The 1,050,338-nt window shown below is 36.9% G+C and overlaps 2 protein-coding genes and 1 long non-coding RNA gene across 8 annotated transcripts in view; 1 reads left to right on the forward strand and 2 right to left on the reverse strand.

The window, feature by feature from the left end:
• Nucleotides 1–63,146: 63,146 nt before the first annotated feature.
• LOC131672486 (mitochondrial proton/calcium exchanger protein) lies at nt 63,147–644,243 on the forward strand. Of its 3 annotated transcripts, XM_058949751.1 has the most exons (8): nt 63,147–63,375; nt 63,934–64,355; nt 212,449–212,619; nt 212,692–213,006; nt 345,586–346,080; nt 440,747–441,187; nt 525,058–525,138; nt 643,981–644,243. In XM_058949751.1, the coding sequence occupies exons 1-8, from the start codon at nt 63,321–63,323 to the stop codon at nt 644,047–644,049; spliced, it is 2,049 nt and encodes a 682-aa protein (XP_058805734.1). In that variant the 5' UTR covers nt 63,147–63,320; the 3' UTR covers nt 644,050–644,243. The 3 variants fall into 3 exon arrangements, with proteins under 3 accessions (XP_058805734.1, XP_058805742.1, XP_058805725.1); XM_058949759.1 differs by lacking the exon at nt 525,058–525,138 and having other exon boundaries at nt 643,981–644,242; XM_058949742.1 differs by lacking the exons at nt 525,058–525,138; nt 643,981–644,243 and adding an exon at nt 493,252–494,379 and having other exon boundaries at nt 63,148–63,375.
• Nucleotides 644,244–718,507: 74,264 nt separating this feature from the next.
• LOC131672620 (double-stranded RNA-specific editase Adar-like) overlaps nt 718,508–1,050,338 on the reverse strand; it is a 623,043-nt gene continuing 291,212 nt past the window's right edge. For 2 of the 4 annotated variants that reach the window (XM_058949983.1, XM_058949974.1), the window contains 3 exons: nt 1,038,004–1,038,298; nt 974,301–974,491; nt 718,508–718,791 (listed from right to left, as the gene is read on the reverse strand). In XM_058949983.1, coding sequence (XP_058805966.1) covers nt 718,693–718,791; nt 974,301–974,491; nt 1,038,004–1,038,298 — 585 coding nt within the window. In that variant the 3' untranslated portion in view covers nt 718,508–718,692. Of the gene's footprint in view, nt 718,792–804,067; nt 807,775–822,183; nt 822,289–974,300; nt 974,492–1,038,003; nt 1,038,299–1,050,338 lie in introns of those variants that run through there. The other 2 variants (XM_058949993.1, XM_058950003.1) reach the window with 2 other exon arrangements.
• Nucleotides 800,956–801,230, reverse strand: LOC131672644 (uncharacterized). Its single transcript, XR_009302636.1, has 3 exons — nt 801,185–801,230; nt 801,054–801,122; nt 800,956–800,990 (listed from the first exon to the last, which is right to left on the reverse strand). It is a non-coding gene; the product is annotated as an uncharacterized LOC131672644 (long non-coding RNA).

Raw genomic sequence — 1,050,338 nt, forward strand, 5'->3', positions numbered from 1 at the left:
TTTATTTCATTAACATGCTGTCTTTCGAAGAAGTATGATCACATACTATAAAAGAAAGAATGGTGGTGATCTAGTGAACGAGATTATAATTAACTTGCCTATTGAAGCTCATTTACCTGGATATCAGTATTGTGGTCCTGGTACAAAATTGAACAAACAATTGGCACGTGGAGATCCTGGTAAAAATCCACTAGACGTTGCTTGTAAAGAACACGATATTGCTTATGCGCAAAATCTGGAGGATATTGCGACAAGAAATAAAGCTGACGAAATTCTAGCTAACAAAGCTTGGGAAAGAGTACAAGCTAAAGATAGCAGTTTTGGTGAGAAAGCAGCTGCCTTCACTGTAGCCAACATTATGAAAGTTAAAATTAAGCTTGGTATGGGTGTTGCTATGAAGAAAGGTAGTAAGAAACAAGGTATAGGATTTAAAAAACGTCAAGCACGAAAGAAATGTAGAAAAATCAAAAAGCCGTCAGTTACATTGAATAAAATTATTAAGACGGTCTCGAAAAGTAGTGTGCCTAACAATAGAGCTCTTGCAGTTATTCGTTCGGCTATAAAAGGAGCCAATGAAGCTGTGAAAAAGGCTGGCGGTAGAAGTAAAATAAATATACCCTGTATTTTACCTATTCCCAGTAAAGTTGGTGGAGCGAGTCCTTTTTTAATTCCATTATTTGCTGCTTTAAGCGCCACTGGAGCTCTAGCTGGAGGAGCTGCTTCAATAGCAAAAGCCATTAACAGTGCTAAGGCCGCTCAAAATCAATTGAAAGAAGCTCATAGACATAATAAAACTATGGAAGCTATTGCTATTGGTAAAGGACTTTATATGAAACCATATCGTAAAGGTTATGGTCTTCATCTGAAACCATATTCAAGTGGAAAAGGTTTAAAAAAAAAAGCTCGAAATAACTTTACCTAATCGAGCACTGACAGATCATGATATAAGAAAATATGCTAAAATACTAAAAATTGCAAATTTTCGAGGTGTTTTCATGCGTAATGCTCTGCCAGCTGATGGACCACGATATAAAGAGGCAGCTATTGTAAATTTAGATGATAAACGTGGACCAGGTACTCATTGGGTGGCATACAAAAAGAAAGGTGATGAGGTTATGTATTTTGATAGTTTTGGTAATCTACAACCACCTATAGATCTATTGCTTTATCTCAAAGTTAATAGAATCATGTATAATTATATTAGATATCAAGATTTTAATACATATAATTGCGGTCATCTTTGTCTCAAATTTCTTTTAATCAAACTATAGAAAAGACGACTAGTATATAAAATACTCATTCAAAGAATGACTATCATTTGACATGCATCTGTCATGGAGAATACACTGACATTGAGTCACTCAGGAACATCATCTGTACTCGAAACATATTATTTTCCACCGATCGAATTGATACCAAACAAAAAATACGTTCTTGGTCTAGTTGAGCTATTAACATTTAATTCAATACCAAACATTGACGTTGATTATAATAAGTTTTACATTGAAGGTGAAGAAGATATCACTTTACCAACTGGTAGCTACGAAATAGGAGATATTGAAAGCTTTCTCCAAGAAGCATTAGCATCTAAAGGTATATCGTTTAGCCTGAAACCAAATAATAATACTTTACGTAGTGTCATTCAGTGCAGTCAAAAAATACATTTTGAACCAGAAGAATCTATTGGAACAATTTTAGGCTTCACTAGACGTACGCTCGTTAAAAACAAAACACATAGTTCTAACTTACACGTCACTATTCTCAAAGTCAAAGCTTTACGTGTAGAGTGTAATATTACTACAGGCTCTTACCTAAACGATCGCAAAGTACATACTATACATGAATTTTTCCCTGCAGTCCCACCTGGATATAAGATTATAGAAGTTCCCTCTCAAGTCATTTACCTTCCAGTCGTTGTGAGGAGCATTGATCATTTTCAAATTCGTATAGTTGATCAAGACGGAAACCTAGTTAACTTTCGAGGAGAAGTCATCACAGTGCGAGTACATATAAAGATTATATCTTAGTAATGGGTATCATTTACAATATAAAGTCCGATCGAGGCTATATTAAGAGACAAAAATGCCAATCAACAATCAGTCAACAGCGAGCTATCAGACCGCTCACACCTCAGAACAGTCAATTCCTGAAAAGCTTGAGACTAGAAGTCGTCGAAAATTGTGGAAGAAAATATTGTGCATATTAGTGTGCTGTATAAAACAACACCAACAATATGGAGGGAATTCTAGACATTCATTCAGGTGTCGCTTTCGATGAGTCTATAGCTCATTATGAAGTTCATACGCATCAGCCTTATTCATTATCATATTTCAATAATAGTGATGAAATCCATATAGCAATTCAACATCAAGATTTATCTCTGCTTCCATCAAGCAGTATGATTCATATTTGTGGTCGGTTGACCAAGCCGGACGGTACTACGCCAGTGGAGAACACTTTATTAGTCAACAACGCCCTCTGTCATTTGTTCGAGGAAATACGATATGAAATAAATGCTATTGAAATTGATAAAGTGAAAAATGTAGGCTTAACGAGCCTCATGAAAAATTGGCTTTCACTTAATCCATGTCAAAACTCTATCGCTGAAAATGCCGGATGGAATGGTGATAACAATGAAGTTTTAATATGTAACGCTTAAGGTTTTTTTGATGTGACTATCGCTCTCAGTATGTTACTGGGCTTTGCTGAAGATTATCGGAAAATTGTAGTTAATGTCAAGCATGAACTTATTCTCACAAGATCAAAAGATGATTTGAATGCTATTTTAAGTATTCCAGTAAGGAATCCTGATGCTTCAGAAAAATCAAAAATTACTTTAACTAAGGTTGAATGGTTGATGCCATATGTGATGGTCGCAGACAAAGAAAAAATCAAATTACTCAATCAGATTGGACGAGATCGTGCAATTACTATGAGTTGTCATACTTGGGAAATGTATGAGTATCGAAAATTACCTCGTACATCAAAGCATGTTTGGAGTGTTAAGACTTCCAATCAATTGGAAAAGCCTCGCTTTGTTATTTTAGCTTTTCAAACTAAACGTAAAAGTTCAGCTAGTGTTAATTCTAGTAATTTTTATCATTGTAATATTAGTAATGTGAAGCTATTCCTCAATTCACAATGCTATCCGTATGGAAATCTCAATTTAAATATCAATCAAAATCAGTTTGCTGTTCTCTACGATATGTATACTAATTTTCAAAACGCTTACTATGGTAAAGAAAACGAGCCGTTACTCAATGAAAAGGATTTCATTAATAAAGTGCCGTTAATAGTTATAGACTGCTCCAAACAAAATGAAACATTAAAAAGCGCTCCAGTCTATGTTCGCCTAGAATTTGAAACTCGGACCGATTTTCCTGAAGATACTGCAGCCTACTGCTTATTATTACATGATCGTATTGTACAATATAATCAAATTAGTGGTGATGTTAAAAAATTAGTTTAAAATTAACAAGACATTATATGATCTATGTACACAATGCTTTTCAATAAAAAAATATACTTATATACGAGGTGTGATCAAAAAGTAAGGTGAATTTTTATTTTTCTCAAAAAATATTTATTTATTCATCAATTTTTATTTTATCTCCTTCAAAGTAATCCCCCTCGGATATAATGCACTTGTGCCAACGCTTTTTCCAATCCTCAAAGCATTTCAAAAAATCATTTTTTGTGATTTTGTTTAGTTCATCCTTCGATTCCGTCTTTATCTCCTCAATCGTGGCAAAACGCCGTCCTTTCATGGGCCTCTTCAGTTTTGGGAACAAGAAGAAGTCACACTGGGCCAGATCTGAGGAATACGGTGCCTGTGGCATCGTTACTGTGTCGGTTTTAGTCAAAAATTCGCGCACAAGCAACGATGTGTTAGTAGGGGCGTTATCATGGTGCAAAAGCCAATTTTTATTTTTCCACAAATTCGGACGTTTCTGGCGGATTGCTTCGCGCAAATTGCGCATAACTTGCAGGTAATATTCCTTATTTACTATTCTACCCTGTGGCAAGAACTCATGATGCACCACGCCCCTGCAGTCAAAGAAAACTGTAAGCAAAACCTTTACATTTGATCGAACTTGGCGTGCTTTTTTTGGTCTTGGTGATCCAGAATGCCTCCACTGGGACGATTGAGTCTTAGTCTCGACGTCATAACCGTATACCCATGTTTCGTCACCTGTTATAACCCTGTTGAGTAAATCTGGATCATCGTTGACGTCATTCAGTAGCTCTTGGGCGATGCTCATGCGACGTTTCTTTTAGACAGCAGCAAATCGTGGAGCACGCAAAACACTTCTAACCTTGATGCTTCTCACAAACAAACCAAACATACTATAAAGCTGAAATTTGGAACGTATGTTCTAGACGAGTGTACCGACATAACCAAATAAAAAAGTCGAAAATCGAATGGACGTAGCCCGCTAAATTTCAAAATTCACCTTACTTTTTGATCACACCTCGTATATGCAACATGAGAAAAAGGAAAACTATGAATACCTAAGTAAAGAGATTGAGAAAAACAAAGGAAAAACAGTAATTATAGAAGGAGACTTCAATGCAAGAACAGGAAATGAAGGGAGAGAATGGGAGACAAAAGAAAACCTAGATGAAATAAAGGCCAAAGACAAAGTGTTAAACGCAGAGGGAGAAGAAATGATAAAATGATTAGGAGAAATGGGATTAGTCGTAATAAATGGGAGAAAAGAAGGAGATAAAAAGGGAGAAATAACATATATAGGAGCGAAAGGAATGTCAACGACAGATTATGTAGTAGGTAACGAGGAAAGTGATGAGACGATAAAAAGGGTTTAAATAAAAGAAAGGGTAAATTTGGACCACTTACCAGTAGAAGTAGAATTGGGAGATAAAATAGGAGAAGAAAGAAAAGAAGAGAAAGAAAGAATGGAGGAAGGGAATAATAGTACCAATATATAAGAAAGGGAGGAAAGAAGAAGTATACGAGGATGGTCCGATAAGTACTTAATCTCACCGAACGATGGCGCCACTCTCGCAAAAGAAATATTCTATCCCGTAGTACAACCTTCTCGATGGTTACTATTAAGATTTCTGCCGGATCGGAGTTGTAGTTTATTTTTGAGATAGTGTGAAAGCAAGTGTGTCCGTTGATTTTTGAAAAATGGAAAAAGAGTAGTATCGGTCGGTGATTCGATTCTTGTTTTTGGAAGGGAAATCGCGCAGCGACATAAAAAAGCGCTTGGATGCTGTTTACGGTGACTCTTCTCCTTCGATGGTGACCGTCAAAAATTGGTTTAACGAGTTTCAAAGTGGTTGCACGTCCATTTTTGAAGAGCCACGTCCAGGTGCTCCGAAAACGGCTACCACGGAGGATAACGTGACAAAAATTCACGATCTCGTATTGGCAATTCGACGATTGAAGGTGCGCGAGATATCTAAGATCGTAGGCATCTCAAAAGACCGCGTGGGTCATGTCCTGCATGAAATTTTGGGCATGAGAAAGCTGTCGGAGCGATGGGTGCCGTGTTTGCTCACTCTGGACAACAAGCGCAACCGTGAGACAACTTCAGAGCAATGTCTGACGCTGTTTAAGCGCAATCCGAAGGAGTTTCTGCGTCGTTTCGTGTCAGTCGACGAAACAGGGATCCACTGGTATACACCACAGACCAAGGAACAATCGAAACAGTGGACTTTACCCGGCGAAAGTGCTCCAAAGAAGGTGAAGACTGCCCCATCGGCCGGGAAGGTGATGGCCATCGTTTTTTGGGATTCACAAGGTGTGATCTACATCGACTACCTGGAGAGGGGCAAAACGGTCACAGGGCTGTACTATGCCGAATTATTGGGCCGATCCGACGTCGAATTGCAGAAAAAACGGCCCTATTTAGCGAAGAAAAAAGTGCTCTTCCACCATGACAACGCACCGGCTCACACCTCCGCCGTCGCCATGGCCAAATTAGTCGAATTAGGCTACGAACTGCTGCCCCATCCACCGTATTTTCCAGATTTAGCCACGTGCGACTTCTTTTTGTTTCTAAACTTGAAAAGTCACTCGCCGGGCAGAAATTTGAGTCGAATGAGGAGGTAATCGCTGCTACGGAAGCCTACTTTTCAGTCCTGGAGGAAACGTATTTTTCAGACGGGTTAAAGAAGTTGGAGCATCGCTGGGCCAAGTATATCGAACTAAAAGGAGACTGTTGAAAAATAAAACGCCACTTTTCCAAAATTTTCGTTTTTTTTTGTAGGCTAAGTACTTATCGGACCAACCTCGTAAAACTACAGACTAATAACGCTAATAGACACGGGATATAAAATATACACGGAAATACTGAGGAAAAAGCTTGGAAGAGAATTAGAAGCAAAAGAGACGCTAAGCGATACGCAAATGGGATTCAGGAAGAAAAGAGGAACAATGGATGTAAGATATATATTACAAACAATAATAGGGAAGGAAATAAGGGAAAAAGGAGGAAAACTAGAGGTATTCTTTACCGACATGAAGGCCGCTATTGATAAGATAGAGAGGAAGAAAATATGGGAAATCATGAAAGAGAAAGGGATAAATAGAAAAATCAGCAAAAGAATAAAAGAAATTTATAAGAAAACAGGGAGTTAGGTAAAAGTTGGAGAAGAAATAATTGGGGAGCTTGAGACTTACAAAGGCGTAAGGCAAGGATGCCCTTTGAGCATCACGCTATTTAATCTTGCCTTCGCCGACCTGGAAGTCAAGATCAAATAGGTGCAAGAAGAAGGGGTAATGATGGAGCAAAAATGGAAAAGAAGAAGAAACGAAGAGGAGAAAGAAAAAGAAAAACAAGAAGACGAAATTACAAGACCCTAAGTAAAACAAGTGAGGCTGAGGAAAAGAAAGGTAAAGGGAGCAATAGGAAATGAGAAAAAGGTATCAAAGCCCTAATAAGGAGAAAGACAGGTGAGATGATTAGCAAGAAAGAGAGCCAAAGCAAAAGAAAGGCGAAGGTGAAAAGGCAAAATAAAGTAGCAAAGGAAGAAGTCGAAAAGAAAATAAGCAAGAAAGGGAGTAACCGAAGAGTGGGAAAGGCAGATTTCGAAGAGAGAGAGGAAGAGAAGATTATGCAACTGAAAAATGGGAAGAAAGGCTGAACAGACAGACACAGAAGATAGAGACACAAGATTTGCAGACACATCTACATACGCACACATATACATAAAATACACACACACACGCACGTACACACACAAAACACATACATTAGCAACTACACAAACTGGACACGAGGCACAAATAGTGAAGCAGGAAAAGTAAAGCAAAATGTAACAAAAGTTAAAATAAAATAATATATATATATATACTTAAGTAATCCCAGGTTTGAATTGAAGAGCAATACAATATTTAAACTAACAGAGTTCAGGTTTATCGGAACGTAAGACAAGACAAAAGTCGAAGATCGAGTGTATTGAGCTAACAGAAGAGCAAGATCGTAAGAAAGCGAGTACAGCGACGAAAGGTTCCTTTTATACCCGCCCTACCAAACCCTTCCCTTGACTTAAAATTAGGACACTGATTCTTAGAAAGTTATTACGTCAAATAATTTTTCATGCATGAATTAAAGCCGGCTTATAGTGTCGGTATATGCGTCAGGTACTACGGAGGAGGCATATTATCGTGCTCTACGATATTGGTAACAGATTCGTTGGAGGTTACAGAATCAATGATAGGTATATTATCTACCACTTATATTTATGTTACGTCTCACGTAACGGCCGCGAATTGACAAGAATTATACAAACGCGACTGTTTCTTTTCGGTCGACGTATAAGCGCTTTACCACGGGTGCGAGACTCAAACGAAAGCAGGTCGGCAACGTATCTAAATTACCGAGTGAAAAAGTAATAATTAAATAATTTACCTGCAATTGAACTGGTCCAGAAACTCGTACCTCAGAAGCCAGAGATGTAACGTAGATTAGGTATAACTCTCAAATAAGTTATTATAGAAATAGATTTAAAATATTTATTGATCAAATTACAGAAGGTGCGTAATGTTACAGAGTGTCCGTTACAATTGTTTTGCATCTCTTTTATAGTACAAAATATATAAAAACTAATCAATTAAGGGTTAATCCCAGAAGGGGTAAGTGCGTCACTAAGATTAAAGTCAGCTATAAAATGACTATTACTTTTAATTACGGGAACTCCTCTTCCATAAAAAATTCAAATTTTACCGCTATAAAATAGTCTGACTCGTCCTCATCATAAAACGCCTGCCCATGAAGACTAGCGACGCAGGGCGCTCGCAAGTTGCACCTGTCTATTTGAATTTTCGTACATCAGAATATTATACTTATACTTATACCTTGCACATAACGAATTTACAATAAACACTACGTACTAAACACAAAGTAATTTTACACATATATATGTTTAAAAGAGAAAAACTTCGAAGCACTACTTAACATAAAGTCTCCAATTTTCAAAAGGCAAGAAACCACCACTCCACACTACATTTAATCTTCTTAAAAATATTTCTTCTCCTATGGTACCAAGTTTACATATACGGCACTTTTCTCCAAGTTGAAGGGCATTCTGATGAGCAGTTGACCAGCACTCCCAACAGATGAGGAAAATATTTTTTAGTCCTTGGCTTAAGTATTTCAAAATGCACAGCTTACAAAAACGCCACACAGGTAGAGGCCGAGAGCACTGCATACAGTCGTCAAAGGTTAAGAGGTCTGCAAAACTTCTACCTCTATAAGGCAAATGTACAAATTCGGCGTATGTTCTTCCGTGTTCTATTCTTTCTCCATGAAAATATGCTACAAGATAGTCATCCATACTTGCATATCTTCTCTGGTACATTCATTCGGTGGACGAGGAACATACTCTACATACTGTAACTGATTATTTTCGTACCTTAACTGCCACCTTTTCATGATGATTCGAAGCTGCTCGTTCGTTATATCTGGTCCAGGTACTATTGGTAGAATTAGGTCGTATCTAATCATACGAGCGCAATCCTCCGATGCCTTTCGGTAGTCTTTGCAGCTCTCATAACAAATCTGCCCTAAAACTTGGGCTTGATTTGTAGGGTTATCCGCTCTGGATGGTCGCCCCATTTTCACTGCTTCACTGTTTAACCACAAGTTGAATCACGGATACCCACCAGCGTGAGCGGGGAAGACCGAAACGCAATGGGGAGACGTGCCACGGTACGTCGAAGCGATGGACCTGTGAGTCGCGGGAGCAATCCCTTAATACAGGTACGCAGGGTGGGATGTTTTGAAAGAGAGCCCAGGAGGGGAGGCCTAGCTGGTTGATCGTCTTAGGAATTTCCTCTGGCTGTTCTAGCTCTTGTTTGGCCCTCTTCTGACATCCCAATTTGGGTTGGCCTCTGCGGGGTAGTGGTACCAGGTCAAGCAAATCTCGTAATATTTGTATGCTGCGTGTTTCCGACGCGGTAGACGTTGGGGCAACTAGAGTCCCGTCGCACTCAAACCGAGGGTCAAGCCTTTAGTTCCGCTCTCCCTGAGCGTCGAACTTTGAAAAGATCGGTACTCCTTTCGAGGAGGTTGTCGCCTTAGATTAACAAAGCTCCGACTCACTGTGAGCGTCAGGGATGTCGTAGCAAACTTGACGTCCGGATCTTCAAAGTACTTGAAAGCGAAGGAGTGAAAGACAGTGGGCTATGCCAACCAGAGCGGCGCCCAGAGAGAGGGGTGGTAATGTTTGATTACGCTATGCCACCCTCAAAACGGAAAAGTGTGAACAACGCATACACTAACTGTTTAACCACAAGATGATTCCTCGTCGATACATTTCCGGTAAAACCACGTTGTCGTATGGTTCCGGACTGTTGAACAAGTTTAAGGGATCAATTATCACTCCTTCTTCGGTGATCACAAATTCGTGATTTTCTCCATAAACCTCTTCCAACTTTTACAAGACCTTACTCACGAACATGTTATATATCACTTATAGAGGCACAGACATAAAACTAGTTGATACGATGCTGTCTTACTGGCAACTAAGTCCCTTTTATTTTACTCTACCTTTCAAACCAGGAGCTTAATCACTAATCTAGCTATAAAACTCTAATTTTATTTCTTTCCTACTGCTAGATACTACTTAATTTATTCGAACACCAGGTGTCGAATTTAGTGTATTCTATGTCAACTATTTTTGGAGGAGCCTTGTCAGGAAATTGCAGTATAAATTCACTCTAATAATACTTTATTTATTTATTTCTATTTTTATATAAAAATAGCCCCCAAAAAAAATTTATTCACTAAGATTTAGCCAATAGCTACTGTTTTCTGAAAATAGCTGGTCTACTTGCCTACTCCACGCCTGAATTAATTCACTACCTCCTTGATGGAACCGGCACCTTTTGTCATCATTTTCTAATGACTTCCATGTTCTGCAAAGGGGCACTCCAAAATTTGCATCAACACGTCCTTACACTGTTTGCTTAAATGCAACGCCGTGCAGTAACAACAATTACGTACTGCTAATAACGGTACTTGACACAATGCACAATATCCAAACGTAAGTCGGTTATCTGTATTAAGACTACCATAATCTATCTTAAACAGATGCTGAATGAAGATATCAGTACTTTCACTCACGGTTTAAGAAAGTAAATTTCGACTCCTGAATAATTTATCTTTTGGTACTGTAGGATATTCAGGAAATTGAAATATCTCATTATTGTTTTTTAATGTAAAACGTTTGCCTCTGGCTTGTTGTTGTGCCACTGAGTCCTGGTATTTCCGGACCTAGCAGTGAATATCCCATCTTCGTTACACTTTCCTTGCATATTTCTTGAAATTCTGATGAGTTATTATACAGTATTTCCCCGATTAATTTATACGTGTTGGTTGGCTGGAAAGTCCACACTTTGTATTCATATTCACTTGGTGTTTTGTTCAACCAGCGTCAAGCTCCCCAGCGATAAATATGGAACGGTTCGGGTGTCCTACAGTAGTTTTCACTCGTTTCCAACAGTCCTAGAGGGTCTCGTTGTTAAAGAGAAAACACCTTCCTCGTTAAAGAGAAAACCGTGGCAAAATCCTCTTTCACTTATGAGTTTGACGGAAACACACTGAACCTACATTTTTCACTGGATTATATTGATTGCTTGCTCTGTTGTTTACTATAGACTAACTAATTTCCTCTTGCTCCATTTGTTTTAATAGTGATTTTTATCTTATTCCCTACTTCTCTCTTTCTACTTTTGCGTTCCTAGATGGTTACCAATTTACAATCCATGACATACTCTAGTCACACTAAGAAAGCTTTATTACCCACACCTGGCCTAATACTACGGATAACATTCCCCCGCAAAGCTAAATATTTCATAGGAATGCTAAAACTGCAACTAGCCGGCTGACTCCCACAATAATAGGTATACTTATTTATTCTTTAATATTTATTGATTCTGAGCTTTCAATTCTTATTTGTTCTGACGAGTCTTCCTTTAGTTCTTCATCCTGAGTTGATTCTAATAGAGTTGGTAACATATTTTCATAGTAATGAACCTTTTTAGGAGGTATACGGGGTATCTAGTAAAACGGTGGCCCCGTAAAATCGTATCTAAATCCGGTATCTAATTTCGACATTGGCATAATGTTTCGCTTACTGTAATGCCTCTTCTACTATGTTTTTTGTTGACATAGTAATATACAATTAACATAATTAGAGAGCTTATAATTAAACATAAAATTGCAATGCTAATACAAATAAAGTTCCAAGTTGACAAGCTCATTGTTTTTGATTCTATTTTTGTTGTTAGGGTACTGATCGGTTTTATCTCAATTTTAGTAGTACTGTCTAACCGCTGGTCTATATTCAAAAGAGTTAGTCGAAAAGGCGGAAGAATTAGATTTTTTTATTACTTTATTGCCGGTCCCACCTCTATATATTTTTTCGTCGGTTCATATGTTACAAGTCCTTGAGAGTTCAATTATGCCAGAAGAAAGCTTCGGAATAGATATCATTTTTTTTTTTTTTTTTTATTTAACGTCGCTCTATTTATGCTCCATCAGTGCTAATCAGCGACGGAGGCTTGCAATGTGTTTGAGAACAAAGCACATGAAACTTTTTTCAGTGGTTCTTGTATCAATCAGCAGGGACTGGGAATCGAACCCAGGCCTACCGGGTGCGAGTCCGTCGCCCTACCGACCGAGCAATTGCAGGCCTCAAGGAATAGATATTAATTTGTTCATGCATTTAATTTTTAATGAATCATATTCACTCGTGGAAAATAGCTAGAGATGACTGCTAGCAGTTTTGATTAGGAAATAATCTTCATCTTGACTTAATTTAACATTAGATTCATATAAAGTTTTCTTTTTGGCTTTATTATCATGTTGAACTCACACGATACTTTGGTATTTTCTATTAATTCGACACTACATATTCTATAATATTTTACCATGTTACATAATTCAAAAGCCGTTTCACTCATAATAAAATATGAATTATTAGTTTCTGATACAACAATGTAATCATCCCGCGGTTCAATGTATGCGGCGATTGACTTGTTTGTCTTAGATTGTTGAAAAACTGGAAAAGACATCATTTTGTACACGACAAACTGTTCGGTATCTATAAACGGTAGTACTATTTCTACAATTAGTATTTTTTTATACATCATAAAATTTAACTGTGTTATGTCAGCAATATTTGCTGTACGAGTATTAATACTGTTAGATTTAACAATAGATTTTAAAAGTGATGTCTTTTCAATTTCATGTATTACTGCTTGTAAAGTGTGCATAGCTAATAAATATTTGTTATATTTCAACATTTCAACCATTAATAACATAATTTCTTTACTTTCATGTTGTAGTTCTTTAATGAGTGAAATTGTTTTGTGGAAATTAGCAGCTTGATTTTTGTCTGTTATGTTCGAGTTCTGTTTTAACAGTTGCACACATCTTTTAATATAGTCAGTTTTCGAGTTTACTGATTTAATTTGTTCATGCAGGCCATTGTCAAAGTAATAAGTGTTCGTTTCATCGCCCACAATATAAGATAGATCGTTTATACGCAAGTTAGTTGCTCTTTCTATAACTTCTTTTGTGTTACTTAATTTACTTAATGCGTAACTGTTTTGAAAAGATAAAGCTTTTCCTCCCCCCTTAATTTTGTCAACATGCAAAGTGTTGGCAAGACGATTGAAGGAATCGTCGACACGATTAATATCCCTCAAATGATCTATAATATGCTGTATAATCGCACTTGCTTCTATGTTGGATATATTATCTTGTATGAAGATGTTATTTAAAGTAGTTACTTGATTAGTAAGTACCTCGTTCCAAATGAAAATGTGTTGCATGTCAATGGTTGTTAGTAAACTCCAATTTTCACGCGTAAAGGCTATACGTTCAATTTTATGAAACGCAATCCCTGGATTGTTTTCAATCAGATGTACGACAGGGTTTTCTTCTCGTCCCCTAACTGCCATAAATCCGAGAAGAAAATACAGGCAGATTGCTGCTTTTTTCATCTTGTTTGTTTTTTTGTGTGTTCTGCAAACTGCAATTCGATATAGATGACGATTATTATTCACTAAATTATATATTTTTTTTTAATACAAGCTTATAGGACCATTAACGTCAAATACACTACTGTTAATCCATACTTGGGTTAGGTCGTGCATTATCGTTATTACAAATTTTCTTAAATAGTACTCTTACAAATTTTATCTAATGAATCAAATACATTATGTAATTAAAAAAAAAAAGATCTTTGAATGTTTTGATATTGATTAGTTGCTAAATCTGTTGCGTTTGCAATATTTTCTAATTCATTTAGATTGTTGCTAATTTGTTCAGCGTGTGCAACTGCCTGCTGTAATGAACTATAGAATTTGTATTGACACATATTTGGTAATTCTTCAAGCGGCTGGAACTAAAATGAAGATAGGCGTGAACTGAGCAGAATTACTATTTATTTATTATTAGAGATTTCCAACAGGACGAAGTACAAAATTAAAGTCGAAAATGAGCGGAATTACAAGACTGAGTTGCCACGTGGCAATTGTAATAATCGACCCGATTGCGTGCGCGAGAGAGTGTTCGCTCGTCAGCGTCCGGAAGGAGAAGGGAAGATTTGCTCCGATCAGCATCATGAGCTGCTATCTTCTCCTCCAGCATCTGAGCGCCACCACAGCCATTTCTCCGCTGCTTGGATGTCAGCACTGCTGAAGGCACAGGCGTCCGAGTGATGTCAGTAGCGACCTCGCGTGAGACAGCACACATATCTTTTTATGCCTTTGTTTATCTATTCAACAAAACACATCGTTGCTAATTGTTCTCTTTCTTCCATAGTGTCTGTTACTTCATCTAACTGTAACTGAGCTAAATGGCCTGCAACCTTGTATGATTTTAATAAATTTATGGCTCTTTTTCCAAATTTATGAGTTGATTCGTTATTTCTTTGGGCCATACATATTAATTTTGTCTTTATACAAATTAGATTTTCTAATACTTCGATTTTTTCTGAATCATTCATGATGACAAATCTAATTTTAATACCAACTTTTTTATTTATTCATCCCTATCTGAACGAGCTCGTTTATTCATTGGAGAAATTGATCGAATGCAAGGCTCTTGTAACACAGGATAGAGTCTAGTATCTATTAATCTGTTTTCTATTTGTTGTGTGTTGGGTTTAAAGGTACACTTGATTACTTTCGCTTTCAATTCTTGTGCGTCAATCTTTGAGCAAATGGGGAATTTGGAGGGGCGTTTATATAACTCTTGTTGGCCACAGATCCCCGCTCGATTTTATTTTGATTCTTATCTTGTTCCCGTACTTTAGTAGGAGTCCTAGCTAAATGTACAAGTAAATTTGTAAGTGAATTCCACACTGCACCTATTATTTTGATAGATCATCCGAAAAGCGAATAGAGTGTGTATCCATGAATGAGTGTATCGAGTATAAATTTAATCACGCGAAAAAGCATAATTACGGAAATAACGCCTGCGCTTACCGAACCAAAACTCATAAATCTTCTCCATAATTTCGACCATGTGGATTCGGCTAATTTCTCTAGCGCTTTTTCATTGAGCATATGATAAAATGATAATTCTGCTCCGGGACGTCCGTTCAAAGATACACTTTTTGCTACTTTAGTTAAAATCGCGGCTTGTTCGTTTGGAAACATGATATAGCTTTTTAACTTTTTAATATCTGACAAACTATAAAATACGCTATTAGTTATGTCGATGGGTGCTCGATATTTCCATGTCCGTTTTGTCTGAGGCTTTAAAATTCCTGGTCCAACGCCAAAATAGGTCGCTCGTAGTAAGATCTTAAACCATCCACTTCCCACCTTAAACGTTACTGGTACTGTCTTATCACAGGCTGTTTCTGTACCGAAAAATTTCAATATATGCGTGCGAGGTGTCATAAACATAGGTCTACCGTTGCGCTGTACAGGTAGTTCTTGATAGCACTCTGAAGAGTTTCCTGTCCGTACGTCTACTGGTAATCACTTAATTATGGGGTAATCCAGACCCCACCATCTTAAGTCGGCACTGGGAAATAAAGCCGCGGACTGCACGACCAACATCTTCAGTGCGGGTGTCAGATGGAGTTTTAGTGGGTATTCCTCCATGGAGGTGAGTCCCACATACCAGCACCAACATCTGCTGAGATGCGTAAATGCATTTCTCCATTTATAAAAAAAAAAGAAAATAGTTCTTGATAGCACTCTGAAGAGTTTCTTGTCCGTACATCTACTGGTAATCACTTAATTATGTGAATGACCTCGCCTGCGAGTAGACTCATATAACCTGGTCCGTTCATCAAATAATAGGCCAAAAATCCGGACTAATTGACGATATTTAGTGTATTCATTATGACTTTCTTTTCTAACTGGCACTGTTGAAATAACACGTCATAATATAACTTTTGTAAGCTTTTTCTTACGTGTTTTTCAAAGAAAAATATCTTTGCATAAAAATATGTAAATGAATCGATGTTTTTAATGTTTTTATCTTTTATTGTCGAGAAGGTATGTTTATTTTTATCGTCTATAATAAAAATTCTCGGATGTTCTGTTTTGTTTAAGACAAACCCGCATTTAGGTAATGCTCCTAGATCTTTAAATGCGAAGGACACTCCTTGTGTATCTACCACGTATAGTGGTAGCCTTTCGCTACCCTGTTCCATGACTTTATCTACGTATCCGGTGTAAAGTTCTGTGAACTTATTTTCTTGGCACTCGTACATGGGAATTGGGTCCTAGAAAGCGTAACCGAGAATGTTATCTATGCATTTATCGCCACTGAATTTACAAACTGTACCTGTTGATAACGTGATTTTATTATTATCTAGTGATACTATTTCCCAGTGTTCTTGCAAAGAAATTTTAACATATCCTGTCACAAAAACGTCTTAAAACTCGCCATATGGGTCATTATAGTAGTCTGCGCTACTGCATCCATTCGTGCTACCAGCTGATCGTGCGAAAGTTGTAGCGTGTACTACTGAATTATTCTCTAGTAAGGATTAAAAGAGGCGATCTCCTATAGATATTGATCTATGTACGTGCATTCTTTCACATTCGTCTCTTGATGTTTCGCGTAGGTATTTTATTCTTCCTAATCCAACTTCCATATTACGATTATTATAGCCGCATCTCTTAGCGTCCCTATCTATTTCTATTTTGCAATAGCGCACTCGGACCGACGAATATTCATTGAGTTGCAATACTGATACTTCGATCTGCGAAGAATTGACGATTGGTGGTGGCAATTCGCAGTCTCCAATATTTACCAAAGAAAAAGATGTAATATTTGCGAACTTCTGCGCACAATCATAAGCAATGAAGGCCGTCGCCTTGGTAACAAGTTCCAAGAGCAGTAAGCAAATTAGAAGATTCATCATCTACAAACAATAAATTTAAGTTATTCCTTAATAGATCTTAATCAGAACATACAATCTGCGGGATTGTCTATTAAATTTTGCGAAACGATTATTCGGTTGGCCTTTTATGCGATATGCGTAAATGGTTTGTATGTACAATTTTGGTGCGGTTTTTGCCGATCTCAATTCGTACATTCCCGTTGGGGTATACTTCCGATACCAGATATGGACCAGAGTATTGGTCATCGAATTTTTTTGGTTCGGGGCCGCGTAGAAGCCAAACATAATCGTTTACCTTAATTTTTCTCGGATTGATTTTTTTATCGTAATAATGTTTTGACTTAATATTTGCAAGTGTAATTTTTTTACGAGCAATTTGGTGCAAAGTATTCAAACGGTTAATTAGTTGTGACATATAATCAGCATAAGTATGCATAAGATCTTCCGGTTCTGGCGGAGTTGCTGATGGTACTCTTGCAACTCTTGCAAACATGAGTTCATATAGAGCCTCATGTCTGCTAGTGTTATAATTGAACATTGCCATTTCTAGAAATACATCCCAATCTTCAAACTTATTTGTAAAAACTTTTAAATATTCGTTTAATGAGGAGTGATGTCTTTCTTTTACTTCATTGAATTCAAAATGAAAAGCGCTTGGGCGAAATTGTTTAATACGAAATCTTTTTGCATCTCTTTTCATTAATTTTGACAAAAAATTTTGCAAATTTTGGCCCGCAATCGATAAGCAAGCCGTTCTGTGCTCCGAATACACAAACTATACGTTTAATAAAAGCATCTGCTATAGTAATAGCCGTTTAATCAGGTATTGGAATACTTATAGCGAAACGTGTAAACATGCACTGAAATGTTAAACAATAACGATTATTTAGTTTGGCCATTGGCATCAGTCCCACAATGTCCATTGCAGTTTTGAAAAATGGTACTGGCGGAGAATCTGTGACGACCATCTTCTGTTTAGTTTTTTCACGTACTAATTTTTTTGTTTGACAATCAACACATTCTTGTATGAAACTAAGTACGTCTTCTCTACGATGTTCGCAGTTCGATTTGTGTCGAATACGATTAAATGTTTTATTAACTTCCGCGTGTCCCCCGACTGCTGAACAATGTGCTTCTTGTATAATCTCCGCTCTCTCGTTAGGTAGGGGATGTTTTACCTGTCCGGTGCACACTATGACCTTGACATCTAGTTTTCCAAGCTTATCTTGTATATAGTTAATAATTTTACTGAATAACACGTTCTCTATGCTTTCACTTTTGGCTAAGCTAAAAGTTACTATCTTGTTTTCATAAATGATGTTTCTTAAATTCATGACTAATGCTTTTAGCATAATAATTATATCCCCAGTGCTTTCTCGTTGTTCGCACCTTAGCGGCATCACTAAATGATATCTTTTTCCAACTTTAATTAGTTTAGGGTATTCTACTTTTAAATTTTCTCATCTTGGTAATTTATTTACTCCTTTTAATAGACGAGCTCCTTCATCGAGAGGTTCTCCTTTATCATTGACAAAATACAAATAATTATCTTTTCTCATAAACAATTTTTCGTGACAATAAATGATGTGGCTTTCAGGTAATTTATTTTCTATTTCATTCTCATTATTTGCGATCTCTTCTGTTGCGTCTATCTTAGTTTTGTTTGATTCGTATTCATCATTTTCTTTGATAGTTTCTAAACTGGTTTTTAATGGCACACCTGTCCCCTTGCTTAGTACGTCTGTTGCTTGGTTCTCGACTTATTGCGTACACGGTGTGTTGCTATTGGTGTTTTCAGGGGTTTCTGACCTCTTGTTTTCCCCTTTTTGTTGTGTTGTTACTCCACTGGTACTTTGGTCTCATCTCTTTTTCTGTTTACTAGATTTCAGTGCGCATATAGCTTCTTCGTATTTAGCGCTAGGCTTTCGTCCAGTGCGCGATCGTGTGATCATCCCTTCCGGTTCCGGTACTTTATCATCATTTGCTTCTAATCCTTTTACTATATTGATTGGTTCTTGAATTAATTGCGGATCTAATGTATGTAATTCTATTAGGTTACGTGACAAAATATCTGCGTTTATATTTGTAGCTCCGACTTTATATTTAATTTCATATTGGAAATCTGCTAATTTCAGTCTCATTCTAGTTACTCGTGAATTTGGATCTTTGTGCTATCTTAATCCAACTAGAGGTTTATGATGAGTAATGACGGTAATTTTTTTTGCATATACGTACGGTCGAAATTTAAGAATTCCGAAAACAATTGCTAACATTTCTTTCTCGAAAATGCTGTAACGTCTTTCTGCGTCATTTAACGCTCGTGATGCATAAGCTACTGGCTTATCAAAGTCGTCCTCATCTTTTTTTTGAAATAAAACGCATCCTACACAGTATCCACTAGCATCTGTTGTTAAAATAAATGGTTTTTCGAAGTTTGGGTGAACCAATATAGGTGGCTCACACAATTTGCGTTTTAACAGTTCAAAGGCTTTCTGCTGCTTAGTAGTATGCTCTTCTTAGTAGTATAGCAATGTATGTTCCAGCACACCTGCGGGGGGATCTGTAACCCTTTGGCCCTACCGGGCTTAACCCTTTGGCCCCCCTGGCTTAACCCTTTTATGTTAATAATAATTATTATTGATAACAATTATTATTAACAATATTCGTGGGGGTCGCTGGTTTAACCCTTTGATTCCCTGGCCTAACTCTTCCATGTTAATTATTATTAATGTTAATAACTGTTTATAATTTTTTGAGGAAGGTTTCTAGGGCTCCTAGTCCCTAGGGACCCTATATCTAGTGCTTTCAGTCTAATTAAATTTAAATGTTTATTTTATTTTTTTTAAAAAAGTTACAAATATATATTATTGACAATTTACTTGCTACATTGAGAATGAAACGAATAGAAAATAGCGACGATTTTTTGAAAAAAATGAAGAGACAGACCGGAGAATCGAACCGGAGTCCTCTGGGTTGGCAGGCTAGCGTTCTACCACTAGAGCCAATGCCACATGTACCTTAGAGGATGCATATTGTGTATATTAGCTATACACGCATACATTTGGTATAGGGTCTGAGCGTGCGGAGGAGGAGGGGAGCGCATGCTGTCTATAGTTATGGCCTGATGGGGATGCGCTACTATAGTAGTAAACGTATGCTCTCTCTAGCTCTGACTCAGCGTGGACCACAGTGCGAGAAGGAAGGGAGCGCATGATCACCTATGCTTACTAACTACCCTATTATCTTAAGTTGATTATGTCTATCATAAATGTAGATCACAGCTGGTTTGAGGGTGATCAAGCTTCTCCACTACTTTCAGAAAGAGAGAGCATCTATGCTTACTACCTTCCCTCTTATCTTATGTTGCCTATGACTATCGTAAATGCAGATCATAGGTTTAAGGACAAACTCATTAGCGCGGACGCGTGACCATCTGCGTTTAATGTGTTTTTTTGCGGATGACCATAGAATCACCGGGACGTCAAGATTTATAGAGTTTTTAGAAAGTGACAAACTTTCTAGCCTACATGGGGAGGGAAAGGGTACACCAAACGTCCCATCTCACTCAAAGAATGTCTACATTTGTGTGTAGCGTTACATATATTGTAGAAAATTCGTACATGATAATAGTGTGAGTGTTCAGTAGGATTTTCGTTGGTCAGTCTTAAAGGAAACTTCGAGCTGTTCACAGTGAAGTGCTGATTATTTAAACATTAGTAAGTTTTTATATTTTTTATAAAGTTTATTAATAAAAAAGAAAAAAACAAAACTATGGAAAACATTATCAAAGCGTGTGAGTTTTTAGAAACTGTAAGTATAGTTTTAAACAATTTAAAAATAATTAAAATAACTTTTAGAATTTTTTAATAATAATATTATTTAATTTCAGCTGTCTATTCCCACCGTACAGAACGTAGCAAAAGAGCCGTTATATCGGCTCTTAATTTTAATATTAATAACTGTAAGTATTTTTTTTCTCATATATTTATTTATTTATTTATTTATTTATTTATTTATTTAATATCATTTATTTTTCAGTTGCAACGATTTGTGGAGGAGAGCAGTCCTCAAGGACTGCAAATCCGAGAGATAAAAGCTACTGTTCAACAAGTAAGTATTATTATAAAATTATATCAATTTATATTTTTTATTAATATTTAATTGTCTTATCTCTTTTCAGTGGATCAAGGAATCTATGGCGGCCAGAATGATGGCGCACCAAGTCGCGTATCAATTTGACAAGATTGTCAATGATCGCGTCAAGGCAAAGTTAGAGCAACATAAGCGTGCGGAAGCTATGAGGAGGCAGCAAGAATCCGCTCGATTGGAGCGGAAACGGAAAGCCGACTTAGCTAAAGCGGAGCAAGACGAACTTGCTGCGAAAGTTAAGCGAAGGCTTTCCAGCATAAACAACATTGATGCACCATCAACAACAGCCATGGTGAATCAAGGTAATGTGCCATCTTCGAGGATGTCAACGTAATCTGCGTCGATGACATTATCATCGTCATCAGCAACGTCGAGGTCAACATCACCAGCGACGTCAACAGCAACCTCATCTACAGCAACATCCGCAGGCTGTCAAAGAGGAGACGATACCCAAATCGATATACCACTCGATTTAACTGCTAATGTAAGTAATTACATTATAGAAATAATTAATAAATTTAAATTAAAAATAATAATTAAAAAAATTTTTTTTTACAGAAAAAAATTCCGTTGGTGAAGAACGTTGAGTGTGTTCGACGGAAAGTGATTTTGATTCCGGCCTAACCAACAGTGAGGAAGCCAACTCGCCCCTCTAAGGTCGTCGGATTAAAAAAAATTAAATAATAATAATATTAAAAAGAAAGAAAAACTGTATTTTTAATTTTGTAAAACAAGTAATAAAATAAACTAAATTAAAAAATTAATAATGTTTTAATTTACTTAGGATCTACCAGTGCTTCCACCCCCATTCACCTACTCCACCTACCCAGCCATTCACCTACTCCACCCACCTACCTACCCTCACCCACTCACCCACCAACATTCACCTACATCGGCTGGTAAGGTAGGATGCTGTAGAAGTTGGTAGAGTATTTAGTAAGCTATATGATGGTCTCTCTCATTCTCCTTCTATAGTAGGGAGCATAGTAAGCTTATGCTGACTAAGTTTGGGCCCTCGGAGAGGGGGTAGCGTCTCTAGCTTGCTAGGTGCGTACGCCGATTAGTGTGGATGCTTCTCTCTATGATGAACCTATGATTATAGGTAGTTTGTATTAAATTCTAGCAATATATATATTTTATTTTCTTTTTATTGAAAAACATCGTGTACATTGAGGTCTTGTTAATTTTAAACTAATTTTTTAACATCACCACTAATTGGATTATATTGTACAATACGATCGTGTAATATTAAGCAGTAGGCTGCAGTATCTTCAGGAAAATCGGTCCGAGTTTTAAATTCTAGGCGAACAACGACTGGAGCACTTTTTAATGTTTCATTTTGTTTGGAGCAGTCTATAGCTATTAACGGCACTTTATTAATGAAATAATTTTTATTGAGTAACGGCTCGTTTTCTTTACCATAGTAAGCGTTTTGAAAATTAGTATACATATCGTAGAGAACAGCAAACTGATTTTGATTGATATTTAAATTGAGATTTCCAAACGGATAACATTGTGAATTGAGAAATAGCTTCACATTACTAATATTACAATAATCAAAATTACTAGAATTAACACTTGATAAACTTTCACGTTTAGTTTGAAAAGCTAAAATAACAAAGCGAGGCTTTTCCAATTGATTGGAAGTCTTAACACTCCAAACATGCTTTGATGTACGAGGTAATTTTGGATACTCATACATTTCCCAAGTACCATAACTCATAGTAATTGCACGATCTTGTCCAATCTGATTGAGTAATTTGATTTTTTCTTTGTCTGCAACCATCACATATGGCATCAACCATTCAACCTTAGTTAAAGTAATTTTTTATTTTTCTGAAGCATCAGGATTCCTTACTGGAATACTTAAAATAGCATTCAAATCATCTTTTGATCTTGTGAGAATAAGTTCATGCTTGACATTGACTACAATTTTCCGATAATCTTCAGCAAAGCCCAGCAACATACTGAGAGGGATAGTCACATCAAAAAAACCTTGAGTGTTACATATTAAAACTTCATTGTTATCACCATTCCATCCGGCATTTTCAGAGATAGAGTTTTGACATGGATTGAGTGAAAGACAATTTTTCATGAGGCTCGTTAAGCCTACATTTTTCACTTTATCAATTTCAATAGCATTTATTTCATATCGTATTTCCTCGAACAAATGACAGAGGGCGTTGTTGACTAATAAAGTGTTCTCCACTGGCGTAGTACCGTCCGGCTTGGTCAACCGACCACAAATATGAATCATACTGCGTGATGGAAGCAGAGATAAATCTTGATGTTGAATTGCTATATGGATTTCATCACTATTATTGAAATATGATAATGAATGAGGCTGATGCGTATGAACTTCATAATGAGCTATAGACTCATCGAAAGCGACACCTGAATGAATGTCTAGAATTCCCTCCATATTGTTGGTGTTGTTTTATACAGCACACTAATATGCACAATATTTTCTTCCACAATTTTCGACGACTTCTAGTCTCAAGCTTTTCAGGAATTGACTGTTTTGAGGTGTGAGCGGTCTGATAGCTCGCTGTTGACTGGTTGTTGATTGACATTTTTGTCTCTTAATATAGCCTTGACCGGACTTTATATTGTAAATGATACCCATTACTAAGATATGGTCTTTATATGTACTCGCACTGTGATGACTTCTCCTCGAAAGTTAACTAGGTTTCCGTCTCGATCAACTATACGAATTTGAAAATGATCAATGCTCCTCACAGCGACTGGAAGGTAAATGACTTGAGAGGGAACTTCTATAATCTTATATCCAGCTGGGACTGCTGCGAAAAATTCATGTATAGTATGTACTTTGCGATCGTTTATGTAAGAGCCTGTAGTAATATTACACTCTACACGTAAAGCGTTGACTTTGAGAATAGTGACGGGTAAGTCAGAACTATGTGTTTCGTTTTCAACGAGCGCATGTCTAGTGAAGCCTAAAATTGATCCAATAGAATCTTCTGGTTCAAAATGTATTTTTTGACTGCACTGAATGACACTACGTAAAGTATTATTATTTGGTTTTAGGCTAAACGATATACCTTTAGGTGCTAATGCGTCTATGAGAAAGCTTTCAATATCTTCTATTTCGTAGCTACCAGTCGGTAAAGTGATAGCTTCTTGACCTTCAATGTAAAATTTATTATAACCAACGTCAATGTTTGATATTGAATTAAATGTCAGTAGCTCAACTAGACCAAGAACGTATTTTTTGTTTGGTATCAATTCGATCGGTGGAAAATAATATGTATCGAGTACGGATGATGTTCCTGAGAGACTGAATGTTAGTGTATTCTCCATGACAGATTCATGTCAAATGATAGTCATTCTTGGAATGAGTATTTTATATACTAGTCGTCTTGTCTATAGTTTGTTTAAAAGAAATTTGAGACAAAGATGGACGCAATTATATGTATTAAAATCTTGATATCCAATATAATTATACATGATTCTATTAACTTTGAGATAAAGCAATAGATCTATAGGTGGTTGTAGATTACCAAAACTATCAAAATACATAACCTCATCACCTTTCTTTTTGTATGCCACCCAATGAGTACCTGGTCCACGTTCATCATCTAAATTTACAATAGCTGTCTCTTTATATCGTGGTTCATCAGCTGGCAGAGCATTACGCATGAAAACACCTCGAAAATTTGCAATTTTTAGTATTTTAGCATATTTTCTTATATCATGATCTGTCAGTGCTCGATTAGGTAAAGTTATTTCGAGCTTTTTTTTTAAACCTTTTCCACTTCAATATGGTTTCAGATGAAGACCATAACCTTTACGATATGGTTTCAAATAAAGTCTTTTACCAATAGCAATAGCTTCTATAGTTTTATTATGTCTATGAGCTGCTTTCAATTAATTTTGAGCAGCCTTAGCACTGTTAATGGCTTTTGCTATTGAAACATCTCCTCCAGCTAGAGCTCCAGTGGCGCTTAAAGCAGCAAATAATGGAATTAAAAAAGGAAGCGCTCCACCAACTTTACTGGGAATAGGTAAAATACGGGGTATATTTATTTTACTTCTACCACCAGCCTTTTTCACAGCTTCTTTGGCTCCTTTTATAGCCGAACGAATAACTACAAGATCTCTATTGTTAGGCACACTACTTTTCGAGACCGTCTTAATAATTTTATTCAATGTAACTGATGGCTTTTTGATTTTTCTACATTTCTTTCCTGCTTGGCGTTTTTTAAATCCTCTACCTCGTTTCTTACTACCTATCTTCATAGCAACACCCATACCAAGCTTACTTTTAACTTTCATAAGACGGAAAAACAAGAAAAAAGACATGGTGAACTATTGCCTAATAGTATCCGTGCCGTTTTCTGTGGACCTAGAAATTGTGGAAAAACTAATTGTTTATTAACATTAATCACTCATCCTAATGGTCTTAGATTTGAAAACGTATATGTCTACTCAAAATCCCTTAATCAGCCTAAATATACATTTTTGAAAGATTTATTAGAGCCTATTAATGATATAGAGTATCATGCTTTCAGCGAGCATGAAACAGTTGTTTCACCAAATAAACCACGACCAAATTCTATCATGATTTTTGACGATATAGCCACTGAGAAGCAAGATAACGTAAGAGCATTCTTCTGTATGGGTAGACAAAAAAAAGTAGATAGTTTCTATCTCTGTCAATCGTACGCTCGCATTCCGAAGCATCTCATTCGAGATAATGTGAATTTACTTGTTTTGTTTCGACAAGATGGCGGGAATATTAAGCACATTTACAATGATCATATTAACTCAGATATGTCTTTTGAGAAGTTTAAAGCAATTTGTTCAAAATGTTGGAGAGACGATATTCATGGGTTTTTGGTTATCGACAGAGACAGACCAATAAATCATGGATAATATAGAAAGGGATTTGATTCTTTTGCTATAAATATAGATGAATGAGTGCATGAAGATTATTTAACTTCAGAAATTAGAAGCGTAAACATGGCTGACTTTGAAAGAGAAAAGAAGGTGCTCGAGCAATTATCCATGGCTCGTGATGCCATAAGACGCAAGTATCAACTAATAAAACGTGGTAAAGCTGATTTAGAAAAGACATTGCATGAAACTTTTAAACCTATGGTTGATCCATTGAAGAAACACGTAGAGGCAACTACTGATAAAAGTAACGCTACTACTGCTGAACAGCCAACGAAAAAGAAAAAGAAAATCGAGTTCGATAATGTTTTCAAGTCAGAAGTAGCAACTGACACTCCCTACAAATCTAGATATTTCAATAGTACTGCTAATGAATTAAATTCTACATTACAACCGCTTGATACTACATTTGAGTCTGCTATTTCTATTGATGATAATGATGATGATTATGATGAATCATCACTTGATACAACTGCTATAAATTTGAACAAAAGTAGTTCAAATGTAACTACAGAACAGAGACAACAGCTATTGGATGATTCGATTGTAGGAAACTATGTTCGACTATTGCATGAACCTCAGAAGAAAAGTAATTTAGACAAGACATTTGGTGTTTGCTTACATGAAAATACATATATCATAGGCAATTCTCCAATTTCCTTCCAAAACGATAACTTGACTGTGAATGATAAAGCATACAGCAAGATGCTTGGTTTAATGGAACTTCTCTTGCGTAAAGAACCTGATTCTAAATTAATCAGTTCATTGGATATTGAAAATTATATAAAAATTCTTGAAATCACTAACGCTCATCGAAAGAGATACGAAACAAATGGAGAATATCGCAATAAGCATATAAATAAATTCAAAAAGTATATTGGTCCAAATTTATCTTTGAGTAGTAGCGCTAAGAAGCGAAAATCGACTATTGATGGAAAAGATCTTTTTCCTAACTATAAAATAGCTAGAAAAGGAACGTTATTTGATTACGTATATTGGAATAATCCAAACGAGCTCGTTGATCGATTGAGATTGCTTATTGCCGAACAAACCGCCGGTAATTCTAGTCATGTTAATGAAATTCTCTAAATTATTGAAGAATTACGTGAAGCTGGCTATATATATTAAGAGAATCCTAAATATTACTCAGTAATAAAATGAGTGTTGATGTGTTTGGACGTATATTGAATAAAAAAAAGGAGGGTAATCGAGGTCCTCCCGGTATAGGGTATAATATCACTGAAGACGGACAATACGACGCGAATGACAAAAGAATTTGTTATATAGCCGATCCTCAGGAGAGTAACGATGCTGTAAACTTACGAACGTTGCGAAAAATTAGTGAAGCTAACGTCGCTACGCTTACGACTACAATAAATAATCTTAAAAAATCTTTAAATATAATAAGAATACAATTACGATCGTATGGAGAAGCGATTCAATATTTAAAAATAAATAATAATGATAATAATAAGGAGAAAGAAATAAGGATTACGCCGTCTGACTTTTCATTCATTCAATTATAACAAATAGATTGAAATAATGAAACATCAAAGAGTGGTGGATGAGTTACATAAACCAGCACGTCGAAACTATCCCCGTAGAAAAGTTGATGTACGTGGAATAGATGAGACATGGCAAGCTGATCTTGTAGAGATGCAAGGCTACTCGAGAGAGAACAAAGGCTTTCGATATCTATTAACTGTCATTGATATATTTTCAAAGTACGCTTGGGCAATTCCTGTGAAACCAAAAACTGGTGTAGATGTTGCTTATACAATGAAGTCTATATTAAAAAAAGGAGGCACTCCTAGAAATGTACATGTGGATTGTGGCAAAGAATTCTACAATTCAAATTTTCAAAGTCTAATGACAAAATATAAAATAAATCTATATTCAACCTATAGCAATATTAAGGCAACTATTTGTGAACGTTTCAATCGCACGCTAAAAAATGTCATGTGGAAAAAATTCAGTCTTCAAGGAAATTACAAATGGATCAACATTCTAGCTGATTTATTGAAATCTTACAATAATAATCGAAAACATCGTACGATAGATATGAAGCCTAAAGACGTAACTAAAGAGAATGAAGTGCAGGTGTTGAGACGATTCTCTTACGATCGACGTCTTTTCGTTAAGAGCCCTAAATTTCAAGTAGGCGATAAAGTACGTGTGAGTAAGTCTAAACACGTTTTCGAAAAAGGATACACTCCTAACTGGTCTACTGAGATTTTTACTATTCAACGAGTTACGAAGACAAAGCCTATCACTTATCATTTAAGAGATTATAAAGGCAATCCAATTGTTGGAGGTTTTTACGAGCAAGAACTACAGAAAGCTATGTATCCTGATGTATATCTCATTGAAAAAATTTTAAGGAAACATGGTAATCAAGTATACGTAAAATGGTTGGGATTCGACAATTCGTACAATTCATGGATAGATAAGACTTTATACGTATGAAAAAGATGTTTATGTAAAGTAACTTTTATTCAAATAAATATCATAATAATAATAAATAATTTTTGTTTTATTTTAATGATAAGAGCCCCAATCTTCGCTCTCACCTGTGAGGTACTTCCATTTGAGCACCATCACTTGTGAGTCCATTAGAACAAGTCGAAACCTGCTTTAGTAGAAACACCTGTGACTCATTTACCTCTCCACAATATATTTTATAATAAATTTATTGTACATACTTTATTGAACTAAAGATACATTGTTCTTACATTAAAAAATATATTGAAATCTACCAGTGCTATGATATTCAATCTGTAAACAATATTTTTGTACATGATCTGAAAGTAATATATAAAGATCATAATGTTTCATGATGGCTCTTGAAATTCGATCTGGTAAAATAAGTTGGAATTCACAATCGAGCTCGAGAATGATTCGATTGTTATCTTCTTCCTTAAAGTTTGTTTCTAAATAACAATGATTTTCTTCAAGTTCATAATGATTTTTCTCCGGTAGTGGATCAAAGGGCTTCATAGCTATTTTATTTAACATTTCTAAGTCCATCTTGCTATCGAAGACTTGAGAATAGTGGAGAAGGAAGTGGATACTACTGGTAATGATTCTTCTAACAGAATGACATTTTCCGAACTCTTCTCTCTCTCTCTTGAGACCTTTACCCCACCTACACTTTTTTCTAGCTTCATCAGATAGATTCATCATTATTATACGTTTTTTAAATAGTGCTCGCGATATTATACTACTTAGTTGCATAATACGACGTTGGCAGCGTTCTCGATCTCGTGCAAGCTGCTCCCACACTCCTTTCTTCGAGTCATTGTCTTCAATAGGAAGATGATGAATTTGAATATTATCGGAGAATCATACATGTCCCGAAGCACGAGTACTCTTCTTGCTTCTTCTAATAGGTGCCATGATGAATCACAAGAGGATAGTCTTGCTATAGCTATTTCTTCTTACTGAATAATAGTAATGCAAGTTATGCATCCTTCTTATAAATATATTAGAACTCGAATGACTGTCCTCTATCGGAACTTAAGGTTAATTATAGGAATAGTGAGAGCCCCAACCTTCGCTCTCACCTGTGAGGTACTTCCTTTCGAATTATCGCTCATGAGTCACCTTTACATTGAGATAAAATTCATTGGAAAGGGCTACATAAAGAACTTTTTTTTTTACCTCTCCACAAAAGGAAACAAGAGGATAGTTAAATAAAGGAAAAAAGACTATTCAATTAGATATATTTTTTTTTATTATTCATAGTGCAGCTATCTACATTAGTATTATAATACATTTAATTACTTTTCATTGAAAATACAATTATGTTTAAATTCGAAGTTTGAACCGACAATATGGTAAATAAATAACTCCTCCTTCTCACTAGTCTGATGTAGGTTTTTCATCATTTCTTTATCTTTTTCGAGTACTATGTTAACCCTTTTAGGCAGGAACACATCAAATTCGTCATCAATTGTAATAACAACGCTAAATCCATATTTCGTTGTCAATGATCTAAATTTAGTAACTTGATATAATATGTTCGATGTTAGTTGGGATATCGCCTTCCGAGGAAGGAAAGTCGTCTTGGAAATTCTATTTATTGCTGAGAAATCCATTCTGTAAAATAAAAAATCAAAGAAGTAATTATTTATTTATTTATTACTAAGGTATTAATAAACTAAAATTATTTAAATATCTTACTTGTTTCAATAGTTAGTGGAAGATGTATAAGAGGTTGAGGTAAGACTGTTGCTTGAGTGAGAGCTGCGCAACTATTTCGAACAAGAGTGAGCTCTTAGTTTTATAAGTGGCATCCCCACTCTTAAAGCTCAAGCCGCCGTCGCCGCTTCCCTCTCTTTCATTCTCCCCTCTCTCATGATTCTTCATCTAAAACCATTCTCCCACTCTGTAGACTCAGGTATCCATTGTTTCTCCCTCTCCATTACTAGTCATCAGCGCCATCTAGTAACTATCGAAGGAGTAGAATTCTTTCGCTAGTGTTGCCCTCTAGAATTATTTTCTTCAATTCTGAATCTTTTCATATTACTATTTTGTTCTATCACTTCGTCTTCTTCTCTATACCTCTTTCTTCGTAGCTGTTCAACTCTTTCTTTCATTTCAGCAATTTCGAGAGTTTTATAATGCCCCCATGGAAGTGTGTCCGGATTATTATCAAAAATACAACGTTTATCATCATGAGGGCTTAGTACTGTCTTTTCCTCTCTCTCTCTCTATTATTACTTGATGTAATTTAGATTGAATATTACATTGAGTACGTTTAATAATTTCCATTTCGTTTAAACACTTTCCATAATCTGAGTGAGTTATTGTATTTTTTACTGTATGTTTTTCCACTCCTTTTGCCTCTATCATGGGATCCTTATTTATTATTTCGATACTGTATAGCTTCCTTCGTAACCCGATGTACTCCCTCATAATAGCAGCATTGCACTCATCCTTCATAACACAAAGAACTTTTTTGTTAGCTAGAGGCATTCCAAATTGATTATCAGCTGGATAGTCTGATGTATCAAATTTATCAATGTCTACTTTCATGATCTCATACATATCAACATCTTGAATTTCGTAAATGAGGCTGTCAGTATCAGTATAAAGTAATTTACATTTTTCACCAATTCGTTGCTTCATGTAACCATAATGAAAGTCATAGACTAATGTTTTTGAAAGATCTAATACACATAGACCGATGTATATAGGTTTTTTAATACTGATAGTTGTCCAGGATAATTGAATAGCAGCTCAATTTTCATGAAAGATGGCACTACTATAGAAATTTGGTTGGGCAATTCGAGCTTCAGCGCCAAATCTACCACCCCATTGATTGATCAGTTTGACATCTTTTCGCTTTCTTTCGTATTCCATCGTTTTTCCATATACTGCATTAATAATCAGCTTGTAAAATAATTTTTCAAACTCATTTTTAGCTTGCTTTCTTTTTTCAGTATTTAAATCAACATATGGTTTCAGCCATTGTTTTTGTTTGAATTCTAGCGCTCTATATATCTTTTTGAGTTTTAGTCCATATTTGAGAGCTAGTTTTAACGCTCTAGAATGAATAACGTATGGTTCTTTATCATAAAGCGTTGTCAAAAGTTTTTTCTGTCTTGATCCGGGTGGTTTAGTATGTTTAGGACAAAGAGGTAGGTCTTTATAATCATCATGCAGCTCTTTTGGATACTCTAGATCTACTTCTAAAATATAGCCTACGTCGCTATCATCAGAGCTATTGAAAAAATTTGACATATCCACATTTGAAACCCATTTGAAGCCCTCAAATGGTAGTGATTGAGTCATAGCCCAACGATAAAGGTTGTTTACGTCATAATACATTAAAAATTTGTTTGGCTCATCCTTATTGAATTCTTCACCCATATATTTATTGTTTTCTTTTGAAAATCTATTGCAGCATTGACTAATACCTCCACGAATACCTTTTTGAATGAATAAAACCATATCTATATCTGTTAATAGTTCAAGCTTCATATTTATATATTTTAACATCGCGTCCCATGTTAATCCAGGGGTAGTGTAATAATGAGCAGGATCGAGATCCTATGCATTCTTACAGGTTGATCGAAAATTCTCAAAAATATCAGCTAGTAAAAGTATATCATTTATTAGATAGAGATCAGAATACATTCCTAAATCTATTTTCTTCCAAATACTACCGAAAATATTCCATACGTTTTGAGCATGCTTATATTCTTCAGTAGGAATATCACTATCTGTCAATTAACTATGAAATTTTTCAATAGATGGTAACTTTGTCTTAGTTAGTCTATTTAAATTTTGGATGTATTCATATGGGAAAACTCCTTTTCTTTTGAGTAAATTAATCTGTTCTAAAGTGTAATTATCTTTCTGAAATTCTCTCTGTACAATATCTAGCTGAGGTAAATAATATGCTAATTTATCTAGAGATGTAGGCATAAATCGAAAGGAATCAATGAAACGAAAGCTAATTCGACTGTTTGCAACTTCTTTTGTGAAGGATATGTATCGCTCCTTGTTTTCAGCGAGAACAGAGATCTTTCCTTCAAATTCTGAGTTAGTAGCAATTTCTGTTATAATAAAATGTGAGTCATAGCCTGTAAAGTTATGAAATACGACTGGTATGAAAGCAGCATTTTTATAATTCAAATTGCAATGATTGTGAGCTGCACTTCTAAATTTTCCTGTTAAATGACAATGATCACAAACTCGTTTTTGGTTATCTTATAAATATTGGTTGCAAATATGACATCTTCTTGCCGCTTTGAATGTCTGTTCATTAATTGAAATTATAGCATTAATTGTTAGATTTCTCCATCTAATACAATCGTCTATATCTAAATCGTCCGAATGGTTATAAGCTTTCCATAAATTTTTAATTATTTCTTCAAAATAGGCGATAGAAGTCATGTTGTTAGTTATCTAGTTTTTATTGTCTTGAAGAGTCACTTGTCTATAGTTGTATAAAGGATTTTTATGATGAAAGGATGGAAAAGGTAGTGAACAGCTCTAAAATGAACTTGTTCTCGGTTGGTAATTAATATTGATTTGTTTAACGAATCAATAAGGATTCAACTAACTACTGAGGAACTACTTGCAAATGGCGTAAGGTAAGGCAAGCTTAGCTCGCAGGCTGTCTCGAGAGACTGCGGTTTTTGCTAGGTCAAAGCGTTTTTTAAAGGTTAAGTGAGGGCGCTGCCAGCAAACTGAGGGCGCTGCCTACAAAGTGAGGACGCTGTAGGTAGTATATGGAAGGGATAGCTCAAACGAAAGAGTGGGGGTGAACCGACTGTAGCACCATTTAACTTATTAATTTAGTATTAAAGGGTTTATATATAGATCTTCAGAATAAAAATATAGTCATTATTGCTTTGAGATACGATTCAGCTCACATATCATAGAGAATAATGGGATTTATACTCTAAGATGGACTATATTTTAGATATTCAAGGCTTTCTGAATCCTAATAATATTTTTATTTGTAAGGAGTTTGCCTATTTACCAATATGTTCTAATACTTCACCAACAGTACTACTTTTTAAACCTCCATATCATTGGCTCAAACTACCTATTGAATATCAAAGTATTAATAAGTGGTTGGAATTACATCATCATGGTATATATTTTTATTATCGTTAATTAACATTGATTTTATTTGAAATATTTAATATAATCAATTTTATAGGTATATTATGGAGAAATGGTATTTTATCATATAATTTTTTAAATTGTACTATTTGTAGTCATTTACACAATTGTAGAAATATTTATATGAAAGGATTACAAAAGAAGCAATGGCTCAAAAAAATTATTCTTGAAAAGTAGGTTCAAATAATATACAATAGTACAAAATTCTAAATTCGAATTTAATTAGTTTTTTTTTTAATTACTGAAATATTTTAGATATTGAAACTGAAATGAGATGTCCGCGATTGGAAGATTTAAGTCTTAAATTTAAACCATCATGCATATATCATAGTCAAAATCGGGAGAATATAGTATGTGCTGCAGTAAATACACAAAAGATACACGATTGGATGATGGAAAGACAAAAACAAGCAAAATCAAAAGGGATCGACACAGTCGAAAGATTTACAGATGACTATAATTCATATAAAAATTCAACTGAATATTTAAAAATAGCTATGTCAGACACTGAACATAAAGATTATAGACAAAGTGTATTTTACTCAATGTATAATTAAAAATAATAAACATTAAATAAATAATAAAATGTGTACTTATTTCAATAGTAAAATAATCATAACGATTGCAAGAAAGGGCGAACTGATGGGAATAAGGTTCTCTCCTAGCAGAGATGTTTAGGAGGAACATCTCAAGGAGGTGTCAGTCGAGCGACTGCATTCGTAGTCTCTAGCATTCTCACGAAAACAGTTCCCTTCGTGGAGAGAGCACATATTGACTATAGACAGCATACGCTCCCCTCCGCGCACCGTGGTCCACGCTTAGCTAGAGCGTAGGAGAAAGAGAGAGAGAGAGAGAGAGAGCGCGCACCTTTACTACTACTATAGTAGCGCATCCCCATCAGGCCAGAACTATAGACAGCATGCGCTCCCCTCCTCCTCCACGCACTGTGGTCCACGCTGAGTTAGAGCGTAGGAGAGTGAAAGAGAGAAAGAAAGAGAGAGCATACGTTTACTACTATAGTAGTGCATCCCCATCAGGCCAGAACTATAGACAGCATGCGCTCCCCTCCTCATCCGCACGCTCAGGCCCTATACCAAATGTATGCGTGTGTAGCTAATATACACAATATGCATCCTCTAAGGTACATGTGGCATTGGCTCTAGTGGTAGAACGCTAGCCTGCCAACCCAGAGGACTCCGGTTCGATTCTCCGGTCTGTCTCTTCATTTTTTTCAAAAAATCGTCGCTATTTTCTATTCATTTCATTCTCAATGTAGCAAGTAAATTGTCAATAATATATATTTATACCTTTTAAAAAAAAAAAAAATAAACATTTAAATTTAATTAGACTGACAGCACTAGGTATAGGGTCCCTAGGGACTAGGAGCCCTAGGGACTAGGAGCCCTAGAAACCTTCCTCGAAAAATTATAAACAATTATTAACATTAATAATAATTAACATGGAAGGGTTAGGCCAGGGAATCAAAGGGTTAAATCAGCGACCCCCACGAATATTGTTAATAATAATTGTTAACAATAATAATTATTATTAACATGAATGGGTTAAGCCAGGGGGGCCAAAGGGATACAGACCCCCCGCAGGTGTGCTGGAACATACATTGCTATACTACTCTTCTTCCCATACAAACTGCTGATCTTTTCTTAATAGTTTGTTTAAGGGTTGCGCGATGTCAGAAAATTTGTCAATGAATCGTCTGTAGTAACTACACAGGCCGATAAATTGTTTAATATTCCTTGGGTTTCTCGGCGTGGGAAATGGTTGGACTGATAAAATTTTATCGTTGTGAGGTAGTAAACCGTCTTTCGAGATTATATAACCTAGGTATACTACCTCTGATTTAAAATACGCGCATTTTTCCGGATTTAATACTAAATTCGCTTTTCTTAAACGTTCCATTAATTCAATAATACTCTCACAATGTTCCTCGATAGTCTTACTATGTACGCAAATATCATCGAAGAAGGTTACTATTCTTTTCATTCCTGTTGTTAAAAGGTGAATTAATGACAAGAAGACTGGCGCGCTTGTTTTCAATCCGAAAGGCGACCTTATAAACTGGAAAAGGCTTTGGTCGCATTGAAATGCTGTCACCTGCCTGTCCTCCTTTTTAACTAGGCATTGATGATATCCTGAATAAAGGTCAAAGACCGAGTATATAGTGGATTCTTCTAACGCATCTAACTTATCGTCTACATTCGGCACTGGAAAATTGTAATCCGGCATCAGTGTATTTACTGCGCGGAAGTCTATTACTGGTCTTTTCTTGATTACGCCTTCAGCATTCCTTTTCTTGTCTACGCAAAATATTGGAGATGAGTAAGGACTGAAAGACCTTTGAATTATACCTTGGTCGAGCATATTTAAAACTTGAGCATCAATTTCTTTTCTTAAATCCGGGAGTTGTCTAAAAGGTTTTATGCGAATAGGTATTTTCGACGTTAATGGAATTTCGTGTTGGAGTAGATTAGTATATCCTAATTTATCTCCAGGTAAGTAATATCTGTCGTTGAATTTATTTATTATATCAACTATATGTTCGTTCTCATTTAAATTCAAATGATCTAGTTGTGACATGCCGATTATTTTTGATGCCCTATCTTCCGTATTCTGATTCATACTTATTTTGGATCTACACGTATTCGTTGATAGTAGGAGGTATTCGTGTCTTCCCTTTCAATAAAAACTTTACGGCGACCAAAAGTTGTAAAACCATTCGTTGTTTATTGGACCTTTGAAGGTGGCTTATAGTTTTATATTTTTCGGCTATTTGTGCCACTCCCTCTAATAATTCTTTAATGTATTCTTTATCTCTGATTTCGTTTAATGAGGGTGGTTGCAGAATTAATTACTGATAAAAAGTTGCTCACAGAATATGGTTTATTACTTGTGTATGAATTCGTATTATTTAATACGTTAATATCTTTATTAATCCTTTCCAATAGGGTAGTTTCGTTAGCATTATCGTAACAATCTACATTTTTGCTATCGTTGCTACTACTTTCTCTAATTTTCGACTTATAATATGGCTGTATACTCAATTTATTTTCTGTCATTGAAAATTTCGTGGGGTGAATTTTATCATCTACAAAATTTTTATGGAGAGTGCTTTGATTATGGTTTTGCTCAGCCCTACTTATTACATTGTTCTGAATAAATAATGAATTAGCTTTCGCGGAGTTTGGGCGTGCACTCCCGCATTCTTTGTTGGCTAATGCTAAATTACAATCTGAGTACGTTGGTTTTTTCTAATTTCTGATTTTTTATAATTTTTAACATTCGAATTTCTAATTTCGGATGTACAGATTTCGGGTTCACTAATTTTAACTTCACTGGCTTTTTCCAGTCCAATTTCGGAATTACAAATTTTACTCCAATTTTATTTAAACGATTGTCTTCGTAACCGCTCTGTCTAATTTTCTTGACATAGTGTTTATCTGTCTCAAGATCTATCTTTGATTCTTCATCCCTTTCTTTATTATTAGGAACTCTTCTCGCAAATCTGTCTAAATTTTTACAAATTTTTACTTGATTTCTGACTACTCCAGCGTAAGTTTCACAGTTTGTTAATAATTTTGTATAACTATTATCAACTTGCGATGTTATATATTGATTATGAGCAGTTATATTGTTTGTGGATAAAGAAAATACTTTATCAGCGATTTTTAAAATATTGTTTTTATAATATATTTTATCGTTGAATTTACGCAAACATTCACTGCCGATTAGACCGGCTTCTTCAATGGGTAAATCATCGGGTACCATATGAAATTCGAATTCTAAATCTTTTATTGTAATATTTATTTTTCCTAATGTTACTACACTGTAATGTGTAATACCTCGCAACTCTAAAATATTCAATTTACTCAGATATGCTTCGTTTGGTTTCTTAGACCATTTCAGTAGAGATGGTCCAGCACCAGTATCTAGCATGATAGAAAGACTGATATTTTGATTTTTATCTTCTAAAATGAAAGTTGGTGACTTACTTCTTACTTAACCCATTAACGACCAAAATGCTCAATTTTTTTGTCGATTTTCAACGCGTTTTTTTCGGTAATCATAGGCCTAAGAAATTTTTGCAAGCACGTATTTAGATGGAAAATTTAACGCTCTTTCAGAATCTTTTTTCAAAATTGCGATTGATTGCGTTATAAAAAAGTTATAGCCAATTAAACAATAAAAACCTGAAAAATTTTGCGAAAAATCAAGTTTGCGAATTTTTTTAGCAATGTTACCGCCAAAAAACCATCAAAAAAATATGATTAGAGCTGATTACGACTATCAAAGTATCTATAGAAATTTTGGTGGAATTTTTGGACCACTTCTTCCAACAAAATAGTGGCAAAATAAAAAAAAATCCATAAAAAACATTTCTCATTTTATATCTCGGAAATCATTAAGTTTAGGTGAAAAGTTCATTGAACAAACAAGTCTTAGAATTAAACGAGAAATAGGCCTGAATTTTTTCAGAATTTTCCGAGGCAATTTTTGAATTTTCGGAGAATACGGAAAATCCATTTTTCCAAAATCATCTCCAAAAATTCTGAAAAAATTTATGCGTGTTCCTTGATAAATTCTAAGACTTTTTATTCCATAAACTTTTTCTCCAAACTCAATAGTTTTCGAGATAAAAAATGTTCTACTCTTAGCATGACCCAGAGATAACGACGAGGACGTAGTAGAATTTTGTTTCCTTTGGGGTGCTTGATTTGAGTGAGTCCCCTTGCCTCTCATTGCAATGTTATGTCGCGACTCCGTAGCCGTGACATGTATTTGTTTAATATGAGTAAAATTTATTTTATCACGGTATGATTATGATATAATATGTATAATGGCAGGACTTACCTGGGATATATATATATTGTTGAAGATGTTGATAAATTATTATCTTACTCCTTGTTCCTTTATATTATTTTCTTCTTAAATTGGTTTCTTTATTATTGAGAATATTTCGTATGGAAATTATAGAAATGAACTTGATACACTTTATTTAATAATATTTAATAACACTTTATTTAATAATTGGATTTCACTCAATGAGTGGCAGAGTCAACTGGTACAGTAGAATTGTCGCGAGTCGCGAATCAACTAGCTAAAAAATTGAGACGCTGTTTTATATATTGGCTTACTGACTTACATTTAGTTGTCGAGTAATCAAGTTGATGTTTCAATTTCTCAATTGAGTTTTCTGCTGAATTTGATTTATTAATTTTTGCGTTTCGTAAAAAAAAAGAAGGTGAAATACATTTTGTGCTTATTTTGCTACTTTCAATTCGCATGATTGCCGTTGATCTCAAAATGATTTAATTTTACGTCTCAGGACGTAACACCTCCGTGGCTAGATAGTTGCATATCGATGCGACATCAACGTAAAAGAAAGAAATAGTTAAGTTTATATCAATTTGAGGTCTTCGTCAATTTTACTTGGTTACAAATTTTATCTTAAAACTAATAGTAATTATATTCTGAAAATGATAATATTTTGTATGACGGTGCAGTAGAGTTCCATTTTAGGGTCTTTATTTATATAAATTTGTGATTATTATTAATGCAAGTCTAATGTGAAGATTGGAGTATCATCTTTGTTTGTTTTGGAAATTTTGTTTGGAATTGGTGCTGAAGGTATGATTTTTGGTGGTTCTTTGTGTATGGTTTGGAGATATAGAGGTGGTGATTTTTGTACGGTGGTTTCTGGGTGGTCAATCACTATTTACTGCAATTCATATTCATTATTTTTCGTTGTGTCTTTGTATTTTTGTTTGGCGAGTGGTTTGTTTAACGCTATCAGTAAGTGTGTGATAGAGCTGAACACTGCTGCTAGCAAATATGTTGAGAATCCATATATTGAATGCAACGTATATCCTCTGATTATCACGTTAAACACGCTTTTGACACATTGAAATATGATAATACTCATTATAATGGCGGAACTTATAGAGCCGAATTTAGTGAGTTTATTGATGGTTTTGGTCCAGAGGTTTTCTGCTAGATCGGTTAGAGTTTTTTCAGTGAATATCAAGTTTGATATTAGTCCTCCTTGCATACTTTCGTCGCCTTGCATACCTCTTGCAATTACGTTGAGGAGTGCTGTTTTCTCCATAGGAAAGAGTATATGGTCCTGTAACTGTTGCAGATCTTCTTGAGAATAAATGCCACTGGTTGCTAATGACTCTAGTTCGGTCGGTTGCCATGTTATTGTAGTATTTGGTTTCAATGTCAAAACTGCGTTAGTTGCTTTTCTTGGTGTTGGTGTAAGATTTATCCATTGATTTCCAATTTTGTAGTATTGGGGGATGATTGCATTGCAGTTTATTTCTGTTCCTGTTTTCAGTAAGATGTGTGTCTTTGGTGTGAGGTAGTATGTTCCGTTTTTTGATTTTACTGGAAGTTGTACGAAACATCTGTCTGTGTGAAGTAGTTGGACTTCAGTTGGCGTACATTGTATGATATGTACGGCTTCCCCTGCCAGCCGAGCTATGTACCCAGGCTTCTCCATGAGGCTATATGCAAATTCGTCAGGTGCAATGGATGCAATGGATAGGGAATTGTATAGGAATTTTCTATCCAGTTCACATTTTTGTTTTAAAATATTTAAGTAAAGGTTTTTTGTTTCTAACCTAAAATGTTTCTCTACATACACGAATTTACTATTAAAATACGTGAATAAATCATAATTAAGTATCCCTTGCTTTGTCCGAATGTCATTGTCATATAGTACATTGATATTAGACTTTTCATATATAAAGAGTTTTGGGTGTTCGGTTTTTGTTAGGATTCTATTACAAAAACTTATATTCCCTCTAGTTGACAATGCAAAAGATATTTCTTCTGTATTTAGGCTAAATATTGTTTCTTGGTTGGGTGAGGTTATTTTAGTGACCGAACCTCTATATAAAATATCATATTGATTTTTAAAGCAATTTTCGCGTGGTAATAATGGCCAAAAAGTGTGGCCTCCTTCCATATCAATACAGTGTTGGTCTGAAAATTTGCATACCGTACCCGAATTTAATTTGATTTTGTCGTTTTCTAATCTAACTGCTGCGTAACTTTCCCATAGGGTTATTCTTATAAGACCTTGTACAAAAACGTTACTCCATGTTCCGAAATTATCGGCATAGGTTGCTCCTGAGCAAGATTTTCCCTCTACTTTTCCTGCTAAGTCTAATCCTTTGGATGTTGTAGAGTTAATTTTTAGTCCTGTTATAATGTGTACGTTATCGTATTTGAAAATACCCGTTTGGTGTATGTTATTACAATTATCGTATGATATATCGTAAACGTATTCTTGAAGTGCGTTTTCTGTTGGGCCTAAATGGCTAAACATGCCGCAATGAAAAACTGTACGTTGTATTACTATTTTACATTGGATGATTTTTATCGATTTAAATTCGGTTTTTTGTAGTAATTCTATTGTAGATTGTGTTGAATTTATTTTTGTTTCGTGGAAGTCACATTCTCCAGTGTCCACAAGGGAGTATGTTGTAATGGTTGGGTTGGTTGAAGCGCAGTTAAATCCGATGAGCCCTTTGCTTGTTTGAATGAGAGTGATTAGTATTAATATAACTAGTGAATATTGTTCCATTGTATTTTCTGAAATAAAAAGAATATTAATTTATTTGTTTAACTAAACTTAATTTATTCGCATGAACTGTTTTTGGTTTCCCGTTGTAATTTATTACAACGCTGCCTTTTTCTGTTATTTTTAGTATTTCAAACGGTCCTAAGTATTTATTTTTCTCCAATTTCCCCGGGTTTGGTTCTTTCATGAACCAGACTTTGTCTCCGATTTTGAATTCTATAGGGTTCATAAATCGGTCATAGTATTGTTTTGATTTTTGTTTTGAAATTATTAAGTTTTCTCTACCCATGTGTGCTAGTTCGTTCATGTTTTTTATTAAATTTTCTAAGTATCCGTTAAATATTGGTAATTGTTCGGATTTTTTCAGCGGTACGCTAGATGGTAATTTGGCTGGAAAGGCAAAAACAAGTTCATGTGGCGTGAAATTATGACCAGTGTGAATGCTGGTGTTATAATTAAATTGTGCCAGTTCTAAAAGTTCATCCCATTCACTTTTTTTTGATGTGAATTGTTTAATAAATTCACAGAGAAGATGGTTAGCTCTCTCGACAGAGCCGTTGGATTGTGGTGAGAATGATGTTGTTTCGATTTTTTCGAATTGAAATCGTTTTGCTATTTGTTTTAGCAGTTTACTTTTAAAGTTCTGAGCTTTGTCGGTTAATACTACTTTTGGTGTTCCGAAAATACAAATGAATCTTTTTATAAAAGCTTCGCTTACCGATTCCGCGGTTTGATCTTTTAACGCTGTGAGAGTAATAAATTTTGAAAGTTGGTCTTGAATTGAGAGTATGTATCGATTATTATTTTTTGTAATCTCGAATGGTCCCATTATGTCCATGGCAACTTTATCGAATGGTTTGAAAGGTGTGTCTGTTAAAGTCATCGGTTGTCTTGTTGGTTTTCGTTTTAGTTTGTTTCTTTGGCATTCTTGGCACATTGAAATTCTTTTTTGTATGTCTTTCTTTAAATTTTCCCAGCAATATTTTTCTTTAATTTTATTGTAGGTTCGGTTTACTCCTGAATGACCTCCGAGTTTAGAAGTGTGATATATTTTAAATAGTTCGTTTCTTTGATCTAGATCGCTTATGTATTCGATGTGGTTCATGCAAATTATGATTTTAATGTTGCTTTCTTTGAAGATTGTTTTGATTATGTCTTCTATTTCCGACCACCATATGTTTATTATGTTGATATTCTTTGAAATACTTATTGTTGAAATGTTATTTTGTATTAAAAGGTGTTTTAAATTTTCGAACAGTTCGGTTAGATTTTGCTTTTTTGTTTCTGCTGATGTAGCAGTGTTTAGACATAAAATAAATATTTTCTTTTTTCCATAGTTTAATGTATCTATTTCGTTTATAGATAAGTTTTCATTGATTTTTAGGTTCTTTTTTATTAGTATACTGTTAGTGTTTTCATCTAATTCTTTGTGTTTTTCGGATATTATGTGAATTATGTTGTCGTTTCGAAATTGTATTGAATTTTTACTATAAACGATGTTATCACTATTCGTGTCATTATTTTTGTTTTTGTTAGTGTGTTTATTTTTTTCGTTTTGATTATTATTCGTGTTGCTGAATTTGCGTGTACGTTTTCTTTTGTTCTTTTCTTGAATTCTTTTGTTATTCATAATTTTTATTTTCTCGTTGTTATTTAATTTTTGAGTTGGTATTATTTCATTTTTTGATTTTGCTTTCTGTGCTCGCGTTGTGACACATATTTTAGCTTCTATAGGGTTTCTTGATAAACAGTCAGCTGGGCCGTTTTCTTTACCCGGGCGGTAAATTATGTCGAAATCGTAATCGACTAATTTTAATCGCCATTTTTGTACTCTGCTATTGTTATCGGCTGATTTTAATGATAGTAGGGGTTTGTGATCCGTTACAACAGTAAATTTGTTACCGAATAAGTAAGTTCGGAATGTTTTGATTGCGAAGATTATTCCCAGAGCTTCTCTTTCGTAAGTCATATAATTTTGTTCTGTTTTACTTAGAACTCTTGATGCGTATGCGATGGGTCTATCGTGTCCCAATTCTCCTTGAGATATTACTGCGCCTAAGCTATGGTTTGATGCATCTGTTCTAACGATGTAGGGTTTGTTAAATTTTGGATATTGTAGAATAGGAGCTTCGCATAGTAATTTCTTTAATTTGTCTAATGCTTGTTGTTGTTCTATTTTCCAGAAAAATTTTACATTTTTGTGTAAGAGTATAGTTAATGGTTTTGTTATTTCAGCGAAATTCGGAACAAAACGTCTATAGTAATTGCAGAGTCCGAGGAATTCACTTACGTTTTTTGTAGTTTTTGGTGTTGGGAAAGCTTCGACGGCTTGTATTTTTTTTTTGTCTGGTTTGATACCGGATTCGCTTATAATGTGTCCTAAAAATGATACTTCTGTTTTTAACCAGTCACATTTTTGAGGTTCGAGTTTTAGACCAGCTTCTCTTAGATTTTGGGCTACTGTATAAAATCTTTCGTTGACTTCGTCTACTGTTTCTCCGAAAACAATTATATCGTCAATAAAGACAAAACATGTATTGGCAATTAGGTCGCCTAGAACTGTGTTTAGTATTCTTTGAAATGTTCTAGGTGAATTTATTAGGCCAAATGGTAAAACAAGGAATTCAAATCGTCCTAAAGGATCTATACTGAATGCTGTTTTAAAATTATCTTTTGGATGCATTTTTACTTGATGAAAGCCTGATTTTAGGTCAACGACGTGATAATATTTTGCTTTCCCTAGTTGGTCGAACATTTCAGTTATGTTAAGAATTAAATATGGATCGGGAATTTTTCATTTAATTTTCTGTAGTCGATAACTAATCGCCATCTGGTTTTTCCATCTGCCAAGCTTTTCTTCTTAACTATCCATGTTGGTGCATTAAAAGCACTTTTTGAATTTTGGATTAGTTTTTGAGATATTAGTTTTTTCACTTCTTCTATTGCGATGTCTCGTAATTTATGTGGTAAGGGGAATTGTTTCACATAGACTGGTTTATCGTCAATTAAATTTATTTCGTGTTGTTCTATGTTGCAGGTACCTAATTTATCGCCTTCAACCCAAAATATGTCTTCAATTTTTTCAATCAATTTTTTCATTTTTTTATAATCATTTCCTTGTAGGTCAGTTAAATTTATTTTTTCGAAGACTTTTTCTTTGTGGTTTAATTGATTATTTTCTGATTCTTCTTGTTCTTCTCCTAGGAAGTTTATACTGCCTGCATGAAAAATTTCATTTTCATTGACATTGAAATCTGTATTTTCCGTTAGGTCGATATTGTCTGGAAAATTGTCTAAATCGAAAGAAATATATTGGTATGTTTGAGTTTTTTCTAGTATGTTGTTTTCAGGAGAGAATTCTATTTCAGTATTTTCTTTTATGACAGACATAAATTGTTTATAGTTATAATTTTCGATAAATTCGTCATTTGTGTTGGATATATTGTCATTATTCATTGTCATATTTATATGGTTAATCAAAAGTTTTACTTGTAAAGGATTTTTTTCTAATTCTAATTTTAAATTTGTAAGTCCTTTTGAAGGGAAGAATGTTTTGGTTGACTCTTTACAAGTTTCTATATCCTGTTTCGTATTGTCTGATGAAATTATTTCATTGTTTAATTTATTTGCTGTTGCAGTGTTCATTTGTTCGGTGATTGTGGGGTATATTATTTGTAACGTTTGAGTATTTCTCACGTTAATAAAAGATCGGACTCTTTACAGAAAATTCGCAATAACGTTTCCGAAAAAAGCAAGAATTTGACACGCGCGCAGTCTGAAAAATCAAAAGAAAATCTTTCGAGTGGCAAACCACGACGTTTGCCAACTCGATGAATCGTTTTCGAGATGTAATTGAGAGCAATTGCATCTATCGGGGAAAGGCCCGACAGCGCCGCAATTACTGCTCAATCTGATCTCTCAATAGCAAGTGTATTTAGAAGGGAAGATCTCTAAGGCTGCTTTTTTCTCAGGAGAGATATGGTCTCATGAGTTGAGCTCTTAGAGATCTATAGGATGGGAAGTTAACAGGCTAACCACTGATTAAGAAATTCGTCTCAGGAGATAGCTGAGGCTTTATTTCCAACAGTGCTCGCGCTGCTAAGCAAGGTAGGAGAATGAGTCCTTTTGCTGCAGCGACGAGCGAATTTATACATGCGAAATAGGATCCTTTCTACGCTTGGTAGCCCCTACAACGCTATTTTTGTCTTTGGCGCAAATTTTATACATATTTTATCGCAAAATGGCTCGAACGAATTTACAATTATGTGATTTAAAAAATGAAACTGGAAAAGATGAATTTTTTAATATAAATTGCATCTCTAGGAAAAATCGCCTTTTAAAGTTATAAGCTATACAATTTAACAATCAAATTACGCCATTTTTACAATAAAATTATGGAAAATTTTTACATGGAAAAATCGCTTGTGGTTAGAAGATTGTTATCCATATAAAAGATGATTAATTTTGCTCTTTAATTTTGAATAATAATTAAAAAACAAATTTGCAATTTTCTTTTTTAGCGGTTTAAAAATCAGCAAATGAGTAACAATCTTAATCATCAATTTTACAGATACTTATGATCGATTTTCTATCTAACCGTGTCATTTTAATTGTTTAAAAAAATTATAAATTGTTTATTTATTGATAACTCAGTTAATAATGGGTTATCAAAGTGTCAAATTCTTGCTTTTCTGTTTTAACACGTCGAGATTGTAATCGCATACTTGAAATAACAATATCGTTGTTTATTGCAAAATAACTAACAATGTTAACTTGTAAATTAGATTTGACTAATGAATATCTATTTGAGAGTTAAATTAACATGAAATTCAGGATCAGCGCATCAAATTTGACTAAGAAATACTTTTGTTCGTTTAAAAAAACTTTATAATTAACTATTTTCGGTTGTAAACAATAAATTTTCCCACGGTCGTGACGTCACGCTCCTTATATGGTAATGTTTTCGCAGAGTTGCCCTAACACATTTGCATATACGTGTGAAAAGCGCCTACGCTCAATTACCGATTTTCTCTAATTGTTTCGTGTATGACGGGTTACCGTTTTGCAGACGAAAATAGGAGACAAATCAGACAGGACCGTTACATAGCCCCCCCATTAGAATAGCGAATCGAACGAGCCATTCTAATGTGATTAATGGTGTCTGATTTGTTTTTTTTTTTTTTTTTTTTTTTTTTATTTATAATTTATTTTTATTTTTTGCGCTGGTGGTTGCTTCCTCCCGTAGCCGCTTGATCTCCTCCTCCTTTTCCGCTATCTTTGCCCCTAGCTTGGCGATGCGTTTCCTCACCCTGCGGAGCTGTTGTTTGGAGGCCTTTTTTTCTTCCACAACAGGCTCGGTGTTGGCAGGTCGGGGAACGCTGGAGGGCAGAAAAGGGATGGGGGCGTCCTTCACCCTTGGTTTTGGTGGCTTCACCATAGGGGAGTCCACCTGGGGGAACCTGGCTGGAGTTTGCGTTCTCTTGCACTCCAGCCAAGGTACCAGGTTGAAAGAGGGCATGAAGGGCCGACCCTGCGGATGAGGGATAAAGTCCCTAAAATCCGAGAGGTCGGTTTGGGTGCTTTGACTTTTATTAGAGAGGGCCATAGCCAAAAATTGTTCAGAAATCTTCTCGGCGAAGGCTAGTATATAGGCATGAGTTCGGAGAATCTATTTGCATATATTTAATCGACCTCTAGCGACTAATAGTGATACGGCTTTAATAGCGAGGTGTGAAATTTTCCCCGAATTTTTCCATTCTTGTGACGGAGTACGTATGTATCCATACCTATGATTGACTGTACGATGTATGGTCCCTCGTACAGTCTCATAAATTTTTTGAAGCATTCTTCGGATTTATCTGTAGCATTGTGACTTTTTAGTAACACAATGTCGTTTATTTTGTATGGTTTGTGTTCGGAATTCATGTTGTGTTCTAGAGCTCTTTTGCTTAGCTTTTCATGAACTTTTTCGCGGATATTAATGATTCTGTTAGATACTGTTGAATTATTTGGGGAAAACCAGCGATGCCAAAAGCGATCTGGTTTCCTTCCTAGGTGGATTTCCATAGGTGTATATTCGGTTGTATCATGGTAAACAGAATTCATTATATCCTGTATTTTTGGGACTAACGAGGCCCAGCCTTTTGGATTTTCATGGGCATATGCTCTTAAGAAGCGTCCCAACTCTCTATGTATACGCTCTACTGAGTTACTTTGCGGATGGCGTATACTGGAGAAAATCAGATTTATGTTTATATAGATGTAGATACCAGTTTTTCTTTCCAGTTCTTTGATGTGAATTGAGTACCATGGTCGCTAATGATTGATTTTGGTTTCCCATATTTTGGCACATAGTCTTCAAAAATCTTTTTGATGGTTGTATGGGTAGCATACAGTAGCACGTCTCATGGGATACATTACGACGTATTTACTAAAAACATCAATGGTAGTCAAAATGTACTTGACTCCTCCAATTGAAGTAGGCAGGGGACCATAAAAATCAATCGACAATAGTTCTCTAGGTTCATTCACTAGAATTGGTTGCATTACTGTATCTATCTTCTGATTGTAGTACTTGGTACATTGGCACAAGTCACAGCGTTTAATTATGCTGCTAACTTTTTTCCGTACTTTAGGGATGTAGAAGTCTTCTTCTAGCATCTTGAAGATTTTCCGACATCCTACATGCCCGTACATTTCGTGAAGTTCAGTTATTAAATCATTAATCATGTGGTCTGGGAGCACAAGTTTGGTTTTACCTTTGTCCCTTTTGAACACTAAATTCTGCTGGACCACGAATCGGTTGTGAAAACTTCCTCGTTTCTTGATCCTATTTATGAAAGCGTCCTGTTCTTGAAGATATTGGAGATTAATAAAGTTTTTTATAAGAGCTTGTGATGGTTTTTTCATCAAACTGGCTATACTAATCACGCCTTCTTCATCGTCGCTATCGTTTAGTATATATCTGGATAAAAAATCTGCTGCTTTATTCTGACTTCCCGGCAAATACTCGCACGTCAAGTTGTAGTCTTGTAGGAATAGGCACCAACGAATCAATCGCGAGTTAGTGAACTTACAAGTAGACAAGAATTTAAGAGCTTCGTGATCAGTACGAACGACAATTTTCTTCGCGCCTCTTAAATATGTATCTAATTTTGAACATGACCATGCGATAGCTAAAAGCTCCTTTTCGGTAGTAAAATAATTCAGCTCAGCTCCCTTTAATGTTCGCGAAATGAAAGTTATGACTTCTTCTTCGCCTTCCTGATTCAGTTGCGAAAGGGCTGCAGCTACAGTATGGTAACTGGCATCAGTGGTTAGGATATATGGTTTTTCAGGATCTGGATATATCAAAGTGATATTTTCAATGAATAACTCTTTAATTTTCTCAAAAGCCACTTGGTGCTCAGGTAACCATTGGTAACCACTGTTCTTCCGCAACAAATCCATTAGAGGTCTACATACGGCCGCATAATTTTTAGCGAATTTAGTATAAAAATTGACAAAACCGAGAAAGCTTTGCAAGCTTTTAAGATTTTTAGGAGCTTTAAAATCTTTTAAAAGCTGTAATTTTTCCCTTTGGGGTTTGATGCCCGAGGGTGTAATGACATGACCTAAAAATTCCATCTCGTTTTGTACTAGCTTCGATTTCGAAAATTTCAAAGTATAATTGTCCCTACGGCAACAAGTGAATAACGCACGGAGGTGATACATATGTTCTGCGAATGTTTTTGAGATACAAAGAATGTCGTCTACAAACGGTATTACAAATTGTTTTAAATCGCCAATGGATAGATTCAAAGCCCTTACCAGAGCGGTAGTGCTAGTACACGTTCCAAAAGGTACGACGTTAAATTCGTATGTATTTCCTTCGATTATAAAGGCCGTATACTTCTTACTCTTTTCGTCCAATGGGATTTGCCAAAAGCTACTCGTTAAATCAAAGCTCGACATATAATTAATTCCAAAACATTGCTGAAAAATGTCTTCCATTCGTAATGGAGTTTCATAATCTTTAATCAGTTTTTTGTTCAGTTGTCTAGCGTCGAGACAGAATCGAACGGATCCATCTTTCTTCACGCTGATGACAACTGGATTAATAAAATTACTTTTTGACCTACGTATGATACCATCTCTCAACATTTCTTTGATCGCAATTCTCACGTTTTCGCGATGTTTCAAAGGTACCGGATACTGTTTCGAAAAGTAAGGTTTTTCATCTTGGAGTACTAACTTATGAGTGTAAATTTTCAATAATCCGGGTTTTTTGCGGAATACGTCTTTGAATTCATATACTAATGCTGCTAATTCGTTTTTCTGACTCTCAGTTAAGCTTGAGCATACGCTAATTTTTTCGTTAATCTCCGTCCACGTCAGATTCGTATCGTCGTCTTTTGCGGCTCCTACGTCTATGTGGTTTTGGGTCAGATTTCCGAATAAGGATGCTTCCTCGCTAAAATTCTGGTCATACTCATGCCAAATCGACAGACTCTGATATGTTTTTTCATCTAAAGACGTTTCACTATATCTCAAACAACCCACTACATTATTTATTTCAAAAGTTACACTCTCCTGCTCAGTATCCATTTTCATCCTTAGACTTCTCATAGTATCATAGCCTATGATGCAATCCTTTACTAAATGTGGAATAATGAGAAAAGTTAGATCTACGCAAAGGTCACCTAATTTAACATTTAAATAACTTTGCTTTTTCAGCTTAACCGTTTTTTGTCCAGTGGCCACTTTAATTACATGTCCACTAATAGGCAAGGTCGGTTTTAGATTGAAAGTGGATGCATTTCGATTATAAAATTCATCGGAGATAGCTGAAATCTCGCTACCCGAATTTATCAACGCGTTAACCGAAATGCCTTCTATAATAACTTTAATTTCAGGGCATTTTCTAATATAAGTGTTATCTTCGTTGTTTTCAAGCTCATTCTTAATCTCATCCCGAGGATCATCAAATATAGTGCATATTGATCTATCCTTTGAATCTTTACTCAAATCGCAATTATTTACCGTTGCTACTCGCTGAGATTTGTTTTTCTTATCCGAGTTGCGAGAAGCAACGCTTACTCGTTTCCCGAGGATGCAGTGTTTTCTTGTAATTTTACTGAGTCTTCACTGATCTCCTCAAAGGAGGCTTTGGGCTTGCGCTCTCGCCGTTTATTTTGAGGTTTTTGAATCGAAGAATTGATTGAAATGCTATTGACTTGGTGTTCATTAGCGTTCTCTTTAGATGAGTTGCGATTGCTCATATAATCGTCGTTATCAAATGAAGAGAGGATTCTAATAAATTCAGAAACTTTGCGTACGCTTTTAGCTTGCACTAGTAAGCGCACGTCCTTATCAAAATGACGTGAGAGTTTATCGATGAGTTCTTCCTCCTCTAAGCTCTCATTAATATCATAAGCTAAATTTATTTTGCGAATTGCATAATTATACCTAGATATTTTACCACTAGGGTAATACTTTCCAATTTCAATTTCCCGCATAATGTTTCTACGGATTTCTGCATTCCAAAATTTTTCTCTAAACAAACGTTCAAAATCATTAAAATTATTGATTTCCCGTTGTACTAGATCATACCAAGCAGAATTCACCCCGGCTATTGATTGGGAAATTAAACAAAGCAACTGAGCCGTGTTACAATTGCTTGCTTTTAAATATCTTTCGAAATCATTTAGATATTTAATGGGACGATATTTGTAGCTGTCATCAAACTTTGGGCACGTCAACGTGGGCTGTTTGAAAGTCTCTACTATCGTCTCGTTAACCGTATGTTTACTGTTTTCATTTACTATTGATTTCTCTACTTCTACTCTAAGCTCTGAAATATTCTCTTTCATTTCGTCAATAATATTATCCTTAGCGCGGATAATATCATTTAAGTTTTCATCGCAACGTTCTCTCAATTGTTCGATAATTTCATTTGAGTCATTTAAATTTGATTTTAAGGTAGAGATCAATGTCTTTTGTTCATTTACTTTGCTTGTTAGTCTTCCGACTTTGTTGCAAAGTTTGCTGATAGTTTCAGACATAGTAGCAAAATCATGAAATAGTTTCGTTTGTTCACAATCTAGTTGTTTTAACTCCCCAACAACCGCTTTTTCCCATTCTCGAGTTTTCTTATCATGATCGTTCAAATCATCATCCAGAACGTCATTATTTAACTCGTTTAGGATTGCTTCTGAAGTGATTTCAGTAGACGTGAAAATAGAGCGTCGTTTGTTTCCCGACATTTTGGAAATTAACTTAAAACGTCGCCTCGATCAAAGAAATAATGAGAGAGTCAAAACATAAGAGATCGTGCTTTAATTACTCAAATTTAATAAACAACAAACCTATGAAAGACTATGCTATATTTTCTAACTACATGAATACATTTGAATAATAGAGTAAGAAGTAAAGCATGTTTATATCAAGCACTAGTCATTAGGTTGCTGGAACGGGCAGCGAATCGACCATGAATGTACACATATTGTGTACAAACAACAGGTCCTCGTGTAAGGTACGAATATTCGTCGCCGTTACATGGTACACCGTCTCGAATCGCGATTCTAATATATTAATTCGTTCTCGCAATTCCTGAACTTCATTTCGCAACGCAGCATTTTTGCGTTTCGCTAACTTCAATTTTCGGCTATTCGTCATTATACAGATTCGAATACGCACGCGACAAATCAATAATATTTCGCTCGAAAATTGTTAACAAACTTCTAAAGAGTCCCTGTTCGGGCGCCAAATGTAACGTTTGAGTATTTCTCACGTTAATAAAAGTTCGGACTCTTTACAGAAAATTCGCAATAACGTTTCCGAAAAAAGCAAGAATTTGACACGCGCGCAGTCTGAAAAATCAAAAGAAAATCTTTCGAGTGGCAAACCACGACGTTTGCCAACTCGATGAATCGTTTTCGAGATGTAATTGAGAGCAATTGCATCTATCGGGGAAAGGCCCGACAGCGCCGCAATTACTGCTCAATCTGATCTCTCAATAGCAAGTGTATTTAGAAGGGAAGATCTCTAAGGCTGCTTTTTTCTCATGAGAGATATGGTCTCATGAGTTGAGCTCTTAGAGATCTATAGGATGGGAAGTTAACAGGCTAACCACTGATTAAGAAATTCGTCTCAGGAGATAGCTGAGGCTTTATTTCCAACAGTGCTCGCGCTGCTAAGCAAGGTAGGAGAATGAGTCCTTTTGCCGCAGCGACGAGCGTATTTATACATGCGAAATAGGCTCCTTTCTACGCTTGGTAGCCCCTACAACGCTATTTTTGTCTTTGGCGCAAATTTTATACATATTTTATCGCAAAATGGCTCGAACGAATTTACAATTATGTGATTTAAAAAATGAAACTGGAAAAGATGAATTTTTTAATATAAATTGCATCTCTAGGAAAAATCGCCTTTTAAAGTTATAAGCTATACAATTTAACAATCAAATTACGCCATTTTTACAATAAAATTATGGAAAATTTTTACATGGAAAAATCGCTTGTGGTTAGAAGATTGTTATCCATATAAAAGATGATTAATTTTGCTCTTTAATTTTGAATAATAATTAAAAAACAAATTTGCAATTTTCTTTTTTAGCGGTTTAAAAATCAGCAAATGAGTAACAATCTTAATCATCAATTTTACAGATACTTATGATCGATTTTCTATCTAACCGTGTCATTTTAATTGTTTAAAAAAATTATAAATTGTTTATTTATTGATAACTCAGTTAATAATGGGTTATCAAAGTGTCAAATTCTTGCTTTTCTGTTTTAACACGTCGAGATTGTAATCGCATACTTGAAATAACAATATCGTTGTTTATTGCAAAATAACTAACAATGTTAACTTGTAAATTAGATTTGACTAATGAATATCTATTTGAGAGTTAAATTAACATGAAATTCAGGATCAGCGCATCAAATTTGACTAAGAAATACTTTTGTTCGTTTAAAAAAACTTTATAATTAACTATTTTCGGTTGTAAACAATAAATTTTCCCACGGTCGTGACGTCACGCTCCTTATATGGTAATGTTTTCGCAGAGTTGCCCTAACACATTTGCATATACGTGTGAAAAGCGCCTACGCTCAATTACCGATTGTCTCTAATTGTTTCGTGTATGACGGGTTGCCGTTTTGCAGACGAAAATAGGAGACAAATCAGACAGGACCGTTACATATTTTTGTATCATTTTGTTGTAAATTATAATTATTTTCAGGTACTGTATAATTTTTGTCCTTTTCTTTTTCACATTCTTTTTTATTTTCTTTATTAATGTTTTGTAGAGTTTTGCTTAGAAAAATTTTTTGTTCTTCTGTTATTCTTGTTGCTGTCCTTTCTTTTTTTTCGTTAATAGCAATTGAATTGTTTGTATTTAAAGGGACTGATATGAGTTGTATTTTCCGATTATTTATTTCCAAGTAACCTTCGTCTAGTCTTAATTTGTGTTCTTTCAGAATAGGTATTCCTAGTATTCCATCGTAAGGAATTGAAAATTCTTTTGGAGCAACGTGGAAATCGACTAATAATCCATTGATGATTATTTTTACTAGTCCTAATGTTTCTATTGTTTTGTCAGTAATTCCTGATAGTGCAATTTTCTCGGAATCTAGTATGGCGTTTGCTGGTATTTGGTTACTTTTTATAATGTTTATTTGAGCTCCACTATCAACCAGTAAGTTGAAATTAATGCTTGAAAATGGATTTGGTATTTGTATATATTGTAATAAATTTTCTAATTTTAAAAGATACATTGATACTTTAGTTTTGAATGTATTTTTGAATTCTACGTTTTCTTTACATTCGAAACATAATTTTTCTTCTGTTGTTATTTTCACGTTATTTTGATTTGCTGAGTTAATTATGTCAAGTTCGTTTGTGTCAGCAGTTTCAACGTTTAGTGTTGTCATTATATTGCTTTTTGCTTCTGTAGTAAGTGACTCACTATGTTGTTCTTCCGTGCACTTGATTTCGGAAGAATCTATTCGTTTCCCTGATTATTTCGTCTAAAGCATTGTGAGTCTGTATGGTCCGTTCGTTTGCAAATTTAGCAGAATTTTTCTTGACTGCTCTCTAGTGATTTTATAATTGGACATGCTTCGATTTTATGACCTGTTTCTTTGCAATAAGAACATACAATACTTTTTTTTGCATTTTTCTCAAGTGCTTTTATTTTTAAGCAATTTTCGATTGTGTGATTTCGCATGTGACAATAGTCGCATTTTGTATCGTTGTTTCTTCCAAAATTATTATATCGTGTAGGTCTACTGTTGTAATCGTTGTTTCCATTTCTACGTGTATTGTTATTAAAATTTGAGTTTGTATTATCTCTGTTATCATTGCTTCTATTGTTTTTAGTGTAGGTGTTCAAAATTTTTACCAATTTGCAGTCGTTTGTTTCATGACTTTCTTCGTTGCAAATTGCACACGCTGCGATTCTGTAATTTCTCATTTCGTCTGAGTTTGGACAAAATTTTACCGAGTGGCCGATTTTATTACAACGTTTACATGTTACATTTGGACAATTCAATACTGTGTGTCCTGTACTGTCACAAGCCGCACAAGGATCTGGTGTTTTAAGAGGTTTTAAACAGGTGTATGGGCTGTGTCCACTTTCTTTACATTTCCAACATACTTCGTATTCTGTAATGAATGGGCATTGTATGACAGAATGTCCCATCACTTGACAGTATTGGCAATGGTTTCCTTTTATTTTGTTAAATTTGCAACCGTCTATTGAGTGTCCTTTAGCATTGCAAAATTTGCATATGAGTTCGATTTTTGATTTTGCCACTTTACAATTGTTTGATAAATGGTCGTTAGATTTGCAGTATACGCATGACCCTTTGTGACAAAATAAAGCTTCATGATTGTAGCTTTCACAGATTTGACAATTGTAAATATTATTAACATTTGCTGAAACGGTAGTTGAATCAGGTGTGTTTTGGGTAATGTCGGTAATTCCACCTATTAATATTTTATGTTTTTTGAATTTTGTTTCGATTTGTATGGCTTCTTGTACAGCAGTGCTTAAATTGTTATAATCTTTTAATTCTATTCGAATATTTTGTTGTAAGCCATTTTTAAAATTTATTAATGCGTCTTCATTTATTGTTTTTTCAAATGCCTTAAAGGTTTCATCAGTATCTACTTGTAGTTTTTTTAATTCTTTGATCTGTACAACTAGATCTTTCAACCGATTTGCATATGTAAGAACTGATTCGTTTGGTTTTTGAATAATATCCGTAAGTTTCCCGTATAAACTATGAATATTATCTAAAGAAGGAAATAATTGTTTTATAGCTTTAATATAATCGTCTATTTTATTCATTTTTATATTAGCTAGTGCTTTATAAATTTCTCCACTTAGCTTGCATTTTAAAATTGGTATTAAATTTGATTCATCTATTTCAGAAACTATTGACTTTGCAGTTTTTAATTTGTCGATATATTCGCTGAGTGTTATGTTTTTGCCGTCGAACTGTGGGACTAAATCCGCGACATACTTGAGTGGTAATCTCAGCGGTTGCGACATTTCGCTGACGTTTGCTTTCGTATTAATATTTTCGATTTGTTCAGTTTTCTGTAATTGGATGTTTGAATTATAAGGCACTAATTGTCCGAAATTTTCGTTTTTGTTTATTAAGTTTTTTGACTCACTACAAATACTTTGTTCGTTTAAAATACCACCGATGTCCGTGTATTCGTTATTATTAAATGAAGAATCGTAATTTTGATCGAAAGTGAAGTCTAAATTCGACGGTGAATTCGGATATTCAAAATTTAATGTTAATTTTTGTTGTGAGTTTTCTTCTGGAATATCGGTGTCTAATATATCAATTAATTTTTCTTGTGTTATTTGTTTATTTAACTTCTCTAGATTTTCTGAAATTTTTATTTTATTGTTCTCGCTATTTGTTCTAGGAGGAGAACGCGCGAGTTTATTTGATTTTTTAAAAGGATTTGTAATAGATGTGCTTGGTTTAATTATACCGCTTTTTAATTCTGGTTTAGTTTTTACTTGCAGTCGCGTAAGTCTTTTCGCGTTGTCAGAACTAGAAGAATCTTTATTGTTCATTAAAATTTAATTTTTTTTTTTTTTTAAGTTTTACTTGATGCAAAGTAAACACCCTTTTTGTACCGGAACCAATTTGTTATGTCGCGACTCCGTAGCCGTGACATGTATTTGTTTAATATGAGTAAAATTTATTTTATCACGGTATGATTATGATATAATATGTATAATGGCAGGACTTACCTGGGATATATATATATTGTTGAAGATGTTGATAAATTATTATCTTACTCCTTGTTCCTTTATATTATTTTCTTCTTAAATTGGTTTCTTTATTATTGAGAATATTTCGTATGGAAATTATAGAAATGAACTTGATACACTTTATTTAATAATATTTAATAACACTTTATTTAATAATTGGATTTCACTCAATGAGTGGCAGAGTCAACTGGTACAGTAGAATTGTCGCGAGTCGCGAATCAACTAGCTAAAAAATTGAGACGCTGTTTTATATATTGGCTTACTGACTTACATTTAGTTGTCGAGTAATCAAGTTGATGTTTCAATTTCTCAATTGAGTTTTCTGCTGAATTTGATTTATTAATTTTTGCGTTTCGTAAAAAAAAAGAAGGTGAAATACATTTTGTACTTATTTTGCTACTTTCAATTCGCATGATTGCCGTTGATCTCAAAATGATTTAATTTTACGTCTCAGGACGTAACAGCAATATGAATTTTTCAGTGTTTTTTTTTTAAACATTCAACACAAATCGATAAATCACATTTTCCACAGATAATTCTCGTTCTTACGGAACAATAAGAACAAAGTTTGAGTTTTGTTTGTTTGGACATATTGTGTTTCTCTTTTTTGCATTGTCTCTGCGTCATGTAATTTTTAGCTATTGAAAGTGCAAAATCTTTTGTTCCAACTCTTTTTTTCTCATCATTGACAGCATTGAATAGTACAGTAGCATTTACAATCGAAGCTTGAATTAGTCTTAAAAAAACTACCCACGTCCACTTTTTTGAACGAATACTCGGAAGTAAATAGTTACAATGTCCGTCGTGGACATCATTGCCACCCATAAAACTGTTATAGACGCTAATAGCCCTCGGAAAAGGTATTTCAACTTTTTTTCCTTCTTGCTTACTGTATCTATTTGAAAAGGATAATGGAGTTACCCCTGCAGCAGTAGAAATAATCGAAACTGGTTTTGAATCCATCACAGTGATGTAATTTATACCACTGTTCTTATCGTGCTTCACGGCATACTCACCTCTTTGAGCTTTTTTATTTAGAACATTTTTATCTTTGACTCTATCTTCTCTAATAGTCCCTGTACATTTTAGCCCGAGCTTCTTCAAATGCACAGCGAGATCTAAGCTTGTGAAATAATTATCAAAATAAAGATGGAACATAGATATTTTGCCCGGAGGTATAACACGAAAAAACTTTTCTAGTAAATTCATGACAACGCGAAAACCTAATGCACACTTACTAAATTTACTTCCCGTTGCAGAATTTTTTCCGCAGTATAAGTCAAGACCTAATACAAAACCATCGGAAGTACAAAGACCCCAGAATTTGAGACCAAATCGTATGAGTTTTCCTCGAATGAATTTTTTTAGAACCGTCCTCGCATAAGACTTAGCAATCATTTCATCGATGGAAAGAGCAGTTCTCCACACACCGAACTTCATAATATTAATTTCAATAAACTATTAATAGGTTTAATAGTGAACGGACACGCCAAGCATAGTCAGTTGGATTTTTATCTTTCGTTTGTGAATATTTTGATTTTGATTTGATCTCTTCAAACTTATTACGTGACATAGCAGAAGAAACAACGTTATATGATAAAAAGGGATCACGTGACCAGTAATCCCTCTGAGATTTCCTTTTGTTGAATGAAGTCAAAATGATTATTCCCACGAATGTATTTAACTTTTAACTTTAAATCAAAATTATTTTCTTTGCAAGCATCTATAATATATTGCTTCATTTCAGTTGAGAAAAATGTTTCAAACAGTTCTACTGGCTCCATTTCTTGTATTTTATTTTTTACGGAGTCTTTCAATAAAATTTTGTCTTTCAAATAATTATCATTATACTTTTTTTCTCCTTCCATCCACTGGAGTTCATGAGTTCTTTCTAATTTAGTTTGAGTTTCAGTATATGTTTTACAAGCTTCTGTGTACGTTATATTAGAAATTTCATCATCCGAATCAGTATCGAAATCTTATCCATCAGAACCAGAATTGTCAGGATTTGGAAGGGTAACTATATCATCGTAAGTGTTATTTGAAATATCAATTTCGTACATTTCATGGGAGCGAGTGGAACGTCTTTTACGTTTTTGCGACATGTTATATAAAATAATAAAATTACCTAATGAAAATAATTACTACAGTTTTCAATGGTTCTTGTCAAACCTAGACTTTAGAAAGCGAAAATAATCTTTTCGATTCGATTTACTGTTTGGTCTCACAATAACAAGAGACTAGTCAGTAATAAAAATGAGCTCACATACAATTTTCTGAATTGCTTTTTTGATATGTGTATATTAGTATACGCTACACAAACTGCACTGATATACACATAAAAAGGCAAAACATTATTATATTATTGTTGAATGGTTGTTCTTTATTCTGTATCAAAAATATTAACGCTGCTAGGATTATATAACCTAATTCACTTTTTATCTCGAAAATTATTAAGTTTGGAGAAAAAGTTTATGGAATAAAAAGTCTTAGAATTTATCAAGGAACACGCATAAATTTTTTCAGAATTTTTGGAGATGATTTTGGAAAAATGGATTTTCCGTATTCTCCGAAAATTCAAAAATTGCCTCGGAAAATTCTGAAAAAATTCAGGCCTATTTCTCGTTTAATTCTAAGACTTGTTTGTTCAATGAACTTTTCACCTAAACTTAATGATTTCTGAGATAAAAAATGAGAAATGTTTTTTATGGATTTTTTTTTATTTTGCCACCATTTTGTTGGAAGAAGTGGTTCAAAAATTCCACCAAAATTCCTGGAGATACTTTGATACTCGTGATCACCTCTGGTCATATTTGTTTGATGATTTTTTAGCGGTAACATTGCTAAAAAAAATCGCAAACTTGATTTTTCGCAAAATTTTTCAGGTTTTATTGTTTAATTGGCTATAACTTTTTTATAACGCAATCAATCGCAATTTTGAAAAAAGATTCTGAAAGAGCGTTAAATTTCCCATCCAAATACGAGTTTGCAAAAATTTCTTAGGCCTATGACTACCGAAAAAAACGCGTTAAAAATCGACAAAAAAATTGAGCATTTTGGTGGTTAATGGGTTAAGCTCGGCGCTCCGTTTGGCTAGTCATTTCCCCGATAGGGCCTTTCACCTGGAAACCACCGGCATTTCCCTGTTGTTTCTGTTGTTCGTTAAAAATGCTTTTGTTACATCTTATTTTTCAATGACCTTTAATACCGCAATAATTACAAATAGTTGGATCTCTGTTTGGATTTCCTGGTCCGTAATAACTAGAATTAAAATTTCTCTGGTATTGATTTTTGATGCAGAGTTCTGATTTGTTTGGAGCGGAGCTATTTGCTGGCTCATTCTTTCTCTATTGGCTGAATTTCAACTATTCATTTGCTTTTGGCCTTCGTTACTATTGAATCTTTTATTTCTAAATTTTGTACTGCCATTGTTACGGTAAAAACACGTATCTGCTAAATAATTTGACAACTTACAAATTTGACATATTTGCAAGTTCTGTGTTTCTACTACTTTTACACTTTTAATGTTTGCTAATTCTTTTTCTGCTTCTGCAAGTACTTTTACTATCTGGTTGAGAGCGTTGGGTTCCTGTGTTGCGAAATCGCGTTCAATCTCTATCACTTTTGCTGTTGCTTCTTCGAGATTTTTTGCCTGTTCCATTCGCGCTTTAATCACCCAGTGTAAGCCGCTGATGAAAAACTTGACTTTATCCTTTTATAATTGATTTAAGAATCCAACATTATATCTTTTTTCGCGCACTGCTGCGCTTACTAATTCTCGCGCTACTGTTTTAAATCTGTTTGAGAATTTTACTAGATTTTCTGAGGCTTTTTGCTTGAGCATAGCTAGCTCACCTGATAATTGGTTGAAAGTTTTGTCCGATCCGAAAAGGTGATCTAAATACATTTCAATCTCGCTAATTGTCTCAAAATGCTTTCCACGCATACTTTTTAATGCATACCCGTATAATCTCATTTTAACTAATCTTGCTAGATCGTATTTAGGAATGAAATCTACGATATTTTTCAAACCTACATTTCTCGAAGAGCTAATTGTGGAATTTTGTACTGTAAATCGGTCTTGTGCTGGCAAATGATTTTGTAACGGAGAATCTCGGTTATGCCGATCTTGTCCGTTTGACTCTCGCAAATGTCCGTGCGCCGCGCCAGGCTGAGAGTGTGTGCGTTTGGTACACACACTCATGCTTGGACCTTTTGTTTACGAGGTGCTGAACACGGGCTAAGCTGACGACTGGAGCGATGGAGATGGCGCAGAAGAAGAGAGAGAGAGAGAGCGTTCGAATTGGAGATCGCCGCGGAAAAGTTCGGGGAAGTCGCTGCTAAGCTATGGGCAAAGGAAGTCGCGTGCGCGGATAAAACCTAAGGTTACGGTTTTTCCGAAGCTGGCCCCGCGACCTCTTTGACGTCTTTTCATTTTCGAAGACACGCCCGGTGCGCAGACGAGTATTTAAGTGTGAGGCTGGGTCGCGCCCAGCCGTGTCCCGAGAGATACCCGGCACCGGTGCGTGTGGGTAACCGGCGAGGTGCGCGAGTGCGCGTGCGTGCAGTTTAGACGTGCTGCAGTACCGAGCAACAGAGGTGCGACGAAGACGACGACAGCAGTAATCACCGAGCGAAACAACGGATTGGGGCAGTAATATTGTGGAGCGAGCGAGAGGACGAGTAAGAAGACAAACAGCTACGACAATAAACATCAGCAAGACGGTCAGCGAGGAGCACACCAGTGACGTCATACTGCGGAGCGCTCTAGCCGTCGGAGAGGCTGAAGGTCGAGGTCGGTGCCGTGTTTTTCCTCTTGTTTCTCTCTCTCTCTTGCATGTTTGGGCGCCAGCTTATGACTGATAGCACGGCAGATCTGCTGGCTACCCGTTGGTAGACTATCGGCGGAAAGTGTTTGTCGGGCATATATTGTAACGTTTAGTTTTACAAGGAAATCGGCTGGCTGACCAGCCACCGATTCACCTTCGCGTTCGCGTTTGTTATTGTGCCGCTCGTAGTGTATAAGTCCGAGGCCGCCGTATTGTACTCGTTTGTTGACAATTAAAAGACTAGTGTATTAATCCGCTGTTGTGTTTATTCGCCGCTGTATCATTCCTCATTCCGATCTTGAATCTGTGCGTTTAACGTAGTTGTGCTCGACGCGTTATTCAGTCGTGGAAACGTCTTTTGCTTCCCGAATCCCCGAATAAATAATTTGTACGGACGGTCGCGAGCAACCCAGACGGGTATGGCCGGAATTCTCCGTTACAATCTATATGTTAACTTTGGCGTAAAGTATTCTGAATTGCTACTTTTCTCGTTTTGACTTTTTTCAGTAATTTTTGGTATTAAAAATTTAACGTTTTTATGATTTATAAGAGGAATTTCGTTTCTTATTTTATTTATTTCGTCTTCGTTATCATTGTCAATTGTCAAGTTTGTCAAAGCTTGGAAATATTCCCTTGACTCGTCTTCTCTTATTTCCGCGTTTGATTCAATTATTGGTTCAAATTTATTTTCAAATTGTACTAGTTTGTCAGTACGAATTACTGCTACTAAAATTTCTTTTGGACTTATATTACGTTTTGTTAATTCTTCTACAATGAGTAGTAAAAGTGGATCTTGACATGAATTCCTTATTAGATGTTCATTTATATAATGTTCCAAAATTGTTATTAATTTTTCTAGTTGTTGTTTTTTGCCTTCTATTTCAAAATCTAAAACTTGACGAGCGTGCAGAAATTTTATACTTTCTAGTAAAGTTGGTTCTCGACTAGTGATAAAATTCGGATCTACTTTTCCTATGCAGTTTCTTAAAACTAATAGTGCTTCCTCATTTCGTTTGTCTCTCAAATCGACTCCCGTAGCCATGTTTGTAAAAAAAAAATTTACTTCTGCCTAATCTTGCTTTTCGTTAAAAAAATTTTACCCGGAGGGGTCCCCAATTGTTACGTCTCACGTAACGGCCGCAAACTGACAAGAATTACTCAAACGCGACTGTCTTTTTTCGGTCAATGCGTAAGCGCTTTACCATGGGTGCGAGACTCAAACGAAAGCAGATCGGCAACATATCTAAATTACCGAGTGAAAAAGTAATAATTAAATAATTTACCTTCAGTTTAACTGATCCAGAAACTCGTACCTCAGAAGTCAGAAATGTAACGTAGATTAGGTATAACTCTCAAATAAGTTATTATAGAAATAGATTTAAAATATTTATTGATCAAATTACAGAAGGTGCGTAGTGTTACAGAGTTGAATACATAGTGTTCGTTACAATTGTTTTGCATCCTCTTTTATAGTACAAAATACCAAAATACATAAAAACTAATCAATAAAGGATTAATCCCAGAAGGGGTAAGTGCGTCACTGAGATTAAAGTCAGCTATTAAATGACTATTACTTATAATTACGGGAACTCCCCTTCCATAAAAAATTCAAATTTTACCGCTATAAAATAGTCTGACTCGTCCTCGACGTAACATTTACATCAGTAGATACAAAATTATTTTTATGGTATAAATACGTGTACATATACAGACTTATATCTAAACGTATATGCTATAAGCTCGTGTGATACGTCAGGTATCAACATGACATATTTCTAGGGCCCCTGAGAAAAATTTTTCAGTGGCAACTCTGAGTCTATGTTCTAAATTTAAAAGTCTGTGCATCCTTTTACTATTGACGCTTCACAATTTATTCACAGAGGGTTTTATTTATTTAGTGTATCACCAACCGTATAATCACCAAAAATTATGATGATAAATTGTTAATAACTTCAGGTTAAACATATAATTCTGATGGCCTTTCTAGATGGTTTTTTTTTTTGGAAAAATATAATTACTAAATTACAACAAAAAAGAATACAAATATTTAGACATGTACTATTCAATTAGATCTAAATCAATATCATCACACGTTAATGGAATTAAACGTATGTAATATATTTAAATAATTTTTTTACATGTAATTGTTTATTCGAAGCACTGCATAAAATTATTTTAGTATTTAATATAAATTAACATAGTTTCTGCCATCAGTGTAACAATGATAAATTTTTTATAGTCAATTATTCATTTCTATGTTATAAAAATTTAAAAAAATTTAACATGATATTTTTATCAAGAGTAACATAGTTTCATTGTGATTATTTTATTCTACTTTTACTATAATTCAAATACTGAATCTGACAAATTATACGTGTTTCTATGAAATGAAAGATAAAGAAATGAAATGTTATTCTTATAAAGATTTAAATTTTTTTTTCAAATATTTGTAATCTTAATAGTCATTTGCAAAAATCACATTACAAGATTTAAATTCTTGTATAGGTGTCATATAGAATCAATTATTTTGCAAAATTGATTCGATTATGTCTATTATGTTTGTAATCATGATCTATTGATATAAGTAGTTTTAATCTCGATAAAGCCATATTTTCAGCATATATTATAATGTTAATAATAATTATTAATTTTCGTCATTTCAATAGGTTGTTATTTCAGAAATATATATTTTACGGATAAAAACCTATTTCCATTGTACCACAGAACTATTGATGTTTTCTGTACTTCAAAACAAATAGACCATAAATCTAAGTTGCAACAATATCGATTGTTATATATTGGATCTATTGTGAGAACTCATGAAGCATCTTCGAAAGTTGAAGAAACTATTAAAAATATTAAGGAAGAGAATAAGAAGAATAAATCTGAAGTTATTGTAACAAAAAATTTTGTTAATATTTCAGAAAATAGTTTGTATAAGAAACAAACACTTTGGCAAAAAATTAAAGCTGAACTTTTACATTATTATCATGGATTCAGGTTATTGGGATTGGATATGAAAGTGTCTATAAAACTAATATGGAGAATTTTGCAAGGAAATGATCTTACTAGAAGAGAGCACCGATTAGTAAGTTAATTATGTTACATAATAATGTATAATTTGACTAGATTATTAACAAAATACCTATTGATAATATATAAGATAAGCAATTCTTATATAAGTTCTGACATGACATAAATTTTTATTTACATTTTAATCTGACTTATTGTGATTTAGTTATTACAGTTTGATTGATGTGTAATGAAATATAGTTTGCTGTTGGTAAATGAAGATTTCATTAAAGTTTACTTACACAATGAAATTGTCATTTTGTTAAGAGGATGGCAAAGGAAATTTGAGCCTCTATAAAAAAAATATTATACTTAACATTTATAGTTTATGTGAAATATTTGTCAATCATCTTGCATTTGTAACTTCATAAACTACATGTGATAATCTTCATTATTGTTATTAATGCTTTTTCAAAACGTAATGTGTAACACGGTTGTGTACTATACATTATGTACCACACATTACTTAAATATTAAGTAATGATCTGAAAAAGTATTAGAAAAATAAGGTATACCATAAAATGTCTAATTTATTAAGGATTATAGTTTCTGTTACTATAAGTTATATGGGTAATTCTAGGCTATTTCGATTGACTTGTAACCCTTAGATTACGGATTTTTTTTTAATTTGGCACAATTGTTGTACACATAAAACTGAGATTTTTCCCAAATTTTGGAGACGATACATTAATTATATCAAAAGTTATTAACAATTAAAGAAAAATGATAAAAAATTTTCAAACAGCTATATTTTAAAAACTAATAAAGATATCGAAGTCGGATTTTTTTCAAAATACTTATAATGCCTTAAAATTTCGAAATAATTACAACAATAAACAATAAAAATTTTTTTTCGAAAGTTATTAACTTTTTGTTTAAACAATTGCTAATATCTCAAAAAGTATATTTTTTTTTTGAAAAATTCTTGCTCCTACGTATTCCTGAGGATTTTTGCTATCGAAATCAATCATAAAATTCAAGGGCCCGACATATCGGAAAGCGTAGCCCTAATCAAAAGAAGACGCCTCGGCGTAAGGCTGCGGTAGCGCTCCAGCGGACTCACGGTCGAAAGGTACTTTAGCTTTAATCTAAAAAACTAATAAAGATACCGAATCGGAGTTTTCCCAAATTACTTATAATACCTTGAATTTTCGAAATAATTACAACAATAAACAATAAAAATTTTTTTTCGAAAGTTATTAACTTTTTGTTTAAACAATTGCTAATATCTCAAAAAGTATATTTTTTTTTTGAAAAATTCTTACTCCTACGTATTCCTGAGGATTTTTGCTATCGAAATCAATCATAAAATTCAAGGGCCCGACATATCGGAAAGCGTAGCCCTAATCAAAAGAAGACGCCTCAGCGTAAGACCACGAAGACGTCCTGCTGTCGTTGCGACGTACACTGAGGCATCTTCTTTTGATTAGGGCTACGCTTTCCGATATGTCGGGCCCTTGAATTTTATGATTGATTTCGATAGCAAAAATCCTCAGGAATACGTAGGAGCAAGAATTTTTCAAAAAAAAAAAATACTTTTTGAGATATTAGCAATTGTTTAAACAAAAAGTTAATAATTTTCGAAAAAAAATTTTTATTGTTTATTGTTGTAATTATTTCGAAAGTTCAAGGTATTATAAGTAATTTGGGAAAACTCCGATTCGGTATCTTTATTAGTTTTTTAGATTAAAGCTAAAGTACCTTTCGACCGTGAGTCCGCTGGAGCGCTACCGCAGCCTTACGCTGAGGCGTCTTCTTTTGATTCAGGCTACACTTTCCGATATGTCGGGCCCTTGAATTTTATGATTGATTTCGATTGCAAAAATCCTCAGGAATACGCAGGAGCAAGAATTTTTCAAAAAAAAAAATATACTTTTTGAGATATTAGCAATTGTTTAAACAAAAAGTTAATAACTTTCGAAAAAAAATTTTTATTGTTTATTGTTGTAATTATTTTGAAAGTTCAAGGTATTATAAGTAATTTGGGAAAACTCCAATTCGGTATCTTTATTAGTTTTTTAGATTAAAGCTAAAGTACCTTTCGACCGTGAGTCCGCTGGAGCGCTACCGCAGCCTTACGCTGAGGCGTCTTCTTTTGATTCAGGCTACACTTTCCGATATGTCGGGCCCTTGAATTTTATGATTGATTTCGATTGCAAAAATCCTCAGGAATACGCAGGAGCAAGAATTTTTCAAAAAAAAAATATACTTTTTGAGATATTAGCAATTGTTTAAACAAAAAGTTAATAACTTTCGAAAAAAAATTTTTATTGTTTATTGTTGTAATTATTTTGAAAGTTCAAGGTATTATAAGTAATTTGGGAAAACTCCAATTCGGTATCTTTATTAGTTTTTTAGATTAAAGCTAAAGTACCTTTCGACCGTGAGTCCGCTGGAGCGCTACCGCAGCCTTACGCCGAGGCGTCTTCTTTTGATTAGGGCTACGCTTTCCGATATGTCGGGCCCTTGAATTTTATGATTGATTTCGATAGCAAAAATCCTCAGGAATACGTAGGAGCAAGAATTTTTCAAAAAAAAAATATACTTTTTGAGATATTAGCAATTGTTTAAACAAAAAGTTAATAACTTTCGAAAAAAAATTTTTATTGTTTATTGTTGTAATTATTTCGAAATTTTAAGGCATTATAAGTATTTTGAAAAAAATCCGACTTCGATATCTTTATTAGTTTTTAAAATATAGCTGTTTGAAAATTTTTTATCATTTTTCTTTAATTGTTAATAACTTTTGATATAATTAATGTATCGTCTCCAAAATTTGGGAAAAATCTCAGTTTTATGTGTACAACAATTGTGCCAAATTAAAAAAAAATCCGTAACCTAAGGGTTACAAGTCAATCGAAATAGCCTAGAATTACCCATATATGGCCTTTGCCATTTTCTTAATATCAAATTTCTCTCATCGTACAGTCACTTTTTGATAATCTCATTGGCGGATTTTGTTTAAGCTTTTTACAAGAATAAGAATTAAGTGTCCTGATGATTCAGAAATGTCATTTTTTGCACTATACTTGTATAATTAGAATTTAATTGATAACTAGTAATAATTGTTTCAAATAAAAATAACTAGTAATATTTGTTTCAAATAAAAATTTACAGTTAGCTTGTTATTGTATATGTCTCAGCCTATTGACCTAAAGACAAACAGGGAATTGTTCATCACCTATATGTGAATCCTGCCAAAAAGAGTTTTTTGTACCCTGTTTTTTCAAGAACCACCAGGCTATGACATTCTATTGTAGTCATATTTTTGTCTCTATGGTTCTGACATAAGCCTATAATAAGCATAGATAACTATGCTCCAATTACTAAATTTACAGTTTATTGGTACATGAAATCTGAACTGCTTTGGGAATTACGATATAGGTTTAGTCATATAATTTAATTAAAATTTATAATTTAATTATCATTAATTAAAAGCCATTGATACCCACCAGGAATTCAACTCAGGTCTCCCATGTGGGTATCTGATACTATCCATGAGCCATGTTGTTCTTAAATTGAGTTGAACATAGTTGAATTAAACAAGGTTCATGATCTGATAGTGAAATTGGATATTCTATTTAATCAACTTAGAAATTCTGCACTGATTATGCATAAAATTAATTCGATTTTGTTCTGATTTTGTAGTTTAATCCTTAACCTGTTAACCGAGCGGGACGTATAAATACGTCAAAAGTAAACAATATCGGGTACGGGTAGGATATATAAATATTTATATTGATATTTATATTGCGCCCTGGAACGGGCGGGACGTATATTTTACTACTACTATGGTAATACGTCATTCATACACGTCTTAGTGGAAAAGGACGCGCCCGTTATATGTTGCGTAATTAGAAAGGGATTTCCCCGGCTAACACATTAATTGTATGTCAGGGTAGAATCACAACATAATTAAAGAAAATCAGAATTGATTTGCCAATCGAATTATGTTAAAAATAGCTAGGATAAGGACAAGGTGCTTCTTCATCGATAGAATTACATACGCCAAAGCGGTAGACCAAATTTCTGACCTTATGTGGAGCGTGACATCATTTTAAAGGTATATAAATAGACGAATATAATTATTTCATGAGAAACTTCTATAACGAAAATCTTTTTTGATGAACCAATGTACTTAGTGTCGTGTTAGTGATCCTGAACTTCAATTTCAAGGTCATTTGAAGGTTAAAGTGATTTTTTTAAATGGGAATTCTTATATTTTTATTATTATTATTATTCACCGGATTCGAAAAGAGTGGTTAATTTTACGATTGACATGATATTAAAAAGGTTCGATACCAAGGTCAAATTAAGGTTGAAATGCGAAAAAATATTAAAAATAGTACATTACGATACAAGTGCGAGAAAGTAAATTCTTATCTCGTGTGGAGTTTATGCTCGAGCGAAGCGAGTGTGGAAAGGTACAGGAGACGAAAAACTCTTTCTCGAACATGTGCCGTACCGTATTATTTGATACGACGTGAAAGTGCGATTTTCAACGCACGTTTTCTGCCAAGCATGCAGGAAAACGCACTTTGCGCACGGAGTGTCGAAAATAATTTGTTGTGATTTTGGTACGAAAAATATTAGAAAAGAGTTAGGATTAACGACTTTAGCTTAAAAGTTTTAATAAATAATGAACATGATCGATGGTACTAGTAGAAATGCTTTTTATTGTTTGAATGTATAACAATTTGTAATAATGTAGAAAGTGCAAGTACATAACTTAAATTATTTTATTAATAGAAACAAAACTGACTAAAAGTAATAAATTAAATAGATTAAAAAAGTGTTATCGCAATAGAAGTTCGAAGTATTGTTCATTATTTTCGAAGCTTAAGTTGATTCTACGTTGATAATTCCATATAGTTGACAACAAAACCTCTTGGAATATTTTTGCCAAGCCAATCTTATCGCTCTTTCATATTTTCTCTCGTTATTGGTGGTTGAGTGTTAACAACATTTCTTAAGTATATCCACAGGAAAAAATCTAGACTTGTCAAATCTGGAGATCGCGGGTATCATTCAACAGAACCACCTTGTCTTGTCTATATATTTGGAAATATTAGATTTAAATATTCGTGTACTCGTTTACTCCAGTGTGGTGGTGTTCCGACCTGCAGGAACCGCATACGTACTCTAGTTTGCAATGTAATGTTTTCAAACAGTTCAGGTATTTCGTTATGTAAGAACTGTAAGTAGTTTGTACCATTTACATTATGATCAATAGAGTGTGGTCTGATTAAAGTATAGGTCTGATATTAGCGATCAAGTTGTTGAAACTAATGTAGATTTTCAAGGGACCAGTAGTGACAATTATGTCAATTTAGTTGGCCGGTGCTATGGAATGTTACTTCATCACTAAATAAAACATAATGGAAGAAATCAGGATCTAGTCGTATCATCTCGTGTGCCCATCTGCAAAATGCTATTGTCCGTTGGAAATTATCCGTCGTTAATCGTTGCATGAACGTGATATGGTACGGACGAAAATTATGAAGAGACTGTGTTTTTTGAGCAGTAAATTTAGACATACTTAATTCTCTTTGAATTTGTCGCAAACTAGCATGCAAAATCATATTATGTAACGCTATACTGCTAATACTTGCGCATCATTTCTTTCAAACATATTCACTTTACACTATCTTCAATTTAAAGGTATCTGTCGTTGACGATCTAAATTTCTTGCAATCTGACGATCACGTGGATGTCTTCTCTTTGGAAAACGTTGATGATATAAATTTGCTTCTCAAGAGTAGTTGCCAAGTATCAGAATATAAATGCATTCCGTTTGACTATACTTTAGTATTTTTAAATAATTGCCCTAAGTTGTACTGACAATCACGAAAAATAAAAAGGTGACAGATCATTTTGATTTTGAAGAATACAAAAAATAATTTAGACAGAAATTATTCATTTATCAACGAAAAATTACTTACAATCTCTTCATTATTTAGCGAAAAATCACATACAGTAATACAACAAAACACATTCCATTTACAGAAACCGACTTGCCTTGATACGATGAAGTAGAAACTTTATTTTATTCGAAGGCACTATCGAAAATAATTTACGTGCCTAATTTGAAATTGAAAAAATAAATAATAATTATAGTCAGGGTCAAATCCATAGTTACCATCCTACTACTCCCTTCAAATTTAGAACTTTGGTCATTTTCAATTTTGGTCTTTTGAGAGCAGTTACTCAGATGGATCACTCTAAATTGGATGATGGACCATAAAATGACCTTAAATTCTATGATAAGTCATACTGTATTAAAATTACCAAAGTTGAAATACGAAAAATTAGTTAGTAACATAAATTTAGATGAAAACGGAAAAAAAAATCTACGCATACCGAATTAAACAGATAAAAAATAGCTTAAAATGAAAAATTAAATCAAATAGAAGTAGTACAAGTGTAGAATTTGAAATTGAATATTTACAAATCACTTAAGTTCATTGATAAATGTTTTTTCGGATTCCAACCTTAATTTGATCTTATTATCTGACTTTAATATCGTTTCGATCATAAAATTTCCTGCTTTTTTCGAATCCGGTGTTAAATATAGGGTTTTTCATTTCAAAAGTCACTTTGACCTTCAAATAACATTGAAATTGAAGTTCAAGGTCAACATTGACGTGACATGTAGTAACCCCCATTGCCCTGAACAACTTTCGTCTAAACAATTTTTTCGTACGTCAACTTTTCGAAATATTCAGTAGTAGTAGATATTATCTACATATGTACATATGGATTATTCTTGGCTATTTCATATAGCTACTAACATCGAATTCATCAATTTTCTTCAAAGTTACACTTTTTACCGATATAGAGGACAGTATGAGTGTACATTTTTAAATCAAAATGTTGATTGTGCCGAATAATCAACTGTTATAGTGTTATATCGCCACTCTATAGCCGTGACATCTGTTTATTAAAAATAATAAATTTTAATTAAGACGGTATGATCGAAGTGTAATAATTGTATATATATATATATATATATATACATACTTATTACACTTATTACACACACACACACACACACACACACACACACACACACACATACAGGGTGGACCATTGTAATCGAAGCACCCAGAAATCTTTTTCCAGGTAAGGATGCGTGAAATATGTTCCAGACAAAATTTGCTGGACTCCGAGAGGGACATAATCGGGTGACCTTGACTCTGATCTTGAAGGTCATTTTCAAGGTCATCCGAAGGTCAACTTTGTTTTTTTAAATAGAAACCCCCATTTTTGACCTCGGATTCAGAAAGAGCGGGAAATTCTACGTTCAGATGACCTATTATACGTGGGGTCTGGGTGATCACCAAGGTCGCCCCCAACATCACGTAAAGTTCAATGTTATTTTTTTTTTAATCTTTCCACCTAACTGACCTAAGATAGGTATGGTTTAGAGAAAAATGATGTAGACAAAAGATATTGTATTTTGAGAGGGGCATCTTGTGGTTACCTTAACTTCGACCTTGAGGGTCATTTTCAAGGTCATTAGAAGGTCAAATTTGTTTCTACTTTTCTATTAGTAGTAACAGTAGTAGTAATTTCTACAATATGTACTTGTTTTGGGAGTGTCTTGGATAGGGTAAATAAATCACACCAAAGTATACAGTACACAAATTGATCTTATTTATCATGAAAAAATTATCATATTTATTATCTTTTTTATTAATAATTAATCACACAACATTGTGAAGTAATCTTAATAATTACAAAAAATGTCGTTTCAAAATAATGTTACTCAAGTTAGAATTACGAACGGGTTTATGAAAAAACTTACAACAAAAAAACCCTTACAGGAAGGGTCACCTAGATACTACATATGTTATGTTTCAAGAACGTCGAATTCTTTGTTGTTTCCGAATCCGTGATAAAAAAGTAGGCTATTCCGAGAAACAGAAAGTTGACCTTCAAATGACCTTGAAAATGACCCTCAAGGTCGAAGTTAAGGTCACCACAAGATGCCCCTCTCAAAATGCAATAACTTTTGTCTACATTTTTCTCTAAACCATACCTATCTTAGGTTAGTTAGGTGGAAAGATTAAGAAAAAAATATCATTGAACTTTACGTGATGTTGGGGGCGACCTTGGTGATCACCCAGACCCCACGTATAATAGGTCATCTGAACGTAGAATTTCCCGCTCTTTCTGAATCCGAGGTCAAAAATGGGGGTTTCTATTTAAAAAAACAAAGTTGACCTTCGGATGACCTTGAAAATGACCCTCAAGGTCAGAGTCAAGGTCACCTGATTATGTCCCCCTCGGAGTCCAGCAACTTTTGTCTGAAACATGTTTCACGCATCCTTACCTGGAAAAAGATTTCTGGGTGCTTCTATTAAAATGGTCCACCCTGTATATATATATATATACGAGGTGTGTTCAAAAAGTAACGAGAATTTTTAAATTTCGCGGGTTTGGAGAGTCCGCATGTATAAAATTTTTTTTTATTATGTTGGTACACATGCCCCTGAAGTACGATAAATTTTTCAGCAATATTCATTGCTTACTTTTTAAGTGGCAGCCGCTAACGTTAGACGTGTTTTTCGAGCTCGGCGATTTTCGTTTGTGAAAAAAAATGGATCAAAGAATTTGTATTAAATTTTGCGTAAAAAATGAAATAAAGTGTAGTAAAGTTTGTCAAATGTTAACAAAGGCATATAGTGAGTCTGCTATGAGTAAAGCAAGGATTTATGAGTGGTATAAGCGTTTCCAAGATGGCCACGAAAACGTTGAAGATAACGAACGACCCGGACGCCCAAGCACATCAACAACCGATGAAAACGTGAAAAAAGTGAAAGAAATGGTTATTAACGATCACCGAATCACAATCAGAGAAGTCGCTGATGATGTTGGCATATCAGTTGGCTCATGCCATCAAATTTTTTCGAATGTTTTGGGTATGAAACGTGTGGCAGCAAAATTCGTTCCAAAATTGTTGAATTTCGAACAAAAACAGCGGCGAATGGAAGTTGCTCAGGAGTCCCTAAATGAAGTCAATAACGATGCAGAACTACTAAAACGTGTTATAACAGGTGACGAAACATGGGTTTACGGATATGATGTCGAAACTAAGGCTCAATCGTCCCAGTGGAGGCATTCTGGATCGCCAAGACCGAAAAAGGCTCGACAAGTGCGGTCGAATGTGAAGGTTATGCTCACTGTGTTCTTCGATTTGAATGGCATAGTGCATTATGAATTCTTGCCACAAGGTCAAACAATCAATAAGCAGTACTACCTACAAGTTCAACGTCGTTTGCGTGAAGCAATCCGAAAAAAACGCCCGGATTTGTGGCAAAACAATTCATGGCTTTTGCACCACGATAATGCGCCTGCTCACACTTCATTGCTTGTTCGTGAATTTTTGGCCAAAAACGAAACTGTAACGATGCCTCAGTCTCCATATTCGCCAGATATGGCTCCATGTGACTTTTTTCTATTTCCAAAAATAAAGAGAACATTAAAAGGCCGTCGTTTTACAAGCATAGATGACATTAAAAGCGAATCGCTGAAAGAGCTAAAAGCTATTACAAAGATCGAGTTTCAAAAGTTTTTCGAGGATTGGAAAAAGCGTTGGCATAAGTGTATTGTATCCGAAGGGGACTACTTTGAAGGCGACAACATTAATGTAGATGAATAAATAAATATTTTTTTCATAAAACGAAAATTCTCGTTATTTTTTGAACACACCTCGTATATATATATATATATATATATATATATATATATATATATATGATGGCAGGACTTACCTGGGTTGCTCGTTATCAAAGGAATATTATTTCCAACTCTTACTTTTGTTGATGAATATCTTTCTATTAATCTCACTTTTTTAAAATATTTTTTTCTTTTTTTTTTAATATTCATTCTTTCGATTTAATTTTATAATTATTGAGGATATTTCGTATAGAAATTATAGCAATGAATTTTAAACACAATATTTAAGGACACTAGTAAAATCTCACTTTATTTGATAAATAGAATTCACTCCGTGAGCGGTAATTGAATTAATACAATGGAATTGTCGCGCGTTGCGAATCAACTGACTAAAGAAATCGGTACGCTCTTTTCTATATTGACTTATTAGCCTACATTGATTTATCGAGTAATCAAGAAGTTAATGTGTCAGTGTTTCGATTTCTGGGTTGGAATTCTGCTGAGTTCGGTTAGTTTGACAATTTTGTGTTTCGTAAAAGGTGAAATACATTTTAGTGCTTACTTTGCTACTTTGAGCTTGCTTGATTGCCATTGACCTCAAAATAAGTAGAATTTACGTATCAGGACAAAAAAAAGATATAAAGATATAAAAAAAGAAAATAAAGATATCGAATAATTAAAAAGAAGTATTACGAAGCTCCAACTAGATTCGAAAAAATTCACATTTTAATAGTTCTTCCATTATCATGGAGTATTCGTAATATTCAAAAAGAAATAGAGTGATCTCTTTATTAGTTCAAGCAATCTACGATATGAGTGATGTATTTTACAAACTAATTTACATTTGCGATTTGATGACTAAAAGTGACTGATGGATTTACGTAGAATCAATTGTTGGACAATTACATTAGTCATTGATTTTTTTCTGGTGTGATTGTTTAAACAATGCAAATATAGGTCATAAATAGATTTTTTCTTATATCATATTAAAAAAAAGCTAGTCCATTAGAGGTCGTAATAATTTTTTTATTAAATCACAGTCCTACAATTATTAAGATTAAGAAACGAAATTTTTTTTATCGTATAGTTATAAAAGGTTAAACTTTCATATTTACCACTCAATATTATTACAATAATCACAGTTTCGTTAAAATTCTATCAAAATAAATGACCTGATTGAAACGATCGTATGGAGTTGTGGTGGAGGGAAAGAGATTCGCGCTCTGGAAAACTCTTCGAGCGACTTTAAATTCGCTACGCAGAAAAATGTTCACGTTTTCTCAACTACTCATTATCATCATTTCATATATCATACGAAATTTTACAACGGGTTATCGATTGTTCTTGATTATTACTTTTTTAAATAAATCAATTCTTACATGTATTTACCCAAAATCGAGTGTTTGTGAGTTGTCTAGGCTGAGACAAATAGTATTATCTAGAGCCGACCAGAAGAGTTAAGTCAATAAATAACAAACCGCGAAGAAAGTAACAGCAAGGTAAGTCCTACTATCCATTCAACAATATCATATAAACTACAAAGAAATAAAGAGTGAGAACATAAATAATTGTATAACAAATGTTGACCCCCCAAGTCAAAACTTAACAATAAAATGAACATCTTAACCACAAAGATTGAGAAAAACTACAGGTATTATATCAGCATCTTTACAGTTCAGATTGCAACTTTGGTATGCTGTACCTCGATAATTTTTTATCAAGTGACAATGATAATGAACTTTCGTTGAATCAGTGATAGGTTTTTCACATATATGATATACATTTGATGTATCAAATTCAATAAGTTCCTCTGGTATAATATCATCCATAGGTTTTCGATAATCGTATATATTTTTTACATAATAAACTGTAGTTTTAAACTTTTCTGTAAACCATTTGATGGCTTTGGTTCACGATAAGACTTATATGTTGATAAACTTTCATTATAAATACTTCAAATAATAACTTATACTAAATATTTCATGTTGTTGAGATGTAATTGTATTTTGATTTATGTCTTGCTTATCACTATTTATTTTCTTTAATAAACTTCATAATTTTCATAATGATAAATGATGTTTTTAATTTGAATCCATGTTTCTTGAATTCAATCATATCTTGACCTTTTTCAGGTATCTGTACACTGCACTTATTTATTTGTTTACAATTCTTTTTATGTGTATAAAATTTTTCTGAGAGTTTGAAGTAGTGCTAACATCTGTCATAAATATACTTTTTAGTTTTACTCCGTGACAAACTGCGTCCTACTAATTTTGATAGGTTTTTATGTAAACATAATGATAGTTATTTGAAATTATTTTTTTATTATTAAGTAATTATTTTCAATTAATAAAAGATTAGCATGGTTTGAGTTTTAATTGTCTGTATGATAAATAGGAACAAGCATTCTATTTTCTAATTCAAATCTATTAATAGATATCGTACTATTATTTTTACAAATTTTTTTAATTTGATTTACAGGTACTGAATATACCAACAAAATTCAGTTAATCTCCATATAATATATAGTGGCTTATTCTTTCAGGATGATCTATAAAAATGAAATCTATGAAATGAAATTTTACGTAAAGTTGATAACATTGCCCATACAAAGCATTTGTTCTTGTTATTCTCTATATTGATGCATGCATATTTATTTTTAAAAATTTTGGTAAATTAATGGTGTTGTAACAGTTTTAATGCGCTGCTACTATTTTAAAAGGGGAAGGTAAGAGAAGCGTTTTCACTCTAAATGCAATCAGAAGATTAGGCGGAAAAATAAACCAATTTTATTTATACCAAATCACAAACTTTTTATTAACTTATAATTCGAACAAACGCGCGCTTAAACTATTTAATTATGAACACCTAATTCGTATGTCTACAATATGAAACTAATAAAAATTCTAAACATCTTAACCGTAAACGCGACTTATTCTAATACAATGCTGTACCTCAACGGAATAATAAACGTGACTTATTCTAATACAAAGAGACTCGTAAAGTAGCCGGCGAGTGATCACCTGGCTGCCGTGCACTTATAACTGAACGAAACACGCAATAAAATGATTGACGAAAAAGAATTAAACAAAGGTAGCCGGCAAGTGGTCACATGGCTATCTCATAATTCGCGTGCCCGCACATCACTGCGAGAGAGAGAATAACGGGGAAAGAGCTAACCTGATCTTCGTTCTTCTCCTCGATGATCCATTGAAGGCGTAAGTGGCAACTCGGGCAGGCAACAGAATCGAACCAGCGTCCTCTGGGTTGGCAGGCTAGCGCTCTACCACTAGAGCCAATGCCACATGTACCTTAGAGGATGTTTATTGTGTATATTAGTTACACGGCCATACATTTAGTACACGGCCCGAGCCTGCGGAGGAGGGGAGCGCATGCTGTCTATAGTTCTGACTTGAGAATGGATGCTATAGTAGTAAATGTGTGCTCGCTCTCTCTCTCTCTCTCTCTAGCTATGGCTCAGCGTGGATTACAGCGCGCGGAGGAGGAGGGGAGCGCATGCTGTCTATAGTTCTGGCTTGGGGATGCGCTGCTATAGTAGTAGTAAACGCGTGCTCTCTCTCTCTCTCTCTCTCTCTCTCTCTCTCTCTCTCTCTCCTACGCTCTAGTTAAGCGTGGACCACGGTGCGCGGAGGGGAGCGTATGCTGTCTATAGTTGTAGCTTGGGATGCGCTGCTATAGTAGTCAATGCGTGCTCTCTCCACGGAGGGAATTTCACTTAATACCATAGTTGTTTTCGTGAGAATGCTAGCGACTACGAGTGCAGTCGCTCAACTAACACCTCCTTGAGGTTTTCCTTCTAAACATTTCTACTAGGAGAGAACCTTATTCCCATCCGTTCACCCTTTCTTGCAATCGCAATGATTATTTTATTATTTATATAAGTTCGTATTTTATTATTTATTTAATATTTATTATTTTTTAATTATACATTGAGTAGAGTACACTTTATCTATAATCTTTATGTTCAGTGTCCGACATAGCTATTTTTAAATATTTAGTCGAATTTTTATATGAATTATAGTCGTCTGTAAATCTTTCGACTGTAACGATCCCTTTTGATTTTTCTTGTTTTTGACTTTCCATCATCCAATCGTATATCTTTTGTGTATTTACCGCAGCACATACGAGGTGTGATCAAAAAGTAAGGTGAATTTTGAAATTTAGCTGGCTACGTCCGTTCGATCTTCGACTTTTTTATTTGGTTATGTCGGTATACTCGTCTAGAACATACGTTCCAAATTTCAGCTTTGTAGTATGTTTGGTTTGTTTGTGAGAGGCATCAAGGTTAGAAGTGTTTTGCGTACTCCACGATTTGCTGCTGTCTAAAAACATGGATCAAAGAGTTTGCATTAAATTTTGTGTGAAAAATGGAATCAAATGTTCCAAAACACTTGAAATGCTGAAAGTGGCATACGGTGAGTCTACTTTAAGCCAAAAAAATGTTTACAAGTGGTATAAACTCTTCCAAGAAGGCCGAGAAGACACCGACGACGAACCTCGTTCTGGACGCCCCAGCACATCAACAACTGATGAGAATGTTGAAGAAGTGAAGAAAATAGTGTTGGGAAATCGTCGAATTACCATTAGAGAAATTGCTAATGATATTGACATCTCATTTGGTTCGTGCCAATCAATTTTGACCAGTGTTTTAGCGAAGTTTGTTCCGAAATTGCTCAATTTCAACCAAAAGAAACGTCGCATGAGCATCGCCCAAGAGCTACTGAATGACGTCAACGATGATCCAGATTTACTCAACAGGGTTATAACAGGTGACGAAACATGGGTATACGGTTATGACGTCGAGACTAAGACTCAATCGTCCCAGTGGAGGCATTCTGGATCACGAAGACCAAAAAAAGCACGCCAAGTTCGATCAAATGTAAAGGTTTTGCTTACAGTTTTCTTTGACTGCAGGGGCGTGGTGCATCATGAGTTCTTGCCACAGGGTAGAACAGTAAATAAGGAATATTACCTGCAAGTTATGCGCAATTTGCGCGAAGCAATCCGCCAGAAACGTCCGAATTTGTGGAAAAATAAAAATTGGCTTTTGCACCATGATAACGCCCCTGCTCACACATCGTTGCTTGTGCGCGAATTTTTGGCTAAAACCAACACAGTAACGATGCCACAGGCACCGTATTCCCCAGATCTGGCCCCCTGTGACTTTTTCTTGTTCCCAAAACTGAAGAGGCCCATGAAAGGACGGCGTTTTGCCACGATTGAGGAGATACTATAAAGACGGCATCGAAGGATGAACTAAACAAGATCACAAAAAATGATTTTTTGAAATGCTTTGAGGATTGGAAAAAGCGTTGGCACAAGTGCATTATATCCGAGGGGGATTACTTTGAAGGAGATAAAATAAAAATTGATGAATAAATAAATATTTTTTGAGAAAAATAAAAATTCACCTTACTATTTGATCACACCTCGTACTATATTCTCTCGATTTTGACTATGATATATGCATGATGATTTAAATTTAAGATTTTAATCTTCCAATCGTGGGCATTTCAGTTTCGCAATCTAAAATGTTTCTGTAATTAAGATAAATAATTTGAATTTATAATTTTGTACTATTGTATATTATTTAAACCTACTTTTCAGGAATAATTTTTTTGAGCCATTGCTTCTTTAGTAATTCTTTCACATAAATATTTCTACAATTATGTAAATGACTGCGTATAGTACAATTTAAAAAATTATATGGTAAAATAACATTTCTCCATAATATACCTATAAAATTGATTATATTAAATATTTCAAAAATCAATGTTAATTAACGATAATAAAAAATAAATACCATGATGAGGTAATTCTAACCACTTGTTAACACTTTGATATTCAATAGGCAGTTTGAACCAATGATATGAAGGTTTAAAAAGTAGTACTGTAGGTGAAGTATTAGAACATGCTGGTAAATAGGCAAACTCCTTACAAATAAAAATATTATTAGGACTCTGAAACCCTTGAATATCTAAAATATAGTTCATCTTAGAGTATAAATCCAATTATTCTCTGTGATATGTGAATTGAATCATATCTTAAAGCAATAATGACTATATTTTTAATGTGAGGATCTATATATAAACCCTTTAATACTAAATTAATAAGTTAGAGGGTGCTACGGTCGGTTCCCCCCCACTCTTTTGTTTTAGCTATCCCTCCCATATACTACCTACAGAGATAATAGTGTTGCTTGCAGCGCCCTCACTCTACTAGCAGCGCCCTCTGCTTTTATACTAGTCGTATTTCATAACTTCACAGGCTAAGACTCACATTTTATTGTAACAGAAATTGCTACTAACTCAGAATTGGAAGGAAAAATCTCTGTTCTCGCTGAAAACAAGGAGCGCTACATATCCTTCACAAAAGAAATTGCAAACAGTCGAATTAGCTTTTGCTTCATTGATTCCTTTCGATTTATGCCTACATCTCTAGATAAATTAACATATTATTTACCTCAGATAGATATTGTATAGCGAGAATTTCAGAAAGATAATTACACTTTAGAACAGATTAATTTACTCAAAAGAAAATATGTTTTCCCATATGAATACATTCAAAATTTAAATAGTTTAACTGAGACAGAGTTACCATCTATTGAAAAATTTCCTAGTCGATTGAGAGATAGTGAAATGAGCATGCTCATAACGTATGGAATATTTTCGGTAGTATTTGGAAGAAAATAGATTCAGGAATGTATTCTGATCTCTATCGGAAAACTGATGTACTTCTACTAGTTAATATTTTTGAACATTTTCGATCAACCTGTAAGAATGCATATGATCTCGATCCTGCTCATTATTACATCATCCCTGGATTAACATGGGACGCGATGTTAAAATACACAAATATGAAACTTGAACTATTAACAGATATAGGTATGGTATTATACATTCAAAAAGGTATTCGCAGAGGTATTAGTCAATGCTGCAATAGATTTTCAAGAGCAAACAATAAATATATGAGTGAAGAATTCTACAAAATTTTAATGTATTATGACGTAAACAACCTTCATGGTTGGGCTGTGACTCAATCACTACCATTTGAGGACTTCAAATGGGTTTCAAATGTAGACATGTCAAATTTTTTTAATTTCTCCAATGATAGTGACGTAAGCTATAATTTAGAAGTAGATCTAGAGTATCCACAAGAGCTACATGATGATCATAAAGTCCTTCCTCTTTGTCCCGAACATACTAAACCGCCTGGATCAAAATAGAAAAAACTATTGCCAATGGTTTATGATAAAGAACGATGCGTTATTCATTATAGAGCTTTAAAACAAGCTCTCAAATGTGGACTAAAACTCAACAAAATATATAGAGCGCTAGAATTCAAACAAAAACTATGGCTGAAACCATACATTGATTTAAATACGGAAAAAAGATAGCAAGCTAAAAATTAGTTTGAAAAATAATTTTACAAGCTCATGATTAATGAAGTATAGTGAAAAACGATGGAAGACGAAAGAAAAGATGTCAAACTGATTAATCAATGGGGTGGTAGATATGGTCTGAAGCTCTAATTGCCCAACCAAATTTCCATTGTAGTTCCATCTTTCATGAAAATTTAGCTGCTATTCAATTATCCTGGACAACTATCAGTATTAGAAAAACTATATATACATCGGTCTATGTGTATTAGATCTTTCAAAAACATTAGTCTATGACTTTCATTATGGATATATGAAGCAACGAATTGGTGAAAAATATAAATTACTTTATACTGATACTGACAGCCTCATTTATGAAATTCAAGATGCCGACATGTATGAGATCATGAAAGTAGATATTGATAAATTTGACACATCAGACTATCCTGCTGATAATCAATTTGGTATACCTCTAGCTAACAAAAAAGTTCTCGGTGTTATAAAGGATGAGGGCAATGCTGCTATTATGAGAGAGTACATTGGGTTACAAAGTAAACTATACAGTATCGAAATAATAAATAATGAGCCCTTGAAAAAGGCAAAAGGAGTGAAAAAACATACAGTAAAAAATACAATAATTCACTCAGATTATCGAAAGTGTTTAAACGAAATGGAAATTATTAAACGTACTCAATGTAATATTCCATCGAAATTACATCAAGTAATAACAGAGAGAGAGGAAAAGACAGCACTAAGCCCTCATGATGATACACGTTGCATTTTTGATCATACTTCCATGGGGGCATTATAAAACTCTCGAAATTGCTGAAATAGAAGGAAGAGTAGAACAGCTACGAAGAAAGAGGTATAGAGAAGAAGACGAAGTGATGGAAAAAAATAGTAATATGAAAAGACCGAGAATTGAAGAAAATAATTCTAGAGGGCAGCACTAGCGAGAGAATTCTACTCCTTTGACAGTTACTAGATGTCGCTCATGACTAGTAATGAAGAGTGAGAAACAATGTATACCAGAGTCTACAGAGTGGGAAAATGGCTTTAGATGAAGAATCATGAGAGAGGAGAGACTGAAAGAGAGGGAAGCGGCGACAGCGGCTTGAGCTTTAGGAGTGGCGTTGACACTTATAAAACCGAGAGCTCACTTTTGTTCGATATAGTTACTCAGCTCTCGCTCAAGCAACAGTCTTACTCTCAACCTCCAATAGATCTTCTACTAATCACTAAAACAAGTAAGCTATTTAAATAATTTTAGTTTATTAATATCTTAGTAATAAATAATTAATTAATTCTTTGATTTTTTATTTTATAGAATGGATTTCTTAGCAATAAATAAGATTTCAAAGACGACTTTCCTTCCTCGTAAGGCAATGTCCCAAATTACGCCGAATACTTTATACCAGGTTACTAAAGTTAGATAGTTAACAACGAAATATGGATTTAGCGTTGTTATTACAATCAATAATGTATTTGAGGTGTTCCTACCTAAAAGAGTTAATGTACTTCTAGAAAAAGATAAAATACCTATATCAATCTAGCGAGAAGTAGGAGCTCTTTATTTTCCATATTGTTGGTTCAAACTTCGAATTTAAACGTAATTGCATCTTCAGCGAATAATAATTTATGTATTATAATACTAATGTAAATAGCAGCTCTATAAATAATAAAAAAAAAATATATCTAATCGAATAGTCTTTTTTTCCTTTATTTAACTATCCCCTTATTTCCTTTTGTGGAGAGGTAAAAGAAGTCCATACTGTAGTCCTTTCCAATGAATATTATCTCATTGTAAAGATGACTCATGAGTGACTATTCGAAAGGAAGTACCTCACAGGTGAAAGCGAAGGTTGGGGCTCTCACTATTCCTATAATTAATATTAAGTTCCAATAGAGGACAGTCATTCGAGTTCTAATATATTTATAAGAAGGATGCATAACTTGCATTACTATTATTCAGTAAGAAGAAATAGCTATAGCAAGACTATCCTCTTGTGATTCATCATGGCACCTATTAGAAGAAGCAAGAAGAGTATTCGTGCTTCGGGGCATGTATGATTCTCCGATAATATTCAAATTCATCATCTTCCTATTGAAGACGAAGACTCGAGGAAAGGAGTGTGGGAACAGCTTGCACGAGATCGAGAATGTTTCCAAAGACGTATCATGCAACTAAGTAGTATAATATCGTGAGCACTATTTAAAAAACGAATAATAATGATGAATCATATTCTCAAACTTATACTAAAAAATCAATAAACAGTATATGCACTTAACAAATTAAAAATCTAAGTGGAGGTGGAAGAAGAAGCAAGTGAAGGGAGGCGGCCGTAGCAGCTCGAAAAATGTCTAGTAGTAGTAGTAGTAGTAGTAGTAGTAGGGTAGAAGTCTCAAGAGAGAGAGAGAAGAGTTCGGAAAACGTCATTCTGTTAGAAGAATTATCAGCAGTAGTATCCACTTCTTTCTCCACTATTTTCAAGTCTTCGATAGCAAGATGGACTTAGAAATGTTAAATAAAATAGCTATGAAGCCCTTTGATCCACTAACAGAGAAAAATCATTATGTACTTGAAGAAAATCATTGTTATTTAGTGACAAGATTTAAGGAATAAGATAACAATCGAATCATTTTCGAGCTCGATGCTGAATTCCAACTTATTTTATCAGAACGAATTTCAAGAGCCATCATGAAACATTATAATCTTTATACTCATATATTACTTTCAAATCATGTACAAAAATATTGTTTACACATTTAATATCATAGCGCTGATAGATTTCAATTTATTATTTAATGTAACAAAAATGTATCTTGATTTTATTAAAGTATGTACAATGAATTTACTATAAAATATATTGTGGAGAGGGAAATGAGTCATACGTGTTTCTACTAAAGCAGGTTTCGACTTATTCTAATGGACTCACAAGTGATGATGCTCAAATGGAAGTACCTCACAGGTGAGAGCGAAGGTTGGGACTCTTACCATTAAAAATAAAACAAAAATTATTTATTATTATTATGATATTAATTTGAATAAAATTAACTTTATATAAACGTCTTTATTCTTTCAGACGTATAAAGTCTTATCTATCCTTGAATTGTGCGAGTTGTCGAATCCCAACCATTTAACGTATACTTGATTACCACGTTTCCTTAAAACTTTTTCAATGAGATAAACATCAGGATACATAGCTTTCTATAGTTCTTGCTCGTAAAAATCTCCAACAATTAGATTGTCTTTGTAATCTCTTAAATGATAAGTGATAGGCTTTGTCTTCGTAACTCGTTGAATAGTAAAAATCTCAGTAGACCAGTTAGGAGTGTATCCTTTTTCGAAAACGTGTTTAGACTTGCTCACACGTACTTTATCGCCTACTTGGAATTTAGTGCTCTTAACGAAATGACGTTGGTCGTAAGAAAATCGTCTCAACACATGCATTTCATTCTCTTTAGTTACGTCTTTAGGCTTCATATCTATCGTACGATGTTTTTGATTATTGTAAGATTTCAATAAATCAGCCAGCATTTCGATTCATTTGTAATTTCCTTACAGACTAAATTTTTTCCACATGACTTTTTTCAGCGTCGATTGAAAATTTCACAAATAGATGCCTTAAGATTGCTATAGGTCCAATATGGATTTAATTTATACTTTGTCATTAGTTTTTGAAAATTTGAATTGTTGAACTCTTTGCCACGGTCCACATATAGATTTCTAGGAGTGCGCCCTTTTTTTAATATAGATTCCATTGTATAAGCTACATCTACACCAGTTTTTTCTTTCACAGGAACTGCCCAAGCGTACTTTGAAAATATATCAATGACAGTTAATAGATATCGAAAGCCTTTGTTCTCTCTCGAGTAGCCTGCGTCTCTAGAAGATCAACTTGCCATGTCTCATCTATTCCACGTACATCAACTTTTCTACGAGGATAGTTTCGACGTGCTGGTTTGTGTAACTCATCGACCACTGTTTGATGTTCCATTTTCAATCTATTTTTTAAAATTGATGTAAAAAGTCAAACGGTATAATCTTTATTTCTCTCTCATTATTATTATTATTTTTTTTTATAGTGGTAAAAAACAGGATAAATCCTCATGGACCATAACGGTTGGAGTGTGACGGCAGTTCACCGAAGCTACCCACCTACACTCTCCCACCCGCCGTGTGACGTGACTCGCTGATCCTCTCAGATCGGGCTGTTTCAAGCGATCTATCAATCGAACGCAAGGAGCCTCCCGGTCATTGAAGACCAGCTGACCGTCCAAATCCCGCTTCCCTTCAACCGGAAGGTAAACCGTTCGGGGAAGAGTAGTAAAGTCCACCTAAGCCATTCTCCAGCGGGGAACCGCGTAAGCATTACTTCCCGCTGGAGAACCACGTCAAGTCCTCTCGTTGTCAACGGGTCCTGTATCGTTTCGTTACGTCCGTCTATTCATATTCATCCATTTGTTCATACCATTTACTCTCGCATTTTCACGTCTAACACTCGACTTCGAGGGAACTGTCCGCCTTTTCCCTCGTAGGATAGTCTCGATGTACGTCGCCGTTACCGTCCAGTAGTCTTTGTCTTGCAGCATCTTTGCCACGATGTTGTTGGGCGTGATGCTTCCAAGTGTCGTCTCCAGTTTTTGCCTTTCGTCGTTCCAGTGAGAGCATTCGAAAAATGTATGCTCTGTGTCGTCACATTCGTGTCCGCAGTATTTACAGTCGACGCTGCTAACTTTCTCTCTGTCAAACAGATATTTCCTGAAGTACCCGTGGCCGGTAAGGAACTGGGCCAGGAAAAAATTTACTTCCCCAAATTGCCTCTCCGTCCACGGCCTCAGGTCGTCGATGAGTCGTCTCGTTCATGCTCCGTTCGTGCTCATCCTCCATTGTTCGTTCCAGTCCGTCATCGTCCTAGTTCTTTCGTCCTGGGCAGCTTCCGTTCTGGTCAAGTCGCTGTTTCATTCGTACACGCGTTTTCGTTCTCTGGCGAGCAGGTTTATCGGGATAACCCCCGCCACCACCAGAACAGCCTCAGCCGAGACCGTCCTGTAGGCGCAGGCAATCCTCAGTGCTCCCTGTCTTTGTACGTTTGTCAGTCGTTTGCAGTATTTCTTGACCCCCAACGCGTCGGCCCACACCTCCGCTCCGTAGAGCATGATCGAATGGGTCGTTGTCATCAGTAGTCGTCTCTTCCATTGTCTCGGTCCAAATGTGTTTGCCATAAGACGACTGAGAGCTGAAGTCCTCTCTGCCGCCTTCCTCGCTGTCTGTTGTATGTGCGGCCAGAAGGTCATCTTCGTATCTAGGGTCACCCCCAGATACTTGACCACCCCACTGGTCCGCACCGGTACCTCTCCGACTGTCATGGGAATCAGGGTATAATCCTGCTTCCCGTCAGAAGGATGAGTTCTGTCTTGGCCAGAGCAAGGCTAAGTCCGCGTCCAGTCATCCATATATTGATTCGTAACATCGCGCGGTTCAGTAGCATTTGCGCCAGCTCCGGGGTACGGGCAATTATCACTACGGCCACATCATCGGCGAAGGCAACCAGCTCTATCCCCGGTGGCATCGGTAGTCTTAGTAGTGCGTCGTACAGTATGTTCCAGAAGTCGGGTCCAAGGATTGAACCTTGGGCGACTCCTGCTGTGATTCGTCTGGTCACTGTTCCGTCGGTCGTCTCGTATCGAATCCATCTATCGTATAGGTACTCCCTCACCACCCGCATCAGGTATTCGGGAACCCTGAAAGTTTGTAAGGCTTCCAGAATATCCCCCCACCGAGCGGAGTTGAAGGCATTCCTGAAGTCAAGAGTCGCGAGAAGTACTATTGGCCTCCCTCCGTAGCACACGCGCCTCGTCCGCTGAAAGGCGTCGGTCACGTGTCGAATCGCCTCTATAGTTGAGCGGCCCCGTCGGAATCCGTGCTGATTTCCTGCCAGTCCTCCGTTTGCAGTTACCGCGTTCGTCAGTCTCGGTTTCAGTAACGCTTCGTAAAGTTTACCCGCTGTGTCTAGGAAACTCAGGGGCCTATAGGAAGACGGACTATTCGGCTCTCACTTTCCTTTATGCAGGAGAACCAATCTAGCCGTCTTCCATCGTCTGGGAATGATGCCCGCCCGTAAGACCGCGTTATACTTATCGAGGAGGAGTCCTGGTCATGCGCCCGCGATCTGCCGGAGGATCTCTCCCGGAATACCGTCTGGTCCGGGTGCCTTACCAGGCTTGATCGTGGACACAGTGAGCTCTGCCCCGATAAACTTTGACACTGTCGTCTCTTGTTCAATGGAATTCATATGGAAAGTCCATCTACTATTGGTCACAATCTTGTAGCCAAGTCCCCAGGGGTCCCGCTCCACTTCTTCACACAACTCTCTAGCGCATCGGTTTTTACTGTCCTTTATTTTAGTAGTCAGTCTCTTACGTGCCGTCTTGTACGCCGTCGATAGTTCGTCCGCGCCTGGTCTGTTCTTTTTCCGCGCGCGATTCATCTTCTGGCGGCAGGCAATGCATTCCCTACGGAGGAGGCCAATCTCGTCCGTCCACCAGTACATTGCTCGTTTGTTCGTTCGGCCCTTGCGTCGAGTCATCGTGGCGTCGCACAGTTCCGTTATCAGTTCCATTGTCTTGTCCGTTATCCATTCGGCACGCTCCCGCGGACCAAGCTCTGCCGGGACGGACTCGGCGGGTAACGCCGAGCAGTTTGTCAAACAGCTCTCTGTCTTGCCGTCGTAAGTTCCAATACGTTAGAGTCCTGTCTCTAGTTTGTCCGTTTCGTACGTTCGTCGATTGATCTGTCACCTCAAAGACGATGTGCTGGTGATCGCTGGCTATATAGTCCTCGGTCACCCGCCACGAGAGGACATAAGAGTCCTCTTATCTGCGACGAGATCCTGTCTGACGTCATCGTCACATCGGGTATTGAATATCCGAAGCCCGGTCGTCTATAGGTCGTTGTCGTCCCTTGGTTGACCACTAGTAGATCAAGCCTTGCTGCCATCTCCAGAAGCAGCCTTCCTCGTTTGTCCGTCGTTGTCATACCCCACTCGATCGCTCTCGCGCTCATGTCTCCCGCGACGACAAAGTCACCCAGGAGATCTGTGAGGGTGTCTTCCAGCTTACCGACTTTTTCCTCGAACACTGCCATCGTGCAGTTTGGGGTCAGATACACGCTGACGTAGGTGACGGCATCCACCCTCACCCACGCGTAATCTTCTCCCCTGCCAGACGCCTGTATTCTCCTAGCCGGTTTGCCTCTGACCCATATAGCCGACGTACCGAGGGTATTCGAGAACCAGCCGTCCTGTTCTCGTAAGTCCCACAGTTGCTCGCTCAGTATCAGTATGTCTGCGTTTCGTTCCTTCGCTGTCTGTGATATAAGCAGCTGGGCTGCCTCACCTCTACGCAGGTTTCCTTGTAGGATTCCTGTCATTGTCGTGTCTGCTTCCGGCACTCCTCCAGCGCGGCCCGGTAGACCGCGCACGCTCCCATTCCCGGGACGTGCGCTCTCTCCGTTGCACGCGCCTCGGAACATAGGAAACACGTCGGCTGCTTGGTGGGGCAGGCTCTCCCGACATGGCCGGTCTCGCCGCACCTCCAACAGCACTGTCCTCTGTCAGATCCTTTGCAGTCCGTTCGTCTATGTCCGTATCCGAGGCACCGGTAGCACCTCGGGACCGTCAGTCTTTCTCTCAGCCGACAGTTCACCCAGTCGATCTTGATTCTGCCCTTCTTGAGCAGTTTGTGGGCCGTGTCTCTGTCTGCTTCGAACATCGCCATACAAACGTCGTACTTATTAGGTCCGAAAATGTGGATCTTAAAGTCCACATCTTGTCCTGTCTCTCGTTTCAGTGCGTTCTGTACATCGTTCGCGTCTGTATCACTGTCCAGGTCTAGTATCTCTAGCGTCTGTCCGTGTGTTATGTCCCGTACATTACCCTCATTTCCAAGAGTAACCTGAAGTTTCTCCTGGAACTTCCGTCTTTCGTATGCGTTACAGCGAAAGCGCATGAGGAGTCCTCCGTCCTTAGTCTTTCGATAACCCGAAATACTCACTTTAGAGCCTTCGGGATTGATCTCTGTCTTTAGTCGGCGTAGAGTATCCGCATACGTCCGTCCGTCGTTTGGCCGTATCAGTATAACGTTGGTCCCCCCCTTCCGGCGAGGACCAGCCGCCCTGGGCCGGTTCTTGTCCAGTTCGGACCGCTTGTTTCCGTGGGTAGGCGTCGCCGCTGCGGGTGTCGAAGCTTGTGGCCTCTCCGTCTGCGCACCCAGCGCCACCACAAGGGTAGTCTGTTGCGCCTTCTGTTTGAGGGAAGTCGTCTCCGTCGTTTGGTCATTAGTCTTCTGTTTAGACTTCCTCTTTTTTCTGTTCGCGGGGTTCACCGAGGTCCAGGCCGACTCATCCGCAACCATTTGATAGGCCATCATTATTTGATAGCCATGGCTTGCTCAGGGCTGGCCCCGGTTGCCTCCCTCTTTTCTGTCTTTCTGTCCTCCTATCGTTTACGGACTCCAGTAGGGGATTTAGGCGGTCGCATTCACTCCATGCAATCTCCACCGCCTCCTTTATTACAGTCATACTAGTCGTTATGTCCATACTAATATTTCTCTGTATCTTCGTCCGTGCCTCCATCTTTTCGAGCGCGGCATCAATGCGCCTGAGCTGTGCGCGAAAAAGCAGGAGGTTTTCTGTCGTCTGTCCGTTGTCATTGTCCACGTCTTTCATGTCGACGTTGGTGTTGGTGGTCGACGTTGTTGGCGTGCTGGGTTGCACTTGAGGCTGCTTTTCGGAGTCCTCGTTTCTCCGCGCAGGTGGCACTGTAGAGCCTGCTATATTAGTTTTTTTGTTCTCCATGGTTCTTTCTACGTTGTGTGTATAATGTATCGTGTAGTGGTCAGAATAAAACTCACCGTGACAGGAGACCAGCGATCCGTCCTCGACCCCCCCAGTACCAGAGCGCCCCGACAGTCCAGTGGCCTCGGAATACAATGGCAGTCGCGAACGACCACCACCATAAACGTTCCTAGCCCCCACCTCCCGCAGCATGAACCCATCCGATCGCCAATCGGCACTACTACGAGAGGCAAGATTTCTAGCTTTCGCTATACCAATGTGCGGGGTAGCCTCCCAAGTTGGCTATACCTGGGTTCGGGCCCCATCCTATTGGCAGCCCAGCAGTGCCAGCTGGTGTTAACGCTGTACCCTCTTAGAGTGGAGGCACACACTGGCATGGGGAGGTCCTCTCTTGATCACCTTTATTTCCCTTTCACGATTCCTATCTGCTGGAATCCTTAGTCTGTCCGCCTCAGTCTCTCTCGAACGATGCTCGTTTATAGAGCCCTCGTCCTGGCGTGTTCGTATGGGATTAACCGTTTATAGGTAACCCATCATCATGTTCTCTGGTGTTCCTCGTTTATAGAGCCACCCATTCATACTGCAGGACAGACCTGATCCCGTGTAAGTGTGAGTGATGAGTGGTGGTTTGACACAATAGCAAGGTACCACTATTCTTGCCTCATATGTCAGCCATTTCTTCCTATTAGCCGTGTCCGTTATGGCGTTGCTGCTCATAGCATTGACGCGACGGACAACGTTTCCACCGGGCACGTCGTGGATGTTGGAAGCTAGCATTTTCCCAGTGAGGTGTTACGACTCATTGGACTAGCCCGGCATTATTATTATTATTATTATTATTATTTTCTTCTGAATGTTTAATCACTTCTCGATACATTAGTAATTCTGATCTTATTGTATTCAATGATTTTTTATCATTATTTATCGCAGTCGTAAGCGTAGTAACGTTAGCTTAACTAGTTTTTTGCAACGTTCGTAAGTTTACAGCATCGTTACTCTCCTGAGGATTCGCTATATTACAAATTCTTTTGTCATTCGCGTCGTATTTTCCATCTTTAGTGATTTTATACCCCTAGACTAGGAGGACCTCGATTACCCTACTTTTTATTCAATATACGTCCAAACACATCAACACTCATTTTATTATCGAGCAATATTTAGGATTCTCCTAATATATATAGCCAGCTTCACGTAATTCTTCAATAATTGAATGTATTTCATTAACATGACTAGAATTACCGGCGGTTTGTTCGGCGATAAGCAATTTCAATCGATCAACGAGCTCGTTTGGATCATCCCAATATACATAATCAAATAATGTTCCTTTTCTAGCTATTTTATAGTTAGGAAAAAGACCTCTTTCATCAATAGTCGATTTTTGCTTCTTACCAATACTGCTCAAAGATGACATGTATTTGTTTCGTATCTCTTTCGATAAGCGTTAGTGATTTTAAGAATTTTTATATAATTTTCAATATCCAATGAACTGATTAATTTATAATCAGATTCTTTACGAAAGAAAAGTTCCATTAAACCAGGCGGCTTGCTGTATGCTTTATCATTCACAGTCACACAAACGTTATCGTTTTGGAAAGAAATTGGAGAATTGCCTATGACATGTATTTTCGTGCAAGCAAACACCAAATGTCTTGTCTAAATTACTTTTCTGCTGAGGTTCATGCAATAGTCGAACATAGTTTCCTACAATCGAATCATCCAATAGCTGTTCTGTAGTTACGTTTGAACTACTTTTGTTCAAATTTATAGCAGTTGTATCAAGTGATGATTCATCAGTCTTATGAAATTCATCATCATCATCATCATCAATAGAAATAGCAGAATCAAATGTAGTATCAAGCGGTTGCAGTGGAGAATTTAATTCATTAGCAATATTATTGAAATATCTAGATTTGTAGGGAGTGTCAGCTGTTACTTCTGCCCTCAACTTGCCAGCCGCCTCAACCTGCCAGCCGCCCCAACAATGGTTCCTGCCAGCAGCCGTCGTCAGATCAGAGGTCGTCTTTCTCTCTCTCTCTCTCTCTCTCTCTCTGGTACGTACAGCCCCTCTTTTTTTCGCTCCGCTGTTTCTTTATTTTACTCATCTAGTTTTTCCTCCTCGGAGTGAAAACTCATTTTGCAGGGCGGTCGCAAACTGTGGCTCTCATGCTTGGGCAATAAATCGCAATTTTTATTGCCTTTTTCGAGCCACAGTTGTGATTAAACACCTGCTACACAACATAACCTCCAATCTACGCCTCACACAACAGCACAATCTACGCCATACACGTAAACGCAAACAACGCCTTACACCTACGCTTACAATGTTTGTCGCTGCATCTTCTACATGCCTTGACATCGAGCCTCAACCTTAACCTGGTCAACGCCGCATCCCCTGGTGTTTTCATCTTGGTCTCGTACTGCTGAAAATTGACTTTTGTTTGCGGTTGTGCGTGTTATTGCGGTTTTTCGCTGTATCTATTGCCAGTGTGTGCATGTACTAACTTCTAAGTATTTAGCGAGAGAGTTTTCATATTCAATTTTTGTGCAGTGCATGTCAATGGTCTTTAATTAATTAGTGTAATTGGAATTTGCATATTTCAAGGGCATTTCTTTTCAGTTCCATCATTGTATACCTCTCAGTAGCCCTGTTTTATCGATGGCATTTTAGTTATCTGCGTTACCGACTGTCTAATTGCGCAACTCATCAGTTCTCTCTGTCGCCACTGACCGCGTTGTCTTATTACTGGCGCGCATTTCAAACTGCTTATTACGAAAATCTGCGTATCTCTAATTTTTATCGACGCCTTTAATGGTTACATTATGCGCATTCTGTAACTCATCTATTAATCATAAGACTGACCGCTCAGTTCAGTGCACTGTTTGTTTTGAATTTTTCCACTCGCATTGTGTTAGCCCAGCTGCGTCGGCGGGCACTATTATCTGTAGCGGTTGTCGCCCTGCGTCTAACATTATTCCTAGGAATACCCTATCACGTTCTCCGTCTTTTGCTACAACTTGTTCGCCACCCGCTACATCTAACGCGACCTCCGTTACTCCTGTTGCGTATTTCGCATCAAAAAAACGCACGGCAACATCTCCTCAATCTCCACTATTTCGCAACGTGAAGCAACTCTACTCTACTCAGCCATCACCGCTTGTTACCCCTGTAAACATGGCGGACTCATCTGCTCCTCCACCGTGGTTCGTCAGCTTTCGTCAGGAATTTCTCGCTGATATGAGAGACCGAAAAGCAAATGAGAAATTCCAAAATGAATTCATGTCTTCGATCCACCATACTGTCTCTCAAAATAATGTGAAATTCTTGTTTTTGGCCTTCCATTAACGTTCACAGGCACACACTACCAAGCTGCCAAAGCCCTCTTATCGTTCCTTGGCTTTGGTCAAGGCTGTGACTGCCCTTCCATCTACGCCTGTCGGGAGTGGATTTCGGCCACTCGCCAAGACACTCAAACTCAATTGCCTCCTCGCAACTCGGCAACCATCGCCACCCACTCCTCAGCACCTCAAATTAACAATACAAATCGGACAAACACTTCCGCATTTGTATTTCAACTTGGCAGCCCACTGCTGCGAGACAAAGTGGTCAAGTCTTCTTCAAAGTTGAAAGACAAGACCTCTCTGGATGTCTTTGGTTGCGGTGGCAGATCGCCAGTTTACATCCGTCCGCTCTGGCCCAAGCCTGTGTTTGATCTATTCTCGTTAGCCCTCTCTTTTAGCAACAGGCATAACCTTGGTCGCCCAGTAATCCTGAATCTTCGCGTATGCATGCGGAAGAATCGTCGTGCTACGCCCATCCCAATCTTGTCTTCTGATGATTTTCCACGATTCCTCCCATCTCGTACCTCAAACTCTGGAGAAAATCGTACTTCTTCTGCTGCTCCACTTCAACATCAATCTGAAGCCTCCCTGGCTAACCCACTACAACAGACCAGTGATGAACCATCTGATACAATGTCTTCATGACAGTCTGATCTCAAACCGGCTGCACGCGTACAACATCATCTTTCCATCGGTCACATTAACATTAATCGTTTAGACTCATTCACTCACTTTTCCCTACTACAAGCCAAATGTTCCTCCACGTACTTCGACATCATTGCGATAACCGAAACCTCTTTACAACCTGATTTCCCCGATACTCATCTAGCCATCGAGGGTTTCAAATTTTTCCGCCTCGATCGTGTCGGCAAAAAAGGCGGCGGGGTTGCGATATATATACGAAATCATTTCAGCGTCAATATTCTAGTCACTTCGGACCCACAGTATGATAACACTCCTGAATTTATCCTCTGTGAAATAAAGTATGCCAATTATAAACTGCTATTTGCCGTCCTTTACCGTCCTCCCCATGCTCACGCTCCTTTTCACTTTTTCAATTGTTTATCTGCCTATCTTCCTCACTTCCAAAACGTTTTAATCACTGGCGACTTTAATGCGGACTTATCATCTTCCTCCCTTTCTGATGCTTGTACACTCCGCAATCTGATTGTAAACAGCGGACTAAGTGTAGTCTCTCTTGTACCTACTCACCATATCATTGGTAAGTCTCCTCCCTCCCACACCACGCTTGATCTTTTTATTACCAATGACATAAGCAAGGTTGTATGGTTCTCACAATCGCATGCGCCCTTTTTCGCGGGCCATGACTTCATTGAGTTACACCTTGCTTACGCTCGTACTGAACACTTCAAGAAAACCATTTGCACACTACAACTTTCCTTCAAAAATACTGAAATTCTGTTAGGTACCGTGCATGAGAGTTTCAACTCCCTACCTATACTCTCTACCAACACCAGTCCTTCCCTATCTCTATCTTTAGACTATGTTGACAATCTTCAACGCTTGATTGCGAAGACCATCTCCTCGTCCTTTGACCTTGTTTCTCCTATTCGCACTATTGCTTTATAATCCAAGCTTAAGCCATGGGTCTCCCCCCAAATCCGCTCCCTCATGCGTAAACGTGACTGCGCATATACCATCGCAAAATCCACGCAACATCCCACTGATGTACGTATTTATAAATCGCTTCGCTCGAAAGTCTCTAACGACTTATCTGCAGCAAAAAACTCTTTCATAAAATCGAGAATTGATTCTGCTGCTGACTGTAAATCTAAGTGGCGTGAAATAAATGCCCTTGGAGTCAGTAAACCCTCCCATCCCTCTCCTCTTTTTTTTTCGATGCCGATGCCCTTAATCGGCATTATGCGTCCGTTGCCAACAAACTCCCGCCTATCACCCTGGATGAGTTTCAAGCCATCCTATCTGAACCCCCTCCTCATACTTTCAACCTTCCCATGTTTTCTCTGTGCACCTTCTCCGTCAACGAAGTTGAGAATGCGCTCATTAATAGTGTGTCTCCTGGCCAAGGACTGGATGGTATCTCGTCCAAAATGCTTAAGCTTGTTGCACCTGTAATTGCTCCGTATGTTACTTCACTTTTCAACAAGTCCATCACTTCTGGTTCTTTTCCCTCCGATTGGAAACGTACCCTCATCTGTCCCCTCTCAAAGGTATGCAACCCCCTATCTCCCTCTGATACTCGTCCGATCGCCAAAATTTGTGAATTGTGCAAGACATTTGAACGTCTTATACATGCACAACTCTCTCACCACCTTGAATCCCATAATATTTTGTCCCCTCGTCAATCTGGTTTTCGTCGTGGTCTTAACACCGAAACCGCTCTCCTTACAGTTGTTGACGATATTCGTCACGCCATTGACAAGCACAAACTAACCATTATGGTTATGTTTGACTATTCCAAAGCGTTTGATTCCATATCACATACCATTTTGATCAGGAAGCTGCGCTCCATAAAGGCCAGTGACGCCACACTCAAGTGGTTTTTCAGCTATCTCGCTGATAGACTTCAGGCTGTAGTGGATGCTGGCGGAAAAGTTTCGGAGCGGCTGCGCACTGCTACTGGTGTGCCGCAAGGCAGCGTCCTAGGTCCCCTTCTTTTCGCTATTTTCATTAACGACCTCCCCCGTGTCCTCCGTTATGCAAATTATATGTTGTATGCGGATGATCTTCAAATTTACGTGCACTGTGACTACAACAATCTTGCCGAAGGGATTGCCCAAGCTCAGTACGATGCGGATGAGGTTATCCAATGGGCTCTCTTAAACGGCCTATCCATTAATCCCTCTAAAACTCAAGTCATCATCTTTGGCAGTGAACTCTATATCTCGCGCATTGACTTCATTAATCTCTCACGTATTTCCGTACTTGCTACCTCCATTCCCTACTCCAGGACTATCAAAAATCTTGGTGTCACGTTAGCCAGTACCCTCGACTGGAAGTTCCATGCCGCAACCACCGTTCGCAGAGTCTACTCTTCCCTTCACTCACTCAAGCACTACAAACGCTCTTTGCATCAGCCCCTCCGTAAACAACTTGTCGAGTCCCTTGTTTTTCCCCACTTCGAGTATTGTTCAACTCTCCTGCTGGACCTTGATAAAACTCGGATCTCTGAACTCCAAATCGCCCAAAACGCCTGTACCCGTTTCGCAGTCGGTCATATCCCTTTTATTCCGACAAACAGTATATTCTCTCATGTTACCTACCACAGGCTCCAACTAAAATGGCTTTCATTAGCAAACAAGCGACTTCTTGCTCTTGGTACTCTTGCGTATAAAGCTCTTTCCCATAAAACTCCTTCTCAGCTCCTGAATCATTTCTCAGACCCAATTTGTGTCATGTTCTCAAATAGGTCAAAACGGAACCCTCCTTCCTGTCTTAACTATGGTGCTCCCCGCACCCAGGCTTGGAATAACTCTTTTACCATCAGTGCCTCTCGCTTACTAAATCGTCTCAGTGTAACAGATTTTTCTCCCGATCGCCTAACTGAATTTAAAAATTGGTTTCGCTCACTTTTGTTCACGCTCGAAATCACTGCTTGGAGTACTCTTGCTCGTTTCGAAAATTTTGTTCCACTTGAAGCCCTCTACCACCTTCCTGCTCCCATACTACCTTTCCACGCATCGCAATTTACTACCTCCAATCTCTACCTGGATGTTCGTGGTCGCTATCTACATATCTACTTGCTTCATCCCTCCCAACTCCCAGCAGTCATACTCGCAAGGCTATAATCCTTATGTGTTGTCTGTTTCATGAGGTGTTGTCATACTGTTGATCCATGACCATTGTTCGATTATTTTTCATAGGCCTTTTCGAATTACGACAGTACTCGGCTTATAATACGCTATGTTTTATTATCATCACTGTTATTATTTTTCGCCCTACTATATATTTTATTAGTTTTAAGTTACGTTTATTCTTTATTGGATCTCGTAAATTGTTAAGTTCAATTTCTCGCTGTTATTACTACTTAAACCTATACGGGATATCTTGTTCCCGTATACCTGCATATCGCCTACATACGGTTAATGGTTGCATGTTAAATTGTTTGCAACCCTTGATAAACTTTTGTATTTTTTCTTTGTAGCCAGACGGGGTACTACCCCAAGGCAAATAAATGAACTCACTCACTCACTCACTTTCTCTCTCTCTCTCTCTCTCTCTCTCTCGTTCCTTTCATTTGCGAGTGTGCGACTTCATTTCGTCGGTGGAGTGCTCGCGATCATCCGTGAGCACGGCGAGATCCGCGAAGCCCTCCTTTCGTACCTCTTGATTTTTTTGTTGTACCATGCCCCCGTCCATTCTTCCGCACGAGCGAAGGCACGCGGCCGTAGAGAACGACGCGGATTAACGCGTCGTCTCTTTAGTTTTGTATCGGTTAATTATTAATAAATATAGTTGAAGATTATTGAGAGTGATTTCTGAGTGCACCCATTATTTCATTCCTCTCGAACTATCATCCATCACACTAAACTTCGTGATGAGGCCCATCATCACTGTTGCCTTGGAGCGAAAGAGCCTCGCGTACCTTCTCCTTAAATAAAAAATGACACGGCGTTCGGGCACGGGCCCATGGCATGGTTACATGGCATCCCTTGTGGGGAAGCTGTAAAATTGGTGGATTTTTGTGTCGAGAGGAATGGTGAGCGGTTTGAAACGCATTTATTCATTGTTGAATTCCAGAAATTTTGAGAGAACGAAGATCGGGCAGGAAAGTACGCGTTTGAAGCTGCGCGAAGGTCGAGCAGTGTAAACTTGCGCTCATTATTGTGTGTGTGTCGCGAGCGGTTGAGCTGCGCCGGTTAGTAACCCGAGCGGTTTGTTTACTTTCGCGTTCGCTGGCTGTGCCTTTGAAACGAGGTAAGCTAAGAGCCGCGCGGGCCAACGGAATACCGAGTGTGAATGTGAGCGAGTGTAGTCTTTTATTTCATATTAGCAAACATCACCGCTTACAGTCGTCGTTGTTACTCTTAGGCCTGGATGGGTGTGCGTTCGGACTAGTGTTCCGAAGGTCACCAATCGTCGTTAATTGTTTTGGTTGTGCGGCACAAAGCCGAGTCGAGTGGTACTGTTACTAAGCGGTTTAACGCTAAGAAAGTTGACACATCCTTGCCCGAGAGTATGGCTAATTTGCATGATATTAGACGTGATTTTATTGCGTAGTATTTGTTTGAAAAGAGAGAACTGTATGACGCGAGGATAGGCACTTGGCAAGAATCCGTCGAGGGTACCCAGCACGAGATGGAATTGCGTTAATCCGCAACCTTTTCGAATAGAGTTTTTATATAAATCGATCTATGGTGCGTGAAAGCCGCACATAGGTAAGTATAAGACGCGTTTGTTGTGTAGGGTCTGTGCGTTGTGGATTGAAAATTTATGTTGAGTTAGTACTGGTTAGGTCACGAATCTTGCCGGTGGCGCGCGTCAGGGACGGATCATTCATGTCAGGAGGTATCCTGGGGACGCGTAAGGCAAACAGGGTGCGTTGGACAGTAACGCCACGATGCCACCACCTCGACCGGTTAAACCCGCGATGTACGAGATCTTGAGGGATCGAGGAGTGCGAGCGCCGAAGCGGCGCATTTCCGCGATTCCACCAGTTGAACTCATGGCCCTATTACAGAAGAGCCAGTTGAGTGTTGCTGGCACGTATGAAGATCTGCAGGACCGCCTGCTACGGTACATAGTCGCGCGTGGAAGACCGGAACTGAATCCACCGCTGACTTCGCGTCGGGCTTTGTCCCAGGACCGCCCGATAGCATTCTCCATGAGGAGTTGAGGGAAATCGCAATGACCGAGACGCCGAGTGGCAATGAGGCCGAAGGCCGGCGAGCGGAGGGCCAGACCGACCCCGCGGTGAGCCGTGGCCGACCGCGCGCACCGTCGCGACGCATAGAGCCGCTTCGCCAAAAGGCCGGGCTCAACATAGAGGATAACCGGGTGGAGAGCGACGATTTGCCGTCCTCGGGTGGTTCTTTGGTGGTGAGCACTGTCGAAAAGCCGGCTCGGTATCCTGGTACCTAGTATTATGGACAGGAAAACGAGCCTGGCATCGTATGCCAGGTGTGGAGCGGGTTTGCGCAGCTGCCACGTTTAGTCATGCGTAGGGAAGTGCGAAAGGCTCTGTCCGGTAGCGTGAATAATCTCTATCGCGTGGAGCAGGCTGCGATAAGAGTTTATACCGATGAGCTATCGCAGCGGGCATCCGTTGCGCCAACGGCAATTCGAGTTCCGGAGGCGTGAGCGCCGGGTAAAAGACCGTCCCTTTCTACTATTGGAGAGGTAGAGTCAGAGGGAGAAGATGAGCAGGAATTCTTCTCGGATGAAGAAGTGAGCGAGGCCGCAATAAAAGGACCGATTAGCGCCTGACGAAAGTCGAACACTCCGATTACTGCGTGAGAGCCGACCGACCCGGCTAGAAGGTTGAAGGAAGTTTTTCGGGAAATTTTTGCGCGGACTGGGCAAGGAAGGGCGTTCTGTCAGAATTAAGGACGAAAAGATCGGGTGCAGTGCAGAGGACCACCGTGAAGTGCGCGTGCGCCGGAAGAAATGAACCAAAAGCGAGGAGGATGAAAGTACCAACGATTCGTCGGGCTTGGATGAGGATGACGCGCGCGCGCCGATATTAGAGAGGTACGGAGGGGATCAGACGAGACGGCGAGCAAGAGCGAACATCCACGCGCCACGACGGTATATAGGAGGTAAACTAGTCGACGCGGTGAGCGCTTTCCGCATCTGGTCGTTCAAATTTAATGGTGAAGGTAATATGGATGCGGACGGGTTTATGAGGGAGTTGACGTGGTGCCAAAATTTTTATGGCTGGATGACAGTAAAATATTGGAAGCGGTGGGTGTGGTTCTCTCAGAGTAGGGAGCGTTATGGCACCAAAATAATGAGGTGAACTGGTCCAACCTTGACGAGTTTTTAGAAGACTTGAACGAGGAATTCAGTAGGCATTGGAAGCGATCAGACTTTTACCAGGAGCTGAACTTACGGACGCAAGCCGAGGACGAATCCTTGAGCGACTACATCATCGCGTTCCAGTGTATAATTAAACGTTTTGACCGTCCCCCATCAAAGAAGAGGCAAGTGAGCATCTACAGGGAAGTTTGCATTGGCGAAACTTATGAATATTAAAAATATTTTTGCATACTTAATAGTTAGTATCTGCTGTGCAAGAAGCAGACTCTAAACACGAAAGTATTTTGATTTTATTAAATTTAGCCATGTGGAGTATATTTAATAGTTTTTAGTAAAGAGATTTATAAATCTAATTATTGTAATAATCCAATAAAGAGCAAATCTATATATCTTGATCGAAATCCTTGAGTTTGAATACACTGCAATGAAATAGTTGTTTTAGTTGAATTGTGAAAAAGAGAATCTACATAGTATACACTTCAAAGATTCAAAGACGACTATATAGTGTAGAGAAAGATTTGCAAAACTGTTTGACTTTTAGCTAACTTCAACTCGTTTAAGTAGCTATCAGAAATCGATTTGTATAAAATTTATTACAGTAAACCTAAATTCTTAAATCACTGTTATTTATCTGTATATTATTATTTAATTATCACATTGTTAACGAATAAATGTCATATTGTCATAAAATTAAAAATAATCAGAGCATAATTTATACTGAACATAAATAACTTTTCAATACTTGAAAAAGACGTGAAAGTGACAAATTCTATGAGTTTCAACTAGATCGACCGATGAGAGGCCCCAAAACGAAGTAAAAGGTTGTTTATAGTGACAATGCCTCAGCGTCGAGTATCGAGAGAGAGAGAGAGAGAAAGAGAGAGAGAGAGAGAGAGAGAGAGAGAGAGAGAGAGAGATACATTAAGAGATCAAGGAAAAAATATGGTTTGCGTAGAAATCAATTTTTCATTCACCGCGAAAATACGTATCTAATCCAATCTATGCAGAAAGTTTGACAGCTTTTTTATTTTTTCAAATCAGTGTGAATCGTTGCGTCGTGTCTACTTGATGTACGAGGGTGGTCCGATAAGTACTTAGCCTCACCGCCCGATGGCGCCACTCTCGCAAAAGAAATATTCTATCACGTAGTACAACCTCATCGATGATTACTGTCAAGATTTCAGCCGGATCGGAGTTGTAGTTTATTTTTGAGAGCGTGTGAAAGCAAGTGTGTCCATTGATTTTTGAAAAATGGTAGAAGAGCAGTATCGGTCGGTGATTCGATTCTTGTTTTTGGATGGGAAATCGCGCAGCGAAATTAATAAGCGCTTGGATGCTGTGTACGGTAACTCTTCTCCTTCGATGGCGACCGTCAAAAATTGGTTTAACGAGTTTCAGCGTGGTCGCACGTCAATTTTTGAAGAGCCACGTCCAAGTGCTCCGAAAACGGCTACCATGGAGGATAACGTGACAAAAATTCACGATCTCGTATTGGCAGATTGAAGGTGCGCGAGATAGCTAAGATAGTAGGCATCTCAAAAGACCGCGTGAGTCATGTTCTGCATGAAATTTTGGGCATGAGAAAGCTGTCGGCGCGATGGGTGCCGCGTTTGCTCACTCCGGACAACAAGCGCAGCCGTGAGACAACTTCAGAGCAATGTCTGACGCTGTTTAAGCGCAATCCGAAGGAGTTTTTGCGTCGTTTCGTGACAGTCGACGAAACATGGATCCACTGGTATACACCAGAGACCAAGGAACAGTCGAAACAGTGGACTTTACCCGGCGAAAGTGCTCCGAAGAAGGCGAAGACTGCCCCATCGGCCGGAAAGGTAATGGCCACCTTTCACAAGGTGTGATTCACAAGGTGTGATCTACATCGAGTACCTGGAGAGGGGCAAAACGGTCACAGGGCTGTACTTGCCGAATTATTGGGCCGTTCCGACGTCGAATTGCAGAAAAAACGGCCCTATTTAGCGAAGAAAAAAGTGCTCTTCCACCATGACAACGCACCGGCTCACACCTCCGCCGTCGCCATGGCCAAATTGGTCGAATTAGGCTACGAACTGCTGCCCCATCCACCGTATTCTCCAGATTTAGCCCCGTGCGACTTTTTTTTGTTTCCAAACTTGAAAAAGTCACACGCCGGGCAGAAATTTGAGTCGAATGAGGAGGTAGTCGCTGCCACGGAAGCCTACTTTTCAGACCTCGAGGAAACGTATTTTTCAGACGGATTAAAGAAGTTGGAGCATCGCTGGGCCAGTGTATCGAACTAAAAGGAGACATTATGTTGAAAAATAAAACGCCACTTTTCCAAAATTTTCGTTTTTCTTTTGTAGGCTAAGTACTTATCGGACCACCCTCGTATTCGTACAATTTTTTTTGTTCAGACTATAACTCGTTAAGTTAGAATTGGAAAAATCAAAGAATAAGAAAAAAAGACCTTTTATTGGCAATTTTTATGGTATATTTTTTTATTATAATAATAAACATTAATGTTTTACGGTACCAATTTTCTCATTTTTTTATTTCGGTTACTCTTCAAGGAAGCTTTCCAACAAAATATTTATCAGGGTTTTTTAATACCTTTTTCAATTATGCAAACACACTCACAATATATTTTATAACAATCACCATGTAAGTCAATCCGATGAACGTAATCAATCTTTTTCTAACTACATTTCAATCATTAAAAATACCAGATATTCCCATAAGTAATAAAGAGTTTTCTTTGAAAGAACAACTTGAATCGATTTTATTGAACTCAATGAATGAGTTCAATGATATTGAAATGGTAGTAGAAGATACGTTGGATTTTCAAGAACCATACAAATATATAGATGTTCAAATAGTGGAAAATCAATTTTTGTATAATATACCCGATTTTCTTTACTCGCCAACAGATGAATGCACAGGAGACACAAAAGATTTATCTTATGATTATAAATAAAGAGCAATACAATACTGAAGAAGTGGTAAAACAAAAAATTTAAGCCTTGAACGTGTAAAACAAAAATTTAGATAAGTAACATCTGTAAAATAGCTTCGACGCTGAAATCATGCATTGAATCAAGGTGATACATACAGGAAAATATTGTTAGAATTTGTGAATTTACATTGAAAAACTTTAAATCAACAGCCGATGCTAGACTGATTGTTCACGATCTAGAATTACGTAAATGGGCATTATAAGTGCAGAAAGAAATTGACTCTGAGGACTTTCGGTTTAAGGCTTCAAAACATTGGCTGAGTCGATTTAAAAAAGCACACAGAAGAACATCGAGGAAAATCAATAAATTTTTAACTAGAAAAACGTTAGAAAGCGTAACGGAATTAGAAATAAAAGCAGATGACTTAGTTGCTGATGTAAAAGAATGTGTGGTAAAAATTGGAATGGATTACTTGTATAATTTAGATCAAAGCGGATTCCGGTAGAACTCTAATAGTTGAAGGTAATATGCAAGTACAGTGTGTTGTATAGTCAGTTGCATCAACAACTTATAGTTACATGATTCAACCATTAATATCGGGCGATGGGGGCTTTCTTTTGCCTCTTTTTTTAGTTTTGATAAAAAGAACTGGGAAAATTAAATCGCAAGTGAGTACTAAATTATTTAGAACAGAAAATGTGTATACCGAAGCATCAAAATCTAGAAAACTCACTTTAAGTAATAACAGAATTATACATTTACTATTATAATCAAAAAAGATGAAATATGTAAAAGTACTTTTTATATTTATTTTGAGATTAGTTAAAAATTTAGTTCGAGAAAATTTTCTTCCCAAATGTAGGACCAAATAATATATTATTACTTGATTCTTGGACATGAACTCCTAAAATATTAGAAAAACGAACACCTCCAAATAAAATTTTAAATGTCAAAAAAACTCCAACTGGAACGACAGAAAAGATTCAACCACTCAATAAATATGGTTTCCGAATTTGAAAAAATTATGTTCACCATTTTTTGGATGCTGTTGTGAGAATGAACTACAATATGAAGTTACATAACATAAATAACATTATAAAACTGCAGTCATTAGTTCATAAGCAATTTTCATTGCGGCGATATAAAAATTTGTCAAGTATTCATGGTACGCCAGCGGATATATTAAAGAAAATCCTGGAAAATTCGAAAATTTCGGTGATTTCAATTTTGAAGATCCTTGCAAAAGACACTGCGAAATTGAGGGGTGTATGGTAGAAATGCAACTATAGTACGCTGTAGTTAGTGTAAAAAATCGCTATGCTTCAAATACTTTTTTGAAGATTAGCAGTATTGTTCCAATTTTGAATCGTAATAGATAAAACATTTATTTCGCAAGACATTATTATAAGTTTCTGTCTAGACGTAGAAGAAATTTGTTTAATATATCTTTTAAGAATTCTCTCGTATCACTTCAATAAATTTATTTGAGAGCTTGATTTGTTTTAATTATTGTTATGACTTCTATTACAGCTATCTATATTATCATTTTATTGTTGGTCATATTCTTCATACAGCTATTTTTTTTCAAAAATTGCAAAGTATATACTAATATTTTATAATATTTAATTGTTAAAAAAATTAAAATGATTAAAATAAAAAAATTCAATTGAAAATTTAAAAAAAATACTACTCTGAAACTAAATAAAAAAAAATAACAAAAACTTTTGACATTACATCTAATATTTATTATTACTTATAAAAAATGTATTCAAATAAAATGATATAAAAGAAATCACGATCATGATTATTTGTAAAGAAATTTATATATTTGCAAGATATTGGTCTTATATGTTTGCATGTTTAATAATTATACGTGTATATTTTTGTAAACATAAATATAGGCGTGTTTGAGAAAATTAAAAGATTTAATGTTCTCAGTAGTCACTACTATAATGAAATTTGTGAGTGCTTTAAATTATTATTCTTAAACTTTCATTAATAATGATAAGTTGATTAATTTCTTGCCTGCAAGCCTTAAGTATCAATAGGGTAGATTTCTTTAACAACCTATAAACAAAATAAAATATGTAAATATCTTCTTTAGCGTTAATTTAAAATAACTATATATTAATATTTTCATATTGGTAAATAGTAATAGCTTAATTAAAATTTAAATATTTATGATTTTGTCACGTTATCGTTATTTTTGAAAATGTAACTATAATAATGATGTATAAACCAACAATAAAAAACAGCTGTTATTGTGTTTAGAAACATATATTATAATAATGATTATTTAGTTCTTCATAGTTGGAGAAAAATTGCTCTTTTAAATTAGGACTTTTATATAAGATAATAATTATGATGGAATCCTTACGTGCTGCAGCAATTCTGAAAAAATATTCGCAATCAGCCGTTAGAAAAACATAAAGTACGTTCACGGAAGCTCGAGTAGACTCCGCAAAAGTTTTTATGATCCTGTGATAATTAAAAATAATAATAATTATTATATAAATGATTATAACGAGATACTAGAGAAGTTTCTAATATAGCCTTAAAAACATTATAATTCATTAATTAATTAAATATGTAACAGGGTTTAGACCGCCACATTATGATGAATAACCGAGAGGAATGGTGTGCTTAATTACAGCTCGTTGCGGATTCGTGCAAAGGTTTTACGAGACCCGACCGGATAGTCCAGATTGCCGATATATTTGTCGGATGGCAATGGCCCGCGGAGAGTGTGGTAGGTCACTCAGCTGCAATTGCGAAAGTTGTGGAAAGCGAGTGGAAAGAAAGGATACACAAAAGAAAAGGACAGAGCTGGTGTGTGTACAAGTGTTTTATATATATATATATATATATACATATATACACGAGGTGTGTTCAAAAAGTAAGATGAATTTTTAAATTGAACGGGCTAGGTAGATTCGATCATCGATATTTTTTTTATTATGTTGGTATACGAGGTGTGTTCAAAAAGTAAGGTGACTTTTCAAATTTCACGGGCAACGTACTTTCGATTATCGATTTTTTTGTTTTGTTATGTTGGTACACTCATCGCGAACATCTGTACCAAGTTTCAAGTGTATAGCATTTTTTGTTTGGTTGTGAGAGGCGTAAAAATTATAAGTGTTTTGCGTGCTCGGCCATTTCTTGCTATCGAAAAATATGGATCAAAGGATTTGCATTAAATTTTGTGTAAAAAATAAAATAAAGTGCTCCGAAACACTTAAAATGTTGACGGTGGCATACGGTGAAACTGTTCTGAGTAAAAAAAATGTTTACAAGTGGTACAAACTTTTCCAAGATGGCCGGGAAGATGCCAATGATGAGCCTCGCTCTGGACGCCCAAGCACGTCAACAACTGATGAAAACGTTCAAGCAGTGAAGAAAATTGTTCTGGAAAATCGTCGAATCACTATCAGAGAAGTTGCTGAGGATGTTCGTATATCGAATATCGTATATCGTATATCGTATATCGTATGTTCGTTCAACACACACTCGCGCGCGCTACTCTCTCTGCCGGCTTTCCCTCTTACCTTAGACTCTCAGCTGTTGTCGTCTGCTGCTGCTAGGAAATAAATGTATAACATTTACAAAATAACCAATGCATATAAATTTACATGATCATAATAGAGAGAGAGAGAGAGAGAGAGAGAGAGAGAGAGAGGGAGGGAGGGAGGGAGGGAGGGAGGGAGGGAGGGAGGGAGAGAGGGAGAGAGGGAGAGAGAGAGAGAGAGAGAGAGAGAGAGAGAGAGAGAGAGAGAGAGAGAGAGAGAGAGAGACGAGTTGATATCAAACTCGTCATAATTAGGTAAAAGTATTTAAAAGTAAAAAATTCATTTTTCATTGCTTACATAAGTTATACCATCTGTAAGGGTGATTAACAGTGCTCGAGGATAACTATTTAAAAACTCCTGTAAAATATTAACTTAAATAATCGATATAGCAAACAGAAACACTTTTCTCAATTTTTCTGACTTTATATCTTGGTTTTTAAGGAAAAAATGAACAAAAATCTAGTTTTAAAAAAATATAAAATAATGATTGTAATTTCCTGGATCATACATATACCATCATTTGTATGATCCAGGAAGTTACAATCATTATTTTATATTTATCCTGGATCATACATATATCATACATAACCTAATATCTTCGACTTCTTACAGTAAATATTCTCCATTTGGTTTAATTGAAAAATGTTCATTAGATCTTGACATATAATAAGAAAACGATTTTAGTAAGATATAGGGATGGTTTTCTACCCTTAAAACTGAATATCGGCACAAAAAGGAAAATACGTGTCTTTTATTCTGTCGAATACTATAACATATCCAAAAATCTTTGGTCCCCTTGGAGCATTGTGAGCATGTAAGCATGATTTAACCCGGGAACCTTTGAGCGCCGGATACAATCGGGAAAAGACATACGATCGAATAGCTCAGTAGTACTTTTTGTATGGGTTATTAATATGAAATGTGGTATGACGTGCAGGAATTGCCGGAAATGCCAAGTACAAGCTTGAACAGTGAGCATTGCAAGGTTTAATGAGTAAACGCTTAGTTGATCGACAGTGGGTAGTCCTTGTAACGAACATCATCGAACTGCCGCGCAGTAAGAATCGATTTGAATACATGGTTATATTCCAAGATCTTTTTACAAAATGGGTGGAGTTAAAGACTATAGTTTTGACGACTGAGGAGGTGATAGAATTCATCCAAATATTGAAAGAATACAGGATCGAGAACGTGCTTTGCCATCGATAGAATCCATATATTTGACGATGAAAGAAGATAGAAGGAATTCTGAAAATGGAGAATATGTACAGTGACGGCCAATAATTCTGAACAGGTTATTAATGTTTTGCTCCGACTTTGAGCAAGAGTAGCTTCTTCAATTTTTATTCTGAAAAAATTATTTTTTACTTCAGGGGTGTTTTTACGAATATTAAAACGAGTAAGAAACTTTAAAAATTGTTGGACTTTTTTATTTTTATTCAATCGGCTGTAGTTTCTTCAATATTAGAGATAGAATAATTCTAAAAAAGAGATTGTGAAAAAGCTTGAATAATGATATTTGAAACTATTTTTCAAAAAATTGTCTTGTCAATTTATAGCAATGTTTTGGCTCGTAAAACTACTGATTTTGTATTTGTGTTGTTGCGAAAATTTAGAAAGCAAGTAAAAAATGATCGACGGTTTATTTTTTGTACATAACTTTTTTTCTTTTTTTATACATTTCAGAGCTCATAGTTATAACGTCAACAAAATCAATAATAAACCGACGGTTATTTTTTACTTGCTTTCTAAATTTTCGCAACAACACAAGCATAAAATCGATAACTTTACGAGCTCAAACTTTGCTAATAATTGATGAGACAATTTTTTGAAAAATAGTTTCAAATAGCATTTTTCAAGCTCTTTTAGAATCTTTTTTCAGAATTATTCTACCTCTAATAATAAAAAATCTACAGCCGCTTGAACAAAAATGAAAAAGTGCAACAATTTCTGAAGTTTCTTACTCGTTTTAATGATCGTAAAAAAATCCCAGAGAAAAGTTAAGGAAGTGTAACGTCGGGCCGTTTATTAGCAATAAATTATTTTTTTTTTCCTCGTGTACTTTTGCGTAGCTTAAATTTTAACTCGGTAAACTAGCAAAGGAGAGCCTTCAGCTGAAGCAGCTGGAGGACATGTGAAAATAGCCGTCCCTTTATCGCGCGCTTTCCGAAGTTTACCTCGAACGATCGTAAAGTTTTTTTTGAGTAGGTTTAGATATAGAGTAAAGGAGCCGCGGAATTCCACCTGCATCCTGTTATTCGATTTCACCCAAAAGATTTCCACTTTTAGAAGCCAAAACTTTTGCTATATAAAAAAAGCCTTAATAACTAATTTTACATAAATGAATCGGGAAAATAACAGCATGATAGGAAAATTTCGCAGCTTCTTGAAACCTCCCACACACTTTTTGATTAGAAACATAGTTGCCGCGCAATCATTGAAAATAACTCAAAGTTTTAAAATTACAAATTAGAAAAATGAGGTAAATAGTCGAAAACAGTTACTTGAATGAATTTTAGCAAATCGGTTGTACAGTCCACAATTAAATAATACCCCTTTTTTTTCGTTCCAATTTATTTAAACAACGAAGTGAGTTAATTAATTAAGTTACTAATTGTAAACATGTAGGATCAAAAGATTTTCGCGTAAAATATGTTAAATAATAAGGAACTTGCGTTATTTTTAAGAATTAATTGTAATAATTTTATATAGTAAATAAATTAATAATTATAAGAGAAACTGTAATAAAAATGGTACTTGGAGAGTCATCTAGCGAGATAAGGCCCAAACTCTTGAACGCGCGCCTCCAATTCTCACCACGCCCCCGAACCAATTAGGGCCCGAAATCCGAAGGAGAAAAGGAGGGAAAATCTCAGTCGGCCAATTAGAATTCACTGGCATTTCCACTCTTCCCAAATTTTGAGGGACTGAAAGAGGGATTTTCCCCCAACCACCCCCAGGGTTTAAAAGGGCGTGCGCAAGCGAAAATCGCTCTCTCACGCTCCTCGCAAGGCTCTAAGTGCATCTCATTGACCAAGTGCCAGGTCCAGATTGACTTCTCCCAGTACCAGTAAATTAAATAAAAGAAAAGTAAGTTGAAACAAAATTTTATTCACTATCTCTCCTTTTCCTCTTCTTGTTAGAGTAGCCGATCCAAACTCGTGAGAAATAGGTCTTCGAAAAAGTATTTCAGCAGGAATTGGGATACTTTTTCAATAAGACAGTCGCGCCGTTAAATAAAAATTAAAATACTTTTTATGTGATAATTCCGGCAAGGTTTGGGATTTTCACATCCAAGTCCCGATTCCATTGGACCCTGGTGTTTGATGGAAGGCTTGTAGTCCAGTTTATTTTCCACTCTTTTTACGCGAAACGCGAAGTAGAAAAGCTCTAATTCTCCAATCGCTCGTCCCGGTTTAAGCGTACGCACGCAAACCGAATAGAGCGCCTGAGATTACGTCCACCTCAGACGTACCTGAGATAGTGACCCGGACGTCACAGAAGAGAGAAAAAAATCTTTTGAAATGAGAATTTTGAAATGAAAATTTTGAAATGAAAATTTTGCTTCAAAATGAGCAGGTTAGAATATTTTTAGAATGAAAATTAAAGGAACTATGCTTGTTCAAAGTTTGAGCAAATCATTAATTACCTGTTCAGAATTATTGGCCGGCACTGTAATTTGTATTAATGATATGATGAAATAACGCACATCGTCTTTGAATGTTTATAAAAATGGATCTGAAAATATAATAAAAATATGTAGGTTCAAGTATTTCTTGATAAATAATCTCTTTCTCAAGCTCTATTTGTATAATTTTACTTTTATCTAATGCAGCAATATTTATTAAACGCATAATAATTAGTTCAACTGCAATGAAAAATTTTCAGAGCTATGCATAATATGGTTATTTATCAATTAGTTTATTGATATGCAATGGACATAAGAATTATACATTTTGCTAGATTCACACCCATTTGTATTTCGTTGTATGGTTGCTTATCATTAAAACAGCGATTAATAAAATCGTTTTTATTAATCACCACATCCTCTGGGTAGATCAATTGACAGACATGCGCCCCTGCCAGCTAAAACTGTCGCTTTGAAAAATGTGAATAGCAGCGTGCACAATGCACACCTGTGAGTATGAAATTTGTGAGAGCAGAAGGGAAGAAAGTCTCTCTCTATTTTTTCTATATTAATCTTAATACCAACAACTCTGCCCTTTCTTTTAAAAGTCCTAAATGTCGGATTAAATCATTCAATTTGTACTGATTGAAAGTATTTATAGCCTTCTCATCCAGTACAGAGTCCTCTTTTTCATGTTTATTGCTGTTTTCAGCTCGTTCTTTATTTTCTGACCATTTAATATGGTGGAGAAACAATAGGGGAAAAGTTACATATTGGGCATCAGGATACATTATAGAGCTTCCATTATTTGTGTTATAGCTTACTGTCTCACATAAACAAAATTAGTAATCGGTTTCATGGTCACAAAGTTCTTTCCAAAGCATTGAAGTAAGTCTCAATTTGGTAACTGATACTGTATTGCCTGAAGAAAAAAAGTAAATGTAGCTTTAGCTACATATATTTGGAGTCCACGTTGACTGCATAAAATGGAATATGAATTAGTTTTTATTATTGTCCGCCTATAACAGAAAATCTATTTTTTTTCTTCATAGACCGATATATTCATAGAATTATATAAAATTTCTAAGTAAAATTGACTTAAAAAGAACATACTACTCGTAATAAGGAAAGGTCCCCAAGTGTACCTCAACGATTTTAATGATACGAGGTGTGATTAAAAAGTAAGGTGAATTTTGAAATTTAGCGGGCTACGTCTGTTCGATCTTCGACTTTTTTATTTGGTTATGTCGGTACACTCGTCTAGAACATACGTTCCAAATTTCAGCTTTGTAGTATGTTTGGTTTGTTTGTGAGAGGCATCAAGGTTAGAAGTGTTTTGCGTACTCCACGATTTGCTGCTGTCTAAAAACATGGATCAAAGAGTTTGCATTAAATTTTGTGTGAAAAATGAAATCAAATGTTCCAAAACACTTGAAATGCTGAAAGTGGCATACGGTGAGTCTACTTTAAGCCAAAAAAATGTTTACAAGTGGTATAAACTCTTTCAAGAAAGCCGAGAAGACACCGACGACGAACCTCGTTCTGGACGCCCCAGCACATCAACAACTGATGAGAATGTTGAAGAAGTGAAGAAAATAGTGTTGGGAAATCGTCGAATTACCATTAGAGAAATTGCTGATGATATTGGCATCTCATTTGGTTCGTGCCAATCAATTTCGACGAGTGTTTTAGACATGAGACGTGTGTCAGCGAAGTTTGTTCCGAAATTGCTCAATTTCGACCAAAAGAAACGTCGCATGAGCATCGCCCAAGAGCTACTGAATGACGTCAACGATGGTCCAGATTTACTCAACAGGGTTATAACAGGTGACGAAACATAAGTATACGGTTATGACGTCGAGACTAAGACTCAATCGTCCCAGTGGAGGCATTCTGGATCACGAAGACCAAAAAAAGCACGCCAAGTTCGATCAAATGTAAAGGTTTTGCTTACAGTTTTCTTTGACTGCAGGGGCGTGGTGCATCATGAGTTCTTGCCACAGGGTAGAACAGTAAATAAGGAATATTACCTGCAAGTTATGCGCAATTTGCGCGAAGCAATCCGCCAGAAACGTCCGAATTTGTGGAAAAATAAAAATTGGCTTTTGCACCATGATAACGCCCCTGCTCACACATCGTTGCTTGTGCGCGAATTTTTGGCTAAAACCAACACAGTAACGATGCCACAGGCACCGTATTCCCCAGATCTGGCCCCCTGTGACTTCTTCTTGTTCCCAAAACTGAAGAGGCCCATGAAAGGACGGCGTTTTGCCACGATTGAGGAGATAAAGACGGCATCGAAGGATGAACTAAACAAGATCACAAAAAATGATTTTTTGAAATGCTTTGAGGATTGGAAAAAGCGTCGGCACAAGTGCATTATATCCGAGGGGGATTACTTTTGAAGGAGATAAAATAAAAATTCATGAATAAATAAATATTTTTTGAGAAAAATAAAAATTCACCTTACTTTTTTATCACACCTCGTATTGTAATATGTTATAGTGCTCAAAAAAATATTAGACATGTATTTTCTTTTAATTGCTAACTCGCTCATTTTAGGGGTAAAAATCACCCCTGAAGTTCATCCTTAAAAACAATTTTTGTTCAATATCTCATAAACTATTTGGAGTTTCGGAATAAAATCAATGTCTAAAAATTTCTTGTAAAAATACGCTTCTTCAGATATAGCTTTTATACCAAACAGTTGCAACCCCTATTTTTTTCAGCGATAGTTATGTATTTTTCTTATTATTTTTTTATACAAAGTTTCGGTTTAAAATTGCACTGATAATGAGAAAATAAGAAATTTAATTTAACGTGTTTTAGGATTTTTTAAGAAAAAATTTTTTGAGGGATGTTTCACCCTACAAACCACCCCTGCCAAACCTTAAGGAGGCTAATCTATCTAACCTTAGAAACATCGGGTTTAGTCGCTTGTTATTTAACATAATTAAATTTCACACCACAAGCTAAGTAACCGATCTAATCATCTACCCTCTAACCCACCAAACTCCAAAAATCCATCTGTATCAAACCACAAGTAGGCTAATACACCTAAAACTGCAAGTTTAGTCAATTATTTTTTTTTTTTTTTTAAAATTAAATTTCTCACTATAAGGCAGCTCATCCACCTAACCTTTTAGCCCAAATCCAGGATTTCTAAACCCACAAACCTTAAGTCAATTAACTCCGAAACCGACCAATCCAAAAACCAATGAACCCGAAACCCACATATCCCTGAAATCCAAACCAATAAATCTCGAACCCACAAACCTCAAAAATTTACAAACCCTAAAATCGACAAACTCCAAATCGAAAAACTATAAATTTGAAGCCCTAAACCCATAAATCTTTAAACCAAGAATCAATCAAATTACAAATTAGGTGGGTATAGTTGATTGATGGTTCAAGGATTTATGAATTTGGAGTTTGTGGGCTTGAATTTTGTCGGTTTGTGGTTTATGGTTTGTGGGTTAAGGGTTTGAGGATTCGGGGTTTGTGATTTTGGGGTCTTGAGGGTTTGGGGTTTGTGGGTTGATGAGTTTGATGATGTGTGGTTTGTGAATTTCGGATTTGTGAGTTTGGGGTTTGTGGATTTGGAGTTTGTGTGTATTAATCCATTAGAGGTATTAACTCATTAGAGTATGGTGATTTGGGGGTATGTGGTTTATGAGTTTAAAATATATGAAGTTTCTTATAACAATTTTTTTGTAAAGTTCTTCTTGCAGTAATTGTTGTTCTATGATAGAATAGTTACATAAAATTTATATTATGATCTATAAAAGCAACTGAATATAGAAAATATGAAAAATAAAAAGTCTGGTATTATATACTAAAAAATGTAATATAGCAGATATCGAGCTACTTCAGCCCTTGAGTTTACTATTTGATACTAAAAATTTTTTGTCAATCTGTACAAAAAATCACTATGAACATCTTATACATTCAATTGTTTGTGATAAGAGCAGACAGTAGCCTGTCTTTCACTAGTCCTTCTCTCTTTCTCCTCTACTCTTAGCCAAGCGCAGTGGTCAATATTGCGCACATTGTTTTTATGCGTTTAATGTTAAACCTCTTTTTCAGCCGCCGAAGATTGCCGAGCCCGGCCGAGGTGTCCCGAGGAGAAAGAGAGAGAACACTGTAGCTAAAGAAAGAGAGTTAGAAAGAGAGAAAACGCTGCAGCTGAAGAAAGAGAGAGAAAACTCGCGCGCGTATGCAAGTTGAAGCAGGCATACGACGCACAACCAATTAGTGTTTTCGTCGCACGCCGCCTAATAAGTAGACTAAGTGGGGATAGCCCGGCAACAGCGCGGTCACTGATCGCGCACTGGATACTGTGACTTTCGTTTTTCGGGAGAGTCTTCTTGGCCTGCCTGTCAAAGAAATTGCTTTTCACGCTCACCTTGGATTTTTCTCTGCTGTTCCTGCGAGTCGCTTGGCCGTTTGTCATTCTGCGCGGCACTGAATTTCTTGGCCGTTTCTATCATTTTGTGCCTGCAGCAACAGTGATGTCGAAAAGCCCGATGGTAGACTCATTTCGCTGCTGTTACCTCCACCACGAGGATCGTCAAGGAAGAAAGGTGAGGTCATCTCTCTCTTCCGGTCGTTCTCTCTCTCGTGGTAATGTGCAGCCGCGCAAACTTATATGGTAGCTCGGCGATCACTCGCTGGCTACCTTTGTTCAATTTTTCACCGTTATTGTGTATCGCATAATTTGTTGTAAATGTATAGTAACTAGGCATTATTTCGCCAGCTACTTCACGAAGCTTTCTTTATTAGATTAAGTCACGTTTGTTGTTCGATTAACGTGCGTAATTTTATATTTGTGTTGAATTTAATAATGAGGTATGTTAATTTGAAAGATTGAATGGTGGTTTATTTGCTCGCCCTCTCCTCTGATTGTATTTAAAGCGAAAGTGCCTTTCTTGCCTTTCCCCTTTTAAAAATAGGCAGCAGCGCTTCAATTCTGTTACATGTTAGTCCGCCACTCAAACATGATCTTTAACCCGGAAAAATATGCATCATAAGTTAATTTTATAATCTATATGCATGCAACCATAAAGTCACCAGATTAGTATAGTTTTTAATTTATGAGAACAATTCATAGTGAATGCAGTAACTAGAGAATATGTAATAAAGAGATATTTCATAGTATATTTTGAATGAACTAAACGCAGAAACTAAATAACAACGAACTTTACATTTTATTCAGTATCATATATTTTCGAGATTCTGAAATTCATAAAATAAAAGCTGATAGGTCTCAATGGTTATCAAATAATTGGACTATTGCGTTATTAAAAAGTGAGACACGTTACAGAATTTGTAGATTAAGAAAATTGCGATTTAGGGGTTAGAGATTATAGACTCTTATGTTATAAGGTTGGCGGGGGGGGGGGGGTGTTAAATCAATTGGGATTTAGAGGTCTTGGGTTATTTACTCGCAAGTTACAGGGTTCGGGGGTTGATCAAATTTGGTTACACTGTTCGAAGATTGAAGGAATTGGGATCTAAGAGTCTTGGGTTATGAACTTGCAAGTTATAAGATTCAAGGGTTAAGAAAATTTTAATCTAGGGATTTTCGGTTATAGACTTACGGGTTACAGGATTCAAGGATTAAAGAAATTGAAGGAAATCGGAGTTCAAAGGTCTGAAGTTATAAGCTGAAAGATTAGGTGTTCCAAAGTTTGAGCAAATACGATTATTTTTTATATATAAAGATATTTTTCTCTTCATATCTTGTTTTCTTGACCAAAAATAGTGCTTTTCCGCATTTTGAGGTTAGAAATTTTCAGGTTTCGAAATAGTTTCAACATTCAATATGTATTCTACGTCTCATAGAACATAAATATTCCACAACAGTTTATATTATAATTTGCCGAGTTTCGAGGTACTAGTGGAATATCGAAAATATTTAAATTTTAATCTTGGATACCTCGGATCAAAGAAACGATTTACAAAATTTGAAGGCTGGATTTTGTAGGGTGAGAGATCTACTTTAAAACGGCGCTATCCGTTTAAAAACAATTATTATTAGTAGTAAATAACTATGAATGCAATTAAAAATCGTGTTTTTCGTTCTTATACGTTATGATATCTCAACAACTTAACGTGTCGGGTTAATTCTAATGCTGGATACGGATTCAGCACATCAAAATCCTTTGGATACGTAATATCTCGTTTCTAAATCAGTACTTTTTTTTATTTTTGTAGGTCTGTGTAATTATATAACAATTATTTCAGTAGAACATATGGGAATATTAAAATTAACACCTGATTATACTTTTAGATATAACAATAAAACATTGATTTCAATAAATTCTCAAACATACAAAATATGATTTTTCCAAATTTTCAATTGCATAATTTTTCAACATTTATCAATCATGCGGTATCCCAAGCAATATTTTATTGGTATGTCGATAAGGATCTAGTTTTTTCTATTTTTGGATAATTAAAAAACAATGGTAGAATAATATTAGGATTTTTGAAGAAAATGTTTGAATGAAAGTTGCTCAACAAATAAAAATTATAATTAAATTATGTATATTAGTAATTTTACTTATAATAGTAATAATTGTAAAATTTTATGTTATACTTCGATAGATACTCCAAACATACAAGACATTACATTATATAGACTACCATGCGTCGATGATGTACAATTAAAATTTGTAAATAAGAAAATATCGTAGAAATATAATGTGTCTATTTAAATTTGTGATGGGACCTTGGTTGAGATGACTGGCCCTGTCTGGTTCGCTCTCTCTCTCTCTCTTGACTCTCTCCCGTGACTCGCTCCTTCGCTATAGCCATGGCGAGCGTGATAAAGCCAAGAACCATGACCGATGCCTGTAATGCTTTATTTCAGGACCAATACCTATAGCTGGCATCGTTAGTGAGAGCCAATTGGGAGCGAAAGTGTCAGCGTCGAGAAGAAAAGATACGTCGCGAAAAATGAGAGAACGAGCACGAGTACCTCGCGGCGATCCGCTCGCGAGAGCGAAGCCGCTGGCGTTGCTCGAGTTGGAACGCAGCGCGGCGGGGAGAAAGAGTTGAGTTCGAGTTCGGCATTCGATTGGAGGGTATTGATCGTGACCGCCAAGAGTGCGTGCGCTAGAGAGAAGAGCCATCGATTTCCAGAATCACTGATTGCAGAGCAGCAAGATCCAGGAACAAGGAAGACGCTGAGCATAGAGTGGCGAGGAAAAATTATCGTCCACGGTACGGAGACTTCGAGCCAGTCTGCTGTCGACCTGTCAACAACTGCAACATCAGTTCAGCTAGCAGACTCCCTCCGATCAGGTCATCCCTTTCTCTCTCTCTCCTTTCGTTCACGAGTGTATGATGCATCTGCGAAGTACTCGCGATCATCCGCGAGCATGGCGATTACGGCTAAATCCATCCTTCGTTACCTCTCAAAGTTGTTGGTGTACCGTGCCCCCGTTATTTCTGTGTGCGCCCGTCATTCCCGTCCTCTCAAGCTAACACCCACCCTGCCAACTTCATGACAAAGCTCATCGTCATATTTGCAGTGGAGCGAATGTGCCTCCCACACTTTCCCCTTAAAAATAATTGGTAGCACGGTGCTTGAACACTAACCTAGACTATGGCTAGTGGAAATAATCGAATATGATTTTTTCCCTTACGTGTTTGATAAACCGTAGTGTTACCAATTCAATAAATGAATAAAAAAGTATGATACGAGTTTCTGTACGAGAGACATCTGTAAAACTGAATATACCCCCTTATTCTTTCTGTAAACAAACCCCTTTTCCTAGATTTTCAGACTCCTATACCTCTATGAGACAAGATAAGACGTCACGATATGTTTTTCAGATTTTTTATGATAATTCAATCAATTTTAGAGCTAGAAACAAAATAAAAAAATCAAATTGTAGGGTATTTCAAGCCCTACAAATCTATCTGGTTTAAAAAATTTATGGTACGAAATTCAAATTGTTACAACTGTTTGAAAAATTCGAAAAATTTATACCTTTCAAAAAATACTTATTATGTAATTTCGATTAAGAAATGCCTGTTTTTTTTAGAGTTTTAAAAGTGGTGGAATAACCTTGAAAAAATAAAAACCACTAAAAAACATCGTATTTTACCTCTAGCTCTTTATTTATTTATTTATTTATTTATTTATTTATTAAAGTTCAGACGAGCCAAGGCTCATATACAAATAAAGAATACAACTTAGTTGCATACAAAAATTATTATAGTAAGGGCACAGGTACGTGCATAACAAATATATAGTATAAATTCAATGCTGTTATTACAATGTAGAGCAATTTATAAAATTAGACAACAATATATTACAAGAGAGTACGGTCTCTAATATCGAAGTAGTAAAGAACAAAAAACCTTAGTCGGTATACTGTAATAATTGACGCTTAGCCTCAGACTTAAACAAGCTAATCGAAGGCAGGGATCTCAACTCATGCGATAATAGATTCCAAGATCTTAGCAATCTTGGGATGGATGAATAGAATAAGTAGTTATCATTAAAATTAGACTCGGAGACATACCTATGATCACGGAGGTGATATCCCAGCACTCGAGAATTAAACTTAGCACTGATCTCTAGACAGTCTATATACTCATTCTTCAATTTGAATACGAGTATACTATCATGATATAAACGACGTGACTCAAGAGTTGGTAACGAAAATTCCTTCATACAGTCGGTGTGTTTCGTAAAATCGAATGGAAATTTCACACGAAAGCAAAGTACACGGAGCAGTTTGTGTTGAACTTTTTCAATTGCATATGACATCTCACTAGTGTATGGTGACCAGATAACAGAGCCATATATTAAGGTCGGAACTACAATCGTTTGATATAGGTGCCTTAATGAATTGATATCTTTGAAGTCAACTGTTGCACGACAAATAAAACCAAGGGTTTTAAATGCACGATGTATCACACTATTAATGTGACTAGAGAAGGAAAACGAGGACGAAAACGTGATACCAAGATCAGAAACTTCGGAGACTCGCTTCAAATACGTAGATTTAATGCGATAACAATAGACAAGTGGTTGTCTACATCTGTGGAAAGAGATGAGGCAACACTTATCTATATTTATGTCTAGACCGCTTTCCTTAGACCAAGCAGCAATCGACTTCAAATCATCTTGTAGCTTAATAGCATCTGATAAATCATTGATTATATAAAAAAGTTTGAGATCATCCGCATAAATGAGAATTTGAACAAATTTTATCTTATCAACTATATCATTAATAATTATAATGAACAATATCGGACCCAGGTGAGAACCCTGTGGTACCCCGGACGAGACCGGGATAAAGCAGGATTCAGACCCATTTAGCCTAACAGATTGACTCCGGTCCGTAAGATATGAAGCAAGCCATTTCAGTAAATTTCCACGCAAACCGAAACTCCTGAGTTTCGACAACAGGACACAGTGATTGACGGTGTCGAAGGCCTTCTTGAAATCAATAAAAATAGAGTCAACTTGTTGGGATTCCTTCAACACGCATGAAATATAGTCGGTAAATAGAAGAAGATTCGAGATAGTGGATCTACCTCTATGAAACCCGTGCTGCTGGGAAGCAATACGAGAAGCAAAAGCAGTGCTGAGATGGTCCGCAACAACTGCATCAAACAACTTAGAGATTGTACTTAAAATAGAAATCGGACGGTAGTTGAAAACGTCATGTCTATCACCTTTCTTATAAACTGGAACTACATAGGTGCGCTTTAAATGACCAGGAAAAATACCACACTCTAGCGACTTATTAAATAAGGTTACCAGCGGTGAGTCAAGACTACTCCAACACTTATCAAGAAAATACTGGAGAATACCATCAGGTCCACTGTTAACACAAAACTCATACCTATTGAAAGTAAACTTAAGAGTGCTCGGTGTGACAATTAAATCGTTAACGTTAATGTCCGCAGGACAATCATCGTTACATTCAAATGTAAATAGATTGAGGTCACGATTAGATTTAATGTAAACTGAGTTAAAATGTTCCGAAAATAAGCTAACAACACTTAGACTATCAGTCGCAAACCTTGTAGAATTATTACTAAATAGGAACATTTTATCAGGTATACAACTACTAGACTTCAAACCATTAACATATTTCCAAAAAGCCTTAGAATTAACCTTAAGATCAGACTCGATTTTTGCAATATAATCTTTGTAAAGTATCCTAGAAGTTCTAACACACTGCGCACGAAGTTTCTTAAAATAAATGTAGTCGACCAGAGAAGCGCTTCGCTTCCATACACAATGTGCACACTTCTTTCTGGATACTAACGCTACAATCTCAGAGTTCAACCAAGGAGGGTATTTATTGAAGGTAAATCTTAAAAACGGCACATGATCCAAAATAGAATTATTAATAACGTCATAAAAAGATGACTAAGAAGATTCTACATCACTAACATTGAAAAGTGACTCCTAATCAATACCACTTAGGTTAGAGTTTATTACATCATAGTTACCAGCATAAAAATTTCTACGATTTACGGGGGTGCACACTTGATCTTGTCGCGCTGACGTAAACTTGAAGTATGACGCAGCAAGGTGATTATCTGATGTAACGATCTCTTCATCCAGATCCATGGTAGCAGCTATCGATGATGAGGCAAAGAATAAGTCCAATGGATAAGTCTTGTTAATAGAAGATGGACAGAGTTGTGATAGTCCCAGAAAATTACTGACGTGATGAAGCGCAGATGCATTCTTCGACAATGCTGTCCAAATATAATGATCTTCAAAAGATAGTTCCTCTCCCCATATTGCATGCGGTAGATTGAAATCACCACATATGATAACGTGCTGATTGTCATAATAAAGAGAATGCTTTTCAACCATAGAAATAAATTCATCAAAGATCTAGTGAGAGACTAGAGGTGGCATATAAGCAGCACATAACAGATATTTATCCTTTCCGATACAGACTTGAATTAGGATAGACTGTTTATCACATTACTTCAGACTGGGCGGCTGTCATTGCGCGACCAAGCACACATTCATTTATCTTTAATACTCATTCATTCCCGAGTAGGCTCTGAAATATTCTCATTCATTCAATTTTCCAAGCATCCATCCGTCTTTTTGTTTCGTAACACATTCGAAACTACAGCGCGATCTTACGCCATACGTCAGATGTTGTCAACATTACGTTCGTCACGTTTACTGGCGTAATTGGCCCTAATTCTGTCTCCAGTCTCAATCTTTGCTCGGCCCAATGGTCGCACACGAAAAACGTGTGCTCCGCGTCGTCCCAAGACCCCCTACAGTACACACAGTCTGGGGAAGTTACCTTACCCATTCTGTGCAGGTACTTTCGGAAGTATCCGTGTCCGGTCAGAAACTGGGTGAGATAGAAATCCACCTCCCCGTGTTTTCTGTCTTTCCACGGACCAACGTCTGGTATCAGTCTGTGGGTCCAGTGTCCTTGAACGTCTGTTGTCCATCTTGTCTGATATTATTCTGTCGTTTTCGTTCGTTCCTCTGTTGCAGCGTCGGCCCTTCCTACGGTCGCACTTCGGTCGTAAATACGTTTCCTTTCGCCTGCCAAGAGGTCGATCAGGATAACGCCCGCGAGCGCGAATATCGCGTTTTCCGAGACTGTACGGTACGCGCACGCGATTCTTAGCGCTCCCGTTCTTTGTACGCTCGTCATAGTCCTTGCGCGTCTCCTCACCCGTAACGAGTTGGCCCATACCTCTGCTCCGTAAACCATGATGGAGTGGGTTACGCCCATCAACAGTCTTCGTATACTCGGTCTCGGTTCTTTCGTGTTTGCCATCAGCCTACTCAAAGCCTTGGTCCTTTCGCTGGCTCTGGCGGTCGTGTCTCGTATGTGAGGCCAAAAGTTCAGTTTCGTATCTAGAGTCACCCCCAGGTACTTCACTTCACTTTTGGTCCCCAGTCGTTCCGTACTTATGGTCATGATATTATCGTGTCTATTCTCTGTTTCATCAGTATCAGTAAGCCTGTCTTAAAAAGAGCCAGGCGCAGTCCGTGGTCCGTCATCCACCCATCCAAACGCCTCATCACCTGGCTCAGCTTGAGCTGACCCAGATGTATGTCGCGGGCTGTTATTACGACTGCTATGTCGTCAGCGTAGGCGACCAGACGCGTGTCCGGGGGCATGTCGAGCTTTATTAGTCCGTCGTAATTTACGTTCCAGAGGTCGGAACCCAATATGGATCCTTGTGCCACCTCCGCTGTAATTTTCCGGTACTTTCGTCCTTCCGTTGTTTCATACGTCAGTCTCCGGTCCTTTAAGTAATTCTTCAAGACTCTTAGAAGGTAGGCGGGCATCTGAAAGCCGTCTAGTGCTCTCAGAATATCCACCCACTTAGCAGAGTTGAAGGCGTTCTTTACGTCTAATGTTACTAGGAGCGTTATAGGTCTGGGTCCGTAGCAAATCTCGTTCATTCTGTCAACTACCTGTCTCATGTCTGTGATTGCTCCTATCGTTGAGCGTCCTTTCCGGAAGCCGTGTTGTCGGTCCGATAGGTCGCCAGCGGCTTGCACCGCCGCGTTCAGTCTTGGTCTCAGTAGTAGTTGGTATAATTTGCCGGTTGTGTTGAGGAGGCTCAAGGGCCTATACGAATTCGGCTTATCGGGGTCTCCCTTGCCTTTGCTTATGAATACCGACCTCGCGTTCTTCCAGAGTTTACTGAAAACACCCGCTGTAAGGCACTCACTGTACAACTGCAAGAGTATGTCGGGCCGTTGAGTTGCTACATACCGTAGCAGTTCACCCGGTGTACCGTCTGGTTCAGGAGCCTTGATCATCTTCAGCAAGGTTGTCGCTCGTATGAGCTCTTACCTTGTAAAGCAAGGACATTCTATTTCTTCGTCCGTGTTCGTGTCATCGATTCTGTCAGGATGCGTTATAAAAAGACCCTCTTTTCCATTGTCCTAGCGTCTTTTGTCTCCGGTCGTGTCCAGCATTGTCGTTTGCTGTCCGTTATAGCTTGTTTCAGCCTTTTTCTGGCAAGTTTGGATGCCTCTGAGGCTTCTTCGTCATGTCTGTTTCTTTTTCTTTGTGCCTGTCTACGTCGCCGGTGACATTCGCGTCTGATGTCTGCGATTTCTTACGTCCACCAGTACATCCGTCGCTGGTCGCATCCGTATCGTTTTTTCGGCATCGTAGCGTCGCATAGGTAACGGAGGTATTTTTCCGCCTCCTTAGCTAACTTCTCCGACGAGTCACGGTCCATACCACTTCGAGTGGTTTTCCTAAAAGGCTTTGCATTTTGCAGAAGTCTGTCGAGTTCTTTTCTGTCCAGGTGTTTCATGTCCCATCGTAGAGGGGGTAACACGTTACCTCTTCGTCTAGTCGTATTTTCGTCTGTCACTTCAAAGATGATGTATTGGTGATCACTGGCTGTATATTCCTCGATCACTTTCCATCCTCTTATTCGCGTCAGTAGTCTGCCTGTGGCCAAGGTCACGTCTGGTATAGATCAATCCCACCCCGGTCGTCTAAATGTCGCCGTCTTTCTCTCGTTCACCACTACTAGTTCCAGCCTCGCGGCCATCTATAGTAGCAGTTGTCCGCGTCTGTTTGTCATGGGCATACCCCACTCAATCGCCCGCGCGTTAAAATCGCCCGCCACGATCGTATTTCCGGGTATATTCCTCACGGCGTCTACGATATCTGTGAGTCTGTTGGCATACTCCAACGCGAAGTAGTTCAGTGACAGGTATACACTGACGATAACGATAGTGCCCACTCTCACCCAAACATAGTCCGCCCCGGATCCGCTTACCGAGACTCGCATCGCTTCGTTTTCGCATATCCACACAACCGTCGTGTTCGATTTGCTAGCGAACTAGGATGGCTCAGGTCCGTTCCTGTGTTGTTCGCTTATAACAAGCACATCTGCGTTTGTTTCCGTCGCAATTGGAGGGAGGAGCATGTGTGATACGCTACTCCTGTTCACATTGAATTGTAGTATTGTCACGGTCATTTTTTCTGTTTCGTCTTTAGTTCCATCAGTGCTGCTCTGTATACGGCGCACCCGCCTGATCCAGGCACGTGGGCCAGGTTCTGTCCTTTTATCCCCTTACAGAGGAAGCAGTCAGTAGTGTTTTTACAGTCCTTGCCCACGTGACCCGTCTGTCCGCATTTCATGCAGCAGTTCTTTCTGTCCGGTCCTTTACATTCTCTCCGCGTATGTCCGTATCCGAGGCAGTTAAAGCATCTTTGAGGATGAATGCGTAGTCGAACTCGACAATTCATCCATCCTATTTTGATGCGTTTCCTGCCCATCAGTCTCGTTGCTTCCATCGTGTCGAACTCGCAAACGGCTCGCGCATTCCCACATGCGTTTAGCGCAAAGAGATGCACTTTCCGCTCCGAGTCCGTATTTAGTTCGCGATGTCCTGTACCGTCGTGACGCAATCCAAACTCCAGCGTCACCCTGGAAATTAAGTCTTTTACTGTCGCAGTCTGTCCTAATACTTTCTGAAGTGTCCTTTGGAAGTCCTGTCCTTGCGACTTTTCCAGCCGCATTAATACAGCACCGTCTTTAGTTTTTCTAATTGTCCGAACGTCTACCTTCTCTGTCTTGGGGTCTACCTTCTGTCTGATAGTCCGTAAGACATCGGCGTACAGTTGTCCTTCCGCCGGCTTGAACAGAATGGTCCCGCGCCTGGTTTTCAGTTTGGGACACTCCGATCCTCGGCTTCTGTGTCTGTCTGTCATCTTTTGTACCGTCTCTTTGTTAATCTTTTTCTTGTTCCTTTTCTTTTTCTTTTTTACGACGGTGGCCCAGTCCTCTGACACCTCCGCTCTCATCTCAACATCCTCCGAAGGAGTCTGTTGAGTGGTATGCCCCTTGTCAGGTATCTGTTGGTTTCCGGCATTCACCCCCAGCGTTTGCTGTGTGGCAGCAACATCTAGGAGCGTTCTCCGTCTTTCGTCATCTACTTGGTCTGGGCTTGGGATCTGTTTTAGCCGTCGCCTTTTATGTCCTGGAGTTTCCTCCATTACATTCGCTCGTCTTTCCGTTACGTTCGTCTTTTGTCTGATCTGTCGCATTCGCTTCAGTTCATACATACAAACTAATACAGCCTCATATATCTCAGCCATACCGTTCGTAATCATGCGGCTCACATTTCTTTGGACCTTCGTCTTCTCCGTCATTTGTCCTAGGACGCTGTGTATGGTGAGCAGTTGCTCTCGCATCTTACTCTCAACAGCGTCCCAGAATTCTGATGACGTCGACCTTGTCCTTTTTCCTGTCACAATTACCCGTCCACCAGCCAGATTTCCTACTGGTGTAACGGGGGAGCCGGGCAGCTCCAGTGACTCTCCTGAGTCGATGGGCGCAGGCGGCACTCTAGTACCTGCAAAATTTTTTTTACCTTTCATCTCCTTCTATCTACTATGTGTTTTATGTGTTAGTGGTCAGGACTAATTACCAGGTATAGTGGATCCTGCAATCTTTCCTGAGTAGACCCCCGGACCGAGCGTGCCTAGAGTCCGGTGGCCTCGACCGTTCTTTCCCCCTCCCTGCAGCAAGGGCCCTTCCGATCGCTAATCGGCATTACTACAGAGAGCGAGATTTGGTGCTTATTAGGCGCTTTACCATTGTGTAGGGCGAGCCTCCCATGCTGGCTGAGCCGGGTCCGACCCCCTCCAACTACTGGCGGCCCAGGAGTGCGAGACTGGTTTTACGATTGTACCCTCCAGAGTTGGCACACACACAATCTAGGATAAACTCTCTCGTGATTGCTCTCGCCACCGTCTGGTAAAGTTCTGATTTGTGTCTGATCGACTAATCCGTCATTCCTCTGGTTTTACATCCATTCGGGAGATGCTCGTTTATAGAGCCCCCTCATTTATAACCCGCTTGGAAAAAATACCCGTTTATAGGGTTCCATCTCATTCCTAGGCAATACCCGTTTATAGGGCCCTTCATTCATGCTCCCAGAGAATTTTCGGACAGTCAATCAGATGTGTAGGTTTTGTGTGATGAGTGGTTGTGTACAGCCCTACTGCCTACCACTATTGGCGGCTGTAGTCAGTGCTTCCGTTAGCCATCTCTATTATAGCGCTGCTGCAGAGAGCATCGACGCAATATTGACGTTTCCAGCGGGCGCGACGTGGATGCCGGAAGTTAGCGTTTCTCTATTGTGGGTGTGATCCACACAATAGAGCACCCACCAGTATTACTGTTATTATTGATATTGCAATTATGCTTATTATAATAATAATAATAATAATAATTATTATTATTATTATTATATTACTATGATAAATTTTGTTATTGGTAAAAATACATAAAAGAATATTAATACTCGAACATCATTTGCAATTAAAGAACACGTTATTATTGAAAGGGAATTGTATATACATTCATTAGTTTAATGAATGAGCAGTGAGTGAGTTTAGTGGGTATTCTAGTTCAATGCCGGAAAATACGAATAGTACGTCTTTTTATTCGTCAGTGGTATCATACACTTGTAGAAACTTTTCATTAGTGATTTTGTATAGATTTACATTATTCAATTTTAAAGTGAATAAAAGTTTCTATAAATTTTAAAAGTAAAAAATAATTAGTTAAAAAGTGATTATTTTTAAAATACGTAAGTATTTTATTCACTTTTTGAACATCTTTTCAGTTATTATTACGATTTATATAAAATGTATAAATAAACTTTTGTATTTTTGCTTCTTCAAATTAAACTCGATACCGCTCAAGGGTCTCGTCTAGAAAAGATGCTGTTTTGTTTCGTCTTTTCGAAAATTTATTCTAACGAAAAAAAAATTAAATTTTTTTTTTTCAAAATTCCTTCAGAAATAAAAATGTTTAGACCAGTACAGTCTCTTGTTTAGCGATTTCGTGTGTAAGAATACTATGCTAATAGTTACTTATCATTCATTTTGGGCACGACTCCTACACAATAGGCCTTATATTTTCACCAGAACAAAAAGTGTAACCAATTAAAAAATGATTATTTAAAGTGTGAAATAAATTTTGAACTAATATGAGTTCGCTGAAGGTGCCATTTCCATTTTGAAAACGAAAAAACACGCGATTTTCGGTGATTTTTTCAAAAGAAGTTAAAAACTGTATTTTATTACAGAAAATTGTTGGTTCAAAAGGGTTTTTCGAAAAATTATTTTTAAAAAAATGTCGGCAGTTTTATGAAATAACGTGGTTTTTCGAAGACTCCATTTTTCATTTTGTTTCCTCTGAGAGAAAGCTTTATAATAGTAAAATTTTCAGTTAAAACTTTATAAAAGTAAGTTTGAAGATGTTTGGAGGTCGAATCACGTATTTTTAGAAAATGTTTGGGCCTAGTCGCATTTAGTTTAAAAGATATAACGTTTTAAAAAAAAAAAACCTTTTTGTGAATAACAAAGTTATGGTTATAGCTAATTGTAAGTAAATTTTCTTTTAGTGAAAACATAAGTATTTTGTATTCTTTCAAAAACAATTTGTACGATTTAAATATCTTAATTTTTTTCATCTGAAGAATGGAAAAACCGTTTTTCAAAAATCGAAAATTCACTATAAATTAAAAACGTGTTGATAAAATCAAAATGGATTCTTTTCACGCATTCGGGATAGAAAAACAAAAGTGGATACCAAATTTTATCGATATTCGATGGACAGTTCAAAAATAGTATACGTACACACACACACACACACACACACACACACACACACACACACACACATACACACACACACATACACACACACATACAGATCTATACGGACATTTTCTAAAAACACGTTTTTTGAACTTCAAACGAAGTTTTTTTATGAAGCTGAAAATTTTACTATTACAAAGCTTCTTCTAGCTGAAAATTTTAAGACGATTGCTTTGGAGCCAACAATTTGCTATAAGTAAAAAGACAATTTTAATTTATCAAAAAGATCCACGACAATCGCGTGATTTTTCGCCTTGCGACTAGGTATAAACCATCATTAGTATGTTACGCATTAAGGGCGGAAAGAAGGCGATTACAGACGAGTGTGAAAGTTGTCACCCTAGCGAAGTGAGGGTGGCAATCACTCACTATGATCGTCTTCTTTCCACCCATTATGCACACCAAATTTTTTGTCTAATCTGCACGGTAAGTGTGTTATGACATACATGTAAATGGGAGTGGAAATTATAGCACTATTTTCCGCACTAGAGCGGAAAAGAGAGCCCTAGGATGGAATGTAAGCCCTACGACGGAAATTTTTTCCTTTTCTGCACTTTGTCGCCCGTAAGTTTATTTTCCGCTCAAGGGCGGAGGAATGAGCCCTTGAGCGGCAAAGTGCTATTTTCCCCCCCATTTAGATGCATATAACAGCATACTTTCCGTGGAGGCAGGGCAAAAAGATATTTTCAACATGTATGTAACCATGGTACATGTATCTAATAAAGTTTTTTAACAAACTCAAAGAGTTTTTTTATAACATGTGAATAAAAACTACCATTTTCGGCGCTTATAAAGTAAACCAAAAATAGAGTTTCACGAACATCACAAAGTAGAAGGAGAATTCTTCTCCAATGCATAAATTAATGATTTTTGCTTCTATTTACATTCACTCGTTTTATTCTGATAGAAATGTAGCAGTCGTGCCTTACATGCAAAAACTGGTATAAATTTTACCGCTTGTTTTTATTTTAGATTGAAAAATGAAAATTAATCCGTTAAACGTTCCAAACTTATTATAAGCATACTTTCAAGCGTTAAAAATACCAGATAGTGTCACGAATTATCATGAAACAGAGTTGGCCGAAAAAATAAAAGAAATTTTAATAGATGTAGCACATGATTTCGACGATGTAGAAATGATTACTGATGACTCTTTGGATTTTCAAGAAGAGTATAAAGACCATAATGCGGAAATAATTGATGATGAAGTGCAACATCATTTTCCCGATCCGGATATAGCACCAACAAATCGATGTATAGCAGATAATAAAGAACTAGATTTTGAATACAAAAAAAGAGCTGTAGATTTTTGGAGAAGTAGCAAAACGAAGCAAAATTTAAGTCTCAAAATCGTGCAAAATAGATAAAAAATGTATCATCTATCAGTCAGCTACGTCGTTCGGCTCATTCAATTAATAAAGGTTGCACGTATAGAGAAAAAGTAGCACAAATTTGTCAGTATACCCTGGATAATTTTAAACCCGCTCTCGACAGTGGTTCAATTATCCACGATGAAGATATAATTCGATGGGCTTTACAAGCTAAAAAAGAAATTGGTTTTGATGATATTAAATTCAAAGCTTCGAAACATTGGTTACTCAAATGTAAGCAAGCACACAGAATAGTTTCTAGGAATATAAATAAGTTCATAACAAGAAAAACGCTAGAAAGTAGTGTAGAACTTACGGCTAAAGCTGAAGCATTTATTGATGACATTAAATCGTGTCTACCAAGGATTGGACTCGAAAATTTTTATAGTTCAGATCAGAGCGGATGTTAGCTAGAAATGAATTCTGGAAGAACATTAGCAGTAGAAGAAGAAAAGCAAGTGCGATGTTTGGTACAGTCAATTTCAGCAACAATGCATAGTTATACTCTGCAGCCACTAATATCAGCTACTGGACAACTGTTGTCACCGCTATTTCTAGTTTTAAAGAAACCAAGTGTCAAGTTTGGCCCTATTGTAGAACAAAACATATTTAAAAATTAAGATAAAAATTAAGAAAGTATCATATTCTAATGAATTTATTGTACAGAACGTGTTGTAGTTATTTAATTATAATTCCATTGTTATATCTATAATAAATGTACAAATGTATTTATTCAAAATACAAACAAAAATTAAAGTGAATATTTTATTTAGAGCTTTCCCCATTTTCATTATTAATATAAAAGCTGAATTTGATATTAGGTTAACAATAGTATAATAAAATAGAGGTAATAAAGACCAAATTGTAGTAAAAAAAAAATACAAATACAACAAGAAAGCTACAATCGGTTAGTGTGCCGCTCGAGCCTCTGCGGCCGTCCGAACGGCGCGTCGGCGCCGTCACTAGTTTATTGTTTATTACGAGGCTGGAAGTGCCGATTACAAAAATGTTAAAACGGTTTTTCATAGAAAAAGGTCCAAGGAATACAATGGAAAAAGAATTTTTGAAATCCAAGACTACCGTCATCGAAAAAAATTTATTTTTTATATTCAAAAGTCAATAACATTTGAAAAAATAAAAAAAATGGTTTTCTATATTATTATCTTAAAGGTATGTAGTTTTGTGCGTATTTTAAAAAAACATTCGTGTCGATAGCTTTTGCGGTTAGCGAGATATGAATAGAAAAAAAAAATTCGTTGAAATTTTTTAATTGTTAATAACTTTTTAAATAATTAATATATTGACCTAAAAATTTGTACGGATATTGTTCTTCATATAAACAATCATCCTACCAAGTTTCATGAAAATCGATGACATATAGGTCTGGAGGCATTCGCCGTAAGCGAGAATGGGCCATATAGCAATATTGTACTGCTGTTATAAGTAATCTCACATAAACTCACATTCTTATAATTGGGAAATTTATCTTTATATGTGCACCAGTATCTGCTGAGTATTAGTTTGGCGGTATAGAAGTTTCTTGTATGTGCTTTTATGTTTTCTGCAAGTACAAATCTTTCTATTCTGTAAAATCTTGCAGGACAGGTTAATTCAACTGCACACGTTACTCTATAATGTGGAAACATATCTCGATGTTGAAAAATCGAATCGTATTTGCAGAAAGAAATAAAGACAATTTCATCTATAATTACAATGTCTTTATATTTAGGTTGCAGTTCTTGTGAATATACAGAATTGGTAAAAATTTGTTTACCTTTGCCATCTCTATCAAAAGAGGGTATTGCTTGGTTATTGCCAATGTAATTTATATCTTCATACCTCATTCTGATATGATTAATTTGTATAATCGGCATACCTGGTCCTGGTTTTACTATCCTGTTTAGAGCCTTGATGGTATTTTTTTCGGCTATTTTGTCTATTCTCTCAAATACTGTTTCAATAGATTTATATGACGGACTATTAGATGCAGCTGCTGTATCTATTTTAACATGTGAAGCTCGTACATATGTCTTGAGACTTTTGTCCATTGATTGTTTGTGTTTATATACTTGTTGTAATGATTATATTTCATTTATTCTTAATTTTATAACGTCATTTGCCAAATTCATTATGGTTTCGAATACTTTTTTAGTTTTTGATTGAATTTTTTTTTGTAATTGTACATTGTTATTATAGAATGCGATCTTTTGTAATTTAGATTGGAATTTCCTTATGCACAAATAAAAGTTCTTACATCTAATACTATTTTTTTCGTTTATCTGTATCCACATGGACTCTCGATGTAGGATACCGACTTCTGTACTACGTTTCCAGTGTTCGATTCAATTCTTTGCAGTTAATTTTAGCTTCCATAATTTTTTCTTTCATTGTACTAGTATGTGCTTTTTCAATTTATTTTTTATATTTTCTTTGTTCCTCTTTATATGCTTCAGCTCTGTTGGTAATTTATTGAAAATTTTTATTGCTTCTAGATAGCTATTTTTATCGCTAATTCTTTTACTAAATTTAGATAGATGTATAGGTTTATTTCTCGTTATACTTTTCATTTTCATGTAAGTATTACGTAATGGTAATTTATTGCTTCTAGTTGAAACAATTGCTTGATTGTAAGAATATTTTCTGCATTTGGAAAACGATTTTTATTTGTGACTTAATATTTTGTTCTGTATTGCTTGTATTAGTGTTAAATTATTTGCATATACTTTACCAATTATTCCATATTTAACAGTACTATGAAAAAGAGCATAATATATTATAATAAGTGTCTTTGAATCCATTCAAATAATTTTTGAATATTTGAATATTTGAATAATATTCTTCAATTTTGCAAATATAAAAAGCAAATACCTTATTTTATTTATTAAATATTTAATATGCTTATCCCATTTCATATTGTAATCAAATACAATACCTAGATATTTGTTCTCTGTTACTTTATTTAATAGTTTATCATTTATTTTAATGTATATTATTTCAAGTACGCTATCACAGTAGTTTCCAAAAGTGAGATTTACAGTTTTGTTTATATTTAGTGATAATTTGTTTAAAGCCTACCAGTCAGCTACCATTTGTTAATTCTTATTTACTGCATCAGCTGCTTTAGTTCTCGTACTATCACTTGTAATGATGACAGTATCATCAGCATATGATATAATTTCTATGTCCAGTATGTCTTCCAATAGATCATTGATATTATAACGAGGAGGCGCACTTGACGCGTGTGATAGTCGTCGTCATTAGAAAGTAATTAGGAAAATCATAGGTTAGCGGTTTAAGAAGCGTTGCCCAGGCAGCACAGCTATGCTGTCGTGGAAGCGGTCCATCTCCTAGGCCCGCAGAAAGCGTCGTGCATCTCACTCGCGCTGAAAACGCGAATGAACGCAGTGCGCAATCGCAACGGGCGAAGGGTAAGCAGGAAAGAATAGAATTCAAAAGAAGCAAGCGGTTAGCATGAAATAGATCATACAATAACGTAAAAAACGGTTAATTCGCAATAGCACACGAGAGCATATAATAAAAGTAAAGCGCCGCTTTGTAGAAGCGCAGACAATATAAGCGTTGCAGTGCAGGAAAGAGAGAGAAATCAGTAAGCCGGGAGAGAAAGAAAAAAGTCGCAGACACTTACAGTTATCGGTCGTAGCTTCCTAGCCCTCGCTTAGGTGTTACACAGGAAAAAAAAAGAAGGCGGCACCTTCGTTATGTTTAAACACCACCACGCTCGCACCAGCGTAGCCACGGGCCCAGGCACTGTACGGATTAGAGTCACAAAGGAAGAGGAGGCGATGTATATATGCAAAAAAACTCTGAACGGCTATACAAGGAGTCAGACTGCTTGGGTTGTGACGCATGCAGTTGAGGAGACTTGTTAAGTGGCGCGGATGATACCTCAATTACCGATCATGCACCCTCACTAACTGTGCTCGTGTGTGCTTTAATTTTGGAGTGCTCATCTGGACCGTTTATCTCCGTGCATATCTCTTTGCCCGCGCTTCTAGCATTTCGGCAGACGCGGGATGCGGGCTCACGTTATACATGTGAAAGTTATTGATATTATTTATATGCTGAATCGACATGGATGAGGAGATAAAACTTCTTCTGAGGGATTGGAATTATAAAAGCCTTTGCTGTTATTTTCATTGTGAGTATAATATTATATTTCAACTTTTTTGCGGTGTCGTCAACTCTGCTAACCTCAAATATTGCACGTGTTTCTATGGGTGTGAAATGCATATACATGCATGTTCCATTTTATTTGCATGTTTCGTTTTAGTTACTTTATAATTTATTACAGTTAAAGAAATACGATATGAACAGCTTATTAACTTGAGTATCTGTGATATTAATAATATTGTACCGGATGCTTGTGAATTGAAACAATCATTTATAGATTATTATAATGGTTTAAACTGATAACAAAACCATATGAAGCATCTAATCATGTAGATAATAACATATCAATCATTATTATTAATGAATCAACATCATCTCATAATGAGATACAAGATGCACTTATTGATTAAATAGCAAGTACAGTCAGTGACATTAGTAATTTCTCTCATCTTTCAACTAATGGTATATCCGAAATAGAAATTATTAATGCATTACAAACTGTAGAGACCAAAGCATCCGAATCGAATAACGAAACGGAAAAGTATGTCAGTATTCTTATAAAACTCCGTATGTTAGGTGACTGTTATAGTCAAAGTAAATATGTTCATATATATTGTTTCTCAATAAATACTTCTATATATTACTAGAATATTTGATACGGTTTTATTCAAGAATATTTATGTGCAGAATGAGGAGTGCTTTTAAATTTCTATTATTTATTATTATATTATTAACCTTTATTATTTTTTATATGAAATAATTTGTTAGTTGGTAAATGGTAATTGCTTTTTCTTATTTTATTTTTATACTGTGCACAATTTGTTCAAAATTATTGCAATATTGAACGGAAATTTATAGATACTTTTTGTAGTGATTGATGATACAGGTTGTCCCATTTTAAAGGAATCACTCCGAAATTTTCTACGGTTGGCGTTTTACAAAAAAATTGTTCAGACAAAAGTTGTTTGGGACAATGAGGGACACCTTCCCCAGAAATCGGATTTGACCTTGAGATTTATTTTCAAGGTTATTTGAAGGTTAAAGACATTTTTTGAATAGGAACCTATAATTTTGATCCCGTATTCAGAAAGAGCGAGGAATTCTACATTTAGATAAGGTATTATGTGTGGGGTGCAATTACCCCCCCCCCTGCCCGCGTAAGGTCATGTAAGGGTCAAATTTATTTATTTCTGCATTTATATTTTATTATTATTATTTTCTTTATCTATGCACAGGGATGATCGGGCAAGGGTAAGATTAATTATAATAACCCGATAACTTCATAGATTTCATCCGTATCACATAACTTTGCTGGTAAAATCTTGCTCCCCCAACCCAATAACTGGACGGTAATATCTTGCTGCAGCACCATATCAGCCTTGACGGTCAAAATTACCCAGGGAGGCTTGGATACCCAAACCACGTGAGAATCCGAATCATTGAACAAAGAGAGACGTCGACGACGAATACGCAGAAATCGTCGTCGCATTATGAGACAGAACAATGATGATCCACGAATTCTCGTTGTTTTGGCAATGGTTGATTTGAATCATCATATCTCTTTGCTGAAATTCAGAGACGTACTGGAATCCTAAGAACAACAGCTAGTAGAATTTTGCGGCTTCATAGATTTCATCCATATCACATAACTTTGACTCAAGCTTTGATGCCAGATGATCTCCGCCGTAGACTCGAATTCTGTAATTGGGCAGAAGCAAGGATTTGTGAAGATCCTGAATTTTTCAGATATGTGATGTTTTCGGATAAAGCTACATTTCATAGCAATGGGCAACTCAATCGCCATAATAGTCATTGTTAGTCTATTCAAAACCTTCATTGGGTACGTCATGTTGATAATCAGCATAGATGGAGCCTCGTACTTTGGTGCGGTATAATAAATGAATATCTGATAGGACCTTATTTTTTTTATGGGAATGTCAACGGCGCAGCTTACCTTAATTTCCTGCAGAATGAATTACCATAATTATTGGAAGATGTGGACTTGGATACAAGACGACGATTATGGCTTCAACAGGACGGTGCACCGTCTCATCGCTCATTAATAGTTCGTCACTGCTTGAACCAACGATACTGAAGACAATGGATAGGCATTGGTAGTGACATTACTGAGTGGTATCCAAGATCGCCAGATCTAACAAGTCTAGATTTCTTTTTATGGGGCTATTTGAAAAGTGTTGTTTATGCACAGCAACCAACAACAGGGCAAGATATGACGCAACACATCATACAAGCTTGTATAGCTATTCCGCGTCACGTTTTGTTGTCCACAGTTGAAAACTTCAAAGTAGAATTCAACACTGCATAAATTTGAACGGCGGTATTTTTGAACATTTTATGAGATAAATGTATGTGTTACAACCTTGACCATAACTCTATCTGTAGTCATCGTCTTGTCTTCATTGGCTGGGTAGTGGCACCTTGTCTTAATTGGCTGGGTAATCAATACCTCGCCTTCATTGACTGGAAATTCCCACTTTGCCTTAATTGGTTGGGTAATCAATACCTCGCCTTCGATGGCTGGACATTCCTACCTTGCCTTAATTGGCTGGGTAATTAATACCTTGCCCTCATTGGCTGGGTAGCCAACGTCTTGTCTTGATCGGCTCAGCATTGTCACCTAGCCTAGATAGACTGGACACTCCCTCTTTGCATACATTGGTTAGAATGGTTCACGTTACTAAATTCGGCACGAACACACGTAATGATTAAATCAAAAACGACCTTGATAATCGAACTTTTATTTATCTTGGGAATTGGTTTTTGTTTTTTTTTTACAAGGAGTTGCGGAATCCTTTTTGCGGATTCCCCTTAGTCTTTCTGACTGAGGGGTTATGTGGGACTCCCCACAAAAAAAAAAAATAGGCCTACCCACTAAACCGCCATCTCCTTGGTGTCTTTCCCCCTAGCCAGGGACAATGTTGATATTACTTCTGATTGGAGGTTCTGTCTGTGTTCGTCCGTTCGTGTCGTTCCTCCGTATCTCGTTACGTCGTGTTACTTCGTCTGCTCAGTCATCTGTCAGACAGCCGTCCGCGTTCTTACGTCTCAGTATAGTTTTCGTATAGGTAGCGACTAAGTGCCACCATTCGGATTCACGCAGCATCAGAGCCACCATGTTATCGGGGGTGATGATGCCGACCGTTTCTTCCAGTTCCTGTCTGAGTCTTGTCCAGCGGTCACACGCGAAAAACGTGTGTTCCGCGTCATCTCGTTCGTGTCCACAGTACTTACAATTGGGTGTTCGTAGTCTGTTCATATTGTAGAGGTACCGTCGAAAGTACCCGTGGCCCGTCAAGAGCTGGGTGACGTAGAAATTTACATCACCAAATTTCCTTCCGAGCCACAACCTCAAGTCCCGTATCAATCGTCTCGTCCAGTTACCACCTCGTTCCTCTGTCCATCGGCCTTGCCAAATGTCAATTATCCTGTCGCGCTCAGCGATTGCCGCGCTCTTTCGTCCTATGTTCGCGCTGCTCCCGTAGATCCTTTTGCGTTCAAAGGCCAGAAGATCCACGGGTATTACGCCAGCCACCACTAAAACAGCCTGCGCAGAGACTGTTCGGTAGGAGAAAGCGATTCGCAGTGTGCCCTGTCTCTGTACCATCATCATCGTCTTACAGTATTTTTTTGTCTTCAGGGAGTCTGCCCATATTTCCGCGCCGTATAAGAGGATCGAGTGAGCTGTCGCCATTAGCAGTCGCCGCTTTCCTGGTCTCGGTCCCGTCGTGTTTCCCATCAGGCGGCTCAAGGATGCTATCCTCTCTGCCGCTTTTCGGGCTGTCTTCTGTATGTGAGGCCAGAAGGTCATCTTCGTATCGAGGGTTACCCCAAGGTACTTGACTTCCCCCTTGGTCTCCGTTTCATATGTACCCACTCTCATGGGTCTGTATGCGTCTTCTCGTGAGAAGCATAAGTTCCGTCTTTTCTGTTGCGAATTGCAGTCCGTGTTCTGTCATCCATCGTCCAACTCGTCTCATGGTCTGGTTCAACGTCATCAGCGTAGGCGACGAGGGTCACTCCGAGTGGCATCCCAAGCCGAAGCAGACTATCGTATAGACCATTCCAAAAGTCGGGTCCCAGTATCGACCCCTGAGCCACCCCAGCGGTGACCTGTCTCGTTACCTGTCCTTCGATCGTCTCGTACGTTATTCGTCTGTTTCTCAGATAATCCTCCACAACCCGAACCAGGTACGGTGGAATCCGAAAGTTGCTTTTCAGCGCCTCCAAGATATCCACCCACCTGGCCGAGTTAAAAGCATTTCTGATGTCGAGCGTCGCTAGCAGCACAATGGGTCGCGCCGCATGGCAGTGTCTGTCTAGTTCCAGGAAAGAATCAATCACCTTTTGGATCGCTCCAATCGTCGACCGACCCCTCCTGAAGCCGAATTGCAAATCTGAGAGACCCCCTCCGGCCTGTATCGCGTCCGTCAGTCTCGGTCTGAGTAATTGTTCAAAGAGTTTACCAGTAGTGTCAAGTAAACTCAACGGCCGGTAGGCCGAAGGAGTGCCAGGGTCGCCCCTACCTTTTGGAATAAGAACGAGCCTCGCCTCCTTCCACCGATCGCTGAACGTTCCTGTCGTCAAGCACGTATTGTACAGGTCAAGAAGTATCTCCGGCCGTAGACGAGCCACGAGCCGGAGGATCTCGGATGGTACTCCGTCCGGTCCCGGTGCCTTACCCGTCTTCATCGCATTCGTTGCTCTGATGAGCTCCTCAGCGGCAAAAGCGGGGGGCATTTGTGCGTCCACGTCATCCATCACGTTTGTCCTAATCGGGTGCATCGGAAACAATCCGTCAACAATCCGTCCTGCTGTTTCGGCATCTTTAAGTTCCGGTGAGACTCAGGCCCCTAGTTTCCCGGTCACAATCTTGTAGCCGGTTCCCCAGGGATCCTCGTTCACCTCCTCGCAGAGCTTCCTCCAGCATCGCGTCTTGCTGTCTTGTATTGCTCGCGTCAGCGTCTTTCGTGTTGTCTTGTACGCGGCCTGAAGGTTTTCCCTTTCGGGACCACCTCCAGCCCTCGTCGCACGTTGCCGATTTGCCAAGCAATCTTGCGTAGCTCGGCTATTTCGTCCGTCCACCAGTATTGTGGCCGTCTTTTTTGTATCTGTCGTCGTTTCGGCATTATGCTGGTGCACAAGCTGTTTATTAATTTCGTCGTCTCGTCTGTCAGTCTTTCCGTTCTTCGCCGGCCCGTTAGCTCAGGAGGAATCTTCGACCCTGGGGCTGATGCCGCCATCAACTCCTCCGAAAATTTTTGTCGGTCAAGTTTGTTAAGGTTCCACCGCGGGGGTTGGTGGATTCTCGTTTGTCTCGTTTCTGTCCGTCCCGCCACTTCGAAGACGATGTATTGATGGTCGCTGGCTGTATAGTCCTCGACCACCCGCCACCCCCTCAGCCGTGGCAGGATTCTGTCCGACGTCATCGTCACGTCAGGGATGGAGTCTCCAATTGCTGGTCGTCTGTACGTCGGCGTGTGTTCCGTATTTACTACTGCTAGGTCCAACCTTGCGGCCATTTCCAGCAGCAGTCGTCCACGTCGGTTAGTTTCGTTCATTCCCCACTCGATCGCCCTCGCATTGAGATCCCCCGCAACGATGACATCTCCGGGCAGGTCCCTGATCCCGTCTTCTAACAGCGTCGCCTTCCTTTCGAACTCCGCCGCGGTGCAGTTGGGTGACAGGTAGACGTTGACATAAGTGACAGCGCCGACTGTAGCCCAGACGTAGTCGTCCCCGACACCGCGGTTGGAGATTCTAAATTGAGCGGCGCCCCTTAACCAGATAGCAAAGGTCTCTGTCTTGTTTGTAATGTATGTCTGGGACATCCTTTTCCTGTATGGTTCACACAAGATCAGAATATCCGCGTCATGTTCGTCGGCTATCTGCAGTAGGAGCATGTCTGCAGTCCTACTTCTGTTCAGGTTTCCCTGAACTATTCTGTCCGTCTTCCGGTCCGTATCCTGCACTCCTCCAGCGTGGCTCGGAACATGGCACACCTACCGTTTCCGGCGAGGTAGGCGACGTCCTTGTGCTTGGCCTCGGAGCACAGTGGGCAGACCGGTTCTCCTTTGCATTCCGTCGCGTAATGTCCGGATGCGCCACATTTGCGGCAGCATTTCGTCCTGTCCTTGCCCGTACATTCGGCCTTCATGTGGTCGAAGCCCAGGCACCTGTAACAATTCGTCACCGTCAGTCTTTTTCGGACGCGGCAGTGCACCCAGCCAATTCCGATCCGACCGCGCCGGAGCAGCGCCTCGGCTTCCCGCGATTCCATTTCGCAGACCGCCATATACTGCTCAGCGCGGTTAGAACCGAAAATGTGGACCCGAAAGTCTGTGTCTCGCCCAGACTCTCGTCTGAGCGCGTCCGTCACGTCTTCCGGAGTCGCAATGCAGTCCAGATCCATGATTTTCAATTGTACCTTGGAAGTCATAGACCTGACACTGCCCGCTTCCCCGATGGCCTCCTGGATTTGTCGTTCAAATACGTCGCGTCCGTCTGGTTTGTCTGCGTCTACCTGCAGCTTCAATAGGCACAGACCGTTCTTCGTCTTCCACAGGGTCGTCACCTGTACGTGACTCTCCTTCGGATCGATCGTGGTCCGGATTTTTCGTACGATATCGGAGTACGACGCGTGTGTCCCCGGTTTGCCGAGGACAGCGAGTCCCCTTTTCTGGTGGGCCGGTCTGTCCTTGTCAGGTCGATTCCTTGCGTCCGTTTTCTTTTTTGTCTTTTTCCGTGTAACGGTCTGCCAGTCTTTGGTCGAATCTGTCGTCGGTGGCCTCTTTTGTGAGGGCTCCGGCGTGGTTCCGGGCAGCGAACGTTTCCGTTTCGTCTGTGGCGTCTCTGCGTTGTTGTTCGTCGTCATGCTTGTCTTGTTGCTGTCTCGTCGGTGTCCTTCCGGAGCTGTGTCCATCCGCTTGTGCAGCGCAATGTCCACAGTCTCGAGAATTGTCTTAATTCAAGTCTTTACTGTCATATTCATGTTTTTTTGTATGTTTGCTGCTTCGGCCATTTTTGTCGCCGTCTCTTGTATTAGCCTTAGCAGTTCAGTCATGTCTCGTGTTTTGTTTGTCGTGGGTGTTCGTCCTGACGTCTGTTCTTGGTTGTCTGTGGCGGAGGCGTAACTCACCCCGCTGCCGCCACTTGATACACTGTCTGCCCTCTGTCGTTCTGGTATGTTCAGTGTATTTTTGTTCGTATTGTTTCGTTTGGTCCTCCTCTTCGCCATGCACAAGGTGCGGCCCTCAAAATCCTTGCCGCTGACCGTGGCCACCGGGGCTTTCACCCGATCGGAACCCGGGGTGGATTCTCCCTGAGAAGGGATTACCACTTGAGGTAAATCAATGTTTTCTTTGTGCATTTTCCATAGTTTTCTGTCCCGTTATGCTAGAGGTACCTCGTGGTCGCGACTCCACGAACCGCGTTGGGACAACGCAGGGCCCCTGAGGTCCCCCTCTGTGTGTTTACCCTGTGTGTTCAATGTTCCCCCCTGTGGTGTGTGCGTGTATGTAAGTGCCCAATGGCAAAACCGGGCTTCGTTCACGGGGTGAGCCCGTTTAGAGAGATCCCCTTCACTCGCTTTTCGGTAAGACCCGTATAGGGTCGCCGAGCATTCAGTTCCCCGGTTTGCCAGAAGGCGCGTGTGTGTGAGTGTTTGCGTAGTGTGTGAGTGTGTATGTGTATAAGTGATTAATGGTTGGACACATCGGCAGAATACCATTGTCTATTGCGTCATTTGTGAGCCATATCTTCCTCTTGGCCGTGTCCGTTATGGCGTTGCTGCTCAGAACATTGACGCGACGTACAACGTTTCCACCGGGCACGTCATGGACGTTGGAAGCTAGCATTTGCCCAGTGAGGTGTTACCACTCACTGGACCAGCCCGGCATTATTATTATTATTATTATTATTATTATTATTATTATTATTATTATTATTATTATTAACCTCACCCTTACCCCGGTAGGATAGGAGGGGGGCTAACCACACCCCACACATAATACCTTATCTAAACGTAGAATTTCTCGTTCTTTCTGAATCGGGCATCAAAATTATAGGTTCCTAATCATAAAATGACTTTGACCTTCAAATGACCTAGAAAATTAATATCGAGGTCAAATCCGATTTCTGGGAAAGGTGTTCCTCATTGTCCCGAACAACTTTTGTCTGAACAATTTTTTTGTAGAATGACAACCAGAGAAAATTTTGGGGTGGTTCCTTTAAAATGGGTCGTGTGTGCGTGTGTGTGTATATATATATATATATATATATATATATATACAGGGTGTCCCATTTTAACTTTCGGATGAAGATTACTCGGAGATTTCATGGGTATCGGAAAAAATATTTCAGATGAATGTTTCTTAACTTTGAGGGGGCCATATTACCATGACCTTTTCATGACCTTGAAGGCCATTTTTAAGGTCATTTCAAGGTATAATTAATTTTTTTAAATAGCAACCCCTATTTTTGACACCGGATTCGGAAAGAACGGGAAATTTTACGTAAAAACGGTATTTAAAAATTTTTTTTTCATGACCTTGAGAAGGTCGATTTAAGGTCAATTACTTGATAAACTGGCTACGATTGATTTTTTTTAATATTTAAGATATCGGAAAATGACCTCTACAAAATTTGTACATAACAGAGTCGGGCCCCTGAGGGTATCAACAACTTTGACCTTGAACTTTATCTACAAGGTCATTTCAAGATCAAAGTGTTTTTTTAATGGGGACCCCTATTTTTGACATTGAATATGAAAAAAGCGAAAAGTTTTAAATGTAAACTCACATTTTAAACTTTTTACAATTACCTTTAGAAGATCAAATCAAGAGTAAATACTGAAAATTCGCTAAAAATCGTTTACTTTAAGCTTTTAAAGTTTATGAACGAGTAAATATTTAGATGAACTCGTGAACCAATTACCTTGAGTATTTTGCTTTTGAATGCAGTTTTCAAGATTATTTTGAGATCAAAGTAATATTTTTTATGGCAACGTCTATCTCTGACACCGGATTACCACGATTGGAAACAGTAATAATTTTTAGGCTCTAAATAACTAAATTATTATTTTTAAATTGTAACAAAATAATGTAAAATTGAACATGAAATAATTGTCAAAAAATAATGATCTATGGCTATTAATTAATATTACTAAACTATTATTTTAAAATTATAAATTTGACTCGAGTGTAGTTCAATGTGTTTACGACGGTACGTGTTTATTTTCACTGTCAGTGCTTTTCGTTAATAATAATTTTTACTCAATCAACTGTCAAGAATTGAGTATGTATGCCTTATTAGAAAATTTGCTATGACTAGTATCGTTATGTGCGCTTCATGCAATCTTTTTTAGGAAGCATGATTCTTTCGGCGTTTCTTAGTTTCTACGATACTATTTTGTTCCTCATTATTAAAATAATAGGATTTCCGCAAGTTTTTGAATTTGCGATATTTTGAAAAAATATGGCAAATTATTCAGCAAATGAATGCGTTTTAAATACTACTGATTGTTGGAGAATACCGTCGTTATTATACTGCTGCTGCTCGGCTGTATGCCGAACGTTTTCTCAACCAACGTCATCCGAGCGATGTGCAAATAAGAAATATTGAAAGACGCTGTCGTACAAATGAGCTACATCGACAGAGACGTAGACAAAGAAATTTAAATAGTAATGATGGAAGACTTATTACCGTATTGGCTATGGTTCATTTAAACCCTCATATAAGTACAAGAATAATTGAACGTCAAATCGGAATTCCTCATTCCACAGCTCATCGTATGTTAAGATCAGTGCGTTACCACCCATATCATATTACACTGCATCAGGAGTAAAATGAAAATGACTATTTACTCAGAATGGATTTCTGTAGATGGGCGCTCAATCAACTAAATGAGGATCCAGATTTTTTTTGGAATGTTTGTTTTGGTGATGAGGCTACCTTTAAAAGTGATGGATGGTACCCTTAATAGACATAATTCTCAATACTGGTCTCCTGTTAATCCTCATTGGCATCGAGAAGTAATTAATCAACATCGCTGGAACGTTAATGTTTGGGTCGGAATCTGTAATGGACAGATCTTTGGCCCGCATTTTTTTAATGGCACTGTCAACGCTAATAGATATATCGACTTTCTGGAAAATGATCTACCTGGATATTTGGAAAACATTCCGCTGAATGTTCGACAGCAAATGTGGTGGCTACAAGATGATGCTCCAGCTCATTTTGAAAGAAACGTAAGAGCATTTATAAATAATCGATTCCCAAATCGTTGGATAGGTCGTGCTGGGCCAGTTCCTTGGCCATCAGGGTCACCGGACCTTAATCCATTAGATAGTTATTTCTAGGGATATTGTAAAAATGTTTACGAAGACGCGCCTACGACTAGATTAGATATGATCGCGAGAATCAGAAGAGCTTGTGCAGCAGTCACTCCCGAAATACTTGAAAATGTTATGAATAATTATCGACGCAGACTGGAAATTTGCTTAGCGAACAATGGAGGACCATTTGAGCATCTTATGTAATTAAATTTTTCAAATATTATTAGTTCATTTAATTCTAATTGAAAGTTTTTTTGTCGAATTGGAAAATATTGTTTGGTTAAATAATTATCATTATTCGTTAAATGAAATCGTTATCGTAATTTTAATTTTTTTAAGAAACCAAAATTACTATAAATTTAATAAAGTTACCTTATTCTAAAATCTCTATCAACATTTATTTTTTTCTACCTATCCAACTTTTCCAATTACGAAATCAGAAATTAAAAAGATCGTTTTATGCAATAAGAACCTAAGTGATAGCATTATGATTTGAAGAATTTTCACGCAAATAAAATAACCCAATAATTTACCTTAAAAGGTTAAATAGTCCCACAGTAAAATTTATAATTTTATAATATTAGTTTAGTAATATTAAATGACTTTGGCCTTGAAATGACTTTGAAGATGAAGTTCAAGGTCAAAGTTGCCCGACTCTGTTATGTACAAATTTTGTAGAGATCATTTTCCGATATCTTAAATATTAAACAAAATCACCCGTAGCCAGTTTATCAAGTAATTGACCTTAAATCGTCCTTCTCAAGGTCATGAAAAAAATTTTGACATACCGTTTTGGATGTAAAATTTCCCGCTCTTTCCGAATTGGGTCTCAAAAATAGGGGTTGCCATTTAAAAAAATGAATTTAACCTTGAAATGACCTTAAAAATGGCCTTCAAGGTCACGAAAAGGTCACCATAATATGGCTCCGTCAAAGTTGAGAAACATTCATCTGAAATATTTTTTCCGATACCCATGAAACCTCCGAGTAATCTTCATCCGAAAGTTAAAATGGGACACCCTGTATATATACAGGGTGAACCGTTTTAATCGGAATGGCCAATTATTTCGTTCCGAAAGCATGATAGCGAAAAGTAGTTCGGATAAAAGTTTTAGGGTTTGGAGGGGGACAGCTGATTGTGACCTCCAAAATGACCTTGAACTTGAGTTTCAAGGTTCATTGAAGGTAAACTTTGGTTTTTTTAAATAGAAATCCCTATTTTTTATCCCGGATTCGGATAGAGCGGGAAATTTAACGTTTAAATCATATAATATGTGTGGGGTTCAAATGACCTCCACCCCACCCTCAAAATCATTTCGAGGTCAATCTTACTTTTTAAACGGGAACCCTCACTTTTCGTCAGAGGCTTGAATTTATGACTTTGGGGGTTGTTGGGGGTCATTTGGATCCCACACTTATTACATGATTTGAACGTAAAATTTCCCGCTCTATCCGAATCCAGGTTAAACAATAGGGGTTTCCATTTGAAAAATAGTTGACTTTCAAATAATCTTGAAACTCAAGTTCAAAGTCAAGTTCAAGGTCATCAACGGCTGTCCCCCTCCAAACCCTAAAACTTTTATTCGAACAATTTTTTCTATCATGCTTTCGAAACGAAATAATTGGCCACTTCAATTAAAATGGTTCACCCTGTATATAGGGTGTTTCATTTTAATCCGACCACGTGCATAAACTAGTAAAAACAAACGTTATCAAAAAATGACCTCTACAAAAGTTACAGGGATCAGAGGGGCCCACCAAATGCTACCATAAATTTTGATCCTTAATACGTTTTTCCAGGTCATCTGAGGTTAAACCGCTTTTTTTAATGGGAACCCCTATTTTTGACTTCGGAATCGTGTAGAGCGGGTAAAATTGAAACCTAAATGACATTTCAAGTTTGTATTTGTGACCTGAGAAGGTCAATTAGAGGTTAAATGCTCAAACACTGTATTTTTGTCATACCGATGTCTCTGTATAATTTATTAATTAAGTTAATTAATTCTCTGATTCTCCATTATGAATTTATTCCCTATTTATTATCTAAGTAGATAATTTTTTCAGTTAAAACTAATTTTTCATATTAACTTTGACCCTGGCTTATTGTTACATAAAGTTTATATTTAATATAGCACTACTTATTGTATAGTTAAACTAATTAAATTTCTTTTGTTTAACATTCTTTTCTTCTTAAATTTAATTGTCGCAGAAACATTATTTCGTTTTTTTTACTTTATTATAATAAAAATTTTCATTATGACTGATTACCCAGCGACTGAAAGATTTGATATTCTATTGGTTCTTGGTGAATGTAGGCGTAATTACAGACAAGCTGCTACTTTTTATCGAAATCGATATCCCGACAGGAGACATCCGAGTCATATAACAATTCATGAAATTTACCGTGGAGCTCAACAAGGGCAACTAGCATGGGTTAGAGAACGTCGTAATTACAATGAAGAAGATATTCGTGTAATAGTGGTTCTGGCAATGATTCATTTAAATCGTAATATCAGTACCCATGACATTCAAAGGCAAACTGGTATACCAATGGCTATTGTTTGGAGAATATTAAGAAATCATCGTTATCATCCATATCATATCACATTGACTCAAGCCATCACACTGGCTGATATGAGATTACGTATTCAGTTTTGCCAATGGGCACGACAAATGATTGCCAATGATCCAAACTTTTTTCGATGCGTAAAATTTATAGACGAAGCAAACTTTCAAAGCAATGGCCAGCATAATCGACATAATTGTCGTTATTGGTCAGATATTAATCTGCATTGGCACTGGCAGATAGATAATCAAAATCAATGGAGCCTTAACGTATGGTTTGGAATTGTTGATGGATACCATATAAGCCCGTACTTTTTCGATGGAAATACAAATATGCATAATTTTTTACAGTTTCTGGGAGACCATCTTCCAGTACTTCTCGAAGAAATAGATTTGTACACAAGATTAAGAATGTGGCTTCAATGAGATGGAGTTCCTACACACTACGCTCGAATAATTAGACAATATCTTAATCAATATTATCGCGATAGGTGGATTGGACGCATCGAGCGTGGAGATTTTGGTATTCGATGGCCACCAAGATCTCCAGATTAAACACCACCTGACTTATTTGTGAGGATATTTAAAAGAAATTGTTTATGAACACGAACCAACAACAAGAAAAGACATGATGCAAAAAATTCGAACCACTTGTGAAAACATTCCAAGAGCTGTATTACTCAGAACAGTAGAACAATTTCAGCAGCGAATAGAATTATGTATTCAAGAAAATGGTGGTATCTTTGAAAACCTACGTTGAATTCTCAAGAAAAGTGAGAGGCAAGGGGACTCTCTCTAATCAAGCACCCCAAAGGGAACACAATCCTCTAACGTCCACGTCGTTGTTGCTGGGTGATACTAATGGTACGATAAAAATTTGACCTTAAAATGACCTCGAATATCGATAATAGGGTCCAGGACATTGTCATATTCAAATTGTATATTTTTCCATTTTCGGATCCTTGATAAAGAAAATTTTGTGTTACAACAAACACTGTGACTTTCAAATGACCTTGCCAAATGGCTTCAAAGACAGCATGGCATTTTACATAATTACTTTCAAAAGGTATCTTTACAATATTTATTCTACCAAAAAAATTTTAAAAACCAATTTTTAGAAGGTTTTTCAGCATTTTACCTTTAGTTGACCTTCTCAGGTTATAAATACAAACTTGAAATATCATTTTGGTTGTAATTTTTCCCGCTCTACACGATTCCGGAGTCAAAAATAGGGGTTCCCATTAAAAAAGCACTTTGACCTTCAGATGACTTTGAAAATCGAATTAAGGGTCAAAATTGATGGTAGCATTTGGTGGCCCCCTCTGTCCCCTGCAACTTCCGTAGAGGTCATTTTTTGATAACGGTTGTTTTTACTAAGTTATGCGCGTGGTCGGATTAAAATATAACACCCTGTGTGCGTGTATATATATATATATACACACAGAGTTTCGAATATATATATATATATATATATATATATATATATATATATATAATAACTTTTAATTTAATTATTTAGTTTAATTTTAATTTAATTTAGTTTAATTATTTTTATTCGCGCGGATTCATTAGAGAGCGAATGTAATCATCTATGCTCAATACGCAATCCGGAGAGCATGGGGAAACGGGTGTCAGTCAACCGATAGATCTATTAATCTACGAGAAAGTGAGTGGAAGCAATATGGAATGAGCGAGTCGAAAGCACTTGTTAATGTCACGAATAGAATCTTTTATTATCTATCAAATGCTACATCAGGTCGGCCCGCGTGTTTGTTTACTTCGACGCTCGCACGACGACAACATGCAGTGTCGGAACGCTCGCTGCTCTTTGTTGGAAGAGCTATTACATGCACGCTTGAGATGTCGGAAAATTAATCGTTATATATGCAATTATATCGCGACCGCGAGATTAAGCTGGCCAGCTTACCTTTATATTGCAGGCGTATGAGATGGACAATGGCGAGTCGCACAGCGAGAAGATTGTTCGTGTTTGTGTCGCGGATCGCGAATTCGCGTACACGCGGTTTCGCCCTCGATGGCGAAACCTCACACACACTCTTTCGGTCTCTTTGATGACGACGTTTCTCCGTCGGCTCGGATCTCTCCCTTCTGCAGATGTATGGCACCTCGGCAACAGCAATCACTATTAGCTGGCACTGCGTTCCTCTCTCGTTCTTTTTGGCGTTAACGGCACACGGATCGGTAATATCACAAAGGAAAAGCGGGCGAGCGTGATGGTGGTCAATGCTTCACTGGTTCAATTTTAAGCGCGCGCGTTCCGTCTGCTCGCGTGCCGCATTCCTTCGTCACGTTCCTAATCTCCCCAGTAGGTGCTGCCCCCGCGAGCAGCAATTAGGTTACGTTATTAGCGCTAATTCGATGTTTACCGTCACAATATATATATATATATATATATATATATATATATATATATATATATATATATATATATATATATATATATATATATATATATATATATATTAACAATATTGAAATATTCCATTTCAGTAAAACAAAATAAAGCTTAACAAACTTTTCAGCAAATGTTTAATGGGAAAAATGATACTGTTCAAATAATCAGAATGTAAAAAAATTTCGGATTTCAGAAATAATTTATGTGTAATAATTATAGAAAATGAACTGTCTCTTATACTAAATACACCTTATCCTTTTACGTAAGATAATATTTATCTCTTTTACATTCATACACCACTTGTAATAAAGTAAATAGCATAATCAATTTATACTACACTAGTGGAAAAAATTAAAGGATAAAAAAAAAATTCCAAATTTTTTGACGCTTTTTAACTGGCTGTATTTTCCTTGAAAATGGTCGTACTGGAATTTAAAAAAAGGCTTTTCAAGTTTGAAGTTTCTAGTTTTGAGATTTCATAATTAAAAAATTTTTCAAGCAACATGTTCTGCTCAATCCTCATGAATACCAAAAAAAAATTTTTTTATTAAATTTTTTTAGTTTTTTTTTTTAGTCTACGAACTTGGAAAAAATTTTTATAACTCAACCACTATATGAATCGGAGAACTTGTTTATTCAACTTTAATTTGCATTTTTTGAAAAGTTCAATACCACCACCTCTTGCTGAGATATCGAACTTTGAATGGAAAAGATCCTTTTCCATTCAAAGTTCGATAAAATTTTAATTCAGTTGAAGTTTACAAATCAGGAAAATCATGATATGCAATAATAAAATTGCGTTAAAAAGGGTAAAGATTATGATCATTTATGATCGTAAATACGACCGGGCAACCTCCATGTGGTACGCTTTGAGTAATGCTGATGCCGACGGTAGTTGTTCAAAATATTTTGGAGTCATTAAAAAAAATGTTTCAAAATTAAAAAAAAAATTTTTTTTCCTTTTTTTCAAGATTATGATCATTTAAAGTTAAAATTGTGATCCTTTAATTTCTTTCAAAAATTCGATTGAATGAAACAAAGAAACGGCTTGATCGATTGAATTGAAGCTTTGTGGGGTTTTTGTGGGCATATTGAACTGTAAAAGACACGCTTAACATTTCTGGTTTTCTCGATAGTTTCAACTTAGCGCTTGATTATCCCAAAAGCCACCAAATACCGTTTGTTTTCTTGTTTCTATTTTTGCTGCTAATTGTACAATTTTTTAGTTCTAGTACGTACTATCTTGATAGTTTTCACTCAAAATATTGTATCTTCACATAGAGTAATCTCTATGAAGTCATATTGTAGATCATGGATTATTTTTGGATTAAACTATATATAACGCATTGTGATTCTAATTTTGAATTGAATTTGGTTGAATTTATATTTACAGAACATGCCAATGCTTTAGCTTTTTTATTATTGCCGTCACTAATTAAGTATACATTAAAATCAAAGTTGCAACAGTGGAAGCCTACTAAAAAAGATATTATTCCGTCGTTCATTCGTCAGATTGAGGTAAATAATAGTTTATATTATTAGTATTTTTTAATAAAAAGAAAGTCTTAGTTAGGTTGGCAAATTTTTTATATTATATAAAAAGTCCATGAGCACAAAAAAAAACAATTTCAATAATCTATCAAACGGGTACTTAAACTTTTTTTTTCTGTGCAGAGTCATGATAATTTGGAGGACACATTACTAAATACAATATTATTGAAGACTAAAAGTGATATAAAAAAACGTACATAGTATTTTGTGGAGCACTTCATGATGTAACTTGTTGCCACGTTGTCGTAGATATTTTTAGGTATGATTTTAAGGATACTATTGATGCGCTTTGTTTTTTATATAAAGCTTTTTATGTGTTAAAAATGGATTATGATTTTATTTTATTAAATTTCTGATCTTAGGAGTTATTCCTGTAAATAATTACACACCTTGTTTTTCTTGTAAACGTTTCGCAATTCAATTTATTGCCACCTCAGTATACATGTTTTTTAATATGCTTTGTATTGCAATGTTGATTAAAATAAAAATTATTTCCTCACATATATAACGTCAATATAAAATTATAACATCAATTAAATAAAACAATAAGTTTTTGTCAGTACGGTATAAACACATCATGTCCAAGCAAATTAAAATAAAACTGATCTACATTTACAAGAAAAACAAGGTGTGTAATTATTTACAGGGATAACTCCTAAGATCAGAAATTTAATAAAATAAAATCATCAAATATCAGGAGTGAAAACAAGAATTTTTTATAAAAAATGGATTATCCTGTGGCGTGTCCGCACGTTTGGGCTTTTTTCCAAACACAAGAATTAAACATGGAAAAAGAAAAACGTGTTGTAGCCAAATCTCAAATAGTATAGTTAGGTATAGATTTTAAATTTTAATTAGCATGTAATTCCTGTATTAACGTTTATATTTATAACCTAAAGATTTTCATTAACAAATTTTAGATGTTACTTGTAATGAAATACTTATATCTCAAATAGTATAGTTAGGTTTACAATTTTAATGAGCATGTAATTCCCTTTATTAACGTTTATTTTTATAACTGAAAATGGATCTTAATAAACAAGTTATAGATGTTACTCTTGATCTGTATGATAACACGAATTTATCACGAAATGATATACAATTTGTTATAAATTTAATAGGGAAATTTATAAAGGATTCATATAATCCGTTTCTACATTTAAAATTGAAAGAAAACTTGCATCAAGCTGTTAGCGATGAAGTTACTGACGAAATTTCAAAAACATTTTGCAAATATCAAGATCCATTCGTCAATTATAATACTGAAAATAACAAAAAGTTAAACTTATATACTGATCCAGTATTAACTGCCATCACTACAATTTATAAACCGATACCGTGCGGTGATAAACTTAAAATTATAGATAGTCAAGTCGACATAGCATATATACCGATAAGCGATTATCTAAAACAATTACTTCAAATCGATGGTTTATTCAATTCAACTTTAAGTTAAAAAAATTATCTTGCTAACGAAAAAAATATTGTCAATTTTATGCAATGTTCTCTGTGGAAAAATCAAGTGTCATTGTGGGAAAAGCAAGTAAGACCGGTAAATGGAAACTATATTGTTCTACTTTTTTTTGGGCATGTAGATGATGTCGAAATGGATAATGTTTTAGAGACCCATGCAGGTTTGAATAAAATTGGCGCTTTGTACGGTACATCACCGTTTTTTTCTCCAAACTTTGTATCAAAAGTTGAGAGCATATTTTTATGTCAAATGTTTTATACTCCTGATAGAAAAAAATATGGAAATAAAATGATATTTTCCAAATTCGTAAATGAAATGAACAAGTTACGTCAAGAAAGCACTGAAATTATCGTAAATAATCTAAATTATACTGTTTATTTTCTTTTATCGTTGATGTTAGGTGATAATCTCGGGTTGAAAGATATTTGCGGGTTCATTGAGTCATTTGCAGCAACTCATTATTGTCGTATATGTTATGCTAGTGCGGAGCAAGCACGTTTCATGACCGAAGAAAATGAATTTCTCCTACGAACTATAGAAAAGTACAATAATAATATTCGTAATATTAATCCTCAACTATCAGGTATTAAAGAATATTGTGTGTTTAACGACGTTATTGGTTATCATATAATTTTCAATTCATCTGTAGATACAATATATGATAACCAATAATGACGTTATTGGTAATTATATAATCCTCAATTCAGCTGTAGATGCAATGCATGATTTGTTATCATATAATTCTCAATTCAGCTGTAGATGCAATGCAAGATTTTTTTAAGAGAATTTGTAATTATGTCATGGTTTTCTTATTAATACAATTCATTTTTGTATATAAATTTTTCACTTTGGAGTATCTTAACTATCGCCTAAGAACAATGGATTTTTCATTTGAGTCGTTTAACGTTCCTCCTCAAATAAACTCAGATTACTTAAAAAAAAACGAGAAATTAAAAATGTCGGCTGCCGAAACGTTATGTTTCACTAGGCATTTTGGAACATTGGTTGCAAATAAAATCACGAGGTAATCAACATTGGGAATTCTATATCAATTTACGTGAAATAGTACATTTAGTTACTTCTTCTATCCAAACACGACCGAATTTGTTAAAATTATCAATATTTATTACCGAATATCATTCCGTATACATTAACAAATTCGGAGACTTGAAAGCTAAGTTTCACAATCTACTTTCACTACTTAAGAATGACTTTTCCAAATGCCTCTGTTGTCAAATACTCATCCATGAGATTTGAATCGAAATATCAGGTTATTAAAAAAAATCGTTTCTCATTCTGCATCGCGTGTTAATATTTTGAAAAAAATTTGTATAAGACTATCATTATCTCAAATGAAATTTCAATGAAAAACATATAGTGTCATTGAGATCAGTTATGGTAAAATTATAGATGACGCTATGTACAATCTTTTTCCAACGTCAAATTCGATTAAAAAACTTAAAACTATTAATATTAATAATTCTACATATAAACAGAGGAGTATAATTGTCACAATTATCAATGATGGTGTTATTGAGTTTGGAGAAATTATTGATACTTTTATATTTGATAAAATATTATTTGACTACATTCCCTACATTGTTCAAGGGTATGATCGCCGTGTATTTGCGTACAGCGTTATATCTGTCAATAAAAAAAAAAGAATAGATTACGATGGCAGCATTAACTCCATGTCTAATGTTTGATCTAATGAAAACTAAATATATTATTCGTAGATACGTTTTATAATTTACTTATTATAAGCTCTGTTTTTAATGCGACGTATTTGTGTCTAACAACTAACTTGTGAACATAAAAAGTTATATAAAAGTTTCTTAAACATTTTCTCACATATATATTTATAATTGGAAACTTACATACTTTTAAAGAATATTATATTATAAATAAGCATTACTTCTGTAACAGGCTGCCGTTTAACCTGTAATTTCCCTAGAATGTATCTATTTGATGGCTAAACGACGCCTAGTTATCTATGTGCTCGAAGCACGTGAACCTACCTTGCCCGGGAGTGCGCCTGCGCAGCGTCTCCTCGCCAATCCGAGTTGGGTTCCCCAACTCGCCACTTGGCGGCGCTGTAGCTCCTGCTTAGCAGCGCTCCTGCGGCTGCTGCTCGAAACTATGTTGGCGATTCTCGTCTACCGATATCCGCGTGATCCGTGCTACGCTACCGGCTTATTTGAATCGAACGTCAACAAACGCGAACTCCGGACAAAGGAATGACAAAGCAATGGCTCGATTTAGAAATAACGATTGATCGCTTTATTCAAATTAACCAAGTACACGGGGGATTTGCCGAGAGTCTTGCGCACGCTAACACAGATGACAATATATACGAAGAGGGAGAGAGAGAGAAAACCTCGCGATCGACGCGAACTAACCGCTCGCGCGCAACAAACAATTTCTTCGCGCACGCTGCGCGGGATCGCACGCTGACAACAATAAAGGGAGGTGCACCTACCGCGTGATTGTAGGGGATACGGTGGCCAACCGTATCCGATTAACAAGCCGCTGATAAGCTGCTTAGCCGCTCGCTGCGCTGCCGCTATTACTGTTGTTGCTGCTACGGTTGTTGCTGTTGCTGTTGTTGCTGTTGCTGCTGCTGCTGTTGCTGCTGTTGCTGCTGTTGCTGCTGCTCTCGCCGCACTCAGCACACGCACTCAAGTTCTCGACGTTTAATCTCGCACCACCAAAAGAAACGCGATGACGGCACGAAAGAACAGGTTAGCTCGATGCAGACGGACTGAGTGACACAGTCATACTGCCTGTTGAACTCTCCCCTCCCGGTCATTGCCCCTACGTGCCCTCTCTCTCTCTCGAACCGATAGCGGCTTTTCTCGTTCAGCCGCTTATTAACCTCGCGCGAGTCGAACGATTTTCGGTAATCGTTGCACTTCATAGTATGTATTGTAAAGCAATTTTATAAAAAAACTGTTGCAAAACGATTTGTTTTTCGATTTTGTTCTAACGTGAGCCTGCGCCTGGCGTTTGTCAAAATGCTAGAAGCGTAGGAGAAGGGATATGCACGGAGATACTGGGTGCAAATGAGCACTGAAAATCAAAGTGCGCACGAGCACAATTAGTATGGGTGCATGACCGGTAGTTGAGGTAGCATGCACGTCACCTGACTCAACTGCACGCGTCACAATCCAAGCAGTCTGACTTCTCGTTAGCCGTTCAAACTTTTCTCCGTGTAGCTACGCTGATGCGGTGGATAGCTTCTTCTTCGTTGATGCACTCGAAAAGTATAAACGCACGAAGCGATGACGATGAGCGTAGGGTTGCACGACTTGCTCGAAGATGCGTGTGCGCAATCGCGTAGTCAGACCTATTCAACCCTCTCCTGCTGTGACACCCATACGAGCCGCGGAAGGTCAGCGGCGCGCGGCCCTTACGCGTGTCGCGACTTGTTAGATATCTCTCACTCCTTCCTTCTCACGCGATTTACCGTGATCGGCTGCTTCTCCTGTTACGCTGTTGTCAGCTGTGCTATTAGCTAAATAGTTAGTTTATTTATTTACAACTTATATGTTACATTTGTTTACATTTCTTATATTACTATTTGTGTCTCGTATCCAGTTTGTGTAGTTGATTATGTATGTGTTTTGTGTGTTTGTGTGTTGTGTAAATATGTGCATTTGTAGGTGTGTCTGCAACTCTTGTGTCCCTGTCTTCTGCGCCTGCCTGTTCCTCTTTTCTTCTCATTTTTCTTCTGATTAATCTTCTCTTCCTCTTTTTCTCTCTAAGATCTGCCTTTTCCGCTCTTCTGTTTTTTTTTCTCTTTCTTGCATATTTTCTTTTCAGATTTTCCTTTATTACTTTCTTTTGCCTTTTCACCTTTGCCTTTCCTTTGCTTTTGCTCTCCTTCTTGCTAATAATTTCATCTATCTTTCTCCTTATTAAGGCTTTGACAACTTTTTCTTGTTTCCTATTGCTCCCTTTGCCTTTCCTTTCCTCAACCTCACTTATTTTTCCTTAGTATCTTATGATTTGTCTTCTAGTTTACCTTTTTCTTTCTCTTCTTCGATTCTTCTTCTTTTCCATTTTGCTCCATCCTCCAATACCTGCTTCCTCTCGCTTGTGTAGTTGCTGTTACTTGTTTGTGTGTGTGTGTGTAGATGTGTCTGCGAGTCTTGCTTCTCTGTCTTCTGTTTCCGTCTCTCCTTAGGGTCTTGCAGCTTCGTCTTCTTGCTTTTCTTTTTCTTTCTTCTCTTCATTTATTCTTCTTTTCCATTTTATCTCCATCATCCACGCTATCTTTTCTTTGCTTCCTATTATTATTTTTTCCCATTCTTCCCCTTCCTTTCTGCTTTTTTCACATTTTTCTACCATGTGCTTCCAATTTTCTTCCTCTTTCATACACATTCTGCATCTCTTATTTTCTTCTTTTTCCCAATACTTGCTTCCTCTCGTTTCATTACCTAACCTAAACTTTTCCCTTATTTGCAGGCCTTTTATTCTTCCCTCTCCTTGAATTTCCTTTAACCTATACCTTTTCATTTCTTCTTTCAGCTCTTTCCACTCATTTATGTATCTTGATTTTTCTAGTTTTTCTTCTAGTTCTTTTTCATCTTTTTTCTTTAACTGATCTCTTATTTCTTCCCAAAACTCTTCCCTCATTTCATCTCCCTCTTCCCTCTCTCTGTATATTTTACTTTTTTCCAGCCTTTCCTCTCTCTCCTCCTTCTTACCCTTTTTATCTTTTTCATTTCTTTCCCTTTTCTTTAATTCTCTCCATGCTTCTTTTTTTATTGAGCCATCTCTTTCTTCTTTTATTTTGTTTTCATACTTCATTGCTGATTCTAATGCTGTTTCTTTCATTTCTTGTCTTCCTGTTTCCCATCGTATTAGGTAACTTGGCGTGTTTCTATCTCATCCTAATACCCACTTTATGTATTTTAGTTGTAGTCTCTCTATTTCCTCATATCTCTTCCAACCCCAGATTTCTGCTCCATACATAATCACGCTTTTTGCCAGAACATCGAACAGGTTCATCCTTAGCTCCCAGTTTTCTCTAAATAGCTTTTCTCCTAGCCCCCATAGCTTTCGGAGTCCCATATTTATTTTCCCTTCTACCTTCTTTATCTGCTTTTTATTTCCGTTATTTCTGCTTATCACATATCCCAAGTAGTTGTACTCTTTCACCATCTCTATCTTCTCACCTTTCCATTCGAATTCTTCTTCCTTCTCCCTTCCTCCTCCTCTCCTGCATTTCATCATCTTTGATTTTCCTACATTTAACTCTAATCCCCTTTCTTCCAGGTATCTTTTTAAATTTTTCAGCATTGCTTTCATTCCACTTTCACTCTTTGCCATCATCACTATATCATCTGCGTATCCTAATGTCCATATTTTCTTCCTTCCTATCACTACCCCTCCTTCCTGCACCTGCTTGATCTTCACTTCCAGGTCGGCGAAGGCAAGATTAAATAGCGTGGTGCTCAAAGGTCACCCTTGCCTTACGCCTTTGTAAGTCTCAAACTCCCCAATTATTTCTCCTCGAACTTTTACCTTACTCCCTGTTTTCTTGTATATTTCTTCTATTCTTTTCCTAATTTTTCTATTTATCCCATTCTCTTTCATTGTTTCCCATATTTTCTTCCTCTTTATTTTATCAAAAGCGGCCTTCATGTCTGCAAAGAATACGAACAGTTTTCCTCCTTTTTCCCTTATTTCCTTCCCTATTATTGTTTTTAATATATATATATATTACGTCCATTGTTCCTCTTTTCTTCTTAAATCCCATCTGCGTATCACTTAGCGTTTCTTTCGCTTCTAGTTCTCTTTCCAGCTTTTTCCTCAGTATTTTCGCATATATTTTATATCCCGTATCTATGAGCGTTATTCCTCTATAGTTTCCTACTTCTTCTTTCCTCCCTTTCTTATATATTGGTACTATTATTCCCTTCCTCCATTCTTCCGGATATCCTTCTCCGTTCCATATTCCGTTTAAGCATTTTGCCATATCTTTTATCAAGCCTTCCATGCCTTCCACCCACGCTTCATTTGCTATACCATCTTTTCCTGTCGCCTTTTTCTTTTTCATTTTTCTTATTATCTCTTGTACTTCTCTTTCTTTGATTTCTTCACCTTCCTCTCCTTCGCTGTCTTCGGTTTCTTCCCCTTTGCTTTCTTCCTTTTCTTTCTCTCCTGATTGTTCCTTGAAGTGCTTTATCCATTCTTCTTTTCCTATATTTTCATCTAATCCAATTCTTTTCTTCCTATTGCCATTCACTTTATCTCAGAATTTTCTTCTCGTCTTATCTTTTCTTATTTCTTCTGCCATTCTTTTCGCTTCATCTTATTTTGCTTTTCTTATTTCTGCTCTATATTCTCTCTTTGCTTCTAGGTATTTGCCTCTGTCTCCTTCCCCTTTTCTTACCTTATTTAACTCTGCCATCACCCTATCCCTTTTTGCCTTATATTCTTTTCTCCACCAGCTTTTTTTGATCCTTTTTTTTCCTTATCTTCTTTTTTACAACTACGTTCTTCACTCTATTTTTTATATCTTTCCATTTTTCTGTTCCCTCTATTCCGTCTATCCATATCTGATACTCCCTTACACCTTCTTCGCTCCAGACGTCTATCATTCTTTCTTCCTCTTCTTTTATTTCTTCCGCTATTTTGTCTCCCAATTCCACCTCTATTGGTATGTGGTTCAATTTTACCCTCTCCTTTATTTGAACCCTTTTTATCGCCTCATCACCTTCCTCGTTACCTACTACATAGTCTATCGTTGACATTCCTCTCGCTCCTATATATGTTATTTCTCCCTCTTCATCTCCTTCTTTTCTCCCATTCTTTATCACTAAGCCCATTTCTCCTAGCCATTTTATCATTTCTTCTCCCTCTGCGTTTCACACTTTATCCTTGGCCTTTATTTCCTCTAGATTTTGTTCTGTCTCCCATTCTCTTCCTTCGTTTCCTGTTCTTGCGTTGAAGTCTCCTCCTATAATTATTGTTTTTCCTCTGTTCTCCTCTATCTCTTAGCTTAGGTATTCATAGTTTTCCTTCTTCTCATGTTGCATATACACCGATGCTATCATGTATTCCCTCCCTCCGATCTTTATTTCTCCTACTATTACCTCACTTGTCCTTTCTTTCTTCCATTCAACCTTACTCATCCCTTTCCTCCCTCTTACCGCCATTATTCCTCCCCCTATTTCTCTCCCCCTTCTTCTTTCCCTTCTAGAGTCCATCCACTCTATGCTGTACCCTTTCAGTTGTTTCCCACACCAGTTCTTGCCCCTTGTCTCTTCACCCAGGTTTCCGTTAGCCCTATTATGTCGAATTCCCTAACATATTCCCAGTCGTCTTCCTCCATGCTCCTCACCCCCGCCACGTTCCAGAATAGTATTTTTGCTGCCTTTCTCCCCTCTTTCTTCCTTCTCTCCTCTCTCTTTTATCTCTATTGTTTTCGAAACCCTTCCACCCCTTTTCCTACCATTTTTCCCTCTCTCTCGCTCCACCACCATTCTTCCTCTGACTTCACCCCGTTATGTCACATCTTTACCTCTTTACCTTTACTTTTTATTTCTTTTGCTTTCATTCTTACTTCCTCTCTTATCCTTCTCTGCTTCCACGTCCAGTCCTGATCTATGTATATCTTTTTCTGTGCCGAATTCTTTTTCTTCTTCATAATTCCTTCTTTTTGTTCCCATGAAGCGCATCTAATTTACCACATGTTTTTCCTTCTTTCTCTCCGATCATCCCTCTCCGCTGTTCCTCCTATTCTTGTCAGATTCACTATTTCTCCTTTCATTTCTAGTACCTCCCTTAAGCAGACCTCTGCCTCTCCCTTCTTTTCCCATCTTAACTCACCCTCTAAGTCTGTCACTATTATATTGTTTATCCTACTTTCTCTATCCATTTTTTCTCTCATATGCTCTAATTCTTCCTTATTGCCTACTTCTGTTCCTCTTTGCTTCTTGTTTCCTCCTTCAATGCTTTCTATTAGTTTCACGCACTCCTCTTCCAACTAGTCCATCCTCTCTCCCCATTTTTCCTGCAGTTTCTTTTCTCTACGTTCTGCTTTTTCCCTTTCTTCTTTTGTCTCTTTCTTTCTTTCTTCTCTCTCTCTCTCTTGTTCTTTCCTAACTTTTCCTATTTCCTTCTCCCACCTTTCTTCTCTTCTTTTCCCCTCTGCCTCCATTCTTTCCATTTTTCCCATTATTTCTTTAAACATTTCTGTCCATTCTTTCCTTTCCTCCTCCCATACCTCTCTTAATTCCCTTATGTCTGTCCGTATCTTTTCCATTATTTCTTCTGCACCACTACCTTTTCCCACTTCTCTTATCGTGTTGTCCAATCCTTCTCCCCCCTCCCCATCCAAATCGCTTCCCTCGCTCTCACTCTTGCATCTCTTTGCCTCTCTCATTTCTCCTCTATTATTCTCCCTCAGCCCCTCCCCGCTCTCTCTCCCCCTCACCACCTTTACTCTTTTCTTCTTTTCCTCCTCTGGGCCTTTCTTATCCAACCTTCCACCTTTATCTCTTAATTTTTCTGTTGTCACAAAACTTTCCATCCTATCCCGTACGCCTTAATTCGACTCTCTATAACTACCCGTGATCCCACCTTTGTTCCCTGTCTTACCTTTTCTGTCTCTGCCTTTACTTCTTACTGCCCCTCCTCTCTGCCTGCCTTTCCCGCTTTCTGATTTTCTCTCTTAACCTCAACTTATTTTTTTTTTCTTTATTCCTCTCTCTCTGCTTTTTCCTACTCTTCTCCAGGCCTGTCTCTCTCTTCTCCACTCCTCCTCCGCCTCCACGCTTTTTTCACCTCTATTTCTCTCTTCAAACACTTTTTCTCTTTAACTTTCTCACCAAAACTCGCGCTCACATCCAAGACACGTACACACTCTCCTTGAGTGAAATCTAACTTCGTTATTAGCTAAATATATTATACAATAATGTACACTGCCGGTCAGACACTTTTACCCCCCCCCCCTGGAGTAAAATTGCTTAAACTTGGAAGTTTCATATTTTTGGTCAGAATCAAGGTACAGAGACAAGCGGGTGCGCATTTGAAAGCTCTTTCCAAGAGCTTTCGAATAGTATGCATTGCAAAATTTATGAAATCGGTTTTCTAATTTTTTCAATCGAATATCCATCAATGAAAATTCTGAAATTTTCAGTCTATCTTTGATAACTTGCCAATTCTAGGGGAAAAGTCCCAAGAAAATGTTAAGCACAGCATTTTCTTCCTTTTTCCAAACCCTATCCAAATCACTTGAAAATTGACCCGTTTTTCCAACTTTTTATAACTTTGTAAATAAACATCCTAGAAAAAAGTGTACATGAAAGAAATTGTTTCTTTTTTCTGTAGAGTTAGAATACTGTAGAGTTTTTTCAGATTAAAAAAAAAATATTTTTTTTTATCCATCTTTATATTGTCGGTCAAAAAAAAAGTAAAATATTCATCTAAAACGTGAAATTGTCTTCTTGTAAAATAAAAATTTTAGATTTCAGAAACTTGTTCCCATTTTTTTTCCTCACAAGAACGTTGTTTTTCAATTATTTTTCATCGCTGTTTTCATATCCGGTGCAAAAAGAAAATATATATTATACAGGAAACGATAGTGAGTATACGCGTGTGTGTTCACCCCACTAATCACAGGCTTATTTAGTAGGTACCCAACACACTGTATACTCAGGTGTTTACAAATAAAGTTATATACGAACGCTCACCATATGAAATGTGGTATCTTCTTAAATATTTCTGTGTCTACGATTATGAGCAAACTAGTCGATCGCGAGCGTTTCAAGTGTGAACAACTGTTTGTGTAATGTGTAGTGAACATGGCAAAATTGAAAAACTTGTCCGTGCGTGAACATAATAAGATCATTGCTCTTCATGAACTGCAAATGAGTAGTAACGCTATTTCAAAGCAGTTGAAAATAGACAGGCGCACAGTGGCTTATAATATTAAAAAGTTTTGTACATGTGGAAGTGTCGAAAATAGGCAATGCAAACCAAGAAGAAAAACTACTGCCAAAGAAGATGACTACATTTGTCGAACAAGTTTGCGTAGTCGAAAAGCCACTGCCTCTGAACTTACCGCAGATGTCAACAAACATTTAGAAAAACCTGAGTGTGAGTACGGTAAAGAGACGTTTTCGAGAGAAAGGACTTTTTGGTCGAGTTACCGCTAAGAAGCCACTTCTACGATGTGTGAATAAAAAGAAACGCTTGCAGTGGGCAAAAAGTCATTCAAATTGGACTATTTCTGATTGGAAAAATGTTCTGTGGTCTGACGAGTCAAAATTTGAAATTTTTGAAAGTAGAAGGAGAGTATATGTAAGAAGACGGGTTGGTGAGAAATATAATAGTGATTGTTTAGTTCCAAGTGTGAAGCATGGTGGTGGTTCAGTTATGGTATGGGGTTGTTTTGCTCGGTCAAAAGTAGGTGATATTGTGAAAATTGATGGAATCTTAAAAAAATAAAGTTACAAAAACATTCTACAAAGGCACGCTGTAACATCAGGAATTCGACTAGTGGGAGCACAATTTGTGTTTCATTAAGATAACGATCCAAAACATACATCCAAATTATGTAAAAATTATCTCTCAAATTTAGAAAAGGGAAAAAAATTGAAAGTTATGCAATGGCCAGCCCAGTCGCCTGATTTGAATCCCATCGAACTGCTATGGGATGAGCTCGATCAAGCAGTGAGAAAATCTTTCCCAAGCTCTGCAACTAAATTATGGGAAATTTCACAAAGAGAATGGAACAATCTCCAAGAAACCACATTGGATAAACTAGTCGCAAGGATGCCAAGAATATGCAAAGCTGTTATCAAGCATAAAGGAGGGCACTTTGATGAAAAAAAAGTTTAATTTGTGTTGTAACGGGGTAGGTATTCTGAAAAAATGAGAAATTTATTTAAGAACAAACTCCCACGATGTAGAGCAAACGGCCGCTCCGTTAAACACGTATGATAGTACGTGTATTCGCCTTAACGTCAGATGATCCTAGTTGTCTTCTATTAAACGAAGTTGAACTCACCTTAAGTTACGTGTCTTGTGACACTCGTTGAGTTTTAAGTGTGAGCGACTTTACTCCTAATTTTCTTAATCCCCTAGATGTAATAAGATTAAAACCTAAGCCTTTTTCAATTACTTAAGCTACTAGGAAAATTAAATGACGAAAACGGCGAATAAATTTAACAGACTTTAATTAATAAAAATCACTACAGTCTTTGTAGGGCCGAAAGACTAACGCCCGCGAATAGGATTTTACAATTAACTATGTTCGGTGAGAAAGAGAGAGAGAGAAGATTCGAATTCTACCGCGAACTAACGCTCGACGCGAATACAAAAAATAACGCTAACACGATTAGACAAAATACCGAATGTATTTTGTATCGCATATAATGACGGAAGGTGCACCTACCATGTGGTGCAATTACGGTGATCAGCCGTAATTGTTGATGCAAAATGTCAACTGCCGTTGCCCCTCGATTAATCAGCTGTGCTGCTTCGATCTGCCTCAATATAACTTTGATGCTGCTTCTATACTGCTTCTATTACTTTTCACGGAAATGCCGTTGCACACATGCACGTAATTATCCCAAGAAAACTTAATATTGGCGAAACAAAGTGCAAAACACAAATCGGCTGTAAACTCGCGTGAACAGCTGAGGCGTAACTGCCTATTTAAAAGATCGCGCGCCTTCTCTCTCTCTTAATTGTTCAAACTAACGCGCGAGAAGCAGAATCGCGAACGGATCGATTAATTAAATCGACTACCGTTGCAGTGTGATACAAGTTCTAATTATCGCATATTTATGTTTATTAACCCGTTAAGGCCGAGAACGCCCCTCCTGGTACACCGCTCTTTCGACTATCATAACTCGTGCAATACCACGTATAAAAAATTGAAAGATACACTATTTCAAAGCTTAAGATCTCCCCTTTCCAACGGTGTGCCGAAAAATGCGATAAAAAAATGTTAACTATGTGAAAATATTGTTTAAATAAAAAAAAACACGATTTTTTCATAATTTTTTTTATAAAATCAAGTTTTCAGAATGGATCTCGGTTTGCAATCCACTTGGAACCTCAATAACTGGTGGCATAATTGTCTAAGCTTTCATAATATATATTTCCGAGATCGTTTTTTTATCTCAGTATCATCAAAATGGCGCTTCAATGACGGAATTTTCGTTCAGACATTCATGAATTTTTTCCTTGAAAAGTATGGACTTTTCGAAAAAGTCAAAGAGAAGAAAAAGTTCTTAAAATCACTCGTATAATACATCAGAATTTTTTCGAAAAGTTTGGAGCAATTTTTTGAATTTTGCAAATTGTCAAATTTTGAACATTTTCAAAATTGACCGTAATTTTTTGAAAAAATTCGAGTGCATTCTTTGCTCAGTTTTGAAAACTTTTTATTCCTGGTAAATTTTCATATGAGTTCATTGCTTTTAAGAAAAAAATTCACAAGTGTCAAAGTAATTGCCCAATACGTAAGTCAATAACATCCACTCTTTGATCGCCTGTCCGCCGCAAACAGAGTTTGCGTTGCCTAACTATCACCAACGAGGAGGTCGACGAATATAGATAGTTTTTTTTTTTTTTTTTTTTTGTCATATTTTAGTTATTTTTTTTTTTATTTTTAATTTTTTTTTATTGATGAATTTTTCTGGAATCGATAATTCATTTCGCTACTTTTCCTGCGTGTAATTTTGAAAAACATTCGATACAGTAATATTCTTTGCAATCAATGCAGTATCTGGTAGTCCTTACACAACATCCTTCGCTATTACATTTGTTTCTTGTTCTAGTATCGTGCCTGTGAGATTTGAGATCACATATTTTCGATTGCGCCAAATACTTTCTACTCACTTCTGTACACATTTCTTGCGTTTTCATTATTTTTCTATCCTTTCTGCAAAGATTGCTTATTGTTACAGCGTTCGTTATTGACATTTCAATAATTCGTGAGAAAATTTTGAATGGCCACTTTTGACTTTTTCGAAAAGTCCATACTTTTCAAGGAAAAAATTCATAAATGTCTGAACGAAAATTCCGTCATTGAAGCGCCATTTTGATGATACTGAGATAAAAAAACGATCTCGGAAATATATATTATGAAAGCTTAGACATTTATGCCACCAGTTATTGAGGTTCCAAGTGGATTGCAAACCGAGATCCATTCTGAAAACTTGATTTTATAAAAAAAAATTATGAAAAAATCGTGTTTTTTTTATTTAAACAATATTTTCACATAGTTAACATTTTTTTATCGCATTTTTCGGCACACCGTTGGAAAGGGGAGATCTTAAGCTTTGAAATAGTGTATCTTTCAATTTTTTATACGTGTAATTGCACGAGTTATGATAGTCGAAAGAGCGGTGTACCGGGAGGGGCGTTCTCGGCCTTAACGGGTTAATTACAAAGTCACTATTGTTACGTGTTATTATTATAAGACGGTGCATTTATTTATTCTAATTTTATTTATTTCGAATGATATTTAGCAAAAAATTTGGTTCATCGTCCTATCGCATTTGATTACTTTTGTCTATTTTTTGTTATCTATTTTTTGTTGTCTATTTCTATGTTATGATATTCTACTAAAAACACGCTAGAAACAAATCCAGAGTGAAATAGCAGATAATTTTTAAGTTTTAGGCTCAATGAAACTTATGTAAAGTTATTATTTCAAATAAATAAGTTTCCAGATTAAGCATGTATTTTCATTTAAATCATGACATATCATTATTGTTTTTTACAAGAAAACAATTTCACGTTACAGATGAATATTTTACTTTTATTTTTTGAACGACCATAGAAAGATGGATAAAAAAAATATTTTTTTTTCAATCAGAAAAAATTTTGCAGTATTCTACGTGAAAAAAGAAACATTTTCTTTCATGTACACTTTTTTCTAGGATGTTTATTTACAAAGTTATAAAAAGTTGGAAAAACGTGTCAATTTTTAAGTGATTTGGATAGGGTTTGGAAAAAGGAAGAAAATGCTGTGCTTAACATTTTCTTGGGACTTTTCCCCTAGAATTGGCAAGTTATTAAAGATAGACTGAAAATTTCGGAATTTTCATTGATGAATATTCGATTGAAAAAATTAGAAACCCGATTTCATCAATTTTGCCATGCATATTATTCGAAAGCTCTTGAAAAGAGCTTCCAAATGAGCTCCCGCTCGTCTCTGTACATTGATTCTGACCAAAAATATGAAACTTCTAAGTTCAAGCAATTTTGCTCGAGGGGGGGGGGGGTAAAAGTGACTGACCGGCAGTGTATGTACGAGTATATGGCTTATCGTTGGGAGAGAAAGACATAACGAGGGCTAATCGCGCTCGTTATAACATATAAAATGAAAAATAGTGGTCTTAATATTGTTCCTTGTAGAATTCTAGTGGTAATTATTTTCATGACAGTCATGTAATTATTAATTTTAACAAATTGATATCTATTGGAAAGGTAGCTTTTCATTAGTTTCAGAGCGTTACCCCTTATTCCATGTCTCCACCAATTTATCCAGCAGGATTTGATGATCAACGGATACCGTTGATCATTTATATGTGTAAGTAAGCATTTGTCACTCGAGAGATTTTCATGGAAAGATTTAAGATCTTTATATAGATTTTCGTTATATATTAAATAGTTGACATTAAAATACTTATCCATTAATCATTTCATTAAACACTTAATCTGCTTGATGTAATATTAGATTTCTCGGATGTATGAATTTTAATAATGCACTTCTCTTCATTTCCTGTTGATTTGTGTTGTTAATTCTAATTGTTATTTTTTTTGTAGTTGTCTGACATACCAAGATATCTTGGTATCGTTTTATTTTGTAGTTGGTAAAGTCAATCAGTTTATCAATTTCTGATTCCAGTATTTCGCACATGTGGCTATCTGTTGCCATATAGTTTGTTTTATAAGTCGTTTTATATTGATTGTGGCTAAAAGTACAATTGAGGCGTTATATTAAATATTTTGTTTTTTGTAGGCTGTTGTTATATGTTTACCAAAGCATTTTAGGTGCGCTTCTACTGATATTTCTGTAACTATTGTTACTAGATTTGTTTTCTTATTGGTGTACATATATAAAATTTTGTATTTATTTTCATTATTTTTCAAATCTCTCAAGTTGATATATTCTATTCTTTATTTTTTGGACATTTTTTCAAAATTATCTATTCCAAATATTTTCACTTTAGGATTTTCTATTGGCTCATCCTTAATTTCGTCTATGTTTTTATTTTCTAATGTGGACATTGATAGTTCTGTGCTATCTTTATTCATACAGCTTACTGTTATTTTGTGATGTTCGTATCACTTATAATTATTTAATTGTTCGTACTCTCGTGATCTTGTCGCGTTAATGAGTAAGAATTCGTTTCTTTCAAATTTACTCTAATTATTAATTCAAAATAAATCAACAAATAAAGTTATACGTATGTAAGTGAAATTTCAAGGAAAATCAGACTCTGCCCTAGATTCTTATGGTGCGAATTCTCCCATAAACAGAGTAAGGTCTTTCTTATAAAGAATATAATTCAGCCCAAGATTCTTATAGCGTGAAGTGTTCTATAAGTCGAGCATGAATTACGAGTATTGGAAAGGAGAAGATTTGCTCAGTTAATCACAATGAGAGAAAGAACTTAGGTATTAGCCAAGTTTATTCAATCTCATGCGCTTACTTTGCAAGGCTTGGAGTGAATGCCAGCCTGTGCAAAAATCAGCGTATTTATACACAGATTTTCCCGCCTATTTTCGCAGGAGAGTTCTCTTCGAATCTTCGAGAATTATTCGCAGTTTTTGAGAAATGAATTTTTTTTCAATTTACAACTAAATAAACATTAATACAAACGTTTTAAAACATGTAAACTTTACAAAATAAGTTATTGATCGTTCTAGTATGATTTATAATTATCACAGATAGTATCGTCAAAAGTTATTAACTAATAAAGTTATAACGGTGTTTTAGCTAACTCGTCGTTATAATCGAGAGGATAAAATGATTGACAGCTCGGCCTTACCAGTTACGAATGCCACGAGGCTAGTACGCTGGTGCACGTGTGGCCAAGCCCTTCAACTAGCCACTATGTCAAGCAGCTTCGTGGCCCGCGTAGAGCGTCGCAGGTAGCAGTGGCTGAAAAGCGCGAAAAGTAGCGACGAGCGCAGAGAATTCGCTAAGGATAGGGAGTGAGAGTCGGGTGCAAAGCCAGAGAAGCACAGAGGATAAAAAGGGTAGAAATAATTTATATAAATCATCCAAGGGAAAGCATACAGAGCAGTAAGTCGGCAAAGAGAGAGAGAGAGAGAGAAGCGGCAAGCCAGCAAGAGAGAGCTAGACGAGTCGGTACTTACAATGCGATGGCAATGGCCAGGCCCTCTGTACAATAAGTATTCGCTCGCCGAACGGCGTTCCCGGACGCCGGATGCAGTGGTGAAGAAGCGCGGGACTGCCTAGCACTAGGCTCCAGCACGCGCACACCACTCTGTCAAATCGCCGCACTACTGTACGCACTCGCAAACAATCCCGGGCAAAGCCAGGTCGAAAGTCCAAGCACTCCAGTAAAGAGAACGAAGTCGAGGAACGCTAAACCGCGGCAGCTGCCCAAGCAGGAAAAAAAAGGGAAAAGCCTCTGCTTCAATGCGCGTCCAGACACGTGTCGCCCGTATCACGTTTGCCAGTCAATTGCCGCGGGAGGCGTCCCCACTCTTTCATCGCGCTTTTCGGCAGCGCGACCACACGCATACACGCATACACGCGGACGCGACTCTCCCTGCTTGTAGGCTCGTTAGTAGACATGCCGGGCTCTCTCTCTTACCTTACACTTCGACGTTGTCGGCTGCTGCAGGCCGCTGTACAATATAATAATATAATTCAAATATAGTATAAGTATATAAATTGTGTACATGCATGTGTGGGAAGAGAGAGACATAACGAATGAATTAAATTCGTTATAAAGTTAATTAATGTAATATTACAATATTTACAATAAAATAATACTAAAATTTTACATAACTTTATAGTATATCAATTTTAGAAGTAATTTATAAAAAGAAATACTCAAATTAATTAATAACATTTAAATTATAATAAATTGTCATATTTGTCACGGTTTTTTCAATAATCTTATAACGCGATTACTATATTAATTAATTAAGATTTATAAAATAAAAAACTGTCATTATTATCTACAAAATTAACGCTTTCTTTTTATATACAACTTATTGTTTAAATAAATTATTAATTATTTATTTATTAATAACAGTTATAATTAAACTGTTATAAATGAAACCAATTCTTACTCATGTTTTTAAGATATTCATTATGAATTTGGAGTATTCGCATTTTTGTAATAATTTATATTTACAATGTTATAAACAAATTAACTTTGCATATTAAAATTCGATATTATTTAATAATTAAAAGCAATTAAAATTATTATAATCTCAATGTATGTACTAAAATCTATATAAAATATGCTTTATTTCATCAGAATTACTTTTAATTAACATATTTTATTCAAATAGCAAAAAATATTATATCTATAAGTCTGTGACGTCACGCTCCTTATATGGTCATGAAATTAGACTTTTGTACTAACAAGGAAAGGTAACCAACCCGAACTCACCGATTTTAATGATTTTGATACATATTGTAGAACATAAAAAAATAAGAGACACGTATTTTTTTATCGCCCAATTTTCACTTTTAAGGGGTAAAAACCTCGCCTAAAGTTAACCCCCAAAAAGCGTTTTTTTTTAATATCTCGGCTTAAAAATTAATATTTTTCAGTGAAACAAATTGGAGGTTATTTCTTACAAAAGGAGCAAGTATTTCATGGTCATTTAAAGAGTAAGGGTATTATCCCCTATTTTTTAGGGGTTGAAAACATATATTTTTTGGCATAATTTTATAATAAAAAAGTTTAAACCGACTAAAAAAAATTGGAAAAAATGTTTAAACATCCATAATAACAAAATTTAATTGACGTTTTTCGGTGTTTTAATAAATATTACCCCTACGGGGGGTAAACCACCCCTAACACAAAATAACTGTAAATATGTAATTCAATACATAATATTCCGTAGAAAGTTTGTAGATAGAGGTTTTCGAGGTCCCTGATTACAAATCTGTTATCAGATTTTGAAAATTCAAAATGGCTGAACCAATATGGCGGACAGAAACATAAAAAAACAATTTTATACAATAAACAAGTTTTAAATGACTAAAAAAACTGGAAAAAATTTGTAAACATCTACGAGGTGTGTTCAAAAAGTAACGAGAATTTTTAAATTTCGCGGGTTTGGAGAGTCCGCTTGTATAAAATTTTTTTTTATTATGTTGGTACACATGCCCCTGAAGTACGATAAAATTTTCAGCAATATTCATTGCTTACTTTTTAAGTGGCAGCCGCTAACGTTAGACGTGTTTTTCGAGCTCGGCGATTTTCGTTTGTGAAAAAAAATGGATCAAAGAATTTGTATTAAATTTTGCGTAAAAAATGAAATAAAGTGTAGTAAAGTTTGTCAAATGTTAACAAAGGCATATAGTGAGTCTGCTATGAGTAAAGCAAGGATTTATGAGTGGTATAAGCGTTTCCAAGATGGCCACGAAAACGTTGAAGATGACGAACGACCCGGACGCCCAAGCACATCAACAACCGATGAAAACGTGAAAAAAGTGAAAGAAATGGTTATGAACGATCGCCGAATCACAATCAGAGAAGTCGCTGATGATGTTGGCATATCAGTTGGCTCATGCCATCAAATTTTTTCGAATGTTTTGGGTATGAAACGTGTGGCAGCAAAATTCGTTCCAAAATTGTTGAATTTCGAACAAAAACAGCGGCGAATGGAAGTTGCTCAGGAGTCGCTAAATGAAGTCAATAACGATGCAGAACTACTGAAACATGTTATGACAGGTGACGAAACATGGGTTGACGGATATGATGTCGAAACTAAGGCTCAATCGTCCCAGTGGAGGCATTCTGGATCGCCAAGACCGAAAAAGGCTCGACAAGTGCGGTCGAATGTGAAGGTTATGCTCACTGTGTTCTTCGATTTTAATGGCATAGTGCATTATGAATTCTTGCCACAAGGTCAAACAATCAATAAGCAGTACTACCTACAAGTTCAACGTCGTTTGCGTGAAGCAATCCGAAAAAAACGCCCGGATTTGTGGCAAAATAATTCATGGCTTTTGCACCACGATAATGCGCCTGCTCACACTTCATTGCTTGTTCGTGAATTTTTGGCCAAAAACGAAACTGTAACGATGCCTCAGCCTCCATATTCGCCAGATATGGCTCCATGTGACTTTTTTCTATTTCCAAAAATAAAGAGAACATTAAAAGGCCGTCGTTTTACAAGCATAGATGACATTAAAAGCGAATCGCTGAAAGAGCTAAAAGCTATTACAAAGATCGAGTTTCAAAAGTGTTTCGAGGATTGGAAAAAGCGTTGGTATAAGTGTATTGTATCCGAAGGGGACTACTTTGAAGGCGACAACATTAATGTAGATGAATAAATAAATATTTTTTTCATAAAACGAAAATTCTCGTTATTTTTTGAACACACCTCGTATAATAACCAAATTAAGTTTTTCGCTTTTTTCATAGATACTACCCCTAAGAGGGGTAAACCACCCCTAACACAAAATAACTATAAATATACTTCAATCCATAATATTTTGTAGAAAGTTTGTATATAGGGGTTTTGGAGATCGCTCTTCACAAATCTGATATCAGAATTTAAAAATTTAATTTGGCGGAACCAATCTGGTGGACGAAAATGTCGAAAAAAAATTTTAACTTTCATAAAAACTTGTTTATAAATGTGTGATCTTTGTAGCCTGTACATGTAAACTAAAGAGCTTTAAACCCTGAACCCCTAAATAACAAATAGGCTAGATGCCTGTGCTTTTTAACCAAACCACCTCAAATTCCTAAATTTATAAACAAGAAAATTCTGTGTGTGAAGCAGTTTTATAATTTTCGTAGAATTTGTTATCAGAATGTTATTGAAATTCCTTTATTGTAAATTTAACTTATAATATATTTTTGTTTGTAATACTAGAGTATAATAATAATAATCTACAATCTTTTATCTTTTGCCATAGGGTATTCTTTGATTGAGCATAAAATATATTATTTTACGAAGTTTTTACAATAACGGTAGTCCTCATAAAAGTGTTTAAGGAGGCTCGATGGGTTTTGTAAAAAAAGTGGGGGTTGACGATAGCGTTAAAGTGTTATTTGCGATTACAATTTGCAAAATACCACTGTTACGGTAGAACAGCACATGTACTGTTGATTACTGCGCATGCTCGATAATAGAATGGTAGATGCGGCAACGTCGGGTAATATAGAGCGTTCGTTTCGAAAGTAATGACGACACTTGAATGAGATGTGATAATTAACAAGGTACAATTAGTCATAAATTTGTCGAAATTAATTTATTAAATATTTTTTTTAAATTGATTTTGAATAAAATATATTTGGGCTTGAAATATACGTATATAGTATCCCCTGTTTATGAAGTACTTTTAAATAAATATATAATACAGAAATATGAGGTATAGTTTAGTTAGTTGAATAAATAGTTCAGGTACTTACAAACATAATAATTAACTCAACAAAATATATATTTTATTTACATCCAAATCATACAAAACAAAAATTAAGTGTTCTACTTTGGTACCATGAGTATAATCATCATTGACATAGAAACTACTTTGGTAAACGCGTATTCTTTAACACACACTTCACTTTTATAATATATCAATATGTCTTTCATTTTGTCAAGTCACTGAAAATGCATTTTTTACAATTTTTTTGTTCATGGTAATACGTGGTTTACCATTAACACTCATTCCCAATAACATAGTTAAACCCTCAAGACCATTTTCACAAGCTTTTTTGAGAATATTTTTGTCAATACCAGCTTTGGCAATTTTATTCTTCATATGCTTTGTAATGGTTAAATCTGACAGCGTATTTCCTCAAATTTTTTTAGCTTCATTTAATTTTTTCTTATCTTGAATGAAGTTGATGCTTTGAGTTCTTTCTATAATAGGAGTATTATTTTTACATATCTTTCCAACAAGTTTCTGTAACATCAAAACATCATTGAGAGCATTATGAGCAACCATTACATCTTCACGTGCCAATAAATCATCAGCTAGTGAACTTTGACTGAAACTTTTCTTTTCCTTTTTTTTATCTACTAAAATAGATTTGAAAATAGACAGTGTATCGCTAAAGCCTTTAACGAACAGGTTCATTTCATTGATGAGATGTAAGGATTTAGCCAGTTTAATAATTCTTGGTGCATCAAATCTGTAAAATATAAGAACTTATTATTCATAACTTATTTTTAACAAAAGAGTATTGTAAGATGTAGATGACTACATCATACCTGAAGCCATTATGTACCAACAAAATACAGGGCTTTTTTTGAAGTTTCAAGAAATGTAAAAAACTTAAAAATCCATCTCGTGCAGAGTACGTTACTACTTTTTATCAACCAACGTACGTTTGATTTTCGTCTATCTTTCACCGATATGCATTTCATTTCCGATTATCCTGATTCCTGTAATGTTTGATGCTGCAGAAGACATTTCTTTCTTGGGTAAGATATACACTTCAAAAATGTTATTATCACAAGCTGCGGCTATCTACATAAAATATATTTTTAAAAAAGTCACAACGTAATAGTAGTAGACACACTCTACAATAAAATAGATTGAAAAATAAATCATGTCACACCTTTACTATTTCATCGGTTGCTAATAACCCTGTAGTTTCAGTATCGAATGTTACGATGCAGCAATCTTCATATGTAGCTTGATCTATGAAAAAAATTCATTGTTAGATATTTATTATAATATAATTTAATTCACAAAAGGAATATAATAATATTAGAATACTGTACCAGCAATAACAACTTCATCAATTAAATCAGACGTATCTAGACAACCAGCTCCAGATTGATAAGTAACACCTTCACGGTTAGTAGTCGATCCGTTTTGAGTTGATCTTTCTTTTTTCAAAATAAGACGTCTTTTTTTAGCAGGAATCGTTTGTTTCTTTTGTATATTAGTTTCAAAATATTCCTGTTTTCTTTCTTGGAAATTTTCAGTGTGCTTTCCAGGAGATAAATTCAAACTAACATTTAGTTCAACAATAAATATGTATCCAATGTTCTTTTGACATACAGATATTGCTATTCTAAAACAGTGCGATTCAGAACCTCCATAAAAAGCTGATTTTGGATGTTTGCTACAAACGGTGTTATTGAAAGACTCATTTACTTGACTTGATGCACATGGTGCTAATTGTGCTACACTGTTGATATACGGCTGTAAAATCTTTTCTAATTTGTCTTTTAAATTCAAATCTGTTAAACATTGACCATCTTTGAAGTATCTGTAAACATGCTGGTTTTTATCATTTTTTTGGCAAAATGTACCATAGTTCTGATGATCTCCGAACGCATGGGGAACGATATTTGACAGAGCATCTTTGACTTTTGGTTCACAACCTTTATTTTGTTTGATAGACAAGGCAAAAACTTTCTTAAAATATTCTCTTAGAGTAGCATTTAGTTTGATGTCGTATAATTTGCCATTAAAGGTTTTTGTCGAATGATTGAAATCTGACCACTTTTCAATTGCGTATGGTGAAGGTCGTCTCAAAGCAGCTATTGCAGATGAGTCATCGTCAGCAATGAGAGTTTTCATTCTACACTTCAACTTGACTAAATGTTCATTTTTCAATATTAACTCCACTGCCATATTGGCTTCCATAGCTTTTGACGATCCGTTATGATTTCTTCTGCAAACATGATTTCCCGGAACGACTCGTTTACACTGTCGACAATAAATATTGCGGCATGCCCATGCCATGACTTTCTTACCCAGTAAGCTTATCAACGACGCGTGACCTGTATATATGAATACCACTTTATTTTGTTTTTAGTTCAATAATTTATTGCCTAATAAATTTAATAAAAAGACTATACCACTGAGACTGTTATATTGACGTCCTTTCTTTGGCCATGCACAATCGAACGAACCAGTCAAGTCAGTTATTTCATTTTCGTCTACCTCTTCATTACTACTTACGCAAATATAAATAATAATTCATTATGAGAACACAAACATGATTAAAGGAAATTAGCTTAAAAAAAGTTTGCTCGCATGAATAATTTCTAATGACACATTCATTTCTTTTTACATTCACATTCAGTTATATTAACACAATATTAGTAATATAAATATATTGCATATATTTAGAGTAATAGGTTTGATCTCCTCTTACATTCGCATTCAATTTTTATTACACAATGTTAGTGATACATAAATTCGTCACATATATTTTGAAGTATATATAATTTTCAATTGAGATAAATGTTTTGTTATTGTAAATATTAATATTTTCTTACATCTACGTAATTTAAAAAAAATGAAGCCATTAAACATTTATTGTCGTTATTAAAACTAAGATTTTTTCCCCAATTTAAAAGTTTTTTTTTTAACTAACTACTTCCTAAGTACAACATGCATATTGACTATAATATGCAAGAAAATATACAATTATTGTTGATAACTATGCTACGTATTTGTTAATTACATAAAGTACATATAAAATATTAAGCATTAGTGACATATAAACGCAGTCTTACATAAATAATAAACAGTTCAGTTTTGAAGTAACATGAAAATAGCTGAAGCTTACTTTTGTTTTTTTAACTCTAATGTTAGTCTTTTTTCTTCTTTGATTGCCGCAATGCAAGTTGTTTGTGCTAATTTTTCAATGCCAGTTCCTACATATCTCTCCCACTTTTTCAGTGAAGAAGCTTTTATCGCTGGAATATTTAGTCCAGAAATAAAAGTATTCAACTTTGTTTCCCCTAAACCAGCATCAATAGTAGCTGCAAATTAACAAATATAATATTATGCTACATGCGTCTAAGCTTTATATATATTTTTTAAATGTTGCTTAAATGTATACTTACATATTGCTAACTTTAAGTTCGAATCATAATAACGATTTGATGCTCTTTTAGAGCTCGTTTCTACTTCTATTACGCCTTTGCACTTATAACACTGGACCAAACATTTGCTGGCAACTCCAATCACATTTTCTTAAACAACACAATGATAAAGGGATATCGCAATTATTGCACCACAAATCTGCAGCTATTTTGTCCATATCAACAAATCTGCGACCGTGAAAACATTCATAATTATTCTTTTGAATAGCTTCTGACACCTGCCAATAATAATATTTGATTTTACAATACTGTACAATACTATTTATATCTCCTGTCAATGGTATACGAATTGCAAAACTAACCTCATTCTTAACAGTATGTACTGGCTGCTGTTTTATATGCCTTCCTTGTTTCCCTTTGCTTCTCTCAATAAAATTGTGGATATTCTGTTTTCCTTTTTGTTTCACAAATTTTCCTTTACTTTTTCCAATTGTGCCAACAACATTGTGAGTCATGATTTTTCAAATTAAAACGAAAGGCACTGATGCAACAGCCGATGTAAACACAACACACACGATAAATTCATAACCGTTCAGATCTACAGTGTTGCCGCGTTTACTATAGCAGTACCGTACTAGCGTCAGTTTTTTTATGAGGGGCTAATATTGATTTATTTATCAATGCTTCTTTTGCGATAAATTATTCATTTTGAATGAAAAAAGTCAGAACCACAGTCTTACACAAAAATTTTTGTCATAAATAAGCTTGACAAAAAAGTATCCACTAGTGCCCCAACTTAGGTACGGCACCAAGCCATCGAGCCTTCTTAAAGCACAATGCTTTTTTGCACCAACCATATCGTACAATTGCAATGTTTGTGCACCCTTCTATTTCACAATGTGTTGCACAAGACTTTCCAAAACTGAAATCTATAGGATTATCAAATTTATCTGGTTTTTCATTGATGTAACCGCTTTTATACCGGGAATATTTAAACAAATCTATATATCTCGATGAAGACAGTTGGTTGTGAACCAATGATTGAAGTTTAATTATATTATTTCTCACATGTAAATTCATATCATGATCTATTAACATTACATTATCAGAAAATGTTCGGACAAAGTTTTTCCAAATACGGAATCCATAGACATCAAGTGGTTGTATTTTTTCTGTGGTTCCAGATGGAATTTTTTTTATGTTAATAATTTTATTTTGTGGCATTGTTTCTTCTATAACTTTGTCACAATTACCACTCCAAGAATAATATTGAGTGATGGCCTACATGGGGATAAAATATTTTTTCCAACCAGATTTTGAAGTGATCTGCAAATAAACGACTTACTAATTAACTGATCAACGATATTACAATGTAAAAATTGTTATTAGTTCCCTTACTTGTTGTTAATTTTCCAGATTTGGATGCTTCCACGTACACGTTTTCTGGTCTAAATATGTTTTGTTCTACAATAGGGCCAAACTTGCGACTTGCTTCCTTTAAAACTAGAAATAGTGGTGACAACAGTTGTCCAGTAGCTGATATTAGTGGCTGTATAGTGTAACGAAAGCTCATTCGTTAACCATTTTTTTTAGGTGGGCAAGTGAGGCGCACTCGCTCATAGCAATTAAGGCGTGAAGGGGGAGAAGGCAAAGAAATGAAGGTTGTTAGGGAATTATATACAAAACACATATTCGTATTTAAACAAATCTAATTAAATTAAATCAAAATCAATTTACACTTATATTTCAAAACCGTACATGGATAACCGCATAATAATAAACCGCATTATAAAATGAACTCTTAAAATCAGCTTTTACAAACTCTTAATTTAATAAACACAACGATGTTCTTAACACCTATTACAAAAGAGAACACGTTAACTAACTAATCGCGCTTACAAATCTATACAAAACATAACGCGCGTCTCCCGGCAGATGACCGCCTTGACGACAAACCGACTTAGGCTACTTAGCTAAAAGGGAAAGTCGCCCGGCGAGGGATTGCCTGGACGATTTCTATTTGAGAGATTTATGAGAGCGACCGTAATTAAGGCAGGTAGCCGGCATGTGTACGCCTTGCCACCTACCTAACGTTTACAATTACGCTCTGTGCCATCGTTGAAGAGAGAGAGAGAGATAGATAGATAGATAGATAAGAATTTATTCACCGTGATGGCAAAACATAAAATACAATAATATATAAATATATACAGTAATTGTCACAGCTTTCAGTAAGTTTACATTATGCCGTACCGGCATCACATTTCATCACAGTTCGATTACAATTGTAGTTCCTCAGTCAATAAATAAAATTATGATTGTAGTTATTACGTTAAAATAGATAGACTAGGATTTGACTAGTTCACAGTTCAATATTCCAGAGAAAACAATAATTCTTATCACTACAGTCAAGCTTGCTTATCTTAAAACTAGTAATGCAGTCAAAAGTTTAGGCTAGTTTTCGTCATACAGACACAAAACAGCACAAAAAATAAATAAATAAATATAATTCACTACAAACACGTAAATAAATAACTGTACAAACATTTATACAGTAAACTAATAGAAATAAAAATACTCCAGTGGTACCACCCTACGCCCTCAATGACGCAAAGTATCCGCGCGCCCCCCTCTTAAAGCTGCTAAGCGACGGCGCGTGCCGCAGGTCAGATGGAAGAGTGTTCCAGAGATGGGCACCCATCACCTGGAAAGACCTGCGAGCCGTCTCCGTTCTAACCTTAGCAACTCTAAGCTCAGCCTGCCCCGCCCTACCCGGATACCTAGACTTGTGCCCTATGAAGAGCTCAGCCAGGTAGCCAAGCTCACGCATGGTCAAACACCTGTACATTAGCAGGGACATAAAATATTCCCTGCGCACGTCCACGCGAAGCCAACCCAACCGCGACCTATATGGAGAGACCGAGACATCACGTGGGATACCATAGATGTATCTTACGCACGCGTTGCTCAGTCTCTGCAGCCGCTCCCTCTGCTCCGCCGAGGCCCCCAGACACACCACGGTGCAGTAGTCCAGGTGAGGCTGGACCATCGACTCCACCAGTCTGCGCCGGAGCAGCTCCGTAGTACACGGCCTAACAAAACGCAGACCGTACAGAGCTCTCCAAACCTTCGCCGCGACCCGGTCAATGTGCGATCTCCACGACAGCTTGCTATCGAGAACGACCCCGAGACTGGTCACTTCATTACTAAAGGGAACAAATACTCCCTCTTGCACCTCAACTCCAGGCAAGACCTCAGCGTAAATGTCATTGACATGTTTGTTAGTTCCAAACATGATAGCTTTGGTCTTGCCCGCGTTCAGGCGAGAGAGAGAGAGAGAGAGAGAGAGAGAAATTAATTTGCGAATTTGACCTTGATACTGGAACGGGAGGCCTGGCTGCGCCCTGCGCATGATGTTGCTGGTCGTCTCTGGGCAACTCCTGCCGGCTTGTCCGAGTAGCTTTCCGAGCAGATGCCGGAACCAGGCAGTCGTCCTCTGTCCTCTCGGTTCTCTTCGGCCCTTGGCGGTGTGTGCGTTCGGTTGGCCCCTTTATCCTCAGCTGCACTTTGACTTCGCACCGCTGACCACCTACCGGCATTTGTCTTCCAATCGCCTGGAAAACCTTCTGACTGCTCTCGACTTACTACCGCCTGTGTCGCTCGTTTTTCTCTCCCGCGATCTACAGCTTCTTCGTCGTTCTTTTTCTCTCCCCACTTGACCTACTTATTAGGCGGTGCGCGACCAATGCTATAATTGGTTCGCGACGCGCGCCTGCCTAATCTTACGTAGGGCACGCACGCCCCCAACTATCTCTCTCTTTCTAACACCTCTATACTATCGTCAGCGTAACAGCTTCGGGCCTGCTCGGTCTCGCTCGGCAATCTTCGTCGGCTGAAACAAAGACCATGCATTAGGCGCATTTAAGAATGCGCCCAACGCTGGTTACCCTGCCTTGCCGAGAGAGAGGGGGAATTGGGGAAAATTCCGACGAAAACAAGCGCAACGTTTGCTCTCGTCACAATAGTGTAACTATGGGTTGTAGCTGAAATTGACTGTGTTGAAAATGTACATGTTATATTATACATTCGAGAGTAGTCTACGCACTACTAAGCTGCGTCAGGTGTATGATGTGTATACACGCACATATGCGTATCCCCTCCAATATACTTTGTATGATCGATGTACGCGAGCCGTAGTGGCGAGCTCTGACACGCGCTCTCTCTCTAGAACTGACCACCGACGGAGCAACACTTGCTTGAGCCGAAGTGTGCGGCTCCGCTTGTACTTGTACACGGCCTTATTAAAATCTCTTTGTTAATAATAAAGTATTTGTTCTTACATACAAACCCACAAATTTCAACAGACTATACCAGACCTTGCATTTGCTTTTCTCCTTCTACTGCTAATGTTCTTCCAGAATGCATTTCTAGCTAAAATCCGCTTTCATCTAAATTATACAAATTTTCGAGTTCAATCCTTGGTATACACGATTTAACGTCATCGATAAATGCTTCAGCTTTAGCCGGAAGTTCTGCAATACTTTCTAGCGTTTTTCTTGTTACGAACTTATTTATATTCCTAGAAACTATTCTGTGTGCTTGCTTAAATTTGAGTAACCAATGTTTTGAAGCTTTGAATTTAATATCATCAAAACCAATTTCTTTTTTAGCTTGTAAGGCCCATCGAATTATATCTTCATCATGAATAATTGAACCACTGTCGAGAGCGGCTTTAAAATTATCCAGGGTATACTGACAAATTTGTGCTACTTTTTCTCTATACGTGCAACCTTTATTAATTGAATGAGCCGAACGACGTAGCTGACTGATAGATGATACATTTTTTATCTATTTTGCACGATTTTGAGACTTAAATTTTGCTTCGTTTTGCTACTTCTCCAAAAATCTACAGCTCTTTTTTTGTATTCAAAATCTAGTTCTTTATTATCTGCTATACATTGATTTGTTGGTGCTATATCTGGATCGGGAAAATGATGTTCCACTTCATCTTCAATTCTTTCCGCATTATGGTCTTTATACTCTTCTTGAAAATCCAAAGAGTCATCAGTAATCATTTCTACATCGTCGAAATCATGTGCTGCATCTATTAAAATTTCTTTTATTTTTTCGCCAACTCTGTTTCATGATAATTCGTGACACTATCTGGTATGTTTAACGCTTGAAAGTATGCTAATAATAAGTTTAGAACGTTTAACGGATTAATTTTCATTTTTCAATTTGAAATAAAAACAAGCGGTAAAATTTATACAAGTTGTGTTTTTGCATATAAGGCACGACTGCTACATTTCTATCAGAATGAAACGAGTGAATGTAAATTGACGCAAAAATCATAAATTTATGCATTAGAGAAGAATTCTCGTTCTACTTTGTGATGTTCGGGAAACTCTATTTTTGGTTCACTTTATAGGCGCCGAAAATGGTAGTTTTTATTCACATGTTATAAAAAAACTCTTTGAGTTTGTTAAAAAACTTTATTAGATACATGTACCATGGTTACATACATGTTGAAAATATCTTTTTGCCCTGCCTCCACCGAAAGTATGCTGTTATATGCATGTAAATGGGGCGGAAAATAGCAGTTTGCCGCTCAAGGGCGGAGGAATGAGCCCTTGGGCGGAAAATAAACTTACGGGCGACAAAGTGCAGAAAAGGAAAAAATTTCCGTCGTAGGGCTTACATTTCATCCTAGGGCTCTCTTTTCTGCTCTAGTGCGGAAAATAGTGCTATAATTTCCACTCCCATTTACATGTATGTCATAACACACTTACGGTGCAGATTAGACAAAAAATGTGGTGTGCATAATGGGTGGAAAGAAGACGATCATAATGAGTGATTGCCACCCTCACTTCGCTAGGGTGATAACTTTCACACTCGTCTGTAATCGCCTTCTTTCCGCCCTTAATGCGTAACATACTAATGATGGCTTATGCCTAGTCGCAAGGCGAAAAATCACGCGATTGTCGTGGATCTTTTTGATAAATTAAAACTGTCTTTTTGCTTATAACAAATTGTTGGTTCCAAAGCAATCGTCTTAAAATTTTGCTTCCTCCTAGAAGAAGCTTTGTAATAGTAAAATTTTCAGCTTCATAAAAAAACTTCGTTTGAAGTTCAAAAAACGTGTTTTTAGAAAATGTCCGTATAGATGTGTGTGTGTGTGTGTGTGTGTGTGTGTGTGTGTGTGTGTGTGTGTGTGTGTGTGTGTGTGTGTGTGTGTGTGTGTGTGTGTGTGTGTGTGTGTGTGTGTGTGTGTGTGTGTGTGTGTGTGTGTGTGTGTGTGTGTGTGTGTGTGTGTGTGTGTGTGTGTGTGTGTGTGTGTTTATGTGTGTGTGTCTGTACGTATACCATTTTTGAACTGTCCATCGGATATCGATAAAATTTGGTATCCACTTTTGTTTTTCTATCCCGAATGCGTGAAAAGAATCCATTTTGATTTTATCAACTTGTTTTTGATTTACGAGGTCTGTCCGGAAAGTATCGGGCCTACGTTTATATCTTCGCGCCATAGTGTTCAAGTGACCTCTACCGGACAGAAACGTCAACAGTAAAGCCTCACGAATCTATTGGTTACTTACTGACACCTGACGGAGTTCATGCTTTGTTTACAGTGCCTTTTTAGCGTTTGTCGGATTTTGATATTGTCAAAAATGACTGAAAAACAAGATCAACGAATTTGCATCAAATTTTGCTTTCAACTGGGTAAAACGAGTTCGGAAAATATTGAAATGATGCAAAAGGCCTTCGGAATCGAGTGTATGAGCGAAACACGAATAAAAGAGTGGTATAAACGGTTCAAGGATGGTCGTACTTCTGTCGACAGTGATTCTCGTTCCGGCCAACCTTCGACGATAAAAACCGCAGATAATATTGAGCAGGTGCGACTTGCAATCGAACAAGATCGTCGTATGACTGTCTGAGAACTAGAAGAAGACCTTGGGATACCAAAAACTATCATTTCAGAAATTTTAACCGAAAATTAACGGATTGTTACCAACGCATCCGATTAGGACAAACGTGATGAATGATATGGACGCACAAATGCCCCCCGCCTTTGCCACTGAGGAGCTCATCAGAGCAACGAATGCGATGAAGACGGGTAAAGCACCGGGACTGGACGGAGTACCATCCGAGATCCTCCGGCTTGTGGCTCGTATACGTCCGGAGATACTCCTCGACCTGTACAACACGTGTTTGACGATCGGAACGTTCAGCGACCGGTGGAAGGTGGCAAGCCTCGTTCTTATCCCAAAAGGTAAGGGCGACCCTGACACGCCCTCGGCTTACCGACCGTTGAGTTTACTTGACACGACTGGTAAACTCTTTGAACAACTACTGAGACCGAGACTAATGGATGCGATACAGACCGGAGGGGGTTTATTAAATTTGTAGTTCGGTTTCAGGAGGGGTCGATCGACGATTGGAGCAATCCAAAAGGTGGTCGAGTCTTTCCTGGAACTAGACAGACACTGCCACGCAGCGCAACCTATAGTATTGCTAGCGACGCTCGACATTATGAATGTTTTTAATTTGGTCAGGTGGAAGGATATCTTGGAGGCGCTGAAAAGCATCTTCGGGATCCAGCCATACCTGCTTCAGGTTATTGAGGATTACCTAAAAAACAGATGGATAACGTACGAGACGATCGAAGGACAAGTAACGAGACAGGTCACCGCTGGGGTGTCACAGTGCTCGATACTGGGACCTGACTTATGGAATGGCTTATACGATAGCTTGCTTCGGCTTGGGATGCCGCTCGGAATAACCCTCGTCGTCTACGCTGATGACGTGGCGGTGGTGATTACGGAGAGATCCCCCGAGCTAGCGCAGCTGGCGTTGAACCAGACCATGAGACGAGTCGGACGATGGATGACAGACCACGGACTACAACTCGCAACGGAGAAAACGTAACTGATGTTTCTCACGAGAAAACGCATACAGACGATACTGCACATGAGGGTGGAGACATGCGAGATGGAGACCAAGAGGGAAGTCAAGTACCTTGGGGTAACCCTCGTTACGGAAATGACCTTCTGGCGTCATATACAGAAAACAACCCGGAAAGCGGCAAAGAGGATAGCATCCTTGAGTCGCCTGATGGCAAATACGACGGAACCGAGATCGGGAAAATGACGACTGTTAATGGCGACAGCTCACTCGATCCTTCTATACGGCGCGGAAATATGGGCAGACTCCCTGAAGACAAAGAAATACTGTAAATCGATGATGATGGTACAGAGACAGGGCGTACTGCGAATCGGTTTCTCCTACCGAACAGTCTCTGCGCAGGCTGTTTTGGTGGTGACAATTGATACGGGACTTGAGGCTGTGGCTCGGAAGGAAATTTGGTGATATAAATTTCTACGTCATCTAGTTCTTGACGGGCTACGGATATTTCCAACGGTACCTTTACAATATGAACAGACTACGAACACCCGACTGTAAGTATTGTGGACACGAACGAGACGACGCGGAACACACGTTTTTCGCGTGTGACCGCTGGACAAGACTCAGAAAGGAACTGGAAGAAACAGTCGGTAGCATCACCCCCGATAACATCGTGGCTCTGATGCTGTGTTAACCCGAATGGTGGCGCTTAGTCGCTACCTATACGGAAACTATACTGAGACGTAAGAACGCGGACGGCTGCCTGACAGATGACTGAGCAGACGAAGTGACGCGACGTAACGAGATACGGAGGAACGATACGAACGGACGAACACAGACAGAACCTCCAGTCAGAAGTAATATCAACATAGTCCCTGGCTAGGGGAAGGATACCAAGGAGATGGTGGTTTAGTGGGTAGGCCTATTTTTTTTTTCGCGGAGTCTCACATAACCCCTCAGTCAGAAAGATTGAGGGAAATCCGCAAAAAGGATTCCACAACTCGTTGTAAAAAAAAAATAATAATAATAATATTAATAAGAATAAGCATAATTGCAATAGCAATAATCACAGTAATATTGATAATAGCAATGATAATGAAAAATCATAATAATAATGAGAATAATATTTATTATTGAATTTAGATTTTTTGATAAATTTTGTAACCGGGATTTAGACCGTTACAATATATTAATTAAACCGAGATTGAGTAGTGGCTGGCACAAATGCAGCTCTTCGCGGAATTACGTTCTAATACGTAAGACCGGCCCGGTAGGTCAGATCGCCAACAGGCCCGCGGAGAGCGTCGTGGATCACGCAGCTTAAATCGTGAAAGTTGAGAGAAGCGATAGGAAGGAAAGAGTAGTACGAAAGAAAAGCCATGCAATTTTAATAGTTTGCGAATGTATAAAGTTTATGTACGTGTCAGTGTACAGGGCGGTTCAGAGAAAGCGGCGAGATAGGCAAAACGAGAGAGAGAGAGAGAGAGATCTAAGGAACGGTCGGTACTTACATTAATCGAAGCCCTTCAATTACAATTCAGCAAGATCGCAAAATTCGCCTGACTGTGCTGTCGCTTGTCGCAAAGGAAAGGAGGTATTGCACGCACAGTTGTACCTCGCTAACTTATCACAGTCAAAAGTCTCTCTGTTGCCACGAGGCGATTCACAAAGGAAAGCTGATATATAACGCACGCACGAATAAATGCCTCTGCACGGCTCACGAGCTATCGGCTAATTGCCGGCCCTTCGTCAGGCGGCGTGCGGCGCGCAGTTCGTCATACATGTTGCTAAGCCTACACGCGCACGCGGTCTCTCTCTGCCGGCGTTCTCTCTTACCTTCTCCGCAGTCGTCTGCTGCTGCTAAAGAGAAATATAGTTCAAATAATATAACATATATATATGATATTCTTAACATTATGGTCATATAGAGTGAGAGAGACATAATGTCTCAAAGACATAATGAAAGAGTTGATGTCAAACTCGTTATGTTTCATTAAATCATATCGAATAGTATTTTTATGGAATTCCAGACTGTAAATATTCTACTATAGATAGAATAATCATTACTTCGAAAATTCATCTAAAAAACTTTTGGCTTACGAAATAATTGTAACAATGAAAAACTCCTAAGTTTGACAACATTAAAATTTATTAGAAAACGTTAAAGAGGTTGATAAGCTAATTTTATTAACCTATGTTTTTTCGTTTGCAAAAAAGTGTGGACTTTTTGAATTTATAAAATTATTTAATTATGAAATTTATGAAATTACTTTTGAAATTATGCTAATTTATAAAAGCTGAAATATAAATAATCTTTGATCACCTGATCAACGATAAAGCAGAGAGCGCGACCCAAGCATGCAGTCCAAATATTAGCCAGGCGGAGCAAGCAAACAGCAGGCTCCGACCTTAGGTAGGATAATTTTATAATATTTATAGAAAGTTTACGGAGACTGCACGCGCTCATAATCTCCTTTTAAAAGGCCTTATAAAAGGAGGCATTAAAAGTAGTAACACTAAATAGTGTACACCCCGCTCATACCTTGGGTGATAGGAAGCGGTAGTGGTCGATTAGGCCGAAATTTTAAACCTCAACCGCGTCCTACACCCGTGCGGAGGCAAGATGGCTCTGTTGTCAGCTCAAATCGACAATTGGGCATTAGAGCTGACCTCCGCACAGCGCGAACACTATTTAGCGGATTTGGAGCTGCGCAAGGATGGAAGTGTCATCCAACAGGCGGCTAGGCTTGGGAGATGGTTGCTGGGTGAGTACACCGTCACAGATTTTCAAGAGACCACGCACAGCAAAGAGGTGGCGGGGCGCAGGAGGCGAGCCCGACAAGCGTGACTCGACACAGTCTGTGACAAGTTGGAAAACTCCAACGCGGATGATAACAGCGACCATCCCCTCAGGATCATCAATAGGGAGGGAATATCATTGACTGATATGTCAAGGACATTCACCTGCCTGGATGAGGATTCTGAGGGTGAAGCCAGCCGCCAAGAAGAGGATGAACTCATCTAGAAGGCCCTCCGCACGCAAAAGCAGGAGGAGGGGGAGAGGAGACAGAGCAATCCGGATCCCAGGTCGCAGGAATCCTGCACTCGGAAGGAACCTCAGGAAGAATTATCCTTGAGTGAAGCCTTCCGGGAAATAGAGTATCTGAAGGAGGGAGTAGACCATAACCAAAAGTTGGTAGGTCGAATCCTAGAAATCCTTCAGACTCTGCAGGGATTACAGGTGTTTGCGGAGCGCGAGGCGCAGGACATGCGCATACGAATTCGAGAGCTGGAAGACGCAATGCATGATATAGCCAGTGCTAACCGTGCTTCGCAGCGTGACTCGGTTCAACCGCGCTCCGGACGTAATGTGGACTTTCAGGACACATTCACCTGTCACTACGATTCGGGGATTCCGGGGAGTACACCGGCTCCTCCAAGACCAACACCTAGGAGAAGGGACGTCACCACACCGGAAGTCCTCCAACGAAGAGGAGGTGAAGAGGATCCGGAAGTTTATGGGAGATCCGCACCCGTTCGACAGAGGAGTCGAAGCGGATCATTTGGCACCGAACATCAGATATTCTCAGGGCTCTCCACAACCTGAGATGTTGGGAAAATTGTCCGCGGATGGAAATTGAGGTTTGCGGGCCTGGTACGATAACAACAAGTACCAGTGGATCAGTTATGACGAGTTCGTCGCGGACGCCCAGGATTGGTTTGGCACAAGTACGCAACAGCAACAAAGGCTGTTGCAGGAAGCCCAGAACCGGTTCCAGGGTGAGGACGAACTAGTACGAGACTACGTGTCCAACCTGGTGGCTGTTGTCAATAGACTAGAACCGCCCATGCCCTTGGAGAGGTTATTAGACCTACTCCATGCAAACCTCCTTCCAAGCATCCAAATCCAGCTGCGTCGGAGCGAGATGACGTCGATACGCGAATTCAACAGGAGGGCGACCGAGGTACAGAACACCTTATCTTATGGTCGCCGTCCACGTGTATTCGCTGACCCCAACTCGACGATCTTCCCTCAGCATGCCTACCAGCCGAGCAAAAGAACGGCTGGTAGTAAATCCCAAACCGCTGCAATGGCAAGCGAAGGGAAGGCGCGTGCGAAGAAGGAGGGAGATCCACAGCGCGGACTGGGCGTGGAGAACCCCGCCAGGAGGCCTACCGAACAAGCATCGGTATCGGCTACGCAAGCTTTCACTTCTGATAAGAAGATGGAAGAACGTCTGGAGGGCATCGAGCAGATATTGCGCAAGTTGGCCACTGACAAGCAAGGCAGCCCTCCAGAACAGCGTAAGAGCCGATGGCGTGGAGGAAGGAAGAATTCTCCTTCTTCCAGGTCTCCTGGCGAGCGGCGAGAAGGAAAGAGGTGGAAGATAGACTTTACTAAGCCTCTCCAGTGTTCCGCTTGTGTGGCAAGCTGGGTTTTAGTCGCAAGTTCTGCCCAGATTGCAACAAGGGAAACGACAAGGAGAGCGAAGAGGAGAGGTCATCTTCGCGCCTCCAGTAAATTCGACCTCTCGCTGCGGGTCGCCGATGGAAAACAGCAAGTTGTCGGCGACCCAGGGATCCAAACAAGTCCTGGGAGGGCATCAAGAGAGCCCAGGACATAGCAGTATATTAGAGCGGAAGGCAATTGAACCCGATGTCAGCCCTCGGCAGAATAGTGGAGTGGTTATCCTGAAAGGACCAGATGGCCACATACAGGTTGTGGAGGAGGGGGAAGACTCCAGGGAGAGCCTCTCCATACAAAAAGCTCCTCTGCCGAAGGAATCCACGAGTAGAAGCCAGCCCACCGTCGTCGCGGCAGCGGAAGGAAAAAAGCCGCTGAAAAGCACGATGAAAGGAGGCGAAGATGGGACTCGTGGATATGACCCAGAGGATGAGACCAGGTGGTGGTTGCGGGTAGACATAGGTGACTTTAAAATTAGAGCACTCTATGATACCGGCGCCTCATCTACGGTCATGGGTCAATTAGGGCTGAGATTGGCATCGGAGATGGGACTCGGGTTGAATGTGACCAGGGCGGGCGATGCAAGGCTTGCTGATGGACGCCCGTGCCCTATAATTGGTCACGTGATGTTCCCTTTTAAAGTAGGGGGAATCACGAAGACAATCAGAGTCGCCATTACGCCGCTGCTCACAGATGACTGCTATGTAGGCGCGAACTTTATAAGAGAGTTCCGCGCAATTTTGGATCCCGATAAGGATGAATTATGGCTTAAGGACGCCCAAATGAAAGTACCAATGGAAGTGGCTGGAATTGATGGTACGGCATTTCTCGCGCCGGTAGGACTATGGGAAGCCACGGAGTCACAGCTTGAAGAAATTGAAGACCTCGTCAGAAGATTGATTCCTGACGGGGGTCAGGCTTTAGGTTGTGCCGTGGGGGTTGAGCATGAAATAGATGTTGGAAATGCTCGACCCATCATATAGAAGTACTACCCAGTCTCAGATAGAGTGGTCAAAGATATGCTGGAAAAGGATGTTATCGAACCAGCGACCAGCGGATGGTCAAGTCCAGTAGTAATGGTAAAGAAGGCAGATGGAAAATATAGGTTTTGTGTGAATTACCATAAGGTAAATGCAATTACCAAACCTGATGCCTATCCTTTACCATATATGAACGACATCCTAAGACGAATAAGGGATGCAAAGTTCATATCTACTTTGGACTTGAGCAGTGCGTACCATCAAATTCCCTTAAAGGAAGAATCGCGTCCAATATCAGCGTTTACAGTTCCTGGATTAGGGCACTTTCAATTTAAGAGAATGCCCTTCGGACTGTCATACGCAGGAGCGACCTCCCAGAGATTGATGGACAAGGTGATAGGCCCGGATATGGATCCATTCGCTTTTGCTTACCTTAACGACGTAATTGTGGTTTCATCGTCCTTTGAGGAGCATAAGCGGCACCTAGAAAGGGTATTAAAAAGAATTCTAGGTGCGGGCCTAACCATCAACAAAGATAAAAGTCACTTCTGTAAGACGTAAGTCAGGTACTTGGGAGTTCTTGTGAACCAGGACGGAGTAAGACCAGATCCCGAGAAAATACGCCCGATATTAGAATATCCAACACCCCGGACTGTCAAACAGGTGAAGCGGTTCATGGGAATGACCTCGTGGTATAGACGTTTTATACCCGACTTTGCCATGATCGCTGAACCTATAAACCGCCTGATAAAGAAGAATGTACGTTTCTCTTGGGAGGAGGAGCAAGAGCGAGCTTTCACGAAATTGCAGGAGGCGATGACTTCCGCCCCAATACTGCAATCACCCGATCCGAACGGTCAGTTTGTACTGCAAACTGATGCCAGTGACAGTGGAGTCGGGGCAGTTCTCGCACAGGATGTCGATGGAGAGGAGCGTGTAATAGAATACGCCAGCCGATCACTCAACAGTGCTGAGAGAAATTATACGGTCTCCGAGAAAGAGTGCTTGGCAGTGGTATGGGCCATTGGAAAGTTCCGGCCGTATATTGAAGGGCATCACTTCAAGGTCATCACTGATCATAGTTGCCTGAAATGGCTCCACAATATGAGAAATCCCACGGGAAGATAAGCGCGATGGGCGCTAGCATTGCAAGGCAATGTCTTCGATATGGAATATCGAAGAGGGGATCTCAATGTGGTGCCAGACGCTTTATCTAGGGCCTATGAGGAGGAGGGGATCGAAGTGAGTGCTATAAATAATCAGCCGGAGACCACTGACGCCTGGTATTTGCAACAATACCAGGAAGTATACCAGGACCCACACTCTCACCCTATTTGGAAGGTGGTAGGAGGGAGACTGTATCATTATTAGCCTGATGAGGATGGTGAAGGGTCCATCGACAACGATGAAGCGTGGAAGCTTGCGGTGCCTAGGGAGAAAAGGTACCAGGTGCTCCAGGAAGTCCATGATGCTCCTACTGCAGGACATCAAGGACGAGAGCGTACGTTCTCCAGGGCTAGGCGCTTGTACTACTGGCCTAAAATGTATGATCAGGTCAGGGAGTACGTAAAGAGTTGCCCGGTATGTCAGCAGTGCAAGGTGGAACAAAGAGCACCTTGCGGTCTGATGGGTCGTAGACAAGTATCACGACCCTGGCAGGTGGTGGCCGGTGATATCACTGGTCCATTTCCCAAAAGCTCTCGAGGTTTTGAGTATATCTTAGTGTTTGTAGACTTGTTTACTTGCTGGGTAGAGTGTGTTGCGATACGCAAGGCCAATGGGAAGACAATCGCAAGGGAATTACACGAGAGGATCGTCACTAGGTTTGGTGCGCCAGAGGTATTCTTGTCGGATAATGGAACCGAATTTAAGAATCAGGAGGTCGATTCATACCTGCAGTTGAACGGCATCCATCGCGCTTTGACTCCCGTGTATCATCCCCAAGCGAATCCCACAGAGCGAGTAAACAGGACACTCAAGACCATGATCACGTCTTACGTAAGCCGTGATCATAAGAGCTGGGATGAACACCTGTCAGAGTTCAACTTCGCGTTGAACTCGGCAACTCATAGCGCCACCGGATATAGTCCTGCGATGCTCATGTTTGGGCGTCAGCCGGTACCTCCTTTGACGTTCAGAAGAACCCAAGATCAGCAGGCCCTTGAATGTTCGGAGGGTCAGGCTGTAGAAGATTGGGCCGAACATATGGAGAAGCTTCCTAATTTGTGGGAGAGAGCTAACTCCAAGTCAAAGGAGGAAGCTGCGCGTCAGGCGGCTTATTATGACCGGAAGAGACGGCAACCCGAGTTTAAGGTCGGAGATTGGGTTTGGAAGAGGAACAGGATTCTATCTTCAGCTGCTCGAGGTATTTCAGCTAAATTAGCGCCGAAATATGCCGGCCCGTACGTGATTGAAGAGGTTTGTGGTTCCAATACGTACAGGCTAAGCAATCAGCTGGAGATCCTGTCTGAGCTCTTCCATGCCAAGGATCTTAAACCATATTACGGTCCGGGTGAGGATGGGGAAAGCGAGGAGGTCATCGAACCTCGCGAGCCGCCAGATGAACTGCCGTCGGAGGAAGCGAACGATTCCGCGAATGCGCACGAAAATCCGGGATGGGATTTATCGGATAGCGAGCGGATCCAATTAGCAGCCCCCGCGGCGGTAGATAAAGTTCCAACCGAGACGTCGGATTTACCGGTATCTTCCCCAACTAAGAGATGTCGAAGTCGACCTAGAAAGGCTCCAGAGACGGTCACCGGTCCACCAAGGGGCAACAACTCTCCCGTGAAGGAGAATAGAGGGAGAGGTAGGCCTCGAAAGACCGTGCCCGTCGTACAAAGGACGGTTGGGCCGATAAAACCGAGCGGTAACCGACGAGGGCCAGGACGTTCCCACAAAGAATCGCGAGGGAGCGTATAACTCGGTGGGATGCGGCTATTATTAGGATTTTTTCTTCGCGCAGGGAGATTTATCCGAAATTTGTTGTTTTTGGATTTTTCAGATGGACCGGAGAATCGTCGTCGAAGAGGAGACCTTCGAGGTGGTCAAGCAGATGCTGTTAGATCTGCAACTGGGCCCTGATGCGACGCAGCTAATTGAAGATCTGCGGAGCTTCGCCAGGGTCCAGTTGGAAGGGACCACCCGAAGGGAGAGACGCAATGCCTCGGTGGCAGAGGTTCTCCGGCATTCATCGTGGGTCGCCCCGAAGAAGGCTTCTCGGGACGCGTCGACACAGACCGAGGACCAGGTCAGTGTCCAACGTCCCAAGTCTACAGTGGACCAGGGGGTGCAGACCCTCAAGTCCGGCGTAACCCTTACGTCGGACAGTGCGAGCCAATGCCCAGGACCCAGGGAAACCTGTGGGGCCTCGCCCTGGGTCTGCAATCATCCCCGGATCCCTGAGCAGCCTACTCTCCTCCTCGACTTCAGACACGTGCGTCTGGGGATCAACGAGGTGGAGAGTGCCTGGCGGTTCACTCAAGAACTCCAGTCTCAGGTGCAGGAGCATCTGAGACGCTTTTTGAGCCGCCAGGGCGCAGAAGAGCTGCTCGGGGAGTGGGCAGGGATGGCTCAGCGTCAGAGGGCCTACGGAGAGGCCCTGCTGCGGGTGGATAACGGACAAGAGTCCTCCGCAGCGCTCCCGGCGCCGGCTCAAGAGAAGAGAGCCCCGGGAGCTACTGACGCTGGACCGATGCTCACGGTCCATGTGGACGGGCGCATGGCTCCTGATACCACCATCGTGGTCAGGTCGCAGGATGGACGTGCGACCGCCACGGTGGGAGGCGTGACCATCACCGCCTCACAGGGAGTCAGTGCCCAGCAGTCCCCTCTGGCTGCTGAGCAGCCATCACAGGACCGGGAGGCTGCTCAATCTCAGTCGCAGCTGAGGGGCTGCTACATCTGTGGGGAGCCTGGGGTGACCAACTCCCAGCGGTGCCCGAAGAAGGCTACACACTGACGCTACCCGAAACATCGCGCGCCAGGTGTAGCCAAACGATGATGTAGGCCCTGGAGGGCGAATAAATTAGTCGAAATAAAGAAGGGAGTTTATTATTTTGTTTCCTTTCCTTCTTTATTACTTTCAGGTTTATTCAATTAATCGAACCGTTCGCGATTCTGATTTTCGCGCGTTAGTTCTAAGTATTGAGAGAGAGAGGGGGCGCGCGATCTTTTGAATTAGCAGTTACATCTCAGCTGTTACGTGTGTAGTACCGCCAAAATAGTTTAGCACAGTGTTACAACGATTTGCCAATAAAAAAGTTTACTGGGATTTTGGATACTTGTGCAAGGGTGAGCGAGGAAGCAGCAACAGTAGCAGCATCACGGAAGCAGCAGCAAAAGTGACAGCTATTAAACAGCAGATTTGCGATCGAGGCAGCACAGCTGATTCTGATCGGAGGAGCACCTTTAATTTGCTTCAACAATTACGGCTGATCACCGTAATTGCACCGAAGGGTAGGTGCACCTCCCTTAATTATCGCGTGACATAATATATTTGATATTTTGTCCAACGGTGTTAGCATTAATTTTTTGTATTCGCGCCGAGCGTTAGATCGCGCCAATTTTCGTATCTTCTTTCTCTCTCTTTCTCACCGAAAGTTATTTAAATGTAAATCCTATTCGCGTGCGTCAGTCTTTCGGCCCGACAAAGACTGTAGAGATTTTTTTATTAATAAAATCTATTAAACTTATTCGCCGATTTCATCATATGATTTTTCCTAGTAGTTTAAACAATTAGAAAAAGCTTAAGTTTTAATCCTATTATAGCTAGGGGATCAAGTGGATTAGGAGTAAAGTCGCTTACACTTAAAACTCATCGTGTGTCACAAGGCACGTGACTTAAGGTGAGTTGAACTCTGCTTGATCGAAGACAACTAAGTTAAGTCAGCTGACGTTAAGGCGAATACACGTATTAACATACGTGTTAACGGAGCGGTGGTTTGCTCTGCATCGTGGGAGTTTGTTCTTAAATAAATTTCTCATTTTTGCAGCTAACCCCCCCCCCCCCCCGTTACAACTTATAGTTATTTTGTATTAGGGGTGGCAACCCCCCCCCCCCCCCCTTAGGAATAATATTTATTAAAACATGGAAAGACGTCAATTAAATTTTGTTATTATGGATGTTTAAACATTTTTTCCAATTTTTTTTAGTCGGTTGAAACTTTTTTATTATAAAATTATGCCAAAAAATATGTTTTCAACCCCTAAAAAATAGGGGATGCTATCCTTACTCTTCAAATCACTATCAAATACTTGAAATAACCTCCAATTGGTTTCACTGAAAAATATTAATTTTACGCCGAGATATTAAAAAAAACTCTTTTTGGGGGTTAACTTTAGGCGAGGTTTTTACCCCTTAAAAGTGAAAATTGGGCGATAAAAAAAATACGTGTCTTTTATTTTTTTATGTTCTACAATATGTATCAAAATCATTAAAATCGATGAGTTCGGGTTGGGTATCTTTACTTGTTAGGGGGTGGGGTGAGAGAAGGTAAACAGCGATGAGGTAGCAGATAAAATAAGGGCGCTACTTTTCTAATTTGCATATTGAACAATGACGGGAATATTCGGAGTGCGCTACCAATATCCGAATTAGCATATCGGCCAATTAAATGATTTCTTTTCGGAAAGAGGAGAAGTAAGAGATTTTTGACTGTAAAGAGTCGTTGCTCGTCCATTTTACCACTGGTAGTGTACTCAGCTGCACGCAGATCGTTTCTACGAGCTAGAAAACCGAGCGATTTGGAGCGAGAGAAACTCATCAGTCATGTAAGACGTAAGTAAGTAAAGTGCCGCTTGTTTAGTGAAAATTAGATTACCGAGCGTAATTTGTCACGTTGTTGATTCCACTGTGATGCGATGCGACTGAATCGTGCTGACTAACCGCCATTTTCCGACTAACTCGAGCATAAGAGAATTGAAGATTTGGATAACTGGGTGAAGTGCTACTCGCCGTCGAGAGTTAGGTGATCGTGCACGTAATTCGTCGCAGCTGTGATTCACCGGGACGTGTGGATCCGTTGCCGCGCATCAACTGTCGTAGCAAACCGCGCTGACCATCCGCCATTTCGACCGACATTTACTCTAACAAATGAATAAAGGAAAATGAAGTGTAACCGATTGTCATACTTCAATTTAAAATGAATATAGGAAAACTTCTATTCATTAAGGTAATTATTGCTGATCTTATTACTGTTTATAAAATATCCCGTGAAAAATTTTCACAAAATGAAACCGTGGAAAATGAAACAACTAATGTTTCCTCAAAAGACTTTCTTTAAAGAAATTTTGTAACTAGACTCTTCGTTAATATTAGCAATTTTGAGGACTGCGTCAAACAAATTCAAGCGTTTGAGGATGTTATCTATAGTAATAAAATATATCATCTTCACAAACTATTTCGTCACTCATATTATCCCTACAACGCTCTTTTTACTGACTCCTCCTCCCATATCTTTGTCACTTTCCCATAATCTTTCCTAAAGACGTTACTAAAATAAATTATTCCTATGGTAAGAGTGTTTTCTTAAAGTATCTAGATGACTCCATTTCTCGACTCCAATAAACCCTTGCAGTATGTAAGTAGACACTTTTCCAGTTTCTCTCTCCCTTACTTATGTGGCAATACTCTGCTAAAAAAGAATCATTAAAAATCATTGACAATGAATCAATGAACTTCAATTCTCGATCTGAATGGTATAATGACCATTGAAATCGTTTCGAAATGTAGACAAAAGGTCGAGTTATTGAAATCTATTGATTAGTATAGAGTAGATTATGATTAACTTTCATTCATATAGAATTGTAAATCATTTGTAGTGCGAAATTTTTCCATTCAATACATTAAATCAAATAATAAATTTATAATATTGAATGAAACAAAACTTCGATTAGCATTAATATATTTTAATAATACCTATATTAGTTAATTTAAAAGACTTATTGATACGAAAAGATCAACTTTTTTCTTTTTTATTATTTTTCTATTTTTCATTACACTAACTTAGTATATATCAAGTAATTATAATTAAACAATTCAAATTAACTTACAAATTTTTTCATCGACCAAATTTGAACCTACAACTTTAATATTGCCAGCCAAGTGTTTATTCATTGAACCAAAAGAAAAGTAAGTGAGTAAGAAGAAAAGTAAGAAGTTTTTGCGATTTGTTATGGAATTTTTGCCGTATTTTTAATTATTTTTGCTGGTGTAAAGTACATGCAACAATTATTTATGAGAAGGACGACGCTTATTAATATTAAGCATAGAGTCGCAGAAACAGCAGTTTTTACCTCTAATTGATTTGGTGACTTCATCGAGACCACCACAAAGTCAATCTCTTTGAGATGTTAAATGACGACGTCTTTTTTGAATTTTTCAATTATATTTTAGTATTTCAATATTTTCGTAGTCGATTGTATTATAATAAGGATTCGAAAGATTTTTTTATTAATAAATGACAATTTAGTAGATAAATTTTTATCTTATTCCATATCCCGTACGAACGACGGTTAGAGTGGCGGTGGTGGGTAGCAGCCGACGGTAGACGACGCGACGGCGGGTTGAGTGGTGGGTAGGGAAATGGATAGAACTTGAAACTTGAGTGGCGATTGAAGGAGGGGGGTATCGTGTCGTACTCATACTTTCATTTGGTAGCCCCACCTACTGTGAGCTGGTACCTGATCGTGTGAGTGTGTACCCCCATAGTTTCTCATTATCGACCAACTAATCGAATTAGCCAATTGTGCATTTTGAAGAATGCTTGTTAGTTATACATTTCCTGACAACCGAGCTGCGTTATGATAACAGCTTGTTGCACGGCTAACAAAATTACTTTTGAACATTTTTTTATTTCACATTATTAGGCCTGAAACCAAGAAATGTAATAAGCTAGTCAGAGAAGATATACACATCAGAGTAGACGTTACGGAGAAGAAAATGCAGAAAACAATTATAAGAAAAAGAACCGACAAATGAGAAAAAGAATAAAAAGAATAAATAAAAAAAAGGCGACAGAGGGAGGACATTCTCGAAAAGTTATAATATACTTTTCCGAAATCTATAACATAGGCAGAGGTTATTGAATTTTGAAACACTACTCATATGTATTACTCCAAACGTCATGTGATTGATTAGTTCAAGAATCAGATTGCATACAATATGACATAAACTTCATGGATGAGATTTTCCAAGACATATTCATAACGTTAAACATATCGACGACGTTTGGAATGTCGATTTACTCCAAGTTTATCTACAATCTGTCTAATATATAGAGATAATAAGTAAATATTGTATAATATATGTACACGAAATTCAGGAGAACACTCTACAAAGTATTCTGTCTTTATTGTAAAGTGTGTATGTATCAAATAAATTGAAATTTATTTATAGATTTATTAGTTTATGTTTCTTAAGTTCGGTAATCGTAATGAATGTCTTGAGTAGTTTGCCGATAAGTTTATTTTGGTGATTTTCAAGTTTAGTATTACATCTTGCAATAAATTTTTTAATTTCTTATACAGTTGGAATCTGTAGATCAATACGTATAATTTTATTTTAGAACCATTGGATCCGTACGATATTTCATAGAATTTTCGATCGAAATATTTTCAGGATTTCAATATTCGAATTTGAAGCAGTACCCCGTAGTTAAATATCATTATTTTAGAATGATTCAAGTACAATTTTGTAAAACAATAATTTATTTTCAATTGATATCTTAGACTATCCGCCGATAAGCCAGTATATTTTTCTCCAATTCAATCCTACCTACTTGCATTTTCTTAATGTACATTTCTTATACGAGTATATGACCCTCTGATCTAGATTATTACCTAAATATTTTACAAGGTTGCTTTGCGGAATGTATTTGCCATTGAGTCTGATAGGTAGGCAGGTGTCTTTTTGAAATGTGAACGTTGTAAATATTAATTTGTTTTTATTTAATACTATTCTCCATGAATTGAGCCAATTTTGTAGATGATTATACGTGTAATTTTGTTATTATTCAAATACTATTATTGTCTTTGAATGTGACGAGATAATGGTTATATTATCTGCGTATGCTGCTGTTGTAATGTTTGGAAACTTTGGCTAATCAGCGGTGAATAGTAAGTACTGTGTTAGTCCTAGTATGCTACCCTTCAAAACTTCTGAATTTATTAACTGTCGTTTTGATATTTTTTTATTTATTTTGACTTGAAATGATTTATTTTATAAGTATAAATAAAACAATTGATAGAGTTTCTTTGGAAAACATCAGTTTCGGTGCCGTAATCAATTTTTTACGTTCAGAGCATGCTCAACGTGAATAGTAGTCCAATGCAGCTGAGGCGATTTCCTAGATTGTATTGGGCCAATACAGTCCAGGATATTTCAGCCCCTCCACGGTATTAGCAATTAATACAGTCTAAGAGTCTATTCTCAGCTGTAAAACAGTGCCCTCTACAAGGCAATTTTTGTCACTACCGAAAAATAGGCTCCGCCTCTTGTAAACAAGAAAATACGTGTCTAATCGTGTTGAAATTTGTACATACGCTCACTTTGAATCCTTAAAAAATGAATTTTTCAAAGATGTTTTATTTAAATAAAGAAAATGTAGATGCAGAAAGTGACTCAGACAGTTTTGAAGAAAGCGAAAGTGACAATAGAGAAAATAAATTGAACGAGCTTGTAGAAAAAGCGAAGTCAAGTGCAATACCGGAAAAATCAAAATCATTGTACGAAGAACAATATGTAACGTTTAAACAGTGGTATTTAGAAATTAAAATAGTGCAATTAAATGAAGAAATATTACTTGCATATTTTCAAATATTGTCTAAAAAGTATGCAGCAACTACTTTATGGTCTACGTATTTAAAACTCAAATCTATGCTCAACTTTAAAGAAAACTTTTTCTCAACTTTTAAAGTAACTTTTTCTTCTGTGATGATTTTTTGATAAGATTTGAATACTGAGTATAGGTGATTTTCAAACGTGTTGATTTTTTCCTCGTCTGATTTGATCCATTTACCACGGAGTTTTCTGATGGATGGTATACGAGGGTGGTCCGATAAGTACTTAGCCTACAAAAGAAAAACGAAAATTTTGGAAAAGTGGCGTTTTATTTTTCAACATAGTCTCCTTGCAGTTCAATACACTTGGCCCAGCAATGTTCCAACTTCTTTAACCCGTCTGAAAAATACGTTTCCTCGAGGTCTGAAAAGTAGGCTTCCGTGGCAGCGATTACCTCCTCATTCGACTCAAATTTCTGCCCGCCGAGTGACTTTTTCAAGTTTGGAAACAAAAACAAGTCGCACGGGGCTAAATCTGGAGAATACAGTGGATGGGGTAACAGTTCGTAGCCTAATTCGACCAATTTGGCCATGGCGACGGCGGAGCTGTGAGCCGGTGCGTTGTCATGGTGGAAGAGCACTTTTTTCTTCGCCAAATGGGGCCGTTTTTTCTGCAATTCGACGTCAAATCGACCCAATAATTCGGCATAGTACAGCCCTGTGACCGTTTTGCCCCTCTTCAGGTAGTCGATATATATCACGCCTTGTGAATCGCAGAAAACGGTGGCCATCACCTTTCCGGCCAATGGGGCAGTCTTCTCCTTCTTCGGAGCACTTTCGCCGGGTAAAGTCCACTGTTTCGACTGTTCCTTGGTCTCTGGTGTATACCAGTGGATCCATGTTTCGACGACTGTCACGAAACGACGCAGAAACTCCTTCGGATTGCGCTTAAACAGCGTCAGACATTGCTCTGAAGTTGTCTCACGGTTGCGCTTGTTGTCCGGAGTGAGCAAACGCGGCAGCCATCGCGCCGACAGCTTTCTCATGCTCAAAATTTCATGCAGGACATGACCCACGCGGTCTTTTGAGATGCCTATGATCTTAGCTATCTCGCGCAAATTCAATCGTCGATCTGCCAATACGAGATCGTGAATTTTTGTCACGTTATCCTCCATGATAGCCGTTTTCGGAGCACCTGGACGTGGCTCTTCAAAAATCGACGTGCGACCACGTTGAAACTCGTTATACCAATTTTTGACGTTCGCCATCGAAGGAGAAGAGTCACCGTACACAGTATCCAAGCGCTTTTTGATTTCGCTGCGCGATTTCCCTTCCAAAAACAAGAATCGAATCACCGACCGATACTGCTCTTTTTCCATTTTTCAAAAATCAACGGACACACTTGCTTTCACACGCTCTCAAAAATAAACTACAACTTCGATCCGGCTGAAATCTTGACAGTAATCATCGAGAAGGTTGTACTACGTGATAGAATATTTCTTTTGCGAGAGTGGCGCCATCGGGCGGTCAGGCTAACTACTTATCGGACCACCCTCGTAAATATAGTTATTCTTTTCAGTCTCTTGATAACTATTGATTATAAGTAATTCGTTACTTCCGTTGGATTCAGTTCATTAAGTTTCTTTCCTTTTCTAAATTTTTCCGTGATATAGTATACGAATTCTTTATATCTTCAATATAAATATATATATTTATATTTATATTTTATATAATATTTATATTTTCTCGTATTCTTTAAATCTTCAATTGCTTAGGCTTTACATTGACTCGATTTGAATTGATGGTATCTTTTCCTTAGTAATCTGTTTTCTTTAATTTTTTTAGCTATTATATTGAAGATAAATTATTCTGTTTCTTTAATATTACGATTACTAAGAATTTATCTAGAAGTTTCGTTAGTAATATTTTAAGGATATTGATACTCTTTTCTATCTCATTATCTAATTTAAGAAGCATGATACACGTAAGCTACTTATCAAAGTATTCAAAAAGCAAATTTTTTCTAGTTTGTTTTTAAGTAGCTATTTTACTTTTTTGTATACTCGTCTATATAGTGTACTTAATACTGGTGAATAGTACAATGTTACGTCCAAACCTGTTAATATTTCAAAAAATTTTCTATTTATACTGCAAGAGTGGTCAGCCTCCGTGCGCCATGGGCTGGTCTCTGCTAATTTTTCTGGGTTCTTTCTCGGTAAAGAAAGCCGGCGCTGACTTTCACAGGCCGAAGTTTGCGCTGGCTGGGGAAGGTTGATACAAAGAAACGGATACTTTATTCAATGATATTACATATGGCGATCTCATTTATTGACGCCTTTTCACAAATATCGCTACAAAATTAACTTCGCCGCGGCGAGCGCGCTCGCTCAGCCTTTCCGCGACAAGAGTTCACGAGATCACGCGAGCGAGATCGCTCAGCGTGCGCGATAAAATCAAAATACGCTAATGTCCGTAATCGAGCGAGAGCTGGCGCGAGAGAGATAAACAGGCTTTCGACCCACCGGATGCCGACGGTCCGTCGACAGAGAGGCGACGCCGGCGAAAGCGCAGGCCCGCTGGAAACGGCGCCCTGGCGATGACTGGGACTGCTGCAGGAGAGGCCGCAGCACGGCCTTTGCCCCGGGGACGGCGAATGGTCGCTGCTAGTCCGGGCTCGGCTCGGAACACCTGGTTCTCCTCGCAAATAGCAGTCGTACTCCTGGCAGTCGTTCCTCTCTGGCCGAAATGTCCTCTCGTCCAGTCTCTCCTTAGGCGGCCCTAATTACTCGAGAGCTCGCGCCTAACTGCCCTTCTTCTCTCTTCATTTCTAAGCCTCGCGCCGCTGCGCTCCCACTTCTCTCGCCGTCAAAAATCGCTCTCCCTTTCTCTCGCTCTTCTCTCTCTCACTCGCACTCACGGCGACACCTCGCCGATCGTCGCGCTCCTCTCTCCAGATCCTGCAACGACACAAGTATGTAGTCGCTATATAGCGTACACTTGGTCGCTGCGTTCACGCGAGGAGAGTGCCGCACACAGGGCCAGCGAGCATCGCTATAGCCCTGTCACAATACCTGTAACGATTGCGAAATCTATGAAATCTGGTAGCTTATTTATATCTGTTGGCCAGAATGTCGGTTCTCCGGTAGATATTAGTATGCAGTTCTTTTTAAGTATTAATTCATAAAGTATTCTACCTCTAGAAGTTTCAGTTGATGATTTTCATCCCCACCACCGATTCTTCACATCATAATCACCTGCCACTGTAAAGCAATTTTTATTTGTTCTTGTTTTGTTTGGGAGACACTAAATAGATGACACTGTTATCGGGCCTTTTTTGTCATTTATAATTACACTGGTTACTTGTAAATAAATTTTTCTGGTGTTTTATTATATAGAGTTGAAGAATGCTTTATGCACCTAACGAGGCAGGATTGGCTCGTTTTGTGTGGGACTGATCTAAATGGCCTGTCCACTAAACTCCTATCATTCTTTTCTGCCTGTACGCTCCGCGGAAATCGCTACTATGCATTACTTTGTCTGGGAGGCATCAGCTATATACACTCGTCTTCTTCTTTCCGCATCATTCGGTTGTCTTCTTCTTTTGGTATCGTCTGGTCATTTTCTGGACAGGCTCAACCTCGACACCTACATTCCTCTGCATCGGGTGAGGGAGTCTGAATTCAACTCAAACTGACGTTTCTTGTTGACCTGCCAAGGCAGGGGAGCATTTTGGATAGGCTGGCGCCTAGTTACCCTATGAATACGAAGTCTGTTCAAAAAGTATCGCGAATTTTGAATTTCCGCGGGCTACGTAAATTTGATTTTTGATTTTTTTGTAGCGTTATGTTGGTACTCACGTCCTTTACTTATGCTAACAAGGTCGGCCATTTTGAATGCTTAGTTAATTTTTGACAGCTGTTTTGCTTCGATGTGTTTTAGTTCGTCTTCGATTTTTGCCTATTCTAAAAAATGGATCAAAGAATCTATTTCAAATTTTGTGTGAAAAACAAAATAAAGTGCGCGGATGCATTCTGAATGTTGATTGTGGCATATGGTGAAGCTACCTTGGACTAAAGCAACGTTTATCGGTGGTACAAAATGTTCTCAGAGGGCTGAGAAGATGTGAACGACGAACAACGTGCTGGACACCCGAGCACGTCAACAACAGACGAAAACATTGATAAAGTTAAGAAAATAGTATTGGCCAATCGTCGAATCACCGTTAGAGAAGTTTCTGAGGATCTAAACATATCGGTTGGGTCATGCCATTTGATTTTAACCAATGATTAGGGCATGAATCAGTTCGCCGCGAAATTCGTGCTAAAACTGCTTAATTTCGACCAAAAACAGCATCGCGTTAACATTGCTCAGGAGATGTTGGACTCGATCCGTGACGATCCAAATGTGCTCCAGAGGATTATGACTAGTGATAAATCATGGGTTTATGGTTATGATGTGGAAACTAAAACTCAATCAACCCAATGGAAGCTGCTGCATGAGCCAAGACCGAAAAAAGCGCACCAAGTTCGATTGAATGTTAAGGATTTGGTCAGAGTTTTCTTTGATTACAGGGGCATGATGTAATGAGTTCTTGCCACGGTGTAGTACGGTCAATAAGAAATATTACCTGCAAGTTATACGCAATTTGCGCGAAGCAATCCGCCAGAAACGTCCAGATTTGTGGAAAAACAAAAACTGTCTTTTGCACCATGATAACACCCCTGCTTACACATCGTTGCTTGAGCGCGAATATTTGGCCAAAAACAACACATTAATGGTGCCGCAGCCATCGTATTCCCCAGACCTGGCCCCTGTGACTTTTTCCTGTTTCCAAAACTGAAGAGGCCTATGAATGGACGACACTACGCCACGATTGAGGAGATAAAGATGTCATCGAAGGAGGAGCTGAACAGGATCACAAAAAATGATTTTTTGAAATGCTTTGAGGGGTCGCTACCGTCTCCCATCCTTGTGGTAAGCTAAGTATATAAGATTCCATACTCTCGGGAGATATTGGGCCCTTACATTCCATGCGGAAGTGCGTCCGCTCTTTTATAAAACGAGAACTTGCAAGTAGGACGTGTTACTCATTCTCGTCATTGCTAGAGCAGACTGGGCATTCGACGCTTTCGTATATGCCGATACGATGGAGATAATTGCGGAAGCAGCCGTGGCTAGTGAGCGCCTGTATTAGTTGAAAGGTGACGATTTGAAAAGCTTATGCTCATCTACTTGTTAATATTTGGGATGATATTTCTATTGGTCTATTGGTCCTACATCGATTGATCCTATCTTCGTTGCCACTCTTGCGTCATTTCTTGTGACCAATGTTCGCTGTGGGTATGTCTTTCGTCATGATTCTCTTTGATGCATATTTGTTCTCTAATTTACCATTAAATCGATGATTATGTTCGATACAGTGCCGTAAGTCCGGGCACCTCGTAGAGTAGTCATTTTATAGGTTCTGCGACATGAATCTCTGTAGCTCATGTTGTTCTTCAATTCTTCTGCCCATATAGGAGCTCCGTATAGAATAACGGAGCTCACAACCGACGAGAGGAGAGACTTTTGCGGTCGCTTGGGTCTCCTAATATTGGGCATGATATTGGTTCCGTAATTGTATTTGCTTACCTTCCACTGTGGAAGTGGCGTACCTTTCTTCTTCTTGCGAATGATGAGGTCTGCTGCTGTCTTTTAGCTACGAGCAAACCCTTTTCCTTCTGAATATCTTGTTTCTTGATAATCTTTATTCGTGTCACGTCCAACCATAAAAAAAATATTTAACTGTAAACACTTTACAATTTAAACATGTCCATTTGAAAAGTTTCGTCACGTGCGGTGAAAATCTATTGTCCGCTCACTTTTCAACGACCATTCAAGCGAGTTATAGAAAAAAAGGGTACGTTGCTAATGACTTCGGGTAGCGGGCGAGCTTACGTGAGGGATCGAGGATCGGGATCACTAATCCGGTAAATAAAGTCCGTATAGACCAATTTTATATCACATTTTTGGGTCGCCGATTGGACCTCCGCGTATAATGGGTACAGTAGTAGGGAGTTTTCCCCGTTTCTCGCGCCCTGGAAATAAAACTTTCTGATCTTAAAATAATTTAATTCGTATGAATACGCTAATATACGATAACAAAAATGCATACGCATCATAATAACAAATAGGCGACAGAATTGCTATCAGGTAATAATTATTTGTTAATCGTTGTAAAACATACATTGTTTTCATATACATACGATTCATTTTCCTTAAAAAAAAAAAGAAAAAATGTTTAATCTTAAACAAAATTTGATTTGTATGAATGTATGATATACGATCATTAAAATGTATACGTATCATACTATCAAATAACACAGGCCAACAAATCTCAGAACCTGAGACCGGACCTAGTGTACCCGAAGTATTTTGGTGCGCTGAAAACGAATCCGAGCTCAGAATTTAGCCTATACGTCTGAGTTGCGAGATATCCTAACCTAAAAGTGCAAAAAACACCATTTTTTGCTATTTTTGAGGTTACATAGCATCTTAAATAAATTTTTTTTTCCAAAACGAGTAGAAGCATCACAAAGGAGCACTCTTGTCCTTTGAAATCCATTTTTCAGATTCAAGATGGCTTTTTTTTTCGTCGAGATATCATTGATTGAAGTTAAATATATTCGGAGTTTTGTAACAATGTTAAAACAGCCTATGTAGCATATGTGAGGCTATAAGCCCAATTTATAAGTGATCGTATTCGATCGAAAAAATCTATATATGGGTTTTTGAGGTTGCTGTTAAAGAATATAAGGACAGATTTTGAAAATTCAAAATGGCGGATCCAATATGGCGCACCTAAAATCTTATAAGTGATCTCATTCGACCGAAAAAATGTATACATGTGTTTTTGGGGTCACTGATCACGAATACGAAGTCAGATTTTGAAACTGAGGAAACCCTAAACCCTGTAACCTGCGAGGCTATAACCCCAAACCCTCTAACCCCAATTTCCTTAACCCCCGAACCTTGTAACCTGCGACCCTGTAACCCCAAACCCTCTGACCCCAATTTCCTTAACCCCCGAACCCTGTAACCTGCGAGGCTATAACCCCTAACCCCGTGAACCCAATTTCCTTAACCCCCGAACCTTGTAACCTGCGACCCTATAACTCCAAACCCTCTAACCCCAATTTCCTTAACCCCTGGGCCCTGTAACCTGCGACCCCAAGACGCTACACCCCCACTTACTCAACCCACAAACCCAGTATCTTGCCGCCCTAGAGTCCAAAACCTTTATATCTACCGTGCGATTATGAGGAAACTGGCCATAGGCCATCCCGTGTTACCATTTAGTTTACATGGAAAAGCAGGTAGGTGACCTGAAAAGACCCCCTGCAATTTATACCTGCTTTCCCATATAAACTAAATGGCAACACGGGATGGCCTATGGCCAGTTTCCTCATAATCGCACGGTATATCATACTTTAGTTTTGGTAATGTCACCAACCAATAGTTGACAATTGAAATGTTATTTCCAACATTGTCTGAAAATTACATGACTCCATATGCTAAACATTGTAAAAAATACTGAACTTAATCGATTTTCAATTTTTTTTATCATAACTTCACTAGAGTTGGATCATGAGACTTGATTTTCTTAGAATATTCAAAAATGTGATAAATTTTAAGTTATCATAAATTAGAAATCACGTTTCAGTTACAGACTGAAAGTGTAATCCGCTGGTTCAAATTGTGATCATTGTTCAGAAAATTTTTTCTTCTTCGAGGTTGCTCTGGAATAGTAAGCTGACAGTTTAAGAGATATATGAAAACACTCGTTTCTTTTTATTCCTTCCGTGTTAGAGATCACGTTTGAGTGGCAGGCTAACGGTTCGGTGCACATGAGAAAAAGTGTATTACTAGCAATATTTCAGTAGCATAGAAAAATTGATAGAAGGAGTTTCGCCTCTAGAATATTTTAACTACGCGATTGATTTGAATACTCGATTTACAAGATATCACGTTTGAAGTACAGTCTAAAATTTACAGCCACCGGATTGAATACCTTTTGGAAGTCTTTTCAACTTCGAAGTTACTCCGAAATGCCAGGCTAAAGAAATTTTATGTTTTTTTAGTTCCTTCCGTGTTAGAGATCACGTTTGAGTGGCGGGCTAACGGTTAGATGCATACGTGAGATTGATATTGGTATAGTTTTTTACCAACATTTTCTCTTCATTAGAAATTTATTTATAAGTGCGAGTGTGTGATTAAAAATTGTGGAAAAGGTCTCTTTGAATACGTAGTTGGTCCAATATATTTTCTCGTGTTGGAGATCCGGCTAACTTGTTGATTCTGTGTGAATGGTAATTGTCAAAGTTCATCATTCCGTAAGACAAATTACCGAAAGATACATTTAATTATTATGTTATTATTTAATTTACTATTTACAATGAGTTCGCGAGTTTCTTGTTTTAATAAAGTAAACACATTTTGTTATATATGTGGAAAATATGATTCGGAAAAATACCGTAGACCAATAACTCTATACAGACATTATACAATAATTGCTACGGGCAACAGATGACGAGTTTAGATAAAACATGGGAACCTAAGTCAATTTGCAATACGTGTAGACAATTTTTGATGAAATGGAATGGAAAAGATACAATGACAGATGTCGTCATTCGGCCAGCTATATGGCGCGAGCCAAGAGATCATACAACAGATTGCTACTTTTGTTTATGCGATACAACAGGTTTCAAAAAACAATATTTGTACAAAATAGAATATCCTTTTGTAAACAGCGTAACACCAGCAGAAGTAGGAACTATGAGAGGTTCTGAGAAAAGAGTCGATGAATCTGACCCGGTATCAATGGATACCGAGGAAACAGATGAGACTGGAGAATTTCCTTTTGAATCTAGGAAGGATTTCGAATGATGAAAGTCCTAAATTGTTTGACCAAAATGCATTGAATGATCTTATTCGCGATCTAAACCTACCGAAAGACAAAGCTGAGCTTCTTGCCTCCAGGCTTAAAGAAAGGAACCTACTGTCATCCGGTACTAAAGTTACTGTTTACAGAAAAAGAGAAAAAGAGTTTCTTAAATTTTTTTCAAAAGAAGATGGAATAGTTTTTTGTAATGACATTAGAGAACTTATGAATTTATATCAAAGTGGTATATATAAGCCAGAAGATTGGCGTCTTTTCATAGATTCCTCAGTGAAAAGCCTGAAAGCAGTTCTGTTAAATAATGGAAATACATATGCTGCACTTCCGGTAGGCCACTCTACTGTACGCAAGGAATCTTACATGAATTTCCAATTACTTTTGGAAAAAATAAAGTATAATGATCACGACTGGCTTCTTTTGTGGTGACTTTAAAATGATCAACCTTATAGTAGGTTTGAAATCGGGTAACGTTAAATACCCTTGCTTTCTTTGCCTTTGGGATAGCCGTGCAAAACAGGAACTGCAGTGGAAACAAGAGAAGTGGCCAAAAAGACGTGAGTGGAAAGTTGGGGAGTACAATGTGGTTGAAAAATCTCTTATTGACAGAAAAAATATATTATTACCACCATTGCATATCAAATTAGGTCTCATAAAGCAGTTTGTGAAAAAGTTAAATCAAGAAGGTGACTGTTTTAAGTACATTAGGTCTACATTTCCTAATTTGAGTGATGCAAAAGTATCGGAAGGTATTTTTGTGGGTCCTGATATTAGAAAGCTCATAAACGATGATGAATTTATAAAAACAATGACGCCCATTGAAAAAAATGCTTGGTTAGGTTTTAAGAATACAGTGCAAGGATTTTTAGGAAACAAGAAGGATCCTCATTATAAAAAAATTGTGTCTGATATGCTAGAACACTATCGAATATTGCAATGCAATATGAGTCTCAAATTGCATTTTCTCAAATGTCACTTGGACTATTTCCCTGAAAATCTTGGAGCGTACAGCGAAGATATGGGCGAAAGATTTCACCAGGATTTGTATCAACAAGAAATGCACTACCAAGGTCGGTGGGATGAACATATATTAGCTGACTATTGCTGGTCACTAAAACGAGAAGACAACCCAGAAAGCCATAAGCGAAAATCTCTCCAAAGGTCCTTTGATACTAAACGCGAGAGATTCCATAAAAAATAATTTTGAAATAGCCGGGAAAATCGTTTATGAAAAAGATTAATTTGTAGAATGTGATGAGTAATATGCTACTTAAGAACGTTGAGAATAAACTTTTAAAGATTCAACATAGCAGACACTTCGACTCGAATGTTGAAGAAGTTAAGATGTAGCTGTCCAAGGTTATTGCCTCGGGAGGTACAAATTATGAAGGGTGAGGCAATTGAGATATAGCGGGATAGGGTTATAGCCTCGCCGGGTTTATGGGTTAGGTAATTGGGGTTATTGGATCTCAGGGTACAGGGTTTGTGGGTTAGGTAATTGAGGGTAGCGTCATTGGGTTATTGGGTCGCAGGGTACAGGGTTTGTGGGTTGAGTAAGTGGGGGTGTAGCGTCATGGGGTCTCAGGGTACAGGGTTTGTGGGTAGCGTCAATGGATTGTTGAGTCGCAGGGTACAGGGTTTGTGGGTTGAGTAAGTGGGGGTGTAGCGTCTTGGGGTTATTCGGTCGCAGGATACAGAGTTTGTGGGGTTAGTAAGTGGGGGTGCAGCGTCATGGGGTTATTGGGTCGCAGGGTACAGGGTTTGTGGGTTGAGTAAGTGGGGGTGTAGCGTCATGGGGTTATTGGGTCGCAGGGTACAGGGTTCAGGGGTTAAGAAAATTGGGGTTAGAGGGTTTGGGGTTATAGCCTCGCAGGTTACAGGGTTCGGGGGTTAAGGAACTTGGGGTTAGAGGGTTTGGGGTTATAGCCTCGCAGGTTACAGGGTTTAGGGTTGCCTTAGTTTCAAAATCTGACTTCGTATTCGTGATCAGTGACCCCAAAAACACCAAAAACACCCAAAAACACCAAAACACCCAAAAACGCCATTTTGATTTTTCAAAATCTGACCATATGTTCGTAATCAGCAACCCCGAAAACCCACGTGCACATTTTTTCGGTCGAATGAGATCACTTATAAAATTTTAGGTCCGCCATATTGGATCCGCCGTTTTGAATTTTCAAAATCTGTCCTTATATTCTTTAACAGCAACCTCAAAAACCCATATATAGATTTTTTCGATCGAATACGATCACTTATAAATTGGGCTTATAGCCTCACATATGCTACATAGGCTGTTTCAACGTTGTTACAAAACTGCGAAAATATTTAACTTCAATCAATGATATCTCGATAAAAAAAAAAGCCATCTTGAATCTAAAAAATGGATTTCAAAGGACAAGAGTGCTCCTTTGTGATGCTTTTCCTCGTTTTGGAAAAAAAAATTTATTCAAGATGCTATGTAACCTCAAAATGAGCAAAAAACGGTATTTTTTGCACTTTTAGGTTAGAATATCTCGGAACTCAGACGTATAGGCTAAATTCTGAGCTCGGATTCGTTTTCAGCGCAACAAAATACTTCGGGTACACTAGGTCCGGTCTCAGGTTCTGGAGTTTGGTCAAATTTTGTCGGCCTGTGTAATCTACGAAGCCGCTATCGCCTATCGACATGACAAGATCACGTTTTGACGGCTCTTAGTGGTCTGTTAACTTATATAGGGTGACCAATTTTAATTAATACACCTGGATATCTCTGCCCAGGAAATATTTAGCAAACTTATATCTTTTCATACTAGTCAAGTTAAAACCGTGATGCGGGATCGGAGAGAGCCGCACCACGAAGGAGCAACGAGAAGGCTTGCAGTCAATTAGGAGAGACGCACGGAAGGAAAGCGAACTGGCACAGATCGACAGTATTTAGATCGAAGCTACATATGCGCGCATTTCAATTCTCAAGCCTATATTTTTTTTTCTCTTTTTCACTTTTGTTCCTTTGCAATACGCATTAGTTCTGCCTTTTGTCATTGGGATAGAAAAATTCCAAGAGTATGTGGCTTTCATTTGGCAAAGTGTTGACACCAACAGCAAGTATCCTGTTATGAAGTAAGAAGAATAGAAGGACTTGAAGGCTGCAGCGACGATTGGTATGATCTTTGTAACCATCCAAGATTTTGTACTCATAACGCAAAACTATTCTAAGGGCAGTCCAGAGATTAACCTGGTTAAGTAACTCTCTCTTTCTCTCATCGTCTCTCTCTTTCTCTCACCACCTCTCTCTACCAGTCTCTCTCTCTCTCTCTCTCTCTCTCTCTCTCTCTCTCTCTTTCTCTTGCTCTTGTGACTGCAAATGAGTGTAAATTTCTCAACCAAACATTGTATTGTGTATTTATTCCAAGAGAAATAAATAGCAAGTGTACTGTCTGAGCGGTATTTACTGGATTATTTTTCTCATATTTATTCGTCTCCAGCCTTACTTTTTTCATGACCGAATTAAAACTAGTGCACTTAATCAAGCGTTTGCATCGGAATTTCGCGCACTTTTTCGGATGCGCACAAAACGTTCAATACTTGCTAAGCAAATTCATCTCTCCATTGCAGATCGAAGTGAACCTCATACTGTAGGAGTTTGTGAAAGAAAACAATAATTGACCACGGAAATTATCATTTATTTATTCTTCCCTTGTTACAATATAAATTAATTAAGAGCTCCGGTGGGTACGATATCGAGCCCCCATATGGAAGATCGAAGTTTGAGTTTTTGGAACTCTGTAGTTTGATGTATACAGAGAGAATAAGATATAGAAATACTGTTTCCTGATAGGATCCACACAAAGAATATGCGCGATTTCCTGTCCATTATTTTAGTCACACTAAATTGAGGCGTTACCAAAAAACAATTTGAAATTAATGTAAATTAGAAAGTCTTTAGATCGAACTGAAATCATCCTGACATATAAATCAATTTGTTCTTTTTTGTTTATTGTATCTGTTACATTAGATATGTAAAAGAAGCATCTAAAAAGTGTTATATATATTCTGTACATTCTATTGAAATTTAATTCTAGTTTCAAGAAGAAAATATCCATTATGTTTTTTCCGATATGGACATAAATGCTATAATCTTTTCAAAATTTATGTATACAAATATTTTTATTTTTCAGTTGGTCAAAACCACGGGTGATATGTTTAGACTCATTCCATTTTCAGTCTTTATAATTGTACCATTTATGGAATTTCTACTTCCCGTAGCCATAAAAATTTTTCCTGGATTATTGCCATCCACATTTCAAACAGCAACTGAAAAAGAAGACAAGTTGAAACAAGCACTAAAAGTATTTTTAAAGTTCATTATATATCTGCAAGTAGTTGATAATAATTTCATCATTAATATCAACATATTTTAGGTAAAAATTGAAATGGCAAAATTTTTACAAAAAACCCTGGATGAAATGGCTGTTCAGTCATCAAATCATAGATCTGAAAAAGCAAAAGAATTTGCTGAATTCTTTTATAAAATGAGAACAAGTGGTACAGTAGCTACAAATGAGGAAATTATGAAATTTAGTAAGCTATTTGAAGATGAAATAACTTTAGATTCTCTTTCTCGACAACAACTAATTGCATTATGCCGTGTCTTGGATGTGCAAACTTTTGGTACTTCGAACTTTTTACGATTTTTATTAAGGATGAAACTAAGAAGTCTTGCAGCAGACGATAGAGTAAGTTATTAATTTAATTCTTTAATGTTCTTTAATACTACTCAATTTACATTGCTATTAATTTTGAATATAAATAATTTTACATGTGCTATTGTTATGGTATTTCCTAGTTGTGGACAGTATATTTAATTCATTAATTAAATTCACTTGTGGCAATCGCGAAAGTTCTTCCTAAATTTTTATCTCAATAACAAGATGTCGAGTTTTCATATTGCGATGCTTGTTGATCTCTGAACCCTTCCATATTTATCTCTTCTTTGTTTTACTCTGGTTTTGTTTTTTTATAAGATACGTAGATTGTTATATTGATAATATTACTGATGACATGGACACATATGCACGTACACACTTGAATGTATAAGATAAATATCAATTTTAAAAAATTGATTGAGATGTAAAAGTGCAATTACCTGTATAGTTATTGCAATTATGTTTGCAGTTTTTGTGTACTCAATTATTCACATACGTTGCAACTTACAAAATGTCAATTAAACTAGACGAGTAGTTGTAATAGGTATAACGTACAAAATACATATGTAATCACGTGCATTGCTATTACACTCAAAGTAATCTCTTACGGGTACAGATACGTGCGTATCCACATACACACTTGTGTTATAATAATATGAATATTAATTTTAAAAAAAATTAATTGCAATAAGTATGAATAAATTCACGTGTAATTGCTGCATGTGACGTAAGTACACGCGTGGCTGAAATGTACAGAATGCAGAATCGAGAGTATTCTATTCGTACGTTACCGACAGGACCGCTCGAAAGCTGGGACTATAGGGTCATCAAGAGGATCGCGTTCTCATTGTCGAGCTCCATCGGGAATTCTGACCACAATGCTGCCCATTTCTTTTTGAATCTTCATAAGGTTGTTTCGATGGTCCGACGATCAGGATGGTGGGGCGGGAAGGGCTATACTTCCAAACAAATCAATAGTATAATACCATTCTTTTATGGTCCATCGATTGGTAGAGCATTACTCATGAAAATACCTCGAAAATTTGCAATTTTTAGTATTTGAGCATACTTTTAATGTTTTGATTAATGCTCGATTGAATAAAACTACTTCGAGCTTTATTTTTTCTTTTAAACCTTTTCCACTTGCATATGGCTTGAGGTGAAGACCATAATCTTTACGATGCGGTTTAAAATAAAAATCATTATCAATAGTTCTATTGTGTCCATGAGCCTCTTGAAATTCATTTTGAGCAGTTTTAGCACTGTTAATGGCTTTTGCTATTGAAGCAACTTCTCCAACTAGAGCTCCAGTGTCGATTAAAGCAGCAAAAAGAAGAGCTCCACTTACTTTATTAGGAATAGGTAGAAAGCGAGGCATATTTGTTTTTCTACCTTGTGACGGTCCTATCTATGAGCTATTTTCTTAACTCACTGAATCACTGCAACCCGCTGAACTCATTAATCTGTTTACATCAATTAGTATATTAAACGGCACCACCTCAGATATTATTTGATTGTCTTAGTACCATAGTCAAATTTCATGACCATATAAGGAGCGTGACGTCACATACTTATAGATATAGATATCGTATAATAGTTTTTGTTATTTGATTAAAATATGTTAATTAAGAGTAATTTTGATGAAACAAAGCATTTTTTATATAGATTTTAGAATATAGATTTAGATTAGAATAATTTTAATTGCGTTTAATTATTAAATTATATTAAATTTTATTATGCAAAGTTAATTTGTTTATTATATTGTAAAACAGGAAGACTTTAGCTCTGCTAATGGGACAATTTACACTGTAAGTAAATAGCTTAAAGTCTGTCTTTTCCTTGAAATTTCACTTATATACTATTTATTGCTTTATTTCATATTAATAATTAGAATTAGATTGAAAGAAACGAATTCTTACTCATTAACGCGACAAACCACAAGAGTACGAACTATAAAATAAATAATAAGTGATACGAACATCACAACCTCCAAGTCATAACTCATAACTTCTTTAGTGCCTTTTATAGCCGAACGAATAACGAAGAGTGATCTGCTACTAGGCACAACATTTCTCGAGGCAGCGTTAATAATTTTTTGTCATTGAAATTGATAGATTTTTACTTTTTACATTCTTCTTTTCTCATTGTTGACGATTTTTGAGTCGCTTACCTCGTTTCATTTGTCGTTTTGCACTTTTAACCCCCACACCAAGGTTATTTTTAATTTTTATTGCGTTGGCTAGAGCAAACGGAGCAACTATCTTACCAAAACTACTATCTATCACTCCAAGCCTGTTTAGCTAGAATTTTATAGGCTTCATTTCTCGAGTCAATATTCTCTCGATTCTGAAAATGAGCTATATTGTGATCTTTACAAGGAGCATCTAGCGGATTTTATCCAGGATCATCTCGAGCAAGTCATTTTTTCAATTTAATTCCCGGTCCGTAATACTGATAACCAGACAAATGAACTTCGAATGGCAAGTTATTGATGGGTCTTATTGACTAAGCCACTACCAGTCTTTTTTTCACGACGAATGCCCATACCTCTTTAGAAGACAAAATTTTAATGAAATTAAAAATATATAAGCTGTATTTTATAGTTAGTAGATTCATTCATTGTTTGATGCGTGACTTATAAACAATATGAACTTTAAAAAGCAACTGCTTGAGTTGCAAGTCATAAATTTTGATTATGTGTTGGAGACGAAAAAACAAGAAAAAAACATGGTAAACTACAACCTGACAGTATACGAGCAGTTTTCTACAGATCTAGTAACTGTGGGACTTAAATTTGAAAAAGTTTATGTTCATACAAAGTCTCTTAATCAACCAAATTATAAACTTTTAAAAGATTCAGTAGAACGGATTGATAGTATATAGTATCATGCATTCAGCGAGCATGAGACAGTTGTTTCACCAGATAAACCTCATCCAAATTTCATCATGATTTTTAACGATATAGTCGTTGAAAAGCAGGATAACGTGAGAGAATTCTTCTATAAGGAGACAGAAAAAAATAGATAGTTTCTATTTCTGTCAATCGTACGCTTGAATTCCAAAGCATCTCATTCGAGATAATGTGAATTTACTAGTTTTGTTTCGACAAAATGACTTGAATATTAAACAGTATTTACATTTACAATGATAATTTCCAATGATCAAATATTGTAGTAACATTCTTTTTCTTACTAATCATTGGTTAGTAAATATTGATGGGGTTAGTCGTCCATATTTAGAAACGTCGTTTCGACACGGTATTCTTCGATGTGGAAAAAAAATAGCTAGGTGAATTATTCATTCCAGGGAAGAGTACACTAATGTGGTGTTATGTATGGGCTGGGATGAGAGCAACGCTAACACTGCTGCTCACAAATATGCTGATCGTCATTCGTCTCACCATCCTAATGGTTGGGCCATCAAAGCTGCCGTATGCACATTAAGAGAAACAGGTAGCGTTACAGTCAGGAATCCCGATGGAGTCTGACCACGAAAACGTGATTACCTTCATGAGCCTATCGTCGCAACTTTGCCGCCAACCCATCAGATATCCTGTCATCGATTTCGCGTCAAATTAGAGAGGCGACAAGTAGGAGGTGTCCTTATAACATAGTTCAATGCGTTATGAAAAATGCCGATCAATATGCCTTTCATATTCTGCAAGTACACGCACTAGGTAAGTTTATAAATTTTTATTTTTATGATGGCATTAAATTAATTTTAACGTGATATCAAAATTGACTTTTTTGAGCATGTTTTAGTTTTAAATAGTTATAGAAATGCTTTATTTTCAATAGAATCCGGTGATCGGCCAGAATGACTGAGATATAGCCAGTGGTTAATGGACGCAGCTTCGCAAGATCCTGACATCTTGGGTCGCATTCTATAAACCGATGAATGTACCTTTAAGCGAATTGGTATGTTCAACTAGCACAACGAGCATGAGTGGGCTCATAACAATCCCTTCGCAGTGCGTGAAGGTACGTTTTAATTATAATATTACTCAAATCTTTATTTGTACAACGAATTCTAATATTCTAATAATATTAGATTCTAATTCTATTCTAATATTCAGTTCTAATATTTTTATTATAAAATTAGACTGTTCGTAACATCGTTATGCCGTGAATGTATGGACTGGAGTCATTCTGGACTGGATTGTGGGCTCATTCTGTCTGCTGGGAAATTTGAATGCTGATTGAAATGTACCTTGAGTTTCTTCAGCATGATCTATCAAATCTTCTGGATGATGTACTATAACCAGAAGAGCAAGAACAGATCATCTTCATGCACAATGGTGCTCAAGCACATTTCGCTCAAGCTGTACGAGATTATTTTGAAGAGGTAATTACTTTATTTGATCTATTTTTTTGTGAAGAAAAGAATGCTCATTCTGATACTTTTTACTGTCTTACCTTGAGTGAATCGGTCATGGAGATACAGTAAAATGGCCAACGCGTTCTCCAAATCATAATTCCTTGGATTTTTATGTATGTAAAACGTGCAGAGAAGAAATTTACCATAACGGTGCATCCGCTACAGCTGATGAGTCCTCGCGATGTGTAGAAGAATTGACAAAAAACGCATAACCGAAGGAAATCCATTGAGTAACGCTTCACATGCTACGAAGAGCTGGATAATGTATTACAGTGGAAAGAGAGCAGTTTCAATAATGTATGGAAACAGATCTGGATAGGGATGAGGTTACAGAAAATGCAAATCATGATGAGCTTGATAAGGAAGATTATAAAGATAACGATAATGAATCAGAAGATCCCAATGATCCAGATTGGGACATGGATGTATAAGAAATAAGGTAACGTGTATAATTAATAATTAAAGAATAAACAGTCCTCAAATAAGTCGTGGGAAAATCGTGGGATAATCGCAGAAAAGTCGTGAAAATGCCCTAAAAAGATGACTTCCATATAAATTTGATAACATCTACGTTAAGTAATTTTAATAAAATAAGCAAATACTATTTTTCAATAACGAAAGGAAAATAATAATTTATTATTATTAAAGATTGATTGTTGATCAAGGAAGTATAGTATATACTACTGTGGGCAAAAAGTAAGGTGAATTTGTTTGTAAAATGAAAAATCTTTATTTATTCTTCTACATCAATGTCATCCCCTTCGAAGTAATCCCCTCCCGATAAAATACACTTATGCCAACGTTTTTTCCAATCCTCGAAACATGCCAAATAGTCCCTTTCCGGTATAGCCATCAGCGCCTTCTTCGATTCAGCTCTTATCTCCTCAATCGACTCGAAACGCGTTCCCCGGAGTGGTCTCTTGAGTTTTGGGAATAGCCAGAAGTCACACGGAGCCAAATCAGGCGAATACGGTGGTTGCGGAACGATATGCGTCGAATTTTTGGCGAAATGGTCACGAAGAACGAGTGCAGTGTGAGATGGTGCAACGAGATTTGACTTTTCGTAGGCCCAAATGGTCTTTCAAAATTGTTTTCACAGATCCTTCTGATATTCCGATCATATCAGTAAGGTCTCTAACAGTCAACCGACGATTTTCGAGCACTAATTCCTTCACTTTATTGACGTGTTGGTCATCTGTTGACGTCGATGGTCGTCCGGAGCGCTCCAAGTCATCAACACGTTCTCGACCCTCTTTGAAGTCTTTGTACCACTTATAAACATTTTTCTGCGACATGGTAGAGTCACCAAAGGCCTTCCGCAACATCCTCAACGTTTCCGCAGTCGAAATTTCATTCCGCAAACAAAATTTGATGGCACTTCTTTGCTCAATTAAATCAGACATTGTAAAAATCGAAACATGCACTCTTGGTCGTTTGGTAAACACAAGCGTAAATATATTACTGATGATGACATTGACATGAAATTTGTCCCAGATGTCATTCGCAGTTCTACCAACTCAAGAAAAAAAGAACTAGCCCGAAATGTTAAGCCCGCGAAGTTTAAATTGAAAATTCACCTTACTTTTTGCCCACAGTAGTATATATCGTAAAAGAAAGAAATTTATAGACATATAACCTGTTATGTTTTGTAGCATATTTTTTGTGAAATAATTGCGTGTGTATATGTGTGTGTGCATGTGTGTGTGCGCGTGTGTGTGTGAGTGCGCGTGTGTGTCAGCGTGCGTGGGTGTATGTGTGTTGATGTTTTTTTTCCAAAGAGATGGAGAATGAGTTTTACGTACCACGATAGGAGCCCTGCTGAGTTTCCCGTTGGACTCGCCAAGTTGTTGAGGGGACTTGTCTGGTCAGATGGATAGGCCTGATCCTACTTTCTCAAAGTAGAACCCCTATCCATTAAACTCCAGCCTCTTTATCTTTATCTTCTGTAGTCTTTTATTCCCTGTGGAATCGTCGTTAGGTATTACTTCACGAGGGAACCACGAGCTGATTCGTTCTATCTTCTTTTTCCTTCTCTACGTCCTCTAATCGCTGCTATTTGGTTGGAGGTTCAGGACGGGCTGGTCTCTTCTTTAAGGACTGTTGTCGTCTTCTTCTTACAACATCGTTCGGTCATCCTCTGGGTAGCCTCGCTCTCGACACTTACGTTCCTTTGTATCGGGTGAGGAAGTCTGACCTCGACCTAGTGTCCTTCGCTGATCTGCCAAGGAAGGAGAACATTTTAGAAGGCTGGCACCTTATTATTCTATGGAAAGTCTCTCACCCCCAAAGCCTACATTCCTCTGCATCGAATGGAGGGAACCGATCTTAACCCAATAACTTACTTTCCTCTGCATCAGTGTATTGTATTGTATTGTATTTATATTAGTCCTTACCTTTCAGTTTTGGACGGCTTCCGATTATACATTTTTTTACATTAATTTTGCTTATTCTATAATAACACATCTATAATATCCATTATGACTACATTTATAAATATTTTAAATATTGTTTCAATTATATAAATTACCATTTCAAGAATTTTTTCCCGCTTTATAAACATATAAATATTTCTTAACTATGACTCTACATTGACCTATTTTAATCTCTAATGTCTTTGTTTTCATGTTTTCTCCACTATTCAATTTCACTACTTCTGTAACTAATAACAATTCAGTCTTCATTGCTGTCCTTCTCCTTTTCTAATGCTTCTGTTCTCGCTTCTATCTTTGTTGTTTGTATCTCCTTTAGTTTCTCCACTCCTTGTCCGATTTTCCCTAATAGGAATTTAATTTCTTCTTGTTTCATTGTTTTTTCTAATTCTTTGGTTACGTGTATCATTGTTTGTACTTCTTTTTCGCATATTCTGCACATTTTCTATTAATTGTTTTTCCAGTAATCCTTTGCCTTGAATTCGTTGCCACATCTGTATTTTGCTATTAGCTTTCTTTCCTTACCTTTCATCTTAATATCTAAATATTTTGGTTTATTCCTATCCTCTAATATTTCTTTCTAATATCAATTGTACGTTGATTCTTCAATTTTTTAATCTTTTTTATGCTTCTTTTCTTTCTATTTTCCGTATTATCTGCTCAGTCACATCTTCTTTCTTTTTTCTCATTTCATCTAGTCTCTGTTTTATCATTCCTTCTTCTTTTAACCATTTTATTCTTATTTTCACCCTTTTCCTTGTTGACCTACGCCTCCTTCTCTTTCTCTCTCTTTTATACATTATTTACTAATTCTTTGTTTGGTTTTCTCGCCCTTTCTTCGTATTGCATTGCCCTTCTTAAAGCTTTTATCAACATATTTTCTATTTTACTCTCTTCCGCCACTATATAATTTGGCGTTGTTCTGTCTAATCCTAATATCTATTTAATATGTTTTCTTGCTATGCCATCAAATCTTTTATCTTTTTTCTACCCCCCATACCTCTGCTCCAAATAATGCTATACTTTCTACCAGTGCTGTGAACATTCTTATACTCTGATTAAAATTATTCTTGAAAATTCTATCTCCAATACTCCATATATTTTTCATCACTATTACCGTCTTTCTTCTCCTTTCATTCATGCGTTTTTTGGCTCCTCCGTTTTTCTGCAGTATATATCCTAGTTATTTTATTTTGCTCACTTCTTCTATATCCTCTCTGCTCCAATCCTATCTTCTTTTCTTATATCGTTGATTTTTTTCAAAGACTATTATTTTTGCTTTTTCAGAGCTCATTCTCATTTTTATACTTTCTATATATTTCTTAAACCTTTTTTACATGTAATTCATATCCTTTTCATTTTCCGTAAGTAACACCATACCATCTGCATATTTTAAAGTCCATATCTCAATATTTCCTATTACAACTCCTCCTCTGTTCCCTTTTTTCATTCTTGAATTCTTCTTGGCCTGAGATACATATATTAAACAGAGTTAGACTGATCGGGTACCTTTACCAGACACCTTGTTTAGTCCAGAATTCCGACGATAATTTTTCGTTTATTTTTACTAAGTTCTTGTTTCTCGATAAATTTCCATGATTCTATTTTTTAGTCTGTTTGTTATTTCTTTATCAGTTAAACATTCTGCAAGAACTTTCCTATCTAGCCTATCAAATGCTTCTTTAAAATCTGTAAAGCATGCAAATACTTTGCCTTTTTGTCCGCTGAGCTTCTGGTCTATTGTATGGTTCAAAACGTACACCGCATCCATAACTCCTCTTCCTCTCCTGAATCCAAATTGCCCTTCATCTAATTTTTCTTCTACTTCTTTAATTAGTCTCTCATTCAGAATCCCTGCGTATATTTTATATGCCGTGCTTGATAAAGTTACTCTTCTGTAGTTTTTTATATCACTTTTTTTTTTCTTGTATATTGGGCTGATTACTCTTTTTCTCCACTCCTCTGGCATTCCCCCCTCTTTCCATATTTTTCTTAATATTTTCCATAGTGTATGTCCAATTGAGTTTGGCATATATTTCTATACTTCATTTTCCAGCTTATCCTCTCCTGGTGCTTTTTTTCTTTTCAGTTTTCTAATTTGTGTTATTATTTCTTTTTTGCTTATATCGTTGATTTCGTTTTCTTCGTCATTCTTTTCATAGTTCAATGTTATTTTTTCTTCTGCTCCATTTAGTTATTTCATAAAGTGATCTTTCCATTTTTCTATATCAATATTCGCATCTGGTCTTTCCTTTCTTTCCCTATATCTGTTTATGTATATCCATGCTTGATTTTTAACCTGTCTATTACTGTCTTTTTCTATTATTCCACCTTCATTCTCAGTTCTTCCGTTCCAGTCTCCTCTTATCATTAATAGTTCTTCTTTCCTGTCTTCTATATTATCTGTGATTTTTGTTATTGTGTCATTGACATCTTGACTGTAAACAGTAACTATTTTCTAAACCTTATTATTGTATTGAATGCACCTCCTTACCGTATTCTCACTCGATTCATTGTAATCTATTTCTGTAATCTCGTTTTTTATGCCTGTAATGATTCCTCTCATTGATTGTTCTTTTTTATTTTTTCTTGTGGCATAGTTACACTTCAATTGCTATTTGTTTGACACTCTTATTTTTTATTGTGCTCCATATTTTTTTTTCGATCTAAGTTTCTGTTAAACAAATTATACCAAAGTTATTTAAATATTCCTATATTCCACTATCTTTATTCATTATTCCCGCAAATATTCCAATAACATATTTTCATTCCTCTCCTGTGCTTCCCTTTTATTGTAATTATTTCCTATTTATCTTTCCTTGTTTTCATCTCTTGTAGTTCATCTCTTCCTTCATCCCATCTATACCATTTCTCATTAACTTTCACTTTCATATAACCGATCTTTGTATTGCTACCTTTTGCTTTTTTTCTTATTTCTCTTTGAATTTCTCTTTCTTTTTTTGTCATATCATCATCTATATATACCTCTTTTCAGCTTCTTTTTGTTTGTCATTATTTGTTTTTCCATTTCCTAGTTTTCTAATTTTGCTACTACTATCTTTCCTTTTAATGTAATGTTTGGATTTCTTACCTGGTACGCTTTTTCTACCTTTACCTTTGTCTCGATATTTGTTTGTATATACTCTTCGATTTCTTTTTCTAGGTTGTCATCTCCAAATTTCTCACCTTTTATCACGATGTTGCGTTTTCTCTTTCCTCTCTCTTTCCCGTTCTATTTTCATTATCTTTGTACTCAAACCTTCTTTTTCTTCTTGTCAGTTTTCTTTTTCTTTTCCCCATTCTTCTTCTTTAGTTTTCCATTTTTCTTTCATTTCTTCTTTTAACTCTTTCATGTGCTTTTTCTCCACGCTGCTTTCTACTTTTTTCAATTTCGTATCCATGTTTATACTTAGTTCTTTAATTACTTGTAGCAATATTTTTTCTGTTTCTGTTTCTACTTTCGACGGGATTACGAAATTATCAAGTGTTTTGTTCTTTATTACGCTTCTTGTAACTCCTGTTTTTGTCGATGTCTTTTGGTTCATGCCATGTGCATTATTAACCTCTATGGTGCCTCTATAGCTCGTTGTTGTACCTAACTTCAAAAACTTTGTTCTGTCTTTTTCGCTTTCGATATCTACTTATCTTACTTTTTACTTATTTCCTTGAGTCTCTTTTTCTTTCCTCTTTCTACTGTTCACTTTCTTACTACTGTTTTGCTTTTATTATACCATTAATCTTTTGTTTGTCCATGATGCAATATCGTCGCGTGTTGCTACTCTCGCGCTCAAACCGTAATTCTCATCTGCATCAGTGTAGGGAGCTAGCTGTTCCATTGACTGGCACCTCGCACTTCTCATACACATCTCTTTCCTTTTCTTTTCTTCCTTTTGGAGGATTTCGATGACTTCCTTAGCGAAGTCAGTTGTAGCATTCCATACTTTCTGGAAAGCAAGCCTCTGTTGCACCAAATTTTCTGGCGAAATCGCCTCGTTAAGTGTGCTTTCTAGCTTTTGTCTTTGTCCGTAAAATCTTAGACATGTGAAGAACACATGCCTCGCGTCCTCCTCTATTCCTTCACATCTTGTTCATTCTGGTGACTCCTCATACTGATACTTTTATAGGTATTGTCGAAAGCACCTTTTTCCAATGAGCATCTGTGTCAGGTAGTAGTTGGGATCTCCGTGTTGGCGGTTGACTCATTCCGCTATCTGCGGGATGAGCTGGTGAGACCATCTGCCCTTTTCGGAAATATCCCACTTCATCTGCCAACGTTGAAGGCTTTTCTACCTTTCTCTTTTCTTGCAGTCATCTGTGACCAGTTCTTTTCGGCTACGGCGCTGGTACATTTTCTTACAGCCAAGATTTCCATTAGCAGTAGCTCTTATACGACATGAACCGCATCTCTGGAGACGGTTTTGAATGCACTAGTAATCCTTAGTGCCAGTTGCCGACCCTCTGGGTATATTTTCCTTTGGTACTCCTGTCTCTTTAGCGCACTGGCCTAGGTGATGATACCATAGGACAGTATTGATGTCACTTCTGACGTTAAGAGGGCCCAGCGTCTCGGTTTGGGTCCGCCTATATTTGGTATGATGCTAGATAGCGCTCCCACGACTGCAGATGCTTTACTACTCGCGTGCTCGACTTACTCACTGAAACTGAGGCGCGTATCGATCATTATACCGAGGTAACGTATGGAAGGTTGTGACCCTACTTCGTGTTCCCTAACTTGCAGTGTCACTGTTTTACGTACCTTTCTGCTGGTTATAAGCGTTACCTCTTTCTAATGTTTGGCCTTCTTAAGTCCTGATTCGTCCATTCAAGAAGCATATTTACTGAATGTCTGATTGAATAGGTTCTTGATATCCTCGAGATACTTGCCCACAATTACTAGGGCGACATCATCCGCAAACGCGACGGGCGTTACCATCCTTCGGATTCTCAATTTCAGTAGGCCGTTGTACATTATGATCTACAATAGGGGTCTCAGTATTGAACCTTATGGCACTCCATCAGTGACTATGTAGATCTTCAATCCATCGTCAGTGTCGTACTGCAAGATTCTGTCCTTGAAGTAGCTAGCTACAAACTTCTGCAGATACTTTGGGGTGCCGAACTCTTCGAGAGCTTCCATGATGCGGTCCCATCTTGCAGAGTTGAACGCATTCTGCATGTCCAGTGTCACTACTCCGGAGTAGTGCCTGTTACCGGGTATAACCACTTCTCAATACTCGGGATACAGCGATAGATCCACCTACCTTATTCTGTCCCATCCCAGGCGACTTGCCAACGGTCGATGCTTCTTTTCCTCTCTTTCTTCTTGTTCGGTATGCTTCGGTACCTTTCTCCCTTCGGTGATAAATGCGTCTTCTCTCTTCAGTTAACTCCATCAAAGGCAGTAGCCCAGCGACAACTTCTGCCGCTTCTTTGGAGATCGTCCGAAGTGCTGTTTCTGTAGACTGAGTCTACCTTTCTACGAGTTTCCTTTATCTTTAACGCTTTTAACCATAATGTGATACCATACGTGATGATCGGTGTGATCACCGACGTCAGCTGTGCTCTTCTAATTTGCTTGGGACCTCCTATGTTTGGCATTAGTCTCGCTAGCCTTCTTTCAGTTATCAATGCCTTTGCTACTACCGTCTCCATTTCTGCTTGAAGTTCAGTCGAACATCTATCATTACTCTCAGATATCTAATGAACGCTTTGGAGATGATCTGGTGTCTACCGGCTCGTAGAGTGACCATCTCAATCATCTACGTACCTGTTATTAGGACTGACACAATCTTATGTTGTGCTAATTCTAGTCCCAAATATCCCAAGTATTCCTGGTACCTTCCGAAAGCCACACCAAAGAGGTTTACCAAATCCTCTCTGTATTTTCCAACGATAACCAGGGCAATGTCATCAGTGGACGCCACTGGTGTTACTGCCCTCGGTAGTGTCTGCCGTAGCAAGCCATCATACAATATGATCCACAGGAGCGGTCCCAGAACTGTGCTCTATGGTACTCCTCCTATCACTCGGTACTCCTTAGTACCCTCATCCGTGTCGTGCTTCAGAATCCTGTTCATTAAATAGCTAGCCACCACCTTTCGCAGGTACCCTGGTACGTTCAGACTCTCTAGCGCTTCCATTATGCGATTCTATCTTGCCATGTTGAATGTGTTCTTGATGTCCAGAGCAGCATTAAGACAGTACTTCATGTCTTCACCCTTCCACCTCTTGTCAGAAATAGTCGACCTAGCGATATTGATTACCCTCTCGATAACTTCGGATGTCGAACGGCCTTTTCGGAAACCGTATTGGTTACCCGATAGGTATTTCTCCGATATCATCTCGATCCTTCCATGAACTATACGCTCTAGTATCTTTTCTGCTGTGTGAAGCATACAAAGCGAGCGATATGATGACGGTTCGTCCGCTGGTTTCTTCCCTTTGAGAAGAAGTACCAGCCGCTGCTTCTTCCACTTGTTTGAAAGAGTTCCCTCCCGTGGACACCTAGAATACATGTTTAAGAATTTGTTCGGGTCAGTTTTGATAGCCACATCAGTGATATATTCGGGATACCATCCAAGCCTGGGGCCTTGGAGTTTCCTACTTTTTTGCAGGCCCTCATCAGTTCATCCATTGTAATAGGTAGAATCTCCTGTTCGGCATTCACGTCCACCTAGAATTCGTGCCCAGGTTGCTGAGGAAACAGTGTCTCAACCACTTTTTCCAGCAACACTGGACAAGTTAGCGGCTTCGTTTCTGGCTTTTTAAGCCGTTTTACCACTACTTTGTAAGGTTTTCCTCATGGGTCTCATTCAACTACTTCTTGTAGCTCGCAGAAGCATTGCTTTTTGTTGGTTTCTATGGCCTTGACATATCTCAGTCATAATTTCTTGCACTCTTCTTGGAATTTCTTCCAGTTCTTGCCTTTTTTACGGCTTCTCGTAACTGCCCGCCTTATTATGATACATTTTTTCCGGAACTCTGCAATGTTGTCATTTCACCAGTACACCGATGGGAGTCGGTTGATACTGCTTTTCCGGGCCACCGTTGCGTCACAAGCAGTCGTGACTCTTTATGACCTCTTCTGCTTCTTCTTCTGCATTGATACAGATGATTTGGCTTGTATCTAGGGGAGCTGTTCCTAGTCGAAGTGCCTCACCTTCCATCCTCGGGAACTTATCTTCATTATAGAAGGTTTACCTCTTCCAATCTCCCAGGAAATTAGCCGATGGTCGCTTCGGTTAAATACGAGGTGTGATCAAAAAGTAAGGTGAATTTTGAAATTTAGCGGGCTACGTCCGTTCAATCTTCGACTTTTTTATTTATAAAATGTTGGTACACTCGTCTAGAACATACGTTCCAAATTTCAGCTTTGTAGTATGTTTGGTTTGTTTGTGAGAGGCATCAAGGTTAGAAGTGTTTTGCGTGCTCCACGATTTGCTGCTGTCTAAAAACATGGATCAAAGAGTTTGCATTAAATTTTGTGTGAAAAATGGAATCAAATGTTCCAAAACACTTGAAATGCTGAAAGTGGCATACGGTGAGTCTACTTTAAGCCAAAAAAATGTTTACAAGTGGTATAAACTCTTCCAAGAAGGCCGAGAAGACACCGACAACGAACCTCGTTCTGGACGCCCTAGCACATCAACAACTGATGAGAATGTTGAAGAAGTGAAGAAAATAGTGTTGGGAAATCGTCGAATTACCATTAGAGAAATTGCTGATGATATTGGCATCTCATTTGGTTCGTGCCAATCAATTTTGACGAGTGTTTTAGAAATGAGACGTGTGTCAGCGAAATTTGTTCCGAAATTGCTCAATTTCGACCAAAAGAAACGTCGCATGAGCATCGCCCAAGAGATACTGAATGACGTCAACGATGATCCAGATTTACTCAACAGGGTTATAACAGGTGACGAAACATGGGTATACGGTTATGACGTCGAGACTATGACTCAATCGTCCCAGTGGAGGCATTCTGGATCACCAAGACCAAAAAAAGCACGCCGAGTTCGATCAAATGTAAAGGTTTTACTTACAGTTTTCTTTGACTGCAGGGGCGTGGTGCATCATGAGTTCTTGCCACAGGGTAGAACAGTAAATAAGGAATATTACCTGCAAGTTATGCGCAATTTGCGCGAACCAATCCACCAGAAACGTCCGAATTTGTGGAAAAATAAAAATTGGCTTTTGCACCATGATAAAGCCCCTGCTCACACATCGTTGCTTGTGTGCGAATTTTTGGCTAAAACCAACACAGTAACGATGCCACAGGCACCGTATTCCCCATGTCTGGCCCCCTGTGACTTCTTCTTGTTCCCAAAACTGAAGAGGCCCGTGAAAGGACGGCGTTTTGCCACGATTGAGGAGATAAAGACGGCATCGAAGGATGAACTAAACAAGATCACAAAAAATGATTTTTTGAAATGCTTTGAGGATTGGAAAAAGCGTTGGCACAAGTGCATTATATCCGAGGGGGATTACTTTGAAGGAGATAAAATAAAAATTGATGAATAAATAAATATTTTTTGAGAAAAATAAAAATTCACCTTACTTTTTGATCACACCTCGTATATCATTCACTATCCAGTTGCTCACCTGTCTCAGGAGACCGATGCTGACAAGTGTTAAGTCGATGATTGATGTCTTCCCTTCTCATTTACATTGTTATCTCTCCTGTATTGAGAAGCTCTACCTCAAGACCCGCTATTGCCTGTAGTATTTTACTTCTCCTCTCGTTTGTGTTCTTACTACCCCAGTCCAGCGCACATTGGAGCTATAGAGGCGGGTTGATTCAAAACCACCTAGATGAAACAATATTTGATGGAATTAAAAATTTCTTGAACGAGATTATTGGTAATTCAATTCGTCAGAGATCTACAAATCGTTATTTTTGTAAATCATAAACCTTAAGCCCTGAAACCATGAATTCTAAACCCTAAATCCATAACCCCTTAGCTATATAGTCGAACATATATATGTCCACTTCATATCCGTTCCTAAGCATGGTTCCAGAACATGTTTTAGGCAAAATAAATTTAGGATAATCAGAGTCATCTATCTGTGCAAATATATTTGACTTTAGAATTATTTTCAAGGTCATTTGAAGGTTAGAATTTTTTAATAGAAAACCTCTATTTTGACACCGAATTCGAAAAGAGCGAGAAATTTTAAGTCTGAAATTGTACTTTAAAATTTCATTTTTCACAAGTGCTCAGAAGCTGTTACTTTAAATGAGCTAATCTTACTTTTAACGCTACCCAGAAACAACGACGTAGACGTAGTAAGGACTGTTTCCTTTGGGGTGCTTGATTAAAGTGAGTCCCCTTGCCTCTCACTGTTTGGGGTGCTTGATTAAAACTAAAAAGGTTCTTCTTGTAATCATAATTTACCATTATTCCAATATTAACATATTTTTTGCAGCCTTATCTATTTCAAGTTTAGTGTTTTTCATTTTGTATCTCAAACTAGAGATCTATGGATTAGATGAAATAAGTAATTTATGAATCAAATCGGTATTAGTAGCGTTTCTACTACACTTTCTTGTATTGAACTTTCGGTAATGCTTCACGTCCTTGTTTCGAGATTCCTGAGATTCTTCAGATAATAAACCTATTGGAATTAGTGCAAAATGGTCAATGATTTTATCTCCATGATAAAGTATCTTATGCACAGATGCTGGCATATAGTACCAATTATATAAATTTATATATAATTGTAAAGTTTCTTTTGCATAAAACTTGAATTTCATGGTGTCAATTTTTATACCACATGCAATAGTTTGTAATATGAATCCAAATCTGACGATTAATTGTTTATCGACACCTGTTATTTGGGATGCCAAGTCAGGATCACGAAAAAATCTTCTGGCAGTATTACCGTCATTGGAAGATCCTGTCGCTTGTTTTGGGTAATCTATAAGTGAACCTGTTTTATCTTTAAACATTTTTTGGATCCTAGTTTTAGCTAATTTCATTTGTTCTTTTTCTTCAATCGATTTTGCAGCCCACTTGCAGAAATCTAATCTATATGCTATATGAAGAATACATTCCATAAATCGTATCCATGCATGCAAACTTGATAAGCCATATTTAAAATTATCAAGTATCTCGGTTATGTTTAGATAACTCATTCAAATTATTCATTTGTGATGGTGTTGCTTTACATATTACACCAGAGGCGGATGAAGGTGTATCTGGTCATGTCTGTACGACTTTTCCATCTATCATAGTTAGATGCAGCGAGTGCTTTACATGAATTTTTATACCAGCAATCTCTAGTGACGTTGGTGATAGAGCGTTGATTTCAGATTTTATTCGAGCTACTTTACTCGTATCACGAGTGTTCTCTGGTGTTTCTTTGATATATTCGAAACTGATAACTCGGTAATATCTAGTCGAGCCAGATTGAGGATTAGACCAAATTTTTTTTCTTAAATTTGGTATATTGTCTTCTAATGTAAGCGGTACCATAGAGATCATAAAAATACTACTATCTGATGTAGTGCCATCAGTAAATTTTTGTTTGTATTCACTCTGATCAGAGGCACCATCACATCTCCATTTACAAGTCATTATAAGAGATACTTCAGTTACATTTTTAGGTATGAGAGAAATAACAGTAGGTATTTGTAGTAACCGCTTACATGTATGATCTAATAAAGCTTGCAAATCAATGGAAACATGTTTCTCTGTTATTAATATACTTGAAGGTACAGGATAGCATTCTGCTTTTGCTTCTGCAAGCTTTTTATAAGGTATAAAAATATCTGCATTCTTTTCTTTAGATCGTTTTCGAATCGTATCATACTGCCACCGAGATAACTTTGTATCCTCAATAAGAGCTAATGATTCAGTTTCGGTAAATGTAAGTAAGTTGCATTCTTCATTGTTTAAAAGGCATTCGATAACACGTATCAAATGTTTCTTTCCAGAATCTCTTAAGTTTTTATAAAAAGCCTGTTTTATTTCTTTTTCTGAATAACTTTCAGACAGAAGTAGTATTTTTCTGCGCTTAGTAGATTTAGAACTACCTTCGTAATTATCTAATGATGGTCTGCTACCACTTGGGGTATCCTCTTTAAAATCAATAATAACATTTTCTGATAACCACTGGCAATTTTTATTTCTAAATTTATTTTCTTTGTAAAATGCAGAAGATAATTTCATTTTGAAGATGCGCAGCAAAATAATACTAAGTTTTTTTTTTTCACGCGCGATACTGTTTTTCGTCTAAGTCAGGATAAATCGTATCAAGATAACTGATTAAGCAATCAACATTTTGTTCAATTTTATCGACTTTGAACAATACGTCACATAAGTTTAAGTGGGGTAGAGTAAGAGATTCCATTTTAAAATATTAAAGTGTGATGTAAGTGTGATGTAAGAATACTAATAATACTGCAAGTATGCACAAGTCTTTATTTTTTTAAAATACACTAAAATTTAAAAAAATAAGCTCTCGAATGATTGTGATGAATGAATGTGATGTGAATGATTATAGATAATACAATACAAATATGACTTATAAGTATTACTAAGGAATATTACTAATATTAAAGGAATTTATTTAGCAAATTTTAACTTAAACGTTATACGAGGTGTGATCAAAAAGTAAGGTGAATTTTTATTTTTCTCAAAAAATATTTATTTATTCAACAATTTTTATTTTATCTCCTTCAAAGTAATCCCCCTCGAATATAATGCACTTGTGCCAACGCTTTTTCCAATCCTCAAAGCATTTCAAAAAATCATTTTTTGTGATCTTGTTTAGTTCATCCTTCGATGCCGTCTTTATCTCCTCAATCGTGGCAAAACGCCGTCCTTTCACGGGCCTCTTCAGTTTTGGGAACAAGAAGAAGTCACAGGGGGCCAGATCTGGGGAATACGGTGCCTGTGGCATCGTTACTGTGTTGGTTTTAGCCAAAAATTCGCACACAAGCAACGATGTGTGAGCAGGGGCGTTATCATGGTGCAAAAGCCAATTTTTATTTTTCCACAAATTCGGACGTTTCTGGCGGATTGCTTCGCGCAAATTGCGCATAACTTGCAGGTAATATTCTTTATTTACTGTTCTACCCTGTGGCAAGAACTCATGATACACCACGCCCCTGCAGTCAAAGAAAACTGTAAGCAAAACCTTTACATTTGATCGAACTCGGCGTGCTTTTTTTGGTCTTGGTGATCCAGAATGCCTCCACTGGGACGATTGAGTCTTAGTCTCGACGTCATAACCGTATACCCATGTTTCGTCACCCGTTATAACCCTGTTGAGTAAATCTGGATCATCGTTGACGTCATTCAGTAGCTCTTGGGCGATGCTCATGCGACGTTTCTTTTGGTCGAAATTGAGCAATTTCGGAACAAATTTCGCTGACACACGTCTCATGTCTAAAACACTCGTCAAAATTGATTGGCACGAACCAAATGAGATGCCAATATCATCAGCAATTTCTCTAATGGTAATTCGACGATTTCCCAACACTATTTTCTTCACTTCTTCAACATTCTCATCAGTTGTTGATGTGCTGGGGCGTCCAGAACGAGGTTCGTCGACGGTGTCTTCTCGGCCTTCTTGGAAGAGTTTATACCACTTGTAAACATTTTTTTGGCTTAAAGTAGACTCACCGTATGCCACTTTCAGCATTTCAAGTGTTTTGGAACATTTGATTCCATTTTTCACACAAAATTTAATGCAAACTCTTTGATCCATGTTTTTAGACAGCAGCAAATCGTGGAGCACGCAAAACACTTCTAACCTTGATGTCTCTCACAAACAAACCAAACATACTACAAAGCTGAAATTTGGAACGTATGTTCTAGACGAGTGTACCCACATAACCAAATAAAAAAGTCGAAGATCGAATGGACGTAGCCCGCTAAATTTCAAAATTCACCTTTCTTTTTGATCACACCTCGTATGTGGTTAAATTTTTTATACATCTTATTCTTATTGATAACGACTACTGTTATTCCATTTCATTTACAATTTGAGTTACTTGAATTTGACATATTCAATTTTGCTTGTTCTAATTATAAAAATATTTTATCTATAGTTTTTTCTTGTAATATAACTGATTTAGGTTTGTAAATCGATCTACTTGCAATACATTATAATAAGTTATACTATAGAAAGGAAAATAGACAGCCATACATAGTTGTTTTAGATTTTCACCATAAACATAAAACAGTAACTTTCAAACTTTCACCATTATAAGCTTTCAATGATGTAGAATAAATTGGGATTACAATTTACTGTATAAGTATTTGAAATTACACGATTAAGAAATTTAAATTTATAATTGATACAGAGCTTACATATTGAAATCTGTTATTTAAAAAAAAATGATGAAGTCAGGATAAAAAGACATTATGAAGTGCAATGTGTTAAATGAATTCTACGAGAGAGAGAGGTTTGTGGGTTTGGGGTTTGTGGGTTTGGGGGTTTGGGGTTTTGGGTTTGTGGGTTTGGAGTATTGGGTTTGTGGGTTTGGAGGTTTGGGGTTTGGGGTTTTGGGTTTGTGGGTTTGGAGTATTGGGATTGTGGGTTTGGGAGTTTGGGGTTTGGGTTTTGGGTTTGTGGGTTTGGGGGTTTGGTGTTTGGTGTTTGTAGGTTTGGGGTTTTGGGTTTATGAATTTGGAGAATGGGCTTCGTAGCTCTCTTCCATATAGTATAAAAAAGATCCTCACCAAAAATTATAAAGTTTGAACAAGATTTCTGGCCTCTAGGTGGTTTTGAACCTATTGACCACAATGTGCAGCGCCCAGGCATTAAAATCACCCGTAACAATGCTGGTTCGTGCTCCTTTAGGTCTCTGAATAATCTGTCGAGAAAATCCACGAACTTGTCGGACTCCGTGTTTAGTGGGGCATAACAACTATAGAAGTTGATATTTCCCAGTTTTGCCCGGACAAAACCATTTTGTCTGCTGTCGACCTTGTCCTGAAATGGAGTGTTCCCGCAGAACCAGATGGCCACCTTTCCATTTGCATCCTCAACCTACGCCTGATTATCTGGTATCTTATAGGGGTCCAAGATAATTGCTATGTCAGCTCTCCACTCCTTTGCTGTTTGTACAAGTAAGCTTTGAGCTGCTTCACAGTGGTTTAAGTTATGTTGTAATACTTTCATCTTCTTTTCACCGCTTTCCTCCTGATATCCGCTTGGTACACTGCACACTTATAGCTCCCGGCTATATGCTTACAGTGCTCGTCTCCTTTTATCTCCTTGCACATGGCGCTGCATGTCTCTTTCGTACACTCGGCAGTTTTATGCCACGGTCGCCCGCATTTCATCCAGAGCTTCGATCGATCCACATCACTCCTACATTGTTTAGCAATGTGCCCTACGTTCCAGCACTTATAGCACTTGAGGGGACTATTTACCTCTCTTGCTCTGCAGTTGATAAGGCCTATCCTGATTCGGCTCCTGTCTCCTATTATCTTTTGGGCGCTCATGACTGGCAGTCTGATGTAGGCAATTGGGGTCTCCTCATATGCTTTTCACATCGACTTTATGGCCTCGGTCTTGACTCCGCAGTCCTGGCCAATGGCTTTTTACAGCGCATCCCTTACCTCTTCTCCGGTTGCCGTCTCCTCGATATCCTTAACCTATATTTCCACTTCATGAGTTTTGCTGATGACCTCTGCTTCATCCTTCAGCACCTCTTCCACCTTCTTCAGGATTTAACCAGTCTTATCTCCTACCTTGCGGTTAAGCATGATCAGTAGCTATGCCGTGCTTCGAAGTATTGCTCCACTACGTCTTCAGGCATCATCTCCGTTACCCTCTTTAGTATATTCGTATAGTAGATCTCATCTTTCGCACTTATGAGAACTACAGCAGGCCGGATGTGAGGTCCACACGATTTCTGAGCGCTATTGTTGACCTTAGTCTCTTTCTTCATCTTTTTTTTCTTTCTCTCTTTAGTCTCCTATCCTGTGTTTTCTCCGGGTTTATTGACCTCCGTTCGACTGTTGTGCTGGACCGCTTTTCTTTCTCCTTTCGGCTTTTTTGTAATCTGCTTCTCTTCTTCTTGATCTGGCAGTGGGGGAGCACGTTTTCCTCTTCTTAAGGGGAGTGTCCTGAATTGGGCTCTTCTAGATTGCCCCTTCCGGTGGCTGGAACAGCTTTTTTTAAATACCGTTTATCTACCGGATCTTTAGGTTCATCACTGTTCAAGGGGCTTTTTTCCCTTTAGCTCCTTCCTCAGATTTTGTAAGGCACTTGTCACCTTTGCGCGAGGCCTCTTGTGATGTTGTTCACCATTCTCTGGCTTTTATCCTCCATCATCTTCAGGAGTTCTTCTATTGCGTCGGGTAGGCGCTTCATCTCGTCAGCACATCCTTCATTTTAACCATTTTTTGCCGGTAACCTCTTTCTTGTTTAGTTTTATATTTGTGTTTTCCATTTTGGTCCTACGAGCAGTTAGGGAAGTTGTCATCGATCCCACGAAGAGCCCCGCATGTGCGGGACAAGGCTAAATACTTGAGAGTTCGCCATACTCACCCGAGGCAACGCTTGAGACACCTATCATTACCCCCGATGCCAAGAGGCCAGCTGGGTACGATTGCGCACACTACCTGGTTAAGGGAGTGCTAAGACCCTGATAGATACCACTATCTCTACCGTGTGTGTGTTTTTTTTTTTTTTTTTTTTTTGAAGAGAGTTGGAGAATGCTTTATGCACATAACGGCCTTCCGGCTCGTCCTGTGTGGGAATTCTAGGCATGGTATACCCACTAAACTCCCATCTCTCTATGTCCTGCCTGTATCCCCCGCGGGAACCGCCGCTAGGCATTACTTCGCGGGGGGGCTTCTGCTATATTAGCCTTGTCTTCTTCATTACCTTTCGGCTGTGTCGTTTTCTTCGATCTTCATCGTCTTCGGCTATGTTAGCCTCGTCTTCTTCTTACGGCATCGATTTACACGTCTTCTTCCAACGGCATCGTCCGGTCGTCTTCTTCTATCGGCATCGTCCGGTCATCCTCTGGACAGACTCTACCTCAACACTTACGTTCCTCTGCATCGGGTGAGGGAGTCTGGGCTTAACCCAATGTCCTTTGCTCTCCCGCAAAGGCAGGGGAGCGCTTTGGATAGGCTGGCGCCTTGTTATCCTATGGACTTAGGTGACTCCAGAGCCTACGTTCCTCTGCATCGGATGGGGTAACCGCGCTCTACCAACTACTCTGTGGTAGTTTAGGAGCGCTTTTTAGTCCCATAGTCTGGCACCTCGCTCTATCTATGCATGATAGACCTGTCGCGTCTTCTCTCTTCCTCCTTTCTTATTTCGGTCAGCTGGTTTACCACTGATGTGGCAAAGGTCACTACCGTTTCCCATCCCTCTGGCGAGCCGAGCAGGCAAGCTCCGAGCCCTTCGGGACTCATTGGATCATTCCACTCCGTGCGGAAATGCACCCGCTCTTCAGCGAAGCGGGGACACACAAATAAGACATGTTCTACGTCCTCGTCATTGCCTGGACAGGCTGGGCATTCGGCACTCGCATATACACCGATGTGTTGGAGATAAATGCGGAAGCAGCTATGACCGGTGAGCACCTGTGTCAGTTGGAAGGTGAGGTGTCCGTGGCGCCTGCCTGTCCACTTGTCAATGTTCGGGATGATGCGATGAGTCCAGCGACCTTTCACTGCTTTGTCCCATTTTCTCTGCCATTCTCGCATTAAATTTTGCGTCCACCGTTTGCTATGGACATGTCTATCAGCATTGTTCTCTTCGTTACGACCTCCTTCACGGTATATTTCTGCTCTGTCGCATGCTAGTAGGTCGATAGGCGCTATTCCAGTGATTACCGAGACTGCTATGTCCGATACAATTCGGTATGCACGGGCAACTCGTAGCGCTGCTGCTCTGCAGGCTCTTCGACACGTCCCTCCGTAGCTTGCATTATTTCTTAGCGCATCCGCTCATATAGGAGCTCCGTAGAAAATTACCGAGCTTACGACCGACGATAGGAGGGTTCTGCGTGGTTGCTTTGGCCCTCCGACGTTTGGCATGATACCTGCCAACGCTCTAGCAACGTTAGTGGCTTTGACACCTGTTTTCAAGAGGTGTTCCTTAAACGATAGCCGCGCATCTAGTATAACTCCCAAGTACCTCACCGTGTCAGTCGACTGTACTCGCTTATTTTCCACCGTGAATGTGGCGTACTTCCGAGCTTTCGTGCGGGAGATGAGCACCGCTTCCGTCTTTTCCGCAGCGAGACTGAGCCCATGCCCTTTTAGCCATCGAGCCACCACCTCGATGGAGACGTTTCCTATATATTCTATCTCCTCAACGCTCTTTGCCGTGACCACTAGTGCTACATCATCGGCAAAAGCTATTATCTCTATTCCCCTTGGCAACTGCTGTCTTATTAGTCCGTCATATAGGACATTCCATAGCAAGGGGCCAAGCACCGATCCCTGCGGCACTCCTCCCGTGATGTTGTATGAGTGTGTGCCATTGTCGGTGTTATAGTGCAGGATTCGGTTGCTTAAGTAGCTCGATAGGGCTCTACGCAAATACAGCGGCACCCTCAGTCCTTCCATGGCTGTCATAATGATGTCCCATCTTGCCGAGTTGAACGCATTTCGGATGTCTAATGCGATCACAGCGCACATGCGTCTTGCGCTCCGTCCTCCGCTAATGGCATCTTTGGCCAGGTCCACAACTCGACCAATAGCGCCTAAGGTTGAACGGCCTTTTCTGAAGCCGAACTGGTTTCCAGACAGGTCCCCTGCTTCGGCTATAGCTGCCTCCAATCTGGCATGGATTACTCTTTCCAGCAGTTTTCCTATAATGTCCAACATGCACAGTGGTCTGTAGGACGAAGGCTGCTCGGGAGGCTTATTTCCCTTGGGTAGCAGCACCAGTCTTTGCAGCTTCCACGAGTTTGGAAAATGTTCTTCTCGCAGGCACGCACTAAATGTATCGCGTATTATTTCCGGGGCATTCAGTGCTGCCGTCTTGATGGCAATTCCCGGTATCACATCCGGCCCTGGCGCTTTCCGGGTTCGAATTTTCTTCGCGGCTACTATCAGTTCTGCTTGGGTTACTTCTCTAAACTCGATTTCATCGTCTCTTTCCATTAGGCCTGTTTGTTCTGGTCTCTCCCGATGTCTTGGGAACAGATGTCGCACTACTCTGTCGAGGAATAATGGGCAAGATGGTGGTGCGTCACTCCTGGGCTTGATCTTGCGCATGACCGTTTAATACGGCCGGCCCCAGGGGTCCTTATCTACTTCCTCGCAGAAGTCTCGCCAGCACTGTCTCTTAGCTGCTTTGATGTTGACCTTGAGCAGTGATCTTAGCTCTTAAAATTTTTCGGTCAGAGCTCGGAAGTTGGGCTTGTTGGCGCCTTCTGGCTGTAAGACATTTATGCCTCAGGCTTGCGATGTCTTCATTCCACCAGTAAACCGGTAATCTACCCCTTGCGTTGCTCTTGACAGCCATGGATGCATCACATGCAGTGTTGAGAGCTCGTGTGAGACCCTGCGCCTTTTCCTCCGCCGTTCCGGATACTGATATTCCTTTAAGGGAGTAGAGAAATGATTCTCTGTCGAAGGTATTTGGTGCCCATCTCCTCTTGTTTTCCGTTGTCCTGGTGGATACCGCTTTTTTGATCAACTGGAGCCGGTACGTTATGGCTTGATGGTCACTGCCCGTGTACCGATCGCTGACTCTCCAGTTGAGCTCCTCCGTCAATAGTTTGGCATCTATGAAGGTAACATCCACTATGGACGATTTCCCCGCCTTGGAATAGGTCGGGGTCGTTCCTCTATTGGCTACCTCGAGCTCCAATACTCCAAACGCCTCTAGAAGTGCATGCCCGCGAGCATTTGTTTTCGCGCTTCCCCAGTTTACGGCCCATGCATTAAAATCGCCTGCGATGACCACCGATAGGCGTGATGTCATTGCGCTGGTAACAATGTCATCCAAGGATTTCTTAAACTCGCTTATCTCTTCGCTAGGTAGGAGATAGCAACTATATATACGCATGCCAGCCACTTCTATCCACGTAAAGTTTGAGGTTGGATCGGTCATCCTTGCCGATACGTGTAGGTGTCCGCATACCCAGACAGCCGCCCTACCAGTCGCATCTTTCACCCAGTTCGGCTCATCGAGATGACGGTACTTTTCGCTAACTATGACGATGTCAGCCTTTTCCTCCCTTACCAACTAGTGCAGCAGGTCCTGAGCCGCTGCACAGTGGTTGAGGTTGATTTGGAGGACTTTAGTCATTTTTAGCGTGAGATCCCTCCGTCTTTCCGTCCGTGCAGTCCGCTGCCTTATGCCCCTCCTTTCTGCACCTGAAACACTGCTTGGAGCGGTCTTCATCGCTTTTGCAGTCCTTTGCGATGTGACCATTCTCCAAGCACCGGTAGCATCTTTGTGTCGGTGTGTAAGGCTGAACTCTACAGTTCACCCATCCTATTCTCAGCTTCCCGTTTTCAAGTAGCTTTCTGGCCGCTGCTACCGGGAGCTGGATATGTGCCGCTTGTGTGCCGTTGTACAGTCCTCTGATTTTTATGCTGCTACTTGCAGCTGCCTCAGGTCCGATAACTGCAGCTACAGCTTCTATCACTTCCTCCTTTCTTTCTTCGCTCTCCCTTGTGAGCAGGGTTTTTTCCTGGTCGCTTTTGGCCTTCTTCGTTGCTGGCGGGATCGTCGGCGATTGCGTCTCTAAATTTCTACGCTTTTTCGCTTTTTCTCTAAAGATGGGCGATGTTTGGGTCTCATCGTCCCTTACCGTCAGATTTTCTGTACTTCTTTTGGCCCCCTGGCAGGAGAGCACGCACAGCTTCGCGTACTCCTGTATCATACAGTCTGCCGTTCTGGCCATGGTCTTCAGTTCTGCGTGGAGGTTCTTCTTTTCTAGAATAAACTCCACCAGCTTTTTGACCTTTCTCTTCAGGCTCTTGAAACATTTATCAGCTTCACTGCGGTCTTTTTCTTTTTGATTTGATTGATTATTCTTCATGTTGGTCCCACGAGTAGCTAGGGAAGTTGCGTGGGACGAGGCTAGATACGAGGGAGTTTCGCCAGGTGCTCCCAAGGCTCCGTTTGGCACTATCTGTTACCCCCGAGAGCCAACCAGGCTACATCGGCACGAGTCGCTTCACACCTTCAGCTTGGGGGTCCGTTACCCTGGACGGGGACCCTTTAACAGGGTGCTATCATCCGGGCCAGATGAGCCTTGGTTTTTTAACGAGTTGATACTCCTCCCCCTCCTCCTTCCCTGCTTCTTGAGTAGCAGGGTCCCGAGCTTGGGATCGGCGGTGGCGGAGTTGTGTGTGTGTGTGTGTGTGTGCTTATTTTTGGCAGTGTCCACTGTAGCGTTGCTGCTATGAGTATCGACAACGTTACCGTAAAGCACATCCGTGTGTGTGTGTATGTGCGTGTGTGTGTGTGTGTGTGTGTGTGTGTGTTTTGTGATGAGTGGTTGATGACCTTAGCAAGTTACCACTATTATTGCTTCAAGTGAGCTATTGCTTCCCTTTAACCGTGTCCATTATTGCGTTGCTGCTAGGAGCATTGACGAGACGGACAGTGTTTCTGCAGAGCACGACCTGGACGTAGGAAGTTCGCATTTGCCCAGTGAGGGGTTAGCACTCATTGGACCAGTTCTACGCGCGCGCTGACGCTCGTGTGTGTGTGTGTATTGTTTTATTAAAGAGAGTTGAAGAATGCTTTATGCACGATAACGACCGTCAGGCTCGTCCTGTGTGGAATTCTCCCAAGTATGACATACCCACCAAACTGCGATCTTTCTGTATTCTGCTTTATCCCCTGCGGAAACCGGCGCTAGACATTATTTCGCAAGGGGGCTTCTGCTATATCAGCTTTGTCTTCTTCGTTACATATCGGCTTTGTCAATTTCTTCACTCTTCATCGTCTTCAACTAGTTTAGCCTCGTCGTCTTCTTACGGCATTGATTATTTCGTCTACTTCTAACAGCATCGTCCAGTCGTCTTCTTCTGTCGGCATCGTCCGGTCACCCTCTCGACAGATTCAATGTCGACACCTACGTTCCTCTGCATCGGGTGAGGGAGTCTGGGCTTAACCCAATGTCCATTGCTCTACCGCAAGGAATAGGGAGCGCTTAGGATAGGCTCGCGCCTTGTTATCCTATGGACATAGATGATCCCAGAGCCTACGTTCCTTTGCATCGGATGGATGACCCGCTCTACCAACTACGCTGTGGTAGTTTACGAGCGCTTTTTAGTCCCATAGTCTGGCACCTCGCACTATCTGTGTGTGGTAGACTTGTCGCGTCGTCTCTCTTCCGCTTTCCTTGTATCAGTCAGCTGGTTCACTACTGATGTGGCGAAGGCAACCGTTGCCTCCCATCGTTTCAGTGAGCTAAGTCGGCTGGTGCCCAGGCCCTCGGGGCTTATTGGGCCTTTTCATTCTGTGCGAAAGCACGTGCGTTCATCTATAAAGCAAAGATACACAAATAAGGCATGTTCCACGTCCTCATTAGAACCCGGATATGCTGGACAATCGGCATAGACACCGATGCGGTGGAGATAACGGCTGAAGCAGCCGTGGCCACGCGCGCGCGCGCGCGTGTGTGTGTCTGTCGTTCTTCCGAACCTTTTCTGTCAATATAAGCAATAACCTCTAAAACAATATTACAACTTAACCTGATAAATGGCTTTTATAACAAATAATTGATTTCTACATTTTAAAATTCAATTATTAAACTATAATTCAATTTTAGAATTTGTATGTATACAGGGTACCATTTTAATCTAAGGACCCCCATATCTCAAATTCTATGCATAGTACAGAAAAATAGTTGAGACAAAAGTTGCTTAATACTAAGGGGGGCATATTTTGGTAATCTTAAATTTGACTTTGAACATGATGGGTCAAGGTCATTCCAAGGTCAATGTTTTTTTTAAATAGCAACCCTTACTTTTTATTTCGGATTTAGATTCAATTCGACTTTTAAATCATGTAATATGTGTGGGGTCCAAATGACCCCCCACCCCATCCTCAGTCATTTCGAGGTTAACCTTACTTTTTAAATGGAATTCGTCATTTTTCGTTGCACATTTGAATTCTACGTGAAATTGTACGTTCAGATGATGAGATATTTATGGGTTCCGAAAGACCCGCCACTCCATCCCCAAAGTCATTTCAAGGTCAACCTTACTTTTGTAACGGAAACCCCTATTTCTCATATCAGATTTGGAAAACGCGGGAAATTATTCGTCCGGAATAATATTTAAAGGTTTATTTTCGTGACCTTTCGAGGGTCAATTCAAGGGCAAAATTCTAAAATGTTAGATAATAATTTTTTCAAGTTTTCTGACGAAGCAGTTGTAGTAAAAGTAGCTTTCTAAGATATATTGAGAGGTTATTGAGAGATTATTGAGGTATTATTGAGAGATTATTAAGAGATTATTGAGAAGCGTTATTAAAAGATTGATTCTCACGTTTAGAGTGCTTGTTTAATGTGAGTCCCCTTGCCTCTCACGTTCGCAACAAATTATTTCATTAACAGCTGATAACTGTTCAAAGTTTCCTTCGTTGTTTTCAATACACAATCGTATTCGTCTTTCAAAACTATTATAGTTTTAAGCAACACCGCTCGAGGGATGGCTTCACAAGCTATTCGAATTCTGTGCCTCGTATCATCTATGGTCGTGGGCTTTAGAGCATAAACAACATTTTTTAAGTATCCCCGCAAATAAAAATCAGGAGATGTCAGATCTGGAAAGCAAGCAAGCCATTGAACTGGGCCTTGTCGTCCAATCCACCTGCCATTGTAGTTTTCATTCAAAAACTGACTCACAATAAGTGAAAAATGCGTTGGAGCACCATCATGTTGAAACCACATTCTTACTTTCGTTGTTAAGTCAATGTCTTCTAACTGTCTCGGCAGGTGATCCCGTAGCAACTCTAACAAGAGAAAGTCCCCAGATGTTCAGCGCCAAAGCGCTCGCTATTAGGTGGAAAATATCCCTTATGGTACCCACAACAAGGATTGACTTAAGCCCTGCCTTTTGGGTATTTTTCAGTACCACTTCCTCCAAGCTTGAATTAAAAACAAAATTTAAAAAAAAAAAAAAGAAATTTTGAAAATTACTGAATAATTTTGATACAAACATGTTGAAATGACTCTCCTTCGGTATGGCGTAAAGCCAATGATAGGGATACATCAAGACAAAGTGGCTCTTATTTTTTTAATATAAAAATTTTTTTTTTCTGTTATTTCTAAAAAGTATAAAATTAAACATATATTCAGTCTTCACTTTAAACATTCATTCAGTGCCAACATAATTTTTTTAGAAAGTGGCTCAAACATAAAAGTTTCTCACATGCCAATTTATAGTTATTAGCATTTTTTATAATACTTAAATATTTACTTCATTTTTTTTTACCTAAAAAAATATATGTATTTTTCACATTGATTTCAAATTGTACATGGAAAAGTGCCGGTTCATTGGTCAAATATAGATTTTGTCACAGTTAAAGTTAATCCGTTCCACCTGGTTGAGCCAATAATTGTACTAGTACCCCAAGCAGATAGTTACTCTTTCAAAGCTATACCTTGTACTCAATTTACTTTGTTATTCAAATGAAAATTTTGTAGTAATATGATATCATAGAGCTAATGTATAGTAATTTTTCTTCTCATTGCGTATTGGGAAATAGACATATTAATTTTTGGATAATTCAACTACGTTTATAATTTGATATATACTATAATAATTCGATATAATTTATATAAATGTTGATCGAATTAAAACTTTTGAGTTTCATGTTGTGTTAGTATAGAGTTGGAATAAATTATCATGCAGACATTTCAATTTTATTTTCATTCACTTTCCATCAAAGTATGACACCATAAAATGTTATTAAAATAATTCGTTTTAGGCAGGTGATATAATACCTAATTATTTAAGTGAAAAATCATAGCTGCAAGAAATTAAATCAAGTCTCAAGATTAAAGAGTAGTTCAGAAATTTGAAAACAGTCGTTTTTTTGCGTTAAGTAAACAGCAAGTTTTTGCTATTTCCTAATCATTCATCATATGATAAATAATCTAATACATAGAAATTCTTTTTCGTTTTCAGATTCCTGCTGTGCTGTCGTTATTGATTTTCTATATTATTATTATTATGGTTGATATGTAAGATATTAATGTATGTTGTTTACTATATGAAAAAATACAATAAACAACTTAAAATAAACTAGAATAAATTATTTGTAACAACCTCATTTATTTGAAAAATAATAATTTTGTTTTCTAAATTTGCAAAGCAAAATTGATTTATACATACAAACAAAAAACTGTCACAGGAAATACATAAATTACAAAATGGCAATTGACTTATAGTAAAAATATTATATAGCAGTAAAATTTTAACGATAACAAATATAACGAAAAATATTTGAATTAAAACCTATATCTAAACTAAACAAAAAACTAATCATAGCTCAACGAAATAAAAATCATAAACAATCATCTTAGCCTCAGCTCTACTGATATTACAAACCAAACATTTACCCACAAGTAGACAAGAAATTAAAAACAAATAAAAAATTGTATTATTCAATCAGTCAAAAAATTTATTGTTTTTCATTCGATTTGAATAACGGGTAGAAGCAAAACAATAGGTACTGCAGAAGAAGAAGAAATTTATAAAATTCTAAAACGGTTTAAAATTTTCTGAAACTCAAAGAATCAGACGTCAAGCTGCGCGATAAATGTAATAAACAATAAACAGCAAAATGCTTTATTAGAAAACTATTTAGGAAAAATGGATGTGTTATGTGCACACTTTATTTTTCAATGATTGTTGTTTTTCTCATGGGGCCGTGGCTTTAGATTGTAAACCAGATTTTCCTCAAGAAATTTCATCTTTATTTAATGTAACTCATTCTAAATCAAATAATTTTTTTGAAAATATTCGTTAGGAAACGGTAGTCGACTAAACTAATCGATCCGTTCGCGATTCGTCTACTCGCGATGTTAGTTCGAACGACTAAGAGAGAGAGAGGGCGCACGAGGTTTTGAAAATAGGCAGTTAAGCCTCAGCTGCTTTCGTGAGAGTACCGCCTATACTTTTGCATAGTGTTTTGCCGTTATATAATATAAAGATTCCTGGATAATTTTTGGCGTGCGTGAGTGATAGCATCATCAAAGCAACATCAAAGCAACAGGAGCACAGCAGCAGCATCTAAAGCAGGGCAACAAAAGCAGTAGATATTTTGAGAGAAACGGCGCGGCTGATTCAAGGAGCACCGTTGATTCTCTACAATTACGTCTGATCACCGTAATTGCACCGAAGAGTAGGTGCACCTCCCTTTGTTATCGCGCGACGAAATACTTTCGAAAGTATTTTGTCAATCGCTTGCGTATTTTTTTGTATTCATGCCGATCGTTAGATTTCGCGGCAAATTTTAAATTCTCTCTCTCTCTCTCTCTTACTCTCTCTCTCATTCTCTCTCTCCCTCTCTCTCTCCCATTCTCTCTCTCTCCCTCTCTCTCTCATTCTCTCTCTCTCCCTCTCTCCCTCTCTCTAGCTAAATTATAATCAATAATTGTAAATCCTATTCGCGTGCGTTAGTCTTTCGGCCCATAAAAGACTGTAGTTTTTATTAATTAAACTTTGTTAATTATATTCGCCGTTTACGTCATTTCGTTTCCTAATAGTTAAAAGATCTATAAAGGCTTCTATTAAGTCTTAATCCGATGTCGTCTAAGGGATTCGGCGGATTAGGCATTAAGTCAATTATACTGAATATAGAACGAACATAGAATATAGAAACGAATATAGAAGTCACAAGTCAAGTGACTTAAGGTGAGTTCACCTCGGTTGAAAAGAAGACACTGAAACGAAAGTATCAAACGTAAAGGCGAATACACGTATAACCATACGTGTTTAACGGAGCGGCGGTTAGCTCTACATCGTTGGAGTTTGTGCGTTATTAAATTTCTCATTTTGTAGGATAGTCACCCCGTTACATGGCGCTCAACTGGTATTAAGTCCCGTTTAGTGCGAATAGGATTGTGCGTCGAAGATAATCGACGCCCGAGAGAGAGAGAGAGAGAGAGAGAGAGAGAGAGAGAGAGAGAGACGATTGCGCCAGCGCTTAGGAAGGTTTGAGCGGGTGGTACCGCGAGATCGTGAGCGGTTTGCCCTCTGCAGGAGAAGAAAGGGAATCGCTTCGACTTTTTTCTTATAAATTGTTAAATTTATTGTAAAAAGGGCCGAAAGTGGTAATAATAAGTAAGTCGAAGTAATTCCAGGTCATTGTAAGTAATCAGGTGCTAACCCGTTTAAGCCATAGTTTGGTGTGGATAAAGGGGGGCCGGAAGCACCTGAGCGACAATATTAGCAAAGAGCGCGACCCAAGCGTGCAGTCCAGAAAATATTAACCAACCAGAGCAAGCAAACAGCAGGTTCCGACCTTAGGTAGGATATTTATATCTTATAATTAAATAGTTACGGAGACTGCACGCGCTCATAATCTCGTGAGTTTGCGCCTTAAAAAAAGAAGGTATTAAGGGTAGATACACTAATTAGTGTATACCTCGCTCATACCTTGGCTGATAGGAACTGATAGTGGTGGATTAGGCCGATAATTTTAAGTTTCGACGGCATCCTACACCCGTACAGAGGCAAGATGGCTCTGTTGTCAGCCCAGATCGACAATTGGGCATTAGAGCTGACCTCCGCACAGCGTAAACGCTACTTGGCGGATCTAGAGCTGCGTAGGGATGGAAGTACCATCCAGCAGACGGCTAGACTTGGGAGATGGGTGCTGGATGATTACACCGTCATGGATTTTGAAGAGACCTCGCGAATTAAAGAGGTCGCGGGGCGCAGGAGGCGCACTCGACAAGCGTGGCTAGATACGATCTGTGACGAGTTGGAAAACCTCAGCGCAGATGATAACAGCGACCATCCCCTGAGACTCATCAACAGGGAGGAAATATCCTTGACAAGTATGTCAAGGACATTTGCCTGCCCAGATGAGGACTTGGAGGGTGAAGCCAGCCGCCAAGAAGATGATGAAATCATCCAAAAGGTCCTTCGCACCCAGGAACACGAGGAGGGGGAGAGGAAACGGAGCAATCCGGATCTCGGGTCGCAGGAATCCTGCACCCGGAAGGAACCTCAAGAAGAATTATCCTTGAGCGAAGCCTTCCGGGAAATAGAGTACCTGAAGGAGGGAGTCGACCGCAACCGCAAGCTGGTAGGTCGAATCATAGAAACCCTTCAGACAGTACAAGGCATAGAGGTGAGTGCGGAGCGCGAGGCGCAGGACATGCGTTAAAGAATTCGAGAGCTGGAGGACAGAATGCATGAAATGGCCAATACAGCCCGTTCTTCACAGCATGACTCGATTCAACCGCGCTCCAGACGTAATATGGACTTTCAGGAACATTCACCTATCACTACGATTCTCGGATTCCGGGAAGCACACCGGCTCCTCTAAGACCAGTACCCAGGAGAAGGGACGTCACCCCACCGGAAGCCCTCCAAAGAAAAGGAGGTGAAGAGGACCCAGAGGAATACGGAAGATCCGCACCTGTTCGACAGAGTAGTCGAAGCGGATCATCTTGCACCGGTCCTCAATTACCCTCAGGGCTCTCCACAACCCGTGATATTGAGAAAATCGTCCGAGGATGGAAATTGAGGTTTGCAGGCAGTAGGTCCACAGAGCGTGGACATGTTTCTGTCGAGGTTGGAAGATCTGCGCGTGGGCGCAGGGCTAACGGACGACGAAGTACTTTGTTCCGTATCAGAGATCCTCGAAGGTAACGCGAGGACCTGGTACGATAACAATAATTACCAGTGGTTAAGTTATGCCGAATTCGTCGCCGACGCCCGAGAATGGTTCAGCACAAGTACGCAATAGCAACAAAGGCTGTTGCAGGAAGCTCAGAACCGATTCCAAGGCGAAGACGAATTGGTACGAGATTACGTGGCCAACCTGGTAGCTCTTGTCAATAGACTGGAACCACCAATGTCATTGGAGAGGTTATTAGACCTTGTCCATGCAAACCTCCTTACAAACATCCCGATTCAGCTGCGTCGGAGCGAGTTGACGTCGATACGTGAGATTAACAGGAGGGCTACATATGTACAAAAGATTTTGTCTTACGGTCGTCGTCCACGCGTATTTGCAGACCATAACTCGACGATCTTCCCTCAGCACGCTTAGCAGCCAAGCAAAAGAACGGCTAGTAGTAAATCCCAAACCGCGGCAATAGCCAGCGAAGGGAAGGCGCGTGCGAAGAAAGAATGAGATCCGCAGCGCAGACAGGGCATGTAGAACCCTGCCAGGAGGCCTACCGAGCAAATGACGGTATCGGCTACGCTAACTTCCACTTCTGATAAGAAGATGGAGGAGCGTCTGGAAGACATTGAAATAATCCTGCGCAAATTGGCTAAAGAAAGGCAAAACAGTCCTCCAGAACAGTGTAAAAGCCGATGACGTGAGGAAAGAAGAATTTTCCTTTTTCCAGGTCTCCTGACGAGCGGTGAGAAGAGGAGGGGCGAAAGATCGACTTCACGAAGTCTCTCCAGTATTCCGCCTGTGACAAACTAGGTTTCAGTTACAAATTCTGCCCAGACTACAACAAGGGAAACGGCAAGGATAGCGAAGAAATAAATGCATACGCTGATCAAGGATATGCTGGAAAAAGATTTAATCGAACCAACGACCAGAGGATGGTCAAGTCCAGTGGTAATGGTAAAGAAGGCTGATGAAAAGTATAGGTTTTGCGTGAATTATCAAAAGGTAAATGCAGTCACCAAACATGATGCCTATCCTTTGCCGTATATGAACGGCATCCTAAGACGAATAAGGGATGCAAAGTTCATATCTACTCTGGACTTGAGCAGTGCGTACCATCAAATTCCCCTAAAGGAAGAATTGCGTCCGATATCAGCGTTTACAGTACCTTGATTGGGGTACTTTCAATTTAAGAGAATGCCGTTCAGACTGTCATACACAGGAGCGACCTTCCAGAGGTTGATGGATAAGGTGATAGGCCCGGATATGGATCCATTCGCTTTTGCTTACCTTGACGACGTAATTGTGGTTTCGTCGTCCTTTGAGGAGCATAAGCGGCACCTAGAAATGGTATTAAAGAGAATTCTAGGTGCGGGCCTAACCATCAACAAAGCTAAATTCACTTCTGTATGTGATGTTCGTATCACTTATAAATAATAATTCGTACTCTCGTATCTAGTCGCGTTAATGAGTAAGAATTCGTTTCTTTCAATCTGATTCTAATTATTAATATGAAATAAAGCAATAAAAAGTATATATGAGTATATAAGTGAAATTTCAAGGAAAAGACAGACTTTACCCTACTTTCTTATGGTGCAAATTGTCCCATTAGCAGAGCCTAAGTCTTCCTTGGAGAGGATATAATTCGGCCCAAGTTTCTTATAGCGCGAGATGTTCTATAAGTTGACCTCGAATTATAGCAAAGTAGAAGTCTTGCTCAGTTAATCACAATGCGAGAAAGAACTTAGATAGTATCCAAGTTTATTCAGTCTCATGCGCTCACTTTGCAAGGCTAGAAGTGAATACCAGCCTGTGCAATAGTGGGCGTATTTATACACAGATTTTCCCGCCTATTTTCACAGGAGAGTTCTCTTCGAGAAGTTTTCGAATCTTCGAGAAAGATTCGCGAATTTTGAGCAATGAATTTTTTTAATTTACAAAGTAAATAAAAATCAATACTGAATTTTTAACACATGTGAACTTTACAGAATTAGTTATTGGTCGATTTAGTGTAATTTAAGATTATCACAAATAGTATCGTGAAACGTTAGTTACTAATAAAGTTAATTAATGCAATGTTACAATATTTACAATAGTAAATTATTAAAATTGTATATAACTTTATCGTTTATTAATTTTAGAAGTAATTTCTAAAAAGAAATATTCAAATTAGTTAATAATATTTGAATTATAACAAATTTTCATATTTGTAACGGTTTTTTCTATAATCTTATAACGTAATTACTAGATTAATTATCTAAGATTTATAAATTATAAAGCTATCATTATTAAGTATAAAATTAACGCTTTCGTTCTATTTACAACTTATTGTTTAAATAAATTATTAATTATTTATTTATTAATAACAGTTATTATTAACCTGTTATTAATGAAACCAATTCTTACTCATCTTCTTCAGTTATTCATTTTGAATGTGGACTATTTACATCTTTCTAATAATTCATATTTATAGCGTAATGAATAAATTTACTTTGCATATTAAAATTCATTATTATTTAATAATTAAACGCTATTCGTATTATTATATTCTAAATCTACGTACTAAAATCTATATAAAAAATACTTTGTTATATCAAAACTACATCTAATTAACATATTTTTTTCAAATAACAAAAATCATTATATCTATATCTATAACTTAGTGGCGTCACGCTCCTTATTTGGTTATGAAATTAGACTCTTGTAACTAAGACAGTCTAATGATCGGTGAGATGGCGCCTTTAATGTACTGATTTGTGTAAACAGATACATGCGTTTGACGGGTTGCGGTGATTCAGTGACATAATAAGCTAGCTCATAGATAGGACCGTTATATATAAGACGAAATACACGTACTTGGGAGTTCTCGTTAACCAGGATGTAGTAAGACCAGATCCTGATAAGATAAGACCGATATTAGAGTATCTAATACCCGGACTGTCAAACAGGTTAAGCGATTCATGGGAATGACCTCGTGGTATAGACGTTTTATACCCGACTTTGCCATGATCGCTGAACCTATAAATAACCTGACAAAGAAGAATGTACGTTTTTCTTGGGAGGAGGAGCAAAAGCGAGCTTTCACGAAGTTGCAGGAGACGATGACTTCCGCTCCAATACTGTAGCCACCCGATCCTAGCGGTCAGTTTGTACTACAAACTGACGCCAGTGACAGTGGGATCGGGCAGTCCTCACGCAGGATGTTGATAGAAAGGAGCGTGTGATAGAATAGGCCAGCCGATCGCTCAACAGTACTGAGTGGAATTATATGGTCTCCGAGAAATCGTGCTTGGCAGTGGTATGAGCTATTGGAAAGTTCCGGCCGTACATTGAACGGCATCAGTTGAGAGTCATCACTGATCATAGTTGCCTGAAATGGCTCCACAGTATGAGAAATCACACGGGAAGACTAGCGCGGTGGGCGCTAGCATTGCAACGTAATGTCTTCGATATTGAATATCGAAGTGGAGATCTCAATGAAGTGCCGGACGCATTGTCTAGGGCTAATTGGAGGAGGGGATTTAAGTGAGTGCCATAAATAGTCGGCCGGAGACCACTGACGCCTGGTATTTGCAATAATACGAGGTGTGTTCAAAAAGTAACGAGAATTTTTAAATTTCGCGGGTTTGGAGAGTCCGCTTGTATAAAATTTTTTTTTATTATGTTGGTATACATGCCCCTGAAGTACGATAAAATTTTCAGCAATATTCATTGCTTACTTTTTAAGTGGACGAAAGTTAGACGTGTTTTTCGAGCTCGGCGATTTTCGCTTGTGAAAAAAAATGGATCAAAGAATTTGTATTAAATTTTGCGTAAAAAATGAAATAAAGTGTAGTAAAGTTTGTCAAATGTTAACAAAGGCATATAGTGAGTCTGCTATGAGTAAAGCAAGGATTTATGAGTGGTATAAGCGTTTCCAAGATGGCCAAGAAAACGTTGAAGATGATGAACGACACGGACGCCCAAGCACATCAAAACCGATGAAAACGTGAAAAAAGTGAAAGAAATGGTTATGAACGATCGCCGAATCACAATCAGAGAAGTCGCTGATGATGTTGGCATATCAGTTGGCTCATGCCATCAAATTTTTTCGAATGTTTTGGGTATGAAACGTGTGGCAGCAAAATTCGTTCCAAAATTGTTGAATTTCGAACAAAAACAGCGGCGAATGGAAGTTGCTCAGGAGTCGCTAAATGAAGTCAATAACGATGCAGAACTACTGAAACGTGTTATAACAGGTGACGAAACATGGGTTTACGGATATGATGTCGAAACTAAGGCTCAATCGTCCCAGTGGAGGCATTCTGGATCGCCAAGACCGAAAAAGGCTCGACAAGTGCGGTCGAATGTGAAGGTTATGCTCACTGTGTTCTTCGATTTTAATGGCATAGTGCATTATGAATTCTTGCCACAAGGTCAAACAATCAATAAGCAGTACTACCTACAAGTTCAACGTCGTTTGCGTGAAGCAATCCGAAAAAAACGCCCTGATTTGTGGCAAAACAATTCATGGCTTTTGCACCACGATAATGCGCCTGCTCACACTTCATTGCTTGTTCGTGAATTTTTGGCCAAAAACGAAACTGTAACGATGCCTCAGCCTCCATATTCGCCAGATATGGCTCCATGTGACTTTTTTCTATTTCCAAAAATAAAGAGAACATTAAAAGGCCGTCGTTTTACAAGCATAGATGACATTAAAAGCGAATCGCTGAAAGAGCTAAAAGCTATTACAAAGATCGAGTTTCAAAAGTGTTTCGAGGATTGGAAAAAGCGTTGGCATAAGTGTATCGTATCCGAAGGGGACTACTTTGAAGGCGACAACATTAATGTAGATGAATAAATAAATATTTTTTTCATAAAACGAAAATTCTCGTTATTTTTTGAACACACCTCGTATATGCCAAGACCCACACTCACACCCCATATGGAAGGTAGTGGGATGGAGAGTGTATGACTATCAGCCTGATGAGGACGGTGAAGGGTCCATCGACAACGATGAAGCGTGGAAGCTTGCGGTGCCTAGGGAGGAAAGGCACCAGGTGCTCTAGGAGGTCTATGATGCACCTACGGCAGGGCATCAAGGACGACAGCGTACGTTCTCCAGGGCTGGGCGCTTGTACTACTGGCCTAAGATGTACGATCAGTTCAGGAAGTACGTAAAGAGTTGCCCCGTATGTCAGCAGTGCAAGGTGAAACAAAGTACTCCTTGCGGGCTGATGGGTCGTAGACAAGTGTCACGACCCTGACAGGTGGTGGCCCGTGATATCACTGGCCCATTTCCCAAAATGTCTCGTAGTTTTGAGTACGTCCTAGTCTTTGTAGACTTATCTACTCGCTGGGTAAAGTGCTTTGCGATACGCAAGATCAATGGGAGTACAATCGCAAAGGAATTACATGAGAGGATTGTTACTAGGTTTGGCGCGCCAGAGGTATTCCTGTCGGATAACGGAACCGAGTTCAAGAATCAGTAAGTCGATTCATACATCCAGCGCGCTTAGACTCCCGTGTATCATCCCCAAGCGAATCCTACAGAGAGAGTAATCAGGACGCTGAAAACCATGATCATGTCGTATGTGAGCCGTGATCATAAGTGGTGCGACGAGCAACTGTCAGAGTATAACTTCGCGTTAAACTCGGCAACTCATAGCACCACCGGATATAGTCCTGCGATGCTCATCTTTGGACGTCAGCCGGTACCTCCTTTGACGTTCAGAAGATCCCAAGATCAGCAGGCTTTTGAGTGATCGGTGGGTCAAGCTGTGGTAGATTGGACTGAACGTATGGTGAAGCTCCCTAATTTATGGGAGCGGGCCAACTCCAAGTCAAAGGAGGAAGCTGCGCGTCAGGTGGCTTATTATGACCGGAAGAGACGGCAACCGAAGTTTAAGGTCGGAGATTGGGTATGGAAGAGCAAAAGGATTCTCTTCTCGGCTGCCCAAGGTATTTCAGCCAAATTGGCGCTGAAATACGCCAGTCCGTACGTGATTAAAGAGATTTGCGGTTCCAACACATACATACTGGGCAATCAGCTGGAGATCCTGCCCGAGCTCTTCCATGCCAAATACCTTAAACCGTATTACGGTCCGGGGGAAGAGGAAAGCGAGGAAGCGATCGTCATCGAACCTCGCGAGCCGCGTGATGAAGAGCTGTTGGAGGCGAACAAATCCGCGAAATCGTGCGAAGATCCAAGGGGGGATTTGTCGAGCTAGCGGATCGAATTAGCAGCCCCCACGGTCGTAGGCAATGGTCCCAGCGAGACGTCGGATTTGCAGGTATCTGCCCCAACCAAGAGAGGTCGAGGTCGACCTCGGAAGGTCCCAGAGACGATCAAGCAAGAGGCAATAACTCTGCCTTAAAGGAGTCTAGAGGGAGAGGTAGTCCTCGAAACACCGTGCCCGTCGTGCAAAGGATGGTTGGTCCGATAAACCCGAAACGTAACAGACGAAGGCCAGGGCGTTCCCGTGATAAATAGCGAGAGAACGCATATCTCGGTGGGATGCGGCATTTGATAGGGTTTTTTTTCACGCAGAGAGTTTCATCCGAGATTTAATCTTTCCGAGGGTCTTTCCTATTCGCGTGCGTTAGTCTTTCGGCCCATAAAAGACTGTAGTTTTTATTAATTAAACTTTGTTAATTTTATTCGCCGTTTACGTCTTTTCGTTTCCTAATAGTTAATAGATCTAGAAAGGCTTAAGTCTTAATCCGATTTCATCTAAGGGATTAGGGGGATTAGGCATTAAGTCATTCATACTGAAGATAGATCGAGTGTCACAAGTCAAGTGACTTAAGGTGAGTTCAACTCGGTTGAAAAGAAGACACTGAAACGAAAGTATCAAACGTAAAGGCGAATACACGTATAACCATACGTGTTTAACGGAGCGGCGGTTAGCTCTGCATCGTAGGAGTTTGTACGTTAATACATTTCTCATTTACGTTTAAGTTTAAATAACTTTGACAAAATTTATTTATTGCATCAACATAATTAGGTTTTAATACATCTGAAAAACACCAATCTATACTGATCGAAAGTCGGAAAAGCATTTCACGTATTTCAAACAATTTATATTGCAATTACTACGAAGATTGTCTATTTTGTTTAATAGAGTTTTACACGAGCTTCCTGCAAAAGCTGGCCTTCCATAAGTGACTTCTTTCATAACATTGCAAGCTTGTACCCACTTCAAACTATCTTCTTTAAATTCTTTAGACATGTGATTATATAAAGTGTTCACATCACCAATCATTAAATGCAGTTCAAGAGTAGGAATTATACTTATAATCTCAATATCTTCTCCGAAAATTTTATTGTCTTTGAAAACCGGATAGTTTACACAATTTTCATATAACTTTGCATCATTTTTTTACCGCCATTTTTCATCCAAAGCTGGTAATTCTTGGAAATTTGAGGTATTTTTCATTAATTTCCACAATCGTGTAACTTACTTTTTGATGCATTACAGCATGGGCAAAGAAAAGTGCTTGAGTGAGGCATAATTCCTACTAATACGAGTATGTTAATCATCTTCAAATCGGCGGCAATAGTACAATCGAGTTCATTTAGATTCAAAAGAGACCAAAACGTAGAAACATTAATATAGTTTTCTTAAATTATATTAGTAATCTTGATTTTAAGAGTCATCCCTATAGGGGGATTATCAAACATCAGGAGTGGAAAAAATTAAAAATAGTTTTCTTAAAGTCCTTCTCCTATTCCTAAAATCAATAGTTTTTTACACCGGTATCTTTGAATTTGTTTGGTGCTATTCCATCGCTGTAATTGGAACGAGATCTTCTATTCGACTTCTCAACGAACGCCTGATTGTTACTTTGAATTGATAAACATGTTTTTAAGAATCCTTCATCGCCATCTATACCGACTTTTAGATGAACTTCGTAATTTTCACGATGCTCATTCACATATTGAAACAATGTAGATACATTATGACATAAAACAAAATCTTTTATTTCATTATAAACTTTTTTATCAGTAGACTTTGTAAATATGACCTTTGTTTCGTGAAAAAGCGAATCAAGACAGTGACTTTCAGTACTTAATTTTTTTCTTAAATCTTTGTCAATTAACTTTCGTTTTTTTGTAACTGTACGTAGAGAAGAAGCTATACTGCAAGTTGTGTTAGCACTTAATCCATGGTTTATTTGGATTTTGAACATATCAACTGAAAGAGTAGGAAAAAATTCTATTTTGTAATTGGAATTTAAGAATAGTTTGAGAGGTTGACCGTGTTCTTGTGATAAGTTTATTACGTCACTTTTGCTTGACTCACTTGAAAGTGTGGATACCTTCTTACTTTTTAATAGCTCACTTATTAAATGTTCTTTAGTTTTAGAGGGCAATTCATTATTTATATAGTTTTTTACATTGTTATACTGTGTTATGCGGTTACACTTATGAGCTTTCCCTTTCTTCACTTCCCATAAACACTCAGTGCACTGCTTTAAATAAATACGGTGAATACGGTTTTGAAAATTTACTCGTGAAGACGAAACTTTTTTTGGTTTTTTAAATTTTTCTTCTCTCGCAAAATTACAAAGAGTACGTTGACACTTACCCTGAAATGTTGTTCTAGTATATTTAAGAGGATTAGTATACATTGAGTAATCCGGAAAAAAAATATTAACATTTTCCTTCTTTATCCCTCGATAAAAGTTAATTCTAAATGTACTACATAAAGCAGTTGGCAAACGAACATCATTCGAATCGTAATCTGTATAACTTTGAATCAAACTTTTAAGCTTAGGCACTATATTTGTCATATTTTTTTTCTTTTGTTGACACAATAAACATATTTTTGTGCGATTTTCATCGTGAGCGTACGCATGATCTTTTGAATGTCTAGCCATTTGTCATTCTTGTCCTTGCTTAAAAGAATCATGAGGAAAATGCGTCGCTGACATCCAGTATTTTCATTGGTTGAGATATGAAATGGCGTGGAAATTTGAAGTATCGTTAGATTTCAAATATTATTTTTATTGATTAATTCAAAAAGAAATATTATGCCATGAGTTATACAATAGTTATATGTGATTTCAATTACATTATGCATAGACGTAATTTTTTACACGTGGAAAAACATAATCATCCAGTTCCAAAACTAAATATATGTAGAAATCTTAACCTAACTTTTAGATGAGATACGCTTACATGTATGTATGCACTACTGATTCAATATGGTTAAGCAACCCGTTTTTATTTTTACATAATAGGAAATAGAAATAAAGAAAATGTTTTAATTTCTTTAGTCTGTAGAAAATAATTTATTTAAGAAAAAAAGGGGCATAACAAGTGCGCGCGAGGCACGCTTGACAACACTAGTAGGTAAAAAAACTCACTGAACTTTAATTTGAAAGATGGTATTGTTGCACATACTTCTTCAGTAAAAGAAAAACGAAATAGCGCTTATAACTAATATGTCGTAATAAAATTTAATAGAAGTCTGCTCTGCGAGTTAAGCCTATGTGTATACGTATATACTCGTAAACACTTATCGTAAATAATATAGGTAAATACTTAAGAACGCGTGAAACGTAAACAGAGATAATAAGTCTGTGATCTAAGTAAATAGAAAATAACGTATGTAAAATGTGTTAAATGTGGTTGAAAGAGTGTAAAGTAATTTGCTATATTTTTTCAATACTTTGTTCTAAAGGAAAAGGTAAAATTATTTTATTTATTTGTAAAAAGTGTTAATAAATTAATTTTAGATTATAATTTATTATATAATTTATTTATAAACCTCTATTACCTCTTTATTTAATTATCAAACGTCACTATATATGTAGATACTATATAATGATGAAAAAACAGTTAAATGTTGTAACAGGCTGCCGTTTAACCCTCGATCCCGCTTAACTATATCTATTCGTATATATTCGCGGTCAAACGACGCCTTGTTATCTATGTGCTATAAGCACATTAACTCTCCTTGTCCGGGAGTGCGCCTGCGCCAAGTTCTCTTACGGGTCGAAGTTGGGTTCTCGAACACTCCGCTTGGGGCGCTGGCGCGCTCGCTTAGCAGCGCTCCGTCGGCCACTGCTGGTAACTCGGTTGGCGAGCCGCTTCTTACGTTGCCTACGCTATCCGTGCTATATTACCGGCGCGTTCGAATTGAATGTAAACAATAACACGGTTCTCGGACAAAGGGAAGACAAAACAATACGGTCGTTACGTATAAACCACTGACTACTTTATTTACTCAAAGTTAACATACGAGGGGGATTTGCCGAGAGACTTTCGCACGCACTTCCGAATGACAATACGAACGGGGAGAGAGAGAGTGAAAATCGCGATCGCCGCGGACTAATCGCTCGCACGCTTTTTATAATCTGTCGCACACGCCGTGCGGGATCGCACTCTAATAACAATTAATATGGTTGGGCACCTACCGCGGAATTGATGGGGATACGGTGGACAACCGTATCCGACGCACACGTTTCGGGTCTGCTGCCTCTGCAGTTGTTATTCTGCTTTTTCGATTCTGCTGTTGCTGGTGCTCGGCGTCAGGAGACAATTAGGTTGCGCTCTCTGTAGTCGAGGTCACGCACGTTAACCAGTGCTCGCACTCGCGCTCCACACTCGCACTCGATGCACTCCCTGGATCTCGTTCGAAAAAGGGTAAAACACTATGTTCTCTCTAGATCGCTATGATGCAGCCGGACTGAATGTCACAGTCATACTGGCTAGCAAACTCTCCCCTCCCGGTCATTGCCCCTACGCGCCCTCTCTCTCTCAAACCGATCGCGGCTGTTACGCTCAGCCGCTCAGTAACCTACGCGAGTCAAAACGATTCTCGGCGATCGTTGCAATGTGTAAAAAAAACTGCCAAGTCCTAGATTTCGATTTCGCCTGGAAACGTTTTCTGAAAGTTCCTACTATCGTATTCAACAAGAAAATCCAGAGTGGTTTTCAATTCGATTTAAATTTTTTAAAACACACCGTGATTGTTTTTCTTGAAACCAGGTTTTGATATTCAAAGACTTAATTTTCAACGAACCAATGAAGTTGCGGCAATTTTTTCGACAACAGCTGATGGTGAAATTCCAGAGTCTTCCGTAACTATTAGAAATAAAAACACGAAAGTATTACAGTGTTTTAGTAGTATGGATCCCGACCTTAAGTAGAACCATGGATATATCCATTATTTTATCCTTATAAATCTCGAGGATGGCACAGAAATCTACAACGTACTAACAAGGAAAGGTACCCAATCCGAACTCACCGATTTTGATGATTTTGATACATATTGTAGAACATAAAAAAATAAGAGATACATATTTTTTTTATAGGCCAATTTTCACTTTTAAGAGGTAAAAACCTCCCCTAAAGTTAACCCCCAAAAAGCGTTTTTTTTAATATCTTGGCTTAAAATTAATATTTTTTAGTGAAACAAATTGGAGGTTATTTCTTACAAAAGGAGCAAGTATTTCATGGTGATTTGAAGAGTAATAGTAGCATCCCCTATTTTTTAGAGGTTGAAAACATATATTGTTTGGCATAATTTTATAATAAAAAAGTTTAAACCGACTAAAAAAATTGGAAAAAATGTTTAAACATCCATAATAATCAAATTTAGTTGACGTCTTTCGGTGTTTTAATAAATATTACCCCTAAGGGGGGGTAAACCACCCCTAACACAAAATAACTGTAAATATGAAATTCAGTACATAATATTTCGTAGAAAGTTTGTATATAGAGGTTTTGAAATCGCTGATTACAAATCTGTTATCAGATTTTGAAAATTTAAAATGGCGGAACCAATGTGGTGGACGAAAATGTCAAAAAAAATCTTAACTTTCATCAAAACTTGTTTAGAAATGTGTGATGTAACGTCCGATAATTACTAGTGTCATTTTATTTTATTTTTTTAATTTTTTTTATATTACGACGTCAATGTATCAAACTGCACAATTTGGAGAAGCGAAAATACGTTGGAAAGTTTCTCTTCTCAAGGTTTCTTCAAATTCCAAGAGAAGACAAGCTGACCAAATAGTTTGCGATTAGAAAATAGGTATAAAAAATGTTACGACTTTGTTATGTGCGTCCATATGCTTAGGATGTCCTTGTACAAACAACACGGTCTGCCGATGCCCAAACCCTATCTGGAATGCAGAAAAAAAAGAGAAAGCTCCTTTTATGCGTTTTCCACCGAGTTTTCATTTTCCGTTTAGCTTAGTCATCCAAAGTTAGAAAATTATTTTATTCTATTGCGTAGTTTGCGCAGTTAGATAAATTAAGTCGTATGATTTACCATTTAAGCTACGTTTTATTTAAGCTCCATTTTATATTTAAAGATGTAAATAAATAACATTTGAGAATTAAATATGACTCTCAGGTTGTTATTTATATATATATTTAATGACTTATAATAGATAATAATTAAGTATGTTAAGTCCTTGTATGTTAAAATTTTAAAATAGTACTTTTATACGCGATTTGGCATGAGTAACTCCATCTGTCTTAAAGAAACTGTACGTTTCCCTATTGCGGGAAAATTTCCACCAATCAGTTTTGAAGTTTTCATGCCCAAAAGCCTTCAGAGCCCCTTGCGGCCGTATTTTGAGAGAGAGGGTATCCCGAAGGAATGTGGTAAGTAAGGCGCGAACTGTTCGCCACTGCTACGCCACCCGCAGCAAGAAGAGCCACGCTCCAAGGATACACTATCTCTCAAGAAGCCCAAGGATTATATTTTTGAAAATTATCAAGCTTTACAATTATCTTTCAATGGACTCTACAAAAAAATATATAAAAGTAAGTTTTAATTCAAATATTAATTTTTTCACATTTCTTCACCTTTCACAATCCATTTTTCCCAGTTCCGTTTCGTTTGGTCCTCTCGTTGAAAGACGAGTTGGATAGACTTGATACAATAGTTTAACGCTCAGAACTTGGATCATTAGGATCTTTATAGGTCTGAGTGGAATCTATAATTGATAATTCTCTGTGCCTTCTGAAAAGATAGGCGCTAGAATAATCGATTTAGATTCAGGGATTAGTAAAGCATCCGCGCCGTGCGCATCAAATTTTTCGGTATTTGTAACCAACACCAATCTTTCCTTACCCGGGTAAAGTGAGAAATCACAGCTCGAAAAGGATTAGAAATTCCCACCTCACGAATAGAATTAATATTAAAATAATAAAATAAATAATTAATTAATAATAAATAAATAAATAATAAATAAATAATTAATAAATAAAATAGAATAAAAGTGAGACGTAACAGTGATCTTTGTAGCCTGTACATGTGAACTAAAGAGCCTTAAACCCTAAACAAATAGGTAAATGGTTGTGCTTTTTAACCAAACGACTCCAAACCCCTAACCTCCAGACAGGCCGAAGGCCTATACTTTACCGTAGACACAAGTATAGACATATTACCGATATTTTATTCAATTATTTTGTATGTAACAAATAATGTCTCGTTTTATGTTTCAATCAAAGATTATTTATTTTTCTGCTTTTATAAATTAGCATAATTTCGAAAGTACTTTCATAAATTTCATTATTAAATAATTTTATAAATTCAAAAAGTCCACACTTTTTTGCAAACGAAAAAACATAAGTTAATAAAATTAGTTTATCAACCTCTTTTGCGTTTTGTAATAAATTTTAATGTTGTAAAACTTAGGAGTTTTTCATTGTTACAATTATTTCGTAAGCCAAAAGTTTTTTAGATGAATTCTCGAAGTAATGATTATTCTATCTATAGTAGAATATTTACAGTCTAGAATTCCATAATAATACTATTTGATAAGATTTAATGAATTTATCATAAAATCTAAATTCAATGATAAATATTATTCTCATTATTATCATTATTTTTCATTATCATTGCTATTATCAGTATTACTGTTATTTTTTTTTTTTTTTTTTTTTTATGGTGGTAAAAAAACAGGATAAATCCTCATGGACCATAACGGTTGGAGTGTGACGGCAGTTCACCGAAGCTACCCACCTACACTCTCCCACCCGCCGTGTGACGTGACTCGCTGATCCTCTCAGACCGGGCTGTTTCAAGCGATCTATCAATCGAACGCAAGGAGCCTCCGGGTCGTCGAAGACCAGCTGACCGCCCAAATCCCGCTTCTCTTCAACCGGAGGGTAAACCGTCCGGGGAAGAGTAGTAAAGTCCACCTACACCGTTCTCCAGCGGGGAACCGCGAAAGCATTACTTTCCGCTGGAGAACCGCGTCAAGTCCTCTCGTTGTCCACGGGTCCTGTATCGTTTCGTTACGTCCGTTTATTCACATTCATCCATTTGTTCATACCATTTACTCTCGCATTCTTCTCGTCTAACACTCGACTTCCAGGCAACCGTCCGCCTTTTTCCCTCGTAGAATAGTCTCAATGTACGTTGTCGTTACCGTCCAGTAGTCTTTGTCTTGTAGCATCTTTGCCACAATGTTGTTGGGCGTGATGTTTCCAAGTGTTGTCTCCAGTCTTTGCCTTTCGTCGTTCCAGTGTGAGCATTTGAAAAATGTATGCTCTGCGTCATCACATTTGTGTCCACAGTATTTACAGTCGGCGCTGTTAACTTTGTCTCTGTCAAACAGATATTTCCTGAAGTACCCGTGGCCGGTAAGAAACTGGGTCAGGTAAAAATTCACTTCCCCCAATTGCCTCTCCGTCCACGGTCTCAGGTCGTCGATAAGTCATCTAGTCCATGCTCCGTTCGTGCTCATCTTTCCATTGTTTGTTCCAGTCCGTCATCGTCCTAGTTCTTTCGTCCTGGGTAGCTTCCGTTCTGGTCATGTCATTGTTTCGTTCATACACGCGTTTCCGCTCTCTGGCGAGCATGTTTATCCGGATAACCCCCGCCACCACCAGGACAACCTCAGCCGAGACTGTCCTGTAGGCGCAGGCTATCCTCAGTGCTCCCTGTCTTTGTACGTTTGTCAGTCGTTTGCAGTATTTCTTGACCCCCAACGCGTCGGCCCACACCTCCGCCCCGTAGAGCATGATCGAGTGGGTCGTTGTCTTCAGTAGTCGTCTCTTCCATTGTCTCGGTCCAAATGTATTTGCCATAAGACGACAGAGAGTGGAAGTCCTCTCTGCCGCCTTCCTCGCTGTCTGTTGTATGTGCGGCCAGAAGGTCATCTTCGTATCTAGGGTCACCCCCAGATACTCGACCGCCCCACTGGTCCGCAGCGATACCTCTCCGACTGTCATGGGAATCAGGGTATTAATCCTGCTTCCCGTCAGAAGGATGAGTTCTGTCTTGGCCAGGGCAAGGCTAAGTCCGCGTTCAGTCATCCATCTATTGATTCGTAACATCGCGCGGTTCAGAAGCATTTGCGCCAGCTCCGGGGTACGGGCTATTATCACCACAGCCACATCATCGGCGTAGGCAACCAGCTCCACCCCCAGTGGCATCGGTAGTCTTAGTAGTGCGTCGTACAGTATGTTCCAGAAGTCGGGTCCAAGGATTGAACCTTGGGCGACTCCTGCTGTGATTCGTCTGGTCACTGTTCTGTCGGTCGTCTCGTATCGAATCCACCTGTCGTGTAGGTACTCCCTCACCACCCGCATCAGGTATTCGGGAACCCTGAAAGTTTGTAGGGCCTCCAGAATATCCCCCCACCGAGCGGAGTTGAAGGCATTCCTGACATCAAGAGTCGCGATAAGTACTATTGGCCTCGCTCCGTAGCACACGCGCCCCGTCCGCCGAAAGGCGTCGGTCACTTGTCGAATCGCCCCTATAGTTGAGCAGCCCCGTCTGAATCCGTGCTGGTTTCCTGCAAGTCCTCCGTTTGCAGTTACCGCGTTCGTCAGTCTTGGTTTCAATAACGCTTCGTAAAGTTTACCCGCTATGTCTAGAAGACTCAGGGGCCTATAGGAAGACGGACTATTCGGCTCTCCTTTTCCTTTATGCAGGAGAACCAGTCTAGCAGTCTTCCATCGTCTGGGAAAGATGCCCGCACGTAAGACCGCATTATACTTATCCAGGAGGAGTCCTGGACGTACGCCCACGATCTGCTGGAGGATTTCTCCCGGGATACCGTCTGGTCTGGGTGCCTTACCAGGCTTGATCGTGGACAGAGCCTTAGTGAGCTCTGCCCCGACAAACTCTGGCACTGTCGTCTCTTGTTCGTTCGTCATTTCTTCCGTCTCTGGTTTGTTTGGGAAAAGTCCATCTACTATTGCTTTCATGGTGTCTTTGTCTTTTGGTTCAGAAGGGCCAAGGGCCCCCAGTTTCTTGGTCACGATCTTGTAGCCAAGTCCCCAAGGGTCCCGCTCCACTTCTTCACACAACTGTCTAGCGCATCGGTTTTTACTGTCCTTTATTTTAGTAGTCAGTCTCTTACGTGCCATCTTGTACGCTGACGATAGTTCGTCCGCGTCTGGTCTGCTCTTTTTCCGTGCGCGGTTCATCCTCCGGCGGCAGGCAATGCATTCCCCACGGAGGAGGCCAATCTCGTCCGTCCACCAGTACATTGCTCGTTTGTACGTTCGGCCCTTGCGTCGAATCATCGTGGCGTCGCACAGCTCCGTTATCAGTTCCATTGTCTTGTCCGTTATCCATTCGGCACGCTCCCGCAGACCAAGCTCTGCCGGGACAGACTCGGCGGGTAACGGTGCCTCCCTTAGCAGTTTGTCAAACAGCTCTCTATCTTGTCGTCGTAAGTTCCAATACGTTGAAGTCCTGTCTCTAGTTTGTCCGTTTCGTACGTTCGTCGATTTATCTGTCACCTCAAAGACGATGTGCTGATGATCGCTGGCTGTATAGTCCTCGGTCACCCGCCATCCTCTTATCCGCGACGAGATCCTGTCTGACGTCATCGTCACATCGGGTATTGAGTATCCGAAGCCCGGTCGTCTATAGGTCGTTGTCGTCGTCCCTTGGTTGACCACTACCAGATCAAGCCTTGCGGCCATCTCCAGAAGCAGCCTTCCTCGTTTGTCCGTCGTTGTCATACCCCACTCGACAGCTCTCGCATTCATGTCTCCCGCGACGACAAAGTCACCCGGGAGACCTGTGAGGGCGTCTTCCAGCTTACCGACTTTTTCCTCGTACACTGCCATCGTGCAGTTTGGGGTCAAATATACGCTAACGTAGGTGACGGAATCTACCCTCACCCACGCGTAATCTTCCCCCTGCCAGACGCTTGTATTCTCCTAGCCGGTTTGCCTTTGACCCATATGGCCGACGTACCGAGGGTATTCGAGAACCCCAGCCGTCCTGCTCTCGTAAGTCCCACAGTTGCTCGCTCAGTATCAGTATGTCTATGTTTCATTCCTTCGCTGTCTGTGATATAAGCAGCTGGGCTGCCTCACACCTACGCAGGTTTCCTTGTAAGATTCCTGTCATTGTCGTGTCTGCTTCCGGCACTCCTCCAGCGCTGCCCGGTAGGCCGCGCACGCTCCCGTTCCCAGGACGTGCGCCCTCTCCGTTGCACGCGCCTCGGAACATAGTAAGCACGTCGGCTGTTTGGTGGGGCAGGCTCTCCCGACATGGCCGGTCCCCCCGCACCTCCAACAGCACTGTCCTCTGTCAGGTCCTGTGCAGTCCGTTCGTCTATGTCCGTATCCGAGGCACCGGTAGCACCTCGGGACCGTCAATCTTTCTCTCAGCCGACAGTTGACCCAGCCGATCTTGATTTTGCCCTTCTTGAGTAATTTGTGGGCCGTGTCCAACCTTGCGGCCATTTCCAGCAGCAGTCGTCCACGTCGGTTCGTTTCGTTCATTCCCCACTCGATCGCCCTCGCATTGAGATCCCCCGCAACGATGACATCTCCGGGCAGGTCCCTGATCCCGTCCTCTAACAGCGTCGCCTTCCTTTCGAACTCCGCCGTGTTCAGTTGGGTGTCAGGTAGACGCTGACATAAGTGACAGCGCCGACTGTAGCCCAGACGTAGTCATCCCCGACTCCGCGATTGGAGACTCTAAATTGAGCGGCGCCCCTTACCCAGATAGCAGTGGTCTCTGTCTTGTTTGTAATGTATGTTTGGGACATCCTTTTCCTGTATGGTTCACACAGGATCAGAATATCCGCGTCATGTTCGTCGGCTATCTGCGGTAGGAGCATGTCTGCAGTCCTACTTCTGTTCAGGTTTCCTTGTACTACTCTGTCCGTCTTCCGGCACGCCTCCTGCACTCCTCCAGCGCGGCCCGGAACACGGCACACTTGCCGTTTCCGGCGAGGTGGGCGACGTCCCCATGCCCGGCCTCGGAGCACAGTGGGCAGACCGGTTCTCCTTTGCATTCCGTCGCGTAATGTCCGGATGCGCCGCATTTGCGGCAGCATTTCGTCCTGTCCTTGCCCGTACATTCGGCATTCACGTGGCCGAAGCCCAGGCACCTGTAACATTTCCTCACCGTCAGTCTTTTTCGTACGCGGCAGTGCACCCAGCCAATTCCGATCCGACCGCGCCGGAGCAGCGCCTCGGCTTCCCGCAATTCCATTTCGCAGACCGCCATATACTGCTCAGCGCGGTTAGGACCGAAAATGTGGACCCGAAAGTCTGTGTCTCGCCCAGACTCTCGTCTGAGCGCGTCCGTCACGTCTTCCGGAGTCGCAACGCAGTCCAGATCCCTGATCTCCAATTGTACCTTGGAAGTCATAGCCCTGACACTGCCCGCTTCCCCGATGGCCTCCTGGATCTGTCGCTCAAACACGTCGCGTCCGTCTGGTTTGTCTGCGTCTACCTGCAGCTTCAATAGGCACAGACCGTTCTTAGTCTTCCTCAGGGTCGTCACCTGTACGTGACTCTCCTTCGGATCGATCGTTGTCCGGATTTTTCGGACGATATCGGAGTACGACGCGTGTGTCCCCGGTTTGACGAGGACAGCGAGTCCCCTTTTCTGGTGGGCCGGTCTGTCCTTGTCAGGTCGATTCCTTGCATCCGTTTTCTTTTTTGTTTTTTTCCGTGTAACGGTCTGCCAGTCTTTGGTCGAATCTGTCGTCGGTGGCCTCTTTTGTGAGGGCTCCGCCGTGGTTCCGGTCAGCGAACGTTTCCGTTTCGTCTGTGGCGTCTCTGCGTTGTTGTTCGTCGTCGTGCTTGTCTTGTTGCTGTCTCGTCGGTGTCCTTCCGGAGCTGTGTCCATCCGCTTGTGCAGCGCAATGTCCACCGTCTCGATAATTGTCTTGATTCCAGTCTTCACTGTCATACTCATGTTTTTTTGTATGTTTGCTGCTTTGGCCATTTTTGTTGCCGTCTCTTGTATTAGCCTTAGCAGTTCAGTCATGTCTCGTGTTTTGTTTATCGTGGGTGTTCGTCCTGACGTCTGTTCTTGGTTGTCTGTGGCGGAGGCGTAACTCACCCCGCTGCCACCACTTGATACACTGTCTGCCCTCTGTCGTTCTGGTATGTTCAGTGTATTTTTGTTCGTATTGTTTCGTTTGGTCCTCCTCTTCGCCATGCACAAGGTGCGGCCCTCAAAATCCTTGCCGCTGACCGTGGCCACCGGGGCTTTCACCCGATCGGAACCCGGGGTGGATTCTCCCTGAGAAGGGATTACCACTTGAGGTAAATCAATGTTTTCTTTTTGCATTTTCCATAGTTTTCTGTCCCGTTATGCTAGAGGTCCCTCGTGGTCGCGACTCCACGAACCGCGCTGGGACAACGCACGGCCCCTGAGGTCCCCCCCCCTGTGTGTTTACCCTGTGTGTTCAGTGTTCCCCCCTGTGATGTGTGCGTGTGTGTAAGTGCCCATGGGCAAAACCGGTCTTCGTTCACGGGGAGAGCCCGTTTAGAGAGATCCCCTTCACTCGTTTTCGGGCGGCTCCGTTTATAGGAGTCCCCTACCATTCACTTTTCGGTAAGGCCCGTTTATAGGGTCGCCGAGCATTCACTTCCCCGGTTTGCCAGAAGGCGTGTGTGTGTGAGTGTTTGCGTAGTGTGTGAGTGTGTATGTGTATAAGTGATTAATGGTTGGACACATCGGCAGAATACCATTATCTTTTGCGTCATTTGTGAGCCATATCTTCCTCTTGGCCGTGTCCGTTATGGCGTTGCTGCTCAGAGCATTGACGCGACGGACATCGTTTCCACCGGGCACGTTGTGGACGTTGGAAGCTAGCATTTGCCCAGTGAGGTGTTACCACTCACTGGACCAGCCCGGCATTATTATTATTATTATTATTATTATTATTATTATTATTATTATTATTATCATTATTATAATATTACTATGATAATTTTTGTTATTGGTAAAAATACATAAAAGAATATTAATACTCGAACTTTATTTGCAATTAAAGAACATGTTGTTATTGAAAGGGAATTGTATATACATTTATTAGTTTAATGAATGTTATCATACATTCAATGATAATTCCACATATAAATGTCTTTCACTAATAAAAATTGTTGACAATATGTGCGAATCAGTATATTCTTATTTTAGATTGTTTTCATCGAGTGTTTACCTTAGCTGCCTGTGTTATTTTTTCGGCAGTGAGTGAGTTTTGTGGGTATTCTAGTTCGATGCCGGAAAGTACGAATAGTACGTCTTTTTGTTTGTCAGTGTATCATACAGTTGTAGGAAATTTTCTTTAGTGATTTTCTATAGATTTACATTATTCAATTTCAAAGTAAATAAAAGTTTCTATAAATTTTAAAAACAAAAAATAATTAATTTAAAAGTGATTATTTTTAAAATACGTAAGTATCTTATTCACTTTTTGAACATCATTTCAGTAATTATTACGTTTCATATAAAATGAATATATAAACTTTTGTATTTTTGCTTCTTCAAATTAAACTCGATACCGCTCAAGGGGCTCGTCTAGAAAAGATACTGTTTTGTTTCGTCTTGTTTCGAAAATTTATTGTAACGAAAAAAAATTTATAATTTTTTTTTTTCAATATTCCTTCAGAAATAAAAATGTTTAGAACAGTACAGTCTCTTGTTTAGCGATTTCAACTGTAAGAATACTATCGTAATAGTTACTTATCATTCATTTTAGGCACGACTCCTACATAATAGGCCTTATATTTTTACCAGAACAAAAAGTGTAACCAATTAAAAAATGATTATTTAAAGTGTAAAATAAATTTTGAACTAATATGAGTTCGCTGAAGGCGCCATGTCTGTTTTGAAGGCGAAACAACATACGATTTTTGGTGATTTATTAAAAAGAAGTTAAAAACTGTATTTTATTACAGAAAATTTTTGGTTCAAAAGGGTTTTTCGAAAAATTAATTTAAAGAAAATGGCGGCCGTTTTATGAAATAACGTGGTTTTTTGAAGACTCAACTTTTCATTTTGCTTCCTCCCAGAGAAAGCTTTATAATAGTAAAATTTTCAGTTAAAACGTCATAGAAGTAAGTTTGAAGGTGTTTGGAGGTCGAATTACGTATTTTTAGAAAATGTTTGGGCCTAGTCGGATTTAGTATAAAAGTTATAACGTTGAAAAAAAAGAAACCCTTTTTGTGAACAACAAAGTTATGGTTATAGCTAATTGTAAGTAAATTTTGTTTTAGTGAAAACATCGGCATTTTGTATTTTTTCAAAAACAATTTGTACGATTTAAATATCTTAATTTTTTTCATCTGAATAATGGAAAAACCGTTTTTCAAAAATCGAAAATTCACTATAAATCAAAAACGTGTTGATAAAATCAAAATGGATTCTTTTCACGCATTTGGGATAGAAAAACAAAAATGGATACCAAATTTTATCGATATCCGATGGACAGTTCAAAAGTGGTATACGTACATACACACACACACACACATCTATATGGACATTTGCTTCCTCCTAGAAAAAGCTTTGTAAAAGTAAAATTTTCAGCTTTATAAAAAAACCTCGTTTGCAGTTCAACAAACGTGTTTTTAGAAAATGTCCGTATGGATGTTTGTGTATGTGTGTGTCCGTATGGATGTGTGTGTAATTTTAAGACGATTGCTTTTACGGTTTTCAAGATATCTTGGTCACCGAAAAACAACTCTGAAAAAGACAGGTTTCCTTAAAATGGCTGTAATTCCCTTAATTTACAATATTTTTCAATACCGCAAGTTGCGGAAACACCTCGAAGAGGGCTGTCCTGCGAAAATAGGCCGGAAAATCTGTGTATAAATACGCTGATTTTTGCACAGGTTAGCATTCACTCCTAGCCTTGCAAAGTGAGCGCTCGAGATTAAATAAACTTGGCTTATAAGTTCTTTCTCTTAAGTGATTAACTTAGCAAATCCTATTTTTTCTATTGTAATTTACGCTCGACTCATAGAACACCACACGCTATGAGAAACTTGGGCTAAATTGCATCCTTTTATAAGAAAGACTTAAGCTCTACTTTGCGACGGGGGAGAGGGAGGGGAAAAATGAATGACTCCAATTTTTCCGGTCTCGCATTGTCGCCAGCAGCGCAGGAAGCCGAGTAAAGCGTGCAGCTTTAATTTATTTTGTTGGGCGCCAGCTACCGTGCTCTCGCGTTAGGAGAGCGGGTAGCGCTGCAGCGTTGGCTGGTTCGGCGTGTTCCTGCTGATCGCTGTGAGGGTCGGGTGGTTTCCCCGCTGCCTCCCTCCTCGTCGCCGTCGGTGCTCTGCGCGCGTGGCTATCACCTGTGAAGGATGAAGTGGGAGCGCGAAGTCCTAGGCCACGAATTCGTTCGAATCTGAAGCGGGGAGACACATCGAGCGAAAAGGGGGAAGGGGGCAACAGGTGGTTTACAAGGCCACCTACGGCTGCGGCTCGTTCGGCTAGCTAGGTGTAATTCGGGGCATGACGGCTCTCAATCCAGAAGCGGGTACATCGAAGGGGGCGTCACAGGGGCGCCCCGACTGACGGGCTAGTAGTTTGGGGGATAGCTCCTTCCCTGGACCGGTAGTGTGGTTCCCGCGACGGCGGATATCGGCTAGGTGACAATCAGATTATTCGCGCACGCGCCTACCGATCTCAAACCGATCGCGAAAGCTACGGGGGATGAGGCGATCAAGTGGGTGTAGTCAATAACAAATCAGACTTAAAGGTAATTCAGGTTTATTATGCCAAACTTCCCAGGTCAACCCCAGTGATCTATCCCTCGTGATGGTCAGCCTGGTCTAGGTTACTGGGGGACGCGAGTGGCGTACTACAACGCGAAATCGATGTAGGCAGACAACAGCTCGGATAAATAATTTCGGGTTTCGGATACGGTCAAGCAATGTCGATTTGTTTATTCGCGGCGATAATTCCAGCTCGTTCGAGGTAAATACGCGTAGGGATTCGGTCGGTCGCGCGAAGGTTAGTCACTGCCCGCGGTGTTGTTGGCACTTTGTAGCGATGATCACGAACGAAACAAAGACGGCAATGTATATCCGAAGTCTGCCGGTCAAGCGAAGGTCTAGCACGACTCGCGTAATATTTTCGATCGGCTCGGGAAAGCAATTCGTAGACGCGCACACTTAGGAAACTCGTTTCTCGGATGACAACAGTACAGCGACACGCAAGACGATGCTCGGAAGGTCGGTGGCGAAAACATGCACAGCAACGGCAACGGGCGCGCGAAGGTCATACGGCATACCTGCGCGCGGACATTCGGCAATCATGCGGCGATTTCGTCTTTCAGATACGGGAGAATGAAACGACGTGACAAAGGAAAAGCTCGGAGAAACAACGGCAAACATAGATGATCGCGAGGCGTAATGCGCGCGAAGGTCATACGGCACTCCCGTACCGCGGGCGTTCGGTAATCACGCGACAACTTCGTCTTGCGGACAATAGACAACACAACGGCTCGACAAAGAGATTTTCAAAGGTCAGCAATGAGTAGGCGCGAATGTCACATCATCGAACGCGCGAAGGTCGTACGGCACTCCCGAAACGCGGCGGTCAACAATTACACGACAATCTCGCGTTTGTCGGTTATATAAGAATTAAGGGGAGGAAGCGTACTTACTCCGATAGGATTTGAGGACAATTGCGGTTGCGGCCACCGCCGCCAAAGCCGCTTTAGCGGTCGTTAGAATTGTCGTTGGTGTCGCCGTTATTGCTATTGTTGCGGGTGCTGTCGCCGCTGCTCCGTCACTTCGCTATACTATCACTATCTCTATCGCTGCTCTTGTCACTATTTTCTTTATTCTTCACTACCTCTCACTACTTCTCACTACTCGCACTACTTCTCACTATTCTCACTACTTCTCACTATTCTCACTACTCTCACTACTTTTTTCTGTTTCTATTTTCTTCTCTCTGCTTCCACCTGCTTCTATCTGCTTCTCTTTGCTCTATCTGCTCTATCTGCTCTATCTGCTTCTATCTGCTCTATCTGCTTTTATCTGCTCTTCTTTCTGCTCTTCTTTCTCGGGTACCGCGCGTCAGCGAGGCTCAACGGGTACTGGCGCGCCGTTTTTCGGCGACGCGCCGCTTTTCCTATCTTACTTCCCCTTAGTTTTTGTTGATTGGTCGGCTTATTGCTAAGCAGGATCTCAGCGCCGTCTATACCGATATTTTTGCCCGCGCAATTTGTTTATTGGTCAGTTCTTCGCGCCTAATTTGCCTACTGGTCGCGGAGATAGCGTCGGTTTTGTCTCATTAGCCTAACCACCCCTAAGCTGATAACGATTGGCCGGTCAACTAGCGTCGCTTGTCTATTCTCTTCTATCCACTGCTCGTTGGTCTTACCGATTCCCCTCACTCGCGTCCGATCGGTCTAGTATCGGCGGTCTCGCTCACTCTCACGCGCTCAGTCGCCCCTACATCTAGTCTAACTAGGTCTGCCTTAGTTAACGGGGGCTTGCGATCAGCTGATCGCGGCTGGAAACTTTAAGGGCTTCTAGCTTCCCGGGGAGTATCGGATCGGGTCGTGAGTGCGTGAGGGGTTGTACGCGAGCGTAAGGGTCGTGCGAATCGGTCAGGGAGACTGCTGGGGGCCATAGTTAGCGAGATTCGGACGTGCGTGGGCGGGTGTATACGGTCGTGGCTGTTCTGCCGCAAGTGCCGGTAGTATATATTTGTGTGTGATGACGCATCATCACATAGCCCCACACTAATCCGGTGCATACACATGCACCCTGATTCGTCGGTCATCGCGGGTCTACTGGTAATCTGCTCATACCTGGTCCTCAGCTACTGGTTTAGTAACCTGAAAAGGGGTGCTTAAGGGATCGGATTAGGTTAAATAATTGAGGCTGAGTTCGTTAATTAAGTTCGGTTTATTGGCCAATTATTCACTGCTGGACTCATTATTGGTAGGGTTTCTTCGCCGTCTACGCAGGTTCAGCCGATCCCGCTCCGCGGCCAGCATAGCTTCTACTGCTTGTCGCAGTCGGTCCAGCTCTCTCAGACGGTCTGTGATCGCTTCGGTGTCGTCTGGCGTTGATTCTGTCCGAGGTTTAGTATGGGTGCGGCGGTGGTACGGGCGTTCCTCGGGACGGGGTTGTCGGGGGATAGCGCCTGTCGATGGTCCCGGCCGTTCCAATCCTGGACATTCTAATCCTTGTCGTTCTAATCCTTGTCGTTCTAATCCTTGTCGTTCTAATCCTTGTCGGTCTAATCCTTGTCGTTCCAGTCCTTGTCGGTCTAATCCTTGTCGTTCTACGGCTTCATAGTAGGATGGAGGTGGAGCTTCTGGGTGTTTCAATTGGAGTGGATGGTAACCTGGGGGAAGTCCCCACCAGTCACCGGGTCTCCCCCTTCTAACCTCAGCTTCGTCCTGACGGCTCCAATATTCGCGGGCACAGCGTGGACAGGTGTGGACCGTGGTCCCCCGTCGTCCGCAGTTGCCACAATATTCGCCGGTGGTCTCCGCTTGGCGTGGGCACGTTCGGAAGCTGTGTCCAGGGAGCCAGCAGTGGAAGCAACTTCGGCCTGGTGGATCCACTTTCGGGTCCGTTGGGATTAAGTCCAGGTTCCCGAAACCAGCCCTGGTGTCTTGGGGGCGGGTCTCGGAGTTCGTCCACTGCCGGGGTCCCCTGATCGTGGTCGTACGCGTTGGAGGGCCTGGTTCCTCGTCGGGGGATTGTTCGGTGTCCACCGCACTCACGAGGTCATCCATCTGCAGATGTCTTCTGGGGTTATAACGCCGCCGACGGCCATTTTCGCCACGCACCATGATTGCACTGAGTTCCCGTTCCGTCGTTCTGGTAGCTGAAGACGAACTGGGGTTGGTCGCTCTTCCTGTGGTTACCAGATTTGTTGGGCTGTTGACTGGTAGCCATCCCGGGTGTGGGGTACTCTTGTGGGATTGGTCTGGTGTCTCGGGCTGGTCTAGTTGGGGAGTCGGCGGTGTCATTTGTTTTGGGTTTGATTCTGCTGTGGGTGGGTCCTCGGTGGGGTTGTCTAGGCCTTCTCCCTTGGTTAGAAGAACAATACCTCATTCGTCCGAGCTTTGGCTGCTCTCCCCGGGCTTGTTTCCCTCTGATTTTCCTAAGAGTCCGGCCAGGTGTAGTATCTTCTGGTCGTCCCCGGTCTGTTCTTTTTGGGGGACCGGGATTGCCACTCTCTTAGCGGCCACTGCTAATCGTTCCTGTAGTCCTGAGGGTGGTTGGTCTTCTTCAAGACGAGCTTTTTCCCTCAAGATCTCCTCCTCGATCTCCATGATGTAGGAGGAGATCGAGAAGGAGGGCGACGGTGCTGCTGCTCTCTGGTTGTCAAGGGTCTTGGTCATCAGGTCGTTTTCTTCGTCCGAGGAGATGGTGACGAGCTCGGGTCGGATTGGTGGTCTGTCCTCAGTTGGTCTGAATCCCACGTCCGGTCGGTGGTGTGGGGACCGTCGTGCGCGTGTCCCAAACTTGGGAGGCATCGTTGAGTCTGTAAATCGAAAAGGTTTTAATTTTCGGTCAATAGGGAAGGTCTGTTAGTCAAGGTCATCAACCAGCACCAATCGTGCAATGTTAGTCTGATTAGTTCATTAGTGTTTTACGCGACCTGCACCTCTCCCCCCCCCCCCTTTTGTAAAACTAGAGAGGCTTGTCCTTTCTAGTTCTCGACTCAATATGATCTTCGGGGCGTGATCTTATCTGCTTAGCTTCTATAGCCCCAGTTATGCGGTGGTCGTTCGATAACTAACCTAACATTTACCGGATTTTTCTCCTTTATAAGATTTTAACTGGGTGACGTGGACTTTTCCTGTTTCTTTGCCGGACGTATTCTCGATAATGTACACGCTATCTGATAGCTGTTCCTTTATCCGGAATGGTCCCTCATATTTCCCGGCTAATTTTGCCGAGAATTGGTTGGTCGCACTGGATAGGTGATGAGCTTTTCTCCATACAAGGTCTCCTGTTTTGTATCTTGTCGGCCTCCGACCTTTATTATAGCGGTCGGCCATCTGGTTATGGGCTTGGTCCAGTCGATCTTGAATCGTTCCGCGAAGGTCATCCAGTTTCTTCAGTCGGTTCACCCATTCATTTGGGTCTGACGCCACTTTAACTTCGGTGGACTCCACCTTCCGGTGTAAGCTCTTGGGAGGCTTCGGTTGCCGTCCGAAGTTTAGAAAGGCTGGTGACGTTCGCGTGGTCGACTGTACTGCCGTGTTTATCGCATAGCGGAGCTCGTTTAGATGTTGGTCCCAATCCTTATGGTTGTTGTCGACAAAGGTCGCTATCATGGTCTTCAGTGTACGGTTCGTGCGTTCGACTGGGTTAGCCTGCGGATGGTATGGCACGGTGGTAACATGCTTGATACCATACTCTTGTAGCATGGTATCTACGCATTTGTTGGCATATTCCTTGCCGTTATCAGTTAATAGGTAGTCCGGAGTCTCCCACCGAAACAATATCAGTTCTTCAAAGGCTCGAGCGACGTTCTTGCCGTTAGCTGCTCGTACCGGCTTCAACTCTATCCAACGAGTGAACAGGTCTTGGAACACTAGTAGGTATTTGTTCTGAGTCTTGCTCCTGGGGAATTCCATGGTGTCAACTGCAACTACGGCCCATGGTCGGTCGATATTCCGCCGACCCATTAGGCCTTGGGGTCCTAGTTGGCTGGCTTTATACTTTTGACACTTTTCGCAACGGGTCACGTAATTGTACACGCTTGAATACATCCCTCTCCAGTAGTAGTCGTGAGCAGTCCTCAGATAGGTCTTTTCAACCCCTAGGTGGCCGGTCGTTGTCAAGCAGTGGGCGTCGTACATTATTTGCTGTCTATATTCATCCAGTACCACAAGCTTCCAGTTAGTCTCTCCGTCAGTGACCGGGTCGGTCGACTCATCCAGTCGGTGATAGTATAGCATGTTGTCCTCAACCTTCCAGTCCGGGAATTTTGCTGGGTTCTGGTTAACGTCCCATCGTCGTCGCAGGTACCAGGTGTCTTTGATCAGCTTGAAGGCTGATACGACATCTGGTCCTGGCGGCATTCGTGATAAAGCATCGGGCAGATTATGTAGGTTCCCTTTCCGGTGTTTCACAGTGATAGGCCATTGTTGTAGTTCCAGGATCCAGCGGCCTAGGTGACCTTTTGGTTTTTTGTTGTTAAAGAGCCAGGTTAGGGCGCTGTGGTCGGTCACGACGGTGAATTCATAGCCTTCTAAATATGGCCTTAACTTATTTATCGCATATATCACTGCCAAGCACTCCTTTTCTGTTACTGAATAGTTACGCTCCGGTTCTGTTAAAGATCTGCTGATGTATACTATAGGATGTTCGCCGTCGTCGAATTCTTGACTCAGCACCCCTCCGATGGCGAAATCACTCGCGTCGGTCTGGACGGTGAAGGGTCGGCTGAAGTCGGGACGGGCTAATACCGGAGCTTGCGTTAAGGCTTGTTTTAGTGTTTCAAAGGCTAGTTGCTGTTCCGGTCCCCAAGTATACACTTGGTTCTTCTTCGTTAACTTCTGTAGCGGGACTTTAATTTCGGAACAATTCTTGATAAATCGGGAGTACCATTCCACCATCCCTAAGAAGCTCTTCAACTGCGTGACGGTGCGAGGTACTGGGAATTCCAACACTGGTTTAGTACGGTCTGGATCTGGTCGAAGTCCGTCATGGTCCAGTAGAAATCCCAGGTAGTTGAGGCGAGAGCATCCAAATTCGCATTTCTTAGCGTTGATCTGTAAGCCAGCATCATTGAGTCGTCTGAGGACTAGTTCTAAGAAATGTAGATGGTCATGAAAGCTCTCTGTTGCTATTATAATATCATCCAGGTATGGGAAAATATATGGTTCCCAGTCTGGTTCGAACAGGGCATCAGCCAGTCGTTGGAACGTGGCTGGTGCGTTTACTAATCCGAAAGGCATTACAACGAACTCCCACAACCCTTCACCAGGGCTTGCGAAAGCTGTGTACTGGCAACTATCTTCCTCTAGTGCAATCTGGAAATATGCTTGTCGTAGATCTATCTTGCTGATGTATCTTGCATGCCTAAGTCGGTCTAGTATCGAGTCCATGTTTGGCAGCGGGTATGCGTCCTTGCGGGTCACCTTATTCAGGTCTCTGTAGTCAATACAGAACCTCCAGATCCCGTCAGGCTTCCGGATCATTACAGGTGCGCTTCTCCAGGCACTCTTGGACGGCCTTATAATGCCTAAATCATACATTCTTTTAATCTCTTCTCGGACAATCTTCTGCACTGCTGGTGACATCCTACGCTGCCCTTGCCTTACCGGTTTAGAATCTCCTATGTCAATCAGATGTTTTACTACAGGTGTACGTCCTAGCTCGTCTGTCTCAGGCGGTAGCAGCCTTTCTATTACTTCATTCAGCTTTGCGGTCTGGGCGGTCGTCATTTCGATCAACCCCGCACATTCCGCAGAGAAGGTTACAATATCGTGGGGTTTGCGAGGCCTCAAGTAATGCCATCGCCCCCCACGTACTCTCCATTTCTTGTCCTTAAATAGCAACACCATGTCCCATTCGGTCAAGAAATCTAGTCCAAGGATGATGGGTGGTCCGGTCAGGTTAGTCATAGCTTTGAAGTTGAACCTGGCCGTATGTACATCGCAGCTCACTTGGAGTGGTAATTCTCCTTCAGTCCTCTCAATGACCCCGGTCACTCCTTGTACCTCACTGAAACGCGGTATTAGTCGGTCTCGGTACTGGGCTGTGATCGAGGGTCAGATGATAGATACTGACGCGTCTGAGTCTATCAGAGCGTCGTATACTATCTTGCCGATAGCGATAGGAATAAACAGACGGTTATCGCAGTGTGCACTCTTAACCGAGAGGGTCCCTGGCGTATTTGTAGCCCCATACTGGTCAGTTTCGGACTCGTCTGGTCGATCGGTTAATCCGGCGTCGAATGACGTAGTCGTTCCTGAGCAGTCGGCCGGCCCGCATAGCTGGGTGTCCTCCTCCCTTTGCGGGTTCGCATGTGACTCCGAGTTATTTTTGCTGTCCTCGGGGTCAGCGAAGGTCACCGTCTTTACCTTGGTGCCAGTGTTCATCCCCCCTGGCTCCCAAGGTCCTATCGGTCCTTTCGGCGTCCGTCTCCCTGAGTTATCATAGCTCTCCTCAGGGCCAACGGTCATTGCTTCCTGCTGCTTCGTTCTCCTGAGGCCTACAACTATCTGGCCTGACCCACAGGAGTACTCATCCGCTAAATCTTCTATATTCTTCACTTCTCTCCTGGGGCCTACAACTATCTGGCCTAACCCACAGGAGTCTCCTTCGCTGCACTTCCCCCTGGGGCCTACAACTATCTGGCCTGACGCCCAGGGGTACTTATTCGCATTGCTTGCTCGCTCTCTTACGGGTCGGTCGCCGGAAATCTGGTCGTTGCTGGGCTTAGGGTCCGATCTTTCCACGGTCCGGTCAGCAGAGTCCAGGTTTTCCAGTTTCCTTTTACTCAGGGGTGGGTACGTTGCGTTCTCCACCCTTGAGTCGGTCGGGATGCACTTGGTCGGAAGTTGCAGGATGAGGGTGTCCGGTGTCTCGAGCGTCCGCAGTAGCTTGCTTAGAGGCTCGTCGTCCGTCCAGAGAGGTCGGTCGATGGGCATGTCTGACTCCTCAAAGCTCGTCTGCAGGGTCAAGTAAGGCGTTTCGACTACGTCCTGGTCCATAGGCCCCAGCTCCGTAGTCGCTTTTCCTCGTCCAGTGCGCCAACTCTCTATTTTCTCATCCTCTTCTCTCCATTGTGCATCCTTCTCGAAGCCCTTTATCGCAGATTGTCGATGGTTCGGGGAAGTAGCGGGCTCGCCTGCTCCCCCGAAGCCTCGTTTCCCAGAAGCCCAGTACGACGATTACTGCAGTTTTTGCAGAAGTCTAAGGGGGCTCCTGGTAGCTTGCATACTTGGCAGAACATTCCTCGTGCTTCTCGCGGTCTCTCTCTTGGGAATAGTGCAGCTCTTTTTGGACATTATCCTGCCATGTGTCCAGGCTCGTAGCAAAAGTAGCATTTCCGTCTCGGGCATCTTCGATAATCGTGGTCGTCCGGGCACGCTCTACATTGGTCAGGCCTATACGGCTGACGGTCTGGCTGGGGCGGCTGAGGGCTAACAGGCGGTCGTAGGGGGAGAATCGAGGGTCGTAACCATCGAGACTTATACCCTTGATCTAGCTGCGGGGGACTTGAGTTCGTCATACCGGTCGAAGGTGGAACGGTGACGGTCGGGGGGGTCGGTGGTAGCCCCAAATACTGGTGCGGGTTTATCGACGACATGACCTGGGCCAACATCGGTGCATCAGGAGGTTCCTTAGGTACCGTGGTCGTGTTGACCTTCACGGGTTCCTTGGTCTTTGGTTTCCTGTCTGGCTTCGGTGTCAGGTCCGGTAAAGTCTCCTGGCTCCGGTTCATTTCTACCTTATCCGAACTTATCGAAGAAATCTTGGCCATTCTTTTACTGGTCTTCGGAGCCGCTGCTGGAAAGCGAGTCTTATTCGACGGAGGATGATACTGTTCATCCATCTCCTCCAGATTCTCCCATTTTCGCCCATAGTAGGTTAGGTCGCTGAAGTGTCGTATGGACTTATCAGCCATATACCTCCTATAAGCCGGCAGCAAGTTGCGCTGGGCAATCTTAATCTGGGTCGAGGTGGAGAGTGGATGTTTAAAGAAGCTCGCGATATGCCGAAAAGCATCGAGGTAGTCGATGATGGTCTCCCCTTGGGCCTGTGATCGACGTCGCAGCTCCTCTTCAATGTCATCATCGGTCAGCCTGCGTCCATAGTGGTCTCGCAGGGCTCGTTTTAAATCCTTCCAGCAGTGGATTTCTCTGGCCAGGCTACGGTACCAGGATGCGACTTCTTTGGTGAATGTGGACGATATCACATGCAGTAGGTCGCTGCTAGTCATTCCGGTCCGGGCCTTAACTTCCTCAATCTGTCCGATAAACTCTTCCGGGCCGTCTGATCCATTATACTTTATCTTTCTGCTTTCCAGTATCCTGATGTTCCTCAAATCACGTTTAGCTACATCATACTCTTCGTAAAGCCTGTCTCGATGTGGACGCCGTCGGTCCGGACTACTCTGGGGGTCGCTCGAGTATTCTGATTCGCTGGTTTCGGATGCGTAACGTTCAGGTTTACGCCAGTGGTCGCGGTCACCCCTATGACGATGGTGTGACTGGACCTTAGCGGGTTTGTGGCGGCGGGCTGGACTGTCTCGTTCACTACTGCTGTCTGATTCCGAAGACGAATCCCTCTTCGATGGGAGTGTCTCGAGTGTCGGTCAGCTCTCTCAGGCCTACGTCTTCGACCGCAGCTCTCATGCCCTTGACGTACTCGTGGCTTCGGTGAATCGTGGTCGCAGCAGTGGGCCTTTCCATGTGATCGCACAGGGCTCGAGCTCACTTGCTTTGACCTAGAGTTGCCAGGGCGGGTCGATTTTGTTGGCCGTCTGATAGTCCGATCAGGGGATCTGCAGTCAGTCGTGTGCGATCGAGTACCGCGTCTGTCGCTACGTCGGTCCGGACTCGAATGCTTAGAGTGTTTCTGCTTATGCTGTTTCGAGGAGGGTCTACGCGGGGACGTCCTCCTATCGCTCTCACTGACCGTATCATCTGATGATAAGGCAGCCATACAAGTAGAAGTCCTGGTCTGGCGGTGCGAACTGATGAGCCGATCTTCACTAGGACGCAGCTGTCTACTGCATGATGTCCTAGATCTCTCTGGTCCATATCCGGTCAGGTTACCCTTCCGGCAGGTATCTGGTTCAGCTGACAGGTCCATTCGGTCCTCTTCTGCCAACTGAAGCAAAGATTGGTTCAGGTCAGCCCTCCTAAGAGACTCTTCGCCCCGGCCAGTCCTTCGGCTCTCCCTGATGGCTGGCTCGTCGGTATCGGTCCCTCTGTCTACCCCACTTGATTCAGCGACACCTCTCTTCGTTCTAGTAACTCGGCGAATGGTTCCGGTGCGTTCTGAAAGCTCCAGATGTATCCCGGGTTGGTCGGCTGCCCCATGCGGCGGTATACTTCGAATATTCCTGCTCTTCTTGGCCGGCTGTTCTATGACAGCGTCGGCCTTCTTGTGATTGCGTGCTCCACTGATCGCTGAGGCTTGTTGGGTCCGTTTAGATCGCCGTAATCTTCCTGTCGGGTCGGCTGTGTCGTCCTCTGAGGTACTTGGATCAACTAGGTCTGGCGGGTTAGCTTGACTTGGTACTTTAGAAAGCGGGTGGACTTTAGGCGCCTTCACTCTCGATCTGGTGTTCTGGTCGCGGTCGCTTTCTTCGATAGCCTTAACAACTTTTCGGTTTTGGGCGACTTCGTCCTTACGCTGCTGTGGATTCCGATTGGTGCGTTTGGGCATCACTACTGGTCTCCACAGGGCGCCATAGTACGGTGCAATACGCTGGGAAGGTGCTAAGGTGTAGGGATCCTTTGATTCGTTGGTCCGGTCTTACCCACCCCTCCCGCAGACGGTACCGCAGGTACTCCAGGCGGTCAACGTCAGGTAGTCCAGTGATAGGGAGTCCAAGTCGCTCCATTTCCCCATGTACTTCGTCAAGCGTCATCTCCTTAATCGTCACTGCTATATCTCGTCCGGCATGTGACTTCTTAAGGGTGTCCCACATCCTCATGTTATCCCATGGCTGATCCTCGGATCCTTCAAGGGTGTCCACATCCTCGGTCCTCGAGGTCGGCGCTCCTGTACTTGCATTGGATGCCATTCTACGCCAAACAGCTAGTGCGTTAAGCACTGTGGTTTCCTGGCTTAATACTCGGTCTAACCTAGTTATCAGTGAAGGGGTTAAGTCCAGTTGAGGTCTATCACTCAGCGAGGTCATTCGGTTCCCGTAGGTCAGGCTTATCCTTACTGGCCAGTTCGACTGGTCAAGCTTGGTCTCACTCCACGTTCGGAGTTAAGTCCAATCGGGATTTGCTACCCGGGACAGAAAGTCGCGAGGTCGTACGGACCCAGTGGTCAAACCCCTAATCAACGACCTATCCAAGGTCGGTCAATAACTGGTTTCGAGCCCTTAGCTAAACAAAAGGTCTAGCCGGATACTCTCGCAGGTCAACCACAGAGAATCTTCCCAACGCAAACACAGGGGATATAAAGGTCCCAGGTCCGGCCCAATAATCGCGATCTCCTTAAAATTTACCCGGACTAATTACAATTATTATTCTCTCGGTCAGCCCACACATAGGTTAGTAAATTATTACTTAGCAGCATAAATTTATACATACAGGGTGTCCAAAAAGTAACGATACACCTCAGAAATTTTCTAAGCCGGTTATTTTTTTAACCGGGTGAAGGTTGTTCTTGAAATAACTTTTTACGAGGATTCCTATGGTAACCTTGGATTTGACCTTGAACCTCATTTTCAAGGTTATTTTGAGGTCAACCTCATTTTTTTAAATGGAAACCCCTATTTTTTATGGCGGAATCGGAAAGAGCGGAAAATTTTACGTACAGAAATGTATTGAGGTATGAGGTTGAGGTAACCCCTAGAGGTCAACTGGAGGTCAAAGTATGAATTCTTAAAAATCTCGCAAATTCAATGGTTAAACAAAACAAACAAAAGGATAACCCCAGGTAACTTTCAACGGTGCTCTTTAATTTGTCCTTGAACCTCATTTTCAAGGTTATTTTGTTGTCAACCTCATTTTTTTTAATGGGTTCCCCTATTTTTTATGGCGGAATCGAAAAAAGTGAAGACTCTCACGTATGGATGAGTTGAGGTTTGAGGTTAAAGTAACCTCTATGGGTCAGATGAAGGTCGAACTGTGGCTTTGTAATAGTACCGGGATTTTAGTGGTACAAGGAAGCAAATAAAGGTCATGGAAACCCCCATTTTCGACAGCGGCAATCGAAAGAGCGGAAAATTTCACATCCAAATATCTACTTAGATCATAAGTCAAGGGCGAACTTAAAGTTTGAGGTCAGTCGAAGGTCATCCAAACTTAAAGACGCCCTAAAATTTTTTAAAGTTTTTTTCATAATGGAGAAGGGTATTTATTTAGTAATTGCCCATCGGAGATCCGTGACCTTGTATTTAACCTTCAACCTCATTATCAAGGTTTTTTCAAGATCAATTTTTTTCACTTTTAGCGTTACCCAGGAACAACGACGTGGACGTAGTAAAATCTGTCCCTTTGGGGTGCTTTATTTTCGTGAGTTCCCCTCGCCTCTCACGATCGGAGTGCTTTATTTTCGTGAGTTCCCCTCGCCTATCAACAATGATTTTTTACGCTTATTTTCTTAATAACTTGATTAGCCGGTTAAACTTTTGAAGATCACTATCCCATACCTATTCATTGAAAATCCACTAACAATTTCACTTGGTTCTATCCTTAGGAAATGTACTATGCCTAACTTTATCGTTTTGAGCTTATTCTTCGGGACAATTGCATTTTCAAAAATTAATATTTAAAAAAGCAACATATTTGAAAAGATTTTACCATTCGAAAATCTCCATAAAGCATTAGTGCATTAGTCGGACTGTAGTAGAACTTTTTTGTAAAAGTACTCAAATTATAATTTTCATTTTTTGAAAACATTTATTTGGGTTGCAAACATTTTGTTTTTAATTCTGATTGATTTTTGAGTAAATTTCGATTCGCTGACTTAAAATGGAACGCCTCACTGAACGAGAAAGAATATCACTTCTTATGATGAGAGGCTGGGGTGGAGTAGAAAGATCTTACAGGGCAGTGAGAAATCTTTTTAATGAGACATTTCGGGTTAATAGAACTCCAATTGCTGTGTCTACTGTTCAGAATACTATTTCAAGGTTTGTAAATTTTGGCCATGTCAGAAATCTACCTAAGTCAGGCAGACCACGCTCAGCAACAAATGAAGAGAATTTATTGAATGTTCTATTATCATTCACTGAAAATCCACATAATTCCATCCGCAGAGTTGCTCAAGAGCATGACATAAGTACATCGTCCGTACATATCATTTTAAAAACAGCAAAATTCCATCCGTTTAAAGTACACCCGGTTCACAAGTTGAATGAAGACGATTTCGATCGTCGTGTTGAGTTTTGTGAAGATATGATGGCACGCATAATTGAAAATCCAAATCTTCCATCAAACATAGTTTTCTCTGATGAAGCAACTTTTCAACTTGACGGAACATTAAGTTGACATAATTGCAGGTACTGGGCTGCGGAAAATCCACACTGGCTGCGAGAAGATAAATCGCAATATCCGCAGAAGTTGAATGTTTGGGCTGGAATAGTGAATAATCGAATCATAGGGCCATTCTTTATTGATGGTAACTTAAACGCTCAAAATTATGAAGAGATGCTTCGTAATCAAATAGTTCCAGCAATTAGAGAAATAGTCGGAGACAACTTCGAAAATACATGGTATCAACAGGATGGTGCTGCAGCTCACTATGGACGAGACATTCGAATTTACTTAGATGAGGTGTTTGATAATCGGTGGATAGGAAGGAGAGGCACAATTGAATGGCCAGCTAGGTCCCCCGATATGACGCCTTTAGATTATTTCTATTGGGGTTATCTAAAGGATCGGGTATGCAAAACTAAACCCCAAAACTTGGACGAATTATGTCAAAGGATCATAGACGAATCAGCTCTCATTCCCACTGAAATGATCCAAAATGCTGATGATGCTTTTTACCACCGATTAGCTTACTGTCAAGAAGTGAACGGTGAACAATTCGAGCACTTAAAATAAGATGTGCTGATGTAAGATAAATCATACGTGAGAGGCCAGGGGAACTCACGAAAATAAAGCACCCCAAAGGGACAGATTTTACTACGTCCACGTCGTTGTTCCTGGGTAACGCTAAAAGTGAAAAAAATTGATCTTGAAAAAACCTTGATAATGAGGTTGAAGGTTAAATACAAGGTCACGGATCTCCGATGGGCAATTACTAAATAAATACCCTTCTCCATTATGAAAAAAACTTTAAAAAATTTTAGGGCGTCTTTAAGTTTGGATGACCTTCGACTGACCTTAAACTTTAAGTTCGCCCTTGACTTATGATCTAAGTAGATATTTGGATGTGAAATTTTCCGCTCTTTCGATTGCCGCTGTCGAAAATGGGGGTTTCCATGACCTTTATTTGCTTCATTGTACCACTAAAATCCCGGTACTATTACAAAGCCACAGTTCGACCTTCATCTGACCCCTAGAGGTCACTTTAACCTCAAACCTCAACTCATCCATACGTGAGAGTCTTCACTTTTTTCGATTCCGCCATAAAAAATAGGGGAACCCATTAAAAAAAATGAGGTTGACAACAAAATAACCTTGAAAATGAGGTTCAAGGACAAATTAAAGAGCACCGTTGAAAGTTACCTGGGGTTATCCTTTTGTTTGTTTTGTTTAACCATTGAATTTGCGAGATTTTTAAGAATTCATACTTTGACCTCCAGTTGACCTCTAGGGGTTACCTCAACCTCATACCTCAATACATTTCTGTACGTAAAATTTTCCGCTCTTTCCGATTCCGCCATAAAAAATAGGGGTTTCCATTTAAAAAAATGAGGTTGACCTCAAAATAACCTTGAAAATGAGGTTCAAGGTCAAATCCAAGGTTACCATCGGATTCCTCGTAAATAGTTACTTCAAGAACAACCTTCACCCGGTTAAAAAAATAACCGGCTTAGAAAATTTCTCAGGTGTATCGTTACTTTTTGGACACCCTGTATAATCACATATAATCACATATAATCGCATATAATCACATGTAATCGCCAATTTCATCAAATTATTCGCTTCGCTGATTATCGCCGTATTCGCGGTCGCGGTACGCCACTTGGTCGGATCGGGGACGGGGGGTGTTGCCCTAGCCACTAATCGTCAGCTAACTTGATGACGTGTGCCCCACGTTGGGCGCAAGTTTGCGACGAGGGAGAGGGAGGGGAAAATGAATGACTCCAATTTTTCCGGGCTCGCACTGTCGCCAGCCGCGCAGGGAGCCGAGTAACGCGTACAGCTTTTATTTATTTTGTTGGGTGCCAGCTACCGTGCTCTCGCGTTAGGAGAGCGGGTAGCGCTGCAGCGTTGGCTGGTTCGGCGTGGTCCTGCTGGTCGCTGTGAGGGTCGGGTGGTTTCCCCGCTGCCTCCCTCCTCGTCGCCGTCGGTGCTCTGCGCGCGTGGCTATCACCTGTGAAAGATGAAGTGGGAGCGCGAAGTCCTAGGCCACGAAATCGTTCGAATCTGAAGCGGGGAGACACATCGAGCGAAAGCGGGGAGACACATCGAGCGAAAGCGGGGAAGGGGGCAACAGGTGGTTTACTAGGCCACCCACGGCTGCGGCTCGTTCGGCTAGCTAGGTGTAATTCGGGGCATGGTGGCTCTCAATCCAGAAGCGGGTACATCGAGGAGGGCGTCACAGGGGCGCCCCCCTGACGGGCTAGTAGTTTGGGGGATTGCTCCTCCCCTGTACCGGTAGCGTGGTTTCCGCGACGGCGGATATCGGCTAGGTGACAATCAGATTATTCGCGCACGCGCCTACCGATCTCAAACCGATCGCGAAAGCTACGGGGGATGAGGCGATCAAGTGGGTGTAGTCAATAACAAATCAGACTTAAAGGTAATTCAGGTTTATTATGTCAAACTTCCCAGGTCAACCCCAGTGATCTATCCCTCGCGATGGTCAGCCTGGTCTAGGTTACTGGGGGACGCGAGTGGCGTACTACAACGCGAAGTCGATCTAGGCAGACAACAGCTCGGATAAATAATTTCGGGTTTCGGATATGGTCAAGCAATGTCGATTTGTTTATTCGCGGCGATAATTCCAGCTCGTTCGAGGAACCAAAGAACAGTCCAAACAATGGATTACTGCAGGAGAACGAGCCCCAAAGAAGGCAAAAACAGTAAAGTTAGCTGGCAAGATTATGGCCACGGTTTTCTCGGATGCGTATGGAATCGTCTACATCGACTACTTAGAAAAGGGCCAGACGATCACTGGACAATATTATGCGCCATTATTAGGTTAGTTGAAAGAAAAAATCAGAGAAAAACGTCCTCACTTAAACAAAAAAAATGCCTCTTTCTTTAAGACAATGCTCGAGTTCACACGTGTGCAGTTTCAATGGCAAAAATTAACGATTTAACGTTCGAATTAATTGACCATCCACCATATTCGCCTGATTTAGCTCCCAGTGACTTTTTCTTATTTCCTAATCTCAAAAAATGGCTTGACGGACACCGATTCACGTCGAATGAAGAAGTCATCACTGAAACAAATGCCTATTTTGAGGGTTTTCAGAAATCATATTTTTCCGATGGCTTAAATGAACTGGAAGGCCATTTAATACAATGTATCGACCTTTAAGGAGATTATCTTGAAAAATAAAAAAAAATTACTTACGCAAAATTCTTTTTCCCCTCTTTTTGTAAAGACTTATTGACCCCCGCACCCCTCGTAAATGGAAAAATTTAAGAAATTAATGGATGGTCAACAAATTAATGCAGTTATTAATCGAAAACGGAGAGCTCCGTCGTATGACTCCAACTGGGAAAGCCGGCGCGGTGAGTAAATAAATAATTTATAAAATAATATTATAAAAAACATCATTCTTCCTTTTCTTATGTTCTTGAGTTGGTTAAAGAAAAAGTTTGTGAAGTGGAAAAGATGTTGGTAGCAACGTATAGGCTTATGCTGACAAGATTATGCGACAGTGCGCGGAGAAATAAAAAATTTTTTCGTTACAGATTTGTTTGTTTGTTTCTTTGCTTATTCTATGAAGTTTTGTTTATTTTATGGAGCATTGTTTTAAATTAATTTTTAAATTCATTTCCAACTATTCTGTGAATTTTCTACGACTTTTTTACGACTTTTTTTAACTATTTTTTAATTTTTTAGGAAGGGAAACAAAACCAAATTTTTTTATATTTATAACGAATTTTTTTTAATAGAATAAAATGTGTAGGAAATGAAAAATAAAACTAATTGGCTACTCTTTAAAGTTGATTATCTCATTACCTAATTACCAAAAAAATTTTTAAATAATTTTTTCTTAAATAATTTTTCAAGACGAATCTAGTGATATAAGTTTCATCCAATGTTTCGGAATCACCGTGTATTTATATTTGAGTTATATCTTGGAAAATATGCTCTTCACAGAAAAAACTCTTAAGAAAAAAGTTGTTACATTTTGGTAAAAAAATACCATTTAAACTTATAAACTTATAAAACTTATAAACCATATAAACTTATAAAACGATAAAAAATTTTCTTTTTCATTTTTTTAGTTTGGAGTTTGTTACATTTAAAAAAAAAACATGGAAAATTTAACTATTAAGGTAAATAAATAATCAGACGTATAAAAATGAGTTTTTAACTATAGATATTCCTATTTATTTGTATTGTAACGGGATTAGATTTCCGTACGCTTGTACCAATGCCCCGATAGAGATATAGTATTAGAACTGAAGCGCGCGCGCAGCGTGCGGTTAATCACGTCGCCAGCGGTATCGCGCCGATATTCCTGAACCCACCGTCGTCCTTCGTCAACGATCACTCGCCGCGCGCAACAATGGAAGACTTCTTTATGATGTCTCCATTTATCATCGTCGTTACTGCGATCAATTGACTTATATCTCGTCTGGTACGTAGTCGTGCTGGAATGCGCGCGAAGAATGTGAAGACGAGCAATTTTAACTAATCGAGAAGCGGTGAAGGATGGGTAACAATCAACCAATGAAATAATAAAAAAGAATGAAAGTAAATTTTCATTTTTGATAGCATAGACTTGTTTATTTTCACTGCTTTTACAACGCATTTGGCTCGTGCATAGACATTTACTCAAAATGTGTGACAGCGTTGTGCACCGCCATTTTGTTTAGCCGTTGCTCATTCGAATCGTTCGCTTGCTCGCTCGCTCACCGCCGGTTTTGTAACGCTCGCGCCCGACTTTATGAGGGGAGAGTTATAATATTACGCGCGACTGTTCCACATAATTATGACGGGAAGCTGGCCAGCTTACCTTAGTTAATTTATCGCGTGATCAGAAGGACCAATCTGTCGTCGTCTCCCATTGTATCGCTCAGGTCGCTGCTTTCGCCGCAAACGAGGTCTACTCGATCACCCCGCCGCTTCCACCGGATCAATTCGTTGATCTAGAAACGCCTCGATGGCGTATCGGCTATCCGAAATCGTTATCAGCAACAATGGATCGATTACAATTGACTAATTCCTATACTTTTGTTTCCGAGGTTATCACTCACACACTGTCTGTTGCCGATGCCAGAGATTAACTGTCCGCTCTCTCTCTCTCTCTCTCTCTCTTCGCGTACGTTCCGCTCCATCCCGGACCGAATTCCTTTTTTCTTTCCCCCGTCTAGCAGGTGCTGCTTTCGCGGGCAGCCTCGCGATCGAGACGATAGCGCGAACCGGACGCTTACCGAGGGCACCGGTTTGCGTGGGTCACGCCAGGGTAGTGGCAGATGTTGCACCCCTCCCATTATGCCCGCGACATGGTGCTTCGCGGAAGTCCTCTTTCCCGGGGGGTTAGTGGTAGCCCATTCCGTCGATTGGATGTAGACCACAACGGTCGTTCCAACGAAGGTGCTTCGTCTGTGGATCCCACCCGGATATTGATGTAGATGAGTTCCGTACCTTGGTCCAAGCTACTGCTATTGAGGTTAACTACCAGATTCACCCGGCACGTTCATTGATTTTGGTCGACGGTTGCCGTCGAGGTAGATACTGGTGTCTTGGTTGTCGGAGGTCGGTTGGTAGCCGGACCTTCGAGGGTCTGGCGGTGATGGCACCTCTTTCAACGCCGCGGCAAACTGGCGACGACGGGACACCACCTTACTCCAGTCGTCTAGATCGTTGGTGTCCCTTTGCCGTGAACGCGTCGAATTCGGCGTACACGGCACATTGAAGTGCGTTGAGGGTAGTCTAGCCTTGCTCGACTTCCCTCAAACCTTTGACGATACCTGCCCACAACCGATAACCACCCGGCGTTGTTGGTTGGTGGAGGGAATCCGGGCCCCAGTCCGTATTGACGGGCACACTATCAGTTTAAGTATCGTCGATACTTTTGATGCTGCCGCCGGAATGGCTCCATCTGGTGGTCCTGGCAGTAACGCGGTTTCCTCACGCGCGATGCCTGGCGATGGAGTCTGGGCTCATCCTCGCGCACCTCCTCGATCAGCACGGATGACGATCCCTCGTGGGCTCTTAATCGTGCTTGTTCCTCCTCCTTCCTCGTTTCTTCGATGAGGTGGAGGGCGGCACGAGCTCGTTCGTCGACGGCTGGTCCCAGATCCAAACCTGTAAGGGCGACCGACGCATGCTTGAATAGCTATGTGATATTCATCCTGCAATATTTCTATATGTCAATAAAGGTAATGTTTTCCTTCCATATCGAATGTGAGCGCCTGTTCGGCTGCCCAGGGCCTTCGTCGCTGGAGTTAAAGGTGAAGCCCTTATCGTCGGTCTCCCAGGTCCTTCGCTCGCAGGGCATCATTCATCAGCGGTCGGTGTTCTCCGCGGTCTCCCCTTGTTTCTTTTTACGATGATGAGGGGAGTGTGAGACGCGTAGACGTTGTTGGCGCGACCTGGCCTGAATGGTCAGCCCGTTCTTGCGGAGTCGCCCCCACGGGCGCCTTACTATACTACTTGATGGGTTCGTTATCGGGTTCTTATCGGGGTAATCAGAAGGTGTGCGACGGGGGTGGCTCAAACTCATCGCGTTCTCACTTGGGGGCGTATTATTCTCGGTAGTGGCGCGTTCGCTCTCGTGGAGTATTGCATTGCTCGCTGTAGGCGGGTGGCTCGTCACCTCGGCTCGCTCGGTGGTCGGGATATCGTCGTCACCTCACCTTCGGGTCTCGTCATCTGACAAGGTGTCCTCCTGTCCGTAATAAGGTTTGAGGTCTTTGGCGTGGACCAATTCTTTGACCTCTTCCTGTTGGTTAGCAAGGCGGTACGAATTAACTCCGAGTACCTTGATGATCACATAAGGCCCCACGAATTTCGGCGCTAGCTTGGCGGATATACCCTGCGCCGCACTAGATAGTATGCGTTTCCTTTTCCACACCCAGTCCCCTTCCATGAATACTGAAACCATATGCTTAACGTTGTAATATTTCGCCTGTCTAAGGGATTCGTTAGAGGCGACCTCTCAGGCCTCTTGAATGATGAACCGGTTATTCTTCATATGTTCGTTCCATTTCTCCATTCGCAGCAAGTCTTCCCCCTGGGCCGCAAGCTCATCCCTCTGTCTACGGAGGGTGTTCTGGGCTTCCGGTTATTTCCCGTAATTGAGCATTGCAGGGCTGGTCCCCGTGGAGCTGTGGATAGCAGTATTCAGAGCGAACGCGAGTTCAGGTAAGACTCGGTCTCACTCCTTATGATTCTCGTGTAGGTACAAGGTAATCATTGTCTTCAGGATCCTATTAACTCTTTCGGTAGGGTTAGCCTGGGGGGTATAAGTTGGTGTAAAGGTCCGGTTTTCCCCCTGTTCCTTCAAGTATCCGTCTAAGAGCTGGTTACGCAATTCGGTGCCATTATCGGATAGAAAAATCCTGGGTGTGCCGAAGCGCAGGATCACTCATTCCCGGAGTTCCTCAATGATCGTTCTACCATTGGCCATCGCGTGAATAAGTCGATGAATACCAATAAGTATTCGTGCCCTCGAGGGCTCCGCGGGAATGGTCCAGTACGGTCGCCCGCCACAACTTGCCAAGGCGTGGACAACATCCGATCTTTCATGAGTTCGCGCGGCAGTTGCTGCTCGACCTTACACTGCTGACAATTTGACACTTCCGGACGTACCTCCTGATATCAGTGTACATGCCTGGCCAATAGTAGGACTGTGCAACTCGGGCGAAGGTTTTCTCTCGCTGGGGGTATTGGTTCTCGAATAGGACCGTTTCTCGATCTTCTAGTGGCACAACCAGCTTCCACGTATCCTCGTACCCGTATTCGTCTCGGTTGCCACCGCTGGACCGTTCGTAATACATCACCCTGCCCATTACCTTCCAATCTGGGTATTCCTCTGGATTGGCTTCGACTCGTTGGAACTGGTCCCTGTACCAGGCGTCGTCCTCTTCTTTAGACTGGTCCATCGCGCCGACCTCCATCTTCGCGGGCGCGCGACAACGCATCGGGTAACACGATGTCAGCCCCCTTTCGATATTCTATTTCGAAAGTATGGCCTTGAAGCTGTAGTACCTATCGGGTCAGACGTCCTATAGGATTTTTTAAATTATACAGCCACTTCAGACTGTTGTGGTCCGTCACGACTTTGAACCGATACGCTTCTATATATGGGTTGAACTTCTGTATAGCCCGTACGACCGCCAAGCATTCGCGCTCTGTGTCAAAGTAGTTCTGCTCCGCCGGGCTAAGGACTCTGCTAGCGTACTCGATGATTCGGTCTTTGTCGTGTACCTTTTGAATCAGGATGGCGCCGATTCCCGTAGCGCTAGCATCTGTCTCCAACAAATATAGTCCATTGGGTTGGGTTCTGGTAATTCGAGGCACGGTGCGGATATCATGAGTACCTTAAGTTTGGCGAAGGCTTGTTCCTGATCTGGTCCCCACACATATTCGCGCTTTTTCTTCGTTAATTTAGTCAACGGTTGAGCGTGCGTGGCGAAATCACTCAAGAAGTGGCGGTACCAAGAGACAACCCCTAGGAAAGTACACAACTGACGTACATTCCTGCCGCATATCCCAGTCCCACGGGGGCCTGCGATAAGGCCTTGTTGATGAAAAAAAAATTAATAATTTTTTAAGGACTTTCATAAAACAAATGTAAATATGTAAAAACCGATTTTACTCTTCCAGTTCATTGCAAAGCGAGGGACAGTATAAATCATAAACCTCGGGAAAGCTAGTTTTTGCCATAGACTTTAAACCTATTGCCTGTCTTGTAAATAAATCGGAATCTGTATTGTTCTCGTTGACTTCGTACGGGCATAGAATCATTAAGAAAACCATTGCTCATTGGTAAAATACTTTTCAAACTACTCCTCCTCTCGCCACAACAATCCTTGTCATTACATTCAACGATCGGAAAATAGATAAACATAATAATGAAATTCAATTATATTACAAGTATAGTAAAAAAATTTGTAATAACACTTTTAATACATTGATAAATTTAAGTTAACTTGTACCTGTAGAAAGTTTTGACTTTTTTGTACACGAGTACTATATCATTCTGCAGAAACTTCCGTTAACTCTTGAGCAATGCAATCTTCATCGACATATTCTGCGTTGACGGGATATCTGTCTATAATCATCTTATTCCACACTACGAGGGTCGTTTAAAATGTCCGTGCAAAAATGAAAACTGCTTGATTTTTTTTAACAAATCTTTTTTATTTTTCAACATAGTCTTTTAGGCTAAAACACTATATATAACTATATATAACGCTGCTCTAGTTTGTTAATCCCTTCCAAATAATAGGATTTGTCCAAGTCTGTAAAATAGGCATTGGTTTCTGCAATCACCTCCTTGTTTGAATAACATCTTTTCCCCGCCAGCCATTTTTTCATATTAGGGAACAAATAGTAGTCCGACGAAGCCAAGTCTGGAGAATAGGGGGGATGTGAAACGAGTTGGAACTTTATCTCCATCAGTTTTGCGGCCACAACTGCTGAGGCGTAATCTGGCGCATTGTCGTGGTGGAAGGGGACTTTTTTGTGGACCAATCATGGACGTTTCTCTAGCAACTCGGTTTCCAAACGATCCAATAACGATGAATAATATTCGCCTGTAATGGTTTTACCCTTTTCCAGAGTGTCGATGAAGATTATTCCTTGCGAATCCCAAAAGACAGTCGCCATAACCTTCCCGGCCGAAGGAATTGTCTTCGCCTTTTTTGAAGCAGATTCCCCCTTGGTAACCCATTGTTTATACTGTTCTTTGGTCTCAGGAGTGTAATGATGTATCCATGTTTCATCTACAGTGATGAAACGACGCTTAAAGTCTTGCGGATTTTGCTGGAACAGCTGCATACCATTCTTGCAACACTTCACACGATCTCGTTTTTGGTCAATCGTGAGCAATCGCGGCATCCATCTAGCGGATAGCTTTTTCATGTCCAAATGTTGGTGCAAAATATTATGTACCCGTTCGCTCGAGATGCCTACAGTACTAGCAATCTCACGTACCTTCACTCTTCTGTCAGCCATCACCATATCATGAATTTTATCAATGATTTCTGAAGTGGTAACCTCAACAGGGCGTCCAGAACGTTCAGCGACTTTTGTGTTCATATGGCCACTCCGAAAATTTTGAATCCACTTATAAACCATTCTAATCGAAGGTACACAATCACCATAATGTTTATCAAGCTTCTGTTTAATCTCCTAAGGCGTTTTGCCTTTGAAAAAGTAATGTTTAATCAATACACGAAATTCTTTTTCATCCATTTTTTTACAACCACTCGATTTCTTTGATTGAAACGAATGTAAAACGCAAAGTAATTGACCGATCTGGCTGAAACTAGGTGTGTGCTCTTTCAAGATATGCCACTAACTGAAAATAACCTTGATACGCACTAGTAGCGCCATCTCTCTGACTTTACACGGACTTTTCCAACGACCCTCGTATTTGGAGGGTTTCGCCTGCAAAAGCTAAATTTTTCTTTTTTAGTTCCTTATCGATGGTCACGCCATTGTTGTCCAAGTGAGAGCCATAGTTGTCATGAGGTAGAATTAAGCCGGCTAATTCATTGCTAAATTTAGCCATTCTGCTTTTCTACACGATTATGTGCGCTCCTGCGAGCCGCATTAATAATAAAAAATATAGCATCTAGATTATAAGATTTGAAATGATACACAGCATATGAAAAAACTTTCTGATATCGGGGGTTTTCGCCTGGGCTGCCGTCACTCGTCATTATAATGACAGGTTTGACAACATCACCATCTATTAAAAAAATTACATTAAAATATATCAATATCAAAATTTTTGAAGTAATCAAAGAATTATTTTCAATACCATAAAGGATATCTTTGAAAAATGCATAATTTTTTGAAAATCATAAGCGTGCGATGCTGCTGTACTAGAGCAATGTTTAGCCCTGCGAATGGCAACATACGTGGGTCCTTAATATGTCACATTTTTAGGATCTCCAATTTTTCCGTCTTCGATTTTTATTCCCGCATAAACACTTGAAATGAGCTTGTGTTGCGGTGCTACAACCCAATCATGGTCTGGTAGTGTAATTCTGATTTCCAGTTGCATCAATAAAGGTGTCTGTCTGTTGGCAGCAGTCACTTGAATAGGCACTCTACTTTTGTCGTCTTGCGAGATCACATCTACCTGTTTACTGCCCAGTGTTGAAACTATTTGTTCCAAAGACCTGGATATTAAAAAAACGTATTTTAAAACCTGTATATTAAAATAACAAATATCATTTTGTTTAAATATTAAGCTAAAAAAAAATTTTAATAACCTAATAGACGCTGTGCAAAACTTTCCATCAATGTGATTTTTCCTTGCGTCGTTTTGGGCTCGACATAGCTTCACTGGTACTGTGTTCACATGTCTTTTACCTTCAGTTGTATGTGAGTCCCGAGAGAGAAGATGAAGATAAGTAGCACTTTTTGATATATGAAATCCGAGCGTTAAAAGTTCAGCATGCAAATCTGGCAATGTTTTGCAACTCCTAAATAACTCCGATCGTCGACGATCGTGTACTGCTCCGCCAAACATTGAGGTTTCAGCAATTGGTTTTAGCAGCTTGGGTTGATGAATTTTCAGTCGGAGACTGCCTGCTTGATCATGAATCTAAAATATCATAAATAAATAAATGGTCTTAGCGTGGAATAAATAAATGATATTAATTTTTACGTGCAAAATCTTATTTAAATGTCTATTCAAATTATTCAACATATTAATGCATTTATAAATAATTCAAATAGATGTAAACTGAATAATTGTACGTTAATTTAAAATATGTTTTTAAGAGTGTAATAAAAAATTTGATAGAAAAGCATATTTTTACTTTCAAATTTGTTGGATTTTTAGATTTGATTTCCAACATTGTCTTGCGAGTTTCACTTCCATACCATTTTTCCCGTTCTGCTTTGCTTGCTTTGGCTTTCAAACTTCTCTTTTTTCAAATTACTAATTCGTGTTTGTACACCCGATGCAGCAAGACCACTATCACGTTCTTCCAGTTCTACTATTAATTGCTTTTCATGAAAGCTGATTTCTTTCTGTAAAGCTTCTTGTGCGGGACAGGTATATACGCGTTTATTCGTTGGACTAGTAGCAACCTCACTAGCGACTGTACCATCTGTATTACTGTCACCTGTTAGTAAAGCTGAATGAGATCGTTTCAATGAACTGCCTATTGAAACAGTAAATCACATTAAAGTGAAAATCGCAGAATGATTCTTAAATGCACATTTAAATTTGAATGAACAATAATTTATAAAATACCTTTTTGAACGGGTAATGAGACGTTCACATCGAGAGCGCTATCGCGAGGAGCGGATGATTCATTTGAATCGGCGGAAATTAGGCTACTTGAAGTTTTCTAGAAATATATTTGTTTGTTTATATTACTCTGGCTTGAACGTAAATGCATTCCATAGAACAAGAAATTAAGTGTCATATTTGCTATGCTTACAACGATTTGTACAAAAATTAATTTTTACCTGAAGCGTAAAATAGCTTAATAATTACGCCGTGTCTCTTCTGGTTATTTTTTGTTGCTAATTCTGAAGTCTTTTCTCTGTATTACCAGGAAAAGCTTCTTTATTACTCTTTAGCTCTTTTCATATCTCATTAAAGGAATCTTGAATTTTGCGCTTTGAAAACTTTTCACTGTTTAGATTATGATAAGGATCGAATAACCTATGATATAAGGTTGTCATTGTTCAACAATGATATGCTGTACTCTATGTTTTATAATAATTGCTTTCAAAACTGAAATTACACAAATCTTCATGTAACACTGCCGGTCTCACTCGGTATCAGTGCCGTTGCCGGTTATGGCATGTCAGGCAACGAAACAAAACACTGAAATGTCAAGTCGGGCAGCAGAAGTATCGATTATATCGAATGATAAACTCACACATTCACATTCTTTGCGCGTCATTTGAATTTGAAATAGAGTATATATAATTAAATTTTTTTAAATTCAAAAATTGTTCAATACTTTTAATGCAAATAAAAACCACGTGTCATTTATTTTACTATACCCTCCCCTCAAGTGGTTATTACATAGCATTTAGTTGGAACCCCCTTCCCGTCACTTCATGCCACGTGATTTATGAATGTTTCCTTACTTTAGCTACAAGAGCTATATGGTGAATATAAATACTCGTAGTAGGCTCACTCTGACTTATAGTTTCCACTGAGTTTTTTTACCAAGTATTTTGATAGTGGGTAGTCATCACCTTGCGGTCATGTACAGAACTCGTACATATCCAATATAAGTTTAAGTAAAAAATTCGAAAATGTTACTATCTAGTAGACTGGGTGTATCTTTAATACTTTCCACCTCAATATCTCAGAAACCACGGCGCGGATTGAACATCGGCGAAATACGTATTCCATGAATTTTAGGAGGGCTACCCAAAGTGGGCACACTATCCATATTGAGGTCAACTTGATTTTTTTTAATGGAAATATAATTTTTTATTTTTGCAGCGTATTCTACGCGGAAAAAAAATGAAATTTTCTCCCTACATCAATATTTCGAGTTATTATTGCGTGGAAATTAGAATCCTAAATTGTGGTTTTTTGTGAAATTCCCACCTCCCCCAAATAGCCAATGATCCTGAAACAGAGGTTTAATCGATTTTTACTGGAATTTCTGAGATATTAAGTTGGAAATTTTGCAAAAAACTACAATATATGATTCAAAATTTCCCGCGCTAATAGATCGAAGTATTAGGTGGGGGGGGGGGGGGGCGGAGAAGTTCGTTGCCTGTTCAGTAGAAGCGTTAGTTTTATCAGTAACTACCTCTACAAGTTTCTTCGATGGATCAACCATAGGTTTAAAAATTTCATTCAATGTTATTTCTAAGTCAGCTTGGTCACATTTTATTAGTTGATACTTGCGTCTGATGGCATCACAAGTTTTAAATAGTTGCTCGAGCACCTTCTTTTCTCTTTCAAAATTAGACATGTTGACGCTTATAACTTCTAAAGTTTGATAACCTTTATCCGCTCACTCTGCTATATTTATAGCAAAAGAATCAACCCCTTTCAATACCATCCATGATTGATTGTTCTGTCTCTATCCATAACTAAAAATCCATGATTATCGTCTCTCCAACATTTTGAGCAAATTGCTTTAAACTTCTCAAAAGACATATCTGAGTTAACATGATCGTTGTAAATATGTTTAATATTCACATAATATTACCGAAAAAAAAAACCAGTAAATTCACATTATCTCGAATGAGATGCTTCGGAATGCGAGCGTACGATTGACACAGATAGAAAACTCTCTACTTTTTTATGTGTTCCCATACAGAAGAATGCTCTCACTTGTTCTGCTTTTCAGTGGCTATATCGTGAAAAATCGTGATGAAATTTGGATAAGCTTTATTTGGTGAAACAACTGTCTCGTGCTCGCTTAATACGTGATGCTGTATACCATCAATCGGTTTGAATAAATCTTTTAAAAATGTATGTTTCGGTTGATGAAGGGACTTTGGATAAACATAAACGTTTTCAATTCTAAGCCCCATAGATACTAGATCAGCAGAAAACTGCTTGTATTCTGCCAGGTAGTAGTCACTATGTTTTTTCTTCGTTTTTTCGTCTCCACCACACCATCAAAATTTATGACATGCAATTTAAGCGGCTATTCTTTAAAGTCCATGTTGTTTAGAAGTCACCGATCAAACAATGAATGAGTCTACTAACTATAAAAAGACTGCTTATATATTTTTAGTTTCATTAAGACTTTGTCTTCTAAAGAAGTATGAACATTTGTCGTGAAAGAAAGACTGGTGGTGAGTCAGTAAATAAGGTTATCAGTAACTTAACATTTGAAGCTCTTTTGCCTGATTATCAGTATTGTGGATCGGGAACTAAATTGAAAAAACTACTTGCTCGGGGTGATCCTAGAAAAAATTCTCTAGACACTGCTTGTAAAGATGAAAATAGAGGTTATTCTCAGAATCAAGAGAACATTGTTGCGAAAAATGAAGCCGATAAAATTCTAGCTAAATCGGCTTGGGATAGAGTGCGAGTGAAAGATAGTACTTTTGGTAAAAAAGTTGCTGCGTTTGCTGTAGCCAACATAATGAAATTTGAAAGTAAACTTGGTATGAGTATTAAAATTGTGAAACGAAGAAATAAATGAGGTAAGTAATTAAAAAATTGTCAACAACAATGACGAGAGACACATGTAAAAAGTAAAAATCTGTCAATTGCATTGAAAAAAATTATTAAAGCTGTCTCGAGAAATGATGTGCTTAGTAATAGATCATTCTTCGTCATATGTTCGGCTGTAAAATGCGCTAAAGATGACGTGAAGATGGCTGGAGGTAGAAGAAAAGTACATATACCCCATATTCTACCCATTCCTAGTAAAGTAGGTAGAGTTCTCCCATTTTAGCTGTTAATAGTGCTGAGGCCGCTCAAAATGAATTGAAAGGCTCATAGACACAATAAAACTATGAACGCTATTGCTATTGTTAAAAAACATTATTTGAAACCACATTGTAAAGGTTACGGCCTTCACCTAAAAATATATTAAATTGGAAAAAGTTGCGTTTAAAAAAAAAAGCTCGAAATAACTTGTACTAATCGAACACTGACAGATCACGATATAAAAAAAATGTACTCAAATACTAAAAATTACTAATTTCGAAGATGTTTTCATGCATAATAGTCTACCAGCCGATGGACCGCAATATCAAGAGACAGCTATTGTAAATTTAGATGATAAAAATGGACCACTCATTGGATAGTATATAAAAAGAAAGGTAAAGAGGTTGTGTATTTTGATAATTTTGGTAATCCTCAACAGCCTATATATTTATTGCTTTATCTCAAAGTCAATACAATCATGTATAATCATATTAGATATCGAGATTTTAATACGTACAATTGCGGCCATCTTTGTTTCAAGTTTCTTTTGAACAAACTGTAAAAGAGACGACTAGTATAAAAATGTTCATTCAAAGAATGACTATTATTTGTTATGAATCTGTCATGGAGAATACGAGGTGTGATCAAAAAGTAAGGTGAATTTTGAAATTTAGCGGGCTACGTCCGTTCGATCTTCGACTTTTTTATTTGGTTATGTCGGTACACTCGTCTAGAACATACGTTCCAAATTTCAGCTTTGTAGTATGTTTGGTTTGTTTGTGAGAGGCATCAAGGTTAGAAGTGTTTTGCGTGCTCCACGATTTGCTGCTGTCTAAAAACATGGATCAAAGAGTTTGCATTAAATTTTTTTGAAAAATGGAATCAAATGTTCCAAAACACTTGAAATGCTGAAAGTGGCATACGGTGAGTCTACTTTAAGCCAAAAAAATGTTTACAAGTGGTATAAACTCTTCCAAGAAGGCCGAGAAGACACCGACGTCGAACCTCGTTCTGGACGCCCCAGCACATCAACAACTGATGAGAATGTTGAAGAAGTGAAGAAAATAGTGTTGGGAAATCGTCGAATTACCATTAGAGAAATTGCTGATGATATTGGCATCTCATTTGGTTCGTGCCAATCAATTTTGACGAGTGTTTTAGACATGAGACGTGTGTCAGCGAAGTTTGTTCCAAAATTGCTCAATTTCGACCAAAAGAAACGTCGCATGAGCATCGCCCAAGAGCTACTGAATGACGTCAACGATGATCCAGATTTACTCAACAGAGTTATAACAGGTGACGAAACATGGGTATACGGTTATGACGTCGAGACTAAGACTCAATCGTCCCAGTGGAGGCATTCTGGATCACCAAGACCAAAAAAAGCACGCCAAGTTCGATCAAATGTAAAGGTTTTGCTTACAGTTTTCTTTGACTGCAGGGGCGTGGTGCATCATGAATTCTTACCACAGGGTAGAACAGTAAATAAGGAATATTACCTGCAAGTTATGCGCAATTTGCGCGAAGCAATCCGCCAGAAACGTCCGAATTTGTGGAAAAATAAAAATTGGCTTTTACACCATGATAACGCCCCTGCTCACACATCGTTGCTTGTGCGCGAATTTTTGGCTAAAACCAACACAGTAACGATGCCACAGGCCCCTTGTGACTTCTTCTTGTTCCCAAAACTGAAGAGGCCCATGAAAGGACGGCGTTTTGCCACGATTGAGGAGATAAAGACGGCATCGAAGGATGAACTAAACAAGATCACAAAAAATGATTTTTTGAAATGCTTTGAGGATTGGAAAAAGTGTTGGCACAAGTGCATTATATCCGAGGGGGATTACTTTGAAGGAGATAAAATAAAAATTGATGAATAAATAAATATTTTTTGAGAAAAATAAAAATTCACCTTACTTTTTGATCACACCTCGTACACTAACACTGAGTCTCTCGGGAACATTATCGGTATTTAAAACACATTATTTTCTATCAATGGAACTGACACCAAATAAAAAATACTTTCTTCGTCCAGTCATGTTATTAACATTTAATTCAATACCAAGCATTGACGTTGGTATTAATAAATTTTACATCAAAGGTCAAGAAGCTATCACTTTATCGACTGGTAGCTACGAAATATAATATATTAAAAGCTCTCTCAAAGAAGCATTAATACCTATAGTTATATCGTTTAGTCTGAAACCAAATAATAATACTTTGTATCATTTAGTATAGACATAAAATAAATTTTGAACCAGAGAATTTAATTGAATCAATTTTGAGCTTCATTTGATGAAGCACACTTGTTGAAAACGAAATGCATAGTTCTGACTTACCCGTGACTATTTTCAAAGTCAACTCTTTACGTGTAGAGTGTAATATTACTACAGGCTCTTACATTAACGATCGCAAAGTACATACTATACGCAAATTTTTCCCAGCAGTAGCACCTGGATCTAAAACTATAGAAGTACCCTTACACGTATTTAACTTCCAGTCGCTGGGAAGAGCATTAATCATTTTCAAATTCATACAGTTGATCAAGATGAAAATCTAGTTAACTTTCGTGGAGAAATCATCACAGTGCAAGTATATATAAAAACAACATAATAATCCGTATCATTTACAATATAAAGGCCGGTCGAGGCTATGGTTTTTGTTTTATTACTCCAAGACTATTTACAAACTTAGGTGATCTTCTTAGGTGTTCTCTCCCTACTGTTTCTCTGAATATATTAACGTATTATTCTTTAATTTTAAAAATCTACTAGTCATGTTGTTTATTTTTCCATCTATCGGGAGTTATTTATATGTGCGGAGTATATAAAGCATGTCAAATTTAAACTAAGAAAGTACTTCCTTCACAATATATGTTCTTTTCATGTAAGTTTTCCATCTAACAAGGAAAGGTACCCAACCCGAACTCACCGATTTTGATTATTTTGATACATATTGTAGAATATAAAAAAATAAGAGACACGTATATTTTTATCGGATAATTTTCACTTTTAAGGGGTTAAAACCTCCCCTAAAGTTAACCCCCAAAAAGCGTTTTTTTTAATATCTCGGCTTAAAATTAATATTTTTCAGTGAAACAAATTGGAGGTTATTTCTTACAAAAGGAGTAAGTATTTCATGGTAATTTTAAGAGTTAGGGTACCATCCCTTATTTTTCAGGGGTTGAAAATATATATTTTTTGGCATAATTTCATAATAAAAAAGTTTAAACCGACTAAAAAAAATTGGAAAAAATGTTTAAACATCCATAATAACAAAATTTAGTTGACGTCTTTCGGTGTTTTAATAAATGTTACCCCTAAGGGGAGTATACCACCCCTAACACAAAATAACTATAAATATGTAATTCAATACATGATATTTCGTAGAAAGTTTGTATATAGAGGTTTTGCAGGTGGCTGATTACAAATCTGATATCAGATTTTGAAAATTTAAAATGGCCAATGTGGTGGATGAAAATGTCGAAAAAAAATGTTAACTTTCATAAAAACTTGTTTACAACTGTTTGATTTTTGTAGCCTGTACATGTGAACTAAACAACCTTAAACCCTAAACCCCTAAACAACAAATAGGCTAGATGCCTGTGCTTTTTTACCAAACCACCTCAAATTCCTAAATTTATAAACAAGATAATTCCGTGTGTGAAGCAGTTTTATAATTTCCGTAGAATTTGTTATCAGAATGTTATTGAAATTCCTTTATTGTAAATTTAACTTATAATGTATTTTTGTTTGTAATATTAGAGTATAATAATAATAATCTACAATATTTATCTTTCGCCATGGGGCATTCTTTGTATTGAGCATAAAATATATTATTTTACGAAGTTTTTACAATAATGGCAGTCCTCATAATAGTGTTTAAAGCACAATGCTTTTTTGCACCAACCACATCGTACAATTGCAATGTTTGTGCACCCTTCTATTCCATAATGTGTTGCACAAGACTTTCCAAAACTGAAATCTATAAGATTATCAAATTTATCTGGTTTTTTATTGGCGTAACCGCTTTTATACCAGGAATATTTAAACAAATCTATCTATCTCGAAGAAGACAGTTGGCCGTGAACCAATGATTGAAGTTTAATTATATTATTTCTCACATGTAAATTAATATCATGATCCATTAACATTACATTATCAGAAAATGTTCGGACAATGTTTGTCCGAATACGGAATCCATAGACATCAAGTGGTTGTATTTTTCCTGTGGTTCCAGTCTTCTCTCACGAGAAGACGCATATAGACGATAATGCACAGATGACCTTCTGGCCTCATATACAGAAAACAACCCGGAAAGCGGCAGAGAGGATAGCATCCTTGAGTCGCCTGATGGCAAATATGACCGGACCGGGATCGGGGAAACGACGACTGTTAATGACGACAGCTCAGTCGATCCTTCTATACGGTGCGGAAATATGGGCAGACTCCCTGAAGACAAAGAAATACTGTAAGACGATGATGATGGTACAGAGACAAGGCACTGCGAATCGCTTGCTCCTATCAAACAGTCTCTGCGCAGGCTGTTTTGGTGGTGGCTGGTGTAATACCCGTGGATCTTCTGGCCTTTGAACGCAAAAGGATCTACGGGAGCAGCACGGATATAGAACGAGAGAACGCGGCTATCACCGAGCGTGACAGGACAATTTACTTATGTCAAGACCGATGGACAGAAGAAAGAGATGGTAACTGGACGAGACGACTGATACAGGACTTAAGGCTGTGGCTCGGAAGGAAATTTGGTAATGTAAATTTCTAGGTTACCCAGCTCTTGACGGGCCATGGGTATTTCCGACGGTACCTTTACAATATGAACAGAGTACGAACACCCGACTGTAAGTACTGTGGACACGAACGAGACGACGCGGAACACACGTTTTTCGCATGTGACTGCTGGACAAAACTCAGACAGGAACTGGAAGGAACGGTCGGCAGCATCACCCCCGATAACATTGTGGCCATGATGCTGCATGAACCCGAACGGTAGCGCTTAGTTACTACCTATAGAGAAACTATACTGACACGTAAGAACGCTGACGACTGCCTGACAGATGACTGAGCAGACGAAGTGACGTGACGTAACGAGATACAGAGGAACGACACGAATGGACGAACATAGACAGAACCTCCAGTCACAAGTAATATTAACATAGTCCCTCGATAGGGGAAGGACACCAAGGAGATGGCGGTTTAGTGGGTAGACCTGTTTTTTTGGGGGAGGGGGGAGTCCCATATAACCCTTCAGTCAGCAAGACTAAGGGAAATCCGCAAAAAGGATTCCGCAACTCCTTGTAAAAAAAAAGATACTAATATATCTTGAAATTTTTTTCTGAAATAAAACCATGTCTATACCAGTTGAAAGTTCTAATTCAATATTTATACAATTTAACATAGCATTCCATGAAAGTTTCAGGTGTAGCGAATTAATATATATGGTCAAGTTGATACACATCTTCATAGGCATTCTTATGTACTTTTTCAGTTAATAATTTATTGAATTGATCCGTAAGCTATTCTGTTAGTGAGTCTCTTTTACTAGTATTTTTTCTATAAAATTGAAACATTAACTTAGAATCATAATAATTTTATTTTACGTTAATTTATACTCGATTTTCTTGATGCTTTTCAAAGACTTGCCCATTTTTTACCGATTTAAACAAATATTCCAAATCAGCTTATATAAAAAATGTAAGAAATTCTTATTATTTATAATTTTTTAATTGCAATATGAGATTATCAACAACATAAATCAGATGAACTATCTTTATTTATACTAGAGTTGTCTATGTCATAATTTTCTAATCGTTTCTCATTGTTGAAATAGTAAAGGCAGCATTCGCATAAATCAATTATTTCAGTATTTTTCGTTAGTTTACTTGAAACCAAAATAGATAAATATTTATTCAATAGATAGTGAAATTTTTATTTCAATTTTTTCTCAGTTAAGCTATGATAATATTCTATTTCATTTTTATCTCATTTTCATATCTACTTCGTTTTAATCAATGTAACCTTCTAGTAATAAGAGATTTATATGCTTAATTTGCTTTAAAGTTGTTATGTGATATAACGAGACTTAAAATCTGAATTCATGTTTTTAAGTATGTAGATGTAGCAATTCATTGTACTGCGATGTAAATGTTCCAATTCAGTAATACTGTTGATATGTTCAAAAAAGCTTATGTCATTGAACTTCAGTGCATACGCAGCGGCTTCATACTTACTAATTCTACAATTATTTTCATCGGCTGGATGTAGACAGGATAGTACGGCACATTTGGAACATTGATTTTCAAACATCTCTACATTAACACACAAATATCGAAGGAGATCCGCTACTATTAGGGTGCGTGGGCCCCTCTTCGTTGTTTATTTTGTTGAGGGTGAGTGGTGGAGGTACGCTTTCGTTATTTGGCGCCAAAGTGGTCTAGGTTTACGGGTAAACCACGCTAATCTATCGCCCCTGACTAGCGCTGTGGCTTCCTCGATCACGGTCGCATTGGATATCTGATTCATGGTTTATTTGTAATTCGATAATTTTAAGTAAGGAAACCGCTATATTACTTTTGGCTTATATCATGATGGTATCCCATTTGATTTCAATGTTCATGTTATGAATAAGCCATTAAAAAGAGTACAATATTGTAAAAAGCTAGTATTATATGAGCCGTTTATTTTGAAAGTGACCTAACTTCGTTTTTCAATTTTCTGCCGCTTACAATGGTTACATGTACAACTTCATGTTATTTATCAGTGACGCACTTCAGATTGCTTATATTCAGAGAAAATAATACTTTTTTACACATAAGTTTTCCGAATTAATTGAATAACTGAGCCGTGTAGTTTGAAAATGGCCTAAACTTTCAATATCTCGATTTGAAAGATGAATGGAGTTAGGCCACTTTCAAAATAAGCTGCTCATACACTCCCGCCCAATAATCTTTGCCCACCTGAGAACAAAACGACTATAACTTTGAAACTCCATATCTCGGCTGGAAATACACCTACAGAGCTCTGCGGGGGCTCATTTGAAAGGGTTTTTTGAGCACTTTTCAATGGTGTATATTAAAATCATGCCTAGATATTTCCCTTGCAGATAGGACGGCGAATATCAAAACAAAAATTACGAAATTTTTGCTTTTTCTTTAACCGCTTGCCATTTCGAGAAAAAAAATCGTAGAAAAATTCTAAAGATAGTATTTTTTAGCTCTTTTTCTGCACTATCCAAAACACTCATTCAAAAATAATTTTCGTCTAAATTCAGCAATTATATGAGCATTCCATTCAAAAACAGCATCTATATTCATTGCTCTGTATCTCGGAAAATTCGAATTGTAGAAAAAAATTTTCTTGGAAGAAAATGCTCTATTTTGTAAGTAGAATACGTGAACGAAATTTCATAATCATATGAAAACATTTTTTTTTCAGTCGTAATATCAAGTAGTCTAATTTTTTCAATATTTCACTTTGGAATAATAAAACAGATCATTTATACTCGAAGCTATTCTATTAATTGTAGACAAATTTTAATTGTATGCAAATCTCGATCAATCTAATCTACCAAAACTGACATAACTAATGATTAGTGAAAAAAATTTTTTTTTAATGTTGTTCTAATCTTCTAAAAAATTGTTTACCATAGTAACATATTATTGAAGTATGGCACCGAGAGATTTTAGTAAACGTTATCAAGTTATTGGATTTCACATAAATGGTAAAAGCAATCGTTTCCGCGTTCTACCAGAGCGCTTCTTGTCTTCAACACTGCCGCTACTTTTAAATTTATTTACATTGTAGTCTACGGTTCGACGAGGAATATTGAGAATACTAGCAATCTGACGATTGCTTTTACCATTTATGTGAAATCCAATAACTTGATAACGTTTACTAAAATCTCTCGGTGCCATACTTCAATAATATGTTACTATGGTAAACAATTTTTTAGAAGATTAGAACCACATTAAAAAAAAATTTTTTTCATTAATCATTAGTTATGTCAGTTTTGGTAGATTAGATTGATCGAGATTTGCATACAATTAAAATTTGTCTACAATTAATAGAATAGCTTCGAGTGTAAATGATCTGTTTTATTATTCCAAAGTGAAATATTGAAAGAATTAGACTACTTGATATTACGACTGAAAAAAAAAATGTTTTCATATGATTATGAAATTTCGTTCACGTATTCTACTTACAAAATAGAGCATTTTCTTCCAAGAAAATTTTTTTCTACAATTCGAATTTTCCGAGATACAGAGCAATGAATATAGATGCTGTTTTTGAATGAAATGCTCATATAATCGCTGAATTTAGACGAAAATTATTTTTGAATGAGTGTTTTGGATAGTGTAGAAAAAGAGCTAAAAAATACTATCTTTAGAATTTTTCTACGATTTTTTTTCTCGAAATGGCAAGCGGTTAAAGAAAAAGCAAAAATTTCGTAATTTTTGTTTTGATATTCGCCGCCCTATCTGCAAGGGAAATATCTAAGCATGATTTTAATATACACCATTGAAAAGTGCTCGAAAAACCCTTTCAAATGAGCCGCCGCAGAGCTCTGTAGGTGTATTTCCAGCCGAGATATGGAGTTTCAAAGTTATAGTCGTTTTGTTCTCAGGTGGGCAAAGATTATTGCGCGGGAGTGTATATTGACTACAGATATAAATGAGAACATCATATAAAATATATAGTAAAAATACTAAATATATTGTTTTTATAATGGTGATATTGAAGCTCTAACGGCAACCTACTATGCGTTGTTGAGAGCCTCAAAAAATTCAATAGAGTATTAAAAATTTACGAAAATGAGATATCATAACTACTGTCTATTAAGGAGTACTCAATACTTGATCATACACATCGTTTAATATAAAAAAGTATTAAGGATCAAAGCATTTTTGACTTTACATAACATAAACAGATGGTCAACTCATATCCAAATAAGGAATATGACGTCATAGATAGCCAGACCTTTAAACTGGCGACACAATTTTCAAAACAAAGATCTTTTAAATGAATGGAAATATTATCGTCTTTAACGGAACTTATAATTATCTTACTCCGAAAACGGATATAATTTGAACACCTGAATTTTATTAATTGATGATAGTTTAACGTAACAGCATAATAACTAATAATTTAGCGCAATATATCAAAATAACTATAGCCAAGAAAATTCATTTCTGTTTGACGAACTAAAAGATAGATTGAATTTCATACAATAATAAATAAACAAAATAAAATGTGCTCAATGGTATAAGAAAATGATAAGAGAAAAATATATAAGAGTATAAGAAAATGATCAAGAAGCTACTCTTGATAGCAGTGAAATATATAACAATTATTTTGAATATATGCTTTCGTCTTTAATACTTTTAATTTCAATCGAAAATAGCAGAGATTATTTTAAACTCTGTAACAAAACTGAATTGGTAGATCGATTAGTTTTCTACCAGTTCTTTCCATAACTTATGAAAAATTAATCTTAGATAGAGTCAATATAATAATTTGTTGAAAACTTATTTCAGATCATTAATATGGTTTCTGGCGCAACAGCTCCACGATAAAATAAATAAACAGAATAGTATTTATAGATCTAGAATAGATATCATCTAGGCGTTTGAGAAAATCTGGCATCAAAAGCTTCTAAATAAACTGAATAAATATTTTTTAAACTGTTACATGTTTCTTAAGTTATATTTACAAAATTCAACTTTTCAAGTAATAATAAATAAATACTTAATGAAATACCTATTAATAGAAGTCGGAGTATCATAAAGTAGTGTTTTAGGGCCAACAATTTACCTGTTATATACTTCAGATCTACAAAATTTTCCAAACATTTTGACATTAATATACGCAGACGATAACAAAGTTAGCAATAGCATCTATATTATTACGAATTTATGTAAATGACTGTATTTAAGGTTGACTTAACTCATGGAGAATTCTTGCAAATGAAAATAAATCAATACATATTAAGTCCATTCTGCAAAAAACACATAGCTACCTATTAAACTTAATAATGAATATTTTCTGAAAAACAATTACATAAAATATCCACGTATACACTCTGACTGGAGATTTATATGGAAAGAACATATCTTCACAAAAAGGAAAGAACTAGATTAAAATGAAAGAAAATGTATAGGCTCATCAACAGTGGCGGATTGAACTTTCAAAGGGCCTGGCGCTGAATCAAGTCAGGGTCCACTTATGGGCAGCAAAATTCCTCAAAGAAGTAAAAATATACGTATTACTTATCACTCAAAAATTTCATTAAAAACGCATCATATATTAACAAATAATAAATTAATTATATTTATTATTTGTATAATTTGTAACGGGGTTGCTTACCGTTTAATTATTTTTATTAAGACGATCGCGTAAACGTACTCGCAATCACCTATGTCAAATAAGAAAGTCGGAGAGCAAGAGGAAACGGGTGTCAGTCAACCAACTAACTACGAATACAAAGAGAACGCTCCGAAAGTACTTGTTAATATCGTGTACGAACACTCTTTATTATCTGTTGAATGCTACATTAGAGTCGGCCCGGGTGTTTATGTTTACATCGGCGCTCGATTGACAACAACATGCAGTGTCGGGACGCTCGCTGCTTTTTGTCCGTAGAGCTATTACATGCACGCTTCGAGCGCGAAAAATTAATTATTACGCATGCAGTCGCGATCGCGAGATTAAGCTGGCCAGCTTACCTTTATTCTGCAGACGTACGAAGACAAAACTGAACAATTTACACTGTTGAAAAGCCTGTCTGTTCTTTTGTCGTGGATCGCGAATTCGCGCGCACGTAGTTTCGCCCTCGATGGCGAAACCTCACACACACACTCTTTCGATGTCGCAGGTATAATGGCCTTCAGCTGGCTCAGGTCAGCACTCTAGATAACTCGGTGGCGGCGATCGCTGATATTCGGCTCTAGTTCGGACACTTCTGTTGTAGAGTTCGATCTGCTGGTTCACATATCGGTAACTGGCGTCGTAATTGCGGGCGAGCGTGATGATGGTTAGTCCCTCACTGGTTCATTTTCAATCGCGCGCGTTCCATCTGCTCGCGTGCCGAATTCCTTTGTTACATTTTGCGTCTCCCCGGTAGGTGCTGCCCCCGCAAACAGCAATTAGGTTAGATTACACAGGTCTGCAAGATTTTATTACAGAAAAGCCATAGGTCATTTTCGAAGTAATTTTTGGCGTAGAAAACGAATCCGGAGTCCAAATTGCTCCATCACGTCAGGATTTTGAGATATCCTAACCTAAAAATGCGAAAATAGTGGTTTTTTGCTATTTTTGAGGCTATGTAGCACCGCGGCATTCTCATTAATCAGAAAAAAACCAACGACACCTTAAAGTATAAGTCTCACACTTTCAAATACCGTTCAGTTTGCTCAAATAGCTCATTTCTGCATCAAAATATTCCATCTTGAATTTTTCAAGTTTCATGAATTTAGTTGTTTACTTCGTTGGTAAACTCACATAGTTCTGGAGAAAAAGTGTTTGACTAATCGCCTTTCTTTTAAAAAATAAACAACTTAACCTCAGATAGGCTAACATGACTTAACCCTCAAGTATTTTATCCAAATACATCTTATGAACCCTTATAAACCACCCTAGCACATCAAACAGACTAGCCCACCTAACCCTGGGTACACCAACTACTTTTCTTTAAGCAAACCGAATTCTCCATCACTGATGGACTACCCTATTTTAAGCTTTATAGACTTCATTATCACATACCCTTAAAACCCTTGTAACTGCTATACTTATACTTCTATACTCAAATAGGTGAACCCACCTACCCTAGGTAAAACAAGTTAGTAAATTTTTTTTTTTCGAAAAAAAACCTAATTTTGTTATTTAGCAAATCCGATATTTTTGCAGTTTATCTAGTTGTAGATTTATACTTAAGATGTAATTCTAGTTTTAAATCTTGAATCGACTTTTTTTTTTATTCAAAAGTTTTTAAAAGCCAAAATGACTCAAAGTTCAACATCCTAAAATACCTTTGAGTATCCTAAATTAGTGAAATTAGTGATATAATGTTATTCAGTTTATGTGTCTGTGTATTTCTGTAAACTTTTGTATTTTCATTACTAAATCTTCGTTTCTAAATTCTTTCGTAACCGTATTTTCATGGGATTATTAAACAAAATTCGTATTCAAGTTCATACAATTTATGATTAATGTAAATGACGAGTGTTAAGTACTTTATTTTAACCTTTATAAAAACTACAACGTGAACTGCTATAACTAACTTTTTTGATAATACCTATCAAGCTTAAATTCTTAAATGAGTAAAAAAAATTTATGCTGTAATCAATATTGTTATATTTTTATTTTTATTGATAGAGTCACCTTAATCTGGTGCTAACAACTTGTGAAGCTATATACTTCTATCGTAATTTAATAAATTATGGTAATAATTTGGTTGCTTGTCCACAAATCAGCCGTTATAACGGCTATTTTATTTACACAATGAGATCTCGTAAGTGTTCTAATGACCCTGATCAATTTTGCTATATTTGTGGCCGTTTTACGTTTGAGAACAAAAAAGTAGGTATCAATGAATCTATTAAAACTCAATATGAAACTTACTTTAATATGCCAATTTCTCACCAAGATAAGCCGTGGGCTCCACATGTTGCATATAAGTCATGCGTTGCATCTTTAAATCGTTGGAATAATGCTACGAGCACGACGACACCAATGCCTTTCAAAACACCTATGATTTGGCGAGAACAATCTAATCATGATGAATGTTATTTCTGCTTGACTAAAACTATTGAATTTAACAGTAAAAATGCACATAAAATAGAATACCCCAATGTCTTGAGTGTAACAAAAACCATTTCTTATGATTCTCATGATAAACCTCCGATTCCTCCTCTCTTACAGCAAAAAGTTAAAGATGATGAAATCCTCGATAAAAGTGATTTATATGATGCAGATTTTTGTGACTCTGATCCTATTCTCTTTGATCAAGCTGCACTAAATGATTTAGTTAGAGATTTGGATTTACCTAAAGATAAGTCCGAGCTACTTGGTTCACGACTGAAGGAAAGAAATCTTTTAACTTCTGGAACAACTTTTGCGTGGTATAGACATCGAGAAAAATCTTTAATAGAATTTTTTTCTCAAGGCGATAACTACGTCTATTGCAGTAATATTAAAGGCTTAATGCAAAACTTTAAACTAACTTATAATCCTGAAGATTGGAGATTATTTATTGACTCATCTAAGAGGAGTTTAAAAGCAGTTTTGTTGCATAACACAAATAAATATGCTTCTATACCTATTGCTCATTCCGTATATTTGAAAGAATCTTATGATAATGTAAAAACTATCCTGAATGCAATTGATTACAAACAGCATAAATGGAAGATCTGTGGGGATTTGAAAATCATATCGATGATACTTGGACATCAATCAGGATATACAAAATATCTGTGCTTTATTTGTTTATGGGATAGCAGAGATAAGGACCAGCATTATATCCAAAACAGTTGGCCTAGACGTAACTCTCTTAAAGCTGGAGATCCAAACGTTCTTGAAAACCCTTTAGTTGATAGCAAACAAATTTTACTACCCCCCCCCCCCCCCTTCATATTAAACTAGGACTCATGAAGCAATTCGTGAAGGCTCTTGATAAAGATGGTGCTTGTTTTAAGTATCTTGTACACACATTTCCCGGTTTAAGTGATGCAAAAATAAAAGAAGGTATTTTTGTTGGGCCCCAAATACGTCAACTGATGAAAACAATTGAATTTGAAAATGTGATGACCTCCGTTGAAAAGAATGCTTGGACCAGCTTCAAAAAAGTTGTTAAAGGATTTTTAGGAAATAACAAAGAAAATGATTATGAAAATTTAGTAAAAGACATGCTAGTTGACTATAATAAACTAGTTTGCAACATGAGTATTAAATTACACTTTTTGCATTCTCATTTGAACTGGTTCCCAAAGAATTTAGGTGATGAAAGTGAAGAACAAGGAGAACGTTTTCATCAAGATATAAAAGAAATGGAACGTCGCTATCAGGGAAAATGGTCTCCATCTATGTTGGCAGACTATTGCTGGTATCTTCAACGTGATGAGCCAAATGCCAAACACAAAAGACGATCCAATACAAGAACACTAGAAGAAAAGAAAAAACGGTTTCACAAAGATGACGACAGCGATCAGCAAAAGGCCACACAAAAATCAAAGATTCCGATTCGTAAGCAACAAAAAAGCAAACAAAAATCTAAGATACCAGTTCTCACGTAAATCCAGTACCCCGTAAATCCAGACTCACGTAAATCCAGCACCCCGATTCGTGAGAGGCGAGGGGACTCACGTAAATCCAGCACCCCGATTCGTGAGAGGCGAGGGGACTCACGTTAATCCTGCATCCCTTTATGAAGACGTTAAACAGTGTTAGTCTACATATAATTGATATTTTAGTTTGCTTAAATGGAAAATGTTGATTGAACTCGCTCTACCCAGGGTTAGGTGGGTTAGTCTGCTTGGGGGTTGGTAGGGGTGGTTTATAGGGGTAGTGAGGGTGTGTGAAGGTATGTGGAGATACGATCCATCAGAATTGAGTCTGCTCATTTTATTTGTGATTGTGGTATCAACTTTTTCAAGGAAACCAGTCGATAAAACTCGCTCTACCCAGGGTTAGGTGGTTAGCTTGCTTGGGGGTTTGTAGGGGTGGTTTATGAGGGTTCATAAGATGTATTTGGATAAAATACTTGAGGGTTAAGTCATGTTAGCCTATCTGAGGTTAAGTTGTTTATTTTTTAAAAGAAAGGCGATTAGTCAAACACTTTTTCTCCAGAACTATGTGAGTTTACCAACGAAGTAAACAACTAAATTCATGAAACTTGAAAAATTCAAGATGGAATATTTTGATGCAGAAATGAGCTATTTGAGCAAACTCAACGGTATTTGAAAGTGTCAGACTTATACTTTAAGGTGTTGTTGGTTTATTTCTGATTAATGAGAATGCCGCGGTGCTACATAGCCTCAAAAATAGCAAAAAACCACTATTTTCGCATTTTTAGGTTAGGATATCTCAAAATCCTGACGTGATGGAGCAATTTGGACTCCGGATTCGTTTTCTACGCCAAAAATTACTTCGGAAATGACTTATGGCTTTTCTATAACAATCAAAATTCTGATTTTGCAGACCTGTGTTATTAGCGCTAATTTGACGTTTACCGTCACAGCCCCCTTCCAGTCTGGACCTACGGGATCCTCGACGATAATCATATTAGCGCTGTCCCTTCCGAGGTGGAGAGGAGAAAGGACAATAAAGGGTTACAGTCCATGTGGTGTTTAGAATAATATTTAGTTGGTGAAGGTACGTGTGTGTGACCCTGCCCACGGGGGCAGGGAATTATCACCTGGCTGATCTTGGTGATTTCTCTTGGCCATCCTCATCCAATGCAGGGCGGCCGCGTGCCTCCCACCCCAGTCTCTCTTGGACCAGGTTGGCGTGTTGTCGCACTCAGGGGCAGCCGTCTGTGCGGGTCACCCCGGGGTAATGACACACGTTGCACCCTTCCCACTGGGCGCGGGAAAGGGTGCCCCGTGGGAGGCCTCGCTCTCTGGGGGTCAGCGGCAACTCGTCTCGCCGGTTCGGGGGGCGGGTCCTCGCCCGTGGACCCTAACACGAGGTTAATGTGTATGGGTCCCGTTGCTTGGCCCACCAGGTTTATCCGGCACGTCCTTGGGCCCTGGTGCGTCTTGGCTTCCGATCCGGTGTCCGGAGCCGCTGGTCTGACTCCGATGATTGGAGACTGGGGGAGGCCTACAGGTGTGTCACTCGTCGGGCCCTCGAGGGATATATAATTAATATATATATTTATTAATATATATATATATATATACATAATTAATATATACATCAAGCTCTCGTGAGCTCGCACCCGCGCTTGCTCCTCCTCTTCCTTCCGGGTGCTGAGGAGGTGTAGAGCGGCATGCATCACTCCTTCCACGGCGGGGCCCTAATCTAATCCGATGAGGGCGGCCGCCGCTTGCTCGAATTACTCGAGCGTGATCTGCATCCTGCAACAATCCCGTACATTAGTATCTGGAATATTTTTCTCGGGTATCGAAGGTGGGCGCCTGTCCGGCTGCCCAGGGCCTTCGTCGCCGGGGTAGACGGTGGGGTCCTTGGCGTCGGTCTCCCAGGTCCTTCGTTCGCTGGGCCTCATGCATCCACGGTTGGCGTTCTCGGCGGTCTAACCCTCTTCCTTTTCCTGACGATGGGAGGGGGGGGGGGGCTCGTGTAGTCTGTCGATGCTGTGTAGTGTGTATGGTTAGCGCGTGCTTGCGGGGTCTCCCTCGTGGGCGCTTCACCGCGTTAGTAGAAAAGGTGTTTAGTGGGACTTGGTCAGGGAGATTGGGACGGGTGCGACGAGGTGAGCTCGGAGTTGTCGCATCATTATTCCGGAGTGTGTTGTCCGCAATGTCGGCGCGCCCGTTACCGCGTATCGTCGTATCGCTCGCATTAAGCGGGACGCTTATCGCTTCGGTTTCCTCGGTGGTAGAGGTCTCGTCGTCATCTTGTCGTCGGGTCCCATCTTCCGGTAAATCGTCATCTTGCCCATAGTAGCGTTTGAGGTCTTTGGCGTGTATTAACTCCGTGACCTTTTCCTGTTGATTGGCAAGGCGATACGAGTTGGCACCGAGTACCTTCGTGACGATAAAGGGACCTATGAATTTGGGTGCTAACTTCGCGGAAATGCCCTGCGCCGCGCAGGACAGCACGCGGTTCTTCTTCCACACCCAGTCCCCTTCCTTAAACCTGTGGGCCCTGCGCTTGGCATTGTAATACCTTGCCTGTCTCAGGGACTCATCCGAAGCGCTCTCGTGAGCTTGCTGAATAGCGGAACGGTTATTCTACATATGCTCGTTCTATTGCCCGATTCGAAGCAAACTCTCCTCTCGCGCGACAAGCTCGTCCATTCGCCTTCGAAGAGTATTTGGGGCTTCCGGTTGGCTGCCGTAGTTTAGCATGGCAGGGCTGATCCCCGTGGAGCTATAGACGGCCGTGTTCAACGCGAACATGAGTTCGGGCAGCGCTCGGTCCCATTCCCTGTGATTCCCTCGCAGGTACGAGGTTATCATCGTTTTCAAGGTACGGTTAACCCTTTCCGTAGGGTTAACCTGCGGGGTGTAGGTTGGGGTAAAGGTCCGTTTTATCCCCTGGTCTCTCAGGTACCCGTCTACCAGCTGGTTGCGGAACTCGGTGCCATTATCGGACAAGATCTTTGGCGTACCGAAGCGCAGGATTACCCGCTCCCGGAGTTCCTTCACGATCGTCTTGCCATTGGCACTACGTATGGGTATACACTCGACCCATCGTGTGAATACATCAATGAATACCAGAACGTATTCATGCCCTCGAGGGCTCTTCGGAAAGGGTCCGGCGATGTCGCCCGCGACCACTTGCCAAGGCGTGGACAACGTTCGATCCTGCATGAGCCCGCGTGGCAGTCGCTGCTCAACCTTGCACTGTTGGCAGACCTGGCACCTTTGGACGTATCCCTTAACGTCCGCGTACATTCCCGGCTAATAATAGGACTGGGCGATGCGGGCGAAGGTCTTCTCGCGTCCCAAGTGTCCTGCAGTCTCAAGGTCGTGGTTCTCGAATAATACCGCCTTGCGTTCCTCCAGAGGCACGACGAGTTTCCATACGTCCCCGTATCCATCTTCTTCTTGGTGGTCGTAGTTTGACTTTAGGTGATACATCACCCGGCCATCTACCTTCCAATCCGGGTAATCTTCTGGGTGGCTCTCGGCGCGCCGGAATTGTTCCGCGTACCAGGCACTGTCCCTTGACTTCGGTTGGTCCATTGCGCCAACCTCAGCCTTCGTGGGCTCAAAAGCGCGCGATAATGCGTTGGGCAACACATTGTCTGCCCCCGTTCGATATTCGATCTCGAAAGTATGGCCTTGGAGTTGCAAGGCCCATCGGGCTAGACGTCCAATCGGGTTCTTCAGGTTATATAGCCATTTTAGACTATTGTGGTCCGTTACCACCCTGAACCGGTACGCCTCTATGTATGGGCGGAATTTTTGGATGACCCACACGACCGCCAAGTACTCGCGCTCCGTGGCTGAGTAGTTTTGCTCAGCCGGGTTAAGGACTCTGCTAGCGTACTCGATGATCCGATCTCCGTCTTCTACTCTTTGTATCAGGACGGCACCGATTCCCGTAGCGCTAGCATCCGTCTGCCCGTACTGCCCGTCGGGTTTCGGTAATCCGAGGCATGGTGCGGATATCATGAGTGCCGTAAGTTTAGCGAAGGCTTGTTCTTGGTCCTCTCCCCACGCATATTCGCTCTTTTTCCCCGTCAACTTCGTTAACGGTTGAGCGTGTGTGGCGAAGTCACTCAAGAATCGGCGGTACCATGAAGCAACCCCCAGGAACGTGCGCAGCTGTCGCACGTTTCCCGGCCGTGGGTACTCCACGATAGAGCGTACCTTTTCAGGGTCTGTCCTGATACCCTCGCGGTTGATCAACAAGCCGAGGTAATTGGCCTCAGGCTTGCAGAAGACGCTCTTCTCTCGATTAATCGAGAGGCCGGCTCTGCACAACCTATGCAACACGGTTTTTAGTTGTCGCAGGTGATCCTCGAATTTGGACGATACTACTATGATATCGTCCAAATAGGCGAAGGCAAATTCGCCTAGCTCGGGGCCGATCACGCTATCGATCAACCGTTGGAAGGTGGCGCCGGCGTACGAGAGGCCGAACGGCATTCGTACGAACTGGAAATGCCCCAGTCCAGGTACGGTAAAGACCGTGATTGGTCGAGATTCGGTCTTGAGTGGAATTTGGTGACACGCGCTACTGAGGTCGAGCGTTGAGATATAGCGTGCGTTTTGCAAACGCCTCAGTATATCTTGCATAAACGGTAGGGGATACGCATTTGGCTCGGTGACCTTGTTGACCTTTCTGAAGTCAATACAAAATCGATACGAGCTGTCATTCTTGCGTATCATAACTACTGGGCTCGACCAGCCACTGTCTGCTGGTTCGATCACCCCTTGGGCTAACATCTCCCTTACCAGTTTATGCATTTCTTGCTCGACCTTGTGCGATACCGGATAGTAACGCTGTTTGATTGGCTTCGCATCACCAACCCGAATCTCGTGCTCAATGCCTGCCGCACATCCCAAGGCCACAGGGGCTTGCGATAAGGCCTCGTCAATGGTCCTCTGCAATATCGCTTGTTGAGCGCCTATCACCTCGGCTAGTCCGACCGTAGCTAATCTCAGACCGGCCTCCAAGTTAGCTACCTCTAGCTTCATCTTGGCTTGTGATCCCTTGAACAGCAACGTATTGTCGTCGGGGTCAAGTACCGCTCTGAATAACCTGATGAAGTTCACTCCTAAAATACATTCCTTGACGAGGGTTGGAAGGATAGCTACCCTCGTCGGCATCGTCATCTCCCCTACAGTGAACGGTAACCAGGCGTGGCCAACGATCGTTAACTTACGACCATCGGGTAGTCCTGCCGTACCCGCGTGGGTAGTATCCAATCTGACGCCTAGCACAGACGCAATCTGCAGAGCATTGCTACCCATCGCCGTGGTGGAAGCTCTCGAATCATAGAGAGCCCGTAATCGGAAATCTCCTATTCTCACTGGTAGCCACCAGCGCGTTTCCTGTTCCGGGGAATATTGGGAAACAGTTTCGGCGACTCCACGGCTCTGCTCCTTGCACATCATAGCGCTAGCCACTGTGCTCTCATGGGATAAAGCGTCGTCACTTGCCGTTCGAACCACATCGGTTCGAAATTGATTGGCTCATTGCCTCGTACCAGACGAGGGCAGGACCGACGAGTAGCTCGGATACGGCTAGGAGATCTCGTCTTCCGTAAGTCCTGCGCTGCTCCTCGAGTTGTCCAGCCTTGACAAGAAGGTGTCGATACTCGCATTGCCCTCTCCAGAGAACCTGAGTTTCCATTCTCGGACAATGCAACCGACGTCCCTTGTTGTCGACCACGGGTTTGACGTCTGTTGGGATGACCACGTGCTCGGCGGGTGGTTGTCCACTTCAGCATTAACTCCACTGAGTTGATGCTGACCACCCTCTCCGAAAGGGAGCGTCCGGCGGGGGGTCCTGCCGGTGACCCCCGTGGGCCTCTGTCCGGGTCCAGCTAGAGTGCTCTGGGGTAGCCTGGTGTCGTAGTGGTACGTGAAGGTGTCCTGGAATGCTACGCTCCTACGCGTGTTCTCCTGTTGCCGCGCTTCGTTGGAACTATTCGCATCGTCTTGCCGTATATTTCTGTTTTCGGCGTTTTCTAATGCGCTGATCTTGGCGGATTGATTGTCCAGTTGGTCCTTCACATTGCTGCTGTTGCTGAGGATTTGGTCTAATACTTTTGTTAGACTCGATATATTCAATCCCAGTGAGTCTAGCAGCTCCAGTTTCTTCTCATTTTCTCTGAACCGGAAAATGAGGTCTTGGATCATCACCGCGAATGCCGGCGGGAGTTGGAACTGGCTGCCATCATCAGCCGTTATAGTAATACAGTTATTACTGTTCGTGTTCTCGCCGCTGTCCATGACATTCGCGATGTTTATCGCGGTTTTCTGTACTCGCGATATTACCTCCGCACTCTGCATCAGCTGGGCTAGCGGGTGTTCTCCCTCTTGCTCGGATGCTGTGTGTTCCGCGCATAAGGATACAATCAGTTCCGAGCGTAGGGCAGCTCTTTTTGCTGGATTGCTGTGCTGGTTGTCGACTTCCGCGAAATCTGCTGCGGAGTAGTCGCCAAGCAACCAGTTATGCAGTCGTGCAGCTCTCGAGAGCTTGTTCCCGCTTGTTTTGAGCTCCAGGTGTTCGAGGTTCTCATTGATTTCCTCCTCCTGGAGCGTCAACACCCAGTTTTCTATTTCTGTTTGAGTGCGGTCCATTTTCCTCTGTTAGTTAATTTGCGGCTAATTTTATGCAAAATGTACAAGCTTGTTACGCGTGGTGCGAGTGCGAGTGCTGTTTTAAAAAAAATGTACGCAAGTAAAAATAATTTTATCAGCCGATATTAGGCTTGTCAAGGGCGTTTAATGTTATGTCTGCCGAAAGACACTTCGCTCGTTATTACGCAATATAATGATCCTGCCTTTAAGATGCACTAACTGTTTGTTAGCGCGGCTGTTTTGGTTAGTATCTAAAATATTTTAACGAGCGTTGCGCGTAGTCACCAATGACCGCAGCTAACAATATTAAAAAAAAACGTTTACTTTAAGGCAACACGATATCCAATAAAATTATCAAATTGAATTAACTTCGTTTGAAAGTTGCCGGTGTTAGTTTTCCCCGGGCCAGCGGGTACAATATTATTGATTTGCGGTAACTTTCAAAGTTTATTGGTGTTTACGCTTCTAAGAGTCTTTCGGTCGCATTCGCACGCGCTTACAGTTATTATTTACAATTCTACGCCGCGGCGGGCCTTCGCAAGCTAACTAACAGGCTATGTTTACTGTTGTGGCCTTCGATATCAAGTGTGCACAATAACACTTGATTGCCACCTAAGTCGCTGGTTGACTGAGCGCAAGGTCACTATTGAGAACCGGTGTTTTAAACAATCAGAAACACCGTAGGTTCTTTTGCGTTGGGCGCCATATAACGGGGTTGCTTACCGTTTAATTATTTTTATTAAGACGATCGCGTAAACGTACTCGCAATCACCTATGTCAAATAAGAAAGTCGGAGAGCAAGAGGAAACGGGTGTCAGTCAACCAACTAACTACGAATACAAAGAGAACGCTCCGAAAGTACTTGTTGATATCGTGTACGAACACTCTTTATTATCTGTTGAATGCTACATTAGAGTCGGCCCGCGTATTTATGTTTACATCGGCGCTCGATCGACAACAACATGCAGTGTCGGGACACTCGCTGCTTTTTGTCCGTAGAGCTATTACATGCACGCTTCGAGCGCGAAAAATTAATTATTACGCATGCAGTCGCGATCGCGAGATTAAGCTGGCCAGCTTACCTTAATTCTGCAGACGTACGAAGACAAAACTGAATAATTTACACTGTGGGACAAGCCTGTTTGTTCTTTTGTCGCGGATCGCGAATTCGCGCGCATGTGGTTTCACCCTCGATGGCGAAACCTCACACACACACTCTTTCGATGTCGCAGATATAATGGCCTTCAGCTGGCTCAGGTCAGCACTCCAGATAACTCTTTGGCGGCGATCGCTGATATTCGGCTCTAGTTCGGACACTTCTGTTGTAGAGTTCGATCTGCTGGTTCACGTATCGGTAACTGGCGTAGTAATTGCGGGCGAGCGTGATGATGGTTAGTCCCTCACTGGTTCATTTTCAATCGCGCGTTCCGTCTGCTCGCGTACCGAATTCCTTCGTTACATTTTGCGTCTCCCCGGTAGGTGCTGCCCCCGCAGGCAGCAATTAGGTTAGATTATTAGCGCTAATTTGACGTTTACCGTCACAAATTATATATATATTTTTTGAATACTAACTAATTAAATAAATTTTTTCTTTGCTCTTGATTTAACTGTTATCAAATCATCGAAATCGACCGATCGTAGTAATTTATCTTACATACTTAATACTACCTTATATATGTTTTTAATCCTTTTTAGGACAGAGAATGACCTTTTTGATCCACAATTATTTATTTGAATTGTTAAAAATATTCGGTAAGCAACGTGCGAATTAGAAAATACTTATATCATGTTTTCATCTACTGTCTGATGTAGAATCTTTAAAGGTAATAATGAGAGGTTATTTATCCCATCTGCTTCACTTGAACGATTCAAAAAAAATTCCTTTGTGCTGCATTTTTACGGCTCAGTTAACTGTATCAATTTTAAAACATGCTTTTTTCTAAATCATCTGTATAAATACTTACAAGGACATCTGGTTTTGCCCTTGATTCATCTTCTTTAATAGTAATTGAAATAACAATCAAATTAATTCGGTAATAAAATTATTAGTTTCGCTATTTTTTTGCTCAACTACTAATTTAAGAATGTAACGGTCCTATTTATGAGCTATTTATTAAATCACTGAATTACTGCAACTAGTCTAACGTGTCTATCTGTTTATTCAAATCAATACATCAAGCGGCGCTACCTCACTGTTTACTCGATTGTATACAAATAAGAGTCGAATCAAAATAAATAGCTTGACGTCACAAAGTAATAGATATAGATATAATGATTTTGGATATTAAGAAAAATTCGTTAATTAGAGATAATTTTAATATAACAAAGTATTTATTATATAAATTTAAGTACGTAGATTCAGAATATAATAACACAAATTGCATTTAATTAGGAAATAATAATGAATTTTAATATGCAAAATTGATTTATTTATTACGCTAACAATATGAATTATTAGAAAAATGTAAATATGCAAAATGAATAAGTATAGAACATGAGTAAGAATTGGTTTCATTAATAACAGCTGAATAATAACTGTTATTAGTAAATAAACAATTAATAATTTATTTAAACAAATAACTGTATATAGAACGAAAGTATTAATTTTATACTTAATAATGATAGCTTTATAATTTAGGAATCTTAGATAAATAATCTAATAATTGCTTTATAAAATTAGGAAAAACCGTTACAAGTATGAAAAATTAGTTATAATTCAAATGTTATTAACTAATTTAAATATTCATTTTTAGAAAATACCTCAAAATTGAATCAACTATAAAGTTATATAAAAATTTATTAATTTTCTATTGTAAATATTATAATATCACGTTAATTAACTTTATTAGTTAATAACTTTTGACGACACTATTTGCGATAATTGTATATTATATAAAATCAACGAATAACAAATTTTGTAAAGCTTACATATGTAAAAAGTTTAATATTAATGATTATTTACTTGTAAATTAAGAAAACTCATTACTCAAAATTCGCGAATGTATCTCGAATGTTCCATGACATCTCTCCTGCAAAAATAAGCGGGAAAATCTGTGTATAAATAGGCCCACCTTTGCATAGGCTAGCATTCACTTCTAGCCTTGCAAGGTGAGCGCATGAGTCTGAATAAACTTGGATAACACCTAAGTTCTTTCTCTCATTGTGATTAACTGAGCAAGACTGTTCCCTTCTTATAATTCGAGCTCGACTTATAGAACATCCCGTGCTATAAGAAACTTGAGCCGAATTATATACTATCCAAGAAAGACTTTAGCTCTGCTTATGGGACCATTCGCACCATAAGAAACTAGGGCATTGTCTGACTTTTCTTGAAACATTGTACTTATTTATATATATTTGATTTACTTATTATTGTTAGAATACATTTGATTATCTATTTATTTTATTGACAAGTAGAGTAAAATTATTGGAAACAAATTCTTACTCATTTGCTAGATATGAGAGTTCGAATTATTATTATTTATAAGTGATACGAACATCACAACAATTATCATTTAAAATGTGTTGATTAGAAAATTATCAGTTGTAGAGGTAGAACTAGGCTGTTGAGCTTCTCCATGTACAAATTTTTTCGTTATTTTTCGCTCCTTTTCATAAGAAAATTCATCAGTAATAAAATTACTAAGACCTTTAGCCTTCTCTTCGTAATGAGTAATTAAATCAATTTCAACCTTCTTTAAGTAATGACTGGTAGCATCAAGTCTATTCAAAATATCATTCCATAAAGTATCATAAAAGCATTTCCTAATTTAATATATTCTATCACGTCACACTTTCAAGATATCCTAACCTAAAAGTGCACACGTTTTTTGACTATATTTGAGTTTTTACTACATTACGAGAAAATTTTTTTTCTAAAAATGACTCATACCATCTAAAAGTACAACTCTAACTTTTCAAAATTGATTTTTTAGATTTTGAGTATCTTTTTTTTCATTGATATACCGTCAATTGAAGTTAAGTATTCTAGCAGTATCTTCAAATCGCACAGGTTATTGTTTTATTTAAGCTGATGACCAGACCTTGCAGGTGACATTGTAAGGATATATAAAGTTTTTTTGGATCACTAGTCACGAATCCTAGGTCGTGTGACCTGTATTACGTCAAATTCAAGGTCATTTTAAAGTCAAATCGTGGTTAATCGTGGTTAATAATGACACCAGATAGTGGGTGAGAAGAAGAAACTTTTGTGAGTTAGAATAATCTTTATTCCACTGTGTTAATTTTAAACGACAAAAATCAGTTTCTTTGACACCCATGATTTATCTTAAATTATGATAGAATAACAGAAATAATTCTTGTCTAGAATCATCTGATATTTCTATTTTGCTGCGAGATAGTATACGAGTATAATCCGCAAGTATAACAGAACTTGCCAGGATCATTCTGACAACCTCGATGAGACATCATAGAAATTGATAACTTGATGACAATAAGCAGTGATAGGCAACTTCTTATGGAAGAAAGTAAATATCCAGACTAAAATTGGTCAGAATAAGAAAAACAGAATGAACAAAAACTCTTGACTATTCTGAAAAGGACTGCCAATAATACTGTACTCGATTATCAATCGAAACGCTGAGTTTCTTAACTATGATGAAAAGGACTATCGAGAGCACATTCGAAATGTCAACCGATAATAGAAGAAACTCTCGACTATTTTGAAAAGAATTGCCAAGAATATTACACTCGATTATCAGCGGAAACACCGAAACGCCACTATTTCGATGATTCAATTGACAGTTGTAGTTACTGAAATCTCCAATTTCACTGAAAGAGGCAAATGAGAAAAAGTGTTGCTTATGTCATGTCAAATTGAATTTGCATGTGCTGAGGTTATCGAAGTGGTATCGAGGGGTTATCGAGAGGTTATTCAGGGGTATGTAGAAAATGTTGATCAGGAGGGGAGGGGGGAGTATGCGAGTAGATCAGGGGGTAATTAGGGGGTATTTGAGTGGAGGACATCAATGGGTAGTTAGAGACTATGCAAGTGCTAATCAGCGGTTATGCTAGTGGGGTAAATCAGGATGTATTCAGGGGCTACGTAAGTTAAGTTAATCAGAGGATATTCGAGAGGTATGAGCGAAGTTAAGCATGAGATACGCGAGTGGAGTTAATTAGGAAGTATTTGAGTGGAATTAATCAGAGAGTACGAGCAAATAATATACTTGGATTCTAGGATCCAATAAATATATATTTAACTTTTTTTCGGGTGTTTTTCTTGTTTTAAGGTGATATGACCTTCAAATGATCTTGAATTTGACGTGATAGAGGTCGTAGGACCTCGAATTTGTGATCAGCGATTCAAAAAATCCTTATATATACTTATAATATCACCTGCAAGGACAGATGCATCTGCTTAAATAGAATAATGATCTATGCGACGTTAAGATACTATTAAAATACTCAACTTCAATTAACGATATCTTAATGAAAAAAAAAAATTCTAAATCAAAAATACATTTTGACGGTTGAGTGTTGTACTTTTAGATGGTATCAGTCGTTTATAGAAAAAGAAACTTTCGCATATAGCGAAAAATTTCAAATAAAGGCAAAAACGTATTTTTAGCACTTTTAAGTTATGATATCTCAAAAGTAAAACATGATAGAGCAATTTCAAGACCAGATTCGTGTTAACTGCATCAAAATTATTTGGGACATGATGGGTGACAACTCGCGCGAGGCGAGTTTGTCCCATACGAAGGCCTTTCAACAGCCGAGCGGCCTTTGACTCGGGCGGCAATCAGGCTCTCGGGCACCCCGTCCCGTTCGCGCGTCAATAACAAAGTCTTCGTAGATTTGAATCCGGGCTCCCGATACCGCGATCGTGAGATATTCGATCGGACGTATTCGTATAGATTTATCCGTAATCGGTTATATATAAAATAAGCAATAACGGGGAAGCATATGGATATATTCAAGCGCGTTTAATAGTACTTATAAAATTTATTTTGTAAAGCTTAAGTACACGAATAAATAATAGAGCGAAAATTAAGATATATATATATATATATATATATATATATAGACGCGTGTTCTTCGCCTCGCGTTGTCTATTATCTATAAGCAATATGGTATTCACTTATTTTTTAAATAAACTTATTGACAATCGGTCCTTTATATATTATTTTCTATTTATTGGTCCACTCTCCTTTCTGTTTCTTTTTAAACGGATTGTAAGGTCCGTCAAATGTACACGTATATTCGTATATGTCTAATTAATACTGTGGATTAATATATTTTTTCTTGGTCCTAGCAGTGTGAACAAGTTGCCTGTATGGTTGCTGTGTTTCTTTGTCTTTTATTAACACTCAAACTGAACTCAACTTTTAATTAAGTAAAAGACTAATGCCGGATAACTCGGACAAATCAAACTAAATTTCAATTTCAATTGGCGAGATGAACTCTGAATTCGGAAATATTGCGGCCTAGTTGCTCTAGCGCTCAGTCCTGACTGACTAATCTCTCTTCGTTGTTTTCACCGGTTTATTATATATTCTTTGTCCCTCGCATTCCGTCTCTCTCTCGCACATATGCTTTAGACGTTTATGCTTCTCGTATCGGTTCGTATTACCTAGCTAAGCACGCTGACTGCAGCAGCGAGAATCAGCCTCTGCCGCTCATTCGCACCGCGTCGCGCTCACGAATACTGCTAGCTATAGTGTTTTATTACTATTGTAACGGTTGTTGATTTCTTCAAAAATAAATCGTCGTCCGTTAGCAAAATCTATATGTCACCGCTGTTTTTCCCTTCTGGCTAGCTCTGTGCTCGACGCGCAACCTGAAAATGAGCGCGAAAGCACGAAGCAACAAAGAAAAGCGATGGTCGAAGGTTCCTAGGAAACGTTGCGTAGGAGAAGGGAACGTAGAGAATGGTCAGGATAATCAAATAAATATGTCGGTTTGCTAATACACTTCCGCCGGATTTATTCGCTATTTACCATTACAAGGGCGCGGCTACTCTTGTTGACCGAGAGATTCACGATGCGCAACCTAACCGTACGCACGCGTGAGAGAGAGACGGAAGATACAAATTTGATCAACACGCAGTCGACACTGTTTACAAACACTCGCTCGTCGGAATTTCCGCTCGCAATCCGGGAAACAAAGGAGGAGACTTACGCGAACGAACGCTGCTACAGACAGCTTCGCTTTATCTCTCGAGCCTGTTTTCGCAAAGGTCATCGCTCAGGGTTGTCGAGGCTGGGAGGCCCGCGAGTCGATCCTCCTGGATTGTGGGCGACGAGTCGGCTCTCTCTATTCCGATGGCAGCCTTCGATTTACTCGTCCTCACACGTTGACCTTTACTCTCTTCCTTCCGCAGTCACCGTGCTCGCACTTCGCAGATTCTCAACCCGCGAGATCAATACGTCGCTCCTCTTTTCCACACCAAATCGATAGAAGGATTCCGAGCGCGTGTTATCCGCTTGCCGGTCTCACGTGTACTCACTATAGCCCGCGTGTCGTAGCTATCTCTCTCTCTCTTTCTCGCCGCGCGGGTCTTTTACGCATGGTGCGCTATTTCAAATATCGCTCATCTATTTCTTAACGAGCCCACTCGTTACACTATGTCCGAACGGAATTCTCGAGAGCGAAATCTTAATCGTAAAATATAATTATAACATAATGGAACGTCACGTAACAGGATACATTACTGATATTCTTGGAGTAAAAAGTCTTTTAATTTGCAGACCTTTGTCATAACATTATTACTAAGTGACGCACCCTTGTGACTTTCTATTTGCAAAGAACAGAAGAAATGTTCATAGAGAGGGCTATTAACCCATTAACGTCCAAAATGTCAAAATTTCTTGCACGTTTTCAAAGTGATTTTTTCCTATGTAATTGGCGTTGAAAAAATTCTTGAACCACATATTCTGATGTAAAATTGCATGCTCTTTCAGAATCCGTTGCCAGAATCATGATAAAACTCACAGGAAAAGAGATATGCTCGATTGAAACATAAAAAACACCTAAATTTTCGAAAAAAAAAATTTTTAGGATTTTTTTTCGAAGTGTTACGGTGAAGATATCACCTTGCGACCGTGATCAAAGGTGATCATGGGATTTGAAGTTTAACAGGGAATTTTTTTGTTTACCTTGAACCATCGCTTCTTTACAAAATGGCGGAAAAAACGAATTTTTTTTTTTCAATCTTCATCAACTTTTTTCTCAAAATCTATGGTCTTTAGAAAAAAATTCATAAAAATAAAAATGCCTTAGAATCGCTCGAGGAACATTCTCAAATTTTTTCAGAATTTTTTGAGACAATTTTTGATTTTCCGGGAAACTTGGGAACTGGAATTTTCAAAAATGTCTCGAAAAATTCTGAAAAAATTTTAAGATGTTTCTCGAGTGATTCTAAGACATTTTTGTTCTTATAAATTTTTTTCTAAAGTCCATAGATTTCGAGAAAAAAATTGATAAAGTGAACATAGCGGCCGAAACGAATTTTTATTTTTTCAACTTTATCAATTTTTTTCTCGAAATCTATGGACTTTAGAAAAAAATTCATAAGAACAAAAATGTCTTAGAATCACTCGAGAAACATCCTAAATTTTTTTCAGAATTTTTGGAGACATTTTTGAAAATTCCATTTCCCAAGTTTCCCAAAAAATCAAAAATTGTCTCAAAAAATTCTGAAAAAATTTGAGAATGTTCCTCGAGCGATTCTAAGGCATTTTTATTTTTATGAATTTTTTTCTAAAGACCATAGATTTTGAGAAAAAAGTTGATGAAGATTGAAAAAAAAAAATTCGTTTTTTCCGCCATTTTGTAAAGAAGCGATGGTTCAAGGTAAACAAAAAAATTCCCTGTTAAACTTCAAATCCCATGATCACCTTTGATCACGGTCGCAAGGTGATATCTTCACCGTAACACTTCGAAAAAAAATCCTAAAAATTTTTTTTTTCGAAAATTTAGGTGTTTTTTATGTTTCAATCGAGCATATCTCTTTTCCTGTGAGTTTTATCATGATTCTGGCAACGGATTCTGAAAGAGTATGCAATTTTACATCAGAATATGTTGTTCAAGAATTTTTTCAACGCCAATTACATAGGAAAAAATCACTTTGAAAACGTGCAAGAAATTTTGACATTTTGGACGTTAATGGGTTAAAATAATACTGAAACACAGGAGCTACTTGATCAACGTAAGAAATATTCGTAGTCGACTTAGGAATAAGTCTTTAATATTTTGAATTATGTATGTAACGGTCCTATCTATAAGCTAGTTTATTACTCGTATATCACTGAATCACCGCATCCCGTCAAACGCATCTATCTGTTTACTCAAATCAGCACATTAAATGGCGCCACCTCACCGATTATTTGATTGTATTAGTACAAGAGTCTAATGTCATAACCAAATAAGAAGCGTAACGTCACAAAGTAATACATATAGATATAATGATTTTTGTGACTTGAGAAAAATATGTTAATTAGATGTAATTTTGATATAACAAAGTTCTTCTTATATAGATTTTAGTACGTAGATTTATAACGTGTGCATAGCCAACGTTATGTCTCTCTCTCCCTTCATTACAAACTATTATAACCACATATACATATATATATTTATTACTATGTATTTCTTCCTATAGCGTTAAGCGCGACAGAGAGTCGCACATATACAAAGAGAGAGAGAGACTAGCTATGCACCGCGTGCTTGACTTTTGCCGAGATTCGTGGAGAGAGAGAGAAAGCCGCCGCCGACGTCGAATATTAATTGCTGCCGGACAGCCGTACTGCGCGCTTCGTTAGGCCGTTAGCCCTCCGCGACGACTCGACTTTTCCGCAACCGACTCCGTCCTGCTTCCTGTTTTTCACTCGCGTCGGTCACCTTCGTGCCAACGTGGACTGTGTGAGTTTGTGCGATCCCGCGATCTCCGGCTACCGTGACCTTGAGCGACGAGCGCAGCTTCTCCGAGAGCGATTCCAGGGCCTGCGACCTACCTGTAAGTGCTAGCCCGTATTCTCTCTCTCTCACCCAGCTTTTGCCACCGCATTCTCTCTCGCGCTTACGCTGCTTCTTTGCTATCTCAAACCTCAGCTTATATAAACTTTGCTTTTCTCTAATTCACGCCTTATTTCTCACACGCCCAGCCCTCTACCTTTCCCTGCGCGTTTCCCTCGCGAATAACACGCCGACTCAACAAAGCCAAAAGGGCTTTCCACACACTGAACCCCGGCGACGAGCACGCTGATCAACGGACGACGAGGCTGCTGATACCGGGCAGAACTTCGAGTAGTTCTCGACGAGGCCCGCACCGTGTCGTTCCCAATTCCTCTCGTCGCCAACCCTTTGATAAATAACCGCGGGGATCAACTCGCACGATCCCCCGTTATATTGGCGCCCAACGCGTGTTAGGTTCGTGTGGAAAGTTTTGCGAGTTTTCTTTGTGTGCCGAATGTGTGGTTCGTGGAATTCTACGAGCATCGGAATTTGTGATATTATTATAGATGAATTACTCGCGCGGTAACTCACGGCCCGGCCAGCAATTCATCTATGTATATACGTCTTAGCTACGAGAGCGTCGACTGCTTCGTTCCGCTCACAGCTGACTGTTTGTATGAGTGTCGCGTTCGCGTTACTCATTTTCTTCTTTTTGTACTTTTTTGCGTTTACGATTGTGTGTATGCAAGCGTGCATAAACGTGGCTTATGCGATAACACTGAGTTTTCGTTAATTGACATTTAAGTCGTCAACAAATTAATTTTTTTACGATTTTGAAATTGTTTTTTTTTGCTTGTTCATTTCAAGAAAATTTTGAATTTTGTTTCAAATCGATCATTTTTTTTCATTTTCGTGCATTTAATTTTTTTTTCTCGAAAGTCGTTTTTCTTATTTTTTACAAAATGACTTACGGAAGCGAATTTGCTGATATGGACTTTGAAATTCTCAAAGCATCGATAGATGACGATGTATCGAAATGGATTAAAACAATTCCTAGTAATGACTTAAACGTACTTTTAAGTAAACTCGAGCTCCATTGCGACGGTTCGTTGCTCGTTCGCGCGAATCGCTTATACACACGTCTGCAAGGTGACTACACAGCAGGAAATTTTGTGCAGACTCAAAATCCCTACGCAGACGAGACAAGGTTGCGACGTAACGACCTATGTGCCACATTTATGGTTCAGGACATGCCGGAGACTGTCCGAGATAAAATGGTAGAAGCGATGCACAGAGATTTAATGCAAAATGAAAGCGACATCTCAGACGAGCAAGATATCCAATTCGAGGCAAGCTCGCCTAACCAGCACATCGACATGTCCCTGACGACTACCGCGGACACACTCAATGCGATCACACATAGAGACGTGACAAAAGCGACAACGCAACACCAAGAGCTGATCGCTCAGCCGCCGCAACACGATCGAACTCGAGGGCCATACGATTTTCCGCCTCCGACAACGACGTCGCACGCCTTAACAATAACAACACCGTCATACACATAAGCGCAAGTATCGCACACGGCTTTTAATGCCACATGCGCCGCCACCGCTTCTGCAGCCGGCGCATACCCCAAGTACACACAGCCTCCGACGAATTTTCCGTCGAACACTAGACTTCCGGCAAGTGCTGTGTCGCGAACAGAATATCGCGAGCCGAAATATAGCGCTACCAGCGATGTTTTGGTGTGGGGTTTACTGCCCAATGGCACAAAAGTCCATGTGCCACAGCTAGTGTGGAATGAGCTAAAGGAAGCGCTTCTCTCAAAGAAAGAGCTTACTGAACAGTTAGCAGAACAAGAGGCATATACCGCCGTCATACTGTCTGCTAACGATCAACTGACTCGCTTGAACGCAGAGCTTCGAAGCCAAGCACAAGCTGCACTTGATGCCGCAAACAAAAGTGCAGCAGAGGCGATATATCGGATGGATGCCGCCCGCACCGGCAGAAGCGTTCAGTTTCAAGACACGCATAGCGTGATTTACGACGAAACAACGGATAATACCGAAATTTCGCAGCTTCGATTAGAGAAGCAGCCGCTCAACGCGCAAGCGCCCTTATTCCACTCAACGGCAAAGGCCAAACCAACAACACAAGCTCGATTACATAATGTGATATCACAGTGGTGGCACTCGACGAGCGCCAAAAGACCGCTTCCAACAAATACGCCCGCCACGGCTGTTCCTGCCGTTCCTTCTCTATCGTACCCTCGCTACTACCCGGCTGCATCGGCCTGGGGGAGGGGGGTTTCGCAAGCTCCGACATCTGCGTGCTCGCAGCCGGAAGACACGCTCACTCCGACGACAACAGCAGCATCGTGTCATACTCATGCTGATAGTACGACGAATCTTCGCTCAAACGCTTCTAGTAAACCCCTCGGAAAAACGATGAGAGAGTGGAAAATTCAATTTTCCGGAGAAGAGGGTACCAGCATCGAGGAATTTTTGGAGCAGGTCGAAGAAAATCGTCGAGTCGATCGATTGAACGACGTCGAGTTACTGGATTCTTTAGTGACCTTGTTCAAGAGCTCCGCGCTACTTTGGTACCGCGCTTGCCGCAAAGAATGGAGCTCGTATCAAGAGTTCAAGCTCGCTGCCATGCAGTCGTACAGTAGATCTCGTCGAAGCAAGAGATCTCTGTACATGGAAGCGCTACGCCGCACCCAAGGCCCTGACGAGCCTGTGCGAGACTACATCACAGCAGTTCTCGCCATCCTCGCCCGATTCGATCCTCCGTGGTCGTTGAAAGAGCAAGTCGACTTAATTATCGACAATATGCTCCCAAAATTCAAGGGCAAAATCAAAAAAGAGAGCCTGGCGTGCACGAGTGTACACCAACTGCTGGCTACAGCGCAAGAGATAGAGGACGATGAGTCCGACTCTTGGTGGCAAATGCCACCGGCTCCGGAGTTGAGTATGCTTCCCGAATCGGCCTACAAACCCAAAGCGCAACCGCAAAAATCAAAAACGAGATTCTCGTCGATGAGCGAACAACCTGCGCAACCGAACTTTAATATGGAGAAGTTCGTGAATTCCTTCTTCGAGAAAAAGTGGAAGGAAATTTCTTCGAGCAAGTCGAATTCCACGGCTGCAAATGCATCCGCCGCTGCAGTCGATACAGGCTCTAGCGCTCAAAATTCTGCCAGCGATAACGCACCAGCCCAAACCCCGCACCGATCCGGCGGAGGCAACCGGGGTAGAGGGCGAGGACGAGGCCGTGGTAGCCCTACGAGTGGCCAAAAAGAAGAACCGGCCAAAACTATCACGATCAAGTCCTTGCACAATAAGGGCAAAGAGTGCGGCCCTGACCCAAAATTGACGTGTTGGGACTGCAGTTGGCCAGGGTACACTAAGTTCATGTGTCCCGAGTGCTCGAAGAAACCAAAAAACGACGGAGGAGGCGAGTAATAGAAGCCGTTACTCCCTCCTCCCCTCAATTCACCGGGGGCTTCGAGACTAAGGTCGTCGCGGACTCCGCGCCGGCGCCGTCTGTTGCAGAGATCGACTCATCAATGCTAGCTTTGAGCGATCATGGTGCAGCGTCGTCGCCTTGCGATGGGGAGATTACGGCTAGTGCCAATGTCAGTAAGCATCCCCGGTGGTGGCTCGACGTTCACGTCGGGTCTTTCACTTTTCGTGCCTTATACGACACAGGGTCGTCGCGCACCGTGCTCGGTCCGATTGGCTTGCAGATAGCTTCTGCGCTGAATGTTCGTGTGAACAAGTATGTCGGACCTGGAGCCAAGGCGATCGACGAACACAACGTGCCCATCGTCGGCAGTGTAAAATTGCCGTTCGAAGTGGCCGGAGTGAGGCATGCGATCGACGCGCTTATTATTAACGAGGCCGATACTCGATGCACCTTAGGTGCCGATTTTAAGCTCGCTTTCTTAGCCAGTTTGGATCCGGAAACAAACTTGCTAAAAGTAAAAGGCGGAAAGGAACCAGCTGTCCTGTCGTCCATGCGGACTGACGAGCTGATGACTCTCGCCTCCCTCGGTATCGAGGAAATATCAGAGAGCCAGCGCAAAGAGATCGACCAGCTGATGCGCGAGCTCGCGCCAGAACCTACTTGTGAAAAGTTAGGTTGCACGGGCTGGATCCACCACGACATAGACGTTGGTAGTGCACGCCCTATTAAGCAAAAATATTACCCTGTCTCGCATAAGGTCGAGCAAGAAATGCATGAGCATGTGCACAAAATGCTGCGCATGGGCGTCATTCGCAAGTCGAAAAGCGAATGGACGAGCCCCGTCGTGGTGACTAAGAAAGCCGACGGCTCGTATCGATTTTGTATCGACTTTAGAAAAGTCAATGCTGTAACTCGCGTATGCGCATATCCGCTCCCTTTCATGGACGATATTCTGCGCAAAATTCAGCATGCGAAATATGTCAGTGCAATCGACCTTTCTAACGCTTTTTGGGAGGTACCCCTCACTGAAAGATCGATTCCGATTACAGCATTTACTGTGCCTGGCATGGGTTTATTCGAATTCGTTAGGATGCCCTACGGCTGTGCTGGAGCTCCGGCTACGTTCCAAATGCTCGCTGATAAGCTAATTCCGCACGAAATGCAGCCGTATGCCTTTGCATACCTAGACGATCTAATAATCGCCACAGATACTCTCGAGGAGCATATAAAATGGCTCACGATAATTCTCAAACGGATCCATGCAGCGGGCTTGACCATCAATCTAAAAAAATCGAGGATCTGCATGACCGAGGTTCGTTATCTCGGCGTGTTAGTGAACCGAGATGGTACTCGCCCTGATCCCGACAAGATACAGCCGATCATTGAGTATCCAGCCCCAAGAACTCGCAAGCAACTGCGCCGTTTCTTGGGCATGTGCTCTTGGTACCGCAAGTTTCTCGAGGACTACGCGACCTTGGTAGAGCCCCTCACGTCGCTCTCTGGCGAACAAACTCCGTATGTATGGGGAGAGCCGCAAGAAAACGCTTTTGAGCGAGCTAAAGCTCTCATAGCGACTGCGCCCGTTTTGGCCAGATCAGACTTCGATGTTCCTTTCGTTATTGAATGCGACGCAAGCAATATCGGCTTGGGTAGCGTTCTAATGCAAAACATCGATGGCGAAGACAGAGTAATCTCTTTCGCGAGCCGTGTGTTGACGAAAGCCGAGAGAAAATTATCGACAACCGAGCGCGAGTGCCTTGCTGTATTGTTTTCAATCGACAAGTTTCGGCCTTATGTCGAAGGATATCACTTTACAGTGGTTACCGACCACCATAGCCTAATCTGGCTTAACAATCTTAAAAATCCGAATGGCAAGCTAGGACGGTGGTCCCTTCAACTACAGTCGTACGACTTCGACGTCGTACATCGCAGAGGTAAAGACAACGTGGTGCCCGATGCGCTCTCTCGCATGTTCGAGACGGAAGAAGACGAAGAAGAGCTCGCGCTCTCCTCGCTGCGCATCGACGACTCGATCCGTGATCGCTGGTATCGCAAAAAGGCACAACAGGTATCCGAGGCTCCGAGCGAGCACCCCTACTGGAAATTGGTGGGAGGACGCCTCTACAATTACAGGCCCGACGAAGTTGTCGACGACATTCTAGGCGCGGACTACGACGCTTGGAAGCTCGTCGTGCCCCGCGAGCAACGCGCAAAGGTGCTTGCGGAATGCCACGACGAGCCCACCGCTGGCCACCTCGGCAGACACAAGACTCACGAAAGAGTGATCCAACGCTATGCTTGGCCCGGCATATACCGCGATGTTGCGCACTTCGTGCGTAACTGCCAAATTTGCCAACAAATTAAAGTTGAGCAACTCGCCCCTGCCGGCGTCATGGGTAAACATATCGTCGAGCGACCTTGGGAAATAGTATCCGGAGATTTAATGGGTCCGTTTCCTAAGTCGCCCCAAGGCTTCGAGTATTTACTCGTTTTTCTCGATCTATTCACGCGATGGATCGAATGTATTCCAGTGCGCAAAGTCAACTCAAAAACTATTAAGCGCGAGCTTAATGAGCGTGTTTTTCTGCGATTCGGTTTGCCCGACAGGTTTTTGTCAGATAATGGCACACCCTTCAAAAATAAGCTCGTGGAGGATTTTCTCCGATCGCACGGAGTCGTTCATGCGACTTGCGCCCCTTATTGCGCAAAGACTAATCCTACCGAAAGAGTGAATTGCACGTTTAAGACGATGATCACTGCCTTCATCGACGAAAAACACAACACGTGGAGTGACCACATCTCCGAGTTGACTTTCGCATATAACACAGCAATTCACGAGGGCATAAATACTTCTCCCGCTTTTCTCAACTATGGCTTTCACCCCGTTTCGCCCAATTCTACAAGACGAGAGCAAGAACTCGAGGCTACTGCCGAACTACAGTCAGAGGCAGTGAGCAATTGGCGAACACGCATGGAAAAAATGGAAGGGTTCCGAGAAAGAGCCAAGGAGAACTCTCGTGCCGCTCAAGACCGTCAAGAAAAGTATTTCAATGCAAAACATCGCGACGTGCGCTATGACGTCGGCGATAAAGTTTGGGCGAGGAACCGCATCCTTTCGAATGCAGCCAAGCAAATAGCGGCTAAACTAAGCCCTAAATTCGCGGGACCGTTTATCGTGACAGCGCGAATAGGAACAAATTCCTATCGCCTTCAATCCGAAAACGGAACTGACATTGGCAAGGTTGCACTGGGCGACTTACGTCCGTGCAGAGACGAAGACCAATTCCCCGATAACGATCCCGCCGACTCAAGTTTTGACGTCGAAAGTGAGGAAGAACAGCTAATTGCGGATCTTTTTACATCCGCAAGACACAATCGAAGCGATGCTCCCGTGCTCCCGTCGCAGCCTATCGGCGCATCACGCGAACGGCTCGCGCCTACAGCGAACGTTTCGCCGCCGATGCCATTAGTCGAGGCCCCAGCTGCTGCTGCACCGAGAAGGCGAGGTCGACCGCTCGGCTCCAAAAAAGCTGCGCCTCCGCCTGTAAGCCTATCTCCTCGACGATTGAGGTCGAAAAATCCATCACGCGCCAAGCGCAACACTTAGTCAGCTATACTTCCGCGACGACAGCTTCGAGACCTTCAACTACAACGATCCTGCTGTTCTCGCTACTATTCCTCGTCTAGACCAAATTCCAAGTTTCAAGAAAGAAGACTTGCGTTTCGCTTCCGATTTTCTTTTCCTCTTAATGTTCCTTCGCGTTAGCATTACGCGCGTTTCGCATCAAGATAATGGGCATGTTCTTTTTTGTGATTGGGCACCACTGCCATCTTTAGTTCTATTTAAATTAGCCCGATGCAAACACGCTTAGTCACATAAGTATTGTTACTCATTGTTAAAGAGAGAGAGGCGGTCGCGAATATGCGTACATTTTGATACTACCTACTTTTTCCTCAACCGTAAAGTGATTCTACTTAAGATGTTCTTTTTGATACCAATTTAATTTATTTTTTCATACTTAGAAAAGTACGTTTTTTGTTTCTCTTTTCCTATGTAGATAAAACTCCCATTAAAAACTTGTCTACTAAAATTTATTTTTATTTATGAGAGAGAGACGAATTTTCGAGCTGGCACGCTCTGGCTAACCAGCGTCTGGGGGAGGGGCATATAACGTGTGCATAGCCAACGTTATGTCTCTCTCTCCCTTCATTACAAACTATTATAACCACATATACATATATATATTTATTACTATGTATTTCTTCCTATAGCGGTAAGCGCGACAGAGAGTCGCACATATACAAAGAGAGAGAGACTAGCTACGCACCGCGTGCTTGACTTTTGCCGAGATTCGTGGAGAGAGAGAGAAAGCCGCCGCCGACGTCGAATATTAATTGCTGCCGGACAGCCGTACTGCGCGCTTCGTTAGGCCGTTAGCCCTCCGCGACGACTCGACTTTTCCGCAACCGACTCCGTCCTGCTTCCTGCTTTTCACTCGCGTCGGTCACCTTCGTGCCAACGTGGACTGTGTGAGTTTGTGCGATCCCGCGATCTCCGGCTACCGTGACCTTGAGCGACGAGCGCAGCTTCTCCGAGAGCGATTCCAGGGCCTGCGACCTACCTGTAAGTGCTAGCCCGTATTCTCTCTCTCTCACCCAGCTTTTGCCACCGCATTCTCTCTCGCGCTTACGCTGCTTCTTTGCTATCTCAAACCTCAGCTTATATAAACTTTGCTTTTCTCTAATTCACGCCTTATTTCTCACACGCCCAGCCCTCTATCTTTCCCTGCGCGTTTCCCTCGCGAATAACACGCCGACTCAACAAAGCCAAAAGGGCTTTCCACACACTGAACCCCGGCGACGAGCACGCTGATCAACGGACGACGAGGCTGCTGATACCGGGCAGAACTTCGAGTAGTTCTCGACGAGGCCCGCACCGTGTTGTTCCCAATTCCTCTCGTCGCCAACCCTTTGATAAATAACCGCGGGGATCAACTCGCACGATCCCCCGTTATAGATTTAGAATATAGTAATACGAATCGCGTTTAATTATTAAATAATAATGAATTTTAATATGCAAAGTTAATTTATTTATTACGCTAAAAATATGAATTATTAAAAAAATGCAAATAGTCCATATGCAAAATGAATAACTAAAAAACATGAGTAAGAATTGGTTTCATTAATAACAGCTTAATAATAGATGTTATTAATAAATAAACAATTAATAATTTATTTAAACTATAAGATGTATGTAGAAGAAAGCGTTAAATTTATACTCAATAATAATAGCTTTATAATTTATAAATCTTAGATAATAAATTTAGTAATTACGTTATAAGATTATAGAAAAAACCGTTACAAATATGAAAATTTGTTATAATTCAAATGTTATTAACTAATTTGAATATTTCTTTTTAGAAGTTACTTCTAACATTAATAAACAATAAAGCTATGTAAAAATTTAATAATTTTCTATTGTAAATATTGTAATATTGCATTAATTAACTTTATTAGTTAATAACTTTTGACGACACTATTTGCGATAATTGTAAATTACACTAAATCGACAAATAACTAATTCTGTAAAGTTCACATGTATTGAAAGTTCAATATTGATGTTTATTTACTTGTAAATTAAAAAAATTTATTTCACAAAATTCGCGTATGTTTCTCGAATATTCGAAAACTTCTCGAAGAAAACACTCCTGCGAAAATAGGCGGGAAAATCTGTGTATAATTACGCCCACTATTGCACAGGCTGGTATTCTCTTCTTTGATAGTTTGCCCGGAAAGTGACATTTCCAACTCTACCCTATTTTCTACTTTACCCAACTTACCTCTATGTATTAAGCTGAAAAAAACACTAGTACTTTTTACAATAGTTGTCGGATTGAGGCAGGTTTTCTAAAATAACCGAAAAAGCCTTTTCGTCGTACATTTTTTAAATTAATATCGAAGATTAAAAAAATATTTTGGATTTGTTCCTGAAAGTTATTGTCAAGATCATTTTGAGAAAAACTATTTTTTTTTTCATTAGAATACTCTATTTTTTTATTGCAGATTTAAGAAGGTCAAATTGTTAATTGGCAGTTAACTTCCTTCTCAGAATTCTCAGTCCGCTATCCTATCAATTAATTCTTCGTCAAAATTGAGTTGATGCTAATCCAAAAACAGCAAAAATTTTTCTTTCGACTATTACACTTCTCTATATCAATTTATATACCTATTTTTGTTGAAAATTATTACGTAATCTGTTGAAAGAATAAGAAGAAAAATATTTTAATTTTTAAATAATTATTTTCCTTCATGAATGTTTACGTATAGCATTGCCTGTATTCTGTCATTGGTAGAATATCTAATACCCTAAGGTCACTACGACAACATGATAGGGTAGATTTTCGGGCCTCAATATAATCCAGCGGGTAAAAGCAAGATTAGTAAGTTCATTCGATCAAACAACGTTTAATATTCCTTGATTGATTTGATTATTGCAATATGTTTTCTGATTTTTCTTAATAATCCATATTTAAAAATAATAAATAACTTTTTTCAAAATATCAAAACACGCTTAGTGTATATTTCTACAAAAGAATCGCCTTTCTTCAATAATAGTGATTTGAATCCCATTGTGATTCGAATTCCCAATAGTTAATAAAATTGTTGAGATGTATGAGTGTATATTCATGATAATCATTCCAGTTTTCAAGTTCATACTAGAAAACGCTTAGTATTATTTTTGTGGATATTTATTATTCTTTAGAAATAAAGAAATCTATGATTACGGTATATCAGAACTGTTCTTAACACTAGGAATTAAGTGTTGTGATAGTCGATTAGAACGATTAGTTTACTCTTCAATAATTAGAGAGCAGATCGGAGAAACGTTGAACAATAGTATTAATATTTAAATTGATTCCATAGATTACCTTCTTATCCATCACAATGATTATCTTATTTCCAAAATGAATCGGCTATGTTATTTGTTATTGTTTACTATAATGATATGTTTTTAAAAATAACATATGTACAATCATAACAGCTGGGAGTTTATGCGATTACATACACCCAAACACTTACTATAAAAAGGAATTGCTTTCAGAACTCTAACTCATATGACATTCATGAAAGGGCAGAATTGACACAAAATAAGGTGTAGTTGCGACGATCATTCGCAACCGAAATCTTCCTCGCTAACAATAACAAGAACTGTTAGAAATTCTGGCACTGACGTGCTTCAAACGACCTAATTAGAAATGACCCACTCTAGTGTTGACGGATTCCTTCTTTCCTTAATAATAAATACTCGTTAGTACTTTTATTATAATTTATAATTTATTTCTATAGGGGACGCTAAGATAAGTGAGAGAGAGAGAGAGAGTTGGCTAGAGAGAGAGAGAGAGAGAGACACGTGATAGCTAGAGGACAGAGTAGGCTCGCACGCTGAGGCTGTCATAGGAGAAGATGGCGCCCTTCGCACAATTTTAAGTACAGTATGTAAGAGAGTGAAAGAGAGCAAGGCATGCGTTCGATCGACTCACGTAACTGACAATAAAATTTATCACAATCTCCATGCAACCTTTTCTTTGTTTTCGTTCCAGGCGATTTTCCGTACATATTATTCCGACCGACACGCTTGTACGAAGAATACGCGAATACGAGTATGCGAGTCGTGCTTGCGCACATGCGAGCGAGTGAAACATGAAACGTCCGTCTTGCTTAACGTCCAACCGCCTACATAGTCCAGTAAAGTAGGGCCTGAACTTCAAAAATGAAGGTACCGAGCTGTATTTTTGATATTATGTTTGTTTGTTGGTATGAAAATCGTGTTTAAAAAAACAGCTCTGAAAACTCATGGAAAATGCGGAAAATCATGAAAAGTTTCGCTTTTCCGAGAATATCTCGTAAACCGTGCAGAATATCGAAAAAAGTTTCGAACAAAAGTTGTTCCGTGTCGAATTTTACATCGAAATATATCATCACATGTCAATTTCAACCAAATATTAATTCTCAATCGTCAATTTTCCGATCCTATCCTTTTCTCGGAGGCGAGTACAGCTGTTGCCCATTTGCAACCTACTGCGCACGTACTGTGCAGTCCCACGCTGCCCGAACCACACAAGCTTTTGCTTGCTTACTCTAATCTAGCGAGTCTCGTTTAATAAACTATCACAGTCGGATCGGTTTTCTACTTCACAAGTTTTATTATCGATACTGGTATTTTATAATTATACTCAACCTATTGCTTGCCAGGATATTTTCTTATGGAGTTTGATATTATCTGTGCGTGTATAGAAAGTACCCTCGTGCAAATATATTATCGAAGTCGAGAAAAAAATTAGATGTAGATGAATGCAGAAGTCATTTGTCTTTAATATATAAGTGAAAAAAATTATGTTTATTTTATATAGTAATGTGCTTTTCATCGACGTGTAGTTATGTTCGAGGTTAGGTTAGTCGTGCAAATACAACAAGGCATTTATGTTGATAAAAGTACGGTCGGTCGTTTCAGACACGTGCATAATGCAGCTCATTGAAATTTCGTCATCATAAATATGTGTGATACTAGGAGTTTTTAAAAAGATGGTAAATACTGTTATAACATTTTTTATGGTTTCACGAAGATGAATAAAACATGCCAGGAAGCATCAAACTGAAGGTAAATGATAAATATGAGAAATTATATATTATTAATTGTTGAGCATAACTAATTCTCTATTTTTATGGGAATATTTAAAGACCAATGATAACCTGACTTCTACAATTGAATTTAAATATTTCAAGAGTTTTGGAATGTTTGTCTATATTTTAGCTACGTTTTACAACCGATCGTTAATAACGAAATTCATCGAATATAAAAAGTACCAAGGTAAAGAAATAATAGCTTAAGTAATATTTTACTAAATTTTATAAAAACATATTCAGCTTCTATGCTTATAGTAGGTTTTATTTACGCCGTTGTAGTACTAAATATAATTAAATTTACAGTGCTTCTAGAAAAATGGAAAACGAAAAGAAATGTACTGTGTGTAATAAAGATATACTAAGTGATGAGGAATCAATTACAGTTAAATTAAAGGGATTAAACACTTTTATCGAGAAAAGCAAATTACGAGATGATGGCAAATGGACGTTTTGGGAGCATCACAATGATATGACTTTTCATTTAGCATGTCAAAAAAGATATTCTGCATTATCTAACTATCCGCCAAAAAGAAAATCTGAAAACTCTGACTTTGAATTTGAATCAGCCTCATCAAATAAGAAAATTAAGATATCTTCGCCAATAAATAATGAAGCAATAGGTAATTCAGATGATGACGACGGCAATGATACTGATTTAATGGTTTTAATAATAGCACGAACGCCAGATAACGAAAATATTTATTTTCGAAGGATCTTACCAGGAAAGAAAATCGAAGAATTGTCTTCACATCACAAGCACTTGAAAAGCATCATTTTATTTGCACACGCTTTTGTAGGGTGCGACACGACCAGTTCGTTTTTCAGGCATGGAAAAAGAAACATCATATCGCTGTTGCAAAAAAACGCTGATCTCAAAACAGCAGTGCAAATATTTTACGAAAAAGATAAAACGATCAACGAGTTGTATCCTATTGCTGAAAATGTAGTCAAAAATTTGTATGGTGCAAATTCTGCTGAACTAAGCATACCTCAAATAAGGTATAAGATGTATCATGTTGATTTTGAATCGATATCTAACAAACAATCCACTTTGCCGTTATTACCTCCTACAGAATCAACACTAATTGAGCATACGAAGCGCACATATTATCAAATTTAAGTCTGGTTAGGTCATAATGATGTGCAAGCTACAGACTGGGGATGGGTTGCATTAAATAACATACTAGTTCCTTTAATGACAACTAATCCGCCAGCTCCACCAGAATTGTTGCGAACCGTGAGTTTAAAAATATATTATGGAATTATTTTAGAGGCTATAACAATATTGTATGATTTCTCATTGTTTTTTTTTAGGTTTCTTGTAGCTGTAAGGGAAATTGTAACAGCCGTTGTGGTTGTAAGAAAGCTGGATTAAGCTGTTCACGTATATGCAAAAACTGTCGTGGCGAAACTTGTACTAATCGATCATTATTAACATCAATAGTAGCAGAGGTCAATGAAGCTGAAGAGCAAGTTGCCGAATCTTGCGAAACTGTACACCAAGATTATATGGTAGATCCGCTTGAAGAAAATCAATACTTACAATACAATGGCATCGACGATTTGGAATATAACGATTATTTTTAAATAATACGTTCCTTGAGAATTTTTACAAATTGATTTGGATTATAATTACGTATTTAATATGTAATTACTTAAATTATGGTTTCTCTTGAAATAATCTTCTGATACAATTACTGTGCTATTTTGTTAAATGTTTATAAATAAATACTAAAAAGCAAAACTTATATTAATATCCTTTTGTATAACCTAACTGAAAAAAAATTTTGTTTACTACGCTGCTGTATTTTTACTGTTATTAAAAAATTACTTTTTTACATTATTGATATTTTTTGTTAATTCGTCGGTCTGTAATATTATTATTTTGCACAATAATGTTAATATCTACTTTGTTAGTCTGACATTTGTAATTTAAATGAGCTTTTCACATTGAAATAAATTACATAAAAAAATTAAAATGAATAAGAGGCTACACTTACAACGGTAACTAAATAACATTATATTTCTTCGATATTAGTGTTGTATATTTACTTATAAATTGAAAAGATTTTATTCTGCTTGGGTTAATAGGGTCTTTATCAATAGAAACGTTTGTCTCATTAACAATTATTATTAAAAATATTGTACCATTTTCAGTTTATCTAAACTCGCTAGAATTCCCCAAAAATGTAACGACCAGCTGGCTGCTTTTAAGTCTCGAGTAAGCAAGCACACGCTTGTGTGGTTCGGGCAGCGCGGGACTGCGCAGTACGTGCGCAGTAGGTTGCAAATGGGCAACAGCTGTACTCGCCTCCGAGAAAAGGATAGGATCGGAAAATTGACGATTGAGAATTAATATTTGGTTGAAATTGACATGTGATGATATATTTCGATGTAAAATTCGACACGGAACAACTTTTGTTCGAAACTTTTTTCGATATTCTGCACGGTTTACGAGATATTCTCGGAAAAGCGAAACTTTTCATGATTTTCCGCATTTTCCATGAGTTTTCAGAGCTGTTTTTTTAAACACGATTTTCATACCAACAAACAAACATAATATCAAAAATACAGCTCGGTACCTTCATTTTTGAAGTTCAGGCCCTACTTTACTGGACTATACAGAGAGAGATTGGCGCTGTCCAGAGATCGATCACTATAAGTATCGGCTTTATTTGTGTCTCTCTCCTTCTCCGTGGCACAGACCATGCTTGTTCTCTCCCTCTCTCTCTCTCTCTCTCTCTCTCTCTCTCTCTCTCTCTCTCTCTCTCTTTTGCTGTTACTACTGTATTCCTATTCTAGTTGTTACCATTCTCTTTGTTAAAGTTGTTACAATGATTTGTGCCTGTTTTGCTTAACTTACTCTCCTTATCATCGGTCACGCGCTGTCGTAATCTAAATATATTTCACGTTCTGGACATCGGCATTTAAACACACACCGGCCACGATCCGCTATCGTGAGGAATTGAATCTACCAAAAAAGCTACAGTAGCCTGCACCTTTCCCTGCTTCATAAGAAATCCTTGCTTTTATAATAACGGTCATTGGCTCATGAGACTTTCAAAAACCGTGTTACATAATTTGTGAAACAAAAAACATGTTGAACAAGAAATTGTCAAATTAAGTAGAAATCTACCTACATTCTTGTAGAATGAATACATAAATAGGCTTTACTTTAATTAATTTCCAATAATTTCTATATGAAAATCAATTGGACGTCATTGTTAACAAAATACTAAACTTCTAAAGATAATACTTTTCAAAACTTAATTTATATTAATATTGACGTTTCTTGCAGTTAATAGAAAAAGAAGGTATTCTTACTCTCACAAGGCCTGAATTGCAACAAGCTTGTCGTGCTCGTGGTATGAGAGCATATGGTATGTCCGAACAAAAATTGAGAGAACAATTATCCCAATGGCTGGATTTGAGTTTAAATAAAAAAGTACCTCCATCACTTTTACTACTATCTAGAGCTCTTATGGTACCAGAAACAATCTCTATGTCTGATAAATTGAAAGCTACAATTTCAGCTCTTCCAGATTCAGTTGTTGCTAGAACTAAAGGAGCTATAGGAGAAAAAGAAGGAAAATTAGACCATAAAACAAACATTGAAATAATAAAAATGGAAGAGAAAAAAATAGAAGAAGAAAGAGAAGAAGAAATAACAATTAAAATGTCGGATTTAGATAGTATGCATAAATTAGTAGTATCTAAAATGCCGGAAAAAGTTGATGAAATTACAACAGTTGATGTGAAAGTCTTAGAGCAAGCATTGGATTCTGTTGGAAACGTAAGTTTCTCGTAACTTAATGTTTACTATTATAATGGTCGCCTTTCCAGTTTTTTGTCATTAAAGCCTTTAAATTATTTAAATAATAATATTTGGCAAGATTAACCTAGCTCCTGGTTGCTCTTTTAATTTTTCTTTTTCAATTTGCTCTTAAGATTATGAGATGGAAAATATTTTTCTCCAATCTATAAAATTGATATTTTACATTTGATAAGATTACGTCTTAATTGCAGTTGTATTCAATTACAATGAAATTTTGAATAGAATTTGAATTGAAACAAATTCTGCAAATGATTTCTTTTTCCTTTGATTAATAATAATTCGGGAAGAAATTGCACTGGTTACTTCTTTTGTTAGGCGATCGACTATTTTTAATTTATATAAGAATAAGATAAAACAAATCTTCTTGAATGTTATACATGAAAAAATATTAATTTGTATTATTTTGTTTAATCTTGTAACGGCTGATGACAATAATGATGATTTTTCACTTTCAATTTGAACTGATGTTGTCATGAATGTGTCTACAAAAAATGATGTTACTATCGTTGGAGGCGTCAATGCATGCGAACAGTTAATTAAACATAAACTTCAACATTGTTAACTTAATTATTATTATTGGATTGTCGCTGTGCTGTAAGTTATATAAATCGTAGATTTATATGTACCATAAAAATGAAACAACTATAAAAAAATTAGTTATAGACATCAAACGTGGAATTGAATATTAACTTACAGGAAACGTACTATTAAAATTTATAGTACTTGTACTATTGCTGCCAGGGACCAAAACTAACTACCTTCCTCGGGTCGTTGTATCCAAATCCGAGGTCTTTTTATCCCTTCAAGGTCACGTCAAGATGAATTCACAGAATTCAACAAAATTAACTTGAGTAATATAACAGCAACAACAAAATTAATATTATGCAATGAAAATATATCATGGTCAAATCATTACAAATTGTAAGTCATGAAAATATATCATATAAATATATTATAGTATTTCAAACGGTAAAGAGGATTTCCACCTTTAGAAATTATAGAAATTTGCTTCAAATTTATTACTCTTTTTTATGATATCAAACAACTTTGTTGTCAAATGATCTATAAGTGGATTTCTCTTCCATTTTTTATAGTTCTGGTGGTAAATCTCCTTTCAAGGAATAGTAATAATCTTTTAACATTGATATCCCATCTTCCTTAATATCTACCCTTTTTTTTCTTAATATCCTGATGGAATCTCTCTCCTTGTTTGTCGCTGTAATCACCCAAATTTCCAGTAAAATTATCCACTTATGAATATAAAAAGTGTAACTTCAGGCTCATTAAAAAGCTTTAGTTTTTAGAGCTTCTTACCAAATTCAACACTATTTCTTTGTAATTTGGACTCTTATGATTTTGTCAGAAAAGTTTTAATGACGTTGTTGAAACACAACTACGATGTTTTCTCTATTTTATTCATTTTTGTAATAAAACTATCATCTTTCATTATCTTACAAATCTGAGGTCCGTCAAAATCGCTTAATTTATTTTAACATCACTCAATTTGAAAAACTGATGTCGGAAATATTTATAGTATCTTTCATCTATTTTTAAAGATTTTATCCATTGTTTCAAAAATCCTAATTTAATGTGCAGAGGTGGTATAAAAATTTTTTATGAATAAACAAGTGGTTCCTTTATTACATTTTTACAACCAGATATAAAAGTTTTCTTGGAGGTCAAACACTCTTTAAATAATGCTTTTATCGATTTCTACTATTCCATTCATATAAAAAGCAAGGATCTTCGTAGATCCCGATTGTTGACTTAGTAGTCTTGTGAGAATTTTAAGGTTCCCACAAATTTGCCATTGATGTTGTTCATACTTGATTCGGTCTAAGAGACCTTCATGTTACAGTACTCTCCGTCCAATGTATGAGTGTGGTTATGGAAACGGGTGCATAAACATTTGTGTTATGTAAAAAAACGGCTTCTGTACTTTTTGTCGACGAATCAATGAAAATCTTCCACTCATTTGGTTTTTTACGTCCTGATTTGAACTCATTCATCAATTGAGGGGTTGGGTGGAAAAACGGTATAAGTCGAAAAACGTGATTTTGAGAAAAATGAGAAAAACTTGTCAAACCATGATAAATGATTATTTATTTCATCTAATTTTTTTCTCGGGTTGAGTGAACTATTGTGCATAAGTACTATATAACAAATTAAAAAAATATTGTAAAATGAGCGAGATATATTAAAATGAAATTTTCGAGTTATACCGTTTTTCCAAAGATCAACTACGATTTTTTGAGTTTATAGCTATTTATTATCATAAAATTTATTACACATAGTTTACAGTAATTGTTTGATTTATTTGACTTTTATAGTGCCTTTTTTGGATGTTTTTCTATCCTTATTCTTAATCTTACAAATTTTTGTTTCAATATTTTTCGCTGTTTTGATTTCTTTCTTTGTGGTCTTCTTCGTAGCTTTCTTAACCTTTTCTTTTGCAATATTTGACACTGTCTTCATATTTTTTTCATTAGCATCTCTTTTTCCTACTTTTTTTATAGATTTTTCAAAAATAGTTTCAAACCAAGCCTTTGATTTTGAGTCAACAAAAGGCATTAATGATCTTACATCTTTTAATTTTTCGTCAGTCAGTCCAACAGGGCAGATAGGCAATAGTTTACTCGGAATACAAGAAACTTCTAAAACCCTATTCCACAAAGAAAATGTTTCTTTTTTTGACTGATCATCGCTATGAGTAACTTCAATAGATCCATCGGTAGTATACAATAGTCGATTGTAAGATTGAATTTTGAATTTTTGTTTTTTAGCATACGGCTTTGAATATGCATATTTACTCAATGTGTCATGCCATCCTTTTATCAGATCTGTACCTTCAATCACAAGAAACGGTTGAGGCTTTTGCCTACATTTCTCAAGTATATCTACATATTCTAACGCAGTTGGAATTACCTCAATTTTTTTTTTCATTTTACCGTATAAGCCAAAATTTCGATCACACTGGTTGTAAGAATGACCACGCACAGGAAAAATATGTTCTATAGGTACATCATATAATTGACTAAGCCATGAGAAGAAAAGAACCATACAGTGATTTTTGTTCTGACCTCCACAAGAATCAGAGAAAAAAATAATTCTTTTCACAGTAAATCAATGTTACTTTTGTGCATTTTCATAGTTTTTACTTTGTTATGTTGTGTTAAAGGTTCTTCGTGGTCGCGACTCCACGAATCGCGCTGAAACAACGCACGGCCCTTGAAGTCGCTCCCTCTGCCCTGTGTGTTCAGTGTTCGCCTGTAGGGTGTGCGTGATTCTGAGTGTCCGTAGTGGCAAACCTAGGCTTTATTCACGGGGATCCCCTTCATTCGCTTTCGGGCGGCTCCGTTTATAGGAGTCCCCGGGCATTCGCATTTTCAGTAAGACCCGTTTATAGGATCGCCGAGCATTATCTCGCCGGTTTGCCAAGAGGCATGTGTATGTAAGTGTTGGTGTAATGTGTGAATGTAGGTGTGTGTAAGTGATTCATGGTTGAGCACATCGGCAGAATACCATTTTCTTTTGCGTTATTTGTAAGCCATATTTACTCTTCGCCGTGTCCGTTATAGCGCTGCTGCTCAGAGCATTGACGCGACGGACAACGTTTTCATCGGGCACGGTTGTGGATGTTGGAAGTTAGCATTTCTCCAGTGAGGTGTAACCACTCACTTGACTAGCCAGGCATTATTTTTATTATTATTATTATTGTATTTCAGTCCCATTACCTATATTCGATGGAAAATTCGAAAATTTGCAGGTTTTCAAAATGTTTTTTCAAAACATTTTGAATTAGATGTGGATTAATCAAGTATACTTTACATTATCGCAAAATTATAGTCAAAAGTTATTAACCAATAAAGTTAGTTAATATAATAATGCAATGTTTACAATAAAATAATGATTATCTTATTCTTAGCACTCTCCATTTTTTTAAACAAAAAATTTTTTATATCCAATTTTAGAGCCAACCCGTTGTGAAAACAATAATAATCAAACAATCATCTCAGGTTACACACGTGTGTTTCGTTGGTGAATATCCAACCTCATCAGATCTTTATTAAAAAACAAAACGAGAAAATGGTTACAATAACAGATATAAACCAAAAAACAAATAATAATCACGCTAAAAAAACATTTACCTCAATTCGCAAGTCACAATCAAATTAAAAATCACAATAAAGTCAAAAATACACTGTCAAAATCATCCTATAACATTCGTTCGAATATTCAAAATTCAAATCGGACAACGACTAAGAAATACTGCAAATCAAAACAGTGTCTGTTGCCTTTTATACCAAAATAGATCACACAATCAGATGTATCCCCTCTCTTAGGCCATGAAAACAGTACATTAATCATCATTGTACATCAAAACAAACTTTAAAAATTTATTATAAATAAATGTGAGATCAGTCAGCTAAAACATCAAATAAACCTTTATATTGTTTACTCAGTAAACTAGTGTCTTCTTGTCTATTTATAGTGTTATAAGACAAATTAATATATATCATTTCCGAAATTAATCTCTTATAATAATTAGACTCTCTATCTAAAATTATTGTGTTGTCCCAGTCAAACGAGTGTGTAGGATAATTTTTTAAATGCATAGGAACAGGAAGAGATTTATCTAAAGGTGTCTTCCTATGTTCCTCTATGCGTTTTTTTAAACTTCTCTTAGTTTGACCAATATATACAGACGGGCAACTATCACAACAAAATTTGTATACTACATTTGTCTCATTCCACTTTTCTGTTACATCTTTACCCAGTTTTATTATATTGTCCAGCTTATGATTAATTAATGGTAAACAATGAACATTAAATTTTCTTAAACTATGGTTGCATAAGTTAAAAAATTTTTTTTTGTGAAAAGGCAACGTTAAAACCATCGATTTAATATTCGTATTTTTTCTATCATCTTGAGTAGCAATACTATTCCAAAATCTATGTTTACGAATGCGATCTAATATACATGTTTTAACAAATTTTTTCGGGTAATCATTATTTTTTAAAATGCTCTCAACAATTTTTATATTATCTTTATGAAAGGTTGCATCAGATAGTAATAAAGATCTATCAATCAGATTATATACAATGTTTCTTTTTTGCTGAGTTGTATGGTTAGAATAAAAATTCAAAATTCTGCCTGAACAAGTCGGTTTTTGGTACCAATTAGTGACAATTTTACCATTTTTGATTATTAACGAAATGTCTAAAAAAGTTATACTATTATTACATTGAATTTCGTGTGTGAAATTCAAATGATTATTATAATTATTAAAAATGTCCAAAACCAATTGTAAATTATCCCTTTTTATACATAAAATAGTGTCATCTACATATCTAAAATAAAAAAGCGGTGAACAATTATATTTTTCTCGCAAAACATTTAAACAATCTGTCTCCAAATCATCCATAACTAAATCAGCAAACAATGGCGATATTGGAGAACCCATCGGTGTACCAAAAATCTGTTTGTAAATTATTCCATCAAACTGGAAAAAAGTATTATCAAACAAAAACTTTACCGTATCAATTATTTCAGTAAAAGGTATCTCCGAAACAGAGTGAATCTTGTTAAATCGCCTATCGAGACTCTCAATGACTAAATCACATGGAACGTTTGTAAACAAAGAGATGACGTCTAATGAAATTAACATATAATCTGACGGAACTGTTATGTTTTGAAGTTTTTTTATAAGTTGAAAACTATTATCTATATGTGAAAAAGAACGTAAATTACATTTTTTTATTTCTTTGTCTAAAACTGTAGATAAAAAATGAACCGGGCTATTAATAGTTGAAATAATAGGTCTAAGTGGATATCCAGCTTTGTGAATTTTAGGAAGGCCATAGGCTTTTGAGAGTACCGTGTTAGTTTGCGTGAGAGCATATTTATTATACTTAAAATTTAAATAACCCTTTTCATTAAAATCACGGAGAATTTTATAAACCCTTAATTGCAACGATCTCAAAACATTTCCACTAGTTACAATTTTATATGTATTCACATCATTCAATAATTCAATCATTTTTGATTTATAATCCCCGACTTCCAAACAAACCGTTAAATTACCCTTGTCAGCTCTTGTAAAAAATATATTGTCATTATCTCTAAGAAATTGCTTAGTGTGATCTATTTTTTGTTTCAATTCCCTCTCAAACTTTGATACATGCAAAGTATTGCTGGCAACTCCTTTCAAATTCTTTATTATAGTATCTCTGATTGTATAGCTATTTTTTATTTCTTTTTTCCGCGAAGCAGTATCATCCACAATATCAACATCACCATCATCATTCACATATGATTCATTTCGTAAAAAATACTCTAAAAAAAAGTACTAATTACGTAAAAAGTACTAATTAGGCAGCGACTTAATGCGTTGTCTTATGTGTTGGATGGTTTGCGGATGGATCGGGATATTTTAAATTCATTTAGATACTTTACTGAAATAAAGAGTAGTAATATTTTTCAAAGATTGAACAAGACATTGAGTGATAAGTTTGCAATGATACACAGAAAGAAGTATGTTGTTCGTAATGTCAAACATCGTGAAAAATGGGTTAAAAATCTCACTAATATTGTGTTACCTACTGAAGTAATAGAGGTCGTATCGATGGGCCCAAATTTTAATACATCTGAATTCACAAAAAAAGATATTATTTTGACAATTAAAAATGTCGAGTATTTTTTACGAAATGAATCATATGTGAATGATGATGGTGATGTTGATATTGTGGATGATACTGCTTCGCGGAAAAAAGAAATAAAAAATAGCTATACAATCAGAGATACTATAATAAAGAATTTGAAAGGAGTTGCCAGCAATACTTTGCATGTATCAAAGTTTGAGAGGGAATTGAAACAAAAAATAGATCACACTAAGCAATTTCTTAGAGATAATGACAATATATTTTTTACAAGAGCTGACAAGGGTAATTTAACGGTTTGTTTGGAAGTCGGGGATTATAAATCAAAAATGATTGAATTATTGAATGATGTGAATACATATAAAATTGTAACTAGTGGAAATGTTTTGAGATCGTTGCAATTAAGGGTTTATAAAATTCTCCGTGATTTTAATGAAAAGGGTTATTTAAATTTTAAGTATAATAAATATGCTCTCACGCAAACTAACACGGTACTCTCAAAAGCCTATGGCCTTCCTAAAATTCACAAAGCTGGATATCCACTTAGACCTATTATTTCAACTATTAATAGCCCGGTTCATTTTTTATCTACAGTTTTAGACAAAGAAATAAAAAAATGTAATTTACGTTCTTTTTCACATATAGATAATAGTTTTCAACTTATAAAAAAACTTCAAAACATAACAGTTCCGTCAGATTATATGTTAATTTCATTAGACGTCATCTCTTTGTTTACAAACGTTCCATGTGATTTAGTCATTGAGAGTCTCGATAGGCGATTTAACAAGATTCACTCTGTTTCGGAGATACCTTTTACTGAAATAATTGATACGGTAAAGTTTTTGTTTGATAATACTTTTTTCCAGTTTGATGGAATAATTTACAAACAGATTTTTGGTACACCGATGGGTTCTCCAATATCGCCATTGTTTGCTGATTTAGTTATGGATGATTTGGAGACAGATTATTTAAATGTTTTGCGAGAAAAATATAATTGTTCACCGCTTTTTTATTTTAGATATGTAGATGACACTATTTTATGTATAAAAAGGGATAATTTACAATTGGTTTTGGACATTTTTAATAATTATAATAATCATTTGAATTTCACACACGAAATTCAATGTAATAATAGTATAACTTTTTTAGACATTTCGTTAATAATCAAAAATGGTAAAATTGTCACTAATTGGTACCAAAAACCGACTTGTTCAGGCAGAATTTTGAATTTTTATTCTAACCATACAACTCAGCAAAAAAGAAACATTGTATATAATCTGATTGATAGATCTTTATTACTATCTGATGCAACCTTTCATAAAGATAATATAAAAATTGTTGAGAGCATTTTAAAAAATAATGATTACCCGAAAAAATTTGTTAAAACATGTATATTAGATCGCATTCGTAAACATAGATTTTGGAATAGTATTGCTACTCAAGATGATAGAAAAAATACGAATATTAAATCGATGGTTTTAACGTTGCCTTTTCACAAAAAAAAATTTTTTAACTTATGCAACCATAGTTTAAGAAAATTTAATGTTCATTGTTTACCATTAATTAATCATAAGCTGGACAATATAATAAAACTGGGTAAAGATGTAACAGAAAAGTGGAATGAGACAAATGTAGTATACAAATTTTGTTGTGATAGTTGCCCGTCTGTATATATTGGTCAAACTAAGAGAAGTTTAAAAAAACGCATAGAGGAACATAGGAAGACACCTTTAGATAAATCTCTTCCTGTTCCTATGCATTTAAAAAATTATCCTACACACTCGTTTGACTGGGACAACACAATAATTTTAGATAGAGAGTCTAATTATTATAAGAGATTAATTTCGGAAATGATATATATTAATTTGTCTTATAACACTATAAATAGACAAGAAGACACTAGTTTACTGAGTAAACAATATAAAGGTTTATTTGATGTTTTAGCTGACTGATCTCACATTTATTTATAATAAATTTTTAAAGTTTGTTTTGATGTACAATGATGATTAATGTACTGTTTTCATGGCCTAAGAGAGGGGATACATCTGATTGTGTGATCTATTTTGGTATAAAAGGCAACAGACACTGTTTTGATTTGCAGTATTTCTTAGTCGTTGTCCGATTTGAATTTTGAATATTCGAACGAATGTTATAGGATGATTTTGACAGTGTATTTTTGACTTTATTGTGATTTTTAATTTGATTGTGACTTGCGAATTGAGGTAAATGTTTTTTTAGCGTGATTATTATTTGTTTTTTGGTTTATATCTGTTATTGTAACCATTTTCTCGTTTTGTTTTTTAATAAAGATCTGATGAGGTTGGATATTCACCAACGAAACACACGTGTGTAACCTGAGATGATTGTTTGATTATTATTGTTTTCACAACGGGTTGGCTCTAAAATTGGATATAAAAAATTTTTTGTTTAAAAAAATGGAGAGTGCTAAGAATAAGATAATCATTATTTTATTGTAAACATTGCATTATTATATTAACTAACTTTATTGGTTAATAACTTTTGACTATAATTTTGCGATAATGTAAAGTATACTTGATTAATCCACATCTAATTCAAAATGTTTTGAAAAAACATTTTGAAAACCTGCAAATTTTCGAATTTTCCATCGAATATAGGTAATGGGACTGAAATACAATAATAATAATAATAAAAATAATGCCTGGCTAGTCAAGTGAGTGGTTACACCTCACTGGAGAAATGCTAACTTCCAACATCCACAACCGTGCCCGATGAAAACGTTGTCCGTCGCGTCAATGCTCTGAGCAGCAGCGCTATAACGGACACGGCGAAGAGTAAATATGGCTTACAAATAACGCAAAAGAAAATGGTATTCTGCCGATGTGCTCAACCATGAATCACTTACACACACCTACATTCACACATTACACCAACACTTACATACACATGCCTCTTGGCAAACCGGCGAGATAATGCTCGGCGATCCTATAAACGGGTCTTACTGAAAATGCGAATGCCCGGGGACTCCTATAAACGGAGCCGCCCGAAAGCGAATGAAGGGGATCCCCGTGAATAAAGCCTAGGTTTGCCACTACGGACACTCAGAATCACGCACACCCTACAGGCGAACACTGAACACACAGGGCAGAGGGAGCGACTTCAAGGGCCGTGCGTTGTTTCAGCGCGATTCGTGGAGTCGCGACCACGAAGAACCTTTAACACAACATAACAAAGTAAAAACTATGAAAATGCACAAAAGTAACATTGATTTACCTCAAGTGGTAATTTCTTCTCAATGGGAATCCACCCTAGGTTCCGATCGGGTGAAAGCCCCGATGGTTACGGGCAGCGGTATCGATTTTGAAAGCCGCACTTTGTGCACGGGAAAGAGGAGGACGGCACGAAATAACGACATGAACAAAAATTTACTAAACTTACCCAGACGACAGAGGACAGACAGTGTATCAAACAGCGGTAGTGGGGCGATCTACGCGTGTGCCGCTGACAGCCAAAAACAGACGACAGAACAACACTCACAACGATAAACAACACGTGAGACTGAACTGCTATAGCTCATACAAGAGACGGCGACGAAAATGGCTAAAGCCGCGAACGTACAAAAGAACCTGAATATGACAGTTACAACGGAAATTAAAACAATTTTCGAAACTATGAACATTGCGTTGTACAAGCGATGGGACCCAACTTCGGGAGGACGTCTCCAAGACAGCAACAATACAGACACGACAGCGGAAAATAATAAAGAGACGCCACGGACGAAACAGAAACGTTCGCTGGTCGGAACCACGCCGAAGCCCTTACAAAAGAGGCCACCGATGACGAAACCGACCAAGGACTGGCAGACGGTCACACGAAAAAGAACAGACAAGACAAAAAAGAAAACGGATGCAAAGAATCGATCTGACAGGGGCGGACCGGCCCACCGGAAAAGGGAACTGGCTGTCCTGGTCAAACCGGGCAAGGACACGACGTACTCCCACATAGTACGCAAAATACGGACGACGATCGATCCGAAGGAGTCCCACGTGCAGACGACCCTGAGGAAAACAAAGAGCGGCTTATGCCTTTCGAAGCTATAGGTAGACGCAAACAAACTGGACGGACGCGAAGTGTTTGGACGACAGATCCAAAATGCGGTGGCGAAAAAGCGGGCAGTGTCAGGGCTATGACCTTCATGGTCCAATTGGAAATTATGGATCTGGACCGCGTTCGGAAATGACTGACTGTGGCAAAATGTTAGAGATGCCTGGGCTTCGGCCATGTGAAAGCTGAGTGCACAGGCAAGAACAGGACGAATTGCTGCCGCAAGTGTGGCATATGCGGACACTACGCGACGGAATGTAAAAGCAAACTGGTCTGCCCACTGTGCTCCGAGGCCAAGCACAAGGACGTCGCCTACCTCGCCGGAAACGGTAGGTGTGTCATGTTCCAAGCCACGCTGGAGGAGTGCAGGATACGGACCGGAAGACGGTCAGAATAGTTCAGGGAAACCTGAATCGAAGTAGGACCACAGACATGCTTCTACCTTAGATAGTCGACGAATATGACGCGAACATCATGATCTTGTGTGAACCATACAGGAGAAGGACGACCCAGACATACATCATAAACGAGACAGAGACCACTGCTATCTAGATAAAAGGAGCCATCCAATCTAGAATCTCCAACCGTGGTGTCGGGGACGACTACGTCTAGGCTACAGTCGGCGTTGTCACTTATCCAGCGTCTGCCTGACACCCAACTGCACCACGGTGGTGTTCGAAAGGAAGACAGCACTTCTAGAAGACGAGATCAGGGACCTGTCCGAGGATGTCATCGTTGCAGGGGATTTCAACGCGAGGGCGATCAAATGGAAAATGAATGAAACAAATCGACGCGGATGACTTCTGTTGGAAATGGCCGCAAGACTCGACCTAGCAGTGGTAAATACGGGACATACGCCGACGTACAGACGGCCTGGGGTCGGAGACTTTATTCCTGACGTCACGATGACGTCGGACAGAATCCTGCCACGGCTGAGGGGGTGGCGGGTGATCGAAGACTATACAACCAGCGATCACCGGTACATCGCCTTCGCGTGCGGTAAGTGGCGAGACGAACGAAAAATCACGAATCCCCGCGGTGGATTCTACATAAACTCGACGGCCTAAAATTTTCGGAGTTTATAGCAGCACCAGCTCCAGAGGTGAAGATTCCCCCCAAGCTAACGGCCGGTGAAAAGCGGAAAGACTGACAGACGAGGATATACCTATCAAATCGGCAAAGAGCGACGAGGCTGGGGGTGGACCCGAAAGGGAAAACCTCCAGGCCATATACAAAATAGCACGGAAAACACTGATGAAAGCAATACAGGACAGCAAGATTCGATGCTGGAGGAAGCTCTGCGAGGAGGTGAACAAGGATCCCCGGGGGACCGGGTACAAGATTGTGACCGGCAAACTAGGGGCCTTTGTCCCACCGGTACTCAAAGATGTTGAAACAACAGGAGAGATTATTGACGGATTGTTGACGGATTGTTTCCGACGCATCCGTTTCGGACGAACGTGACGGACGCCGTGGATGCACCGGTGTCCCCCGCCTTTGCCGCTAAGGAGCTCACCAAAGCAATGAATGCGATGAAGATGGGTAAGACGCTGGGACCAGATGAAGTACTGGCCGAGATTCTCCGGCTCGTGGCTCGTTTACGGCCGGAGATACTTCTCGACCTGTACAATACGTGCTTGACGACAGGAACGTTCAGCAACCGGTGGAAAGAGGCAAGGCTTGTCCTTATCCCAAAACGTAGGAGCGATTCTGGCACACCTTCGGCCCACCGACCGTTGAGTTTACTTGACACTACTGGTAAACTCTTTGAATAATTACTCGGACCGAGACTGATGGACGCGATACAGGCCGGAGGGGGTTTCTCAGACTTGTAGTTCGATTTCAGGAGAGGTCAATTGACGATTGGAGCGATCCAAAAAATGGTCGACTCTTTCCTGGAACTAGACAAACATTGCTACACGACGCTACTTATAATGTTGCTGGCAACGCTCGACATTAAGAATGTTTTCTGAACTGACATTTCTCACGAGAAGACGCATACAGGCGATACTGCACATGAGAGTGGGAACATACGAGAAGGAGACCAAGAAGGAAGTCAAGTACCTTGGGGTAACTCTCGATACGAAGGTGACCTTCTGGCCTCATATACAGAAGACAACCCACAAAGCGGCACAAAGGATATCATCCTTGAGTCGCCTGATGGCAAACACGATTTAAAACTTTAAATAGTAAAATAAATTCAGTTTAATACATTCATATTTGGTAGTAGGTAATTTTTTACAAGGGCTTAACTGTTTTTTAACAATTACAACTTCTTCTTTCCAATACCAACCATATGTAATTCGCTGCTTTAAATTTGAAAGTAAAGCTGTCTCAAAAGTCCTATGTAGTTTAGTCGAAAATCATGTGTTTATCGACATTCAGAATATTAAATGGAGTTGGTATATATCGAGCCTGTTCAAACTCATCAATCACCTTTTCTGAAAATTCCATCCACATGGATTAGAAAGTTACTTCGTCAAAATCCAACCATTTGAAACGGCCAACTAAAAAGTGTATTAGAATCGTCTAATTTTTATTCTGACTCGCATAAGAACCACAATAAATTTTTAAATGTCTGACATTGGAATTAATCTGATTATTGATGAAGTAGTATAAAAATGATCCAACTTCATCTGTATCTTTACATAGTACAGTCTCATCATATTCATAAAAATAGAAATCGTACTACTTAAAACATGAATATTGAACATGTACATATATAATTGACGTGTATAATAAACATCATTGGTGGTGATGTTTGGCAGTGACAAGTTTTTCTAATGGTCTATTGTTATTGACTCTTGAATGTTTAATGTCTTGCAATTTTTTTAGAATCAGTCGTTCGTACAAAAAATATTCCAGCTTCTTTAACATGATCATTTTGTTTTTTTATCAACTTTTGAAGTTCTTTTCTTAAAGTTTTCACGGTTTGTTCATTTCCAGAAGTATTATTTAATTCATATTGCTTTGTATTAATTCATACATTATTTTGATCACGTTATTATTCATATTATTGCAGTTATCTTTTCTCGGATGTCCAAAGCTAATATTGAAATTTTCATTGAAAATAGTTCTAAACTTTTCATAAGAAATTTTATTATGGGATACTGTTCAGCAAACATTTCACGTTATTTATTAACACTTCATTCTTCAGGTAAATAAATTCGTTGTAAGTCTAATAAGCTATAATGTGAGTGTGGTCCTTTTAATCAACTAATTTATTTCCATACATGTTTAAATGTAACATCACTTAAACTGTAATTGCGATTCTTATATAAGCCACGACAGTCTTTTGGTTAGTGTCCTTCTTTCAAGTAATTTTGAATTACTTCAACTTTTTTCTCACTACCAGGTAATGAAATAAACACTTTTTAGTACACAAGAATGTTAATAACACTACGAGGTGTGTTCAAAAAATAACGAGAATTTTCGTTTTATGAAAAAAATATTTATTTATTCATCTACATTAATGTTGTCGCCTTCAAAGTAGTCCCCTTCGGATACAATACACTTATGCCAACGCTTTTTCCAATCCTCGAAACACTTTTGAAACTCGATCTTTGTAATAGCTTTTAGCTCTTTCAGCGATTCGCTTTTAATGTCATCTATGCTTGTAAAACGACGGCCTTTTAATGTTCTCTTTATTTTTGGAAATAGAAAAAAGTCACATGGAGCCATATCTGGCGAATATGGAGGCTGAGGCATCGTTACAGTTTCGTTTTTGGCCAAAAATTCACGAACAAGCAATGAAGTGTGAGCAGGCGCATTATCGTGGTGCAAAAGCCATGAATTGTTTTGCCACATATCCGGGCGTTTTTTTCGGATTGCTTCACGCAAACGACGTTGAACTTGTAGGTAGTACTGCTTATTGATTGTTTGACCTTGTGGCAAGAATTCATAATGCACTATGCCATTAAAATCGAAGAACACAGTGAGCATAACCTTCACATTCGACCGCACTTGTCGAGCCTTTTTCGGTCTTGGCGATCCAGAATGCCTCCACTGGGACGATTGAGCCTTAGTTTCGACATCATATCCGTAAACCTATGTTTCGTCACCTGTTATAACACGTTTTAGTAGTTCTGCATCGTTATTGACTTCATTTAGCGACTCCTGAGCAACTTCCATTCGCCGCTGTTTTTGTTCGAAATTCAACAATTTTGGAATGAATTTTGCTACCACACGTTTCATACCCAAAACATTCGAAAAAATTTGATGGCATGAGCCAACTGATATGCCAACATCATCAGCGACTTCTCTGATTGTGATTCGGCGATCGTTCATAACCATTTCTTTCACTTTTTTCACGTTTTCATCGGTTGTTGATGTGCTTGGGCGTCCGGGTCGTTCGTCATCTTCAACGTTTTCGTGGCCATCTTGGAAACGCTTATACTACTCATAAATCCTTGCTTTACTCATAGCAGACTCACTATATGCCTTTGTTAACATTTGACAAACTTTACTTCACTTTATTTCATTTTTTACGCAAAATTTAATACAAATTCTTTGATCCATTTTTTTTCACAAACGAAAATCGCCGAGCTCGAAAAACACGTCTAACGTTAGCGGCTGCCACTTAAAAAGTAAGCAATGAATATTGCTGAAAATTTTATCGTACTTCAGGGGCATGTGTACCAACATAATAAAAAAAAATTTTATAGAAGCGGACTCTCCAAACCCGCGAAATTTAAAAATTCTCGTTACTTTTTGAACATACCTCGTATATTCTCTTTTCATTCGTACGTGATAATAGTATGAGCACTGGTGATGTTTAACGTTTGAGCTGCTATATTTCCTCGATTTCGAGTAATTAACAAATACCATAGTGATAAGTTCATACAATAACTTGTAGTACGTTCGTTTCTTAGTTTCCGACCTCGCGATTCGCGTAGCAAGAAATAACCCAAATAATGTCGCGTCACTAATTATTTTGAAAGAGGAAGGTACAGAAGTTATTCGCCTCACTGTGGAAGGCGTCGATGGGCTCTGATCGTTTGGCAATCCTGATACTGCAATTATGCGACAGTGAGAAAAGGACAGGAATTTTCGAGACTTATTCATTTACTAACATTTTTTATTCGCTCTTCGTATCTAGTTACAGTTAGTGTATGCGTTTTCACACTTTTCCGTTTTGGGGGAGGCACAACGTAATCAAACATTACCACTCCTCTCCCTGGGCGCCGAAGGTTGGCATAGCCCACTGTTTTTGACTCCTTCGCTTTCGAAGATACTTTGGAGATCCGGAAGTCGAGTATGCTACGACATTCCTGACACTCACACGGAGTCGAAGTCTTGTTAATCTAAGACGGCAACCTCCTCAAAAAAAATACCGATCTTTTCGAGGTTCACGCTCAAGGAGAGCGGAAGTAAAGGTTTGACCCTCGGTTTGGACGCGACGGGACTCTAGTTGTCCCGACGTCTACCGCGTCGGAAGCGCGCGGTATACAAATCTTACGAGATTTGCTTGACCACGTATCACTACCCAGCAGAGGCCAACCCAAATTGAGATGTCAGAAGAAAGACCCGGCTAGGACGGTCAGAGGAAATTTCTAAGACGATCAACCAGCTAAGCCTCTCCTCCTGGGCTCATTCAAAAACATCCTACCCTGCGTACCTGTATTAAGGAATTGATCCCACGACTCACAGGTCCCTCGCTTCAACGTACCAGGGCACGTCTTCGCATTGCGTTTCTGTCATCGCCGCTCACGCTGGTGGTTATCCGTCATTCGAAAAGTTATTTCCCGATTATTATTCGTTATTCGAAAAAGAAAGTTGTATCCTGATTTTCGCCTAAGTCTCGCATTTCGCTTTCTATGGAAGGCTTTTAGGACTCGCTGATATTGATCTCTGCTCTTTCGATTAATTTTCTGACTTGGGTCAGGGGCGGGGTCTCGCCTAGCCGACAAGGCGACTCCCCAGGCAGTTCTCAATATTCGTGCCAGTCATGCCACTCATTCGAATCAATTTCCGAGATCCAGGTTTAAATCAGGCATTTTAACGTTCGAAATTAGCGTTCAAATAGTGTTTTCTCACACAAAGGTGTCGGGCCTTACTTCAGGAGCTCGAGGCAAAGAACTTTGGGTGGCTGCTATGACCACGGCCGCGACTCTTTATCCACAATAGTGGCACCTACCGATTGCCAGTCGATAGGGGTTAATTTGTTATCTACCCGAATTAAATTCAGATTCCGGGACCATTGGTCCTCTGCAACTAGTTCCCGGAGCGGTCTCCCGTCCTCTAAGAGGGCGCGCGGTACCACAATCCCGAGAGATTTCCCCTCAAGTGACTCCCGGATTTTGACTTTTCTGGGCTCGAGTTGAGCTCTTGGGGTGTGGTAGACTCCGCGTTGAATGTTTGGGCGTTTACAGGCCGCACCTCACCGCGTGTTGTCATGGTCCGTGTTATTTATTTATGTTTGGCCGGTTGGCCTTTTGCCCTAAGGGCAAGCGTTGTGTGTTTTGCCTACTGTTTCTTTACAGAGACAGCGTTTTCAGCCCCACCACGTGAAGATACACACATCCGCGCTTGTGATTGCAAGTCTTCGTTCAAATACACATTGCATTCACTTCGGGTCGACTAGCATTAGTTGCATGTCGAGGGCAATCGGTGACGCATTTTGTACTTCAACATTTGCATTTGCATATGCCCGTACAGGAAAGAGAAGTTTACGACATCCTCTCCCAAAACAACGAGTTATTTGTTTGAGAAGTCTCCATTCTCTGTTGAGGAAGACAATTACTGTCCGCCGCTTTAACAAAAGATTTTTGCACAAAGTGACCTGGCCAGCCGCGAGGCTGGCTATATTGTGCACTATGTGCGTCATCTATGTTTTTGCTAACCGGACCATAATCGAGCTTCCTGAGAGCGTCGTGATTGCAACCGCCGCTATCTAGTTACAGTTAGTGTATGTGTGTCGTTCATACTTTTCCGCTTTGAGGGTGGCGCAGCGTAATCAAACATTACCACCCCTCTCTCTGGGCGCCAATAGGTTGGCATAGCCCACTGTCTTTCACTCCTTCGCTTTCAAACATTATTGGAGATTCGGAAGTCAAGTTTGCTACGACATCCCTGACGCACTCAGCGAGTCGGAACCTTTTTAATCTAAGGCGGCGACCTCCTCGAAAGGAGTACCGATCTGCTATCTAGTTACAGTTAGTGTTTGTGTGTTGTCATACTTTTCCGATTTGAGGGAGGCACAGCGTAATCAAACATTACCACCCTTCTCACTGGGCACCAACAGGTTGGCATAGCCCACTGTCTTTCACTCCTTCGCTTTCAAACATTTTTGGAGATCGGGAAGTCAAGTTTGCTGCGACATCCCTGACGCACACAGCGAGTCGGAACCTTTTTCATCTAAGGCGGCGACCTCCTCGAGAGGAGTACCAATCTTTTCAAGGTTCAACGCTCAAGGAGAGCGGAACTAAAGGCTTGACCCTCGGTTTGGGCGCGACGGGACTCTAGTTGCCCCAACGTCTACTGCGTCGGAAGCACGCAGCATACAAATCTTATGAGATTTGCTTGACCTGGTACCACTACCCCGCAGAGGCCAACCCAAATTGGGATGTCAGAAGAGAAACTCAGCTAGGACAGCCAGAGGAAATTCCTAAGACGATCAACCAACTAAGCCTCCCCTCCTAGGCTCGCGTTCGAAAAACATCCTACCCTGCGTACCTGTATTAAGGGATTTCTCCCACGACTCACAGGTCCAGCGCTTCGACGTACCTAGGCACATCTTCCCATTGCGTTTCGGTCATACCCGCTCACGCTGGTGGGTATCCGTCATTTGAAAGGTTGTTTTTACGCCGTTTGTCCTAAAGTCGGATCTCGCTTTCTAAAGAATGGTTTTATGACTTGGCTGATACTGATATTTGCTCTTTCGGTTTGGTTTTTGACTTGTTATGTCAGGGCGGGGTCTCGTCTAGCCGACAAGGCGATTCCCCAGGCAGTTTTCAGTACCTTTGCCGGTTATGCTACGCATTCGGTTCAAAACTCCGTCGTTGGGTCAAACGGGGCAAATTGCGTTCGAGTATTCAAGCTTCAGAATTTAGTTCTGAAGTTGATGTTCAAAAATTATCGTTCAAAGTTTCAAGCTTTATAAGCTTGTCTGCGTTCAAAGTTTCAAAAATTAGGTTATTGGCTATCTAGTTACAATACTCCAATGTGGCTTTACGCATTGGAGGAAAAGGCCATGTGAGCTCGTCTCCGTGCGAACGAATGCATCAAAGACAAAACATCGCCTTGCACTCACTCGTCAATCCTGACAGACGTGGTGCGATTCAAACGCACTAGCATCTACTCGTCCACGTCCTGATGGTTTTTGCCGAGAGAGAGAAACGAAGGGCGCACCGAAAATACAAAAGAGTACCTGAACTAAGGGAAGAACGTTGTCGAAGACCTGGCGAACTGTTGCTACTGCTGCTGCTACTCTGCCACTCATTGACGTTCTGGTAGCCGTTGTTACCTGTCCTCTCGATTGCTGTTGATGATTCCAACAGCCCCCAAGAGAGCAGATGTCCGTTGGAGTCCCTCTTTATTGTCTCGACACTCTCGTAATTAAGTTTTTCTTCGATTACCTATTGTTGCGACGCTGGTCTGGCCAATACTACTTGCGCTCACTTGTTCTTCGCAGCATATTCTTGCCCCTCCCCTCAATACTCAAAATCGGCCAAGCGCCACCGGCTACGCATACATGTGAGGATCACGCCGGCAACACTATTCCTCTCCATCTCTCTCTTTGTCTCCTCTTCTTACGTATTATCTTCCGCCGCTCCAACTACTGATGCTGATCAGGAATTCGATCTGAAACAAAGGAACATCGAGCGTCGATACTTGGTTCGAACTACCAAGACATCGATCTAACAACGGCGAAGGGGAAGCCATGCGAAAGAGAGAAAGAGAGGCGATCAGGGCGAGCGATCTCAAAAACCCGTCATAATAACATTTTGTTCATTATATGTCATACTGTAAAGTTTTTTACAATAGCATTCTTTTCACTAGTTATATTTCCAAAACATCTATAACGCTTACACTTACAACCAGGTCCTATTTCACGGTTTGATGCCAAAAATTTTTTCTCACATCACATATTCTGCTTTTAACTTTTGGCTTTTTGGTTGACAAAGATATATCATTGCCATTTTCAGAAATACTATCATCATCGAGCATATCCATATTTAAAAATACAATACTCTACACATTTTTTTCACATAACTCCAAGAAGCAACCTCCTATTAGATAGTCTGTGTCATATTAGGTTTTAGCAATATGCAAACATTGTAAATACTTCTTACAGCAGGTCGAAAATGTCAGAAGTTCAGAAATAAATAGACGACGGGAAATCGCGCACAGTTAATTTTGCTTCCATATAGGTTTGCATCTTATAGTTATTGATAAATACATCTTATAATAAACTCAAATAATAAAAATGATATATAATCTATTAATTTGGTGTAATTTTTTTTCCTGATAAAGTTTCGTCTAACTTTTCCCTTTTTTCCCGTGTGTATGGTTTCTTCAAACAACTCTAAAACACCAAAAAAATGATCAAATTTAAAATCTGATAAAACCAAGTTTAAAGCATCCACAAAACTATAAAAAAAAACTATAAGAGAAACGTTGAAAAAGTGATAATCCCTCTTTTTTTCTCTGGAACCTTCAATTTGTATCCAATCATGTTAATCAAATTTTATTTCAAAGCCGAACAATTTTTTATAGTCATTTTTAATACCAAAATTGATGTATCTTCTGTTACCTTTAATCTCAAACCTACTACAAATTGCAGCACATACCCAACTATGTTTATCTATTTATGTTGGAGACATTAAAATGAATTTAAAACTTACCTAATTTTTAAACCTATAGACCTACTATGTCAAGTTATATTTAATGAAATCTGTGTATTTGACCATGAAATAACCTTGAACATGACCTAATAAGATTGCGCTGACCAAGGATTGGGATTCAGCGCTCCGAAAACCCTATAGACCCACTATTTCAAGTTAGTTTTTTGATGAATTCTTTAAAATTAACTGTAAAATTATCGTGAAGGGTTCAATTGACACCGTATTCAGATTTAGCAACCCGAAATACATATAAACCCACTATTTCAAGTACATTTTGTTGACTTTTACGGATTTGAATTTGAAATGACCGTGAACCGGACTAGATCAGGTTAATACGACCTCAAATTCGGAATCAACGACCTCAAAATCATAAATACCTTGGTTTAGTTTTTGATACTTTTTTTTGTGGGGCTGTGTTATTAATCTCTTCAAAATTTTAAGAAATGTTTTAAGTTAACTACCATTATTGCGAATTCTTAGACTTAGATCCATTTCCACACAGTTCAAAAAGAAAGTTATAATACTTAACGCAAACATCCACATATGAAAATCACTTTTTGAAAAACATAATTACTTTAGAAAATGTAAAAATATAATGTTTTTAATACTTAAACATAAAAATATAAGTAAACGCTGCGATATTAAACTAATATAAAGATTCTAACACTTTTAAAATACTGCTCATGAAACCGCAATATAATATAATGTTAAAAACTAATGTTTTAATACAATACATTTTTAGTTATAATTTGATTAGTATTATTGCTTTTAAGCATACTTTTTTTTGAGTTAAACGTTTAAAAATTTCTAGAATTTTTGTATATCTTTTTTCAGTAAGAAATATATAAATTGTTACATGTTAATGCACTTAACATTACTGTAGACATGACATTTCCATAAAAAAATTTTTATGCATAAATAAATTATTAAATCTAAATACACAGTAGATTTATAATATTCAACAACGCATACCAAATATTTTGTATTAACCATCAGAAAAATGTATTCATTTTTCTAATGGTTAAAATCCTAATATATTTACCTATTTGAACACGTCAATAAATATTACATTAAAAGAATACGACCTCTGGCCCAAAAGTATCTGACTTACCTCGATTTCTCGGCGCTTAATTTAAGGGAGTTCCCCAGGTAGAAAAATTGATGGACAAAATTATACGAACCTTTGCAGCATGCTGCATTGCAATAAAAAAATGATTGACACAAAGTTTTGTGTGCTGAGGTTAGTTTTTACAGTAAATATTAAGAATTCTTTTTTATCATACGCAAGGCCAATTTAAAATAGCCTCTTATGGAAAATGACAGAATTAGGTGTATAATATCCTTTATATCACAAGATGGCATCGATAGATTACCGTGAAATTATAACATTGAGTAGTTAAAACAATAAGAATCATTTATATTGTTTAAAAATATGCAATGGTGACTTGTGAAAGCGGTAACAAATAAAATAAAAGCTATAAATAGCCTATTTCGGGACAATAGGTCGCGACGTGGTAATGTCGTAGTATGGAGGTTATTACGTATGTGCATAATAAGTCTTAATAATTAAAATTTGTTTAACTAAATACATTTTGTCTGTAATTTTTGTATATAATATTGATCACAATTTAATACATAAAATATCTAATAAATAAATTAATTTAAATAAGAATATAAGTAAAACTTTATTTGGATGCTGTGACGGTAAACGTCAAATTAGCGCTGATAACCTAACTTAATTGCTGCCTGGGAGGGCAGCACCTGTCGGGGGGACGAAATTGGTAACGAAGGAATTCGGCACGCGAGCAGACGGAACGCGCGCGATTGAAACTGAACTAGTGAAGCGTCAACCATCAACACGCCCGTTCGCCTTTTCTATTTCGCCGCTGTCAATTCGAGTGCCGCTTAAGTTAGATTGGGAGAAGAATATCCGGACCAGTATCAGCCATCTACGATCGTTGCCGCCAAGGTGCCATACGACTACCAGTTCGGAGTCAGGTCGAAAGAGTGTGCGTGAGGTTTCGCCATCGAGGGCGAAACCATAACCGTGTGCGCGCGTTCGCGACCGGCGACAAACAATCAAAAACTGTTCCGCGCTGTACGATTTGTCTGTGTTTCCTTCGATCGCCTGCAATAATAAGGTAAGCTGGCCAGCTTAATTTCGCGATCGCGATTGCATGATTAATAATTAATTTCCGATATTCGAAGCGTGCATGTAGCGGCTCAAACAACAAAGGGCAACGAGCGTCCCGACAGTATGTGTTGTCGATGAGCGAGCGCCAATGTACGAGGTGTGTTCAAAAAGTAACGAGAATTTTTAAATTTCGCGGGTTTGGAGAGTCCGCTTCTATAAAATTTTTTTTTATTATGTTGGTACACATGCCCCTGAAGTACGATAAAATTTTCAGCAATATTCATTGCTTACTTTTTAAGTGGCAGCCGCTAACGTTAGACGTGTTTTTCGAGCTCGGCGATTTTCGTTTGTGAAAAAAAATGGATCAAAGAATTTGTATTAAATTTTGCGTAAAAAATGAAATAAAGTGAAGTAAAGTTTGTCAAATGTTAACAAAGGCATATAGTGAGTCTGCTATGAGTAAAGCAAGGATTTATGAGTAGTATAAGCGTTTCCAAGATGGCCACGAAAACGTTGAAGATGACGAACGACCCGGACGCCCAAGCACATCAACAACCGATGAAAACGTGAAAAAAGTGAAAGAAATGGTTATGAACGATCGCCGAATCACAATCAGAGAAGTCGCTGATGATGTTGGCATATCAGTTGGCTCATGCCATCAAATTTTTTCGAATGTTTTGGGTATGAAACGTGTGGTAGCAAAATTCATTCCAAAATTGTTGAATTTCGAACAAAAACAGCGGCGAATGGAAGTTGCTCAGGAGTCGCTAAATGAAGTCAATAACGATGCAGAACTACTAAAACGTGTTATAACAGGTGACGAAACATGGGTTTACGGATATGATGTCGAAACTAAGGCTCAATCGTCCCAGTGGAGGCATTCTGGATCGCCAAGACCGAAAAAGGCTCGACAAGTGCGGTCGAATGTGAAGGTTATGCTCACTGTGTTCTTCGATTTTAATGGCATAGTGCATTATGAATTCTTGCCACAAGGTCAAACAATCAATAAGCAGTACTACCTACAAGTTCAACGTCGTTTGCGTGAAGCAATCCGAAAAAAACGCCCGGATATGTGGCAAAACAATTCATGGCTTTTGCACCACGATAATGCGCCTGCTCACACTTCATTGCTTGTTCGTGAATTTTTGGCCAAAAACGAAACTGTAACGATGCCTCAGCCTCCATATTCGCCAGATATGGCTCCATGTGACTTTTTTCTATTTCCAAAAATAAAGAGAACATTAAAAGGCCGTCGTTTTACAAGCATAGATGACATTAAAAGCGAATCGCTGAAAGAGCTAAAAGCTATTACAAAGATCGAGTTTCAAAAGTGTTTCGAGGATTGGAAAAAGCGTTGGCATAAGTGTATTGTATCCAAAGGGGACTACTTTGAAGGCGACAACATTAATGTAGATGAATAAATAAATATTTTTTTCATAAAACGAAAATTCTCGTTATTTTTTTAACACACCTCGTAAACAAACGCGCGGGCCGACTTTATGTAGTGTTTGAATGGTAATAAAAGGCTCCGTCCGTGTTATTAACAAGTATTTTTCGACTCGCTCATTTCATATAGCTTCCACTCACTTTTTCCAAGATTAGATAACTTATTGGTTGACTGACGCCTGTCTTCGCATGCTCTCCGGATTGCATTCTTTGCATAGATGATTACTTTCGCCCCTTTGATTTAATTGCGCGAATAAAATATAATTAAACGGTTTTACCCCGTTACAATGCATATCAAATTAAACATTTAAAGTACTTCTATTAAAACACAGTTTCTATTATAGTTAGGCTGATTTTTACTCTTTCCTTACGAAGGACACAGTTTCAATCACAATTAATATTTTTATAAAATAAGTTAAACTTTTCAATAAGATTTTAGTAACAATCATAATAAAAGTACGAAAACAATTGTATTTCTAATAAACTATTATTATTGTAATTAAGATTTTGTTTTTAAGTACCCAACAAGTTGAGATAGTATGGACTTACTGTTAGATACGTAAATTTTTCCATTTTTATCACGACCTAGCAATCGTGATAACCCATTTAATTCATTTTACAATAATTGCATATCATTTATATAAATTATATATACATTAAGTATGAAATATTGGAGAGGTAATAATTTGTAATAGGTGTTTGCTTGATTAAATAATATAACATAATATAACACATGCAACGATTACCGAAAATCGTTCCGACTCGCGTAGGTTACGAAGCGGCTGAGCGTAGCAGCCGCGATCGGTTTGAGAGAGAGAGGGCGCGTAGGGGCAATGACCGGGAGGGGAGAGTTCGTTAGCCAGTATGACTGTGTCACTCAGTCCGGCTGCACCTTAGCTACCGTTTTTCGAGCTGCCAACGCGAGAGTAAAGTTTTGAGGTATCCAGAGAGACGAGAGTGTTGCTGGTAAGTGCGGAGGCGGAAAGGTGCATTGCACAGTGGGCGCACTAACAACCGGAGGATTAGCGACGAGTGAAGTGCCGAGTGCGCGCATTGTTTAAGGTGCGCGACCTCGGCAGCTACGAGGGCACGCTCAACAACCTCAGCAACATCTCCAACGGCGAGCAGAGCAACCTCAGTGGAATCAGCGGCGGCGAGTGATCCAACAGCTCCAGCGGAGTGACAGCAGATAAGCAGAGAGTGTCGGGGCGGTTGATCAGCAGCTAGTGCGTCGGATACGGTTGGCCACCGTATCCCCATCAGATCCGCGGTAGGTGTCTAGCCCTCTTAATTATAATTAGAGCGCGATCCCGCGCAGCGTGCGCGGCGAAATCATATAAAGCGTGCAAGCGTTTAGTTCGCGGCGATCGCGATTTTCTCTCTCTCTCTCTCCTCGTTTACATTGTCAGTCTAATTCGCGTGCGTGAGTCTCTCGGCAAATCCCTCCCGTGTATTTGATTTAGTTGAATAAAGCGAACAGTAGTTATTCTTAACCGAAGTATTGTTTCGTCTTTCCTTTGTCCGGGGTGCATGTTATTGTTTACGTCCGATTCGAATAACCCGGTAAAATAGCACGGATCGCGTAGGTATCGAGAGAAGCGACTTGCCAACTGAGTCTCCAGCAGCGGCCGACGGAGCGCTGCTAAGCAAGCGCGACAGCGCCACCAAGTGGAGAATTCAAGAACCCAACTTAGATTGATAAGGGAACTCTGCGCAGGCGCACTCCCGGACAAGGTAGGTTAACGTGCTCGCAGCACGTAGATAACAAGGCGTCGTTTGACCGAACTAACAGATAAGTTTAATAGTTTAAAGGTTAAACGGCAGCCTGTTACACACAATATAAAATACCATAAAGTACTATAAAATAATATACAAGGGCGTTATAGAAAAAGAGACTATCGTATTTTCAAAGGGTCTAGTCAGATAAGATGGTCAAAACTGCCGTTAATCCATCGGATAAAGTGATTTTACCATTATGTTTGGAATGAATAGAAACTCCTTTTCCCAAATTTTCCCAATGAGACCCTAATTTGTGTTTTGGGATTTTTTAACAATATCTCGGTCATCTTTTGAGCTAGAAAAAAAATTTCTTTTTGATTTTGTAGGGTTTTTCAAGTTTTTCAAAACTGTCTAGTCGAAACAATTTTTGGCGCCAAATTCAAATTTTTATAGTGTTTTAAAAATTTCAAAAATGTTTTTCTCGAAAATTAAATAAAACTCTTTTCTGGAAAAAATATATTTTGTGTATTTTTACTCCAAAAATACGACTATATTTTGTTAATTTTTAAAATTGGTGGAACGACCTTTAAAAAAATAAAAACCACCTACAAACACCATTTTTTGCTAGTAGCGCCTTTCACCTAAATCTTACGATAAAATAAATAGCACCAGAGAATTCTACGTCAAAAAATGCAGTAATGCAGGTGATGACTTCTCGAAAGTTAACTAGGTTTCCGTTTTCATCAACTATACGAATTTGAAAATAATCAATGCTCCTTACAGCGATTGGAATGACGTAAGAGGGTACTTTTATTATCTTATATCCAGGTGATACTGCTGGAAAAAATTCACGTATAGTGTGTATTTTTCTATCGTTTATATAAGAACCCGTAATAATATTGTACTCTACACGTAAAGCGTTGAGTTTGAAAATAGATACGGGTAAGTCAGCTATGCGCTTCGTTTTCAACAAGTGTGTGTCTAGTGGAGCTCAAAATTTATCCAATAGAATTCTTTGGTTCAAAATTTATTTTATGTCTATACTAAATGACGTAAAGTATTATTGTTTGGTTTTAGACTAAACGATATAACTTTAAGTGTTAATGCTTCTTTGAGAAAGCTTCCAATATCTTTTATTTCGTAGCTACCAGTTGGTAAAGTGATAGCTTCTTGACCTTCGATGTAAAATTTATAATCACCAATGTTAATGTTTAGTATAGTATTAAATGCTAATAACTCAACTACCCAAGAACGTATTTTTTATTTGGTGCCAATTCGATCGATAAAAAATAATGTGTTTGAAGTACGGATGATATTCCCAAGAGACTTAATGTTAGTGTATTCTCCATGACAGTTATATATCTATCAAGTGATAGTCATTCTTTGATTGAGCGTTTTTTATACTAATTGACTCTTCTATAGTTTATTACAAGAAATTTGAGACGAAAATGGTCGCACTTGAATGTATTAAAATCTCGATATCTAATATAATTATACTTGATTCTGTAGGGAATTCAAATACTTGGGGTACTGGTTTACTCAAAAAAATGTGAACACGACACAGATAAATAAAAAAACAGAGAAAGCAAGTAGGGCTATCAATGCGGCGTGGGGTATTTTAAAAAGGGCAAAAATAGAAAACTTAAGGAAAAGGCTGTATCTGATGGACAGTATAATAAAAGCGGGATGTTTATATGGGGTAGAGATTTGGGGGTGGCAGAAATGGGAAAATCTAGAGAAGGTGCAAAGAAAGTTTATAAAAATGGCCATGGGATTAAATATTAACACGCCAAATTATATAGTTGCCATGGAAGCAGGTAGGGAGTCGATAGAGTTACAGAGAGCTAGGAGGGCAATGGAGTATTTAGTTGAGATAGAAAAAATGGAAGAAGGGAGATGGCCAAAAATCTGTTTAAGAGAGGAAGTAAGGAACATATTAAATAAGAACCTGCAAGAGTGGGCCAGCCACCGTGCGCCTTGGGCTGGTCTCTGCTAATTTTTCTGGGTTCTTTCTCGATAAAGAAAGCCGGCGCTGACTTTCACAGGCCGAAGTTCGCTCTGATTGGGGAGGTTGATACAAATAATCAGATACTTTAATTCACTTATACTACATATGGCGATCTCATTTATTAACGCCTTTTCACAAATATCGCTACAAGATTTACTTCACCGCGGTGAGCGCGCTCGCTCAACCTTTCCGCGACCAAAGTTCGCGGGATCACGCGAGCGAGATCGCTCGGCGTGCGCTATAAATTTTCAAAATACGCTAATGTCTGTAATCGAGCGAGAGCTGGCGCGAGAGAGATTAACTGGCTTTGGACCCACCGGATGCCGACGGTCCGTCGACAGAGAGGCGACGCCGGCGAAAACGTAGTCCCGCAGGAAACGGTGCCTTGGCGACGATGGAAGCTGCTGCAGGAAGGGCCGCCGCACGGCCTTTGCCTCGTAGACGGCGAATGGTCGCTGCGTGTACTGGCTCTGCTTCGGACAACTGGCTTCCTGGCAAACGTGGCAGTCGCACCGATGGCAGTTGCTTCCTTCCGGCCAAAATCTCGCTTCGTCCAGTCTTCTCCTAGGCGGCCCTAATTACTCGAGAGCTCGCGCCTAACTGCCCTTCCTCTCTCTTCATTTTCTAAGCCTCGCGCCGCCGCGCTCCCACTTCTCTCGCCGTCAAAAATCAGTCAAAATCGCTCTTTCTCTCTCTCGCTCTTCTCGCTCTCACTCGCACTCACGGCGACACCTCGCCGATCGTCGCGCGCTCCTTTCTCCATATCCTGCAACGACACAAGTATGTAGTCGCTATATAGCGTACACTTGGTCGCTGCGTTCACGCGAGGAGAGTACCGCACACAGGGCTAGCGAACATCGCTATAACCCTGTCATAAACCCGACAAAATGGGGAAAGAGGGTGCTAACACTACTGGAAAGGGTAGGGGATGGGGAAACCTTAAAAATGATATGGGACAAAAAAGGAGTAGAAAAAATAAAGGGCAAATTAGAGAGTGGATTAGAAAGAAAAGCGGATCAAGAATTACAAAGCTTGTGGGGCAAAATAGACGCGTCAACATATAATGGACTTTATAAAAAAATAAAAGAGACAGTGGGGGAAGAGGCTTATTGGAGGGACAGGACGACTCCGGGATGGATAAAAGAACAATAGGTGAGAATAAGATGTGGAAACATAGGCAGAGAACGGGCGAAAGGGTTTAAAGAACGTGAGTGCAGATTCTGTGGAAGGATAGAAGAGAGTTTGGAACATACGAGGTGTGATCAAAAAGTAAGGTGAATTTTTATTTTTCTCAAAAAATATTTATTTATTCATCAATTTTTATTTTATCTCCTTCAAAGTAATCCCCCTCGGATATAATGCACTTGTGCCAACGCTTTTTCCAATCCTCAAAGCATTTCAAAAAATCATTTTTTGTGATCTTGTTTAGGTCATCCTTCGATGCCGTCTTTATCTCTTCAATCGTGGCAAAACGCCGTCCTTTCATGGGCCTCTTCAGTTTTGGGAACAAGAAGAAGTCAGAGGGGGCCATATCTGGGGAATACGGTGCCTGTGGCATCGTTACTGTGTTGGTTTTAGCCAAAAATTCACGCACAAGCAACGATGTGTGAGCAGGGGCGTTATCATGGTGCAAAAGCCAATTTTTATTTTTCCACAAATTCGGACGTTTCTGGCGGATTGCTTCGCGCAAATTGCGCATAACTTGCAGGTAATATTCCTTATTTACTGTTCTACCCTGTGGCAAGAACTCATGATGCACCACGCCCCTGCAGTCAAAGAAAACTGTAAGCAAAACCTTTACATTTGATCGAACTTGGCGTGCTTTTTTTGGTCTTGGTGATCCCGAATGCCTCCACTGGGATGATTGAGTCTTAGTCTCGACGTCATAACCGTATACCCATGTTTCGTCACCTGTTATAACCCTGTTGAGTAAATCTGGATCATCGTTGACGTCATTCAGTAGCTCTTGGGCGATACTCATGCGACGTTTCTTTTGGTCGAAATTGAGCAATTTCGGAACAAACTTCGCTGACACACGTCTCATGTCTAAAACACTCGTCAAAATTGATTGGCACGAACCAAATGAGATGCCAATATCATCAGCAATTTCTCTAATGGTAATTCGACGATTTCCCAACACTATTTTCTTCGCTTCTTCAACATTCTCATCAGTTGTTAATATGCTGGGGCGTTCAGAACGAGGTTCGTCGTCGGTGTCTTCTCGGCCTTCTTGGAAGAGTTTATACCACTTGTAAACATTTTTTTGACTTAAAGTAGACTCACCGTATGCCACTTTCAGCATTTCAAGTGTTTTGGAACATTTGATTCCATTTTTCACACAAAATTTAATGCAAACTCTTTGATCCATGTTTTTAGACAGCAGCAAATCGTGGAGCACGCAAAACACTTCTAACCTTGATGCCTCTCACAAACAAACCAAACATACTACAAAGCTGAAATTTGGAACGTATGTTCTAGACGAGTGTACCGACATAACCAAATAAAAAAGTTGAAGATCGAACGGACGTAGCCCGCTAAATTTCAAAATTCACCTTACTTTTTGATCACACCTCGTATGGTAGAATGTAGGAGTGCAAAAATGGTTATAGGGGGTAAATGGGTAAGGGAGCTTGAGGAACAGGAAATTACTGGAGAGGGAATGATAAAAAGCAATAAATTGATTGAAATGTTAAAAGGGAGTCCCAATAGAGCAATCTGTAACTATATATTAATTTACGAAAAATTGGCTAAATCGAGGAGGGATAGTGAGCACCCGGAATAAGAGCAGAGGGAGTAGGGCATAGAGCAAATAAGAGAGAGACAAGATATACATCTGCAAATATTTATATTGTTAATGCGAATTTTTGTTCCTTGTGAATTTTTATTGTAGCGAAGCGATTATGCGAAGATAGTGTTTGAATATAAGAAATAATGTAAAAGGAAATATTTGTAGAACGCTGTGAAAGCTATACACGAGCAATAAAATACTACTACTACTATTTGATTCTGTTAACTTAGAGATAAAACAATAAATCTATAGGAGATTGCGGATTATATTTATTATTATATTTATGTACATAACAATAAATCTATAGGAGGTTGGGGATTATATTTATTATTATAATTATACCAAAGAATGGTGTAATTTATCTGAATACTTTTTACCGTCTTGATCGCCAAAGCAATGAACATTCTAAAAGTAGACAAAATTTTAGTCCGTAGAAAAAACGTGTAGAATTTGATAAAAAAAATTTTATTTGTGGATTATTGTCAGCTCCACAAACAAGCATAACTTTTCCATCATCCAAATATACTCTTCTAACAGTGCTACTCTCACTGTCGGCAAAGAACATCGATTTCAATTCTTGAGCTACAGCCAATCCTGAGGGTTGAGCTAAACTTGCAGCGTGAGGGTAAGAATTATTTCTATTGGCTTCTCTTCCGTTTCCAACTATATTAGCACATATCTTAGCCTTGTATTGTCTAGTATATAAAAATGCAATTATGACAGATATTTAGAAAACAATTAGTTTTAGTAATAAATCGATCGCGTAACCTTACTTATTTTTCCACCAAGTGGTATCTTCTAAAAAGTAAGCCCAAATTTGATGTGTTCCTGCAATAGCTATTAACAGAACTGGAATTTTGTGTCCGTTCTGTTCATGTTGATAAATAGCCACATCCCATGGAGATGACAATGCTTGTTCCTTTCCTGTCTTGTCAGCGGCATAATCATGCCCTTGGGATCTATTCCAGCAATAGTTGTGACAGTTGTATCTTTCAAGCTTATCTAAAAATTGTACAAAAATAATAAAACGCTTTTATTTCAATTTAGTTTTCAAGCTATTGATACTTCAACTTACTTTCCTGATTGCATGATTTTCATTGTCAGCAACAAGTACAACGTCCTTAAATACACAAATACCCTGTGGTGCATTAAACCTAGCTGCTTCAAAATTATTATCTCTAAATCCTGGAGAATATCCGCCAACCACATGTTCAACTTTCCCGTCCTTGCCCATAATTAAAATTCTGTTATTTTCAGTGTCTGAGACTATTAATTTTTCTCCAGATTCTGCTTTAAATGTATAAACTTTTCCAGGAAATAATGATTCATTGGTAAAATATGTTGAGCAAGTTTGAGTGAAATAGCATCATTATAAATTTGTTTCAATGATTTAAAGTACTTTAAAGCTATTTTCGTATAAAAAAATAATTCACCTTTATGCCCTTCACCAACAAAAACAAATAGAGGCTGCCCTTTTGGACCTGAAAGTAAATTTAATTTTTCTACAATTGGTAAGTCATAGAGAATATTCGAAATTTACTTTATTTAGTAATGTGTCAACATACCTAACATAACTAAGCTTGGCCAACAAACAATCCCAATATCTCGCCACATTAAAAGTTTGGCATCATTTACAACCGAATTATATATATAATATATTTAAAAATTTTAATATATTATATCTTTGAACAGCTGCAACTATTTTATTAGAATCCCTTTGATTGGCAAATTTTGCACTATGTACACCAATCTAGTTATTATGAGCTTGTTATTATGAGGAAATGTTATTTAAATTATTAATATAATATAAAAAGTATTTGTATACTAACAATAACAAGACCATCTTTTATGGAAAAACGTTTTTCTAAGGCATTAAGATCTGGTAATAAGTGTATACCATTGATACAACAGTAAGTATAGAAATCTAAAATGACAATTTTTCCAGCAAGATGTTTGTATATGAATAAACTTTAAGAGACATTGAATCATCCCAGTCCTATAAGAACCATCAGTGACTACTTTTAAAAAGTGTTACAGTATTTGTTTTCAAATAGATAGTTTTTAATTAAAAAAATAAAAAAATAGAAAGAAATGTTCGTAAGCCTTATTTAACTTTATAAATATTTTATATGTATATTTAGCAGTCAACAGTAGTCGACAGTAGCGACGACAGTTGATGCATGTGTACGTTCTGTGCGCGCAGTTACATTTTTGAAGCTCGATGTCGTGATATGGATATAATTTAATACTCTGGGAGTTGTAGTTAATTTAGTTTATTAGCATTCCATTGTTGAGTGGTTTCATTGTAATTATGAATAAGAGTGCTACGTAGGTTTCACGTGATTTGCAGGAGATTGTCTCAGGAAGTGATCTCAAACATGCGTCGTTTACCTGTAATCTAATTCATATATATTGGATTTTTTCAATTTTTTTACATAAATGGTGATAACACTTTATTGCTGACGTGTAAATTTAAATTAATAAAGTTCGCTTTTACGATGTAATAAATGTAATAAGGAAAAGAACAGGTTAGTCAGTGTATTTCTGTGGACACAACTTTCTATTTATAGATGATGATGATACAAGATTGCTAATAAATATTCACAGGAGATAACTCATACGGCTATCCTGTTTAAAGAATTTTAAAGATAAACGTGATGACGTTAAAATTTGAATACATTGGCATTTTTGTTTAAAATGGATATTTTTGATAATGCTAATGGCTCTAAGGTGGATAATGATGATGTTTCATTAGAACTAAGTCAGAGAATTATAATCATAGAGTAAGATAATTTTTCTGTCCAATCAATGAGTAATTTCGTAAACAGCTCAGAGGCAATTAACAATATATTGACAATTGTTCTTCTCGTACAGGATGTAAATATATTATATCAAGAATATCAGAATGTCAGTGATAAAACATTTCTATTTATAAGGCCTTACGCAGAAAGAAATCAAAGCTGAGTTAGATGTAGTTCATGATGTATCAGTGACTGTTTCGTCGAAAAACGAAAGTATTTCCTATATAGTAAAGGGGAAGTATAAGGTTGTAGCGTAGTCGCGCTTTCTCCTCTCTCCTAGTGGCCACGTACTATTTCTTTCTCTCTCTTTTCTCTTCTCCTTTATCGATATACTTACTCAGCATACCTAACTACGATCTAACTATATGACTTTTCTTTCTTTTCTTACTTAACCCATTAAGTAGCAAACGTCCATGGCTGCAATGCTTCGATTTGACATTATGCCATTCGTACAATTCTCAATAGATTTGGATGAAATTTGGTTTCCTTATGTTTTAGTGTATGCTCTTTCGAAAAATCGCCAAGTTTTTTTGAAAATCTTGACAGAAAAAAAAATATGGCCGATTTTTTCGAAAAAATTCCAGATTTTTTTTAATTTTTCTCCAAATTTCGCTCTGCTGAAAAGAAATGGACCCTAAAATAGGCTCCCTAAATAATTTTTTTCGCGACATGGGACAATTATCTTTCAAGCGCATTCGACTTTATTAAAAAATGTTGATTAGAAAAAAAAATATGGCGGTTTTTGTATCGTAGTGTAATTTAGAAATTCATGATTTTTTTACTCAAAAAATATCAACTTTTGAAAAAAATATTCTAGAACAAAAAGTGCTTAGAAGTGGTCAAGAAACATGTGAGAATTTTTGAAATTTGAAAATTTTTTTAAAAATAAAAATTTGAAAATTTTTGAAAAATTTTATAATAATTAAGTTTCTCTCTAAACATGTTTTTTTGACAATTCTTAGTGATTTTATGGCTGGTATGTATTTGAATTCAACCGAAAATGTAACGGAAATACAATCCAAGTTTTTCAGCTCGATACACTTTTCCAAGCCTCCTTCAAGTTTTTGAAGTCACCAAAAAAAAACTAATTTTAAAAGTTCCTTAAAATAGCCATGTTTCTGTGTTATGACCTCCTCGTTCGAGATGAATCGTTGTTCGGCAAGATACTTTTTTAGGTTTGGGAATAAAAAAAAGTCACTAGGGGCCAAATCTGGTGAATACGGTGGATGGTCTATTAATTTGAACTTCAATTCCTTAATTTTAGCCGTTCAAACTAAGCATCAGAATTTTGTTTTGTTCAAATGAGGATGATTTTCCTTTATTTTCTCGCTTAACTGGTCCAACAACAACGCTCTCCGGTGATTCTTTGCCTTTTTTCTAAATAGTCGATGAAAATAATTTTACGTGCAACCCAAAAAACAGTGACCATAACCTTGCCGGCCGATTTCACTGTCGTCGTCTTCTTTGGAGCTGGTTAACCTTTTATAATCCATTATTTTGACTGTTCCTTTGTTTCAGGAATGTAGTGGTGTATCCATATTTCGTCTAGAGTTATGAATCGACGGAGAAAGTTGTCCGGATTACGGTGGATGCACGCCAAGAGGACTTCAGCGGTCACCACTCAACTGCGTCTGTTCTCGACTGAGAGTAAATGCGCCACCCATCTTGCCGAAATTTTTCTCATGTTCAATTTCTCATGCAAAATGGAAATGACTGTACCTTTTGAAATCCAACCCCTATGGCCTCAACTATTTACGTAATTTTATTCGTCGGTCACTATTAGCAATTAATTTTCTCAGTCTGAAAGGATTGTTCGTAAACGTATGTGTAGTTTGTGATAGGATATGAAATAATGAATGCGTAGTTTAGGCTAATATGATCGATATATTAGAGGCCTAAAAAATTGGGAAAAAACTCCATAAGATTCGGTTAGGTTTGATCTTGCGTGCAAACTATGTTTGCAAGTAAGCGTAAACGGAAACCGCCTAAATGGAGAAAAACCCTTGGTTGATTTACATTGATAAAATACAAACTGATATTGTATTAACATGCGATCATGCGTTCAATTGTTGTGTAAAGAAATAAAAACGTGTTATGATTTATTGATTACAATTGATACTTAAAAGTATGCATATATATATAGCATGCAAAAGAAATTGAAATTGGTTAATTTGTGGCTAACCGACCAAATGATGTGTGAAATGAAACACGTGGCATTGTAATATCGATTGACTACTTTGTGGATAGTCAACCAATGGTACGTATGAGTGTTTGTGTAAATTGTGTTTGTGTTACCTGAGTTCAAGGAGTGTTTGTCTCACGGCGATTGCTAAAATAGCACGACTCAAACAAAGAGAACTGATTGGAACAGTTTTTTAGAAACTAGAATAAAATACGCGTCCATTAAATACTATTTTAATTTAAACTAATTAAGCTTAACTATACAACGTTGAAAAATTAAATAAGTTAATGAAATTCTGTTTAACGAATATAGAATTCAAAACGTGCGATTAGTTTGGACGAATGATTTATACTGACTGACCTCCACAACTACCCAATAACGCGCTGTCACCCGAAACGCATACTCTTCCCTACTCTCCTTAACCCATTAAGTGGCAAACGTCCATGGCTGCAATGCTTCGATTTGACATTATGCCATTCGTACAATTCTCAATAGATTTGGATGAAATTTGGTTTCCTTATGTTTTAGTGTATGCTCTTTCGAAAAATCATCAAGTTTTTTTGAAAATCTTGACAGAAAAAAAAATATGGCCGATTTTTTCGAAAAAATTCCAAATTTTTTTCAATTTTTCTCCAAATTTCGCTCTGCTGAAAAGAAATGGACCCTAAAATAGGCTCCCTAAATAATTTTTTTCGTGACATGGGACAATTATCTTTCAAGCGCATTCGACTTTATTAAAAAATGTTGATTAGAAAAAAAAATATGGCGGTTTTTGTATCGTAGTGTAATTTAGAAATTCATGATTTTTTTACTCAAAAAATATCAACTTTTGAAAAAAATATTATAGAACAAAAAGTGCTTAGAAGTAGTCAAGAAACATGTGAGAATTTTTCCTAAATAATTTGGAAAATTTTTGGAAAATTGAAAATTTGAATTTCCCGAAAATCCAAAAATATTTATACTTTTTTTTGGAAGTGCTTATTTTTGCCAATTTTAAGTAAATATATGTGTTATAACATTTTTTAATAAGTATTTTTCATTATTTTGAGCAGAAGAGTTCTATAATAGTTCATTTTAAGATATATTTGTTTACTTCAAATTACTAATTTTACATATGTTATGAATAAAGGCCTTGTCCGTAATACATTACTAAGCAAGTTTTAAAAAATAATAATAATAAACTTCAGTTTTAATTTATAAAAATCAATTACAAAAATATCATAATCTTATATCTATTGTCGATATTTTTTTGTAGCATTTGCTATTTTGAAAAATGTAATTCGAGTTACCCCTGCAATTTTACTACAGCGATATTTTGAAAGCCTTTTAGAAGGGATTTATTTCAAACAAAATTTCTTTTTGTGTGAAAGTATATTTTCAAAAAATTTAGGATTTTATTATTGTCGTATGCCGTGTAGTTTATCAACTTAACATTTTTAGTTTGCGGTGGTGTGATATCCAACCATTTCATTCAAATATTTTGTAAACCTTAAAAGGCAATTACTTGTAATTAAGTTTTTTCTTTTTAATTTTGGTTTTCTCAAATAATTGCTGGTATTATGTCTGGAAAAAAACGCACTTTACCTCAAAGAACGTGTAATAAAAATAAAAAACAAATTGCATTTTCAAGTGAATCTTGTGAAGTGTCTGAAAATGATGACACGGTAGATGTTGTTATGCTACCACATCCTGAGAGTTCAGATTCAGAATCTAAAAACGAATCTAACAATTCTGAAGATGTTAGTGATGAAGATAATGATGACGAAAATGAAGATAATGCTGATGAAAATGATGACGCTGATGATGAAAACGATGTTCAAGAAATTGTTGAAAAATTGTTATCGTACCATGAAGTTAAAAAAAGTTACTCTAACACTCAGAAACGTTTGCAAGAAGATCATGTATACGATTGAACAGATGGAGAGAAAAAGTATGATGAAATTCCATCTAATAAATATTTGTTAAAAGATAAAGATCGTAAAATGATTGCTAATAGTACCCCTGTTGAATTATTTGAAATGTTCTTTTGTAAAAATATAACAGAATATATCATTGAAGCTTCAAAATTTAACGGTTTAGATATAACAATAGAAGAGCTAAATAAATTTGTTGCCATTATTATTCTTTCTGCGTTCAACAAAAGAACATCTGAAAAAGATTATTGGTCCAAAAATGAGTTACTCGAGTCCCCAGTAGTTAGATCATTGATGTCGTTGAAAAAGTTTTTGAAAATCAAATCAAAAATCAAATGCTCCAAACCTACAGATATAAAAAAAAAAGATCGTGCTTGGAGAGTTAGAGCTATATTAGAAATTTGTAAGAAAAATAAAAAAACAGTTTGGTTTTTTTCAGACAGGATTATCCATAGACGAAATGATAATTAAATTTTTTGGTAGACTGTTGATCAAACAATTTATAAAAAATAAACCAACTCGATGGGGAATAAAAGAGTTTGGAATTTGTGGTGCTGATGGATACCTCTTTGACTGTGACATATACTGTGGCAAAGGCACTCATAATGATGAATTGTCAAGTATTGCTCTAGGAAGCCAAGCTGTTTTATCTATGAGCGAAGCTTTACTTTCATCAATTTCTAGAAAGAAAATTGAAGAATACCATCTTTGGTTTGATATTTACTACACAAATCCAGACTTACTTGTTCATTTAAAAAAGCTTGGCTTACGAGCTACTGGTGTAATTAGGAAAGATCGTATACCAGTAAAAAATAAAATTGATAAAAAAGCTCCTCGTGGAACTTTTAAAGTTCAATATGAAAAAAATAGTGGAATGAACTTCGTAACCGTGGTAGATTCTAAACAAGTTTCGATTATTTCAACTGCAGCTGGTGTTACACCAACAAAAGAAGTGAAACGCTACTCCAAAGAAAAAAAAATAAGAACTGACATTTCTATGCCACTTGTGTTTTCACTTTACAACTTATTTATCGGAGGTGTTGACCTACACGATCAGTACTGTAGTGCTTTATTACCTATTATTAGAAGTAAGAGATGGACTTGGCCAATATTGATGAGAATTATCCAGTCTTCTATTGCAAATGCAGTAATACTCTATAATGCTTGTTCAGGCAAAAAAAAGTAAGCGCAAAGAAATTCGCTTTGAGTATTGTAGATAGTTATGTCAAAAACGCTAAATTAGGTGATTTGAAAAACCACAATTTGAGCCTAACTATCAGAAGAAGAGCTTGCAATGGACAAGGATGTGCTACTCGTACGTTTTACATGTGCAAAGAGTGTAAAAAGTATTATTGTAGTCAATGCTTTGCTAATTTACACAAGTAAATAATTGGTAACAAATGATTGTCAAAAAGAAATATTTCTAAAAACATAAAAATTGAATACAAAAAAATACACAAAGACAAAAATTACAAAATACAAAAATACAAACAAAAATACAAACAAAAAAAACTATTAAAGTGCAGATTTTTTAATTTAAAAAATTTTATTTAGCTGCGTAAATTCGCAAAACTTAGATTGTATTTTCGTTACATTTTCGGTTGAATTCAAATACATACCAGCCATAAAATCACTAAGAATTGTCAAAAAAACATGTTTAGAGAGAAACTTAATTATTATAAAATTTTTCAAAAATTTTCAAATTTTATGTTTAAAAAAATTTTCAAATTTCAAAAATTCTCACATGTTTCTTGACCACTTCTATGCACTTTTTCTACAATACTCAAAGCGAATTTCTTTGCGCTTACTTTTTTTTGCCTGAACAAGCATTATAGAGTATTACTGCATTTGCAATAGAAGACTGGATAATTCTCATCAATATTGGCCAAGTCCATCTCTTACTTCTAATAATAGGTAATAAAGCACTACAGTACTGATCGTGTAGGTCAACACCTCCGATAAATAAGTTGTAAAGTGAAAACACAAGTGGCATAGAAATGTCAGTTCTTATTTTTTTTTCTTTGGAGTAGCGTTTCACTTCTTTTGTTGGTGTAACACCAGCTGCAGTTGAAATAATCGAAACTTGTTTAGAATCTACCACGGTTACGAAGTTCATTCCACTATTTTTTTCATATTGAACTTTAAAAGTTCCACGAGGAGCTTTTTTATCAATTTTATTTTTTACTGGTATACGATCTTTCCTAATTACACCAGTAGCTCGTAAGCCAAGCTTTTTTAAATGAACAAGTAAGTCTGGATTTGTGTAGTAAATATCAAACCAAAGATGGTATTCTTCAATTTTCTTTCTAGAAATTGATGAAAGTAAAGCTTCGCTCATAGATAAAACAGCTTGGCTTCCTAGAGCAATACTTGACAATTCATCATTATGAGTGCCTTTGCCACAGTATATGTCACAGTCAAAGAGGTATCCATCAGCACCACAAATTCCAAACTCTTTTATTCCCCATCGAGTTGGTTTATTTTTTATAAATTGTTTGATCAACAGTCTACCAAAAAATTTAATTATCATTTCGTCTATGGATAATCCTGTCTGAAAAAAACCAAACTGTTTTTTTATTTTTCTTACAAATTTCTAATATAGCTCTAACTCTCCAAGCACGATCTTTTTTTTTTATATCTGTAGGTTTGGAGCATTTGATTTTTGATTTGATTTTCAAAAACTTTTTCAACGACATCAATGATCTAACTACTGGGGACTCGAGTAACTCATTTTTGGACCAATAATCTTTTTCAGATGTTCTTTTGTTGAACGCAGAAAGAATAATAATGGCAACAAATTTATTTAGCTCTTCTATTGTTATATCTAAACCGTTAAATTTTGAAGCTTCAATGATATATTCTGTTATATTTTTACAAAAGAACATTTCAAATAATTCAACAGGGGTACTATTAGCAATCATTTTACGATCTTTATCTTTTAACAAATATTTATTAGATGGAATTTCATCATACTTTTTCTCTCCATCTGTTCAATCGTATACATGATCTTCTTGCAAACGTTTCTGAGTGTTAGAGTAACTTTTTTTAACTTCATGGTACGATAACAATTTTTCAACAATTTCTTGAACATCGTTTTCATCATCAGCGTCATCATTTTCATCAGCATTATCTTCATTTTCGTCATCATTATCTTCATCACTAACATCTTCAGAATTGTTAGATTCGTTTTTAGATTCTGAATCTGAACTCTCAGGATGTGGTAGCATAACAACATCTACCGTGTCATCATTTTCAGACACTTCACAAGATTCACTTGAAAATGCAATTTGTTTTTTATTTTTATTACACGTTCTTTGAGGTAAAGTGCGTTTTTTTCCAGACATAATACCAGCAATTATTTGAGAAAACCAAAATTAAAAAGAAAAAACTTAATTACAAGTAATTGCCTTTTAAGGTTTACAAAATATTTGAATGAAATGGTTGGATATCACACCACCGCAAACTAAAAATGTTAAGTTGATAAACTACACGGCATACGACAATAATAAAATCCTAAATTTTTTGAAAATATACTTTCACACAAAAAGAAATTTTGTTTGAAATAAATCCCTTCTAAAAGGCTTTCAAAATATCGCTGTAGTAAAATTGCAGGGGTAACTCGAATTACATTTTTCAAAATAGCAAATGCTACAAAAAAATATCGACAATAGATATAAGATTATGATATTTTTGTAATTGATTTTTATAAATTAAAACTGAAGTTTATTATTATTATTTTTTAAAACTTGCTTAGTAATGTATTACGGACAAGGCCTTTATTCATAACATATGTAAAATTAGTAATTTGAAGTAAACAAATATATCTTAAAATGAACTATTATAGAACTCTTCTGCTCAAAATAATGAAAAATACTTATTAAAAAATGTTATAACACATATATTTACTTAAAATTGGCAAAAATAAGCACTTCCAAAAAAAAGTATAAATATTTTTGGATTTTCGGGAAATTCAAATTTTCAATTTTCCAAAAATTTTCCAAATTATTTAGGAAAAATTCTCACATGTTTCTTGACTACTTCTAAGCACTTTTTGTTCTATAATATTTTTTTCAAAAGTTGATATTTTTTGAGTAAAAAAATCATGAATTTCTAAATTACACTACGATACAAAAACCGCCATATTTTTTTTTCTAATCAACATTTTTTAATAAAGTCGAATGCGCTTGAAAGATAATTGTCCCATGTCACGAAAAAAATTATTTAGGGAGCCTATTTTAGGGTCCATTTCTTTTCAGCAGAGCGAAATTTGGAGAAAAATTGAAAAAAATTTGGAATTTTTTCGAAAAAATCGGCCATATTTTTTTTTCTGTCAAGATTTTCAAAAAAACTTGATGATTTTTCGAAAGAGCATACACTAAAACATAAGGAAACCAAATTTCATCCAAATCTATTGAGAATTGTACGAATGGCATAATGTCAAATCGAAGCATTGCAGCCATGGACGTTTGCCACTTAATGGGTTAAGGAGAGTAGGGAAGAGTATGCGTTTCGGGTGACAGCGCGTTATTGGGTAGTTGTGGAGGTCAGTCAGTATAAATCATTCGTCCAAACTAATCGCACGTTTTGAATTCTATATTCGTTAAACAGAATTTCATTAACTTATTTAATTTTTCAACGTTGTATAGTTAAGCTTAATTAGTTTAAATTAAAATAGTATTTAATGGACGCGTATTTTATTCTAGTTTCTAAAAAACTGTTCCAATCAGTTCTCTTTGTTTGAGTCGTGCTATTTTAGCAATCGCCGTGAGACAAACACTCCTTGAACTCAGGTAACACAAACACAATTTACACAAACACTCATACGTACCATTGGTTGACTATCCACAAAGTAGTCAATCGATATTACAATGCCACGTGTTTCATTTCACACATCATTTGGTCGGTTAGCCACAAATTAACCAATTTCAATTTCTTTTGCATGCTATATATATATGCATACTTTTAAGTATCAATTGTAATCAATAAATCATAACACGTTTTTATTTCTTTACACAACAATTGAACGCATGATCGCATGTTAATACAATATCAGTTTGTATTTTATCAATGTAAATCAACCAAGGGTTTTTCTCCATTTAGGCGGTTTCCGTTTACGCTTACTTGCAAACATAGTTTGCACGCAAGATCAAACCTAACCGAATCTTATGGAGTTTTTTCCCAATTTTTTAGGCCTCTAATATATCGATCATATTAGCCTAAACTACGCATTCATTATTTCATATCCTATCACAAACTACACATACGTTTACGAACAATCCTTTCAGACTGAGAAAATTAATTGCTAATAGTGACCGACGAATAAAATTACGTAAATAGTTGAGGCCATAGGGGTTGGATTTCAAAAGGTACAGTCATTTCCATTTTGCATGAGAAATTGAACATGAGAAAAATTTCGGCAAGATGGGTGGCGCATTTACTCTCAGTCGAGAACAGACGCAGTTGAGTGGTGACCGCTGAAGTCCTCTTGGCGTGCATCCACCGTAATCCGGACAACTTTCTCCGTCGATTCATAACTCTAGACGAAATATGGATACACCACTACATTCCTGAAACAAAGGAACAGTCAAAATAATGGATTATAAAAGGTTAACCAGCTCCAAAGAAGACGACGACAGTGAAATCGGCCGGCAAGGTTATGGTCACTGTTTTTTGGGTTGCACGTAAAATTATTTTCATCGACTATTTAGAAAAAAGGCAAAGAATCACCGGAGAGCGTTGTTGTTGGACCAGTTAAGCGAGAAAATAAAGGAAAATCATCCTCATTTGAACAAAACAAAATTCTGATGCTTAGTTTGAACGGCTAAAATTAAGGAATTGAAGTTCAAATTAATAGACCATCCACCGTATTCACCAGATTTGGCCCCTAGTGACTTTTTTTTATTCCCAAACCTAAAAAAGTATCTTGCCGAACAACGATTCATCTCGAACGAGGAGGTCATAACACAGAAACATGGCTATTTTAAGGAACTTTTAAAATTAGTTTTTTTTTGGTGACTTCAAAAACTTGAAGGAGGCTTGGAAAAGTGTATCGAGCTGAAAAACTTGGATTGTATTTCCGTTACATTTTCGGTTGAATTCAAATACATACCAGCCATAAAATCACTAAGAATTGTCAAAAAAACATGTTTAGAGAGAAACTTAATTATTATAAAATTTTTCAAAAATTTTCAAATTTTTATTTTTAAAAAAATTTTCAAATTTCAAAAATTCTCACATGTTTCTTGACCACTTCTAAGCACTTTTTGTTCTAGAATATTTTTTTCAAAAGTTGATATTTTTTGAGTAAAAAAATCATGAATTTCTAAATTACACTACGATACAAAAACCGCCATATTTTTTTTTCTAATCAACATTTTTTAATAAAGTCGAATGCGCTTGAAAGATAATTGTCCCATGTCGCGAAAAAAATTATTTAGGGAGCCTATTTTAGGGTCCATTTCTTTTCAGCAGAGCGAAATTTGGAGAAAAATTAAAAAAAATCTGGAATTTTTTCGAAAAAATCGGCCATATTTTTTTTTCTGTCAAGATTTTCAAAAAAACTTGGCGATTTTTCGAAAGAGCATACACTAAAACATAAGGAAACCAAATTTCATCCAAATCTATTGAGAATTGTACGAATGGCATAATGTCAAATCGAAGCATTGCAGCCATGGACGTTTGCTACTTAATGGGTTAAGTAAGAAAAGAAAGAAAAGTCATATAGTTAGATCGTAGTTAGGTATGCTGAGTAAGTATATCGATAAAGGAGAAGAGAAAAGAGAGAGAAAGAAATAGTACGTGGCCACTAGGAGAGAGGAGAAAGCGCGACTACGCTACAACCTTATACTTCCCCTTTACTATATAGGAAATACTTTCGTTTTTCGACGAAACAGTCACTGATACATCATGAACTACATCTAACTCAGCTTTGATTTCTTTCTGCGTAAGGCCTTATAAATAGAAATGTTTTATCACTGACATTCTGATATTCTTGATATAATATATTTACATCCTGTACGAGAAGAACAATTGTCAATATATTGTTAATTGCCTCTGAGCTGTTTACGAAATTACTCATTGATTGGACAGAAAAATTATCTTACTCTATGATTATAATTCTCTGACTTAGTTCTAATGAAACATCATCATTATCCACCTTAGAGCCATTAGCATTATCAAAAATATCCATTTTAAACAAAAATGCCAATGTATTCAAATTTTAACGTCATCACGTTTATCTTTAAAATTCTTTAAACAGGATAGCCGTATGAGTTATCTCCTGTGAATATTTATTAGCAATCTTGTATCATCATCATCTATAAATAGAAAGTTGTGTCCACAGAAATACACTGACTAACCTGTTCTTTTCCTTATTACATTTATTACATCGTAAAAGCGAACTTTATTAATTTAAATTTACACGTCAGCAATAAAGTGTTATCACCATTTATGTAAAAAAATTGAAAAAATCCAATATATATGAATTAGATTACCACATATGAATTAGAAACCACTCAACAATGTAATGCTAATAAACTAAATTAACTACAACTCCCAGAGTATTAAATTATATCCATATCACGACATCGAGCTTCAAAAATGTAACTGCGCGCACAGAACGTACACATGCATCAACTGTCGTCGCTACTGTCGACTACTGTCGACTGCTAAATATACATATAAAATATTTACTCAAAGAGCCGATAATGTAGCTGTCTCTCATGCGTACGCGAGATGTATATATACACTTCAATATATATTTATATTAGTTAAAAATATAATAACTGATAGCCAGTTTTCCGACCGAAAATTGATTGCGAGAATGACACGCTGGACGAATAAAAACGGTAGATTTTAATACAATATGCGAACGATGCTTCCAGCACTTCAACAACAGATCGTAGTGACTAGAAAAAATATCGTGGACTTGTCTAAAACCAGATACATGCACGAGTACTTGGCAACACCATCGCGACGTCGTTTTCACACAAATAATAACGACAGTTCAGATAACTTCAAGGATCTTTTTAATAACAGCTTGAAAAATATGAGTACCGTTGAAGATTTGACGTAGATCTGCATTGAGCTGAAGAGAGTGGTCAATGTTGCTAAGGACGACGACGAGAAAGAAAAAATAGTATTGAAGCATATAAAATCTTACGCTGATACTGGCCTTCGTGTTAGTAACTTTGCAAAAGGTAATTCTAATCATTATTCAATGGCACTACTAACGGTATCAATTAAGCAAGTTTGTAATGCCGAATCGTTATAGTTAATCTAAAATTTTTAATAAATTAAGGTTAGGATTTATTGTTCAATGTACTTCAAGTGAACAAATAAAAATTCTAATTTTTTTTCCTTATGGGTACAGTAATTTTCTTATACATATAAAACAATATCTGCTTTCACATCGCAAGGTGTTAAGAGAAATCGTAACGAAGCTTTTCATAATGAGTCAACACCTCAAAAAGAAGCCCCAGCGAAAAGAGAATTATTCAAGGAGGAAATGAAGGAATATACTAAGCTTTTAGAGGCTAAGAAAGCCTTAGAGTTAGAATTAGCTGATTTAAAAAAAAATTCACAGTTGCTTGATTCGATTAAAGATGTCATGAGACTGCTACCTAACTATAACGATATTAAAGATGCAACCCAAATAATTTTAGGTGCTTTGGCTAACTTGCGAAGTATTACAATAGCCAACTTGCACGAAAATTTTAACTTACCTTTGAAAGATGGATAAGTTATTTGCACTTGTTTTAAGTTTTGAGTGAAATAATTTATACGGTTAAATTCTATACTGTTTTATAGTGTACATAAGAAATAAGGCTTACGAACATTTCTTTCTATTTTTTTATTTTTTTAATTAAAAACTATCTATTTGAATACAAATCCTGTAACACTTTTTAAAAGTAGTCACTGATGGTTCTTATAGGTCTGGGATGATTCAATGTCTCTTAAAGTTTATTCATATACAAACATCTTGCTGGAAAAATTGTCATTTTAGATTTCTATACTTACTGTTGTATCAATGGTATGCACTTATTACCAGATCTTAATGCCTTAGAAAAACGTTTTACAATGAAGAATTTCGTGAAACGGGCTATATACCATATATTAAGAGAATCCTGAATGTCTATCAGTATTTAATTGAGTATTGATGTGTAAGACTGTAAGCTGAATAAAAAGGAGGGTAATCGAGGTCCTCCTAGCGTAGGGTATTAAATCACTGAAGATGGTCAGTACGATGCAGATACCAAGAAGATTCGTAATACGTAACCTACTGTCTTGATTCCCTTATAGTTTTCTTAAATGATGAAATTTGTAATAATGGAAAGAAGGGCAATAGTGAGAGCTGGAAATTCCCTTAATTTTTAATTATATTCAGCAACGTTTCGTCGGCACATTTGCTGACCTCTTAAGGCTGACTTCTCTCGTAGTCAAATTATTATAGGCTAATACGAATAGCTCGTAGCCAGTCACGTTAAAATTTGATGACGAAACGTTGCTGAATATAATTAAAAATTAAGTGAGTTTCTAGCTCTCACTATTTACCTTCTTTCATTATTACAAATTTTATCATTTAAGAAGATTCGTAATGTTGCTTACCCTTATAAAGAAAATAACGCAGTAAACTTAAACCTTTCAGGGGTACATTTTTCTGGTGCATCTACCCTATGTATGATAGCGACTATAAGGGTTTTCGGAGTCGCTGATTACGTATCTGGAGTCAGATTTTCAAAATTTAAAATGGCGGATCCACTATGGCGGCCTAAATTTCTATAAAAGGTCAAATTAATGCTTAATTCCGGTTATAAAGGTTTTTGGGATAGCTGATTATGAATTTGGAGACAGATTTTCAAAATTCAAAATAGCCGTTCCAATATGGCAGGCAAAATTTTCGGAAGAAGAGTAGAACCGTGTTAAATTTGGTTTGTGAGTGTTTTGAAGAACCATGATTACGAATCTAACGTCAGAATTTAAAAATTCAATATAGTGAACGAATTTTTCGGCTAAAGTTCAGATCAATGCAATTTTTTTTTATATATATTAATATTTGTTTTTATTTTTTCCAACTTTTTATTTATTTTTTTTTTAATATTTATTATATAATTTTCATTTTTCAGTAACTAAGAGGCTTTGTGAATTTTTTCAAAGCAATTTTCATTTGAGTCAAAACATAAAGGAACAATATGTACATCTCTTACGAGTATCACTGCAACTTGGAAAATGGAAAGTCTGAGCAGTTCTAATTGTATTGAATACAGTTGTTTTTTTCAATGTAGCTACGTTAGCAGGTCTTCCTTTTTTCGGGCGATTTGCAAAACCAACTACGAGGGTGGTCCGATAAGTACTTAGCCTCACCGCCCGATGGCGCCACTCTCGCAAAAGAAACATTCTATCACGTAGTACAACCTTCTCGATGGTTACTGTCAAGATTTCAGTTTACTTTTGAGAGCGTGTGAAAGCAAGTGTGTCCATTGATTTTTGAAAAATGGAAAAAGAGCTATCGGTCGGTGATTCGATTCTTGTTTTTGGAAGGGAAATCGCGCAGCGAAATCAAAAAGCGCTTAGATGCTGTGTACGGTGACTCTTCTCCTTCGATGGCGACCGTCAAAAATTGGTTTAACGAGTTTCAACGTGATCGCACGTCGATTTTTTAAGAGCCACGTCCAGGTGCTCCGAAAACGGCTACCACGAAGGATAACGTGACAAAAATTCACGATCTCGTATTGGCAGATCGATGAATGAAGGTGCGCGAGATAGCTAAGATCGTAGGCATCTCAAAAGACCGCGTGGGTCATGTCCTGCATGAAATTTTGGGCATGAGAAAGCTGTCGGCGCGATGGGTGCCGCGTTTGCTCACTCCGGACAACAAGCGCAACCGTGAGACAACTTCAGAGCAATGTCTGACGCTGTTTAAGCGCAATCCGATGGAGTTTCTGCGTCGTTTCGTGACAATCGACGAAACATGGATCCACTGGTACACACCAGAGACCAAGGAACGGTCGAAACAGTGAACGTTACCCGGCGAAAGTGCTCCGAAGAAGGCGAAGACTGCCCCATCGGCCGGAGAGGTGATGGCCACCGTTTTCTGGGATTCACAAGGTGTGATCTACATCGACTACCTGGAGAGGGGCAAAACGTTCACAGGGCTGTACTATGCCGAATTATTGGGCCGATTCGAGATCGAATTGCAGAAAAAAGGGCCCCATTTGGCGAAGAAAAAAGTGATCTTCCACCATAACAACGCACCGGCTCACACCTCCGCCGTCGCCATAGCAAATTGGTCAAATTAGGCTTCGAACTGCTGCCCCATCCACCGTATTCTCTAGATTTAGCCCCGTGCGACTTCTTTTTGTTTCCAAACTTGAAAAAGTTACTCGTCGGGCAGAAATTTGAGTTGAATGAGGAGGTAATCGCTGCCATGGAAGCCTACTTTTCAGACCTCGAGGAAACGTATTTTTCAGACGGGTTAAAGAAGTTGGAGCATCGCTGGGCCAAGTGTATCGAACTAAAAGGAGACTATGTTGAAAAATAAAACGCCACTTTTCTAAAATTTTCGTTTTTCTTTTATAGGCTAAGTACTTATCGGACCACTCTCGTAAGTGGTCAACTACTGATAATCGAAAGTCTTTCAGCAACATTGTGTCATTTGGGAAAAGTTGTCTATATATAACAAAACTATTTACTAATGTTACGTCAACGAAGTGCCAAAAGATTCTCTGCCACCATTTCTTACTCTTGCGACTAATTTCATAATATGATTTGAGTATATCAGCTTTGGTTCTCACGTGGTTATTGTAATTTTTGGCTCTTTGTGGAATTGTAACTGTTTTTAAAGTACCATCTTTTTCTCTTCGGTGGCCGTCTGACGCAACTGATGGGTCATGATAATTTGACAAGAAATTCACTGGTTTTTTATCAATCCATTTGAGCCATCGAACTCCTTTATAAGAAGTACGAAATTCGCTATCTCCGTGAGACATGTTTTTATCAGCTTGTTGGATTTTTGGTAAATTTGTCCTGTCTTTCCTTACTGTTCCGCATGCTAAAATTCTACCACTCAGCAAAGCTATCATCAGATCTACAGTCGTAAAAAAATTGTCAAAGAAAATATGATAGTGCATTTGCACTAAATCCCGAGTGAAATTTGTCTTTCTCTTTCTCCGAGAAAATTTTCTAATGAATTCTTCAATTTCCCTGTGTATATTTGAAACTCGCATACATAGCCATAATCATCAGCTCTCACCCAAACTTTGCAGCCTCTCTTGATTGGTTTCATTGGCAGGTATTGCTTTATGAAACACCTGCCTTTGAATTTGATCATACTTCATCAATCGATTGATTTCTAGTTGGGTCATAAAACATTTTATAAGTTTTCGAAAGAGTTTTCGATTAAGGTGCCACTTCGTATAGCTTATCATAGTTTTTAATCGTCTCTTGTAGGTTCTTTAATAGTATCATTCAAATGTAAATGTGATAATAAAAAAGAAAATCACTTGACACTCATAACCGAACTAATGTAAGGATCATTGAGTTGCATATTTGTCGACCAGTAGTCACGATAAGATGGTAATCTTTTATACCCATGATTATGTTGATTCCTAAAAACTTTATTATTTCTTCGCCCGTAATAGGCTGAAAATGTTTCACTTTTTTTTGAGCACAGTAAAGGTTTGATTGATCTACAATTCTGCATAAGTTTTCGTCTGAGAATAAACTTAAAAATACTTCCCCAGGTTTCGTAATATTTTCGGCCAAATTTTTGGGATCGCAGTGTTCAGTAAATGGTGGATCGAATTGGCTTTTTCTTTTGTTTTTCCATATTCCATTCATTTCAGCAAGCCGAATATTCAAAGGAATATCATCATCTTCGTCACTTTCATCTAAATCTGCAGCATCTTCCATTTCAACCTTCAGAGTTCCAGAAGCTTCTTCCTCCGGATTATCATTGGCAAAGCATTCATTTTTGCTATTTTCAATATCATCGTTTGAATCACTATCACTGGGAATGTCTATCTCTTCGCGGAGCATATCACTCATTTTATAACATAAACTTTTTTTATAACCAGTGATTAAATTCATTTATTTCGGTAGATATAAAAACGATCCCAAATTGTAAAAGAGAAAACTTGCGATTACCTTCGCAACTTGAATAACAATTTGAGAAATGCGACTTCTCTACTAATAATAGCAGTAAAGAAACGCTATCGGAAAAATTTTTTGAACGAAACTAAAAAAATAAGAAAATTGTATTTTAGAACGTAAATTTTATTTTTTACAAATTCAAAAAAATTTTGATTTCACTGAAATAGCACTTTCAATGGCCTGCCATCTGGCGAAGAAAGTAATAAGATTTATAAACTTGTTCATACAAATATTAATAATGAAAGTACACAATATAAATAGTACTTTTTCAATGACATGATAGATCTGTCGTTTGCGAGCGTATCAGTTTGTTTGGCCGCAATGGCACTTTTTACTAATATTCAACTAGCAATTACGGTAAAAAAATGATTGAGAAATTTTACTATTGAAAATACTGAAAACTAAATGAATAAGAAAATAATTGTATAACTTTTATCCGTTGTTGCGTGGCCAGAGCAATAGTGAGTGTAACATGGCACATTGACCATTTAGTGTAGAGAAAATGACTAGGACCTCAATGATTACATAATATTTTAGATTTATAAAGCTGAATAAATATACTCATGAAATTATAAATAATTTACCCTCAAACAATGTAAAAAAAATAAGGAAATTGTGAATTATAAAAAAATCCATTTTTTGAAAAAACTAGCTTACGAAATAATCTAAAAAAAAATATATTACGAAACTATGTCCATAGAATACGCAAAAAAATCAACAGAGGTTCAGCTCTTCAGGTTACGTGAATAACGATTTTTTTCTGACAAAAGAGCGTTTTTTCGTTTTATTTTTTTTATAACAAACGAATAAATAAATAAAATAATGCAATATTTCACCAAATTATAATAACTTAGACTCCTGAGAGTCTAATAAGTATAAATTTGCATAGATCAAACGCCAAAATTTATTGGAAATATAAAAAAAACTAAGACAAAAAAGGTGGTACATATGGCCACTGCCCCTGAAGGGGTTAAACTTTGTTAGTCAGTTGATTGTGGCTGAAATAAATAGTTTCAAGATGATAACGACTCAATTGTAAAAAATTTTCAATGATTTAAAGAACTATTTTATTATTTATAGATATATTTATAGATTATTATTTATATAATATTATTAGATTCTATTTTATTTAACATATATATCATATAATGATTTTCTAATATAGGACCAAGCATTAGATTCATAATTAGTAAGTGTTTCTTGAACAATACTTGTGATATAACTTGTCTGAATTCGGTAATATGCCTTTAGAAGCGTATGCAATCTCATGCTACCTGTTCCCAAATTCCTTTTCTAGAGTCTTTTTCTTTATACGGAAGATGATGAATTCTACCTTTTTACGCAAACCATACAGAAGATGAGCGAGATTACTTATTGCCCCTTATAGCCAACATGGTTAAGATTCTACTACTTGATACCGTTGCTTCTAACAGAATAAGTTTACTATTAGCTTCTCATCGCTATTTTAGAACCTCACCCCACTACCATGTTTTTTCGAGCCGCCGCAGCCGCTTCTCATTCCTCTAGATATTTATCATCAATATCAATGTGAGATTATATGTTAGAGTTAATGAATTAAATAAATTAAAAAGTATCTTCGATAAATTAAAAAATATTATTTTATTATACTGAATTTATAATAGCATTATTTCATTAGTTTTATAATTTTCAATAAATTCGAAGGTGCTGCCTTTGCTGTAGCAGATCTGTAATTCGACTTCCTCAGTTTTCCTAATCAGATTGATGAATATTATTTTATAAGCTTCCAATATTGAGCTGACTCGTTTAGGAATGAATATTTAAATAGTATATTACACAAGTGCAGAAAGTAGGTAATCGCTTCGCTCGGGCAGCAATCTCCACGTGAGCGATAATGACCTACTTGACGCACGTGTTGCATATATTATTTTTCCTCACAAGCTCCGGGAAGTCCAAAAAGGTTGGAGGGATGGCTCAGGGTTAGGGAGCAGAGGGGGGGGGGCACAGGACCCCCGTCTGAAACATGGTAGAGAATGCAAAAAAAATGGTTATAATTATATACGGGACAGGTATAACACATTTTGTCGGGTTGCTTAACATTTTCTAAAATGCTATGTTGAGCATCCATTAAAAAAGTGCAAGAGCTAGACGGCATTAGGGATTCCCCAGATTCTTAGCACTTATATTTTTCACAGATGTTTTGTACCTACGCCTTAAACCCTTCAACCATTTAGTTAACCGAAAGAGTATAAGCTACTGGTCGCTGGCATTATCGTTGTAGTCTTTGAATCGGTAACTCACCCGTATATTTTCAATTCAAATTATAATTTTCGGCATTATAATGAGTTCAGATAGTGATTCTGATTCAGTAACTGGACCGGCGAGTATTTTAGAAACCGCTAAGGATGTTACCTTATATTTACTGCTAGATGCGTCCAAAAGAAGACATACGCAGGTATATATTTTACTGGGCTAGCTAAAAAGTTTGCACCATCATCTATATGGATGACTTTTTCGATATTAAAGTCAACCATACAGGCGTAGGATAACAACAATATTGGGAAATATTGTAAATTTATAGTTTATTTAACGAAAATCAATGTCGGACACAAAAAAAAGAAAGCCAAGATTTTCACCGCAGCAGAGGTCCATAAATTTGTAAATGATATACTCTATCTAGATTCAGATTATTTAGTCATGAAGGTAACTCGAATTTAATATGTTTAATTTATTTAAGCATATATGTAATTATATACTTATTTATTTCATTGAAATTTTGTAGGTTGTGTTAATTTTTGACATTATGGGAACTTGCCATCGCGAGGAATTGACATATATGAAGGTGCATGATATCGAAGATCACGGAACATTTCTTTTGGTGAAAATACCACAAAAAAAACTGGTATTGAAAGATCTTTTAGGGTGACTGGCAAATTTTATACTGTTTGTAAGAAATATATGGACCAGCGACCAAAGAAATCGACGACAACCAACAGATTTTCTAAAATATGTAGAAAAGACGTATATATATATTGGAGCCATTTGGTATTAATACTATTGGCAATATGCCTTCCCAAATAGCGCAATTTTTAAATCTGCCGGATGTTGAAAATTATACCGGTCATTCTTTTCGCCGAACATCTGCTACTTTACTTGTCGATGCTGCTGCCGATGTCACCACGTTGAAGAGACACGGAGATTGGAAGTTAAATAGTGTGACAAAGGGCTACATTGAAAATTAATTGAACAACAAAAGAAAAATAGATCAAATTAAAGGGAGCATTTCTACAATACCAACAAATCATTAGGAAGCATCAACGGCTACAGCTGCCGTAATCGAGAAGCTAATTAAATATAGGAAAATTTATAATACTGTAATTTCAGAAGAATCAATCATCACCATCAACGATGTTCCTGTCACCATATCTAGTCTTTATTTTTTACATACAGGGCTTTCTCCCGCACTACAGAATTTTTTTTTCTGAACGACATCTATCGATATCTTGAAGAACTTCTAAACTCTCTTGTTGCTTTTAGCCACTATCTGTAGATGATTTTGTTTTCCTTCGTTGCGATGCAACTCTCTCTTTCAGACGAGATATTTATAATATTTTATATTGACCCCAAGCGAAAGTATCTGGATTATTAGGATACAAACAACGTTTGTACAACAACGAATGGTTCGAACTAAATAGAAATTGCTTCATATACTACAGTGCGTGCGTTTGATAATCTGCAACTCCTCCAATCAACATCTGTAATCTTTATGATCGATTTTGTTTTTGACAATATATGTTTTTATATCTTTTGCTTGTTTACTCGGTTGCTGATATTCTATTTGAATGCTGTACATTTTGCTTCATAACCCTATGAATTTCTTAAATATCTTCGAATTATACTCATCTTTCATTACTCCTAGCATATTTTTGTTAGCGCGTGGCATACCAAATTAATTATTTTGAGGGTATTCTGCTGTATCAAACTTATCAATTTCTTCTTTCATAATTTGATATACAATATCTTCAATTTCATATACAAAGCTGTCTGTATTGGTGTATAATAATTTACATTTAGATCCAACTCGATTTAACATAATTATACTGCAATCAAATTTTTATAAAAAATAGAGTTGCTATGAAAATTAGGGAGAGCGATACGTGCTTCTGCTCCAAATCGACCATCCCATTGATCAATTCTTTTCACATCTTTTCTTTTACGTTCATCTTTTATTGTTTTACCGTATACTGCATTCACCATAAGCTTATAAAACTGTTTATCAAATTCATTTGTAGCTTATTTCCTTTTTTTGGTATGTAAATCTACATATTTTATTAAATCGAAGTACTCGACATATTTTTTTCAGCTTAAGTCTATATTGTAGAACCGTTTTTAATACTTGATAATGAATAACATAGTGCTCTTTGTCATATAATGTTGTCAAAAGTTTCTTCGTCTCTGGACACATAGGTGGATCTTAATGAGTATCATGCATATCTTTTGGATACTCCAAGTCTACTTCTCAAATGTATCCAATATCATAATCATCCGAAACAAAAAAAGTCTGTATTATCTATACTTTTAATCGATTCAAAATTTTTGTATGGTATAAATTGTGTCATTGCCTAACCATAAAGATTATTATTAACGTAATAATGGTGTGCTGGACCAAGTTTATATGATTGCATACACATTTCACGAAAGTTTTCAAAAATATCTGTTAATAATAGTACATCGCTTTTTATATTTATAAGTTGATGTACATTCTCAAATCTGTATTATTAACAGTATTCCAAACGTATTGTGATATTTGACTTCATTGATATCCCTGTCTGTTCATCAACTATAAAATGATTCTATCTAATCAAGTCTCGTTTAATCTACACTCCTCGCAAAAATTAAGGGAACAAAAAAATTTGTCAAATTTTTGGCTGATTTTCAACAGGCGGTATTTCAGTGAGAAATGGTCGTACAGGAAATAAAAAAATAAAGCTGTTGAAGCTTGAAGACTCTAGTTTTTAGTTTTTTTGGTTAAAAATTTTTTGGAGCTCCGTATTTCATGCAATCCTTATACAAAGCGCAAAAACAATTTTATCCAAATTTTTTACATTTTATTCCATACTCTACGGACATGGAAAAATTTGTTCAAGCAACGCCAATACATAGGTCTTTCAGCCTGTTTATTCAGCTTCACGCTGCTTTTTGCGGAGCTCAATTACGATCATTTGTCTCCGAGATATCGAACTTTGAGTGCAAAAGGATCCTTTTGCATTCAAAATTCGATATCTCTGGAACTACTGGTCGCACAGCGAGCGGACATCGAATTTCATCATCTGCATAAAATTTCCGATGACATACAGTCAAACGTTAGTAAAGAGAAAAATTTTTTTCCATCTCTAACATAAAATTGAAAAAAGTGAAAAAAGTGACATTTTCACCTTTTTTTGGTTACTTGACTGTATCTTCTGTAATATGGGCGAAAAAGGTACGGTTAAAGAGAAATTTTACAGTCTAATGCCCCCCAAAGAACCCCCTAAATTTTTGGAGCGATCGGTTCAGCGGTTTTTCCGGACCAATTGATCAAAATTTATAAAAAATTAAAGGAACAAGGTTTTTGTTCCTTAACTTGAAGCAAACTTTTTAAAAATCAAAAAATTCCATTTTTTTTGTCTGTTTACACAATTTTATGTCTGTTTACGATTAATTTTGAAAAAAATGGAAAACAAAAAAAATTTTTTTTCAAAAATCAAAAAAACATTTTTCAAAAATCTAAAAAAATTTTTCAAAAAAATAATGTTTCAAAAATAAAAAAAAAATTTTTTGTCAATTTCTCCACTGACTATAAAATATGGTTCTTTAGCCATCGTGATTGATGACTGATTTACCCTTGAAAAAAAAATTTTTTTTTTATTTGAAAAAAAATATCATTTTTAATATCTTTATTGAAAAAAAATTAATAATCGATTAGTCACTCATTTTGATTCATTTAGGCCATGGATACATTCAAGCCTCAATTACGCTTAAAAAAAATTGATTTAAAAAAATCAAAAAACCACTCAACAGTTTTTTTTAAAACTAAACTTTTCTTTTCGTAAATTCTAAAGACTTTTTTGACGGCTGCTTGATTCTCGTAAACATTAATTTTTTTCATAATGCCTCCGAGGCTGCATTTATCTGCCCCAGAAGTCGCTCAGCTAGTAACTCTTGTTCAGGAGGGGTCTAGGTATCGGCAGGTGGGTGAACAACTTGATGTCAGTCCCTCGGTAGTGTCTCGTGCCTACAACCGATACATGGAAACAAATCGATTCGGACGACGCCCTGGACAAGGCCCTTCAAGAACCCTTCAAGAACAAGACACCCTTCAAGAACCTTTTGCTCCAGCAAACATCATCGCCGAAAACTTCCCCAACCGTCAACATCAACGACAACAACATCAACGACAAAAACAACAACAACGACAACTACAACAACAAAGACCGCCTCGAAACATTTCTCGAACAACAGTAAGGAATCGCCTTCACGAAGCTGGACTGCGTGCTCGAAATGCTGCTCGTGGGCCGATGTTGACCGCTGCACATCGTAGAGCTCGTTTGCAGTATGCTCGTAACCATGTGAACTGGTCCATGAGAAACTGGAACAATGTTCTTTTCTCAGACGAATCTCGATTTTGTCTGTATGGTAACGACAGAAGACCTCGAGTTTGGCGCCGTACAGGAGAACGTTATGCACAACGCCTGATGCGTTCAGTAGCCGCTTATAATGGAGGATTAGTAATGGTTTGGGCGGGAGTTTCACGACGATCTCGAACTCCTTTGGTTATTGTTCGAGATAACCTCTATACCAGACGTTATATCGACCAGATTCTGAGACCTCATGTGTTACCAATATGGAGAAACGCGAGAAGATTCATTCTTATGCAGGATAACGCAAGGTCTTATACGGCGAACATCATTCGTCGATTCTTCGAAAGAAACGGCATTCAGTTGTTAAGGCATCCTGCAATGAGTCCTGATCTCAATCCAATTGAGCATGTCTGGGATATTTTGGGCCGCCGATTGCGTCAGAGTTACCCAAACCTCCGAAATTTAGCTAAATTAGAGATTGCTTTGATAAGAGTTTGACGTCAGATTCCTCAGCGGATGATCCACAATTGCATTTCCAATATGCGGCAGCGATTGCCAGCTGTGATTTAGAGTAGAGGCGGAAATACTTGATACTAAACACACACACACACACACACACACACACACACACACACACACACACTTTGGAAAGTGAGTTTAGAGTCGTAAAATACTGTGGAGCTGACGAGCCACGGGGTCTCTCCTTTCCAAAAATCATTCGCACACATGCGTAAGCACAAAAGAAGCATAAATCCGACCGAGCAGTCTCCACGTAGTATGCTTTAGATAACGCTAATGCCGGCGGTAAATCGGTCATCAATCGCTAGAGAACAATATTATATAGTCAGTGGAAAAAATTTTTTTTTTTATTTTTGAAAAATGTTTTTTTGATTTTTGAAAAAAAATGTTTTTTTTTCAATTTTTTCAAAATTAATTATAAACAGACACAAAATTGTGTAAACAGACAAAAAAAAATGGAATTTTTTGATTTTTAAAAAGTTTGCTTCAAGTTAAGGAACAAAAACCTTGTTCCTTTAATTTTTTATAAATTTTGATCAATTGGTCCGGAAAAACCGCTGAACCGATCGCTCCAAAAATTTAGGGGGTTCTTTGGGGGCACTAGACTGTAAAATTTCTCTTTAACCGTACCTTTTTCGCCCATATTACAGAAGATACAGTCAAGTAACCAAAAAAACGTGAAAATGTCACTTTTTTCACTTTTTTCAATTTTATGTTAGAGATGGAAAAAAATTTTTCTCTTTACTAACGTTTGACTGTATTTTATCGGAAATTTTATGCAGATGATGAAATTCGATGTCCGCTCGCTGTGCGACCAGTAGTTCCAAAGATATCGAATTTTGAATGCAAAAGGATCCTTTTGCACTCAAAGTTCGATATCTCGAAGACAAATGATCGTAATTGAGCTCCGCGAAAAGCAGCGTGAAGCTGAATAAACAAGCTAAAAGACCTATGTATTGGCGTAGCTCGAACAAATTTTTCCATGCCCGTAGAGTAAGAAACAAAATGTAAAAAATTTGGATAAAATTTTTTTTGCGCTTTGTATAAGGATTGCATGAAATACGGAGCTCCAAAAAATTTTTAACCAAAAAAACTAAAAACTAGAGTCTTCAAGCTTCAACAGCTTAATTTTTTTATTTCCTGTACGGCCATTTCTCACTGAAATACCGCCTGTTGAAAATCAGCCAAAAATTTGACAAATTTTTTTGTTCCCTTAATTTTTGCGAGGAGTGTATTAAAATTTTTTATACGAGGTCTGTCCGGAAAGTATCGGGCCTACCCTTATATTTTCGTGCTAGCGTTATTCTTTATCATGTGGTGGCTGGCATCCTTCAAAGTAATCCCCACTTGATTGAACAACACGGTTCCATCGATGTTTCCACTTTTCAAAACAGTCCTGGAACTCACTTTTAGGGATAGCCTTAAGTACACTCGTCGCATTGTTTTCAACCGTTGTTTTGTCATCGAATCGGTGTCATCATCCTTTGAGTGGTTTTTTTAGTTTTAGAAACAGCCAAAAGTCACAAGGGGCTATGTCGGTACTGTATGGAGGTTGTCGAAGCAATGCGATATTGTGATTTTGATATTGATATTTGCTCAAAAACTGCTACACAAGATTAAATGAATGCGCTGGCGCATTTCGTGATGGGGAAGTCAGTCACCACTTTCCCAAAAGTGCGTTCGTTTTCTTCTTACTGCATCACGCAAACGTTTCAAAATTTGAACGTAATATTCTTTATTGATTGTCTGACCTGTTGGTGCATATTCGTGATGTACAACACCTTCACAATCGAAAAAAATAATTAACATTGACTTAACATTGCTCCGACTTTGACGTGCTTTTTTTGATCTTGGCGATTTAGAATGCTTCTACTGTGAAGATTGTTGTTTTATTTCAGGATCATAACCATAAACCCATGATTCATCACCTGTAATAACTTTTTTAAGCACATTATCATGATTATTGACCATTTCCAGATTGTCGAGAGCGATTTCTAAGCGAATGTTCTTCTGCTCTGCTGTGAGCAATTTTGGGATAAATTTCGCACACACGCGTTTCTTTCCTAAATTTTCGGTTAAAATTTCTGAAATGATAGTTTTTGGTATCCCAAGCTCTTCTTCTAGTTCTCGCACAGTTATACGACGATCTTGTTCGATTGGAAGTCGCACCCGCTCAATATTATCTGCGGTTTTTGTCGTCGAAGGTCGGCCGGAACGAGAATCACTATCGACAGAAGTGTGACTATCCTTGAACCGTTTATACCACTCTTTTATTCGTGTTTTGCTCATACACTCGCTGCCGAAGGCCTTTTGCATCATTTCAATAGTTTCCGAACTCGTTTTTCCGAGTTGAAAGCAAAATTTGATGCAAATTCGTTCATCTTATTTTTCAGTCTTTTTTGACAATATCAAAATCCGACGAACGCGAAAAAGGCACTGTAAACAAAGACACGCTGCGCATGAACTATACGTCCTACAGGTGTCAGTAAGTAACCAATAGATTCGCGAGGCTTTACTGTTGACGTTTCTATCCGGTAGAGGTCGCTCGAACACTATGACGCGAAGATATAAACGTAGGCCCAATACTTTCCGGACAGACCTCGTACATTCATATGAAAAGATACTTTTTTTCAATAATTCGATCTGATCTACAGTATAGCCATCTTTGTTAAATTTCTATGTTACTATATCTAATTTCGTTAAATAAGATGCTAATTTTTCGAAAGATGATGGCATCAATCAATAAATCGAAAATGAATTGGACCGTCTTTAACTTCTTTTGTGAAAGATATATATCTCTCTTTATTTTCAGCTAATATTTTAACAGCACCTTCGAAATCAGGATGTGTGGAAATTTCTTTTATAATAAATGTGAGTCATATTTATTTTCACAGCATCGTTATAAACTTCTTGTAATTGTGTTAACAATATCTTTTATTGCTTTATAATGTATTTAATTAGTGTGAATCTTCATCTGTTTTCTTTTTATATTCTAAATATATAGATCTTAAATTATCGAAACTACATTTCAAATACATTCCTATGTAAAAGCTTTCTGCTCTTGAAATGCTCGGCGATCATCATGAATCTGTTTTAAGATACATTTAAAATCGGCATATACGTACGTATGATAAATGAAACCACGTTTGAAATTTTATAATTTAAGAATATCATTTTTATGTAGCTCAATTGCATATTTATTTTCGAGCAGTCGACGAGGGTCCTTTGACAAGTATCGAAATAACATCAATTCAATTCTTTCTCTTGGAAATCAATTTTAACGGTATAAATTGTTGATATCAAGTATTGTTGAGAATTCCGAAGAAAAATGTCTTTAGCAAGTTTAGTTTTTCCATACGTTATAAATAAATTAACAAAAATAAGTCTTTCTACGACAAAACAAAAAATTTCAAGTCGATATTCACTGTGCATTCCACCCATTGCTCTTATTTTTTCACACTGTCTATTTTGTTCAAAAATCCGTTAATTCTATACAGAAAACTATTCATAAAAGTATGGGTGCAACATTTGTCCGAATGCAATGAATAAATTAGCGAAAATGATTTTTTTTAACAATAGAGCAAAAAATTCAACTTCGGTATAATAATACACAAAAAGAAAAATATATCAATTGCTTTTTAAGAATGCGGATCTTTATTTGATTTTATGTACTTTTGAATCATTTGATACTGAAACAGTTTTCGTTATTATTTTTGAAGTCGAGTTTACATCTACTATAAATGTATGCGACTAAAGTGTTCCTTTAACCGCTCTGAGATTACTGAATCTTTCTTGTAAAAATTGACTGGTTTGGACGTAATCATCATTGCTGCAGTGAATAAATCAATAGATTTGAATTTGTTCCGACCCCATTCATAAAACTCAGAAGCATTCAAAATGTTTCTCTGTGACCCAAATTGTAGGCAAGTTCTCCGAGCTTGACTCTTCACCATTCCACCAAGACCATCACACGGTCCTTTTCCATGAGCTGTTGCAAACAAGTGCATTCAGCATTCATTCCAAAATCACTATCATAAAGGCATAAATTTTTGAAATTTTTCTTGTTTTTGAAATGTTGAGGTGCTCCATTAGTAAAATAATATATTTTGTTGACGATTGAAATTTTTAATTTAATTAACTCCATCAACCTTTTTTGAAACATGAATACTGAATTGGTATCATGAGTTATATTTTCTAAAACACCTAAAAAACTGAGATTTTTTAAGGTTCCGTTATCTTTATAATATACGACCGAGGAAAGTATAGCAATATTTGTGTTGTTCCAGTAGAATCCTTGAACGGCATTCTGAATTATTACTGCATAATTCTCAGAAAAGTCTAATGTTACCAACAATTCACCTTCTTTTAAATTATTTTTCAACTTCTGGTAGTATTGACTTTGCGTTTTAGAAACGTAATCATGTTGCATAAGTTTTTCAAGCGATTCTATTAAGGAATCGATGAATTCTGAAGTATTGCTAGAAACATTCATCAGCTTACAGCGATAAGTACTCATCTAAGCTTTGTAAGAAATCTCTTCGATGGTACACTTGGTACACACTTCTTGGTACACTTTTTCGATGAGCTCTTTTATTTCAGTACTTTTAGGGCAATTTTCGCAACTACGAAAATAGCAACTTTCTGTTGGCTGCAGACATACAAATTTTTGTAACAAATCACTGTACGATTTGTACTCCCCGTCAAACAATTCATTATTTTTTACCAATGTTTCAAAATTACAACCTAAATCAAGTAAAGAAAAACTGTATATTGTAATTGTTTCTAATGTATTAAAATAAAATAGAAACTATAAAAATACCTTTCAACATTAATTTGACATTCTGATGGTACACGCACACACATACGGTATGAGTACCAGCACTTCCAGCAAGAACACAGTGTGGAGGTCTATAATGTGTATAAGGTCAGAATAATGTGAATTTGGTAAATCCTATTTTCAAATCGCTTTCTTTCTTAAAACTTTCATAAAGTTCTTTTAAATATAACAATATTAATTTTTTCTGCATCAACTTCCTGGTTCCATCAGGCATTTTTATCGACTTAACATCTTTTCTATCAGGCAACTGACGTGAATTATCTTCTCTTTCACAAAAATTTTTGACGAGTTGTTCAATTTCGGCACTCAATCCAGTTTTTCCAGGCACCCTAATTTCAACTTTATCTTCTCTCAATTTTTTCATATCTCTAATCAAGTGGTTGGATTTTAAATTCAAAGAAGTTTGAATTTTTCGAACGCTCCAATCTTCCGGTAACAACATCAGCATTTCAATTTTTTTGGATCTATTATTTGAAAAAACAAAATTGTAGGAAAACCCAATAAGATACGATAAAAAGTGATTTCCATACTTATCAGTTTCACATTTGAAGCTTTCTTCAATATTTGTCAAAATTTTATTGTAATCAAGAGTAATTTTTTCAGTTGATAATAACATAGAGCATTCAAAATCTGATTTGAATTTTTTGGTGGCAACTTCATGCACTTCATCTAATTTACCTGACATATAATTTTCGTTATCACACCTACATTATTAAAAAAATATATATATCTCTCACTGTACACTATTATTGAAATTCAATTCATACCATTTCCTTTTGACAGGACTTATTTTCAAAAGCTTATCAATAGTTACATCACAATCAGAAGAACTTGAAATTTGAGTAGAAGCTAGAGATTGAGATAGTTCTTCACTACTAGCAGATTCAACGACATGTTCTCTCGCTTTCTTTCTGCACGTTAAACATAACCAAGAATCTGCCGTTGCAGATGGAAATTTAAATAGATCTGAATCGGGAAATTTTCTCAAATCACTGATGTTTGTTGAATCTACGACCAATTGTATGGTATAAAATTGTTAGATATTCATACTGTTTATAAATTATTATATTTAAAAATACAACTAAATACATACGAGACTTGGGTAAATTGAATGGATTGAAACATTCTTTCCTTCTTGCTAAAGACATTTTTCTTCGGAATTCTCAACAATACTTGATATCAACAATTTATACCGTTAAAATTGATTTTCAAGAGAAAGAATTGAATTGATGTTATTTCGATTAAGTAATGCTGGTTTTGTAGATTCAGAAGCAATGAACTCTCATCAAATGATCGGTACTTGTTTACGTTACTATATATCAAAACACATGGAGAGCGAGAGAGAGAGAGAGCGCCTTATGAATTTGGCGTCAAATTTGAATTTTACTAATTCATTAATTTTCATCAATTTATTTATAACGTATGAACAAATGTTGACCGCATTCTTTTTAAGAGTGTTTTTCATATAGAATTTTCCGCTCTTTTCAAAAAAAAATAAAATGTGAATAAAAGTTTGGGGAAAACGGTGAAAAATCAATTTGAAAACTTTTTTCTGATTTTTGAAGACTTTAATCATTTTCGAGAGGAAAACTGATATTTTTTTCGAAATCTACGGGAAATTTTACGTCGAAAATGATATTTCGATTTTTTTTTTCAAAGGAATTCAAAGCCGAGGTATGAGTTTGAAAAAAAAAAAATGGGAATGACTGACTTCATCAGTATGGCTCAGATCAGTGAGTGGGTGAAAATGGTGTTTCAGGACTGAAATCATCTATTGTTGGTGCCTCCTTTGAGAGGAAAAATTTGGAAAAAGATCTGGGATGGTCGGACCTGAAAGTGTGCCATGTTCCCGTGAAATGACCCATACGGTTATAGACGAAATTTCAGCCGGATCGGAGTTGTAGTTTATTTTTGAGAGCGTGTGAAAGCTAGTGTGTCCGTTGATTTTTAAAAAATGGAAAAAGAACAATATCGCTCGATGATTCGATTCTTGTTTTTGGAAGGGAAATCGCGCAGTGAAATTAAAAAACGCTTGGATGCAGTGTATGGGGATGCTTCTCCTTCAATGGCGACGGTTAAAAATTGGTATAATGAGTTTCAACGTGATCGTACGTCGGTTTTGGATAATCCAAGTCCAAGTGCTCCGAAAACAGCTACTACGAAAGAGAAAGTGACAAAAGTACACGATATAGTTTTGTCAGATCGCCGATTAAAGGTGCATGAGATATCTGCGATAGTAGACATCTCAGAAGAACCCATATGGCATATCCTACATGAGATTCTGGGCATGAGGAAACTGTCAGCAAGGTGGGTGCCACGTTTGTTGACTGCAGATAACAAGCGCGGCCGTGTGACCAGTTTAGAGCAGTGTTTGGAGCTGTTTAATCGCAACTCAAAAGAGTTCTTGCGTCGTTACGTGACCATTGACGAAACATGGATTCACTGGTACACTCCAGAGACTAAGGAATAGTCAAAACAATGGACTTTACCCTGTGAGCCTGCTCCGAAGAAGGCGAAGATAATCCCGTCGGGCGGAAAGGTGATGGCCGTTGTTTTCTGGGATTCTAAAGGTGTGATTCTTATTGACTATCTAGACATGGTCATAATGGTTATAGGACAGTACTACGCCGAACTATTGAGCCGATTTGACACCGTATTAACCGATTAAGTCCCAAATGGACGATTTTTTTCTACTGTTTTCAATTGATTTTCTAAATGTGAAGTCGGTGTTAAAAAAAATAGGGAAAGGACATTTCCGACGTAAAATTGTCTGAACTTTCGATCTACGTTGTCAGAATTTTGAAAAAATGCATATTAACAAATTTATAATTGTTTATTTAACAAACAATGCGAAATTTTGAGTGGTAAAAATTTTTAAATCCTTGTTTTCGAGTTGAATCTAAATGTAGATCTTTATGAATAGCACATAAAAGGCGTCCTCGCATCCTGGACTTTAAGTTATAGTGGTAGGTTTTTCGAAATTCAACATGGCGGCATCCAATATGGCGGTTTAAAGAAGGACATTTTTTGCTACTTTGCGTAATTTTTTGAAAAATAATATTTTTGTACCAATATTTATGAAACTTCGTGTACAGGAGTTTTTTGGGTCGCTGATTACGAATTTCGAATCAGATTTTCAAAATTCAAGATGGCGGATCCAACATGGCGGCATAAAATTTCGAAAAAAGTCAAATTTTTATGAAAATTGGTGTACAGAGGTTTTTTGGGTCGCTGATTACGAATTAATTATCGGATTTTTATTATTCAAGATGGGGATTCAATATGGCAGCTAAAAATTTAAAAATTGTCTCTTTTTTTATAAAAATTGGTACCTGTAGGTCTTTTAAATCACTGATTAACAATTTATAGGCAAATTTTTAAAACTTTACATAGCTAATTCAAAGTTTTCTATCCTGTAACAATATTTTAACCTAAGAAAATGCATGTATAAGGGTGTCTTGAGCTTATGTCATGTATATACTAACAGTTTTCAAAGTTTTGAATTGTCGTTTAAAAATATGGTCAAAAGCTAGATTGATCAATATTTTCAAGCTTTTGACTACTAGAATTATTATATTCCATATTTTATAAAACTTATGCTCGCAATAAAAAATTACATCAAGTTAATTTTTATGTATCATAACAGCTATTTGCGTAACGATTTTCGTAATCCTTCATAAAGTATTTTTTGAAAAATATCTATCGGTAATACATAATTTCATTTCACTATATTCTTGTTCTGTACTTTATTTACAGTATTTTACCTACTCTATTTTATTGGTGTTAGCTTATTTATATATTAGTAAATATTAAAACTAATCACAGCGAATTCTTATTTTGTACGATTTTCCATTTATTATGTCTGGCAAACCACAAAAAAAACGAACAAAACGAGTTACCGAACTACTTGAAATTGACAGTGATGAAGATGGAGGTATTAGTGCAGTTTACATTCCTAATGAAAATGATTCTGGAAGCTCTGATTCTGAATCAGATTCTGATGAACAAGATCCTTCAAACAGTCCTAATAAAATTCCAAATGTTTCATATCATAAGGTACTACATGAGTATGAAGAAAATCAATCAATATTAGAGCCAAACCATGAGTATAGTTGGGTAAGTGGAGAAAAGAAGTACACTGACATTCTCGAAGATAAAAATTTGCTTTCTGATAAAACAAAGAATATGATTCAAAGTATGTCATATGTTCAATTATTTGAATTATATTACTCTACAGAAATCAAAAATTATATTGTAGAGTGTACACAAGAAAATGGTTATCCTCTAACATTACAAGAATTGCATGTTTTCCTTGGAATTATACTATTATCAATCATTAATATAAGAAAATCGCAAAAAGATTATTGGTCCAATAAACCATTACTAGGATGTAATCTTGTGAAATCAGCGATGAGTAGAAATAAATTCTTAAAAATTATATCTAAAATAAAATCTAAAGCCGAAGATCAAAATAGCAATGATAAAGCTTGGAAAGTAAGAAAAGTTCTTGAAATTTATAGAAAAAATTGCTTACAATTTGGTTTTTTTTCTACAGCGTTGGCTATCGACGAGATGATGGTGAAGTTTCACAGAAGAACAAGCTTGTTACAGTTTTTGTCTAATAAACCAGATCGGTTTGGACTAAAAATTATTGGGATTGCTAGTCCAGCAGGATATTTATTTGATTGTGACATCTATTGCGGTCAAGGCTCACAAGTTTATTCCGCAGATAAAAAATTAAAACTATCTAAATGTTCTTTAGGAAGTCGTTTCGTAATGTTAATGGTACAGAAGTTGCTTACTTCAGTCGTTCCTAGAAAAATTATGCAATACCACGTATGGTTTGATAATTATTTTACAAGTCCAGATCTTTTAGTTCATTTGCATAATCTTGGATTGAAGGCTACAGGTACAGTTAGGGTAAATCGAGTAAAAGTAAAACATAATCTTGATAAGAAAGCAGAACGCGGCACATTCATTGTTCAGCATGAAAAAAATAGTGGTATGAATTTTATAACAGTTAAAGATTCAAAGGAAGTATCTATTTTTTCGACTGCAGCAGGAATTACTCCTCTTCAGCATATGAAACGATTTTCAGCAACTGAATGTTCTAGGGTGAATTTAGAATTTCCTATGGCATTCAAACTTTATAACTTGTTCATGGGTGGAATAGACAAACAGAATGAACATTGCAGTAATGCTCTGCCATGTATCACAGCAAAGAAATGGACGTGGCCAATGTTCAAGTGGTTTATTCGATCATCAATTGCTAATGCAACTGTTTTGCAAAATTCAGTATGTGATAAAAAAATAGGAACCAAAGAAATTATCTTAGAAGTTGCAGAACATTATCTTGGAATGGCTGAAAAACGTAAATACACGAACTGATTACAGTACAATCAAAAAAGAATTGTAATAATGTTAAAAACTGTGGTAAAAGTTCTAATAAAATGTGTAAACCCTGCAACGTTTATTCATGTTTATCTTGCTTTTCTCTATTACATGAAAATTAAAATATTATTTGAACATACGGTGGTTCGGATTCCACCTTAAACTGTAGGTCCAGTCATGATTGTGTTCAACTTTATCCTCCTACATCATTTAAAAAAAATGATAGAAAAGGTGAGTCTGCATATTCATGACTATAGGGAACCAAGACTAATGCGTACAGGTACTTAGTTTACCTCTGCAGCGTTCCACGTGGACGTAGTTCTTGAAGTAATAACAATAACAATTCTGTACTTCTCTTTCCACTATTGCAAAATATTTAAAAATAAAAATAAAAAAAAAGAAATAAAAAATAAATAAATAATTAAAAAAATAAAAAAAAAATAAAAAAAAATAAATAAAAAAATTTAAAAAAAGGCTCCCTGTTTTGCGTTCACCTCCTCGTGGTGAGAGCTGGGCAACGGCATATTTTTTGACGGCTAAGTAACGTACTTTATTTCGATAAAACATTTAAAACCCGGAAAATCCTCAAAAACTAACTAAAACCTGAGAAAATTTTTGAATTTTTCGACGCCATTGTTATGTCGCGACTCCGTAGCCGTGACATGTATTTGTTTAATATGAGTAAAATTTATTTTATCACGGTATGATTATGATATAATATTGCAACGATTACCGAAAATCGTAAGACTCGCGCGAGGTTAACGAGCGGCTAAGCGAGAGGAGCCGCGTTCGGTTCGCGAGAGAGAGAGAGCGCGTAAGGGGCAATGACCGGGAGGGGAGGCTCCGACCGGCAGTATGACTGTGCCACTCAGTCAGTTCGTGCCGATCTAACCTCCGTTTTCCCGAGCCGTTCAAGTTTTGTGTTTTTCTGGTGACATTGCGAACGTGAGTGCGAGGGTGCGTTAGCAGCAGCAATAGCGGCAGTAGCAGCGATAGCAGCAGCAATATCGGCGGCAGCCCTAGCAGCAACAGCAGCATTAGCGACAGCAGCAACAACAACAGCAGCAATAGTAATTGAGGCGGTGCAGCAAGCAGCGGAGCAGCTTATTAGCAGCGTGTTGATCGGATACGGTTGGCCACCGTATCCTCATCGTTCTTGCGGTGGGTGCACCTTTTCCCCCTTTTTGTTATTGTAATTTGCGTGCGATCCCGCGCAGCGCGCGCGAGGAAGATTAGTTGTTGCGTGCGGGCGGTTAGTTCGCGGCATTCGTGGTTTTCTCTCTCTCTCATTTTCAGCGTGTGTTGTCATTCACGCGTGCGTGCGTAAGTCTCTCGGCCAATTCCCCGTGTAAATTAGTTACCTCAATAAAGTGCATCTTTATCGTTATTTTCGAGTTAGATAGTCGTTATTTAGTCTTTCCTTTGTCCGGAGGTCGCGCCAGTGTTTATTTTCAGGGGCTTCGAATTCGCCGGTTGCGTAGCACGAATCGTGCGATTATCGATAGACGCGAGTCGACGACTTAGGTTCCGGCGGCGACCGCACGAGCGCTACTAGCAAGGGGCGACAGCGCCGCCAAGCGGCGAGTTGGGGGAACCCAACTCGGAACAGTGAAGAGACTCTGCGCAGGCGCACTCCGAGGCAAGGTAGGTTACTGTGCTTTGAGCACAGAGATAACAAGGCGTCGTTTCGTCGCAATTAAAGGTACGTCTGCGGGATTATAGACTAAACGGCAGCCTGTTACAATATGTATAATGGCAGGACTTACCTGGGTTATATACAGGGTGTCCCATTTTAATTTACCACCCCCTAAAACAGGTTAATAATTTGCTCTGAGAACAAAATGTTTCAAATAAAATTTTTTGGGTTCGAAGGGGGGCATCTTTTGGCTATTTCAGCTGCGATCTTGAACATGACCTTCAAGGTCATTTGAAAGTCAAGACCAAATTTTCATATGAAATGTGCATATTTTATGGCGGATTCGGATTTTACTAAAAAAGAAAAACACTTTTTGTATGAATCATTTTTTGAAAAAATCCCAAATTTTTGTTGTAAACGGCTTTAAGAAAGTATAAAAAATCACTAGATATCTCTACCTTAAACTGAGGTTAGAATTTTTCCCACAGTTAAGAATGATTTTGATGAATGTTACTAGATTCAATGAGGGACATACTGTAGTGACCTTCACCACAAACTTGCTTAAGAGCCATCAATGTCATCATAAGATTAAATATTCCCTAAAAAATCTACCTACAACAGATAATGGCTGACTACACGCCAGTAGAGATAGTTAACATGATCAAGATTCTGGGAGAATGTCACGACAATTACAAGGCTGCAGCGAGGCTGTACGCTGAAAGGTATCCGGACGCTCGTCATCCTACTAGGAGGAATATTAAACTTCTAACGATAACAGCTTAAGGAGGTAACTTAAGAAGGAAGAGGCGACGGACGGGCCCAAGAGAGCATATTGCGCTTGGGGTTCGTGCTGTAATTGCCGAGGATCCTCATATTTCGACGCGACAAATTCAGCGAATGCATGGAGTACCCAGATCAACAGTTTCCCGTGTATTGCGTCATTTTAGATTTCATCCATATCACTTGAACCTTACACATGCCATTGAGCCTGGTGATCCTGCCAGGTGACTTAGATTCTATCAATGGGCGGAAACACGAATGCGCATAGATCCATTTTTCTTTGATCGGACTCTCTTTACAGACGAGGCAAAGTTCGACAATATGGGAGGAGTTAATCTTCATAACGTGCATTATTATGCAGAAGAAAATAAACATTGGCAGCGAGATCACCGTACACAAAGACGGTGTTCAATTAATGTTTGAGCGGGCATAGTTGGGGAATACGTTGTGGGTCCAATTTTTTATGACCGTAATTTAAACGGCGAGCTTTATTTAGATATTCTCGAGAACCAAATTCCACCTCTTCTAGAAAACATTCCGCTAGAAATAAGGCGAGATATGTGGTTCCAGCAAGATGGTACTCCCGCTCATCGTCGACTACTTGTCAGGAGATTTCTGAACGCGACATACCCAAATAGTTGGATTAGAATTGGTAGTCCAATCTGTGAATTCCCTGCGCGATCGCCAGATTTGACCCCATTGGACTTCTTTCTGTGGGGGGCCGTGAAGCAGAGAGTTTACGCGGAAGCCCCGACGACGGCACAAAATATGATGGAGAGAATTGTTGCAGCATTCCAGGCGTTAACCCCACAAACATTAATAGATGTCCAAAAAAGTTTTCGGCAGAGAATACAAATGTGCATTCAACAAAATGGGCAATTGATAGAGCACTTGAGACATTGAAATTTCCGTGACTAGCTGAACGAAGGGGTCTTGCCTTAAGTGGTTGGACGTGAAGGTCTTGCCTTAAGTGATCCAAAGGATACCTCTGTCTTTGTTTGAAGCTAGTAACATTCATCTAAAACATCTTATTTCTAGAACAAATTCTCTTTTCAGTTAAAGGGAGAGCTACCTACCTATTGATGATCAAAAAATGATTCATACAAAAAGTGTTTTTCTTTTTTAGTAGAATCCGAATCCGCCATAAAATATGCACATTTCATATGAAAATTTGGTCTTGACTTTCAAATGACCTTGAAGGTCATGTTCAAGGTCGCAGCTGAAATAGCCAAAAGATGCCCTCCTTCGAACCCAACAAATTTTATTTGAAACATTTTTTTCTCAGAACAAATTATTAACCTGTTTTAGGGGGTGGTAAATTAAAATGGGACACCCTGTATATGTTGTTGAAGATGTTGATAAATTATTATCTTACTACTTGTTCCTTTATATTATTTTCTTCTTAAATTGGTTTCTTTATTATTGAGAATATTTCGTATGGAAATTATAGAAATGAACTTGATACACTTTATTTAATAATATTTAATAACACTTTATTTAATAATTGGATTTCACTCAATGAGTGGCAGAGTCAACTGGTACAGTAGAATTGTCGCGAGTCGCGAATCAACTGGCTAAAAAATTGAGACGCTGTTTTATATATTGGCTAACTGACTTACATTTAGTTGTCGAATAATCAAGTTGATGTTTCAATTTCTCAAATGAGTTTTCTGCTGAATTTGATTTATTAATTTTTGCGTTTCGTAAAATAAAAAAAAGTAGGTGAAATACATTTTGTGCTTATTTTGCTACTTTCAATTCGCATGATTGCCGTTGATCTCAAAATGATTTAATTTTACGTCTCAGGACGTAACATCTCCGTGGCTAGATAGTTGCATATCGATGCGATATCAACGTAAAAGAAAGAAATAGTTAAGTTTATATCAATTTGAGGTCTTTGTCAATTTTACTTGGTTATAAATTTTATCTTAAAACTAATAGTAATTATATTCTGAAAATGATAATATTTTGTATAACGGTGCAGTAGAGTTCCATTTTAGGGTCTTTATTTATATAAATTTGTGATTATTATTAATGCAAGTCTAATGTGAAGATTGGAGTATCATATTTGTTTGTTTTGGAAATTTTGTTTGGAATTGGTGCTGCAGGTATGATTTTTGGTGGTTCTTTGTGTATGGTTTGGAGATATAGAGGTGGTGATTTTTGTATGGTGGTTTCTGGGTGGTCAATCACTATTTGCTGCAATTCATATTCATTATTTTTCGTTGTGTCTTTGTATTTTTGTTTGGCGAGTGGTTTGTTTAACGCTATCAGTAAGTGTGTGATAGAGCTGAACACTGCTGCTAGCAAATATGTTGAGAATCCATATATTGAATGCAACGTATATCCTCTGATTATCACGTTAAACACGCTTTTGACGCATTGAAATATGATAATACTCATTATAATGGCGGAACTTATAGAGCCGAATTTAGTGAGTTTATTGATGGTTTTGGTCCAGAGGTTTTCTGCTAGATCGGTTAGAGTTTTTTCAGTGAATATCAAGTTTGAAATTAGTCCTCCTTGCATACTTTCGTCGCCTTGCATACCTCTTGCAATTACGTTGAGGAGTGCTGTTTTCTCCATAGGAATGAGTATATGGTCCTGTAACTGTTGCAGATCTTCTTGAGAATAAATGCCACTGGTTGCTAATGACTCTAGTTCGGTCGGTTGCCATGTTATTGTAGTATTTGGTTTCAATGTCAAAACTGCGTTAGTTGCTTTTCTTGGTGTTGGTGTAAGATTTATCCATTGATTTCCAATTTTGTAATATTGGGGGATGATTGCATTGCAGTTTATTTCTGTTCCTGTTTTCAGTAAGATGTGTGTCTTTGGTGTGAGGTAGTATGTTTCGTTTTTTGATTTTACTGGAAGTTGTACGAAACATCTGTCTGTGTGAAGTAGTTGGACTTCAGTTGGCGTACATTGTATGATATGTACGGCTTCCCCTGCCAGCCGAGCTATGTACCCAGGCTTCTCCATGAGGCTATATGCAAATTCGTCAGGTGCAATGGATGCAATGGATAGGGAATTGTATAGGAATTTTCTGTCCAGTTCACATTTTTGTTTTAAAATATTTAAGTAAAGGTTTTTTGTTTCTAACCTAAAATGTTTCTCTACATACACGAATTTACTATTAAAATACGTGAATAAATCATAATTAAGTATCCCTTGCTTTGTCCGAATGTCATTGTCATATAGTACATTGATGTTAGACTTTTCATATACAAAAAGTTTTGGGTGTTCGGTTTTTGTTAGGATTCTATTACAAAAACTTATATTCCCTCTAGTTGACAATGCAAAAGATATTTCTTCTGTATTTAGGCTAAATATTGTTTCTTGGTTAGGTGAGGTTATTTTAGTGACCGAGCCTCTATATAAAATATCATATTGATTTTTAAAGCAATTTTCGCGTGGTAATAATGGCCAAAAAGTGTGGCCTCCTTCCATATCAATACAGTGTTGGTCTGAAAATTTGCATACCGTACCCGAATTTAATTTGATTTTGTCGTTTTCTAATCTAACTGCTGCATAACTTTTCCATAGAGTTATTCTTATAAGACCTTGTACAAAAACGTTACTCCATGTTCCGAAATTATCGGCATAGGTTGCTCCTGAGCAAGATTTTCCCTCTACTTTTCCTGCTAAGTCTAATCCTTTGGATGTTGTAGAGTTAATTTTTAGTCCTGTTATAATGTGTACGTTATCGTATTTGAAAATACCCGTTTGGTGTATGTTATTACAATTATCGTGTGATATATCGTAAACGTATTCTTGAAGTGCGTTTTCTGTTGGGCCTAAATGGCTAAACATGCCGCAATGAAAAACTGTACGTTGTATTACTATTTTACATTGGATGATTTTTATCGATTTAAATTCGGTTTTTTGTAGTAATTCTATTGTAGATTGTGTTGAATTTATTTTTGTTTCGTGGAAGTCACATTCTCCAGTGTCCACAAGGGAGTATGTTGTAATGGTTGGGTTGGTTGAAGCGCAGTTAAATCCGATGAGCCCTTTGCTTGTTTGAATGAGAGTGATTAGTATTAATATAACTAGTGAATATTGTTCCATTGTATTTTCTGAAATAAAAAGAATATTAATTTATTTGTTTAACTAAACTTAATTTATTCGCATGAACTGTTTTTGGTTTCCCGTTGTAATTTATTACAACGCTGCCTTTTTCTGTTATTTTTAGTATTTCAAACGGTCCTAAGTATTTATTTTTCTCCAATTTCCCCGGGTTTGGTTCTTTCATGAACCAGACTTTGTCTCCGATTTTGAATTCTATAGGGTTCATAAATCGGTCATAGTATTGTTTTGATTTTTGTTTTGAAATTATTAAGTTTTCTCTACCCATGTGTGCTAGTTCGTTCATGTTTTTTATTAAATTTTCTAAGTATCCGTTAAATATTGGTAATTGTTCGGATTTTTTCAGCGGTACGCTAGATGGTAATTTGGCTGGAAAGGCAAAAACAAGTTCATGTGGCGTGAAATTATGACCAGTGTGAATGCTGGTGTTATAATTAAATTGTGCCAGTTCTAAAAGTTCATCCCATTCACTTTTTTTTGATGTGAATTGTTTAATAAATTCACAGAGAGGATGGTTAGCTCTCTCGACAGAGCCGTTGGATTGTGGTGAGAATGATGTTGTTTCGATTTTTTCGAATTGAAATCGTTTTGCTATTTGTTTTAGCAGTTTACTTTTAAAGTTCTGAGCTTTGTCGGTTAATACTACTTTTGGTGTTCCGAAAATACAAATGAATCTTTTTATAAAAGCTTCGCTTACCGATTCCGCGGTTTGATCTTTTAACGCTGTGAGAGTAATAAATTTTGAAAGTTGGTCTTGAATTGAGAGTATGTATCGATTATTATTTTTTGTAATCTCGAATGGTCCCATTATGTCCATGGCAACTTTATCGAATGGTTTGAAAGGTGTGTCTGTTAAAGTCATCGGTTGTCTTGTTGGTTTTCGTTTTAGTTTGTTTCTTTGGCATTCTTGGCACATTGAAATTCTTTTTTGTATGTCTTTCTTTAAATTTTCCCAGCAATATTTTTCTTTAATTTTATTGTAGGTTCGGTTTACTCCTGAATGACCTCCGAGTTTAGAAGTGTGATATATTTTAAATAGTTCGTTTCTTTGATCTAGATCGCTTATGTATTCGATGTGGTTCATGCAAACTATGATTTTAATGTTGCTTTCTTTGAAGATTGTTTTGATTATGTCTTCTATTTCCGACCACCATATGTTTATTATGTTGATATTCTTTGAAATACTTATTGTTGAAATGTTATTTTGTATTAAAAGGTGTTTTAAATTTTCGAACAGTTCGGTTAGATTTTGCTTTTTTGTTTCTGCTGATGTAGCAGTGTTTAGACATAAAATAAATATTTTCTTTTTTCCATAGTTTAATGTATCTATTTCGTTTATAGATAAGTTTTCATTGATTTTTAGGTTCTTTTTTATTAGTATACTGTTAGTGTTTTCATCTAATTCTTTGTGTTTTTCGGATATTATGTGAATTATGTTGTCGTTTCGAAATTGTATTGAATTTTTACTATAAACGATGTTATCACTATTCGTGTCATTATTTTTGTTTTTGTTAGTGTGTTTATTTTTTTCGTTTTGATTATTATTCGTGTTGCTGAATTTGCGTGTACGTTTTCTTTTGTTCTTTTCTTGAATTCTTTTGTTATTCATAATTTTTATTTTCTCGTTGTTATTTAATTTTTGAGTTGGTATTATTTCATTTTTTGATTTTGCTTTCTGTGCTCGCGTTGTGACACATATTTTAGCTTCTATAGGGTTTCTTGATAAACAGTCAGCTGGGCCGTTTTCTTTACCCGGGCGGTAAATTATGTCGAAATCGTAATCGACTAATTTTAATCGCCATTTTTGTACTCTGCTATTGTTATCGGCTGATTTTAATGATAGTAGGGGTTTGTGATCCGTTACAACAGTAAATTTGTTACCGAATAAGTAAGTTCGGAATGTTTTGATTGCGAAGATTATTCCCAGAGCTTCTCTTTCGTAAGTCATATAATTTTGTTCTGTTTTACTTAGAACTCTTGATGCGTATGCGATGGGTCTATCGTGTCCCAATTCTCCTTGAGATAGTACTGCGCCTAAGCTATGGTTTGATGCATCTGTTCTAACGATGTAGGGTTTGTTAAATTTTGGATATTGTAGAATAGGAGCTTCGCATAGTAATTTCTTTAATTTGTCTAATGCTTGTTGTTGTTCTATTTTCCAGAAAAATTTTACATTTTTGTGTAAGAGTATAGTTAATGGTTTTGTTATTTCAGCGAAATTCGGAACAAAACGTCTATAGTAATTGCAGAGTCCGAGGAATTCTCTTACGTTTTTTGTAGTTTTTGGTGTTGGGAAAGCTTCGACGGCTTGTATTTTTTTTTTGTCTGGTTTGATACCGGATTCGCTTATAATGTGTCCTAAAAATGATACTTCTGTTTTTAACCAGTCACATTTTTGAGGTTCGAGTTTTAGACCAGCTTCTCTTAGATTTTGGGCTACTGTATAAAATCTTTCGTTGACTTCGTCTACTGTTTCTCCGAAAACAATTATATCGTCAATAAAGACAAAACATGTATTGGCAATTAGGTCGCCTAGAACTGTGTTTAGTATTCTTTGAAATGTTCTAGGTGAATTTATTCGGCCAAATGGTAAAACAAGGAATTCAAATCGTCCTAAAGGATGTATACTGAATGCTGTTTTAAAAATATCTTTTGGATGCATTTTTACTTGATGAAAGCCTAATTTTAGGTCAACGACGTGATAATATTTTGCTTTCCCTAGTTGGTCGAACATTTCGGTTATGTTTGGAATTAAATATGGATCGGGAACAGTTTTTTCATTTAATTTTCTGTAGTCGATAACTAATCGCCATCTGGTTTTTCCATCTGCCAAGCTTTTCTTCTTAACTATCCATGTTGGTGCATTAAAAGCACTTTTTGAATTTTGGATTAGTTTTTGAGATATTAGTTTTTTCACTTCTTCTATTGCGATGTCTCGTAATTTATGTGGTAAGGGGAATTGTTTCACATAGACTGGTTTATCGTCAATTAAATTTATTTCGTGTTGTTCTATGTTGCAGGTACCTAATTTATCGCCTTCAACCCAAAATATGTCTTCAATTTTTTCAATCAATTTTTTCATTTTTTTATAATCATTTCCTTGTAGGTCAGTTAAATTTATTTTTTCGAAGACTTTTTCTTTGTGGTTTAATTGATTATTTTCTGATTCTTCTTGTTCTTCTCCTAGGAAGTTTATACTGCCTGCATGAAAAATTTCATTTTCATTGACATTGAAATCTGTATTTTCCGTTAGGTCGATATTGTCTGGAAAATTGTCTAAATCGAAAGAAATATATTGGTATGTTTGAGTTTCTTCTATTATGTTGTTTTCAGGAGGGAATTCTATTTCAGTATTTTCTTTTATGACAGACATAAATTGTTTATAGTTATAATTTTCGATAAATTCGTCATTTGTGTTGGATATATTGTCATTATTCATTGTCATATTTATATGGTTAATCAAAAGTTTTACTTGTAAAGGATTTTTTTCTAATTCTAATTTTAAATTTGTAAGTCCTTTTGAAGGGAAGAATGTTTTGGTTGACTCTTTACAAGTTTCTATATCCTGTTTCGTATTGTCTGATGAAATTATTTCATTGTTTAATTTATTTGCTGTTGCAGTGTTCATTTGTTCGGTGATTGTGGGGTATATTATTTTTGTATCATTTTGTTGTAAATTATAATTATTTTCAGGTACTGTATAATTTTTGTCTTTTTCTTTTTCACATTCTTTTTTATTTTCTTTATTAATGTTTTGTAGAGTTTTGCTTAGAAAAATTTTTTGTTCTTCTGTTATTCTTGTTGCTGTCCTTTCTTTTTTTTCGTTAATAGCAATTGAATTGTTTGTATTTAAAGGGACTGATATGAGTTGTATTTTCCGATTATTTATTTCCTAGTAACCTTCGTCTAGTCTTAATTTGTGTTCTTTCAGAATAGGTATTCCTAGTATTCCATCGTAAGGAATTGAAAATTCTTTTGGAGCAACGTGGAAATCGACTAATAATCCATTGATGATTATTTTTACTAGTCCTAATGTTTCTATTGTTTTGTCAGTAATTCCTGATAGTGCAATTTTCTCGGAATCTAGTATGGCGTTTGCTGGTATTTGGTTACTTTTTATAATGTTTATTTGAGCTCCACTATCAACCAGTAAGTTGAAATTAATGCTTGAAAATGGATTTGGTATTTGTATATATTGTAATAAATTTTCTAATTTTAAAAGATACATTGATACTTTAGTTTTGAATGTATTTTTGAATTCTACGTTTTCTTTACATTCGAAACATAATTTTTCTTCTGTTATTTTCACGTTATTTTGATTTGCTGAGTTAATTATGTCAAGTTCGTTTGTGTCAGCAGTTTCAACGTATAGTGTTGTCATTATATTGCTTTTTGCTTCTGTAGTAAGTGACTCACTATGTTGTTCTTCCGTGCACTTGATTTCGGAAGAATCTATTCGTTTCCCTGATTATTTTGTCTAAAGCATTGTGAGTCTGTATGGTCCGTTCGTTTGCAAATTGAGCAGAATTTTTCTTGACTGCTCTCTAGTGATTTTATAATTGGACATGCTTCGATTTTATGACCTGTTTCTTTGCAATAAGAACATACAATGCTTTTTTTTGCATTTTTCTCAAGTGCTTTTATTTTTAAGCAATTTTCGATTGTGTGATTTCGCATGTGACAATAGTCGCATTTTGTATCGTTGTTTCTTCCAAAATTATTATATCGTGTAGGTCTACTGTTGTAATCGTTGTTTCCATTTCTACGTATATTGTTATTAAAATTTGAGTTTGTATTATCTCTGTTATCATTGCTTCTATTGTTTTTAGTGTAGGTGTTCAAAATTTTTACCAATTTGCAGTCGTTTGTTTCATGACTTTCTTCGTTGCAAATTGCACACGCTGCGATTCTGTAATTTCTCATTTCGTCTGAGTTTGGACAAAATTTTACCGAGTGGCCGATTTTATTACAACGTTTACATGTTACATTTGGACAATTCAATACTGTGTGTCCTGTACTGTCACAAGCCGCACAAGGATCTGGTGTTTTAAGAAGTTTTAAACAGGTGTATGGGCTGTGTCCACTTTCTTTACATTTCCAACATACTTCGTATTCTGTAATGAATGGGCATTGTATGACAGAATGTCCCATCACTTGACAGTATTGGCAATGGTTTCCTTTTATTTTGTTAAATTTGCAACCGTCTATTGAGTGTCCTTTAGCATTGCAAAATTTGCATATGAGTTCGATTTTTGATTTTGCCACTTTACAATTGTTTGATAGGTGGTCGTTAGATTTGCAATATACGCATGACCCGTTGTGACAAAATAAAGCTTCATGATTGTAGCTTTCACAAATTTGACAATTGTAAATATTATTAACATTTGCCGAAACGGTAGTTGAATCAGGTGTGTTTTGGGTAATGTCGGTAATTCCACCCATTAATATTTTATGTTTTTTGAATTTTGTTTCGATTTGTATGGCTTCTTGTACAGCAGTGCTTAAATTGTTATAATCTTTTAATTCTATTCGAATATTTTGTTGTAAGCCATTTTTAAAATTTATTAATGCGTCTTCATTTATTGTTTTTTCAAATGCCTTAAAGGTTTCATCAGTATCTACTTGTAGTTTTTTTAATTCTTTGATCTGTACAACTAGATCTTTCAACCGATTTGCATATGTAAGAACTGATTCGTTTGGTTTTTAAATAATATCCGTAAGTTTCCCGTATAAACTATGAATATTATCTAAAGAAGAAAATAATTGTTTTATAGCTTTAATATAATCGTCTATTTTATTGATTTTTATATTAGCTAATGCTTTATAAATTTCTCCACTTAGCTTGCATTTTAAAATTGGTATTAAATTTGATTCATCTATTTCAGAAACTATTGACTTTGCAGTTTTTAATTTGTCGATATATTCGCTGAGTGTTATGTTTTTGCCGTCGAACTGTGGGACTAAATCCGCGACATACTTGAGTGGTAATCTCAGCGGTTGCGACATTTCGCTGACGTTTGCTTTCGTATTAATATTTTCGATTTGTTCAGTTTTCTGTAATTGGATGTTTGAATTATAAGGCACTAATTGTCGAAATTTTCGTTTTTGTTTATTAAGTTTTTTGACTCACTACAAATACTTTGTTCGTTTAAAATACCACCGATGTCCGTGTATTCGTTATTATTAAATGAAGAGTCGTAATTTTGATCGAAAGTGAAGTCTAAATTCGACGGTGAATTCGGATATTCAAAATTTAATGTTAATTTTTGTTGTGAGTTTTCTTCTGGAATATCGGTGTCTAATATATCAATTAATTTTTCTTGTGTTATTTGTTTATTTAACTTCTCTAGATTTTCTGAAATTTTTATTTTATTGTTCTCGCTATTTGTTCTAGGAGGAGAACGCGCGAGTTTATTTGATTTTTTAAAAGGATTTGTACCGCTTTTTAATTCTGGTTTAGTTTTTACTTGCAGTCGCGTAAGTCTTTTCGCGTTGTCAGAACTAGAAGAATCTTTATTGTTCATTAAAATTTAATTTTTTTTTTTTTTTTTTTTTTAAGTTTTACTTGATGCAAAGTAAACACCCTTTTTGTACCGGAACCAATTTGTTATATAAAGATACCTGGCTCTCACCCAGGAGGCTCGGGTTCGATTCCCGGTACCGGAACCAATTTGTTATGTCGCGACTCCGTAGCCGTGACATGTATTTGTTTAATATGAGTAAAATTTATTTTATCACGGTATGATTATGATATAATATGTATAATGACAGGACTTACCTGGGTTATATATATATATTGTTGAAGATGTTGATAAATTATTATCTTACTCCTTGTTCCTTTATATTATTTTCTTCTTAAATTGGTTTCTTTATTATTGAGAATATTTCGTATGGAAATTATAGAAATGAACTTGATACACTTTATTTAATAATATTTAATAACACTTTATTTAATAATTGGATTTCACTCAATGAGTGGCAGAGTCAACTGGTACAGTAGAATTGTCGCGAGTCGCGAATCAACTGGCTAAAAAATTGAGACGCTGTTTTATATATTGGCTAACTGACTTACATTTAGTTGTCGAGTAATCAAGTTGATCTTTCAATTTCTCAATTGAGTTTTCTGCTGAATTTGATTTATTAATTTTTGCGTTTCGTAAAATAAAAAAAAGTAGGTGAAATACATTTTGTGCTTATTTTGCTACTTTCAATTCGCATGATTGCCGTTGATCTCAAAATGATTTAATTTTACGTCTCAGGACGTAACACCATATTGAATCTGCCATCTTGCCATCATTTTTCGTTTTTCAACCGCCATATTGGATCCGCCATCTTGAATTTTAAAAATCTGATGATTAATTTGTAATCAGCGGCCCAAAAAACCCCTATATACGAAGTTTCATAAATATTGGTAAAAAAATATTATTTTTCAAAAAATTACGCAAAGTAGCAAAAAATGTCCTTCTTTGAACCGCCATATTGGATGCCGCCATGTTGAATTTCGAAAAACCTACCACTATAACTTAAAGTCCAGGATGCGAGGACGCCTTTTATGTGCTATTCATAAAGATCTACATTTAGATTCAACTCGAAAACAAGGATTTAAAAATTTTTACCACTCAAAATTTCGCATTGTTTGTTAAATAAACAATTATAAATTTGTTAATATGCATTTTTTCAAAATTCTGACAACGTAGATCGAAAGTTCAGACAATTTTACGTCGGAAATGTCCTTTCCCTATTTTTTTAACACCGACTTCACATTTAGAAAATCAATTGATCAAAACAGTAGAAAAAAATCGTCCATTTGGGACTTAATGGGTTAAAAGAAAAACGGTCCCGTTTGTCTAAAAAGAAAGTGCTTTTCCACCACGATAATGCACCGACTCACACTTCTGCAGTCGCCACGGCTAAATTGGTCGAATTACATTATGAGCTGCTGCCCCCATATTCTCCAGATTTGGCTCCATGCGACTTTTTTTTGTTTCCGAACCTAAAAAATTCACTCGCCGGAAAGAGATTCCACTTCAACAACGATGTATCGCCACCACGGAAAGGCCTATTTTACAGACCAAGAAAAAACATTTTTTTCAACAGGGTTAAAAAAATTGGAACACCACTGGACCAAGTGTATTCAACTAAAAGGAGACTATATAGAAAAATAAATTTTATTTTTTACAAAATTTTGATGTTTTTATTTGTAGGCTAGGTACTTGTCAAATAACCCTCGTATCTCCTGTGTCTTAAGCTTGAAATATTACTTCATCTTGAAAATAGTGTAGACAGCGATCACAAAGATATAATTTGTTGTGATTTTTTTTTATTTGATTTCTGACTGATGCAGACAAATTTATAATCCATACGTAATGAAATTTTAAACTGAAATTTTCATCATCATCGTAAAAACTGAAAGTAAATTGAAATCAGTATATGGAATTAGTGCTATCACCGATTGGAATACCAAGATCACAGTACACATCATGAATTCAAATATTGTTTTACACTGATTGAGTTTTACTTCTTCTAGTTTATCGTCTTAATAATAATAGTTACGTGACATAGTGTCTATCTAACTAACAAATTGTTCTTTCTATCAAACAGCACGGAGATAATTTAATTTAATTTTAAAATATCCATCATAATCAAGTGAAATGAATTGTGAACTGAAGCAACTTTCAACCGCAAAAAGGTAAATTTCATATAAAATTTAATTTATAATATTTCGTTTAATATTGTGAACTCAATATATATGTATAAATTCAAAAACCTTAATTAACTACAATAGTAGCTTATATTAACATGTGTTTCATTGTCACCAATTGCCCTTTCTCGGCCTTACTGTTAAATTTTTTTAAAAAGCCTTATTAATTCTGCTTTGAAATCGATTTTGATTTGCTCTGATTTAGTTCGAAATCTCTATATTTAATGTTTAAATACATTGTTAATATCTATAGAAGATGAAATATCACTAAAGTTGCCCATGGAATAAGGTTAAAAAAGATATTTGCTGAAAAAGAATACGGAGCAGTTGTTTTTCCATTATGCATTAAACATTAGTTAATATTTATGTATTTAAAAGTACATTAAATTAATTATATAAAATTGAGAATATCAGCTTAGTTTTTATAAGTAACGTAACAATATTTTATAAATTATTTTTTTTACAGTGAATACCTTTGTTACGTCTCGCAAGGTATTTTTGCAAAGTTTTCGAAATTCTTTCTCACAATTCATTCACTCACAATTACGAATGAAATATATTAAAAATTTGCCACCTATTCAATAAATATTATTCTAAAAGTGAAATCTGTCTAAGGTTTATTCTAAATATCAGTACGTGAACTCTAACTGGATCAACAGATATTTCTTTTAACAAGTCTTTCAAGGTATAGTAACAAATAATATATTATAAATGTATATTGATACGCGTTGATTATTAATTTAATAACTAGCACGTAACAATTGGTTCCGGTATTGGGAATCGAACTCCAGCCTCCGGGGTGAGAACCAGGTATTAGAAAGGAAAACAAAGTAAATCTTGACCTATTTACATATATAAACTCCAAATTTGTCTTTGTTAAAAGGCATTTAAAAATCCAAACAAATAATTTATACATTTACTTAGTAACAGAAAAATGCGAAATTGAAAGAAAAATAATCCAAAACTCCTTATCCATCGTAACACTTTCACCAGATGAATTTGCTTATAACATTGTGAAACAACCAGGTTATATGGCTAAGATATCTGGAGATGTAGTTCACATTATAAAATGTATACCTACAACAGTAAAAATTATAGATACAAATGATTGCTATAAAGATTTACCAGTACAACGTGGAAATGAGACATGGTCTTTGACACCAAAAACACATATTCTAATAAAAATAGGAATGAAAATTGATTGCAACTCCATAATACCTCCACTAAAAAATCGAAAATAAATGGATAAAGTTCACACTAACATCTACAAAATCCTTACCACCAAATCAGCTAAAACCTAATACAAAAATAGGATGAACTTTTGAATCAGTTGAGGGCTTAGGAACAAGTGGAGTCTACTCCCAACCCGATTTAGCCCAAACAACATTCGCCTCCGCAATCTTTATGCTATTAATTATCCTTCACATGGGAAAAATGACTACAAAAACACAATAATCAGAGGATACACGTTACATAGAATTTATGGCTGGTCAATAAACTTATTAGGAGCCCTCTTCAGTTCCATCACACATTTTCCAACGACAATCCAATATACTCCGAAAATTAACATAATACAAGAAGGAACAAATAGAGAAAAAGAATCCGAACTCAAAGAAATGAAGATAATACCAAACTTTCAGATATCCTCATTAAAAATTTCCCCTCCCATATCAAAAAGACCATCAAACACCCTCTCCAGATCAGATCTTTCAATTGCAAAAACAACTTTATTCAGCTTAGAATGAGTTATTGTTAATACTGAAATTTTCTTTTCTTTTCGTTTTCTCGCGCCACGTTGGGCACTCACCTGGATCCGAAGGGATCACATCAACTACATAACACATGTTTTATAAATATTTTATTTTATTTCAAATACAATTATAAGTATACCTATGAGGAATGCTTGGACCTATATATACATTATAAAAATCACTAAAAACTTCCATATACGAGAAAACTTCCATTTTCTCGTATACACGTTGAAAACCATTACAGTACATGCAGTATAAAAGAAAGATCACAAAGACTCCAGGTATCCTCGCCCGGCCCATATTCTTCTAAATAATAGGAGGTGCGTGTCAAGCGGTTGCATTTTCTCAAAGTTCGCAAGGTTGCCCAATTCTAGAACTAGAAAAAAAAGATAAAAATATTATTCACAAAAACAGAAAACCAAAAAGTTAAGTAGTCACACATATACGTAAATATTTCCTAGTGCCCGGCCTGGGTGAAGCGGGCACGGGCAAATCACACCGCTTGGCACGTTTTACAGTACGAGTATGCTGATAATCATTAAGCTAAAACAATAAATATATACATAATAAAAAAAAGGGGGGAAAAACTCTTATAAAAATAAACACAAAATCTATGTACTTACTCAAATCATCGAGTAATATTTTCGTGGATAGCTAAACATTGTACAAGGAAAAACAAATCGACACACCTCTTATATATCATATAAAATTCTCACTAAATTTATGGTAAGCTCATTATATACAATATATTAATAATTATATTTATATTATTTCTAATATGTTTCTTTACATAACAGTTAAATTTATCATTATTGCTATTTTCTGTTTCAGGTGTTCGCCTGTTTGCGAGAGATTAATCATAATATTTTATTACAGAATAATGATAATTACGTTATAGCTGTATTACATCGATATTTTTAAGTAAAGAGATTTTAATATATACACATACATATATACAATGTGATTGAAATATATATCATAACATATATAAACAAGCCAAAGTCAAACCAAGCTAAACCATTCCGTTGACGAATCAAATCTAAACAAGAATAACCAAATAATATATGAACGAAATATATTTTGCATCATATCTACTTTCGTTATAAAATAAATAAAGATTACGAACTATTATAAAAGATATTTTTGTTTCTTCGAGAAAAAAGCTTTATTTTCACTTTTTTTCTATTTTTCAGTGACTCGAATATTTTTGACATTCATACTTCAATATTAATTCTTTTGGTAAAATCTAAATTTTCTACGTGTTTACAATTGAATAAATTAAGTTTATTAAAACAAAATTGTAATTTCCTTTTTAACTAATTCATGAAATATAGGTAGACGAAGAAATACAGATAGCGAAAACGAAACTTTTAAAAATAACAGATGAGTAAAAAAATTAGAAAATCAACATCATTGATGAAATGTCATTCTCCAACGTACCGTTGACAACAATCCAAATATGAATAAACCAATAATACAGATAATGAAAATAAAACTTTGCAAAATTATAGACGGGTAAACAGAAAACAAAGAGAACAGAAAATAAACATTTCCGATGAAATGCCGCTCGGCATCGTATCATTGACAACAATTATACTTTTGAGCAGCTTACAAATGTCGATCACTAACATATCATTGATAATCATTCTACTTTGAACGAGACTACAATTCAACAAGATTATCTAGGGTCAATGAATGTTTTATATCAACATTGCCAAGCTAAATATTTTAAAGATGAAAAAGTTTCGAACAAAAAATTATCTTTCAATAATTGTTGTATTCATGGATCTGTGAAATTGGATCTATCATCAGATTTCCCGCCTGATCTCTTAAATTTGTTCAATGGAGAACATAATAAGTCATGCTGTTTTTTTAACTTATACGTAAATATAACCATTCTTTATCTTTCGCTTCATTCAATGCTAATTTAGTTAATTTTCAAACGCAACAATCAGGTCCATACTGTTCCAAAATTCTAAGGACGAGTATATTTTGAAATAAATACATTTTTATATCCCAGCGATGAACAATTACCTTCGTATGGACAACTTTTTATAATTAATTAGCATGAAGCTTTAGTTTATAGAATTCAACAAAATCCTGCTATACATTATCAGTTGATGGAAATTTTAGATGGTATTATTTGTAATAACAACATTTATGCAAAATTTTATGAGTTTATGCAAGAAGAAATACGTATGTAGCAAATGATTACAGATATAACAAATGATTCATCTCCGTCTGAATTGAAGCTTTTTTTTTCATTAAAACCGGATCAAGATAGTCGAAGATATAATTTTCGACGAGTAAATGAAGTTACTGCAATATTTCAACAACTGCTGATGGAGAAATACCTGGAGTATATATTACAATAAGGAATAAAAACACGAAAAAGTTAAAATTTATCAGATCCATGGATCCAAATGTGGGATCATGGATTTATCCTTCATTCTATCCATATGGTTCGCATGGTTGGCATTAGAATATGTTTCGCATAAACCAACATCATCGGATTACACATTTGGATTACACTAAATATAGATTAGCTAACAGAGAAAATGAATTCAATTCTTTTGTAAGAGGACGCAGACTTTTTAGCAATGGGTAGTAGATAGTTACGTAAAAATTGAAAAAGATAGAATTCAATATTGCAAAAAGCATCAAAAAGAATTACGTGCTGATACATATGAAGATTTACATGTTTATATGAGTAATTGTGCAACTGATCTGAATGTAGGTAAAACTACAGTTTTATTAATTATATAATTACAATTCTTCCTTCATTGTTTAATAGATTCCCACGATATATGCAACAATGCTATCAAGATGCTATGGCTATTGTAAATGAAACAGAAGAACCTGATATTTTTCTGACAAGGACATGTAACTTCAATTGGCATAAAATAACAGAATATTTATTACGGGGACAACAAACTTTTGATAGACCAGATTTAGTTGCTAGAATTTTCGATTTAAAAGAAGATCGTTTACTTAACATTGTTATCAAGAACAGTTTCTTTGGAAAAGTTGCATTTTTCGTATATGTCATTGAATTTCAGAAACGAGGATGGCTACATATGCACTTACTGATTACATTAGAACAGGAATAAAAAATTATTACAATGCCGGACATTGTTGATAAATTTATATCAGCTGAAATACCAATTAAAATAAAACATCCACGTTTATTCGATATCTTTATGAAAAACATGATTCATGGACCCTGAGGTGATGGGTGTATAAAAGATGGTAAATGCTCTAAAAATTTTCTTAAACAATTTCAACAAAAAACTACTATGGCTGAAGGCGGTTTTCCACATTATCGACGAACATATGTTTATTACGAATGTTCGTATGGAGTTACACAAATTTGAAATGAGCAGAAATTTGGACGTTTAGATTACGTATTACGTGTGGGGTCGATGGAACCATTAAGTCATTTCAAGGTTAACTTTGTTTTATTAGTAGGACCTCTACTTTTAACCTTGGAATCGGATAGATAAGGAAAATTCTACGTTCAAATGATCTTTTTATGCGAGATCCGGAAGACTTTTCATGGTCATTTTAAGTTTATTATTATTTTTTCTATGGGAATCACATTTTTTATTCCGATTATGAAGAGTCTGGAAACTGAAGTTTTCATTATTCATTACTTGTCGACCTGACAGACTCTCAACGGTCATTTTGAGGGAGCTTTTATTTTGGGAGGGGCTTAGATAGGGTAAATCATTCATACCAAATGTACAGTAAATCATTATAATTACAGATCTTATTTATTATGAAATAAATTATTATTAATATCTGGAATCACAAAGCATTATAAAAAAATATTAATAACAAAAAATTTACTCTCAAAATAATGTTACTTATGTTAGAATTAAAAGCGGATTTATGAAAGATCTTTCAGCAATTATTCAAATACACGTCCTTGTTCTTGAATGCACATTTCAATCGTTCGGAATTCTTAAACTGTTTCTAATAAAACATCACGTGAAATTTGTCTACAAGCAACTCGAACCCTTTTCATTATGTCTTCTCTTATTAGTTCTTATGCGAAGACTACATTTATTTAAATGTAACGGTCCAGTCTGATTTGTCCCTTTTCTCCCTCTGCAAAATAACAACCCGTCGTGCACGAGAAAATCAAAGAAAAGCGGTAATTGAGCGATGGCGCTCTTCTCACATATATGGGTCATTCTAGGCTATTTCGATTGACTTGTAACCCTTAGGTTACGGATTTTTTTTTAATTTGGCACAATTGTTGTACACATAAAACTGAGATTTTTCCCAAATTTTGGAGACGATACATTAATTATATCAAAAGTTATTAACAATTAAAGAAAAATGATAAAAAATTTTCAAACAGCTATATTTTAAAAACTAATAAAGATATCGAAGTCGGATTTTTTTCAAAATACTTATAATGCCTTAAAATTTCGAAATAATTACAACAATAAACAATAAAAATTTTTTTTCGAAAGTTATTAACTTTTTGTTTAAACAATTGCTAATATCTCAAAAAGTATATTTTTTTTTTGAAAAATTCTTGCTCCTACGTATTCCTGAGGATTTTTGCTATAGAAATCAATCATAAAATTCGAGGGCCCGACGTATCGGAAAGCGTAGCCCTAATCAAAAGAAGACGCCTCGGCGTAAGGCTGCGGTAGCGCTCCAGCGGACTCACGGTCGAAAGCGACCGGACACCGAGGCATCTTCTTTTGATTAGGGCTACCCCTGCTAAAAAAGTTCCATTCATTCCTATTCGGGATCATTCATATTCAATGGTAATCAATGAACTGAATGGTTCAATGTTCCGATGACGATTGAAACTGAATGATTTTCAATAATACTTCATGGTAAGCATAACTAATAGTAAAACTTACCATTAAATTTAATAGAATTCAATCTTTCTGAATAATACTTTGTATAGGAATGGTTTCAATGATAATCTATCCAATTGCATTGAATGAATATCAATCACAGTTCAATAAAATAATTAATCAATGATATTTTATTGTATATCTTTCTATGAATTTTAATAATTTTTCGATACAATAATTGTCCAATCATATTTTATTGAATCATATTATATGGATATTAATTTTTATCCAATTACACGGTTGGTCAATAATATTTTATAGAATGGTTTTCCATATATGCCAATATGAGCAAAAGCAATACTGTAACTTTAGCAATATTTCATTTAATAGTTTTCTTTTTAATCTTAATGATTGGTCAATATAAAAATAACCTAATCGCATTCAATGAGGTATAGTATTCTATAATTTCTTATGAAAGGCAAACAAAAAAATTTCAAATATTTTCAATTGAATATTTTTTAATGAAATCTAATGATTGGTAAATGCAAGTAAAACTCAATCGTATTCTATTGAGAAGTTGTTTGTATAGTTTTGAATAATCCTTCATTCTACAAACTTATCAAATATAATTTTATTCTATAATTTTTCATTAGATGATGAACGAAAAAATTTCCATAATTGAATGATTTTTTATAAATTTGAATAGTTGTTCGATACTATAATTGAAGAATCGTATCTTATGCTTTGGATATTATCAATTAGATTGATATTTTCTATTGCATATTATTGAAATGTTAGGACTTTCATATTCAAAACTATTGAAAATTATTCAACGATACGAGACTTGAATGTTGCAATAACAAACCATTGATATCAATTCAATCAAATTGATTATCGCATTCGAATTGTTTCAAATCTTCGATTTGACCACGAATTTTACCATTGAAATCGATTGGGTAACATACATGAGAAATTTCATTGAATCCTATTGAAAACCATTACTTTAATAGTATATTTTTCTATTGATAATGATTAATCTCGATTAGGAATCAATAGTAATCTATATTATTGGAACCAATAGTATTTAATATCTTGACATTTCTTGTTGGATGAGGAATCATATTCAATGGTCATTTGGAGTGTTCAGATCGAAGATTGAAAACCATTCAGAAATTCTTCAATGGTTTTCAATTGAACTTTTATAGCAGGGACGCTTTCCGATATGTCGGGCCCTTGAATTTTATGATTGATTTCGATAGCAAAAAACCTCAGGAATACGTAGGAGCAAGAATTTTTCAAAAAAAAAATATACTTTTTGAGGTATTAGCAATTGTTTAAACAAAAAGTTAATAACTTTCGAAAAAATTTTTTTATTGTTTATTGTTGTAATTATTTCGAAAGTTCAAGGTATTATAAGTAATTTGGGAAAAATCCGATTCGGTATCTTTATTAGTTTTTTAGATTAAAGCTAAAGTACCTTTCGACCGTGAGTCCACTGGAGCGCTACCGCAGCCTTACGCCGAGGCGTCTTCTTTTGATTAGGGCTACGCTTTCCGATACGTCGGGCCCTCGAATTTTATGATTGATTTCTATAGCAAAAATCCTCAGGAATACGTAGCAGCAAGAATTTAAAAAAAAAAATATATACTTTTTGAGATATTAGCAATTGTTTAAACAAAAAGTTAATAACTTTCGAAAAAATTTTTATTGTTTATTGTTGTAATTATTTCGAAATTTTAAGGCATTATAAGTATTTTGAAAAAAATCCGACTTCGATATCTTTATTAGTTTTTAAAATATAGCTGTTTGAAAATTTTTTATCATTTTTCTTTAATTGTTAATAACTTTTGATATAATTAATGTATCGTCTCCAAAATTTGGGAAAAATCTCAGTTTTATGTGTACAACAATTGTGCCAAATTAAAAAAAAATCCGTAACCTAAGGGTTACAAGTCAATCGAAATAGCCTAGAATTACCCATATGTAAATGTGTTAGGGCCACTCAGCGAAAACAAGACCATATAAGGAGCGTGACGTCACGACCGTGGGAAATTTATTGTTTACAATGCAAAATCGACAATTGCAAATTTTTTCAAATAAACAAAAGCATTTTTTTAGTTAATTTTGATGCGCTGATCTTGAATTTCATGTTCTTATAGTTCTCAAATCCGTATTTATTAGTTTAATTTAATTTACAAGTTAATAGTTTTAGTTATTTTGCAATAAATAATTATATTGTTAATTCGAATATGCAATTACGTTCGTAACGTATTGAAACAGAGAAGCAAGAATTTGACACTTTGGTAACCAATTTTTCACTGAGTTATCAATAAATAAAAAATTTATAATTTATTTAAACAATTAAAATTGCGTTATTAGATACCGAGTCGATTGTATATATCTGTTAAATTAATGATAATGATTGTCACTAATTTCCTGATTTTTAAATGGCTAAAAAAGAAATTTGCAAATTCGTTTTTTAATTATTATTCAAAAGTGGATAGCTATATTAATCGTTTTTAATTTAAATAATATTCCACTAATCACTAGCGATTTTTTTATATAAAAATTTTCCGTAAATTTATTCTAAAATTGGCGTTATTTGATTATCAAACTGTATTACTTATAACTCTAAAAAGCGATTTTTCCTCGAGAAACGATTTATGTTCAAAAATTCGTTATTTCATATCTAACTTTTTAAATCATACAATTGCTATTTCGATCGAGCCATTTTGCGACAAAACATGTGCAAAGGTTGTATCAATTTCAAAAATAGCGTGGTAGGGGCTACCAAGCGTAGAAAGGAACCGATTTCGCAAGTATAAATTCGCTCGTCGCTGCGGCAAGAGGATTCACTATCCTACCTTGCTTAGCAGCGCGAGCATTGATTGGAAATAAAAGCTCAGCAATTTACTAAGACTAATTTCTTGATTCAGTGGTTAGCCTGCTAATTCCTCTCCTGTCGATACCTAAGTGCTCAACTCATAAGACTACCTCTCTTGTAAGAAAAAAGTAGCCCTAGCTCCTCTCCTCAGATTTACTAACTGTTAAGAAATTAAATTGAGTATTGATTGCGGTGCTGTCGGGCCTCTCCCCGATAGATGTAATCACACTCAATTGTATTTCAAAACGATTCATCGAAATAGAAAACTTTGCGTTTGCTATTCGATAAATTCTGATATCTCATTTCTTATAGAATATATACGTGTCAACTTCTTGCTACTCTCGGAAACGCGATTACAAATACAATAGAAAGAGTCCGAGCTATCTATTTGATAACGCGAGAAAGACTCAAACGTTACATAAAAAACCAACACATAAAAATCTGAAGATTTAAGATCAGGTAATCTCGCTAGCAATAACACCAGTCCATGTAAGCCAAACGAATTATCGTGATAATGATTGTTTAGATAAAAAATTTTTTGCAATTCTTTAATCGGAACAAAATATCTGAGTACTTCACTTAAAAAGGCCCACCTTATGTATATAAGGTTATCGATAAAATTATTCTTTTCCATATCGTGACATATTTATACTGATTTCTACAGTTCAATTTTTACCATTATTCAGTTAGTATTAGTACATCAAAATTTCATATATTTGTACTCCTCAATACAAATATGTTTATCAGTATTTCTGTTTAATTGCTACGCCGCATCGTACTTGAAATGTTTGCAAAATCTCTAAAATGAAATAAATCACGAACGGACAGTCCTAGTGGAATAATTACGACGGTATTTGAAAGCTTAATTTATGTAGAATAAAGAAAAAATATTTTAATATAGATCACTTTACTTTTTGACCTTCAAAATGAAGAATAAAGTTCAAATTTTTTGAAAAAAATAATTTTTTGATTTTTAAATATGGTTTAGTAATTCTTTCTTAATAAATAGGCCATTTTGTAACTTTTTCAAAGACAAATAAAAGCCCGTACTACAAAAACTTTTTTTCATTATATTTGAAAGAAAAGAATTGAGTTGAAGTTTGCAATATTTTCAATTAGTTAATAATCATAGGACACAACAGAGGAAACATCGATGCCAAGCGTAGTATATACATGATTTCCATGTAATTTTTTCCGGTGAACACTAATCTGTGCTAAGAATTGCTCCATCTACTTCCATTATTATTATAAGTACGAAAAACTCCTTAACATACGGCAAATTCGCGGTTCAAAAAGAAAACGGAGCATTGCGAAGCGATGCGATGCTTCCAGATTCTAATTCAGAACTTCGAAAAGAGCGTGTGTCATGCCACCCATCTATCTAACAATCCATCCATCTATATAAATAATCTACCCTAAGTTTTAGGCTGTTTTTCTGTATATAACAAAGTCTTATCAATAATCTGAAAAAAATTGCAACATTTTACCACTTACACCTATGTATACATGAATATTAATAAATTACTATGTAACAAAAATGTGGAACACACTTTTTTCGTAAAAATGTGATCATAAACGATGAAAACTATTAATTAGAAATCGATTTATAGCTAGTTTTCCTGAATATTTTTAGATAACGCCGAATTTTTTAAAATAAACTAACAATATCTTTAGTTTTAATAGTTATATCGAAGTAATCAGGAGAAATAATTAGTTTATTATTAATGAAAAAATAAATATTAGTTATATAAATGACTCATTGATTTTCAGCCAAAAAAAAATTGTGTTTTTAATATTTAAATTAATTTTTCTAAACTACCTTTATTATTATATTTTTTTAATTATTTATATTAAATTCAGTAAATAATTAGAGATTGATTTATATCTAGGAAAAGAAAAAAATGGCCATAGAAAAAGAGGAATTAAAAGAACTTAAAGAAGAAATGGCTGAATATCAAGAAGATATTAAAGAATTTCATCAATTGAAAGCAGAAACGCGAGGACTCGTAGAAGTTGAGAATATTAAAGTATCAACGGGTGCAAAATTACTTTTTGCTAAAGTTAATAAAATGATAAATAAAATGGATGATGTTTTATTGGAATTAGAATTATCTGAAAAAAGAATGAAAAAAGAAATTAATATGCTTGCTGATGAAAAAAAATCAAATTCAAAGTTTGCTGCTGAATTAATAAAAATAGATGAGCTGGCTGCTGCAATAAAAAAACTTCAAAGTATTCCAGATGATCACCGATTGGCTAGAATAACGGAGATATTGGGAAAAATTGATGATGACAGAGACGGTGCAATAAAAATTGAAGATGTATTAAAAGTAAGTAGGTTTATATCTTTTTGTTTGAATATCATACAAATCGTTCGTATATATCATGGATTTTATTATTCCTTTTATTCCATACAACAATTTAAAAAATATTTTATTGATCATGAATATTGTCTTACAGTAATTTAAAAATGACACACGATGGAATTAAAATTACTCTTTATCATGGATTTCACTGTGCAAATAGCGAATGAATAAATGCTTTCGTTAAAAAAGCTTGTTTACAGAACAAAATTAGCTTTGCATAGTTTGGTATGCATTGACCACATATTATATTTCAGTTAGCACTATTATTATTAGTGCTATTATTGTCCTTTCTCTACTTTCTACTCTTTCTACTTCCTCTTATCGTTCTATTGTCATGTTACCTATTGAGATATTATAATAATTTTATTCAAATTACCCATTGCAGATATTTAGACTTTATAAGGAATGATATTATATCAAAGTTATATCTTCAGTTTACATACAAATTTTATTGTTCTTACTTTTCAACCTTTCAATTACAGTTTGTTCTAGTTTTGTTCTAGTCTACACTAGTTTTAATTAGTGTGGGTTAGTTAAATATTAAAAGAATCTACTTTAGTTTAATTATTTCGGTCAGATTTAATCGCACACGTTGCTGATATCGTACTAATGAAGTATCGTGTTCCTCAAGTGGGATCCAACTTGAGAACTTATATATACTATATGTTCAGTGTTGAAACCTCGTGCCTCTCTAAATTTGAATAGATCTTAACCTTAGCATCTTGAAAGAGATAATTTATGTGACAGCCGAGTTAGCGATGATTTTTTTTATCAAGCCGATCAGAGCATTTTCTCGATGGTCTTCATAAGACACCAAGCTGGCTTGCCGCTAAAGCTCTCGGTACTACTTCTCGAACCATATAATAGGTTCATCAAGACCTAAGAGCGATACACACACTGTCAACTAAGCATAAATGTTGAATATATCGTACATCTTTTAACATGAAATTAAAGGTGATGTATGAGGGTGGATAAAATTTTTGGCTCCGTCCAATGTCCCCTATTGGGTCTACTTATAGCTGTTGTCGGGCATAGAGATCTCGCCTTCTGATAATTGTACCATGAATCTCGATCTACCCAGTCGAGATTTTCACCTGTATATAAAGTAATTTTTTTATAATTTAATGGTGACTGGTATCAGTGGATTGGTGCAGAATTTCCATATGACAAATTTCCGTCTCTGGACGTTGTATGACTGGTTTCTCTTTTAATGTCGGTGGTGACAAAGCAGACAGACTATATGGGTGGCAGACTATCGGTAATTCTGCAACTACTTAAACTCTTACTCGTACATGACTTCGACCGTTGACGAATCTATCATTGCTGAGTTTACGCACGCCTCGACCATATACGGCTCAGAAATTTGTAGGCATTCCTTTAAGTCACTTACGTGTGTCTATTTGTATGTTCTATATTTACTAGTTCGTAATTTAAAGATGACTGTAGAATGTTAATTAAAAATACTCAATGGACCTTTGTAATTTGGTTCTAGTTTGACGTTTATGTTGTTATTTTTATTATATATTTTTATGAATACTAAGTCACCTATTTTGATTTCCATTGTCTTCGGCGGAGATTGTAGTGTTTGGTTTGTCTCTGGAATGCTTCGGTAAGATTGATTTCCATAAATTCATGGTCTTCGTATAAATATTTAAATATATCCGCTGTTAAATGGTTGTTCAGACCTTGACTGCTGTTTTTTTTATTAACAATCTGTGTAATATTTTAAGACAATAAATAAATGTTATTGCAATATTGTTATATGAACATGAAATTCAGAGTAATACTTCAGTGAGGATTCTATCACTTATTTTTAATTTCTAATCATGCATATATCAAATAAATCAGGATTTTTTTCATGTATTCATGAGTTTACATTTATTGAATCTGATGTTAGTTAGAGTTAGCCTTGAGAAGTTTACTGATAAGTTTCTTTGGGTTATTTTGGAGTCGGGAGTTATATTTCTGCTTTTACTATTGTAACCTGTAGATCGTTTCTTAAATTTCATTTAGGACGAATCACGGGGCCGCATAATGCTACGTAATTTGATAACGGATGAAATCTGTCCAAAATTTCAATGTTTGAGTTTGAAGCAGAACGCTATAGTTGTAAACCATAAGTCCAGACTGGTTAGTACAGCTTTGTATAGCAGTAATTTATTTTCATTTGATAGCTTCGTTTTTCCACTGATGAGCCAGTACATTTTCTCTACATTAGTTCTAGCTATTTGCGCTTTGTAAATATGTGTTCTTTCTATGTGAGCCTCCGATCTAGGTGTATATCTAAATATTTTACGTAGTTGCTTTGTTGAATGTATTTATCATTGAGTTTAATGGGTAGACAAATGTCTTTTCGAAGTGTAATCGTTGTATATATTGATTTAGTTTCATTTACTATAATTTCAGATGCTATTGTTGCCACTGACAAGGAAACTACCCCAACCCGACCTCACCGATTTGCATGATTTTGGGATATGTTGTAGTACTTGAAAAAAAATTAGATAAGTTTTTTTTATCGGCCCATAAGGGCTTTTAAGGGGTGAAATCCACCCTGAAAATCAACCCCTAAAATCAGTTTTTTTTAATATTTCTCAGCATCAAATGAATATTTTTCAGTAAACTCAACGTTAAAAAATTTCTTATAAAAAGGCGCTTTTAAGGACATAACATTTATACCGAAGGGTTGCAACCCCCTTATTAATAAGGGTAAATACATTATTTTTTGTACTGTTTTACGACATGTAATATAGTAAATCAGCTCGAGTGATTTAAAAATCACACTGATAATGAGAAAATACCAAAATCAAATTAACCTGTTTCCGGATTTAAAAAAAAAATATTTAAGGGGTGTTTCACCCTCTAGAAACCACCCCCGTCAAACTATCAGCAGGTTAACCCACCTAACCCTAAGATAAACAAATTTAGTCGTTTGTTATTTCTTGAAATAATTTAATCCAATGCATGAGCGAGCTACCTCAACTAACCAACCTGCCTCTAACCCACCAAACCCCCATAAACCACCCTTACCCAACCAAATGTAGGCTAATAGACATAACTTTGGGAGAATTGAGTTTATCAGTTGCTTTTTCTCAAAATAATTGATTTCTACACCGTACCTGGGGTATCCCATTTTTTTTGATAAAATATATCTGTAGCTCAAACATAATTTATGACAAATAAAAATATGTTTAACCCATTAATACCCAAGCCGAATCTGGTAGAGATAGCCTTGAAATAACTATTGAGTTAATGTTATAGCTCAAAAGTAATTTACGCGTGTTTTTTCTTTTTGCATTTCCAATTGTTTATAAAAAGTTATTTAAACAAATTGACAAAAGTTTTAGTTTTTTGAAAAACTATTTACGGCAATCGGTTCTACGGGAAAAACCAAGGCGAAAACCTCTGTAGCGTTTTTTTGTCAGACTCGATTTTGTTGGTGTAATTTCGTTATAAACAATTTGAAACTGAGAAGTGATGCTGACAAAAACCTCTCTAACATTATTTTTTTCGGCCCAACTGTTTTTGTTAATCATTATGGGTAAAAGAACTACTTTCTTCAAAACAGATCCTTAAAAACAATTACGAATAATTTTCTCTAAGTTTTGCAAAAATAAATATTACATTTTGAACAACAATATTCAGTCAATACTGAACAATTTTCGTTGTCACACTTTCTACGTTTCCTAACCTTTATCTGATGTTCCTCTGTCGGAGTTTTAACTTTTTTCTGTCGTTTGGGTCGATGAGTATTTTCGAGTTTTTGAATATAATATTCACAAACTTCCTCCACAATATCTTTTGAACCTTTCTTCTCATCTGGATGGAGTTTATTGTAAATAACAGTAGCATTAGCTAATGAAGCTTGAATAAGTCTCATGAAGAGACATCACGTCCATTTTTTGCTTCGGATTATAGGCATAAGTGCATTACAATGCTGGTCGTGTAAGTCTACTCCACCCATGTGCCTATTATACATTGAGAAAGCTTGAAGAAAGAGAAATTTTTGTTTAGTTTTATTATGCCATCTTTTCATTTCAACTTTCGGTTCATCTCCGTATTTAGTTGAGAGAACTGATACGGGTTTTGAGTCCATCACCGTTATGTAATTCAGTTTTGAATTGGCTTCATGAACTGAGATAGTTGTTCCTCTATCAGCTTTCTTTGACATATCGATTTTTGCTTTTACGCGATTTTGACGAACAGTTCCTGTAGCTGATAATCCAATATTTCTTAAGTGAATCATGAGATCTGGAGATGTAAAGAAGTTATCAAAAAACAAATGATATTTTGCCAGATTTTCATTTTTAACCGTCTCCAGGAACCTTTGAAGTAATTTGATAATCACTCTCGATCCCAAACAAACAGAAGCTAAAGGATTTTCAGATTCAGTACCAAACTTGCCCGTATATATATCTAAATCATATATACGAGGTGTGATCAAAAAGTAAGGTGAATTTTGAAATTTAGCGGGCTACGTCCGTTCGATCTTCGACTTTTTTATTTGGTTATGTCGGTACACTCGTCTAGAACATACGTTCCAAATTTCAGCTTTGTAGTATGTTTGGTTTGTTTGTGAGAGGCATCAAGGTTAGAAGTGTTTTGCGTGCTCCACGATTTGCTGCTGTCTAAAAACATGGATCAAAGAGTTTGCATTAAATTTTGTGTGAAAAATGGAATCAAATGTTCCAAAACACTTGAAATGCTGAAAGTGGCATACGGTGAGTCTACTTTAAGCCAAAAAAATGTTTACAAGTGGTATAAACTCTTTCAAGAAGGCCTAGAAGACACCGACGACGAACCTCGTTCTGGACGCCCCAGCACATCAACAACTGATGAGAATGTTGAAGAAGTGAAGAAAATAGTGTTGGGAAATCGTCGAATTATCATTAGAGAAATTGCTGATGATATTGGCATCTCATTTGGTTCGTGCCAATCAATTTTGACGAGTGTTTTAGACATGAGACGTGTGTCAGCGAAGTTTGTTCCGAAATTGCTCAATTTCCACCAAAAGAAACGTCGTATGAGCATCGCCCAAGAGCTACTGAATGACGTCAACGATGGTCCAGATTTACTCAACAGGGTTATAACAGGTGACGAAACATGGGTATACGGTTATGACGTCGAGACTAAGACTCAATCGTCCCAGTGGAGGCATTCTGGATCACCAAGACCAAAAAAAGCACGCCAAGTTCGATCAAATGTAAAGGTTTTGCTTACAGTTTTCTTTGACTGCAGGGGCGTGGTGCATCATGAGTTCTTGCCACAGGGTAGAACAGTAAATAAGGAATATTACCTGCAAGTTATGCGCAATTTGCGCGAAGCAATCCGCCAGAAACGTCCGAATTTGTGGAAAAATAAAAATTGGCTTTTGCACCATGTTAACGCCCCTGCTCACACATCGTTGCTTGTGCGCGAATTTTTGGCTAAAACCAACACAGTAACGATGCCACAGGCACCGTATTCCCCAGATCTGGCCCCCTGTGACTTCTTCTTGTTCCCAAAACTGAAGAGGCCCATGAAAGGACGGCGTTTTGCCACGATTGAGGAGATAAAGACGGCATCGAAGGATGAACTAAACAAGATCACAAAAAATGATTTTTTGAAATGCTTTGAGGATTGGAAAAAGTGTTGGCACAAGTGCATTATATCCGAGGGGGATTATTTTGAAGGAGATAAAATAAAAATTGATGAATAAATAAATATTTTTTGAGAAAAATAAAAATTCACCTTACTTTTTGATCACACCTCGTATATCCATCTGAAGAACATAGTGCCCATAGCTTTATCCCAAATCTTATAGGTTTGTTCCTAATGCATTGCTTGATGCTGAATCGTCCAAAATATTTGACCATAACTTCGTCAATTGACAAATTATAATCAAAAAATCCATATCTCATACAATTTTCCCTAAATAATTCAAATAAATATCTGGCTTTCCAGACTTTATCTTTTTCATCTTTGTCTTGAAGTTTCTAAAACCTAATGGTTTTTTTTATTTTTACAAATTTTTTCCTTGGCATAAGTTCTTTTATTATTGGACACTGCAAAAGTCGTTTGTTGGACCAATAGTCAGACTCCTTTTTCCTAGAATTGACTATAGTAATCATAATGATCACGATGAATCGGTCTAAATCATCATTGGTTAATTCAAAGTGGTTTTCGGAAGTAGCTTCTATAATAAAGTTTTTCATTGATTGAGAAAAAAAGAGTTCAAACAATTCCTAAGAACTTTTTGAGTAAAATGATGAAATAGATGAAAGATCATAGTCATCATCTGATTATCATTATGAAGATCGTCATAATTCAAAGCATTATCACGCCAATCATACTTATGATTCGGTTCTAGTAACTTCTGGTCACTAGTATAAGAACTCTTTATATGTTCATACGATCCTGTAAGAAGTGGTCGAAGTGAAATATATTCTTCTTCTTCATTACTTGAACTTTCATCTGAACTCTCATGCTCTGTTGGAAGAAATGCAATATCAACATGATGGTCACCATCTATATCATCACCGTCAAGCATCTCATTCAAATCAGCAATTCTTCGCCTCGTCATGGTATTACAGTTTTATATTGAAGTATATAAAGAGAACAAAATCAGTAATTTATTCAATATAATAGAATGGTCTTCTATTTCACTGAGTGACAAGCTATCATCGAAATAGTATATGTGTAAATTACGTGTAAATTATTTTTGAGCTATAACATTAACTCAATAGTTATTTCAAGGCTATCTCTACCAGATTCGGCTTGGGTATTAATGGGTTAAGTTAATGTTTGTGACAACTCTATCGGGTAAATTTACTCCAAATTTTTTTTTATAAAGCTGATCCTAAGTAAGATTTGAAATGTAGTCCATAGCCAGTTTTATATGGTTTAAGATACATCTCTTGACCTAGTGTAATAACCTCCATCGTTTTCTTGTGTCTTCTGCTTTCTTTTAATTGTTGTTTTACAGACATTACCTCAATTACAGCCTGTGCGATCCTGCAGCTCCATCAACTAGAGCATCAGTTGCGCTTAGACCAGCAAAAAGAGGAATGAGAAAGGGTAAAGCTTCACCCATTCTCTTGGAAATTGGCAGAATTCGCGAAGTCTTGTTGATGTTACCTATTTCACTAACCTTTTTATCGGCTGCATGAGCTCTTTTTAGAGCAGTGCCGATAATCGTTCGAGCACATTTATTTTTTGTCCATTTAATATTGGCAGATTTGATTATTTTTTTCAATTCTATCAACATTTGATATTTATATTTGCGACCTTTTGTTGCGACTTGAGTTTGTCTTTTTTTATTCTTGAGTCTGTGATGTTAATATTACCTATTATTTATTATTTTGTTCGAACTCTCGTGGTATGTCGCCTTAATGAGTAAGAATTCGTTTTAACTTTCAAAATATTTATGAATATTGAGTTAGAAGTAAAATTATAAATAAAATATCTATGATTGTTTGAATTGGGCTTAATGAAAGATAGAGTTTAACCTAGTTTCTTATGGTGCGAAGTGTCCCATAAGCAGAACTTAAGTTTCTCTTGAAAAGAGGATGTAATTCAGCCCAAGTTTCTCATAGCCCTAAGTGTTCCATGAGTCGAGCATAAATCACAATAAGAAAGGAAAGAATTGCTAAGATAATCACTTGAGAGAAATAACTTAGGTATAAGCCAAGTTTATTTAATCTCGAGCACTTTCTTCGCAAGGATAGGAGAGAATGCTAGCCTATGCAAAAAAAAAACATATTTATACACATATTTTCACAGGACAGCCCTTTTCAAGCTATTGCGCAAGTGTGCAAAATCATTTTGTCTTGTTTACAGTAAAATAGATAGCACTAACGAGATTCTAAAGCATGTAAAATTTACAGAAGTAAATATAGATTATTTAAGTATAATTTACACTTATCGCAAAAAGTATAGTCAAAAGTTATCAACTAATAAAGTTAGTTAATATAATAGTGCAATATTTATAATTATAATAAAATAGTGATAAAATTTTACATATAACAATAGTTTATTGTTTGTAGAAGTAATTCCAAAAAAGAACCACTTAAATTAGTTAATAACATTTGAATGATATCTATTTTCGTATTTTTGCAAAATCTTATAATGCAAATATTAAATCAGTTAATTAACATTAATAAATTAGAACAATATGTATGTACAAAAAATACGCTTTCGATTAATATTTTTTTATTTGTTAAAATAAATTGTTGATTTTTTATTTATTGATAACAATAGTAACTAAATTGCTATCAATAAAACGAATTCTTACTCATGTTCCTAGGATTGTTATTTCGAGCTCAGAGTATTCGATTTTTTACAATATTTAATATTTGTAAAGTTCTAAATAAAGTTTGTACATTAAAATTTGATAATATTCAATAGTTAAAAGTACTTGAAAATATGATAATCTTAATTTATGTCTTAAAATCTATATTTATTTTTTTTTTTTTTTTTTTTTATTTAAGCGAGTTGAACCCATTCAGGGTTATTTTGCTGAGAAAAGAAAAGCATATACAGAAAAGTTTTATAACGTTGATTAGGTCTTGATCGCGAGTACTTAGATTACTAGATTACAGTTTGTAAGGAACTTATGTATGTCGACTGCGATGTTAGCATTTACATTGGATAATAGTACAGTACTAGAAGATGGAAGATACATTTTAGAGCGCTTTAAACTTTGGATGAGGTCAAGTCTCTGTTTATCAAACAGAGGACACTGCCACAGAATGTGATCAAGATCTTGGTAGTCTGAACTGCATTCGCAGAAGGTATCATAGCACAGTTTGATCTTATAGAGAGAAGCTTTGAGATTATAATGGCCAGATCTGCATCGGTTAATTGTAGTTATAATTTTCCGGGAAAGGTTAAGCTTAGAGAACCAAGGCTTAGGTTTGTTATTGTAAAAGTATGTGAAGTAATTTATGCCCTTAAATGTACCTTCCTCGCATAACAGGTCTCGAGTATTATTAAGCGCCAAACTTTTAAAATGTCCTTTGAGGTCAGTGAAAGGAATTTTGAAACTACAATCGTGGGGCATTGTGGCTGCTCGCTTAGCCAATGCATCGACAGCTTCATTTCCAGGGATTCCTGAGTGTGCTGGAATCCAAATAAGCTGAATTATGCTTTTGCCGTTTCTTTGATTGAATTCACTTATATTTTTTCTAATTTCAAAAATATAAGGATTGATTTTGATGCTGGGATTAGAGTTTTTCAGAGAAAGTAGCGCACTCAAAGAATCTGTGAAAATATTAACATTTTGGTCGGGGTGATTGAGAGCAATTTTAACTGCTTCATTGATAGCGATACATTCTGCAGTAAAGATAGGCGCCTGAAAATCTATGCTCTTAGTCAGTTGAGTGTTGAAGCGTTCACAAATAATAGCCGCGCCCACTGATATTGCACTATTTGATTTGCTGCCGTCAGTATATATAGAGTAAGCGTTGTCGTCGTTTAGGCGTTAATTAATGAGGGAAGAGGCATTAACATTTTGACTGAAAAGTTGGCCAAATTGAGTATCTATTGAAATATTGCTGAACAGAGTTTCATATTTGTAATAATAAATATTGTATTGGCTATTGCTGTAAATATTATTGTTGTAGAAATTGTAGCTAATGATACATCTGATGAGTAAACGTCGGCTATTATTTAGTTTGCTTTGCTTGTGTTGGGATTTATTAACAATTCGACGAATATTTTTGTAAGCTATCAAGTTGCTGTTGGACAGAACTTTGTTTATGTAGTTGTTGCACAAAAAAATAACTCGTTCTTCGATGAAAGTTAACTTAGATTCAGAAAGTAAAATATTAGTAGGCGTGCTGTTTCGGTAGCCTAATGCTAGTCTAATTGAAGCATACTGAGTCTTTTCGAGTGCGTAAGAGCCGGCTAAGGTACAGGGAAAATAGACAAAGCATCCGTAATCTATAATCGATCTAACATAGCTTATGTACAAAATTAATAGAGTATTTGGACACGAGCCCCATGTAACGCCTCGCAAGAATTTAATGATGTTATTGGCCTTTTGCGTTTTCTTTAGGACAGAGCTGACTTGCGGTTTGAACGTGAGTCGATAATCAAATAGTATTCCAAGGAAGCGCGCTGTTTCACTTGAATATATAGTGTTGTTTTTTATTTTTATGCAAGATTCACCGGGTAAAATTCCAGACTGGTTGAAATGAATAAGGACTGTTTTGAGAGGGGCCAGATCCAAACCAATTGCTTGAAGGTTGTCGTATACAATATCGATAGATTTTTCAAGAAGTCTTTTGCAAGAAGAGATTGGAAGTCTTTTGCAGTATAATGCTATGTCATCAGCGAATTTAGATATTTTAACCGACTTAGGCAATAAGTTGCAGACATAGGCTATGTAAATGCAAAACAGGAGGGGGCTGAGAACCCCTCCTTGCGGAACACCCTTGCTGACAATTCGCGTATTGTTCCCTAAAGCTTCAGTATGTATGATTCTTTCCCAAGTTAAGTGCTGAATGAATTTAAGAAATATAAGTGGGCATCCGATCTTAGCTAGTTTATCAAGGAGGATTTCAAGATTAATGTTATCGAATGCTCCTTCAATGTCGAGGAATGCTGCGAGAACATCTCTTCGCTCGTAGAAAGCTTCTTCGATTTCGAGAGTTAGACCGACCAAGTTATCAGTGGTGGATTGACCTTTTCTGAAGCCTGACTGAAATTCTGGGAGGACATTTTGATTTTCAACCCACCATTGTAGTTTGGCTTTCAACATCGATTCGAAAATTTTGCATAAGCAGGAACTTAGCGCGATCGGTCTAACACCTTTGCCCCCCGGCTTGTCGATAAAATGTATGTACGATTCTTTCCATTGTTGTGGAAACTTGCTGGCTTGATACATTTCGTTATATATGTCAACTAAGATGAGTTTGTATTTAAGAGGGAGTCGTTGGATGGCTTCGTAGTCTAAGCCGTCGACGCCGCAAGATGATCTGGTGCTTTTACTATTAAGAGCTACATTGAATTCCGAAAAATTGAACAATGATTCAAGCAGTTGGTTGGACTGACAGTCAGGAAAGTTATTCGGGTTATTCTGACACCAATCGGGGCTAATACGGTTAAGGTAGCTGTTAATGTGTTCGGTGTTTTGGTGGTTTTCGGAAAAGCTAGAAGGAGAGACTTTTATCCACTTATTTTTAAGGAGTTTCGTTTTGTTCCAACCATATTTTTGATTAATACTAAAATTTATAGACTCGGCAAAATTACGAAAATTGGACCTTTTTTTGAATTTAAAAGTCTTACGTGCTACGGCCACGGCTTTTTTGTATTCGATGAAATCATCTATCTTTTTAGTAAACCTCCATTTTTTAAAAGCTGCTCGTCTGAGTCTCTTGACTTTGTCGCATTCCGAATCCCACCAAGGAACTGGATTCCTATGTATTTTATTGTTAACATTTTTTTTGATAGGAGTATTCGTTTTTATCGCGTCCGCTACTATTCTGTAAAAATTATGTATTTTTCGTTAGGTTGAGCTAGATCGTAGTCAGCCGATAGAAAGTTGGAATAATTATCTTCTAAGTTTGCAGTGACTTTTTCCCAATCGGTTCGAGTGGATTTTAAATTGAAAGTTTTTTTGCGAAAGATGATTTTGTTGATACAGATGTCGATAAGAATCGGAAAGTGATCAGAGCCCCAGGTCTCATCATTTACCAAAACATTTATTTTGTCAGAGATGTTGTTACTTGAAAAAACTAAATCGATGTTAGAAAAGTAATTGGTGTTTTTTCGAAAATAAGTCAAGGAGTTATGGTTGTGCAGAAATGTGTCCGTATTATTATGTGTGGAAAGGAGACGTTCTCCGTTATCATCATCGTCATTACAATTCCAAGCAGTATGATGAGCATTAAAGTCGCCCATAATGAGAGTGTGACTGTTAATATCGAGATTATTAAAGACCGTATTCCAATCAGCTTGAGTGTGAGTAGTCCCCGGGGCTCTGTAGTATGCGTGAAAAATAATATTGGGGTTAACATTGGTAATTTTAAAGGCGAGAAGTTCAAAAAATTGGTCAGGGGTGTTTAGATTAGATATTTCCGTATATGCTAAAATACATTTTATAAACGTAATAATTCCTCCACCTTTTTTATATAGACGGTCCTTGCGCAACGTCTTGAAGCCGGAGAAGTGCAATCTTCGATCTTGATCTTGTCCAGGATTAAGCCACGATTCTACACATACAAGTATATCGACTTCTTTGAGGATCTTGGAGACTTCTTCAATTCGAGCTGTGATACTTCTGCAGTTCCAAAAAATTATTTTCAAATTTTCTTGTAGTGTTTCAGTCATATTAAGAGTTAAGTTTGTGTTTCTGACTCACTGCTTGCATCAGTATTATTTAACTCGTAATTTTTTAACTTTTTGATTAGTCTTGTACATCTTGCCTTGAGCTTAGCGTCATAAATAAGACATTTAAGTTTGGTAATCATCTCACATAAACCAGAGAGGTCGGTGGTAGACTCAAGAGCAATGGCGCCGATATCACTTCTGCCAAATGTTATACTTAAAAAGTTTTTGAACTGATCGTAGGTTAAACAGTATTCTGTTGGGTGGGTCAAAATCTCGCTTTTGGCTGCGGTTAAAGATTCATCTAGCTCGTTCACGTTGGAGCTGGGTGAAGTGTCTTTTCTAAGTTTTTTTTTGTAAGGTGGTTTGAGTGTATCTTCAAATGAGTTAGGGGCTTGGCTGCCACTTGCACTTGAGGTAGCAGGTGATCTAAGGTGAGAATGCTTCACAGGAGGAGTTTTGAATCCGTCAGTGTTTTTCTCAGGGGAAATAATCGTATTGCTGTCATTAGGTGGCGAGGTAGAAGAGTTGACAATGGGCTGTGTGGTAGTCGAGGTTTCTGTAGTTGCGGTTGAGTCGGTGTTGTTATTTATCTGCACGGGTGGCGACGCGTTTTGGGGGCACTGCTTGGCTATGTGTCCCGTTTGATTGCAGACAAAACAACTAGTGGAATCTGTGCTAAAGTATATCCAATAATTGGTATTGTTAAAGTTAATTTGAAGTGAGCTTGGCAGTGATTTTTCATCCTCTTCTTTAATGTAGACTTGCCGACGGAAAGAAAGTATGTGTGAGCGTCCAGGTTTACTTGCGCTTGCACGAATGTAATGAACCTGTGATACTGGCTGTATATTTTTCGATTCTAAAGCCTCAATTAAAACTTGGTTCGGTATAATTTGATTTACGTTCGAAATGACAACACGTTTATTTCTTTCAATCAGAGGTCGAATGCTTAGTTCATGGTCTTGAACCAGCACTGTTTTGTTTTCAAGACTGTCGACAGTAGCTTTAGAGGAGAGAAACACACACACACGACTTCCTGATATTTTTGACATGAATTTGATTTCATTTACATCGATCAATTTCTCAAGTCCGTCTATGTAGTCATCAATAGATAAACCTTCGATGGCTTCGATAACAATAGCTTGCTCACTTTTAGGCTGGGAAATAGCTTGAGCGTAGGATGAAGAAACTTTTTTTTGAGTAGCACTTTGGGAGAGATTTTCAGCATGGCCTCCATTTCCGGAAACCATTGCTTCCAATTTAAGCAGTCGCTTGGAATAACGCTGCACAGTATCGAGGTAAACAATCCGAGCTCACAGAGGAGACGGCACACGTCTACTCGCTACCACGGCTATAAGCCAACTGTAAAATCTATATCAAAAATACTTTGGTTCATTGAAATTACTCTTAATAACACATTTTAATTGAACAATAAAAATTGGCTATCTATATCTATATCTATAAGTAGAGTGACATCACGCTCCTCATATGGTCATGAAATTTGACTCTTGCTCTAATATAATCATATAATACGTGAGGTGGCGCCATTTTATATACTAATTGATACATGTAAACTTGCGAGTTTAGCGGGTTGCCGTAATACAGTGCATATCAGAAAATAGTCTAGGAACTCATAGATAGGACCGTTACAAGATCGAAGAGAATGTAACACTAATGATTAAATTAACTAGCGCGTTTTGGGAAATTATCCTTTTTAATAACTCCAACGAGCTATGCAATGAGCCCGTGTCCAAGCGCCGTGTCACAAATTATTTAAAGGGGAAGGTAAGGGAGGCTTTCGCTCCTCTGAAGCAGTGACGATGGGCCTCGTCACGAAGTTGGTGTTTTGGGCGTTCAATCGAGAAGAAGGGAATGGTGGGCGCACACGATGATCTCTCTCAATAATCTTTAGCCATATTTATTACTCAATACTTTTCACAATCAAATTGAGCGGTGACGCGGAATTACGCATCGTCCTCTGTAGCCGCGTGCCTTCGTGTGGACAGACGCACGGGGGCCCAGTATAATAATTGAGAGGAATTTAAAGCAGGGTCTCGCCTTTTTTGCCGTTTTCGGTGTGCTCGCGGATGATCGCGAGCACCTCGCCGATGCGTAGCGCACTCGCGAATAGAGTGAGAGAGAGAGAGAGAGAGAGAGAGAGACAGAGAGAGAGACGAACTGACCTGACGAAGGCTGCTGGTAGGAAATGCTGCTGATGCTGCAGGCAGGTTGGCGGCAGGTCCAAGTGAAGTCCACAATGCCTTGGGAGTCGCTGAGAATTCTCTTCTGGCTGCAATCTGCTCGGCGTCGTGTCGCTTCTTTGTCTCTGCTAAGCTATTCGGGTTTATAGCGCGCGCACGCTCGGCCGTTACAATTGATCCTTCTCCCTCAAGATCTCGGCTCGAACTCTCTCCCCAACCGTTCGCGCGTCGGCTCGAGCAACGCCGACGGCATCGCTCTCGCGAGCGCATCGCCGCGGGTCGCTCGCGCTCGTTTACTCGCTACGCGCGACGCCTCAATTTCTCTCTTCTTTTTACCGCAGCCTTTTTCGTTCCTAATTGGCTCCCAATGACGATACCCGGCACAGGTATTGGCCCTGAAATAACGCGATGCGAGCATCGGTATCGGTTCGTAATTTCCACCACGCTCGCCATGGCAAGCGCTGTGAGAGAGAGAGAGAGAACGCGAAAGAGAGCGAGCCAAGCAGGGCCGGCCATTCTAGCCAAGGCATTATCACAAGAAAAAGTTGAAAATTGATGTACTCGTATCTTTACTTACTAGGGAACCACCCCAACCCTCCGCCTCTGATTTTTCTGCAATTGAGATATATTATAGTTCGTAAAAAAATAAAAGACCAGTATTTTTTTTATCGGCGGAAAAAGCTATCTAAGGGATGAAACCCATCCCCAAAAAACAGCCTCAAAAGCAGTTCTATAGCAATATCTTTAGTTGTAATGAATATTTTTTTATGAAACAAAAAAACACAAGATACTTATAAAAAAAGTAACAGACACACATCAATTTGGTCCCCGGAATTGCAACTCCTACGTTGTATAGAGAAAAACTGTATTTTTAAGTGTATTTTTACCTTACAAAATCAAAAAATTATCTTAAAAAAATTTTAAAAATGATTTCTAGAAGAAAATAAAAGAAAATAGAAGAAAATTTCGGGGTTTTCCTATTATCTATTATTTCGAGGGTGAACTACCCTTTAATGTTATTAATACAATGTAAGCAGTTGTTAATCGCAGATTATGCTGGTTATTTCATGTTCTATGACGCTCAAAAAAGCGAAACACATGTATACTTTTGTTCTGCCGAATAAACTATTTAGAGGGTGAAAGCTACCCCAGAAAGTTACCCCTCAACACCATTTTATAGCGTACTTTTCGTATTTTATGCACAGTTTTCGACGAAACAAACTCTAAAAAATTCGTTTAAAAAATTTCAGCTAAATATATGGATTTCGTATACAGGGGTTGCAACCCCCTAAGTTGCCGGAAAGAAAAGCTATGTTTTCGAATATTTTCTTGCAAAATTTTTTCAGAAGAAATAAAGTTTATGAAATTCCGTTTAAAATCTAACACAAAAATATACCGTAACCGTCACCAGGGGATGCTACCCCTTCATTGGAAAGAGAATAGAGCATTCATTTGTTATCCTGATCCCCTACCACCACGAACCCAATTTCCTTAAACGTCGAGCTAGTTACCCTGCCACGCTCTAACCCCGAACTCCTACACCCGAATTTCATCAATCCTCGAGCTGGTTACCCAGCCACACTCTAACCCTGAATTCCTACACCCGAATTTCATCAACCCTCAAGTTGGTTGCCCTGCCACGTTCTAACCCCGAACTCCTACACCCGAATTTCATCAATCCTCGAGCTTGTTACCCTGCCACGCTCTAACCCCGAACTCCTACATCCGAATTTTATCAATTGTCGAGCAGGTTACCCTGCCATACCCTAACCCTGAACTCCTACACCCCAATTTCATCAACCATCAAGCTTGTTACCCTGCCACGCTGTAACCCCAAACTCTTAATTCCAATTTCCTTAACCCTCGAGCTGGTTACTCTACCCTTTTCAACTTTCTAGTCCGAAACCCGGTTCTCTGTTATTCGTAATCCCAATTTCGACATATTTGTAATATCTCTGAAGAAAAGGACATAGGCGAATTAATTGTAGAAGATAACGTTAAATTTATTTTATTTTTATGTTATATTTACGTTATATTAATTCGTTATTTCATCTGATATTGAGATTACATTTTTTGAATATAAAAAGACGATCCGCACTCATTATCACTGTACATATTGTGAACAATAATGATACTCTATAAATAAATGCTCTAGATATATTATTTTCTTGCACCATGCACATTTTATAATTGCTCTTTTCTCACAAATCTCGCAGCTAGGCTGTTCTGAAATTTCGAAGCAATATTCAACAGGATTGTCGAACGAATCAGGTTTTTTATCCAAGTACCCACTTTTGTACCAAGCATATTGAAATGCCCTTTTGAATCTAGGTGAAGATAACTGATTATGCGTGATAGACTGTAATTTTATAATATTATTCCTCTCATGTAAACTGATGTCTGATCCGAATAAAATAATGGCATCAGATATTTTTCTTATAAAGTTTTTCCAAAATCGAAAACCGAATATATCGAGTGGTTGAATTTTGCCTGTCGTACCCTTAGGAATTGTCATCAATCGAAAATTTGTATCTGCTGGTGTCACTTCTTTTACAGTTCGTTCACACTGTCCACTCCATGAGTCTAGTAATAAAACTGCTATTTTCCCACAGTTAGGAAAAAATATATGTTGCAACCATGTTTGAAGTAATTCATTCGACAGCTTTCCTGATGCACTTGCTCGCAAAAATATATTAGGTGCATTGAATAGTTTTTTTGAAACAATGGGTCCAAACTTTCCGTTTGTTTCTTTTAATACCATAAAAAGGGATGATAGCAATGTACCTTCTGCAGATATTGTCGGTTAAATCATATAACTATACGTAGTCGATGATACTGATTATACTACTGATTCGACTATCTTCTTACCTTTTTCGCTCAATGTTCTGCCAGTATGCATTTCTAAATTGAATCCACTTTGATCGGAATTATATATGTTACATGCACTTTTGGTTGATAATTCTGTTTTTATGAGGTTGATAAAATTTTGACAATCTAACTTTAAACTAGCCTCATTTTCGACAGATACGTTAGTCACATATTTAGTTATTTTACGCGATACAATTTTATGCTTTTTTTTGAATAGTAATATCCAATTGGCTGAAGCTTTAAACCAAGGCATATCTAACTCATACTTTTTTTTAAAGCCCATCTTTTAAGATCTAAATCATGCACTGTTAACTTCCGATCTAAAGCATCTTTGAGTTGTTGTAAAGTATATTCTGAAACTTTAAACAGTTTCTCTTTTTTGGTCCCGCCTGTCAAAATTTGCTGTTTCCATGTTCTCAACTGACGTTCTGACGAAACTTGTTTACATTTACTCTGGACGGAACTTAAAGACAGTTTTTTTTTCTTACCACTTTTCCAGTATTCAACAGCTTTTCTTTTATAGCCATCGTCGAGTACCGTATTTGTTAAATAATTACATTTCTTAAAAATCACATTATATAAAACAAGCCAAGCTTGCAGTTAATAAATGTAATTGGTTAGTAGAATTTATATTTTTGTAATTTTGTATTGACCATATTTATAATTAATATTAATTATGTATATTATGAATTAATAAAGATCTGAGGAGGTTGGTGACCATGCCAACAAAACGTTACCGTAAAGAGATGTGGTTTTAATTGTTGTCCTTCTTACCAGCAAATACGAAGAGTTAACTCTTCAAATCTTGGATCTTACTAACAACAAAACATGAAGAGTACAACAAAGGTGGTAGGGGATCAGGGTAACAAATGAATGCTCTGCTCTCTTTCCAATGAAGGGGTAGCAGCTCCTGGTGACGGATACTGTATATTTTTGCGTTAGATTTTAAAGGGAATTTCACAAACTTCATTTCTTCTGAAGGAATATTGCAAGAAAATATTTGAAAACATAGCTTTTCTTTCAGGCGACTTAGGGGGTTACAACCCCTATATACGAAATCCATATATTAAGCTAAAATTTTTTAAACGAATTTTTTAGAGTTTGTTTCGTCGAAAACTGTGCATAAAATACGAAAATTTCGCTATAAAATGGTGTTAAAGGGTAACTTTCGAGGGTAGCTTTCACCCTCTAAATAGTTTATTCGGCAGAACAAAAGTATACATGTGTTTCGCTTTTTTGAGCGTCATAGAACATGAAATAACCAGCATAATCTGCGATTAACAACTGCTTACATTGTATTAATAACATTAAAGGGTAGTTCACCCTCGAAATAATAGATAATAGGAAAACCCCGAAATTTTCTTCTATTTTCTTTTATTTTCTTCTAGAAATCATTTTTAAAATTTTTTTAACATAATTTTTTGATTTTGTAAGGTAAAAATACACTTAAAAATACAGTTTTTCTCTATACAACGTAGGAGTTGCAATTCCGGGGACCAAATTGATGTGTGTCTGTTACTTTTTTTATAAGTATCTTGTGTTTTTTTGTTTCATAAAAAAATATTCATTACAACTAAAGATATTGCTATAGAACTGCTTTTGAGGCTGTTTTTTGGGGATGGGTTTCATCCCTTAGATAGCTTTTTCCGCCGATAAAAAAAAAATACTGGTCTTTTATTTTTTTACGAACTATAATATATCTCAATTGCAGAAAAATCAGAGGCGGAGGGTTGGGATGGTTCCCTAGTTAGTTATAAGGTTGCACAAAACAACAATAACAACAGTAATATGGATTATGTCTATTAGGATGATCCAAATGAACTCGTCGATCGTCTTCAATTATTGTAGCTGAACAATCAGCAAGTAACAATAGTCAAATCAATGAAATCCATTCGATAATTCAGGAAATACAGGAGTGTGGATATATATAATGAGAACATTACTACCGTCCATTCATTATCTAAATGAGCGTTGATGTATTCATACATAAATTTAGATATCGAACTAACGAACGTTGTGGTTCACCAAATATCGTATTCAAGCTCATGTCAGAAGGTCATTTCGATCTGCAAAATAAAAGATTAGGTAATGTTGCTTCACCACTAAATTCTGACGATGCTATTAATTTGTAAACTGTTCAACACATAATTCCGTCAGAAGTCAAAACTATTACAAATCACCATCACAGTATATTTGAGAAGTAATCTAACTTAGTAAAAATAAATAAATCAGTCATAAAAATAGATACTCAAAATACAGAAGTAGACGTGTCGTCCCATGGAGTGTCAAAAACTGACGGAAGAGCTTCGCAAACCAGCCAGACGTAATTATTTACGACGCATGCACGACGTTCGAGGAATAAATAAAAGATCTGGAAGACCGATCTCGTCGATAGACTTATTCTAGAGAAAATCGCGGCTACAATTGGCTTCTTACGATAATTGATAATTTCTCAGAGCATGCGTGGACCGTGCCGGTGAAAAAGAAAACCGGTAGTGATGTGGAAGCGACTCTGCAATCTCTTTGGGTGAACGGTCGAGTACCTATTAATCTTCACATGGGCAGAGGCAGGGAATTTTACAATGCAACTCTTGAGACTCTTGTGAAAAAATATAAAATTAATCTCCACAGAGTTCAAAGTTAGTGATAAAGTGAAAGTAAGTACTGCGAAGCAAATGTTTGAAAAAGGATATAATCCGAATTGGTTTACGGAAATATCTACGATTTTACGTGTAGTTTTATCATTTATCATTTGAAAGATTATCATGATCAGCCCATTCTTGATGGCTATTACGAGCAGGAACTACAGAAAACGAAACATCCCGATATATATTTGGTCGAAAAACTTTGTAAAAGGCGTGATAATCGAGTCTTTGTTAAATGGTAAGGATTCGATATTTGGCATATTAGTTGAATAGATAAAAGTGAACTGCAGAAAAAAAGAAAGTTAGTCTATAAATTATGTATGGGCAATTCTTGGCTATTTCAAACAATTTAAACTTCAAATCACCAATTTTGTTCAAAGTTGGTAGACTTGTTACCTATACAGAGGTCAACATCTGTACAGAGTTTTAGATCAAAATATTGATAAGGGGCTGACTTATCAACTGTTGAAAAAATATTGGACTTTTTTTTATTAACCCATTAACGCTCACAGGACGGTTTTTCGAGACCTGAGTTTGAACTATTCTCATGTCATGAATTATCGTGGAAAAAATTCAGTAACCATTGTTTCTTATGTTTTCGAGTGTCCTCTTTTCAATGATGATAGTTAAAATTGTCGCTGAAAATCTTTTACGGTCCAAAAATCAAAATTAATAAAAAAAAACATGATTTTCTGATTTCATTTTTTTTTTAAATCGACTTTTCGTTGCCTAAGCATTTTTATTAATGCCTAAAACCCTTATAGATCGCGGCCTCGAGGTTTTAACTACAAGTTAGTATGGTTCTCCGGATGTGAAAATTTTTCGTATAAACAAAATGGCGGCCGAAGTGAAAATTTTTTATCTAAAATTTTACAAATTTTGTTCTCGAATACTATAGATTTTCATGAAAATTTTCAAAGAACAGAAATGTCTTAGAATTAGTTATAAAATACTCTCAAATTTTTTCAGAATCATCCGAGAAAATTTTGGGAATTTGGAAAAGTCTCTGAATTGAAAATTCAAAAATTATGTCGGAAAATTCTGAAAAAATTTGAGAGTGTTCTATGTTTGTTTTTAAGACATTTCTATTCTTAGAAAAATGTTCCTAAAGAGTATACTTTTCGAGAAAAAAAATGTTAAAGTTTGCTAAACAAATATTTTGTTTACCAAAAATGAAAACGCCTTCAGCCGTTTATATTATCTAAATGTTGCCCAATTCTCACCACGAGGAGGTAGACGTTACCAAGAATCTCGTTTTTTTTTTGTTTTTTTTTTTTAATTTTGTAATTTTTTTTTTTAATTTTTTATGTAATTTTTTTATCATCAGCCATTATGACAAATGAGTTTTATTGAAACATTGGACACAGAAACATAAATTGCAGCCCTCACAAATCTTGTTACTTCTAACTGCGCATTTTCCTTCATTACAATTTTTCTTTGTTTCACAAGTTTTTAGTGAATGGTACTTCTTTTTCTTTTATAAATATTGTCTACTAATCTCGAGAGAAAATTCTTTTGTACCACCTTTTCGACTATTTTAACTCAGGAGATGTTGGACTCGACCGAGGTCCGTGACGATCCAAATGTGCTCCAGAGGAGCATAACTGGTGATGAATCATGGGTTTATGATTATGATGTGGAAACCAAAGATTAATCATCCCAACGGAAGCTGCCGCATGAGCCAAGACCGAAAAAAGCGCGCCAAATTCGGTCGAACGTGAAGGTTTTGCACACAGTTTTCTTCGATTACAGGGGCGCGGTATATGAGTTCTTGCCACACGGTATTTGCACGGTATGCGCAATTTACGCGAAGCAATCCACCAGAAAAATCCGGATTTGTGGAATAATAAAAACTAGCTTTTACACCATGATAACGCCCTTACTCACATATCGTTGCTTGTGCGCCAATATTTGGACAAAAACAACACAGTAATGGTGCCGCAGCCATCGTATTCCCGAGACCTGGTTCCCTGTAACTTTATCCTGTTTCTAAAATTGAAGAGGCCCATGAAAGGACGGCGCTACGCCACGATTGAGGAGATGAAGATAGCATCGAAGGAGGAACTGAACAAGATCACAAAAAATGATTTTTTTACGTGCTTCGAGGATTAGAAAAAATGTTGGTACAAGTGTATTATATTCGAGGGGGATTACATTGAAGGAGATAAAATAGATATTCATGAATAAATAAATAATTTTTGAAAACGTACAAAATTCGCGATAGTTTTTGAACAGACTTCGTATATGCTGTATATCACCTACAGTGAAGGTCACAAACTTTGATTTATTTTACGAGTCTCTAAATGACATGAATGGAGATTAATATATACCTATTTATTTTACCTATTAGCATACCTAATTATAGCATGCATAATCACTTCCTCTCCGTGTTCCAACAGACTTCAGACTGACGCAATACCATTGCAGCTGCATTAAAAATGATGTGTGTGTGTGTGCGCGCGCGTGTGTGTGTGTATGTGGTAATTGATATATCCAAATTAATTTAACCCATTAACGACCAAGACGGTCGATTTTAGACTAACTTTTCGTAGCTGAATTTCAAGTACTCAACGAAGTAATAACTGGGTCCGACATATCAATCTTTATGTATTTTTGTCTGCTGAATCAGAATCTGGGCTCGAAATTCGAAAATTTCTATTGCAAAAAAAGCTATGGCGATTTTTTTGCAAAAAAATCTGAAAAAAAATCGCATTTTCAAACTTTATGATTTTTTTTCAGGCAGAAATCGCATGAATTCATGGTGAAATCATCAACCATCGGTGCACAAATTTGTTGAAGCTTAACGATAAATTTTTACATATATGTATTTTTCGCCAAAATGGCGGCCAAAATGCAAAAAATTGCATAAAATCGCATTTTTTGTTCATTATTTTTTTTCTCGAAAACTAAAGGATTAAACAAAAATTGTCTAAGAATAAAAATGTCTTAGAATTGATCAAGGAATACTCTCCAATTTTTTCAGATTTTTTGCAGACATTTTTCAAAAATTAGGTTTTAGCATTATTACCAAGTGTTCTGGCACTACTTCGCTTTTCTTTCTGTAAATGCAAAAAGATTGAATAATAACTTGTTAATGATTCCAGTGATGGGGTTAGATATCATTTAGAATAATCCAACTATAATTTTCTGAAAAATCGAATATTACTGTCAATTAGTTATTTAAATTATTTATTGTAGATCTTACGAAATTATTTTGACTTTTAGCAATATAATCGTGAATTCTGAAATCCTGAATAAATTTTTTTCTTAATATTTCAATATACTCGTCTATTGTCAGCGTAACGGTAATCCACTTCCTACACTCGATATTTTTGATAGAATTTTGATTGAAAAAGATATAGAACTGATTTGCGACTTTATTAAAATCTGGACAATCAAAACACTCATCGTAATGACACACTTCGGTGGGGTTTTCACATAAAATAATATTGATAATTTCTTTATAATCAGTTGAAATCATTTTTTTAAATTTTAATTTGACAATTAAAGAATGTAGGGCCTCTAGTAATAACTTTATATTTTGATAATAAATACAAATCGGTTAAATTACGCATTCTATTATGCAGTAAAGGTTTAGCTAACATGTCTTCTTTTTCTCTCAACTTTTTTGATTCTTGAACAGCGAGAAATGAACAGCCTATGATTTTTTCTACTTTACGAGCATTCCAAGATTCTGTGAGTAGCATTAAAATACTTCATTTTTCTGCGTGACTTGAAGCTTTGACAAATTTTTAATTAATATTTTCGATCAATTGTCTCAAAATTACTCGGCTTTTCAATTTCACTTTGCTCATAATCTTTTATTAATATACTTTTTAATTTTGACGTCAAAAAAATAAATTTTTTAATTTATAGTTTGGGGATTTCGTATATCATTTAAATTTAATCCACCTATCTGTAGTTTATTTAGTAAAAAATTAACGGATTCGAACACATTTTTTTTTGTTCACATTGATTTAATTGGAATTCGACATCTTTCTAAACGTTTGCACGCGATAAATGGCTTTTTGCATATTGTTTTCATTTGAATTATCACTAAATTCGTCATCACTAGACTCATTCATTATTTTCAATTTTACAATTTTCTAATTGATTATAACACGATTATTATTAGATGACGCATCAAAATTAAAATCACAGAAATCAACTTCCATAGCATGCTCGTCTTTACTATATTGAGAATAATGTGCTTTATTTAAATTTTTATTGTCCTGTTCTTCGCATATTTTAACTACATAATCATTAATTAACATCAGAAATTTATCCGCATTTTTCAATTCTTTACGTTCAGGAATAATTTTATTGCATATCAATCTACATGTTTCACAAAAAAATTCATTTTCTTTTATAAAAGCAAAAAAAACGTCATGTATAGCTTTAGATGAATATTTAAAAATACCACAACGTTTTTTATATTTTCGAAAGAAATTCTTACAGTACCTGTAAAACTATGTTGATTATATAATTCACCAGAATTTTTCACTGGTATTACTACTGATTTATCTCAATGGTACGTACAAAATGCAAATGAACTGAAAGAAGACACTTAATTGACTGATGAATCTGCTTCAAAATAAATATGAATATACATTGAAAATCGGTGAAAACTATAGTCATCTAGTCTACAGTTATTTAGGTACCTTAACATAAGTTAGGTAGTTAGCGACTTAAAAACTAATTCAGAGTTTGTGATTTCCACTATTAAGTTATTTATGGAGGATTAATATTGAATGAACTATAAAACGGATTCTTAAAGAAAAAATATCAAATAATTCAATAAAGAAAAAATTTTTAAAATAAAAATAACACTTTTTAAGATATGTCCAATTGTTTAAAAAAATGATAATAATTTTTGGAAAAATTGATATTAAAGTATTGTTCGCTTAATATTTTCACACTTTTCTACGTACACCCTATTAGGCGTAATTTAAAAAAAATTCATTTCGATAACATAACGATTGCGGAAATATAAATTTTTGAAAATTTTTCGTAACAAATTTTCAATTGTCTATAGCTTTTGATATAATTATTATAATTATCTAATAATCCATATTTAAGTATACTATCATATAGGTAACATGTTGACCAAGTTTCAAGAAAATCCGACACCTACCTCTGAAAAGTTGATCGTCATAGTCAGGAATGTGCCATATAACCCATCAGCTTACTTCCTATATTTTCCAAATAATGTAAAAAAATAATAATCAATAAATTAAATAAAGTATTCTCAGAACGAAATATACTACCTTACCACCAATTCCTTTTTTGTATTCACCACCCGACAATAAACAAAGTGTTCTTAACCCTACAGGGTGTTCCAAAAGTATGGAAACCCTTGGATAACTCTTCAGCAATAAAGTTTTTTTAAAAATCATCACTATAAAAGATTTAGGATTTTTCTCTGGCTATCCGATAGTGACCTTGAATTTGACCTTGACCTTGCCCTTCAAGGTCAAATCAAGATCAAGATTACTTTTTTGAATGACAACCCCTATTTTTTATTGCGGATTTGAAAAAAGCGAAAACTTTTACGTCCGATATGACTTTGACCTTGACCTTGAAATGACCTTAAATGTCATGGTCAGGTCGTTGTTATGGTAAAATAGCGATATCCCAATGTCTCTATCTACTGTTGATTTTTTCGTCCAGAATGACATTGACCCTCAATAATTTGGTCATGACCTTGACCAAGGTCATGACAAATATTGTCCGCCATCTTGGATTCACCATCTTAGACTGCGCAATTTCTACAAACTGACATGACACCCGTAATCGGCGACCACAAAAACATCTGTACACTTAGTTTTGCGAAATTCAATTGATTTTCTAAAATCTTGTCCACCATCCTTTTTTGTAACTTTGAAATTAATTTAGAGAATAATTTAAAAAAAGTAACAGTCCTTTTCAGGATAGTTAGTGGAGATTATGGTGTCGGCATGGTTACTTTTTTCAATAGTCCTATTTAGTCCAATAAAATTAGCATTTTGCGTGGACGTAGAAGGTATAAACTAGGAAAAAATTTATTTAGGTCCGGGAAGTGATCACCAATGAACCCTATCAATGCTCCATCATGAAATGTTGAGCTTCTTTAATTATTAATAAATAAGTGAAAAATAAACGCGAAAAATAATGATAGAATGATCGTAATAAAGTTGGAACCGCCGAATATCAAAAGAGAGATCCCACAATGTCATAACTGTCAAGAATATAGTTATACTAAAAACTATTGCTTTAAGAGTGACATATGTGTAAAATGTGCAAAGAAGCACGCAACAAAAAACTGTACTATCAAAGAAAAAATTAAAGAAGTAAGATGTGCAAATTACCAAGGAAACCACACTGCAAGTTATAAAGGATGTCCAATTCGCAAATAACTGCAACAAAAATTATTTCCCAGGCTGAGAGAAAAAGTTACATTAAAAATAGTAAACAAGAGCAAACAAACACAAACACTAATACTAATTCAAATTAAAATGTCAACTGTATCAGACTAAACATAACATATGCCCAAGTGACATCAAGACAAAACAATCAAAACATAACAACAGCAGCATTAAAAGATTTAAATTCACGGGTAGAGCCAAATATTCACTCAATCGACTGCAATAACACAAACAAACTCCAACGTATAACGGAACAGCTGATGCAACGAATGGATGCTATGTCAAATCTTTTAACTGTACCAGTTAACAAAATAGCACAATGAACAGCCTAAAACTCGCTATCTGGAACACAAACGGATTTATGCAGAGGCACCTGGAATTAAAATCATTTCTAATCTACGAAAACATAGACATCATGTTGATTTCAGAAACGCATTTTACAAGTAACAACTATCTTAACATACCAAACTATACTGTACACAAAACAAATCACCCGCTTAATAAAGCACACGGAGGTACTACGATTATAATCAAAACAAAAATAAATCACTACATCTACTCACACATTAGCGAAATCAACCTACAAGCAACCAGTGTAAACATTAAAGATAAAAACGGACCGATAACAATATCAGTGTATACTGTCCTCCTAACACAACAGTTACTACAGAAAACTGGACAGACTTTTTTAAAACTTTAAGAAATCGCTTTATAGCAGGTGACGATTACAATGCGAAGCATCCGTGGTGGGGATTTAGATCAGCAACTTTAACATTTAAAGCAAAGTACTCTATGAAATAGTACAAAAAAATAATTTCATCCCGATATGAACTGGAGAACCAACATACTGACCTACAGACATAAACAAGCCCCAAGATTTGATTGACTTTGCTATAGTAAAGGGTATAAACCAGAATTATTTTGAAGTGTCACCATGCTTAGACTTGTTATCAGATCACTCTCTGGTACTGATTATATTACACCAACAAGTATTTAAAAATAAATATAAACAAAGTAAAGTTGATTGAAAAAAATATGCCTCCTATATAGAGGAATGCATAACGTGTAACGTTCCTCTTAAAACAGCTACAAATATTAAAGACAGCATAAATTCACTCAATCTACTACTAACTAAACCGTGACCTTTCGGTTTTATCCGCGCGTGTGACTTCCTCTGCTTATAGCTTAGCAGTGACTCTCTCGAACTTTTCCGCGGCGATCTCTAATTCGAGCGCTCTCTCTCTCTCTCTCTCTCTCTCTTCTTCTGCGCCATCTGCATCGCTCCAGTCGTTAGCTTAACCCGTGTTCAGCACCTCGTAAACAAAAGGTCCAAGCATGAGTGTGTGTACCAAACGCACACACTCTCAGCCTGGCGCGGCGCACGGACATTTGCGAGAGCCAAACGGACGACATCGGCCTAGCCGAGATCCTCCGTTACAAGTTTTTAATGCATGCTTGCGTCTTTGCTATTTTTCTTCTCAGTAGAAAGTAGCAGAGATTGTCTGAATACCTAAACCGGGTAAAGAACTAGAAATGGTGACTTCTTATAGACCGATTAGTCTTTTGTTAGCAGTCTATAAAATTTTTGAAAAATGTATACTAGTGTCATGCGAACTAATAATAAAATAATATAGTTATCTTCTGTAGCTAAGAACATATGTCATACACGCGTATTCATTGCACACGCGGGCCGACTGAAGTAGAAGACATAAGATAGGCCGAAACAAACAAACTGTACGCGGTAAATACATGATAGACCAGAAATGAAATAGAACATAGACAGCTGCAAACCTAAATAAACAATTAAGCGATATGACTCTCTCGGTTCCCAGGATATACTTATTCCTGAAGGAAGTGGTAGGGACTTATCTTAAGTTTGTGAGCCCCCGAGAGGGACAAGCGCAGTCAGTCCTGTACACGATCTTGCCTTGTAAAGACATCTCTCTGGAGCTCTGTCACTTTATAATAAAAGTATTATTATATAACTGCCGACTTCGACGCCTAGATTTCTGCAAGTACCCACACGCGCCTTATAACTCGACTATCGCTACCGCAGCGTGTTAATTCTTGCCGTGAAAATCATCAAAATTGGATGACATTTGGTGGCAGCAAGGGTGGAATAAAGAAAAAACGGTTAGAAAAAAACTACCAGTAGTATAATCGGACCGTTTAGTCAAGAGGCAGCATAGAGATCGCTCGATTCCGGATTATCACTCAGTTCCCAGAGAACAGGACAGTCCGAATGCACATTCTCGGCTGATATTGATTGGTGCAGCAGTTCTCAGAGAAGCAGCCGACATCGTTCATCAGCCTACACGCACAAATCGTTGCCGATTCAGGAGTCTCGCAGTTGCCAGGGGAGCAGCTCAACTTCAGCGCACGTTGTGCTCACGGATATATTCAGTGCTACCGTTTTTACGGCCCAACAGGGAGGTCCAAAGGACTCAAGGTACGCAAAAATAAATTTTAATAAGTTCAAAAAGTAAAGAACTTATTGCGCCGCGTTATATTTTGTAAACTGAAGTCTATGATTGAGATATTACAGAGAAAGTTGGCCCCACTTTGTCTGTCGTATCAGTGAGGTTATTTACCTTTCAATCATAAAAACAGTCGTAATTAATAAGCTTTCACACGTGTACATTCACATCACTACACTCGCGCTTGGAAAATAGGTTAGACTTATATGCTAGGTCGCGATACTTTTTGTAACTATCGAACTGTCGATAACGAGAGTACAGACTCTGACAAAACTTCCGGAACACAATCCTTAACAGACGTAACTGACCACTCACACGATAATCAGCGACATTCAAACATTTACTTACGACCTTCAAAAATGGATGCTCTTAGTAAATTCACGAAGAAAATAAGCTCAAGCGAAGATATTACCGAATCAGATAAAGAATCACAGCTGAGGAAGGAGCTTTTGTTACAACGTGAAAAAAATGAACGACAGCAGGTGCAAATTGACAATCTATCGAAACAACTCAACGAGCTTATGCAAAGTATACGGAAGGATGAAGTAATAATACCGGCAGCGCAAAGACAGCAGGGAAATTCAGCAGCTGAGCCGCCTTTGCCTTCAAATAATATTTCCATCAATTTATTCGTGAATTGTTGACTGAAATAAGGGAGTACGACGGATCAACTGACGTATCTGCATTTATAGATCAAATTATAAGAACAAGTAGGCAATTAGACTCTGATCCAGCAATTTCTGCACTAATTAGGAAAGTTTGTCCATCAAAATTAAAAGGAAGAGCCCAGCAGGTAGTAGAAAGACACCAGGTAACCACTGCCGTGCAACTGAAAGAATGCTTAGAAACACACTTTGGCAAGTTAGAGCTTGAATACGATCAACTGTCTGAAATCAGAAATGCTATGAGGCAAAAATCCGGCGAGCCTGTAAAAAATTATGTATATCGCTATAATAATATAAACATGCGAATACAAGTTGCGATAGACGGAGAAGGTGGCGATTATAAAGAAATGCATCGCGTTTATGAGTCCAACAAAGCGATAGAAAAATTCGTACGCGGATTATACCCAGAGGGATTACGACTCGCCGTCCAACAAAAAAATCCGCACACTCTTCCTATAGCATATCAACAAGCCATGTATGAAGAACAACGGAGAAATGAAGATGATAGGCTACGCGCTAAAAATCGTATCGATGCTACGTACGAATACGCCGATCAAAGAAAAGAGCGAGAGAAAAGAGAAAGTCGGCCTAAAGACAGGTATGCGCGCCCAAATAAACACTACTCCAAGGATAGATACGACTCAGCACCAAGGGAAAGATATTATAGTGATAAAAGGGAAGATAATCATCATAGTAGCTCACGAGAACAGTCAACAGACCGCTACCAATCTCGCGATAGAACGCCTCCAAAGGTTACGTTCGAGAAACAAGATAGGCCTCCGAAGCCCACGTGCTCACACTGTGGAGTATATGGTCATGATAAATCTAATTGTTATAGATTAAAAAATGCACAAGGCAAAAATTTTCCGAGACCAGCCTCAAGTCAACATTTGATGAAAGAAGAGAACGCCTCATGGACCGAGGACGACCCGCCACAATGCTTTTGGAACGACATGCAGACGCAATATATCCCTCAAATGCACAACACTGGCATCTATGACTTAAGCCAACAGGCACAAGAAGACAAATATTAAAATTTTTAGTAGACACCGGAGCAGGCCTCTCAATAATCAAAGACTCAGTACTGGATAAAAAAACTTGTAATCCCATTAAACAGCCGATGCATGAGAGAAAAACAATTCAAATAGTGAATGGACCACATACAATGTACGGCCAATGCAAACTCAAAACTTTCGGAAAGGACTTTATTTACAATGTAGCTGCAGACTCATTTCCGCTTGACGCCGACGGACTTTTAGGCAGAGATTGGCTCAAAAACTATCAGGCTATAATAAATACTACAGACGAAATAATAGAAATCAAAGACGAACACAAAAACATATTAAGTTTTAAGTTTAATTGAGAACTCACACCGCTTCAACCTGGAATAAATATTCTTACTGTCAAAATTAATGAGCCGGACGGAGATTATATCATTACAGATCAAAAAAACATAGTGACGCCTGCAATTTATAACGTAAGGGATGGAAAAGCGAAATTAAGTTGCATAAATAATTCAGAGAAACAAGTCAATATATACACTGACTTACACATAGAACAATTCAAAGAAAACATTTCAATATTAAACAATAACATTCCTAACGACCAGAGGAAAGCGCTTCTACAACAGTTCTATTCTCAAGAAAGTAATATCTATGCAACGCAGGATAGGGACAAACTTATTACTGAAAATACACGGGTTTCACACCTGCCGCAAGAACAAGCCAATGCTATCTTAACACTTGTTAGAGCTTTCTCGGATATATTTCAACTTGAAGGAGATGCCGCCCCTTCACTCGATGACGTATATCACCGAATAGATTTAACTACAGCTCAGCCTATCAGTTCAAAACTATATCGACACCCGATGGCATTGCATAAAGAAATTGATAAACAAATAACGGACCTTGAAGAAAGAGGAGTAATAGTGAAGTCAAATTCGCCCTTCCTTTCGCCCGTATGATGTGTACCTAAGAAAATGGATGCCTCAGGGGTACAGAAGTATAGAGTAGTAATTGACTTTCGGAAATTAAATGAATACACACTCCACGACAACTATCCGCTACCCTCAATAGATGAAATCTTAGATCAATTAGGAGAAACAAGATACTTTAGCGCGTTTGACCTTTTTAGCGGTTTTTATCAGGTCCCTGTATTACGAGAGCACCGCGAACGAACAGCATTCAGCACCCACAAAGGACATTGGAAATTTAAACAGATGCCAATGGGACTCAAAAATGCACCCGCGACCTTTCAGCGCATAATGAATTTAAAATTGCAAGGATTAATTTGCACAATATGCTTTGTATATCTAGACGATATCATAGTATATTCAAAAACATTTGAAGAGCACCTGCAAAATTTACAAACTTTATTTCAACGACTGAGGAAGACAAAATTAAAACTACAACCAGATAAATGCGAATACGTAAAGGCAGAATTAGAATACCTTGGACACTTAATTACAAAAGAAGGAGTTTTACCGAATCCAAGTAAGATAGACTGTATAAGGAACTACAAACATCCCGTTAATCAAAAGGAAGTACGCCAGCTATTAGGTCTATGCGGATATTATAGAAAATTCATCAAAAACTACGGTAAAATAATCGTACCTTTAAATAAGCTCATGTGTAAGGACCAAAAGTTTGAATTTACTCATGAATGCCAAGAAGCCTTCAAAACATTGAAAGAAAAATTAACCTCAGCGCCTATATTACGTTACCCAAACCTCGAAGAATTATTTATACTCACAACCGATGCAAGTAACGAAGGACTCGGAGCAATATTAAGTCAAGGAGATTACAAAAAGGAAAAAGATTTACCTTGTGCATACGCATCACGAGTACTTAATAGCGCAGAGAAAAACTACTCGACCACTGAGAAAGAATTGCTCGGAGCCGTCTGGGCTATAAGGCATTTTAGACACTTTTTATATGGAAAGCCATTTATTCTCATAACCGACCATGCACCTTTGGCCGGACTAATCAAGACCAAGTCACCCGAAATCGGATCGAGGATATTTAAACTACTTCTTAAAATAGCTGACTTTCAGCCAATGGTTGAATATAAAAAGGGTAGATTAAATACGAACGCCGACGCACTTAGCCGAGCATTTTGCACTGAAACTCTTTGCAGCATTGTCTGGACGCGAGACAGTTACCCTGCTCTCACTATCACAAAGGACAAATGGCAATCGACGCCAGCAACAAAATTATTGAAGGAGTCGACCGAAAAGGGGACTAAAGCGTTAGAATTTAGTGAAGATTTTACCCTACAGGAAGTTGAGAATTCGATCAGTCACCTAAGAATGGTAGCAACATCAAACGGCATTAATCGGCTCTACATAAAAAGGAAACATCGTTATGGAAAACCAGTTGATGCAAACAAAACTATCAAGTCTGCTCCCCTAGCTGACCCGGATATAGCTAGTGAGCAACCTAAAACTACGGCAAGACCATTATCGCCAATAACAAACGATGTTGAAGATTCAGATCTGCCTTTAAAACAACGACTACCTCGCCAGCGAGGAAGGCCAAAAATAAAGTCGCAAATTATTATGAATAATAAATGTAAAGGAGACGTAATTTTGGAACCTTCTGAAAAGCTTATAACTAATCCACTGCCCGTAGTAATAGACATTCTTAATAAACTCAAAGCTGATGAAACTCTAGAATTCAGAAAAATCGATCACAGTACATCTCAAAAATTAATTTAGAAATTTGCTGAAATGGCCAGGAAAATGAGGCGGCCAACTCTCTACATTAAAAGCACAGAGCAGCAACACGTAAATAATGAAGCTACACAAAAAACACTACTAGGTAGGGCACACGGTGAAACACATTGGAAGCAAGATAAAATGACAATTGAACTTAGAAAATACTGTTGGGAAACAAAAACAGAAGATATAAGAAATTGGATCGATTCGTGTGAACACTGTCGTAACGAGGAGATAAAGAAACGATTCCGAGCGCCAGGCACACTCATTGAAACACCCTCAGATATCAACAAAATCTGGTACATAGACCATGCGCAACCAAAGAAATATTTATATTTATTTATAATCGAAGCACTATCAAGATATGTAAAGGTCATAATTCTAAATAGTTTCGATGAAACCACAGATGCCCTTAAAAACCTATTCTGCGAATGGGGGACGCCTAATAAGATAATATCCGATAACGGCTCGACATTTCATTCAAAGTCATTTCAAAAGCTATTAGAATAATATGGAGTAAGCCACTATCCAGTTACGCCTCTACACCCTCAATCGAATGGAATTTGCGAGAGAGTTATTGGCACACTCAAAAATAAAGTTACTCGAGCGCTAGAAAACAACCGATCACACATACTTACAGTAATGAGCTACAACAATACAATACACCCAAGCACAGGATTTTCACCTTACGAACTCTTTTATGCCCGTGCACCACGTGAAATGATAACCGGTCCTCTGCTACGAGATATTATCGAAGGAAGATTCCACAAAGCCAATCGAGATAAAATCACCGCAAAAGTAAAGATCGATAAAAATAATCAGAGAAATAAAAAATTAGTGGACTCAGCATTAAAATTTAAACCAGAATTACAGCAACAAGTGATGTTCAAGTTAGGGAACGAATATCAAGGGCCGGGAACAATACTTACAATAAATCGAAATGCTAATACCACACAGATTATATAATAATATAATAGCATTATATAATAATGCTTTATTTAGACGACATTTCAATCAATTAAAGCCATTGCCTGACGTTTTTATTTCAGATGAGGGAACTCTTAGTGCTACTCAACATATTCATTAACGTACAAGGAAAAATCAGTATAACACATCAATCTGTACCATTGCTGAGACAGAATTTCGGCACTGCTTTTCTTTACGAAGATACTTGGATCATAGTCAATCATATTAACTTGACTGTACTCCTACTTAACGGAAGAGAAATTGAACAGCATTTAGATCTCATAACTACCACGTGTAGTGGCTACAAGTGTCAAACTAAAGATTTCATTGCACACCAGAAACGCCGATTACGCAGTCTAACGCAAAAGTTATCGCTTTTTCAGCCACACCCTGTAGAAGCCAAAAACAGAAAAAAAAGAGGCTTATTTAACTTTGTCGGATCCGTCAACAAATTTCTTTTTGGTACAATGGACGCAAATGACGCAGAGTACTATAATCAAGAAATCGACAAACTATATAACCATACAGGGAAAGCCCTGCTAGCAGTAAGAAATCAAACAATATTTATGCAGGATACTTTTAATGAATTTTCAAAAGAATTTCATACATTCAAAAATAACGAGCAGGAATTGTTAAATTGGAGTAGGAAAATGAAATCTGTATTTACAGACTATCAGGCAAACACAATGGTACATCTATCACTTCAAGAAATCGACGTAGCGATTGAAGAATACGATAATTATATTACAGAGTTATTTATGGCTATAAACGGCTTATTATCACCAGCACTTATGAAGCCAGAAACACTCATACAAGGTCTACGTGAAGCATATGAACAAAATGTATATATCGACATACTTTTACCACCTCACATAAATAATTATTTCTCTATTATACAGTCCATGACATTTTCATCATACATATCCAAAGCAGGACTTACAATAGTTACTAAATACCCCATTGCACATGCAGATCCTTATGAAATTTTAAAGTTACAAGCACTACCTTTTGAAAGTCGCTTAAACGTACTTGGATTGTTCGATATAACACAGCAATACATACTCGTATCAAAGGATAACACTAAATACACGACTATTGATGACGTTAACACATGTTTACGCAATGATCAAGGAAGACTATGCCCAATTCAGTTCTTTCCAAAACGCCTGCAGTCACTAGATAATTGTGAAAGACTTCTCTTTGACGATGTAACGAAATGCCCGCCAAAGTACTTTGCATTATCGCAACTCTTCATACAAAGATTAAACAACACCAGCTTTTACATACTACCTACCGCTGTGATGCAGTTTAGTCTCTTCTGTCGTTCTTATATAAAGGATTTACAAATAGAGCAACCAACTGTTGTACAACTATCTGACGGATGTTTTCTTACTAATGTTGATTACAGACTCGACATCACACATGACGTACGTACTCACACTGAAAGCTACCCAAAAATAGACATTCCATCACTTCCACAAAATACCTCATCCGTGATTCCTACATTAACCTTACAAACGCATCACTTAGAGAATTCACACACAAAAGCGTCAAATTTAAAACAAATAGAGGAGGAGCTTCAATTATTATCAAGGGAACAACGTCATCACTGCTATATCGCTACCGCCGTAGATTACCTGCACTACGCTGGATACATTGCGCTCGCACTTATAGCAATTTATATTAGTTATAAGATAGGGTTGTTTAGTACCATAGCTGTATTTTTACAATATATTTTTAGACGTCTTACAGGACATTGTTGTTGTCATAATCGTGCATCCACTTCAGATATAGTTACCTACACTCGTTGCTCTAACGTTAAAGCTGTTGTCGATCCGATTAATAATGATATTGTCTGTAACTCTTTTATGTTGCACAAAGTGCCACCACAGGTTGCGAACATATTGTGAGATTCTTGAGGACAAGAATCAGCTTAAGGAAGGGATTGTCATGCGAACTAATAATAAAATAATATAGTTATCTCCTGTAGCTAAGAACATATGCCATACACGCGTATTCATTGCACACGCGGGTCGACTGAAGTAGAAGACATAAGATAGGCCGAAACAAACAAACTGTACGTGGTAAATACATGATAGACCAGAAATGAAATAGAACATAGACAGCTGCAAACCTAAATAAACAATTAAGCGATATGACTCTCTCGGTTCCCAGGATATACTTATTCCTGAAGGAAGTGGTAGGGACTTATCTTAACTTTGTGAGCCCCCGAGAGGGACAAGCGCAGTCAGTCCTGTACACGATCTCGCTTTGTAAAGACATCTCTCTGGAGCTCTGTCACTTTATAATAAAAGTATTATTATATAACTGCCGACTTCGACGCCTAGATTCCTGCAAGTACCCACATGCGCCTTATAACTCTACTATCGCTACCGCAGCGTGTAAAACTTGCCGTGAAAATCATCAAAATTGGATGACACTAGCTAGAATTAACCAAATAATTTTAAATAGAAAGCTTAGCTCCGATCAACAATTTGGTTTCTGGTGTAATCACTCTACGATCGAGTAAGTAAACAGAATAGTATCTATTGCGAGGAAAACCATCGAAGGAAACATAAACCATCGAGATAAACAACACTGCATTGGTATATTCCTGGATGTTGCACAAGCTTTCGACAAGGTTTGGCATAAAGGGCTACTTCATAAGCTGAAGACTTTTTTTCCGGAGGGCCACTACAAATTGTTGCAGTCATATCTACAAAATCGAGAGTTCCAAGTTAAAATAAATACATACATATCAAAACGTCAGTTAATAGAAGCTGGAGTACCACAAAGCAGTGAACTAGGCCCAACACTATATTTATTGTACACATCAGATCTACCAAAGTTTACAAATATCTTGACAGTAACTTACGCAGATGATACAGCAATATTAACAGTTCACTCATAGGCAAAAATAGCATCAAAACGTTACAAAACTACAAAAACAACTACCTTCAAAACTAATTTAACTCCCGGAGAATAATAGTAAGTGAAATTAAATCAATGCATACGACATTCACACTTCGAAAATATTAAATTAAATGAAAAATTCATTTCGCAAAGTAATCAAGTAAAATATCTAGGTATCCACCTGGACCGAAGACTTACATGCAGGGAGCATATATTCACCACACGTATGGTAAACAGCTACGTCTAAAATGGAGGAAAATGTATTGGCTCATCAGAGGAAAATCGGAGATATCAATTGAAAACAAACTGCTGTTGTATAAAGCTATGCTTACACCAGTCTGGACTTATGGTAATCCACTATGGAGAACTGCTTCAAATTCAAAAATTGAAATCCTGGAAAAATTTCAATCGAAAGTTTTGCGCAATATACGTAGTACGAGCCCCATGGTTCGTATCCAACGAAATTATCCGAAACGATCTACTGTAACGTTTGAATATATCTCGCGTTATTAAAATACTAGTTCGGACTCTTTACATTAAATTCGCAATAACGTCTCCCAGAAAAGCAAGAAGTTGACACGTGCGCAATCTAAATAATCAAAAGAAAATCTTTCGAGTGGCAAACCACGAGGCTTGCCAACTCGATGAGCTGCTTCGAAGTGCAATTGATAGCAATCGCATCTATCGGGGAGAGGCCCGACAGCGCCGCGGTTACTACTCAATTTGACTTCTCAACAATCGATATGTTTCAGGAGGGAAGATCTCTAAGGCTGCTTTTTTCTCATGAGAGAAATAGTCTCATGAGTTGAGCTCTTAGAGATCGTTAGGAAAGGAGTTCAGCAGGCTAACCACTGAAAAGAAATTCGTCTCAAGAAATAGCTGAGGCTTTATTTCTACACAGTGCTCGCGCTGCTAAGCAAGGTAGGAAAGTGAGTCCTTTTGCCGCAGCGACGAGCGAATTTATACATGCGAAATGGGCTCCTTTCTACGCTTGATAGCCTCTACAACGCTATTTTTGTCTTTGACGCAAATTTTGTACACGTTTTATCGCAAAATGGCTCGATCGAAATTACAATTATGCGATTTAAAAAATTAAACTGGAAAAGATGAATTTTTTAACATAAATTGCATCTCTAGGAAAAATCGCCTCTTAAAGTTATAAGCTATACAATTTAATAATCAAATTACGCCATTTTTACAATAAAATTATGGAAAATTTTTACATGGAAAAATCGCTTGTGGTTAGAAGATTGTTATCCATATAAAAGATGATTAATGTTGCTCTCTAATTTTGAATAATAATTAAAAAACAGATTTGCAATTTTCTTTTTTAGCGGTTTAAAAATCAGCAAATTAGTAACAATCATAATCATCAATTTTACAGATACTTATGATCGATTTTCTATCTAACCGTGTCATTTTAATTGTTTAAAAAAAATTATAAATTGTTTAATTATTGATAACTTAATGGGTAATTAGTTATCAAAGTGTCAAATTCTTGCTTTTCTGTTTCAATACGTCGAGATTGATCGAAATTGTATGCTCGAAATAACAATATCATTGTTTATTGCAAAATAAGTAACAATGTTAACTTGTAGATGAGATTTGACTAACAAATATCGATTTGAGAGTTATATCAACATGAAATTCAGAATCAGCGCATCAAATTTAACTAAGAAATACTTTTGTTCGTTTAAAAAACTTTATAATTAACGATTTTCTGTTGTAAACAATAAATTTTCCCACGGTCGTGACGTCACGCTCCTTATATGGTAATGTTTTCGCAGAGTTGCCCTAACACATTTTCATATACGTGTGAAAAGCGCCTACACTCAATTACCGATTTTCTCTAATTGTCTCGTGTATGACGGATTGCCGTTTTGCAGAGGAAAATAGGAGACAAATCAGACAGGACCGTTACACTACAGGTTACAACAGTCAAAGAAGAAATTAAAAATTTCTACGCAAAAAATAACTCCAGACTTCAAAACCACCCAAAAAAACTTGTCAACAGACTCTTCAAGACATCTATGACAAACACCAGACTTAAAAACATAAACTTATGAATAAGCAAATAAAATAAATTAAACTAAACTGTTAAAATCCATTGTAAAACAAAGTCAGAATATACATTGGAGTATACTGGTTATATGTTTATGTATTTGTGTGTGTGTGCGTTTGTGTGTGCGCGCGCGCGCGCGTGTGTGTGTGTGTGTGTGTGTGTGTGTGTGTGTGTGTGTGTGTGTGTGTGTGTGTGTGTGTGTGTGTGTAATACTAATATCATTTGCTTATTGTTTCAATCTATGAGACATATTGTAAATGTTTTTGAAGTAAAAAAAAGAAAAAAAAATTCCGTTTCATGGCCAACTTTTAGTTCCATAATAAAATGTGATGGAAAGTGAAAATTTCGCCTCGTGACAGGCTTAACCCATTAAGTGGCAAACGTCCATGGCTGCAATGCTTCGATTTGACATTATGCCATTCGTACAATTCTCAATAGATTTGGATGAAATTTGGTTTCCTTATGTTTTAGTGTATGCTCTTTCGAAAAATCATCAAGTTTTTTTGAAAATCTTGACAGAAAAAAAAATATGGCCGATTTTTTCGAAAAAATTCCAAATTTTTTTCAATTTTTCTCCAAATTTCGCTCTGCTGAAAAGAAATGGACCCTAAAATAGGCTCCCTAAATAATTTTTTTCGTGACATGGGACAATTATCTTTCAAGCGCATTCGACTTTATTAAAAAATGTTGATTAGAAAAAAAAATATGGCGGTTTTTGTATCGTAGTGTAATTTAGAAATTCATGATTTTTTTACTCAAAAAATATCAACTTTTGAAAAAAATATTATAGAACAAAAAGTGCTTAGAAGTAGTCAAGAAACATGTGAGAATTTTTCCTAAATAATTTGGAAAATTTTTGGAAAATTGAAAATTTGAATTTCCCGAAAATCCAAAAATATTTATACTTTTTTTTGGAAGTGCTTATTTTTGCCAATTTTAAGTAAATGTATGTGTTATAACATTTTTTAATAAGTATTTTTCATTATTTTGAGCAGAAGAGTTCTATAATAGTTCATTTTAAGATATATTTGTTTACTTCAAATTACTAATTTTACATATGTTATGAATAAAGGCCTTGGCCGTAACACATTACTAAGCAAGTTTTAAAAAATAATAATAATAAACTTCAGTTTTAATTTATAAAAATCAATTACAAAAATATCATAATCTTATATCTATTGTCGATATTTTTTTGTAGCATTTGCTATTTTGAAAAATGTAATTCGAGTTACCCCTGCAATTTTACTACAGCGATATTTTGAAAGCCTTTTAGAAGGGATTTATTTCAAACAAAATTTCTTTTTGTGTGAAAGTATATTTTCAAAAAATTTAGGATTTTATTATTGTCGTATGCCGTGTAGTTTATCAACTTAACATTTTTAGTTTGCGGTGGTGTGATATCCAACCATTTCATTCAAATATTTTGTAAACCTTAAAAGGCAATTACTTGTAATTAAGTTTTTTCTTTTTAATTTTGGTTTTCTCAAATAATTGCTGGTATTATGTCTGGAAAAAAACGCATTTTACCTCAAAGAACGTGTAATAAAAATAAAAAACAAATTGCATTTTCAAGTGAATCTTGTGAAGTGTCTGAAAATGATGACACGGTAGATGTTGTTATGCTACCACATCCTGAGAGTTCAGATTCAGAATCTAAAAATGAATCTAACAATTCTGAAGATGTTAGTGATGAAGATAATGATGACGAAAATGAAGATAATGCTGATGAAAATGACGACGCTGATGATGAAAACGATGTTCAAGAAATTGTTGAAAAATTTTTATCGTACCATGAAGTTAAAAAAAGTTACTCTAACACTCAGAAACGTTTGCAAGAAGATCATGTATACAATTGGACAGATGGAGAGAAAAAGTATGATAAAATTCCATCTAATAAATATTTGTTAAAAGATAAATATCGTAAAATGTTTGCTAATAGTACCCCTGTTGAATTGTTTGAAATGTTCTTTTGTAAAAATATAAAAGAAGATATCATTGAAGCTTCAAAATTAAACGGTTTAGATGTAACAATAGAAGAACTAAATAAATTTTTTGCCATTATTATTCTTTCTGCGTTCAACAAAAGAACATCTGAAAAAGATTATTGGTCCAAAAATGAGTTACTCGAGTCCCCAGTAGTTAGATCATTGATGTTGTTGAAAAAGTTTTTGAAAATCAAATCAAAAATCAAATGCTCCAAACCTACAGATAAAAATAAAAAAGATCATGCTTGGAGAGTTAGAGCTATATTAGAAATTTTCAGAAAAAATATAAAACAGTTTGGTTTTTTTCAGACAGGATTATCCATAGACGAAATGATGATTAAATTTTTTGGTAGACTGTTGATCAAATAATTTATAAAAAATAAACCAACTCGATGGGGAATAAAAGAGTTTGGAATTTGTGGTGCTGATGGATACCTCTTTGACTGTGACATATACTGTGGCAAAGGCACTCATAATGATGAATTGTCAAGTATTGCTCTAGGAAGCCAAGCTGTTTTATCTATGAGCGAAGCTTTACTTTCATCAATTTCTAGAAAGAAAATTGAAGAATACCATCTTTGGTTTGATATTTACTACACAAATCCAGACTTACTTGTTCATTTAAAAAAGCTTGGCTTAGGAGCTACTGGTGTAATTAGTAAAGATCGTATACCAGTAAAAAATGAAATTGATAAAAAAGCTCCTCGTGGAACTTTTAAAGTTCAATATGAAAAAAATAGCGGAATGAACTTCGTAACCGTGGTAGATTCTAAACAAGTTTCGATTATTTCAACTGCAGCTGGTGTTACACCAACAAAAGAAGTGAAACGCTACTCCAAAGAAAAAAAAATAAGAACTGACATTTCTATGCCAGTTGTGTTTTCACTTTATAACTTATTTATGGGAGGTGTTGACATACACGATCAGTACTGTAGTGCTTTATTACCTATTATTAGAAGTAAGAGATGGACTTTGCCAATATTGATGAGAATTATCCAGTCTTCTATTGCAAATGCAGTAATACTCTATAATGCTTGTTCAGGCAAAAAAAAGAAAGCGCAAAGAAATTCGCTTTGAGTATTGTAGATAATTATGTCAAAAACGCTAAATTAGGTGATTTGAAAAACCACAATTTGAGCCTAACTATCAGAAGAAGAGCTTGCAATGGACAAGGATGTGCTACTCGTACGTTTTACATGTACAAAGAGTGTAAAAAGTATTATTGTAGTCAATACTTTGCTAATTTACACAAGTAAATAATTGGTAACAAATGATTGTCAAAAAGAAATATTTCTAAAAACATAAAAATTGAATACAAAAAAATACAAAAAACAAAAATTACAAAATATAAAAATACAAACAAAAAAACTATTAAAGTGGAGATTTTTTAATTTAAAAAATTTTATTTAGCTGCGTAAATTCGCAAAACTTGGATTGTATTTCCGTTACATTTTCAGTTGAATTCAAATACATATCAGCCATAAAATTACTAAGAATTGTCAAAAAAACATGTTTAGAGAGAAACTTAATTATTATAAAATTTTTCAAAAATTTTCAATTTTTTATTTTTAAAAAAATTTTCAAATTTCAAAAATTCTCACATGTTTCTTGATCAGTTCTAAGCACTTTTTGTTCTATAATATTTTTTTCAAAAGTTGATATTTTTTGATTAAAAAAATCATGAATTTCTAAATTACACTACGATACAAAAACCGCCATATTTTTGTTTCTAATCAACATTTTTTAATAAAGTCGAATGCGCTTGAAAGATAATTGTCTCATGTCGCGAAAAAAATTATTTAGGGAGCCTATTTTAGGGTCTATTTCTTTTCAGTAGAGCGAAATTTGGAGAAAAATTGAAAAAAATTTGGAATATTTTCGAAAAAATCGGCCATATTTTTGTTTCTGTCAAGATTTTCAAAAAAACTTGGTGATTTTTCGAAAGAGCATACACTAAAACATAAGGAAACCAAATTTTATCCAATTCTATTGAGAATTGTACGAATGGCATAATGTCAAATCGAAGCATTACAGCCATGGACTTTTGCCATTTAATGGGTTAATGAACAGTAGTAAAAATTACGTTTTAATTTTGGTCGAATATTGTAGATCAGACCTTATAATTTGCATTAAAAAATCAGTGATTTTTTCGAAATGTGGCATTTTCTAAAAACCTTAACGAAAGTTTCACAATTTTTTATATTAACTTTTGAATTGTGCAAAAACTATCAAATTTACAGGAATAAGATTAAATACACTTATTTGCAATGTAACGGGGGGGGGGGGGTTATCTGAAAAATGGGAAATTTATTTAAGAACAAACTCCCACGATGTTGAGCAAACCGCCGCTCCGTTAAACACGTATGATAGTACGTGTATTCGCCTTAACGTCAGATGATTTATCCTAGTTGTCTTCTATCAAACGGAGTTGAACTCACCTTAAGTCACGTGTCTTGTGACACTCGATAAGTTTTAAGTGTGAGCGACTTCACTCCTAATCTTCTTAATCTCCTAGAGGTAATCAGATTAAAACCTTTTTCAATTACTTAAGCTACTAGTAAAATTAAATAACGAAAACGGCGAATAAATTTAACAGACTTTAATTAATAAAAAAATCACTACAGTCTTTGTAGGGCCGAAAGACTATCGCACGCGAATAGGATTTTACAATTAACTATGTTCGGTGAGAAAGAAAGAGAGAGAGAAGATTCGAATTCTACCGCGAACTAACGCTCGACGCGAATACAAAAAAAATAACGCTAACACGATTAGACAAAATACCGAATGTATTTTGTATCGCATATAATGACGGAAGGTGCACCTACCATGCGGTGCAATTACGGTGATCAGCCGTAATTGTTGATGCAAAATATCAACTGCCGCTGCCCCTCAATTAATCAGCTGCGCTACCTCGATCTGCCTCAATATAACTTTGATGCTGCTTCTGTACTGCTGCTATCAACTGGCACGGAAATGCCGATGCAGACACGCACGTAATTGTCCCAAGAAAACTTAATTTTGGCGAAACAAAGAGCAAAACATAAATCGGCGGTAAACTCGCGTGAACAGCTGAGGCGTAACTGCTTATTTAAAAGATCGCGCGCCCCCTCTCTCTCTCTTAATTCTTCGAACTAACGCGCGAGAAGCAAAATCGCGAACGGATTGATTAATTAAATCGACTACCGTTGCAGCAATGAGTTAAATTAATACTTTAGAGAATATTATGAAAATTGAATGAAATTAATAATACTTAAGAATTAGACAAAAAAGACTCTGTTTTTTTCGGTCATCGCTTTTTTGCATGTAGCACAACAAAGATAATTTTTCATCTGTTAATAAGTAAAGAAGCTCACCATTTTATATTGGAGCATTGATAGGATTCATTGTTGACCACTTTCCAGACCTAAACAAATTTTTTCCTAGCCTCTATCTTCTACATCCACTTTTTGGTCGATTTTGGGTAATTCTACTGGACTATTTTAGAATAATTGATAAAAGTTATTTTTCCGACATCACTAACTCTAACATGCCTTTTCAGGATAGTTAGTGGAGATTATTGTGTCAGCGCGGTTACTTTTTCAAAAGTCTTTTTTAGGATAATTGAAAAACGTTATTATTCCAGTATCACTACCTTTAACAGTCCTTTCGGTGTAGTTAGCCAAGTATTTTTTGTCTATTATTTGTTTTTTGTTACTAGTTATTTTTTTTCTTATAATCCAACATGACTTTTCTAGCAGAACAAGAGAGAATTTCTCTATTAAAGATGAGAGTTTGGGATGATCTTTGTAGGCCATACAACGCAATAATACAATTATTCAATAACATCTTTCGAGTAGGCTTAACAGGTAATATTAAGTCCACTGTTGCTAAAATTATTAGGAGACTTGAAGAAATTGGTACCAATAAGAATTGTCCAAAATCGGGAAGGCTAAAAACTGAGACCACAGAAGATCAGAAAATGTCTGTGGCTCAATCTTTTGTTGAAGAGCCACATTTGAGTATTAAAGGCCTCTTAACAGCTTGATATTGAAGAAACGTCAATTTTTAGAAATTTAACAATAATCAAATTTCATCCCTCCAAATGCATTTTCATCGAGAAATAAATGAAAATGATCCAGATCGACGAGTTGAATTTTGTAAAAACATGATGGAAAAAATTGTTTACAATCCTAATTTTTAGTTATTGATTGTTTTTTCAGATTAATCAACATTTCAATTTAACGGCGAAGTTAATCACCACAATTACAGGTATTGTAGCAATGAAAATCCTCATTAACTACATAAACATCACACATAGTACCCACAAAAATTAAATGTTGGAGCAGGAATTTTCATGGTTAGAATAGTCGGAACTTTCTTTATCGACGGGAATTTAGATGGACCAAAATACCTGGAATTACTTGAAGAGCAAATAGTCCCAGCAATTTAGAAGATAGCTGGTGATGAATTTGACAAGGTTTGGTTCCAGGAAGATGGTGCACTTCCTAATTTCCGAATAATTGTAAGAAACTACCTAAATTACGTATTTAATAATCATTGGATAGGTCGAAGGGGCACTATTGAATGGTCAACCAGATCCCCTGATCTGGCTGGCCTTGACTTTTTTTTGGGGGGGCTACATAAAAAATAAGGTATATGTACATTATTAAACCATGAGATTTAGATGATCTTAGACAGGGAATAGTCAATGAATGCACTGATATTAACCCTGATGTTATGAGAAGTACAATTGAAAATTATTATGTCCGACTAGGAATATCTCAGGATCTTGAATGACAACATTTTGAACACAGATTATAATCTTTGTTTTATTTGGCTATGGTTGCTAACTATTGGCTATGGACTACTTCCTTGATTTCATTGGTCGGGTTACCGCTTTGCCTTCACTGGCCAGGTCTCTGCCTTGCCTTTACTAGCTGGATCACCGCTTTGCCTTCGATGGCTGGATTACCGCCTTGTTATTGGGTTATTAGGTGGTGGTTACTTTCATGTTTAAACGGAAAATTTGCAATCCAAGATGGCGGACAATATTTGTCATGACCTTAGTAGTGGTCAAGGTCATGACCAAGTTATTGAGGGTCAAGGTCATTCTGGACGAAAAAATCAACAGTAAATAGGGATAATGGCCATATCACTATTTTACCATAAAAATGACATTCAAGGTCATTTCAAGGTCAAGGTCAAAGTCATATTCGAACGTAAAAATTTTCGCTCTTTTTAAATCCGCAATAAAAAATAGAGGTTGCTATTCAAAAAAGTAACCATTACCTTGATTTGACCTTGAAGGGCAAGGTCGGGGTCAAATTCAAGGTCACTATCGGATAGCCAGGGAAAAATCTTAAATATTTTATAGTGATCACTTCAAAAAAAAATTATTCCTCAAGAGTTATTCATGGGCTTCCATACTTTTACAACACCCTGTATATTATACGAGGTGTGATCAAAAAGTAAGGTGAATTTTTATTTTTCTCAAAAAATATTTATTTATTCATCAATTTTTATTTTATCTCCTTCAAAGTAATCCCCCTCGGATATAATGCACTTGTGCCAACGCTTTTTCCAATCCTCAAAGCATTTCAAAAAATCATTTTTTGTGATCTTGTTTAGTTCATCCTTCGATGCCGTCTTTATCTCCTCAATCGTGGCAAAACGCCGTCCTTTCATGGGCCTCTTCAGTTTTGGGAACAAGAAAAAGTCACAGGGGGCCAGATCTAGGGAATACGGTGCCTGTGGCATCGTTACTGTGTTGGTTTTAGCCAAAAATTCGCGCACAAGCAACGATGTGTGAGCAGGGGCGTTATCATGGTGCAAAAGCCAAATTTTATTTTTCCACAAATTCGGACGTTTCTGGCGGATTGCTTCGCGCAAATTGCGTATAACTTGCAGGTAATATTCCTTATTTACTGTTCTACCCTGTGGCAAGAACTCATGATGCACCACGCCCCTGCAGTCAAAGAAAACTGTAAGCAAAACCTTTACATTTGATCGAACTTGGCGTGCTTTTTTTGGTCTTGGTGATCCAGAATGCCTCCACTGGGATGATTGAGTCTTAGTCTCGACGTCATAACCGTATACCCATGTTTCGTCACCTGTTATAACCCTGTTGAGTAAATCTGGATCATCGTTGACGTCATTCAGTAGCTCTTGGGCGATGCTCATGCGACGTTTCTTTTGATCGAAATTGAGCAATTTCGGAACAAACTTCGCTGACACACGTCTCATGTCTAAAACACTCGTCAAAATTGATTGGCACGAACCAAATGAGATGCCAATATCATCAGCAATTTCTCTAATGATAATTCGACGATTTCCCAACACTATTTTCTTCACTTCTTCAACATTCTCATCAGTTGTTGATGTGCTGGGGCGTCCAGAACGAGGTTCGTCGTCGGTGTCTTCTAGGCCTTCTTGGAAGAGTTTATACCACTTGTAAACATTTTTTTGGCTTAAAGTAGACTCACCGTATGCCACTTTCAGCATTTCAAGTGTTTTGGAACATTTGATTCCATTTTTCACACAAAATTTAATGCAAACTCTTTGATCCATGTTTTTAGACAGCAGCAAATCGTGGAGCACGCAAAACACTTCTAACCTTGATGCCTCTCACAAACAAACCAAACATACTACAAAGCTGAAATTTGGAACGTATGTTCTAGACGAGTGTACCGACATAACCAAATAAAAAAGTCGAAGATCGAACGGATTTAGCCCACTAAATTTCAACATTCACCTTACTTTTTGATCACACCTCGTATTTAATCTACACCCATGATCTTCCAACAATGGAAAATATTAATATCGTCACCTATGCAGACGACACAGCTATATTAGCAACTAAGTTAAATGTAAGCAACTTAATCAACAACTCAAAAATACTACTAGCTATTGGACAGAAATTCTGAATTGTCAATTATATATAAGCTATTAATATACAAGAGCATATTTTAACCAGCATAGACATATGATATTCATCTTGGGGTACAGCAGAAAAATAGAACAATGATACCATTGAAAAATTTCAAAATAAAGACTTAAGATCTATCACAAATACACCATGGTTTGATACAACTGAAATAATCAGAAAGGACGTCATTATATGGATTATAAAAGAAGAAACAGAAATTGCTTGTAAAAGATACACTATACGATATAACGAGCTGAGTCTCGTTGTGTCTCTCTCTCCCCTTAAGCCAATCATAATTTATTAACAACTTATGTATTTTTTTCTTATGTAATTTTCCTGTCTAGCTGCAGCTGTGGATGCGGCACGAGGTAAGTAAGAGAGCACCGAGCAGAGAGAGAGATCCGCGTGTATGCGTGAGTGCGTGGACGTTCGAGTGTCGCGCACGTTTGCCTAATTGGCTGAGACGCGCCGCTGCCGAATAGCCAGTGGGAGAGAGGGGGACCCCTTCCGCGTGCGAGGGACAATCCGCTGCCCACCTTCGCGACGAAAGCAAGCCCGGCTATCGCCGAGTGACGAATAAGTACCTTGTGCTACGCAGCTAGTATTTTCGCCAAGAAGGACCGAGAGTGCAAAGTGCGTGCGAGTGGGTGAAAGACTAAGACATCAAGAGCATTCTGCGTGCGTGCGTGCGTGCGTGCAGATAATCGCCGACCAGCCTGAGAGAGCTGCCTCGGGGCCGAACACCTGCGCGTGTCAGGAGTAAATCCGAGGCTACTGCGAAACCTTCATGTAAGTGCCCGCTCGATCATAAGACTCTCTCTCGCTTGCTTCTTACTTGCCTCTCTCACTACGAATGCTACTTGTATGCTTCCATTGTTACCTTCGTTTTAGTAAACACTATTTCTGCTAATCACTGTGTCTTTCCTCTCGGCATTTCCCTCTCCCGTGTTACGCGCGCGCTGGCTCGCACCGCCCGCTACTACCTGACCTACGACGCTCTCCGCGGGCCGAAGGCAAGGATGCCTTCAAGGGGCATAGCTGAGCCACTGGGCTGAGTCCTGCGAGATCCCCATAACCAGTTACCCGCAAGTCGAGTAGCTACCTAGCATCACCCTTCACGGGGTAGTCAGAATCCCGTTACAACGATTAACAAAACATCCTTATGGTTTAGCGAAGAAATTAATCCACACAACACCAGGAATATCAAGATTTAAGAAATATAAATTACCATTTATAGATGTGTAATTAAGCTTTGTAAAATAAAAGTATTAGTACGGATCAATGGTGAAGTATCTTCATATAATGTAGTTTCTGTAATAAAAAAATAGTATTGTTATAATATCATTTACTTATCATCGACAGACAGATTGTAAATAAAATTGGAAATAAAAAAAAATTAGGTTATGATTATAAGTTTCAATTTCATTTTTTTAATTCATCAATATTTACTGAAGAATGCATTTTTTTTTTGTGATTCATGCAAAATTATAAAAAGTCAGTATTTTTATTCTCTAATTTGTTTATTATTGGCGTAAACAGTTCTGGATTTTCTATCTGTATTTTTATTTCATTATTTTATAGTACTTTAATAGTATATTCGTTTTTAGCAATATGATCAGAAGATTTTTTAATGGACTAATATTTAATACTGCACTTGCGAATATCAACGATAATTTTGGTAATTTAGATATTATCGATGCTGTGGAATTTTTTTATCATTTGTGTTTTCGTTGCCTTGCTTTTCTATCAAAACTTCAAACTAATTTTTCGTTTCTATTATAAAGCCAATAGCCTCGAATTATGAAGCCAGTAGCCTTCGATGAGGGTTTATTTATTCTTAATAAATCTGTGTTCTTTAAAGCTGTTTCTATATCTCTTATTTTATACTGTTTTTCTTCCTGCTTTTTTCTCGTTTGTACCGATTTTTTTGATTGTTTTAAGAATATGATAACCTGGCAAAAAGATAACCTAAAACATTAATAATCTCTACGAGGTATGTTCAAAAAGTAAAGTGACTTTTCAAATTTCACGGGCAACGTACTTTCGATTATCGATTTTTTTGTTTTGTTATGTTGATACACTCTTCCCGAATACCTGTACCAAGTTTCAAGTGTATTGCATTTTTTGTTTGGTTGTGAGAGGCGTAAAGGTTATAAGTGTTTTGCGTGCTCGGCGATTTCTTGCTATCGAAAAATATGGACCAAAGGATTTGCATCAAATTTTGTGTAAAAAATAAAATAAAGTGCTCCGAAACACTTGAAATGTTGACGGTGGCATACGGTGAAACTGTTCTGAGTAAAAAAAATGTTTACAAGTGGTACAAACTCTTCCAAGATAGCCGGGAAGATGCCAATGACGAGCCTCGCTCTGGACGCCCAAGCACGTTAACAACTGATGAAAACGTTCAAGCAGTGAAGAAAATTGTTCTGGAAAATCGTCGAATCACTATCAGAGAAGTTGCTGAGGATGTTGGTATATCGCTTGACTTGTGCCATGAAATTTTTTCTAACGTTTTGGGCATGAGACGTGTGTCAGCGAAGTTTGTTCCGAAATTGCTAAATTTTGACCAAAAGAACCGTCGCATGAGCATCGCTCAAGAACTGTTGAATGACGTCAACGACGACCCACATTTACTCAAAAGGGTCATAACTGGTGACGAATCATGGGTATATGGTTATGATATCGAAACCAAAGTTCAATGGTCCCAATGGAAGAGCCCAGATGAGCCAAGACCGAAAAAAGCATGCCAAGATCGATCAAATGTCAAAGTTTTGCTCACTGTTTTCTTCGATTACCATGGCGTGGTGCATCAGGAGTTCTTACCATATGGACGTACGGTCAATAAACAGTATTATCTTGAAGTTATGCGCCGTTTGCGAGAAGCATTACGAAGAAAACGCCCAGAATTGTGGAAAAACAATTCATGGCTTTTACATCACGATAATGCCCCTGCTCACTCATCTTTGCTTGTGAGAGATTGTTTAGTCAAAAACAACACCACAATCATGCCTCAGCCACCATATTCACCGGATTTGGCCTCATGTGACTTTTTCTTGTTCCCAAAACTAAAGAGACCTATGAAAGGACGGAGATTTGCAACGATTAAAGAGATAAAGACTGCATCGCTGGAAGAGGTCAAGGCTATAACGAAAAGTGCTTATGAGAAGTGCTTTGAGGATTGGAAAAATCGTTGGCATAAGTGTATTGTATCGAAGGGGGAGTACTTTGAAGGGGACAACATAAATATGGATAAATAAATAAATATTTTTTCTTAAAAATACAAAGTCACCTTACTTTTTGAACACACCTCGTATATACACGAGAAGTTGACCTAAGTATACATTAACATTCTAATCCCATGATAGGTTAACCCAAGAAAATAATAATGTATTAAACCCACGATAGATTAACTATAGTATACAATAACTTCACTACAGGCCCGTCGAGCCCTCAATAACCGCTGTTCTAGATAGATTTTTACAAGTAAATATTTTGTATACTTGTGTAGAAAATAAGGAAAAAGGGGATTTCATTTTCTTTTGCGGCTTCGTAATTTTAGAAAAAATGTACACGGATTTTTGGAATAAAAATATAAAAAATTTATTATAGAAGTACGTTTGTCTTAGTCAATAAGATATTCAAATAATTGTTTTAAAAACATATATCACATAAAGTCTATCATATAAAATATGGTAGATTTATTACTTTTCTATAACGTTATTGGGCAGATTTGATTATCTAGTCGTGATAGTCCCTTTACACATTTAAAAAATTAAATTTAATATCAAAAGTATTGAATTTGTCTCCATCAATCTAATTTAGTTCGTGTACATAAAGTAAAACGTACGGAAATATGATCTTTTATTAGTTTTGTGGCTCCTGAATTTATTTCATCAATTTCAATATTTTCATTACAGGTTTTAGAATTGATTGGAAAAGAAGATATAAAATTAAGTAAAAAACAAGTTGACGAAATAATCGAATTGATGGAAAAAGAGGAAGTTTTACTCATAGAAAATCAAATTCAAAAAGCTTTGAATAAAGAAAATAAGGATAATGTTGAAGAAGAGCTTGAAGTTATTTATCAAACACAAAAAGACTCGTTAGGATTCGTTGGCACTACAATGACGGAAGAAATTTGTACAGATCAAAAACAATCGCTAAACAATAATAATGAAAAAAAAATCCTCAAAGCTTCATTACAAGAAACTATTACATCAGGTAGTTCAAGACATTCGACTGATAATTCAACGGATCGACATAACTCATCAATATCTCCTAAATCCACATCCACATCGAAAAAAGCAGAAGGTTCTAATCATCTATGACAAATCTAGAAAAATCTATGCAAAGAATTTCTTTCTAATGATAAAGATTATAGCGTTGGTTGTTATAACGAAGATGAACAATCTTTTATTTACAGCATCGAATATTTTTGCAGAATGTACATATTCAGTTATTACAATTATTATTATATATTTAAAATTTATATATTATATTAAATAATTGTAAATTGAGAAAAACCTGACAAACAAAATAATGAAATTTCGAAATGCTTGTAATTATTAATCAGTCTTGCGTAGATTTACTTGCTATACATTAGAAGGGTAAAATTAATCGTTAATAATAATGAGAATTTTACTAAAAAAATACAAACTTGTATACAAACTGATCTCCAAAGGTGAATTTCTTCTAATAATTTTAATAGTTGTTATCCCCGTTTGTCAATACTATTGTCATACTTTCTTCAACGGTTATATTATGCACTCTCAATCGTTATAAGCCATTTGGATATAATGTGTTCTGACGTTAAAAATACGAATGATCATATAATATGCAAATAGCGCGCGCGCGTGTGTGTGTATTTATTCATATTTTTAACATTTAAGTCTACTTAAGATAAATGTAAGATCATTGGTAAATTTCAAATTCATTGTGTAAAAGCTATAAATCTATAGAAAATTGCCTTGCATATTTGCATCTTGAGCATATGTGGCACATTCTAGATTATGACGATCAGCTTATCAGATGTAGGTTTTGGATTTTCTTGAAACTTGCTCTAAATGTTGCCTATATGGTAGTTTACTTCAGAATGGATTATTAGATCATTATAATAATTATATCAAAAGTTATAAACAATTAAAAATGTTCAAAAATTTATATCCCCGCAACCATTTAAGTTATCGATACGAATTCTTTTATTAATTATGCGTAAAAGGGTGTACTTTAAAGATATTAAGTGAACAATACTTTAATATCAATTTTTCCAAAAGTTATTAACATCTTGTTCAAACAATTAGCCATATCTCAAAAAGTGTTATTTTTATTTAAAAAATTCTTTTTCTATTGAATTCTTAAAAAAAAAAGTCAAAGAATTCAATAGAAAAAGAATTTTTGAAATAAAAATAACACTTTTTGAGATATGGCCCATTGTTTAAACAAGTTGCTAATAACTTTTAGAAAAATTGATATTAAAGTATTATTTACTGAATATCTTCAAAGTACACCCTTTTATGCGTAATCAAAAAAAATTTGTTTCGATAACTTAAATGGTTGCGGAAATTTTCGTTAGAAATTTTCAATGGTTTATAACTTTTGATATAATTATTATAATGATCTAATAATCCATACAGAAGTAAACTACCATACTCGTATAGGCAAGATTTAGAGCAAGTTTCAAGAAAATCCGAAACCTACCCCTGATAAGTTGATTATCATAATCTAGAATGTGCCATATAATCATAAATTAATATGTTATTTTTAACATATGTTGGAGAAAAAATTATGTTATTACATCTCAGACAAAGAGATAAGATTAAAAGCTTGTTAAAATACGATTTCATTCGAAAATGTTAAACATTTTTCCGTGCATAAAGATAAATATGCATTCAGATAATAGTCGAATGAGTTTCCGTTGATCCTGATTTATATATCGAGCACTAGATGATCGTTATCACATATTCAGACTATTAGCATATGTAGTAGTGACTATAATAAATTCATAAAAAGGTTTTATAACGCGCTTTTTGAGAAACGATTCCTCTATTTTTGCTGAAAAGACATAGGTCAGAAAGATAATGTGACGGCTAGCCGTAACTTAGTTTTTTTTTATTTAATTATTAAATATGACGAACGGAGTGGGAACCTTCCTGATTTCCCACAATGAAAACGCATTCGAAATATAAACTTTGATAGTGGCCCGAGCCTGCGTACTCAAGATTACAATCAACGCTCTATCCTGCTTTGTCCCACACGCATGTGTTGACAGGGGCCTACGATCATCGCGTATACATCGTGAAGTGTTATCACGCTGATAATGGAAGGGGACCATAAAAATACAATCTATCTTTTTTTTTCTTTCCCACCGATTTTTAAGAAAATATCCGTAATATTGTATAGATTTTCATCAATTTTGTAAACCATTATAATGCGCATCTTTTTGTCACCGAATAACCAATAAATAGAACAATAATGTATTTTATAATAAATCGTAAAAGGTTTGAATTTTTCTGAATGTTTATAATAGTCACTATGTATCGTCATAATTAATTAAGTTTAGTACAATTATGTATAAGTAATTATAAGCTATAGCGTTACTCTTGCCATTAAAAGTGGCACTCCGAGAGCTATCTCTGGAGAAAAGGGCCCAAGTTAAAAAGGGACCGCCCTTTCTCTCTCTGAAAATTCACGCCCACAGACCAATAAAGAAATTCTGGATATGATTAGAAAATTTCCCACCAATACAAAATTTGGCCGTTATCGCTTCATGGACCTGAGGAAAGGGATTTCCACCCAACCACCCACGGCTTATAAAAAGCTCTGTACAAGGCTGGAGAGTAAGTCAGAGGAAGTTAGAGTAAGAGCGGAGTGAGCACCAGGAAGTCCCTAATAAGAAGTATTTACCAGTGAGTGAGTCCCGGAGGAAGCATCAAAGAAGAAAAATCACCCAAGTATATTCAAAGCATATAGAGAGAGAAAGAGGCCAAAGAGCAGAGAGAGAACGCAACTTTAATAATAAGTGATTTGATAAAATAAAAGTAAGTAAAATCTTAAATCTGGCTATCCTTTTCTTTCTTTAAGTAATCCGCCTTTCTTTTGGAAATTCATTAAGCGTGAGTCTGGTGAATTTCCATTAAAGTCCCTTAAGAACACATTAAGCGTAAGTCTGGTGTGTTCGTAATAACATTTGGTTATTACATTCCGCGTTAGCATACAGTTTTCTCAACGCAACAATATTGCTCGTCCCGGCTTATGTGTTACACGATAGCCAAATCAGAGCAACCCTGAGTTTACGCTTACTCCAAGCGTACCTGAGAGTGACCCCGACGTCACATAAAAATTTTGGAGGCCCCGGAGGGATTAAATTGTTGCAAAGAAAACTGTTAGGGTTTTCCTTTCTTAAATTATATCAGTGATCAGTTAGAGTAAAAGAAAATTAAGAATAGATACTACTTAAAGTATTTTGTTGAATTTGAAATCTGTGAAGAATAAAATAAAGTAATAAAATTTTTTTTTTTGAATAAGAATACAAATTTATTAGTCAGAAAATCACTGATTTAATTGAGAAAATAGAAAATAAGTTTTGTGTTAAACAAGGAGACAGCTTAAATTGAAAGTGAAAATGAATTGGAGTTTATTTGGATTGAACTTAGGAAAATTTTGGGAAAATTAATGAGAATTTATTTTGTAATAAAGAATAGTGAAATAATTTAGAAAATTATTGAAATTTGAATGAGTAAATTAATAGAAGAGTTAGAGAAAAATAAAGAAAATTAAGTTGTTTAAGAAAAGAGTTTGAAAAGTATTTGAAATTTAAAAAAAAGTTTTCAGAGAAGAATCATTTTTTATGAAAATAAAATTATAAATCAGAATAGAAAATTTGTCCAAAGAAAAGTCTTCTTTTGTGCCTTGAAGAGAGAAATAAGAATAAATGCTTATTACAGAAAAAGGAGGGTTTTGAATTTATGTTTTGTTCTAAAAATTGTATTTAGAAATAAAAAGGTTAATTTAGAAAGATCGAAAATAACATACAGAAAAAATTTTGAGATAATATTACGAATCTTGTCTGAGTCGGAAAGAAATACATTAGCAATAAAAATTAATTAGAGAAATTAGAAATCCTGCGGAAGAAAATTTAAAAATAAATAAATAAATAAAACTCGGAGTAAAAATAAAAGAGTTTTAGAATATTGTGTTTAAAAGAAATTTAGGAAATCTTGCTGAGAAAAATAATATAAAAGTAGAAATTTTGAAATAAATAATTTTGCAAATTAGAAAATTTAAATAAGAAAATTGCCTGTTATAAGTAAAATAAATAATTTTAAAATAAATAGTATTAAAGAATGAAGGGTTTAATTAAGAAAGTTTAAGTAAAAATAAAGATAAATATCTTTTTGTAAGAATCAAAATTTATATTTAAGGAATGAATTGCCGTAATATCTGTAAAAATAAGATTTTGATAAAACGTTCACATACAGTTTTCATAATTCTACAAACGAATAAGTTTTAATAAAATTTTGTTGTTAGATAGATAAGATTTTTGGTCTTTCTTTTAGTTGTAATGCCACCGTTCGTAAGTTTTAATACTTTTTCTAACGACATAGTCGACACGGTAGATGAATTAATCGAAGACATTACACATTTAAAGGACAGTCAAATATCCGTAATTAATAGGGTTAATAATCATAGCTCCGATATCACAAGAATAAACAATAACGGTCGTAGTCTTAGCGCACGTGTCGCGAAACTTGAATTAGAGAATAAATATAGAATTGAACAAATAGCTAGTTTGGGAAATATTTGTGTAGATTTAATCAAAACAAATACTGCCCTAAAGAAACAAGTTAAAAATCTTAGGAAGCAAGTAAAAATTAATAACAAACTAATTAGTAGGAATACGATTTCAAAAAGGGCTTTAGCAAATAAAGTAGATAAATTAGCAAAGTCATTTGAAAATTTACAATTATAAGTAAAATAATTCGCGATAATCCTTAGTTTATACACAGAAATAGATAAGGTTTTATTACAATAAATTAGATTGAGATTTCTAGTAAAAGTATATGAAGTTCAGACTTTTTTTTAAAATCATTCTAATTATTGAAATATAGTATTAATATAAGTTTGGTGTCTTTGTTTCGATATTGTTCTAGTGGAACTAGGATATAGAACAACTAGAAAACGGCTAACTAAAACACAACGAAGAGCTCTCGGGAGAGAGATTCGAAAGCACGAGTTAGGATTGCCAAAGGACAAGTATGAAAATGGATTAAAAGAGATATCTAAGCAGAATAAAATAGAGTTAGCTCGACCGATAGAGATTTGGTCAACACCAAAAGACGAGGTACAGGGTCCACCCAAACAACCTGCACCTTCATCAAGTAACTCGCCTACAATATTAGAAGAAAAAGTCACTCAATTTCGAAGATGTTTATGTCGACATTTTGTTATCCCGGAAAAGTGTGTTCGTTGTCAACAAACATTTAGGAGGGAATACAAAATACCGTTTTGTGAAAATCAAAGATTAAAAAAAAAGCATAACATTAAAGACGCTGTTATTAAAATTGCAAAAAGTGACGAGAAACTTAAAATACTGAAGGATGGTACAAAAGTAAACCCGGAGGTTTACGAAGTTTTACAAAGATCCTTGCGCGCGATTAAAAAAATTAAGATACAAAAGAAATCTTCAGAGCCTCCTTCTATCCCCAAAGCTCTTTTGAGTCCGCTTTTACCACTGATAACAAAAAAGAATGTAAATTGTAAGGCTTCTCCCAATTTATCCTCTGCTAGTGAGCCGATATCTAGAATAGACAAATTTTTCGGATTAATAAAAGATTATAAGAATTCCTTAATTAAGTTGTAATTACTTAACAATTTGTCAACATAAAATTATGTAAAAATATATAAATACCTGTAATATTTAGCAAAATAAAACACCAAATAAATTTACACCTTCTAGTACAAATTTCATTTTTTTTTCTCTTCTCCCTTTGTCTGACATATATAAATGCACATAAGTATATTTATTAATGAGCGAAAACAAAGATAAGCGGCTTACACGCAGCCAGTCGAAAACCTCGAGTGTCAGCTGGACAATTAGTAAAGTTGGCGGAAATCTAAAGCGATCAACAGAGTCACTCCCTGACTTAAATGATATTCAAGACAGTCCTGCTTTCGATCCAGATTTTAATCGAAACAGAGCTTTACACCAAGTCGAAACTGCGTCCACTTCACATATCTTAAGCGACTCTATTATTGATTTACCGATCCCTTTTATTAATTATAACAAAATGCCGCCGAAAATCAATAATAATAGCGAAGCAGAAATATACGCCGAAACCAAAGCATTACCAGGACATGTAGTATCGTTAAATGATGCATTAAGTGTAGTGCCAACATTTGATGGAAGACCAAACCAATGGACCCAATTTGTAGAAGGATGCAAAGAGGCATTAAGTATAATACCGCCAAACATAGAAGAAAATTTAACCAAACGCTTAAGATCGAAATTAGAAGGAGAAGCACGTGCTACAGTAGTAGGACAAACATTTTCTAGTGTAGACGAATTATTAAATCATTTAGCTGACATATTCGGTCCTATCCAAACACTAAATCAATTATTAGGTGAATTAGGCAATGAGTTCCAAAGGAATGAAGAAAAGGTATTAACTTTTGGAAATAGGTTACGACTGTTAAGTAGTAAAATTATTGAAGCCAAAAAGAAAGAAGAGAATCTAGAATCTTTAACGCCTACACAAAAACAGATAATTGAACAAAACATATTTGAATGCTTTAGAAGAGGACTAAAGCCCGAAATTCGGCTAAATTTACCTAGTGACACCACTATCCTGAATGCGCTAAAGAATGCCATAAAAGTCGAAAAAGACCTAGAATTACAATCAACATTGCGAGCACGAGCCTCTAATAATTCTCTTTCTTTCAGATCAATAACCCTCTGTCAAAATTGCAATAAAGAAGGCCACAATGCCCTAAATTGCAATAGTATAATTAGAGAAAGTAAACGATGTAATTTCTGCAAAAAGGTCGGTCACGAAGAAAATTCATGCTTCTCCAAGTTAAGGAATAATATTACAACATGTCAAATTTGCAATAGGAAAGGTCACGTTGCTAGTGATTGTCGAACACATCTCAAATGTCAAATATGCAATAGAAACGGCCATATAGCTGCAGACTGCCGAACTCGAACACAAATAAGAATGATAAATCAAGTTATTTGTCAAATTTGTGATAAACCTGGCCACTCAGCGAAAGAGTGTCGCAAAAACTTAAGCATCAACCGTGATACAGAAGTTATTTGCCAAGTTTATCGCAAGTCAGGCCATTCAGCAAAAGAATGTTATAATAGTAATAGTGTTACTCCAAACACTAATTGTTTTTATTGCAAGCAACCAGGCCATTATATCGCTAATTGTCCAAAAAGACAACCATATCGCCATCAGTTTCAGGGAGACGGGCAGCAGTCCTCTCATCAGAGCGCGATGCAGAGGACCAATTCGAATCAAGCGCATCAATTACAAGAGACGGAAGTATCGCTCAGTCTTATACCGTAACAAATGAACCAAAAATTTCAGCTAAAGTCCCAATAATTAATGCAAACTTCTTAGGTGATATTAAATTTCAAATTATGATTGATACAGGCTCAGAAGCTAACATAATGAAAATAGGAATGATTCAAAGTTACACAGAACATATAAATAGTACTAGATGCAAACAGTTAAAGGGAATAGGGTCAGAGGTGTTTATCACATTAGGAACAATTACACTATCAATATTTGGTTTACCGACGGAATTTCAATTAGTACCAGATGATTTTCCAATACCTTGTGAAGTAGTTTTAGGGGCTACATATTTTTCAGAAAGTAATTCTGTAATAAATTTCGCAACACGACAATTTATTGTAGGAGATCATGTTATACGATTTCAAGAAAATAATGTTCAATGTAGCAATTTTTGTTATTTACATAGTACAGAAGGAATAGAAGAAGTTAGTATAAATGCAATACAAAAAATTTCCCCAAAAGTCAAAGTTTTAAATCCAGCAACTAGTACCAAAGAATATTTCCTAATAGACACCGGGTCCGAAGTCAATCTAATAAAGAAACGTCTTCTGTCACCTGGAAACGAAATTGATACCACGCAGAAAACACAAGTCCGAGGAATAGGAAAAGAAATAATATCAACTCTTGGTACAACCGAAATAAGGATATTTGACACTTACACTATCTTTCATGTAGTCGATGATGCTTTTGGAATGACTTACGAAGGAATATTAGGCGCTTTATTTCTCGAAGAAGCTAAAGCCATCATAGACTTTGGATTTAATAATTTTAGAGGAGAGAACTTTGTTGTACCTCTATTATTAGAACGAGATCTCGGAAAAATCATGCCAAGACCGCAAGTCAATAAAGTGCAGCTTAGTCCTGATGAGTTTGACAGAATATTAAACGAATTGATACCCTTAGATTTTGGAGTACCGTTTAATTCGGCCATCAGACACGTTTATAGTATTGCACAAGACAGCGTTAAAGAAGAATTAGATATAGAAGATATAGATAATGATTTAGGGATAGCCGACGTAATCTTAGATGAAACCAACGAAGATAGTAATAAAAGCATAGAAGATTATTTAGATTTAGGTCACCTGAACGATACTGAAAAAAGTTACATTGTTAATCTCATTAAGGAAGTACGAGATGTCTTCTATCTTCCTAGCGACAAGTTACCGGGAACCGATCTTGTCTTGCATGATAAGAACAATCGATGATGTACCAGTAAATAGTAGACAGTATCAATTTCCTCACGCGATGAAGGATAAGATTAACTATCATCTCGAAAAATTACTAAAAGCTGGTATAATACAAGAATCTACTTCACCATACAACATCCCCATATGGATTGTACCTAAGGCAACAGACAGTAATGGAAGAATGGTGTTGGACATGAGAGGATTGAACGAAAAAACAATCGCTGATTCGTATCCAATACCTAACATTACACAAATTTTTGACCAAATAGGAGGTGCTACATTCTATTCCGTACTTGATCTCGCCATGGGATTTTACCAAATCAAGATGCACCCAAAAGATGCGCATAAAACGGCTTTCAGTACTCCTTTCGGTCACTATGAGTTTGTGCGTATGCCATTCGGATTGAAGAATGCACCCGCGACTTTTCAACGTTTAATGGATACGTTGCTCCGCGGACTTGAAGGGTTAGATCTGTTCGTGTATTTAGACGATATAGTTATATATGCAAATACACTTGAAGAACATGATCGCAAATTCCGAATGTTAGTGGAAAGATTACGAAAAGCAGGATTAAAATTGAAGATTGGAAAATGCAAATTTTTAATGCGACGAGTTAATTACTTAGGTCATATAATAAGTGAAAATGGTCTAGAAACAGATCCGAAAAAAATTGAAGCAGTTAAGGAATTCCCAAGACCAAAGTCGGTTAAAGCTGTACGTCAATTTTTAGGGTTATGTGGCTATTATCGTAGATTCATTAAAGATTTTACGAAAATTGCTAAACCTTTGACCAGACTTTTGCAAAAAGATACGGTGTTTGAATGGACAGATAAAATCGAAAGTTCATTTTGTGAACTTAAAGAGTTGCTGTGTAGCGCTCCATTATTACAATTCCCAAATCTTGATAAAGATTACATAATTCGTACGGATGCCTCTGGAATTGCAATAGCAGGAATACTTTCACAAGGCACTATTGGATCAGACCAACCTATCGCATACACCTCTCGAGTACTACGTGGTCCGGAGTTGAATTACGAGGTTTACGAAAAAGAAGCGCTCGCAATTATTCACAGCATCAAAGCATTCAAATCATATGTCTTCGGAAGGAAAATCACCATTATTACTGATCACCAACCTTTAGTTTGGTTTAAGTCAGCCGACCTCAATACCAGGGTTTTGAAATGGCGTTTCCAAATTTCTGAATATGACTATGAGATAATTTATCGCCTAGGTAAAGCCAATGCGACAGCCGATGCATTATCACGGAATCCGATAGAACCAATTAATGTAAAACATATACGTCAGAATGATAGAGAAATTAAAAATCTAGTTTACTCTTGTTACGTATCGTGCATCAACTACGAATAGCTAATGAATGAGACGTTCCAATATGTTGACTAGTGGCTGATTGAGGCTCACAAGTAATGAATAATATACGATGTATGAATAAGAATGAATGTATTTATTTATTATGTTGTACTTACAGTTTCTAGAGTACTTTCAGTATCGTAGATCTCGGTATTTGGATAGGTTCAATAATGAATTTGCACGTTCTCACTTTTAATGGATCGCGTATTTATTGAGATCAAATAATGTAGTTTGACAGGTAATAGTTGAATAATTAGCCAAATTGTCGAACAGGCTTGCACGCGACTGTAGCGTCGATATGTAGAGTTTATTCGTCAATCGTCGAACTGACGTGTACGGAGTAACGATAATTGCTGCTCACCTTTCGGGTAGTTCATCTTATATACATAAATTTGTGCTCAATAAATCGCTGATGTTTCTTGTGTAGTTGAGTAATTTTCTTTTTGAGTTCATTGTGTGTTGTGTAATGCTGAGTATGGTCTTTGTGTTTTGCTGCCGTATCGTTTTCTGGTGGACGTGTATATAATTTTGATTTTACGAAATTCGGGATTGCACTTTTAAAGAATGTAAATGAGTAAAGATACGTCTTGAGACGTAACACCTCGGGGCATAAGATATTGCAATTAATATGTATTGATTGCAATGGTTGGTTTTCGGTGGAAAAGATTATTTCGTTATGTGCATTTCCGAGTTTCGGAAGTGTTGGAATTTGATTGCGTCGGTGGGATCATTTTTCTGCAAGGTGTACAAATTATTTGGTATATAAAGGCTGCGTCGTTTCAATAGTTTACAAAGTGTTCTCTGCGCTTGTGACGAAAATACAGAATTCAACATGTATGGCTTCTCGAGAAAACGCCAATTGATGGTTTGCGTAAGTATTTTACAATTTGATTTCTTATTCATTGTTATTATTATCATTATATTTCTTTATTCTAGTTTGCGGATTGGCAGTATTCCCGTGCGGTAAAGAAGGCCAGACGGGAGGGCTTGCCTTTACCGGTCGCACCTAAGCCCGGGACCCGAAAATATATGAGAATAGATGTAAGTGTTTTACAATGTATGTTTGTATATTGGTATATTGATATGTCTAATTTGTTTCCTATTTGTTTGTTAGTTTCAGAAATGGCAGTTAGTGCGTACTCTGAGGCATTGTGATCGAGTGACGTAGACGGCTTTCTTCTTGGGGGAGTATGGTCCAGATGAAGATAATTGGAATCTGCGCGAACTATTTTTTTATGACTTATTAGTGTATTGTAATGGTTTTCGTCGAGTATGCGTGGAGGTTTTTAGTCAGTTTTACAATGTAATCATAGGTCCAAGTGTAGATCATCGATACAATTGTAATTGTATATAAGTGTAATTGTATTTGTAAACATAATTGTAATTTGATAAAAATATATTTTTCTTTTGTTTTTAGATAAGGAATTTGTTTTTAATTTAGATTCCTAAAGCGAACATCTCGCTTCCCTCCCCGCTTAAAATGTAGCAACATTTGAGGAGTGTCATGTTTGTATTAGTTTAATTCTAGTGAAAACAAATGTTTATGTGTAGTTGAAAGAGAGGTTTGATTGTTGAAGGTAAAAGGTGGTCTGTTTGGTAGAGGAGGTGGTGTTATGCATCTAGGTGTTGAGATAGGTATTGTGGGGATAATCTTGATTTCTTGCAGTTCTATGTGTTTTTCTTTGTCATTGTCTGGTCTGTTTTTGCTGGGTTTCTCGAGTTTGATGAGGAGGTGTGTAACAGAGCTGAAGATGGCTCCGAGTAGGTGGAGTGACCAGCCGTAGATTGCATGTAGTGCATATCCTCTAATTATTGTATCTATTATTAATTTCATTGTGTTTATTAAGATCAATGTCATAATTATAACTGAAGAGATTGATCCGCAAGTGATCATTTTATTTATGATCATATTCCAGGTGCTGACTGCAATGTTTTTTATGGTATTTTCTGAGAAGATGCTCCCACTCGTTGTCACGTCTCCCGTTATTTCTCTTGCTATGTCATTGAGTATTGATGTTCTCTCCATAGGGAACATTATTTGTTGTTGTAGTTCGTCTAGTTCATCTTGAGAGTATACTCCACTTGTTGCTAATGAATTTATTGATTTGAAATTCCATCCTATTTTTGTGTTAGGTCTGAGTGTGTTTGGTGCTACGCATGGTTGAGGTTTGGGTGTGAGTCTTACCCATTCTTCTTCAAGTTTGTAGTATGTTGGGACGAGTGCGTTACAGTTTATCTGTTCCCCTTTCTTTTTGAAAAGAAGTGCTTCCAAGTGCTTCTTTTTCGTATGTATGGTATTTTTTTTCTGCTGATTTTAAGATTCTTGATGCGAATGCTATTGGTTTGTCGTCACCGATCTCTTCTTGAGAGAGTACACAACCCAGCGCGTAGTTTGAAGCGTCTGTTGTAATGATGAATGGTTTTTCCATATCTGGGTATTGAAGAACTGGAGTTGTGCATAGGGCGTTTTTTTATTTTTCAAAAGCTTCTTGTCTTTCTTCAGTCCAAATAAATGGTTGTTCTTTTTGCAGTAAATCTATGATAGGTTTTGCTATTTGTGAAAAGTGTCCAATAAAGCGTCTGTAATAGCTTGTTAGGCCTAAAAATTCTCTGATATTTTTGATAGTTTTCGGGATAGGAAATTTTTTATTGCTTCTATTTTCTTTGGGTCTGTTTTGATACCTTCTTCACTTATAATGTGGCCTAAGAATTCTACTTCCTTTTGGAAAAATTTGCATTTACTCGTTTCAATTTTTAATCCTGCTATTCTTAATTTTTCTGCTATGAGTTTGAATCTTTCGTTATGTTCTTCAACCGTATTTGCAACGATAATTATATCATCGATGTATAGGTAGCAGAACCCTTTTTCCAATAGGTCTCCGAGTACTTTTGTTAGTGCTCTTTGGAAGACTCTAGGTGAGTTTATTAGTCCGAAAGGTAATACTTTGAATTCAAAACGTCCCATGCCAGGGATACTAAATGCCGTTTTATGTATATCTGACTCTTTCATTTTTAGTTGATGAAATCCGGAAACCATGTCGATAGTGGTAAAAACTTTGTTTTTTCCTATGCAGTCGAAAATTTCCAATATATTGGATATAAGATATGGATCTGGAATAGTTTTTGCATTCAATTTTCGATAATCTATCACCATTCTCCATTTTTTCTTTCCGTCTTTTGTTAATCCCTTTTTTGGCACAATCCATACTGGCGCGTTAAACGCACTTGTTGAAGGTCTAATTAAGTTATTTGTAATTAGCTTTTTTGTCTCATCACATGCAATTTGCTTGAGTGTATATGGCAGAGGAAATTGTTTAACATATACTGGTTTATCATCAGTTAAATTAATTTCGTGTTCTTCTATGTTGCATTGGCCAAGTTTATCTCCTTCTAACCAGCATATGTCTTCAAATGACAGTATTAAATTTTTTATGTTTTCTTTTTTTCGTTGAGTCAGGTGTTCTAAATTTATTGTATCTATCAGTTGCTTTCGTCGTATTGTTATTTCATGTTCTTGTGTCTCTTTTTGTGTAATTTCGTTGTGCGTAGTTGTAAATATATGTGTCGGTTTTAAATTAGTTTCTTTAGGTGTGAATTTTTTATTGATGTTTTTGAAGTTATTTTCTATATCATTTATAATGTGAAGGTTCGTCATTTTGTCCTATTTTCTATCGATCTCTCCTGCAACGTTATCTCTCAATGTGTCGCAAAAATTTGAATAATCATTAATAGTATAGTTCTCCTTGGTTTCATTGGATTCGTCTTCCAGGGCTTTATTAATGTTTCCAATAAATTGTGTTAAGCTTGAGTTATAGTTAGGTTGAGATATTTTTGTTTCTGGATTCCCATATATTTGATCATCCGTACTATTTTTCGTTTCTTCTTGTATGTCGCTTATTATATTTAAGATTTGAATTACATCTTTATGTATTGATACTTCTTTGCTGTGTGTAATCGTATTTATTTCGATATCATTTTCGCTTACTATGTATCTTTTATCAAATGCTATGGGTTTCCATGTGTCATGATGTTCATTAATTTCTTTTGAGGTTTGTACTGTAAATGTGTTTGTTTGATTTCTGCTAGTGATTTCTTTTAATGGCACTTTTTGATTATTTATTTCCAAGTATCCTCTGTCTAATCTTAATTTGTGTTTGGATAAGGCATTTATTCCTATTATTCCATCGTAAGGAATAGAGAAGTTATCCGGTGCTACATGGAAATCAAATGGTTCATCTGCAATATACATTTGTGTTGAACTATTGTTCTTATTGCGTCTTCTGTGATTCCTGATATAGATATTTGTTCATTTCTATTTAACTGCTTTTGTGGAATGCTGCTATTTTTGATAATATTTAGTTGTGCTCCACTGTCTACTAGTAATTGCAGTTTATTATTCGAATTTGGTTCGACTATTTCTATGTACTTGAGCAGGTTTTTTAGTTTGATAATGTATATTTTGGTACAGTCATTTGTAATTTGTTGGTTAATGTCAGTACTATTTTTAGCTATATCTGTCTGTAGCATGGTACTCTCTATTTCCTTTATATTTTCTTTGAATTTGCTGTATGTATCTATGTGATATTTTGTTTGTGTTGGGAGAGTGAGTGTTTTGTCGTGGAACGTTTTTATTGTCTGCTCATTCTTTAGGCGTTCCTTCCCAAAGGAGCTCCAGAGTTTTCCGAGTTTGTCCCATGTTTGCGACATTGTTCTGTTGTATGACCGACACCTTTACAGATTCTGCAAAATATTCTTTCTTCTTGTAATCTTTTAATTTTTTCACAGTTATCTATGTTATGTCCAGTTTCGTTGCAACCTTCGCATGTGATTGAAATATTTTGAGTTGGATAATTTTTTAGTGCTTGTAATTTCCTACATTCACTTGTTATGTGACCTATATTTTTGCAATAAGCGCAGAATTTTTTCCTTTGATCATTGTTAAAATTGTTTCTGTATCCGTTGTTGTGGTTTCTATTGTAAGTGTTATAGTTTTGCTGATTTTGCTGAGGGTTTGCAGATTGTTGTGTATTCGCGATTTTTCTGCAGTACTTTGCTGTGTGACCTAATTGATCACATAATTGGCATTTGTAACTTGATTTATTTCTTTGTTCTGTGAAATATATTCGCGCTTCTTCACAATCTTGTTCTTCGTGTCCCTGTTCTTGGCATAGGGTGCATATTCTATAAGGTGATCTATTTTTACCTGTTGTGCAAAATTTGATAGAGTGACCTTTTTTATTGCATTTTTTACAAAAGACCTCAGGGCATTCTTGCGTTGAATGACTTCCTTCGTCACAAATATCGCATTTATTTACCTTTTGTGTGATCTTATTTTTACACTTAATGGCTTCATGTCCTGTTTCTCCACATTTCCAGCATTTTATGTAGTCGGCAATGTAGGGGCATTGACCTACCTCATGTCCTAATTCTTGACAGTATTGGCAATGGATATTTCTTCGTTTATTCAGTGGGCAAGCGCTTATTGAGTGTCCTTTTTGGCTGCAGTATTTGCATATCAAATTGATTTTGTCTAATGAATTTTTACAATTATTAGAAAAGTGATCTGATCCTTTACAATAGACGCATGCTGCAGAATGGCAAAATAGTGCTTCGTGTTGGGGGTCATGGCAAATTTGACATATCATGATTTTTTTTGGTAATTCAGGTCTATAATAATCATTGTATTCGGCATATGTGTTATTAATTGTTACATTGTCTGTTGTTTTTCTAATATTTATGTCATTTTCAATTTCTATGGCTTTTTTGGACATTTCTTGTAATGTTGTCTCATTGCCCAGTTCGTATTTTATTTCCGTTTGCATTCCTTTTTTAAAAGATTTTGCTGCGTCCGCATTTAATTCTTCGTAGAAATTCTTCCTGGCTATTTCATTTGTTTCTTGTATTCTATATATTTCTTTTATTTCTAAGACTAATTGACATAATCTATTTGTGTATTGGATAACTGATTCTGTGTTTCCTTGTGTTATTTTGCGTATCCTAGCACGCAGTTCGTGTATGTCTTCTTGAATTGGGTATAGACTTCGTATTGCTGTAATTAATTCGTCTATTGTTTCTACACAGCTGTTTCCTAAAGCTTCTTCTGCCTCTCCCTTCATTCTCACTTTCAATAATTCTACTACATTATGTTCATCTTGGTCTTCTACTAAATTTTTTACTCGTCGTAATCTTCTGATGTACTTTGCGGGTGGCATATTTTTGCCATCGAAGTCCGGAACATAATTTACCAATTCTTTGAGTGATAATTTGATTGGGTGTGAATTTGCCATGTTTATTGGGTTTGTTGCTGGACTTGTGATACGTTGGTTTTCTTGAATTTGTCTTTGAATTTGCTGAGTGTTTCTTTCACTCTCCTTTTCGTTTATGTATTGTGTTTTGTTTATTTTTCTAATGTCTTTTTTTGAATCTTCGATGTTCTGTTGTTGGTTAATAGGTTCGTCAGAGTTTTTTGGTAATGCGTATTTTGTGTATACAGATTCTTCGTTTGTGTTTATGCTGAATAATATATCTTTTGGTGTCCCTAATATTAGGCTTTGTTCACCTAAAAATCCTCCAATGTCTGAATATCTATCGTGTTTTTCTGAGTCAAATGTGTCAAACGTCTGGTTTAATAGTGAATATTTGTCTGAATCAGTGCAGTCGGTTTTATTTGTTTGTTTTTCTGTTAAATCAACTAATTGGTCAACTGTTGGTATGATTTTCTTTATTGCTCCTGTGTTTTTTTCTTTTCTTACGATTTCTTCTTGGGTCTTGGTCTTAATAGGCGATCTTTGTAGCTTGTTACTCTTTTTGAAAGCTATCTCATCCAGTCCTTTTTCTAAAAGGTCTTCTAATTTTGGATTCTTGTCGATTTGTGATCGCGTAAGTTTCCTAATTATGGATGATATGTCCTTCGTTGTGCTGGACTTCTTGCTCATTTATTGCACTTTCGTAATAAACGGAATAAACAAAGGGAATTCGACAAAATCAAAATAGATGAAGTAGGAAAAGTATATAAAATAAGATAAATTATTGTTAGCAAAAAATTATGGTAGAAGTATATGGAAACACAATTGCTTATTGAGATGGCAAAAATAAAAGGGGAAAAAGAAAAGAAAAAAGGAAATTCTATCTACGTATGGTATTTGACGTACTGGCTGAAAATTATTTCTCGGTCATTTATTTCTGCAGTTGTCTTAGTTTCATAATTTTGCAAGATTGCAATTTTGAAATTCGGTCACTATGAAAGAAAGTGACGTGTGCTGTTTACTTCTGTACTACAACGCCTACTCGTATATCCGCGGTTTTCGAACTCTTTCTTTTATGTTTGATGCGTTAATTCATTAATAAGAACTAAGTTTTAATATGTATAAAAATAATTTCCTTTATCTCAATCGAATGTATTTTTCGTACCGGAACCAATTGTTATGTCTCGTGCATCAACTACGAATAGCTAATGAATGAGACGTTCCAATATGTTGACTAGTGGCTGATTGAGGCTCACAAGTAATGAATAATATACGATGTATGAATAAGAATGAATGTATTTATTTATTATGTTGTACTTACAGTTTCTAGAGTACTTTCAGTATCGTAGATCTCGGTATTTGGATAGATTCAATAATGAATTTGCACGTTCTCACTTTTAATGGATCGCGTATTTATTGAGATCAAATAATGTAGTTTGACAGGTAATAGTTGAATAATTAGCCAAATTGTCGAACAGGCTTGCACGCGACTGTAGCGTCGATATGTAGAGTTTATTCGTCAATCGTCGAACTGACGTGTACGGAGTAACGATAATTGCTGCTCACCTTTCGGGTGGTTCATCTTATATACATAAATTTGTGCTCAATAAATCGCTGATGTTTCTTGTGTAGTTGAGTAATTTTCTTTTTGAGTTCATTGTGTGTTGTGTAATGCTGAGTATGGTCTTTGTGTTTTGCTGCCGTATCGTTTTCTGGTGGACGTGTATATAATTTTGATTTTACGAAATTCGGGATTGCACTTTTAAAGAATGTAAATGAGTAAAGATACGTCTTGAGACGTAACACTCTTATATTAGCAAACAGACAGGTGAAGAGTTTCAATTCTTAATTGATTCTACTTCCACTACCAATATCATTAAATCCTGTTGTGTACCGGACGATATACCTATCCAAATGTCTAATATCTTACCCATGCAGAGTATTTTTGCTGAAGATGATTACCAAGAATGTGGATTTGTCAAGTTAATAATAGCCGGAAATGAAATAGTATTTTATGTTGTTGCAAATTGTCAAATGCCATATCACGGAATCATAGGTAAAAATTTCTTATACAACACCAGTACGAAGATAAACTATAATAACAATAGCATAAACGAAAGTAACGTAGTAAAACCTAATGTTAGTGATAGTAACATAAAAAAATATAGAAAAATTTATAATTTATATACGCCACTCGTTGACGAAGAACCTCCTTTATTGAATATATATAATCCAAAATACGGATGGACACAGTATATGATTGATAGTTTATCTGAACAGAGTCTAATAAAGGAAAAGTATGCTTTAGGAATTCATGATGAGACCGATCAAATTGACCTAATAGATATTAATGGTTTAACCCATAGAACTCTAGGATCAATAACACTGAAATTATTTGAGATACCAATGAAATTCCATATTGTACAAAATGACTTTCCTGTAAATTGTGAAGGCATAATAGGATCTGATTTCCTTTTTTCTAGTAAAGCAAGTGTTAATTTTGACACAAAGACAATAAAAATAGGAGACACTTACATTCCTTTTAGAAGACGGAAAATACCAACACAAGAAAATAATAGTTACATATCTGTAATCACCGAAGCAGACAAAACTCATCAAATTCCTGAAATAAATGTAGTTACTAGAAGGCAAAGACAACAAATGAAACAGTCATCTGCCCCTTTTGTAGTTCAACAGGAAACTGAAGAAATCAAACCAATAAAACGTCCACGCGGACGACCCCGGAAAATTCCTATTAATAATGATAATAAAAATATTATCCCACACCTAAGAACACCTCCTGTAGAGAAGTTGCCTATACCTGAATCTGTCGCAGTTGTTTCAAAACGTTACCCCGAAAGAACTCGAAATGAGATACCTGATTACGTGGAAAGTGATCTAGACGATAGTGAACTTGAAGGTGAGGCACGAGTTATACCCAAAATACCTGTGCAACCCAATCAGAATCTACCTCACAATATACAAGATCCCGATTCCGGAGAGGACTCAATGAATAATAGTTCGGATGAGTCCGTAAATAACGACAACGATACCGCTAATATAGTTAAGGTTAAAGAAGCCATACATGTGCGCAACGACAATGTTGCTTATTTTATAAGCAGCAATGGACAACCTTGTGATGAAGGCGCTCGAAAATTAATAGAAAATAAGAAAATTAATACTAAGGTAATCTTACAAGTGGGTGAAGTCTCAAAAGAAAAGAAGAAGAAGAATTATCATCAATTTGGACTCTGCATACGAGGAGACCGCCCAGAATCGTTAACTTATATTAAGGATTATATACACATTACTTTAAAAATATTAAGAGATTTACTAATTAATACTAATCAAACTGAAGTCTGTATTGCTCAGAGTAAACATGTAGAAAATTTAAGTTGGTTAGAAATAGAGTATTTATTAGATAGTGTCTTTAGAAATAGTGGAATAAAATTAATAATTTGTACAGATAAGTTAAAGTATGTACCCTTAGAACAACGCGACGGAATCTTTTATGAATTCCATAAATTCCCAATTGGAGGACATCGTGGCGTTTCAAAAACCTTTCACCGGATCAGACAAGAATATTATTAGGAAAATCTAAAAGACGATATACAAAGGCGAATCCAACAGTGTCTAGAATGTCAATTGAAGAAATTAATTCGTTTACAGACCAAACAACCTATGATAATAACTGATACATGTGCTACAGTGTTTGATAAAATTGCTATGGATATTGTAGGCCCTCTAAAAAGAACAATAAAAGGAAACGAATACATTTTAACCTTACAGGATCACTTAAGTAAATTTTGTCTAGCTGTCCTATTAGCAGACACCTTATCATCAACAATAGCGGACGCATTTCTTAAGAAATTCATTTGTGTTTTTGGATGTCCGAAAGCTGTGCTTACTGATCAAGGCAGAAATTTTTTGAGTTCGCTAATGACGCGTATTTCCAAGCGATTCAAAATAAAGAAATTAAAAACCACAGCATTCATGCCTCAGTCGAACGGTTCCCTAGAAAGATCTCATCACGTATTAATTGAGTACTGAAAGCAATACACCGATCTTGACAACGATTGGGATGATTGGCTCGACCTAGCTATCCTAAACTACAATACCTGTGTACAAGAAAGTACCAAACATATGCCGTATGAAGTTGTATTTGGCCGCTTAGCTCGAATGCCCTCAAATAATCCCCTTCGTGAAAGCGATACGTTACCTACATAGAAAGGATATATAATAGATTTAGTTGCGCGTTTATGTAGTATACGAAAATTAGCTTACGAAAATTTAGTTAGCTCTAAAGAAAAATCAAAAAAATATTACGATAGACATATAAATCCAAAAGACTTTAGTTTAGGTGATTACGTTTTCTTAAAATCAGGACCTAAACCAGGGAAATTCGGGGATCATTACTCAGGGTCTTATAAAATAGTTGGTATTCTTCCAAAACATAATGTAAAAATAGAGACTAAAAAGGGCACAAAAATAGTTCATTCAAATAGACTCCGAATTTCGCATATAAACAAATCAACCAAAGAAAATAAGCCGAAATATAAAAAGGGGTAGAGAGGAAAAATATAATATAATATAATATAAAATGAGATAAATCATAAAACAAAATATATATATATATATATTATGAAACAAACAATAGATAATTGAACAAAAGGAACATATAATGAAATATTTTCTGATTACAGAACCGAAAACATGATGCATTCTTCTCTGTTATCACTGATATTTTTAACAATAACTAATCCAGTTACAGCCATCATAGGATACGACTGCGGAGCAAGATCTCTTAATATAACCACTATATCTTTATTAAGTGTGAAAGAATGTGAAATGCCTTCTACAAAAATAAACGCAACAAGAAAGTACATTCAATTATTACAGTTAAATAACTATGAAACTGCTCAAGTGATTCAATGTAAAGTCCAAGTAGACCGAACTGTTTATTATTGTGGAATGCATTCACATAATTCCATAATAGAGAATGGCGCAATGGAATATTTAATGGATGTAAGCCAACAAACGTGTTATGATTTACACAAAAGCGGTACATTTTATTTTGACAATTCACATGTATTTCGAGATATTAAAGTTAATCAAACCACAGTTAGACCCGCTATACTTGCAGGAAGCGTAGATCATAATGGAGAATGTACCTATGGTAGTTATTCCGATGCTTATGGAAGCTGGAATTCCGTAGTTGTCCAAGCTAAAATAAAAGTAACTTTACAAGAATATACCGCTTCTGTCGATTTAGATAATAACCAAATAATATTACGTAGTGGCGTTAGATGTATTTTAGGTAGTGAACATTGTATAGATTCTGAAGGAGGATACACTTTTTGGGAAAGTGTACCTAAAGATGTATGCAAATTTAATCGGTATCAAATATTGTATGAAGGAACAGCTAATCAAATTGAAGGTGAAATAGAACAAACATTATATTCGTTAGTAACACAAGACATTGCTTTTGCGTTAATATCCAAATCTAAACGTAATCTACGTGGTTACGAAATTATAGTTACTGAACACCCAAAATTATTTGTTTATATTGTCGAAAATAATGCATTTTTTCTAAGTAAGAAAATATCAATGAACAACCTAGATATATTTGCGTATGTAAATTCTAAGTTTGTATATGTAGAACGTCACATAAAAGTACAATTAAGTCGTATGTACAAGGATGTTGTCGTACATCGCTGTAAGCAAGAAAGAAAAATTATGAAAAATGCACTTGCAATTGCTAGTCAATCTCCCAATCAGTTTGCCTATAATCTCATGAAAGGACCCGGATACATGGCTGTGACAGCAGGAGAGGTAGTACACATCGTTAAGTGTATACCCGTTGATGTGAAGGTATCGCAAGGAGACGAATGTTATGCTGAACTAAAAGTAATCCATAACAACCATACCAAATTTTTATCTCCAAAAACACATATTTTGAAGGCTTATGGGACAGTAGTTGATTGTAATGCTCTCCTACCCACATTTTATTACTTTAATGATGACTGGTATAAGTTTTTACCAAGAGCAGTAGAAGCAAAAACTCCCACCACTCTTAAGCCTTTTTCTGGATTAACCTGGAAGTACCAGAATATTCCCTCACTAGCCACCAGCGGAATATATACAGAAAAGGATCTACAAGATTTAATGAACAGAATCCTGTTCCCCTTGGAGCAACCTGCAGTAATAAATGATGTAACCAGAGAAATTCGTGGACACACCATAAGAGACAGTAACGGAATAATTGGAAGGTTAATGAACGAGAATGTAATGGAACAGTTAATAGTCAATACCTGGAACAAAATGTGGACGAAATTTATGACCTTTGGTACTTTCAGTGCCGGTATACTTGCAATTATACTAATTGTCCAAACTACAAAAAAATTAATAGAAGTTCTCATCAATGGAATAACTCTACATAGCATTTATAGATGGTCTTTTCATCTGATTGGGGCCATATGGAACAGTTTAACTACGTTTCTGATACATTTAGCACCAAAACCCACAGAAGCGAAAAGGGATGTAGAATCACCAACAAATATTGCCACCGCTCCTGGACAGGAGTTATATCCGACTCTACATACAACAGAAAATGAAATAACACAACACAACCAGAGTAATTCGATTCCAGCATCACAATCTCAAGCAGTTAAACCATCGTTTGGGTTCCTCCCATGTTAGGGCAAGATCTTCGAGATTAATAAAATAATAAAAATAATGATAAAACCTTGATTACAGCATGATACGACAAGATCTTTATAATTAGAATAAAAATTTCGATTGCTCTTTCTCGTTGCACTCCTCTAGCAATCGTTTAAGTGTGGAGGTGTGACGGCTAGCCGTAACTTAGTTTTTTTTAATTTAATTATTAAATATGACGAACGGAGTGGGAACCTTCCTGATTTCCCACGATGAAAACGCATTCGAAATATAAACTTTGATAGTGGCCCGAGCCTGCGTACTCAAGATTACAATCAACGCTCTATCCTGCTTTGTCCCACACGCATGTGTTGACAGGGGCCTACGATCATCGCGTATACATCGTGAAGTGTTATCACGCTGATAATGGAAGGGGACCATAAAAATGCAATCTATTTTTTTTTTTCTTCCCCACCGATTTTTAAGAAAATATCCGTAATATTAAATAGATTTTCATCAATTTTGTAAGCCATTATAATGCGCATCTTTTTGTCACCGAATAACCAATAAATAGAACAATAATGTATTTTATAATAAATCGTAAAAGGTTTGAATTTTTCTGAATGTTTATAATAGATACTATGTATCGTCATAATTAATTAAGTTTAGTACAATTATGTATAAGTAATGATAAGCTATAGCGTTACTCGTGCCATTAAAAGTGGCACTCCGAGAGCCATCTCTGGAGAAAAGGGCCCAAATTAAAAAGGGACCGCCCTTTCTCTCTCTGAAAATTCACGCCCACAGACCAATAAAGAAATTCTGGATATGATTAGAAAATTTCCCACCAATACAAAATTTGGCCGTTATCGCTTCATGGGCCTGAGGAAAGGGATTTCCACCCAACCACCCACGGCTTATAAAAAGCTCTGTACAAGGCTGGAGAGTAAGTCAGAGGAAGTTAGAGTAAGTGCGGAGTGAGCACCAGGAAGTCCCTAATAAGAAGTATTTACCAGTGAGTGAGTCCCGGAGGAAGCATCAAAGAAGGAAAATCACCCAAGTATATTCAAAGCATATAGAGAGAGAAAGAGGCCAAAGAGCAGAGAGAGAACGCAACTTTAATAATAAGTGATTTGATAAAATAAAAGTAAGTAAAATCTTAATTCTGGCTATCCTTTTCTTTCTTTAAGTAATCCGCCTTTCTTTTGGAAATTCATTAAGCGTGAGTCTGGTGAATTTCCATTAAAGTCCCTTAAGAACACATTAAGCGTGAGTCTGGTGTGTTCGTAATAACATTTGGTTATTACATTCCGCGTTAGCATACAGTTTTCTCAACGCAACAATATTGCTCGTCCCGGCTTACGTGTTACACGATAGCCAAATCAGAGCAACCCTGAGTTTACGCTTACTCCAAGCGTACCTGAGAGTGACCCCGACGTCACAATAATTTCAATCGCTCTACCTGAATAATGATGCAGTAGAAGCTTATTTTTTATATTCGAAATTTCAACCTGTGTATGTTAAGAAGAATCTGTTAAGATTAGGCTTAGATGATATCTATACCATAAATTCTTCGTTATTTAAGAGAATTTAATTTTTTTTTGAAAGATACGAGGTGTGTTCAAAAAGTAACGAGAATTTTTTAATTTCGCGGGTTTGGAGAGTCCGCTTGTATAAAATTTTTTTTATTATGTTGGTACACATGCCCCTGAAGTACGATAAAATTTTCAGCAATATTCATTGCTTACTTTTTAAGTGGCAGCCGCTAACGTTAGACGTGTTTTTCGAGCTCGGCGATTTTCGTTTGTGAAAAAAAAATGGATCAAAGAATTTGTATTAAATTTTGCGTAAAAAATGAAATAAAGTGTAGTAAAGTTTGTCAAATGTTAACAAAGGCAAATAGTGAGTCTGCTATGAGTAAAGCAAGGATTTATGAGTGGTATAAGCGTTTCCAAGATGGCCACGAAAACGTTGAAGATGACGAACGACCCGGACGCCCAAGCACATCAACAACCGATGAAAACGTGAAAAAAGTGAAAGAAATGGTTATGAACGATCGCCGAATCACAATCAGAGAAGTCGCTGATGATGTTGACATATCAGTTGGCTCATGCCATCAAATTTTTTCGAATGTTTTGGGTATGAAACGTGTGGCAGCAAAATTCGTTCCAAAATTGTTGAATTTCGAACAAAAACAGCGGCGAATGGAAGTTGCTCAGGAGTCGCTAAATGAAGTCAATAACGATACAGAACTACTAAAACGTATTATAACAGGTGACGAAACATGGGTTTACGGATATGATGTCGAAACTAAGGCTCAATCGTCCCAGTGGAGGCATTCTGGATCGCCAAGACCGGAAAAGGCTCGACAAGTGCGGTCGAATGTGAAGGTTATGCTCACTGTGTTCTTCGATTTTAATGGCATAGTGCATTATGAATTCTTGCCACAAGGTCAAACAATCAATAAGCAGTACTACCTACAAGTTCAACGTCGTTTGCGTGAAGCAATCTGAAAAAAATGCCCGGATTTGTGGCAAAACAATTCATGGCTTTTGCACCACGATAATGCGCCTGCTCACACTCATTGCTTGTTCGTGAATTTTTGGCCAAAAACGAAACTGTAACGATGCCTCAGCCTCCATATTCGCCAGATATGGCTCCATGTGACTTTTTTCTATTTCCAAAAATAAAGAGAACATTAAAAGGCCGTCGTTTTACAAGCATAGATGACATTAAAAGCGAATCGCTGAAAGAGCTAAAAGCTATTACAAAGATCGAGTTTCAAAAGTGTTTCGAGGATTGGAAAAAGCGTTGGCATAAGTTTATTGTATCCGAAGGGGACTACTTTGAAGGCGACAACATTAATGTAGATGAATAAATAAATATTTTTTTCATAAAACGAAAATTCTTGTTATTTTTTGAACACACCTCGTATAATGAAGAATTTTTCATTAGATTAATAGAATAAATTCACAGTACATAAAATATAATTTTCTTGGCGAAAAACAATAGTCGGATACAAAATCTATTCTACTAAACTAAATAAAATCAAATAAATTTAAGAATAAAGTTACGCCGTATGATATGTGTATGAAAGTTACGCAGTGTGATATGGTAACACACTGTTACATATTCATAAACACACATACATACAACTACCATTGTGATGCGGTACATTACAAGGCCTTTCCTGAGTGCTGCATTATTTGTAACACCTCAGGAGAGCCATTCCCGTCCCTTGCCGACCCGTAACCAGTTGCGTAAAATAAAAACAAACGCGCCCTATAAAAAACGATTACCCTTTTTCATGCCCGAACAAACACACCGGAGATATTGGCGAAACAAACTCTATGAAAGTGATCCGACGGACACTTGAAAGGAAAAAAAAAGGAGCACACCACGAAATAAGAGAGCGCACGCACACACACACTCCCGACCACGTGTTGCCGACCGGCAAAAGAAAAACGGGAAAACTTCAATGGGAAATGCAACGGAAATGCATGTTGTTAGGCTGCCATTTGTTATTAGCGACGCGATATTTAAATTTTTTTGTTTATTATTGTTGAATGTCATATAAAGACCATGTATACGAACTTTGAGAGCGCGGAACGAAATGGAATTACACCTAAGATAATTTAAAATCTAATCACATATAGGGAATACGCAGTTTTTAGGCTGCCATTTGTTATTAGCCACTCGATATTTAATTATTTTTGTATATTATTATTGAATGTCATAGAAAGACCTTGTGTACAATGTTTGAGCGCGCGGAACGATATGCAACTATCCCTAAGTTTAATCAACAATATACGCGATCAAGGAAATTCGCTGTATTTACGCCCCCATTTGTTATTAGCCACTCCTTTTTTTAGTTTTTTCGCATAACATTATTGAATGTCATATCAAGAACTGGTGTACAAAGTTTGAGCTCGCGGAACGATATGCAACTATCCCTAAGTTAATTTAAAACCTAATCAAATATAGGGAATACGCAGTTTTTAGGCTGCCATTTGTTATTAGCCACTCCTTTATTTAGTTTTTTTGTATAACATTATAGAATGTCATATAAAGAACTGATGCACAAAGTTTGAGCTTGCAGAACGATGTGCAACTACCCCTGATTTAATTTAAAAACTAATCACATATAGGGAATACGCGGTATTTAGGCTGCCATTTGTTATTAGTCACTCGATAATTGAATTTTTTTATATATTATTGTTGAATGTCATATAAAGACCTTATGTAGAATGTTTGAGCGCGCGGAACGATATGGAACTACCTCTAAGTTAATTTAAAAACTAATCAAATATAGGGAATACGCAGTTTTTAGGCTGCCATTTGTTATTTGCCACTTCTTTTTTTAGTTTTCTTGTGTAATATTATTGAATGTCATATCAAGAACCGGTGTACGAAGTTTGAGCTCGCGGAACGATATGCAACTACCCCTAAGTTAATTTAAAATGTATTCAAATATAGGGAATACGTAGTCTTCAGGCTGCCATTTGTTATGAGCCACTTCTTTTTTTAGTTTTCTTGTATAACATTATTGAATGTCATATAAAGAACTGGTGTACAAAGTTTGAGCGAGCGGAACGATACGCAACTACCCCTAAGTTAATTTAAAATGTATTCAAATATAGGGAATACGTAGTCTTCAGGCTGCCATTTGTTATGAGCCACTTCTTTTTTTAGTTTTCTTGTATAACATTATTGAATGTCATATAAAGAACTGGTGTACAAAGTTTGAGCGAGCGGAACGATACGCAACTACCCCTAAGTTAATTTAAAATGTATTCAAATATAGGGAATACGTAGTCTTCAGGCTGCCATTTGTTATGAGCCACTTCTTTTTTTAGTTTTCTTGTATAACATTATTGAATGTCATATAAAGAACTGGTGTACAAAGTTTGAGCGAGCGGAACGATATCGAACTACCCCTAAGTTTAATCAATAATATACGCGATCAAGGAAATTCGCTGTATTTACGCCCCCATTTCTTATTAGCCACTCTTTTTTTAGTTTATTCGCATAACATTATTGAATGTCATATCAAGAACGGATGTACAAAGTTTGAGCTCGCGGAACGATATGCAACTACCCCTAAGTTAATTTAAAAACTAATCAAATATAGGGAATACTCAGTTTTCAGGCTGCCATTTGTTATTAGCCACTTCTTTTTTCAGCTTTCTTACATAACATTATTGAATGACATATAAAGAACTGGTCTACCAAGTTTGAGCGAGCGGAACGATACGCAACTACCCCTAAGTTATTTTAACAACTAATCACATATAGGGAATACGCAGTATTTACGCCCCCATTTGTTATTAGCCACTCCTTTTTTCAGTTTTTTCGCATAACATTATTGAATGTCATATCAAGAACTGGTGTACAAAGTTTGAGCTCGCGGAACGATATGCAACTATCCCTAAGTTAATTTAAAACCTAATCAAATATAGGGAATACGCAGTTTTTAGGCTGCCATTTGTTATTAGCCACTCCTTTATTTAGTTTTTTTGTATAACATTATAGAATGTCATATAAAGAACTGATGCACAAAGTTTGAGCTTGCAGAACGATGTGCAACTACCCCTGATTTAATTTAAAAACTAATCACATATAGGGAATACGCGGTATTTAGGCTGCCATTTGTTATGAGCCACTTCTTTTTTTAGTTTTCTTGTATAACATTATTGAATGTCATATAAAGAACTGGTGTACAAAGTTTGAGCGAGCGGAACGATATCGAACTACCCCTAAGTTTAATCAATAATATACGCGATCAAGGAAATTCGCTGTATTTACGCCCCCATTTCTTATTAGCCACTCTTTTTTTAGTTTATTCGCATAACATTATTGAATGTCATATCAAGAACGGATGTACAAAGTTTGAGCTCGCGGAACGATATGCAACTACCCCTAAGTTAATTTAAAATGTATTCAAATATAGGGAATACGTAGTCTTCAGGCTGCCATTTGTTATGAGCCACTTCTTTTTTTAGTTTTCTTGTATAACATTATTGAATGTCATATAAAGAACTGGTGTACAAAGTTTGAGCGAGCGGAACGATACGCAACTACCCCTAAGTTAATTTAAAATGTATTCAAATATAGGGAATACGTAGTCTTCAGGCTGCCATTTGTTATGAGCCACTTCTTTTTTTAGTTTTCTTGTATAACATTATTGAATGTCATATAAAGAACTGGTGTACAAAGTTTGAGCGAGCGGAACGATATCGAACTACCCCTAAGTTTAATCAATAATATACGCGATCAAGGAAATTCGCTGTATTTACGCCCCCATTTCTTATTAGCCACTCTTTTTTTAGTTTATTCGCATAACATTATTGAATGTCATATCAAGAACGGATGTACAAAGTTTGAGCTCGCGGAACGATATGCAACTACCCCTAAGTTAATTTAAAAACTAATCAAATATAGGGAATACTCAGTTTTCAGGCTGCCATTTGTTATTAGCCACTTCTTTTTTCAGCTTTCTTACATAACATTATTGAATGTCATATCAAGAACAGGTGTACGAAGTTTGAGCTCGCGGAACGATATGCAACTACCCCTAAGTTAATTTAAGACCTAATACAATATAGGGAATACGCAGTTTTCAAGATGCCATTTGTTATTAGCCACTCGATATTTGAATTTTTTTATATGTTATTGTTGAATGTTATATAACCTTGTGTACAATGTTTGAGCGCGCGGAACGATATGCAACTATCCCTAAGTTTAATCAACAATATACGCGATCAAGGAAATTCGCTGTATTTACGTCCCCATTTGTTATTAGCCACTCCTTTTTTTAGTTTTTTCGCATAACATTTTTGAATGTCATATCAAGAACTGGTGTACAAAGTTTGAGCTCGCGGAACGATATGCAACTACCCCTAAGTTAATTTAAAAGCTAATCAACTATAGGGAATACACAGTATTTACGCCCCCATTTGTTATTAGCCACTCCTTTTTTTGGTTTTTTCCCATAACATTATTGAATGTCATATCAAGAACCGGTGTACGAAGTTTGAGCTCGCGGAACGATATGCAACTACCCCTAAGTTAATTTAAAATGTATTCAAATATAGGGAATACGTAGTCTTCAGGCTGCCATTTGTTATGAGCCACTTCTTTTTTTAGTTTTCTTGTATAACATTATTGAATGTCATATAAAGAACTGGTGTACAAAGTTTGAGCGAGCGGAACGATACGCAACTACCCCTAAGTTAATTTAACAACTAATCACATAAAGGGAACACGCAGTTTTAAAGCTGCCATTTGTTATTAGCCACTCGATATTTGAATTTTTTTATATGTTATTGTTGAATGTTATATAATGACCTTGTGTAGAATGTTTGAGCGAGCGGAACGATATCGAACTACCCCTAAGTTTAATCAATAATATACGCGATCAAGGAAATTCGCTGTATTTACGCCCCCATTTCTTATTAGCCACTCTTTTTTTAGTTTATTCGCATAACATTATTGAATGTCATATCAAGAACGGATGTACAAAGTTTGAGCTCGCGGAACGATATGCAACTACCCCTAAGTTAATTTAAAAACTAATCAAATATAGGGAATACTCAGTTTTCAGGCTGCCATTTGTTATTAGCCACTTCTTTTTTCAGCTTTCTTACATAACATTATTGAATGACATATAAAGAACTGGTCTACCAAGTTTGAGCGAGCGGAACGATACGCAACTACCCCTAAGTTATTTTAACAACTAATCACATATAGGGAATACGCAGTATTTACGCCCCCATTTGTTATTAGCCACTCCTTTTTTCAGTTTTTTCGCATTACATTATTGAATGTCATATCAAGAACTGGTGTACAAAGTTTGAGCTCGCGGAACGATATGCAACTACCCCTAAGTTAATTTAAAAACTAATCAACTATAGGGAATACGCAGTATTTACGCCCCCATTTGTTATTAGCCACTCCTTTTTTCAGTTTTTTCGCATAACATTATTGAATGTCATATCAAGAACAGGTGTACGAAGTTTGAGGTCGCGGAACGATATGCAACTACCCCTGAGTTAATTTAAAAACTAATACAATATACGGAATACGCAGTTTTCAGGATGCCATTTGTTATTAGCCACTCGATATTTGAATTTTTTTATATGTTATTGTTGAATGTTATATAATGACCTTGTGTACAATGTTTGAGCGCGCGGAACGATATGCAACTATCCCTAAGTTAATTTAAAAACTAATCAACTATAGGGAATACACAGTATTAACGCCCCCATTTGTTATTAGCCACTCCTTTTTTTAGTTTTTTCGCATAACGTTATTGAATGTCATATCAAGAACAGGTGTACGAAGTTTGAGCTCGCGGAACGATATGCAAATTCACATAAGTTAATTTAAAATCTAATCAAATATAGGGAATACGCAGTTTTCAGGCTGCCATTTGTTATGAGCCACTTCTTTTTTTAGCTTTCTTATATAACATTATTCAATGTCATATAAAGAACTTGTGTACAAAGTTAGAGCGAGCGGAACGATACGCAACTACCCCTAAGTTAATTTAAAAACTAATCACATATAGGGAATACGCAGATTTTATGTTGCCATTTGTTATTAGCCACTTAATTTTTCACTTTTATTGTTTATAAATGTTGAATGTTATGTAAAGAAATGATATATAGGAATTTGTTACATATAATAGTTGACTATCCTGCAAATAAGAAATGAGCAAAGTTGGATACTGGGAAAAAACATGAAATTGCCCTCAAATCCATTCAAGAAGGTAAATATTTTTAATTTATACTAGTTCTGCTTCAATTTATTATGTGTATACATATTTATAATACATAGTAGTTGATGGTGTAATATATGGTTATATATATGTATATATATACATCTAACTATTTATTTAATTATTTCGAACTTTTTATTACAATTATTAATTATAATTTGTAATATAACATTTGTAATTTAATATATTGTTAATAATTCTTAGTTATGATTTTATTATTGAAAATTAATTTCCTCTCTGCATTCATAATTCCTCCATTTTTTATCCCGGATTCGAAAAGAGCGGGAAATTCTACGTTTAGATAATGTATTATGTTGGAGAAACGGTTCACCCTCCCATCCCACCGGAGCAAGGGTGAGGTTAATACAGGCTTAATATTAGGCTTTGGATACATTAAGTCGTCTATGAAAATCAACCTGAAGTTTAAGGTCAAGGTCACCGTTGTTTGACCCTACAATTTTTTTGGGATATTGGGGTTATTGAATTAATGGGGTTATCGGGTTATTGGATTATTGGTTTATTTGGGTTATCGAGTTATTGGGTTATCACAATTAACCTTACACGTGCCCGATCATCCCTGTGCATAGATGAAGAAAATCATAAATTTGACCCCTACATGACCTTAGGCGAGGGCGGGGTTAACCGCACGCCACACACAATACGTTATCTGAACGTAGAATTTTCTGCTCTTTCCGAATCCGGGATCAAAAATATAGGTTCCTATTAAAAAAATGACTTTGACCTTCAAATGACCTTGAAAATGAATCTCAAGGTCAAATCGGATTTCACAGAAAGGTTGCCCCCATTGTCCCAAACAACTGTTATCTGAACAATTTCTTTGTACAACGCCAACCGTCGAAAATTTCGGGGTGGTTCCTTTAAAATGGGACACCTTGTATACTTCGGTAATAGAATATTTTTCCATTCTAACAACAATGAGTGAATGAATACCCATGACCAATCAGTAACAATACATCGTAAAATTGGCCATCTTTTTAACTTTTCCATTGCCAAATTTCTGTATTCTTTTAGCCATTTGCTCATTAATGAAACGCCATGTTCAGATGTGATCATATGCGTTATTTTGACTATTGCTGCATCATGTCTTATTAATATATTATAGTAATAGATCTTCTTACAATTCAGGTCCTGTGGATTACGTACTACAGATCCCGTCGCATCTATATGAAGTATTGCATTTATTATTTCTGCTAATACATTCAACTCTTGTTCTGCATGCACGATAGCAGTTAATGGCAGTTGTACTATTCGCAAAAAAGGATCTTTTAGTTTTGCATATTCCATCCACAATTGAAAAAATCGGATAAGTCCATTGACTCCAATTTACACCGATTTTTTGTTTTTAATTCAGATACGGCCTTATAGACTGTTAACGTTTTTCTTAATTCTTGCGAGTGGCCGTCTTCGTACAGACCTGTATCAATTTTGGTAATTATTTTATTCATATGATCTGAAATGCCTCCTCTTCCACATATTTCAGCCCATTCTTTGCGCAGTTATTTTCTCAATGATTTAAAACATCGTGTCATCGGACTAACTTGATGAACTACTTTTTCAGTTCTTCTGTACACGATAATTCTAAGACAGCTACGAGATCATCCGTGTGATGAAACCTGAATTTATACTGTGCGCTGTGTTAAGCTTGACCACACTTAGCATATGCAACTATGTCACTTTGATTATAACGCACACCTCCATAAAATTGTAATCTACGTGTACATCTCTTATCTTCGACTAGACATTGTTCAATGGCTACTCTGATTTTGTCATCGTCAAAAATCCCTATATCATCTTTTAGTGCTGCTGACGGTATTTGGACTGAACCTATATCATAAATAAATTTTTCTTTCTTCTTTGGTTTTATTTTAGAAATATCACTATTGACGCTTTCACATTCATCGAACTCAGACAATTCAAAGTCGCTGTCTATACTTTCTGACTTACGAAAGAAATTTCTACGTGAAACTGGTTTTATTTCTCTCTTCCACTCTTTTACCTTCATTTCACCAGTCGGGAATTTCACAACACTTTCTATATTAATCTTATTATTTTTATATACAAAGGAATAAGGATCATCAATTTTCTTTTCACTTGTATATTTTTCTATTTGTGTATCTTCCAAAATTGCTGCAGGATCATCTCTATTTTCATCAATAGTAAGGGTGTCTTTCAATATTTTATCCAAGACAATCCAATGACCTTCCACCAGATTGCCAAGCTATAAAATATAGAAGCAAGGTTGATCTTCAGAGTCAGCTGTATTTTCATCTACTTTAGTTATATTCAAGTCACCTGGTTTTTTAATAAAAACCTTCATATTAACTCCATATAACTTGATGAAAACTCCTATTTCATACAAAGTCCCGTATTCTCCTAATTTTCCCATTACGTTTTTATAATGAGTAGCATCACTATATTTAACGATACTAGGATTAGAATATATCACCGACGATAATTCTGATTCCCAGTTTTTCGTTGTGTAATCAACTATACATTGTCTCACTTTTTCATGATAAGATTGATCGTCATACAAAAAGTCAGATAAACATCTAAATAAACAATTTCCATCACCAATAATATTTTTTGTCTGTAATGGTGCAAGCCATCAGACTCAACAATATCTCCTAATTTATTTTCTATTTCATCACTTGAAACTTCACTATTTTTCATCACTTCACTTCTATCTTCAGCAAGTTGTTGCTTCTTATTAATATTATTAAATGAGTTAAGCTCATTATTAGATGAATACTGTAATTTACAGTTATCATCGAACTCTTTTTTATAGTCGTCAGTTAGTCTACCGTCTTTACTTTTGTTTAAACAAACCGATTCTTTGTTATTAACTGTATTACATTTACCTACCATAAGATGTTCAACCTCAGCACGTAGTTCTGAGTTTGGTTTTGTCCATAGATACTTAATTTTGTTCACAAACCCGCTGTCACTTTTCTTCTTTATACTCTTACAAATCTACAGAGAAACGAAATTAAATTAACATAAAAAATTTTTACGGACATCTACATTTAGCCGGATGTCTATCTACATAAAATTGTTTAATAAAAGAATTTGTAGTTATATTATAAAATTAATCACATATTGATTGGCTGTCGAGTATCTATAATTATATAGTAAGAATGTAGGAAGAGATAATTAATGGAAATAATTTCGACAATTTTGTATCTATTAACGAGAACCTGAAGAAACAGAAATATCAAACAAGCGTTTACTTCGTGGAAGGAAAATATATTAAGTAACGTTCATCATTCTATCTAAAAAACATATTTGTAATCTTAAATGATTTTGATTTGTGGATTGAGGGATCACGTGATGTGACGACGTAGAATTAGTGAGATATTTAAAGTTTTTTATTAATATTTTTCAATTCCAATTTGAAGTACATTATTTTAATGTGAATGAGTACTATTAGTTGCTAATATTCTAATTATAATTATGTTACAGATGGAACATTACATGACAATGAAGATTGTCTAAATATACCATCAAGTCGTTTGCTTACAGTTTCAGCAATTATTATTAAAAATATTTTAGTACACTTATTCGTGAAAAAAAACATAATGACGTGAGGTAATGTGCGGTATTGTCAACTAAAAATATTGATTAATTAAGACATGAATTGATATAGGCGACATGAAAATAAAAAATACCAGTTTGTAGATATGACAAATGAGTGCTTATAAAGTACAGTTGATGCTATATTAACCTGTTAACCGAGCGGGACGTATAAATACGTCAAAAGTAAACAATATCGGGTATGGGTAGGACATATGAATACATATGTTGTATTAGTTATGTTGTATTATGTAGTTGGGGGTCACGGTGGCTCAGTGGATAAGAGCCCAGGCTTCTGTGTAAGAGGTCGCGGGTTCGAGCCCCGGATATGTGAAGATTTTCAGAAATGAAATTTTCATATATGTGTTACTGTGATTCCGGTGGTTCGGATTCCACCTTAAACTGTAGGTACAGTCATGATTGTGTTCAACTTTATCCTCCTACATCATTTAAAAAAATGATAGAGAAGGTGAGTCTGCATATTCATGACTATAGGGAACCAAGACTAATGCGTACAGGTACTTAGTTTACCTCTGCAGCGTTCCATGTGGACGTAGTTCTTGAAGTAATAACAATCACAATAACATATGAATATTTATTTTATTATTTATTTAAGTCCAGAGTAAATATACATTAATAATGATTAATAATATACAATTACATTACATTACATGTAATCCAGCAGAGGAATTTCTTCCTGTGCGCTGGTCTGGCATGTTTAATAAACTAATACTAATACTTAAAACTAATTAATAATTTGTATAAAGATATTCGTAATTTGTTATTTTAATCCCATGTTCTATTTAGCATCTGTCTGGCTGTAGTGAAATATCCTGTTGTTGCATTCATGGTTCTTTTGTAGATGACACGTTCTAAGTTTGTTAATCTTGCTGGAGATAAATTGCAATTGTTATTTACACAAATAAATGTTCTAATATCTAGTATTAATTTGTTGTGGTCTACTGCATCCTCATGGACTTCCGATGTCGGATACAGAGTACCATAGAGATCAATTAATTGTTTTATATTTTTGCAGTTTAATCTATTTGCCATATTGGGTTTCCTTTGATCCATTTTTTAAGTTTGTTTTTCCTAATTGTCGTGTTGTTAATTGTTTTCAAGTCATTTGGTAGTTTATTGTATAACATAATTGCTCTTACATTACTGTTTTTTATGCTGATAGTTAGTGTTCTTTTTGGGTGTTGGATTGAGGCGAATCTTGTTTTTCTTTCTTTTCCAATATATTTGTCCTTAAAAGTATCATAGTGGAATAATAGAGATTCCAATGAAAAGCATTGATCTAAGTTAAGTGGGTATTCATGTGTCACAAATTGGTTTTTATAGATTATTTTTAGTAGTCTGTTTTGCAAGTTTTGTATTACTTTAATTCGACCTGTGTACGCTCCTCCCCAAGCTATAATTCCATAGGTCATTATGCTGTGAAAGAGTGCGTAGTAGATCATTTTTAATGTACTGGTATTCATTATTTTTGATAGCTTATATAGGACAAATATTAGATATTTTGTTTTTTGGTATAGGATTTGTAAATGTAAATCCCATTTCATATTACTGTCAAAAGTAACTCCAAGATATTTTGTGTTTTCAACTCGGTGTATTGGATGTCCTAAGATTTCAATTTTCAGGTTTTTTGACGTACTGTCATGATAATTTCCAAATTCCATGTACGTTGTCTTGTCTATATTCAAAGATAGTTTATTAAGAGCAAGCCAAATTCCCACTATGTTTAGATAACTGTTCATATTAGTTTCAGCTTCTTTCCAATTCTTACCTTTTGCTATGATTGCTGTATCGTCTGCAAAAGATAGTATGGATTTTTCTGGTAGTATCGTTAGTAGATCATTTATGTATAGTAGGAAAAGTAGCGGACCCAGTATAGTTCCTTGTGGAACACCCATTTTTACTATTTGTTTATCGCTACTTGCATTATTTACCTTCACACATTGTTTTCTATTTGTTAGATAGCTTTTGATAAGGTTATAGACACTACCCCTAATACCATAGTTGTATAATTTTTGTAACAGTATCTTGTGGTCAACTGTGTCGAAGGCTTTGGCAAGATCCAGAAAAGTTATTGCTATAGGTTTACTTGCATCTAATTGTTCATAAATGTTGTTTGAAATATAATTTAGTGCATGTTTTGTGCTTCTGTTTTTTCGAAAGCCAAATTGATTTGTGGAAAGCAAATTACAGTTGTCAATGAAAGATTGAATTCTTCTATGTATTATTTTTTCAAAGATTTTAGCTATGTTGGAGATTAGAGAAATAGGTCTGTAGTTATTTGCTAAATGTTTTTCTTTTGATTTGTGGATTGGTATAATATCCGCTTCTTTTAAAGCATCAGGCCAAGTTTCATTAATAATACACTTATTTATAGCAAGTGCAAGTGGTTCAGATACGTAGTGGATTAATGATTTTAATAATAATGAATTAATTCCATCAACTCCTCCTTTTTTGTTTTTTAGTCTGCCAATTATTTTCTTTACTTCTTGTTCATTTGTAAAATTTAAAAATATTGTTTTCGGGTTTATTTTTGGGAGGTTGAGCGTTGCATTTTGCGGTTGTATTATATTATTGCTAAGTTCCGTTCCGATTTCACAAAAAAATGTGTTCATTTTGTTTGCAATTTCTTCTGGATTGGTGATTCTATTATTTTTGTCCGTGATGTAATCAATAGTTTTGTTATTTTGAGTATTTCTCCCTAGTTTGTTGTTGACAACTGACCATAATTTCTTAGGATCATGTTGCACCATTTCTATGATTTTTTTATCGTAATTTTCTTTTGCTATTGTAATTATCTTATCTAAAATTTTGATATAATTTTTATAGTTATTTTTTTTTGTTGTATCGTGAGGATTATATTTCCATTCAATATATAGGTTTTCTTTAGTTTTACATGAGTTTATTATGCCTTTGGTGATCCATTTTTTTCTTGGCTTCAAGCTATTAATAGTTTTGTTTGTGACATTTTTCTTTTCTGCCTGTTTAAGGCAATATTGTATTTTCATGATTAAGTTATTGATGGATTGATTTGTATCATTAGTTTCACTATTTTCATTCTAATTTATAGTTTGAGCTATATGTTGAATTTTCGGTAATTAATTTGTTTTTTATTATGTGAGTGATTTATGCTTTTTGTTTGGTTCTGCAACGCCATTATTAGTGGATAATGGTCATTGAACGAGGTGTTGACGTTGAAAGTTTTGTATGCGTTATTTTCCATTTTTATAAAAAAATTATCAATGCATGTTCCACTGTTGTTGTTGTCCAGCGAAGGTCTGGTAATCGTATTAAATCCTGGATGGTGTCCTTTTTCCATTAACATTTGCAAGAATTCTTGATCCCAAGGATCTTGGCTTAAAATATCGCAGTTGAAATCGCCTATTAATATTGAATTTTTTTTCTTTATGTGTTGAGTTATGTATGTTTTGATCGATTGTATGAATTATGGTTTGTGTAGGTCATGTGATCTGTATATAGCTGCTAACAGTATAGTTTTTTCATTTTCTAACTGTATTGTAGTTTGTAAAATTTTTAAATTTTGTATTTGAATTATTTCTGTTGATTCAATTATGTCGTCTCTGATATAGGTCACCACGCCATCAGCCTTATTAATACTACTGTTGTTATAGTACATACTGTATCCTTCAATATTGAAGACTAGGAAATGTTATAAATTCCATGTTTCAGTACATATTATAACACTTGGTTTTTTTTGTAGGTTGTTTATAAATGTTAGAAGTTTGGTGTAATTGGCATTCAAACTTCTGATATTAACACAGATAATAATTTCCTTTTCTGTTATTATGTGCTCATTTAATTCATCAGTGTTATTAATAATAATTTCGTTGCTAATATTTTCATCGATGGGATGCATTTTTATTTGTATTTCGTATTATTGTTACCATGTAAGTTGAGCGAGGATATGGAGGCTAATGACGCTAATGATGCACCGCTTGATAGAGCAGGACGCGCGTTAATTGTTGGTTTTTCTGCAGCCGGGTGTTCTATTTTTCCGAAGTAGCGTTGGGTGTTGGCATTATCGGGTAGTCCGTCATTTCAATGTATTTGTTTATTTTTGCTTTTAAAATTTCACAAGATTGGCTGTCAATGGCACTGTGTTTAGTATCAAATTTAGTTTTGTATTTAGTATTGTGGTATGTGCAATTAGGACATGTTTGTGTTTTATTGTTGCATTGACTACCAGTGTGATTACCGCCGCATTTGTAACACGTGGCTTCATTTTTACATTTGCTCCCACTATGTCCAAACCTAGCACAGTTATAACAAGGGCTTGTATTTATAATGTCATAGACTTTGCAGTTTTGGCAACCAACAAAAAGTCTGCTTTTATTCTCTCTAATGTGTTTGTACAAATTAGCTGATACCTCCATTATAACTGTCATAGTTTGCAATTTCTCATTAGTGTATGTGTGTATTACTTTACCTTTGTCATCATAATTGTGGAAATTTCTTTGGTTTATATCTGACTCAATGTCTCGCATATTTTGTGTGAAAGATTTGCTGATGCCAGTAACTTTAACTGTTGGTTTCCTAATTTGCTCTTTTTCAATTTTAGCAAACGTGTGTATTTTTTTGTGTAATGTTTTTTCTATAGTGTTAATACTCTCTTCATTCATGCAGTTAATTATGACAGTATCGTTATTTACTGTTTTAATTTTGTTTGTTTGTATTGTTTTATCTTTGATAAGATAATGAGCTACGGTATTTTCTAAATTAGTGGTATCATTTTTATTAGTTCGTTTGATAATAAGTCTTGATACCTTTTTTGGCTTAGGCTTTAGTAAACTCAATGTTTCTGCATATGAATTTTTAAATATGTTATTTGGTTTATTTTTCTTTTCTTTTGCTAATAACTCATTCCTATTTTGCTTTTCTTTGATGAGTAATTCATTTAGTAATTCATTTTTTTCCTTTGTTTCTTTGTAGAGTTCTTTCAATAAGTTATTTTCAGCTTTTAGTTGTTGTATTTCATCTAATTCACTTACTTGTGTTAAATCCATATGTTCATCGTTTTCATTCATTATTTGTTTCTCATGCACGAGCTCATTTAGTATTTCTTGTTTTATTTCCTCTCTGCTTACAAGTTTGAATTGTGTTATGAAAGCACTAGCTTGTTCACTTAAGTCCCCATATGGCAAGTTTAATGTTAGTGCAAAATTTGGATGCTCCTGGCATATTATGAATGAGCTGTTTATTAGTTTGATTGCATTTCCTGCATTGATTTTTGCTACTATTTCACTCGTATAATAGAAATTTCTACATACTAAACACACAACTGCTCCTACTTTTGTATTTGGATGACACTTGAAATGCTTATGTAGCGATGATGCGTCAGGCGGTTGCACTTCCGCACCGCTTGACGGCGACATCGCGACTGACACGTCCTCGATATTTATATTGCGCCCTGGAACGGGCGGGACGTATATTTTACTACTACTATGGTAATACGTCATTCATACACGTCTTAGTGGAAAAGGACGCGCCTGTTATATGTTGCGTAATTAGAAAGGGATTTCCCCGGTTAACAGGTTAAATAAAATAATGGTAAAATATATGAATTTTGAATATTATTCCAGACGAATAAATTCTCGCTTCTTCCAAATCTGGTGTGAGAAATAAGGGTTTCCATTAAAAAAGTAAGGTTAACCTTGAAATGACTTTGGGGGTGGGATGGGGGTCATTCGGACTCCATAATTATTCGATCATCTGAACGTAAAATTTCACGTAGAATACAAACCTGCGACGAAAAATGAGAGGTTCCATTTAAAAAATAAGGTTGACCTCGAAACGACTGGAGAGTGGGGTGAAGATCATTTGGACACCACACATATTACATGATTTGAAGGTAGAATTTAATGTAGAATCCAAATCCGGGATAAAAAATAGAGGTTTCCATTTAAAAAAAACAAAGTTGACCTTCAAATGACCTTGAAACTCAAGTTTAAAGTCAAGTTGGAGGTCACCATCGGCTGTCCTCCCTTAAACCCTAAAACTTTTATCCCAACTTTTTTTCGCTATCATGCTTCCGAAACGAAATAATTGGCCACCTCAATTAAAATAGTTCACCCTGTATAACAATATCTACTTGCGCGGCAAGTTTCGTTTGTCGTACTCCCTAAGAACCACCCCTCCAGCTACTTCAAACGACCATTCCCAGCGAATGTCAAAGTATTATTTATAGCATTTCCTAGCAACACAATTTTTTTTTCTAAAGATGGTTTTTCTAATAGATATTGGTTAGATCTATATGCATCCCAAGATTCGTTTGTCGCACGTCCTAATACCCTACAGCCTTTAGAAATGCCCACTCAAAGCTAAATACATAGTTAATTATTTTAGAATTCCCCAGTAATACAATATCTCCTTATAAAAAAGTGATGGTAGCCATATTGAAGCATTTTATTCGTGACCTGATTGACCCAAATAAAAAAAAACGCGAGAATTCAAATTGATTTTAGTTGATTTTTTATTTTAGAATTAATTAAATTTGTTTTTAGCAAAAAAAATAAAATATAAAAAATATAATCTTTCATTCATCATTTATAATCATAATGTAGTTCATTGTTTATCAGTTTTATCCCTTATAAAAAAGTGATGGATGCCACGTTGAAGCATATAGTGATCTGATGGCTGAGATATAATTGCGTGATATACTTATGTGGCGGAAAATAAGCATATAGGTGTGGTTTTGAGTTGAGATTTTACTAATAAAAATTCAAATCATCATAATTTATCATACGGATAATTTTGAAGATAAGGAAGTAAAAAAAGTAGACTGTAATATTGTTTGTACACTCATAATATGAAACTAACAACGAAGAAATCGTTTCATACAAATAATATAGGTTGAAATCGCTCTAAATATTTTCTATTAATAATCGAAAATTTGGTTTTTGAATGTATAAAATAAAAGTTGTAATGTTGCAATCTTTATTCAAAAAGTAGAATAAAAGTTTAATAATAAATTAACCCGTTGAGAAAAAAATAGTATAAGATTATATTTATTGCAGTTTTTGATATAATAAATCATAAATTTGAAAACGTGTTTCATCACTAATACACATTTTCCGCTGTGATATGGGTTTTTAAAAAAAATTGAAAAATCTACCTGTGAAAAAGTGATTTGTTAAATATGTTAATATTAATATAACAATAAAAAATAAAAAAGAAGGTAAAAACGCGTAAGGTGTATCTAACCCTATATATTTTTATTTTCCTATATGAAAAAGTGATGCTGAGTGAAGTAATTTTATTTATGACCTGATTGACTGAATTTCGTCACGCGTGTCACAATTATGAGTAAATCGGTCATAATAATAAATCGAAGTACTTTACATCTATCAATACAAATAAGTATAATAATTTGTAGGCATTAAACTGTAAATGACTTCCACATTCTCTCAATGGCATAACTTTAAGAAAATACGATAAAGTAATCTTAATGCACTTCAGTTGCATTTATTTATTGGACATATAAATTAATTGAATATATCTTTATTGTAAAGTTTAGCTTCGGACAAATATGATCAATATTGAGAAGAATGGTAAATTGATATTTTATATGAAATTCTGCGAATTTATTTCGGTGCAGTCGGCACCGTTAATTTATTTTAAATAAATTTTGAAATTTAATTTATAAATGTAAACAAACTCTACAAATGGTTTCAGATGAACAATTGAAAAAACAGTTAAATTAAAATAATATATCTGTTGATATGGAGAAATCCTATGGAAAGCTTGATACCATGAATCAATACGTTAAAAAAGAAACAAAATTAAAGTGTTAGGCGCAGCTGATGGTTCTATCCTATCCTTATACTTGCCTTATATTTATTTTTATTTTTTATTTTTATACTTTTTACATATTTTATTCCTATCTTATCTTTAAGGAAAGATGAGTCTCCGATACTCAGCGTTGAGATTGGTTGATGCAAAAATAGAGCCCGAAATTTTGAATTTTCCTATACGTTGAAATATTATTATTATTATATATTAAAAAGTGGAAGTTTTCTATTTTAGCGATAAATTCAATTTATGAATAATTAACATGGATAATAAACTGCACGAATAGAAATATGTTAGTAAATTGGTTTAAGAACATAATACGTTATGTTTTGAAATTATTTATACAAATTGTTAATTTTATAATCATCTCCGATACTACAATCAATATCGTTGTGTTAAAATTTGGTAGAAAAAAAAGAGAATGAATAAAAATAAAATAGAGACTACATATTCATCTTTTGTATATTTTAAATTAAAACGTATGCGAACAAAGGAAATTAATTATTAAAATATTAAACCCGTTAAATTAGAAGAATATTCACGGGTGTTTTCATAGTGGCAGCAAAAATTACACGATGTTAAATGTATTACTCATACTAATATAAGATTGGAGCCATAATCACTACTATTGAAAATGTAAGTTTAGTGTTGTATAATAGTATAATAGTATAATAGCATTATTGATCTTAGGTCAAATTAATCTTTTGAATAATTTTTCCGATATATCTTGAAATGAGTAAAAGTTCATCGATTTTTGAGAAAAAATGGGTGCATGTTCTATTTTTATTCATCAATAAATATTGACGTATGTAGTCTATTTAAAACAGCATGACTTATTCGTGTCCATTGAAATCTTGAAATTGACATGTAAAAGATTCAAATAATGTAATAAATAATAGTAAAACATTAAAAAAACATTAAAACTGTAAAAGTTAGATAGGCGTTCATTAAATGTGGTACGTTCGGTGCTACAGTTCGAAACAGTCACTTTTACTCACTACCGGTAGTGTTGGTACTAAATAATCGAACTAGATATTTTTAGTGATGTTACTAGAGTTGCGATTCGCGTCCGTATCCGTCCGCATCCATACGTACCTATGGGACCAGGGCCTGAAGCGCAGGCACTGATTTCGTTTCCGGCTATGCCCAGATGATGGTGGCACGGGTCGCGTCCCGACCGCCACACTACGCATGCGCGGCGAAAAATCTATCTTCCAGCAGCAAAATATTCGGTTTTGATAAAAAAAAATTATGAATGGCTTCTATTTAATCTGTATTTTAGATCTGTACCATCTAAAAAATCAAAAAAATTAATTTATACCCTTGTAGAATTTGAATTATACAATATTTTATGTGCAAATATAATATAGATAAATTGGACTGGAAAATTATTTAATTTCTGAAAAAATATACTATCATCTTTTCCTTAATCTGTACCATTGGAAAACATTTATTTTATAAATTGTATATCTTCCCAAATTTAATTGGATAAGTAAATAAGCAATCTCATCTTTTAAAGTATGTTCCTAAAGTTTCGCATCTATGTGAAGTTAGCTGTATAATCGAATGTTTTAATTAATTTTTAGGGAAATAATCGATACATTATCGTGTACATCATAGATGAATCTTTTATTTCTACCAGAGAATAATAAATAATAGAATATAATAATAAATAATAGTAATAAATAATAGAAAAATATAAAAAAAGAGCTAAATAACACTAGTTTTCATGAATTTCAATGAAAGAGAGAGAGAGAGAGAACCTAACACAGTGCGCACGAGTAAGTGAGCGAAAGAGAGAGAGAGAGAGCGCACGAGTGAGTGCACGAAAGAGAGAGAGAGAGAGAGAGAGAACCGAACACAGTGCGCACGAGTAAGTGGGCGAAAGAGAGAGAGACAGAGAGAAAAACCAATACAATGCGCGGCAAGTGAGTGAACGAAAAAGAGAGAGAGAGAGAGAGAGAGAGAGAGAGAGAGAGAGAGAGAGAGAGAGAGAGAGAGAGAGAGAGAGAGAGAGAGAGAGAGAGAGAGAGAGAGAGAGAGAGAGAGAGTTGATTGAAGAAGAGCGCGCACGTGAGTGATAGACAGAGAGAAGAGAGAGAGTTGACCGAAGAACAGTGCGCACGCGAGTGATAGACAGAGAGAAGAGAGAGAGTTGACTGTAGAAGAGCACGCACGCGAGTGATAGAGTGAAAGAAGAGAGAGAGAGAGAGAGAGAGTTGACCGAAAAAGAGCGCGCACGCGAGTAATAGAGTGAAAGAAGAGAGAGAGTTGATTGATGAACAGCGCGCACGCGAGTGATAGACAAAAAGAAGAGAGAGCGAAGGTTGACCGAAGAAGAGCACGCACGCGAGTGATAGAGTGAAAGAAGAGAGAGAGAGAGAGTTGACCAAAGAAGATCGCGCACGCGACTGATAGAGTGAAAGAAGAGAGAGAGAGAGAGAGTTGGCCGAAAAAGAGCGCGCACGCGAGTAATAGAGTGAAAGAAGAGAGAGAGTTGATTGAAGAAGAGCGCGCACGCGAGTAATAGACAAAAAGAAGAGAGAGCGAAGGTTGACCGAAGAATAGCACGCACGCGAGAGTGTAAGAGAGAATGAGAGAATGAGAGAGAGGAAGAGATAGAAAGAGAGTATAAATTTGAATGAAGATACTTACGAATGAAACTATGAAAATTTTAAATATTTACAGAGCAATGGTACCATACAGTCAGGTCCAGAAATTAAAATATGTAAGTAATTGAAACATGGAAAACAGATACCATAACTATAATTATAAAAATGTAAATATACATTTTTTTCAGAAACTGGCAGCTGAGCGACGTAAAGTACGTAATCTTCTGGACGAGAATAAGTCCCTAACAGCTCAGCTAGAGTTGTTGAAGAAAATGATGCCGTAAGTAAAAATCAAATTGTTTCAATACTATCTGCGATAAATATTATTTTTTAATATTAAAATTTTTTTGTTTCAGATACAAGTTCTAATAAATAAATAAAATGTTCTAATAAAATCAATAAAATAAAGTTCAACAAAAATTTATGTCTTTTTAATCAGATATTTTTTAAACCTTTTATATGTCAACTTCAAAATTTCCATGAACACGAATAAGTCATGCTGTTTAAAATAGTCTACATACGTCAATATTTATTGATGAATAAAAATAGAACATGCACCCATTTTTTCTCAAAAATCGATGATCTTTTACTCATTTCAAGATATATCGGAATAATTATTCAAAAGATTAATTCGACCTAAGATCGATAAAGCTATTACACTGTTATACAACACTAAATTTAACATTCTTAATGGTAGTGATTATGTCTCCAATTTTATATTGGTATGTATTCTAACGGGGTCGATACCGTTTAATTGATTTTATTCGCGCAACTTTATTGAAAGGGCGAATGTAATCATCTATGCTCAAAACGCAGTCCGGAGAGCATGGGGAGACAGGTGTCAGTCAACCAGTAAATCTATTAACCTATGAGAAAGTGAGTGGAAGCAATACGGAACGAGCGAGAAGAAAGCACTTGTTAATGTCACGAATAGAACCTTTTATTATCTATCAAATGCTACATAAGGTCGGCCCGCGTGTTTGTTTACATCGACGCTCGCTCGACGACAACATGCAGTGTCGTGACGCTTGCTGCTCTTTGTTGGAAGAGCTATTACATGCCCGCTTGAGATGTCGGAAAATTAATCGTCGCTCATGCAATCGTATCGCGGCCGCGAGATCAAGCTGGCCAGCTTACCTTAATATCGTAGGCGTGCGAAGATAACACTAAACCAGTCACACTGCGAGGGAACCGTTTTTTGTTTATGTCGCGGACCACGAACTCGCGTACACGCGGCTTCGCCCTCGATGGCGAAACCTCACACACTTTCAGCCGGTCTCTTGAAAGGCGACGCTTCTCCGTCGGCTCAGGTCTCTCTCCTTGGCGGTTGTCCGGCACCTTGGCAGCAGCAATCACTATCGGCATTGATCTGGGCGTTTCTCTTTGATCGTCAATACGTTAGCGGCACAAGGATCGGTATTAGCGAGAAAAAGCGTGATGGCGGTCAATGCTTCACTCCATGGCTCGATCTCTAGCTCACGTATCAGTAATCGGCGTCGTAGTTGCGGGTGAGCGTGACGATGACCAGTGCTTCACTATATGACTCGATCTCTAGCTCTCGTGTCAGTAATCGGTGTCGTAGTTGCGGGTGAGCGTGACGATGACCAGTGCTTCACTATATGACTCGATCTCTAGCTCTCGTGTCAGTAATCGGCGTCGTAGTTGCGGGTGAGCGTGACGATGACCAGTGCTTCACTATATGACTCGATCTCTAGCTCTCGTGTCAGTAATCGGTGTCGTAGTTGCGGGTGAGCGTGACGATGACCAGTGCTTCACTATATGACTCGATCTCTAGCTCTCGTGTCAGTAATCGGCGTCGTAGTTGCGGGTGAGCGTGACGATGACCAGTGCTTCACTATATGACTCGATCTCTAGCTCTCGTGTCAGTAATCGGCGTCGTAGTTGCGGGTGAGCGTGACGATGACCAGTGCTTCACTATATGACTCGATCTCTAGCTCTCGTGTCAGTAATCGGTGTCGTAGTTGCGGGTGAGCGTGACGATGACCAGTGCTTCACTATATGACTCGATCTCTAGCTCTCGTGTCAGTAATCGGTGTCGTAGTTGCGGGTGAGCGTGACGATGACCAGTGCTTCACTATATGACTCGATCTCTAGCTCTCGTGTCAGTAATCGGTGTCGTAGTTGCGGGTGAGCGTGACGATGACCAGTGCTTCACTATATGACTCGATCTCTAGCTCTCGTGTCAGTAATCGGCGTCGTAGTTGCGGGTGAGCGTGACGATGACCAGTGCTTCACTATATGACTCGATCTCTAGCTCTCGTGCCAGTAATCGGCGTCGTAGTTGCGGGTGAGCGTGACGATGACCAGTGCTTCAATGCCTCAATTTCAATGCGCGCGTTCCGTCTGCTCGCGCGCCGAATTCCTTCGTTACGTTTTTCGTCTCCCCGGTAGGTGCTGCACCCGCAGGCAGCAATTAGGTTATATTATTAGCGCTAATTTGACGTTTACCGTCACAGTATAATAAATTAAACATCGTGTGCTTTTTGCTGACGCCACTATGAAAACACCTGTGAATATTCTTCTAATATAACGGGATTAATATTGTGATAATTTCCTTTGTTTGCATGCGTCTTAATTTAAAATGTATAAAAGATAAGTATGTAGTCTCTATTTTATTCCATTCATTCTCTTTTTCTTTCTACCAAATTTTAACACAACGAAATTGACTGTAGTATAGGAGATGGTTATAAAATTAACAATTTATACAGATAATTTCAAAACATAAGGTATTATGTTCTCAAACCAATTTACCAACATATTTTTCTTGCAGTTTATTATCCATGTTAATTATTCATAATTTGAATTTACCGATAAAATATAAATCTTACACTCTTTGATATATAATAATAGTACTATTTCAACGTATAGGAAAATTCAAAATTTCGGGCTCTATTTTTGCATCAACCAATCTCAACGCTGGATATCGGAGACTCATCTTTCCTTAAAGATAGGATTAACATAAAAATAAGATAGAACCATACCATCATCCTTTTACGAAAGGATAGGAAGAGGAGAAAGAGAATAAAACGTGAAAAAAATATAAAAATCAAAAATAAAAAAAATATAAGGGAAGGATAAGGATAGAATAGAACCGTAAGCTGTGCCTAACAATTTAATTTTGTTCATTTTTAACATATTGGTTCATGATATCAAGCTTTCCGTAAAAGGTCTCTGCATTTCAACAAATATATTATTTTAACTAAACTGTTTTTTCAATTGTTCATCCGGAACCAATTGGAGAAATTCTTCCAAAATTCCAAAATTTATTTAAAATAAATTAACGATGCCGAATACACCCAAATAAATTCACAGAATTAGATCACTAATGAAGTTAATTCACTTAGCATCACTTTTTCATATAGGAAAATGAAAATATATAGTATTAGATATATTCTTCACGCTATTATCTTCTTTTTTATTTCGTATTGTTATATTAACCCATTAACGTCCAAAATGTCAAAATTTCTTGCACGTTTTCAAAGTGATTTTTTCCTATGTAATTGGCGTTGAAAAAATTCTTGAACCACATATTCTGATGTAAAATTGCATGCTCTTTCAGAATCCGTTGCCAGAATCATAATAAAACTCACAGAAAAATAGATATGCTCGATTGAAACATAAAAAATAACTAAATTTTCGAAAAAAAAATTTTTAGGATTTTTTTTCGAAGTGTTACGGTGAAGATATCACCTTGCGACCGTGATCAAAGGTGATCATGGGATTTGAAGTTTAACAGGGAATTTTTTTGTTTACCTTGAACCATCGCTTCTTTACAAAATGGCGGAAAAAACGAATTTTTTTTTTCAATCTTCATCAATTTTTTTCTCAAAATCTATGGACTTTAGAAAAAAATTCATAAGAACAAAAATGCCTTAGAATTGCTTAAGGAATATTGTCAAATTTTTTCAGAATTTTTTGAGACATTTTTGAAAATCCCATTTCCCAAGTTTCCCGGAAAATCAAAAATTGTCTCAAAAAATTCTGAAAAAATTTGAGAATGTTTCTCGAGTGATTCTGAGACATTTTTGTTTTTATGAATTTTTCTCTAAAGTCCATAGATTTCGAGAAAAAAATTGATAAAGTCGAAAAAATAAAAATTCGTTTCGGCCGATGTTTTGAAAACCTATTGGTAAAAAAACGTTCTGTCTACGAAAACTCGGAAAAAATTTTAATATTGCTCGAATGATTCTAACTTATTTTCATTCTTTTTTCAAAGACTTATAGATTCCGATAAAAATATCATCCTTTATTTCCATTTCATTTCGGCAGATAAGCGTAATTTTTGGTCTCATGTATTCATGAATATTCGTCTTTTTTTGTTCTTTTCTTTCGTGTTTTTGTACATACGGATGAGTGATAAATAAACGAAATCATTAATTTCATACATTATGTCGCGGAAACGTGTAAGATCTTCTGAATATGAATCAGATTCTTCAGATAGTGATTCAGAACGCAACGTATTGATTCCGGATCCTGATTATTCAGGTTCCGATGATTCTGGTTCCGATTTTGATTCAGATTGCGAACATGAAATACCCAATATCACTTACAATAAAGCTCGTGCAAATTATTCTGAAAAACAAGATAAACTTGAAAATGGTCATGAATTCACTTGGATTGAGGGTTAAAAGTTACACCCTGATTCTTGTGAAGATAAAGTATTATTGTCCGAATCGCAAAAAAAGAAAATACGTAGGAGCGAACCTTTTCAATTGTTTGAAACCTTTTTTTCTGTTAAAATGAAAAAATATATTATTGATGCGTGTAAAGACAATGGTTATGATCTGAAATTGAAAGATCTTGATACTTTTATTGGAATAGTTATTTTTTCTACATTCAATCCCAGAAAATCACAGAGAGATTACTAGTCATCTGATCCGTATTTATCTAATGAAGTAGTTTCTTCTGCAATGTCTCGCTAACAATTTGAAATCACAAAATCTAAATTGAAGTTTTCAAAAAACAAAGACAAAGATTCAAATGATCGAGGATGGCGCGTTCGTTCTCTACTGAAACTTTTTCAAAATAACATCATGAAATTCGGAATATGGAGAACTGCTCTATCCGTTGATGAGATGATAGCCAAATCCTATTCAAAAACTGTTTTGAAACAATTTATTCGAGGAAAACCGATAAGATTTGGTTTGAAATTTTGGGGCTTGTGTACTTCGGACGGCTATCTACTGAATTTGGATCTTTATTGCGGCAAGAATTCTCAAATTGGAGATAAGTTATCTAAATGTGCTTTAGGTTCACGAGTAGTATTATATTTATTACAACCATTTTTTCAAATAATAAGTTATAACAAAATTTCTCAATTTCATCTGTACTTTGACAACTTCTTCACGAATATGGATTTGGTATTACATTTGAAGAAATTGCGTTTGAAATGCACTGGTACTATCAGAGATAATCGAGTCAAAGAAAAAAATGTGCTTGATAAGAAAGCTCCAAGAGGGACATATGTGGTGAAGCACGACGTAAACAGTGGCATAAATTTCATTACTATCATGGATTCGAAGCCCGTCTCAATAGCTTCAACTGCAGCAGGTGTCAATCCTCTATCTATTTCAAAAAGATACAGCGCAGAGGCTAAATCTAAAATTGAAATACCTTTTCCGCAAGCTTTTCACCTATATAACAAATTCATGGGAGGTGTTGACCTGCATGACGGACATTGCAATGACATACTCCCAAGTATACGATCAAAAAAATGGACATGGGTAGTTTTTATGAGACTTATACAGGCGTCTATTACTAATTCTCTTGTAATTTTCAATGCTGCTAACGATGGAAAGAAAAAAGTTGGAATAAAAGAGTTCACTATTTCGATTGCCAAATACTACTTACAAAAAAGTAGTCGCAAAAGTAAAGCATGTGAACGATCTAATAGTGACAAATTGAGGATTTGTTCGAATGGAAACTGTCCAATAAGAACAAAAATTTTCTGCAAAACATGTAATTTAACTATTTGCAATAAATGTTGGCTAAAAAAGCACAGCTAAAAGTATGAATAAGTGAGAGGCAAGGGGACTCACGGAAAACAAGCACCCCGAGACGTGAGAGGCAAGGGGACTCACGAAAAACAAGCACCCCGAGACGTGAGAGGCAAGGGGACTCACGAAAAACAAGCACCCCGAGACGTGAGAGGCAAGGGGACTCACGGAAAACAAGCACCCCGAGACGTGAGAGGCAAGGGGACTCACGGGAAAAAAGCACCCCAAAGGAGACAGAATTTTACCACGTCCACGCCGTAGTCTCTGGGTAACGCTAAGAGTAAAAACATGTTCCTAAAATTTGCACAGAAATCGTTTTTTACCAATAGGTTTTTAGAACATAGCGGCCGAAACGAATTTTTATTTTTTCAACTTTATCAATTTTTTTCTCGAAATCTATGGACTTTAGAAAAAAATTCATAAGAACAAAAATGTCTTAGAATCACTCAAGAAACATCCTAAAATTTTTTCAGAATTTTTGGAGACATTTTTGAAAATTCCATTTCCCAAGTTTCCCGGAAAATCAAAAATTGTCTCAAAAAATTCTGAAAAAATTTGAGAATGTTCCTCGAGCGATTCTAAGGCATTTTTGTTTTTATGAATTTTTTTCTAAAGACCATAGATTTTGAGAAAAAAGTTGATGAAGATTGAAAAAAAAAAATTCGTTTTTTCCGCCATTTTGTAAAGAAGCGATGGTTCAAGGTAAACAAAAAAATACCCTGTTAAACTTCAAATCCCATGATCACCTTTGATCACGGTCGCAAGGTGATATCTTCACCGTAACACTTCGAAAAAAAATCCTAAAAATTTTTTTTTTCGAAAATTTAGGTGTTTTTTATGTTTCAATCGAGCATATCTCTTTTCCTGTGAGTTTTATCATAATTCTGGCAACGGATTCTGAAAGAGCATGCAATTTTACATCAGAATATGTGGTTCAAGAATTTTTTCAACGCCAATTACATAGGAAAAAATCACTTTGAAAACGTGCAAGAAATTTTGACATTTTGGACGTTAATGGGTTAATAGTAACAAATTTAACATAAATTCCTTTTTTCAAAGGTAGATATTTCAATTTTTTTACAAAACACATGTCACAGTGGAAAAATGCGCATTAGTTGCGTAACACGTTTCTAAATTCATGATTTATTAGATTAAAAACTGCAATAAATATAATCTTATACTATTTCTTTTATCGACGAGTTAAATTATTATTAACCTTTTATCCTACTTTTTGAACAAAGATTGCAACATTTGTAACTGGTCGCTCGATTAAGAGCCGATTAAATAACTGCAGAATGGTCCAAAAAGCCAACGACAGCTCTCCGTACTCCGAATTGCACTAGCGCAGCGAATTGTAAAATAATTTACAACTAACAACTATTTATTTTAATTTTTTTCATATGCTGTTACGCGATGAGCACCAGCGTTACAAATTTACTAACTACTAATACCTGCTATTCTTCCACTGACTACTCCGAAAAGTCAATATATGAATTCAAGCACAGGAAAATAATCAACGCTGCTAAAGAAGGAAAAACCATCCTATGTACGCCTACATGATGCAAGAAAAATAAGGAGTCATCAAATGCTGGACGTACACGATATGGTACTCCAAGATCTACGTCCGAAAATGCACATACCATGCCTCAAATAATTATTTTAATCTTGCGTAAGCGTATCGGATATTTTCTTCATGTTGCCTACACACAGAAAATATTTTGTAATTTTGCCTATGGAAAGCAGCGATAACTTTCCTAATTTAATTAATATGCGCAATAATACTCGAAAATTTCGATAATAAAAATATGTAAAGATCGTCTCGATATTTATCTCGAATTTATATACCGAGAGATACAAATTAACCTCTCGCTATTATTTAATAAAATCCATATTAATATTCGTCTCAATTTAAATGCTGCTCGATATGCATATTCATATTCTACGCTAGCCACGCCCACTTACGTCTAAGCCTATGCGAAAAGAACGAGATAGCTTAATAGATAGAAAAGGACGGCGTATCACACTCGGCTTGCCTAGTAGATAGAGACAGAATAATATCTTGATCGATGCGATAGGGAAAGATAACGTCATGAGCGAAAATCATCGAAATCAAATTGTATTGCGACTATGAATATTCATGACTAGGAGAAAGTGGAGAGGGAAGAATTAGCAAGAGTTTGCCGATGGCTTTAGTCAAGTACAGACGTATAGTTCTGTCTCTTTGAATCATTTTGCAGATCTTTTCCTCGTGACTTTCCAAAGTTCAAGTGCCTGTGCACCATAGCTTGCTCGTGCTCACCGTGCCTAAATTTTGAGATTAATTGTCACATTATTGGATGGAATAGGTATTACTGGCGATGAGAGATTATTTTGAGCGTATACCAGCTTTACATAAAATTAGAGTGAGTACCGCACGACTTATCGTTACCCAGACTTTTGCCAATTTCATTTCATTATTCATCTCGATCGGCATAAATGTGCCGTATACCAGCGAAATAACTGGCTTAATGAATAGTGCGAGGAGGAGTACGTAATAACGCATTCGCGTTCGAAAACTCGTCGTGCCTATTTTTATATTGCGAAATCTTGTCTATTTTGTTATTAATAGTTTTAAGATAAGAGCCTATATCCTTAGACTAACATTTACGCAAAATACTATCGTCATTGTATGTTATCTACTCTTCACATTTACACAATCTCTTTGTTTAATAAATCGGCTCAATTAATTTTGAATCTAACTATATGATATATTCTAAACCTCCCGCCTTGTCCTCTATCCATCCGACCTTGGGTTTCGCTCCAGCTTCGACAGAGAACCAGCGGAGTTAGTAAACATATAACCGATTTTGATCCGACTACTTGCTATCAAGGTAAGCCACGACCAAGCATCGATTGAGCTAAGCCGCGGATAAATATCGCGGATAAACAAATCTGTACACCTATTGATTCGAGAATAATATTTTGTCAGCTTCATAGTTCAAGGGGATTAGCCTGATGAAATGCCAAATTACTCTCTATAAAATTATTTACAGTACGGGTTGAAAATTCCTAACGCCCGCCCTTACTACTCAGGGTGGCACTCCCCTGAAGAATTAATTCTGCTTAATTAGTAGTGCCTGGCGCCCAATAATCTAACAAAATTAATTATCGCAATTTGTGCTTAATATTCCGCCAAGTAGCATGGTATACATTTAGTCGGTGAAAGCACCATGTTACACATTACAACCTTTATTTTACACATTCAAAAATCAGATTTTCGATTATTAATAGAAAATATTTAGAACAATTTCAACTCATATTATTTGAATGAAACGATTTATTCGTCATTAGTTTCATGATATGAGTGTATAAACAATAATAGTGCAATCTACTTTTTTTTACTTTCATAATCTTCAAAATTATCCGTATGATAAATCATGATAAATTATGAAAAATTAAAGTTTTATTACTTAAATATCAACTCTAAACCACACTTACACGCTTATTCGCCAACGGATAACAGTATACGAGGGTGGTCCGATAAGTAATTAGACTCACCGCTCGATGTCGCCACTCCCGCAAAAGAAATATTTTATCGCGTAGAACAACCTTCTCGATGGTTACTGTCAAGATTTCAGCCGGATCGGAGTTGTAGTTTATTTTTGACAGCGTGTGAAAGCAAGTGTGTCCGTTGATTGTTGAAAAATGGAAAAAGAGCAGTAGCGGTCGGTGATTCGATTCTTGTTTTTGGAAGGGAAATCGCGCAGCGAAATCAAAAAGCGCTTGGATGCTGTATACGGTGACTCTTCTCCTTCGATGGCGACCGTCAAAAATTGGTTTAACGAGTTTCAACGTGGTCGCACGTCGATTTTTGAAGAGCCACGTCCAGGTGCTCCGAAAACGGCTACCACGAAGGATAACGTGACAAAAATTCACGATCTTGTATTGGCAGATCGACGATTGAAGGTGCGCGAGATAGCTAAGATCGTAGGCATCTCAAAAGATCGCGTGGGTCATGTCCTGCATGAAATTTTGGGCATGAGAAAGCTGTCGGCGCGATGGGTGCCGCGTTTGCTCACTCCGGACAACAAGCGCAACCGTGAGACAACTTCAGAGCAATGTCTGACGCTGTTTAAGCGCAATCCGAAGGAGTTTCTGCGTCGTTTCGTGACAGTCGACGAAACATGGATCCACTGGTATACACCAGAGACCAAGGAACAGTCGAAACAGTGGACTTTACCCGGAGAAAGTGCTCCGAAGAAGGCGAAGACTGTCCCATCGGCCGGAAAGGTGATGGCCACCGTTTTCTGAGATTCACAAGGCGTGATCTACATCGACTACCTGGAGAGGGGCAAAACGGTCACAGGGCTGTACTATGCCGAATTATTGGGCCGATTCGACGTCGAATTGCAAAAAAACGGCCCCATTTGGCGAAGAAAAAAGTGCTCTTTCACCATGACAACGCACCGGCTCACACCTCCGCCGTCGCCATGGCCAAATTAGTCGAATTAGGCTACGAGCTGCTGCCCCATCCACCGTATTCTCCAGATTTAGCCCTGTTCGACTTCTTTTTGTTTCCAAACTTGAAAAAGTCACTCGCCGGGCAGAAATTTGAGTCGAATGAGGAGGTAATCGCTGCCACGGAAGCCTACTTTTCAGACCTCGAGGAAACGTATTTTTCAGACGGGTTAAAGAAGTTGGAGGATCGCTGGACCAAGTGTATCGAACTAAAAGGAGACTATGTTGAAAAATAAAACGCCACTTTTCCAAAATTTTCGTTTTGCTTTTGTAGGCTAAGTACTTATCGGATCACCCTCGTATGTATCTGAACCAATCAGATCTCGAATAAAATGCTTCAACATGGAATCAAACACTTTTTTATACGGGGATAAAACTGATAAACAATAACCTACAATATGATCGTAAAAGATGAATGAAAGATTATATTTTTGATGTTTTATTTTCGTGATAAAAACCAACTAAAATAGATCTAAAATAAAAAATTGACTAAAATCAATTTGAATTTTCGCAATTTTTTTCATTAGGGCCAATCAGGTCACGAATAAAATATTTCAATACGGCTTCCAACACTTTTTTATTAGGGGAGAAAAATTTTATTTTTTTATAATTTTCTTGATTGCATGTATTGTTAAATTATTTTAGGGGTAGTTGCGTATCGTTCCGCGTGCTCAAACTTTGTACACCTGTGACGGGCGAATCGATCGATGAGTTCGACTTTGTTGCAGGTTTGATTTCTGATCGGCGGAGATGCCTGGCGTTGGAGGGATGGAGCGAGAGCGGGAAGCAGAGAAGGATAGAGAGGAGTAGTGTTGCCGGCATGAGTCGCACATGTGTGCGTAGCCGGCGGCGCTCGGCGGTTTTGGGTGCCTATAGGGAGGGGTGCGTAAGACGTCGCGGAAAGCGCGAGATCGCAGTTAGTGTGGCTTTGATCAGCAACTAATTTGAGCTAGTTGAGCCTCGCGACCGAGAAGTGTATGACAAGTTAATCGTCATCGAGTGAACGGAATCGAAGAGGAGGACAGAACCATCTGCATCCACCTAGAATCCCACTTTTCGAGGACGACATCGTTGGCCCAGTGGACGCGGACTTCCGCAGCAGCGCTCCTTCCTATGGTCAGGTACCCTTTTCGTTTCTCGATGCGCGCCTCAATTTCTCTCTCTCCGAGTATCGTATCGGCCGGACGCGGACGAGTGGCTGCATGCGTAAATTCGCATCGCACTCGCGGGAATTCGTGGAACAGTTGTAAGGCGATGTTCTGTTTCCCGTGCGTTAATTCGCACAGAACAGACTAGCCCGGACTTGGCCAACGCACAGGTCAAATGCCGTATGTAATTGCTGTTTTAATAAAATGTAAATAAATGTCCGAAATGATTAGTTTCTTTGTGCAACCTTTCTCTCTCGTAACTAGATAAATCGCGATCATCGACACTACCGGACGACATAAGCCCTCGTTAATTTTCCGCGACGAAGCGAATGTGCCTTCCGAGCCTTCCCCTTTAAAATAAATTGTGACCCGACGTTGTTCGGGCTTATTTCCCATACGGAATTCAAAATTATTAACGTACGTGTGACACACCAGTTCTTTATATGACATTCAACAATGTTATGCAATAAAACTAAAAAAAGGAGTGGCTAATAACAAATGGGGGCGTAAGTACAGCGAATTTCTTTGATCGCGTATATTGAGATTAAACTTAGGGGTGGTGCCATATCGTTCCGCTCGCTCAAACTTTGTACACCAGTTCTTTATATGACATTCAACAATGTTATGCAAAAAAACTAAAAAAAGAAGTGGCTAATAACAAATGGCAGCCTAAAAACTGCGTATTCCCTATATGTGATTAGTTGTTAATTTAACTTCGGGGTAATTGCGTATCGTTTCGCTCGCTCAAACTTCATACACCAATTCCTTACATGACAATAAATAATTATATGCGAAAATATAAAATAATTTAGTGACTAATAACAAATTAGAGCTAAAAGATATCAATTTTGCTTACTCACCTGTTTAAATGAAATTAGGGGTGGTTCGGCGCAGTCCCAAGCGCTCAAAATTTTCACTCATGATTTTACATAAGAATAAATAATTATTGTTAAAAATAATTAACTATTTTGTACTAAATAACATATAGCAATATTCGACCTTGTCTTAATTTTTAAGGGTAGTTTTTATAGGGTGGTAGGTGATTCCAATAGTTTTGTTTTGGCTTTTTATTATTATTGTATTGAATTTCAGCGATTAATTTTGATAAGAAGGCATTTTTCTAATTTTCGTTTTTTTCGTTCAAGTTGAACGTTCCAAACTTCAAACTCATTGAAGCATAGGGAAAGAGTGAAAATAGAAATAGCGAACTACAGGCTCATGCATAGCGGACAGGACATAGCGACCCTGGTGTATCCTAGCTGAAGGTTCAATTAGCCCAAGTGGTTGCACCATCTAAAAGCCCCTGTTCAGGGTTAAAAATTTCAGCGCTGTTGCCACTAATGCGTAATAATGACTATTTAGGTAGATATTGTATAACCAGATAATTTTACCAATTGTTCTAATCCCGTAAAAACCGGGATGTCGAATACACACTTCCTTGAAGAAATCAATAGATTTGGGCCAAGCAACGGTACATGTCAAGAAAATATCAAAACTAGTGCCATCGCAGGAATCCTGTCTCTAGGAAGGAATGGAAATTTAATAGAAATAAAAATGCTAGTAAAGATAATCGCAGATGAAAAAACAAGAAGGAAAGACATTGATGCAACAAAGAACCTGGCAGAATCCAATGAAGAATACGAGTACGTTGCAGAAGATAAGCTTACCACGGAGAAGCAGCAGCTGAAATTGATCGAACAAGGTCAAAGAATGTTGAAAATCAGACTTTTTGATAATCAAGCTTAATAAACGGCAAGAAAAAAGAAAAGTAATTACAATTGAAATTTCTAAATTAAAATTTATTACAAGATAAAAAAGGAAAAAACCAGAGTCAAAAAGCCATGGAAACCTTGGAGATTACTGGCTATGATTCTTTTAAGTGCTAAATTGGTGAAGTCTTATGTAGATATCCTAAAAAAGCTAAAGGAAAAATATTTGACAAGAATATTGAGGACTGCTTTGAGAAACTATGTAAGATAGCTTCTGGCTAACTATTGATTGTTCTGAGCCACAAAATAAGTACTATTAACCCAATTCCACAAATATTAATCCAATTCGCGTCGATGTTGATAGTTTGCATGAAAATTTGCGCAAGGAAGTTGATATATACATAGTTTTGTACTGAAATAATAAATTTTTTTTTTCTTAGAGTTCAGTTTTGTCTTGATTACCACGTCTTTGAACAACTTTTTCAACTGGATATATTTCAGGATGTTTAATTTTTTGAAGTTTCTGCTTGTAGAAACCGTTTAGGATGAGCTAATTTTGATAATTTTATCAATTTACAATTAATTAGATTCGTTGAAGCTATGTATACAATAGTAAATTTCTATTGATCAATTTAGTTTGTATCCTTCTCCAAATATTCACTTCGTATTATTCACTCACACTTTATCTTCGTCTTTTTAACTTTGATTTTTTCTATTGCATACTTGTGTAAAATTTTGTAAATACTTGAACTTGGCTCGCCGTTGTTACTTGAATGAATTTAATATCAATAGTTCAATGTTTGCGATTGTTGTAAACTGCAGTGAGATATGGTTGAATATTGAGCCATTTCTAGTTTCCTCGAAGATTAAAATTTTCCATACGGCATTTTTGTACGACCGAATCGTTCACATATTGATACATTTAGAATGTTATACGTCGAACGGAGATTCATTTTGTATTTTTTTATGAGATCTTCAAAGTCTACGTTGTAAAATTCTTCATTTCTGTTCGTGTGAAGATTTCATCGTACTCGACCTTTTGTTAAAACTGAATTCATAGTTGCTACCATACCGCTACCAGTAATCTTTTTTTTCACTGGTATTGCCCATACACACTTGCAAAAATTATTAGCTATTGTCAGTAAGTAATTAAAGTTACGATATGTCTAAAAAAATCTATATGTCAACGAAATCGGCTTGACACATCTTATCTATGCCTCAAACGTCATACTTTTATCTCGGATAATTATATTTTGCTGATTTATAAATTTCCTCTACCACTCTTTGATGCTCCATTGAATTTAAGGCTTTGAATATTTGATTTAATTGGTGACAATTCTGCTTTAACTTTTTCATCTAAATCGGCCAAGTCGATTCTCAAACGATCAAAGTCTTTTCTCGAACGTATGGTAATAGTTATTATCTAATTGACTTCTGACTGAATCATATTCTGCAAAATTTCCAAATGAACAGTATTATTGGGTTGTTTTGAAGTTGTAAGAATTTTTTATCGTTTATTTTCTAAATTAAAATGCTTTACTTATGTGAGTTTGAATCCGACACCAAGTAAACCTCATTGTGAAGAGTATTTGTTTTTACATTCAAGTTTACGTTCAAATACGTCAATACCCATTTCAATCTTGAGCAGATAATGAAAATACGTTTAATATATATAGCCAGCTTTGTACAGTTCTTCAATTATCGAAAAAATTTCGTTGACGTAACATTTCATCAGCTGATTGTTTAGCTTTTAACACTCAAAGGTGATCAACAAGTTCATTTATGAGGATATCCACGGAACTTTTAACTTTCGGGAAAGAAAAAAAAAATTTTTTTTTTTGATAGCACACTCTAAACAAAAATTTTTTGTACAGTATTATGTCCACAAAGGAAGAAAAAAATAGTGCTCACGATTTTTTTAAATAGTTATTTTTTTAAAAAAATTAATAAAAAAATTAAAAATTAAAATTATTCACTTTAACGATTACGGTTTCCAATGAGATAGTATAGTTGTTTTTAAACTCAATAACTGTCACTTTATTATTCAAAAATGATTTTCGAAACATATCAATATATTATAAATCTTATAAATAAATATATTATTTATATAACGTCAAAATAACAATATAAAATATAACCAAATCATTTTTTTTACAAGCTTCTCTTCTTAGGCGCTACTTTCTTTGGTTTTTTCTTTATTTCTCTTTTTATTGTTGAGGGAGATAAATTCCAGCTTTGAGGTTTCAAAGCATAATGATCGCATGGCAGTTTTTCAGAACATGTATTACAAGAAAGATAATTTAAATACAATAATTCTTTTTTTTCTTCACTCCACAACAATTGAAAGATTTGGTTTGAATTTGGAGCTGCTTTTAAATCAGATCTAACGAGTAAGTCTATAGCTTCAATATCACATAACTCTACTTCAAAGGTTTCAATTTTAGTTTTCGATTCTTTTTTCAGTGCTGTAATTATATCTTTGACTGAAGTAATATCGTTTCCTAACAAAACATGATCATCACATAATCGCTTTATTGTTCCACCTATAGCATCGGCACTGCTCTTTCCATGACCTGGCGTCGAGATATTCCAGGATGCTCGCTTGAGTTTGAGCTTGTTGCAGAAATGATGAAATAGTTGGAAATTTGTTTTATTCTTATATTGGGTTGTAGGCCCATCGCTCCTAAAATGAATACTTTCTACATCCGGTACAACCGATTTTATCAAGGCAATAATTGGCTGCATATGAGCCCACACAGCCGCTGCATCGTGTCTCAAACTCTCAGATATCGTACAAAATGATTTACAAATAATATCGCCATTAGATCGTTTATAATAGAAAACCCCAGTATGCATAGTTAACTGTTTTGCAGAGGCACCAAAATGTACTGCTTGTATCTCGCTTGCGTATTTACATACATAGTTTTCCGAAAAATCTATAATAACATATGCTTCATTTGCTCTCAAGTTAGATTTTATCATGTGAAAGAAATTCATCTGATGGCTTGTATTGTAAACATGTTTCAAATATGACGGTAACAGTAGATTTAAATCTTCAATTATTTTAGAAACTGAACATTCTATTTTAGTCTTTTTAGTGACATTAACAACATAAGTTTTATTATGTTTGCCTATTCTACTTTCTTTGTCAGTAACCCATTTATAGTAATAAGACTGCTGTCTATTTTCAGCTCTTTTAACAATTCTTCTCTTACATATTGAACACTCTCTATAAATGCATGCTTTACTATTCGGATCACATACAATACGTTTAATAAACATATTTGCATTTGCAGTTTCGACAATTGAATGATAGAATAATTTCTGTAATAAATAATCAAAATTCGCATGTACTTTGCATAAACATGTGTCTCGAGCAGATAATTTCTTTTTTAGAATCCAAAACGGTTTGTATCGAAAAAATGTTGACCTACCTATCTTCAAAGTTTCTTCTTTAAGGAACTTTTTATACAAATTATCGAGAGTATCTGTCAAAAATCGTTTGGTTTTAGTGATACCTTTCTTTGATATAATATCATTTTTACCTGGAGCTACTGATGAATTTTCATCTCTTTCAAAAAAATCACATATGATCTTACGGATTAATTCAGTTTTAATTGTCTTCTTTTTATTGGAGCGACTAAAAACTAATTTACTGTATCTTGAGAATTTTCGCTGATAATAACTGCTGACATATTTATTCATTTTTTTAACACACTTATTTTTTTTTGCGACTCTACCCGATATCAACTGAGCATACATGGATTTATCCTTTTCATTTTTACACTTTTTTTTATTAATTAGTATTTGTGATTTGATGACTTCACCTATTATTAAGTTTTTACGTATTTCAGATTCTCCTTTGCTCATTATATAATTTACGTTCTTGTTAGTTTCATCATTGTTTTCATCAGAATTTTTTTTCAGCAATTTGAAGTATTTATTTTTCCATTTCTGACTTTTGATTTCTTTTTTTTTAATAACATTATGTAATTCGATAATAGTTCTTCTGAGTCTTCTTTCTCTATTTTTGGCACAATTCAAAGAAGTTATTAATTTACCAAGTTCAATATTTAGTTTTTTTGAGTATTCTGAAGAACATTGTGTTACATTGTTAGTTGAATTTACGCTCATAAATTCACAACAACCACTGTGATGAGAAATGCAAGAATTTAGCTCTTCATCTGAATCATGTTTGTTCACATAATTATCACAATTATCAACAGAATCAGGAGTATAAGAAGTATGTGCAGTTTTTTTTTGGGCAGGAGTTTCATTTATTGTAGAAGATTTACGCTTTCGATGATTAAAATAAGTTACTGGCTTGGTTTCCCGGAGGCAACTGCTAATACTTGCACTGTTTTCCGACACTCCATTATTTATACCAGAATGGAAACTAGAATAATGAAAATATAATCAAACTAAAAAAACTGCATTGAATTAAAAGTGCACTTGAAGCATTTGAGCAAAATATAAACTTTATCTATAATTATCCGGCAACAAGTAATATTATATTTTAAACTACTTACGTGTCATATTTGATGTTAGTTTTCTCTCGATTGAATTTTTGAAGTTTAATTTTTTGTAGTTCCTGCTTAGTTTTTAACAGCTGCCTCTTTTCATTAGTCTTTTCTCTTTTCACTCTTTTCAGCTCATCTTCGTTTTTTTTGCAATCCATTTGTAACTTTTTTCAAAAACTTCTCTTTCATTATGAAATAAATATTCAGTATGAATATCGAGAACATTCGCCTGCTAGTACCTACATTCAACTGACCGCGTGCTCTGCTTACTCAAGCTGAAGACACTCAAAATGTTTGTTTACATATGAACACATGAAATGATTTGCGATGAGCACTTATTCCAGTTCAAAACAAATATATATTTGTGTCGGATATAATGAATTCATTTAGATCAAATGAACACAAATTTTGAATTTTTTTGTTAGCTCTTATCTCAGTCCCATATGAAATTGGTTTTGGAATCTTTTGATATATATTTTCTTAGACTATAAAGTAAAAGTGGCAAGTACTTTCAAGTATTTATCTGTTAAACTTTAATTGTGCAAGTAAAAAAACGAATTTTTTCTACCGAGTGGACAACAGAGTAATCACATTTTGGACCGCTCTAACTTTTTATTCAAAAGTCGCACATCAAAAAATAAAGCAGATTTAGATAGAGTTTTTTGAAGAGTAACGAAAAAAAAATATTACACCCGGTTATCGGAAAAGTTATTTTTTTAATTCGACTAAACCCGATTTTGTTTGAAATATTGAAAAATGCAGTTTCCTTTACATTTAAACTGATTTTCGCACTCTGAGACTAGGCACACTCGTGAAAACTATTTCTTTGGGTTATTCAAGTCTAGATTGTAGTAAAATAATTTTATTAGATTTTTTGGAAAAGAGTTATTTTTATAATGGCCTTAAGAAAAAAAAATTATGTGGCAGTTCTTTTTCAAATTAACTAAAAATGAGCATATTCTATTTTTTCCCGTAAGTTATATAACACTTGACCATGAATTGAATAGAGTACCCTTATTTTATTATTATTCCCTTCTAGAAACTATTTTTTTAAATTATGAAACACTTCCACGTCATGCTGAAACATAGCGGTTTCCCGAAAGTTAAAAGTTCCGTGGATATCCTCTTATATTAACCCAATATACATAATTTATATTACTATTTTTTTGTAACTTTTTCACTTTGTAAGAACTTCCCAATTTTCAACGAGATATCGACGGTAGATTTTATTACTAAACTGAACCAACCGCCAATGATATTCATTTAACTGCTGTTATAAGCTTTTAAAGAATCCTTTGAATAATTATAATGATAATATTGCTAAATTTTTATTATATTTTTTGAAATCAGATTAAGTTAAAAGAGTTTTACCAGGTTGCTTTGCTACAAGCAACTCCATCAATCTATTTGTTTTTATATATCTAAATCTACTGAATTTTATCTCTTTCTTTCCAAAAGATATAGGTAGAGGTATCAAGCTTATAAATTTTACCGTCTTCTTTGCGAGGATCATACATCAAGTTTCAAAAAGCGGTTTGAATTATTACATACGAGGTCTGTCCGGAAAGTATCGGGCCTACCTATATATTTTCGTGCTAGCGTTATTCTTTATCATCTGGTGGGTGGCATCCTTCAAAGTAATACCCACTTGATTGATTAACACGGTTCCATCGATGTTTCCACTTTTCAAAACAGTCCTGGAACTCATTTTTAAGTACACTCGTCGCATTGTTTTCTCTTCAAATCGGTGTCCTTTGAGTCGTTTTTTTAGTTTTGGAAACAGCCAAAAGTCACAAGGGGCTATGTCGGGACTGTATGGAGGTTGTCGAAGCAATGCAATATTGTGTTTGCTCAAAAACTGCTGCACAAGATTGGATGAATGCGCTGGCGCATTACCGTGATGGAGAAGCCAGCCACCACTTTCCCAAAAGTGCGGCCGTTTTCTTCTTACTGCATCACGCAAATGTTTCAAAATTTGAACGTAATATTCTTTATTGATTGTCTGACCTGTTAGTGTATATTCGTGATGTACAACACCTTCACAATCGAAAAAAAAACAATCAACATTGACTTAACATTGCTCCGACTTTGACGTGCTTTTTTTGGTCTTGGGATTCAGAATACTTCCACTGTGAAGATTGTTGTTTTGTTTCAGGATCATAACCATAAACCCATGATTCATCACCTGTAATAACTTTTCTAAGCACATTATCATCATTATTGACCATTTCCAGATTGTCGAGAGCGATTTCTAAGCGAATGTTCTTCTGCTCTGCTGTGAGCAGTTTTGGGATGAATTTCGCACACACTCGTTTCATTCCTAAATTTTCGGTTAAAATTTCTGAAATGATAGTTTTTGGTATCCCAAGGTTTTCTTCTAGTTCTTGCACAGTCATACGATGATCTTGTTCGATTGCAAGTCGCACCCACTCAATATTATCTATGGTTGTTGTCGTCGAAGGTCGGCCGGAACGAGAATCACTATCGACAGAAGTGCGACCATCCTTGAACCGTTTATACCACTCTTTTATTCGTATTTTGCTCATACAGTCGCTTCCGAAGGCCTTTTGTATCATTTCAATAGTTTCCGAACTCGTTTTTCCTAGTTGAAAACAAAATTTGATGCAAATTAGTTGATCTTGTTTTTCAATATCAAAATCATTTTTGACAATATCAAAACCAGACGAACGCGAAAAAGGCACTGTAAACAAAGACACGCTGCACATGAACTATACGTCCGGCAGGTGTCAGTATGTAACCAATAGATTCGTGAGGCTTTACTGTTGACGTTTCTGTCCGGTAGAGGTCGCTCGAACACTATGGCGCGAAGATATAAATGTAGGCCCAATACTTTCCGGACAGACCTCGTAATACATGGATGTAAATATCAGCTATATGTTTCCAGCCTCATCTTTGATAATTTAAAATAAACTATTATAAATCTGAAGATTGTAACGGAGAAACAGCTGATACTGCCTAGGTAGCTCGCGGCCTAATTCATTCATTCGGAATGTACAAAGATTTCCACGACTGAATAAAGCGTCGAGCGAACCGCGTTAAACTCACGGATTAGGATTTGAGATGAGGAGTGACACGGCGACGAATTAACACAACAGCGGATTAACCTACTAATCCTTTAATCGACAATAACATACTTACAAGACGGCGGTCTCATGCCGATAGACTCTACGAGTGACACAATAAATCACGAGCACGAAGGTGAATCGGTGACTAGTCTGCCTGCCGATTTCCTTTTAACTTACTCATTACAATCAATTTTGACTAATTATTCCGCCGTTAATTTAGCCGACGGGGTAGTTGGTAGATCTGCCGCACTATCCACCCATCAAAGACATCCAGAGCATGACCTCGACCGTCAGCCTATCTGACGGTTGGAACACGTCGCTGGATGATGTCACTTGTGTGCTTCTTCTCGAAGAGCACTTGGTTGGTGTTGTTGTCGCTGCATTTCGCTCCTTCGCTCGATCTTTTATTCGCTCCACAAATACCGACAATCAATATTGTTGTTGTTCTCGATGTTGTTGCTGCTGTTATTGTTACTGTTGCTGTTGCTGTTCCCACTGTCGTTTGCCCACTTGTAGACTACTGTAGTGACGGTGATCGCTCACGGGCGCACCAGCGCACCTCGCCGGTTACCCACATGCACCGGTGCCGGGTAACCTTCGGAAACCAGCCACTACCCCTGCTTCTTATCCACGTATAAGGCGTGCATCTGAAAAAACCGTTTAAAACTCGGTTGAAGCCGCGCGTGTGACGATCTCTGCTAATATCAAGCTAATACTATCCTCTTCATCGACGCGGCGATCCACACAACTCGCACGCTCTCTCTCTTCTCTTCAATCTTCCGCGCCATCTCAATCGGTCTATCCGTCTACTCAGCCCTCTACACCGTACATTAAACACAAAATCCAAGCGTGAGTGTGCGTGTCGTACGCATACACTCTTAACTTGAGATAGCGCGCGGATATTGGCGAGAGCCAAACGGATGAAATCGGCCGAGATTCTCCGTTACAAGATCATTCAAATTTCCGTTAATATTTCGTTAGAATTCATGTTTTGATTCCTTTTGTAGAAATTTTTTAAAAAGTACGTCTTTTTAAAAAATAAACTAGTGTCGTTAAGAGCACGTTGTGTGCTCATCTTTCAATTGTACTAATATTCAGATTTATGTGTTTTAATCAAATTATAACTACTTATAGGTAGTTAGCAACTCCTATTTGTTTTTTAGACACATAAAAAAATGAAGATATTTCTTTAAGGACATTGTAAATAGAATAACTTCTGAAAGTTTCATAAGAATTGAAACAATGCTTCACATTTTACAGCAATTCGAAATTTTTCTTCTTGCGAAGTAACGTGCAAAATTCATCAATATTCCGACTTTTTTACTTTTTGACCTTTAGAATCATATGCAAAGAATAATATTGAACTGATAATAATTATTATCTTGATAATAATTATCCTGATAATAATTATTATCTTGATAATAATTATCCTGATAATAATTATTATCTTGATACATATATACTCTGCAGACCTTTAAATTTAAGCCATTATAACTTAAGCAAACTCATATCTTACACAGCTATAGAAGTGAGTAACTTAAAAATCAAAGGTTTCTAGGACTTATTCATATACTCCCATGTAATTTAACCTGCTTATCACGATACCGTGATCCGTTTGATCCTATTACGTCTGGATAAAAGGAATTTAAACGTCAAAGTTGAAAAAAATATCTGAGTATACAAAATTATTAATTTTTGTTTTTTGGGTCACTTTCAAACTTGAGAACTGTTTGACCTCAAATAGTGAAAGTCAAGGTCATTTGAAGGTTAACTGTGTTTATTTTGAAATAAATTAATTTTTACTGAAAGTTCTGAAAAAGCGGAAAATTTTACCACCAGATATATATTTTTCTTACTATGATAACGTGAAGAGTTTATTTGACCAATGCTCGATTACGAAAATATGATTTCCTACTGTTACATTACTACGATAATATAATTTCATTGGTTGCTGAATTTGAATACGAAGTCCGTTCGTATCCTCAAAAACGAGATCAGAGTCGCGTCAAGCTCGAAAAAAAAAATGAATCTCAATATAAAAATAAATGTAAAAGATCTGTGTAGTAGATTTTCACGCTTTCAACATTATCTTCATCACCTGACACTCAATCTCTTTTTAGTAACCAACATATTCACGTCTACCAACATACTCACGTTCCATTTCGCTTGCCATATAATTTCAACAATCTTTTAGATCAGAATGAATTTACATGTGAATCTTGATGGATCCGCTCTCCCCTTGCTCTTCACTGTAATCCTCTAAGTTCTCAGGAAAATAGCTTACGTAAAAATTCATGAAATGAACTATGAGATTCATCAAGCATCCTAAACGCTTATACATCCTTGTCATATTTGCTACAATAGTTGTCTTTTCAATGTCAGTCATTTTATCAAAGAAATTTTTATTGTTAAACATTTTACGGATGTCAGATCCATTGAATATACCTTTCTACAATTTGATTTCAGACGATTGCAGGAATTGCTCTACTAACAAGGAAGATACCCCAACCCGAAATCACGGATAATTCTTGTATAAGTTATAGTACATTAAAAAACAAGAGATTCGTATTTTTTTATCGGCGAAAAAACATATTTGAGGTGTGAAATCCACCCTCACAATTCATCCTCAAAAACAGTGTTTTTTTTCGAATAACTTTGATGCCAGATGATCTCCGCCGCAGACTCGAATTCTGCAATTGGGCACAAGCAAGGATTCGTGAAGATTCCGAATTTTTCAGATACGTCATGTTTTCGGTCGAAGCTACATTTCATGGTAATGGGCAACTCAATCGCCATAATACATTATTGGTCTATCCAGAACCCTCATTGGGTACGTCATGTTGATAATCAGCATATAGATGGAGCCTCGTAGTTTGGTGCGGTATAATAAATGGTAATCTGATAGGACCTTATTTTTTCGACGGGAATGTCAACGGCACAGCATATCTTGATTTCCTGCAGAATGAATTACCAGAATTATTTTAAGATGTGGACTTGGAAACCAGAAGACGATTATGGCTTCAACAGGATGGTGCACCGTGTCATCGCTCACTAATGGTTCGTCACTTCTTGAACCAACGATACCGAAGACGATGGATAGGCATTGGTAGTGACATTACTGAGTGGTGTCCAAGATCACCAGATTTGACAAGTCCAGATTTCTTTTTATGGGGCTATTTGAAAAATGTTGTTTATGCACAGCAACCAACAACACGGCAAGATATGATGCAACGCATCATACAAGCTTGCAGAGCTATTCCGGGTCACGTTTTGATGTCCACAGTTGAAAATTTTGAACGTAGAATTCAACACTGCATAAATTTGAACGGGGATATTTTTGAACATCTTATGAGATAAATGTTTGTGTTACAATCTTGACCATAACTCTATCTGTAGTCAACATCTTGTCTTGATCGGCTGAGCATTCCCACCTTGCCTTCATTGGCTTCATTCAATACCTTGCCTTCCCTGGCTGGGTAATCAATACCTTGTCTTCAGTGGCCGGGTAATCGATACCTTGCCTTCTGGCTGGGTAATCAATACCTTGCCTTCATTGGCTGGGTAATCGATACCTTACTTTCATTGGCTGGGTAATAAATACCTTGACTTCACTGGCTGGGTAATCAATACCTTACTAACCTCACCCTTGCACCGAGGGATGGGGGGGTGAACCGCTCCTCCAAAATAATACTTTATCTAAACGTAGAATTTCCCGCTCTTTTCGAATGCGGGATAAAAAATGGGGGTCCTTATTCAAAATATCTCTTGGTTATTGGGGTTATTGGGGTTATCGAGTTATTGGGTATTGAAGTTATTGGGTTATTACAATTAACCTTACCCTTGCCCGATCATCCCTGTGCATAGATGAAGAAAATCATAAATTTGACCCCTACATGACCTTAGGCGAGGGGGGGGGGGGTAACCGCACCCCACATATAATACGTTATCTAAACGTAGAATTTTCCGCTCTTTCCGAATCCGGGATCAAAAATATGGGTTCCTATTCAAATAATGACTTTGATCTTCAAATAATCTTGAAAATAAATCTCTAGGTCAAATCGAATTTCACAGAAAGTTTGCCCCCATTGTCCCAAACAACTGTTGTCTGAACAATTTTTTTGTACAACGCCAACCGTCGAAAATTTTGGGGTGGCTTCTTTAATATGGGACACCCTGTATTTAATCTACTTTAAATATCATGCAACAGTAGTCGATTTAATTAATCGAACCGTTCGCGATTCTGCTTCTCGCGCGTTAGTTCTAAAAGTTAAAAGAGAGAGAGGGTGCACGCGATCTATTGAATAGGCTGTTACGTCCTGAGATGTAAATATTCCTTCATTTTGATTTCATCAGCAATCGATTGAAAACGAAATAATCTATAAACGACGAACGGCATTTTTACGAAATACAAACTCAGCGAAATTAAAAGATGAGTAGTCCGAAAATTTAGGACGCCCGACATTTTGATTTTCTGATTACTCAACACATTAATACGGGCCGAAAAGTCAATGTCCAAACAGAGACTCGACTTTTCGGCAGTTGATTCGTGACGCGCGATTACTCAATAGCAGTAAAATTTGTTAAAGTTCTTACGAGCTGATTCGCGACGCGCGACGGACGAATAACGTACATTTTATCTATTGTTATTTTTGAGAAATTATTTCCGTTCTTGAATAAATAAATAATTACTTAAATCGAGTGTTCGTGCATCATTACCGACCAACCTCACATATGCTTCATCGAGATAGAGCTAAGCAGCCAATTTAACTCGTAATAATAACCCAGGTAAGTTCCTATCACTATAATAATTATTAATAAATGAATGATCATACATACTCTAAAACTAGACGTCACGGCTACATAGTCGCGATATAACAAGGCAGTTACGCCTCAGCTGTGAACGCAAATTTACCGCCATACAGAGAAAAATAAAGTTTCTCTGGGATAAATACGTGCGGGTGTGCAACGACGAAATTGCAGCAGCAAGCAGCGATACAGAAGCAGCAGATTTTAGCTAAATGGAGGCAATACAAGGCAGCGCAGCTGATAATCAAGGGGCAGCGGCAGTTGATATTTTTACAACAACAATTACGGCTGATCACCGTAATTGCACCGCATGGTAGGTGCACCTTCCGTCATTATAAGCGATACAAAATACATTCGGTATTTTGTCTATTCGTGATAGCGTTATTTTTTGTATTCGCGTCGAGCATTAATTCGCGGTATAATTCGAATCTACTCTCTCTCTCTTTCTCACCGAACATAGTTAATTGTAAAATCCTACTCGCGTGCGTTAGTCTTTCGGCCCTACAAAGACTGTAGTAATTTTTATTAATTAAAGTCTGTTAAATTTATTCGCCGTTTTCGTAATTTAATTTTCCTAGTAGCTTAAGTAATTGAAAAAGGCTTAGGTTTTAATTCAATTACATCTAGGAGATTAAGAAGATTAGGAGTAAAGTCGCTCACACTTAAAACTCAACGAGTGTCACAAGACACGTGACTTAAGGTGAGTTCAACTCCCTTTAATAGAAGACAACTAGGATAAATCATCTGACGTCAAGGCGAATACACGTACTATCATACGTGTTTAACGGAGCGGCGGTTTGCTCTGCATCGTAGGAATTTGTTCTTAAATGAATTTCCCATTTTTCAGATAACCTCCCCCGTTACAATCATTTTATTTTCAATTTATTTGTCTTTCCACCAATTTTTTGATAGAGTGCAGCACATTTTTTCATATATTTTTATAAAATTTAATAACATTTAGAAGGAATGGTTTTCGAACATTTTTTATTTATTATTTTTTATGTTTTATTTAAGTCTGAACGGTAATGATAATGATTAAAAAATGTTCGAAACATGGGACTTTTTACATAAGCCACAACGCATGATTGCAGTATTTCGACAACCTTTAATTTCGTATTTTGAACTACAAAGACCCCCAAAATTAAAATCAACCGGATTATTAAATTTTTCCGGTTTTTACATGAGATATCCACTTTTAAACCAAGAATATTGAAAATGATTTAAATATTTTGGTGACTAAAATTAATTATAAATCAATTACTGAAGCCTAATAATATTGTTTCTCGAATATAAATTCATATCATAATTTATTAAAATAATGTCATCTGAAAAACTTCGAACAATGTTTTTCCACACTCGAAATCCATATACATTTAATGGTTGAATTTTTCCTTCAATTCCAGTTGGAATTTTCATAACATCAACCATCTTATTTTCTAGTGTAGTTTCTTCAATTACTTGTTTGCAGTTATTACTCCAAAAACTTAGCAGTAATATACTGGTAGGACCAACATTTGGAAGAAAAATGTTCTTCAACTAAAATGATCTACAGTAAAAGAATTTGTTCAACAATTTTTTAATCAGCTTTCAGTTATTTTTAAATTATATTTAATTATTACTCACCGGAAGATAATTTTCCTGATTTAGATGCTTTTACATACACATTTTTAGGTCTGAACAATTTGAATTTTGCACTTAATCCAACCTGGTCAGATTTCTTCTGTAAACCTGAAAAGAGAGGTGACAAAAGTTTTCCTTCACCTGATATCAGTGGTTTTATAGTACAGCTATGTGTTGTCGATGATATAGATTATACTAGATACTATTGCCTTCCACCGCAGGTGTCCTCCTGGAGTGGATTTACAATTGGATTCCACTTTGATCTGCAATATACGAGTATGTATTATGAATTCCAATTTCTTGAATAGCTTTCTTCACATTAGTAACAAATGTAGGAGGTTGTTTCTCTAGTTCTGCACTGCTTTCAACAGTTTTTCGGGTAACGAATTTGTAAATTTTTCTAGATACAATTTTATGAGCAATTTTAAATTTCTAAAAACCAATGTTTTGGAACTTTGAATCGAAAATCTTTAAACTCTAGATCCTTTTTTGCGTATAATGCAAATCTTGATCACACAAAATAAGATCAGTGTCAACAACATAATTTTAATTTTGTAATACATAATCACAAATTCGAACAAGTTTTTCTCTGTATGTACCACCTTACTTGACTCTATGAGCCCAACGCCGAAGCTGACTGATAGAAGATACCTTTTTGTATTTACTTTTCACACTCTCAAGACTCATTTTTTCTTTTTCTACTCCGCAAATAATTTACTGATCTTTTTTTATAATTAAATTCTTTTCCCTGGTATATTGGAAATTCTACATGAGGAGGAAAATAATATATTATATCGTCCTCAATCATTTGTTCATCAAGGTGTTTATATTCCTTCTGGAAATCTAAGGTTTCTTCTTAAATTATTTCTATATGGTGAAATCCATTCATCGAATCTAATCAAATATTTTTTAGGTTTTCCTCTAACTGATTTTCTTGATAAGTAGTTGGACTATTAATCGGAAATTTCAATGTTTGAAAGTATACCAGCAATAAATTAATTAGATTTAAAGGATTGACTCTCAACGTGAATACTGCAAATGCATGAATTACTTTGGTAAATAGACTGTGTTAATAGAATGAAGAATAAACATTAGGAGACGTATCCGTGTCCACAAAATATTTTCAAGAAACAAGTACATAAGTATAAAATTTAATTTCCCAGTATACTACGTCAAACGAAAAAACCTTTCAAATATATGTACAGCACGTAATTTAATTTTAACTGTGACATGCGATATCATATATAAGATTATTATCTGTAAACATTGGCTAGATGGAAATAATAATAGATCTTATCTAAAGTATTTATCGGAGGTTAGATTTCACTCGAGGGGAGTGTGGACGTGTCTTGGATGTGAGCGCGAGTTTTGGTGATAAAGTCAAAGAGGAAAAGTGTTTGAGGAGAGAAATAGAGGTGAAAAGAGCGTGGAGGTGGAGGAGGAGTGGAGAAGAGAGAGAGAGGCCTGGAAAAGAGCAGGAAAAAGCAGAGAGAAAGGAATAAAGAAAAAAATAAAAGTTGAGGTTAAGAGAGAAAATCAGAAAGCGGGAAAGGCAGGCATAGAGGAGGGGCGGTAAGATTAAAGAAAGGTAGAGACAGACAAGGTAAGACAGGGAATAAAGGTGGGATCACGGGTAGTTATAGAGAGTCGAATTAAGGCTTACGGGATAGGATGGAAAGATTTGTGACAACAGAAAAATTAAGAGATAAAGGTGGAAGGTTGGATAAGAAAGGCCCAGAGGAGGAAAAAAAGAAAAGAGTAAAGGTGGTGAGGGGAAGAGAGAGCGGGGAGGGGCTGAGGGAGAATAATAGAGGAGAAATGAGAGAGGCAAAGAGATGCAAGAGTGAGAGCGAGGGAAGGGAGATGGATGGGGAGGGGGGAGAAGGATTGGACAACACGTTAAGAGAAGTGGGAAAAAGTAGTGGTGCAGAAGAAATAATGGAAAAGATACGGACAGACATAAGGGAATTAAGAGAGGTATGGAAGGAAGAAAGGAAAGAATGGACAGAAATGTTTAAAGAAATAATGGGAAAAATGAAAAGAATGGAGGCAGAGGGGAAAAGAAGAGAAGAAAGGTGGGAGAAGGAAATAGGAAAAGTTAGGAAAGAACAAGAGAGAGAGAGAGAAGAAAGAAAGAAAGAGACGAAAGAAGAAAGGGAAAAAGCAGAACGTAGAGAAAAGAAACTGCAGTAAAAATGGGGAGAGAGGATCGACCAGTTGGAAGAGGAGTGCGTGAAACTAAAAGAAAGCATAGAAGGAGGAAACAAGAAGCAAAGAGGAACAGAAGTAGGCAATAAGGAAGAATTAGAGCATATGAGAGAAAAAATGGATAGAGAAAGTAGGATAAACAATATAATAGTAACAGACTTAGAGGGTGAGTTAAGATGGGAAAAGAAGGGAGAGGCAGAGGTCTGCTTAAGGGAGGTACTAGAAATGAAAGGAGAGATAGTGAATCTGAGAAGAATAGGAGGAACAGCGGAGAGAGATGATCGGAGAGAAAGAAGAAAAAACATGTAGCAAATTAGATGCGCGTCATGGGAACAAAAAGAAGGAATTATGAAGAAGAAAAAGAAGCTGGCACAGAAAAAGATATACATAGATCAGGACTGGACGTGGAAGCAGAGAAAGATAAGAGAGGAAGTAAGAAGGAAAGCAAGAGAAATAAGAAGTAAAGGTAAAGAGGTAAAGATGTGGCATAACGGGGTGAAATCAGAGGAAGAAGAATGGTGGTGGAGCGAGAGAGAGGGAAAAATGGTAGGAAAGGGGGTGGAAGGGTTTCGAAAACAATAGGGATAAAAGAGAGAGAGAGAAGAGAAGGGAGAGAGAAGGGAGAAAGGCAGTAAATATACTATTCTGGAACGTGGCAGGGGTGAGGAGCATGGAGGAAGACGACTGGGAATATGTTAGGGAATTCGAGATAATAGGGCTAACGGAAACCTGGGTGAAGAGGCAAGGGGCAAGAACTGGTGTGGAGAAACAACTGAAAGGGTACAGCATAGAGTGGAGGGACTCAAGAAGAGAAGGAAGAAGGGGGAGAGAAATAGGGGGAGGAATAATAGCGGTAAGAGAGAGGAAAGGGAGGAATAAGGTAGAATGGAAGAAAGATAGGACAAGCGAGGTAATAGTAGGAGAAATAAAGATCGGAGGGAGGGAATACATGATAGCATCGGTGTATATGCAACATGAGAAGAAGGAAAACTATGAATACCTAAGTGAAGAGATAGAGGAGAATAGAGGAAAAACAATAATTATAGGAGGAGACTTCAACGCAAGAACAGGAACCGAAGGAAGGGAATGGGAGACAGAAGAAAAACTAGAAGAAATTAAGGCCAAGGATAAAGTGTTCAACGCAGAGGGAGAAGAAATGATAAAATGGCTAGGAGAAATGGGCTTAGTGATAACGAATGGGAGAAAAGAAGAAGATGAAGAGGGAGAAATAACATATATAGGAGCGAGAGGAATGTCAACGATAGACTATGTAGTAGGTAACGAGGAAGGTGATGAGGCGATAAAAAAGGTTCAAATAAAGGAGAGGGTAAAGTCGGACCACTTACCAATAGAGGTGGAATTGGGAGACAAAATAGCGGAAGAAAGAAAAGAAGAGGAAGAAAGAATGATACACGACTGGAGTGAAGAAGGTATAAGGGAGTATCAGAGATGGATAGACGCAATAGAGGGAGCAGATAAATGGAAAGATATAAAAAATAGAGTGAAGAACGCAGTTGTAAAAAAGAAGATAAGGAAAAAAAAAAGGATCAAAAAAAAGCTGGTGGAGAAAAGAATGTAAGGCAAAAAGGGATAGGGTGATGACAGAGTTAAATAAGGTAAGAAAAGGGGAAGGAGACAGAGGCAAATACCTAGAAGCAAAGAGAGAATACAGAGAGGAAATAAGAAAAGCAAAAGAAGATGAAGGGCAAAGAGTGGCAGAAGAAATAAGAACAGATAAGACGAGAAGAAAATTCTGGGATAAAGTGAATGGCAATAGGAAGAAAAGAATTGGATTAGACGAAAATATAGGAAAAGAAGAATGGATGAAGCACTTCAAGGAACAATTGGGAGAGAAAGAACAGGAAGAAATTAAAGGGGAAGAAACCGAAGACAGCGAAGGAGAGGAAGGTGAAGAAATAAATAAAAGAGAAGTAAAAGAGGTAATAAGAAAAATGAAAAAGAAAAAGGCGACAGGAGAAGATGGTATAGCAAATGAAGCGTGGGTGGAAGGCACGGAAGGCTTGATAAAAGATATGACAAAATGCTTAAATGGAATATGGAACGAAGAATGATATCCGGAAGAATGGAGGAAGGGAATGATAGTACCAATATATAAGAAAGGGAGGAAAGAAGAAGTAGAAAACTATAGAGGAATAACGCTGATGGATACGGGATATAAAAAATATGCGGAAATACTGAGGAAAAAGCTGGAAAGAGAACTTGAAGCTAAAGAAACGCTAAGTGATACGCAGATGGGATTTAGAAAGAAAAGAGGAACAATGGACGCGATATTTATATCAAAAACAATAATAGGAAAGGAAATAAGGGAAAAAGGAGGAAAACTGTTCGTATTCTTTGCAGATATGAAGGCCGCTTTTGATAAAATAAAGAGGAAGAAAATATGGGAAACAATGAAAGAGAAAGGGATAAATAGAAAAATTAGGAAAAGAATAGAAGAAATATACAAGAAAACAGTGAGTAATGTAAAAGTTGGAGGAGAAATAATTGGGGAGTTTGAGACTTAGAAAGGCGTAAGGCAAGGGTGCCCTTTCAGCACTACGCTATTTAATCTTGCCTTCGCCGACCTGGAAGTGAAGATCAAGCAGGTGCAGGAAGGAGGGGTAGTAATAGGAAGGAAGAAAATATGGACATTAGGATACGCAGATGATATAGTGATGATGGCAAAGAGTGAAAGTGGAATGAAAGCAATGCTGAAAAAATTAATAAGATACCTGAAAGAAAGGGGGTTAGAGTTAAATGTAGGAAAATCAAAGATGATGAAATGCAGGAGAGGAGGAGGAAGGGGGAAGGAAGAAGAATTCGAATGGGAAGATGAGAAGCTAGAGATGGTAAAAGAGTACAACTACTTAGGATATGTGATAAGCAGAAATAACGGAAATAAAAGGCAGATAAAGAAGGTAGAAGGGAAAATAAATATCGGACTCGGAAAGTTATGGGGGCTAGGACAAAAGCTATTTAGAGAAAACTGGGAGCTAAGGATGAACCTGTTCGATGCTCTGGCGGAAGGCGTGATTATGTATGGAGCAAAAATCTGGGGATGGAAGAGGTATGAGGAAATAGAGAGACTACAACTAAAATACATAAAGTGGGTATTAGGATTAGATAGAAACACGCCAAGTTACCTAATATGATGAGAAACAGGAAGACAAGAAATGAAAGAAACAGCATTAGAAAGAGCAATGAAGTATGAAAACAAAATAAGAGAAGAAAGAGATAGCTCAATAAGAAAAGAAACATGGAGAGAATTAAAGAAAAGGGAAAGAAATGAAAAAGATAAAAAGGGGTAAGAAGGAGGAGAGAGAGGAAAGGCTGGAAAAAAGTAAAATATACAGAGAGAGAGAAGAGGGAGATGAAATGAGGGAAGAGTTTTGGGAAGAAATAAGAGATGAGCTGAAGAAAAAAGAAGAGAAGAAAAGGTAGAAAAATCAAGATACATAAGCGAGTGGAAAGAGCTGCAAGAAGAAATGAAAAGGTATAGGTTAAAGGAAATTCAAGGAGAGGGAAGAAGAAAAGGCCTGCAAATAAGGGAAAGGTTTAGGTTAGGTAATGAAACGAGAGGAAGCAGGTATTGGGAAAAAGAAGAAAATAAGAGATGCAGAATGTGTATGAAAGAGGAAGAAAATTGATAAGCACATGGTAGAAATATGTGAAAAAAGCAGAAAGGAAGGGGAAGAATGGGAAAAAATAATAATAGGAAGCAAAGAAAAGATAGCGTGGATGATGGAGATAAAATGGAAAAGAAGAAGAAATGAAGAGAAGAAAGAAAAAGAAAAGCAAGAAGACGAAGCTACAAGACCCTAAGGAGAGTCAGAAACAGAAGACAGAGAAGCAAGACTCGCAGACACATCTACACACACCTACATACACACACATACACACAAAACACAAACATACGCGCAAACATAAATATACACATGCACGCACACACACACAAGACACAAGTAAAAGCAACTACACAAGCGAGAGGAAGCTTGGAGGATGGAGTAAAATGGAAAAGAAGAAGAATCGAAGAAGAGAAAGAAAAAGGTAAACCAGAAGGCAAATCATAAGATACTAAGGAAAAATAAGTGAGGTTGAGGAAAGGAAAGGCAGAGGGAGCAATAGGAAACAAGAAAAAGGTGTCAAAGCCTTAATAAGAAGAAAGATAGATGAAATGATTAGCAAGAAGGAGAGCAAAAGCAAAGGAAAGGCAAAGGTGAAAAGGCAAAAGAAAGTAATAACGGAAAAGCTGAAAAGAAAACAGAAGAGCGGAAAAGGCAGATCTTGGAGAGAGAAAGAGGAAGAGAAGATTAATCAGAAGAAAAATGAGAAGAAAAGAGGAACAGGCAGGCGCAGAAGACAGGGACACAAGAGTTGCAGATACACCTACAAAGGCACATATTTACACAACACATACACACACACGCACGCGCGCACACACACACACACAAAACAAATACATAATCAACTACACAAGCTGGATACGAGACACAAATAGAAATTTAAGAAATGTAAACCAAATGTAACATATAAGTTGTAAATAAATAAACTAAACTAAACTAAACTAATAAACATTATGAATTTCTTACCTTTTCGACGATTAAGGACAAATTATTTTATAAGTTTAAATTAGAAAATTTTTAAGAAATTATTTAACTCTCTGAATTACGTCCGTCCAGTAAAGACATGGAAATCAAATTGATGTCTTATGTTTACAAAAACTCGCAAGATATTTATAGAACAGTAAACACATTTCATTTGAGAGTAATTTTATCTTGTTTTCTTATGTGTTTTTTTATGTTCTTAACTTTCATTCTCAAATTAAAGAATTTGAAAAGATTATTTCCTTTCGTTTAGTTTTGATATTTATGTTTCGTATGTTTTATTAAATTTGATAAATGAAAGACCCTACTCTGCGCATACGTTTTATCGCACTATAATATACTACGTACAACTACTAAATAAATTAATGTTATTTCCTTTGTATGGTTTTCAAATTAATTGAAATTGTTAATTTTCTATTTATTTTAAAAAGACTCTACACAGCAAAAATAATATAATTTTATTTAATAATTAGAAGCAGATTATCATGGTGCATACAATATTATTATAATTATTCGAAATTTATTATTTAACCATTCGCGTTCGAAAAAGTTGAAATAATATTGTAATAATAATTAAATTATTCACTTCTTTCTAACATTTTTAGTATGGCGACGGCCTCCGAGTACGAAAAATTAAAAAATTTATTTAAAAGCATTTCATTATCTCAAAATTATATTCTACTCTAAATAGCGTATTCAACTCTAAATAACAAACATTTTCTTTCAAATAAATATTTTTGTATCTCTCATATTTATCGAGATATTTTAAATTGACAAAAGTGGTCATTTTTTGGTAAAAACTTGATTGCACGTAATATACTTAGAGAATTCACATTTCTAAACAGGTTTTTGTATAGCACTTGAAAAGAACAAAAAAATGGTCTATTTCAAATTTTTTTTTCGGCTTTTCGTTCCGATACAGGCAGGGGTGAAAGGTGGGTAAAAAAAATGGAATTTTCAAAGATGAATTATTGTTAGAAATAATTAGAGAATGAACTAATCATATTTTCTATACATACCATATAAAACGTCTTGGAAAGACCTTTCAAACACGTCCCAACTGGTCTCTGTAAATCAATTTTTCAATTAGATATTAAGCTTTAAAACTTTGAGAAATCTCTGTTTGCGTGGGCAAAAACAATTGACGGGCACTGTACAAGGACGGCAAGGAAAGTGTGTGGAATCGAATTCATTGAAACTGTGATATGTTGTAGAAGACTAAAAAATAAGTGATATGTATTTTCTTATGGGCTAATAAACTGTTTAAAAGGGCGAAAACTACCCCCAAAGTTCAACCCCAAAAACCGTTTTTTCAGTATATCTCCTTTTCTATACAAGAGTTCTTTCTGAAAACAACTGATAAATGTTTGCTACTGAATAATAATATCTACAGTACATCAAGATTCACTAGGGTGGCATCCCTTATTTTTCAAGTTATTTTTTTCTTGAATTTTTGTCTAGGAAAAATATAAATTTAATCCAAAGTCAACGAAACTTATATTGTTCTATAGGACATTGAAAACTAAAATTGTCGTGTTTCGGCTATTTTTTGTTTTTATACGGTATAGGTGGTAAGCTACCATTAGATAATTTTCATTCTTACTCGAGTAAAGCGCCGTAGGTTTTGGAATTTCAGTCGATTATAAATTTGAAGAAAAACAAGAGATGAACATTATTTTATATAGTGATAAATGTTTTAAAGGGGTGAAAGCAACCTCTGAAATTTGTCTTTAAAGACATTTCTCAGGGTATCTCTACTTCTACGAAACAAATTTCCAAATTCAACTAGAAATTTATTGTTACTAGTCAATAATATTATGCGCCGTACCAATTTTCAAGAGATTGCATGCCCTAACTATGGTAGGGGTGGTCTATTTAAATTAAATAATACTTTTAATTAATATTTTTAATTTAATTTAAATTCAATTTAAAAATATTAAAATAGTAATTAGAAAAAATCTAATTATGGTAGGGGTGTTAAATTTATATTTGAACAGTTTGTGATTACAAAAATTTTTTTCCTAAAATAACTGGAAACGAAATTCAACAAGACTGGTACTGTTTTATTAGACGTTACGTAGAATGCTAAAGAAGACTAGTATGTATAAACTACCCTTAATTTTCATTGAAACGAAATACCGTAGATCATTGATTTATGTGATATATTGATATATTATAGAAGGTCAAAAAGTGCTGACGTGTTTAATATGTAATGATTAATTTTTTAGATGAAATAAATCTACTCGTAAAGTTTATTGTTAAAAATCGTATTTTATTGATTGGTATAATTAATTGTTTTTCAATCTGATCGACTTTTTGAAGATATTTATAAATGTGTATTGAAATGGAAAACTCTAGTCACGGAGGAGTTGAACAAACATTTTTGACGATTATAACAAAAAAATTTATCGTTTAAATAAAAATGTATTCCATGTGAATTAATTTTTTGTTTGATTAAAATCTATGTAAAGACATGCTAAAGACCAACTTTCAATCATCCAAATGAATCTCTTCGAGATGAATACATTCGTATTTTCAATTAGCTAAAATAGTTATTCTTGAATTTAAATTTTTCAACCAGAAATCTTTTAATGTGAAATTCCTGAAAAGTCACAAGTACTATTTTTAATTGTAAATACCATTTTAGAGCTATCAAGTTATACTTTTATGTTATATAGAAAATAAAGATGTACACGATAAAATAGGTACTCGTATACTATCAAAAAATATTGTATATAAATAATTTTTGATAAACTATCGTTTTTTTTCAATGCTGTACCATAATTAGAATCATATCTGTGGTCGCATGAGAGAATCGAATTATTTGTGATTTTACGATTTTTTTTCTATCTTTAAAGTTAGAAAATATATATTAGATAAGGGGGAGGTCGAGTAGAAACAATGATAGAGCAATAAGGATGCAAAAAATGAGAGTATGGGAAGAGTTGAATGCATGAAGAGCAGACAGAACGGTAGAGAAGAGAGAGTTATGGAAAAGAGGGAAAAACAAATTAAAAGAGATAATAGCGAGAAAAGTAAGAAAGGAAAACGAAAAAAAGATGGAAGTCATGGCATCGAGCAGGGACATGGGGGAATTCTGGAGGATAGTAAATAAAGAAAGGCCGCGGAGAAACAGAAAGGAGGAAACAATTAAAAAAGAGGATTGGGCCGAACACTTCAATAATTTACTAGGAGTAAAAAGGAAGGGAGGGGGAACCCGAACAAAGAGAGAAGCATGAACGGGAGGGAAAGCAAGAATGAGAGAGGAAGCGCGAACCAGGAGGGAGAAGTGAATGAGGAGACAGAAGAGGGGGAGGAGGAGGACAAGTTAAATAGAAGGATAAGCGAGAAAGAATGTAGAGATGCCTTGAAACAAATGAAAAACGGAAAATCAGCGGGTCAGAACGGACTTCCCATTGAATTCATAAAGGGACTACCGGATAGCTGGATAAAAACAATAGAAATTTTCAATGAATTATGGAACAGGAGCGAGATTTGAGAGGAATGAGAAAGAGCAAGAATTTACCCAATATTTAAAAGTAGCGAGGAGAAGAAGGCTAGAAATTATAGGGTAATATCATTACTAGACGGAGCTACAAACTAATGGCGAAAATAATGGCCGAAAGAATCAGTGATTGGGTAGAAAGCAATAAGGTATTTAGGGAAAATCAAGCAGGAGGGAGCACATTTTTGTATTGAACTCAATTGTAGCTAAAAAAAAGGAGGGAAATTGTATTTAGGATTCATTGATTTCAAAAAAGCGTTTGATAGAATAGACAGGGATAAAATGTTGGAAAAACTACAAAAGAAGGTGATAAGGGGGAAAATGCTGCAGATGATAAAAACAATTTACAAATCAACAACGAATGAAGTAATAACTAGTGAGGGGCTATCAAAGAGTTTCGAGACACATAAGGGAGTAAGGAAGGGGTGTCCATTAAGTCCTAACCTATTTTGTTTGTTCATGGATGATATGGATGACATTTGGGAAAAGAAAGAAATAGGAGGAGCAGTAGTGGGAGGGAAAAAATTCTATTCTTTAAAGTTCGCGGACGATATTGTAATTGTGGCGGATAATGAGGAAGGAATGAGGGAAATGTTAAAAAGAAACAGAGATTTACAGTGAGGAAATAGGAATGAAAGTTAATACAGAGAAAACTAAGATGATGATTTGTTGTGAAGGAAAAATAGGTAAAGAGAAAATCTTTTCATACAAAAACATACTTGGGGTACTGGTTTACTCAAAAAAATATGAATACGACACATATAAATAAAATAGCAGAGAAAGCAATTAGGGTAATCCATGCGGTATGGGGTATTTTAAAAAGGGCAAAAATAGAAAACCTAAGGAAAAGGCTATATCTGATGGACAGTATAATAAAAGCGGGATGTTTATATGGGTTAGAGATTTGGGGGTGGCATAAATAGGAAAATCTAGAGAAGGTACAAAGGAAGTTTATAAAAATGGCTATGGGATTAAATATTAACACGCCAAATTATATATTTGCCATGGATGCAGGTAGGGCGTTAATGGAGTTGCAGAGAGCTAGGAGGGCAATAGAGTATTGTTGAGATAGAAAAAATGGAAGAATGGAGATGACCAAAAATTTGTTTGAGGAAGGAAGTAAGGAACATATTAAATAAGAACCCGACGAAATGGGGAAAGTGGGTGCTAATACTATTGGAAGGGGTAGGGGATGGGGAAACCTTAAAAAAGATATGGGACAAAAAAGAAGTAGAAAAAATAAAGGGCAAATTAGAGAGTAAATTAGAAAGAAAAGCAGAACAAGAACTACAAAGTTTGTGGGGCAAAATAGACGGGTCAATATATAACGACTTTTATAAAAAACTAAAAGAGACGGTGGGGCAAGAGGCTTATTGGAGGGACAGGAAGACTCTGGGTTGGATAAAAGAACAATAGGTGAGAATAACGTGTGGGAACATAGATAGAAAACAGGTGAAATGGTTTAAAGAAAGTGAGTGCAGATTCTGTGGAAGGATGGAAGAGAGCTTGGAACATATGATAGATTGTAGGAGTGCAAAAAAGGAAATAGGGGGTAAATGGGTAAGGGAGCTTAAGGAACAGGAAATTACTAGTGGGGCAAGGGAAAAAAACAATAAATTGATTGAAATATTAAAAGGGAGTCCTAATAGAGCAATTTGTAACTACTTATTTATTTATGAAAAATTGGCCAAATCGAGGAGAGATAGTGAGCATCCTGAATAAGAGCAGAGGTAGTAGGGCAAAGAGCAAATAAGGGAAAGGCAAGATATACATGTGCAAATATTTATATTGTTAAAGAGAATTTTTTGCGGATTTTATTGTAGCGAAGGGGTTATGCGAAGATAGTTTTTTGTAAGCGTTTTTAGAATGTAAGAAATAATGTAAAAGGAAATTTTTGTAAAAGGCCGTGAAGGCTATACACGAGCAATAAAATACTACTACTACTATTAGATAGGCTGATTTATTTAGTGTTTATCGTGATTTTGGCAGGTCTAGATTGACTTTTGATTTTTTATGTAAATTATCGATTTTGATAATAGTAATGTTACGTCTCAAGACGTATCTTTACTCATTTACATTCTTTAAAAGTGCAATCTCGAATTTCGTAAAATCAAAACTATATACACGTCCACCAGAAAACGATACAGCAGCAAAACACAAAGACCATACTCAGCATTACACAACACACAATGAACTCAAAAAGAAAATTACTCAACTACACAAGAAACATCAGCGATTTATTGAGCACAAATTTATGTATATAAGACGAACCACCCGAAAGGTGAGCAGAAATTATCTTTACTCCGTACACACCGGTCCGACAATTGGTGATCATTTTTCTTAATAAACTCGCGACTGTTACAAGTAATATCGTGCAAGTATTATTCAAACCTATCCTATTCAATTCAACAAGCAGTTAGAGCCTGCTACATTTATTCAATTCAACAAGCAGTTAGAGCCTGCTACATTTATTCAATTCAACAAGCAGTTAGAACCTGCTACATTTATTCAATTCAACAAGCAGTTAGAGCCTGCTACATTTTATCGACAATTAAAGGTAGTACAATCATCAGACATACATTTCCACATATATTTATAAGTAAAACATATCCGACCACTAGTCAACATATTGGAACGTCTCATTCATTAGCTATTCGTAGTTGATGCACGAGACGTAACAATTGGTTCCGGTACGAAAAATACATTCGATTGAGATAAAGAAAATTATTTTTATACATATTAAAACTTATTAATGAATTAACGCATCAAACGGAAAAAAGAGAGTTCGAAAACCGCGGATATACGAGTAGGTTTTGTATTACAGAAGTAAACAGCACACGTCACTTTCTTTCATAGTGACCGAATTTCAAAAATTGCAATCTTGCAAAATTATGAAACTAAGACAACAGCAGAAATAAGTGACCGAGAAATAATTTTCAGCCAGTAGGTCAAATACCATACGTAGATAGAATTTCCTTTTTTTCTTTTCTTTTTCCCCTTTTATTTTTATAAGCAATTGTGTTTCCATATACTTCTACCATAATTTTTTATTAACAATAATTTATCTTATTTTATATATTTTTCCTACTTCATCTATTTTGATTTTGTCGAATTCCCTTTGTTTATCCCGTTTATTACGAAAGTGCAATAAATGAGCAAGAAGTCCAGCACAATGAAAGACACATCATCCATAATTAGGAAACTTACGCGATCACAAATCGACAAGAATCCAAAATTAGAAGACCTTTTAGAAAAAGGACTGGATGAGATAGCTTTCAAAAAGAGTAACAAGCTACAAAGATCGCCTATTAAGACCAAGACCCAAGAAGAAATCGTAAGAAAAGAAAAAAACACAGGAGCAATAAAGAAAATCATACCAACAGTCGACCAATTAGTTGATTTAACAGAAAAACAAACAAATAAAACCGACTGCACTGATTCAGACAAATATTCACTATTAGACCAGACGTTTGACACATTTGACTCAGAAAAACACGATAGATATTCAGACATTGGAGGATTTTTAGGTGAACAAAGCCTAATATTAGGGACACCAAAAGATATATTATTTAGCATAAACACAAACGAAGAATCTGTCTACACAAAATACGCATTACCAAAAAACTCTGACGAACCTATTAACCAACAACAGAACATCGAAGATTCAAAAAAAGACATTAGAAAAATAAACAAAACACAATACATAAACGAAAAGGAGAGTAAAAGAAACACTCAGCAAATTCAAAGACAAATTCAAGAAAACCAACGTATCACAAGTCCAGCAACAAACCCAATAAACATGGCAAATTCACACCCAATCAAATTATCACTCAAAGAATTGGTAGATTATGTTCCGGACTTCGATGGCAAAAATATGCCACCCGCAAAGTACATCAGAAGACTACGACGAGTAAAAAATTTAGTAGATGACCAAGATGAACATAATGTAGTAGAATTATTGAAAGTGAGAATGAAGGGAGAGGCAGAAGAAGCTTTAGGAAACAGCTGTGTAGAAACAATAGACGAATTAATTACAGCAATACGAAGTCTGTACCCAATTCAAGAAGACATACACGAACTGCGTGCTAGGATACGCAAAATAACACAAGGAACTACAGAATCAGTTATCCAATACACAAATAGATTATGTCAATTGGTATTAGAAATAAAAGAAATATATAGAATACAAGAAACAAATGAAATAGCCAGGAAGAATTTCTACGAAGAATTAGATGCGGACGCAGCAAAATGTTTTAAAAAAGGAATGCGAACGGAAATAAAATACGAACTGGGCAATGAGACAACATTACAAGAAATGTCCAAAAAAGCCATAGAAATTGAAAATGACATAAATATTAGAAAAACAACAGATAGTATAACAATTAATAACACATATGCAGAATACAATGATTATTATAGACCTGAATTACCAAAAAAAATCATGATATGTCAAATTTGCCATGACCCTCAACACGAAGCACTATTTTGCCATTCTGCAGCATGCGTCTATTGTAAAGGATCAGATCACTTTTTTAATAATTGTGAAAATTCAGTAGACAAAATCAATTTGATATGCAAATACTGCAGCCAAAAAGGACACTCAATAAGCGCTTGCCCACTAAATAAACGAAGAAATATCCATTGCCAATACTGTCAAGAATTAGGACATGAGGTAGGTCAATGCCCCTACATTGCTGACTACATAAAATGCTGGAAATGTGGAGAAACAGGACATGAAGCCATTAAGTGTAAAAATAAGATCACACAAAAGGTAAACAAATGCGATATTTGTGACGAAGGAAGTCATTCAACGCAAGAATGCCCTGAGGTCTTTTGTAAAAAATGCAATAAAAAAGGTCACCCTATCAAATTTTGCACAACAGGTAAAAATAGATCACCTTATAGAATATGCACCCTATGCCAAGAACAGGGATACGAAGAACAAGATTGTGAAGAAGCACGAATATATTTCACAGAACAAAGAAATAAATCAAGTTACAAATGCCAATTATGTGATCAATTAGGTCACACAGCAAAATTCTGCAGAAAAATCGCGAATACACAACAATCTGCAAACCCTCAGCAAAATCAGCAAAACTATAACACTTACAATAGAAACCACAACAACGGATATAGAAACAATTTTAACAATGATCAAAGGAAAAAATTCTGCGCTTATTGCAAAAATATAGGTCACACAGCAAGTGAATGTAGGAAACTACAAGCACTAAAAAATTATCCACCTCAAAATATTTCAATCACATGCGAAGGTTGCAACATAGATAACTGTGAAAAAATTAAAAGATTACAAGAAGAAAGAATATTTTGCAGAATCTGTAAAGGTGTCGGTCATACAACAGAACAATGTCGCAAACATGGGACAAACTCGGAAAACTCTGGAGCTCCTTTGGGAAGGAACGCCTAAAGAAAGAGCAGACAAAAACGTTCCACGACAAAACACTCACTCTCCCAACACAAACAAAACATCACATGGATACATACAGCAAATTCAAAGAAAATATAAAGGAAATAGAGAGTACCATGCTACAGACAGATATAGCTAAAAATAGTACTGATATTAACCAACAAATTACAAATGATTATACCAAAATATACATTATCAAATTAAAAAACCTGCTCAAGTACATAGAAATAGTCGAACCAAATTCGAATAATAAACTGCAACTACTAGTAGACAGTGGAGCACAACTAAATATTATCAAAAATAGTAGCATTCCACAAAAGCAGTTAAATAGAAATGAACAAATATCTATATCAGGAATCACAGAAGACGCAATAAGAACAATAGGTTCAACACAAATGTATATCGCAGATGAACCATTTGATTTCCATGTAGCACCAGATAACTTCTCTATTCCTTACGATGGAATAATAGGAATAAATGCCTTATCCAAACACAAATTAAGATTAGACAGAGGATACTTGGAAATAAATAATCAAAAAGTGCCATTAAAAGAAATCACTAGCAGAAATCAAACAAACACATTTACAATACAAACCTCAAAAGAAATTAATGAACATCATGACACATGGAAACCCATAGCATTTGATAAAAGACACATAGTAAACAAAAATGATATTGAAACAAATACGATTACACACAGCAAAGAAGTATCGATACATAAAGATGTAATTCAAATCTTAAATATAATAAGCGACATACAAGAAGAAACGAAAAATAGTACGAATGATCAAATATATGGGAATCTAGAAACAAAAATATCTCAACCTAACTATAACTCAAGCTTGACACAATTTATTGGAAACATTAATAAAGCCCTGGAAGACGAATCTAATGAAACCAAGGAGCACTATACTATTAACGATTATTCAAACTTTTGCGACACATTGAGAGATAAAGTTGCAGGAGAGATCGACAGAAAATATGACAAAATGACGAACCTTCACATTATAAATGATATAGAAAATAACTTCAAAAATATCAATGAAAAATTCACTAATTTAAAATCGACAAATATATTTACAACAACGCACAACGAAATTACACAAAAAGAGACACAAGAACACGAAATAATAATACGACGAAAGCAACTGATAGATACAATAAATTTAGAACACCTGACTCAACGGAAAAAAGAAAACATAAAAAATTTAATACTGTCATTTGAAGACATATGCTGGTTAGAAGGAGATAAACTTGGCCAATGCAACATAGAAGAACACGAAATCAATTTAACTGATGATAAACCAGTATATGTTAAACAATTTCCTCTGCCATATACACTCAAGCAAATCGCATGTGATGAGACAAAAAAGCTAATTACAAATAACTTAATTAGACCCTCAACAAGTGCATATAACGCGCCAGTATGGATTGTGCCAAAAAAGGGATTAACAAAAGACGGAAAGAAAAAATGGAGAATGGTGATAGATTATCGAAAATTGAATGCAAAAACTATTCCAGATCCATATCTTATACCCAATATATTGGAAATTTTCGACTGCATAGGAAAAAACAAAGTTTTTACCACCATCCATATGGTTTCCGGATTTCATCAACTAAAAATGAAAGAGTCAGATATACATAAAACGGCATTTAGTATCCCTGGCATGGGACGTTTTGAATTCAAAGTATTACCTTTCGGACTAATAAACTCACCTAGAGTCTTCCAAAGAGCACTAACAAAAGTACTCGGAGACCTATTGGAAAAAGGGTTCTGCTACTTGTACATCGATGATATAATTATCGTTGCAAATACAGTTGAAGAACATAATGAAAGATTCAAATTCATAGCAGAAAAATTAAGAATAGCAGGATTAAAAATTGAAACGAGTAAATGCAAATTTTTCCAAAAGGAAGTAGAATTCTTAGGCCACATTATAAGTGAAGAAGGTATCAAAACAGACCCAAAGAAAATAGAAGCAATAAAGAAATTTCCTATCCCGAAAACTATCAAAAATATCAGAGAATTTTTAGGCCTAACAAGCTATTATAGACGCTTTATTGGACACTTTTCACAAATAGCAAAACCTATCATAGATTTACTACAAAAAGAACAACCATTTATTTGGACTGAAGAAAGACAAGAAGCTTTTGAAAAATTAAAAAACGCCCTATGCACAACTCCATTTCTTCAATACTCAGATATGGAAAAACCATTCATCATTACAACAGACGCTTCAAACTACGCGCTGGGTTGTGTACTCTCTCAAGGAGAGATCGGTGACGACAAACCAATAGCATTCGCATCAAGAATCTTAAAATCAGCAGAGAAAAAATACCATACATACGAAAAAGAAGCACTTGGCATAGTATTCGCAATAAAAACATTTAAGAATTACATATATGGAAACAAATTTACCGTCGTTAGTGATCACAAACCATTGTTATCCTTTAAATCAGCAGACAACAATTCAAGAGTACAAAAATGGAGACTAAAACTGGCAGATTATGATTATGACATTATCTACAAACCTGGCAAAATAAATACAAATGCCAATGCACTCTCACGAAATCCGATAGAAAATATAAAAATAAACGCAGTTACCAGAGCACAAAAAGCAAAACAAGAATCAAAAGAAATAGTAACAAATGAACAAGAAAAACAAGAGGAACAAATCAAAATAATAAGAAAACAAGACTAAGAAAAAAGAAATAGAAATAAAAATATTACACAAACACAAGTACATATGGAAAATGACGAAAATACAACACAGAAACAACATAACATAAAATTTACGAAAAAACCCATCGAATCAAGAAAAGACAACATTATACATTTTATCGATTACAAACATCAATCATTAGATAACACAACAGAAAGTCTAATGAAAATCAAACATATACAAGCAGACAAAATTCTACAGTCAAGAACAAAAAACATCTTCATAGCCTGTCTTGACACAAGACAGTCCGCTATAAGGATAAAGGAAAATCTCAAAAGTCTCTTCAAATTATTAAGAACATTAATAATTCGCAAGAGAATAAAAACATTCAGCATCTCAAAAGACCTAATATTAAAAAAACATACACTGGATCGAAATAGAAAACATTCTAGCAACAACATTCAAAAATTCTAAAACTAAAATTATCATTTGCCTAAATTACATCGACTACGTAAAACTCACAGACCGAGACAATATATTCGACCAATATCACTCGAGCGCACTAGGAGGACATTCGGGAATCAACAGAACATGGAACAGAATAAAGAACAAATACTATTGGGAAAATCTGAAAACTGATATAGAGAACCGTATTAAAAATTGTGAAATTTGTCAAAGAAACAAACTAAAAAGAATAAAAACTAGACAACCAATGATAATAACGGATACTCCCATGAAAATATTCGTCAAAATCGCAATGGACATAGTAGGACCTCTAAACGTTACTAATAATCAGAACAAATACATTCTTTCTATACAAGACCTCCTCTCAAAATTCATAATAGTTGTTCCACTCAGTGATGAAATGGCAGAAACAATTGCAGATGCCCTAATTGAAAAATTTATATGTATTTTCAGTTCACCAAAAGTAGTCCTCACCGACAGAGGAGCAAACTTTACAAGTAAAATTTTAAAAGCCATTGTTCGTAGATTTAAATTTGTAAAAATAGAAACCACCGCATTTTCACCACAATCAAACGGCTCCCTAGAAAGAGCACATCACCCCCTTTGTGAATATTTAAAAAATTTTTCTAGTAAAAAAATTGAATGGGACAATTTATTAGAATTAGCCCAATTTCATTACAATACAAGCGTTCACAGCGCACATAGATTTACTCCGCATGAACTGGTCTTCGCTTATCCACCACGGTTACCATCTAGTGAACCGTTAAAAACTTCAGAACAATTGCCAACATTTAATAATTATCTATCCACACTTATACAAAACATGCAGGATATCGCATGCTTAGCGCGGGAAAACCTCATAATAGCAAAAGAAAAATCAAAAAAATATTATGATCGCCACATAAACCCTTGCAATTTCAAAATAGGAGATCAAGTGTGGCTCATTAAAGAACCTAAACCAGGAAAATTAGAAAAGAATCAAAACCTGGGTCCTTTTGAAATATTAAACATCACAGACAAATATAATGTAACAATAAATAAGGGTGGAAAACCGAATACAGTTCATGCAAATAAATTAATATTACACAAAAGTATATAAAATGATAAACCTTTTTCTGTTTTAGGACAAACAAATCATGTATTCAAAAATAACGTTATTCATTACATTTTTTCAAATTACTTATGCATACATTGGATATCACTGCGGCACCACAAACACAAACATCACAACATTCTCTCTACTGGACGCTGACGAATGCGACTTTAAAACCGAAACCATAAACTCAACAATAGCAAATATAGAACTTATCCAAGCAGCCGAATTTAGAAATATTCCAGTACATCAATGCAAAATTGAAATCCATCGGACAGTATACCAATGCGGACTATTCGGACGCCTCGAACCTGAACAAAACGGAGAACAGGAATACTTGTATGAATTGAGCCATGAACAATGCCAAACTATCCACGAAACGAGAATTTTTAAGTATGACAATTTTCATACGATTGTTGATTTAAAAATAAACGCCACAACAACCAAAGGCATAGACTTCGCTGGCGATGCAGGAAGCTGCAGCGGCGTAGCCTACGCAGACAGGTTCGGATCATGGAGTAAGGTACTTGTTCAAGGCACAAATAAAATCACATTAATACAAGCCTATGCGAAAATTTGTCTGAGTAATGATAAATTACATTTAAGCTCAGGAACGATATGTAAATTTTCAGACACAACTTGCGTAGACTCTGACGGGGGTTATACATTTTGGGACATTTTACCTCAGGAAGAATGTTTTACTAACACTTACGATATTTTATATAAAGGTCCAGTAACAAAATACTTTAACACACACAATGACGACATAATATACATGGTAAATACTAGCGACACGACCTTTGCTTTAACAGCCAAAGATAAAATATTGAAATGCTACAGAGAGTTCATAAGAACAGAACACCCAAAACTCTTTATCGCGGAAGAAAACAATAACTTCAACAAATACAAATTCAATAAAGACACTGTTACTAGCAAAAACAAGGTCAACATAGATTTATTCACATACGTAAATTCTAAATTTGTATATGTCGAAAAGCATTTGGGCAGACAACTGAACGATCTTTACAGAAAAATCATTACAGTTAGGTGTGAAGTAGAGAGGAAAACAATACAAAACTCCCTATCTCTTACAACCCTCTCCCCTGACGAATTCGCATACAACATTATGAAGAAACCTGGATACATTGCCAGGATCGCAGGAGAAGCAGTTCATGTCATAAAATGCACCCCTACTGTAGTGAAGGCACAGCACCTTAACGAATGCTACAATGAATTACCAGTAATTTCAGGCAACGAAACCTGGTTTCTTACTCCAAAAACTCATATCCTCAAAAGAAGAGGTACTCCAATGAACTGCAACTCCATAATACCTACATACTACAAAGTAAACAGCAAATGGATAAAAAACTAACACCCAAACCAATGGAAACAATACCACCACAAGCACTCAAACCTAACACAAACATAAAATGGAAATTTGAATCCATAGATTCATTAGCAACTAGCGGCATATACTCACAACAAGAATTAGACCAATTACAACAACAAATAATGTTCCCCATGGAAAAAGCATCTCTGTTAAATATTATAGCTAAAGAAATATCAGGAGAAGGAACAACAAAGGACATCTTTACAGAAAATACACTTACAAAATTGGCTGAAAGCACGTGGAATCACATATTCACAATCTCATCAGTAATCATAATGATATTAATATTACTGCAAATAATAAAACTGACGATTGACACCATCATCAGAGGATATACGCTGCACATGGTTTATGGCTGGTCTATGAACCTACTATGGGCCTTCTTCAGCTCAATAACCCACCTGCTAATGATACTAGGACGACAAAACCACAACAGTATGACAAAAAATTAATAAACAAAATGCAGAAATTGAACTAGACACAATACACACAAACCTGAACGACACAGACGTCAAGATACAAATCTACCCTGATACCCACTGTCCTATTCCTCAACAAAACTTACCTCTCGAATCAACAATAATCAAATACAAACATGACCTATTTTCAACAAAAATCTAATTGTCATGTCGTTCAGTACCCCAAATGCTTTACGTCATGGCCACATTTTAAGCGGGGAGGGAAGCGAGATATTCGCTTTAGGAATCTAAATTAAAAACAAATTCCTTATCTAAAAAACAAAAGAAAAATATATTTTTACAAAATTACAATTATGTTTACATTTACACTTATATACAATTACAATTGTATCGATGATCTACACTAGGACCTATGATTACATTATAAAACTCACTAAACACCTCCACGCATACTCGACGAAAACCATTGCAATACACTAATAAATCATAAAAAAATAATTCGCGCAGATTCCAAGTGTCCTCGTCTGGACCATACTCTCCCAAGAAGAAGGCCGTCTGCGTCACTCGATCGCAATGCCTCAGAGTACGCACCAACTGCCATCTTTGAAACTAACAAGCAAATAGGAAACAAATTAATCAGACATATCAATATACCAATATACAAACATACATTGTAAAACACTTACATCTATTCTCACATATTTTCGGGTCCCAGGCTTAGGTGCGACCGGTAAAGGCAAGCCCTCCCGTCTGGCCTTCTTTACTGCACGAGAATGCTGCCAATCCGCAAACTAGAACAAAGAAATATAATGATAATAATAAAAATGAATAAGAAATCAAATTGTAAAATACTTACGCAAACCATCGAACGGCGTTTTCTCGAGAAACCATACATGTTGAATTCTGGTCACAAGCGCAGAGAACACTTTGTAAACTATCAAAGCGACGCAGCCTTTATATACCAAATAATTTGTACACCTTGCAGAAAAATGATTCCACCGACGCAATCAAATTCCAACACTTCCGAAACTCGGAAATGCACATAATGAAATAATCTTTTCACCGAAAACCAACCATTGCAATCAATACATATTAATTGCAATATCTTATGCCCCGAGGTGTTACGTCTCAAGACGTATCTTTACTCATTTACATTCTTTAAAAGTGCAATCCCGAATTTCGTAAAATCAAAACTATATACACGTCCACCAGAAAACGATACAGCAGCAAAACACAAAGACCATACTCAGCATTACACAACACACAATGAACTCAAAAAGAAAATTACTCAACTACACAAGAAACATCAGCGATTTATTGAGCACAAATTTATGTATATAAGACGAACCACCCGAAAGGTGAGCAGAAATTATCTTTACTCCGTACACACCGGTCCGACAATTGGTGATCATTTTTCTTAATAAACTCGCGACTGTTACAAGTAATATCGTGCAAGTATTATTCAAACCTATCCTATTCAATTCAACAAGCAGTTAGAGCCTGCTACATTTATTCAATTCAACAAGCAGTTAGAGCCTGCTACATTTTATCGACAATTAAAGGTAGTACAATCATCAGACATACATTACCACATATATTTATAAGTAAAACATATCCGACCACTAGTCAACATATTGGAACGTCTCATTCATTAGCTATTCGTAGTTGATGCACGAGACGTAACAGTAACACTCAAATATGAAGAATCCGATGTTAATTTAATTTCCATACAATTATCGCGTATCTGGGTCTGCCGAACAGCCATATGTATATACATACATGTATTTATAGAATATTTTTTTTGCTGTGTATAGATATTTACAAATAATGCCTATTTTCATTTGTCGCAGTCAGTGCCACGATTTCTCGCGGGCGAGGTGCACATTTTATTGTGAGTCTGTTTCCCATTTTTTTTCTGAATACTGCTTAAATAGTTATTCTAGTATTCAAACAGGTTTATTTCTTGTGAGAATTTGTTGAGAAAAAAGAAAGATTGAGTAGAGAAATTGATTTGCATTAAAGTTTTGGAACATAAGTTAGTTTTGTATAGAATTTTGTATTTATACTTATACAAAATATAGATTTTCGCACATTATATTATGGTTCTTTATGAATACGTATAATAAGCTTATTTCACTGTGTGCTTTCAAAAAAGTTTTGCCTAAAAGTATAGAAATAGAGACTTTGACTATTTAAAATTCTCAAAGAGCATAATACGTGCATCTGAAATTCTTCACAAATAAATTATTATCATTTATTTGTTAAGTTTAAAAGATTCTATCAATACTCATTCACATTTTCATGAACACCTTATGAATTTTCAGTATTGAAAATGAAAGTTAATCCGTTAAATGTGATAAATATGCTTTTGGCTTACTTCTAAACTCTCTCTATCCAAGAAAATCCTTACAACCTGAAGGAATTTGAAATCAAAGATCATTTCCAGATGATACTATTAGATTTGCTAGAAGTAGATGATAACATACGAGGTCTGTCCGGAAAGTATCGGACCTACCTTTATATTTTCGTGCTAGCGTTATTCTTTATCATCTGGTGGCTGGCATCCTTCAAAGTAATCCCCACTTGATTGAATAACACGGTTCCATCGATTTTTCCACTTTTCAAAACAGTCCTGGAACTCACTTTTAGGGATAGCCTTAAGTACACTCGTCGCATTGTTTTCAACCGTTGTTTTGTCATCGAATCGGTGTCCTTTGAGTGGTTTTTTTAGTTTTGGAATCAGCTATCACAAGGGGCTATGTCGGAACTGTATGGAGGTTGTCGAAGCAATGCGATATTGTGTTTGCTCAAAAACTGCTGCACAAGATTGAATGAATACACTGGCGCATTATCGTGATGGAGAAGCCAGTCACCACTTTCCCAAAAGTGCGGCCGTTTTCTTCTTACTGCATCACGCAAACGTTTTAAAATTTGAACGTAGTATTCTTTATTGATTGTCTGACCTGTTGGTGCATATTCGTGATATACAACACCTTCACAAGCGAAAAAAACAATCAACATTGACTTAACATTGCTCCGACTTTGACGTGCTTTTTTTGGTCTTGGGATTCAGAATACTTCCACTGTGAAGATTGTTGTTTTGTTTCAGGATCATAACCATAAACCCATGATTCATCACCTGTAATAACTTTTCTAAGCACATTATCATCATTATTGACCATTTCCAGATTGTCGAGAGCGATTTCTAAGCGAATGTTCTTCTGCTCTGCTGTGAGCAGTTTTGGGATGAATTTCGCACACACTCGTTTCATTCTTAAATTTTCGGTTAAAATTTCTGAAATGATAGTTTTTGGTATCCCAAGGTCTTCTTCTAGTTCTTGCACAGTCATACGATGATCTTGTTCGATTGCAAGTCGCACCCGCTCAATATTATCTGCGGTTTTTGTCGTCGAAGGTCGGCCGGAACGAGAATCACTATCGACAGAAGTGCAACCATCCTTGAACCGTTTATACCACTCTTTTATTCGTGTTTTGCTCATACACTCGCTTTCGAAGGCCTTTTGCATCATTTCAATAGTTTCCGAACTCGTTTTTCCGAGTTGAAAGCAAAATTTGATACAAATTTGTTGATCTTGTTTTTCAGTCATTTTTGACAATATCAAAATCCGACGAACGCAAAAAAGGCACTGTAAACAAAGACACGATGCACATGAACTATACGTCCGGCAGGTGTCAGTAAGTAACCAATAGATTCGCGAGGCTTTACTGTTGACGTTTCTGTCCGGTAGAGGTCGCTCGAACACGATGGCGCGAAGATATAAACGTAGGCCCGATACTTTCCGGACAGACCTCGTACATATGATTATGGAAGAGTATTTAGTTTTTCAAGAGGAGTTCAAAGACTCTAATGCAAATATTGTCGAGGAACAAAATTTCCATACACTACCTAAAAATCCTCAGTTTTCTACAGATATATGCACTAGCCAGAATGACTCATTTAGTTTTGAATGTAGGAAAAGAGCTGTCGACTTTTGAAGAAGCGGAAAAAGAAAAAATTTTTCTCTTTAAACGGTACAAAATCATTTCCACAAGGTCTCATTTGAAACACAACTACGTCGCTGGACACCAAATCAAATAATAAATTCACATCAAATAATCAAGATGGTACATATCGAGAGAAAATTGCAAGAATATTCGAATATACTTTAGAATATTTTAACGCGGCTCTTGAATCTCCTCTTCATAATTCATAACAATAATTTGAGAAGATGGGCTTTACAAGCTCAAAAAATAATTAGAAATGAAGACATATAATTTACAGCTTCAAAATAGTGGGTTGCAAAATTTAAGAAAACTCACAGAATTGTGTCTAGAAAAATAAATAAATTTATAACAAAAAAAGTATAGAAAATAGAAAGGAATTGCTAACAAAAGAGACAGAATTATTGTCAAATGTCAACCAATTAATTAATCAAGTAGATATTGAGAATACCTTTATTTCAGATCAGAGCGGTTCGCAATTAGAAATGCACTCTGGCCGCACCTTAGCAGTTAAAGGGGAGAAACAAGTACAATGTCTTGTATAATCTGTATCATCCACTACCCATGGCTACACCGTGTAACCGACGCTATCAGCAGACGGAGAACTATTATTAAGTGTATTTTTGGTATTGCAAGAACGTACAGACGGAGAACTATTATTACATATATTTTTGGTATTGCAAGAACGTACAGAGGATTTTGGACCAACCGTATCACAAAAAATATTCACACCTACAAACGTGCATGTTGCTACTTCAAAATCTGGAAAACTGAATTCAGGTAAAATAATTTTTCATGTATTATAAATATGAAATATTGAAATAAAATTTATAGGTCTCTTTAAAACATGGTTCAAAGAAGTATATTTTCCTAATGTGGGACCTACAACAATGCTATTCATTGATTCGTGGAGCGGTCACTGTCCAGTAGCTGTAGAGGAAGCTACGCCGCATGATAAAACGGTATATCTGAAACAAATACCCACCTTAACTATTAAAAATATTTAAACATTAGATGTTTTTAGATTCCGTACTTGGAAAAATTTTGTTAAGCAATTTTCATATAGTGTTAGCTATATCGACGATGAATTAGAGTCACATAAGAGGAATAATATAAAATTACAATCATTAGTCCATAATAAGTTTTCATCCCCACGTTATAAATATCTATTCAGGTGTGCATGGTACAAAAGTGGATACCTTGTAAATAAACCAAAGGAATTTGATAACCTTATAGATTTTAGTTTTGGAGATTCATGTGCAACGAATTGTCAAATTCATGGTTGTAATAACGTTGCTATTATTCGATGCAGATGGTGTAAAAAATCTTTGTGTTTGATGCATTTTTTTGAAGTATACTATTACTGTTCTATTTATAATACATAAGATTCTGACGAATTTTACAAATTTATTATTTACGACAAAATTATAATATGATAATAAAATTATAATGTAATATCAACATATAGAACTTTTAATAAATAGAAATATTGTAAACCAATACATTTGAATAATCAAAGAAAAAAAAGATATTTTTAATTTATCAAATAATAATAATTCTCTACAGACATTTGTTACGTGGCTCGAATTCAACCGAACCGTATATCGAATTTTGTTGAATTTTGTGGTCGATAAAATACTGTGTAGTCGTCATAAAAAAAGGAAAGTAAAAATTCAAAAAATATCAGGCCAGAATATAAAAAATAAGTTTCCATGAAGGTACTACTATAATTATGTACGAACATTAACATTAGGGTAATTGTTGGTACAATAGACGGTTTATTCATGTAAAAATAGATAAGTGTTAGTCAAAAGTTTTGACCTTCTATAATATATTACTATATCACATAAATCTGATATCTGCGGCATTTCGTTTCAATGAAAATTAAGGATAATTTACGCATACCAGTCTACTTTAGTATTCAAAATCATTCGGAATGAAGCAGTACCAGTATTGTTGAATTTCGTTTTCAGTTATTTTAGGAAAAAAATTTTTGTAATCACAACCACTCCTGCCATAGTTAGGGTATATAACTCCTTGAAAATTAGTACGGCGCATAATTTTGTTGACTAGTAACAATTGATTTCTAGTTGAATTTGGAAATTTGTTTCGTAGAAGTAGAGATACCCTGAGAAATGTCTTTGAAGACAAATTTCAGAGGTTGCTTTCACCCCTTTAAAACATTTATCACTATATAAAATAATGTTCATCTCTTGTTTCTCTGAAAATTTATAATCGACCAAGATTCCATTGAAATTATGGCGCTTTACTCGAATAAGAATGAAAATTATCTAATGGTAGCTTACCATCTATACAATAAATCTATGTATAAAAACAAAAAATAGCCGAAATACGTCAACTTTAGTTTTCAATGTCCTATAGAACAATATAAGTTTCGTTGACTTTGGATTAAATTTATATTTTTCCTAGACAAAAATTCAAGAAAAAAAAACTTTACCCTTTTGAAAAATATGGGATGCTACCCCTGTGGACTTTGGTGTGCTGTATGATATTACCATTCAGTAACAAACATTTTTCAGTTTTGTTCAGAAAGAAATCTTGTATAGGAAAGAAGATATGCTGAAAAAACGGTTTTTGGGGTCGAACTTTGGGTGTAGATTTCACCCCTATAAACCATTTATTAGCACATAAAACAAAATACGTGTCGCTTATTTTTTAGTCCTCTACAATATATCACAGTTTCATTGAAATCGGTTCTACATACTTCCCTTACTTTCCTTGTTAGAGGGTGAATTTCACCCCTTAAATATGTTTTTCCGCCGATACAAATCTCTTGTTTTTGAAATGTACTACAGCAGATATAATAACTATTAAAATCAGTGAGTTTGGGTTGAGGTATCTTTCTTGTAAGTACTGAGAACATTTTCCATTTTTATTTAACCCTTTGACAAACTGTTTCATCAATCCAAGTTTTCTGTGTAGAGCCGTAAGTAAAACTTTCAAAAGATCAACCAAAGGCTTGCTCAATAGACTGTAACTTCCAGGAACGAACTGTGCTTTTGTTGGATAAATTTTTTTTTTACGTAAGGATTCGTGCGATCTCTACTATCTTATAAACATAGGAAGCAGAAATACTTTATGTATCCTGACTGTTGACTAAAAAGAATCATAATTATTTTCAAATCTCCGTAAATCTACCATTTATTTATATTATTGCGAATTTCATATACTGCGTATTGCATATTTTCGTAACTTTTTTACAATTGTGTTGAGTACGCTTATGGTAAACTTGCGCACTTATATACATTGTTGAGAAGCACTACCTTTAGATTCTGTTTTGAAGCATCTATAAACCATTCTTCAGAAAAAATAAATACCCTCTTTCATTTAATTCATAAAACCATAAATATATGGACAATCAACCAAAATACCTTCTTTGTCTATCTCGAAATATTGACGGAATATTTTTCTTTATTTCTGTAGAAAAATAACTTTGTTCCCCGTTTAAGCATTCCATGATTGTTCAACTCAACGGCCGAGTATTCCGAAGCATCATTAGAAAGCTCCATACACCTAATAAAACTATTCAAACTTTCTTGCTATAATAGTTTTATAGGTACATTTTCTTCCCTCCTCAATTTCGGAATATATTCTCATTTATAATAATATTCATACAAGCTCTCAAGAGATTCTTGTTCACTGCCAAACGATTTCCCTCTATCATTTTCTTTACTCGTTGATGCTTTATTTATCAATGTACTCGCATCCATTTTTTCGTCAACATACTCTACCTCAGATTTTGCAGACAACGGAAGATACTGTTGCATATCATTCCACCGGATGAGCAAAATGAAACAAGAATAGTAATTACTTTTTAGAGCAAAAATGTCGTTTTGATTAGAAAATCCTTTTTCATAACATTATATATATATATAATATATATTTATATTTATATTTATATTTATATTTATATTTATATTTATATATAATTTACAATTTATGTTACATTTGGTTTACATTTCTTACTTCACTATTTGTATCTCGTGTCCAGTATGTGTAGTTGCTAATGTATGTGTTTTGTGTGTATGTGCGTATGTGTGCGTGTTTTATGTATATGTGTGCCTATATAGGTGTGTCTGAAAATCTTGTGTGTCTGTCTTCTGCGCCTATCTGTTCAGCCTTCCTTCCCATTTTTCTGTTGCTTAATCTTATCTTCCTCTCTCTCTCCGAGATCTACCTTTTCCGCTCTTCTGTTTTTCTCTTTCTTGCTTATTTTCTTTTCGACTTCTTCCTTTGCTACTTTCTTTTGCCTTTTCACCTTTGCCTTTCTTTTGCTTTTGCTCTCTTTCTTGCTAATCATCTCACCTGTCTTTCTTCTTATTAGGGCTTTGATACCTTTTTCTCATTTCCTATTGCTCCCTCTGTCTTACATTTCCTCAGCCTCACTTATTTTCCTTAGTGTCTTATAGTTTTGTCTTCTTGTTTTCCTTTTTTCTCTCTTCTTCGCTTCTTCTTCTTTAACATATTTGCTCCATCATCCAATACCTACTTCCTCTCTCTTGTGTCGTTGCTAGTACGTGTTTTGCGTGTGTGTGTATGTGTATGTTTGCGTGTGTGTACGTGTTTTGTGTATATATGTGCGTATGTAGATGTGTCTGCGAGTCCTGCGTTTCTGTCTTCTGTTTCCGTCTGTCCTTAGGATCTTGTAATTTCGTCTTCTTGTTTTTCTTTTTCTTTCTCCTCTTCGTTTCTTCTCCATTTTAGCTCCATCATGCACGCTATCTTTTCCTTGCTTCCTATTATTATTTTTTCCCATTCTTCCCCTTCCTTTTTGCTTTTTTCACATTTTTCTACTATGTGCTTCCAATTTTCTTCCTCTTTCATACACACTAGAATCACAATAGCGCGCGTTGCGCGCATTAATACATGTTTTCGGTAATTCTGTATAACGTATAACTGAAGTTTATATCATTTGAAACAGTAAATAGAACAGTTTATAAAATTGTTGGTTTACAATAGCTGAAGTTTTTTATTCGGGGGATACTATCATAAATCATAAGTGCAAGTTGTTATAAGCTAATTTTCTTTCGTTAAATGTAATTTTACGATTTATAAACGTAATGTTTGATATTGAAAAAAATTTTCATTTGCATAATTCTGTGTATACATAGTTCTTTACACTCAGATTCTTCCTTTGGTTTCCTAGATAAATTTATAAACGTAATGTTTGATATTGAAAAAACATTTTCATTTGTATAATTCTGTGTATACATAGTTCTTTACACTCAGATTCTCCCTTTGGTTTCCTAGATAAATTTTCAATGAATCCCAAGATCTTACTCTAGACATAGCTACGTAAAGTTGTCCATGATTAAAAACATCTCGTCGAAGATCAATACCTATTTTGTCCAATGTTTGTCCTTGAGATTTATTGATGGTTATAGCAAAAGCCATTCGAATTGGAAACTGACGTCTTTTGAAAGTGAACGGATATTGATTTTCACAGTATAATGTGATTCGATTGAGGAATATAATATTGTTCCATTTGTCGCCCGTTAAGATTTTACATTTTAACAAATGATTAGAAAACTCAAGTATTTGTAACCTTGTTCCATTACATAACCCTTCACTAAGACTTATATTTCTAATCAACATAACAATGCAAAATTTTCTCAAACGTAATTTGTAAGGAGGGAAATTTGGTGGATTTAATGAATTAAGATATTCCGGTAAAAGAACATCTTCCATTTCGCCATTATCACATTTATCTGTACTATCAATACCAGTGTATAAGTGTTCTGTATTTTTATCAAATAAATCAGTAATTTTATTGTTCATTTCATCTACATCAACATTTCTAGCAGATAAAATAGCGCAATGACTAATTTCATCAAATTTTTTATCTTTGATTAACTTGCCAAAAATGTTTTGAACAATACATTCATTTGTAGGCAGTATGCAATGTTCTGGTAGCTGTAGATTATTATCTTGATCGTTCAATGTTCCATTCCCAACATGCAATAAGTAATTTGCAAATTCAATTTGGTGCGGCAAGACTCTCATATTAGTTTGCAATTGGAAGTTCGAAAAGTATGACCATAAATTTTTTTAATAGATAAATTTAATATTTCATTACGCGTACCGATCACTTTAATCGGAAGCAGTTGCCTAAAGTCACCACCTAAAACCATTATTTTTCCACCAAAAGGTAAATCATTGTTCATGATATATTTTAATGTTCTATCAATGATTTCTAAAGCATATCTTGGAGCCATTGGCGCTTCGTCCCAAATAAATACTTGAGTATTTCTTAAAAGTATACCATCTTTAGATTGTATTTTAATATTTGATGATGAATCATTAAATATAGGAACTGGTAAGCCGAATGTTTTGTGTACAGTTTTTCCATTAGATAATAATGTGGCGGCAATACCTGTGTATGCCATTGTGGAACATAAGATATTTTCTGACATTAAAATATTGTAAATGGTAGTGTAAACGAAAGTTTTTCCGGATCCTCCTTGTCCGTCTATGTAGAAGCAAGTGGACCCAGCATAGTAACTTGAACGCGACACCTGAAGAATGATATCTACAATCGTTTTCTGTTCAGCATTTAATTTCTGATATTGTTGAATGCCAGCTTCCCACAAATGATTTACTTCATCAGTATTATTATTGTCTCTTATAATATTGATAACATTTTGATCCATTGTTGGAAAGTCGGCCAAACTCTCCTATTAAAATTTCATTTATTTCAGAATAAGCCATTTGATGACTGATATTTATTTCATTGTGTCGCGCAAAATCTTCAGACATTGAGTTTTTGAACGTTTCCCATAACTTTTCAGGATGAATAGGTTGACAGTGAATTAATATACGAACAAATAAATGTCTTAGATGTCTAGGCATCATCCAAGTTACTGCTTCTTTCATTGCTTTGTCCCACTCATCATCATCTTCAATAATTCCTAATGCTAGACATGTAGCTGTGAAAGAAGGGTGCAGTACACCATCTACAGTCTTCAAGTCGTTGTAACTAACTGCACCTTTCACATGTAATAATAATAATCTTAAGTGAAATAATTCAATTTGTGTAGGACTCACAGAATACATACGGCCTATTACATTAAAATGTTTTTTTCGAGTTTCCCAAGAAGAAACAGATTGACCATCAACTTTTTTATTCTTATAAGTAAAGTATTTAGGAATTTCAGTGTAATAATATTGTCTATCTGTTTCATTAGTAGCATTCAAAGTGAAAAAATCAAGTAGCATACTACTGGAATTATTTAAATTTGCTAACCATGAAGCTTCATCTTCGTTGTCTACAATGAGTACTGCTTGTTCATTTGGTAAATGTAATGTAAGTCTCTGAACAGAGTGACTTTTATCCTGCAGTGCTTTATTGAAAATTCGGTAACATGCTTCTACAGGACCAACATAACATGTTTCAATAAAATTACGACATTCATCGTGTTCGATGGAGGTACGAGGTGTGTTCAAAAAGTAAGGTGACTTTGTAGTTTAAGAAAAAATATTTATTTATTTATCAATATTTATGTTGTCCCCTTCAAAGTAATCCCCGTCAGATACAATTCACTTATGCCAACGGTTTTTCCAATCCTCAAAGCACTTCTCATAAGCACTTTTCGGTATAGCCTTGAGCTCTTCCAGCGATGCAGTCTTTATCTCTTCAATCGTTGCAAATCTCCGTCCTTTCATAGGTCTCTTTAGTTTTGGGAACAAGAAAAAGTCACATGGGGCCAAATCCGGTGAATATGGTGGCTGAGGCATGATTGTGGTATTGTTTTTGGCCAAAAAATCTCTCACAAGCAAAGACGAGTGAGCAGGGGCATTATCGTGATGCAAAAGTCATGAATTGTTTTTCCACAATTCTGGGCGTTTTCTTCATATTGCTTCTCGCAAACGGCACATAACTTCAAGATAATACTGTTTATTGACCGTACGTCCATATGGTAAGAACTCCTGATGCACCACGCCATGGTAATCGAAGAAAACAGTGAGCAAAACTTTGACATTTGATCGAACTTGGCGTGCTTTTTTCGGTCTTGGCTCATCTGGGCTCTTCTAATGGGACGATTGGACTTTGGTTTCGATATCATAACCATATACCCATGATTCGTCACCAGTTATGATCCTTTTGAGTAAATCTGGGTCGTCGTTGACGTCATTCAACAGTTCTTGAGCGATGCTCATGCGACGGTTCTTTTGGTCAAAATTTAGCAATTTCGGAATAAACTTCGCTGATACACGTCTCATGCCCAAAACGTTCGAAAAAATTTCATGGCACGAGCCAAGCGATATACCAACATCCTCAGCAACTTCTCTGATAGTGATTCGACGATTTTCCAGAACAATTTTCTTCACTGCTTGAACGTTTTCATCAGTTGTTGACGTGCTTGGGCGTCCAGAGCGAGGCTCGTCATTGGCATCTTCCCGGCCATCTTGGAAGAGTTTGTACCACTTGTAAACATTTTTTTTACTCAGAACAGTTTCACCGTATGCCACCGTCAACATTTCAAGTGTTTCGGAGCACTTTATTTTATTTTTTACACAAAATTTGATGCAAATCCTTTGATCCTTATTTTTCGATAGCAAGAAATCGCCGAGCACGCAAAACTCTTATAACCTTTACGCCTCTCACAACCAAACAGAAAATGCTATACACTTGAAAATTGGTACAGATGTTCGGAAAGAGTGTACCAACATAACAAAACAAACAAATCGATAATCGAAAGTACGTTGCCCGTGAAATTTGAAAAGTCATCTTACTTTTTGAACACACCTCGTATCATTTTCTGTTTGGCCAATGACAACTGTAGCTGCATCATGTCCTTTATAAATATATTTATACAAATATTTGACAGCTGTAATACTTGAGACAATTTCCACGTTAATGTGGCAGTCGAACATCAGTAGTAATTCAGCACAATATGGAACAACCCATTGATTATTTTCATTAACATTACTTCGACGATAATGTGGATACCCATTTTCATCCATCGTTGTTTCTTCTTGGAATTGTTTAGGAAAATTTTTGGAGCATTTGCCATCCTTCATACACCAGTCACCGCAAGGTCCATGAATCATGTTCTTCATAACGATGTCAAATAAACGCGGATGTCTTATTTGTATCGGAATTTCAGCTGATATGAATTTATCAACTATATCAGAAGTAGTAATTTTATATCCTTGTTCTAATGTGATTAGTAAATGCATATGTGGCAACCCCCTCTTTTGAAATTCAATAACATATACGTAAGACGCAACTTTTCCGAAGAATTTTTTTTTTATAACAATATCAAGTAAACGATCCTTTTTCAGATCGAAAACTCTTGCTACCAAATCTGGTCTGTCGGCAGCTTGTTGGCCTGGCAACAAATTTTCTGATATTTCTGGCCAATTCGGGTTGCATGTCATTGTTAGAAAAATATCAGGTTTTCCTGTTTCATTAACAATAGCCATTGCATCTTGATAACATTGTTGCATATATCGTGGAGAACCCGTAAATGTTGAAGGAAGAATTATAGTTTTACCTACACGTCCATTTACATCATTTGCACAATTTCTCATGTGATCATGTAAACCTTGATATGTATCAGCTCTCAATTCTTTTTGATGATTTTTGCAATACTGAATTCTATCTTTTTCAATTTTTACATAACTATCCACAGCCCACTGTTGAAACAGTCTACGTCCTCTTATAATAGGGTTAAATTCATTTTCTCTTATGGCCATTCGATATTTAGTATAATCTAATCGTGTAATTCTACGATTTTGATTTATGCGGAACATATTTTGATGCCAACCTTGAGAACCATATGGGTAGAATAAAGGATATATCCATGGCTCAACATTAGGATCTAAGGAACTAACACATTGTAACGTTTTTGTATTTTTATTTCTTATTGTTACATATGATTCAGGTATTTCACCGTCAGCAGTTGTCGAAAAAATTGCAGCAACTTCATTCACTCGTTGAAAATTATATCGCCGACTGTCTTGACCAGGTTGTGAAGGGGGATTTCGGGGGGCGTAGGCCTCACCAGCTAAATCGCCAACACCAATTTCCGTTGGACGTGATTTTCCGAACTTTGGTAGCAGGGCGTCAGGTCACCGCCCTTACCTACAGTGATCGTTGGAAAATCGTGTCAACGGCGAATTCGTCGGTAGAATTGCCCGCCGTGCGACTGCGCAGAGCGGGCGATGAAATTTCAAAGTTTCAAAACTGTTCGAAACTTAAAAAAAAATCACTTAAAGCTCCAACGATGTTTGTCCTGATTTTCTCGTTCAAATCAATCCTTTGTCCAATATCCTGCTTCCAGCAGAATCACAGAAGATATCCGGTCGACTAGCTCTCACTCCTTTGTCTCAGATCGTGTTTCGTCGAATCATACGTTTCGTTACCGTTAATAGAAAATTAATTCAAATTTCACTTGTAATATCCCGTCCGCGGCTGAAAATAATTGGCAGAGGGAAAATATTGGGATCTAGGTGAAATTACCGGAACGCAATATCAAGTTATTTCATTTATTCGTAAGGCCATACATCGCGCACTGAGATGGCGGAAGGTCAACGCTTTTCGGTCAGAACTCGCAATCGCGACCGCGACGGATCCACGCGCCTCGGCGAATTACGGTCTACTCCTATCCTAGCGCCCTAATTATTCGCGAAGGTCAGTCACACTTCAATTACTTACTTGGAATTAATGCGGCGATAAATCCTGCACGAAGAAAAGGAATATGCTAGGTTACGCTCTCACTATCTAACGCTCGGAACTGTCCTTGGCGAGATCCAGTGGCAAAATGGAAGAGAAACGGTTCTCCGCGGTCAAAGATCTCTCATTCTCTCCTCTTTCCGAGAAGAAACACTATTATTGGCCGATATGTAAATTCGGATATCGATAGCGCCCTCCGAATGTGTCGTCATTGGTCAATATATAAATTAAGAAGGTAACAGCGCCCCTCGTCTTATCTATTACGCATCAAATTTTACCCTCTCTCACCCCCCACTAGGTCGGTCAGCATTTAATCTAAGAGAGAGATTCATCCCTACTCTTGTCGGAATTTTGATGAGGACGGAAATCAAATATTCTAATGATTTGCCTATTGGTCGTGACGTCATCAACAAATTTCGTCCGAGTTTCAAATTTCATCGGCTAGCTATTAATTTCAATAAATGCGCGGCTTATCGCTTTCAAGTATATATAAGAGTTTGCGAAATTACATACATTATTTAATCCGTACGATACGGTTCAATTATAATTAATACATTATATTTAAGTCAGTTCTAAATTTAAAACAAGTTTCAAATCGCCTTACATTTAATTACAATTAATTCGCATACGCGTACAAATAAAATCGTAATTTTGAGTCAAGTATAGGCGCGCCTTTAGTAATCTATCTATCTCGCTCTCTCTTCCCCTTAATTAGTCTATCTCGCTCGCACTCCCGCTTAGTCTACCGCGCTGCCGCTCTAGCTAGCTTAGCGTTCTAAAATGGCCGCCTACTCTCTAACGCGTGCACCTCGTGTCTCGGTGCCGGTAGTCGTAGCGCCTCCTGGAGCGCTCCGTTTTTCGGTCGTGTGCGGTTTCGGAGTGTTGTGTGTGAGTGTCGGCAGTAGTTCATATCCAGTGTGTGTGTGGCGTTCAGGATGTCGTCGATGGTGCGCAGCAGCCCGACTCAGCTGATTGCCGGCTGCCGCTTCATCGGCGATTTTCTGTTCGCCCCAGGAATGTCAGCGTGCTCCGGGTGTCAGTGTCAGTGTCTGGGAGTGTAACGGGTCGGTACGTGTCGTTACGTGCACCTCCGTTGCACTTTTCAGTCAAGTTTTTCTTGTTTTTCTTGCCCGCCGGCAACACGTGGTCAGGAGTGTGTGTATGTGTTCTCTCTCTCGTGCGCTCTCTTTTTTTTTTCATCCGTCGGATCGCGACAGCTCGTCTGTTTTTCTTGTTTGTTTAGTTGTGGTTGGCATGTAAGGGAAAATATGATTTTCGCATTAGGCGCGTTAACATTACGTATTTTCAGCTGGTTACGGGGCGGCAAGGGACAGGGATGGCCTTTTCTGAGGTGTTGCAAATAGCGCAACACTCTCTGAAAAGGCCTTGTAATGCACCGCATTATAGAACCCCCCACTAAGCCGGTACACTACCAGGTGTACCGTCCGTTTGCCGTTTCCCTTGTTCTCGCCGCCACGTTCTCAGCTTACCCCGTATGTCTGGATCTTACCTGTTGGGGTTTCCCCCCTTGGTACCATGGTCTGCTATCATTGGACGCCTGGTCGAATTGGTTTGCTTCCTTTGGACGTCTGGTCTGATTGGTCTGCTTGGCTGCATCCTTTCGTTGATGTCACTAGGTTTTACGAGCTATTGGTTGGTCAGAAAGGTCAGGTCTTTAAATAAATGGCCGGTCGGATATGTTAAGCCAGGGTATAACCCTGGCATTTATTTTGGTCAGGTCTCCATATTTTTTTTTTTTTTTTTCAAGTCAGTGATATCCGCGCCTGCGGGAGCGGTCGCGCCACTCCCTCTCTTCCAGTTCCTGGAGGGCGCGTTGGAGCCGTTGTAGCTCCCTCAGGCGCAGGTCAGCGTCGGCCTCATCGTCTGACGCCCGGTTCCTGGGCCTCCGCACCAGTTCTCTCGCTCGTTCCTCCGCCGATGGCCTGGCCGATGAGGTAGGGAGTCTGGTGCGGGGTATCGCCCCGGTGCTGGAGGTCGGTCGTCTGGTCGGTGATCGACCCCGAGTGGCTTCCTGGTAGGAGGGTGGCGATTCTTCCAGGTCTCGGGGTCGACCGGTCAGTGGTCGATTGTCAGCGTGGTCGGTGTTTCGGTTGGGGTCTCGGTTAGCATGTTGTTCCGTATAGTGGTCCGGTGGTCGTCTATCCCATCCGGACCCGGACGAGGAGGATGGTGTTATGCCCTCGTCCGCCCACCCCCTCCGGCCGCTAGGCGGGTGTGGATGCCTCGGTGGAGTAGCTGGTGGGTCCACCGGATTGTTCCTGCCCGAAGGTGTGTGCCTCCGCTCATAAGCCTTGGCACACCTCGGGCAGTTGAACACATCCACACCCCTGCGACCACAATTCCCGCAGAACTGCCCATCTTTAGGCTTTGGGCAGTTCCCGAAATTGTGGTCCAGTTGCCAGCAGTTGAAGCAGGCACGGAGTGGTGGGTCAACTGTGGGGTCCGTCGGAATCTCCGTCAGATGTCCGAAGCCTGCCCCTGTTCGACGAGGCAGGCTGCCCCAGGATGGCATTTTGGCGGTGGTCTGCCTAACCCGGTCGATGGGGGGTCCTGGTAGATCGTAATCGGACCCCTCCCCGGATTCATCACCCGCACCCACCAGGTCGTCCAATTCGAGATGCCGCCGCGGGTTGTACCTGCGGCGTTTCCCGCTGGCCGTCCGGTAGTGCAGGTTTTGTACCTCCGGTCTGTCGACCGGGTCCACCCTGGGCGTGGTCTGTCGTGGGTTGGTCGGTATTCTGTCGGTCCTTGGAGTTGCCGAGGTCACCGGCAGCCAGCCAGGGTGACCTCGGTTTCTGGGTATTGCTGGCTGTATTGTTTTTCCGGGGTCGGTCAGTGGTCGGGTATTGATGGTGGTGTTAGTGGTCAGAGCGGTGGTGGTTGTGGTCAGTGAGGTGGTGGTCGTGGTCAGTGAGGTGGTGGTCGGAATTGGTCTGGTGGTCAGAGTGGTCGGTGAGGTGGTGGTCGTGGTCAGTGTGGTGGTCATCCAGGCGGCGGCTGAGGTGGTGGTGTTCCGGGCGCTGGTGGTCATGGTCAGGGTGGTCGGTGTCCAGACGGCGGCTGAGGTGGTGGTGTTCCGGGCGGAGGTTGAGGTGATGGTGGTTCCGGCGGTGGCTGAGGTGGTGGCGTTCTCAGCGATGGTGGTCCAGGCGGTGGCGGTGGGGAGTGGTGGTGGTACCACTCTTGGGCGACGGAGTGTTGGGGGCGGGGTCGATGGTCCAGTAGGTTGGGGGTTGGTGACTTCCCCCTTCCCATCTGGTACCGACTCCGCGTCGCCGCCGAGGTAGTCCGCCAGTTCTTTTTCCGCCTGTCCATCCAGCGACAGCCGGGAACCCTTAGAGGTATCTGAGCAATGGGACTTGGAGGTCCCATGCTCAGATAGGGTCTCGGCTGCTCCGCCGTCCTCCTCCTCAACCGCCGCACCGGCCTCCTCGCGGATGGCCCGAACAACCTCCATCCGCTGACGCTCCTCCCGTCGCCAGTCCGCTTCAGGAACGCGGGTCTGGAACGTGAGGGCCCAGCGGATGAGGCGCTCCCGCTCTTGTCCCACCGGGAGGGGGCGCGGTGGTCGCTGGTCCTCCGCCTCCGTGACCTCTAGGCGAGCCTTCTCCCGCTCTATCTCGTCCACCATGTCCTGGATGTACCAGGACGACGGGTCTTCTGTCGAGTGGGTTGTAGTGGGCTCGATGGCCTGAGCCCCCACTCCCTCCTGGTACCCCGGCATGGTGGAGAGTGCCTGCAGGCGAAGGCTCTCCTCTTCGCCGTCCGTCTCCTGGGTCTGAGCTGGCTTGATCTCCCGCGCCCTGGTCCCCATGATGGTCCTGGGGATTGCGGTCAGCGGGATCTTCACCACCATGCTCAGACCCTTCTTCTTGGCGATTAGGATGCTCGGTGCCATTTTCTGAAAGAAAATAAATTTAGTACCAGGTCATAGGTCATGGGTCGGGACAGCACAGTGCATGCAGTCACTGGAATCTTTCCTGAGGGTCATAGCCACCGGCTTTACCTCCCCCTTATGCCTGGAGAGGCTTGCCTGTCCAGGCTTGTCAGACAACACAACCATCACCTTGGAGATACACATGCGGTCTAATAACGGTTTTAGTGGGTATTGTGGTCGTTAATTGTTACTAGGTTATTAGGATAAAAGTTATCCTGTCAAGGTTAGGGTTGGTTTCTTTTAGTCTCTATGGTCAGTTTCAATCTTCTTATTCAATATCTTATTGTCTGTTTTGTATTTTTCTGTTTGCTTGTTTTCTTGGCAGGGTTTAATGTCGTAGTTGTTGTTGTCAGCGCTTTTAAACGGTTTTAGCTGTTCCACGTGTACCTTGCCAACTTTCCGCTTTGTCATCGTTTCTATAGTAAATACTGTGTCCGAGAGCTTTTGTTGCAACTTAAACGGTCCTTCATATTTTTCGCTTAATTTGGGCGAAAACTTATTCGCTGCATTCGATAGGTGATGTGTTTTGATTAATACTAGGTCTCCGGTTTTATATTCGGTCAACTTTCTTCCAGTATTGAATCGGTCAGCCATTTTATCGTGTGAATTTTCAATAATCTTCTCAACAAACTCATGTAGGTCTCTTAGTCTTTTCAACCTTTCCGTCCATTCATTTGGTGTCAGTGTCGGTTCTATTTCATTTGATTCTATCTTCCTTCGTAAGCTTTTTATCAATCTTGGTTGTCTACCATAATTTAGAAATGCTGGGGATGCTTTCGTGGTAGATTGTATTGCTGTATTTATGGCGTGTCTGAGTTCGTTGGTATGTTTATCCCAATTTCGGTGGTCATTTTCTACGTACGTCGCTATCATTGTTTTTATTGTCCTATTACTTCTCTCGACTGGATTGGCCTGTGGATGGTACGGGACTGTCGTGTTGTGTTTAATCCCATATTCATTTAACATGCTGTCTAAGTGCTTATTAACATATTCTTTCCCGTTGTCGGTCAATAAGTAATCAGGTGTTTCCCATCTGAATATTATCAACTCTTCTAGTGCTTTTGCAACGGTTTTTCCATCTGCGGAACGTACCGGTTTCATTTCTATCCAACGTGTGAAGAGATCTTGGAAAACTAATAGGTATTTATTCTGTGTCTTGCTCCGTGGGAATTCCATGGTGTCGGCTGCTACTATGACCCATGGTCGGTTTATATTACGTCGTCCCATGAGACCTTGTGGACCTTGTTGATTGGTTTTAAATTTCTGACATAATGGGCACTTTGTGACAAAGTTATAGGTGTCAGTATACATTCCTCGCCAGTAATATTCCGTAGCGATCCTCATATATGTTTTCTCTATTCCTAGGTGTCCCGCTACTGGTAGGCAGTGTGCATTCCTCAATATTTCCATCTTATATTCGTCAGGTACCACTAGTTTCCATTCTGTTTCTCCATTAGTTACCGGGTCCATAATTGGGTCTGTTCTACTGTAATATATCATATTATCTTCGATTTTCCAGTCAGGATATTTTTCCGGCTTATCTTTTATCTCTTTACGCCTTTTTAAATACCAATTATCTTGTACTGTTGTAAAGGCTGAGATTTTATTAGCTTCTTCATTAATTCGTGATAGGGCGTCTGGTACTTTATGCATTGTCCCTTTACGATGTTTAAAGGTCACTCGTTCTTGCATAAGGTCACATATCCATCTTCCTAGTCTACCTTTCGGTTCTTTTATATTAAACAGATATATTAGAGCTGAATGGTCGGTAATAACTGTATAATCATACCCCTCAAGGTAAGGTCTCAATTTCTTGATGGCATACATAATTGACAGCAATTCCTTTTCAGTCACAGAGTAATTTCGTTCTGGTCCAGTCAGCGTTCGGCTAATATATGCTATTGGGTGTTCGCCGTCATCAAAGTTTTGAGTCAACACAGCTCCAATCGCAAAATCACTTGCATCTGTTTGAACCGTAAATGGTCGTGCAAAGTCTGGTCTTGCTAATACTGGGGCTTCCGTTAATGCTCTTTTTAGCTTGTCAAACGCTTCTTGTTGGTCAGTTTCCCAATTAAATACTTGATGTTTCTTTAATAACTTTTGTAGCGGTATTTTTATTTCTGAGCAATTTTTTATAAATCTAGAGTACCATTCGACCATCCCTAGAAAGCTACGTAATTGCTTTACTGTTTTGGGTCTTGGAAACTCAAGTACTGTCTTGGTTCGGTCTGGGTCAGGTCGTAATCCTTCTTGGTCTAATAAAAAGCCTAAGTAATTGAGACGAGTGCAGCCGAATTCACATTTCTTCTCGTTTATCTGCAGTCCAGCTTCATTAATTCGGCGTAGTACTAATTCTAAATATTTGGTATGTTCATCGAAGGTCTTAGTTGCTATAATAATGTCATCAAGGTATGGAAATACTTGAGGTTCCCAGTCAGGTCCAAATAATGCGTCAGCTAATCGTTGAAAGGTCGCTGGGGCATTGACGAGTCCGAATGGCATAACTATGAACTCCCATAATCCTTCACCTGGGCTTGCAAAAGCTGTATATTCGCAGCTGTTTTCATCTAGGGCTACTTGGAAGTAGGCCTGTTTAAGGTCAATTTTGCTAATATATTTGGCGTGTCGTAATTTGTCTAATATTGAATCCATGTTAGGCAGTGGATATGCGTCTTTCCTTGTAACCTTATTCAAGTCGCGAAAGTCAATGCAGAATCTCCAGGAACCGTCAGGTTTCCTTATCATTACTGGGGCACTACGCCATGCACTTTTGGACGGTCGGATAATGCCCATTTCGTACATTTTCCTTATTTCCGTTCGTACTATTTTTTGTATTGCTGGTGACATTCGTCGTAGACCTTGTCTTATTGGTTGGCTATCACCTACATCTATTATGTGCTTTACTATCGGTGTTCTTCCTAGTTTGTCAGTCATAGGTGGTATTAAACGGTCCGTTATTTCTTTGATTCGTTTAGTTTGGTCAGGTGTAATTTCTGTTAGGCCAGCGCATTCTGCGTAGAAAGCTTCTCGTTGTGTCGGTTGTCTAGGTTGTAGATGATGCCATTTGCCATTGTGTACTCTCCATTTTCTTTCTCGGAAGAGTATAAGCATGTTCCACTGTGTCAGGAAATCTAGACCTAAGATAATTGGCGGTCCAGGTAGGTTTTTCATTGCCTTAAATCTAAATTTCTGTGTATGTCCATCGAAATCAATCTGTAGGGGAAGTTCGCCTATGGTTTTCTCGGTCTTTCCCGTGATTCCTTGGATTGTAGTGCAACTAGGCGTTAATCTTTCTTTGAATCTGTCTGTTATTTCCGGTCCTACTAGTGAGAGTTCTGCTCCTGAGTCAACTAGGGCGTCATATGCTATATTACCAATAATAATTGGTATGAAACACCTGCTGTCTGAGCTTAACCCTCCTATCGACTGTGGAGGTGCGGTCAATGTCGCTGTCTTGCTTTTGTCTTTAGTCTCATCTAGAGCCTCCTGTTGTCTTTTATCAGGTTCCTTAGTTGTTGGTAGGTCTGATTGTGAGGGTATTGTAGGTTCTTCGTCTATTGTTTGTATTATCTCTTCCTTGTCTAGGAATTTCACGGTTTTTATTATTCTTTTAGGCGTTCCTTCAGGTTTTTCTTCAGGTATAACAGTATCTATTTTGTCTGGGAGTTCTATTATTTGGTCTGTTATTGTTGGAATCTGATGGTCAATGTCGTTTATTACTATTACTTTTTCGGCTGGTGGAAATGTTAGGTTTTCCACTGACTGTTCACTGTTTTGTATTTTCCCATCCATGTCAAATAGTAACGTCTCTTGATCCTTGAGGCGTTTCAGTAACTTATTGAGTGGTTCCTCATCAATCCAGGATAATTCTTGCCCATTTATTGGAGTGGTATGTCTGTCGGTGCAGTTTTCATCCTCCTCTGATGTCTGGTTGTTTATCCCTCTATCATCATCTGATGATCTTTCCCATATTGGGCGAGTATTTTCTTCTGAGTCCGTATCAATTTCTATATGGGAGGCCATTTTCATGGTTATTTCCTCTATATGGTCATGATGGCCCATTATTGGGAATCGGGGGGAGGCAGTGGGCTCGTCTGCTCCCCACCTAGCGCGTTTCCCAACAACTCAGAACGAATATGTTGGCAAAATTTGCAGAAGTCAAAAGGCGAGCCTGTGTTTTTACAAACTTGGCAATGTGTCTGTCTTATTCTTGGTCCTGTTTTTGGGAATAAAGATTCTCTTTTTGGGCAGGATGCTGCGTAATGACCTGGTTGGTAACAGAAGAAACAAGGGTTCTTTGGGCATTGTCGGTAGTTATGATCACCTTGGCAGCATTTGCATGGTTCTCTGTTTTGTCTGTCGGTCTGATTATCATTATTCATTGTATTATCTGTTTGATTGTTTTGGAATGGTATCAGTGAGGGCAGATTCCATCTTGTTTCCACTCCATTTGATGTCGGTGTTTGTTGACCTTGGTTGTAACTTTGTCTCTGTTGGTTCCGGTAATTTATTCTGTCATTAGTTTGATTGTTGTTTGCTGTCTGTGATCTTTTTTGGCTTGTCCATGGTCGTTCTTGTTTGACTGGTGGGAAGCCCAAGTATTGGTGTGGTCCTTGGTATGCTGCAATTTGTGCCATCATGGGTGTAGCATATATATTTTCTTGTTTGGTTTGTTGTTGTGTATTATTTTGTTTTGTTTTATTTGTCTTGTTTTTTCTGTTATTATTTTGAGGATTTTCATGTATGTTGTCAGGTTTTGTTTCAATTTTTTGTACCGCTGAGGTTTTTGCTATCCTCTTATTGGTTTTTGGTGCTGCTGCTGGGAAATGTGTTTTTGTCGAAGGCGGATGGTATTGTTCATCCATTTCCTCCAAATCTTCCCATTTTCGGCCGTAATATGACAGATCACTGAATCTTTCTATCCGTTTATCAGACATGTATTTTCGGTATGTCGGAAGGAGTCCTCGTCTAGCGATTTTAATTTGTTGTCGCAAAGAAATAGGACGCTTAAAATGGCTGGCTATGTATCGGAAGGCGTTCAGGTAATCTGTTATAGATTCACCTTCATTTTGTGTCCGTCGTCTAAGTTCTTCTTCAATGTCATCATCGGTCATACGTCTGCCATAGTGGTCTCGCAGGGCTCTTTTCAGGTCTCGCCATGAGTAAATTTCCTTGGATATCCCTCGGTACCACGAATTAACTTCTTTGGAAAATACGGCCGTTATTGCTTGCAGCAGGTCCTCACTTGTCATTCTAACACGTCTTTTCTGGTCTTCAATTTGGCTAATAAATTCTTCTGGGCCGTCTGTGCCATTAAACCTTATTTTACGGCTCTCTAATAATTTAATATTACGAAGATCTCGTCGGGCCGTGTCGTAGTCTCGCTCTCTTAGCCTGCGCGAACTATGCCTCGACTCATATTCTGATTCGGATGATGAATCCGAGCTTTCCGTGTCAGAATAATGTCTGGGTGGTTCTCGCCATTGTTCACGAGAGTAACGATGACCTAAATGTTTGTTCTTGTATCCAGATCGTGACCGTGATCGTGATCGTGATCGGGAGTGATAGTTTATTTGGTGATGTGAACGTCTATGCCGTTGTTCAAGGTCAGATTCACTTCCTGATGAGTACCTTCTATTTTTTTTATGCCGGTGGACAGTTCGTGATCGTCTACGGTCTGAATGATGAAATTTTTGTTTTTTAGAGTAACAACTGTTATCAGACGTATCATTTTCACTATACGAGTCTGAATGTCTATTTACATATTTCCTTCTTTCGGATTGTTAAGTTCGTCTGTGGTTATTCTTATCCCTATAAGTCTCCATTGATAAGTCGAGGGGACTAATTGGTCGGTGTGAATAATTTCTGAGGGAATCTCTTACTTTTATTTTCTTCTTAACGTCGTCAGAAAATTCTTTTTCGTCTGCATACTTTTTGTTGTGACGAATTGACTGATCTTTATATATCTCTGCAGTGTTCTGTATGGACTTTATCGTAGGAGTATAATTTTTGTCTGGACCTGTTTTATTCCTCTTTACAGGCTCATCTATTGTTGCAAGCTTGGCCCTGGTCGGCTTGGCTGTGGCTAACTGTGGTCTGTAATCGGTTTTGTCAATATTCGAGGGACCGTGAGCTTCCCTGGAAACAGCCCAGGTTACTCGTTCTTTGAGTAGTGGTTTCGGTCTCCTGCGTCTTTTCCGTTCTATTTCTGATGGTGATTCAGAGTTGCTGTCAGACCAATTTGATTGTCTGGTACGCATTTTACGAGGTCTGTTGTATGACGGTGAATTCAATGCCTGTGTTCTGGAGTAATCTTCCTCTGAGGTGATCTGAGCTATTTCCGTTTCTCTATTCCTCATTGTTCGTCTATTGGTATTAGTTAATACCGCCTCATTAGTCTGATTCCAAGTTAATGTCGGCGAAGTTGCGTGGAGTTGTTTCGGTGGTATTGCTTGTCGACGAATAACATCCATTTCGAGTGGTAAATCAATTAATTGATTTGTATCTACCACCCGACGTTCGTCAGTTTCTAATTCTTCGCCTGCTATTGATGTTGCCTCTGTTGTATTTGTTTTCGGAGGCTGGTTGGCCGTTTTATTAGAGTCAGTTTCTTGGTCTTCGTTCCAAAGTATTCTTGCAAATGGCGGAAAAGTATCAATTCTTTGGCTGCGAGTCATGGACGGGTTAGCCGAGAGTCTTTGTTCTCGGATTACCCATCTCAGTAGTTCTAGTCGGTCTATATTGTCATCGTTCGATATTCGCCATCCTCCTTGGCGTAATTCATTACGAATTTCTTCCTCTGTGTTGTCAGCTATCCTGTTTGCCACATCTCAGGCTATTTTATTCTTCTTTAATATGTGTAATAGGTCAGCATTTGATAATGGCAGTTTAATTGGTGCATTAGTTGGAATGTCATCATGTACTACCACCATTTTGATTAATGTCTATTTCAATATCAAAGTGCTTTGTAAATCTATATTTTATCTGTCCGCTCCTACCAGATCTGAGTTTTCCAAATTCTTAATACTAAATTCAAACTGTTGAATTAATCTATCTGAATTTGGAAGTAGTCAATCCGAACTTCTCCAAAATCTGAACTGTCAGAATCTGGTTTTGAAATGCAAGCTACGCAATATTCACAAGCTTGAATCGTCAGGCTCTAAACTGTTAGAGTTTACTGACGCGTATTCATACTGTACAGTCTGGATTGTCAGTACTTGACAGTTGAATTTTCAGTTTGCTGTGAATCTGCAATATAGCTCTATTTTCGAAGTTTCGAACTTGAATTTCACTTAATTTTGTAGGATCGGTCAGATTTTATCTCATCTTGGTTTTATTATGATACTGTATCAGTTAATTTACATAATACTATTAAATTGAAATATAGGTGTTCGTATTCTGTACTTAATATGCTGAGGGTCATAAAATTACCTGTTATCAGTTAATACTGATTGTCAGAAAATACTGGTTATCAGTTAATACTGATGGTCAGAAAATACTGGTTATCAGTTAATACTGATGGTCAGAAAATACTGGTTATCAGTTAATACTGATGGTCAGAAAATACTGGTTATCAGTTAATACTGATGGTCAGAAAATTTAATTATCAGTATTGTATACTGATGGTCAGAAAATTTGCTTATCAGTATTGTATACTGATGGTCAGAAAACTTGCTGAAAATAATTGATTAAATATGTGATTGTTCTGAGTTATCAGAACGTTAAATAACATAAACATGCATATTAATTAATATATAATTTTCACATAAAATACAGATAATATCAATAAAATGGTCAGAATAAATATTTTTAAATTTAAATTTTAATATGAACGGTCAGATTTAAATTTCAATATAAACGGTCAGCTACACTAGCTAAACGAAACGGATTCGACGAATTTCGAAACTAAGTTGGGCGCCATTTGTGAAGGGGGATTTCGGGGGGCGTAGGCCTCACCAGCTAAATCGCCAACACCAATTTCCGTTGGACGTGATTTTCCGAACTTTGGTAGCAGGGCGTCAGGTCACCGCCCTTACCTACAGTGATCGTTGGAAAATCGTGTCAACGGCGAATTCGTCGGTAGAATTGCCCGCCGTGCGACTGCGCAGAGCGGGCGATGAAATTTCAAAGTTTCAAAACTGTTCGAAACTTAAAAAAAAATCACTTAAAGCTCCAACGATGTTTGTCCTGATTTTCTCGTTCAAATCAATCCTTTGTCCAATATCCTGCTTCCAGCAGAATCACAGAAGATATCCGGTCGACTAGCTCTCACTCCTTTGTCTCAGATCGTGTTTCGTCGAATCATACGTTTCGTTACCGTTAATAGAAAATTAATTCAAATTTCACTTGTAATATCCCGTCCGCGGCTGAAAATAATTGGCAGAGGGAAAATATTGGGATCTAGGTGAAATTACCGGAACGCAATATCAAGTTATTTCATTTATTCGTAAGGCCATACATCGCGCACTGAGATGGCGGAAGGTCAACGCTTTTCGGTCAGAACTCGCAATCGCGACCGCGACGGATCCACGCGCCTCGGCGAATTACGGTCTACTCCTATCCTAGCGCCCTAATTATTCGCGAAGGTCAGTCACACTTCAATTACTTACTTGGAATTAATGCGGCGATAAATCCTGCACGAAGAAAAGGAATATGCTAGGTTACGCTCTCACTATCTAACGCTCGGAACTGTCCTTGGCGAGATCCAGTGGCAAAATGGAAGAGAAACGGTTCTCCGCGGTCAAAGATCTCTCATTCTCTCCTCTTTCCGAGAAGAAACACTATTATTGGCCGATATGTAAATTCGGATATCGATAGCGCCCTCCGAATGTGTCGTCATTGGTCAATATATAAATTAAGAAGGTAACAGCGCCCCTCGTCTTATCTATTACGCATCAAATTTTACCCTCTCTCACCCCCCACTAGGTCGGTCAGCATTTAATCTAAGAGAGAGATTCATCCCTACTCTTGTCGGAATTTTGATGAGGACGGAAATCAAATATTCTAATGATTTGCCTATTGGTCGTGACGTCATCAACAAATTTCGTCCGAGTTTCAAATTTCATCGGCTAGCTATTAATTTCAATAAATGCGCGGCTTATCGCTTTCAAGTATATATAAGAGTTTGCGAAATTACATACATTATTTAATCCGTACGATACGGTTCAATTATAATTAATACATTATATTTAAGTCAGTTCTAAATTTAAAACAAGTTTCAAATCGCCTTACATTTAATTACAATTAATTCGCATACGCGTACAAATAAAATCGTAATTTTGAGTCAAGTATAGGCGCGCCTTTAGTAATCTATCTATCTCGCTCTCTCTTCCCCTTAATTAGTCTATCTCGCTCGCACTCCCGCTTAGTCTACCGCGCTGCCGCTCTAGCTAGCTTAGCGTTCTAAAATGGCCGCCTACTCTCTAACGCGTGCACCTCGTGTCTCGGTGCCGGTAGTCGTAGCGCCTCCTGGAGCGCTCCGTTTTTCGGTCGTGTGCGGTTTCGGAGTGTTGTGTGTGAGTGTCGGCAGTAGTTCATATCCAGTGTGTGTGTGGCGTTCAGGATGTCGTCGATGGTGCGCAGCAGCCCGACTCAGCTGATTGCCGGCTGCCGCTTCATCGGCGATTTTCTGTTCGCCCCAGGAATGTCAGCGTGCTCCGGGTGTCAGTGTCAGTGTCTGGGAGTGTAACGGGTCGGTACGTGTCGTTACGTGCACCTCCGTTGCACTTTTCAGTCAAGTTTTTCTTGTTTTTCTTGCCCGCCGGCAACACGTGGTCAGGAGTGTGTGTATGTGTTCTCTCTCTCGTGCGCTCTCTTTTTTTTTTCATCCGTCGGATCGCGACAGCTCGTCTGTTTTTCTTGTTTGTTTAGTTGTGGTTGGCATGTAAGGGAAAATATGATTTTCGCATTAGGCGCGTTAATATTACGTATTTTCAGCTGGTTACGGGGCGGCAAGGGACAGGGATGGCCTTTTCTGAGGTGTTGCAAATAGCGCAACACTCTCTGAAAAGGCCTTGTAATGCACCGCATTATAAGGTTTTAATGAAAATAATAATTGCAATTCGGATTGCTTTGAATTTCCATTTATTTCAGTTATCAACTGCTGTACACGTATTTCGTCGTTCATCATCTGATAAGATTTTGCATAAATATTATTATTACGTATTATGCTATCTAAAATTATCATTAATTCGTAATCTATAACAGGATTTTGTTGAATTCGATAGTCTAAAGCTTCATTTTGATCAATTATGAAAAGTTGTCCAAACGAAGGACTTTCGCCTTCGCTAGGGTATAGGGCTGTATTAATTTGGTAATATATTTGCCCCTGGATTTTGAAACAAAACGGACCTGCTCGACGCGTTTGAAAACTAACCAAATTTGCGTTGAATGAAGCAAAAGATAAAGAATTATTATAATTTCGTATACGCTCAAAAAATCTTGATGATTTATCATGTTCTCCGTCGAATAATGTCTTGAGTTCATGCGGTAAAGTTGGTAAAGGATTTAATTTTACTGATCCGTGACCACAACAATTATTAAAGGACAATCCTTTATTTGAAACCGTTTCATCTTTGAAATGCTTGGCTTTACAATGTTGACACAAAATATTCATTGGACCTAAATAATCTGTTGTAACAGATTCTAGTGTATTGCGGTTATTATCAACAATACGTTGTCGAGCTAGTTGTCGTCTACGGCTTTGATTTTGTGTTTCTGTAGTACGTCTTTTGTGTTTTGACAGTGCTGCTTCGTCTTCTGTAAGTTTTCTGCGACCCATGATATATTTGTATAATTAATTAAATTAAATAAAAGTAAAGTAAGTAAATTAATTCAAATGTAAAGAAGTAGGAATCGTATAATATACGTACAATTAAAAATGTTGGAACAAAATAAAAGAATTTAATTATGAACTGGTAATTGAATTTTTTTCTAAATATTGTTCGTCAATTATGTAATTAAGGTTTGGTATTTTGTTTTGGTCTATTTTTGGTTTGGTTTGGTTTGGTACGGTTTGGTTTGAGATGATTCGGTTTGGTTTGGTTTGTCTGGTAACATGATATTATGTAATGGTAAGCGTATGTAATGTTTAAGTAAATGAGTAAATAAATGCTGAGGTGAGTCAAAAATGTTATTTATTTATAAAATATCCAATGTAGTTCTCATCATGTAAAGTTACATTATTATTGATGCTGTTAATTTACATAACACACACAAACAATATCCTTTTTTTATGAACCACCTGAAACAAAAAAAATTTAATTTTGTAGATCATAAATTATAAATTAATTAAAGAAATAAAAAAATACATTACTTTATGTTAATAATGTAAAAAAAAGTAAAAAAATAGATTACTGTTTAATTTTATTCAGACTCCAATTGTCAATGATGCAAAAGTAATTTAACGATGAAGATTTCAAAATAAAATATACTCATAGTTTGTTTAGGTACACAAATACCAAAGTACAATTTGCTATCACAATCTTCGATAAATTAATTGACTGAAGCATTGAAATGATATTCTGCATTCAGAAATTATTCAAGTAAAGTAAATTTTAAAATAATAATAACTGTAAAAGGAAATGTGAATAAAATTACGTAAGAATCATTTGTTTTTCAAGTTCCAGTATCAGAATTCTATTGAAAAATAAATCAATAGATTTTTGAAAGCGATGACGTAAGCTATATTACTGCTATCATTGTATAAAAATCACTCACTTTTGAAAAAGAAGATAATTATTAATTTAATCCTCCAAACTCCAAACTATTGATAGCATAATCAGTTGTGAGGCTTGTTGTGGTCGTATAAAAAACTCTGAAATATCAAAAAAAAGGTATTTTTTTGATTAGAATGAAGTATTCACATATAGAATAACCGATCGATCGCATGAAAGATCCAAAAACACATGGTAATAATTTTTTTAAATACACTTTACGGTGAAGTCTGCATCTGCACCCAAATTTTTATGAATCATAAATTGAAACTAATTTTGTGAAGATATTGAAAACAGAAAATCGAGTCACTGTCTACAAATTATCAAATCAAACTGGAAATGGTAATGAATTGTGTGCGTTCAACTGTGCCTCAATATAAAAAATATCTTTTTTTGAAGGTTATGCAATCAAAATGTAAAATATTTCCTTTCAAATCAAATTATATTACTGACCTGTTTTTAATCGCTCTGCTTAATTAATTTGAGAGTAGATGAAACCAACTAAGAGGTTCAATTTCTCACTACAGAAATTGAAGTGTATCATCAATTTATTGAACACTGAAGAACGTGGCTTGCAGTGGCTTGCAATTTTGATGTAACCGTAAATTGAGCATGGAATAAGCGTGGTCGTTATGAGATTAAGGTCACGTGACTCTGTTGCATATAAAGGTTAAGTTGTCCGTCAGAGTGAGAGAGACAGCAACAGGTAAGATCCACACGATAGATGGGACATCCATTCCTCTTATCCTATTGCTGTCTCTCTCACTCTGAGGGACAATAATTTTGCAACCAGACATCAGCATTCAACAGCCAATAACCCAACCCAATAACCCAATTTTTACACTTTTTACACTTCAATACAACAAATATAAATACGAACATTATACTTGTACAATGGCAGCAGAAAGACATTAATAGTATGTACTTTAAGTAATAACCACAATGCTAATCTTAATGTTACATTTGTACATTATTCAAACATCGAAAGACTTGATTTTATTGGAACTTTATTGTAATTAATTACAGAGTACATTATTTCACAGAAGACTACATATTTTATAATCATCATCTTATAGAAAAAAGTCATTCATTACAGATATGCTTTACAAACATGAATAAGTTAGTACATACAGTTTACTAAACTAAAATTTTTGCAATCATCTTAATCTTAAACCTGCTGGCATGGAGGTTTTTCATTCGTATTATTATAAAAGTACGTACCTAGCTCATCACAGTGCGAATACTTATCAACTGCGTTTACATTATTTATAAGTGCAATATTTTTAAACAACATATTAAGTGCAATATTTCGTATACAGTATGTCATCTGTACATTTATACATTTCATACTATACTTTTTAACTTATTTTTGTACATAAAAATATAACATTAATCCAGATATAGTGCTATATTTTTTTTATACATTATGTCATCTGTATACATTTATACATTATGTATATTTTTTTACTTTGTAATTTTTTTTATATAACAATAATGTAATGTTCGAAGTTTCAACTAGGTAAACTGTATTAATAGAAGACGGAGTGCAATTGACATTACATGACTACACGGTCACAATTTTTTACAGGACAACACTATTAAAAAAAATAAATACGAACTTTACAATTTAATGAGATGTTTAGAATTGCAGTAGAAAAACGTAAATACTATGTATGAACTATGTAATAACCTCAATTATTCTTAATATATTACATTTTGTTTAGTATTCACATTTTTTTACATTATTATTCATATAGTTAAAGATTCGTAGAGATAGAAACATTTTATTCGTTTTATAATACTATTTGTAATCGTTATAAATTAGTTCAGTCTCACTTTGATAAACATTTTGAAATGAATACTTAGCATTTTACAAATTTTTTGGATATTTTTTTGATAAAACTATAAAACTATACATTTAAGTGATACAATCTGAACTGCAATATATCTAATTATATACTCTCAGACTATTAATTAATACTGAGCATGTTATGCTCAACGCAATCACATGTCATCTAAAATACATAACTGGTCTAAAACTACGCTTAATATCATTCAGTTCAATCAAATTACAAAAAAGAAATGCATGGTTACTAATCTAAAGCGGATAGTACGTACGAATACCTTATGAAAGTGCAATTACTGTTTAGAATCATTTACATTCTTGATGTGCAATATTTTTTTATATAAATAGCGTTTACATTTATTTGTAAGTTGAATATATCTTAATATTAAAATTATTGTTAGTTATGTTTCATGTATATTTTTGTGAGTATTCTAATAGCCCCTAGTATTCACATTGTGTCGCTCATTATATTTTTTACATTATTCATGTTGTTAAAGACTCGTAGAGCAAGAAACATTTTATTAGTTTATAATACGGTTTGTAATCGATATAAATTAGTTCAGTCTCACTTTGATGAACATTTTGAAATGAATACATAGCATTTTACAAATTTTTTGGATATTTTTTTGATAAAACTATATATATATATATATGTATAAGTGATACAATCTGAACTGCAATATATCTTATTATATACTCTCAGACTATTAATTAAAACTGAGCATTTTATGCTCAACTCAATCACATGTCATATAAAATACATAACTGGTGTACGTAAAGCTATACTCTTAATATCATTCAATTCAATCGAATTCTAAAAAAGGAATGTATGGTTACAAATAATAGAAAATTTCAAGTGTTTCAAATTACAAACAAAGAAATCCACATTCAAACAAACTACCAAGTTTTTCATTTTTATATAGAATTGAAAATAATGTATTACGATGTTCAAGACAAACCCAAAAAGTATAATCTATACTCTTATAATTGAAGAATACATAACCTTATTCTTGCTGCAGTCCTCTTTTTGGGGTTTTTATTCCTCAAGATAACATTTGAGCTGTCATCCTAGGCACATCTGATATTTCCACAACAGAATCAGTGTCTAAACAGCGAAGAATCATCAATTCTCCTAGAAATTTGTGTTTTGATTTTTGTTTGATAAATAAATACCTCCATTCATTTATTGTCCAACAAAAATATTGAGTCATAATTAGAGGTACATACCTGATCTGTCAATCTCCCCAGCTATTTTAACGCGTATACCTTTTTCAAAATTCAATTCTGCTACATAATTGGAGATGTGAACCGCCAACTTGTAATTTCCATCAGTGATAGAACCACATCCATATAACTGATGAGTGTACTGATTGATTGCTTTAACAAATTTCATTTTGATATTCCCTTCAATCACTGTAGAAGATATCATTTTGTTATTTTGTTACATAAATATTATAACATACATAAGATATTTAGACAGAACTGTAAAATTACACTTACATATCAATCCTTCAGCTTTACCAACTTCCTCAAAAGTGACAGATTGCACTGGTCTGGCATTATTTTCAATACCAGTATGTTGTCCTAGATATTCGATCGTAGTAGCATCTTTTATCAGCAACTCAAACGGAATATAATTATTAGCTTCCTTGTAATAAGTTTGAGAAGCAGCTTTTGCCACACCGCCTTCAATATGCAATATCTAAAAAAATGAGAATTTAAGATATTAATGCATTTTAAAAACTAAAGCAATTTTGAACCCTGAGTCAACCATATGATAAACTTACTCTGCCAAGAGTCACCTCCTTTTCATACTTGGTGATCAAAACTTTTCCCCATACTAATACCACAACTTTTTTAATTTGAGCATTGCTCAAAACAAACTTAAACAGGTCGTACTTTTCCTTCTTTCCTACTATTGAAGGAGCATACAGTTCACTGACGTAACCAGTTACCTCTCTGTAAGAAAAAAAATAAATTGACATAACGAAAAGACATTGATGGAATGATCAAAATCACATAACAAATAATTTACGTTGTATCATCTTTATCCCTCCACTCACTGAAATCTTCATCAGCTGTATAAACCACAGCTTCTTGAACCATGTTTTCGTCATCCAGCATATTTCAAATGCGTATGGTCTGAAAAAATATAAATTCATACAATTATATATGTACTTTCCATTCCAACAAATTTGCAAAATAAATAAAGAAAAAACGTGTGCCCTCATTTTATGCAAAGTACAATGTACTCTTAATAATTAAATTGAACAGTCTTGATTAAACATTGTTTCATCATAGACACGTGCTCTTTTTATTACAACTAATTAATCACTTTCTTTTTTGTTAAAAGTTTCGAAGAAAACGAAGGACAACGTATTTTTCACCGTTTTTGAAATCAATTAAATGTGAAAAATTAAACGTGGAAAAATTGTAAAGAACGTGCTCGTCAACTTAACCTATTGATTCCCGCAATTATCTTTCTTTTTTTTCAAACAACAAAAACAAAAAATCCAAACAAAAAAAAATAATTACGTAAACGCTAATTGCATAATCTACTTACCTATTTTTTTGCTTGATAAGATAAGTCAATTTACTTTAAATAGCAGATGCAACTGGATGTTAATGTACTCGCGGGATTACTGTAAAATGATGCTTCAATGCTTTAGCCGGCTACATTATAAAGGCAAACACAGAACAAACTAACACAGTAGACACAACTATGTATAGTAACTCACATGACTACACTTCAGCCAATCAGATCACGAATAAAATGACTTCACTCGAGAGCCCATCACTTTTCTTAAGAAGGATTCGGCATCTCTTATTTTCTTCTTTTTCCCAATACCTGCTTTCTCTCGTTTCATTACCTAACCTAAACCTTTCCCTTATTTGTAGGCATTTTATTCTTCCCTCTACTTGAATTTCCTTTAATCTATACTTTTTCATTTCTTCTTTCAGTTCTTTCCACTCGTTTATGTATCTTGACTTCTCTAACTTTTCTTCTAATACTTTTTCTTCTTTTTTCTTTACTCTTCTCTTATTTCTTTCCAAAACTCTTCTCTCAATTCGTCTTCCTCTTCCCTCTCTCTGTATATTTTACTTTTTTCTAGCCTTTCCTCTCTCTCCTTCTTCTTACCCTTTTTATCTTTTTCATTCCTTTTCCTTTTCTTTAGTTCTCTCCATGCTTCTTTTTTTACTGAGCCATCTCTTACTTCTCTTATTTTGTTTTCATTGTTTTTTCTAATGCTGTTTCTTTCATTTCCTGTCTTCCTGTTACCTATCGTATTAAGTAATTTGGCGTGTTTATATCTATTCCCAATACCCACTTTATGTATTTTAGTTTTAATCTCTCTATTTCTTCATATCTCTTCCATACCCACATTTCTGCTCCATACATAATCACGCTTTTCGCCAGTGCATCGAACAGGTTCATCCTTAACTTCCAATTTTCTCTACATAGCTTTTTTCTTAGCCCCCATAGTATTCCGAGTCCCATATTTATTTTCCCATCTACCTTTTTTATCTGCTTTTTATTTCCGTTATTTTTACTTATTACATATCCCAAGTAGTTGTACTCTTTAATCATCTCTATCTTCTCACCTTCCCATTCGAATTCTTTTTCCTTCCCCCTTCCTCCTCCTCTCCTCCATTTCATCATCTTTGATTTTCCTACATTTAGCTCTAATCCCCTTTCATACAAGTATCTTTTTTATTTTTTCAGCATCGCTATCATTCCACGTTCACTCTTTGCCATCATCACTATATCATCTGCATTTCCTAATATCCATATTTTCTTTATTGCTATCACTACCCCTCCTTCTTGCACCTGTTTGATCTTCACTTCCAGGTCGGCGAAGGCAAGATTAAATAGCGTGGTACTCAAAGGGCATCCTTGCCTTTGTAAGTCTCAAACTCCCCAATTATTTTTCCTCCAACTTTTACCTTACTCCCTGTTTTTCTTATATATTTCTTCTATTCTTTTCCTAATTTTCCCATTTATCGCTTATTCTTTCATGATTTCCCATATTTTCTTCCTCTTTATCTTTTCAATAGCGGCCTTCATGTCGGCAAAGAATATGTATAGATTTCCTCCGTTTTCCCTTATTTCCTTCCCTATTATTGTTTGTAATATATATCTTGCATCCATTTTTCCTCTTTTCTTCCTGAATCCCATCTGCGTATCGCTTAGCATTTATTTTGCATCTAGTTCTATTTTCAGCTTTTTCCTCAGTATTTCCGCATATATTTTATATCCCATGTTCATCAGCGTTATTTCTCTATAGGTTTTCAGTTCTTCTTTCCTCCCTTTCTTATATATTGGTACTATTATTCCCTTCCTCCATTCTTCCGGGTATTCCTTTCCTTTCCATATTCCGTTTAAGCATTTTATCATATCTTTTACCAAGCCTTCCGTGCCTTCCATCCACGCTTCGTTTGCTATACCATCTTCTCCTGTCGTCTTTTTCTTTTTCATTTTTCATATTATCTCTTTTACTTCTCTTGCTTTGATTTCTTCACCTTCCTCTCCTTCGCCGTCTTCGGTTTCTTCCTCTTTGCTTTCTTCCTTTTCTTTCTCTCCCAGTTGTCCATTGAAGTGCTTTAACCATTCTTCTTTTCCTATATTTTCATCTAATCCAATGCTTTTCTTTCTATTGCAATTCACTTTATCCCAGAATTTTCTTCTCGTCTTATCTGTTCTTATTTCTTCTGCCACTCTTTTCCCCTCAGCTTCTTTCGCTTTTCTTATTTCCTCTCTGTATTCTCTCTTTGCTTCTAGGTATTGCCTCTTTCTCCTTCCCCTTTTTTACCTTATTTAACTCTGCCATCATCGCAGCCCTTTTTATCCTACATTCTTCTCTCCACCATCTCTTTTTGATCCTTTTTTTCCCTTATCTTCTTTTTTTACAACTGCGTTCCACACTCTATTTTTTATCTCTTTCCATTTTTCTGTTCCCTCTATTGCATCTATTAATCTCTGATACTCTCTTATACCTTCTTCGCTCCAGTCGTCTGTCATCCTTTCTTCCTCTTCTTTTCTTTTTTCTGCTATTTTGTCTCCCAATTCCACTTCTACTAGTAGGTGGTCCGACTTTACTCTCTCTTTTATTTGAACCCCTTTTATTGCCTCATCACCTTCCTCGTTATCTACTACATAATCTATCGTTGACCTTCCTCTCGCTTCTATACATGTTATTTCTTCCTCTTCATCTCCTTTTCTCTCATTCGTTATCACTAAACCCATTTCTCCTAGCCATTATATCATTTCTTCTCCCTTTGCGTTTAATACTTTATCCAATGCCTCTCTTAAATCCCTTATATCTGCCCGTATCTTTTCCATTATATCTTCTGCACCACTACTTTTTCCTCCTTCTCCTATCGTGTTGTACAATCCCTCTCCCCCCTCTCCTTCTATCTCGTACCCCTCACTTTCACTCTTACATCTTTTTACCTATCTCATTTCTCCTCTAATATTCTCCCTCAGCCCCTCTCCGCTCTCTCTCCCCCTCACCACCTCTTTTCTTCTTTTCCTCCACTGGGCCTTTCTTATCAATCCTTCCACCCTTATCTCTTAATTTTTCTGTTGTCACAAGTTTTTCCATCACTAACCCGTACGCCTTAATTCGTCTCTCTAATTCTGCTCGTGATCCAACCTTTATTCCCTGTCTTACCTTTTCTGTCTCCGCCTTTACTTCTTACCGCCCCTCCCTCTACCTGCCTTTCCCGCTTCCTGATTTTCTCTCTTAACCTCAACTTTTCTTTTTTCTTTATTCCTCTCTCTCTGCTTTTTCCTGTTCTTCTCCAAGCCTCTCTCTCTCTCTCTCTCTCTCTCTCTACTCCACTTCTCTTCCGGCTCCAAGCTCTTTTCACCTCTATCTCTCTCCTCTTTTCCTCTCTAACTTTCTCACCAAAACTCGCACAGTAATAGGGGCTAAGGGGATCCTGAGACACTTACTATGCGAGTTTTCGATGCCTACTCTACCGACGATCGGAAACGTTATAAATCCTCATGTTGGCGATCTGTGAGCTGCTTTATCGACAGATTTTTATCGACCTGCTTGACTGGATTCGTTAGTGACCGACTGCGTACCGACGTGCAGACCCCATGGGCCCCGCCGGCAGTTATCGACTCTTGTATCGACGTGTATGCTCTCGGCCCCATGCCCCATGCCACATGCCCCATGCCCCATGCCCCATGCCCCTTGTTCCATACCAAAATAAAAAACGTTTGCTTTATCTTGATTAATTGTGATTGAGGTAGGTCTGTGTAAGTATGAAAGCTTTTTTATTATCAACTTTCGGAGTTAGGTTTATTAAATAAACAGAGATATAACTTACATGAAAAAAAATCTATTTATTATCATAAATTATAGACAACTAAACAATTATTGAGGTTGAGCATGATGATTATATGCTTACAATGATTATATATGTACATATGATTATTTGTTTTTTTTCTTTCCGTTGTCAAACTGTTGATAGACTTTTTGTTTCGGAAAATTACTGGTGTTGCTTGAAAATTTTGAAGTGACTTGTTTCCATTTAGATTATTTTTTTTCATCTGGACCTTCTTGCAGAAGACGAGAGTACTTCACGTTTGGATAGCAATCCATATTATTTGAATGTTTGATGCTGAATGATCCGATGATGCTCAAGCAGCGCTACTTATAATAGCTGACAACTGCATTTGTCATAAATTCGAAAGAGTAAGAAGGATAGTTACGTTCAAATTTTTCCATCATAGTCATCAGAGGTTCTTCTATTTTTTCTTCAAACCATTTCGAATAGGTTTAAGTTGAGTAAAGAGGACTAGTTTCCACTTTGAACAGCTTGACTTTAATTTTTCCTGGAGATTGATTGCTAATTTGTTCTTGATACACAGCTGTAAAGACAACGTCTACTTCCCTTAGAAATGACTTTTTGAGCAAATTAAATAGCGTGGCTTGAACACATTCAGCCACATATTTGAAAAAAATCTTGTTTATTGAATAACGAATATTGCTGAGAATTCAGAAAAAGTTTAACATTGGTTACATTATACAATGATCAAATCTACTAAGATTTTTAGTTTTATCAGACTTGCGTTCTGTTTGAAAACCGAATACCATATATCTTGGTTTTTCCAATTAATTGGATGTTTTTACAGTCCAAAGACGTTTTGATGTTTGTGGTAATGCTGGATACTCATAACGTTCCCAGGACCGAAAACCCATAGAAATAGGTGCATCTTTCTGAATGAAATTGAACAACTGTATTTTACGCCTATCGGACATAATTACATACGGCATTAACCATTCAATTCTTGTGAGTTCTATTTTAAGAGGCTCACATGTATCAACATTATCAATTTTCACAGTATCTTGCATGACTGCGTTTAAATTATCTCTTGATCGAGTAAGAACAAGTTCATGCTTTACATTCACAACAATTTTGTTATAGTCTTCAGCAAATCATAAAATCATTGAAAGAGGTATTGACACATCAAAGTTACCATTGTTGTCAGTTATCTTCTTAGTTTCTTCAATATCAAGCCCGGCCAGCATTCTCCAGATATCGACTTTGATTTTGATTCAATGAAACCAAACCTTTCATCATACTTGTTAGTACAACATTTTTACATTTGTCTATCTCAATGGCATTAATTTCATATCGGATATCTTCGAATAGGTGACATATAGCATTATTGACGAACTTTGTTTCAGTAACAATAGTATCATCTTGTCTTCTTATTTTTCCAACGATGTGTAGAGAATTTTTTGATGGTAAAAGACAAATCTTGATGTTGTATCAATATACGAATTTCATCGCTATTATTGAACGTTTGTCAATTATAAGGTTGATGTGCATGAACTTCATAATGAGCTATGGATTCATCAAAAATGATAGGTGCTTGCACACTAAGTATTTCTTCCATCTTTGAGATGACAACAACACACAAATATACAAGTTAGTTTTTCAAATTTTTCACGTTTCTTCTTCTTTTTATTGCGGCACTTCCAACGACGTTCAGACCGAGATTTTTCAGGAACTGAATGTTACGACGTGTTAGACTTTTGGCTATCCGTCGATGACTGACTTTCTGAGCGCATGATGGAGTTGTTATATAGCCGTTGCCTACTTTATGATTATAAACTATTCCCATCATAAAACTCTTTTTATGTGTAAACGGATCGTGATTGTTTCACCACGAAAGTTTATTAAATTTCCTTCTTGATCAATTAGACGTAGCTGTAAATGATCGATAACTTTGACAGTCACAGGCAAATATATGATCTGTTTAAGAACTTCAATGATTTTATATCCCGGCGGTACATCTGGGAAGAATTCGTGAATGATATGTCCCTTATTTTTATTGACATATGCTCCAGATATTATGTTACGTTCGACGCGTAGCGCGTTCACTTTGAGAATGGCAACAGGCATGTCAGAGACATTATTTATATCTACGGGCAACAACCGTTTGGTGAAACCTAACAAACGTCCAATAGAGTTATTTGATTGAAAATCGATTGGTTCATTACAAGTTATTTCACTGCATAAAGTATTATTGGGCTTTATTTCAAATTTTATCCCTGTTGACTTCAAGTAACCTTTCAAATATTTATCTATGTCACCAATTTCATAACTGCCTATTGGTAGTTCAATTTCAATGTCACCAACTTTGAACTTATTGTGTTCAACATCAACATTTGGTATCGAATTGAATGTAATTCTACCAAACCAAGAACATAAGATTTATCTTTATCCAGTTCTATCGGTGGAAAATAGTATGTTTCTAGTATAGATGATCTACCAGACAAACTGAGGGTTAATGATTTAACCATGTTGAGTGATCCTTCAAAACTGAATTATTTATTAACAATTCTCAGTATTTATACAAATGGTAATTGTCATGATGCTCTAGCAAATCACATAAAAATTTCAAACATAAATGACCACAAGTATAAGTATTATAATTTTGATATTTCTTATAATTGTACTTGATTTGATTAACTTTGAAATATTTCATAAGATCTAGAGATGATCTTAAATCACCAAAACTATCAAAGTAATAAACATTTTTGCCATTTTTTCGATATGCTACCCAATGCGTACCAGGTCCTGAAGTATCATCATGATTTACAACAGCACACTCTTTGAATCGCGGACGCGTTGGCAGAGAGTTCCTCATAAAAACACCGCGAAAGTTCGCACTTTGCAATTAGCGAGCGTGTTTCTTTATATCACAATCTGTTAGAGGACGATGAGGTAGTTTTACTTCAAGTTTTTTTTTTTTATTCTTCTTAACTTTACTTGTTATATTGAAGGCTACACCAAAACCTTGTTTATATGGTCTCAAATATAGACCTTTACCAATAGCTAAAGCTTCAACACATTGGTTGTGTCTCTTCTGTTTTTCTAATTGTTTTTTGGCAGAACTCGCTCGGTTAACAGCCTGAGCTATCTCCGCTGGACCGCCTGCTAAAGATCCAAGAGCGCTGAGACCTGCAAAAACCGGAACGAGTGAAGGTAGAAAACCTCCTACTTTTGGGATTGGAAGTATTCGTGGTAAATTTATATTTTTCTTTCCACCAACACTTTTGATATTTTTATGTGCTGCGTTCAAAGCACTTTTAATAACAATTTTTGAGTTATTACTAGGAGTTATGGATTTCTTTGTCATACTGATTAATCTTTTCATACTCAAAGTCTTTCTCTTCTTGGAACGTTTTTTCGAAATCTTCTTCCTTTTCTTGAAATGCTTCTTGCCGAGCCCCATTCCAAAGGTTGATTTTGCTTTCATGATATTTGTAACAGCGTATGCTGCAGCTTTTTCACCTAAAGCAGCGTCAGAACTACGTACATGTTGCCAAGCTTTATTAACTAACACCTTGTCTGCAGAGTTTCGTGCTTGAATATCTTTATTTTTAGAGTAGGCAACGTCGTGATCTTTACATGCAGCGTCTAAGGGATTAATGCCAGGGTCTCCGCGAACCAATCGTTTATATAGCTTTGTTCCAGGTCCACAATACTGATAACCAGGTATATGAACTTCAGAAGGTAAGTTATTTATCAAGTTGTTCACTAGCCCTCTACCCGTTTTCCTCTTCTTTTTTCTCTCATGGACGAGCATTGTTTGAGCGTTTGATAATGAATGCACGAAACTTGTATATATAAACTCTTTTATAATAAAATTTATCAGTTTTAATTCAGAGTTTGATGTAAAATCGATATAAAGGAGTAGTCTCTGAAGCTTCCCTTGATAAATTTTGACTCTTTGACAGAAAAAAATGAAAAGAAATCGAAAAAGCATGGAGATCTATTGCCAGAGAGCATACGTGTAGTATGTTGAGGTGCTTCTAATTGTGGAAAGATAAATGCGCTTCTATCTCTTTTAACCCATCCCAATGGTTTGAAGTTTGAAAATATTTATATATATTCTAAGTCGCTGAACCAACCGAAATATAAATTTCTTGAGCAACTTCTTGAACCCATCAAAGGTGTTGAATACTTACCTTTCAGCGAGCATGATCTTGTTGTATCACCAGAGGAAGCACGACCAAACTCTATCATGATTTTTGATGATATTGCATGTGAGAAACAAGATAATGTGAAAGCATTTTACTGTATGGGAAGACATAGAAACGTTGATTGTTTTTACTTGTATCAGTCATATGCTCAAGTACCTAAACACTTAGTGAGAGACAACGTGAATTTTTAATAGTTTTTCGACAAGATAATATGAATTTAAAATACATCTGTAATGATCTTGTAAATACTGATATGTCATATCAAAGTTTTAAAGATATTTGTTCTTCATGTTGGAAAGAAGATTATTTCTTTCTTGAAATAGACAAAGATCTAAAAATAGATTCTGGTAGATTTAGAAAAGGTTTTGATAAGTTTATTACAAATGCAAATAACTCAACATAAAATTGGTAGTGATCAACTGGATTGCAAGTAGACAACATGTTTGATTTAAGTCAACAGATTGGTGTTCTTCATTAAGTGGAAAAAGCTCGTGAAGCAATACAACAGAAATATAATTTATTGAAGTCTGACAGATTAGAAATTGAAAAATTTGTTAAAGAAACTTTCAGGCCTATGATTGAACCACTTGAAAAGTTGGTTGATGGAACAAAACTTCCTCAGCAGAAAAAATCGAAAAATAAAAAACTGTTGCAACTTAAAAAAGAAGATGACGATGAAAAAGTTAGCTATGATGTAGAACAATTGTTTGAAAAGGAAAAAAAAACCTTTAGAAAAGTTATTAGATGAAGATGGTGGATTGGATGAAGCATCGAATGCTTATGAACTTCAGGAAAATGATGATATTGTTGAATTTCACACACCTGAAAGTGATTCACTTAACAAGTATTTATCAATGTTGCAAAGGAATCAAGTAACATCATTGGATATGATCTATGGAGTACGTAAATAGAAAGATGGTTCTTTTATGCTAGATGATAGACCATTGAATTTTGAAGGTGATAAAGTTGTCATAGGCAGAGATACTTATGAAAAAAGTCCTGGATTGATTGAATTATTGTTCAAGAAAAAACCTGATACTTCCATTATAACTGAAGATGAATGAGACACTTATGGTCGTATTGTAAAGAAAACGAATGCGCATAAAAAGTATTATAAACCTGAAGAGGCTATACGTTATCAAACAAGCGAAAAATTCCGAGATATTATTTCTAAGTTGATTAAAGACACACTAGTTAACTCATCATCTGGCCGAGGATTTTCTTTGAAGTCACCGTACAAAATTGCACGACTTGATAATCATACTGATTATGTACGAGGTGTGTTCAAAAAGTAAGGTGACCTTTTATTTTTAAGAAAAAATATTTATTTATTTATCAATATTTATGTTGTCCCCTTCAAAGTAATCCCCCTCAGATACAATACACTTATGCTAACGGTTTTTCCAATCCTCAAAGCACTTCTCATAAGCACTTTTCGGTATAGCCTTGAGCTCTTCCAGCGATGCAGTCTTTATCTCTTCAATCGTTGCAAATCTCCGTCCTTTCATAGGTCTCTTTAGTTTTGGGAACAAGAAAAAGTCACATGGGGCCAAATCCGGTGAATATGGTGGCTGAGGCATGATTGTGGTGTTGTTTTTGGCCAAAAAATCTCTCACAAGCAAAGATGAGTGAGCAGGGGCATTATCGTGATGCAAAAGCCATGAATTGTTGTTCCACAATTCTGGGCGTTTTCTTCGTATTGCTTCTCGCAAACGACGCATAACTTTAAGAGAATACTGTTTATTGACCATACGTCCATATGGTAAGAACTTCTGATGCACCACGCCATGGTAATCGAAGAAAACAGTGAGCAAAACTTTGACATTTGATCGAACTTGGCGTGCTTTTTTCGGTCTTGGCTCATCTGGGCTCTTCTAATGGGACGATTGGACTTTGGTTTCGATATCATAACCATATACCCATGATTCGTCACCAGTTATGATCCTTTTGAGTAAATCTGGGTCGTCGTTGACGTCATTCAACAGTTCTTGAGCGATGCTCATGCGACGGTTCTTTTGGTCAAAATTTAGCAATTTCGGAATAAACTTCGCTGATACACGTCTCATGCCCAAAACGTTAGAAAAAATTTCATGGCACGAGCCAAGCGATATACCAACATCCTCAGCAACTTCTCTGATAGTGATTCGACGATTTTCCAGAACAATTTTCTTCACTGCTTGAACGTTTTCATCAGTTGTTGACGTGCTTGAGCGTCCAGAGCGAGGCTCATCATTGGCATCTTCCCGGCCATCTTGGAAGAGTTTGTACCACTTGTAAACATTTTTTTTACTCAGAACAGTTTCACCGTATGCCACCGTCAACATTTCAAGTGTTTCGGAGCACTTTATTTTATTTTTTACACAAAATTTGATGCAAATCCTTTGATCCATATTTTTCGATAGCAAGAATTCGCCGAGCACGCAAAACACTTATAACCTTTACGCCTCTCACAACCAAACAAAAAATGCTGTACACTTGAAACTTGGTACAGATGTTCGGGAAGAGTGTACCAACATAACAAAACAAAACATAACAAAATCGATAATCGAAAGTACGTTGCCCGTGGAATTTGAAAAGTCACCTTACTTTTTGAACACATCTCGTATATTGGGATGATCCCAATGAGCATGTGGAACATATTAATTGCTGAAAGATAAGCTGGTAATCAAAATCATGTGAATGAAATTCAGTCTATAATCGAAGAATTGAGAGAGGCTGAAATAATACATTAGTAGTGTTAGTTAGCTTTCAAGCTCATTATCGTTATGAGCATTTTTGACTTCATTTTTGACGTCATTTGAAATCATTGTCTATAGATATCACTCGCGGTCCACTTGGCTTAGGATTCAAGTTTACAAATGATGGTCAGTTTCATATAGAAAATAAAAGGCTTTGTGTAATTGCTGATGCTACAGACTTGGACACTGTCAATGTGAAATTTTTACGAAAAGTTGTCAGTGACGCGTCAGAAAAAATTTGTATCATTAAAGATGTTCAGAAGCATGAAGTTGATGAAATACGTTCGAATAATCAGTTTTTATACGGTGACATTGAACAAAAATTGATAAGTATCAACAAGAATATTTCAACACTGAATTCAAAATTAAGTGCTATTGAACAAGAACTTTTAAGTTTGAAGAAAAATGGAGAACAAACTTAAAACAGTCGTCGAGGAGCTTTCTAAGCCAGCTCGTCGTAATTATTTACGTAGACCATTTGACATTCGTGATATTGATGAGACATGGCAAATCGATCTTGTTGAAATGATAACATATGAACGAGAGAATAAAAGTTATAAGTACATCTTATGTGCTATTGACAGCTTTTTTGTAAGTATGCTTGGTGTGTTGTAGCCAAACAAAAAACTGGAAAAGATGTTGCAAAGGCTATGGAATCTATATTTGTAAAAGGATGAGGCCAAAGAAGATATGTCTCGACAGAGGTCGTGAATTTTATAATAAAGATTTCAAAAGTTTAATGACCAAACATAACATCCATATATACTCTACATACAGTAAACTAAAAGCATCGATTTGTGAACGATTTAATAGAACTCTAAAAAATAAGACGTGGAAAAAGTTCTCGCTAAATGGTAATTATAAGTGGTTGGATATACTACCTGATCTAGTTTCACAATACAATAATTCTAAACATCGAACAATTAGAATGAAGCCCAGTGAAGTGACTACAGCCAAAGTACCAGATATATTGAATCGATTGTCTTTTAAAAATCATCGACCTCTAACAAAACGGACAACATTCAAAGTTGGTGATAAAGTACGAGTCAGCAAAAGTAAGCAGATTTTTAAGAAAGGTTATACACCCAATTGGTCAACAAAAATTTTCACAATTGATAGAATTATGAAAACAGTTCCATTTACCTACCGTTTGAAAGATTATCAAGACAAACCTATTGCTGGCGGATTTTATGAAGAAGAATTACTCAGGACAAAATATCTAAATATTATTATTTGATAGAATTATTTGATATACGAGGTGTGGCTATTAAATAACGAGACTGGTGATATAAAACATTTTATTTTGATATTATGTATATTTATTTATTATCACCTTCAATATATACCCCTCCTCTATCCCTACATCGCTCCATGCGAATCTTCCATTGTTCGAAACAGTGCAGAAAGTCTTTTTCTGTTAGTTCCTTCAGGACGCGCGCCGCTTTTTCTTTCACAGCTTCAACAGACTCAAATCTTGTTCCTTTTAATGCAGATTTCACCTTAGGAAAGAGATAGAAGTCGCACGGTGCAAGATCCGGCGAATAAGGTGGATGGTCTAACACTGGGATGTTGTACTTGGCTAGAAACTTCTTGACGGACAGTGCGGAATGAGCTGGCGCATTGTCTTGATGAAGAAGCCATGACTTATCCTTCCACAGTTTGGGTCGTTTTTTTCTTATTCTTTCACGGAGTTCAGTAAGAACGTGAAGATAATAATGTTGGTTAACTGTTTCACCTTCAGGAACCCAGTGAAGGTATATAATTCCATGAATATCGAAAAAAACAATCATCATTGCTTTGAATTTTGATTTGCTCATTTTCGCTTTTTTGGCTCTTGGCGAAGTTGAACTCTTCCAGTGCATGGATTGGCGCTTTGTTTCAGGATCATAGGTAAAAAACCAAGATTCGTCACACGTTATTACCTTTTCTAATAAGTCTGAGTCTTTTTCAATCGCATTCAAAGTGTCAATACAAATATTTTTGCGAGCTTCTAGTTGTTCAAACGTGAGGATTTTAGGCACCAGTTTTGCACACACTTTTCTCATGTTAAAATTTTCATGTAAAATTTGCCGCACATATTCTTTGTCAATTCCTATAGATTCAGCAATCGCACGAATACTTAGCCGACGGTCAGATCGAACAAGATTACCGACTTTTTCGATATTTTCATCCGTTTTTGACGTGGAAGGGCGACCCGAACGTGAATCATCTTCAACACCTTCTCGGCCATCTTGAAAACGCTTAAACCACTCAAAAACACGTGGACGCGACAAACATTCATTGCCATACACTTGTTTCAATAAATTATAAGTTTCAGTTGCAGTTTTTCCAAGTTTCATGTGAAATTTCACAACAATCCGTTGCTCTATTTTTACGTCGATCATTTTTCCGGCAAAACAAAAAAACAGCTCGTATAGAAACGAAGGCCACGGCTACACTGGTTTGTCTACAGACACGGTAGACATCGCATTCGAAAGAGTAGGCTTCAGGCTAAACAGCTGACAGTCATTAACCTTTGGCGCATGCGTACTTTTTCTGTAGCAGCGCTAGTCTCGTTACTTAATAGCCACACCTCGTATTATTTGATAGAAAAAGTTGTAAGAAAAGTGGTGATCATTATTATGTTAAATGGTTGGGATTTGATGAATCTCATAATAGCTATGTTCATAAAGATGATATGTGAATAGTAAATGAATAAAATATTATAAAATATATATTTTATGTTTCTTTAGTTCAAATTCCTTACATTTCTGTAACAGTATTGGTGTAATAATTTTACTCAAACGATGAATTCTCATTTTAAAATGTTCTCTATCGCAAACCATCCACATCCATTCTCCTTGTCGAGCAGTTCGATGTACATATGCCCACGTAACCATCAACCTCCATACAGTCCCGAAATAGCCCTTTGTGACTTTTGGCTGTTTTCAAAACTAAAAAAACCACTCAAATAATACCGATTCGATGACAAAACAACGGTTGAAAACAATGCGACGAGTGTACTTAAGGCTATCCCTAAAAATGAGTTCCAGGACTGTTTTGAAAAGTGGAAACATTGATGGAACCGTGTTATTCAATCAAGTGGGGATTACTTTGAAGAATGCCACCCACCAAATGATAAAGAATAACGCTAGCACGAAAATATAAAGGTAGGTCCGATACTTTCCGGACAGACCTCGTATTTGAATTTTTTCTTGAAAACGTACAGACTTGTATGGTTTTTCTCTGAAATTAAATAACACTGATTGAGTCTAATTATATATATGTTCTATGTTTTAAAAATATAAATATACATCGTACTCAATTTTGTAATGTCCACGTGCTAATGTATTAGTTGACTTATTACATACAAGTCGGGTTTTTCTTCGACCCGAGGCGCTCGCGAATCTAGGTTGACGGAGTGGAAAAGCCAAGTGAATTTCCGTCTAGTAAACGAACAGCCTTGTCGTTTACGTCGGGAACTTTCAAAAGGCCGGAATAAAGGAATTTGGTTGTTTTTTATTATTGCGCTCGTACGTATCACTGGTCAGAGGATACATCGGAGCACAATACTCTATCTGCCTCTCCTCTGGCCTGATAGGATAAGGTATTTCGGGATGTATAATGTTCTCTTTTGTTAACGGTAAAATTTCAATGTATTCAGAAAAGTGATTAGATATATCACATATGATAAAATGAGCGTCATAACCACTGAGATTGTGAAAAACTACAGGCACTACATGAGAATCTCGAAAGTTCAGATTACAACTTTGATGAGCTGCACCTCGATATTTTTTTGTCAAGTGACAATGACCGCGAACTTTCGTTGAAAAATTCATTGGTTTTTCACAGATATGACATATATTTGACGTTTGGAATTCATCAAGTTCCTGCTGTATTAGTTCATCCATAGGTTTCGGATGATTGTATGTTTTTGATGTAATAAGCTATATTTTTTTATTTGATTTGATTTGATTTGATTTTTTATTTTCTGTATGATAAAGGGGAAAAATTATTTTACCCTCTAAACCAAACACATTGACTGATATCACGCTGCTTAATTTTTAAAATTTGTTTATTTGATTCAAGGAGACTTGAAATGATATTCCATCCAAAATCATTTTATTCTCATGTGATTATAGTGACTTATTCTTTGAGGGTGATCTGTTTGTGAAATTTTACATATGGCTGCTAAGATTGATCATACAAAACATTTGTTATCACTATTTTTCACATTTATGCACACATGCTTATTTCTCAAAAATTTTGGTAAAGGTATATAAGAGCTTCCACTACGCATTGGATTGAATTTATTGATATTAATCTGAAGATTGATAATAGAATCCAAAGACCATCCAGACTCGTTACTTTCAAATGTCTCTACTTCTATTAGCAATTGACTTTTAATATTATCATTGAACCATTGCTTGAGAAGGGTTGAAACATACATTTCAATGTTTTGCGTAGTGAAGTGCTTTGTGTCATAAGTCTTTTCCAACTCATCTTGGTTGCTCGAATATTTCCAAAATTTGCATGAAAGCACAGCATTAACTTTACAAACATTATGTTTTTTTTTTAAATTTTAACTTTACTTACAAACAAACTGCATGCATCTTTCAAAAATGATTCTATATCAATATACTAAATGTTAGCTATAATGCTAGTTTTCAAACTATTTTCGAAAGCACTATCCAAATTAACCCATTGCACACGATTTTTTATGCTACTACCGAAACCTGTTCCACGAACTTTACAATTTTCTAACAGTAAGTTAATGCATTCAAGTTTGCCAATAGTACTAAGCAGTGATTGTTTTTGCTGTACGCTAAGTGATGATTGCCTTAAAATTTTATTCAAAGTTCGCAATGAAAAAATACGTTGTTTTTCCATCTCTCTATAAGATTCTTATCACGTACATTTTTTGAAATAATAAGGTTTGTAGCTTCTTCAATCGCATGAAAATGTTCCAAACAATCATTTAAGATTTCCATTCTTATGGTATGCACATGAATGAAGCAGAGATCAATCACGAATGAGCTAACACCGATATGGACTGTCATATATTGCAACGGTAGTCGATTCAATTAATCGATCCGTTTGCAATTCTATTACTCGCGTGTTAGTTCGAACGATTAAGAGAGAGAGAGAGAGGGGGCGCGCGAGAGTTTGAAATAAGCAGTTAAGCCTCAGCTGTTTTCGCGAAAATACCGCCAAATTATTTTGCACTGTGTTTCGCCGTGTCAATCGAAGTTTTCTGGGACTATTTTTTTACGTGCGTGAATGCAACAGCATTGTAGCGGCAGTAGAAAGCAGCGTTGCAGCATCAGCAATAAAAGCAGCAGCAGATTGGAAATGAGGCAGCGCAGCCAATTTATTTGAGGAGAACCGTTGATTCTACAACAATTACGGCTGATCACCGTAATTGCAACGCACGGTAGATGCACCTCCCTTTATTGTTGCGTGATAAAATACGTTCAAAAGTATTTTGTCAATCGCGATCTTGAATCTATTTGTATTCGCGCCGAGCGTTAGTTTTCACGGCAATTTTCGAATTCTCTCTCTCTCTTTCTCTCTCTCTCTCACCGAATATTAATAGTTAATTGTAGATCCTGTTCGCGTGCGTTAGTCTTTCGGCCCATAAAAGACTGTAATTTTTATTGATTAAACTCAGTTAATTTTATTCGCCGTTTACGTCATTTCATTTTCTACTAGCTTAAGCAATTTATAAAGGCTTAGGTTTTAATCCGATTTTATTTAGGAGATTAGGCGGATTAGGCATAAATTTAGTCACACCTAAGATAGATCGAGTGACACAAGTCAAGTAACTTAAGGTGAGTTCAACTTAGTTAGAAAGAAGACACTGAAACCAAATCATCAGACGTAAAGGCGAATACACGTATAATTATACGCGCTTAACGGAGCGACGGTTAGCATCGTGGGAGTTTGGGCGTTAATAAATTTCTCATTTTGCTAGATAACCACCCCGTTACAATATATGTATGTGTATCAGTTCTCTTCACAGCTGCTTGATCCAGAAATATATACTTCCTCCTCATACTCATCACAAATTGAAGGCTCAACCAAATCTTCATCAGACGACTCTTCAAATATGTCATCATCCGAAGAATATTCCAAGTCTTCATCCATTGGACTTTGAACATAATTATGATAAGCTCTATTGATCAATTCATTATCCTCACTAAACATTTCTTCATTTGATTCTATCGTAAACTCCATAAGCAACTCTGCTAATGGTCGGTTATGTGGAATTTCCTTTTCACTAATGTCTTGAGCATGTTTCGGGTAGCAGATTGTGAAAGAATGATTTCATTATCACTAGCAGTTTCTTTTGTATACACATATTTTAAAAGGGTGGGGGGATATCGCGATGTGCTATCAAATTTGAGAATTGTCCGATTTGCCGTGTGAAAATAATAGCTATAGTTGAAGCTTATCTTTCATAATTAAAAAAATGATTTAAAAAAGGACTTACAATATATATTTATTTGAATCACAAAACGAATCTTTACTATTTCATTTTGTTATAAAATCAGTATAAAAACATAAGTATTATAAAATAAATCACAAAATTATCACAACTTAATCTAGTCATTTTTTTGGTTCAAAAGTTAAAAACTCGGTTAATTCGAGAATCTTGCAACCCTCAAGTTTATGAAGTCTCGATCGTTTTGTGCTGACAGATGAGCATGAACTCGAGCGTTTTTGATTCAGATTTAACTAAGGGGTGGTGTTTGGTTGTGTATGTGTTTTTGTGTCATGAGTGGAACTGTTAGAAGAGGAAGAAGTGGTTGAGGATGAGGAATCAGATGGTGATTCATCAGAACTCGTACCAATGATTGATTTTGAACGTGGAGGAGGTTTTTGCTGTCTAGTTCTTGGTTTCGATTTATGTGTACTTTTAGCGTCTGATTTTTTGTCTAGTTTGTTATTTTTTACGTTTCCTGTTATTTTAATGTCACTAATTATTTTTGAATGTCCCTTGCTAGTTTTGTTTATTTGTCTATAGAGTTCTGTACGTTTTTTATCCGTCTTGTCATTTGTTAAGTGTTTTTTGTTTGATCTATTACTTGTTCAGTTTTTGTTTGATTTTTCTTTTTTCATCCGTCTTGTCATTTGTTGAATTTTTGTTTGATTTATTTTTTGTTTTATCTATTTTCTTACTTGTTGAGTTTTTCTTTTGATTGTGAATATTTTTTTGTATGAGTAAATATGAATCTGTGTTTGATGTGTTTGTACATTTTTTTACTATTTTATTTTGTGATCCAGACTTTTTAGGGATGCGAGGTACAAGGGCCATACGATTATTTGGAACGTATGGTTCCAACTCCTTAACTGTTTTTATATCACAGCTCTGAAAAAAATTTTGTTGATAAATAATTGAGAAAGTATTATATATATGTATACACACATACACTTGAAATTTATTATCAGTCTATTACCTGTTTATTTTTTTTCCATTTGAGAAATTTTCTCCGCTGCTCACGCTTTGAAAACTAATACAAAATATTGAAATATTACATAATATGATTGAAAATATAAAAATAATTACATCTGAGAGGGGGGTTTATTGACTATCTGCAGACTGCTCTACGTTCTGTACCTCCAAGTACATGTTGTTGAATTCAATCTGTAAATAGCATATCAATGTGTGAAAATTTTTTGAAAAAGAACAAGATATAACCTTATCACAATATATAATGATATCCACTTGGCTATAAGTAGCATGATCAGCTATACTGTACAGAGCAACAAATTGCAATCTTGAGGCAGACACCTCTTCAGCTATTTCGGTCAGTGGTAGCAGCAACGACTTCTAAATAATCATAAGACGCTGGAGCGCACATTTGCTAAAATCAAAAAGATATTTGACTTTAAAAGCTCTTACAAATTTATATATAATTTTTTAATGATTTTATTATACTTACTTGACTATCAGTAGCTTTATTAGCCTTACTATTCAGTACATCAGACGTTTCAATGCTGACTCTATTGCTCTGAATAGCAGACTGCTGAAAACATAATAACTTAACTTTCACAAGCTTCCAAAATTATAAGTCATTGTAAAATTACAATACTCACATTTTCAACATCACATGTAACCCCGCTGGTTTGAGCAATAGGTTGTGATACATACTAAAATAAAAAAAACACTTTACTTCATAAGCTTCTATTACTTTACACATTTTGACATGTCAATACTTACATCAACGCTACATGTAACAACTTCACCGACTTGCACATCAACAGATTTTGGTAAAAGGTCATGTTCTAAAACTCTGAATTTTATCATTTGTAACGGGGTATTTCTTTCGGGACGCGAATAGAAATCTTACCCATTAGAGAAAGGATATCCCTTCTGTTGCGAGGCTGACCGCCACCTCGATCAGCTCGTTCGGATCAGCTCGATCTTCTGACCTCTCGCCCTAGAGCCCGAGAAAGCCCACACGTGGAGGACACGTGTGGCGATTCCGGGTTGCCCAGTGACTCAAGGTCGGGCAGATTCTGTTATGGGCGATAGGAGAGGAAAACTAAAGGGAGTTCGAAAGGAAAAGTCTCAGCTAGTTCTCGAAAGATTTACAGGTTTATTTTCCTTTGCCGCGTTAGATCATACAAAGGTAACGCCGTGGCCGAGAGATTTCGCAGGGTATATCGCGCTCGCGAAGAGAGAGAGAAAGACGCGCACTGTCTACTTTCGCCTTCTCGCCGCGCGCACTTACAATTAATGTCGGGAACTTACGCTGCGGGATCGAGTTACTGCTGCCAAGGGTATCCTCGACGGTATTCGCGAGTTGCGTCGGCTTCCGGCCCTTCCTCGCGGCACGCCTCCCAGTCAAGGTTTTCCCTGCCCGGGTTCGCAGTTGCCCGCGATCCTCGACTGTTGCCTCAGATCGCTCTAGGCAACTGACAGTAATAGGCAGCGAATGACCTTGCCCTGGGGCGTGATTCTCAGCGACCTTAGAACCACCGAGCCTTCGCGCAATATCGGTCGAGACGTTCCTTCAATTTCCAGTGCACTCACTCGTCACTCTGGTTTTTCTTGCCCGCAGTCCGGACTTGACTAATCGTACGCATTCCTCACTCCTTTGTCGCGCACGCCGGCCGGCGGCCTAATCGCTCTCTTTCCCCTTCCCCTTATTCCTACTGTCCCGTGCTACGCGCGCCTAACACGCGCTGGTCGGCGCCCTAATCTCTCTCCTCTCTCCCACTTTTTCACTCGTTCGTCTCGCGGGCGCTTCTCCTTCTCTGGTTTATTTTCACGGCTTTTACGTCGCCCCACGCGATAGAGGCGCTTAGGTTTCACCTTTAACGAGTGACACTCGTTACACATTTGATCCGCTGACATAGATATTAATTCATCAGTTTGCGTTCCAACATCATTTTTCTCATAGCGTGTACGTTGGTAGAATTCAAGTGACTAAAAATATAAAATAATCATGATGCTGTTCAAAACTTCCCTTCGAAATATAAATTTTTAGTTCGTGAATAAAACTTACAGTACGTAGAAGTAAAGAAGATATCTTCAAATGATGAAATCTTGGATCAATCCTATGTTCACTTGCTCTTTCACAATTTGCATGTTTACATATATCAGTAATAAAGAAACACCGCATTTTTTTTCTTTCTGTCTTTCATACACGTTTAAACTGCACAATGAACTATTTTATATTGACGCTAGATTTCTATTTCTTTCAAATCGAACTACACTTTAAAAAGAGAAAAAGCATGGAGTGTTTTGAAAATTTTGGAATACTCGAGCTATAGCGTAGCGTCTCAAATTTTTACGACTTATGGAGTTTCAAACTATACGCGCTCGCATTGGTGCAAACATGTGTGAGTATGCGTGTGTAGCATTGATTTTTTTTCTAAGTCTAGTTTCGAAAAAGCATTTAACATATTTTAAGAGAGAAAAAAATTAAAATATATATACTAGGGAAATAAACTAGGGACGCGGACAAGGTTATATATGCAACATCGATAACCTGAGCATTCATTCAGTTTTCTACATTGTGTATAGTATCAAACATAATTATACTCATTCAATATCAAAAAGAATATGTATGTAAAAACTTTGACTTTATAACTATAATACTTAAATATTTAATACGTTATTTTTGTAATACATATAACTTACGTTTTCTCTTCCTTTGATCGGTTCACAGATCCAACACCATGGACGCTATCAACCTAGTTGCAAAAACTCCAAGCTTTTTACCCACAAAAAAACTTAAAGATTTGGAGCAAAATATTCTCTACGCTATCACCGGCATGAAAAAAGTAAACACTAAATATGGTGTGAACATCGTTCTAGAATTGGATGCATCATTTGATATTTTTCTTCCCTATAAAGTCAACGAACTTCTCTTCCAGAACAAATCTTCATATGAGAATTTTAAGAAAAAAGTGAAAGAGCGGAATATAAAATTAAAATTTCTCGGTGGATGTTTGATTAAATTTATGTAGAGAATTGAAATTTGATAATAAAAAAGCGTTTATACTTACACAGACCTACATCTTTTTTCATTCATTTTGACTGAGATCATGAAACTCCCACCTATACTTTCTACTCAATCACAATTAATCAACATAAAGCAAACATTTTTTATTTTGGTATGGAACAAGGGGCATGGGACATGGGGCATGGGGCATGGGGCCGGAGGCATGCACGTCGATACAAGAGTCGGTAACTGTCGGCGGGGGGCATGGGGTCTGCACGTCGATATAAGAGTCGGTAATTGCCGGCGGGGCCCATGGGGTCTGCACGTCGGTACAGAGTCGGTGACAAACGATTCCAGTCAAGCAGGTCGATAAAATATATACAGGGTGTTCCAGACCACCCGTACACCCCCTCTAGAATCCAAAATAATGGATTAATCAAAAACTGCTTCAGACAAAAGTTGCTGGGCTTCGAGGGGGACATATCCGTACGACCTTGGCTTTGACCTTGGAGGTCATGTTCAAGGTCATTTCAAGGTCAACTTTGTTTTTTTAAATAGGAACCCCCATTTTTGACCCCGGATTCGGAAAGAGCGGGAAATTTTACGTCCAAAATGGTATTTTTAAATTTTTTTTCATGGCCTTGAGAAGGTCGATTTAAGGTCAAATGCTTGAAAATCTGCCTAAAAGCGTTTTTTTAATTTTTAAGATATCGAAAAATGACCTCTACAAAATTTGTTCAGAATAGAGTGGGCCACCCAATGCACCAAAAACCTTTGACCTTTAACCTTATTTTGAAGGTCATTTCATTTTTTTGTAATGGAAACCCCTCTTTTTGACCCCGAATTCGCACATAGCGCGAAACTCAACACAATACCTTATCCAAACGTCGGGTTTCGCGCTATGTGCGTATCCGGAGTTAAAAAGAGGGATTTCCATTACAAAAAACACTTCGACCTTGAAATGACCTTCAAAATGAGGTTAAAGGTCAAAGGTTTTTGGTGCATTGGGTGGCCTACTCTATTCTGAACAAATTTTGTAGAGGTCATTTTTCGATATCTTAAAAATTAAAAAAACGCTTTTAGGCAGTTTTTCAAGCATTTGATCTTAAATCGACCTTCTCAAGGCCATGAAAAAAAATTAAAAAATACCGTTTTGGACGTAAAATTTCCCGCTCTTTCCGAATCCGGGGTCAAAAATGGGGGGTTCCTATTTAAAAAAACAAAGTTGACCTTGAAATGACCTTGAACATGACCTCCAAGGTCAAAGCCAAGGTCGTACGGATATGTCCCCATCGAAGCCCAGCAACTTTTGTCTGAAGCAGTTTTTGATTAATCCATTATTTTGGATTCTAGAGGGGGTGTACGGGTGGTCTGGAACACCCTGTATATATATTGTAAAATTTCACCTAAGTGGCTACAATTTACACATTTTCTTTAATAGTTCATACCCGATATTAATTGATATAGCATTAAGTGAGAATTTGAGTTTTCGTGTTTCAATATATTTACTTTTATATAAGGAATAATGACATAAAAAAATATTTTTATCGATAGTATGTTATGATATTCGGTTTTAATTATAATTAATAAATTATGTTTAGCTAATAGGTACCCGCGTTAAAATAAACGTGAGAAACTATTAGCAATGGTAGGACGTATGTCCCAGAGACAATGTTAATACTCGTAAAAAAATAAGCCTACGTTGTACCGTAACATTGATTCAGGGTCACTCTCTACCTTATTTATTTAATTTAACGAGAACAATCTCTGGTTTAGGCAAACAGAGTATGTTCTCATAATGTCTTACGAGAATCCGCACAAGACTCGGCCTAACGTCAGGCAACGCACCTGGGCATATGCTGAGAATTCTTATGCAGACACTCTAGACTATCAAATGATTAAGTAAATTTTGTAAGGAAACACCAGAAGGATCTATCTCGTAGAGAAATATATTTTCCCATGAGTTGTCCTTATGATGCTGTTGGGAGAGGATGGTAGTTAGGCCAAGTAGTGACAAATGATTAAACGTAGATTAGAGGACGCTCTAATCATTCATTAAACCATCAATCACCATACGCATCGTGCGCAAGGAAAGGAAAGAATCTCCTTGCGGCGAACGCAGGTGTATTTACACATGGGCGAGGATTCGCAGTTCCACCCCACCAAAATTACACAAACTTTTCACAGTTCGCACGAGAACTTTCGAGTATTTCGGATATTACCTTGCTTATTATTAGTTATTGCATATAGTTTAATAATTTACAATTTATCTCTACAATTTTTATTTTTTTTACGATTAATAAGCCAATCTAATTGATAATTTTATTGAAATGAATTTATCATTTGATATATCAGTGTTATTACGCTATACTTTAAATATAATTTTTTAATTATTTCACTTTTTCGCTTTAATTAATAGCATTGCTAAAATTTATAGACTATCTTGCTAGTTTGAGATACATTTTATTGATAAAATATGAGAGGCGTTGATAATTTTATTTAAACGATTATCAACTGCTCAAATTCGCAATTCGTACTCTAAGCTATGTTTATGCTCTTTCACCGCTTCATATCATATACAAAACAAATGTAAAAGACGAGAATCAAGCTGTTGGCTCCGTCAACGTCTCTCCCTTCCTGGTGACAGAGACAGAGAGAGAGAGAGAGAGAGAGAGAGAGAGAGATACAGACAGAGAGAGAGAGAGAGAGAGAGAGAGAGATACAGACAGAGAGAGAGAGAGAGAGAGAGAGAGAGATACAGACAGAGAGAGAGAGAGAGAGAGAGAGAGAGAGAGAGAGAGAGAGAGAGAGAGAGAGAGAGAGAGAGAGAGAGAGAGAGAGAGAGAGAGAGAGAGAGAGAGAGAGAGAGAGGACTGGGCAGGTTTCGGCGGTGGCTGTTGTCTCGCGGACGAACGGGGGACTTACCGATGGTACTGACCGATGGTATTTTGTTGGAGGTGACGAACGTAGTCGGGGACGCGCCGTTTGTTTTGGGGAAAGGAGAGGCCGAGCCGAGCTTGGCGGAGTTGCCATATGGACGGCCAAATAACCCGGACGTGGCGCAAGTAGCGATGGTAGAAAATAGATTTTTCATCAACGTTGACATTGCAGGTGTCACGTACAAGGCGTTGCTTGACTCCGGAGTGCATGTCTCAGTAGTAGGCCCTGCGATAGGAGATAGGTTTAAATCACAATTGAAACCGTCGCGGATTTCCGTGAAAGGAATCTCGGGAAAAAAGCCTAGCATGTGTGGCGATCTGAAATTGGTCTTTGATGTGGGCGGTAGATGCGAGGAATTGATAGTAAGCGGAGTTTCTTGGCTGGATCACGATATTATTCTCAGAGTAGATTTTTGGAAAAAGTGGCGCTTTAATATCGATTATGAGAATCGTCTGTGGCGGGCGGGTGATCCTGGTGAATGGGTTCCTCTCGCGGGTTCCAATGAGTGCGTGGTCGACGTATTCGCGGAGTGCACTGGTTTAACGACCTATGAGCAGTCTCAGCGAGAGCGAATCCTAGCGTTGGTCCGCCGGGTCGTCCTTGAGCAAGGAGAATCTCCAGCTGTAACGGACGTAATCGAGCATATGATCGATGTGGGAGGCGCGCGGCCGATAAAAACGTCGATGAAACGAATGTCTCCCCCAATTTTGAAGTTCGCGCAAGAAGAGACGATGCGAATGTGGAGAGCCGGGATCATTAGGCCGTCGGATAGCCAATGGTAGAGCGCACCAGTCGTCGTTAGGAAATCGGACGGTAGTTATCGCTTTTGCTTAGATTTCAGGCCCGTGAACAAGGTAACCAAGGTAGATGCACATCCGATGCCAAGCATTGACTCGATCTTGGATAAATTACGCGGCGCGGTTTATTTGTCGAAGGTCGATCTGCGGTCGGCATTTTGGCAGATACCACTTTCGGAAGAGAGTAAGCAGTATACTGCTCTTGCAGTACCGGGTCTCGGGTTATGGGAATTTGAAAGGATGGCGTTCGGGCTGGTTAACGCACCTGCGACGTTTATGAGGCTGATGGACGCGTTGTTCGGTCCAGAATACGAGCCTAATTGGAAAATTGAGAATGGCATGCTGTACAGCTACATGCGAAATCATTTGCTTGATCCGATTACGAACCGCGAGGAGTGCTGGCGCTTAGTGGTGCCCGTGGAGTACAGGGAGCGTGTCCTGGGAGACGTCCATTGCGAGCCGTCTTCGGGACACTTCAGACAGGAGAAAACATATGATCGAGTCACGCACGAGTACTATTGGCCCGGAGTGTGGTATAACGTGAAAAACTTTGTTGCAGAATGTATCGAATGTCAGAAGTATAAGGTTGTGCAACAAGCACTGAAAGGGTTAATGGGAAAGCGCGCGATCAAGCATCCGTGGACTGTAGTTACGACCGATGTTGTGGAGTTGCCCCGGAGCAAAAATCGGTTTCGGTACATGGTGGTTTTTCACGATTTGTTTACGAAATGGGTCGAGTTGAAACTCTTACGGTCGGCAAATGGGAGGGCCTTGGCTTGCGCTTTTGAGGAGCTTATTCTTTTTAGATGGGAGACGCTGGACTACCTTATTAGCGATAATGTACAGGCTTATAAGAGCAAAATTTTTCAGGAAACATTGCAGGCGTATGATGTGGGATCACCAGCAAAGCGACCCGGTGGAACGCGTGAATCGAACGTTGAAGACTATGATCGTGATTTTTGTCGAGAATGTTCATCGTGCGTGGGATCAACACCTCCACGAGTTTAGGCACGCGATCAATACCGCGATACAATCGACGACGAGGGTTTCGCCTACGTTTTTAAACTTCGGTCGCCATCCGAGGCCCGTGAAAAGCTTGCGCCGAGAGGTGGAAGAGCGTGCACCCATCCTGAAGATGGATCCAGAAGTCTGGAAGGACCGCCTGCTGCGATTGAACGCGTTGCGCGATATGGTTGCGAAACATATGGAGGTGGTGCAAGAAAAGCAGAAGCGTCACTACAACAAAAGTCGAAGGAGTACGACGTCCCAAGTCGGCGACTTGGTGCTGCGGAAGTAGTATTCGCTTTCGAACGCGGCCGCGGGAAGGAATGCGAGGCTCGAACCCAAATTCGTTGGTCCATACCGAATACTGAAAGTCGTCTCCCCCGAGATTTACGAGGAGCCATTTAATTTCTTTCGTATGAGATGGAAACCGATAATAGACGCCAGACCGCAATGGTGCATGTGTCTAAGTTGTAGAGATACACCCCGCGGCGCTGCACTGTTAGAGTAAATAAGTAGGTGTGATAGTAAAGCGTAAATGTAGTTTGGTTGTGTATTTAGAGATGTTTGATCATGTATAGTGGTGAGTGGGTGTAGGGTAACTTGTGTGTGTATGTTACAGGTTGGAAATGAAGGACGAGGTGGCTTGGCTCGTTGCCCTCACGGCGAGTGTCGTCGTGAGTGATGGTGAGTTGCCGGACCTGACTGACGAGGAGTCGTCGGGTCCGCTTCGGTTTCGTCCGCGTCGACTGCACCGTCGGTCATTCTCAAGGAGCCGACGAGCATGGAGATTGCAGAGATTCTCGAGCTCGGGGTAGAGGCCCGCGGAATTACTCCGCCGGCCCTTCCTGAAAAGCTCGAGGCCCCTCAAGAGACCCGGCGGAGAGAGTGTGGAGGTAACCTGGCTTTGAGCGAGCTCCCAGCAGGGAAGCCGGAGATTCCAACACCTCCGCCCTTGCCCGAGGGCTCCAAGGTGTGCGGCGATGTCAACCGAGGCGTTAGACTGCGTCTGGGCGAAACGCCTCGTACCACTTTGTTGAGGCTGAAGGCACCGACGGCGACCTGGACAAAGGTCATTCAGAAGTGTGCCTCGTTCAAGCTCGCCACTCTCCACATTCATTCGTTGACAAGACAAAAGAATAAAGAAGAGGAGCTTACAGCGATGAGCTCCGCTGGTCCGAGTATTCAGCCGCTGGACCAGTAGACACCCGCTGGTCTGAGCGTTCAGCCGCTGGACCAGCAGACACCCGCTGCAACACCATCAGCAGCAAAGGAATTAGCGACTGGGGTAACGGTCAAACCGTTGCCTCGGGGAAGCCATGGTTTTACCAACGATCTTCTCGAGGTAGTAGAAGAGGACGCGGCGGCGAATGGCCCTGTTTGACAGCAGCCACCCCGGGTAGCACCGCAAAAACATGTCCATGCCAGGCTACCATGGAAACCGTTGGCCCTCCATTTGCCGACCCGTTGTACCAGTGCCGCCGAGAAGAGCCAGGTACTGGTATTCCCCCGGCGGATTACGTCTTGAAGAGGCGTCGTCAGGAGCAGGAGGAGCGTAACGGCATGGGCCTGCGTCGGAGGAGGCGAGGGCGCGGGATAAACCTGTCCTTATATAATATCGAGTCACCATTGCACTCGAGGAGGCCGGTGAGTCCCGATCGCGTTTCTCCTGCCGTGAGTTCCCCTTACGTTTTCTCTGCCGTGGGTCCCCCCCTCCCGGGAGAATTGGAAGATGACAGCGGAGATGAGGGTCCTGCTCGCTGAAAAAGTAGGCCTTCGGAGACGGCGGTGCCGTTGTCGTTGCCGGTGCTTCCACCGAGCATTTCACCGTTGGCGATCGTTGGTGTCGCCGCCGCGTTTGCCTCCGCGATCATCGGTGCCGCCGCCGCGGTGGCGCCGGCGCCGGCCGCGGTGGCGTCGCTGGCAATGACCGGCGCGCGTGGAATGGCTCAACAGCGCGTGCAATCGCACGATCGGCACGTACCTTCGGGGACTCTCGCCGGTCATGCTTGATCCGAAGCTGGACGTGCTGCCCCATCGGTGTTTCAACTGCCGAATGGGCGTGCACCCTCGCTCCGCCTGCTTGCGCCCGCCTAGCGAAAAACCGCTATGCTGTAACTGTGGTCGCCTAGGCGTCACTGTTTAGAGCTGCCCGCGTTGTCGGGAGGTGCACATCGCTGAGAAGGCGAGGAAGTTCGAGGAGGGAGCGATTCGGGCTGCTGGAGCCAGTTCCGGCCGGGACGCGCCCGTTGACAACGTGCCAGTTACCGGCGTCGTGCAGCCGCCTGGGGAGGCAGAAGCTGCTGATGTACCTCGATGGAAGCGTTGTCGGACCGGGAAGAAGAAGCGTGCCCGATACCAGCTGTATCTGCAAAGACAGCAACAGGAAATTGCTGATGTCGGCGACTCCGCCACGCGAATCCGTGAAGAGAACCGCGGGCAGAGCCGTTTGGCCAACCAATAGGAGCGTCACGAGGAGCATGACAGTCGTCGTACGACCCCTCACCAGGACGATGCGGGTATCATTGCTCCCGTGGCTATGGAGATTGATCCCGCGGAACCCGTCATGCGACAAATCCCGCAGACGGTGCCACCGGAGAAACGCACCGGTTTGCCGATCAAGACCGAATTCCGAAGACTGCGGCTTCGTTTTATTGAGTGGTGGGCGGATGCGCCCTGAAGAAGCGTGCGAAAGAGACATTGTAGGGAGCGACGGAGATTGGGTGTGCGTAATTGTTGTTAGTTCTTTGTCATGTTTAATTGTCGTCGTGGGCTTGGTACGGTGAAGCCGGTCGAGATGTAGGTCAGGCTTCGTTCGACTGCGACTGTTAGCTTTGGGGGGGATGTGGTGAGATCCACGGCTCGCGTCGTTGGCTCCGTCAACGTCTCTCCCTTCCCAGTGACAGAGAGAGAGAGAGAGAGAGAGAGAGAGAACAAAGAATACGATTTGGAATCCGGCAGTGTTGGCACGCGTGGGATGCCACCGATTGCCCGCTACTCAAGGGTTTTTGGTGGGAGGCGCTCGGTGCCCGACAGTAGACTGCGACAGCGAGTGAGTGAAATACGCTTTGTCCGCGCCGTCTGATTCCTTGGTTTTTTCTGTGGTCTTTGTAAAAAGCGAGCAAGATTTTATTCTGCGACGCGTGTGCAACGTGGTGCAGCTGTTTGCCACAATATCTGTGTTTCAAGAAAGAGGGAACGAGCTACCAGCATCTGTACAATCCAGGGACATCGAGCAGTTTTCCCTCAAGGTTGGTCAAGTTTTTCTCTCTCTCTTGTAAGATCGCGTCACCGGCAACCCGCGGAGGATAGGGAGGCTCAGCGGTTATTTCGCTCGAGGGCCTAAGAAGAAACGTGGAGAATAGCTCGTAACCGTCACGCCAGTCGGGTTTCATGCGAATTTCCGCAGGAACTCACGGCTGCGGTAGTGCGAGAGCGCGATTGTTGTCACGTCGAATTACTGATTGGAATTGTTAGACTGTGTAGATAAATATATGTATTAAACGAATTTGTGAGTGATAATTGTGTTGACCATTCCTATCTGTTCCTTCCTGCGCGCGTCGAAACGTTGACTTTCGCGTCCCCCGCGAAGCAGCTTGGCCTTCCGGGCCCCGATCTCGAAAGAATTCGTCGTGTTCTTCGGCAAGGGAAGAAAATTCATGACAAAACAATCAAGAACATTGAAGCTGGTAAAGAAATTTTATGCTATTATGGTTCTGATTATTTTGGACACAAAAATGAACAATGCGAATGTAAACCTTGTGATTTAAGTAAGTATGATATGTATGATATATAGTAACATATGATATAATAACATTATAGAATATTTTAGTTCCTAAAAGCTATTAATTAGTAAATTTAAAATCAATCAAACTTCTAATAATTCTAGAATATTCATCAAGCCAAGCCCTGTCATGTCAAAATGCCATGTCATTTGCTACTCAATTCAATGATGTCGTCAATATCTATCTAAATAATAATGCAGGTATTAATGTTTCAAATTGCAATCTCTTCTACCAATCATTAACGGTGAGAAGAAACTTTAAAGAAAACTCAAATATAAATCAAGTTTGCTTAGAATATGATGATCTACTGGAATACTGGTTAATAAAATTGTATTTTTTAAATATTTCCTTAGACTATTACTATCTTAAAAATTACGCAAATACGAGGAGTTCCATTCAAGTTTCGAAATTAAATGTTTATAAGTATTGTTATGTGTGGCTCATCTGTAGAGCAAAAGAACGTTTACGTTGCTAAGCAACCTCTCTCTCGTCGGTGTTATGATTTTTTCAGTCAGCTGTATTAATAGTTCGATTCTGATAATATCTGTTATTAACCTATTTTGAGTTTCGAAAATAAAACTCGTTATCATTCTTTAATAATAAAGTTGTTATTATCTTTTGTGGGTGTGTGAACTTAACATTTTGGGGACTCGTCCGAACATTTTCTTGAAGACTACTATGTCCGGAAAAACGCCACGAACACCGTCTCGAGTACCATTTCAAATAAAAACGAGATCTCGAACTGCTGCTGACGCTACTCCTGCTAATGTCGAGGGAGCTGCTGCTGTCACTGCTACCAATGCCACGGACACCGATTTTGCCGCTGCTAATAACCAACAATATCAAGCAGGTACTCTTGACCGTGCACATGCTCATCCAATGCTTATCGATTTAGACAATCCACGTGACGTGTTGCACTCGGCGCCTGATGGCTCGTGCTCCGATGATCTGCGCGATGGTGCGCGCTCGACGGGTGGTGCAGCCCCGCCAGCAGTTGGTACCTCGCTGACAACCGCTGACGGCACGTCGGTAGTGCCCAACATCTTATCGACGGCAACCGATGCTTCTCCGCTCGTGCGTGACGTCCCACCACCGCTGCCTGTACCCCAACCACCTCTCCTTCGCGAAGCACTCTTAGAGCTCAACGAAGCTAGGACCCAACTGGATGCATACACAGCTTGAAACGTTGGAGTCTATTCGGGAGACCGAACGTCAACATCGTCAGCAACTTAAAGCGACATTACAACAACGTATTGAGAAAGAACAGAGTCTTGCGGCAGAGCTACGCGTGCGTGACGATGAGGTCATCGAGGGTCGACGCGTTATCGAAGGACTGCAGTCGGAACAACTATCCCTCAAACAGCAGTTTATCCAGCTTCAACAACGATTGAAGCAGATGAGTCGAAACATGATTTCTCTGTCACACACAGAACCAAATACTACAATGACACCAAACAATACCAACAACACTACGATACAAATGAACGATATAAGAGATGGTTATGACCCGAACACACAATTACACACACCAAATCCAGTTACGACTGTCGATTTAGGGTTAGGTTACAGTCTGAAGCCCGACACTTATGATGGCTCAACCCCTTCGTCTGAATATCTCAATCAATTCAACTTGGTTGCTAGAGCTAATAATTGGAGTGATGAAAAACAGGTAGTCGCTTTAGCCGCTTCTCTGCGAAAACCGGCAATGAGCGTGCTGAATAACTTTAAGAATACAGAGACCTTAAATTTAAAATTACTTCTTGAAAAATTAGAGGCACGTTTTGGTGAAAATTTGGGAGCAAATAGCTGTTCATTATTTCAAAATAGACGTCAAAAACCCGGTGAAGATTTACCTACTTTGGCATCCAATATAGAAAAATTAGCTGCATTAGCTTACCCAGAATGTTCGATAGAAGTTCAAGATAAAATTGCTTGTTTTCAATTCATCAATGGAATTTATCACACGGGGGTCAGAGAAACTCTATAATTAAAACGTATTACTTCTCTTGAAGTAGCTCTTGCACGAGCCTTGGAAGTGAAAATTATTAAAGAACAAAATAAGAATTTGGCTTCTCAACGTTTGAAAGGTTCTTCAAATAATAATCAAAATTCTTCACAAAAGAAGTTTGACGATAACGCAAAAAGTTCTGACAAATAGGCCCAATCTTTCGATCATCAAGAATGGTTGAAAAATCTTGAATGTTGGGGTTGTCACAAAAAAGGACACACGCGCTCTCGTTGTCCTGAACAAAGTAACTAGCTCGTGTCAAATTTTCAGGGGCAAGTTTGACACCCGATAAAGAGGCTCCTACTGATTTTACTGGTGAATCGGATTATAAGAGTTTGCGTGTTTGTAGGGTTCTTCAGAATTTAAAAACTTTTGAATTTGAAGGTAGCATAAATAAAAAATCGTGTGTTTTGAAAATTGATTCAGGTTCAGACGTTACTATTCTGAATTCTAAATTTATTACTCCGAATTGCCATCAAATCTCTCTCAATAAAAAAAATTTAAAGTATCCCGCTGGTGAGAATGTTTCTCTTAAATTTAAAACACTTGCTAGAATTGATTTAGGTCAGTATTCAGTTTAGATGATTGTTTTTGTTGCAGATATTACTGACGATTGCATACTTGGGTGTGATTTTTTGAATAAGACTGGAATTACAGAGTCGATGTATAAAATTTTTAAAGGTATTCCAAGTAGAATCGACAGTGATACGGATGGGCAAAAGTGTTGCAGAGTTATGGAATGGGCTGGGGAATTACCAGATCTTTTGGAAGATGTTTTTGAAGATAATTCCCGAAATTTGGATTCTTCACAGAAAGAAAAATTCTCTCAGCTTTGAATAGATTTTCAAGATATTTTTCAAGATGATGATGTTGCCGGAAAATGTAATTTGATTGAGCATAAAATTGAATTAAATGATTCCAATCCTGTGAAACAGCCGGTTCGTCCTCTTCCTTTTCATTTACGAGAAGAAATTGATAAAATGATTAATGATATGCACAAACAAGGGGTTATCGAGGAATCATCAAGTTCTTGGTGTTCTCCAGTAGTGTTAAAACGAAAAAAAGATGACACTTGGAGATTTTGTGTTGATTTCAGAAAGTTGAACGATAAAACAATCAAAGATTCATATCCTTTACCTAGAATCAAACTTTAGATAAGTTAGCTGGTAACTCTTGGTTTTCGACTTTGGATCTTAAGAGCGGATATTGGCAGGTTAAGATCCGTCCAGAGGACAGAGAAAAGACAGCTTTTTCAATAGGTAATGGTTTATGGCAGTTTATCGTTATGGCTTTTGGACTATGCAATGCTCCAGCTACATTCGAACGTTTAATGGAAAAATTACTCCGTGATCTTTTAAATAAAATTTGCTTGATCTACTTAGATGATGTCATGGTAATGGCAAAATCGTTTGATGATATGCTTGTTAACTTACGTACAATCTTTACAAGGATTCGAGATGCTAATTTGAAGCTGAATAGAAAAAAATGTGTTTTCTTTCAGCGTGAAATCGAGTATTTAGGGCATATTGTTTCAGAAAAAGAAAAAAGAACCGATCCTAAAAAGATAGAGGCTATGGTTTCTTGGCCAGAACCCGTCTGTAAAAAACAGGTAAAAGCTTTTACAGGTTTTTGTTCTTATTATAGACGTTTCATTAAGGGATTTTCGTCGATTGCGAAACCCCTTTATCGGTTAACCGAAAAGAAGACTAAATTTGAATGGACAGATGATTGTAAGAAATCATTCTCAAATTTAAAGAAAGTTTTATCAACTCCACCCATTCTAGCATTTCCTTGTACATACTGATTTACCTTTCATTTTGGATATAGATGCTTCTGATCATGGTATAGGCGCGGTTTTATCACAAATTCAGGATGGGGTAGAAAGGGTGATCGGTTTTTATAGTCGTGTTTTATCTAAAGCTGAAAGAAATTATTGTGTTACTCGTCGTGAACTACTAGCTGTAGTAGACTCAGTCAAAAACTTTCACTACTATCTATGTGGTAGACCTTTTTTTGTCAGAACAGATCATTCTGCATTGACATGGCTTTTGTCTTTCAAAAATTTAGATGGCCAATTAGCACGCTGGATAAGAAGATTAGACCAGTATGATTTCACAATTATACATCGCAAAGGCATTTCTCACGGCAATGCAGATGGACTCTCTAGACGACCTTGTCCTAATACATCTTGCAAATATTGCTTCAATGTAGAGTTAAAATATGAGAAGGATAATTCTGTATGACGTATTACTTTTGAGAAAATACCTCAAACTATTTGGAGAGATCGTCAATATCAGGACGATGTTATTCGGGCTATTTTAGAAAGTAAAAAGAATGGGATAAAATTATCATGGCAAGATGTTTCTTCTAAAGATGAATATATAAAAATTTATATATCTCAATAGGATTCTCTAGTAATTAAAGATGATGTTTTATATAGAGAATGGATTTCTTCTGATTTAAAAACCAAAATTCTTCAACTAATTGTACCCAGAAACTACATCGACGTGATTTTGGAAGAAGCTCACGATTCTCCTTCTGGTGGTCATTTTGGAGTTAATAAAACACTAGAAAAAATTCGTAAAAGATTCTATTGGGCTTCTTATAAAAATGATGTTGAAAAGTGGTGTAGATCTTGTTCCATCTGTATCGCAAAAAAAGGTCCTTCTAACAAAGGCCACAGTCAAATGAAAATTTACGATGTAGGTTTACCTTTTGAAAGAATTCAAATGGATATTTTAGGACGTTTCCCAATTTCTTCTTTAGGAAATAAATATCTTTTAGTTTTGATAGATTGTTTTACTAAATGGGTAGAAATTTTCCCTCTTTCCAATACGAGAACGAAAACTATTGCGGATGTATTTGTTCGAGAATTCGTAAGTAGATATGGAGTTCCTCTTGAAATTCATACAGATCGACGTTCGGATTCGTAATTCCGACTCTAAATTAATCAAAGAATTATCTCACTTACTTGGTATCCGAAAAACAAGAATAACATCGTTACATCCACAATCGAATGGTCAAGTTGAAAGACAAAACAAAACAATACTTATCTAAATACATCGCAAATAATCAGAAAGATTGGGATCGTTGGGTTTCATTATACCTTTTAGCTTACAGATCTTCGATACATACAACAACAGGAGTTACTCCAGCCGAGATGGTTAATGGATTTGACTTACGACTTCCATTAGACCTGATGCGTGGATCTCCACCCACTGCTGATCTATTCACCCCCGGAACCTACATACACAAACTCAAGACCACACTCAACAAAATCCACCATTTTGCAAGACTCAACATTGGAATTTCTTCTCAAAGAACAAAGAAAGCCTACGACAGAACAGCTCGAAAAGTTGATTTTCAAGATGGTCAAAAAGTTTGGTTTTACAATCCTCGTCGCATCAAAGGTAAAACACCAAAACTCCAAAGTAACTGGGAGGGACCATTCAAGATCATAAAGAAAATCAACGACGTGGTGTTTTGTATCCAAAAGACTCCAAAACACAAGAGAAAGATAGTTTACATTGACCGACTGGCAATTTATCACGATAGGTAACTTTTCTGCTCTGCTTACGGTTATTTTGAGCTGTGGTTTTGTCCCGTGAGCCGCAAGGGCAAATGCCAGAGCAGGAACAGAGTTGTGGTACCACAGCACATCAACATTCCCACTCTCGTTCATAACTTATCAAAGACAGGTCCTTTGACCGGATGAGTTGAGGATCAACCCGCTTGACAAGTGGATGATTCCTGATGATTCTATCAAAAATTTCAAGATGGATCAATTCAAGAGACGGACCCTTTGGCCATGAGCGAAGGAACAGTCCGCTTGAAGAGGATGCCATTTTTGAAAAGTAGAAGATTTTGAGAAGACTGTGCTAATTTTTTTAAGAGACGGGCCTTTGGTTGAGAAAACCAAGACTCAACCCGCTTGATATCTTCGGTCTTTTCTTCCCTTTCTTTTTGAGATTGTCGGAACGATAATCTGAAAGACGGGGGGATAATGTTATAAGCGGCTCAATTGTAGAGCAAAAGAATGTTTACGTTACTAAGCAACCTCTCTCTCGTCGGTGTTATGATTTTTTCAGTCAGTTGTATTAATAGTTCGATTCTGATAATATCTGTTATTAACCTATTTTGAGTTTCGAAAATAAAACTCGTTATCATTCTTTAATAATAAAGTTGTTATTATCTTTTGTGGGTGTGTGAACTTAACAGTATATTTATTTACATCACTTTAAATAATTTGGATCCATCCAAAATGATATAAGCATTAAGTGGCTAATTTAGCAATATAATATTCTACCTGGTATCTTTTTAATCAAGTCGGATAACTAATTTTTCCAGATAAATCACAAAATGTTAAATGTCCTAAGGTTCTTGTAGATGTCTACTTCAATCATATTGATAATATGTTCCCTTATATTTGTTTCTATAGATATTTTAAATAATATTAAACTATGATAATTTTATAGTTTGACCTAGACTTTTGTGGTGTCTCAAAATATGTCAAGTTAGATAAAAAACTTGATTTTGCATATGTAAAGATAGAAAAAATTGATTTAATGCTTACTAAGCAATATCAGAATGGATAAAAAGGTCACAACACATTTTGCATCTATTGTGAAAATTTTGTATTAAAATTTTCAAGATATCTCAGAAATAAAGATAGTTATAAAGATATTGACCAAAGATTTTTAAGTTGTGTGACGGTAAACGTCTTATTAGCGCTAACGGCCCAACCATGCGGCTGCCTGCGAGGGCAGCACCTACCGGTTGGGGAAAATGTAATGAGGGAATTCGGCACGAGACAGAACGCGCGCGTATGAAAATGAACTAGTTGAGGATTAGCTATCGATATCGCCTGACAGAGTCGAGGATTAGCTGTCGATATCTTCAGCTGAAACTCAAAACCTGAGCACGTCGCTACAGATAGTGAAAAAGAGAGTTTTTCCCAAGTTTTCCTGAGTGTCGAGACGAGATAAATAGGAGAGAGAGAAGCTGTCCCTTCACCTGACGGAGCTGAGTGCGTGTGAGCATGTGTGAGTGAGGGGTTTTGCCATCGAGGGCGAAGCCGAATACGTGAGCTACCTCGACGTAAAAAGACAGATTTTCCCGCAACTAGAATGCGAACTTTTACTCTCGTGCTACCGTACAACTGCTAATAAGGTAAGCTGGCCAGCTTAATTTCGCGATTGTAATAGAATTGATAATAACCAATCTCTCGTACTCAATAAGAATCGTGCATGTAATAACTCGGCGAACAAAGAGCGGCGAGCGATCCATGTTATTATCGCGCGCGCGTCTTGTAAACATAAACACGCGGGCCGAATACATTGTAGACTATAGAGAAAATAAACGATCTCGCATGTGATATTAACCGTAATTCTGATATTATTATTTTGTGTTCGTAGAAAGTTGGTTGACTGACACCCGTTGCCTCCTGCTCTCCGATTTTCAAATTTGAACGTGTAGATAATCCCGCGCGCTCTTCGATGCGATCGCGCGCATAATTAAATAAACGGATAGCCACCTCGTTACAGTTGTAATGATAAAAAACTAAGATATTCTGCAATAAATTTCATTAGAAATCAAGGGTTTACGTATTATACAGAATCAACAAACATAATAATACCTGCAAAGAAAATCAAAGAAGATGGAAAAAAAACAGTAATAAAAGTTGAGTGCAACAATTGTTCTGCATACTTTTCCAAAGAAACGTTGTGGAGTCATAGAATATATTGTAAAAAATTTAATGTATCTCTTATCCGACATTCATTTTAAATGGCTAACAATATTCAAAATTATTTTAACAAACTTAGATTTATATAACATAACAAATCTGAAAAATTATAGAATTATTTGATATATCAATAGTTTAGAAAAACTATGGTAGAATAAAATTTCATTTTAATCAAACTAATAATGATTGAATAAAACAACAATATTACTACTAATTCACATTAACGTTACATCAATTGGTAGTTTATTTTCAAGATCATAATTATATATCAATTAATTAATATATTGAAGAAAATTAAGATGAGATTATCTTGAGAAATATGAAGTAAAGTTGAATTTTTTTGTAATTGACTATAATTAAAGGTACAAAGGAAAACAAGTCATTTAAACATTATCTGACAAAAATATAATTTGTATAAACTTATATTTAAAAGAGTGTATAAATTAATAAAGATAATAATATGAGTTTAATTCATATTCACTGTCACTGATTTTCACTAATTTATATATAATATTCATTGTGACGGTAAACGTCAAATTAGCGCTAATTGCTTAACCTAGTGGTTGCCTGCGGGGGCAGCACTTACCGGGAGACGAAAAGTGTAACGACGGAATTCGGCACGCGAGCAGACGGAACGCGCGCGATTGAAAACGAACCAGTGGAAAACCAGTTACCGGTGCGGAAGCCACGAAAACCGAGACTCTCGAACTAATTGCCCATATACGTGTCCCAGAGCCCAGGATAATTGTCATCGAGCTACGCGGTGTGTAGACCTGAGCCAGCTGAAGAGCATCGATACCTGCGACATCAAGACTGTGTGTGAGGTTTCGCCATCGAGGGCGAAACCACGTGCGCGCGAATGCGCGATCCGCGACAAAAAGAACAGATAGACTTTCCCGCAGTGCAAATTATTCCCTTCGACTTCGTACGTCTGCAGAATAAAGGTAAGCTGGCCAGCTTTATCTCGCGATGGCGATTGCATGCGCGATAACTAATTTTCCGTACTCGAAGCGAAGCGTGCATGTAATAGCTCTGCTAACAAAGCAGCTAGCGTTCCGACACTGCATGTTGTTGTCGAGCGAGCGCCGATGTAAACATAAACACGCGGGCCGACTCTAATGTAGCATTTAAAAGATAATAAAGAGTTTTTGTACATGATATTAGCAAGTGCTCTCAGCGTGTTTATTCCGTAGTAACTCCACTTCTTGTAGATTTGTAGTTAGTTGGTTGACTGACACCCGTTCCCTCTTGCTCTCCGACTTTCTTATTTGGTATAGGTGATTACAAGCGTATTTACGCGATCGTCTTAATAAAAATAATTAAAGGGTAAGCAACCCCGTTATATCATATTATATAGAATTTTGTTTGTTATTATTTAGATTTTTTTTTAATGAAAAAAAGGCACTTACAGTGCCGGTCAGCCACTTTTACCCCCCCCCCCCCACGGGCAAAATCAGTCTAACTTCAAAGTTTTATATCTCTGGTAGAAATTAACGTACAGAGACGCGCGTGGGTGCGTTTGAAAGGTCTTTTGTAGAGCTTTCAAATGATATGACTCACGGTTGCCATCGATTGTTTTTTTAAATTTTGCAACAATTATGCAAAATTGAAAATTCTGAAATTTTTTTATTATTTTTGACAATTAGCCAATTTTGGAAAAAAATCGTACGAAAATTTGAAGTACACCATTTTTTAGCTATTACCAAGCCCTATCTGAATCACTCATCAAAAATTTATTTTCGTCAAATATGACGCGCGCACAGGCATTTTTTCCTGGAAGTGACAGTTTTTTTCAACATTTTTTATCTCCGTCAAATTGTAACAATCGAAAAAAATTTATAGGAGAAAAAATGTTTGTTTTTTCACGTAGAATACTGCAATAATTTTTTTTTCGGTTTTTCGAAAAATTTTTTTTTTCGGTTAAAATTATTTTTCAAGGTCGAAAAAAAAAAAGATTTTTTTTTTATGTAATTTACGATACTTGTTATGTAGTATTATTGAATGGGTGGAAAAAAATTTTTTTTTGTGGTTTCTCATCTTTTTAGCGTACCGACTGTGAGAAAAAAAATTGAAAAAAACCGAAAAAAAAAATTTTTCGAAAAACCGAAAAAAAAATTATTGCAGTATTCTACGTGAAAAAACAAACATTTTTTCTCCTATAAAATTTTTTTCGATTGTTACAATTTGACGGAGATAAAAAATGTTGAAAAAAACTGTCACTTCCAGGAAAAAATGCCCGTGCGCGCGTCATATTTGACGAAAATAAATTTTTGATGAGTGATTCAGATAGGGCTTGGTAATAGCTAAAAAATGGTGTACTTCAAATTTTCGTACGATTTTTTTTCCAAAATTGGCTAATTGTCAAATATAATAAAAAAATTTCAGAATTTTCAATTTTGCATAATTGTTGCAAAATTTAAAAAAACAATCGATGGCAACCGTGAGTCATATCATTTGAAAGCTCTCCGAAAGACCTTTCAAACGCACTCACGCGCGTCTCTGTACGTTAATTTCTACCAGAGATATAAAACTTTGAAGTTAGACTGATTTTGCCCGTGGGGGGGTAAAAGTGGCTGACCGGCACTGTATGTCAAAATATTTTGAAAAGATTATATACATGTGTTTATATAAAAAATGATTATATGAAATTTTTTATAAAACCTTTATAAAACTGTTCTCTTTATAAAATATTTTAGAACGTTTTTATAAAAAGTATCTATTATATCTATTGTAACGGGGTAAAACCGTTTAATTATTTTATGCGCGTAAATACTCTAAAAGGATGCGCGCAGTTAATTATGCTCAGTACGCAAATCGGAGAGCATGTAAAGATAGTCGCCAGTCAACCAGTATGTTATCTTACCGAAGGAAAGTGAGTGGAAGCTATGAGATATAAGCGAATCAAAAGAAAACACTTGTTAGTAAAATGAATTAGATCTTTTATTATTCCTTATACTCTACAGAAGGTCGGCCCGCGCGTTTGTTTACGTTGACGCTCGCTCATCGACAACACGCTTTGCCGGTACGCTCGCTGCTCTTTGTTATTAGAGCCGTTACATGCACGCATCGAATATTAGAAATTAGTCATAAATCATGCAATCGCGATCGCGAAATTAAGCCGGCCAGCTTACCTTATAATTGCAGGCGATCGGAGAACACGGCGACAAATCGCACAGCACGGAATAGTTTTTATATTGTTTTTCTCGCGGGTCGCGAATGCGCGCACATACTGGTTTCGCCCTCGATGGCGAAACCTCACACACTCTCTCTCTCGTCCTGGTCTCGAGCTGTTGGATGTCTGACACCTCGGTGGCAGCTGTCACGGCTATCTGGCACTCTCAAATATCGCTGATCTGGCGTGTAGATGTCAAGGGCACGTGAATCGGCGGCGGTAATAGCGAAAGCGGGCGGATACAATGATGGTCTAAGCTTCACTAGTTCGATTTCAATCGCGCGCGTTCCGTCTGCTCGCGTGCCGAATTCCTTCGTTACGTATTTTGTCCCCCCGGCAGGTGCTGCCCTCACAGGTAGCAATTAAGTTAAATAATCAGCGCTAATTTGACGTTTACCGTCACACTATTAAATATTATAAAACATTATATAAAGAATTGTAACGGGGGAGGTTATCTGAAAATGGCGAATAAATTTTACAGACTTTAATTAATAAAAATTGCTACAGTCTTTGTAGGGCCGAAAGACTGACGCACGTGAATAAGATTTTACAATTAGTAATATTAGGTGAGAAAGAGAGAGAGAGAGAAGATTCGAATTATACCGCGAACTAACGCTCGACACGAATACAAAAAATAACGCTATCACGAATATACAAAATATCGAATGTATTTTGTATCGCTTAATATGACGGGAGGTGCACCTACCATGCGGTGCAATTACGGTGATCAGCCGTAATTGTTGTTGCAAAAATTTCAACTGCCGCTGCCCCTCTATTATCAGCTGCGCTGCCTCAATTCGTCTTTATCTACTGCAATCTGCTGCTTCTACACCGCTGCTTGCTGCTGCAATACTATTGTTGCACACACGCACGTAATTGTTCCAAGGAAACTTTATTCGGCGAAAACAAATCGGCGGTAACTCGCGTTCACAGCTGAGGCGTAACTGCTTATTCAAAAGATCGCGCGCCCCTTCTCTCTCTTAACTGTTAGAACTAACGCGCGAGAAGTAGAATCGTGAACGGTTCGATTAATTAAATCGACTACCGTTGCAGAATATATAAAGAGAAATCTAAAATAATTTACAAAATTCTATGGAGAAAAATGTTGGAAAATTTTGTAGAATAACTTTTTTATAAAAACATTCTTTTACAAACATTATTAAACATTTTCACATGAGTAATTTAATTATCGGATAAATAATTTATATGTTTTAACAAAATATATCTTATTCACACCAAATATATACATCAATGAAAACTTCATAAAATCTGAAGATATCTGCAATTATAAACAAGGAAGATCTTAAAAGTCAGCACGTAATAACTTGAATATATATATATATATATACTCCAATGTCCAAACTGCATTTTCCACAATGAAACATATAGTAAAAACTACAACGTAAACCATAGTGCAATCGACAGCGAAATGTGTGAAGTTTTAAAAATGAAAATAAAAAGGTATATTGAAATGAGAGATTATCCAATTCAACCAACTCATCAAAGATATTTTGGTAGAATAAACTTTGAAACAAACACCCGCAAGATATATAACCGTCCGAGAATAAATAACAGTTTATCGTTATCATCATTATCTACTCCAAGTCCAACAAGTAATAAAACCAGGAATACTAAATAGTTTTCTGCAATATTACAATATGGATAACAGCTTATATGATATTATATTTGAAAATGAACATAAAACAGATAATATTGATGATCTAAACAAATATATATGTAAAGAAAATAATATCATTCTTTGTATAAACATCAGAAGCCTTAAAAAAAATTACAATAAATTATTAGTATTTCTGAAGAACCTCGAAAAAAAACCCATGTATAATAGTATGCACAGAAACATGGAATTTAGACAATCATGAAATGTTCCATATTCCAGACTATAAAATATATTACAATGAAAGTAAAATAAACAAATCAGATGAAGTTGTTTTGTATATGAAAGAAGAAATCACCGAAATTACAGAAGTTCTTGAAATAGATAAATTAAAAATAATTAACTCTAATATTACACTAGAAAACAACAAAAGTTTGGTGCTGTCTGCTATTTACAGATCTCATGATTTATCTAAATCTGAATTCCTATTGAATCTCAAAGAATTATTGAAAATAAACAAAAAATATAAAAACAATATTTTAATGGGAGACTTTAATTTTGATATATTGAGTGAAGAAATACTAGATCAAGATTTTTTACAAGTACTGCTAAAAAATGGGTATTGCCCTGGACTACATACCATAACAAGACCATCCAATATTGATAATAACAAAAGTACATGTATAGATAATTTCTATGTTAGGCTAGGAAAAGTCAACTATAAAACTTACGTCCTCAACGTACCCTTCAATGATCACTACCCCATAATGATGAGTTTAAGGAATAATTATAAATGTACACAAAAAACCAATTTTAAAATAATAAACTATTTTAAACTAAAAAATAAAGCCAAAAGAACTGTTTGGACTGACATACAAATTATAAAAGACTCTAATCTAGCTACGAACAAATTAATAGAAAAAATTCAAACATGTATTACGGCATCATTTAAAAACAATAAACACAATAAGAATAAAATGAACCCAAGGAGTAATTGGATAACTAAAGCAATAATGATATCATGTGCACACAAAGAAAAACTTTATAATAATTGGAAAAAAGATCCCAATAATGCAACAAAAAGAGAAAAATATAAAAACTATGTAGAAACTTTAAAAAAGACCATAGATCTAGCTAAAGAAAAATATGAAAAAAATCAAATCAAAACAAATCAACACAATCCACGAAAACTATGGAAAATAATCAACAACAAAATTGGGAAGAAAACCAAAAAAAACAATAACATAAATCATCTATTAATAGGTAATAATAAAATTACAAACTCAAACGACATTGCAGAACAAATGAATACATTTTTCAGTACAGTAGGCAAACAGATATGTGATAATATTAGACAACCAATAAATATTAACATTACTCTACCATCTATGAACAACAACAGTATTTTTCTACATTTAACAAATAGAATAGAAGTACAACAGACAATAAGGAAAATGGGCAACAAAAACGGAGGATCTGACGGCATCAACACTCAGGTACTAAAGATGATAATAAACCATATAAGTGATCCGTTGACCTATATCTTTAATTTATGCTTACAAAAAGAAATATGGCCTGACGAATTAAAAAGTGCTGAAATTATTCCTATCCACAAAACTAAAGAGAAGTATCTACCAACAAACTATAGACCTATATCTTTAATATGAAATATCGCCAAAATTTTTGAAAAATTAATACAAATCAGGATTACAAGTTTTTTCAACAAACATAATTTATTTTCTAATAAACAATTTGGTTTTATAAAAGGTCTTATCACCAAAAATGCCCTATACTACCTAACTAACTCAATATACAATCAACTAGATAAAAGTAAATCAATAGCAGCAACTTTCTTGGATCTAGCGAAAGCTTTTGACACTGTAGACCACAAAATTCTACTCAAAAAACTATAGATATGGAATTAGAGGTAGGGCGTATGAACTTATCAAAAGCTATGTAAGTATTAGGAAACAAAGAGTTAAAATTAATGGTGAATATAGTCAATATCAACACGTCAACATTGGCGTACCACAAGGTACAATATTGGGACCTTTATTTTTCATAATCTACATTAATGATATGTTACAATTGCTACCAAATGATAATGTGTTGGCTTTTGCTGATGACACGGTAATTATCGTGAAAGGCGAAACATGGCATGAAGTCGAAAAAAATATGAACTTCTACTTAAACAAACTATCCATTTGGCTAGCATTGAATAAACTGTCATTAAATATTGACAAAACAGTATACATGGCATTTGGAAATAACTGCAATAGCAACTCAACATATCTACATATAAATATAAAAGGTGCATCCATTCGAAAAGTTGATAACACTAAATACCTTGGAGTGTATTTCGATAGCCATATGAGATGGGACATGCATACAAACATGCTATACAATAGACTAAAATATCTAACTTATATTTTCTACAAATTATCTAGGATAATGAGCACAGATAATCTACGTATGATTTACTATGCACTTTTCCATAGCATAACAACATACGGTATTATAGCATGGGGTGGAGCATACATTGGAAGACTCAAATATATACAAACTCTACAAACACGACTATTACAAATAATAAATAAAAACAAGTTTACAAATAAAAAAAATCCACTAAACATAGATCAAACATTCACCATGGAATCTCTAGTGTATCACTATGTCAACCTGCAAGATATGTTCCTGAAGAAAAATTCCGTAACAAGGAAAAAAACTATACAGCTCCTTAAAAGAAAATTAACAATCAGCATTAAAGATAGCTATACAAGAGCTTTAGCCACCTTCAATCAACTACCTTCTCACCTCAAAACTTTAAATGGCAATACTAAAACAATAAAGGACAAAATAAAAAAATGGATAAAACGCCATCCATTCTAGATACAGAAATACAATGAACCACAAAATACATTGCAACAATTTACAACAAATATATTACAAACTAAAGCAACAAGGGAACTTTGATAATAGTCTACATTCAGCATTGGAAGTCCATGTGGATGTGGATAGGGATAAGTTTCTCTTGGATGTAAGGACATATTTGTGTTCACAAGGCACTTGTACACTTCATTACAATCGTTCTCATCGTCGAATGTCTGAATATAACATGAAAAAAATTAATGTATCAGATAACTACAGAAAAATAATAGAAACAATTGCTAATGTGATTAACATAGCTTGGAACTCACAACGGATAACTATTAATACCAAAACAAAAAACGGACTCAAAGAGGGAAAAAGAAACGAAACTTACATTCAAACAAAAACAGATACTACCAACATAAATTTCATTAATAAATGTGTGTATTGCACATACAAACAATTAATTAGTAAAAAACATATACATTTCATAAAAGAAGAAAACAAAGAAGATCACAAAGAACCAAATACAGATAAAGTAAGATATAAACCCATAGAAACAGTATTTAAACAAATAGATGACATTGCAGACAATAATAGTATGCAAATAGAAACAAGTAAACCAAAAAATACACCAGGAAAACCGATTCTACAAACAAATAATATTCGAATGACCTATGGAGACATCAATTATCTTGGAAACAATAAAGTATTATTATACTTTTATAGAGGTATCAGAGGATATCAAACTTTCACTAATTCATTGTACTCACTTGAACAACAACCTAAATATAAAGATTTAATAGTCTTAGATGACATAGTATTCACAGCAACATGTAAATGTGATTCACATAGACAACATACTGAAATGTTCCCTCACTATAGAGTCACGTGTGCTACAGGACTTACTTGTCCTGTTAGACTAAATACATACGAAAGAATATCATATGCAAGAAAAATGAAAGCATCAATGACGACAATCGTAACGGCCAGACAAATGTTAATCAGATATTGGAGATAGCAGAACAAAATCGAAGATAATTGGTGAAGTAAGCTTTTATAGGAAGCATTTTTGCTACCAATATTAAGCCATACTTCATCTGTGAAATATTATAATCTATTACAAACCGACTCTTAGTTTTAAGTTTTTTGTTTTTTTTTTTGTTTTTTTGTTTTTTTCTTAATTTTCTTTGTTTTTTTTTATTTTTTTTCTTAATTTTCTTTAAGTGTTTAGTAGTTTTAAAATACCAGACAAGCGAACAGGTTTATCCTCTGCCGGGTTACAAATTTGTAATTGTAAAATTGTATAATTATTACTACTTGTTGTAATATTTTGTACTATACTCTGATTAATAATAATAATAATAATAATAATAATAATAATAATAATATATATGAACCCGGAAGTTTGAGCAAATATATTATAAAAAATATAATAGGATCATGAAGATATATAGCTTATGTAAGTTAATATATTGTATCAATAACATATATAAGAAAGCTCTGTAGGATTATATTTTGAATATATATGTGTTCCAATTCTATTTCGTGACAAAACTAAGGACGGAAATTTGTAGGTTTCCGTCATAAGATGGAAGTTTGAGGAGTTTTCGGCATCCGGGCAGAAGTTTGAGGAGTTTTCATATAACTTGTTTGGAACGATGAGCCAGAATGGATAGGGCATTTACAATGTATTAAATTATAATTCTTGCCCAATATGTTCATTGATTATTCTAACTTGGAGTACTCCAAGTGTAAGTTTGAAAAGAACAAAGTGTTCTCATAAGCAAACTCATAAGATACCAAGAAAGTGGAATGCTTAATGAATAGTCTAAATCTATTATCCACCTTTGTTATGTCTATACACTTAGTTTTTAACTACGCAATGCCAAAATTGGATATAGGCCCGTGTTAAATCTTATTGGCGCTCGGTGACGAATTTGGCAAAAGTTGGGTATAGTCCATTTGCCGGTGTGTATAATGAAGATAGCGTTTGTATTACAACTCGGAGGTACATACTAAACATATAAAATTTATCAAAAATTGATAAAAATTAATTTATAATTTGTACAATCGTTTTAAATATGAAAAATAATAAAAAAAAATGAGTATTTTTCATGAAAAAGTTTTGTCAAAAAAATCATTTCTAGGAAGACATAGGGAAACTATTCGTACTAGTTATATAAATTTGTCGAAATGCAAATAAAAAATCTAAGAGTTGCTCGAAATATTAGATCATAAAACCTCCTCCTATCCGGTCTCCATAATTAATGCAAAAGAATATTTAGGCATTTCAATCTATTGATTTTCAGGTGCCCATGTTAACTGCGAAATTTGTATGATTTGCCCACTTTCAGTTTATTTACAAAAATAATAATTATATCCTACACCTGAACAAACTTTAAGCATCAGTATCTCAATATTTAAGCATTATATTTTAATTCCTGACAATGCAGAATATTGCTTTCAAGCTAATTTAATTTGCTCACTCGATTGCAATCACAATTAGTACATTTTTCATATAAAAATTATTATAAAAATTATTGGTACAAAACCATAGTAACAAAGCTAAATGTGCGTGTCGCCATAATCCGGTTTCGGCCCCCAGCAAATCTAATATCGCGGAATTGTACGTGTTGTTCAAAGAATATCATTAAAGATGATTGAAAATTACCGATAATTTAATACGCATCGATTTAGATTGTAAAAATATAGTTATTGTTGGTACAAAACTATATTATCCAAGCTTAAGAAGCGTGTCGCCGTTATTCGGTTTTGGTCCCCAGCACTGTTAGATCAGACGCCCCCTCTCCTCCTGCGATCTGCAGCACTCTTAGATCAGGCGCCCCCCTCTCCTCCTGAGATCTATGAGATCAGGCGCCCTCGCCGCAGCCCCCTCTGTGATATGAGGCGTATGAGATATCAGATCAGCACTGTTAGATCATGCGCAAGAGTCCCCCTCCCCCGCCCGCCCACTCGCCATTGTGAAATGCGTTTTAAATATTACAATAAATTTATGTAATTGATTGCATTTAAGTAATATGACGCAATTGATTTACGTGTAATGCATAGATTTAGTGAAAAAAATGAGCAGACACCACGGGGAATCGATCTCGCGTCCTGTGGATCGATAGACCGTAGCCTCTAGCAAGTGAGCCATGGCTGCTCGTAGCTCTTGATATCTCTTATTGCGTATATTAGGTACACACAACTATAAAGCGACTGGACTACGGCATTCCCCCGCCGCGACTTCATCCGTAGGTGTGCACGTCTTTTAAGATCACGCGTTATCGTGTGTATATGTGTGTGTGTACAACACATTGATACTTACTGCAAACCCGAATGCCTGTGCTTGTCCAAGAAATACACCATCGCCGTGCTTGCCTGTTTTGGTGAGTGCATTTTTATAAATTATTAATTAATTTTGTATTAATTTATTATTATTAATTAATATTATTATTATTAATTTATTATTAATTTATTATTATTATTTATTATTTATCATTATTTTTAAGTATTATTATTAATTCATGAAATAGTAGACTAGAGGGGCGGGGGGGGTAATAGCAAATATATAAAATTGTTTTATTAATAAAAATAAATTGATAAAATTAAATTTTATTTATAACAATTAAATTACATAATTTATATATATTTATAACGAGTCTTCGTCATCGTCGTCGCCCAACAGCATTGCCATTGTTCCATGCAGCTCGCACACAATTTTCCTTCTCTTGGGGGGAGCGGACAGTGGCGATGGGCTGTTTCTTTTCAGAAGGCTATCGTCAAACAGCCGCCTCACTATACCTGCTGGAAAAAAATATTGAAATTAATTTCAATTATTAAATAAAATGAAATAATTATTATATAAATACATTTGATTCATTCTTCCCGCTTTATGCGGTACTTCAATCGACTACCAGCGCATGTAGGTGATTCTATCCACGGCACAGCTTTCTTCTGCGTCGTGATGATTGGACAGACAAGGTCGATGCATGGTATTGGTGGAGTGACTAGATTAATATGCATGATCCACCTAAGTTTTGGTTGGTGCACCTCGCACACAATCTCGCAATCAGATCTGTAAAAAGTATAATATAAAGTATTATACACACACACATATACACTTACACGTCTGGTACATTCCGGTGATGGACGTGATGATTGATGCGGACGGGTGTAAATAAAAAATAAATAATTGAGTATTTTACAAACGCACACATACACACACGCGCGCGCGCACGCACTTACACTTCTGGAGATAGTTCCACAACATTCCGGTGATAGTCGTGGTGGTTGACGTGGACGGCTGTAAATAAAAAAAAATAATTAATAATTAATAATTATATATCATTCTATATAATATTTTCTCGAAAGAAAATCTTTAATTTCTTTTTTTTTCGTTCGTAAATCGAAAAAAACCGTTTAATTTCGTTTCTCAGTCTTATCTCGACCACCTCTACATTCCTCAATTTTGTTTTGCCTAGCGCATATCCGTTACTATTTTTTATTACAGACATCAACTGTTATCTTTTTTATTCATTTCTCACTATTTCTTTTACACTATTTTTAATATGAAATTTACAAGGCAAATTGACGATTGTGCGCAAACTATTTTGCGCTATTGTGCGCAGTATAGTATGGTACAGTATATTCATATATCAATTTTCATGTATGTTATTGTACACAACAGTTTACGTGCAAAAATAATGATTGTCAGCTTACCTATTATATTGTTTTATTTCATTAAATAATAATTTTTTACCTCTGTTTTGCATATGAATTTTTAATATTATATTTTACATCATTTTAATAAAATATTACACAATTCATGATGCAAGAGAGAGGTAAAAAAATTACTATTCCATGAAATATAACATAATAAAAGACAAGCTAACAATTGAACACATAATTCATTTTCATTTTCCTTTTCAAATTTAACGACTTGTCTCGGATCCACGGGAATAGTAAGATTCCTAAAATTATACTTATGCTGATACATAGTACGAGTTTATGCGCTGACACAATTTGGATTCATTGCAATCTGATGTAATGCTGAGAGGATAGCCCATTTGAAACACTCATCATCATCGTAGTTTTGCATATTTAGACAGGCCCTCCTTTTTCTGATAGGTTCTGGCAATTTAATGTAAGAACCAGCCCTTATAGGATTGTATTTACTGATATTGATAGTTAAATTTAGTATAACGCGAAGAGAGTACCCTGAATCTTGCTCTTGGAATTCTTCCATACTAGTGCTGATAGGCTCGAGTATATTCTCAATGTACCATTCGTTTATATTCGCAGTTATGTATATCGGCGATATCTTGGTATTGAAATGTTTTACATCGAGTGTTTCCTCGTCATTCTTCATAACTGCATACTTAGCATCCAATACAACATTCACTTTTATAGAATTATGTCGCTTCATCGATTTGAGCTGAAAACAGTCGTTTGGCATGTCTGAAAAATGGGGCAGAAAAATAGTGTACCTTACATTAGTAAAAGTTCCAATGCAAATGATAAGTTCCCGACATTAGTAAAAGTTCTAATGCCAATGATAAGAAAACAAAACCATCTTTGCAATGGAAATCGAACACTCAAAATTATTCAACCAACACCAAATCTATACCAAAGTCAGAAGGATATAAAAAACTTTAAACCATCTACATACAACATGTTGTACTCTTTATATGAACAAATAAATTGAGATTTTTTTATAATATATCAACTTATTCTTTCATGATAGCCATATCATTATACCCTTCCATTTGAAGAACAATCGATTAAATCTCTAACAGAAAAAAGATATTTGGATATTTAATTATTGTAACGGGGTTGCTTACCGTTCAATTAATTTTTATTAAGACGATCGCGTAATTACGCTCGTAATCACCTATATCAAATAAGAAAGTCGGAGAGCAAGGGGAAAACAGGTGTCAGTCAACCAACTAACTACAAATCTACAAGAAGTGGAGTTACTACGGAATAAACACGCTGAGAGCACTTGCTAATATCATGTACAAAAACTCTTTATTATCTTTTCAATGCTACATTAGAGTCGGCCCGCGTGTTTATGTTTACATCGGCGCTCGCTCGACAACAACATGCAGTGTCGGGACGCTCGCTGCTCTTTGTCCGTAGAGCTATTACATGCACGCTTCGAGCACGGAAATTTAGTTATGACGCATGCAATCGCGATCGCGAGATTAAGCTGGCCAGCTTACCTTTATTCTGCAGATGCACGAAGATGACGGTAACAAGTCGCACAGCGAGAAAGCGGTCTGTTTTTGTTCGTGTCGCGGGTCCCGAACTCGCGCGCACGTGGTTTCGCCCTCGACGGCGAAACCTCACACACACACTTTCGAGGTCACAGGGCGCAGCGCTTTTCTGCTGGCTCAGGTCTGCACTCCTGGTAGCTGCACGGCACCTCGGTGGCAGCCGTCGCTCGAAATCAGCTCTGGTTCGGACGCTCTGTTTGCGGAATTCAATCCTGGCGACTCGTGTAGCGGCAGCTAGTGTCGTATTCCCAGGCGGGCGTGATGATGGTTAAACCCTCACTGGTTCATTTTCAATCGCGCGCGTTCCGTCTGCTCTCGTGCCGAATTCCTTCGTTACATTATGCGTCTCCCCGGTAGGTGCTGCCCCCGCAAGCAGCAATTAGGTTAGATTATTAGCGCTAATTTGACGTTTACCGTCACAGCCCCCTTCCAGTCTGGACCTACGGGGTCCTCGACGATAATCATATTAGCGCTGCCCCTTCCGAGGTGGAGAGGAGAAAGGACAATAAAGGGTCATAGTCCATGTGGTATTTAGATCAACCTTTATTCGGCGAAGTAGTGTATGTGTGGCCCTGCCCGCGGGGGCAGGGAATGATCACCTGGCTGGTCTTGGTGGTTCCTCCTGGCCTTCGTCATCTAACGAAGGACGCCCGCATGCCTCCCATCCCAGTCTCTCCTGGACCAGGTCGGCGTGTTGCTGCATGCGGGGGCAGCGGTCCGTGCGGGTCACCCCGGGGTAATGACACACGTTGCACCCTTCCCACTGAGCGCGGGAGAGGGTGCCCCGTGGGAGGCCTCGCTCTCTGGGAGTCAGTGGCAACCCGTCCCGCCGGTTCGGGGCGGACCACAGCGGCATTTCGGTCGTGTGGTCCTCACCCGTGGACCCCCCACAACAAGGTTAATGTGGATGGATCCCGTTGCTTGACCCCCACCGCTGCCGTCCACATTAACCACCAGGTTCACTCCGCACGTCCCCGGGCCCTGGTGTGTCCTGACCCCCGACCTGGTCTCCGGAGCCGCTGGTCTGGCTCCGATGATTGGAGACTGGGAGAGGCCTACAGGTGTGTCACCCGCCGGACCCTCGAACTGGCGTCGGCGGGACACCACCTTACCCCAATGGTCCATATCGTCGGGCTGATGTCCCGCAGTCATGTACGCGTCGTACTCGGCGTACACGGCCCGTTGGAGGACGTTGAGGGTCGTCCAGCCTTGCTCGACCTCTCTCAACCCCTATCCTCCTATCTACCCACTATCCTATCTCAACCCACTATCTCCTCCCAGGTTCGTCTGCCAGACGAAGGTGTCTGGCTGGTGAACCTGGGGCGCCAGGTCGCATCGGCGAAGTCCCCCTCCGTTTGGGTGCCAACGGAGGTTGGTGGGGCCTTCAGCGGGATGGCTTCCGCTGGGGGTCCAGGCAGTGGCGCAGTCTCGGTGCGCGCGATCCCGGGCGCCGTCGATGGGTTCGAGGTGGCCTCTTCGCAGGGGAGCTCTTCTATTAGCACGGACGTCGAGCTCTCGTGAGCTCGCGCCCGTGCTTGCTCCTCTTCTTGCCTCTTCTCCCCCAGAAGGTGTAGGGCGGCGTGTACGACGCCTTCGACGGCGGGGCCCAAATCTAGCCCGATGAGGACGGCCGCCGCCTGCTCGAATTGCTCGAACGTGATCTGCATCCTGTAATAATCCTACACATCAGTCTCCCGAATATTTTCCTCGGATATCGAAGGTGGGCACCTGTTCGGCTGCCCAGGGCCTTCGTCGCCGGGGGCGAAGGTGGGGTCCTTGGCGTCGGTCTCCCAGGTCCTTCGTTCGCTGGGCCTCATGCATCCACGGTAGGCGTTCTCGGTAGTCTACCCCTCTTCCTTTTCCCGACGATGGGAGGAGGGGCTCGAGTAGTCTGTCGATGCTGTGTAGTGTGTGTGGTTAGCGCGTACTTGCGAGGTCTCCCTCGTGGGCGCTTCACCGCGTTAGTAGAAGAGGTGTTTAGTGGGACTTGGTTGAGAAGATTAGGACGGGTGTGACGAGGTGAGGTCGGAGTTGTCGCGTGGTTATTCCGGAGTGTGTTGTCCGCAATGTCGGCGCTCCTGTTTCCGCGAATCGTCGTATCGCTCGCATTAGGCGGGACGCTTATCGCTTCGGTTCCCTCGGTGGTAGAGGTCTCGTCGTCATCTCGTCGTCGGGTCCCATCATCCGGTAAATCGTCATCTTGCCCATAGTAGGGTTTGAGGTCTTTGGCGTGTATTAATTCCGTGACCTCTTCCTGTTGATTATGAAGGCGATACGAGTTGGCACCGAGTACCTTCGTGACGATAAAGGGACCTATGAACTTGGGTGCAAACTTCGCGAAAATGCCCTGCGCCGCTCAAGACAGCACGCGGTTCTTCTTGCACACCCAGTCCCCTTCCTTGAACCTGTGGGCCCTGCGCTTGGCATTGTAATACCTTGCCTGTCTCAGGGACTCATCCGAAGCGCTCTCGTGAGCTTGCTGAATAGCGGAACGGTTATTCTGCATATCCTCGTTCCATTGCCCGATTCGAAGCAAACTCTCCTCTCGCGCGACAAGCTCGCCTGGCAGTCGCTGCTCAACCTTGCACTGTTGGCAGACCTGGCACCTTTGGACGTATCCCTTAACGTCCGCGTACCTTCCCGGCCAATAATAGGACTGGGCGATGCGGGCGAAGGTCTTCCCGCGTCCCAAGTGCCCTGCAGTCTCAAGGTCGTGGCTCTCGAATAATACCGCCTTGCGTTCCTCCGGAGGCACGACGAGTTTCCATACGTCCCCGTATCCATCTTCTTCTTGGTGGTCGTAGTTTGGCTTTAGGTGATACATCACCCGGCCAACTACCTTCCAATCCGGGTAATCTTCTGGGTGGCTCTCGGCGCGCCGGAATTGTTCCGCGTACCAGGCACTGTCCCTTGACTTCGGTTGATCCATTGCGCCAACCTCAGCCTTCGTGGGCTCAAAAGCGCGCGATAATGCGTCGGGCAACACATTGTCTGCCCCCTTTCGATATTCGATCTCGAAAGTATGGCCTTGGAGTTGCAAGGCCCATCGGGCTCGACGTTCAATCGGGTTCTTCAGGTTATATAGCCATTTTAAACTATTGTGGTCCGTTACCACCCTGAACCGGTACGCCTCTATGTATGGGCGGAATTTTTGGATGGCCCACACGACCGCCAAGCACTCGCGCTCCGTGGCTGAGTAGTTTTGCTCAGCCGGGTTAAGGACTCTGCTAGCGTACTCGATGATCCGATCTCCGTCTCCTACTCTTTGTATCAGGACGGCACCGATTCCCGTAGCGCTAGCATCCGTCTCCAGTACGTACTGCCCGTCGGGTTCCGGTAATCCGAGGCATGGTGTGAATCATGAGTGCCTTAAGTTTAGCGAAGGCTTGTTCTTGGTCCTCTCCCCACGCATATTCGCTCTTTTTCCCCGTCAACCTCGTTAACGGTTGAGCGTGTATGGCGAAGTCACTCAAGAATCGGCGGTACCATGAAGCAACCCCCAGGAACGTGCGCAGCTGTCGTACGTTTCTCGGCCATGGGTATTCCACGATAGAGCGTACCTTTTCAGGGTCTGGCCTGATACCCTCACGGTTGATCAACAAGCCCAGGTACTTGGCCTCTTGCTTGCAGAAGACGCTCTTCTCTCGATTAATCGAGAGGCCGGCTCTGCACATCCTATCCAACACGGTTTTTAGTTGTTGCAGGTGATCCTCGAATTTGGACGATACTACTATGATATCGTCCAAATAGGCGAAGGCGAATTCGCCTAGCTCGGGGCCGATCACGCTATCGATCAACCGTTGGAAGGTGGCCCCGGCGTACGAGAGGCCGAACGGCATTCGTACGAACTGGAAATGCCCCAGTCCAGGTACGGTAAAGGCCGTGATTGGTCGAGATTCGGTCTTGAGTGGAATTTGGTGATACGCGCTACTGAGGTCGAGCGTTGAGATATAGTGTGCGTTTCGCAAACGCCTCAGTATATCTTGCATAAACGGCAGGGGATACGCATTTGGCTTGGTGACCTTGTTGACCTTTCTGAAGTCAATACAAAATCGATACGAGCCGTCCTTCTTGCGTATCATAACCACTGGGCTCGACCAGTCACTGTCTGCTGGTTCGATCACCCCTTGGGCTAATATCTCCCTTACCAGTTTATGCATTTCTTGCTCGACCTTGTGCGATACCGGATAGTAACGCTGTTTGATTGGCTTCGCATCACCGACCCGAATCTCGTGCTCAATGCCTGCCGCACATCCGAAGCCCACAGGGGCTTGCGATAAGGCCTCGTCGATGGTCCTCTGCAAAATCGCCTGTTGAGCGCCTGTCACCTCGGCTAGTCCGATCGTAGCTAATCTCGGACCGGCCTCCAAGCTAGCTACCTCTAGCTTCATCTTGGCTTGTGATCCCTTGAACAGCAACGTATTGTCGTCTGGGTCAAGTACCGCTCTGAATAACCTGATGAAGTTCACTCCTAAAATACATTCCTCGACGAGGGTTGGGAGGATAGCTACCCTCGTCGGCATCGTCATCTCCCCTACGGTGAACGGTAACCAGGCGTGGCCAACGATCTTTAACTTACGACCATCGGGTAGTCCTGCCGTACCCGCGTGGGTAGTATCCAATCTGACGTCTAGCACAGACGCTATCTGCAGAGCATTGCTACCCATCGCCGTGGTGGAAGCTCCCGGATCATAGAGAGCCCGTAATCGGAAATCTCCTATTCTCACCGGTAGCCACCAGTATGTTTCCTGTTACGGGGAATATTGGGAAACAGTTTCGGCGACTCCACGGCTCTGTTCCTTGCATATCATAGCGCTAGTCACTGTGCTCTCATGGGATATAGCGACGTCACTTGCCGTTCGAACCAACTCGGTTCGAACGACCGGAGTTTCCACAGGGTTTCCCTTTGACGGTTTATCTGCCGTTACCCGCGCCCCCGAGGGCGTGTGCGAACCATTCGCCACCACTTCGGCCAATCTAGGGTCTTGGGCTTTACTATCATCACTACCCTTTCCCTCCGCGTTCGCTCTACCGCCATGATCGTCATCGGCGTCACCAGGGGAGTTCTCGCTCTCGTCGCTCAATACGCTCGCCACTAACGGTGCGGACTGCGTTGACGAAGGCTGCGAGATCTCATTAACGGGGTTTGGGTTGGGGAACGAAGGAGTGGGATCAACCCCACCTAGCCACTCCTTTCCCCGTTTCCCTTATTACATTGGGGACAGTACTTCCTGCTGTACCCCAATAGACCACACTCGACGCATTTGATTGGCCTGAAGAAATCCCTGTCTCGTCTGCGAGGGGTCTCCGGCTTCTTAGCTCGGTCCTCGGAGGTCAGGTTTTTGTCGGCGTGATTCTTTATCCCCTCCGATATCTCCTTGAGAGACAGCAGCATTTGATTCAATATGTCGATGGGTAGGACTTTCTTCTCGCCATCGACCGACTCCAGGCTCGGATTAGGTGTCGCCCCCGCGGGCGTCGGAGTATAGACAACCTGATGCGTCACCTTCTCGAGCACTTTCTCCATGCGGTCCAACCTGTCGCTGACCTCCGGTTTGTCGCCGGACATGGCTACCACCTTGCCCTTACGACCCTTTCTCGCGTCAGCGCGGGGGTGGTACGCTAACTCCGGGTACAGAGTTGACTGAGGGTCTGGTACCGCCCGTTCTATCCTTCGCTGATGTAAGCTATTCTGGGCCGCCGTGGCCAGGGCGTTCAGGGTCCGTATGGAGTCTACTTCTGACCTCCGTATTTGGCCCTGAATGTCCGGGAGAAGGTTGGCATGCAGCAGGTCTAGTTGATTATCGTGCGTCATCTTGGGGTTCAGCCGATTCATCAGGCCCATCATATTAGCGACGTAGACGTTTGCTGGTTCGTCTGGGCCCTGATATCGGCTCTGAATCTCCTTCATTAAACGCTGCTGTTGCTGCACGCTGGTCCCAAACCATGCTCTCGCGTCTGCCTCGAAATCCGCGTAGGAGAGCCATTCATTCCTCATTGCCTCGTACCAGACGAGGGCAGGACCGACGAGTAGCTCGTATACGGCTAGGAGCATCTCGTCTGCCGTAAGTCCTGCGCTGCTCCTCGAGTTGTCCAGCCTTGACAAGAAGGTGTCAATGCTCGCATTGCCCTCTCCAGAGAACCTGAGTTTCCATCCTCGGACAATGCGACCGACGTCCCTTATTGTCGACCACGTGTTTGACGTCTGTTGGGATGACCACGTGCTCGGCGCGTGGTTGTCCACTTCAGCATTAACTCCGCTGAGTTGATGCTGTCCACTCTCTCCAAAAGGGAGCGTCCGGCGGGGGGTCCTGCCGGTGGCCGCCGTGGGCCTCTGTCCGGGTCCAGCTGGAGTGCTCTGGGGTAGCCTGGTGTCGTAGTAGTACGTAAAGGTGTCCTGGAATGCTACGCTCCTACGCGTGTTTTCCTGTTGCCGCGTTCCGCTGGAACTATTCGCATTGTCTTACCGTATATTTCTGTTTTCGGCGTTTTCTAATGCACTGATCCTGGCGGATTGATTGTCCAGTTGGTTCTTCACATTGCTGCTGTTGCTGAGGATTTGGTCTAATACTTTTGTTAGACTAGACATATTCAATCTCAGTGAGTCTAGCAGCTCCAGTTTCTTCTCATTTTCTCTGAACCGAAAAATGAGGTCTTGGATCATCACCGCGAATGCCGGCGGGAGTTGCCGGCGGGAGTATTACTATAACGGCTGCCATCATCAGCCGTTATAGTAATATAGTTATTACTGTTCGTGTTCTTGCCGCTGTCCATGACATTCGCGATGTTTATCGCGGTTTTCTGTACTCGCGATATTACCTCCGCACTCTGCATCAGCTGGGCTAGCGGGTGTTCTCCCTCTTGCTCAGATGCTGTGTGTTCCGCGCATAGGGATACAATCAGTTCCGAGCGTAGGGCAGCTCTTTTTGCTGGATTGCTGTGCTGGTTGTCGACTTCCGCAAAATCTGCTGCGGAGTAGTCGCCAAGCAACCAGTTATGCAGTCGTGCAGCTCTCGAGAGCTTGTTTCCGCTTGTTTTGAGCTCCAGGTGTTCGAGGTACTCATTGATTTCCTCCTCCTGGAGCGTCAACATCCAGTTTTCTATTTCTGTTTGAGTGCGGTCCATTTTCCTCTGTTAGTTAACTTGCGGCTAATTTTATGCAAAATTTACAAGCTTGTTATGCGTGGTGCGAGTGCGAGTGCTGTTTTAAAAAAATTGTACGCAAGTAAAAAAAAAATTTTTATTAGCCGATATTAGGCTTGTCAAGGGCGTTTAATGTTATGTCTGCCGAAAGACTCTTCGCTCGTTATTACGCAATATAATGATCCTGCCTATCAGACGCACTAACTGTTTGTTAGCGCGGCTGTTTTGGTTTGTATCTAAAATATTTTAACGAGCGTTGCGCGTAGTGACCAATAACCGCAGCTAAAAATATTAAAAAAAACGTTTACTTTAAGGCAACACGATATCCAATAAAATTATCAAATTGAATTAATTTCGTTTAAAAGTTGCCGGTGTTAGTTTTCCCCGGGCCAGCGGGTACAATCTTATTGATTTGCGGCAACTTTCAAAGTTTATTGGTGTTTACGCTTCTAAGAGTCTTTCGGTCGCACTCGCACGCGCTTACAGTTATTATTTACAATTTTACGCCGCGGCGGGCCTTCGCAAGCTAACTAACAGGCTATGTTTACTGTTTTGGCTCTCAATATCAAGTGTGCACAACAACACTCGATTGCCACTTAAGTCGCTGGTTGACTGAGCGCAAGGTCACTATTAAGAACCGGTGTTTTGAACAATCAGAAACACCGTAGGTTCTTTTACGTTGGGCGCCATGTAACGGGGTTGCTTACCGTTCAATTAATTTTTGTTAAGACGATCGCGTAATTACGCTCGTAATCACCTATATCAAATAAGAAAGTCGGAGAGCAAGGGGAAAACAGGTGTCAGTCAACCAACTAACTACAAATCTACAAGTAGTGGAGTTACTACGGAATAAATACGCTGAGAGCACTTGCTAATATCATGTACAAAAACTCTTTATTATCTTTTAAATGCTACATTAGAGTCGGCCCGCGTGTTTATGTTTACATCGGCGCTCGCTCGACAACAACATGCAGTGTCGGAACGCTCGCTGCTCTTTGTCCGTAAAGCTATTACATGCACGCTTCGAGCACGGAAATTTAGTTATTACGCATGCAATCGCGATCGCGAGATTAAGCTGGCCAGTTTACCTTTATTCTGCAGACGAACGGAGATGACGGTAACAAGTCGCACTGCGAGAAAGCGGTCTGTTTTTGTTCGTGTCGCGGGTCCCGAACTCGCGCGCATGTGGTTTCGCCCTCGACGGCGAAACCTCACACACACACTTTCGAGGTCACAGGGCGTAGCGCTTTTCTGCTGGCTCAGGTCTGCACTCCTGGTAGCTGCACGGCACCCTCCTGGTAGCTCCCGGTCGCTCGAAATCAGCTCTGGTACGGACGCTCTGTTTGCGGAATTCAATCCTGGCGACTCGTGTAGCGGCAGCTAGTGTCGTATTCCCGGGCGAGCGTGATGATGGTTAAACCCTTACTGGTTCGTTTTCAATCGCGCGCGTTCCGTCTGCTCGCGTGCCGAATTCCTTCGTTACATTTTGCGTCTCCCCGGTAGGTGCTGCCCCTGCAGGCAGCAATTAGGTTAGATTATTAGCGCTAATTTGATGTTTAGCGTCACATTATATTTAAATATTTTATTTTTCTTAAAATATTTAATTGTATTTAAATATTTAATTGTATTCAAATATTTAATTATATATAATAAATAATTCTTAAAAATAGGACAATGTCTATCATTAATTACAATTATAATATTAATAAAAAAATATATATCAATACTACGTGGGAAAATCGAACTCGCGCTCCTCATGCGTTCGCCGGACTACGCTATGCCGCTTGAACCGTAGCCATTTTTTCAAAGAGTACTAGTCAATATGCGCGTTTTGTATTCTTAATATCTATCATCTCTAATAAATATTCATATTTTGTAATATAATTAAATCTATAAAAATTGGTAAATATTGTTCAAAAGTTTAATTTGTGGCTATGTATATATGTAATTAGAATTTTTTATAAAAATAAGTCAGACTTTTAACGAAACGGTAATTAAAAAATACCTACCTTATACTTACCTATTGATTTTGCTGCAAATTGGATTGGGAAAAAGAGAAAACACTAGACAAAGTTTTTAATAATTTTTTGATTTAGTACTGAAAAGTGCTGTTTTATGGAAAATTTAATAAATTTTTCAAATATAATTCGTTAATTTATTGAACAAATGTTTTTTCACACGTAATTTGGCACTGAAAGGTGCTGTTTTATATTTCAATTGAACGTTGTAATAGCTGTGCGATCGTCTTGAAAAATGCTCCTCAAAAAAAGAGCCGTTGAAGTCGTTGCAGCTATACCACCCATGGCCTGTATGTTGATTTTTACGACTGGTCTGCTATATGTGAAAAGCCGTTGAACCTACGTTTATGTCTTGCCTGCTGCGTGAAAAGCGCACGACTAAGAACACATTAATATACCCACGCACAAATCCTCTTAGACTTAGCTACTTCCACTACTAATTATATTCGACTTATGCGGGCGACAAAATCAGTGCTCTTGCATAACCCCCACCTTCGACTAGTAGACCAATGATCGATGCGCGCTCAAAATTGGAGAAAATGAATAAAATATCCCTCAGTTTGCTGTATTTCTACAATGTACGTTTTTTAAGAGTTTGAACGACAAGTGTAAGTGTAAGAATATGCAGTGCGTCGATAAAAACGAGTTTTTTTTACCCGAACGTGACCAGTGGAGGGAAGTTCTCGACCGAGCTATTGAAGCTCTAGGAGAAGACTTCCCCATAAACGAAGATCTTGATATTATGGAGCAAGAGATTATTGATGAGTTACGGACACCTGTAAGAGGACCGAATGAAGAGCCGTCAATTCATTCAGCAAATACAATTATAATGCCCCTAACACTGCCACAAACAATTAGGTAAGTTTATTCGTTGATTTAATTATTACTTTTAATTATTATTCATTATTTAATTATTTATTTAATTTCTCACTATTTTTCTTAACTATTTTTAATATGAATTTTACAAGGACTTGCGAGTATGTGCAACCAGCACATCTAGCCGCAGCTGGCTTTTATTATTCAGGACAGATTGATCGGGTACGCTGCTTTAAAAGTAGCATAGAAATATGTAATTGGGAAGAAGATGACGATCCTATGACAGAACATCGACGATGGGGTGTTCTATGTCATTTTATTCGTAATAAGGCTTGCGGTAATGTGACAATCGGATCGAGCAATGTAACCATACTGCCATAAAGAGGTAGGGGTGTTTGTGGAATGTATGAGCTCGAGTATGGGTTTGGGGCGTGAGGACAACCAGCGCTCGCAACGAGCAGCATAGCTACAGAGAATGAAAACAGCCCAGCTGCAGCTCGCGTAAGTGCCAACCTTAAGCCAACCGTAGCATCAGTAAATGAAATCACGAAGGTGCTTGATGATTTAAATTTATTAGAAAAAATGACGAATGCATCAGTTAGCATAGCAACTGTTTGTCAACAACTTATATGTAATTTCGAAAAGATTATTACTAAATACAATAAAGATATGGAAGAAGTCATTAAAAAATCAGATCAAGATACAGCTGATATCTTAAAACAGCTTGATTTTAATGTATGCAAAATATGTTTGGATGCGAGAATTGGTGTAGTCTTTTTACCATGCGCGTATGTTGTTTCATGCGGTGAATGTGCAGTAAAACTCAATCACTGTCCGAAATGTCGCCAAGTAATTACGAGACGTATTCATGCTCATGTTGTATGAATTTTTCTTAATAAAAGATTTTTTATTTTAATTGTGCGTATGTGTTTTTGTTTTACTATCAATCACTCAATTATATTTCTTAAAAGGATTAAATATTTCAAATTGTTTATACTAACATATTCATTTCGTGATTAAAATCATGTCGAAAAGACTTTTCTAATAAATCAGTATTCATTTTGATTTTATTTTAAGTTATATAAACTCTAATACATAAAATAATAGTGTCATTATCAATGATAATTAATTGTATATTTGACGAGCAAGCATCCATTTGGTGATAACAAGTACGTTTTTGTAGGCACACGATGGATTTGAGTGATACTTGGTGTGGTTACTGCATGAAGAAAAAGTTTGATTTGATAATTTCTTGAGTGAAGGACAACCCAAATCTTAAACATTGATCACAGTTGTTCTTTGAAAAAATAAAATAATATCATATATATATATGACCCTTTATATGTGTGAGAAAGAATAAACTTACTTTGCATTGGTCAGCAAAGACTTTAACCAATTTACTTTTTCGTAGCCTTTAACAAAAATAATAGCTCCAAAGAGTTTTTCTCATTATTTTCGAAAGCTCGTCGTAAGGTAAATCGCCACATTCCCAGGGAATGCATGAAAATTCTTCAGCAGCCAACAATTTTCGGATTGATTTTTTTTCAATAACCAGCTACACGGATAAGGTGATTTGAATAAGAATATTGAAGGAGTTGCATCTTCTGTAAAAACGATGGCCACCTCCTTGAACACATTTCATTTACAGAAGTCTTGAAGCCTTGTACGTCTGCGACAAACTCCATCTTGACTGATTAAACATTAAACACTTGAATCAGCGCCTTTTATATACGGCATATAATCAATCATTCCCCCCCCCCCATTTTTTTAACGAATAAAATTTCTTTTTCCGTTAAAATAATATTTCTTGATCCCCCCCCCCCTCCAAACCCGCCACCACCCATAATTTTCAACCAATCCAATTCGTTGACTTCCATCATAGTGTTTTTTTTCTTGTAACCAATCAGATTCCACTAGTCTTGAATAAAATGTCATTCAATTTGCTAGATTTGATCAGTAGTTCCTCGCTTGTATCAGCGTGAACTGTAGTGAAATATTATTCACACGTCCATACAATTCCACATCATGGCTCAGTTTTTTAAGAACACTGCTTCAATACTTTTGCGCGCATATCGCTTTACGAAGGCTGGTGGTGCTACCGTTGAAGATATCGAAAGGTGGTTGACATTGGGCTCGTTGGCTTTGCAGAATCCTGCTCAAATGATAAACTTAACAGTGGCTGACAGACAGAAATTGCAGGCAGCTATGTGTATTATTAAAAGTGCTTTACATCTACTCAATGTTTATATAATTAAACTTGTAGCGCAGCCCATTACTACGTAACTTAATGCTGTAATATCGTGTGAAGAAGCTGGGGCCTCGCAATTATCATCATCAGCATCATCAGCATCATCAGCATCATCATCATCATCATCATCATCGGTACACAAACCTTCGAGTGTGGTTGATACTGGTGTGGAAGCATCCAATGCTCCACGTACAACGGAGGGCCTGTCTAAATGTGCAAAACTACAATGATGATGAGTGTTTCAAATGGGCTATCCTCTCAGCATTACATCAGATTGCAATGAATCCAAATTGTGTCAGCGCATATACGAGAGTCGTTTGAAAAGTCCGTGCAAAAATAAAAACTGCTTGATTTTTTTTAATAAATCTTAATAAATTTTATTTTTCAACACAGTCTCCTTTTAGGCTTATACACTTCATCTAACGCTGCTCTAGTTTGTTAATCCCTTCCAAATAATAGGATTTGTCCAAGTCTGTAAAATAGGCTTTCGTTTCTGCAATCACCTCCTCGTTCGAATAAAATCTTTTCCCCGCCAGCCATTTTTTCATATTAGGGAACAAATAGTAGTCCGACGGAGTCAAGTTTGGAGAATAGGGGGGATGTGAAACGAGTTGAAACCCTATCTCCATCAGTTTTGCGGCCATAACTGCTGAGGCGTGAGCTGGCGCATTGTCGTTGTGGAAGAGGACTTTTTTGTGGGCCAATCGTGGACGTTTCTCTAGCAACTCGGTTTTCAAACGATCCAATAACGATGAATAATATTCGCCTGTAATGGTTTACCCTTTTCCAGATAGTCGATGAAGATTATTCCTTGCGAATCACAAAAGACAGTCACCATAACCTTCCCGGCCGAAGGAATTGTCATCGCCTTTTTCGGAGCAGATTCCCCCTTGGTAACCTATTGTTTAGACTGTTCTTTGGTCTCAGGAGTGTAGTGATGTATCCATGTTTCATCTACAGTGATGAAACGACGCTTAAAGTCTTACGGATTTTGCTGGAACAGCTACAAATCATTCTTGCAACACTTCACATGATCTCGTTTTTGGTCAATCGTGAGCAATCGCGACTCCCATCTAGCGGATAGCTTTTTCATGTCCAAATGTTGGTGCAAAATATTATGTACCCGTTCGCTCGAGATGCCTACAGTACTAGAAATCTCAGGCACCTTCACTCTTCTGTCAGCCATCACCATATCATGGATTTTATCAATGATTTCTGAAGTGGTAACCTCAACAGGGCGTCCAGAACGTTCAGCGTCTTTTGTGCTCATATGGCCACTCCGAAAATTTTGAAACCACTTATAAACCATTCTAATCGAAGGTGCACAATCACCATAATGTTTATCATGCTTCTGTTTAATCTCCTGAGGCGTTTTGCCTTTGAAAAAGTAATGTTTAATCAATACACGAAATTCTTTTTCGTCCATTTTTTTACAATCACTCGATTTCTTTGATTGAAACGAATGTAAAACGCAAAGTAATGGGCCAATCTGGCTGAAACTTGGTGTGTGCCATTCAAAGATATGCCACTAACTGAAAATATAACCTTGATACGCACTAGTAGTATCTCTCTGACTTTACACGGACTTTTCAAACGACCCTCGTACTATGCATCAGCAGAAGTATAATTTTAGGAATCTTACATTTCCCGTGGATCCGAGGCAAGTCGTTAAATTTGAAAAGGAAAATGATGTTTCAGTAAATATATATTTTCTATATTTGGAAAATGGCATCTACGAAGTTTTACTTCGGCATTTGACCACTGAGAAGAAGAAAAAGCACGTGAACCTTCTTCTAGTGGAGAATTATTACGTTGATGTAAATGCTGAAGAGAATGAAAATCAAATACATCGTCCTTAGATGCCTTATAAAGTACACTATTTATGGACAAAAGACTTGTCTCGACTGATGTATCGACAATTATTATCTAGGAGGTGTAAGTATTATTTGTGATCGTTGTCTGCATTATTTTCGAACTGAAGAAAAATTGAAAATACACGATATTGATTGTAAAAATGTGAATATATGTAAAATTGTGTTTTCTGATGAGAAAGACAAATTTCTGCATTTTAACAATTTCAAAAATGTGTGTCCTGTACCGTACGTTATGTATGCTGATTTCGAGAGTCTCTTGAAGCCGGTGTCAAATGATGAAGCGCCTATCAGCATCACAAACCGTATATTGTTGGTTTTTTCGTGATATGTAGCTATGATAACTCTAATTCACATTACCGAAGCTACAGACAGAAAACTATCGATGACATTAGTCCAGCCAAGTGGTTCGTACATCATCTCTATGACTTAGCAATGTATCTACAGAATTTATACAAAAATCAAAAGTCTATCAGAAATTTAATTTTTCACGAGACATTCAACTTTCTTCATGCTACAGAATGCCACATATGTAACAAGCCCTTCGACACCGACAAGAATGATACAAAAGTTCGCGATCATTGTCACTTTACGGGAAAGTATCGAGGACCTACTCATAGTATATACTCGTATAATTATTTCATAGATCATGTAAATAATATAGCATCACATATGCTTTAATCCATGCGAAAAGCAGCGCCCAAAAGCCTGATTGTTAAATGATAAATTCGTCAACGTGATTATTCGCACCAAGATTATGGTAATTACAAGACTGCAATCATGTAATTACGTCACTTGTAGAGTGATGTTCTTGGGGTTGTGTTCTGAGTGTCAGGTTAATTTTTCGACTAGCCTGGAGTTGCATAAATTTTCCTGAGAAAATTTCTCACCGAAATACTGGAAAATTTCTATTTTCGTTTTACAGCGGTTAAGATGAGTCTATTAAAATAATGTTAAATGAATAAAATAATATTAATTTTAAGCTCCGAATCAAATCATAGTATTTAAAAATAAACAAATATTGTAATTAATATTATAAAAAAACTAAATAGTGTTTTAGCAGCCATAGTAGTTTCATAATAAATCAGACGAGTTCACAAATAATTAATCATAAGATTTCTGTATTTTTGCGTCATATAAATTTATTATTGATTCTCTAGTCTTAAGTAACAATGTTGAATTGCAATTAAATACTGCGACAAACACCTATTTTCGGAAATTTATTAATAATAATTGATAATAAGAAAACTTTTTAGAGGACTTTTTGGAGGACTTTTTTGAGGACTTTTTGGTGGACTTTTTTGAGGACTTTTTCGAGGACTTTTTCGAGGACTTTTTTGAGGACTTTTTCATTTTGAAATATGATATTTATTTTTAAAATTATTTTCGAGCATAATTTTGACATTTTTTAATAACTGTACTTTTATTATTTTATTGTCAAATTTAAATACTGATTATATTGTTAAACTTTTTATAGCTAGTTATTTTTCTTTCGGCTATGTAAGTTATTACACATTTTGGTGAGTAATTTTCTGTAATCTTCACTCACGAGCCTTGGATCTGTTGCCAATCGATTATTGACGAATCCTAAAATACATGAAGGTGGAAGTATAAAATCCAATATTTTCAGAATTCAACATCTACATACGTAATACTCCATTTTAGATAATTTGCGGGATTGCCGGTGTCTTTCCTTTACCAGTTGGGGTCATTTTGAGGAGCTCTTCTTTTTTTATTATTAGCTTCATTAACTGGGTTAGCATCTTATGGCTATCTGTCCCGAATTTGGTAGCCACTTTTTCGAATTCTAACTTCGCTAGGTAAATGTTAGAACCTTCAACCAGTGGTATCTATGAAATTTTTTGATCATAAATAAATGTATTAAAATGTGCATATGCCTGTAAATATACGTTTTAAGGATAGCACGAGTAACTGCGGTGCATGTAAGTTCGTACATCTTTATATTACGCGTAGTACAAGTGATAGGCGTATGTGTGTATGTGCGCGCGTGCGTGCGTGCGCGCGCGCTTGTATGTGTGTATGTGTATGTCTTTATTTACGCGTACGTGCGTATCAACGTGTTTGTCATTGTATTTCTGTGAGTCTTTGTCCTTATGCGTCATGAATGTTTAGTATATACTTTTCCATCCCCTGCTTCGTAAGCTGCGACCTCTAGCCTCAATATGTCCTTTAAATCGTGTTATTTATCTTCTTTATAAAAGAATAGAGAGAGCCATAAGTATTTATAATCTAATATGAAAGATGAAATGATGCAAATCTGACTATTTTATTTAATTCCGTTCAATGATAAATTTTAAAGCTGCTTCCAAAGAGAAATTTCGGTGGGAAATGAAATAAAGATTGAATTTCTATGGCCCACACTCTTATCGGCGTGATAGCGCTTCAAGACCCATAGGCGATGATCGGAGGATCCTATCAACACATTGTAATGGGACAAAGCAGGATAGAACATCGATTGTAAGGCCGGGTATGACGGATACCCACCAGCGTGAGCGGGGATGACCGAAACGCAATGGGGAGACATACCTCGGTATGTCGAAGCGATGGACCTGTGAGTCGTGGGAGAAATCCCTTAATACAGGTACGCAGGGTAGGATGTTTTTCGAACGCGAGCCCAGGAGGGGGGACTTAGTTGGTCGATCGTCTTAGGAATCTTCCTCTGGCTGTCCTGGCTGAGTCTCCCTTCTGACATCCCAATTTGGGTTGGCCTCTGCGGGGTAGTGGTACCAGGTCAAGCAAATCTCGTAAGATTTGTACGCTGCGTGCTTCCGACGCAGTAGACGTTGGGGCAACTAGAGTCCCGTCGCGCCCAAACCGAGGGTCAAGCCTTTAGTTCCGCTCTCCCTGAGCGTTGAACCGTGAAAAGATCGGTACTCCTTTCGAGGAGGTCGCCGCCTTAGATCAAAAAGGTTCCGACTCGCTGAGTGCGTCAGGGATGTCGCAGCAAACTTGACTTCCGGATCCCCAATATATTTGAAAGCGAAGGGGTGAAAGACAGTGGGCTATGCCAACCTATTGGCGCCCAGAGAGAGGGGTGGTAATGTTTGATTACGCCGCGCCACCCTCAAAGCGGAAAAGTGTGGACGACACACATACACTAACTGTAAGGCCGGGTATATGCAGGCTTGGGCCACAATCCAGATTTACATAAACACCTTATTTCTGATGTGTTTTCATCATGGGAAAAAATAAAAAAACCCTCGACGAAATCCTCGAAAAAGTCCTCAAAAAAGTCCTTCAAAAAGTCCTTCAAAAAGTCCTCCAAAAAGTCCTCCAAAAAGTCCTCTAAAAAGTTTTCTTATTATCAATTATTATTAATAAATTTCCGAAAATAAGTGTTTGTTGCAGTACTTAATTGCAATTCAACATTGTTACTTAAGACTAGGGAATCAATAATAAATTTATATGACGCAAAAATACAGAAATCTTATGATTAATTATTTGTGAACTCGTCTGATTTATTATGAAACTACTATGGCTGCTAAAACACTATTTAGTTTTTTTATAATATTAATTACAATATTTGTTTATTTTTAAATACTATGATTTGATTCGGAGCTTAAAATTAATATTATTTTATTCATTTAACATTATTTTAATAGACTCATCTTAACCGCTGTAAAACGGAAATAGAAATTTTCCAGTATTTCGGTGAGAAATTTTCTCAGGAAAATTTATGCAACTCCAGGCTAGTCGAAAAATTAACCTGACACTCAGAACCCAACCCCAAGAACATCACTCTACAAGTGACGTAATTACATGATTGCAGTCTTGTAATTACCATAACCTTGGTGCGAATAATCACGTTGACGAATTTATCATTTAACAATCAGGCTTTTGGGGGCTGCTTTTCGCATGGATTAAAGCGTATGTGATGCTATATTATTTACATGGTCTATGAAATAATTATACGTAATTGGATTATTGATTTTGTCAATTAATCGTGCGTCCTCATAATTTTATATTATTGTCGATCAATCGATAGGACTCGATCTATAAAATGAATATGAATCTATCGGCTTGGGAGCTCATGTCGCGCATCAAGGTTGAGCACCGTTTCCATATAGCCGCGGCGCGCGCTGGCTAGCCTCCCTAGCCACTCCGCGCTCGCCCTGGCTTTTAAAGCCGCGCGCTGATTGGTCGATCTTTCAAGTTAATTATCTAATTACCTAATTATCGGAAAAAAACTAATAATGGCGTCTTGAATAACTTTCAAGACGAATCCAACGGTACCCATACTTACATATGTTTTTGAATCACGCTGTATATAGGGATGTTTCGTTTTTTGTAGTTCCTGCTCGTAAAAACCACCAAGAATAGGCTGATCTTGATAATCTTGATATTCTTGTACATTCTTAAGCAAAATTGCGTAATACTTGAGCTTGATTCACCGTTGTCACTTGAATAGGTTTCATACCAATCGTTCTGTGTTTACGATTGTTGTAAGCAGCAGTGAGCTTTGGTAGTATATCTACCCATTTGTGATTGCCGCGTAGACTAAATTTTATCCACATAGCATTTTTAAACGTACGATTTAATCGTTCACATTGTGACGGGCGAATCGATCGTTGAGTTCGATCGCTCTGTTCGCCTCTCTCTCTCTTCCGCGTGCCTTCCCCTGAGCCGCTGCCACATCGGTCTCGGTTGATGAAAACCGAGTATCGACGCACGATGTGGCTTTGTTGCAGGTTTGATTCCTGATCGGCGATCCTGGCGTTGGAGGGATGGAGCGAGAGCGGGGAACGGAGGAGAGAGAGAAGTAGTGTCGCCGGCATGAGTCGCACGTGTGTGCGTAGCCGGCGGCGCTCTGCCGTTTTGGGTGCCGATAGGGAGGGGCGCGTAAGACGTCGCGGGAGGCGCGAGATCGCAGTCAGTGTGGCTTTGACCAGCAATTAATTTGAGAGTTGAGCCTCGCGACCGAGAAGTGTGTGTGATAAGTTAACCGTCATCTAGTGAACGGAATCGAAAAGGAGGACAGGACCATCTGCATCCATCCAGAATTCCACCTTTCGAGGACGACATCGTTAGCCCAGTGGACGCGGACTTCCGCAACAGCGCTCCCTCCTAAGGTAAGGTACCCTTTTCGTTTCTCGGTGCGCGCCTCGATTTCTCTCTCTCTGAGCATCGTATAGGCCGGACGCGGACGAGCGGCTGCATGCGTGAATTCGCATCGCCCTCGCGGAATTCGCGGGACAAGTTGTAAGGTGATGTTCTGTCTCCTGTGCGTTAACTCGCACGGAACGGACTTAGCCCGGACTCGGCCGACGCACACGTCAAACGCCGTATGTACATTGTTGTTGTAATAAAGTGTAAAATATCTGAATTGATGAGTTTATTTAGGCAACCTGTCTCTCTCTTGTAACTAGTTAAACTGCGATTATCGAGATTGCTGGACGACATAGCCCTCGTTAATTTTCTGCGACGAAGCGAGTACGCCTTCCGAGCCTTCCCCCTTAAATAATTTGTGACGCAACGTTGTTCGGGCTTAAATTATTAACGTACGTGTAACAACATATTGAAGCTTTGAGTAAACTATAAGTCGAGTAAAGATTAATGTTGTATTTTTTTAAGAGCTTCAAAAGTTGCATTGTAAAATTCTTTGCCTCTGTTCGAGTGAAGATTATTTGATACTCGACCTCACTAAAACAGATTTCAATGCTGCTGCTACATCACTACCGGTTTTCTTTTTCACTAGCACGGTCCACGCATGCTTCGAAAAATTATTGATTATCGTAAGAAGCCAATTGTAGCCGCGATTTTCTCTAGAATAAGCCTGCATATCGACGAGATCGGCCTGACCGGTCTCGTCTATTCCTCGAATATCGTACTTGCATCGTGGATAATTACGTCTGGCTGGTTTGTGAAGTTTTTCCACCACCACCACTTTTTGATGCTCCATGGGTGGACGACACGTCTACTTCTGTATTTTGAGTATCTGTATTTTTATCACTGATTTATTTATTTCAACTAAGATTCTGAAATGACTTTTCAAGTATGCTATGATGGTGTCTGTAACAGTTTTGACTTCCGACTGAACGATACGTTGAACAGTTTGCAAATTAACGACATCGTTGGAATTTAGTAGTGGAGCAACATTCTCTAATCTTTTATTTTGCAGATCGAAATGACCTTCTGACGTGATCTTAAATCCAAGACTTGGTGGACCGCAAGGTCGTTAGCTCGATGTCTAAGTTTACGTCCGAATACGTCAACGCTCATTTTGATAATGAATGGATGGTAGTAATGTTCTCAATATATATATCCACCCTCGCGTAGTTCCTAAATTATCGAATGAATTTCATTGATATAACTATTGTTACCTGCTGATTGTTCAGGTACAAGCAATTGAAGACGATCAACGAGCTCATTTGGATCATCCCAATACACATAATCTATATTAATGTTGTTCTTGTTGTTTCGTGCAACCTTGTAACTAGGTAAAGATGTACCAATTTTTAATTCCTTCTCTTCTATTTTAGGTTTTTTAGTCTTATTAAATAATGGACCAATGATGTTATTAAATTTATGACTATTATGTGCTCGTATAGGCTCATTTGGATTCATACTTTTTCTATGAATGCTAGACTTTTCCAAAATTTTTCGATATCTCTTGAGATCATCTTGCGTTATTATACTTCTATCAGGCTGCTTTGTCACAAGTAACTTCATTAACATATTTGTTTTCGGATACTTGAAATCATCAACGCTTCCTTTGATATTCTCATTAAAAGTCATTATGGAGTTACCAAGCACATAAGTTCCACTTTTCTCTTTGCGCACACCATAAATCAAATCCAAAAACTAGAGTCACCTTTATCCAAAGCATTTATTTACTTATCGACAGGCAAGCTCTCATCTTCGCTTAATTCAGATAAACTGTGATAAATTTGTGTATTGTTGTGCGTAACTGTATCATCAGTATCTTCACTGCTAGACTGTAGCTCTTCATAATCATCACTAACAGCACCAAAATAATTATTTTCATGTTGTGGTCTTTTCTTGAAAAACTCTGTCTTTTTACCTGAAAAAACTTCGGGAGGAGGAGGATTTATACTCGCAAAACTCTTGATTAGTTCTACTAAATTTTTGATTGGTTCCACTTCGCTCATTATAGTATTTAGTGGATCAATTATTGGCTTGAACATCTTATTCAAGACGTTATCAGCGCAATCTTGAGCATGCTTCAGTAGATTATATTTCTTTCTGATTGCATCTTGCGCTTTCACAAGTTGAGAAAGCACATGTTTTTCTTTTTGATGATCCTCCACGTTGACGCGACAACGCGTACTATTAGACTGTGTATTATATTACTGGTGTGATATATTTATAACAAAGCAGTCAAAACCCTTTCGATATCGTCCATTATTTATTGCTCTACCCTTATGAGTTACTAAAAATCCATATTTATGATCTAGCCAACATTTCGCGCATAGTTCTTTAGTTGTAAGTCATGTCCGAATTCACGTGATCGTCAAATATATGTTTCATATTTGCTTCGTTTTGTCGAAAAACCACCACCAAATTAACATTATCTCTTACGAGATGTTTAGGAATACGAGCATACGTTTATGAGAGATAGAAGCAGTCGAAATTTCTGTCTACCAATACAAAAGAAAGCACGCACGTTGTCTTGCTTCTCGCACGCGATGTCATCGAATATCATTATCGAATTGGGTAATACATGCTCGGGATCAATCACTGACTTATGCTCTTTTGAAGGGAAAAAACTTCACTCCGACTATAGGCTTCAGCATCTCTTCCAGTAATTTATTTTTTGGTTGATTGAGAGATTTCGAGTAAACGTAAACGTTTTCGAATCTAAAGCCATTGGGATGAGTAATTAACGCCAAAGGACTATTGGTTTTACCACAATTACATGGACCACAAAAAATTGCTCTGATACTATGTGAAAGTAAATCCCCATGACGCTTTGGTAGTTTATCTTCCCGTACGATGACGTCGAAATTTTCGACAGGAAGTTTTACAGTTTGCTCTTTAAAATCCATGCTCACAAGATAATTTTCAAACAGTAACTGAGCCAATGGCTATATATATTCACTCTTACAGTTTTTAAAGTTAGTCGTGTCGTGACTTCATACAGTGATGGTCACATATAAATATCAGAGAGTGAAAAAAGGACGTGGATTAGTTAACAAAGTTATCAATAAACTTCCCTTTGAACTTTATATTCCAGGTTACCAGTATTGTGGTGCGGGAACTAAATTGTAGGAACGAATTGCTCGAGGTGATCCAGGCATCAATTCTCTTGATGTAGTTTGTAGAGAATATGATATAGCTTATTCAAAAAATTGAGAAAGTGTAGAGTATAGAAATATTGCAGACAGAATTTTAGCTGACAAAGCTTGGAAGCGTGGGTTCGATAAAAATTCTAGCATCAGTGAAAAAGCAGCTGCTTCCGCTGTAGCTAATGCCATGAAATGAAAATCTAAATTCGGTATGGGACTCAAGAATAAAAAGAAACAAAAAAACTCAAGTCAAAAAGTCGCAAAAAGAAATGTCAAAAGTTAATAGACTTGAAAAACATAATCAAAGCTGCCAATTTTAAATGGCCAAATAATAAATGTGCTCGAACGATCATCGGCACTGCTCTAAAAAGAGCTCATGCACCGTTAAAAAGATCGGTGGAAAAACAAACATCAAAACTCCACGAATTCTGCCAATTTCCAAAAAGATGAGTGGAGCTTTACCCTTTCTTATTCCTCTTTATGCTGGTCTAAGTACAGCTGGTGCTGTAGCTGGCGGAGCTGCAGGAATCGCAAAAGCTGTAAATGATGCAAAGTCTATTAAACGATAATTAGAAGAAAGCAGAAGACACAACAAAACGATGGAGGCCATTGCACGAGGTAAAGGGATGTATCTTAAACCATATAAAACATGCTATGGACTATATCTCAAACCTTACTTGGGATCAGCTTTAAAAAAAAAATTGAAGTAAATTTACCCGATAGAGCTCTCACAAATATCGACTTAATGAAGTATGCCAAAATTTTAAGTATACCAAATTTCCGAGGAGTGTTTATGAGAAATGACTTACCAAAATCTGGACCACATTATCGAGAATCAGCTATAATTAATCTCAATGTCGTTAACGGAATAGGCACACACTGGGTTGCTTATCGGAAAATTGGAAATAAGTTACATATTTTGATAGTTTTGGAGATCTTAGACCTCCATTTGATCTAACGACATATGTCGGAGTAGATGAAGTCAAATACAATTCAAAAAGATATCAAAATTTCGATACCTTTAATTGCGGTCATCTTTGTTTGCAGTTTTTGTGTGGGCTATATAAATAAAGACACTGTAAAAAGCTATCAGTATTTAAACAGTCATGGAAGAATCATTCACTTTTACTCTCTCGGGTATTCTTCTCTACTGGAAGCGCAATATTTTCCACCCATTGAACTATCAGCAAACAAAAAATACGTTTTGGGTTTAGTAGAATTTTTGACATTCAACTCTATACCCAATATAGACATAAATAACAATAAATTTTACGTTGGTAATAAACCACCTGTAATCTTATCTGTGGGTAGTTATGAAATTGAAGATATTGATAAATTTCTTCGTATAACCTTGGAGCCTGAAATAACAGTGAGTCTGAAACCGAACAATAATACTTTACGTTGTGTAATTAAAAGTACAGAAGATATCGATTTCCGTCCACAAGATTCCATTGGTCGAGTACTGGGATTTGCACGGCGTAAACTAGAAAAAAACAACTCTCACCATTCAGATCTTCCAGTAAAAATTCTCAAAGTAAATGCTCTGAGAGTCGAGTGTAACATACCTTAGATGTATATATAAATGGGAGTTAGGTTCACGATATTCATGAATTTTTTCCTGCAGTACCACCTGGATATAAAATTATCGAAGTTCCTTCAAATGTGATTTATCTCCCAGTTACCGTAAAGTGTATAGATAATTTACAATAACGCATCATTGACCAAGACGGAAATTCAATAAACTGTCGAGGTGAAGTGATAACAATTAGATTACACCTGAAAAGTTCATGATGGGAATCGTTTACAATTTAAACAGTAGTGGTGGCTATATAAGCAGTAAAATATACAAACTAACCATCAGTCGTTGATTGAAAGTAAAAGCGACAACATAGCGAATTCCGAGTGTCAATCGTCATGGAAAAGCAAAAGGATTGACACATCAAAGTATAAAGTTCTTAAAAAGTCTCGGCTTAAAAGTAATTTCTGGTGAAAAGTAAATTGCATTATTTTATTCTGCTTTCAACGAAATAATGAAAAACGTTCTAGAAATACAATCACTTGTCCCTTTGATGAATCCTTGGTTCATTATGAGATTCATACTCATTAACCGTACATAAATACATCTTTCAAAAATAGCGATGAAATTCGCGTATCAATCCAACATCAAGACCTGTGTCTTTTACCATCTCGTAGCACATTGCGTATTTGTGGTAGATTGTCCGATGATAAGAATGGAGTCTTAGCGAATACTCTATTTGTGAACAACGCCATTTGTCACTTGTTTGAGGTAATTAGGTATGAGTTAAATGCGATAGAAATCGATAAATGTAAAAACGTTGGTCTATCAACTATTATGAAAAATTGGCTATCACTTCATTCCAGTCAAAATTGGATTGCTGAAAATGCGGGATGGATAACAGAAAATGATCAGAAAATAATTAACGACGAAGGATATTTCGATGTCACTATTCCTTTAAACTTCATTCTCGGATTTGCTGAAGATTATCGCAAAGTATTGGTAAACATGAAACATGAACTAATTCTCACACGATCAAGCAGTGATTTAAATGCCGTTATCCAAACAAAAAAATTAGTGGAACTAGAAACAATTATCGAAAAGTTCAAGATCGATATAACACGCATCGAATGGCTTATGCCATACGTTACTGCATCGAATACTCAAAAAATTCGTCTACTTGATTTTCTGAAAACAGAAAGACGCATTTCAATGAGTTTTCGTAGTAATCATATGAGTATCCAATGCTACCTATGAACACAAGGCACATATGGACAGTCAAAACTGTAAATCAACTGGAAAAACCACGAAAAAATATTTCAACAGTTAATGCAAGCGTATTCGATCATTGCAACATTAGTAACGTAAAACTTTTCCTCAACTCTCAGTGTTATCCATATGGTAACTTTATATTGACATAAATAAGCATCAGTTTGCGATGTTATACGACATGTATGCTAATTTCCAGGAGGCATATTATGGTAAAGACTTTGAACCGATGCTAAAAAATCTACCTTCATAAAACAAGTACCACTCATTGTCATTGATTGCTCTGAACAAAATGAGACATTGAAGAACTCTGCAGTGGATGTACGCTTGGAGTTTGAAACAAGGGAAAATGATCTAGAAGGAACTTCAGCGTATTGTCTCATTTTACATGATCGCATCGTTCAATACAATCTAATAAGTGGGGATGTAAAGAAACTTATTTAGGGAGTGGAGATCGATGTATTAAAGAGATGACTCTTTCCCCAAGCAGCTCAGTAGCAGCCAGAATGGAGTACGTAGTGGATATGCAAGATTTCATGATGCCCGGCAATACGCGTGCCTTAAAGGAGCTAGCGATACTTCCACTTAACTGCAACGAAGAACCACTCGTACGATTATTCAAACCTCCGTTTCCATGGCGAAGACTAACTGAAAAATGTAAGCGTTATAATCTTTGGATGGAAATCTACTACCATGGATTAGAATGGGACTCTGGTGATTTCAAGTACGAAGATCATAAATTCATCATCACAGACGCGCGCAAAGATGCTACAAAAATTTTGTTTTCGAAGATCGGAAAAAAGAGTGGTTGAACAATATGACCTCAAAGTTTTCGACTTAAATGATTGGAGATTTTCCCCTTTTGGAAATATGAAATCAGTTACTGTGTATCCTAATCATAACGGTAAATACGTAACGACGTGCGCACATCAAAATGTCAAATTTATCAAAAACTTTTACTTAAATGGTTGCTGCATGGATTGAGAAGAGAGCGATGAAATTATTGGAAGATTTCTATAAATATTCTTTTAATGTAAATGACTTGTAGAAGATGATTTATTTTTTATCAATAAAAAAATTTTATTTAAGAAAAAAAAATGTGTATATTTACGATTACCCCCCCCCCCCTCTACACTACTATTTCATGAATTAATAATCAGTATGTAATTTTTTTTCACTAAATCTATGCATTACACGTAAATCAATTACGTCAAAATAATTAAATGCAATTAATTACATAAATTTATTTTGATATTTAAAACGCATTTTACATTGGGCGGGCGGGGGGGGGGACTCTTGCGTATGATCTAACAGTGCTGATCTGATAGCTGATACGCCTTAGAACACAGAAGGAGCGGCGGCGCGGGCGCCTGATCCCACAGATCTTAGGAGGAGAAGGGGCGCCTGATCTAAAAGTGCTGTAGATTGCAGGAAGAGAGGGGGGCGCCTGATCTAAGATTGCTGCTGATCGCAGGAGGAGAGGGGATTATATCTTATATATATTATTATTCTTATATCTCATAGATCATGCACTTTAGATCACTGATCTGAGGCCGCCCCATGATCTGGCCCCCCTGATCTGTGGCCTGCCTAATTTACCTACTATTGAAAATGACCGATAATTTAATAGATATCGATTAAGATTGTAAAAACATAGTTATTGTTGGTACCAAACCATAGTAACAAAGCTAATGGTACGTGTAGCCATAATCGGGTTTCGACTCCTAGCGAATCTAATATCGCGGAATTGTACATGTTGTCCAAACAATATGATTGAACATGATTGTGAATGATACGTTATTTAGAGCAAATCGATTTACATTGTAAAAACTTCGTCATTCTTGTTGCAAAACTATATTATCCAAGCTAAAGATGCGTGTCGCCATAATCCGGTTTCTGCCCCTAGCAAATCTAATATCGCGAAATTGTACATACTCGTATTGTCCAAACAATATCATTAAAGATAATTGAAAATGACCAAAAATTTAATAGATATCGATTTAGATTTTAAAAATATAGTTATTATTGGTAAAAAACTATAATATCCAAGTTTAATAAGCGCGTAGCCGTTATCCGGTTTCGGTCCTTAGCAAGTACAATATGGCGGAATCGTACATGATGTCCAAACAATATCATGAAAGATTATTGCAAATGACCCACAATTGAATACAAATTTATTTGCATTGTAAAAACATAGTTATTGTTGATAGGAAAACATAGTAACAAAACTAATAGTGCGTGTCGCCATAATCCTGTTTCTGCCGCCAGCAAATCTAATATCACGGAACTATACCTGTTTTCCAAACACTATCGTGGAAGATTATTATAAATTATTATAAATAATTACGGAGTGGGTTTCGACTCATGGAAGGGAGTGGACGTGTGTGGTTGTGAGTGCGAGTTTTGATGAGAAAGTTAGAGAAGAAAAGTGTTTGAGAAGAGAGATAGAGGTGAAAAGAGGGTGGAGGCAAAGAGAAATGGAGTAGAGAGAGAGAGGGAGAGGTTTGGAGAAGAGCAGTAAAAGGCAGAGAGAGAGGAATAAAGAAAAAAGAAAAGTTGAGGTTAAGAGAGAAAATCAGGAAGCGGGAAAGGCAGGCAGAGGAGAGGGACGGTAAGAAGTGAAGGCGGAGATAGAAAAGGTAAGATAGGGAATAGAGGTGGGATCATGAGCAGAATTAGAGAGACGAATTAAAGCGTACGGGTTAGTCATGGAAAGACTTGTGACAACAGAAAAATTAAGAGATAATAGTGGAGGAATGGATAAGAAAGGCCGAGCGGAGGAAAAGAAGAAAAGAGGTGGTGAGAGGGAGAGAGGTTGAGGAAGACGAAATTACAAGACCCCAAGGACAGACGGGAACAGAAGACAGAGACACAAGACTCGTAGACACATCTACATACGCACACATACACACAAAACGTGCACACACATGCAAAGATACACATGTACACATACACAAAACACACGAACTAGCAACTACACAAGCGAGAGGAAGTAGGTATTGGATGATGGAGCAAAAATGGAAAAGAAGAAGAAACGAAGAAGAGAAAGAAAAAGGAAAACAAGAAGACAATATTATAAGACACTAACAAGGGAACCCCCCAACCCGACCTCACCGATTTGAATGATTTTGGGATATGTTGTAGTACTCGTACTTGAAAAAAAATTAGATACGTGTTTTTTTTTATCGACCTATAAGGGCTTTTAAGGGGTGAAATCCACCCTGAAAATCAACCACTAAAATCAGTTTTTTTAATATTTCTCAGCATCAAATGAATATTTTTCAGTAAACTCAACGTTAAAAAATTTCTTATAAAAAGGCGCTTTTAAGGACATAACATTTATACCGAAGGGTTGCAACCCCCTTTTTAATAGGGGTAAATACACTATTTTTGTACTGTTTTACGACATGTAATATAGTAAATCAGCTCGAGTGATTTAAAAATCGCCATGATAATGAGAAAATACCAAAATTAAATTGACTTGTTTCTATATTTAAGAAAAAATATGTTTGAGGGGTGTTTCACCACCTAGAAAACACCCCCGTCAAACTATCAGCAGGTTAATCCACCTAACCCTGGGAACAACAAGTTTAGCCGTTTGTTATTTCTTGAAATAATTTAATCCTATGCATGAGCGAGCTACCTCAACTAACCAACCTGCCTATAACCCACCAAACCCCCATAAACCACCCTTACCGAACCACATGCAGGCTAACCCAACCCACCTAATCCTGGGAAAAGCAACTTTAGTCTTTTCTTATTTCTTGAAATAATTGAATTTTACACCATAAGCGAGTTATCTCAGCTGAATCACATACCTTTTATCCACCTACCCCTAACCTATCAAACCCCCACCCTTATAAACCACCCTTACCGAACCACATGCGGGCTAACCTTATATAAATAGCGAAAAATAAATGTATTTCTTGAATAACATTCATGTTGCATAACAATATGTCCCAAGTATTACAAATTTTATGTAATAATAATTATTTTCTTTTCATTATAAATACAAAAAAGATACAAATAATTAATAACGGCTTATAAATATAAGATTTGAGAATAAAATAAATTATAAATAATTATTAACTATTTCGTTTTTTCGAAATTAATAATAACAGTTATAGTATCAGTTTTTTTAAAAATATTATTTGTATTGTATTACATATAGCTGTGTATAAAAGAGTGATAATAATAGTTATTATTTTTTAAACGTAAAGTTAATTCGTAATAAAGAAAAATAACAAGTAATAACAGTTAAAAATTATTAATTTCAAAAGTGGAAGTTCAATATAGTTATTATTTCTTTTTTAATCATTTACAATTTGTCACTGAGAAAAGAAATTATAACAAATAATTGATTATATTAATAGTTATAAATAGTTATTATAGTCTCAATTCCTATACTTATAAATTGTTTACTTTTTTCAATTTTCACTTGTGGTTTAGTTTACTTTTTGTTGGTATTTTACTTTGCTGTAAACTTTATCTTATTTCCAATTTCGTCTTATCAATGGCTCAAAGAAGATAAGTTATATCAAATCTACGCCCCTTACGATAATAAGACATCCGATACATATTTCATTATTCATAGTAGTTGAAGAAAAATCTAGTATTTAAAAAGTTAAAGTTTTTTTATAGTGCTAGATTTATAAATAAACTTATTTCTATTTTTACATACAAAGGACCCCGCACTATCCTTATGGGAAATGGCTTTCGTTCAAAAATTTTGAAACTCAGCTATTTGGTAGATCTTGGCACATAGATCAAAAGTGTCCATGGACTCAAAGCTCAGAAGTTAATGGTTCAGGATGTACAGGTCCCCGACGTTGAACTTTGCAGGATATTTTATACACAGTAAGAAATAGGTGACTCGGGTTTTTTAAACTATGTATATATTTACGTACGTGCATATACTTATACATGCGTCAGTTTGTTCTCTCTCATTCTCTATTATATATATATATATATATATATATATATATATATATATATACTGTTCATCTGAAAAACACGGTACCTTGCAAGCATTCAATAAAAAAAGCTTTCCATCCTCGGAGAGACCATTCGTTTGTGTGTGTGTGTGTGTGTGTGTGTGTGTGTGTAACGAATGGTCTCTGTATAAAAAATATATATATATATATCTAACTATATATATATAGTCGTAAGGGGGCCTCGGAATCTGATCCCCCCCCCCCTCCCCATAATTTTGTCCCCTCCCCAATTGATATTTTTGAGATTGCATAAAAATCAGAGAAATTCACCGTGTTTTCACCGTGTTTTTGAGTGATTTGATGAAATTTTTAATTTTTCATGGCCCCTCCCCACATCAAAAAATGAAAAATGACCCCTCCCCCCTCCCCACAATTTTGCCCCCCCTCCCCATTTGTTCATTTACATGTTTTTAACAAAATATATTTATGTTTGCATTTTTTTTAATGAATGCCATGTATTTACTTCTAATATTGATAGCATATCAATAGTAGAAGTTCAAAGAAAGCTTTAGCTCACGTATTGAAACCTCGACATGCATACAGAAAGGATGAGTAAACTAAAAGTTAATCTAAAAATTTTCAAGAAGTAAAGTTTTATATAAAAATGGCTTTGCCTCCCGATATGCTCAGCTTGATCAACCGAACCGTTCAATCGAATGTAAACTGACTGGGATTTTATTAAGCAGTTGCATTTTTTTTTATTAGTAAAAGTTCAAAATAGAGAGCACGGTCCCCATACTGAAAGGAAAATTAAATTTACATTAAAAATATGATTTATTTGAAAAAATAATATAATTTTATAATTGTGTGAAGTAAGGGAAGTGTGGAAAATTCAAATTTGCTGACAGTGCTGCTGTAACACTGACGTATGCTGTAACAAGTGAAATTTGTTTACAAGCGCTACTCTCATTGGTATGCCCGAGTGATTTTAGCGGCTCATAATGATGATATCAATAAGTTGAATACTAAAATTTTAAAATATTTGAATGATAAAATGGAAAGTTATTATAGTATTGATTATGCTACACATAAAGGGGTTGATCAAACAGATCATAATATATATCTCAAATATCCTATAGAAACATTAAATAAAGTAAGAGAAGGTCTCCCACCACATAAATTAGATTTGAAAATAAATGCAACAGTAATGTTGATTAGAAATTTAAATATACATGAAGGATTATGTAATGGGACTAGATTAAAAATTATACAGTTGTATAAGTATAATATTGAAGTTCAAATATTAATAGGTGAAAATATGGGGAATAAAGTTTTTATACCAAAAATAACATTGAACACTGGAGAAAATTCTACGTTACCATTTATTTTATACCGTAAACAGTTCCCTATCGTTTTAGCATTTTGTATGACAATTAATAAGGCACAAGGACAAAGTTTTGACTCAGTAGGATTGTATATTGATAAACCATTGTTTTCACATGGTCAATTATATGTTGCATTAAGTAGATGTCGAAACCGTGAAAAAATTCATATTCAAAATAATTCAAATGATGATAACTGTATTCAAAACGTTGTATGGGAAGAAATATTTTTTGATATTTGAAATTATCATGATGAAATGTTAATATAATTAATTAATTAATCCACAAGTAGTACTGTATCGATACTATATGATAAGAGAAAATATGTCAAAATATTGACACTATATGACAAATAAAAAAATTATATTATCATATTATGTATATGCAATAAGCAAATATAGTGAGTTATCGACTTAAAAAAAGGTTTTATAAATCGAGGTATTCAATATAGAACAGTTTATATATTAAAAAATATTTTCAGTGGATTAGGCCTAGGGGGGATACCACTATAAAAATAAACGCGCCATGATATTTACCTCCATGGTGGTGTGGAAATAATATCATTCATTGAATATAATATTATCAGTTCCTATTTTTTAAATTGCAACATGTAACTCAATCTTACTCAACTCTTCTTTGGGGGGTTGACGAGCGGAGCGAGTAGGGGGGCGAAGCCCCACTAGTATATATATATATGTTTAATGTTTATTGACCAGACAATATATAGATATATACATATATATATATAACGAATGGTCTCTTCAGGATAGTTGGTTAGAGTATCTCTCAAGAATTGACAAAAATGCAATGTTATGTGTACAATAGACGACTAGATGCTAGGCAACTGGCGTTTATGAATGGTGATCAAAATATTATTAAGCAACAAAAAGCTATCACAAGACGTGACGAGCACCACCATCCTCCTCTAGAACTGGATGAGAATTTAAGAATATGTATTAATTGCAATCGGTCAATCATTGATGAGATAGCTTTAGAAGAACGAGATCCAACATGCCTACGGCTAAATGTCTTGACTCAAACCGCCTCTCAAACGTGTCTCATTTGTCAAGCACAAAATGACGTTCATAGACATACGTTGCAATGTAGAGTTCAGGTATTCATTAAAATAAATATATTCATTCCAGAAAATGTGCGATGCTGTGTACATAATCATGATCAGAATAAATTTTTCTTCAACATACTTTTGCTTGGTTTACAGTACATCAACCACCCGTATGTTATCAGAGGACAGCAATTACAAGTATTTTTTGAAGAAATGAGAAACGTCGCGTTAAATAGAGGTTCGGGTATTGATTATAACAACCTATCTGATGACGATTTTGAGTACATAGCTCCAATTAATAAAAATCAATTCGAAGACCTCCTGACCTATTGCGATCCAGTAGTATTGCATGGAGTGCTGAGGCATATTACTAGGAAAGATTTATTGATTTTTTTGTGTAAGATGAGACAGGGACTAAACGATGAGTTTTTAAAAGTGATTTTCAATGAATCTAGTAGACAAAATGTCAGTTTGATTGTTGATTATGTTAGATTGTCACTATTACAAAGATTTGCTCCAGAAAATATTGGACCTGAATCTATAACTAGAAATCAGTTCATTGACCAACATGTAACAGAGTTGGAGAGAGAAGAGCAATTGCAATAATTGATAGTACATATGCCTACATACACCAGAGTACCAACTTTCGAGTGTTGCGGCAATCTTACTCTCTTCATAAACATCGACATTTGTTGAAGCCAACTCTCATTGTAGCTTCAGATGGTAATTTTCTAGGAATTTTAGGCCCATATTTTTCGGATGCTCGAAATAATGATGCTGAAATTTTACGAGAAGAATTCGAGAGAGATGCTGGTATACTTGGAAACTGGTTCCAGAATGGTAACATTGTTTTGGTAGATAGAGGTTATCGTGATGCAATACCATTACTGCAACGTCTTGGGATTGATCATAGAATGCCTGCTCTTCTTCAACATGGTCAAAGACAACTCATTAAGCAGGATGCTAATGACACTAGGATATTGACTAAACATCGCTGGGTAGTTGAAGCACGCAATGGACACTTTAGATCTGTTTTCAAATTCTTTTCACATACAATAAACTTGCAACATGCTAAAAATCTACACATTCTATATCTAATAGCTGGAGCTATTTTGAGTCGCTATCGCCCGGTAATCAGAATGCAAGACACGAATGCAGAACTCGCAAGAGAAATGATTCAAAGATCAAGGATGGCCAATATCGTGCAAGCGAGAGTCGAAGTTGATAACTTGACAAGAAGAAATGGACAGTGGGCACCGCTAGACGGTGAGAAAATAGTGGATTTTCCCGTACTGGAATTGAACTACTTGTAAGATTTAACTATTGGAACGTATCAAATCAAGCTTTCTCCGTCTTATATTCAAGATAAACTGGTTAGAGACAATGATGAGCACTTCGAAGTTGATCAAAACATTAATGAACCAGGTTTTCTTAGAGTACGACTATTTTCAAGGTTTCGTAATGCAGTCAGGCATCAGATATTTATCTCATATCAAGTCCAGAATGACGACGACCAGCAGAATGAAAATGGTGATGAACCGATTTTGGGTTATTATTGTACCTGCCGAAGTGGTGCACGTACTCTAGGTTCATGTGCGCATGTTGCTAGTGTTTTATGATATCTTGGATTTGCACGACATCAGCCTAATATCAGATACCCTGATGAATCACTTCTTGAAACCACTCTGAATGCTGCACATCGAGCAATTCCGAATCCTGCAGTTCAGGTTATAAATGATTAATCCATTCGATTGGCTATTAAAAAAAATATATATACGAGGTGTGTTCAAAAAGTAACGAGAATTTTTAAATTTCGCGGGTTTGGAGAGTCCGCTTGTATAAAATTTTTTTAATTATGTTGGTACACATGCCCCTGAAGTACGATAAAATTTTCAGCAATATTCATTGCTTACTTTTTAAGTGGCACCCGCTAACGTTAGACGTGTTTTTCGAGCTCGGCGATTTTCGTTTGTGAAAAAAAATGGATCAAAGAATTTGTATTAAATTTTGCGTAAAAAATGAAATAAAGTGTAGTAAAGTTTGTCAAATGTTAACAAAGGCATATAGTGAGTCTGCTATGAGTAAAGCAAGGATTTATGAGTGGTATAAGCGTTTCCAAGATGGCCACGAAAACGTTGAAGATGACGAACGACCCGGACGCCCAAGCACATCAACAACCGATGAAAACGTGAAAAAAGTGAAAGAAATGGTTATGAACGATCGCCGAATCACAATCAGAGAAGTCGCTGATGATGTTGGCATATCAGTTGGCTCATGCCATCAAATTTTTTCGAATGTTTTGGGTATGAAACGTGTGGCAGCAAAATTCGTTCCAAAATTATTGAATTTCGAACAAAAACAGCGGCGAATGGAAGTTGCTCAGGAGTCGCTAAATGAAGTCAATAACGATGCAGAACTACTAAAACGTGTTATAACAGGTGACGAAACATGGGTTTATGGATATGATGTCGAAACTAAGGCTCAATCGTCCCAGTGGAGGCATTCTGGATCGCCAAGACCGAAAAAGGCTCGACAAGTGCGGTCGAATGTGAAGGTTATGCTCACTGTGTTCTTCGATTTTAATGGCATAGTGCATTATGAATTCTTGCCACAAGGTCAAACAATCAATAAGCAGTACTACCTACAAGTTCAACGTCGTTTGCGTGAAGCAATCCGAAAAAAACGCCCGGATTTGTGGCAAAACAATTCATGGCTTTTGCACCACGATAATGCGCATGCTCACACTTCATTGCTTGTTCGTGAATTTTTGGCCAAAAACGAAACTGTAACGATGCCTCAGCCTCCATATTCGCCAGATATGGCTCCATGTGACTTTTTTCTATTTCCAAAAATAAAGAGAACATTAAAAGGCCGTCGTTTTACAAGCATAGATAACATTAAAAGCGAATCGCTGAAAGAGCTAAAAGCTATTACAAAGATCGAGTTTCAAAAGTGTTTCGAAGATTGGAAAAAGCGTTGGCATAAGTGTATTGTATCCGAAGGGGACTACTTTGAAGGCGACAACATTAATGTAGATGAATAAATAAATATTTTTTTCATAAAACGAAAATTCTCGTTATTTTTTTAACACACCTCGTATATATATATATATTGTGGCGGGGAATTTCGGGGGTTTTGACCGCGCTCCGAGTTTCTTCCGCCAGAAGGCCTGTTTGGCTCTACCCCCGATTATTTAGGGCGCCAGACCGTCGGCTGATTACGGCGATCGTCGGGGGTAAGGCCAGTAGGGTTATCACGTATCCCGGTTTGCTTAACGGTGACTGCGCAGAGCGGGCAAACAGGGGATACGCGTTGTATCCTCACTTCAGGCCTTGGTGTCCAACTTTCTTTTCCAGTTTTCCTCCTTAATTAGGGTATGCCGGCAGCTCAGGTGATGACTCCTTAAGTCAGATCGTGAGGACGTTCGAATTCGCGCGTATGTTACCTATCGAGTGACCCGAAAATATAGCGAATTAGTGATACCCGTATGTAACCGCTCGCGGCTGAAAATCGCTAGCATGCAATAGAGGTAGGATATCAAAGTAAATTTTGTATATAAATATAATTAATCACTTTATTGATGCATTAATAATTCTCACGTACGAGGTCGGAGTGAATATGGTCGGTAAAATTCTGAATTTTCATAAATCCGTAACGATACCAATTAATCGGAACGTTCATAATTTTCCCGTCGGTCTTCGATTAGCAAAGAGACAGGGTCAGCGCAAATAACTCAGTCGCAAATTTCCTTTGTCTGATCTTACCGCTCACGCTCGGTTCATGAAATGGCGGAAAGGTCAGCGCGATTAAATAGGCAGGGTGAGTTTATTTGGCTACTTCTACGTTCGCTGCAATTTGTCAGCGAAAAGTCAGCGCGAATATCCTAGATCTCAATTTTCATTGGTTAATCCTAACGCTCACATTCGGTTTGCGAAATGGCGGGAAGGTCAACACAAATAACTAATCAAGACAAGTTTTATTCGGTTAAACCTACGTTCGTAATAAATAGCTAACGAAAGGTCAGCGCGAATCCTAACTCACAATCTTTCTTTTGTAAAACCTAACGCTCACGTCCGGTTTGCTAAATGGCGGGAAGATCAACACAACTAAATAATCAAGACAATTTGATTCGGTTAAACCTACGTTCATAATAAATAGTTAACGACAGGTCAGCGTGAATCCTAAATCGCAATTATTATTCGTAACATCTAACACTCACTTTAATACTATACGGAATGACGGACAGGTCAGCGCGATTCGATAGGCACCGGCGTCGACGGATTCACGCGTCGCGACGACCTACGGCACTGATAGATTTATCCCCACACTCCGCGATTAAATAAAAGTGAATAGCACTTTGCCTACTTACAATTTTTTCCTTGCGGTATTGGCAAACAAAATTGGCAAAAAGAATCTGAAAGGCGTCTAGCGCTAATAATTCGGCAGCGAGATTAGCTGATAGAGAGGCTCCTTCTATCTAGATATCCAGTGGCAAAATGGACGAGAATCGGCTTCTCGCGGTCAAAGATCGCTTTTCTTCTCCTCTTTCCGAGAAGAAATGTTATTATTGGTCGGTATGCTAATTCGGATATCGGTAGCGCGCTCCGAATATTTTATTATTGGTCCGTATGTAAATTAGAAGGATATAGCGCCCTCCTTAGTTCTCCTACTTTCGTCGTTATTTACCCTCTCTCACCCCCCACTAAGGTAGCTATCGTTAGTTGTTGGAAAAGATCTACCCCTACTCTTATCTATTTGTCTATCCGGACGGAAATCAAATTTTATTCTAATTTGCTCATTGGTCGTGACGTCACTAGCGAATTTTGTCAGAGGTTCGAATTCGGTCAGTTAAATTATTATTTACACCTAAAGGGGGTAGTTGAGGCTCGCTATCATAATAGGGGTGTCGGTCGCGTGCGAATTTTACAATTCGGTATTTATTCCACGCTCATTATTTTCCAATTATAATTTAAATTTTATTGTCGTAGATACGTATATAATATACGCCGTTTCATTTGTAGCGCCCTCATCTTCGCATTTGCATATTATTCTATTTATCATTTTGTATCGTCTGTCTCGCTCGCTCTTGTTTAGTCTATTTCGCTCGCTCTGTCTCGCTCGCTCTGTCTCAGTCTGTCTCGCTCGCTCTCAGTCTATATCGGCGCTTCAAGATGGCCGCTCAGTTTCTAGCGCGTACGTCTCGTGTCCTTGTGCCGGTTGTTGGATCGCCTCCTGGGGCGCTCCCGTGTCGGTTCTGGGATGTTCTCCCGGGTGTTTGTGTGTGTGGTTGCTGGTATTCGTGTGTGTGGCGCTCAGGATGTCGCCGATGGTGTTCGGCAGCCCGACATAGCCGATTGCCGGCTGCCACTTCATCGGCGATTTTCTGCTCGCCCCAGGAGTGTCAGTGCCTCGTGAGTGTTAGTGTTGGAGTCTGGGAGTGTAACGGATCTGCATGTGTCATCAACATGCATTTCCGTTGCATTTCCCAGTCAAGTTTTGCATTTTTCTTTTGCCGGTCGGCAATACGTGGTCGGGAGTGTATGTGAGTGAGTGTGTGCGTACGCTCTCTTTTTCCGTGGTGCGCTCCTTTTTTTTTCTGTCTGCTCTTTGAGCGTCCGTCGGATCGCGTTAGACGAGTTTGTTTTATCCATATCTCCGGCGTGGTTGTTCGAACATAAAAAAGAGTAATAGTTCTGTATAGGGCGTGCTTATCTTTATTTTATGCAACCGGTTACGGGGCGGCAAGGGACGGGGATGGCCTTTCTGAGGTGTTGCAAATAATGCAGCACTCAGGAAAGGCCTTGTAATGTACCGCATTACAATATATACACTGACACTGAGTACACTGAAGCATGTATAAGTATATGCACGTACGTAAATATATACATAGTTTAAAAAACCCGAGTCACCTATTTCTTACTGTGTATAAAATATCCTGCAAAGTTCAATGTCGGGGACCTGTACATCCTGAACCATCAACTTTTGAGCTTTGAACCCATGGACACTTTTGATCTATGTGCCAAGATCTGCCAAATAGCTGAGTTTCAAAACTTTTGACCGAAAGCCATTTCCCATAAGGATAGTGCGGGGTCCTTTCCCGGACACGAAAATATACGAGTAGTACATAACAAGAAAAGTTTTTGTCTACTACGTAAGTATTTATGTCACTTATCATATATAATTTTATTCAAATATTTTGATTTTTAAACATGTGAAATATAACTGTTAAAAACATATAATCGAATTCTATCGATAGACTAGGTTTTCTTTTGTCTTTTGTAAAATTATTCACCTGCAAAAAAGAGTATTTATATCTTGATTTTGTTTTAGATTAAAACATGAAGATTAATCCTTCGAACGTAGTCAATTTATTATTAGCATATTTTCAAAGTTTACAAATACCAGATAGCGAGATTAATTTCAAAGAAATTAAATTGTCAGAAAAGTTGAAAGAAATATTAATAGATGCCGTGTATGAGTTTAATGATATTGATATGATTGTTGAAGAGACGTTAGATTTTCATGAAGATTATAAAGATACTGATGCTAAAATAATCGAAGATGAAGTTCAACATCACTTTCCTGATACTAATTTTGCACCAACAAATCAGTGCACAAATGATGATGAAGAAATCACATTTGATTATAAACAAAGAGCCGTAGAATTTTGAAGGAGCGGAAAAAACAAAAACTTAAAACTGGATACTGTACAACATAGATTCAAAAAAGTTTCATCTATAAGTCAACTTAAACGTTGGGCGAAAACAATTAATAAAAATGGAACTTACCGAGAAAAAATTGCGCGAATTTGCCAATACACGTTTGATAATTTAAAAGCCACTATTACAACTGGTACGATAGTGCATGATCGAGATATACGGAAATGGGCATTGCAAGCTCAAAAAATTTTTGGCCATGAAGATATAAGATTTAAGGCTTCTCAAAATTGGTTACTAAAATTTAAAAAAGCTCATAGAATAGTATCTAGAAAAATAAATAAATTTATCACCAAAAAAACATTAGAAAGTAAAGAAGAACTACAAACTAATGCTGATGCTTTTGTAGCTGATGTGAAATCATGTATACCAGAAATCGGCATTGCAAACTTTTATAATTCAGATCAGAGTGGTTTCGAATTAGAAATGCACTCGGGAAGAATATTAGTAGTTGAAGGAGAAAAGCAGTTATACAATTCAGCCAACTATATCAGCAACCGGGAAAATTTTATCACCACTTTTTATAAAGTATATACTATATTATTATATTATTTTATAAAGTATATACTATAAAGTATATACTATAGTATTAAAAGAAAAAAGTGGTCAATTCGGTCCCATAGTGGAATCTTCATTATTTACACCAGAAAATGTGCATGTGGAATCTGGAAACTTAACGACAACTTAGTATATTTTTGTTTATTATAATGCAATGACAAAAAAAATGTTGACATTTTTTTATTTTAGATCATTTTTAAATTTGGTTGAAAGAAGTTTTTTATCCAAATGTTGGACCTTAATCTGTACTTTTACTCGACTCTTGGAGTGAACATTGCGATAAAGCTGTAAGGGAAACGATCCCGACAAACAAAATTGTTAATATAAAAAAAATTCCCACAGTAACGACAGGGAACATCCAACCACTCGATGTTTATGGATTTCGTATCTGGAAAAACTTCGTTCGTCGTTTATCAGATCAAGTAATTTTGATGGACTATGAAATGAATCTACATTTATGAAATAACATCGTAAAAATGCAGTCTCTTGTCCATAACCAGCTTTCTTCACCAAGATATACAAATATTTTTAAATACGCTTGGTATAAAAGCGGCTACATTGCTGAAATACCAGCTAAAACAGATAACCCTGTTAATTTTAGTTTTGGAGATTTTTGCAATATACATTGCGAAGTACAAGCATGTAAAAATGTTGCTATAATACGGTGTGGTTGGTGTAAAAGATCATTATGTTTCAAACACTTTTTCGATGATTATCATTTCTGTAAAGAATTCGTAGAATGATACATTTTAATTTACCAATAAATAAAAAAAAGAAAATTAAAAATTATTATGAAAAATCGAAATATATGTAGTATCGCGTACGATGGCTCTTACATAAATATATTTATGTATCTACATACGAATATAAATATATATGTATAGATCTATAAATGATAATTAGACCTCGTGTTATTCTCGTGTTTATTTTTAAGAGATATTTTTCGCCATTTTGGTACTATTAAAATAAAATATATTAGATATATTTTTATTTATCATAAATTATGTTTGAGCTACAGATATATTTTATCAAAAAAAAATGGGATACCCCACGTACGGTGTAGATATCAATTATTTTAAGAAAAAGCAACTAATAAATTCAATCCTCCCAAAGTAAGGTCTATTATCCTACATTTGGTTGGTAAACCACTGAACTCGTATTTCCCAGGATTAGGAGGTTTAGCCTGTTTGTGTTTCAGTAAGGGTGGTTTATAAGGGTGGGGGTTAGATAGGTTAGGGGTAGGTAGATAAGAGGTATGTTATACAGCTGGGATAACTCGCTTATTGTGTAAAATTTAAGAAATAACAAACGACTAAAGTTGCTTTTCACAGGATTAGGTGGGTTAACCTACATGTGGTTCGGTAAGGGTGGTTTATGGGGGTTTGGTAGGTTAGAGGCAGGTTGGTTAGTTGAGGTAGCTCGCTCATGCATAGGATTAAATTATTTCAAGAAATAACAAACGGCTAAACTTGTTTATCCTAGGGTTAGGTGGATTAACCTGCTGATAGTTTGACGGGGGTGTTTTCTAGGTGGTGAAACACCCCTTAAATATATTTTTTTTAAATCCGAAAACACGTTAATTTAATTTTGGTATTTTCTCATTATTAGTGCGATTTTTAAATCACTCGAGCTGATTTACTATATTACATGTCGTAAAACAGTACAAAAAATAGTGTATTTACCCCTATCAAAAAGGGGCTTGCAACCCTTCAGTATAAATGTTATGTCCTTAAAAGCACCTTTTTATAAGAAATTTTTTAACGTTGAGTTTACTGAAAAATATTCATTTGATGCTGAGAAATATTAAAAAAACTGATTTTAGGGGTTGATTTTCAGGGTGGATTTTACCCTTTAAAAGCCCTTATGGGCCGATAAAAAAAAACACGTATCTAATTTTTTTTCAAGTACGAGTACTATAACATATCCTAAAATCATTTAAATCGGTGAGGTCGGGTTGGTTTCCTTGTAAGGAAAATAAGTGAGGCTGAAGAAATGAAAGGCAGAGGGAGCAATAGGAAATGAGAAAAACGTATCAAAGCCCTAATAAAGAGAAAGGCAGGTGAGATGATTAGCAAGAAAGAGAGAAAAAGCAAAAGAAAGGCAATGGTGAAAAGGCAAAAGAAAGTAGCAAAGGAAGAAGTCGAAAAGAAAATAAGCAAGAAAGGGAAAAACAGAAGAATGGAAAAGGCAGATCTCGGAGAGAGAGAGGAAGAGAAAATTAAGCAATTGAAAAATGAGAAGAAAGGCTGAGCAGACAGGCGCAGAATACAGAGACACAAGGTTTGCAGACACACGTACATACGCACACATATACATAAAGTACGCACACCTACGCACATATACACACAAAACACCTACATTAGCAACTACACAAACTGGACATGAGAAACTAATAGTAAAGTAGGAAATGTAAACCAAAATGTAACATAAGTTGTAAATATATATATACATATATATATTATAAATTATTACTTGTCACAAAAAATCTTTTTCTATTTTTTTTGAAAAACAAAGAAAGAAATTTCCGTAATGAAAACAATGAATATAGTCGCTTATAGAAGATTAGACCTGTGTATAAGCGCGACGCCTCCACCGGATCACTCAATTCCTATATAAATACAAAGGGAGCTTCAGCGCCGCATAGTAGCTGGTTAACTAAAACTCATTGTATAAAGGATAATCGATTAGCCAGCATTGCACTCAAAACTATGGGCTCCGTAAAATCTCACCTTCTATAAGAATCTACACTCGTTGATAAAACATATACTTATAAGCATAAAGTTTCTTTTGTATAACTATACTAGTTATTAATTTAAATGCTTTTTATAACGCCAGCGCATTCATCCAATCTTGTGCAGCAGTTTTTGAGTAAACACAATATCGCATTGCTTCGACAACCTCCATACAGTCCCGACATAGCCCCTTGTGACTTTTGGCTGTTTCCAAAACTAAAAAAACCACTCAAAGGACACCGATTCGATGACAAAACAACGGTTGAAAACAATGCGACGAGTATACTTAAGGCTATCCCTAAAAGTGAGTTTCAGGACTGTTTTGAAAAGTGGAAACATCGATGGAACCGTGTTATTCAATCAAGTGGGGATTATTTTGAAGGATGCCACCCACCAGATCATAAAGAATAACGCTAGCACGAAAATATAAAGGTAGGCCCGATACTTTCCGAACAAACCTCGTATATTCCTATTAATAAAATATATTGATTCCTGAAATGTTATTAACAAAAGGGTATTGTTGGTATAAGTGAATAATGTCCGCATAAGTATGGTTTAGAAGGTAAATTTTTCAAAGTACTTATGAAGACGTTTGCATAAGTTGGTGTTAGGTCTGCATAAGTTGGTGTCATGCCTGCATAGGTTGGTTTCATGTCTGCATAAGTTTTTTCCGACTTGTGAAGACAATCATTCAATATATATTCGACTTATGCAGACATGTCTGCATAAGTAGGGAAACATGTATGATTGACTAAACATCGAATTTATCAATTTCTTAGTGGTTTAAAACGATATTCTATGCATAAATATAATACAGTTTGGATCTTGAACCACGTTAATATATTAATTTTTTTTCGTCCGCATAAGTTTGGATTTATAGACACACACACACCCACAAACACACACACACATAGTTATATATATATATATATATATATATATATATATATATATATATATTTGTTATTCATTGACCTACAATGTTGACTTCATATTTACCGCAAATATAACAAAAAAAATTTTTATCAGCTTACCCTGATCAACCGCCAATACTATGCATCCGAAACCCTGCATCGTACTCTTTCGTGTGCCGGTCATGTTAAACAAAAAAACAAGAAAGAAAAGCCGTTTTCCGTCGTTACCACGTATAGATACCCTAGGTGCCGACACAAAATAGATATTATTGACGTCCACCTACATCAATCTAGTAAACTTTTTTCGACCTTGATGCGAACGGACCTCGTATTCGCATTTAATAATTATCAAAATATATTACCGCAGTAGTTTAGTGGCAGGAATATATCTTTAGGAAAAAATAGAAATATATTTTGGTATTTTTGCAATAGTCAAATATACTCTCTGCATTACTATTTATTTGTAACATAATAAATAATTATATTAAATTGCGAATAACAATGGATTTACTATTCAAATTTACAATTATTATTTATCTTTCCTTATTATAAATAGGCATGGGTTATATTAAAAACAACAAATTGTTGATCCAATCAATTTATTTGACATATGAGTGTAATTAAGTCTAATAAATTTTATATTCTGTTATTTCAACAATAAACATTATTTGTTGCTACGACGTCTGCTTCTTTTGTTCTTATTTAAAAGCTTTTACGTAGAAATAATTAATTAATGACGCTTCTTTACGAAAGAAATTATATTTTTCAGATATGCTAATTAAATTTCAACTTCAAACATATCTTGTTCGATAGGCTTTTTTACCCATGTTCCTAACTGAGCTCTTATGAAGGCATCTTTGAACTGATGCTTCGCTAGCTGAAAAAAATGTAGAAAACTTAATAAATTTATATTTCTACGATATGTTATATTATTAATAAGTGCCTGATTAATAAGTGCCTGATTGAAGAATATCAATACTAAATTTACATGAAAAGTATAAAATCTTAGAAAAATCTTAGAATAAATTGAAGCAATATTTTTATATAAAAAATTTGTATATAAGAATTCAATCGATCTTATGAATGTTCTTTTACAAAACTAACCACTCCAGTTGCTGAGGACCTGAGGCATCACTTGTGACGAGTGTAATGAATGTGGGAAAATGAATCTATAAATAAATATCTCGTGTTTATCCGTTGTTGCGTTTTGCGTCAATACTATATCCACAACGTAGAACTAGTGAACACGAGATAATTTATGTAATTATTGGTGGAAAAGGATTGATTTATTATTTGTATCGAAGAATTACGCTTGGTTGCTTGCCTTCCTTGAATCAAGCTGTAGCAAAACTTGCTAATCCTTCCTTCTGTTTGGAGTCTCTAGATTGTCGTCAAGAAAGGAGAAGTATAAGCAAACTTTGCTTTCAGTCGTTTATTGGTTCTATTAGGTAGTACCACAGCTGAGCTAGAAAATGTTCACCTATGAAAAGCGTCAGCTTGAGAATGCTGAACTAAGATTGCTGTGCGCATTATCTAGTTTGCATATTAAAATGAGCGGGGGAGACAAGCATTAGGTAAAATTAATAGATATTTGCACGAAGTGTCCAAAGTATCTCCACTACACAATGATGTAAAGTGGCGACTTCTCTCTCCTTCACCCTTCCATCAACTAAATATTGCTATAAGCACGACAAACCCGTGCTCGCGCTTACTCTCCAAATTGCGACAAAGATTAACTAGTCAGAATATGATACTTGATTCCTTCATAATTATAAGATATCATTGTAAAATAATAAAAAATATACGACCAACTTAATTTCGTAAATCAAGCCACAACGAGCTTTCATAATAAAAACTAAGATAAATTCCTTAAATAGAAAAAGATATGTATTGAATAATTTAATCACTCCAAATGTGTGCTGCTACAAAATGATGTTAAATAATAAGCTCACTTTTTGACAAAAGCACTTTATCAGAGATTTCATTATAATTTTTGAATAGTTTAATTTTATCCAATAGATTTTTTTTTTATCAAAAAAATTAATTGGTAGTTTAATATAAAAGAGTTCAGATCTTTATACAAGAGACTGCGAGTTTGATTTCCGATCATATTGAAATGTTCAACGATTAGATTTCCTCATACCGAATGTCTGGAAACACTCTGTATCCAAGATGTCAAAAATTTGTATGTGATAATACGCATTTAGTGTCAGGCCCATCAATAAATACGAAGAAGTTATTATCAGTAATCACTACAATGCCTCATAGATAATATTACTCTTCAATAAATGAGCTTTGAATCAAATCAGAAAATATGATCAATATTTTCATAATTAATAACTTTATAATAATTTCATATTCAAGATTATAATTACTACATTGGAGTAGACGAGACTTAGTTTGAAACGAATAGTATTCATAACTGCTAAGCCTAAAATAAACATCATGAAGCTACTCGTTGAGATCGTAATAGACATAACCAACAACATAACTGCATCATGTTAGTGCAAACCTGGTACTAATATACTTTTTTACTGTTATCTGATTATCAATTACTTTTTAAACTATGGTATCCGAAAAATAAGTTTGTTAGAAACTTGGTGCTACGATATACACTTCCAATTAGATGTGTTAAGGCACTCCATCGAAATCATTGTCATAGAAGGAGCGTCATGTCACATCAATGAAAAGTTCATTTTTTACTATGCGAAAGTAACTTTAAGCTTTTTCAACGAACAAAAGTACTCTTTCGACACACTGTACGAAAAGTACATCTTTCCCGCACGCTCAGAAGAAAATATGCGTTGAAAATCGTACTTTCCACACGTCGTATCAAAAAATACAATACCGCACATGTTCGGGAAAGAGTTTCTCGTCTATTTTCCCGCACTTATATCGTAATGTACTGTGCCCGCACTGGTATTGTAATGTACTATTTCAGTTAATTTTGATGCGCTAATCCTGAATCTAAACTTGTTATGTGGATCAGTTAACTAATACTTAGCAACATTTAATTTACAATTATAAATCATTAATAATTTTGCAATCAACGAGTGTAATGTTAATTTGAATATAACACAACAAAAATAGTATCTTAAGAAAGAGAAGCAAAAATGTAACACATTGATAAGTGATCTGTGAACAAAGTTCTTGACTAGAGTTCCGTATATCATCAGTGATTGTTTGTTTTATTGTAAATTTTCGCCAATTCATTTATTGAACTATATTTGTTTATAACTTTTTAAGGTGATATTTTTTCGTTAAATGTTTAACATCATGAAATTCAGCGTCTTTAATCAATTTTTTACATTACAAACTTTTGATTTCGCATGTATGCGAAGTGCACGTGCTATAGTTTTCACGTCAATGTACTATATAATATTTATATATATATATATGAATATATAAATATACAACACGTCTTATATTTATATTGTACGCAATTATTTCACATTCAGTAACTCTCTAAAATTAATAAATTTCATTTTACATAATGCCTTTGTAAATATATCGGCTACATTTACTTTCTGTATTAATTTTTACAATTTTAACCCATTAACGCCCAAAACCAGAGACTTTTAGACTGACTTTCGAGCCATACTTCCCAATCGGAAAATGAGATATTCATCGACCAAACCTACAGTGCCGGTCAGCCACTTTTACCCCCCCACGGGCAAAATCAGTCTAACTTCAAAGTTTTATATCTCTGGTAGAAATTAACGTACAGAGACGCGCGTGGGTGCGTTTGAAAGGTCTTTCGGAGAGCTTTCAAATGATATGACTGACGGTTGCCATCGATAGTTTTTTTAAATTTTGCAACAATTATGCAAAATTGAAAATTCTGAAATTTTTTTATTATTTTTGACAATTAGCCAATTTTGGAAAAAAAATCGTACGAAAATTTGAAGTACACCATCTTTTAGCTATTACCAAGCCCTATCTGAATTACTCATCAAAAATTTATTTTCGTCAAATATGACGCGCGCATGGGCATTTTTTCCTGGAAGTGACAGTTTTTTTCAACATTTTTTATCTCCGTCAAATTGTAACAATCGAAAAAAATTTTATAGGAGAAAAAATGTTTGTTTTTTCACGTAGAATACTGCAATAATTTTTTTTTCGGTTTTTCGAAAAATTTTTTTTTTCGGTTTAAATTATTTTTCAAGGTCGAAAAAAAAAAGATTTTTTTTTTTATGTAACTTACGATACTTGTTATGTAGTATTATTGAATGGGTGGAAAAAAATTTTTTTTTGTGGTTTCTCATCTTTTTAGCGTACCGACTGTGAGAAAAAAAAATTGAAAAAAACCGAAAAAAAAATTTTTTCGAAAAACCGAAAAAAAAATTATTGCAGTATTCTACGTGAAAAAACAAACTTTTTTTCTCCTATAAAATTTTTTTCGATTGTTACAATTTGACGGAGATAAAAAATGTTGAAAAAAACTGTCACTTCCAGGAAAAAATGCCCGTGCGCGCGTCATATTTGACGAAAATAAATTTTTGATGAGTGATTCAGATAGGACTTGGTAATAGCTAAAAAATGGTGTACTTCAAATTTTCGTACGATTTTTTTTCCAAAATTAGCTAATTGTCAAAAATAATAAAAAAATTTCAGAATTTTCAATTTTGCATAATTGTTGCAAAATTTAAAAAAACAATCGATGGCAACCGTGAGTCATATCATTTGAAAGCTCTCCGAAAGACCTTTCAAACGCACCCACGCGCGTCTCTGTACGTTAATTTCTACTAAAGATATAAAACTTTGAAGTTAGACTGATTTTGCCCGTGGGGGGGTAAAAGTGGCTGACCGGCACTGTACTTTACTTTATGTTTTCGGGTCCGGTCTTTAGATTTCTGACGTCCAAATTACGTTTTTTTGCATTCCAAATCCAATATGGCGGACTTTATTAGAAAAAGTTAGGCTATTTTCAAAATTTTTTTTTTTAACTTTTTTTTTTAAATTACATAAAAAACTTCGATCTATTTCAAACTATGGACAAAAGTGGACAAAATAGCTATAGTTTATGGAAAAAATTTTTTTTGGTCAATTCCAAATTGTTTATCATGACGAAAATGGCGGCTAATTGCCAAAATTTTACAAAATCAGTGGATTTTCGCATTATTTCATGTATGAACTTAAAATGGATGACTTTTTTATACTCAAACTGTCTCAGTTCTATTGCCTGACCTTTATAAGTAATTTCCAACAAAATATACGTTATGCCTAATGGCGGATTCAATATGGCGACCGGAAAACTGGAAAATTAACCTGTTTTTTCCACATTTCCACTCATAAAAGTTCTAAATCCTAAGTTTACATAGGTTTCTCTATGATTCGCTATATCGTAAAAGAGAATACTTTAACGGATTTTAGAAATTCAAAATGGCGGATCCAATATGGCGGACGACATAATAAAAATTTTAATATAAATGTATAAAAAAAATTGCATCATATTCTAGGTTTTATTTCGATTGAAAAATGTCTCTAGCGTTTTTTTGATTAGATGCAAACATTCTCAGGAAAAAATTCTTAAAATTTCGGAATCATTAGATACGGTCATCAGTAGTTTTCGATACTTTTGTAGACCTGCCTATGTAAAATCATATGACGTGCTTATAATTTTTATAGTTTTCATTACACTGTTAGCAAGCAATAATACCACCATTGGCCTGATTGTCTGAATTGATACTCTGCTAACATCTCAGTTATTACATTTTGGTGTACAACTTAGAGTAAATTCTTTTTCCGCTATCTCATGCCTATATAAAAAGTTACAAAATGCCTAAACGAAAAAAATCGTTTGCTGACCAACATGAACTATACGAATCTGATGATTCTGATGACGATTGTGGTGAACTCATTGACCTTCCAAACCCTGACGATTCCGGAGACTCAGATGAGGAATCTGATAATGAGGATTTTCATAGCAGCAATCTTGATGGAAATATTGAAGATCTTCTTTCTCAATACACATATAGAAAAATTTCTAAATGCTATAGAGATGATCAAACAAAATTGGAGAATGAACACGTATATCAGTGGGTAGATGGGGAAAAAATTTACAACAATGATATACAAAATGAATTATTGCTGAGTAATACAGAAAAAGCAAAAATTTGTAGATCTAACTATGTTGAGTTATTTGAAATGTTCTTCACAGATGACATGAAAAATTACATCAACGAAGCGACTCGTGAAAATGGCTATGATCTTTCAAAAATAGATTTGAATACTTTTTTAGGTGTAATTATTCTATCGTCATTCAATGAAAGGAAATCTCAAAGAGATTATTGGTCATCTGATCCTCTATTGTCTTGCGATATAGTTCAACAAGCCATCACACGCAATACATTTGAACAAATCAAATCTCATTTGAAATGCTCTAAGCCTGCAGATAAAAATCCCAACGATAAGGCATGGAGAGTAAGAGTTTTGATGAATAAGTTTAGAAAAAATATTCAAAGATTTGGTTATTTTCAAACAGCCTTATCCATAGATAAAATGATGGCTAAATCATACGCCAGAACATCCTTGTTACAGTTCATTCGAGGAAAACCTATACGGCGTGGTTTGATGTTTTGGGGATGCTGCACATCTGACGAATTTTTATTAGATTTTGATTTATACTGCGGTAAAGATTCAAATGCAAATCTTCTGAATAAATATTCTCTTGGTTCTCGCGTTGTGATGAATTTACTGGTAACATTTTCCAAGAAATTATCTAGTACAGAAATTCCTCGATTCCATCTTTATTTTGACAATTTTTTTACGAATTTTGATCTTATTTTACATTTGCAAAAGCTAAGACTAAGATGCACGGGAACAATAAGAGACAATCGCGTACCCAAAGAAGCCAGAAATGTGATTGATAAAAAAGCTTTAAGAGGTACATGTATTGCAAAACATGATCAGAACAGTGGAATAAACTATATAAGTATTAAGGACTCGAAACAAGTGTCAATAGCATCATCGATTGCAGGTGTTAGCCCAAAATTACCATCACAAAGATATAGCGCAGAGAAAAAAGCAAGAGTTGATGTACATTTTCCATGTGCCTTTCATACTTACAATAAATTTATGGGTGGTGTTGATTTACACGATAATCGTTGCAACAATGTTCTACCATGCATACGTTCAAAAAAATGGACATGGGTAGTTTTGATAAGGCTTATTCAATCTGTAATAGTCTGGTATTGTACTGGTGCTGTATAACACTTGTAAATCAGAAGATAAAAAGGTAGGATCTAAAGATTTTACAATGAGTATTGCCAGACAATATCTTGAAAATGGTAAGAAACATAGATCAAAGAAGCACGAAGTTTCGTATAAAGAACTAAAAAAAAACTGTTCCACTGCAAAATGCCCGATCAGAACCGCAAAATTTTGCAACACATGTTCTCTATATTTCTGTAAAACATGCTTTGATAATAACCATGAAAAATAAGGTACGGATTATAAAATTCAGAAATTACAAGTAAGGATAAAAAGAATTATGCAAATGAAAAATTAAAAATGTAAATAATAATGCTGCTGGATTACATGTAATGTAATGTAATTGTATATTATTAATTATTATTAATGTATATTTACTCTGGACTTAAATAAATAAATAAAAATAATATAAATAAAAATAAAAAAAAAACATAAAAATAAAAAATACAAAAAAATAGAAAATTTTAAAAGTTCGTGATTCCGAAATTTCAAGAATTTTTTCCTGAGAATGTTTGTATCTAATCAAAAAAACGTTAGAGACATTTTTGAATCGAAATAAAACCTAGAATATGATGCAATTTTTTTTATACATTTATATTAAAATTTTTATTATGTCGTCCGCCATATTGGATCCGCCATTTTGAATTTCTAAAATCCGTTAAAGTATTCTCTTTTACGATATAGCGAATCATAGAGAAACCTATGTAAACTTAGAATTTAGAACTTTTATGAGTGAAAATGTGGAAAAAACAGGTTAATTTTCCAGTTTTCCGGTCGCCATATTGAATCCGCCATTAGGCATAACGTATATTTTGTTAGAAATTACTTATAAAGGTTAGGCAATAGAACTGAGACAGTATAAAAAAGTCATCCATTTTAAGTTCATACATGAAATAATGCGAAAATCCACTGATTTTGTAAAATTTTGGCAATTAGCCGCCATTTTCGTCATGATAAACCATTTGGAATTGACCAAAAAAATTTTTTCCATAAACTATAGCTATTTTGTCCACCTTTGTCCATAGTTTGAAATATATCGAAGTTTTTTATGTAATTGGAAAAAAAAAGTTAAAAAAAAAATTTTGAAAATAGCCTAACTTTTTCTAATAAAGTCCGCCATATTGGATTTGGAATGCAAAAAAACGTAATTTTGACGTCAGAAATCGAAAGAGCGGATCCGAAAACATAAAGTAAAGTAGGTTTGGTCGATGTATATCTCATTTTCCGATTGGGAAGTATGGCTCGAAAATCAGTCTAAAAGTCTCTGGTTTTGGGCGTTAATGGGTTAATTTCTTTGTTTTCAATATCTCATATACATAGTGGTAGTGAATTTCAATATATTTTGAATTTTCCGTGAAGTTACCAAATTTTGCTATACTTATCGCACTTGCATTATCTTCATATATTTTCACTGATTCAGCTAACTGTATTTTAAGTGCTTTTAACAATTCTTTAATATATTTCAATTCCCTCGCTACTTCGGATAAAGCAAAATATTCTGGATACGTTGATGATTTCTTAACACATTTTTGTTTGCGACCAATACAAATTTTATGTGACGAAGATGCCGCTAGACGGCGTAGGGATCACACAGTAGGAGCTGTATTTCTGACGCTTAAATAAAGATCTTGGTTACATTTTCTACTATTACATGAATTTTCATTATTTCAATTAAACCCGAATTATCCTAAGGAAAGATCACTGTTAGTCCGAGTAGCCCGCGGCTGTGGAGATTTCTCCACGCGTGGAGACACGCTGCATTAATCACCATCTCAATGCATACCTGCCTCTTATGTTACATGCTTACGCCATTTCCAACTAATCACATTTCCATACAAAGTAATTACATATCCTGACATGGATTTTCTATTAATATAGTCATCCTTCCAATCAGCATCTACATTGCATTTCATTACATTTATATTTCCATTCTTTTTATAATTTAACTGTAGATCTTCTGTTAAATATAAGTATTTAAATACTCATAAACGTAACATACTGTCTTGATTCCCTTATAATTTTTTAAATGTTAAATTTTGTAATAATGGAAAGAAGGAAAATAGTGAAATATTAAGTGTATAATATAATATATATATAATATATAGTATATAATTATACATATAATATAATACAGTGTATTATAGTATAGTATAATATAATATACAGGGTGTCCAAAAAGTTCCGGGACACCCTAGTAAGTCCTGAGATATAACTATTTCCGAGGAGATTAAGGTCATTCCTGTAGTAACTTTGAACGAGGAATCCAGTGGTGACCTTGGTATTGACCTTGAGCTTGACCTTTAAGATCATTTCAATGTCAACTTGTTTTTCAAATGGGAACTCCTATTTTTGACAACGGCAATCGAAAGAGCGGGAAATTTTACGTCCAATTTTACGTACTCAGGTCATAGGTCAAAGATGACATTCAAGTTCATTTCAAGGTCATTTAAACTTCACGACGGTCTGACGTTGTGTAAGGTTTTTATCATTTTGGTGGAGATACTTTAGTAACTTTTCACAAGGAATCCAATTGTCATCTTGGATTTAACCTTAAGGGTCATGTTAAGGTCAATTTTTTTACATTTTGCGTTACCCAGGAACAACGACGTGGACGTAGTAAAATCTGTTCCTATTGGGGTGCTTGATTTACGTGAGTCCCCTCGCCTCTCACGATCGGGGTGCTTGATTAGAGTGAGTCCCCTCGCCTCTCACGATCGGGGTGCTTGATTAGAGTGAATCCCCATGCCAATATTCAAAATGATGTCCACTCATTTTCCGACAATGAGCCGAACGATGATAAAAAACATTTATCGCATTTTGGACGATTTTGGTAGGATAATTCCTAGAGGGCGCATTCATCACTCTGTCACAGATTTTGAAAGACTTTTTTGAGCTTTATTAAAACTTTTTTTTTAATTTCAAATATCGTATTAATAATGCTAAATAAAATAATGTAAAGGATACTACTCCAAGTTCATTCATTTTTCCAAAAAAATTTCAAAAACGAAATTAGAAACCTTGGATTGTAAAAAACTTCCCCTCCTGCTCTTCTTCGTCCTCCCAAGCTAAAATTTTGGTAAAGAATTTTACACAGTTACAGCCACCACATCCATGTCCGAAAAAAATACTTTTTTAACATTTTTGAACAAGAAGATTATTTGAATTTTAAAGAAAGCACGTTTTTTATGTAAAAACAATTTTTCACACAACTTTTAAATAACTTGTTTTTAATAAATTTATGTACATAAATACTGAAATTCACACAAGCTTGTGTAAGTTTGTAGAAAATAGTAGCAAAAAATTAACCCTCATTAACATTGAAATTTCATATCTATAGTAAATTTCAAATTAGAAAAATTTTTTAAAATTTTATAAATTAAACCAAAAATGAACAGACTAAGTAAAAGACAAAGAATATCGCTTCTAATGATGCGAGGCTGGGGTGCGGTAATTCGGTCGTACAGGGAAGTACAACATCTTTTTAACGAAACATTTAGAGGTGGGCAAACTGCTGTTCGAATTTCATCATCAACCGTTGAACGAACTGTTCAACGGTTTAATCAAACAGGCAATGTAAGAGATATACCTAAATCAGGGAGACCAAAAACAGCGACGAATGAGGAAAACTCATTGGATGTTTTGTTATCATTTACCGAAGATCCGCAAACTTCCATTCGAAGGGTTTCTCAAGAGCATGGTACGAGTAAGTCATCTGTGCATAACATTCTTCGGAGTGCAAATTTTCATCCGTTCAAAGTACAATTTATTCACAAGTTGAACGAGGATGACTTCGATCGTCGCGATGAGTTTTGCGAAGATATGATGTTACGCATAGATGAAAATCCCGAATTCCCATCTAATATAGTCTTTGCAGATGAAGCAACATTTCAACTGGACGGAACTCTTAATAGGTATAATTGCAGGTATTGGGCAGATGCTAACCCTCATTGGGCCCGAGAGGATAAATCGCAGTATCCACAAAAGTTGAATGTTTGGGCCGGTATTTTTAATAATAGAATAGTAGGGCCATTTTTTATTGAGGGTAATTTGATCAAGCACCCCAATGGGAACAGATTTTACTACGTCCACGTCGTTGTTCCTGGGTAACGCAAAATGTAAAAAAATTGACCTTAACATGACCCTTAAGGTTAAATCCAAGATGACAATTGGATCCCTTGTGAAAAGTTACTAAAGAATCTCCTCCAAAATGATAAAAACCTTACACAACTTCAGACCGTTGTGAAGTTTAAATGACCTTGAAATGAACTTGAAGGTCATCTTTGACCTATGACCTGAGTACTTGTTTGGACGTAAAATTTCCCGCTCTTTCGATTGCCGTTGTCAAAATTAGGGGTTCCCATTTGAAAAAAAGTTGACCTTGAAATGACTTTGAAAGTCAAACTCAAGGTCAAAACCAAGGTCACCACTGGATTCCTCGTTCTAAGTTACTACAGGAATGACCTTAATCTCCTCGGAAATAGTTATATCTCAGGACTTACTAGGGTGTCCCGGAACTTTTTGGACACCCTGTAGATATAATATATTAATAGTATATATATAATATATAGTATATAATTATACATATAATATAGTTAGTTTATTTATTTACAACTTATATGTTACATTTGGTTTACATTTCTTAAATTACTATTTGTGTCTCCTATTCAGTTTGTGTAGTTGATTATGTATGTGTTTTGTGTGTGTGTGTGTGTGTGTGTGGGTGTGTGAGTGCGCGCGTGCGTATGTGTGTGTGTTGTGTAAATATGTGCCTTTGTAGGTGTGTCTGCAACTCTTGTGTCCCTGTCTTCTGCGCCTGCCTGTTCCTCTTTTCTTCTCATTTTTCTTCTGATTAATCTTCTCTTCCTCTTTCTCTCTCCAAGATCAGCCTTTTCCGCTCTTCTGTTTTCTTTTCAGCTTTTCCTTTGTTATTTTTTTTTGCCTTTTCACTTTTGCCTTTCCTTTGCTTTTGCTCTCCTTCTTGCTAATCATTTCATTTATCTTTCTCCTTATTAAGGCTTTAAAACCTTTTTCTTGTTTCCTATTGCTCCCTCTGCCTTTCCTTTCCTCAACCTCACTTATTTTTCCTTAGTATCTTATGATTTGCCTTCTAGTTTGCCTTTTTCTTTCTCTTCTTCGATTCTTCTTCTTTTCCATTTTGCTCCATCCTCCAATCCTGCTTCCGCTCGCTTATGTAGTTGCTTTTACTTGAGTCTTGTGTGTGTGTGTGCATGTGAATGTTTATGTTTGCGCGTATGTTTGTGTTTTGTGTGTATGTGTGTGTATGTATGTATGTGTAGATGTGTTTGCGAGTCTTGCTTCTCTGTCTTCTGTTTCCGTCTCTCCTTAGGGTCTTGTAGCTTCTTCTTTTTGCTTTTCTTTTTCTTTCTTCTTTTCATTTTTTCTTCTTTTACATTTTATCTCCATCATCCACGCTATCTTTTCTTTGTTTCCTATTATTATTTTTTCCCATTCTTCCCCTTCCTTTCTGCTTTTTTCACATTTTTCTACCATGTGTTTCCAAATTTCTTCCTCTTTCATACACATTCTGCATCTCTTATTTTCTTCTTTTTCCCAATACCTGCTTCCTCTCGTTTCATTACCTAACCTAAACCTTTCCCTTATTTGCAGGCCTTTTATTCTTCCCTCTCCTTGAATTTCCTTTAACCTATACCTTTTCATTTCTTCTTTCAGCTCTTTCCACTCGTTTATGTATCTTGATTTTTCAAGCTTTTCTTCTAGTTCTTTTTCATCTTTTTTCTTCAGCTCATCTCTTATTTCTTCCCAAAACTCTTCCCACATTTCATCTCCCTCTTCTCTCTCTCTCTGTATATTTTACTTTTTTCCAGCCTTTCCTCTCTCTCCTCCTTCTTACCCTTTTTATCTTTTTCATTTCTTTCCTTTTTCTTTAATTCTCTCCATGCTTCTTTTCTTATTGAGCCATCTATTTCTTCTCTTATTTTGTTTTCATACTTCATTGCTCTTTCTAATGCTGTTTTTTTCATTTCTTGTCTTCCTGTTTCCCATCATATTAGGTAACTTGGTGTGTTTCTATCTAATCCTAATACCCACTTTATGTATTTTAGTTGTAGTCTCTCTATTTCCTCATATCTCTTCCATCCCCAGATTTCTGCTCCATACATAATCACGCTTTTCGCCAGAGCATCGAACAGGTTCATCCTTAGCTCCCAGTTTTCTCTAAATAGCTTTTCTCCTAGCCCCCATAACTTTCCAAGTCCCATATTTATTTTCCGTTCTACCTTCTTTATCTGCTTTTTATTTCCGTTATTTATGCTTATCACATATCCTAAGTAGTTGTACTCTTTCACCATCTCTATCTTCTCATCTTCCCATTCGAATTCTTCTTCCTTCCCACTTCCTCCTCCTCTCCTGCATTTCATCATCTCTGATTTTCCTACATTTAATTCTAATCCCCTTTCTTCCAAGTATCTTTTTAATTTTTTCAACATTGCTTTCATTCCACTTTCGCCCTTTCCCATCATCACTATATCATCTGCGTATCCTAATGTCCATTTTTTCTTCCTTCTTATCACTACCCCTCCTTCCTGCACCTGCTTGATCTTCACTTCCAGGTCGGCGAAGGCAAGATTAAATAGCATGGTGCTCAAAGGGCACCCTTGCCTTACGCCTTTGTAAGTCTCAAACTCCCCAATTATTTCTCCTCCAACTTTTACCTTACTCCCTGTTTTCTTGTATATTTCTTCTATTCTTTTCCTAATTTTTCTATTTATCCCTTTCTCTTTCATTGTTTCCCATATTTTCTTCCTCTTTATTTTATCAAAAGCGGCCTTCATGTCTGCAAAGAATACGAACAGTTTTCCTACTTTTTCCCTTATTTCCTTCCCTATTATTGATTTTAATATAAATATCGCGTCCATTGTTCCTCTTTTCTTCCTAAATCCCATCTGCGTATCACTTAGCGTTTCTTTAGCTTCTAGTTCTCTTTCCAGCTTCTTTCTCAGGTTTTCCGCATATATTTTATATCCCGTATCCATCAGCGTTATTCCTCTATAGTTTCCTACTTCTGCTTTCCTCCCTTTCTTATATATTAGTACTATTATTCCCTTCCTGCATTCTTCCGGAAATCCTTCTCCGTTCTATATTCCGTTTAAGTATTTTGTTATATCTTTTATCAAGCCTTCCGTGCCTTCCACCCACGCTTCATTTGCTATACCATCTTCTCCTGTCGCCTTTTTCTTTTTCATTTTTCTTATTACCTCTTTCACTTCTCTTTCTTTGATTTCTTCACCTTCCTCTCCTTCGCTGTCTTCGGTTTCTTCCCCTTTACTTTCTTCCTGTTCTTTCTCTCCCAATTGTTCCTTGAAGTGCTTCATCCATTCTTCTTTTCCTATATTTTCGTCTAATCCAATTCTTTTCTTCCTATTGCCATTCACTTTATCCCAGAATTTTCTTCTCGTCTTATCTGTTCTTATTTCTTCTGCCACTCTTTGCCCTTCATCTTCTTTTGCTTTTCTTATTTCCTCTCTGTATTCTCTCTTTGCTTCTAGGTATTTGCCTCTGTCTCCTTCCCCTTTTCTTACCTTATTTAACTCTGTCATCACCCTATCCCTTTTTGCCTTACATTCTTTTCTCCACCAGCTTTTTTTTGATCCTTTTTTTTCCTTATCTTCTTTTTTACAACTGCGTTCTTCACTCTATTTTTTATATCTTTCCATTTATCTGTTCCCTCTATTGCGTCTATCCATCTCTGATACTCCCTTATACCTTCTTCACTCCAGTCGTGTATCATTCTTTCTTCCTCTTCTTTTCTTTCTTCCGCTATTTTGTCTCCCAATTCCACCTCTATTGGTAAGTGGTCCGACTTTACCCTCTCCTTTATTTGAACCTTTTTTATCGCCTCATCACCTTCCTCGTTACCTACTACATAGTCTATCGTTGACATTCCTCTCGCTCCTATATATGTTATTTCTCCCTCTTCATCTTCTTCTTTTCTCCCATTCGTTATCACTAAGCCCATTTCTCCTAGCCATTTTATCATTTCTTCTCCTTCTGCGTTGAACACTTTATCCTTGGCCTTAATTTCTTCTAGTTTTTCTTCTGTCTCCCATTCCCTTCCTTCGGTTCCTGTTCTTGCGTTGAAGTCTCCTCCTATAATTATTGTTTTTCCTCTATTCTCCTCTATCTCTTCACTTAGGTATTCATAGTTTTCCTTCTTCTCATGTTGCATATACACCGATGCTATCATGTATTCCCTCCCTCCGATCTTTATTTCTCCTACTATTACCTCGCTTGTCCTATCTTTCTTCCATTCTACCTTATTCCTCCCTTTCCTCTCTCTTACCGCTATTATTCCTCCCCCTATTTCTCTCCCCCTTCTTCCTTCTCTTCTTGAGTCCCTCCACTCTATGCTGTACCCTTTCAGTTGTTTCTCCACACCAGTTCTTGCCCCTTGCCTCTTCACCCAGGTTTCCGTTAGCCCTATTATGTCGAATTCCCTAACATATTCCCAGTCGTCTTCCTCCATGCTCCTCACCCCCGCCACGTTCCAGAATAGTATTTTTACTGCCTTTCTCCCCTCTCTCTCCCTTCTCTTCTCTCTCTCTCTCTTTTATCCCTATTGTTTTCGAAACCCATCCACCCCCTTTCTTACCATTTTTCCCTCTCTCTCGCTCCACCACCATTCTTCTTCCTCTGATTTCACCCCGATATGCCACATCTTTACCTCTTTAACTTTACTTCTTATTTCTTTCGCTTTCCTTCTTACTTCCTCTCTTATCCTTCTCTGCTTCCACGTCCAGTCCTGATCTATGTATATCTTTTTCTGTGCCAGATTCTTTTTCTTCTTCATAATTCCTTCTTTTTGTTCCCATGACGCGCATCTATTTTGCCACATGTTTTTTCTTCTTTCTCTCCGATCATCTCTCTCCGCTGTTCCTCCTATTCTTCTCAGATTCACTATCTCTCCTTTCATTTCTAGTACCTCCCTTAACCAGACCTCTGCCTCTCCCTTCTTTTCCCATCTTAACTCACCCTCTAAATCTGTTACTACTATATCGTTTATCCTACTTTCTCTATCCATTTTTTCTCTAATATGCTCTAATTCTTCCTTATTACCTACTTCTGTTCCTCTTTGTTTCTTGTTTCCTCCTTTTATGCTTTCTTTTAGTTTCACGCACTCCTCTTCCAACTGGTCCATCCTCTCTCCCCATTTTTCCTGCAGTTTCTTTTCTCTACATTCTGCTTTTTCCCTTTCTTCTTTCGTCTCTTTCTTTCTTTCTTCTCTCTCTCTCTCTCTCTTGTTCTTTCCTAACTTTTCCTATTTCCTTCTCCCACCTTTCTTTTCTTTTTTTCCCCTCTGCCTCCATTCTTTCCATTTTTCCCATTATTTCTTTAAACATTTCTGTCCATTCTTTCCTTTCCTCCTCCCATACCTCTCTTAATTCCCTTATGTCTGTCCGTATCTTTTCCATTATTTCTTCTGCACCACTACCTTTTCCCACTTCTCTTATCGTGTTGTCCAATCCTTCTCCCCCTCCCCATCCAAATCGCTTCCCTCGCTCTCACTCTTGCATCTCTTTGCCTCTCTCATTTCTCCTCTATTATTCTCCCTCAGCCCCTCCCCGCTCTCTCTTCCCCTCACCACCTTTACTCTTTTCTTCTTTTCCTCCTCTGGGCCTTTCTTATCCAACCTTCCACCTTTATATCTTAATTTTTCTGTTGTCACAAATCTTTCTATCCTATCACGTACACCTTAATTCGACTCTCTATAACTACCCGTGATCCCACCTTTATTCCCTGTCTTACTTTTTCTGCCTCTGCCTTTACTTCTTACCGCCCCTCCTCTCTGCCTGCCTTTCCCGCTTTCTGATTTTCTCTCTTAACCTCAACTTTTATTTTTATTTTATTCCTTTCTCTCTGCATTTTCCTGCTCTTCTCCAGGCCTCTCTCTCTCTTCTCCACTCCTCCTCCACCTCCACGCTCTTTTCACCTCTATTTCTCTCCTCAAACACTTTTCCTCTTTGACTTTGTCACCAAAACTCGCGCTCACATCCAAGACACGTCCACACTCCCCTCGAGTGAAATCTAACCTCCTACATATAATATAATATAGTGTATTATAGTATATTAAGTGTAAATAAAAGTGTATATATACTTGACTGTGCTACGAGCTATTCGTTTTAGCCTATAATAATTTGACTATGAGAGAAATCAGCTATATACATATACATATAATTATATACCATTAAAATTAGTTTTGCAACTCTATTGTTAATAATTTGTTGTTTTTCTAATAATAAAGCCTGAAGAGGTCAGCAAATGTGCCGATGAAACGTTGCTGAATATAATTAAAATTAAGTGAATTTTCATCTCTCACTATTTCCCTTCTTTCCATTATTACAAAATTTAACATATAATGTGTCTCATTATAAAAATTTTGAAATCTACTTAGATCATTTACACTGTAGTTGATACCCAGTCGTGTAACAGAACAGATGTATAATAACGCACCTATCAAATTTTCATATTTTTTATCAGATCAACATTCTTCAGCTTTTTCGAGTTTCAAATAGATACTGCAAAATCTGCATATTTTAGCGCATTTGACAGAGACAAAAAGATCGAAAAAATATTTAAAAATACCAATGTGCTCGTCTTGGAAAATGAAAATCAGCATTACTTTTAGTATTTTCAAAATTGTCAAAATCCACCTCTATTTAGGAGTTGGAAGGATAATGATTATTAATGATAAAAGTATCATCAGAATCTACGAATTTAACCTACAATTTATTTTTTCTATTAAATTACACAAGCCAGACAGGCACAAAAACCCAAACATGTAACTAAGCGTACCCGAAAGTTTTTGTTGCGCTGAATCCAAATCCGGTGTTACAATTCGTCCATTGTCTCTGGTTCTCGAGATATCCTAAACTAAAAGTGCCAAAAACACTGTTTTTGGCTATATTTGAGGTTACGTCACACCTTGGAAAATTTTTTTTCAACAAACTGAAAATACCACCTTAAATTGGAACTCTTACTCTTTAAAATCCTCTTTTCAAGTCTCATAAATCTTTTTTTTCACCAAGATATCGTTATTAGAAGTTTTGTATTTTAGCGATTTCGAGAGTGACTTTAAATGCCATGAATCCTGGCATTTAAAGTCACTCTTACTTAATCTTCTTACTTAATCTTTTTTAAAGCTGAAAAAACTGAACTTAGATGCAAGTGATCTATATATATTCCACTGGCAGTAACACTAGATCCTTGAAATCCGATTTTCTTAACCCGTGACCCCAGTAATTTGCACGGCAATAACCCTGAATTCTTAGAACCCAATTTCCTCCATCCACAACCTCTATAACTTGCATTTCAATAAACCCGGACCCTTACATATCAATTTCCTTAACCCACAGATCCTGTAACCTGTACGGCAATAACCCTTTACCCTCAATTTTCTCGAAATCACTGAAATACAAAACTTCAAAGAACGATACCTCGGTAAAAAAAAGTACACTGTCGGTCAGTCACTTTTACCCCCCCCCCCCTCGAGCAAAATTGCTTAAACTTGGAAGTTTCATATTATTGGTCAGAGTCAACGTAGAGAGACGAGAGGCAGCGCATTTGAAAGCTCTTTCCAAGTGCTTTCGAATAGTATGCATCGCAAAATTTATGAAATCGGTTTTCTAATTTTTTCAATCGAATATTCATCAATGAAAATTGCGAAATTTTTAGTCTATCTTTGATAACTTGCCAATTCAAGGGAAAAAATACCACAAAAATTTTGAGCACATCATTTTCTTCCCTTTTCCAAACCCTATCCAAATCACTCGTCAAAAAATTTTGTCCATCAAATATGACCCTTGTATGAGAAAGTTTCTTGAAAATTGATACGTTTTTAGACTTTTTATAACTTTGTAAATAAACATCCTAGAAAAAGTGTACGTGAAAGAAAATGTTTCTTTTTTCATGTAGAATACTGTAGAATTTTTTTAGATTAAAAAAAAAATATTTTTTTTATCTATCTTTCTATGGTCGGTCAAAAAAAAAGTAAAATATTCATCTGCAACGTGAAATTGTCTAATTGCAAAATAAAAATTGTAGATTTCATAAACTTGATGTTCCCATTTTTTTTCCTCACAAGAACGTTGTTTTTCAATTATTTTTCATCGCTGTTTTTATAGCCGGTGCAACAAGAAAATATATATTGTACAGGAAACGATAGTGAGTATACGTGTGTGTGTTCACACCCAGTAATCACAGGCTTATTTAGTAGGTACCCAACACGCTGTATACTCAGGTGTTTACAAATAAAGTTATATACGAACGCTCACCATATGAAATGTGGTATCTTCTTAAATATTTCTGTGTCTACGATTATGAGCAAACTAGTCGATCGCGAGCGTTTCAAGTGTGAACAACTGTTTGTGTAATGTGTAGTGAACATGGCAAAATCGAAAAATTTGTCCGTGCGTGAACGTAATAAGATCATTGCCCTTCATGAACTGCAAATGAGTTGTCACGCTATTTCAAAGCAGTTGAAAATAGACAGGCGCACAGTGGCTTATAATATTAAAAAGTTCTGTACATTTGGAAGTGTCGAAAATAGGCAACGCAAACCAAGAAGAAAAACTACTGCCAAAGAAGATGACTACATTTGTCGAACAAGTTTGCGTAATCGGAAAGCCACTGCCTCTGAACTTACCGCAGATGTCAACAAATATTTAGTAAAACCTGTGATTGTGAGTACGGTAAAGAAACGTTTGCGAGAGAAAGGACTTTTTGGTCAAGCTGCCGTTAAGAAGCCGTGTGTAAATAAAAAGAAACGCTTACAGTGGGAAAAAAGTCATAAAAATTGGACTATTTCTGATTGGAAAAATGTTCTGTGGTCTGACGAGTCAAAATTTGAAATTTTTGGAAGTAGAAGGAGAGTGTATGTAAGAAGACGGGTTGGTGAGAAATATAATAGTGATTGTTTAGTTCCAAGTGTGAAGCATGATGGTGGTTTAGTTATGGTATGGGGTTGTTTTGCTGGATCAAAAGTAGGTGATATTGTGAAAATTGATGGAATGTTGAAGGAAGAAAGTTACAAGAACATTCTACAAAGGCACGCTGTAACATCAGGAATTCGACTAGTGGGAGCACAATTTGTGTTTCAGCAAGATAACGATCCAAAACATACATCCAAATTATGTAAAAATTATCTCTCAAATTTAGAAAAGAAATAAAAATTGAAAGTTATGCAATGGCCAGCCCAGTCGCCTGATTTGAATCCCATCGAACTGCTATGGGAAGAACTCGAGCAGTGAGAAAATCTTGCCCAAGCTCTGCAACTAATTTATGGGAAATTTCACAAAGAGAATGGAACAATCTCCAAGAAACCACATTGGACAAACTAGTCGCAAGGATGCCAAGAATATGCAAAGCTGTTATCAAGCATAAAGGAGGGCACTTTGATGAAAAACAAGTTTAATTTGTGTGATACAATTTCTAATTATCGCAAGTTTATGTTTGTTAATTACAAAGTCACTATTGTTACGTGTTATTGTTATAAGACGATGCATTTATTTATTCTAATTTTATTTATTTCGAATGATATTTAGCAAAAAATTTGATTCATCGTCCTATCGCATTTGGTTACTTTTGTCTATTTTTTGTTATCTATTTTTTATTGTCTATTTCTATGTTATGACATTCTACTAAAAACAGGCTAGAATCAAATCCAGAGTGAAATATTAGATAATCTTCTAATTTTAGGCTCAATGAAACTTATGTAAAGTTATTATTTCAAATAAATAACTTTCCAGATTAGGCATGTATTTTCATTTGAATCATGACATCATTATTGTTATTGAAAAACAGTGTTCTTGTGAGGAAAAAAAATGGGAATAACAAGTTCTCGAAATCTAGAATTTTTATTTTACAAGAAGACAATTTTACGTTGCAGATGAATATTTTACTTTTTTTTTTGAACGATCATAGAAAGATGGTAAAAAAATCATTTTCTTTCATGAACACTTTTTTCTAGGATTTTTATTTACAAAGTTATAAAAAGTTGAAAAAACGTGTCAATTTTCAAGAAAATTTCTCATACAAGGGTCATATTTGATGGACAAAATTTTTTGACGAGTGATTTGGATAGGGTTTGGAAAAGGGAAGAAAATGATGTGCTCAAAATTTTTGTGGGGGGATTTTGAAAATTCAAAACGTGCGCCATATTGGATCCGCCATTTTGAATTTTCAAAATCTGTCCTTATATTCTTTAACAGCAACCTCAAAAACCCATATATAGATTTTTTCGATCGAATACGATCACTTATAAATTGGGCTTATAGCCTCACATATGCTACATAGGCTGTTTTAACGTTGTTACAAAACTCCGAATATATTTAACTTCAATCAATGATATCTCGACGAAAAAAAAAGCCATCTTGAATCTGAAAAATGGATTTCAAAGGACAAGAGTGCTCCTTTGTGATGCTTCTACTCGTTTTGGAAAAAAAAATTTATTCAAGATGCTATGCTTCGGGTACACTAGGTCCGGTCTCAGGTTCTGAGATTTGTTGGCCTGTGTAATTTATTGGTTATTTGGTGACTAAAAGATGCGCATTATAATAACTTACAAAAATGATTAAAATCTATTTAATATTACGGATATTTTCTTAAAATTCGGTGGGAAAAAAAAGATAAATTGCATTTTTATGGCCCCCTCCCATTATCAGCACGATAACGCTTCACCATGTATATACGATGATCGTAGGCTCCTGTCAACACATCCGCGTAGGACAAAGCAGGATAGAGCGTCGCAGGCTCGAGCCACTATCAAGTTTTATATAAACTCTTTATCTCGAATGCGTTTTCATCGTGGGAAATCAGGAAGATTTCTGTTCCGTTCTTCATATTTATTTCTATTAATGAATATTGAAAAAGAACTAAGTTACGGCTGGGCGTCACATTATTATTCGCAACTAACTAAAATCAAAATTAAAAATGAACATGAAAAAAATACCGAATTATGAAAATTCGCATGCGACCGATACACCTTTTATTATAATAGCGAGCGACAAATACTCCGATAAATTTAATCGATAAATTAACCGACAGAATTCGAACTTCTGACGAAATTCGCTGGTGACGTCACGACCAATAAGCGAATTAGAATAAAATTTGATTTCCGTCCGCATAGAAAAATAGATAAGAGTAGGGATAGATCTTTCCCATCAATTAATGCTAGCTAACTTAGTGGGGAGTGAGAGAGGATAAATAACGACGAAAGTAGGAGAATCAAGGAGGGCGCTGTATCTTTCTAATTTACATACGGACCAATGATGAAATATTCGGAGGGCGCTACCGATATCCGAATTAGCATACCGACCAATAATAGTATTTCTTCTCGGAAAGAGAAGAAGAAAAGCGATCTTTGACCGCGAAAAGCCGAGTCTCGTCCATTTTTCCGCTGTTCTTCTAGCCAGGAGGAGTGATTGCACCAGCATATTTCTTGTTACGAAGGAGTACTTGCGCGAGCATATTTTTCACACTAATTTTGCTCGCCGAATCTTCAGCAGGAAAATAGTAAATAGGCAAAGTGCCACTCACTAGTAATAATCGCGGAGTGCGGGAGTGGATTTCTCGGCAGTAGGTCGTCGCAACGCGTGGATCCGTCGATGCCAGTGCTTATTGTTTCGAGTGATTCGCGCTGACTTTTCCGCCATTTCGTGGAATCGAACGTGAGTGTTGGAATCAGGTAAAAGAGATCGGTGCTTAGATTATTCGCGCTGACCTTTCGCCAGAATTTTAAATTGTCGTGAGTGTTAGAAGTAGACGAAGAAAATCAGTGATTAAATTAATCGCGCTGACCTTTCACTAATATATTAGTTATTGCGAGTGATTCGCGCTGACCTTTCACTAATATATTAGTTATTGCGAGTGATTCGCGCTGACCTTTCACTAATATATTAGTTATTGCGAGTGATTCGCGCTGACCTTTCCGCCATTTCTTGGTATCTAACGTGAGTGTTAGAATTAGACGAATAAAATCAGTGATTAGATTATTTGCGTTGACCTTTCGCCAGTATTTTAATTTGCCGCGAGTGTTAGAATTAGACGAATAAAATTAGTTATTCAATTCTTCGCGCTAACCTTTCGCCAAAATATTAATTTACCGTGAGATTTAGGTGCGAGGAAGATTAAGATTTAGTTGACCCGTGCTGACCTTCCGATTGATCCGAAGTTAGTGTCAATGTTCGATTAATCGGATGGTAATTAATAGTGGATTAGATCGCGCTAGCTAGTTATTCGATTATTAGGGCGTATTTGACAGTTGAACCAGGTAAGAATTCCTTGATTGCGTCGCGCTGACCATTCCGCCATTTTCGTTAATCAAAGGCCGACTGAGAGAACATTAGCTTCCTATTATTTCGAGTCCTTGCTATTACGTATAATTATGCAGAATCATACTGACCTCTAATTAATCAGACCTCGTGCGTATCAAGTGTGAAATAAGTCAATAAAGAGTGATTATCTTTTCTTTATAAATTTTTGCTTCTTGTTACCCTGCCTTCTTTGCATACTGATTATTTTCAGCCGCGAACGGTTATAATCGAGTAACGCTGATCCGTTATACTTTCGGTTCCCACGATAGGTAACATACGCGTGAATTCGAACGAACTCCTGACCTGAGGTAAGGAATCATCATCTGAACTGCCGGCATATCATAAACGAGGAGACAAAGAGAAACGAATTGTTGGACACCGAGGCCTGGAGTATAGGAGATCGGGAGTACCCATCCGCTTGCTTACCTTGCGTAGTCGCCGTGAAAGCAAACCGGGGTACTCGGCGACCTTTAGGCCCTATCCCCGATGATCGCCCTAGTCAAAGGGCGGTCTGGCGCCCTAAATAATCGGGGATAAAAAGCCAAACAGTCCTTGTGGCGGAAGAGATTCGGTAGCGCAGTTAAGACCCCTGAAATTCCCCGCCACAATTGCTGAAGTGCTAATCGCTAGGCTTAATCTGTACTATATTAAGAGTAATTTATAACAAAGAAAAGCCATTTGTCATAGTAAATGCGAATATCTACAGTAAATAATACACATTGAAATGGACAATAAATAGTCGACATCTAAGGTTGTAGCTTCACGGTAAGTATAAATTAGAATAACGTCTAAATCAGTTATAAATTGTAATTGTTAAGATTATTTTCTTGTGTAGCTTAAAATTATCGGGAAAGTAGCTTCTTATAGGTAAAAAATTTCGATTAATATTGTCAAATGAAGATGGCCAATGTTATTTTTTTGTCGCGTAGTATCAAATTAAAAAAAATTATGATTATAAATGCAATTGAAGCTGAGATATGGATTTTTTAAACACTTGTTCAGTTTTTGGAAGAGTGCTCAGTTTATCATTTAAGTCGACTCTCTCCCCCTACTACTACTTTCTTACCGTGAATGGCTGTTTTTTCAATTGCGATCACAGAATTTCGTTCGCCTTGATATAAAAAGCTCATATAATTTTCTATTCATATTGCACATAATATTTGCCATATGCTGATCATCCGTTCAAACAGATTTGGTCTACCTGTAATATTATGCATGATAATTGCAAATTTGCAGTGTCATATTGCAAAACCTATTTGATAAAATACAATAATTTTTGATTTAACAGTTTTGTTTCATGGTCAACTTTTAGTTCCGTAATAAAATGTGATAAAAAGTTGGTTTATCGCCTCGTGACAGATATTTTATCTGATATAATTTCATTTTATTTTTATTACAGTCATAATCTATTTGAACTCGAAGATATTCTTTTATCTCGCCTAAATCTTTCATTTTAAATCTATTCGATAACAATTTGTTAACAGACTAAATTATATTTTTATTTTTTCCACAAATTAGTAAATCATTTACATTTATTAATTGATTTACATACACATCCATTATTAGTTTACCGTTTAGAAATGTATTTCAATATCCATCTGCTCAATAGTTAAATTATTTTGACAGCAACATGAAAATAAAGTTTTCTATGTTTGATTTTTTCCGCTAGGAGAATATACTGTGGGCAAAAAGTAAGGTGAATTTGTTTGTAAAATGAAAAATCTTTATTTATTCTTCTACATCAATGTCATTCCCTTCGAAGTAATCCCCTCCCGATAAAATACACTTATGCCAACGTTTTTTCCAATCCTCGAAACATGCCAAATAGTCCCTTTCCGGTATAGCCATCAGCGCCTTCTTCGATTCAGCTCTTATCTCCTCAATCGACTCGAAACGCGTTCCCCGGAGTGGTCTCTTGAGTTTTGGGAATAGCCAGAAGTCACACGGAGCCAAATCAGGCGAATACGGTGGTTGCGGAACGATATGCGTCGAATTTTTGGCGAATTTTTTGCAAGAAATTGAGCGTTTTCGGTACCAAACGAGATTTGACTTTTCGTAGGCTCAAATGGTCTTTCAAAATTGTTTTCACAGATCCTTCTGATATTCCGATCATATCAGTAAGGTCTCTAACAGTCAACCGACGATTTTCGAGCACTAATTCCTTCACTTTATTGACGTGTTGGTCATCTGTTGACGTCGATGGTCGTCCGGAGCGCTCCAAGTCATCAACACGTTCTCGACCCTCTTTGAAGTCTTTGTACCACTTATAAACATTTTTCTGCGACATGGTAGAATCACCAAAGGCCTTCCGCAACATCCTCAACGTTTCCGCAGCCGAAATTTCATTCCGCAAACAAAATTTGATGGCACTTCTTTGCTCAATTAAATCAGACATTGTAAAAATCGAAACATGCACTCTTGGTCGTTTGGTAAACACAAGTGTAAATATATTACTGATGATGACATTGACATGAAATTTGTCCCAGATGTCATTCGCAGTCCTACCAACTCAAGAAAAAAAGAACTAGCCCGAAATGTTAAGCCCGCGAAGTTTAAATTGAAAATTCACCTTACTTTTTGCCCACAGTAGTATATCATCGATTACCTTTGTTTGTTAAAAACCTTTCACGACGAATCTCATGTTATACCTATCGTCTGATTTTCTTATACAAACCCACTTAACATCTAAAACTTTTTTATTATCTATTCTATCGATTAATTTTCACGTTTTATTTTCAATATCTTTATTTATGGCTTCTTACCAATTTTTACTATCTTTGCATTGCATAGCCTCCACATGCCTAGCAACTACTATTTTATTATTTAAAAAAATCACTTCTATTCGAGAGTTCGTACAGATCAGACGTGCATCGAAGCGCTCGCCGAAACCGAATCTAAACTACTTATTGAAAGTAATACACATAAGATCTCACACAATCAATCTAGTTAAAATTGTTTAAACTTAAAATCAGCCATTATGGCTGGAAATAAAGAAAATGAGCAAGACAATGAGTGGAATACAGTTAACAACAAAAGATCCAGAGATAGTTCTGAAAAAAATAGAATAAACAAGAAAAGGTAAGCAAGTATCAAAGAGTATTGGCTGGGAAATTCAAACAACACAACAGTGGAAGTAAGTAACAGATTTAAAGTACAGGGAAACAATGAAACAAGCAAGAAAAATAAAAAGCCAGCAACACCGACAGCCGTCAAACGCCAAAATCACCGCCCGTATTCGTGGAGTTTTAAACATTAGTCCTTTAATTAACCTTATTAATAACGTCGCGAAAAATGAATACACACTAAAAACTCTAAATAATAACAAAATTAAAATTAAAATAAATAATCCTGAACTATTCACAAATACAATAGCTGAGTTAAAAAAAAAACAAACTAAATTTTACACTTCTCAAAAAAAAAAAGAAAACATACCGTTCAAAGCCATACTCAAAAACATGCATAGATCGGTCAATATAACAGATCTGAAACAAGAAATTGAAACCTTCAATCACAAAGTAATAAGAATTTTTAATATTGAACACAAAATAACAAAACAACCTTTATCAATATTTTTTGTAGAAATAAAAATGAATTAAAACAATAAAGAAATATATAAAATTAACAAACTAATGAACCAAATAATCTATTTTGAAGAACCATATAAAAAAAGAGAAATTCCCCAATGCATGAGATGTCATGAATATAGCCATACAAAAAACTATTGTCATAAAACATCAGTTTGCTTTAAATACGCAATAATCGAACAAATAAATGGAGTAACTAATAAAATAATAAATAGTTTTGAAAACAACGAATACTGTAATGCAGTATTTCTTGACGTAGTTCAAGCTTTTGATAAAGTCTGTCATAAAGGACTTCTATATAAACTTGAAAAAATCATACCACAAAATCTCTATCTGTTATTCAAATCGTACTTGAGCGCTAAGACTTTTAAAGTAAAAATAAATAACGAAACAACTAAGTTATACCCAATTAAAGCTGGTGTCCCCTAAGGAAATGTCCTCGGTCCTATATTATACTTGTTATACACACATGATCTGCCAATCAAGAAAAATGTTGACATCGCTACGTACGCAGATGATACATCCATACTAATATCACATGCTAACGAAAAAACAGCCTCCCACAATATGCAAAAATACCTAGACATAGCTGTAAGCTGGTTTGATAAGTGGAGGATAACAATAAATGAAACAAAGTCAATTCAAGTAACCTATACCTAGAAAAAAGGATATTGTCCATTAGTATACATTAAAAATCAACAAATCCTACAAGGAGATAAAGCAAAATATCTTGGAATGCATCTTGATCGTAGATTAACATGGCGAGACCACATATGGACTAAAAGAAACAACTCAACCTACAGATAAAGAAGTATTACTGGCTATTAGGGAGAAAACCTAAATTTTCAATTAAAAATAAGCTTCTTATATTTAAGTCAATAATTAAACCAGTATAAACATACAGCATACAACTTTGGGGCACTACTTCAAAATCAAGCATAGACATAATAGAAAGATTTCAAAACAAAACTATAAGAGCCATTACTCATGCACCATAGTTTGTCACCAACAATTACATAAGGAAAGGCGTCAACATAAACACTGTAAGAGAAGAAATTGAAATGGCTCGCCGAAAATACACCAACAGGATAAAGGAACACTCAAATAAATTAGCAAAGAAGCTAATACACACAACATTAATATTTTCAAGATTCAAAAAATATAAAACAGTGTTTGCACAAAGTTAAACAAGCATGGTATTAAAGTACTGGTATCAGTGAATCACTGGTACCTTCATGTAATTAAAGCAAATTTTTTGTAACCAATTGATGAAATGACAATAATAACATCTGCTTATTGTCCGAGGACAGATCGTAAATATATTGGAGTAATAAAAAAAAAAAAGATTCTATATGCTACTTCACTATAACCGAGTAGAATTCCCGTATTAGTCTTTCTATCCTATGTCGAACTTTTTTTTCCGGATTCCTTACAAAAACTGTGTTTCCGTACAATCTTATATTTTTTATATTCGGTCTTCTTTATTTCGTATGGTGTTTTTCTTTTAATTGTATTTATTATTTAACGATTTTTCAAGTACGATCTTTCTTTCCCGTGAGAACAGTCTCGACAAAAAAAAAAGATTCTATATGCTACTTCACTATAACCGAGTAGAATTCCCGTATTAGTCTTTCTATCCTATTTCGAACTTTTTTTTCCGGATTCCTTACAAAAACTGTGTTTCCGTACAATCTTATATTTTTTATATTCGGTCTTCTTTATTTCGTATGGTGTTTTTCTTTTAATTGTATTTATTATTTAACGATTTTTCAAGTACGATCTTTCTTTCCCGTGAGAACAGTCTCGACAAAAAAAAAAGATTCTATATGCTACTTCACTATAACCGAGTAGAATTCCCGTATTAGTCTTTCTATCATATTTCGAACTTTTTTTTCCGGATTCCTTACAAAAACTGTGTTTCCGTATAATCTTATATTTTTTACATTCGGTCTTTCTTTAAAGAATATATTTTGTATGGTGTTTTTCTTTTAATTGTATTTATTATTTTACGATTTTTCCAGTACGATCTTTCTTTCCCGTGAGAATAGTCTCGGTAAAGATAGTGAACGCAGACCAGTGTTTTTTATTTTGCAATATCGTCCTAATAACCCACAGAACATGAAATATTTCAAAAAGAATCTTACAAGGAATATTTCAAAAAATATTTCTGAAATATTTCTAATACATTTCTGAAGTATTCTAAAAATATTTCTACGAAATATAACCTTTTAGCTTTCACGAAATATTTCAAGAAACCTCTCTGATAACTTTCATGCAGTCTCTGTAAAATATTTTCAACATATGACAAAATTAAAGAATATCTCTCTCGTCAATAGATATTCCAAAAATAAATTTAATAATGTTCTGTTAACTCTAGCATCAAAAATCTGAAAAATTGAAATACAAGATATGAACAGACGTATTAAATTTGTGGAAAAACAATTGACAAAACGACGTCCTTATTAAGGAAATCAAAAATTGACAATAAAATTTTAGACAATTATTATTCTTATTCACAAACATATCGTGTGATTTAGTCTTATTGTTAGAGGGATTGGACAAACGTTATGAACAAATTAAAAATTGTGAGTTTCCAATAGAAGAGATTCGGAAAGGTATAAAATTTTTATATAATAACACATATTTTGTGTTCAACAAAATTTATTATAAACAAATATTTGGAAGCTCGATGGGCTCACCTATCTCTCCTCTACTAGCTAATATTGTGATGGAAGACTTAGAGAAACATTGCCTGAGCGTGTTGCGGAATGAATATCAAATTATTCCTGTTTTCTATTACAGATATGTTGATGATACTTTGATGTGCGTTTTGAAAGATAAAATTGACTTAGTTATCGAGACGTGCAATTCTTATCACAATAGACTACAATTTACGTTTGAAATTGAAATGAATAATTTTATTCTCTTTCTTGACTTAAAATTGATCAGAAATAATAATAAATTAGAATTTGACTCGTTTAGGAAAACAACACAAACTGACAGAATTCTGAATTTTAACTCAGAACATACAATTCATCAAAAAGTTAATATAGTTTTAAATTTAGTTGACCGAGTGTTTTTACTTGTTGAGAAAAAATTTCATTCCAATAATTTAAAAATAATTACTAATATCCTGAAAAAGAATAATTATCCATTTTTATTTATCAAAAAACATATACAAAAACGTATCGATAAAAACAAAAAAGGGAATAATAATTCTAAAAAATTACAAAATCAAAAATTACCTTCAGTCGCTATTCCTAATAATTGCAACATCTTCAAAAAATGTTTATCTGTGTTAAAAAAACATACGAGAGGAGGGGGGGGGGGGGTCCAATAAGTCTTTACAAATCCAAGAGATGGCGCTCATCACGCTTAAATTATGATGTTTTTGGCAAGCAATACTACTAGTTGATATCGTACAAAGTTTCAGCTTGATTCATTAAGTCGTTTTTTTGTGAGCGTTGGTTGAACAAAAAGTTATTGGTTTATTTGAAAAATGGAAAAAACAAAGATTCGACGGGTAATAAAACATTTTCATTTAAAAGGCCTTACACCAAAAAAAATCACAGTTGAGTTGAACGCCGTTCATGGCAAGTCTGCCCCTGTGTTTAAGACAGTTTATAACTGAGTAAATGAATTTAAACGCGGCCGTACAACAACAAAAGATGAACCTCGTTCAGGACGCCCCGTAGAAGTGAGTACGCCCGAAATGGTCAACAAAATCCACGACATGGTGTTGAATGATAGAAGATTAAAATTGCGAGAATTAGTTGAGGCCACAAGGGTATCAAAGGGTACAATCATTTCAATTTTGCATGAAAAATTGGGGAAGAAAAAAATATCAGCAAGATGGGTGCCGCAGTTGCTCACTGTTAAAAACAAACGAACCCGCAGGAGAACCAGCCCCAAAGAAGGCAAAGACAGTAAAGTCAGCTGGCAAGATTATAGCCACCGTTTTCTGGGATGCGTATGAAATCATCTACATCGACTACTTGGAAAAAGGCTAGACGATCACTGGACAATATTATGCGTCATTATTAAGTTAGCTTAAAGAAAAAATCAGAGAAAAACGTCCTCACTTGAACAAAAAAAATGCCTCTTTCTTCAAGACAATGATCGACTTCACACGTGTGCAGTTTCGATGGCAAAAATTAGCGATTAAAAGTTCGAATTAATTGACCATCCACTATATTCGCAATAACCAAAAAGACCTAGAACCGTGACTAGGTACTCTCGAAGATATTTGAGTCGCTCAATCCAAATGCGGCGGCAAATTTTATCCATCACGTCAGGTTCCCGAGATATATTAACCTAAAAGTGCAAAAAATACTGTTTTTGGCTAACTTTAAGGTTATGTAAAATCTCTACTGAAAGTTTTTTTTTAACGGCCGACGGCATCTCAAAGAAGAATTCTAACCCTTCGAAATCCTTCTTTCAAATTTGATAAGTCTTTTTTTCGTTGAGATATCGATGTTTGAAGTTTCATATTTTGACAATATTTGAGAAAATAAAGTTGACCTTCATATAACCTTGAAAATCACATTAAAGGTCAAGTTTCATGTCCTCGTCAGTTGATCCCCTCTGAACCATACAACTTTTACAGGAAACATTTTTCGTATACTTGACAATGTTATTCTACGTTTTTAGTTATTCCAAGTTAAAATGGGACACCCTATATATATATATATATATATATATATATGTATGTACGTATGTATGTACATATATACAGGGCGTAACAAAAGTACCGAAACGGTCCTGTATTTTTTCAGGTAAAGTATTTTTTAAAAAGGTTAGGGTCAGGTCTTTCGTAACTTTTTGCAAGGAATTCAATGGTGACCTTGGATTTGAGCTTGAACCTCACCTTCAAGGTTATTTCAAGGTCAACATTTTTTTTCAAATGGAAACCCCTTTTTTCATAGCGGTAATTGAAAGAGCGGAAAATTTTACGTTCAAATATGTATCGAGGTCCCAGGTCAAGGACAACCCTAGAGATCAAATAAAGATCAAACATGTGTTGTTAGGGAAACATCTGAAATTAAGTTCATGATTAGTGATCCAAAAAATCACTGTACAAGCTGTATTTCCAACGATACTGATACCATGGGGATGTGACCTTTATAATCTACAAATTACCACAGCGTAAAATTTTTCATTGTCGATATGAAAAATAGATGTTTTCATTTGAAAAAAATTTGTTATTTATGTCATTTTCGAATCCTGCGACATTTCCAGATGTTTCCGTAACAACGCATGTTTGAGCTTTATTTGACCTCTAGGGTTGTCCTTGACCTTGGACCATTTGAAAAAAAGTTGACTTTGAAATAACCTTGAAGGTGAGGTTCAAGGTCAAATCCAAGGTCACCATTGAATTCCTTGCAAAAAGTTACGAAAGACCTGACCCTTATCTGAAAAAATACAGGACCGTTTCGGTACTTTTGTTACGCCTTGTATATATATATATATATATATATACCAACATACAGTGGACATGGACCAAACTGTAGTTTTCAGCCTGGAAATGTCTTGTGAAGAGAATTCTGCCGTTTCTGCCTACTAGTGGAATCGTCAAAATATGAAACTTCAAACATCGATATCTCAACAAAAAAAAAAAGATTTTTCAAATTTTAAAGAAGGATTTTGAAGGGTTAGAGTTTTTCTTTGAGATGCCGTCAACCGTTAAAAAAAAACTTTCAGTAAAGATTTTACATAATCTCAAAGTTAGCCAAAAAAAGTGTTTTTTGCACTTTTAGATTAAGATATCTCGAGAACCTGACGTGATGGATAAAATTTGCCGCCGCATTTGGATTCAGCGACTCAAATACCTTCGGAAGTACCTAGTCACGGTTCTAGGTCAGTTCACTTTTCAAATTTTGTTGCCCTGTGTAATAGTCCATTTTTACTATCAGATAAATGAAGATCTTACGTAAAATAATTGCTCGCAAAGAAAAAAAATTAATCTTATAAATGAAGCTGATAGAAAAAGATAAAATTGTAAAAATAAGAAAATTAATAAAGACAAAGAAATTGAACGTAAGAGAATCGCCCGTGAAGAAAACAAAATAAATCACGAAAATAATGCAAAACGAAAGAAGAAAGCTAGTAAACTAAACAAAATAAATCGTGAAAAAATGCTCTATGTAAGAGAAATGAATACAAAAATAAAAAATCAACCTCGAAAAAGTGATCATACGTCGGCTCATCTTTAAAATGTAAGTCGACGTATTTAAATAAAACGATGACATTAAAGTAAAGTTCTTAATTGCCAATTATTGTTTTTCTTACCGCTTAACAGAAACCTATCGTCGCTTTCTAATATTACAGATATTCATGTTCGACAATATATAATAATGAATCCTTCATTTTACAAATGAATATACTACTAGATATTTATGTTAGTCGGCACCTGTAAAGCCGGAACTATATTAGTCATATTTTCACAATTATACAATGAAAATTACAGTAATTATTACATATGTACAGTAATTATTACATAGAAAGTACGGAGAGTTACATGTGTTAGACAATGAAATTGCTACAGCAGAACGTAAAAATTTTAAAAATAACGATAATGTTAACCAGAAAATATTCAAAAAACTAGGTAATATGCTACATGAAAATAATCCTTATGCTAAAGCATATAAAATAGCGTATAAAGTAGAAAAATTAGAAATAGAGAGATGTTCTATATATATCTTCGAGAAATGTTGAAATGTCAATACAGACACGACAAATTAGATAAAAATAGATATAATAATGCTACGTACAACTAAGTTGCAATGACATTTGTCGGGGAAAACGGGCAATCTCCTAAAGAATGTAATATTGTTGTATACTCAAAATATGAAAAACCTATGAGTATTCTGCTTATTAGTAAGCATACTAATCCAATGACATATCCACTTATTTATCCTAACGATGGTTAGGGATAGATGCCACGTATGAAAACTAATGTTAGGAATAGTTACATATCAAATTTTATAATGACAGAATAAGTGTAAGAAATGGATTCAATCCATATTTAAATCTTCGAAAAATAAGTCAGCAAGCAACAATTCATGCACTTGTAAAAGTTGAAAGATCAAGATATATAATATACTCGTATATTACGTAAAAAATCAAGATAGATTGAAAAGTGAATGTTATAGTAAAGTAATGGACTATTTACATAGAAAAAATGAATCGTGAAATTTTAAAATTGGAAAAATTGTTATTTTACCATAAAATTTTACGGGAAGTTCGAGATTTCTAATACAAAATAATATCCATTCTATGACAATTGTAAATCACTATGAGAAATCACATTCATTTATAACAATAACATGCAACCCAAATTGAAAAAAGATTACTGAGAATATAGAGAAGTATGAAAGTCCTATGGAAAGACCTGATATTTTTACCAAGGTACGAGGGTGGGTCAAGTCCTTAGAAAATCCAAGATGTGGCGCTCAAAGCATCCCAACAATGTTGCACCAAAAGGGGTTACTATTAAATAGAGTGCTGCCGAAGTTTCAGCCAGATCCATCGAGTAGTTCCGTTTTTATCATCGATCAAAGTGCACAACTTTTATTTCTTGTTAACAATGGAAAAAAGTAAGTTCCAAGCGGTGATAAAACATTTTTATTTCAAAAGCCTTACACCGAAAGAAATCAAAGCTGAGTTAGACGCAGTTCATGGTATCTGTCCCTGTGTTTGCAATTGTTTATAATTGGATAAATAAATTTAAACGTGTCCATACATCGATTGGAGATAAACATCGTACAGATCGTCCTGTAGAAATGAGCACTCCGGAAATGATCAATAAAATCTACGACATGGTGTTAAGTGGCAAAAGAATAAAATTGCGTGAAATAGTTGAGGCCACAGTGGTTTCAAACAGTACAGTCATTTCGATTTTGCATGAAAAATTGGACATGAAAAAATTTCGATAAGATAGGTGCCGCATTTGCTCTCAGTCGAGAACAGACGCAGTCGAATGGTGGCCGCTGAGACCTTCTTGGCGCGCATCCACCGTAATCCGAACGACTTTCTACGTCGATTCATAACTGTAGATGAAACGTGGATACATCACTACACTCTTAAGACGAAGGAACAGTCAAAACAGTGGGTTGTGAAAGGTCAACCAGGTCCAAAGAAGGTAAAGGCAGTGAAATCGGCCGGCAAGGTTATGGCTACTGTTTTTTGGGATGTACGTGGAATTATCTTCGTCGACTATTTAGAAAAAGTACAAACAATCACCGGAGAGTATTATGCGTCGTTGTTGGCCGGTTAATGAAAAAATAAAGTAAAAACGCCCTCATTTGAACAAAAAAAATTCTGTTTCATCAAGACAATGCACGAGTGCACACTTGCTTAGTTTTAATGACTAAAATTAAGAACTAACCCAAACCTAAAAATATAGCTTGCCGGACAACAATTCATGTCGAACGAAGAGATCATAACACAAACAAATGGCTATTTTGAGGAACTTCTAAAATTATTTTTTTCTGATAGCTTAAAAAAAATTGAAGGACGCCTGGAAAAGTGTATCGAGCTAAAAGGAGATTATGTTGAAAAATAAAAAATAAAATCTATCAAAAAAAAATTGTTTTTCTATCTTTTTCTAAGAACTTATTGGCCACCCTCGTATTTCATAAAAAAGCGGAAGAATTTAAAAATGAAGTAATAAAAAATAAGCTATTAGGAAAATTTATTGCTCATACGTACATTATTGAATTCCACAAACGTGAATTCCGATATTCACATGTTCTTATTTTTCGAAAAGAAAGATAAAATAAGATATTTATCCAAAATTATATAACTTAGTATAACAATTCATGATATATGGTCCATATGGTAAACAAAATTTGAATTCTCTATATGCATGATACCAAAAATAAAAATTACAACTAAAAATTTACTACTAAAAATTTTCTAAAGAATTTCCATTCAAAAACAATATTTGAATCGAATGGATATCCACTGTATAAAAGAAATAATGATGGTGTTACTATAACTTTTAAGCGTAAATTCTCTAATAGAATAACGGATAATCGATTTGTTGTTCCCTGTAATCCATATTTATTGTCGAAATTTAATGCACACGTTAATGTTGAAATATATTCGACTGTATAATGTATCAAATATTTATTCAAATATTGTTATAAAGGCCATGACTGAGCACTTATTAAAATACAAGATGTAAATGTAAGTTTTGAAAAAAATGATGAAGATACGCTTAGATAAGAGCAAAGTGATATTGATGAATATAACTATGATGAAATTAAGCAATATACAAACACGAGATATTTATATCTACCCGATACTATGCATAAGCTACTAGAGTATCCAATTGTTTACAATTGGGAAACATAAAATCCCGAATTTTTGTTACCTTTGGGATAGCTGTGCAAGAAATAAACATTGAGTAAGGAATAACGAACCTGAATGATTGAAATGGAAACTTGGGTAACATAACGTAGCTTATTAAAATCTTGTAGATAAAAAGAACATTTTATTACCATCACTTCACATTAAGCTAGGTTTAATGAAGCCATTCGTAAAAGCTTTGGATATCGAAGGAGAATATTTCAATAACATTAGAAAGTTTTTCCATCTAAGGGATGTGAAAATCAAGATGGATATTTTTTTTGGACCAGACATAAGAAAGCTTTTGAAAGATCCTTACTTTATCAAAGCGGTGACCCCTATCGAATAGGAAGCTTGGATAAGTTTCAAAGAGGTATCGAAAAATTTCTACGAAAAAGTCGTGATCCAAAGTATAAGACTATTGTATCGTATCTACAATGTTGAAGAATTCTGGAAAAATGAAATCCTGAAGGAGTTTGAAACTACATTTTCTGAATTCGCATATGGACTACTTCCCAGAAAATGGAGAAGCATACAGCGAAGAAATGGATAAACGTTTTTATCAAGATTTCGATCAGAAGAACAACATTACCAAGATCGATGAAATGAAAAACTGATGACAGATTACTGTTAGTCCTTGGAAAGAGAAGATTACGATCCAACTAGTCATAAATGAAAATCTCTTCAACGATCCTGTTCTTTCTTCAAAGATGAAACGTTAATGGTTTCATAAGAAATGAAAGTATCTTGTTTAGTAAAAAATTTAAGTCGATATTCTGAAGTTTTGAACAAAATTGCTGAGACAGATCTACGTGAATTCACACTGAATTATATTTTCGCAAGCTAATGTTTTCTTGTGTTAATAAATTTATATATTGATAGTGCCTGCAAATAATTGTACATTTCAATCAATCTAGCGAAGTGGTAGCTCCTGTAGGTTACTATGCACCTAGCATCACCTGTTAGGTTCAAACCAATAGTAGCCTAAAACCCTGTCGTAGGTTTGAAACGCGTGGGTTATAGTGTTTCGGGTTTTGAACTTGTGGTTTTGCACTTGTGGTTAACCTGTCGTAGACTTGAAACTCATGGGTTGTAATGTTTCGGGGTTTCAAGCTAAAGGTTAACTGATCATTTGTTTGAAACTCGTGGGTTGTAGTGTTTGGGGTTTTTAGCTTGTAGTTAACTGATCGTATATCTGAAACTCGTAGGTTCTAGTGTTCTGGGAATTTGAGCTCGGAGGTTAGCCTGTCATAAGTTTGAAACACGCTGGTTATGCTGATTAAATCTGGTAAAAATTAAATTTTATATCTTTATGCGTTCAATGATATCTCGGTATAAAAAAATTTTCATCGAAGCCGATAATATTTTTTTTGAAATTTCAAGTTAGAAAAATTCACATATTTGAAGTTAGAGTTCAATTCTGATTAAATATTTACAACTTAAAAAGCAAAAAGATTTTTTTAATTTACTTTCAATCACAATCGTCCATTCACCATCTTTGAGATTAGTATGTGGGTATACACACTCAAGTCAATAAATCATATACTCGTATTTCTTTGTTGCTGTAAGTGAGAAAACATTTTACTTTTTGTTAAACATTTCCATTAATTTTAACATTCTTAACATCGTTTTTATTAAGACTTTGTCTGAATAGTCCAAATCATAATTCAAATAATATTTTTGAACTAGATTAATAGTTTCTCTAGCAATAAGGTTTTCATAGTATGGGGTAAGCTTTTCATATAACCCTTTAATTTTTACAAAATTTTGTGATGCCTTCATCATGTAGTTTGTAGTTCTCCTAACTTCAGATAAGATTTGATTAGTTGAGATTTGAAGGCACCAAAGTCAGAAGACGCACTTTTTTCTTGTATTCCGGATAACCATGTTCTATTGCCAAACTGGATTTTTCAATCTACTCATCGCATCTCTTACAATTACTAAATTCTATTTTTTGTTCTGAAGCGAAGTTTTTTAATTTGCAAACACTCTCTTCATAAAAAGTATTAAATAGTTGCTTTCGTTTGCGATTAAGATAAATCGGTAGTGACGTCGTACCGAGCGAAGGTCGAAGGAAACTTAAATAGTGATATAGATAATTTATTCTTAGTCAGAACTTTTATTAACTTTCTTATATAACTCATCACTGGAAATTGAAATTTGAGAATATGCTGGTAATATATTCTGAGATTTAGGTATTTTATTAAAAGGTGTTGTTTCTGAAGGATATGTGTTTCTTGATTTTTCTACATTTTCTTCAGCTATTTTTCGGAAATTTTCATAACATTGTTCGCACACACAAGTATCTGCTGTTACGCCCTTGATTTTAAACTCTTCAGATAATAGTAAGCTGTTCACTAAATCACCAAACAATCGAAATGGCCACTTCTCTTCATATACCAACTTTTTATGTGATATTATTATTACGATTAGCACTAAACTTTCTCCTTCTGCATACTGTTGAGATTTATCTGAAAATTTTAGCAATAATTACTTCAGTGTTATGAATAAAAAATTTTGACAAAAATAATTAGAACCGTAATAATTTTTTAATAAAATGTACAGGATATAAGTGTAAATAACTTTATAATCTGAAGAAATAAAGCACGACTTTATTGTCCATCATTACAACTTTGTTGTTACTTTTGTATGGTAAGAAATACGTAACTCACCTGGAAAGAATTTGTACTTCAAACACATGCGTGTTAGTTGTTCTTGCTTATATTAGATAATAATTCACTACGCCTTCTTATATGTAGTGATTAATTTGTCATCCCCACAAAAGTCAGAGATTCACTTAAAGTATAGCTGAGAGGAGGTTATTAGATTACCATGTATCAGTATTCACTTCAAGTATTAATCATGTGGGTTCCACTTCAACAGTTTTACTACATACTCTACTTGAATAATTTAAGTTTTTAATGGAAAGATGTTCTTCATTCGAGGACTACTGGATAAGTAATGATATCGTGTGCAGAAATTAGCTTAGAATAGGCAGCTACAGTACCTAAACAGAATATGACGCTCCCTCTGCAGAGTTTCGATTTCAATCACAGATGCACTGGCATACTCTATCGACAGACGTTTCTAATAAAGTGACGTGGCATCCAAGAGTTACAGTTTAATCTATTGCCACGAAACTGTTCTTTTTTATGTATTTATATTTCGCTTATTTACTGAGTAAATTTCTTGCATACAGCAGGTTATAAATTGTTTAAAATAAATCATTTTAAAGTAAGAATGATCGTTCAATGATGAAAAGCTGCAAATATTAGCGTTAAAGCATATAAGATATTAGGCCTAAATGAGTAAAAGTAGTGATTCTCTTTGTGAGGCCGTAATTTTCACTAAAGGAAAAGTGGCATGTTGCCATTTGGCAGAAAGATAGCTCTTTCATTCCCCAATAAGATATCCAAATATGGCAAAATTGAAAGGTGGGATTTTTTAAATTTTCAATTTTGAAAAAAAGACTTTTTTTTATTTTTTGCATTTATTTAAAAAAATTGCCGAGCAAATCTGATTTTGAAAGAACAACGTGAAAGCTAATGAAAATACACACAATCCGAAGGAAATAAGGTATAATTTTCAATTACAACATGAAATGTAGAAACGTACTAAATAGATTTTGCGTAAAACTAAGTATCTAATCTTTGTGTTATGTGTAAAAATTCGGTTGAGCGTCTGGATCAAATAATAAAATACAAAAACTAGTTGATCTAAGATATTAAGTGATAATTCATTGACATACATAAGATAATAACATTTCCACTGAAAACCCTTTCAGTTCCTTATAGATCATAATATCTTGAACAATAAATATACAAAATTTCATTCAACTCGTCGATCTGTGGAGTCACTGTGACACCTGGACATTGTCTCTTTAGTGAGTCAGGATTTTTGGACGGAAACACTATATCCCTGGTTCACGTTTTCCAGGATGGTCTCATTGATTTGAAGGGTTACCCTGACATCCGGACATCGTCTTCTAGGTGAGTAGGGATTTTTCGATGGAATCACTTGCTTAGTGCACGTTTTTGGGAATGCTGCTTTGTCGACTTCTTCTAAATTTTTCTGTCAGATTATACTCATCAGTAAAGATCTGACTATATGCTGTTGTTGTATTCCCAACGTTGTATATTTCATGCTGCTGCCGAGTTTCCAACGCTGCATATTTCATGCTGCTGCCGTGAATCCAGTGCTGCATATTTTTATTCTGCTGCCGAGTTTCCAGCGTTGCATGAAAATACTTTATTAGACATTTTTAAGTTCTACATAATGATTGTCATTTTTTTGCAATTCTGGTATAACGTAAAGTCCATAATTTGGTGCACGTAATTTTATAGTTATTAGGTTTAAAAATTTTAAATACTAAAACATTATTAACAATATGGGACAGCGCATAAAGTAATGCGTTATTACATTTATAAAAAGTACAAAACAAATTATAAAAATCTTATATAACAAGTAAGATAACAATGAATATCCTATAATCGTCGAAAAATACTACCTACTTGAAGTTGTGGTAACAAATTATTCAACTTTCGGCTGACTACAAGCAATGAATAAAAACAAATAGAAACAAATTCATTCTGCTAAATATTAACAAAACAATTAAACTAAAAAATCATAAAACCATTCAGCTTTTAATGCTTGAAATGAACGGATCTATTTCTAAATCTTTACAGGATTGATTAGATTTTCCAAACTATCTACAATATAGTCATTTCGCAAAATTAGGATTCAGATAAAGATAACGATATTAATATCAAATGTTACCTCACGACCAAAGTTAAAGTGAAAATGTGTTTAATATGTAAGAAAGTATACCATAAAGCTGATTTGAAAAAATATGAGAACATAACTCTAAGTGACAATAATACAGGATATTACTCTAAGTAAAACAATGGTAATATGTTTAAACCAAATTTATTTAAATATCAATAGTAAAAATAACACTCTCATAAAAATTAATAAAACTGAAACTGCATAGACGAACAAAGAAAATGATTTTGAGGTGTAACACCACTTAACCAGAGAATTTTGACACGCTAAATTCGAATCCGAGCTTCAAATAGAGCCACCACCTAAGTGTTTAGAAATATCTTAACCTGAGTGCGAAAAACACGGCTTTTTGCCATTTTTGAGGGTTTAATTTCGCGAAAAATTATTCTACAACAAATCTAAACAAACCATCTTAAAGAGCTATTTTCGATCTTTATATTAATCTTATTATTTTTTCATTAGGAACTGTTCAAGGGGAAACACTGTTCAACTATATAACTATATTTTGAATTCGATGGTGGTGACCGTTTTCATTGGACAAAAGTATATAACAAATTTTTTTTTATTCTTTATTATAAGCTTGACGATTGTGAAAGATCATTCATTGAAAGTCATATTTAAATCTAATAAGTTCAAGATAACTGAGTCAGATAATCTGACATTAATTATCTACAATAACGTCTAGTTGGGTCACTTCACAGTTGTATTGAACAGTATTGAGTAGTGTCGGAAAGTACAAGAAACTAAGAGTCATTGAATTAAAACTGTTTATGTTAGAAATTGAGTTTGAGCGGCGGACTGAAGGAAAAAGAATTTAATTTTCGGAAAAATTTTCGATGCATGATAAAAACAAATTTAAAATATTGGTTCTTCTTTGATTATCGTAGTTTTATTATTTAATTATATTGAAAATAAAGTGTAAGATTGGTTCATACATATATAAGATTTCTACAAATAAGTCAGTCAAAATGTCTTGAATACCATGCAAAGAGAAAAAAAACTACTTTTATTGTCTTTACGGAAAGTTGGAAATACTTTTATTGCTACAACAACATTAATTAAAATATAAAAACTAAATTTAACGATTGTTATCATATACGCATAACAATATACGCGTGAGTTTTCGCCGTGTTTTGAAAAGATAAAATAGCTTTAAAAAAGAAGTTATTGTCCAGCCAAACAGCTTGGCATGAATGTACAAATCATACTGATGATTGCTATTTCTGCAAATGTAATTGAACTGATCTTTATCATAGTAATAAAGTATTGATAATTTATCCAGGAGTATGCAACGTCATACCTTCCTAATATAGTAAGATAGAGAGAGAGCTGAAAATTCTGTTTGTCAAAAACCCACACCTTAATCAGTAGATAGTGCAGAAAATCACGATGAGATAGTAGATAATAAATTTTTATCTGGATCAGAAGAATCTCTGCTATTTGATCAAACTATATTAGATGATTTCATTCGTGATTTGGATTCCCCTAAAGATTCAGCGAAGTTGCTTGCATAGCGATTGAGAGAGAGAAATCTTCCACATTCTGGAAGAAAAGTTACTACATGTAAAAGGAGAGATGAATATTTCTCAAGAATGAAAGTAATTTTATTTATTGTAATGATATAAGAAATATTATTAAATTGTATTGTATAAAAGATAATTACAAACTAGAAAATTGATAAATTTTTGTAGATTTCTCTGTAACAAGTCTCAAGGTACCACATAACAGAAATTAATATGCACCGGTTCCTATAGGCTTTACTATATGAAAATAATTCTATGAAAGTTTCCAATTCCTCTTTGATAGGATAGATTAGAGAAGCCATAACTGGTTAATTTGTGGAGACTTCAGAACGATAATTATCTTGGTAGGCTTACAATCTGTTAATACGAAAAATCTCTATTTTTTCTGCTTATGGGATAACCGTGGTAGACTGCAATATTGTCAATGAAAAAATGGTCAAAAAGGCAAGGAATAATCGTTGGTAAGAATAATGTTATTCATGAAAGTCTTGTCATCACTAACTAGATTTTATTCCTAAGCTAGGATTAAATAAGGAATTCAGAAAAGCATGGAAACAATAAGATAAACGTTCAAAATATTTGTACTCTCAATTTCCTAAGTTGTCTGATGCTAAAATAAGAGAGGGTATATTTGTAGGGCCTGATATCCGAAAATTGATAAAGGACTTTGAAAAAAACGATCATCTGTTGAAAAAAATGCTTGGAAAAGTATCAAAAGCTTAGTAGAGAACTTTTTGTTGAATCATAGGGATCGAAATAATAAAGCAACTGTATCTACAATATTAAAAAATTTTGTGGAATTAAGGTGGCTTATGAGATTGAAACTTTATTTTCTATTTTCTCATTCGAAATTCTTCATTCCAATTCATTTCGAATTCTTATTTGAAAATGTTGGATCATTTAGTGAAGAAATTGATAAATGCTGCCATCAAGATATCAAATAGAAAAAACGACATTATTAAGGTGGCACGAGAGTATGATAGCTGACTATTGCTGGTCTTTACAGAGAAACGACTTTTCGATAGAAGATAGAATACAAACATCTTCCAACCGATCATTTAAGAAGAAACGAAAACTTACTCAGAAGAAGTTGAAGTACGATATACGGTTATCTGATGTATAGATTGAGAAGCAGCAGGCGCATGAAAATATAAACGTAATCAAGATGATCGTACACCAGAGAACTTGTTCAAAACTCTTCCTAATAATGCTAAAATAAAAAAACAAAAGTTGAAACCGGAACAAAAACCTAAGAGCAGAATAACCTGCGAGCAGTGAACTCTAGCAAAGTAAACCCAAGAGCACAATATTCTGCAAACTTTATTGTGTTATTGGGATTTAAGGTTGGCAGATTATTGCGTTCTTGGGTTCACCTTCCTGAGGCTTGCAGGTTATTGTGTTTGCATAAAGAATACCCGTTCTATATCTTTTCTCGTGAATTGTCGGTTAGCCCACTGCTGAAACATGGTCTCTAACACGGACAGTCTCAGCTCATTAAAATTTAGCTTCGTGCACTTTCCGACATTACTCAATGCTGCTCAATATAACTATAAGTAATACTGCTAGGTGATACTATAGATACTTAATTTTAGATTATCTGCCTCAGTCATCTTGAACTTGTTAAATTTAAATATGATTTTCAATGAATGACCTTTCACAATCAACGAGTTTGTAATACATGATCAAAATATAGTCACTATATACTTTTTTTCATTGAAAATAATCACCTAAAATATCGAATCTAAAATTATTAAAATTTCAATGAACAGTATCTCCCCTTAAACAGTTCCATATAAAAATAGTTAAGCCTTTTTAAAGCTGAAAAGTAGCTCTTTCAGGTGAGTTTTCTATATTTATCATAGAATAATTTTCCGTGGAGTTATAAACCCTTAAAGATCGTCAAAAACTGTATTTTTAGCACTCATAGGTTAGAATATCTCAGAACGCTAAGGTTATGGTTCAATGCTAAGCTCGGATTCGAATTAAGAGCATAAAAATACTCCGGGTAAATGATGTTATATATCTATGTCATTACTTTTTTGTAATTTTGTCGACCAGTGCTATTATTATACAAATAAACTTACAAAAAATGATAAGACACATAAAAAATACTCAAAAATTGTACTTAACACGTTATAAATGAAAATATAAATAGAAATAAATTAATAACTGCCAGTGAAATAGAGGATGAATTAAAAGTTATGAGAGCTGAAATTTATGTACTGCATCAACTCATCCATGAATTGTAAATGAAAAACAGCCTACTAAAAAAAATCCTTGACAAAACAAAAGATGAACTCGAAAATATAAAATCCAAAATTCCAAAGGACTTGCCTAGGTATGCAGATGTAGAGAAGTCAGAGATTTTTTATGTTAAATGTAACCTTTACTAGTAAATAAACCTTCACTAATCTCGTCTTTACTAATCGCGTTTTTACTAATTATAGTAAAAACTAAAAGGTATAAAAATTTGACTTATACGTCTGTGACAAAAAAAAATGAAAATGAAGATGATATATAAAAAGCTTAAAATAAATTATAAATTGAAATTAGTAAGACTTTCGACTAAATCCCAGACTAAAGATTATCAGAATAGTTAGAACACTGATAATAGAAGAATTTAATAACGACATAAATATAAGAAGTCATAGCGAAGCAAAATGCTTTAAGGAGCCGGTGTCTCTAAAACGTGTCGAAGTGAACTTAAAGAGCTAGTACGATGGTAAATTCTCAGTTAAATGTTCAAATTATTTATTTTCTTTCTCCTAGTTTGATTACAATCTATCTGATATAATATACTGAGATAATAAATAAATTAATCGCACAGTTCATCGTAAGGCTTAAATGTCATTGCAGAAATGTCATTGCATTATAAATTAACGGACATAAAAATAGATTTGCAGGACGACCAAATTAATCAGAATATTCGATGAAAGAAATGAAAATCACATTATTGAACAAGGAAGCAGAGGAAATTGTGGCAACAAGAGAAATAGCAGTCTAAAATGTAGCAGGTTGGATTCGGGTCGGGTTGGGTCCGCTAAAACACTGATCAACAATAGTGGACGTGACGAAACTAAAAAACTTTAGGTTAAATATTTCGATACTAGAAAGAAATCAACTAATCGAACTTTAAATAAATAAAAGGTAATATTACAAATTATATAAATGATAATGTATACATTTATGACAAAGTTAGACGAAACGGCTATACAGATTTTACTTGTCGTTGGTTCGCTAATAGTCATTTTGTAAATCATTGTAAGCATAACACAGGTTTACAAAATAAAAAAAGTTGAGGATTATTTGACCGGATCACATAATACTTATGTATTTCGGCGCACTAAATACGAACCTAAAGTCCGTTAACCTCTATCACGTCAAATTCAAGGTCATTTCAAGGTTAAATTTGTTTATAGCAACTAAAATGAAAATCTAATCACGGATTCGGAAAGAGCGGTAGATTTTACGTTCAAATATACATATTCTTCGATTTTTTCAACATGACTCATGGAAGTCACCTGGAAGTCAAACAAGTGACAGATAGACCAAATTTCTTTTCGACTTATTCGAACCGGTATTTTAGACGTCCCATGCACTTCAATCATATACAATCATGAATTTTTGTATTCCTAATGAAAACGTGATATATATTTGATCCCATCGAGTTATAGTTAAGGTCATTTCAAGGTCAGTACGTTAATTTTGCAAAAAGCAAATATAACCTTATACCTACAACCCTAATTTCCTTAACTTTGGAGTCCTGTAACATTTGCATACATATATGTTCAGATTTTGACTTCCAATTTCCTTAACCTTCGAGCACCTAATCGTTCTACGCTGTAGATGCAACCCTCGTAACTCTGATTATCTGACCTCTCGAGTACGTAACCTTTCTACGCCATAGTCCCGATCCTCTTAATTCAAATTTCTTCAACCATATTTCATCTAACCCTGCTACATCCTGTAACCCCAACCACCCACACCCCAATTTCTTTAACTATCTAGAACACAACCTTGCCACTTAGTAACTCCGACTCCTCACGCCCCAATTTCCGTAACTTTCGCCCCTTCTAAACTGCGGGGCTATAATAACTCCATACTCTTAACCCAAATCTTAACTCTCGAGCATTTACTCCTACCACGCTGTAACCCCGAACCACCGCGCCCTACTTTCATTATTTCTCGAGCCCCGTAACTTCCAACCTGTAACCTGAGACTCTTAATCCGAATTTTCTTAACCTTCTAGTTCTGTAATATCGTCAATGATGACAAAAGTAATCGGCATAAGAGCAATTCCAAAATTTATACAATTGAAATTCATTACAACATACTTTTGATCGTTGGTTTGCTAGTTTACAAAAGTAAGATTTTAAGAATTTATAGGCGTTTCATCCAAGAGTGCTGGATTTGACTCCTCAGTAAGCATCCAATAGTCTCTCTTCGAGGCTTGGCTATTCGATGTTCAGTAGGTAGGCTAATAAGAGGAATCTATTTGTTTCTCTTGAGCAAAAATAAACCCTATACTGGCAATATTTTTTCTTTTACATGTAAAACATGTAATTTTTATAACACAGGTTTCCATTATGTAAAACATATAATTTTTATAAAGTAAAAGGTTATCGTAAAAAGATATGCTTAAAAAAGAAAAAAAGAAGCAATTATATTGAGAACAATAGTAGTAAATGTAATTATGAAAAAGATAATAATAACATTTATTTTTTAGGAAATAGAGATGTCGAGTCGAGAGATGAAACGTCTGAGTACAATTTTTATCTTATTTTTGAAAATTTATTGAAAGAAAGAGTGGTTAATTGTTTAACAATCGAAAATAAAAATGTAAAATCGGATTAATTGTATTTCGATCTAAGAGTAAATGATATAGAAATTAAATTAGAAATAGATAAGGGTACATACATGTAGTAATTTACAAGGGCTCCAACGAGTGTTGAATTTCTTACAACACCTCAGAGAAACCACCACCGCCCTTGTTCGCTCTATACCCCATCGGATAATTTTTACCAAATCATACCCTAACTATAATATCTTTCTATTTCTGTTTCTGCTTATCTACGCCCAAGGAAACGACGTTACAAAATGACATTGCGATCTGACGACAACTGAATTCAAACAACCAAACGAGAAAGAGAGCAGACAACGACCGTTATTTTACGGAGACGCAGACTGATCAGTGTTAAAATCCATTAAATAAAAAGTAGAAAGTGAATTGAATTTATATTGTGATTTAAAAAAATTAAAATTCGAAAATCGACAAAAGCGGAACATTATTCACACATTCTATAGATATTTCATACAAAAATAAAATAAAATTATATAGTAGTTTAATATATTTTAAAGACAACGTACGACGTCCGTCCGAAAAGTAATAGATCTTCCTTTCTATCTCTACGCCATAATATTCGGGTGATCTCTGCCGGGCATGACAGTCAGCAGTAAAGTCACGCGAATCTATCGGCTGCTTTCAGATATTTATTGGATGTATAGTTCATGCAAAGTGTGTTATTGTTTACAAAGCTATTTTTGAGTTCGGTGGATTTTGTGATTGTTAAAAATGATTAAAAAACAAGATGAATGAACTTGCATCAAATTTTTCTGTCAATTCGAAAAAACGAGTTCGGACACTATTCACATATGCAGAAGGCCTTTGAAAATGAGTGTGCGAGAAAAACAGACATAAAAGAACGGTATAATCGTTTCAAAGGAGGTCGCATTTCTGTATAGTGATTCTCATTCTGGCCCATCTTCGGCGACAAAAACATTGGACAATATTGAGCGAGTGCAACTTGCGATAAAACAAGATCGTCTCATGACTGTGCAGGAACTATAAGAAGATCTTGGAATACTAAAAAGTATAATTTGGGGAATTTTATCCTCAGATTTACAAATGAGACGCTTGTCTGCGAAGTTTATTCCGTAATTACCTAGTGTAGAGCAAAAAATGCTTTACTTAAAAATTTCTCAGAACAATTTAGTAATAGTAAACAATGATGATACTTTACTTCAAAAGGTTATTACTTGTGAGGAATCATGAGTTTATGGTTATGATCCTACAATAAAACAATAGTCTGCACAGTAGAAGCAGCGTGGATCACCAGACCAAAAAACGCACGTACAAGTCGGAACAATATTAAGTCAATGTTGTTTGTTTTATTGATTGTAAAAGTATTGTGCACCACAAATATGCACCGACAAATCAGACAAATCATCATTAAAAAATATTACGTTCTAATTTTAAAACGCTTGCGTAAAGCAGTGAGAAGAAAACATCCGCAATTTTGATCAAGTAGTGATTGGCTTCTCCATCACGATAATATACCAGCGTATTCATCGAATCTGGTGTAGCAATTTCTAAGTAAATATACTATTACATTGCTTCAACAAACCCCATATAATCTCAACATAGCCTCCTGTGATTTTTGGCTGTTTCCAAACTTAATAAACCACTCAATCGACAGCGATTCAATGACAGTATAACGGTTGAAAATAATGTGACGAGCGTACTTAAGGCTATCCCTGAAAGTGAGTTCTAGGACTGTTTTATGAAGTAAAGACATCGTTAAAACCATGTTATTCAGTCAAGTAAGAATTCTTTTGAAGGATAACATCCACCATGATGATGAAAAATAAGGGCAGCTTGAATATATAAAAGTGGATCCGATATTTTTCAGACGGCCGTCGTACTTGAAATAAATAATTTAAAACTTTAAAAAAAAATCAATCACGAAGTTTCAAAAATAGCATAATTGCAAAAACATAAAAATTAAAATTTTCAATGACATTCCATGATGTCAAATGACATAAAAAGTTGAATAAATAAACATAAATAAATAAAAGCAATAAAATGCACATACATATATTAACGAAGGAGTTATAAAAAAATATATATAAATAATAAATCGACGTTCAGTACATATACAAATAATTTTCCTCGTATAAAATCATGAATTTGAAAAAAAAATTGAAAAAATCATTCAAAAATACAAAACAATCCTTTTGTATAAAAAACGTATTGCGGAAAAGATTTTCCAAATAAAATCTCTGATAAAAAACTTCTAGAATTGTGATGAAAAACATAGATTACAACAGAAATTATAATTTTTTTAAGCATAATTTTAGTCCACATACTAATATATTTTTATTTTAGGAAATATAATAGAACAAATATCTATGTTGATAATTTTACTAACGATCATCTTTCCTTATTCACATAAATCACTCCAAGAATTCAAATTTCACTCAATGAATCCTGTAACAAGAAGCTACTACCACTACTATGTTCCAGACTCAAACCAAGAATACACAAATTACTGTGACGGGGCCTTGGCCAAGTTGGCCAGTCCTATCTAGCTCGCTCTCTTTCCGGTAACTTGCTCTTTCCCTATAGCCATGACATGTATAATGGAAGTCAAGAACCATTACCGATGCTCGCCATGCTTTATTTCAGGGTCAGTACCCCTGGTCGGCATCGTTATCAGGAGCTAATTGGAAGCTAGAGTAACAGCGGCGAGAGCCGATATGTCGCGTCAAATGAAAGAACGAGCACGAGCAATCCACGGCGATCCACTCACGAGAGCGAAGCCGCCGGCGTTGCTCAAGGCGGCACGCACGTGGTAAGAAGAGAGGAAATACAAGAGCATCATTTCTTAGCGCTACAACAACACAAATGTTTGGTGTCGAAATCATACAGAAAAGATCGACTTCAATAATGCAATTCTTACCATATGTGGATTATCATCGTACATGCTGGGAGCCCGAATTAACTCAACAGCACACATGTAATTCTCAACAGTCGTATTATCAAAGAATGAAAGTGATTTAAATAAGAAAACAAAATACAGGTAATGAGGTGACAATACCGGATAATCATAAATTTCATATCCAACATTTTCTTCATTATTCTCAAATTATCAAAAACAACTAAGATTGTTTTGTTTCTACGAAAAAATTAAATTTTTTTTTGTAAGTAGAAACCAAAAATACTATAGACTTTGCTTCCGAATTGCAATAATATTCAAGTTACCAATTTAATAATTTTTCATAAATGAATTCTCAAATATATTTCCGTCATCTTGCAGCGAATATGGACGCGCGACAAAACGCTTCATTAATTTGAGCAACTTATAGTAAGTATTTTATATAAATCTCATACGAAGTGCAAGATAAAATTATCAATATATCTAATCAAAAATTAATATTAAAACCAGCCACTATGGCTGTAAATAATCAAACAGTGCCGATATCAACAATAATAGATAACATAAGCGAAACAAGAAAAGAAAATACAGATTGGAAAACTGTGTAAAATAAACGATCCAGAAATAGTCGAGAGAAAAAAAGAATAAATAAGAAAAAGCAAACTAGTATCAAAGACTACTAACTAGACTAGGAACTACCAGCAACTCATCTGTTGAAGTAAACAGCAAATTTAAAGTACTGGAAGTCAAGGAGGAGACCAGTATAGACAACACGAAAATAACTCCAGCAACGCTAATAGCTCTCAAATCGTCTAAATCATCGCTGATATTCATAAGTGGCGTCTTAAATATAAGTCCGTTAAAAGAACTCTTTGACGAAATCGCGAAAAATGGGTACTTAATAAAAATTCTGATTCATTCTTCATTGTAGCTGAGCCAGAAGAGAAAAAAACCGTTTTTCGTACTTTCTAAAATAAAGAAATTAGACTATTTAAGATCGTTCAGAAAAATATACATCACTTACTTAATGTAAATGATTTAAAACAAGAAATTGAATCCTGTAGTCATAAAGTAATGAGAATTTTGAATATTAAACACAAAAAATCTAAACAATCTTTACCATTTTTTTCGTGAAAATAAAAACAAATGAGAGCAAATAAAATATATACAAAATTAAAAAACTTATAAATTAAATAATTATTTTCGAAGAATCACGCAAAAAAGAGATATTCTCGAATGCATACGATGCCAAGTATACGATGATACCAAAAATTATTGCCAAAAACTTCAGTGTGCGGTACATGCACGAAAAATCACTTTACTTCAAATTGTCCTATTCAAGCAAAAACAGGAGTTGTTAAATATGCTAATTACGGTGAAAATCAGATAACTAGTTGTAAAGATTGCAACGTAAAGAAATTTCTCCAGCAAAAACATTTCGATGGAAACAAATAACGAGTTTAGAAAATATCATTAGACCAAACACCTCACACGCTCAGATAGCAAGCGGCAATATAAATAAAGTGGAAGAAGAACTCAAAAAAATGCAGCCACAATAGTTACTAGTAAAAAACAGTACTTAAGAAGACATGATGATTCAGCTTATAAACAGAATTTACATTATGTCCAATCTGCTCACCACGCTTATAAACAAGATCAAATAAATAATGAATTAAACATGGTTATTTAGAACGCCAACAGTGTAACACAAAGAATCATTGAAATAAAACGATTTCTTATAGAAAATAATATAGACATAATACCAATATCTGAAACACACTTCACATACAAAAGTATTTAAAAATTCTACAATACGCAATTTATAATACTAATTACTCTCATGGTAAAGTACTTTAAGGAACTGTAATAATAATCAAAAGCATCATGAAACATCATGAAATATATAACATACAAATTTTTAAGCAACAAATGTTTTAAACTTAATACGTAACATACTGTCTTGATTCCCTTATGGTTTTTTTAAATGATAAAATTTATAATAATGGAAAGAAGGGAAATAGTGAGAGATGGAAATTCACTTAATTTTAATTATATTCAGCAACGTTTCGTCAGCACATTTGCTGACCATTAACAGAAAGACAACAAATTATTAACAATAAAGTTGCAAATGTAATTTTAATGGCATATAACTATATGTATATGTGTATACCTCATTTCTCTCGTAGTCAAATTATTATAGGCTAAAACGAAAAGCTCGTAGCCAGTCACGTTACAATACAGTAAGAAATCAAGTATTTCAACACACACACACACACACACACACACACACACACACACACACACACACACACACACACACACACACACACACACACACACACACACACACACACACACACATATACACACATACACATACATATATTGACTCAAACCGAAACATCTATAGCAAAATACTATGGATTACCAAAAATACATAAAGAAAATGTGCCATTACGACCAATAATTTCATCAATTAATAGCCCTACACACAATGTAACAAAATTCTTATACTATATGAAGTCTGTCTAGAAAGTATCGGGCCTACTTTTATATTTTTGTGCTAGCGTTATTTTTTATCACCTGGTGGGTGGCATCCTTCAAAGTAATCCCCACTTGATTGAACAACACGGTTCCATCGATGTTTCCACTTTTCAAAACAGTCCTGGAACTCACTTTTAGGGATAGCCTTAAGTACACTTATCGCATTGTTTTCAACCGTTGTTTTGTCGTCGAATCGATGTCCTTTGAGTGGTTTTTTTAGTTTTGGAAACAGCCAAAAGTCACAAGGGGCTATGTCGGGACTGTATGAAGGTTGTCGAAGCAATGCGATATTGTGTTTGCTCAAAAACTGTTGCACAAGATTGGATGAATGCGCTGGCGCATTATCGTGATGGAGAAGCCAGTCACCACTTTCCCAAAAGTGCGTCCGTTTTCTTCTTACTACATCACGCAAACGTTTCAAAATTTGAACGTAGTATTCTTTATTGATTGTCTGACCTGTTGGTGCATATTCGTGATGTACAACACCTTCACAAGCGAAAAAAATAATCAACATTGTCTTAACATTGCTCCGACTTTGACGTGCTTTTTTTGGTCTTGGAGATTCAGAATGCTTCCACTGTGAAGATTGTTGTTTTGTTTCAGGATCAGAACCATAAACCCATGATTCATCACCTGTAATAACTTTTCTAAGCACATTATCATCATTATTGACCATTTCCAGATTGTCAGAGCGGTTTCTAAGCGAATGTTCTTCTGCTCTGCTGTGAGCAATTTTGGGATGAATTTCGCACACTCGCGTTTCATTCCTAAATTTTCGGTTAAAATTTCTGAAATGATAGTTTTTCGTATCCCAAGGTCTTCTTCTAGTTCTCGCACAGTCATACGACGATGTTGTTCGATTGTAAGTCGCACCCGCTCAATATTATCTGCGGTTTTTGTCTTCGAAGGTCGGCCGGAACAAGAATCACCATCGACAGAAGTGTGACCATCCTTGAACCGTTTATACCACTCTTTTATTCGTGTTTTGCTCATACACTCGCTTCCGAAGGCCTTTTGCATCATTTCAATAGTTTCCGAACTCGTTTTTCCGAGTTGAAAGCAAAATTTGATGCAAATTCGTTGATCTTGTTTTTAAGTCATTTTTGACAATATCAAAATCCGACGAACGCGAAAAAGGCACTGTAAACAAAGACACGCTGCGCATGAACTATACGTCCGGCAGGTGTCAGTAAGTAACCAATAGGTTCGTGAGGCTTTACTGTTGACGTTTGTGTCCGGTAGAGGTCGCTCGAACACTATGGCTTGAAGATATAAACGTAGGCCCGATACTTTCCGGACAGACCTCGTATAGTGCTCTTAAAACAGTTATAAAGAAATCTAACTCTCACATTTTAAACAGTGGACAGTTAAAACTGAAATTGAAAGATATTTTTATTCCAAACGATCACGTTTTAATATCATTGGATGTAAGTTCCTTATTCACAAACATATCGTGTGATTTAGTCTTAGAGGGATTGGACAAACGTTATGAACAAATTAAAAATTGTGAGTTTCCAATAGAAGAGATTCAGAAAGGTATACAATTTTTATATAATAATACATATTTTGTGTTCAACAAAATTTATTATAAACAAATATTTGGAAGCCCGATGGACTCACCTATCTCTTCTCTACTAGCTGATATTGTGATAGAAGACTTAGAGAAACATTGCCTGAGCATGTTGCGAAATGAATATCAAATTATTCCTGTTTTCTATTACAGATATGTTGATGATACTTTGATGTGCGTTCCAAAAGATAAATTTGATTTATTCGTCGAGACGTTCAATTGTTATAATAGATTACAATTTACGTTTGAAATTGAAACGAATAATTTTATTCCTTTTCTCGACTTAAAATTGATCAGAAAAAATAATAAATTAGAGCTTTACTAGTTTATAAAAACAACACAAACTGACAGAATTTTTAATTTTAACTCAGAACATACAATTCATCAAAAAGTTAATATAGTTTTAAATTTAGTTGACCGAGTGTTTTTACTTGCTGAAAAAAAATTTCATTCCAACAATTTAAAAATAATTACTAATATTCTGAAAAGAATATTTATCCATCTTTATTCATCAAAAAACATATACAAAAACGTATCAATAAATACAAAAAAGGGAATAATAATTCTAAAAAATTAGAAAATCAAAAATTACCTACAGTCGCTATTCCTAATAATTGCAGCATCTTCAAAAAATGTTTATCTGTGTTAAAAAAACATAACATTATGCCTATCCCTTTATTACAAAAACCATTACAAGAGTTTATTCGTTTAGGAAAAGACAAATCTGATTTATTAGACAACACTCGTATTGTCTACAGTTTTAACTACAAACAATGTTCAGCGGTCTACATAGGTAAAAGTAAGCGATCCTTAAAAATTAGATTAAATGAACACAAAAAAAACATTGACTTACATACAGTAGTAGTTGCATATAGAACAACTCTCTCACACAAATTTGACTGTAACAAAGCTAAGATATTGGATTATGAAAAGAATTATAAGAGTCGCAGAATATCCGAAATGTTGCACATCGACTTACATAAAAACACTTTAAATAGCAAAGAGGATATACAATATCTTATTTATAAGTCATATTTATAAGCCTTTATTAAGATCGATGAGAAAGGGATGATAGATGAAGAATATATATATATGTGTGTGTGTGTGTGTGTGTGTGTTGAAATACTTGATTTCTTACAGTATTGTAACGTGACTGGCTACGAACTATTCGTTTTAGCCTATAATAATTTGACGACGAGAGAAATCAGGTATACATATATACATATAATTATATGCGATTAAAATTACATTTGCAACTTTATTGTTAATAATTTGTTATTTTTCTGTTAATAAAGCCTGAAGAGATCAGCAAATGTGCTGACGAAACGTTGCTGAATATAATTAAAATTAAGTGAATTTCCAGCTCTCACTATTTCTCTTCTCTCCATTATTACAAATTTTATCATTTGTCATAAACTTATTTTCTGATTGAATGGAAAATAGCAACGATTATACTCATCCCCAAAACCATCCGAACTTGTCTCGTCTTACACACCACTCAGCTTACTTCCTATACTTTCAAATGTTTGCGAAAAATAATAATCAAAAGACTAAATAAAATATTGTTAGAACAAAATATTATATCCAACCATGAATTTAGTTTTCATCATAATCATGCTACAATAGAACAAATCAATAGAGTAATCACTAAAGTCCGTAAACTTTTGAAAAAAAATACAAATATCGTAATATAATGTTCTTGATGTAGCTCAAGCCTTCAAAAAAATCTTGCACGAAGGCGTACTTTTCAAACTTAATAAAATTGTACCAAATTTCATTATTGTTTGCTAGAACCATATCTAGACAATAGAATCTTTAAAGTGAAAATAAAGAACGAAACGACTAAGCTTTATTTTATAATATACCGGAATCTGTTAAAGAAGTGGTCTTAGACCATTACTATATCTAGTATATATTAATGACTTGCAACTATAAAAGATATTAACCCTTTTCCTCTTAAATAACACAAATTTTTTCTTAACTTTCATCCTCATATCTTTTAATGAAAAAATCGTATGAAAAATTTATCAAGCATCATATCTTGTAGATTTTGACCTCCTCTTTCGAATGCCGTTGACAAAATTTACCTAAATTGTAAGCCGGAAACGTTATAGGCCGGTTTTCCGGAAAATTCACAAATTTTTCGCGTTTTTTTTCTCAAAAAAGTATATTTTGAAATGGAAAAAGTTTGCACACACCATTGGAAATACTGTTATCGGTGATATAGATGTCTTTTCTTTCAAATGCCGTTGGATTTTTTCCGAAATTTAAAATGGCGAACACAAAATGGCGTTCGAAAGGAAAAATTTTTTTTTAAACTTGACGAATTTTTTCCTCCAAAACTATCAAGTTTAGTGAAAAATGTCTAAGAACAAAAATGTCTTAAAATTAGTCAAGAAATACTCTCAAATTTTTTCAGATTTTTTTACAGCGAATTTGGAAATTTCGATTTTCCGATTTTTCACGAATTCGAAAATTAACTCGGAAAATTCTGAAAAAAATTGAGAGTACTCCTTGGTCAATTTTAAAACTCTTTTGTTATTATGAATTTTTTTATTGAGTCAATAGTTTTTGAGTAAAAAATTAATTAATTTTATTCCTAGTACACATTTTTTTCAAATTGGTTTCACAAAATTTAAAAAAATTTCAAGTCTAACAATTATGTTTTTTTACTACCCTCGCTAAAAGTCGATTTTCCTGATCGCGACGCGATAGGACTTTAGGCGAGAGAGTTAATTTTCGAATTCGTGGAAAATCGAAATTTCCAAATTCGCTGTAAAAAAATCTGAAAAAATTTGAGAGTATTTCGTGACTAACTTTAAAACATTTTTATTCTTAGAAATTTTTCACTAAACTTGATAGTTTTGTAGAAAAAAATTCGTCAAGTTTAAAAAAAAAATTTTTCCTTTCGAACGCCATTTTGTGTTCGCCATTTTGAATTTCGGAAAAAATCCAACGGCATTTGAAAGAAAAGACATCTATAACACCGATAACAGTGTTTCCAATGGTTTGTGCAAACTTTTTCCATTTCAAAATATACTTTTTTTAGAAAAAAAAAACGCGAAAAATTTTGAATTTTCCGGAAAACCGGCCTATAACGTTTCCGGCTTACAATTTAGGTAAATTTTGTCAACGGCATTCGAAAGAGGAGGTCAAAATCTACAAGATATGATGCTTGATAAATTTTTCATACGATTTTTTCATTAAAAGATATGAGGATGAAAGTTAAGAAAAAATTTGTGTTATTTGGGAGGAAAAGGGTTAATATCGCCACTTACGCAAATGATACGCCTATCTTAATATCACATTCAAATATAACAACGTCCTCTTATAATATGTAGAAATTCTTAGATAAAGCTTAACGATGGTGTAATTAATGGAAAATAATAATAAATGGAACAAAGTCATTATAGGTATCCTACACCTTAAAGGAAGGAACTTGTCCTCTAGTACATGTATGCAATAAATCAATTTCTCAAAGAGGATTCACAAACCTTAAAGTGAGGAAGAAAAAGCTGAAGGCGTGCAGATTAAACAATATTTCTACACCAATGAAGCGTTAGAAGATGAGAAAAAAAACTTCTAGCGGAAACATATAATCAAAATAAAACTTAATTAGTCTTTATAAAGATGCAGTGAAATGGCCATTCGCTAGGGGTGCTTGAAGATTTCTCTTACCTTACGGATAATGCTTACATACAATAAATAGCGTGCGTATGGCAGCATCCCAGGGGAGACTGCTGCTGTCTCTAATAACGGGATAGCCCGTTGCTAACCTTTTAGGGATCGTTCGTTGCACACGGTGCTCCTAGACGAATTTAAATAAAAATTAATTTTATCTCCAATTTTATTATTGATTATGATTTGTGGTATGGCCTGGCCATATGGCAAGAGGTAATCAAAATCCTACAGTTAGCGCTTTTTTTTTCGAGACATTTTTGTGCAAAAATGTCTTTGTTTAGAACTAAATCAATTTTTCAACAAAAATGAGGAAAAAAATCTTATCTTCGGATTAATAATAATAATACAATGATAACCTGCGTATAAATTTAATAAATGTTAACTTAACGATACATTTCCATTATATTTAATATATCAATTTACTTTTAACTTTTAACATCAACATCAGAATCAGTAACTTTAACAATGAAAAAGAAACCTTTTTAACATGGTAGTTGTGACAAAATTATAGATCAATGTCAAATAGAATATCAAGAAAACTTATTCACAAATGTAAGGTATTGTATACAACTGTAGCTCTCATGAGTTTACGGAAAAAATTAGAATTGTCCTTCGAAACTTTGTAATTATTCCAAGTACCTTTGAAATCGCAATGAACGGCTTCTATTGCCTGTTCTGAATAATATCCAAGACCTTTAAAAATAATAATCACAATAAAAAATCTGATTATTATAGTAAAATAATAATAATAATACTATATATACGTTATATACCTTGTTGAGTATATTCACAAAATTATGCTACATGGTCAACAATAATGTGAATTTTAGGAGTAGTTGAGATTTCCAGTGCGACATAGCTTGACTTAAAACTTGTTATATAATCTTTAGACTTTGGATCTAATGCAACCGAGAAGCATCCATCAACTACTTTTCCAAGTTTTCTAAATACATCAACATCTTTTTTGATGCCCAAGCATTTTATGAATCCAAAAAATCAACTGAATTCAAAAGTTTCTTACAATCATTGCCTATGAAGGAAAAGTGATTTCCATGACTACAGCTTCTAGATACATTACATCGTTTAGCCCATGCTAATGATATATCTTCATATTCAGCTAGCATCTTATCAAAAATGGTATTAACAGCACCCAACAATAAATGTAATTCAGGTGGTGGTATAAGAAATAAAATTTCTTTATTCTTGATTGGTAGTAATGGCATATTAATGCAGTTTTTAAAGTTTTTGCCATTTTTTTTCGATCGGTTCTTTGCATTTGAGTTTAACCATTTTTCATAAGTATTTTTGCACTCCATCACAGTTCTTAATTTTCAACCATCAAGCAGTTTATTTGAAATAGCATCACAATACGGGCAAGGATGAGTGTAGGCACTGGACATTAAACCACAAATCATATTAACAATTTTCAAATCAGCAGCAATTGTTCCGCCATTTTCGAGGAGAGAATTCATGTTTAATTTTTTCCAAATTAGAGATATATTTGTATAATTCTCTTGAACTTCGGATGCTATACATATAATAAAAAGTTTCTTTACACCCGATTCCGAAAACTTTTTATCATTATTTTTTTTCTTTTTGAAACTTTGAGGTACTATACTTTCAACATCTTTCGATTGCAACGACATACAAAATTTTAAATATCCACCACCACCGTCGATATCAAATTTTACGTGAAATTCTTTTGCATTCCGCTTGTTTGTAACGAATTCGATAAATTTGTTTAAATCTTTGCAAATAATTGCTTTACCTGGTGCATCAGTTAATTTACCTTGTTTTTTCTTAACAAAATTGAAATCACATATTTCAAAATAATTATCTAATACATGGGAATTTTCATCAATTTTCGATTTGAAATTCCGTTCAAATTTTCCTGAACCGTCAGTTTCTGAATTAATCGCAGAGGCCAAGCCATACATTTGTCTATTGCTCAAATTTAAATCTGTTTTGACTTTTTCTAAAGTGCTGCTTGATATAGTCGATGTTTTCTGTTTTTTATTTGGCTTTAATATAACTTCAAGAGGTTTACCTCGTTTTTGCGAAAGAACTACTTTTTGCTGATCACGTCCAATCGTTTTTGATGATTCAGGATTGTCCTTATTTACTACTGTTTTTAAAAGTTCAACTACAACGTGTTCTTTTTCTTTTTCACTGTGAATTACATTTTCTTGAATATTTTGAATTAATGTTTGACTATCACATTTATGACTAATACCCTTGCCTATGACAGTGCAACACTCAATACATCGACGATTAACACTTTTTTTTACTTTCGATTTTTTATCTTTATTTTTAATTTGTTTGTTTGGTTTCCTAACTAGATCACAAAGGCAACATTGACACAGATCGTTTATGCAATTTGACCTTAAACGTTTAGCTAAAAACTTGAGTACACTGTCTTGTAAATTATAAGTAATAGTTCTTGTTGTTCGCACTTTCAATCCTTGGTAAACAATTGTTTTACACGTTGGGCATAACACGCTAGGTAGTCGATCATCAATAACATCGTAATCAATAAGTTTACTTAATTTTTCTAATAATTTCCCACCGATTTTGACCATCTTTTCTGACTTTTCACAACAAAACAAACAAATTTTAATTCTGTTCCCTTCATGGTTTGTTATTTTTTTATAGTTTAGAACAATCATTTTTATCAAATATTCTTAAATATACCGAGTCAAGTGTCAATAGTGTTTAATACATGCTGTCCCATCGAGTGATAACACTATACTGCGAAAGTATACGGCGAACTTCTGGCGAACGATGAACGCTAGAATTCGCGGGCTTTTCTATAGTAAACAACAACATTTCTGATCAGCGGCTAGCAATCCGCTTCGATTAATCTATACTATAATACAGTATGCACGTAATTATACATGTCAGAAAGAGTTCTTATCATTATTTGAATTTTTAAAATGTTTTAAATAGTGAGAAAAATAAGAAAACGACGTTATAACGAAAAAATTTATTTATAAAAAAAGCGCTAACTGCAGGATTTTGATTACCTCGTACCATATGGCCAGGCCATACCACAAATCATAATCAATAATAAAATTGGAGGTAAAATTAATTTTTATTTAAATTCGTCTAGGAGCACCGTGTGCAAGGAACACACACTGAAGCGGTAAAACAAGCATAGGTACACACGAAATCCACGAAAGATTATGACGACAGTTGAACTAAATCGGACAGAGAACTGAGTAGATTACGGTAGTTAACGATACGTGGGTGGCTTACTACTCGACAGCGGAAGAATCAGAACGGTGCGCCCTTTCTTCTTTAGGCCTCTTTAGAAGAATTAAGAGAGAGCGATATGTCAGAAGTTCCACGCGGGATCTATGAGAACTTGATGGGTTATACGCGGATACAGCAGAGGACAATTTGGGTATTCCCAACACGTGTCGAACAGACTAATTATGGACTGAGATGAGCGAGTGAGAGAAAGGGAATTATAAGGTGTGCGTCTATCGAGAAAATGTTGCAGTTAACAGTAAAAGAGAGCCACGTGTGTTTGATGTAAACGAGAGCGCGCAGTATTTCGTCTCTCAATGTCTGTCAAGAAACGCTTCAGGAATATATCGCGTTTTAGCGACGAAGGATCCAAAGCTTTTCATCAATGAGACAAAATTCAGATGATTCTTTCTAGAAAAATATTTCACCGATTCCAAGAAAACCTTGGATAAATTCAGTATTTATCGTAAGAACTCTTGATAACAAGCATATTTGATAAAATAAGAAATTAACGTCTCGTAAAGCCCTAAAATGAAGTTACTGCAGATTATAGCGCTCTTCGCATTTATCTTCTCAGTCGCTGCGGGAGCTCTCCGGTGTGCTGAAACTAACGTATGTACCAGCACACCTGCGGGAGGTCCGTAACCCTTTAGTCCCCCCTGGCTTAACCGTTTAATGTTAATAATAATTGTTATTGTTAACAATTATTATTAACAATATTCGTGGGGGTCCCTGGTTTAACCCTTTCATGTTAAATATTAATAATGTCTTTAATTGTTTATAATTTTTTGTGGAAGGTTTCTAGGGCTCCTAGTCCCTAGGCACCCTATACCTAGTGCTTTCTGTCTAAATTAATTTAAATGTATTTTTTAAAAAGTTATAAATATATTTTTAACAATTTACTTGCTACATTGAAAATGAATGAAGTGAAAATGAAACGAATAGAAAATAGCGACGATTGAAAAAATGAAGAGACAGACCGGAGAATCGAACCGGAGTCCTCTGAGTTGGCAGGCTAGCGCTCTACCACTAGAGGTAATGCCACATGTACCTTAGAGGATGCATATTGTGTACGAGTATATTAGCTACACGCGCATACATTTGGTATAGGGACCGAGCGTGCGGAGAAGGGGGAAGCGCATGCTGTCTATAAGTTCTAACTTGAGGATGCGTGCTCTCTCTCTCTCGCTCTCTCTCCCTCTCTCTAGCTCTGACTCAGCGTGGACTACAGCGTGTGGAGGAGGAGGGGAGCGCATGCTGTCTCTAGTTCTGGCCTGATGGGGATGCGCTACTATAGTAGTAGTAAACGTGTGCTCTCTCTCTCTTTCTCTCTCTTTCTCTCCTACGCTCTAGCTAAGCGTGGACCACGGTGCGCGGAGGGGAGCGTATGTTGTCAATAGTCGATGCGTGCTCTCTCCACGAAGGGAACTTCACTTAATACCATAGCTGTTTTCGTGAGAATGCTAGAGATTTTGAGTGCAGTCGTTCGACTGACACCTCCTTGAGATGTTCCTCCTAAACATCTCTGTTAGGAGAGAACCTTATTCCCATCCGTTCACCCTTTCTTGCAATCGTTATGATTATTTTATTATTTAAATAAGTTCACATTTTATTAAAAATTTGTGGAAAGCTTATCATCATTCGGACGATTTAGATATAGACGATTGTATTAGATAGAGAAATCTAACAATTAATGCTATAATTTCAATTAATGAATTTATGAAACGATCTGATTTAAGTAGAGCAATTCGACAAAGATGTTAAACTTGTGCTTGTCATTTGAATTCTATTGAAGTCAATTTAAGTAAAACTATAAAAGTTGGTGGAAGTATACATCCATTAACAGCTATTCAGGATGAAATTCCAGGAGATAGAGTTGTTTAGAGGCCAATTCATTCAGCCTTTGAAAATCGAATTAGTACAGTCTGTATAGTTAATCAACATCATTTAGATATAAAAACATTTCTAGTTGCCGCAAATCAACTTTTACAAATAAAAATACCTCAATTTATTGCTATCCATAATAACGTAAAAATAAATACAGAAATGGCATTACAATTTATCATAAAGAAAAATCAAGAAGAAGATATTCAAATCAAGTATTTCAATATAGAAAATGTTTGCATTTATAAGACTACTGATCTTGATAGATGGTTTCAACATAACGTTATAGATATTATACTTAAACAAATCGAAGAATTTCAAGAAAGAGACTCAGGCTGGTCGTTAAAAACTATTGTTGGTCTCACTATTAATATAAATAAGTATAATCAATTTAAAACATGCTCATATATACCATTACTGTCATGCTTAGATAATAAAAGAGCCTGTGTTAATGTTAAAAATGAAGACAATGAATGTTTTAAATGAGCTATACTTTCATGTCTTCATCCAGTTGAAAAAAATCAAAACAGAGTAATTAAGTACAAGCCCTATGAGAATGAACTGAATTTTGACGGTATAAGCTTCCCTGTAAAAACAAAAAGTATACCTAAATTTGAAAAGTTGAATAATATAAGTGTAAATTTATATATACTTAAAAAATATGGATCGAAATATGAAGTCTCAACGTGCTATATAAGGAAATTAAAACAAACTAAACATGTGAACTTACTCTTAATACAAAAAGTATATATTGATGAAAATGATACTAATAGACCTCGATTATCAATAGATGATGAAAGATTCAAATTAGAAACTCACTACGTTTGGATTAAAACTTTATCTGCTCTTCTTCGTAGTCAAATTACTCAACATATTGAAAAAATTGATCTTTGTGAACGTTATTTTACTAACGAGGAAAATTTGAAATCTCATGAAGTTGACTGTTCTAAAATAAATAAGTGTCGGATTAATTTACCTGACGATGCTATTTTAGAATTTAAAAATTTTAAGCATAAAGAGGAAGTTCCATTTATTATATACGCTGATTTTGAATGTCTGTTAAAACCTGTAGAAGATCCGAATAGAAATCTCAATGTTAAGAGACATAGTTTCCAAGAACATGGAGCCTATAGTATTGGATTATATGTAAAATGCCATTATGATGATAGTAAGTCGATCTATAAGTCATATAGAAAAAAATTAAATGAAGACGAATCACCAGCATTATGGTTTATAAAGCAATTGAAGTCCCTAGTGATTGAGTTAGAAAAGATATATAATAATGCAATAAAAATGGATTTATCATTTATTAATGAACAGGCATTCAAAACGGCAAGAAGATGTCATATTTGCAACCGATATTTCCAAGATAACCAAAAACGAGATCGAGCTCATTGTCATTTAACAGGAAAATTTAGAGGTGCAGCTCACAATCATTGCAATTTGAATTGTAACAATACTGTTTTCATACCAGTCGTATTTCATAACTTTACAGGCTATGACTCACATTTTATTATAATAGAAATTTCTACTAACTTAGAATTTGAAGGAAAGATTTCTATTCTCGCTGAAAACAAGGAGCGATACATATCCTTCACAAAAGAAGTTGCAAACAGTCGAATTAGCTTTCGTTTCAATGAATCCTTTCGATTTATGCCTACATCTCATAAATTAGCATATTATTTACCTCAGCGAGATATTGTACAGAGAGAATTTCAGCTTTTCTCTTGCGCTCTAATCGTGAGAATTCTTGTTTTTTTCTCATTATTTCTACGTGCCTCTGGCGACATAGCTGGGCCCTCACTCGATCTTCTACGATCTTTTCAATTTGATAGGCCAATTGTTGCGCGATCAGTCTTTCAGTCAATGATTCTTTGATCCACTGAACAATAAAAAATCCGTATAAGTACATGTATAGAATTAAATAATAATAATAATATACTTACTTCACGAACAATCACAATTATCTGGGTGAGTTGGGCAATGTGTTGTGCCTTGCCTGCATACCTGAGCAACTGAAAATAAATAAATAAATATTTAAATATTAAATATTAAATAATATAAAAAAAAGAATTTACTGCATTTAAAATGACAATGAGCAGCCGATACAGCAGCTCACGCGGGATAGCATTAGTATTCTATAAATTATAAATAAAAATTATTAAAATTATATATATATACATAAGTTATTTTTAATTTTTAAATTGCTTACTTACAGTTCCTAGAAGCTGACAGACATTAATTATATTTTCCATTTTTTTCACTAACAAAAATTTTTTCACACAAATAAATAGAAAAACTAATTTCACAATGTGCTGTGACTAACTCGAAGTTTCCCTTGAGACTGACCGTTGAAAATTCTACCGAACGTTCGTAATATTAACAGGTAATATTTGTTCTATAATATGAGGATAAGATAAAAAAGGTTGGTAGCAAAACATAACTGCTCTCTCTTTCTCTCTTCCATAAAGTAGTGGAAAAGCTTGTCACCCTCAAACCAGCTGTGATCTATATCTACGATAAACATAGTCAACTTAAGATAAGAAGGTAGGTAGTAAGCATAGCTGCACATGCGCTCCCCTCCTCCTCCGCACGCTGTAGTGCACGCTGAGTCAGAGTTAGAGAGAGGGAGAGAGAGAGGGAGAGAGAGAGGGAGAGAGAGAGAGGGAGAGAGAGAGAGGGAGAGAGAGAGAGGGAGAGAGAGAGAGAGAGCACGCATCCTTAAGTTAGAACTATAGACAGCATGCGCTCCCCCCTCCTCCGCACGCTCGGGCCCTATAACAAATGTATGCGCGTGTAGCTAATATACACAATATGCATCCTCTAAGGTACATGTGACATTGGCTCTAGTGGTAGAGCGCTAGCCTGCCAACCCAGAGGACTCCGGTTCAATTCTCCGGTCTATCTCTTCATTTTTTCAATCGTCGCTATTTTCTGTTCATTTCATTTTCACTTCATTCATTTTCAATGTAGCAAGTAAATTGTTAAAAATATATTTATAACTTTTTTTAAAATACATTTAAATTAAATTAGACAGAAAGCACTAGGTATAGGGTCCCTAGGGACTAGGAGCCCTAGAAACCTTCTTCAAAAAATTATAAACGATTATTAACATTAATAATAATTAACATGGAAGGGTTAGGGCAGGGAACTAGAGGGTTAAACCAGGGACCCCCACAAATATTGTTAATAATTGTTAACAATAACAATTATTTGTTAACAATAACAATTATTATTAACATGGAAGGGTTAAGCCAGGGGGGACCAAAGGGTTACGGATCCCCCCCGCAGGTGTGCTGGAACATACATTGCTATACTACTCCTAATGTCACGGCAGTCTCTCTCGTAGAGGTAGGGATATGCAATCGTCAAGATATTAAATCCACTCCAATTCTTTTTTACATTCAACTTTTCCAAAGAGTGAAGCACGAAAAAGTCTCCGTAAGACAATGTCAAATTTTTCGAAAAAAAACTGCACGTCAGTAGCATATTCCACCAAGGCTTCGACGTAAATGTAGTTAAAAGCTTCGAAATGTGTAAATAACTATCACTGTGCCAATGTTTTGTCTTTACAACCTTCTTTTCCAGCAAAATAATTTACCAATTTCAAAACTTTTGCTAACAATTTACTTTAATAAGAAACTTTTTGTCAGAGATTACTGTCTCACACTACAGACTTACTATCTCTCGCGATTGTAGTACCTGGCAAGTTCGTGCTCATTATTATGAAGAATTCGGGGTTTACCACTGTAGCCGTCGGGGAAGTAGTACATATCGTCCAATGCCTACAAGTAACCTACCGCTTCCTAACTATTTCTATCCACTACCATGAACTACCAATCATCTGTGATAACAAACTGTTTTTTTTCAAGACCAACATAAATATTCGTACACTAGAAGATACAGTTTAAGACTGTAGTCGTATTCTTTTAGCCGTCTTCAAGATCAACAACGTATGGTATACGCTCTTAAATTCTGCTAGCGTAATCACATTGAATGATGGTCGATCGTGTCATCGATTCAGCCTATGGAATAATTCACTTGGCGCTATCAAGATCTTCGAGGGTGCATCAGTAGTAGATAAGCAATGTATGTTCTGGGACACAAAGGAGCCGCCCGATGAAGTTGTGAAGGTAGTGACACCTTTTAATTTATGGTCAGACCCCATGGTGAGTGTCTAAAAGGCATTTGATGTACCTTTGACACCTTCCGCGTGCCAGTGGGCCCCATGCTTAGTGTTAAGGGGCATTTGATGTTGGTTTGACACCTCGCGCGCGCCGCCAATGTATAAGGGATATGTGTATGTTCTGGAACACAAAGAGGCCGCCCGATGAAGGTGTCGCGATAGTGACACCTTTTAATCGCGATAAGGTGAGACCCCATGCTGAGTGTTGCATTTGATGTTCGTTCGACACCTCCCACGTGCCAGAGGGCCCCGTCGAGGCGGCCAGTCTCTCCCCCCCTCTCCTTCGATAGTACGACGCTTCACCCACCCACCCACAGAGGTTGTTAAGGTAGGATGCTGTACAAGTTGGTAGGGTGTTTGGTAAACTATATGCTTATGCTGGCTGAGTGTGGACCCTCGGAGAGGGGGTAGCGTCTCTAGCTTGCTAGGCGCGTACGCCGTATAGTGAGGATGCTGTTCTCTCTCTCTCTCTCTCTCTCTCTCCCTCTCTCTCGCTCTCCTTCGATAGTAGGGCGCTTCACCCACCCACCCACCTACCCACAGAGGTTGTTAAGGTAGGATGCTGTAGAAGTCGGTAGGGTGTTTGGTAAACTATATGCTTATGCTGGCTGAATGTGGACCCTCGGAGAGGGGGTAGCGTCTCTAGCTTGCTAGGCACGTACGCCGTATAGTGAGGATGCTGTTCTCTCTCTCTCTCTCTCTATCCTCTCTCTCACTCTCCTTCGATAGTAGAGCGCTTATGCTGGCTGAGTGTGGACCCTCGGAGAGGGGGTAGCGTCTCTAGCTTGCTAGGCGCGTACGCCGTATAGTGTGGATGCCGTTCTCTCTCTCTCTCTCGCTCTCCATAGTAAGCTTATGCTGGCTGAGTGTGGGCCCTCGGAGAGGGGGTAGCGTCTCTAGCTTGCTAGACGCGTACGTCGTATAGTGTGGATGCCGTTCTCTCTCTCTCTCGCTCTCCTTCGATAGTAGGGCGCTTAGTAAGCTTATGCTAGCTGAGTGTGGGCCCTCGGAGAGGGGGTAGCGTCTCTAGCTTGCTAGGCGCAGCCACCACCCACCCACCCACCCTCTTCAACCGACAGCGCCGAAACCGCTGCTTTTAGCGCCACCATAGTGCTTAAAAGCCGTGCTCGATTGGAAAAGAGCGCAGTCTTTCGAGACAGCCCGCTTCACTAGCTTTCTTAGCAGTGACAAGCAGTAGTAGTAGTAGTAGTAGTAGTAGTACTAGTAGTAGTAGTAGTAATAGTAGTAGTACTAGTAGTAGTAGTAGTAGTAGTAGTAGTACTAGTAGTAGTAGTAGTACTAGTAGTAGTAGTAGTATTACTAGTTATCCTACGTACATTTTCATTACAATGGCTTCTATTTCTTATTTTGAAAATACAGTACGCGATTTATGGAAAGCCTATCACAACTCAGACGCTAATAAGGATGATTTTATTAGATGGAAAAATATAATAATTACCGCTTTGCATTCTCTTGAAGAATATATGTTACGGCCTAACTTAAGTAGAGTAATACGACAGAGATGTCAAACATGCGCTACTCATTTGAATTCAATCGAAATTAATTTAAATAATTCCATAAAAGTCGGAGGAAATGTTAATTCATTACGAGTCATTCCAAACCAAATTGAAGGGGACGGAGTTATTTGGCGTGAAATAAATTCAGCATTTGAAAAACGTATCATTACTGGATTCATAGCCAATCAAGAACATACAGATATAAAGTCATTCTTAAAAGCAGCAAATAAACTATTACAACTACAAATACCAAAATATCTTTCAATTCATAATGCTCTAAAAATAAATATAGAAATGTCAGCTTAATTTATCGTATTAAAAGATAATGTAGAGGACATTCAAATAAAGTATTTCAACACCGAAAATGTTTCTATTTATAGAACGACAGATCTTAAATTATGGTTTGCAGAAAATATTGAAGATGTTATACTTAAAAATTTAGAAGAATTTCAAGAAAAAGATTCCAGTTGGACATTAAAAACTATCATCGGTATTACTGTTAATATAAATAAATTTAATCCTTTCAAACCTGGCTCATATATTCAACTACCAAAACAAATAGCAGATAAAAAAGCAATTATCAACGTTCAAAATACAGATAATGAATGTTTTAAATGGGCTGTGCTTGCCTGTCTTCATCCAGCTAGATTTCATAGCGAAAGAGTTCAAAATTATATGCCCTTTGCGAATGAATTGAAATTCGATGATATAAACTTTCCTGTTGAGGTAAAGAATATTCCTAAATTTGAAAAATTAAATAGTATTTCAATAAATCTATACATACTAAAAAAATACGGTTTTAAATTCGAAGTCTCACCATATTATATATCAACTTTAAAACAAGATAAGCATGTAAATCTTTTGTTACTACAAAGCGATTATATTGATGAGAATGAAAGACAAAAATCTAATAGATCAAATAACAGTGATAATTTCAAATTAAAATTCCACTATGTATGGATTAAAAACTTATCTGCTCTTGTTAGAAGTCAAGTAACGAAACATACTGCACAAATTTATCTCTGTGAACGCTGTCTCCACTATTTTAATAATAAAGCAAAATTGAATATTCATGAGACAGACTGTTCAAAATTAAATAAATATAGAGTTAATCTACCTAATTTTCCTCTTCTGAAATTTAATCATTATGATCGAAAAGAAATGGTTCCGTTTATTATCTATGCTGATTTAGAGTGCTTATTGAAACCAGTAAATAACGGACGATCCTTCCAAGATCATGAAGCCTTTAGTGTGGGGCTTTATATAAAATGTAGTTATGATGATTCCAAATCAGTCTTTAAGATGTATAGAAAAAAACTGAATGAAGAACAATCACCCGCACAATGGATTATCAAACAATTTCAGATTTTGTTAGATGAAATGAATCAAATATATAAGAATGCAATAGAAATGAATCTTTCATGGCGTAATCAAATGGATTTCAAGATGAGCATCCTGTAATTTAAATTATAAGAATCTTTATTTTATACCAGTTGTCTTCCAAAACCTTACTGGATATGATTCTCATTTTATAATAAAAGAAATAGCTACTAGCTCTGATCTTGAGGGAAATGTGACTGTTTTAGCTGAAAACAAGGAAAGATATATAGCTTTCACAAAACACGTGGACGGTAGTACTATAAATTTTCGATTTATTGATTCGTTTCGTTTTATGCCATCATCTCTCGAAAAACTGGCTTCATACTTAACCAAACTAAATATCGTAGAGCATGAATTCAAGATAGATAAATATACAAAAACACAAATAGAATTATTGAAGAGAAAAGGCGTTTTTCCATATGAGTATGTTAACAGTTTTGAAAGATTAAAACAGACTTAATTACCCCCTGTCGAAGATTTTCATAGTCAATTGATAGATAGTAACATCTCTGAAGCTGACTATGAGCATGCTCAAAAAGTGTGGAATGCATTTGACATCATTGATTTAGGACAGTATTCTGATTTATATTTAAAAACTGACGTATTACTCTTGGCCGATATTTTTGAAAATTGTCGTAAAACGTGCATGGACGCGTATCAACTCGACCCGGCACACTATTATACTACTCCTGGATTAACATGGGATGCTATGTTAAAGTGTACAAAAATTGAGCTAGAACTTTTAACCGATATAGACATGGTTTTATTCATCCAAAAAGGCATTCGAGGAGGTATTAGTCAATGCTGTAATAGATACTTAAAAGCTAATAATCGATATATGGGCTCAGAATATAATGAAAAAGAACCTAGCAAGACTTTGATGTACTTTAACGTTAACAATTTATATGGATGGGCGATGACGCAATCATTACCATATAAAAATTTTAAGTGGGTCTCTAACATCGATGAGCCTCATTTTTTCAATGTTTCCGATAATAATGAGGTTGGATATATTTTAGAAGTTGATCTAGAGTATCCAAAAGAACTACACGACGAACATAAGGACCTTCCACTTTGTCCTGAACACAACACACCACCTGGATCAAGACAAAAAAAACTTTTAACAACACTGTATGATAAAGAACCGTATGTCATTCATTATAGAGCGGTAAAGCAGGCTATTAAATACGGACTCAAAATAAAACAAATACACAGAGCACTTCAGTTTAATCAAAAGCCTTGGCTTAAAACTTATGTAGATTTGAATACAGAAAAAAGAAAACAAGCTAAAAATGAATTTGAAAAGTTATTCTATAAACTCATGATTAATGCAGTATACGGAAAGACTATGGAGGATGAAAGGAAACGAAAAGACGTTAAATTAATTAGTGCATGGAGTGGTAGATATGGAGCAGAAGCACGGATCGCACAACCCAACTTTCATAGTAGTTCAATCTTTGATGAAAATTTAGTAGCAATACAGTTATCATGGACGTCTATTAGTAATAAAAAACCAATATATATTGGACTTTGTGTGCTAGATCTCTCAAAAACATTAGTATATGACTTCCACTATGGCTACATAAAAGAAAGACTACCTCATAAAGCAAAATTACTTTATACTGATGCAGATAGCTTCGTATATGAATTTAAAGATGTTGATATATATGAAATAATGAAAGAAGATATCAATAAATTTGATACATCAGATTACTCAGAAAATAATCAGTTTAATATGCCGTTAGTTAATAAAAAGGTTCTCGGTATTATGAAAGATGAATGCAATGGTAATATTATGAGAGAATTCATTGGACTTCGAAGTAAAATGTATAGTATACTAATAGAAAACCATCAAGCATTAAAGAAAGCAAAAGGCGTAAAAACACATACTGTCATAAAAACAATAGATCATGAAGTTTTTCGAAACTGTTTATTGGATTTAGAAATTATTAGGCGTGAGCAATGTAATATACGAAGTGTATTGCATCAAGTAAGAACAGAAAGAGTGCAGAAAGTAGCACTAAGTCCATATGATGATAAACGATGTATATTCGATAAAAATCCTGATACCCTTCCATGGGGTCATTACAAAACTATTGAAACGTCAAAGCTTAAAATCAAGACTGCGGAACAACACAGGAAAAGAAAGATCATAGAAATGGAAGAAAATCCTCAAGAAAGTTGTAAGCTTCCTCTAACCTCCGACAGAAGTCGCTTAGAACAGAGTAGTAATAGTGGGGAGGAAGAAGGCTCAGTTAGGAAAAGACTAAGGACAGAATAGTGAGAGAGTGGGGACAACGGTAGAGTGGGGGACAACGGCAAACATGGCGACTGAAGTCTGAGGAGTATGGGCAATGGAATCATATGAGAAATTACTCAAGTGGGGATAAGGCGAAAAGAGAGGGAAATTACGGCGGCTCGAGTTCTCAGAGACGGGACGCATGGTACAAAACGGAGAACACACCTCAGTCCGTCGCAGTTATTCAGCAGTAGGTTGAAGCAACAGCAGTAGTCTCTCTTCCTAGTTCTCCTATTAGACTTCTAGATTTTCTCTTAAAAGTAAGTTTCTTGTATACTAGTAGCTCTCTAACTATAGTATATATCCTAGTAGTATTAATTATTGATTGATTTTTTGTTATTGTAGAATGGACTTTTCATCAATTAATAAAATAGCCAAATCGGCATTCTTACCAAGAAAAACGATGGCACAATTAGAAAATAACTGTACCTACATGATAACGAATATAAGATGGCTTAATACTCGTTATGGATTTAGTGTAGTTATAACAGTAGACGACGAATTCGAAATATTTCTACCTAAACGAGTAAGCTTAGCGTTAGAAAAAGATGAAGATATGCTGAAAAAATTATTCGAGGCTATGAAAAGAAAGGAGTTGTTTATTTACCATCGAGAAGGCTCGAATTTTGAATTTAAAAATTAATCTAGCATAATATGTAAATGTATAAATAGTAAATAAATTTATATTTAAAATTTCAATTATCTCTTTAATCCTAATTTAATTCCTTCAAATCCTTTTTTTTTTTTTTGGAGAGATTGAAGTAATTACTTATGCGTTCTTTCTGCCGAGTTTCGACTTAGTGTAAAGGTCTCATAAGCAATGTTAGTAGTGGAAGCACCTCACAGGTGAGAGCGATGGTTGGGGCTCTCACCACTCCCTAACAAAAAATAAGAAAGAGAGAAGGGGGGGGGGCGATTTCGGCGGCTCGAAAAGCGAAGTAGTGGGGTTATATTCTAAAATATCGATGAGATGTTAATAGGAATACCATTCTGTTCGAAGCATTGGTAAGAAGAAGAAGAAGTAGTAGTAGTAGAAGCTTAGCCATGCCAGCTATAAGAGACAACAGGAGATCTCACTCCTCTTCTAAGCATGTATGGTTTGCGAAGAATGTTAAAATACATCATCTTCCATACGAAGAAAAAGACTCTAGAAAAGGTATTTGGGAGCAAATAGCATGAGATCACGAACGTTTCCAAAGACGTATTGCTGAATTGAATAAAGTTATATCACGAGTATTACTCAAGAAACGTATATTGATGATGAATAGAATGCTTGGTCCTATATTAGAAAATCATCACACTATATATATGTTAAATAAAATGGAAATCTAATTTCAAGTAGAGGGAGGCGGATGTGGCGGCTCGAAAACTAAAGTAGTGGGGAAAGGTTTTAAAAGAGCTGTGAGCCTCGAAGAGCTTCATTCTGCCTCAAGAATCGAGTAGTAGCAGTAATAGCAGTAGTAGCAGTAGTAGCAGTAGTAGCAGCAGCAGCAGCAGTAACAGCAGTAACAGTACAAACAGCAGTGAGAGCAGTAGTAGAAGTAGTAGTAGTAGAAGTAGTATTAGAAGAAGAATACGTAACATTCTAGATTTCTGTACCTACAGCAGGATGAATTTTGAAATGTTGAATAACATTGGAATGAAGCTTTTCGATATACTTCCTGAAAAAAGTCATTATGAATTGCATGAAGATGAGAATTATCTAATAACATTCATGAGACAAGATGAATCTCGAATTATTCTTGAACTCGATTGTGAGTTCGAAATTGTTCTACCGGATCGAATGTCAAGAGCGATAATTCATCATTTGGATCTTTTTATTTATCTTTCTGATAGAGTACAAAAATATGCATTATTTATTCAATATTATGGATGTGATCGATTTCAATTTAATATTAAGTAAATGTATTTGTATATCTTATTAGATCTCAATAAAGATTGTATTATATAAATTTATTTTCTGGAGAGGTAAATGAGTCATTAGTGTTTCTATTAAAGCAGGTTTCGACTTGTCTTAATGGACTCACTAGTGTCTAATATAAAAAATGAAAGTACCTCACAGGTAAGAGCGAAGGTTGGGGCTCTTATTCTTAAAATAAAAAAAAACAATGTAATATTTATAAATGAAAATAATTATTTATTTAAATACAAGCTAGATACATATAAATTTATATTTGTAATTCATTGTTGTATAGTCTCCTTATTTATCCAAGAATTGTGAGTATTATCAAAGCCAAGCCATTTTACATAGACTTCATTACCCCGTCTTCTGAGAATTTTTCCTACAAGATAAATATCAGGATACAAAGCTTTCTGTAGTTCTTGCTCATAAAATCCTCCAACAATGGGATTTTCTTGATAATCTAGTAGGTGATATGTTACAGGTTTAGTTCTCGAAATACGATGAATAGTAAAAATTTCTGTAGACCAATTAGGCGTATATCCTTTTTCAAAAACGTGTTTAGACTTGCTTACTCGCACTTTATCTCCTACCTGGAATTTCGGTTTTTTGAAAAGACGATGATCGTAAGAGAATCGTGTCAAGACCTGCATTTCATTTTCTTTAGTCACGTCTTTAGGCTTCATATTTATTATACGATGTTTTCGATTATTATAAGATTCTATTAAACTGGGGAGAAAGTCAATCCACTTATAATTTCCCATTAAACTGAATTTTTTCCACATAATATTTTTTAGTGTTCGATTGAAACGTTCACAAATTGATGCTTTAAGATTGCTATAAGTAGAATAAAGGTTTATTTTATATTTTTTCATTAAACTTTGAAAATTTGTATTGTAGAACTCTTTGCCTCTATCCACTTGGAGATTTTTAGGAATGCGTCCCTTTTTTAATACAGACTCCATTGCGTTAGTGACATCTGTAGCAGTTTTCTGTTTTACTGGAACTCCCCAAGCATATTTAGAGAACGTATCTATAATAGTTAATAGATAGCGAAAACCTTTATTCTCTCTAGAATAGCTTTGCATCTCAACAAGATCAGCTTGCCACGTCTCATCTATTCCACGTATATCGACTTTTCGACGAGGATAGTTTCGACGTGCTGGTTTATGTAACTCATCCACCACTCTTTGATGTTTCATTTTTTCAATCTATTTGTTATAATTGAATGAAAAGTCAGACGGCGTAATCCTTATTTCTTTCTCCTTATTATCATTATAATTATTCGTTTGTAAATATTGAATCGCTTCTCCATACGATCGTAATTGTGTTCTTATTATATTTAAAGATTTTTTAAGATTATTTATTGTAGTCGTAAGCGTATCGACGTTAGCTTTACTAGTTTTTTGCAGATTATTTATCGTAGTCGTAAGCGTAGCGACGTTAGCTTCAATAGTTTTTTGCAACGTTCGTAAGTTTACAGCATCGTTACTCTCCTGAGGATCGGCTATATAACAAATTCTTTTGTCAATCGCGTCGTATTGTCCGTCTTTAGTGATATTATACCCTATACCAGGAGGACCTTGATTACCCTCCTTTTTTTTCAATGTACGTCCAAACACATCAACACTCATTTTATTAGTGAGGAATATTTAGAATTGTCTTAATATATATAGCCAGCTTCACGTACTTCTTCAATGATTGAATGAATTTCATTAATATGACTAGGATTACCAGCGGTTTGTTCGGCGATAAGCAATCTCAATCGATCAACGAGCTCGTTTGGATCATCCCAATATACATAATCAAATAATGTTCCTTTTCTTGCTATTTTATAGTTAGGAAAAAGACCTCTTCCATCAATAGTCAATTTTCGCTTCTTAGCACTACCACTTAAAGATAAATTTGGACCAATATACTTTTTGAATTTATTTACACGCTTATTGCGTTATTCTCCATTTGTTTCATATCTCTTACGATGAGCGTTAGTGATTTCAAGAATTTTTATATAATTTTCAATATCTGATGAACTGATTAATTTAGAATTAGGTTCTTTACGAAAGAGAAGTTCCATTAATCCAGGCGTCTTGCTGAATGCTTTATCATTCACAGTCACATTATCGTTTTGGAAAGAAATTGGAGAATTGCCTATGACATATGTATTTTCATGCAAGCGAACGCCAAATGTCTTCTCTAAATTACTTTTCTGTTGCGGTTCATGCAATAGTCGAATATAGTTTCCTACAATCGAGTCATCCAATAGCTGTTTTTGTTGTTTTGAACTAACATTGTCTAAATTTATTGCAGTCCTATCAAGTGTTGATTCACTAGTCTTACTAAATTCGTCTTCATCACCATCATCAGTAATAGAATTAGCGGATTCAAATGTAGAATCAAGCGGATATAATGTTGAATTTAAGTCATTAATAGTACTATTGAAATATCGAGATTTATAGGGAGTGTCAGCTGTTGTTTTTGACTTGAACAACAGCGAGCTATCAGACCGCTCACACCTCAGAACATTCAATTCCTGAAAAGCTTGAGACTAGAAGTCGTCGAAAATCGTGGAAGAAAATATTGTGCATATTAGTGTGTTGTATAAAACAACAACAACAATATGGAGGGAATTCTAGACATTCATTCAGCTGTCGCTTTCGATGAGTCTATAGCTCATTATAAAGTTCATGCGCATCAGCCTTATTCATTATCATATTTCAATAATATCGATGAAATTCATATAGCAATTCAACATCAAGATTTATCTCTGCTTCCATCGAGCAGTATGATTCATATTTGTGGTAGGTTAACCAAGCCGGACGGTACTACGCCAGTGGAGAACACTTTATTAGTCAACAACGCCCTCTGTCATTTGTTCGAGGAAATACGATATGAAATAAATGCTATTGAAATTGATAAAGTGAAAAATGTAGGCTTAACAACTCTAATGAAAAATTGGCTTTCACTCAATCCATGTCAGAGCTCTATCTCTGAAAATGCCGGTTGGAATGGTAATAACAATGAAGTTTTAATATGTAATGCTCTAGGTTTTTTTGATTTTACTATACCTCTCAGTATGTTGATGGGCTTTGCTGAAGATTATCGGAAAATTGTAGTCAATGTCAAGCATGAACTTATTCTCACAAGATCAAGAGATGATTTGAATGCTATTTTGTGTGCTCCAATAGGCAATCCTGCTGCTTCAGAAAAAACAAAAATTACTTTAACTAAGTTTGAATGGTTGATGCCATATGTGATGGTTGCAGACAAAGAAAAAATCAAATTACTCAATCAGATCGGACGAGATCGTGCAATTACAATGAGTTATCGTACTTGGGAAATGTATGAGTATCCAAAATTACCACGTACATCAAAGCATGTTTGGAGTGTTAAGACTTCCAATCAATTGGAAAAGCCTCGCTTTGTTATTTTAGCTTTTCAAACTAAACGTAAAAGTTCGGCGAGTGTTAATTCTAGTAATTTTGATCATTGTAATATTAGTATTGTGAAGCTATTCCTCAATTCACAATGCTATCCTTATGGAAATCTCAATTTGAATATCAATCAAAATCAGTATGCTGTTCTCTACGATATGTATACTAATTTTCAAAACGCTTATTATGGTAAAGAAAACGAGCCGTTACTCAATAAAAAAGATTTCATTAATAAAGTGCCGCTAATAGTTATAGACTGCTCCAAACAAAATGAAACATTAAAAAGCGCGCAGGTCGATGTTTGCCTAGAATTTGAAACTCGGACTGATTTTCCTGAAGATACTGCAGCCTACTGCTTAATATTACACGATCGTATTGTACAATATAACCCGATTAGTGGTGATGTTAAAAAATTAGTTTGAAATTAACAAGACATTATGTAATCAATGTATACAATGCTGTTCAATAAAAAAGAAAATAAATTATATATATATTGTTGGAATTTAATAAAAACTACCTATAACCATACTATATAGTATCTATGACGCCCTATACTTTCGATTGGTGAGGTATGGTGACTATGGCGCCCTCTACTTTCGAATAGTGAGGTATAGGCTTTGTATAGAACAAACACGTGCCTCTACTCTCATAACGGTTTTGGGAACTAATAGAGTTCACATTAACTTCAGCATCTTTTCAAATGGATTTCGTAATAGATTTTCAAGGCTTTCAAAGTTTAAACGAGACTTTTGTTTGTAAAGAACTCGCATATCTACCATTAGATATAGATACTATTCCAACTGTGTTTTTCTTCGAACCACCATATCATTGGTTTCAACTTCCTATCAAGTATCGAAAAGTGAATCATTTCTTAGAAACGTGTCATCATGGTTTATTATGGAGATCCGGTCTTATTCCATATAAAAATTTAGCACGTGTACTAAACGATCATTTAAATAATTCTAGAAATATTTATGTAAAAGGATTAACAAAGAAACAATGATTACAAAAAATTTTACCTGAAAAGTAAGTATTTTTATTTATTTATTTTTTTGTTAGAAATTAAAATCATTATTAATTAAAAATTTTTTTCCTTTTTTAGAAAAATTTTAGAACTTGAAAGCGAGATGAGATGTCCGCCAATGAGCGCATTACCTTACCCATTAGAAACAATATGTACATATCATTATAATAAACCAGATAACTTTGTATGTGCCGTTACAAATCCACAAAGATTGTTTTCATGGATAAAAGCTAGACTGAAGCAATCTGAAATGGAAGGTATTGATGAAGTGGACAATATTACATATAAAAATTCAACTCAATATTTCAATATAGCGATGTCAACTACTGAAAATAAAGATTATAGACAGACTGTATTATATTCAATGTATAGTTGAATGAACAATAAATTAATAATTAAACGAGAATTCTATAAGTTTTATTAATTAATATTCGAATAAAATCAACTGTGAGGTTGAAAGGTTCCCGAAATCTAATGAAAATACTATAGCGCTTGCTTAGAGAAAGAGATAGATAGATAGATAGATAAGAATTTATTCACCGTGATGGCAAAACATAAAATACAATAATATATAAATATATACAGTAATTGTCACAGCTTTCAGTAAGTTTACATTATGCCGTACCGGCATCATATTTCATCACAGTTCGATTACAATTGTAGTTCCTCAGTCAATAAATAAAATTATGATTGTAGTTATTACGTTAAAATAGATAGACTAGGATTTGACTAGTTCACAGTTCAATATTCCAGAGGAAACAATAATTCTTATCACTACAGTCAAGCTTGCTTATCTTAAAACTAGTAATGCAGTCAAAAGTTTAGGCTAGTTTTCGTCATACAGACACAAAACAGCACAAAAAATAAATAAATAAATATAATTCACTACAAACACGTAAATAAATAACTGTACAAATATTTATACAGTAACTAATAGAAATAAAAATACTCCAGTGGTACCACCCTACGCCCTCAATGACGCAAAGTATCCGCGCGCCCCCCTCTTAAAGCTGCAAGCTCCCTCTTGCACCTCAACTCCAGGCAAGACCTCAGCGTAAATGTCATTGACATGTTTATTAATTCCAAACATGATAGCTTTGGTCTTGCCCGCGTTCAGGCGCAGATCCGAATCCCGGGCCCAGTTCGCCACCAATCTCGCAGCCTCCGTCAGCATTCGGATGCCCTTCGTCAATTCATTTTTATGTATATGCAGATAAATCTGCAAGTCATCCGCATAGAAGAGGTATGAAACCTCATGTCCGCGGAGCACATCTTTCAGATCGCCGACATACAGACAGAACAAGAGCGGTCCCAGCACCGAGCCCTGTGGAACCCCCAGATTCGTCTCCCGCCACTCTGAGCTCCCACCCCCAGCAGTAACCCTTTGCGAACGACCACCGAGGTAGGACCTCAGCCATTGGAGAGCAGAACCAGAGAAACCAAGAGCACGGAGCTTGCGCAAAAGTCTCGAGGGTGATATAGTGTCGAACGCCTTGCTGAAATCGAATAACAGCAAGAGCATCACCATCCTTTTGTCAACTCCCATTCGGATGTCATCCGTCAACTTTAATAACGCTGTCTGAGTACTGTGGCCCCGCCTAAAGCCGGCCTGGAGAGGATCAAAAAGATTTTCTCTATTCAGATACTCCGTGATCTGGTCATGGGCAAGCTTCTCGAGAACCTTTGAAAGAAAGCAAAGCAAAGCTATCGGACGAAAGTCCGAGGCCGAGGAAGGGGCGTTGTTCTTCCTCAGGGCAATCAGCTGTGCCCGCTTCCAGGCTCCCGGGAACTCCCCCTTAGCAAATGAGGAATTAAATATTGACCTCAGGTGCTCACCTATGACTGGAAGAGCCTTCACCACCACCCCATGGGGAATCCCGTCCACGCCGCTCGCTTGTGATGTAAAATGGGAGACAGCTAGGATGACGTCATTAATGCCAACAGGTTTGAAGGCAAAGCCTCGCTCATCCACGACATCAACTCCAATCATCCCACTATCTATATCCTCAAGCGGCGAGGCCGAAACCCCAGCGAAGTGGTCATTCAGCTCGTCCAAGGTAAACCCATGAAGGCCATCCCCACCCGCCCCTGGCAAGAGGCCGAGGTTCCGCATTTCCTTCCAAATATTTTTACCTTCATCAAGAGCGCTAGACAGATGATTTTGAAGGAAATTAACGCGCTCCTGTTCCAAACGAACGTCGACCTCCCTACTAAGCCTACGAGACTCCTCTAAGACATCCGCCCGCCCAGTACGCTTATAGCGTCTCCGCGAGGCATCACGTCTGTCGACGAGCCTCCTCAGCTCTGGACCAAACCAAGGAGCATACTTTTTCCTAAGGCATATTGTCTTCTCAGGTGCAAATTTATTTATGGCCTCAGTTAAATTATGGTTGAGGCATTCCAGCGCTCCCTCCAAATCCGACTCAACAGCGCCAACAGATGTCCAATCGCAGCGTGTCAAGAAGTCTAAAAGCATATCCGGGTGAATGCCACGAAAGCTGCGATAGGTAAAGCTACCCGCCGAAGGAGAAGGCACACGGATGTCAATCATGACCTCTATAACCGCGTGCTTACCAAATTCGGGGAGCAATTCGTTCTTCTGGTCCATGATCGTGTCACATGCGTCGGTCAATCCATGTGTGGGAATCACCCACGTGATGAGTCGGGCCATGCCGAACCAAACTCAGCGACAACTCCCCACCCAAACGCGAGATGGAGAGAGCATCATCCGAGCCCGAACTCATATCGGCATTGAGATCACCCATGATGATCTTATGACTGAAATCACCACAGAGATCCCTCAACACCTCAAAAAGATCCGAGCCCTGCTGCAGAGGCACCCTAGGCGGGCGATAGATGACGCCGATAAGCACCGGAGATAGAGAGAGAGAGAGAGAAGCATATAACTTACCAAGCTATATGCTACCCTTTCTCCAAGGGCCCACATGTCCTACTATCGAAGGAGAGAGAGAGAGAGAGAGAGGGAGCAGCATCCTAACTATACAGCTTATACGTCTAGCAAGCTAGAGACGTTACCCCCTCTCCAAGGGCTATACGACGCACGCTCCTAGCAAGCAGCAAGAGACGTTACCTCCTCTCCAAGGGCTATACTATGCACGCTCCTAGCAAGCAGCTAGAGACGCCACCCCCTCTCCGTGAGCCTAGACTCAGCCAGCATAAGCTTACTAACAAAGCACCCTACTATCGGAGGAGAGTGAGAGAGAGAGAGAGACACTTTTTTATTATATAATTTATTAATTTTTTTATTTATTTATATAATTATTAAATATAATATTACAATTATTTATTTACATGATGTTTTTTTTTTAATTTTTTTTTACCGTATGGTTTGGAAGGTTGTGTTGGCCTTCCAACCATTCCGGGATACATTATATTTACAGTTTCTATTTTTTTCATTTTTATTTTACGCTTGTTGGTGGCGGTGGTAGTGGTGGTGGTGGCGGTGGTAGTGGTGGTGGTGGCGGTGGTAGTAGTGGTGGTGGCGGTGACGGTGGCAGCAGTGGTGGTGATGGTGAAGGCATTGGTGGTAGTGGTGGCGGTAGTAGTGGTGGTGGTGATGTCAGCGGCAGTAGACTTGACCCTTGTAAGGGTATTTTCAATACTACATAAGGACTCTCGAGCAACATCGTTTATCTGAAAAAAAAAATAATAATTTTTAAAATGTTAATTTTATAATTAATGATATGATTAATAAAAAAAATTATACCTTAAAAAATTTTTTTTTTGGGGGTAACGACGCAAAGGGATTTCTTCTTTTCCTCGCTGTTTCCACCATCACCTTTTCCGTTGCAGACTTTTCGGCTGCAGCCCTTTCGACTCTTTGGGCATCAGCCCGCTGTCTTGCCGAGCGCTCAGAAAAATCCAATATCTGCTGCAACTAAAAACAAACAAATATTTATATATTTCTAGGAAGCAAATTATAAAAAGTAAAATTTCTTACCTCAATCACTCCCTGCAGCAGCTGGCCAATCCTCAGTTTTTGAGCAGGATCAACCATGATTGAATGAAGCTGAAAAATACAATATATAAGACTATAATAATTAAAAATAAATATATAATAAAATTACTTACGATTGATAAAATTGCTAATAATAGATGATAAAATGTTGCTGTCGGAATGCCCGCCAGCAGGTTTGGAGGAGTCTAAAAAAAGATATATAAATTAAATTATAATATTAATATAAAGATTGCTTTTTTTTACTTACATTCGCCATGAATACGATCATAGCATTTAATGTTCGAATAATTTCCAATGAATTCATGATGCACTTTTTTAATCACTTAACTTTACTCACTTTTTAAGAAGTCTTCTCTTGGAGACCTAGTCTACTAATGAAAGATTTTCTGAAAATGAAGACGTTTTTATTTCGTTCCTCCCAAAAATTTCCTACTCTCGAAGCTCCATTCAAAAATAGTGAAAGTATTGTTTTTAAACGGAAGAGGTAATAAATTTAGTTTTAGTTGCTCAGTATGCGATTCGTAATTAAGATACAAGATAACTTCAAAAGAAAAAAAGGTACAAGGGCATGTTGGAGGATGTTAACGCAACTAAACAAGGCTAACTCAAAAACCTTATCTCTAAGGCAAAAAAAAAGCAATAAAATGACTAACAGACGTCATTAAGATTACTCTATCTCCAATCACCTGCTGCGTACATACTTTCGATCGCATCTTCATTGAAAAAGGAACATCGAATGCGTTTTAACCCTCAGCATGAGGTAAAGCGTTATTGGAGAAAGTACAAGCTGGTGTGGGTGGTCGAAAGTTTCCTAAATTATATGTGTGGCCCTGAAAAAGGATAGTGCACGCTGCTAGAACGCATCTTCATTTAAAAAGGAACATCGGTTATGCTTTAGACTCTTAGCAACGACTGCTACAGCAACCTACCTTAACAACCTCTGTAGGTGGGTGGGAGAGTGGGTGAATGGGGGGGGGGCACTGTCGAAGGGCCCACTAGCTTCTGTCTCAGGACATACGCATATACCTTATGCATTGGCGGCGCATCTTCAATGCATAAGCTACATCGATTACCTTTTAGGTACTCAGCGGGAGGTGTCAAAGGTACATCAAATACCTTCTAGACACTCAGCATGGGGTCTCACTCTGTCGAAGGGGCCCCATAGCGCCCTACTATCGAAGGAGAGCGAGAGAGAGGGATAGAGAGAGAGAGAGAGAGAACAGCATCCGCACTATACGGTGTACGCGCCTAGCAAGCTAGAGACGCTACCCCCTCTCCGAGGGTCCACATTCAGCCAGCATAAGCATATAGTTTACCAAACACCCTACCGACTTCTACAGCATCCTACCTTAACAACCTCTGTGGGTGGGCGGGTGGGTGGGTGAAGAGCCCTACAATCGAAGGAGAGCGAGAGAGAGGGATAGAGAGAGAGAGAGAGAGAGAGAGAGAGAGAGAGAGAGAGACAGAGACAGAGAGAGAGAGAGAGAGAGAGAGAGAGACAGAGAGAGAGAGAGAGAGAGAGAGAACAGCATCCTCACTATACGGCGTACGCACCTAGCAAGCTAGAGACGCTACCCCCTCTCCGAGGGTCCACACTCAGCCAGCATAAGCATATAGTTTACCAAACACCCTACCGACTTCTACGGCATCCTACTTTAACAACCTCTGTGGGTGGGTGGGTGAAGTGTCCTACTATCGAAGGAGAGGGGGGGGAGACTGGCCCCCTCGAAGGGGCCCTCTGGCACGCGGGAGGTGTCGAACGAACATCAAATGCAACACTCAGCATGGGGTCTCACCTTATCGCGATTAAAAGGTGTCACTACCTTCACACCTTCATCGGGCGGCTCCTTTGTGTCCCAGAACATACACGTATCCTTATACATTGGCGGCATCCTTTGTCGGCTCCTTTTGTCCCAGAACATACATTGCTTATCTACTTGAATCAATGACGAAATTTATTCCTTTGAAGATCTCGAAAGACTCAATTCTCGTACTAACTTTCCCATAGAATGATCGGCACTCTTAGAAATAGTAGTGAGAAAACTGTCAGATATATCTACTGATATTAAATATTCATATAAAATTCAAACTACTTAATAAAATGATTGAAATTTTCCCCATTGTTTTTGGCACTGGATTAATGGCTTCCTGTAGGATTGATAGAAAACTCTTTTTGCAAAAATTTCAGACCTTTAGACATTCAGAGGGACCAAAAAACGCGAAGAATTTTTAGTTTGAGATATTTCAGCTCCAGATAGCTAGCGAAACCAGCCAGGCGATAACAAATTTGCTTGAAAAAGAGCTATAGACACAATTATTTTAAAGACTTTTGTCGCGATACTCAAGTTTTTGAAACGTTTTTAATGCTTAACATTCATTTAAAAAGAATAATAGACTAAAAAAATTTATTTTATTGATTTTACGTTCCTCCGTGCTTCTGAATTCTCACAAATTTTTATAAATTAATTGGAACATTATAAATAACAATATAAAACCTATTTTTTACGTCTTTTTTCGGTTATTATGACGATGAACAAGCGCCAGTTGAATCAATCATTTAGGTATGTATGCCCAAAATAATCACGAAATCAATGTAAATACTTTTTTTTATCTTTTTCGTCCCAACCATATTGGTAAATTATAGTAAAAAATCTTCAGCTTGAAGTATCGTAACAGTATTTCAAAAGGATTCTTTTTTCATTCAATAGTTTTCAAAATACACATTAAGTTGTATGCATATACAATTATGTCATGACATTTGAAAAGGTAAGCCTCACCTTTGATATTAGTTATAATTAGTAATAAGGATACATAGTTGTACTCAAATGAAATATAAAAACTTCAAAATTACCTATTTCAAACTAAAAAGATAATAATAAAAATATAATTTTATTATTTCTAAAAGCGATTTTTTATTTACAATATTTTAATTATTCTACATAATATAAAAATTCAGTATTCACTCCTGTCATCATTAATTACAGGAACCGCCTATTTCCTTTAACAGATTTGCGTCAATTTATCAGCTGACTTTACAAGTTTTTAAAAGTATCGAGCATGAGATAGAAAATAAATTACTGCTACATGTGAACAGCATCTAATGGTTCTCATCCTATTTGCACATTTTCCGAACTATCGTTTGATTTTGCCCGATCTTATTTAGTTTACTTTATATTTTATAAAATAGTTATATTTTTCTGCAGATACATGACGAGAACTTGAATCTAAATTATAGTTTAAAATTTCTTTAGATAATGTGATATAATGCATCACTATTAGATCGACCACTGACTTTTTCCCTGTCACGTTACCGTATGAATAATTTAGACCGTCAACTCATGAATCTATAACATTTCGTTTCACGAAAATCGACCCATTCACGCCTGAGGAAACAACGTTACAAGCCGGTGACGAAATTCAACAACAGGCCAAAACAATGAAGGCAGTCAACGAAAGAGAGAAAATTAAGAAGTTCACGCACACTATCACGCACTGACACCGTCATAAAATGAAAAAACGGCGATAATCACAGTAGACAACCGGTGAGTTTTACACCCGCGAACCGACCATGTGATTGCGGAAAAATGGAAACCCGAGCGAAAACAATAGAAAAGGCGACGCAAACGCGCGACTACCGCGTTCACACAAACACAAACATGCATGTCAGTTCACAGAAAACGGCGAAAAAATGAGCAGACGGGAAGGAAAATTAACGCGCCGGACACTTGCACACTATACACACTCTCTTTTAGCGCCCAGTCACCGGAACCACTGCCACAACCAATGGAAATAAGCAGCCGGCAATCAGCTGATTGCCGGCTACTCGCGGATGATAACGGCGCTCTGAGCGCCCTGCTGCCACTACGTAGGGAAAATCCTTGTTCCCCGCTTACATACACATACACACACTAGATCTGCGCGACTGGAGCTGCGCAACTGGAGCTCCAGCGCTCTAAGAAGCAAAAACTAGCACCGGTACCGAGAACAAAGCACACGTGGACGAAAGGTAGTAGTTACTTTGATGACCCGCAATAGACAGGATAGAATGTAAAAAGAGAAGGAGCGCGAGCTAGAGAGACAGAGAGAGAGAGAGTGAGAGAACGAAGTAGAAAGAAAGAGATCGAATAACTACAGGCGTGCGCACGTAACTGACCGACATATTTTGAATTCATTATACGCGCATGCGAATGGATACGAGTAAAATGTAAATTGACGCCTAATGACGAGCGAACTAGAAATTAAATAGGAATAATAATGTAAACACAAATTCGATTGTGAGGACGCTTCGAATAGAAAAGTTGCCAATAATAATAATGAAAAACACCTAGCTAAAATAATTATGTGAATTATTATACATAACCGCGAAAAGAAAATATGAAAACACATATGCAACCTTTAAAACAAAATGCTGTATATGTACTTGAAAGTGATAATTATCAAAATCATTAATATCGACATAGTTAGCTGACGAAATTTTAATTTCTGACAAAATGCGCTAGTGACATCATGAATGTAATAGACTAGGAGACAAATTAAAATGAACTTTTATTTCCATCCGTATCGAAAATTCGACAAGAGTAGAAGTAGATCTTATACATTAATCAATGCTGGTCGACTTAGTACGGAGTGAGAGAGGGTACATAGCGATGTGGTAGCAGATAATGAGTGAGCGTTGCTAATTTCCGAATTTGCATATGAACCAATAAACCGACTTCTTTTCGGAAGAAGGAGAGGATGATGATCTTCTTTTGTGGAATAACGCCGCTTGTCAATTTTTCTATCAAACATCGAATCACACAGTTGTGAAGAGGACCAGGCGAAAGAAACGTATTTACTAGGACGAAGTCGCAGCAAATAAAGTAAGCAAAGTGCTGCTCGCCATCGCGAAAATTACGTGGTGGCAAAAATTCCTAACGACCGTTGTACCCCGAAACAATGATCTAGCGATTCTGAAAATCTAGTCGGGGAAATGAGTCACCCTAAGCCCTGTGGTAGAAAGATTTTACGTGCACGACCTAAATTCTCCAAAATCATCCTCCACAATAAGTAATTTGGACTTTGTATTCCTTATCCATCAGTTCAGCTAGATAACCAATTGTTTATCCAAACTGATGTATCACAGCCAAAAAAACTCTTCTAGTCCTATTCCATTATTTTGAAAAATCTAAAAGTTCTTCTCAAGTAAGCTATTCGAATTTAGTTCTCTATCTACTCTGTCTTACAGACTTTGCTTCTTCTGCCAAACGGTTGCTAATTCTTTACGATTTTTATGGAAGCAATTACTTTTTCATTACTGGAAATATTAAAGACGAATCTTTTTCAAAAAATGCTAATAAAAAAACAAGCAATTCGGCAGTAGCTTCTTATATTTGGAATTATTTTGTTATTTGATTGATTGTATAGATGGTTGAATTTTTGACAAATTATGCTATACACTGTTTTAACGATTCAACATATCATTGTTGCCATGCATGACTTATTTGCTTTATTCGCTTCCGCGGTAGGCAGTTGCTTTTGCTGACTTTTTAACGTAGATATGAGCGTCTTCTATTCAAATTTAATTAACTTATCAATAACATCTCCGAAACCTCTATCCATAAAAAACTTATTACGTGGTCTCAAAAGTTTAACTAAACCTTCAGAATCATCAAAAATTTCTGTGCAAATTTGAGTATCATTATCATTTACATAGTAGGCTCCCAACACGTACTCATTGGTTGTACAAATTATAAATGATTTGCATAGCGGTGTCTTTTTGTCCTGAGTAAGACTTCCGCTGGTATTCATTATTTGTATTTTTTTATACATAAAATACACTATTGTATACTAAAGATAATTATTTATCACTTATATCATGCAATAATACTGTTTATTTATTTGCTACTAGGACTATGTGATTTTTAATTAAATAATCTTGATTAGTAATATTTCGAGAATTTGAATTCCGAAACGATGTCATTATTTCGCGTAGTATGAAAATATTTTTCCATTTCAAACCCGTCAATAACATAAGATAACTTTTAGGTAACGAAAATCTCCAATTTTATCTGTCAGCTCCTTGTCAACATCAATTCTGAGTTTCTATAAAAGTGTGAATATTTCTGAAATTTTTGCTGCTGAAATTAGATATTACTGTAATACAATGTATATTTTCTTCATAGAAACGGTTTTTACTAAAATAATTTTTGCAACATTCATTAGTAGTGAGAACTAAAATGTTTTTCATTGTATGAATTTACAACCGGGCTTCAAATGATACTGTGCCAATTTTTTAACGTTTTCTGTATAAAATAATATTTATATGTGGCAACACACATATCTATAAGTAAATTCGCTGTATCTTTCTCTTCTATCTTTTTTTTCAATAAATGATACAGAAGGGTCTATCAAGTCAGTATTTTAAGAGGAACTTGTAGAGGAAAATTAGATAGTTGACTAAGAGATAACGATGGCATTGCGATAATTATATTTGCAATTATTGTCTAAATTGTCTGCAGCAGAGATTTTTTTCTTCGACGTAAAAACTGTGTGGTAAGTCTTGCATAAAAAATCGACTTTAGCATCTAAATTCAAATATTCTTTCAAGTCATCAATCATTGTTTCTGTTTTAACACATCTTGTATATCCAAATACTTTTTTCTCGCTCAAGTTATATTTAATACAATTTTGATACTGTCTTATATTTTCTGGAGACACAGTGAATCTGAAAATGGATAAAAATAGAAATTATTCATAATAAAAATTTTGAGTTGATAGAAGACAATAAAAAATAACATAACACTATTCGAAAAAACTTGCTTCCTAACAACACTTTGGAAAGAAATAAAAACTTAGGTTTATTATTTTTATATATTTTTATACATATCACATGAATAAGTAAGATAACGAAAGTATCATTACTATTTTTTAAACAATAATTTCTAAATTTAATTATTTTATTAAATTATTCATTCCCATTGTTTTGAAAACAATATTGAAAAATATACAATATATTTTTTAATTTACACACGCATGCATACATGCGCGCGCGCACACGTACACTAATTTTCTCTATAAATTGGTGAAAATAATAATTATTAAATGAAGTGTGCGAAATACAAAATAAATTTTGTAATTGTCTTTTAATTTTGACATAAAATAGCGATACATATTTTGTTTCTTAAAAATGTAAGTTGCCATAGTAATACAGCAATAAAAATTAGCTAATAAATTTATTTTGTCGGCTACTTATATTGGTAGTCTTATATATATATAGTTTTACACACACACACACACACACACACACACACACACACACACACACACACACACACACACACACACACACACACACACACACACACACACACACACACACACACACACACAACAACGTTAACAAGATGCAATGTTAATTGTAAGGGCAATTGGTAATCTTGATTTATTTATAACTATACTGTATAATCCTAAATGTAACCTAGAAGTGGTTTTGAATAATTTTCCAGAAGAAACTACTCCAAATGATATTTTACATATAACAGTTCGATTGTTTTAAATAAAATTTCAGTCAATTATTAAACGATATTATTAACAAAAATTTATCTGGAAGGGTTTAAGTATGTTTTATACAACTAAATTTTAAGAGAGGATTGCCACATATTCATCTTTTGATAACTTTACATCCTCAAAATAAAATAAAACTCCAGGAAATATGGATAATTTATGCTTAAATATCTGAAAATAAAAAATTTAAAAAATTAGTCATGAGTCATATATTACATCGTCCATGTACTGACAATTCTCCGTGAATATAAATAAGAGAAACTAAATATTAACAGAATTTTTCCAAGGAATTTCAATAAATGACAACAATGCGAAAAACTGGATATCTAAATTATCATAGACTATCTAAATTATCGTATAATATTTCTAATAATCATGTTTATCAACTTTAACATTCTAAGAAAAATGTCGATGTTGACAATTCAATTATAGTTCCTTATAATAGTTTCTGTTTAAAGAAATATAAATGTTAGATTAATGTTGAATAGTATAAATATTGAAAGCATCAAATACGTATATGTTTGACTATACACATAAAGGTTGAAATATGGCTCAATATAAAGTAAACAAAGATAAATTTAAAAAATAATACAAAAAAGGAAAGAAAAATTAAATAATATAATGATGAAATTATCTATAACGTAATAGATACATTCATCGACAGACGAATTTTGAGTTCAATGGAAGCATCTTTGTATTTATATGGTTTCCTAATATATAGTAGTAATCATACTGATAAATATTCAGCTAAACATATTGAAAATCAACAAAAAATTACTTTCAAAGAATATGACGAAATGTTTGCTTTGAATAAATACGAAACAACTCTAACTGTTTGGTTCAAATTGAATAGAAGAGACGACTTTGTACTTCAATTGAAATATTGTTATACATCAATACATTGTGATTTTAATAAGTCCATGTCTTCATTCGCTGAATCTAGTCGTAGAAGACACAAGATGTTTGAAATCCATGTAAATCTTTACTTGAGTGACTTTCGTTTGACGTGCTCTTTTATATCCTTTAACGTCATAGCTATTGCAGTTATGTGTTAAAAGTACTTCTCAGCTACTACTGCAATATCAGTGTACTTACATTGATAAGATTCTACAATAAAATCTCGTAATTCACAAATTGTAATAGGAAAGGTAGCGATCATAGGATCAGAAATTGCAGATTTCAAGGATTATAATCGTTCGTCTGAATCAACAGATGGTTCTTTAGGCGTATCGAGCTTGGATTTTTTGGCAGTGTGAATCTTCGTTTTTTGAGTTGGAGAATTTTGAGTATTGGTATTTATGGCTATAGTACTTGTGAAACTGATAGAAGCAAATCGTTTGTAATATTTCTTGTTAACTAAACTACTAGATTTTCTAAAAGGAAGTGAGTCGTTGAAAGTTAATGGTTGCTCGGAACCGCATTTATTTTCGCTTCCAGAGCCATCCACGTTGTTCGCCCTCAAATCTTCAGTATCATTGGTATTTTTTATTTCATCATTTTAGTTGTCATTGTTGAGATTATTTTCCAATACTTCACTGCTAGGTACTTCATTGTTCGTCTCTTATATACTGGCTTGTGTATTTTCCGTTCTTTTTGCAATGAAGCAGTGTTTACCTATGTGGCCTTCCTTGTGACATATGTAACATAAAATCTTGTACGCAGAAAAATAAACGCGATATAGCATATCTAGATAGTTGAATGTAATATCAGTAGGTAGTTTGTTTACGTCTGAAGGACGTTTTCCACTATTATTAAACTCACTGGCTTGAGAATTCATAACTGTAATTTTATTTCTTATTTTATTGTTGATATTCTTTTCTATGTTGTCTTTACTCTGTAAATTTAACATGGTTTTCATATTTTGTCGTGAAAATATGCTAAAGTAAATGTATATAAACTGACGCGGTGTACTCTCCATAATTATGTTATTAATTTATTAATGTGAAACTGTAAAAAATGAAAACTTGGTTAAAACAAGTATTCTTGCTCCGGTGATTTTTATTAGAGTAAAGTTTTTATAGTACCTTTTGTAAAAATAAATGAAACCTCCTTCCCACTTTTTGTTGTCATTTTTAATGTGTTAGGTCCCAACCTAGAGCAATTTCTAGACGCTAAAGTGTCACTAAGCGACCGCTTGTGTGAGAAAACTCATTTAAAAGTTTCTCACGCAAGAACGCCTAATAACAGACTTTTTGTTTTCCGCGATCGCGAAAAGGCACACGTATGTCTGCGAATCAAGGCTGTCTTGCAGAATTAACAATCCTGCATAATAGTGCTCGATGTGCACTTCATAAGTAGAGCACCATGAGGCCGAGAGAGAAGTTCTTCCCTCTCTCTCGGACTCTCATGTCTCTCGGTCTATTGTTCCTCTCCGTCTCTCGGATCCCACCTGATCACTCTCTTTAACTTTTGAACTTGCTCTCTCTTTATTGCCTTCGCGAGAGCCGTCATATCAAAAAGTAAATGGTTGTTTTCGTGGTTGATTTGATAACGAGAAGAGCGGAGTGATTAGCTGGTTGGCCGGTAATATTTGTTGTCACGTCAATAAGCGACTGACCTTTTCTTTCATTATTACTGAACTGCGAGGAAGCTTTCGCTTTTTCGAAACGACGAGCAAAAAAAGGCAAATAGAAAAGAAACAACAGAGAGAGTGGACGCATTGTCCTAAGTTACGAACAAACAGTTTTGCATTATAACAAAGAAGTAGTGAATAAAGTTTCTCTGAAATAGTTTTAAAGAAATTATTTGAAAAACCTAAATTCTCCGCCAATCCCTCTCGACTTGTGTGGTGTGCGTGGCTGCGAATGGTGCTTCAAACACACTTTACACTCGCTTAATAAAACTAAGAAGCAGTTGGAGGAGTCTCCCGACATCCGAAAAAAACAGAACGTAACATGTTGATTTTTTTTATCGTTGAGGCCTTATGTAGGATATAGTCAATAATTTTATATTTATATACAATACATTTGACTAAGCTTGTACAATTATAATGCCTTTTTAATACTCTGATTATATTGCAAATATTTTAATAAATGACAATATTCAAATTTATTTTGAACAAATATAAGAAATATTTTAGTGGAGATTTTAAGGTGAACAAAACAATTAATACCATTAAACGCATATGTACGTTTCTATTAAAAGAAGGAATATCATGCCAAATTTTTAGATTTTCTTAATTATTTGAAACTGCATATGATAATAATGTAATTTATGAGCATTTGGTATTGAACTGTAAAAATCTATTTGAAAATATGCATAAAAATCTAAATGAAGATTAAAAAACGATATTTGATTTGATAACTAATAAATGACAAATAATATCGAGTAAAGTCGCAAACAGTTATTAATAAATTCGTGGAAGCGTTAGATATCGATCGTAATTTTATTTTGGTTTATTTTCGTGGTCATTGATACGTACTGTAACGAAGAACGTTACATGCGCGCTCTCACCTCGTCTGGAGACTGCCCGCGAGGGGCAGCACCTGTCGAACATGAGTTGAAGGCGTGCACTGCGCAGGAAGAGAGAGATAGATCCCGAAAATAAAAGAGTCTACGATAGCTGCTCGCGGAGTACGGATGTAGCCCTTATAGAGCGCGGTTATTCCTGGCGTTTAAAAAGGAGAGTGCCGCGAGGTATGTGAAAGGACATTAGCTGAGAGGAGAGGGCATCCTGATAAATCGTACGCAAGCAATTCGACGGACGCCCAACTCCATACAAGCAACTTCTCCAGCGAGATCAAGAGACTAATCAAGGTTAATCTGAGCAACGACTCGGTTAAGAGCTGGTCTCACGAGGTAAGCTAGCCAGCTTCGCGTTAATAGTTTCGCGCGTTTAAGATGAACTAGCCGGCGATCTGACGTGATTTCGAAAACGACAAAAGACGATCGCGCGTGTACAATGATTGTAGCGAAAGCGAGTGAGCGTGGCTCGTACGCGGCAGCGGATAAGATGGCGGCGCCCGTTGCCACGTGTAGCACAAATCGCGATAGCAGCGCATGCCCAAAATTTATATATGGCTGTCGAAATAATGAAGGACGCCTTAGTGATAAATAAGTTCAATGTGAGATAATCAGTGGCTGGCCCATTAGTGGTATCTCTTCCCTTATCGGTACGTTCATTGTGGCAAAACGACTTCGTGCTTTTGCGCCCGTTTTCAGCTAGCTGAGTTTCCCTAAATACTTCCGAGCAAGGCTGAGGTTACCAAATAAAATAACGGTAGCAACCAACGGGGACTTCGTTTGGAAGCAAGTACATACGCCCGAGATAAGATAGCAGCAGGAGGATTGCCGCAGAGAAAGCGTTTGTAATTGCCTGTGGAGGCAATCTTCTAGGAAGTTCAGAGTACGACGCTAAAGCATGTGCCTTTGAATGACGCAGCGGGAACGTTCTCGCAATTCACGCTCATTTGCGTAAATACACAGGGCAAACCTGCAACCCGTAAACGACGTAGTTCCTCTCAAATTCACATCGTCTTACAGTACACATATCTAATTATTGCCAGATGGGTTTATCATCAACTCATTAACAATATAAATTAAATTTCGCATTAGTTTTTACTGAATATTCTATTTTATTTACAGATATTAATTTTGTTTATAATTCATAAATAGAAAATATATATTAAATTTACTTACAATGGTAAATTCCACTAAAACTGGGAAACTATAATATACTTAATATTAAAAACCGTAAACAGTGTTCTTAATTATCTTATACAGTAATATTATTTATTTATGTATTTTATGTTGCACAGGATTTGACTAGATATTTGTTCCTATCAAAAATTACAGTTTTTCTTTTAGCGTTCTTTTTCGTTTCTAAAGTTTTCATTTCTAGTGGTAATATGTTGAAATATTTTATTGCCACTATATAACCACTATTTAGCATTAACGTTATATTAAATTTAGTTCATTGCACATTTCTTTTTCTTTTTATACTGTTTGAATTTATGTATTTATTTTTTCATTCATCATAGTGATAAAAAAAAGATTCAAGTACGAGGGTCGTTTGAAAAGTCCGTGCAAAGTCATAGAGATGGCGCTACTAGTGCGGATCAAGGTTATTTTCAGTTAGTGGCATATCTTGGAAGAGCACACACCAAGTTTCAACCAGATTGGCCAATTACTTTGCGTTTTACATTCGTTTCAATCAAAGAAATCGAGTGGTTGTAAAAAAATGGACGAAAAAGAATTTCGTGTATTGATTAAACATTACTTTTTCAAAGGCAAAACGCCTCAGGAGATTAAACAGAAGCTTGATAAACATTATGGTGATTGTGCACCTTCGATTAGAATGGTTTATAAGTGGTTTCAAAATTTTCGGAGTGGCCATATGAGCACAAAAGACGCTGAACATTCTGGATGTCCTGTTGAGGTTACCACTTCAGAAATCATTGATAAAATCCATGATATGGTGATGGCTGACAGAAGAGTGAAGGTGCGTGAGATTGCTAGTACTGTAGGCATCTCGAGCGAACGGGTACATAATATTTTGCACCAACATTTGGACATGAAAAAGCTATCCGCTAGATGGGTGCCGCGATTGCTCACGATTGACCAAAAACGAGATCATGTGAACTGTTGCAAGAATGGTTTGCAGCTGTTCCAGCAAAATCCGCAAGACTTTAAGCGTCGTTTTATCACTGTAGATGAAACATAGATACATCACTACACTCCTGAGACCAAAGAACAGTCTAAACAATGGGTTACCAAGGGGGAATCTGCTCCAAAAAAGGCGAAGACAATTCCTTCGGCCGGGAAGGTTATGGCGACTGTCTTTTGGGATTGGCAAGGAATAATCTTCATCGTTATTGGATCGTTTGAAAACCGAGTTGCTAGAGAAACGTCCACCACGACAATGCACCAGCTCACGCCTCAGCAGTTATGGCCGCAAAACTGATGGAGATAGGGTTCCAACTCGTTTCACATTCGCCTATTCTCCAGATTAGGCTCCGTCGGACTACTGTTTGTTGTCTAATATGAAAAAATGGTTGGCGGGGAAAAGATTTTATTCAAACGAGGAGGTGATTGCAGAAACGAATGCCTATTTTACAGACTTGGACAAATCCTATTATTTGGAAGGGATTAACAAACTAGAGCAGCGTTGGATGAAGTTTATAAGCCTAAAAGGAGACTATGTTGAAAAATAAAAAAGATTTATTAAAAAAAATCAAGCATTTTTTATTTTTGCACGAACTTTTCAAACGACCCTCGTATAAAAACCTTGTCAAATCTCAGTGAATCCTAAATAAAAAAGTGATGGCCTGAAAAGTAAAAACAGTTTATTCATGATCTGATGGGCTGAAAAGCAGTTACGTGAATTGCCATTATGTGGCAGTATATATACATGTTATAGACTTAATATATACAAAAAATTATTAGCAGAGCCACTAATATATTCAGTAAATTTGTGCTAAAAAATATATCGAGTCATTTTATATTTTATATTTTATGACATCTATTTATTGCATATATATATATATTGTAATGGGGTTAATACCGTATATTCAATTTAATGCGCATGATCGTATCGAAGAGCGCGCGTGATTACCTATACGTTCAAACACGAAAACCGGAGAGCAGGAGGGAACGGGTATAAGTCAACCAACTATCTACTATTGAAATAAATACGATCTAAATTATAATCAATATCACATGCGAGATCGTTTATTTCCTCTAAACTGTACACTGTATTCGGCCCGCGTGTTTATGTTTACAAGACGCTCGCGCGACAATAACATGCGGAGTCGGATCAATCACCGCTCTTTGTTTGCCGAGATAATACATGCACGTTTTCTAGCGAGTACGAGAGATTAGTTATTTAGCGATCCCGAAATTAAGCTGGCCAGCTTACCTTATTAACAGTTGTACGGCAACACGAGAGAATGTAGCTCACAATTGAGTTTCGGCAAAGTCTATTGCTTTTTTTTGTTTGCGACGAGAAAACTTGCGTTCACGATTTCGCCCTCCATGGGAAACTCCTCACTCGCACACTCTTACACGCACTCGTAGAGTTCAGTATCAGGCACGGCTCCTGCAGGCTTGGATCAGCTCGTCTCGGCACTCGGGAAAGCTCGGAAACTATCAACTATCCCACCTTGCATAGCTTAGCGACCGGGTGCTAATCTTCGATTCCTTCGTTTTTGTACGCGCGCGTTCCGTTACGTCTAGTGTCGAATTCCTTTAATACATTTCCCTCCAACCGGCAGGTGCTACCCTCGCCGGCAGCCGCATGGTTGGGCCGATAGCGCTAATACGACGTTTATCGTCACAGCCCCCTTCCAGTCTGGACCTATGGGGTCCTCGACGATAATATTATTAGCGCTGTTCCTTTTGAGGTAAGGAGGGGAAAGGATAATAAAAGGTCATATTCTCTGTGATTTCCTGAGCAACTTTATTACGTACCAGTGTGAGTGTAGCCCTGCCCACGGGGGCAGGGATCTTCAATTGGGTGGTCGCTGGTCATCTCCCGTCCTGCATCCAGCGGGGGCGCCCGCGTGCCTTCCATCCCAGCCTCTCCTGGACCAGGTCGATGTGCTGCCTGACGTGGGAACACCGGTCTGTGCGGGTCACCCCGGGATAGTGACATACGTTGCACCCTTCCCATTGGGCGCGGGAGGCCTCGCTCTCTGGGGGTCAGTTGCAACCCGTCCCGCCGGTTCGGGGCGGACCACAACGGCCTTTCTACCGTGGAGTCCTCATCCGTGAACCCTACCACAAGATTTATGTGGATGGGTCCCGTTGCTTGACCCCCATTGCTGTCATCCACATTGACCACCAGGTTTACCCCGCACGTCCGCGGGCCCCGGTGTGTCGTGGCCTCCGACCTGGTCTCCGGAGCCGCTGGTCTGGCTCCGACGGTTGGAGGCTGGGAGAGTGAATAGTGAAGCCAATAGGTGCGTCACCGACCGGGCCCTAGAGGGCCTGGCGGTGACGGCGCTGCACCTCCTTTAGCGCCTGTGCGAACTGACGCCGGTGGGACACCACCTTACTCCAGTAATCCATATCACTGGGGCGGTGTCCCGCAGCCGTGTACGCGTCGTACTCCGCATACACGGTTCGTTGGAGGGTGTTGAGGGTCGTCTATCCTTGCTTGACCTCCCTCAAACCCTCCACTATCTCTTCCCAGGTTCGTTCACCAGGCGAGGATGCCTGGCTAGTGAACCTGGGGCGCCAGGTCGCGTCGGCGAAGCCCCCCTCCGTTTGGGTGCCCACGGAGGTTGGTGGGGTCTTCAGCGGGATGGCTTCCGCTAGAGGTCCAGGTAGCAGTGCGGTCTCAGTGCGCGCGATTCCGGGCGTCGTCGACGCGTGTGTGGCGGTCCCTTCGATGGGGAGCTCCTCTATTAGCACGGATGACGAGCTCTCGTGAGCTCGCACCTGTGCTTGCTCCTCCTCCTCCTTTATGTTGCTGAGAAGGCGTAGAGCGGCGTGGACCACCCCTTCTACGGCGGGGCCCAAGTCTAGCCCGATAAGTGCGGCCGAATTCGGTAACAGTCCCACACATCAGTATCCGTAATATTTTCCTCGGGTATCGATGGTGGGCGCCTGTTCGGCTGCCCAAGGCCTTAGTCGCCGGGGTTGAAGGTGGGGTCCTTGGCGTCGGTCTCCCAGGTCCTTCGTTCGCAGGGCCTCATGCATCCGCGGTCGGTGTTCTCGGCGGCCTACCTCTCTTCCTTTTCCCGACAATAGGAGAGGAGATACATGGATTCTGTTGATATTTTAACAAGTCAATATTTTTTAAAGAATGAAACATACTCGTATTATGTCGTATGAAATGTACATATTTTCACGAATTTATGTTTCCATAAAAAAATTAAAGCCAAATTACAAATAATACCTCGCTATTACAATTACAATTACATTAAAATTACAAAACTCCAGTGATGTTTTAGTACTTGATACATCGATCATTTTCACGGTGCCAGTTTAGGTTCTCTATTGACCAATAATGACTGTTGTGTCAATTCAATTGACTCTCACTATGGATCGTTGCTTCGTCAGAAAACATGACGTAATTGTAAAAATTTGAATAGTGATTCGATATTTCTTGGACCCAATAGTAAAAATTAAATATTCTTTGGACATGTTCAGGTTTCAATCTCTGAGTTAATATCATGTGATAAGGAAGGAATCAATGAATAACTTAAATCCTCCAAACTGTGCTACGTGTAATGTTTGATTGCACTGCAATTTGACGTGTAGATAAATGCACATTTAAGTTTGTCAACGTCGTTGTTACCGCACTCTACGTCGATGCCTTGCACATCTTTCTATTCTAACAACCGTGGTATTTGATAGGTATTGATGTATATTCGGGAAGCATTCTTGATGCAATCTCGTTGCTGCATGATAGTTAATATGACATTCATTGAATGTCAACAGAATATCAACTATACAATTACGAGTATAATCTAATATTTGTTGCATAAGTTTAATTAAGCATTAATATCACGTGTAGGTAGTAGATGTTACAAGAATATGTATAATAACACAATTTGAAATAGATTGCTATAAATTTGTTTGTTGTAAAAGTATAAGGGGATATCCTCGTATAGATCGCGAAAAATGAAGACAAACTTTAGGAATTTTATTAAAAGAAACTATTCAATATTTTTATTTGAAATTTTATTACGTAGTTTCTTGTAGTTTGTAGAAACATGAAAAATTTTTATATATACATAATGTTAATTAGGTGAGCCACGTAATCAAATGAAAGGTGAAGATATTTTTTTTTTGGTCTCAATTGGCGCCATGTTTCGTTGTTGCTGTGTCATTCTGAAACATAAGAAACAAAGTTTTTTGACATTATTATACCAATTCCTCGTCCACTTACTTAATTTTGAAATGTTAAAAAAATTTTTGAAAAAATGGCGGACTTTTGAAAAAAAATTCATAAAAGTTTTTTTTTTATTAATGCAAAAGAGTTATTAAATAATTTGTTAAAACAAAATCCTTTAGGTTTATCGACTAGCTAATTAAATTTCCTTTAAAATGGTATATTTTTTTTTCAATAGCTTTAAAACTCGCTGAGTAATCAGTGGCGCCAATTGGGAAAATCGAAAAATTGAGTTTTCGAGAAAAACGCGTTTAAAATTTGCGGTATACAATATATTATTTTTTAATAGAATTTTTTCATACTTACAGCTACTAATCGACTTTTGCACTATTCAGCAATGCCTGCTCCATAAAGAAGCCCTTCTTCTTCTTCGAAATGTTGATTTTCAGATGCAGTTTTCCTTTTTTTGACCAATCGAGCTTCCTTGGATGCACTCTCCGTTTTGATGTTTTGCCGTGTTACTCGTTCAGCGTCGGTGTTCTTGGCGTAACTGGTACTGGGCAATCCGATTTTGAACTCCAGGCACTTCATCATCTTCAAAACTGCATTGAATCCGTCATTAAAAACTACGGCAGCTATATAAGCAGCAATTTCCACGGTCTTTGCGCCACAATGCAAGTGTTTTGGTGCTAAACGCCACACGAGCGCATTGAAACTCTCGTTAGCGTTTTGAGTGTAGCCACCTAAACATCTTTCCAATAAATCATCTTTGGAAAGATCTTGGTAGATTGGAAGAAGGTGTTTTTGAACGTCCGGATTCAGTGGCGGAGGATGTTCATAGACGTTTGCTCCAATACATTGTGAGGCTTGCCATTCGCACCAACTGTCTACTCCAGCAGGGCAGTTTTCGTGCTGCGGGTTCTCGTCAGTTGAACACATGTGGTAGTACGTTGCTATTATAGCTTTTTTCATGTCTTCAACGGAGTTATCATTTCTTCTGATCGCAAGTCCATAATAATTGGTTAACTTTTTGATGAGCGCATCGGTGAGCTTTCCTTTTCCGCCAAGTTTTTCACTTTTTTTCAAATTTCGCAAACGCGTACCCATTCGTTTCTGAACGTGTCCAATGCACTCACATTTCTTGACAATGTAGTCTTCTCCATAAGGATTTATTTTAAGTATAGCCAAAAAAGTCTTGGAGTCACCATCGCCGATGTAAGTAGTGTACATGACGCCGTAATACTCTTGCGATCTCAAAAACATTTCGACGACTGCATCGACCTCCATTTTGCCAGCGGATCCGGCGTGGTTTGCTCTGCATTCGTCTGCGTGCTCTTCATACCAGTCCAGATATTCTTGTGTGTCTTTTTTGTATTTACATGTTACGCACGCTTGACATAACGAGCTTTTCACGACTAAATCAATGATTTTCCCGCTCTCGTATGCAATCAAACTGGTGACACTAAGTTTTGATGAGAAACCACGCTTTTTCCACGACCCATCGCCTGAAACTTTTAACTGTAGAAGTGGCCTATCATTTTGTTCGTTGAGCTTCTTCTCCTCTTCAATAGCACTTTAGCAACTACTCATAAAACAGATCTTCGACGCTTGATGTATATGCTCCAATATGCCATCATATGCCTTTTTACTTAATCCTTCACCAAAGTCCATCAAACTTGAGAATAAATTGAGGCCTTTCAAGCCTACACCTAAAAGTCTCATCACAAACACTATTCTACGATTGACTTCGAAGCCGTTATTGATGAAAGGGCCAGAGTTCACTTGAGTGTCACTACATCTACACGAAATCACTAGTTTTCAACCGAGACCGCGATGCCCAGCCTCCTTGAAATTCACCCCTCCTTTGCATTTTTTGCAGCACAGTAGTTCACTCAACACGGTAAAAACTGTCACAAACTCGATTATGCGGTATCGATGATCATAGTCAATCGAAACATCATCAGTAGATGCTGCTGACAATTTTCGGGCACTTGCACTAGCACCTTTTGGCTCGCCCGTTTCTGTTCTATGCTGGTTTCCTTGAAAAGAACGCTTGCGTTCTGATGCTCGATACCTCCCGGCCTTTTCACCTTTAGGGTAAGACGACATTTTGCACGCAAAACAGCAGTGAACTAATCGACAGCTACGAGAATACTGAGCCAACTGTTGTAAAACTCTTCGAAATAAACCTTTCTACCTATACTTTCAGTCGGCTTAGACTGTAGTAATCCTCTTATTTACTCAAGTATACGCACTAATACAACCAAAATTGGAATAGCATCTGCCATAGTACAATTGCGAAGCATCTCGAAGACCCAAACTCAGCGGGGCACCTATTGTATTCGAGCGTGTACCTGCCTACCTGCGCCGCACTCCGGCAGCGCGTCGCACAACGTTAAAGAAAATAACTATAGCATCGAAACCGCTGCGAATTTCACTTTAAAATTTTAACAGCATACTGTTGACATGTTATACTATCGACTTATGTAATAAAAAAAAAATCGATTTTTCAATCGATCTATACGAGGATACCCCCATAAGCAGGAAGGTAACCAAAATATGAAATATATTATTCATTTTGTAATATATCAGTGCTCCAAAAAATGGTTTTTTGAAAGATTTGCCAATAATTCCGAAATGAACAATCCAATTGAAAATTAATGCTTTAGAAAGAAAAATTATCATATAAATATTTTACGTAAAACTTGTCCGATTAGTAACTTATTATTAACCTCATTCACTCGAGCAATTAACCATTAATAATTATTAAAACTTAGTTTTTTACACGAATTAGCCATACGACATTTGTTTTGAATTCGAAAAATTACTTTGAGAGTAAGGTCAAGATTATCAACACACGTATTTTTCAATGACAAGTTATTTTTTTCTGAAAGTTTTTTCATCTTTACTCAAGCGGTCTCATTTGGCCATCGCAACATATTCCGAATTGCAAAGTTGATCGTAAAATTTTTCCTTGCAGGGCAGGGTTTCATTTGGTAAAAAGGATTGGCTTTCGCGCGATCTTTGGCGGACAAACAGACCCCATACATAATACGTCATTTTAACGTAGAATTTTCCGGTCTTCCTGAATCCATAGTCGATAATACAGATTCTCATTTATAAATAAAGTTGGCCTTGAAATGTACTTGAACATAACCTCAAAGGTCAAAAGCAACATCATCAAAATATGTTCTCTTCGAAGCCAAGCAACTTCTATCTGAAACATTTTTTGCGAAAGTTCACCTAAGCCTAGTAAGCTGGGTGTATCTTTGAATACGGTCCACTCTGTTTAATATATTTCATAAGATACATGGTGTTCCATTTTCAAAGATGCATCTAAATAACTTTTTGGAATGCATTATTTTATAAAACTGTCGAAGTATGTTTCATAAATTTTCAAAAGGAGAAGATGATAGTGATCTTGGATTTGACCTTCAAGATAATTTTTACGATTATTTGAAGGTAAACTTTGTTTTTTTCAAGAGGATTCTCTTTTTTTATTGCAGATTCTTTATTGACGTCAAAGTAACAGCTCAAGATATGATCAAATTCTTTGATTGGCAGTTAACTTTCTTTCCATACTCAGAATTCTCAGTTCATCTTCATGTCAATTCATTATCTATCAAAGTTGAGTTGATTTTCAAAAATTTCGGAAATTTATCGATGATCCAATATTGATGGTCGAAGATTTATGTTGGTTATAAAGAGAGAAAATTAAAATCTACAGTATAGAAGAACATGAGATTAATTTAACTGATGAGACACCAATACATGTTAAGCAATTTACCTTACCTTTTGCATTAAAGCAAATTGCAGTCGACGAGACAAAAAAAGTGATTGAGAATGATTTAGTTAGACGGTCAACAAGATCGTTCAATGCACCCACACAGATTGTATCTAAAAAGAAATTAATAAAATATGGTAAGAGGAAATGGAGGTTGGTAATTGATTAACGTAATTTAAATATTAAAACTATACCCGATCCATATTATTGCTACGTGTAACTAAATTTTTTTATGGTTTCAAAAGAAATAAGTTTTATTCAGCGATTAATATTGTATCAGTTTTTCATCACGTGCAAATAAATGTATCAGATATTCATATGACCGAATTTAACATAATTGACTTAGGACGTTTCAAATTTAAAATACTATCATTTGGATTAATTAATCCACCTAGAGTATTTCAAAATGTCTTAACAATAGTTTAACAATAGTAGTAGTTATGAATTGAGATTAGGATTTTGTTACGTTGGATGATATTATTATAGTTTCATATACTGTTAAAGAGCATAGTAAAAGATTTGAACTTGTAGCACAAAAATTTAGGAGACTAAAATAAGAAACTAGTAAATGCAAAATTTTCAAAAAGAACTTAGGCTTCTAGGCTAAATCATAAGTGAAGATGGTAAGAAAACAGATTCGAACAAGACTGACGCCGTAAATAAATTTTCAACCCGAAAAACAGTCAAAAATATTTGAGAATTCTTAAGATTTATTACTAGTTATTATAGACGCTTCATAGAAAAATTTTCTAAAATAACCAAGCTTCGCATACAACTATTATAAATGAAAATTATTTTTATTTGGAATAATGAGACACAGAATGCATTTGATAACTTGATAAAAGCATTGTGTTCTGCTCCAATTTTACAATTACCGTATATGAAAAAGTTGTTTATCATAATGACGGATGCATCGAATTTCGCATTTTCTTAAGGTGAAATTGGCAAAAATAGAGCCCTTGGAATTGCATCAAGAGTATTGAAGCCAGCAAAAAAAGCTATTATAGGTATAAAAGGAAAGCTTTAGAAATTGTATTTGTTGTAATATCCTTTAGAAATTATGTTTATGGGAGTATATTTACAATTTTGACTGATCATAAATCATTATTATTTTCCAAATCAACCAATTCCAACTCCTGAGTACAAGAATGAAAACTAAATTTATTAGATTATGATTATGATATTCTGTTTAAATTAATAATCAATAAGTCTGTTAAAATTAATACTAATGCAGATGCACTGTTATAGAATCCAGCGAAGAGCAGTAACATACTTATTTAAAGTTTAATAATAATAATCAAATCTCAAATGGTAAGAGCCGGAAAAATTGAAATCTACTAAAATACGTCAAAATTCAGAAGTCAAATGAAGAATGGATTAAAATAAAAAATAAAATTAGGATGAAACAATATAATAAAAATAAAATATACACTTAAAAAAGAAAATGGAATACAATTGATAAATGATAATAAAAAAATAACAGAGTTAAAAGAACAAAAACATATTGTATTTACAAAAAAAAACATTTGAGATTAGAAATGATAATATTATACTTGACGTAAATCAATTAATACAGATTTTAGATAAAAAAACATAAATGTTTAGTAAATAGAACAATATATCTTGTGACGGTAAACGTCTGGTTTGCTCTACCGTCTCGATCGCGCGACTACCTGCGAGAGCAGCACCTACTAGCCCGGGTAAGTCGAAAAAGGGAACTCGGTCCGAAATGGAAAGAAGCGTGCGCAAAGAGAAAAGAACCAGTGGGAGAGCGCCTTTGACATCGGCAACAGCGTCAAAGAGTCCAGAAGCACTAACGCTAGAGCTGTGCAGCTACCCGAAAGTCGAGGATTAGCCATCCAAGAGTTAGGAAGCGCAGATGAGTCAAACACGAACATTTATAAAGAGTGCGGAAGCGAGGTTCCGATAATTTGCATTATTGTTGCCGTTTGAAGTGAGTGGTGACATCGCCATCGTAGGCCAACCACGAGGTTGTAAAACCCCTCCACCTCATAGAATAAACGATAAAGTTATCGTGAGAGAGACGGCAACCTAAGATACCGGAGGCGATAATAATCTGCTCCCCCTGATAGTGCGACCATTTAAATAAGGCAAGCTGGCCAGCTTTGCGTCGCGATTTTGTTAAACGACCGCGCTTAATTGCTCTTCCCTCGTACCGGCGATTATGAGAAAATCGGTAGCGTGCATGCAAACGAATATCGCGAAAGAAAAATTGTGAACGAACTAGCGATGCATGATATTGTCGCGCGCACCGTATAAACATAAACATGCGGGCCAAGCGTATTGTATAGTTTATTGAAAATAAACTAGTCCATGTTTGATCGAAACGATAATTTACTGATGTCATTAGTAGTAAGTTGGTTGACTGACTCCTATCCCCTTCTGCTCTCCGGTTAGCAAAACGTGAATATTTCGATCTCGCCGCGCGCATTGCGACACGACTGCGCATCGCGCGATACAAAGGAATAAAACGGAATTCGCACCCCGTTACAATCTCTAGGATGAATTTAAAATAGCGAGGAATGTCAAAGACATAAGATAAAAAGAATAAAAACAAGACAACCCACGGTTATAGTGGGAATATCTAAGAAATCATTTGACAAAATTGCTATGGATATAATGAGTCCCATATATATAACTCAAAATCAAAATAAGTTTGTCCCCTTAATACAAAACCTATTGTAAAAATTTTTGATTGTTCTACCTTGCAAAATCCAACCGCAGAATCAACTGCAGATGCTTTTATCTAGAAGTTTATATGTGTTTTTAGCTCACCAAAAGTTATTTCTACCAATAAAGAAGCAAATTATACGAGAAAATGGTTTAAAGATATAACATGTAGATTTAAATTTTCAAAAATAGAAACAACAGCTTTGCATCTCAATAAAACGTTTCGTTAGAAAGGATTCATCATCTACTTTGTGAATATTTAAAGAATTTTTCACTAAAAAAACTGAATGGGATGAGCTATGAGAATTAGTATAATTTTATTATAATACCATTGTACATAGTAATCTTAGATTCACTCTCCATGAGTTAGTTTTTGTTTATTCACTTCGTTTGTCGTCAAACGAACACTTAAAAGTATCTGTTATAAAAATGCAGGGTGTTTCATTTTAATTCATCACTATACTCAACCCCTGTTAAAACGAATATTATCAAAAAATGACTTCTACAAAAGTTGAAGGAGATAGAGGGTTGGGTGCTACTCAATGGTACTAACGACCTTGACCTTGATTTTCCAAATCATTTAAAGGTTTCAGTGTTTTTTTAAATGGAAACCTCTAGTTTTCGTTCTAGAATCGGACAGATTAGAAAATTAACGTCTGAAATAACATTTCAAGTTTGCTTTAGATCTTGGTTAATTCAAAGTCAAATGCTTAAAAAAATTGCCTAAGATCTGTTTTCCTTAAATTTTTTAGTAGAATTGTGACAGGGCTGATAGCGATGTTCGCTAACCCTGTGTGCGGCAATCTCCTCGCACGGATGTAGCGGCCGAGCGTGGCTATGGTTGACATAGCATTCACGCGCTTATGTCGTTGCAGGGCCTGGAGAGGGGAGAGCGCGACTGGCGGAGAAGATGGTGCGAGAAGGAGCGAGAGCGCGAAGAGCGTGAGAGAGAGCGAGAGAGGAAGAAGAATGGGCGAGAACGCGGAAAGCGCGGCTCGCGCCGCGAGAATTATGAGAGCGGGAGAGATTGAGGGCAGTTGGAGAGTGACCCTACGTTAAAGAGGTCACGGCTCGAGAGAAGTCAGAGACGACGCGCCAGGGGAGAGGAACCCAAAGGACGAGAGAAGGCTTTGTGTGGCAAGTCTCCGGCTGCTGTTTGGGCAGCCCCCGGCGATCATCATAAGGCGATCGAGGAGCCGATCTCGGCCGCCAGCTGCCAACCAGCCGCCGCCGGTGATCCGACGAGCCCCGTTACCGGCAGGACTGCGATTTCGCCGTCGCCGGCTCTCCACCAGCGAGCCGCGGGAGGAGCCACCCGGTGGGTTTGTTCCCTCACTATTTCGCGGATCTCTCTCTCACGTACCAGCTCTCGCCCGGTACAACGCCGCGAATTGAGTTGTCACGATTATTAGTTGAGCGAATCCGCTCCTAAATATGATACATTTGTCGCGTATAATAGTTGAGCGATCACGCTCCTAATCGCCGCCTGCTGTCGCGTTCTGGGGATTGAGCGAGCGCGCTCACCATTGCGTTTGTAAGAAACCGTAGCTGTAACTTTTGTTGGCGTAAATAAAAGGGATCGCCTCTTTGTACTCATTTCGATTCTGTCTGTTCACCTTTCCCGTCATCGCGGTAGGTTTGCTCCTGTGGAAGTCAGCGCCGGCTTCCTTCACCGGAAAAGGACCCGTTAATAACTCGCACAGGGCATAGCAGTGGCGCACTTAGCTATGTTTCGAGGATAATTCACCCCCTTTGCAGAATAATCGTTCTAAAAATACATTAAAAGAATGTTGACTTTAACTATAAAAACACCCATGCTGTCATTTCAAGATCATTTAAAAATTAAAGCGGTTATTTTAATAGAAAACTTTTTATTAAGAAAACGACAATGAAAAAATTTGTCATTAAAATGTTACAATGGCCTTGACCTATTATTAGTATTAATAGTATTAATAGTATTAATAATAGGTCATAGTATGACCTATTATTAGTCTTATCAATACCAACGTTATTTAAAGGTCACATTGGTTACTTGGTCCCTGGGTAATCTTCACCATTACCCAGGGACAACGACATGACGTAATAGGATTATGTCTCCCTTAGGGTGTTTGATTAGAGTGAGTCCCCTCTTTTCTTACTTATCTTCGGAAATTAACATACGTACTGGATACCATCATTATTAAAATTCTTCTGCTGTTCTTAATAATACAACACTTGGGATGTTTGTACAAGCAGTTCGTATTCTGAGCATCATATTTTCTCTAGTTGTTGGTGGATGTTAATAAACAACCTGTTTCAAATATCTTCACAAAAATTTTTGATAAATTTAATGAAGTTTTACACCTAGCTATATTTATCCATTAAATAATTTACGATAATGATAATCTTCAATAAAGTGTTCGAAGCATAAAAATTTTTTACACCAAGTACAGCGAACTATTGCAATATTACTACCGGCTTCATCTCGCAATGCATTTTGCAAAAATCGCCAAAGCTGAAGTCGACGGAATTCTCAAATTTTACTAGGTTTACATCAAGGTAACTACTTTTGTACTAAGAATATTTTATAAGATTTTTATATCTCGGGAATAAAAATTGATTGTAGATTAAAGATTATAGTTTAATAATATTATCACATTTTACTATTTCATATCATAATCCATTAAAATTACTTTGTCTGAAAAATGTTGAACGTAATTTTTCCAGATATGAAAGACAAATACGTCTAAAGGTTGACTTTTTTCTGAAGTTTCTGTAGAAATTTTTTTATAATTACTTTGTTGTTAACAGATGTAACATCTTCTACTACTTTAAGACAGTTTTTTGTAACAAAATTTTAAAATGATCTGATAAATGTCTTATTTTTTTAACGTTGTTTTGTAGTGTGCAAGTATTATTGGAAAAATTTTACTTTCGATAAATAAATATTTCAGATAATAAATAGTTTCAGACTTGCTTTCTTCTGTCCATCATGGAGCACATTTTTTTTGAGGGGTTGATTTTGGCACTCTTTATAAGGCGCGCATGATTGGGATGATAAAAAAAAATTCTTTTATTTACTACAAAAGTTCTTTGATATTATAGAAAATGTTTGATTACCTTATCTGATAAATAAATAAAGTGTAGACAAAAAATATTGAAAATGTGCTTTTTTCAGCTCCTAATGGGTACTAGTACATTAAGCTATTGTGACATTGATTCAAGATTGAAATTTTTGTTCTGTTTACTGCTTCTCCAGGATTTCACTGCTTTTAATTTATAATCGTATAATCTTATACTCGTATATACTATCTATGAGCTCCTAGACTATTTTCTCATTTTCACTGTATTATGGTAACAGTCAGAATCAAATTTTATGACCATATAAGAAGCGTGACTTCAATCGACTTATAGATATAGATACGCCAATTTTTATTATTCAATGAAAATTTAGTGTTAATAGTTATTTCAATAAAGCAAAGTATTTTTTATGTAAATTTTAGGACATAGATTTGCAATTCAGCAGAGTAAAATTTATTATTCGCCGGTTTGGATACACTTATTATTAACTTAAAACTAATATGGTAGTTTAGATAAATTTTGTTATTGAATAATTGCACTTTTTTGGTATTCTTCTTCACCACAATTTAATAAGTCTTGATCTAGCTGTGGTATAATTTTCTATTATGGTATTGTGGTCCATAATGTGTTTAATTCTTTGAGTGGTATCAATGACCTTATCTAAGAACCGTGAAGATAAACTTCAGTCATTTCAAGCTCAACTTTTTTTTTCAAATTGTAATTCCTACGTTGATCTAGGATTCGGAAAACAGAATTCTAAAGTGAGATCAAAATATTATAATAAAAACAGGAGCGATCTTGTAAAGTGATTTACAAGGATTGAAAAAAAATTGAATTTTGATGTCCATTAAAAAATAAGGGCAAATCAAAGGAAACTACAGTAACCGGTTCAAAACATGAAACTTGCATGATTTTTGAGTTAATCAATCCGAATCTCGTATTCGTTTCACCTCACCAGGTCAGGTTCGAGAACATTCGAAGATCAAATCAGTGGAAGAAGCAATAACCGATACAAACTGAGAATATTGTATGTTTTAAAAGTTGGTGAATCCAAATACGCCGTTTACTTCATCTAAGCATGTCAAATTTAAGGAAATGTCAAGGTTAAATCGGCGAAATAGCAGTATCCACTTCAAAATATGAATCTTGTATGTATTTTGAGTCACTAAATACGAGTTTTGTATTCGTTTCATCTCAACATATCAGTTTCGAGTGTATTCGAAGGTCAAATCAGATGAAACAGCAATAACTGGTTTAAAATAGGAATCTTGTATATTTTGGAATCGCTGAATTTCAAGCCGATATTGTTTTTACCTGAGCACTTGAAATTCAAGGGTATTTCGAGGTTATGTCCTGATACGTGAACTTTTTCATTGAGATAGACAACAATCGATTGAGCTCAAAGTAGCAAATGAAGCACCAAAGGTATTTCTTTGTTTTTTTTTCTTTTTTTGCAAAACACAAATTTTTTAAATCAATAATAAATCAAACTCAGCAGAATTTAAATATTAACGAACCGAAAATTGAAACGTCTGATACTTTAATTTCTTGATTGCTGAATAAATTTATGTATGCTGAAAAGCTAAAGTGTAAAACAATATCTCGACTTTCGGCAGTTGATTCGCGACGTGCGACAATTCCACTATAACGAATTACTTGTCCCTCAAGAAGTGAAATTTATTTTTTAATAAAGTAAGACATTCCATTAATGTCCTTAAATACTGTACCTAGAATTCATTTCTATGACGTCCAAAGAAAATATCAATACAAAGATCAACCAAAGGAAACAACATAAAAAAATAAAAATAAAAATTAGAAATATATATTTACACTAAATATAAAGATTTACATGTATATGTTTATATGCAAAAGAAAATTGGAAACAAGATAGCAAATAATCAATCTTATTGAAAATAAATAACCCAGATAAGACCTGCCAATATAATAATCTATATTAACATATATATATATATATATATATATATATATATATATATTTATATGTATCTTTGACCATATAGTTTTAGATAAAATTTATCTATCTGAATAAATACATGTCATGGCTACGTAGTCGCGACATAACAATTAAATGAGAGTTAACATCAATAGCAGAATCAAATTTAACTACTACTTCTCCAATTCTTATTATTACTAATAATTTTTTCTTATTCCACTAGACTTAAAATATAAATTTAAACTTATACAAAGGGGAAATATCATGATCGCAGCTTCGTACGACAATGCTGCGCCCTGCGATTTATTGTGGGTTCAATTTCTGTAAAGGGAGCTGGCGTGAACTCCCACTAGCGTGAATCTAACGCGATGGCGAGGAAGGTGAAAAAAGCAAATCGGTATAATTACAAAGAGGCGATCTCATTTATTACGCCAATCCAAAGACAGCACTTAAAACTGTTTTCTTTTAATATAATCATAACGCTGAGCGTACACGCTCAAACTGTGAAGACGTGACAATAGGCGAAAGTTAGGAGCGCATTCGCTCGACTAGGTAAACGCGACAATTTGACAACGTTTAGGAGTGTATTCGTTCAACTAATTTTATCGCGACAGCTACAGATAGCGGCGTTGCACCGGGCGAGAGCTGGTGCTGGAGAGAGTCCGCGAGGAAACAAAGTTGTTCAACCCACCAGGTATCTTCGTGCACGACTTGCTGGTGGAGAACGACCGTCAACGAAAATGTACCCCCGCTGGAAGTGGGGCTCGAGGGGTCACCGGCGGGCGTCCCCGGTTTCCTCCTCGTCTAATGATGAGGGAGGGCGAAGCTACGAGGAGCAGCCGAGTGTCCACTATAGGAAACAAAATCTGATCCTCCTCTAACTGTAGTCGGTGCACCGTCGGTTCAAACTTTTGTAACCGCTCTTTTTTTTCTTTTCCTCTCTTTCCGCGCTCTTGCACGACCTTCTCGCTCTCTCGCCCTCTCTCCCGCTCTTCTCGCTCTTCCTCGCGCTGTTTTCTCCACCGACCGCGCCCCCTCCCTCTCCAGGCCCTGCAACGACACGAGCGTGTAAATGCTATGTCACCATAGCTACGCTCGGCCGTCGCATCTGTACGAGGAGAGTACCGCGCACAGGGCCAGCGAACATCGCTATGAGCCCTGTCACACTTGTCGGTGTTATTAAAAATTTAAACTTTGCGACGGTAGAGAGGAAGGGGAAAAATAAATGACAATTATCTTTCCGGTCTCGCACTGTCGCCAGCGGCGCAGAGAGCCGAACGTAACGTGTGCAGCTTTATTTTATTTGTTGGGCGCCAGCTACCGGACTCTCGCGTTAGGAGAGCAGGTCCTCTGGTCGTCGTCGTTGGTCTCGCGCTCGGGCTATCACCTGTGGGAGATGAGAGTGGGAGCGCGAAATCCTAGACTGAGATAGTTCGGGTTCGACACAGGGAAGCGCGTCGAGCGAAAGAGAGAAGGGGGCAACGGGTGGTTTTTACGGGCCACCCAGGGCTGCGGCTCATTCGGCTAGTCAGGTGTGATTCGGGGCACGATGACTTTTGGCTCAGGAGCGGGTATATCAAGGGAGGCGTCGCAGAGGCGCCTCGGCTGACGGACTAGCAATCTGGAATGGGGCTTCCTCCGATCCTTCGCCAACTGGTAACGCGGTCTCCGTGACAGCGGCTATCAAACTGCATGGCGATTGAATTACTCGCGCGCTCGCTAACTAACCACGAAACCGATCGCGAAAGCTACGGGGGATGGGGCAATCAAGTGGGCGCAGTCAATAATGAAACCAATTTAAATGCGATTCAGATTTATTAGACCAACAGTCCCAAGTCAGCCTAGTAGTCAACCCTTCGCGATGGTCAGCCTGATCTAAATTAACGGGGGCGCGAGTGGCGTACTATGACGCGAAGTTGATTTAGGCGGACAATAACTCGGACGAAAAGTCTCGAATTTCGGACACAGTTACGCGATGTCGAATTGTTTACTCGCGGCGAAAATTCCAGTTCACTCGAGGTAAATACGCATAGGAATTCGGTTGTTCGCGCGAAGGTTAGTCACTGCTCGCAATGTTGTTAGCGCTTCATAGCGATGGTCGCGTAACGAAACAAAGACAACGATGTGTACCCGAAGCTTTGCCGGTCAAACGAAGGTCTGGCGCGACTCGCGTAATGTTTTCAACCAGCTTCGGAGAAGGAATTTATCGACGCGCGCACTTAGAAAACTCTTTTCTCGGACATCAGACGGTATAACGACGCACGAGACAATGCTCGGAAGGTCGGTGTCGAAAACATGCGTAACAACGAAGACGGGCGCGCGAAGGTCATGCGACATACCCGCGCCGCGGACGTTCGGCAATCACGCGGCAATTTCGTCTTTCGGACACAGGACAATGAGACGGCGCAACAAGGGGAATGTACGGAAAATCAACGGCAAAACGTATATGATCGCGAAGCATAAGGCGCGCGAAGGTCGTACGGCACTCCCGTACCGCGGACGTTCGGCAATCACGCGGCAACTTCGTCTTCCGGACAATGAACACTATGACGGCTCGACAAAAAAATGCTCGAAAGGTCGGCAACAAAGTAGGCACGAATGTTGTATCATCGGACGCGCGAGGGTAGTGCGACACTCCCGTAACGCGGTGGTCGGCAATCACGCGGCAATTTCACGTTCGTCGATCATGCGAGAACTAAGAGAGGAGAGGCGTACTTACTCCGGCAAATTTTAAGAGTGATTGCGGTTGCGGCCACCGCTGCCAAGGCCGCTGTAGCGGCCGCTACGATCGTCGTCGTTGGCGTTGCCGTTTTTGCTGTTCCTAAGCTGCTGCTAATGCTGATGCGGGTGCTACTGCGAATGCTGATACTGCTGCGGAGGCTGAGCTATTGCTAATGCTGATGCTGCTGCGAATGCTGACTATTGCTCACTGATGCTCACTATTGCTCACTAATGCTCACTACTGCTCATTAATGCTCACTGCTGCTCACTACTGCTCATTACTGCTCATTAATGCTCACTACTGCTCACTACTGCTCATTACTGCTCAATAATACTTGGGCACTCGCGCGGAAATCCTCCTTTGTCGGCTCCAGGGCTCAGCGGCGCACTGGTCGGCACCGGAGTTCAGCGGATCTGGTCGTCAGCAGAGTTCAACGAGTACTGCTCGTCAGCAGGGCTCAACGGGTACTGGCGCGCCGTTTTTCGGCGACGCGCCGCTTCTCCTAGCTTACTTCCCCTTAGTTATTTGTTGATTGGCTGGTTTGTTGCTAAGCCGGGTCTCAGCGCCGTCTTTACAGATATTTTTCGCCCGCGCAATTTGTTTATTGGTCGGGTCTTGGCGCCTAATTTGCCTACTGGTTACAGAGATAGCGTCGGTTTCGTCCTATTAGCCTAGCTACCCCTAAGCCGATAACGATTGGCTGGTCAGTTAGCGTCGCTTGTCTATCCTTTTTCTAACTATTGCTCGGAAGGCCTTGCCGATTCTCCTCACTCGCGTCCGATCGGTCTCGTATCGGCGGTCTCGCTCACTCTCACGCGCTCGGTTGCCCCTACCTTAGTCTAGCTAAGTCTGCCTCAGTTAAAGGGGGCTTGCGATCAGCTGATCGCGGCTGGAAACTTTAAGGGCTTCCAGCTCCCCGGGGGAGTGTCGGATCGGGTCGTGAGTGCGTGAGGGTTTGTATGCGGGCGTAAGGGTCGTGCGCATCGGTCAGGGAGACTTCTGGGGGCCATAGCTCGCGAGATCCAGACGTGCGTGGGCGGGTGCATACAGTCGTGGCTGTTCTGTCGCATAGTGCCGGTAGTGTATATTTTTCGTATGATGACGCATCATCACATAGCCCCCCACTAATCACGGTGCATACATATGCACCGTGATTCGTCGGTCATCGCGGGTCCACCGGTGATCTGCTCCTAACTGGTCCTCAACTACTGGTTCAGTGACCTGAAAAGGTGGTTAGGGAATGTTGGATTAAGGTGAAATGAGTTGGACTTTATCAGATGGTCTGATTGTCGTTATTTATTGTGGGTCTAATTGCTCTTGGAGTCGTCGCTGTTCGGACGTCGGTAACGATGTTTGGCTCGTTCGAGTAGGGCGTCGTGCCGCCGCTGTTAGGGACTCCACGGCCTCTCTCAGGCGCTCCAGCTCTTGAAGGCGGTTGTTTACTTCCTCTTCTTCTCGGTCGTGGTGGCTCCTGGACCTACTGTGGTCGCGGCGGTTGTACGGGCGTCCTTCCCTGGGTGTCCGGGAGATGGCGCCCATTTCTGGTCCGGGGGGATTCCTATTTAACGCCATGACCTCCTGGTACGTCGGAGGGGGTGCCTGCGCCTCATGTGAGGAGGGTGATAGTTCCGAGCTCAGTTGGGATGCGTTTATATCTTGTCTTGTGGTGGTCGGTCTTGCTCTAGTTGTTGGTCCGGGGGTCTTCGTCCTTTCTTGCCGATCCCAGTACTCGGCTGAGCACCGGGGACAGACTTGGATGCTGGTGCCTCTCCTGCCGCAATTGCCGCAGTACTCCGAAGTTTCCGCTGGTCTAGGGCAAGTTCGGAAAGTATGCCCGGGTAACCAGCAGTTAAAGCAGCTGCGGCCGGGAAGGTCCACTGTTGGGTCGGTTGGGATGGATCGCAAGTTCCCGAATCCGGCTCCTGTGTCCCTCGGTCGATTTTCTTTGTTAATCCAAGTACGGGGAGGCTGGGGACGGATGGGAGGTCCTGGCTCGTCGTCTGAGATTGGTTCTGGGTTCACAGTGCTCTCCAGATCCTCGTATTGTAGATGTCGTCTGGGGTTATACCTTTTTCGACGGCCGTTCTCCCCTCTGACCATTATCTGGTCCAATGTTACTTCCTTTGGTGGCGTCTGGGAGGTTTGTACGGGGAGCCATCCTGGGTGGGGTTGGTTCTTCGGTGTTGGTTCGTGCGTGTCTCCCTCTGCCGCTATCATCTCGTCCAGGGTCTCGTCAGTCGTGATGATTAAGCCAGAGCCGCCCGAACTGGACGACCTGCTCGCTCTCCTCGGATGGTTTGGTTGGGTGTCATCCGCGGGTTTCCCTCCCTGCTCTAACAGTCCGGCCAGGTTAATGATTTTTTGATCATTTGTGGTTAGTTCCTCTGGGGGAACCAGGATTGCCACTCTTTTGGCGGCCACTACTAGTCGTCCTTGTAATCCTCAGGGTGGTGGCTGGTTTTCTTCGAGGCGAGCCTTTTCTCTCAGGATCTCCTCCTCGATCTCCATGATGTAAGAGGAGATCGAGAAGGAGGGCGATGGTGCTGCTGCCCTCTGGTTCGGTCGGTTTTGGTCGTCTTCCTCGTCTGAGGAAATGGTGACGAGTTCGGGTTGGGTCGGTGGTTTGTCCTCTATTGGCCGGAATTCTAGATCCGGTCGGTGGTGGGAGGACCGCTGTGCGCACGTTCCAAGCTTGGGAGGCATGGTCGAGGCTGTAAATCAAAAGGTCTTAATCTTTGGTCAATAGGGGAGGTCTGTTAGTCAAGGTCGTCAGCCAGCACCAGTCGTGCGATGTTAGTCTGGTTAGTTCATTAGTTCGTTACGCGACCTACAACTCTCCCCCCCCCCCTTTTCTAAAACTAGGGAGGCCTGTCCTTCCTAGTTCTTGACTCAGTGTGGTATTCGGGACGCAATCTTATCTGTTCAGTTCCTACGGTTTGTTCGCTCATTTGTTCGCGTTCTATCACTTTACCTTCGATTTAGAATATTCTTCTCTACTAGATTACATCCATCAAACTAGCCGTGAGCGAAATGCATGGCTCTGTATCGAAGTCATACATGCTGAGTAAATCCGTAACTGGACTGCTTTGATTGCTTAAGTCGTCCATGTTTTGATTGATTTACAGTCCCGTTATGTCGGTTTTCCAAAGTAGGAAACTTGCTTAATGTCTAATTACATTTCTTTTTTATACGGTTTCAACTACGTGACGTGGGCTTTTCCTATTTCTTTGCCGGATGCGTTCTCGATAATGTACACGTTATCTGATAGCTTTTCCTTTATCCGGAATGGTCCCTCATATTTCCCGGCTAGTTTTGCCGAGAATTGGTTGGTCGCACTGGATAGGTGATGAGCTTTCTTCCATACCAGGTCTCCTACTTTGTATCTTGTCAGCCTCCGACCTTTATTATAGCGGTCGGCTATTCGGCTGTGGGCTCGGTCCAGTCGACCTTGAATCGTCTTGCGAAGGTCGTCCAGTTTCTTCAGTCGGTTCACCCATTCATTTGGGTCTGACGCCACTTTAACTTCGGTCGACTCTACCTTCCGGCGTAAGCTCTTGGGAGGTTTTGGTTGCCGTCCAAAGTTTAGGAAGGCTGGTGACGTTCGCGTGGTAGACTGCACTGCCGTGTTTATCGCATAGCGGAGTTCATTTAAATGCTGGTCCCAATGCTTATGGTTGTCGTTGATAAAAGTCGCGATCATGGTCTTCAGAGTACGATTCGTGCGTTCGACTGGATTAGCTTGCGGATGGTATGGCACGGTGGTAACATGCTTGATACCATACTCTTGTAGCATGGTATCCACGCATTTGTTGGCGTATTCCTTGCCGTTGTCGGTCAATAGGTAGTCCGGGGTCTCCCACCGAAATAATATCAGCTCTTCGAAAGCTCGGGCGACATTCTTGCCCCGCCCCCGATCCGACGCAAATGGCGCCCAACGTGGGGTCCACGCCATCAAGTCGATCAGCGACTAGTTGCTAGGATAGCACCCCCGGCCCCCGATCCGACCAAGTGGCGTACCGCGACCGCGAATTCGACGGTAATCAGCGAAGCGAATAATTTGAAAAGTCTATCGAATTATATGTGATTATATGTGATTATATGTGATTATATGCGAATTATATGCGATTATATGTTTAAATTTAAAATGCTGCTAAATAATAACATTTAATAATGTATGTGGGCTGACCGAGAGAATAATATTGTGAATTTGTCCGGGTAAATCTTGAGGAGATCGCGATTATTGGGCTTGACCTGGGACCTTTATATCCCCTGTGTTCGCATTGGGAAGATTTTCTGTGGTTGACCTGCGAGAGTATCCGGCTAGACCTTTTTGTTTAGCTAAGGGCTCAAAACCAGTTTATTGACCAGCCTTGGACAGGTCGTTGATTAGGGGCTTGGCCACTGGATTCGTACGACCTCGCGACTTTCTGTCCCGGGTAGCAAACCCCGGCTGGACTTAACTCCAAGCAGAGTGAAACCGGACTAGTGACCAGTCAAACTGGTTAGTAGGGGCTCGCTAGACCTTCGGGAACCGAATGATCTCGCGACCGTAGAACTCAGTGATAGACCTCGACTGGACTTAACCCCTTCAGTGATAACAAGGCTAGACCGAGTATTAACCCATTTCTTCCCAAGGCGCCATTTTATAGTCGATTTGTTTTTGACCGAGGAAAACCTCAAAATAATCGAAAATGTATACTAGAAGTCACTTTTCTATTGTAAAATTTCCCGCTCTTTACGAATCTGTAGTAAGAATTAGGATATTTTTCACGGAAAATTACAAAATAGCGTCTTGAATGTTGATGAAAATTCAGTATTACATTAGAATTTTTCTTTCAGAAATTAGTTGCTGAAATTTATAGAATCAGGATGAAAATGTAGATTTACATTGAAAATGTTAGTTCTTTGATAAACCTAGGCATTACGAATTTTCCTGGAACATTTTTCCAAGATGGCGGCCAGCAACATGTTGACAAGCGGGGAAATCTAATATTTTCTAAATAAAAGCCGATTTAGAGAATGAATATATACTACCTATACTTTCGATGTCGCTGAATACAATGCTAGTGTCAATTTCAATTTTACAAAATGGCGGATCCAATATGGCGTCGTTAATACCAAAATGATGAGCACCAGTGAGTGGGTACTCAATTCCTGTTTTCGATATCGCTGAATACAATGCTAATGTCCGTTTTCAATTTTACAAAATAGCGGATCTAATATGGCGTCGGTAGTACCAAAATCAGGTAATGTCGATAAAATTGCGAATCTAATTGCTATATTTTTTTCTGGATTCTTTGTCCCTACAGTTGGATAAATCCTTTGTCTTCTCGAGTATTGTAAAGTGTGTATTTCTCTAACGGTCTTTTTCAAGATAGTTGGAGCATATTCACTCTTTTCTTCGGCTGTCTCTCCAATAGTCCTTTTCAGGATAATTGGCGAGATTTTCCATCTTGTGGAGGATTGAAAAGTGCGTATTTCTCTAACGGTCTTTTTCAAGATAGTTGGAGCATATTCACTCTTTTCTTCGGCTGTCTCTTCAATAGTCCTTTTCAGGATAATTGGCGAGCTTTACTATTCACCAAGTATTTTTTCAAGATAAATATTTATCAGATTCGGACTCTAAAAGAAGTTTCATAAAACTGGCAAAATCATGCCGAAACGTAAGTCGATGAGGAATGCCAGTGTTGATAGCAGTGTTGTAGAAAACAATGATCATAGTGATGAAGATGAAAATGATCATGAAGTTTTGTGGGTACCCGATGATGATAATAGTGACGTAGAAGGTCTCGATAATGACGGAGAAGCTGATGGAACTTCTAGATTCACTGATGCAGTAGCCTTATCTTATGAAAAAGTTAGAAGCCTCACATAAATACGAATGGATAGATCAAGAAAGACCATACGAAGTTCAACTTGAATCAGAAATATATAATTTTGAAGCAATAAAACAAAATGTACTAGGAAAGGAACCTCGAGAATTATTTGAAATGTTTTTTTGTGATAGAATGAGAGATTACATTATTGAAGCGACAACTAAAAATGGATTTGAATTAGATCCAGATCATTTCAACAAATTTTTAGGTATTATCATTTTTTCCACTTCCAATATTCGTAAAAGCTATAGAGATTACTGGTCGACTGATGAAATGTGGCATTCCGATGTTGTTTCAGAAACGATGAATAGAAATTTGTTTGAAAAAATTAAGTCTAATTTGAAAACTTCGAAAACTTCGGATAAGACTGATAATGACAAAGTTTGGAAAGTTCGTGTAATTTTAAACATTTTCAGAGAAAATGTAAAAGAGTTTGGATTTTTTTGCTCTTCTTTATCAATAGATGAAATGATGATTACATTTTTCGGTCGCACGCTTCTAAAACAATTCATCAAAGACAAACCAATATGTTTTGGAATAAAATTATGGGCCCTTTGTACTTCTAATGGATTTGTTTTAGAAATAGATATCTATTGTGGAAAAAATGATTGTCAAAATGACACGAAGTTCTCTAAATGCAGTTTAGGATCTCGGGCAGTGATGAATATGCTTCATGTTTTTCTAACATCGGTCGATAAGAATGATGTAGCTAAATATCATCTATATATTGATAGATTTTTCACATCCCCTGATATACTGGTACACTTGAAAAAACAAAACCTGCGTGCAACAGGTACGGTTAGAGATGATCGTGTTTTTACAAAGGAGATGTTTCCAAAAGTGTTGGATAAATCAAGTAAAACCTCGAAAACATTGATCAAAAATCCCGAACAGAAGACATTGATAGATAAACATAAACTAGATAAAAAGAAAGCTGTTAGAGGATCTTATGTTGTAAGTCATGATAAAACCAGTGGTATAAATTACATTACGGTAATGGACTCGAAACCAGTGTCCATATTATCTACAGCCGTTGGCGTTACACCTACTATTCCAATGGAACGATTCGATAAAATAGCTAAACGTAAAGTACCAATTGAATTTCCTGGAGCATTCAAGACATACAACAAATTTATGGGACGAGTTGATCTTCATGATCAATACTGCAGTGATCTAAAAACGAATATTGGTTCAAAGAAATGGACATGGGTTATTTTATGTAGATTGATCGAGTCTTCACTGACAAATGCTTTGATTTTGTACAATATGGTGAACAAAAAGAGAATGTCAAGTAAAGATTTTGCAAAAAGTGTTGCAAAGTCTTATTTAGAGGAACCGATTGAAAAGTTATCAAAGCATTTGAAACTCACAATACCTGATCGTAGACGAATGGGTATAAAGTGTTGTAACGGTCCTGTCTGATTTGTCTCCTATTTTCCTCTGCAAAACGGCAACCTGTCACACACGACACAATTAGAGAAAATCGGTAATTGAGCGTAGGCGCTTTTCATACGTATATGCAAATGTGTTAGGGCAACTCTGCGAAAACATTACCATATAAGGAGCGTGACGTCGCGACCGTGGGAAAATTTATTGTTTACAACAGAAAAACGTCAATTATAAAGTTTTTTAAACGAACAAAAGTATTTCTTAGTTAAATTTGATGCGCTGATTCTGAATTTCATGTTGATATAACTCTCAAAGCGATATTTGTTAGTCAAATCTAATCTATAAGTTAACATTGTTAGTTATTTTGCAATAAACAATGATATTGTTATTTCGAGCATACGATTACAATCTCGACGTATTGAAACAGAAAAGCAAGAATTTGACACTTTGATAACTAATTACCCATTAAGTTATCAATAAATAAACAATTTATAATTTTTTTAAACAATTAAAATAACACGGTTAGATAGAAAATCGATCATACGTATCTGTAAAATTGATGATTATGATTGTTACTAATTTGCTGATTTTTAAACTGCTAAAAAAGAAATTTGCAAATCTGTTTTTCAATTATTATTCAAAATTAAAAAGCAACATTAATCATCTTTTATATGGAAAACAATCTTCTAATCACAAGCAATTTTTCCATGTAAAAATTTTCCATAATTTTATTGTAAAAATGGCGTAATTTGATTATTAAATTGTATAGCTTATAACTCTAAGAGGCGATTTTTCCTAGAGATGCAATTTATGTTAAAGAATTCATCTTTTCCAGTTTAATTTTTTAAATCGCATAATTGTAATTTCGATCGAGCCATTTTGCGATAAAACGTGTAAAAAATTTGCGTCAAAGACAAAAATAGCGTTGTAGGGGCTACCAAGCGTAGAAAGGAGCCCATTTCGCATGTATAAATTCGCTCGTCGCTGCGGCAAAAGGACTCACTTTCCTACCTTGCTTAGCAGCGCGATCACTGTGTAGAAATAAAGCCTCAGCTATTTCCTGAGACAAATTTCTTTTCAGTGGTTAGCTTGTTGAACTCCTTTCCTACTGATCTCTAAGAACTCAACTCATGAGACTATCTCTCTCATGAGAAAAAAGCAGCCTTAGAGATCTTCCCTCCTGAAACATATCTATTGTTGAGAAGTCAAATTGAGTAGTAATTGCGGCGCTGTCGGGCCTCTCCCCGATAGATGCGATTGCTATCAATTGCACTTCGAAGCAGCTCATCGAGTTGGCAAGCCTCGTGGTTTGCCACTCGAAAGATTTTCCTTTGATTATTTAGATTGCGCGCGTGTCAACTTCCTGCTTTTCTCGGAGACGTTATTGCGAATTTAATGTAAAGAGTCCGAACTAGTATTTTAATAACGCGAGATACATTCAAACGTTACAGTGTACCATAAGAACAATATTTTATTGCTATGAGTGCAAAACTTATTTCTGTGATACTTGTTTCAGAGAGTATCATCATATCCACAATAAATCCACAAAATCTTCACAAAGAATATGCAAAGCTAGCAATGACTGCAAGAAACGTACGAATATTTATTGCGAACAATGTCAAGAGTATCTATGTGCAAATTGTTTTGACTCTTACCATCTTGAAAAAACAGGTACGCTTGATGAATAATTTCTTCCACTATTGCATCAATTATTTTGGAAAATACTAGAAAAAGTGCTAAAAATTCAAGACAAAATGTAGCACTTAGATTTGCGATTTTATCAACACAAACTGATTTTGGTATTACCGACGCCATATTGGATCCGCCATTTTGTAAAATTGAAATTGACACTAGCATTGTATTCAGCGACATCGAAAGTATAGGTAGTATATATTCATTCTCTAAATCGGCTTTTATTTAGAAAATTTTAGATTTCCCCGCTTGTCAACATGTTGCTGGCCGCCATCTTGGAAAAATGTTCCAGGAAAATTCGTAATGCCTAGGTTTATCAAAGAACTAACATTTTCAATGTAAATCTACATTTTCATCCTGATTCTATAAATTTAAGCAACTAATTTCTGAAAGAAAAATTCTAATGTAATACTAAATTTTCATCAACATTCAAGACGCCATTTTGTAATTTTCCGTGAAAAATATCCTAATTCTGACTGCAGATTCGTAAAGAGCGGGAAATTTTACAATAGAAAAGTGACTTCTAGTATACATTTTCGATTATTTTGAGGTTTTCCTCGGTCAAAAACAAATCGACTATAAAATGGCGCCTTGGGAAGAAATGGGTTAAGTCAGGAAACCACAGTGCTTAACGCATTAGTGGTTTGGCGTAGAATGGCATCCAATACGAGTACAGGAGCACCAACCTCCAGGACCGAAGATGTGGACATCCTTGAGGGATCCGAAGATCAGCCATGGGACAACGTGAGGATGTGGGACACCCTTAAGAAGTCACATGCTGGACGAGAAATAGAGCAGTGACAATTAAGGAGATGACGCTTGACGAAGTACATGGGGAAATGGAACGACTTAGACTCCCTATAACTGGACTACCTGATGTTGACCGCCTGGAGTACTTGCGGTACCGACTGCGGGAGGAGCGGGTAAAACCGGACCAACGAATCAAAGGATCCTTACACCTTAGCACCTTCCCGGCCTATTGCACCGCACTATAGCGTCCTGTGGAAACCAGTAGTGATGCTCAGACACACCAATCAGAATCCACAGCAGCAGAAGGACAAAGTCGCCCAAAACCCAAAGCTACCAAGACTACCGAGGAAAGTGACCACGACCAGAACGCCCGATCAGGAGTGAAGGCGCATAAGGTTCGCCCGCTTTCTAAGGTACCTAGTCAAGCTAATCCGCCCGACCTTGTTGATCCAAGTACCTCAGAAGACGACACAGCCGATCCGACAGGGATCTAAACGTACCCAACAAGCCTCAGCGATCAGTGGAGCACGCAATCATAAGAAGGCCGACGCTGTCGTAGAACAGCCGGCTAAGAAGGGCAGAAATATACGAAGGATACTGCCGCATGGGGCCGCCGACCAATCTGAGATACATCTGGAGCTTTCGGAGCGTACAGGAACTATTCGCCGAGTCACCAGAACGAAGAGAGGCGTAGCTGAATCGAGTGGAGTAGACAAAGGGACCGATACCGACGAGCCAGCCATCAGGGAGAGCTGAAGGACTGGCCGGGGCGAAGAGTCTTTTAGGAGGGCGGATCTGAACCGATCCTTGCTTCAGTTGGCAAAAGAGGACCGAATGGACCTACCAACTGAACCAGAAACCAGCCGGAAGGGTGACCTGACCGGGTATGGACAAGGAAGATCTAGGACATCATGCGGTAGACAGCTGCGCCCTAGTGAGGATCGGCTCATCAGTTCACACCGCCAGACGAAGACTTCTACCTGCGTGGCTGCCTTATCATCAGATGATACGGCCAGTGAGAGCGATAGGAGAACGTCCCTACGTAGACCCTCTTCGAGGCAGCATAAGCAAAGATACCCTAAGCATTCGAGTCTGCAGATCCCCTGATCAGACTATCAGACGGCCAACTAAATCGACCCGCTCTGGCAAGTCTAGATCAAAGTAAGTGAGCTCGAGCCCTGTGCGATTACATGGAAAGACCCACTGCTGTGACCACGATTCACCGAAGCCACGAGTATATCAAAGGCACGAGAGCTGCGGTCGAAGACGTAGGCCTGAGAGAGCTGACTGACATTCAAGACGCTCCATCGAAGTAGGGATTCGTCTTCGGATTCAGACAGCAGCAGTGAGCAAGACAGTCCAGCCCGCCGCCATAAACCCGTTAAGGTCCAGTCACACCATCGTCATAGGGATGACCGCGACCATTGGCGTGAACCTGAACGCTACGCATCCGAGACCAGCGGATCAAAATACTCGAGCGACCTCCAGAGTAGTCCGGACCAACGGCGTCCGCATCGGGACAGGCATTATAAGGAGTAAGATGTAGCTAAACGCGATTTGAGGAACATCAGGATACTGGAAAGCAGGAAGATCAAATATAATGGATCAGATGGCCCCGAAGAGTTCATCGGACAAGTTGAAGAAGTCAAGGTCCGGACCGGAATGACCAGCAGCGACCTGCTGCATATGATATCGTCCACATTCACCAAGGAAGTTGCATCCTGGTACCGTAGCCTAGCCAGAGAAATCCACTGCTGGAAGGATCTGAAACGAGCTTTGCGAGACCACTATGGACGCAGACTGACCGATGATGATATTGAGGAAGAGCTGCGACGTCGATTACAGGCCCAAGGGGAGACCATCTTCGACTACCTCGATGCCTTTCGACTCATCGCGAGTTTCTTCAAACATCCACTCTCCCCCTCGACCCAGATCAAGATTGCCCAGCGCAACTTGTTGCCAGCTTATAGGAGGTATATGGCCGATAAGTCTATACGACATTTTAGCGACCTGACCTACTATGGGCGAAAGTGGGAAAATCTGGAGGAGATGGATGAGCAGTATCACCCTCCGTCGAACAAGACTCGTTTTCCAGCAGCGGCTCCGAAGACCAGTAAGAGAATGGCCAAGATCTCTTCGATAAGTTCGGACAAAGTAGAACCAAACCGGAGCCAGGAGACTTCACCTGACCTGACATCGAAACAAGACAGGAAGCCAAAGATCAAGGAACCCGTGAAGGTCAACACGACCACGGTACCCAAGGAACCTCCTGATGCACTGATGTTGGCCCAGGTCATGTTGTCGATGAACCCGAACCAGTATTTGGGGCTACCACCGATCCCCCCGACTGTCACCATTCCACCCTCAAATGGTATGGCGAACTCGAATCCTCCGCAGCTAGATCAAGGGTATGAGTCTCGATGGTTACGACCCTCGATTCTACCCCTACGACCTCCTGCTAACCCTCAGCCGCCCTAGCCAGACCGCCAGCCGTATAGGCCTGATCAATGTAGAGCGTGCTCAGATGACCATGATTACCGAAGATGTCTGAGACGAAAGTGCTATTTCTGCTATGAGCCTGGACATATGGCAGGACAATGTCCAAAGAGAGCTGCGTTATTTCCGAAAGAGCGACCGCGAGAAGCACGAGGAACGTTCTGCCAAGTATGCAAGTTACCAGGAGCCCCCTTTGACTTTTGGAAAAACTGCAGTAACCGTCGTACTGTGCTTCTGGGAAACGAGGCTTCAGGGGAGCAGGCGAGCCCGCTACTTCCCCGAACCGTCAGCGACCTGCAATAAAGGGCTTCGAGAAGGATGCACAATGGAGAGAAGAGGATGAGAAAATAGAGAGTTGGCACACTGGACGAGGAAAAGCGACTACGGAGCTGGGGCCTATGGACCAGGACGTAGTCGAAACGCCTCACTTGACCCTGCAGATGAGCCCTGAGGAGTCAGACATGCCCATCGACCGACCTCTCTGGACGGTCGACAAGCCTATAAGCAAGCCAGTGCGGACGCTCGAGACGCCGGACACACTCATCCTGCAACTTCCGACCAAATGCATCCCGAACGACTCAAGGGTGGGAATCGCAACGTACCCACCCCTGAGTAAAAGGAAGCTGGGAACCTTGGATTTTGTTGACCGGGCCGTGGAAAAATCGGACCCTAAGCCCAGCAATGACCAGATTTCCAGCGACCGACCCGTAAGAGAGCGAGTAAGCGATGTAGATAAGTACCCCTGGGTGTCAGGCCAGATAGATGTAGGCCCCAGGGGGAAGTGCAGCGAGGAAGACTCCTGTGGGTCAGGCCGGATTAGTGTAGGCCCCAGGAGAGAGATGCAGCAGCGAGAGGATTCACCCGACTCTGAGGACAGTAAAGATAACTCAGAGTCGGGAGCGATGAGCAGAGCGAATAAGTACCCCTGGGTGTCAGGCCAGATAGATGTAGGCCCCAGGGGGAAGTGCAGCGAAGAAGACTCCTGTGGGTCAGGCCAGATTAGTGTAGGTTGTACAAACATCGTTACCGACGTCCGAACAGCGACGACTCCAACAGCAATTAGACCCACAATAAATAACAACAATCAGACCATCTGATAAAGTCCACCTCATTTCACCTTAATCCGACATTCCCTAACCACCTTTTCAGGTCACTGAACCAGTAGTTGAGGACCAGTTAGAGCAGATCACCGGTGGACCCGCGATGACCGACGAATCACGGTGCATATGTATGCACCGTGATTAGTGGGGGGCTATGTGATGATGCGTCATCATACGAAAAATATACACTACCGGCACTATGCGACAGAACAGCCACGACTGTATGCACCCGCCCACGCACGTCTGGATCTCGCGAGCTATGGCCCCCAGAAGTCTCCCTGACCGATGCGCACGACCCTTACGCCCGCATACAACCCCTCACGCACTCACGACCCGATCCGACACTCCCCCGGGGAGCTGGAAGCCCTTAAAGTTTCCAGCCGCGATCAGCTGATCGCAAGCCCCCTTTAACTGAGGCAGACTTAGCTAGACTAAGGTAGGGGCAACCGAGCGCGTGAGAGTGAGCGAGACCGCCGATACGAGACCGATCGGACGCGAGTGAGGGGAATCGGCAAGGCCTTCCGAGCAATAGTTAGAAAAAGGATAGACAAGCGACGCTAACTGACCAGTCAATCGTTATCGGCTTAGGGGTAGCTAGGCTAATAGGACGAAACCGACGCTATCTCTGTAACCAGTAGGCAAATTAGGCGCCAAGACCCAACCAATAAACAAATTGCGTGGGCGAAAAATATCGGTATAGACGGCGCTGAGACCCGGCTTAGCAACAAACCAGCCAATCAACAAATAACTAAGGGGAAGTAAGCTAGGAGAAGCGGCGCGTCGCCGAAAAACGGCGCGCCAGTACCCGTTGAGCCTTGCTGACGAGCAGTACTCGTTGAACTCTGCTGACGAGCAGACCCCGCTGAACTCCAGTACCAACCAGTGCGCCGCTGAGCCCTGGTGACAAAGGAGAATTTCCGCGCGAGTGCCCAAGTATTGTTGAGCAGTAATGAGCAGTAGTGAGCAGTAGTGAGCAGCAGTGAGCATTAATGAGCAGTAATGAGCAGTAGTGAGCAGCAGTGAGCATTAATGAGTAGTAGTGAGCATTAGTGAGCAGTAGTGAGCATTAGGGAGCAATAGATAGTATTCGCAGCAGCATCAGCATTAGCAGTAGCTCAGCATCGGCAGCAGCATCAGCATTAGCAGCAGCTTTAGCAAAAGCAACAACGGCAACGCCAACGACGACGATCGTAGCGGCCGCTACAGCGCCCTTGGCGGCGGTGGCCGCAACCGCAATCACTCTTAAAATTTGCCGGAGTAAGTACGCCTCCCTATTAGTTCTCGCATGATCGACGAACGTGAAATTGCCGACCGCCGCGTCACGGGAGTGTCGCACGACCCTCGCGCGCCCGATGATACTTTTATTGCCGACCTTTCGAGCATCTTTTTGTTGAGCCGTCGTAGTGTACATTGTTCGGAAGACGAAGTTGTCGCGTGATTGCCAAATGTCCGCGGTACGGGAGTGTCGTACGACCTTCGCGGGCCTTACGCTTCGCGATCATATACGTTTTGCCGTTGATTTTCCGGACATTCCCCTTGTTGCGCCGTCTCGTTGTCCTGTGTCCGAAAGACGAAATCGCCGCGTGATTGCCGAACGTCCGCGGCGCGGGTATGTCTCATGACCTTCACGCGCCTGTCTTCGTTGTTATGCGTTCTCGCCACCGACCTTCCGAGCATTGTCTTGTGCGTCGTTATACCGTCTGATATCCGAGAAACGAGTTTTTCTAAGTGCGCGCGTCTATAAATTCCTTCTCCGAAGCCGGTTGAAAACATTACGCGAGTCGCGCCAGACCTTCGTTTGACCGGCAAAATTTCGGGTACGCATCGTTGTCTTTGTTTCGTTACGCGATCATCGCTATGAAGCGCTAACAACATTACGAGCAGTGACTAACCTTCGCGCGACCGACCAAATTCTTATGCGTATTTACCTCAAGTGAACTGGAATTTTTGCCGCGAGTAAACAACCCGACATCACGTAACTGTGTCTGAAATCCGAGACTATTCATCCGAGTTATGGTCCGCCTAAATCAATTTCGCGTCGTAGTACGCCACTCGCGCCCCCGTTAACTTAGATCAGGCTGACCATCGCGAAGGCTTGACTACTGGGCTAACCTGGGACTGTGGGCCTAATAAATCTGAATCTATTTAAATTGGTTTCATTATTGACTGCGCCCACTTGACTGTCCCATCCACCGCTGCTTTCGTGATCGGTTTCGTGGTTAGTTAGCGCGCGCGCGAGTAATTTAATCGCCACCCAGTTTGATAGCAGCTGTCGCGGAGACCGCGCTACCAGTTGGCGAAGGATCGGAGGAAGCCCCATTCCAGATTGCTAATCCGTCAGCCGAGGCGCCCCTGCGACGCCTCCCTTGATATACCCGCTCCTTAGCCAAGAGTCATCGTGCCCCGAATCACACCTGACTAGCCGAATGAGCCGCAGCCGTGGGTGGCCCGTAAAACCACCCGTTGCCCCCTTCTCTCTTTCACTCGACGCGTTCCCCTGTGTCGAACCCGAACGATCTCAGTCTAGGATTTCGCGCTTCCACTCTCATCTCCCACAGGTGATAGCCCGAGCGCGAGACCAACGAGGACGACCAGAGGAGGGAGGCAGCGGGGAAACCACCCGACCATCACAGCGACCAGCAGGACCACCGCCGAGCCGAACCAGCTAGCGTTGCAGCGCTACCTGCTCTCCTAACGCGAGAGCCCGGTAGCTGGCGCCCAACAAACAAAATAAAGCTGCACACGTTACGTTCGGCTCCCTGCGCCGCTGGCGACAGTGCGAGACCGGAAAGATAATTGTCATTTATTTTTCCCCTCCCTCTCCCCCGTCGCAATTTTAATAATAGGCGATTTTTCTAATGAAATTGTTGATGTAATAATGGTTTTGCGGCAATGTAATAACAATTATCGTTCAGCGGACAGGCAATATGATCAATAATTTCCAAATAGGAGGCATCCTGATAATAGGACAATACAATGATTATTTCGAATAACTCATGATTGTCACCTTCAATGCCAGCGTAGATATAAAGCTTACAATGAAAATAATGTTGGCGTATTGACTATCTTAGAAGCTGTTCATATGAAACCTCAAATTAACAGCCGTTAGTTTGAAGAAGAAATGGGTGTACCAAGAAAAACATTTCTAAGAATTCTACAAAGTTTCAGATATCTTATCTACCACTTCCATTTAGTCCATAATTTATAATCAAATTATATTCAAATGCAAATTTAATTCTACAGATGAGCTTTCAAAATGATAGAAGAAGATTTAGCATTTTTCAGATAAGTGATATTCTCCGATAAGATAAAGATTTACAGAGATGGAATACTTAACAGATACAACTGTCATTATTAGTTAAATCAAAATTCAGACTGGCACAGAGAGGTAAACCACCAACTAAATAATTAATGATTATTTAGTTCGCCCATATTTTTTCGACAGAAAAATGACTTACACTTACTAACAAGACAAAGAATGTGGCTCCAGCAATATGGTGCAGCAACAGACTTTATCTAGATACGAGTAGTACGTGAATTTTTATATGAAAATTATAGTGAGAGCTGGATCGGAAGGAGACGTCTAGTTGAATGGCCTTCTAATTTAACAAATCTAGCATCTACAGATTTTTACTTATGAAACTTCGTAATAAATGGTATTTATTTTCTGGAAACATCCAATAGCTAGAGTGAACATGATATATAGTGTTAATCAAGTTTGCGCAGTGATTTCCAAAAAGACTCTGCTAAAAAATGTTCAGCACTGTCACAGACATTTGAATTTATGTCTTCAGGCTAATGGAGGTTATTTTGAACAAGCATCGCGAAGAAAACAGAACTTACTAAGCCCACGTCGTTCTTTTTGGGTAATGTTAAAAGTAAGATTAAGAACTGAAGTGAATTTTTTTATTTAATATAACTGTTTCTAAATAACTCAGATTCATTCTTCCGTCAATGAAAGTCAAATGTAAATTGTAAAAAAAGACAATACTCACAGGTTCAGGAAATTGACGTAAATGTCGAAAAACTATACGATAATTTCCTGAACCAGTCAATGTTACCATTTTGCCCATCAAATCGTAGAAAAACACCACAGGACATTACAGCAGGGCATAAGTGGAATGCTTGCATACATTTTTTACGTTATACGATAAACCGGGACTTAAGTAATTGTTTGCGGAATCTACTGTTGCCACATTCTTAACTGCCTCATCATAAATGCAATGTATAAGTGATTTCTCATTTAAATTTCTACTAATAAATTTTTATCTGTAGTTTTATAATTGATCTGCTCTTTAAGTCCCTCTTGATTAAAGCTCTGTTCTTCAGAAACTATTTCATTTTTTAATTCGTCCATGCTATAAATTTCGAGTTTTTTTATTAACCAATTTTTATAATTAGAAACTTTACAGTGAATGAACTCATTTTTACTACTTAAAAACAGAGTTTTCAGTATATGTATTAATAAATTTTTCTTGTCCAAAATACTCATAAGGGTAATAAATTTCATACACAAATCTTTAACAAGAGGAAATATGTTATCAAAACATTTTCAGCTATTACAAGTTTTCATTACATGTACTATATCTAATCTTAATAAGCATGGCTGTAACGTATGCTCAATCCTAATAAAATTCGTAAGTTAGTGAGTGTATTCTTTATAATTATTATTATCAAAACTGTACATATTTCGTACTATAAAGTTAAGGAGTTATCATGTCGAGCAGACAGCATTTGTGCGTAAGGGGATATTTGTCCATTAATAAACACGATAAACAATGTTTTGCATAAATCATCCAGAAGCATCTAGCGAACCAGAATTATAGTTTAATTCATATACTGCTCTTCATAATGAGAGTTGATGTCTAATAATATATGTGAAACGAATGCATGGAAAAACTATGGATGTAGCTTGTCATGCGAACTAATAATAAAATAATATAGTTATCTCCTGTAGCTATAAGAACATATTTCATACACGTGTATTCGTTGCACACGCGGGCCGACCGAAGTAGAAGACATAAGATAGGCCGAAACAAACAAACTGTACGCGGTAAATACATGATAGACCAGAAATGAAATAGAACATAGACAGCTGCAAACTTAAATAAACAATTAAGCTATATGAATCTCTCGGTTCCCAGGATATACTTGTTCCTGAAGGAAGTGGTAGGGACTTATCTTAAGTTTGTGAGCCCCCGAGAGGGACAAGCGCAGTCAGTCCTGTACACGATCTCGCCTTGTAAAGACATCTCTCTGGAGCTCTGTCACTTTATAATAAATATTATTATTATATAACTGCCGACTTCGACGCCTAGATTCCTGCAAGTACCCACACGCGCCTTATAACTCGACCATCGCTACCGCAGCGTGTAAAACTTGCCGTGACAATCATCAAAATTGGTTGACAAGCTGTCTGTAGAAATAATTATTATTATTTCGATTTTATAACATTATCCAGATCTTCACTATTAACACTAGTAGCTCTTTCTTCTTAAAGCATTTCGCTATACTTACTTTGATACTGAATTAAATTTGGAACTAGATCTTTAAATTTCATCATGACAGCAGCTTCATCTTCTACTATCACAGTAGATTTCTTATAAACTATTCTTTTAATAATTTATTTTAAAAGTCAGCACGATATTACTGTCTTTTCGTATGTTGGATGTCTTTCAAACCATAATTAAAAATATTTCACAGTCGAGATCTTTATAGTCCGGTTCAATCGACAAATATTTTTTCTTGGAATCGCTAACTATTTTATTTTTGTTGTTAAAAGCCATGCACACATCATATTCACTTAATTCCGTATTGCATTAGAGATAATCTCCGTCCAATACTCTTGTAATTTTTCATATACTCTTCTGTTTCTGTAAACAACTCGGATTGGTTTCATTTTCAAACTATTGCTTTTTAAAATAATGACACGGAAGTTCAAAAATATATGTAACTTTTGATTTTTGCCAATCCAAAAAGTAGATGTCTCTATTGTACTTTAAAAAATTACTATCCAAAAATTTTTAACAAATGATATTGCAATTTTTAGAAAAATACCATTGTACAGTTGTTATTGATACTTTGCTCTCCAGGAAATTTGTTTCCTTTTCGATCTATCTCCAATCTTTATGGAATAGCGGCAAAACGTCTCCATTTTCATCAAATAAATTATACGATTGTAAATTTCCAATAATAACATAGCCTTAAATAGCAGCAGGTTTCCCCGATTTTCTCTTCATTGGTGAATGAGTACCTTGTTCCATAATATTTTGAAATAGATAACAATTGTTGTTAGGTTTCATATTTATTTATGAAATTTAAATTGTTATTATTTTTAAACTAATTTTATAATCGTTGTCGTTAATTACTAAGATGTTACTATATATATATATATATATATATATAGTCTGATCTGTCTCTTTTTTTCGCTTTTTACTGTGCAATAGCAACCCGCCACACATCTGAAAACTGAGAAAAAGCGCTCTCAAAATTAGGGCGCTACTTCACATACACTCTTGAATGTGTTAGGATACTTGATCAAAATCAAGGCCATATAAGGAGTGTGACGTCACAGGCGTGGGAAATTTATTGTTTATTATAAAAAATCAATAATTGTAAGTTTTAACAAACGAACAAAAACATTTTTTGTCTATTTTAATGCGCTTGTCTCAAATTTGAAGTTATTATGATCATTTAATACGTATTTATTAACTTAATTTAATTTTCAAGTAAATATCACCAGTAATTTTACAATAAATAAATATAATGCGAATTTGAATATAAAACAGTGATACTAATACCTTGAGAAAGAGAAACAAAAATTTAACACTTTGATAATTAATTTTTCTTAAAGTTATCGATAAATAATAAATTTATAATTTATTTAAACATTTAAAATTATGTTGGGACACAGCGATCCAACTCTACATACATGTAAAATCAGTGAAAACGATTGTTATCCGACTGTTGATTTTATAATAGCAAAAAAGATAATTTGCGAATTGATTTAATTATTAATCAAATGCCGTTTGTTAAATTGATGATTTTTATTTTGAATAATGTTCCGTGTATCATAAATTATTTTTTGGTGTAAAAAATTCCAATAATCTTATTGCGAATCTTGTGTTATTCATTTATTTAACTTTAATCTTTTATAACTTTGAGAGTCGATTAAGAAGCAATTTATACTAAAAAATTCGGCATTTTTAACTTAATTTTATAAATCATCAACTTTTAACTTTGCGTGCGCGATTTCGTGACAAAGCTTATTTAAAGTTTGTGCTGTGACGGTAAACGTCAGATTAGCGCCAACAATATAACCTAATTGCTGCCTGGGAGGGCAGCACCTACCGGGGGGACGAAAAACGTAACGAAGGAATTCGGCGCGCGAGCAGACGGAACGCGCGCGATTGAAACCGAACCAGTGAAGCACTGGTCATCGTCACGCTCACCCGCAACTACGACGCCGATTGCCGATACGTGAGCTAGAGATCGAGTCATAAAGTGAAGCTTTGACCGCCGTCCCGCTTGTCCGCTTTTGTTTTGCTAATACCAATTAGTGTGCCGTTAAAGCCGATTGTTGAGAGAAGAACGCCCGGATCAGTACCAGGTAGCAGTGATCGCTGTCGCCAAGGTGCCATTCAACCACCAAGGAGACCCGAGCCGACGGAGAAACATCGCCTGCGAAGAGATCGAGAGAGTGTGTGTGAGGTTTCGCCATCGAGGGCGAAACCACGTGTGCGCGAACTCGCGATCCGCGACATAAACAATAGGACAATTTTCTCACAGTGCAACTCGTCTGTGTCACCTTCGTACGCCTGCGATATTAAAGTAAGCTGGCCAGCTTTATCTCGCGATCGTGGTTGCATGTCTAATAATTAATTTCTGAAATCCGAAGCGTACATGTAACGGCTCCAATAACAAAGAGCAGCGAGCGTCCAGACAATACGTGTTGTCGATGAGCGAGCGTCGATGTAAACAAACGCGCGGGCCGACCTTATGTAGCATTTGAGTGATAATAAAAGGTTCTGTTCGTGTTACTAACAAGTGTTTTCGACTCGCTTACTTCTTTTTGCTTCCACTCACTTTCTTATAGCTTAACAGATTTACTGGTTGACTGACGCCTGTCTCCCCATGCTCTCCGGATTGCGTTTTGAGCATAGATAATTACATTCGCCCTTTCAACAAAGCCGCGCGAATAAAAATATAATTAAACGGTGCAACCCCGTTACAGTGCAAATGTCAAAAATAATAGAAATACTTCGAATCCTACCTTGTCTAGCAGCGCCAGCATTGTTTACATTGAAATAAAGACTCAGCCATTTCCTAAGATTAGTTTTCATTATTTAGTGGTTAGTCTTGCTATTATCCTCTCCTACATGATAGTATAAGAGCTCAACTCATAAGACCTCTCTTATGAGAAAAAAGTTACCTTAGACTATCTCCTCTCCTAATCATATTAATACAACTTAGAGATTCAGCTAAGTATTTCTTACGGCGCTGTCTGGCCTTTTTCTGATAGATGCAAGGATGTTTAGCCGCGTTTTAAACGGCATGTTGAAATAACAAACTGTGTAGATTGATACTATGTTCACTCTTCGATGATTGACTTCAATAGCGTTTCTTGTAATACACAGACAACTATTATTTTGATCATTTCGTGTATCTAATACTTGTTCACTATCAAGATTATCTGATGTAACTTTATCATCACCAAATTGAGTATTGGTGAAGATGTATGAAAAACAAATCTTGGATAGTTGAGTTGAAAAAGCGTTGACTTAAAAAGGATGTAGAATACTTCAACTGATCACTTTTATTATTTCACTGGAAAAGCCTTACGAATCTACTGAAAAAACCTCAGAAATCTCTCTAGACTTGGCGACAAACACTGATATTTCGAAGCAATCCTTTGGAAAAGCCTTGGAAAATGATACTAAATGGCCTCAGGAAAGGAGATTAGAAAAGCCTCACGTAGCTCTCTTGACTTGATAGCAGGTACTGGTAATCACAGACGATCTTCCCGGAAAGGCCAATGGTTTTATAAGACTCCTCACTTATAGACATTCGTTAGATTCGTAAATTTTGGAATTTTCTACTTTGTTCCTACATAAACTCTCACCAGTCTACGCAGAGTCCTTCTATAAGAATAGCAAAGACCAATAATCACTCTCTTGAAACGCATTCTGAAATTGCCTTTCTACATAAAAGTGGAAAAAGTAATCAATAAATTGCAAGCATTTCGAGAATAGCGAGAACTACCGTTAATTATATCTTCTTGAAGTTTCGAAAAACAGAAAGCGTCAGGAATAAAAAAAATTACCGGTAGACCAAGAAAAACGACTAAATCAGGAGATAATTACATCGTGCGCCTTAGTATTATTAATCGACGTCTTACTGCTCCTCAATCGTGCTCTGAAATCAACGAACACTTTTGAAAATAAAATAAGTGTTTCTATGGTAAAACAGCGACTAGTTGAGAAAAGTCTGTCTAACAGAGTTGCTGTGAAAAAAATCGCTTGGAAAAAATTAATCAGAAAAAAAGACTTTAGTGGACTAAAACACATAGAAGTTGGAGCATTAGTCAGCAGAAGAAAGTACTATGGAGTGATAAATCCAAATTTTATGTTTTTGGCTCGAAACGTCGGATCTACGTGCGACGACGAATAAACAAGTTCTCAAAAAAATGTATTGTTCCATCCGTGAAACATGGAGGTATTTCTGTGATGGTTTAAGGATGCTTCGGAAAATCGAAAGTTGGCGATCTAGTTAAAATGGATGGCATTATAAAAAAAGAACAGTACAAACAAATTTTGCAGAAAAATATGACTCCATTCGGTACAAAAATTATTAGGAAAGAATTTACCTTCCAAAAAGATAACCATACGAAGCATATTTCCAATATGTATAAAACTTATTTAAAAAATTTATAGAAAAAGAAAAAATTAACCATCATGCATTGGTCCCCGCAATTACCAGATATCAATCCAATAGAATTACTCTAAGAAGTAGATCGAACTATACGTACGTAAGGTGCGTCCGACTTCCAAATCCCATTTATGGGAAATTTCACAGCAAGAATGGAAAGAAATCACGGGTGAGAAATTGGGTAAATTAATAGGAAGGATGCCTCGATTATGTAATGGTCATTTCAACAACAAAAATGTTTAAATGTGAAAAAAGAATTGTGATAGTACGCATGTACATAGATACTGACTTATGTAGTTTATCAAGACGTCATAATTACAAACATAATTATTATTTAGTACCGTAAAGTATTATTCAGTTGAAACTAAAGTTTGTGAAATAAATAGTAATTGTATTTTATTTTCGAGTTGATGAAATATGATGAACTAAAATCGGATGTTATTTTTTTGTTTTCAAGTTGTACAGTATAAAGGACTAATGCTTGTATACGTTTATTTATTTGAGAAAATACAAATATTATATGTTAATATGTTATATATTCCTAACTCAATTCATGATTCTAATTAATACTATTTATCCGATTGACAAAATATAGAATAATGATTTGAACCTCAAAATCAAAAAATTTATATTCTCTAAAGCTTCCAGAACTTTTTTTTCCAATAACATGTTTCTCTATTTATCGAAATTTCCAAGCTATTTAACCTTATATTAAAAGAGATTTTTTCATATAAATCGTTATAATTTTGCTTACAAAAATGCTAGAAAGATCTACCAGGCGGCATTTGTAAGGTCTTGGAAGTACCTTTCAAATACTTTCAGTCGATTTATTACATAATATTTGTTCACAAAATGGCGAGGAGTCTAAACATATCCAAAGGAAGTCTTTTTTTTTTAATCTTTCAACTCTAGTACAATGATAGAGAAACTAATTTACATGCATTCTAACATACATAGGCTGAAAGATGGAAGGAAACCCTTCAAATAACGGGCTGCAGATCTTCCTACGATGTTTCAACAAGAATTACAAGACTTTTAATTTAATACAATTTTCAGTTTAGGTGGCCAAATTTTGATGAGTGTAAGTGCACACACACACACACACACACACACACACACACACACACACACACACACACACACACACACACACACACACACACACACACACACACACACACACACACACACACACACACACACACACACACACATATATATATGTGTATTATGGATAGACACTGGAGTAGACAAATAAGTGAATATTTAGATCTAATATTTCCATATAGATGAATAGGACTAGGTGGTTCTGTTGAATAGTGCTCGCAATCTCCAGATTTGCAAAGTTCAGATTTTTTCCTGTCGGGATATTTAAGAAATGTTGTTAATACCAACCATCAAAAACCAGAGAAAATATGAAAGAGCACATAATATTGGCTTATCAAAATATTCTAAAAGAGGTTTTGTTGTCAACTGTAAGGAGTTTCCAATGTAGAATCAATTTATGGTTCGAAAATAATGGGCAATACTTTGAAAATCTTTTGCGATAACACCTTTCTCATCTATATAATTTATTATTATCAGTCAGTTTCTTTTCTATTAATCAATGAATTAATAGAAACTTATGTACTCGTAATTTCTACAATATCATAAATTGTTACACTTTTAAACAATAAAAAGGAATTCTGCTAGTACCATCGATTATATTCATTATTCATTAAGTCTTTTAAGCTACAATCCTTAGTCGCAAATATTTTCTAACATTTTTCGTATCAAAATCATAAAAAATACCATTTTTAAATATTCTTTCTTTATTTTGGTCTTAATTTGACCTTGGTATCGGATCTTTTCAATATCATTTCGGCCGTAAAATTTTCCGCTCTCTTCGAATTCTCGGTGTTAAATATAAGGGTTTTTTTTTAAAAATTCACTTTGATCTTCAAATGATCTTGAAATTGAAGTTCAAGGTCATCGCTCACATGACACGTAGATAACCCGTACTATCCTGTGCAATTTTCGTCTGTATAATTTTTTCATACGGAGACAACTTTTTAAAGTATTCAGATCCGTCATTAAAAATGTGATACACTATAGAATCGGCTATGAAAATATGATTTTTTACAAAATTCGAAAAATTGGTTTTGATGATATATAAAATATTGCGTCAAATTGGAATCTATATTCTGCATTGGCTGGAAGCATTTACATACATTTTTAAATTTAGCAAAAGAATACCACAAGGTAGTATAACTGCGGTAAGCTTATTTAAGGTATATTATAAGTGGGCATATTATAAACAGTAAACATAATATACATTGGTAACTTCAACTGAATCATACTTTAACGTAAATTTTTGTTTAGAAGTTGTGATTATTAATGACACGTGTCTATTGAATATCCTATACTTGATCAATTCAAAGCAAAAAAAAATACAATATTTTTCTGAAATAACGATTTATCAAATAATGGAAAGATTATTCAGAAAATAGTGGATTTATATTTATAATAGGGATAGAATGAAGTTAATTAAAGTATAAAATCTTAGAGAAAATATTTTTAATTAATTTTTTTTAAGTTTAGTTTTTTAGGGCAAGTTGGCAATTGTGTACATAATTATGATGCACATGAACTATTCTGCACTGTAACATATGTGAAAATTAATATACAGATATATTGTGTTATATTTTCGGTGCACAACAGTTCATATGCATAATAATTATAGTACAGGATTACCAGCTTGCCGTTTGTAGTAGCCTTCAATAAGGCTTTGAACTTATTATTCATTGTGTTTATTTGATTTAAATTCTTTGCTTTCATTTTATTACATCTTTTTCTTCCGTTAAATCTGCGATACTTTATATTAAAAAAATATAAATTAGATTGCCATTATCCTTTTTAAGAAAAATTTAGACATAACAATTATCTCTAAATATACATTTAAAAACACAATTCATTATAGAACTAATTCTTCACATTTATATATCTACTAGTTTATGAAGTTGAGATAACTGTAAGACGATATAAATTAATTTAATGTATATTATCTATGAGATATCCTATTATATGTAAGTTAAATTCACCTAATTACACAATATCAATTGTAATAACAATTACTTTCTACATATTCATGATTTCCAATATACTAGAGTACATTAGAATAAATTATAATAAAGTACAAAGTAAGATAATTTTCAATGTATTGAAGCTTTATCATATGAGTACTGAAATTATGAAAAAATTAAATATCACCTGTGACGGGGTAAGGTGGGCTACGCGGTGCATATAGGTTTGCGCGCAAGCCTTTTCGCGTGCGCACGGATAGTGCGAGCTGCGGGAGCATGGCCGTGCCGCTGCGCAATTGCCCCCACGGACAACCACAAACGCTTCCTCTGCGTTGACTCTTGCACCGCGACCTTACCTTGGGGGTGTGCCCTTGCTTCTGGGCGAAGTTCCCGTTATTTGCTTCCATTATTTTTCCTGGGCAGTCTCAGTCTTACTCGGAAGTATAGCTAAATTTAGCTAGCTGAAAATGGACGCGAAAGCGCGAAGGACAGAAACGAACATATGAATATGAGATGAGAATGAGCACTTCTGAAGGGTCAGTCAATGATTAACATAAGTCGTCCTTTATTATCACAACGGTATAGTTTATTAGTCAACGATTCGTTTATAAATTGAAGTCTGCATAACCATGATAATTCCTAGCACCTAGCAGGTGCGAGCGTCGCCATATTGTTCGCTGCCACGTACACGCAACGATTATTGATTCACAGGTGTGTTATAACACGCGCACAATTATGCCGTCGAGGTTTCCGAATTCGCGTGAGATCGGCCGGCGATCTACCTCCGATTATGTCTTACATGACGCACGTAGGACGATGACGGGTCGCACGAGTGTATTGCTCGGAGTTGGCCAGCTTACATCGCGATATGTGTTTTTACAGTCACTCAGATTTTCTCAATCGGGGAAGAAGGGTATTCCTACACATCCTCTGACGGCTGGTATATATAGAGGTGACTACTCTCAACATCTCGCGTCCTCTGAAGCTCGCTCAGGATGCCCTTCTTTTTGGAGAAAGAACACACGGTATCATCTGATGTCGTTTAACGTCAAAGCTTAAGTGTGGAGAAAACATGGCCGGTCTCTCCTTCTTGAATCTCGTACGCAACGCGTGTCCTAATTTTATAGCCGGTAGGCGCTGCCCCCACGAGCAGTCCCACTGACGAGACGAGTGCACGAATATAACGTTCATCGTTACACACCAGGAAATAAAAGTGTCTATTCATAATAACATAAAGTCTATTTAATAATATATAATTACAAAACTGTAAAAAATAAAACTCTGTCAACGGGTTTCACTTCTTTCTTGTACAATACAGTGTTGGCAACAATAACATGATATTAAATTGTTCAAAATATATTACGAAAATTAATCACTGTCTTTACAAATATATTTATAAAACTAAATATTAATCTTTAATTGTATTATTTAGATTTGTAATATATAATTAGAACTGAATCTTCAAGAATGATATTTTCATTACATATTTATGAATATCGACATTGGCACTGTAAGGCACATTGAAGTGAGAATAATATTGATTCGTAATATGGTATTAACCCTTGCATATCGAAACCCTTTTCCCGAGCAAAGTGACTTTTTTTATATTTTATTTGTAGGCTTAAACGACGATCAACCTGACGTATTTTTCAAAAATATCGATACGTACTATTTTCGAAGCGAAGTGAAGAAAAAAATTTTTAAACATATATATTTAACAAAAATTTATACAGAATTATATATTTTATTATTAACGTTATAACAGAATTATATATTTTAAAAATAATGTAAACAAAATGTATAAATTTTTACTTACATGCTTGTATGATATATCGCCTTTGAGTGATGAAAAATACCGCGAACTTACGGGCTGCATGAGTTTGCGAGTACACAGGTAAACCTCAGATGCTACGTTTATTATACCGTTTTAGTATAAAAAATCTTAACACCAGCGCAAGTTGTTGGAATATACCGGTATAAAAAACCGGTTCGATCGATTGGGTCCTAAGACCCACTATCTTTATGTAAGATACCCCGTCAACAGCATTATATTTTTAAACTCGGAAAGTGATAAATTTTTGTACGTTGTCTCATAAACAAGATCCATCCCTCAGAATAAAGAAAAATCTCTATTAACCCTTTTTATTCAAAAATAAACCATTAAAGATTCGGATTTTTGTGAAATCCTAATTTTCATTCTCGAGCGCTTTTTTAAAAGTACTAAACAAAACGGAAAAAAATAACAAAAAAATTTAATTTTAATGGCCAGAGGACTTTTTCTCGGTTTAAAAAACACAACTAAATCAGTAGATTTGAGAAACTATTTAATTTAAGTATTTAACAGCATCTTGAAGAAAGTGGGTCTTACAGAATCCATACGGTACGAAAGGATTAATTTTGGTAAGAGATCTTTTTAAAAGTTTTGATAATCAATTAATTTATGTTAAAAAATACAATACTGTCAATATCTGCAAATATTTAATTACAATGATTTAAACTATTGAAAAAAATATTAATTTATAAAATAATCACTATACTAAGCGTGATAGACTTATATTGATTGACATTCAAAACATTAGTAAATGGTATAAATAATCATATAATTAAGTAAAAATATTCCATATAAATCTTTTGTAAATAAATATATGTGTAAAAAAGCATAATTCATAAATCACATATAGTACTTATAGTTTTCAATTTTCTAGGTCGTCTACGGTTATCCGTAAGTGTGCGTTGGTATAATAATCTGCAAAATATATTCATGAAATCAAATTGTATCAAGAAAATATAAATATATTTTTATTAAATTTTAAGATTTACTTGTATTACTTGATGATGGTATATAATTTTCCCTATCGTAATTATATCTGTCATCTGGAATAACGAATTACATTTAATTATTAAATATTGATTATCTTATTACAGAAACTATAATATTAATATCTTACTTGTCCTATCGTTAGAAGTTGACGATGAATTAAAATTTCCATTATGTTGTGAATTGAAGCGAGTATATAAATAATAATTAGCAATATGTCGAATAAATGCAATAAATAAATTAATGTAAACACAGACACACATACAAAATTCATTATTATCACCTATGTTATTATCCAAACCATTGAAAGGTTGAATAGAATTAGTAGTGTAATTCAATGTTAAATTTGCATCTAAAACAAACCATCAAAAAACATCACCTATGTAGTAACTCAATAATTTTGTAACGAGAGTCGCTCATTATTGTCCTCCACCACCGTCGCAAGCATCAGTCAGTGGCCCGCACTACATTACTATGCGAGACTCCGCGCTGCACGCGCATCCGCAAAGAAGAGAGCGAATGCGCGTGCAAGCGAAAACCGGCATTCACTCGTTCGTTGTTTTTCGACCAGAGTGAAAGAGTGAGCCGTATTTGTCTTTAAAAAGAACAACTAAGTTGCACAATCAATGATAGCGGAATAAATTGAAAAGGCTATCAGTGGAGATATCTAGAGGTGAGTTCCTAGTCGTTTACTATCGTCAGCTTTTTTGTGACCAAATCATTCACCCATGAATGCGACGCTCCAATCACCGACGATCACCGTAGCTTAGGGCAGAGTTTGTGGTCTTTGTCAAATAACTCGCGTGCGTAATACGCACGATCACGTTGTTTTTATTGTAATCTCGTTTTATGTGACCGCTTTAGCTGCGCATCCATCTATGGAAATGATATCTCTCTCTCTCTCTCTCTCTCTCTCTCTCTCTTTACGACGCGACGTTAACAATAAGTGCGTGGCTTCCGAAAAAGGTGTAAATTCGCTTGTAGGATGATTGATAGGTGGTAGCTTGTAGGATAGGATGATAGGTTGATTAATAAAACCTCATACGCTGTAATTGAGTGTCTACTTGATTTTCCCGTTTCGGACTCCTTGTTCGTCGATAATATAAGTTTCGAACTTAATTTCCCTTTACGCGCGCATTACACGATTTGCGCACGACATTTCAGATCGGACACTCCGATGCGAGAACACGTCTGCGCAAGTACGCAGACACTTTATCGGTGCGCACAGGAGTAGCCAAGGTGAGTCAGCGATATACGAATCGAAGACGAAGGTGATAGGTGAATGATTTAGTCTAATTCTAAAAAGAATACCTCGTTACAATCTATGCTTTAAAAATCATTAAAAGATAATAATTGTACAATTATGAAAGGCTAAAGTAAAAACTTCATTATTAGAAACAACAATTCCTCGTTAATATATAAGTTTTTCGAAAATTTCTTATATCGCATGACAATATCGATATTTTCAAAATAACTTTTTTCATAATATGCAATCTAAATTATTATTACAGAAGTCTGATTTTATACAATATGTTCTAATATAAAATTATTATATATAAATTTTATTTTTAGGTAACTTAAAAGAGCCAATGGATTTGCTTGTACAAAAAATATGTTTCATATTTATGATAGTTTGAGTAACGACAATTTAACAGATTAAAAAAAAAGAATATCGTTGAAATAATAAAATTAATCTAAAAACGATGCGATTTGAAAAAGAAAAGATCATAAAAACAATAACATTAATAATAATGTAAAAGGAGCTATACATAAAAGAATCGCTCGTAAAAAAAAATCAATCTTGAAAACGAAACAATCAATAGATCGTAAAATCGACATCGAAAAATGACAATCGTAGAATCGTAAAATTAACAAAAGTCGACAAGAATCAAATGCCTTACATAAGAGAACTGCTCGTCAAGAAAAAAATCAATTTAAAATGAAGCGAATTAAAAAAAATCGTGAAAATAATAAAATTAACAATAAGAAAGAAGTTCAACACAAGAAAACTCGTAAAGAAAACAAAATCAATTTTGAAAACGAAGTAAAACAGAAGAGAGAAGCTCGTAAAATGAACAAAATCAATCTTTCTGCTACAAGATCGTTTTTGCTACAATTAATTGTAATACCTAATATTATAAGGCAATAAAATACATACTGACATTTTCGTAGTAAACATTATCGATATATTTTTTATATTATCAACAACAGATTTTATTTTGTTGTGAAAGTTTCCCCTAGCTTGCTGAGTTTTTAACAACTTCATATCATTCATTCTTAACATATGACTTATTCAATATCTACGTAGAATGTATTACACGAATAGATACATATGTGCTACTGAATATAAGGTCAAATTGAAAAATTCCGTCATAGAAAGTAGCGTTATCTTTTGATTACTTTACTTATCATTAATAGAAAAATTTGAGTATAAGCCTTATTCCAGGTTCGGTTGATGTATCAAACGACGTAGTTACGGAAAAAATTGTTTCAGGTTGTGGTTTCTTGAAGAACAAAAATGAAAAATAGTCGATGCTGCATAATATAATATGTGAAATCGTGATTAATGTTATAATCATAATATAATAAGTCAAAATATGTCTATTATCTATAATATAGTAAAATTACATGAAACTTCTAAACTTTATCATTATTAGTTTTATTCGAATTTATCGAAATTTTCAAATTAGCCCTACTTTTTTCAAACATTTTTTATTTTTATTCATCGTTTCTGAAACAAAATCGGAATATCACATTTCATCTGTTGACCAGTAATTTCTATAGCTTTTATGAATATTAGAAATATAAAAATGATAATATCTAACAGTTTGTTGAAATGATCTGGATCTAATTCAAAATTATTTTCAGTCGTTGCTTGAATAATGTCATTTTTCATTTTATCAAAAAACATTTCAAATAATTATCGAGGTTTCTTCATAGTACATTTTGTTATATTGCATCAAAATTATATATATCTGATTCAAGGTGAACATTGTATGATCATTTTTAATCTAACCATTCCTATTTATGTGAGCCTTCAAACTTTTCCTCGTTCACAGAAAAATTTTGATAACTTCTTCATCAGATAAGGCTACTGCATCAGAGAACATAGAAATTTCAGCAACTTTTCCGTCACTATCGAGATCTTCTACGTCATTGTTATATTCCTCGGGTACCCCTATAACTTCATGATCATTTCCATCTTTGCCATTATGATCATTTTTTTCATCAACATTACTATCAACAGTAGTATTCTTTGTCGACTTACGTTTTGGCATAATTTTGCTAGTTTTATAAAACTCCTTTCAGAAACCGAATCTAATAAATATTTATCTTGAAAAAATACTCTGCAAATGGAGAAGCCTGTCAATTATCTTCAAAATTACTCGAAGAAAATAGTGAATATGCTTTAGCTATCTTGAAAAAGATCGTTAGAGAAATACATACTTCACAATATTCCATAAGATGGAGCATTTATCAGATACCCTACTGTACAGCATGTATTAGTACCTTACTGTCGGGTACTGTAGGGTAGGAAAAAAGACTAGTTCTAAAAAATCCAGAAACAATTGAGCAATTAGATTTGCTATTGATTTCACATCTACGATTCCAATGGAACGATTCGATCAAACAACTAATCGTAAAGTACTAATTAAATTTCCTGGAGCATTCAAGACATACAACAAATTAATAAAAGGAGTTGATCTTCATGACCAATACTGCAGGGATCTAAAAACGAATATTAGTTCAAGGAAATGAGCATGAGTTGTTTTGTACAGATATGTCTTCTTTGACAAATGCTTTGATTTTTTATAGTATGATGAACAAAAAGAAAATAACTAGTAAAGATTTTACTAACAGTGTCGCAAAGTCATATTTAAATCAACCTATTGAAAATTATCAAAGCATTTTAAACTTACAATGTCTGATCGTAGACGAGTATGTACAAAATGTATTGTGAGAACAATACATTTATTTTATTATTGCTATGAGTGCAAAAATTATTTTGCGATACTCGTTTCAGAAAGTATTATCATATCCATAATAAATCCGCAAAATCTTCACAAAAATTATGTTAAACTAACAATAACTGTAATAAACGTACGAATATTTATTACGAACAATGCCAAGAGGATCTATGTGCAAGATGTTTTGATCCTTATCATCTTGAAAAAACAGATGAATAATTTCTTCCAGTATTGCATCAATTATTTTGAAAAATATTACAACAAGGACTTGAAGTTCAAGGAAAAATTTAGTAATTATATTCGCAATTTTATCAACATTAACTAAAATTACATTTTACTAAACATTACTGACGCTATTTGGATTCGCCATGTTGTAAAATGAACATTAGTATTGTATTCAGTGATATGAAAAACATAGGAATTGAGTACTCACTCACTGGTATTCACTATTTTGGTGTTACCGATGCCATATTGTATCCTCCATTTTCTAAAATTGAAAATGAACACTATCTTTGTAATTATTGTTACCAACTTTTAAATCATAGGTAGTGAGTATATACTTACTTATTTGGTTTTTATTTTGAAAATTTTAGATTATCCGATTTGTCAATATTTCCACGTATGCCATCTTGGAAAAATTTTCCAGGAAAATTTCTAATGTCTAGGCTTATCAAAGAAATAATATCTTTAATATAAATTGCAACGATTATCGAAAATCGTTTAGATCCGCGTACTGGATTAAGAGCGAGCGAGAGCGAGAGCACGAGAGAGAGAGCGCGTAGGGGCAATGACCGGGAGGGGAGGCTCCGACCGGCAGTATGACTGTGTCACTCAGTCGGTCTACAGTGTCGCTAACCTTTTTCCGAGCCCTTCGAAGTTTTCGCGCGTTTCCTGGTGACTTTGCGAGCTTGAGTGCGTGGGTGCAGTAGCAGCAGCAACAGCAGCAGAAATAGCAGCAGCAGCAATAGGAGAAACAGCAACAGCAGTAGTAGCAGCGACAGCAGCAACAACAACAGCAGCAACAGTAATCGCGGCGGTGCGACGAGCAGCGAAGCGGCGTTTCAGCGATTCGCTAGTCGGATACGGTTGGCCACCGTATCCTCATCGTTCTTGCGGTAGGTGCACCTTTCCCCCTTTTATTGTTATAATTTGCGTGCGATACCGCGCAGCGAGCGCGAAGAATTTGTTCGTTGCGCGCGAGCGGTTAGTTCGCGGCATCCGTGGTTTTCTCTCTCTCTCTCTTTCAGCGTGTCTTGTCATTCACACGTGCGTGCGTTAGACTCTCGGCAGATTCCCCGTGTTATTGATTTTGTTGAATAAATCAATCATCATTTTTATTTAAACGAGTTTCGGTTATTGTGTCTTTCCTTTGTCCGGAGGTCGCGTCGGTGTTTATTTACAGTGGATTCGAATTCGCCGGTTGCGTAGCACGAATCGTGCGAATACCGATAGACGCGAATCGACAACTCAGATTCCAGCGGCGGCCGCACGAGTGCTACTAGCAAAGGGCGACAGCGCCGCCAAGCGGTGAGTTGGGGGAACCCAACTCGGAATAGTAAGAGACTCTGCGCAGGCGCACTCCGAGACAAGGTAGGTTACTGTGCTCTAAGCACAGAGATAACAAGGCTTCGTCTAGTCGTAATAAAGGTATTTTCTAGGGATTATCGACTAAGCGACAGCCTGTTACAAAATCTAGATTTATTATCTTGGTTCTATAAATTTCAACAATTTTCTGAAGGAAAAATTCTAATGTAACACTGAATTTTCATCAATATTCAAGACGCCATTTTGCAATTTTTCGTGGAAATATCCCAATTCTGATAACAGATTTATAAAGAGCGGAAATTTTCACAATAGTAAAGTCACTTTGAATATATAATTTCGATTATTTGAATGTTTTACTCCGTAAAGAATAAATCAATTATAAATGGGCGGGTTGGGAAGAAAAGGGTAATTGAATATTCAAATTGTATTCATCATAAAATGTGAAATTAGATACAATGATAAATCATAATTGATTATGTTTAATATAGTTGGATATAGTATGTGTTATCAACATTATATCTTACACGATATATTGATAACACATATCATACTCAAGTATATAAAAAGCAAACAATTATAATTTGTCATTGTATCTAATTTCAAATTTTACGATAAATGCTTTTTCAATATTCAATTGATTCAATATGATCAAATTTTAATATTGAAGATTCTAGATTTTATTCATTTTTGAATTCAAAATTTACATATTTTGATCTTCATATAATATTAAAAGAATAATTATTATACCTATCTTCATTATTTACGATCACATACGAGTGGATATATCTAAAATAAGAATTATTAAAAACATATATTGATTCATTATTATTTATTCTGCAACGGTAGTCGATTCGATTAATCGATCCGTTCGCCATTCGTGCGCTCGCAATGTTAGTTCGAACGACTAAGAGAGAGAGAGAGATAGAGAGAGGGCACGCGAGGGTTTGAAATTTTAGTTAAGCCTCAGCTGCTTTCGCGAAAGTACCGCCGAAGTTTTTGCACTGTGTTTCGCCGTTGAAAATTGAAAGTTTCCTGGGACTATTTTGATACGTGCGTGAGTGAGTTACGAGGAAGTAGTAACAGCAGCATTTTAGCAGCGGTAGCAGCATTGCAGTAGCAGCAAATAGCAGCAGATTCAAGAACGAGGTATCACAGCTGATTGATCCGAGGAACATATTTCATCTTCACTTCAACAATTACAGCTGATCACCGTAATTGCACCGCAGGGTGGGTGCACCTCCCTTTATTGCTGCGCGACAAAATACATTCGAAAGTATTTTGTCAATCGCGATACTAAATTTCTGTATTCGCGCCGAGCGTTAAATTTCGCGGCAATTTTCGAATTCTCTCTCTCTCTCTCTCTCACTAAATTATAATTTATAATTGTGAACCCTATCGCGTGCGTTAATCTTTCGGCCGATAAAAGACTGTAGTTTTTTATTGATTGAAACTTTGTTAATTTTATTCGCCGTTTACGTCATTTCATTTCCTATTAGCAATTTAAATTAAATTAAATTATCAAACGTAAAGGCGAATACACGTATAACTATACGTGTTTAACGGAGCGGAGGTTAGTACTACATCGTGGGAGTTAGTGCTTAAATAAATTTCTCATTTTTTGCTAGATAACCAACACGTTACAATTCTTTATAAAAAAAGTATTTTACAAAGATAAGTACTCCATTGATATATCATCATAATCCTAGTTGTCTGCTATTTTCAATAATTGATATATTAACTCCATCTTGTACTATAGAAAAAATTATTTGTTATAATTAGTAATCATTTAAAAATATTAAATATTGATTAAAATAATCAATATTTAATATTGCGATAAGTTGAAAATGTTTCCTTTTTTATGATTTTTTCATCTTTAACACCTCACAACTTACACACCACTAAAATAAATTATATTTATGAAATTGTAACTATATATTACATACATATGCAATGTCCGAAAAGTTCTAGGATAGTATGATAACTTGATAAGAATGCATTTTTGGAAAAAATGTTTCGTACAACAGTTATAGGATTTCCACTAGTTATTTCATGGTGACCTTGAATTTGACCTTTAAGATCATTGTAAGGAAAATTGGGTTTTTTAAATAAGAACTCATCTTTTTGACCTCAAAGAGAAAAAGAGCAAGTTATTCGATGATGGCATAACTCTTTTCCTTCTAATTAAACCTTGCCAGATCAAGATCAAATACCGCTGCGGGAGAACATCTGATTATGACATCAAGTTATAGCCAGTTACTGCAGAACTTTTTACAGTTCAGCCAGTCAAATTAAAATTCTGCAGAGTCTTAAAGGTGTTTTCTCTTAAAAGTGTTATATTAATTAATCGCTTACAATTAACGTTTAAAATAATTTTGATATTTGACAGGACAATATTTGTATCTTTCATCGAAAATTGGACACGTCAAAGCCGGTCGCTTAAACTTTTCAATTATTATTTCATATATAATAGATTTATTTTGTTCGTTATTGTTTCTTTAATTAATATCTTTGCAAAGCACCGAAAAATGTTCATTATTTTTGAACAAAAAAAATTAGGTCAAAGTATCAACATTTTCAACGAGTCTATAATCTCAGCACACAAGACAGAAAATATCTATAACAAGCATATTATATAGATTATTTCTATGTAATTTTTCCCGCTGAACACCACTCCGTAGTCAGAAGTGGCCTACCACGTTTCGTTTCCTATCCGTTAATAATAAGATTATCCTATCACTGGTCATATTTTTGTTGACTTATTTGATTTGTGGCGGTAAACGTCGAATTAGCGTTAATAATATAACCTAATTGCTGCTCGCGGGGGGCAGCACCTACTGGGGAGATTAGGAACGTAACGAAGGAATTCGGCATGCGAGCAGACGGAACGCGCGCGCTTGAAATTGAACCAGTGAAGCATTGACCGTTAACGAGTTCGCCCGTGTAGAGGAGATCAACTGTCGCTACCCGAGTTACCGGAGCCGAATTCTATTCGCAAAGCAGCCAGACGAGAGTGTCAGAGATTGTCGCAGCCGAGGTGCCGTGCAACTCACAAGGGCGAAGGCTTGAGCCAGCAGGCAAAAGTACCGTGCGCTGTGATAACGCCAGTGCGTGCGTGAGGTTTCGTCATCGAGGGCGAAGCCACGTGCTTTTAAGTTCGCGACTCGCGACACAAACAAACAAGAGATCTTTTCCGAGTGCAACTTATTGGCGTCATCTTCGAGCGTCCGCAAAACAAAGGTAAGCTGGCCAACTTAATCTCGCGATCGTGGTTGCATGTATAACAATTAATTTCTCGTGTTCGAAGCATGCATGCAATAGCTCTGTTAACGAAGAGCAGCGAGCGTCCCGACACTGTGTGTCCTCGATGAGCGAGCGCCGATGTCAACATAAACACGCGGGCCGATCCAGTGTAATATTTGATAGACAATAACAGATTCTGTTCGTGTTATTAACACTAGGTTTACGGGACCCGTCAATTTGACGGATTTCAAACTTTGAAATGAAACACGCAAAAAACCATAGCATTAATCTTAACTATTTTGCATCGTAAATTTATAATTTCATTAAAAGAGTTTATACGCACAATTATTATTTTCCTAAGCTTTATAAATTTTGAAAATTGTATCTTGTATACCTATTTCTACGGAACCTGTCAATTTGACGGGTTAGCTGATTACGTCAACAATCCTTATATATTTGCTTCGCTTGTAAAATTATACCTCCAATAGCAAATATAAGACTGAAAGAAAGGTCTAAGACCCCCCGCCCCCCAACTCATAATCTCAATAGCGCCTCGATAACGAATTGTGTAGCCCGGGTGTCAAATCCTCGCGTTATTCGAAACTCAAAGCGTGCAGCAGACTAAATGTCGTATCGAAAGCATATTCAGTTCATGTGTTGGTGCACACATAAACAACACACACAAGGAACTTTCACAGCCTGCGGTAGCCGACGTTAGGCTGCGATATGAATCTGCGATAATCCCTGCTGTCTTCAGTATAGTCGCTGCAGTGACAGTGGTAAGAACATTTTTCGAAGACAGTGTGCAAAAGTTTTGGTTATTGTAGTCACCCGCTTATTGTAAGTTTTTACAATAGGGTAATTGAATTTTGCACGGTATTTTTTACTTTCACCGATCACCCTTTTCTAGCAATCATGAGTAGAAACACGCGATATAATAAGAAATTGACAAAAATTACCAACATCAATGAGGATTGTTCTGAGGTCCTACGCAGAAGATCAATATGAATAAGGTGAAAGTGATGATTACAGTAAAGATTCTAAATCCACTGAAACTGCAGAAATGGAAGGATCTTCGGATAGTGAAGAAGAAAACCTCTTCAATATACGTCGTAACAAGAAAAGGAGGCGGATTATTTCTAGTTCTGACACCGAGGATGAGAGGACGAGTATTCCAAGTACATCCAGAGATGTAATGGAAGAAATTGAAATTGCAGTTGACGGGACACGGTGGGTGAGACTGAAAGCAGGGAAATCTAGGGGTAGGCAGTCCGTTCATACTATATTCAAGGATATCGTAGGGCCTACTGGTTACACAAAAAGAAATATTATGTCGGGTTGTGTAACTAGTGCTTTTGAATTGATAATTGACGCTCACATTATGAAACATATAAAAGACTGCACCGAAACCGAGGCACGTCGAGTTTTGAAGGTCGACTGGAGAATTACAGTTTCCGAATTACGTAGTTTTCTAGCAATACTATATGCCCGGGGCGCGTACGAAGTGAGAGCATTGAAAGTATCTTATCTATGGTCCAAAAAATGGGGACCTTCTTTTTTCCGAGATACAATGACCAGAGATAGATTTATGCAAATTCTAAGATTTATACGCTTTGATAAAAGAATCGAACGATCCGAAAGGTTACAAACCGATAAATTTGCACTCATCTCTGAAGTATGGAACAGATTTATAAGTAACAGCCAGGCTTGTTATAAACCACATCAAAATATCACAGTGGATGAACAACTGTTTCTAACTAAAGCCCGTTGCAGATTTACACAATACATGCCAAATAAGCCGTATAAATTTGGCATTAAGTTTTGGTTAGCGGTTGACGTTAAATCAAAATATATTTTGAATGGTTTCCCTTACTTGGGAAAAGATGACACTCGATGCTCAAATTCGTTGGGCCAGTTTGTAACGTTGAAATTAGCCGAACCGTATTTACATCGAGGAAGAAATATCACGACCGACAATTTTTTTACAAGCATCCCGCTGGCCAAAAAATTGCTTGAACTAAAGACAACTTTGGTTGGGACCATCCGCTCGAACAAGAGAGAACTACCAAAACCAGCGAAAGAAACAAAGGACAAAATGCCGTTATTTTCATCAAATTTATATAAATCAGACAACTGCACGCTTACTGTATATAAAAGTAAACCGAAAATAAAAGTTCTTCTTCTAAGCACCAAGCATAGAAATATACAGATAGAAAACAATAGAAAATGTGTTCCAGAAACTATTACATTTTACAATAAAACAAAGTTTGGTGTCGATGTCGCAGACCAGATGCCACGCAAATATAGTGTGAAAGCAGGGTGTTTTCGATGGCCTCTCCAAGTTTTTTATAATATTTTAGATTTGGCAGCGATAAACGCGTGGATATTGTACAAAGAGTGTACCGGATCGAAAATATCCAGAAAGGAGTTTATATTTTCTTTAGCCGATGAATTAGCTGGAAAAAACAAGGAGAACGTTCGTCACAGTTCAGACGTTTCAGATCGGTCACCTTCAACATCGGGAGTGCGAAAAAGTTGCCAAGTGGGCTACTGTAATAAAAATAGAAGCAGTAATTGCTGTATGTATTGTAAAAATATCGTATGCGGAAAATGCACAAAAGAAATTCAATACGTATGTAAAAAATGTCCTCGATAAATATGATTGTGTAGCCTTTATATTATTGTTATCATTTTCGTAATAACTTAACAACAAATTTGACTTATTAGTATTTTATTTTTACGTGAAGCCTTATATTGTTAAAGTCAGATTTAGTTTGAATAAATTGATTTTTTTAAAATAAATACGTATTTTTATCCACCCGTCAATTTGACGGATGCTCGTAGCGATAGGTATATAAGAAACGCCCGTAAACCTAGTGTTAACAAGTGCTTTCGACTCGCTTATTCCATATTGCTTCCACTCATTTTCGTAGATTAGTAGATCTATTGGTTGACTGACACCTGTTTCCCCATACTCTCCGGATTATGTATTGAGCATAGATGATTACATTCGCCCTTCAATAAACTCGCGCGAATAAAAATAATTAAACGGTAAGCTACCCCGTTACAGATTTTATAATTAAAGATGATTGCTTATTGCTTAAATTTTTGATTTTATTTCTTTAGAAACTTTCAAGCAACAGAAACGGAAAATTCAAACTGTACTATACGATAACTTTGGAGTTAAAGTCGATTTATGCTTACAAGGGCACGGAACGACCAATACGGGCAATCCGGTGAGAAGATGCTTCAGTGATCCTATATTGTTTGCTGATAGTTTAGAGTTGGATCATACTTTAGTTAAAAATATAGCACAAATTTTAATTTGCTTCAAGTCAGAAAACCGATTAGATTTGGATAAACTCGAAAAGTTTTGTTTTGAGACATATGAACTACATTATACATTATATTCGTGGAGTAGGATGAACGTTTCCACGCATAAATTATTAAGACATGGATGCGAAATCTCTCGGAAATTTTCTTTGCATATAGCATATTACTCCGAAGATTCGAGTGAAGCATGGCACAAATTAAACAGGAGGAATATGATACATAGGGCTCGCCAAGACAGTCGACAACATAGAATTTTGGATGTATTTAATCGAGCCATGTACTTATCAGATCCAAAAATATCACTCTTACATCTTGGAGAACGTTTAGAGTCACGAAAGCAAACTCAATGTTTTCCAGAAAAAATTGAAAGTTTTTTTATAAGGTATTTTTTTCTACGATTGTGATATTAATAAATTATTAACTTATATTATTTAAATCTATGAAATGATTTATAATTTGTAGTACTGTAACAATTCAAGATAAAGATAATATCGAGGATGGAAGCTTAAAAGATCCTTTGGATTGCACAATTGACGATGTTTTCAATTTTGAAGATTCTTATAGTGATTACGATTAACGAGGTAGTTATATATTCAAAATCTATGAGTCTCATGCTAGAGGTGAAATAGGTGGAACAAAAAAAAAAACAGATTATTTTATTTAAAAAAAATAGTTCAGTAATAAAAAGTAATAAGCAGTTAATTGATTAAGTATATTTATATATTTTGATTCGCTGAATCTGAACCTGTAGTAGAATCGCTTCGTAATGCTCCGTTCACTTTTTAATCGCGAATTAGCCGTATTTTAAGGAATATTTCGCATTAAGAATGATAACGGAATGTGGTAGGCCACTTCTGACTACGGAGTGGTGTTCAGCGGGAAAAATTACCTAGAAATAATCTATATAATATGCTTCTTATAGATATTTTCTGTCTTGTGTACTGAGATTATAGACTCGTTGAAAATGTTGATACTTTGACCTAATTTTTTTTGTTCAAAAATAAACAAAAAAAAGTTTTAAATGACAGGTTATTATTTGTTATTGAAATAGCTACAAAATGGCCTATTTACTTTTTAAAAAAAAATTACTGAATCATATTTAAAACTCGAAACACTCTTTTTTCTTCAGAAAATTTGAACTTTGACCTTCATTTTGAAGGTCAAAAGTTTAAATGATTCATACGCGACCATTTTTCCTTTATTCTACATCATTTCAGCTTTAAAATGCCGTTGGGTTCATTTCGCTAGGGGTATTGGTTCGCGATTTATTTCATTTTGGAGATTTGTTCCTGATTTGGAACACTGTGTGGCGCTACTAGTGCGGATCAAGGTTATTGTCAGTTAGTGGCATATCTTGGAAGAGCACACACCAAGTTTCAACCAGATTGGCCAATTACTTTGCGTTTTACATCCGTTTAAATCAAAGAAATCGAGTGGTTGTAAAAAAATGGACGAAAAAGAATTTCGTATATTGATTAAACATTACTTTTTCAAAGGCAAAACGCCTCAGGAGATTAAACAAAAGCATGATAAACATTATGGTGATTGTGTACCTTCGATTAGAATGGTTTATATATGGTTTCAAATTTTCGGAGTGGCCATACGAGCACAAAAGACTCTGAACGTTCTGGAAGTCCTGTTGAGGTTACCATTTCAGAAATCATTGATGAAATCCATGATATGGTGATGGCTGACTGAAAAGTGAAGGTGCGTGAGATTGCTAGTACTGTAGGCATTTCGAGCGAATGGGTACATAATATTTTGCACCAACATTTGGACATGAAAAAGCTATCCGCTAGATGGATGCCGCGATTGCTCACGATTGACCAAAAACGAGATCGTGTGAAGTGTTGCAAGAAAGGTTTGCAGCTGTTCCAGCAAAATCCGCAAGACTTTAAGCTTCGTTTCATCACTGTAGATGAAACATGGATACATCACTAAACTCCTGAGACCAAAGAATAGTCTAAACAATGGGTTAACAAGGGGAAATCTGCTCCGAAAAAGGCGAAGACAATTCCTTCGGCCGTGAAGGTTATGGCGACTGTCTTTTGGGATTGGCAAGGAATAATCTTCATCGACTATCTAGAAAAGGGTAAAACCATTACAGGCGAATATTATTCATCGTTATTGGATCGTTTGAAAACCGAGTTGCTAGAGAAACGTCCACCACAACAATGCACCAGCTCACGCCACAGCAGTTGTGGCCGCAAAACTGATGGAGATAGGGTTCCAACTCGTTTCACATCCCCCTATTCTCTAGACTTGGCTCCGTCGGACTACTATTTGTTCCCTAATATGAAAAAATGGCTGGCGGGGAAAAGATTTTATTTAAACGAGGAGGTGATTGCAGAAACGAATGCCTATTTTACAGACTTGGACAAATCCTATTATTTGGAAGGGATTAACAAACTAGAGCAGCGTTGGATAAAGTGTATAAGCCTAAAAGGAGACTATGTTGAAAAATAAAAAAGATTTATTAAAAAAAATCAAGCAGTTTTTATTTTTGCACGGACTTTTCAAACGACCCTCGTATATATATTTTCAAAACTTGTTATAAACTGTATTATAAGCTTCCTCAAAATAGTGCAAAAATTTGTTCGACATTAAACTATTGGAACTTTTCTCTTTTTTTATTTAGGGTATGTAGAAATGAAAAATGTTTGTGAATATCAGACAAATTGACTTTTTAGTGCTTTACCATTATAATCAAATAATTTAAAATAAAAAAAATCTCAAGTCATTAGTAGTTTTAAATATCTTTTCACACAATCGATATTTCCTGATAAAATCATTTCTTTTCAAAGATTTTCATTTGTGGCATAATTTTATGTATTCGAAAAAATTTTTACCCATATTAGAAGCCAAAATATATTATCTAAAATGATATCATAGTCATCTATTTTAGTTAAAATTTAGTCGTTTTATAATTTTTAATACTTTTCAACTGATAAATTATTTTTAAGAAACTTTTAAATAAATCGAAGATCTATTTTTTGTTAGAGTTTTGTCTACTTAAAAATATTACAGCTTTTAAAGTGATATAATTTGCGTTTGATCAATAGCGAATTTTAGATTTTTATCGAAAAAAAGAAATTCAAGTCTCCAATAATTTATTAATAACTTTATAAGGAAAGAATACTTTTTAATGAAATTCTCTTCCGCACAAAAACCTTGTTTTTTACTATATTTTTTACTACTTAAAAATGTTTTTAGTGAGTTCTGAAGCTATATCTGCGTTTGAAACGAGGACGTTTTTCGTTTATTTCCATAGTAAAAAAATGCGTTGAAAAAAATATTCTAAAAAAAAATCTGTACCTGTGAACTTTTACAATCTTCACAAGCAGTTTTTTTTATGTGTCCATAATAATTAAAAGAAGAAGTTCTTGAAGTTCAAGCATAGAAATTGTTTTGCTCCCTTTTAGGAACTCCTAGTATACATGTAAATATACATGTATACTATAGTGTGTGTCTGTATTTTTTTAGATTTCACATAAACTCGTACATACACACATATCTTAAAAATTGAATTTCAGCGCTGTGGTATATACGCACACGCAATTTCCTTTCAGTTACATATGGTAAAATATGATATTCACTTCGTCTTTATGTATACTTCGAATGATTAATGATCGAGTCATTCAAGATATAAAATTCGAGAATTATTAAAGTGATAAAAATTAAACATTTATCAATTGCAATAGAATATAATAATATTCGTTGAGTATAAATTTTTTATACAGGATACCAATAATTATCAAATGCATGTGAGAAATTCATTTTGTTTATCGGTTAAATATTTGTATATGACTGAGTATGATTACATACCTTTCTTAATATATTTGGCCGTGTTCTTACTGCTAATTCCAGTGGGTAACTGTTATTTTTACATATTAAATCTACATCTGAACTCGTACTTGATCAGTATATTCGAGTTTCAAAATGAGAAAAATAATTAAGGGCACAATTGTTATTATTGATGTGAATTGATTTACGATGAATTTGGATATACAACATGCTAATTTTTAAATATCCGAACTCTATTTTCACAGATTAAACAAAGCTTAAATTAGACCAATTAAGTGTTAAATGTACTTCCAAAGTTATGTTAGATGATTACTTTAAATAAAAATGTTGTTCGAATAGTTTTTTAATTTTTTAAAATAATAATCTTTATAAAGATATAGTTGGAAATTGTGTCAAATTTTCTGTCACTCTTTATCTTGGAATTAACAGATATAATGACGTGTGAAATTGCTAGCTTTTATAAAAATAAATGTTTTATGAAATATACAACAAAATATGAATCCTCTATTTAGATGACAAATTTTGAAAAATTGAATAATAGGTAATTGAGAAAATTTAATATAGTGTATATTTATTAATTTTTCATATATCTCAAAAAAGTTAAGTATTAAGTATAGTCCAGTATTAGGTAGACGTACCTAATAAATCATTATAGGATCGAAAAAGACACTCTTGTTTAGTAAAATATTTTCACGAGATAATTTCATATTCAATATTGAATATTTTATATAATAATAAAATTCGTCGTATTATACATGTATATAAATAAACAATATTATAGAAATACATATAAAATAAAAGTACAGTATTGTAAAATTCTATGATAAGAAAGAATTATGATCAACGAATACGTTATTATGATTCTTGTTAATAAAGTTAATAAAATATAAAATTATGACCATTCATAAAAAATAACGTGAATCTAATCACATGAATACCTGAATTATCGATAATTAGACAGTAAATTCAAGAGGTATAGTTATACATAACACTTAACTTTACCAATGAATCTTGTGAAATGAAGTTTTGAAAGGTTTACAGCACGTACCCGAAAGATCGCCACCACAGTGACCGTGGTGACTCGTTTCCCCAATTTATGATCAGGGCGCCAGACTACCGCTTCATAGTTGCAGCGGTCGTTAGGAATTCGAGTTGGAAACGAAAGACCACCTGGCACACTATGAAACTACACCGAGTAAGCGGCTCGATTATCGCTCCTTTCTAAGTGTCAATTGCTTGGTTCCATAACAAAATTATTCCTCTCTCTCTCTCTCTCTCTCTCTCTCTCGGATGTGACTTCTTTATAGGTGATCGATGCCGGTCAGCTCTTGTCATAATTCCTTCTCGAAGTCAGGGAACTAACGAACAATAGCGTGAGATGCTATGATTTCCTAAGCGCAACGAATTTTCCGCGAAATCGGTTGACCGCGCCTTGCTAACTCAGTCTGCGACTGAAAATAAGAAAGGTCAACATGCAAAGAATGGTTTTAGCAGGGCAGTAACTAAATTAACTTACAAGTTACAAGTAATCCTACCTAACCATCACCAACCGATCAGTATGAAACTTTGCACATCGATAGAACACTAAAAAATATGGAACCTGGTTTTTTTATTTTTTCGAAATTAGTTTTTAACGGGTAGAAATGACTTTAGAGGATTGAAAAAGAGGAAATTTCCATGCACTGTATATAAAATAAAAAATCATGTATCCATCATCCAAACCAATCCCCCATAACCTTCTTATCTAATCCCACCTAACCCAAACAACTCTCTCACTCTAAATACACCCTTCTTATTTATTTTTTTTTTATTTAAACAGGAGAAAACTCCCTTCATAAAAAATAAAATAGTGATACATATCGAAAAAAATATAACGAAAATATAATACAAATATATAATACAAAATAACCCAGTAGAAATGACATTACAATACGTTTAAAAATTAAAGAAATAATATAACACAAAGGCGGCACCCATCACAACATCAATCAGCGAGACTGAAGCAACTGAGTTCGTGCTGCATTCTTGAATGCACCCATCGTGCACGAGCACAGATCCGGCACATCCCGCAGACCGTTGACAACCTTGCAACACCTATCTACAACGGATATATGACTCAAGTTTCCTCTCCTAATAGGGACAATAAAAGTATATGAGCCCTCCCTCATTGATCTGACCGGTATCGCAAATCTCAATCTAGCGTATAGAAAGTCTGAGTCAACAAAACCGTTGCAGATCTTATAAATAAATAATGCCGCATGATATTCCATAACTGACTCCATAGAAGCAAGTTGATATGTTCGAGCAGCTTCCGTATAGTTATGTGACAGAGGACTCATGCCGTCACCAAATCTGTTTAAATATTTCTGTGTCTACGATTATGAGCAAACTAGTCGATCACGAGCGTTTCAAGTGTGAAAAACTGTTTGTGTATTGTCTAGTGAACATGGCAAAATCGACAAATTTGTCCGTGCGTGAACGTAATAAGATCATTGCCCTTCATGAACTGCAAATGAGTAGTTACGCTATTTCAAAGCAGTTGAAAATAGACAGGCGCACAGTGGCTTATAATATTAAAAAGTTTTGTACATCTGGAAGTGTCGAAAATAGGCAACGCAAACCAAGAAGAAAAACTACTGCCAAAGAAGATGACTACATTTGTCGAACAAGTTTGTGTAATCGAAAAGCCACTGCCTCCGAACTTACCGCAGATATCAGCAAACATTTAGAAAAACCTGTGAGTATGAGTACGGTAAAGAGACGTTTGCGAGAGAAAGGACTTTTTAGTCGAGTTGCCGTTAAGAAGCCACTTCTACGATCTATAAATAAAAAGAAACGCTTGCAACGAGCAAAAAGTCATAAAAATTGTACTATTTCTAATTGGAAAAATGTTCTGTGGTCTGACGAGTCAAAATTTGAAATTTTTGAAAGTAGAAGGAGAGTGTACGTAAGAAGACGGGTTGGTGAGAAATATAATAGTGATTGTTTAGTTCCAAGTGTCAAGCATGATGGTGGTTTAGTTATGGTATGGGGATGTTTTGCTGGATCAAAAGTAGGTGAAATTGTGAAAATTGATGGAATCTTAAAGAAATAAAGTTACATAAACATTCTACAAAGGCACGCTGTAACATCAGAAATTCGACTAGTGGGAACACAATTTGTGTTTCAGCAAGATGACGATCCAAAACATACATCCAAATTATGTAAATAACTTTTCTAAGCACATTATCATCATTATTGACCATTTCCAGATTGTCCAGAGCGGTTTCTAAGCGAATGTTCTTCTGCTCTGCTGTGAGCAATTTTGGGATGAATTTCGCACACTCGCGTTTCATTCCTAAATTTTCGGTTAAAATTTCTGAATTGATAGTTTTTCGTATCCCAAGGCCTTATTCTAGTTCTCGCACAGTCATACGACGATGTTGTTTGATTGCAAGTCGCACCCGCTCAATATTATCTGCGGTTTTTGTCGTCGAAGGTTGGCCGGAACGAGAATCACTATCGACAGAAGTACTGCGACCATCCTTGAACCGTTTATACCACTCTTTTATTCGTGTTTTGCTCATACACTCGCTTCCGACTGATCTTGATCCTGATTTTGCACCAACAAATCAGTGCACAAATGATGATGAAGAACTCACATTTGATTATAAACAAAGAGCCATAGAATTTTGGAGGAGCGGAAAAAACAAAAACTTAAAACTGGATACTGTACAACATAGATTCAAAAAGTTTCATCTATGAGTCAACTTAAACGCTGGGAGAAAACAATTAATAAAAATGGAACATACCGAGAAAAAATTGGGTAAATTTGCTAATACACGTTTGATAATTTAAAAGCTGCTATTGCAGCTGGTACGATAGTGCATGATCGAGATATACGGAAATGGGCACTGCAAGCTCAAAAACTTGTTGGCCATGAAGATATAAGATTTAAGGCTTCTCAAAATTGGTTACTAAAATTTAAAAAAGCTCATAGAATAGTATGTAGAAAAATAAATAAATTTATCACCAAAAAAACATTAGAAAGTAAAGAAGAACTACAAACTAATGCTAGTGCTTTTGTAGCTGATGTTAAATCATGTATACCAGAAATCGGCATTGCAAACTTTTATAATTCAGAACAGAGTGGATTCCAATTAGAAATGTACTCGGGAAGAACATTATCAGTTGAAGGAGAAAAGCAGGTGCAATGTCTGGTACAGTCGGTTTCATCGACAGCGCACAGTTATACAATTCAGCCAACTATATCACCAACCGGGAAACTTTATCACCACTTTGTATAGTATTAAAAGAAAAAAGTGGTCAATTCGATCCCATAGTGGAATCTTCATTATTTAGACCAGAAAATGTGCATGTGGAAGCATCTAAATCTGGAAAATTAACGGCAAGTTAGTATATTTTTGTTTATTATAATGCAATGATATAAAAAAATGTTGACATTTTTTTATTTTAGATCATTTTAAAATTTGGTTGAAAGAAGTTTTTTACCCAAATTTTGGATCTCAATCTGTACTTTTACTCGACTCTTGGAGTGGACATTGCGATAAAGCTGTAAGGGAAACGATGCCGACAAACAAAATTGTTAATATAAAAAAAATTCCCACAGGAACGACAGGGAATATCCAACCACTCGATGTTTATGGATTTCATATCTGGAAAAACTTCATTCAACGTTTATCAGATCAAGTAATTTTTATGTACTATGAAATGAATCTACATTTAAGAAACAACATCATAAAAATGCAGTCTCTTGTCCATAACCAGCTTTCTTCACCAAGATATACAAATATTTTTAAATACGCTATAAAAGCGGCTACATTGCTGAAAAACCAGCTAAAACAGATAACCCTGTTGATTTTAGTTTTGAAGATTCTTGCAATATACATTGCGAAGAAGACGCATGTAAAAATGTTGCTATAATACGGTGTTGTTGGTGTAAAAGATCATTATGTTTCAAACACTTTTTCTATGATTATCATTTCTGTAAGGAATTCGTTGAAGGATACATTTTAATTTACCAGTAAATAAAAAAAAGAAAAAGACGAAAATTATTATGAACATTTAAAATATATGTAGTTTCGCGTACGACGGCTCTTACGTAAATATATTTATGTATCTACATACGAATATAAATATATATAAATAGATCTATGAATGATAATTAGATCTCGTGTTATTCTCGTGTTTATTTTTAAGAGATATTTCTCGCCATTTTGGTACTATTAAAATAAAATGTATCACAATATCGCATTGCTTCGACAACCTCTATACAGACCCGACATAGCCCCTTGTGACTTTTGGCTGTTTCCAAAACTAAAAAAACCACTCAAAGGACACCGATCAGATGACAAAACAACGGTTGAAAACAATGCGACGAGTGTACTTAAGGCTATCCCTAAAAGTGAGTTCCAGAACTGTTTTGAAAAGTGAAAACATCGATGGAACCGTGTTATTCAATCAAGTACGGATTACTTTGAAGGATGCCACCCACCAGATGATAAACAATAACGCTAGCACGAAAATATAAAGGTATGCCCGATACTTTCTGGACAGACCTCGTACTATATTTTCGTGTTGGGGAAATTTGTATGTAAATATAGAAATAGGTTTATTTATAAATCCAGCACTATAAAACAACTTTAACTTTTTAAATACTTGACTTTTATTCAACTACTATGAATAATGAAATATGTATCGGATGTCTTATTATCGTAAGGGGCGTAGATTTGATATAACTTATCTTCTTCGAGCCATTAATAAGACAAAATTGTAAATAAGATAAAGTGTACAGTAAAGTAAAGTACCATCAGAAAGTAAACTAAACCACAAGTGAAAATTGAAAAAAGTAAACAGTTTATAAGTATAGGAATTGAGACTATAATAACTCTTTATAATAATTAATATAATCAATTATTTGTTATAATTTCTTTTCTCATTGACAAATTGTAACTGATTAAAACAGAAATAATAACTATATTGTGACGATAAACGTCATATTAGCGCTGATAGCCTAACCTGGTGGCAGCACCTACCGGTAGACGAAAAATGTAATGAGGGAATTCGGCACGCGACGAGACGGAACGCGCGCGATTGAAAATGAACCAGTGCAGGCCTAACTACCGATACGAGGAGCGGCAAGTGAAGGATCAGCCATCGACACGTTTAGCCGAAAGCGCGGAATAAGTTGCCGATACACGAGCCGAATTGGAGCTGCGACAGCGAAGCCTACGCCTGCCAGAAAAGCGTGTGTGAGAGTGCGCGTGCGAGGAGTTTCGCCAGCGAGGGCGAAACCGAAAACGCGAACTTCCTCGTGCAAAAAGGACAGACTTTCCCGCGACGAGAGTGCGCACTGTTTCTTTCGCTCTCCGTACGACTGCAATAAAAGGTAAGCTGGCCAGTTTAATTTCGCGGTCGCGATAGAATTGCTACGCGACTAATACCTCGATTCGACAAAAAGCGTGCATGTAACATCTCGGCAAACAAAGAGCGGCGAGCGATCCGACACTGCATGTTGTCGTGCGCACGGCATGTAAACATATACACGCGGGCCGAATGGGATGTAATACTAAGAGATAATAAGAGTTCTCGTCTGTGATATTTTCAGTATTTTCGGAGGGTTCTTTTCGTATTTTTAGCTAGTTGGTTGACTGACACCCGTTCCCTCTTGCTCTCCGACTTTCGCATTTAACATAGGTAATTACGTGTGCTTTTCGATACGATTACGCGGATAAAATTAATTAAACGGTACCCACCCCGTTACAATATTAAACTTCCACTTTTGAAATTAATAATTTTTAACTGTTATTACTTGTTATTTTTCTTTATTACGAATTAACTTTACGTTTAAAAACTATAAACTAATATTATTACTCTTTTATACACAGCTAAATGTAGTACAATGCAAATAATATTTAAAAAAAACTGATACTATAACTGTTATTATTAATTTCAAAAAAACAAAATAGTTAATAATTATTTATAATTTATTTATTTATATTTATAAGCCGTTATTAATTATATTTATCTTTTTTGTATTTATAATGAAAAGAAAATAATAATTATTACATAAAATTTGTAATACTTGGGACGTATTGTTATGCAACATGAATGTTATTCAAGAAATACATTTATTTTTCGCTATTTATATAAGGTTAACCCGCATGTGGTTCGGTAAGGGTGGTTTATAAGGGTGGGGGTTAGATAGGTTAGGGGTAGGTGGATAAGTGGTATGTTATACGGCTGGGATAACTCTCTTATGGTGTAAAATTCAATTATTTCAAGAAATAACAAACGACTAAAGTTGCTTTTCACAGGATTAGGTCGGTTGGTTTCTAGGGGGGTGAAACACCCCTTAAAAATATTGTGACGGAGAATCTCGGCTAGGCCGATCTCGTCCGTTTGGCTCTCGCAAATGTCCGTGCGCCGCGCCAGGCTGAGAGTGTGTACGTTTGGTACACACACTCATGCTTGGACCTTTTGTTTACGAGGTGATGAACACGGGCTGAGCTGACGACTGGAGCGATGCAGACGGCGCAGAAGAAGAGAGAAAGAGAGAGAGAGAGAGTGCTCGAATTGCGGATCGCCGCGGAAAATTCGAGGAGTCTTTGCTAAGCTATGAGCAGAAAAAGTCGCGCGCGCGGGTAAAACCGAAAGGTCACGGTTTTTCCAAGTTGGCCTCGCGGCCTCGTCGACGATCGTTCGTTGCGGAGACACGCCCGGTGCGCGGACGAGGATTGGAGCGTAGGCTGGGTCGCGTCCAGCCATGTCCCGAAGCATACCCGGCACCGGTGCGTGTGGGTAACCGGCGAAGATCGCGGGTGCGCGCGCGAGCAGTCAGGACGTACTGCAGTCCCGAACGGTAGAGAGACGGCGAAGACAACAGCGACAACAATTAACGAGCGAGTTGCGGGTGAGGCAACAGTATTGGGGAACGAACGAGAGGACGAGAAGGAGGAAGATAGCGACGCCAAAGAAGATACCAGCGAGACGGTCAGCGAGGAGCACACCGGTGACATCACGGTGAAGAGCGCTCTAGCCGTCGGAGAGGCTGAAGGTCGAGGTCGGTGCCGTATTTTTCTCTTGTCTCTCTCGCATGTTTGGGCGTCAGTCTATGGCTGGTAGCACAGCAGACCTGCTGGCTACCCGTTGATAGTCTATCAGCGAAAAGTGTTTATCGGGCATTTGTTATAATATCTAGTTTTTATAAGGGAATCGGCAGGCTGACCAGCCACCGATTCACCTTCGCGTTCGCGTTTGTTATTGTGCCGCTCGTAGTGTGTAAGTCCGAGGTTGCCGTATTGTAATCGTTTGTTGACAATTAAAAGACTAGCGTATTAATCCGCTGTTGTGTTTATTCGCCGCTGTATCACTCCTCATCCCGACTTCGAATCTGTGCGTTTAACGTGTTTATGCTCGACGCGTTATTCAGTCGTGGGAACGTCTTTTGCTTCCCGAATCCCCGAATAAATAATTTGTGCGGACGGTCGCGAGCAACCCAGACGGATACGGCTGGAATTCTCCGTTACAATATTTTTTTTTAAATCCGGAAACATGTCAATTTAATTTTGGTATTTTCTCATTATCAGTGCAATTTTTGAATCACTCGAGCTGATTTACTATATTACATGACGTAAAATAGTACAAAAAAATGGTGTATTTACCCTTATTAAAAAGGGGGTTGCAACCCTTCGGTATAAATGTTATGTCCTTAAAAGCGCCTTTTTATAAGAAATTTTTTAACGTTAAGTTTACTGAAAATTATTCATTTGATGCTGAGAAAGATTAAAAAAACTGATTTTAGGGGTTGATTTTCAGGGTGGATTACACCCCTTAAAAGCCCTTATGGGCATATAAAAAAACACATATTTAATTTTTTTCAAGTACTACAACATATCCCAAAATCATTCAAATCGGTGAGGTCGCGATGGTGTAAGTGTGGATATAGTGGTTTATTTTTCTTTTGATTATAATCACAGTACCTCCGTGAGCTTTACTAAACGGGTCGTTTGAAAAGTCCGTGCAAAAATAAAAACTGCTTGATTTTTTTCAATAAATCTTTTTTATTTTTCAACATAGTCTTCTTTTAGGCTTATACACTTCATCCAATGCTGCTCTAGTTTGTTAATCCCTTCCAAATAATAGGATCATGGATTTTATCAATGATTTCTGAAGTGGTAACCTCAACAGGGCCTCCAGAACGTTCAGCGTCTTTTGTGCTCATATGGCCACTCCGAAAATTTTGAAACGACTTATAAACCATTCTAATCAAAGGTGCACAATCACCATAATGTTTATCTAGCTTCTGTTTAATCCTTCTGTTTCCTGAGGCGTTTTGCCTTTGAAAAAGTAATGTTTAATCAATACACGAAATTCTTTTTCGTCCATTTTTTTACAACCACTCGATTTCTTTGATTGAAACGAATGTAAAACGCAAAGTAATTGGCCGATCTGGTTGAAACTTGGTGTGTGCTCTTCCAAGATATGCCACTAACTTAAAATAACCTTGATCCGCACTAGTAGCGCCACTCTCTGACTTTGCACGGACTTTTCAAACAACCCTCGTAGTGGTTTATTTTTCTTTTGATTATAATCATAGTACCTTAAACTTTACTAAACGGATGATTGATTTTACGTATAGTGTTGTGACGGTATAGGCCCGTCATGGCCTGCACCGTGCGCTTATCTCCCTCTCCTTCCTGGGCAAAGGCGCACGGCCGGCATCAAGCGCACGTTTTTACCACGTGCCTGATGCCTGCCCTTTATTTTTCAGCTACGCACGAGAGTGGAAGGAGAAGCCGTGGACGCGACTACGCGCTCGAGTATTGAGAGTGCGAGAGAGAGAGAGAGAGAGAGAGAGAAGCAATAGTTTGAGTATTGGGCTTGGCGCGCGGTACTTGTCGCGACGGGCAGTGCCGCGTGCCGCCGATTAGGCAAGTGGTGGGAGAAGGCGTGAGAAGCCGACTCGCACGCACTCGTCACTAGATTGCCAGAGAAGGAGGAGATCGGCCGCACTGGAAGGACGACCATTGTTTCCCTGCCTCAGACCAGAGAGGAAGTGCGAGAGCCGTGACGACAAAGAAGACTGGGCCACGTTTTGCGCTAGTCGCCTCACCTACAGCCCACCTGCCAAGCAGCAAACAGAATTTGGTCAGGTTTAGTTTTCCTCTCCTCTCGTTTCTCTCTCTAATTTTCCTCGGCGATTCTCACGGTTCGCGTTGCTACGCCAGGCTTTTCCGAGCCGGCGTAGTTTTCGGCAGTGCGCAATTTAAGTGATTGTTTGAGCCGGTTAACGAGGTGATATGGCGCTAACGTGCCGGTCATCTCGTTTAGGCTAAGTTTCGCGTGTTATTAGTAATAAGTGATTTGTGTTCTCGTCGGCACTCGTGGTAGTGCGTTTATAATAAACGTGTGTTAACGAATTGTGTGTGAAGTCATTTTGCCCGCTGTTCTCCTTCCTGCTTTGCTTGGAGCGATACACCGCCTCCCTTGCCTTCCCCCTTTCAAATAATTGGTAATAGTAGTGAAGATATCGGCATTGCAGGCCGACGCTATTACAGTGTAATTAGGTATATTAAGATAATTTTTACTTGAAAAATGTGTTTCTGATATCAACATGATATCTATATGTTCCTAGATTAAAATGCTTTAATTCAATATGCCTTTGCATAAGACCATTTGCGTTCCAGATAGCGAGTTTTAGACTGCTCATTATGCCATTTTGTTTACTAGTACAGTTAAAAGATTTAAGACAGTGTATGAGTTGCTCTATTATATATTCGAGTTCGTTATTTGTGTTTGCTTCGTTAGTATGTCTACTTAGCTCTATTTGAACAAATGTTTTTTCTGATATTTCTATCTCTCTCTGATTTGCGATATAATTTCCTTTGCAATTTGCACATGTTAAGTCTTTTATTTTTTGTTTAATTGGACAATCTTTAGTTTGGTGTTGTTCAGCATATTTCACACATAGTACATTCACCATAACAGTTTTTTTGTATGCCCGCATTCTTGGCAGTATTGACATTGAGGAATTTCTTTTTTAACGTTCAGTAGCTCGAATTTGATTACCGTATTAAATAGTCAGTTTACTTTATAAATTTTCTGTTTTTCATAATCATGTTTAATTTCAACTGTGAATAGTACAATGGTAGTTTTGTGATGAGATGCCTTATATTATGAATACTTAATCCTTTATATCCATGTTTTTCTATGACTATTTTTAATTGATCGATATCAACTGACGGGTCAATAATTGTTAATATAGTTAATATTTTCAAACCTATCTCTGCATTTCGTTGGTAAGTATAAGATTGCGTGTTTTTTTCTTTCAGTGCAGTAATAATATAATTGACAAATATTTTCCGGAAGTTGCTGATTGAATTTTAACTTTATTAAATCCTTTTATTTTTAAGGTGTAATTTTTTTTTGGTTATTGTGTTTAGTAGATTTTCTAATGGTTTGATATTCTGTATATAGTAAACGAAGATCGGAGGGGATTTGTTTTTTAACTTATTTACTTCATTGTTTTCTTCTTCACTATAATTTTCTTTATTTTCTTGAAGTATTTCGTACCTGTTGCTTATGTTACTTACCTAGAAATCTGACAATTGTGCATTTCGTTTTTTGTTTTGGATTTGGTTGTCTACGCTGTTTCTTTGTCTTCTGTCGCCCACGAGCGTGGTCCGATAAGTACATAGTCTACAAAAGAAAATTTTGGAAAAGTGGCGTTTTATTTTTCATCATAGTCTCCTTTTAGTTCGATATACTTGGCCCAGCGATGCTCCAACTTCGTTAACCCGTCTGAAAAATACGTTTCCTCGAGGTCTGAAAAGTAGGCTTCCGTGCCAGCGATTACCTCCTCATTCGACTCAAATTTCTGCCCGGCGAGTGACTTTTTCAAGTTTGGAAACAAAAAGAAGTCGCACGGAGCTAAATCTAGAGAATAGGGTGGATGGGGCAGCAGTTCGTAGCCTAATTCGACCAATTTGGTCATGGCGACGGCGGAGGTGTGAGCCGGTGCATTGTCATGGTGGAAGAGCACTTTTTTCTTCGCCAAATGGGGCCGTTTTTTCTGCAATTCGACGTCGAATCGGCCCAATAATTCGGCATAGTACAGCCCTGTGACCGTTTTGCCCCTCTCCAGATAGTCGATGTAGATCACACCTTGTGAATCCCAGAAAACGGTGGCCATCACCTTTCCGGCCGATGGGGCAGTTTTCGCCTTCTTCGGAGCACTTTCGCCGGATAAAATCCACTGTTTCGACTGTTCGTTGGTCTCTGGTGTATACCAGTGGATTCATGTTTCGTCGACTGTCACGAAACGACGCAGAAACTCCTTCGGATTGCGCTTAAACAGCGTCAGACATTGCTCTGAAGTTGTCTCACGGTTGCGCTTGTTGTACGGAGTGAGCAAACGCGGCACCCATCGCGTCGACAGCTTTCTCATGCCCAAAATTTCATGCAGGACATGACCCACGCGGTCTTTTGAGATGCCTACGATCTTAGTTATCTCGCGCACCTTCAATAGTCGATCTGCCAATCCGAGATCGTGAATTTTTGTCACGTTATCCTCCGTGGTAGCCGTTTTCGGAGAATCTGGATGTGGCTCTTCAAAAATCGACGTACGACCATGTTGAAACTCGTTAAACCAATTTTTGAGGGTCGCCATCGAAGGAGAAGAGTCACCATACACAGCATCCAAGCGCTTTTTGATTTCGCTGCGCGATTTTCCTTCCAAAAACAAGAATCGAATCACCGACCGATACTACTCTTTTTCCATTTTTCAAAAATCAACGGACACACTTGCTTTCACACGCTCTCAAAAATAAACTACAACTCCGATCCGGCTGAAATCTTGACAGTAACCATCGAGAAGGTTGTACTACGTGATAGAATAATTCTTTTGCGAGAGTGGCACCATCGGGCGGTGAGGCTAAGTACTTATCGGACCACCCTCGTAATTGCTTTAAGTGTCTCGAATATAATAGGAAGGCGAGCATTAATGAGGGACTGTTTCACATGATCGATAAAGGTAGCGCGCCGTGGGACACGCTGCGCTTGGATAATGAGGGACCGTTTGCAAGGTCATCAAAGGGTCATAGGCATGTCTTCGAAATTATTGACGCCTATACTAAATTCATTATATGAGAGTTTGTTTGGCCTCTTCGGCGTGCCTAGGCGTGTCATTTCATTCGAGGAGTATTGTGTCGCTAAGGAAATCGAACACGTCAAGATTGCCGTGAGAACGCCAAGGGCGAATGGGCAAATTGAGCGCTACAATAGGACAATCGTACCGGTCATGTGTAAGTTGAGCTCTTCCCCTAATAAATGGCACGAAACTTTGAGAAAAGTGCAGCTTGCTTTGAACAGTACTGTTCAAAAGACTACTAAGATAACTCGGGTCGAGGTGTTCTTCAAGATGACTTGCAGCGCGGGGGCCTGGACATAGTGACTGAGCCGATAAACGAGGAACTGTTATATAATCAACGTCAATCTGTCTCATATATAAACTCAGCCATCGACTTATGGTTTATTTCAACTGAATTTTTCTGAAACTCGTGTCTCCGCCTAGTCCTCCTCTCCTTTATTCATTTGCGACTTCGAAAAACCTGGTGCCATGGCTCTTGCCATAGTGTTCTTGTTCTTATTCTTATTCTTATTTTTATTTTTATTTTTTATCTTTGTTTTCTTATTCTTATTTTATTTTATACTTTTAACTTTTAACGTTCTTATATCTCTTTTATTACCTTCACCTTTATTATTTACCTTCGTTTCGGCGGTTTGCGTTACCGAAATTTCTAGTCATTTTTTGCATTAAGTGGTAAGTTATTTTATCTTGTTTTCAAATGTTATTTATTTATCTTATTATTTTATTTTTGTTTTTATATTTATCTTTATTAATTATTTTTTACCTTTGTTACGGGCTACGTGCAGTTTTGTTTTTGTTTATTTTTGTTTGTTTTTTGTTTTTATCTGATCTTCCGTTATCTGATTTTATTTTATTTAGTGCGTACGTTAAGTTTTTAGTTTTAAGTAAGTATTAGTCACTAAGTTCTAAATTGTTAATTGTTTTTAGCTCTTGTTCTTACTTTTATTTTCTTTATATTTTTATATTTTTTGTTCGTTGAATTACGTAAATCTTATCAGTCACCCTTCATCTCATTATTTCATCTCATTTTTTATTATTAATAAGTAAATGTACGATACTCAATTATTTTTGTCATTTTAAAAAAAATTTTTGTTGTTATGACTTCATTTATTTTATCAAATAGCCGGACGGGGTTCTATCCCATTAGTGAAACGATACACTAATCCAATCTAATCTAATCTCTCTTTCTGTGTCTCTGTGTCTGTCTGTCTGTCTATCTATCTCTCTCTCACTCTCTCTCTCACGGTAGGTGTCGGACGTGTTTATCACGGCTCCGCTCGTATCTCTGCAAAGTATACAGAATACTAATCTTTTCTTCAACTTTTTGAGTTGAATTCTTTTCAGGCAGGGTGGACATCTCGGCCCAAGCTTTCGCTAACTATTGCATTCTTTGTTGTGCATCAGCCGAGTGTTTTACCATCTGCCTTCAAAGTTTTGTCACACACACATCCAGACACACATAAGCACACACAAGGCCTGGCTCTCTACATCTTACTCAGAAGAAAAAAACTGAATTGGGTTCATCATTTGCTGTCTCTGCAGTCAATCGCACCAAAAAGCGTTGGAAGTGAAAATTGTGTCTTCTCTGAATATGTGAACTAGTGACTGTGTTATCGTTTTTCTCTTACGTCTTTACATTACGATTCAGTGTTAAATCAAGTCTTTTTGTGTATCCTGTTGTGTAGAGTGGTGTAGTTGCAATCGAATTTTATTGTTTCTATGGACTATTATTGCAAAACAACGTGTAACATGGTGCTCAAGCAATAATTTTTGTCAATTTGTATATATTTATAATATATTTATTATATGTTATTATATATTATATTTGTATAATCTCGTGCTCCCTATTTATTGATTATCTGTGGACTTCGCAACCTATTATCTCTTTTTCTGTTCTATAATACTACGTGTTATTATACCACAAATCCCGTTAAGTGGCTTAGGCATTTATCTTACCTACACATCGTTTCTTTGCGAATTCGCTCTCTCTCCGGCCTGTTCGTGAGTTTCGCTTGATCGTGTGTGGTTAGTTTTCTGCTGGGCCACTGTTTTCACCCGCGCTATTAATTAAAATCTTTCGGAACTCATAATCTATTATATAACTGTCGCTAGGTCTTGGCAACCAGTGGGCCCTTGTTTTCAGAATGCCTGACCTGGATCTCGATAAATTTGTTACGCGGCGTGAATTTAATGTATGTTTCCAATCTTTTTCAAAAACGCATATCGATACTATAACAAAGGAAGTCAGAGATATGTTTCGCGAGGTCATTGATATGGTTAGCGAAACATCTTCAAAACAACTTGAACTAATTCAAAGTCTAACCTCGCGTATCTCTCAGCTCGAAGATGAGGTTGCTTTGCTGAAATCTCATATCTCAGTGCCAGCTAGGTCTCATGCTGAACTCAATGTACCACAACCTAAGATTTCTGCAAAGCCGGATGCTGGCGTAGTCGCGTCCTCAAAATCAAAATCAAAATCTTGTATATCTCCATCTCGCCAAAAAATCACATCACATCATAAGAGCGTAATAAGTGATGATCCATGTGAAGTACTTATAACGGGCATTCCATCGTTTGTAAAGCTAAATCCCATTCAAATTGTAAACAAATTTCTCACGTTCTTGAATCTAGCAAATGTCATCAGTCATGTTATGTATACTAGAGAATGGAAACCGAAAATGGTAAAAACTATAAATCTGCAAAGATCATCTCATTCTTTTGTTGTTAAGTTTGCGTCGCCGACAATCCGCGATGAGTTTGTAAAGAGAGCGAGATCTCATAAAGGTTTAAATTTACTCTTCGGGGCCCAAACCTCAAGTAAATTATGCGTAACAAACTTGCTACCAAAACACACATACTTATTATTTGTAAAAGCTAGAAAACTGTCTGAATCCATAGGTTATGCACCACCGATTATTAGAAATGGAACCGTTTGTATGCGCGATATAAATAACATCTGTTTAACTCAAATCTTTTCTGACGAACACCTCACACGTTTCTTTTCACGCAGCTCTGATTAATGTAAATGTCTATGTAAATCAATCTTATTGTACCGTATCTTATTCTTTCGTATTGTCTTGTAATAGGAGAGTGAGCACCTTCTAATATTCTTCTGCGTTTCGTATTGTAAATTTAGGCGTCTCTATTACATTTTCATTTTATATTTTTGTCTCTTATGCCGTCCAATTTAGGTTAACGCCTGTATTCTATATTTATTCTCTGTTTTGTAAATTTTCTATGTCACGTCATTGTTTATTTATTTGTATGTTCAAGCATTTTTCAAATGGCCGGACGGGGTTCTACCTCATTGGCGCAATAAATGTACTATCTATCTATCTATCTCTCTCTCCTTCAGCTGTCTCTTACAACTTATTGCGGCTTATTCAAATGACTGTGGCCGCTCGCACATGTGCGCGTCGCTCTCTCTGCCGGTCTCGCCTTTATCTCCTAAGACGATCGGTCGTCGTTGTATGCCAGTCTGTTTGATTATGGAGGACATACAAGGTTTACCCACGTCGTGAGTGTTTGTGTGTGCAGCGTTCAGAGCGCCGTTGGTGTGTACGAGTAGCCGGCAACAGTGGATTGCCGGTTGTTCGTCTTTAAGGGCTGTAGCTTGGCACCCAGGAGCTGAGAAACCTAAAAAACGGTAACTGCGCGGATGGAAGAGATGTGTGTGTAATTTTGCGAAATTCTGTTCGCATTTTCCTGACGTTTTTCCGCAAATGCCGGATACACGTGTCCATCCATCCATCCCTATATGTGTGTGTGTATATAAGTATGCGCGTGTATGTGTGTGCAACTATCACGCTATTTCACTGTAGTCTCGTGGCTTTTCCTCGGGGTTTTGGGATTTTTATACGTGTGCGAGTAGTTACAAGACGAAAAATTTGCCAGTTTTCCATGTCAACGCGCGTTGGTTTCGCGGTTGCTTCTTTTCAGTGTTTTTTCCTTTTCGTGGTGATGTCCATGCAGAGTGGTGTGAGTGCGCTCCTTTTTTTCTCTTTTGTTGGCTACCCTTCTCACTGTTCGCCTATCATTGGATCGCATCGTCGACCTTGTAACGTCGTTTTCTCGAACAAAACACTTTATTACATTAAAATCGTTCGTTAGCGGTCGAACTTAATTATTTATGCGGTCATGTAGCAGAAAAAAAAGGTGATGGCCGCGAGCAGTGGTGATGCATCATATCAGAACCTAATATTAAACCGTTCATCTGAAAGATTTTAATTTCTTACTGGATACAAATTTTAAATCTTTATGGCTCATTTGAGTAGTAAATGTAAAAACATCCAAATAATCTTTTATATGATTGGAAATAACTGCTTATTATTAAAAGTTATAACATTTTTAATCAAGCATATAATTATGACACTCAAGAGTATATGTTTCAATTACCGGACGTTTAAAAAATATGTCTTGATTAATTACTGTACTAGTTTAATGAACTGCAGCAAATTTAAATTAATTAATTTTCATAAGTTGGTATTATTGTTATTATTTGGTAGTATTAATCAGTATAACAGTCTTAATATTTTTAAAAGTATACCAACTTGTATTAAACATTAATATTTTTAAACTCTAATTCAAAACTAGAACAAAAATTGATCTTTAGAAATTTAGAAACAGTTTAAATTAGAAATAGTTTAGTATTATAGAAATCTCAAAAAGTATATTGGATAGCGCAAAATAAATCGTATTCAATATAATACTATGAATGTTACTCAACAAACGCAATGGTGTATAAAATCGATCTTGTTTGTATACAAATATTTTACAGGAATAGTTAAAATTTTACAATTTTTAAAGGCTGACTAGATAATTGAGAGCTAAAGTAAATAACTAAATTATTACGTTTTTGGATTAGTTGGGGTAGGGTAATATGTAAGGTAAAATGAAGACACTAAATTAAATCAAAAATTATATTCTATTTGAAGCAACAAGATATGGAAAATATGTATTATATGCTGCGGATCAGTGTGTGTTTTTTACTACTTGAAGTTAGTCGAGGAAGCGACGATGCTCACTTTTTAGAGAGACAAAACAAAAATGCACCGATAACTGACTAATATTCGATTGTTCTAAACGCAGTCGAAAGACACGTGTGACGCGGACTTCTAAAGTTTCACGACACCACAACGTAAATAACAGTAGTGCATTAAAGTTGTTTATATTTTTTTACAGCACCAAAAGTTTCGTCAAATAAAGAAAAACTTATCATACAAGGATCGGGTTTGTATACAGGAAACAATTCAATGTTAACCGATATACACATTCATGAATTTAATGAAATTTAAAAATTATTCAGAAATTTTGATATACAAACCACATTATTACTACAGAAATATAATTTCAGACAATATGTTTCAATAAAAAATGATTATATACAAATTTTATTTTTAGGGAACTTAAAAAAGAAACATTATATTAGCTTGTACAAAAATACAATTTATTCAAACTATCGTAAATTTATAATCAGGGTGGCTAATTTTAATCGACCCACTTAAATATCTGGATTGGTGAGTATTTTCTCGAAAAAAGTTTCTGACAAGTTACTTAATATGGGGGATCATGTTGTGATAGCTTTGGATTTGACCTTGAACATCATCCATCAAAGTCATCCCAAAATCAATGTTTTTTTAAAATTAGAACCCCTATTTTATCACACGAATTTAGATTCTATCTAAAATTCTACGTTTAATAGATATAACATATGTGGGTCCGGAGACACAAAGATCATTAAAGGATCAACATTATTTTTTGAATGGGAACCGCTATTTTTTTATCGCGAATACGGATTCTACGTGAAATTTTACGTTTACACGATTAAACATGTGTAGATTCCTTGCTTCTCCCTGGGATGCTTTTTCCATGAATTCTCTTGTTTCTCACTAGAATACTTTTCTACTGTGAGATCCCCTTGCCTCTCACTAGGGTGCCTTTTCACCGTGAGTCAACTTGCTTCTCACTGGAATGCTCTTTACCGTAAATCCTCTTGCCTTTCACTGTTTTTATCCGAGAAATCGCTGATCAAAGTTGCCGCCATTAGCTTCAAGATATATATGCAAAAGAATCTGAAAATTCTCAACCGACCTTAGAAACGTTGCCCTAAGAAATAGCTCTACAAGTTTGGCGGATGCAAACTAATACATTCTCACTCGTTGTTGACCGTTGTGCGTAAATAACATTTTTAAAATATATCCAGAAAAAAAATGTGGCGATATGAGATCTCGTGTACACGCTAGTCAGTTAACTGGACCTCCTCGTTCGAGTTATTTTTCTTCATATGTCACGTCCAAAATGTTACGAACAAGCCGAGCGAAGTGAGATACTGCGCCATCCTGCTGGAACCACATTCTTCTTCTTGTTTCCAAATCAACATCTTCTAACATTTCTAGTAATCGATCCTCTATCAAATCAAAATAGGTGTTTGCATTAACGATTGTTTAAAAAAAAATAAGGTCCGATTAAATAGCCGTTCAATATACCATATAATACTATTAAACTCCATCGGTGTTGTCGATCGATCGTTCTGTGCTAATGCGGATCTGTATCTGACCAATAATGACAGTTATATCTGCTTAACTAACCATCACTGGAAAATCTAGCCATCGGAAATAAATAAAAATCTGAAAAAAAACAGGATTTTATTGCATCTGTATCAAAGCCCAATAGCAGAAGTTGATGCACATAGCAATATTATCTTGCCTTCATTCCTGGACTAAAATAATGTAGTAAGAAGATATGAAATCTGTTAAGAATATACAAAGCTGTTGATCTAGATATATCAATCTCCCTTTCTATTTGCCTGCTGTTGATGTAAGGGTTCAGATAGATAGCGGCTAGATAGTTGTTGTGAGAGTATTCATTTCATCACTAGCAAGGAGTCTGCCCCAACGAGCAAATTGTCCATTTCGAGCTCGTTGAGTTAATGTCCATAAAGTTGTGTGCACAGGATGTCTTCTATTTGAAAAACGTTATCTATAAATTCTTGCCGCTACTCTGTAACTATTACGACTCTATCTCAAGATTAGAATCATATAATAAATTTCATCGAGAAGATAATCGGCCATATTCAAAATTTTTAAATCTGAAAAAGAAAAACCAGGACGAATAAAATCTTCGTTAACTGTTAAAAAAATGTAATACCAAAAATTCAAATTCATGTTATTGAAATTTAATGAATACGAGGTCTGTCCGGAAAGTATCGGGCCTACGTTTATATTTTCGTGCCATAGTGATCGAGCGACCTCTATCGGACAGAAACGTCAACAGTAAAGCCTCACGAATCGGTTACTTACTGACAACTGCCGGAAGTATAGTTCATGCGCAGCGTGTCTTTGTTTACAGTGCCTTTTTCGCGTTCTTCGGATTTTGATATTGTCAAAAATGACTGAAAAACAAGATCAACGAATTTGCATCAAATTTGCTTTCAACTCGGAAAAACGAGTTCGGAAACGATTGAAATGATGCAAAAGACCTTCGGAAGCGAGTATATGAGCAACACACGAATAAAAGAGTGGTATAAACGGTTCAAGGATGGTCGCACTTCTGTCGATAGTGATTCTTGTTCCGGCCGACCTTCGAAGACAAAAACCGCAGATAATATTGAACGGGTGCGACTTACAATCGAACAAGATCGTCGTATGACTGTGCAAGAACTAGAAGAAGACCTTGGGATACGAAAAACTATCATTTCAGAAATTTTAACCGAAAATTTAGGAATGTAACGCGTGAGTGCGAAATTCATCCTAAAATTGCTCACAGCAGAGCAGAAGAACATTCGCTTAGAAATCGCTCTGGACAATCTGGAAATGGTCAATAATGATGATAATGTGCTTAGAAAAGTTAGTACAGCTGATGAATCATCGGTTTATGGTTATGATCCTGAAACAATACAACAATCTTCACAGTGGAAGCATTCTGAATTGGCAAGACCAAAAAAAGCATTTCAAAGTCGGAGCAACGTTAAGTCAATGTTGATTGTTTTTTTCGATTGTGAAAGTGTTGTACATCACGAATATGCACCAACAAGTCAGACCATCAATAAAGAATACTACGTTCAAATTTTAAAACGTTTGCGTGATGCAGTAAGAAGAAAACGGCCACACATTTGGGAAAATGGTGACTCACTTCTCCATCACGACAATGCGCCAGCGCATACATCCAATCTTGTGCAGCAGTTTTTGAGCAAACAGAATGTCGCATTAGTAGATAAACTAGAGGGGCCTCAACTCAGAGGGGTATCAGCTCACTGAGTTGAAGCGTGTGAGTTGAAGTGTGTGCATGTTCACCTCACCCCCCCCTGCTAATCGTCCCGTGCGCTGTCGACTCACCTCCCCCCCCTCCTGCTGAGTTATACCGGTGCGTTCTACGCACTCCCCCTCCCCTACTGAGTTGATCTGATGTGGCGTATACCACTGATTTGATTCCTATGCACTGCGCGCGCGTTCTGTGTTACGCGTTTTGATTTTTTTATTGTGTGTGTGTGTGTGTATGTGTTTGTGTGTGCGCGTGTGTGCGCGCGTGTGTTAAACATTTTTAGTTTTATCTGAAAAAAACGGACGGATCGGGGGATCAAATGCGCGTCCTCCGGATCCACAGGCCGATGCTCTTCCGCTAGAGCTACAGCCACTGTTACCACGGGCAATACCGTATTGTGTATACTAGCTATACGATTGATATGTGGGGGGGCGGCGGCGCCGGCGGCTGCTACTGGGGAGGACCCAAGCGCTAATACATACAAATGATAATAAATTTTAGTAAATGGTCTATAACGAATAATTTTTTTTTCCTATTCAATGTGCGCGTGCGCGCGTGTGTGCGTGCATGCGTGTCTCATCTACCGAAGATGGTTTAATAGAAAAAACGTGCAAGTACCTGCTTACTTTCGTTTATTTGTAGACTTCGTGGTTGTAAGCTACTATAAATAGCACAGTGTATGAATTATCGAATCTTTCATTAACCAGCATTCCAATAAAATGGATCGCTACTCTAAAGTAAAGTACTCTCGTCTTCCACAGGAAGACCCGGATGAAAAGAAGAACAAAGAATCATCGACATGGAAACAAAGTATTTCCAAATTTTCGGTCAATACTAAAAATTTTCCTGAACAAAAAGGCTATCAGCAGTTCAATAATGAAAAGAAGAAATAATAATCATATTTATACATGTCATCATTGTACACCACCTCAACTAATAAATAAACATTTTTTTTTCATCTAAATTCTATGTTGTATAAATTTTTTTTGTTGATAAAAAAAATACAAAATTTATTATAAAAAGATGAACTACTGCTGCTGCTGCTGTCATCGTCAGAGTCAGCGAAGAATTTCGCTTTTTTGGATGGTTTAATAAAAAAATAAAACAATATTTTTTTGTATCAATTGAAACAAAAATTTTTTTTATTGATAAAAAATATATCTTATTCTACATGTTCTTAAAAAATACATATTATTCTACAAAGTATTTACTTAAAAAATAAAATCACTATAGAAATCCTTCAACGACTTCATCGCTCTCTTCCCAATCCATACAACAGCCATCGATATAAAACTTTTTCATTAATTTAACGTTTTGATGTGCACATGTCGTTACGTATTTGCCAATATGATTAGGGCACACGGTAGCTGACTTTAATTTTTCGAAAGGCGAATAGCCCCAATCATTCAAATCGAAAACTTTGAGGACATATCGTTCTAACCACTCTTTTTTCAAATCTCCGGAAACGAAAATTTTTGTGGCATCTCTGAGTGTATCTGTGATGATGAATTTATGCTCTTCGTATTTATAATCGCCAGAGTTCCATGTTAATCCATGATAGTAGAGTTCTAACCAGAGATTTTCTCGCTTATATTTCTCCGTTGGTCTTCGCCATAGAAAGGGAGGTTTGAATAAGCGTACGAGCGGTTCTTCCTTGTAGTTAAGTGGAAGTATCGCTAACTCTTTCACAACATAAGTTTTGCCAGGCATCATGAAGCCTTGCATATCCACTGCGTACTCCATTGCGATAGAAAGCTACTACTGAGCTGCTTAAGGAAAGAGTCAATTCTTTAATACCCTTCTCCCCCCCCTCTCTTAAATAAGTTTCTTCACATCTACATTTATCGGATTATACTGAACGATGCGATCGTGTAGAATAAGACAATACGCTGTAGTTCCTTCGGGAATATTTTCTCTGGTTTCGAACTCCAAGCGCACATCTACTGGAGCAGTCTATAATGATTCGTTTTGTTTAGAACAGTCAATCACTACGAGTGGCATGTAATTTTTATATTCGAGTTTTTTGAGCATCGGTTCGGCATCCTCACCGTAGTATACGTTTTGAAATTTGGCATACATATCGTACAACATTGCGTACTGGTTTTTACTGAAATTAATGTTGAGATTACCGTATGGATAGCACTGAGCGTTGAGGTACAGTTTTACATTTCTGATGTTACGATGATCAAATATACTAGCGTTAGAGTTTGGTTTATTTTTTCGATTGGTTTGGAAGGCTAAGATGACATAGCGTGGTTTCTCCAACTGATTAGTCGTTTTAACTGTCCAGACGTGATTTGTGTTTGCAGGCAGCGCTGGATGTTCGTACAGTTCCCAACTACGATAACTCATTGAAATACTTCGTTCGCTTTTTAGAAAGTCGAGTAGACGTATTTTCTTTGCATTCGATGCAGTCACATAGGGCATTAGCAAATGCAACTGTTGGTATGGTATCTGTTTGCGAAGAATTTGTACGCGGTTATAAGAAGAGTATCGATAAACAAAATGAAAAAATGAATAAAATTCGCGAAAGGGTTGAAAAGTCGCAACGAGATATAGGCAATATTTTGCGTCAACTTGAAATTACCAGATATAAGATATGTTTGGATGATAGGATCGCTGTACTTTTTTTACCTTGTGGACATATCACTGTATGCATGGAATGTGCATCATGAATTGACGATTGTCCAATATGTCGTCAAACTATTACCAAACGCGTTCATGCTTATTTAGCGTAAATTTGTTCTTGTTTGGTTTAAATAAAGTTCCTATTATTTTTAAAAAATGTTTGTGTACTTTTTTTTCTCTTTTAATCTAATATTTTTTTTGTATTTTAATGTTAAATTTTTTTTTGTTTCTAAAATTTATATATTATAAGTGAGTAAAAAACAAGGATTGATGAATATGTTAATTTTTTAAATTTATTTTCAAACTTATATATAAAAAAAATCAAATTACATATCACGACTTTTGCGAGCGAGCATCCATCTACTGATAGCCAGCGCGTTTTTAAAGGAACTCGGTGGATTTGATAGATACGCGTTGTGGTTACTGCATACGGAAATGCTATCGTTTGAAATATTTTTGAGTGATGGACAACCCAAATCATCAACGTTAACCACAGTCGTTCTGTAAAAAAAAATCATTAGATATCATTTTTTTCTCTTTAAGATGATACGCGACGAAAAGACACTTACTGTGCATTGGTCATCAAATTTCTCAGACATTTTGTTTTTTCAAGACCTTTGACAAAAATAGTTGCTCCAAAAAGTGTTTTTTTCATTATTTTTCCAAGATCGTCGTACGGGAAATCGCCAGATTCCGACGGAATACCATGAAAATTTCTCGCTAACCACCGGTTTTCACACTGATTTTTCTTGAAGAACCACTCCCATGGGTAAGGTGGTTTAAACAGAAGCACCGATGGAGTTGGATCTTCTTCCAGAGGACAAACAGCAATCTCCTTGAATACGAATTCGTTTAAGATAGTTTTGAAGCCCTGTACGTCTACAACAAAATCCATCGTAGTAACTGAGGAATCGACGTCGACGACTGCGTCAATACAGACGAATGTGTTGAGAAAAATGAGTGAGCATAGGTGGAGTTCCGGTTTTGTATTTTGAGAGTTTGCATGGAAGGGGGTGAGTGCCGATGCCACTCGTGCGCAAAGGAATGTTGCCGGGGTCATTTTTCACTGCGATGATGTTTGGACACGTTGAGCTACAGACAACTGTAACCTTTTTTGTCAGTTCTGCTACCGCATTCGAAGGAGCAACAGCTTTGCTCATGAGACGTTCCGCCCTCTTTGTCTTCTAGTTTAAACTTGTATTCTTCTTGTGTATCAATAAATACTTGGAATCTTAGCTCTGCTATTGGTGTTGCGTTTATAAAACTCAATAGGTTATGGGCCCAGGCATACTTACAACCGCGCACATAAGTTTATTGACAAGCCACGCTGGCTAAGTTTTCTTTAAAAAACGGTGTTCAAGTTTTAAGTTAATCGTTTCTGTTCCTTGTGGAAGTGTTTCTTTTATCCGTCACTATGACTGACAAAGATAGCCTCGACATCACTAAGCTCGAGTGACTATTCGCAGTGGTCGTTCGAGGTGAAAATCGCGCTGAGAGGCAAAGGTCTCCTCGGCTACGTGGATGGAACCGAAAAAAGGCCAGGTGAAGATAAGGCAGCTGAACTCAAAGCCTATGAAAAATCTTCGTCTCAAGCTGAGGTATTGATTTTATGCTCAGTTGCTCGCTCGCAGCGAAGCAACTTGATCAATTGCAAGACGCCGAAAGAGATGTGGGACAAGCTTGCCGGACTGTACGGCGATAAGAGCCCTGACTCCAAGCAAGAGGCATGGAAACAGTTCTACGCGTTCCAGATCAATGCAGATGAAAAAGTGATGGTGCAATTAGAAAGGTTTGAAAGTATCGTAAGAAAAATTGAAGAGGTAGACTCGAAGCCTACCGATGAGTCAATCATATCAAAACTGCTGACAAGCCTGCCGGAAAAATTTGAATTTTTCATAGTCGCTTGGGATTGCACGCCCAACACTGATAAGACTAAGGATACATTAATCGCCCGATTAATTAAAGAAGACAAACGGCTAGCTGGAAAAGAAGCGACAATGCTTGCGCTTCGTGTGCAAAAAGCATCGCTAAACGACGCGAAAAGTGATGCGAAAAATGATGCCGTAAGTAATGCGAAAAGTGCTCCGAAGAAAAAGAAGCTCTCGAAAAAGGAAATCGAAGAACTGAAAAAAAAGACGCGTTGTGGAATTTGTAAACAAAAAGGTCACTGGGCACGCGAGTGTCCACAGAAAGCAGTAAACAAGGAGAGCGCGTATGTTAGCAACGTTGTTACTTCGTATAAGTGCGCGAGTGACAACGACAAAGATTTTTTTATTGCCGACACAGGCGCTGGAAAGCACATGACTTTTCGCAGAGATTTTTTTACGGAATTTCGCCCGACTCCGTTGGGTACAGCAGTGAAGGTCGCGGACGACCGCTGCCTCGTAGCACCTGGCATCGGTACGATTATGATTCTGGAAAAAGTCAACGTAATACTGCACGAGCGGCCTATGCTGGATGTACTCTACGTCCCTGATCTTGATTGCAACTTGTTCTCGATTGGAACAATCATTAAGAAAGGATTCAGTTTTTCCTGCGATGATGAGGGATGTGAGGTACGTGACAAGGAAGCAACTGTCGTTGGGAGAGGTGTTCCATGCGGGAACCTCCTTCGCATGCTATTCACAGTGAAAATGCCCACGCTGTGTAACGCTGTGCAAGAAAACGGACAAAGCATGCTGAATCTTTGGCATGTGTTATGTCGAGACTACGTAGCCGTGACGTGTAGCTTTAGAATAAGTATGATCATGATGGGGGCCATCTTGCATACCAAGGAAGAGGGTTGGTTGTCAGGTCAGGCTACCAGTCCTGCTGAATCAGACAGACAACAGTTTATTGTAAACTACAATGATTTGGTCTAACAAGTTCAGGACACAGCCAAGGCATTTTATAGGGAGCTGGACACACTTGGAGTGCTCTGCTCAGTTGTGAGAGATGAGATGATTGTCAAGTATGAGGAGTTGCAATCCCGCTTAGATCAGCTCTCTGAGGGTCAGTAAATATTAATCATGCAATCAACGATCTAAAGAAAACTATCATGGAACACCAAAATCCACAAGAGCCCTCTGACGTTGATTCTTCCAAGGACCCACAACAAGACTTCCAGAAGATTCTGACCAAATTAAAGAACTTTTCCCCTTTAACAGATAATAGACCTCCCACTACCGGTCAAAAGAGAAAGCCAGCAGATGGTCTAACAGGGCCCGAAGCCACATCACCAGGCAGCGGCCCCCCGATGCCTAAGACGGTTAAGCCCTCTAAGAAAGGCGCCCCGCCTTCTGAAGCTGGCAGTGTAAGGAAGTCAGCCAGAGCAGGCAGCTCTGCTAGAACCACTGCATCGGCCCCTATCACCAGGAAACCAGGGCGTGGATCCAAAGCTTCCAAGGGCAAGGGGCAGAGAGAAGACAAGGAGGAGGCCGACCCTATGGAGGAGGCATTACGGGAGCAAGAGGACAGAGGCCTAATGGCTCTTATCTCTCAGGATTCGCTAGTGACTGTGGACTCAGTCAATGCGGACCCTGAATCCTTGCCTCAGCCACTACAGGGGTACACAGTGAGCGAGGAGATGCTTCGATACCTCAGGAGAGAGACTCTAGTCCGCCCACCTGACTTTGCTCTACAACTGAGTCTTTGGTACACCGACAACTGGTCTGGGCTGACCACCCCACCACCTGGATTATCAGCAAATTACTTTATGAAGTACTACCCCAGAGAGAGGCCCAATGCTCTTACTCAGAAGGACTTCATGATTGCTGCAAACAACCTGGCCACGGCCCAGTCCCGGCAGGCTCTCAATGGAGACCCGGATGCTGCTGAAACACTGGCTCTCCCTTATGAATTTCCGTACCCGGAAGCCCACAGGAGTGCCCTGTCAGAGACCATCATTGACAAATTGGGTGAGCTCATGTAAGAGGTCAAGAAGTACAATGAGGGCCTGAAGGACTTTGCAGAAATAATGAGGAGGGACATAAACAGAGTGGTAGCTTCTCATCGGGGTGCCATAATTGATTCTACCCAGTCTCTCAAAGCTACCACTCTGAATGCTCTAGAGGAGCTAAAGAGAATAGGAGAGTCAACCAAGGCGAGCACCACCCCCATCAGCAGGAGTGTTAGTCATACACCCCCTGTACCACTCAGGCCTCCCATTAGCCAGGCTTTCCAGATGCCAACCATCTCTCTAAGGCCAGCAACCTCAGCTCCAATCGTGCGCAAGAAGCTTCCTGTGATCTCTGGGAAGATCAAACAATAACCCAATCTGAGATCTAAAGAAAAGAAAAAAAAAAAAAAAAAAAAAATAACAATAGGTAAATTGTACGTTATTCGGCCGTCGCGATTCGCGAATCAGCTCGTAAGAACTTTAACAAATTTTAATGCTATTGAGTAGTCGCGCGTCGCGAATCCCCTGCCGAAAAGTCGAGTCTTTGTTTTTATATTGACTCTTCAGCCCGTATTAATGTGTTGAGTAATCAAAAAATCAAAATGTCGGGCGCCCCAAATTTTCAGACTACTTATCTTTTAATTTCGCTCAGTTTGTATTTCGTAAAAATGCCGTTCGTCGTTTATACATTATTTCGTTTTCAATCGATTCCTGATGAAATCAAAATGAAGAAATATTTACGTCTCAGGACGTAACACATGCACGAATGGGACATTTTAATGTACGAGCCATTAAGAACACATGCAAGCAGCTCGGCATCAACGATTTTTCTCACAAAAGTTTCGAGTTTTGTGAAGGTTGCGTCTTGGGCAAGCAGGCCCGAAAGCCGCATCCTAGCAGCCCATCGGTAAGCAATTACAGGCCAGAAGAAAAGGTTCACAGCGATGTCTGTGGCCCCGTAAATGTGCCGTCCCCAAATGGCACACGTTTTTTCCTCGTTTTCAAAGATGAAAAAACAAGCTTCAGGAAGGTTTATTTTTTGCGCCATAAATCAGAAGTGTTCTACCGATTTAAGGAGTTTGAGGCGCTCGTGTCAACTCAGCTAGGAACGAAAATTAAGGTGCTCCGGACAGACAACGGCACCGAGTATACTTCTGGAAAAATGCAGAGTTTCATCAATGAGAAAGGTATCATTCATGAATTTTCGGCTCCTTATGTACACGAGCAAAACGGCCGCGCTGAGCACGAGATTCGAACTCTGGTCGAGAGTGCGCGCTCGATGCTACACGCGAAGAAGGTTGACATTAAGCTATGGCCAGAAGCAATAAACACTGCTTGTTATTTGCTTAATAGAGTTATTTTGAAGCCTGGAGAGACTCTCACTCCATTTGAAAAACGGTTCAAGCGACCACCCGCAATAAAACACTTGAAGGTGTTTGGGTCAATCGCTTATCTGCATCTGCCCAAAGAGAAGCGCCAGAAATTTGACCTGAAGAGCGAAGCGGTCACTTTTATTGGCTACGACGGTGAATCGACAAATTATCGACTTTGGAACCCAACATCGCAGAAAGTGCACGTGAGCAGCCACGTGACTTTCAATGAAAGTGGAACGTTCACTGCTGGAATTGATGCCGAGCCACGCACAATCAGACTTGTATTTGGACTTAACGATGAAGAAGAGCAAGAGATTCAAGCTGAACCGGAAGCTCTAGAAAATCACATTCAAATCGATGAAATCCCAGATCAACTAATAGAACCAGAAATACCAGCTGCTCCTGACGTGCCAAAAGTTGAGCAGACACCTGCCGGAGAAAATACTCACGATTGTCGGCAGCTGCATAATAGATGCTGCATTCAACCACCCGAACGATATGGCATGCTTATCACCTATCTCGCCAACGTACTAGATACGACCTTCGACGATGTCTCATCGAGCAATCATGCTGATCAATGGAAGAGTGCTATGAACGAGGAAATGGACGCCCTCGAAAAGAATAACACCTGGACACTGTGCTCGCTGCCCGCAGGTAAACAAACTATAGGCTGTAAATGGGTTTTTACCTTGAAGAGTGACGCAGCTGGAACACAAAGAAGGTTTAAAGCCAGGCTCGTGGTGAAAGGCTTTCGCCAGCGACAGGGAATCGACTATTTCGATACCTTTGCCCCTGTCGTTCGCTATGAATCGCTAAGAATTCTACTTGCGATTGCGGCTAAACGTAACTACGAGATTATGAAATTCGAAGTCAAGACTGCTTGCTTGAACGGCGATCTACAAGAAGAAATCTACCTCTAGCAGCCACCAGGATACAAGAACGCGAGCCAACCAGACGCCGTCCTCAAGCTGCATCGAAGCCTGTATGGATTGAAACAGGCACCCAAATGCTGGAACGAGAAGTTTACGAGATTCCTGAAGGAATTCAATCTCGTAAACATTCAAAGTGACAATTGTGTATTTTTGGGTGAAGTGCATGAGTCTGTAGTGTATCTCGCATTGTACGTTGACGACGGTCTAATAATGAGTGAAAGTGAGAGCGCCATTCAGAGTGTTTTGCGGTATTTATAATGAAATTTCAATATCACCTTTAATCGCGCGGATGAATTTCTCGGTTTCCAAATCACACGCGACCATAAAAATCGCCTCTTAAAAATAACACAGTCAGGATACATTGACAAACTGTTGACGAAATTCAACATGCAAAATGCAAATTTGACAAGTATACCCGCGCAGCCCGGTCTGGCGTTACAAAGGGACGAAAAATCGGTGAATTCGAAGTTGCCTTATCGCGAGGTAATTGGATCTTTGCTATTTGCGGCACGTGTATGCCGTCCGGATATTGAATATAAACAAATTACGCGAGCCAGTTTCTCACTGGCTACAATGATACTCACTGGCAATTAGTGAAAGGAATCATGCGCTACCTGTCCGGAACGCGCGATTACGGCCTGGTATTCGGGGATAGTAGGAGTACGCTCCTTGTTAAAGGTTTCACCAACGCTGACTTTGCCGGATGTGTAAATACTCGCAGATCGCGAAGCGGTTATGTCTTTATTTTGAATGGCGCACCGATATCATGCTGCACTCAGTTGCAAAAACTCGTGACGATTTCAACTATGGAAGCAGAGTATGTTGCGCTAGCGAATGGAGTAAAAGAAGCTATTTGGCTTCAACGTATGATGAATGAATTGAATGTAAAATGCGACTATATTCCTATGTATGTTGATAATCAAGCAGCTATAAATCTTGCTAAAAATTCTGGATGTAACGATCACAAGCGCTTAAAACATATTGACGTAAAATTTCATTTTATCCGTGATGTTGTTAGTCGCGGTGATGTGAATCTCAATAACGTAAGCACAAAAGAACAGCTTGCTGATATTTTCACTAAGCCTTTGCCAAAACCACAGTTTTGTTACCTGCGTGAAAAATTGAATGTGATCGAACTCACAAAATAAGTGGGAGTGTTGAGAAAAATGAGTAAGCATAGGTTGAGCTCCGTTTTTCTATTTTGAGAGTTTGCATGGAAGGGGGTGAGGGCCGATGCCACTCGCGTGCAAAGGAATGTTGCCGGGGTCATTTTTCACTGCGATGATGTTTGGACGCGTTGAGCTACAGACAACTGTAACCTTTTTTGTCAGTTCTGCTACCGCATTCGAAGGAGCAACAGCTTTGCTCCTGAGACGTTCCGCCCCCTTTGTCTTCTAATTTAAACTTGTATTCTTCTTGTGTATTAATAAATACTTGGAATCTTAGCTCTGCTAGTGGTGTTGCGTTTATAAAACTCAATAGAATGAATGACTTTTTATACTGAGCTTGCACTTGTTGATGCCCCACTATAATTTTTCGATCAATCACAATCGTCCACCCCCCCCCCCCCCATACTTTTTCAACCAATCAGCATTGACGAGTAATGAATATAACGCGATGGATTCGTCAAATCGGCTCAATTGAGTAACTAGTATCATGGCTGAGTATTTCAAGAACACAGCTTTGTTGCTCTTGCGCGCACATCGTCTGGCGAATGCAGGTTATGCTAATGTCGAAGACATCGAAAGATGGTTGACACTGGGTTCATTGGCTTTGCGCAAAGCCGATGAGCTTTCTCGTTCGCCTAGCTTGATCGTGTCTGGCAAACAGAAGCTGCAGTCAGCTATTTGCATGATTAGAAGGGTTTTCCATCTGCTAAACGAATACAAGAGTAGGCTGTTGGCACCGCCCCCCATTACCACCTCATCGATTGCCGAATCTGTAGTGAGCAAGCATAGCGAACAATCTATATACGAACCTCTCGTTATTTTAGATGTAGTTGGTGAAGGTCTCGAACTGGCTAGTACTACTACTACTACTACTACTATTTCTACTACTACTACTACTACCACTACACCGGCTGTTGTTAATCCAGCTCAAGACTCAACAGTTCACTGGAACGACATCAATAGTGCGTTCAAAGGCAGAATAAAGACTGGTGTGATAACCAATCTGAAACATCTGGATTTGAATGCGTTTTTGAGGCATGCCAAACCATTATTCCATGCTCAAATTAAGGAGACCTTGAAGAAACATAGTTCTTTAAAAGTTATTGCCGTACTGGATGCCGAGTATGCAGTCGAAAAGAATAATTGCGATGAAAAGCTCGATGTGAAGCATTTCAATACGAAGATGGCGCCGATATACCTAACCACAGACATAGACGAGTGGTTCGTCGAAAACGTATTAAAACCAATCAGTAAGAGCACGGAAGAATTTCAAGAGCAAGACTCAGGCTGGTCTCTTCGCGTTATATTAAACTTAACCGTAAATATCAGCAAGTACAATCCTATGAGAGCTGGTTCTTACGTTGAATTGCCCAAGCCTATTAAAAGAAAGAGAGCCTGTGTGAACGTGCGGAACAATGACAACGAATGCTTCAAATGGGCCATCCTTTCGGCGTTACATCCAGTCGCAAGAAATGCATGCCGTGTCACTGCCTATACTGCTCATCAAGATAAATATAATTTCAAAAATCTATCATTTCCGGTACACCCGAAAGAAGACGTGAAATTTGAAAAGCAAAACAACGTTTCAGTGAACATGTACTTTTTAAATTTGAATAATGGATCCTACGATGTGTTGCCGCAACATTTGACCGATGAGAAAAAAGACAGGCACTTGAATCTTCTTCTAGTGGAAAATTATTATACTGATGTGATCGACAGTTGTCATTTCGCAAATGTAAGTCGTACATATGCGATCGTTGCTTGCACTATTTTCTAACTGAAGAGAGATTGAAAACGCACGAGATCGACTGTAAAAATGTGAATATGTGTAAAATTGTGCTTCCCAGTGTCAAGGATAAATATTTACAATTTGAAAACTTTAAAACTGAGTACGCGGTACTGTTCGTTGTGTACGCCGATTTTGAGAGTCTCTTGGAAGCGGTGTCCAACGACGAGCGGATCTATCAACGTCACAAACCGTACAGCGTTGGCTTTTTCGTCAAGTGTAGCTACGATGACTCTTTTTCGCGTTATCGAAGCTACAGACAGAAAACCGGTCGATGACGTTGGTCCGGCCAAGTGGTTCGATCGCAATCTTCACGATTTGGCCAAGTATCTGCAAGAGTTGTACAGAAGCCCGCAGCCTATGGAAAATTTAACGTTCCAAAAGACATTTAGCTTTCTTCGTGCTACGCTATGTCAAATATGTAATAGGCCTTTTGTCGAGAAAAAAAAAAAAGACAGAAAAGTTCGCGATCATTGTCACTTTACGGGAAAGTATCGTGAAGCTGCTCACAGCACGTATAACATTGCTTATTATTATGGCAGTAAAACCGATGGAAGCCTTTCCGTAGGTAGCGCATGCGTATGTCCAGAAATAGACTTAGTCATCACCAAAAGTACAATAAACAAAGCTTCGATTTATACTGCGGAACTAACGGCCATCTCCGACGCCATGGATGTTGCTCTGATGCATAAAAATAAGAATATTGAAATTTTTACGGACTCACTCAACACAGTCTTGGCCCTAGCCTACCCTCAGAACAAAGTTGATTCCAATTTCCATCTCCTTGAAATCCGCAAAAAGATCTCAATGTTCAATAATAGTTGCAGCCAAGATGCTAGCGTAACAATATATTGGATCCCTGCTCATGTAGGCATTGCCGGTAATGAGCACGCTGACAAACATGCTAAACAAGCAGCAGAGCAACAGCCATCGGTACGTCGGATTCCCTTTTCCGACCTTAAACAACTTTTCAAAAAAATCTCTAAAAACGAGACTGTAAAATTCATTAAAAACAAAGGCTTAAATACAGGTATTGAATACCTTAAAAACTACCATTCAGAAGCTGCGCGACCTTGGTTTGCGGGACAAACACACAGCCGCGACTATATAGTAACGATTGGTCGTAGCCGCAGCAACCACAATAGTTTAAAAGAGTCTCTTGCCAAAATCAAAGTTATAAATGATCCAACTTGTGAATGCGGTCAAGAGACACAGAACCTCAATCACGTCGTATGGCAATGCCCAATATTTGACAAAGAGCGCAAAAGCATGGTTGCAGCCTTGCGAAAAATGAAACTGTATCTACCGCTAGACATAAAATGTCTATTATGTCAACCTAACAGCGAACCTACGAATATTGTGTATAAATTTCTCAAGACATGTAACATAAATGTTTGACCGAGCGAAAAATTGCCATAACACAGCGTACAATGCAATTTTGCATTTGTACCCCCTTCTCTTTTTTTCTCTATTTCCTACCTATAATTATTAATATTACTACTACTATCATTATTCTCCATAAACTTAAGCTAAGCTAAATAATCTTGTAAAATAAGTGTTAATAAAGCATCCATTAAAAAAAAAAACATTGCTTATCAAGAATCGCGAACTATACCCGTTTTTTTTCACAATCTCAGCGGATACGATGCGCATCTATTTATCCGGGAAATCGCGAACAAATTTCCCGGTCGAGTGAGCCTCATTCCTCAAACCAAGGAAAAATACATATCTTTTACGAAGTACGTGGAAGGTACCGATATAAAGCTGCGTTTCGTCGATTCGTTTCAATTTATGGCGTCTTTGCTCGACAAACTATCGTCGTACTTGGAAAAACACGATATTCTAGAGCGACATTTTCAGCAAGATGACGGATACACACTGCCGCAGATTGCCCTACTCAAGAGAAAAGGTGTATTTCCGTATAACTATGTGTCGTCGTTTACAAAACTCGAGGAGACGACGACGCTTCCACGAAAGCAAGATTTTTACAGCAGTCTATGATTCAGATATCAGCGACGAGGAGTACAGTCACGCGGAGAACGTTTGGAGAACGCTCGACATCGCCGATCTCGGCAACTATTCGGATTTGTATCTCAAAACGAACGTTCTCTTGTTGGCCGAAGTTTTTGAAAATTTCAGAGCCAAGTGTCGAACGGCGTATCATTTGGATCCGGCCCACTACTATACGACGCCCGGATTGAGTTGGGACGCCATGTTGAAGTATACGGGTGTAAGGTTGGAGCTCTTGACGGATATCGACACGCTCATGTTTGTCAAGCGCGGCATTCGCGGTGGAGTTAGCCAGTGCTGCAATAGGTACGCTGCCGCGAACAATCCATAAATATTTGATGTATTTTGACGTCAATAACCTTTACGGTTGGAGTATGACCGAGCCACTTCCACTCGGTGATTTCGAATGGTGCGACATTGACGCCGCCACCACCGCCGCCAACTTTTCCTTCGATATTCCCGATGACTCAGCCTTCGGTTACATACTCGAGGTGGATTTGGAGTATCCAGAAGAAATTCACGATGCGCACAGAGATATGCCATTTTGTCCGGAGCACAAAGCCGCTCCGGGATCCAAGCAGAAAAAGCTCATGACGACTCTCCATGATAAGGAGCGTTACGTAATCCACTACAGAGCTCTAAAACAAGCAATAGGACATGGCTTGCACCTCGCGAAGATACATCGGGTTTTAAAGTTTAAGCAGAGCCCATGGCTCAAGACGTACATCGATTTGAATAGCGAGTTGCGTAAGCGAGCGGCAAACGAATTCGAAAAAATGCTGTACAAACTGTTCAACAATGCGGTATACGGCAAGACCATAGAAAACGAGTAGAAACACATCGACGTGAAGTTGGTGAACAAGTGGGAAGGGTGATACGGTGCCGAGGCTCTGATAGCTCGACCAAATTTCCACAGTAGCGATATTTTCGACGACGAACTGGTGGCGATTCAACTGTTGCGTACGGAAATCACAGTAAGAAAACCCATTTACATAGGTCTCGCTGTTCTCGACTTGTCCAAGACGCTCGTGTATCGATTCCACTACGACTACATGCGCGGTGCCGCCGTTGGCGAGGAGCGTTGCAAGCTTCTATACACCGACACGGACAGTCTCGTGTACGAGATCACCAATGTAGACATGTACGAGGTCATGCGTTGTGATATTCGCGAAATCGATAAGTCGAATTTTCAAGAGCCGAATCGCTTCGCGATTCCCAGAGCCATAAGAAGGAGGTCAGCAAGATGAAGGACGAGAACGCCGGAATGCTCATGCTCGAGTTCGTGGGACTCAGAAGCAAAATGTACAGCGTGAGAGTTCGGAATAGAGATGCAATAAAGAAGGCAAAGGGGATCAAGAATTCAGTGCTGAATACCACGATTACGTTCGCTGACTACGTCAAATGTCTCCGACAAAATGTGACTTTGAGCCGACAGCAAAAGTTCATCAGATCGCATCATCATCAATTGTACAGCGACAGACAAAGAAAGATCGCGCTCAGCGCGCACGACGATAAACGCTTCTTGCTGCCCGGAACCACCGATACGCTTCCTTGGGGCCATTACGGCATTCCATTGGTGGAGAGGGAGGGGCGGATAGAGGCGTTGGGAATGATCGCAGTCCAGCCAACGGTTGCTGCTGCTGCCGCCGACGCCGCCGCCGCGACCACTACCGCCGTCGAGTCGCCAACCACCGCCGTCGAGCCGCCAGCCGACGCCGTCGAGCCGCCAACCACCGCCGTCGAGCCGTCGGCCGCCGCCGCCGCCGCCGCTGTCGAGCCGCCGTCGTCGAAAAAGAGCGGAGTGGGGACGGGTTATATCAATCGACATCCGAGGCTTCGCAGCTCATTCTCATCGAGACAAAGTTACCAGCAACGTTGACGACGAGTAGCGAGCAGCAGCAGCAGCAGTCTTCCAATTTCATTCTTAGTCAACTTGTCCCGAGGAAAAGAAAGTTACTGGAAGCTCGGTTTGTCGATAAAATTAGAAAAAAATAAAATTTCCGTGATTTAAAAAAAAAAATTACACGAGGTAATTGTGATTTTGTGTGTGAGTGTTTTGTTTCCAGTCAACTGAGTTTAAATATCATTGTTTTTTTCTACAGATGGATCTCGCGCAGCTGAATAATTTAGCTTGTAATCAATTCAAACCCACTATGAAGATTCGTGAATTGGACACAGAAACCAAGTATAAGATCACCAGACTGAAACAAGTTGAAACGCGATACGGTGCAAAAATCGTAGTCGAAGTGAACGAGGAGTTTCAGCTGTTTCTACCAAACAAGATATCGAGTGCACTGATCGTGAATGAAAAGCTGTTCAACGATATGTCGGATTACGCTAATAAACTTAAATTATTTCTCAACCATACGGGTAATGGTTGTATAGAATTTACAACTGCATAAATATATGTATATCAATGTACGCATAACAAGAAAAAAAGAAGAGAATAAACTTCCTTTATATTTTTTTCAAATCAAAATATGTGTGTGTGTGTGTTTATTTATTAATTCTTCAATCTACATAGTTTTTTTTTTTCTCTACAATACGGTTCTATTTATCCAACTCTTATGCGAATTATCAAATCCTAACCACTTTACGAAAACTCGATTACCACGCATCTTAATAACCTTTTCCACTAGATAGATGTCGGGATATTTGGTTTTCTGAAGTTCCTATTCGTAGAAGCCACCTAGGATAGGCTTATTTTGATAATCTTTCAAATGATAAGTAGTTGGATTTGTTGGTGCCACGCGCACAATTGTAAATATTTCCGTTGACCAATTTGGTGTATATCCCTTTTCAAATATTTGCTTCTCTTTGCTCACTCTGACTTTGTCGCCAACTTTGAACTTTGGCTTTCTTCTTTCACTTCTTCTTCCCACGTATTGTATAAATTTTTTTAATACTTGAGCTTGATTCGCCGATGTAACGTGGATAGGTTTTATACCAATAGTTTTGTGTTTGCGATTATTGTAAGAAGCTGTGAGCTCCGGTAGTACGTCGAACCATTTGTAGTTCCCACAGAGACTAAACTTTTTCCACATAGCGTTCTTCAACGTGCGATTAAATCGTTCGCATATCGAAGCTTTGAGCGAACTATTGCTAGAATACAGATTGAGATTATATTTTTTCACGAGAGCTTGAAAATCTGTATTGTAGAATTCCTTGCCTCTATCCGTATGAAGATTCTTTGGCCGTCTACCTTTCGCTAAAATAGATTTCATGGCCGCTGTCACATCGCGACCGGTTTTCCTTTTCACTGGCACAGTCTACGCGTGCTTGGAAAAATTATCAATTATTGTGAGAAGCCAATTATAGCCGCGATTTTGTCTAGAATACGACTGCATATCGACGAGATCGGCTTGCCACGTCTCATCGATACCTCGAACGTCGTACTTTCGTCTTGGATAATTAGGTCTCGTTGGTTTGTGCAACTCCTCCACCACCGCTTCCATCTAATCGACTGTTTTCTAAATTTTCAACACTTGACTTTATTCGTGGTAATTCCTCTTTGATAATTGCATCCAAATCCTCAAGATCACTCCTTAATCGTGCGATCACGTCTCTCGTAGATTTGATTGCCATCTGAACGATGTTTTCCGTAGTTTTCTAATTTATAGCATCTTTAGCCTTCCGCGGAGGAGCAAGATTTTCCAATCTTTTATTCTCTAGATCGTAATGGTACTCGCTCGTGAGCATGAACCCAATACCGGGCGGACCGCGGAGACCGTGGACTCCTTGCTCTTTATATTTACGTCCGAATACGTCGACGTTCATTTTGATAATGCTCGAACGATAGGTGTGCTCTTAGTATATATATATCCACCCTTGCGTAATTCTTCGATTATCGAATGAATTTCGTTGATGTGATTATTGTTACCAGCTGATTGCTCAGCCAATAACAATCGAAGACGATAAACGGGCTCATTCGGATCATCCCAGTATACGTAATCCATAGCAGTATTGTTTCGCGCAATTTTGTAGGTGGCAAAGACGTACCAGTCGTCTGTAGCAGACCCTCGCCTCCTTTTGTATTTTTTTTAGTCAAACCAAATAACGGACCAATTATGTTATTGAATTTATTACTACTGTGCGCTCGTATAGCCTCGTTTGGATTATTTTTCTTCCTATGAATATTAGAAATCTCCAAGATTTCTTTGTAGCTCTTGAGATCATTGGAAGTGATTAAACTTTGATCAGGTTGCTTTGCAACCAGTAACTTCATCAAACCCTGTGTTTTTGGATACTTGAAATCATCGACGACTACGTTATCTTTGTCAAAAACCACCGTAGACTTACCAAGCGTGTATTATCCATTTCGTTCTTTACGTACTCCATAAATCAAGTCCACAAAATTCGAATCACTTTCATCCAATGCATTCGTGTACTTGTCGCCAGCTAAATGCTCATCCTCGCTCGGTTCGTCGGATAAACTGTTATAAAACTGTGTAGTATTGTGCGTGACAATAGCATCGCTATCTTCGCCACTAGACTAAGCGGTTTCGTACTTGTCGACATTATCAGCCGAAATGATTTCGTATTTTAATTTTTTTTTGTTTAGAAATTTCGGCTTTTTAATAACTGTAACGGGAGTTTCGCGGGGAAGATTTTTTTTTTGTTCCTTCTCACTTATTATGACTTTAAGAGGATCAACTATTGGTTTGAATGTCTTATTCAAGACTTCGTCGGTATACTCTCGGTTATGCTTCAATAAACTATATTTTCGTCTTATCGTGTCTTGCGCTTTTACGAGTTGAGAAAGCACATGTTTTTCCCTTTGATGATTAGCCATGTTAACGCTTCGACGATCATCCAGAGACTGTGTACCGCATTAATATCGTGATATATTTATAACAAAACAATCAAAGCCCTTTCGATATCTTCCACAGCTTATAGCTCTGTTTTTGTCGATCACTAAAAACCCATATTTATCATCCAACCAGCATTTTGCACAATGTTCTTTAAATTGATTGTAAGTCATATCTGAATTCACATGATCGTCGTATATATGTTCATATTTGCTTCGTCTTGTCGAAAAATTGCCAATAAATTGACGTTATCTCTCACGAGATGCTTAGGAATACGCGCGTACGTTTCCGAGAGATAGAAACAGTCGACGCTCCTATGTCTGCCCATACAAAAGAAAGCGCGTACATTGTCCTATTTCTCACAGGCGATGTCGTCGAATATCATAATTGAATTAGGCAATGCATGCTCGGGATCGATCACGGATTCGTGTTCCTTGAACGGAAAATACTTCACTCCGTTTATCGGCTTTAACATCTCTTCCAATAATTTATACTTTGGCTGATCGAGCGATTTCGAGTACACGTAAACATTTTCGAATCTAACGCCATTGGGGTGAGTGATAGGCGCCAAAAGACTGTTGGTCTTGCTACAGTTGGACGGACCACAAAAAATAGCTCTGATGCTATTCGGCAGTAAATCTCCGTGACGCTTTGGTTGCTTATCCTCCCGCACGATGACGTAAAAATTTTCTACGGGAAGTTTCACAGTTTGTTTCTTGAAATTCATACTCACGAGACAGAGTTCGAACGATAACTGACCACATGGCTATATATATACCTGTTTTTATAGTTTAAAACGTTAGTCGTGTGTTGGACTTGGTCGAGGGATGATTATATGCAAACGTCAAAGAGCAAAGAAAGGACGAGGGTTCGTCAATGATATCATTAATAAACTTCCATTTGAACTCCATATTCCAGGCTATCAATATTGCGGATCAGGAACTAAGTTACAGACACGTTTAGCTCGCGGCGATCCAGGAATCAATCCTCTCGACGCAGCTTGCAAGCAACACGATATAGCGTACTCGAAAAATCGAGAAAATATCCAGGCTAGAAATATCGCAGACAAAATTTTAGCTGAAAAAGCGATCAAAAGAGTCTTCGCTAAGGATTCTAGTTTTGATGAAAAAGCAGCTGCTTACGCTATATCTAACACCATGAAATTAAAATCAAAGTTTGGTATGGGTCTCGCGAAGAGAAGAAAGAGAGCCAAGACGAAAGGACGCAAGAAAACGAAAAAGTTAGTTAATAACGCCATGAAATTAAAATCAAAGTTTGGTGTGGGTCTCGCGAAGAAAACCAAGACGAAAGGACGCAAGAAAACGAAAAAGTTAGTTAATAACGCCATGAAATTAAAATCAAAGTTTGGTGTGGGTCTCGCGAAGAAAACCAAGACGAAAGGACGCAAGAAAACGAAAAAGTTAGTTAATTTGAAAAGCGTGATCAAAGCGGCCACATTCAAATGGTCCAAGGGTAAATGTGCGCGCAAAGTCATCGGTTCTGCTTTGAAAAAAGCTCGTACAACCGTTAAAAAAGCTGGTGGAAAAGCAAACATCAATGTTCCACGAATTCTGCCAATATCAACTAAGATGGGTGGAGCTTTGCCCTTCCTCATACCACTTTTTGCAGGCTTGAGTGCAACTGGCGCTCTAGCTGGTGGCGCTGCGGGAATCGCAAAAGCCGTGAACGATGCAAAGTCTGCAAAACAGTAATTGGAAGAGAACAAGAGACACAACAAAACGATGGAGACCATTATTCTGGGAAAAGGTCTGTATCTCAAACCTTATAAAAAAGGCTATGGACTTTATCTCAAACCTTATCTGGGATTAGGTTTGAAAAAAAAAAAGTTCGAAATAAATTTACCGGATAGAGCCCTCACAAATGCCGACTTGATGAAGTATGCAAAAGTTTTGAGTATACCAAATTTTCGCGGAGTCTTCATGAGAAATGACTTACCGAGTTCTGGACCATATTATCACGAATCAGCTATAGTCAATCTTGATGGCGTCGAAGAAACAGGAACGCACTGGGTGGCTTATCGCAAAATCGGATGATGTATCTTGGCGATATCGAGATCAAATATAATATGAAAAGATATCAAGATTTAAATTCTCACGTATGCGGTCATCTTTGCTTACAGTTTTTGTGCGAGGGTATAAAAGTAAAGGCAACGTGAAAATATCGGTAGTCATGTTCACGCAGTCATGGAGGATTCGTTAACTCTGACGCTCTCGGGTAATTCTTCACTGTTGGAAGCGCACTATTTCCCACCAATCGAACTATCACAGCATAAACATTACAAGTTGGGCTTAGTCGAGTTTCTAACGTTCAACTCGATACCTAATATCGACGTACATAATAATAAATTTTATGTCGCAAATCAAATTATCGACATACCTGTCGGGACCTACGAGATCCACGCTCATCAACCTTACACCAATTCATCGTTCAAAAATAGTGACGAGATTCGTATATCAATTCAACATCAAGACTTGTGCCTTTTACCATCTCGCAGCTCGTTACACATTTGTGGACGATTACGCAGCAACAATAACACTTTGTTAACGAATACTGATTTTGTTAATAATGCCATTTGTCACATGTTTGAAGAAATTAGGTATGAGCTGAATGCTATAGAAATAGATAAATGTAAGAACGTTGGTCTCACAACCGTAATGAAGAACTGGTTATCACTCACTCCAAGTCAAACCTTGATTGCCGAAAATGCCGGATGGATAAATACCTTAGAACAAGAGGACCGTTAAATAACTAATGCGAATGGCGACTTTGACATTTTGATTCCTCATACTTGGATTAGCTGAGGACTATTGCAAAGTGCTAGTGAATATGAAACATGAATTAATTCTCGTAAGATCGAGTACTGATTTAAATGCAGTTTATCAAACGAAGAAGACCGTGGCCAACGTTGAAGCTTACGAAGAATTCAAGATTAATGTAACACGTCTCGAATGGCTTATGCCCTATGTGACTGCATCGAATGCAAAGAAAATACGTCTACTCGACTTTCTAAAAAGCGAACGAAGTATTTCAATGAGTTTTCGTAGTTGGGAACTGTACGAATATCCAGCGCTGCCTGCAAACACAAATCACGTCTGGACAGTTAAAACGACTAATCAGTTGGAGAAACCACGCTATGTCATCTTAGCCTTCCAAACCAATCGAAAAAATAAACCAAACTCTAACGCTAGTATATTTGATCATCGTAACATCAGAAATGTATAACTGTACCTCAACGCTCAGTGCTATCCATACGGTAATCTCAACATTGATTTCAGTAAAAACCAGTACGCAATGTTGTACGATATGTATGCCAAATTTCAAAACGTATACTACGGTAAGGATACCGAACCGATGCTCAAAAAACTCGAATATAAAAATTACATGCCACTTGTAGTGATTGACTGTTCGAAACAAAACGAATCATTAAAGGCTGCTCCAGTAGATGTGCGCTTGGAGTTCGAAACCAGAGAAAATATTCCTGAAGGAACTACAGCGTATTGTCTTATTCTACACGATCGCATCGTTCAGTATAATCCGATAAATGTAGATGTGAAGAAACTTATTTAGGAGAGGGGGGGGAAGGGTATTAAAGAATTGACTCTTTCCTTAAGCAGCTCAGTAGTAGCTTTCTATCGCTATGGAGTACGCAGTGGATATGCAAGGCTTCATGATGCCTGGCAAAACTTATGTTGTGAAAGAGTTAGCGATACTTCCACTCAACTACAAGGAAGAACCGCTTGTACGCTTATTCAAACCTCCCTTTCTATGGCGAAGACTAACGGAGAAATATAAGCGAGAAAAACTCTGGTTAGAACTCTACTATCATGGATTAACATGGAACTCTGGCGATTGTAAATACGAAGAGCATAAATTCATCATCACAGATACACTCAAAGATGCCACAAAAATTTTCGTTTCCGGAGATTTGAAAAAAGAGTGGTTAGAACGATATGTCCTCAAAGTTTTCGATTTGAATGATTGGGGCTATTCGCCTTTCGAAAAATTAAAGTCAGCTACCGTGAGCCCTAATCATAACGGCAAATACGTAACGACATGTGCACATAAAAACGTTAAATTAATGAAAAAGTTTTATATCGATGGCTGTTGTATGGATTGGGAAGAGAGCGATGAAGTCGTTGAAGGATTTCTATAGTGATTTTATTTTTTAAGTAAATACTTTGTAGAATAATATGTATTTTTTAAGAACATGTAGAATGAGATATATTTTTTATCAATAAAAAAAATTTTTGTTTTAATTGATACAAAAAAATATTCTTTTATTTTTTTATTAAACCATCCAAAAAAGCGAAATTCTTCGCTGACTCTGACGATGACAGCAGCAGCAGCAGTTCATCTTTTTATAATAAATTTTGTATTTTTTTTATTAACAAAAAAAATTTATACAACATAGAATTTAGATGAAAAAAAAATGTTTATTTATTAGTTGAGGTGGTGTACAATGATGTAGGGGAGGGGGGAGTGCGTAGTACGCACCGGTATAACTTAGTAGGAGGGGGGGAGGTGAGTCGACAACGCACGGGACGATTAACAGGGGGGGGGTGAGGTGAACATGCACACACTTCAACTCAGTGAGCTGATACCCCTCTGAGTTGAGGCCCCTCTAGTTTACCTACTCGCATTGCTTCGACAACCTCCATACAGTCCCGACATAGCTCTTTGTGACTTTTGGCTGTTTCCAAAACTAAAAAAACCACTCAAAGGACACCGATTCGATGACTAAACAACGGTTGAAAACAATGCGACGAGTGTACTTAAGGCTATCCCTAAAAGTGAGTTCCAGGACTGTTTTGAAGAGTGGAAACATCGATGGAACCGTGTTATTCAATCAAGTGGGGATTACTTTGAAGGATGCCACCCACCAGATGATAAAGAATAACGCTAACACGAAAATATAAAGGTAGGCCCGATACTTTCCGGACAGACCTCGTATATTCTAGAATATCTAAAAAATTTGTAGAAAAGTGAATGTAAAATTTTTATATAAATTTCTGGAATTTACTAGGCATGGAAATTTTAAATAAAATGTTTTTCATTTATTGAAGATATGAAGATAACTGTTATACTTAGGTAATGTATACAACGTTTTCAAAAATAATATAAAAATACTAAAGAAATCTTTGAATATTTCAAGTATTTAATAACAAAATTAGTTTAAAACGAATAGAAAATGTGTTTTATGGCAATTTATGTAATATTATAATTTATATTAGTTTCATATTTAGTGTATATGTTTCACAAAAATGAAAAAGATATTGAAACAGACATTCATCAAAGAAATGTTAGTTACTTTGGTGATAATTGTAAATTCTTACATGTGTTCTCAAATGATAGACTAATACAAGTAGTATATTAATTGAGGTAACATCTAATTTATATAAACATATTAAAAATAATAAAAATAGAAAATTCATTGGTTGCTACAATGTAGAATGTTTGACGCCATTAACACGCATCATTGCTAGAAGTGCGTAAAGTTCGGCCACAGTGGCAATAAATGCAAAAATTAAGCTACATGCATCAAATGCACTGGCAATCATACAGTTGACAAATGCAATAGTATCACCACGAAATGCCAAAATTGCTCATACTACAATGAAAAATACAATACAAAATATAACGTTAATTACACAGCAAACGATAGTTTATCGTGTGAAGTACTCAAAAACCAAATAAAAAATAAATGGAATACTGACTACCCGGTACAATCTAATTATCAGCGCTACTTTGGTAAAACAGAGCGTACTATTAGTCATCAACAGGTAACAGCGGATAACAGATAAGTGTACAACGGATAACAGAACAACAATTAAAACTAACAAGTAATCCCTCACTGTTGTCGTTATCCGCGCAAAGTCCATCAAATAATACACCAATTAAAAGGAACAAAAATGGAAAGTGCCAAACTACTACTCTGAGCCATATACAGCTGCATAATTTTTATTGAACTTGAAGTCATTTCTAAAATCTAATAAAAAAAAATAAAAGTGCAATTATTGTTGGCGATTTTAACTTCATCATCTTAAATGATGACATAATTGATCAAGAATTTCTACAAGTCCTATAAGAAAATATATATAGTCCAGGATTTAATCGCATTACTCAACCGTCCTTAGATCATAAAAACAAAGGTACTTGTATTGACAATATATACAGAAAATCGGAAAACTCGAATCACAGGATTTGTCTACATATAATTCCCTTTAATGATCATTACCGCTTTTAATGTCTCTGGATTATTTTAGTAAAAATTTGATCCACCAAAACACAAGAACAATATTAATTTTCAAAAACTGATAATTATCGCCTAGACTATTCATTGGAATGATAGTTCATCTATAACTGATCTGAACATAACAACCAATAAATTAATAGACAGCATACAACATTGTATTACAAAAACCTAAATAAATAGCACCATTCCAAAAAACAACAAGCAGATGAAACCAAGAAAAACATGGATAACTAAAGCAATCTTCTTTCGTGTAAAACTAAAGAAAAACTCTACAAATTTTGGCGTAATGATTCAAATACCATAGATAAAAAAGAAAATTATAAGCAATATGTAAAACTCCTGGACAAAGTTATGAATAATACTAAAGAAAAATTTGATAAAATACTGATTAAATCATATGTAAATAACCCAAGAAGTCTATGGTCAATATTAAATAAATTAGATAATAATACAATGAAAAACAAAACTATTGATCATATAATTCATAAAAACACAAAATTAACAGATTTCAAAGAAACTGCAGATAAAAGAACAAATTTTTATGTAATGTAGGTAAAGATCCAAGCAATAAAATTTCTGCTCCACAAAATAACAATATTACCATATCTACTATGAACCCTACAAGCTTATTTCTGAATCCAACAAACAATTATGAAATTCGTGAAATAATTAGTAAAATAAAGAAAAAAATGGAGGAATACGTATATAACATCAATACCATTGTCCTAAAAATCTTAATAAACTTTATTACTCACCAATTGTTAATGTAATAAATACTATTATTGAAACAGAAATTTGGCCAGACGCATTAAAAGAAGCAGTAATTATACTGATCCACAAAGCAAAAGAAAAATATCTACCAACAAACTATAGACCAATATCTCTGATCTCCAACGTTGCTAAAATTTTTGAAAAAATTCATAAAAGACTTACGAAATTTATATATCATTGCAACTTAATATTAAGCAAACAATTGTAATGATGCGTCATCACAAGAAAATATACGCTACCTGTGCTAGCCCCGCTCCGGCTAGAAAATGCGACCGAACAGCTACTGCCGCATGCACCCGCCCACGCACGTCCGGATCTCGCGACCTGTGGTCCCCCGAAGTCTCCCCGACCGATGCGCACGACCCTTACGCCCGCGTACAACCCCTCGTGCACTCACGACCTGGTCCGACACTCCCCCGGGAAGCTGGAAGCCCTTAAAGATTCCAGCTGTGATCAGCTGATCGCAAGCCCCCGTTAACTGAGGCAGACCTGGCTAGACTAAAGTAGAGGCAACCGAGCGCGTGAGAGCAAGCGAGACCGCCGATACGAGACCGATCGGACGCGAGTGAGGGGAATCGGCAAGACCAACGAGCAATAGATAGACAAGGATAGGCAAGCGACACTAACTGGTCAGCCAATCGTTATCGGCTTAGGGGTAGCTAGACTAATAGAACGAAACCGACGCTATCTTCGCAGCCAGTAGGGAAATTAGGCGCCAAGGCACGACCAATGAATAAATTACGCGCGCAAGAAATACCGATATAGACGGCGCTGACACTCGGCTTAGCAACAAGCTAACCAATCATCTAACCACTAAGGGGAGGTAAGCAAGGAGAAGCGGCGCGTCGCCGAAAAACGCCGCGCCAGTACCAGTTCAGCCCTGGTGCCGACCAGACGTCCCGTGAGACCCTGGAGCGAGCCAGGCCTAAAAGCGCGAGTGCAGTGAGCAACAGAGTGAGTAGAAGCAGAGCAGTAGCATCAGCAATAGAAGCAGCAACAGCAGTAGAAGCAGAGCAGCCTTGCATCAGCAATAGAAGCAGAGCAGCAGCAACAGTAATAGAAGCAGAGCACCAGCAACAGCAGTGGAAGCAGAGCAGCCTAGCAGCAGCAACAGGCCAGCAAGCCACAAGCAACAGCCTCAACAGCTCGCGATCACGCGATCGTATCAAGGAAGCGCCCGAGTGAGTATGCTTTTCTTTTACCAACAGATCGCGTGATTGTTGAACGTCCGCGTTATCGGGAGTGCCGCGCGACCTTCCCGCGATTGCTTAAACGCTAGATTTTCGGGAGTGCCGTATGACCTTCGCACGTCAGATCGAGCTATTTGTGCAAATATTCGTCATCGACCTTCCGGGCGATTTTTTTTGTTACACCGTTGTATCGTATGCTGTCTGAAAGATGAATTCTTCGCGTGATTGTTAAACGTCCGCGTTAACGGGAGTGCCGCATGACCTTCGCGCGTCCGATAGATTCGTTTGTGCGCGCACCTCCGTCGCTGATCTTCCGGGCGATTTCTTTGTTGCATCGTTACACCGTCCGTTGTCCGAAAGGCAAATTCCTCGAGTGCGTACGTCTATGTACCGTAAATTCGTCGCTTAGCCTTATCGATTTATTGACGAGTTTTTCCCCGTTGTCGCGCGGAAAGCGAAACGTTCGTGTGCGTACTTGTCGCCAGTTTTCCTTGACGCGATTTTCCCCCGCGAGTTGCTATATTGATGAAACAAAGCGTGACCTTCGCGCAGGCGAGAAATTCATACGCGTGTCGATAGACTCCTTTGTGAAGCCGGTTGTATATATATTGCGCGAGTCCGTGCACACATCACTAGCCTTTGATTTCGTTACGTGATTGTTGTTGCGAGGTATTAACAACATCGGTCGAGTAGTGACTGAACCTCGCGCGACCGACCGATTCCGCGCGTGTGTGTTTACTCGAGCAGATTCCTGAGCTAGTACGCGAAATAACTAGTTTAAACACGGCATAACTACGCGATCGCGATCCATCGAGACCGCTCGTATCAACGATCGCCCGCCTAAGTCGACGTTGCGTCGCGGTGCGCCATTCGTGTCCCTATTAACCTAGATCAGGCTGACCATCGCGAGGGACTACTGGGCTGACCTGGGGAATGTTGGCCTAATAAATTCGAGTCTTATTAAATTATGGTTTTGTTATTAACTGTACCCACTTGATTACCTCATCCCCCGTAGCTCTCGCGATCGGTCCCGAGGTTAGCAAGCGCGTACGAGAATGATTTAATCGCCCGTCCGTCAGATAACCGCGCGATCACGCGACCCACGCCACCAGTCAACGAAGGACTGGAGGAAACCTTCTCTCCCGGCTACTGATCCCGCTTCTAAGCTAAGAGCCATCATGCCCCGGACCACACCTGACTAGCCGAACGAGCTGCAGCCGTGGGTGGCTAAAAACCACCCGTTGTCCCTTCTCTCTTTCGTTCGGTATTCTAGGTCTCGAACGGCCGCGTATATAGGATTTCGCGCGCCCACTCTCCTCTCTCATAGGTGATAGCCCGCGCGAAATCTGTGTACGACGACGACTTTAGCGAGGAAGGAGACAACGGAGAAACCACCCGACAACCACAGCGACCAGGACCTGACAGCCGATGTTGCAGCGCTACCTGTCCTCCTAACGCGAGGACACGGTAGCTGGCGTCCAACTCAACTAAATAAAAGCTGCACACATTATCGACTAACTGGCCGCTGGCGGTAGTCGAGACCGGAAAAATTGTCTACCATTCATTTTTCCCCCGTCGCACAATTTGCCAGGATATATCAAATTTGATATATAAACAACTGGACTCTAGCAATCCCATAGTTATTACCTTTCTTGATATAATCAAAGCTTTCAACACGGTTGATCATAATAATTTACTTGATAAATTATATAATTATGGTATAAGGGGAAGTATCTATCTAATTAATCTATCTAATTAGTCACAATCTAATTAAAAGCTATCTAAGCAAACGTAAACAGAGTAAAAATCAATAACATATTCAATAATACTGAGGAAGTTGAGATGGGAGTTCCTCAAGGTACAATCCTAGAATCACTGCTCTTTATAACTTATATAAATGATATTTTACAAGTCTTGCCAGATGATACAATTCTTTCTTTTGCTGATGATACGGCAGTCATCTCAACTGGTAAAAATGAAAAGAAACAGAAACAAATATGAACAATCAATTGAATATAGATAGATTCAGGATCAATTAAAGGATTACAGAACCTACAAACTAGATTACTGAAAATAGCTAACCAAAACCAAAATTATTTCATAACGGAAAAACAGCCATTGAATATTGACCAAACATTCTCTCTAGAATCAATATTATTCTATTATGAAGTTTTATCTCATATGTATAGCGTCGCAGTCAGCGTTTGAACTTTGATGTGAGTAGACGTGATAAAACTGCGCTCTACCGGAAAAGTTATAGTTATAGCAATAGCATATCAAGTAAAGTGACAGTTAAAGGTGAAACACGTTTAAACAGAACCACAAAACAAGACGGCCGAAATGGCCACAAAAGTAAATGACGATTCGTCATCCAACAATAAAGATAAACCTAGAGAATGGAAAATCGCTTCTAATAAAAGAAGTCCAAGCAGTCGAAGCAGTTCAGGCAATGAAACACAAATTACTCAAACTATCAAACAAGCAAAATTAGACTACTGGCGAAGTAATACAAGAAATAGATTCGAAATACTACAAGATGATAAAGAAAATAATCATAGTGAAAATGAAAAATCAGGAAGTAATGAAGTAATGAAACAAAATGATAAACAAATCCCTCCCGACCTTTGTTTACAACGTAGAAGATACCCAACTGGTAGAAAAATTATTAAACACAATAGCCAAAAACAATTTTACACTAAAAGTAATAAGGCAAGATAAAATTAAAAATTGAACCAACAACATCGGAGAAGTATCTCCTGATAATGAATGCGCTGAAAGAAAAAAAGACACAATTCTACACCTACCAGCGTAAAGAAGAAACACATTTCAAAGTACTCGTAATTCTAAGAAGCATGCATCCGTCAGTTAATACTGAAGAACTGAAAGCTGCCATAGAAAATCACGGACACAAAGTAATATATATTCATAACATAAGGCATCGCATCACAAAAGCACCACTAGCGCTTTTCATAGTTGAAATTGAACATGATTATAAAAGTCAGGACATTTACAAAGTAACCAAACTTCTTCACACAGAAATCAAATTCGAACCACCAAATATAAAAAGAGATATTCCTCAGTGTCAAAACTGCCAAGAGCACGGACATACGAAAAATTACTGTTTCAAAAGTGCAGTATGTGTTAAATGTGCTGAATATCACCAAACCAAAGAATGTCCAATCAAACAAAAAATTAAAGATGTAATATGTCCAAACTGCAAAGGAAATCATACAGCAAATTATAAAGGTTACCGGGTACGTAAGCAATTATAGCAAAAATTATTTCTCAAGTTGCGTGAAAAAACATTTCAAAACAGTATACAAACACATATAATCACAAATGCAAATTCAAATCCAAACGACAATAGAGTTAGACCGAACAGAACATACGCACAGGTAATAGCTAAATATAAGGGCCAGAATGAAACAGAAACACCAAAACAAACAGCAGTACACACAGAACAAAACAATTGCAGCAACGATGAAAAGTTAATTAATAAACTTGAACAATTGATGGAAAAAATGACGCAAACAATAGACATATTGTGAAAATTAGTAACCACACTTATTAATAAATTAGTAGAACCATGTCCAATGTAAAAATTGCTATCTGGAATGCAAACGGCCTTACAAGAAGACACCTCGAATTAAGAGCATTTTTAATTCACGAAAATATTGATATTATGTTAGTTTCAGAAACACACTTTACTAGCAAAAATTTTTTCCACATACCAAACTACTAAGTACACAAAACAAATCATCCACTCGATAAAGCACACGGAGGTACTGCGATTCTAATCAAAACAAATATAAATCACCACGTTCACAAACATACAAATGAAATTTTCCTTCAAGCAACTAGTATAATCATCAAAGATAAAGAGGGACCGAATACAATAGCAGCTGTTTACTGTCCTCCAAACAAAATAATCACAAAGGAAAAATGGACAGAATTTTTCAAAACACTAGGAAACCGTTTTATGGTAGGAAGGGATTATAATGCGAAGCACTCGTGGTGGGGATCTAGATCAGAAACTCCAACACCCAGAGGCAGAGTACTCTATGAAATACTACAAAAAAATAAATTCACTCCGATATCCACCGGAGAACCAACATACTAGCCTACAGACTTAAAAAAACTCCCGGACTTGATTGACTTCGCAATAGTAAAAGGGATAAGCAAAAATTATTTCGAAGCGGCATCATGCCTAGATCTCATATCGGACCATTCGTCGGTAATAATTACTCTTCACCGTCAAGTACACAACAATGTAAACAAACACATAAAACTAGATTGGAAAAAATATGCTCTTTCCGTAAATGAATACATTACGTGTAATGTCCCACTTAAAACAACTATCAATATAGAAAGCTGCATAAATTCACTAAACGTACTCTTATCTAACACCATTAATGACTGCTCTATAATAACAACCAGAAATAATACGCAACAAATCAACTCCTCTAAAATAGCCAAAAAAAATCAAAGAAAAAAGATCACTACGGAAAAGATACCAAATAACCAGATCAAGTCAAGATAAATCAAAACTTAACAAAGCAATCAAAGTCCTAAAGAAAATGCTACAAGAAGAAAAAAATACCAAAACACAAAATTATCTTAGAACACTGAGTCCAACAGAAACAACAGACTACTCACTATGGAAAGTCACAAAACGACTTAAAAGACCAACAACATATACGAGTATACCGCCTATCAGAAAACCGGATGGTGACTGGGCGAGATCGGACGAGGAAAAAGTTGAAACCTTCGCAAATCACCTTAGCACTGTATTCCAGCCACACCAAAGAATAATTACCGAAAAAATTTTACTAGAAGTATCTGATGCACAAGATAGCACTCCGATTGAATTGATAAAAATGATGGAAGTATTACTCATTATTAATAATATTAAAAACAGAAAAGCTCCCGGATTTGATGATATTACGGGAAAAATGATTAAAATGCTATCCAAAATTGCGACAAGATACATAACGATGGTTTTTAATACATGCTGGCGTCTCTGTTATTTTCCTTCCCAGTGGAAAGTAGCTGAGATTGTATTAATACCTAAACTTAGAAAACAACCAAAACTCATAACGTCTTATAGACCGATGAGCCTTCTACCTTCACTATCAAAAATTGTTGAGAAACTAATAATAGCTAGAATCACTCTAACAATAGCAAACAGGAAACTTATCCCCGAGCATCAATTCGGATTCAGGAATAGTCACTCCGCGATTGTGTGTGAACAGGTTAACCGAATAGTGGCTGTGGCTAGGAAGGCGATAGAGGACAGAAAGTATTGCACTGGAATATTTCTGGATGTCGCATAAGCATTCGACAAAGGGTAGCACGAAGGATTGTTATGTAAGCTCAAAAGTTTTCTCCCTGTGCGCACTACGAGCTACTTCAGTCATACCTACAAAATAGAACTTTTCAAGTCTAAATAAACAAATGTAAGTCAAAAAACCATATAATAAAGGCAGGAGTACCACAAGGCAGCGTTCTTGGCCCAACGCTATATTTGTTGTGCAACTCAGACCTACCAATATCAAATAACATCGTGACAGCAACATATGCAGATGACACAGCAATTCTATTTGTACAACCAGAGGCAACAACAGCATCTAAAACAATTCAAAATTACATAGATAATCACCTTCAAAATTGGCTTAACTCGTGGAGAATAATAATTAACGAAAGTAAATCAGTTCACACCACATTCACCCGTCGTAAAAATACGTGTCCATGTATTACACTAAATGACAAATACTCGTATATACAGCAAAAAGACCATGTCAAATACTTAAGCATTCACTTGGATAGAAGGTCGACATGGAAAAAATATATATTCACAAAAAGAAAACAACTAGGATTAAAATGGAGAAAAATGTACTGGCTTCTTGGAGCAAAATCCGAGCTAACAATCGAAAACAAACTCTTGTTATACAAAGCAGTACTCAAGCCAGTCTAGACTTATGGCATCCAACTATGGGGAGCCGCTTCGAACTCGAACATCGAAATACTGGAAAGGTATCAATCGAAAGTCCTACGCAGCATAACAAACGCGCCTAGGTTCGTGCCAAACGAGATTATTCGAAAAGACTTATAGATTACAACAGTAAAGGAAGAAATAATCAATTTATACAAAAAATACCACACCAAACTACAAATCCACTCAAACGAATTCATTAGCAAACTGCTCTTGGAAGAGATTACCAACACTAGACTTAAGAAACAAACTGATGAACGACGAAATAGATTAAGTTAATTATGCAAAAACTGTAAACAAAAACAGCATACTCACTGGAGTGTTCTGTTATTTATATTGTGTATGTCAAGTAGTAGAAATATTTGCTTATTGTCTCACTATGTAAGACAGATTGTAAATTTACATGGAATTAATAATAAAAAAAATGTATAGCGTAAAAGATAAAAAAAATAGATATAATAGTATGTAACTACCTAAAAGAATAAAAATAATTAGTATAAAAACAATCTACCAGATAATCTTAAAACAATGGTCAACAAAAATAGTATTAAAGAAATATTAAAACAATGGATCAAAAGAAATCCCTAAAACTAGAGTCTTCGAAAACCACGCTGCATAAAATCGATTGTAAAGGAATCAATCAGTCATTAGTTACTATATTCAAAGATTTTATGTATCCTACATCGGATGTCCATGAGGATACAAAATGCATTAACAAGATTTTATTGGACGTTAGAGCATATTTATGTGCCCATGGTTTTTGCAACTTATACAATAGAGGTCATAATAGATTAACTTTGTACAACTATACTAAAATGCAACAAAAAAGTGATATAATCCTAAAAGTTATAACAGACTTAACTAATACAGTTTTGGAATCATAGACTGACTTAACAGACACTGTGAAAATCGATCTAAAATTAAATATAAAACCACGCAATAACGGTATTAAAAATATACAATTTCTGAAAGCCACAGTTTCCAAATCTGAATCTGAAGCATCCAATCATAATGGAAAATATCCATCGAAACTGTTTTTGACACTATTGGTAACATAACTGTTGAAAAGACTAATAAGACTTTAATGAAATGGCACTACCAGCCACTGGAAAATCATTACGGTTTGCAAACTGTATCAGGATGACCTACGGGGAAATCAACTATTTGGGAAACAACAAAGCTCTTCTCTATTTTGATAGAGGAACTCAAGGAACGTAAACTTTCATTAACTCATTTTACTCGCTAAAATTTCAACCCAAAACATAAAGACCTTATATTTGTAGATAATGTGGTGTACACATCCAGTTGCAATTGCACCAATATTATACAATATCAAAGTTTGTTCTCACATTATAAGGAAACATGTGCGGTTGGACTCACTTGTCCGGCCTATCTAAATAAATCAAAAAGGATAATATATGCAAAAGAAAAGAAAGCAAGCATGGAATACTACAGCGTAGCAAGACAGATGCTAATTAGATTTTGGTAAAGATAGTAATAGAATAGTGCAATATTTAGATTACATTTTTGTTGCTTAAAATGTTAGTATTCACTGCCAAGTTTAGGTGAGCCATACAATTGTTTTTTTTTTATAAATATTATTTTCCTTGGATTTTAAGTTTCATTTTCCTTCGTTTCTTCTTTTTTTCTATAATTATATGCCAGACCATTGCACAGGTATATATTTCCTTTGATGGGTTACAATATTTTGTAATGTATGTATATTGCTAATCGGGTAACTTATGTACTTACTCTGACAATAAATAATGAATAAATAATAAATAAATGTAGTGTTGTATGTAAATTACCAGAAAGTACATTTTCAATTCATTGTAAACTAACTTTTTTTTTAAATTTGGGATATTCAAAGATATCTTTAGTATTTTTATATCTTTTTTTTATATAATTTTTATATAATTTTTATATAATTTTTCAACCATTGGATATAACGTTATGTACTATATTACTGTTTCCTTCGTATCTTTCTGATGAATGCTTTGGCTGTGAGTAACAGGCTTCGTCGGCATCTCTCCCTCCCGCCGTAAGTCTTCGTAGCTGTCGGGCTGTCATGGAGTATGTGTCTTGAGTTATTATGTTACATGTGCGACTTTGTGTACATGGCGGGTCAGCGGCATTGATGGGGACAGCGGTAGAGAGTGAGAAAGAGCGTAGCGAGCATATTCGGCAAGGCATAGAATTTTCTGCCGTATTCTAGCGAAGAACCAGAGCGAGAAGAGGTAGTTATTAGTTGACCGACGCCCCAACCGATCGGTACACTTGCGTAGATTGAATCTCTTTATTGCGAATACCTATCAACAGGAGTGTAAGTAAGGCTGTCGAGTGCTATTGCCTGAGTGCTAAGGGTCGAGAACTTTGGCATTTTTAAAAGATGAACTGTGAGTACGAAGGGTTCTTTCTGCAGCAACAACATTAGTTATCTAGAGGTTAGTCAATTATTCTGTATCGCGTTAGATTCGGGATATAGCCGATAACACGTAAGGTACCAGGAGTGGCTCGGCGATTCTTCGTCTGAGCCACGGAGCCAAAAAAATATTAGAAGTGGTTAGGCGATCTTTCGCCTGAGCCATAGGACCAAGAAATCGTTCTCAAGGTCCTGTGCATTCGTCGTTACCTAGAGTTTACGCGGTTCTTTGCTAGAACTCTCCGGTGATGCGAAGCCGCGTTTAGTTTGTAACGGCGCACACTGAGAATTTTTAGTCATTGTGTCATAATTCCTTCCGCAGACCAATTTTCACTTAAATTGAGTAATTTTTTCAAAATACTTATTATACTTTGTACTTTGAGAGGATTGTGCTACAAATCCGAAATATTTCACCTCCCGAAAACAGCCACTAATGATAGCACGCTATTTTGGGAAAATGGTTTTTCAAAATCTAATAAACAACTAAAATCTACTTAAATCAATCGAAGTCTATCCTCACATATATTTTATAGTTTCCTAATTGAATAAAGCTCTATATTTTTTCTGAAAAATCAATACATAACTTAAAATTGGATTGTAAATGTCTGTTCTACTGCAAAAATAAAGTAATTTTATATGAAAATTATTATTTTTAAAATTTTTATTTTAATTAATGGGTTATTTGGTTATCCGATTATTAGGTTATTATGTTATCGTTTTATCTAGCTTTCCAAATATCCAGTTGATTGGTTATCGGTTACCAGGTTATCTAGCTGGATTTCAGGTGGTTACTTGATTTTGAAACACGATTTACCCAAAGATAGCGTAATATCATTAGCGACTGATATTGAGAGATGAATTATTTTGGATTTGTACCAGCATTTTATCAAAGTACAAAGTATATTTCGTATTAAAAAAAAAAAATTACCCAATTTGAGTGAAAATTTAATTGGAAATTTTAATGTGTAGTAGATTGTAGAAATTTGTATAAAAATCTTACACCCCCTTTTCTATAAATTTTCTATGTTACGTCCCAAGCAAGCCAGACATCAGACGCTGATATAATGCCGAAATAGCAGCTTACGTGTGACTTTTAGTCTTTCTCACGCAAACGCTTAACTGCGCGGTTCCGTACGGATCCGGTTCGGTACGGATCGACCTCCAGACGGAATCCAGACGTTTTCGCGAGAATTGCTGAATAGAATAAGGAACGACTCGCGAAGCTGATTGAGCAATTAGCCCATTGGCCGGTGACATTAGTTAGTACGCCAGTGGGCGGGCCATCGCGAGGTTTTTTCCTCAATTGCAGAGAGAACTCGCGACACTCGGCAACCGGGAGCGAAAAGGTAACAAGCTGCGCGAAACGTCGAAGTAAACAGGTTTAAATCTAATAAAGGAACCGATACCTCTTAAAATCAGTAAAGTTCAACTCAAACTGAAACATTCCGCCAATCCCTCTCGACTTGTGAAGTGTGACTGGCTGTGAACGGTGCTTTAGGCACATTCCACTACTTGTTAAACGTTGGACTGCAGATCGACAAATTGCAAAGGAAACAACAGTCCAAAAGGTAGCGAAGATAATATAACCGCTACGACAGGTTCTCTTTTTATTTTTTTTTCTTTTGATGATTTTGCCAAGTTTCGCTTGCTCTAGACTGATTTTTCAATTAAATTAAATTGAATATTTGTAAATTCCGGACGTAACATTCTAGATATCTTAGAATATGTATATTCGATTTTAATAATATTGGTCTGTATTTTTGGTATCGCATTTTTTGATTAATTAAGAAAAATTTTATTTTTACTGGATGTTTTATCTCTAAATGGAAATTTTGAATATGACCGATTATGCTTCCGAAGAAAATTATGATATGATTCTAATTCTAGAAGAGTGTCATAACATCGGTAAAACTTTATGCAGAACATTTTCAAATAGAATACATCCTGGCCTCACAACTTTACAGATATTGACATAACAAGCTTGGATTGAATAATTTGTTCGGTAATACAGGCGCATTGATATTGATAAAATAGATGCTCGTACAATACTATTCTAGCGGTTGTCTTCACATCAGCAGTAGGCAAATAGAAAGGGAAATTACCTAGAATAACAGCTTTGTCTATTTTTAACAGACTTGCGTGGATATCGTGCTAACCACATTACCTTAGCCCAAGAATTAGAGCAACATCACATTGCCATAATAGAGATTCCTATTCAAAAAATAATGTTGACCCTGGAATAACATTGATGTATCCGGACCCCACACAAGTTCTATTTTCTGAACATGAAATTTCACGTAGAATCAAAATCCGTGATTAATAATAGGGGTTTTAATTAAAAAAAAAACATTGACCTCGAGATGATCTTGATGGGTCATGTTCAAGATCAAATCCAAGGTTATCAAAACATGACCTTCCCAAAGTTAATTAACTTTTGTCTGAACCTTTTTTCGAAAAAACGCCCACCAATCCAGATATTTGAGTAGGTCGATTAAAATTGACAACCCTGTATATATGTATATATATAGAGAGAGTGTGTGAGAGAGACAGAGAAAGACGGACAGACAGAGGGAAAGAGTTATAATAAATTTAATATAATAAAAGTAATTACTATTGTTGTGTAATTTATTTGTACTAAATAATTTAATCATCAAAAATCAATTGAAATTAGGAAATGTATAAGTTTATTTTTATATCACCTCATGAGCTGATATATTATAGAAAAAAATATTTCAATTATTTATTAATTCAACCGACTTTTAACAAGCTATATTTCAAGTAGCAAAAGATTTGCACCTTTAGGAATTATAGGAAATCACTTCAAGTTTATTACTCTTTTTTATGATAACGAAGAACTTTGTTGTCAAATGATCTACTATGCTATGAATATTAGAGCTTAGTTTTGAAGAAGATGAAAGTGTGGAGACTTTTTAAATAGAAATTAATGAAATTCCTTATAAAAATGATAGAGAAGACTAATTGTAAGATTTAAGTGATAAAAATGTCTTATATACAAGAGTCGAGGAATCCACTCTACAATACTGTGTTACGTCTTACGACTTCTCGTAACTTTTATTATAAAGTTCTAAAACTCAAGCTTTTAAAGAAACTCAAATTCTGTACAGTTTAGCAAAAAATCATTGCACTCTCATGAACTCTCGCCACAAACAGATATGCAGCAAGCTAATGTCTTACTCTGCAAATTAAGATGTAGCAAGCAAGACCTACTTAAAACTGCAAATAACAAAAAATTAACGGGATTCGGGAGCTATAAAAATTTCGCGAACGCCGTGGAGGACAGTTTGTAAAAGTTCAAACCAAAGACTGCATCTCAGACCTCCATAATACAGTTGTTAATGTGCCTACAACATTTTGTTAAATCCTAAATAAACATTACTTGGTCAGAAAAACGCTAAACTATAACCTTGCCAGTCGATTTCAATGTCGTCGTCTTCTTGGGAGTTGATTGACCATTCACAATCCACCGGTTTAGCTATCCCTTCATCTCAGGGTATATTCATTTTTCGTCTACAGTTATGAATCGACGCAAAAAGTCGTCCGGATTATGGTGGATGCGCGCCAAGAGGGCCTCAGCGGCCACCACTCGACTGCATCTGTTCTCGACTGAGAGCAAACGCGGCACCCATCTTGCCGAAAATCTTCTTATGTTCAATTTCTCATGCAAAATGGAAATTACTGTACCTTTTGAAACTCCTATAGCTTCAACTATTTCGTGCAATTTAATTCATCGGTCACATAATACCTTGTCGTGAATTTTATTGATGAATTCTGAAGTGCTCACGTTTGCAGGATGGCCTGAACGATGTTTATCTGCAGTCGATGTACGGCCACGTTGAAATTCATTTACTCAATAGTAAACAGCTGTAAATATAGGGACAGATACACCATGAACTGCATCTAACTCAGCTTTGATTTCTTTCGGTATAAGGCCTTTTGAATAGAAATGTTTTATCACCGCTCGGAACTCACTTTTTTCCATTGTAAACAAGAAACAAAAGTTGTTGACTTTGATCAACGATATGAAACGGAACTACTCGATTTAATTCACTGAAATGTGGACAACACTCTATTTAATAGAGACGCTTACTGGTACAACATAAGTTAGAATACTTTCAGCGCCATTTCTTGGATTTTCTAAGAAATTATTGACCCTCCCTCGTTTATATGATCATTTATCATATTAAATATTTAACGATAATTAATACCTTTTTGATATCATTTTTTTTGAAATGTTATGTAGACTTTTTATCTTTAATATTTTATTTTTACTTTTAATATTTTGTACAATAATGATATTCATCAAAAAAATACTTTAGCCATACATTTTTTTTCACTATGAACATTTGATTATTCCTACATTTGAACAGCGTCCGACTTCACATTCCGCGTTAGATTTGTCTCTGAATTCAAATTCAACCGAAATTCATTCCTGTAAGACAGGTCCTAATTCTCCACTTTGATCCTTTAATACCACAAAAACAGGTGACGACATAAGCTGACCATCCCCAGAAATAAATGATTGAATGATATGACTGAGACTAATTAAGGACATTAATTGAACAAGGCATTGAACTTGCTTTTATTCTTCTACTTCTAGAATGAATCACGAACTAAAATCCACTTTAATTAGTATTAAAAACATAAGCTGTACCGTTTTCCTTGTATTCTTAATTTCATAATCGAAAGCAGTAACTTGATCTTGTAAATAATCAATCCCATCTAAAGTTTTTCTTCGTAATATAAAGTATGACCGGGTTTGTAGGTCGATTTGGGACCCGGGCCATTTTCAAAAACTAGCTATGTCATCATGTTTTGGATAGAAAAAGAAGTCTTTTGATACATTTTTAGTTCATAAGATGAACCTAGGGTAAGATAGGATATAAAAACCCGTTTTTCGGTGACTTTTTTCACTCTTTTGCCTGTAGCTCAGCCGTATTTTGTTATTTTTTAACGATTTTTATTCTATTTAATTCGTGAGAAAATTTCCTAACTGATAGATACGAGGGTCGTTTGAAAAGTCCGTGCAAAAATAAAAACTGCTTGATTTTTTTTAATAAATATTTTTAATTTTTCAACACAGTGTCCTTTTAGGCTTATACACTTCATCCAACGCTTCTCTAGTTTGTTAATCCCTTCCAAATAATAGGATTTGTCCAAGTCTGTAAAATAGGCATTCGTTTCTACAATCACCTCCTCGTTTGAATAAAATCTTTTCCCCGCCAGCCATTTTTTCATATTAGGGAACAAATAGTAGTCCGACGGAGCCAAGTCTGAAGAATAGGGGGGATGTGAAACGAGTTGGAACCCTATCTCCATCAGTTTTGCGGCCACAACTGCTGAGGCGTGAGCTGGCGCACTGTCGTGGTGGAAGAGGACTTTTTTGTGGGCCAATCGTGGACGTTTCTCTAGCAACTCGGTTTTCAAACGATCCAATAACGATGAATAATATTCGCCTGTAATGGTTTTACCCTTTTCCAGATAGTCGATGAAAATTATTCCTTGCCAATCCCAAAAGACAGTCGCCATAACCTTCCCGGCCGAAGGAATTGTCTTCGCTTTTTTCGGAGCAGATTCCCCCTTGGTAACCCATTGTTTAGACTGTTCATTGGTCTGAGGAGTATAGTGATGTATGCATATTTCATCTGCAGTGATGACACGACGCTTAAAGTCTTGCGGATTTTGCTGGAACAGCTGCAAACCATTCTTGCAACACTTCACACGATGTCGTTTTTGGTCAATCGTGAGCAATCGCGGAACCCATCTAGCGGATAGCTTTTTCATGTCCAAATGTTGGTGCAAAATATTATGTACCCGTTCGCTCGAGATGCCTACAGTACTAGCAATCTTACGCACCTTCACTCTTCTGTCAGCCATCACCATATCACGGATTTTATCAATGATTTCTGAAGTGGTAACCTCAACAGGGCGTCTAGAACGTTCAGCGTCTTTTGTGTTCATATGGCCACTCCGAAAATGTTGAAACTAATTATAAACCATTCTAATCGAAGGTGCACAATCACCATAATGTTTATCAAGCTTCTGTTTAATCTCCTGAGGCGTTTTGCCTTAGAAAAAGTAATGTTTAATCAATACACGCAATTCTTTTTCGTCCATTTTTTTACAACCACTCGATTTCTTTGATTGAAACGAATGTAAAACGCAAAGTAATTGGCCGATCTGGTTCAAACTTGGTATGTGCTCTTCCAAGATATGCCACTAACTGAAAATAACCTTGATACGCACTAGTAGCGCCATCTCTCTGACTTTGCACGGACTTTTCAAAACGACCCTCGTATATTCCAAAAATTTTTCGAACTCATGGGAGCGCACTATAATGGTTTTTGAATCGGAAAATTGCGATTTAAAAAAAATTTTTTTTCCTCTTTTTCCTTATTTTTTAGCATGACGACTTTCTTCGGCACACTTTTGAAATATACCATTTGATTCCTCGAAAAAAGTTACAAAACAATATGCATTCAGAAATATAAAAAAAGTTTGTACGTCCTTTTTACGTTGCCCCATTGTAAGACGTGTTGCTTTACTGGGTTTCTTACTGGTCCCGCTAATTATCAATTAAAAATCACGGCAAAGTGTGTTTCTTGAATACTAATTCAAGCTATATATTCACAAAATATAAATAAGAATGCTAAAATTTGCCTAAATACGGCTAGAAAAATGTTTTGACACGTACAATGGACGTACTTTTATAAGTTCTTATATGTATATAAGTTTCCTTTATGATAACCAATATTATGTATTATAACATGCCTTAATTTGGAATGCAATCTTGCATCATGACTGCGTAATTTTACTGTAACATGAAACCGACAGTCCTCAAAATACTAGGACAATTACATGTATATCTTTGTCCTATACCGCTAAGTCCTTGCATGTCTGGTTTATAGTCAATGTAGAATTTATAAATTGTGCTTTTTATGATGTGATTATACTAAAACTGTAATAATGTTCTTAGAACCTTTCACATATGTCAATTCAAGTTCATTTTTTTGATCTAACATTACAGACAAATATGATACTACCATGGCAAGCTGATAAGTACCAAAAAATAAAATTTTTAGACTCCTTTTAGTTATTTGTAGGAAATCATCAAGATCATTCGCATTCAATTTTTGAAACGACGTAGCTCGACGACTCCATTTTCCTCCTACTTTTTTTGACAAAGAGTCTTCAGTATCTCTGTATCTGAACATTTGACTAATTATTTCGTTGCTCAAACTATCGTCTGTCTTGACTTTTTTCAAATTCAATTTTTAAATAACACGCTATTTGATTCAAGGACTTTGCGTTGACGTCAACTGGAATTTGAGAACAATCTGAAATGATTTTTATTCTCATTAAATCATCTTGATAAATACGGTGATTCATAATATCTTTCTGACAAACACGAGTACCATTATGTGTGAAAATTTGCATCTTTTTATAATAATGTAATTTAGTTCCAAATGATGCTCGATGGCTATCGTCGATTTTTCCATAAATTAAACAATATTTTTCAGAAGCAGTGGTAAAACTTTCAGATTTTATTTGTTGACTGAAATTTTTCTGAAATTGAACCATCATATATTTCAAAATTTTTTCAAACGAAAGCCTAGTCGTACTTCCCAAAAGTACATTAATCTTTAACATGTAAATTGCTCATTCTTTACGTAATAATAATTAGTAACTATTTTCTAATACATACAGTTGTGACCAAAATTATAAGGCACTCTTGATTTTGCTTTATTTTATTTATGACTTTTAAGTTTTACAGAGCCTTGGAGTTTTCAATTTTCTAGCAGTCATGTTTCCTAATATTTTTTCTAATAAAATTGGTATCATTCTAAATATAAAAACCTCAGTCTGACTTACATTTGATTCACTAAACATTTTTATGCAGATTTGAGTTTAAAAAGTAATATTTTTCGAAACAATGAAATATCGTCGATTTTGTTATACTAGAAACACTACAAATTTTGTATCAATATACTCGTATCACGGAACGATTCCTTTTCCTTAAATTTTTTCAACTTTCCAGTTCAACTGTTGAAAATTTCAAATAGCTATGTATAAAATTGTTCAAACCACACATAAATAACATCTAATTTTTATAATTCAAAAATCACTCATTTTTTGCATTTAAGGTCAATCTTTTTAAATACTCCCATTATTTTAAAATGTAGTGTAAATTGCCGGAAAATACATTTTTTATTCGTTCTAAAATAATTTGTTTCAAAACAAAAGTATTTAAGATATTTCAAACTTTTTATAATATTTTTACAACCTCATGTTACATTGTTTAATAAAATAGTTATAAGCAATTTATGTTAAAGGAAGTAATAAGTTGAAATACATAACACAATAAACAATACTGAAATTACAAAAAAAATTATGAAAGGTGTATTTTGAATTAAAAACAAGTAGAAAAAAACTTACCATTCTGTTCTATAGCAATGAATCTATTCTTCTTACTTATATTAATATTCTTCGATTTTTTTAGGAAAATTACTCATATCTATAGAATATACAACACCAGATATTTACATAGATATTGTGAGGAAATATAACTTTAACAAAAGATTTTGCTAAACTATTTTTTTTCAAAAGTGCATTTGAACAGATCAAAAGTTTTATTTTCTTAGGCTAAAGGCAGACACACATTCAATTGTATAACAAATACTACATAATATTCAGTGTGTATACTATATACAGAGACAGTTTAATCCGTTAGTTCTGAGCTCGTCTTGACATTTGAAATAATTATGCTGTATAGATATAGTAATGTATAACATGTTATCTATATAAACCCGACTGTCAAATATACGTAGCAAGCTGTATTCAAGCAGATTTTAGCATTCTTGTTTATATCTCGTGAGGATATAGCTAGAATTAGCATTCAAGGCACACACTTTGCCGTAATTTTTAGTTGATCATTAGCCCCCAGTATAACAATATCTCTTATAATGAGGCAACGTGTTATAAAAAAAAGCTGAAAATAGCATATTTCTGTTGTAGTTTTAGGAAAATCAAAGAAGGACGACAAAATTTCTTATATTTCTGAAGGCATATTCCTTTGTAATTTTTTTCGAAGAATCAAATGGTACATCTCAAAAGTGTGCCGAAGAAAGTCTTCATGCTAAAAATAAGGAAAAATAGAAAAAAATGAAAAAAAATCGCAATTTTCCGATTCAAAAACCATTATAGCGCGCTCTCATGAGTTTAAAAAATTTTGATGATAGCGAAAAATAGTTCGGATAAAAGTTATAGGGTTTGGAGGGTGACAGCGGATGTGACCTCGAACTTGATCTTGAACTTAAGTTTCAAGGTTATTTGAAGGTCAGCTTTGTTATTTTCTATAGAAACGCCTATTTTTTATCCCGTATTCGGATAGAGCGAGAAATTTTACGGTCAAATAATGTAATATGTGTGGCGTTCAAATGACCCGAATCCCACCTCCAAAGTCATTTCGAGGTCAATCTTACTTTTTAAATGGGATCCCTCATTTTTCGTCGCATGTTTAAGTTCATGACTTTGAGGATGGGGTGGGGGGTTATTCAGACTCCATAAATATCCCATCTTCTGAACGTACAATTTTACTTTGAGAGTGGGGTGGGGATTCATTTGGACCTTACACATATTACATAATTTGAACATAAAATTTCCCACTCTATCCGAGTCCGGGATAAAAAATAGAGGTTTCCATTTAAAAAAACATAGCTGACCTTCAAATAACCTTGAACTCAAGTTCAAGGTCAAGTTGTAGGTCACCATCGGCTGTCCCTCTTCAAACCCTAAAACTTTTATTCGACTATTTTTCGCTCTCATGCTTTCGGAATGAAATAATTGGCCACCTCGATTAAAATGATTAACCCTGTATATATATCTTTATGTAAAATTATCTCCGAAATCGAATGTCATCAACCTTATTCCGCTACGATAAACACAAGCAAAGACATTGATGAATAACTGAAAAAGTGCCCAATTTTCGTCTTTATTTGTTAATAACTAATTGTTCCCCTACCTCTCATCATCCAACATTATTTTGCCCATTATCTACGAGTTATTCCGCGTCGATTAAAAAAAAATCGCTGTTATTAAAAAATGTAGATGAATACGAGGTGTGTTCAAAAAGTACCCGGAATTATCGTTTTTCCAAAAAAATATTTATTTATTCGTTTACATCAATGTGGTCCCCTTCAAAGTAATCCCCCCCAGATATAATACACTTATGCCAGCGTTTTTTCCAATCTTCGAAGCACTCTTGATATTCACTTTTTGGTATGTCCTTGAGCACTCTCAGCGATTCGGCCTTTATTTCTTCAATCGAGGAAAAACGCCGTCCTTTCATGGGTCTCTCCAACTTTGGGAACAGGAAAAAGTCACACAGAGCCATATCTGGTGAATATGGAGGTTGGGGCACGACTACGGTATTGTTTTTGGCCAAAAAATTACGAACAAGCAATGACGAGTGAGCAGGTGCGTTATCATCATGCAAAAACCATGAATTGTTTTTCCATAAATCGGGGCGTTTTTTTCGGATTGCTTCACGCAAACGTTGCATAACTTCAAGGTAATACTCCTTATTAACCGTACGACCTTGTGATAAGAACTCATGATGCACCACGCCCCTGCAGTCAAAGAAAACTGTAAGCAAAACCTTCACATTTGATCGAACTTGATGTGCTTTCTTCGCTCTTGGTGACGTTGAATGCTTCCAGGTGGACGATTGTGCTTTGGTTTCGACATCATAACCGTACCCCCATGTTTCATTACCAGTTATGTCCCTTTTAAGCAAACTTGGATCATCGTTGACGTCGTTTAACAGCTCCTGAGCGATGTTCATGCGATTATTTTTTGGTTAAAGTTCAGCAGTTTTGGAATGAATTTTGCTGCCACCCGTTTCATGCCCAAAACATTTGGAAAAATGTTATGACATGAGCCAATTGATATGCCAACTTCATCAGCAACTTCTCTAATTATGATTCGGCGATCATTCAGAACCATTTTTTTCCACTTTTTTCACATTTTCATCGATTGTTGACGTGCTGGGTCGACCGGAGCGTTCGTCATCTTCAACGTCTTCGCGGCCATCTTGGAAACGCTTATACCACTCGTAAACACTTGTCTTTTTCATAGCAGACTCACCATAGGCTTTTTGTAACATTTCACACACTTTGTTACACTTTATTTCATTTTTTACGCAAAATTTAATACAAATTCTTTGATCCGTTTCTTTTAAAAAACGAAAATCGCCGAGCTCATAAAAACACGTCAAACCTTAGCGACTACCGCAGACAAAGTAAACAGTGAATATAGCTGAAAATTTTATCATACTTCAAGGGCACATATACCAACACAATAAAAAAAAAATTTAACAATCGGACTCTCCAGACCCGCGAAATTAAAAATTTCCTGGTATTTTTTGAACACACCTCGTATACTAAAATGACTGGACTAACATACTTCTATTCCGCACACTATATGTTATTGCAAGAATTTCTAAAACTAAACTCAAAGGGGTTTTCAAATTTATCTATTTTGTCATCAACGTAACCACTTTTGTACCAAATTTGAATATTTAAACATATTTTTATATCTAAGTGAAGAAAGCTGGTTATGAACAATAGAATGCATTTTTATAATGCTGTTTCTTAAATGTAAATTTAAATCATAATCCATTAAAGTCACTTGATCTGAAAAATATTGTACGAAGTTTTTCTCGATGCAAAATCCATACATATTAAGTGATTGAAACTTTCTTGTTGTTCCTATTGGTACTTTTCTTACTTTAACAATTTTATATTGTTTCCTCTACAAATATTTTTGCAGTGTCACTCCAGGAATCGAGTAATAACACAGACTGAGGTCTTGTAAGTTGATAAAGTACTTGTTCTCATCAAATTTTAAAGATATCTATAATAACAAAATACAGTCATCAACTCACTTTCTTTATTTTGTAATTATAATAAACAAAAAATTACTCGCCTGTAGTTAGTTTTTCAGATTTGAATGCTTCTATATACACGTTTTCTAGTCTAAATAACTGTTTTTCTGCAACAGGGCCGAATTGACCAGTTGATTCTTAGAAAACGATGAAAAGTGGTGAAAGAAATTATCCATTAGCTGATATATCGTAAGTAGTTATATACTGTAATTATGCGTTGTCGATGAAACTGACAGTACCAATAATTGCACCTGTTTCCCCCCGTCAACTGCCAATATTCTTCCAGAATGCATTTCTAATTAAAACCCACTTTGATCTGAATTATACAAGCTTTCAATTCCAACTGAAGGTATTGTCACGTGATTCTCTAATTAGAATGATTTGCCAAGGAATCTGCAAATAATTTATTTAAAGGGAAGTTTAAAAGGCAGATCGCTGCTGAAAACGCAAAGAGGGCCACTCTGGAACCGCATGCGGCATATGAAAGAAGGTGAGGAGGCTTCACAAAGACAAGTCACGCGTTCGCTGAATTCACTTCATTACAAAAACAATATACAAAAATGTTAGACGTGGCGACGGGCCGCCATTACAAATACTATTTTATCCGAATCGCATCCGCGTTGGGGTCCGAGGATTCGGAGAATGAACGTCTAAACTCCTCAAGAATAAACAAGTTCAGGAGCTAAAGAGAGAAGGAATTCTGTCCGGTTCTGAAAGATACTCAAGCGGATGAACGCTGAGCACTCCTACTCACGACGCGGTCTGCTCGCGACATTCGCAAGAGAGAAAGAGAGAGGAAATGGATTGACTTGAAGACTTGCTGTCCACTGAAAGCTCAGGAGTTACTCCAATCCTCAGGTAGCTGTTGCTGAGTCTTAATGGGAACGGAATCGCTAATCCTTTTGTTGGTTGTCTCTCGCTAGCAAGAAGATCCCGTAACTTGCATCAGCCCTTGCTTTCTTTTTCGCTAATTTATCTTGCGATAGCCCATGCTGTACTGCTTAGATTCTCTCTTCGTGTCACGGTCCCTACTTCCCATCCAAGGCACGCTTCTACGTCGGTCACCGACACTAACTTCTCTTATCGTTTCCGCGGTCTCTCTCTCTCTCTCTCTCTCTCTCTCTCTCTCTCTCTCTCTCTCTCTCTCTCTCTCTCTCTCTCTCTCTCTCTCTCTCTCTCTCTCTCTCTCTGGCCACCGTAGGTGTCGGACGTGTTTATCACGGCTCCGCTCGTATCTCTGCAAAGTATACAGAATACTAATCTTTTCTTCAACTTTTTGAGTTGAATTCTTTTCAGGCAGGGTGGACATCTCGGCCCAAGCTTTCGCTAACTATTGCATTCTTTGTTGTGCATCAGCCGAGTGTTTTACCATCTGCCTTCAAAGTTTTGTCACACACACATCCAGACACACATAAGCACACACAAGGCCTGGCTCTCTACATCTTACTCAGAAGAAAAAACTGAATTGGGTTCATCATTTGCTGTCTCTGCAGTCAATCGCACCAAAAAGCGTTGGAAGTGAAAATTGTGTCTTCTCTGAATATGTGAACTAGTGACTGTGTTATCGTTTTTCTCTTACGTCTTTACATTACGATTCAGTGTTAAATCAAGTCTTTTTGTGTATCCTGTTGTGTAGAGTGGTGTAGTTGCAATCTAATTTTATTGTTTCTATGGACTATTATTGCAAAACAACGTGTAACATGGTGCTCAAGCAATAATTTTTGTCAATTTGTATATATTTATAATTTCGTGTATTTGTATAATCTCGTGCTCCCTATTTATTGATTATCTGTGGACTTCGCAACCTATTATCTCTGTTTCTGTTCTATAATACGACGTGTTATTATACCACAAATCCCGTTAAGTGGCTTAGGCATTTATCTTACCTACACATCGTTTCTTTGCGAATTCGCTCTCTCTCCGGCCTGTTCATGAGTTTCACTTGATCGTGTGTGGTTACTTTTCTGCTGAGCCACTGTTTTCACCCACGCTATTAATTAAAATCTTTCGAAACTCATAATCTATTATATAACTGTCGCTAGGTCTTGGCAACCAGTGGGCCCTTGTTTTCAGAATGCCTGACCTGGATCTCGATAAATTTGTTACGCGGCGTGAATTTAATGTATGTTTCCAATCTTTTTCAAAAACGCATATCGATACTATAACAAAGGAAGTCAGAGATATGTTTCGCGAGGTCATTGATATGGTTAGCGAAACATCTTCAAAACAACTTGAACTAATTCAAAGTCTAACCTCGCGTATCTCTCAGCTCGAAGATGAGGTTGCTTTGCTGAAATCTCATATCTCAGTGCCAGCTAGGTCTCATGCTGAACTCAATGTACCACAACCTAAGATTTCTGCAAAGCCGGATGCTGGCGTAGTCGCGTCCTCAAAATCAAAATCAAAATCTTGTATATCTCCATCTCGCCAAAAAATCACATCACATCATAAGAGCGTAATAAGTGATGATCCATGTGAAGTACTTATAACGGGCATTCCATCGTTTGTAAAGCTAAATCCCATTCAAATTGTAAACAAATTTCTCACGTTCTTGAATCTAGCAAATGTCATCAGTCATGTTATGTATACTAGAGAATGGAAACCGAAAATGGTAAAAACTATAAATCTGCAAAGATCATCTCATTCTTTTGTTGTTAAGCTTGCGTCGCCGACAATCCGCGATGAGTTTGTAAAGAGAGCGAGATCTCATAAAGGTTTAAATTTACTCTTCGGGGCCCAAACCTCAAGTAAATTATGCGTAACAAACTTGCTACCAAAACACACATACTTATTATTTGTAAAAGCTAGAAAACTGTCTGAATCCATAGGTTATGCACCACCGATTATTAGAAATGGAACCGTTTGTATGCGCGATATAAATAACATCTGTTTAACTCAAATCTTTTCTGACGAACACCTCACACGTTTCTTTTCACGCAGCTCTGATTAATGTAAATGTCTATGTAAATCAATCTTATTGTACCGTATCTTATTCTTTCGTATTGTCTTGTAATAGGAGAGTGAGCACCTTCTAATATTCTTCTGCGTTTCGTATTGTAAATTTAGGCGTCTCTATTACATTTTCATTTTATATTTTTGTCTCTTATGCCGTCCAATTTAGGTTAACGCCTGTATTCTATATTTATTCTCTGTTTTGTAAATTTTCTATGTCACGTCATTGTTTATTTATTTGTATGTTCAAGCATTTTTCAAATGGCCGGACGGGGTTCTACCTCATTGGCGCAATAAATGTACTATCTCTCTCTCTCTCTCTCTCTCTCTCTCTCTCTCTCTCTCTCTCTCTCTCTCTCTCTCTCTCTCTCTCTCTCTCTCCCATCGACGAATATCACGATCGTGGATTTCTAAACAACTTTTAACAGCAACTTTGAAATGATCAAGAGTATACTGACAGATTCGTGCAATTTTTCCTTTACACATATCACTTTTATTAATCATATGAGCTTAACATTTTAGCTGACTGATTGACAACACTTTTTTGAGTCTTTTTTCTACTGTTTCAATATTTAAATTTTTCGTCTATCCGCTTCTACAATATTCTAAGGCTTTCTGTTTGTAACCAAAACTAATGTCTTCAGTTTCTCTGGTACATTCATAAGTTGGTATAACATCAGGATTAGGAAAATGATATTGAACTTCATGTTTAATTATTTTAGCATCACCATCTCTATATTCTTCATGAAATTCCGACGTCTCTTAACAAATTATATCAACTTCATTAATCACTTATAGCATCGATTAATATTTGTTTCAATTTTTTTGATACCTCCATTTCTTTAAAATTCATCATGCTATTTGGTATTTGTAAGGTTTGGAAATATGCTAATAATAAATTCACTATATTTGATGGATTAATCTTCATCTTTAAACTTTAAACAAATTAAAACGTAAAAGAAAACTTGATTACAATTACTAATAGCTGTAGAAATATAATAGAAATGAGAAAAAATTGCAAAGTATATACTGATATTTAATAATATTTATTTATTAAAAAAATTAAAATAATTTAAATAAAAAAATTCAGTTGGAAATTTTTTAAAAATACTACTTTTAAATTGGATAAAAAAAATAACAAAAACTTGTGACATTAGATCTTATATTATCATTATTTTTAAAAAACTTATGCAAATAAAATGATGTAAAATAAATCACAGATAATACGAGTAAAATACTTACGGAAATATCTGAAAATTAAATGATTATTTGTAAAGAAATCTATAATGACGATCTTATATATTTGTGTGCTTAACAAGCATACGTGTACGCTTTTTATACATAAATATAAGCGTGATTGAGAAAACTAAAAGATTTAATATTTTCACTACTATAATAAAATTTGTAAATGCTCTAAATTGTTACTCTTGAACTTTCATCAATAATTATAAGTCTAGTAAATTTTTACTTGCAAGCCGTAAATATGATTTGCCTATCTGCTCGGGATACTAGCGTATCAATGAGATAGATTTCTTTAACAACCCTTAAAAAAGATAAAGTTTGTTAATATCACTTTTAGCGTTAATTTACTATAAGTATATATTACTATTTTAACTTTTGTAAATTATAATAATTTAATAAAAATTAAAATATTTATAATTTTATGTTATCATTATTTTTGAAAATGTAACCATCATAATGATTTGTTCCTTCATAGTTAGAGAGAAATTGCTCTTTCGAATCACGGCTTTTATATAAAACAATAATAATGATGGAATTCTCACGTGCTAAAACAATTCTGAAAAAATATTCTAGGCCAAGCAATGGGTAATTTTTTATGAACTTAAAACTAGCAGGAAACCGATTGCGCTAACATAAAGAAGGTATTTTATGGTTTAATCGTGCTATATTTTCGATTCTCTAATGCCATGTATTAATTTATTATTAACGTTTTACACCCAAAAATCGTATTTTTTCTGTTAACTTATTTATAAAATAAAAACTATTAGATCAATATTAATGCCACCAATAGCAACTTTGTAGGTAATTGAATTTCGCAGAGAATAAGCCGTCGCTCGAACTCATCGGATAATTAAAAACGGAGAAAACTCGGAAAAACCGGAAAATGCGACGTTTGTTTATTAAATTAATATCTCCGTTGATTTTTAACTTACAGAGCTGGCTCCTGATGTGAAAGTAGTAATATTTATGCTGTTTTCGGTTGTAAAAAAATGGATGCTGTGAGACAATTAGTTTGTGCGGAATCGCAATTACAATAAATTTCATGCGTCTAAATGGAAAATTCCTGCTATCGATTTGGACTATCCAATTTTCATTTTTAAAGCAGATTTGTAAACTACAAGTAAAGGGCAACAAAATGTCTATCTTGATTTTCCATTAGAATGCTTTAAAATACATTAAAAAAAGGTCTAAACATGACTCCTATCGGCCGAACGCCGTAAAGTGGCAGTGTGGTAGGAGGGGATTGAGAGTAGGAGAGGCGCATACGAGTATATATAGTAATAAAAGTACGGACAGCGTGCTGCTTCCAATATTTCGTTTGAATATCTCGGTAACTATTGAAGCTACTAATTTATCTTTTTTTTTGCATTATATTTTTCTAAATCGACGGACCCAAATACTCATTTTGAATTAATGGAATAATAAAAAATAAATAGGTATTGTATATTATAAACACATAAATTTATTGGTATCATTAAAATGTACAGGATGATAGTATTTGTTTTTTATTCAAACAAGTAATTATTTTTTTACATATCTATTGAACTGCGCTTTTCTACAAACATAATATTTTCCTATAGTAATCATTCAAATCAGTGTATTTGCATGTATATACATTAACGCATTAACATAATTAGAACGTTCTCTTTATTTTTCTCGCAGGTTCCAAACATTCATTTTCTTCAATATTTTCATCTACATTTTCTGACGTAATGAAATCATTATTCTCTTCGATTACATCATTATCCAATGCACATTCATCTTCGGGCTCAGCTCGATGATTATTTGTTTCGAAATTAAAACACGTGTCTTCGCTACAATTCGCGCAAAGGTTCGAGCATTTCGTTCCGTGTTTTTTACATCCACAGGAACCATCGAGGCATCCTTTCTTACTACACGCACACGAAATTTGATCAAGTAATTTTTGGGGAATTGGTGAATCAGTACTTACTATGGAAATCAAGTGGTTATTTTTAACTGTCCAATCCCAATCAGTTGGTTGTAGATTTGTATTTTCTAACCAAAGTTGCAATTGATAGTAAATACGATAAGCATGTTGTTTCGCTGCTCCTTCTGTTGGTGGCAAAGTTTCTAAAGCAAATGTCGTTTTTATTTTAGCTTTATTAAAATGTAAAAATCACAAATCATTTAATGTAAAGGAGCTTGCTTTTTCAATCAACTTTTTCTCAGCTTTGTTGCTATAGATTCCACGAATTAAATTAAAAGAACTGTTGGCTAATTCATCATGACTGGCATTTTCATCATAAAATACTGAAGCTAATTCAAGTAATTGTTCATGTGCAAAACACTCCATTTATTTATTTTTACCTTCTTTATAAAAACAAGAGGTCGTATCACAACCGCAGAAAGCATGCAAGAAATCTACTTTTTTTTTTAAATTTGGGTATTTGAAACTATTGTTAGTGTAAAATTCAACTGGTTTAGAGCCTTTGCATTGTCCGCAAAAGTAAATATTAGTAAAGTTATCTGCCAGTTGCGAAAAAATAACAAGTAAGTCTGTGTTATCGCCTATAATATGTACTGTTGCTTAAGGATGGTTACGAGCATTCTCAATCACAGTAATAATTATTAATCTATCTGCATCTTCCGGAGCAATTTTCGTTCGATATCCAGTTTCATTTAGCAAAATGTAAATCATATCGATAAGTCTAGATTTCTTTCTCTCATTGCTAAGAAATTGATTTTGATTGACAGCAATAATAGTATTTTCATCGAAAGAAATTTCAGGACCAATGTTTTATAACTGCTTACGCGTACGCTCAATAGATTTCGTCGATAAAGTTTCGTCTTCGGGGTAATCATCGAAAATAAAATAGCTGTTTGTATTATAATGCTGTTGCGCATACGAAACGTACTCGTTAGCAATATAACTTACTTTCGAGTTGCTTTGCCATACCACTTTATGTAAAAAATATCTACCGTCAACAACGTAGGTAATGTTATTTATTGAATTGATCGTGAGAAAAAGTAAAATTGGAGTAGAAAGCATGTTTCTGTGTCTTGCGCAATACATATTCATCGAATAGCGATAGGGGTATTAAAGCAAGTTCTTAAGAGCTCGAATATTCCTTTATATCTTCTTTGGTTTCAATATTTAAACAAATTTTTTGACAAACAAGTAACGGTGATATGTACACTTCTTCGTTAGCTGCATTCTTCATCGTAGAATTAGCGGCCGCCAAATGAATGACTTTACTGCTTCTCTTATACTTAACATCAGTGAAATTTTTATTTGACGTAGCATTCATTAAAGTTTTACCAATATCGTACGCTTTATAGCAGTTGACAGTAGCTAAGTCGCCAATCACTCCTGAATAAATTCCCATTATTTAATCTGTTTCGGGAAATGGATCATGTGAGGCAAAAATGTCCTTCCTTTGTCTAAATCACTTGCATCTCTCGATATACGAGAGACGCAATTATCGACATGTTGTTCTGATGATGCAAACGTCATATCACAAAATCATTCCATAACATTGCTTATTTCTACAACAGCTACTCTTGACAGTATCCAATTTGCAATGACATTATCAGTTAACCCGCGACCATGCGTCCATCCTCCGCAGCATTTCATTGCTCGCATCAAGACCTGTTCGATCGTCATGTCTGACCATATACCGCACCAAAATCGATTCAAACGTCTGATAGTGAAAAATCCTTGTTTACAAAATTTATCGTATTCTACAATGTCTATAATATCTTTCAATTTTAACATTTGCTGAATATATAACAAACAGGGTTTAGCATATAACTGATGACCTGAAGAAAAAAAATTGGAATCATCAACAAAACTATTTTCACGTGTAAATCAAAATCTCCCGATCTTTCGGAATCGATATATCGTAGTACTAAACAAATGAGTGTAAAGTATAATAGCTATAATCAACTAGTAGGACCGTTCTTTTCTAGCTTTTCAATAGATGCAATGAATTTTTCTTCAATTGTCTTCATAATACGATTGGACAAAAAATCTTAGACATCTTGTTTCCCTACTTTCTGGAGGACGTCAGTTAAAAATGCTCTTTCGTTTTCATCAAGATCTACTTTTTCAAAAATTATTATAGCTAGTGCAGCATGAACTAAAAAATGACATCGTACAGATCTAGAAAAAGCGTGACCCGCTAAAGCACTTGTCAGCTGATAATTCAGCATAAAAAATATAAAATACTTCTTTTAGACCACTACTTGTCACAATATTGCCAGAATGTATATGCAACACGAGAAGAAGGAAAACTATGAATACCTAAGTGAAGAGATAGAGGAGAACAGAAAAAAACAATAATTATAGGAGGAGACTTCAACGCAAGAACAGGAAATGAAGGGAGAGAATAGGAGACAGAAGAAAACCTAGAAGAAATAAAGGCCAAGGTAAAGTGTTAAACGCAGAGGGAGAAGAAATGATAAAATGGCTAGGAGAAAGGGGCTTAGTGATTACGAATGGGAGAAAAGAAGGAGATGAAGAGGGAGAAATAACATATATAGGAGCTAGAGGAATGTCAACGATAGACTATGTAGTACGTAACGAGGAAGATGATGAGGCAATAAAAAGGGTTTAAATAAACGAGATGGTAAAGTCGGACCACGTACCAATAGAGGTGGAATTGGGAGACAAAATAGCGGAAGAAAGAAAAGAAGAGGAAGAAAGAATGATAGACTAACTACTTCTTTTAGACCACTACCTGTCATAATATTACCAATAGCGCCAAGAAACCACATCAATAAATGAAATCCTCCCACACGAACTATGACTAACCTTAAATTGTGAGGATCATTGGCAGAATCGATTGAAGCTATGATTTCACATGCTTTCATGTAAAGCGGCAAATCGAATGTAACAAAGCGATAATTTTGCTTACTTTTATTTGCTCTTTTCCTAGCATCAATCAAAGCCGTTAAAATGGTCGTGTGGTCACTTAGTCGAACTTTTATAAATGGCAAAGCGATAACTTTTGATGTTTTAAAATCTGCGTTGGATTCCTGATACTTGTTCATAAATCCATGCCAATTAGCCGTTTTTCCAGGTTCCGTATGTTTGCCGTAAAAATAAAGTAAATCTACTGTTTTTTTTTTTTTTTTTTTTTTTCATTTATTAAACGGGTAAAACCCATATCAAAACATGACAAATAATAAACATACATAATAAATACACAATAAATATAAATAAATCATAATAGAATACATAATAAATATAAATAGTATAAGAAAAATAGAAGTAAATAAAAACAATAATTAAAGTAAAAATTATTTAAAATACGATAACAAAAGAAGGAAAAGGCAGCCAAAATAAAAAACAATGTGCACCGGACAGACGAAAAACAAGAAGACGCGTGACAAAAGAAACAAAACTAGCGAAACTCCGCTATGTCCTCCCGAACAAGCTTTTTAAATGCACCAATACAAACTGCGTGTACGTCCAGTGGAGATGACAAGTTATTGATGAGATGACATGAGCGATCGATAATAGACAAATAATTAAGATTACGTTTAAGGGGACGTATAAAAAAGGTGTGATGACGGGCTCGGAGAATACGCGGGGGCACCGTATAGAGAATGCGATTAGAAAGGGCCATCGAATTGATAATGTTATGACAAATTTTATAAATAAATAATGCTGATTGATAGTTGATGAACGAAGTGATAGTGCAAATATGAAATGCGCGTGCCACGGCAGAGTAGTCATGAGAAAAGGCATCCATACGTGGGCCGAATTTATTAGCTAAAAAACGTAAAAAGCGATGCTGAACAATCTCAAGTGATTTAGAGTGATGGTCAAAACGCGGCGCCCAGATTACAGACGCATAAGTAAGACGAGAGCGAATATTAGCATTATAGAGTGCAATAAGAGAGCTTGGCCTTTTGAATGCACGACATTGTCTGAACAACAGAAATAATGCCCGAGATGCCAAACGACATGACTGAGTGATGTGTGAAGTGAAGGAAAGACTAACATCAAACAACACGCCGAGATCCTTAAACTTAATAACCCTACCAATAACAACATCAAGGAAAGAATAGTTATAAATGTATGGCGCTTTACTATGAGAGAACGACAGAGCTGCACATTTATCTATATTCAATAAGAGCCCATTTAATGAACACCAATCACAAAATCTCTCCAGATCCAACTGTAATTCATAAGCATCGTTATAGGAGGAGATAACTTTAAATATTTTCGCATCATCGGCATAGAAGGAGATATAAGAGGACTTAATAACTGAGAAAGCATCATTTACAAAAATAATAAAAAATAGAGGACCAAGGTGCGAGCCCTGTGGCACTCCAGAAGCAGCCAAGTACGGTGAAGAGACAAACTTTTGAAGTTTAACGGAGTATGATCTATGGGATAAATAAGAGAAACACCAGGAGAGGAAAGGACCATGGACGCCATAAAATGATAATTTAGCTACTAATAGTTGATGATTGACACAATCAAAGGCACTAGTGAGATCAGTATAGATATCATCTACTTGACGATCCTGATCAAAAGCATCAGCAAGAAATTCTACGAACTCTGCGAGGTTGGTAACTGTGGAACGGTGGGGAACAAAACCATGCTGGGAGACATTTATAGAGCGAAGAAGGAAGGGTGATCGTTTGATGGACACCAGACGATCGAACAACTTGGAGAGGACATTCAGCTTGGCTATAGGACGGTAACTACAAATATCTCTTTTGTCACCACGCTTCTTGTACACTGGAATAACAAAAGCCTGTTTCCAGGCCGATGGAAAGGTGCCTGTACGTAAAGATAAATTCATAATATAAAGAATCGGTTGAGCTAAATTATGAACACAATTAATAAAGAAAGTCGACGGAATTCCATCAGGCCCAGCCGCGGATGATGGTTTAAGGCCTACAAGACCAAGCTTCACATCGTCGAGCACGAACAACATTTCTGACAGCGCATGTGAGTCGAAGGAAAGCCCGTTAAAGCCATCCCGAAGAGAGGCCGCAGAAAAGACCGATGAGAATCGATCGGCAAATAAGTTAACAATATCCTGGCCATGATAAGCAGCAACATCATTAAAACACATATTATCAGGATAACCAGAGCGACCATCCTTACAATTTGCAAACTTCCAAAATTTTCCCGGATCAGACTGCAACGACTCTTCAACATCTTCAATAAACAGGCCATAATCACGTAACGCAAGGCGCTTACAAGCCGTCCTGAAGATCCTGAAATCATGCAATGCACCACCATCCCCCGTAGCCTTAAATGTCCGATGGGCCAACTTCTTCTGAGAGACTGCAGATCTCAATTCCGCAGACATCCAATTCGAGAATTTAGCAACAAAAGAGCCCATTAGAGGTACATTGCAGCCAATAATTTCCGACAACTTTCTGTAGAAACCACCAACCACCATGTCGACATCCTGCTGGTGGCCATCAAAAAGATCATCCCAATCAGTAGATACCAGAGATGAATTAATATCACAATAGTTGGCCTTTTTGAAATTGAAGGAGGTATAGTAAGAGCACTATGAGGTAAAGAATCAGGCGAAGTGGTTACAACGAAGTTGACAACAATGACCAAAGTCTCATGGTATCTGTCGGACGGCGCAAGCGGATCCACTGGTGCACAAAGGAACGCCGGAATACTGCAAAAGGTCAAGTCAAGAGTATTTCCCGAACTATTCCGAGACTGGACGAGCTGAGCACACTTAAGAGAGCCCATACAATCCTGTAATCGTAATGCTGAATTACGAATGGCCCCACTCACAGTAGCATCAGCCGAAAGCACACCATCAACAGCAGTCCACGAGCAACGAGGCAGATTAAAATCACCAATAACAAGAATGGCAGAACCCGGAAATCTGGCAGCCGACTCCTCCAAGGAACAACAAAAGGAGTCCATCGATGATTCGAAAGTCGCAGTCGAGAGAGAAGAAACAGGTTTAATTTTAATTTCCGAAAAATCAGTGAAATTTATGTCTTTCCAATCATCAACGTATTCGGAAGTTAACGTAAATCGCTTATTATTTTTAAAATCAGTTAGCCGAAGGAAACCAATCGTGCTTGCGCTTGCTTTCGGTAAAGCTCCTTTTAAACGAGGAATTGTGCTATCACATGTTACAGAAGCTGATGGTACGCACATGATACCACCCATACAATGGAAAGTGTTTTTGCCGTCGATTGTTCCTCTTTTCTTCTCATTTTTCTTCTGATTAATCTTCTCTTTCTCTTTCTCTCTCCAAGATCTGCCTTTTCCGCTCTTGTTTTTTTTTCTCTTTCTTGCATATTTTCTTTTCAGCTTTTCCTTTATTACTTTCTTTTGCCTTTTCACTTTTGCCTTTCCTTTTCTTTTGCTCTCCTTCTTGCTAATCATTTCATCTATCTTTCTCCTTATTAAGGCTTTGACATCTTTTTCTTGTTTCCTATTGCTCCCTCTGCCTTTCCTTTCCTCAATCTCACTTATTTTTCCTTAGTATCTTATGATTTGTATTCTAGTTTACCTTTTTCTTTCTCTTCTTCGAGTCTTCTTCTTTTCCATTTTGCTCCATCCTCCAATACCTGCTTCCTCTCGCTTGTGTAGTTGCTGTTACTTGTGTCTTGTGTGTGTGTGTGTGTGTGTGTGTGTGTGTGTGTGTGTGTGTGTGTGTGTGTGTGTGTGTGTGTGTGTGTGTGTGTGTGTGTGTGTGTGTGTGCATGTGTATGTTTGTGTTTCCGCGTATGTTTGTGTTTTGTGTGTATGTCTGAGTATGTATATGTGTGTAGATGTGTCTGCGAGTCTTGCTTCTCTGTCTTCTGTTTCCGTCTCTCCTTAGGGTCTTGCAGCTTCGTCTTCTTACTTTTCTTTTTCTTTCTTCTCTTCATTTCTTCTTCTTTTCCATTTTATCTCCATCATCCACGCTATCTTTTCTTTGCTTCATATTATTATTTTTTCCCATTCTTCCCCTTCCTTTCTGCTTTTTTCACATTTTTCTACCATGTACTTCCAATTTTCTTCCTCTTTCATACACATTCTGCATCTCTTATTTTCTTCTTTTTTCCAATACCTGCTTCCTCTCGTTTCATTACCTAACCTAAACCTTTCCCTTATTTGCAAGCCTTTTATTCTTCCCTCTCCTTGAATTTCCTTTAACCTATACCTTTTCATTTCTTCTTTCAGCTCTTTCCACTCATTTATGTATCTTGATTTTTTTAGTTTTTCTTCTAGTTCTTTTTCATCTTTTTTCTTTAGCTCATCTCTTATTTCTTACCAAAACTCTTCCCTCATTTCATCTCCCTCTTCCCTCTCTCTATATATTTTACTTTTTTCCAGTCTTTCCTCTCTCTCCTCCTTCTTACCCTTTTTATCTTTGTCATTTCTTTCCCTTTTCTTTAATTCTCTTCATGCTTCTTTTTTTTATTGAGCCATCTCTTTTTTCTCTTATTTTGTTTTCATACTTCATTGCTCTGTCTAATGCTGTTTCTTTCATTTTTTGTCTTCCTGATTCCCATCGTATTAGGTAACTTGGCGTGTTTCTATCTAATCCTAATACCCACTTTATGTATTTTAGTTCTAGTCTCTCTATTTTCTCATATCTCTTCCATCCCCAGATTTCTAATCCATGCATAATCACGCTTTTCGCTAGAGCATCGAACAGGTTCATCCTTAGCTCCCAGTTTTCTCTAAATAGCTTTTCTCCTAGCCCCCATAGCTTTCCAAGTCCCATATTTATTTTCCCTTCTACCTTCTTTATCTGCTTTTTATTTCCGTTATTTCTGCTTATCACATATCCAAAGTAGTTGTACTCATTCACCATCTCTATCTTCTCACCTTCCCATTCGAATTCTTCTTCCTTCCCCCTTCCTCCTCCTCTCCTGTATTTCATCATCTTTGATTTTCCTACATTTAACTCTAATCCCCTTTCTTCCAGGTATCTTTTTAATTTTTTCAGCATTGCTTTCATTCCACTTTCACTCTTTGCCATCATTACTAGATCATCTGCGTATCCTAATGTCCATATTTTCTTCCTTCCTATCACTACCCCTCCTTCCTGCACCTGCTTGATCTTCACTTCCAGGTCGGCGAAGGCAAAATTAAATAGCGTGGTGCTCAAAGGGCACCCTTGACTTACGCCTTTGTAAGTCTCAAACTCCCCAATTATTTCTCCTCCAACTTTTACCTTACTCCCTGTTTTCTTGTATATTTCTTCTATTCTTTTCCTAATTTTTCTATTTATCCCTTTCTCTTTCATTGTTTCCCATATTTTCTTCCTCTTTATTTTATCAAAAGCGGCCTTCATGTCTGCAAAGAATACGAACAGTTTTCCTCCTTTTTCCCTTATTTCCTTCCCTATTATTGTTTTTAATATATATATTGCGTCCATTGTTCCTCTTTTCTTCCTAAATCCCATCTGCGTATCACTTAGCGTTCCTTTAGCTTCTAGTTCTCTTTCCAGCTTTTTCCTCAGTATTTCCGCAAATATTTTCTATCCCGTATCCATCAGCGTTATTCCTCTATAGTTTCCTACTTCTTCTTTCCTCCCTTTCTTATATATTGGTACTATTATTCCCTTCCTCCATTCTTCCGGATATCCTTCTCCGTTCCATATTCCGTTTAAGCATTTTGTCATATCTTTTATCAAGCCTTCCGTGCCTTCCACCCACGCTTCATTTGCTATACCATCTTCTCCTGTCGCCTTTTTCTTTTTCATTTTTCTTATTACCTCTTTTACTTCTCTTTCTTTGATTTGTTCACCTTCCTCTCCTTCGCTGTGTTTGATTTCTTTCCCTTTGCTTTCTTCCTTTTCTTTCTCTCCCAATTGTTCCTTAAAGTGCTTTATCCATTCTTCTTTTCCTATATTTTCATCTAATCCAATTCTTTTCTTCCTATTGCCATTCACTTTATCCCAGAATTTTCTTCTCGTCTTATCTTTTCTTATTTCTTCTGACACTCTTTTCCCTTCATCTTCTTTTGCTTTTCTTATTTCCTCTCTGTATTCTCTCTTTGCTTCTAAGTATTTGCCTCTGTCTCCTTCCTCTTTTCTTACCTTATTTAACTCTGCCATCACCCTATCCCCTTTTGCCTTACATTCTTTTCTCCACCAGCTTTTTTTTGATCCTTTTTTTTCCTTATCTTCTTTTTTATAACTGCGTTCTTCACTCTATTTTTTATATCTTTACATTTTTCTGTTCCCTCTATTGTGTCTATCCATCTCTGATACTCCCTTATACCTTCTTCGCTCCAGTCGTCTATCATTCTTTCTTCCTCTTCTTTTCTTTCTTACGCTATTTTGTCTCCCAATTCCACCTCTATTGGTAAGTGGTCCAACTTTACCTTCTCCTTTATTTGAACCTTTTTTATCGCCTCATCACCTTCCTCGTTACCTTCTACATAGTCTATCATTGACATTCCTCTCGCTCCTATATATGTTATTTCTCCCTCTTCATCTCCTTCTTTTCACCCATTCGTTATCACTAAGCCCATTTCTCCTAGCCATTTTATCATTTCTTCTCCCTCTGCGTTTAACACTTTATCCTTGGCCTTTATTTCCTGTAGGTTCTCTTCTGTCTCCCATTCTCTTCCTTCGTTTCCTGTTCTTGCGTTGAAGTCTCCTCCTATAATTATTGTTTTTCCTCTGTTCTCCTCTATCTCTTCGCGTAGGCATTCATAGTTTTCCTTCTTCTCATGTTGCATATACACCAATGCTATCATGTATTCCCTCCCTCCGATCTTTATTTCTCCTACTATTACCTCACTTGTCCTTTCTTTCTTCCATTCAACCTTACTCATCCCTTTCCTCTCTCTTACCGCCATTATTCCTCCCCCTATTTCTCTCCCCCTTCTTCCTTCCCTACTTGAGTCCCTCCACTCTATGCTGTACCCTTTCAGTTGTTGCTCCACACCAGTTCTTGCCCCTTGTCTCTTCACCCAGATTTCCGTTAGCCCTATTATGTCATATTCCCTAACATATTCCCAGTCGTCTTCCTCCATGGTCCTCACCCCAGCCACGTTCCAGAATAGTATTTTTACTGCCTTTCTCCCCTCTCTCTCCCTTCTCTCCTCTCTCTCTTTTATCTCTATTGTTTTCGAAATCCTTCCACCCCCTTTCCTACCATTTTTCCTTCTCTCTCGCTCCACCACCATTCTTCTTCCTCTGACTTCACCCCGTTATGCCACATCTTAACTCTTTACCTTTACTTTTTATTTCTTTCGCTTTCCTTCTTACTTTCTCTCTTATACTTCTCTGCTTCCACGTCCAGTCCTGATCTATGTAAATCTTTTTCTGTGCCAGATTCTTTTTCTTCTTCATAAATCATTTTTTTTGTTCCCATGAAGCGCATCTAATTTGCCACATGTTTTTCCTTCTTGCTCTCCGATCATCCCTCTCCGTTGTTCCTCCTATTCTTCTCAGATTCACTATCTCTCCTTTCATTTCTAGTACCTCCCTTAACCAGACCTCTGCCTCTCCCTTTTTTTCCCATCTTAACTCACCCACTAAGTCTGTCACTATTATATTGTTTATCCTACTTTCTCTATCCATTTTTTCTCTCATATGCTCTAATTCTTCCTTATTGCATACTTCTTTTCCTTTTTGCTTCTTGTTTCCTCCTTCTATGCTTTCTTTTAGTTTCACGCAGTCCTCTTCCAACTGGTCCATCCTCTCTCCCCATTTTTTCTGCAGTTTCTTTTCTCTACGTTCTGCTTTTTCCCTTTCTTCTTTCGTCTCTTTCTTTCTTCTCTATCTCTCTCTTGTTCTTTCCTAACTTTTCCTATTTCCTTCTCCCATCTTTCTTCTCTTCTTTTCCCCTCTGCCTCCATTCTTTCCATTTTTCCCATTATTTCTTTAAACATTTCTGTCCATTCTTTCCTTTCCTCCTCCCATACCTCTCTTAATTCCCTTATATCTGTCCGTATCTTTTCCATTATATCTTCTGCACCACTAGTTTTTCCCACTTCTCTTATCGTGTCGTTCAATCCTTCTCCCCCTTCTCCATCCATCTCGCTTCCCTCGCTCTCACTCTTGCATCTCTTTGCCTCTCTCATTTCTCCTCTAATATTCTCCCTCAGCCCCTCCCCGCTCTCTCTCCCCCTCACCACCTTTACTCTTTTCTTCTTTTCCTCCTCTGGGCCTTTCTGATCCAACCTTCTACCTTTATCTCTTAATTTTTCTGTTGTCACAAATCTTTCCATCCTATCCCGTACGCCTTAAGGGGTAATATCCACCAAATGCTAAAAAAAACAAGGCTTTTTTCATGATATTTTTTAAAGGACATTTGAGATGTAAGGTATATAAATAATATATCATTGGATTAAGTAACTCTTGGAGAATAGAAAAAAATTTTTTATTGTTATTTTTTTTACAAAATGGCGGCTCTGCAGAGATTGCCGTGAACCGCTTTTTTAAATAGTTCTTCCGCGGCGAGCAGTAGAAGTCGTGCCCAACTCCACCTATAACAAAAATAAAAATTTTTTCATTATCTACATGAGTGTCGCTAGTGAAGTACACATGATTATATTTTTAGAATTTTTTTCGTAAAATGGCGACGGTTTGAAAATAAAAATTTTTTTTTCGACAAAAAAATCGACTTTAATTGTTTATAACTTTTTTTGTTGTTAATCAATCGCTAAAATCGCGTGTACTTTACTAGATAATCTAATTAAGAAGCTACAATTGAAATTTCAAGTCAATTGGATGTAAACTTTTTCAGTTCTACTGCTCGCCGATTTTGAAAAAATGGTTTTGAGAAAAACGCGTTTAAAGTTTCAAAATGCTATAAATCTTAAGAATCGCAATAATATAGTCCTTAATAATTTTTTTACCTTCAGTCAGCTATCCCTGCGCCGTAAAGTTGTCCTTTCCGGACCTTATTTTCCTCTTCTTCCTTTTTATGTCTGATGTAAGGCTGCGTCTAGCCTCTTTCGCGATATCGGACATACGATGCTCAGCGACTTTGACGCGATTAGCGTCCGATCTCACGCAAAACTCGTATAGCAAAAATAATACGGCAATTGATCTCATAAGCACGATCATGTATTAGAGGACAGTTAAAAATATCGGCATCACCACAGTTCGAACAAGACACAACAATCTTGAAGCCTAGTCCACGCATGCTCGACTGTGAAAACAGCACATCACTATTACATTTTTTACACACTAATAATTCAGAAAGAGCAGTAAATACAGCGAAAAAATGTATGAAACAGTAGCCGAAATCCCTATCAACATCGCGATCACGGTTTAAATCAGAAGTTTTTAATTTTTTCGCCGAGGTACTAACGTACTCCGAATCGTCTTCGAACGCATGGCGGTTAGGCGGGTGTCAGTTACTAATTTTACTCCGGGTTGTTCTGGTACTTCTTGTTTTACTGCCTTTTTGGCCACTGTACACCTTGTCACTCATAATTAAGAACTTTTGAATATAATTCACAGTTAAAAAGTATAGCAAAACTCAAACTAAGAACGTACACAACGAGAACGGCTGATCTACTAAACAAAGGGAAATTGTGAGTAAATACGTGCTGTACAGACGTTGTAACGGTCGAAATTTGATGCAGCGACCTCTATACTTCAAATTCAAAACACGCTAAAATAAGCGAAAAATGTGATTTTGGAGCATAAAAGTTGTTCGGTAAAAATTGATTTAAACGAATTTTGAGTTTAGATCAGTACTTAGGCGTTGTAGATTTTGATTCTAGGTTAGTTTTAGCATGATTTAAGCCAATAAAATAAAATGGAAAAAAAAAAAATTTGCTGGATATTACCCCTTAATTCGACTCTCTATATTTACCCGTGATCCCACCTTTATTCCCTGTCTTACCTTTTCTGTTTCTGCCTTTACTTCTTACCGCCCCTCCTCTCTGCCTGCCTTTCCCGCTTTCTGATTTTCTCTCTTAACCTCAACCTTCATATTTTTTCTATATTCCTCTCTCTCTGCCCTTTCCCGCTCCTCTCCAGGCCCCTCTCTCTCTTCTTCACTCCTCCTCCGCCTCCACGCTCTTTTCACCTCTATTTCTCTCCTCAAACACCTCTCCTCCCTAACTCTCTCGCCAAAACTCGCGCTCACATCCAAGATACGTCCACACTCCCTTCGAGTGAAATCTAACCTCCCTTTTTTTAATGTATTTTACAGCATTCTAATGGAAAACCAAGATAGACATTTTCTTGCTCTTTACTTGTAGTTTACAAATCTGCTTTAAAAATAAAAATCGGATACTCCAAATCGATAGCAGCAATTTTCCATTTAGACGCATGAAATTTATTGTAATTGCGATTCCGCACAAACTAATTGTCTCACAGCATCCATTTTTTTACAACCGAAAACAGCATAAATATTACTACTTTCACATCAGGAGCCAGCTCTGTAAGTTAAAAATCAACGGAGATATTAATTTAATAAACAAACGTCGCATTTTCCGGTTTTTCCGAGTTTTCTCCGTTTTTAATTATCCGATGAGTTCGAGCGACGGCTTATTCTCTGCCAAATTCAATTACCTACAAAGTTGCTATTGGTGGCATTAATATTGATCTAATAGTTTTTATTTTATAAATAAGTTAACAGAAAAAATACGATTTTTGGGTGTAAAACGTTAATAATAAATTAATACATGGCATTAGAGAGTCGAAAATATAGCTCGATTAAACCATAAATTACTTTCCTTATGTTGGCGCAATCGGTTTCCTACTAGTTTTAATGCCCAAAAATACATTATTTAATTCCCTGTTGCTTGGAGCATTCGCAATCAGCGGCTCGACAAAAATACAGTATACTCACGGAAGCCCGAGTAGACTCCGCAAAAATTTTTTTGATCCTGTGATAATTAGAAATAATTATTATTATACCAATGGTTGTAACAGAGATAGTAATAATTGTTGATATTTCTAATATAACCTTAAAAACATTATAATTTATTAATTCATTTAATAGGTATAAGTATTTGTAACGGTCCAGTCTGATTTGTCTCCTATTTTCCTCTGCAAAACGGCAACCCGTCACATACGAGACTATTAAAGAAAAGCGGTAATTGAGCGTAGGCGCTTTTCACACGTATATGCAAATGTGTTAGGGCAACTCTGCAAAAACATTACCATATAAGGAGCGTGACGTCACGACCGTGAGAAAATTTATTGTTTACAACAGAAAATCGTCAATTATAAAGTTTTTTAAACGAAAAAAAAGTATTTCTTAGTTAAATTTGATGCGCTGATCCTGAATTTTATGTTGTTATAACTCTCAAATCGATATTTGTTAGTCAAATCTAATCTACAAGTTAATATTGTTAGTTATTTTGCAATAAACAACGATATTGTTATTTCGAGCATGCGATTACAACCTCGACGTATTGAAACAGAAAAGCAAGAATTTGACACTTTGATAACTAATTATTCACTAAGTTATCAATAAATAAACAATTTATAATTTTTTTAAACAATTAAAATAACACTGTTAGATAGCAAATCGATCATACGTATCTGTAAAATTGATGATCATGATTGTCACTAATTTGATGATTTTTAAACCGCTAAAAAAGAAATTTGCAAATCTGTTTTTCAATTATTATTCAAAATTAGAGAGCAACATTAATCATCTTTTATTTGAATAACATTCTTCTAACCACAAGCGATTTTTTCATGTAAAAATTTTCCATAATTTTATTGTAAAAGTGGCGTAATTTGATTATTAAATTGTATAACTTATAACTTTGAGAGGCGATTTTTCCTCGAGATGTAATTTATGTTAAAAAATTCATCATTTCAAGTTTAATTTTTTAAATCGCATAATTGCAATTTCGATCGAACCATTTTGCGATAAAACATGTACAAAATTTGCGTCAATGACAAAAATAGCGTTGTAGGGGCTACCAAGCGTAGAAAGGAGCCCATTTCGCATGTATAAATTCGCTCGTCGCTCCGGCAAGAGGACTCACTTTCCTACCTTGCTTAGCAGCGCGAGCACTGTTGTAAAAATAAAGCCTCAGCTATTTCCTGAGACGAATTTCTTGTTCAGTGGTTAGCCTGTTAAACTCCCATCCTACAGATCTCTAAGCGCTCAACTCATGAGACTATCTCTCTCATGAGAAAGAAGCAGCCTTAGATATCTTCCCTCCTGAAATATATTTGCTGTGGAGAGATTAAATTGAGCAGTGATCGCGGCGCTGTCGGGCCTCTCCCCGATAGATGCGATTGCTCTCGATTGCATCTCGAAACGATTCATCGAGTTGCTAAGCCTCGTGGTTTGCTGCTCGAAAGATTTTCTTTTATTACTTAGATTACGCGCGTGTCAACTTCTTGTTTTCCTCGGAGACGTATTTGCGAATTCAATATAAAGAGTCCAAACTATTGTTTTCATAACGCGAGATAGATTCAAACGTTACATATTTTAAAGAATAAATTAATTTTTCATCGCTTACATAAGATATACCATCTGTAAGGATAGCGTTACGATACTGGAGGATGTCTATTTAAAAAATCCTGAAAAACGTTTACTTAAATATTCGATATAGTAAACAGAAATACTTTCCTTGATTTTTTGGAGTTCATACCATAGATTTTAAGGAAAAAAATAAATGAAAATCTAGTTAAAAAAATATATAAAATAAGGGTTGCGATCCTCCGGGCAATAAATAGCCTAAGCCTAGTAAGTAAATATGCTAATATCTTAAATTTCTTACAGCAAATTTTCTTCACTTGACTTTATTAAAAAATATTCATCAAATGCTGAGATATAATAAGAAAACGATTTTGGAGGTAAGATATAGGGATGGTTTTCTACGCTTAAAAGTGGATGTCATTAGAAAAAGAAAAATACATGTCTCTTATTCTGTCGAGCACTACAACATATCAAAAAATTATAAGAATCGATGAGGTCGGGTGTCCTTGGTAGATTTATCTTTTCTTAAACGTACCGTAAAATGTGGCTAACCGAGCAGTGTGGGGCTGATCGAGCACTACGATAATTATCTTAGAAAAACATTATATTAAGAATTCAGAGAGTTCCGGATAAATTGTAACAGGTCAATCCTATTGCTAAAATGCAACCTTTTATCTCACGTAATTTTCAAGCCTTAAGTTAAAAAAATAAAAAAAATTTAAAGAGGTAAGTTATTTTTAAATTGAACACCATTTACTTATATTTGAAAAAAAAACTGCTAGTAATTTATTGAGAAACAAATTTCAGATGTTGAAGCTACAGGTTGTAGTCAGAAACACTACTTGAAGATTTTGTGATTTTGCAAGTATGAACTTATTTTTAATTTTTTAGATTATCTCATCTTAATTAAATTTTCTTATTTTTCAGGGTAAAGCGAGTATGATTTCAAGTGAGGCAGGATCATCTCGACCTTTTAAATACACTGATGATCAGATAAATGAAACCGTTAAAGTAGTTAAGAATCGTGGGATAAGCATATCAAAAGCAGCTAAGATGTATGAGGTCCCCAGATCAACTTTGGGCTTTACTGTTCATAATAAAAGAACTGGAAAACATGGACATCCTTGTGCTTTGAGTGAAGATAAGGAAAAGACTGTCACGGAAAGCATCGTTCTCGCTGGAACTTGGGGGTTTCTTTTGTCTGTGATATAGTGGAAAGATATCTCCAACATACTGGAAAACAAGTGAATGTTTTCAAAAACAATAGACCTGGTCGTGATTGAGCGCTCTCCTTTTTAGCTTGGCATACAGAACTGTTAACACGTCTTTCACAAAATATCAAGCGAAGTAGAGCTACTATAAATGGTCCTATAATTGACAGCCATTTGGATAATTTTAGTGAAGACTCAAAAGATATTCCTCCTGGAAATATCATTAATTACGATAAAAATAATTTTGTGGATGATTCAGGGAAATCCCGTAGTTCTTACGATGAGCACGGAATGTCGAACGGATGATGGACTCGTCTAAAACCTCTATAAGTGTCATGTTTGCAGCAACAGGTGATGAGGGTCTTCTGCCATCAAATAACGTTTATAAATCAAGTCATCTTTATCTAACGTGGGTTGAGAATGGTATAAAAGGTGCTCGCTATAACAGAAGCACTAGTGGTTGGTTTAATATGGAACTGTTTGAAGACTGGTTTATCTCTTTAATTTTGCCAATTTTAAAAAAGAAACTCGGTAAAAAAGTTATCATTGGAAAGAATTTGCCAAGTCATATTTCACATGAAGTGATCAAAAATTGCCAGAAAAACAATACCTCTTTTGTCTTGCTCCCTACAAATGCGACACACCTAACGCAGCCTTTAGATATTGCAGTGTATAAACCACTTAAAAAAAGTTGTCGGATAATATTGACTGAATGAAAAACTAAAAATCGAGAAACAATTCCCAAAACGTAGTTTTTAAAACTTCTTGACCCTTTCAGTCACAGAAGCCGATATATCGGCTACCTATTTTTCATTCTTATTACCTCAATATTTTTGTAATATCATGCTTGATTCGAGCGACCTCTACCGGACAGAATCGTCAACAGTAAAGCCTCACGAATCTAATGGTTACTTACTGACACCTGCCGGACGTATAGTTCATGCGCAACGTGTCTTTGTTTACAGTGCCTTTTTAGCGCTCGTCGGATGTTGATATTGTCAGAAAAAACGGCCCCATTTGGCGAAGAAAAAAGTGCTCTTCCATCATGACAACGCACCGGCTCACACCTCCGTCGTTACCATGGCCAAATTGGTCGAATTAGGCTACGAACTGCTGCCCCATCCACCGTATTCTCCAGATTTAGCCCCGTGCGACTTCTTTTTGTTTCCAAATTTGAAAAAGTCACTCGCCGGGCAGAAATTTGAGTCGAATGAGGAGGTAATCGCTGCCACAGAAGCCTTCTTTTCAGACCTCGAGGAAACGTATTTTTCAGACGGGTTAAAGAAGTTGGAGCATCGCTGGGACAAGTGTATCGAACTAAAAGGAGATTATGATGAAAAATAAAACGCCACTTTTCCAAAATTTTCGTTTTTCTTTTGTAGGCTAAGTACTTATCGGACCACCCTCGTATAGTTTATGATACGTAGTAGTATATCCAAGATAGAGTTTGTTAATTTAACAAATAAAATTTGAACAACAATTAATTTAACAATTCAAAAATATGTTTTGTCCAAATATCAAATTGATGAGCAGATAACAGTCGTTTTTACTAATTTTACAAGTATGTATGTTCTGATCGCTATCTCACAATGCAAATTTTTTGTGTAAATAAACTATTAATTTTTTATTTAGTGATAACTTTGTTCAATAATTGATTATCGCATCAATCTTATTTATCAATCTTAATTATCTTTCTTAAATCGGTATCTACACTTAGTTACATTCGAATTATTGTTACAATTATATGTTGCAAAATTACTAATCATTTATACATGTAAATCAAATTTCGATAGTTAGTAATTAAGAAATACATATAATAAGTTTATATTAGGAATCTATACATCTATACATTAAAATTAACTAAAAAAGTACTTTTGTTTGTTACAAAAGATTATAATTATGAATTTTGCTTAGAAAATAACAGTTTTCATCTAGATGTGATGTCAAACTCCATATAAGATAATAAATTTGGTCAATTGCCCTAACACAACTAAGTCTATAGATAAGGTAGCACCTTGGTTTAATTCTTTGAGTCATAGCGGGATCACTGTAGTTACCACTGTAGTTCTAGAGTTTTTTTGAGTCATTGATTATAATCTAAAGTTAAAATTTGACATCCGAATACAAATCCGAGATGGTGAATCTAATAAAATTGACCTATTTTTCTGTTAAAGTATGCTTTTATACAATTTTTCTGTACAAGATTCGATGAATGTACTAACGCATTGTCATGAAGGAGAAGCAAGTTACCACTTGACCAAAAGTGGCAGGCGTTTTCTTCTCAATGCCTCACGCAAACATTTCAAAATTTGAGCGCAATATGGTTTGAATCAAAGCATAGTCGCGGTGTATAATATCTTCACAATCGAAAAAACAATCAACATTGATTTAACATAGCTCCGACTTTGACGTGCTTCTTCTGGTTAGAGTGATTCCACTGTGAAGACTGTTCTGTTGTTTCAAGATTATACTATAAATCTATGATTCATCATCAGTAATAACCTTTTGATACATAATATCATCGTTAATGATCATTACTAAGTTGTTCTAAGCGATTTCTAAGCAAAGTTTGTTTGCTCTGCTCTGGGCAATTTTGAAATGAACTTCACATACATGCGTGTCATTTGTAAATTTGAGGTAAACAATTTCCCAAATTATAGTTTTTAGTATTCCAAGACTTATTTTCATTCCCGCAAAGCGCATACGGTGAATTTGTTAGATCGCAAGTTGCACTCGCTCAATATTACGCAATGTTTTTGTTGTAGATCAGCCAGAATGAGAATAATTAACAAAAGTGTGGCTTCCTTTGAAACTCTTTTATCCCTGTTTTGCTTATATATTCATTCGCAAAAGCCTTTTGTATCATCTAAATAGTCTTTAAACTCGTTTTTCCAAGTTGAAAACAAAATTTGAAGGAAACTCGTTGATCTTGTTTTTTACTCATTTTTAACTGCAAGGCAATAACATGTAAAACTATTTAATGTTTAGCTGGTATTATTTAATTCATTATTATCTCTATTACTTCTTATCTGTTATTACTATTCATAGTTTATTCGTTGTTCAAATGTTATTTATCTATACATACGAGGGGGGGGGGAGTCAATAAGTCTTTACAAAAAGAAGGAAAAAAAAGTTTTGCGTATGTAATTTTTTTTTATTTTTCAACATAATCTCCTTGAAGATCGATACATTTTATTAAACGGCCTTCCAGTTTTCTTAAGCCATCAGAAAAATATGATTTCTGAAAACCCTCAAAATAGGCATTTGTTTCGGCGATAACGTCTTCATTCGACGTGAATCGTTGTCCAGCAAGCCATTTTTGAGGTTAGAAAATAAGAAAAAGTCACTGGGAGCCAAATTAGGCGAATATGGTGGATGGTCAATTAATTCGAACTTTAAATCGTTCATTTTTGCCATCAAAACTGCACACGTGTGAGCTCGAGCATTGTCTCGAAGAAAGAGGCATTTTTTTTATTCAAGAGAGGACGTTTTTCTATGATTTTTTCTTTCAGCTAACCTAATAATGACGCAAAATATTGTCTAGTGAGCGTCTGACGCTTTTCCAAGTAGTCGATGTACTAGATAGTAGTAGATGATTCCATACGCATCCCAGAAAACCGTGGCCCTAATCTTGCCAGCTGAGTTTACTGTCTTTGCCTTCTTTGGAGCTGGTTCTTCCGCGGTAATCCATTGTTTGGACTGTTCTTTGGTTTCAGGAGTGTAGTGGTGAACCCATGTTTCATCTACAGTTACGAGTCAACGCCAAAAGTTTTCCAGATTACGACGTATTCGTGCCAAAAGAGCCTCAGAGGTGACCATGCAGGTTCGTTTGTTTTCAACAGTGAGCAAACGTGGCACCTATCTTGCTGATATTTTTTTCATCCCCAATTTTTCATGCAAAATTGAAATCATTCTACCCTTTGATAGCGCTGTGGCCTCAACTAATTTTCGCAATTTTAATCTTCTATCACTCAACACCATATCGTGGATTTCGTTAACCATTTCGGGCGTACTCATTTCTATGGGGCGTCCTGAACGAGGTTCATCTTTTTTTATTGTACGGCCGCGTTTCAATTCATTTACCCAGTTATAAACAGTCTTGAACAGAGGTGCAGATTTGCCATGAACGGCGTTTAACTCAACTGTGATTTCTTTTGGTGTAAGGCCTTTTAAATGAAAATGTTTTATCACCGCTCAAAACTCTGTTTTTTCCATTTTTCAAATAAACCAATAACTTTTTGTTCAACCAACGCTCACACAAAAACGACTTAATGAATCGAACTGAAACTTTGTACGATATCTAGTTAGTAGTATTGCTTGCCAAAAACTTCATAATTTAAGCATGACGAGCACCATCTCTTAGATTTTGTAAAGACTTATTGACCCCCCACGCTAATACGTGTTACATAATGTAACAGATGTCATTTGGAGAGCTTATAACTCACTTTACTCCTTTGAGTTTCGCAAGAAGTCAATGTTTAACGCATTTAAGAAATACATGGTTGGAATCTATTTATCTTATGCATCCACAGTATTCATTAACCTTAATAAAGTGCATGCAAGTGAACTTCAAATGAATACGATACGTGTATACATTTTTTAAATGACATTATCTCTTCATCTTCAGTAGTGACGTAACTTTTTATGTGATCGATCATAAACTAAAACTGAAATGCCTTATCTTGGGTGCTATTGGATTCTATGCAAAAACTAGCTCTTGTGTCTTTCTTCTATAAAATTATCAACAATGTAACAGCGGTCCTTTCTACTTGACACATCATATCCTTCTTTTCGATGAATCAACTGTTTCACATAGATCAATCAAAAACTCACCCATGCTTTTCCATTTCCCTATACCTTGCTCTAAAACATAAAGCACTCATTTATCATTCGTAGAACGGTAATGCTGAATAAACTCAGTGTGACTAAATTCTCGAATGAAAGGATTGAGGAACTCAAAAGACGGCCATTTCTTCTTTTTTTTGTTTGCGAAGAATTATCGTTTAAAAATAAGTCTTAACTCGAAGAGCTAACAAATCTATCAATCCTGGATTTCCTTTCGAGATTTTACTATCTCTCCAATATTTATGCTTTCACAAAATATAGCTGACTAGCCATCGATAGCTACCTGACAAGTTTTGGATGTTTGCTAAAAATATCTTCTGACATTTAGCTCGTTAGAATAACGTCACACATATATTAATATAATTTAATAAATACACATATAATACTATTCTGAAAACGACAGATATAACCACAGACACAAACTTAATTCTTTATATAGTTCTTAATATTTTTATCATAAATATCGAAGTTATCAGATCTTATCAGATACGACCTCTTTTATAAGTTGAAATATATTTCTTACCGCATAATCTTGAACCGAAGCTTTAGCATCTAAATAATTATGACAGATTAAGATATCCACGTCATCAATTGTGTCAAGTTTCCCCAGTAGACTATAAAATTTTCCGAAAAGTTTTTGCTTCGAAAGTCTGGACGGTTTTCCAAGTTCATCTTTACCTGTAGTACAATTGATAACTTCAGCTTCTGACTGTCCTAAAAAAAAGGATTGAGTGATCAATTTATATATGTATAAATTATTGTAATATATTATGCAGTATACATAAATTATTTTACTTTAAGTTATTAGGTGCGTTAACACCAGTTTGCTAAACAAATTTTGTTCCATATATAAATTTCTTTTATTTAAACAAGTACTTGAAACTGAATTGAAACGGATGATATGGTTAGGGAATGTTGTATTGTTGTACATTACTAAGTAAAATAATCTTCTTGTTCATTGATATACAATTTCAAATATGTAACACTCTCACATATTCATTTAAATACTTGAGTCGTACATATTCTAAATCAATTTTTCATTAGCAATATCTCACCTAATTTGAGTCTCTGTAGCAAATATGTAGATTGTAGTCTTTTACTAAATGTAATGAATCTAATTATTTCCATACATAACAGGAGGTAATTTCTAAGTAATATTCAACAAATCTTTTCAAAGTGAATTATGAAAAGATATTAAATAGATATTAATAAAGATAGTACTACAGACATTTCTATTACCTCACAAATACCATTTAAACTACATATAAAATAATTTATTGAATATTTCCACAGATTTATTTAAAAAATTAGAGAGTTGTATAAAAATGATTGGTTTAGTCATGCCCTAAAACAGTTTCTGTAAATAATACTGTAAATATAATATTCATTGTTTTACAAAAATATTTTGTAGCCTTTAATTACTAATCTATTTTTCTAATAGGAAACTAATAGGAAACGAAATAGCGTAATACGGTGAATAAAATTAATATCGTTTATCTCTAATAAACTACAGTCTTCGATGGGCCGAAAGACTAACGCATGCGAATAGCCACGGGGTGGTTGGATAGAAATCCCCTTCTTCAGTAATTATCTTTATTATTTATAATTACTATCGCAGATTTAATTGACTATAAAGATGCATAATACTTACTTAATATTAAAAAATTAATAATAAATCGTAATAACTTATAAAATACAATGATTTAATAATTATCTATCATAATACAATTAGGAAAATTTGCAAAATAAAGAATAATTCATTATCGTTCTATTATTTGTTTTACTTCGTGTTGAAATATGAAAGATGAATTATTTCTTAGTTATTTCGTGTTTATAAAGATATACGAGGTGTGTTCAAAAAGTAAGGTGACTTTGTATTTTTAAGAAAAAATATTTATTTATTTATCAATATTTATGTTGTCCCCTTCAAAGTAATCCCCCTCAGATACAATACACTTATGCCAACGGTTTTTCCAATCCTCAAAGTACTTCTCATAAGCACTTTTCGGTATAGCCTTGAGCTCTTCCAGCGATGCAGTCTTTATCTCTTCAATCATTGCAAATCTCCGTGCTTTAATAGGTCTCTTTAGTTTTGGGAACAAGAAAATCCGGTGAATATGGTGGCTGAGGCATGATTGTGGTTTTGTTTTTGGCCAAAAAATCTCTCACAAGCAAAGATGAGTGAGCAGGGGCATTATCGTGATGCAAAAGCCATGAATTGTTTTTCCACAATTCTGGGCGTTTTCTTCGTATTGCTTCTCGCAAACGACGCATAACTTCAAGATAATACTGTTTATTGACCGTACGTCCATATGGTAAGAACTCCTGATGCACCACGCCATGGTTATCGAAGAAAACAGTGAGCAAAACTTTGACATTTGATCGAACTTGGCGTGCTTTTTTCGGTCTTGGCTCATCTGGGCTCTTCCATTGGGACGATTGGACTTTGGTTTCGATATCATAACCATATACCCATGATTCGTCACCAGTTATGACCCTTTTGAGTAAATCTGGGTTGTCGTTGACGTCATTCAACAGTTCTTGAGCGATGCTCATGCGACGGTTCTTATGGTCAAAATTTAGCAATTTCGGAACAAACTTCGCTGACACACGTCTCATGCCTAAAACGTTAGAAAAAATTCCATGGCACGAGCCAAGCGATATATCAACATCCTCAGCAACTTCTCTGATAGTGATTCGACGATTTTCCAGAACAATTTTCTTCACTGCTTAAAAGTTTTCATCAGTTGTTGACGTGCTTGGGCGTCCAGAGCGAGGCTCGTCATTGGCATCTTCCCGGCCATCTTGGAAGAGTTTGTATCACTTGTAAACATTTTTTTTACTCAGAACAGTTTCACCGTATGCCACCGTCAACATTTCAAGTGTTTCGGAGCACTTTATTTTATTTTTTACACAAAATTTGATGCAAATCCTTTGATCCATATTTTTCGATAGCAAGAAATCGCCGAGCACGCAAAACACTTATAACCTTTACGCCTCTCACAACCAAACAAAAAATGCTATACACTTGAAACTTGATACAGATGTTCGGGAAGAGTGTACCAACATAACAAAACAAAACATAACAAAATCGATAATTGAAAGTACGTTGCCCGTGAAATTTGAAAAGTCACCTTACTTTTTGAACACACCTCGTAGTTGAAAGGCAGGATACAAATAGAGATATAATGGAAAAAATGGAAATACAGGGAAGCCTAGCATCAGACCACCTACCCATTTCATTTAAGGTTAACACAGGAACAGAGGAATACTCTGAAGTAGGGGAGGAGCTAGTTGGAGAAGAGGATGAACAGAGAGCAGCATTGAGGATAGTATGAGAAGAAGGAAAGGAGAAGAGAAGGATTGGAACACGAAAACAAAAGAAGGAAGATGGAAAAGGATAAAAGAGAGTTTACTGGAAGTAATAGAAATACTAGGGCTACTAAGAGCGATAAAGAATAGGACGAGAGGAATTGTAAAGGTGAGGGATTGGTAGGACACGGAATACAAGGAAATGAGTAGACGAGTATGAAAAAAACTTAACAAATATTTACTAACAAAAGAAGATAAGGACAGAAAAGAATATAATGAAGGAAGGAAAATGCTACGAGAGCTGGAAAACAAGAAGAAAAGGGAGTTAGCGGAAGGAAAGTGGACAAGGCTCGAAAAAAGTAAGAGAGAAAAGACTTTTGGGAAGCATTGAAAAGTTTTAGAAAAAAGAGAAGCAGAAAGGACTCCAGGATCTCTGAGGAAGAATGAGTGAAGCATTTTAGTCCTGTGGAAGAAGAAAGAATGGAACACAGAGATACGGAAGAGAAGCTAGAAGTAGACCCGGGAGGGAATGAAGAAAGAAGTGAAAAAAGAAGAAAGGAAGAAGAAAAGAGACCCTGGTGCGATCAGAGTGTTATAAGTAAAGTGATAATAACAGGAGAGGTAAAGAGGGCTATAAAGGGTTGTGACGGAGAATCTCGGCTAGGCCGATCTCGTCCGTTTAGCTCTCGCAAATGTCCGTGCGCCGCGCCAGGCTGAGAGTGTGTACGTTTGGCACACACATTCATGCTTGGACCTTTTGTTTGCGAGGTGCTGAACACGGGCTAAGCTGACTGCTGGAGCGACGAAGATGGCGCAGAAGAAGAGAGAAAGAGAGAGAGAGAGAGAGTGCGCTCGAATTGCGGATCACCGCGGAAAATTCGAGAGTCTCTGCTAGGCAATGGGCAGGGAAAGTCGCGCGCGCGGATAAACCGGAAGGTCACGGTTTTTTCCGAGTTGGCCTCGCGACCTCGCCGACGTTTGTTTATTCCGGAGACACGCCCGGTGCGTGGACGAGTGATAGAGCGTGAGGCTGGGTCGCGCCCAGCCGTGTCCCACAAGATACCCGGCACCAATGCGTGCGGGTAACCGGCGAGGTGCGCGGGCGAGCGCGCGAGGAACTTGACGTGCTGCAGCGCCGAGCAACGAGGAGGCGGCAGAAACAACGATCAACGAGCGGGTTGAGATCGAGGCAGCAATATTGTGGAGCGAACAAGAGGACGAGCCAGAGGACAGATAGCGGCGACAACAAATGTACCAGCAATACGGTCGGGAGTACACCAGTGACGTCACGGTGCAGAGCGCTCCAGCCGTCGGAGAGGCTGAAGGTCGAGGTCGGTGCCGTATTTTTCTCTGGTCTCTCTCTCTTGCATGTTTGGGCGTCAGTCTATGATTGGTAGCACAGCAGACCTGCTGGCTACCCGTTAATGGCCTATCAGCGAAAAGTGTTTGTCGGGCATTTGTATGATATCTAGTTTTTATAAGGGAATCGGCAGGCTGACCAGCCACCGATTCATCTTCGCGTTCGCGTTTATTATTGTACCGCTCGTAGTGTGTAAGTCCGAGGTTGCCGTATTGTAATCGTTTGTTGACAATTAAAGGCTAGCGTATTAATCCGCTATTGTGTTTATTCGCCGCTGTATCACTCCTCATCCCGACTTCGAATCTGTGCGTTTAACGTGTTTATGCTCGACGCGTTATTCAGTCGTGGGAACGTCTTTTGCTTCCCGAATCCCCGAATAAATAATTTGTGCGGACGGTCGCGAGCAGCCCAGACGGGTACGGCCGGAATTCTCCGTTACAGGGTATTAAAAAAGGAAAAGCAGTGGGACAGGACGGAATCCCCGGATAGTTCTACAAAAATATAATGGATGGTTGGTTGATAGATTTAACAGCGACGCTAAATGAGATATAGGTTACCTGGAGGATACCAGAGGAATGAAAAAAATCCCGCATTTTTCCAATTTACAAAGCTGGCGAGGAAAATAAAGCGAAGAATTACAGAGGGGTATCATTGTTAGATGTGGGATACAAGATTTTTGCAGGAATCTTGACAGGAAAAATGACAGACTTAGATCCTGGATAGAAGAGGAAAATATACTAGGAGAGTGTCAGGCAGGATTCATGATGGAAAGAGGAACGAGAGGTCATATTTTCACCTTAAACAGCGTAATAAAGAATAAAATTAAGAGAGACGGAGGAAACATACATTTGGCATTCATTGACTTCAAGAAAGCCTTCAATTCGGTGGACAGAAAAATTCTGACGAGGAAACTAGAAGAGGAAAGGGTATCTGGAAAAATGCTAAGGATATTAAACGAGGTATATAGAGAATTAACATGCGAAGTGATAATGGACAAAAGGATTCAAGGGAGTTTAGAACCACGAGAGGAGTGAAGCAAGGCTGCCTATTACGTCCGATACTCTTTAATATCTACTTAAAAGACTCAGACAAAATGTGGACGGAACCAAAAGGAAGGGGAGACTGTAATTGGAAATCAAAAAGTTTATGGATCAACGTTCGCCGATGACATAAAACTGAATGCTGAAACCAAAGACTGATTGCTGAAACCTAGGACAGATTGCAAGAATTGCTCAATAGCATGCAAGGATGTAATGAAAGAAATGGAATGGAGCTAAATGTAAACAAGACAAAGGTAATGGTGATAAGGCGGGGAGAAAGGTTAAGAAGAGATGCAAAATGGAATTATAAAGAAAAAAGACTGGAAGTAGTAAAGGAGTACAAATATCTAGGATTTTGGTTCACTACGAAGGGCGGATACGGAGTGCATATAAAGAAAATGAAGCAAAAAGCGCAGAGGGCGGTGAATAGCACATGGAGTTTAATGAAGAGATCAAGGCATAATACACTGGAAAGAAACTGCTATTACTAAATTCAATGGGAAGAGCGGAATGTCTATACCAGCGGAGATATGGAGATGGGCACCGCAAGATGAAATGGAAAAAATTCAAGCAAAGGTAGTCAAGATGGCACTAGGTGTCAACATGAATACACGAGATTACATATGGAAAATGGAGGCAGGGGTAGAACGATTATATTTAGAAACGATAAAGAGGGCGACAAACTACATTGAGAAGATCGCGGAAATGGATAACAAAAGACTCCCGAAAATATGTTTAAAGGAGGAAATGAGAGGGATAAGAAATAACAATCCTACAAAATGGGAGAGGCAATGGTTGGAATCAACTAGGAAGGCAGGAAACGGTGAGTTAAAAATATCAATGGAAAACGGGTTAGAGAAAGACAAACTAATGGAAATCACAGAAAGAACCTTAAAAATAAGGGCACAGCAAGACATACAAGTAAGATGGAACAAGATAGACGGTTCGAAATACTGGATGTACTACAAGAAATGGAAAAAATCAATAGGGAGAGAGAATTACTGGAAAGAATGTGGAAATGAGGGCCATGTGAAAGAAGAATGGGCAAGAATAAGGTGTGGGAGCATATGAAAGAAAGGGAACAGAGGATACATAAATCGAATATGCAGAGTATGTGAAAAAGAGGAAGAGGATTTACAACATATTTGAATATGCGAGACGGCGAGGAAGATTATAAGAAAAGAATGGATAAAGGCTGAAGACGACTGGAGAGGGAGAGCGGGGGAGAAGATTCAATAAGAAAATTGGGAATAGTGCTTGAGGGAAAGATAGACCATGGTACGAGTCAATATGCAAGGGCTTTCGAAAAGATAATAGAAAGAAACAAGAAATTTCAGAATAAGAAATAAATTCGAGAGGATAGGTTGGAATTGACGAATAGTCTACACGTAAGGGAGAGAACTAGGGAAATTAGAGGGGCCAAGCAAAGTTAGGAAAGAAGAGGAAGAAGACCGTTTAAATGAAGTATTATGGACCAAAGATTAATTTTAATATTAGTTTGCGGAAATCTATGTACGAAAGTAGGACAGTATGTTGTAATTAGGTTGTATTATGACATGGTGAAGTAAGCTAATAATGTATACTTATCTGAAATAAAATTATTATTATTGAAAAAACTATAGCCCATTGATCAAAAATGAAAAAATGCAACGATTTCTGAAGGTTCTCACTCGTTTTCATATTTGTAAAAAAACCCTAAGAAAAATTGAGGAAGCCAGAAAAAAAGCTTTAGGAGAAAGCTTCAAAATGACCGGTTCAGAAGTTTTTTGGAATAAAATTGGAAAGAGCTACGCTTGCTCAAAGTCGAAGCTAAACATTAACTACCTTTTCAGAATTATTGACCGGCACTGTAAAACTAATCTGCTAGAAAATGGACATTTATAATCTGCCATTTGCAATCAGCGACCCTAAAAATTCATACATATACATTATAACCACTATAGTATACATGTAATAGAAAATGGACACTAGTGGTGAACCATATTGGATCCGTCATTTTGAATTTTCAGATTTTTCAAGATGTGACATCAGATTTGTAATTAGTGACTCCAAAAACCTAAATTTATTTATTATAAAACAAATTTTATTAAAATATGAAAAAATCCGCCATATTAGATCTACCATTTTTAATTTCAGAATTTACAAAATCCGACTTCAGATTCGTAATCAAAGACTCCAAAACCCCTGAGTAAGTAAATTTAGATAGAAATGTTTAGCAGAAAAATGTATTACTCAAAAAGTCAAGCGATTAGCTTTCAGTTTTCATCTTACATCGATTGTTAAATGATGATATATTGAATATATATTTTTTTTGTTGTAATAAAATATTTTAATTTATAGAACATCGCAGACTTTTTTTTGGTTAGTTTGCTAGAAAAACTACCTGATGGAACTACTGTAAATGAAGAATTAACAGGAGCTAATAAATTTAAAGTTGATACTTTTTACACGATAATTGACAAACTTACTGTAGAATTGAAAAAAAGAAGCGAAGCTTATTCTGATGTAGTAGGTATATTTGATTTTCTTATGAAACTTCATGTTATGGAAGACAATTTTTTAGAAAGTAAGGCCAAACGCTTAGTGGAAATTTATGGATGTGATTTAAATGAGGATATTTTAATCGAAATCAAACAATGTGTACCGCTAGTAAAGATGCACATCGATTCTCTCTCTAACCAAGCTGACGCTGCAGGCACGTTAAATCCTTTAAAAATTTTGAACTGGATAGTGAAAGGTGATATGATTGATGTATTTCCAAATCTATATGTAGCATATCGTATATACGTTACGATTCCTATTGCCAATTGCGAAGCAGAACGTTCCTGTTCCGCGTTAAAACGAGTGAAAGATGTTTTTCGCGCAAACATGTCAGACGACCGCTTGTCAGCACTGGCTAGGTTAAAAATTGAAAGCCAATTATTTAGAACCATTGATTTTAATGACCTGATTGAAAATTTTGTTGCTCAAAAGTGTAGAAAAAAAATCTTTTAAATAATAATGATTGTTTAAACAAAAAATGTATTAAATTATTCATTCGAATTTCCTACGGTTTTCGGTATCACCTGCGTTTTGTCGAATTTTCGAATTCCTTAAGTGGGCCCCGTCGTTTGTAGCCCCGGGCCCCATGAAAGTTAAATCCGGCTCTGTGCACACCTCATTTTGGCCACGTAACTGCTCGGTGGGGTAAATCAACCCCAGCCCGAAAAACGTCGAATAAATCATTGAATTTTAGATATTTTGCTATGAAAATTTTTTTTAGTATATTTCAAACCTTTTACTACAAAAAAAATATTCAGGTTAACAATTTTTAATGTTACAGACACTGAAAAAAATTGTTGAAAAAAAAAAAATTTTATTTATTGTTAAAAATTGTCTGGGGTAAATCTACCCCACATAGCAATTAAAGTTTAATAAAAATACTTATGGAAGTTGCTTATTAAACTCTTGATCTCTCTATGTCCATTTGTCACTGACATATCGAACTCTGTAAGAAAAATGGTTCTTTTTCCTTCAAGCGCTACTCATGCCTTATGCCTACATATTCAATGGAGTATGAGGCAATGGAGTAATATTTTATTTACCGACAAGTCTCGTTTTTGCTTATAAGGCAACGATAGAAGGTTCCTAGTTTAGCATCGCCGAGGAGAACGGTTTCCAAGAAATTTTACTTATCCCATAGCTTCTTACAATAGTGGATCAGTAATGGTTTGAGCTGGAATTTCTAGAACATCGCAGACTTTTTGATCATTGTCCGCCAAACTCTCAACCTAGGCGGTACATTGTTTCAATTGAAAATCCAAACGTGTTATCTTGGCATAAAAATCATTAAGGCTTAAAATTCATGCAAGATAATGAGTGCTCTCATATTGTGATCATAACTAGATGAAATTTTGAGAGAAACATCATCTCACTGAAACATCCTGCGATGCATCTTTACTTTAAGCCCATTGAAATCGTCTACGATATAAAGGGTCGTCGACTACGCTAGAAATACCAGCATTTGATTAAATTTAGTAAATAAATTATATACACATATATATAGAGAGAGAAAGACGTAATGGTGTTTCCAAATTTGTCCTCCCACAAGTTTTGCCCCCTCGCACTCCCTATAATGAGTAGTCGTTAAATTGTTCACCCCCATTAGTTACTCCATATTTGTAAAATGTTATGAAAATACAGAATATAAAGAGATTGCAATATGTTTTTTAAAATAAATCCAATTACATCATTACATTAAATATATATTTTCATAAATTTCCCTAAGTTTACATACAATTTCCATATAGTTATAATTTATATTGAATTTTGGGTGCCGTCAACACAACATAGTGGTGTAATTTTAGACAAACATTTAATGGAATAGAGTTCATAAATAATATAATTGTGAATTCTCTAAAATTATAGTTTGGAGAATCGTATTAATAAATGGAAAAAGTAACTAAAATTAGTTTTAACATACATAAAATAATAACTTTTTCCTGGAAGGTTTTCATTATCAGTCTGAAACAAATGAATAACAAGACATTTTTATTATGATATTTATATATTTTTCATGTATTCGTTTATTATTATTAATTATAACTAAATTTATTCAAAAATATTTTACTTGCAAGGATAAGGTCTTGTAAAGCCATTATTTCTTCATCATTAATAATTTTAATACTATCTAAAGTTTTAACTCGCAAAATAAAAATTTATAAAATAAAATTTGTAATAAAAAATAAATAATATTAAATTTAAAAGAGGTTAACTTTAGATTTGTTTTAATTATGCAAAATAAATATGACAGTTTATAAATTATAGATTTAAGTAGTTGTGTGTTTCACAAATGTTATTATCAAATACGTATTAACGGCTTCTAACAAACATTTAATAAACATCAGTTATTAATAGTCACTAAGCTTTTGTTTACAAAATGAATTCAATTGCTACTACGAATTGAAACATAAAATTATACTCACAAACTGACTACAAGTGTGCAATACATGACTAGCGATGTCAAGAATTAAATTCGGAAATTAACCCATTAACGACCAAAGAGGTCAGTTTCTGGACATATATTTGATCGCAAAATTCATTTGTAAAACGAAACAATAAATTGATCCAGGGTACCATACCATATGTTTTTGGGTGTGCTGAATCTAAATCCGGGCTCAAAATTTAAAAATTTTGCTTACATAATTAAATAAGGCCGGTTTTTTATAAAAAAAATAGGGAAATTTTGAAAAAAAAAATTTTTTGGAATTTTTTTTCTACCATAACACATGTCAATATCGAAATCTTTCTTCAACCATGAGTGCACAAAATTGTTGAACTTTAACAGAAAATTTTTATATTCAAAGTTTTTTTTCCAAAATGGTGGAAAAAATGCCAAAATCTGGAAAAAAAATGCGTTTTAGGTTACTATTTTTTTCTCAAAAACTATGAGGTTAAGGAAAAAGTTTTATATAACAAAAATGTCTTATGATTTGTCAAGGAACACTAAAATTTTTTCAAATTTTTTGAAAATTTTTTTTAATTTTTTAAAACATTACAGAATTGAAAATTTCAAAAAAATTTAGAAAAATTCTGGAAAAATTAGAAAGTATTCTTTCACTAATTCTAAGACATTTTTGATCTCATAAATTTTTTCCGAAAGCCTATAGTTTTAGAGAAAAAAATTCTCAAACAATTGTGAAAATTCTATTCAACCGATATATTACACAGGTCTGCAAGATATTGTTATAGAAAAGCCATAGGTCATTTTCGAAGTAATTTTTGGCGTAGAAAACGAATCCGAAGTCCAAATTGCTCCATCACGTCAGGATTTTGAGATATCCTAACCTAAAAATGCGAAAATAGTGGTTTTTTGCTATTTTTGAGGCTATGTAGCACCGCGGCATTCTCATTAATCAGAAAAAAACCAACGACACCTTAAAGTATAAGTCTGACACTTTCAAATACCGTTGAATTGCTCAAATAGCTCATTTCTGCATCAAAATATTCCATCTTGAATTTTTCAAGTTTCATGAATTTAGTTGTTTACTTCGTTGGTAAACTCACATAGTTCTGGAGAAAAAGTATTTGACTAATCGCCTTTCTTTTAAAAAATAAACAACTTAACCTGAGATAGGCTAACATGACTTAACCCTCAAGTATTTTATCCAAATACATCTTATGAACCCTCATAAACCACCCTAGCACATCAAACAGACTAGCCCACCTAACCCTGGGTACACCAACTACTTTTCTTTAAGCAAACCGAATTCTCCATCACTGATGGACTACCCTATTTTAAGCTTTATAGACTTCATTATCACATACCCTTAAAACCCTTGTAACTGCTATACTTATACTTCTATACTCAAATAGGTGAACCCACCTACCCTAGGTAAAACAAGTTGGTAAATTTTTTTTTTTCGAAAAAAAACCTAATTTTGTTATTTAGCAAATCCGATATTTTTGCAGTTTATCTAGTTGTAGATTTATACTTAAGATGTGATTCTAGTTTTAAATCTTGAATCGACTTTTTTTTTTATTCAAAAGTTTTTAAAAGCCAAAATGACTCAAAGTTCAACATCCTAAAATACCTTTGAGTATCCTAAATTAGTGAAATTAGTGATATATTGTTATTCAGTTTATGTGTCTGTGTATTTCTGTAAACTTTTGTATTTTCATTACTAAATCTTCGTTTCCAAATTCTTTCGTAACCGTATTTTCATGGGATTATTAAACAAAATTCGTATTCAAGTTCATACAATTTATGATTAATGTAAATGACGAGTGTTAAGTACTTTATTTTAACCTTTATAAAAACTACAACGTGAACTGCTATAACTAACTTTTTTGATAATACCTATCAAGCTTAAATTCTTAAATGAGTAAAAAAAATTTATGCTGTAATCAATATTGTTATTTTTTTATTTTTATTGATAGAGTCACCTTAACCTGGTGCTAACAACTTGTGAAGCTATATACTTCTATCGTAATTTAATAAATTTTGGTAATAATTTGGTTGCTTGTCCACAAATCAGCCGTTATAACGGCTACTTTATTTACACAATGGGATCTCGTAAGTGTTCTAATGACCCTGATCAATTTTGCTATATTTGTGGCCGTTTTACGTTTGAGAACAAAAAAGTAGGTATCAATGAATCTATTAAAACTCAATATGAAACTTACTTTAATATACCAATTTCTCATCAAGATAAGCCGTGGGCTCCACATGTTGCATGTAAGTCATGCGTTGCATCTTTAAATCGTTGGAATAATGCTACGAGCAGGACGACACCAATGCCTTTCAAAACACCTATGATTTGGCGAGAACAATCTAATCATGATGAATATTATTTCTGCTTGACTAAAACTATTGGATTTAACAGTAAAAATGCACATAAAATAGAATACCCCAATGTCTTGAGTGTAACAAAAACCATTTCTTATGATTCTCATGATAAACCTCCGATTCCTCCTCTCTTACAGCAAAAAGTTAAAGATGATGAAATCCTCGATAAAAGTGATTTATATGATGCAGATTTTTGTGACTCTGATCCTATTCTCTTTGATCAAGCTGCACTAAATGATTTAGTTAGAGATTTAGATTTACCTAAAGATAAGTCCGAGCTACTTGGTTCACGACTGAAGGAAAGAAATCTTTTAACTTCTGGAACAACTTTTGCGTGGTATAGACATCGAGAAAAATCTTTAATAGAATTTTTTTCTCAAGGCGATAACTACGTCTATTGCAGTAATATTAAAGGCTTAATGCAAAACTTTAAACTAACTTATAATCCTGAAGATTGGAGATTATTTATTGACTCATCTAAGAGGAGTTTAAAAGCAGTTTTGTTGCATAACACAAATAAATATGCTTCTATACCTATTGCTCATTCCGTATATTTGAAAGAATCTTATGATAATGTAAAAACTATACTGAATGCAATTGATTACAAACAGCATAAATGGAAGATCTGTGGGGATTTGAAAATCATATCGATGATATTTGGACTTCAATCAGGATATACAAAATATCCGTGCTTTATTTGTTTATGGGATAGCAGAGATAAGGATCAGCATTATATCCAAAACAGTTGGCCTAGACGTAACTCTCTTAAAGCTGGAGATCCAAACGTTCTTGAAAACCCTTTAGTTGATAGCAAACAAATTTTACTACCCCCCCTTCATATTAAACTAGGACTCATGAAGCAATTCGTGAAGGCTCTTGATAAAGATGGTGCTTGTTTTAAGTATCTTGTACACACATTTCCCGGTTTAAGTGATGCAAAAATAAAAGAAGGTATTTTTGTTAGGCCCCAAATACGTCAACTGATGAAAACAATTGAATTTGAAAATGTGATGACCTCCGTTGAAAAGAATGCTTGGACCAGCTTCAAAAAAGTTGTTAAAGGATTTTTAGGAAATAACAAAGAAAATGATTATGAAAATTTAGTAAAAGACATGCTAGTTAACTATAATAAACTAGGTTGCAACATGAGTATTAAATTACACTTTTTGCATTATCATTTGAACTGGTTCCCAAAGAATTTAGGTGATGAAAGTGAAGAACAAGGAGAACGTTTTCATCAAGATATAAAAGAAATGGAACGTCGCTATCAGGGAAAATGGTCTCCATCTATGTTGGCAGACTATTGCTGGTGTCTTCAACGTGATGAGCTAAATGCCAAACACAAAAGACGATCCAATACAAGAACACTAGAAGAAAAGAAAAAACGGTTTTACAAAGATGACGACAGCGATCAGCAAAAGGCCACACAAAAATCAAAGATTCCGATTCGTAAGCAACAAAAAAGCAAACAAAAATCTAAGATACCAGTTCTCACGTAAATCCAGCACCCCGTAAATCCAGACTCACGTAAATCCAGCACCCCGATTCGTGAGAGGCGAGGGGACTCACGTAAATCCAGCACCCCGATTCGTGAGAGGCGAGGGGACTCACGTAAATCCAGCACCCCGATTCGTGAGAGGCGAGGGGACTCACGTTAATCCTGCATCCCTTTATGAAGACGTTAAACAGTGTTAGTCTACATATGATTGATATTTTAGTTTGCTTAAATGGAAAATGTTGATTGAACTCGCTCTACCCAGGGTTAGGTGGGTTAGTCTGCTTGGGGGTTGGTAGGGGTGGTTTATAGGGGTAGTGAGGGTGTGTGAAGGTATGTGTAGATACGATCCATCAGAATTGAGTCTGCTCATTTTATTTGTGATTGTGGTATCAACTTTTTCAAGGAAACCAGTCGATAAAACTCGCTCTACCCAGGGTTAGGTGGGTTAGCTTGCTTGGGGGTTTGTAGGGGTGGTTTATGAGGGTTCATAAGATGTATTTGGATAAAATACTTGAGGGTTAAGTCATGTTAGCCTATCTCAGGTTAAGTTGTTTATTTTTTAAAAGAAAGGCGATTAGTCAATCACTTTTTCTCCAGAACTATGTGAGTTTACCAACGAAGTAAACAACTAAATTCATGAAACTTGAAAAATTCAAGATGGAATATTTTGATGCAGAAATGAGCTATTTGAGCAAACTCAACGGTACTTGAAAGTGTCAGACTTATACTTTAAGGTGTCGTTGGTTTTTTTCTGATTAATGAGAATGCCGCGGTGCTACATAGCCTCAAAAATAGCAAAAAACCACTATTTTCGCATTTTTAGGTTAGGATATCTCAAAATCCTGACGTGATGGAGCAATTTGGACTCCGGATTCGTTTTCTACGCCAAAAATTACTTCGAAAATGACCTATGGCTTTTCTATAACAATCAAAATTCTGATTTTGCAGACCTGTGTTATCGATGCATGTAAGGAAAATCATTTTGACTTATCATTAGTTGATCTAAATACATTCATCGGAATCATTATAACAAGTTCATTCAATAAATGAAAATCTCAAAGAGATTATTGGTCAACTGACCCTTTTATCTTGTGAAAAAATTTCTTCAGCAATGTCACGATCTCATTTTGAAATGATAAAGTCTAAATTGAAATACTCAAAGGCCAAAGATAAAGATCCACAAGATAAGGCTTGGCGAGTTCGTGCTTTGTTGAAACTGTTTCAAAAGAATATTCTGAAGTTTGGCATTTGGAAATCAGCTTTATCAGTGGATGAAATGATGGCTAAATCGTATGCTAGAACGTGTTTGAAACAGTTTATACGAGGAAAACCTACACGATTCGGTCTTAAATTTTGGGGTTTGTGCGCTGCTAATGGATACTTATTCAATATAGATTTATACTGTGGAAAGAACTCTGTAATAGGAGATAAGTTATCTAAATGCGCTTTAGGATCTCGCGTGGTTTTACATTTATTAAAGCCTTTTTTTGAATTGACTTCTGATGCAAAAATTCCTCTTTATCATCTTTATTTTGACAATTACTTTACAAATTTAGAACTTGTTGTGCATTTAAACCGATTAAAATTGAAATGTACTGGAACTGTTAGAGACAATCGTGTCCCAGTAAAAAATGTCATTCATAAAAAGGCTCCACGTGGAACATATGTAGTAAAGCATGAAAAAAACTCTGGAATAAATTACATCACGGTTATGGATTCAAAGCCAGTATTAATACTATCTACAGCTGCACGGGTCACTCCATTATCATCAGCAAAGAGATGCAGTTCCATCGAAAAAAAAAGTCGATATACCAGTTCCGCAAGCTTTTCACCTATATAATCAGTCCATGGGTGGAGATGATGTACACGACGGTCACTGTAACAATTTGTTGCCAAGTATTCGTTTAAAGAAATGGACGTGGGTGGTTTTCATTAGACTTATCCAAGCAGCAATTACAAATGCAGTTGTAATATTCAATGCTGCTGATGATAGTAAAAAAAAAGTTGGAACTAAAGAATTTGCAATGTCAATAGCGAAAAGTTACATTCATAATGCTGAAAAAAAATAAGGAAAAGCATACAACAATTCGAAAAAAGAAACAGAACAAGTGTTCCATTTGTCCAATAAGAACATATGTGTACTGTGAGAAGTGCAATTTGTTTTTTTGCAGTGCATGCATGAAAGCAAAGCATGTCTGATTACAGTGAGAGACCAGGGAACTCACTATAAAAAAGCACCTCGTAGAGTGAGAGGCGAGGGGACTCACTATAAAAAAGCACCCCGAGGAGTGAGAGGCAAGGGGACTCACTATAACAAACACCCCATAGAGTGAGAGGCAAGGGGACTCACTATAAACAAGCACCTCGAAGGAGACATGATTTTACTACGTCCACGCTGTTGTCTCTGGGTTACGCTAAGAGTAAAATATAAATATAAACTGAAAGTAGTCACACTTTAGAGATACTTACGCAATACTTTATTTAGAACCTCTTGATAAATTAAACTTAGGTAAGTTTATACCCCAACTTATCTTATGAAATTCCAAAAGTTGAAACGGTTGAATAGAATTTTCACAATTGTTTGAGAATTTTTTTCTCTAAAACTATAGGCTTTCGGAAAAAATTTATAAGATCAAAAATGTCTTAGAATTAGTCAAAGAATACTTTCTAATTTTTCCAGAATTTTTCTAAATTTTTTTGAAATTTTCAATTCTGTAATGTTTTAAAAAATTAAAAAAAATTTTCAAAAAATTTGAAAAAATTTTAGTGTTCCTTGACAAATCATAAGACATTTTTGTTATATAAAACTATTTTCTTAACCTCATAGTTTTTGAGAAAAAAATAGTAACCTAAAACGCATTTTTTTTCCAGATTTTGGCATTTTTTCCGCCATTTTGGAAAAAAAACTTTGAATATAAAAATTTTCTGTTAAAGTTCAACAATTTTGTGCACTCATGGTTGAAGAAAGATTTCGATATTGACATGTGTTATGGTAGAAAAAAATTCCAAAAAATTTTTTTTTTCAAAATTTCCCTATTTTTTTTAATAAAATCCGGCCATATTTAATTATGTAAGCAAAATTTTTGAATTTTGAGCCCGGATTTAGATTCAGCACACCCAAAAACATATGGTATGGTACCCTGGATCAATTTATTGTTTCGTTTTACAAATGAATTTTGCGATCAAAAATATGTCCAAAAACTGACCTCTTTGGTCGTTAAGGGGGTATCCCTCAATAGATCGATGAAAAAAGTCTTTTTTTTTTGCATAGATCGAAAGTACATCATTTCAAGAATGTGCTGTTAAAATATTGGACCGAAATTCAGAGCGGTTCAGCCGCTATAGCTATTTTCATATAGAAACTCTGGCGCGCAGAGCAGGTAGGCAGCTGCGCGCTCGAGCGGCAGGGCGCCCCGCTGGGCGGTGCACTGCAGTTCGCTTCCTACTTATAATATACAATGGATTAGATGTTTCTCGATCTTCCTTTGTATAAACTGTACGTTCGTTTACAGGGTCAGGCTAGGTGTAGCATAGTAGGTACAAAGATTTCTGGGGAAAGGTAGGGATTCGTTTGGGAGACCGTTACTACAGTTTGCTCAGTTTTATTTCGGCTTTTGGGTAGTGAGCATCGTGTTTCTAGTTTTCACAATTTGAAAATGAGTACTAGTTATCCTAAGGGCGAAAAAGAAGAAGGCTATCGTGCCGCAAAGAGATGAAGATCTTTCCGCGGTAATCAATTCTCAACTGAAGAAGGCGAGCAAGTAGGCATCAGTGCAAGTGCAAGAAAATTGGCATCGGCGTCTCTTGAAGATGTTCCGGTAAACGCTAGTCATAGATATCGCATAATAGAGTTTATGACGCTGTTTCTTACACTTTCTCAAACTCTCTGCTGCCAAAAGTGTAAGGGGTATGTGGAGTTTGAAGAACAAATGCGGCAAACAGGCTTTGGATGGAAATTAGTACTCACGTGCAGGTGTGGCACAACGGCTATTGATACAAGCCCGTATATAAATAACGGTTACGAAGTGAATCGACGAATAGTCTTTGTTATGAGACTGCTAGGCATAGGTATGAAGGTGATAAATTTATTTAAACTGTTGAAATTGTCGCTCATACAGCTGCTGTACTCTTCAATGACAGATTCTATGGTGTACTAAGAATTATGAAATCGCTGCAGTTCAAGATCGGGCTATCCGCAGCCAACTACGCGAAGAGCGCTGACGATGAGCGCGTGAAGCGTCAAGAAATCCGCAGCCAAGAATCCACAAAAGCAGCTAGGACTGCTAAAAAACTAAAAGCTGCGAAGTCAAATCAACAGTATGATGAAGAAGAAGGTATCCTTTATGGTGCTGGTATTGCTGATTGAGTGAAAACCAATTTTATTCGATGTGAGTATGAAAAAAAATGCCGTTTTCGCCTGTCGCAAACTTTAAACGCGTTTATCTCCGAATCATTTTTTTTCGATTTGTCGATTTGGCGGGCGCTCTTACTCAGCGAATTTTCAACTTAAAAAAAAAAAAAAATACCATTTGAACGGAAATTAAATAATCTCGTCGATGTACCTATAAAATTCTGTCAAATATTGTTTGTTAACCGCTTTTTTGCATGAACAATAAAAAAAAATATATATTTTTTTTTTAAAAAGTCCGCCATTTATTTATTTGTATACTTCTTTATTAAAAATATCTACAGTTAAAAACAAGACAAAAAAATGAAAAAAATTTTTTTAAATTCTTTTATAAGTTTAGTAACGGAGAATCACGGCTGGGCCGATTTCGTCCGTTTGGCTCTCGCAAATGTCCGTGCGCCACGCTAAGCTGAGAGTGTGTGCGTGTGACACGCACACTCATGCTTGATTTTTGTTTACGAGGTGCTGTATGCGGACTGAGCTGACGGCTGGAGCGATTGAGATGGTACAGAAGAAGAGAGAGAGAAGAGAGAGAGACAGAGAAAGAAGAGAGAGAGAACGCTCTAGTTGCGGATCATCGTGGAAAATTTAGAGAGTCTCTGCTACACTTTGGGCAGAGAAAGTCGCGCGCGCTGATTAAAACCGAAGATAACGGTTTTCCGGAGTTGACCTCGCGACCTCGTCAACGTTTTCGTTTTCGGAGACACGCCCGGTGCGCGGAGGAGTATTGGAGTATGAGGCTGCGTCGCGCCCAGCCGTGTCGGACGACGATCGACCCGAAGAAGAGCCACGTGCAGGTGACAGCCCTGAGGAAGACGAAGAATGGCTTATGTCTTCTGAAGCTACAGGTAGACGAAGACAAGCCGGACGGACGTGAGATGTTTGGACAACAAATCCAAGATGCGATCGGGGAAGCGGGCAGTGTCAGGACCATGACCTCCAAGGTCCAATTGGAGATCATGGATCTGGACTGCGTTGCGACTCCGAAAGACGTGACGGACGTGCTCAGACGAGAGACGGGACGAGACACGGACTTCCGAGTCCACATTTTCGGCCCAAACCGCGCTGAACAGTATACGGCGGTATGCGAATTGGAATAGCGGGAAGCCAATGCGTTGCTTCGGTATGGTTGGATCGGAAACGACTGACGGTGACAAAATGTTACAGATGCCTGGGCTTCGGCCATGTGAAAGCTGAATGCACAGGAAAAGGCAGGACGAAATGCTGCCGCAAGTGTGGCACGTCCGGACACTATGCGAAGGAATGTAAAAACAAGCCGGTCTACCCACTGTGCTCCGAGGCCGGGCACAGAGACGTTGCCCACCTCGCCGGAAGCGGCAGGTGTGCCGTGTTGCGGGCCGCGCTGGAGGAGTGCAGAAGACGGGCCAGAGGACGGACAGAATAATTAAGGGAAACCTGAATCGAAGTAGGACTGCAGACATGCTCCTACCTTAGATAGCTGACGAATATGACGCGGACATCCTGATCCTGAGTGAACCATACAGGAGAAAGACGACCCAGACATACATTACAAATGAGACAGAGACCACTGCTATCTGGGTACGGGGTGGCACCCAATCTAGAGTATCCAATCGCGGTGTCGAGGACGACTACGTCTGGGTCACAGTTGGCGCTATTACTCTTCTCAGCGTCTACCTGGCACCCAACTGCATCGCGATGGAGTTCGAAAGAAAGGCGGCACTCCTAGAAGACGGGATCAGGGACCTGCACGGGGATGTCATCGTTGCGGGGGATTTTACCGCGAGGGCGACTGAGTGGGGAATGAACGAAAGGAATCGACGTGGACGACTACTGCTGGAAATGGCCGCAAGGCTCGATCTAGCAGTGGCAAATACGGAACATACGCCGTCGTATAGACGGCCAGGTGTCGGAGACTCTATCCCCAACGTCACGATGACATCGGACAGAATCCTGCCACGGCTGAGGGGATGGCGGGTAATCGAAGACTACACAGCCAGCGATCACCAGTACATCGTCTTTGAAGTGGTGGGACGGACGGGGAACGAGACAAACGAGAACCCATCAACCGCCTCGGTGGAATCTACATAAACTCGCCGGACGAAAATTTTCTGAAGAGCTAATGGCAGCACCGGCTCCAGGGGAGGGAATCCCCCCCTCCGGAACTAACGGGCCGGCAAAGAGCGGAAAGACTGACAGACGAGACGGCCAAATTAATAGACAGCTTGTGCCGAAGCACAATGCCGAAACGTCGACAGATACAACAAAGACAACCACAATATTGGTGGACGAACGAGATAGCCGAGCTACGCAGGATAAGCCTGAAAAATCGGCGACGAGTGACAAGGGCAGGGGGTGGTCCCGAAAGGGAAAACCTCCAAGCCATATACAAAACCGCACGGAAGACGCTGACAAAAGCAATACGGGACAGCAATACGCGATGCTGGAAGAAGCTCTACGAGCAGGTGAACGAGGATCCCTGGTGAACCGGCTATAACATCGTGACCGGGAAACTAGGGGCCCGAGTCTTATCGGAACTTAAAGATGCCAAAACAGCAGGACGGATTGTTAAGGGATTGTTTCCGACGCACCCGATTAGGACAAACGTGATGGATGACGTGGACACAAAAATACCCCCAGCCTTTGCCGCTGAGGAGCTCATCAGAGCAACGAATGCGATGAAAACGCGTAAAACACCGGGACCGGACGGAGTACTATCTGACAAGGGAAGGCAGGGAGGTGTCCGTCACCGATTTTCCTTAAACTTTGCATACGATTAGAGTATCAAAAAATATTAGACACGTATTTTTTTTAGCGGCCCATACGATAATTTAGGTGGTAAAAACAGGGTTGCCAATTATAATTATCTACATACGCTTGAAGTGCATAAGTTGGCGAGACGCTAAATTCAAATTATCATATCTCGGTGAAAGAAAAAGATATCTGAACGATTCAAAATTCATTTTGAAGGGAAAAACTCATACTTTAAGATATATTAATTAGTTTGACCGAAAAAAATTATCTTATGATCTTACATAACCTCAAATATGTGTAAAAGTCGTGTTTTTTGCACTTGAAAAGATTTACAGTGTTTCTTTTGTAATGTTTTTCGTTCTTTCAAATGGGAAACTCAGTTTTTTGGGTCCAATTCCAAGAACTGGCCCAAATCCGGCTCAACATGAAAATTTCAAATGGAAACTACTGTTGCTTATGGCAGATTCGAATTATGGGGGAAATTACACGTTCAAACGTGATATCAAATTTTACCGAAAAAATTTGTATTTTGAGTCCCAAAATGGCACCAAAAATAAAAACCTGTGGTTTTTGGGACTTTTTGAATTTTACAAACTTCGCTTGTTTTTGTTTCTTAATTTTTTCTATTGTTTATTATAAATATTATGCAAATTTTTTTGAAAAATGATTTTTACGCAGTTTTTCTGGCTCAAAAAATAATTTTATTTTAGTTAAAAATATTTCTGAAAAAACTATTATCAACCAGTTAACAGTTTATTATGATTTCTGTTATTATTATTATTATTATATTGTTATTATTAGGAGATGTATTATTATGAATATACAATTATATTAAACAATTATTATACAATTCATATAAAAGATTGTTCATAAAATTGTTAAGACTACTTGAAAATAATTAGTTTTACTATCATCGAAAATTCTGTGCTCAGAATTTGATCGCGTGACTTTTCAAATCAGACTTTTCACTATTCGTACATATTGGATACTATATATATATAAAAAATGCCTGTTGATGCAAAAGTTGTAACAACCTTACTTTCAATGACATTTGATCGGAGCAATAATGGCGAACCAAAGTTATAATCAGTGACGAAGAAATGCAATTGCACAACATACTGGAGAAAATAATAAGACAGCATGCAGAAAATTCTGATGTTGATGTTCAAGAAGAAACGAGATTGTATTTTTGCGATGAAAATGAAAGAAGCTATTGAGTACATGGAAAACGAAGAATCTGAGGATTTTCTAGAAGAATTAAATAATCCATGTGAGCAAGACAAAATTGACTTTAAATATAAAGAAGAAGCAGTAAAGTTTTGGTTGAGTGGAAAAGGTAAGCCTTATTCATTTAATACTATAAAGCACAAATACAAACAAGTAACTAGCGAGCGACAATTACGACGATGGAAACAGCAAGTTGAAGCAGGAGGCAATAGATATGATAAATTATTCAAGATATCAGAATATGTTTTTAATAATTTTAATGAAGCTATGATATCGAAGATGACTGTACATGATATTGATTTGAATATATGGGCTTTACATAAAGTTGAAATAACTATGCCTTTGTTCAAAGCATCGAATTGGTGGATCTGGCAATTTAAAAAAAACATAATATAGTATCTCGAAAAATCACTAAATTTGTTACAACAGATTCATTGAAAAATAATGATGAAATTGAAAATCAATGTGAAACTTTTATAGTTGAAATTAAACAATTGCTTACAAGATACGGTGCAAGCAATGTATATAATTCTGATCAGAGCGGATTTAATTTGGAGATTCACAGTGGTAGAACATTAAATTATAGAGGACTGAAAGAAATTCAAAGCATAGCACAATCACTGTCTTCCTTAACACACAGCTACACTATTTAACCTGTTATATCAGCAGAGGGAAATTTGCTTTCATCTTTATTTTTAGTATTGAAAGCAGCAAGTGGAGACTTTGGGCCTCGAGTTAGACGGACATTATTTACACCAGAAATAAGAGCTTCTACATATGGAAAACTTTCTAAGCAACTGCTTCAGACGTGGATGCAAGAAGTATTTTTAAAAAATACTGGGAATTCATCGGTCTTACTTTTAGACTCTTGGAGTGGGCAATGTAATAATACCGTACAAGAAGTTGTACCGGAACAAGTAAGTTTAATGGTAATGACAAAACCGCCTGGCACTACATGTAAAATTCAGCCTTTGGATATTTATGGTTTTCGAATCTGGAAGAATTTTGTAAGAAAGCTATCTGGTTTTATTATTTTAATGCAATACAATATCAATTTACACGAAAGAAATTTTATCATAAAAATGCAATCCCTCGTACATAATCAGTTATCTTCTCCGAGGTATCATAATACTTTTAAGTATGCATGGTTCAAAAGTGGTTATATTGATAGACCTCCAAAATTTTATAATCCTGTTGAATTTTGCTTTGCCATAAAAGAAGAACCTGTACGTACTGTGACGGTGTGACGGTAAACGTCAAATTAGCGCTGATAACCTAACTTTATTGCTGCCTGGGAGGGCAGCACCTACCGGGGGGACGAAATACGTAACGAAGGAATTCGGCGCGCGAGCAGACGGAACGCGCGCGATTGAAACCGAACTAGTGAAGCTTTGACCATCATTGTGTTCGCCCGCTTTTCTTTCCGCTATCGCCGATCTACGTGCCGTTAACGCCAACACGATAAGAGAAGAACGTACAGATCAGTGCCAGCTAGCTGTGACCGCTGTTGCCAAGGCGCCACACGTCTGCAGAAGGGAGGCACCCGAGCCGACGAAGGAGAGTGTGTGAGGTTTCGCCATCGAGGGCGAAACCGTGTGTGCGCGAATTCGCGACCGGCAAAAATAAACAAAATAATTCCGCGCAGTGCGTGACTCTGTCGTTTTCTTCGTACGCCTGCAATAATAAGGTAAGCTGGCCAGCTTAATCTCGCGATCGCGGTTGCATGGTTAACAAATAATTTCCGATATTCGAAGCGTGCATGTAGCGGCTCCAATAACAGAGAGCAGCGAGCGTCCCGACAATACGTGTTGTCGATGAGCGAGCGTCGATGTAAACAAACCCGCGGGCCAACCTTATGTAGTATTTGAGTAATAATAAAAGGTTCTGTTCGTATTACTACCAAGTGTTTTTCGGCTCGCTTACTTCTTTTACTTCCACTCACTCTCTTATAGGTTAATTAGAATTACTGGTTGGCTGACGCCTGTCTCCGCATGCTCTCCAGACGACATTTTGAGCATAGATTATTACGTTCGCCCTTTCGACAAAGTCGCGCGAATAAAAATATAATTAAACGGTGATACCCGTTACAGTACCTACGAAGATAACATTGCAATTATAATTTGTAATTGGTGTAAAAAAAAGTTATGCTTCAATTATTTTTGACAGAGTATCATTATTGTAAGAATTATATATTATAATTATATAAAATAATTCTCAAAAATATCAAACATATGTACGGGATAAATAGAAAGTTGTATTTTATATAAGTTAATATGTATATGAATGCAATTATGAAAAAAAAAAAAAATAATATTTATAATAAACAAAATATATAATAAAATGTTTTTTTATTGCCACTTTGGGACTCAAAATACAAATTTTTTCGGTAAAATTTGATATCACCTTTGAACGTGTAATTTCCCCCATAATTGGAATCTGCCATAAGCAACAGTAGTTTCCATTTGAAATGTTCAAGTTGAGCCAGATTTTTGGAATTGGACCCAAAAAACTGAGTTTCCCATTTGAAAGAACGAAAAACATTACAAAAGAAACACTATAAATCTTTTCAAGTGCAAAAAACACGACTTTTACACATATTTGAGGTTATGTAAGATCATAAGATAATTTTTTTCGGTCAAACTAATTAATATATCTTAAAGTATGAGTTTTTCCCTTCAAAATGAATTTTGAATCGTTCAGATATCTTTTTCTTTCACCGAGATATGATAATTTGAATTTAGCGTCCCGCCAACTTATGCACTTCAAGCGTATGTAGATAATTATAATTGGCAACCCTGTTTTTACCACCTAAATTACCGTATGGGCCGCTACAAAAAAATACGTGTCCAATATTTTTCGATACTCTAATCGTATGCAAAGTTTGAAGAAAATCGGTAACGGACACCTCCCTGCCTTCCCTTGTGAGATCCTCCGGCTTGTGGCTCGTCTACGGCCGGAGATACTCCTCGACCTGTACAACACGTGCTTGACGACAGAAACGTTCAGCGACCGGTGGAAGGTGGCAAGGCTAGTTCTGAACCCAAAAGGTAGAAGCGATCCTGGCACGCTTTCGACTTACCGACCGTTGAGTTTACTTGACACGACTGGTAAACTCTTTGAACAACTACTGAGACCGAGAACGATGAATGCGATACAGACCGGAGGGGGTTTATCAGATTTGCAGTTCGTTTTCAGAAGGGGTCGATCGACGGTTGGAGCGATCCAAAAGATGGTCGACTTTTTGCTGGAACTAGACAGACACTGCCACGCAGCGTGACCTATAGTGTTGCTGGTGACGCTCGACATCAGGAATGCTTTCAATTCGGCCAGGTGGAAGGATATGGAGGCGCTGAAAAGCAACTTCGGGATCCAGCCATACCTGCTTTGGGTTGTGGAGGATTACCTAAAATACAGACGGATAACATACGAGATGATCGAAGGACAAGTAAAGAGACAGGTCATCGCTGGGATGGCACAGGGGTCGATACTGGGACCTGACTTCTGGAATGGATAGATGGATGATATACCACGGACTACAACTAACAACAGAAAAAACAGAACTGATGTTTCTCACGAAAAGATGCATACAGACAATACTGCACATGAGGGTGGGGACATGCGAGATGGAGATCAAGAGAGAAGTCAAGTACCTTGGGGTAACCCTCGATACGAAGATGATCTTCTGGCCTCATGTACAGAAAACAACCCGGAAAGCGGTAGAGAGGATAGCATCTTTAAGTCGCCGGATGGAAAATACGACGGGACCGAGATCGGGAAAACAACGACTGTTAATGGCGACAGCTCACTCGATCTTTCTATACGGCGCAGAAATATGGGCAGACTTCCTGTAGACAAAGAAATACTGTAAGACGATGATGATGGTACAGAGACAGGGCGCACTGCGAATCGCTTGCTCCAACCGAACAGTCTCTGCGTAGGCTGTTTTGGTGGTGGCTGGCGTAATACCCGTGGATCTTCTGGCCTTTGAACGCAAAAGTATCTACGGGAGCAGAGCGGACGTAGGACGAAAGAACGCGACAATCGCTGAGCGAGACAGGACAATTGACATTTGGCAAGGCCGATAGACAGAGGAACGAGGTGGTAACTGGACGAGACGATTGATACGGGACTTGAGGCTGTGGCTCGGAAGGAAATTTGGTGATGTAAATTTCAACGTCACCCACTATTGACGGGCCACGGGTACTTCCGACGGTACCGTTACAATATGAATAGACTACGAACACCCGACTATAAGTACTGTGGACACGAATGAGACGACGCGAAACACACTTTTTTCGCGTGTGATCGCTGGACAAGACACAGACAGGAACTGGAAGAAACGGTCAGCAGCATTACCCCCGATAACATTGTGGCTGTGATGCTACGTGAACCGGAATGGTGGCGCTTAGTTACTACCTATACGGAAACTATACTGAGACGTAAGAACGCGCACGACTGCGTGACAGATGATTGAGCAGACGAAGTGACGCGACGTAACGAGATACGGAGGAACGACACGAACGGACGAACACAGACAGAACCTCCAGTCAGAAGTAATATTAACATATTCCCTGGCTAGGGGAAGGACACCAAGGAGATCGCAGTTTAATGTGTAGGTCTGCTTTTTTGGGGGAGTCCCACATAAGCCCTTAGTCAGAAAGACTAAGAGGAATCCGGAAAAAGGATTCCGCAACTCCTTGTAAAAAAAAAAAATAATAAAAATAATAATAATAACCTAATACCAAGATAAATAAAAATTCGTTTATCAAGGTCGTTTTTGATTTAATCATTACGTGTGTTCGTGCCACATTTAGTAACATGAACCAATCTAACCAATGTATGCAAAGAGGGAGTATCCAGTCTATCTAGGCAAGTTGAGAATGCTGAGCCGATCGAGACCAGACGTTGGCTACCTAGCCAATGAAGGCAAGATATTAATTACTTAGCCAACTAAGGTAAGGTGGAAATGCCCAGTCAATGAAAGCGAGGTATTGATTACCCAGCCAATTAAGACAAGGTGGGAATGCCCAGCCAATGAAGACGAGGTATTGATTACTCAGCCAATTAAGGCAAGGTGGGAATGCCCAGCCAATGAAGACAAGACGATGACTACAGATAGAGTTATGGTCAAGGTTGTAACACAAACATTTACCTCATAAAATGTTCAAAAATACCGCCGTTTAAATTTATGCAGTGTTGAATTCTACGTTCAAAGTTTTGAACTGTGGACAAGAAAACGTGACGCGGAATAGCTCTACAAGCTTGTATGATGCGTTGCATCATATCTTGCCGTGTTATTGGTTGTTTTGCATAAACAACACTTTTCAAGTAGCCCCATAAAAAGAAATCTGGACTTGTTAGATCTGGTGATCTTGGACACCACTCAGTAATGTCACTACATATGCCTATCCATCGTCTTCGGTATCGTTGGTTCAACAAGTGACGAACTATTAGTGAGCGATGACACGGTGCACCGTCCTGTTAAAGCCAAAATCGTCGTCTTGTTTCCAAGTCCACATCTTCCAATAATTCTGGTAATTAGTCTGCAGGAAATTAAGATATGTTGCACCGTTGACATTCCCATCTTCTCCAAGCAACAGGGAATTTATTAATGTATTTTTGGGCATTAATACTATCAGGAAACCGATTGCGCCAACATAAGGAAAGTATTTCATGGTTTAATTGTGCTATATTTTCGACTCTCTATGCCATGTATTAATTTATTATTAACGTTTTACACACAAAAATCGTATTTTTTCTGTTAACTTATTTATAAAATAAAAACTATTAGATCAATATTAATGCCACCAATAGCAACTTTGTAGGTAATTAAATTTCGCAGAGAATGAGCCATCTCTCGAAATGATCGGATAATTAGGGACGGAGAAAACTCGGAAAAACCGAGAAATTCAATGTTTGCTTATTAAATTAATATCTCCGTTAATTTTTAACATACAGAGCAGGCTCCTGATGTAAAAGTAGTAACATTTATGCTGTTTTCGGTTGTAAAAAAATGGATGCTGTGAGAAACTTAGTTTTTGCGTAATCGCAATTACAATAAATTTCATGCGTCTAAATGTAAAATTGCTGCTATCGATTGGGACTATCACGATTTTCATTTTTAAAGCAGATTTGTAAACTACAAGTAAAGAGCAAGAAAATGTCTATCTTGGTTTTCCATTAGAATGCTGTAAAATACATTAAAAAAAGGTCTCAACATGACTCCTATTGGCCGAACGTCGTAAAGTGGTAGTGTGGTGGGGGGAGATTGAAAGTAGGAGAGGCGCATACGAGTATATATAGTAATACAAGTACGGGCAGCGCGCTGCTTTCAATATTTCGTTTGAATATCTCGAAAACTATTGAAGCTAATTTATCATTTTTTATACATTGTGACGGTAAACGTCAAATTAGCGCTAATTGCCTAATCTAGTGGCTGCCTGCGGGGGCAGCACTTACCGGGAGACGAAAAATGTAACGACGGAATTCGGCACACAAGCAGACGAAACGCGCGCGATTGAAAACGAACCAGTGGAAAACCAGCTACCGGTGCGGAAGCCACGAAAACTGAGACTCTCGAGCTAATTGCCAATATACGTGTCCCAGAGCCCAGGATAATTGACATTGAGCTACGCGGCGTGTAGACCTGAGCCAGCTGAAGAGCATCGATACCTGCGACATCAAGAGTGCGTGCGTGTGAGGTTTCGCCATCGAGGGCGAAACCACGTGCGCGCGAATTCGCGATCCGCGACAAAAAGAACAGACAGATTTTCCCGCAGTGCAAATTGTTCCCTTCGTCTTCGTGGGTCTGCAGAATAAAGGTAAGCTGGCCAGCTTAATTTCGCGATCGCGATTGCATGGGCGATAACTAATTTTCCGTACTCGAAGCGAAGCGTGCACGTAATAGCTCTGCTAACAAAGAGCGGCGAGCGATCCGACACTGTATGTTGTCGTCGTACGAGCGCCACGGTAAACATAAACACGCGGGCCAATGCAAGTGTAATATTCTGAGAGGACCATAAAGAGTTTTCGTTCGTGATATTAACAAGTACTTTCGGCGTGTTCATTACGTATTGATTCCACTCCTGTAGATTCGTAGATTTGTTGGTTGACTGACACCCGTTCCCTCTTGCCCTCCGACTTTCTTATTTGATATAGGAGATTACGAGCGTATTTACGCGATCATCTTAATAAAAATAATTAAACAGTAAGCAACCCCGTTACAGCATTATATTGTTGCTAAATTGGCAGACCGCAATGCCTATTTCTATTCGAAAAAAAAAATAAAAATGAACTGATATGTCACGTCTTCTACGCGCATTTATATTTTTGTCTTATACATTGAATTTCGGAACATCTGTCCAAATATTTGGGTCCCTTCGGGAACCCTCGACTCCTCTCTCTCTCTCTCTCTCTCTCTCTCTCTCTCTCTCTCTCTCTCTCTCTCTCATTTCGGCAGCTGTATTGTATTTGGAAAAAGAAAGCGACGCCAACTGTCGGCGTGGCTTGCTCAGTCTCTGCAGAGATTTTGTTGCTGCTCAATCAGTTTTTGTGCGTATTATCTTTCAAATAAAATAAGTGGCAATAGTGATATTTTTCACGACAAAGTGTTATACATACTAAATAATATCATGGAGTGTGATAAGGAGATTGATACAGCCGAAGCCTCTACGTCTCGGTAAATAAAATATCTACAATATTCATATATTGTATATGCATTTGGAAATATGCCTAGATTGTTTGATTTTTTTCTTTGTGTCAAATATTTTAGAGAGGGGCAAAATGCGCCTGATGAAGATAATGGGAATATACAAGCTAATAAAGAAGCCGAGCAGGGTGAAAATATTGGTGAACGATTACTTTGCGGGGATTCCATGACGATATCTAAATCCACGATCGTAAAAGAACAAGCCATCAGTAATTTTATATATAAGTAGAAGACGTAACGATAAAAAACATGAGTATTTAGAAAAATTGCAAGAGATTAGGGTGCATAAGACGTGTCAAACCATGTATACTAGAGAAAGTAATATAGCATTGGCAATAAAATCACAGAAATAGACAAATCAACAAAATCGCGATCGAAGACGATCTGGGCGGGAATTTGATTTTTCCTCACATTGTTTTTTTTGCTCAAGAGATTTCCATAACTCACAACAACGTAGGCGTGTGTCGAGCCAATTAACAATTGATAATGTTGTAGCTCAATTGAAAGTATATGATAAAAATGAAATTAACAAAACCATCTCGGCACGGTTATGTCAACTTCAAAATAAAAAAGATATGTATTATGTTGATAATGAAATTTATTATCATTCAAAATGTATCAGCAAATTTTATCAATTCTGTCCGAATAATGTTAGAGGACAGCCAATTAGTGAAACTATGTCCGACGTGCTGGCGTTTGTAATTAATTATTTATTGGAGAATAGCGAAGAGTGTCAATTTTCATTAAAAGAGATTTTGAAACAATATACAAAGCAAAATAAAGAAGCTAAAATTCCACGGCTCGATAAAATTGAGAAACATTTGAAACTGCATTTCGACGACGAGATAGTAGTTTATTCCACTACAAACGACCGATTTATTTGTTTCAAACGTATGTTAGGAAATTGCTTGGAAGATAGTTGGTACGGAGATCGAAATAATAATAAACTAGAAGAAAGGCAAAGAATAGTGGAAATGGCTGCTCATATAATTCTACAAGACGTTCGGGCAATGAAGTTTGACAATAGCACTTACAATTCACTATCTGGTTTTTTAAATAATGTGACTGAGGATATTCCAAAAACATTGAAAACATTTGTTGACATTTTAATGAAAACACATAAACAAATTCCGAAACACGGATTTTGGACAAAATGGGAAAGTAAAATTAGTACAGCAGCGCACATTTTAATGACTTCTGTTAAGCCGCGATCGTTCTGTTCTCCAATTTGATTAGGTCTATCGTCTATGATGCATGCAAAATTTTTGGCAAGCGGACTTATCGACTGTTTGTATAATATTGGCCTTTGCGCATCGTATTCAGGAACGGTTCTATTTGAAAGTTTCATTGCTAATGACCCGGAGAAGTTTACAATAGTTTCTGACACGTATTTGCAATTCGTTTATGATTATGCGGATCATAATACTGCAACAATCGACGGCAAAAACATTTTCCATTGTATGGGTGGTATCATGTGCGTACCATCAGCTTCTGTAACATGTGATAGCACAATTCCTCGTTTAAAAGAAGCTTTACCAAAAGCAAGTGCAAGCACGACTGGTTTCCTTCCGTTAACTGATTTTAAAAATAATAAGCGATTTACGTTAACTTCCGTATACGTTGATGATTGGAAAGACATAAATTTCACTGATTTTTCGAAAATAAAAATTAAACCAGTATATTTACTTTATTTTTACGGCAAACATACGGAACCTGGAAAAACGGCTAATTGGCATGGATTTATGAACAAGTATCAGGAATCCAACGCAGATTTTAAAACATCAAAAGTTATCGCTTTGCCATTTATAAAAGTTCGACTAAGTGACCACACGACCATTTTAACGGCTTTGATTGATGCTAGGAAAAGAGCAAATAAAAGTAAGCAAAATTATCGCTTTGTTACATTCGATTTGCCGCTTTACATGAAAGCATGTGAAATCATAGCTTCAATCGATTCTGCCAATGATCCTCACAATTTAAGGTTAGTCATAGTTCGTGTGGGAGGATTTCATTTATTGATGTGGTTTCTTGGCGCTATTGGTAATATTATGACAGGTAGTGGTCTAAAAGAAGTAGTTAGTCTATCATTCTTTCTTCCTCTTCTTTTCTTTCTTCCGCTATTTTGTCTCCCAATTCCACCTCTATTGGTACGTGGTCCGACTTTACCATCTCGTTTATTTAAACCCTTTTTATTGCCTCATCATCTTCCTCGTTACGTACTACATAGTCTATCGTTGACATTCCTCTAGCTCCTATATATGTTATTTCTCCCTCTTCATCTCCTTCTTTTCTCCCATTCGTAATCACTAAGCCCCTTTCTCCTAGCCATTTTATCATTTCTTCTCCCTCTGCGTTTAACACTTTACCTTGGCCTTTATTTCTTCTAGGTTTTCTTCTGTCTCCTATTCTCTCCCTTCATTTCCTGTTCTTGCGTTGAAGTCTCCTCCTATAATTATTGTTTTTTTCTGTTCTCCTCTATCTCTTCACTTAGGTATTCATAGTTTTCCTTCTTCTCGTGTTGCATATACATTCTGGCAATATTGTGACAAGTAGTGGTCTAAAAGAAGTATTTTATATTTTTTATGCTGAATTATCAGCTGACAAGTGCTTTAGCGGGTCACGCTTTTTCTAGATCTGTACGATGTCATTTTTTAGTTCATGCTGCACTAGCTATAATAATTTTTGAAAAAGTAGATCTTGATGAAAACGAAAGAGCATTTTTAACTGACGTCCTCCAGAAAGTAGGGAAACAAGATGTCTAAGATTTTTTGTCCAATCGTATTATGAAGACAATTGAAGAAAAATTCATTGCATCTATTGAAAAGCTAGAAAAGAACGGTCCTACTAGTTGATTATAGCTATTATACTTTACACTCATTTGTTTAGTACTACGATATATCGATTCCGAAAGATCGGGAGATTTTGATTTACACGTGAAAATAGTTTTGTTGATGATTCCAATTTTTTTTCTTCAGGTCATCAGTTATATGCTAAACCCTGTTTGTTATATATTCAGCAAATGTTAAAATTGAAAGATATTATAGACATTGTAGAATACGATAAATTTTGTAAACAAGGATTTTTCACTATCAGACGTTTGAATCGATTTTGGTGCGGTATATGGTCAGACATGACGATCGAACAGGTCTTGATGCGAGCAATGAAATGCTGCGGAGGATGGACGCATGGTCGCGGGTTAACTGATAATGTCATTGCAAATTGGATACTGTCAAGAGTAGCTGTTGTAGAAATAAGCAATGTTATGGAATGATTTTGTGATATGACGTTTGCATCATCAGAACAACATGTCGATAATTGCGTCTCTCGTATATCGAGAGATGCAAGTGATTTAGACAAAGGAAGGACATTTTTGCCTCACATGATCCATTTCCCGAAACAGATTAAATAATGGGAATTTATTCAGGAGTGATTGGCGACTTAGCTACTGTCAACTGCTATAAAGCGTACGATATTGGTAAAACTTTAATGAATGCTACGTCAAATAAAAATTTCACTGATGTTAAGTATAAGAGAAGCAGTAAAGTCATTCATTTGGCGGCCGCTAATTCTACGATGAAGAATGCAGCTAACGAAGAAGTGTACATATCACCGTTACTTGTTTGTCAAAAAATTTGTTTAAATATTGAAACCAAAGAAGATATAAAGGAATATTCGAGCTCTTATGAACTTGCTTTAATACCCCTATCGCTATTCGATGAATATGTATTGCGCAAGACACAGAAACATGCTTTCTACTCCAATTTTACTTTTTCTCACGATCAATTCAATAAATAACATTACCTACGTTGTTGACGGTAGATATTTTTTACATAAAGTGGTATGGCAAAGCAACTCGAAAGTAAGTTATATTGCTAACGAGTACGTTTCGTATGCGCAACAGCATTATAATACAAACAGCTATTTTATTTTCGATGATTACCCCGAAGACGAAACTTTATCGACGAAATCTATTGAGCGTACGCGTAAGCAGTTATAAAACATTGGTCCTGAAATTTCTTTCGATGAAAATACTATTATTGCTGTCAATCAAAATCAATTTCTTAGCAATGAGAGAAAGAAATCTAGACTTATCGATATGATTTACATTTTGCTAAATGAAACTGGATATCGAACGAAAATTGCTCCGGAAGATGCAGATAGATTAATAATTATTACTGTGATTGAGAATGCTCGTAACCATCCTTAAGCAACAGTACATATTATAGGCGATAACACAGACTTACTTGTTATTTTTTCGCAACTGGCAGATAACTTTACTAATATTTACTTTTGCAGACAATGCAAAGGCTCTAAACCAGTTGAATTTTACACTAACAATAGTTTCAAATACCCAAATTTAAAAAAAAAAGTAGATTTCTTGCATGCTTTCTGCGGTTGTGATACGACCTCTTGTTTTTATAAAGAAGGTAAAAATAAATAAATGGAGTGTTTTGCACATGAACAATTACTTGAATTAGCTTCAGTATTTTATGATGAAAATGCCAGTCATGATGAATTAGCCAACAGTTCTTTTAATTTAATTCGTGGAATCTATAGCAACAAAGCTGAGAAAAAGTTGATTGAAAAAGCAAGCTCCTTTACATTAAATGATTTGTGATTTTTACATTTTAATAAAGCTAAAATAAAAACGACATTTGCTTTAGAAACTTTGCCACCAACAGAAGGAGCAGCGAAACAACATGCTTATCGTATTTACTATCAATTGCAACTTTGGTTAGAAAATACAAATCTACAACCAACTGATTGGGATTGGACAGTTAAAAATAACCACTTGATTTCCATAGTAAGTACTGATTCACCAATTCCCCAAAAATTACTTGATCAAATTTCGTGTGCGTGTAGTAAGAAAGGATGCCTCGATGGTTCCTGTGGATGTAAAAAACACGGAACGAAATGCTCGAACCTTTGCGCGAATTGTAGCGAAGACACGTGTTTTAATTTCGAAACAAATAATCATCGAGCTGAGCCCGAAGATGAATGTGCATTGGATAATGATGTAATCGAAGAGAATAATGATTTCATTACGTCAGAAAATGTAGATGAAAATATTGAAGAAAATGAATGTTTGGAACCTGCGAGAAAAATAAAGAGAACGTTCTAATTATGTTAATGCGTTAATGTATATACATGCAAATACACTGATTTGAATGATTACTATAGGAAAATATTATGTTTGTAGAAAAGCGCAATTCAATAGATATGTAAAAAAATAATTACTTGTTTGAATAAAAAACAAATACTATCATCCTGTACATTTTAATGATACCAATAAATTTATGTGTTTATAATATACAATACCTATTTATTTTTTATTATTCCATTAATTCAAAATGAGTATTTGGGTCCGTCGATTTAGAAAAATATAATGCAAAAAAAAAGATAAATTAGTAGCTTCAATAGTTACCGAGATATTCAAACGAAATATTGGAAGCAGCACGCTGTCCGTACTTTTATTACTATATATACTCGTATGCGCCTCTCCTACTCTCAATCCCCTCCTACCACACTGCCACTTTACGGCGTTCGGCCGATAGGAGTCATGTTTAGACCTTTTTTTAATGTATTTTAAAGCATTCTAATGGAAAATCAAGATAGACATTTTGTTGCCCTTTACTTGTAGTTTACAAATCTGCTTTAAAAATGAAAATTGGATAGTCCAAATCGATAGCAGGAATTTTCCATTTAGACGCATGAAATTTATTGTAATTGCGATTCCGCACAAACTAATTGTCTCACAGCATCCATTTTTTTACAACCGAAAACAGCATAAATATTACTACTTTCACATCAGGAGCCAGCTCTGTAAGTTAAAAATCAACGGAGATATTAATTTAATAAACAAACGTCGAATTTTCCGGTTTTTCCGAGTTTTCTCCGTTTTTAATTATCCGATGAGTTCGAGCGTTTAAAGCGTTTAGTTTAAAGCTTGAGTAAAAGTTATGTGATACGAATGAAATCTATGAAGCCGCAAAATTTTACCTGCTGTTGTTCTTGGAATTCTAGTACGTTTCTGAATTTCACGCAGAGATCTGATGAACTAAATCAACCATTGCCAAAACAACAAGAATTCGTGGATCATCGTTGTTCTGTATCATAATGCGACGACGATTTCTGCGTATTCGTGGTCGACGTCTCTCTGTTCCATCAATGATTCGGATTCTCACGTGGTTTGGGTACCGAAGCCTCCCTGGATAATTTTGACGGTAATATCTTGCTGCAACATGAAATCGGCCTTGATATGCCCTGAGAGATAACAGAATGACAACAATATCGTTTCTCCAATAATTTGGCATATTTGACCCTTTTGAATCGCTAGACACGAAGGAATTTCCACGTGAACTATCCTGAGAAGGACTATTCACGAGACACCTCTTTTTTAAATAATACTGTTAGGTTTACGTATAATCAATAAAAAGACGTAAATAACACAAACTAAAACTTTATTGAAACACAAACGTGATGCTTTCGATTTGATGCTCAGGCGTCAACTAACTAAACAACAACAAAAATATTTATTCTGACGTTGCCGTAGATACAAATGTACGAATTAGATATTATAAATCGCATTCGTAACAATACTTAAGAAGTGTTATTTTCCGATTTAGTTGAAACTCTGTAGGCTTGTCCGGAATCACACCAGAAAAGAGAATAAAAATAATTTGTTTTCCTGCAAAATTATTCTCAAAAATTGATTCTACGGGAAAAAATATGAAAGAAACGTATATAATGTTTTTTTGTCAGTCTTCAAATGATTATCTTTGAATAATTTGTTTAAATAACTTTTCATAAATAACACAATCCGACAAGATTTTTGCTCAAGCAAATCATACATGGTTCCCCGAAGAATTTTTGGCGCTGAAACCGAATTCGGCCTCAGAATTTCTCCAAAACGTCAGGATTTTGAGATATCCTAACCTAAAAGTGCGAAAATAGCGATTTTTGCCTATATTTGAGGTTATGTAGCACTACGACATTCTCTATACACAAAAAACTATAAACGACATCTTAAAGTAGCAGCTTAGCCCTTTCAAATTCCGTTGAGTTTGCTCAAATAGCTTATTTTTTCTTTGAGATATTGTATTTTAAAGTTTTTCGATTTCATAAATATTGTACCTCTCAGAACATACAGCTTTGAAAGTTTCGACGTCGAATTTTATGTCAAACGACTTCAATCAACTACTGTTCTGCAAGAAAATTAAAATATATACCATATACAGGCTAACCCAACTTCAACCTAAATTACGTCATCCCCACGAACCCTTACAGCCCTTATAAACCACCCCTCAACCCTCAAACAGGCTAACCTACCTACGATAAATCTGGGTAGAGCGAGTTTAATCGACTGCTTTTCTATGAGGAACCTAAAATCTCAACGACAAATAGGCTTATCTGTTTTGTCCTTCACGTACTCTATCTCCAGATACCCTTACAATCCTCATAAACCGCCCTACCAACCTCCAAGCAGGCTAACCTACCTAACGCTGGGGAGAACGAGTTTAATCAATTGCTTGTATATGAGGAACGTAAAATCTCAACCAGATAGGCTTACCTGTTATCTCCTTGATGTACCCTATCCTCAGAAAACCATACAACCCTCAGAAACCCCCTCTACCAACCCCCAAGCAAACTAACCCACCTAATCCTTGGTAGAGCGAGTTTAATAAACTGCTTTTCTGTAAAAAAATGAATATTTCATTGACATTGTCTCTGATATACCTCTCCTCAGGTAGGGGTGATTTATAAGGGCTGTAAGGGTTTGTGGGGATGACGTAATTTAGGTTGAAGTTGGGTTAGCCTGTCCATGGTATATATCTTAATTTTGTTGTAGAACAGTAATTGATTGAAGACGCTTGACACAAAATTCGACGTCGAAACGTTCAAAGCTATATGTTCTGAAAGGTACAATATTCATGAAATGAAAAACTTTGAAATTTAATACCTCAAAGAAGAAATAAGCAAACTGAGCAAACTCAACGGCATTTAAAAGGACTAGACTGCTTCTTTAATATGTCGTTTGTAGTTTTTTACGTGTAGATAATGTCGTGGTGCTACATAACCTCAAATATGGGTAAAAATCGCTATTTTCACACTTTTAGATTAAGATATCTCAAAATCCTGACGTGCTGGAGCAATTCTGAGGCTGGATTTGGTTTCAGCGCCAAAAATTCTTTGGGAAAACATATATGGTTTGCTTGTGCAAAAAATTAAGGTATTTTTGTAGGACTGTGTAATTGTAAATGGCAAAAGAAAAAACATGGGTATTTTTTTTTTATTTACCTATGATTGGTATAGTTAGTTTGGCGCTATCTTGCCCAGGTTTGGCAAGGGTCTTAATGGTTTAAGATAATGTAGGAGTGAAAAGTTTAACTTTCTTTCCAAATCCGAAATAAAAAAATGAGGTGTTTTGAGTAGCCGACTTGGTAGCCGGACAAATTAGACAAACTTGTTAATAGTAACGGAAGCTTATTTTCCATTTTTTTTCCATTTTCAAGGCTTTATTCAAGGATTCATTCAAGATTTATTGAAGATTACGTACAATTTTATTTCATTTAATTAATGAAAGCTTATTTTCATTTTTTAGCTTAGACGCCGTGCAAACTTCCTAATGTTGACATTCTGTTATCTCTCGGGACGTATTCGTGGTCGACGTTTCTCTCTTCGTTTAATGATTCGGATTCTCATGTGGTTTTTGTACCGAAGCCTCCCTGAGTAATTTTGATGCTCAAGGTCGATATCGTGCTGCAGCAAAATCTTATCGTCCAGTTATTGGATGGGGGTGGGGCAAGATATTAACAGCAAGTTATTGGGTTATTACAATTAATCTTACCCTTGCCCGATCATCCCTGTACATAGATGAAGAAAATAATAATAAAAATAATAAAAATAATAATAAAAACCGCACCCCACACATAACACCTTATCTGAATGTAGAATTTCTTGCTCTTTCCGAATCTGGGATCAAAATAATAGTTTCCTTTTCAAAAATTGACTTTGACCTTCAAATGACCTTGAAATAAATCTCAAAGTCAAATGCGATTTCTGGAAAGGTGTCCCTCATTGTCCCAAACAACTTTTGTCTCAACAATTTTTTTGTAGAACGACAACCGTAGAAAATTTCGGGGTGGTTCCTTTAAAATGGGATAACCTGTATAGAAACAGAATTTTTGTACTATTCTAACATTTCTTTTACATCTCTTCGTATAAATATAATAAGCCATTTTTAAGCCTATTTTTAAAATGTCTCTTGCGCAAGCCATTTTCACGAATATAATTGTTCGATGATTAATTTTGTTTCTCAAGACTCAGCGAATAAAAGTTGCATACTAGAGAATTTTTAAACTAATGCTGTAACAAGTTACATCATCAAATATATATAAACCTTAAATATCCATGGAAAATCACTCTGTTTCCTCACATATTATAGTCTAATTCAGTTTGAAATAAGTTTTGAAAAAAAATTTTAAGTAATATTTGTAGGACATCACACACACAATTTTTTCACATTGCGAACACTGCAGTCATTTACTTTTCAAAGTTATCTGATGAAACCTTAAACTATCAGCGATAACTTCCATTGTTGACATTTTCAAATTTTAGAATTACTTCTATTCTCATACTTTCTTCTGAGCATTATTTGAACAAAAATTTTAAGAAATATCCCTTGAAATGCTCTATAGAGATAACTTGAATAAAGATCAAAATTGAATATTTTATTTTCACTTTTAATCAACTAATACATTTAAAAATCAGTTGATAGACAATCTGTATTAAAAGCCACTCGTGCTTCTTGTTTAATTTTGCCATCTGCTGTCTCTGTGGCACATAAAGAATGTAAAAAGCAATGCTTATATAAATTATTTTCCATGAAATGTTTTTTAAATGTAAATAATTTTTAATAAATTGGTTTCCTTCATTTTCAAATACCTTGCAGAAAATTAAAATTATAGAGTTTGAAGTTGGAGAATCAAAATGAAAATACCTTGTAGTTTTCGTTTATTTCTTATTATTAATCACATAAGAATCGATCCTACACATATTTTAAAGGCAAATGGTTTCTCAAGAATCGATTATTTTTGCAATTCAATACATCTCGTAATTTGAATTCTTTCCTTATTATTTTACATAACAAGAATACATGCATTAGTTGAAAAGAAAAATATTGCTTGTTTAATTATACTTTATAGATCGAAAATGCATGGAATCGCTATGTTGAATATTTTAAGTTTTTCTTTATCTGAATTTGCAAATATATATAATACAGTTTATAAAATATACCCTGATTGCGGGTTATCCGAAAACCAGATGGACGGGCGCAAACAAAAAGTGAAACAGATGATGAAGCTATTATTTTGTCCGACTACTTTACTAAAAATATTATACTGGGAGATATTTCATGTCAAAAGTGCAGCGGTATGGAATGTTTAACAAAGACAAAAAACGTGAACTAGAACAACAAAAAACATGGTAAGTATAGCACGATCCCACAGCCAAGAATCCTCATCATCTTTGGATCTATATCACCGACTTCAGTTTATAGTTCTCAGGAAACTGAAGCTACTGATAGAGAAACAATTGAATTATTTTTCAAAAGAGTTCTTTCTACTCATGATTATTGCTGTCTGTATCGAAATAAAACAAATAAAAATTATCAAAGTTCCTTTTGAAGCACGGCGACAAACTTTTGTTAAAAAGGAAATATTTATCTGTATATTTATTTTACTATGTTATTATTTTATTTAATATATGTGTACTGCATTACCGTGAATAAATATAAGCGACACACGTTGTACTTCAGGTGACATTTACCTCGATACGCCGTGAAAGTGTTACAGCTCGATCGATTATTTGTTACCTAAAAATATAATTGTTGTTTTCTTAAATTACCAAAATTGTAAACAATTAATTATTCTGGTTGTAACAAATAAATTAGCAACTGAATTGTTAGATGAAGTTTAAGGCTTATGACTTGACAAGTATTCAAAGAATGCGATTATTTTTCGAAAGATTAGAAAGACAGAGAACATTAAGAAACACAGAGTTAATTAAGAGAAGATTGGCTGGGTCGCGCTCAGGCACGAACTGTTGAGAAACCCACACCGGTGCGCGTGAGGTTTCCAGCAAGGTTACACGGGCATGCGCGCGTGAGCGGCCCTTGCCAAGCGGATATATTGGTGTTGGTGAGCAGCGAGATTAACGAGAGGAGGTGATCCGAGGGCAGGACAATAACAGCAGCAACAACTTCCACACACAGGGTGCATATCCACGAACACACAAGAAACGTCGGCGAAAGCGCGGAAAAACTATTCATAGCGAAAATTGGTACAACGATATGTCGCACGTGACAGCCTATACTAGATGCTAGTATAAACTGTCGGAAAATTGGCACGAGGATGCGCACGCAATTTCTTTCTTTTTCATCGCTCTCCTCTCTCTCTCTCTCTATCTCTCTCTTCTCTCTTCTGTCTCTATCTCTCTCCTCGTTCTTATCCACCGGCCACCTCCACCTTCCTTCGCCACTCCTAGCGCCGCACTTCGACAAAAGAAAAAGGCTAGCATGAGTGTGTGTTCTCAACGCACATACTCGCAGCCTGGCATGGCGCGTGGACCCCGGCGAGAGCCCAACGCGGCAGAAACAATGGTCATGCCGCGATTCTCCGTCACAGTTGAAATTCTAAGTAAAAGCCGTAATTTACTGGATTTCATGTAGATGGAACGTCGCGTTAATTCCTATATTGGTCCGTTGAGAACATATCCTCGTTAAATTTATAATTGAACTAAGAGTAGCATTTTTTGATGATAAGAACTGTTGATCTTAGGGATCTTCAGTGAGTCAAAACGATCCTCCTCTAGGTTTTTCGAAGTGATTTTTCTATCCTTGCACTGACAAGGGAACCACCCCAACCCGACCTCACCGATTTGAATGATTTTGGGATATGTTGTAGTACTTGAAAAAAAATTAGATACCTGTTTTTTTATCGGTCCATAAGGGCTTTTAAGGGGTGAAATCCACCCTGAAAATCAACCCCTAAAAGCAATTTTTTTTAATCCGATACATGTAGCTGTCTAAAAAAGAGTAATAATAATAGTTATTATTTTTTAAACGTAAAGTTAATTCGTAATAAAGAAAAATAAAAAGTAATAACAGTTGAAAATTATTAACCCTTTGCGGCATACATTTTTCAGAGAAACCAGTTTTCGTATAAATTGGTATACAAGGGTTTTTGGGATCGCTGATCACGATTCTGAACTCAGAATTTCACAATTTAAAATGGCGGATCCAAGATGGCGGCAAAAATTTGGGTTATTTTCTTTTATTTTATTGAAAATTGGTATACAAGGGTTTTTGAGATCGTTGATCACGATTCTGAACTCAGATTTTCGAAATTCAAAATAGCGGATCCAAAATGGCGGCAAAAATTTGGTGTATAAATTTTATTTTATTGAAAGTTGGTATAAAAGGGTTTTTGGGATCGCTGATCACGATTCTGAACTCAGAATTCCGAAATTCAAAATGACGGTCAAAATGACGGATCCAAGATGGCGGCGTAAATTCAATGTATATTTTTTATTTCATTGAAAATTTGTATACAAGGGTTTTTGGAATCGCTGATCACGGTTCTGAACTCAGAATTTTGAAATTTAAAATGGCGGATCCAAGATGGCGGCAAAAATTTGGTGTATATTTTTTATTTTATTGAAAGTTGGTATACAAGGGTTTTGGCGGTCGCTAATTATGAATCTAAACTCAAATTTCCGAAATTCGTAATAACGGATCCAAGACGACAGCAAATATTGATATTTCAGAATTTCTTCTGAAAATGTGCATGTAGAGGTTTTCGGGATGGGTGATCATATTTCTTCGAAAATTTCCTTTCTTTCTGCGGAAAGTTCTGAAATTCCATATTTTTAAAAGTCAACTCCTTCCATCAATAGAGGCTGTAACAAACCGTCATCTGTTCAAATGTTGTAATTTCTGTATGCTGGTACTCCATTAGATCCAATGCCAATTCAGTAAATCAGAGGATAAATCATTACCAAACTTACTTGACTTCAATAATCCTGAAATTATATACGTATACATAAGAGTAAAAATATAGCGAGTGTTAAAAATTCTTTCAGTTATATAGCACATCGAACATTTCAAGTCATCTATTGGAGACCGATGGAAAAACAATTTTAGAGCGATAAAATAGATTCGTACGGATCATTGTAGTATAATACACTAAAATCTGTTGTGAGTTGCAATTTTCGTAAGAGCTTGTACCGATCCTGTAGCATTAAAAATTTTTTTTATCAAGTAGTCGAATTTTTTTATAATTAAAAATATTAACGTATCTCAAAAAAAATGGAAATCGCTGATATTCCTAGCGACACGGAGTCAGTAGATGGACTTGTTGATTCAGACAAAGAGGAGGATGATATAAATGTAGAAACCGAAGATCAGCTTGAAGAGAATGAAGGTGACAGCGATTCAGATGAAGATCAAGGAGAACGCTCTGACAATGAAGTATGGAAGAAAAAAGGAAAAAATAGAGATGATGATCTATTCACTGCTGATTTCGGACCAAATATCCCCGAAAACGTAAAATCTCCACTAGATATTTTTTTGTGTCTTTTTCCTGACGACATGCTGAATTTACTAGTTCAGCAAATAAATAAATATACACAGGAGAAAACTCAGGAAAAGCAATTGATCAAAAAAGAAGAGTTACTGATTTTTCTAGGAATTAATATTCTGATGGGAATAAAAAAACTGCCTTCTTATCGCGACTATTGGTCGAGTGACCCAAAGTTGAAGGATTCATATATAAGCTCGCTAATGCCGGTTGTTCGTTTCGGATTCATATTAGGTAATTTGCATATATCCGACAACAGCACAGAACCTAAAAAAGGTGAGCCTAATTATGATAAATTGTATAAATTGAGACCATTGCTGGATAGACTTCAAGAAACATTCAAAACTTGCTGGAAACCAAGCAAATATCAATCTATCGATGAATCCATGATAAAATTCAAAGGTCGAAATAGCCTGAAGCAATACTTGCCAGCAAAACCAATAAAACGAGGATATAAATGTTGGGTTCGTGCGGATGAGTCCAGTTACGTATGTGAATTTCAAGTTTATACTGGCAAAACCGAAAGTTCTGAGAAACAGTTAGGAGCACGAGTTGTCAAAGATTTGACGCATGAACTTGTTGGTAAAAAACACCATGTGTACTTTGACAATTTCTTCACTGGTGTCGATCTATTAATTTCGCTGAAAAAAGACAAAATATTTGCTTGCGGAACTGTACGTTCCAATCGTACTGGGTTACATAAATCTGTAATGCTTGACAAACAAATGAAACATGGACAATACGATATTCGAACGTCTGATACTGGTATTACTTAGATAAAATGGATGGATAAGAAAGGTGTTTGTTTCCTGTCAAATTACCATGATCCATCCGAAGCGACAACAGTAAATCGAACACAGAAAAATGGCACACGAGTGCAGGTAGATTGTCCAGTCATGTGCTCTGATTACAACAAATACATGGGATTTGTCGATAACGCTGATCGTTTGTTATCTACATATAAAATAGATCGAAAGTCCAAAAAGTGGTGGCACAGATTATTTTGGCATTTCATTGATCTAACTATTACAAATTCATTCATCATATTTTCAAAAATAAACGCTGATAATCCTATAACATTGAAGAAGTTCAGACTACTTTTAGTGGATCGATTGGTTTCTCACAAAATTCCAATTAAAAAAGAAAGAAAGCGACAACCTACACAAACCAATCTTCACAAACCACAAGTTTCTGTTGAAAAAAGACGCTCTCTATCTGCTCATATGCCAACACCCATTGATAATTATAGGAGATGCGCTCACTGCAGTACAAAAACAAAAGATGTGCGAACTAAATGGTCATGTAGTACGTGCAACGTACCATTATGTTTACAAGTAGACAGAAATTGGTTTTTGAAGTATCACTCATGAAAGATTGAAATGAATTAAAAAGCTAAGATAATTAAAAAATTGAAGGTGAGAAGATAAAAATATAAAAGTGAAAAAAAACAAAAAATAAAACAAAAATACAAAAAAAAATCAATCTAATCTTGGATTCACCATTTTAAATTTCGAAATTCTAAGTTCAAAATCATGATCAGCGATCCCAAAAACCCTTGTACACCATTTTTCAATAAAATAAAAAATATAAACCAAATTTTTGCCGCCATCTTGGATCCGCCATTTTAAATTTCGGAATTCTGAGTTCAGAATCGTGATCAGCGATTCCAAAAACCCTTGTATACAAATTTTCAATGAAATAAAAAATATACACTGAATTTATGCCGCCATCTTGAATCCGCCATTTTAAATTTCAAAATTCTGAGTTCAGAATCGTGATTAGCGATCCCAAAAACTCCTTTGTATAAATTTTTGTAAAATTATAACTGAAAGTTTCTTCAATAATGAATTTTGTTTATAAATAGGGCTGTTTTTTCGTCTTTGTTTAACAATATTAACAAATTAATAAAAGTTGTGGCACCAATTGACGTAAATTTCAATTGTATATCATCCTATAATCGTAAAACAACAAAAAACTCAGGGTAAATTCATCAAAAACTATTCTAAATTTGCAAAAAATGCTATGAAAAAAGGTGGGAATACGTATTCCCACTGTGCCGCAAAGAGTTAATTGGTTTTAACTAGTAAATTATATTGAATTTTAATATGCAAAGTTAATTTGTTTATTAAATTGTAAATATGAATTATTGTAATAAAGCGGATACTCTAAATTCGAGATGACTATCTAAGAATTGTAAGTAAGAATTTGTTTCATTGATAACAGCCTAGTTATTACTGTTATCAATAAATAAACAATTAATAATTTGTTTAAACAAATAATTGTATATAGATCGAAAGCGTTAATTTTGTACATAACAACAATATTTTTTATTTATTAATCTTAAGTAACTGATTTATTGAGCCCAAAATTTCATACCTCGTTATTAAAGCCTTATCACAGTTAGTCGCAAGAGGTCGATTTATTATATGTAATTAAATTCTTAGAACTCGTGTCTTGTGACGGTAAACGTCTTATTAGCGCTAACGGCCCAACCATGCGGCTGCCCCGAGGGCAGCACCTACCGGTTGGGGAAAATGTGTGACGAGGGAATTCGACACGCGACGGGACGGAACACGCGCGTATGAAAATGAGGCAGTCGACGATCTGCTATCGATATCGCCTGAGAGGAGTCGAAGATTAGCATCCGGTCGCTAAGCTGTGCAAGGTGGGATAGTTGATAGTTCCCGAGCTTTCCCGAGTGCCGAGACGAGCTGATCCAAGCCAGCAGGAGCCGTACCTGATACTGAACACTACGAGTGCGTGCAAGAGTGTGCGAGTGAGGAGTTTTGCCATCGAGGGCGAAACCAAGAACGCAAGTTTTCTCGTCGCAAACAAAAAAGCAATAGACTTTGCCGAAACTCGATTATGAACTACATTCTCTCGTGTCACCTTGCAACTGTTAATAAGGTAAGCTGGCCAGCTTAATTTCGCGATCGCGGCAGAACTGCTAAATAACTAATCTTTCGTACTAGCTAGAAAACGTGCATGTATTATCTCGGCGAACAAAGAGCGGCGAGCGATCCGACTCCGCATGTTATTGTCGCGCGAACGTCTTGTAAACATAAACACGCGGGCCGAACATAGTGTAATAATAAGAAGGCGGTTGCAATCACGACGCTTTCAGGAAGCTCGATTATAATCCGCTTAGCAAAAACATGGATGATGCATATAGTGCACCATATGGCCAGCCGCGAGGCTGGCCAGGTCACTTTGTGCAAAATCTTTTGTCAAAGCGGCGGACGACAATTGTCTTCCTTAGCAGAGAACGGAGACTCCTCAAACAAACAACTCGTTGTTTCGGGCGAGGATGTCGAAACTTCTCTCTTTTGCGTACGGGCATATACAAATGCTGAAGTACAACATGCGTCACCGATTGCCCTCGACAAGCAACTAATGCTAGTCGACCCGAAGTGAATGCAATGTATATTTGAACGAAGACTTGCAATCACAAGTGCGGATGTGTGTACCTTCACGTGGTGGGGCTGAAAACGCTGTCTCTGCAAAGAAACAGTAGGCAAAACACACAACGCTTGCCCTCAGGGCTACAGGCCAACCGGCCAAACAAGGCATAACAACACGGACCATAACAATACGTGGTGAGGTGCGGCCTGCAAACGCCCAAACATTCATCGCGGAGTCTACCACACCTCAAGAGCTCAACTCGAGCCCAGAAAAGCCAAAATCCGGGAGTCACTTGAGGGGAAATCTCTTGGGATTGTGGTACCGCGCGCCCTCTTAGAGGACGGGAGACCGCTCCGGGAGCTAGTTGCAGAGGGCCAATGGTCCCGGCAATCCGAATTTAACTCGGGTAGATAACAAATTTCCTCGTACCGACTGGCAATTGGTAGGTGCCACTACTGTGGGTAAAGAGTCGCGGCCGTGGTCATAGCAGCCACCCAAAGTTCTTTGCCTCGAGCTCCCGGAGTAAGGCCCGACACCAGTTGTGCGAGAGAACAGTCCACTGGGCCGAGTAACTCTCGATGACTAGAGCGCACTACGGATGCCAAACCCTTAGGAAAAATGTTTCCACAGAAGGGCAGCATCCTTCCTGCTAAGGAATTGTTTTTAGGCCCTAATAACTAAAGCAATTTTGCAATTGAAAGCGAAATTAGTGGCTGTCAGCTCCTTTTGAAAGCGAAAACCATGCACTGAAAGTCCATCAGATCCAGTGCTGCTAATGGCGAACACAGGCCAAGATGATAGTAAAGGCGAAAACCCGACATGCTCAGTCAAATGCTACTTTGGTTGCAACTCGTCTAACACCTAACCTAACCCGGACTTGACCAAACGAGGTTTGATTGAAAATCAAACCCAGCGTGAAATAAAAACACGCTGGTACACTCGTAATTAGACTTAAGTTATATTATAATAAGATTAGTCCTAAGTAATTAACTAAAATTTAAGCAATAGAATAAGCAGTAGTACAGTAAGTAGAAAATTAGTATTAAGATGCGTTAAAGAAAGTTACCGATTAAAAATTAAAAATAAATCATAAATCAAAAATCAAAAAATCAAAATCAAAAATTAATCAAAAATCAAAAATCAAATAAAAGAAAATCAAAACAAAAATCAAAATCAAAATCAAAACTAAAAACAGATCAAAGCTAGAAAATAACTAGCTAATAAATCAAAATGTAAATAAAAGAGCCATGGGACCCCGAACCCATGGAGAAACCCGATGAGGTAACCAAGCTCAAGCCAAAGTAAACACGCACACGCACAAGTACTCACTGCTCGCACTTGAACGCCACTCGAACGCCACTTGCTTAGTTGAACGCGAAAGTTAACGCCAGGACTAAAGTTGAAAGCCACCCTCCAGATCGCCAGCAGCGATCCCAAAGGAGGAAAAATATAACTAGAAATTGCGTTGTACCTTGAAAGCGACATGGTCAACCACTCTAGGTATAACAAGGCGAGGAAACGTAAGCAGGAGATGACCGTCGAGAAACCAGAACATTGCTCTAACACTCCGGTATCAACTCAGTTTCCTTCGCAACCAATCGAAACAGAAGAAAGCAAAGACGATTGCCCACCAGTTAAGAGGGTTTGTTTGAACGCACACCAAAACCCCGAACTGGGCCAGAAGTTGAGGATCATACAATTGAACCTCAACAAAAGGCAAGTAGCCAACGATGAGCTGGGAGACATCATGACAGACAGAAATCTTGACATACAGGTGGCACTGGTGCAAGAACCATATCACTGGAATAACGCGATTTCAGGTATGGGCAGCATCGCAGCTATTCATGGATCCAAAAAGGGTGAAAAGATTCAAGCTGCGATACTTTACAATCCGCACAAGGTCACCGCTGTCAGGATCTCTAATCTGTGCGACTCCCATTGTGTTTGCGCACAAGTGGTCGGAGCCTTTGGCGAAATATACCTCGTAAGCATCTACTGCCAGTTCAGCCACAGCAGGAAGACCTATCTTGACAAACTAGCTGAGACTCTGAAGCAATTGAAAGGCAAAAGAGTCTTAGTTGGAATGGATGCAAATGCCAAGTCAAAGATCTGGTCTAACGCACAGGACAAGAATGGAACGATCATTGAAGAATTCATAGACCAATTTGGGCTAATAGTGGCCAATAGAAAGGACCAACTTCCAACGTGCCGTAGCACAAGGGGCGAGACGGATATCGACGTAACTTTACATACATCAAATCTGTCAAACTTCTTGGCTAGCTGAGCGGTGAAAGAATGGACCACCAGTGACCACAGGCCCATAGTGATCGAACTGGATTTTGCCTCACAACCAGCCAGACTCATACGAACAGAAGAAACACTAGAACCACGGTTCAACATGAGAAAAGCTGATTGGGAGAAATTCGGCAAACTTTGCAAATTCGAAAAAGAGAACCTAGCTAAACTCCCTTTAAGAACCTCTGAAGACATTGAAACATATGTTTCAAAACTTGAAGAGGTCCTAGTAAGGGCAGCAAGGAGCTCTATTCCACCCAAACAGAGAAGAACACGCTCTCTACCCTGGTGGAACCCTGACTTGCGAAGTAAGAGGCGAGCGATACAAAAAGAACGCAAAATCGTCGCTCTGAAAGACAAGGAAGGATCGAATAGGAAACAAAGAAAAGCCCTCCAGAGATCACTTGAGAAATTGAGTCAAATGAAATCTGAATATGCAGTGGCTGTTAAAAAAGCCAAACGCAACAGCTGGAGAGACTTCTGCACTATCGAAAGCGAAAAGAATGCTTGGGCGTATCCATACAAACGAGCATCCAACAAAGTCAGAATCTCAAAAGCAATGTGCACGGTTAACCGTAATGGTTCAGTTACAAAAGACTGGAAAGAAACAAGCATGGCTCTACTAGAAGGATTAATGCCTGATGACGACCCAAGCTGCGAAAATGACACACATGCAAAGATCCGCAGAGATATGCGGGAGGTTCCAGTAACCGGCAACGCAGAGCCTTTCCTAATAAGGGAAGTTGAAATAGCCCTTAAAGCGAACAAGGCAGGGAAATCACCAGGCAAAGATAGAATAGAGTCGGAAATGCTTGTTAATGCAAAACCATTACACCAGGAACTGACACGACTTTTTAATGCCTGCCTAAAATGCGGAGTGTTCCCCAGAAGATGGAAAAGTGGAATGCTAATCAGACCCGTATGTCTACTCCCCATAGCCGGGAAGACACTCGAGAGGCTTGTGATTCAAAGAATTTCCAACATTCTAAACAGCTCGGCCTGGTCTTCGGAGGATCAATTTGGCTTTAAGGCAAATAGATCCACAGAGGACGCCATCAGAAGACTATATGAAATAGTAGAAGAGGCAGAATCTGATCCGTCGATCAAGTACGTAGCCGCTATTCCACTGGACGTCTCAGGAGCATTCGATGCCTTATGGTGGCCAAGCCTGCTTTCCCAATTGAAAGAAAGAAACTGCCCGAGAAACATCTATAAACTCCTCCAGAGTTACTTCAGTGATCGAGAAGTGGGCATATATGCCCACTTCGAAGAAACACTGAAAACAGTAACGAAGGGGTGCCCCCAGGGCTCAGTTTTCGGACCGGTAGGCTGGAACGTCATCTTTGACAAACCACTCCGGTCAATCAGGGACGCAGGATACGAAGAACTAGCCTACGCAGACGATGTGCTTCCCATCATTAAGGCAAAAACACGCATTGACTTTGAAAGACAAGCCCAAGAAATCATTAACATAATGACGGACTGGTGCAAGTCTGACAAAATGAACTTGGCAGTACAAAAGTCAGCACTAATATGGCTAAAAGGCCAATTAAGCGAGAATAGGAACCCTACAGTCAAAATTGGGAAAGACAACATTAGAACGCACAAAACAGTCAAGTACCTAGGAATCACAATCTCGAAGGGCTTCCGATTGGAAGAACATATTCGAAACGTGATTCAAGACTGCAACAGTACCTATTTCGAGCTAAGCAAAATAGCAAGAGTAAATTGGGGCCTAAAATTCAATTCTTTGAAAGAGATATACAATGGCCTCTTAGTATCGAAAGTTACATATGCCGCTGCAGGCTGGTGGCAAAGGACCAACATCAAACAGCAATCTGCCTTAGAAGGATTGCAACGATCGGTCCTCTGCAAAACACTCAAAGCTTACAGATCGATCTCTCATGAAGCAGCACATGTACTTGCAGCCTCCCGACCGATAGCTCTAGAGCTTGACGCGAGAGTTGCAAAGTACTGCGTCAGGAAAGGGAGATCGGTTAAAATGCACGGCATCCGAATTACATCAGAAGAACTTCGATCGGGCAGACTAAAAATCTCAAAAGCCATACAACTCATCAACGATGAAATCGAAAGGGTATGGCAAGAGAGATGGCAGTCAGCCACAAATGGCAGGAGAACGTACTGCTACTTCCCAGTAATCAAGGACAGATTAAAGAAGAGGTGGCTAATTCCCAATCACTACACAGTCCAGTTTATGACTGGACACGGGGCTTTTAAGTCATACCTCCACAAGAGAGGATTATGCGAAGACCAACTGTGTAGCTGCGGAGAAATAGAAAGCGAAAGCCATATTCTCTTTAACTGCGAAGAATTAAGGGAACTAAGAAAGCCATTAATAGAGGCTGTTGAGGAAGAAGGTCACATATGGCCTTGCCCAGAATCAGCCCTAGTATCCAGCAGGAAAATCTACAAAGCCTTTAGAGACTTTGCTAGAAAAGTCATAGAGCCCAGGGAAGGAGCACCTATGAAGAGGAGGAAGCGAAGAAATGTAGTTACAAACTACGGTAGAAAGATACCACCTCTTACAAGGTCCCTAACCAAAGGACAAAAACTCGCACAACAATCTAATTTTTGAACTCAGACAAGCTCAAAAAGCTTAAAATTTTTGAACGATAATTTTTGAACATCAACTTCGGAACTAAGTTCCGAAGTCTGAATACTTGAACGCGACGAACCCCGTTTTGACCCAACGACAGAATTTTTGAACCAAATGCATGGCATAACAGGCAAGAATACTGAAAACTGCCTGGGGAGTCGCCTTGTCGGCTAGACGAGACCCCGCCCTGACATAACAGTCAAAAACCAAATCGAAAGAGCAAACATCAGTATCAGCCAAGCCATAAAACCACTCTTTAGAAAGCGAGATCTGACTTTGGGACAAAACGGGGTAATAACAAACTTTCGAATGACGGATACCCACCAGCGTGAGCGGGGACGACCGAAACGCAATGGGGAGACGTACCCCGGTATGTCGAAGCGATGGACCTGTGAGTCGTGGGAGAAATCCCTTAATACAGGTACGCAGGGTGGGATGTTTTTCGAACGCGAGCCCAAGAGGGGGGACTTAGTTGGTTGATCGTCTTAGGAATCTTCCTCTGGCTGTCCTGGCTGAGTCTCCCTTCTGACATCCCAATTTGGGTTGGCCTCTGCGGGGTAGTGGTACCAGGTCAAGCAAATCTCGTAAGATTTGTATGCTGCGTGCTTCCGACGTAGTAGACGTTGGGGCAACTAGAGTCCCGTCGCGCCCAAACCGAGGGTCAAACCTTTAGTTCCGCTCTCCTTGAGCGTTGAACCGTGAAAAGATCGGTACTCCTTCCGAGGAGGTCGCCGCCTTAGATTAAAAAGGTTCCGACTCGCTGAGTCGCGCCAGGGATGTCGTAGCAAACTTGACTTCCGGATCCCCAATATATTTGAAAGCGAAGGGGTGAAAGACAGTGGGCTATGCCAACTTATTGGCGCCCAGAGAGAGGGGTGGTCATGTCTTGGAGACGCCATATCACCCTCAAATCGGAAAAGTGTGAAACAACGCAAACACTAGCTGTAATAATAAGAAATAATAAAAGTTCTCACTTGCGATACTGAAAAGATCTCCGACGTATTTATTTCACGGTAGTAGATAGTTGGTTGACTGACACCCGTTCCCTCCTGCTCTCCGATTTTCGTGTTTGACGTAGGTAATTACGCGCGCCCTTCAGTTCGGTCGCGCGAATAAATTAATTAAACGGTATCCACCCCGTTACAGTCTATATACTGGTACTCTCGGAAAGTAAGAATATATAATTTTTGGCTATGGCCTTTTTAAAAAAAGAAAAAGCCACCCTGACCGACCTTTCGGATTTGATAGATTATATCCCTCATCCACAGGATCGGACTTTCATGCCGTCCTGCAACCTGGTACCTTGGCTGGAGTGCAAATGAACGCCAACTCCAGCCAGGTTTTCCCAGGTAGACTCTCTGCTTGCCAAACCTCCCAAACCAATAGCGAGGGAAGCACCCCTCATTTTTCTGCCCTCCAACGCTCCACGAACCGTCAACCCTGAACCTGCTGCAAAAGAGAAGAAGATCTGTAACATAAGCAACAGCTGTGGAGAGTACAAAAGCGGATCGCTAGACTGGGGGCAAGGATAGCCGACAAAAAAGAGGAAATGAAGCGGCTAAGAGAGGAAGCGACCACCAGCGCCAAGAATAATAAAAAAAAACGTTAATGGGGGGCTGTGTAACGGTCCAGTCTGATTTATCCCTTTTCCTATTGTAAAATAGCAACCCGTCGTGTACGAGAAAACCAAAGAAAAGCGGTAATTGAGCGAAGGCGCTCTTATCATATATATATATAAATGTGTTAGGGCAATTCGGCAAAAACAAGACCATATAGGGAGCGTGACGTCACGAGCGTGAGAAATTTATTGTTTAGAATGCAAAATCAACAATTGCAAAGTTTTTTCAAATGAACAAAAGCATTTTTTAGTCAATTTTTATGCGCTGATCTTGAATTTCATGTTATTGTAGTCATAAAATATGTATTTGTTAGTTTAATTTAATTTACAAGTTAATAGTGGTAGTTATTTTGCAACAAATAATTATATTGCTAATTCGAATATGCAATTACGTTTGTAACGTATTGAAACAGAGAAGCAAGAATTCGACACTTTGGTAACTAATTTTTCACTGAGTTATCAATAAATAAAAAATGTATTATTTTTTTTAAACAATTAAAATTGCGTTGTTAGCTAGCGATTCGATTATATATATCTGTAAAATTAATGATAATTATAGTCACCAATTTGCTGATTTTTAAATGGCTAAAAAAGAAATTTGCAAATTCGTTTTTTTAATTATTATTCAAAGTTGGATAGTTATATTAATTGTTTTTAATTTGAATAATGTTCTACTAATCATAAGCGATTTTGTGATGTCAAAATTTTCCGTAAATTTATTGTAAATTTGGTGTTATTTGATTATTATAATTATATTACTTATAACTTTAAAAGCCCATTTTTCCTCGAGAAACGATTTATGTTAAAAAATTCGTTATTTCACACTTAATTTTTTAAATCATCAAATTTCAATTCCGATTGAGCCATTTTACGACAAAACATATATAAAGTTTATATCACTTTCAAAAATAGTGCCCCCCGTTGTGGGGGCTACCAAGCGTAGAAAGGAACCGATTTCGCAAGTATAAATTCGCTCGTCGCTGCGACAAGAGGATTCACTATCCTACCTTGCTTAGCAGCGCGAGCATTGATTTGAAATAAAGACTCAGCAATTTCCTGAGATTAATTTCATTAGTCAGTGGTTAGCCTGCTAATTCCTTTCCTTACGATACCTAAGCGCTCAACTCATAAGATTATTGGGCGGGAGTGTAAGTGTAAAAAAATTTTGGATCTTGAAAGGGACATGAAATGTCCCTATTGAAAGAATTACTTTTGCCTTAAAAAATGTCCTCTACAGATCATTATGGTAATCTAGCTAACTTTGTATGTACCGTTACAAATGTACAAAAATTATTTATTAGGATTAAAGATAGACAGACGTAACGTGATCTCGAAGGAACGGATGAAGTTTATAGTAATATATATAAAAATTCATGTAAATATTTCGCTATGTCGACTACTAAACATAAAAATTATAGACAGACTGTTCTGTATTCAATGTATAATTGAACAATAAGTTAATAATTAAATGAAAATTCTGTGAATTCTAATAATTAATATTTAAATAAAATGATCCAGTGGATTGGGTTGAAAGGCTTGATTATATATAAATATATATATATATATATATATAGAGAGAGAGAGAGAGCTAGCACGCGCTCTAGCCCTATGCCAAATATGTAGCTAGTACATATACACACTGAAAACCGCACAAAGTACATGATGCAGTGGCTCCAATGGTAGAGCACCAGTCTGTGGAACCAGAGAATGTGAGGTTCGACTCTCTGACGCGTCCGTTTATTTTTTGAAAATCAATAACTTGGCCGTTTGTGACAAAGCGATCTTTATATATTCATTATTTAATTCAATGATAAAAATAATAATTAAAATGAAATCAATCTGTCTATAAATTAGTTAATTCTACTGATTAAAAACTATTACGATAGGGCTCTAGTACCTAGGGATAAATTTGTCCTGATACATACATATATGTTTAAGTATAAGATCTTAATCCCTAGGGTCCCTAGATCTTTGGGACAAATCTGTCCTGAAATATTATTATTATTATTATTATTATTATTATTATTAACCAGAGTATAGTACAAAATATTACAACAAGTAGTAATAATTATACAATTTTACAATTACAAATTTGTAACCCGGCAGAGGATAAACCTGTTCGCTGGTCTGGTATTTTAAAACTACTAAACACTTAAAGAAAATTAAGAAAAAAAATAAAAAAAAACAAAGAAAATTAAGAAAAAAACAAAAAAAAAAAAAACTTAAAACTAAGAGTCGGTTTGTAATAGATTATAATATTTCACAGATGAAGTATGGCTTAATATTGGTAGCAAGAATGCTTCCTATAAAAGCTTACTTCACCAATTATCTTCGATTTTGTTCACCTATCTCCAATATCTGATTAACATTTGTCTGGCCGTTATGATTGTCGTCATTGATGCTTTCATTTTTCTTGCATATGATATTCTTTCGTATGTATTTAGTCTAACAGGACAAGTAAGTCCTGTAGCCCACGTGACTCTATAGTGAGGGAACATTTCAGTATGTTGTCTATGTGAATCACATTTACATGATGCTGTGAATACTATGTCATCTGTTACGTGACGCTTCATTGTATTATTTTTTTTATTTTTGTCAAATAATATTTCGGACCCGAGACTTCCGTTCGGACATAGTATAATCAGCAGTATCCGTGTGCGCGACTCGGTGGGAACGTGCGGCAGAGGCTGATTCACGCTGCGCCAGCATGCTGCGACGGCATGCTTCGGTCAGCGTGCTTAGCTAGGTAAGACGATCCGATACGAGAAGCGTAAACGTTTAAAGTATATGTGCGAGAGAGAGACGAAAAGCGAGGGACAAAAGATATATAACGAACCGGCGTAAACAACGAAACCAATCCTTAGTCAGTCAGGAATCAGCGCTCGACTAAGAGCTCCCTGCAAGAGTTTGAGAATATTATAATAAAAATTATATCGAAGTGCCGAGTATCGTTATTTCTAACGACCTTTTATTTGCTATTGGAATACTATTGGAATACCATTGGAATACTATTGGAATACTATTGGAATACTATTGGAATATCATTGGAATATTATTGGAATATTATTGGATAAAGAAAATATATTGGACCAGCTTATTGAATTAATTCGAAACCAGTAATTACCTATAAAACGAACCTAACAATATCTCGGACCTAGACGACAGAGTGAGTACTTTTGAGCTCTATCCTCGATAAGGTGAAATCTCTTCCTTATCGTAATTTTATTCTCTCTCTCTCTTCGCTCTAATATTACTAAGCATAATCAAGGTTCCCCTTTCGGTGAATCCACGTGATTGCGTACCGGGACCAAGTGTGTAAACACCGCTGACCGCGTAAACTAAAATATTTATTTTAATAAATCGCGAACCGCATAGTAGCGCGATATTATTATTAGAAGTATTATTCGACGTACTAAAATATATATATAAATAAACTTATCTAACATACCGGCGTAAGTTCATTTAAGTCAATCGGCGAAGCCCCCCCCTCCCTTTTTCGCCTGATTACTGCCGCCTGGCTCTCGCAAGGACGAACTCCGGATATTATCGGTGAAGACGCGATCCATTCGGTGACACGGTCGGGGTACCGTACTGAAGGCCTAGTCCACCCGAGCTAGGACCACTCGGAGCTAAAAACGGTCTAACACGCGCCAGTTTTGAAGAGACATCAAAACTGGCACGTAACATCATCTAAGACTATCAAATCTTTATATTTAGGTTGTTGTTCAAGTGAGTACAATGAATTAGTGAAAGTTTGATATCCTCTGATACCTCTATAAAAGTATAATAATGCTTTATTATTTCCAAGATAATTGATGTCTCCATAGGTCATTTGAATATTATGAATATTATTTGTTTGTAGAATCGGTTTTCCTGGTGTATTTTTTGGTTTACTTGTTTCTATTTGCATACTATTATTGTCTGCAATGTCATCTATTTGTTTAAATACTGTTTCTATGGGTTTATATCTTACTTTATCTGTATTTGGTTCTTTGTGATCTTCTTTGTTTTCTTCTTTTATGAAATGTATATGTTTTTTACCAATTAATTGTTTGTATGTGCAATACACACATTTATTAATGAAATTTATGTTGGTTGTATCTGTTTTTGTTTGAATGTAAGTTTCGTTTCTTTTTCCCTCTTTGAGTCCGTTTTTTGTTTTGGTATTAATAGTTATCCGTTGTGAGTTCCAAGCTATGTTAATCACATTAGCAATTGTTTCTATTATTTTTCTGTAGTTATCTGATACATTAATTTTTTTCATGTTATATTCAGACATTCGACGATGAAAACGATTGTAATGAAGTGTACAAGTGCCTTGTGAACACAAATATGTCCTTACATCCAAGAGAAACTTATCCCTATCCACATCCACATGGACTTCCAATGCTGAATGTAGACTATTATCAAAGTTCCCTTGTTGCTTTATTTTGTAATATATTTGTTGTAAATTGTTGCAATGTATTTTGTGGTTCATTGTATTTCTGTATCTAGAATGGATGGCCTTTTATCCATTTTTTTATTTTGTCCTTTATTGTTTTAGTATTGCCATTTAAAGTTTTGAGGTGAGAAGGTAGTTGATTGAAGGTGGCTAAAGCTCTTGTATAGCTATCTTTAATGCTGATTGTTAATTTTCTTTTAAGGGGCTGTATAGTTTTTTTCCTTGTTACGGAATTTTTCTTCAGGAACATATCTTGCAGGTTGACATAGTGATACACTAGAGATTCCATGGTGAATGTTTGATCTATGTTTAGTGGATTTTTTCATTTATAAACTTGTTTTTATTTATTATTTGTAATAGTCGTGTTTGTAGAGTTTGTATATATTTGAGTCTTCCAATGTATGCTCCACCCCATGCTATAATACCGTATGTTGTTATGCTATGGAAAAGTGCATAGTAAATCATACGTAGATTATCTGTGCTCATTATCCTAGATAATTTGTAGAAAATATAAGTTAGATATTTTAGTCTATTGTATAGCATGTTTGTATGCATGTCCCATCTCATATGGCTATCGAAATGCACTCCAAGGTATTTAGTGTTATCAACTTTTCGAATGGATGCACCTTTTATATTTATATGTAGATATGCTGAGTTGCTATTGCAGTTATTTCCAAATGCCATGTATACTGTTTTGTCAATATTTAATGACAGCTTATTCAATGCTAGCCAAATGGATAGTTTGTTTAAGTAGAAGTTCATCTTTTTTTCGACTTCATGCCATGTTTCGCCTTTCACGATAATTACCGTGTCATCAGCAAAAGCCAACACATTATCATTTGGTAGCAATTGTAACATATCATTAATGTAGATTATGAAAAATAAAGGTCCCAATATTGTACCTTGTGGTACGCCAATGTTGACATGTTGATATTGACTATATTCACCATTAATTTTAACTCTTTGTTTCCTATTACTTAGATAGCTTTTGATAAGTTCATACGCACTACCTCTAATTCCATATCTATAGAGTTTTTTAAGTAGAATTTTGTGGTCCACAGTGTCAAAAGCTTTCGCTAGATCCAAGAAAGTTGCTGCTATTGATTTACTTTTATCTAGTTGATTGTATATTGAGTTAGTTAGGTAGTATAGGGCATTTTTGGTGCTAAGACCTTTTCTAAAACCAAATTGTTTATTAGAAAATAAATTATGTTTGTTGAAAAAACTTGTAATCCTGATTTGTATTAATTTTTCAAAAATTTTGGCGATATTTGATATTAAAGATATAGGTCTATAGTTTGTTGGTAGATACTTCTCTTTAGTTTTGTGGATAGGAATAATTTCAGCACTTTTTAATTCGTCAGGCCATATTTCTTTTTGTAAGCATAAATTAAAGATATAGGTCAACGGATCACTTATATGGTTTATTATCATCTTTAGTACCTGAGTAGTTGATGCCGTCAGATCCTCCGTTTTTGTTGCCCATTTTCCTTATTGTCTGTTGTACTTCTATTCTATTTGTTAAATGTAGAAAAATACTGTTGTTGTTCATAGATGGTAGAGTAATGTTACTATTTATTGGTTGTCTAATATTATCACATATCTGTTTGCCTACTGTACTGAAAAATATATTCATTTGTTCTGCAATGTCGTTTGAGTTTGTAATTTTATTATTACCTATTAATAGATGATTTATGTTATTGTTTTTTTTGGTTTTCTTCCCAATTTTGTTGTTGATTATTTTCCATAGTTTTCGTGGATTGTGTTGATTTGTTTTGATTTGATTTTTTTCATATTTTTCTTTAGCTAGATCTATGGTCTTTTTTAAAGTTTCTACATAGTTTTTATATTTTTCTCTTTTTGTTGCATTATTGGGATCTTTTTTCCAATTATTATAAAGTTTTTCTTTGTGTGCACATGATATCATTATTGCTTTAGTTATCCAATTACTCCTTGGGTTCATTTTATTCTTATTGTGTTTATTGTTTTTAAATGATGCCGTAATACATGTTTGAATTTTTTCTATTAATTTGTTCGTAGCTAGATTAGAGTCTTTTATAATTTGTATGTCAGTCCAAACAGTTCTTTTGGCTTTATTTTTTAGTTTAAAATAGTTTATTATTTTAAAATTGGTTTTTTGTGTACATTTATAATTATTCCTTAAACTCATCATTATGGGGTAGTGATCATTGAAGGGTACGTTGAGGACGTAAGTTTTATAGTTGACTTTTCCTAGCCTAACATAGAAATTATCTATACATGTACTTTTGTTATTATCAATATTGGATGGTCTTGTTATGGTATGTAGTCCAGGGCAATACCCATTTTTTAGCAGTACTTGTAAAAAATCTTGATCTAGTATTTCTTCACTCAATATATCAAAATTAAAGTCTCCCATTAAAATATTGTTTTTATATTTTTTGTTTATTTTCAATAATTCTTTGAGATTCAATAGGAATTCAGATTTAGATAAATCATGAGATCTGTAAATAGCAGACAGCACCAAACTTTTGTTGTTTTCTAGTGTAATATTAGAGTTAATTATTTTTAATTTATCTATTTCAAGAACTTCTGTAATTTCGGTGATTTCTTCTTTCATATACAAAACAACTTCATCTGATTTGTTTATTTTACTTTCATTGTAATATATTTTATAGTCTGGAATATGGAACATTTCATGATTGTCTAAATTCCATGTTTCTGTGCATACTATTATACATGGGTTTTTTTTCGAGGTTCTTCAGAAATACTAATAATTTATTGTAATTTTTTTTAAGGCTTCTGATGTTTATACAAAGAATGATATTATTTTCTTTACATATATATTTGTTTAGATCATCAATATTATCTGTTTTATGTTCATTTTCAAATATAATATCATATAAGCTGTTATCCATATTGTAATATTGCAGAAAACTATTTAGTATTCCTGGTTTTATTACTTGTTGGACTTGGAGTAGATAATGATGATAACGATAAACTGTTATTTATTCTCGGACGGTTATATATCTTGCGGGTGTTTGTTTCAAAGTTTATTCTACCAAAATATCTTTGATGAGTTGGTTGAATTGGATAATCTCTCATTTCAATATACCTTTTTATTTTCATTTTTAAAACTTCACACATTTCGCTGTCGATTGCACTATGGTTTACGTTGTAGTTTTTACTATATGTTTCATTGTGGAAAATGCAGTTTGGACATTGGAGTATGCTGCTACTACGCATTTTTGCTTGGTGCTTGCCAGCACATTTATAACACGTTGGCTCTTTTTTTGCTTTTTCACACTTTCCGCCGCCGTGGCCAAAACCTGAGCAGTTGTAACACGGATATGTGTTGATGACGTCAAAGACTCTACAGTTTTTACATCCAATAAATAATTTGTTACTATTGATTTTTATATGTTTATATAGAATAGATGGAACTTCTATTATTGCAGTTACTGTTTTATTTTTTTCATTTGTAAATACATGATTTACTTTGCATTTTTCTTCGCATTGACTAAAATTTCTTGCATTAATATCAGTTTCTATATCTTTTACATTTGTTGTGAAAGCTTTAGAAATTCCTACTACTTTAACTATCGGTTTACGTATTTCTTCTTTTAGAACAGTAAGTGCCGGTAGTTTTTTTTGTAAAGTTTTTTCTAACACTGTGACATTTTCTTCGGTCATGCAGTTGATAATTATTGTGTCAGTATTTTTAACTTGTACACTTTTTGTTTGTATGTTTTTGTCTTTAATTAAGTAATGTGCTACTTGATTTTCTAAGTTTATGTTATCATTACTCTTTTTCTTTATTATTAATCTTGGTATTCTTTTGGGCTTAGGTTTTGGTAGTGCCATTGTTTCAGCATATGTTTTTCTTATAATGTTAGTATTTGCATTATTATTTTGTTTTTCTTTAATTAGTAGTTCATTGAGCAATTCATTTTTTTCTTTTGTTTCTTTGTACAGTTCTTTCAATAGGTTATTTTCGGCTTTTAATTGTTGTAATTCATCCAGATCATTGATCTGTGTTACATCCATATGATTATCTTTTTCATTTAAAATTTGCTTTTCATTCACAAGCTCATTTAATATTTGCTGTTTTATTTGTTCTCTACTTACAAGTTTAAATTGTGTTATGAAAGCACTAGCTTATTCACTTAAGTCTCCATATGGCAAGTTTGATGTTAGTGCAAAATTTGGATGCTCCTGGCATATTATGAATGAGCTGTTTATTAGTTTGATTGCATTTCCTGCATTGATTTTTGCTACTATTTCACTCGTATGATAGAAATTTCCACATACTAAACACACAACTGCTCCTACTGTTGTATTTGGATGACACTTGAAATGCTTATGTAGCGATGATGCGTCAGGCGGTTGCACGTCCGTACCGCTCGACGGCGACATCGTGACTGAAATGATATACATTGCTTATCTACTTACGAATCCATGCACACCGAGGTTAGCGTTTACTATTGGGGTGTTTGTAACAAACGATTGTTTGTAACCGGTCGTGAGTGCGTGTGTAAATTATTTCGCATCCTCCTCGCTTCTGAGCTTTGTTTAGCATCAGCGTGTTTGCTCGCCCGGAAAATTGTTCAGTCACTAGTGTATTCGTACCTTCCTTTCCTGCACAAATAATTTATAAATAAAATTACGAGCTGCAATTCAAAAATAACGGCTCTCGTTTTACAAAACCAGTACGTACGGCTGTTAGCTTGGTCAAGCTTCAGACATCAGAGAAAATTTAACATATAATGCTTCGATACCACGAAATCTACTTATTTACCATAATAAACTGACTTTCTGAGAAAAGAATAAGTTAGCTAAACTAAGAAAAGAGTGCAAAAATCGATGCTGGATGCACCAGGAAGGTCGAATCGATCGAATGTTGCAGCGGCACACGCTGTATATAAACAAGCTAGAAAAATTCTGAATACGCTTTATTATTTTTTATTTATAAATAATAAAAGTCAAAAATAATTGACGCATTACATATACGCTAAAACAATTGAATCACTGATTATTTTAATAATATTTCTGTGAGAAAACATGTGTGTACATACAAAGAAGAAATTAACATAAGCGAAATTATTTGAATAAAGATATATTAACATCCTTTAAATATATAAATACTTGTATGTCTGAAGTACTATTCTGTTACTGCGTAACACTGAAGACTTATGGTAGTTCGTACAGCGAACTTTCTCTAAACGGACGTTAAGATTTTTTTTTATACAATATTAATAAACATTCACTTTAGTTTTAACTTTACATCCACATGTGTCGTTGTTCCATCTATTTCAATTTACTAATAAAAAATAAATGTCACGGTGATACATAATTTAATTTTGTAATAAGAAAATCGAGAATGATTTGAGTTATTGTCATTTATACGCTTACCCTCGTTGAGCGTAAATTAATGAGTTATTTTGGGGCACATCTTGTAAGCAGCAACTTATACCAACATGTATCAAGAATATACTATATAAGAATTTTAAATTAATAGTTAATTATACTTCTTATCAGTTATCATAAATACAATTTTTTTGAACATCAATTTCACAATTTATTTTAATTCTAAATTAAAATATAAGATTTTGAAGATTACTTACCAACAGTCCAATTAACACTGTAGTTAGGAGCCTTCCCAGGTTGTCTAACCTCTGAAGACGTTATGAGACTCATGAGAGGTTTATTAAGTCTGTATGGCGGTGGTAAACCTTGAATTGTATTTTCGATTCGTCCACATACGGCTCTGTACATATGACTGGGATTTAACAAACTTCCGAGAACGATACTTTGAAAATATATTGGTTCAATGAAATGACTGAGAAGAGCTCCTTGTATACCCAGAACATTCCATCGCGCAATTTTATCAGAACACGACATTGTCAATAATCTTTGACCCTGTAAAATTCAAAACTAAACTTTAAACTTCATTAATAATATACTTTAACTTAACATATTCTTTAACTTAATATGTTAATAATTTTTTCTTTCTTAAGATATTCTCAAGCATATTTCGATATAACGTACGTAAATTAGTTTTCACTATAAATAAACATTTATATCCAAGTAAAATAATGATAAAAATCTTTCCACACGAATGGCGGAACAACGGTAACACGAAAAATCTTTTAAATAATCCTTTCTCAACTTAGAAGTTGAGCAAGGATGAATATGACGTTTGTTTTCTACTTTTAAAGTTATATTGAAGATTATTCTAAAGTCATGTGAAGGGTAACCTTTTTCATAAGAACTTAAATTTAATAATTGCTAACTTAGGACGTCCGCCAATTCTATGTTCAGCAGGATAATTTTGCTTAATCCTATGGTCATGTAACTCTCAAATTTAGAAACAATTTAAGTGTCTACGGCCACTGCTAATTTTTCTTATCTATTTTATTGCAGTCTAACCAAAAAAGATTATATTTAAAGAAAACTAAAAAAAAAAGTTCAACCTAAAGTACAAATAATTGGATGACATGATTTTCAATCGTCGAAAAGTTTTTTAAGATCTAGTTTGTCATAATCCTTCAGTGTAAATTTATAAATAGTGAAAAATTCTACGATCTTTCCATCTCAAATTGCAGATTTCATCCAACTTTCTAAATTTATATAAATCTTGAAGTTGTTCCTCGTTTTAATACAAATGCTTATTGTTCATTCGAATTCTAAATCAGCGGGACATTTGGTGTTAAGACAAGATACGAGTATATTCAGTCTTTCGGTCAAACTACTGTTTCGAATAGAAAGTAACGGAATGTATCCAATTACAGAGATCAATAAAATATAACTTTTTTTTAGAACCTAAGTAAGACATATCATTTCACGTAGATTTTTTGGCTCTGAATTCAAATCTGGCCACAGGATTACTCTAGCACGTTATTGAGCAGATTATTGAGATATTCTAACCCAGAAGTCCAAAAATCGACGTTTTAGCCTATATTTGACATTATGTAGCATCGCCATATTCTTTGTTCACAAAAAACTACAAACGGTATCTTGCCCTTTTAAATGCCCTTGGGTTTGCTTAAATAGATCATTTTGCTTTGAGATACTTAATTTTCAAATGTTCAATTTCCATGAATTCTCTTCCTCTTAAAATCTATAGAATTATTAATATTTCGTTGTCGACCTTTGATACTTATATTGTCTTTTTAGTTTCAACTCATTTTTAAGTGTGTTAAGTGGTCGAAAACTAGTGGTTTCGTCATCGGAAAATCTCCTTCCCTGTGTTCTTGAATAGAGTGAAAATGCAAAAACGATCTGAATGTATTTTCATTTGTAACTTTCCACGTATTTTGGTACATTCTTTTTTAAATAAGTTCATGAGGATAAGAAAATAATGTAAGCCAAGTTTCGGTAATCATAGCCACCCCTAAGTATCTCATAGGGGGTGAAATCGGAGTGAAAACGCAAATTAGGGATGGTTCATGGTGCCGTAACTGAGCTTACATTATTTCCTTACCCTAATAAACTGAACTTATTCATAAAAACTGTACCAAAATACGTGGAAAGTGTAAGGTTAAAATAGTTTGAGACCCTTTTTTTGCGTTTTCACCCTTTGTCACCCTGTATGAGATACTTAAGGATGGCTTCGGCTACGTAAACTTGGTTTACATTATTTTCTTATATTTATGAACTTATTTTAAAAAAGCTGTACCAAAATACGTGCAAAATTACAAATGAAAATACTTTTAGACCGCTTTTGTGTTTTTCACCCCTTTTAAGATACACAGGGATGGATATTTTCGGATGACGAAACTTGATATCTACTAGTTTTTAGCCGCAACAATCGTATTGTTGTAAAAGATACTTGAAAAATGAATTGAAACTAAAAAGACAACATAAGTATCAAAGTTCGACAACGAAATATTAAGAATCCTATAGATTTTAAAAGGAATAGAATTCATGGAAATGGAACATTTGAAAATTAAGTATCTCAAAACAAATGTGCTATTTGACCAAACTGAACGGCATTTGAAAGGGTAAGATTTCTACTTTAATATGCCGTTTGTAGTTTTTTGTGAACAAAGAATGTGGCGATGCTACGTAACCTTAAATATAGGCTAAAACATCGATTTTTGTACTTTTAGGTTAGGATATCTCAAAAACCTGACGTGTTAGAGCAATTTTGTAATTGGATTTGGATTCAGAGCTAACCAATCTACAAGAAAAGATATGTCTGACTTAGGTTCAAAAATTTTGTTGAACAGCGTTATCGTGTTGAAGTGACAGTAAATAACAATAAAATATTATAAATGAAATATGGTATAATAATAGAATTTCGATAATAAGTTGATAAAAATATCACCGTCAAGTACTCCAAATAGCGTTGAAGTATTTTTACGACAGTAAGTAGAAAGTATTTATAAATTCATAGTTGATTTTATTGTTTCACTTTTAAATGTTATGACATCTTTTTACAGAATTGCTAATTATTCGGAAAACAAAGCTGCTAAAATACAGCTGGTTATGGGTGAATGCCACCGGAACTAAAGAGCAGCTACTCGGCTTTAAACCGATTGGTTTCCTAATAAACAACATGAAAATGGCAGGAAAATTAGAAATATTGAAAGACAAATGAATGAATTGACATTTGGCAAGGCCGATGGACATAGGAACGAGGTGGTAACTGGACGAGACGATTGATACGGGACTTGAGGCTGTGGCTCGGAAGAAAATTTGGTGATGTAAATTTTTACGTCACCCAGCTCTTGACGGGCCACGGGTACTTCCGACGGTACCTCTACAATATGAACAGACTACGAACACCCAATTGTCAGTACTGTGGACACGAACGAGACGACGCGGAACACACGTTTTTCGCGTGTGACCGCTGGACAAGACACAGACAGGAACTGGAAGAAACGGTCAGCAGCATTACCCCCGATAACATTGTGGCTGTGATGCTACGTGAACCGGAATGGTGGCGCTTAGTTACTACCTATACGGAAACTATACTGAGACGTAAGAACGCGGATAGCTGCCTGACAGATGACTGAGCAGACGAAGTGACGCGCCGTAACGAGATACGGAGGAACGACACGAACAGACGAACACAGACAGAACCTCCAGTCAGAAGTAATATCAACATAGTCCCTGGCTGGGGGGAAGGACACCAAGGAGAGGGCGGTTTAGTGGATAGGCCTATTTTTTTTTCGGGGAGTCCCACATAACCCCTCAGTCAGAAAGACTAAGGGGAATCCGCAAAAAGGATTCCGCAACTCCTTGTAAAAAAAAAAAAATAATAATAATGAATGGCTGACCTCGAGTGCAGTAAGACTACTCCTGGTAAAAGTCAACTTTCAAGGTAAACGCACTACGCACTGGACGCCAACGCTTTTAGTTGCGTCAATACTCCTCGCAGTAACGTTATAATGAAAACAGCTAACAGGAAGCTCTGGTTTGCAAATAATGGAGACGTAGTGATAAAATGCTGATGTGAACTGACACCTACTCATCAGTATTTACACGAACATGCACTGGCGATCTTACCGGGATTGAAGCGGAGAGTGGATCGAGCAACCCGACAAATGAATTTCGATCATGAATATTGGAGAGGAGTCGCTATAAAAGAGTATCTTCTCGGCGAGTCATGAGTGACTGAAGACTCTATAAACAGGATAATTTTACGTGTTCATGGAATCGCTAAGATCAATTTTAAGGTGAATCCGGTCAAGGGACCGTGAGCATATGGTATTCAAATGATAGTGAGCAGTACAGAAACCTTTTCGAAACGTAGTGGACCGCTAGTACACGGTGATCGTTTAAAGACTTTAGATTTACCTGAAATGACGAAAAATTTTGAGTATGGTATTCTATGGTAATTGACCCGTAGAATCCAAAAATAAATGTCCCGAAATCGCATCTGCTCCCCTTTCAAAGAAATATTCAAAAATATCATTTTTTCTTATTTTTGATCAAAAATTGTACATTTGACAGAGGAAAATGAAGTACACTAATTAATTTTGATACAAATAGCAAACATTTTTATTATTCTCGTACAATTCAGTGTTTTATAAATGAAACGAAGAAAATTCTACAACAGCATATTTCAACCTTTGAGGGTAGGACAAGTCACTTATCAAATTTCTTTTCCTTTTCTCCCAAAATCGCAAAAATTCTCTGTGTGCAGATTCGCCAGCTTGTTCTGACTACAGTCCTAAACCTTCTGAATGTTTGAAAAATGTTAAACAATCTTTAAGATGCTCAAACAAAACATGTAGTTTCAAAGTGATCGAGACATCTGTTGCTATTACTGCGTTTGCTAGTTCTTTAAGTAATTTGTCTAGCTCATTTATATTCCCAATTTTTCTTGTAGAAAAGCAAAAATCGACTACTTTATTCATGGCCTTGAATGCACTTACGTAAGGTATCAAAACAAATTGACCTACATCTCTATAAATATTAGGATCCAGTAATTCATCGGGTTCTTTTAGTAATTTTCTGAATGCATTACCTTCAAAAACTTCACCATGATAATTTTTAGATACTAATTTCAGTTTCATTGGCCAGAGTAGTGCTCTTTCTCGACCAAGTAGCAGTACTAGACCGTCCCAAAAAAGATGGTTGACAAACCCTTGCAGAATATATAGCTCAGGTATAATGCATTTTTCCAGTATACATAAATCATTTTCCTCTACAAACAGTGGCTATTTACTGTACTGTGGCAATCTTTTGAGAATTTAGTTTTACAACCTAAAGTAATAACATGTTTCTTTCTATCTCTTTTCAAATCTCCATATGTTTTCAGAGCATAACGTTTGTCTCTATCAGTATTATTAATTCTTTCTTTATTGGTTCTCATGTCTGATAAACTAATAAAACATGAAGGACACGGAAATGTCGCTGTCGCTGTTTGTTGGCCATTTACCATCAATAATAATACTTTGAAATCTGATGTGAATTTGAACGAAATATCATTTATTTTTATCAAATCAAAAAGAATTTTAATATTTGCATGTGATTCTTTTATCTCTGGCCCAATTCAAACTATTATCAACTTTTTAACACTAGTCCAGTTATTGATGGGATTTATTTCATTATAAACTACTTTTCTTCTTTTTTCTAATGGAGGATCTGTAGATACACCAGATATCACGGACATGCAAATTTTAAAAAAGCCTTGCCCACCATCAGCCATAATTTTAACACGGTAATCGCCGATAATATTGCGCTTTTCTACTACATGCTTTAATAATTCTTCAGCATTTGCAAAAACTACAGGCAATTTAGTTTTATCATTATTTTTTCCAGTTTCAAACTCTAAAAACTCACTTTTATATAAATCTTTCAACAACTTCGATTGTTCACTTACATGCATTGCATAATTTGTCGGTATAGCTTTTCTCCCTACAGATTTACGAATCAAGCCAGTCATTTTTTTCATGTGATTGTTAGATATACCTGTGGTAATTTGAAATTCATCTAAGCTTGCAGCAGTAAATACATTTCTAGGCTGATTTTTTTAGGGGTGAGGCATATTTCGATGGGCTTTCCTAAAGTATGAAGCTCTACTGTCTTATGTGCACTTGTATTTCCTTTTTTGTCAATTTTGTTTTTTATTATTTTAGAAGCAATTTGCTCTTGATCTTTGTCTGACAGCTTATCTACTAAATTTATAAGATTTTTACATGCAGCTGATGATGAAGTAGTACAAACGCGATTTTTACCTTTGCCTATCTTTTTCAAACACACTTTACATAATTAAATTACTTTTTAAGATTTAGATGTAGAATTCTTACATTTTTTAAGCTGTGTTACTTTTGACTTACATGAGCCATACAAACCATTTGATTCGTTTATCTTGTTTCGTTTATCTCGTTTATCCAGTATTTCTTTCTTTCTTGATTTTGCATGATCAGTACACTTAGCAGTTACGCAGATGTAACAACTACAGTTACCATTCACAGAAAATGTTTGAGCTCGAGTATCTTTCGCCAAGACTATATCTTTATAGTTTGGTATTTGTGAAATTTCTCTGAAAATTTCCTTTTTTTCGCTCTTGAAGGGCAAGACGACATGAGACACAAATACTTAGGGGAAATCTTATATCACTTAGATCATAATTTTTATCACAATACTCTCTTACTAATTTTTCAACATTGTCATTAATTAAAAATCTATTCACAGTTTTGTTTCGAAAAACAATTTTTTGCCCACAAGGGCCACACACCTTTTTTCTATTATCTTCATGTTTGCATTTATTCACAGGCATAATTTCAAAAAAAAAAATTAAATAAGTCACCGATGAAAATGCTTTTTAAGCCGTCTTAACTACACAGCGAAACAGCGAGCAATGTAAACATAAACACAGCCGATCCCATAGATAGACAACTAGGAGTATTTGTTTTATATACGGTGATTGAATATGTTGGTATTTAATGTATAACCAATATATTAACAAATATGGTACCTTAAAAATTGTCTAAATTTCCTGCGAACGTTTTTTTAACAATATTCATCAAATATTGCCATGTAATAAAAATGTTTACTATTTGAATCAAAATTAAGGAGTGTACTTCATTTTTCTATGTCAAATGTACAATTTTTGATCAAAAATGAGAAAAAATGATATTTTTGAATATTTCTTTGAAAGGGGAGCAGATGCGATTTCGGGACATTTATTTTTGGATTCTACGGGTCAATTACCATAAAATACCATACTCAAAATTTTTCGTCATTTCAGGTAAACCTAAAGTCTTTAAACGATCACCGTGAGCAGCTTGAACACAGCGACGGTGTGTGTTCAAGGGATAAATGCAACGTGGATCACAGACAGTGGATCCGGGGACGACTATGTTTGGGCGGAGATTGACACTGTCATAATCGTCAGTGTCTATTTTTCTCGAATAATGGTATCCACGAGTATGCCGAAAAGCTGAAAGTCCTGGAAAATGCCGTCAGAGACATCTCTGGCGACGCAATTGATGATGGGGGACTTTAAGGTACGAGCGATCTAATGGAGAATGCAAGCAATTAACAGACGAGTACGACTGATATCACAAATGGCCGCCCGACTGAATAGGAAGTAATCAATAGTTGCTCAGAATAATTGTAAAAAAATTTAGTTATTTTTGTCTTCTATCACGCTCGACGATATTTTAAACCTTACATTTCTTTTATATTTTCTTTATTTTTTCCTTTATATTTTCCTTTTTAATCTTTAGTGAGAAATTGCGACGAAAGTACGTATGTCGGATAAGATCCGGAATGGCATTACTTTGATGCGGATTAATTTTTGATACTACGATTTTCAATATCTGGCGCTCAAATTTCGTATATTGTAATGATGTCAAATACTTCGTTACAATATATATATATATGTTTCTGTGTGTGTGTGTGTGTGTACACACGCGCATATATACATTCATACATTCATACATACATACATACATACAGATTGGTCAATTTCAATACACCTACTTAAGTATCTGAATTGCTGAGCGTTTCCCCCAAAAAAGTTTCAAAAAAAATTACTCAACTTTGGGGGGGTCATGTTTTATTAAACTTGGATTTGACCTTGAACATTATCCATCAAGATCATAATAATAACAATATATTTTTTATATCAAAACTCTTATTTTTTATCACGAATTCGGATTCTACGTAAAATTCTACGTTTAGAAGATGTGTAGGGTGCGGATACCCCGAGATCATTTCAGGGTTAATGTTATTTTTTAATGGGAACCCCTATTTCTTACCGCGAATTCGGATTCTACGTGAAATCATACATTAAGATATGTAACATGTATAGGATCCGGATACCCCAAAGTCATTTCTAGGTCAACGTTATACTTTGAATGAGAACTTCTATTTTTTATTGTGGATTCGGATTCTATGTGAAATTCTCCGTTCAGAAGATGTAATATGTATGGGATTCGGATACCCGAAAGTCCTTCCAGGGTCCACGATATTTTTTTGAATGTGAACCTCTGTCTTGGCAATATGATATTGCCTTAATTCTTGAGATAAGGTAATATTGTCAGCACGATTTCGAAATCTGTTAAAAATGCATAAAGTTGTTGATCTAGGTACACTAATTTCTCTATCTATATTCCTCTTGCTGATGCAAAGATTCAGATTACAACCGCTAGAATAGTTATTGTGAGAGCATCTATTTTATCAATGGCAAGACGCCTGCGTCGACGAGCAACTTGTTCGTTTCGAGCTTATTGAGTCAATCTCAGTAAAATCATATGCCCTGGATGTCTTCTATGTGGAAAACTTTCTGCATAAAGTTTTGACACTGCTCTGTAACGGCTATAACTGTCTCCTAGAATTAGAATTATATATCATAGTTTTCTTTGAGAGAAAAATATACGAAAATCAAAATAATCATTAAATAATAATAATTAAAATAATCGGTCTTATTCAAAATTTTAATTTAGAGATAGAAAATCCAGTACGAATAGAATTTTTGTTAATTAACCAAAAAAAGCGATACCAAAAATTCAAATCAATATTATCAAAATCGAATACACTGTAACGTCGTGTGCTTTCTAATACGGCTAAGATCATATCATTCGCCTATCACCTTAGTCGTCGATTCCTATGTCGCTGGCTCATCTTGGTTGCTCCTCTGCGCCCCATTAATGTGTCTGCGAGCGTACGCAGACGTATCCTCGCAGCGGAGTGACAGATTTAAAAGATCGTACACGAACTATGCAATGCGCGCGAAGGGGAATGGGTTCAAAATTCGTATCATCGACGTATCAGCAGTACGGTGATTATTGGTGGGTTGAGACGTCGCCCTCCAGGGTGAGTGGGACGGACACTAAAGGGTCGACAATGCTGAATAGCCAGGAGTATGCCTATATATCATCTTCGCTGTTGGCCCTTTTTTTGTTCATTGCGCTCATCACCGTTCTTTCGTTTTAGCTATCTTCGGAAAAACAAGGAGGCTCGTCCTCTCCCTCTGCTCAAAAAACAACGAATACCTGTGTCCGGCTGCTTGCGCGTTTTTTCTCTTTCTCCTTTGCGAATCCGCGTGCAGCGTGTAGTCTCGCACGGTAAAATAGTGTAGACTACTGACCGATGCTCGAGACGGTGACGGAGGACCATAGCGAGCGACTCTCGTACATATGCTAGGATATATAGTAAATTTGTAAAAAAGTCGATGTAAGATATTTAACGAATTTCTGCAAAGTACTACGTATGGAAATTTCCAATTAAATGTTTTTTATTTCTTAAAGGTACGAAGAAAACTGCAATATAATATATAATGTTACATCCAATAATTGCAAAGATAATACAAAAATTTTAAAGAAATCTTTGAATATTCCAGTACTTAAAAAAAAAACGTGTTTACAACGAATTGAAAATGTACTTACCGGTAATTTATACACACAAACTAAATAAAACACTAATACTAAATATGAAACCACTATAAACTTACTTCCCCGTTGTAAACTAATTTTTTCTGAAAAAAGATACTAGGAATATTCAAAATTCCTTGCTTCGTAATTACTTCGTAAACATAAACACGCAGGCCAAGTATAATGTCGAGTATAGGTAAATAAACTAATTGGCATGTGATTCGAATTATAATTTCACTGTTATCAATTGTAGCCAGTAGTAAGTTGGTTGACTGACTCCCGTCCCCTCCTGCTCTCCGACTAATGAATTTGAATATTTCAATATCACCGCGCGCATCTCGATACAATCGCGCGTCGAACAAATCATCGAAATAAAACGGAGCATTTACACCGTTACAACACATTTTTTATACGTTTTAAATTAATTTTTTTTTAATACTTGGGATATTGAAATATTTCTTTAGCATTTTTATATTACTTTTGCAAACATTGTATACAATACGTATTATATTAGTTTCCTTCATATCTTTAACAAATAAAAAACATTTTATTGAAAATTTCCATTCGTAGTAGAATGCAGTAATTGTTATAAAAATCTTACATTCGCTTTTCTAAAAATATTCTAAATATCTTAGAATATGTACATTTAATTTTCATAATATTGATTTGAATTTTTGGTATTGAATTATTTGATTAGTTAGCGAAAATTTTATTCGTACTAATATTGCTTTTTCAGATTTAAAACTGTTAAATATGGTCGATTATCCGCCCGAAGAAATTTATGATAAAATTCTAATCCTGAGAGATAGCCGTAATATTTAAAGAACAGCAGCAAGATATTATCCAGAACATTTTCCAAATAGAAGACATCCTGGACACACAACCTTACGGAAATTGAATCAACAAGCTCGAAATGGGCAATTTGCTCGTCGGTACAGGTGCTTTGCCATTGATGAAATGAACGGTCTCACGCAATAACTGTTCTAGTGGCTATCTAAATTCTTACATCAGCAGCAGGCAAATAGAAAAGAAAATTGGTATATTTAGATCATCAACTTTATATATTCTTAACAGACTTTGATAACATGCCTATCATATTTCCTTAGTCCAAGAATTAAGGCAAGATCATATTGCTAATCCATCAATTTCTGCCAACGGACTATGCAGATTTGTACTTTTTTTTTGATTAGGCCATATTTTGCAGTAATAGTCAATTCAACAAGTATAACTGTCAGTATTGATCAGATACGATGAAGGTGTCACGGTAGTGACACCTTTTAATTTATGGTCAAACCCCATGCTAAGTGTCTAAAAGGCATTTGATGTACACTGCCCGTCAATCACTTTTGCCATGCTTACCTCAAAATTAGGCAAACTTGAAAGTTTTGTATCTCGGTCGGATATCATCGTATCACAAAAAACCGCAGAGCATTTTAAAGGTAATTGCAAAAGCTTCTATTTAAGACGTGCAGAGACTTAAAAATGAAAATATGTGTTTTTTATAGTAAAAAAACTGATAAAAAAAATTTCAATTTTTTTAACCTCGACTTAAATCAATTCCAATTTAGAACCAGGCGGTGGAGGGCAAATTGACCGCAGGGGTTGGGAGGGTAATATCTTTCCCTTCAAAATTGGCCCCCGCGGGGTTCTATCCGATGTTTTTTAATCGAGTTACGTGGTTTTTTGTAAAAAAATAACCTTTTTTTTCAATCCTCAATTACTTTGACTTGCGTACGTTTTGGAAAAAAATGCCAAGGAGAAAAAAGTTTCATTTTGTCCCCAAGAATACGAAAATAAAGTCAAAATAAAGAAATAGAGAAAAAATTTTTTTTCGGTTTTTTAGCGCATTAAAAAAATAAAGGAATTTAATTTTTTTTTACGCTTAGTGTTAGTTTTTTTGTGATTTACAACGTCCCTAGACATTTTAAAACGAAGCGTAGTAGCAGTAGCAGTAGCAGCAGTAGTAGCAGTAGAAGCAGTAGCAGTAGTAGCAGTAGTAGCAGTAGTAGCAGTAGTAGCAGTAGTAGCAGTAGCAGTAGTAGCAGTAGTAGCAGTAGTAGCAGTAGTAGCAGTAGCAGTAGTAGCAGTAGTGGCAGTAGTAGCAGTAGTAGCAGTGAAGCAGTAGTAGCAGTAGTAGCAGTAGTAGCAGTAGTAGCAGTAGCAGCAGTAGCAGTAGTAGCAGTAGCAGTAGCAGTAGTAGCAGTAGCAGTAGCAGTAGTAGCAGTAGCAGCAGTAGCAGTAGTAGCAGTAGCAGTAGCAGTAGCAGTAGCAGTAGCAGTAGCAGTAGCAGTAGCAGTAGCAGTAGCAGTAGTAGCAGCAGTAGCAGCAGTAGTAGCAGTAGTAGCAGTAGTAGCAGTAGCAGTAGCAGTAGCAGTAGCAGTAGCAGTAGCAGTAGTAGCAGCAGTAGTAGCAGTAGCAGTAGTAGCAGTGAAGCAGTAGTAGCAGTAGTAGCAGTAGTAGCAGTAGCAGTAGTAGCAGTAGTAGCAGTAGTAGCAGTAGCAGCAGTAGCAGTAGTAGCAGTAGTAGCAGTAGCAGCAGTAGTAGCAGTAGCAGCAGTAGTAGCAGTAGCAGTAGTAGCAGTAGTAGCAGTAGTAGCAGTAGTAGCAGTAGTAGCAGTAGCAGTA

The sequence above is a fragment of the Phymastichus coffea genome, unplaced genomic scaffold (assembly GCF_024137745.1).
Source record: "Phymastichus coffea isolate CEN01 unplaced genomic scaffold, Cenicafe_Pcof_1.1 PCOF00012, whole genome shotgun sequence".
NCBI classification, from domain to species: domain Eukaryota; kingdom Metazoa; phylum Arthropoda; class Insecta; order Hymenoptera; family Eulophidae; genus Phymastichus; species Phymastichus coffea.

Coding starts and splice junctions, on each gene's coding strand:
- LOC131672486 (XM_058949742.1), top strand. CDS start 63,321: ATGTACTATTCAATTAGATCTAAATCAATATCATCACACGTTAATGGA. Junction 64,356..212,448: donor CTAGAAGAGAGCACCGATTA/GTAAGTTAATTA, acceptor TTTATTTTTCAG/TTGGTCAAAACCACGGGTGA. Junction 212,620..212,691: donor AGTTGAAACAAGCACTAAAA/GTATTTTTAAAG, acceptor AACATATTTTAG/GTAAAAATTGAAATGGCAAA.